The sequence below is a fragment of the Bos indicus genome, chromosome 9 (assembly GCF_029378745.1).
Source record: "Bos indicus isolate NIAB-ARS_2022 breed Sahiwal x Tharparkar chromosome 9, NIAB-ARS_B.indTharparkar_mat_pri_1.0, whole genome shotgun sequence".
NCBI classification, from domain to species: domain Eukaryota; kingdom Metazoa; phylum Chordata; class Mammalia; order Artiodactyla; family Bovidae; genus Bos; species Bos indicus.
Window position 1 is genome coordinate 66,987,694 of NC_091768.1, and position 1,153,433 is coordinate 68,141,126.

A 1,153,433-nucleotide genomic window follows, 5' to 3' on the forward strand; every position below is an offset into this window, starting at 1 on the left:
TTTAAAGAAAAAGAAATAAATTCATAACTCTAGACATTAATTATATTAGATGATACATATTATTTGTAATACTAGGACAGACAGTATCTTATTTTCCTTATTAATTTTCAAGTTGTTGCATCATGTTTCTCTTCTCAGGATTTAGCATGAAGGCCTTTTCTGTACTGGCAAATAAAATGTCAAGGTGAGAAGGCTGTAAGTCATTTGACAATAGGGAAATTGTTGAGTTTTAACTTGGTAGCAGATTTAATTTTATTATTTTTAGAAAGCTTAAAAAATATATATCACATAAACTGCACAAATCACAAGCGAAAAGCTTGATGAATTCCTACGAAGTGAACATACTGATGTAACAACCACCCAAATCAAGAAACACAACATGCCTGGCACCCCAAACTCCTCTGTTCAGTCACTATGTACCTTCTTTCTCACCAAAGCTAACTGCCATCCTGACTTTTACACATCCTGATTATAGATTAGTTGCTGGCAGAGATTTAAAACAACAGAATGGCCTACTGAAATGTGAGAGAAGTTCCATAGATGGATTTAAACCTAAAACTGCATGGATATATATATATTTTTATAACAGTACCTGTTTTTCCTGTCACCCACACAGGAACTCACCCATCCCTACTCTGCATTCCCTCTGGAGCATTTTTATATTAAATTTTCAGTCTTGCAGTTGGATGGTGTAAGACACTTTGTCATGAAAGCTATACAACATTGTATAAGGTTGCCATTGGGGAGTCTGGGTCAAGTAAGCACTTGCAGCAGCCATTGAGAGAAACAGCTAGGGTGAAGGCATCCTTTTCCTTTCCTCTTCCCTCTTGCCTCATTCATAACTTACATGGATTCCTCTTTTAACAAAAGAAAAAGGGTAAAGAAATATGTCTTTTAAAGGGTTTTATTCTTAAACTCTGCTTAATCTCTTCTAATTTTGACTTTAAGGGATACAGATCTCTGTTGACACTCTCTCCTTGCCTTCTGAGGCTCAGAAATGGGCACCAGTAAGCAGATTAAGATATGGTTCAGGAGTACTGGCCAGTGGGTGCTCTGTACAGATGGGCTAAGAGAAGAGAAGTGACTTGCTTTGGAAAAGTAATGGCCATTCCAATGTACTGCTGTGTTTCAGAATCTGATATTCTGTAGCCAGATAAACTGATCTGTTGGTTATTTGCCAAAGGGAATACTGAATGTTTAATAGAGCCTACTATTATATATGCAGTTTTGCCCTTTCCAAACTAATAGATGTTACTCATCATGCTGGGATAGCAGAGAGATTTGACTTTTAGAAGCACAGAGAAATGATTTGGCCTAAAACTAGAGATGCTGGATTATACAGTTACTCATGGCATTAAGCAAATTTAGAATTTTTAAAATGTGCATTGAAGACTATTTTACTCTTTTCAATGAAAAATAATCTCATGAACACGGACAGTGAAAACCTATGGATTTTGCAATTTTCAGAACAGTTACTTCAACTGCTATTTAGGCGTTATTTATTGCTTTTTGGTCTTTTGGCTAAAATCAAGTATAGTATCTTTTCTTATCAGTTTAACAAAAGGGGTATTATGCTATATAAACCCTCAAAATATTTTTATGTAGTAGTATCATGGTCTATAATGTAGAAGAGCTCATTTAAATATATCCATGCATCATATTAAATTAGCTTCTTATCATCTTATATATTGTAAGTATTTCTTCTTCCAATAAGTAATAATTGAGAAATAATGAGAACTATGGAGAGAGTGATTTTAAGAGTTTAACAAAGAAAATCTCTACCCTTAGAAACTTGTGGTTTTCTTGAAGATAGGAATTCTGAGTGTTTTAGCTTAGTGTCATCCTTGCCTGAAATGCTGTGTGGAAAACAACAAACAATGGGAAGGAGCAGAGTGTATTTGAGGGAGTAGACAAGTCAGTCCAGTTGAGTGCTGTGTTTGTGTGTGTTTATGAATCTGGTGTAAAATAAAGTAGGAGTCATTAAAATTGGATATATTGTAGATAGTCTTGCATAGTAACAGACACAGTTTTGTGCAATGAATGTTGAATGACGGAATGAAAAAGAATCTTGAATACCTAATAGAAGATTTGAATCTTCATGCTGTAGGTCCCAAGAAGATATCATGAGTGTAAATTGTTTCCCACTCTGTGATCAGAAATGCTCGAGTTCTTCTGATATAGCAAAGTTGCAAGTTCTTGGATGAGAACTAAAACAACTTTTTAGCCTTAAAGAGAAAATCCTACTCAATATTGTACATATTTAAGTTTATGTGAAGTTGCCCACAGGCAGTGGAAAAGTGAAAGTGAAAGTTGCTCAGTCATGTGAAACTCTTTGCAACCCCATGGACTATATACTCCATGGACTTCTCCAGGCCAGAATATTGGAATGGGTAGCCTTTCCATTCTCCAGGGGATCTTTCCAACCCAGGGATCCAACCCAGGTCTCCCACACTGTAGGCAGATTCTTTACCAGCTGAGCCACAAGGGAAGCCCAAGAATACTGGAGTGGGTAGCCTATCCCTTCTCCAGCGGATCTTCTCGACCCAGGAATTGAATAGGGGTCTCCTGCATTGCAGGTGGATTCTTTACCAACTGAGCTATCAGGGAAGCCCAGGCAGTGGAAGGAGTTAGTCAAATAAATGATAAAGAAATTTCAAAACATCTTGTATTTGGAAATAAACTTGGTAGTTCGGTATCCTATGAACTGTAACCAATCCATCTTTCCCAAAGCCTAATAGCAATTTTATTTTTCTGTAACATTAAAGACTTCAAATTATACCAGCAAATGTTGTGACAATATTAACTTTTGCTAGAGTGATTAAACCCAAAATTCCATCTAAGAATATACATGCAAATGTATACACCAAAATAATATATATAGCTATATATATAAATGCTATGCATACACATGTATTAACTAGATTTTTTAAAATCCCATGAGATGAAATTTTGAAAACTTAAAAATTACGTCATTAGAGTTTTTTTCTTTTTTAAAAATTCAATTTATTTAAACTAAAATTAATTTCAAAAATAGGTCACCCATTTCTTCTATCCCCAACAATCCGAGTTTCTGATAGGAATCCAGATTTTTTAAGTATTCCTTGAAGTCAGATCTATGATTCTTAAAATATAAACCAATTTATTTTATTTAGTTTCTTTTGATTTATTTTTATTTTATCTTTAGTAATGACTTCTAACAAAATGATCCACTTGGTTGTGCTCGTGGCACAGCTGATGTCAGCATATTACTAACCACCTGTAGATGACATACCTTGCTTATCCAGTCCTGCCACTACATTTTTCTCATCAACACTGTTACCAAACATGAGATGGTCAACGTGAGTGATTTGTTTTCCAGTCATTATCATCTGCATAATTTAGTTATCCCCTAGGTATCATCTTTGTAAATACTGTAGGGTTCTACAGAGTAGGCAGATGCTGTATTGGGAAACATTCACCTGTCTTACTCAAGAACCTAATACAAGAGAATTTAGATATTTCTGTGTCCCAGCATGACATTTTGCTCACAAATTTCCAACATAATATAAAACAACATAAAATAAGTGAGAAAAATAGAGCTTTCAGAATATTTTCAGCTTATTTTCAGTCATCACATGAGAGAGTCTAGTCATCATTTCATTTGGCATCTTTGGATTATTTTAATGGATTATGTCCCAGATGGGTATTAGCATATTGGTAGTGCATGGTCAATTTTTTTTTTTTTTTTTTTAGAAGCAACAGCTACTGGATTGGCTTGAACTGTTTCCTTAAAATGGCAGATTAGTTTTATGAGCGGTGTTTTTAATACAGCTTCACAGCAAAGCAGATTTGTGTAATTTGACCACCTGTTATAAACATCAATTTTAATCAATCACATATATCTTTGCCAATATAGTATATCAGTGGTAAAATGTTTGAATATTTTGAAATAAATTTCATGATAAAATTAAGCAGCCATCTGGAATTATAATATAGTTTTTCTCTAAATGATTTGCAAGGAATAAATTTGCAATGTTGTATGTGGAGAATATATACATATAAGTGCACATCTATTTTGTCCTTTTCTATAATGCTGTTTGTGAGGACATTTTATTGTGAATAATATAGAAAATTTGCCTACTTAACAAGGCCTGTAAAGCTCCATGGACCGAAAGATGCTTGAGCTCTACTGTTCCAGCCTGTGTGCTTAGATAATGATCCATCTGCTCTACCCAAGGTCTCAGTGATTATGATCCAATCTTCATAGCTTTTCAGTCACTGTAAAATTATTGCAAAACACAGAATCTGCTTTCTGCTATTTATTTCAAGTGATGTTGCTTTAATTATGTAACCCCATCCAAATATAATTTATGGGAAAAGTATGTATTTATCCTGCACATACAAGTTAGATTTGCCCACCCCCAGTTCTCTACAGTAGAAACTTCTAAATTGTTCAGGAAAGACATATTAAAAGAATTTGTGTAAAGATTATATTTCCGTCTGGATCTGTGAAACCAAAAATATTGAATATTTAAATTAGTAGTAGTTTTTCTGGAACACTTCAGTCCACTTTTTTCAGGGACATGGCGTATTTTGCATCTGCTTACCCTAGTCTTTTCTTATCTTAGTACTCCTTTTATTACTCAATTTAAAGTGCCACTTGTGGAATTTTTCCCTGGAATAACAAGTATTTCTTATACTAATCACATATTTTATTAGTTTTATAGCTTTTCTTGCCTTTTATTCAAAATCATAGATTTTGAAAAAAGACTGAATTCAAAATTCAAAATGTAAAATCTAAGCAAAAGTATATTTAAAAAGAGACTTCAGATTGTCAATGAAAGACTCATTATTAACCCTTAAACTTTTAAAAAGTCATTAGAGATGACATGTTATACTTTTAAATTCTGTGACATTACTGTCAATATATGGAATTTGAAAGCCCTTCTTTATAGATATTAACATTGAACATGTAAAAAAACCAAGGCATATAATTACTTTTGTGCTTTTTTTTCACTTCATTTAAAAATAAATTATTTTATATATTTGAAGGATATCCATAGGTTATCACTTCATATAAAGAGAAGTGAAAGTTTTTTATTACTTGTTCATTTAACAAAACACATGTGAAGAACTGAATACTTAACTACATAGTCTAATATAAAAACCCAGTGAGATAACAGGCTGACTCTAGATGCCAAACTGTTGTCGGTATACCATAATACCTCTCATGTAAGCAAATATTCATGGCCTAACTTCAAACGTGATATAATAATTATGAATAAATATCTGTTTGGAAAATAGAGGAGAAAGCAACCTCCTCTTCCTTCAATAGTAGGTAATGATTTCACAGAGGAGATAACATTTATAGTGGGCACTGACAAATGCATAAGACTTTGTGAGATATAAAAATGGTATGAAAGACTATAGTGAATTAAGAGAAGGCTGAGTGATTGAGGCTCATCGAGTTGGGTAACAGAACAAGATGGAGAAGAAGGATAAAGGACTAGAACCTCTCTAAGGTCAAATTATTAAGAATATTGTTGGATTGATAAAGAATTATTCTATAAGCATGGAGAGCACCATTTTAAAGCACAGGATTGACATTAATGGGTAGGTTTTGGTAAAAAAAAAAAAATTAAAAAGTGACACTTGTGGAGGTAGTATTATACCAAACAGGAACAGATGCAGTGGAGCCAATTATGCAGAAATGATAGTGATACATGTTGCTGGAGAGGTCCATCAGGCTGACAAATTAACTCCATGGTAGCCCTCAAAACTATTTTTTTAAACAATAGTATCTGTTTCCTTTATCAATATTTTGCAGTTATCCAAGAGTACAAGGTACTGATCTGTCTTTTGTCTCCTTTACTTGACTCTCCTTCAAACGCAGATATAATGTAAATTGTTAGGTAAATGTCTAATAGGGTTCTGGCTAATGAGAGAAGTAGAAAGTATGTGAATAAGGAACATAACAGAAGATAATTCTTGTATAGTTGATAGTTGATAAGATGTCATGGGTTTTAAAAAGTAGGAACTCTTGCTGTGAAAATGATTATTGTTATTGCTATATATATTTAAAAAAAATTCTACTCTCTTTTTTATGCTGTTCAAAATCCCTACTGTAATGGGTTATGAAATGGGATTCATGTGCCTGTGATTATTTGTCCATATCAAGTATTATTTCATGGCTTTGACTTCATTTCACAAGTCAGGTCAATCAAAACAAGCCTCTATATTTTATCTAGTCTAATTATACTATCAACAATTAGATGTTTTATAATAGTAAAGCATACTAATTGTTTGCTTGAAGTTTAGTGTCCTTAGCTGCCCTTCTAGCATATAAAGTGTTGTTCACTTTAGCAAATATGTAAAGAAATAGATTAAATTTTGAGCAAAGCAATTTATTTCCTTACTTAGTGCAAGACTAGTACTAATGATTCTTCTAACAATTGTCATAAAGATGATTCATATTTTTCTTTGTGGCTTTATAAATGTACCATCTAGCATAAGATAGAAGATTCTACTTTAATTGCTAACATTTATCTTTTTGTGTCTCATTTTCCCCCTGGAATAACATTTTTAGGAATGATAAAAAATAAATCCTTACTTAAAAGATTGGGCTTTAAAAATGAAATCCAAGGTTATTAGATAAAGTCTTATGGGTGGGGCTGCTGGTATATATATTATCCTAGTTTATATTATTTTGGTCTGCTATGCCCTAGATATAATTAAATAGTTAATTGTTATAATTGTCTTTTGGAAGCTAAAGTTTAGATTACAAAATGTAAAGGCACAAGAAATTTGCTTTAAAATTATGAGAGCTGGACCATAAATAAGGCTGAGTACTGAAGAAAAGATGCTTTTGAATTGTGGTGTTGAAGAAGACTATTGAGAATCCTTTGGACTGCAAGATCAGACCAGTCAATCCTGAAGGAAATCAATCCTGAATATGTATTGGAAGGACTGATGCTGAAGCTGAAGCTCCAATACTTTGGCTATCTGATGTGAAGAGCTGGCTGATTCACTAGAAAAGACCCTGATGCTGGGAAAGATTGAAGGCGGGAGGAGAAGGGGACCACAGAGGATAAGATGTTTGCATGGCATCACCAACTCAATGGACATGAGTTTGAGCAAGCTCTGGGAGATGGTGATGGACAGGGAAGCCTGATGTGCTGCAGGCCATGGGGTCGCAAAGAGCTGGACACGACTGAGTGACTGAATAACCACCCTAGGGCTTCCCAGGTGGTGCTAGTGGTTAAAGAGCCCACCTGCCAATGAAGGAGACATGAGAGATGTGGGTTCAGGCCCTGGGTTTGGAATATCCTCTAGAGGAGGGCATGGCAGCCCACTCCAGTATTCTTGTCTGAAGATTCCCACGGACAGAGGAGCTTGGTAGACTACAGTCCATGTGGTTTCAGAGAGTCAGACACTACTGAAGCAACTTAGTGAAACAATACCTTAAATAAGTAATTCATGTTATTTGCCATTTCTTGCCCTTAGCCTACTCCCACTTCCATTATTACTTCTTCCTCCTAACTTCTTTTCCTTCCACAAATGTATATGGAGAGCTCACTGAGTGAGTATAGAATGTGTTAGTGTAATGACAAAAATGTTGCCATAAAAACAAATGCAGATATTTCTTAGATTAAAAGTTCAATTCAGTTCAGTTGCTCAGTTGTGTCCAACTATTTGCGACCCCATGGACTGCAGCACACCAGGCCTTCCTGTCCATTACCAACTCCTGGAGTTTACTCAAATTCATGTCCATTGAGTTGGTGATGCCATCCAACCATCTCATCCTCTGTGGTCCCCTCTCCTCCCACCTTCAATCTTTCCCAGCATCAAGGTCTTTTCAAATGAGTCAGTTCTTCGCATCACGTGGTCAAAGTATTAGAGTTTCAGCTTCAGCATCAGTCCTTCCAGTGAATATTGAGGACTGATTTCCTTTAGGATGGACAGGTTGGATCTCCTCATTGTCCAAGGGACTCTCAAGAGTCTTCTCCAACACCACAGTTCAAAAGCATCAAGTCTTCACTGCTTAGCTTTCTTTATAGTCCAATTCTCACATCCATACATGACTACTGGAAAACCCATAGCTTTGACTAAATGGACCTTTGTTGGCAAAGTATTTAATATCTCTGATTTTTAATATGCTGTCTAGGTTAAAAATACTGTTATGATTAGTCTCAAGCAATATTTGAAGGAGAAAAGAGCCATACTTTTTGAAGGGATGATATCATGAGTGAGCAGTGACTATATCAGGGAAAAATTGGCTCTTTAGGATCAAGTCCAAAGTCCAGTTATGTAGAAGAAACCTATAGCCACTGTCCTCTAGTAGCCATGAGGTCATGTTCTGCCTAGCAGGGGGAGGTTCTGTTAGATGAAGAATCAGGTAAGGTAACTGCAAACAAATTACAGCTTCACATGGTCTTTTAGCAGAACGTGATGAGGGAAAGGTGCATGGTGCAGAAAAAGCAAGGACTGAAGGAGGAAGATGGCACAAGTAAGTGGCTTGTGCTGTCAAGGAAAACAAATTCACTATAAGAGAAAGCAAATCCCTTGTTTTCATTGGTTAGCATTGTACCATGGTGGAGATGGCTGAAAAGAGTGGGCCCTTGTCAAGAGTATTCATTTAAACTGATTGGCTAGCTGTTTTTTTTTTTTTTTTTTTCTCCTTTTTTCTCAAGGAAGGAATATGGCAAGTGTAGAATAAAAATGTTTATATAAGGAGAATATTTCAGAGACCATAGTGATTAAGAACATGCACTTTGAAGTCAGGCTGCCTGGATTCAAATTTTAGCTTCATTACTTACAAATTATGTGGCTTTGGGCAAATTATTTAACTTCTTTGTACTTTATCTTTAAAATGATGAAAACAGTAGTACACACCTCATAGAACTGTAATGAGGATTAATTGAAATGATACTTGTATTAAGATAATAACTGGCCAAAGTAAGTAGTTGTTAAAATACATTTTATTATGTTATTTTATGAAATTAAAAGAAATGTATTAAATCTAATAAAGGCTGTGTGCATGAGTAGCTCATAACAAGTTATAAGTACTACCATTATAGGGGAAAAAAGGCAAATACGAAGTAATTAGGGTTCGAACTAGAAGTGTGATCTATCTGTTTACAAGAACAATCCATTTGGATTGTTTAAAAGATGGAACAATCTTGTTTTGGATTATTTACAAGAACAATCCATTTCTTGCCCAGACATGCCAAGTTAGCCTGGATGTATTGTGAGCTTAATCATGTAAGTATTAAAGACAATCTAAGATTTCAAATTCTTACTTGAAGAGACAAGAGCTGTTGAGACTCCCAAATCCACTCCTGAGTTAGCAAAATTTGGATCAAAATTCTCTTTCCGTGGGACTTAATTTTGTCTTCAGGTTTAGAAACTTCAGGGCTTCTGATAAAAATATCATACCACACAGTCTACATGGGTCTGCAGACTGAACAAACAGGCCAAACACAAAGGCTGAAAGGATTTTAGAGCTGGTTAAGAGGCTGTTTATTATACCAGTCTTGTGCATTAATGAATAGCTGGTTTTTGTGATTTGCATGTTTTTTGTTTTTGTTTTTCTGGGTAGCACCTGGGACTTTCTGACATTTGAAAGTCTTGTTCCATCTTTGAATGCATGTGATACCCATTTAGAGAGTCCTAAAAATGTGAAGATATTTGCAGAAGCTGGAGAACAATGAGAATTAGGCATGATTACCTGTACTATTGAAAGGTTGACTCATATTTTCACTTATTCTAGAGGGAGTGTTTTATTGGATAAAAAAAAACGTGAATTTCTCTCTGTGTCACTTTGTTCAGCCTGTGGAGAGCAAAGGATTATTCTTTACAGTATGTTTTCTAATAATTTGTCCAAGCTAATTTTGCATTCCAGAGTCATATATTGCTCTTGGGTGTTTTCCCTCCACATTTCCCCCTGGTGGATTATTTATACTTTTAACAAAATGATGAATGGTACTTTGTATATTCGAAATGTGTTTATTTCCTCTGGAGAACTGAGTGAAACAAGTACATTCTTGCAGAAGAATCCTAACATGGTTACCTATTCCTTTGAAATTGGCTTTATCTTTGATTGTAAAAATTCTCTGTAAATTGAATGCTGTATATTAAAAAGCTACAGTATTTCATGTTTTTAATAGAGATAAGATTGTAGAAACAAGTTATAATAGAGAAGGGATTTTAGTTTCTTCTAGAGAAGAGTATTTCATAACATAAAATAACTCCATTTAGAGATTTGAAAATATATTTTCTCTGCATGTTTCTATGAAACTTTTAAAGGCATGTAATTATTTTTCTCCTTCCTGGAGATACTTTCTCTCCATCTGAGTCTCTTCTCTGGCCTCTATCACATTTTTGCACTTTGGCACTTAAACATTTGAATACAATTTTGACTTAAGGGAGGTATCCAATTGTTTTCACAGTATATTATAGTTATAAAATACATTATGAAATATATATATGATGGTTGATTTTGGAGTAGAAAGTGTAGGGCAAAGTGAATGTATGGGGCAACAAAGGCACAAAATTCTCTGGAAAATTGCTTTTTTTTTCTTCTTACATTATCAAAGTGTGATGAAAATTATATTTAGGTTTTTGGAATTTCTCAAATTGGAATGTTATTAAATAATTTTGGAGATTTTTTTTTTAAACTCTAGTTATGAGTACATGCATAAACAATTTTGCAATAGGCAACATGAGTAGAAAATTTATACAATCTTAGTTGTCATTAATTTTTATTACAATTGTTTATAAAATGGACTTAAATAAAACAGAGATTTTTAAATTAAAAAAAATTTTAGCTCTAATTAAGACACTGTGGACGGAGAAGGCAATGGCACCCCACTCCAGTACTCTTGCCTGGAAAATCCCATGGACAGAGGAGCCTGGAAGGCTGCGGTCCATGGGGTCGCTGAGGGTTGGGCGTGGCTGAGTGGCTTCACTTTCACTTTCCACTTTCATGCATTGGAGACGGAAATGGCAAACCACTCCAGTGTTCTTGCCTGGAGAATCCCAGGGAAGGGGGAGCCTGGTGGGCTGTCATCTCTGGGGTCACACAGAGTCAGACATGACTGAAGCCGCTTAGCAGCAGCAGCAGCAAGACACTGTGGAACTCATATAAGAATATATATGCATTTACCCGTTCATGGACCACAGTCTTGTCATGGTGAAGGGGCTCACATAACTCAATGAAGCTATGAGCCATGCCATGCAGGGCCACTTAAGACAGACGGGTCATAGTGAAGAGTTCTGACAAAAATATGGTCTGCTGGAGGAGGGAATGGCAAACCAATCCAGTATTCTTGCCTCAAGAACCCCATGAACAGTATGAAAAGGCAAAAAGATATGACACTGGGAAGATGAGCCCACAGGTCAGAAGGTGTCCAGATGCTACTGGGGAGGGACAGAGGGCAGTTATTCAGTAGCTCCAGAAAGAATGAAGCCACTGGGCCAAAGTGGAAATGATGCTTAGTTGTAGATACGTCTGGTGATGAAAGTAAAGTCAGATGCTATAGAAAACAATATTGCATTGTTGTTCAGACATTCAGTCATGTCTGACTCTTTGCAACCCCATGAATGGCAGTATACCATTCTTGGTATGCTGGTATGCTTCCTGGTCCTTCACTATCTCCCAGAGTTCACTCAAACACATGTCTGTTGAGTTGGTGATACTGTCCAACCATCTTGCCCCCTTCTCCTTCTGCCCTCAATCTTTCCCAGCATCAAGGTCTTTTCCAGTGAGTTGGCTCTTCGCATCAGGGAGCCAAAGTACTGGAGCTTCAGTTTCAGCATCAGTCCTTCCAATGAATATTCAGGGTTGATTTCCTTTAGAATTGACTGGTTTTATCTCCTTGCTCTCCAAGGGAGTTTCAAGAGTCTTCTCCAGTACAACAGTTCAAAAGCATCAATTTTTCAGCTCTCAGCCTTCTTTATGGTACAGTTTTCACATCTATACATGATTACTGGAAAAGCCCATAACTTTGACTAGTTGGACTTTTGTTGGCAAAGTGATGTCTCTGCTTTTTAATATGCTGTCTAGGTTTGTCATAGCTTTCCTTCCAAGAAGCAATCGTCTTTTAATTTCATGTCTACAGTCACAGCCATGATTTTGTAGCCCAAGCAAATAGTCTGTCACTGTTTCCATTTTTCCCTGATCTATTTGCCATGACATGATGGGATCAGATGCCATGATCTTAGTCTTTTGAAAGTGGTAAAAGTATTGTATAGGAAATTGGAGTGTTATATCTGTGAATCAAGGTAAACACTACATATTCAAGCAGGAGATGGCAAGAGTGAACATCGACATCTTAGAAATCAGTGGACTAAAGTGGACAGGAATGGGAGAATTTAATTCAGATGACCGTTATATCTACTACTGTGATCAAAAATCCCTTAAAAGAGTTGGAGTAGCCCTTATAGTCAACAAGAGTCTGAAATGCAGTACTTGAGTGCAGTCTCAAAAATGACAGAATGATTTTGGTTTGTTTCCAAGGCAAACCATTCAATATCTCAGTAATCCAAGTCTGTGCCCCAACCATGGATGCTGAAGAGGCTGAAGTTAACCGTTTCTGTGAGGACCTATAAGACTTCCTAGAACTAACACCAAAAAAAAAAAAAAAAAAAAAATGTCCTTTTCATCACAAGGGATTGGAATGTAAAAGTAGGATGTCAAGAGATACATAGAGTAAAAGGCAAATTTAGCCTTGGAGTACAAAACAAAGCAGGGCAAAGGCTAACAGAGTTCTGTCAGGAGAACACATTGGTCATAGCAAATACCTTCTTCCAGCAATACAAGAGACGATTCTACACATGGACATGACCAGATGGTCATTACTGAAATCAGATTGATTATATTCTTTGTAGCCAAATATGGAGAAGCTCTATACAGTAAGCAAAAACAAGACCTAGAGCTGACTGTGGCTCAAATCATGAACCCCTTAGTGCAAAATTCAGGCTTAAATTGAAGAAACTAGGGAAAACCACTAGACCATTCAGGTATGACCTAAATCAAATCCCTTATGATTATACAGTGGTGGTGATAAATAGATTCAGGAGATTACATCTGGCAGATAGAGTGCCTAAAGAACAATGGATGAAGATTTATAACATTGTATAGGAGGCAGTGACCAGAACCATCCCAAAGAAAAAGAAATGCAAGAAGGCAAAGTGGTTGTCTGAGGAGGCTTTACAAATAGTTAAGCAAAAGGCAAAGGAGAAAGGGAAAGACATACCCAACTGAAAGCAGAGTTACAGAGAAGAGCAAGGAGAGATAAGAAGGCTTTCTTTAATGAATGGTGTGATGAAACAGAGGAAAAAAATAGAATGGGGAAGACTAGAGATCTCTACAAGAAAATTGGAGATATGAAGAGAACGTTTCATGCAAAGATGGGCATGATAAAGGACAAAACCGATAAGGACCTAACTGAAGCAGAAGAGATTTAGATTAAGTGGCAAGAATACACAGAAGAACTGTACAAAAATGGTCTCAATGACCCGAATAACCAGGATGGTGTGATCACTCATCTAGAGCCAGACATCTTGGAGTGTGAAGTCAAGTGGGCCTTAGGAAGCATTACTACAAACTAAGCTAGTGGAGGTGATGGAATTCCAGCTGAGCTATTTCAAATTCTGAAAGATGATGTGGTTAAAGTGCTACACTCAATATGTTAGCAAATTTGGAAAACTCAGCAGTGGCCACAGGACTGGAAAAGGTCAGTTTTTATTCCAGTCCCAAAGTAGGGCTATGCTGAAGAATGTTCAAACTAGTATACAAATGTGCTCATTTCACATCCTAGCAAGATTATGCTCAAAATCCTTCAAGCTAGGCTTCAACAGTACATGAACTGAGAACTTGTAGATGTACAAACTGGGTTTTGAAAAGGCAGAGATCAAATTGCCAACATTCATGGATCACAGAGAAAGCAAGGGGATTCCAGAAAAACATCTACTGTTTCATTGACTATGCTAAAGCCTTTGACTGTGTGGATTACAGCAAACTGTGGAAAATTTTTAAAGGGATGGGAATGCCATACCATCTCACCTGGCTCCTGAGAAACCTGTGTGTGGGTTGAGAAGCAACAGTTAGAACCGAATATGTAACAATGGACTGGTTCAGAATTGAGAAAGGAGCACGTCCAGGCTGTATATGTCACTCTACTTATTTATCTTCTGCAGAGTAAATCATGCAAAATGCCAGGCTTCGTGAATTACCAGTTGGAATTAAGATTTCCAGGAGAAATATCAGTAACCTCAGATGTGCAGATGACAGCACTCTGGTGACAGAAACTAAAGAGAAACTAGAGTCTCTTGATGAGGGAGAAAGAGAGTGAAAAAGCTGGCTTAAACTCAACATTCAAAAAGCTAAGATCACCACATCCGGTCCCATCATTTCATGGCAAATAGAAGGAGAAAAATGGAAGCAGTGGCATATTTTCTTTTCTTGGGCTCCAAAATCACTATGGATGGTGACTGCAGTCAGGAAATTAAAAGACGCTTGCTCCTTGGAGGGAAAGCTGTGGTGAACCTAGACAGGGGATTAAAAAGCAGAGACATTAGTTAGCTGACAAAGGTCCATTCAGTCAAAGCTATGGTTTTTCTAGTCATCATGTATGGATGTGAGAGTTGGACCATAAAGAAGACTCAGCACCAAAAAATTGATGTTTTGAATTGTGGTATTGGAGTAGACTCTTGAGAGTCCCTTGGACAACAAGGAGATCAAACCTGTCAACCCTAAAGGAATCCAATCCTGAATATTCATTGGAAGGACTGATGCTGAAGTTGATGTTCCAATACTTTGTCTACTTGATATGAAGGTCTGACTCATCTGAAAAGATCCTGATGCTGGGATGACTGAAGGTAAAAGGAGAAGGAGTGGTAGAGGATGAGATGGTTAGATAGCATTACCAACTCAATGGACATGAATCTGAGCAAACTCTTGGAGATAGTGAAGGACAGGGTACCCTGGCTTACTGTAGTACATGAGATCACAGAGATCACACGACTTATTGATTGAACAACAACAGCAAATACACATTTATAACATTGTTTATAGTTTTCAAGGAACTTCCCATGTAGCTCAGTGGTAAAGAATCTGCCTGCCAATTCAGGATACACTGGAGATATGGGTTTGATCCCTGGGTTGGGAAGATCCCCTAGAGTAAAATAAATGGCAACAGGCTCCAGTAATTTTTGCCTATAAAATTCCATGAACAGAAGAGCCTATTGGTTTGTAGTGCATTGGGTCACGGAGAGTTGGACATGACTGAGGGACTGAACACACACACACACACACATTCTCTTCAGGTTTTTATAACTTGGTTGGAGAGAAAAATATTGATACCTAAAGATATAAGCTAGCTTGTGAGTGGCACAGGACCACCAAAAGCATTTTTGATTCCTTAGGAGAGGATGCAAATATTCATATACATGTGTGGAAGTATATATTCATAGTTCTCTGAAGAAAGTATTTGTACATTCTATTAGTTTCTCCTCAAACTTCTGAAACCATAATTACTTTCATTGTTGGGGACTTGTTGGAATAATCAGGGGTGATGTTTTGGAGGAAGTAAGATAAACTTAGCACCTAACAGTTCTGTAAGATGTCTGTGGGTGGAGACACATATGTATAAAAGGAGAGCATTCTATGAGAGATCAACAGTACAGGAGATGATACAAGGCAGGAAAATGTAAAGTAAATTTATTCAGAAATGATGAGTAGGCAGCCACATTGAATTAGAGCTGAATTAAGTTAAGCCAAATTATAGAAGTCTTTTGATTCCAACTAAGATATTATTGGTAGAATGGGATCTTCAAATACTTTTGTAAGTTAAAGGTGATTGTGGTGTATAAAACAGACTGGGAAGTGAAAACAGATGAAGTTGGTTTTAGTTTTCTTGCATATATTAGTTTATGTAAAATTTAATAGGAATAAGAACAAGAAGAAATTAGGATGAGAGAAAATAAAAACAGACCTGGAAAGGTCTTTTAAGCCGTATGTGCATGGATATAGGAGCTATAAATACATTCATTCACCCCCGCAGAAATGACTGAGTGCCTGTGGTATGAACCAGCACTGTTCCAGAAATTTGAAACACATCAGTGAAAAAAGCATCGTTACCGCTGCTGAGATGTTTACATTTTAGGGGATGATACAGAAATCCTAAGTGAATGGGACAGTTATGGCACCAAAAAGTGCTAGTTGTGAAAGGGGAAACGTTACGAATCAGTGGAATTATTTCTAAGTTTTTGTGCTAAAATAGTACACAAGAAATTTGCTCCTTGGAATTTGAAAGAGACAATATTACATGTCATTACTATTCTATTTGAACTAAAGAATAAGGTAACTGAAGAATATTTAAATTAAACATTTCAGAACCATCTTATACTTTAGCTGAAAGTTCTACAATGAGCTGACAGAAATGGAAAAAGAAAAGAAAAAAAAAGAAGGAAAAAGAATTGGAAAAATCTGAAGTACTTTGGATAGCTGGAGAGAAGCATTGAATTGACTGGGTATTAAACATAGTATAAAACAAAAAATCTTCAACATATGGCAGTTTACATTCCTGTTTGTAATAGTGAGATTTAAGCCTGAGAATGTATTTCCTTTGAGAGTATTTCTGTCAGTGAGGCTGACTACTTATAGTCTAAGAAAAGATTGACAGTAAGTTATACAATTCACACAGGACCTCGGCATTATAATGATAGCAGAAAATTTCTTTGGTTGTTTTAGATTTATGTGAAATTCAAAATTTTAATTTAACGAGTATTTAATAAGTACTTTCTATGTTCAAGGTACTGCAAAAGGTAATGGAGTTTTTAAAAAATGAATAAAATAGAGAATTTGTCTTCAATAAATTTGCCACCTAAATAGGGAAACAAGCATGTTAAAAGTTCAAACAAACCATAACAAAATTATAGCAAAACATGATTAAAGGAGCTTAGTAAAAGGATGTCTAATTCTACTTGAGGTTATCTGTCAAGCTATGCCCAAAGAGTGAATCTCAAGATGTCTCAAAGGTTGACCAATTGAGAAAGGATATTTTTCTGTCATAGGAAACTTTACAGGCAATTGCACTAAAGAGGTATAAAGATGAGCATGCTCAAGAAATGGAAAACTGAATGGTAGAATATTGGCGGAGTTGTCAGAAGGCATGACATGACCCCGGACTGTGCCAAAGGCTAGCCGCTGAAAGGCCTTGCCCACCAGCACATATTCGAGCATTCTGTTGAGTCCTCTGAACCCTATAATGTGAGAAGAAATCATGCTGTCATTATAATCCCTAAATATACATTTATGTCAAGTAATAACACAAATATGTGAAGTGAAGTAGGATGGTGTAGTCTAATGTATAGCAAGTGGTCATTTTTGCAGGGTGAACCTAAATTCTCTGGGGTGAAGGAGAATCAGACCATAAATAGATAGGGTAAGTTTAATGAACTTCTAAAAGGCAATCTTCATCTAGTCAGACTTTAGAAGAGAGTCACAAAAAGAATAATTCTAACTTATTAATTTAGCTAATAAATATTAACTGCCCATAATATAACACTGTGGGATATGACAGTCTTGGTCTTGAGGAGTTTGTGTTTCCACAAACATCATGATCTTTGAGTCTGAAGAACTAAAGTAATAGAACCTGCTGAATGATGTTGTTACTTCCTGCCGCCTAGGTATCTTTAGTGAATTATATTGGTGATCTTCAAAGATTAGGAAGGTTAATGGACAATTGCATTTCTTAATGTGTCTGTAAGTGAACTGAATGTTAGCCTATTTATAAGACATGCCACAAAGTGGTCTAGTGGAATCTCTTTAAATTGGTGCTACAAACTTGGGGTTGTGAAAAATAAAACAAGTAAGGCATCTTAAGCATACAGTAAAAGAAAAAGAAGTGAATGAGCAGAACAAAGAGATAGCGTTAGAAACCATGACAGATAGTGTCAGGTGGGGGCCTACATGCAAACATTCACTGATTTTGTTCATGTTTTGCCCAGGGGTGTTGAGTATCAAGAGAATTTGGCTTCCTCCCCAACTCCAAGGGTGAAGCTTGATTAGTCCAAGCCAATTATGGTAATTCCATACCCTGCCAAGTGATTCATTCTGGCCAGGGCATGTGACAGAATTTTGGCAAGTGATATGTAAAGGGAAATCAGTTGGACAGCTTTAGGGACACTTTTAGCCATTCCTATTTAGAGATGTGAAGAAGAAAATATGTCCTCTGTTCATTCTGGCTTTGGAATATTGTTGTGTAAGGATGCAATGTTTGAAGCTACTGCAACCATCTCATTATCAGGAGAAGACAAGCTTAAGGACATATGTCTACATTCAGATGATGGCAGTAGGGAAGAGATGGAAAGAACCTGAGTTGTTCATGATATAATGGACTGACAAGATTAACAAACTAACCATTCCTACCCTGCTATATCTATTAACTCTCTATATGACATAACAAATGTCTTTATTGAAGCCAGTTTTGTTTTAGTGACTTTTCTCTTTCTTGCAGCCAAAAGCATTGCTGGGACAGAAAAACTTCTCTTCCCTCTTAGAATCAAAGTTTGAGAGTCTGCAAATTAAATTGACAAAAAACAAATCAATGGGAGAAAGAAATATATTTCTTTATTGATATTAATATTTTATGTGTATGCAGCCCACATAGATAAAAAAAAGAAAGCATAAAGAGAAAGTTAGGTTCAGGGCATATATACCATTTTAACAAAGGAAAAGGGAGTTTGGACTACGGGGGGTAGTAAATTATGGGAAGATGACTAGAAAATGTATAGTAGATAAGGGTTATTGAGTGTGGTTTGTTCTGCAAATAATTGTTTTCCTCTTTGTGGAGAGGGGAACACAGTTACAGATGGAAATTTATGCTTTGTTTTAGGAAAAAGGGGGAAGTGCAGAGAGTTCTACTTATATCTGCTGCTTCTCTATTGCCTTCAGCTCAAAATAGTTCTTATGCCACATGACATATGTTGAAGTGGCATATTCTATTCCCCTTTGACATTCTACATGATATAGCAATATTTCATGTTATGACTGAATGTTGTGTTCCCCCAACATTCATGTATTGAAACCCTACCCCCTAAATGATGTTTTAGGAGGTAGGGATTTGGGGAGATATTTAGGAGCTGATGAGGTCATGAGGGTAGAGCTATCATGAGTGGGATTAGTTCCCTTATAAGAGTCAAAGGAGAGCTTGCTTTCTCTCTCTGTTCTCTGCTGTGTGATGATACAAGAAGTTGACAGTGTGCAACCCAGGAGGGGCCTCTCTGCAGAACTCAGTCATGCTGGCACCCTCATCTTGGACTTCCCATCTCCATAACTGTAAGAAATAAAGTTTTGTTGTTTATAAGACACTTAACTTATGGTCTCTTGTTGTAGTGGCCAGAGCTAACTAAGACATCCATTCTTATGTTCCCAGAGTCTTTTGTTCAAGCTGATGTGTTCTCTAGAGGCTAAAGCAGATTGGAAAGGGTTTGTTTTTATGTTAGATGTATTTATAAATTATAATTTTTATGTTATATTAAAACCAAATCTTAAGCATCATTAAGGCAAAATTGGAGATAATAAATGTGTTGAGAAATAAACAAAATTAAAATGATTTACAAAAATTCTGCAGGCAGGTTTTCAACTCAGGCTTTCATAGTTTACAATTAAGACACTTTTCTTATTTTGGGGATTACTAAGAGCAAAAACAGAAAGACCAAAAGCAAATGATTAAGAACTAGAAATAGATCAGGCAGATAGCTATTTTTCAGGTATGAAAATAAATGCAATTCTGTAGGAAACTTAAGGAAATGGTTGACCTCTCTCCCATTCTCTCTTGTGCTCACACACGTCTGACTCTTTGCAACCTGCATAGGTAGTAGCCTGCCAGGCTCCTTCTGTCCATGGAATTTTCCAGGCAAGAATACTGGAGTAGGTTGCCATTTCCTACTCCAGGGGATCTTTCTGACCTAGGGATCATCCACACCCGTGTCCCCTGCATCTCCTGCATTGGCAGGCTGATTCTTTACTACTGTGCCACCTGGGATGACCTTTAGCTGTCCCTTACAAAGGCATATAAGTGAAACAAAAATTAATCCTTAAATAAAGGTTATGAGTAAGGAGATTCAGAGATTTGAATTATTATGATCAATAAATTGTCTCTGTGTCACTGTGGATATCATTTGGGTAGGGATCTGAATGACATTTATTAATAAGAACCTCTTGGTTGTATGAAGTTGAATTTCATTGAAACTGGGCTCTTATTTTGTGAAATATCTGACTTAGCATTTTTTCTTTATGAAGATATCATTTTAATTAGTGTTTTTGAAGGTTGAGTGGATAGTTTCATCGTTTAAAAGTAGTGACTTTTTTTCACAGACTTCAGCTCTATGTCATATATTACTGACCTTTAAAATGTCTCTGAATTGTGGCTGGTTTCCTTTCTTGAATTGGGAGAACTTTATTCCTGATTGAGACACAAGAACTGAAAATGTCACTTCTCCCTTTAGGTGTGAGATGTGCAGGAAATCTTTTAGAAATGTTTAGTTTTCTAGTTTGGCAAAGTGCAGCTTCTAATTGTACAGAATGTTAGGTCAGTATTATTATTATTTTTTTAACCATTGGCGTTCCTCACATTCAAGGGTAAGGGCTTGATGCTCATGTAAAAACAAGAAACAGAACCCACAAAAAATTACCACCTGTTTTAGGGAATTTGGTCCCCAACTGAGAGCAATTACTGGCAATATTAACATATTAGCAAGAAATGTCAGAATTCAAATGGCCAGTCTGAGTGTTCAGTTTTTACCTGTTCTCTGATACTGGCTTAAGAAGGTTGTCTTTTAAAAGAAAAAGGTGATATTACATGGATTGTCAGGCAGCCATTCATGGTTCCTATAATATGTGTCATGGCTCTGGACCAAGAAAGAATTATTTACTCACTTGGAAAATGTTGTAAGTCCTGAAATTCATCAAGGGCTTACTGCATGGGTGGCTTGTCTCTAATAAATGACCATGGCACTTAAAAAATCATACTAGCAAACTTCCTAGACTGCATGGAGAAAAATTAAATTTTCTCAACCACTTATTGGCTACCACAGCAGGACAGAGATCTCTCCTAGGTCTTGATGGTCATAGATAATTAAGAATCTGCAATCTAGCAGAAGGAAATGCAGAGATAACCAAGTGTAACAGAGAGCTGCAAGTGATATAGTCGAAGTACAATTAAATGAAGGCACAAAGATTAGGTACCATTTAATGAAAAGAAAATCATCCATCCATTCCTGCAATAAGAATCTATTGAATATCTCAAATGTGCCAGGGACCATGATTTGTGTGAGTTATGATGAACAAAAAGAGACTTATGGAGCTTATTCTTGGAATAAGATATTAATTAAAATATCTCACTAATATTTAATGACAAACTAGGTTAAATATGTGTTGAAATATGTGTACACCTCAATATGGGGTAGGGTAAATATAGGACAGAGAATTTAACTTCTTTTCTCAATGAGCTGGGACTTGTGAAGTATGTTTTGCACTTAGATTTAGCTGTGTGACCTTTTGATACTTTGTTTTCTTCATCTTCAAAGCCAGAAGTTATGTCTTATCTCACAGAACAGATCCCCACTTTGCCAACAAAGGTCTGTCTAGTCAAAGCTATGGTTTTTCCAGTAGTCATGTATAGATGTGAGAGTTGGACTATAAAGAAAGCTGAGCACTGAAGAATTGATGCTTTTGAACTGTGGTGTTGGAGAAGACTCTTGAGAGTCCCTTGGACTGCAAGGAGATCCAACCAGTCCATCCTAAAGGAGATCAGTCCTGGGTGTTCATTGGAAGGACTGATGCTGAAGCTGAAGCTCCAATATTTTGGCCACCTGATACAAAGAACTGACTCATTGGAAAGACCCTCCTGCTGGGAAAGATTGAAGGTGGGCGGATAAGGGGACAACAGAGGATAAGATGGTTGGAATGCATCACCAACTCGATGGACATGAGTTTGATTCAAGCTCCAAGAGTTGGTGATAGACAAGGAAGCCTGGCGTGCTGCAGTCCATGGGGTTGCAAAGAGTTGGACACGACTGAGTGACTGAACTGAACAGAAGAAATCAATATAAATGGAAGAGCCTTGAAAAATAAAAAAGCATTATATAGATTTAAGTTGCACAGTGTTATAGGATAATAGTTAAAAGTACTAGGTCCAGGAACATCCTTTGCAGAACAAAATTGTTATACAGATTTCATTATGATAAGGTCAATATTTTGGTTGTTATTGCAAGTATGTCACAAAAGCATTTTATAGTAGATATTTTTTTTTATTTTTAGTACAGGTCGGTAGAATAGTAGATATAGAAACAGACTGCAGAATTTCCTAAGAAGTCATAGGCAAGAAGACACAATGTAGGACCAGAAGTGGAAGTCCTGATTCAGTTCCTTTCATAGAAGCACAAGTCAGTGGAAATAATCCCCTTTTTAAGTTCCAATCTGTTTTTTCAGAGAAATTATTTCCCCTATCTCCCTTCCTTAGGTTTCCCCTGCTCTTTTGGACAGCAAGATCATCTCTCCAGTGGGTAATGATGACTTCTCTAAAAGTCAGATAGGTTGAAGAGCCCCTAAGGCCTATGTCTGGGATCTTTGTTGATTTAGATTTTGTTCCTTCTTACTTTTTAAAATAGGTGATTCTATATTGTTATCTACTCCTTCATGCTTTTCCTCACATTTTCCTGTTTATATTCTGCATGCATTGTTCTTCTAAATTTAAAGATTAAATTCTATAGCTCTTACATTTCCTTTGTATAAACCCAGATGGTGCAGTGGTAAAGAATCTGCCTGCAGTGCAGGAGATGCAAGAGACACAGGTTCAATCCTGAGGTCAGGAAGATCCTCTGGAGAAGGAAATGGCAACCCACTCCAGTATTCTTGCCTGGAGAATCCCATGGACAAGGGTTCTTGGTGGGTTACAGTCCATGGGGTTGCAAAGAGTTGGACATGACTGAACAAACACACAAACACATTTCCTTTAACCTAGCTCTGTGACACACTAAAACACGACTGGATATTGCATATTTCCGAGTTTTTCCAAGTAGTCAAAAGAGGTACCTGACAGCAGAAGCATAACAAATCAAGAGAAGAGGTAGCTCATGACTTTTTATCATTTCTCAAGCCTCTCAAAATTATCATCTATTTCAGGAAGAAAAAAATTTTTTACAGCTCCCTATTATCTTCCTCCATGTCTGATCAGTAAGTGTTCTGATATTCTAGGTTTTTAAGAAACATATCATATTAGAATTGGTAGGTTCTTTTGCTGCAATTGCCAACCATGGTATTTATTCCCTACCTACAGATCACTCACTTCAGGTCAAAAGTCATTGTATTATAAACATCTAAATAGGTTCCTTAATATTTGTATATATTTTTTGTTAGCAGTAGCACATCTCCTGAGAAGCAACACTTAAGAGTCTATGGATATAAGGGTAATTTGGCATTGACATCTGTCAGTCCATTTATCACTAAGGAAGATCTGGTGAATTAATTTGTTTTCTAGTTATCTGCTTTCTCCTCTGCTGCTCCTTTTGTATAAGAATACCAAACTGCAGTCTTTGATAGTTTAAAGATACCTTCCAAGATAGAGAAGGGTTTCCATCAAAGGTGTGAAAATTAAGTACATAAATGTAACATTAAGTTCTGTGCAGTTTCTAACATATAAAACATCATTGGACATAAAGAACACTTTTGTACCCTTCTGTAGAACAGCACTTTGAATTCATGAACATTTCATCAGACATTTAATGACAGTTCATTCTGTGCCAGACACTCTTTGTAAGGTGGGAGCTCAGGCTGGGGACTGGGGATGAGGACATGAAAATGAATACAAATGCAAACATTCACAAAAAAAGCACTTTGAGTCCTTTTCAATTCTTTATAATCTGAATCTATTTCTATTTAAGTATGAAAAAAATTTTTAAATCTTTTTGGGAGGTGGGGGCAAGTTTTCTGTTATCAAATAAGTCAGATTATTTTCTCCTTTGTACTTGCAACAATCTTCTTCCATAGTTGATGTCATTGTACTCCACATGGTTTCCTGATGGTTTCCCATCTGAGATAACCCTGTCTCTTTTCTGTTGTCAGGACCATTTTTTTCTTTTCAGAGAAAATTGAAAGAAAGTAGCGTAGGATAAACCTGTGTTATTTTGTGCTCTTTGTTGCATCTCATAATTTTTTTCTTTCTCTTTTCTGCACTACTTAAAAAAAAAAAAAACTGTAGTCCATAATTTTCTTTTCTTTTGAATACCTTCCCCCACTTTCTTCTCTTTTGTCTTGTCATCATTAACAGTACCAGTTTTTACTGAAGTTTTTCTAAAACTACTTTCGAAGGGGTCCTATTATATTTATAAAAGTTTCTCTTCATTCCTCTCATCATACATCTTCCATATGACTTTAATGTGACCTCTGCTCAAACAACTAGAATTAATATCATCATTATTTCTGCACAGACTACACAGCATGAGAAAGACTCTGTCCTTGTACTTTGTCATCTAAAAACATTTACATATATTGCAATTCATGTTTTAAGTGTTCAGTAACTGTAGATGGAGCCTTACCTCAGCCTTGTTGCTTATTTACTCAAATTCTGTCTTATTTGGGTAGAGAATCTTTCTTGTGACTTCTTTCAGGTGTGGAGGCATTGGAAGGCTAAATATTCACGTGTCATCAGAGAACAAAATGAGTGTTGACTTTTGGATTTCAGAGGAGGACAGTTTATTTTTAGTGAAAAGTGAGGGTGCCAATTAGGATTTAAATGTGTTGATTCATTTTCACAAATACATATGTAGAAGAAAGCTCAAAAATGAAAACTTCTGTGAAAGTGACCATATGATAAATCTTGGCACCTATTACAAGATGTAAGGCAACCAGATATTAAAGGGAAAAAATAAAGAGAGCTGAATTTAGCACTATTGGAAATTCTGCACTGGGAATGGGAAATATTAAATGAAGAGAGAATCACTTTAACTACTCCATCTCCAAACTCACTACTTGAAAGTATTTCTATGCTAGTAAGTATTATATATATTGCTAGTCTTGATAAAATGACACCAATGTACAGTTTTTACTTCAACTTTATCAATACTGTCATTATCACTATCAGCTTCATTAACATTGGTGATAGTGAAAAATCGCTCAGACTCTTTGCACCCCATGGACTCTACAGTCCATGGAATTCTCCAGGCCAGACTACTGGAGTGGGTAGCCTTTCCCTTCTCTAGGGGATCTTCCCAACCTAGGGATCCAACCCAGGTCTCCCACATTGCAGGCGGATTCTTTACCAGCTAAGCTGCAAGGGAAGCCCAAGAATACTGGAGTGGGTAGCATATCCCTTCTCCAGCAGATCTTCCCCCACTCAGGAATCAAACCAGAGTCTCCTGCATTGCAGGTGGATTCTTTACCAACTGAGCTATCATGGAAGCCCAATATACTGAAGTTTTCTAAAAACTTTAGAAGCGGTCCTATTATATTTGTAAAAGTTTCTCTTCATTCCTCTCATCATACATTTTCCATGTGACTTTAATCATTAACATTATCATCATTATAATGGAACACTTATTCTGTACAAAGTAAGATGCTCTGTGTTTGTGCTAAAACAGAGATTAAACAACAGCTGTGATCATAGAGACAATGGGTATACATAGCATTGAAAGAATGCTAATCAAAATCATTAGACTTATTTGAAGAGTTTCCAGAATTTGCCCTAATTGATTGTGATTTTTCTCCTTCATGCTATTATATATAATTCCTCGTTCATAATTTGATTAACCTTGGATTTTAATCTGTCTGGTTGATATCAAGAAAACCTACCATTTTAAACACAATTCGTCCACATAACAGAGCTAATCTGGTATGAACTGTATTTGATTCACTAGAAAATATAATAAACCCTTAAAATTATTGATACCTGTTTGTGTTAATCAGTATAATTAATGCTTTATGGAATAAATAATGGCAAATCTCATAATTTTAACAGGAAGTCTGATAGGGGTTTGTGTAGTAATTTTTCCTGGATTGTTTATCTCTAAAATATGGTTTACACCTGTAGACATCTTCAGACCTTTAGCTCTGCCATCTTGGATTCCATCACACATGTCTCAGATATAGGAGAAAGAGTGAACTATCAGAGGGGATCTTTTAAGAATATATCCCTTCTTTCAGTATTCCATTGGCCTTAATTTAGTCATATGGTTTTAATTTATAGTAAAGGAGACTGGTAAGTATAGTCTTCTTCTGTACACCCCTTGCATCCCCCTGCAAACAAATAGAATAGGGGTTTGGTGAGATGAGTGCAAAGCAGTGTGTCTGTCACACTGTAGAAAGGTCGAGTAGAAACGACAGTTATTGTTTAGTCGCTAAGTTGTGTCCAACTCTTTTGCAACCCCATGGATTAGCCTGCTAGGCTTCTCTGTCCATGTGGTTTCCCAGGCAAGAATACTGGAGTGGGTTGCCATTTCCTCCTCCAGGGTATCTTCCCAACCCAGGAATCAAACCCGTGTCTCCTGCGTTCTCAGATGGATCCTTTGCTACTGAGCCACCAGGGAAGTCCCCCAGAAAAGACAGTAGTCATTTGGAAATTAAGAACTTTAGAGACAGAACTGAATAATAAATAGAACTTTGAAAACAATGACAACTACATAGAGTTGATAAGTTAGGTACTAGATAATGAAAGCCGTTACTCAAAGAAAAGAATATAGCTGATGATTTTAAAAGTATTTAAAGAATGCTTTTAAAAATGAGGGACAAAGAGGGAACACTGCTGTGTCATGGATTTTTAATTGCCTCCTAATATCCATTTCCTTCTTTTATGACAGAATTCTGATTTTCTCACCAGCTAAAAGAGTGTTTCCTATCTTATTGTTGGGTTTGATCATGTGACTGACTTCTTTTCATTCATATAAGTGGACATTTTTGTGGGATTTATGCAGTCTTCTTTAAAAAGAGGAAATATGCTCTTTGTCTTCCTCTCCTTTTTTTTCAAACCATAATTGACCTTTAGAATGGGAAGCACAAGTCTCTGAAATCTCTTGACTGCCTTACCCCAAAATTATTTTACACGAGAGAGAATTATACTATGGTTTTGTTCAAGACATTAGTAATTTTTGTTTTCTGTCTTATGCAGCTGTTCAAATCCTAAATTGTATATGAAGGGATACCCACATTGAGCACAAATAACTCCAGAGCCCAATGAATCTAGATTTGATACTTTATATTTCTCATTCTTTCCAGATAGACATCAGAGTTTCATGATAGCAAAAGCACCAAAAAAAAAAAAAAAAAATCAATAAAATTTGTAACCTCTGACTTTTTGTCATTCTCAAACTACTCAAAATTATAATCTATTTTAGCAAGAAAAAAAGGCTAGAGCTCTTGGTTATTTTCCTTTCTGCAAAGCAAGTAACCTCTTTGACTTTCTAAATGTTTAAGGAAACAATATTTTAGAAAATAACCATGCAAAGAAACAGAAAGTACTCCACTTTTAGATCTTTATATGAAATATATAGATACTGTAGAAGGTGAAGTAGAAAGAGTATGTAATCATAAAGAAATTTTAATTGATTTTGATAAACCAGTTTTTCCTATAAGCTGATATATATATAGCATCTGGGAATTTTAGAGGGCACTGGAATCAGTGAACAATAAGTAACATGGTTTTACAAAGGATAAATTATGTTAAGAATGATAGCTTCCTGTTGAATTACAAACTTTGAGAATAGAAGACAGTAGATGTAATATGTAGCTTCTGGAATTTAATAAACCATTAAAAGTATCTGAAGAAATATATGAAAAATTAATTTTAATTGGCACTGTGTCATTATGGCTGAGATATGAGTGGCATTGAATGAATTGAAAACTGTCTGATGATAAATACATGGTAAGATTAATGGCATTGCATTAAATTTTGGCAGAGCTATCCAGAAATAAGTCTGTGCTATGATGTTCTCCTTTTCTTTCTTCTCTTTCTCTGTCTTTTCTGTCTATGTCAAATCTTTCTCACTATATTTTTATTAGTCTTCTGAAAGGATCATATTATATAGTATTCTAACCAGTGAATAAATAAATATATGTTATATATTAGACTGTTGTACTCCCTAAGAATTTTAAAAATGTTATTTATTTATTCTCACTGGAGGATAATTACTTTACAATATTGTGATGGCCTCTGGTGTATATAAACATGAATTGGCCATAGACATACATGTGTTCCCTCCCTCTTGAACCCCCCTCCCACCCTTCTCCCCACCCCATCACTCCAGGTTGTCTAAGAGCACCAGCTTTGGGTTCACTGTATCATACATCAGGCTCCCACTGGCTGTCTATTTTATATAGAGTCATGTATATGTTTCAGTGCTATTCTCTCACATCATCTCAGCCTCTCCTTCTCCCAATGTGTCCAGAAGTCTGTTCTTTATGTCTACGTCTTCTTTGCTGCCCTGCATGTAGGATTGTTGGTATTATCTTTCTAGATTCCATATATATGCATTAATATATGATACTTGTCTTTCTCTTTCTGACTTACTTCACTCTGTATAAAAGGCTTTAGGTTCATCACCTCACTTAATGGACTCAAATGTGTTCCTTTTTATAGTTGAGTAATATTCCATTGTGTATATGTACCACAACTTCCTTATCCATTCATCTGCTGATGGACATCTAGGTTTCTTCCATGTCCTAGTTATTGTAAATAGTGCTGCAATGAACATTGGGATACATGTATCTTTTTCAATTCTGGTTTCCTCAGAGTACATGCCCAGTGGTGCAATTGCTGGGTTGTATGGTAGTTTTATTCCTAGTTTTCTAAGGAATCTCCATACTGTTCTCTACAGTGGTTGTATCAGTTTGCATTTCTACCAACAATGTAAGAGGGTTCTCTTTTTTCCACACCCTCTCAGCATTTATTGTTTGTAGACTTTATAATGATGGTCATTTTGACCTATGTGATATGAGGTGATACTTCATTGTACTTTTGATTTGTGTTGTTCTAATAATGAGCCATGGTGATCATCTTTTCATGTACTTATTAGCTATCTGTATGTATTCTTGGGATAAATGTCTGTTTAGGTCTTTTCCCATTTTTTAATTGGGTTGTTTGTTTTTCTGATATTGAGCTGCATAAGTTGCTTGTATATTTTGTAGATTAATTCTTTGTCAGTTGTTTCATTTGCTATTATTTTCCCCCATTCTGAAGGTTGTCTTTTCATTTTGCTTATAGTTTCCTTCATTTTGCTAAAACTTTTAAGTTTAAATAGTTCCCATTTGTTTATTTTTGTTTTTATTTGCACTACTCTAAGAGGTGGATCATAGAAGATCTTGCTGTGATTTATGTCAGAAAGTGTTCTGCCTATGTTTTTTTCTAAGTTTTATAGTTTCTGACCTACATAGTTTCTTTAAAGACCTACGTTTAGATCTTTAATCCATTTTGAGTTTATTTTTGTGGATAGTGTTAAGAAATGTTCTAATTTCATTCTTTTACATGTGGTTGACCAGTTTTCCCAACCAATACCACTTGTTGAAGAGACTGTCTTTTCTCCATTGTACATGTTTGTCTTCTTTGTCAAAGATAAAGTGTCCATAGTTGTGTGGATTTTTCTCTGGGCTTTCTGTCTTGTTCCACTGGTTTATATTTCTGTTTTTGTACCAGTGCCATACTGTCTTGATGACTGTAGCTTTGTAATATAGTCTGAAGTCAGGAAGGATGGTTCTTCCAATTCCATATTTCTTTCTCAAGATTGCTTTGGCTCTTTGGGGTCTTCTGAGTTTCCATAAAAATTGTAAAATTATTTGTTTTAGTTCTGTGAAAAATACCATTGGTTGTTAATAGGGATTGCATTGAATCTGTAGATTGATTTAGGTAGTATAACCATTTTCACCACATTGATTCTTCCAATCCAAGAACATGCTATATCTCTCCATCTGTTTGTGTTTTCTTTGATTTCTTTCATCAGTATCTTAGTTTTCTGCATACAAGTCTTTTGTCTCTTTAGGTAAATTTATTCTTAAGTATTTTATTTATTTTATTGCAATGGTGAATGGGATTGATTCCTTAATTTCTCTCTCTTATTTTTCATTATTGGCATATATAGTAATGAAAGGTATTTCTGTGTATCAGTTTTATATCCTACCACTTTATTGTATTCATCGATTAGCTTTAGTAATTTTCTGGTGACATCTTTAGGGTTTTCTATGTAGAGAATCATGTCATCTGCAAACAGTGAGCATTTTTTTCTTTTCCAATTTGGATTCATTTGATTTCTATATCTTCTCTGATTGGTGTGGCCAGGACTTCCAAAACTATGTTGCATAATAGTGGTGAGAGTGGGCACCCTTTCTTGTTCCTGATTTCAGAGGAAATGCTTTCAGTTTTTCACCATTGAGGATAATGTTTTCTGTGGCTTTGTTATACATGGCCTTTATTATGCTGAAGTATGTTCCTTCTGTGCCTACTTTCTGGAAAGTTTTTATTGTAAATGAATGTTGAATTTTGTCAAAGGCTTTCTTTGCATCTATTAAAATGGTCATACGGTTTTTATCTTTCAATTTGTTAATATGCTGTATCACATCAATTGATTTGTGTATATTGAAGAATCCTTGCATCGCTGGGATAAAACTGGCATGATCATAATATATAACCTTTTTAATATGTTGTTGGATTCTGTTTGCTAGAATTTTGTTGAGGATTTTTGCATTTATATTCATCAGTGATATTGGCCTATAATTTTCTTTTTTTTTTTTTTGGTGGCATTTTAATCTGGCTTTAGTATCAGGGTGATCCTGGCCACATAGAATGGGTTTGGGAATTTTCCTTCTTCTGCAATTTTCTGGAAGAGTTTAAACAGGGTAGGTGTTAGCTCTTTAAACTTTTGGTGGAATTCACCTCTGAAACTATCTGCCCCTGGGCTCTTGTTGTTGGAAGATTTTTTTTTTAATTTTAATTTTTTAAAACCAAAAACATTTTGTATTGGAGTGTAGCAGATTAGCGATGTTGTGGTAGTTTCAGGTGAGCCATGAAGGGACTCAGCCATACATATGCATGTATCCATTCTCCCACAAACCCCCTTCCCATCCAGGCTGGCACATAAAATTGAGCAGAGTTCCATGTGCTATACCAGAGGTCTTTGTTGTTTATCCACTTTAAATATAGCAGTATAGCAGTGTGACATGACCTTCCCAAATCCCTAACTATGCTTTCCCTCTGTCAACCATAAGTTTATTTTCTAAGTCTGTGAGTTTATTTCTATTTTGTAAGTAAGTTCATTTGTATCATTTCTTTTTAGATTCCACATATAAGGGGTATAATATGATATTTTCCTCCTTCTCTGTCTGACTTAATTACTTCGCATGACACTCTCTAGGCCCATCCATGTTGCTGCAAATGACATTATTTAATTATTTTTAATGGCTGAATATTATTTCATTGTGTATATATACCAATCTTTTCTATCCATTCCTTGGGATAAAGGAATGGATAAAGAAAATGGATAGAAACAATAGATTTTTTTATTTATAAAAATTAGTATATAAATCCACATGTTATAGGCATACTGTGAGAATTAAATATGATGCATGTAAAAATGATTAACAGGTGCATTTTACAGAGTAGTATGTAGTCAGTGAAGACATTCTTTCTGTCCTTTTTCTTATGTTCATCCATCCTTCCATGGCTCCCTTTTTGCCTTCATCTCTTCAAAATAATGTTTGTACTTTAATAAAGACAACCATAACCTAATCTAAGGTTTAACCTTAATATACCTCTTAAGTCATATTTTGCCAAATTTTTATTCAATCACTGGAGACTCAAATAACTTCTGCAAGAAAACAAAGGAGCAAATGAAATATTTATGACTGTAATTTTTAGAATTTATTTATTTTAATTGGAGGCTAATTACTTTACAATATTGTGGTGGTTTTTGCCATACATGCACATGAATCAGTCCTGGGTGTGCATGTGTTCCCCATCCTGACCCTCCCTCCCACCTCCCTCCCCATCCCATCCCTCAGGGGCATCCCAGTGCACCAGCCCTCAGCACCCTGTCTCATGCACTGAACCTGGACTGGCGATCTATTTCATATATGATAATATACATGTTTCAATGCTATTCTCTCAAATCATCCCACCCTCGCCTTCTCCCACAGAGTCCAAAAGTCTGTTCTTTACATCTGTGTCTCTTTCACTGTCTGACTGTATTTTTATACTCGCATATTCCATTTGAATTTAGGAGGAATGTTAGCATTGACTGCTTTCTGTTTCCTCTCAGAGGCATTTTCTTATTCTTTTGATTTCTCTCACCCACACATTCTGATTAATGTCATGGTGACAAGCATGTAGATACCAAAAAATGTATACACAGTAAGAAAAAGGCTGTTTCAGGGCAACATTTTCAATGGCTGTTTTTTCAGGGGTTAACCATATTTCTGTCCTGCTGGAGTTCCAGACTTCCATGATATGAGTTGAGTCATTCTACTGCTGCTGCTGCTGCTGCTGCTGCTAAGTCGCTTCAGTCGTGTCCAACTCTGTGCGACCCCAGAGATGGCAGCTAAAAGTGACAGCATAATGGCACTGACAGTGATTGCTCCTAGAATCTCTCCTTTCTGCTGCTATAGAAACTCCTAATACTTCTCTATCATGTTCCTTCTTCTCCTTCACTTCCTTTACACTGAGTAGACAACCTTTATTTGAAATGTTAAACACTGACACATTTCCTCTCACCATCCGCTCTCTTGGCTTCCTTCCTTTCTTAAATGCTTCCTGCATTGCAATCCTAAACTATTAAGCAGCTAATGGATACAACTGTAAAACTGGTAAATGTTTGTATTTTCTTAAGAAGTGAAGTTATAGGTTGACCTCTTGTGTAGAAATTAATACTGCTCAGCAGAAAACAAGGTATGATTGTAGAAAGTGGGTGTTTTGTTGAGAAGTTGCTACTTAAGTGACCACTTTGGAAAAGAAGCACAGAAATGGTCAACAGTGTCAAGGAAATATAAATTTATATTGGGCAGATATAGATGTCATTTTGAATACCTGTATTATAAGTGAGTGGTGCACATACAAAGACACATCCATACTCTATGGAATGAAGAGGACAAGCAGTTTGTTTCTCGAAATCTGTGAACATATCCTATAATTCATGTGAAACTGCAAATTCACAAACACAAAATTGACAGAAATATGCAAAACTTTCCAACAGTTTATTTCCAAGTACATTATAAAATACGACAACATAGTAAATTTCATGTCATTTATCTCCCAAGGGACGTGCTAGGTTTGTAAATCCCGGAATATGATCGGACTATGTTTTGAACTGTATTATCTGTTTGAGCTAGAATTTTTAAAAGACTACATATTTTCTTGAAGAAAATGTTCATCCAATTACTAATAGTGATGCTGAAGGAATGGAAATATTATTTCTGGAAATCACTTACCACTTTTTAAAGTTTTATAGTTCAAACTGGAACACTGAAAATTGAAGTTTGATTTAATATTTAGTGGAAGAGGAGAGTTTATTATTTATATCTCTGATATTAAAACTTATTTGAGATTTTCTGTTACCAAACTTTGTAAAATATATTTTGTAAACATCACTCTTAAATCACATTTTTAAAGTAAAAAAAGATGTGCTGAAAAGAGTTACATATTTAACACTGTACCTGACCTAAATAAGTTGGAGAAAGTTCTTAAACAATTTTGTTTCATTTTCCCATCAATAAAGAGAGAGATAATAATACTTAATTATTCATTGCATAGGAGTCTTACAGTAATTAATGTCTTAAAGCACTTTGAAGATGAAAACAACTTTATAGGCCTCATTATTAAAGGTAAATTTTTATGGTAAATATCAGCCAATGAAAACCACACATTTGGTCTACTTAATTTCTTTTTAAATGCTTAATTTGGACCCCTATGTTAATTAGGAATCTTAAAAAAGAAACAACGCTTATAAAAAGCATCTGAAATCCTGCACTGAATTTTGATGTTTGAAATCATGGATAGTTAGTTTTTCTAAATTTTGTTTTTCTCATGGTCATAAGCCTCTTTCATACCCTAGGAAGTGAGTAAATACTGCTCCTAACTCCTTATTATGAAAAGAAATTTTCCATGTTAGAGCCTCAAAGATTTACCTTTCTCTAAAGCCCTTTACTTAATTGCAAAGAGAAACTGACTATCTGATGGTAACTCTGCATATAGAAAAAACAAAACCATTCATTTAAAAATATTTATTGAATTTATACTACAAAAGATAAATTGTATTGAAAAATATAGAAATGTTCTCATTCTCATAGCAATTACATTTAATAGAAGAATTCAGGCAAACCAATTCAAGGTGGAAAGTGATAGGGTCTCTGGATAAGATTAAAAGTCATTATTATAATGGCTGAGGAAAGGGAGATACATAGTTTCAGGAAATATAAAATTTCTGTAAAGGTGGCATCTTAGAAGTGGCTTTATTGGGGAAAAAAAAGGGAGAAATGGTATTGTAAAACAGTGGTTCAATGAGGGACAATCCCACTTTCCTACCTCCTCCTCCCACCCCAGGGTTACATTTAGTAATATCTGGAGGCATTTTTGATTTTTGGTTGTCACAACTTGGGAAGTGCTACTGACACCTAGTGGGATGCTGCTAAACATCCTATAATGTACAGGACAGTCCCCTCCAAAATAATAACAATTAGATCTTATTGTCAAGAATCAGGTTTGAGAAATTCTGTTCTTGAAGAGAACACAAGGCTATCAAAGTTATCAGATGGAAAAAAAAATAGGATACTTGGAATTAGTTTGACAAGAGTAGAGAAATAGAGGTAGGTAATAATGAAATTATTGGGCTTCTCCAGTGGCTCAGTTGGTAAAGAATCTGCCAGCAATGCTGGAGACCTGGGTTCAATCCCTGGGTAGGGAAGATGCCCTGGAGAAGGAAATGGCAACCCACTCCAGTACTCTTGCTTGGAGAATTCCATAGACAGAGGAGTCGGGCAGGATACAGTCCCTGGGATCACAAAGAGCTGGACACGACTGAACGATTAACTTTCATTTTAGTCTCAATATTTAAATAGTTATTAATAATCATTTGTATGGTGACGGTTAGTAGACTTATTGTGATGATCATTTCGTAATGTATTTGATTATCAAATTAATATGTTGTATACCTGAAACTAACATAATATTGTATATCAACTGTACTTGAGTTAAATAAATTTAAAAGGAAAGTGTTACTAGGCAAGCCTTGAGTATTAGGTTAGACTATAGAGTTGATTCATTCTTTTCATTCATTTATACATTCAATAAATATATCTCAGGCAATGGGGACAGAAAAATAATTAAGTTTCTGCTCTCAAGTTTACAGGATAGCTGGAGAGAGTCAGGTATACTAATCATTGTATGAATGATTGTATGAAGATTCTACTGAATCTTTGATTTTGATTTCTGTGAGACACCAATTCTATTGTCTTTAAAATTTGTTCAGTTAAAGTTTTGAAAAGAGTACACACTATATTCTTCCCATGCTTAGGATCTGACTTAATTTTAGCAAGCAGTTATTTTGCCAACATACCTTTTCTTTGCTTTTGTATAATTATTAGCAACCTGTGATATGTTGGAAACATGCCTTGTTGACCCTTCCAGATTCACTCTCCACTCTTCCTCACACTGCTCCATAGGTCCAGGATGCTCATGTTTATGGGTACCATGCTTGAGAGCCCCTGTGTTTGCTTTCAGTTACATTTAGCCCATCTGGGACACATGTACTTTCAGAAGGTGAGAGTGAGAGGAGAAAGTATTTAGGATGTTTATTCCTTTTCGAGGTAACCTGGTCACCACAGATTAGCTGCTCCCTCAACTGAAGCCCCCAACTCCTTTCAGATGGGCTTTCTCATAAAGCTACTTTCTCTGAGTTCCTATAACTGCTCCCTTTCATAACCCCTTCAGACCTGAGCCTGTTGCAAGCTTTTTGATTCTGCACTATCTCTCTTTATGAGCCTATCTACACTTAATAAAAGTCCTTTTTAAGCTTTGCTCATATTACCCATCTAGGACCTCATTTTTATTTATGAAACACATGACTTGGGTAATGGTCATTTGGTAGCTGCTGACAAAAAGACTTCTGCAAAGGAAAGAGTCCAGAAAAGTTTGGGAGTCCAAACTTTTGAGTCCAAAAGAGTCTATTGAAGAATGTACATATTAACTTATTTACTAGTTTGTTTATTTTTAAGTGTCTCATATCTCAAAGGTTCAGTTGTTTCACAGAACCATTTTGATATTCTTTATGTGAACTAAAGAGCCTTTTGATGAGAGTGAAAGAGGAGAGTGAAAAAGCTGATTGAAGCTCAACAATAAAAAAACTAAGATCATGATATCTGGTGCCATCATCTCATGGCAAATAGAAGGGGAAAACATGGAAGCAGTGACAGATTTTATTTTCTTGGGCTCCAAAATGACCCTGGATGGTGAGCGCAGCTGTGGAATTAAAACATGCTTGCTCCTTAGAAGGAAAGCTATGACCAATCTAGATAGACAGTGTACTAAAAAGCTGAGACATTACTTTGCCAACAGAGTTCTGTATAGTCAAAGCTATAGCATTTCCAGTAGTCATGTACAGATATGAGAGTTGGACCATAAAGAAGACTGAGTGCCAAATAATTGATGCTTTTGAACCGTGGTATTGGAGAGGACTCTTGAGAGTTCCTTGGACTACAAGGAGATCAAACTAGTCAATATTAAAGGAATTAATTGCTGAATATTCATTAGAAGGATTGATGCTGAAGCTGAAGCTCCAATACTTTGGTCACCTGATGCAAAGAGCTGACTAATTAGAAAAGACCCTGATGCTGGGACAGGAGAAGAAGGGACAACAGAGGACGAGATGGTTGGTTGGCATCACTAACTCAATGGACATGAGTTTGAGCAAACTCTGGGAGATGATGAAGGACAGGGAAGCCTGGCGTGTTGCAGTCCATGGCCTCACAAAGAGCTGGACACCACTGAGTAAATGACAACAACAACCTCAAGTTTTTCTTTATTTTCTAATTCTCAAGAAATGAAGATGTACTTTAAGAGGTCAAAATAATAGCTCAGAGTTAGCATTGACAGGGAATGCAAGAATGAAAAAGGTATTCTGCTAGTATAAATGATAATGCTTGGAAGCTTATTGGATATGATAGTGTAGAAGGCCAATGTGAGATATTCAGAGAAAGACGATAATGAAAATGTAGAACGTGATGCAAAGAAACAAAACTCCACACCCCAATTCCTTTATAGCTCTCATGTCTGTCTCATGAATATTGAGATTAGAGTTTTTTTGAGATGACGATAAACAGAGACAGTTTAATTGGAAAAGTAACTGCTTGTGTCAGTTAACTGGAGAAAAAGTGATTCTTTTTACAGGGAATTTGAACTTCAAAGTCAGACCCTGAATAGAATGAAGCAGGGAGTCTATCTCCTTCATTTGATCTTTAAAGTATCTCTACATTAAGAAGGATCTGTGATGGATTTTGTGTACTGCATGGAGAGAAACCAGAGACTACAAGGAGACTTTGGTAAAATCTCAGCTTTGTCCTAGGTCCTACTTGGATGAAACAGGTCTACACTCCAGAGGAGGGGGGAAATGTATCTGATGCAAACCAGTTTAACTTGTATAATGATACTCTTTATATTTTCTTTTTTTGTTTAGTTAATTTGTACTTACTGGGCAGCATACTTGCCAGCAGTTCTAAAAATATACAAATGATAAGATATGGCCCTTTTCTTCAAGGATTTTTAAAATAATCTTCTGTGAACTTTCTACCTATGTCTGAACTGTGCTGTGGGGAACCAAGAAATGTTCATTTATCCAACCTGATATAAAAAAAAAGATCCTCCTTGGCTAGCATGGTGATTACAGCAACAATCTATAAGCAAAACAAAAAACCAGTGTGAATCTCAGAACAAAATATGGTTAAAGTGATCCAGTGATTCCCTTCCATCAGGAGATACTCTCTTCTATGGGCCAAACTAGGAAGGCGTTTATTATTTCTTCCAATTGCATTTCCTTTAAATTAATGTTGAGATTGTCCCTCTGAGGGATTATAATGGGTTGTATAACAAAGTTATGGTCAGGCTAGTGTCTATTTAAGTTACAGAATTGAAAAAAAAATAACATTTTTAGCCCAAAATATACATTTCTGATTCTTGAAATGTCTGTTATTCACTTTGTTTTATTTTGAAAATTTGAAGTATCAGAAAATTCTCATATTGCCTAATATCTGATGCACTCAGATAAGTATTTGAAAAATTGATATCATATAACATCTTTTTTGAAGATATGAATTTTATCATCAAGCTTTTTCTTTTTCAATTGCTGTCCCAACTGTTCTTTCCGTCAATTCAATAACATAACCAAACACATTCCCTTTCCCCAGTAACTTACGTATCTAATATTTTAATGGCTTTATTGAAGGATGGGAGAAGGCAATGGCACCCCACTCCAGTACTCTTGCCTGGAGAATCCCATGGATGGAGGAGCCAGGCGGGCTGCAGTCTATGGGGTTGCTAAGAGTCGGACCCTACTGAGCAACTTCACTTTCACTTTTCACTTTCATGCATTGGAGAAGGAAATGGCAACCCACTCCAGTGTTCTTGCCTGGAGAATCCCAGGGACAGGGGAGCCTGGTGGGCTGCCGTCTATGGGGTCGCACAGAGTCGGACAAGACTTAAGCGACTTAGCAGTAGCAGCAACATTGAAGGATAATTTACATATAAAAATTCACTCATTTAAAGTATACAGTTCAATGAAGCTTAGTAAATTTATATAATTATGCAAGTCATCACCACAGTCTGGTTTTATAAGATTTAATCACTAAAAAAATTTCCTTGTACTTCTTTGCAGTTAACCTCTGCTCCTACTCTAGTCCCTGAAAAATCATTGATATTTTTTCTATCTCTATAATGTTGACCTTTGTTCCTTTAATTGCTGAGCAATATTTCATGTTTGAGTATATCATATTTTATTTTTCCATTCACCAGTTTATGGACGTATGGATTGTTTCTAGTTTTTAGCTATTGTGAATTATTCTAAGCAAAGGAATATAAATAATATTTATCTGCCTACAAGTATCTGTGTAAATATGTTTTCATTTCTCTTGGATAGATACATAAGATACATATTTCTGGGTTATATGGTAAGTATACATTTTACTTTTTAACAAACTTAAAAACTACCAGTTTTCCAAAGTAGCTGTATCATTATATGTGGCTTAGAGGGTAAAGCATCTGCCTGCAATGAGGGAGACACGGGTTTGATCCCTGGGTCAGGAAGGTCCCCTGGAGAAAGCAATGACAACCCACTCCAGTACTCTTGCCTGGAAAATCCCATGGATGGAGGAGCCTGGTAGGCTACCGTCCATGGGGTCACAAAGAGTCGGACACGACTGAACAACAAGATGACCAGAAATGCAAGATGTCAGTTTCACTGCATTTTACCAATACCTGAGATTGTCAGCTGTTTTAATTATAGCCACTGTAGTAGATATATAGTGGTATCACATTGTGGTTAAGTATCTGTTTTACTAATGGCTACTTACATTGAAGATCTTTTTGGGGGAGGTTAATTAGATATTTGCATATCCTTTTATATAAAGACTCATTATTGGATTGTAAGAGTTCTTTTTATATTCTGGACACAGTACTTTTATCAGGTATAACTTGCATATGTTTTCTCTCAGCCTGTTTCTTGTCTTTTTGTTTTCCTAAAGCCACAGATATATAACCATATGTATCCATACACATGTGCATATGTAGAGATTTTATTTGGTCTTTTGGTTTTATTAAATAAATCTAACTCTGCATAACTTTTAGTACTTTGATTTTCTCACTCAACGGTACCTCATGGAATTTCTTCCATTCGCTCTAATTCATTACTTTTAATGACTGCTTACGATTCCTTGGCATTTATTTCCCCATTGATGAGTGTTCAGTTTGTTTCTAGGTTTATTTTTTTCCCTTCATAACAGCCAGTAAAACAACAACCACACCCATGCCCATAACTATGTATTCTAAGTACTGGTGCCTCTCTTTCTTTTTTAAAATTAATTGATTTCTTTTATATTTGGTTGCACTGTGTTTTCTTTGCTGCACGTGGGCTGTCTCTGGCTGTGGCCAGCACAGGCTGCTCTTTGTTGTAGAATATGGGCTTATTGTGGTGGTTTCTTTTGTTGCGGAGCACAGACTCTAGGCACGCGGGCTTCAGTAGTTGGAGTACACAGGCTCAGTGGTGGCATTGTTGCTCCATGGCATGTGGAATCTTCTGTGCAGGGATCAAACCTATGTCCTCTGCATTGGCAGGCAGATTCTTATCCACTGTACCACCCAGGAAGTCCATGGTCCCTTTATATCTATAGCTTGAAGCACAGTAATATGATTTGTGGCTCAAAGGCTTTGTTTATGTTTTACTTTGATAATTGTTGCTGGATTGCTTCCTGAAATAGATGTGATAATTTACTTTTCTAACAAAGATCCGAGCATCTCTTCTTCCATATCCATAAGAGTCAGAGAGATATCCCTTTAAACATGTGTGCCAGTGAGGAAGGTAATTGAGCATGTGTATTTCTATGATGACTAACAAATTTTGGCATTTTCCCTGGGGCTTCCCTGGTGGGTTAGCAGTAAAGAATCCACCTGCAATGTGGAAGACTATCTGCAATGCAGGAGATACAGGTTCAGTCCCTGAGTTGGGAAAAACCCCTAGAGAAGGCAATGGCAACCTTCTCCAGTATTCCTGCCTAGAGAATTCCATGGACAAAGGAGCCTGGCAAGCTACAGTCCATGGGGTTGCAAAGAGTCAGACATGACTGAGCAACTGAGTATACATACTTAGTATACATACTTGGTATACATACTATATTATAGTTGTTTGGACTTGTTCATCTATTAACTCCCATTTAAACTTTCATACATTTTTTTCCACAGTGATAAGTCATCACTGTGGAAAAGGATAAGGCTTCCCAGGTAGCACAGTGCTAAAGAATCTGCCTGCCAATGCAGGAGGATGCAAGAGATGCGAGTTTAATCCCTGGTTCAGGAAGATATGTGGAGGAGGGTGTGACAACCTACTCCAGTATTCTCACATGGGAAATTCCATGGACAAAGGAGCCTGGTGGACTACAGTCTATGGCGTCGCAGAGTTGGACACAACTGAAGTGAGTGTGCACACACAAGTCATCACTTCACAGGTTGCTTGCTAGTTGCAAAAGGGAAAATATACCTTTAGTATGAAAAGATCTGTCAGTTACCACTCCAACCAAGTAGACAGTCTCAGTATTTGGTAAAATGGGATGATCTGACAATTTTTGTTCTCTGCTATGTAATATAACATTTATAAATCATTGCCAATAAAGTGATTTTGCCAAGAAAATGCCACGTAGCCAGCATCCTCAGCTGGATCTTCCTTTACTTTCATGGTGGAAGCTTTGTTTATGTAGAGACTACATATTTTATCCCATATACCTGACTGACAATAGAGGTAAAACAGGCTGTGTATTTTGGAGTATCTAATTTCTCTCTGTTTTTTTCCTTTGTTAATATTATTTATATTTGAAGAGAAAAGTTTGATGAGAGAAACAGTAGTGTTAGCATATGTTACACTCCAGCTGCAATCTTTTTTTCTGCAAAGATAATTCTGCTTTTGAAATATATTGCTTTAGGTGTGATCTGTTGTATCTATATGTCATTAATAGTATTCAAAAGTTTCTACACCTGACCGTTTACTTGGACAAATGCAAAGAACAACGAGCACTGATTTCTAAGGAGCTAATAAGTAGTCATTTAAATAACAGATTAACTTAATCTTAGTTTACAGTAATTAAATTTTGGAAAAATTTATTTGCGTATCTTAAATATCCTCACTTTCAGAGGCTTATAAGGATGCAATAGATATGATTCTGTTTAATATACATAACTGTGAATAGACTTAACGTTGAAAACTTTAAACACTTTCTTTTAGAATTGGGATTTTTGTTTTCACTCTTCCTTATAAGTTAACTTTGAGATAGATATGTGTGAGAATTGTAGAGTGGATGGCAAAATAGAATGCTAGAATGGGAAGGAAAAGTTGATAAAAGTATAATTGATTCCGAGATTTTTCTTGAACAAATGAAACCAAAGATTTTTTCGCCAGCAACACAAACTAATTGCTTTTCTTTTTTATTTCCTTGGAGACACATGTAGACTAAAATGTAATAAATACTGTACTTGTGTGTTTACTTACCAAAATGTTCTCCTCAGAAATAGTAATGATACCCTTTCATTGACATCATCCAAGTGATAATATACTTTTGTTTCTGTCATTGGAGTAATAATAACCTTTCAACCACATCACTGCACAGTACTTCTTTCTTATATTGTACATAATGCATAAAAATAAAAAGGCTATATTATTTCTTAAGGGAAAAGGTTGTTATTTAAATAAATTCACAGACATCTGAAAACTACAGTTCCTTGTTAATGTGTACTTAAAATTTCTATAGATCCTTGTGACTTTTTACAAAAATTTAATTTTCATATTCTTTCAGTTGTCACATTATACTTAACTCTACAGATCTCTGCTAGTTCACAGCTCAACAATATAACTTCAAGTCAGTTTCAGTAAAGCCGGCCCTAACCTAGGACACCGCCAGCCCGCGCACGGAGCAAAGAACTGAACAGAGATAGCCGGCTGCGGACCTTCCCCCTCCGGTGACAGGCAGCCAGAGCCGGAGGGGGGCAATCGCAGCCCCAGAGAGACATTATGTATAAAACTGGCTTCTTTGCTAACTAAAATTTATTGGGGGTCTGGACGGTCAACATCTGCCTGAGAAGGTGCGCCGGTTTTACACCCAGATAACCGAGTGGCGGGGAGGCGATAAGTCGCAGCATTGGCGCTGGCCAAACACCTCATCACCTGAAAAGCTCGGACCTGGGAAGAACACAAAACGCAGGCCCAACTGAGTCTGCGCCTCTGAGGACTACCTGAGTGCCTGAACCTGAGCGGCTTGGACCTGGGAGGTGCATACAACCCAGGCCCAGCCTCGGATTGTTCCCGGCGGAACAACCTAGAGCCCGAGCAGTGTGGGCAGGGAGGCTACAGGCGCTGTGAGCGGGGGCAGACCCAGTGTGGCTGAGGCACTGCGGGCGCACGCCAGTGTTATTTGTTTGCAGCATCCCTCCCTCCCTCCCCACAGCGCGACTGAACAAAGAGAAGAAACACAGCTCCACCCACCAGAACACCAACACAAGCTTCCCTAACCAGGAAACCTTGACAAGCCACCTGTACAAACCCACACACAGCGAGGAAACGCCACAATAAAGAGAACTCCACAAACTGCCAGAATACAGAAAGGACTCCCAAACACAGCAATTTAAACAAGATGAAGAGACAGAGGAATACCCAGCAGATAAAGGAACAGGATAAATGCCCACCAAACCAAACAAAAGAGGAAGAGATAGGGAATCTACCTGATAAAGAATTCCAAATAATGATAGTGAAATTGATCCAAAATCTTGAAATTAAAATGGAATCACAGATAAATAGCCTGGAGACAAGGATTGAGAAGATGCAAGAAAGGTTTAACAAGGACCTAGAAGAAATAAAAAAGAGTCAATATATAATGAATAATGCAATAAATGAAATTAAAAACACTCTGGAGGCAACAAATAGTAGAATAACAGAGGTAGAAGATAGGATTAGTGAATTAGAAGATAGAATGGTAGAAATAAATGAATCAGAGAGGATAAAAGAAAAACGAATTAAAAGAAATGAGGACAATCTCAGAGACCTCCAGAACAATATTAAACGCTACAACATTCGAATCATAGGGGTTCCAGAAGAAGAAGACAAAAAGAAAGACCATGAGAAAATACTTGAGGAGATAATAGTTGAAAACTTCCCTAAAATGGGGAAGGAAATAATCACCCGAGTCCAAGAAACCCAGAGAGTCCCAAACAGGATAAATCCAAGGAGAAACACCCCAAGACACATATTAATCAAATTAACAAAGATCAAACACAAAGAACAAATATTAAACACAGCAAGGGAAAAACAACAAATAACCCACAAGGGAATTCCCATAAGGATAACAGCTGATCTTTCAATAGAAACTCTTCAAGCCAGGAGGGAATGGCAAGACATACTTAAAATGATGAAATAAAATAACCTACAGCCCAGATTATTGTACCCAGCAAGGATCTCATTTAAGTATGAAGGAGAAATCAAAAGCTTTTCAGACAAGCAAAAGCTGAGAGAATTCTGCACCACCAAACCAGCTCTCCAACAAATACTAAAGGATATTCTCTAGACAGGAAATACAAAAACGGTGTATAAACTCGAACCCAAAACAATAAAGTAAATGGCAACGGGATCATACTTATCAGTAATTACCTTAAACATAAATGGGTTGAATGTCCCAACCAAAAGACAAAGACTGGCTGAATGGATACAAAAACAAGACCCCTACATATGTTGTCTACAAGAGACCCACCTCAAAACAGGGGACACATACAGACTGAAAGTGAAGGGCTGGAAAAAGATTTTCCATGCAAATAGGGACCAAAAGAAAGCAGGAGTCACAATACTCGTATCAGATAAATTAGACTTTAAAACAAAGGCTGTGAAAAGAGACAAAGAAGGTCACTACATAATGATCAAAGGATCAATCCAAGAAGAAGATATAACAATTATTAATATATATGCACCCAACATGGGAGCACCGCAGTATGTAAGACAAATGCTAACAAGTATGAAAGGAGAAATTAACAATAACACAATAATAGTGGGAGACTTTAATACCCCACTCACACCTATGGATAGATCAACTAAACAGAAAATTAACAAGGAAACACAAACTTTAAATGATACAATAGACCAGTTAGACCTAATTGATAGCTATAGGACATTTCATCCCAAAACAATGAATTTCACCTTTTTCTCAAGCGCACATGGAACCTTCTCCAGGATAGATCACATCCTGGGCCATAAAGCTAGTCTTGGTAAATTAAAAAAAATAGAAATCATTCCAAGCATCTTTTCTGACCACAATGCAGTAAGATTAGATCTCAATTACAGGAGAAAAACTATTAAAAATTCCAACATATGGAGGCTGAACAACACGCTGCTGAATAGCCAACAAATCACAGAAGAAATCAAAAAAGAAATCAAAAAAAAAAAAAAATTAGATTTTTTTTTTTGCCAAATACTTCTCAGACTGTTTCAAAGCCTAGTTTGCATAAAATATTACTGGTAGATAAACTGTATGTTATTAAAGGGCAGATATGTCCAAGATAATGTTGACAAGTGATTTTTAATATAACTTAATAAGAGTTGACACTACTCAGAGTGAAAATTTTAACTTTTTCTTGCAAATTACTTTAGTCACTTAAATTAACCCACAGTTTTAATATAAAACATTGATATGTATTTAATAGTCTTCTATGAATTGCTTCCTATCAAAATAATTGCGTACAGTGTGAAAAAAATTTGTGACATTAGTCTCCTTAGTTAGTATTTCTTAAGAAAAAAGAGAATAAAAGTCCATTGTGTTTTTGTTTATTAAGTTTCCTTTCCTGCTGCTGCTGCTAAGTCGCTTCAGTCGTGTCCGACTCTGTGCGACCCCATAGGCGGCAGCCCACCAGGCTCCCCCGTCCCTGGGATTCTCCAGGCAAGAACACTGGAGTGGGTTGCCATTTCCTTCTCCAATGCATGAAAGTGAAAAGTGAAAGTGAAGTCACTCAGTAGGGTCTGACTCTTAGCGACCCCATGGACTGCAGCCCACCAGGCTCCCCATCCATGGGATTTTCCAGGCAAGAGTACTGGAGTGGGGTGCCATTGCCTTCTCCGAAGTTTCCTTTACTTCATCATAAATTGTAAAACTGTGATTTTTGCTGGATGAAGGAAATCCAAACAGCATCACTCTATTTAGTAAGAAAAGTGAATGATAATATTGAATATTTAAAATAAAGAACTAATCGTAATAGGAGTAAACTAATCGTGCACACATGAATTCTGAAAAGTAGGCTAGAGGAATTTTATAACAATTATAAAATTTTATATCCTTTTAATATGTGTTTATTAAATAAATGTTTGTTTCTGGTCTTGTTCCATGTCCCAAATTACTTTATCAGAGATAACACTGGAGAGTGTTGGTTTGAAGTCACACTTACCAATGCAGGGCAGAAATTTTATTTCTACTACTACAAATAATCTCTAAGTTAAAGACTAAATTGTCTGTTGGACTTTATTGAAACAAGAGATGCCTAGTTAAAGCTTTTGTTAAAAAAAATTCTTGTTTATCTAGCTGAGCAAGTAAACACCTTCAGGACTCAATTTAAGTTGCTCTAAACATTATCTTTTGGTTTTCTTATTGGAAGTAGAGGGATTGTTCACCAAATTGGTAATAATAAGAGTGCTGGATGACACTGTTATTTAGTGTGTTGTACCTAGCCAGATCCCTTTCTGTGAATATTAAGTGATGTGTTATTCTCAACCACTATCGTTCTAATAATTTTTTTGTTCCAGTCTTACTGATATATAATTCACATACCTTATAATTCACCCACTTGTATACAATTCAGTGGCTTTTAATCTAGTCACAGAGTTATGCAACCATCAGCAGAATTAACTTTAGTACACTTTCATGATCCCACAAAGAAACCCCATAGCTGTTTGCAGTCACTGCGTTTCCTCCCATAGCTGTTTACAATTACAATCACAAACCCCATAGCTGTTTGCAGTCACTCTGCACTTCCTCCCAACCGTCATTCTGCCACCCTAAACCTAGTTGTTGTTGCTTGGTCACCAAGTCACATCCAACTCTTTGCGACCCCATGGACTGTAGCAGCCTGCCAGTCTCCTCTGTACATGGAATTTCCCAGGCAATAATACTGTAGTGGGTTGCCATTTCCTTCTCCAGGGGATCTTCTTGAGCCAGGGCTTGAACCACGGCCTCTGAGTTGGCAGTCAAATTCTTTACCGATGAGCCACCAGGAAAGCCCCTCTAACCCTCAGCAACAGCTAATTTAACTTCTGTCTTTATATAAATTAGCCTTTTCTGGACATTTCATGTAATTGGAATTATCAAATATGTCTTTTTTCATGACTAGTGTCTTTGACTCAGCATAATGTTTTCAAGGTTAATCCATGGTGTGTAGCATGTATCAGTATGTCATAGCATTTTAAGGCCAAATAATACTCTATTATATGGAATCTCTCATTTTATTTTGGAGAAGGCAATGGCACCCCACTCCAGTACTCTTGCCTGGAAAATCCCATGGACAGAGGAGCCTGGTAGGCGATCCCATGAGGTTACAAAGAGTCGGACACGATTGAGCGACTTCACTTTCACTTTTCACTTTCATGCCTTGGAGAAGGAAATGGCAACTCACTTCAGTATTCTTGCCTAGAGAATCCCAGGGATGGGGGAGCCTGGTGGGCTGCCGTCTATGGGGTTGTACAGAGTCGGACACGACTGAAGCGACTTAGCAGCTTAGCAGCTCATTTTATTTATCTATTCATTGACTGAAGTTCACTTGGGTTGTTTCTATTCTTTGGCTATTACAATGTTGCTATGAACATTCCTGTACAAACTTTGAAGTGGGTATATAGTCCACTTCTCTTGTGTATATGCTTAGCAGTGGAATTGTTGGATCATATTGTGATTCTATGGATAGTCATTTGAGGAATTGCTATGTTGTGCCATTTTACATTCCTACCAATGGCATATGAAGTTCTGATTTGTATACATCCTTGCCAGCATCTGTCTTATTTGTCTTTTTTATTATAGTCATCCTACTGAGAATAAAGTGATATCTCATTATGATTTTGATTTGCATTTTCCTGACAATTTTGAATGTCTTTTCAGGGACTTGTTGGCCATTTGTATATCTTCTAGAAAAATGTGTATTCAGATTCTTGTTCATTTTAACAATTGTTATTTGTCTTTTATTACTATTATGAATTATTTATATATTATTAATTTTGTTTTATGTGGTTTACTAAAGATGAAAACCTTAATGTATGTGTGTATAATAAATTTGGATATTAACAAAACATGAAATCATTCAAATATAATTTTTGGTCAATCTAACATAGGGATGGGACTGGTGATAGAAGCAAGATTCAATGGTATAAACAGCAGTATTGCATAGGAACCTGGAATGTTAGGTCCATGAGTCAAGGCAAATTGGAAGTGGTCAAACAGGAGATGACAAGAATGAACATCGACATTCTAGGAATCAGAGAACTAAGATGGACTGGAAGGGGTGAATTTAACTCAGATGACCATTATATCTACTACTGTGCGCAGGAAACCCTTAGAAGAAATAGAGTAGCCATCATGGTCAACAGAAGAGTCCGAAATGCAGTACTTGGAGGCAGTCTCAAAAACGACAGAATGTTCTCTGTTCGTTTCCAAGGCAAACCATTCAATATCACAGTAATCCAAGTCTATGCCCCAACCAGTAATGCTGAAGAAGCTGAGCAGTTCTATGAAGACCTACAAGACCTTCTAGAACTAACACCCAAAAAAGATGTCCTTTTCATTATAGGGGACTGGAATGCAAAAGAAGGAAGTCAAGAAACACCTGGAGTAACAGGCAAATTTGGCCTTGGAGTACAGAATGAAGCAGGGCAAAGGCTAATAGAGTTCTGCCAAGAGAACACACTGGTCATAGCAAACACCCTCTTCCAACAACACAAGAGAAGACTCTACACATGGACATCACCAGATGGTTGACACCAAGATCAGATTGATTATATTCTTTGCAGCCAAAGATGGATGAGCTCTATACAGTCAACAAAAACAAGACCAGGAGCTGACTGTGGCTCAGATCATGAACTCCTTATATTGGCAAATTCAGACTTAAATTGAAGAAAGTGGAGAAAACCACTAGACCATTCAGGTATGACCTAAATCAAGTCCCTTATGACTATACAGTGGAAGTGAGAAATAGATTTAAGGAACTAGATCTGACAGACAGAATGCCTGATGAACTACGGACAGAGGTTCGTGACATTGTACAGGGGACAGGAATCAAGACCATCCCCAAGAAAAAGAAATGTAAAAAAGCAAAATGGCTGTCTGAGTAGGCCTTACAAATAGCTGTGTAAAGAAGAGAATAGAAAAGCAAAGGAGAAAAGGAAAGATATACCCATTTGAATGCAGAGTTCCAAAGAATAGCAAGGAGAGATAAGAAAGCCTTCCTCAGGGATCAATGCAAAGAAATAGAGGAAAACAGTAGAATGGGAAAGACTAGAGATCTCTTCAAGAAAATTAGAGATATCAAGGAAACATTTCATGCAAAGATAGGCTCAATAACGAACAGAAATGTTAGGGACATAACAGAAGCAGAAGATATTAAGAAGAGGTGGCAAGAATACACAAATCTGTACAAAAAAGATCTTCACAACCCAGATCATCACGATGGTGTGATCACTCACCTAGAGCCAGACATCCTGGAATGTGAAGTCAAGTGGGCCTTAGGAAGCATCACTACGAACAAAGCTAGTGGAGGTGACAGAATTCCAGTTGAGCTATTTCAAATCCTGAAAGATGATGCTGTGAAAGTGCTGCACTCAATATGCCAGCAAATTTGGAAAACTCAGCAGTGGCCACAGGACTGGAAAAGGTCAGTTTTCACTTCAATACCAAAGAAAGGAAATTCCAATGAATGCTCAAACTACTGCACAATTGCACTCATCTCTGCTGCTGCTACTGCTGCTAAGTCACTTCAGTTGTGTCCGACTCTGTGCGACCCCATAGACAGCAGCCCACCAGGTTCCACTGTCCCTGGGATTCTCCAGGCAAAAACACTGGAATGGGTTGCCATTTCCTTCTCCAATGAATGAAGTGAAAAATGAAAGGGAAGTCACTCAGTCGTGTCCAACTCTTAGCGACCCCATGGACTGCAGCCTACCAGGCTCCTCTGCCTGGATTTTCCAGGCAAGAGTACTGGAGTGGGTGTACTCATCTCACATGCTAGTAAAGTAATGCTTAAAATTCTCTAAGTCAGGCTTCAGCAATACGTGAACCATGAACTTCCAGATGTTCAAGTTGGTTTTAGAAAAGGCAGAGGAACCAGAGATCAAATTGCCAACATCTGCTGGATCATGGAAAAAGCAAGAGAGTTCCAGAAAAACATCTGTTTCTGCTTTATTGACTATGCTTTGACTGTGTGGTCACAATAAACTGTGGAAAATTCTAAAGGAGATGGGAATACCAGAACATCTGACCTGCCTCTGTATGCAGGTCAGGAAGCAACAGTTAGAACTGGACATGGAACAACAGACTGGTTCCAAATAGGAAAAGGAGTACGTCAAGGCTGTATATTGTCACCCTGCTTATCTAACTTCTGTGCAGAGTACATCATGAGAAACGCTGGGCTGGAGGGAGCACAAGCTAGAATCAAGATTGCCAGGAGAAATATCAATAACCTCAGATATGCAGATGACACCATCCTTATGGCAGAAAGGGTAGAAGAACTAAAGAGCCTCTTGATGAAAGTGAAAGAGGAGAGGGAAAAAGTTGGCTTAAAGCTCAACATTCAGAAAACGAAGATCATGGCATCTGGTCCCATCACTCTATGGGAAATAGATGGGGAAACAGTGGAGACAGTGACAGACTTTATTTTTCTGGGCTCCAAAATCACTGCAGATGGTGACTGCAGCCATGAAAATAAAAGACGCTTACTCCTTGGGAGGAAAGTTATGACCAACCTAAATAGCATATTGAAAAGCAGAGACATTACTTTGTCCACAAAGGTCCGTCTAGTCAAGGCTATGGTTTTTCCAGTGGTCATGTATGGATGTGAGAGTTGGACTGTGAAGAAAGCTGAGTGCCGAAAAATTGTTGCTTTTGAACTGTGGTGTTGGAGAAGACTCTTGAGAGTCCCTTGGACTGCAAGGAGATCCAACCAGTCCATCCTAAAGGAGATCAGTTCTGGGTGTTCATTGGAAGGACTGATGTTGAAGCAGAAAGTCTAATACTTTGCCCACCTGATACAAAGACCATTTGAAAAGACCCTGATGCTGGGAAAGACTGAGGGCAGGAGGAGAAGGGAACGACAGAGGATGAGATGGTTGGATGGCATCACCAACTCAGTGGACATGGGTTTGGGTAGAGTCTGGGAGTTGGTGATATACAGGGAGGCCTGGCGTGCTGCAGTTCATGAGGTCACAAAGAGTCGGACACGACTGAGTGACTGAACTGAACTGACTGAACATACGGCAATTAATTTGATTTAATTTTTCTTTTAATTTTTCTGAAGTCATTTGACTACCAAACTGTGGATGTTAAGAAATCACTCAGGATATATTTAATAGGATATATTTAATCATATAATTTAATAGGATATATTGATTGGAAGTTAAGTTTAGAGAAATTATTTATTGTGGGATTTCAGTAAGAGTCCTCTTATTAGAAAGATGTAATATGAAGAAAAAATTTTTCATTATAACCAATATTTTCATTATAATGCATTTATTTTTTTAAGTGTTTAAAAGTTTGGAGTTTGAACAGTCATTTTTCCTTGTTTCAGGTTTTTTCATAATCCTTCCTTCATACATATTATTACTTTTAGATTTTAAATTAAACCGTAAAGAACATAAATGTTTTTACATTTCAGTAAAAGCAATCATCTCCACTTCCCACTTCCTTATCTTCAATTGAACAAATGCGGGGGAAAAAAAACTCATTTTTGGTCCCTTGATGTTGGTGGTCTGGCCCATTTTCCAAGTATAGTGGGTTAGAGCTATAAACCTAGGTTACTTGAAAGAACATTTAAGAACAATCAAGGTTTAAGAGGAGAACAGCTGGTACTAAAATGTCAAAGTATTAAGTATTTCTGTATATGTAATTGAAGGAAATGGAGAAGACAGCAGAGTGTTCAGGATGAGGCCCAGGTTCACTGTCATTTGAAAGAAGGTGTTAATGATCCTTCCTTTAGGTCTTTTTCTTTGGGTCAGGGATGTATTATGAAAGTCTCCTTATGTACACTGCATAGAAAAAATGTGTAGCTCAACACATACATGACTTCTTTTTAATGACAGAAAGAAATGATGGGAATATAACTGAAAATTATCTTTCCAGTTTGCAAACTCATTGGGCAATATGAATTTTTCTTAAAGTTCCTTAAAGCTCAAGAAACTTGAGCTTCCTTGGTGGCTCAATGGTTAAAGGATCTGCCTGCAATGTGGGAGACCTGGGTTCAATCCCTGGGTCAGGAATATCTTTTGGAGAAGGAAATGGCAACCCGCACCAATATTCTTGCCTGGAAAATTCCATGGACAGAGGAGCCTGGTGGGCCCCAGTCCATGGGGTCACAAAGATCAGACATGGCTGAGCAACTAACACTTTCACTTTCACTTTAATACATTTTGGTCAGACAGTAAGCCTTCACCATAAAATAAAAGTGAATGGACTAGAAAACTGAACAGACTAAACTTCGTTATAAATTTGAATGTTTAAATATGTACAGGGAGTTCAGCTCTTCAAATATAATGCTTATTTTAAGTGATCTTTGAAATAAAGCAGTGTATGAATGATGGTATAACTTTAAGATATAAGCTTACATATATATAAATTTATAAATATATATAAAAGTTTTAAAGCACATATAGTTCTCTCAAATAGATGAGAGTTTAAATATCAACTTATTACTACTAGCAAGAATGTGCAGAATGTAAGTCACAATTCAAGACCTGGGCACAGTGATAAGACTGCTATCTCATTTGAGTAATTGCTCCTCATATCAGGTGTAAGCAACATCATCTTCTGAGATTCTCGTTCTTATGTCTAGCCTTTATTTTAGCTCATAGATGTGCCACTGGAATTTTTCCATTTAACAGCCAAGCCCTGTGACAGGATAGTAAGTGGACAGTCCAATATGTGATTGTAGAGAAGAGATTGTTTTCATCCAGGAGAGGCAGAAATTGTCCATACAAAAGAAAAAGAAAGTAAAAGTGAAAGAAACACTAAGAGAAATAAAACTTTAAGGGTGAGAATTTTGTATTTACAGATATGCTTTCCTTTAGTGCTAGTTTTTGCAAGTAAGTGCTTTATTTTGTGGTCTTGGTAAATCATAGCTGCTTAACTATGAGTTTAAAGCTGTTAAATTACCAACAATCCATCCCCTAAAACATATGCATGAAGAGATGTAAAATAAAATAAAGCAATAAAGAAAATTTCCTGTTTAAAATTTAATGCTGATATGATTAAAAACATATATCAACAGCTTAAAGGCAATCAGACTTCATAATCTAGGAGTAAGCTTGTTATAATAAAAACAAGCTTCATTGTCATTTCTGGATGCCAGATTAATTTATTATCATTTTCCAAAAAGCTGAAAATGGTGAGAGTGATTCCTTTATTTGAATTGAGAATTACATCTGGGTCAGAGTTAATAGCCATCTGAAAGGAAAGTATCATTTGAGAAGGCTTGGGGGTATGCCTGAAGCTTTTTACTTTTATGTCATTTGCTAATAAGCTAGTTATCTGGAAGCTATTAAATTAAAATATTTGATTTTCTGAGATTAAAAAGAAGTATTGGACTCATAGTTAATATTTTGTACATAAGGCTTCCATTATATTCTGCAACCTTTAAAAATCCAAGGTTCGGGTATGTTTTTTCTTTCTCCTTCTTTTGCCTTCATTCTTTCCTCCCTCTCTCCATCCTTCTCTTCCCGTGCCTCCTTCCCTCCTTTCCTTCTTTTCACTTTAGGAAATGTTTCTCTATTTGTTGTATGTTACATAAGTATTATAAGAATTGAATTAAGAAAATGTTCTGAGCTTATGTTTTAAAAAACCTTCAAACTTTAGAACTATGCCTGGTTTAAAGAACTTTATACTTAATATTTGTACTGCATAAGCTTGCTGGTTTATACTAGTATATGTGCTAAATTTTCAAAAGCCTATATCCATAGACTAACTAGTTATACTCAAGTATCCCCCCAACCTCCCCTCCTACCCCCAACCTTTACTGGGAAAATAAGTATGGGGCAGGAAAATGTGGGAATGTTAGTGAACTACTTAGAAACAAACTAAACTTGAGGAAAAAATAAAAATGAAATAAATATTATGGCCAAAACTGAACTTAGTGTGTGTTTGACAAGTGTTACACATGTTTTAAACTATAATTTTTTATATTTGGTTTCCCTTTATTCATTTTCTTTCTCTTTTATTCTTTTCTCCTCTCCTTTATCATTACCTTATGTCTTTTCTCTCCTTTTACCCACCAATTTTTTTTTTTTTTTACACTAACAAGAAATGTTTGCACTCTGAGCAGATCTTTAGAATGCCAGTGTCCTTACATTTAGTTTTACAAGTGCAAGGTGTGTGTGGTGTGTCTCTGTGTTTTAGAAGTTTTTATTGTAAGGAAATTTAAAACAGAAATTTGAATATATTGTCTTTTGCCTAACATTTTATACAAATTCTACATAGTTTCAGAAATAAACTAAACTGTTCAGAATTTCTGTGGCATAGTCTTTCCTTAAAATTTCTTACTTACTAGAAATGTCAATATTCACTTATTTTAATTTGAAATATAGCTACAAGTAGATCTTCCTATGGTTCTTTCCTCAGTGTTCCAGCTATGGAACTGCAAGTATGAAAACATTATGACTAGTTTCTTCAACTGCTTATTCAACACAGTCTATGTCAAAAATTAACTTCTTTAGCACAGGCAATCAATGACTAATGAATGAGATTTAAAAATTTTTCATGTATAATATCATGGTTTACAAATTTTGGAGGTAATTTTCCCACCACAGCAACATTAAAGGAGTAGGATTTGGTCCAAGAACAATCTCCAAACTTGGTTTATTTATCTCATAATGAAGCTGAAGTGTAGAAATCTATAGTACAACTTCAATGTGTTGTTTTGTTTGCAGGGAAAAAAATGGGTTGAAGCACTCTTGATTTTTTTATTTACCAGGGTTTTGCTTTCCCTGTGTAATCTGATTCTTATCCCTAATTGCACAACTCTATAGGAGAGAAAAACACAAGGAATTTTTCAGCTCTTGCTTACTGCAATTGCATGCCAATTTTAACTGCATCCATACCACTGCCTTTTTTTTTTTAATTTACCTGTTAATGGTTCTCTAACAAAATATTCAAAAGAATAACTGCTGTGGGTTTTTTGTTCTTTCCCTTTATCTTTCCAATTTCATAGTCTCTTCTTCCTCAAGTTCCATTCTTAGTCTTCATCAAATTATTGTTCTTCCTATTTATTTGGAAAGATTCAGGGCGCTTTCCCTCTTTCTCTGTTTGTCAGTTTGTGATTCCTTTCAATTTAAGAGAAAGAGAGGTTTTATACTATAAAACCAAACCATCTCTTTGTCCTTGACCCAGTTCTTTCAATTTCATAAGCAGTATTATTCTTACAGATACTCTTTTCCAGACTAGAATCACACAGCCTTTCTAACGTTCATAGCTGTTCCCACATCCCTCTCTGGCTACAGTCCTCTTTCCTTCTTTTCCTTTACTGCTGAATATCTTACAGGAACGTCTTCAGTGTGCCTTTCAGGTCTATTCACATGACTTAAATTCATGTAATTGTTTTTTTCTTCTCTCTCATTCTGTTGGGATCACCATCTCAAGATCGACTCATTGTCAACTTTAATAGCCATGTATTCACTCTCAATCTACTTAAATCTTTAACGCATTTCACTCTTTAAAACTGTGCTTCCTTGACTTCTGGGAAAGTGCATTACATTGCTCTGCAATTCTCAAGTTCTTCTCTTCTCTGCTCAATCTTTTAAAAATATTTCTTTTCACTCCTCTATATTGTGATAATAACATTAATATTGTTATATTAATATTTGTGCTCTCTTTTGTGTTCTCTGTTAAACAGTACACCTCAAAAATCTCATTTCCCCCAGGACTACAACTCTCTCTTCTCTGAAAAATTATTTAAAAAAATCAATGGCTTCCCATTTTTAAAGGCTTTTTGTTTGTATGGTTATATTTAATTTTCAATATGAACTTGTGAGGTAGATATTATTATACTCATTTAATAGACCCCTGAATTAATATTTTTCAGTTTCCAACTATCTGGCACTTTAAAAAAGTCAACTGGACATGCATTGTACTTAGGCATTCAATATAGTACAGTAACATATTTAGGATTAAGTTTGTAATCTTTTTTCCTATACCATCCAGTGTCTTCTCCCAAATTTCCTATTGGGGTTTTAATACAACTACTAGCCAAGTCACTCGGAGAAGGCAATGGCACCCCACGCCAGCACTCTTGCCTGGAAAATCCCATGGACGAAGGAGCCTGGTGGGCCGCAGTCCATGGGGTCGCTAAGAGTCGAACAAGACTGAGCGACTTCACTTTCACTTTTCACTTTCATGCATTGGAGAAGGAAATGGCAACCCACTCCAGTGTTCTTGCCTGGAAAATCCCAGGGACAAGGGAGCCTCGTGGGCTGCCATCTCTGGGGTCGCACAGAGTTGGACACAACTGAAGTGACTTAGCAGCAGCAGCAGCCAAGTCATTTAGTTCAAAATCTTCAGTTAAGTTCAATTTTAAACAATAGAGACTTTTAGCCAGATTAACCTGAATTATCATCTCTTGGTAGCTACAATGATCTATGTCTTCACAAAGCACTTCTGATATCAAATATGTGGGTTTTGCACACTAAGAAATTCTTCAGTTCTCTGTGGACACCAACTGGCTTGCCTACAATTTAGTTCAATTCTGACACAAAGTACCTGGAGCCATAGGTAAAGGACTCAACCCACTGCACACATTTCAGATACCAGTCACATGTAGAGGACCCCCAAGTTATCTGTGCTCTTGTCCAATTTGGCTGCAAATCCAAGGTTACCATGACCTCCTGCTTATGTTGCTACAGTGACCCACAGAACTCAGGGTAACATTTCACTTACTATTACCAATTTGTTATAAAGAATGTTAATATAAAGGATACAAATGAACAGACAGATGAAGAGGCATATGCAGAAAGGTCTGGAAGGGTACTGAGCATAGGAGCATCTGTCTCCGTGGAGTTTGGTGAGTCCCACCCTTCCAACACAAGGATGCATTCACTAACCTGGAAGCTCTCCAAATACTTTCCTTTAAGGTTTTCATGAAGATTCCATTATGTTTGTAGGAGTGATTTATAAATCATTGACCACTGGTGGTTATTATCTTGACCTCCAGTCCCCCAACCCTCCTTAGTGGGAGATCTGGGTGTGAGATTGAAAGTCCCAACCCTCTAATCAGATGGTTTATTCCTCTGGCAACCACCACCAATCCTAAAGCTATCTAAGGGCCTATAAAGAATTGCTTTCTCAACCGAAACTCAGATATGGTCTAAAGGGACTTCCTTTGAATAATAAAGGACACTCTTCATCCCTATCACTGAGGAAGTTTCAGGATTTTTGCAACTCTGTGCCAGGAATTGGGGATGAAGACCAAATTTATGTTTCTTATTGTACCATGATATCACAGTTGTCTTCTTAATTACTTGTCATTACTTCATTACTTCTTCAACATGTCAAGTCATTCTTCAGAAGTCCACAGAAACGCCCTCTCACTTGATTCCAAAGTTCTTGGGAACCTTCTCACAACTCTTTGTTCCTGTGGCACTCTTTCATTGCCATCCTGATACTGACGGATACTGTGCTTTTCAGAGCTCAGAGTCTTGGGCTAGACAAGCCTGTACTTGGATCCTCATGCTGTCACTTTGTTACCTAGGCTGAGCTCATACTGCTTGCTTCACAGCAGGCCAGTTATTGAGAGACGAGTTGTTAAGGGCAAGGAATAATGAGTACACTTCGAAAGCCAGCTAACCAAGAAGATGATGGGCTCATGACCCAAAGAAGCATCTTGTCTGAGTTAGAATTCAGACTCGTTTTTTACTAGAAGTAGAGAAAGTAAAGTCAAATTCTCTGTGGTTCCCATCAGCCTCCCAAGGGGGTGTGTGAATTTCTTTCTCCCTGCAGTCATTCATAGGTGGACCTAGTCAGGATGTTTCCTGTGAGCTAAACAAAGGTGTTTTAACTTAATACTCATTACTTGGGGAGCAGGATTCCCAGAGATGGGCCGTTATGTATAATTTAAGCTTATAGGGAGCATCCGTTTAGTTATTAATTTGTAATAGAACACAAAAGCTTCTTCCCTATTACAACTTACAACTTGTTGTAAGCTACTTAACATTTCTGAAGCTTCATTTTTCCATAGTGGTAAACACTGTTAATAATGCCTAGTTTGTGGGATACTTAAAAAGATGAAATGAGATAATAATGCACATAGCTGGAACATAAAAAACACTCAAAAGATTACTAGCTTACTCACCTCCTAAAGCATAATATTGTGAAAATATGCAGAACCTGGGATTTGAAAAATTTGGTTCCCAGTTTTGTGTCCCTTTGGCTTGGCAGTGCTGTTTCCTAGTCATAACATTTAAACTCATAGTACTTTTATTATCTTCCCTGTACAATGGGATGGATTATAATTCAAATAAGTATTTGATGGGAAATTTTTCTGTGAAGATGTTCAGAAAACTATTAAGATTTGGGATCAAATGTAAATAATGATTAAAATCAAGCACTTGAACAAAGGAGTCATATTCTGTGCATCTTTGCATGAACAAGCATGAATTATATGAACAAACATGAATAACAGTTTCTTATATATGAAAAGCCTGTGGTGTGGATTGAATTTACTTTGATATTTCTTCTGTAAGTCAAAGCCATTCTCCTAATTAGGTCACAGTCTCCTTTGTGACTAACTATAAGGGTTATCTTCTTGGACACCCTGCCTCCAGGTTTTAGTGCTTTCATTACAATGATGTACAATAATCCTGTTTGAACACTCATATGACCATACCATTCCCTTTTTCAAGAACATTCTATGGCTAGCTTTTTCCTAGCACAACAAAGCTAACCTTCTCCCTTGAATTTTAAAATTCTCCATCTGTTCCTACTCTTCCTAGGCAATATTATTTTCCATTATTCCTTAACAAGCTTCCACTGCTTTACCAAGACAGGTATATTTTTTGTCTCTAGTAAACTAGGCCCTGAAGATACAAATTTGCATAAAATATTCAGTAGCATGTTCCTTATTTTCTTCTCACTTTCTATGCTTTTACACATGCTGTTTAAGTCTTCTGGAATGCCTTCTTGTCTCCCATCTCCTTACATAAATCTACAGAAATTCTATGACCTAACAAATGTTTTTTATTCCCCTATCAGTTTTTCCTTTTATTTTCATTAATCCTCCCCTCTCTTAATGTCATCACATAGTCTTTTGAAATAGATGATTGAGTCACATAGTATAAGATTCAGAAGGTACATGGGGCATACAGAGTCTTTGTCCCTTAGCAACTTCCCATTTTCCTCCTCCCACAGACGTTCCATATATAAACATATATATATATGTATATGTGAATATATACATATGTATATATCCTCCCATCATCCATTACCCCTGCCTTTTACTACAAATAATGAAGGGAGTGATGAAGCTGTTCCTGAGGAGGTCATGTTCGAGAGGAAGCTTTAATGAAGTGAGCATAACTAGTGAAGATCCAGGGAAAGAAAATTCCAGACAAAGTAAACACAGATTGAAAGGTCACATGAAGCATGTGGCAACAAGCTTGTTGTGCTCCAGGAAAAGCAAACTGGCCAGTGTAGACATATTAGGAGAGTGAGGATGCGATCACAGCAGGTGAGGGTGGTGTAGGATAGGGCCAAATAAAGTGATCTAAACACAGTAAGAAGTTTGGAATTTATTTAAAACTTGATGGACATCTATTATAGGATTTTGAGCAGAGCATGCCATAAACTGTTTATATTTAAAGACGAGCATCATAGATATTACATTGAAATCTGACAATAGGCAAGTACAGAACAGCAGGGAAGATATTATTATGCGGAGGTCTCAGGAAAAATGGAAGCTATAGAAACACTTTCTTAAATGTGTCTTGACATTGCAAATCAACTGAAATTATAGATTACTTACAAATTAATGACATTACTACATATTAATACCTAAAGGATATAGGTAGAACAAAACTGGGGAGAAATTCATAACAGTAAAAGAATCTATTTAAATTGTTGAAAGTAAACAAACTAAAAATTTAGCTAAACAAAAGTAGAATTAAGAAAGTAATATAAAATAATTTAAGGATGAAGAAAACTGTAAGTGGGAATTTACTTAATATTGAGTAGAAATCAGTAAGGACCTACTATATGGCACAGTGATCAATTCTTAGTGGCTCTATCTATAGTATGTGATCCCCTTCCAGTAGCCATCATTCATTAAGTTGAAGAATTCACCCAAGATGGACCAATTATTATTTTCTCCCTAAAATTTTGACTTTAAAAATTGTGAGAAACTGAGCCCCAGAGTAGTTAGAGCATAGAAAAGTGGTCTGCATCTGAGGTCCTCTGTTCTTCTGCACATATGTGCAGACTCTCCAAAAGTTACCTGGACTCATGGATAGATTAAAGGAAGCAATTTCCACAACTTTATCATCCATACAGACTATGCTGCTGCTGCTGCTGCTGCTAAGTGGCTTCAGTTGTGTCCGACTCTGTGCGACCCCATAGACAGCAGCCCACCAGGCTCCCCCGTCTCTGAGATTCTCCAGGCAAGAACACTGGAGTGGGTTGCCATTTCCTTCTCCAATGCATAAAAGTGGAAAGTGAAAGTGAAGTCACTCAGTCGTGTCCAACTCTTAGTGACCCCATGGACTGCAGCCCACCAGGCTTCTCCGTCCATGGGATTTTCCAGGCAAGAGTACTGGAGTGGGGTGCCATTGCCTTCTCTGATATAGACTCTAATTATGCTTTTCTCATTTTAATTTTCTCCTTTACAACAAAAAGGCATACATCTCACTTAGACTTCTTGAATATTGCAATGGTAAATTGCACCAGTATGTAAAAAACCCCAGGATGTCAAAGAAGGAACATTTGGAAATTGTTGGGGGCCAGAGTGAGGTACTCCGCCCATGACAAAGGTCATGAGGAAGGAGGCTCGACATATGCAAAGGCGGGATCGAGCCTCAGGAGTCCCCCTGGAACTCCTCGAGCATCTACCCCCATTACCAGAGCCTGCCTACTTTACTACTTTGTGCTCTCAGCTACATCTCTGACTTTACGGGGGGCTGTCCCCCACCACCTCTTTCAGAGAAGGAGTTAACCTAGAGCTCCAGTTAATAATAATTCCTGGGCGTGATAAGAGTGTTTTAACCTACAAACTCCTCTGAAGGTTCTCTAGCCTGCCTGACAGGCTTGTCCGGCCACATGTGATTGCTTACAGCCTCCCAACCGTGAGATGCAGGAGATGCTTTAAACCTTCTAAAAACAGGTTCCTTAGAAAAGTTAGAAAACTATTAGTATAAGTATAATGGGCTGATTAGAAATTGTATTGGTGAAGGGTTTTTCATTTGTTGAGCCAATGTTTGTTGCTACGTCTCCACATCCCCTGCCCTTACACACATTAATGAATATATAGAAGAAATAAGTATTAACCTTTGATATTAATCACGTTAGACCTTAGGCTAAGTAAATTCTTTCCTTAACTAAAACCCACTACACCGTCACCCTATAGGAATGTAACTTTATTTGGGTGGTGTCTGTTTTAAGAATAATCACCCCTGAAGAAATAAGTGTCCTGGTTGACTGACTGTTGTCACAAGGAGAGGGTCATAAATTGTCAGCAGGCCCCCCTGGCCAGAAGATGATGTAACACCCCTAAGACCTCTGTATACATTTGTATGAAGCACCTGACTTTGATAAAAGTCAAGACTGCTGACCCCGCGTGACTTTTGCATAACATCTCAGTGTATAAAAGTAGACCATGGAAAATAAAGAATTGGGATCAGTTTCTCGAAATACTGGTCTCCCCATGTCGCTCTCTCTCCCACTCTGGCTGAGTCTCCATCTGGAGCACGGAACCCACCATGCTTACTAATTATGCCTGGGCTTCTAAGATCTGACCGGGGAGGCCTCAGTGTCTCCTCTCCTTCAGGAGAACGGAAGGACGCCTGTGGCCTACATAAGTGGTGCAAACTTCTTGTCTTGAAGTTTTATTGGTCTCCCGAGTAAACCAAGCCACTCAGCCTCTTTTCTCCACTGAATTTTCCTACTGAGCTATCCTTATTCTATTACTCTTTATATCTTTAATTAATATCTAATTGAAGCTATTGTATCCTGATCCTCGCCTATGCCGTCTCTCCTTCGAATACCCTGGATCAGCCGGGGCTGGTCCCCGGCAGGAAATACTTATGTCACTATTGAAGAAGTGAAGGCATAATGAAAGGTAACAAATCCTCTTACAAGTCAGGAGATTTCTTATCATAGAACTGAATAAATTTAAGAACTTAAAAGGATTTTCACTGATTAATCATTAAAAACAATTTTAAAAGAAATACCACTAAGTACTTTTTGTCCTGTGACTGATAATGTGTTAAAAGAATCTAAAACATTGCTATATCAAAACTCCTTTTAGAACCAATTATTAATCTAGATGGACAAATTTCCTTGGTGCTTATATCTATGAAAATGAAAACAGGAATAATATGAATTTTGAGCTCTCTCTCATTTAAACAGTATTAACACTTGCCAGTAAATATATGAATTAATAAGAAAAAGTAAAACCAGGAAATCTTTAGTTCCATTCATTTCACTAAGAAATGCATTTTTAAAGTTTACACTTTATGATTAATAACTGTTAAAATTTGTGAACTTGCTAAATCAACAGAGGACAACTAGTAATTATAATAATAGTTTGATCCAAAAGGAAAAAAAATAACACTCAGAAACTTATAATCAAAGAAAATTAAACATTAAATTTACACGCATAGTTTTCTTGAAGAAAAATCTTAAAAGATAATAAATAGAAGATGCTCAGGATAAAAGTATGTATCACCTTGGTATAAAATGTTATGGGATCAAGTGAAACATAAAAAGGAAACAAGGAATGATGGAAAATTTTTACTTATTAAAGTTGTTTGAAAATATTTTGTGGTGAGTGTCAAATCATTATGGTATTTAGAGTCCACTGAATATATTTTAATGAGTTTAAATGAATATATTAAAATGTTTAATTTTTAGTCATATATTTATAACATACAGAAAGTTATCTTTTTGTATGTACTTAAATTTATAATATAAAATTTTAATTTTTGTATTATAAATGTTGAATATAAAATTTAATTTTATAATACAAAAATGATTTTTATGGAGATACATAAGCAAAATGTTTTATGACTTGTTTTAAAGAGAAGACCCACTCCCGAAACTTGTGCTGCAGGGATCTGGTGAGAATTTCTTCATTTCACAAACCTAAGTTCAATTTGCAACTGAAAGAACCTAACAATTGCCGGATTTTTATGGTATACACATTAAGAACATAGGTTTTGAGTTTGAATCCTTGATTGGCCACTTGTTCTCTGTATGATGTTGGAGAAGTAACATTGACTTATTCTTCAATTACTTCATCTGAGAAGTGAGGAAAAAACATAGTACCTATCTCAAGAGTTGTAAGAATTATGTTAATACAGTGATTGGTATTTATTAAGAATCAGAATATTAGTTATTATTGATATAATGAAGATGTGGGTTCTGATTAAAGATATAGGAGGGAATATGAGAATATTTTAAACAAATATTTGACAAAATAACTGTGAAAAACTGGATTGATTTATCTCTAAGAAAATATAAATTGCTGAATTCTAATCATGTAAAGTTCATGGGGTTCTCGAGGCAAAGATACTGAAGTGGTTTGCCATTCCCTTCTCCAGTGGACCACATTCTGTCAGACCTCTCCACCATGATCTGTCCATCTTGGGTGGCCCCACACGGCATGGCATACAATCACTTCATGGCAAATAGATGGGGAAACAGTTGAAACAGTAGCTGACTTTATTTTTCTGGGCTCCAAAATCACTGCAGATGGTGATTGCAGCCATGAAATTAAAAGATGCTTACTCCTTGGAAGGAAAGTTATGACCAACCTAGACAGCATATTCAAAAGCAGAGACATCACTTTGTCAACAAAGGTCCATCTAGTCAAGGCTATGTTTTTTCCAGTAGTTATATATGGATGTGAGAGTTGAATTATAAAAAAGCTGAGCGCCGAAGAATTGACGCTTTTGAGCTGTGGTATTGAAGAAGACTCTTGAGAGTCCCTTGGACTGCAAGGAGATCCAACCAGTATATCCTAAAGGAAATTAGTCCTGGGTGTTCATTGGAGGGACTGATGTTGAAGCTGAAACTCCAATACTTTGGCCACCTGATGCAGAGAGCTGACTCATTTGAAAAGACCCTGATTGCTGGAAAAGATTGAGAGCAGGAGAAGAAGGAGACAACAGAGGATGTGATGGTTGGATGGCATCACCGACACAATGCACATGGGTTTGGGTGGACTCTGGGAGTTGGTGATGGACAGGGAGGCCTGGCGTGCTGCGGTTCATGGGGTCACAAAGAGTTGGACATGACTGAGCGACTGAACTGAACTGAACTGAACTGAATCATGTAAAGTAGGAAACCTGAACAGAGCAACAGTTAATAGAAGAATCTGGCATCTAAAAAGGTAGTAGGATTAGATGATTTTATTGACAAATTTTTCTAACTTATGAAAGATTTTTTGGTAGTTTAATACCGCTTCCAATAATAGGACAAAGTGAAAATCCCAATGTTTATAGTCGCATTATACTGTTAGTATATATAAATATGCCACATACTTATACTGAGAATTGCTGACCTGAGAAATACCAACCAACCTATAGGATGTTCTTAGATAGGAAAACTCAGCATGGAATAATACCAATTGTCCTTGAATTAACCTATAAATAGAGTGTAATTCAAATGAAAATTTCAATAAAATCATGATTCTAAATTTTATCTGAATTAAATTAATCAGTGTATGAAAAGAAATGGGCATATTCATATATGCTTTGGAGACAGCAATGGCAACCCACTCCAGTACTCTTGCCTGGAAAATCCCATGGACTGAGGAACCTGGTGGGCTACAGTCCATGGGGCCGCAAAGAGTCGGACACGACTGAGCAACTTTTCACTTTCATGCATTGGAGAAGGAAATGGCAACCCACTCCAGTATTCTTGCCTGGAGAATCCCAGGGACAGGGAAGCCTGGTGGGCTGCTGTCTTATGGGGTCACACAGAGTCGAACACGACTGAAGTGACTTAGCAGCAGCAGCAGCATATATGCTTGGTGGGAGTGTTATTTGTTACAATATTTTGGGGGCTTATCTGACATTACATATCTAGATGAGGAATGTGCATATTTTTTGATCTAGCAATGAGGTGGATATTGATTGATGAAGATGTTAGTAAGGGAAGAAAGAAAGTTGTCAAACTATGTTTAATATGATTTCATTTCACTAAAAATCCATATTTATACATTTAAATATATTTGAATATATAGAGGAAAACTCAAATATATTTAAATGTATGAATATGTATTTTACCTGTCTCCTTAAAAACTTGTATGCAGGTCAAGAAGAAACAGTTAGAACTGGACATGGAACAACTATCTGGTTCCAAACTGGGAAAGGAATGTGACAAGGCTGTTTGTTGCTCTGCGTATTTAACTTACATGCAGAGTACAGCATGAGAAATGCCAGCTGAATGAATCACAAGCTGGAATCAAAATTTCCAGGAGAAATATCAACAACCTCAGAGATGATAGCACTAATGATGTAAGTGAAGAGGAACTAAAGAGCCTCTTGATGAAGGAGAAAGAGGAGAGTGAAAAACCGGGCTTAAAATTCAACATTACTACTTAGCTTTCATATGCATTTGGGTTTGGAAGTGTGTATGTGTGCTTGAATAAGACATTATTTTGTACTTTTATTTGGCAAGAAAAGATTGTCTTCTCAACCTTTCTTTGGACCTGCTATGCTTCTGGTAGGATTTATATATAAAAGAAAGCAAAATGTGTGCATAAGCTCTTTTCTGAGATTCTGTGAATTTTTGAAAGCTGAATTTCACAGAAACCATTTCAGTGTCTTATTAAATTAGTCACTGAAAGAAATTGATGCAGCTTTTACAAGAAATGAAAGTTCCCAGACAGTGCCGAGGCTCTGCAAGAATGAGCATCAGTAGGCAGGTAAATCAGTCATACAAAATGAAATTATGTATGCACTTATTAAGGGTTACCCTCTTACTAAGTAAATGAGAAATTTTTGTGAGAAATATTGCTTATAACTGAAAGCCCTTGGTTGTGGGAATATAATGACAACATTGTACCATAAAGAATGCTGAGTGCCAAAGAATTAATGCTTTTAAATTGTGGTACTGGAGAAGACTCTTGAGAGTCCTTTGTCCTGCAAGGAAATCAAAAAAGTCAATCCTAAAGGACGTCAACCCTGAATATTCAATTGGAAGGACTGATGCTGAAGCTGAAGATACTTTGGCCACCAGGAGAAATGGTGGCCAAAGCTGACTCATTGGAAAAGACCCTGATGCTGGGAAAGATTGAAGGCTGGAGGAGAAGAGGGCCACAGAGGACAAGATGGTTCGATGGCATCACCGTCTCAGTGGACATGAGTTTGACAAACTCTGGGAGATAGTGAAGGTCAGGAAAGCCTGCCATGCTGCAGTCCATCGGATCATAAAGAGGCATGACTTAGCGAGTGAACAACAGCAATGGAGAGCTCAAGACTATTTTCTGGCACAGTTTTCAATGTTGTTTATTGAGGGTAGATTCTGCTCTGAAAAGCCAGGTGAAAAGCTCTTGCATCTCTTTCCATCTCCCCTGCCCCACCTCCTAATTTTTTTTTTCTTTATGTGCTGTAAGCATAATTTCATACGGGCCCCTTGTTTGCTTTCTGTTACTCTTCCCTTTAAACTGGCATTCACATCAGTTGGAGCAAACTCCGGGAGATAATGAAGGACAGGGAAGCCTGGCATGCTGCAGTCCATAGGGTCACAAAGAGTTGGACACTACTTAGCAACTGAATAACAACATAAACTTGAGACCACCTGTTTGCCTGAATTCTTTTTACAAAATATGGAAAATGAAGATTTAAAAAAATTTATTTTACTTTCTTCCAAATGTTTGAAGTCAGAAACATTAAAGGAATAAAACAAATCTTTTAGTACTGAATCATCTTAGGGAGTAAAATCTTGTTTTTTTTATTAATACAAATATATTCTTTCAAAGCATTCTTTTAATTTAGCACATGTTATTTAAATAATTTATAGTTACAAGTTAGATAATAAATGTTTATTAGGAACCATTTATGTGAAACATAAAGGTATTTTTTTCTTGATAAAGGTGAAGGGGATCTCCAAGTAAAATCAGAGGATACAGGAGAAAAATAAAAAGGAAAATCTACTTTGAACAAAATTTGGAGACTCCAGGAGAATTTGGATTTTAAATGACTAGTAGAAACTGTTTGCTGATGGAGCTTGCGTTTGGAAAGCTCAGGGTCCCAGCTGTGAGGCTCTCCCCAAGACAAAGATTTTCTTTTAGGGGACTCATCAGAGCAAAGCAAGAAAGTGAGTCCATATCTAAGAACCAAATGTACTACAAAAGTTATGGGTGATGGGTCAGCAATCATTGTTAAGAGCAGAAGTTCTACTATCCTTTTAAGTTCTACCTTCCGTATTAAATCAGTTACTTCATCACCACTTTCAGTTTCCTTCTTATTCCTCATTTCCCACATCATTCTGTACTGTTCCTTGTGGAGTTCATACGAGTGAAAGGAGGTAGCAGTGCTGTTCTCAGCACAAACTTTGCCTAGTCAACTCTTATGTCTTTTTGGCACCTGAAACTAAAAAAAAAAAAAAAAAAAAAATGCATTAAACGTCTAATTTTTGTTTAGCTCTGTGCTGGTGTCAAGCTAGCTTCAGTCAAGAATCTTTGTAAATAATGGCAGTAAAACTTAATAGGAAAGAACTGCAGGGGTTTCCTACATACTGTATTTTTTTCTTCAGGAAGAACTCCCCTCTATATGTAAAGTTTTCCTGTCCCAGCACGTCTCCATTTTCCCAGAGCCTCTCTTGTTGAAGTGACATTGAGTTCAAAGGACACAGTAAGTCAAAGGACACAGTAAGTCACTTTTGTCCTCTCATTTCATCACAAGTGACAGGTGTTTAAGCTGAACTGTTTTCCTTTCCTGAAGAATTGGTAACTTTGAGTTTGTTGAAGGTGAGTCTTTCTATGCAAAAATTAGTGAGATAGTAATTCTCTCAAGACTTTCTTACTAAGTACTTCACACAAGTCTAATGTTGTGGCTTATATATAATTTGTCATCTACAGTCCAATGTGGAGTTAATGTTTAGGGTTTATTTTTTTCCTTGGCTAATTTTCTCTTTGCTTATTCAGGCAAATTTTGTGCCTTTTTATTTTATTCTTTTTTAATTTGTACATTTGCTGTGAATGAAAGGAAGTTTATGTAGGAGACATTGTGTTATGGTTCGAAAGATTTTCTTTAAGCGTTTTAGTAATATCTTAAATAATAATGATTTTTGTGTCAACAGCCAAAAAAGGCAAGTAAATTGGGTATTTTGACTATTTTTATTACGCATGCTACCGATTCTTCCCGTGTTTTTGTAACTATGTAGTTTTACATGAGTTTGGTTTCTGAAGGCCAACACTAGGGGTCGCCCTTCCTTATTTTAAAGTTTTAGTCATTGCCCAGATCCCACTGACTGAACATTCATCTCAGAAGGAAGTAAGCAATTTTGTAAAGAAAAGCAAAAGACTTTTGGCACAAAGTGCTAGTAATTTCGTTTCTCGTCCTTACCCTGTTGTAAAGATCAAATTTGTAACAGTTTTATGAATGAGGGAATGTTGTTGAGCTTTTTTGTGCAAAAACCATTTTGAGAATAAAAATCAACTCAGGTGGTTAGAAGAAGGGCTTTTAAGATAATAAGCATTTTAGGGTATAATATATAGGGTATTACTTAAAACCATTAAATTTTAAAAGGAGGTTTTCACTTAATAATTTACTTATAGATATGCTAATAATGTTGCTTAATAAAATAGTACAAATATCTTCCTAAAATGAAATGAGAGGGGTTAGGTAATTAATGACTATGAATATCATAACCATGGGTTTATAAAAATTATCTAAGAACGGAATTGTAGATAACAGGTATGCTGAACTGTACCGTGTTTTTCACTCTCTAGTGTGTGTCTGTGTGTGTATCTGTTTGAAATAATATTTCTGTTTATCCTAATGCAAAGAAGTTGCATAGTAGCAATCATTAACTCAAGATTTATTCCACAGTTCAACTTTGAAGATAGAGTTTACAGATTTATTAGGAAGCATGTTTCTCTCTGGAATATTTCAAAGATGATATGGCACTAAAAGAGATACTTATAATGCCAAAGAGTGCTCTTCTTCCAAAAATTCTGTTCAACAGTCTTTTTTTTTTTTCATTGCCTTTAGAAACTCTTACTTTTGGCCTCTTCTTCATTTTTCCTTGTTTCGAATGGTTTTCTAGATAATAAAGGATACGCATTTTAGTTAAAAATGCTTATTATGTGCGAGACATTAAGTCTTCATAACATCCTCATTTTGTAGATGAAGAAACCGAGGCATAGTGGTTTATACAGAGTCCCAGAGGCCTGGTCTGAACAGAGGCTGCCTGGCTATAGAAATCCTGCTCCTAAGCTCTAGGCTATGCTGAGTTTACCAGCTGACTACACAATTATGTACCAGTTACACAGTATACATGGAGAAACACCCAAAGAGACATTTATACATTAGGTAACAGATGTATGATTATTTGTAGCCATCTGAAGAGAGTGTTGCAGTTTCAATGGAGCGGTTCTAATAGTGGTAATTTTGGACAATAGTGGGATTAATAGGGCAGCTATTTGAGGATCACACAAGACCCTAAATTTTCCATTCAAAGGAAGCCATCTTAACTTGGAAGGAAGAGTCTCATTCAGGTGATTAGCAGGGCCAGCAGTTTCCATGGCAATAACTAGGAGATGTACTGTTGTTTGTTCATAGTGATGTTCCTGTGTGCTGAACAGGAAGACAGGGAAGGGTTAAATGGCTATTCAATTACACTTAATTTGTTCTTTAGCTATTTTTTCCTGCACGTAGGTATTCCTAAGTCCAGAGGAAGAACAAATTTCTCCTTTCTCTGTGCTCCACAGCAATTTGTATATATATTTTACTACAATTTTCTCATTTCCTCATAATTATGTCTTTAGTTTCCTCTTTCTACACCTAATCTACAAATTCACAGAAGCCGAGACAATGTCTTATTCTTTGTAGCATGCCCAACATGTAGCACGTTGTCAGCCATATTAGAAACTAAAAAAAACACAAAGGTTGTGAGGAAATGAACTCTCAATTTTGAAAGGATTCTGTCATATTTTTCAAAATAAGGCTATTATATTGCTCGACACTAATAAGATAGAGGTTGGGCTGGGCTATATGAGGATGCTTCACTAGACTGACACAGGTATACACCTATACAAAAATATAGGTGATTAGAGGGGAGAAAGGGAGAGAGAACACAAGACAAAACTGTATTTCCAGAAAGGGAAGGAAAGTGTGAGGCTTGTTCCATAGCCAGACCAAGGTAGCTGTTCTGAGTCAATTTCTAGATGGCAGTCCATAGTATACTTGAAAGGTTAAAATAATTTTTTGCAAAATTGAGTTTGATATAGGAAATTAAATTTTCCTTACTTTATTTTCAGAGTTGACTAAAAACTCAATTTGGGGGGCTAAGCAAACTTTCTCTTGCAGTCTAGAAGCCCACTGAGGCATCTCTGTCACTGCATCCCCACATGCTGTTAACATTTGGTCTATGCCAGTCAGGTCATGAAATCTGCCAATCTCCCATGTTTGCCACAGCATTTCCACTTGCACTCAGTATTTTTTGAAAATATAAACTCTAGTCCAGAAAAACAACTATTTCTGTTTTATTGACTAGGCCAAAGCCTTTGACTGTGTAGATCACAGTAAACTGTGGAAAATTCTGAAAGAGATGGGAATACCAGAGCACCTGACCTGCCTATTGAGAAACCTATATGCAGGTCAAGAAGAAATAGTTAGAACTGGACATGGAACAACAGGCTGGTTCCAAATAGGAAACAGAGTATGTCAAGGCTGTATATTGTCACCCTGCTTATTTAACTTCTGTGCAGAGTACATCATGAGAAACACTGGGCTGGAGGAAGCACAAGCTGGAATCAAGATTGCTGGGAGAAATATCAATAACCTCAGATATGCAGAGGACCACCCTTATGGCAGAAAGTGAAGAGGAACTGAAAAGTGTCTTGATGAAAGTCAAAGAGGAGAGTGAAAAAGTTGGCTTAAAGCTCAACATTCAGAAAACTAAGATCATGGTATCTGGTCCCATCACTTCATGGGAAATAGATGGGGAAACAGTGGAAACAGTGTCAGACTTTATTTTGGGGGGCTCCAAAATCACTGCAGATGGTGATTGCAGCCATGAAATTAAAAGACGCTTACTCCTTGGAAGGAAAGTTATGACCAACCTAGACAGCATATTAAAAAGCAGAGACATTACTTTGCCAACAAAGGTCCATCTAGTCAAGGCTATGGTTTTTCCAGTGGTCATGTATGGATGTGAGAGTTGGATTCTGAAGAAAGCAGAGCACCGAAGAATTGATGCTTTTGAACTGTGGTGTTGGAGAAGACTCTCGAGAGTCCCTTGGACTGCAAGGAGATCCAAACAGTCCATCCTAAAGGAGTTCAGTCCTGGGTGTTCATTGGAAGGACTGATGCTAAAGCTGAATCTCCAGTACTTTGGCCACCTCATGCAAAGAGTTGACTCATTGGAAAAGACCCTGATGCTGGGAGGGATTGGGGGCAGGAGGAGAAGGGGACGACAGAGGATAAGATGGTTGGATGGCATCACCAACTGTATGGACATGAGTTTGGGTAAACTCCGGGAGTTGGTGATGGACAGGGAAGCCTGGCGTGCTGTGATTCATGGGGTCGCAAGGAGTCGGACACGACTGAGCGACTGAACTGAACTAACCTGAAGACTGATGAGACCATAGGGAACATTCACATGCCCACCATTATGTTGACTTCTGTGTATCCTTAGACTTCCTCTTTCCTGTTTTCTCTGAGTAAATCCTTCTTCCTCTTTCCTGTGGTCTTGGAGCTAGCCAGTGGAGAGAAAAGGCGAAATGGGCAGGAAAGTTCTTTCTGACTGATGGTTTCATGAGCTCATTGAGTTCTGTGGGACTTGATGTTGTTTAAAACTACTTGTTTCTCTTCAGGCTTTTCTGTAGTTTCCTCACAGACTCCTCTCCTTTCATCTCACTCTGAAGAGAGTCTCACACCAGTAGTTTCCTTGAGGAAGAGTTTCCTATCTCACCTTCATATTTAGACATGCATCACTCTCTCTAAATGGTTTCTTCAAAGGTCTCTTTGGTTCTGACATGAAGACAAATAAACCCCTGATTCCTTTTCCTTGGGGAGAAGCTAAGCACACCAACAGTCCAAAAATTCTCTACCAAATTTCCCCAGCCCTTTTATGTACTCAATGCGAGTGGGAGGTGAAGACCCACAAAACTGTTCCTCTCACCATTTTCTGCAAATCTCATTGGTGACCTTGTGCCTGACTTTGATATGTGGTCTAAGGGCTTTGGACTTCCCAGGTGGCACTAGTAGTAAAGAACCTGCCTGCCAATGAAGGAGACATAAGAGACAGGAGTTCAATCCCTGAATCGGGAAGATCCTCTGGAGGAGGGCATGGCAATCCACTCCAGTATTCTTGCCTGGAAAATCCCATGGACAGAGGAGCCTGGCGAGCTACAGTCTATGGGGTCGCAAAGACCATGTATGCGACTGAGCATGCATGCATACATATAGTTACATAGCAGAAATTCTTGTAGCATATATATTAGAATTCATTTTCTCTGGAGGTGAAATTGTGACAGACTCTACTTTCTTAGTGAATTTTTAAGTGTGAATGTGCATTCTAAAGCTGCATTTGTTTGTAAAAATCGAAACTTTAAAAATATGTAATCTTCATTTCAGTTCAGTTCAGTAGCTCAGTCATGTCCAACTCTTTGTGACCCCATGGACCACAGCACACCAGGCTTCCCTGTCCATTGCCAACTCCCAGAGCTTACTCAAACTCATGTCCATCGAGTCAGTGATGCCATCCAACCATCTCATTCTTTGTCATCCCCTTCTCTTTCCACTTTCAATCTTTCCCAGCATCAGGGTCTTCTCCAATAAGTCAGTTCTTCGCATCAGGTGGGCAAAGTATTGGGAGTTTCAGCTTCAGCATCAGTCCTTCCAATGCATATTCAGGACTGATTTGCTTTAGGATGGACTGGTTGGATCTCCTTTCAGTCCAAGAGATTCTCAAGCGTCTTCTCCGACACCACAGTTCAAAAGCATCAATTCTTCTGTGCTCAGTTTCTTTATATTCTGACTCTCATATCCATACATGACCACTGGAAAAATCATAGCTTTGACTAGATGGACCTTTGTTGGCTGCTGTCACCATCTGCAGTGAGTTTGGAGCCTGAAAGTTAAAGTCTCTCAGTTTCCATTGTTTCCACATCTATTTGCCATGAAGTGGTGGGACCAGATGCCATGATCTTAGTTTTCTGAATGTTGAGTTTTAAGCCACCTTTTTCACTCTTCTCTTTCACTTTCATCAAGAGGCTCTTTAGTTCTTCACTTTCTGCCTTAGGGTGGTATCATCTGCATATCTAAGGTTATTGATATTTCTCCCAGCAATCTGATTCCACCTTGTGCTTTCTCCAGCCTGGCATTTCTCATGATGTACTCTGTATATAAGTTAAATAAGCAAGATGACAACATACAGCCTTGACGTATTTATTTTCCCGATTTGGAACCATTCTGCTGTTCCATGTCCAGTTCTAACTGTTGCTTCTTGACCTGCATATAGATTTCTCAAAAGGCAGGTAAGGCGGGCTGGTATTCCCATCTCTTGAAGAATTTTCCATGGTTTGTTGTTATCCACGCATTCAAAGGGTTTGGTATAGTCAATAAGGCTGAAGTAGATGTTTTTCTGGAACTCTCTTGCTTTTTTGATGATCCAACGGATGTTGGCAATTTGATCTCTGGTTCCTCTGCCTTTTTGAAAACCAGCTTGAACATCAGGAAGTTCACAGTTCACATATTGCTGAAGCCTGGCTTGGAGAATTTTGAGCATTACTTTACTAGCGTGTGAGATGAGTGCAATTGTGTGGTAGTTTGAGCATTCTTTGGCATTGCCTTTCTTAGGGATTGGAATGAAAACTGACCTTCTCCAGTCCTGTGGCCACTGCTGAGTTTTCCAAATTTGCTGGCATATTGAGTGCAGCACTTTCACAGCATTATCTTTTAGGATTTGAAATAGCTCAACTGGAATTCCATCACCTCCACTAGCTTTCTTCATAGTGATGCTTCCTAAGGCCCACTTGACTTCACATTCCAAGATGTCTGGCTCTAGGTGAAACCTTACTTGTAATCAAAGAAGTCCTAATTAAATGAACATGATACCATTGTTGCCTTTCAAATTAGTTTAAGAGAAAAAGAAAATGACAATGTTGGCAAACTTGTGGAGAAATAGACACTGTAATATGCAAATATTCTAGCAACACCACTTTTTCCAGAGGGCAGTATTTTGTCTGGGTCAGCTGTGATAGGCAGGCAACCTTGTGATTTTAAGCAATACTGTCCCCTTGAGATTGTCATTATTCGGTCCTACAAATTTTCCTGCCTCCATGGAACTGAGAAGTAGAAGCTCAGCTGCAGGTCTATGACTAGGGTCCATGCATGGGGCCTGCTTGACTATCCACTAAAGCAGAAAGATATCCATCCCCAATCCTGCCATTGTTATCTGGGAAAATGGCCAGGGATGTGAAAGGGAAGAACTGTGTCATCAGGGTCCCATTGCTTATGAAAGAGCAAGGTCTTGAATAGGGGAGAGCTTTTTTGTTGGCTAATAAGTAAAAGAAGCATCAGAATTCTGAAATCCAGAAAAATGAAGGGCCACTTAACCCTGGCTATGGAAAAGAGCAAGAAGACTGCAGAATTAGAAGGCAACCACCAGGGGTGACTTGACTGTGTGGATCACAACAAACTGTGGAAAATTCTTAAAGAGAATGAAATACCAGATCACCTTGCCTGTCTCCTGAGGGTCAAGAAGCAACAGTTAGAACTAGGCATGGAACAATGGACTGGTTTAAAATTGGGAAAGGAGTATGACAGGGCTGTATATTGTCACCCTGCTTGTTTAATTTCGATGAAGAGTACATCATACAAAATACTGGGCTGTATGAATCACAAGCTGGAATCAAGATTGCCGGGAGAAATATCAACAACCTCAGATATGTAGATGATAGCCACTCTAATGGCAGAAAGTGAAGAGGAACTAAAGAGCCTCTTAATCAGGGTGAAAGAGGAAAGTGCAAAAGCTGGCTTAAAACTCAACATTCAAAAAACTAAGATCATGGCATCTGGTCCCATCATTTCATGGATAATAGATGGGAAAAAAGTAAAAACAGTGATAGATTTTATTTTCTTGGGTTCCAAAATCATTATGGATAGTGACTGCAGTCACAAAATTAAAATACACTTGCTTTTTGGAAGCAAAGCTATGACAACCTAGACAGTATATTAAAAACCAGAGACATCACTTTGTTGATAAAAGTCTCTATGGTCAAAGCTATGGTTTTTCCATTATGAGAGTTGGACTATAAAGAAGGCTGAGTGCTGACAAATTGATGCTTTTGAACTGTGGTGCTGGAGAAGACTCCTGAGAGTCCCTTGGACAGCAAGGAGATCAAATCAGTCCATCCTAAAGGAAATCAGTCCTGAATATTCATTGGAAGGACTGATGCTGAAGCTGAAGCTCCAATATTTTGGCCACCTGATGCAAAGAGCTGACTCACTGGAAAAGACTCATGCTGGGTAACATTGAAAGCAAAAGAATGGAGCGACAGAAGATGAGATGGTTGAATGGCATCACTGACTCAATGGATATGAGTTTGAGCAAGCTCCAGAAGACGGTGAAGGACAAGGAAGCCTGACATGCTGCAGTCCTTGGGGTTACAAAGAGTCAGACATGACTGAACAACAACAGCCAGGGGCACTACAGAGCTGTGATACCTCCCTCTAACTCCTCTACCCCATCAATTAAAGGAGGCATAATTTTGAGGGTAAAGTGGAAAAACACCAAATGCCCTCATAATTTGTTTTAAGTAAGTAAGTAAGTGTTAGTTGCTCAGTCATGTCCAACTCTTTGCAACCCCATGGACTGCAGCCCGCTAGGCTCCTCTGTCCGTGAGATTTTCCAGGCAAGGATACTGGAGTGGGTTGCCATTTCCTTCTCCAGGGGATCTTCCCAACTAGGGAGTGAACCTGGGTCTCCTGCACTGCAGGCAGATTCTTTACTGACTGATCTACAAGGGAAGCCTATAATTTGTTTTATTACACTGCAATAGCCATATTTGTATTTACTTTTAGGGAGCCAGTAAAAAAGATCCAGGTATCAAGGACCAAAATGTGTATCTGTTCAGCTAAAAATTTCACTTCTAGTGATTTATCCTAATGAAAATTACATGGCTCTCCACAGATTTTATGTCCAAGAGTGGTTACTACAAATAGTAGAAATAATCTCTGTTCAATAATAAGGGATTCCTGAATTATATTTGTCATATGATTGGACAATGAATAGCCTTAAGAATTGTTTTGAAGAATACTTCCTGTCAAGGGAAATATTGTAATATCTTCATTAAGTTAAAAGTGCAAAATAACACATATTCAATTTTCTAAAAACCTAAAAAGCATGTGTATATTCATGTGATTGAAAGGATATATATACCAAAATATTAGCAGTTGTTAATCCTGGATAGGTGGAATTTTTTTATGATTGATATTTTCTTTTTTATACTTTTGTACATTTCCAATTTAAAAATAATATTATTTTTATAACTATAAAATATTTAATTCAAGAATGTATTTCCTCTTGAGTTGTAGGTACCAAATTCTTTCTTTTATGCCATTGTTCTCATAATAATGTTTTATTGGGTTAATTCTAAGAGTCAGCAATTTTAGATAGCTTAATATGTGTCTTAAAATTGTCCTCTTAAAATGACTGGTATTGGATTAAGTGGGTGACACTTGAATTGGGTGGCTTTCTTTCTCTTTCTTCTTCTTTTTTTTTGCTGTAGATGAAGGGGCCAGAAGGTTAAGAAAAATGAGTAAAATGATCTGATTTACATTATTTCCAAAAAAGATTGTTCTCATAATTTAGTCACAAGGAATTTAAAAACTCATTTTTTTAACTAAGGAAGCTAATATGGTGTAGTTTGGGAAATATCTTCCTCTGTAAATAGAGCTACTGTCACTAATTATCCCATTGACTCTTTGAGAAATAAATGAAATTGATTCATGGAAAATACCTGGCTCATAGTAAAAACTCTGTTACCTATCATCTTCTTCAGCAAGAAACAATAATATAACAGACATGATATTTTATATTCTGCATGATATTATAGTATGTGTTCTATATACTGTCTCTTCCCTTGATTTCAGCATTGAGCCCTGGTCGCATATGCAGAGAGTTTTATTTATGTACTTAGCATACCTCCATGTGGTTGGTTAGATACCCATGAATAACATGTCCACTATTCAATTATTATTATTTCCCATCTTTCTGAGGAAAAACTCTTAAATCTTCAACAATCAGATAAAATCTGTTACCAAAATGTATATGGATATGATGCTATTGAATTCTATTTGGCTCTTCATATGACTTCATTTTAATCAAGAGTCAAAGGATAATGCTATTATTTGGCAAAAATTCTAAGGTCTGTTGTTTTTATTCTTTTATAAGCTTACTTCTTGACCTATCGAACTTTGCTCAAATTTATCAACTGAATAAACAAAGTAGTAAGCAATTCTGGATGGCTCTACATGGTACTCAAAGGCACACAGTGAATAGCAATGGTGAACAGATGATTCGCTATTATTAATATTAAGGAAGAGATGAACAAATTCAAAAGACATAGATAGCTCACATTCACAATAAAAGTTTTTCATACCCATACTGATACTAAGGAAATTCAGAGAAAGGTTGAACTTTAATTGTTAATAATTTTTCATTATTTCAACATTGCAGTATTTCTAAATGAATGCCGTGGTATGATTCCTAGCAACTCCTTTATAATATTTTACTTCATAGAAATTAATGGAATATAAAAGAGATCTTTAAAGACATTGGGTTTTCTTTTTGTCTTTTTGGATAAGTGAATTGAGATTCAATATTTTAGTTTGAAGGATGATTTTTTTTACATTTATTTTTTGCAACTCGTCTTCATAAGTGAAAGCTATTGATTGGGCAAGTCAGACATTGCAATAGTACAAATGTGCAAAGTTAAGTGGATTTATTAAAATGTTAACCACATACTCCTATATAATTACTAATCTAGTAAACCACAGGTCAAAACACCTAATTTTAATGAAATAAATGACTAATTCTGAACATTTTGTTATGGTAATTATAATAACCAAATTTTCAGTGTATGAATTATTAATAATAATTATTAAATGGTCTTTTGCTATTGTTATGTTTGTAGGGCCAGAATATAAAACATAAGCATTATTGAAAGTGTGAAAATATAGCAAGATCGATTTAAATTTGTTTTCACTCATGATTTCTGATCTTGCAACTTTTAAACATCGAAAACAGGGAAATCTGGTCCTGGCTTGTGAACTTCAAGCTTACTGAATTCAAGCAGGGTTAGTCCTTATATTGAAGCCATGTATTAAAACTTGCTTACTGGTTTTTTAATGCACATTTAGGCTACTAACTGGCACTGATATAATTATTTCTAGAAATTTCACTTATTAAATTTCTAATTTATTCAAGAGTTTGTTTTATAAAATTTAATGTGAGCTTTTACTGGAAACTTAAAAAAGTAAAAAGTAACAAATTGATCTCAGTTGTAGACCTATTTGCTTGACTTACATATTTAAAAGAGTAGATAGTATGGCTGACACCTTGGATTATATATTCTCTTGTGGCTCAGCTGGTGAAGAATCCACCTGCAATGTGGGAGACCTGGGTTCGATCCCTGGTTTGGGAATATCCCCTGGAGAAGGGAAAAGCTACCCACTCCAGTATTCTGGCTTGGAGAATTCCATGGACTGTATAGTCCATGGGATTGCAAAGAGCTGGACACGACTGAGTGACTTTCACTTTCAGCTCTTGGGTTATAGAGATCAGAGGTAGTTGTGTCTTACAGCACTGCTGCTTCTCTTGCTCCTCCTCTTTTTGTGTAGTGATAAAAGGACTTCCCTGATGGCTCAGATGGTAAAGAATCCACCTGCAGTGTAGGAGAGGCAAATTTGATCCCTAATTTGGGAAGATCCCCTGGAGAAGGAAATGGCAACCCACTCCAGTATTCTTGCTTGGGAAATCCCATGGACAGTGGAGCCTGGCAGGCTACAATCCATGGGGACTCAAAAGAGTCAGACACAGCTTAGTGACTAAACAGCAAGATAATTACTTAATGGGTCAAACGATAAATCTTTGTAATTGTATTCTGGATGCACAACTAACTTATAATGTTACACGTAGCAGGATCTTTCTTGTTTCCTCTATTTTTTTATAGTCTCTGTTGTTTCCATTCTTCATCAGGGAAGTCATATTGACTTCAGCTATAGAAAGAATGCTAAAAACTGCCACATACTGCCTTACAAGGCAATTTAATCTCAACAACCAGCTAGCTGAATGGATATCATTCAGGGGCAAAGACACCACCACACAAATTCAAGAGCATTCAAACCCAATTTATTTTTAATCTCTCCCCTGTTGACAATAGGCAAATCTTGGTACTGGGTACTAAAATCTGTAAAGCAAAAGAGAATGATTTTCATGGCTTTTGAACAAAGTCACTGGAGTCACTTTGCCAGTTGTTTCTTTTTATTTTGAATTGGCTTATTGTTTCAGGCAATGTCCCTCACTCAGAGGTTTTCTTTTGCATATTCTGTTGAAGAATTTGAAGCATGTTTCCTTGGAAACTTGGCCTGTCTGGAACAGTTTTTTACATAAACAACGTTTTCATCAAAGATAATGTTTCCAAAGGAAGAGCAATATTAATAGTTTTTCCCAGATAAAGCATGAATTAAAACTACAATATTTTTATGCTCTTTCATGATGGTTGTCAAAAATTGATTACTTTCATCAACAACATGAAAAAATTAAAAAAAAAAACTTTTCAAAGCATGTATCAGGTTACATGTTCTGTATGTTGTATAACAGTGTCCTTCAATTCAAGGCTCGTAGTAGAAAGCTGACTGAAATAGTTGTTTTAAGTTGAATATAATTAGAAAAAATATATAGATATGTATTTCAACATTCCACTTTAATTGTAAAAGCCAGTTTGTATTTATTTGCCAACCTGCTGATGGAGATCCAAAATTTTTACTTTGATGGATTGGCTGAGAAAAGTTTTACTTTTCCCTTCTTATATGAACAGATCTATAATGCACTCTAATTTCTGATTTTGGTTTCCTTAAACTTAGAATGAGAACCCATGCCCCTTGCAAAAAAAAACTGAGTGCAAATTCCTTCTAGATTTGTCTCCTGTCAATTTTTAACAGTTTTCTCATCTATACTTCATACAACAGAGAATATGTTAGTGACTCACAATTATGAAATCTTTCACAGCATTTAACTTAGTTTACATAGCAAGCCCATCATCAGACACATTTCATCACTTTGCATAAAATTTAATTTAATTACATAATTGTAGTAACAAGTTCAACTGGCATAAACAGTTAGGGAAATCAACTGAATCTTGGTAAGCATACAATTCTACTAGTGGAAGCATATCCACTTAAAAAAATATTCAGACTCGGAGAGGAAAACTTGTTTTTATCCTCTTAAGTTCTGTAGCTGGGCCTGAGAATTAAACAGACATAGATTAGCAGGAAAAAAAAAAAAAAAAAACCATGTATTTCATTTAATACATGTACATGAGACTTTTTAAAAGAAAAATGAGGATTCAAACAAGCCATTAGGTCTAAAAATGTATCTTTTAAAATCTTTTAAAATAAAGAATAAATTGTGGGGAAAGGACAAGAGAAAGGGTTTGGGGCTAGGGGCAAGTAGGATAGTGGTGCAGTGATTAAAATGGAAGAAAAGGTTATTTTAGCAGATTTGTTTGTGTAGATCGATTTTGCTGTTGATTCCTAGTCTCTGGTGTGATAAGAATGTTCTTCTCTCCCTAGTGCAGGAAACACATCTTTCTCATGGGTAATTTTATGACCTGCTTTTCTAGAAAGGTGGAGGTTAGGGACCCCTTCCTCGTATCTGCTGCTTCCCAAGTGCTTTCAGCTGAAAATAATCAGTGTGTTAAGCTGGTATGAACTCCATCAGTATTTTAGTGTACCAGGCTCTGTGCTTTGTTCTGGTGGTGTGAGAGTGAATGAAACAGATGAGAATTCCTGCCAGTGTAAAAAGGTAGATTAGAAAATAAGTAAATGAATACTTATTACTAAATAACTATAGCTTCTCTACAGATCAGGGATGTTCTCTACCTGAACTCTTCCCCACATTCACAGCACATTCCTCTCTCTGTCCCTGACATTCAAGTTAGAAGCTAATACTGCAGACCTTCCCACATTCAGTGCATTCAGAGGATTTTTCACTAGTGTTAATTCTCAGAGGTTGGAAAAGATATGTGATCTTACTATCTATGTGACCAGCATTTTCACCCACCCAGCCTTTTCATCCACCCACCATGGAGCAAGGTATGCATTCTGGCTGAAGATTTTCTGTAGCATGAGCTCTTTGAGCTGAAGTGTAAGGGCACTTGGATAATAGTTAGCAGCATTCAGGATGCAGTATCTTTAGAGTAGAAGTGGAGCTTTCTTTGTTGAGTCAGTCAAGTAGACTGAATATTCACATATATTCATATATATTACATCATGATTTGGGGCCATAACAATACAGTTAGATATGTTATTATTTTTTTTCCTGATTAGCATGCTAAAAATGTTTTCTTCTGGAAAATACAAATGCTCCTGTTATTATTGTATTTTGATATGTCAGTTCAATTCAGTTCAGTTGTGTCTGACTCTTTGGGACCCCATGGACAACAGCACCCCGGGCACCAAGCTTCCCTGTGCATCACCAACTCCTGGAGCTTGCTCAAACTCATGTCCATTGAGTTGGTAATGCCATCCAACCATCTCATCCTCTCTCATCCCCTTTTACTCCTGCCTTCAATCTTTCCCAGCATCAGGGTCTTTTCCAATGAGTTAGTTCTTCGTATCAGGTGGCCAAAGTATTGGAGTTTCAGCTTCAGCATCAGTCCTTCCAATGAATGTTCAGGACTGATTTCCTTTAGGATGGACTGGTTGGATCTCCTTGCAGTCCAAGGGACTCTCTAGAGTTCTCCACCATCACAGTTCAAAAGCATCAATTCTTGAGCACTCAGCTTTCTTTATAGTTCAACTCTCACATCCATACATGACTACTGGAAAAACCATCACTTTGATTAGATGGACCTTTGTTGGCAAAGTAATGTGTCTGCTTTTTAATATGCTGTCTAGGTTGGTCATAGGTCATAGACTGAGCTATTTCAAATCCTGGAAGATGATGCTGTGAAAGTGCTGCACTCAATATGCCAGCAAATTTGGAAAACTCAGCAGTGGCCACAGGACTGGAAAAGGTCAGTTTTCATTCCAATCCCTAAGAAAGGCAATGCCAAAGAATGCTCAAACTACCACACAATTGCACTTATCTCCCACGCTAGTAAAGTAATGCTCAAAATTCTCCAAGCCAGGCTTCAGCAATACGTGAACCATGAACTTCCAGATGTTCAAGCTGGTTTTAGAAAAGGCAGAGGAACCAGAGATCAAATTGGCAACATCTGCTGGATCATGGAAAAAGCAAGAGAGTTCCAGAAAAACATCTATTTCTGCTTTATTGACTATACCAAAGCCTTTGACTGTGTGGATCACAATAAACTGTGGAAAATTCTTCAAGAGATGGGAATACCAGACCACGTGACCTGCCTCTTGAGAAACTTGTATGCAGGTCAGGAAGCAACAGTTAGAACTGGACATGGAACAACAGACTGGTTCCAAATAGGAAAAGGAGTACGTCAAGGCTGTATATTGTCACCCTGCTTATTTAACATATGCAGAGTACATCATGAGAAACGCTGGGCTGGAAGAAGCCCAAGCTGGAATCAGGATTGCTGGGAGAAATATCAATAACCTCAGGTAGGCAGGTGACACCACCTTTATGGCAGAAAGTGAAGTGAAAGTGAAAGTGAAGTCGGTCAGTTGTGTCCGACTCTGCGACCCCATGGACTGTAGCCCACCAGGCTCCTCCATCCATGGGATTCTCCAGGCAAGAACACTGGAGTGGGTTGCCATTTCCTTCTCCAGGGCAGAAAGTGAAGAGGAACTAAAAAACAAAAAATGAAAGAGGAGAGTGAAAAATGTTGGCTTAAAGCTCAACATTCAGAAAACTAAGATCATGGCATCTGATCCCATCACTTCATGGGAATTAGATGGGGAAACAGTGGAAACAGTGGCTGACTTTATTTTAGGGGGCTCCACTGCAGATGGTGATTGCAGCCATGAAATTAAAAAATGCTTACTCCTTGGAAGGAAAGTTATGACCAATCTAGATAGCATATTAAAAAGCAGAGACATTATTTTGCTAACCAAGGTCCGTCTAGTCAAGGCTATGGTTTTTCCAGTGGTCATGTATGGATGTGAGAGTTGGACTCTGAAGAAAGCTGAGCACCGAAAAATTGATGCTTTTGAACTGTGGTGTTGGAGAAGACTCTTGAGAGCCCCTTGGACTGCAAGGAGATTCAGTCAGTCCATTCTAAAGGAGATCAGTCCTGGGTGTTCATTGGAAGGACTGATGCTAAAGCTCAAACTCCAGTACTTTGGCCACCTGATGCAAAGAGTTGACTCATTGGAAAAGACCCTGATGCTGGGAGGGATTGAGGGCAGGAGGAGAAGGGGACAACAGAGGATGAGATGGCTGGATGGCATCATTGACTGGATGTACATGAGTTTGAGTGAACTCCAGGAGTTGGTGATGGACAGGGATGCCTGGCGTGCTGTGATTCATGGGGTCACAAAGAGTCGGACACGACTGAGCGACTAAACTGAACTGAACTGTGTTAATAAACAAAACACTATATTTTTCAACTTTGCCTCCTTCTTATTTCTTTTCCAAAACAAACTCAATTGTAATTCTCTTTTTGTTGCTGTTGTGATTTCTCATGTAACAGTTCTACACAAAGCAGAATCACTTGTATATATGGGAATTAAGCGGTGAAATAAGTTTGGAATCCAAAAGAAACAACTATCCATCTCCTGTGTGATGTCTTTTGATTTTTTGGGTGGGGGATGATAGATAATATAGAACTGTTTTAAATTTTCTTCTTTTTTGGAAATTAGTTTTGATAATGTTTCCCAGTTGAAGCTGAAAGTTTTATTCATTCATTAATGAAATGTTTACTATAAACACTAAGTGGCAAGAATGATTCTAAGCATTTGAAACGTATCAGTGAATAAAACAGCCAAGGTTACTACCCTTTCAGAGCTCACACTCTAGCAAGGAAGAACAACGCCCATTGGAAAAGGAAGCAGAGGAGGGTAGGCAGATTGGGAGTGTTAAATGCATGGAGTCAGGGTAAGCCCCATTGGGAAGGTGCTCTTGCCAAAAACCTGAAAGAGAAAGAGAGTCAGTTTTGTTGATATGGTGAAGAGAGGAACTACAGGAATCTCTGAAAAGACTGTGCCTGTGGTGATGGAAACAGTGGGGAGGGGTGGGGGGTGGGTGGAGATGGGGTGGGGGAAGGGAAGGAGACAGGAGTGGCTGAATGACTGAAGTAAATACTAGAAAGAGAAGTGAGAGCAGTAGAGTCACATGATCTCAAGGCTCACTCTTGTTGCTGTGCTGAGAGTAAAGTATATTTGACCAAAGGACAAAGTGGAGAAACTAGTTAGGAGACTGTTAAAACAGACAAGAAATAATGGTGATCCAGACTCTAGAATTTGCATGGTAGGATTCTGGATATATTTTGAAGACAGAGCTTTAAACACACTGTGTTTTTTTAAAAAGTACTCTATTTTCATGGGCTGAAAATACATATTGGAAAGATTCTATTATTGCTTTTTAACATTTCTAGACATATTTTATTATTTTTCTTTACCGTGAAAAAATTTTGAAAGCTTTTCTTCCTGTACTCACACACAAAACCATCATGTTTTTAGTGGGAGTGATAGATGATTGCAGATATATTTCACAGATGGTACATCAATTAGTTTTTAAAGTGAGCTTGCCTATGTCGTGTCATTTCTCAGTGCCCTGAACATAAATATACCTACTAATTATAGAAATACTGCAATTTATTCTAAATTTTAAATTTAAAATTTATTTTCAAATAGGCACCATAATTTAGAAAAATGTTACATCACACATATATATTGTCTTTTTAAATTGGCCTTCTTCAACTGATAATTACTTTATTTTCTTTTATAGCCAACTTATTTGAAATGAAGAGACTGACAGTCTGAAATGTTTGCAGATGTATCTCACATTTTATTCCTTTTCTCTAAATGCCAGTTCTGGTCAGAAATTGAAAAACAAATCAAGTATCACCAACCTATTTAACATTGTTGTCAAAATCATTCAACTTCACATATAGCTGCTCTCTACATCTTTGACTCCCAATTATAAGAAGGTATCTAGTATTTTCTTTTTCAGTCTTTTACCCTAATCTCTATTACAACAGCTTATTTTCTTTCCAAACAATTTAAAATTATGTCATAAGTAGTTTATTGCCTTCTACTGACATGAAGATATATTGAAAATTTTTAGATTGTAAGAAGTGATATGTAATGAAAAAGACAGATGGAAATGATTAAAATGAATACAGAATAGAGGGTGAATGCACCGTGGCGGTAAAATCCAGTCATCTTCCTGGATAGAAATTTGAATGTTCTGAACATCTTTTACATTAGCTTGAGCCTGGGCCTTACTGATGGTTGAAAAATACGTGTTGAAAGTTTCAAATTTTCTTCCCTATGAGTATTGATAAAGTCATTTCTTCTGGCAAAACCATTATTTTTATTGCAGTTGAGGCAGTTATCTCAGCTCTATGGACAACATGGCCTTAAAATAATGAAAATGAAAAAAAAAATCACAAAAATATTCTACATTTTCAATTTGATTCCATGCATTTAGGGGTTCTTATGGTGTTGCACAGAGTTGGACACGACTGAAGCGACTTAGCAGCAGCAGCATGTTTTATTTATATCAATTTCAGTGGTAAAATACCACTCACAAATTTCTCTCTCCAACCAGATCATTCCCTTGAATATCAGACTCTATATCTACATGCTTAAAATAAAATAAAATAAAATAAAATTAATGAATCCCAAACTGAATTCCAAACGGGCTCCCTCTCCACTACCTTGTTCTTTCCAAATTTCATAAAAGACATCTGCATCTTGATTGGTATCACCGAATTGTTTCAATTGTTCTGGCCCCCAAATTTGAATTCATTCTTGACTACTCTCTTTTTTCCTTATCCCATGTTCTATCATCCAGAAATCTTGTCTGCAGTAAATTCAAAGTATACATAGCATCTGACTGCTACTCTGTTTGTCACCACAGGGAGACAATTTCACTACGCTTCTTCCTACCGCTTGTCTTGTTTCTTTAAAATTTATTCCCATTATAGGAACTACCTGATCCATTAAAACACAATTTTCATGTCACTTCTTTGCTGAAAAGCTGCACTGATTCCCCATTTTAATGAATGGAAAACCCAAAGTTCATACAATGACATGTAAGTTCCTACATGATATGGCCTACTGTTAGCTCTCTTACACAAGAATAGTGTTCAAGATCCACCAGGGAAGGAGACACTAGTAAATACACCTGTATCTTAGTTGAAAGCATTGAGGGACTCACCTTAGGAATGAATAAAAATCAGAGGAGTCTTAATAAAACTGTAATCAGACTCTACTCGTCTTAGTTGCTGATTTGATTAAGATGATAGCTACTCCATTCAACTCTATTTTCTAGGCTGAGAGAATTAAAAAAACAAAACTCTTTAGAGGACGTCAATATTATCTGGAATTAAAATTTTTTTTTAACACAAAATTTTTGCCATTTCATTAACACTGGGCACATTATGAGATAAAATCATAAGATCAGAAATAAAGAGAAAAAATTAAAAAAAAGAAGCAGATTCACAGGCAATCTAGTTACCAGAGTTAGCAGATAGGAATATTAACATAACTGTAATTAATATGTTCAAGGAAAATATGTAAAAAGATGAAAAGTTAGAGAATGTTACTAAAGAACCAGAAATTGAAAAAAAAAAAAAAATCCTTTATTTTAGGCCAAAAGTAGGAATTCTTTGAAAGATTAGAAACAACAGAAGACTGGATTCAATGGAAAATATCTAATTTGAATCTGTGAAAGCGAAAGAACATCAGAGATACATGGAAACATGAATATTATCCAGAGTTCTAGAAGGAGAAAGAAAATGTGGCATAGGCAATATTTGAATAAATAATGGCCAAAAATTACTAAAATTGATGAAAGATGCAGTAGAATAACTAGAAGTGTGTGTGCTACTGTGCTGGAAAACTTCTAGCAGAATATATACAAAAAAATCATACCTGGGTTTATCATAGCAAAACTTTGAGAACTAAAGTCAAATAGAAAACTTTAACAAAAGTAAAAAAAGACACTTCATCTTCATTACCTGACAGCTAATTACTCAGTGGAAAGATAGAAGTCAGAAATCAATAGAATGATATCTTAAAAGATATTAGAGGAAAAATATGCCTACATTACTTTTATACCAAACAAAATATCCTCCAAAAATGACAAAATAATTATATTTTCAGACAAAAAAAGTGAGTAGTCAGCACCAGCAGATCTCAATGAACAGAAATATTTAGGGTATTCTTCAGGCAGGATGACTTCCCTGGTGGGTCAGACAGTAAAAGCATCTGCCTACAAAGCAGGAGACCCAGGTTTGATCCCTGGGTTGGGAAGATCCCCTCGAGAAGGGAATGGCATGCCTGGAAAATCCCATGGACAGAGGAGCCTGGTAGGCTACAGTGCATAGGGTCGCAAAGAGTCAGACATGACTGAATGACTTCACTTTCTTTTTTTTCAGGCAGAAGTGTAGTAATTTCATATAGAAATATGGAAATTCAGGAGGTCAAATGAATATGTGAATAAGTCCAAACTTAGATTGTTCATAAAAACAACACTAATAAGTAATGATTTATGGTGCTTTAAGATATGTGAAGATTTAAAGTACATGAAAATACAAAATATGAGGGGGAAATAACTAATTTTAAGGGCTGATAACCAATCTTAAGGGAGATCAACCCTGAATATTCACTGAAGGACTGATGCTGAAGTTGAAGCTCCAGTATTTTGGTCATCTGATGCCAACAGATGACTCATTGGAAAAGTCCCTGATGCTGAGGGCAGAAGAAGAAGAGGGCATCAGAGGATGAGATGGTTGAATGGCATCACTGATGCAATGAACATGAACTTGGGCAAACTCTGGGAGATGATAAGGGCCAGGGAGGCCAACACGCTGCAGTCCATGGGGTTGCAAAGAGTCAGACATGACTGGGTGACTGAATAACAACAATAATAATCAATTATTAACATTCTGACTTTTCTAAACTTTTTCTCCTAGAGCTAAAAGCTGGGTAAATTTCAACCTGTTGATGTTTATAGATGTTTTACCATGGATAATATAGTTATCCGTGTTTTCCATTTCTAATATCAGTTTCCTTACTGTCTATTGCCTAATCACTAAGCCGATGCTACATTGCAAGATATTTCATAAAGGTAGTGTCCCATGTCAAATTACTTATGTCTTTATTAATTAAAATAATACCAAATGCTATAAAATTAATGAACAGCACAAAACAAAATTTTGGTTTAGGTGACTGAAGATTGTATTTTGCCAAGTAACACCCAATACAACTATTTTTTGATAATTTGCCTCATTTTAAGTAGTTCAGGACCTTGGATTCCTTCTGTCTTCTTTTTCCACCATCCTTAGGACCCCACAGTCCTCTGCATTTAGTTGATAAATAAAAAAAAAGAGAGTGTAAACAAAGCGGGGCTGTTTCTCAGTCTGAGGTGACATCACTTTGACTCACATTACATCGATGTTGCTGCCTAATGGTGGCAGTTAGAGGTTGGATAGGTAGGCTTCCCATAGAAACTCTCATATCAGTGAAGAGAGGTCAGATTTTTTTTTTTTGGTACTGTTAATCAGTACTGTCACAGAAGCCTTTCTGAATGAATAAACTCAGTTCAGTTCAGTTCACTCACTCAGTTATGTCCGACTCTTTGCAACCCTGTGGACTACAGCACACCAGGCTTCCCTGTCCATCACCAACTCCCAGAGCTTGCTCAAACTCATGTTCATTGAGTGGGTGATGCCACCCAGCCATCTCATCCTCTGTTCCCCTCTACTCCTGCCTTCAATCTTTCCCAGCATCAAGGTCTTTTCCAAGAAGTCAGTTCTTCGCATCAGGTGGTCAAAGTATTGGAGTTTCAGTCCTTCCAATGAATATTCAGGACTGATTTTGTTTAGGACGGATTGATTGGGTCTCCTTGCAGTCCAAGGGACTCTCAAATATCTTGTCTCCTCCAAAACCACAGTTCAAAAGCATCAATTCTTGAGCACTCAGCTTTCTTTATAGTTCAACTCTCACATCAATACATGACTACTGGAAAAGCCATAGCTTTGACTAGATGGATCTTTGTTGGCAAAGTAATGTCTCTGCTTTTTAATACACTGTCTAGGTTTGTCATAGCTTTTCTTCCAAGGAACAAGCATCTTTTAATTTCATGAATAGGTGAATTAATTTATTTAATTTAATTAATGAAATTTAGTTTCATAAATAAACTGAATGGTTTTAAATGCGTAAATAAAACTTACGTCTCACCAGAATAACTTTATCAGTTCAGTTCAGTCTCTCAGTTGTTTCTGACACTTTGTGACCCCATGAACACGCAGCATGCTAGGCCTCACTGTCCATCACCAACTGCTGGAGTCTACCCAAACCCATGGCCATTGAGTCAGTGATGCCATCCAACCATCTCATCCTCTGTTGTCTCCTTCTCCTCCTACCCTCAATCTTTCCCAGCATCATGGTCTTTTCAAATGAGTCAGCTCTTCGCATCACGTAGCCAAAGCATTGGAGTTTCAGCTTCAACATCAGTCCTTCCAAAGAATGTTCAGAGCTGATTTCCTTTAGGATGGACTGGTTGCATCTCATTGCAGTCCAAGGGACTCTCAAGAGCCTTCTCCAACACCACAATTCAAAAGCATCAATTCTTCGGCGCTAAGCTCTCTTTATAGTCCATCTCTCACATCGATACATGACTACTGGAAAGACCATAGCCTTGACTAGACAGACCTTTGTTGACAAAGTAATATCTCTGCTTTTTAATCTGCTGTCTAGGTTGATCATAGCTTTCCTTCCAAGGAGTAAGCGTCTTTTAATTTCATGGCTCCAATCACCATCAGCAGTGATTTTGGAGCCCCCAGAGATAAAGTCAGCTACTGTTTCCACTGTTTCCCCATCTATTTGCCATGAAGTGATGGGACTGGATGCCATGATCTTAGTTTTCTGAATGTTGAGCTTTAAGCCAACTTTTTCACTCTCCCCTTTCACTTTCATCAAGAGGCTCCTTAGTTCTTCTTCACTTTCTGCCATAAGGGTGGTGTTATCTGCATATCTGAGGTTATTGATATTTCTCCTGGCAATCTTGATTCCAGCATGTGCTTCCCAAGAAAAAGAAATGCAAAAAGCAAAATGGCTGTCTGAGGAGGCTTTACAAATAGCTGTGAAAAGAAGAGAAATGAAAAGCAAAGGAAAAAAGGAAAGATATAACCATTTGAAAGTAGAGTTCCAAAGAATAGCAAGGAGAAATAAGAAAGCCTTCCCCAGCGATCAATGCAAAGAAATTGAGGAAAACAATAGAATGAAAAAGTCTAGAGATCTCTTCAAGAAAATTAGAGATACCAAGGGAACATTTCATGGAAAGATGGGCTCGATAAAGGACAGAAATGGTATGGACCTAAGAGAGGCAGAAGATATTAAGAAGAGGTGGCAAGAATACACAGAAGAGCTGTACAAAAAAGATCTTCATGACCCATATAATCACAATGGTGTGATCACTCACACTCACCTAGAGCCAGACATCCTGGACTGTGAAGTCAAGTGGGCCTTAGGAAGCATCACTGCGAGCAAAGCTAGTGGAGGTGATGGAATTCCAGTTGAACTATTTCAAATCCTGGAAGATGATGCTGTGAAAGTGCTGCACTCAATATGCCAGCACATTTGGAAAACTCAGCAGTGGCCACAGGACTGGAAGAAGTCGGTTTTCATTCCAATCCCAAAGAAAGGCAATGCCAAAGAATGCACAATTCCACTCATCTCACACACTAGTAAAGTAATGTTCAAAATTCTCCAAGCCAGGCTTCAGCAATACGTGAACTGTGAACTTCCAGATGTTCAAGCTGGTTTTAGAAAAGGCAGAGGAACCAGAGATCAAATTGCCAACATCCGCTGGATCATGGAAAAAGCAAGAGAGTTTCAAAAAACGTCTACTGCTTTATTGACTAGGCCAAAGCCTTTGACTGTGTGGATCACAATAAACTGTGGAAAATTCTGAAAGAGATGGGAATACCAGACCACCTGACCTGCCTCTTGAGAAACCTGTATGCAGGTCAGGAAGCAACAGTTAGAACTGGACATGGAACAACAGACTGGTTCCAAATAGGAAAAGGAGTACGTCAAGGCTGTATATTGTCACCCTGCTTATTTAACTAATATGCAGATTTCATCATGAGAAATGCTGGGCTGGAGGAAGCACAAGTTGAAATCAAGATTACCGGGAGAATAACTTTATACCCACATTCAAATTTAAATAGACTTGATGAGGTATCCATTGTGTAAAAACTTTCAATTAATCACTTATTTAGGAGTATGTATCATTAAGTGATATGCAAAAGTTGAAAACAATCATACAAGCACTCTATTATATGATACTTATGTTGAAAAAATACATTTTACTTGAGAGTAATATTTGTTAATTGTAACCTGTTTACAGTAACTTTAGTTACATTAGTTAAAGACACTAAAAATAAAAAGAAGGTGTTGATGAGAGTATTTTATATGTGTGTCTTATATAAATCTTCATTTAATTCTTCCTGCAATAGCTGTAATGTCCTAAAGTCATACAAGCTTTCAAGATTTAGATTAGCCTTTTAAAACTAGCTCCTCTTAAACATGGGAGAGTATAAAACAAATAGAAATGTGCATAATTAAAGACATTGTGCTGATGTGCTTGATTTATCAAAATTACTCATACTTTAATAGTGGAAAAAATGAATGATAGTTAAGGTCTTCTCATTTGTGACCTCAGCCCATACCTCCAGAGAAGAGAGATGACTTACTTTGACAGTATAAATTAAAATTCACAGGCTGTTTGCATATATTTGATACACACTGCAGTATTAAGTACAATGAATTGAAGAACATATTTTGTGAGATTCAGTAACAACATAATACGTAAAAATGTCTTATAATATTAAATCTAAATTAAATTTCTGCTCTTTATTTACCAATCATTTCATATGGAAGCACTACTTTTTAGATTTCAATTTACAAATAACAACATTTAAAACAATTACTTTCATCCATGGATATATTTATTTGCATCTCTGAATCAAATGAGATAGCTATTTAGAAACTGCTCTGTCTCTGTCTTATATACTGAGCTTATACCTCCTGTTAGTTCTCATAACCCATTTAGGTTTAATGAAAACCTCTCACTGGTTATTCACTTTCAATATCCTCTATAAATTAGTCCTGAAATATTGTGTCTATAAAGCACTGAGTTCTTTCACTGTAGTTGAGTTCCTGTTCAAAAGGCACCTTCCAGTATGACACAATAAAGACACTATTAAAAAGTTTTAGACATCATATTAAATGCTAATTAGATCTGATCAAATACATATTAAATTTTTATTGTGGTTCATTTTGCCCTTGATTTATTATTGAGTAAGGTAGTTGCATTTTTTTAAAAGTTTGTAGCATTCATTTGTTAGCAAATGAATTGATTTCAACTTTATGATAATCATTGACTGCAACCAACTTGTTGATTTTTTTTCTTGTATGATATAGTTTTTTGTTGTTGTTTCACACTGGGTTTTTTTTTTTTTTTTACAGTTTTTATTTTTTATTGAAGTATATTTGATTTACAATGTTGTAATATATATTCTTTTTCATATTCTTTTCCATTATGGTGTATTTAAGATGTTGAATATAATCCCTTGAGCTACATAGTAGGACCTTGTTGTTTATCTGTTTTATATACAGTAGTTTCTATCTGCTGATCCCAAACTTGTAATTTACCTTTTGCCCACCCCCCTTTTCCTGTTCAGTAAGTGTAAGTTTGTTTTCTTTGTCTGTGAGTCTGTTTATGATTCAAATATAAGTTAATTGTGTAAGTGACAACATATGATATTTGTTTTTTTCTTTCTGACTTACTTTACTTAATATGATCATCTCTAGGTCCACAATGGAGCTTTTTAAATAGACAAAGTAGATAAAGACCTACCTGTAGGGAATTTATTTTGCCTTTGGGGCCAATATTGGAAAAATTAATATGTATGTTTCATTGCTAAAAATCAGGGAAATTTTGGTCTTCTGTGAATATTGTAAATTACTTGAGGGCAACAACTATATTTTAGAGATGTAGCTAAGTAGTTTTATAGCCTGCAGCTCTACTGAAGAAAGTGAGGGAGGGAGCAGGGAGAGGGAAACAGAATCTCTTTCCTCACCAGGACTGGAGAGATGAACGAGAAAGGCCTTGTGGCAGGCAGCCTCTCACAGAATCAGTCTCCTCCATGAACAGAGAATATCCCTCTGTTTGTTTTAATTTCTCTCAAATGACTTTTGTAGTTTTCAGTGTATGGGACAGGTATATCTTATACTGTAAATTTCTTTCCAAATATTTTGTGTTCTTTTAATACTTAAACTGTATTTTTCTTTTCTTTTTTTCTTTTGAACTTTTAACTTTGAAGTGTAGTCGATTAACAATGTAGTGACGGTTTCAGGTGAACAGCGGGAGGGACTCAGTCATACATACACGTGTATGCATTCTCCCCCAAACACCTCTCTGCTCTAGGCTGCCACATAACATTAAAGAGAGTTCCATGTGCTATACTATAGGCCCTTGTTGGTTACTCATGTTAAACATAGCAGTTTAAAAGGTATTTTTTTTAAGATTCCTTTCACAGTAGTTTCTTGCTAATACAGAGAAAGCTAATTTTTAAAAAAATACTGACTTTGTATTCTATGACCTTGCTAAACTCATTTATTCATTCTAGTCATTTGTTTTTATAGATTATTTAAGTCTACATACAATGATACAATCTGTGAATAAACACAGCTTTACCTCTAGCTTTCATATTGTTATTATTTTTTTCAAAGTTAATGTCTTTTTCTTGCCTTATCGTCCCTCTGAAGACTGCAGTGAAATTTTGGGTAAAAGTGTTGACAGTGGGCATCTTTTTTTTTTTTTTATATATATATATGAAGTGAAAGCATTTGATGTTTTACTTAAGTACTTATAGATTTATTGTACGTATCCTTAATTTGACTGATGATCTTCTATTTCTAGTAGGTATGGATTTCTATCATGAGTGTTAAGTTTTGTCAAATATTTTTTTCCGTATCTTCTGAAATGATTATGTAATTTATTTTGTTAATATGGTGGATTAGCCTGACAGATGTTCTGATATTAAACCAACTTTGTATTTCTGTGTTAAACTCCATTCAGTCAACATATATTGTTTTTATATATTCCTGGATTAAGTTTACTTATATTCATGATAGATATTGTTCTGTAACTTTTTTCTTTTAATGCCTTTGTCAGGTATGACTCTGAGGATTTATTTCCAGGGGGACTCTGGAAATCTTGCCCCTCAGAAGGCATAACATTGCACTCTGTTTCATTTTCTTGTTCTGTTGCCACTGTTCACCAAAATTCAGGGAGTTTGGGGAGAAATTGTCAGGCACATTGATTTGTTTTTTATATCTGGGGCTCTTCCAGAATTTAATCCTCTCTGCCAGTGTGAAAGTTTAAAAAGCTAGGCTGGTTTCTCCTCATTTCTGCAAACCCTTTCCATGCCAAGCCCATTTACTGCCCACTTGTACCCAGAAAAGACAAGTGCCCCAGGCATGGAGGCTGTCTTGACTCACTACTTTTCTGTGCATGGTTTATTTCTTGCTGGATTTAGCTTCTAAAGTTTCCATGAATCCATCAACCTTTGATATCCCCATAAAATTTCCATAGAATTTGTTATTTGTCATTGTTTCTTGCGGCTACCATGAGAAATATTTATTTTTGCATTTTTCCACATTCTACTCAGAAGCAGAAGCTCTTTCCACTGTCTTATATTGTTCCTTCTGTTCTTAGATATACAGAATTATCCCTATTGTCTGTGTTTGCTGTCAGGCCAGTTTTTTCCCTTACTGAACCGAAGAATTGATGCTTTTGAACTGTGGTGTTGGAGAAGACTCTTGAGAGTCCCTTAGACTGCAAGGAGATCCAACCAGTCCATTCTGAAGGAGATCAGCCCTGGGATTTCTTTGGAAGGAATGATGCGAAAGCTGAAACTCCAGTACTTTGGCCACCTCACACGAAGAGTTGACTCATTGGAAAAGACTCTGATGCTGGGAGGGATTGGGGGCAGGAGGAGAAGGGGACGACAGAGGATGAGATGGCTGGATGGCATCACTGACTTGATGGACGTGAGTCTGAGTGAACTCCGGGAGTTGGTGATGGACAGGGAGGCCTGGCGTGCTGTGATTCATGGGGTCGCAAAGAGTCAGACACGACTGAGTGACTGATCTGATCTGATCTGAACCTTTTTATCTGCATGGGTACAAAGTATAGTTCTGTCCAAGATCTTGTCTCTTACTTCTATCTGGACCTTAAAATACAAGCCTTTAGTTTATGAAAATCAATAAATGTTTCATGAAGAATCGTCCTGAAGTTTTAGCATACTATGCAAGTTGTCATTGCTTTCTCTTTTCTTTCTTCTTTCATTCATTCTTTCAGCAACAATTGGGAATTTCCTCGTCCTCAGATGAGATAAAATATGCTTATAAAAGCTTGTTTTCTATATTTTACCTAGCGTTTCTAGGTGCTTGTGGTTGGACAATAACTAAGGTGTCATATGACAGGAAACATAAGCCACTCCTAGGCCTCAAACAATCTGGAAATACTTTTTTCTTCCCCTGAAATCTTCCAGTACTTTTCAGTTCTCTGTTTATATATCTATAACATGTTCTCTGCTGTTACTAATTTGCGTGCTTGTTCTTGCTGTACTACAAAAGTATAAGTTCACTAAAGAAAGAAATTTTTTTACATTCTTTATATCATGGTCATGCTTGGTGCAATTCATTGTATAATCTATACATTCAGTGGAGGAGTTGATGTTTGAAGAGTGTAATAATGTGGATGAATTTTGAAAAAGCAAAAGCAAAAACATTTCTGTGAGCAACCTAAATTTTGCAGATTTCCCCCCTTTATTTGTAGCTGCAAATAAGAATAAATCCAATGGTGAGAGGACAATGGACAGTGATCCTTTACTCAAACTACTTAGCCAAAGTTATGTCGCCTTCATACTGTGGGTTCCAACTTACCAAACAATAGCAACAATGACAATAATGATGGTGATAATAATAATCATCATCCAGTTAAATTTCAGTTTTAAATAAACAAGGAATTATTTTAAAGCAAAAGTATATTCCAAATTGTAATATTTGCTCAAATTTACCTAGAGGTTTTGTATTGTATCTGGTAACCCTATTCACATTACAACTAGGATGAATGCCCGGATCCCCACTGTTGAAGATTTTCCAAGTTCAGCTTCCTTGTACTATATCCTATACCCAAGACTTTCTCTCTGAATGTCACTTCTCTCATGAGGATAATTTCCTCAGCACTCTTCTTCCTGTTTTTCAAGATGACAGTTAGCAAATTGACAAAACTTAGCTGTGTTGTGTGTGAATAATAATGGGTTAATTCTCCAGTTTTCAATTCACATAACGTGCCCAAGGTAGTAGTGGTCTTTTGACATGAGTGTCAGTTATCCAAGATAACTGATTCTATTAATGGAAATTTCAAACCAGAAACAAACATATTTCTAAGAAGCAAGAAAGGAGTTTGTTGTCTTCAAAACAGCCCATTAATTTGGCTACTGATGCCACCTGTGTTACAAGGAACACTTCCAGATTGTTAGGATCATCAGCTTATAGATTTCATGATTATTTAACTATAATTGGTAGTCTTAACTATGACTGAAAATCTTTTTTTAGTGTTGTTACTTAAAGAGCCTGTTGATGAGGGTGAAAGAGGAGAGTGAAAACTCTGGCTTAAATTCAACATTCAAAAAACAAAAATCATGGCATCTAGTCCCATCACTTCATGGCAAATAGATGGGGAAAAAGTGGAAACAGTGACAGATTTTATTTTCTTGGGCTCCAAAATCACTGCGGACAGTGACTGCAGCCATGAAATTAAAAGACACTTGCCTCTTGGAAGAATAGCTATGGTAGACCTAGACAGTGTGTTAAGAAGCAGAGATACCACTTTGCTGACAAAAGTCCATATAGTCAAAGCTATGGTTTTTCCAGTAGTCTTGTATGGATGTGAGACTTGGACCATAAAGAAGGCTGAGCACCAAAGAATTGATGCTTTTGAATTGTAGTGCTGGAAAAGACTCTTGAGAGTCCCTGGGAGAGCAAGGAGATCAAGCCAATCAATCCTAAAGGAGATCAACCCTGAATATTCATTGAAAGGAGTGATGCTGAAGCTCCTATACTTTGCTGCCTAATGTGAAGAGCTGACTCATTGGAAAAGACCCTGATGCTGGGAAAGATTGAGGGCAAGGGGAGAAGGAGGTGACAGAGGATGAGATGGTTGTTGGCGTCACCGACTCAATGGATGTGAGTTAAGCAAACTCAGGGAGATAGTGAAAGAGAAACCTTGCATGCTGCAGGCCATGAGATTTCAGAGTCAGACACAACCTAGTGACTGAACAACGACAACAACTTAAAAATACTTTAAAGAATGATTTTTGAATTTGAAAAATTTTAAATGATCACTTACAGACTTGGTTTCTAAAAAAATTGGTGAAACATCATAAAAATATAAAAAACAGATATTAGTGCTCGCTTCGGCATCACATATACTAAAATTGGAACGATACAGAGAAGATTAGCTGGCTCCTGTGCAAGGATGACATGCAAATTTGTGAAGTGTTCCATATTTTTAGGTGGACCAGTGCCACAGACCCTTCTGCCTGCACTCTGACCCATTACAAGGCCACTGCCAAAGCTTAGGCACTCGCTGAGCCCTGGAGTCAAAGTAATCATTTCTTCTCCTTGTGAAGGGTAGGGGTCTTGAGGGCAGGAAGGGCCAACCTCCCAGGCTTGCCTGGGTGTGAAAAAATAAAAGTCTTAAATCTGGAAAAAAAAAAAATTAAATGCACAAAATTACACACATCACCAGTTTTTTTCCTCTCCAGATCATATATACTTATTGAATATCACAACTTTCCCATTATTAAATTAAGCAGAAAATCAGGAAATAAAATACAATGTAATTGGAATGAAAAAGGAGTTAATTGCTACCTAAGGTATTCATTTAATCAGAAAAATTTTTACATTTAGAACTAATGGAAACTTTTAAATTTATTTATTTAAATTTATAAATTTAGATTTAAGGTTGATTCTTCCAGAGAATATTATTATTAGAAGAGAAGATGGAAAACAGAACTATGAAATAATTTCAAATAAAATAAGAGGAATTTTTTTTAGTATTTTAAGTACGTATTTTGTTTCTGTGGAATAATGCTGCTGCTGCTGCTAAGTCACTCCAGTCGTGTCGGACTCTGTGCGACCCCATGGACTGCAGCCTTCCGGGCTCCTCCGTCCCTGGGATTCTCCAGACAAGAACACTGGAGTGGGTTGTCATTTCCTTCTCCAATGCATGAAAGTGAAAAGTGAAAGTGAAGTCGCTCAGTCGTGTCGGACTCTTTGCGACCCCATGGACTGCAGCCTACCGGGCCGGGCAAGAGTACTGGAGTGGGTTGCCATTGCCTTCTCCGCTATGGAATAATAGAGATTGTAAATTATAGCAGAACAATGGTTACATGGAATATAAGGAAATACTTGTACTTGGAGTGTGTAAACCAGGAAGATAGCTACCAACTTTGGATAATTTTTAAAGGAACCCTTATAATCATCCCTCTAGGATAAGTATCTTGATAATTTTGTACATTCTGAAGACTTACCTGTGGTTTATTTCTGTATAACAAATGAGATTTTAGAGTTGAAAAGAATTATTTCCCTGTGGTCCTCACCATTTTTCTCCCTACTCAAGACACATGATGGAAACAGCCAGCTCCTACACATAATAACTGGAAAGGGTGGAAGTTCAGCATCTTGATGAGGAACTGAGAAGCTACAGAAGGACATGGATAGTTTGATAAAATCCCACAAATAATTTTGATATCCTTTCCCTTCCTTTAAAAACTTGTATCTAGTACATTATTTAACATGGCAACTGAGAGTCAGTTTTGTCCAACACCATCCGAAAGAGTATGTGAGGACTTGGAACCCATATCTCCCATTCTTTTTAATACTTCGTGTTTTACTACATTCCTCTTAATCTCATCTTAGTGTCAGTAATGATTTATCAATTTAATTCACAAATGCACATGGATTCTTTGACACAATTTTTTTTAACTGATTTCCCTTAAATATTGTAAAGCAGAGGTTTTGTCAGAGAAATATTCATATATGAATTGCTCGAGTTAGTCTTAATTTGATGCTTCCTGATGAACTAAAAGCTATCAACACAATTTTACCAGTATTTAAGCAGATTTTGTCTTATTATTTTAGGCTTTAGAACATACCATTAGAATCTTTAATCTAGGATAAAAAATGTCAGAGCTCTTGCCCTAGTGACTAATTTTGATTAACTCATCCAAACCAATCTGGTTTGCATTTCCATACTGTAGTTTCACAAATTTCGTAAGTTCCGACAGTACTACAACTAGGAGAATAAAATTAGAGGACAGCAGACAGTGATGGTGAATATTCCTTTTCTGGTGCTAGGGAGAAGTGGATGAAAAGAGGCATCGTTACACAGCTGGGATCTGTCAGCCCCTGCTTAAGTTACCTGCTTCTTGGGTGACTCTTCAGGAGCATAAATTCAGAAACAGACCAGTCAGATCAAAATAATTCATTGTGTTTTATTCACATACTCACTGTATAAATTCATTCATGTCCTTCAACTTAATGTTTGAGCTTTGAAAGATACTCTTATTTTCTGTTGCATCTTGGGCTTTCTTTTTCTCTTAAATACGTAGGTGTATAAACTCTTATCTGGATTATATTCTTTTAGTAAAGATTCATTCATTTATTTAAAAAGTTCATTAAGTGCCTACTATGTTTCAGACGTTATCTTAGGTCTGATCAGTGCCTTATTATGGGCACAGAGTAATCAATAAAATAAAGTCTTTGCTCTCATGGAATTTATAATCTTGGATCTTACAGTTTTATAGTTTGCTTGGTTAAATTTTGTATATATATATGTACATGTCTCTACATACATACTTATACGCATGTCTACATACATATGCATGTGTACATATGTATGCATGTATGTGTGTTTGGTGATGCATGCTAATATGAGAAATAAAGAAAGGGACAGAGAAATTCACAGGGGTGCTGTTTTAGCTAGTCAGAAAATGCCTCTCTGATGTAGTAACACTTCAGTTACAGACACAGATTAAGTGGAAGGGTGAGACAGGGCAATATCTGAGGAAAGAACAATTCAAGGGAGGAGCTTGCTTTGCATGTTTGTGGAATTGCATAGAATGATGCAGCTCTAACACTGTCAGGAGACAGGTCATGAAGGGCTTTGTGGGCCTTAATAAGGACTTTGGAATTTTTTCTCTATAAAATGGACATACACTAGAGGGTTTGAGTTGAGGAAGGGGATAATCTGGTGTGTGTTTGTTTAAAACCATGCCTGTGTGTGGTGTAAAAATAGACTGTAGTGGGACTAATGTAGAAACAGGCAGATACAGTGGGACCTATTAGAATAAAACAGGTGAGAAATGGTGATGTTTGGACAGATGCGGGATCTGTAGAGGGATGAGATTCTCACTTCATTTCAAAAGCAGAACCATCACACTTTGCTGATGTTTGGGTGTGGTATGTGAGAAGAAGAAAAGCTAAGATGACTCCATGATTTGGGGAAAATAGACATTACTATTTTTATTGAGAGGGAAGAATAATATTAGATATATAGTGATTTCCAAAGTCTTTCCTAGGACTGTAACAGTTCTCACAAGATATAAGTAAAAATTTCTCAGAAAGACTGACTTGGTCCAGTACCTCTTCATGTTACTTTGTGAGCATTTTTCACACTTGCTAATGAAATCTCAGGTTGGCAGCAGAGATAAAAATGATTGGTGGAGCTATTAGGGAAATATTCACAGAGGCTAACAACTATCTTGCTTGACAGGCAGGAACAATGACTACTTAAGTGGCTTCAGGGACTGGGAGTGGCCTACAAAATCCACTAGTGTAAAGAAATGTCAGTCTTAGCATAGAGTCCCTGACTTCACCATCTCTTTGCTAGAATGAAAGAAATAGAGGAGTCTCCCTGCCATGGTTGGATTTTAAATCAGTACTAAATGTTTAAATGATAAAAATGAAATAGATTTCATTCTCCTTCATAATTAGCAGGAATAGATTTGTCTTTTTTTTTGATCATGAGAGTAGAAAGGAGAACTCTAGGACTATTTAGTATATTGATACTTTGAAAGTATGATTAGAAAAAAGATACTCAGTAGAACATTTTTAAGCAGTATATAAAAATAATCCTTCAAATTTGTATAACGGACCGATTTTTTCTTGATATATGCTTTTTGATATTTATGTCTACATTTCATAAAATCCAGTATAACTTATTGCTAGAGGAAACTATTTTTAAGAAAAAGGTGACAATTTAAAAGTACAATAAAAATATGCATCAGAATGCAAACATTCTCTGATAATGACACATATTTTGTATATTATTTTTAATATACTGCATTCTGGGATTCTATAAGAAAGTAAGAACAAAAACAAAACTTGCCAAGCTACAAAAAGTAGGAATGTTTCCAGTTTTTTTTAATCTTTATTTTATTTTTTATTTACTTTTTTGGCTGTATCATGTGGCTTGAGGGATCTTAGTTCTCCAGGGCTATAGTCTCTTCTGGAGAGTTTAGGTGACATTCCATTTCTTGGCCTTTTCTACCTACTTGGAATTCATGAACCCCATCTTCCATCTTCAAAACTAACAATGATGGCTGAGTCCTTCTCATATCCCATCATGCTGACCTCTCTTTCCCTTTCTCTCTTCCATTTTTAAGGAACCTTGGGATTACATTGGACTCACTGGAATAATTCAGGGTAATCATCTCAATATCCTTAACTTAATCATATTTGAAAAATCTTTTGCCATCTTAGGTATCATATGCATAGGTTCTGGGGATTATAATCACTGGTGGGACCTGCCTACCCCACCCCTCAAGTACCCTTATTGCCAGTGGACTCATAACTGGTTGTTACTCAGCATCCTTCAGAGTGCCAGTTGCAAAGTCTGAGCAGGAAAGAGGTGGCTCATTTACCAAAAAGTTGCAAAAATTTCCCCATATGTGTTGCAGATGCCTGAGGAACAAATGTGGGAGTGTTTTTTAAGAGTATTAGACCAAGGAGGACTGAATGTAGCACTCAGTTCAGTTCAGTTCAGTCTCTCAGTCGTGTCCAACTCTGTGACCCCATGAATTGCAGCATATCAGGTCTCCCTATCCATTACCAACTCCTGGAGTTTACCCAAACTCATGTTCATTGAGTCGGTGATGCCATCCAACTATCGACTGAATCAATTTTTGAAGTGAGTAAATTTATTAGATATTCTAGATTTTATATATTAACTTGAACAACTAGAAGTAGCTTTAATAATTTGTTTTGTTGTTGATTGAAACTTAGACTGAAAGAGGTTGGTATCTGGAACTTCCCTGGCATAATGTAAAGGAAGGAATCTAAAAGTCTGAGGAAGTATAAGTGTTGAAATATTTATCATGTATGATCTGTGCACTACCTCATCATATATTCTAAAGAGACCCAAAAGATCCTGACTTAAATAAGGCATCAACCACCAGTGTCCTTAGAAAGCCTAGTAGTGACTGTCTTCTAGTCACTCATTACTGATGACCACAGGAGATCTGCCAGTGAGATATATTAGGGGTGATGGGATCCAGAATGGCAGGAGCTAAGTGTCAGTGCTTAAAGACGTTCAGAGACGGTGTAAGTACATTTACAGTAATGGGCAGCAGGAATGAGGTGGTAACTTGAATGTTTTAACCAATAGGAATCTTTGGAGAAGGCTGTTTTTAAAGAATGATGTATATGGAAAATGTGTTTAACTCATTATTAATGGAATCAACAAAATGGTAAAGCTGATTTAAAAAAAAAAAAAACCTATAAGGTAGATAGAATTATTTATAGCCATGGGAAAAAAATGCTAGATTAAGATTTATAAATTACATATAAAAATTTCAGTGTCCTATAGGACATGTAAGGTTTTCTATGGCATGAAAATAATTTGCCTCTCTACAGGATAAAATTTATCTGCATTGCTATAGAAACAGAATCATCTGCTTCACTGTCTGTCAGTTTTATACTCACCAACACCTACCCTTACAGAATTGCAAAATACTATAATCAAAGGTACATGCCCCTAGGGGTTAGAAAATCCTTATTAGACAAACCTGTTACAAAAGGATCTACCAGGACATTGAAAGGACAGACAATCATATATTTGCCTGTTTCCAAGTTTTGGGTTTTTTTTCTTATCAATCCCTCCCTTTAAACACAAATTCTCTTCTCCCTTGGCCAGAGGCAATCACTGATACTTTGTCATTATAAATAAGATTTGTCCTGCATAGAATCATATACAATGTACTCTTTGTGTCTGAATCTTTTGTTAGTATGAAATTATCTAGCTAAATATTTTTTAGTATCTGTCAGTGGTTCATTGTTTTGTTGAGATGTATTTGCATTATATGGATATACCAAAATGTGTTTACATGTTTATCTACTGGTGGACTTTTTGTATTCTTCCTGTTTTTAACTATTTTGAATGAAGTTGCTAAGAATCTTCACATACAAGTTTTTATGTGAACATATGATATTTCAGTTTCAACTGGGTAAATAGCTATGAATGGAATTAATAAGATGAATGTAATGTGTATAGGGAGGCCTGGCGTGCTGCAGTCCATGGGATTGCAAAGAGTTGGACACAACTGAGTGACTGAACTGAACTGAATGTGTACACCTTTACAAAAAAGTTGCCACAAAGCTTTGCAAAGTGGTGAAATTATTTTACATTCCTACCAGTAATGTATCAGGGTTCCAGGGGCTCCCCGTTTTTACAGCACTTTGTATTGCTAGTCTTTTTATTTTAGCCACAATAATGGGAGCATAGTGTGCCTTAGTTCAAGCTACTGTAACAAAAATACTATAGATGAGTAAACAACAAACATGTACTTCTCCTAGCTCCAGAGGATAGGAAGTCCAAGATCGAAATGCTGGAAGATTTAGTGTCTGGTTAGAGCCTGCTTCCTGGTTCACAGGTGACTGTGTTCTTGCTGAATGTAACAGAAAGAGAAAAAGTGAACTCTCCTGGGTCTCTTTAATAAGGGCACAAATCTAACTCATGAAGACTTTACTTTCATGACCAATCATTTCCCAAATTCCCCATCTGCAAATAGCATCTCATTCAGAATCATGTTTCAAAATAAGAATTTTCAATTCAGTTCAGTTTAGTCACTTAGTCGTGTCTGACTCTATGCTACCCCATGGACAGCAGCATTCCAGGCTTCCCTGTCCATCACCAACTCCTGGAGCTTGCTCAAACTCATGTCCATCGAGTTGGTGATGCTATCCAACGATGTCATCCTCTGTCATCCCCTACCCCGCCCACCTTCAATCTTTCCTAGCATTAGGGTCTTTCCTAAGAGTCAGTTCTTCGCATCAGGTGGTCAAAGTATTGGAGCTTCAGCTTCAGCATCAGTCTTTCCAATGAATATTCAGGACTGATTTGATCTCCTTGCAGTCCAAGGGACTCTCAAAAGTCTTGTCCAAAACCACAGTTCAAAAGCATCAATTCTTCAGCACTCAGCTTTCTTTATAGTCCAACTCTCACATCCATACATGACTACTGGAAAAACCATAGCTTTGACTAGACAGTCTGTTGTTGGCAAAGTAATGTCTCTGCTTTTAAATATGCTGTCTAGGTTGGTCATAGCTTTTCTTCCAAGGAGCAAGTGCCTTTTAGTTTCATGGCTGCAGTCACCATCTTCAGTGATTTGGGAGCCCAAAAAAATAGTCTGTCACTGTTTCCATTGTTTCCCTATCTATTTGCCATGAAGTAATGGGACTAGATGACATGATCTTAGTTTTCTGAATGTTGAGTTTTAAGCCAGATTTTTCACTCTCCTTTTTCATTTTCATCAAGAGACTCTTTCGTTTCTCTTTACTTTCTGCCATAAGGGTGGTGTCATCTGCATATCCGTGGTTATTGATATTTCTCCCAGCAATCTTGATTCCAGCTTATGCTTCATCCAGCCTGGCATTTCACATGATGTACTCTGCATATAAGTTAAATAAACAGGATGGCAATATACAGCCTTGATGTATTCATTTCCCAATTTGGAACTAGTCCATTGTTCCAAGTCTGTTTCTAACTGTTGCTTCTTGACCTGAATGCAGATTTCTTAGGAGGCAGGTAAGGTGGTCTTGAAGAATTTTCCACAGTTTGTTGTGATTCACACAAAGGCTTTGGCATAGTGAATAAAAGAGAAGTAGATGTTTTTCTACTTGATAGAATATGATGCACTGGAGAAGGGAATGGCAAACCACTTCAGTTTTCTTGCCATGAGAACCCCATGAACAGTATGAAAAGACAAAATGATATGACACTGAAAGATGAACTCCCCAGGTCAGTAGATGCCCATTATGCTACTGAAGAAGAGTTGAGAAATAACTTGAGGAAGGATGAAGAGATGGAGCCAAAGCAAAAAACTTGCCCAGTTGTGGATGTGACTGGTGATGGAAGTAAAGTCCAATGCTGTAAAGAATAATATTGCCTAGGAACCTGGAATGTTAGGTCCATGAATCAAGGTAAATAAGAAGTGGTCAAACAGGAGATGGCAAGAGAGACCATCAACATTTTAGGAATCAGTGAACTAAAATCAACCAGAAAGGGTGAATTTAATTCAAATGACCATTATATCTACTACTGTGGGCAAGAACTCCTTAGAAGAAATGGAGTAGCCCTCATAGTCAACAGACGAGCCTGAAATGCAGTACTTGGGTGCAATCTCAAAAATGTCAGAATGATCTTTGTTCATTTCCAAGCAAACCATTCAATATCACAGTAATCTAAGTCTATGCGCCAATCACTAATGCCAAAGAAGATGAAGTTGAACTTTCTATGGGGACCTATAAGGCCTTCTAGAACTAGCACCAAAAAAAAAAAAAAAAGATGTCCTTTTCATCATAGGGGACTGGAGTGCAAAAGTAGGAAATCAAGAGATACATCGAGTAACAGGCAAGTTTGGCCTTGGAGTACAAAGTGATGCAGGGCAAAGGCTAACAGAATTTTGCCAAGAGAATGCACTGGTCATAGCAAACACCCTCTTCCAACAATATAAGAGACAACTCTACACATGGATATCATCAGATGGTCAGTACCAAAATCAGATTGATTATATTCTTTGCAGCCAAAGATAAAGAAGCTCTATGTAGTCAGCAAAAAACAAGATTGGGAGCTGACTGTGGCTCAGATCATGAACTCCTTATTGCCAAATTCAGACTTAAATTGAAGAAAGAAGGGAAAACCACTAGACCATTCAGGTATGACCTAAATCAAATCCCTTACAATTATACAGTAGAAGTGACAAATAAATTCAAGGGATTAGATCTGATAGGCAGAGTACCTGAAGAACTATGGATAGAGGTATGTAACATTGTAAAGGAGGCAGTGATCAAGACCATCTCCTAGAAAAAGAGGTGCAAAAAGGCAAAATACTTCTCTGAGGAGGACTTACAAATAACTGAGAAAAGAAGACAAGTGAAAAAACAAAGGAAAAAAGGAAAGACACACCCATCTGAATGCAAAGATCCAAATAGCAACAAGAGATAAGAAAGCCTTCCTCAGTGATCAATGCAAAGAAATAGAGGAAAACAATAGAATGGGAAAGACTAGAGATCTCTTCAAGAAAATTAGAGATACCAAGGGAACATTTCATGCAAAGATGGGCTCAATAAAGGACAGAAATGGTATGGACCTAACAGAAGCAGAAGATATTAAGAGGTGGCAAGAATACACGGAAGAACCATACAAAAAAGATCTTCACAACACAGATAATCACAATGGTGTGATCACTCACCTAGAGCCAGACATCCTGGAATGCGAAGTTAAGTGGCCTTAGGAAGCATCACTATGAAGAAAGCTAGTGGAGGTGATGGAATTCCAGTTGAGCTATTTCAAATCCTGAAAAATGATGCTGTGAAAGTGCTGCACTCAATCTGCCAGCAAATTTGGAAAACTCAGCAGTGGCCACAGGACTGGAAAAGGTCAGTTTTCATTCCAATCCCAAAGAAAGGCAATGCCAAAGAATGCTCAAACTACTGCAAAATTGCACTCATTTCACATGATAGCAAAGTAATGCTCAAAATTCTCCAAGCCAGGCTTCAACAGTATGTGAACCAAGAACTTCCAGATGTTCAAGCCGGGATTTAGAAAAGGCAGAACCAGAAGTCAAATTGCTGACATCCATTGATCATTGAAAAAGCAAGAGAGTTCCAGAAAAACATCTATTTCTGCTTTATTGACTATGCTAAAGCCTTTGACTCTGTGGATCACAGCAAACCATGGAAAATTCTGAAAGAGATGAGAATGCCAGACCACGTAAACCTGCCTCCTGAGAAATCTGTATGCAGGTCAAGAAGCAGCAGTTAGAAATGAACATGGAACAACGGACTAGGTCCAAATAGGGGAAGGGGTATGTCCAGGCTCTATATTGTCATCCTGTTTATTTAACTTATATGCAGAGTATGTCGTGCAAATTGCCAGGCTGGATGAAGCACAAGCTGGAATCCAGATTGCTGGGCAAGCTGGAACCAAGATTGCTGATAGCAATATCAGTAACCTCAGATATGCAGATGACACAATATTATGGCAGAAAGCATAGAGGAACTAAAGAGCCTCTTAATGAAAGTGAAAGAGGAAAGTGAAAAAGCCAGCTTAAAACTCAACATTCAGAAAACAAAGGTCATGGCATCCAGTCCCATCACCTCATGCAAATAGATGGGGAAACAATGGAAACAGTGAGAGACTTTATAATCTTGGGCCAAAATCACTGTGGACAGTGACTGAAGCCATGAAATTAAAAGACACTTGCTCTTTGGAAGAAAAACTATGAACAGCCTAGAGAGCATATTAAAAAGCAGAGACATTACTTTGCTGACAAAGGTCCATCTAGTCAAAGCTTGTGTAGTGATGTATGGATGTGATAATTGGACCATGAAAGAATTCATGCTTTTGAACTATGATTTTGGAGAATAGTCTTGAGAGTCCATTGGACTGCAAGGAGATCAAACCAATGAATCCCCCCCCCCCTCCTTTTTAAAAAATTATTTATTTATTTTAATTGAAGGCTAATTGCTTTAAAATATTGTAGTGGTTTTTGCCATCATCAACATGAATCAGCCACGGGTGAACATGTGTTCCCTATCCAGAACCCCCCTCCCCCCTCCCACCCCATCCCATCTCCCAGGGTCATCCCAGTGCACCAGCCCTGAGCACCATGTTTCATGCATTGAACCTTTCCAGTGATCTGCTTCACATATGATATATACATGTTTCAATGCTATCCTCTCAAATCATCCCACCGTCACCTTCTCCCACAGAGTCCAAAAGACTGTTCTGTACATCTGTGTTTCTTTTGCTGTCTCGCATATAGGGTCATTACCATCTTTCTAAATTCCATATATATGCATTAATATACTGTACTGGTGTTCCTCTTTCTGACTTACTTCACTCTGTATAATAGGCTCCAGTTTCATCCACCTCATTAGAACTGATTCAAATGCATTCTTTTTAATGGCTGAGTAATATTCCATTGTGTATATGTACCACAGCTTTCTTATCCATTCATCTGCCAATGGCCTCTAGGTTGCTTGCATGTTCTGGCTATTGTAAACAGTGCTGCAATGAACATTGGGGTACACATGTCTCTTTCAATTCTGGTTTCCTTGGTGTGTATGCCCACCAGCAGTGGGATTGTTGGGTCATATGGCAGTTCTATTTCCAGTGTTTTAAGGAATCTCCACACTGTTCTCCATACTGGCTGTACTAGTTTGCATTCCCACCAACAGTGTAAGAAGGTTTCTTTTTCTCTGTACCCTCTTCAGCATTTATTGTTTGTATAATTTTTGGTAGCAGCCATTCTGACTGGCATGAAATGATACCTCATTGTGGTTTTGATTTGTATTTCTATGATAATGAGTGATGTCGAATGTCTTTTCATGTGTTTGTTAGCCATCTGTATGTCTTCTTTGGAGAAATGTCTGTTTAGTTCTTTGGCCCATTTTTTGATTGGGTTGTTTATTTTTCTGGAATTGAGCTGCAGGAGTTGCTTGTGTATTTTTGAGATTAATTCTTTGTTGCTTCATTTGCTATTATTTTCTCCCATTCTAAAGGCTGTCTTTTCACCTTGCTTATACTGCACAATTGCACTCATCTCACACGCTAGTAAAGTAATGCTCAAAATTCTCCAAGCCAGGCTTCAGCAATATGTAAACCGTGAACTTCCTGATGTTCAAGCTGGTTTTAGAAAAGGCAGAGGAACCAGAGATCAAATTGCCAACATCCGCTGTTTCATGGAAAAAGCAAGAGAGTTCCAGAAAAACATCTATTTCTGCTTTATTGACTATGCCAAAGCCTTTGACTGTGTGGATCACGATAAACTGTGGAAAATTCTCAAGGAGATGGGAATACCAGACCACCTGACCTGCCTCTTGAGAAATTTGTATGCAGGTCAGGAAGCAACAGTTAGAACTGGACATGGAACAACAGACTGGTTCCAAATAGGAAAAGGAGTATGTCAAGGCTGTATATTGTCACCCTGTTTATTTAACTCAAATGCAGAGTACATCATGAGAAACGCCGGACTGGAAGAAACACAAGCTGGAATCAAGATTGCCGGAAGAAATATCAATAACCTCAGATATGGAGATGACACCACCCTTATGGCAGAAAGTGAAGAGGAACTCAAAAGCCTCTTGATGAAAGTGAAAGTGGAGAGTGAAAAAGTTGGCTTAAAGCTCAACATTCAGAAAATGAAGATCATGGCATCCGGTCCCAGCACTTCATGGGAAATAGATGGGGAAACAGTAGAAACAGTGTCAGACTTTATTTTTCTAGGCTCCAAAATCACTGCAGATGGTGACTGCAGCCATGAAATTAAAAGGAAAGTTATGACCAACCTAGATAGCATATTCAAAAGCAGAGACATTACTTTGCCAACAAAGGTTCGTCTAGTCAAGGCTATGGTTTTTCCTGTGGTCATGTATGGATGTGAGAGTTGGACTGTGAAGAAGGCTGAGTGCTGAAGAATTGATGCTTTTGAACTGTGGTGTTGGAGAAGACTCTTGAGAGTCCCTTGGACTGCAAGGAGATCCAACCAGTCCATTCTGAAGGAGATCAGCCCTGGGATTTCTTTGGAAGGAATGATGCTCTAGCTGAAACTCCAGTACTTTGGCCACCTGATGCGAAGAGTTGACTCATTGGAAAAGACTCTGATGCTGGGATGGATTGGGGGCAAGAGGAGAAGGGGACAACAGAGGGTGAGATGGCTGGATGGCATCACTGACTCGATGGACATGAGTCTGAGTGAACTCCGGGAGTTGGTGATGGACTGGGAGGCCTGGCGTGCTGCGATTCATGGGGTCGCAAAGAGTCGGACATGACTGAGCGACTGATCTGATCTGATCTGATAGTTTCCTTTGTTGTACAAAGCTTTTAAGTTTAATTAGATCCCATTTGTTTATTTGAGCTTTTGTTTCCACTACTCTTGGAGGTGGGTCATAGAGGAACCTGCTGTGATTTATGTCAGAGTGTGTTTTGCCTATGTTTTCCTCTACGAGTTTTATAGTTTCTGGTCTTACATTTAGATCTTTAATCCATTTTGAGTTTATTTTTGTGTATGGTGCTAGAAAGTGATCTAGTTTCATTCTTTTATTAATGAATGACCACCTGGTTGACCAGTTTTCCCTGCACCACTTGTTAAAGAGATTGTCTTTTCTCCATTGTATATTCTTGCCTCCTTTGTCAAAATAAGGTGTCCGTATGTTCATGGATTTATCTCTGGGCTTTCTATTTTGTTCTATTGATCTATATTTCTGTTTGTTCCAGTACCATACTTTCTTGATGACTGTAGCTTTGCAATATAGTCTGAAGTCAGGCAGGTTGATTCCCTCAGTTCCATTCTTCTTTCTCAAGATTGCTTTGGCTATTCGAGGTTTTTTGTATTTCCATACAAGTTTTGAAATTATTTGTTTTAGTTTTCTGGAAAATACCATTGGTAGCTTGATAGGGATTGCATTGAATCTATAGATTGCTCTGGGTGGTATACTCATTTTGACTATATTGATTCTTCTGATCCATGAACATGGTATATTTCTCCATGTTTTTGTGTGATTTTTTTATTTCTTTCATCAATGTTTTATAGTTTTCTATGTATAGGTCTTTTGTTTCTTTAGGTAGATATATTCCTAAGTATTTTATTCTTTTCATTGCAGTGGTGAATGGAATTGTTTCCATAATTTTTCTTTCTGTTTTTTCATTGTTAGTATATAGGAATGCAAGGGATTTCTCTGTGTTAATTTTATATCCTGCAACTTTACTATATTCATTGATTAGCTCTAGTAATTTTCTGGTAGAGTCTTTAGGGTTTTCTATGTAGAGGATCATGTCATCTGCAAACTGAGAGTTTTACTTCTTTTGCAATCTGGATTTCTTTTATTTCTTTTTCTTCTCTGATTGCTGTCACTAAAACTTCTAAAACTATATTGAATAGTAGTGTTGAGAGTGAGCACCCTTGTCTTGTTCCTGACTTTAGGGGAAATGCTTTCAATTTTTCACCATTGAAGATAATGTTTGCTGCAGGTTTATCATATATGGCTTTTATTATGTTGAGGTATGTTTCTTCTATTCCTGCTTTTTGGAGGGTTTTCTATCATAAATGGATGTTGAATTTTTCAAAGGCTTTCTCTGCATCTATTGAGATCATCACATGGGTTTTATCTTTAAATTTGTTAATGTGGTACATTGATTGATCTGTAGATATTAAAGAATTCTTGCATCCCTGGGATAAAGCCCACTTGGTCATGATGTATGATATTTTTAATATATTGTTGAATTCTGTTCGCTAGAATTTTGTTAAGGATTTTTGCATCTATGTTCATCAGTGATATTGGCCTGTTTTCTTTTTATGTGGCATCTTTGTCTGGTTGTGGTATTAGGGTCATGGTGGCCTCATAGAATGAGTTTGGAAGTTTACCTTCCTCTGCAATTTTCTGGAAGAGTTTGAGTAGGATAGGTGTTAGGTCATCTCTAAATTTTCAGTAGAATTCAGCTGTGGAGCTGTCTGGTCCTGGGCTTTTATTTGCTGGAAGACTTCTGATTATAGTTTTGATTTCTGTGCTTGTGATGGATCTGTTAAGATTTTCTATTTCTTCCTGGTTCAGTTTTAGAAAGTTATACTTTCTAAGAATTTGTCCATTTCTTACAAGTTGTCCATTTTATTGGCATATAGTTGCTGATAGTAGTCTCTGATGATCTTTTGTATTTCTGTGTTGTCTGTTGTGATTTATCCATTTTCATTTCTAATTTTGTTGATTTGATTCTTTTCCCTTTTTTTCTTGATGAGTCTGGCTAATGGTTTGTCAATTTTATTTATCTTTTCAAAGAACCAGCTTTTAGCTTTGTTGATTTTTGCTATAGTCTCCTTTGTTTCTTTTTCATTTATTTCTGCCCTAATTTTTATGATATCTTTCCTTCTACTAACCCTGGGATTTTTCATTTCTTCCTTTTCTTGTTGGTTTGTGTGTAGAGTTAGGTTATTTATTTGATTTTTCTCTTGTTTCTTGAGGTAAGCTTGTATTGCTATGAAACTTCCCCTTAGCATTGCTTTTACTGAGTCCCATAGGTGTTCGGTTGTTGTATTTTCATTTTCATATGTTTCTATGCATATTTTGATTTACTTTTTGATTTCTTCTGTGATTTGTTGGTTATTCAGAAGTGTGTTATTTAGCTTCCATATGTTGGAATTTTTAATAGTTTTTCTTCTGTAGTTGACATCTAATCTTACTGCATTGTGATCAGAAAAGATGCTTGGAATGATTTCAATATTTTTTTTAATTTACCAAGGCTAGATTTATGGCCCCAAAATGTGATCTATCCTGGAGAAGATTCCATGTACACTTGAGAAAAAGGTGAAATTCATTGTATTGTGTGAAATGTCCAATAGATATCAATTAGGTCTAACTGGTTCGTTGTATCATTTAAAGTTTGTGTTTCCTTGCTAATTTTCTGTTTACTTGATCTATCCATAGGTGTGAGTGGGATATTAAAGTCTCCCACTATTATTGTGTTATTGTTAATTTCCCCTTTCATACTTGTTAGCATTTGCCTTACGTATTGTGGTGCTCCTATGCTGAGTGCATATGTATTTATAATTGTTATATCTTCTTCTTGGATTGACCCTTTGATCATTATGTAGTGTCCTTCTTTGTCTATTTTCATGGCCTTTATTTCAAAGTCTATTTTATCTGATATGATTATTCCTACTCCTGCTTTATTTTGGTCTCCATTTGCATGAAATATCTTTTTCCATCCCTTCACTTTCAGTCTGTATGTGTCCCTTGTTTTGAGGTGGGTCTCTTGTAGGCAGCATATATAGGGGTCTTGTTTTTGTCCATTCAGCCAGTCTTTGTCTTTTGGTTGGGGCATTCAACCCATTTACATTTAAGGTAATTATTGATAAGAATGATCCCATTGCCTTTTACTTTGTTGTTTGGGGCTCGAGTTTATAGACCTTTTCTGTGTTTCCTGTCTAGAAAAGACCCTTTAGTATTTGTTGAAGAGCTGGTTTGGTGGTGCTGAATTCTCTCAGCTTTTGCTTGTCTCTAAAGCTTTTGATTTCTCCTTCATATTTGAATGAGATCCTTGCTGGGTACAGTAATCTGGGTTGTAGGTTTTTCTCTTTCATCATTTTAAGTGTGCTCAGCCATTCCTCCTGGCCTGAAGAGTTTCTACTGAAAGATCAGCTGTTATCCTTATGGGAATCCCCTTGTGTGTTATTTGTTGTTTTTCCCTTGCTGTTTTTAATATTTGTTTTGTGTTTGATCTTTGTTAATTTGATTAATATGTGTCTTGGGGTGTTTCAATTTCTTCAATTTGAGTCTGAATTTGGCAATAAGGAGTTCATGATCTGAGCCACAGTCAGCTCCTGGTCTTGTTTTTGTTGACTGTATAGAGCTTCTCCATCTTTGGCTGCAAAGAATATAATCAATCTGATTTCGGTGTTGACCATCTGGTGATGTCCATGTGTGTAGAGTCTTCTCTTGTGTTGTTGGAAGAGGGTGTTTGCTATGACCAGTGCATTTTCTTGGCAAAATTCTATTAGTCTTTGCCCTGCTTCATTCCATATTCCAAGGCCAAATTTGCCTGTTACTCCAGGTGTTTTTGACTTCCTACTTTTGCATTCCAGTCCCCTATAATGAAAAGAACATCTCTTTTGGGTGTTAGTTCTAAAAGGTCTTGTAGGTCTTCATAGAACCATTCAACTTCAGCTTCTTCAGCATTACTGGTTGGGGCATAGACTTGGATTACTGTGATATTGAATGGTTTGCCTTGGAAACGAACAGAGATCATTCTGTTGTTTTTGAGATTGCATCGAAGTACTGCATTTCGAACTCTTTTGTTGACCATGATGGCTACTCCATTTCTTCTGAGGGATTCCAGCCTGCAGTAGTAGATATAATGGTCATCTGAGTTAAATTCACCCATTCCAGTCCGTTTTAGTTCGCTGATTCCTAGAATGTCGACGTTCAATCTTGCCATCTCTTGTATGACCACTTCCAATTTGCCTTGATTCATGGACCTGACATTCCACGTTCCTATGCAATATTGCTCTTTACAGCATCAGACCTTGCTTCTATCACCAGTCACATCTACAACTGGGTATTGTTTCTGCTTTGGCTCCATCCCTTCATTCTTTCTGGAGTTATTTCTCCACTGATCTCCAGTAGCATATTGGGCACCTACTGACCTGGGGAGTTCCTCTTTCAGTATCCTATCATTTTGCCTTTTCATACTGTTCATGGGGTTCTCAAGGCAAGAATACTGAAGTGGTTTGACATTCCCTTCTCCAGTGGACCACATTCTGTCAGACCTCTACACCATGGCCCGCCCATCTTGGGTGGCCCCACATGCATGGCTTAGTTTCATTGAGTTAGACAAGGCTGTGGTCCTAGTGTGATTAGATTGACTAGTTTTCTGTGAGTATGGTTACAGTGTGTCTGCCCTCTGATGCCCTCTTGCAACACCTACCGTATTACTTGGGTTTCTCTTACCTTGGACATGGGGTATCTCTTCACGGCTGCTCCAGCAAAGCACAGCTGCTGCTCCTTACCATGAATGATGGGTATCTCCTCACCGCTGCCCCTTCTGACCTTGAAAGTGGAATAGCTCCTCTAGGCCCTCCTGCACCTGTGCAGCCACCGCTCCTTGGAGGTGGGATTGCTCCTCTCAGCCCCACCTATGGAAAACCACTAGACCATTCAGGTATGACTTAAATCAAGTCCCTTATGATTATACAGTGGAAGTGAGAAATAGATTTAAGGGACTAGATCTGATAGAGTGCCTGATCAACTATGGACTGAGGTTCATGACATTATACAGGAGACAGGGATGAAGACCATCCCCATGGAAAAGAAATGCAAAAAAGCAAAATGGCTGTCTGGGGAGGCCTTACAAATAGCTGTGAAAAGAAGAGAAGCAAAAAGCAAAGGAGAAAAGGAAAGATATAAGCATCTGAATGCAGAGTTCCAAAGAATAGCAAGAAGAGATAAGAAAGCCTTCCTCAGCGATCAATGCAAAGAAATAGAGGAAAACAACAGAATGGGAAAGACTAGAAATTTCTTCAAGAAAATTAGAGATACCAAGGGAATATTTCATGCAGAGAGGACCTCAATAAAGGACAGAAATGGTATGGACCTAACAGAAGCAGAAGATATTAAGAAGAGGTGGCAAGAATACACAGAAGAACTGTACAAAAAAGATCTTCATGACCCAGATAATCACGATGGTGTGATCACTGACCTAGAGCCAGACATCCTGGAATGTGAAGTCAAATGGGCCTTAGAACGCATCACTACAAACAAAGCTAGTGGAGGTGATGGAATTCCAGTTGAACTATTTCAAATCCTGAAAGATGATGCTGTGAAAGTGCTGCACTCAATATGCCAGCAAATTTGGAAAACTCAGCAGTGGTCACAGGACTGGAAAAGGTCAGTTTTTATTCCAATCGCAAAGAAAGGCAATGCCAAAGAATGCTCAAACTACTGCACAATTGCACTCATCTCACACGCTAGTAAAGTAATGCTCAAAATTCTCCAAGCCAGGCTTCAGCAATACATGAACTGTGAACTTCCAAATGTTCAAGCTGGTTTTAGAAAAGGCAGAGGAACCAGAGACCAAATTGCCAACATCTGCTGTTTCATGGAAAAAGCAAGAGAATTCCTGAAAAACATCTATTTCTGCTTTATTGACTATGCCAAAGCCTTTGACTGTGTGGATCACAATAAACTGTAGAAAATTCTTCAAGAGATGGGAATACCAGACCACCTGATCTGCCTCTTGAGAAATTTGTATGCAGGTCAGGAAGCAACAGTTAGAACTGGACATGGAACAACAGACTGGTTCCAAATACGAAAAGGAGTATGTTAAGGCTGTATATTGTCACCCTGCTTATTTAACTTATATGCAGAGTACATCATGAGAAATGCTGGGCTGGAAGAAGCACAAGCTGGAATCAAGATTGCTGGGAGAAATATCAATGACCTCAGATATGCAGATGACCACCCTTATGGCAGAAAGTGAAGAGGAACTAAAAAGCCTCTTGATGAAGGTGAAAGAGAAGAGTGGGAAAAGTTGGCTTAAAACTCAACATTCAGAAAACGAAGATCATGGCATCTGGTCCCATCAGTTCATGGGAAATAAATGGGGAAACAGTGGAAACAGTGTCAGACTTTATTTTTGGGGGCTCAAAATCACTGCAGATGGTGACTGCAGCCATGAAATTAAAAGACGCTTACTCCTTGGAAGAAAAGTATGACCAACCTAGATAGCATATTCAAAACCAGAGACATTACTTTGCCAACGAATTTCCATCTAGTCAAGGCTATGGTTTTTCCACTGGTCATGTATAGATGTCAGAGTTGGACTGTGAAGAAAGCTGAGTGCCGAAGAATTGATGCTTTTGAACTGTGGTGTTGGAGAAGACTCTTGAGAGTCCCTTGGACTGCAAGGAGATCCAACCAATCCATCCTGAAGGAGATCAGCCCTGGGATTTCTTTGGAAGGAATGATGCTCTAGCTGAAACTCCAGTACTTTGGCCACCTCATGCGAAGAGTTGATTCATTGGAGAAGACTCTGATGCTGGGAGGGATTGGGGGCAGGAGGAGAAGGGGACGACAGAGGACGAGATGGCTGGGTGGCATCACTGACTCGATGGACATGAGTCTGAGTGAACTCAGGGAGTTGGTAATGGACAGGGAGGCCTGGCATGCTGCGATTCATGGGGTCACAAAGGGTCAGACACGACTGAGCGACTGAACTGAACTGAACTAAACTGGGGGGGTTCGCCTTGGGTTTATCCTGTTTGGGACTCTCTGGGTTTCTTGGGCTTGGGTGGCTATTTCCTTCCCCATTTTAGGCAAGTTTTCAACTATTATCTCCTCAAGTATTTTCTCATGGCCTTTGTTTTTGTCTTCTTCTTCTGGGACTCCTATGATTCAAATGTTGGGGCATATGAGATTGTCCCAGAGGTCTCTGAGGTTGTCCTCATTGCTTTTAATTTTTTTTCCCCTCTCTGATTCATTTATTTCCACCATTCTATCTTCCACCTCACTTATCCTGTCTTCTGCCTCTGTTATTCTACTGTTGGTTCCCTCCAGAGTGGTTTTGATCTCAGTTATTGCATTATTCATTATTGATTGACTCTTTTTTATTTCTTCTAGGTCATTGTTAAACATTTCTTACTCTTCTCAATCCTTGTCTCCGGACTATTTATCTGTAGCTCCATTTGTTTTCAAGATTTTGGATCATTTTTACTATCATTATTCTGAATTCTTTTTAAGGTAGACTCCCTATCTCTTCCTCTTTTGTTTGGTTTGGTGGGCATTTATCTTGTTCCTTTACCTGCTGAATATATCTCTCCCTTTTCATCTTGTTTAGATTTCTGTGTTTGGCGTGGGCTTTCTGTATGCTGGAAGTTTGTGGTTCATCTTTATTGTGGAGGCTCCTCCCTGTGGTTGGGGTTGGACAAGTTACTTGTCAAGGTTTCCTGGTTAGGGAAGCTTGCATCGGTGTTCTGGTGGGTGGAGCTGGATCTCTTCTCTCTGGAGTGCAATGAAATGTCCAGTAGTGAGTTTTGAGGTGTCTATGGGTTTGGTGTAACTTTGGGCATCCTGTATATTAATGCTCAGCGCTATGTTCCTGTGTTGCTGGAGAATTAGTGTGGTATGTCTTGCTCTGGAACTTGTTGGCTCTTGGGTGGAGCTTGGTTTCAGTGTAGGGAGGCTTTTGGATGAGCTCTTGTCGATTAATGTTCCTTGGAGTCAGGAGTTTTCTGGTGTTCTCAAGTTTTGGATTTAAGCCTCCTGCCTCTCATTTTTAGTCTTATTCTTCCAGTAGCCTCAAGACTTCTCCATCCATACTGCACCAATGATAAAACATCTAAGTTAATGGAGGAAAGATTCTCCACAGTGAGGGACACCCAGAGAGGTTCATGGAGTTACATGGAGAAGAGAAGAGGGAGGAGGTAGATAGAGGTGACCAGAAGGAGAAGAGGGGGAGTCAAAAGGAGAGAGAGCAATCTAGCCAGTAATCAATTCCCTATGCGCTCTCTGCAGGCTGAAACACCCAGACAGGTTCACAGAGTTACATAGAGAAGAGAAGAGGGAGGAAGGAGATAGAGGTGACCAGGAGGAGAAGAGGGGGAGTCAAAAAGAGAGAGAGATCTAACCAGTAATCAGTTCCCTAAGTGTTCTCCACAGCCCAGAATACCCAAAGAGATTCACAGCGTTGGGTAGAGAAGAGAAGGGGGAGGGAGGAGATAGAGGTGACCTGGGAGGAAAAAGAAGAGTCAAAAGGGGGAGTGGGCAATCAAGCCAGTAATCACAGTCCTAAGTAAAAATGGGTACTGAAGATTGGATCCTTAAAGGTACAAAGTTGATAACAAATACCAAAAAGCAAAGATTAAAACTTTATTGTAGAGGTTAGACTCTGAAAGATAAAATATTAAAAAAAAAACAATATCACAAAAATTATAAAAAATATATATGAAATTTCCTTAAAAATAGAGTCTTTTTTTCAAGGTAATAATAGGTTATAAAAATGAGAATTAAAAGGGTAATAAAGGGCTTAAAAATTAAAAAAATTAAAAAATGATAATAGTAAAACATATCTAGGAATTTCTCTAGAGCTGTTGTGGGCAATATGTGGTCAGTTCAGTTTCAGATAGTTCCTTGTTCCAGCTTATACTTCTTCTCGAGGTCTATAGGCCCTTTCCAATGTAGTCGGTGCTAACTACAGGGTTTTAATCTGTTGCACCTGTCACTTCCCAAGCAGTTCCCTCTGTTTATTTTGGCTTCTTCTGTTTGCAAGTCTCTTCAGTGCCTAATTTCTGCCCTGACACAAGGGGGCAGAGGTGGTCACTTATTTAAGCTCACTTGTTCAGTTGTGCTGTGGGGAGGGAGGAACACTGCAAACAAATATCACTGGCTTGTGTGGGGAATGTTCACAGTGTCTGGGCCACACTGGGTTTGCCCCCACTCACGGCGTGTGTGCTTTCCTGGTCTACACTGCTCAGGCTCCAGGTTGCTCTACAGGGCAACTCTCTAAAGTGTGCTCTGGGTTGCATACACTTCCCAGGTCTAAGCCTCTCAGGTTCAGGTTCTTGGATACTCCACAAGGGCACAGACTCAGTTGGGCCTGTGTTTTGTGCCCTTCCCAGGTCTGAGCAGCTCAGGCGACCAGGTGCTTGGTTAGTGCATTCTCCCCAGGTGGGGCAGTGTGACTTATCACCTCCCTGGTCCCAGCCGCTCGGTTTCCTGGGTGCGCAGCGGGAGCATCATCTCAGGTGTGCCATGTGTCTCCTCTGGGGAGCTGATCTCTGATTGTGACCCTCCTAGGGGATGTCAACTGTCCACGATCCCAGGAAGACTTGGTTAGCAACTGGGAGCCTGCTCACAGTTTGGTAGAGGTTGCCATCTCTGGGGCCAAGATTGCCCCTTGCTGGCTCTGGCTGCCACCCACATGCCTCTCTGCCTCTGGTGGGGGATGGGCCAGTCCGCAGCCGGCTAGCTCTCCTCTCCTATTCCCTCAGTCCTTTGTTCTGTGAGCGGCCCAGCAGTGCCTTAGGTTAGAGCTTTTTGCAGGAAAGTTCTCTCTCTCTATCTTTTTTGTTTTTCTCTCTTGCTATCCCACAGTTTGGGTTGCTATCTCACGTTAGCTCCCTCAGATTGTCCTCAGGGCATTCAGGCCCAGTTCTTACCCTGAGCAATGCAGCCCGTGTCTCCCTGTTCAGCCCCTGCTTGCTGGTGGCGGACGTGAGCGTCTGAGCTACTTCTCCGCTGGGAGTTGTGATTAGGCGCTGTAATCTGTGGGTTTTATTTATTTATTTTTTCCTCCTGGTTTTGTTGCCCTCTGAGATTCCAAAACTCCCCATAGACCCGACGGTGAGAGTGTCTCCTGGTGTTTGGAAACTTGTCCTTCACGACTCCCTTCCTGGACAGGTCTCTATCCCTAACTCTTTTGTCTCTCTTTTTATCTTTTATAATTTGTCCTACCTCCTTTCGGAGACAATGGGAGGCCTTTCTGGTGCCTGGTGTCCCCCGCCAGCGTTCAGAAGTTGTTCTGTGGCATTTGCTCAGTATTCAAATGATTTTTTGTTGAATTTTTTTGGGAGAAAGTGGTCTCCCTGTCCTATTCCTCCGCCATCTTAGAAACCAGTGAATCCTAAAGGAAATCAGTCATGAATATTCATTGGAAGGACTAATACTTCCAATGAAGCTCCAATACTTGGGTCACCTGATGTGAAGAACTGACTCATTGGAAAAGACCCTGATACGGGGAAAGATTGAAGGCTGGAAGGGGATGACAGAGGATGAGATGGTTGGATGGCTCATCAACTTGATGGACATGAGTTTGAACAAGCTCCAGGAGTTGGTGATGGACAGGGAAGTCTGGAGTGCTGCAGTCTGTGGGATTGCAAACAGTCAGATATGACTGAGCAACTGAACTGAACCGAGATGTTTTTCTGGAAATCTCTTGCTTTTTCTGTGATCCAACGGATATTTGCAATTTGTTCTCTGGTTTCTCTGCCTTTTCTAAATCCACCTTGAACCTCTGGAAGTTCTTGGTTCACGTACTGTTGAAGCTTCACTTGGAGAATTTTGAACATGATTTTGCTAGTGTGTGAGATAAGTGCAATTGTGTGGTAGTTTGAACATTTTTGAAGGAAATGGCAACCCACTCTAGTATTCTTGCCTGGAAAATCCCATGGACAGAGGAGCCTGGTGGGTTACAGTCCATGGGATAGCAAAGAGTCAGACACAGCTGAATGACTAACACACTCTTTGGGATTGGAATGAAAACTGACCTTTTCCAGGCTGTGGCCGCTGCTGAGTTTTCTAATTTTTCTGCCATATTTGTGCAGTCTTCCCTTGTGGCTCAGCTGGTAAAGAATCCACCTGCAATGTGGGAGACCTGGGTTTGATCCCTGGGTTGGGAAGATCCCCTGGAGAAGGGAAAGGCTACCCACTCCAGTATTCTGGCCTGGAGAATTCCCTGGACTGTGTAGTCCCTGAGTCACAAAGAGTCGGACACAACTGAGCAACTTTCACTTTCACTTCACTTTCAATTTCACAGTATCATCTTTTAGGATTTGAAAGAGCTCAGCTGGAATTCATCACCTCCACTAGCTTTCTTCGTAGTGATGCTACCTAAGGCCCACTTGACTTTGCACTCCAAGATGTCTGATCAGTAATCACATTGAACATTTTTCATGTAGTAATTGGTCATGAGTATGTCTTTTAAGATAGTTAATTAAGTCCTTTGCCTATTTTGGTGGGGAGGTGCTTTTGTCTTCTAAATATTTAGTTGTAAAAGTTCTTTATATGTTGATGATAGAATTGAGTTTTTAGATATATATATATTGAGGACATTTTTTCTCAGTCTCTGGATTGTTTTTTCTATTTTATTAAATGTGTCATTTATAGAGCAGAAGTTTTGAATTTTAATGAAATCCAAAATACTGATTTTTCTATGATGAATGATGCTTCCCCCCTTATCTTCGCCTAATCCAAAATCACAAACATTTTGTCCTATGCTTTTTATTTATTTATTTTAATTTTATTTTATTTTTAAACTTTACAATATTGTATTAGTTTTGCCAAACATCGAAATGAATCTGCCACAGGTATACCTGTGTTCCCCATCCTGAACCCTCCTCCCTCCCCATACCCTCCCTCTGGGTCGTCCCAGTGCACCAGCCCTAAGCATCCAGTATCGTGCATCGAACCTGGACTGGCAACTCGTTTCATACATGATATTATACACGTTTCAATGCCATTCTCCCAAATCTCCCCACCCTCTCCCTCTCCCACAGAGTCCATAAGACTGATCTATACATCAGTGTCTCTTTTGCTGTCTCTTACACAGGGTTATTGTTACCGACTTTCTAAATTCCATATATATGCGTTAGTATACTGTATTGGTGTTTTTCTTTCTGGCTTACTTCATTCTGTATAATAGGTTCCAGTTTCATCCATCTCATTAGAACTGATTCAAATGTATTCTTTTTAATGGCTGAGTAATACTCCATTGTGTATATGTACCACAGCTTTCTTATCCATTCATCTGCTGGTGGGCATCTAGGTTGCTTCCATGTCCTGGCTATTATAAACAGTGCTGCGATGAACATTGGGGTACACGTGTCTCTTTCCCTTCTGGTTTCCTCTTGTCCTATGCTTTTTAATAGTTGTCTTATATTTTTAGGTCTGATGGTTATATATATAACCCTCTTTGAGACAAATTTTTTGTGTGCTCTAGGTTTATGTTTTTCCATATTTATATCTAGTTCTTCTAGCACCATTTATTGAAAAATTTACATTTTTCCCATTAAAAAACCTTTGTATAGAGATCAAAGCATGGATCAAAGGAACAAAATAGACCTACACATGTATGGTTAATTGATTTTTGACAAATTGTCTTGATTTCTTCAGCTTTATTATATGTCTTGAAGTCAAGTAATGCATGTTCTTCAACTTTGTCCTTTTTAGAAACTATTCGTGGTCATTTATATTTCTTTATAATTTTAGAATTAACTTACTAATTATTGCAAAAAGCCTGCTTGTTTGTTGGAATTGTATTACAACTTTATTTCATTTATGTAGAATTATCTCAACAATTTGAAATCTTCAGAAACATCATCTTATCTTTCCATTTCTTTAGATGTTTTAAAACTTTGTCCAACAGTGTTTCAAAGTCCTTAATATATAAAATAGTCACATACTCAGCCAAAGAATTAAATGTATCACTGTGCATACTTCTGGAGCTCTTTTTCTGTATAGCACCCTCATCTATAGACTATTACTTTGTAGTTTCCAGCCACCTAAACTTCCCTCAATCCAGCTTTTCACTCTTTAACTCAGTGAAATCATTCTCCATGAACTTAGATGTGGACTGGGATGCTTTTGAACTGTGGTGTTGGAGAAGACTCCTGAGAGTCCCTTGGACTGCAAGGAGATCCAACCAGTCCATTCTGAAGGAGATCAGCCCTGGGATTTCTTTGGAAGGAATGATGCTGAAGCTGAAACTCCAGTACTTTGGTCACCTCATGTAAAGAGTTGACTCACTGGAAAAGACTCTGATGCTGGGAGGGATTGCGGGCAGGAGGAGAAGGGGACGACAGAGGAAGAGATGGCTGGATGACATCACCGACTTGATGGACGTGAATTTGGGTGAACTCCGGGAGTTGGTTATGGACAGGGAGGCCTGGCGTGCTGCAATTCATGGGATCGCAAAGAGTCGGACACGACTGAGTGACTGAACCGAACTGAACTGTGCTTCCAGACAGAAATCCAGGGCAATGTAGGGTCTCACTGATTTGTTTCCTGTATCTCCACCGTTTAATGTATTTTTGTCCAGTTTTCTCACTGTTAATGGTGAAAGAGCTAGTTGTTACTCTACCTTGGTCTGAAGCAGAACTCCTTAAAATCATTGTATGCTATGGAATAAGAAAATTATTTAATTTCTTTAATCCTGATTAGTGAGTGAGTTCTCAATGCATTGTTTAAAATTTTTTATTCATTGATTTGATAAAGTATTCATTGATAAAGTATCAACTGTATCATAAATTACTTCTTAATTATACTTCTATCTCTATCTGGCTGTGCTATTATCTGTCATTCATATGTTTGTTCTTACTTAAAAATGTATCTAATAGTTTAATAATATGAAGTTTAAAATAGATTTTAGTATAGTACAGTACCTTCTAATGATCTTTCATTTCCTGTAATTGATATGTGTGACATGCTATGATGAAAATAGGAATATAAGGTTTTGTATATTTGTCATTAATCCATAGAATTTTTTTATTTTATTAAAAATACAATTTAACCTTATTTTCTGGAGAAGGAAATGGCAACTCATTCCAGTATTCTTGCCTGAGGAATCCCGTGGACAGAGGAACGTGGTGGGCTAGAGTCCCTGGGCTTGCAAAGTCAGACACGACTGAGTGACTGAGCATGAACACATGAACCTTATTTTGGTAAATTATATATTATTCTTAATTTAGTTGTTTAGTATATTTTATGAAGGATAAGAAAAGATTGGTCTGAAGAAAGCATTCCTTGTTAAAACAGTTTTATTTTCTGTATGCTATGTTTTAGATGGATGGATGAACTATATCTGAGCTATTAGTTAAAAAAACTTTTACAAATTCAAAGTAATGTTAATAATTTAAACGTATAAGTGTTAAATGTAATCTAAGGATTTAGGATGAGCAGTCTACATAAGGAGTTGAGAACTTGATTTGTCCAGTCTTATAGCAATAAAAGTGTACTTTTGAAGACTGAAAGATACTGAACTGAACTAAGTAAACAAAATTCCAATAGAATATGAACTTTTAAAAATGAATATGTAGAGAAATTCACATATGAAAGCTACAGTTGAAATTAAGTTTTCAGAAAGAAACATAAATATTAAAAACCTTATGTCAATGTAGAAGATGTGAAAGAAAAAAAATTGTTCATTTGACTCAAGAAAGATTTAACTTTGATCATTCATTAATTTATTCAACCTACAAATATTTATTAAGCTTAGTTAGCATCTGCAGTATAATGTATTGCTATTTGATAGAATAAAGTGATGTAAGAGTTTCTCTGACTTCAGTGAAGTTGCATATTCATAAAGATCAACTTAATTTTTATACAGATGTTAAAAGTGATAATTATATATTCTCTTAAAGAATATATATATGATTTATTTTATAACATTAATGAAAACCATGCTAATATTAGGAATTATGTTAGCCTCATATTGGTATTTTCCAGCTTTAAAAATATTGCTTGATTTTAGTTGCATATTTTATACCAACAAACAACCTAAGCAATCTTAACAATTGAAAAAATTTGTCACAAATGTTGCCACAATTTTGATCAATGAGAAAGAAGATCTATAGTTTTTCACTCTGAATTTGCTTTATTCCCTTGGGTTTCCCTTCAACCTGAGAAAACAAAAACTTTACTGAGTTCAGTGATTGAGAGAAAGCATTTCCTGGGGGAGCAAGAGATCAAGAAAAGGAGACTAAAGATAGTTAAACACAAGATTGTATTCTGAAACTATGCCTCTTGTGTTTATACCTCAAGAGTTCAAAATAGCATTATTATTTTTTATACATTTTTATTGCAGTATGGTTAACATATAGTATTATAGGTTTCAGGTGTACAATATAGTGATTCACAGATTATATTCCATTTTTAGTTATAAAATATTGGCTATATTTCCTGTGCTATACAATATATCCTTGTGGCTTATTTATTTTATACACAGTAGTTTACAAGTATATTTTATTACATCAAAATTAGTTATCTGGATATTCATGACTACAATGCAGTCTGGGAGGTGTACACTTTAGCTTTCCATTTAGTGCTTAATAATAGACAATAAAAGATGTCATTGACAAAATTTAGGAATAAGTGATATTTCATAGGAAGATCTATAGAATATCTAGGACTAAGAATTAATCTTATCTTTGACTTCCTTGATGGCTCAGATGGTAAAGCGTCTGCCTATAATGCAGGAGACCCAGGTTCGATCCCTGGGTTGGGAAGATCCTCTGGAGAAGGAAATGGCAACCCATTCCAGCATTCTTGCCTGGAAAATCCGATGGACGGAGGAGTGTGGAAGAGTTGGACACAACTGAATGACTTCACTTTCACTTTTTCTTTTGTTAATAACAGGATAAATTCCCATAAAGAAACAAGAAAAAGAAATAAAAGAAAAATGACAAGCATTATGACTAAGAGATATTGTAATAGTTAAAAATATCCAGAAATGAAATGTTAACCTCACAACAATCAATAAAATACAAATGAAAAGTCTGAGATACCGTCAAACTGGTACTGTTGCTCACATGACCTCTTTATGGTCTCTTTACCTTTATCTTGTTCTAATCACTCACTTCCCCCTTTATGTTCATAAGGGATAATGAGACTGATTTTTATGTAATGAATTTTTATACCTTGAGCAGCATGTCCTACAGCAAAATCATAGAATATCCTGTGAAATGATTTATGAAAACACAAAGGTTTTATGGTCTAATACATGCAGAATAATAAATATAAACTATTTCTCATCTTATAGATTCAGTAAACTTAAACACAATAGTTTCTCTCATTGGTTTCTCTCATATGCTCTATTGAAGAAATCTACTTGGCAGTCATTCCCAAATTTATTTGAAAGATGGCTTAGTGCACTGGTTATGAGCTCAAAGTCTGCAGTTAGGCAACTCAAGAGCATATTCTAACTGCCATTTGCCAGCTGTGTGTATCAATAATTGGACCAATTATTTGATCTCTTTGTTTATCAGTTTCATCATCTACAAGGTGGTGTTAATAATAATAATAATAATAACGGCTTCATAAGTTTCTTGTGAAGATTGAATCAGTTAATATATGTCAAGTGCTTTGAATCGTGTTGATATAAGTGCTCCCAAAAGATCTATTTTTATGATTTAACTTGGGTATCTTTTTTAAAAAAAGTAGCACATACTAGTAGCTTGTTATTAACAACCTACTTATCATTCACTGACTAATTCACAAATGCTGGTCATGTGTGAGCTGTTGTCTTAATTTGGGTTGCTCTAACAAAATACTGCAGACTGAATGGCTTAAACAAAAACATTTATTTCTCACAGTTATGAATCATGGGACTGGCAGATCCCAAGTCGGTGAGGGCCCACTTACTGGCTTGTAGATGGCTATATTCTTGTATTTTTACATGGTGCAGAGCAAAGAGTGAAGAAGCAAGATTCCAGTTCTCTTTTTATAAGGGCACTAACTGCATTCTTGAGGACTCACTCTCATGAACTAAATACTCCTCAAAGGTGTATCTCTTAACATCATCACATTGGGGATTACAATTTCAACACAGAACTTTAGGGGAGACACAAACAAATACTCACATGGCAAAATATATCAGGCCTATATTTTTAGTTAACAGGCACCCATAGGGTAAACTTTGGCTTGTCGTACTCCAAAGCCTATGCCAGCAATGGATGGGCTTAACAGTCTTATTCTATTTATTGAAAATACTTGAGACATTGAACATGACCATCTACTACCAAGAATTCAATGGCAGAGGAATCTATTATGTTCTTGGAACATTTAATAGTGCTGTCTAAAAGGTTTTTCTGTGGCTGATTGCATCAGGGGTAAGTTTCTGACCAAAGGATGAATGATCAGTTGCCTGATGAGTTCTGCCAAACATGGATAATAGGTCATTAAATTAAGAATTCCAGACTTTCTCTTATGGCATTTGAATATCAGGCATACTGAGAGAGTCTTTAACCTCATGAATACTGGATGGAGAGCCAGAATGCTGCTGACTCATCATAATGGTTAAGTCTTAGGCTCAAAATACTCACTTCTGATAAAACCATATGAGCCAAGTTTGCTGATAATTTTCTACCAGATCTATTACTACTGTATTTAATGTCTGGGAGATGTGGCTTGTTGCTGTTCACATTTTCCCTTTTTCTCATGTATCCTTTTGGTACAGGAAGCTTTTTACTAGCTAAGATGGTACAAAGATGATGCTGACACTTTTCTCTAATGCTGCTGCTACTGCTGCTGCTAAGTCACTTCAGTCGTGTCCGACTCTGTGCGACCCCATAGACGGCCTCCCACCAGGCTCCTCTGTCCCTGGGATTCTCCAGGCAAGAATACTGGAGTGGGTTGCCATTTCTCTAATGCTACTTACCACAAATATCAGTCCATATCTGTGAAGTATCCCATATCTGTGAAGTATCTTCCTTTCCTAATTAGAAAAAGAGGGAAAGGTTTTAGTTAGGGTACAGACAGATTTTTTGAAGAGCAAGAGGCTAGAGAAACTGGTTATTTAACTTTTGAGCCCATTACCCTTTAAAAGAGAATTAAACTCGACAACAGAGGTTGTAAAGAGATTTAATTTCCTTCATTCCTTGAAGAACCTGTGGTATTCAGACAAGAGATGATAACTGAATTTGATGGAACTGTTTGTGTAGATACTGTGCCCCCAGGGGCCCTGGAGAGCAGGGTTTATTCTCACAGGCATTTCTACATCGTCATTGCATACAGCATCTTTCTAGTCCTTTAGAGTCCAACAGCATGGGGAATTGGAGTTTTCCTGACTAGAAGCAGGGACTCTTTTCCAAGAACTTCTGCAATCAGGGAGTGTGAACTTACATAAACCCAAAAGGAGAGCTAAAGGTGAGTATAAATGTGACATGGTGACTGCAGCTGACAGACTGGTTTATAAGCACAATCAAAACATTTCTTTGAGCACCTCCAGAAAAAAAATCTTGGAGAAGAAGTTGAGGAGAACTTATTTCCTGCTTAGGCAGGTAGGAGAGAGGTTGATGACTCATAATTAAATATCTCTCCATTAAAAAATTCACAGTCTGTTAAGTCTCAGTAATACTGGTTATAATGAAAATAAATCCCTATCAATGGAAATATCAGTATATCCTAAAATCCTTCTTCCAATTTGAAAAACCTTACCTATCAAAATTGTATGGTATACTACCTATGAGAAGTGAGTACAGATACCAGCTTTTAGAGGTTTTTTTTCCTACTAAATTAAGGTTGGAGAGGACTGACGTATTTTGCTACTTTTATTTTTTTGCCATTTCAACCACAAAGGGATGCTATCAAAGAAATAAGCAACAAACTAAGAATCACATGGTAGAATTTCTTAGTAATAAATAGTTGAATTAATTTGTACAATTTAACAAATTGTTAACAATTCTTCTTAAAAGTACATGTATTTCTTTTTATTCAATTCATTTATTTCACTAGAAGTTGTGAAAATAATACAGAGGGGGTCCATGTAATCATCCTCCAGCTTCTGTCAGTAGTGACATCTTACAAAGTACATTACCCAAACCAGGATATAGGTATTGGCAAATGAGAGTTAACTAGACCAAGTCATCAAATACTGCCAGTCACCAAAACTCAAGATGAAATAGATAGTCTGAATTCTTTGGTAAATATTAGAAAAATCAATCTTTTATTTGAAAGCTTCTACAAAACACACTCCCTGGTGGTTTCTCTGGAGAATTCTACCAAGTATTTAAAGAATAATTAGGATCAGTTTTACATAATTTCTTCCAGAAAACAAAAGAGAAGGAAACACTTACCAATACTTTGTTTTTGAGGCTGACATGACCCTACTACCAAAGCCAGATGAAGACTGTACAAAAAGTGAACTACTTCCTCATGAACATAGGCACAAAAATCATCAACAAAATAATAGCAAATACAGCAGTGTATTTAAAAAGCTATGTCTAATGACCAAGTGGATTTTATTCCTGCTATGCAAGGCTAAGTCAGCACTTGAAAATCCATTAATGTGTCTGTCCTGGGTGTTCATTGGAAGGACTGATGCTAAAGCTGAAACTCCAATACTTTGGCCACCTTATGCGAAGAGTTGACTCACTGGAAAAGACTCTGATGCTGGGAAGGATTGGGGGCAGGAGGAGAAGGGGACGACAGAGGATGAGCTGGCTGGATGGCATCACCGACTCGATGGACGTGAGTCTGAGTGAACTCCAGGAGTTGGTGATGGACAGGGAGGCCTGGTGTGCTGCAATTCACGGGGTCGCAAAGAGTCGGACACGACTGAGCGACTGATCTGAACTAAACTGAACTGATGCTAAAAACTATAGAACTATGACAAAAGAAATATAGATTTAAATAACTCTAGAGGGAAGCAATGTTCATGGATTAGAAAGCTCAGCATAATAAAGATGTCAGTTCTCCACAAACTGATATATAAGTTAAACACAATTCTTATTAAATTGTCAAGAAGATCTTTTTTGTAGACTTAGACAAATATATATATATATATACACACACACACATATATATATTATTTAAAGAATAATTAAGATCAGTTTTACATAATTTCTTCCAGAAAACAGAAGAAAACACTAACCAATACTTTGTTTTTGAGGCTGGCATGACCCTATAGATAGATAGATAGATGGCTGGCTGTTGGTGCAAATGGGACATAAATGTGAGGAAATTTACCTTAAAGGCCACTAACTTTTGGAGGGGAAGACTTTTATATACCAAGGGATACCTGTTTTCAACATCAAAGGACTTAAAAACCTACCTAGTGATTGCAGTGGTTTAATTGCTAAGCCGTGTCCGACTCTTGTGACCCCATGGACTGGAGCCCACCAGGTTCCATTTTCCTTGGGATTCTCCAGGAGAGAATTCTGGAGGGGGTTGCCATTTCCTGCTACAGGGGATCTTCCAGACCCAGGGATGGAAACTGCGTTTCTTGAATCTCCTGCATTGGCAGGCAGGTTCTTTACCAGGTGAGCCACCAGGGAAGCCTACAAACAGGCCTGTTCCTCCCCAAAGGACAGCAGAAATGTTATAAGGAAAGTCCTGGCACAACTCCTCTGTTAGTATTTGCTGTCTGTAGCACAAAATGTTAGACAAATATATTTTAAAGTAGATATGGAAAGGGAAAGGAATAGAATAGAATAGTCCAAACAGTTTTGAATAAAGAATAAAGCTAGAGGAATCACATTGCCTAATTTTAATACACTGCAATATATATATTTTTATACGTCTCTACTTTTTAATTGGGTTTCCCAGGTGGCTTAGTGGTAAAGAATCCTCCTGCCAATGCAGGAGATGTGGGTTCAATCCCTGGGTTGGGAATATACCCTGGAGTAGAAAATGGCAACCTGCTCCAGTATCCTTGCCTGGAAAATTCCATGGACAGAGGAGTCTGGAAGTCTGCAGTCCATGGGGTCTCAAAGAGTAGGACATGACTGAACACAGCACAGCAACTTTTTAATTAATTAATTTTTTCCAGTTTTATTGAGATATAATGGATGTACAATATTGTATAAATTTAAGGTATACAACATAATGATTTAACTTACATATGTCATGAAATGACTGTCACAATAAGCTTAGTGAATATCTATTATCTCATATAGAAACAATTAAAAGACAAAAAAAGCTGTGTGATAAGAACCCAGGATTTATTATCTTAACAACTTTCATATACAACTTACAGAAATGTTAATTATATTTATCATATTGTACATTACATCCTTAGTACTTATTTATCTTGTAACTGGTAGTTTGCAGTACATTTTGACTGCCTTCATCCAATACCCCTTATCGCATCCCTGGCCTCTGGTAACCACAATCTGACCTTTACCCTAGTTTCCGAGTTTGAATGTTGGAAGTGTAATTGACCTATAACACTTTGTTAGTTCTTTTTTGAACAACATAAAGAAGGGAATAGCTACCTACTCCATTATTCTTGCCTGAAGAGTCCCATGAACAGAGTAGCCTGATGGGCTATACTCCATGGGGTTGCAAGGAGTTGGATATGACTGAATGATCAATATTAACACTTTGAACAGCATAATGATTTTTCCCATACATTTCAAAGTGATCACCATGATAAGTCTAGTTATGATATGTGACCAAAAATATTATTTAGTTACTGTGTTCTCCACACTGTACATTTCATACCTGTGACTTATCTATTTTGCAACTGGAAGTTTGTATCTCTAATCTCCGTCTCCTATTTTTTCTCTTCCCCCAATCCCTCTTTGTAACCACCTGTTTGTTCTCTATATCTATAACTCTGTTTTTGTTTTATTGGGTTTGCTCATTTGGTTTTTCTAAGATTCCACATGTAGGTGAAAACATACAGTATTTGTCTTTCTCTAACTTATGTTTTTTAGCATAATGCCCTCTAGGTCATCCATTTGCTGCACATGGCAACATTTCACTCCTTTTTGTGGCTGAGTAATAATCCAGTGTGTGTGTGTATATGTGTGTGTGTATAACCACATCTTGTTTATTCATTCATCAATTGATGAGTACTTGGGTTGCTCCTATACTTTGGTTATTGTAAATGCTGCTATGAACATAGGGGTGCATACATCTTTCATTTTTTAAATTAATTTATTTATTTTTTAATTTAAATTGTTTACTTTAATTGGAGGCTACTTTACGATATTGTATTGGTTTTGCCATACATCTTTTTTTTTTTTTTAACTTTACAATATTGTATTAGTTTTGCCAAACATCGAAATGAATCCGCCACAGGTATACCCATGCTCCCCATCCTGAACCCTCCTCCCTCCTCCCTCCCCATACCCTCCCTCTGGGTCGTCCCAGTGCACCAGCCCCAAGCATCCAGTATCGTGCATCGAACGTGGACTGGTGCATCGAACCTGGACATGATATTATGCATGTTTCAATGCCATTCTCCCAAATCTCCCCACCTTCTCCCTCTCCCACAGAGTCCTTAAGACGGATCTATACATCAGGGTCTCTTTTGCTGTCTCGTACACAGGGTTATTGTTACCATCTTTCTAAATTCCATATATATGCGTTAGTATATTGTATTGGTGTTTTTCTTTCTGGTTTACTTCACTCTGTATAATAGGTTCCAGTTTCATCCATCTCATTAGAACTGATTCAAATGTATTCTTTTTAATGGCTGAGTAAATACTCCATTGTGTATATGTACCACAGCTTTCTTATCCATTTGTCTGCTGATGGGCATCTAGGTTGCTTCCATGTCCTGGCTATAATAAACAGTGCTGCGATGAACATTGGGGTACACGTGTCTCTTTCCCTTCTGGTTTCCTCAGTGTGTATGCCCAGCAGTGGGATTGCTGGATCATAAGGCAGTTCTATGTCCAGTGTTTTAAGGAATCTCCACACTGTTCTCCATAGTGGCTGTACTAGTTTGCATTCCCACCAACAGTGTAAGAGGGTTCCCTTTTCTCCACACCCTCTGCAGCATTTATTGCTTGTAGACTTTTGGATCACAGCCATTCTGATCTTTCTAATTAGTGTTTTTGTTTACTTTGGATAAATACCCAGGAGTGTAATGGTTGCACCATATGAAAGTTGAATCTTTTTAATTTTTTGAGTAATCTCCATACTGTTTTCCATACTGCCTGCAACAACTTACATTCCCACCAATAGTGCATGTTAGTTCTCTTTTCGCCACATCGTGGCTGCCACTGCTGCTGCTGCTAAGTCGCTTCAGTCGTGTCCAACTCTGTGCGACACCATAGATGGCAGCCCACCAGGCTCCCCCGTCCCTGGGATTCTCTAGGCAAGAACACTGGAGTGGGCTGCCATTTCCTTCTCCAACGCATGAAAGTGAAAAGTGAAAGTGAAATCACTCAGTCGTGTCTGACTCTTAGCCACCTCATGGACTGCAACCTACCAGGCTCCTCTGTCCATGGGATTTTCCAGGCAGGAGTACTGGGGTGGGGTGCCATTTCCTTCTCCAACATCCTGGCTAACACGTATTATTTGTGGTCTTTTGGATAATAGCCATTCTGACAGGTGTGAGATGATATCTCATTGTGGTTTTGATTTGCATTTCCCAGATGATTAATGACTTTTAGCATCTTTCTACATGCCTGTTGGTTATCTATATGTGTTCTTTGGAAAAATTTCTATTCAGATCCTCTGCCCATTTTTAAATCAGTTTGTTTGCTTTTTTCACATTGAATTGTATGAGTTCCTTGTACATTTTGGATATTAACTTTTTGTTAGTTATATTTTTTGCAAATATCTTCTCCCGTTCAGTACGTGGTGTTTTTGTTTTGGTGATCGTTTCCTTCACTATGCAAAAAGAAGCTTTTCTGTTTAATGTAGTCCTGTTTATTTTTGCTTTTATTTCTCTTGCCTGAGGAGACTTATCCAAAAAAGTATTACTAAGACCAATGTCAAAGAGACTATGGCCTATGTTTGCTTCTAGAAGTTTTATGCTTTCATGTCTTACATGTGTCTTTAATCCATTTTGAATTTATTTTTGTGTATGGTGTGAGAGAATAGTTCAGTTGCATTCTTTTGTATATGGCTGTTCAGTTTTCCCCACACTGTTGTAAATGTTGTCTTTGCCCCATTGTATTTTCTTGCATCCTTTATTAATTGCCCGTGTAAGTGTAGGTTCATTTCTGTGCTCTGTTCTGTTCCACTGATCTGTGAGTCTGTTTTTGTGCGAGTACCGTACTGCTTTTATTAATGTAGCCTAGTTTGATCAGGTAACATGATACCTCAAGGTGTATTCTTCTTTCTCAAAGTTGTTTTGACTATATTAAGGGTCTTTTGTGTTTTCAAACAAATTTTAGAATTATATTTATCTAGTTCTTTGAAAAATGCCCTTGGTGTTTTGATAGGGATTACATTGAATACATAGATTGCCTTGGGATGTATGGTCGTTTTAACAATATTTAATTCTTCTAGTAGGTGAACATGGTATGTCTTTCCATTTGTATTATCTTTAATTTCCCTCATTTGTGTCTTAAATTTTTCTGACTATAGGTCTTTTACTTCCCTAAGCAGGTTTATTTGTAAGTATTTTATTCTTTTTGATGTGATGGTGAATGTGACGTTTCCTTAATTTCTTTTTCTGATAGTTCATTGTTATTATACAGAAATGCAATGGATTTCTGCATATTTATTTGCATCCTTCGGTTTTACCAAGTTCATTGATAAGCTCTAGTAGATTTTTGAAAGTGTCTTTTTTTTCTGTGTATAGTATCATGTCATCTGCAAATTAACCATTGTACTTCTTTCTTTCCAATTAAGATTCCTTTTATTCATTTTTCTAGTCTGATTGCTCTGGCTTGGACTTCCATTTCTATGTTCAAAAAAATGGTAAGAGTGTGGGCATCCTTGTCTTGTTTCTGATCTTAGAGGAAATGCTTCCAGCTTTTCACTGTTGAGTATGTTAGCTATCGGCTTATCAGATATAGTCTTTATTGTGTTGAAGTACATTCCCTCTATACCCACTTTGTTGAGAGTTTTTTTTTGTTTGTTTGTTTTACCAAAAATGGATGCTGAATTGTGTCAAAAGCTTTTTCTTTATCTGTTGAGATGGTCATAGGATTTTTATTCTTCAGTGTATAAATGTGGTATATAACACTGATTGATTTCCAGATATTAAACCGTCCTTGCATCTCTGGGATAAATTCCACTCGATCATGATGTATGATCTCTCAGTATCTTTTTATATGCCTCTACTTAACATGTTCAATTTTTCTAGCTTTTGAATATATAAAAATAATTATAATGATGAACATGTTTTCATGTTCTGTCTGCTCATCCTAACATCTGTTCCAGTTGTGGGTCTCTGGGTCAGTTACAGTTGATTGATTGATTTTTCTCTTAACATAATTGCCTGCTTCTTTAGGGGTGCTTATTGATTTTTTTTGTAATCAAATGGCAAGAAATAGAAATTTTACTTCTTTGGTGCTATAGACTTTTGTATTTCTAGAAATATTCTTGATCTTTATTCTCAATGCAAATAAGTTGTTAATGCTTGGAAATAGTTTGATTCATTCTGGTCCTGTTTTTAAATTTTTATTTTCAGGACAAGTGCACCATTTAATTTAAGCCTAATTTTACTCCATTACTGACCCTTCTGAATACACAGTGCACCTTGAAATATGAAGTTTTTCTAGCCATAATCTGGCTAGTGGGAGCAAGCACTGTTTCTGGTTTGGGTGAGCACTAGATAACTTCTCCCTTTATTTACTCACGTTAATGCACCAGTGAGTACTTGTCTACATCCTAGAGGGGAGCCCTCTATATTTCTCTGGAGTTCAGTCTCTGTGGAGCTCTATTTTAAGTGATACGCTTTCCTTTGACTCCTGTTTCCTTGCTTTTTCTGGATTTGCAGCTCTGTTTTGTCTGCCCAGAGACTCTGTTAGCTTCCTGCATTGTAACTACCCCCCTGCAGTACAATGCAGGAAACTGTTTTAAGGCAGTAAGCTTGGATAGTTCAGTTCAGTCACTCAGTCATGTCCGATAGTGGTAGATCTAACTCACCTCTTTGAACTTCATATCTCAGGAATTACTGTCCTTTGTGTAATATGTTGGAAATGCTGTTTCATATATTTCCTTTCCATTCTTTAGTTGCTTCAACTAGGAAGGTAAATTCAGTCCCTGCTACACCTTCTTGGCCAGAAGGAGTAGCGCCATTCTATTTTACCTAGACATCTTTAATGTTTTCTGTATCTCTCCCTTCCTTTACTTTCACTCTCTTCTAATAAATTCCTTTTGCTATAACCAATGTAATTCTTCTAAAACACTTAGTAGATTAAGAACTTGGCTAAAACACTTCACGACTTCTCTTCTCATAGCATTTAGCATGAAAAATAAAATCTAGTAAAAGCTTAATATTATTTAGAGGCCTTTTGTCTAAATCTGACCCAAATAATTTCAATCCAGTATCTTCCATTTCTTCTTTTTATACTCTATACTGCAGCCACACTTTACCCAGAATTCTTCACATGTATGAGATAGTCTTGCATCGTTAGATGTCCACACCTCCTTATACCGTTCTCCTAGCTATACTCTGGTCATTCTCTATTTCTTTATTTGAAGTATGCTTTCTCCAGGTTTAACTCAAGTACCTAGCACCTAACAGGCACATAATAAATATTTCCTTGAGCATGTTGTTTTTTGATTTGCTGTATGGAGGATATGTTGAAAATAGAGATTAATCCTGTATGTCTGTGACATTTTGCTTTTCAAATTAAATTAATTCTAAAAAAAATTAAGTTACTAATATTTATATTCTCAAGATCTTTCCATTTCTACTGAATAGTTATGAGTTTGGCTGTTTTCAACACTTGAGTTTGCAATGGAGTTTATCCACCTGCTCCCTTTCTCATCTTTCCTACTAAGTTGTCTGGCCTTTAACCAGGACTTTCTGCTTAGTGCCCTATTTCACCCAACTCTAGGTTGGCATAATCATTGAATTTTATTCCAGGAAATGCTCTTCTACTTCTCCTCCAGGCCAGCTGGCATCTTCTTAAATCGTTTGCAATTTTCGTGGCCTATCTCATGTTCCAGTTTCTTCTCGCCTTGGCTTTTTCTCATAACGCACCAGATTCTCTAATGAGGCAAAGGCTATTTGTCTTGACTGCTGGTGGGCAGGATTCCTAGTTTTATTACAAACCATCCAGCAGAAATTATTTGACTAGAAAGAAAAGATGGGATTTAAAATTTTAAAATAATAAAGGATGAAAATAAAGGGAAAATTTTTATTTCTCTACTTTAGATAAAGATCTTCCAGATAATATTCTCATAAAAATATATTGTCAATTATTGTCATATACTTTGGAATGTATTTCAAGGTGTTTTTTCATGTAAGTTATTTTAAAGTGTGTGTACAATGATATTTTTTGGAAAATATTTTTCCCTTTTAATTTTGGGGCCTGCTTAAATATAGACTGGGTTAATATTTGAATCACATTCCACTTGTTTATAAAATATTTATTAAGTAGAGCTATGTGCAGAGCACTATGCTTGATTTTGGGGGCACATAAGGATCAACAACAAACATGTGGTCTCTGCCCTTATGTACCTAAATGTGAATAGATCACTGGAAGGCTAATTATTGATTCAGAGATGAACTACAAAATTTTAGAACATCTGTAATGCTCAACTATACTACATACCTATGATGTTTTCTGTACTTTGTAGAAACTTATGTATTAATTAATATTTGTCCTCCTTTATATCCTAGTGTTTCTAAGTCTGTATTCCAGGAGCATAGACTTGCATAGACTAATATTTGTCTTTATTTTACCATTCTTTCTCTTCAGTAGCTCTTGCATCTCTTATTTGTTAGTTTTTTTTTTTTTTTTATTGGTTTAGTTTAAGAGAGGCAGTGTTACTGATAATAATTAACCTAACACTCAGTTCAGGAAATAGAACATGCAATGACGTGGTTTTTACTATTTCTGCCCCAACCTGAGTCTCACCACCTACCAGTGGCTGTTATTTTGGATCATATATGGATATTATGTTGCTTTTAAAGCTATGTCTTAGTCATTGCTAAGATATAAAGAAAGCTGAGCACTGAAGAATTGATGCTTTTGAACTGTGGTGTCAGAGAAGACTCTTGAGAGTCCCTTGGACTGCAAGGAGATTCAACCAGTCCATCCTAAAGGAAATCAGTCCTGAATATTCATTGGAAGGACTGATGCTGAAGCTCCAATACTTGGGCCACCTGATGCAAAGAACGACTCATTTGTAAAGACCCTGATGCTGGGAAAGATTGAAGGCAGGAGGAAAAGGGGATGACAAAGGATGAGATGGTTAGATGGCATCACTGACTCGATGGACATGAGTTTGAGCAAGCTCTGGGGGTTGGTGATGGACAGTGAAGCCTGGTGTGCTGCAGTCCATGGGGTTGCAAAGATTCAGACATGATTGAGCGACTGAACTGAATTGGAGACATATTCAACAGGTAGATTGTTTTGTTTTCATTTTTTAATTTTATAAAAATAAGTTATGCCACATTTTAACTTCTTGAACTTATTTTTCCCACTTATATTTAAATTGTTTATGTTCATTTGTGTTTTTGCGTGTAACATTTATACATTACTTGACATCATTGCCTTTTGTGAATATACAATAATTTAGTCATCTATTTGATTGTTTACAAATTTGCTATTACAAACACTGCATGCTAAGTCAATTCAGTCTTGTCCAACTCTATGTGACCCTATGGACTGTAGCCCTCCGGGCTTCTCTGTCCGTGACATTCTCCAGGCAAGAATACTGACGTGAATTGCCATGCCCTTGTCCAGGGAATTTTCCTGACCCAGAGATCAAACCCTTGTCTCAGGCATATCCTGTATTGGCAGATGGGTTCTTTACCACTAGGACACCTGGGAAGCCCCTCTTACAAACAAGGACATGCAACCCACTCCAAAATTCTTGCCTGGAGAATCCCACGGACAGAGGAGCCTGGTGGGCTATGGTCCATAGGGTCGCAGAGTGTTGGACACAACTGAAGCGATTTAGCATGTGTGCACACACTGATATAAATATTCTGTATATTGCTTAGTTTACATTTGCATGTAATGCAAATATAATATACAGTTTTTAATATACAGTTATCTGAGTTAACCACAAGTCTCTTAGAAATTATCAGGAGAAATAGAAATGCTTTAGGCTATATTTTTCTATTATATAAATTTACATATCCCAGACAAATTTTTTTAATTCTGATATCCATATATGTAGAAATGCAATATAATACTTTTGTAGAAAGTTAATTTTTCAGAAATCTCAAACTTGCTGTCCAACCTGTAAATGTTTTTCTTTGTTGTCTTATTTTCAAAAGTAAATACAGTGCTCTTTTGCTTGTGTTTTTTTTTTTTTTTTTTTTTTAAGGTAAAAACTCTGTTATATCTCACCTGGTATATCAGTTGATGTGAACAAAACATCCATTTCTATCTAGACCAAGACATTCTTGTGTTCAGCTAAAAAAAAAAGTAGATAAGACTTGTGACTAGATTTGACAAATTGAAAAACCTAGAAAGCATTGTCCAAACACTATTTCTCATACGACAGAACACAGAACTTGAACAAGCAGACTGTAGGAAATGAATCCACTGATACTGTTCAGTGTTGGTATTATTCAACATTATTTTCAATGGCCTTCTTACAAAGTTAATTTGAGATAATCTTTTTGTCCTAAGCTTTCTTATTCAAATCATTTATCTTGTGTTTCTTTTTCAAAAAACAAAACTTACACTAAACCTTCATTCCCCACACCCCAATTGCCAGATAAGACAATGGCTGGTGCTTTCTGAAAGAAGACGACTCACAGTTGCTTCTTTTACATCTGGCTTTATGCTCTGGAATTTTAAAGACTGCATTTGTAACTCATTACTTGACCACAAGGGTGCACTAAGAAGCCCTCATAAACACAAGAATCAGCTATTTAATTTGCTGTAACTCATTTATCCAGAGCAGTAAAATGTTTCTATTGGAATCAAGTGAAAGTGTTCCTATTCAAAGAACCTTCCTACAGTATTAGAGATTCTGTGCATAGAAGCAAAAAATGAATTCCCCTTACAAATAAAATACAACAGACAAGAACTTATTTATAAGAAATAATTATTAAGTTTTAAAAATTGTTTTGTAGATTGTTTCAGGCATGAAAGTGAATTTATTCAGTTTTTTAAAATTTCTTTGACACTTAAAAAATAGTTTTACTCTCTAAAATGAATTTTAAATTATTTCGGAGAACTAGTGATGGGGTTTTAGCATATATTCTAATTGTGAACTATAAAACTTTAATACATTTTGTTAGAGTATATCAATTTTTCTTCATTACTTAGATTAAATAAAACTGTATATTGGGTTTTTATGATTCTTACATAAATCAAGAAACACTTTATATGCCACTTATACCAACTTGAATTGTTGGAACTGCGTTTTGTTTCATTTCACAAAACAAAGAAAAGAGTCACACTGACTATAGTGCTTCAAACCTATTTGTGTCTGTATCTCCCCTGGTGGCTCAGAGGTAAAGAATCTGCCTGCAATGTGGGAGACCTGGGTTCTATCCCTGGGTTGGGAAGACCCTGTGAAGTAGGAAATGGCTATCCACTTCAATATTCTTGCCTGGAGAATTCTATGGATAGAGGAGTCTGAAGGGCCATAGTCTGTGGGATTGCAAAGAGTCAGACATGACTGAGAACACACGCATGCCTTAGAAATATATCACATCACCTCTGTCATCTTATTGACAAAAAGTGACAATCATTTTGCTGTCAGATGAAGCTTTGCAGTTGTTGACATGTGGATCTGCCACATCTTTATTCTCCAGTGAGCATTTATTAACTACCTGTTACAATAATATAACAGGTATTGTGATAGATCTGGGGTAATTAAGGTTAATTGATTCCCAAGCTTAATCAAGGTTGACAATATCAGATACAAAGTCTCCTTTAAAACACTCATTGTCTATTAGGGTAACAGAGGAGATGGGGTTATTAAAAAGGTGTGTGAGAAAGCTTTCTTCAGTATTCACTGGAAAGTTTATATTAGCTGCAAGCAGGATGAATTTTTTTGAAAGGGACATTATCTTATGTTTTAGAGTTTGTAGTGGAAGAAGTACTGGGTTGGGAGGCAAAAGTTCTCGGTTTTAGTCTCAGCTCAGTCTATTATATTTTGGGAACTTCAAAAGATCCTGTTTCCTTATTTGTAAAATACAAATAAGGGATAAAATACAAATAAATAAAATACCAATAAGATACAAAATTTTCCAAATTTGTAAAATACAAGAGTTAGAGTAAATGATCTTTTGATTAACTTTAAGTTTTAAAATGCTATAATTCTACTTATGTGGTTGTATAATTAAGAGATTTATTCAATGAAGATGCAAAAGAAACTGGATTGCAAACTGAGCATTTTGTAAATAGGACAATAAATATACTGTGGGCTCTTGATTTTGAATATAAAGACATTATTCTTTTTATAGTTTGGTTCAGCATTCGGCATCTTGCCAATGCAATAGGCACAAAATGGCCCCTTACATACAAAATAATACTTTGAATACCATAACATTCCAATCCACTGCTATTCGTCACTGTAAATTTCTTGGTAGGCTAATTGGCTTGGTGATGGAAAAATATGGAATATCATTCCAAGAAATTATATTTTGTAATGAAGATTCAATACTGTGGTGGTTACTGAGGACTTCCTTATTTTCTTGTCTATGAAAATAAGAGAAAGTGTTAGTTGCTCAGTCATGTCTGACTCTTTGCTACCCCATGGACTATAGCCCATCAAGCTCCTCTGTCCATGGAATTCTCCAGGCAAGAATACTGGAGTGGGAATCCATTCCCTCCTCTAGGGGATCTTCCCGACCCAGGGATCAAACCCAGACAGATTCTTTACCATCTGAGCCACCAGGGAAGCCCAATTTACTTCAAAAATGTTTATTATGGAAAATGCCAAACATAAATAATGAGAGTGATATAATAAATTTCCACATATTCATCAGACAATTTTAACAATTATCAATCTACAACCAGTCTTCATTACTCTATTCTATCTACTCCTGATTAGTTTCAAGGAAATTCCAGTATTGCATTATGTCATCCATAAATACAGTGGCAAAGCAATCTCAATCATTTAAACCAAGCTCAGGCTGTTTCCCGTTATTTCATTTGTTTGTATTGGATCTTCCTCCTCTCACATGACCATGAGGATGAGTTGAGGGAGCAGCGCTAGTCCAAGTATGGTGGGGGATACAGGATTATGGGATGCCTGCTCTAGTGTCTTATTAATGTGCTTTAGGTTTGTTTGAGTTAGAGCCCAGATGTACCAATTCCATGCTACTATGATGGCTGCTGGGTCTGTCTGACTTCATGATGAAGTGGATCTAGTACCAATAGAATACAGCTCATGATAGGAGTTTCCTTAGGTGTGCCCACTTGGTGTTCTATTGTCAAGTGTTTCATCTTTACCAGGGCTCAATAGTCCACCAGGAACTGTTTTTCAAAAAGTATATAATTCTTCACTGTAGATGGCCTGACTTTGTTCCATCGTCCTAGCTGCCTGCATTGTGATTCACCTGCTGGGACTTTCCATAAATCCATCACTATCTTTAGCCACCACTGAGACTTCTACTTTAATGTAAGGTATACTAATTTGTATAGCCTAAGCAGTAGGCTCCTTACATACACCATGCCTGAACCCATCTCATATCCCCCATCTGCTCCAGCTCTAGTCAAAGTTAGCAACATGTCATGGTATCCAGTATATGAACCATATCAGTATTCCTCAGTGAGAAATGTGTTGCCTCAATTTATTTTCTAGCCTAGGGAAGCAGAAAATTCCCTCTACTCTTCTAGGTTCCTCTGGCTGGTCTAAGAATTAAATTGGCATAATATAAATTAATAGGAAAAAAACAAACAAAATTTTAATAACATGTATACATAGTACAGACCAGGAAAACTGAGTAACTCACCAAAAAGGACAAAATCCTCATCCCAAATACCATTCTCAATTGAAGACAAAAGATGTTGGAGGTAGTGGTTTGGGGCTACAGAGGAGAGAAGACACTTCTGTGAAGATGGAAAAGCAAAGATTGCTGGGCCATTCAGAGACAAGGGGACTCTAGGCCCTGCTGGGTTTCCCCCTTGACACTAGAAGTATTAATGAATTTAGTGTATTTGTTTCATAGTAACAAATTGCCACAAATTTGTTTCTACTGTAACAAATTACCACAAATTTAGTGGTTTAAACAATAAGATTTTTATTGTCTCACCCTTCTGGAGGCCAGAAGTCCAAACTCAAATTGTGAGCAAGGCCAAATCTCCTCCAGAGACTTCTAGGGAAGATTTCATTCTTTGCCTTTTCAAGCTTCTGGCGGTGGCTAGCGTTCCTTGGCATCACATCAATGCTGCATCACAACTTGCTGTATCACACAAATGTCTGCATCTATGGCCACATTACTTCCTTGCTCTTTCTCTATATATTCTCCTCTGTCTGTGTAGGGCACACTTGGATAATCCAAGATGATCTCATCTCAAGAGCCTCAATTACATCTGCAAAGATTCTTTTTCTCAGTAGGGTAACACTTCTGGGTTCCAGGGAGTTGACATGGAAATCTTTTGGATGCCATTTTTTCATTAAAAAAATTTTTTTATTATTAAATGTGGTCTATCACCCAATCATCAATATTTTGCTCAACTTTCTCCATCTATCCTCCAATTATTTATACTAAAATATTTCAATCCAAATCCCAGAATTCATGTCATTTTAACCTCTAAATACATCAGTGTGCATCTCCAAAAAGGGGAGGCATTTTCTTACATAACCACAGTGCCATTATCACATCTTACATAATTATAATTTTTATTATGATCTAATTCCCTGGTGAGTCAGAATTTGCTTGCAATACAGGAGACCTGGTTTGATCTCTGGGTTGGGAAGATCCCCTGGAGGAGGGCATGACAACCCTCTCCAGTATTGTTGCCTAGAGAATCCCCATGGACAGAGGAGCCTGGCAAGCTGCAGTCCACAGGGTCACTAAAAGTTGAACACGGCTGAGCGACTAAGCATAGCACAGCACTATCCTGTTCATAGGGCTTCCCTGGTAACTCAGCTGGTAAAGAATCCACCTGCAATTCAGGAGACCCTGGTGTGATTCCTGGGTCGGGAAGTTCCCCCGGAGAAGGGATAGGCTACCCACTCCAGTATTCTTTTGCTTGCCTGGTTGCTCAGATGGTAAAGAATCTGCCTGCAATGTGTGAGACCTGGGTTTGATCCCTGGGTGGGAACATCCCCTGGAGAAGGGCATGGCAACCAACTCCAGTATCCTTGCCTGGAGAATTCCCATGGACAGTGGAGCCTGGCAGGCTACTATCCATGGGGTCGCAAAGAATCGGACATGGCTGAGTGATGAAGCACACACATGCATCCTTTTCATATTCAAATGTTCCCAAATTCAAAAAATATCTCTTTGCAGTTGAGTTTGAGTTAAGATCCACGCAAGGAATACTCACTATGTTATTATGTTTTTTAGATTATTTCTATGGGGAAATCCCATGGACAGAGGAGCCTGGTGGGCTACAGTCCATGAGGTCGCAAAAGAGTCGGACACAACTTTGTGACTAAACAACAGTGTTGAATGGTCCTCCTATAGTTTTTCATGCTGCTGACTTGTCGAAAAACCTGAGTCAAGTGTCCTGAGGAATTCTGAATTTGTTACGTTTCTTCCTGTGGTATCATGTAATTTGCTTCTCTATCTGCAGTACTACCTTTAGACTGGAATTTATATGCAGAAGCTTAGAATTAGGTTCAAATTATTTTGAGCTGCCATCTGTTGGACTACCTCATTTAGTCTCAGTTTTTACTCCCTAATTCAGTATAAAATAATTATAATGTATCTATACTTTTAGAGGATATAGTTATTGTGACTATACTATTTTCTTTATAACCATCATTTAGTTTTAGTTCTTCAGATAAATATATCCTTACAACTTCTTCCAGAACATCTTGCTGATGGCTCCCAATTTACTTAGGTTGCCTGAAACTTTTATTTTAATTGGTTCCTTCAGAATGCTCATGGAAGTAATTCTCTGGGTTCTTGATGCTCCTAATAGTTGGATGCTTTTCAGCTTGTGTATATAGTATACTTGTGTGTATGTATGGCAATTTGCCTGAATATAAAAATTACTGGCTTACATTTCCTTTCATCGTGTTTTTCAAATTGGTTTCTTCAGTTATCTTCTGGCATAAAGTACTGTTGTCAGAAAGTCTAACCGCAATCTAATTTTCTTTGCTTAAGATATCTTGATGTTTTTGCCTAAATGTTCAAACTACTGCCCCCCCACCTCAGTTTTTCTATTTTCTTAAAAATTCCTTTATTTTCCCAATTATGACTGAATATATCCTGCTGCTGCTGCTGCTGCTAAGTCGCTTCAGTCGTGTCCGACTCTGTGCGACCCCACAGACGGCAGCCCATGAGGCTCCCCCGTCCCTGGGATTCTCCAGGCAAGAACACTGGAGTGGGTTGCCATTTCCTTCTCCAATGCATGAAAGTGAAAAGTGAAAGGGAAGTTGCTCAGTCGTGTCCGACTCTTAGCGACCCCATGGACTGCGGCCCACCAGGCTCCTCTGTCTATGGGATTTTCCAGGCAAGAGTGCTGGAGTGGGGTGCCATTCTGGGTCATTAATCCAAATATACAATATGCCTTGCAATATGTACTTTCAGCCTTTCTTTTTTTTCAAAGAGTGTTTTTGAATTGTGGGTTTAGTATTCTGTTTTATTGCCAGAGTTTTCATATGTTGGATCTTGCCTATCTTCCAGTGATCTTTATCATTTTCTTTTTAATTCTCTTTTGTTTCTGTTTTATTTTGCTGTTTAAACATTAACTCCTCTATATGTTTTCTTTCTCTTAAGCCATTATTCATGCTCGTGTGTGTGTGTCCCCTCTGGTTTAGTCATCATTTTGGGAGTGATTTTTTTTCTTTTATTTAGAATTCTTTCTAAGTTTTTTCAGCAATCTATCAAATCGTAATTTTTTCTATTCACCACATTTATGAGCTTGTGTAATTCTTAAGCTATTAATATATAATTTGTAACAATTTCTTAACTTCTTTGGACTAATTTTTATTGATTAGGTAACTTTTGTGGGACTCTCTTGTGTATCTTCATTGTCTGTGGAGACATAAACTTTCTCCTTAGTTTAAGTTTTGCTACAATAATTTTATCTATGATTTGACTGCAGTTCTTTTCATTGTGGGTGCTTGAGGTTAGTTTTCTTAGGAGAGAAAAGTGGGTAAGATTGTACTTCCTAGCTTCATGGTTCTATACCTCCTTCTTCTGTTAGTGTAGTGGAGTGTTGGAAAAATGTCTTTCTATTCTCTTAAGATTTTATGTCGATTTCCCCTCTCCAAGGTGAGATGATCTTTTTCTTTCTTTGCCCTGGCCCTATTTTCTATTCTACTCTCTAGCAGATTTTGGAAGGAGCTTTGATTGTTTTGTTTGTTTTTTAGGGTTAGGAGGATTCGGGCTACTCCATACCATAATGATCTTACCATGTTTTCCTACATTGTACACCCAAATTGGAACCTGTCAAATCCTTTCCCAAATCAGTTAATGTCCCCATATTTCCTTCCCAAGCTTTTCAGAACTTGACAATTTGTGGGTTCTCTAGGTCTTATGTCTCTAAAAAATCCCTGGGCTTTTCCTCTACTTCCTCCTGCACAATCACCAGACAAGACGATCTGGGTTTTGTTCTCAGGGTATCATCACTTAGTAGCATTTTAAGCTTTGTGGGGATAACTTGTTACTTAGTATTGATGTAGAGATGTTTCTCAGTGTTTGATTTTGCAACTCTGAGTATTTTATCTGCTTTTATGGGAATATTAACAAAGATTCAAAAATGACATATGTAAGTTTGCTAAAATGTCCTAACAAAGCATTACAGACTGGGTGGCTTAAAGAATGGAATGTATTGTCTTATAGTTCTAGAGGCTAACGTGAATGTGAAGCCGCTCAGTCGTGTCCGACTCTTTGTGACACCATGGACTGCAGCCTACCAGGCTCCTCTGTCCATGGGATTTTCCAGGCAATAATACTGGAGTGGATTGCTGTTTCCTTCTCCAAGAGATATTCCCAACCCAGGAATCGAACCCGGATCTCCCGCATTGTAGACAGATGCTTTACCGTCTGAGCCACCAGGGAAGTCCAGTATCTAGAAATGAGCCCCACAGCCTAGAAAGGAGAGAATGTTCATGGCTGTCCAAATTGTCCTGAGAAGATTTAGGAATTACAGTAGACCTCAAGAAGTACTTGGGAAATTATTGGGTTGGGACAATGTGAACAACTTTTGGTGACCTTGAAATTCAGGTGGTGGATCTAGATTACCTTAGAAAAAATAATGGAACCTTGGTCAAGGTTTTGAGGCATATTGTGTATTAAAACAAATTTAAAGAGATTAGTCTATCTGCAATATGCTTGATGGATTCAAAATAAAATTAAAATTGCTAGATTAATTTACAGTTTACAAAATATGTTTATATCATTTTCTCAGTGCCAGTGGAGGATAGGATATAAAGGCTTATTTAGACTTGATAATTTCCCAGAAGACTTGCACAACTGTTATCTCATTTACTCCCTGCAAAAACACTTTGATACAGGTGTTAATGTTCATATATTACAAATGATAAACTTAAGACCAGAAAGTTGAAGTAACTTCTTCAAAAACATGTATTTCATGGGTTGTTAATGTTAATATTTGAATCTAAGTCTTCTGCTTTCAAAGATCATGTTCTTAATACCATAACGCTCAGCCTCACAGAAACGTGCTCCTAATATTTTAGAGGTATTATAAACTGTGTACTAGAGATTCCACAGTGAGAATAGAGAGGCAGGGATAGGCATGAGATTTGGGGAAGGGGATGAGTTATTGAATGAACATGTATTTTATGAGGTAAAGGATTAGACGTAGCTCATTTTTACATCTCTTGTACTCAACATAATGTGGCAACATATTAATGTCATGAAAAATTTTTATGGGAATACAATGCTGAAAATCATTCTTGGTATTATGGCAGTCAAAATAGCATTCTGTGATTTTGTGTTTCCCCCAAATGGTGAAAAGCTAATAGTGTGAATTAATCATTTACAGATTTAATCGTCCTATACATTAAAGGGAAACATTTCTTTGGTCATTTTTCTTGAGTTTGTGGTCAGTTTTTGGTCCTGTGTATTGTGGATCTGAGATAAGTCTATTTATTTATTTATTTTTAATTTAATTTTATTTTATTTTTTAACTTTACAATATTGTATTGGTTTTGCCATACATCAAAATGAATCCGCCACAGGTATACCTGTGTTCCCCATCCTGAACCCTCCTCCCTCCTCCCTCCCCATACCATCCCCCCGAGTCGTCCCAGTGCACCAGCCCCAAGCATCCAGTATCATGCATCGAACCTGGACTGATGACTCATTTCATATATGATATTATACATGTTTCAATGCCATTCCCCCAAATCATCCTACCCTCTCCCTCTCCCACAGAGTCCAAAAGACTGTTCTCTACATCAGTGTCTCTTTTGCTGTCTCGTATACAGGGTTATTGTTACCATCTTTCTAAATGCCATATATATGCCTTAGTATACTAAGTATTGGTGTTTTTCTTTCTGGCTTACTTCACTCTGTATAATGGGCTCCAGTTTCATCCACCTCATTAGAACTGATTCAAATATATTCTTTTTAATGGCTGAGTGATACTCCATTGTGTATATGTACCACCGCTTTCTTATCCATTCATCTGCTGATGGACACCTAGGTTGCTTCCATGTCCTGGCTATTATAAACAGTGCTGCGATGAACATTGGGGTACACGTGTCTCTTTCCCTTTTGGTTTCCTCAGTGTGTATGCCCAGCAGTGGGATTGCTGGATCATAAGGCAGTTCTATTTCCAGTTTTTTAAGGAATCTCCACACTGTTCTCCATAGTGGCTGTACTAGCTTGCATTCCCACCAACAGTGTAAGAAGGTTCCCTTTTCTCCACACCCTTTCCAGCATTTATTGCTTGTAGACTTTTGGATCACAGCCATTCTGACTGGTGTGAAATGGTATCTCATAGTGGTTTTGATTTGCACTTCTCTGATAATGAGTGATGTTGAGCATCTTTTCATGTGTTTGTTAGCCATCTGTATGTCTTCTTTGGAGAAATGTCTATTTAGTTCTTTGGCCCATTTTTTGATTGGGTCATTTATTTTTCTGGAATTGAGCTATAGGAGTTACTTGTATATTTTTGAGATTAGTTGTTTGTCAGTTGCTTCATTTGCTATTATTTTCTCCCATTCTGAAGGCTGTCTTTTCACCTTGCTTATAGTTTCCTTTGTTGTGCAGAAGCTTTTAAGTTTAGTTAGGTCCCATTTGTTTATTTTTGCTTTTATTTCCAATATTCTGGGAGGTGGATCATAGAGGATCCTGCTGTGATGTATGTCAGAGAGTGTTTTGCCTATGTTCTCCTCTAGGAGTTTTATAGTTTCTGGTCTTACGTTGAGATCTTTAATCCATTTTGAGTTTATTTTTGTGTATGGTGTTAGAAAGTGTTCTAGTTTCATTCTTTTACAAGTGGTTGACCAGTTTTCCCAGCACCACTTGTTAAAGAGATTGTCTTTAATCCATTGTATATTCTTGCCTCCTTTGTCAAAAATAAGGTGTCCATAGGTGCATGGATTTATCTCTGGGCTTTCTATTTTGTTCCATTGATCTATATTTCTGTCTTTGTGCCAGTACCATACTGTCTTGATGACTGTGGCTTTGTAGTAGAGCCTGAAGTCAGGTAGGTTGATTCCTCCAGTTCCATTCTTCTTTCTCAAGATTGCTTTGGCTATTCGAGGTTTTTTGTATTTCCATACAAATTGTGAAATTATTTGTTCTAGCTCTGTGAAGAATACCATTGGTAGCTTGATAGGGATTGCATTGAATCTATAAATTGCTTTGGGTAGTATACTGATTTTCAGTATATTGATTCTTCCAATCCATGAACGTGGTATATTTCTCCATTTATTAGTGTCTTCTTTGATTTCTTTGACCAGTGTTTTATAGTTTTCTATATATAGGTCTTTAGTTTCTTTAGGTAGATATATTCCTAAGTATTTTTTTCTTTTCATTGCAATGGTGAATGGAATTGTTTCTTTAATTTCTCTTTCTATTTTCTCATTATTAGTGTATGGGAATGCAAGGGATTTCTGTGTGTTGATTTTATATCTTGCAACTTTACTATATTCATTGATTAGTTCTAGTAATTTTCTGGTAGAGTCTTTAGGGTTTTCTTTGTAGAGGATCATGTCATCTGCAAACAGTGAGAGTTTTACTTTTTCTTTTCCAATTTGGATTCCTTTTATTTATTTTCTGCTCTGATTGCTGTGGCCAAAACTTCCAAAACTATGTTCAATAGTAATGGTGAAAGTGGGCACCCTTGTCTTATTCCTGACTTTAGGGGAAATGCTTTCAATTTTTCACCATTGAAGATAATGTTTGCTGTGGGTTTGTCATATATAGCTTTTATTATGTTGAGGTATGTTCCTTCTATTCCTGCTTTCTGGAGTTTTTATCATAAATGGATGTTGAATTTTGTCAAAGGCTTTCTCTGCATCTATTGAGATAATCATATGGTTTTTATCTTTCAATTTGTTAATGTGGTGTATTACATTGATTGATTTGCGGATATTGAAGAATCCTTGCATCCCTGGGATAAAGCCCACTTGGTCATGGTGTATGATATTTTTAATGTGTTGTTGGATTCTCTTTGCTAGGATTTTGTTTAGGATTTTTGCATCTATGTTCATCAGTGATATTGGCCTGTAGTTTTCTTTGTTTGTGGCATCTTTGTCAGGTTTTGGTAATAGGGTGATGGTGGCCTCATAGAATGATTTTGAAAGTTTACCTTCCTCTACAATATTCTGGAAGAGTTTGAGTAGGATCGGTGTTAGCTCTTCTCTAAGTTTTTGGTAGAATTCAGCTGTGAAGCCGTCTGGACCTATTTAATAGTTGAAAGTACCAATAGAAAATTGAGGGAAGGAAAAGGGGTCCAGTAGTCCAGTTAAGTCTCTCTTTGGGGGGAATAGAATTTAGCTTAATAGCAGCTCTTTTCACCTTTACCTTCTCCCAGGGCTGATTTCTAGTCTTTTATGTCTCTACATGCAGAATGATTTTTGGACCTTTCTTAACTACACCAAATTATGGTTAATGTAAGGATGTTACTGTGTTGTCTGTACAAAACAGGGAAAGAAAACTGGCGATGCTAATGAAAATTAAAACATGGACAGACTGAGGAGTTTCTTGCATATAATATTTTAAGTTATGCTTTATATGATGTTAAATTAAACTATTATATTAAAATTATGGAATTATGTTGAAAAATGTATATACATTTGAACCTCACTAATAGTTTTGAATCTTGTTATTAGAAATGCTTTTTGCTTATATTATAAAATTTAAAACTTCATAAAATCAAACTTTAAACATTAAATATGAATGAATTTATTATTATAATAAATAAAAATTAATATATAGAAATCATGAAAGGGCTTGCACTATGGAAATATTTTTTAACCAATATAACACTGATTAGAGTTTGCATTGCCGTGAGTAATGTTTATCAGACTTTTCCTCCTGTTGATAACTGTTGTAACTCTGGATTTTAAAACAAGTGTTAATGCTATTAAGACCAAGATAACTTTGGACCTAGAGAGCATGCTCAAAAAAGCGTTTATGAATATCACAATGACTCTGCCTGTAGTTCTATTCCAGAAGAACTCCATGCCATTTCTCTTGGTTAGTCTGGCTTCTAATTTGAGACACAGTTACAGTTCTATGACTTTAAATTTCAAAAAAGAAAAAAGTCAAGAAATCATATTACAAAAAAATTCTATAAAAATTTGTGAAATCAACCTTTATTTTGGCTTAGCATTTATAGAATTCTGTCTAGGTGATGGCTGAAACTAGTCTCTTCTAGTCTTATGATTTATCTTAAATGAAAATAAAAATTAGTCTATTTACTGATTTGCTAATATAGAAGACAAATTCCCTGGGCTCATTTCTCAGACCAAAAACTGACTTACTTGTATAAAAAGTGTACAATTTTATTTGCAGCCCAGCTTCTCCCCATTTAAAGTAACAAACAACTACTTTCTTCATGATTCTTTAATATGTTTTTTGAGAGGATTGACATCCCTGAAATATTTTAAAATAAGAAATTAGGAAAGTGTTCAGGTTACATTGCAGAAATAAAAGAACCAGCAATACTTGGCTGGGTAAAGGAGAGGATATGAAATTATATTTATGTCATGTAAAGGAATACTATATTTGATATTCAGAGTAAATAAATGAAGTTGCTTCAAAGTTAAAATGAAATTTAAAGCTAGTGTGCAATGAAGACAACCATATGATAGTGACAAGTCAGATTGATTTGCCCAAGTTTTACTGGTGAAAATTACAAATGGATCTGGAATGCAAATTAGTACTTCAAATTGTTACCTAGTCTAATAATTGGAGAATTTAACCAGGACAGCTGCATTTTGACTGGCACAAGATGGTTCTAATACTAAATGTTTGATAGTTTGGATTAAATACTGTAGGAGCAATTGTGAGAAACTAGAAGGTATAGTGAGATGTCTAAGCAACAAGAGGATGCTTTTTGAGAAGGAGATAAGACTCATTTGAGACCTTGGAAAGTAAAAAGGGTATGAAGTTTCAATATGAATTTTTTGAACTTATGTTCATTAATTTCTGGATATATGTTTCTTTTCATATTATTTTCATGTTGCTTCATAAAAGTTTTAATATTTGATAGAACTGATTTTTATCAACCTGTACCCATTTTTCTTTTAAAAAATTCCATGGATATTGGGACAATGTACAATAATGGAAATAATTTAATATTAGAGAGAAAATTATATTCAGACAAATCAATGGATATAAAGTCCATGAAAAGGATTTTCTTTTAATGATGTGTGGTTGGTGAAATTAGTGATGGGAAAAGGGTGTCAATAAAGTTAAACGTCTTGATAATTATTTGAAAAAAATTTGGAATTTCTATTTTATTCCTTGCCCAAAACAGTTTAAATTAGCAAAAAAATTAAAGATTAAACTGTAAAGGTTTACAAGATAGATGAAATAAGTGTGTGGTTGAAAAGGACTTGCAGAGAAGACCACAAAACTCAAAAGCCATAAATGAAAAATATTAAAATATTTGAAAATACTGCATGAATGTTTAAACATCTCTGTGTCATAATTCAAAGTTAAAAGACAAATAAAATTGTGGAAAAAGTTGCAAAAAAAGAAAGTAGAAGAGATATTACACAGAAAGTGCTTATTTTTAGTTAAGGAATTATGTCATAATCATGAACCGGAATATAAAAAATAGTAAACATATATTGCAATATAAATTTAGTAAATTGATGAGAAAGAATACAAAATGATATCAGTTGTGTTGCTCCAGAAAAATAATGTCCTGCAATATATGTATTTTGCATAATATATTTGGCCCTGACCTGTGTGAGAGAAAAGATGATGAGCAGAAGCTACTTTAATCTTCCCCACAGAACATTTTTGACTTGGGAGCTGAAGTGACAGCTTAAGTTACAGAAAACTGATGGAGACAGAACTCGCTAAATGCAAGTTATTTTTTTCTTTCAAAAGTTAAGAATGTATAAGAAACAGAACTTTCCAAAGCTTAGAAGAGAGGTAAACGGAAACTGTTGACTTACAGTGAAAAGTAAAAAAGATACAGAATGAACATGTTTTAGGATTAGTGAGGTTCTTTGTTCTCTCTCAGCCATTTCCCAGTTTCCAGAGAAAGAGGACAGATGTGTTAGATAGTGGGCAAAACAATGCAAAAGTAAAAACCAAACACCAACTACTCCCCTCCGGACAAAAACTCAGTGTGTTTATGAACAACACTTGAGAAGGAGGGCAGAATTGAAGTTAATCAATAAATAAAAATTAAGAAAATATTTATCAAATGGTTTATGATATATATAATCCTTGAAGCATTTCCAGAGGAAATGTATCCTTTCCACATATCTTTGATATGTGAAAAGTTAGATTTATTAAATGTGATTCCACCAACTTTGACTGATGGCCATGCTCGCTTGGATGTTGAATAGCAAAACTGTGTTCTGGGTGCTTTGCTAGGCACCAGAGACCCTTAGGTAACAGTCCTGGTACTTGCTATTAAACTGCTTATAATATAATGAGAAAGAGACATGGAAACAAAAAAGTACATTGCCATGTAGTTTGGAGAGGTGTGCTTGGTATATACGTGAAGTATTGATGAAAAAGCTCTAATGTCTCAAATTCTCAGAACGGATGCTCAATTTGTAAGAGCAGAGAGACCTTACCTGTTTTGTTTGACACTGTATTTCCAGTTCCTGGAATAAAGATTGGCATAAACTAGTACTCAGAACTTTTTTAAAAAATTAAAAAAATTAAATCTTCCTTGGGGAGTTAGGTTAAATTTTGCGATAGAGATTGATTCTTTAGAGAAGACAGGCAAACAACATACCTTGATTGTCTTAATGGTCAACAGTCAGTAGTGGCTTCCAATCTTGTAGGAGGAGATGAAGTCTCTACAGTTTGAAGAGCCTGGAATGGTAGACAGCAGTCATCACATTAGATGAATCAGACTGTGGAGGATTTGGTACAGATATTTACTGAGATAATGAAAGCAAAATGAAGATGGAGAAAAATGGAGATAATGGATGAAAAACAAATTTCTTTCCTGAAGGAAATAAGTTTCAACACTTTGTTAAGTCTGCTTTAGACAGGGTCTAAATGGTACCTCAATAATGGCAGAGAGATTTCTGAGGCTTGGAGGTGCCAGGAGAGTTTTGAGAGAAGAACATGCAGAGGCAGGCCAGGGTAAACTACTCCTAGGGCTTGGACTACTCTGTTTTGCAGTATATAAGTTATTTATTGTTCAGGAATTCTCTTCTATTATCACTTAGTCTTTAGGGAGACTCGTCCAAAATTATAACCTGATCTTGGTTGACTGTGCAATATTAAGACAATATTTAGGGATGCCATCAGGGATGTCTAGAGGATAATATAATAAAACCATTGATACCAATTTCACTGTAGTTTAATAAGGCCATTATTACATTGTTTGGGCATAGAAGTCACGCATAAATATTGGTTGTCTTTGTCTCCTCTGCCCTATATCACAGACTACCTCCATCATCTCAAGTATTTATTTGCCTCTCACTGCTCTGTACAGTGAACCTCTCGTTTAGTGTTTGAGCTTTTTCTTTTGTATAGACAGTTTTTATTTCTCTTTTCCCTGTGTCCCAAAATGTTTACCCACATTCTCTCCAATAACCATTAGAAATTTGAGGATTATCTCTATTAGGATACCTAACATTAACCTAATCCTCGATCAGGGCAGATATATGTTTATTTCCAGTGCCTGGAATTGTTTTTCCTTTAGTTTTGCAACATCGTGGCTAACACTTAAGCCCCATCACAGACTCTACCTAGTCCATGTAGATAACCCCAGCCCTACTGAGTTTATTTGGATTCAGTCTACTATTTCCTTTAGACGAGTGCCACTCATTAGACCTTAATGATTTTTTGTATCTTAGCTATAGCATCACAGATAGATTGTAAGCTCCTTGCTGGTCAAGCCTTGTTGTGTATTTGAATCCCACATAGTGCAAACTCCAAGGTAGGAACATAGCAGATGTTCATTAAGTGCTTGTGCTTACTGACTTAAAAAGAGGCTTCATATGGATGGATGAAGGATTCTTGAGTCTCTGGACAATACAAACTGGAATCTTTCCTAATAGGGAATGGTTAGTAGAGTATACAGTGTTAGGAAGCACCTCTTCACTCCTCTGCCCTGTCAGACATCTTTATGAATTTCCTTTTGTCATTCCACTATTTTCCTTCTGCCATCAAGGATTTGCTTAGCTCTGCATCTCTGGGATCTTCATGATTATAAAATGACATGAGGTAAGCATGGAAAAAATGTGTTGCATATCACTGAATAAGAGATATTGCACATCATGAGGTAAGGTGATATGGCAGTCCCCTAATCACTGGAATGTTCTGGGTATATTATTAAACACAACAAAAATGGAAGAGTTACACCATGCACACATGACTTTACAAATTTATTCTCAGAATTGGTGAAGCAATAACCATAAATAGTTGTTGTATTTTGCTCTGTTATATATAAATGAAAACTAAGTATAGACATCTCCAGTGTCTCTGGGTTTGTCAACTGGTTATCAGATACCCATGGATTTTGCTGTTAAATAAATACAAGATGGAATAGTGTTTGGTTGAACATTTCTTCTATGCTCTACAAAGATAAAAAAATAAACAAGAACACAGGGACACATGAAAAATATCAATATTGCACAAAAAATCAGTATAATAAATTTAGACTATATAAAATTGTTAACCTTCTCAATATTCTTATTACAGAGCTGTCTGAACAGTAAATTTCTAAGGTATTCTAAATAGCAAATGAGAATCATATATACAGTTAATTGGCAATTTGATTAACTGAATTATGGTAGTGTTTTCCTAATGAGTAACTGAGAAAATTAGGAAAGGCAAGATGATGTATTTTCTGCATTTGTTGTTCAGACAGTTGTGTTTTTACTTCTACTGATCATAAGGGAAGTTTTCTCTCTGAGTTGTGACAGAGAACGAAAGACAGTCATTTTTTTTCTCTAAGAATATCTGTGATTGTTATTCCCAAGAGAAGTTGCCTAAGGGTCCTCTTCTCCAGTTATAAGCTTTCTCAAAGATGAAAAAACAGTCTCTCAAAAACCATGGAGAGCTGTGAGCAAATGAAACCTTTCCCATGGGCATTGCCACTGCGCTTCAGGTCTAATGTCTCAGCTCTGCTACCTCAATACCTTTCAACTGATTCTTATCTTGAAATTGAAGAGGGTTAGAAATTAATACTAGAAAGACTGCTTGGAAATACTTGGTGAGATCAATTTAAGAGTGACCAATGTGCAGTTATACGCTTCTTAAGTGCTATTTAAAGTTGATTAAATATGATAAAGTGAAGCAGAACTCTAAAAAGAAAAAGATTGAATATGATCGACAGGTATTGTTTTTTTTTTTTTTTTTCATTTTTAAAATATTTATTTATTTATTTGGCTGCATTGAGTCTTTAAGGGCTTCCCTGGTAGCTCAGATGGTAAAGTCTGCCTGCAATGTGGGAGACCTGGGTTCAATCCCTGGGTTGGGAAGATTCCCTGGAGGATGGCATGGCAACCCACTCCAGTGTTCCTGCCTGGAGAATCCCCATGGACAGAGGAGCCTGGCAGGCTACAGTCCATGGGGTTTGCAAAGAGTCAGACATGACTGAGCAACTAAGCACATCAAGTCTTAGTTGTGGCATGTGGAAACTTTGTTGTGTCATGTGGAATCTTTTGTTGAGGCAACAGGGACTCTCTGGTTGTGCTGCTTAGACTTAGTTGCTCAGGGACATGTGGTTCCTCAACCCGTATCCCCTGCATTGCAAGGTGGATTTCAAACCACTGGACCACCAGGGAAGTCCCTATAGTACTGGTTTTGATTGTTGCTTTTTCGCAATGACAAAAATGATGATGTGAAGTTTTGCTATTGTTTTAGTTGCTAAGTTGTGTCCAACTCTTTTGCAACCCCATGACCTGTTACCCTTCAGGATTCTCTATGCATGGGACTTCCCAGGCAAGAATACTGGAGCAGGCTGCCATTTTCTTTCTTCAAGGAATCGTCCAGACCCAGGGATTGAACCCACATCTCCTGCATTGGCAGGTGTGTTCTTTACCATTGGGTCACCAGGGAAGCACAAATGTCAAGTTTACGTCTAGACTTTTTTGTGTAGCACTTGCACATGCTACAATTAACTCTTCAATAGTTTGGATTGATCCCTCTTGCTAATGTACAATCACATCATCTTTCCAATAGCTGTTCAACTCAGTTTAGTCACTCAGTCATGTCCAACTCTTCACAACCCATGGACCACAGCATGCCAGGCCTCCCTGTCCATCACCAACTCCTGGAGTCTATTCAAACTCATCTCCATTGAGTCAGTGATGCCATCCAACCATCTCATCCTCTCTCATCCCCTTCTCTTCCTGCCTTCAATCTTTCCCAGCATCAGGGTCTTTTCAAATGAGTCAGCTCTTCGCATCAGGTGGCCAAATTATTGGAGTTTCAGCTTCAACATCAGTCCTTCCAATGAATATTCAGGACTGATTTCCTTTAGGATGGACTGGTTGGATCTCCTTGCAGTCCAAGGGACTCTCAAGAATCTTCTCCAACACTACAGTTTAAAAGCATCAATTCTTTGGTGCTCAGCTTTCTTTATAGTCCAACTCTTACATCCATACATGACTACTGGAAAAACCATAGCCTTGACGAGATGGACCTTTGTTGGCAAAATAATGTCTCTGCTTTTTAATATGTTGTCTAGGTTGGTCATAACTTTCCTTCCAAGGAGTAAGTGTCTTTTAATTTCATGGCTGCAGTTACCATCTGCAGTGATTTTGGAGCCCCCCAAAATAAAGTCAGCCACTGTTTCCCCATCTATTTGCCATGAAGTGATGGGACTGGATGCCATGATCTTAATTTTTTTAATGCTGAGCCTTAAGCCAACTTTTTCCACTCTCCTCTTTCACTTTCATCAAGAGGCTCTTTAGTTCTTCTTCACCTTCTGCCATAAGGGTGGTGTTATCTGCATATCTGAGGTTATTGGTATTTCCCCCAGCAATAGCTGACTTCCTGCTTATGGATTCAAAGAGGCCAGTAAAGAGACCTTTTGAAAGAAAGATAACAGCCTGTGAGAAATACTTTGGTGCTGAGAATTTGTTGTTACTTTCTTTGCGTTTCTTCGTCTGTCCTCAGAAATTGTATACCAGCCTCCAGGTCAAGCTAAGTCTAGAGCAAGAGTAACAGAGACATCAGTCTGTTAAGTCCTCACCCAACGTTGTTAGAGAGGCCCTGGCACTCTGCTGGTCCATTTACTTATGTTTTCAGTTTCCCATTCTCTGAAAGCTCTTATAATCTTTTACTGTGGTGATTGTTTCCACTACCACTGAAAAGCTCCTACAGGACTATTATAAGGAGTAATTGTTAGATCTCCTTGCCCAGTCTTTATCTTATAGCATCCTCTTCTTTTCATAAATGTCAGATTTTCATTATTGTGATCTCAAGTCTTTCTCTGCAAGATTCTACCTCATCCAGCTTTGTCTTTTACAGGTATTTAGTTCAGCAAAGCCCTTTATTTCAGAGATGACTTCTCAGGGCACTCAATTGACAGAATATTTTAACTGGTTTGTTTAATGCTTAGAAAATTCACCATGATTTATAATCTAATTTCCCTTTTACTCTCTTAAGTTCCCCATGAAGCAGAGCTTAGGGCAAGAACTTATGTCCAAGTAGCTTGTTTTGCTAAATCATTCTAGGGAACAAGGATGGGGCAATGGACAGAGTGAAACAGATAATCCAAGGATAGTTAAGATGATCACTGTAAGATACTAGGCCTAAGTCCCTTTAAAGGAGGAGGCTGTAGAATTGTCTCCTGAAGGAATGGAAAAGGGGGTAACTTTCACCAGCCCCAGTCTCTCACTAGTCAAGGAGTGCCCTTGGGGTATTAACTCCCTTACACTGTCAGGTTTGCCTGTGTCTCAGAATGGCTGAATGGATTCTTACTGACAACCCAGCTGAGGGACAGCAGAGGATCATCCTAACAGTACATGAGAGAGATGAGGACCAGCTGAAGTAAGATGTAAGAGTGAACCTCTGCACACCTGGTGGCTGCAACAACAGCTACAGTAAAAGATGGGTCTAGTGGATGTGAGGTGTGGAAGGAGGTACCCTATGTATCTCCTCTAAGAACTTAATTTCCTATCAAGTTAGATTCAGTTTCTTTCATCTTAAGGGCTTCTGCCAAATTTTCAATTTTAGGCATCAATTTATTAAAAAATCCTAAAATCCACAAAATTATAATTGGTGATGTTATAGAACCCCACGGATCCAGCTTTAAAAACCACCAATATGCTGCTACTCCTATTTCATCAATACCTTCTTTTTTTCCTTTGTGTCTTTTAAAGCAATGCCAAGGTAACATATAATTTTCATCCACTGTAGTTTCAGTGTATATATATAAGAATTTTAAAACCTGATCACAATATCATTGTTATACTTAGCAAAATAAACTCAATCTAATACCCTGTCCGTGTTCATTTTTACTTGACAGTTTCCAAATGCATTTTATAACTGGTTTGTTTGAATTACAATCTTAACTTTACATTTGTTTGAATGCCCCTTAAGCTTAAAAAAATCTGTTATATTTGTTTTTTTTTTAATTAAAAACAGAAGCAACTAAATCATATACCCTGTGGAATTTCCCACACTTTGCCTTTGACTGATGATAACTTCACTGTATTATATACTATTCCTCCACACCAGAGTTTTTGACCTATGGGTCCCACCCAGATCCATAGAATTCAAGGATTCTGTGACATGGGTTAAGAAAAAAGATGTCTTTATATTCCCTAATGTTTAATAGAATTTAGCATTTCATTCACATTGAATATAAGTATCAAGTCACAAAAGTATTAGCTCTACTGTGTAGATTTTTATTTCTACTTGTCATAAATCGAAATTTTAATGTTCATATTACATGCACTTGTTAAAGGGATCTTGGAATATTATTTTCCTTCATCATTACTTTAAAATTTTACTGTAGTTACCAAATACTCCACTAGACTCCAAGTAATCACAGTCTTCTTGTTCACAAGCCTGGCTGGTTAACTAAGGGTCAAACCTGGGGCTAGTAATTACTCAGTGATAACAGTGACCTTAACAAGCCACATGAAAATTCTCAATTTTCACTCTATGTTACAAAAATACAGTACCCTTTTGTAACATAAATGAGTAAAAATGCTATAATTTAAGAGCAAACAAGTTTAAAACATTTTACCATTGAGGTAAATATGATATTTGCTACTTAATGTAATTTATTAGGACTACAAGCAGATTATATAGTGGATTTTTCACTGGCTGTAAGTTCTGTGAGTAAGAGAATTTTCTTCTTCAGCTCCTTTTAAACACTAGATTATGAAATGAAAACATTCTTAGTCTGAAAAATTAATAGTGAAACTTGATCACAGGGAGGCTGTTTACATATGTGAAAGATTCTTAGAAGTGTTCCTGTGGAAGTGGATTTAATGTATTTCTTTTGACAAATCTAAGTTAGTTAAAAATCATTGCTCCTAATTTCTGTCATTTAGAGATGAAGAAAATAAAGAATAGTGAAAAAAACAAAATCTTTGTTACAGGTAATTCCTTTATACTATTAAATTTGAAGATTTATAAAAGTTCTTAATTTGTTGAAAACCATCCATCAAATTATAGATTACATGAAAACATTAGGGACTTATTTTTTAAATTAATTATTTTAATTGGAGGATAATTGCTTTACAATATTGTGATAGTTGTTTAAGTCTCTCCTTTCATGTAATTGTTACGTGAGTAATATTGGATGAACTAGGACTAGTACTAATGTTGACAAATGCTACTAATGGTCCACTGTTTAGGTGTGATGTATTGCCTTGTGTATTTTTTGAAAGAGCATCATAAATATTTTAAATGTTACTTCAAATTTAGATGTTTAAGAACTTATAATTTATTAATATACTGTCAATATTTAATATTAATGAGTAGTTATTTACAAGATTTGGCATTCAAATAATTAATAAAACACTTTCCATTTTAATAAGCATCAATTGTTATTAAAATAATATGTAGAAGAAATAATTCAGTTTGTTTATAAGGAATGCTTTCTCCCCACACACATTTTCAAAATCCATTTATTGTTGAGACACTTAGATTTACGTGGTGACAAGCAGTGGTTCTCAAACTTTAGTCTGCATCAGAATCACTTGAAGGCTTTTAAAACTCAGATCGCAGGGTCCCAGGAGTTTCTAGACTCTCAGTAAGTCTAGAGTTAGATTCAGGATTATGCCTTTTCTAAGAAGTTCTTAGGTGACATTGAAGCTGATGGCTCAGGGACCACACTTTAAGAACTACTTCTGTGAAATATAATATGAATTTATTCAGTTATCAATTCAACCATTCTATAAAAATCTGAGTACCTACTATATGGTAAAATCTGGGAATAAAAAGTAGAGAAGCTACATTTTCTTTACTGGAGGGAATTATCCTGAGTGTTCATGGCTTACTTTATGTTGCAAAGTAATTGTCAGTGTTTAAATTCTACTTGCAGTTTCATGTATCCACATGGTTTTTGCTTCACTTAAATTTTTTTCATAGGGAATGAAACAGTATTTTCTTTTTTTTTTATTTTATTTTTAAACTTTACAATATTGTATTAGTTTTGCCAAATATCGAAATGAATCCGCCACAGGTATACCTGTGTTCCCCACCCTGAACCCTCCTCCCTCCTCCCTCCCCATACTCTCCCTCTGGGTCGTCCCAGTGCACCAGCCCCAAGCATCCAGTATCTTGCATCGAACCTGGACTGGCGACTTGTGAAACAGTATTTTCTTTAATAACTGATTTAAGATAAAATTTGCTGGATCCTACCTAAAGCCACCTCAGTGAATCTAAAAAGCCAGGTAGCCATGAAAATCTTATTGTAGTGGATTAAGACACTAATTTGCTGAGGGCTGCCATAACAAAATATCAGAGCTTTAACACCAGAAAATTGTTTCTCACAGTTCTGGAGGCTAGAAGTTCAAGATTAAGGTGTGTTCCAGAAAAACATCTATTTCTGCTTTATTGACTATGCCAAAGCCTTTGACTGTGTGGATCACAATAAACTGTGGAAAATTCTGAAAGAGATGGGAATACCAGACCACCTGACCTGCCTCTTGAGAAACCTATATGCAGGTCAGGAAGCAACAGTTAGAACTGGACATGGAACTACAAACTGGTTCCAAATAGGAAAAGGAGTACGTCAAGGCTGTATGTTGTCACCCTGCTTATTTAAGTTATATGCAGAGTACATCATGAGAAACGCTGGGCTGGATAAAGCACAAGCTTGAATCAAGATTGCCGGGAGAAATATCAATAACCTCAGATATGCAGATGACACCACTCTTATGGCAGAAAGTGAAGAGGAACTAAAAAGCCTCTTGATGAAGGTGAAAGAGGAGAGTGAAAAAGTTGGCTTAAAACTCAACATTCAGAAAACGAAGATTATGGCATCTGGTCCCATCTCTTCATGGGAAATAGATGGGGAAACAGTGGAAACAGTGTCAGACTTTATTTTTGGGGGGGCTCCAAAATCACTGCAGATGGTGACTGCAGCCATGAAATTAAAAGACACTTACTACTTGGAAGGAAAGTTATGGCCAACCTAGATAGCATATTCAAAAGCAGAGACATTACTTTTCCAACAAAGGTCCGTCTAGTCAAGGCTACGGTTTTTCCTGTGGTCATGTATGGATGTGAGTGTTGGACTGTGAAGAAGGCTGAGCGCCGAAGAATTGATGCTTTTGAACTGTGGTGTTGGAGAAGACTCTTGAGAGTCCCTTGGACTGCAAGGAGATCCAACCAGTCTATTCTGAAGGAGATCAGCCCTGGGATTTCTTTGGAAGGAATGATGCTAAAGCTGAAACTCCAGTACTTTGGCCATCTCATGCGAAGAGTTAACTCATTGGAAAAGACTCTGATGCTGGGAGGGATTGGGGGCAGGAGGAGAAAGGGACAACAGAGGATGAGATGGCTGGATGGCATCACTGACTCGATGGACGTGAGTTTGAGTGAACTCCGGGAGTTGGTAATGGACAGGGAGGCCTGGCGTACTGTGATTCATGGGGTCGCAGAGAGTCAGACAGGACTGAGTGACTGAACTGAACTGAACTGAAGGTTGGTTGTTTTGTGGAATCTCTCCTTTGGCTTGCAGATGGCCTTTCTGTCTCTGTGTCTTCACTTGGCCTTTTCTCAGTACCTGAGCATTCCTGGTATTTTTCTCTTCTTATAAAGACATTGATCATGTTGGATAAGGGTACCACCCTGTCAACCTCATTTCAATGAAACCACTTTTTTGAATGCCTGTCACCTAATATGGTTACATTCTGAGGTACTAGGGATTGGGAATTCAAAATATGAATTTTAAGTGGAAATATTTCATTTCATAAAAGATGCTTACAGTTGTTACAAGAAAACATAACTTTGACAATACAACTTTAAAATTGTATCTAAGACATCATCTTTTGTTTTCCCCACAGTCAGCCCCTCTATAATGAAATATTAAGAGGCTGTATTTCCAGGACTATGGTAGAAGCAAAAGGAATAAAGAAAGCTTATTTGTCTTCAATTTCAAAAGGTTGTTTCTACATGTTTAGTTGTAAATTTGTCTCTTTGCAAATTGTTATGCATAGTCTTTAAGAAACAATTATTTTGGCTGAGGATTAATTTCCTAGAAGAACTCAAAAAGTCTATTCAATCTATAATGAAGTTAAACTACTGTATAATTCAAACATAAACTATCTAATTCTAATTTGTACTAATAATTCAGATTTTCTTCATGCAAGTGGTAAAATAAGGATAGTTTTAATCACAGAAGCAAATGTTTTATTTCTTGATCTTTTAGTTGAAACTTCCATCCATTGTTCAACAAGCATTTACTGGACTTCGTGCTCAGGTATTTTCTGAGAGCTTAAAATATAGCATCGAATAAGGACAGATATGCACCTCAATGGATCTGTGGTCTAGGAGGCCATTGAAAAGTGAAAGTCCAACAGCAGAAGGAAATAAAGCTATCCATTGCAATATTTGAGGAGAACTGTTTTGGTAACCAAATGGTTGTATCAGGAAACAATTTCACCCCAAATGACTAAAAATGAGGTTCACCTAAAAAGTTCTACTTAGCCAGGGGTGGGCAAGGTTGAAGAAGCAAACAAGTTATATTAAGATTATCAGAGCCTAACCATTACCATCCCTAGATCTGAAGGGTGCAAGTAAGGAATTCCTGGTGCTGGAGCCTGCTGGAAGAGACATCATGAAGGAAGGGACAGGGAGGTATTGATGTTGGGGACAAGGCGGAGAGAGAGCTACTGACAGAAGCAGGGCCCAAAGTAAGGAGGTAAAGAAGTGGTTAGAATGCTGCTGTTGCTGCTAAGTCGCTTCAGTCATGCCCGACTCTGTGCGACCCCATAGACGGCAGCCCAGCAGGCTCCCCCGTCCCTGACATTCTCCAGGCAAGAACACTGGAGTGGGTTGCCATTTCCTTCTCCAATGCATGAACATGAAAAGTGAAAGTGAGGTCGCTCAGTTATGTCCGACTCTTAGCGACCCCATGGACTGCAGCCCACCAGGCTCCTCCATCCATGGGATTTTCCAGGCAAGAGTACTACAGTGGGTTGCCATTGCCTTCTCCAAAGAAGTGGTTAGAATAAAATGTCTTAATTTCTCTCCTGCTGTCTATTTTGATGGTGCTTTCCTTTGTCCAAATGCTATAAGAAGTCAAACAGTGAGGTAACTTGAGTGATGTAGTCTACTGTGTTTAGCAGAGAAAGAGAAGAAAAGATAGGAAAGAGAAGAGGTCCAAGGAAAATAGCAAATCACCGTCACAGAGGCTTCTGAAGGCCTTAGATTATGGTTAGTAGAGTCATTCTGACACATTATCTACAAGCAAGAATATTTGTATGTCAAGCACTGTTGTTATGAAATAGAGTTTATATTTTTGCATTTAAAATCAAATTATGGAGAAGACTAAGTAACATATACAAATAATCAGAGAGCTATAAAGAATAGTGAACAATCATGAGCTAAGTAATTTATCAAAAGTGGAGGCTCAGGCAGAGAGAAAGATCACTGGGTGTCACAAACTTACATTTTATAAAAAAATCAATTTTTATCAATTGGCCAGTTCATTTAATTGGGGCCTAGTTGTTTTTTCTAAGCTTGTATTCAATCATGTTAATTCCATAGCTGATGTACGACATTTTTTCAATCCATGCAGCAGATATGCCCTATTGAAATATATTTCTTTGAGAAGGCTTTGAAGGCTAGGTCTTGGCAGTATCCCTAGGATGACAAAGTCTTTCTATCTTTGGAAATAGTTGTACAATTTCAGAAACTGCCAAGGTGACTGGGTGGTACTTGGACTCAACATAATTGGATAGTATTTTTAGGACACTATGTGAGCATGAAATGTATTAAGTGATAAAGTAGATGAATCTGTGAATCTTGATAGAATGATAGGAAATCACCAAGTGTTTATGAACACAAAACAGCAAAAACTATAAATAGTTTTAAAAATATAAATCATTTATCAAATCACATCATTTATCAAAATAATTGGAATACTTATAAATAATAAATCTTTTATCTGATCACTTTATTCCCATCTCTGCATAGATTTTTGGCTTTCTATAATGCAGTATATTATGATTAACAAGAAAGTTCATCCCTTAAATAGTTTCTAAAATCTCATCCCCTCAGACAAATATTTCTAACTTCTATGTGAACATACAAACCTTGTAACTCTTTATTTCCTTATGTGTCATTTGCACAAAATACATCACTACTGAAAATAATTATCTTTTTAAATTTTTAGATTTAATTCTGTTCTTTAATTGCCTATCATGTGTCTCTTATATATTTGTAGTAATTAAAAAATTATTTTACTTTATTTTTTTTCTTTATATATATATATAATTGAAGTATAGTTGACATAATTTTTCAGGTACAAGGCAAGATGATTCAATTATACACATACACATATATTATTTTTGAGATTATCTTCCATTATAGGTCATTACAAGATATTGACTATAGTTTACTGTGCTATAGAGTACACCTTTGTTGCTTGTTGAATATCCATTTTTTTAAAATTAGAAGTCAAGCATTCTATTCATAAGTCAAACAAGTGGAATAAAAATGTCATAAATTTTTTAGTTAGGCAGAAATTCATGTTTTCTAAAATATATATATATATTATACATGGTGTTAATATTGTTGTTGTTCAGTCACTCAGTGGTGTTCGACTCTTTGCGACCCTATGGACCACAGCACACTGGGCTTCCTGTCCTTTACTATCTCCCAGAGTTTGCTCAAACTCATGTCCATTGAATCGGTGATGCCATCCAACTATCTCATCCTCTGTTGTTCCCCTCTCCTCCTGCCTTCAATCTTTCCCTGCATCGGGGTCTTTTCTAATGAGTCAGCTCTTTGCATCAGGTAGCCAAAGTATTGGAGCTTCAGCTTCAGCACAGTCCTTCCAATGACTATTCAGGATTGATTTCCTTTAGGATTGACTGATTTGATCTCCTGCTGTTCAAGGGACTCTCAAGAGTGTTCTCCGACACCATAGTTCAAAAGCATCAATTCTTCAGTTCCCAGCCTTCTTTATGGTCCAACTCTCACATCTATACATGCCTACTGGAAAAAAAGTTTTGACTAAATGGACCTTTGCTGACAAAGTAATGTCTCTGCTTTTTAATATGCCATCTAGTTTGGTCATAGCTTTTCTTCCAAGGAGCAAGCGTCTTTTAATTTCATGGCTGCAGTCACCATCTGTAGTGATTTTGGAGCCCAAGGAAATAAAGTCTGTCACTGTTTCCATTGTTACCCATTTTTGCCATGAAGTAATGGGACCAGATGCCCATCTTTGTTTTTTGAATGTTGAGTTTTAAGCCAGCTTTTTCACTCTCTTCTTTTACCTTCATCAAGAGGCTCTTTAGTTCTCTTCGCTTTCTGCCATAAAGGTGGTTTACGTATCTGAGGTTATTGATATTTCTCCTGGGAGTCTTGATTCCAGCTTGTGCTTCATCCAGCCCGGTGTTTCACATCATGTACTCTGCATATATGTTAAATATATGTGTTTATATGTATGTATACAAAAGCTTTTCTACTCTGCTTGATAAAGGCTATAGAAAGAACATTAGAAAAAAATGAAGTGATGGAGAAGTTGGAAAATATAAACCCAATGAAATGGGAATACTGAGTATGAAATAGAAAAAGTCAAGCAAACTAGATAAAAGTAAAAGATCATTGTTCAGTCTTTTTTAAACATGGCTGCTCATTAGAAACATGTCTGGAGCTTTGGGGGGAAAAAAGCAATTCTTGGGCATTTGTATTTTTCAAAAAAATTCCAAGATAATTCTGATGTGTATCTGGATTTTAAAAAGTGATTATAGGTTTTTCTAGTAAATAGTAGTTTTGGTGATATAGAATTATATTATTTTTCTGTGACCAGTCATGATACAATGGTATTAAGTAAGTAATGGTTGCATAATAACAATAGTGAAAGATGTTTATCAGTTATCACAATCAATATAGCCAGGCAAAAAATAAATGATAATTACAGTTACAAGCCATAATGGGAACATGATTAACCTACAGTATAAAATAATTACATAAAATATGGGGGGTCAAGCAGAGAAAGTGGAAGTGTATACATGCACATGTTTTCCTCCACCCAGCCAGTCTGTGTCGTTTGGTTGGTACATTTAATCCATTTACATTCAAGGTAATTATTGATATGTATGATCCTATTACCATTTTCTTGTTTTGGGTTTATTTTCTGTAGTTCTTTTCCTTCTCTTGTGTTTTCTGCCTAGAGAAGTTCCTTTAGCATTTGTTGTAAAGCTGGTTTGGTGGTGCTGAACTCTCTTAATTTTGCTTGTCTGGAAAGTTTTATTTCTCAATCAAACTGAATGAGTAGATGGGTAGAGTATTTTTGGTTTTAAGTTCTTCCTTTTCATCACTTTAAATATATCATGCCAGTCCCTTCTGACTTCTAGAGTTTCTGTTGAGAAATCAGCTGATAGCCTGATGGGAGTTCCTTTTTATGTTATTTGTTGTTTTCCCTTGCTGCTTTTTATATTTTATCTTTGTCTTTAATTTTTATCAGTTTTATTACTATGTGTCTTGGTGTGTTCCTGCTTAGGTTTATCTTGCCTAGGACTTTATGTGCTTTCTAGACTTGGTTGACTATTTCCCTTTACCATATTAGGGAAGTTTTCAGGTATTATCTCTTTAAATATTTTTCAGATCCTTTCTCTTTCTTCTCCTCTGGGACCCCTATAATGTGAACATTGGTGCATTTAATGTCTGCTGTCCCAGAGGTCTCTTTAGGCTCTCTTCATTTTTTTTTTTTTCATTCTTTTTTCTATATCCTGTTCTGTGATTTCCAGCATTCTGTTCCCTAGGTCATTTATCTATTCTGTTCTTCTGCCTCAGTTATTCTGCTATGGATTCCTTCTAGTGTACTATTTATCTCTGTTTATTCTTTAATTCTTCTGAATCTTTGGTAAACATTTCTTGGATCTTCTCCATTGTTTTCCCAAGAATCTGGATCATCTTCACTATCATTATTCTGGATTCTTTTTCTGGATGGTTGCCTATCTCCACTTCATTTAGTTGTTTTACTGGTGTTTTATCTTGTCCATTCATCTGAGATATAACTTTCTGGTTTTTCATCCTGATGAACTTTCTGTAATGTGGTTTTTGTTCTAGCCACTGTGGGATTGTGGTTCTTCTAGCTTCTTCTGTCTGGCTGCTGATGAAGAAGGCTGAGAGGCTTGTGTAAGCTTCCTGATAGGAGGGCCTGGTGGTGGGAAAAACTGGGTCTTGCTCTTGTGGGCAGGGCCTTGCTCAGTAAAGCTCTAATCCATCTATTTGCTGATGAGTGGGGTTATGTTCCCTTCCTGCTAACTGTTTGATCTGAGAGCATCCAACCCTGGGGTTTACCAGGCTCTATGATAGGGTTAATGGCAAACTCCAAGAGTGCTTATGTCAAGGGGGACCTTCTGGGACTGCTGCTGCCAGTGCCTCCATCCCTCTGGTGAGCCCCTGCCAATCCACACCTCCACAGGTGACTTTCCAACACCAGCAGGTAGTATTGGTTCAGTCTGCTGTGGGCTCACTGCTCCTTCCCTCTGGATCTTGGTGCATGCAAGATTTTGTTTGTGCCCTCAAGACTGGAGTCTCTGTTTCCCCCAGTCCTCTGAAAGTCCTATAATCAAATCCTGCTGGCCCCCAAGGTCATATTCCTACTGTATTGCTGCAGCTTCTTCTTTGTCTTCAGGGTATCTTTTTTGGTGGGTTCCATCATTCTCCTGTCAGTGGTTGTTCAACAGCTAGTTGTGATTTTGGTGCTCTTGCAGAAGATGAGAACTCATCCTTCTACTCTGCAGTCTTGAACTGGAAGCCTCTTATTTTGCTAAATTTTAAATTGAAAAAGTTCTGATGTACTGGGGAGAAACATGTGGTTATTAATCCCATAGTCTTGAAGTTGGAATCCATGGATTTGAGCTGTGGCTCTCTATTTGCTAGTCATTTACCTTAACCAAGTTATTTAACTTCTATAACCCTTAGCTTCTTAATTTGTAAATAAGGACTAATAACCTCCAAGAATTATTATAAGGAATACATGAGAATGTATTCCTGATTAATTACCTATTTAAAAATTTAAGTTATTATTGTTTTTATTTATTTTTTTAAAGTTTTTTTTATGTTTTTATTACTTATGGTTTGGTATTAATGAAACTATTTTATTATTATTGTTTTTAGTCCAAAGAGTTCAAATTATAAACATTTAAAATATCTAAATGTTATAAGATTTAAGTGTATATAAGTCTCAAACTGCTTGATGTTTATATAATTTAATATTATCAATCATGATATAATATACAACATTCTCATACTTTAAAATATGACATGTTTACCCAATTTAATGTATGATATTCCTAAGGATAAGAGTAAATTAAATATTTAAAAAATTTGATGTTTATCTCTTGTAATTACTGATCTCTAAAAATAAATCATTATTGATGAGTTTTGAGAAATAATGTTTTAATATTAAGAAGTTCATCTTTTTTTTCAAAGGACACAGTAAGTTAGTAATTTGGGTGAGATTTTGGAGAAAAAAAATCCTTAGGAGTTGCCTCTAATCAAATTCTATAAGTTTTTAACATATTAACATCTCCATCTGCTCTCTTCATCATTAGTCAAACAGGTGGTACATGTAATCTCCAAGGTAAGGGAAAACTCGTGTGAGCTTTCAACAGCTCTACTGTAAATTTAAAAGAAATTATTACTATTTCCATTTGCAGAAATATTAAAAAGTGGAAATAAGTAGATAAGGTAATTGATATTTTATCTTTTATCTATAAAAATGGCAGAGAAGTAAAGCTGTTTGTGCCTAATGCCATATTTTAAAAGTATAACCTCCAGGGAAAGAAATCTCTAGAGCTCAGCAATTCATTTTAATAGCTAATATATCTTGTCTTGTCTGTACTATGCTCTGTGTGTGTGTATGTGTTTATGTGTGTGTTAGCCACTCAGTCATGTCCGACTCTATATGACCCCATGGACTGTAGCTCACCAGGCTTCTCTGTCCATGGAATTCTCTAGGCAAGAATACTAGAGTGGGTAGCCATTCCCTTCTCCAGGAGATCTTCTTGACCCAGGAATCAAACCTGCAAATACAATAATGTATTTTTATCTTTCATATAACCCCCCTCCCCCCAAAAAAAACAACCCAGTGAATGTGACATAAATATTAAAGAGGATACGTTGGCTTTCATAAATATATAAATCTGGAAACATGCTGAGTTTATTTTGATTCAGCAACTTAAAGATATATTTAAAGACCTCAATTTTTTCCCATTTTTCCCTGCATTGTCAAGTTTGTGTTCAAGTTTTCCTCATATTAATAACATAGCTCCAATGCTTCCAATCTTTGTAAACATCTGTTCTCCAGAAATAGAAATGTTTCTTTGATAGGGTTCTAAGCCAGAGTCCTAAAATTTACTTTAAAAAATTTAGTTTCTAGTTGGATTGACTAAGGTCACGTAGAGCTGAACCAGTCACTGTGCAAGAGAACAGAAATCTGCTGATTGGCTTAGATAAATCAAATGCTGCCCTGTGAAATTTAACTTTCCCCAGAACACATGAGCTGTATGGTGAAATGGTAGATACCCAAACCAAAATTAATAACACTTTTAGGAAGGATAAAGGAGCCAATAGAAGCTGACTAGGTAACCAGCAAGGGGCTTCCTGGGTGGCTCAGACATTAAAGAATCAGCCTGCAATGCAGAATACAAGTGTTCAGTCCCTGGGTCGGGAAGTATCCCTGGAGAAGGGAATAGCAACCCACTCCAGTATTCTTGCCTGGAGAATTCCATGGACAGAGGAGCCTGGCAGGCTATAGTCCACAGGGTCTCAAAGAGTCAGACATACCTGAGAGACTTAACACATTTAACAGTTCAGTTCAGTTCAGTCACTCAGTCGTGTCTGACTCTTTGCATCTCCATTGACTGGAGCGTGCAAGCCCTCCCTGACCATTACCAACTCCCAGAGTTTACTCAAACTCATGTCGATTGAGTTGGTGATACCATCCAACCATCTCATCCTCTGTCATCCCCTTCTCCTCCTGCCTTCAATCTTTCCCAGCATCAGGGTCTTTTCAAATGAGTCAGCTCTTCACATCAGATGGCCAAAGTATTGCAGTTTCACCTTCAACATCAGTCCTTCCAATCAATATTCAGGACTGATTTCCTTTTGGGTGGACTGGTTGGATCTTCTTTCAACCCAAGGGATTCTCAAGAGTCTTCTCCAACACCACAGTTCAAAAGCATCACTTCTTCGGTGCTCAGCTTTCTTAATAGTCCAACTCTTACATCCATACATGACTATAGGAAAAACCATAGCTTTGACTAGACGGACCTTTGTTTGCAAAGTAATGTCTCTGCTTTTTAATATGCTGTCTAGGTTGATCACAACTTTTCTTCTAAGGAGTAAGCATCGTTTAATTTCATGGCTTTTTAATTTCAGTCACCATCTGCAGTGATTTTGGAGTCCAAAAAAATTAAGTCTGTCAGTGTTTCCAGTGTTTCCCCATCTATTTGCCGTGAAGTGATAGGACTGGATGCCATGATCTTAGTTTTCTGAATGTTGAGCTTTAAGCCAACTTTTTCACCCTTCTCTTTCACTTTCATCAAGAGGCTCTTTAGTTCTTCTTCACTTTCTGCCATAAAGGTCGTTTCATCTGCATATCTGAGGTTATTGATATTTCTCCCAGCAATCTTGATTCCAGCTTATGCTTCATCCAGCCCAGCGTTTCTCATGATGTACTCTACATATAAGTTAAATAAACAGGATGACAATATATAGCCTTGACGTATTTCTTTCCCTATTTGTAACTATTCTGTTTTTCCATGTCCAGTTCTAACTGTTGCTTCCTGACCTGCATACAGATTTCTCAAGAGGCAGGTCAGATGGTCTGGTATTCCCATCTCTTTCAGAATTTTTACAGTTTATTGTGATCCAAACAGTCAAAGGCTCTGGCGTAGTCAATAAAGCAGAAATAGATGTTTTTCTGGAACTCCCTTGTTTTTTTGATAATCCAACTGATGTTGGCAATTTGATCGCTGGTTCCCTTGCCTTTTCTAAAACCAGCTTGAACATCTGGAAGTTCTCAGTTGATGGACTTTTGAAGCCTGGCTTGTAGAATTTTGAGTATTACTTTACTAGCGTGTGAGATGAAGGCAGTTGTGCCATAGTTTGAGCCTTCTTTGGCATTGCCTTTCTTTGGTATTGGAATGAAAACTGACTTTTTCCAGTCCTGTGCATACTGCTGAGTTTTCCAAATTTGCTAGCATATTGAGTGCAGCACTTTCACAACATCATCTTTTAGGATTTGAAATAGCTCAACTGGAATTCCATCACCTCCACTAGCTTTGTTCATAGTGAGGCTTTCTAAGGCCCACTTGACTTCACATTCCAGGATGTCTGGCTCTAGGTGAGTCATCATACCATAGTGATTATCTGGGTCGTGAAGATCATTTTTGTATAGTTCTTCTGTGTATTCTTGCCATCTCTTTTAACAGGTGACCAGCAAATCCACTGCAGGCACTTTCATCAAAGTTAGCAAATAATGACAAAAATCGTAAAAGCTATCTTGGAGATTTGGTAAATATAGCTACACATTTTAAATTACATGTTGAAATAAAAAGCACATATAAAGAAACTATCTACAGATATTACAGTAGTTCCTTAATTTTTTTCTTAAATAGAATCTCTATTCCCCAAAATTTTATTTATTCTTCTATGTGGATTTTGTTGAAGTTTATGGATCTGGAGATTCCAAGAACCTCATCTGGGCCTTTGAGTAATGGATAATGTGTCCCTGCCAAGAGCATTGTCAGTTATGAGAATTGAACTCTTGTTTTGAAAATACACCTCCTGGTAACTTGGTGGCATCTGGAAAATACTTGTCATGTGGTTTCATCATGCGCAGCTCAGACACTTTTTCATGTGGAAGCATGAGAAATATTGCATTTATTTGTTGTTGTTCAGTCATAGTCATTCAGTTGCATCCTACTCTGCAACTGACGTGGACTGCAGCACATCAGGCGTCCCTTCACTATGTCCTGGAGTTTGCTCAAACTCATGTCCATTGAGTCAATGATGCCATCCAGCCATCTCATCTTTTGTCCCCCGTTTCTCCTCCTTAAATCTGGTTAAATAATGAATGATTTAAAAATGCTAGAGCATAGTACACACCAAAGTTGCAGATTATTTTCTCTCTGCCATTTCTCTGATGCCAACAATAACCACACTGCCTTATTTCAAATTGACTTCCAGAATTGACAACTGTGTCTGAAAATGGAAGAAAGAGTTAATGTTCTTTTTTATCTTTTTGGTTTTAGCAAATTACTCTGGGTGAGCTGAGGCAAAGCTACAGTTAGACAAGCTTGAGAACACTAGGTAAATATTGCAGTACAAGTTCAGTGTGGTTTCTGTTAAAAGTTGACAGATATTTTAAGTTCTCTAGGGACTGAAAAGGCAATTGTGTTTATAGTTAAAATGAATAAGATATAAGGATTTTCTCCAGACCTTTTAGGCTTTAGAGTCAAAATTCATCATTTTTAAAAAATACATTCTAAACCACATATAACAACTACACAGAACAAATAAACATAGGTTTGTATATGACTGTCTTGAAGGAAAGAATTAGAAGGATTAGGGATATATGAAACACTGTTTAGCAGGGAAAAGATTTCCAGGAAGGACAGCTCCATAGTGTACTTATCTTCAGGCCAAAGCATGCTTAACATTTTCCAGAAAATTATGGTTCTAATATTTCTTAAAATCCTTCACAAAAGCAGGCCCAACCAACAATAACCCAGTAGTCAAAATACTGTGTACCATATATTAAAAGAGTTACTGCTCAGTCAGGACATTCACAAGTTTATTTACATGAAGGAAAAAGGACTTGGTGGTGGTTTGTACTTGGTTGGGGTGGAAGTGTGAAGCAGTGCAGAGATAGACCTATGGACTCTTTATGAAACATTCCCTGAACCAAGGGAGGCTCTGGCAAAGCAGTTCAGTGCTTTGGTGTACAATGTGTCAAAAGAGACACATTCTACTTGTTCATTTTTTTTTTTTTCCCAGAGAAAAACAGTATGAAGCAGACACAGTGAAGATGAAAGTTAATGAAGTATCATTTTGTTCTCTAGTAGCTTTGTAGCTTTGTAAGCAACAAGATAAGCTACACTTAACCTGAAATAATATTTTCATGAAGGGCAGACAGCAGAAGCAAAGTGAAGGGGACCACTTAGAGATAGTGGTAGATAGCAAACTTCAGAGAAATGCTGGACTAACCTGAAAATTATTTGTGAGTAAATATGTCAGATGACATAGGAGGTTGGCAACTAGTGAGGATGTTGAGTGCTATTCCTAGATAGAAGGAATCATAATCCAGTGATATTTAAAAGTATTGCTACTGCTGTCAAGATTATTTCATACTAGTAAGGGGTGAATAGTAACTGTAGCCCATTTCTTAGCTCTGTGATCTTAGGAAACTAAACAATCAAATGAACAAAGAAAGATGATTAGTAAATCTCAAGGCAAAGAGTGGCATATTGTATTTACAGTGTATATTTCGAGAGTTGTTTCCACCCTACTTTGTTTTCATTGTAGCTACTTCCAACTTTAGTTGTAATGATGATAGTCAGTTACTTACTTTAAGTTTAGAGATTAGTTTGGTCACTTGAAGTATGAAGAATTCAGTCCATAAAAGAATACTCAGAGGTCTTTTTTATAATGTGGGAAGCTAGCATTACATTTGGAAACCTTGAGAAAATAATTCCTCAGATTGCTTAAAGTCAATAGATTTCAGAAGTGTTTATTTATGAGAAAGACATGGAATGTCTTTGATGGGTTGGCATAAATGACTTTTCTACCATTGTCACTGTTCTGATGTTTTTGGATGATTTTAAGTAGAATATTTATGTTATACTTTAAACTCTCACTATTTGCAGATGACATGATCCTCTACATAGAAAACCCTAAAGATTCCACCAGAAAATTACTAGAAATAATCAATGACTATAGTAAAGTTGCAGGATATAAAATCAACACACAGAAATCCCTTGCATTCCTATACACTAATAATGAGAAAACAGAAAGAGAAATTAAGGAAACAATTCCATTCACCATTGCAACGGAAAGAATAAAATACTTAGGAATATATCTACCTAAAGAAACTAAAGACCTATATATAGAAAACTAAAAAACACTGGTGAAAGAAATCAAAGAGGACACTAATAAATGGAGAAATATACCATGTTCATGGATTGAAAGAATCAATATAGTGAAAATGAGTATACTACCCAAAGCAATTTATAGATTCAACGCAACCCCTATCAAGCTACCAACAGTATTCTTCACAGAGCTAGAACAAATAATTTCACAATTTGTATGGAAAAACAAAAAACCTCAAATAGCCAAAGCGATCTTGAGAAAGAAGAATGGAACTGGAGGAATCAACCTACCTGACTTCAGGCTCTACTACAAAGCCACAGTTATCAAGACAGTATGGTACTGGCACAAAGACAGAAATATAGATCAATGGAATAAAATAGAAAGCCCAGAGATAAATCCATGCACATATGGACACCTTATCTTTGACAAAGGAGGCAAGAATATACAATGGATTAAAGACAATCTCTTTAACAAGTGGTGCTGGGAAATCTGGTCAACCACTTGTAAAAGAATGAAACTAGACCAGTTTCTAACACCATACACAAAAATAAACTCAAAATGGATTAAAGATCTAAAGGTAAGACCAGAAACTATAAAACTCCTAGAGGAGAACATAGACAAAACAGTCTCCGACATACATCACAGCAGGATCCTCTATGACCCACCTCCCAGAATATTGGAAATAAAAGCAAAAATAAACAAATGGGACCTAATTAACCTTAAAAGCTTCTGCACATCAAAGGAAACTATTAGCAAGGTGAAAAGACAGCCTTCAGAATGGGAGAAAATAATAGCAAATGAAGCAATGGACAAACAACTAATCTCAAAAATATACAAGCAATTCCTACAGCTCAACTCCAGAAAAATAAACGACCCAATCAAAAAATGGGCCAAAGAACTAAATAGACATTTCTCCAAAGAAGACATACAGATGGCTAACAAACACATGAAAAGATGCTCAACATCACTCATTATCAGAGAAATGCAAATCAAAACCACTATGAGGTACCATTTCACACCAGTCAGAATGGCTGCGATCCAAAAGTCTACAAATAATAAATGCTGGAGAGAGTGTGGAGAAAAGGGAACCCTCTTACACTGTTGGTGGGAATGCAAACTAGTACAGCCACTATGGAGAACAGTGTGGAGATTCCTTAAAAAACTGGAAATAGAACTGCCTTATGATCCAGCAATCCCACTGCTGGGCATACACACTGAGGAAACCAGAAGGGAGAGAGACACGTGTACCCCAAAGTTCATCGCAGCACTGTTTATAATAGCCAGGACATGGAAGCAACCTAGACATCCATCAGCAGACGAATGGATAAGAAAGCTGTGGTACATGTACACAATGGAGTATTACTCAGCCATTAAAAAGAATACATTTGAATCAGTTCTAATGAGGTGGATGAAACTGGAACCTATTATACAGAGTGAAGTAAGCCAGAAGGAAAAACATAAATACAGTATACTAACGCATATATATGGAATTTAGAAAGATGGTAACAATAACCCGGTGTACGAGACAGCAAAAGAGACACTGATGTATAGAACAGTCTTATGGACTCTGTGGGAGAGGGAGAGGGTGGGAAGATTTGGGAGAATGACATTGAAACATGTAAAATATCATGTAAGAAACGAGTTGCCAGTCCAGGTTTGGTACATGATACTGGATGCTTGGGGCTAGTGCACTGGGACGACCCAGAGGGATGGTATGGGGAGGGAGGAGGGAGGAGGGTTCAGGATGGGGAACACATGTATACCTGTGGCAGATTCATTTTGATATTTGGCAAAACTAATACAATTATGTAAAGTTTAAAAATAAAATAAAATTTTAAAAAAGTAAAAAAAAAAAATTGATTTTTATTGGTCTATACATTGTAGTAATTTCTTCTGAACAGCAAAGTGAATCAGTTATCATATAAATATATTCACTCTTTTTTAGATTCTATTCCCATATAGGCCATTATAGAGTATTGACTAGAGTTCTTTGTGCAATAAGAACAGTAGGTTCTTATTAAATGTTATCTATTTTATATATAGTGTGTGTATATGTCAATCCCAGTCTCTCAATTTATGCCTCCCTTGCTTTCCCCCTTGGAAACCATGTTTGCATTTACTCCTTATTGCAAAATTCAGACTTAAATTGAAGAAAGTAGGGGAAACCATTAGACCATTCAGGTATGACCTAAATTAAATCCCTAACGATTGTATATGGAAGTGACAAATACATTCAAGGGATTAGATCTGATACACAGAGTGCCTGAAGAACTATGGATGGAGGTTTGTGACATTGTACAGAAGGCAGGGATCAAGACCATCCTCTAGAAAAAGAAATGCAAAAAGGCAAAATGGTTGTCTGAGGAGGCCTTACAAAGAACTGTGCATAGAAGAGAAGCCAAAAACAGAGGAGAAAAGGAAAGATATACCCATTTGAATGCAGAGTTCCAAAGAATAGCAAAGAGAGATAAGAAAGACTTCCTCAGTGATCAATGGAAAGAAATAGAGGAAAACAATAGAATGGGAAAGACTAGAGATCTCTTTAAGAAAATTAGAGATACCACAGAAACATTTCATGAAAAGATGGGCACAATAAAGGACTGAAATGGTATGGACCTAACAGAAGCAGAAGATAATAAGAACAGGTGGCAAGAATAAACAGAAGAACTATACTAAAAAGATCTTTATAATGCAGATAACCATGATGGTGTGATCACTCACCTAAAGCCAGACACCATGGAGTGCAAAGTCATGTAGGCCTTAGGAAGCATCACTACGAACAAAGTTAGTGGGGCTGATGGAATCCCAGTTGATCTATTTCAAATTCTAAAAGATGATGCTGAACAAAGCTAGTGGGGCTGATGGAATCCCAGTTGATCTATTTCAAATTCTAAAAGATGATGCTGTAAAAGTGTTGCACTCAATATGTCAGCAAATTTGGAAAACTCAGCAGTGGCCACAGGACTGGAAAAGGTCAGTTTTCATTCCAATCCCAAAGAAAGGCAATGCCAAAGAATGCTCAAACTACCACACAGTTGTACTCATCTCACATGCTAGTAAAGTACTGCTCAAATTTTTCCAAGCCAGGCTTCAACAGTACGTGAACCAAGAACTTCCAGGTGTTCAAGCTTGTTTTAGAAAAGGCAAGGGAACCAGAGATCAAATTGCCAACATGCATTGGATCATAGAAAAAGCAAGAGAGTTCCAGAAAAACATCTATTTCTGCTTTATTAACTATGCCAAAGCCTTTGACTGTGTGTATCACAACAAACTGTGGAAGATTCTCAAAGAGATGGGAATACCAGCTGACCTACCTCTTGAGAAATCTGTATGCAGATTAAGAAGCAACAGTTAGAACAAGATATGGAACAACAAACTGGTTCCAAATAAGAAAAGGAATACATTGAGGCTCTGTATTGCCACTGTGCTTATTTAACTTATATGCAATGTACATCATGTGAAATGCCAGGCTGGATGAAGCACAATCTGAAATCAAGATTTCTGGGAGAAACATCAATAACCTCAGATATGCAGATGACACCACCCTTATGGCATAAAGTGAAGAAGAACTAAAGAGCCTCTTGATGAAAGTGAAAGAAGAGAGTGAAAATGTTGGCTTAAAACTCAACATTCAGAAAACTAAAATCATGGCCTCCAGTCCCATCACTTCATGGAAAATAGATGGGGAAACAATGGAAAAAGTGACAGATTTATTTTCCTTGGCTCCAAAACCACTGCAGTTGGTGACTCCAGCCATGAAATTAAAAGATGCTTGCTCCTTGGAAGAAAAGCTATGACCAACCTAGGCAGCACATTAAAAAGCAGAGACATTACTTTGTCAACAAAGGTCCGTCTAGTCAAGGCTATGGTTTTTCCAGTAATCATGTATGGATGTGAGAGTTGTACTATAAAGAAACCTGATCTCTGAAGAGTTGATGCTTTTGAGCTGTGGTGTTGGAGAAGACTCTTGAGAGTCCTTTGGACTGAAAGAAGATCCAACAGTCCATCCTTAAGGAAATCAGTTCTCAATATTCATTGGAAGGACTGATGCTGAAGCTGAAGCTCCCATACTCTGGCCACTCATTAGAAAAGACCCTGATGCTAGGAAAGTTTGAAGGCAGGAGAAGTGGACGACAGAGAATGAGATGGCTGGATGGTATCACCAACTCAATGGACATGAGTTTGAGCAAGCTCCGGGAATTGGTGTTAGACCGGGAAGCTTGGCATGCTGCAGCAGTTCATGGGGTTGCAAAGAGTCAGACATGACTCGGCGGCTGAACTGAATTGAACTGAGCCATGTTTGTTTTTTACATCTGTAACTCATTTCTGTTTTGTAAATATGTTCATTTGTACCATTTTTTAAGACTCCACATGTAAGCAATATCATATATTTGTCTTTGTCTGACTTACTTGACTCAGTATGACAGTCTCTATGGCCATCCATGTCACTGCAGATGGCATATTTCATGCCTTTTAATTCTATTGTGGGGCTCCCCATGTGCTCAGAGGTATGCTTGACAATGCAGGAGACCTTGGGTTGGGAAGATCCCCTGGAGAAGAAAATGGCAACCCAATCCAGTATTCTTTCTGGAGAATCCCATGGACAGAGGAGCCTGGTGGGCTACAGACCATGGGGTTGGATAAGAGTTGGGAGCCTGGTGGGCTACAGACCGTGGGGTTGGATAAGAGGTGAAGATGATTTAGTGACTACAACAACAACAGCAAATATTCCATTGTATATATGTACTGCAGCTTAGGAGAAAAAATTTCATAGTATAAATTTCAAGTATATAAAAGGCTATGCAATAGCCTCCAATATATTCTTTGTTTTTCTTATAATGTTAATTTCAGGCATTGAACCAAGAACTTGTCTGGAACAACAGACATTGAAGTAAAATGGATCCTGTTTTCTATGTAACTGCTAAAAGACATATATCTTTAATGATATTATTAGAGTATTGAACTAGATGTCAGAATTGGACTGATCTTCAGGTTCTGCAGTTTTTCTTCTCTCACATTAAGTACCTCCTTGAACTTAGTTCCAGAACTGGTTTAAGTATAAGGGGAGTAAAAGTAATGATCACTCATTCAGTAGATTGAAACTCAGCATCATCACCATGACCACCAATCTCTCTCTCACCTTTTTATTTTTGAATGCTGAGATTCTGATTGCCACTGTTAGTAGGATGCATGGATTAATTAAAATAACTCACTGTTTTTATATGGGTGCAAACATATTTTTTCAAATTCAGTATCTCAGTAACATCTCTGACATGGATATCCATGTAAGAAAATTTGGAATTGTTCTTAACTCTACCCTCTACTTCATATCTTTAATTTAGTTGTTCCTGAAGTTTATATCCTTTTTACCTCAAAAGTTTGTCTCAGCTATTCATCCAAACTCTTTTTATACTAGTCAAAGAATTGCATCATCTTTTGTCTGATCCTTTCATATTGCCTCTTTAGAGATCCATTGCTGTTGGGCTTCCACTTATAATTTATCTTTCAAACCATTCCCAGAAAAATTGGAGTTAATATGTGAAGTGGCAAAGATTCTTGACCCAGCTGTCAGACCACTTGAGATAAAATTCTAGTTCTACCTTGGCAGCCTGACCTTAGATAAGTTACTTATCCACTCTGTGCCTGTTTCTTATTCTGTCAATTGGGGGAGGAGAAAGGAGGGAGGGGAAGGGAGAATAAGAATAAGAACAAAAATAAGAAAAAGGTGAAAATTGAAATGGAGATGAATGTTGAGAGTTCGTGTTAGATGCTCTTTCTTGTTTTAATAAACTATAAGAGGAAATTAACTGTTGAGATAAAGGGACAAGAAAACTTCAAGCTTGAGCGGAATGGAAAAGAGGCTCGGAAAACCAGGTAAGACTAGTTGTGGATAGATAACCAGTGATAAGCCAAAGTATTAGCATTCTTCAATTAATAACAATTAAACCTATAATGTTTCATGTCCTATATTGAGCAGGACTAAGACCATTATGACAAATAACACAAATTGATAACCTTATATCAGTCTTTTTATTCTAACCCTTTGATTAAGCTACCTCAAAATACATATAAGTACTATCAACCTAAAATATAAAAATACTCATAAACAAAGAAAATATTACATTGAAAAATTGTTGTGAAAGTGTTGCTTTATACCATATAGCTATTATCAATGTCAGAATCTATTGTTTTGCTATTTAGTTGTCCAGTAAAGAGAAAAGTACCTCTGGCAATATCACTTTCTTTATTGTCTCTGCTGATGTTTTCCAGAAAGCAGAATATTGAGTCATTGTCCTAAAGTAGAAAAAAATGTCTGCTGAGGTCTGCTCAGAGGTTTACAATATATTCTAAAGTAAAGTCTAATTTTGTAACTAGGGACTTCTGACCCAATTTCAGAATCCTAAGAAATTTTAGGCCCATGGCAAAAGTCTTAATCTAATGAGTTGGGTTTTAAATTCAATCACAATCTTATATTCTTCTTCTTTCATATGACATTTCTTTATCTCTTTATCAATTTTCTCCAAAAACTAAGCAATATCATATGTCAAAATTACTATATATTTTTGGACCTTGTGAGAAGTTAATCATGCAGTTTTAAACAGAGTCCATAACAGGTAAGAGGATGAATTTAGCATTAGATAGACCTGAAATGGATAATGGATTTTTTTTTCCTGTTACTTATTAGCTGTGACTTCAGAGAAGCTATTTAAACTCATTGTACTTTAATTTACTCTCCAAAATGGAGTAAGAACAAAATAAACATGTAGAAAGTTCATAACAGCATATGGCAATGATAATAACTTGTTAAATGTTAACAATTTATATTGAATGTTTGCCTTTCTGCTTGTTTGTCTATCATACAATCTTCCTATGCATAGTGAATTACCCATATAAAAACCCTTAGGAAGAGAGACAGTCTACTGTCTTATATGGCAAGTATTTATGATGCTTGCATGTCTAGCCTCCTTTGTACTTAGCCTTGGGAACCAAATGCATGTAGCCAGTATTTTAAATTATGAGATAAGGATGCAAAGAAATATACACAGAAGTGAATCATTCTGTAGAAGACCAAGACAACTGTAGCAGCAACAACCGATGTCCAGGGCAGTGGCAGGGGTCCTGACAATGGCTTCAAGAATTGTCAGTGGTGTGTTTTCTGTGGCTTTGAATGTTCAGCAATGATAATAGCACCACAAGAAGTGGTCAGTTTCTGGGGTACGATTTGGTTGCTTCTCTGGATTTGTGGCCTCTGAATCTGGCTCTCCAGCCCCCTCGGCATTTCTTTCAAAACATTCTTTTATCTTGAATCAGCCAGTGTCAGTGTTTGCTGCTCTCAGTGAAGATCCCTGACTAATACAAAATTAGGACCAGAAATGCTTGCAGTCAACAAGCTTAAGGGAAATAGGGGATGGGGTGGGAAAAGAGTTCCTGAACACATGCATGTTGACAAGTTTGAGATTTGTTAACTGACCTAAAGGCAGAAAAATTTTAGCAAATATTAAAGGGTAGAACTCTGATAGCCAATGGCATATGATACCTGAGCCACTAATTAAATTATCCCCTGGGGTCATCTGCTATAACTCAAAGCAAAGCTGTGAGGGACCAGTGGCTGTTATAGTCAAGTATGAAGGGCAATTCAGTGAGTATGAGAGATTTTTTCCCCTAAATGCATGGACATCTCAAAAAAAAAAAAAAAAAGAGAGAGTTTCAAAATTCTTGACTTAAGGCACAGACTGTAAATAAGAGAATCTTTAGGTCTGTGTTAAAAGAAAAAAGGAACTCTATCATCTTTTGTTATTGTTCATTGTTCAGTCACCTGACTGACTCTTTGTGACCCAATGAACTGCACCACACCATGCTTCCCTGTCCTTCATTATCTCCCAAAGTTTGCTCACACTCATGCCCTTGAGTTGGTGATGCCAGCCAACCATCTCAAGCTCTGTTGTCCCCTTCTCCTCCTGCCCTAAATCTTTCCCAGCATCAGGGTCTTTTCCAGTGAGTCAACTCTTCACATCAGGTGGCCAAACTATTGCAGCTTCAGCATCAGTCTTCTAATGAATATTCAGGGTTGATTTTCTTTAGGACTGACTAGTTTGATCTCCTTGCTGTCCAAGGGACTCTCAAGAGTCTTGTACAGCACCATAGTTCATAAGCATCGATTCTTTGGCACCCAGCTTTCTCTGTGGTCCAATTCTCACATCTTTGCAGAGGCAAACAGGGCTGGTTACCATAAAAGGCAGTGGAACTAAGAAACGGATTGGTCATGAACACAGGTGTTGTGGTGGTGCTTTTGTTGTTGTTTTGAGGTGGCCAACTGACCATGGAATTTCTAGCACTGAAAAAGAAGAACAGTTCTTTAAAGCCCTACTTGATTTATATATACCAACAACTCTGGGTCTGAAAAACAGAGGCCTGATTTGAACTCATAAGACCTGAGTCTATTTACAGGTTCTCAGTCCCTGGATTAAGGGAGGTGAGATCTGCAGAAGGAGGACCTCTTAGTAATAGCACAATACACAGGATACCATTAACCAGGATAACTGTGCCCTGTGGAAAGAGAAATTCCCACAGGAATCAGGAATGGATGATAGCCTGAATGAACACTGGTTTTAGGGGACTAAGTATGCTGATGAGCCACTGTGAAGAGTTAAGACTTAAGGAAGTTAATTGATAAATAGAGTTCTGACCCATGCATACCTTCCATTAGGCTGAGATAAATCCGTCTGTATTCATTAAGATTATGTATGCCTGCAGATAATAGAAAATCCAACTAGTGTAGTTTAGATAATCAAGCATTCATGTTGCAGTTATCCTAGGAGGTGTGGAGGTGACAGATGTCAGTGAGTGGGACAGTTCCATGATATCAGAGGCTATAGCTCTGTTTCCCTTTGACATTCCCTCATGTCAAAGGACAACCCCTGCAATTCCTGCCTCTGCATTCATGTTCAAGGCAAGGTCAAAGTAAGGGAAAAAGGCTAATCTTATGCCTATTGCTCTTTTAGGAAACAATCTTCTAAGAAATAACATCAATCTAACACACTCTGTTAAGAGATCATTTCTAGGGTTGTGTTGTATGTGTCCACCCTGATAATAAAAAAGTATAGGAAGAACAGGGAAGGTTTGTTGTGCGGCATTCAGTTGGACTGAGCACTTTGCTCCCCTGAGTTAGAGTTAGAGTGAGGCTGTTAGCAAGGATGATGTGGGGAATGGATGTTACCAACCAATAAACTCTGCCTCATCACCCCATGTTTATTTTACCACATCTCAAGTGTATGTTTGAAAAACATATATTTCATAAGTAGTAACACTTTCTATTTACCCATCTGAACCATGAAATATAAGTTACTATGTCCTTATAGGTAGGGAGGAGAGCCAAATTAAATGCCCTGGAGCTTTCCTTTCCAAGCAAGATATTAACTTGAAACCAATATCTTCTCCCTGGTGGGTATCAGTACCATTATCAAAGACTTGAAAGAACCACAGAAAGCCCAGCAAGTACCATGCTTCGTTTTTAATGTTGGGAGGTCTAAGATACAATGATTTGTCCTGTCCTTTCAAAAGGATCTACTTTCTTTTTTTTTCAAAAGGATCTACTTTCATGTCCCCCAAATTTCACTAATATAGTAGAACCCTGAATTTTTATAGTTCCTTCTCCCTTTTGGGAGCTCATTTGTATTATCACGACTTCTGATGTAGCTGCCTCCTATTGTTTATGTGGTCCTTTTAGAATGATGTCATTGATATATAGGAAAATAATATGCTGTTCTATGGTTAGTCCAGATGTTCCAGGTCCTCTCTAGCTATATTGTGATAGAATGTGTGTGAGAGAATCAACACGGACTGGGGACAAGATTGCAAATGTTTATGCCAAGAATAAGATCCATGTCCTTAAGTTTTCTTTAGATTTGAAAGCTTGACTAATCACAGTCACCGTGTGTGTGTGTGTATGTGTGTGTGTGTGTGTGTGTGCTGTGCTTAGTTGCTCGGTCATGTTCTACTCTTTGCAACTGCATGGACTGTAGCCCACCAGGCTCCTCTGTCCTTGGGGATTCTCTAAGCAAGAATACTGGAGTGGGTTGCCATGCCCTCCTCCAGGGGATCTTCCCAATCTAGGGATCGAACCCAGGTCTCCCACATTGCAGGCCGATTCTTTACCGTCTGAGCCACCAGGGAAGCCCATGTGGTGTGTGTGTGATGTACACAAAGACAACCCCAATATATAAGTTGGTTATTTGGACCTTGGATTATTCCTAAATAAAAGCATATTTTATTCTTAATCAGGTTGGTTACTAGGTCAGTCCACAAAAGCTAATTTAGTCCTATTAGACTGTAGAGTATATATAGTACAATAGTATGATGTAGATTTTAGATCCCATGAAAAGATAGCCATGAAATGCAGTAGAAGAAAGAAGAGATTTCTCCTTTCTTTGGGTTTAAAAACAAAACTAAGACAAAGCAAAATTTCCCATCTTGATTATTGATCTTTTTGTACTTCTACTTCCTTGTCTGTACTTAGGTTGTTAACGTAATTATTAAAGTGTAGCACTGACCCAGCCTTAATACATAATCTAACGGGATCCATGTTTCAAAACTATCAATTTTTAAAAATTAATTTATATTAATATTTATGCCATTGTATTGGCACACAAAAGTGGGAAAGCATTCAATTCAGGTTTATGAAACACCGTGTTGGTAGGCTGTTCCATCTGTATGTCTGCTCCCAAGGTTGGTCCCACAAAGCTGTTCTGCTTTCTATAGGTCCTTCTTTTCTCCATTTCTAAATACATAGATCCCTTAAAAAAACTTAAAGTTCCTCTGGAGATTCCTTTTGTGGCACAAGATTGGCTTCTGAGTCTGGAGACAGTGAGTAAAGGTAGGTGGTTACATTTTGAGGTGATTTATAAATTGAGTTCTAGTAAAACCAAGACTTATAAACATTATCTTCTCATTAGGCAGATATCATCATTAGAGAGTTGTTAGTTTTATTCAGGAATGGATGATGCCCTAGATGTCCAAAAGAGGGGAAAAGAGGGACAAAGATAGAGAACGGTTGAAGGGGCAGGACTCCAAATCCCATCCCTCTTTCCTCCAATGGTAACTTATTCTGCCCAACTCCTGATTGTATTCAGGTACTTTGATCTGGTTTTACACATTAGATTAACTTTACTGGTTCTCACTGTTTGATTTTCATTTCATACTTTATTTAAAGAAAAGATTCCATTGCACAAAGATTTTTGGGAAGCACTAAATAAAATGATGTTTCATGTCCATTCCAAATCTGAAATTCAGTGGTTTGATACTTAAAATCTCATAACTTAAAACATCCTACAATATTTGAAATATATGAAGTATTTTGTTTGTATTTTCTGATGGATTTGAGAGGAATTAAATAAAATGTTTTTTAAGTTTGATTATAAAAACAAAATTTAAATGTTAATAGTACATTAAATTTTAGAGCAAAAAAGTGTTTTATTTCTTGCAAGGTTTGATATTTTAAAACAGCCTTGAAATTCTATTCTATCATTTCCTAGCACTGTGAACTGGATAATTGTTTTGAACTTTTTATTCTTCAATTTCCTTATCTGTAAAATCTCCTTAGTAGTTAAGACAAAATGGTAAGACATTTAAAAACTTTAGGAGGCTCACTGGAATATAGTATGACCACAATATAAATTAGTAATTATTATTATTGCTTATGTTGAAAATCAACTCTGTGTTACTTGTTTGATCACTGAAAATTTGAGTAACTAATTTATTAAACTATTAAAAAAACAAGAAGGAGTGAAAGAAAGGAAAATTAGGACGTCTAGAATAGTTTGAAGTAGAAACGCAAAAAAGGAGAACAGATGGGCAATATCCAGAAAGAAAATTTTGCTCTGTACTGCCCATCTGCTGCTCTTTGCCTGCATGCTTTGCAAGTAATATAAATTTTCAAACAGCCAAGCAATATAATCCTCAATCTAGTTTAATTTGTGTTTGCACCTCATTGGCTGCTGGCAGAGGAATGGTTAGATTCAGATTTGATGATAAAGCCACATAGTCCTCATGTTTATCCCATGAGAGGCAAAGCTGTAAAAAGATTAAAATTAGTAGGAAGCAATTATTCTCCTTATTAATCAATTCTAGACACATTTGGCAGCTTTTCTCTGGCATCAGAGATACCATTCAAATAAAGGTGGTAGAAGCCTTTTTAACAGTGTTATTTTAATTGAAAGTTTCAAGGTCTCTTTAGTAGCATAACCTTCTTTGCCCAAGAAAGTGTTAAGATTAGTGTTTCTCATTTGAAAATTACATAATTTTCTAAAAGCACCATTATCATTCATTCTCTTATTAATTTAAACTATGCTTATTCACAGTAAGAATAAATAGATGTTTGTTTGACTCAGAAATTAGAGAATAATGCAATTTCCTCCTAATGGGAAAAAGTTGGTATTATTTTGTCTTCTTTTCACTCCAGGTCAGTTATCAGATGACAATTTTTTTTAAAGGTAGTACTAAAATAAATTTCTGTATTTAGTAGGAAGTTATAAGTTTTTATAGAAATAAAGATGGTAAGGGATTAAGTCTATAGTCTAGACCAAATGACCATTTTCAGTTCAGTTCAGTCGCTCAATCGTGTCCAACTTTTTGCAACCCCATGAATTGCAGCACACCAGGCCTCCCTGTCCATCACCAACTCCCGGAGTTCACTCAGACTCACGTCCATCGAGTCGGTGATGCCATCCAGCCATCTCATCCTCTGTCGTCCCCTTTTCCTCCTGCCCCCAATCCTTCCCAGCATCAGAGTCTTTTCCAATGAGTCAACTCTTCGCATGAGATGGCCAAAGTACTGGAGTTTCAGCTTTAGCATCTTTCCTTCCAAAGAAATCCCAGGGCTGATCTCCTTTAGAATGGACTGGTTGGATCTCCTTGCAGTCCAAGGAACTCTCAAGTCTTCTCCAACACCACAGTTCAAAAGCATCAATTCTTTGGCTCAGCCTTCTTCACAGTCCAACTCTCACATCCATACATGACCACTGGAAAAACCGTAGCCTTGACTAGATGGACCTTTGTTGGCAAAGTAATGTCTCTACTTTTCAGTATGCTATCTAGGTTGGTCATAACTTTCCTTCCAAGGAGTAAGCGTCTTTTAATTTCATGGCTGCAGTCACCATCTGCAGTGATTTTGGAGCCCAGAAAAATAAAGTCTGACACTGTTTCCACTGTTTCCCCATCTATTTCCCATGAAGTGATGGGACCGGATGCCATGATCTTCGTTTTCTGTATGTTGAGCTTTAAGCCAAACTTTTTACTCTCCTCTTTCACTTTCATCAAGAGGCTTTTTAGTTCCTCTTCACTTTCTGCTATAAGGGTGATGTCATCCGCCATTTCTGAGGTTATTGATATTTCTCCCGGCAATCTTGATTCCAGCTTGTGCTTCTTCCAGCCCAGCGTTTCTCATGATGTACTCTGCATAGAAGTTAAATAAGCAGGGTGACAATATACAGCCTTGACGTACTCCTTTTCCTATTTGGAACCAGTCTGTTGTTCCATGTCTAGTTCTGTTTCTTCCTGACCTGCATATAGGTTTCTCAAGAGGCAAGTCAGGTGGTCTGGTATTCCCATCTCTTTAAGAATTTTCCATAGTTTATTGTCTAGACCAAATGATCATTTTCTCATATAATCAGTCAAGCACTTAAAGATGAATTTTAAAGAGTGATTTTTATTTACTTTTAATACAGCAGAGGAAAGTATACTGAAGGCCTTTTTCCTCCCTTCTCTTGGATGATTCTTGGTACCTATAGGGATGCTGCTGCTGCTGCTAAGTCGCTTCAGTCGTGTCCGACTCTGTGCGACCCGATAGACAGCAGCCCACCAGGCTCCCCCGTCCCTGGGATTCTCCAGGCAAGAACACTGGAGTGGGTTGCCATTTCCTTCTCCAATGCATGAAAGTGAAAAGTGAAAGTGAAGTCGCTCAGTCGTGTCCAATCCTCAGCAACCCCATGGACCGCAGCCTTCCAGGCTCCACCATCCATGGGATTTTCCAGGCAAGAGTACTGGAGTGGGGTGCCATTGCCTTCTCCGGGACCTATAGGGATAGGTATAGTCTAATGCAGTCAACAACAATTCCAAACTTTCAGGGTCTTACAACAGTAAATATTTATGTCTTACTTGCACTACATGTCACTCTAAAACCCAGGCTGATGTTCCTGGCTTACTTGGAGCATTGCTAGTCCTCATGACAGAGTGGAGGAGAAGGATAATGAAGCACAGAATGACAAATATCACATTTTCCCACTTCACAGGCCAAAACAAGTCACACGGCAAGCCTGAGTTCAACACAGTGGGGAGGTGTAATCTCCTCACTGATAGGGTCGATATCTTTTCCAGTACTTGTCACAAATACAGCAAAAAGAGGTCTTGACAAATTTATTGTAGGCCGGCATTAAAAATGTGTAAGAAGAGAAGAATTTTAATTGTAAGTTGGTCATTTCTCTAGAGTGGAAGGGGTAGAAAAGATCAAATGAGAAGTGAGAAAGTTAAAATTGATCTTTTATCGTGAACATCTCTTCTAGCCTTTCCCAAATTACTCTGAGTGTTTTGAGACTATGTGTCCTGACAAGAACAGAGTGTTAGAATTTTGTAAGGGCATTTTGCTCAGTGATTTAAAATTAAGAGAGTCTGTCAAATCATTTTCTTTCTGAATACCTCTTTTGATGTGTTCTTTTAGTGGAAAATTTCTGTAGTACTACACTAGTTATAATGAACCTATGAGTACTTTGTTATTCTTCATATGTTCCTTTTTATAATTTTTGCCTTCAGGTAGATCATGGAAATATTTTGTTCTCAGTTAAACTATGATACAATGTGGGGCAAATAGGTTGGTAAGACATTGATCCTAAAGAACATTATTAGACATTAACATATAAATTTAAATCCTATTTTTTCTCCTCAGAGGAGTGCTGATTCAAGGATCATTCTGTATTCTTAAAACTCTGTAAGTCAAGGTTAATGATGCATTTTATATATCATATAAGATTTTCAAGTTTATCTGCTAGAGAATTTACATTAAAAAATCTGAAAGGAACAAATTTCCTCTAAAATAGTAGAAACTGTTTTATAGTATGCTTTATAATTTATATTTGTAACTGTGAGTTAATTATTCTTTGAAATATTTCATCTCTTCTCTTAAGAAGAGAGATGGTAATTACATATTTAAATCTCCGCTTTTTCTCCTAGTCTCTGTGAGAAGGTGTGGCCTTCCTTTTACTTGCCTTGTTCTTCTCCAGTGAGAGATGTGGTTTGACATTCCTGTTCTTTGTCTCCTCATTCTCTCTTCTCCATGGGAGGTGGAGTGAACTATCTGGTTGATGAATTGGTGAGTGGGATTCAAGCATGTGAAGCTTCGGGCTTTTGCTCTTGGTGTTTGTCTGCCTGCTCAGGTTCTCAGCCCCACAACAAAGTTTTATTTGGGTGGGCTCCATGGGGTGCTTGTAGTTCCCCAGAGTTGACTGTCAATAGGTGCATAAGTATCTAACTACCTCTGAGCTGGGGCTTGAGAATTTGTGGCTACACAATTAAGCTACATTCTCCAACAGTACTGTCATGTTATAGGTTATACTGATTTCCCACTACCCCTCTGCCTGACTTCCTTGTATAACTTTGAATTGATTCTGGGTTTAGGCAAGGAAAAGCTTGCCATTCTTCAAACCCTAACCATCTATGCCTCTTTTAACCACTCCCACACCTTGCTCACTTCTGTGGATTAGTGGCTGTACAACACCATGTTATTCTTCCCAACTTTTCTGTTCCTCTTTGCCAGATTGAACTGGAAGATATGAGGATGGAGCTGGCATCTATATTTTCAGAAAAACAGATGTTTTTTTATGTTCCTAAGTTAAGGAGATACTGACTTATATCAGCTGTATCTGTTGTATATATTTTAAAGTTTGTGCTTGTATTCTCATTTTATTTATGATTTTTGAGATAAACATGAAATTTATTAAGAAAGGTTATTTGTCCTTTTTCATCTTTTGTTCATTTCTATCCTTTTCTCTCCTAAGAGCTAAAAATTTTCTTGTAGACTTTTAGTATTTGAATTTAAAGTAGGTTATTTAAGATCACTACAAAATTATCCATGAATATATGCATATTGTTTTAAAAAAGCTTTAAATCATATAAAAATATATTTACTAAAACTTGAAAACTCTTCACTAATAAAATTTGCATCCTTATATATAACCATTGAGAATAATCTGGTACTTGTAGATAGAGTTTTATATTCCTGATTTTAATGTAAAAATACATATTGCTTAGAGACATTGTAAACGATATATCTTGGTGAAATTTCCATGCCTCATTTTGATAATGATATGGGATTCTATAGAAAAGACAGATCATAATTTATCTAACCATTCCCAAAGGGATAGACTAGGTTTCCAATTATGTACCATTGCAATCACTCCTGCTCACTTGTGCAAGAATAGGCTTTCTTCTTAATGCTATGTATGAGAACCTAAAAAACCACATGTTCTTCAAAACAGTGCAATTAAAATACCAGAACATAACATAGAGTTGTGGCAGACTATTCAGTACCTCTGCACATTTGAAACTAGAGCACCACAAAACCAAATTGATACTTAGGGAGATCATGTGGATGGTCTGGGCAAGAGAGCTTTTTGTGCCTGGTGGCTGCACAGTGGAGATTAAAAATGTGCAAAATCACTAAATAACAATATCGATAAGTGTAGGGCTGGTGGTGCTGAAAGCATACAGATTAACTGGAGCTGTAAACTGGGTGTATGCCACGAAGGCAGCAATACAAATTGCCAAAGATGAAAGCGACATGAGGCGGAGGGTGAGCCATCAGGGGGAGGCCTGGGCTCAGGCACTTACTTTATTTTCTAAAATAAAGCTGATTGGAGTCCTGGTACTACTGTATCAGCCCAGCTAAGGGCTTTTCCCTTTTCTGCTGAAGATTGTATTTTTCTCTTGCTTTCTCTGCTTCCTTTGCCTGGAAAAATAATGTATAAATCTACACAGCTTCTGTGTTTTGCATCTTCTCCCTTATGAATCAAATATGAGTAATTCACATTAGAGAAACAAGGGCTGAGGTAAAACAGACTGTTTGTGAAACATACATTTCTGCAAGTGGAATAATTGGGCCAAAGGCAATGTATGTTTCACATGTGTGGATCCTGTCAAACTGTTCCTCAAAAGAATAATAAGATTCATGAACAAAGAATATGAGAAAGTCTGTTATGCTATTATTATTTTTACCAGCACTAAATTGAATTAACCTTTAAATTTTGTGATCAATTTATTTGACTTAGAGTGGAAAAATATTTTACTGTTTTCATTTAGATTTCTGAGATAACTGGTTGAACAATTTTTATATCTTTAAAAAACTGAATCTTCTTATGAGTTATTTGTTGATGTTCTTTGCCTACTTTTATATTGGATTGTTTACTTTCTTGTCAGTGGTTCATAGAAACTTAAAAAAATATACATAAGCCATGTACCCATGAATGATTTGAAAACAATTTCTCACAGTCTTTGACCTATAGTTTAACTTTGCATGTGGCTTCTTACATTTTTATGAGTTCAAGTAATTTTTCTCTTGTGGTTCTGAGCTTTGTGATTTGTTTAGAAAGAACTTTCAAGCCCCGTATTATCTACATAATCTCTGATATTTTCATTTATACTTTTTAAGTGATTTTGTTTTGTTGTAATTTGAATTCCTATGGTATTTATTTTTATGTAAGCTATGCAGTCATAACCTAATTTAATTTCTTTTTCTCAACTGATAATCAGTTCTGGGTGCTATCCTTTCTTTGTCTGTTCATGTATATTTATAAATCTGAAAATAAACTTAAATTGATCTGTTTCCCTATTGCTAAAGTGTTCCATAGTTCTTTTTTTTCCCTCCAGTTTCCAAAGGTTTTATTGGTAAACTAGCTTTAAAGAAGAATGATCAATCCTACTGCATCTAAGAAGAGCTGTATCCAGGGACACATCAAGTGGTGCCCAGGAGGCTGCTGCTTTGTCCACTTCTTTTTCATGGATCCAGTCATAAGCACAAGACATGTCATCAACCAATTCTTCCAGCTTAAACCGTAGGCTGGTTTCTTTTTCAGGACTTTCTACTGAATTACTACCACAAATGATGTTCCTGCCAACTTGAGTGCAGAGGTCCTGAGAATGGTGCCCAACTTAGAGTCTGCCAGGTTGTCTCCCCAAACATCAGCCTTCCCTGACTTAACCATATCCAGGCCCTTCCAGACCATGGCCACAACTGATCTTGAGTCCATGCACTTCTCTAGCCCTGGGAAGAATGAGCGGTCTTTCAGAGCAACATATTGCTGCTCAAAGTGTTCATCAGAGACCTGAAAGAACATCATGGCCACAATACAGAATCCTTCTTGCTCAAAGGCCTTGATGATCTTGCCCATGAGGCCTCAGTGCACGTCATCTGATGGCAATGAAGGTGCTCTGGATGTCAGCTAAGTTCCAGGAAGCTAGAGGGATGTGGATGACTCCTGTTCTGCTGTGCCAGAGCTGAACCTGGAAACTCTGTATCTTTAAATTAAAATTTTGTTTGACTAATTGCAAACGTTTCTTTTTTCCCCTAAAAAACTTCAGAGTGACAAAGACACTCTCCTTGACCAAACTGTAGTCAGGTGTTTCTGAGGTCTTTTCTGGACTGTGCCTCAACCTTGGGCTTTAGTCACCATCCTTTTAGAGTCAAGTTTTAGCAATAATCTTCCTGAGTCAGTTTAGAAACATTTCCCCTACCCATGCTATCTGATCACCCGTGATATATGATCAAAATTCTCATTCCCCGTCACTCCCCACCCTCCATATCTCATCACTCTGACTTGCCTTCTGCAAAATTAAATGCATATATAGGAAATGTAAATAAATAAACTTTCAAATGAGTTTTTTGGGGTAAGTTTGTAAAGTTTATGCATCTGAAGTTATCAAAGTTTAAAGCAGCACCAAGATATTTGGGACATGTTATCTATTGATTGAATACAATTTGTACAAGATATCATTCAATATAAATTCTTTAAAGAAAAAGGACATTTCATTGTAAATGGAGGGGAAAAGTTTTATTTGCATTTTATCTTGAAAATAAGATAAAAATTAAAGAATAAATATTTTTATTAATTTTATTAAAATAAGGGATATAATTTTTTTGGATCATTAATTTTATTTTGTTTTTTAAATTAATTTATTTTTTAATTGAAGTATAATCACTTTACAGAATTTTGTTGTTTTCTGTCAAACCTCAAAATGAATAAGCCATAGTTTAACACTGGACTGGAAGAAGCACAAGCTGGAATCAAGATTGCCGGGAGAAATATCAATAACCTCAGATATGCAGATGATACCACTCTTATGGCAGAAAGTGAAGAGGAACTAAAAAGCCTCTTGATGAAAGTGAAAGTGGAGAGTGAGAAAGTTGGCTTAAAGCTCAACATTCAGAAAATGAAGATCATGGCATCCGGTCCCATCACTTCATGGGAAATAGATGGGGAAACAGTGGAAACATTGTCAGACTTTATTTTTCTGGGCTCCAAAATCACTGCAGATGGTGACTGCAGCCATGAAATTAAAAGACACTTACTCCTTGGAAGGAAAGTTATGACCAACCTAGATAGCATATTGAAAAGCAGAGACATTACTTTGCCAACAAAGGTTCGTCTAGTCAAGGCTACGGTTTTTCCAGTGGTCATGTATGGATGTGAGAGTTGGACTGTGAAGAAGGCTGAGCGCCGAAGAATTGATGCTTTTGAATTGTGGTGTTGGAGAAGACTCTTGAGAGTCCCTTGGACTGCAAGGAGATGCAACCAGTCCATTCTAAAGGAGATCAGCCCTGGGATTTCTTTGGAAGGAATGATGCTAAAGCTGAAACTCCAGTACTTTGGCCACCTCATGTGAAGAGTTGACTCACTGAAAAAGACTCTGATGCTGGAAGGGATTGGGGGCAGGAGGAGAAAGGGACAACAGAGAATGAGATGACTCGATGGCATCACTGACTCGATGGACGTGAGTCTGGGTGAACTCTGGGAGTTGGTGATGGACAGGGAGGCCTGGCGTGCTGTGATTCATGGGGTCGCAAAGAGTCGGACATGACTGAGCGACTGATCTGATCTGATCTGATCTGATACAAATATCCCCTCCCTTTTGAAGCTCCCTCCCAACTCCTTCCCCATTCCACCCCTCTAGATTGATACAGAGCCCCTTTTTGAGTTTCCTAAGCCATACAGAAAATTTCCATTGGCTATCTATTTTACATATAGTAATATAAGTTTCCATGTTACTCTTTGCATACATCTTCCCCTCCCCTCCCCTCTCCCCATGTCTGTAAGTCTATTCTCTATGTCTTTTTCACCATTGTGCTAAGTCACTTCAGTCATGTCTGACTCTGTGCAACCCCATAGACGGCAGCCCACCAGGCTTCCCCGTCCCTGGGATTCTCCAGGCAAGAACACTGGAGTGGGTTGCCATTTCCTTCTCCAATGCATGAAAGTGAAAAGTGAAAGTAAAGTCGCTCAGTCGTGTCCAACCCTCAGCGACCCCATGGACTACAGCCTTCCAGGCTCCTCTATCCATGGGATTTTCCAGGCAAGAGTACTGGAGTGGGGTGCCATTGCCTTCTCCATTTTCACCATTGCTGCCCTGTAAATAAATTCTTCAGTACCATTTTTCTAGATTCTGTATATATGTGTTAGAATACGATATTTCTCTTTCTCTTTCTGACTTCCTTCACTCTTTATAATAAGCTCTAGATTCATCCACTTCATTAGAACTGACTCAAATGTGTTCCTTTTTATGGTTGAGTAATATTCCATTGTGTATATGTACCACAACTTCTTTATCCATTCATCTGTCGATGGACATCTAGGTTGCTTCCATGTTCTAGCTATTGTAAATAGTGCTGCAGTGAACAATGGGATACATGTGTCTTTTTCAATTTGGTTTCCTCAGGGTATATGCCTCAGAGTGGGGTTGCTGGGTCATATGGTGGTTTTATTCCTAGTTTTTTAACAACTATCCATACCATCTTCCATAGTGCCTGTATGAATTTACATTCCTGTCAACGGTGCAAGAGTATTGCCTTTTCTCCACACCATCTCCAGCATTTATTGTTTGTAGACTTTTTGATGATGACCATTCTGACTGGTGTGAGGAGATATTTCATTGTAGTTTTGATTTGCATTTCTCTAATAATGAGTGATGTTGAGCATCTTTTCATGTGTTTGTTAGCCATCTGTATATCTTCTTTGGGGAAATGTCTGTATAGGCCTTTTTCCCACTTTTTGATTGGGTTGTTTGTTTTTCTAGTATTGAGTTATATGAGCTGCTTGTGTATTTTGGAAATGAATCCTTTGTCACTTGTTTCACTTGCTATTATTTTTTCCTATTCTGAGGGTTGTCTTTTCACCTTGCTTATAGTTTCCTGTGCTGTGCAAAAGCTTTTAAGTTTAATCGGGTCCCACTTGTTTACTTGTTTTTATTTCCATTACTCTAGGAGGTGGGTCATTGAGGATCCTGCTTTGATTTATGTCCTCGAGGATTCTGCCTATGTTTTCCTCTAAGAATTTTATACTTTCTGGTCTTACATTTAGGTCTTCAATCCATTTTGAGTTTACCTTTGTGTATGGTGTTAGGAAGTGTTCTAATTTCATTCTTCTACATGTAGCTGTCCAGTTTTCCCAGAACCATTTATTGAAGAAGCTGTCTTTGCCCCATTGTATATTCTTGCCTCCTTTGTCAAAAATAAGGTATCCACAAGTGCATGGGTTTATTTCTGGGCTTTCTATCTTGTTTCATTGGTCTATATTTCTGTTTTTGTGCCAGTGCCATATTGTCTTGATGACTGTAGCTTTGTAGTATAATCTGAAGTCAGGAAGGTTGATTCCTCCAGCTCCATTCTTCTTTCTCAAGACTGCTTTGGCTATTTGGGATCTTTTGTCTTTCCATATGAACTGTGAAACTTTTTGTTCTAGTTCTGTGAAAACTCACTAATAATTTGATAGGGATCACATTGAATCTGTAGATTACATTTGTTAGTATAGTCATTTTCATGATATTGATTCTTCCTACCCAGGAACATGGAATCTCTCTCCATCTGTTTATGTCATCTTTTATTTCTTTCATCAATGTCTTGTAATTTTCTGTACAGTTCTGTACAGTTCTTTTGTCTCCTTCAGTTCAGTTCAGTTCAGTCACTCAGTCACGTCAGACTCTTTGCGACTCCATGAATCACAGCACTCCAGGCCTCCCTGTCCATCACCAACTCCCAGAGTCCACTCAAACTCATGTCCATCAACTCGGTGATGCCATCCAACCATCTCACCCTCTGTTGTCCCCTTCTCCTCCTACCCCCAATCCCTCCCAGCATCAGAGTCTTTTCCAAAGAGTCAACTCTTCGCATGAGGTGGCCAAAGTACTGGAGTTTCAGCTTCAGCATCAGTCCTTCCAATGAACACCCAGGACTGATCTCCTTTAGAATGAACTGGTTGGATCTCCTTTCAGTCCAAAGGACTCTCCAGAGTCTTCTCCAACACCGCAGTTCAAAAGCATCAATTCTTTGGTGCTCAGCTTTCTTCACAGTCCATCTCTCACATCCATACATGACCAATGGAAAAACCACAGCGTTGACTAGACGGACCTTTGTTGGCAAATTAATGTCTCTGCTTTTGATATGCTATCTAGGTTGGTCATAACTTTCCTTCCAAGGAGTAGTGAAGTGAGGTCGCTCAGTGGTGTCCTACTCTTTGCGACCCTGTAGACTGTAGTCCACCAGGCTCCTCCGTCCATGTGATTCTCCAGACAAGAATACTGGAGTGGATTGCCATTTCCTTCTCCAGGGGATCTTCCCAACCCAAGGATCGAACCCAGGTCTCCTGCATTGGAAACAGAGGCTTTAACCTCTGAGCCACCAGGGAAGCCACAAGGAGTAAGCATCTTTTAATTTCATGGCTGCAGTCACCATCTGCAGTGATTTTGGAGCCCCCAAAAATAAAGTCTGACACTGTTTCCACTGTTTCACCATCTATTTCCCATGAAGTGATGGGGCCAAATGCCATGATCTTAGTTTTCTGAATGTTGAGCTTTAAGCCAACTTTTTCACTCTCCTCTTTCACTTTCATAAGAGGCTTTTTAGTTCGTCTTCACTTTCTGCCATAAGGGTGTTGTCATCTGCATATCTGAGGTTATGGATATTTCTCCTGGCACTCTTGATTCCAGCTTGTGCTTCTTCCAGCCCAGCGTTTCTCAAGATGTACTCTGCATGTAAGTTAAATAAGCAGGGTGACAATATACAGCCTTGACGTACTCCTTTTCCTATTTGGAACCAGTCTGTTGTTCCATGTCCAGTTCTAACTGTTGCTTCCTAACCTGCATACAGATTTCTCAAGAGGCAGGTCAGGTGGTCTGGTATTCCCATCTCTTTCAGAATTTTCCAGTTTATTGTGATTCACACAGTCAAAGGCTTTGGCATAGTCAATAAAGCAGAAATAGATGTTTTTCTGGAACTCTCTCACTTTTTCGATGATCCAGCAGATGTTGGCAATTTGATCTCTGGTTCCTCCGCCTTTTCTAAAACCAGCTTGAACATCTGGAAGTTCACAGTTCATGTATTGCTGAAGCCTGGCTTGGAGAATTTTGAGCATTACTTTACTAGCGTGTGAGATGAGATGAGTGCAATTGTGCAGTAGTTTGAGCATTCTTTGGCATTGCCTTTCTTTGGGATTGGAATGAAAAGTGACCTTTTCCAGTCCTTAGGTAAGTTTATTCCGAGATATTTAATTCTTTTTGTTGCAATGGTGAATGGGATTGATTGCTTCATTTCATTTCTCTTTCTGATTTTTCATTGTTAGTATATAGAAATGCAAGTGATTTCTGTGTATTGATATCGTATCTTGCAACTTTGCTAAATTCACTGGTTAGCTCTAGTAATTTTATGATACTATCTTTGGGGTTTTCTATGTACAGTATCATGTCATCTGCAAACGGTGAGAGTTTTACTTCTTTTCCAATCTGGATTCCTTTTATTTCTTTTTCTTTTCTGACTGCTGTAGCTAGGACTTCCAGGACTGTGTTGAATAATAGGTGGGAAAGTGGACACATTTATTTTTTCCTGATCTTAGGGGAAATGCTTTCAGTTTTTCACCATTGTGAATAATGTTTGCTGTAGGCTTATCCTATACGGTTTTTACTATATTGAAGTAAGTTCCTTCTATGCCCATTTTTTAAAGAGTTTTATTCATAAATGGGTACTGAATTTTGTCAAAGGCTTTTTCTGCATCTATTGAGGTTATCATATGGTTTTTATCTTTCAACTTATTAATATAGTGTATCACATTGATTGATTTGAAAATATTGAAGAATCCTTGCATCCCTGAAATAAACTCAACTTGATCATGGTGTATGAGTTTTTGATGAGTTGCTGAACTCTGTTTCCTAAAATTTTGTTGAGGATTTTTGCATCTATGTTCATCAGTGATAACTGGCCTGTAGTTTTCTTTTTGGGTTATCTTTGTCTGGTTTGGGTACCAGGGTGATGGTGGGCTTATAGAATGAGTTTGGAAGTGTTCCTTCCTCTGCAAATTTTTGAAAAAGTTTTAGAAGGATAGGCATTAGCTCTTCTCTAAATGCTTGATAGAATTCTGTGAAGCTATCTGGTCCTGGGCTTTTGTTTTTTGAGAGATTTTTGATCACGGCTTCAATTTCAGTGCTTGTAATTGAGTTATTCATAATTTCTATTTCTTCCTGGTTCAGTCTTGGAAGATTGAACTTTTCAAAGAATCTGTCCATTTCTTTCATGTTATCCATGTTATTGCCATATAGTTGTTCATAATAGACTCTTTTAATCCTTTGTATTTCTGCATTGTCTGTTGTAACCTCTCCTTCTTCATTTCTAATTTTGTTGATTTGATTCTTCTTTTTTTCTTGGTGAGTCTGGCTAAAGGTTTGTCTATTTTGTTTATCTTCTCAAAGAACCAGCTTTTAGTTTTATTAATCTTTACTACTGCTTATTTCATTTCTTTTCATTTATTTCTGCTCTCATCTTTATGATTTATTTCCTTCTACTAATTTTGGGGTGTTTTTGTTCTTCTTTTTCCAGTTGTTTTAGCTGTAAAGTTAGGTTATCTATTCAATGTTTTTCTTGTTTCTTGAGGTAGGGTTGTATTCCTACAAACTTCCCTCTTAGAACTGCTTTTGCCACATCCCATAGATTTTGAGTTGTTGTGTTTTCAATTGTCATTTGTTTCTAGAAATTTTTTAATTTCTCTTTTGATTTCTTCAGTAACTTGTTGTTTATTTAGAAATGTATTGTTTAATCTCCATGTGTTTGTGTTTTTTACTTTTTTTTTTTTGTAATTGATATCTAGTCTCATAGCATTGTGGTCAGAGAAGATGCTTGATACAATTTCAATTTTCTTAAATTTACTGAGGTTTGATTTGTGACCCAAGATGTGGTCTATCCTGGAGAACGTTCCATGTGCACTTGAGAAGAATATGTATTCTCCTGCATTTGGATGGAATATCCTGAAGATATCACTGAGATCCATCTCATCTAATGTATCATTTAAGACTTGTGTTTCCTTATTAATTTCCTCTTTTGATGATCTGTCCATTGGTGTGAGTGGGGTGTTAAAGTCTTCTATTATTATTGTGTTATTGTCAATTTCTCCTTTTATGTCTAATAGTGTTTGTCTTCTGTATTGAGGTGCTCCTATGTTGGGTGCCAAGATATTTACAATTGTTATGTCTTCCTCTTGGATTGATCCCTTGATAATTATGTAGTGTCCTTTCTTATCTCTTGTAATATTCTTTAAGGTCTATTGTGTCTGATATGAGGATTGCTACTCCAGCTTTCTTTTCCTTCCCATTTGCACGGAATATATTTTTCCATCCTCTCACTTTCAGTTTATATTCGTCTTTAGGTCTGAAGTGGGTTTCTTGTAGACAGCATATATATGGGTCTTGTTTTTGTATCCGTTCAGTCAGTCTGTCTTTCAGTTGGAGCATTTAATCCATTTACGATTAAAATATTTATTGATATATATGTTCCTATTGCCATTTTCTTAATTGTTTGGGGTTGATTTTTTTAGATCTTTTTTTCTTCTCTTGTATTTCTTGACCATATAAGTCCCTTTAGTATAGCTGGTTTGATGGTACTGAATTCGCTTAACTTTTGCTTGTCTGAAAAGCTTTTTATTTCTCCATCAATTTTGAATGAGATCCTTTCTGAGTACAATAATTTTGGTTGTAGATTTTTCCCTTTCAGTACTTTAAATATATCTTGCCTTTCCCTTCTGACCTTCAGAGTCTCTGCTGAAAGATCAGCTGTTAAACGAAAGGGGTTTTCCCTTGTATTTTACTTGTTTCTTTTCCCTTGCTGCTTTTAATATTTATTCTTTGTGTTTAGTCTTTGTCAGTTTGATTAGTATGTGTCTTGGCGTGTTTCTCCTTAGGTTTATACTGTATGGGACTCTTTGTGCCTCTTGGACCTGATTGACCATTTCCTTTTCCATGTTGGGGAAATTTTCAACTATAATCTCTTCTAAAATTATCTCATATCCTTCCTTTTTATCTTCTTCTTCTGGGACCCCTATAATTTGAATGTTGGTTCATTTGATATGGTCCCAGAAGTCTCTGAGACTGTCCTCAGTTATTTTCATTCTTTTTACTTTATTCGGCTCTTCAGAAGTTATTTCCACCATTTTATCTTTCAGCTCACTGATTCATTCTTATGTTTCAGATATCCTACTATTGATTCCTTCTAGAGTATTTTAATTTCAGTAATTGTGTTGTTTATCTCTGTATGTTTATTCTTTAATTCTTCTAGACCTTTGTTAATTGATTATTATATTTTCTCCATTTTGTTTTCAAGGTTTTTGATCATCTTTACTATCATTATTCTGAATTACTTTTCAGGTAGTTTGCCTATTTCCTCTTCTTATTTGGACTTCTGTGTTTCTAGTTTGTCCCTTCATTTGTGTAGTATTTCTCTGCCTTTTCATTTTTTAAAAAAAACTTATTGTATTTGAGATCTTCTTTTCCCAGGCTTCAAGTTTGTATTCTGTCTTTCTTTTGGTTTCTGCTCTCGTAAGGTTGGTCCAGTGGTTTGTGTAAGCTTCATATAGGGTGAGATTTGAGCTGAGTTGTTTTATTCCCCACTCTGATGGGCAAGGCTGAGTGAGGTGGTAATCCTGCTGATGATTGGGTTTGTATTTTCATTTTGTTTGTTGTTTAAATGAGGCATCCTGCACAGGGTGCTACTGGTGGTTGGGTGATGCCAGGTCTTGTGTTCAAGTGGTTTCTTTTGTGTGAGTTCTCACTATTTGATACTCCCTATGGTTAGTTCTCTGGTAGTCTATGGTCTTGGAGTCAGTGGTCCCACTCCAAAGGCTCAGGGCTTGATCTCTTCATCTAAGACTGATGAGATGAAAATGACCTTTTTGTTTTTCAGACCTCCTGTTGTAGTTATTTCCAAAATCTGGTCGATTACATCTTCAGTTTCTCTGTATCTGGCATGCCTCGGGAGCCACAGTTCCTCTATATTGGCAGGGATATCATTTTAATTGGTTTATTTCTTGGCATTCCCAAAGTATGTATCTAGAGTGTTTTGCTGTAATTTTTTTCTGACAAAATTATATAAAAACACAATATGAAGTAATTTGCTTCATGTCTGACTTTTGCAACAGGGTTCTAAAGCAGGTAGTTTTTGCTAAAATATGCAAGCTCTGTTTGCTAAACATTTTGATTTTAAAACAATGTTGTTTAAAGCATTTTTCTTGTTCCCATGCTTCATTTTCTTTTCTTTAATTGCTAACTGGACTGATCAAATGGTCTGCTCTGTGACTTGTGTAGTTCCCGAAGTCACTTTTATTGATTTCATGGCATTCTATATTTTTTGTATGATTTTAATTTTTACATTATAATTGACTTGCACTGTATTTTTATTGTATTATTTGAAGTAATATCTGATAATAAGAGACTGACAAATAATGCAGTATGACATGTAGGAATATATAATTCACTTAGGCTTGCTGCTAAGTCGCTTCAGTCGTGTCTGACTCTGTGCGACCCCATAGACTGCAGCCCACCAGGCTCCCCTGTCCCTGGGATTCTCCAGGCAAGAACACTGGAGTGGGTTGCTATTTCCTTCTCCAATGCATGAAAGTGAAAAGTGAAAGTGAAGTCGCTCAGTCGTTTCCCACTCCCAGCGACCCCATGGACTGCAGCCTACCAGGCTCCTCTGTCCGTGGGATTTTCCAGGCAAGAGTACTAGAGTGGGGTGCCATTGCTTTCTCCTCACTTAGGCTTAGGAACAAATAATTAAGCTATTCAAATAGGTTATTTTAATACCATAATTAATAATTACTTTATTTTTCCCTATCTAACCTCACAACTGTGTGGACTCAGAAAATTTCTACTCAGATAGTCATCACATCCTTTTATCATGCAAATGTTATGTGTTTTTTGGAAATTTCCTTTTTTGGGTAAGTTATATATTGGATATTTTTCCATGTCAGGACCTATGGATATACTTTATTCTTTTACCTGGTATGTATGCCTCAGAGGTTTATCTAGTCTTTGTTGGTGAAAATTTGTGAAACTTATTTTTCAATAATATACTGAGTATCTTGCATACCCTTTTTTGTGATATGAGAATATTTCTCTAGAATAGCTATTCAGTAGACTTGCTGGGTTGAGATGATAGGTATTTTACATTTTAATGTATTTTATCAGTATGTGCTTTTCAATGCATTGGCCAATTATATACTTCCCTGGACAGTATATGAACACCCCATTATCATGTTTGTCCAACCCGTGAATGTTTCAATGTTTCTTTTTTTTCAACTTGATGGATAAAAACCTACATTTCATGTTTTAATTTGTTTTTTTCCCTGCTAACCAACAAGGTTGAGCGCTTTTTTGTATATATATTGCTATTGTTTCATTTTTATGTGAATATTCTTCATGTATATTTTGCCCACTTTTCTGTTGAATTGTTTGCCTTTTTCCTGTTGAATTTATAAGGCTATAAAAGATGCTTACTCCTTGGAAGGAAAGTTATGACAAACCTAGATAGCATATTCAAAAGCAGAGACATTACTTTGCCAACAAAGGTTCGTCTAGTCAAGGCTATGGTTTTTCCTGTGGTCATATATGGATGTGAGAGTTGGACTGTGAAGAAGGCTGAGTGCTGAAGAATTGATGCTTTTGACTGTGGTGTTGGAGAAGACTCTTGAGAGTCCCTTGGACTGCAAGGAGATCCAACCAGTCCATTCTGAAGGAGATCAGCCCTGGGATTTCTTTGGAAGGAATGATGCTAAAGCTGAAACTCCAGTACTTTGGCCACCTCATGCAAAGAGTTGACTCATTGGAAAAGACTCTGATGCTAGGAGAGATTGTGGGCAGGAGAAGAGGATGGCAGAGGATGAGACGGCTGGATGGCATCACTGACTCAATGGACGTGAGTCTGGGTGAACTCTGGGAGTTGGTGATGGACAGGGAGGCCTGGCATGCTGCGATTCATGGGGTCGCAAAGAGTCGGACACGACTGAGCCACTGAACTGAACTGAAGTACTAAACTCTAATATCTTATGTATTACACATATTTTCTACTTGACTATTGCTTGTCTGTTCATTTTATTTATTTTAATGTTGATCTGTTTATGAATTTTGAATTTTAAAAAGTTATCTTCCCTATTTTTGACTGTATTTCCTTCTAATGCTTTTTTTTATTTTAGTTTTAACAGTTTTAAAAGCTAGCTTCTTAATCTACTGGAAATTTGAGTTTTTGAGAAGTGTGAAGCAAGGAAATCCTGTGGGCTCTACATTTAAAATATGTCCAAACCTGTCACTGCTCTCTACCCAAGCTACTCCTCTGGTTCAAAACACCATCACAAGTTCTGGATTTCTGCTTCCCTGATTGTCTTACGTATACACTTGCTTCTGAGAGGCTATTTTCAACACAACCTAGCAGAGACATCTTTTCAAAAAGCAGTATACCAATAGCTGCCCTTTTTACTAAGAGTGAAACCAGTGTTTTTAAGGTTAAAATGATCTGGCCTTATCTCCTCCTATGTGTCAAAGAGGGTAGACCTCTTTGTCTACCCCTGCTTCTGCCTCTCACCATCTTCTCTGTGCCTTGGCTTCAGTTTATACACCACCCCAGGCCTGCTCACCTGCCTTGCTTTCTACTTACAGTAGTGACTTGCTGTGTCTTACTGGCCTAGAGCCAGGTTGCTGCTGCGGCAGCTGCTTCTGCTTTAGACTGATATTCCTACTGTGCCTGCTGCTCCTGATCTCCCTTTAATACCTGGATACAGCTTCCTCTTACTTCCTGTTTCTATGTTCCACGTTGTCACTGATTTTCAAGATATGGGTTGCAGCTCTCCATTTCACTAAGCACCACACATGTGCAGCTTGGAAGTGTAAGGGGCTAATTCATAAAAGATGGAACTTTGACTGAAGGGGTATGGGAGTGAGTGGATAAATTCTTCTTTCTTCTCCCTCCTTTTAAAGGAACACATGTATACCTGTGGCGGAATCATTTTGATATTTGGCAAAACTGATACAATTATGTAAAGTTTAAAAATAAAATAAAATTAAAAGCCAAAAAAAAAAATAAAATAAAATAAAGGCAGAGTAGCTTTATGTGATCTTTCTAAAGATGTCGTACATGACCCAGGCGTCAGTTTACATAAAGCTGTATCCCAATCCATAACACTCTGCCTTATTTTGTCCTATCTCATCCTCTACTAGGCCTTCACTGGTGGTTTAGATGGTAAAGAATCTGCCTCCAGTGTGGGAGACCAGGTTTTGATCCCTGAGTTAGGAAGATCCCTTGGAGAAGGGCATCTTCTGGAGAAGGGCAACCCACTCCAGTATTCTTGCCTAGATAACCCCCATGGACAGAGGTGCCTGGTGGGTTATAGTCCATGGGATTGCAAAGAGTCAGAGACAACTGAGTTGTCACACTTACACACACACACACACACACACACACACACACACCTCTACCTTATTCCATTTTCCCAGTGTTCATGCTTCCCTGGGATTGTATTTCCCAATAAAATGTTAGCAAAAATATGTTTCCTTCAGAGTCTGTTTTCTAGTGGAACACTTAGTGCAAATATTTATTCTTAATTATTTTGTACACTTATATTTGTTTCTAGGCTAGCTATGTCTTCTACTTATTCCCTTCATACCCATTCCTCAATGTCATAGAGAAATCTGTTCCCTTGAATATGTGAACTGTTCATGGGAGGACTGTGAAATATGATAAAAGAACTAAAAATAACCAACTGGCATCTCCAATAGCAGTTACCTCAACAGTTCTAACTCACATCTGACAGTCCTCCTGTATTTCCTATCTCAGTATTAACACTGCCAGATAGCCAGTTGCTTCAACCTGAAACTTTAGAATAATCCTTAAATCCCCATATCCGGTTGGCTAACAATCTTTTTAATGCACTTGCTCAAACATCTCCAAAATATTTTCTCTTCTCCCTAATGACCTTGCATTCATCGGAGTTCTGTGCTCTGTCAGATGTCAGCTTAAGTGTCACCTACTCAGAGCAGCTCTCCTGACACCCTATTTAAAGAGCCTTCACTTTATAGATGTTGTACCCTGTTTATTTCCTTCACAGTGTTAAAACAAATCGTTAATGACTCATTTAAACCTTTTTAACTAATTTATCATTTGTTTCTTCATTGGAATGTAAATGCTATGTTTTCTGTAGTAGCCACAGTGTCTATTCTAGTCATAGCAGGGTCTCTATAAAGAATGGATGACTGAGGAATACAATACTTTCTTATTAGGGTCATTTGTTTCCACTTTCCTTACTCAGCTGTTCTAATCAATCCTCTACACTGATAGAATTAAATTAAATTAAATTAAAACAGAGATCTGATCATGTTACTTCCCAATTTAAAATCTTTATTTTCATAAGTACAAGATAGACATCAATTTCTTCAGCCTATGAAAAGAAGCAAAAATGGATTAAAGACCCAAATGCAAGATTGGATACTATTAAACAGAGGAAAACATGCACAGAATACTCTTTGACATAGATCACAGCAGTTTTTTTTGGTCCATCTCCTAGAATAATGGAAATAAAACCAAAAAATAATAAATGGGATTTAATTAAATTTAAAGGCTTTTGTACAGCAAAGAAAACCATCAGCAATACAAAAAGACAACATACTGAATGGGAGAAAATATTTGCAAATGCCATGACCAATCAGGTATTAATATCTAACATATATAAACAGCTTGTAAAACTCAACATCAAAAAAAAACCTCATTAAAAAATAAAAGAACTGACATTGTTTCCAAAGAGGAAATGCAGGTGACCAACAGGCATGGGAAATAAAAAAGATGCTCAACAGCACTAATCATCAGGGAGATGCAAATGAAAACCAAAATGAGATCTCACCACACACCTATAAGAATGGCTATCATCAAAAAGACTACAAATTACAAATATTTATAAGTATGTGAAGAGAAGGGAACCCTTGTACCTTGTTGCAGGGAATGTAAGTTGGTACAGCCATTGTGGAAAACAGTATGTAGGCTTCTCAAAAAACTAAAACTATATTTTTAAAAAGTATTTATTTATTTTGGCTGCGCAGGGTCTTCATGGCTACATGGCCTTTTCTCTAGTTGCAGCAAGCTGGCGCTACTCTTCATTGCAGTGAGTGGGGTTCTCATTGTGGCGGCCTCTCTTGTTGTGGTGCACAGGTTCTAGAGTGTGGGTTCTAGAGAGTATAGTTGCATCCTGTGGGCTCAGTGGTTGCAGTTCCTCGGCTCTAGGGCACAGGCTCAGTAGTTGTGGTGCTTGGGCTTTTGCTCCAAAGCATGTGGGATCTTCCTGGACCAAGGATCGAACCCCTGTCTCCTGTGTCGGCAGGCAGATCCTTTACCACTGAACCACCAGGGAAGCCCTAGAACTACTTTCAGTCTCCTTTAAATGAAGTTTTAAGTAGAATTGAATGTACAGTACTAGGTCAAAATATTATAATTCATATTCGGTCTCAAATTATTCATTGAAAAAACCTGATTCTCCATAGTTTTGGAATTTAAAAAGCCCATGAATTTGTCTAGATTATATTTATCCTTTCTCCATAGATGTTTTTGACAAGTTTTTCATAGATTTTAAAATTTTTTTCTATTTTTAATGTTTCTTTTATTTGCTATTTTAAAATTTTATTTTTTTCATATTTTAGAATTTTAACAATTAAACAGTATCATTTTCTAGATAGAGCTATAGAAATTACACAAAATATAATTGTACTTTGTGATTAGCCTGTGGGGTTAATTTCTCTTATGCCATTCTTTCTTCCGCAGATTACATGTTTATGTGTGGCAATTAATGAAAATTTACATTTTAATATATTTGCTTCAAAAATAATTTTAAAAGCATACATAATTGACATGAAGCTTTTGTATTGGCCATGTAACTGACTTAGTTTTCTGTATTGTACTGGTCCTATAATATTTTGGAAACTTTTTTATTACTACATTTATTTCCATGCAGGTTTAGAAAATTAATTTTATTTATTTATTCTTGGCTGTGTGGAGTCCTTGCTGCTGCACAGGCTTTTCTCCAGTTGCAGAGAGTGGTGGCCACTCTCTAATTGTGGTGCGTAGGCTTCTTATTACAGTGGCCTTATCACTGCTGAGCACGGGCTCCAAGGTGCCTGGGCTTCAGCAGCTGTTGCATGTGGTCTCAGTACTTGTGGTTCCCAGGCATAATTGTGCCACATGGGCCCAGCTGCCCCAAGGTAAGTGGGATCTCTAGGATCAGGGATTGAACCCGGTGTCTCCTGTGTTGGCAGGTAGACTCATTACCACTGAGTCACCAGGGAAGCCCCTATTTCCATCCAGTTTAATGGCATGATTTAATTAATTCCTCCTAAGTAAAATATTAAAATAGTATTTCTAAGTTTTTCTGTTTTCAGAGTGTTTTAACAATTTTGTCTTGAATTATAATTTGTTCCTTTCAGATCTATGCTGTTCTAACTTATACATTTTTCTTTTTAAGTTAGTCTTTTAAATTACATTGACCTTTGAACAATGTGGGAGTGAGGGTTTCAACCCTCTCTATTCAGTTTAAAAAATCCATGTATACCTATAACTAACCCTCCATGTTGATGTTTTCTTTACATGCATGGTTCCTCCATATCTGCAGTCTGCATTCTCAGATTCAACCAGGTGTGTGTCGTGCAGCACCAGAATATTTAGTATTTTTAAAAATCCATGTACAGTCGGACCCAACTGTAGATAGATAAAACATACTTTTTCAAAAAAAAGTTTCCTACCTTTTAAATCAACTCTTTAATTTTCTGACCTTTAATACTACTTTGTAGGATAAAATGTTCCCACATTCATTGCCAATAAAAGATTTAGTGATTAATGATTTAGAGAATACATTTTGAGAGTCCTTAGCTTATTAATAAGTAGTGCTATGACTTCCTCATTATTTATAAAATGGATAAATTCAATAAATAATCTGACATAATTTTATAGATTTGTAAGAAATGTTAACTTTCTTAGCTGAAATTATTTTCCCAATTATTTTCGTGATCTTCTCCGGTTTTCTTAGAGTTTGTGAGAAGCTATTAAGTATAGTTTGAAAAAATTTTAAACCTTGTGAGCCAATTCAAAGATCATATTATCAAATGCTAAGAAGTAATAGACTAGTATGAGGCTGTGATCCTCAAAATTGTTCTGCTCATTGCATTTCTTAAGTCATTAGGATGGATTATCATTATTTGTATTAAATATCCAGTCTTTTTTTTTTTTTTAAACTGTAACTTTGAGACATTTACTCCTAGCCATGAGGAACTAATAGGTACTGAATTTCCTATATATAAACAACTAGGGAAAATATGAACAACTGGGGAAAATGGAAACATGCTATTTTAAGACACTAGAAAATAGTACCTTGAGAAAAAGAATGTCTTGAGAAAGATGAAACACACTAGTTGGCGCCAGTGATTGAACCAGCTTTCTGCTGGAGACAGTTTATGAACTGTAGGTCAGGCAGAGAAAACCCTAGCAAAGCACAGCAGTCCACTGAGTTGCAAGATAAATATCAGAGTTTGGAGAGGCAACTTAAACTTGCAAAGCAGAGTACTGGCGAAGAATGATTTTGAGGTATAAACCTCCAGGAATCTATTTGTTGGTCCACTTTTATTTTTTACTGAATATCAAGTTTTTCCAGGAAATTTGAAATTCTATGAAATCACATGAAGAATTCCAGATACAGAGGAACCGTGTATATAAATTTGAAGTTGAACATACAAGATTGGAAGACTGTCAATCTACTGGCTGTAACTGTCATTTCCAGCCAGTTACAGTGAAGAGGTATTACAGTTCTATAATCCTACACCTACCTTAGAGGAGTCATGCATTAATAGAAGAGCTAAACTAGACCTAACGGAAAGGCAATGGCAAGCCACTCCAGTACTCTTGCCTAGAAAATCCCATGGATGGAGGAGCCTGGTGGGCTACAGTCCATGGGGTCGCTACGAGTCGGACACGACTGAGCGACCTCACTTTCACTTTTCACTTTCACACAATGGAGAAGGCAATGGCAACCCACTCCAGTGTTCTTGCCTGGAGAATCCCAGGTACAGCAGAGCCTGGTGGGCTGCCGTCTGTGGGGTCGCAAAGAGTCGGACACGACTGAAGCCACTTAGCAGCAGCAAACTAGACCTAAAGTGAAGTCTACTGCATTTATACCCTTAAAAAAATCTTAACAACTAACACTGAAAGGATTATGGTGATCCACAAAACACCTAATCTTAGCCAAAAGGCCAAGAAGTGACTAATATACAAAACAAAAAACATAATATTTGAAACGAAGAAATCAAAGTCCAGACACTCAACAACATAAAATTTTAATACTTCATCATTTTAACAATCAGTCAGTAATTAATGGACACACAAAGAAGTAGAAATATATAATCCGTGGTAGTAAAAAAAAAAAAGTACAGTAATAGAAACAACCAGAAATAGCAGTGATGTTTGAGTAAGCAGATAAGAACTTAAAAATCTCCACTGTAAACATTTTCAAAGCATTAGAAATTAAATATGAATACAAGAACAATAGAAAAGGAAATCATAAAATTAAAACTTACAGAATCTAACTAAAAAAATGCAAATGCAATATAAAACATAAAAAAATGTAATGTAAAGGGGCTTGAAAACATATGTTACAAAGAAAAGATAACCCATAGTGCTAGAGACTGAATGTTTACGTCCTTCCAAAAAGTCATATGATAAAACCTAATTGCTAATGTAATGGAATTTGGAGGTGGTGCCTTTGGGAGGTGACTAAGTCATGAGAATAGAGACCTCATGAGTGAAATTAGTGCTTTTCTAAGAGAGACCCCTGAGAGCTCAATTACCCATATGTCGTATGGTCTATGGACCAAGAAGTCAACTCTCACCTTACACAGAATCTGCCAACCTCTTGATCTTGAACTTTCTAGCCTCTAGAACTCTGAGAAATAAATTTATGCTGTATAAGGCACTAAATGTATGATAACTTGTTATAGCAGCCCAAACAAAGACACATAGATACAACAATAGATAGTAATCAAAGAGAAAAAATAATTTTATTTTTAAAATTTTTTACTTTACAATATTGTATTGGTTTTGCCATACATTGACATGAATCTGCCACGGGTGTACATGTGTTCCCCATCCTGAACCCCCCTCCCACCTCCCTCCCCATCCCATCCCTCTGGGTCATCCCAGTGTACCAGCCCCGAGCACTCTGTCTCATGCATTGAACCTGGATTGGTGATTCATTTCACATATGATGATATACATGTTTCAATGCCATTCTCCCAAATAATCCCACTCTCTCCATCTCCCACAGAGTCCAAAAGACTGTTCTATACATCTGTGTCTCTTTTGCTGTCTCGCATAAAGGGTTATCATTACCATCTTTCTAAATTCCATATATATGCATTATTATACTGTATTGGTGTTTTTCTTTCTGGCTTACTTCACTCTGTATAATAGGCTCCAGTTTCATCCACCTCATTAGAACTGATTCAAATGTATTCTTTTTAATGGCTAAGTAATACTCCATTGTGTATATGTACCACAGCTTTCTTATCCATTCGTCTGCTGATGGACATCTAGGTTGCTTCCATGTCCTGGCTATTGTAAACAGTGCTGCAATGAACATTGGGGTACACGTGTCTCTTTCAATTCTGGTTTCCTCAGTGTGTATGCCCAGCAGTGGGATTGCTGGGTCATAAGGCAGTTCTATTTCCAGTTTTTTAAGGAATCTCCACACTGTTCTCCATAGTGGCTGTACTAGTTTGCATTCCCACCAACAGTGTAAGAGGGTTCCCTTTTCTCCACACCCTCTCCAGCATTTATTGCTTATAGACTTTTGGATCGCAGCCATTCTGACTGGTGTGAAATGGTACCTCGTTGTGGCTTTGATTTGCATTTCTCTCACAGTGAGTGATGTTGAGCATCTTTTCTTGTGTTTGTTAGCCATCTGTATGTCTTCTTTGGAGAAATGTCTATTTAGTTCTTTGGCTCATTTTTTGATTGGGTTGTTTATTTTTCTGGAATTGAGCTGTAGGAGTTGCTTGTACATTTTTGAGATTAATTCTTTGTCAGTTGCTTCATTTGCTATTATTTTCTCCCATTCTGAAGGCTGTCTTTTCACCTTGCTTATAGTTTCCTTTGTTGTGCACAAGCTTTTAATTTTAATTAGGTCCCATTTGTTTATTTTTTCTTTTATTTCCAATATTCTAGGAGGTGGGTCATAGAGGATCCTGCTGTGATGTATGTCAGAGAATGTTTTGCCTATGTTTTCCTTTAGGAGTTTTATAGTTTCTGGTCTTACATTTAGATCTTTAATCCATTTTGAGTTTATTTTTGTGTATGGTGTTAGAAAGTGCTCTAGTTTTATTCTTTTATAAGTGGTTGACCAGCTTTCCCAGCACCACTTGTTAAAGAGATTGTCTTTTCTCCATTGTATATTCTTGCCTCCTTTGTCGAAGATAAGGTGTCCATAGGTGCATGGATTTATCTCTGGGCTTTCTATTTTGTTCCATTGATCTGTATTTCTGTTTTTGTGCCAGTACCATACTGTCTTGATGACTGTGGCTTTGTAGTAAAGACTGAAGTCAGGCAGGTTGATTCCTCCAGTTCCATTCTTCTTTCTCAAGATCGCTTTGGCTATTTGAGGTTTTTTGTATTTCCATGAGGCCACCATCACCCTAATACTGATGACAATAAAACCTGACAAAGATGCCACAAAAAAAGAAAACTATAGGCCAATATCACTGATGAACATAGATGCAAAAATCCTTAACAAAATTCTAGCAAAGAGAATCCAACAACATATTAAAAAGATCATACATCATGACCAAGTGGGCTTTATCCTAGGGATGCAAGGATTCTTCAATATCTGCAAATCTATCAATGTAATACACCACATTAACAAATTGAAAAATAAAAACCATATGATTATCTCAATAGATGCAGAGAAAGCCTTTGACAAAATTCAACATCCATTTATGATAAGAACCCTCCAGAATACAGGAATAGAAGGAGCATACCTCAACATAATAAAAGCTACATATGACAAACCCACAGCAAACATTATCCTCAATGGTGAAAAATTGAAAGCATTTCCCCTAAAGTCAGGAACAAGACAAAGGTGCCCATTCTCACCACTACTATTCAACACAGTTTTGGAAGTTTTGGCAACAGCAATCAGAGAAGAAAAATAAATAAAAGGAATCCAAATTTGAAAAGAAGAAGTAAAACTCTCACTGTTTGCAGATGACATGATCCATTACATAGAAAACCCTAAAGACTCCGCCAGAAAATTACTAGAACTAATCAATGAATATAGTAAAGTTGCAGGATATAAAATCAGTACACAGAAATCCCTTGCATTCCTATACACTTATAGTGAGAAAATAGAAAGAGAAATTAAGGAAACAATTCCATTCACCATTGCAACGAAAAGAAAAAAATACTTAGGAATATATCTACCTAAAGAAACAAAAGACCTATATATAGAAAACTATAAAACACTGGAGAAAGAAATCAAAGAGGACACTAATAGATGGAGAAATATACCGTGTTCATGGATAGGAAGAATCAATATAGTAAAAATGAGAATACTACCCAAAACAATTTATAGATTCAATGCAATCCCTATCAAGCTACCAATGGTATTTTTCACAGAGCTAGAAAAAATAATTTTTAAAAAATGAACAGAATCAGACTTGATCTCAGATGTAGAGGCAGGCGGGGGTGATGGTGGGAACGGACATAAAAGATTATAGAAGAAATTGCTTAAATTTTCCAAAATTTTATGAAAACTCTGAGCTCACATTTTCAAGAAGCTTAATGATTCCTAAGCAATATAAACACCAAAGAAATCCATTTTAAGTTATACTCCCAGCTGGCACAGTGGCAAAGAATCCACCTGCCAATGCAGGAGATGTAAGAGACATGAGTTTGATCCCTGGGTTGGGAAGATCCCCTGGAGAAGGAAATAACAATCCATTCCAGTATTCTTGCCTGGAAAATTCCATGGACAGAAGAGCCTGGCAGGTTACAGTACACAGGGTTGCAAAGAGTTAGACACAACTGAGCATGCATGCTTGCAATAATAAAATTTACCACACCAAGGATTACATAATAATCTTAAAATCAACCAGAATAAAGAGAAACAAAGAAAGAATAATTGTAGACTTATCATCACCATCTAAGAGTTGCATATTGCATGCCATTTATATATACACAGAATGTATGTACATATATGTAGACTATCATTTATAATGTGTTATGATGTATAACTTATTTATATCAATGTATATATGTACAAGATATTTATGTATATATGATGTATAATATATATGTACAATGGTGCAGATGTAAATAGAATACTAAAAAATAAATAATTCCAAAAGAAAGAAAAAGACAAAATAAAGAATAAAGAATATATGGAGAAAATACAAAACACAAAAAGCTGGTTTATTTAACCCAATCATATCAATTATATTAAGTGTAAACTGTCTAAAGAAGAACTGCATGATAGAACTTTCAGTTATAAAGGAAATGTTCCTTGTCCATATGTCACCTATACTGTCCACAAATGGTTTTTGAACATTTCAACTGTGGCTAGGTTGACTGAAGATCTGAATTTTTTATGTCTTTATTGTCATTTGTTTTAGTTTAAATAGCTATATGTGGTAAGTGGTCACTGCATTAGACAGTGGACATATCAACACCCCAGTAAGAAGGCAATAGTTATCAATCTAGATGAAAAAGCAAGATTCAGTTTAATATTGGCTGTAAGAGATACATTCTATATATGAACATTCAGATTGAAAAGTATAGGATAGAAAAAACATGTCAAGCAAACATTAATTATCAGAAATATGGAGTAGATATATGAACAATCTGATGACCTGAATCCAGATTGCCAGGAGAAATATCAATAACCTCAGATATGCAGATGACACCACCCTTATGGCAGAAAGTGAAGAACTAAAGAGCCTTTTGATGAAAGTGAAAGAGGAGAGTGAAAAAGTTGGCTTAAAGTTCAACATTCAGAAAACTAAGATCATGACATCTGGTCCCATTACTTCATGGCAAATAAATGGGGAAACAGTGGAAACAATGACAGACTTTATTTTTCTGGGCTCTAAAATCACTGCAGATGGTGACTTCAGCCATGAAATTAAAAGATGTTTGCTTCTTGGAAGAAAAGTTATGACCAACCTAGACAGCATATTCAAAAGCAGAGACATTACTTTGCCAACAAAGGTCTGTCTAGTCAAAGCTATGGTTTTTCCAGTAGTCATGTACAGATGTGGGACTTGGACTATAGAGAAAGCTGAGCACCAAAGAAGTGATGCTTTTGAACTGTGGTGTTGAAGACTCATCTTGAGAGTCCCTTAGACTGCAAGGAGAGCTAACCAGTCCATCCTAAAGGAAATCAGTCCTGAATACTCATTGGAAGGACTGATGCTGAAGCTGAAACTCCGATACTTTGGCCACCTGATGCAAAGAACTGACTCATTAGAAAAGACCCTAATGCTGGGAAAGATTGAAGGCAGAAGGAGAAGGGGACTCCAGAGGATGAGATGGCTCATCTCATTGACTCACCTCATTGAGTCGATGGCATCACTGACTCAATGGACATGAGTTTGAGTAAACTTCAGGAGTTGGCCTTGGACAGGGAGGCCTGGCACGCTGCAGTCCATGTGGTTGCAAAGACACGACTGAGTGACTGAACTGAACTGATATGAACAATAGGAAAATGGATTATAGATGAAAAGTATCACTAGAGATAGAGGCATTTCATAGTAATAAAATATTAGATTTTGAAGAAGACATAATAATACTAATGTGTATACACTGATAATACTGCTTCATATACAAAGCAGAATCTTACAGGATTGTGGTCATTTTAAAACATACCCACAATTTTTTAATATTCTTCCTTCAACGGGTAGAGGTTAATTCTTTATTCCTTGAGTATGATCTTATCCTGCTTCTAATGATTAAAATTCCACAAAAGAGATGGTATGTAACTTCTGGAACTAGATAATAAATAGTACTGTAGATTCCTCCTTCCTTTCTCCCTCTCAGATCACATGCTTGAGGGGAAGTAGTTTACATCACATGAGGCAAGAGCTAAAGCCTCCTGCCAAAAACCACTTTAGAAGTGGATCCTTCAGTCCCATTATAGCCTGCTGGTGACTATGCATGTATGCATGCTCAGTTGCTCAGTTGCAATTCTCTGGACTGTAGCCCTCCAGGTTCCTTTTGTCCATGGAATTTTCCCGACAAGAATACTGGAGCAATTTGCCTCCTCCAGGGAGGAGGGATCGATCCATGTCTCCTGCATTGGGAGGAGGATTCTTTACCATAGGCTATAAGGTAGGTACCATAGCCTGTGGTACCATAGGATATACGCTATAGTCAGCCTATAGCCCTGACTAATGTCTTGACTGCAGTTCCATAAGAGACCTACCCAAGTGAAGAAAACACCCAAAAAATGGGTTCTGAATTCCTGATCCACAAAAACTTTGAGGTAATAAATGTTTATTTTTTATGCTTCTAAATGTGGGGGTAATTTGTTATGAAACAATAGATAACTAATTTTAGACTGGAAAGGTTAAATAGAAATACCATTAATTACCATGGAGATTTAAATATTTATCTCTTAATAATTGATAGAACAAATAAACAACAAATGAATATGCATAAAGAACCACTCTATCAACCAATTTAATTTAATTAACCTTTATGCTGCTGCTAAGTCGCTTTAGTCGTATCCGACTCTGTGCCACCCCATAGACAGCAGCCCACCATGCTCTGCCGTCCCTGGGATTCTCCAGGCAAGAACACTGGAGTAGGTTGCCATTTCCTTCTCCATTGCGTGAAAGTGAAAAGTGAAAGTGAAGTCGCTCAGTCGCGACTGACTCGTGGTGACCCCATGGACTGTAGCCCACCAGGCTCCTCCATCCGTGGGATTTTCTAGGCAAGAGTACTGGAGTGGCTTGCCATTGCCTTCTCCATTAACCTTTATAGAACTCTCCAACTCGGAACAGCAGAACGTCATTTTCCTCAACTGAATATGGAACATTCACTTAGACTGTGTGCTAGAATAAAGAACAGGTCCTAATAAATTTTAAAGTATTTAAATGTATTCTCTGACCATAAGAGATTGAAGCTAGAAATTAATGACAATAAAATATCTAAAAAGACCTCAAAAAACTGGATATTAACAAGTGTCTTAATCCATTTCTAGCTGCTATAGCAAAATATCAGACTGCGTAGCTTATAAAGAATAGACATTTATCTCTCAGTTTTGGAGACTGAAAAGCACAAGATTAAGTAATATGCCAGAAAATTTGGTATCTGGTGAGGACCTGTGTCCAAGTCTATTTGTTGTGTCCTCGTATGGTGGAAGGGAACAAGGAAACTTTCAAGTCTATTTTGAGTACTAACCCTATTCATGAATCACCATCCTCATGGCCACATCATGTCCCAAGGGCCTCACCACCTAATACCATCATTGTAGGCTTTAGAATGTCAATGTATAACACATATGTCTGTATCTTGGGGAGGTACAGACATTGAGACCACAGCAACAACACACTTCAAAATAACACATATGCCAAAGAAGAAATCAGAAGAAATTTTAAATAAGATTTTGAATTGAATTTTTCAATCAAAAAAAAAAAGATTTGGAATTAAATTTTTTTTAATTCCAAATTTGTTAGTTGTAGCTCAGGCTCTGCTTAGAAAATATGCTGAACTTTAAAGTCTTTTAATAAATTTAACATAAGGTTATAATAGTGATTCATTATATAAGAAGAGGAGGAGGGCATGGCAACCCACTCCAGTATTCTTGCCTGGAGAATCCCATGGACAGAGGAGCCTGGTTGGCTGCAGGTCATAGGGTCGCAAAGAGTTGGACACACTGAAGTGACTTAGGACACATGTACACATTTAAGAGGGCTTCCCAGGTGGTGCCAGTGGTAAAGAATCCACCTGCCGATGCAGGAGGTGCAAGAGACGCAGGTTCAATCCCTGGGTCAGGAAGATCCCTTGGAGTAGGAAATAACACCCTACTCCAGTATTCTTGCCTGGAAAATTGCATGGACAGAGGATCCTAGTGGGCTGCAGTCCCTGGGATTGGAGAGTCAGACATGATTGAGCATGCACACACGCATGTAAAAAGAAATGTCTATAGTCAGTGATCTAAGCTTCTACCAGAAGATGCTAAGAAGAACAGTGAAATAAACTAAAATAAGTAGAAGGAAGGAAAATTTAAAGATACAAGGGGAAACCAATGAAACAGAAAATTGAAAATAAATAAATAAATGAAACCAAAAGTTGATTCTTTGAAAAAATGAATGAAATTAATAATACTCTAAAAAAGGCTGATTTTTTTTAAAAAATAGAGGATACCAAATTACCAATATTGGGGGAAAATATCATTTACTACAGATGCCATAGACATTAAAAGAATAATAAAAATATTGAGAATATTGAGAACTTTATGCCAATAAGCTTGACAACTCAGCCAAAAAGATACTTTCCTTGAAAGATACAAATTATCAAAACTGATACAAGAAATAAATTTGAGTCACACAAGAAAATTTGAATCATTCTATATCTACTTAAAACATAAAATATGTAACAAAATATTCCAAAAAAATCCCCAAACTGTGGGCCCAGATGATTTCACTAGTATGCTCAATAAAACACTAAGGGAAGAAATTGTATAAATTCTATGCAAACACATTCAGGAAGGACCATAATCCAACTAATTATATAAGGCCAGCATTACTCTGATGCCAAAACTAGATATAAATTCTACAAGAAAATTACAATAAACTAATAGCCCTCATGAACATAGACATAAAAATACTTATTGAAATATTTAGTAAATAAAAATTGGCAACATATAATAGGGATAATCTATAATTAGGGATAATAGAGATAATCTACCATGGCAAATTGAGATTTAATGCCAGGACTGTGAGTTTGATTAACACTGAAAACTCAGTTACTGTAATTCACCAAATAGAGAGATAATAACCAAATAGAGAAAATGTATATTTATTTAAATAGATGAAGAAAAAGCATTGCCCCACTTGGATACACTTTTGTCACAAAAACTTCCAGCAGGAGTGGAACTTCATCAACTTTAGAACAAGCACCTCTTGAAAACCAATAGAAAGTGAAAGTGAAAGTCGCTTAGTCGTGCCCAGCTCTTTGCAACCCCATGGACTATACAGTCCATGGAATTCTCCAGGCCAGAATACTGGATTCGGTAGCCTGTCCCTTCTCCAGGGGATCTTACCAACCCAGGGATCGAACCTGGGTCTCTCGAATCGCCAACAAATTCTTTACCAGCTGAGCCACAAGGGAAAGCCTAAAAACCAATAACCATCACTATAATGCTGAATGAGTGACTTCCCTTCTGATCAGAAATAAGGTGAAAATGTCTACTCTCACTACTTTATTCAACTTTTTCATTGGAGGTCACATATTTCCTGGAATATGGCAAGGGAAAAATATGAAAGTCATATAAATTGAAAAGGAAGAAGTCAAATACTTTTATTTGTAAATGGCATGATCTTGTACATGAGGTATACTAACACATCCTACATATAAGCTACTTGAAGACATTTTAATAATTTTGCTAGATCCAATGTATATATAACCAAAATCATTTGTATTACTGTTAGTATGAAAATTAAATTTTAAAATACTGTTTATGATACTATCCAATGTCATGAAACATTAAGAGGTAAAGTTTACAAAGTATACCTGTGGCGGATTCATTTTGATATTTGGCAAAACTAATACAATTATGTAAAGTTTAAAAATAAAATAAAATTTAAAAAAAAAGAAAAAAAAAGGATGAAACTCAAAAAAAAAAAAAAATAAAACATATAAATTAAAAACTACAAATTGCTTTGGGTAGTATAAATTCACACACCTATGGACACCTTATCTTTGACAGAGGAGGCAAGAATATACAATGGATTAAAGACAATCTCTTTAACAAGTGGTGCTGGGAAAACTGGTCAACCACTTGTAAAAGAATGAAACTAGAACACTTTCTAACACCATACACAAAAATAAACTCAAAATGGATTAAAGATCTAAATGTAAGACCAGAAACTATAAAACTCCTAGAGGAGAACATAGACAAAACAGTCTCCGACATACATCACAGCAGGATCCTCTATGACCCACCTCCCAGAATATTGTAAATAAAAGCAAAAATAAACAAATGGGACCTAATTAAACTTAAAAGCTTCCTTTGTAACTTTCCTTATAGTTTCCTTTGCACAACAAAGGAAACTATAAGCAAGGTGAAAAGACAGCCTTCAGAATGGGAGAAAATAATAAATAGCAAGTGAAGCAACTGACAAACAACTAATCTCAAAAATATACAAGCAACTCCTATAGCTCAATTACAGAAAAATAAAAGACCCAATCAAAAAATGGGCCAAAGAACTAAATAGACATTTCTTCAAAGAAGACATACAGATGGCTAACAAACACATGAAAAGATGCTCAACATCACTCATTATCAGAGAAATGCAAATCAAAACCACTATGAGGTACTATTTCACGCCAGTCAGAATGGCTGCGATCCAAAAGTCTACAAGCAATAAATGCTGGAGAGGGTGTGGAGAAAAGGGAACCCTCTTACACTGTTGGTGGGAATGCAAACTAGTACAGCCACATGGAGAACAGTGTGGAGATTCCTTAAAAAACTGGAAATAGAACTGCTTTATGACCCAGCAATCCCACTGCTGGGCATACACACTGAGGAAACCAGAATTGAAAGAGACACATGTACCCCAATGTTCATTGCAGCACTGTTTATAATAGCCAGGACATGGAAGCAACCTAGATGCCCATCAGCAGATGAATGGATAAGAAAGCGGTGGTACGTATACACAATGGAGTATTACTCAGCCATTAAAAAGAATACATTTGAATCAGTTCTAATGAGGTGGATGAAACGGGAGCCTGTTATACAGAGTGAAGTAAGCCAGAAAGAAAAACACCAATACAGTATACTAACGTATATATATGGAATTTAGAAAGATGGTAACAATAACCCTGTATACAAGATAGCAAAAGAGACACAGATGTAAAGAACAGTCTTTTGGACTCTGTGGAAGAGGAAGAGGGTGGGATGATTTGGGAGAATGGCATTGAAACATGTATAATATCATATATGAAACGAGTCGCCAGTCCAGGTTCAATGCACGATACTGGATGCTTGGGGCTGGTGCACTGGGACGACCCAGAGGGATGGTACAGGGAGGGAGGTGGGAGGAGGGTTCAGGATGGGGAACACGTGTATACCTGTGATGGATTCATGTTGATATATGGCAAAACCAATACAATATTGTGAAGTTAAAAAAAAAAACTACAAAGGACTCCTTATAATACTTACTATATTATATAATGAAGATGTGAATAAACGGAAACATATTTTTGTGGATTAGAAGGCATGGTACTGCTAAAATATCAATTTCCTCACATATTTATCTGTATATTCAATCCAATTGCAATCAAACTCCCTACTACACTATTTTTGGGGGGTAGAAATTGAAAAGCTGATGTTAATATTGCTGCTGCCGCTGCTAAGTCACTTCAGTCGTGTCCGACTCTGTGCGACCCCGTAGATGGCAGCCCACCAGGCTCCTGCATCCATGGGATTCTCCAGGCAAGAGTACTGGAGTGGGTTGCCATTGCCTTCTCCAATACATGAAGGTGCAAAGTGAAAGTGAAGTCGTTCAGTCGTGTCTGACTCTTAGCGACCCCACGGACTGCACCCTACCAGGCTCCTGCGTCCTTGGGATTCTCCAGGCAAGAGTACTGGAGTGGGTTGCCATTGCCTTCTCCGACGTTAATATTAGGTTGGTGCAAAAGTAATTGTGGTTTTGCATTGTTGAACTTTGCCATTTGGTATTGAAATAAATTAAACGGGCTTCCCTGGTAGCTCAACTGATAAAGAATCCACCTGCAATGCCTGAGACCCCAGTTCTATTCCTGGGTCAGCAAGTTCCCTTTCAGAAGATTTAGGCTACCTACTCCAGTATTCTTGGGCTTCCCTGGTGGCTCAGACGGTAAAGAATCCACCTGCAAAGTGGGAGACCTGGGTTTGATTCCTGGTTGGAAAGATCTCCTGAAGGAGGGCATGGCACCCTACTCCAGTATTCTTGCTTGGAGAGTCCCCATGGACAGAGGAGTCTGGAGGGCTGCAGTCCACGGGGTTGCAAAGAATCAGACACAACTGAGTGACTGAGAACAGTGCAAACACAAAGTGCATTTCTTGCTTAATGAGTTTTTGCTAATGACTTATTACTTGCTGTGTATTTTATATTTATTTTAGACTATGGAAATGATGTTAGACAAAAAGAAAATTCAAAGGATGTTCTTATTAGAGCTCAAAATGGGTTGTAAAGCAGTGGAGATAACTTGCAACATCAACAAAAGATCTGGCTCAGGAACTGCTAACAAATGTACAGTGCAGTGGTGGTTGAAGAAGTTTTGCAAAGGAGACAAGAGCCCTGAAAATGATTAACGTAGTGGCCAGCCATCAGAAGGGGACAACAACCAATTGAGAGCAATCATCGAAGCTGATCCTCTTAAAACTGCATTAGAAGAAGTTGCCGAAGAACTGAACACCGACCATTCTGTGAGGGTTAGGTATTTGGAGAAAATTGGAAAAGTGAAAAAGCTCAGTAAGTGGGTGCCTTGTGATCTGACCAAAAAAAACAAAACAAAACAAAAACACCATCATTTTGAAGTATTCTCTTATTCTACACAACAATGAACCATTTCTTGATTGGACTCTGACATATGATGAAACGTGGATTTTATGCAACTATTGGCAATGACCAGTTCAGTGGTTGGACTGAGAAGAAGCTCCAAAGCACTTCCCAAACTTGTACCAAATAATGTCATGATCACTGTTTGGTGGTCTTCTGCTGGTCTGATCCACTACGGCTTTGTGAATCCCGGCAAAATCATTACATCTGAGAAGTATGCTCAGCAAATTGATGAGAAGCACCAAAAGCTAACACCTCCAGCAAGCATTGGTCCACAGAAAGGACCCAAGTCTTCTCCACAAGGACCGACTGCACACTGTTGTACAACCAGTGTTTCGGAAGTTGACTGAATTACACTACAAAGTTTTGCCTCATCCACCATATTCACCTGACCTCTCGCCAACCAACTGCCACTTCTTCAAGATCTCAACAGCTTTTTGCAGGAAAAATGCTTTCACAACCAGCAGGAGGCAGAAAATGCTTTCCATGAGTTCACTGAATCTCAAGGATGGATTGTTATGCTCCAGAAATAAACTTATTTCTCGTTGACAAAAATGTGTTGATTGTAATGGTTGCTACTTTGATTAATAAAGATGTGTTTCAGCCTAGTGATGGTGATTTAAAATTCAGAGTCCAAAGCCACAGTTACTTTTGTACCAGCTCAATAATTGTATGGAAATGCAAAGGACCTAGAGTAGAAAAAAAGAGTTTCATCTGTAAAACAAAATTGTAGGATTCACATTACTTAACTTTGAGGTTACTATAAGTCTACAGACTTATAGTAATACAGACTATGATATTGGCAAACTATCAAATTTATTTATATACATATGTATGTATATATATATTTGGATATATGAAAACAGAGTCCAAAAGTAGACCCACATATTTTCAACTGACTTCTGGAAAAAGGGCCAAGGTAATCAGATGAGAAGATAATAATTCTCTCAACAAATGGTACTAAAATGAATGGATATCTACATTAAAAAAGAAAAAAAGCTCTTACCTAAGGCCTTTACAGCAAACACCAGTAAATCATAAACCCAAGGTTATAAAATTTCTATGGATAAACAGAAGAATATTCACAAATTTGGGGTAAAAAAAACAATTAAGTATAAAAGAAAAGGCTTAATACATGGAATTTAGAATTAAGAATTGCTCCTAAGCAGTTATAGCATCACAAACTTGTCTCAGTACAGGGGTTAACACCTCAGTCAAATGGATGCTTACATTGTGAAACATACCAAGTGGATGTATTTATTTTGTGTAAATTGTATCTCAGTGAGGTCTATCTGAAAAATATATAGCTCTGATAATACTTTTTTATCTTAATTTTGGTTAAATCATTTTGTATTTCTTTTATCCCTGTGTTGACAAACAAGTTGAGAGATGAGATCAGTCTTATTCTCAAGGTTTGGGCCATTTTCCATTTTGCTTCTACAATAAAGAAAAAAATGATTTAAAATTTTCCTAGTACTAATATTAATAAAACTTGGAAACATGGGTAACATTGAAGGATATCCATTCACTTCGGCACCATTTGGCCAATGCATGCGTAGTCGCTTTAGGCATGTCTGACTTTGTGCAGCATGATGGGCTGTAGCCTTCCAGGTTCCTCTTCCATGGGATTCTCCAGGCAGGAATACTAGAGTGGGCCGTCATGCCCTCCTTCAGGGGATCTTCCCAACCGAGGGATCAAACCTGTGTCTCTTATGTCTCCTGCATTGGCAGGCTGGCTCTTTACCACTAGCGCCACCTGGGAAGCACATTTGGCTAAGGGGTCTCAATCAATCCTATTAGGAACAATATCTCCTTCATTTTATTGACAGGAAATCCATAGATATTATCACTTAACTTCATAATATTTAAAAAAATATAAAATCAACTATAAAATAAAGAGGAAAAAGTTATCTGTATAAAACAACATGTAGTTCAATGTGTAAATGCTTGGGTAAAACTAGCAGGCAAAATGAAACAGAAGCCTGAGCCTACTCGGAGTCAATGTCAACGTGACAGATAGGGTGTAGATATTGTACTGGTGTCAATACCACCAGCAGAGGTGTTTTCAGTTATGAGATTTTTCTGGAATAAACAAATCTTGATAAGGTTAAAAAACACATATATTCTTTCCTCGATTTATATAGTAGATACATCCGAGGGAAAAAAATGATGCAAAAACTTTTGCTTGTGTGCAAAATAGACTTAAATTAGGCTGCAAATATAACGTGAGGGTTTTTATCGAAATGAATGTCCAGTGGCCCTTACAGAGCTGCCTGGGCTGGGGCGAGGGACTGACCCACCCATAACGCTCTAACCTCACTGTGTACTGACGCCAGTAGTCCCCCTCCTCACTGGCTCCACCAAAAAACACCCTGGACGTCTCATAAAACTCCAGTAAAGAGCTGTTCCAAATCTTATGAGAGCCACAGACCATAACACACACACACACACACACACACACACACACACACACACACACACACACACACACACACAAACAAAAAACTAGTAAGGAACTGTCATCTGAACACGGGGTGGCAGAAAACCTTGCAGATAATTCTGCTGAGTTACAGGGAAGAAATGGGGATTGGAAGCAAGACATTTTGAATCTGAAGGGAAACGAAAAGACCTTTTATCCTCTTTGAATGCATGTTACCTGACTGAATGGAAAACCTTAATTTTTACCTTCACATTCGTCATAGACATCGCAGTGGATAAAGGGGGCTTGTTTTATTTTGCGATCCCCTCCCCCCGCCCCGCCTCTTGCTGCCTAGCCAGCCGTAAGTCTCCTGGCCTCACTGCCTCATCCGGTTCACCTTCTGCCTCCTAGTACCCTGGCAGTCATCTGGACCTTTGGGACAGACTTATCCCCAGCGTGGATCACCTGGATATGCAGTGCTCTCGCACAGCTTTGCCAGGCCTTTCTCAGGAGGTCTATCTTCTGAGCTTCGCTAAAGATCCTAGCTGTGCTGATTTCCCACAAAATTGAATGCTTTCCACGTGGAGGGATTTTACAGGTCACAAAGTGGTCTCTTATCAATGACTTCCTTTATCTTGAAGTTCAACTAACAGATGAAGCCAATCTTTTCTCGCAGTGAAGGACCTAGGCTGTAGCAAAAGGCCTCTTTCACCGAGGACCCTTTAAGGGCCTGGGCCGGGACGTCTGTGGGGCGAGGGCCAGGGAAAGGGGCGGGTGGGGGAGTGTCTTCTTTCTCCCCCAACACTCCGGCTGCGACCGAGCCGGGGTGGGTGGGGGCTGGCTCCTTCCTTTAGCCAGCAGCTGCTGCACATTCAGCTTACTAGCCCGGGCCAGGAGACCGGGCGGCAGCGACTCCAGCTCCCGAAAAGTGAATCCGCTCTGGGGACTACCGCAATGCCCCGAGCCTTCGGGGTGCTCCTGGTCCTGCTGCTCAGCGGAGGCCTCGGGGGCGGCCAGGCGCAGCGCCCGGAGCGGCAGCAGCAGCAGCAGCATCGGTGGCAGCCACCCGCGCATCAGCAAAGAGGTACAGTCGAGGCACGGGCTCCAGGTCACACGCTCTGCTGGGGCCCGCGGACCTTCTCTGGTCCCTTCGTCCTACGCTTGCTGGAGAGGGACCGCTTTCTTGCTTTGCCTTTGGGGAGCGCGCTTTGGGGCGAGAGGGTCTAAGTCTGATGCAAGTTCACTTTTAGTTCCCTGAGTTCACCCACCGTCTGCCTACCTCCCCCCAAAGAAAACGGAGCGTTTTCATCTTCCATGCGTTTCTGTGTCTACTTGCTATCACTGAACATCCTGCAAATTAGTTTCCTAAGTTTTTCTAAGAGGCAAACTTTCAACCAATTAAAAAACTTTAAAAAGTTTCCCCAAATCCGTTTCCATCCCCGCAGAGAAAGATTTCCCAAGCTGTGGCTCGTCTTGGAGCTTTATGGAGGGCAGCTGATACATCTTTATTTTTAGAGACTTTTGTTTCTAACTCTTTGAACAGGGCGTGTAAAGGCGTTTTTTGTTGTTCAGTCGGTAAGTCGTTAAGTATGTGGATTTTCTTTCTTGGCAGTGGTGCCCCCAGACTCATCTTTTATTTACCGACATCCTATTTTGGGTATGCTATTTTATTATAGTGAAATGCCTCCCCTTGCTTAAACACAGATGAAACCTCTATGTCATTTGTGTTTTAATTAAGACCACAGTGCCCAGATAACACTCTTCGCCTGACTTTGGGAAACAGTTATACTTAACGTAACACAAATAACTCTCCTCAGAGCGCCTTAATGTTTGCATATGATTTCTGAAACTCTGGGGAGACTTTGCAGGGTTAGTTTATGGTCATGAATTTTAAAAGAAGTGCACGTGCAGCATTTAACACAATAATTTATAATACAACATTTGAGCAGACTTTTCTGTAAGTTGGAAAACATGTATCAAAGTAAAAAAAAAGTTTGAGAAATATTTAAGGTTTGGTTTCAAACATCAAAATGTTTACCCTAAGAGTACAAAATCTGGAGATTAGTAGCTTTTGAAAGTTTTGATGAGACCGAATCTGCCAGAATTTTAAAGAATACTTATCCCTCTTTTAGTTAACTGGAATAAGCTATGTCAACAGTTCTGATAGTTTTTCTGCTTGCAATCTAGCATTTCTAGCATTGCTACTTTATTTTAAAGGGAGAAAAAAAATGTACTCTAAGCTCCTAGCTATAATAATAACCCCCTGATTAAAATTCCTAGAATAAAAATGACCTTACATTCACTATATAACATTTTTTTCCCTTCTATTTTGGCTTTTGCTTTTCTGAGAAGTCAAATGGGGTCAATGTTGGCTTAATTAATAGAATTTATGAGAATGATTTTGAGAGTATCTTTGGCAGCTGATTTAAAAAATACTACCTTTAAATATTAACTTTACTCAGTTATGTGATGTTTTAACAAAACATAATACTTTAATACTCTTAGGCAGCTGGGAGTAAAGATACCAAGATCATCAACTCTCTGTTTACTTGAAGCTCAAAGCATGCAGAGTAGGGATCAAGTGGGTTCCTGACAGTTTTCCATGGCATGCCCCCCCTTTTTTTCTCTTATTCTCCCTCCTGTCTCCTCCCTCTCCCCAGTTTTATTTGAGGTAAAATTAACTCTGATTTCTATGGTCCAGGCACAAGATGAAATGAATTCAGAATGGAGAAATTATACTGCCATTTGTTGAGACATCATTTGAACATTATGCACAATAAGGAATTCTAACTATACCATAGCGTTCACTATACACTGCTATATTTTGCATTCTAGCATCAGTTATTGTGTATTTTATAGATTATTTGCAATATATTTAGAGACTGGCTCATGGATAAATGGTTAAAGCTTGTTAATATTAAAGTTTACATAAAATATATATTCATAATGCCTTAAATTTGTATAGTGCTTTATATTTTTAAAATACCTTATATATGTGAGACTATTTTACCTCCAGTCATTATTTATTGTTAGACACATTTAAAACTTAAGGCTTGGAGTAGCTGTGACTTAAGTTCATGCAACTGATAATAACTTAATTCTTAACAACTAAGAGCACTTCTAGTATTGTTTTATGTTCAAGGTCCCATTTTATAGTACAAAAGTTTTTTTTTTTTCCATTTAATTTTTTGAGGCCATGTTTCCTTTTCAATACAGTTCTGTTAAAGCAAGGTCTCAGTGAAGATTATTGGATATGAGTTTGATTGAAGAGGTGTTCTCTTGGCTATCATCAATTTTCTCTTTTCAATTATACTAGCACTGACCTTCCTGGCCAAGAATTAATTTAGAATGAGTTCTGTCTTCCCTTATAGTATGGTACTAGTTTACTAAGAATGTTGACATGAGGAAACATTTTTAGACATTGTAACTAAGTTAGAAACTTAATCAGATTTTTTTTGTTGTTTTTTTTCTTTGATATCTTGTATAGTTTCTAGAACACAGTGAATTGTGGTATCAATAGTATTGACTCAGCAGGAAAGATATTCTAAGGAAATTCCTTAACTAAATTTAAGATTGACAGAATAGGAAAATGATACAAAGTGGGTCTGTATTTCAGCAAGGCAGTAGATAAGATCTTATCCTGATATTTGTGTAAATAATGTGTGGAAATGGAAATGTAATAGTAGGTAAATTGCAACTGAGTGAAAATAATTTCCAAAGACTACTGCATAGTAGATCAAGATCGATCCAGGAAGAAGTCTTTAGGGCTGTGACAGAGGTTTCCTTATGCTCATTTGTCTTGGTAATGGCTTGATGGAAAATATAACATCCAAGTTTATGACAACTGCCGGTGTTCCAAAACTGATTCAGATGGCTAAGCTGATGACTATCAGATTCAGGAATCTATAAAGGTCTCTATAGGCTGATCCATGAACACAACCTACATGAACTTGGTTTTGTTATTTGTATCCAGATGTTAAGTAGTTTCATGTTGCCCTCTTTAAACATTTGTTGTGTACTTTATATGAACAGGAATGAGTACAAAGACAGGATGAGAAAGGCAGTCTGAACTGCAGCCCATTCAATATGAATATACAGTGCGATATGGTGACAGAATAGTTAACTCATAAAAAACTTAGAAGCAGGTTGGCTGGTTGGTTTAGTACACATTTGAGTGCAGCATTGACAAATGGATGCAAATCGAGAGGAGGAAGAGCAGAAAGGTTAGAAGTCTGAAAAGATTTTTAAAGGAGGATTATTCCAAGTAAAGACTGTTAATTTGGAGAAAGAAAGACTTAGGAAATCATGAGATATCCTTGAATTTTTGGAAGGGTTGTTATTTGGAAGAGAGACTAAAATATTCTTTCTAAAGCCTGAATTTAAATGCATAGAAGAGTGTGACAAAGAGGAAGGTTTAAGTTAAATAAAATGAGAGGAAACCTCTCGTCCCTCCTCTCCCTTCCCTGTTCTGAGCTGTTCAGAAATAATTGGGTTGTGCTGGAACACCCAGCTTCTGGAAATGTCCATGCAGTGATCAAATGTGCAACATGTCAGAGATGATTTAGGAAGGAATGCCTCTGCAGAAAGGAAGTTAAGATTCAAGTCTCCAGTCCTTAACCAAGTCCAAGATTCTAGTATTACATTCTATTGTTTTGAGAATGCATACTTGTATTTGAACTTCTGAATTCTTAAAAAATGTCAAGAAAATATTCAGTGAATATAAATGTGTTTTTAGATGTCTTCTGAGATTTAAAATAAAAACATCTTTGAGATGATTGTCACTCATGTTTGGCAAGAATACTTAAAAATTTAATATATAATTTCCACATCACCATAAATTGCACAGTTCTAAAACATCCTGTGCTATAAAATGTGAGAACACTTTATAAATTACCTGAGAACTTTTCAGGGGATTTATTGTGGCTGTAAAGCTGCAATTGATTTTTTTTTTATGGTATTTCCTTTTGTTACATTTGTAACTTGTTGGCTTGTTCACTACATATTGGCCTACTAGTTTGGTAAAAATGATTTATAACATATAAAGTGTATGAGTAAGAATATGAACATATTCACCATTGACTGTTATATTATGGATGTGTTAGAGTTTATTTAAATAACATACTTTATATATTCTTAAAATCTCACTTATTGGTGTATGCAAATTGCTGATATATCTTAGTCCTAAATTTTTTTTTAAGATTTCCTGCAAAGTAATGAACTGAATCTGTATCAAGAGTTTCTTGGGATTATGAAAACCTTGCACATGCTCTGCCAATTCTGTCTCTTTAAATTTTTTATATTTAATATTTTATTGTGTAAACAAATAGGATCTTATTCTAGGTACACTGTAATATGCACATGAGAAAGATATAGGACCTTTCTTGCAAAAGTTTGAATAAGTTTTGGTTATAATTCTGGTTAATACTTATTAATACACATCATACTCTTTTTATAATATATTGGCTGGGTCTCTTATTTTTTTATTTTAATTTTTTATGTGGAGTATTATTGCTTTACAGTGTTGTGTCAATTTTTTACTGTATAGTGAAGTGAATCAGCTATATGTATACATACATCCCCCCTCCCTTGAACATCCCTCTCACGCCCCACATCCCACCCCTCTAGGTCATCTCAGAACACCGAGCTAAGCTCCCTGTGCTATATAGCAGCTTCCTACTAGCTATCTATTTTACACATGGTAGTGTGGCAATGGCACCCCACTCCAGTACTCTCGCCTGGAAAATCCCATGGATGGAGGAGCCTGGTAGGCTGCAGTCCATGGGGTCGCGAAGAGTTGGACACGACTGGGTGACTTCGCTCTCACTTTTCACTTTCCTGAATTGGAGAAGGAAATGGCAACCCACTCCAGTGTTCTTGCCTGGAGAATCCCAGGGACGGGGGAGCCTCATGGGCTGACGTCTATGGGGTCACACAGAGTTGGACACGACTGAAGTGACTTAGCAGCAGCAGCAGCAGTGTATATATCTCAGTCATACTCTCCTTGTTCATCTCACCTTCTTTCCCTTCCCACCTGTGTCCACATATTTGTTCTCTTTGTCTGTGTCTCTATTCCTGGCTTGCAAACAGGCTCGTCTATACCATCTTTCTATATTCCATGCATACGAGTTAATATACAATCTTTGTTTTTCTCTTTTTGACTTATTTAACTCAGTTTGACAGACTCTAGGTCCATCCACATCACTAGAGATGACCCAGTTTCTTTCCTTTTCATGGCTAAATAATATTTCATTGTATATATGTTTCACATCTTCTTTATCTGTTCATCTGTTGATGGACATTTATGTTGCTTTTATGTCCTGGCTTTTGTAAATAGTGCTGCAGTGAACATTGGGGTACGTGTGTCTTTTTGAATTGTGGTTTTCTCAGAGTATATACCCAGTAGTGGGGATTGCTGGCTCATATGGTAGTTTTATTTTTAGTGATTTAAGGAACCTCCATACTGTTCTTAATAGTATTTGTATCAAATAGATGGGGAAACAGCGGAAACAGTGTCAGACTTTATTTTTTGGGGCTCTGAAATCACTGCAGATGGTGACTGCAGCCATGAAATTAAAAGATGCTTACTCCTTGGAAGGAAAGTTATGACCAACCTAGATAGCATATTGAAAAGCAGAGACATTACTTTGCCAACAAAGGTCTGTCTAGTCAAGGCTATGGTTTTTCCAGTGGTCATGTATGGATGTGAGAGTTGGACTGTGAAGAAAGCTGAGTGCTAAAGAATTGATGCTTTTGAACTGTGGTGTTGGAGAAGACTCTTGAGAGTCCCTTGGACTGCAAGGGATCCAACCAGTCCATTCTAAAGGAGATCAGCCCTGGGTGTTCTTTGGAAGGACTGATGCTGAAGCTGAAATTCCAATACTTTGGCCACCTCACGGGAAGAGTTGACTCATTGGAAAAAACCCTGATGCTGAGAGGGATTGGGGGCAGGAAGAGAAGGGGACGACAGAGGATGAGATGGCTGGATGGCATCACAGACTCAATGGACATGAGTTTGAGTAAACTCCAGGAGTTGGTGATGGACAGGGAGACCTGGTGTGCTGCAGTTCATGGGGTCGCAAAGAGTCAGATGCTACTGAGCAACTGAACTGACTGACATTCCCACTAACAGTGCAGGAGGGTTTCCCTTTTTCCACATCCTTTTCAGCATCTATAGTTTGTAGATGTTTTGATGATGACCCATCTGGCTGATATGAGGTGATATCTCATTGTAGTTTTGATATGCTTTTCTCTAACAATTAGTGATGTTGAACATTTTTTCATGGATTTGTTGGCCATCTATATGTCTCCTTTGGAGAAATGTCTATTTAGGCCTTCCACCCATTTTTGGATTAGGTTTTTTTCTTTTTATATTTAGCTGCTTGTATATTTGGAGATTAATCCTTTGTCAGATGCTTGGTTTGCAAATATTTTCTCCCATTCTGAGGGTTGTCTTTTTGTCTTATTTATGGTTTCCCTTTGCTGTGCAAAATCTTTTAAGTTTAATTAGGTTGCATTTGTTTGTTTTGTCCAATTGTTTCTTAATTCACCTCAGTTACTGTAGCTCCTAAAAGATGAGATTTCACCTCACTGTAATGACTACACTTTTCACCTTCTTTAGATGTAATTATTTAACAACTCAAATAGATACCCCAAGAGTTCTACCCAGATATGATTGCTGTAAGAAAAACATGGATTTTTTTTCCCCCATGGGTGGGTTTTAGTTAAATAAAAAGAATTTCTGAAGTAGTAGAATTTGGACTTTTTATTCCTTTCAGTTATACTGTAATAGCTGCTACTCAAAAAAGTTTCCTTAAGTAGATCATTGCCACTCTTTTTTCTATTCATATATTTAATAAATACTGATTATTCATGGAAATGACTAATGTGCTAGACTTTTCAATGTGGACTGCTGAGAATGAATCATTGTTCTTTCTTCTAGTCCACATAGATTTAGCAGTGACCGATAAAAAGAAATTCATTTAAGCTTTATACGGGCTCTGACATCTCCTTTCATAATCTACTTCAGAATTTTGGAACTACAATGGTGGGCCACAATGGAAGAGGAGGAATCAAGGCCTTGTGGGTCCAGAACAGGGAATACTAATTTCTGTTTACCCTGTGCATAACAAGATTAGTGGGGTGGTTATCTGTCCTTATAGAGTCCAAAGGATTTATCAAATGCACACCTGAGTCCAGCCAGCATTAGCTGTCCAGTAGGATTTTATCCTGTGGGTAGAACATGTCTGGAAGAGTTTCCAAGAGAGTACTTAAATAAAATAGGTGACTCCAGGTCATCTGTCCAATATGCTTTACGTCCTTATTTAGCACGTGGAGACCCTGTGGAAAAGATGAGGAAGAAAACATTGACAGTGGCCAAATTGTCTAGTTTCTAATCTGGAAGACTGGAGTTTAGGAGTCTTAGTCACAACTTTGAAATGGGTAGCTAAGCAGGAACTAAGGCAGAAGCCAACTGAGGTGAATGGGAAAAGAAGGTGGGGCTTAGAGAAGGACAGCGTTAGATAGGCACATGATTCTCCAAGACTCATGCCAGGCTCAGTGTATACCAGGCAGCCAGAAAGAAGATGGATTCTGGGCTGAACCCATGGGTAAAACTGAATTCCAAGGCCAGAATTTCTGCAAGAAATTGGTGGGTTGGGCCTATGTGTATTGGAATGTGGTTAAAGAATGATTGTATTCAGTGAGCAAAAGAGAGCTCCCCCCACCCAACAACAACAACAAACTCAACATATCCCTGCTCTTATGGAGTTTATATTCTAGTTGAGACAAATATGATGGAAATATAATGAATAAGTAATATCATGAATACCTATATTGTGTAGAATGTAGCCAGTGATGGATTTCTGGACAAATACAACAAAAAGGAGTCAGGAGTTCTAAGAATGAAGGATGGTTTCTATTTTTAAATAGTGATAAAGGGATAAAGGTTGACCTCACTGAGAAGGTCACCCTTGAGTGAACACTTGCTGAGGTTTTGGGAATGATTAATACAGATATCAGCTGGAAGAGTACTCTGAGCACAGGGAACAGGCTTACAAAGGTCTAAAGCACAATTAAAGGGCTAGAGAAGTAATGTGGGCTTGATCACTGTAAAGATTTTGCTTTTTAGTCTAACTCAGGTGGATGATACTGAAGAGTTTTAAGCAGAATAAAATGAATGAATTGAATAAATTAATATTTTTCATCTCAAGCAAGCTCTAATCCATTGGGGTAGACACAGGATAAACGTAGGATTATTTTAAATTCATCTCCTGCCCCTAACCTTTCATTTGTAGGGCATGTTTAAGAGAATCCATTCCAGAGTATTACACTTCAACAGTCTTAACATCAGGAGGCTCAGAGGCATCTTTGTAAAACTTTTTTTTTTTTTTTTTGCTTTTGGCATCTCACTTCCATTCTACTATTAAAGAATATGAATAGCTCAAAACTGCCCAAGTTCAAGGAACTTCTACATATCCTTTTATTTTGTCCCAGTGTTCCTAGAAATATGCCTTAGGTTTCTTGGAGCATTTTTAGCTAATGTACTTGTTACAAAAATTCTCTATAATCCCACATGGATATGTATGTACCTTAGAGTTCTCTTTTTTTTTTTTTTATCATTCATTTCAGTATCAGAGCTAAAGTTTAGGTACTATTATTAAAAATGACACAGTGATGTATTGATCTGATGACTTCTTTTATGAAAGGAACTTTGAAATGTTATCAACCTTTTTACAGTTAGAAGCACTCGATGCTCTGCTTCGATTTTTATAACTTCTTTAAGGATCTCTGTAAGTCTTGCAGTAATCTTTGGAATAAAGTAACTCAATTTTGGGCTGACCTAATTTTATCATTTAAAACAAACCATCTCTGTCTTCCTTCTTCCCTCCTCCCTCCCTTCCCTTTCTCCCTACCTCTGCTTCTTTCCTTCCCTCATCCCCTTCCTCCCTCCCTTTCTTTTTCCTTTAATATCCTGATTCTGAATACAATATGGTTTTCAAAGAGATGATTCTAACAAATTTAACTTCTTAGAAAGTATGAAAGGATAAACTTCACCTACATATTTCATTTTATTAAAAGTCACGGATAATTATCGTATAAAGATAGTTTTGAGACATAATCTAAAATTACATTGAGAGTTAAAGCTAGGGTATTGCCTGCCAAAGATGTTAATATGAATAAAAATATAGTATTTTTCCAGTCATCTTGAATGTGGATTTTAATATGGGAGCTTTATCCTGTTTGGCACGTGACATTTAGAAGAAGATTGTAGAGGCTAGTCTATTAGTGGTTTATTACTCATAATGCTGGCTTTCTGTAGCAGGCCTAATCTAGTACAAATAGCAAGTTAATCTGTGTAAATTCTGAATGATGAACACCTGAGCAGCTATTTCATGTCTGGCTCTTGGTAGAGGCACCTTGTAGGAAGTTAACGACATCTCTCCTCTTACGGTCTTCTCAATTGACTACTGGGCTGTGCGATTTCCCAAGGCTCTTTGTTCAACTAGGTCTGCGTGCCAGATGCTTTAGATTGGTTTAATAGTATCTAGTGCATTGTGAGTGTTAATGCATTCATTTACACAGCAAAAGTTTCCAACAGGTTAATATAATTATCCTCATTTTAGAGAAGGAGAAATTTGTCAAGGACAAACACATGTTCCACTGTTAGTTCTAGAAATTAGAATATGTTCCTTTTCCTGGTTTTGTGGACCCTAAGTTGTCATCTCTTTTGGAGCTTTAGATCCTTTCTGATCCTTTATAAAATACCTTAAAAATCATATTATTTCTGAATTATGTTAGTAGTCTAGTTTTAAATTGAAGATTCACTAGGTCTTATGGAAGAACAAGAAAAATAAAACATATAGTCTTCAAAACTCATTTTCATTTAAACACACACACTACTTAAAAGTATGCAGAAATACACATGCATAATACTCAAAGCTATGCATAAATTTCAAAGTAGCCATCAAATTTTAGTCTTTAAATTTTTAGGATTTGGATTATTGGGTGCTAGACTATAACCCACTCCGGTATTCTTGCCTGGAGAATCCCAGGGACAGAGGACAGACAACATGGGCTGCCATCTATGGGGTCGCACAGAGTCAGACACGACTGAAGCGACTTAGCAGCAGCAGCAGCAGCAGCAGCAGACTATAATAAAGAATTAATTGATTATTTCTGTAAGTCACCTTACAGAAATTACTTCAGTAGGCTAGAAGCAATTGTCTTTATAACAGATTCTTTAAAAAATAGTTACTGTATATGTCTGTGAATGAAAAGAGCAAGAATCAAATGATATACGTAAGAATAAGAGCAGAGTTAATCTCAAAATTCCTTCTGAAAAGTGCAGAACCTGGCATCTTCATAAAAAGATTTAAGGAGTTCTGTTTGAAGCCAAACCTCTCAGTTAAGACAGAAAATTGTGCAAACATCCTAGAGTTTGAGAGGATTTGTATGTGTATCTATGTACCCTTTACAGTTTAATGCTCTCACAGTACTTAATATATTTAATATATTATTTGATTGTTTAATCATTAGATTTTCAGTTTTATAAGCAAAAATATAGAATAAAGGAATCTAAAAATTTCCAAGATTCTGAATTTCCAAAAAAACCTAGTTGCCTTGATAAATGCTTATAGACCACAGAATAAGCTGTAAATGGGATCATTTATAGTTTTCAGTCTGGTAGCTATACTGTTAAAACTCTAAAGTGTAATTCTTTTTAAGTTGCTTGTAACATATAAGGTCCTATTCTAAAGAGGAAATAAGGTTAGTCGAATTTGCCACATCAAATATATTTTTTCAAAAGCCTGTAGTAGCTGCCCCAATTGTCTAGCTTATTGCCTGCTATGCCTTTTTCAATGACCTAATGAGGCTCAAAGTGTGAAGGAGAACACAAAGTAGTGCAATTGTCCTTTCAGGTAGCTACTTCATCTCATTGGTTTATTGTGAGGAGTATATAAAACAATGAATATAAAGCATGGTGCATCTATTAGGGACTCAATAAATGTGAATTTTCAAAGTGCCTCAAGAAAAATGAATTAAGCCTAGAAGTTGTCTTGGTGTCTCTAGCTTGAAGCAGCCTTTTTTTTCCTCCAGCCCCATGGTGTACCAAATTCAGCTGAGGCTGTTGATGAAAGTATTTGCTCATATACTTGAAAACACAAATGTATGAATTCAATTTTAATTGGAATTTATGTTGTAGTATTTCACTATTGTGAACTTCATAGCTTGTTATAAAAAAGACTCTTATTAACATACACTTTTTTTTTTTTAAGGTATAGTTGATTTACAATGTTGGGTTAATTTCTGTTGTACAGCAAAGTGGTTCAGTTATATACACATGTATACATTCTTTTTATATTCTTTTCCATTATGGTTTATCACAGGCCATTGAATATAGCTCCCTGTGTTACACACTAGGACCTTGTTGTTTATCCATTCTGTATATACTAGTTTGCATCTGCTAATCCCAAACTCTCACTCCATCCCTCTTGAACACTTCTTAGCAACCACAAGTCTGTTCTTTACAACATATATTTCTTTATGTCTTCAATTTCCATATATATTCCTCTGCTTTGGAGATAACTTGGATTAGCAGAAAAAGTATAGACTTGGGAGATGGAAGGAATTGGATTCATAGCCATGTTGCCATTTTTCTTACTGAGACCAAAAACCTGAGTCAACAGAGTTTAAATTTTCCATTCGTAAAATAGAATTACGCTAGATAATATTTGTGAAAATTGTTTTTATTGTTAAGTCACTAATTCATGTCCAACTGTTTGTGATCCCATGGACTGCAGCATACCAGTCCTCCATGTCCCTTACCACCTCCTGGAATTCACCCAACTTTATGTCCATCGAGTTGGTGATGCCATCCTCATCCTCATTTGTGAAAATACTTGGCAGTTAATCAGTAAATGTTAGCCAGTTTCTTCTTTCTTTTATTACCTGATCACAAAGCTCAAAATAATATTTTCAGTGCATATAACACCCGTTTTGCTTTGTGAAAGTCACTCAGTCGTGTCCAACTCTTTGCAACCCTATGGACTGTAGCCTGCCAGGCTCCTCAGTCCGTGGAATTCTCCAGGCGAGAATACTGGAGTGGGTAGCCGTTCCCTTCTCTAGGGGATCTTCCCAACCCGAGGGTCCAACCCAGTTTTCCCACACTGCAGATGGATTCTTTACCATCTGGATTCTTCACCATCTGAGCCACCAGGGAAGCCCCAAGAAACACACCTTCGCTGACCAGTGACTCGTGCTGGGGCCCCAGTGGTGAAAGGACCGAATCATAGCCACTAGACCACCAGGACATTTTGCTATAGAAGAGCAAAATATTCTACAAGTAGACCCTACGAGATTATAGATGACAAACTATTTATGTCACTGCAGAGCAGTTGAAGAATTCTATCAAGGTCACCCAAGTCAATAATAGAGATAGGAAGGAACACAAAGTCCTACAATTAGCTAATGATTATGCTAGTAGCCCAATATGAGAACTTATTTAAGCAGGCAACAGAATGGAAATTTTAGTAGTACTTCATGGCTCTTTATATTTCAATTATGATATAATAAATTTTTAAAAGGAATTTCTCCATACCATTCCCTCTGGGTCATCCCAGTGTACCAGCCCCAAGCTTCCTGTATCCTGCATCAAACCTGGACTGGCGATTTGTTTCTATGATATTATACATGTAGGGAGGTGGGAGGGGGGTTCAGGATGGGGAACACGTGTACACCCGTGGTGGATGCATGTTGATATATGGCAAAACCAATACAATATTGTAAAGTAAAAAAAAATAATAATAAAAAAATTAAAAAAAAATAAAAGGAATTTCTCCTTTTTTGACTTGAATTTATTAGGGATTGATAAATTACTTTTTAAAGAGCTCAATGTATGGCACGTGACAAGTGCTTCATAAAGATTAGTTATTATTTTCAACCTATGAAGCATCTGTCTTCATTAACATCTTCTTGGGTAGAGCTGACAATTCAGCACGTTTGACACACAATGGGAATTAATTTTAGGATGGTCTTCAATGAAAAGTCTAATTGGATTGTTAAAAAGCTCTCAACATAGACTCTCTTTATTTGGACTGTCTCTATTCACTAAAGTGAAAAAACAGTCTGAATAGGGAGAAGGTTTAGTTTGTCTGCCTGTGCAGTAAGTCTAATGGTAAATTTCTGAAACAAATAAACAAAAACTACCTCAGGAAACCATGTAACCCAAACAGATCTCTAGGAAAACCTGCTTTTTTTTTTTAACTTGGGGACATCAGATTTTGAAGAAAGAAAAAAAATCAGACAAAACACTTCCTAGGACTTGGCCGTAAAGAACCCGCCTGCAACGCAAGAGACCCGGGTTGGATCCCTGGGTCGGGAAGATCCCTTGGAGAAAGAAATGGTAACCCGTTCTGGTATTTTTGCCTGGGAAATCCCACATACAGAGGAGCTGGCAGTCTATGATTCAGGGGACCATAAAGAATCGGACACAACTTAGCGACTAAACAACAGACTTGCTATAGTCTCCTTCCCTATTTAAAAAGTTTCAATCACGTTTAACATGTAATGTACAACTAGTTAATTTTTCACTGTGGTAAATTGGAAAAAAAATCACTGGATTTGTAATTGGGACTCCAGGATACAAGTTTTGCCTCTAGTCCTTGCTAAAACTGCAACCTTAAACAATACTTTAGATTCATTTAACTATTCTGAAATTCAATTGCCATCTAATAAAGAAGATTGAGAACATAACGTTCAGCTCTATCTCATGGGGTTGTTGTAAGGGTTAAATAAAATATGCCATACAAATAGTATTGTTAATAATACTACTCTGTATTATGATAAATGATAGGTTTGGTCAAAGGCATCATTGCAATATAAAGTTTTTCTTCACCCCTTTCCTTGATTTTTTTCCCTTGTGACTCTTAATATTCTTAGTTCTCCTGTATTGAAAACCTTGGCACATCCTCCTTTTATTTTTATTTACTTATTTATTTTTTGCCACATACCTCCAAGTAACACAGAAAAAGTAAATTGGTATGGAAAGGAAATATTTAAAATGCACATCCTATATTCATTGGTTTTGCAAATAGTTACTGATACACTCTGTATGTAGAAATGATACGTTGAAAAATTCTTCAAAATACTTTTTATTTTCTTTATGATCTTTCTCAAGTTTTTACAAAGTATTTTCCAATCAACTTTCAAGGGCAGATTTTATCCACAGGCTTCCTAGTATGTGCTACCTAAGATGTTCTGAGAAAGCAAACCTATCCTAAGTTTCCATATTCATCCAGGAGTCCATAGATTAAGGTCAAAGTTGGCTCATGTATATAATGAGTCTAACCTGTTTATGATTTTCATTTATGTAATAAATTGAATGATGAATCCAATCTTGTACAAACTTCAAGAGCTATTGTTATTTCAAAAAGCTAGAAGGGCACATAATTAACTAGTTACTCTTTCAAGATCTTCAGCTGTGTAATGGTTAGAAATTAATATGGTAAGTTTCATAATAATAGGACTTTTAAAATTTACTGCTCTATTTCTTGTCTTTAGACTGGCATATGGTAGGCACACAATAAAAATTGTAAAATGAAGCTACCCTTTTTGGGCAGACTAAAAGAACTGCCTTTAAAAATTGCTGTACATGTACTATATTTCCTAATCTTTTTATTGTTCAGTTCAGTTCAGTCGCTCAGTCGTGTCCGACTTTTTGCAATCCCATGAATCGCAGCACGACAGGCCTCCCTGTCCATCACCAACTCCCGGAGTTCACTCAGACTCATGTCCATCAAGTCGGTGATGCCATCCAGTCATCTCATCCTCTGTCGTCCCCTTCTCCTCCTGCCCCCAATCCCTCCCAGCATCAGAGTCTTTTCCAATGAGTCAACTCTTCACATGAGGTGGCCAAAGTACTGGAGTTTCAGCTTTAGCATCAGTCCTACCAATGAACACTCAGGACTGATCTCCTTGAGGATGGACTGATTGGATCTCCTTGCAGTCCAAGGGACTCTCAAGAGTCTTCTCCAACACCACAGTTCAAAAGCATCAATTCTTCGGCGCTCAGCTTTCTTCACAGTCCAACTCTCACATCCATACATGACCACTGGAAAAACCATAGCCTTGACTAGACGGACCTTTGTTGACAAAGTAATGTTTCTGCTTTTGAATATGCTATCTAGGTTGGTCATAACTTTCCTTTCAAGGAGTAAGCATCTTTTAATTTCATGGCTGCAGTCACCATCTGCAGTGATTTTGGAGCCCAGAAAAATAAGGTCTGACACTGTTTCCACTGAAGTGGAAACACTTTCCCATGAAGTGGTGGGACCAGATGCCATGATCTTCATTTTCTGAATGTTGAGTTTTAAGTCAACTTTTTCACTCTCCTCTTTCACCTTCATCAAGAGGATTTTTAGTTCCTCTTCACTTTCTGCCATAAGGGTGGTGTCATCTGCATATCTGAGGTTATTGATATTTCTCCCAGCAATCTTGATTCCAGCTTGTGCTTCTTCCAGCCCAGCATGTCTCATGATGTACTCTGCATATAAGTTAAAAAGCAGGGTGACAGAATGAGTATTTTTATAAGATATACCTTTCAAAAAATACTGAAACACAATATGTGCAATTATGAGGTGTTGTTATCGATGCCACTAATGTGATAAAAAAAATAATTTAGAATGCTTTTTATGCTTTTGAGGCATACTTTCTTTCTTAGGATATTCCCATAAGAGCTGAGCAATTTTTAAGCTTTGGATGAGGAATGCATATTTCTTTGTTTACTCAGGACTTTTCTGTGTGTGGGGTCTCTTTTGGATGAGGATTATAATGCATAAGATTAAAATGTTTACCAGCTATCATTTAAAATATATATTAGACACTAATATTTCAGGTTCTCCACCAGTTTTGTCCCTAACCCATCAACATTTTCTAAGCTCATCATTTGGAAAGGATTTTCCTTTTTACCTTTTCTAAATTAATCTGTTTTCACCCATTTTTTTCCAAAAAGGTAATCCTCACCCTCTATGCCTTTACTGAGCTCTTTGAGCCATCAAGAAATCTTTCTTTTTCTTCAGCATGCCCTACTTTTGAACATGCTTCTTTCTCTTGTATTTTTAAGATGGAGTTAAAAGCTCATTTCCTCCAGGTCCTCAGGTGTGAATACACCTCTATCACTTCTGTAACTTTAGCCCCACTTATCATTATGTATAGTGTAAAAATATTCATCCTATTATATATATAAATTTTTCTTAGGTTTCTTGATTGATTTCTGTGTTTATGAGCTGAGAGGGTGAGAGGGAGGAGTAGGAACTTCTGTTGCAATTAGCTATGTTTTCTTCCTTTTAATACCAGATGAAGCCCTAGTCTACAAGAACTCATTAGGCCATGGCAATATTTTCAATTGAAAATTTACTTAAAGGAAATAGAAAACTGACATGCTACTCCAATCTTTATTCTCTTGGTGTGTATTATTCATAGATAAAGAAACAGTAAAGTGATTGAAATGACAATATAAATCAGATAATAAAAATACTCTGCACTCAACTATTTTTTCCCCAAAACTATAGAATTATTAGCATACTGGCAAATTTCTTTCAAGTTAAATATTTCACTGTAACTGGGAATGAATATTAAACACTTTTAAAATTTCTGTTCAGCAATTAGTATAAATTTAACAGAGCAGATCCTAAAAATTAAATTTAAGTAAGCACATAACATGGTTATCATGATTTCTATAGAGAGGTATGGGTGAGCGGTGGACTGCCACAGGGGCATGGGCTCTGGGTGCAGCAGACCTGGGTATGGCACAAACCCTCTTGGAGGAGGTTGCCATTAACCCCACCATAGAGTTGCCAGAATTTACACAGGACTGGGAAACAAACTCTTGGTGGGCACAAACAGAACCTTGTGTGTTCCAGGACCCAGGAGAAAGGAGCAATGATCCCACGAGAGACTGACCCAGACTTGCCCATGAGTGTTCAGGAGTTTCTGGTGGAGGCATGGGTCGGGGGTGGCCTGCTGCAGGTTGGGGGCACTGAGTACAGCAGTGCATGCTTGGGGCCTTTTGAAAGAGGTCGCCATTATCTTCATTACCTCCACCATAGTTTGATTTTGCCAAGAGAACACACTGGTCATAGCAAACACCCTCTTCAAACAACACAAGAGAAGACTCTACACATGGACTTCACCAGATGGTCAACACCAAAATCAGATTGATTATATTCTTTGCACCCAAATATGGAGAAGCTCTATACAGTCAGCAAAAACAAGACTGGGGGCTGACTGTGGCTCAGACCATGACCTCCTTATTGCCAAATTCAGACTTAAGTTGAAGAAAATAGGGAAAAGCACTAGACCATTCATGTATGACCTAAATCAAACCCCTTATGACTATACAGTGGAAGTGAGAAATAGATTTAAGGGACTAGATCTGATAGGTAGAGTGCCTGATGAACTATGGACGGAGGTTCGTGACATTGTACAGGAGACAGGGATCAAGACCATCCCCATGGAAAAGAAATGCAAAAAAGCAAAATAGCTGTCTATGGAGGCCGTACAAATAGCTGTGAAAAGAAGAGAAGTGAAAAGCAAAGGAGAAAAGGAAAGATATTCCCATTTGAATGCAGAGTTCCAAAGAATAGCAAGGAGAGATAAGAAAGCCTTCCTCAGCAATCAATGCAAAGAAACAGAGGAAAACAACAGAATGAGAAAGACTAGAGATCTCTTCCAGAAGATTAGACATACCAAGGGAACATTTGGTATGATGGCAGAGCCATCTTTTTCACTCTCCACTTTCACTTTCATCAAGAGGCTCTTTAGTTCCTCTTCACTTTCTGCCATAAGGGTGGCATCATCTGCATATCTGAGGTTATTGATATTTCTCCCAGCAATCTTGATTCCAGCTTGTGCTTCTTCCAGTCCAGCGTTTCTCACGATGTACTCTGCATATAAGTTAAATAAGCAGGGTGACAATATACAGCCTTGACGTACTCCTTTTCCTATTTGGAACCAGTCTGTTGTTCCATGTCCAGTTCTAACTGTTGCTTCCTGACCTGCATACAGATTTCTCAAGAGGCAGGTCAGGTGGTCTGGTATTCCCATGTCTTTCAGAATTTTCCACAGTTTATTGTGATCCACACAGGCAAAGGCAACATTCAGAAAATGAAGATCATGGCATCGGTCCCATCACTTCATGGGAAATAGATGGGGAAACAGTGGAAACAGTGTCAGACTTTATTTTTCTGGGCTCCAAAATCACTGCAGATGGTGACTGCAGCCATGAAATTAAAAGATGCTTACTCCTTGGAAGGAAAGTTATGACCAACCTAGATAACATATTGAAAAGCAGAGACATTTCTTTGCCAACAAAGGTCCGTCTAGTCAAGGCTATGGTTTTTCCTGTGGTCATGTATGGATGTGAGAGTTGGACTGTGAAGAAGACTGAGCGCTGAAGAATTGATGCTTTTGAACTGTGGTGTTGGAGAAGACTCTTGAGAGTCCCTTGGACTGCAAGGAGATCCAACCAGTCCATTCTGAAGGAGATCAGCCCTGGGATTTCTTTGGAAGGACTGATGCTAAAGCTGAAACTCCAGTACTTCGGCCACCTCATGGGAAGAGCTGACTCATTGGAAAAGACTCTGATGCTGGGAGGGATTGTGGGCAGGAGGAGAAGGGGATGACAGGGGATGAGATGGCTGGATGGCATCACCGACTCGATGGACATGAGTTTGAATGAACTCTGGGAGTTGGTGATGGACAGGGAGGCCTGTCGTCCTGCAATTCATGGGGTTGCAAAGAGTCGGACACGACTGAGCGACTGAACTGAACTGAACTGAACTGAAAGAAAAACTAAGGAGCCTCTCGATGAAAGTGGAAGAGGGGAGTGAAAAGGGTGGCTTAAAACTCAACATTCAGTAAACTGAGATCATGGCATCTGGTCCCATCACTTCCTGGCAAATAGATGGGGAAACAGAGAAAACTCTGACAGACTATTTTTTTGGGCTCCAAAATCACTGCAGATGGTGACTGCAGCCAGGAAATTCAAAGATGCCTGCTCCTTGGAAGAAAAGTTTTGACCAACCTAGACAGCATATTAAAAAGCAGAGACATTACTCTGCCAACAAAGGTCAGTCTAGTCAAGACTATGGTTTTTCCAGTAATCATGTATGGATGTGAAAGTTGGAATGTAAAGAAATCTGAGTGCCAAAGAATTGATGGTTGTGAACTGTGGTGTTGGAGAAGACTCTTGAGAGTGCTGTAGACTGCAAGGAGATCCAACCAGTCCATCCTAAAGGAAATCAATCTGAATATTCATTGGAAGGACTGATGCTGAAACTATAACTCCAATACTTTGGCCACCTAATGCGAAGAACTAACTCATTTGAAAAGACTCTGATGCTGGGTAAGATTGAAGGCATGAGGAAAGGGGATGGCAGAGGATGATGATACGGTTGGATGGCATCACCAACTCAATGGATATGAGTTTGGGTAAACTTCGGGAATTGGCGGTGGACAGGGAGGCCTGGCACGCTGCAGTACATGGGGTCACAAAGTATCAGACACAACTGAGGAACTGAACTGAACTGAACTGACTAGTAGAGAAAATCAAATTCTTTCTGGTGGACTTAATTACAGCATCCTGTTCCACCGTGCTGCTCTCATATGCTTTACATTTGTGTAGCATCTGGTATCTAGGATGTTTTATTTTTTCACCACCATGTCTGTGCCTCCACACAAAACTTTTGAGTCTTGTTTATAGCAGTGTATTCCTAGATTTGGAGTAACATGGGTGTCAGTACTTAAAATGAATGATTTAACTTGATAAAAGTAAGAATGAATAGAAATAGAATCCCAGACTTTCTAAATCCCAGACATGTATTTCAGTTTTATATAAATCTTCTCTCTGATATGGAAAGTATCAATTTTTAAATGGAGAAAGCTAATATAAAAACTGAGGCTTTGTAACAGTTGAGGGAGGGTAGGGTTAAACACTGACTCTATAGATAATCTATAAAAACGTTTTTTTGATTCAGTCAAAAAAATGATGGTTTCTCATCTTTTCCAGAGAGAAAAATTCATCATTTTTTCTGTGTGTTTAAGATAATTTTTACTTCTTCTGTCACTTAATTGTATTATTTAATTGATTTTTTAACATTCTATTCATAAGTATCAGATACAGCTTAGAATACATATGTCAAATTGTTTCATATTAATATACATGCCTTTTTATCTTTCCAATAGACTTGTGTATAGTTTCATATTATTAAGGAATTATAAACTGAATTTATTATAATTCACTGAGTAAAATATTGATTTTAAAATCTAATGTTATTTTGAATATCCCCTTTGAGAGACATTGGAGACTTATAGTGAAGTCATCATTTCACTAAGATTTCTTTCTAATAAGACATGAACATTACTGGAATTATATTTTATGCATTACATTCCATTGACATAATTTTAAATTTCCATTCTACTTCACTATAAATGGAATTTCATTATGTGTGACTCCACAATAAGTGGGTTACAGTATTGTTGACATTTAGCAGGATTACAGATCTTAGTGTCTTTGTACACTCTGCGTTAAAATGCATTATGTGTGTTTTCAATTCTGTTTCAAAGAAACTACTCTTGATTTACATACTTGTTGTATAGAAGAATTCTGTTAAACTCCATTGCTTAATTTCATGGTTTTGTTTTTGTTTTTTTTCCTTTCTAAAACCAATTGAAATATTTCTTGGTGTATTTTGTGACTATCGGGTAAAAATTAGATAAAACTTATGGATTATAAATATATTTGTGGGAGTTTTCTCTAACAGTAGGTCTTTATAAAGTCTTTGTGGATCTTAAGCTGTAATTGTAGCTTTCTCTTGTTAACTGTCTTTTATTCTATATTTTATTATGAAAGTTCTTGTAGAAAATGAAGTGTTTTACATAGTGCTGAGAAAGCCTTTCTCTTCTAAAGAGTGAAATTAAAATATTTCTTTTGTTTCAAGCTCAGGGGAGAGATCTTAGTGAGAATAGACTCTTTTATCTGGAGATCTGTTTCAGGGATTTGAAAGCAGAGCTACTGCTGTGGAGGCAGAAGAATGGGTGGGCTAAGGTGACACAGAAGACGACAAAGACAATGGACTTTGGTTTTAGGAGGCCTGGTGTTGAGACCTCCTTATCTGTTACTGTAGATAATAATCTCAGATGTAGGTATCCAGTTGTAGATAACCCTTTTTTTTTTTTTGGTAAGGAGTGTTAGACTCAAAGGGGAAATTGCCCTTAGAACAGTCTAAAGCCATTAATTCTAGAACGATTTCCTCAAGGGGACCCAGGGATGACCAAGGCCTGGGACACATCAACTCAGTCCAGTTTGAGGGGAGGAACATTTTAAATTCAACCAGGTCAAGGACATTTTAAATTCAACTAGGACTTCCCTGGTAACTCAGCTGGTAAAGAATCCGCCTGCAATGCAGGAGAGACTAGTTTGATTCCTGGATCGGGAAGATCCCCTGGAGAAGGGGTAGGCTACCCATTCCAGTGTTCTTGGGTTTCCCTGGTGGCTCAGACAGTAAAGAATCTGCCTGCAATGCCGGAGACCTGGGTTCAATCTCTGGTTTGGGAAGATCCTCTGGAGGAGGGCATGGAAACCCACGCTAGTATTCTTGCCTGGAGAATCCATGGAAGAGGAGGCTGGCAGGCTACACTCCATAGGGTCGTAGAGTTGGACACAAGTGAACTAAGCACACATAGGTAAAGATCACCTTCTACAGCTGTTTTTAAACTTTCCCACACCTCTTCTTTATGCTCTTTCTGAGGGGAGTGTTAGTAACCACCTTGAGAGAGAGATTTATATTTAATCATTATGCCACCCATAGTCTTAGTTTTCCAGCTTGGTTTGGATGTATCCAGTTGTAACTTATGGTAACAGATTTGGACTAGAGATGCCCTTGTTGTTGTTCAGTCACTAAGTCATGTCTGACTCTTTGCTACCCAATGGACTGCAACACACCAGGCTTCCCTGCCCTTCATTACCTTCCAGAGTTTGCTCAAAGTCATGTCCATTGAGTCAGAGATGCCATCCAACCATCTCATCCTCTGCACCCACATTTCCTCGTTCCCTTAATCTTTCCCAGAATCAGAGTTTTTTCCAATGGGTAGACTCTTCACATCAGGTGGCCAGATTATTGGTGCTTCAGCACCCATCCTTCAAAAGAATATTCAAGGTTGATTTCCCTTAGGATTGACTGGTTTGATCTCCTTGCAGTCCAAGGGACTCTCAAGTGTCTTCTCCAGCACCACAGTTCAAAAGCATCAATTCTTTGGTGCTCAAAACCAATTCTTTATGGTTCAGCTCTCACATCTGTACATGACTACTGGAAAAACCACATCACTGACTATGCAGACCTTTGTCAGCAAAGTGATGTTTCTGCTTTGAATACACTATCTATGTTTGTCATATCTTTCTTTCCAAGGAGCAAGTGTCTTTTAATTTCATGGCTGCAGTTGCTGTCTGCAGTGATTTTGGAGCTCAGGAAAATAAAACCTGTTCACTTTTTCCCATTTTTTCCCCACTGCTTCCACTTTTTCCCCTTCTATTTGCCATGAAGTCATGGGACCAGATGCCATGATCTTACTGTTTTGAATGTTGAGTTTGAAGCCAGCTTTTTCACTCTCCTCTTTCACCCTCATCAGGAGGGAAGATAGTTCCTCTTCACTTTCTCCCATCTGAATATCTGAGGTTGTTGATATTTCTCCTGGAAAACTTGATTCCAGCTTGTGATTCATCTAGCCTGGCATTTCACATGATGTACTCTGCATGGTGGTGGTGGTGGTTTAGTCACTGAGTTGTGTCCAGCTCTTGCGACCCCATGGACTGTAGCCTGCCAGGTTCCTCTATCCATAGGATTCTCCAGGCAAGAATGGAGTGGGTTGCCATTTCCTTCTCCAGGGCTTCTTCCCAACCCAGGAATTGAACCTGTGTCTCCTGCATTGCAGGCAGATTCTTTACCACCTGAACTAGGAGGGAAGCCCCATATAAGTTAAATAAGCAGAGTGACAGTGTACAGCCTTGTCATACTCCTTTCCCAATTTTGAACCAGTCTGTTGTTCAGGTCTGGTTCTAACTGTTGTCTCTTGATCTGCATACAGGTCTTAAGAGACAGGAAAGGTAGTCTGGTATTCCCATCTCTTCAAGAATTTTCCACAGTTTGTGGTGATCCACACATTCAAAGCTTTAGCATAGTCAATGAGAAAGAAGTAAATGTTTTCTGTAATCCCTTTCCTTTCTCTGTGATCCAGCAAATGTTGACAATTTGATCTCTGGTTCCTCTGCCTTATCTAAACCCAGCTTGTACAACTGGAATTTCTTAGTTCATGTACTGCTGAAACCTGGCTTGAAGGATTTTGGACATATCCTTGCCAGCATGTGAAATGAGTACAACTGTACAGTATTTTGAACATTCTTTGGCATTGCCCTTCTTTAGGAGTGGAATGAAAACTGTTTTCCAATCCTGTAGTCACTGCTAAGTTTTCCAAATTTGCTAGCGTATTGAGTGCAGCACTTTTAACAGCATCATCTTTTAGGATTTTAATAGCTCAGCTGGAATTCCACCACCTCCACTAGCTTTGACCATATTAATGCTTCCTAATGCCCACTTGACTTTACACTCCAGGTTGTCTGGTTCTAGGTGAGTGACCACACCATCATGGTTATCTGGTTCATTAAGGCCTTTTTGTATCATTATTCTGTGTATTCTTGCCACCTCTTCTTAATTTCTTCTGCTTTTGTTAGGTCCTTCTTATTTCTGTCCTTTGTCATGACCATCCTTGCATGAAATGTTCCCTTGATGTCTCCAACTTTCTTGAAGCAATTTCTAATCTTTCTCGTACCACTGTTTTCCTCTATTTCTTTGCACAGAAAGGGATGCCCTTGACAACATTTTATTGAGCACTTAAAATTTCACCATAAAGTAATTCAGAGAATTGTATTCCTTTGTCTCTATCTCCCAAGATAAGAGTGTCTGGAGGCCAGAATTCTAGCTGAGTTCCTTAGCATTATTGCCAGGTCAGAAAGGAGGCCTGTTAACATGAAACATGTTGTTCTGCATCTGGAATCCAGAATATAATAAGCATTGTTAATTTAGTTAGAAAAAAACAGCTGTGTAAGTTTAGCCTTGTGGGGGGGTGGTGTGTGTGTGTGTGTGAGTTAACAGAATAACATCTCTTTCCCAAGATATGCATGTTTTTCTTTTGCTTGTATGCAGATTTAATTGATGATTGAATTAATGAGCTAAATGAAATAATCAACTATTTTATAATGTTAATTGGAAATTGATCAACAGGTACTCATCTGAATGATGTTATATAGTTTTAGAAACCATATCGCTTCCAGTGGTCATGTGTTCTGGTCATGGCTTCCTACAATACAACTGTTAAGCCAGATAAAGAGGCTCTATTTCTAGAACCAACCTTCATCATAACCATTATTTAGAACCCTGGCCTAAATGACATCTGTCAGTTAAAACACTGCTGTTTTCTGGTGATGTATTTTGATAATTATCTACATTAAACACATTTATGTAGATGTGTGTAATGAGATTTCTTTGGAAAATATAGTTTGTATGTTGAGTTTAAACCCGTTTCCATTTAACTTTCATAAGCTTTAACTATTTTCCTGTTCTACAGAAGGGTTAGTACCAATTATATATCAGACTTTGTATTCTCTTTGTTTCTACTATTTCTGAGATCCCTGAGGACTGGTATTATGGTTACCATTCTAGAGAATGAGGCTGAGAAAATGAAATTCATATGACTGTAAAATATTTACAGTATGATACACAGCCACAATCTCTTTTTTTAACAAAATTTTTTTTTTGCAGTATAATTTACATAGAAAATAAAATTCACACATAACTATACCTTTCGGGTGACAATTGACAAATGTACACACCTGTGTAACCACCATCCTAGTCAAGAAGTAGAACATTCCACTTTTTCAGAAAGGTCCTGCTTGTTCTTTTGCATCTCCTCCCACTTATCTGCTTAGTTTCACCTGTTCTAGAATTTCCTTTATGTGAATCACCAACTATGTTCTTTTTTGTGTCTGCCTTCCTTTGTTCAGCCCAATGTCTATAAAAGTCATCCACATTTTTGGTGTTCATCACTATTTGGTCCTTTTAATTCCTAAGCATTTACAGTGTATCAGTATATATCAGTTTAAGATTTAAAACCTGTTGACAACTTTTAGATTTCAGTTTTTAGCTATTATGAATAAATTTGCTATATACGCATGCATGCATGCTCAGTCACTTCAGGCGTGTCCGACTCTTTGTGACCCTTTGGACTGTAGCCCACCAGGCTCCTCTGTCCATGGGATTCTCCAGGCAAAAATACTAGATTGGGTTGCCACGCTCTCCTCCAGGGGCATCTTCCCAACCCAGGGATCCAACCCGCATCTCTTATGTCTCCTGCAATGGCAGGCGAGCTCTTTACCAACAATACCACCTGGGAAGCCCCTGCTATATTTGAGTCACATACAAGTCTTTCTACAGGCACATGTTTTCATTTCTCATATTTATCTAGGAGTAGAATTCTGGGTTACATGGTCAGTATACATTTAATCTTATAAGAAGTGGGAAACTTGTTTTCCAGAGTGATTATATTGCTTTACTTTTCCAAAACAAAGACATGGTCTTATTCTAGTGATGTTTACTTACATAAAGCAACATAAATGTTTGTTAAGCTAAATTTTGAGATAAGGAATGACATGACAATTGATCATTTTTCTCTCTTTTCTCTTTTTTAAAGAAAATTAAAAAAACACAAGGGTTAAAATCTTGCCTTATTTTGGGGGATCTTATTCTTTAAGTCTTTGTGATAAATTTAAGACTTAAAATTTTATAGGCAGATAAAGCAGAATAAATATTCTTTGTTTGACTTTTAAAGTAGTTTATTGTTCATCTTATCTATTTTGCATGTACTATGATCATGTGTAAAGCCATAATAATATTAATGGGAGAAGAAGAATCCCAGTTTATTCATTGAACAAGAGTGTATTGAACATGTACTGTAAGTTTCCTATACTGTAAGATGAGAGAGACATAATCTTTCCCTCTAAGAATTGTCTAAGTAGAGAAAAAAAGTAAATGTATACAATACAATTATACAATAATATTAATACAGGCACTATGTATGTGGAAAGGGATTTACTAAAACTATTTAAAATGCTTAAAAATTCTTAGTGAAACAAAGATTTTCAGCTCATAAGAGTAGAGACAGCTTCACAGAGAAGGAATTTGGCTGGCCTAACAGAAGAGAGCAGTGGCACCCCACTCCAGTACTCTTGCCTGGAGAATCCCATGGACGGAGGAGCCTGGTGGGCTGCAGTCCATGGGGTCACTGGGAGTTGGACACAACTGAGCGACTTCACTTTCACTTTTCACTTTCATGCATTGGAGAAGGAAATGGCAACCCACTCCAGTGTTCTTGCCTGGAGAATCCCAGGGACAGGGGAGCCTGGTGGGCTGCCGTCTCTGGGGTCGCACAGAGTCGGACACAACTGAAGCGACTTAGCAGTAGCAGCAGCAACAGAAGAGAAGAATTTGAATGGGCAGATTGGGAAAGGAGCAGTTCAGGAGAGGGAAGGGTAGGTCATGGGGTGTGACTGAGCAGAGGGGCAAGTTACAGTGTTGTGGAGCAGAGAACAAAGGATGAAATTTAGGCATCATCTTCTAAGGAAAGAGGTTAGTTTGTGATGAGAGAAAGAGAAGCTCAAAGTGAAATTGTGAAAATGTACTCACTTGGAGAGATTATAAAAATGAACAGTGAGGTCTCCTTCTGTGTTATTGAAATGAAATGCAGAGATACCAGTTGCTGGCTTTGATAATATCTGGGAGGTGTGAGAAAGGTCATCACTATGTCAGCATTTCTAAGTGGCTGGAGACTTAAACTTTGAAATTTCACATTTTGAGTACCTTTTCAAATTTGATTACTCTAGCCAAAGAAAAAGACATGCCGTCATTGATTTAACCACTTGTTACAGTAGTTTATTTTACTGGTGTACTTTTTCTTTAAATGACACATTCTTATGAAGAAAAAAAAAAGATCAGTTTTACTCTACTCAGGCTTCTTTTTACACTGAATAAACAACTGCAGGAACCTAAGCTGTTTCTTTATCCCAGCTGTTTAGATGCCTTTAATAATATGGTTTTTCACTTACTGCTATTAACTAGAGGTATTTTAATAGAAAATTCCTTTAAAAATTGTGTACTTGTAGTTTATTGCAGCATACGGTGTATTTTAAAGCTGCAATAATAAAGCAATCAGAGTTAAGCTCTCGTAGAAGACTAGGCATGCTTATTAACAATAAAATAGAGTCAGAATATACCAGGTATAAACATATTTTTATGTGGTGGAATTACCTCAGCACATAGTTAATCTAAATTAAATGAGTTTATAATTGAGATCTGTGTGCAGAAAAAAGGGAAAATTTATCTGTTCTGTAGACTATATATGTTTTTAATATCACAGCCAAAGTTTTAGGTATCCTTTGAGAGTAAGTGTGGATGCTGTTAAATGCAGCTGTGCTCTTCGGCTGTTGGTATGGATATATGGCAAACCTGGAACAAAACTAGAAAAATTAAAAAGATATTGTGGGAAAATGGGAAACGAAATTAGAAGAGGAAAACTAGCTTCCTCATCCTTTCTTTTCTCAAGGTTGCTAGCCCAAATAATTTCCAACCTTAATAGTCATGGAAAAAATAGAAAAAAAAGCAACCTATTTTTATTTAGAAAACGGGTCTATATAGCTCGTTTTTTTTCAGTTGTTTAACTGTCACAGTTCCCAAAAGCCACGTGTTTGGGGCACGTTACGTTAGATACTTCAAACCAATGGTTTATGCTCATTGCCTTCTTGGTGTAAATAGGGAGATAAATGCTATTTAAGGAGCCTTTAGGTGCTTTTGATTTTACACTTTAGAAACTATGTGTGTGTTTATTAGAAAGGTAAATGTTGAACTTATCAAACGTGAAGTGAGTGACAAAGAAGTACTACTAATGCTAAGAGCTGACCTTTTAAATTTAGCTATGTAATCGTCCATAACATAAGTATGTAATGCTTGCTTCAATTCACCATAGCTTCTGGGCCCTGTACATCCTAGTCTGGTCTCGAGTGTGTCTAATTTTGAAATAGCTATGCTCACTTCAAAAACAAGAACTTGCTTTATTTTTATTTTATTTGTTTTGGCTTTAAAGATGTACCACCTAGCTAGGTAACAAAGTCAGCTTTCATGGACACCTCTATTTAGAAGCATCTAGTTATTGTTTGGTTGCTAAGTCATGTCCAACTCTTCACGACTCCTTGGAGTCATGATTGCAACCCCAAGCACGCCAGGCTTCCCTGTTCTTCACTATCTTCCTGACTTTGCTCAAACTTGTGTCCATTGAATCGCTGATGCCATCCAACCATCTCATCCTCTGTTGCCCACCTCTCATCTTGCCCTTAGCCTTTCCCAGCATCACGGTTTTTTCCAATGAATTTGGCTTTTTGCATCAGGTGGCCAAATATTGGAGCTTCAGCTTTAGCATCAATCCTTCCAGTGAATATTTAGGCCTGATTTCATTAAGGATGGACTGGTTGGGTCTCCTTGCAGTTCAAGGGACTCTCAAGAGTCTTCTCTAACACCACAGTTCAAAAGTATCAATTCTTCTGTGTTAAGCCTTCTTTATGGTCCAACTCTCACATCCATACATGACTACTGGAAAAAACCATAGCTTTGACTATATGGGCATTTGTCAGCAAAGTGATTTCTCTGCTTTTTAGTATGCTATCTAAGTTAGTTATAGCTTTCCTTCCAAGGAGCAAGCATCTTTTAATTTCATCATTGTAGTCACTGTCTGCAGTGATTTTGGAGCCCAAGAAAATGAAATCTGTCACTTTATACACTTTTTTTCCTTCTGTTAGCCATTAAGTGATGAGACTGGATGCCATAATCTTCGTATTTTGAATGTTGGATTTTAAGCCAGCTTTTTCTCTCTCCTCTTTCACCTTCATCAAGAGGCTGTTTAGTTCCTCTTCATTTTTTGCCATTAAAGTGGTATCATCTGCATAACTGAGGTTGTTGATATTTCTCCCAGCAATCTGGATTCCAGCTTGTGATTCATCCAGGATGGCATTTTGCATGATGTACTCTGCATATAAGTTAAATAAGCAGGGTGACAATATACAGCCTTGATGAAGTCCTTTCCCAGTTTGGAACCAGTCTGTTGTTCCATGTCTGGTTCTGACTGTTGCTTCTTGACCTGTTTTGCATCTGACTTTTTGGAACCCCATGGGCAGCAGCCCACCAGAATCCTCTGTGCATGAGAATTCTCCAGGCAAGAATACCGGAATGGATAGCCATTCCCTTCTCCAGGGGGTCTTCCTGACCCAGGGATTGAACCTGGGTTTCCTGCAATACAGGCAGATTCTTTACCATCTGAGCCACCAGGGAAGCCACAAAAGAGGCTTAAGAGAATTCCTTTACCTGAGCCTTAGGGTTAAGATAGCATATTCTTTAAAACAGACTGATAATTGATCATGAATTAGTCATTGTTGAGTCCATTACTATTGAATCTAAGTATGTTTTAATTTTTAGTATCTAAAATCTGTTCTTAAATTTGGTAGGATATTCTTATAGTTTAGTATTTTACAGATTTCCAAATTCAACAGGATATTCATAATATATGGTACTTTTGAATTTGTTTCTCTTCTGTTAACAGTAATAAAAACATTTCCCCCCAAATGTTTTTATACTTCATATACATTATTGATTTTGTGTAATAGTAAAAATATTTAAGGGCTTCCCTGGTGGCTCAGTGGTAAAGAACTCACCTACCAATGCAAAAGATGTGGGTTTGATCCCTGGGTGGTGAAGATCCCCCAGAGAAGGAATTGGCAACACACTCCAGTATTCTTGCCTGGGAAATCCCATGGACAGAGGAGCCTGGCGGGCTACGGTCCACAGAGTCACAGAGTTGGACATGACTTAGCAGGCGGCATGCATACAAGAACACTTAAATGGCTAGATCCATCTGTGAGTAGTTCTACTTGGAGCGGTTTGTTACTTGACCCTATTAAGTGATAGAGATAAGGTTGAGATGGGAAAAAGTTGATCTAATTCAAAATACTTTGCTTCACATGGAACTTTGCCTGAGTGCCATTGCTATATATTCAATATTTGGCCAACAGCTGAAAATCAATATATATTTTCCTCTGTCAAAACATAAGCATTCTATTTAGACACATGAAAAATGAAAGAAAGGATAATGGAAAAGTGTAGTTATTTTCTTAGGAAAATGATTACACATGCATACATACTCATATAAATATTTTCCCCTTTTAATTGCTAATCTGTTTTTCAGAGTAGTCTGTGGTTGACTTTGAAGAGTTATGGGAGCACAAGGTAAGGAGCTACAGAAGACATTTTACTGAAACCCTTTCTGTTCCCCTTACTACTTTGTGGAACAGCATGAGAGATACTTTCCAATTGTGTAGGATAAGTACAACCCACTGAATACTTCTTAACAGCAGTTTACCACAAGCCAGTTATAATGTCAAAAACATCAGAACCTTTTCTTTTCTTCTGTATTTAAATAACAATAAATGCCTTCATGCTGTGTGAGAACTATTGAAGTGTGTTTCTCAGCAGGTAAACTTGGCAGTGTCTTATATAACTCCACTCAATGGGAGTATTACTTAAACAGTGTGAAATACATTGTCTGACAAGAATTGTCTCTCAATATGGAGTGATGTTTATGCAAGCGGATAGTATGCCAGTTATTTGCAGTTTTAAAAACGGACCTCCGAGGCCACAATATAAAACCCAAGTCTTTATTTGTAGTGAAAACTATAATTGTTCCTTGTGGGTAAATATTGTAAATTCAATCATTTAGCCATAGTCCATCAAGTACGTGTGATGAGAGAGAACTTCCCTGTTCTTTACTTCTAAAATAAGGTGTATAATATAATTAATGTCACTGTTTTTTTCAAGTGTTTGAATATAATTTTGATGAAATCGAAGCATTTAATTGCATGTGTACCTAATACCTGATTATCTACTTTTTGCTTGCTGTTATTTGTAATCTAACTGCTGTGCCATTTTTTGCTGCTGGATTGTCACCATCCATCTCCCTGGGTGATGATAGTCCTGCTGCTTCTGGCAAATTCCAATAGTAATTTCATCACCCTAGCTGGGCAGAATAATAGCCAGGTAACTAAAAAGTGTGTTTGGCTAGTTGAGATATGAGAATGGAGACCAAAATTCTCAAAGTCCTTGGAAATTTTTTTGAAAGACTTCAATTCTGTTAATTCATGCTCTGTTCATTGAGTCTGTAAGGCACTCCAAAATAAATGCAATGATCAGAAAGAGTGCTAAGTGTTGATATCAATTTTAACAACTGAATTAGTTGGTATATGAATCACTGAGTTTCTGATATATGAATAACTCAGTAGTTACATGACTACTTGTGAAACAGTGTATGCAATGCTCTTATAACTGGGCATGGCAATCGAGCAATATAATCTAAAAAGTCTCATCACTATGATCATGCTTCAGTAAAATAACCAGCACTTTAATTCTTCTTTCCTTGTGATTACTTTGTCTTTATTCAACGACTGCTTTTTATGTTAGAATCTGGTTGCATACAGCTCCAAGATCCATCCCTTATAGGGTGGGGTTACTCCAATAGTGTGAACATTGAGAAGTTTAGGGGCATCACACAACTCTGAGAAGCTGTTGTATCCTGTCAACAGAGGCTGTGAGGCCAGCCCATGACTTAGGGCTGGAGGTGATGCAAAGTCTTCCCACCCAACTTCTTTCCCATCTGATTGATCAAGTAAAATTGGAAACGTGTTGGTTCTTAAGCTGGATCTTTTCTCTGTTTTAAAAGAAATGATTTGAGTAAGTCACTGTGTCAGTGATAAGTGGATCTGAAGGGGTGGAGATTTGGGAAGTAGAAAGTTTTAAGCATTAGGTTTAAGACAGGTGAGGAGTGTTGAGCACTCCTCCCCGTATCCCATTATCTTTACATTTATGTCTATTTCCCCCCCCTTCTCCAGCTCAACCCACTTCATTCTTGTTCTCTTTCATTCCTGTGTTGGATTTCTTTCCATTTCCTCTATATCTTGATATTTCATTGCCTCTCCTTGTCCTCCCCCTTCCACAATAGTACGTGAAACTGAATCTCCCTCTTAAAAATAAAAAACCTGATAATAAAAGTAATGTATGCTTATTACTTACTCACTATAGTTAGAAACTATAAGCAAAAAGGAGAAAAATTTTCATCTTTCCAAACTAGAAATTAATCAAAGCTTTGAAGCATTGTAATTTTATATAGAGAAGTATAATTTACCTTGTTTTCTTAGCTATTTAAGGTTTTATTCTATGTTCACAATTTAAAACTTCATTTTGTCTTTTATTTTGCTTTCATCTTCCTCCTTTTCCATGCTGCAAAAGCTAAATTAAATTTTATTTGCTTTATATAAGGCCTGTTAACCTCAATGGTAAAAAGAAGCTCCTCTTGCTTGCTTCAGGTTTTATGATTTTGTGTTTAGTTTTGGAGGTGAGGAAAATAAGAGGTTGACATTAGCACTAGTTTTTACCCCTGGAATTTTAATTTCACTACAACCCATTTACTGAATGTGTACAGTCGTGAATTTATTTCATTTTCTTACATCTATTTTTCTCTCTGTTTTAGACATCCTTAGATCTGTCTTCCTTTCATCTTAATATCCCTTATCTGTCCTCTTTATTCCCTTTCATTTAACCTCATTGTTATAGAGTGGTATGAGTCAACCTAGTGTGACAGAAAGGTGAGTTTTGTTATTTTCTTACGAATGAAAGGTTGGGAACAAAAGTGATTTCCCAAGATTGATGATGTTTACCTAACTAGCATCATTACTGTATATTTTCTAAACTTATGATTCAGTTTAGTGAAGTAAGAATCCTGTACTTGGTTTTAGAAATATTGGAAACATACACTTTAGGATCTAAAGCAGCTTACTAGAATGAAGGTACATAGATTTGCATTCCAATCTGATTGTGTTTGAAACTATAAAAAGCTACATAATGCTGAGTTATCTGAAGAGAGGTAGGAGTTAATGAAAAGAAACAGAGGAATGTTGGAAGTTGAATTTGCACACTGATCATCTTCTACTCCTCTTCCAGCTGTCCTCCACCAAGCACTAGAAAAGCACTGTCAACCAAGCTGTTGTCCAGCTGGAAACCTTGTAGTCTTCCTAATGTTCACTTTCTTCATCCTCCCCATTATACCCAGTTTTTCCTTGTAACAGGAATAATCTTCATAGTGTTGTACAAAAAATGTATGAATACATTTCATGTTTCTAGTATAGAATTTATTTGTAGCTCTGAGCTTTCAGGGTGCTTAGGCTAAGCAATTTAGTTTAGGTGTTTTTAGATAATTTCAATCCAAGCTAGTACTTTTGGGGGAGGGTCACTTTTCAGTTTAAAACTGAGTCTTTACAAGAGTCAGCCTTCTGATATTTCTCCTGATATAAGATCTGGGTGACCATATATAGCATCCAGGGAGTCAGAACGGAGAGCTGTGCATTTTGGATCCTGATTACATTTATCAACATATAGAGTATATTGTGATTGCCTCAACTTGTGGAGCTTGGGAATGCCTTCTCTCTCTCTTTTTTTTTTTTTCAAATTTATTTATTTTTTAATTTAAGGATAATTGCTTTGAGGAATTTTGTTGTTTTATGTCAAACCTCAGCATGAACCAGGCATAGGTATACATATGTCCCCTCCCTCTGGAACCTCCCTCCCGTCTCCTTCCCTATCACACCGTCTGCTGCTGCTGCTGCTGCTGCGTCACTTCAGTCGTGTCCGATTCTGTGCTACCCTATAGACGGCAGTCCACCAGTCTCCCCCGTCCCTGGGATTCTCCAGGCAAGAACACTAGAGTGGGTTGCCATTTCCTTCTCCAATGCATGAAAGTGAAAAGTGAAAATGAAGTCACTCAGTTGTGCCCTCTAGGTTGATGCAAAGCCCCTGTTTGAGTTCCCTGAAACATACATCAAATTCTCATTGGGTATCTATTTTACATATGGTAATGTAAGTTTCCATGTTACTCTCCCTGTGTCTGTAAGTCTGTTCTCTATGTCTGTTTCTTCATTGCTGCTCTGCAAATTCTTTGGTACCATCTTTCTAGATTCCATACATATGTATTAGTGTATGATATAGATCTTTCTCTTCTGACTTACTTCACTCTGTATAATAGGCTCTAGGTTCATCCACCTCATTAGAACTCATCCAAAGGTGTTCCTTTTTATTGCTGAGGAATAAGGAATGCCTTCTCTTAAAGTAACTTCACTATTTGCTTCAACCACACATCTCATCTGGCACATGGTTTTCTCCTAAGCTGGTCACTTTGCACTGCACTCTGGTCATCTCTAGCAAATGAACTAACTCCCCTCTGTTTCTTCAGTGATTGGCCCATGAGAGTGTTGAGAGTTTTCTCCTTCCTGCTTTGAGAACCGTGGAGCACTCAGGGATTGTTGTTTAGATTGGTTCCCTGCTTGTCTGCGTATGCAATCAACTGTTCTCCTGTTGTCTGGGTGTTGTCGGTATCATTGATCCTAATAATACTACTCATACTGCTACTATTACTATTGCAATCATCTAACAATTGTACAGTGATTAAAATTTGCCATATACTATTGAAAGTGATGAAAGCATATTAACTCATTTAATTCTCAAAACAGTGTAATGATGTAGATAGTATTCTTTTAATTTTGTAGAAGAGAAATTTGGGGCATAAGGTTAAATAACTTATAAAGTGACAGAAGGTAATCTGACACTAGGGTCTGCCCTTTTAATTCCTAAATTTGATGTGGAACATCCACATGTTTGACTTTTTTTCTCACCTCTGCCAATTATTTTATCCTCAGTGGTTTAGGGGCTGATCTAGCCCGAGGGATGGTGGTGATGGGTTGTGGAGGAACTTGTTCAGGGAAGAGAAAATGTCATTTGCTTTCAACACTACTCCACTAATTCTCACCTGAATTCTGACCTTTTCCATGCAGAAACCAGATTTGAGCTCTTTATTTGTTCTTTTCCTCCTCTTGCCACTAGACTCTGACTCCTCCCAGTAAAAGGATGCCCTTATAGTCTAAGATTCAGCCAGTATTGGTCACATGGGAGAAAAACCAGAAGGTATTAATGTTTAAAATTGTTAATTTGTCTAGTTCACACTCACCGAAGAAGTCCAATCTATCTGATTTCCTGCAAATCTATTAGTTGAAACTTATGAAACTGCCACTTTCGTACATTAAAAATGGTGAGTGCAGCAACTTCATGTGCTTCAGCCTAATATCACTTCATCAGTTTCCTTACAGGACTCCCAGTTATTACAATGATTCAGGGCACCATCACCTCCTAACTAGATGTATCACAGCAATGTTTTAATGCATCTTCCTGCTTCTCATTTTACTCTCTCTCATTTGTTTGTTATACTTCAGCTAGAGTAAGATTTATCAAATATATTGAATATTGAGCCACTTCTCTGTATAAAATTCTGTGATGGCATCTGATTGACCTTAGTATAAAATCCAAGCTCAGTTAATGTGGTTTATAAGTCATGTAGCCACACATCCCAGTTAGTCTCTGACAGCCCTGGTTCATCCTTCTGCCCCAGCTTAATTATTAAAGGTGACCCTTTTAGTCTCACACATGGTCTGGTTTGGATGATGAATTATATGATCACCTTATTTATAAGGTGCCTTATGGCCTCTGCATCTCTCTCCAGTCTCATCTCTCACTACTTTTTAGATTATAATTTGAGCTGTGGCCATCCTATACTCCACTGGATTTATAGAACAAGTCATGCCCTCTCTCAGTTCTGAATGTGGGCCCATGATGGTATTGCTGCCTACAATACCCCTCTGTTAGCCTAATTCGTGGCAATTCGTCACAACTGCATTTATATACTGACCACTAGAAGCACATCCTGATTTCTGCTGCTGCTGCTGCTAAGTTGCTTCAGTCGTGTCCAACTCTGTGTGACCCCAGAGACAGCAGCCCACCAGGCTTCCCCGTCCCTGGGATTCTCCAGGCAGGAACACTGGAGTGGGTTGCCATTTCCTTCTCCAGCGCATGAAAGTGAAAAGTGAAGTTGCTCAGTCGTGTCTGACTCTTTGCAACCCCATGGACTGCAGCCTACCAGGCTCCTCCTCCCATAGTCTAGACCTGCTTGGATTCCCTGGTTTTCTGTATTCATACTTGCTCTGTACTCCCAAGTCAAATCTTCTTCCCATTAAACCAGGTTTGTATCTGATTTCTGTGCTTCCTTTCAGAGTGTTAGTTCTGGCATGACAAAGCTCTCAGTTTATTCACTACTGTATCTCCCAGGTTTCAATTCAGTTCAGTTGCTCAGTCGTGTCCGACTCTTTGTGACCCCGTGAAATGCGGCACACCAGTCCTCCCTGTCCATCACCAACTCCCGGAGTCTACCCAAATCCATGTCCATCAAGTCGATGATGCCATCCAACCATCTCATCCTCTGTCACCCCCTTCTCCTCCTGCCCTCAATCTTTCCCAGCATGGGGATCTTTTCCAGTGAGTCAGCTCTTAGCATCAGGTGGCCAAAGTATTGGAGTTTCAGCTTCAACATCAGTCCTTCCCAGGTTTGCTGCTGCTGCTGCTGCTGCTGCTGCTAAGTCGCTTCAGTGGTGTCCGACTCTGTGTGACCCCATAGGTTTAATAAGTGCTTACTATATCATGGTCGTGGTGTGGTGGTGGGTGATAGATGCTACTAAAAATATACTTATATGTGCTTAATGAATTTATGAGACAAAAGCAATTTTAGGGAGCCTTCGTACTTTGACATTTGCTCCTGACTCTCTATGTTATGAGAGAGATTTGAGAGACCATCCACTATAACAAGGCAGAATAAGAGAAAGGGAGGCCAGGAGAGGGACCAAGTCTTGAATATCAAGAGAAAAACAAATGAAAAAAACTGAGAGGCTTTGAACTGACCATTTGGAGGGACACCTATATTCCACTTCTGATCATCTGATCCTGTCTTTGCCCTGCTGCTCCCACTTATCTTAGCAGGGGCGCTTAAAAAGCCTGAAACCCATGATATTTTGCCTGCAGCATGCAGACTTATTAGAGTATCATATATAGTAACATAATTTTCAGTAAGTGCAGAGAAGTAATTATGTTTGAATTTGAGGAAGTATGGAACTCTGATAATTTCTCCTTTTAAAAGTTGGTAACAGTTATGTCAAACAAAAACAAAACAATTTATGAAATGGTGACTACAAGTAAGAGCTGTTTAAATCCAATTTATAGCATTCACTTCCAGAAAATGAAAGTGGGAAGCTGTTTGTAAGCTATTGTTGAAAGCTATGGTTTGCAAACTATTCTTGTGGGTTCAATTGTATCTTCCAAAAATAAATGTTGAAGCTTTAACCCCCAGTCCCTGGGAATGTGACTGTATTTGGAATTAGGGGCTTTGCAGATGTAATAAACTGAGATGAGAAGCATACCGGGTTAGGGTGAGCCCTAATCCTGTATGATTGGTGCCATTATCAGAGGAGGATGAGAGGCACCGAGATACCAGGAGAAGGCCATGTGAAGATGGAGATAGAGATTGGAGTTAGGCACCTACAAGATAACCAATGCCAAAGATTGTTAGCCACCACCCATAGCTAGGAAAGAGGCATGGAATAGATTCCTCTACCTTGATTTCAGATTTCTAGCCTCAAGAACCACAAGAGACACAATTTTTATTGTTTTAAGCCACCTAGTTTGTGGTAATTTGTTATGATAGCACTAGGAAACTAATTCAGCTATTTTAAAAAGAAAAGTATATCCAATATATTTGACATGGAAAAGATGGAGAGAGAAATGGTAGAATGATGAGAGGTATACTTATTTAGGACTTAAATTATGTTCTATGCTTTCTTATTGCTCTCAATCCCACTGCTAATTCTTTAAATAACCAGTTTCCGCATAGTAGTCTGATTAAGGTCAGGCCATGCTATAGGAACAACCCCCAAATTGTAATAGCTGAACATGACAGAGGTTTAGTTCTCAGTCATGCAATACCCAAGACAGGTCCATCCAACGACTCAGGGTCCCTGTGCTCCTCCTCTTGTGACATGTCTAACTCAGGGAATGGTTCAGAGAGGATGGGGGACAGGGGAACCAGAATTCTAATTCGTCAGTGCTTCAGCTAAGAAGTCATACATATTTCTCTGATCCACATTTTATTATCAATAAATAGTCATATGCCCTTCATAACTGCAAGGGGCTGGAAAGTGTAGGGGTCACAAGGAATATTTGGTGAGAAAAATTATCTCTGTTTAATCATAATGGCAAAGGAAAATAGTTTTCAACATCTATGAATATCACATTATCTTCTCAAAGATTCCAGTTACTCCTTAACTTTGGTTTCTTTCTTTTTATCCTAGTAAGAATCTTTTAAAAGCTTCTTTTCACATACATACAACTATTACACATCCTTCCATTGCCATCAGTTTTATATTTGTCTATGCTAGGACTACTGACAACATTGATAAACATTCTTTTCCATCTAAAATCATTCCTCATGTAATATTCATTAATGTTCAATTTTAATATGTTTGAAATGTTTATGATGGAGGAAGAGGAGGAAGGGAGGAGGAGGAGATGAGAAGTGAAAATAAAGAAGAAAAAGGACAAGAAGTAAGGGGGAAGAGGAGGCATCCACTAAAAATTTTTAGGGTGAAAGAAACATCCTGATGTTTTATGTGTATTATTTTGTCTATCAATTGAATGATCAGTTATCGGAATTTCAGGAAAAAATTCCCTTATATAACAAACTGAAGCTTTACCCAGCACTCTTCTTAGACTCATACAAATTTTACACTCCTCTGTTAGATTATTGTAAGATCTCAATGCACAGAAGTCTAGGGTTCCCTTAACTCCCCCCTAGATTTGTAGGTGCAGTGTATTCCAATGGGTTATTATCCAGCATGTAGATGCTTTATCTGACTCCACCACAAGCCAAACCACCCTTTCATATCAAGGTGGTTGCAATTACTCTTTATAGGAATACATCTGTTTTAGGGAAGAAACTCATTTAATGAGTTAACATTAAAAAGCCTTTTACAAAATATATATGCTTATGTCTCTCAGCAAAATTAAGATATGTGCTTGCAAAAGTCAAATAGGAATATATTTTGCTTGTAAAAATTCAAATGTAACCTCACACACATTAGAATGGCTATCTTAAAAAAGTGTTGGTGAGGATGTAGAGAAATTAGGACCTTTGTATACTGTTGATAGGACTATAAAATGGTGCAGCTAGTTTGGGAAAAAAGTATGGCAGTTTCTAAAAAAACTAAAAATAGAACAGTGAGATATTCCATATCTAATCCTTTTTTGATTCTAATATTGTCTGGATTAATAAAATATATTACAGATAATATTTTGAATATTTATGCTCATTTTAAAAATTGATAATCTTTTTCTAAGTTTGGGAAATTTGACCTTTCTTCTGAACCTTTCACTCCTTTTGAAGTAGATAGAGACTACTCTGGCAATTAGAAATATTTAGTATAGTAGTAAATTTCAGGGTCAATAAGGTGGTTTAGTATTCAACAGAAATAATGTAGTATTATTGGTAAGATTGTGAAACAAATCCCAGTACACTTAAGCTCTGCTAACAAAGATGAAATGGAGAATGAAGTATGTATATGCTGAATCTGATTAAGGTTGACATCCAGTTTGAATACATTCATTCTCTAAGGTATAGTTTGGGTATAAATCATCAACCAAGCAGAAAATGGTGAAGTTAAAAGCTGCAGACACAAAGACCTGGTGGATTTTAAAGGACTGAGAATATTCTATGGCTGTTGAAGTGTTAGCCATAGGTGATATTTTCCTGTAACTAATAAGGTGACCAAAGCATTTCCTGATTAACATAGCAGTCTTTCTCCTTTGTCCTCACTCCAGTAGAGTAGTGGTTTTTAAACTCTTTTCTGGTAAAAAAAAAAAAAAAAATTAAATTATGACCAGTTCTCTCTAACAGATGCACACATACACACACATACACAATGAAAAGGTCATAATGTGTCTTCAAGCAATACTTAGACTTATTAAAGTCAGTGCACTCTAGTATTTTAACTCTATCTTCTTCATTTTAATACTAACTTTGGCCTACTAACTTGATTTAAATAATCCAATAACAGATCGTAAAATCAATTTGAGAAATCTTCCCCAGAGTGTTTCATTGTATATATTTGACTTCACTATGAGAGTAATTGAATGTGTATTGACTGAGTAATGGATTGCTTCATATTTACCTGCACAGACAAGTAAAATATTGAGCTGGAAGCTGTGTTCAGGAAATTTGCTTGAAATTCTTTATAAAGGATTTACCTTGTTACTTCTCTACTAAAAGCTTATGCCTGTACATGCTAATGGAGAAGACAATGGCAACCCACTCCAGTACTCTTGCCTGGAAAATCCCATGGATGGAGGACCCTGGTAGGCTTCAGTCCATGGGGTCGCGAAGAGTCAGACACAACTGAGCGACTTCCCTTTCACTTCTCACTTTCATGCACTGGAGAAGGAAATGGCAACCCACTCCAGTGTTCTTGCCTGGAAAATCCCAGGGATGGCAGAGCCTGATGGGCTGCCATCTATGGGGTCACACAGAGTCAGACACAACTGAAGTGACTTAGCAGTAGGAGTACATGCTAAGGAAAAAGGAAAGGGAAGCCTAATTTTAAAAAGTGCAAAACTGTTACAGTGCCATCCAGAGGATTATCTTAAGTGTGTGCTTATTAATTATCCCAGTGGAGATTAGCAGCCTTCATTTTTATTTGCATGATGACCTTCTAGGAATGAGATATAAAAGCTGTAAGATTATATTAAAGAAAGACTCCTGAAGGATTTGAAATTCATAACTCTTACCAATTTTATTACTTAAAATAGAAGTGTATTTTCCTCCAGAACACCTACAAATTTTTCCTGTCTGCATTATTATTTTTTTTTTTTTTATCATTGGTAGTTTATTCTCTCTGGGACTATGAAGCCAGTAAAATAAGATCAACATTCTCTATTGGCTCAAGAATGTGGTAAGGTCAGTCTAACAAAGCAAAATTTATAGCCTCATCTGAGCCCATAGATTTAAACATTACACATTACTTCTATGTCATTGAATATAAAATCCTTATTTCCACATTTGAACTCTTCTTTCAACTTCAGTTCCTAATTTTCAACTGTCCTTTGGATATCCTTATTTACATATCCCTGGCAGGGCTTATAACTTCATGGAGTCTAAACTTAATAACTAAGCATTCTCTGTTTGCAGTTCTCCATCCTCTACACCACTCCCCAACCCTCAGATCAACTCTTCTTACTTCCTAATTTCTGCTAAAGACACAATTAGTCTTCTAGGTTTAAGCCCTTAGAGTCATTCTAGATCCCTTTCTTTCCTCCTCTATTAGTTAGCAAGGCCTTGATTCTAGTTCTAATTTTACTCTTCTTCTTTTGATTGCCACTGCCTACATCCTTATTACCTTTTATGTGTATTGTTGCAGTCGCCTCTTGATACAGTCACTGGTACTGTTCATGGATATTTCCCATTCTCCTGGATTCATAGTAGGATTGTATTTGTCCATCCCCTGAAAGTAGGCATAGCCATATGCAATGTGAACTGAAGGGGCATGTGTTACTCCTAGACTGAGTCCTTTAAAATCCAGTGCACAGTTCACCACACTATAGAGACAAATGATCTTACAAATGGATATGTGAGTGGAGAAGATATGGATGAATGCTGCTGCTGCTGCTGCTAAGTCACATCAGTGGTGTCCGATTCTGTGCGAACCGACTCTGTGCAAACCCACCAGGCTCCTGTCCCTGGGATTCTCTAGGCAAGAGTACGAGAGTGGGTTGCCATTTCCTTCTCCAGTGCGTGAAAGTGAAAAGTGAAAGTGCTACCCACCCCCAACTCCATGGGCCCCCACATCACATGGAGCAGGAGCAAGGAATAAGTCTCTGTTAATTTAATCCACTGAAATTTGGGAATCTCTGGTTATACAATATCCTAACCTGTCCTGAGGCCCACTCCAGTGTTCTTGCCTGGAGAATCCCAGCCCTGGTGGGCTGCCGTCTCTGGGGTCGCACAGAGTCGGACATGACTAAAGCGACTTCGCAGCAGCAGCAGCAGCAACCTGTCCTGGGAGAGAGGATACCTTAACTGATTTTGCAGTTTCTCTTCCCCTTCCACTTATTCTCTATCACTGACAAATTATCTTTCTAAAATATGTCTAATTATATAAATTCTTGCTAAAATCTTTCAGTATTTCTTGTTGTCTTCGCCTCACATATGTGTCTTAACTTCCTTTTAAACAACCCTGCTGCTTTTCTACATGCCACACACACTGAACACTTTCTACGTCATTTGCTTTTCTGTTTCTCTGATCCAGGATGCCATTCCCATCTAGTGCTGTCCAAGTGCTACCGATTCTTAAGTAACAATGCAAATGCCATCACTGCTGTGAGGGCTTTTCTGGACTCTTGTACAAAAAGAAGAAGCGATAACTCCCTTGTTTCCTGAAGGACTTTGAATCTCCATTATAGCTATGGGACTTTGTACTTAGTAGGTTTCTAGTTATTTTCAGGCTGGAAATGGTCTTCTATCACTTCCATATTATTGCAGAGTCTCTTGCATGATACCAGTAAATATCTTAAAATTGAATATATGAATAAATAGATTACAGTTACATTTTAAAACTTCTACTTTGCTCTAAAAAAACTTTGTGGTATTGGCAAAAATGAGACAAGCGCTACAATGACTATTTCATAAGTTAGAAAAATATAAATCCCATGCTAGTCATTGCCTTTCAAATGATCTTCTTAAAATTTATTTTTTTTCTAAGATCTGCTTTGACATTTACTCTTTTACCTGACTTATTTGACTTTTAAGCATTTTTTTTATGACTCTGGTTTTTAAACAATTTGAGCATACCAATTATTGCAGAGGACTATTATTTTCAAGCTGTTACTTTCTAAATAGTGCACTTGGATGGTTACTGTAAAATCTGTTATTATTCATTTTAGATCTATTACTTTGTTTTAAAAAACAGCAGTTGCTCATTAATTTTTTTCCTCAACTTGCTTTAAATACATCAATATTTTTTTCTGAGTACTATAATGACCTATGCCAATGAACAGTCTTCTATTGATACATTGCCCTAATTGTAATTATTAAAAGATAAAAATCTAAAAAATTTTATTCCATAAAATCATCCTTAAATATGCCTCTATATTAGACGGTAAAAGTAATCTTCACAGTAATTAGACACAAGAACAAGATTAAGTCATTCTTCATCACAGATTACAAGAGCTTTGTCTCTTCTCTATGAATGCTTTGGTGATATTTTCACAAGTGGAGCTCTGTGTCATTGACTGCATATTTGTTAATGTGAAATCTTTAGTATGAATGACCAGGCCTTATGCAAATCTCTCTAGTTGTTTCTTCCAGAAATGATGCCTTGGAGCCTGACAGTCAATCACTCAACAAGTATTCACTGAGAGCTTACTGATACTCAGACCTTAAGCTATCAATAGAGAGAATACCAAGTATGGGATATAATCCCTGCCTTAAGGGCTTATGTTCAAGACAAGATTCACGTATATTACAGAGAGATGTAGAAGTAAATGACTAAATTCCAAATTGTACTGTACAGCCTATAAGTGGAAAGAACTGAGAAAAATGAGAAATCAGTATGGAGCATGAATCATATAGGAGAGAAATCCTTCATAGAGGCCAGGTGTCTGTAGGTGAGCACGTGAGCAAAGCTTATGGGAACAAGCAAGAATCTCCTTAGAACTGTGTGGGAACTTTAGGATCTCTTGGAGTTAATATTTCTGACTCTAAAGTATGTTCAAATGATGGCTTCAGCATCTGCAAACTGTGTAAGATTAATCCAGTCACTAGAACTCTGTGCCTCAATTCCTTTACCTGTTTAAATGGGGATGATTGTAATGATAATATGAATACCTATCTCATTGAGTTGTTATGGGAATCAAATGAACTAGTAGGAAGAAAGTAGTTGGAACAGCACACAATATATAGTGTTCATTATTATTCCTTACAACTAATGCTTAATTAGCCCCTTACAGTGCTGGGCACTGTGTGCATGGGTTATTTCACGTGATCTCCACCACATTTATACGAAGAAAGTTCTGTTGTCCTGTGTTTGTGTTGCAGAAACACTTGGAAAGGTTAGGTTAGTTAGCATATGGAGGAGCTGGTATGCAAACCTCAGGTTTTTTTTATTTAGCCCAGGAATCTGAGCACTTCACCACCTCATCTGCCTCCCCAGAGAAGTATGAGTTTAGTGCCTGAATTCCATGGAAATAAGAAAGGACTAAGGCACTGGGCGTTAAAATTTACAACTCAAACTTGGCAGAATATGTCATTTTCAGAAGTATTCCTCCTCCTATTTATTTGTGTTTTGTTTGCTTTTGTTTGTTTCTTTATTTGTAAACATCTGTTGGTGCTTTATAAGGTACCACAAGGAAGTCCCTGGGAATACCAACAATTGAGAATGAGCAAGAGAAGAGCCAGCACAAAGACTAGAATTCTGTCAGCTTGGCTCCTAAAGCTTTCCATGTCCGGTGGTCTTACTCTCAGTTAATGACCCCTAGTGCCCGATTCAGAAACCTAGAATGACCCTACTCTTTTCTCTCCATCTGCACAGCTTGTTACATCTTTACAGTCCAGACTTCAGTATTTTCTCCTTGTACTTTCACTACAGACTTTGAACTCATCTTGCTGCTGTTAGCCTTTTTTTTTTTTTTTTTTTTGAGCAATCCTCTACCCTACCCTAAGTCCACAGTTATTTATTTATTTTTTCTAAAAACCAAAGTTTCTGCAACTTTTAACTTTTCATTTTCCATTCAGATCTTTCACATGCTCATTACTACTTCTACTACTACTACTAAGTCGCTTCAGTCATGTCCGACTCTTTGCCACCCCATAGACGTCAGCCCACCAGGCTCCCCCGTCCCTGGGATTCTCCAGGCAAGAACACAGGAGTGGGTTGCCATTTCCTTCTCCAATGCATGAAAGTGAAAAGTGAAAGTGAAGTCGCTCAGTCCTGTTCGACTCTTCTCGACCCCATGCTCATTACCTGGTCTAGAAAGGCCTTCCACCACAGTTATTTTTGGGAAACTCTTTCCTCTTTTATGACTCAACAAAAGTGTTGCTTTTTCATGAAAACGGACACTCTTCTATCCTTTTGATATTTAACAGTTTTCTTTTTTGTTCCTGTCTCCATAACAGCCCTTATCACAATCTGTTACAATATATCGTCCTTATGGCAGGAAAGAAGCCCAAATCAGGTACTGTCTTATTTTACTTCTGTATCCATAGGCTTGGTACATGGTAGCTATTCAATACATAAGTATTGAGTGCAAGCATGAATCTAATTATAATACCTTCTTCACTTGACTTTGAGTTTTATAAGATTTGCAACCGCTTCTAATTCATCTAATTAGAAGAGTATCTGAGACAGTACAAAACTTAAACACATTGAATAAACAAAGGTTAAATCCCCAATTGTTCTGGAGGGAGTCAGAAAAGATTTCAGTATCCAGGAAGTCTACTTAGAGATGAAAGAACAGATGGTTATCATGGTTACCAGTAGGAAAGCAGAGTCCAAAGTGTAGTGTCATAATCCAAAGGAGAGAGGAGCAGGAAGGTCAAAAGAAAGAAATGATCTATCTGGTTGAATAGAGACTAAAATGGAGAAGGCAATGGCAACCCACTCCAGTACTCTTGCCTGACAAATCCCATGGATGGAGGAGCCTGGTGGGCTGCAGTCCATGGGGTCACTGGGAGTCAGACACGACTGAGTGACTTCACTTTCACTTTGCACTTTCATGCATTGGAGAAGGAAATGGCAACCCACTCCAGTGTTCTTGCCTGGAGAATCCCAGGGACGGGGGAGCCTGGTGGGCTGCCGTCTGTGGGGTCACACAGAGTCGGACATGACTGAAGCGACTTAGCAGCAGCAGCAGCAACAGAGACAAAAATATGCACCCCTCCCTTATCTTAGTGACCAACTCCTACTTCTAGTAAGATAATTAACTCAAGCACACCTCATCTGAGGAACAAGTGTCTCTCCTATGCAGTTGCAACTGCCCTTTCTGGTTTTCTCTAAAGGCTCTGAGCAAGCCCCCATCATTGTCCTCTATAAAAAGACCCCCCATTCTTGCCAACTTCAATCTGTAGCCAGAGTTGTTTGTCACTCCTCTGTTTTAAACTTACATTGATCTACCTTTACTGCTGTAAGACACACCGAAAAAGTCTCCACCATTCTTGCCGTAGTGGGTTTTGACATTATTTTTCAAGTTATGCTTGTTCATACTAGACTCTTTTGATCTCTTAAATATGTTCTGTTCTCTCTGAGTTAAAAAGTCCTTATCTATGAGCCTTCTTACTGCTTCAGAAGATCACTCTCACCTAACTTACTTATTTTTCAGACTTCCTTGGAAAGGTCTCTTTAGATTGCCTTCTTCCTCCCAACTAGATTATATTCCCTTATTAGGGGTGCTGTTTTTTTCCTATGATTTTCCTTCTTTGCACTTTTCATAGATTTTGATTGTTGACTTTTTTCTTTTAAAATTTATTTATTTTTAATTGGAAGATAATTGCTTTACAATGTTGTGTTGGTTTCTGCTGTACATCAACATGAATCAGCCATGGGTCTACACGTGTCATTGTTCATCTTTTTGAATGAGTTTATCACTGTCCCTTCTTTCTCTATTATAAGTTACAAGAGGGAAAGAACTATTTCTGTTTTCCTTACCATCTCTCTCTCTAGTGCTTAGCACATTGTTTGGCACTGGTATTCACCCAACAAATATTTGTTGGAATGAATCAACATTGAATGAGGTAATAAACAGATAATGCATTAAGAATGTATCACAATTTTGTGCTAAATATTTTACCTCCATGGCTAAACCTAAAAGTGTGCCATGTCCTTAAATATGACCTAGAAGCCATGGAAAACACAGGGAGTATGTTAGATATTCAGAATGTTATTTTAAATCTTAATGAGAGCTGTATAATAATTACCAAGATGCAGAACAATATATTCCATAGAGGAAGACGTCAAGAGCAATGGCATGGAATTAAGACTGGGGCTTTTAAGATAAGTTGCCTGAAAGGAGGTTTTCTTTGGGGATGGTGGAAAATAAGGCTTGAAGTAAAGCACATAAGTGGAAAAATTTTCAGTCAGGAAGAGAAATTTAGATGGAATGAATTTTTTTTAAACTTTCCACAAATACTGACTTAATGTCTACTCATTTCCAGCCATTTAATATTAGATGCTAGGGAAATTGAGAAAAGTAGAATGAGGTGGGAGAGACTTATTATAAGCTCTTGAATAGTAAAGTACACAATCAAAATTTGTGTTAGGAGATTAATCTGAAAGCTTTTGAAAGACGGATCAGGAAGAGGGAGGAGGTTTGTTGAATGAATGAATCAGTAAATCAAATTAAGTAAATAAGCCATTCTTTTCATGAGTATTGTCTGCATCCTCATTTAGTTTAGTTCTCTTTACTGTAAAATTAGGCTTTGTATTTCACTAATTTTTTGGGTCTCTTTGTTTTAAGCAATTTTCAAAATATGGTTTATAAGATATAAAACAACAAAAAATAAATGACATTATGAACAAACAAATCAGCTCAGAACTAAATGAAAAGTAATCAAATGATAAATATATAAGTGAGAAACACGATAGTGAGTTTCATCATCAAGATATACCATTAAACGCAAACATATTCTCATGTGGATGCTAGTCTTATGCTCTGTGCTCAGTATGCTATAATCTACTGATGGGGATTTTTCAAATGCACCGTGTAGCTAGGGGTCATCACACAACCTATATATACCTCTGTCACTGAGCAATTAAGAGGTAGAAGATAAAGGGGGACATTCTTGGCCTCTGTTAATCTTAGCTTGAAAAGATCATCTCTGGAGAACACTGTCCAAACTTAGCTGCGTTTAAAGTTCTCCACCACAAAAGAGCAGAAAAAACAATCACGTTAAAACAAGCTCGGAAAACAACTCCAAGATGTATGGTTAAGAGCAAGCCAAACAACTGAAACACAAATACTATGACCTTCCCTTGACTTCTACTTTCACAGCTTCACTTATTCAAGTTTCATTTTGGACATTAAGCTTTGTTCATAGCCATAACTTTTGTAGTTATTCACCCATCCCATATATTATGTTTCCCCTTTGAGTTTTATAGAGTTCTTTGAGGAGAAACTTGAAAAAAATATTTATCAACAAAGATTTTCACTCAAGTGCTTTTAAAATAACATGTGTCTACAGTATTGTTTAAAAATGTCTAGTCTATTGTCATTTAAGTTACTGCTTATTGAAACTTCTCTGAAGTCTAAAGAAATCCTTTACTTTCAGCTCAGTTTAAAGGAAAAAAGTAATAAAAGATGAACAACAGCCAGAAACATTGAATAAATTATTCTCCTTTTTATTAAATTTTTAAAGCTATGCATTGACTTATTTAAATGGGTTCTAAAAGTTTTTTTTTTTTTTTTTTTCCTGTGTGTGTGTCTGAACACTGTTATCATGGAGATTAAAATATTTATCTTTCAGTTGTATATACTGAGAATGGCAGACTTCTTCTATTTTTCCACGCAGTGATGGCAGTTTTCTTCTAGTTGATGCTTCTGTGGAATTAAAAAAAAAATGGTGTCTGTAGAATTCTGTAGATTAGACCATCTAGTTGATCATTTATAGAATTTTTTAAAAGCTTGGGCTTCCCAGGTGGTGCAGTGATAAAGATTCCACCTGCCAATGTAGGAGACATGGATTAGATCCTGGGTTGGAAAGATCGCCTGTAGTAGGAAATGGCTACACACTCCTGTATTCTTGCCTGGGGAATCCCATGGACAGAGGAGCCTGGCAGGCTACAGTCCATGGGGTCATCTTAGTTAATGGAGATATGTCAATGGAATTGTTAACATGTAGTATTATTTGGTGGAGAAGGCAATGGCAACCCACTCCAGTACTCTTGCCTGGAAAACCCCATGGACGGAGCAGCCTAGTAGGCTGCAATCAATGGGGTCGCACAGAGTCGGACATGACTGAAGTGACTTAGCAGCAGCAGTATTATTTGGATAACATTTTTTAAAAAATGATAACCCTGTATGTGAGACAGCAAAAGAGACACAGATGTATAGAACAGTCTTTTGGACTCTGTGGGAGAGGGAGAGGGTGGGATGATTTGGGAGAATGGCATTGAAACATGTATAATATCATATATGAAACGATTGCCAATCCAGGTTCGATGCAGGATACAGGATGCTTGGGGCTGGTGCACTGGGATGACCCAGAGGGATGGTACGGGGGAGGGAGGTGGGAGTGGGGTTCAAGATGGGGAACACATGTACACCCGTGGCAGATTCATATTGATGAAAACCAATAAAATATTGTAAAGTAATTAGCCTGCAATTAAAATAAATAAATTTATATTAAAAAATAAAAAATCACATTTTTATACTGTGTATTATGGAGCATATTGAACAAATACCAGTTCCATTGGTAACTGCCTTGGTTGCAATTAAGCCCAAATATTTTTCATAGGGGACCCACTTGAGGTGGCAGGACTGACTGCAAGGTTGGCTGAAAGACATACAGAGACCTGTGGGCAGTGTCCTTACTGGCTGGATTCTACACTTGATTAGGAAGACTGCCATGTGTGCATGCTCCTTGGTTGGGCTCTCATTGTCCTGAATTTCTACATACTCTAGCATTTTTTTAAAACACAAACTATTTTTAAGACATCTAGTTTTCATTTCAGGGTAATCAGAGAATGTGTCTTGAGCAATTTCTACGTCCTGGAAGTAACTATGGTTTTCAATGTGGGCTTGTACAAATTACATTTTCCCTAGGACTAGGAAACAATGAGAGTTTCATTAAGTTTTTGTTTACTCACTTGCTTCTCAGAGAAAATTAGTGGAAATAACATTAAAAAGAAATCACCCAGTACTTCTCATGAATAATGTAGATGAAAACAGTTCTATGGTATAGGTAAGAGGAGAAACATACCTACCTTGTGAGAGTACCATATGTCAAATGAGAGGCTCTTTGGGTAGGAGGCCCTTGTGAAGAAAGAGCCACAATTTAATAAAGATTTAGAGGGGCCACTTATAAAATATATTTATGTGACAAGTTCATTAGGTATATATGTAATATGATGAAATCAAGATCTCAGAAGATCATCAAAGGTTAGAGTGAGACATCTATCATGAGGCACTTCTGTAGTACTATGTCAAAGCCTTTGCGATTTGTCCCTCAAACTGATAGTTTCATATTGCCTGGTATCTCATATTTACAATCTTAGGGGATTTAGTGAACAGGAAGTTCATTAGGTGTCAGTCCTCTAATAGGATTACACAGTAGCTAATGGAATCTTACATAATTTCAAGAGAGAAATTTTCTCAAATAGTGGCTTATGGCTCACCTGAGTGGTTTGAAGATGCACTTTCAAGGGACCCTACCCAGATTAAATGATCATCATCTCCAGTAATTTGCATGGTTACCAAAATCGTTACAGGTACCCCCAAGTTTGGTTTAAAATAAGGAACATGATAGCTCTGATCTATCTTTTGTTTCCTGAATTAAATCCGGAGGACATAAACTTCAGATACCATAACTCTTAGGAGGCATGTAGATGTGGAAATGAAGGGTTGTTTGAGTAATGCCAGGGAAGATGGCCAATAATGATCATATATCAGATGAGGCTCTGGAAAGGTATACTAGTTGTCTTCAAACATTCGGGAGAAAGTAGGGGTTTCCCCAGTGGGTCCAATTATAAGGAATCCACCTGCAGTGGTAAAGGATCCCCGGGAGGAGGACGTGACAACCCACTCAAGTATTCTTGTGGAGAGTCCCATGGAAAGAGGAGCCTGGTGAGCTACAGTCCACAGAGTCTCAAAGAATCAGACAGGACTGAGTGATTGAGCACATATGCAGTAAGAAGAGTGTATTCATAGTTCAGTTCAGTCCCTCAGTCGTGTCCGACTCTTTTCGACTCCATGACTTGCAGCATGACAGGCCTCCCTGTCCATCACCAACTCCAAGAGTTTACCCAAATTCATGTCCATTGAGTCGGTGATGTCATCCAACCATCTCATCCTCTGCCCTCCCCTTCTCCTCCTGCCCTCAATTTTTCCCAGCATCAGGGTCTTTTATAATCAGCTCTTTGCATGAGGTGGCCAAAGTATTGGAATTTCAGCTTTAGCATCAGTCCTTCCAATGAATACCCAGGACTGATCTCCTTTAGGATGGACTGGTTGGATCTCCTTGCAATCCAAGAGACTCTCAAGAGTCTTCTCCAACACCACAGTTCAAAAGCATCAATTCTTTGGCACTCAGCTTTCTTTATGGTCCAACTCTCACATCCATACATGACTACTGGAAAAATCATAGTCTTGACTAGATGGACCTTTGTTGGCAAAGTAATGTCTCTGCTTTTGAATATGCTGTCTATGTTGGTTATAACTTTGCTTCCAAAGAGTAAGCATCTTTTAATTTCATGGCTGCAGTCACCATCTTCAATGATTTTAGAACCCCCCCAAAATAAATTCAGCCACTGTTTTCCCATCTATTTGCCATGAAGTGACAGGACTGGATGCCATGATCTTAGTTTTCTGAATGTTGAGCTTTAAGCCAACTTTTTCACTCTCCTCTTTCACTTTCATCAAGAGGCTCTTTAGTTCTTCCCTTTCTGCCATAAGAGTGGTGTCATCTGCTTATCTGAGGTTATTGATATTTCTCCCGGCAATCTTGATTCCAGCTTGTGCTTCTTCCAGCCCAGTGTTTTTCATGATGTACTCTGCATATAAGTGAAATAAGCAGGGTGACAATATACAGCCTTGACATACTCCTTTTCCTATTTGGAACCAGTCTGTTCCATGTCCAGTTCTAACTGTTGCTTCCTGACCTGCATACAGGTTTCTCAAGAGGAGGTCAGGTATTCCCATCTCTGTCAGAAATTTCCACAGTTTTTTGTGATCCACACAGTCAGAGGCTTTGGCATAGTCAATAAAGCAGAAATTTATGTTTTTCTGGAACTCTCTTGATTTTTCGATGATCCAGAAGATGTTGGTATTTGATCTCTGCTTTTTCTAAACCCAGCTTGAACATCCGGAAGTTCACAGTTCGCATATTGCTGAAGCCTGGCTTGGAGAATTTTGAGCATTACTTTACTAGCATGTGAGATTGAGTGCAATTGTGTGGTAGTTGAGCATTCTTTGGCATTGCCTTTCTTTGCGATTGGAATGAAAACTGACCTTCTCCAGTCCTGTGTCCACTGCTGAATTTTCCAAATTTGCTGGCATATTGAGTGCAGCACTTTCACAGTATCATCTTTCGGGATTTGAAATACCTCAACTGGAGTTCCATCCCCTCCACTAGCTTTGTTCGTAGTGATGCTTCCTAAGGCCCACTTGACTTCACAGTCCAGGATGTCTGGCTCTAGGTGAGTGATCACATCATTGTGATTATCTGGGTCGTGAAGGTCTTTTTTGTACAGTTCTTCTGTGTATTCTTGCCACCTCTTCTTAATATCTTCTGCCTCTGTTAGGTCCATACCATTTCTGTCCTTTATTGAGCCCATCTTTGCATGAAATGTTCCCTTGGTATCTCTAATTTTCTTGAAGAGCTCTCTAGTCTTTCCCATTCTATTGTTTTCCTCTATTTTTGAATTGATCACTGAGGAAGACTATCTTATCTCTCCTTGCTATTCTTTGGAACTCTGCATTCAGATGCTTATATCTTTCCTTTTCTCCTTTGCTTTTCACTTTTCTTCTTTTCACAGCTATTTGTAAGGCCTCTTCAGACAGCCATTTTGCTTTTTTGCATTTGTTTTTCTTGGGAATGGTCTTGATCCCTGTCTCCTGTACAATGTCACAAAGCTCTGTCCATAGTTCATCAGGCACTCTGTCTATTAGATTTAGTCCCTTAAATCTATTTCTCACTTCCACTGTATAATCATAAGGGATTTGATTTAGGTCATATCTGAATGGTCTAGTGGTTTTCCCCACTTTCTTCAGTTGAAGTCTGAATTTGGCAATAAGGAGTTCATGATCTGAGCCACAGTCAGCTTCTGATCTTGGTTTTTCTGACTGTATAGAACTTCTCCATCTTGGCTGCCAAGAATATAATCAATCTGATTTCTGTGTTGGCCATCTGGTGATGTCCATGTGTAGAACCTTCTCTTGTATTGTTGGCAAAGGGTGTTTGCTATGACCAGTGCGTTCTCTCGGCAAAACTGTATTAGCCTTTGGCCTGCTTCATTCTGTACTCCAAGGCCAAATTTGCCTGTTCTCCAGGTGTTTCTTGACTTCCTACTTTTGAATTCCAGTCCCCTATAATGAAAAGGACATCTTTTTTGAGTGTTAGTTCTAGAAGGTCTTGTAGGTCTTCATAGAACCATTCAACTTCTACTTTTTCTGTGTTACTGGTTGGGTCATGGAGTTGGATTACCATGATATTGAATGGTTTGCCTTGGAAACGAACAGAGATCATTCTGTCATTTTTGAGATTGCATCCAGTGGACCACATTCTGTCCGACCTCTCCACCATGACCTGGCCATCTTGGGTGGACCCACACATGGCATGGCTTAGTTTCATTGAGTTAGACAAGGCTGTGGTCCATGTGATCAAATTGGCTAGTAGTCTGTGATTGTGGTTTTCAGTCTGTCTGCCCTCTGATGCCCTCTCTTGGCACCTACCATCTGACTTGGGTTTCTCTTACCTTGGTCGTGGGGTATCTCTTCACGGCTGCTCCAGCAAAGCGCAGCTGCTGCTTCCTGACCTTGGACGTTGGGCATCTCCTCTCGGCCGCTCCGCTCCTGCCCTGCGCAGCTGTGAGCAGCCAGGTGTGCCTCATTTACTTACAAATTTTTATTAACTGCGAGATGACTCAGCCTTAAAAAATCCTTTTAAACCTGTATCTTTCATTGAAAACTTTAGGGAGGAGGTATGACTTTATAATGTTTACTCATTATAATGTATTTGTGGTGAAGCTAGGAATACTCTCAACAAACACTCATGGGATAAAAACAAATTATTAAAAGTGCTTTTTAGTAGATGTAATTGTGCTTTTTCCTTCTAATGACCACCTGTTTGAATTTTAAATGCCTCAATCTACGAAAAACTTGATGTCAGTAAGATGCATTTGTTACAGCAAGCTTTTCACTTCTGAAATTTTTAATCAGCATCACTACCATCAGACTGACCAACCAGCTTGCCTGCTAATCCATTTGATCCAGGTCGCACCAATTCAGCAGCAGGTGGAGCAGAGCTGCTGTTCTAATTTCATTTCTCCTTCTATCTGTCATAGCATCCATGTGCTAATAACCAGTGATAGGTATGTCAAAAACCAAAAAGAGTTTTTACAATATCTGGAACTCAAATCCCAACTCATTTCCCATAGGAGAAAGGTAAGGTAAAATGAAAGTGAAGGTCGCTTAGTCGTCTCTTTGTGACCCCATGGATTGTATTGTTGATAGAATTCTCTGGACCATAATACTGGAGTGGGTAGCCTTTCCCTTCTACAGGGGATCTTCCCAACCTGGGGTTCGAACCCAGGTCTCCCACATTGCAGGAAGATTCTTTACCAGCTGAGCCACAAGGGAAGCCCAAGAATACTGGAGTGGGTAACCTATCCCTTTTCCAGCAGATCTTCCTGACCCAGGAATTGTACCAGGGTCTCCTGCATTGCAGGTGGATTCTTTACCAACTGATCTATGAGGGAAGCCCCAAACTTGAGTGTCAATTTCAATAGTGAAAAACAGATTTAATATTTGGAGTTGAAATTTAAATCTTTTAAATGATTGGTCTGGATGTCTGAGGATTCTGTTTGTACACAATCATATTTTGGGGCAATTAGGTTATTTGTTATGATGAGCACCCGGGGGTTACATGTGCTATATAATTACTTCCTTTTGAGTGTGAGTGGCACCTGTGAATATGATGGGATATCAATTTCATGATCAAGTCCCATCTTATGACAAAGAAGAAAAGGCAATTTCAGACATAATTCAGATCTCTAATTAGGTTACTTTGAATTAATCAAAGGAGGGATTATCCTTAAAGGGCTTGACTTGATCAAATGAATGCTTAAAAGAGCACCTAGAGGTCAGAAAGATTTCTGTGCTGGCCTTGGAGAAGCAAATAGCCAGGTTGTAAGAGGGTCACATAATGGGGAACTTTGGAGAGGCCTCAGGGACCTAAGAACAGCCCATGATTGATAAGCAGTAAGAAACTCCAGCTGGGTCAAGACCTGGATTGCAGGTTTGTGAGACACTGAGCAGAGGACCAAGCTAAACAATGTCAACTTCTGTCTCACAGAAATCTTGTGATACTAGATGCGTATTGTTTTAAGTCATGAGGCTTTTGGTAATTACTATATAGTAATAGAAACCAAATATATCAAGATTAAAAAAACAATACTACAAATCAACATTCCAGTACTCAAACGCTGAATATTTTCTTTATAATATTGAATATTTATAGGTTCTATTTATTTATTCTATGATTGTGGATTTAAGAGAATTCAGTGACAATAGAATGGAAAAGTTTGAATAATTATGTGTGTGTGTGTGTATATATACACACACACACATATATATAAATAAATATATATAAATATATATATATATTTTTTTTTCTTTGCTTTACAAGTTACCAAATTTTGACATTGCCTAGTTTTAATTCTCAGGTTGTAAACTGCTGAAAGTTGAGATTTTCCTATTGGTAATTCTGTTAACATTTGTACTAAAACACTGAATATTTTCTTTATAATATTGAATATATATAGGTTCTATTTATTTATTCTATGATTGTGGATTTAAGAGAATTCGGTGACAATAGAATGGAAATGTATATATATATACACACACACACACATATATAAATAAATATATATATAAATATTTATATATATATTTATATACATATAAATATATATATATATATATATATGCTATGCTATGCTAAGTCACTTCAGTCGTGTCCGACTCTGTGTGACCCCAGAGATGGCAGCACACCAGGCCCCCCGTCCCTGGGATTATCCAGGCAAGAACACTGGAGTGGGTTGCCATTTCCTTCTCCAATGCATGAAAGTGAAAAGAGAAAGTGAAATCGCTCAGTCGTGTCCTACTCCTAGCGACCCCATGGACTGCAGCCCACCAGGCTCCTCCATCCATGGGATTTTCCAGGCAAGTGTACTGGAGTGGGGTGCCATTGCCTTCTCTGATATATATATATATATTTTTTTTTTTTCTTTTTTTTCTTTGCTTTACAAGTTACCAAATTTTGACATTGCCTAGTTTTAATTCTCAGGTTGTAAACTGCTGAAAGTTGAGATTTTCCTATTGGTAATTCATTGATAAATATTCATTTGATAAATGAATATCAATGAATATCAATATATATATATCAATAAATATCAATGAGACATATTTATCAAATGAATATTTGATAAATATGTCTCATTGGGTACAAAAATTTAACTATTTAAGAAGAATGAGAGATTTGCTGTTTAAACAAGGAAAAGCAAAGTAGCTTAGTCATGTCCAACTCTTTGAGACCCCATGGACTGTAGCCTGCCAGGTTCCTCTGTCCAGGGTATTTTCCAGGCAAGAATACTGGAGTGGGTTGCCATTTCCTTCTTCAGCCAAGGAAAATAAAATTATAATTTGTATGACCCCTCTACTTCAAGAACATTGTATACTAATTTAGTGGTCTTCACCTTCTATGGCTTGTTAAATTATTTGCTATTATATTGAGCTGGAAAATAAAACATTATACCACAGATAGCTTTTCAAAATGCAAACTCATCAACTTTGTTTATTCATTTTGCTCATCAGCCCTTGGTTAGGTATCTATCCTGTGTTCGTTCAGTTCAGTTCAGTTGATCAGTCGTGTCCGACTCTTTGCGACCCCATGAATCACAGCATGCCAGGCCTCCCTGTCCATCACTAACTCCCGGAGTTCACTCAGACTCACATCCATCGAGTCAGTGATGCCATCCAGCCATCTCATCCTCTGTCATCCCCTTCTCCTCGTGCCCCCAAACCCTCCAAGCATCAGAGTCTTTTCCAATGAGTCAACTCTTTGCATGAGGTGGCCAAAGTACTGGAGTTTCAGCTTTAGCATCGTTCCCTCCAAAGAAATCCCAGGGCTGATCTCCTTCAGAATGGACTGGTTGGATCTCCTTGCAGTCCAAGGGACTCTCAAGAGTCTTCTCCAACACCACACTTCAAAAGCATCAATTCTTCGGTGCTCAGTTTTCTTCACAGTCCAACTCTCACATCCATACATGACCACAGGAAAAACCATAGCCTTGACTAGATGGACCTTTGTTGGCAAAGTAATGTCTCTGCTTTTGAATATGCTATCTAGGTTGGTCATAACTTTCCTTCCAAGGAGTAAGCGTCTTTTAACTTCATGGCTGCAGTCACCATCTGCAGTGATTTTGGAGCCCAAATAGGTGTTGAATTTAATGCAAAGTCAGGGCACATCCTTTGTGAAAAAATTACTTTATATTAATAGTAGTAATAGTATTTAACATACTCAGATACCTTCAGTTTACTGTCTTAGATTATTCATTTCTAGACTTATATAAGATTTATAATATAGGTAGTTTCTCTGATTAGTCTTCACTTCCAGGAGACAGAAATCACAATTTGGTCTCTGTTGACAACTCTTGGTATTTTGTCCAGAGAGAGCAAAGGAGACCTGATTTAACCACATGTTGACTAGGGTTTACAGTCACCTCACTGGGACTCTCCTCTCTCTCTTCTCTTCACAGCTTTCCTTTTTGTTGTTTTTAATTTCATTCAGGCTCTCTTCACAGGGTGCCTAAGTTACAGGGATAGGTGATCTTCAGCACTTTAAATCTTAGAAAGAGAAAGTCTTTCTGCTTACGGGCTCTGGATGGGCTTACATAGATCCTGTGTCCAACCATCTGTTCACAAGGGCCGAGATACTTGGCCAGCTTAGGTCATATTTCCCTGAGCATCAGATAGGTGAAAGTGCCTGATATGTATTTCATAGCTAGTCAATATCAACTGGGATTGGAATCAGTACTCCTTCCAAAAGATCACCCTGTTTCTTTAATTTTGTGTGAAAACCTATTATTCTGAATTTTATGTAAAAGCAATAAAAAAAGGCCCCGTAATATTTTCTTCTGACAAAGAAACTAGCATTTACATAGGATGAATTTCACAAGTAGAGCTTATATTTAAGGAAGAAAAACATAGTTTTTATAAAATATGAGAATACCCTTTAATATTTAATGCCTCCTGAATTCTAACATAATTGACAGCCCATATGATCCATTTCCCAACCTCTAAATATGCCTCTTGTTAGGAAAAACACAACAGTTTGTCTGTAGAATATATGCTAGTGTGTATGAATGTGTATGCATATGGATGTGTGTGTGTGCGTGTGTGTGTGTCAGTATATGTGTATGCACTGTGTGTGTGAGGGTCAGGGAGAAGAGGGAAAGAGAGCATGATATTAGCTTATTGAGCTACTATGATTGTTTTGTTGAATATTTCTTTGTTCTCTTCCAAACTGATAAAAAGACGATTTGGAGTATGCTGTTTAAAGAAGATAAATTTGTTCCCACTCTTTTCTGAAGGCAGTTTTAAAAGAAGTTCATTTCTTAGATGTTTCTAGTCAAAATGACAAACCTACATTTTCATTATTTTGGGTATATTTTTTTGGCAATATCCTTTAAATGTTGAATTCCAGCTGATTATTCTTGATCTTTAAAAAGTTCGGGGACCAAATTATACCCTGCAGATTTTTTGTTATTGTTGTGCTAAATTCCATGTTTCATCTCTTATGCTTTAGTTCTATGGAATGTTAGATCAAGATACTTTGAAGGTAGACTTGACCCCTGAAGTTTGTCTCCTACTGCTGCTGCTGCTGCTGCTAAGTCGCTTCAGTCGTGTCCGACTCTGTGCGACCCCGTAGACGGCAGCCTACCAGGCTTCCCCGTCCCTGGGATTCTCCAGGCAAGAACACTGGAGTGGGTTGCCATTTCCTTCTCCTAGACAAGTGGATTATCTCCTAATTTCTAAAAATGTAGTCTGCGTGTTAAAAAAAGATGCTTATTTTGAGTATAAGTGTGTTGTAATTTTTAGGAGCAGAACACATTTTTCAAAGAAGAAAATATGAACCTCATAATGATGACATAATATTACTCTTGAAGGTGGCTCTTATTTTAGCTGTTACAAACAGGAAGTAACATCATGGAACATTAAAATATAATATCTGTAGCCACAGTAGCATACCATTGAATAAAGTGAAGACATGAATATTTAAATTAGGCTGTGTTTTTTTATACTATATTATTTCAGGAAGAAATTGCAAACTCTGGAAATTCTTTGTGTCTGAGTGAAAGAAGATTCTGGTTTTTATAGCTCTTTTAAAGGACTATCTGTATCAGCAAAAGATTACTAACAGTCATCATATTTGATTTTAATATTTCTTAAACACATATAGTTGTTTTTATGAAAGGGGGGTTTGTTTTCATTTTACATTACCAATTCCTTGATTTAATTTTTACTCTCAGTGCTGACCTGTCATATGAGATAAATCTACACAGCAAAGCTCTGTTGTTCTTAAGTACATTGCCAGATATAACACATTTGAATGAAGAAAATTATAAAATCATATAAGGGGATCTATTTAAGAGCTTTTTCACACAATCCTTTGGTTTAAAGCAGAGAAGTATTCTACCATGAAACACTAGACTGCATGAGATGAGTCTGTGCATGTTCCAGCTTAATTTTCTTTATTGTTCTAAGTACTCTCCACATTAATTTAAATTTCAGCAGTATTAATAAGCATCCTTCAGTGTGTCAGAAGAAGATTATGATTTATGAGCTAGATAAACCTGTAAGAAACAGATGGAAGCAAGGAAAGTACTAAAAGTAAGAATTTCTCTTCACAGGGAAATAATAAATGATAAAGTTATTTAGTAAAACATAAATGAGGCATAATGCCAGTGGAAGGAAACTCCTAATGAAAGTAAAGTTATGGCAAACCCTGACAGCATATCAAAAAGCAAAGACATCACTTTGCCAACAAAGGTCCCTATAATCAAAGCTATGGTTTATCCAGTAGTCATGTGTGAATGTGAGAGTTGGGCCATATAAAAAGGCTGAGTGCCAAAGAATTGATGCTTTCAAATTGTGCTGGAGAAGATTCTTGAGAGTCCCTTGGACAGCAGGGAAATCAAACAAGTCAGTCCTAAAGAAAATCAACTCTGTATTCATTGGAAGAACTGATGCTGGTGCTGAAGCTCTAATACTTTGGCCACCTAATATGAAGAGCCAACTCATTGGAAAAGATCCTGATGCTGGGAAAGATTGAAGGCAAAAGGAGAAAAGGGCAACAGAGGAATTGAGATGGTTAGATAGCATCACCAACTCAATGGACATGAACCTGAGCAAACTTTGGGAGATAGTGAACAGGGAAGCCTGGTGTGCTGCAGTCCATGGGGTCCCAAAGAGTCAGACACAGCTTAGTGACTGAACCCAATCCTAGTGGGCGAGATTGGTAAAAGAGAACACTGAATTGGAAACAGGATCCTGAGTGCTGCTAGAGCTAAGCACAGATTGCTGGGAAAATGAAGTGATGGGATGACCAAGTGGGCATAGAATTCAGAGAAAAGTCATGGTGAGGACCTTGCCCAAGGTCACAGATATCATTGATGGGGTCCGTATTCTAACTCAAGTTGTGCTAGCTACAAGGCATCTGCTCTCAGTCACTAGCTGTGAATTTTAGATGGAAAAATCTTCATTCATATTATAAGATCAGACGAGGAGCTTAATTTTGGATGTGTTTATACTTCAGTAATATGTGACTATTTCATAAAAGACCTTATTGAATCCAAATGCCCAAACTGCATTGTGTTTCTAATATATATCTCAGTTCCCTTCCTGATAACAGTGCAGGAATATAGTGAAAATGTCCAAGTATATATTTCTTTCAGTTTTTTAATAGAAAATTTTACTTGGAGAATTGTAGATTCACATGTGATTCCTGATTCAGGAATGTCCCCTGGAGAAGGGATAGGCTACCCACTGTAGTATTCATGGGCTTCCTTGGTGGTTCAGACAGTAAAGAATCTGCCTGCAGTGCGGGAGACCTGGGTTCAGTCCCTGGGTTGGGAGATCCCCTGGAGGAGGGCATGGCAACCTATTCCAGTATTCTTGCCTGGAGAATTCCCATGGACAGAGGAGACTGGAGGGCTACAGTCCATGAGGTCACAAAGAGCGGACATGGATGAGTGACTAAGCACAGCTCAGATTCACATGCAATTGTAAGTAATAACATGTAGAGTCTACCTTAACCTGGTGTTCCACAAAGACAATTTTATAATACAGAGAATGGCACCCAACTCCAGTATTCTTGCCTGGAGAATTCTGTGGACAGAGGAGCCTGGCTGGCTACAGTTCATGGGGTCACAAAGAGTTGTACACAACTGAGCGATTAATATACACAAGCACATATTATAAAAAAAAAAAATCAAGTTGTATATTTTAAATATATGCCATTTTTATTTGTTGATTATATCTAATAGAGCTAAAACAATTCTAACTTGATTAAGTTGTTTGAGTGTATTTTGATGTTTTATTTATTCCAAGGTTGCATTATAAAAGCAATATACAAAGAAAAATTATTGAAAAGCTTCACACAATATTTTTTCCACACTTACAGGAACTACTGTCTTTAGAAAGATAAAAAGTTCAATCTGATTATTAATGCAATTATTCTAAGGTAGTGGTAAATCTTGTGTTTACAGATGATTTATTAATGTTCTCACTAACTGTGATAAGAAATGTTGTTATTCCTATTACAAATGAAGTCATAGAGATAGAGGTTAAATAACTGGAGTGAGGCCACACAGCTATTAAGTGGCAGATCTAGGGTTTGGGCACATATAAAAAGGTGGTGTAATCTTGGTTACTTAACCACTAGACTATTGGACCACAGTAACTGAGTTAGAGAAATGACAAGTTTTAGCTTTATCAGAACTAAAAAAAAAAAATGTGAAAGCACTCAAAATTGGAAATACATTAACAATAGAGTAAAATGCATAGAAAAAGCCACATTTAATAGTTTCATTCTTATGTTACTTTTGTTGTTCAGTCACTAAGGTGAGTTCAACTTTTTGTTCCCCCATGCACTGCAGCGTGCCAGGCTTCTGTGTCCTCCATCATCTCCCAGAGTTTGCTCAAATTCATGTCCATTGAATGCTACCTAACCATCTCATCCTCTGTTGCTTTCTTCTCCTTTTACCTTCAGTCTTTCCCAGCATCAGGGTCTTTTCCAATGAGTTAGCTCTTTGCATCAGGTGGCCAAAATATTGGAGCTTCAGCTTCAGTATCAATCCTTCCAATTAATATTCAGGGTTGATTTCCTTTAAGATTGACTAGTTTCTTCTCCTTGCAGTCCAAGGGACTCTCAAGAGTCTTCTCTAGCACCGCAACTCAAAAGCATTATTTCTTTGCTGGTCAGCCTTCTTTATGGTCCAACTCTCTCATCAGTACATGACTACTGGAGAAAGCATAGCTGTGATTAGATGGACCTTTGTTAGCAAAGTGATGTTTCCACTTTTTAATATGCTGTCTAGGTTTGTCATAGCTTTCCTTCCAAAGAGCATGTGTCTTAATTTCATGGCTGCAGTCACTGTTCGCAGTGATTTTGGAATATAAGAAAATAAAACATCACTACTTCCACTATTTCTCCTTCTGTTTGCTATGAAGTGATGGGACCAGATGCCATGATCATAGTTTTTTGAATGTTGAGTTTTAAGCGAGCTTTTTTCACTCTCCTTTTTCACTTTCATCAGGAGGCTCTTTAGTCCCTCTTCACTTTCTGCCATTAGCGTGGTATATTTTGCATATTTGAGATTGTTGATATTTCTCCCCACATCTTGATTCCAGCTTATGATTTATCCATCTAGTATATATGACTTCTACTATTCCAATTATGAGCATTTGTATCCAGTTTGGATTTCTATATTTGATTTTTGTTAAAATAAATAAATCTGTCATCTACTGATTTATCTTCTTTGGCAAGTTTTATCTAAGGAGGGGCAAAAATAGAGCTACCCATACAAAGTTTTAACATTAAATAGAGCCATTGACTAATCATTTCAGAAACATTTAAAATGCTTATATTTCTCATATGAGAGTAAGTGGTGTGGTTGATAAGTATATCTAAATAAACTCTAGTGTGTAAAAAATTCAATGAAAAATATTTGGGGCAAAAAGGAAAAAATAAAAGCTCATCTGAATAAAATATATGTATTCATTTGAGTTAATAATTCTTATATTATCACAAATTTCACTATCACTTTTAGAGAAAAAAATTCAATTTGCAATGTGGAGAGGAATGAAAGATACCCATGACTCAGTGATATGCCTTGAGTTCATAAAGCCACAACAGTAATGTGGCACAGCTTTTTGGGCCATCGATTTTTTTCAAGGGCAATTTTAAATAATATTTTTATTTAAAGAAAACACATTATGGTACTGGCACAAAGACAGAAATATAGATCAATGGAACAAAATAGAAAGCCCAGAGATAAATCCACGCACATATGGACACCTTATCTTTGACAAAGGAGGCAAGAATATACAATGGATTAAAGACAATCTCTTTAACAAGTGGTGCTGGGAAATCTGGTCAACCACCTGTAAAAGAATGAAACTAGAACACTTTCTAACACCATATACAAAAATAAACTCAAAATGGATTAAAAATCTCAACGTAAGACCAGAAACTATAAAACTCCTAGAGGAGAACATAGGCAAAACACTCTCTGACATACATCACAGCAGGATCCTCTATGACCCACCTCCCAGAATATTGGAAATAAAAGCAAAAATAAACAAATGGGACCTAATTAACCTTAAAAGCTTCTGCACATCAAAGGAAACTATTAGCAAGGTGAAAAGACAGCCTTCAGAATGGGAGAAAATAATAGCAAATGAAGCAACTGACAAACAACTAATCTCAAAAATATACAAGCAACTCCTACAGCTCAACTCCAGAAAAATAAGTGACCCAATCAAAAAATGGGCCAAAGAACTAAATAGACATTTCTCCAAAGAAGACATACAGATGGCTAACAAACACATGAAAAGATGCTCAACATCACTCATTATCAGAGAAATGCAAATCAAAACCACTATGAGGTACCATTTCACACCAGTCAGAATGGCTGCGATCCAAAAGTCTACAAATAATAAATGCTGGAGAGGGTGTGGAGAAAAGGGAACCCTCTTACACTGTTGGTGGGAATGCAAACTAGTACAGCCACTATGGAGAACAGTGTGGAGATTCCTTAAAAAACTGGAAATAGAACTGCCTTATGATCCAGCAATCCCACTGCTGGGCATACACACTGAGGAAACCAGAAGGGAAAGAGACACGTGTACCCCAATGTTCATCGCAGCACTGTTTATAATAGCCAGGACATGGAAGCAACCTAGATGTCCATCTGCAGCTGAATGGATAAGAAAGCTGTGGTACATATACACAATGGAGTATTACTCAGCCATTAAAAAGAATACATTTGAATCAGTTCTAATGAGGTGGATGAAACTGGAGCCTATTATACAGAGTGAAGTAAGCCAGAAGGAAAAACACCAATACAGTATACTAACGCATATATATGGAATTTAGAAAGATGGTAACGATAACCCTGTATACGAGACAGCAAAACAGACACCGATGTATAGATCAGTCTTATGGACTCTGTGGGAGAGGGAGAGGGTGGGAAGATTTGGGAGAATGGCATTGAAACATGTGAAATGTCATGTATGAAACGAGATGCCAGTCCAGGTTCAATGCACGATGCTGGATGCTTGGGGCTGGTGCACTGGGACGACCCAGAGGGATGGTATGGGGAGGGAGGAGGGTTCAGGATGGGGAACACATGAGAAATAAAGGAATAAAAAATTTAACAACAACAAAAAAAGAAAACACTGCATTCTACAATAAACTATTTCCTCCTGGAAGTATTTAAAAAAAAAAAAAGAAAGAAAACACATTATATAAGAGTAGACCAGAGTTTATTTGAATTTTTGCAAGGTCCAGTCAGACTCTTCCAAAAAAATTTCAGAGTTGTTACTGTCAAATTGGGGTTAAGCCACCAGACCCCAGGGTATATCCAATTTATTTTTTACCTTGAGGGAAATTTTGAAAAAAAAAGTTTGAGAAGCACTCAGATAATGCAGCTTCCCATAGTTATTCTGTTTATGGATTGCTAATAAATTTTTGATACTTATTATGAAGCTGAGAATGAAGGTGAAACATAGTGCTGAAAATTTTTATATACCTTGTATGTACTGATCTATGTTATTTGAATAGGATGGATAGGTGAAAAGTTTATTTAGTGAAAGAAAATAAAGAGAAACTCATATATAGTAAACAGATTAAAGTTATACGATATTTTTATTACATAGAATTGAAAGTATGTCTGGTAATTTTTTTCACCTTATAATTATTGCTTTTTAAAATATCAGTGCATTTTTACTGTTTGTAAAGATATCATGGCCCATTTTGATATTATCATCTACTGCTTTCATTTTATTTGCCATGCCATACAAATTCATGTTCACTTCTCAAATTCTATTGTTTTGGAAGACCACAGATAGAACTTTTTTGAAAAGTAAGGGACACTGAAATTGAATGATGGTGTGAATGAATTTTATATATGACTGAGTGTATGTGGAGTGAAGAGAAATTCAAACTAAAGTGCTCTATAGGACACACTGCATGGAAAGAGCAAAACAGTGCAATTCTCCCATAAATGAAAGGTTATACTTTCATTCAGAAGATAACATTTTGATGGAGGCCTCTCTTCTGTTTTTGATTGTGACACCAAAAGACTTTGCAGGAAGAGAAATGATTTGCCTTCATAGTGTCTATCTCATCAAATTAGGAATGTTTTCCCAAATGTTCATTCAAGTTATTGAGTAATTATTATTTTTTAATTTTATTTTTGGCCGCACTGGGTCTTCATTGTTTCCTGGGCTTTCTCCAGTTGTGAAGATCAGGAGCTAGTCTGTAGTTGTGGTGTGTGGGCTTCTCACTGTGGTGGTTTCTCTTGTCGTGGAGCATGGGCTCCAGGCGTGGGGCTTTAGTATTTACTGCACTTGGCCCAGGAGTTGTTGTGCATGGGCTTGGATGTGGAATCTTCCTGGATGAGGGATAGAACCTGTGTCCCCTAAATTGGCAGGTGGATTCTTATCCACTGGACAACTGGGGGAATCCAGAGAGTGTCTATTATGGACAATGCACCAGGCTAAATGCTGGTTAGATATAAAGGTATTTGGATTCCAGTACTGTTCTCGAGCACATATTTTTTTCTTTGTTGTCATAATTTTTTTTAATTGAGGTATAATTGACAAGTAAAATTATGTCAGTTTCAGGTTTATGATTTGATATTTGTATACATTGAGAAATGATCACCACAAATTATATCTAGTTAACATCCTTCACATTATACAGTTATAATTTTTTTTCTTGTGATAAAATCCTTAGATCTAGTCTCTTAGCAACTTTAAAATATTCCATACAAAAAAAAGGAAAAAGAAAAAAAAACAAACAAAAAAAAAAACAAAAAGAAGAAAATATTCCATACAGTATTGTCAACTGTAGTCATCATGCCATACATTACATCTCTAAGACTTATTATTTTATAGCTGGAAGCTTGTACTTTTTGACCTCTTCACCCACTTTTTGGCTTCCCGGGTGGTACTAGTTGTAAAGAACCTGCCTGCCAATGAAGGAGACATAAAAGACATGGGTTCGATCCCTGGGTCAGGAAGATCCCCTGGAGAAGGAAATGGCAACCCACTCCAGTGTTCTTGGCTGGAAAATCCCGTGGACAGACGAGCCTGGTGGGCTATAGCCCATGGGGTTGCAAAGAGTTGGTCAAGACTGAAGCGATTTAGCCCTTAGCCCACCCATTTCTGTTACCCACTCCCCCCATTGGCAACCATTTGAGGCGATTTTTAGTTAGTGTCAGTTTATAAACCACCAAATCCTAGAGATTTATGCTTAGAATTCCTTTTTTTTTTTCTGTAGTTTACCTGCCCCACAGTTTAAGGGATTTTTCAAGTACACCTTGGACATATGGTGGGTTCAGTTCCAGACCACTTCAGTAAAGCAAGCATCACAATAAAGCAAGTCACACAGTTTTCTGTTTCTCAGTTCATATAAAAGTTATGTTTATACTGTAATCTACTAAGCATGCAATAGCATTATGCCTAAAAAAATAATCAGCATGATTTAAAATGCTTTACTGCTAAAAAATCTTAGCCATCACCTGAGCCTTAAGTGAGTTTTTTTTACACTAGTAGCATCAAGGATCCCTGATCACAATCACCATAACACATAAAGTAAGTAATAATGAAAAAGTTTGAAATATTATGAAAATTATGAAAATGTGGCACAAAAATCAAGTGAGCAAATGCTGTTGGAAAAGTGGCACCAATAGACTTTTGCCAATGAAGCAGAGTTGCTACAAACCTTCAATTTGTTAAAAAAAAAAAAAAAGCAAAACAACAAAAATCAGTATCTACAAAGTGAAAAAATTGAAGCATGCCTGTATGCAGCTGGAGTTTGATACACTGTTTGTGTCTTTTGTATTTACATCATTAATTGTCTTCTAAAATCTGTTCTGTAGCAACCCCTGGATTGTAATCATTGCTTTTGTCTTTTTTTCTGAGCCTTCCATTAGGTCAGTGTCCTCTCAAATTTGTGGTTACTTACAGATGTGTGAGGGGCACTTTTTGGGGCAATATATGTAGAATAATAGTTTCCCTTTGGTTTGTATTATCCTTCTTGAGGATGCCTGGTGTTTCATTGATCTTATTGGCTGTCTCAGTGGCTTAGATGTGTTATCTTTGAGCGGCAGTTGACACTGTGTGCATGAGGTCCCTGAGAACTCAGAGCTCAGTTTTTATTAAGTAAAGTTTGAAGTATTTTTCCTAGGGTGTACTATTTCATACCAATTTTCTGCCTATTTTATTGAGAGTTTTCCCTGAAATATGTTTTTCTCTTTGTATTTGGCTATCAAGAAAAGCTGTGTCATCTGCAAATATAAGGTTTCACTTGAAAACCCTCTTGGCTCATACAGATGATAATTCAGTTCATCTTGAGTTGGTTCTCTATTTCCCTTTTCTGTTTCCTATTGCTAATCTATTTATTGCTTTTAAAAATTGCATGTTTTCCTTTTCTTGGTGACAAAATATTGCATATTTACATTAAAATTTGGAAAATTCATAAAAGCAGAAATAAGTAATCCCACCAGTCAAAAATAATGTCTGCTAGCCTTTAGCATCAGAGAAGGCGATGGCACCCCACTCCAGTACTCTTGCCTGGAAAATCCCATGGGCAGGCGAGCCTGGTAGGCTGTGGTCCGCGGGGTCACGGAGAGTTGGACAGGACTGAGCGACTTCACTTTCCCTTTTCACTTTCATGCATTGGAGAAGGAAATGGCAAGCTGCTCCAGTGTTCTTGCCTGGAGAATCCCAGGGACAGGGGAGCCTGGTGGGCTGCCGTCTATGGGGTCGCACAAAGTCGGACACGACTGAAGCGACTTAGCAGCAGCAGCAGCAGCCTTTAGCATATGTTGTAATATTTCTATTTACAAATATACATTTTGTACATTTGTTATCACCTATACTTACCCTAAGGGCTTCCCTGGTATTTCAGCTGGTAAATAATCCACCTGCAATGCAGGAGATCCCAGTTTGATTCCTGGGTCAGGAAGATCCCCTGGAGAAGGGATAGGTTGCCCACTCTTGTATTCATATGCTTCCCTAGGTGGCTCAGACGGTAAAGAATCCTCCTTCAGTGCAGACCTGGGTTCGATCCCTGGGTTGGGAAGATCCCCTGGGGGAAGGCATGGCAACCCCCTCCAGTACTCTTGCCTGGAGAATCCCCATGGACAGAGGAGCCTGGAGGGCTACAGTCCATGGGGTCACAAAGAGTGGACACGACTGAGTGACTAAGATGTACTCCTGAATACCTGGCAACATGTCTGGTGCATGTAGGAATGAAAAGGATATTTGTTGAATGAATGATTTTCTGGTTTTCCACGTTGAAGCTGAGGACTTGCCAGTTTTCCCCATTCCATATTTGTGATCATATTTTTTCTTCTGTAAGTCTTAAGATTATTTATGGATCCCATTATTCTGCAATTTGATGGTGATAGGTATGAATGTTTTGACACTGGAAACTCATACCTTTTATTCTTGGATTTTAATTTTTATTATTAATTATTTAATGTATTATCTATCTTATGGATCTCATAGTTGGATATTGGATTGGTCCTCTAAATTTCTATCTTTTCTCTAATATTTTTATTTCTTTTTACTTTTTTTTTTTTTTACTACTTGAGAGACTTCCTCATCTTTCTCTTACAAGATTATTTTTTATACCTTTTATTTTTAATAAATCAATTGTACTTTGCCCTTTTAAAAGTTAATATATCATCCTGTTCTTGTTTCATGCACAAAATGTATTTTCCTAGATTTCTGATGGTACTGAAGAGTTTTTACAGTTTTTTTCCTTTTGCTTTGTTTTCTGAGTTCCTTTTCTCTTCTCTGTTTTGTTTCTTGTCTTTGGTAGATGTAAAATGTCTGGGAACTGTGACTGTCCAAAAATATTTGAGACACAAAATTGTTAGATCTGTGGGCGTCAGAAAATCTTGTTAACTCACTAAAGTATGATCAAGATGTAATTTAATTGGGAGGCTCCAAAATTCCTTGGGCTTCCCAGGTGGCCAAATGGGTAAGGAATTTGCCTGTTAATGCAAGAGACACAGTTTTTGATCCCTGGGCTGGGAGGGTGCCCTGGAGGAAGGCATGGAAACCCACTCCAATATTTTTGCCTGGAGAGTCCCATGGACAGACGAGCCTGGTGGGCTACAGTCCATAGGGTCGCAAGGAGTCAGATACCACTAAAAGTGACTGAAGTGACTGAACACATATAAAATTCCTCATCTGAAGGCTCTTTTGTTTTCAACCATTTTTTTCCCCCCACTTTTATCTGCTAGCATTCCTGTTGGGAATTGAGTAAGGACTAAGGGTTAGGATGATCACAATCATACTATTCAGTGTGTTGATTCTTCCTTTTTTTTTTTTTTAACATACATTCTACCTTCATCCCTATCCTCCACTACGTGGGGAATTGAGACTTTCCTGTTTTAATGTTTCTGGGGACTAAATCCCCTATATCCTGCTGGGTCAGCAATGGGGTGGTAGCTAGACTTTATGGGGTTGGTGAGAGCACCTGGTGGCCTGGCTAGTTTTTTTTGTTGTTTGTTTGTTTGTTTTTCTTTTTTTTAATTTATGTATTATTTTTTTAATTTTATTTTATTTTTAAACTTTACAATATTGTATTAGTTTTGCCAAATATCGAAATGAATCCGCCACAGGTATACCTGCATTCCCCATCCTGAACCCTCCTCCCTCCTCCCTCCCCTACCCTCCCTTTGGGTCGTCCCAGTGCACCAGCCCCAAGCATCCAGTATCGTGCATCGAACATGGACTGGTGACTCGTTTCATACATGATATTATACATGTTTCAATGCTATTCTCCCAAATCTCCCCACCCTCTCCCTCTCCCACAGAGTCCATAAGACTGATCTATACATCTGTGTCTCTTTTGCTGTCTCGTACACAGGGTTATTGCTACCATCTTTCTAAATTCCATATATATGTGTTAGTATACTGTATTGGTGTTTTTCTTTCTGGCTTACTTCACTCTGTATAATAGGTTCCAGTTTTATCCATCTCATTAGAACTGATTCAAATGTATTCTTTTTAATGGCTGAGTAATACTCCATTGTGTATATGTACCACAGCTTTCTTATCCATTCATCTGCTGATGGGTATCTAGGTTGCTTCCATGTCCTGGCTATCATAAACAGTGCTGCGATGAATACTGGCTAGTTTTTAAAGACAGATTTGAAACCTCATTTCATACTGTTGTCTTATAAATTATTTGATGCTTCACATTTCAGAGACTTTTAGGGATCAAGCTATCCTTCTTTCTGTCTCCCTGTCCTGGCAGACACATCCTGACCCCAGCTGTCTCTGCTCTGAGTTAGGACCATTCACTCAGTCCACTCTATTTCATTCTCTATGAATTTCTCCTCTGCTGTTTTCTTCTGTCTAGTTATCTTAAAGTGGCTGTATATCTTTTATTATTATTATTATTATTATTATTACTTTACCTCTTACTTTAGAAGGTCTTGTAGGGTGTGTGTGTGTTGCTCAGCTGTGTCTGACTCTTTGCGACCCCATGGACTGTAGCCCACCAGCCTCCTCTGTCCATGGGATTTCCCAGGCAAGAATACTGGAGTGGATTACCATCCCCTTCTCCAGGGGATCTTCCTGACCCTGGGATCAAATGTGGGTCTCCTGCATTGCAGGCAGATTCCTTACTGTCTGAGCCACCAAGGAAGCCTCTTACTTTAGAAGGTTTTGTAGGTTATGTAGGATTTGAATGTGTTTGTGACCATCTTTAACTAAACTCCCAGGTATGGGTTTTTAATGTGAAGCACAGATAGAATTTTTTTTTTTTTTTCCTATCCTGTTACTTGTGAGAGTCTGTGATTCTGAACCCTATGTTTTCAATCAAGTTATGTACAGATAGTGTTACACTGCTTAATTCTCTGTGCATTTCATTAATACAGAGAAGTATATGATGACTTCACAGATTTTTCAGTTGTGCGACTGTGGTGAGGAAGATGTCGAGTTTTTCTTCATCTACATGGAGACAAGGGCAATGAAAATTTAGTATAACTACATTAAAGTTTTCATTAGAACTTAGGTAGTGAAAAAAAAAAGAAGTTAGGTAGTGGTTTTAAGTTATTAAACAACAAAGTAAAATTTCTTTTTAGTCCATGATTGTAAAGACAAAGAACCCTGAGTAACTTAGTCCAGGACTTCATCATCCATGTGATGTGGACCTCTTGGTCTTAAAGAGGTTTATAAATACAAATTATATCTAGATTTAACTTAAAGAGTTCTGTATGTATGTATGTAGCCAATGGCAGAGAGAATCAGTTAACCCTATGTCAAGTTTAATGGCTCCCTTTCTTTAACAACTGAATCTTCTGGAATGGCAAAAAGAAAGTTTGTCATCTACCTTCCTTATTAATGAAAGAGCAACAAATACCCATAGTTTTCTTCCTACCTAATAAAGCAAACTATTGATGAGAGATTATGCTAATTATTTTAGTGTTTTTATATATTTTTTAAGAAACATCATTCTGTTAGGGGAAAAATATTGGCCTGAGAAATAGCTGGCCATTTCAGGGATAGCTCTTTCACCAGCTGATGTATTTAGTCCCTGATGTGTGACCACAGATAACTGTAGGACTAGATGATCTATAAGGTCCCTTTCTTTCCATTTTCCCTCCCTTTCTGTGTTTTTGCCTCTCTTCTCTTTTTGATATTATGATATGACTCTTGCTGTCAAACTGGCTTGCATCCTAGGGATAAAATTGTTGGTACACATTATTGAAAGTATGCAAATAAATAGTATCATATGGCCACATTATTACTATAAAAATATATGTAGAAAATTCTGGGGTGATAAGTACTATTTTTTTTTTTTTTTAACAAAATCTTGTTTATTACCCTGCTGCTGCTGCTAAGTCGCTTCAGTCATGTCCGACTCTGTGCAACCCCACAGATGGCAGCCCACTAGGCTCCTCTGTCCCTGGGATTCTCCAGGCAAGAACACTGGAGTGGGTTGCCATTTCCTTCTCCAATGCATGAAAGTGAAAAAAGTGAAGTCGCTCAGTCGTGTCCGACTCCTAGCGACCTCATGGACTGCAGCCTACCAGGCTTCTCCGTCCATGGGATTTTCCAGGCAAGAGTACTGGAGTGGGGTGCCATTGCCTTCTCCAAAGGCAGTTATTACTTCCAGTTATCGAAATGTAATTAAAATAGTCTCTCATATGACTGAGATCTTTCACATATGGTTATCTTTAGATCCTATGTTATGTAAAATTCACTGAGTATTTTTCACCAAGTGCTTTGTTTACTTTTAAAAGACCTAAAAATGTTACATCAAAGGAAAACTTTCATCAAAAGAACCTCAGTGAAACCTGAAAACAACCAAACACTCTATTCATCTGTTTAATTCTTTAGCAAAGACAGCCCTGTTATCCCAGCTTATAAGCTAACTAGACTCTTCACTTTAGTCCTTTCATGTATGCTTTTCCCGTGGCCAAATCCTGCAAATTACTAATAAACACTGGCAAGGAGAGAGGTTAAAAACAGACAAACCATTTCATTTTAGCTGAGAAAATATTTATTGAAATGTTATCCATGTGAAGTACTGGGAAATTCATCATCTGAATAGTCGAAATCAAAGTCCCTGAAGAATGTAACCTACTTGATGAGAAATTTGCCTTCAACGTTCTCCTTCTAGGTTAATTTAAACCAACATGTAGATGTTTTATATGCTGCATGTGTGGTATCCCAGAAGGTTGTGGTTTTTCCCTTTGAGTTTTGAATATGCTGATCACCTCTTACTAACAGTGCCATTCAATGCACTTAAAAACACAGTCTATCTTCTGATGTTAGCAGTGGGAAAGAACAATCATTAAAGACTGGAGTGTAGAATTGTTGTTGACTGAAAGTGTATCAAGTGAGTTGAATGCCCTGTGTTTCTAAAATGGGAACGATCTCTCCTGTTATTCAGAGAATCTACATTTATGTGATACCCAACATGGAAAAGGAATGTTTGATGAGTAGCCAATGATGTTGAACTTGCTGTATTTTCCAACTGACTTGTTTTTCCTACGAAGGCAGCATTTTGTGAAATTGTGTTTGTTTTTCTTTCTGATAGGTTCTAATTGAAGTTTGAAGGTTCATTACACAGTGCCTGGGAATATGTTGTCAAGTACAATTCACCTCTTCCATAGTGAATGTTAGCATAATTTTATAGGACAAGGGACTGCAGAGTACTCTGCTGTCATCGTATTTAGCTCCAGTTTTCTTCATCATGGACAGAATTTCTACAGTGTTTAGAATATCTACTTTCAAATATCAGTACACTGAAGCAAATATTAAAGAACAGATTTGAATCTGAGTAGATGAACATTGGCATTCAAACAGCACTTTGTAGGATAAATCTTATGTCTCTTTCAATTATGGTGAAAAAATACAACCTTGAGTCACAGGTGTATCACCTGAAATTCAAAAAACATGCTACTTCATCAGAGTCATCTTCATTTAAGTTTAATAAGAAAAATAAAAATTAAAAACATGTTTGCTCTTATTACACATATTCTCATGTAGCAGAACATTTCTAATTTTATTTGGGAAATTGAATATTTGTTGAGAAGGCTTGGGTTGCTTGGTAAATGAGTCTGCTTTAGTGTGAGCACTATTTTTATCAACAGATTTTATAAACTGGCTTGGTAGTTTCCAGTTCTGTGGCAAGAACAATCTATCATCATAAACCCGTAACATAAATGTACAAGATACATTCTTGTTTCAAGAGCCTATAAGAGGAAGTCCCCTCATGAACAATTTATATGAGAGGATCATAAAGTGAGATTCAGCAACAGCACAAGTAACTGCATTGACTAGGGCGTTGTTAAGGTCCTTTAAATCATGAAAAAATATATATATACTTTCAAGGATTTATTAATCTTACTCCAAGTATATACATATATATATATTTTGTAAATAACAGTTGGAAAGAAGAGTTTATATACTTTTTTAGAAGTACTGAGTGGACCATATATTAGAAAAATAAAGCAGGCAGGGCAGTGATCTCTTGCTTTGAGTGAGATACTTTGCTGTGTTTGACATTTGGGTGTCATACGGCTGTACTAGTATCATTTTATTTTTCTCTTGTGCAAATTTGATAAAATTAGTTTATATTTTGGAAAACACAAACTCTGTTATATTTTGAGGAAAATTTTCCTCGCGATATGAATCAGATTTAATAATGTCATCAGCCAAACTATTCTATTTATTTAATTATTTGAAATATGAATTAATTAAATAGATAACTCTGTGAAAGAAAGTTGGGATATGTCAAATTTTATTTTACTCCTATCTTCATTCTTATTTATTTGAATCATTCATTTATTCTTTCAGCTCAGAGGGGCTGAGTTCTCTAAAGGAAATGAGAAGTTATTTAAAGTGTATAGGTTTCTGAATGTACATATTTGCATACAAACAAACAGTAGCAATGGCATTATTACTTAAGGCCAGGACTTCACATTGGGTTCAACCTGGTGTCTGAAATACAAATGTTTTGATTTGCTTTTTTGCTAAATAATGATCAGAAATTGTTCATAGATTTTAGAAGGGACTGTCATATTCTCTATTAGTACAGCTGACCCTTGAACAACATGGACTTGAACTGTATGGATTCACTTGTACATGGATTTTAGTACCTATATTTTCATTTTAAGTCTCTTTAAGTGTAGTAAAAGGTTTTCAATTAGAGAACCCAATATGTAGAATCCAAACAACTAGAGTTTGAGTCATGGTTCTATTCCAACTGTTTCAGTTTCCTGCCTCTGGGAGTCATTTATCAATTCTTTTGTTTCTGAGGCAGAGACAGCAGTAGGCAGATATTTTACTGGGTGGGGGTCAGTTCCCCTTTGCTCTTTACCCCCAAACTATTCAAGGCCAGTTGTATAAGTTTAGACATTAGACACTTGTTTAAGAGCAACTGAATATCTGAGTTAAATTCTTTTTAGAAAATACAGGTCTCCTCTGTAATTTTTACCTTTCACGGACAACTTCTGGAGGTCTCTCGTGTTGTTTCTGGTTAGCACACAGGCCATTCAATTCAGATACATAAACTAAAACAATGCATGAGAACAAAGACTGAAAATAAAAGAAAACTAATTTGAACTCAAGGGATTTCCTTGGGCAAGGCCTCAGAGAATGTGCCAACTCTTTTTAAGAAAGGCATTGTATTTAAAGGCCGCAGTTAGCTGAATAGATGGAAAAATCCTTATTATTTTGATTAATGGTTCAATTGTTGTCTCAATGCTAAATATTCATAAAAAGTATCTATTCACTCACATTTTAAAAAGGAGATAAATTAAGGAAAAAGTAGGTCAATGTGCTGAGAAATGAGCTTTTCTTTATCAAATGGTTAATTCTGTGCTCTTTTGAAAGAGCAAAGATCAGTTTGGCAAATAAGGTACTTGGAATAATGAAAGTACAGTACACAGGGAAACTGTCCTTCTGTTTTGAATCTAGAACTGATTAATTAAATTTCATTGTAGAAGCATTGCATGAAACACATTTCACGGGCAAAATTCTTCCTCATTACACAAGCTAGTGAAGAGCCAAATTTCAATGACTAACTCGAGTGTAGGTGGGAAAATGTGCTCCCAAACTTTATGCGGATTTTTAGAGAAACCTACATAAGGTCACTGGAAATAGGGACCAGGGATGTAGCTAGGAGTCAGCAGCCTCCATTCACTCTTGATGCTGCAGAGCTTTGAGGGTTAGGCTCTTTGCACTGAGATAGACAGCAGCATGAGGAAAGCTTTCCTTACCATGCGTGCCCAGTGGGATTTTTGTGAATGTTAATGAGCATAGATTGAAGCTCTCTACCATTCCTCAGAACATACATGATCAAACAGTAATAAAAAGAGAAATATTAATGAAATCAATCTTGAAAAGAATTGTTTTTAAAGTTATCAAATAACAACACAAATAACAGTCAATATCCATTTTTATATTCATTGATTGAGCCAGATATCTGTATGGGCTCTATTAGATTGACCTCCGGTGCTTTGCATGAATACCCACTTGCTATAAGTCAAACTTGGAGACATACATGACTAGTTTTCATGGTACATGTGACCATGTACCTGTGTCTGGTACTGTGCTGAGGAGACCAGAAGAATCTATACTGAGCAATGTCTGATGAATGTATTTGCTAGGCATTTAGAAAAACTCTCTCTCATGCTCAAGAATGTAGGGGAATCCCTGCCAGTCAAGAGCACAAGGTTTGCAGAGGTTTCAAGGAGGAAGACTCGATTCTCTACCCAGGAAAGCAAACATATTACTGCTCAGTGGATGATGCAAATTGGAGTCTGAACTTTGCACCTCAGGTTGTTTCTAAGTTACTCAGTCTCCAAAGAGCTTTAAGAGTCTCAGCCTTGGGTCTAGCATTGCTTAAGGATAAGATTGCAGAGCTTGTTCCTGCATTGTTTTCCTCCAGCCCAAATTGTGAAGATAGGAAGGGCTTTTCCTTCAGTCTGGTGAGCAGCTTCCTTGCTGACTACCCTGGGAGGTCTTTACAATAACTGAAATGAAGTTATAGCTGCCTTAATATCCCAAGCTGGAATCAAGATTGCCGGGAGAAATATCAATAACCTCAGATATGCAGATGACACCACCCTTATGGCAGAAAGTGAAGAGAACTCAAAAGCCTCTTGATGAAAGTGAAAGAGGAGAGTGAAAAAGTTGGCTTGAAGCTCAACATTCAGAAAATGAAGATCATGGCATCTAGTCCCATCACTTCATGGGAAATAGATGGGGAAACAGTGGAAACAGTGTCAGACTTTATTTTTGGGGGCTCCAAAATCACTGCAGATGGTGACTGCAGCCATGAAATTAAATGACACTTACTCCTTGGAAGGAAAGTTATGACCAACCTAGATAACATATTGAAAAGCAGAGACATTACTTTGCCAACAAAGATCTGTCTAGTCTAGGCTATGGTTTTTCCAGTGATTATGTATGGATGTGAGAGTTGGACTGTGAAGAAAGCTGAGTGCCGAAGAATTGATGCTTTTGAACAGTGGTGTTGGAAAAGACTCTTGAGAGTCCCTTGGACTGCAAGGAGATCCAACCAGTCCATTCTGAAGGAGATCAGCCCTGGGTGTTCTTTGGAAGGAATGATGCTAAAGCTGAAACTCCAGTACTTTGGCCACCTGATGCTAAGAGTTGACTCATTGGAAAAGACTCTGATGCTGGGAGGGATTGGGGGCAGGAGGAGAAGGGGATAACAGAGGGTGAGATGGCTGGATGGCATCACCAACTCTATGGATGAGAATTTGAGTGAACTCTGTTAGTTGGTGATGGACAGGGAGGCCTGGTGTGCTGTGAATCATGGGATTGCAAAGAGTTGAACACGACTGAGCTACTGAACTGAACTGAATGTCCCAGACTTACCTGCGTACTCTGGGTGAATATGTATGAATAAGCATATTGGGATATAAAGCATATTCATTCATTCACTAGCTCATTCATTGTTCAGTAAATACTTTTGAGCTTATGTGCCAGACACTGTTCTAAGCAGTGGGAAAAGAGGAATGGACAAATCTTTGGTTTTGTTATGTTTTCATTTTTGAATGGAGAGGGACCAGGGAACAAGTCAAAGAGCAAGGACACAATCAATCCACAAAATAATTTTGTAGTGACAAGGAGTGGGAAGAAAATAACACAGGTGTTGTGATAGTTCATGGAGTGAGAGTCAGTTTGGGTGGTCAAGAAAGGCTTTGCTAAAAGAGGCAATAGATTAGCTGAAGCTCAATTAAAGGACTTTCCAGCTATGAGAAATCTAAGGTGCAGGTGGTTTTGCATGAACAGAAGATTCAGAGATCCTAAGATGTGAAAGAATGTCTCATGTGGGATGAACAGAAACAAAGCCATAAAAGCTATAATACTAAGAGTCAGGGCAAGGGTGGTTAAGAGGTAGAATCATAAGACGTACAGGGGTCAGATCGATATTGTAGGGTTTTTTAAATGGTGGGGCTTTGAGTCTTGTTATAAGTACATGGGAAACCAATAGAAGGTTTTGAAACTGCACTTGTTTAATACTGTGTTAAACAAGTATTCTCTGGAAATCGTGTTATAGGGAGACAAAAGAGTTGGAAGCAGGCAATGCTGCTGCTGCTGCTGCTGCTAAGTCATGTCAGTCATGTCCGACTCTGTGCGACCCCACAGACGGCAGCCCACCAGGCTCCCATCCCTGGGATTCTCCAGGCAAGAACACTGGAGTGGGTTGCCATTTCCTTCTCCAATGCATGAAAGTGAAAAGTGAAAGTGAAGTTGCTTAGTCATGTCCGACTCTTCGAGACCCCATGGACTGTGTAGCCTACCAGGCTCCTCTGTCCATGGGATTTCCTAGGCAAGAGTACTGGAGTGGGTTGCTATTGCCTTCTCCGAGAAGTAGGCAATATTTGTAGTCAAAGACTCCATGGGAGACTTTGCCAAGTTCAGTTTCTGTTATTCCCATTCTGAAGGAGACCACTAGGACTTCTTCCTTCATTGTTGTCATTTGTTACAGGCCAAGATAACTGAGCAGACAAAATTTGGGATCAACTACAACTGTTAGTTCTGGCTCACACCTTGGACAGTTGAACAATGCTGGGTGTGCTTAGTCACACAGTCGTGTCCAACTTTTGCAACCTCATAGACTAGCCTGCTAGGCTCCTCTGTCCATGGGATTCTCCAGGCAAGAATGCTGGAGTGGGTTGCCATTTCTTTCTCCAGGGATCTTCCCGACCCAGGGATCAAACCCAGGTCTCCTGCATTGACTCCTTTACTGACTGAGCTAGAGGTAAACCTAGTTGAACAGGGTTAATGCAACTATAAGGAAAATGACAAAGGGAGATCTTTTATTTATTAAAAAAAAAAAAAAAAACTTTGCCTTTGGTCTCTACAATATGCAATAACTTTTAAAAATAATCCTAATTGTGCAATTTAACAGAACTTTTGAAATCTTAGTTTATCACTGGTGTTCCAATTTCTAAAACCAGTTCATTGAATATATTTTAGTTATTACAGCTTACTGTGTAGTTTTGAATACTTGGGTTACTATTTTTTATTTTAATGAAAATTAACATTCTGCTTACAGAAGCCATTGCAATAATGTTATTATTTATATAGACAAGGAAAATCACAAGTGCTCTGTAAGTGGAAGGTATCACATTGGTGTTGCCACAGAGGTGGGCTCAGGTCTAAAGCTGGATGAAGATCAACACCAAATACAATTACAACTGGTATGCAGTTATTTTGAGGTCCAGAAAGAGATAATAAACATTGAGAATCTGGATAGAGAATTACTAGAAATAATTTTTATTTCAGAATTAAATACCTTGAGTGAAATAAAGAATCTGTTTTTTTGGGAAAAAGTATGATGCCATTTTCTTTAAAAGGTATAAGTTATAAGCTGCAAATCACTGGTAGTATTATGATTGCAAATTACCAAGTTTAATTCTTAGGAAAACTGAAATAATCTTCTAGTCCCACATCATATTTTAGTCACAAGTCTTTTTGTTTTGTTTAATAATCAGTACTTGAAAGAATGCAAACTTTTGGTGACTTTCATTATGCTACAAGGTATTTTAAAAATGTTCCTTCTGGATAGACTATCATAGAGTTTGAATTCAGGAAGTAAAGGTCGAAATTAAAGTGTGAAGTGCCTTCAAATATACTGTCACTTTAAATAGTTCTCTTCTATATTGCATGACCTACCAGTGTTAAGAGTCTGTATGAGTTTTTGCAGCTGCATTTGATTTTACCAACCGCCTGTGGGTACAGTTAAGAAGATGGCTTATTTAGGGCTTATAACTGAAATTGGATAAGGTTCAAAGGTTCAACTGATATAAACACACTTTAATTAAGAAAAATAGTATATTAAAAATTACTCAAACAGCTTTTCTCTAAAATTCATTCCTGAACATTAACAAATAAAATTTCATTCATGATAGAAAATTCAGAAATCATATTCTGTCTTATTCTGATAATTTATTTCTCTTTACTCGTTAGGATACTTGTTCTTAAAATATGATGGATGATTAATGATAATTGTCATCACTAAGTTGGTCATTCCATGTGTTTTATCTATACTAGCTAGCTATCTTTTGGTGAAATGAATTAAGTTTTAATTTAGAATGACTGTAGCCAGGTGGCTCAGTGGTAAAGAATTCACCTGCCAAAGCAGGAGACACACGAGATTTGGGTCCGATTCCTTGGTCAGAAAGATCCCCTGGGGGAGGAAATGGCAATCCACTCATGTATTCTTTCCCGGGAAGTTCCATGGACAGAGGAGCCTGGTACACTACAGTCAGTGGGGTCACAAAGAGTCAGACGTGATTGAGCGACTGATCACACACAAGCCTACAACTATGAAAACAGGTAGCTAAAGTGTCGCTTGTGAGAGGTGCTAGCTTTCTTTTGCATGTCACTTGAAGCAGGATTCATTTGCTGAAGGGCTGTTTTATTAATGACTGTGTGGAAAGGTCTGAATAGGAGTCCAGATTACTCCTGTCATTTCCTAGCAGTGGTATCCTGTCTTCTAGTCTTCCCGTTGACTCAGGACAGTTTGGGTAGCCAAGGCTTTTGTAATCAGGAGGAGCTTTGCCCTCCTTCACTTGGTACTGGAAAAGCATAGTGAAGACTAAACGAAAAAAATATTTAACTTTCTTGTATGGAGAAAACATTTTACAGCATTTTGTTTCCTGTATATAAGATTTAACATGATACTTCTATTGTTAACCTAAAATTCAACACATTATATTTTAGCAGGCACTTATTAACATATTTTATGTACTTAGAGTTGTTGTAGGTATAAGTGAAGTAGGTTACCTACCCTTAAGAAAGTGTACAGTTGACTCTTGAACGACATGCATTTGAGCTGTGCTGGTCCACTTATACTCCTATTTTTTTCAATAAGTACATGCAGTACTTTGGCCACCTCATGCGAAGAGTTGACATTAGAAAAGACTCTGATGCTGGGAGGGATTGGGGGCAGGAGGAGAAGGGGACAACAGAGGATGAGATGGCTGGATGGCATCGCTGACTCGATGGACATGAGTTTGAGTAGACTCTGGGAGATGCACAGGGAGGCCTGGTGTGCTGTGATTCATGGGGTCGAAAAGAGTCGGACACAACTGAGCAACTGAGCTGAACTGCCTGACATGCTATTGTTGATCCTTGAACAATGAGTTGGTGGGGTTAGGGGTACAGATCTCCAAAACAGTTGAAAATCCACGTATAACTTACAGTTAGCGCTCCTTATCTGAGGGTCCTCTGCATCACTGGATTCAGTCAACCCGTGGACTGTGTGTACTGTAGTATTTACTGCTGAAAAAGAAAGTCCTCACTGCTCGCACCCCTGTGTTCAAGGATCAGTCATATTGTAGTGTGTCATCCTTGGCTGGTTGAATCCACAGGTGCAGCACTGAAGATAGCTAGGAACTGTGGCTATGGAGGGACAGCTGTAAAGTTATCCATGGATTTCTGGTGCCCCTAACTGTGCTGTTGTTCAAAGGTCAGCTGCATAATTATATTATGGATAGGAAAATAAATGAGTGTTCATAGGACACTCAGCCTCAGCCTGTTCCATGGTGTGATCTGGGGAGAGAATTGCATCAAGGAATGGGGTGTCAGGGTTCTATATTCCATGTCAGTCAGCCGCTGGGTACAAGCTAGGGGATGGGGTTAATGCAAGTGATGTACCTCTCTGGGTGTCACAGGCCAGGTGACTCTCGCCCACAGAGGGCAGGTCTCTGGAATGGGCACAGCCTTATGCCATTAGCAGCCAACCCTGGCTGCAGCTAGGAGAGGAGTTCTCAGGCGTGGCTAAGTGTTCTGGGCATGGCATCAACGGAATTTCCCATGCTGGGGAAATTCATGTTGGGAACATAGAGTATTAGGTGTAAGCAATGAGTCCAGCCTGCTGGGCAGTATCCATTAACGCAGGTTTGTCAAGGCTTCTAACTGATAATACTATAATACTATATTAAACATTAGTTGCTGTTCCCTTATGCATTCTGATGAAATGAGAGTTTTAAAAAAAATTTGCTTTGTAAAAGATCCATATCATTCCCTTCCTTGTAGATCGAATGGCTTATTGATTAAGAGCATTTTACTTAAACCCTGGCTTATCTCTTGCTGTACAAATAACTTTAGGTGAGTTACTGAACTATGCTGAACCTCAGATTCCATCTGTAATGTGTGGGTTATTATGTCTGCCTCCAGTTTGTTGTATTAAAGCAGTAATCCATGTGAAGCATTCAAGAGAATGCCTGCTGCTGCTGCTAAGTCACTTCAGTCGTGTCTGACTCTGTATGACCCCATAGACAGCAGCCCACCAGGCTCCCCTGTCCCTGGGATTCTCCGGGCAAGAGTACTGGAGTGGGTTGCCAGTGCCTTCTCTGAGAGAATGCCTGGTACATAGTAAATGTTCAATGAATGCCATTTATTACTTAAAGTGAATAAAAACTTTATTCTTTCCATAAAGTGAATAAAAACTTTATTCTTTCAATACTGGGTATTTGGAGCCTCTGTTGATTCTTTCTGGGGCTTTATTGGCAAAGACTCTGACCAAGGTGAGGTGGATGAGATGCCTTGGGCATCTGCCTTCTTAAATTTTGTGTCATAGGGTACTTTCCTCACCTCATCATTGAAAAGTAAATCTTTATGCTGAATTAGATAAAATTACATTGACAAGAATGGTTTATTGATATGCTAGAGCATCCATAAAATTCATTGCAAAGGTAAAAATATTAATAATGAGATGATTTTAGTGATACTTCGAGAATAGCTCTGATTCCAAATGATCTCTGTGCCTCTTGTCTATGTCTCTGTGTCTTTTTTAATGATCTCTTTAGTATTAATATACTTTCACTGTTGAAATACAAAATTTCAACTGAGTACAGGAGTTGAGAATACATAGAAAAATAATGGATACAATGTAATCAACTAGCTTATTAATTTAAAGGTGGTTACTAGTAAGTTACTATATGGCAGTAGAAAAAAAATTAATACTGGTGATTCAACAATCGCTGCCCTAATAGCTGAAGTCATTTTTATGTGGGGCAATCCTAAATCAAAGTCCTTGTAAGACATTACAGATCTCTTAATAGCTTGGCTCGTGTGCTAATGAGCCCAGGACATTAGAGCTCATTTGAGAGCAGGATTCATGATTTCTTTATTGTGCAGTGCTCCTACCTCTTCTTTGGCTCAAAGACATAGCGGTACAGAGAAGGACACTGATAATAATAGAGCTTGACATTTTTATAATTTTTCTTCTCTCAGCAGAACTTTATAATTCTTGAGTCAAAAATAACAATGAAGTTATTTAAAAAAATAGAAGCCTAATTTGAAATACAGTATTTTGTGCCTTTTTCTTTCTTTTAGAACAACTTTAAAAACTATTCTGGTGACTACAAATATTGAAAGCACAACAGTATTTATGGCATGATTTTAAAATCCTCCATCTCACTATATGTTTCTCTAGCTAAATGGTTTAATATTTGCTTAATTGTCTCTAGATAGTATTAATTATAAGAGTTTGCTGGGTTGCTTCTTGGGAATTAGAAGCTGAAGGAGGGAGAAAGGAGGTTTGGATGGAGGAAGAATGGAAACGGCCTTTTTGACCCTTGAAAGAAGCTTCAAATGGCAAGAGCTGAAAGGGTCTCTGAGACAAAGGACCCTTGAAGCATAGGGTTGGGGCTTCCCAGGTGGCACTAGTGGGAAAGGACCCTGCCAATGCAGGAGATGTAAGAACTGTGAATTCTGTCCCTGAGTGGGGAAGATCCCCCGGAGGAGGGCAGGGCACCCCACTCCAGTATTCTTGCCTGGAGAGTCCCATGGGCAGAGGAGCCTGGAGGTCTACCTTCCATAAGGTCGCAGAGTCAGACATGACTGAAGCGAATTAGCATGCATGCATGGGGTAAGAAAAGTATAAAAATGTTTATATTAAGCTATGTTCAAACATATTATGGTATATAATTCTACACTCATATGCAATTTTCAGATAACCCTCCAACTTAATAAATTTTCTGAGGTACTAATTCATAGACTCTTCTGCCAGTAGTATTAATGCAGAAATGTTTGAGAAGCATTGTGCTGGACATCATTGATTTTCAGATAAATATTTGCAGAGTAAGTCAATTAGACCTACTAGAAATGAAGCTATGGATTCACTGATTCATTTATTCATCCATTGATCCATTCCATCCATCCATCCATCTATCTGTTCATTCACACTATATATTTATCAAGTCACTCTATGGGCTAAATCTTTTTCTTATTAACTTAGACTATAAAAATTAATCAAATAGGAATTCTGTCTGCTCCATGATGCAATCTATTGAGAAACAATTTTTAAAGTAAACAGCATATGGTGAGCAAAGTACAGCCATAAATGAAACAAGATGTTGTAGAACCATATGACAGGAGAATAATATGTTTTTAGAAGAGTTAGAGAAGATTTCCCAGAGGAAGTACAACTAATCTGAGATTTTTAAGGATGAACAGAATTTCAAGTAAGCAGAATTTGCAGTGAGGTTGGGGATGGGAGGATGGGACAGAATGTTTCAGGCAGATCATTTAGCACTTTATCTTGTGAGGAGAGCCCTTGGTGAGAAAGTGTCTAACTTTTCCCAGAACAGAAAGTAGTTTGGAATGGTTGAAATTTAAGTGTGGGGACAATGATGGAGATGGAGGAGGAGCAGGGATCAGAGGGAAAGAAGTGGAATTACATGGAACAATCTGATCATGAACTACTTTATAAAACTCTTGATAAAGAGATTCAGGAAATCCCTCTGATGGTGGTGAGGAAAATGAGTCAGAGGGGTCAGGATGGGACAATCCATTAACAGGTTCTTGAGGTAATTGAAGGAATTGGTGATAGTGACCCAAACTATGATGGTGACGAAGGAGATGGGCAGGCATGGATGGACTGGCAGATTGTTTTTTAGTAGTTTGACTCAAAGAAACTTGGTAACTGATTAGATGTAGAATATGAGGAAGAAGGGGTTAGGCATGACACTCAGATGTCTACCTTGGTTTAAAAAAAAAAAAAACACAGAAAGATTTCAAGAGGAAACAGAGTTTCCACTTGGAATTTTTTTCCTTTTTATTTCCAGTGCCTGATAGATACTCACAGGCAAGTATTTAAGTGTTAGTTGAACAAAGTCAAAGCTCAGGTGATAATGATTTGGGAAATTTCAACATCTAGTCATTGGAGCCTAGGGGAATGGGAGATGTTGTCCAGGACAAATTCGTAGGGTGATAGAAGTCGTGATAGGAGCACTGTGAAAGACATAAACATGGAAGAGGAAGATGCTTTGCTTGAGGATACAGTCTGCATCTTGATTTTTCCCTTTCAGAGAAGCATCATAACAAAGGAAATTACTTTACTTCCATATTTCAGGCTATTTTACAGCAGTATCTCACTGATGAAGAATGTGTAATGTGAATGCTGTTAGCATTCATGAGAAATGTGTTGTGGGGCCTTCACATCTGTAAATGTCATTTTGGTACACATGAATCCCAAGAAATTCTAAGTTTTAGGTTCATGGTTGTATTGCAAGATATTCTTCCAATATATCTTATGAAACTAATCCATACAGTAGCCTGTGATCCAGTGCCAATATATGGACTTAAGTTATTATTTCTAGAACCCCAAACTGGGATTCCCAGTATAATAGATCAAAACTACTACGTGCTACAAAATAGAAGACATAATTTGGTTATTTCTCCTCTTTGGATATGTTCAAAGATGTATTTTATTCTGGTGGTATCTGTGATGAATGCCTTTTTTTGGCCTATAACCCTTTCCTGTATGATCAGTTTTTGTGCAAAAAACTTCACAAGTCTACATCATCACGTTTCAGCCTCTCTTCTTATTTATTTTTTCTTTTTTTGAGAGAGAAAGATCCTCAAACTATGTGAACTAAATTTTATTAATACTTATAATAGTCAATGGTTCACTGGCTTCAATATTACTTTCAGCTTCTGTTGTTTCAGAGGAGTGATTACGTATACTTTGCATTTCACCTGATTTAGGTGTCCGTTGGGACAATCATTTTCTGACTGTGTCCTCACTTCTCACAATTAATTTATTTTCAACCTCTCTATAGTTTTACCATTATTTAGGTAAATAGTCTTATAGCAGAGGCAAACATATTGAAACAATTTCAAGACTTTAAAAATTTTTTCTTGTTTGCCTCAGAGAATGTTTTATTTACTCCCCCTCCAGAGTGGAAATACTGTAAAACCAATGTTTTACTTTTGTATAAATCCCACATGTATCTATTCTAGTTAAGAAGCTTTACCACTACCAGTTGACTTTCTTCTAAGGGGAACTTCTCTTTTAAAAAGAACCCATTAAAAATTATTTCCTGTTTTACTCTGTGAGAGAAGATGAGTATGGAGTAGCAAGTCTGAGTAGAAAAAGTGTCCTGGGTACCAGCAGCTTCCCTGACTAGCTAATGAACTCACACATTAACCAAACAATTTTGAGATAAAGAGTAGGGCCTGAGAGGAACTTCCAGTGAATATTTGTAATAGATTATTGTAATTGCTTGTAGATAGTTGAAACTTCAAATAAGTCTGTGTATCCCAAGAATCCAAGTATTCTTTCAGCAGTTACTTTTCGGAACACCTTCTCTGTGTCTTAAGTCCAGACATTGAACTAAAAGCAGACCTCTTCTTTCTTTAAAGACCTTTGTAGCCTGTGGGAGAAACAGGCTATACCCAAGTACTCAAGCTAACAGAAGTATAATTCAACATGAGATATGATGAGAATTGGCGTTCTCCAGAGTGTGTCACCAAAGAATATGATCTTCAGGACAGGCAACAGTCATGAGTCACTTCTCTGAGAAAGTGATTCTTGAGTGTGAGTAGAATCTAGGGAAGCAGTGTCTTGGGGAAGAGAGAGTGTTTAAAGAGAGACGTTTTAAAGATTACGTTAAGGATTTCTTTCATTATCCTAATTAAATAATGTTGACCATTTAGGTCCCAGAAGACAAGCTTGCTTTGTGGAGGGTCAGATAATAAACATTGTTGCAGTTATTCAACTTTGTTCTTGTAAGGGAGAAGCAGCCATAGACAACAGGTGTGTAAGTTCTGTGGCTGTGTTTCAATAAAACTTCAAGTGTGGTATCTTGCATACTCCCCAACTGGGTAAAGTTCCTGCCTTATTTCCAAGTTTCTCCACTGGAAGTGGCCCAGGGATATTTGGGAGGACATTAATAGTGCATAGTCAGCAAGCATAAATGCACTTTATATGTGGAAAATTGGGTTAAGAAAAAAAAGCTGGGCTCCTTTGATTTTCCTTTGAACTCATCTCGCAAGAAGAAAGTGGCAACCTGATTCATCTATAAGAGACAAAGTGAAATGCCAGAAACTGGATTACTAGAGGGAATGAATACTAAGAAAATGTTAAAAAGTTTTCTTGAAAAGCCAAAATCAGTTGGGAGGTGAACTTGTTCAAAGCATGCATTAACTTGCCTCTCACAAGAACAAACTATGTTACCAGGCTGTGCTCCAGCTTGTCTGTTATACAGCACCCGTGATCTCCATAGATAGCAGACTCTGTACTTGAAAAATATTGAGTTTAGTGCTCATGCTGTAGAGAAGGATGTAGTGTTCAGATGAAGTCTGGTAAAACTAAAAAGACTTTTAAAAAGTGAGTTTGAGTTGCCCTTATAGTACTAACTTTTTAGAGTAATTTCACAAAACTTTTTATGCTCAAGTGTCCAGTTCATAAAATGCTTGTCAAAATCACATAGTATAATAAAGATATTTTGGAGTTATAACACTGGGCACAATGTAGAGAAGACATTTATTACTCAGCATGGCCTAGGTTATGCTGCAAAAAGAAACAACCCTAAAATCTCAGTGGCTGTAAGCAACCAACTTTTTTTTTTTGTCCCTCACAATATATGTTCACTATAGTCAGCACGGGGCTCTCTTAATCTTAGTCACTAGTGGAGCTGTTATCATCTCAGTGTTGCAGGTGGCCACGGTGAAAGAGAGCTGACTCGGGAGCAATTAAACGCTTAGCCAGGAAGTGACTCATATTGCTTCTCACAATGCATTGGCCAGAACTAGTTAAATGGCCCCTACATACCCATAGTGAGCCAGGATATACAGCCTTACTATCCATATGTCCAGAATGTTTAAAGCTGGCAATATTTGGCAAACAAGACTCTAGGACATGACACAGTTTTATAGTTGCCTGTACAACTGGTTTATTAATGCTTATCTCTTTAGCTTGATAGGGAATAACATAAGAGCAGGGGCTGTAGTTGATTTTGCTCAGTTTCCTCTATGTGGTGTATTAAAACAGTGCCTGGCACAATAAGGGGCTCAAAAAATAGCCGTTAAGTGGATGAAACTATTTATCTAGTTTAGCCCTTTGATAATAGATCATGTAAGATAATGTGCCCTTTCTTGTCATCAAAGTCTTCAGAAATAGGAGTTCTGTGTAATATTATCCTCAAAGTAGATGTAAAGTCACTATCGAAAATTATAGCCCTATAGTTTCTCTTCAAAACAGATGTTTTTTAGAAGGAATTGAGGTTAATTTTTTTAAATATCCCCTTTTCCCATGATAACAAGGGAAACAGTTGAGATGGTGGCACATTTGACCTTAGGGAGTTTGCTCTATTTGTTCATGCTAATCAAGATTATTCTTCTGTAATAAGCAATCCTTCAATTTTAGTCGCTGAATACAGCAAGGGTTTTATCTCTGTCTTTTTCTCTTTACTGGTCCAACTTGGATTACTAGGGAGGTAGAAAGAGGAGCTCTGCCCAGTATGGGCACATTAGGACTGAAATTAATGGGTGCTCCACTGAATGGACAGTTGCTGGACCCCTTGACTGATGTAGGGACACTTGGAGGGTCCCATGCATGTCCTCCTTTCTTGGCCAGGATGATAAGTATCACTTATACCTGTAGGTCACTGGCCAGAATCCCATCACATGACCTCAGCTAATTCAAGGTATCTGAGTGACATGGAAGAGCAGATGGGATATTTGGAGAGCACCACTTTTTCTACCACACAGATAATCTCTACAGAGATAGTTGAAAGGTCTAAATATTAACATGTAGATATGTGGAGGATTACTTTTATAACTGTGGGGGTTTTATTTTGGATATGGAATGCCCTAGAAAACAAACACATGTTCAGATCATAAGGGATAGAGAAGCTCAGTCATGGCTTGCAAAAACTATCAATGTAACTGATATGATAATAAAATGATAGGAAGAGTTTCAAAGAGGAAATGAATTGGATTTTTAGAGTCATGGCTGGTCCTAATAAATACAGGCTGTTGCTGCTGTTATGGAACAAAACAGTGAAAACTCTGCCTGCTATTAGGGGAGACGTTTTATGAATTGATATCAAAGAGTCATTTTTGATGTCATATATTAGAATAGTGCAAGGGAAAATGGTTATTTTTCTTTCCTAAATTGGTGTCGTACACAGTAACATTTGTTGTATGTTTTAAAATGTTTTGTTGTTTGACCTGTAGATCCACAGACTTCCTGCACTGTAGCCTACTTGAAATGACAATACTTCAAGTACGTGAATAACATGCCAGGTTCTAGACTTTCATATTGATTAAAGAGGTTCTCTTTGGTATTGCATTTTCTTTGTAACCAAAAAAGTCCATTCACTTTTTTTTTTGAGGGACATTTCTCATGGAATAATGGGTCATATTAGGTTAAGTTTAGGAAATTTGTGTTTATCAAGCTGTCCACATATCTGTTAAAAGAATTTCACATCTATAAATAAGTAAGCTTATTTTTCCATGGTGCCAGAGAGATAATGAAACTTTTATATAAAAATATTTCTACCAGCTGAAATATCATGATTGTTATTCTGATATTTCCTCCGCAAATAGTGAACTGTGTGTCTGTTTTAGAAAGTTGGAGTAGATACTTTTTTTTCTTGCTGCTTGAGGACTTTCAACAACAACAAAAGCAGATTTAATTTTAATGTGTATATCTTAAGATTTCTTTGGACCAGAACTAATAATGTGAAAATAAATCTGGGATACCAATCATTGAACAAATGTAGGATTGGATAAAAGATAGTATTCAGATAGTCTTAGTTCTTATTCTTCCAGTTTACAGTCGTGATCAACACTTTCCCCAAACCCCAAGCTACATACTCTTTCCCATATCCCATGTTTGGTGAAGGAAATCTCATTCATTCAGATGCCTAAGCCAGAGTCTGGCGTCTCTTTCCTTTCTTTCCGCCCCATCCAGTCGCGTGTAACTTAGTTCTGTAGTTTTCAGTTCCTAAATACGTCTTGATTCCCCTCCCTTTGCCCTGTTGTTTCTCTGCCAGTGCAAGTCATGTTCAGTCTCCCTGCGGTGGTCTTTCTATCATCTATACCTAGTTTTATCTTTCCTCTGATTAAATGGCTTTGGCTGCTCTTCATTTGTCAGGATATAGTTCAGATTCCTGAGAGTTGGATATATTTCCTTTCAGGATCTCATCCTTGTTTGCTTTTCTAGCCTCAACTCTCTTTACCTGTCTACACACTATCTGAACCTAAGACACTAAAAATGACTTCTGGTTCCTCTGAAATATCCTGTTCTTTCTTGCAGCCTTTCCTTTGTAAATGCTGTTGGTACGGCCTTCAGTGCAGAAACACAACCCCCAGCTCCCAGTTCTTCAACTTGTATTCATCTTATATTTAAATATGTAGTGACTCGTCTGGAAGCTGTCCTGTAATCCTTGGTCAATTAGATAGCTACCTTCTCTGTTATCACAGCTCCGTCTAGCCCTCTAGCCTAGCATTAGTCACACATTTTCAGAATTGTGCTTTTCCTTGATTGTGTTCTTCACTGCCTTGCTCTTTGAGGATATTAACTGTGTTTTCTTTGTTTATTCATTTTTTATGCTGAGAAAATTTAATAATACAGAAAAAAGAAATACATTCTTCTTAGAAATAAGAAGTCTTGACATGTCATGTTTCTTTTTTTCTTACAAAAGAATCAAAACTCAACTAACCTCTATCTCTATCCTAAATCCGACTCCTTTTCTGCCTCCCTTACACGAAAGCCCCATCATGAGTTTGTGGAGATTTTCCATTGGACTAAAAATACATTTACATATATATTATGTAAACATAGTAAATATTGCACATTTATATTTTTACAGTTTTTAAAATGATTTTGTACATTGCACAAGATACCATTTACAATTTTATTTCAATATTATGCACATATGTTGTTGTTTTTCAGTCGCTCAGTCGTGTCCCATTCTTTGCGACCCCACGGACTGTAGCACTCCAGGCTTCCCTGACCTTCACTATCTCCTGGAGCTTGCTCAGACTCATGGCCATTGAGTCAGTGATGCCATTTAACCATCTCAACCTCTGTCACCCCCTTCTCCTCCTGCCCTCAGTCTTTCCCAACATCAGAGTCATTTCCAGTGAGTCAGTTCTTTGCATCAGGTGGACAAAGTACTGAAGCTTCAGCTTCGGCATGAGTCCTTCCAATGAATATTCAGGGTTGGTTTCCTTTTGGATTGATTGGATTGATCATGCTGTCCACAGGACTCTCAAGAGTCTTCTCCAGCACTACATTTTGAAAGCATTAGTTCTTTGGCACTCAGCTTTGTTTATGGTCCAACTCTCAGATCTGTACGTGACTACTGGAAAAACATTAGCTTTGACTATACAGACCTTTGTTGGCAAAGTAATGTCTGCTTTTTAATATGCTGTCTAGGTTTGTTGTAACTTTTCTGCCAAAGAGCAAGAGGCTTAATTCATGCCTGTAGTCACCATCCGCAGTGATTTTGGAGACCAAGGAAATAAAGTCTGTCACTGTTCCCATTGTCTCCCCATCTATTTGCCATGAAATGATTGGACTGGATGCTGTGATCTTAGTTTTTTGAATGTTGAGTTTTAAGCCAGCTTTTTCACTCTCCTCTTTCACTTTAATCAAGAGGCTCTTTAATTCCTCTTTGCTTTCTGCTATGAGGGTGGTGTCAACTGCGTATCTGAGATTATTGATATTTCTCCCAGCAATCTTGATTCCAGTTGTGTTTCATCCAGTCCAGCATTCACATGATATATTCTGCATATAAGTTAAATAAGCAGGGTGACAGTATACAGCCTTGACGTACTCCTTTCTCAATTTTAAACTAGTCCGTTGTTCCATGTCTGGTTCTAACTGTTGCTTCTTGACCTGCATATAGATTTCTCAGGAGGCAGGTTAAGTGGTTTGGTATTCCCATCTCTTTAAGAATTTTCCACAGTTTGTTGTAATCCACATGGTCAAAGGCTTTAGAGTAGTCAATGAAGCAGAAGTAGATATTTTCCTGGAATTCCCTTGCTTTTCCTATGATCCAGTGGATGTTGGCAATTTGATCTCTGGTTCCTCTGCCTTTTCTAAATCCAGCTTGTGCCTCTAGAAGTTCTTGGTTCGTGTACTGTTGAAACCTAACTTGAAGGATTTTGAGCATGACCTTGCTAGCTTGTGAACTGAGTGCAGTTATTCAGTAGCTTGATCATGCTTTGGCATTGTCCTTCTTTGGGACTGAAATGAATACTGATCTTTTCCAGTCCTGTGGCCATTGCTGAGTTTTCCAAATGTGCTGGCATACTGAGTGCAGCAATTTTCAGCATCATCTTTTAGTATTTCAAATAGCTCACCTAGAATCTGTCACCCCGCTAGCTTTTTCCATATTAATGCTTCCTAAGGCCCACTTCAGAGAAGGCAATGGCCCCCCACTCCAGTACTCTTGCTTGGAAAATCCCATGGATGGAGGAGCCTGGTAGGCGGCAGTCCATGGGGTCGCTAAGAGTCGGATACGACTGAGAGACTTCACTTTCACTTTTCACTTTCCTTGTAGAAGGAAATGGCAACCCACTCCAGTGTTCTTGCCTGGAGAATCCCAGGGACAGGGGAGCCTGGTGGGCTGCCATCTATGGGGTTGCACAGAGTTGGACACGACTGAAGCGACTTAACAGCAGCAGCAGCAAGGCCCACTTGACTTCAAATTTAGGATGTCTGGCTCTAGTTGAGTGATTACACCATCATGGTTATCCAGGTCCTCAAGACCTCTCTTGTATATTCTGTGTATTCTTGCCACCTCTTCTTAATATCTTCTGTTTCTGTTATGTATCATTCTCAAAAATATAGTATTGAGTGAATATGTCAAGAAGTAGAATGTTGCATACAGTTTAATTTTCGTCAGTTTTATCAGTGAAAATGTTATATCATTGTGGTCTTCGTTTACCTTTTGGATTATTAATGGATTGAGCATTTTCCCATTGGTCTGTCAGATGCTGCTGACTCTGCTGCTGCTGCTGCTGAGTCACTTCAGTCGTGTCCGACTCTGTGCGACCCCATAGACGGCAGCCCACCAGGCTCCCCCGTCCCTGGGATTCTCTAGGCAAGAACACTGGAGTGGGTTGCCATTTCCTTCTCCAATGCATGATAGTGAAAAGTGAAAGTGAAGTCACTGCAAATTCATGTGCTTTTCCTAGAGAATGAAAAAGTGAATGGTTGCAGGTTTGAGGAAGTGGGAGTACTCTAATATGCATAGGCAGGCAGTGTGGTCAGTAATCACTTTATTGTGAAAGAATGATAGAAGGAGAGGATGGTGAGGAAGGTGGAAGAGCATGATGCTAAGAAGTTTGGATTTTATTATCTGGTGATGGAAATTTATTGATGGACTCTAACTTGGGGAGCAACAGCTTCAGAGCTGAGTTTTAAAAAATGAGTTTTGAAGGATACTTTGAAGGTCAAGGCAATGGGGAGGCAAGAAAAGGGCTTAGGAAAATATTGCAGTGGACCAGACAAGAAATGATAATGGTCTGCAATGAGCAGAGGGAGTGGAGACAAATGGTTGCACTTGCCAATTATGTAAGAAATTGAATTTCAGGGATTTGGGTTGGGTCAAGTACACAGGTAAGTATTTTGTGCACATAATACAAATACTAATTGTGACATTTATTTAATATGTACCACTGACAGTTATTTTTCCTTCATTAAACTGAAAATTAGGGTAATCAGACCCTATTAAACATTGTCCTCTATTAATCATTTTATATCCAGCGCTAATATAGAAAAAGTATACAATGAATTAATATAATAGACACATGCCACGACTACTTGCATTTTGTGTATTGTGGTTATCCTTGCAAGTTCCACCTTTTCCTTTCTTCTCAGTCCTTCTCATTTCCCCATGCTCCAGATATGGTTCAACAAACACATGGTTCTGTTTTGTTTTATTTCTTTCCTGCTGTGATGCTGGGACAATTCAGAACTACTAGCAAATTCTCATATTTAGTCTGACATGATCTTTTTCTGTTCATCAGCTGCTCAGGCTCTTGCTGTGCTATAGTTATTATGTATCAGTATAAGCTGTTTGAGTAATGCTTCCTCATTCCTGCCAGATGTTTAAAAACTTACCTCTGTCCTTGAGGACATATTCATATGTGTTTAAACATGAAGATCATTATAAACAGGTGTCTGGATGTGAACTCTCCTCCTTTCCTTTTCTCCAGGCTTTTCATTTTCTCTGTTTAAAACATGGCCATCTTTCAACTTTCTGGATACCTCTAAAGGAAAAATGCTGTGCCTTACAAATTCTGCAGGATCAAATTACAAATTTCTCGTGGTGAAAAGCATTTTTCTATGGAAGAAACAAAGTACCTTTGTAGAGATGAAAAAGTTAATGACGTTTTCGCAATGAGAAAGACATTTCTCATGAAACTTGCTGGTTTCCCTCTGAATTTCTTGGTAATTTAATCTTCATAGTCACTTTAGATGACGGCAGACATGGCTTAGTTACATTTTATTCGATTCCTTAGTTTTCTGGGGGAGTGCCTGGGCTGTGTTTGTATTACAAAACAACATAAGTTGCCTATATACACCTTGGGCATCACTTGACTGAATTGAATCGGGATGGAAAATAAAGGTTCATGAATATTTCAAAACTTTACTGGAAACCATCATTTTCTTGCTCTTCTGTGTCGATCTTCTACAAATTAATTAGTAGGTCTGAAATTCATGATTTTTATTATGCATTCAAAGACTGTATCACTTTTTATTCATTTGATATAAATCATAATGTAGTGTCTTGTAAGTACAGCTTTTAAAAAACTCTTGTTCATAGCCTGCTTCATTCCTTTTAGATTTATATCCATGACGTGCATGGTCCTGAATGTGGAATGGGTCTCTCTGAAGAAAAGTGGGTCAGACAGTTGCTTGTGCAGATTGAGGAGAAACTGATAGCTTCCCGGGCTCTTTTGAAGGGCCCTGTTTTATAATATGGATTAGTCAAGGCTTATAGTGCAGTTACCAGCCTGAACACTTCAAACCACTGAGCAATTTTAAACTATTCCGTGCTTATGGCAAAATTCTGGCCTTTTGATGTTGGGGAAGGGGTAGATGTTGTATTGGAAAATGAGGTGAAAATAAAGACAAAAACACTGGGTGGTTTTGGGGAAGGGAATTGACTTTAATAAGAAATTTTGACTCTTAAGATCTTGAAATATCAACAAATGGCACACAAAAGCAAAGCAAAACTTCACTTTTTGCTTTTTGTATCCCACTTTTTGTAGCCCACTGGATAAGCTGATTTAATCCTCCAATATTTAAAAGATGTTTTATCATGGAAAATTTCAAACATTAAAAATAATGAATGTATATACAGAGCTCCCCAAGTATACATTGTGTTAGTCACTTAGTCATGCCCGAGTCTTAGTGACCCCATGGACTGTATCCCACCAGACTCCTCTGTCTATGGAATTCTCCAGGCAAGAATACTGGAGTGGGTAGCCATTCCCTTCTCCAAGGAATGTTCCTGACCCAGGGATTGAACCCCTAGTCTCCTGCATTGTAGGTCGATTCATATAAGTAAATATTAGTCACTTAAATAAGTACTACTCATCAACTAGTTTTTTTTCAGTCTGAAACCTTACTGACTATCCTCTTTCCTTGCTGGATTCTCTTGAAAGAAATCCTGAGTAACATATCATATATAATCTATAATCTGAAAATATGTAATGTCTATAATCTGTAAGAATCCTAAGAAACAAGGGTTATTTTTAAAAATATAATCCCAATATCATTACACACTAAAAAGTAAACAATAATTATTTTGTATCATGAGTAGTCAGTGATAATCTAATGTTCCTTTTTAATGTTCCTTTTAATTTGCTGGAATACTTATATTAAAAAAAAACAAACTTTTCATCAATAACTATTTTTTGAAACCCAGGTGGAGTTCACACAGGAAAACTGATTAAATACTTGATATTTTCTCTTTATTTTCCAAGTTTCTGGAAAAATCATTTAGTTGGTTCATTAATAACCTTAAATGGTGGGCAGTTTGTTTTATGTATTTTTTGAAAATTTTTATTGGATCATAGTTGATTTACAATGTTGTGTTATTTATAGTTTTAGATGTACAGCAAAGTGATCAGTTATATATATACACATATATATTCTCTTTTTCTCATATAGACCATTACAGAGTATTGAGTGGAGTTCCCTGTGCTATACATAGGTCCTTGCATGCATGTGTGCTAAGTCGCTTCAATTGTGTCTGACTTTTTGCCACCCTATGGATGGTAACCCAGTAGGCTCCTCTGTCCATGGGATTCTCTAGGCAAGACTACTGGAGTGGGTTGCCATGCCCTCCTCCAGGGGATCTTCTCGACCTAGGGATTGAACCCGTGTCTCTGATGTCTACCTGAATTGACATATGGGTTCTTTACTACTAAGGCAACCCTTACTGGCTATCTATTTTATATTCAGTACTGTATATATGTCAACCCCCTGGTAACCATAAGTTTGTTTTCTGTAACTCCATTTCTGTCTTGTAAATATGTTCATCTGTACCCTTGTTTTTAGATTCCACATATCTTTTTGAACTCATGGATTTTAAACATATTCGATGTCTTTCAGTTTATTGTAATTATCCTTTTCAATGTTTAAATTGCCCCTCCCTTGTCTAGTGGGACTTCCCTGGTGGCTCAGACAGTAAAGCATCTGCCTACAATGCAGGAGACCCAGGTTCAATCCCTGGGTTGGGAAGATCTCCTGGAGAAGGAAATGGAAACCCACTCCAGTATTCTTGCCTGAAAAATCCCACGGATGGAGGAGCCTGGTGGGCTACAGTCCATGGGGTCGCAAAGAGTCGAATGCTACTGAGCACCTTCACTTCCTGTCTAGTGGGAATGTCTTTGACTTAGCTTTTTAGTCTTTTAAGCTCAATTTCCTTTGCTGTTTTCCGTACTTTCTGGCATCTGAAAATGCTGCAGAATTGTCTTACTGATTTCCTGCCCTACTCTTGGAAACAGTCATTTCACGAATAACTCTGGTCCTTAGGGAATGATGTTTAGAGGCCACTTCTAGGCCTATGGACCTCCCCATGTGGTGCAGTGGTAAAGAACCCACCTGCCAGTGCAGGAGACACAAAAGATGGGGATTTGATCCCTGGGTCAGGAAGATCCCCTGGAGTAGGAAATGGCATCCACAACAGTGTATTCTTGCCTGGAGAATGCCATGGACAGAAGAGCCTTGTGGGCTATAGTCCAAGGTGTTGCAAAGACTTGGACACAACTGAGTGACTGGGCATGCGCACACACACATTCTGGGCCTGGAGGGCGATTCACTGTTAATATGTTGGTAGATTTCAGGTCTTGTAGTGGACCATGTGGGAAATATGTATTTTTTGATAGAGAAAATCCATCATGAGTTCATGCTGGTATGTCCATTTAGGATTATGAGGCTGTGTTTAACCTTTTATATTTTATATTGTATTTATTTTCTCATCTACTGAAAATTTTCATTCCTAATAACTTATTTGCTCTGTCATGTTCTCTGTCTGTATATGTGGTTTCAGAATAATACTAATATTATACAATAATATACAATATACAATAATACTAATATTATACAACATAGTTACTAAAATTATTTTTTTTTTAATTCCTAGTCATTATTTTGTATTTTTTAAACATGTAACTAGGCATTTACAGTCAAAGTAAATTTTAAAAAAAAAGATTCACTTGAAAAAATTCTTTTATAGTTAAGCTGCCGCTGCTGCTAAGTCACTTCAGTCGTGTCCGACTCTGTGTGACCCCATAGATGGCAGCCCACCAGGCTCTGCCATCCCTGGGATTCTCCAGGCAAGAACACTGGAGTGGGTTGCCATTTCCTTCTCCAATGCATGAAAGTGAAAAGTGAAAGTACCAACTCTATAATCACAGCTTCATTTATGTGATTTTTTTTCTTTAAGGCATTACAATTTTTAAAGTTTTATTTCATAAACATTTTAATAGTTCCAAAGTCAGAGAAATCTAGACTCCATCTCTCTCCATCCATCTTGTTTGTTCCCTCCCTGATGTGTAACCGTTTTCTTTAGCTTTAGATTATCTTTCCAGTTTGGGGGGTTATCTCAGAATAGTTATACAGAGTCCACTTAAGGGTATGTTTTCCAGTCTTCTGCTCCTACAAGTAGACTGCAAGCAGTTGTTTAGTGTATGTCTCTCTCATCTGTTTTTCAGTATCTATTTAGTTAGATTCCTAAAAATGTGACTAGTCAAAGGATAAATGTGGATATAAATTAGATACTGTCAAATTCCTTTCTATGTGTGTAGGACCATTTTCCAAGGTCAAGATCAGTATGTGATAGTGTACTTTCTCTTGCAGATTATCTAACAAGTCGTGTGTCTAAACTCGATGTTCCAAAGATTCTCAGAGTATGTCTGATGGTGAGGGAAGAGAAAAAAGGGAAAACTCAATTTAAAAGGAATAACTTCAAGTTAGAAGACCCAGGTTCAATTCCTGGCCAGTCAATGATGTTTTAGACCTTAGACGGGTTAGTTATCTTTTTTCATTTGCCCCATAGATATGTGGTGAAGATTGTGCTGACTGAAGGAAAAAAAAAAAAGTACAGTGTGAGAGTTGTGAGTTAAGTTTTATTTGGGACAAATGAGGACTGTACCCCAGGGGATAGCATTTCAGATAGCTCTGAGAAACTGCTCCAGAGAGGCAAGTGGGAAGGTCAGTATATACGTGCTTTTGGTGAATGGGAAGTACACACATTTTTGCAGAAGGTTGCTATTAGTCTCGGAGAAGGCAAAGGCACCCGACTCCAGTACTCTTGCCTGGAAACTCCCATGGACGGAGGAGCCTGGTAGGCTGCAGTCCATGGGCTCACTAAGAGTCGGACACAACTGAGCGACTTCCCTTTCACTTTTCACTTTCATGCATTGGAGAAGGAAATGGCAACCCACTCCAATATTCTTGCCTTGAGAATCCCAGGGACGAGGGAGCCTGGTGGGTTGCCATCTATGGGGTCATGCAGAGTCGGACATGACTGAAGCGACTTAGCAGCAGCAGCAGCTGTTAGTCTCATGAAGACTACTGCTAGTCATAAAAAACAGACATCACCATGAAGAATTTTAGTGCTTTTCTAGATATGAGGAGATACAAGCAAGAATTGGGCTTATAACATCTTCTCCTGAAAATATCTTGATTGTCTGAAGACTTGTTCTACCAGTTTTCCTCAGAGCACAGAGGGCCTCCTTCCTGATCTCCACCCTGAACTCCTTTCAGGGGGTGTTGAAGATCAGCAGCTGCAGCAGCTTGTAATTTAATTCTTATAGAGGTAAATGGCAAGTGCCAATTGTATGTGACAATTGAATGGAGTGATATTATCAAATATATGATAGAATACCTTATCATAGTAGATACTCAGCATGCAGTTTTTAAAATGTAAAGCAACTGAGACTTTTTTTTTTAACTATCTGGAATTTTCCAAAAGTCTTTTGATGAGCACAGACAAGGTAATGTCTATTACTGACCAGTGATTTTAGGATCACCACTGTCCTGGATGTTATGATAATCTCTAGTGCCGCCTCAAAAGACCAAAGTCCATGTTGAACAATAATTAAATAAATAAAGTTTAATTATAACTTGTGCATTCTAAAAGTAATACATGTTTGATTAAAATAAATATGTGTTACTTTTAAAACTTACATGCCAAACACTTTTCCTGAATTAAAAATTATATAATTATAATTATCACAGAACTCTGTCATATAGAGGGCATTATTAACCCCATTTGACAGATAGGCAAACTGGGATAAGAAAGGCTTAGTAAAAAAAAAAAAAAAGAAAGAAAGAAAGGCTTAGTAATTTCACAGATTCATATAACTACCATGGTTGAATCAGTTTTTGAAATTGACAGTCTGCAAATGTACGTACATGAGTGTGTGTGTGTGTTTGGGTTTAGGGGAAGAAAAAAGTTCATTTCAACAAATCAAAACCAATTTAGTGCCTTATAAGTAGTATGACTCATGTCCTTGTTTGCCCGGGACCATGCTTGAATAAGCTTGATAACCTAACACACCTGCCAGTAGCACCAGCTCTCATTCTTAGAAATGACCCTACTTACGAGTGAAAAGACACTATAACCCTGTAGACAATTTGTGAAGTGGTTTAATGTTATAGTTGTTCAAAGTGTTCAGTGGAAGAATCTTCTCTCCTAAATTAAAGGGAGACCTTTGGATACATCACCCTCCTGGTGGGTGGTCTGTTAACTTCTTTATAGTAGCTGGGGGTTAATTCAGCCTGCAACTGTGATAAACATCCCCTTAGAGTTTGGGTCCCTGATGGGGCTCAGTCTGAAGGAGAGAAGAAACAAAGCAGGCTGCTCTGCATGCTGGTCAATGGACTGATTACTTAATGTTTTTTGAATGAAGAATGAGACTCTTAAATTGGTCTCTTGCTGCTTTGATGGACATGGGTTTTGGTGGACTCTGGAAATTGGTGATGGACAGGGAGGCCTGGTGTGATGCGGTTCATGGGGTCCCAAAGAGTCAGACACGACTGAGCAACTGAAGTGAACTGAACTGCTGCTTTGATGAAGATCAAAATTTACTTAACCAGAGTACACACTTAAGTTGAATACTCGCCTAAATAGGTACATTCACATCAATTCACCCTCTTCTTTCAGAGAAAAATGTCACCATTTTTACATGTATATATCAGTTCAGTTCAGTCACTCAGTCGTGTCCAGCTCTTTGGGACCCCATGGACTGCAGCACGCCAAGCCTCCCTGTCCAGCAACAACTTCTGGAGTTTACTCAAACTCATGTCCATTGAGTCAGTGATGCCATCTAACCATCTCATCCTCTGTCGTCCCCTTCTCCTCCTGCCTTCAATCTTTCCCAGCATCAGGGTCTTTTCAAATGAGTCAGTTCTTCGCATCAGGTGGCCAAAGTATTGGAGTTTCAGCTTCAGCATCAGTCCTTCCAATAAATATTCAGGACTGATTTCCTTTAGGATGGACTGCTTGGATCTCCTTGCAGTCCAAGGGACTCTCAAGAGTCTTCTTCAATACCATAGTTCAAAAGCATCAATTCTTCAGTGCTTAGATTTCTTTATAGTCCAACTCTCACAATGATACATAATTCTCTATAGTCCAACTCTCACATCCATACATGACTACTGAAAAAACCATAGCCTTGACTAGACAGACCTTTTTTGGCAAAGAAATGTCTCCGCTTTTTAATATGCTGTCTCTATATATAACTGTATACACACACACACACATATTATTTTTCATATTCTTTTCCATTATGGTTTTTCATGGTCTATTGAAAACAGTTCCCTGTGTTGTGACAGTAGGGCCTTGTTTTTTAGTCATAGCTTCATTTTCTTTGTTACTTTTAATTTGTGCAAGTTCTGCTCAACATTTGATCTGGTAATTAACACTTGAAATGTTAGTCAATTTAGAGAGTGCACCATGAAAGGACCCGTGAAGGAGTTTTAAGAGGGGGCATGCCCAATGCAGATTTAGTGGGGAAAAAATAAAATGTTCACTTGTGTAACACAATAGGCTTGCTAATGCCAAACCCATGCATAGGCATGAAACTGTGATCCTGGTCAAGTAACATTTTATTTTCCCCATCAGATGCATTTTTTCAATAAAAAATAAAACACATGAAGTAAAGATTACTCATGGATAAATGTTTTACTAAAGAAGCTTTAGTTATTAAATGAAATCTGCATGCATTGGAGAAGGAAATGGCAACCCACTCCAGTGTTCTTGCCTGGAGAATCCCAGGGATGGGGGAGCCTGGTGGGCTGCCGTCTATGGGGTTGCACAGAGTCAGACACGACTGAAGCGACTTAGCAGCAGCAGCAGCAGGCCAGCCTAAGACTAAGGCGTTAGAATAACATACATGACATCTGCTGCTGTGGGCACAAGAAGGGCTCGAGAGGCCTGAATACCTAAGCGTTGAATACTGAGCCTAAGCCTGAAGAGCCTGGACAATTAAGTAGGATTGGTATCTTCACAAGTTATCAGAATTTAAACTCAATTAGAAATTTTTCTTTAAATTTCTGAAATCACAAGACTAAGAGAAATTTGCTTCTCCACATTTATTTTTTATATTAATGGAGAATAAATTTCATCTGAGATGAGCCAAATAAATGAAAACTGAAGCATTTGATTTAGAAAACTCAGAGATTTCTTTAGGCTAAATTTGTCTGAATAATGTCTAAATATTTTTGGCTAAATAATGACTAAAAGTGTCTAAATATTTGGCTAAATAATGTCTATTAGATTCAGTTCAAATTAATAGGATATAGAATTAAAATTAAATTATCCTTTCCTAGACAATTAAATGAAAAAATAAGATAAAATTATTTTATAAAGTAATACATATTTAGTTTCTAGAGCAGAAAGTGTTGTCTTCATACACACAAAAGCATTTTATAAAGAATGGCGGTACTGGTGACGTATGGATGAAGCCTGCTGAATAATGATTATATAGAAGACATTGTGACTATGTTTGAGTCTGGCTTCTTGAATTCTGTAGTATTTAGTTAAACAGGTTGTTGATACTTTATATGTGTTTTTATTTATTTAAATGGCTGAAATAGGGTCCATCAAAATTCTAACAATTGAATTGTTCAGTTTAGTGCAGTTGCTCAGTCATGTCCGACTCTTTGCGAACCCATGGACTGCAGTATGCAAGGCTTCCCTGTCCATCAACAACTCCTGGAGCTTGATCAAACTCATGTCCATTGAGTAGGTGATGCCATCCAACCATCTCATCCTCTGTTGTCCCTCTTCTTCTCCCACCCTCAATCTTTCCCAGCATCAGGGTCTTTTCAAATGAGTCAGTTCTTCACATCAGGTGGCCAAAGTATTGGAGTTTCAGCTTCAACATCAGTCCTTCCAATGAACACTCAGGACTGATATCCTTTAGGATGGGCTGGTTGGATCTCCTTGCAGTCCAAGGGACTCTCAAGAGTCTTCTCCAACACCACAGTTCAAAAGCATCAATTCTTCGGCGCTCAGCTTTCTTTCTAGTCCAACTCTCACATCCATACATGACTACTGGAAAAACTGAAGCTTTGACTAGACAGATGTTTGTTGGTAAAATAATGTCTCTGCTTTGTATATGCTATCTAGGTTGGTCATAACTTTTCTTCCAAGGAGCAAGCATCTTTTAGTTTCATGGCTGCAGTCACCATCTGTAGTGATTTTTTTAGCCTCCAAAAATAAATCTGTCACTTTGAAGTCTGTCTGTTTCCACGGTTTCCTCGTCTATTTCCCATGAAGTGATGGGACTGGATGCCATGATCTTTGTTTTCTGAATGTTGAGTTTTAAGCCAACTTTTTCACTCTCCTCTTTCACTGTCATCAAGAGGCTCTTTAGTTCCTCTTCACTTTCTGCCATAAGGGTGGTGTCATCTGCATATCTGAGGTTATTGATATTTCTCCTGGCAATCTTGATTCCACTTTGTGCTTCATCCAGCCCAGTGCTTCTCATGCTATATTCTGCATACAAGTTAAATAAGCAGGGTGACAATATACAGCCTTGACATACTCCTTTCCCGATTTGGAACCAGTCTGTTGTTCCATGTCCAGTTCTAACTGTTGCTTCCTGACCTGCATACAGATTTCTTAAGAGGCAGGTCAGGTGGTCTGGTATTCCCATCTCTTGAAGAATTTTTCACAGTTCACAGATTTTTCACAGATCACAACTGTGTTGTGATCCACACAGTTAAAGGCTTTGGCATAATCAGTAAAGCAGAAATAGATGTTTTTCTGGAACTCTCTTGTTTTTTGATGATCCAGCGGGTGTTGGCAATTTGATCTCTGGTTCCTGTGCCTTTTCTAAATCCAGCTTGAACATCTGGAAGTTCATGGTTCGCTTGGAGAATTTTGAGCATTACTTTGTCATCTGAGTTAAATTCACCCATTCCAGTCCATTTTAGTTTAGTCCAATTGAACTGTAGTTAAGAATATACATGTGAAACATTTGTTCTTAATTTAAGAATCGTAAAAATAAATATAAATTATGAGAATGGAGTAATGCAGAGAAAGATCATGTGAATTTTAGTTTTTTTTTTTTTTTTGAGTGAATGAAAATCATTATGATGCTCATATATGCTCAAATTATAAAATGTCAGTTTACAAAATAGCATTCCATTTGCCTGAATAGGTTATGTAGGCATAGACCTTTGAATCTGTGTTAAAATTTGTGGTGTATCTTTCTTAGCTGGGCTACTAGAAAGCAATACACTTTCCTCTCATGCCTCAGGTTCTCTTTCTATGAACTCTCTGCCTCACAGTTCTGTCCTAAGGATTACAGATAATACATACAAGGACCTGGCACATAGTAAGGGCTTATACAGTATAACTTAACTATATTTCATTTGTTTCCCTTGTGGCTCAGCTGGTAAAGAATCTGCCTGCAATGTGGGAGACCTGGGTTTGATCCCTGGGTTGGGACAATCCCCTGGAGAAGGGAAACGCTACCCACTCCAGTACTCTCGCCTGGAGAATTCCATGGATTGTATAGTCCATGGAGTCACAAAGAGTCAGACACGGCTGAGTGACTTTTATCATATATATATATATATATATGTTTAATATATATATTATATAATATATAAATATATTATATAATACATATATTTATATATTATATATATTTCATATATATATATGTTTCACCTCACATCAACTTCATTGATATTTATAAAGCCAGCTTTCTTGATAGTTTGCTGAATAGAACGCAAAGTTCTTATAAATATTTATTATTTTAAAATGCTTTCTATTTATTATGGTCCCTGCTAAAATATTACCAAGGTCAAAGTCATAGCACCAGCCAGGATATCTTATATAACCGTTTCTGAGGAGTTTTTAATCAGGCTTCCACAGTATAAAATATGTAGGTAGCTTTTTTTAGTTTTCAGCTCCTCCTCAGCCTGTGCTGTTTTGGAAAAAAAAAAAATTCTCTTTTGTATTTCCTATTGGTTCCCTGAAGGGTGAAATTATTGATTATTTATGGTTTAATGGGGGAACATTTTATTGTAACTCATAGGAATGAACCAACAACAAATGAAATGCATGTGAAACATCTCAGAAATGTGTATCCAACAATGAAAACATACATCTTCAAATATGAATATGCATTTAGAGCCTGGCTGGCTGCCCAAGCTCCTAAGTTGTTCTGTGCTTCAACTTCCTATTATAATAGATTCTGCTAATGGAAGCTCTGGGTCTACAGATAGAGGTAATAACACCCGCTAGAGCTTTGTGTTTGGGAATAAGTGGGCTTCTTTGTGGTGAGGTATTAAATATTTATCAGTTTGCCTTAAGCCAAGTACATGGAAAAGACTAGTTTGTATTTATGTTTTGTTTTCAAGCAGGCCACTTTCACTCTTATTTATCTTGCTTAATCAGAGAGTTCATTGTTGAATGCTTTAGTCTAAAATGCTTTCATTGTGTTGTATGTTTGCTACCTAAAACAAATAGCTAAAAATAGTTTTTAATTGAGCTGTAAGTGAAGGCCTGCCAGTGCATAAATCACACAATATTGTATACTCCTGTATAAGCATAAAGAGGATATTTTAATTAGCATGTGTTCCAATATTTAAAGATGGAAAGAATTACTCTACAGAGCTAAGAATATAGGTGTTAAAAATGCTTTGTAATCATTATAAAAAGAACAGTTTCAATGTGTTTCTTTATTATTGGGTAGAAGGTTGTGATTTAATCAGTTTAAACAAGTATAAATATAGAGATGATCATTTAGGTTGAATTTTGATTCACAGAGTAAATTCTTGACATCTGGGCTATTGTACAATCTGTCCCATACAAGGGGAAAATCTTTTTTTTTTATGAGAGCAGCATCCTGCTGGGAAGCTTATTTTATTCTCCTAGGTTTGCTTCCTTCTGCTCCCCCCCTCCCCACCAATAATGATTACTGGTTTGCAAATAGAAATTTGTATTAATTGACACAGTCCTTTTTCCTTCTGCTGTCCTGAAATGTGAAACAGTATTGCTATAGTACTCCCCAAAATTTAAATGGATGAAAATGCTACAATCTATTATGGAAGCAAAAACATCTTCATATTTGCTGTGCAATTTTTTCAAAGTCAAATACAGTCATGTTTGTATCATTACATACAATTCATTTTAGAATTGTTCACAAAAAATTTAAGAAAATAAAGCAATCTGGTTCTTATATTAGTGAAGCAAAAGGCGTGATTTTAAAAAACTCTTTTTGTGTGGTTAGGTACAAAAGTCTGTGACAGTTGCTAACTTCTTTAAGAGGCCTTTCAAAAGGAGAATCTTATGGTTGGCAATGAAATTTATTTTAGGACAAAATAAAATGATATTGGAATTACATTTATAATTAAGTAGTGAAATATTTGAGCAAATTGACCATTTAAGTCTTAATTTTCATAAGTATTTCCTATGTACTCTTGATATGTGTTTAATTTCCAATGAATGCAAAATCCTGGAATTAGGCTTACTTGAGTATTAACTTGAGAAATTCATTCATAGTCTGTAATATTCTTTTATGTCCATATTATTTTAATCACAGCATAAATTTGCCACTGTGTTTTATGTCCAGAGCACATTTATTTGTGAATTATTTAACCCTGTAGATAGCATGTTCAAAAGCAGAGACATTACTTAGCCAACAAAGGTTTGTCTAGTCAAGGCTATGGTTTTTCCTGTGGTCATGTATGGATGTGAGAGTTGGACTGTGAAGAAGGCTGAGCGCCAAAGAATTGATGCTTTTGAACTGTGGTGTTGGAGAAGACTCTTGAGAGTCCCTTGGACTGCAAGGAGATGCAACCAGTCCATTCTGAAGGAGATCAGCCCTGGGATTTCTTTGGAAGAAATGATGCTAAAGCTGAAACTCCACTACTTTGGCCACCTCATGCAAAGAGTTGATTCATTGGAAAAGACTCTGATGCTGGGAGGGATTGGGGGCAGGAGGAGAAGGGGATGACAGAGGATGAGATGACTGGATGGCATCACTGACTCAATGGACGTGAGTCTGAGTGAACTCCGGGAGTTGGTGATGGACAGGGAGGCCTGTCGTGCTGCAATTCATGGGGTTGCAAAGAGTCGGACACGACTGAGCAACTGATCTGATCTGATCTGATGTTATAGCTTATAGTATAGAACAATCGACATAATCAACTTAAAAAGTTTTAATACAGTGATAGAGCCTTGGCATTTATAGATTTATCCTTTACAGTTGTAAATCTTTTAGTTTCAGATATTTGTGAGAAATTGCCATGGTACGTAAAACAGTTTGAAATTTTCTAGGACAGTAATTTGTGCTCTGACTTTAGTCACTAAGAACCTGTAAGTGAGACCAGCTGACTACCCAATATCAATATTGCAGTGTGGTTGTGAAGTAATTGGCAGCTTATATTAACTTTTAAAAAGTAATAAAAACTTTGTTTTATAGCAGGAAGTGATACTGAAAAAGTTCAACTATTAATTATTTAACGTTTTATGTGTTATGAGATTTGTGATCTCAAGATATACCCCTCAAGAATGTTACGGTTTTACTAAAGTTAATGGTGGTGGTTTAGTCGCTAAGTTGTGTCTGAATCTGTCCATGGAATTCTCCAGGCAAGAAGACTGGAGTGGGTTGCCATTTCCTTCTCCAGGGTATCTTTCCCACCCAGGAATTGAACCCCAGTCTCCTGAATTGCAGGCAGATTCTTTACCCACTGAGCTACTGGAGTTAGACATTTCTTATTCTGTGATCAGATTATTTTAGTAGTTGGAATGTAGCTCTCCATTAAATTAGTAAACTTGCAAATTAGAAATAGTTTGCAACTACAAAGCATTCAAGTACTTATCATCTTTGATAAAAATCTTAGGGTATCTGTATATGAGACCCAGGAAATGGCATTTAAGGAGAACCACACACATGCATGGGGTTTCCCCGGTGGCTCAGTAGTAAAGAATCCACCTGCAATGCAGGAGATGGCAGGTTTGTGCCCTGGGTTGGGAAGATCCCCTGGAGAATCAAATGGCAACCTAATCCAGTATTCTTGCCTTGGAAATCCCACAGACGAAGGAGCCTGGCAGACTACAGTCCAGGGAGTCACAAAGAGTCAGACACGACTGAGCAGCTACGTGACAACAATATATGCATATACACACACATCATGCTTTCACATTTAAATGTAAATAAAATGGCTATATTTTACAGCATCCAATTACATTTATGTTTAGTGAAGAGAATGATGAATATAATTCTTGCCTGGCTAGGTTAGGGTAGGAAGAAACCAACTGTATATTTTGTACAGTAACATTTCAGTGTTTCCTCATGGCCTTTGTCCTTTTTGTCTTCACTTTTAATTGACGATTTTGTTGTAGGTACTTCATGTACATTACCTCATTGAATCTACTGCTGTGAAGAAAAACCTATAACTAAAGTTGAGACAATGTCATAGTAAGGTCCAACTCTCAGTTATATATAGGGCTATCCAAAAGGAGAATGGATATTTCATTAAGGATAGCATAATGTTTTGTCTTAAGTAAAGATAGTTTGGGTTTCATATGCCAGATACATCACTGGTACTATTTGATTTCTCTGTCAATGAGAACCATCCCTGAGATGCATTACAAAATCTTTCTGTGGATGAAATCACTTAACCCCAGCAGTGAGAGCCATGGATTATTTATTTTAAATGACAACAGCAACATTTTTATGCACATATATCGATCATGCCAAAAACATCTTGACTGGGAAGCTGAAAAGAAAATGAAAAAGCACTCTCTTTTCCATATGAAAACATTACTAGCAGCAGAAACCTGAAAGACTATCCACCAAGAATTTAGATTTAATGTAGATAGTTCCTGACTTAACAATGAATGGTTACTTCTCACAAATTTCAGTAACATTGTCTTGACAGTAGTTCTGGGTGCCTACATGTTACTAGGCAACTCAAAAGAGGATGGGGAATTTGCACTCAAATTTACTTATATATGTTAGATTTTATATGTTAATATATTATATTGAGAATATATTACATCATTACGGGCTAGCTGTGCATTTCTATTCTCTTTCCTGTGAGTTTCTCAGGACTTGTATCCTGAGATGTACTCTTACTTGCATCCTTGCTCCCCTCTCTTTGGTTTTGAAAATTAACATAGTCCTAATATACACATTGTTATGGTTGAGTCTCCTGGCTACATGAAAGAAAATATGTGGACTTTTTTGATGCAGAATAATAATAAAAAAACCCCATAAACTTTACAATGTGTCTTTGTGTGTGTGTAATGTGTCTGTGTCTGTGCATACATGGGAGAGAGATTCTTAAACAAGAAATCTATGAAAGAAAGGAGCTGTCTCTGTATTCTACGAGCTCCTTTCGTTTAATTAATGTGATTTACAGATTCAGAAGAAAAATTAATAGAATGTTTAAATCCAGTGAGATATTAAAGGTCCAAATTGTGGATATTTGAATTAAATCCAAAACTAATCAACTTGGATTTTTTGAACAGTATTCTTTGGCATTTAATATACTGATAGCATAATTTCTAGCAGGAATATTGTGCTTGAGAAATGCAACAGTTTTATGAATCAGATTTTAAGGGTTAATGCTATGTCAATGCTATGAACCAGAGAATTACATATTTATGACATTAAAGCTTTAATGAATGATGGATAATGGATTGTGATAGCTGAAACTGCTGAAAATTGATGGTCCCAATCAAAAAGATAGATTAGGAATCTTTGTGGTATGACTGCTGCTGCTGCTGCTAAGTCACAGGTCGTGTCCAACTCTGTGCGACCCCATAGACGGCAGCCCATCAGGCTCCCCTGTCTCTGGGATTCTCCAGGCAAGAACACTGGAGTGGGTTGCCATTTCCTTCTCCAATGCATGAAAGTGAAAAGTGAAAGTGAAGTCGCTCAGTCGTGTCCGACTCTTAGCGACCCCATGCACTGCAGCCCACCAGGCTCCTCCTCCGTCCATGGGATTTTCCAGGCAAGAGTATTGGAGTGGGGTGCCATTACCTTCTCCTACATACCTATAACTGTGAGAAATACAAGTGAGAAAAGCAAGTAATATGAAAGATTTTTCTCTGAAGAACTCCCAGGATTTGGGATACTCGTTATTTTATTAGTTTAGTCAGTTTCCCACTAGTTGAATGGCCCAGATTTGTGAATGAAGATGTTTTTATTGTATCACACCAAGGTTATGGAACCATTCCAGGACTGTAGGCCGGAGTTTCTAATATGAATGCTATAAAGGAATACTAAAGGGTTGAATCTGAGCTATTTAGAGTCTGTAACACTTTGAGTTCCTTATGGTAGTTTGAATCAGTGTTTAATTGAGTACTTTTTGTTTATTGATTTGTATTATTCCCATTTGATTGAACCTATGTAGTTCTATCTTTGAAACTGAAGATTAAATTGAATGTAGGTTCTACTGTATATTTTTCCAAGGTTACTTTTATTGATAACACTTATACAAATTCTGATAATGTATATAGTATAATCTTCTACCCTGTAGAAATTTAAAGATACTTAAAAATTATCATTATAGGAATAGTTTTTTGGCAGAGGAAATGAGCATGTAAATGTTTATCATATTGAATTATATAGAGAGCAAATAGAAATCATTTTGTGAGTGAAAATTCTCATAGATATCATATGTCCTATGTCAGATGACATATGTATTTAACATACTTGTATTATACTTAGCATGATATTGTATTTACCTGAGTAGTTGAATAAGACTTCTGTAGGATAAGTTTGAGAGGTGTTGGTAAGAATCTAGTATTTAATAAAGAAATCTCATGTTTTTTTATATTTGTGACTCATAAATGATATATTCAGTTACTTAATATTTGTGAATCTCAGCATTTTATGGAAATATGCTTTAGCATATCTTTGTTATTTAATAATTTAAATCTGATTCTCTTATAGGTGAATTTCTGATTTCTATCTATAATTTTCCAAAAATTAAATTTATATATTGCTTCCTTATTATATGTTATGAAACAACCCCCATTTGATTGATGTTTCCCTTTTTTATTAGTGAAATTTTATATCTGTTATAACCAGTTTTTGCATAAAATTACATTTATATGGCTTAATTTCTTCTTTATAGCAACCAAAATAAAAGCATAATTAGTAGACTTGGTGTGTATACTAACTTTGGGGGGGTATTTATGGGTAAATAAATATTGAACTCTTTTTAAACTATTTTTAGTTTTTCTTTCTAAATCATTGTTTACTTGTTCACTTATTTTTCTTCCAGTTATATTGAGATTTAATTGATATAAAGCACTGTATAAGTTTAAGGTGTACAGCATAATAATTTGACTCACATACATCATGAAATGATTATAATAACAAGTTTAGTGAATATCCATGAGATAAAACGTTAAATAAAAAAATTTGTATGTGAAGAGAACTAACAGCTTTTACATTTAATATAATGCCTTGTTAATTATATTTTTCATGTTGCTTACATTCCTAGTACTTAGCTTATAACTGGAAGTTTTTATTACATTTTGATTGCCTTTATCCAATTTCCTTCCCCCTCCCTTTATTTTTTTTTTACTAGTTTTAGATTTTTGACAGGTCTGTAATAAAACCTTACCCTCATCTTCTCTTTTATTCATTCTGTTAATTGTATATGAATTTAATATCTGTTAAGGCTTCCCTGGTGGCTCAGAGGTTAAAGCATCTGCCTGCAATGTGGGAGACCTGGGTTCGATCCCTGGGTCAGGAAGATCCCCTGGAGAAGGAAATGGCAACCCACTCCAGTATTCTTGCCTGGAGAATCCCATGGGCAGAGGAGCCTGGTGGGCTCCAGTTCACGGGGTCGCAAAGAGTCGGACACGACTGAGTGAGTGACTTAAGGTTAATATGTAGTATTAAAGTGAACAAAATAAGGCCCTTGTCTTTATGGAATTTTCAAGTCAAGTGCAGGAGATAGCCAGTTAGTAGTTAAACAATATAGCTATATATTCAGTATGTGCTATGAAGGAAATAAAGCAGTGTAATAGAAAGTCATTGTGTCAAGTTATTTTAGATGAAATGGTTGGAGAAGACTATGTGTAGAGGTGACATTGCAACTGACACAAAAGAGAGTGAGAAAGAGGCTAGCAATTCAAGAGTTAGGGAGATAAGCTCATAAGACATAATGATGAAAAAGTGGATAGGCATAATAGTAAGAAAGGGTTTGATGGGTTCCAGAAATGGCCAGTGTGGCCAAAGTATTAATAAGTGAGGCGAAGAATAATATGGGTCAAGATTGGAACTGTAGACACAAGCTGGCTATTTGAGAGTCCATACCTATAAAAAGATGTTCAGAATTTTCCATGAGTTTTAAGTAAGTGAATAAAGTAGATTTCTTAGAAGAGAAGTAGAAGCGGGGAGGTCCGTAATGCAGTGATTTTAATGATGGATCTTGGAATCATTAAGCCACAGGAGGGATGATGGCAGGAAGGAGGAGGTGGAGAAGAGAAAGGAAGGACTTGTTGTAATGGGGTACAAGAGTGAGTGAGCTGGAAGGATGGGGTGGGGTGGTGAACGCCAGGTCTAGGGAGGAGCCCTGAGAAATGGGTACCAGAGATGGATAATAGTAAAACTTAGTAAAACTTTCTCGGTTCGAGGAAGTCAGGGACCTGAATACTGGGTGAGTCACACGTGTAGATTTTGCAGCAGAGGCGGGAAGGAAGGTGAACCGAAAGCGATATCTTTGAAAGGCCTGAAAGGGTGGTTTTTTGAAAGCAAATGGGGGACGTACTATGTGGGATAGCTTGATTATAGAAGATTCAAATAAAAGTGAGATTTGTGGAGGGAAAGAGAACATTGCTTTGGTAGTAGCAGTAAAGAGGAACAAGATGGACTTGTAAACTACTGCTAGGTCTTGAAATATCTTTTAGAAAAATCAGTTTCCAAACCAGGGGTATGATGATGATGGTCATTTTCAGTCAAATAAACTCATGTCTCAGTACTCACTGATTTACACCCATATGTATTTCTGAACAATTTAGCATGAGGCATTCTGTGAGAGCAGGGATCATGTTTGTTCTGTGGACTGTTGAATCCTTAGAACCTGACATACTGTCTTTTCAGTAAATACAGTTTGACCCACATTAATTGACTAAATTATAGACTGAGTTTCTTGTTTTTCTTATTTTTATTTTAATTTGAAAATTAAGAACAATGTACTTTTCTTATTTTCTAGCTTTATTTCTAATTTTTTTATATCCTGTTACAGTATATGCTCATGTTTTGACACATTCTAATTATTGTCAAATTATAAATACTATTAATATCTTTGACAGTTCATAATCTATTATTTGAAATTTAACACATTTCCCACTAAATGCGTTTTGGGACATACTCATAATTAGTGCTTATTGACGTAATTTCATCTTGATTTTGATTTATGTGATCCAAATTTTCAAGTAAAACCTTAAGGGATTGTCAAATTCCTCAATAACATTACAAACTTCTATAAAATATCTGCTGAATTTTCATAAATTTATTTTGGAAAGACAAAATATAATGGAAATAAAATTCTATTTAATGTGTCTTATTTTGGATAAAAACTTCTGTAAGTCATGTATTTATTGGGTTTTTTGTGTGTAAAAATACTAGTTTCTTTCCCAGAGTTTATTCAGTGTTAATGTTGGCCACTGTGTTCATGTTGATTAGAATTGTATAATGCATTGAGTTTAAATTCTCCTTCATTTTCCTCTCCCCATCCTTCTTTCTTTGTTTTCTTCCTTCTTCATTAATTTTTAAAGATATACATCTCACACATTTTTCTTGGAGGAGTGGATAGTGACTGTCTCATTCTTAGCCCACTCAAATAGCTCAGCCTTGAAATTTAAAAAAAAAAAAGACTTACTAACGTTATCTATTGTTTTTTACATAATAATAATATAAAGAAAACTTACTTTTTTTCACATTTTAATACTGCTATTTTACCACATTTTGGGGTAATCAATACCTTGCTTATTTCTCATTACTTTAAAATATTTCCAGTAATAGTAACTATACAATTTTAATTCCAGGTCCTCTGCTAAATACACAGAGACTAATAAATTGTTCTTGAAGGAATAGTTGCAATAGTTTCATTCTGGATAAGATTTCCAGTCATTCTAAAGTTTTATAGATTGACCCAAAGATGCCTCAATGAAGGGAAAGAGTATATATAAACATATGTGTGCTCAGTCACTCAGTTGTGTTCTGACTCTTTGCAACCCCATGGACTATAGCCCACGAGGCTCCTCTATCCATGGAATTTTGCAGGCAGGAATACTTGAGCTTGTTGCCACTTCCTACTCTACAGGATCTTCCCAACTCAGGAATCGAACTCATGTTTCTTGTCTCCTGCATTGGCAGGCAGATTCTTTACTACTGTGCCACCTGGGTATTGTGATCTCTTATTTCTTCTTCTGTATTCCTGATCTAGGTGAATGGCCCCATTCACCCATTATCCACACCACAGGCCACACCAGGGGGCTGGTTTATACAGCTGCCACCCACTCAGCCACCAAATGCTGTGGGTATTGCCTCTAACGTCTTTCTAAAATCCATCTGCTGCTTTCCATTCCTACAGTCAGTACCTTCATTCAGAATCTAAATATATTTCTTCCTTTGATTTCTGTACAGCCTCTTAAGTTAGTTACCCGCCACCCTTTCGTCCTTCTCCCGTTAAAATATCTCTCTTGCTTAGTATTCTGTGGGTATCATGATCTTCAATATAAAATTTATATTTGGACTTTTAATAAGACATGCATCCCCTTTATAATCTGGTCCTTTGTTCATCAGCCCAAGCTAATCTTTGACACGCCTCCCATTGACACATTGAGCTCTTGTAATGCTGAGCCCTTTGTAGTTATTGTACAGTCATCTTGCGTATACCTTCTCAAAGGCTGCCCCTTCTGCCTCCCTTCTCCTAAATTTCCTCTTATTTGCATGGGTAATGTGTCCTCACCCTTTAAGAATTTCCTGAAATTATCCCCTGACATCCTAATCCCTTACTAGTCATCACTCTGGGCTACAGTGGTCTTCATAGTTATGTCATTTATCCCATGATATTGCCACTGAAAGTTTATGTCTGTTTCCCATCATTGGGCTTAAGTGGATCTGCAGAGGGCTTAGGGGAAGTAATCTGGTAGAAGGGGGCCAAGGAGACTTGTCTCTAAGATACATTGGCAGAGCAGTGTTTTATTTAGATCATATTTACTTGAGATGGTTTTAGGGAAGCTCAGAGAGAATACTGGGGAAAGATGAAGTATGACGATCCTAAGCAACTCTTGATACCATTGCTGATGTTTCCTCTACTGTAGATGATATCCTGGAAAACAGAGACTGTGCCTGTCATCTTTGTGTCCTCTGAGCGTTGCATCAGTTTAGTTCAGTTCACTTCAGTCGCTCAGTTGTGTCCAACTCTTTGCGACCCCATGAATTGCAGCACGCCAGGCCTCCCTGTCCATCACCAATTCCCGGAGTTCACTCAGACTCACATCCATCGAGTCAGTGATGTCATTCAGCCATCTCATCCTCTGTTGTCCCCTTCTCCTCCTGCCCCCAATCCCTCCCAGCATCAGAGTCTTTTCCAGTGAGTCAACTCTTTGCATGAGGTGACCAAAGTACTGGAGTTTCAGCTTTAGCATCATTCCTTCCAAAGAAATCCCAGGGCTTATCTCCTTCAGAATGGACTGGTTGTATCTCCTTGCAGTCCAAGGGACTCTCAAGAGTCTTTTCCAACACCACAGTTCAAAAGCATCAATTCTTCGGTGCTCAGCCTTCTTCACAGTATTGGGCAAATAGATTGCATGCCTGGTATGCAGTAGGTTCCTAACTGTTAAGTGAACTGGGGATTCTAGATGCTATACATGAAACTTACTCAATTGCTTTCAAAACGTAATTTCCCTGTAGCATTGGAATCTATTGAAAATACAGCCATTTTTCCTAATGAAATATCTGATCACCACTATTTGATTAAGATATGTGGGGAACACAGGTATACCTGTGGTGGATTCATTTTGATATTTGGCAAAACTAATACAATATTGTAAAGTTTAAAAATAAAATAAGAATAAGAATAATCATTTATTTTATTTATTTATTTATTTTTGCATTCCTTTTTTAAAATTTAATTTTATTTTTATTTTTTTTTCAATTCTTATTGAAAAAAAATAAAAATTAAATTAAATTAAAAAAAAAAGATATGTGGACTCAAACAGGATTATCAAAGTGTTGCCATATATATGTAAATCACACATGAAAACTAGTCTAACATTCTGTCCACTAATGGAGATTTAGTGAAAGGAATCTCTTTGGCCAGTGCTTTTCTGGCCAGTGGAGGAATACATTAAAAACATTAACAACCAGCTTTCTCCATTTTAGGCTGCCATTTTTTTCCTAAGAGCTGCTACACATTAAGTATACCTAAATTGCCTTTCTGAAATACGGAACACGAGAGTATTGTCAGTAAAACGGTCTGTGTTGATTAGTTTGTCTTTGGGGTGCAGTTGATTCATCAGATGATGGAGATACTGCTGGCGTTTCATGCAACCTGCCATGGTGCGCTGGCTTTATTGGCTTCCCAGCAGCATCGCTGACACAAATTGTCAGATTTTATGGGCAATTTTAAACCTAATGAAATAGATCCTCTAGAAACTTGCCTTACTGTTTTAGTAGCTGTACTGTTTGAAAGAAAGGAACCAATGTATACAACGGACTGAAATCATGGAAGATGGTGACAACATGCTTATTTTGTTCATGCACATACTGTCATTAACTGCGCGATGGGATGCTGATGTTGCCTTAGAGGCTGGTATTAATCTTTGTGGCAGAGCTTGCAGAAACCCTGCATGCCTTCACTGACGTAAGTGTTGCTGTCCATCTTTTTGATCGTAAGATTACTCCTTTAGGATATAAGGTAATATAAGGCTGCCAACCTTTAAAAAAACATTCCAAGTTAGTAAAGGTAAAAGATGTTCTTTTTCTTCCAGTACTGAAAATTGAGTACAAAGTCACATAAGAGTTGACATCTATCATCCAATTTCATCATAACTTTGGGAGAATGGAAATAGTCCTGTTATATCCATGAGAACTGTAAGTTTTGCTCGTATTTGATCCTAGGTCTATTAGAATCCTAGATGTTGCTTTAATTCATACTATATGGAGTCTCCTCACAAAGCACTAAATTCTTGCTTTTTGTTAAACCTAGATACAAAAAAAAAAAAAAATTTCTGTTTCCACAAGTAAAGGAATGCTGACAAAACATTCAAAGATAGCTAATCTTTTCATTTTTTTCCCCTACCTTTAAAATGTTCCCTAAATAGTGATAGAGTCAAGGTCTGTATATTGCCAGGATCTTTGTCAGGGAACAATTACATTTGGATAGAATCACTTGTAGGAATTTTCCAAATGATTCACACAGAATCAACTTAATCTTCTGGAAAACACTGTAGGGACTACAAATACACATTGTACCCAGAATGTAGAGTGCTTACTGCAGTGTGGTCTGAGAGTTTTCTTTTGGCATGCGTAACCCAAAGACCTAAACAGAGATGGCTGATTTTATCACTTCTACTGTAAAACAACTTCCTATAGGAGAATAACTTAATTCTTATTAAACATACCAGTATCTACCAACTACAATTAATTAAGAAAGACACGCCATTGAAATCTCACCTGGTGGTGTATCTTCTCCCTTGGATGTCTTTGAAGAGTATAGATGTTAACTCTTTAGTAAAATAAAGACTCATTTAGTATAAAAATTGCTTATAAAATACTTGAGTCAATGTAGAAATAAGTTAACTGTCTTCCTACCCAGACCAAAATCTCTGAAGTATTAGGAATTCTCTCTTTTTGCTTCCAAGCACTTTGGAGATAGTGAAAGTTTTTAAAAACTAAAAATGGAATTTATTTTTAAAATTAGGGTATAAAAGGATTCTTCACTTGTCAGAAGGATTCATCTTGAGGTTTTTTAATAATGACTTTTTCCCATTACTGTATTCAGAGCTTGTAATTTTATTTTTCAAATTTCAGTTCACACAAATTTTTAAGGGGACCACAATTGCAGAAGATAAAGCATGCTGCTATTACTTCTGTGTCATAGATAGTAAAAACTGAGTCACCAAGTCTTGCTGAGAATCACAAAAACTCAATAATAGAGTCCCCCAAATTTTGACTAACATTCCACAATTTCCTCTAATTGGGATAATTATTTTTAAAAGTCACAATGTACTTACTCCAGAAATCCAGGCTGGAGATAGACATTAAAATGAGTCTTTAGAAAAATGAACAAATTTGTTGAAAAGCAGAGTCATTAATTAAATATTTGACCTTTAGTGGCTTTTCAAATGTCCATTTTCAAAAAGGTAGAAGCAGTTAGAAGGAAAAGATATGAATGTAGATTCGGGGCCAGAGGACAAAAATAGTTTAAATTGCCTTAATATATGTTCACAGATTGCAAATGAGCACTTCTTAAAATTTAAACCCTTGAATATGATATCTCAGGCACTGAGTTTTTTACATATACAGTGTGATTCTTACTGCCTTCCAACTGCGTTCTGATTTCAGAAAATGACCTTCCCTCTAAGTTTTATATGTAACTCATAAAATGCATGGCTCTGGAGAACAATTATCAATGACAGGGAGTATGCTTTCTTGATTATACGGTGGGGTCCTGTTCCCCACCTCTGTTTTTAAAGGATATTAAGGTAAGATTAAAAATGCTCCAGTTGTTCTGCTTGCTTGATTGTAGCAGTGAAGGAGACAAAATTGATTCTAGATTATGGCTCAGTGTTTCAATGTTATTCGGCTGCACCTGTTGGCCAGCAGCTGTTGGGGATTATTGCAAGTTTCTTTGTAAGGAACAATGTGGCAACAATAATAAATCAGATTTAAACTGGTTACTGAATTGGTTTGTTTAAAAGGTTTAAACATCATTTTATGATCAAAGATGTTAATTCTAAATGGTGAATGCTAATGAACCTGCATATATCTTGGGGCCAAATTATATTTTCTAAATCTGGGTAATGACCAACCATACATGTACTAAAGCCAGGACAATTTTCGCCCAGAAATATAGCAACATTGAAAGTATCCCTATCAAACACTTCTGAAAATATGGGAAAGGTACAATATTCTTTTAATTTCTTTTTTTTTTTTTCTTTTTGGTTCAGGTGAAATGGAGGATACAGCTCTGATAATTAGAATTTTTATATGGCAAATGCACACATACATAGTGGATTTGAGGAAATCAATTTTCACTAATCTAGAAAATTCTCTCAAGAGAGAAGGGATTTAAAAACTTTCATGATCTATTTAAATTCAACATACCTTTCTCCTATTTCAAATAGGGAAAAATGACTCTAAGGTCATAATGTGGAATTGACTTCTCCCTTCCTAGTATATTATGACATTTCACATTAAGGCAAAATAGGAAAAAACATTCACAGGTGAAGTTGGAGGAGACAAATGTAGTTTCTTTATTATTTTTCATGGTGATACATATTTTATGCAATCCATCATTCCTGGTTCTCTAAATATGTGTTTTCCCTAAGGTAGAGTCTCAATACTTTGGAAAGATGTTTTAGTAGTTCTGCTGGGAAGGTGAATGGTTTAGAGCTAAAGCAAGTGTCATATGACTTTTTATTTAATGTATTTGTTTCCTAGTCTATGACTTTATCTCTGCATACATGTATATCCATATGCCAAAAATTCATGTTTGTTTTTTCATATTCAAATTTTATTCATGAGAAAAGCAGATTTATTCCTAATTCCATTTGTCTGTGTGGACAATAGCCCACCTCATCCATTTTACTTTGCAAACCCACTCCCTTTTCTTCTTACCCCTCCTTCTCTTTCTTTTCATCCTTCACTAATAGACCCTTCAACTTCTAAGGTCAGACATCCAGGACTACTTTCCTAGGAGTAACAAATTAAACACATATATCATTTTGGTGGCAAACTTGGCAGTCACCAGTCGTTTATAAAATCAGGTCTCTGCTCTTTTGGTAACTGGTGTTAAGAAGTGCTCCACTAGCTCCTCCTGTCAAGAAAAGAGATCTGATTGTTCTGTTTGGAAGCCTTAGCCCACCCCTACATCTTTGCACATTTATGAAATTACCGTGAGTTGTCTCTTATGTCTTTTCAAGTATTTATGTAATTAGGTTAGGCTCCACTTAACAGCGGCGAAGGCAATGGCACCCCACTCCAGTACTCTTGCCTGGAAAATCCATGGATGGAGGAGCCTGGTGGGCTGCAGTCCATGGGGTCGCTAAGAGTCGGACACGACTGAGCGACTTCACTTTCACTTTTCACTTTCATGCATTGGAGAAGGAAATGGCAACCCACTCCAGTGTTCTTGCCTGGAGAATCCCAGGGACAGAGGAGCCTGGTGGGCTTCTGTCTATGCAGTCGCACACAGTCGGACACGACTGATGCAACTTAGCAGCAGCAGCAGCAACAGAGAGAAGTTGCTCTTATTCTCTGCCCAGGTGGTTCATCCATCTCTGTGTCTTTCTGAGCATCAGAGGTGGCAGTAATGTGCCTGGTATCAAGACTGAGCAAAGAAAAGACCTTCACGAAGATATACTCTTGAAATCTGTTCTGAGAACACCTGTTTTTCCTACCATTTACTTCAGGACTTTCAGGGTTAGGAGGAAAGTTTTTAACAATCTGGTTCATTTACAAAACTATTTTTGGTAGTTTTTTTTGTTTGTTTGTTTTAAACATGTGCCTGGTAATTGATCTTAAATGGTAAAGGGAAGGAGATAATGAGTAGATAGAATTCTAAATGTACTGAGGCTCTTTTATCATTCTGTTTGTTTTTTTTTTTTCCTGTAAATTTTATCTAACATGCAAAAGTTGTAAAAGTGAGTAGGTTTAATGTTGTTGAATACAGAACATTTATTGAACAAGGGCAAGGCAGTACTAAGCTCCTAGACTATGGCTTATGTTCTCCATTTACTTCCTCCAACCCAGGACCCAACTATGGACTTTCAAGGTTAATTTTAGTCATTTCATGCAATACCATACTGTACCTTGTCTTTCTGCAAAGCAAAGATAATATTGTAGTTCAAAACTCAGCCATCCACAGCTCTTAGGTAATGTGGGTTTTTTTATTTCTCGGTAGGCGACATTTAAAATTTCTTTACCTACATTTTGCTCTTATTTGAAATTCTCAAACACAGAATGTAGATGATAAATTTACTGATTTTTGTAACTCATTCACTATTAGTATAGTTATAGCTCTGATTTAAATACAGTAACATTATGAACTGTTAATTTATTGAAAACTGTCTCAGCAAATAACTCGTTTCCAGTACTATTGTCCCCCTTAAATTGTTTCCTTAAAACTGCTATAATTTGGAATTAAAATGATTAAAGTTGTTATAATTATTTATGAAGAAAAGAATTTATCCATTTTCCTATAGATAAAATGCATACTTATTTTGGATATTAATAATATTTTGTTCATTTTTGGAATACTTCCTTCTTATTAGATATTCACTGGAAATAGCTATCATTTTTACATGTCTCTCAAAATTATTTCAATTTCATTAATGATAATGTGTTTTTGTCTTAGTGAAAAGATTCTGTGAAAATGATGCGTTCTCACTGAAGGACAAGACTAATACTGTATTTTTTTTTCCTGGTTCATCAAGGTGATGGTTCATAAAGAATAAATAATGTTCCATTAACAATGCTGGTTATGTATTTTAGTTTATTAAATTAATTAAAGCACAATGGAAAGAAGATCATTTTCAAACCTGCTGTGCTTGGCTCAAAAACTAATTATGTTTTTGTCTTTGGGATATAGATTTTAAAGGCTTTATATAGAGTCAGTGACAAATGCACCACTCATATGTAATAAAATATAAAATGTTTACCTTAAGTAGGAAGGTGCTGTAATGTCCCCTTCTCCTTCAACATAATCGTATTACAAATTTCCATCTCTTCTTGAAGTATTATCTATAGCTATCAGACTATGGTATGAAACTCACTTTTAAAAATGAAGCCAAGTATGTCCAAATATCAGTAGTCTTTCAACCTGTTTGTATGTTCTTAGTTTTATTAAGTTTTTAAATATGTAGACTGATAGGATAACAAATGACCAAATAGTTTTTAAGGTGATCAGGGAAGACCTAGTAAAATAATCCACAGTTGCAAATTATAGGAGCCAGTAGAAAGCTGTTATGACTGGAGCATTGAAGGTATGGGTTAGAGAAATAGAATGTTCCTGTTCTAGAAAGAAATGTCCAGAGAAGTGAAGAGGGCTAGAGTACATAGGGCTTTGTAAGCCAGGAGAGACATTTGCATTTAATCTAAATAGATTATAAGTAGAGATGTGTATTATTTCTGACATATTTTAGAAATATTTCTATTGCTACCATATGGAGAACTTATTATTAGGATGCAAAAGCTGACGTAAGGAGACCAGTTAGGACACTGAAGGAACCCAGATGTGAGGGTGGCTTATATAGGGTGGATTTCATGGTAATGAGAAAAAACAGATGTGTATGGAATACTTTAGCAGGCAGAATAAACAATACTTACTGCTGAATTGGATGTAGGTGATAAGAGGAAGGCTGTATACTGTCACCCTGCTTATTTAACTTATATGCAGAGTACATCATGAGAAACACTGGGCTGGAAGAAGCACAAGCTGGAATCAAGATTGCTGGGAGAAATATCAATAATCTCAGATATGCAGATGACACCACCCTTATGGCAGAACAAGAAGAACTAAAAAGCCTCTTGATGAAAGTGAAAGAGGAGAGTGAAACAGTTGGCTTAAAGCTCAACATTCAGAAAACTAATATCATGGCATCTGATCCCATCACTTCATGACAAATAGATGGGGAAACAGTGGAAACAGTGTCAGACTTTATTTTGGGGGGCTCCAAAATCACTGCAGATGGTGACTGCAGCCATGAAATTAAAAGACGCTTATTCCTTAGAAGGAAAGTTATGACCAACCTAGATAGTATATTCAAAAGCAGAGATATTACTTTGCCAAAAAAGGTCCATCTAGTCAAGGCTATGGTTTTTCCAGTGGTCATGTATGGATGTGAGAGTTGGACTGTGAAGAAAGCTGAGTGCTGAAGAATTGATGCTTTTGAACTGTGGTGCTGGAGAAGACTCTTGTGAGTCCCTTGGACTGCAAGGAGATCCAAACCAGTCCATCCTAAAGGAGACCAGTCCTGGGTGTTCATTGGAAGGACTGATGCTAAAGCTGAAACTCCATTACTTTGGCCACCTCATGCAAAGAGTTGACTCATTGGAAAAGACCCTGATGCTGGGAGGTATTGGGGGCAGGAGCAGAAGGGGACAACAGAGGATGAGATGGCTGAATGACATCACTGACTCGATGGACATGAGTTTGGGTGAACTCTGGGAGTTGGTGATGGACAGGGAGGCCTGGCATGCTGCGATTTATGGGGTCACAAAGAGTCGGACATGACTGAGCAACTGAAATGAACTGAACTGAACTGATAAGAAGAAAAGGATAAAGTTTAATTAAGGTGGTTAGGGAAGGAAAATCAAGGATAGATCCTGACTTTCATCTTGAGCAATTACACAAATAAGGATGCCATTGAAAGTGCTGGGAAAGATTGGGAGGAGAGTAAGATTTTAGGGAGGAAAGGCGGGGGAATAAAGAGTTGAATTTGAGGCATCTTTTAGACATCAAAATAGCAAGATTTCCTTGAGAAAGTGGGAAAGGCTGTAATACAGACTTTACAGACCACATGTGGAGAGGTTGGTGTTTGATAAAAGAGTATTTTTTCCTCTGTAGCAACAGTGGTGTGAACATGGGAGGACCGTCTCATTGCTTCTTATTTCTTGAAGGGGTATGAGGCAAGACCAACATTGGAAACTAAGTCAGAGGAGGATGGAGTCTAGCGTGCTTGACGAGAAAGATGATACGGATCCCTCAGCTATGCCTCTTCTGGTCCTCTTACTTTGTAACCAAGGCTTCCCTTGTGGGTCAGCTGGTGAAGAATCAGCCTGGAATGCGGGAGACCTGGGTTTGATCCCTGGGTTGGGAAGATCCCCTGGAGAAGGGAAAGGCTATCCACTCCAGTATTCTGGCCTGGAGAATTCCATGGACTGTATACTCCTTGGGGTCGCAAAGAGTCAGACACGACTGAAGGGTTTTCAGTTTCACTTCACTTTGTATCCTGTGTACTTTGCACGTTTTCTGCACTACCTAGCGAAATCAGGAGCGAGGGGTGTCCCCTCTGCACTTTTACTATCTCAGTGGGCAGGTTTGGTTTTAGATTCTACATCTTTTGGTTCATTATTCATTCATGCACAAACGTTTATTGTTTCAACTTATTGAGTACCAGAAACCACATTTAATCATTCCAACTTCAAGTTCTTCATCATTACATCATCTAGATTTCAGCTGCATCAGAAGAAGTCATATAAAATCTGCCTTCAGATGGCTCATTAGTGTTACTAAGATTCCCTGAAGTTATGTTTTCTGAGTACAAAGCAGAAGAAATACACCATTCATCCTGTGCACACTTTCTAGATACATGGCTATGGCAGAATTATTTAAATTCCCATATTTAAAACAAGGAATATAAAATCTAGCTAATAAGCAGATAACATAAATATGAATGAGTAAGGACATAAGGATACTGTGTGTGTGTGTGTGTGTGCTGAGTCATGTCTGACTGTTTTTGACTCCTTGGACTATAGCCCACCAGGCTCCTTTGTCCATGGAATTCTCCAGGCAGGATACTGGAGTGGGTTTCCCATTTCTTTCTCCAGTATGAAATAATAAGCATTCAACATTGTCATTGAAGTCTAACCAATAATGAATATATCAGGTATTATGTTCTGTCAGGAAGAACTATCAAGCCTTAATGCTTTGAAATAATAACTAAGGGAACTCTTAAATGATAAATTAAATAGAATTTACTCCAAGGTAACTGATTAATGCTTTTCAAAATAGCTGAGAACACTCTTGTCTGAGATTGAACTCAGTATAGATCATTTATCATTAAAAATGTAAACATAGTAACTAAATGATACCAATTTGGAGGATAAAAACTGCATAAAATCTTATTTGGAGACACAGGTCAAGTACAGATATTAAGGAGAAGTTATCTTAATTAAGCATATCAAATCTTCACAGAGTTTCCCCCCTTTCCCTTAAAAACGTGTATGTAAGTTTAGGCTGATCAGGATTGTCGTTGTCTTTACTATGAGATCATGAATGTCATGTGTAAATGTATGAAGCATTGGTGACAAATGAGAGGCAGAAAGGGGGAGGAGGCTTGTGAACCCCTAAAGAAAAGGAAACATGCAGCGTCTCAGCCACTTTTGCTTCTCCCTACAGTTTATCTTTACGATGGATTGTAAAGATACTTTTAAAAATGTATTTTGTTTAGTGTAATATTGTTCACAAGTATTTCACCATGAAAAGTACCAAACAGTTTAAATGTATAATATGAAACACACTATCTTTGATAAATATTTTTACTGACATATTCTTGTCAACTCTAACTTTATTAAGAAATTTAATACCCTAACACTCAGAATTTTAAACTTGTTCTAGTTTTTAAAATTCTTGTATGACTATGAAAGGAAGGTATTTCTTTAAATAAATATGCTTTCCTCATTGTTCCTAATCAAAAGATATTTTTTATGTAGTCTGCACAAGAAAATGGAAATGATGCACAAAAATATAGCTTTTTATCTTGTGAGTTATTTATGCATCTTGGGTTTGCTTATTTTTGCAATAGTATGCATTTTAAAAATCACCATTTGTATTTTGTATTCTAGCTTTTGACTGTAGTGGAAATTTGGACTGAAGACAATGGGAACTAGATGTACAATATATAAGCTTGCTTCCAACTGAGAAAAACCACCACTCTTGTCTGTACTTCAATCAGCAGGAGATTTTCTTTGTTTGCTTAGAAGAACCAGGTCCTGTCATCTGCATAGAATACAACATTTGACAGAAAAACTTTTTTTTACCTTCTGTGGCTTAAATGCTGAATTCCACAGAATCTTCTGTCTAGCTGAAGAACAGTTTAAACTATCATCTACGATGATGGGTAACAATAAAACCAAGTAAAATTTTAAATTACTATGTATAATAGACCAAGAACCATTGTCTGAATACCAAACAGAGCCAAAATTTCTCTAAGATTCAGATTAGACATAAAAACATTTTAAAAACATGTAAGCAGGTATGTAGTATAAACCATTTTTGAAAACTCACTGGCGTTATTTATTGAAGGTAATAAATAATACTCTGTGAAGCTATAATTCAACATGTAGGCAAGTAATCAAGAGAAATGTGTACTCCAAACATGCATTCCAAGATGCTTATAACAGTGCTATTTAATAACGTCTAATGCTAGAACTAACCAATGATGTTAATATTAGTGTGGATAAATATTTTTGGCATAATTATGTAAGGAGTGCTTCCCTTGTGGCTCAGCTGGTAAAGAATCTGCCTGCAATATGGGAGACCTGGGTTTGATTCCTGGATTTGGAAGATCCCCTGGAGAAGAAAGGCTACTCAATCCAGTTATTCTAGCTGGGAGAATTCCATGGACTATAGTCCATGGGGTGGCAAAAAGTCAGACATAATTGAGCGACTTTCACTCACACACATGTAAGGAACCTATTCAGTTCAGTTCAGTTGCTCAGGTATGTCTGACTCTTTGCAACCCTATGGACTTCAGCACACCAGGTCTCCCTGTCCATCACCAACTCCCGGAGATTACTCAAACTCATGTCCATTGAGTCAGTGATACCATCCAACCATCTCGTCCTCTGTCATCCCCTTCTCCCCACAGCTTCAATCTTTCCCAGCATCAGGGTCTTTCAAATGAGTCTGTTCTTCATATCAGGTGGCTAAAGTATTTGAATTTCAACTTCAGTATCAGTCCTCCAATGAATATGCAGGACTGATTGCCTTTAGGATGGACTGGTTGCATCTCGTTGCTGTCCAAGGACTCTCAAGAGACTTCTACAACACCACAGTTCAAAAGCATCAATTCTTCAGTGCTCAGCTTTCTTTATAGTCTAACTCTCACATCCATACATGACTACTGGAAAAACAATAGCTTTGACTAGACAGGTTAGATCAGATCAGATCAGTCTCTCAGTCGTGTCTGATTCTTTGCGACCCCGTGAATCACAGCATGCCAGGCCTCCCTGTCCATCACCAACTCACGGAGTTTACTGAGACTCATGTCCATCGAGTCAGTGATGCCATCCAGCCATCTCATCCTCTGTCGTCCTCTTCTCCTCTTGCCCCCAATCCCTCCCAGCATCAGAGTCTTTTCCAATGAGTCAACTCTTCGCATGAGGTGGCCAAAGTACTGGAGTTTCAGCTTTAGCATCATTCCTTCCAAAGAAATCACAGGGCTGATCTTTTCAGAATGGACTGATTGGATCTCCTTGCAGTCCAAGGGACTCTCAAGAGTCTTCTCCAACACCACAGTTCAAAAGCATCAATTCTTCGGCGCGGTGGTCTGGTATTCCCATCTCTTTCAGAATTTTCCACAGTTTATTGTGATCCACACAGTCAAAGGCTATGGCATAGTCAATAAAGCAGAAATAGATGTTTTTCTGGAACTCTCATGCTTTTCTGATTATCCAGCAAATGTTTGCAATTTGATATCTGGTTGCTATGCCTTGTCTAAAACCAGCTTGAATATCTGGAAGTTCATGGATCACATATTGTTGAAGCCTGGCTTGGAGAATTTTGAGCATTACTTTACTAGTGTGTGAGATGAGTGCAATTGTGTGGTAGTTTGAGCATTCTTTGGCATTGCCTTTCTTTGGGATTGGAATGAAAACTGACCTTTTCCAGTCCTGTGGCCACTGCTGAGTTTTCCAAATTTGCTGGCATATTGAGTGCAGCACTTGCACAGGATCATCTTTCAGGATTTGAAATAGCTCAACTGGAATTCCATTACCTCCACTAGCTTTGTTCGTAGTGCTGCTTTCTAAGGCCCACTTGACTTCACATTCCAGGATGTCTGGCTCTAAGTGAGTGATCACATCATCATGATTATCTGGGTCATGAAGATCTTTTTTGTATAGTTCTTCTGTGTATTCTTGCCACCTCTTCTTAATATCTTCTGCTTCTGTTAGGTCCATACCATTTCTGTCCTTTATCGAGCCCATCTTTGCATGAAATGTTCCCTTGGTATCTCTAATTTTCTTGAAGAGATCCCTAGTCTTTCCCATTCTGTTGTTTTCCTCTATTTCTTTGCACTGATTGCTAAGGAAGGCTTTCTTATCTCTCCTTGCTATTCTTTGGGACTCTGCATTCAAATGGATATATATCTCCTTTTCTCCTTTGCTTTTCACTTCTCTTCTTTTCACAGCTATTTGTAAGGCCTCCTCAGACAGCCATTTTGCTTTTTTGCATTTCTTTTTCTTGGGCATGGTCTTGCTCCCTGTCTCCTGTACAATGTCACAAACCTCTGTCCATGGTTCATCAGGTTTCTCTTGAGAAACCTGTATTCAGGTCAGGAAGCAACAGTTAGAACTGGACATGGAACAACAGACTGGTTCCAAATAGGAAAAGGAGTACGTCAAGGCTGTATATTGTCACCCTGCTTATTTAACTTACATGCAGAGTACATCATGAGAAACACAGGGCTGGACAAAGCACAAGCTGGAATCAAGATTGCCGGGAGAAATATCAATAACCTCAGATATGCAGATGACACCACCTTATGGCAAAAAGCGAAGAAGAATTAAAGAGCCTCTTGATGAAATTGAAAGTGGAGAGTGAAAAAGTTGGCTTAAAGCTCAACATTCAGAAAACTAAGATCATGGCATCCGGTCCCATCACTTCATGGCAAATAGAGGGAGAAACAGTGGAAATGGTGGCTGACTTTATTTTTTGGGCCTCCAAAACCACTGCAGATGGTGACTGCAATGATTGCAATTTCATGGATTGATCCATGAAATTAAAAGACGCTTATTCCTTGGAAGGAAAGTTATGACCAACCTAGACAGCATATTAAAAAGAAGAGACATTACTCTGCCAACAAAGGTCTGTCTAGTCAAGGCTATGGTTTTTCTAGTAGTCATGTATGGATGTGAGAGTTGGACTATAAAGAAAGCTGAGCGCCAAAGAATTGATGCTTTTGAACTGGTGTTGGAGAAGACTCTTGAGAGTCTCTTGGACTGCAAGGAGATCCAACCAGTCCATCCTAAAGGAGATTCAGTCCTGGGTGTTTATCGGAAGGACTTATGTTGAAGCTGAAACTCCAATATTTTGGCCACCTGATGTGAAGAGCTAACTCATTTGAAAAGACCCTGCTTTTGGGAAAGATTGAAGGCAGGAGGTGAAGGGGACGACAGAGGATGAGCTGGTTAGATGGCATCACTGACTCAATACATGAGTTTGTGTAAAGTCCGGGAGTTGGTGATGGACAGGGAGGCCTGGCGTGCTGCTGTTCATGGGTTCGCAAAGAGTCAGACACAGCTGAGCGACTGAACTGAACTGACTAGACCTTTGTTAGCAAAGTAATGTCTGTGGTTTTTAATATGCTATCTAGGTTGGTCATAACTGTCCTTGGAAGGTATACTATAAAGCAGTAGAAATGAAACTATACTTGACAGCAAGGGTGAATCCTTGAACATAATGTTGAGCAAAATAAATTAGACATAAAAGGTTATATACTGCATGAATCTACTTATGCAACATTAAAAAAAATACAACTGAGCTATCATGTTAGAAATCAGAAGAGTAGTTGCATTTAAGGAGGGTGAATACAGGAATTGAGAGGGTAGACTCGTGGGAAATAGTCTGTCTTGGCCTAAATAATGGTTATTTAGGTTTTTACTTATGATAGTATACTGATAATATTAGTATGATAACACATTAAGATTTTGCATTTAGATTATGCAAAGATAACACATCTGTACATGTATAATGTTTATACATGTATAATGGGCTTCTCTGGTGGCTCAGACAGTAAGAATCTTCCTGAAATGCAGGAGATCCAGGTTCAATCCCTGGATTGGGAAGTTGCCCTGGAAAAGGAGACAGCTACCCACTCCAGTATTCTTGTCTGGAGAATTACATGGACAGAGGAGCCTGGTGGTCTCTAGTCCATGGTATTGCAAAGAGTCAGACATGACTGAGAATATATATAAATATATAAAATGCGTAGCATTTATAATATATAGTATGTTGGTATGTTGTTGTTGTTGTTCAGTCATTAAGTCATGTCTGACTATTTACGACCCCATGGATTGCAGCACACCAAAGTTCCCTGTCCTTCACTATCTCTGGAGATTGCTCAAACTCAAGTCCATTGAATTGGTGATGCCATCCAATCATCTCATCCTCTATCATTCCCTTTTCTTCCTATCCTCAATCTTTCCCAGCATCAGGGTCTTTTCCAATGAGCTGACTCTCACTGGAATGTTGGAATGTAGCATGTACCAGTTTTAACAATGCTTTAAAAAGAAAAAAAATTCAGGATATAAAAAAAATTTTCATTTTTCTTTTCATTAGAGATAATTCAATTATGTACAAGTTGGTATATAGTAGGTATATATAGTAGGTGTATATGTGTAAATAAGCAATTCACCAACCCCATTTAGATTTTCTGATGGATCACAAAATAGAACTTAGTTACATTTTTTAATCACTGAAAATTAAAGTAAAAACTGTTTTTTTTCTTATATCATCAAGTACTTTAAACAAATGTAACATGATTTAATATTAGTTTAAAAGTTTATAACTCAGAATCTGTTAAATTTATCTCAATTTTCATTAAGTTCAACAATTCACTAAATTTTAACTAAAACATTTTATTTTGCTCCTACTCTATGTGAGGCACTATGATTTTCATATAATAAATGTTCCTATTGTGGCATTCCAGTTAGAAAATTTTGTACATAAGAGTACTGTTGATTCCATCAGTGAGTATATATATGTGAATCTATAGATTTGTCACCTAATGTTCAGAAAGTACATTATGAAAAGTAGAAGATCTGTGTAAACATGCCTGGCATCTGGCAACTGAACTTGGTAACATCAGATCAGATCAGACCAGTCGCTCAGTCGTGTCCGACTCTTTTCGACCCCATGAATCACAGCACGCCAGGCCTCCCTGTCCATCACCAACTCCCAGAGTTCACTCAGACTCATGTCCATCGAGTCAGTGATGCCATCCAGCCGTCTCATCCTCTGTCGTCCCCTTCTCCTCTTGCCCCCAATCCCTCCCAGCATCAGAGTCTTTTCCAATGAGTCAACTCTTCGCATGAGGTGGCCAAAGTAGTGGAGTTTCAGCTTTAGCATCATTCCTTCCAAAGAAATCCCAGGGCTGATCTCCTTCAGAATGGACTGGTTGGATCTCCTTGCAGTCCAAGGGACTCTCAAGAGTCTTCTCCAACACCACAGTTCAAAAGCATCAATTCTTCGGCGCTCAGCCTTCTTCACAGTCCAACTCTCACATCCATACATGACTGCTGGAAAAACCATAGCCTTGACTAGACGAACCTTTGTTGGCAAAGTAATGTCTCTGCTTTTGAATATGCTATCTAGGTTGGTCATAACTTTCCTTCCAAGGAGTAAGTAAGTATGTTTTTCTTAACATAAAGTCTAAGAAAATTTTATTATTCAAATGTATAATGTATTACTAAAAATACATTCATAATCCCTTGGGGTGCATTATGTAGGAGGATGATAAATGTGCTCAGTGCAGTTCAGTTCAGTCGTTCAGTTGTGTTCGACTTTTTGCGACCCCATGAACTGCAGCACGCCAGGCCTCCCTGTCCATCACCAACTCCCAGAGTTCACCCAAACCCATGTCCGTCGAGTTGGTGATGCCATCCAACCATCTCATCCTCTGTTGTCCCCTTCTCCTCCTGCCCTCAATCTTTCCCAGCATCACGGTCTTTTCAAATGAGTCAGCTCTTCGCATAAGGTGACCAAAGTATTGGAATTTCAGCTTTAACATTAGTCCTTCCAAAGAACACCCAGGACTGATCTCCTGTAGGATGGACTGGTTGGATCTCCTTGCAGTCCAAGGGACTCTCAAGAGTCTTCTCCAACACCACAGTTCAAAAGCATCAATTCTGTGCTCAGCTTTCTTCACAATCCAATGCTCACATCCATGCATGACCACTGGAAAAACCATAGCCTTGACTAGACAGACCTTTGTTGGCAAAGTAATGTCTCTTCTTTTTAATATGCTGTCTAGGTTGGTCATAAGTTTCCTTCCAAGGAGTAAGCATCTTTTAATTTCATGGCTGCAATCATCATCTGCAGTGATTTTGGAGCCCAGAAAAATAAAGTCAGCCACTGTTTCCACTGTTTCCCCATCTATTTGCCATGAAGTGATGGGACCGGATGCCATGATATTAGTTTTCTGAATGTTGAGCTTTAAGCCAACTTTTTCCCTCTCCTCTCACTTTCATCTAGAGGCTCTTTAGTTGTTCTTCACTTTCTGCCATAAGGGTGGTATCATCTGCATATCTGAGGTTATTGATATTTCTCCTGGCAATCTTGATTCCAGCTTGTGCTTCATCCAGCCCAGTGTTTCTCATGATGTACTCTGCATATAAGATAAAGTTGGTACTAAGCTGCTATTTTCTACCAGTCATGTGCCAGGAACTTAGTGCTGGCACTAAGTTGATAATATACATGATACTATATTTCTAGAGAGAGTTAATTTAAGCAAGGATTTTTTTTTTTTTCTGTTTTCCAATTTTGTCAAGTGGTTTTCCTAAAACCATTATTTCCTTAATCGTTGAAAGAGAAAATTGACCATTTTTAAAGAAGAATGCCATCCTTGGATAGTTACCCTTCTGGATCTTTAAAAATTCATTTAAAAAGTTAGCATTAAGGGATGAGAAAAGCAAATGCAATTATCTTACCTTAGATCTTATAGATATAATACATGCACAGAAATACCTAATATCTTGAAACTAGCAGTTTTATTAACCGATAACATCTTTTTCCATTGCATGATTTGAAAATTTAGAGGGATGTTCCTGTCTACTTTGCATGAAAAAAAAAAAAAGATTGAGAATATTTCTTTGCCACATCTATTTGCCTTGGATCAAGAATGAATGAGTGTGTTGGATACTGTAAAGTGTTTTTGTTATTTCAAGTTAGAGTTGATTGTGAAATAATAGTGTCACACTGACTAACACAATTTCTTTTAGGAAGCAATAATTATTTTACAAAAGGACCTACTCAAAGAAAGCACATAATGATCTTTTATGTAGCTTTAAGAAGCATAATTGTTGTTATTATTGTTCAGTAGCTAAATCATGTCCTAATCTTAAAAAATTTTTCTATTATTTTGTCCTATATTTTTTATAAACTTCTCTTCATATTTTTCAATTTGTCAACTTTATATCTTATCAATTGATATTCTGTTTTTATAAGTTACAACTTAGCTTTCTTACACACCATCTTTCTGACCCTTTTGTTGTTTAGTCACTAAGTTGTTGCTGACTCTGCCATCCCATGGACTGTAGTTAGCCAGGCTTCCTCGTCCTTCACTATCTCCCGGTGGTGGTTTCGTTGATAAGTCATGTCCAACTCTTGTGACCCCACGGGCTGTAGCCCTCCAAGGTCCTCTGTCCATGGGGTTCCGCAGGCAAGAATACTGGAGTAGGTTGTCATGTCCTTCTCTAGGGAATCTTTCTGACCCGGGGATCAAACTCGGGTCTCCTTCATTGCAGGCAGATTCTTTACCCACTGAGCTACAAAGGAAGCTACTCTCTCCCAGAGTTGGCTCCAATTCATGTCCACTGAGTCAGTAATACTGTCTAACCATCTCATCCTCTGCTGCCCCCTTCTTTTGCCTTCAGTCTTTCCCAGCATTAGGGTCTTTCCTAATGAGTCTTCTCTTCGCATCAGGTGGCCAAAGTACTGGAGCTTCAGCTTCAGTCTTTCCAATGAATATTCAGAGTTGATTTCCTTTAAGACTGACTGGTTTGATCTCCTTGCTCTCCAAGGGACTGTCAAGAGTCTTCCCCAGCACCACAATTCAAAAGCATCAATTCTTTGGCACTCAGCCTTCTTTATGGTCCAACTCTCCCATCCATACATAGTTTTGACTTGGTTGGCAAAGTGATGACTCTCTTTTTAATACACCATGTTTGTCACAGCTTTTCTCCCAAGGAGCAAGCATCTTTTAATTTCATGGCTGCATTTACCATCCACAGTTACCTCATTATTTTATTTCGTATCTTTTTATGACATATCTTAAATAGCTTTTATGATGTAAATATGGTTCAGTTTAAAAATATCTATAATTCTATTTACATACCTGATCTTGAGAGTTATTTTTTATTTGTTTGTGTTTCCTGGGTTTCTAATTCTTCTACTTCTTATACTATTTTCAGTTATATTGTTCCATCTCTCAAAAATATGTAATACATTAGTTTGTTTCTAAATATTCCTACTTTTCTTTAGATCTGCTTGCCCAGAGTCCTCTGTATTTTGCCTGAACTGGAATTCATTACTCCCTAGTGTACTGTAATGTTTTCCTTTATTGAATCCACTTTATCTAGGAATTCACACTTTCCTCTTTCTTGGTTTATTTTCTCTTTGCTGGAGTACATCTTCAAATAGTTTCTGAAGAAATGTTACATGGACACTAAACTTTCTGAGTCCTTCTAATAAAGTGTAAATCATTGTATTATATAAAATTTCAAGTTTGGGTAATTTATCCGTTTTTTCTTAATAGAATTTCTTCCATCTAGTTTCTTCATTGTATCTTTTTGATGTTTCTTTTCTTCAAACTTTACCTTTTTGTATTGATTTTCTATTTCATCTTTCTCCTATTTTTAATCTATTTTTCTTTTGCTTTTCTTTTATAGGCAGTGCATTCATATCTGTCCTCAAAAGTTGTATTGAAACTTTATTTTAGAAATAATTGTAATATTCCTTTTTCACCTTATTCTTTTTCTCCTCTCAAATCTCTCCAAGAATATTAATTAGATGTTTCTTTTTTTAAAAAAAAAAGTAGTATTATCAGTCCTTTGTATAATCCATCTGTATTCCAATTTTTTTCCTGCTTAATCTTGGTTCTTCTTTTCTATGAAGTACTCTTTACTAAAAATCTGCATATCTTTATTCCTTATTAATATTTTGCTGTAAGATGATCTGCTTGAGGAGCTGATTGAGAGGGCTGAGGCCCTGGGCTATGAGGGCAGGACATCAGGGTGATTAAACAGGGTATCAGTTCTTCTGCAGGGGGCAGTGTCAAATGCAAGAATATGATTGTTTTCCTCTCGGATTGCGTCATTTCCCCAGGAGGTAACCTTCATTCTTTTTCCTGGGGGAAAAGTAGCTACAGTTATTTGGAGCCACAGCTGTTCCTTGGCTGCAAGGAGAAGTGTTCACCTATAGAGAAATGTTTTAATTATTTTTGTCCAATTACACTTCTTAGTAGAATCAGATCTTATGAATAACTTTTATTTCACATAACTGATTCATCGAAGAACATTTCATAACTTGAATCCCCCAGTAACTCTTTGAAGTTTCTCCCTTTTGGATTCAAACTTCAGTGTGTAGTAGGCTTAAATCTTAGTGTTTGCAAAATATCCCGGTTTTTGAACTATAATCCACTTAATGATGTGGAGCCTTGGTTGCTAAATTATAGTATCTCATGCACTGAACAAAATATTGAGTTGTTTAGCACATTTATCACTTATTCCAAAATATTTTATCTATAAGTTGACTGCTCTTTTATGTTGACTTTTCTTCATACAAAAATTAACAAAGGCAAATTATTCTGAAATTGCATTTTCATTGATTTCAAGTAAATTATAAACCGAGAATTAGATGCATGCTATATGTAACATAGCTTATTTCTTAAAATTATACAGTAAATGCACATAATTCTGGAAATAAAAATGTTCAAGTGCTACTTGGTATTAAGGGGTGAAATGGGAGTCCCACTGGAACACCAGCAGCTTTTGACATGGGACCTGTGGTTCCCAGCCTTCCTGTCACCGTCAGTGCTTATCTTTTGGCTGGCTTTCTGTGGTGTTTTCTCTTTCTGTCTTGAGTTTATAAACTGGTTATTCAAGTTATTGTAATATACTTTCAGAAAAGCACACGTGCTGTAAGTGTATCTTTTGCCAACTGAACACACCCATGGAGCTTGTACTTGGACAAAGCAATAGAATATAGAGCAGGGCGGCATGCCCCTTGCATCCCCTCAGAATCAATGTTCAGGTGCTAAGATACTCTCTCCTGTTGTTTTGTCCTTTTTCTTCCATTTGCTACACACACGGACGCACAGATACATATAGTATATTTAGTTCTGTAGCCATAGAATTAGCAGCAGTTTGGGAGAGAAAAGGTGAGAGAAAGAATGCCCTGAGCATCCTTTTGAATAGCTCAGGCAAGAACAGGTGTTATTATCCCAGGAGGAAGCTGGAAGTGACTTTTTTTGTAATTGGAAGTGTGTCCTGCCCTGATAAGAACTTGTGGATCAGGAAACAAGAGGCTGGTAAATAGCCAAAGGGAAGAAAGCCAGAAGAGCTTGCTGTGTTCCTCCACTTAAATATATGTCATTTCTTTACAGACTGCAGGTTTTACAAAAAGATAGGGACTAATTTGGGATGCTACTTACCTCTATTTCCAAAAGAAAAATACTCCTCTAAAATATGATTTTAAGTAGGCCATGGACCAAAAGTAGGCCATAAGGGCTTGTCAGGCAACTTTATGAATTTCAAGGTTCTAGGAAATTTCCTCCATTGGAGAGTTCCCTCAGTGTTTGAAATAATATTAGAAAGAAAGGCAGCAGTGAAAACTCAGCCACTCCAGTAAAAACCTCTCCCACAGGGAATTATGGGTGGTAGAATCAAAGTAGTCTCACTGCTGCTTGGCTGTTGTTTAGTGGGTTAGATGGTTTGTTCTGGATATTTGCTTAATTCTTGGCCTGTTGATTTTCCGTATTTAAATAAAACTTTGCAAAGCCACCTCTTTTTCATATCTTCTGCTTCTGTTAGGTCCCTACCATTTCTGTCCTTTATTGAGCTGACTTTATTTTTCTGGGCTCCAAGATTGCTGCAGATGGTGATTGCAGACATGAAATTAAAAGACGCTTACTCCTTGGAAGGAAAGTTATGACCAACCTGCTGCTGCTGCTGCTAAGTCGCTTCAGTCATGTCCAACTCTGTGCGACCCCATAGATGGCAGCCCACCAGGCCCCGCCATCCCTGGGATTCTCCAGGCAAGAACAGTGGAGTGGGTTGCCATTTCCTTCTCCAATGCATGAAAGTGAAAAGTGAAAGTGGAGTCGCTGAATCTTGTCTGACTCTTAGTGACCCCATGGACTGCAGCCTACCAGGCTCCTCCGTCCATGGGATTTTCCAGGCAAGAGTACTGGAGTGGGGTGCCATTGCCTTCTCCCTGTGACCAACCTAGACAGCATATTAAAAAGCAGAGACATTACTTTGTCAACAAAAGTCCATCTAGTCAAGGCTATGGTTTGACTTGAAATTGACTTGAAATTTCTGAGAAAAGTGCAAATATTCATATACATTTTCTTCACATTTAAAAGAATATGTAGTCAGACAATGCTACCATTTAAAAACTTAAATGATTAAATCATAAATTTTGTTTTTTTAAAGCTTTTTTTTTAAATAGTGATCTGACAATAGTTATTGTTCTTTTATAAAGGTAGAAATATCACTTTTAGCTTTAATATAGCCACGGTTACTCTTTTCATCAGTAGCTTTGTTAGTAGGTCAAGGAGAAATCATATTTAAGAAGAAGGGTCCATGGAGTAAAGAGATGAACCATATCAAAATTAAAATTAAATTGAAAAAATTTAAATCATGGAAACCATTTTTGCTTCTTTCAATATGATGTGCAAATTCATGCATTTTAAATGGGAAATGGGAAATTTCATAGCCGCTGAGCAGCAGTGATGTTAGAATGTGAGCTCTGTGGTCAGGGTGGAGAGAGGGTGCCGTGTACAACTTTTGCTCATTTAACAAAATTACATTTGAAACGTTCTGACTACTTTATGGAGTCACAAGAAAATTTGCAGTGATTTCTTTTTAGTGGAACAAAGTACTTGCTCTTTTTTGTCTCAGAATCATTTTCTGATTTTGCTCCTCTTAAAGGGGAGTGCATATTCAGTCATAGATATATTTACTATACACATACCTGTACACACAGTCACGTGTCCAAGTTTACCAACTATATTATTTGTGTGTGTCAAATTTAGCCATCAATTCAAACTTACGTTTTAGTTTGAATATTAATTTATCTCATCAGCAAAATGCTCTTCACTTTCTTTCTTTCTAGGCTGTCTTATCTAAGATGTATTTGTGATGTTTATGTAATAAAATTTGGAATAGAATGGAAGGTTGTGGGAAATTAAAATCATGGTATTGGATTATCTTTCTTTCATGCAGAAGGAAATAAGTATTTTGACTAGGTATAAAATGTACCTATGACAATTAAATGCATTCACACTACAGCAACTGAGTTTGTAGAATATTGGTTTCTCTGCTAAGTGATATAACTTTTACCTGGGCTATTTGCAACTTGATGGTGCAAGTATGTCCAGTGGCAGAATTTGCATTAAGACAGTTGCATAAATGTGCACTAAAATTGAATCTAACGGCAAAGATGAGTACAGTGTTGACAAATTTAAAAAGAAATCCAAAAATAAAGCTGTTTAGAAGCAATTAGTATTTTGTGAATAGGTATGTAGTAATTCTTTCAGATGTCAAAATTCTGTTTCCCAAGTAACTCCATTCAGGTAAGCGATACGCTTCATGTGAGACAGGTTTCAGCTTCCAGCTGTTTTCTGATATTGGAAAGGAAAGCGCTAGGACTTGAAATGGTTCTGGGGACACAGCCTTTCCTGTCAGGGATTCTGGCAGATGCTGATATAATTTAATATTCGTGGAAGACAGAGCAAATATAGAATAGCATCAAATTGATTTTGCAGTTTTCAAGCCAGATGTCCCTTGGCATTTACATGGAAAAAGTCTACAGTGTACCAAGTTGCATATTTTTGTGTGCAAGTTCTCAGCCATGGTATGTAGTCACTGGTGTTTTGACAGCCATCTGCTCAGGCCCTACTTTCTCTATTCAGCCATAGCTAAAATTGAACATTTTCAAAGTGGAAAATTCCAGGTAGTTTTCATTATAAGACAACATAAAACTAGTATTCAATATTAAAAAATAAAAGCAATATATATTTTTTGCCTGGCACTAACCCTTATATTAAGAAGAATGCCATAAATAGCTGTGAAAAATAAACAAGCTCTTTTTTTTTTTTTCAACTGTTAAAGGAATATTTACTGATGGTTGACTGTACAAGGTGTGGGGGGAGTGAAATACAGGGTTTTTTTTTTTTCCCTATTCCACTTTAAACAAGCTCTTTAACAGAGCACTTATCCTCTTATTGATTGACTTTATTTTAATTGTGAGTAAGACAATATATATCTTTTGTATGGCACTAACCCTTATATTAAGGAGAATGTTATAAATAGCTGTGAAAAATAAACAAGCTCTTTTACAGAGCGCTTATCTTCTTATTGAGTTTGTTTTAATTGTGAGTAAGGCTCTAGAGAGACACTAAGTTATAGAAATTAATAATTCCACAATGCTTTAGGCCAAGGCCAGTCTTGTCTTGTATACAAGACCTCTATAAATATTTGCTGAGTGAATGAATGAATGAATATGTTAGAAACCATATGTAGTAACCAGTTTATTTGTAGAAACTTTTACCCAGTAACTTACAGGTTTTAATATGTGGAGATATATACCTGCAGACTCATACATACATGTGTGTGATAAGTATGTTTGTATACTGTAAGTGAATGAAGGAGAACTTAATAAGAACTTTTGAGCACTGTACCTATATGCTAGGCATTCTGGTGATTTAAAACAAGTATGTAAAATTTTTTGTCTGATTTTGTAAGTATATTTTCACAAAAAGTATAAAATAAAGAACATTTATTAAAATGATAAATTATATGGTAAAATTAATTGTTTCTTTTTTAATTCCAAAAGATTGAGAAAGAATTTGTATATTTTTTTAATCAAGATTTTGAAGGAAATGTTAAACTTAGACCCATGGAGAATAAGTCAGGTAGGGAAATTAATACAACCTAGGCAAGTGGGTAATGAGATAGTGTTTTCAGAGTAAGATACAGAAATTACTTGAGCATGAAATTTCCATTGAGAATAATAGAAAATTGTAGAAAAATTTAGGTAGAGAAAGTGGATTAGAGCAAGATTATGGAATACTTTAAATACCTAGATGAAACAATTATATTTAATTTTAGAGTCAAGTGAGAGTTATTAGAGGATCCGAAGTTGAGCAAGAACTTGAATAAAGTGGACTTCTATGAAGGTTATTTTAACAATAATGCACAGGAATGTAACACATTATTATAGTCTCTGCTTTTAACAAAAATTGGATTTAGTTTGCATCAGCGCAGATGGAGGATAATGTAAATTTTGCTTATATTTTGAAAAATAAGTATAAGACCTGATGATTTAAAGATAAAGAGAAGACTTGTCTTAGATCACTCTAAAACAGTGTGAATACAGACATACAGTTAAAATCAAATTGTAAGCTTAATCTCTCAGATCTAAGTTTATCTAATTCATATTGGAAACCAGCCTTTTAGGTTGAATTCATACATTACTTGATTTATTTATTGACTGTTTTTTTGAATATTTTCTTGGGTCCTGCATTACATTAAGCACTTATGTTATTAAACAAGTTTTCAGTTTAGTTCAGAATGATGGAGGCAGTAAGCAACTATTATTATAAATGTCTAGAAATCTTAAATCCCTAAATCCATCTATCAGTTTCATGAACATGATTTACAAGCCTACTTCATTCCTCACAAGATTGACAAAGTACACATCTCTAAAGAATAACATTTTACTGGGCATGTTTGTTATAGCCAAGCAAATATATAGTATTCTGAAAGTGTTGTTAAATCTCTTGTTTCTATATGTTTGGGACCAGTTAATGTTTATAGTTTTGTGAGTAAATAAATCTATATACTGAAAACATTTCATTCAATAAGTTAACCTTCTTGAGTTTTTAATATATCTTGAAGCCTTAAGTTTAATCTTTTATATGTGTCTGCATTTAATCTCTTTGTATTGCTAACTCTTTATCATTAATATTTTAAGTAAAATAATTACCTTTTGGAATATTTTACTCTGACCAGTAACTTCTGGCCATAAACCAGTCTGGTGGCAATGATGAGATTCAGTATGAACAAGAAAAAATCACCAAAAATGACCAACCCTTGGCTGTCTTGACATGACTGAATCCAGTGATACATATACATACATATATGTATATGTATGTATCACTTCTAAATGATTCAAGACATGTTATCTAGATATAGTTTTAGATGATGTGTATTATTAATCAATAGTGCAAAAATAGATTAAAAATATTAAAGATACAAGGAGAGAAGTTAGAGAAATGGGCAGACAGAAATCATAAGTTTCTTATATAAAACTGAAGAGCAATTTACTTTGGAAGCAAAAATCTCATGACACTAAAACAAGATGAAGGATAAATTACTGTGTGTGCAAGTGTGGAGAAAAAAATAGCTTGTGATACCATAGTGATGTGAGAGCTCATTATACATCAGCAATGAAGAGCTCTAACTACCATGCAATTAAAATACTAGAGAGTATAAATAAGGGTACATTATGTGTGGTGGCATATAAAAATTCAGAAGTGGATGGAACTTTAGGAGAATGATACTCTTGAAAAGCAAGACTGATTAGGAATATTTAATTAGATAACAGTCACACAGACAACTTCTGTAATATCTTTCAAGCAAGAATGTCTCATTTGGGATATCATACTTATAGTAAGAATGATAAACCAAAGATGCATCATCCCTGGATGCTGATAGCAATGTTCCTGTTCATAGCCAGTAGTGTATGTCCTAGACTCCATTAACATCTCTCGGTCACTTGACTGCCAAACAAGATTGAGAACTGAGTAAGTTTCAATGTGGATAGTCAGTAACTGCGGCAAATTATACAGAATCCTATTCCTCTCTTCTCTGTGACCCAAACTCATGGATTCTAGTGACAATAAAATACTTTTTAAAGATCTTTGAAATACATATAATGGTATTTATTTGGGGGCAGGGGCAGACTCTAAAGAAAATTAAAACATTTAAAGGTGACTGAAGTGAAGTTATTAAAGAACATAAAGTTGGTGAGGATGATGTCTTAATGTCTACTAATAACTGAAGAAACAAGACATGCTTCCACATAATTGTGAGAAAAACTGAGGAAAAGCCCACGCAAGATCAAAGGCAAGTTTTAAAAATGTTTATAACCTGCAAGATAAGCTATTTTGGATCATATTTCGACAGTAGCTTTTCAGAAATTTTCAAATTGTGAAAAAGGTAAGTGGATTTTTAGGAATGGAATGGTTACTTTTTCCTCAGATTTCTAGAGCAACTAATTGTAGAGCTTTTTTGCCTTTACCCATTGGAAAGGCTCCCTCTAGAGCAAAAAATACAGTTTTTCCCTTTGAAAGTAACTGGCTCAGAATCAGATGGGCTTCTCTAGGAGCCGTAGCTTTAATAGCTTCATCGCCAAACTCAGATTTCAAGTCCTTGCCCACTTGTCTAAGGTGAAGGTTAACTGACTCTGGTTTCTCTGGGCTTGTATCCACATTTACCTTGGGACACCCTCTAGGCTTGACCTCTTGACCTCTGACCAGACTTATTTTGAATATCTCTGAAATTCTCTTCATGCTACCTGCTGTCACCCACTTCTCCAGTCCTTCACTTATTGTTTCCAAGGTGAAAATGTTTCTAATATAACTTATACAAAAATTCTATTATATAATTCTCTTGTACTAGTCTGAAGCTCTGTGAAAGTGAGAGGGCTGCCTTGTAGTTCATTCTTAAATTAGCTGCCTCGTTGAGTGTCTGGACAGTTGGAGAAATTCAATGAATATGTTACATGTAGTCAAAGAGAAATCGGGATTGGATTTGAAAAATACAAGTTCTATATTTAGGAAATGGTCTATCATTACTCATGTTCTATTATTTTATCTATATATTCAAGCAAATAATACCTATGCTATCTATTTTATAATTTTATGGTGAGAGTTAAGAGAAAATATTTTATAAAATTCAGTGCTACACTTTTTAAAAATTTTATTTATTTTTGTTGCTTGTGGGAATGTAAATTGATACAGCCACTATGGAGAACAGTATGGAGATTTCTTCAAAACCTAGGAATAGAACTACCATATTACTCAACAATCCACTACTGGGCACATACCCTGAGAAAACCATAATTGAAAGAGACCCATGTACCCCAGTGTCCACTGCAGTGCCACGCTTTTATTATGATCAATGAATTGCATTACTCAAACAGACATTAACAGTACAATGCAACAGTACTATGCAACAAAGGAAAGTTCACGGTTCTTAGTTTTGTTTTTGTTTTAGATCAAACTAGAACAAATATACTTCAAAATTTTAAAAGAGAAATTAGAACTGATATGATGAAATCAATTCACAAATGTCATTCGTTAATGAGATTCTTTAATATGTGAATCTTAACTGAGCATTTGTTCGATGTCACTTTCACCAGTTGTCTCTAAGAATAAAAAGTTTTGTGAATCATGGTCTCGGCCCTCAAGGAACTTAGAGTTTAGTGGTCAAAGAATGCTGGTAGAAAGGCAAAAGCAAAACTGAAAAAACCTCATTATATCTGAGTTTATATATGCTTGGTAAATGAAGTATTATTAGTAACACTATGCTAAAAGACTGTAAAATGCTGATTTTTTTCACTTCAAGTATTTACAAGAGCAAACAGAATATTTGTGGGTTTTTTTGCATATTTATGTGTGTGTTCAAACAGCTGCTGGAGAACAAAGTGTTTTGCTATAAACACTGTCAAATCTTACTTTGGAAAAAAAAATCGTCTATAAAACAAGTATTTCCATAGATATACTGAAACTGCATAGAATTTGCTTTTAAAGCATAAAACTGAATTAGATGCTTAAGTCAGCTGTGAAGTGTTTTTTCATGCAACTCTCATTCTAAATCTTCACCCTATGGATCAGGCTAAGAGCCTGTATAATTTGGAAGGGAGGAGACAGCATAAAGTTTCAGCAAAGAGCATAACTTTGTACTTATTAGAACATTTATATTCTTCTAAAGGGTTTATTTTTGTAGGGAGACTTTTGGAAGAGGATGGACATGGACTGGGAAATACATCATGGATTGGGAAATACACCATTCAATAAATCTAACTTCTGATTTATCAACCAAACCAACTGAATCCCAGAGAGAATTCACAGTGGCTCACACAAAACACAAAAGACAGTTTGTTTATTTTCTGAGACAGAAAATAAGAACCTACCCAGAGCTTAGGGACATGGATTTAAGAAGACAGTTAACTCAACGAACTTTATGAAAATAATGGCTTTAGCCCTGGATGCTAACATTATGTATCTTGTGAAGTCACTAAAACATTAAAAGAGAGGTTTCCATTTTTTGTATGTTGTTTTTGTTGTGTTTTGCTTTTTCCATGTTTTATTCTTTTGTATTTTGACCAAAGGAAGTTCTCCACTTCTTCAGAATGTGACTATACCCTAAGTTCTAAGATGAGTCTCCTTCTAGAATGTTTTGAGCACCTTTGTGTGTCCAGCCATGGCTGGGCTCAGAGATTGCAGTGGCACAGAGTAAACAAAGGAACTTGTTTCTTCCATCATGGAGCTTCAGTTCCAGCAAGGGAGATAGACCTTGGGTAAATAATCATTATGTAAAATTACACATGGGAAAAACACAGCATAATTAGGAATTATAATGGGGAGTTGTTTAGAAACTGTTAGGAAAGATATCAGAAACTTTAAGGTATAAGGAAGAAAGATTTGTGAAAGGTAGGAAGGTATGAAAAGTGGAGGAGAATTAAGGCACAGGGATTTCTAGGCAAAATCCTGAGGAAAGAAAAAGCAGAGCCTTGTTTTAGAAGCCGACTGAAGGCAATATTCTTTGAATATGATGAAAGAATATTACATAAAATAGGATAATTAAAATTTTTAACCTAAATGCAATGGTATTCCCATGAAAGATTTTAAGAGGAGTGACTTGATCAGATTTGCATTGTAGGAAAATCCATCTCATTGAAATGGATTGAAGAAAGGCAAAGGGTAATCAAGAGCTATTTAAGAAGCCATTTAAGAAGCTATTGCAAAAGTCCAGACGTTAAAAATGCCTGTGGCTTGGTACTGACACTAGGGAGAAACATATGGGTCTGAGATTAATTTTGGAGTTAGAATGGTGTTTGGTGATGGAATGCATCAACAATGACTCCTAGCTTTCTGTATGAGACACTGAATGAGTAAAATAAAATGTGTTGAGCTAGTGAGAACTCAGGAATAGCTAACTCAGGATGGCTATTAGGGGGATGGTGGTGGTGCTTGGACCCTGGAAATCACACACTCTTCTTTGGGTGAATTAAATTTGAGATGCTAGTGAGAGACATCTAAGTGGAGGTGTCAATATGGTATTTGGAAAATTAAACCTGGAACTTTAAAACGTATCTGGCCTGGTGATATAACTTTGGTATTATTGACTATGCAGATGATATGTAAATATCTTAGAAGTAGATGAGATTACTGGTTATTATTTGGAGATTATTTGAGGATGAGAATGAAGTAAGAACAGGATTTAAGATCAAGCCCTGAGGAATTCTAATACTTACTGATAAAAACAAATGAAAAAAGAGCAAAGTAAATGAATATGACTTTTTCTTTTGGTTAGATCTTCTAAGCCAAAGGAAGCACAATGTAGAACAATTTTTTTTTTTTAAACTATCTGTTTCATCATTAGAAATAAGAAATTGTGTAGCAGTTCTTAAAGAGCTGGACCCATGGGGAACAGCATCTTTCCTACTGTCATTATGTGCATCAAAGCTTACATGAGTCTCTTCTGATATTTTTGTTTGAGGGACATAAATACAAGCTCATGCTCTTTGCATAGCAATTAATTTAGAGATTTGTTACACTTTTATACTTTGGATTGTCAACAGCAGACACAGAGGTTTTAAAATTTGTTTTTTTTTTTTTAAGTCAAAGTATTTTATTTGGTGTAGTGAAATGATATATTTCATTTGATAAAGATGGCACTCTAACAATACAATAATTTATCAATGTACCTTTAGCAACTACATAGATCAAATCATTTTTGGAGATACATTTTTTTCTTTTGTTTCTTTATCTTTTCTTTGCTCATTAGCCCATTTAAATTCCTAATATATTCTTGATTAAATTTTTACTTAATGTATAGAATATAGGTAAATATGAATAAACATATTCAATACTTTACTTTTCATAAAAATAATTCAATTTTTCTAGGCTTGTAAATGGATTAGAATATATATTTCCAAATATATTGAAATAGATACTGTCACATTTAAAAAAAATTTTTTTTAAATCTCCTGGTCTGTAGTTATGTCCCCTTTCTCATTTATAACATGGTCATTATCCCTCCTTTCTTTCTTCTTCCCTTTCTTCCCTCTACCCTCCCTCCTTTCCTTCCTTCCTTCCTTTCTTCCTTCCTCTCTGTCTTTCACTCCCCCCACTTTATTTCCAGATTTACTGAAGTCTATTCTATCTTTTTATTTTATTTTATTTTTAAACTTTACATAATTGTATTAGTTTTGCCAAATATCAAAATGGATCCGCCACAGGTATACATGTGTTCCCCATCCTGAACCCTCCTCCCTCCTCCCTCCCCATACCATCCCACACCTCTGCTTGGGTAATTGCCAATTTAAGGCTCTAAATTTAATTTGCAGTGACTTAAAAGTGTTTTTTGCATTTCTTCTCCTTTACCGTTTTTACTTCTCATTTTGAATTTGCAGACAGGCCTGCCAAAGAGACATCTAGTTTATAGGCTTGGTTTTGGAAGCCAGGCAGGAGAGAAGAGAGGAGATAATGAACATATGCTCTGCTGATATTGATGAAGTGAGGTTGGAGGAAGCAGGGAAACAGTCTATTTCTCCCCAGCTGCCACCCCCTCAGTGAATATTTTGGGTACCCTTATGTTAGTATATACTAAATAAATGCCCTAGCTATAATAATTATTTTTATCATGTGATTTTGAAAACCTCTAGGATGATTCCAGATTTTTCTACAAGTGGAGCATAAAAAAAATTAAAGCAGTTTATGGATACTAATTTTAAATGGATAATGGGTGAGATTTCTATGCAGATTGAAAGGACTAGAAATTCTGTGGCCAGGGCAGTGTCCACCACGTCCTCAAAAAATAATTGAAATGCCAATAGTGGGGACCTGTATTTTGGGGATATAAATTTAAAGTTAGATAAAGAATCTATTCAATCTAGCCCTACAGATGATATTTTGCTGAGCAAAGATCATCTAGTCAAAGCTATGGTTTTTCTAGTAGTCATATATGGATGTGAGAGTTGGACTATAAAGAAAGCTGAGCATCAAAGAATTGATGCTTTTGAGCTGTGGTGTTGGAGATGACTCTTGAGAGTCCCTTGGATTGCAAGGAGATCCACCCAGTCCATCCTAAAGGAAATTAGTCCTGAATATTCATTGGAAGGACTGATGCTGAAGCTGGAAATCCAATATTTGACCACCTGATGTCAAGAATGGACTCATTTGAAAAGACCCTGATGCTGGAAAAGAGTAAAGGGAGGATAAGAAGGGGACGACAGAGGATGAAATGGGATGACATTACTGACTCAATGGACATGCGTTTCGGTAAACTCCGGGAGTTGGTGATGGACAGGGAGGCCTGGCATGCTGCAGTACATGGGTTCGTATAGAGTCGGACATGACTGTGCAACTGAACTGAACTCAATGAATTTATCCATTTCAAGAAGTCTTTATTGATGAGATGCAATGTGGTCAACTTCAATTTACTGTGCATACAGTAGTCAGAGATTTGGTTTAAAAAATATATTTGGAGGCGTTTGAGAAACTTTGAGTACAAATGCCGTACTTTGAGTCATTGTGGTAGAAATGTCATGTCCTCCCTAATGTATCTGTTAGTGTTCTTAACAGAAATCCATGTCATAGTGGCAGTTATTTTCTTATGTATATTGTTTTAGATTACTGAAAATTGATGATGTATTCCTACCTTAGTAAGGTCAATGATTATCCTTTGTCTGAAATTCAATAAAATCCTATAGCGCTTGGTTGAGTTAAGAGGCTAAGATGGCACTTGAGTTCACTATGGCTAGTGGAGTCCTTATTTTAGCCAGAATATCTGTACACAGAGTTGATATTCTAAAAGCAAAACTTGCTAAAGACCCATTGGAGTATGTGTGTTTGCATCTGGTTTATTTTGTTTCCTGTGATATTCAAAATACTTAAATGTTCATCTTAATCTGCTTAGAATGAACAAAGTAAACAATTTTTAACATGAGCTAAGTAGAAAATGTACTTTTTCTGATTAAAAAAGTAGAAAGGAGACTAAACCAACCCTTAAGCCTCCAAGAATATCCATTTATTTTTGGAGACCCAAGCTGAAAAGTGGAGAACTAAGACACATTTGAAAGGCTGGGTAGGACTAGAATAAGTGCCCTTATTTTCTCTTTTTTTTTTATTCTGAACAACTGGATTTAGCATTCTTTTTTCCTCCAGCTTACAAACATTGTTTTGTCTAGATGGCTATTAATTCAAATTGGACTGATTTTCTACTTCTATAAAACTCTTCATCTGCATCATGGATCAAGAGCATTAAGTTGCTTCCTGCAGTGCACAGCTGGAAGTCATTCTCTTCAGCAACACTTTGTTTTGTCCCATTTTTGTTTTATACCAATCTGATCCTACACACCCACATAGCTCAGGATTTCCGTCAAGTATCTTCCTTTTTCCCTTGACAAGTCTTAGAACATTTTAAATTGGCAGGTTCTCTTTTGTCTTTCAAATGCTGAATTACTTGCAAACATCTCTGTTTGCCTGCATGAAATTTTTAAAAAATGCTTCACAGACCTAGAGACTGAAATGGAAAGTTAGAAACATTCAAACAGACAGTTTTCTCTTATTCTTTTGAGAGGAGAGAGGTGCTTAGCATAAGCAAGCAAGAGAAATTTGTGAACCAGGACTAGGATGACAGGGGAGGAGAGAGAAGGAGAAATGTGTATTGTGTTGTTGTAAACACTATGTGATGATTTTTTTAAAGTTATTTATAAATTGAATATATTGGAGAGAATTCATTGATTGGATGACTTTCCCATAGCAAACCTTAGGTACTGTCTGTAATCAATTACATTAATGATGGCTGTTATGAGCTGGACTGTAGATGTTGACAAGAAACATTTGAAATTAAAATACATATATCAATATATAAATATGTTTATCAATATCTATGAATGTTAATTAAAAAATATTGTAATATGCTAGGCACAGGCAGTGAAAACAGCTACTTGACAATATTCATTTAGTTTAAACTGATGAAAACTAGAAAATGTGTTTAGGATTTCTTTTAGCCAAACTACATTAGGAAGATTTTAAGATATGTATTAGATCACTGTCATTTTAAAATGCTGGTTTACCAAACTTCACACAAAGATAATCAAAACAAAGAGCATGTTGGAAACAAAACAACCTGGAAGGAAACTTTCACCAGGAAACACTTAAAGTGACGCTGTGGCCACTCTTGGAGATGATCGTGAATCAGCCTTGGGTCTTTCTGTAAAAGTTGATTGTTTTCACTACTATTGTTTCATACTTAATCCTAAGGATGTTTGGATGAAGTAACTATATTTATGTATATGTATTTATCCATGCTGCTGCTAAGTCGCTTCAGTCGTGTCCGACTCTGTGCGACCCCATAGACGGCAGCCCACCAGGCTTCCCCGTCCCTGGGATTCTCCTGGCAAGAACACTGGAGTGGGTTGCCATTTCCTTCTGCAATGCATGAAAGTGAAATGTGAAAGGGAAGTTGCTCAGTCGTGTCCGACTCCCAGCGACCCCATGGACTGCAACCTACCAGGCTCCTCTGTCCATGGGATTCTCCAGGCAAGAGTACTGGAGTGGGGTGCCATTGCCTTCTCCGGTATTTATCCATACTGTTACTTTTAATAAAGTTGTTTTCTCAATCTTCCTATCTTCACTGTATGTGTGTGTGTGTGTGTGTGTGTGTGTGTGTGTGTGGAGACTTCAGTTCAGTTCAGTCACTCAGTCGTGTCCAACTCTTTGCGACCCTAACTCTTTGCGACCCTATGAATCGAAGCACGCCAAGCCTCCCTGTCCATCACCAACTCCCGGAGTTCACTCAAACTCACATCCATCGAGTCGGTGATGCCATCCAGCCATTTCATCCTCTGTTGACCCCTTCTCCTCTTGCCCCCAATCCCTCCCAGCATCAGAGTCTTTTCCAATGAGTCAACTCTTCACATGAGGTGGCCAAAGTAGTGGAGTTTCAGCTTCAGCATCAGTCCTTCCAGTGAACACCCAGGACTGATCTCCTTTAGAATGGACTGGTTGGATCTCCTTGCAGTCCATGGGACTCTCAAGAGTCTTCTCCAGTTCAAAAGCATCAGTTCTTCGGCACTCAGCTTTCTTCACAGTCCAACTCTCACATCCATACATGACTGCTGGAAAAACCATAGCCTTGACTAGACGGACTTTTGTTGGCAAAGTAATGTCTCTGCTTTTGAATATGCTATCTAGGTTGGTCATAACTTTCCTTCCAAGGAGTAAGCATCTTTTAATTTCATGGCTGCAGTCACCATCTGCAGTGATTTTGGAGCCCCCAAAAATAAAGTCTGACACTGTTTCCCCATCTATTTCCCATGAAGTGATGGGACCAGATGCCATGATCTTAGTTTTCTGAATGTTGAGCTTTAAGCCAACTTTTTCACTCGCTTTCACTTTCATCAAGAGGCTTCTTAGTTCCTCTTCACTTTCTGCCGTAAAGGTGGTGTCATCTGCATATCTGAGGTTATTGATATTTCTCCTGGCAATCTTGATACCAGCTTGTGCTTCTTCCAGCCCAGCGTTTCTCATGATATACTCTGCATAGAAGTTAAATAAGCAGGGTGACAATGTACAGCCTTGATGTACTCCTTTTCCTATTTGGAACCAGTCTGTTGTTCCATGTCCAGTTCTAACTGTTGCTTCCTGACCTGTGTATAGGTTTCTCAAGAGGTAGTTCAGGTGGTCTGGAATTCCCATCTCTTGAAGAATTTTCCACAGTTTATTGTGATCCACACAGTCAAAGGCTTTGGCATAGTCAGTATAGCAGAAATAGATGTTTTTATGGAATCTCTTGCTTTTTTGATGATCCAGCAGATGTTGGCAATTTGTTCTCTAATATATGAAATTTATATCCCTCTGACTTCGTGATCACAAGCAACAGAAATCACCAAAACTATTTAACTTAAGCAGAAATGTATTTGAAATCTATCACAGAACTGGCACAATTGCTGGAAGGATTTGAAAACCAGGCTTAGGAGATGATGAATATCAATGTGATTCCTCCTTTTCACTGCTTGAAAAGTCTAGTCAGGTCCCTTTGTAGACATTCCTGTCATCACTTCCTTTCCTACTCGTACTGGTTCTATTTTCTTTGCACTATTTTGATCTTATTTTCCTTTTCTCCCCAACTCTATGTGTCAGGTGCTCCAGAGTTGGAGCCCAAGGCCAAAATCACATGCACAAATTGCCCAAACTGTTAGAGGGAGGGGAAAAGAAAGATCTCCTTGACTTCCATATCCTTGGCAAATGGTAGGGTACTTCATACCTTTTGTACTGAATACAATGCCAGTTAGCTAAGAACAGAAATGGAGGCTCGGTGTTGGACAAATAAGCAGCGATAGAGGTCTACTGCATTTTTAAAATAGCTTGGTTTTCTTGAATTATTTAAAACAGAGTTCTGTATTTTTACTAAATCAAGGATCTGATTAGTTTATTAGTTTTATTTGCCAGATTTCTCTCCAGAAAAATTGTACAAGTGTACAAGCACATGAATTTATTATCATTCAATAAATTTAAATTTGAGTGCTATTATATGCTACTAGTGCTATCCCTGTACTCAGTAATGTTATATACTAGAGATCCATTGTAAAAGATATTAAAAATTTCAGTGTGATAAGGGTTATAATAAAATATAAACTAAGTACTATGTAGATACCAGGAAGGAAATAACAAATCCTGTGTTGTAAAGTCAGGAAACACTTTCACAGAAAAGTGGATATTTGAGCAGGGTCATGCAAAATGAGCAGATGACCATGTATGCAAAAAAGGAAAACATTCTATGTAGGATGGACAACATAATGTCATGACAAAGAATTTTCAAAACATCTGATATATCTGTAAACAGTAAGATGCCAGTACTCTGGACATAACATTAAGCTGGAGACAAAATAATTCATTGGAAGCAGAAACCTTCGGAGAAGGCAATGGCACCCCACTCCAGTACTCTTGACTGGAAAATCCCATGGATGGAAGAGCCTGGTAGGCTGCAGTCTATGGGGTCGCTGAGAGTCAGACATGACTGAGCAACTTCACTTTCACTTTTCACTTCCATGCACTGGAGAAGGAAATGGCAACCTACTCCAGTGTTCTTGCCTGGAGAATCCCAGGGGTGGGGGAACCTGGTGGGCTGCCGTCTATGGGGTCGCACAGAGTCGGACACGACTGAAGCGACTTAGCAGCAGCAGCAGCAGAAATCTTAGAAGTAAGATTAGCAGTAAGGCATATTTATCCTTAAACTACCATATTAATATTCTGGTTTCTATGCAAAAACATTTCATTATTTTATGTTCACTTATTTAGTAAGAATGGCAGATTTGGAGGATAAAGATTATTGTGAATCAGTTATCAGTGTTTTTGTTGATGGTCTTCATGAAGTCAGTCAACAGGGATGAGCACTTGGAAAAGTTGGATGATTTCACTTTTTAAAAAGTTATGAGTGACAGTGAGAGGAACAAATTTATAAGTAGCATTTAGAAGTCAGAAGGAGACTGTTTTTCCTCTCCCAGCGATTCTAGGGATCCACAGGGAGATCTACGGAAGTGTGATTGTCAGAGGAAATCAAGACTTCAATTACAATAAGAAGGTTGAAGGAGTGCTTTCTTAAAATGGAAAATTTGAAATAGATTATGGACTTGTAAAACTGTGATGGAAGTTGGCTTGTGGTGTGCATATAGAAGAGAAAAGGAGAACTAGATGATGCAAATCTCAGGAATGACATAGGAGAAAAGGATTTTCATTTAGATCAGGAAGGGGAATGAGACAGGGTGAATCTTTAATGCTGAAATTAGTTCTAACTTATTTGGGTTTGCAATAATTGTGTTTGAAAACCAGCTGTGTGACTTAGTTTCTGGGAATTATTTTCCTCATTTGTAAAATTCACATTTGAAATAGGCTTCTTTTTCCTACTGGATAACAGCATTCTAGATCATCATCTAAAGAAACATTGCCTAAATCCTAAGGAATGAATCTGAGTTGTGCCACACAATAGGTCACTTACTGATATGTTAAATGCATTTCTCTCTGACTCACTTGTAGTTCTTCAAAAGACTACACATACATATTAAATATGATGCTAAGTCAAAGTTCTTCATTTTTATGAAATAAAAAGTGGAAGGACTGGAAAGCTATATAAGGAAAATAAATTAACCTGTTAATTGCCAGCCAGTAAGTGTCTTGGATCTAGAGCCAGACAACTGGAATGTGAAGTCAAGTGGGCCTTAGAAAGCATCAGAACGAACAAAGCTAGTGGAGGTGATGGAATTCCAGTTGAGCTATTTCAAATCCTGAAAGATGATGCTGTGAAAGTGCTGCCCTCAATATGCCAGCAAATTTGGAAAACTCAGCAGTGGCCACAGGACTAGAAAAGGTCAGTTTTCATTCCAATCCCAAAGAAAGGCAATGCCTTTCTTTGGGAATGCTCAAACTACTGCACAATTGCACTCATCTCACACGCTAGTAAAGTAATGTTCAAAATTCTCCAAGCCAGGCTTCAGCAATACGTGAACCGTGAACTTCCAGATGTTCAAGCTGGTTTTAGAAAAGGCAGAGGAACCAGAGACCAAATTGCCAACATCCGCTGGATCATGGAAAAAGCAAGAGAGTTCCAGAAAAACATCTATTTCTGCTTTATTGACTATGCCAAAGCCTTTGACTGTGTGGATCACAATAAACTGTGGAAAATTCTGAAAGAGATGGGAATCCCTGACCACCTGATCTGCCACTTGAGAAATCTGTATGCAGGTCAGGAAGCAACAGTTAGAACTGGACATGGAACAACAGACTGGTTCCAAATAGGAAAAGGAGTACATCAAGGCTGTATATTGTCACCCTGCTTATTTAACTTCTATGCAGAGTACATCATGAGAAAGTACATCACGGACTGAAAGAAGCACAAGCTGGAATCAAGATTGCCAGGAGAAATATCAATAACCTCAGATATGCAGATAACACCACCCTTAATGCAGAAAGTGAAGAGGAACTAAGAAGCCTCTTGATGAAAGTGAAAGAGGAGAGTGAAAAAGCTGGCTTAAAGCTCAACATTCAGAAAACTAAGATCATGGCATCTGGTCCCATCACTTCATGGGAAATAGATGGGGAAACAGTGGAAACAGTGTCAGACTTTATTTTTCTGGGCTCCAAAATCACTGCAGATGATGACCGCAGCCATGAAATTAAAAGATTCTTACTCCTTGGAAGGAAAGTTATGACCAACCTAGATAGCATATTCAAAAGTAGAGACATTACTTTGCCAACAAAGGTCCATCTAGTCAAAGCTATGGTTTTTCCAGCAGTCATGTATGGATGTGAGAAATGGACTGTGAAGAAGGCTGAGCGCTGAAGAATTGATGCTTTTGAACTGTGGTGTTGGAGAAACTCTTGAGAGTCCCTTGAACTGCAAGGAGATCCAACCAGTCCATTCTGAAGGAGATCAGCCCTGGGATTTCTTTGGAGGGAATGATGCTAAAGCTGAAACTCCAGTACTTTGGCCACCTCATGAGAAGAGCTGACTCATTGGAAAAGACTCTGATGCTGGGAGGGATTGGGAGCAGGAGGAGAAGGGGACAACAGAGGATGAGATGGCTGGATGGCATCACTGACTCGATGGATGTAAGTCTGAGTGAACTCCAGGAGTTTGTGATGGATAGGGAGGCCTGGCATGCTGCGATTCATGGGGTCGCAAAGAGTCGGACACGACTGAGCGACTCTACTGAACTGAACTGAAGTGTCTTGGAGAGACATTCTAGTGTTTGGATAATCCAGTGCTTTCTTTCACTCAGTTTTTCTGGTTCTGAGCAAAACTGAAAAGACTATTTCCCTTTACACTGTCTAACCAGATTTTCCATATTTGATTTGAGTAATGTCAAATTGAAATTTTATTGTTACTGGTATTGATAACTTGTAAAACCCAAATAATGACATAAATCTTATATACAGAAATGTATATATATATGTATATGTGTATATATGGTTATTCACAGATATATACTTATATGTGTGTGTATATATAGTATTTTTATATATTGCCAAATTTTAAGAAAACTTTTCCCCATGTAGAAAAGTTGTAAGAATCATACAATAAATATCCATATACTTAGCCTCTAGATTCTAAAATTAGTATCTCTCTGTATATGCTTTACCATACTTTTGTCCGTTCATATGTAAGTATCCATCTTTATACTTTGATCTGTTGCACACTTTGTGCCAAGCACTTCATCATGAATATCATAAATTAAGTTTAATATTGGTTTACTTTTTTATGGTAGAACTTACACACAGTAAAATGCACAAGTGAGTGCAACATTCATTCATCAGTTTTAACACAGAGTTTTAAAATATATATATATCTGTATAATACAAACTTAAGAATATTACCATAAGCCCAGAGATTTCTTTTATGCTTTTTCCTAGCCTATCCCCTTAACGTCAGCCATTTTTTAAATTCTGTTTTATTTTCACAATATGTTTGCCTGTTCTAAAAGATCACATAAATGAATAACAACATATGAACTGTTTTGTAAACTGTTTTGTCTTTTATTTGGCATAATGTTTTTGGGATTCATCTTGTGGCATATATCAATAGTTTGATCCTTTTTAATGCTGAATAATATTCCATTGTATACCACAGTTTCTGTATGAATTCTCCCATGGATGGAAACGTGAGTTGTTTTTCTATTTGGCTATTATGATAAAAGCTTTTATGGGCATTCTTGTATAGGGCTTTTCATGGTCATATATCATTATTTCTCCTGAGTATTTTCTTAGGAGTGGGATTTGGGGGTCATGAGGAAGATCTAGGTTTAGATTTACTTAAAAAGGCCTGTTTTCTAAACAACAATGGAGTGGAATTCCAGTTGAACCCCAAAACATTTAAACATTTGGTACTGTCAGTCATTTAAATAATGTACTGCTTAATGTAAAGCAGAAGAGCCTTACTGATTTGTGTGTCCATTTATTGTGATCCCTCCAGCCACCATTGCTTTGCTCTAATTGTCATGTCTTACATTGTCCCTCCCATAGGGTCGCAAAGAATGTGATACAACTGCACAACTGAGCATGCACATATGCAACATTACAATTTTTCTTAACATTAATATATATATTTAAACAAGTTGGGAGAAATCTGTTAAATTATATTCAAGTTTAGTTATTTGAGTCTGACATTTTTTGCTGATCTCATGTAATGATTTTTTATCCTAGATATTGCATTTTTCAGTTTTAGAATGTATATTTGGTATTTTTGTAGTTTCTAGTGACTTTATTTTTTATTATAAGCATTTGTGTGTGTGTCTGTGATCATAAAAGAATGAAAGCTGATTAAAATTGTTTGTATACCGATTTCAACATCTGGTTGATATCAGTGTTGTTTTCCATTCACTGCTTTTCTTCTAAGTATGGGTGGCATTTTGTTTCATTTTATGTCCATCTAATATCTCTTTTACACAATTGCATTCTGAATATTATAAACAGTCCTTGGTAGAAAATTCTGGATTCTGTTATGTTCTTTTGAAGAACAGTCATCAGTCTTTTAGTTTTGTGTTATATTAGTTACTTATCTGGACTCCATCTCCAAACTTTTGGCATGCCTATGGAATACAGCAACTATAATCACTTGTTCTAATCATTTGTTCATTTATTCCCAACCAGTGAACTTGGAGCCTGCCTAAGGCATATATGTATATCTGGTATTGATAAGAGACTTGGGAAAAATTTATACGCATATTTTGAGGTTCTTGTGGCTTTCTTTTTTCTAGTATTTCTTCCTCACTTTATAGCAGCTGTAATTGTCCTTAGTTCTGTTTCTGGTTCTTCAAGACAGTAAAGTTAAAAAAAGACAATGAAATGTGGGTTTGAGTTTTAGTCACCTTGCATGCGCAGTCTGAGACATCCATTATCTTCCTTCTAAGCATATACATCCCTCCTGGTTTACTTATCTATTTTGTGTTACTCTTCAGTGTCTTCAAGTATGAAATTTTAAAACATGTATTTTGTTTAGAATTCATAGCTGTTATCTGTGAACAGTTTAATAGTAGCTACTCCACGATTGGGCTTCCCTTGTAGCTTAGCAGTAAAGAATCTGTCTGTAATGCAGGAGATGCAGGTTTCATCCCTGGGTCTAGAAGATCCCCTGGAGAAGGATATGGCAACCCACTCCAGAATTCTTGCCTGGAAAATCCCATGGACAGAGGAACCTGGCAGGCTACCGTCTGAGGGGTTGCAAAAGAGTCAGACAGTGAGTGACACAACAGTAACAACTCCACATTAATAAAGTAGAATCTCTATATGCAGGTTTTAAAGTTGTCTCTGCCATTTGAAACCAAAATGTGGGATTTTAAGTCAGATCATCAAGATCATACAAAATTCCATGAATATAGCACAGTGTTTGAGCAAGCAAATGTAATCTAAAAACATTCAAATAAAAACAGTGAAAATTTGGCACATTTATAACTGTTTACCATATGATAGCAGAATTTCTATTTTTCACATTACATAAACTTAGCCTTTTTCTAGATTATTTACTAAATGTATATGTTACAGAACAGAGTATGTTTTTTATTCTCTGGTGTACATATTCTAATCTCTAATGAAATATAAAGCATAGTGAAAATAAATATTATTTGTTTTCTGTTTAGACTTGGTTTTTAAAGCTACAAATCCATCTAAATTTACGTAGTCTAGATACTATTCAGAAGAAAAATGTCAGTCATAATTGTGTGGGTAATGATGACTGGCTTTTATGTCATTAACATTACATGACCTCAATTTGAATTGAGGTTGTAAGTCGATACTCTATAAAGGTTCACCATCTACTTGTAGTTCATTTACACTTGAAATGTTTATATAATCTTTAAGTAACCCATATTGCATATAGCAGTAAATATTACTCTGCTGCTTTTGAATGGAAATAAATAGGTACAGTCTAACAGATTTAACTTATAATGAAGTGGGCTGCATTCTATAATATGACCTGCTGAAGATTCAATAAAAGCTCAGATATCGACTGACTCTTCAAATTGGTCATTAGCAACTAACTGGGGACTTTCCTTGACCAGTACACTTTACTGATTTTTAAAAATAAACAACAAAGTAACTAATAAAATTTCAAAAGGCCACTGTTCCTTGACCACAAAGCAAGGCAAGTAAATTATGAAGAGGTTAATTTCAAGTACATGATCAATAAGTGTAACAGAAACAAATCAATGGAAAGAACTGAAAGATAGTAAATGTAAATTTTATTGATGTCTTTAGTTTATGATTGGAAAACTCTGAAACAACAAAGGGGTGGAGGCTGGATAAGTTATTTCTTTTAATAAGTATGTAAATTGATAAGCTCTGCTGAGAACCAGGTTTTGGCTCTTCTTTAAGCCCCAATGAGAATTAGCCTTCTGAGTTAAAGAGCTAAATTCAAATCTTAGTTATTGGTCTTGCTAATTCATAACGGTGCGTATTGTTTGTCTTCTTTGAGCTGCATTTTCTTCACTTATAAAGTGGGACTAATAAAAAGTACACATGGGGTTAGCGGGGATTAAATCATATTATTTAAGGAATATGAAATAGCTTCTTAATCAATGTTACGTCTATACCCATAATCCTTTCATAACCATGTAATTTTGCTCACATTTATATATTTAATATGTGAGAAATTTAGGATATAATTCAGTTCTATATTTTGGAACATAACAATATATAGAAAAATAATTTTCACCAGTCATCTTCTCCTTTTGTCTTCCTCCCATGATTCCTCAGATCTGAAAAACTCCAGGCCTAACCAACTCCAATTAAGCCCCACAGTTCAGTTCAGTCACTCAGTCATGTCTGACTCTTTGTGACCCCATGGACTGCAGCACGCCAGGCCTCCCTGTCCATCACCAACTCCCAGAGTTTACTCAAAGTCATGTCCATTGAGTCAGTGATGCCATCCAGCCATCTCATCGTCTGTCTTCCCCTTCTCCTCCTGCCTTTAGTCTTTCCCAGCATTAGGGTCTTTTCAAATGAGTCAGTTCTTCGCATCAGGTGGCCAAAGTATTGGAATTTCAGCTTCAGCATTAGTCCCACAGGGCTTGCACCAAAGCAGGGCATGGAGAGTCTCACCCATACCTTCAAAATGGAATCCAAAGTCAGGGTCAAGGTCAGGACTAGTCAGAAGTGAGGGAGACAAATATCACAAAGTGAAACTGACAGTATTCTGGGGGAATTTTAGAGGTATTGGCTCCTGCCTGAGAAGAATTGTATGTAAATAAAGTTGTTTTGTTTGTAGAAGCTTGCTGTTCAGTTGCTCAGTCGTGTCCAACTCTTTGAGACCCCATGGACTGCAACACACCAGGCTTCCCTGTTCTTCAGTATCTCCTGGAGTTTGCTCAAACGCATGTGCATTGAGTTGGTGATGCCATCCAACCATCTTGTCGTCTGTCCTCCCCTTCTCTTCCTGCCTTCAATCTTTTCCAGCATCAGGGTCTTTTCCAATGACTCAGTTCTTTGCATCGGGTGGCCAAAGTATTGGAGCTTCAGTCTTAGCATTAAGTCCCTCCAATGAATATTCAGGATTGATTTCCTTTAGGCTTGACTGGTTTGATCTCCTTACTGTCCACATTACTCTTAAGAGTCTCCTCCAACACCACAGTTTGAAAGCATCAGTTCTTTGGTGCTCAGCCCTCTTTATGGTCCAGCTCTCACATCCATACACATGACTACTGGAATAACCATAGCTTTGACTATACAGATCTCTGTTGGCAAAGTAATGTCTCTGCTTTTTAATATGCTGTCTAGGTTTGTCATAACTTATATAGACATAATATAATCTACACATAATCTAATAGATTAGAACAGTTACAAACTCAGTCCTCTGTCAATCACTCAGCATCCACGTAAGCTTTCAGAATAAAGTCTATACTCATATAATATTCCCTCTGCCTGGCATGTTTGTTTTTTTCCCTTCATTTTCTATACCAAATACATTTCTATTTTTTCCTCCAAGATACAGTTCAGGATCACTTCCCACAGTAAGCCCATCTTAATGGTATTTTCATTCTCAAATCTTTTTTTTTTTTTTCATTCTCAAATCTTTTATGGTATCTGGTGTAGTGTGTGCTCAACATATATTTTATAAAATAATAATTGTACAGCTAGATGCAAAACTGGAGTAGGAAATGGCAACCCTCTCCAGTATTCTTGCCTAGGGAATCCCATAGACAGAGGAGCCTGGCAGGCTACAGTCCATGCAATCGCAAATGAGTCAGACATGACTGAGCGACTAAAGTAAAATAAACAGACGCAAAATAGCGGTGAAAGACAGAAGAGAAACCTTGTTTATTTAATCACATATTATTTACTAGCATAGAGAATTTAGTGTATAAAGGTAGATAGAGTATGTTCCGGGATGAGCTAATTATTTTAAAAATTGTAACCTGACAACTTTCACAAAACAGCTGAAATGCAGGATGGAAATTTCAGTAAGACTTGTGCCAATAACATGAGCAGACTTTTTAAAAGTGTGTTTTAGAGACAGGACTTTCTAATTAAGTAGTAGAGGTTAAAAATTAAGAAGATAGTTTTAGAATTCATACTTAAGACTCAGGAAAAAAAATGCTAGTTTGATAACACATGCTATTTATGTAGTATACTTAATTAAGTCAGATATTAATTATCACTGATTATTCTATTTTCATTTAATGCTTTGGAAAGCATCCTATCTTAATTTCATTTTAAAATGCAATAAAATCATCCCACACACCTTCATTTGTTCATCTTTTTCAGGTTTATTCCCTGCTGTCCTGAATCTTGCTTCCAGTGCCCTCATCACCACAAATGCAACATGTGGAGAGAAAGGACCCGAAATGTATTGCAAATTGGTAGAGCATGTTCCCGGGCAGCCAGTGAGGAACCCTCAATGTCGGATCTGCAATCAAAACAGCAGCAATCCATACCGTATGTATTTAGGATTAACTTGTATGGAATTGGGTGGAAGATATCACTGAGAATGTTGAGGCCAAAGTGCATTAAAGTGAAAGGGCTTGTCTTCTCAATTTCTAGATCCTTTCTTCTACTGTGAGCTTTACAGCCCTTCTCTGTCTCTTGACAAACATTAGAATTCCCTATGTGTAGTGGGTATGGTGCTTGTGGAGAGTTTTCTAGCTGAAGACCTGTTGCAGTCATTGACTTTACTGCCTGCAGAAAAGTATGTGAGGGTGTGGTTATTAATAAAGGCTTTAGTAGGTCAGTAGTCACTATGTCCAGGTACTGTACTAGGAATACAGAAGGAATAAGACGTGGTCTCTGGCTCAGTTGAAGAAGTGGCAAGAAGCAGCTTATTGCTGTAGAGTGTGGTAGGTATCAAGGAAAGAATGAGCATAGGGGCTTCAGGGAGAAGGAGAAGAGTCACAGATAATTCGGTCCCGGTATAGCTGGAGGCTTGCCGGAAGGACATCTGAACTGAGACCCAAGGGCAAATATGAGCTGAGAATGTAAAGAGACAGAGGGAAGAGGAGGAACGCCAGGAGGAGGGGCTCAGAATAAAATAGAAAACATACTTGCTGGGAGAACTACAAGTAGTTAGAAATGGCTGCAAATGAAAGTGTCAGAGGGCTGGAACCAGTCTGTGTGCTTAAATACCACAGGTCTAGTGTTTTAAGGAGAAGTGTCATACAAAGGCCTCTTGGTTGGCCTCTAGAAACCACACTAATATCTAAGACTCATTCATGCATTTATTCAGCAAGCGTTTGAAGACAGGCTCCTGGTAATGCATTGTTCTGAAGCAGAGTGTTGACTCATACATAGCCCTTGACTTAAAGACATAGGAAGGGAAATAGGGGAGACAGAAAAGTAAACTGAGTGCGAAGGGAACACCTAAGGACTCCTGGGGGAAAAATGACCCATATGCTTAGAAAATAAGGGTTAGTAAGTTGAAAAGGGGGAAATTTATATATATATATATATATAAAAGCATACAGAAATTTGAAGACAGGAAACAGCATGATATATTCAGAGAACTATAAGAAATTAGGTTCACTAAGTAAGGCATTTATATGGATAAAGGGAAAATAGTGTGAGATAATTCTAGACATGGGAGTTGATTTGTAGACATATATTGAGAAATCATCAAATATTGGAGATATTAGTGCAGTGAATACTTACTATCAGTGAGGCAAACTACAATAGAGATACAGTTTCACAATTATATTATTTTAAAAATTAGTTTTCCCTCTCTTTTGTTTTAAAGTTGAGATGCTTATAAAGTGAAAAAGCTTTTTTCTCAGAATTTATATTTTTTAACTTGAAAGAAAGCTGGGAGGTACCCTGCATTCTTTCTTGGAGCTGGTTAAAGGGAATATTGCATAGTCCTGTCTCTATTATACAGTTTAGAGATGCTGAAAACTTTAATATTGTTATGTTTGAAGAACTGGGACTTTTGTGAATATGAAGCTGGTCTTATATATCGCAGAATGTTTTTAAGAAACAGTTAAGAAACCAAAGATGCCAAGCTTCAGAAACCTTTCTTACCTTTTAAATGACTCTCATTATTTTCTCAGATGTAGATTGTTATTGGTGTAGGAGGGGGAATATTAGAACACATCCTATCTATTTGCTATTCTTGTATAGAATAGTATGGGCCAAAGCTGAGGTCAGAGTAAGGGGAAACATCAGGACAAGAAAATTGAGGTAAAGGCTAGAAAATAAATAAACTGATGGACTATGAATTGTAGGTTCATTAGGGAAGAAGATGAAGCTTCATGGGAAGAAGGTGCAAGAATCGGTGGCCTTGATTTCATTGAATGTGAGAAAGCCTGGAGACAGGAAATGATTGGGAGGGGATAATAGGGGTGGTTGAGGGTTTTTGAGGATGGGTCGGGCAGAGAGAGAGTTAAAGTTTGTAAAATCATATATATGTGTATTTGTATGTGTGCATATATACATGTATGTGTATATATGTAGGACCATCTATACATGTATGTATATAAATATAAGTATTTATAGTTCCTGTCTATAAGTACAATGTCAGGATAAACAGCATTTGGGTATAAAAGGCAATTTAACAAATATTCAAGGGAGTAAATTCAGGTCTATACCTTAGGGTACATGTCATCAATGATAAAGAATTTTGAAGAAAGAAAACATCAGTGGGACCTGAGGTAGCAAAAGAGTTCCAGGAAGGTTGACAGACTCAGAAAGGGTTTAAAAACTTGAATTACCTGTGATTAGAGGGAAAGGCATTCCAGAAAAGGAGAAACTGAAGGAAATGTGTATACAGATACAGATGGAAGGAAGGTACAAAGATTCAGGTAGACCATAATTGAGTAGACATTTTGTTAGGAAAATGAGTGAGATGTATTCACCAAGTTAAGTCCTTGAGTGAATGTCACTCTGCTCTTCAGAATTCCATATTCAGGATCTCTTGTTTCTCAGTGGAAGACATCTATATTTTGGCAAGACAAAGAGTGAATAAGTGTTTTAGCAAAGCAAGACAAATATGAGTTACATTTCCCATTTCCCATTTTATTTACTTGTGGTAAGTTTTTAAAACTTATCACAGCCTAAATTTATTTCATGTGATTAATTTTGAATGAAATGTAATGCTTCATTACATTTCAAAATAATGTTTTTGGAATCAGAAATTTAGAAAGAATACTAGCCCACAAGAATTTAAAAAAATAGCAGTAATCCACATGGATATAGTTTAGTAAAAGTTGGAGCAACAGATGATAAAATTCCACAAATTGACTGAACAGCTAGAATGAATCTGGAAGGTCTGTACTTAATTACCACACAAAGAAAGGGAAATTTGAACCTCCTGGCTATTAATGGATTGTGCTTTCCAATTAAAATAGCAGTTTGAGTTTTACTTCATCAACGATTCCCTTGCCAATTTTCAGTTGCAGTTAGCCTTTGGATTGACTTGAGTAACTATGAGAATGTTATAAGTTTCTATCTCTTTTTAAATGAGGGGAATATGCCAACAATTAATCAGTACTTGCAAATTAATTATGATTAAACTTTCATAATAGGGATTATGGTTAATTGTTGATTCATCTCCCAGTCTTCCTTTTCATGACTAATTTTCATATCAATTTAACCTGAGGTGGTAGATTTCAAAATTTCCAATTAGATAGCTCCTCTCACAATTACCTACAAGCCACAAGTGCGGTTTGGAAATGTGATTGTGTGCGTATTTTTCTATCACATGTTAAACCCACAATCTGGAAAGAAGGTTCTGGAGGATGTTTAAGGAACATATGCTGTGATATTTATTTTTCTTCAGAAGCAATGGAGTAATATTTCATTTATGGTTCTGATTTCTAATGTGCCGATTTCAGTACCCACTCATACCACCATTTGATATTTGGTTATCTTCAGCTATTTGTTGTTATTATAAAGACCTAACACTTTCCCTGTCTTCAGCAGAATAAGTTAACTAGTGCTAAATTATTAAACTTATTCAGCAATTTTGCTTTTCATTAATGAGATAAGGTCTCTCATCTCAGTGGACTGCTGTTATAATAAGACGTGGTAGAAAACAAAGTCCATCAAGCTGTTCATTTGAATTAAATAATTTACCAATATAAATAGATTATTTTTGTCTTGTCCTGTAAACTCATATTACCATAAGTAAATCAAAGATAAAAACCTTTTACTTTCAGTTAAAGAATTTATAGCAGACTACGTTAATAAAATTAATGTATAATAAAACTGTTCGCAGTCTGAAATTGGCAAATTTAATAAATATTCTGTTTTTATAAACTTTTTGAAAGATGATTTTATTTTATTTTACCCTCAGATTTCTTTTGCATTGAGGCCTGATTGGTTTTTATTTTAAAAATTTTTATTAAATATAATTTATCTCCAGTAAAGATTCAGAATCCTGCATATTTTGAACATATATATGATTCATTCTATGTATATGCTCCAATATTTCCTGGAGAATTCAATGGACAAAGGAGCCTGGTGAGCTACAGTCCTTGGGGTTGCAAAGAGTCAAATACAACTAAATGACTTTCACTTTTCGCATATACATAATCGTGGTTAGAATATTAATGACTATAATGTTCTTCTGGTAGCTCTGTGAGTTGAGAGTTCCCATCCAAAATATTTTTACTGGTCCATGGCAAAATTGTTGTTTTTAAACATCCTCCATTTTATGAAACAGGTGATGATATCTTAAATAGCAATAGTAGCAACACTAGTCTGGATGCTACTATTACTTGGAGAAATAAAGAGCTGTAACTCCGATTCGAGTTATACCACAAATTGTGATGTAACTCCACAATTGGTATATATTTTGGAGTCATATCAATTCCACAAATCTCTTTCACATATATATATATTTTTTTACTTTTTCTGAAAGTTAAGATTTTGGGAACTTGTACCATGAATAGAGTTTTATTATCCTCACTTCAATAATGACACAGTTTAAGTGACTTGTCCATGGGCAGTTAAATGCTAAATGGTGGATCCAGGTGGACTATCCAGTTTCTCATTCTCCAGAGCTTCATGGTTCAAATCTCACATGCTTTCATCACCAGTATCTTTAAAACACCTGGCTATATTACTGCATTATGTCCACAGATTGAGTCCATGATTGTTCCTCATAGTAATATGGTTTGTTCATTATTTGAAATATTCCTTCAATTTGCAAAAAAAGATTATGTTCTAATAAAAGAATATTCTTAAGCCATTCATTTGAGACAGCCTTCCAAAGGATTAGTGTTATAAAAGTTCTCAGGACTGACGCTCCAAATAATTAATCCACATTTACCAGAGAGCAGCAGGAAAGCTAACCTCTTCCCTGTTTACATTTCTGCACGCAAATAGGCTGACTTCCAAGTGCAATGTTAGGGAGTTAACTCTTACTGCAGCCCTGGGAATAGAAATAGGAACATCCTCAACAGCCTTTCACTCGGGCCATCCTCACCTATTCCTGAGCTGGGACGGATTAGGAGCAGAACTTGTATTACTTGGGAAATAAGTAGCACAGATACAGACAAGAACGAATGACTGTAAACCAAACAGGAACAAGAATTTTGGCATTCCAGAGGTAGTGGTTGCTGTTGCAAGATGCATGCAACTAAGTGGGAGAAGACAAGGAATCCGTGAGTTTTGAGGATTATAAGAAGGAAGGAACTGTAAGAAAGGACTGTCAAGGGAGGTGGCAACAGTTATCCACACCTCCTCTTTTCTGTCTCCAGTCTTGCTTTAATTCTCACAATGGGTCCCATTCTCATCTATTTGGAGTAAAGGCAAGGGAAGATCCATGCTTTATCGGTAGGATGGAGGTTCATGTGCCATCCTATCCTTGTCTTTATTGTCCAGAACCCCACTGTTAGTGATTATGGGGATGAATGGGTACCATCCTGAATGGGAGATTTGGAGTATCTTTCATTTTATTTTTAAATAATGGTTTAAATACAAAGTTGGCAGATTGAGGACTGACTGCAAAAAGCCTCATAGGATGGATTTGACAGCATTTTATATTAAAACCAGATACATATTGAATTGCCCAAGTCTTGGTAATAATGTATGTGTCAGAAGGGCAAATCTTCAAGTACCTTTCAACCACAATTCAGGATTTTATGTTTCTGTTCACAAAGTTGATGGCATACTAGAGCCAGCTCAAACAGTAGAGTTTTTGCTTCTGTGAATGACTGACACATCAATTAGATTTCAATATTATTTTTCACACTTAATTTCTGTAGTTATCTTTAAAGTTGCCCATTTTAGTTGATAGCCAGAGTGCTGAACAGCATCTTCTCATATAGTTTAAGTGTTTAACCATTTCATACTACTTTGCAGAGTGCTGTGAAAAAAGTCTGCATTAAGCCAGTTCTTTTAGAGATACAAATTGCTCTCTGTTTCTATTATTTTAATGTTTGACATTCATATGGTTATAGTTTTAACTTAGTTTTGCTTTTTGCTTGTTAAAACAGCTATAAATTCTTTATATGATCTTTTCTTCTTTTATATGTTGCTGCTGATTCAATAGAGAGGCACCCGATTACAAATGCTATTGATGGCAAGAACACTTGGTGGCAGAGTCCCAGTATTAAGAATGGAATTGAATACCATTATGTTACAATTACACTGGATTTACAGCAGGTATAGTGCCTCTTTTTATTTATTGATTTTATCATTTTCTTCTTTGAAATTGTATTTGTATTTACTATTTTGTATACTTACTAATTCTTGGGTGAAAGGATACTCTTTCATTACCCTCCATTATTTTTTTGACACAGTGACAAAAGGACTTATTCATTTAGTATATTGTTATTTAAAAATATTTGGCATTTATTTTCTAAAGCACATTAAAACGAATTCACATGAGGAATTTAAAACTGAATTAGGAGCTGACTAATTAACCCTATAACTAATGAGGATTAATGATAAGAATATTGATCAACAAAATTTTACAAAAATTTAAGTTTGATTTTTGTTGATCACACCACATGTCTTGTAGAATCTTAGTTCCCCAACCAGTGATGAAACCTGCACCCTCAGCAATGTGTGAAGTCCTAACCACTGGACCACCAGGGAATTCTCATGTTTTAACTTTTAAAATAATAGAGTGCTACTACTCTGTTCATGGTGTGTATACTAAAAGGTTCTTGGATAACAAGGCTCTTGAGTAAATTGCCTCTCGTTACTGAGACTTAAACAAGCTGTGGCAGTTGATTCTTAAACTTGGGCCAGTAAATGAGGTAACAAGCGTTGTAGATGTGTAAAAGTTGATGTTAGAATTTGTGTGTTTGTGGCACACAGGTCTAGGTGCCTTCTATGCTTAATTTCTTTCTCCTTTCTGTTCACCATATTCAGCTCAGGTCGAAATGTTTAGTCAAGAATAACCATACGCCCAAATTATCTAGGGTTGCAAATAGGATGGAATCTGGAAGAATGTTCCTATATTTTACTGTTATTCCAAATACAAATTTTCTTTGATTGACTGAAGGCTGAGACTGGAAATATTGAGCCTAGATGACTTCTTTAAGTCAGCCTATTCCTCCCTCACTCTCTGCAGTCAGCACAGGAAAGACTCTCAGCCAGTCCTCCCTGACACTGTGGACGCAGAGCAGCAGAGGAGTTTGGGGTTAGTGGAGAAGATGTAGTTAAAATAGCTGATGACAGACACTGTACACTGTAGAGGTTGTGTTTTCACGTGTGGTCACAGTGGAGGAACGCACCAGCCATTGGGAGTTAGTTACGTTCTCAGGAGGCCAGATGGGCACCAGGCATCTCCCTAATGGATGCTGTTCATCATCAACGGGAGTACAAACTGTCCCCCTTAGGTTCAGGACCCATTATGGCCAGGGTCCCCAGATTCAAGAATTGCAAAGAGCTATTTGGTGGGCCTCAAGGCAGACACTCTTTCCACCTATCTGGAACTCATTTTGACCTGAGCAGCAGGGTAGTGGCAGGGACTCAGTACTATAGCAATTGCCCACAGGTGTGGATTTATTTCTACTCATCATGTTAAGTTGCTTCAGTTGTATCAGACTCTGCAACCCCATGGACTGTAGCCTGCCACGCTTCTCTATCCTTGGGATTCTCCAGGCAAGAATAAGGGAGTGGGTTGCCATGCCCTCCTCAAGGGGATCTTCTTGCATTGCAGGTGGATTCTTTGCCTCTAGCACCATCTGGGAAGCCCTTACTCATTTTCTACTCATATGGGCAACTGAATAGCAGCTTCGAGTTAATAGTATTTGTCAGGAAGTCTCAGAGTACAATCAGGGAAGGCAGGCAAACTACTACACTGATGAATTATACTTTAATGAAATCTTGTACATGAATTCCCTTAAAATCCTAGCCTCAAAACAGACTTCATCCCTCTCTGGATAAAGACAGCTTCGTCCTTTGCCAGTCACAGCAGTCGTCCCCTGTCATATGGTCACTAAAAGTTGCCGTCTCACTTTCCAGTCAGGAATGAGGCTGCTGTCTATTGTCTTGGGTCATCTCCTGGGATAGAGAATCAATAAATAGTGATGTTTCATTGCTCAGGTTTACTCTCCACCTATGCTTTTAGATCACACATGGAGCAAGACACTCAACTATTAATATAATTTGGTCAAATTATGTATACTATTCTTTGAGCTCAACCACAGTAATGTTAACAGGCAGAGCTCATTTGATTGTGATTCATTTTATTGTGTTTCACAGGCATTTCATTTTTTTTTCTTTTTTTAAAAACTGGAGGATTGTGACAACTCTGTGGCCAACAAATCTCTTGGCACCATTTTCCCAACTGTACCTGTTCACCTCATGTCTCTGTGTCATATTTTGGTAATTCTTTCAGTATTCCAAACTTTTCCATTATCATTATATTTGATATGTAATCTGTGATCGGTGAGCTTTGATGTTGCTATTACAGCTGTTTTTTTGGATGAGTAGAAAATGAGTAAGGGTTTCCCAGATGGCCCTAGTGGTAAGGAACCCACCTGCAGTGAGCTTGTTTAGAGGCGTCCTGCACAGGGTGGTTGGGTGATGCCAGGTCTTGTATTCAAGTGGTTTCCTTTGTGTGAGTTCTCACTCTTTGATACTCCGTAGGGTTAGTTCTCTGGTAGTCTAGGGTCTTGGAGTCAGCGCTCCCACTCCAAGGCCTCAGGGCTTGATCTCACAAAGGATTTTTTTCTCACTCTTGCAACGTGATTGTAAGAGTCAGCTGTGGCCTTCCTCTGCATCATCTTCATTCTGTGACTCAGGTGGAGGAAGAAATACCCTTGCACCCCTGGCTTGTGCCAAGTTAAGACTGCAGCCCTGATGATGAGACTTCTCATTCAGTGTCCTTTCCTCCATTCCATTTCCCCAAATGTGGCTGCTTGAAGAGGTGCTTACAACGTGGCTGACGCTCTGCCCGAGCCATACATGGAGGCCTGGGCTCTGGTACCTTAGGGCAGAGGATATGAAGGCAAAGGAAGCCAGCAGCCTTCCTTCCGTGGGACTCACCCTAGGTAAGGTGGCCACAGCAGGGATGCTCGTTACCCCAGAGGCAGAGGGTACGACAGAGCACATGACACAGTGGCAAGGGGCGTTGTGTTCCAGGTGCCAAAGCCACAGCTCCCCAAAGATGCCAACCTGGTGATGCAAGTAGGGGGAGAAACCTCTTCACCCAGACCTCGTGAGATGAGCCGGGTCAGGTGGAGGGGGAGGACCAGCAAGGTCTATTACAACTTTTTGGGGTCCATGAACCATGGTCGTATATAAGAAGATGAATTTAGTAACTGTTGCATGTGTTCTGACTGCTCACTAATCAGTCATTTCCTCATCTCTCTTCCTCTCTTTGGGCCTTTCTATTGCCTGAGACATAAAACATTGAAATTACTAACCCTGCAGTTAATAACCTTGCAATAGCTTCTGAGTGTTCAAATGAAAGGAACAGTTGCATATCTCTCACTTTGTAATCAAAAGCTAGAATTAAATAAGCTTAATGAGAAAGGCATGTCAAAAGCCAAGATAGGCAGAAGGCTAGTCCTCTTGCAACAGTTAGTCAAGTTTTGAATGCAAAGGATAAGTTTTTAAAGGAAACTAAAAGTGCCACTGCAATGAATACACAAATGATTAGGAAGCAAGGTAGCATTATTGCTGACCTGTGAACATTTTATTGATCTTGACAGATCAAACTAGCTATGCTGCTAAGTCACTTCAGTCGTGTCCGACTCTGTGCGACCCCATGGACTGCAGCCCACCAGGCTCCTCCGTCCATGGGATTTTCCAGGCAAGAGTACTGGAGTGGGGCGCCATTGCCTGGAACCTCAACAAATCTCAGGCACTCAGGAACACACTATCTATACAATATTCTGACACTCACTAGCATATTCTGACACTCACTAGCATATTCCAGAACTCATACTGCTCTGATTCTCCCCACACTGACACACATTTACATACCTCTGTCACTAAACCCACATGAGCAGTCACTAGAACTTCATACATTACCCTGCCTCTTCTTTATAGGGCGTCCTGGTGGCTCAGATGGTAAAGAATCTGCCTTCTATGTGGGAGACCAGCCTTCCCTTAAGCCAAAGCCTAATCCAGAGCTAGGCCCTCAATTCAGTTCAGTCGCTCAGTCGTGTCTGACTCTTTGCAACCACATGAATTGCAGCACGCCAGGCCTCCCTGTTCATCACCAACTCCCGGATTTTACCCAAACTCATGTCCATCGAGTCAGTGATGCCATCCAGCCATCTCATCCTCTGTCATCCTCTACTCCTCGTGCCCCCAAACTCTCCCAGCATCAGGGTCTTTTCCAATGAATCAACTCTTCACATGAGGTGGCCAAAGTACTGGAGTTTCAGCTTCAGCATCAGTCCTTCCAATAAACTCCCAGGACTGATCTCCTTTAGGATGGACTGGTTGGATCTCCTTGCAGTCCCAGGGACTCTCAAGAGTCTTCTCCAACACTGCCCTAGCTCTGTTCAATTGTACAGAGGCTGAGAGAAGTGAGGAAGCTGCAGAACAAAGCTGTGAAGCCAGTAGAGAATGATTTATGAGGTTTAAAGAAAGAAGGCATATCCATAACATGTAAGTGTCAGGTAAAGCAGCAAATGCTGATATAGATGAGATGCAAGCTGCAGCAAGTTATGCAGAGGATAATCATGAAAATAGGGGCAACAGATTTTCAATAGTCTTCTATTGGAAGAAGATGCCATCTAGGACTTTTATAGCTAGAGACAAGAAGTCAATACATGGCTTTAAAATCTTTAAAGGACAGGCTGGCTTTCTCTTAGCCTGTAAGGGCTAATGTAGCCAGTGACTTGAAGGTAAGGCCAATGCCCATTTACCATTCCAGAAATCCCAGGGCCCATGTGAATCGTGTTTAATCTATTAATACTATGCCTGTGCTCTATAAATGGAACAACAAAGCCTAGATGATTGCAAGCTGTTTTCAAGGTGGTTTACTGAATATTTTAAGCCTACTGTTGAGAACTATTGCTAGAAAAAAAAAAGATTCTTTCATAATATTACTGCTCATTGACAACACATCTAGTCACCCAAGAGCTCTGATAGACATGTACAGTAAGATTTATGTGGTTTTCATGCTTGCTAACACAAGATCCATTATGCAGTCCATGGATCAAGGAATCATTTCAACTTCTATGTATTATTATTTAAGAAATATATTTTGTAAGACTATAGCTGTCATAGATAGTGATTCTTCTGATGTATCAGGGCAAAATAAATTGAAAATTTTGGAAAGGATTCAACATGTTAGATGGCATTAAGAAATTAGTGATGCATAGGAAGAGCTCAAAATATCAACATTGATAGGAGTTTGGAAGAAGTTGATTTTAACCCTAATGGATGACTTGGAGCAGTTCAAGACTTTACTAGAGAAAGTAACTACAGATGAGGTGGAAATAGCAAGAGAACTGGAATTAGAAATGGAGCTTCAGATATGATTGAATTCCTGCAACCTCATGATTAATAGATGGGGAGTTGCTTTTTATGGATGACCAAGGAAACTGGTTCCCTGACATGGAATCTACTTCTGGTGACAATGTTGTAAGGAGTGTTGACATGACAAAAGAAGGAATTAGAATATTACATATCTTAGTTGACAAAGTAGCAGCAGTGTTTGAAAGGATTGCCTCCAGTTTTGAAAGCATTTGGGTGACATGCTATCAAATAGCATTGCATGCTACAGAGAAATTGTTCATGAAAGGAAGAGTAAATCAATGCAGCAGTGTTGTCTTATTTTAAGAAATTGCCACAACCACCCCAACCTTCAGCAACCACTACCTTGATATTCAGCAGCCATTAACTTCCAATCGAGACTCAATACCAGCAAAAAGATGGTGACTCACTGAAGGATCAGATATATTTAGCATTTTTTTAGCAATAAAGTATTTTAAAATTGAGATATGGTTTTTTTTTTTTTAGACACAGTATTGTTGCTCACTTAATAGGCTTCAATATAGTGTAAACTTTTATATGCACTAGGAAACCAAAAAAATTCATATGACTCACTTCATTGAAATATTCACCTTATTGCAGTGGTCTGGAATTGAACCTGCAGCATCTCCAAAGTATGCCTGTATTTGTTATTAAAAAGAGTAGCATTTTTTCCTTCTAATTTATAACTGAATGATGCAGTCACAAGTTTTTACTAAATCATTTTTATTCAATATACTGACCATTATTAATTCGACAGGTCAAAGTGTGCATCTGAAAACCCATTTTTTCAACAAAGTTATTTCGATTTTCCCATTTTGTTTGCATCTCCCCTCATACATTCCCACATGGTATCTCAAGAGGTATTGTGGACTTGTTTTCCTATTCTTTCATTTATCTCTTTCGTTTAATGGCCTTAAGTTGAGCGAATACTCAGACATCTTTTATGGTTCAGTCTTCATAACAAGTGGCAGAAATATGTTTATAAGATCTATTTACCTGTCTGAAATACACCTGGTGGAAGTGGTATAGAGATGTGTCCTCATATGGTCTCATAACCCCAGATGGCACCCACCCATGTCCTTATTAACTTCAGCCCTTCTTACCGCCTGTAAATCAACTCATCATGTGTTCAAGAGAAGGGGAAAGCAATTTACTAAATAAAATAAATCCTTATTTCTGCTTGTCTCAAGGTTTTAATTTAGGCAATGATTTAATAATATAAAAAGCTAAACAGGTTTTGTTACCAGATTTTATACGGGAATTCCACAGACAGGAAAGGGCTTTAGACCTCTTGTTTGGCGTCAGGCTTTGAGTAACAAACTGAATAGGTTCTTAGAACCTATTCAATTAAGGAGCAAAGCTGCAGGAAGGCATATTATAATGCATTGGCAACATAGAAAATGTGGACATCTTTATTACTTCATTTGTTTCTCACAATTAGCCTATAAAGTAGCTAGTATTATTATCCCTTTTAATAGTTGAAGAATGCTGAGACTTTAAAAAGTTAAGTGACTTGGCCTTTTAATAAAGTCTGTTACAGGTAGGACTGGAATTTCATCCTGAGTTGTCTGAATTCGGACTCCAAACTATGCCAGTATTTACTAAATTGGCATCTGAAGACCTAATTTAGGGAAAATTTTTGGTATATAGTGTCAAGGGGTCCATACATTGTTTGGGTTCAAGAAATACCAGATTATCCTCTCAGTTATATGGGAAAGTACAGCCAACATCTCTTTTGTCATAAAACATCTCATTTTCTACTACACTTCAGCATGTCTTCAAAATAGCATAACTTCAGTCTTTTTCACCTACAGCATGAAGGATTAAGAGGTTATTCATCATTATATGGCTATTATTCAGCTAGGAGACAAGGGCATCAGTTTTATAATGAATAGGTAAATATCACTAAATGTTTATTTGCCATTGATTCGGCAAGAGGTTTGACCATTTATTAGTTCTCCTTTTTATTTTGAAATGCATGAATTTCAACAAGCGCCAGTTTTATTTTTTTTTTGTCATTGATATATAGTTGGCTTCTCTGTGAAATACTTTTAATAAATTGCTATTTTAAATAGCAGTCACCACTACATTTCCTTGATTGCATCATTACAGATTATACTGGGGAATTTCTCTGGTATTTTAACATTCAAGGTAAGTATTAGAAAAAAAATATAATACTTACTGAGAAGAAAGTAGGTACTTATTTTACAAATTTAGGTTTTTATTATTATGGAATTATTAATTTTTCCCAATTCTACTATTTACTCACATCATATATTGAGCAAATAATTTAATCATGCTGGTACCCCGAGTTCTAGATTAGCAAAATAAATATTATAATATCATGGCAAGAAATTGAAATAAGGATAATAGCAATGTAACAACTAAATTCCATCTGACAATTACAGTTATTGTAAACAACCTAGTATCAGCATAAACTTGAAAAAAAAATCCCCAGTATAATGGCAAAGATTAATAAGATGTCTATCCAACCAGATTTTCACTATAATATGTGTTAGAATATCTGATCTCATTTTGTTTCTTTTTAAAATCTGGCCAGTTTCTTAGATCTGCCCTTTGGTTTGTTTAGGAAGAGAGTTGATTGGCAAGTAGGTTAAAACACAGAGGGGCAGCTTTTTAAAAGACCTTTAAAAATCAGATTCATATTCATTCCTATATAATCCAGGTATGCCACAGAATTAGTTATGTGGGAATCTCCATTATTTCAATAAGTAATTCCCTTCTCTTCCTGATTTATCCCCCAAAACTAAAAATACATTTGTCAAGAAAAATTGTCTTCCAACTGCAGAGGTCAACTCTATATCTTATTGACCTGAATATTTTATTCATTGACCTTATAGAACCATATCTAGTGAGACTGGTTAACAGTTTAAAAAGACAGCTATGCTTTAGAGGAGATTGAATTAATATTTCTATATAAATATTACTATAGTTTTGAAATCTGTGTGAATAGTATGCTGTTGTTGTTTAGTCACTCAGTCATGTCTGACTCTTTTGCGACCCCATGACTGTGGCCTACCAGGCTTCACTGTCCATGGGATTTCCCAGACAGTAACACTGGAGTGGGTTGCCATTTCCTTCTCCAGGGGATCTTCCTGACTCAGGGATTGAACCCATGTCTCCTGCACTGGCATTCAGATTCTTTACCACAGAACCATCAGGGACTCTTGTGAATTACATAGAACCATTTTTTCTTGAACTGTTAATGTAATTAATCCCTTATGTAATAATAAAGCATGAAAAGCATAGGATAGGTACAGTTAACAGGTAGAAAGGGGTTGTAAATGACATTCGTGCATTTAATATCCCTTTATATAAATTAAAGGGCTTCTTAGATGGCTCAGTGGTAAAGAATCTTCCTACCAATGCAAGAGATGGAGGAGAAGCGAGTTCAATCCCTGGGCTGAGAAGATCTCCTGAAGTAGGAAATGGCAACCCACTCCAGTATTCTGGCCTGGAAAATTCCATGGACAGAGGAACCTGGCAGGCTACAGTCCATGGGATCTCAAAGAGGCAGGCGTGACTGAGCATACACACATCTATAAATAAGGAAGACACACATGTGATATATTAAAAAGTCAGGCAAGATTTACATAGTCCCGTTTGAATATGATTCTCTTCAACAAAGTCTATTTGATCTGTCTCTTGGAGACCTGCTAGACTGCACATTCTTGAGGACAGCGTTCACAGACTGTTTCTACCCCTCATGGCACTCAGCATCTGTCAGGAATTCAGCAGATGTGATGAAAGTATGGTTCATGATTGCTCTTCAAATCACTGAATTTTTTTCTTGGTATTATTTGTGTCACTGCTAAATTGATGAATATATAACTATAGTGGAGATTATAATCTACACATTCAAAATTTCCTATATGACACGTCTTGTTTAGTATAGCAGAATATAATTAAACTCACAGTTCCTTACTTTAGTGTTTTTTTAAGATCATTGATTCATGTTACAAGTAGGATATGTGGTTAATTAGAAAGCCTATTCTCTCTCTAAATAAATTTGTGCTGACCTGTTAATCACTGCTTTCCTGTGTAGCTCAGTTGGTAAAGCATCTCCCTGCAATGTGGGAGACCTGGGTTCAATTCCTGGGTTGGGAAGTTCCCCTGGAGAGGAAATGGCAACCCACTCCAGTATTCTTGCCTGGAGAATCCCATGGACAGAGGAGCCTGGCAGGCTACCGTTCATGGGATCACAGGAGTCAGACACGACATAGTGCTATATTTCTTTTCTTTCTTTTAAATCACTAATAAAGGTGACTACCAGCTTTACTGTCTTATGCAGAACATTAGTTCTGGTTGTCTCCCCTTCACTTTACTTTCAACACTGCACTCACATTGATCTTAGCACAAAATCAGATCAGATCTTACAAAATCAGATCAGATCACTCCTTTCACAAAAGCTTTAATGGTACTTGATGGAAAAAGCACAATTACCCACATGGATTTATAAGCTCTTTACCTTACCTGCTTTCATCTCTGGTCTCAATCTCCCCTTTCCAGTTACTCCACTGGCTACTTTACTGGCTCTTGAAATCCTTTGCACTTGCTGTTTCTTCTGTCTGGAATCATTTTCCTCTCTTTTCATATAGTCTGTTTCCCTATTTCCTTTGGATTTTTACTCAAATATCCTGTTCTTTGCAGGAATTTCCTTGATAATCTTACTTAAACTTGCAAACCCCTCCCTACTTACTAACTCATTTCCCTGCTTTATTTTTCTGCATAAAATTCATGGCTATCTTGTTCATTTGCTCAGTCATGTCCAACTCTTTATGACCCCAAGGACTGCAGCACATCAGGCTTCCCTTTCCTTCACTGTCTCCCAGAGTCTGCTCAAACTCATGTCCATTGAGTCGGTGCTGCCATCCAACCATCTCATCCTCTGTTGCCCCCTTCTCCTCTTGCCCTCAATCTTTCCCAGCATTAGGATCTTTTCCAGTTGGTCGGTTCTTCACATCAAGTGGCCAAAGTATTGGAGCCTCAGCTTTCAATGAATATCCAGCATTGATTTCCTTTAGGATTGACTGGTTTGATCTCCTTGCTGTCCAAGGAACTCTCAAGAGTCTTCTCCAGCACCACAGTTTGTAAGCATCAATTCTTTGGTACTCAGCGTTCTTTGTGGTCTAATGCTTAATCTGTACATGACTACTAGAAAAACCATATCTTTGACTATATGTACCTTTGTTGGCAAGGTGCTGTCTCAGCTTTTTAATACACCCTCTTGTTTTGTCATAGCTTTTCTTCCAAGGAGCAAGCATCTTTTAGTTTAGTGGCTGCAGTCACCATCCACGGTGATTTTGGAGCCCAGTAAAATAAAATATGCCACTGTTTCTACTTTTTCCCTATGTATTTGCTATGAAATAATGGCTATCTAACTTACTAACTTGGCTGCCTAACTTACTGCATATTTTTTTATAGCTTTTCCTCAACTTATGAGATCGCATTCCAATAAACCAATAACAAATTGAAAATATTATAGGCTGAAAATGCGTTTAACACACCTAAGTTACCAAACATCATAGCTCAGCTGAGCCTGCCTTAAACATGCTCAGAACACACACTGAAAAAATCACCTAACACAGGCATTCCTTATAATAAAGTGTTAAATATTTCACCAGTAATTTATTGAATGCTGTACTGAAAATGAAGAACAGAATGGTTGTGTGCGTTCAGAGTGTGGTTACTAAGTGTATCAGTTTCTTACTCTCCTGATCCTGTGACTGACTTGTGACTTGCTGTTCATGGCCCTGTTCAGCATCATAAGAGAGCATCATTCCACTTATCTCAAGGCTGGAAAAGTTCCAAATCCAAAGTCTGAAGTGAAGCATAGGAAGTCTAGGACCATCTGTATTTATGTTGAATGTTGTTTATCTCGCCTTTTAAAATTTTCATGAGAGTGGAGATACTTTTTTCTTTTTTGTTTTTGAATTGCCACATTCTAAACCCTTGGAGTAGTACTCAACATATAAGAGATATTCTGTATATTTATATTATATTTTATAGATTTATATTAAATGACTAAATGATTGAATGAATAAACAGTTAAAACATCAACTCATAGTGTAAGAATTTTATTAAAGCTGATACTTGAAGAAATATTCTCACCGTGTTTCTTATGATAAAACATGCTGTGCATTTTTAAATGTATGCTTTTTCCTTTAAGTCTCAGGTTAAACAGCATAAAGTAAGTTTTCTTACTAATCCTTTTACTAAACATGTTCTAAATTTCAGTCATATTTGCCATAATCTGTGTGACTTTACCACATTTATAGCTTTATTTGGGTAAAGCAGATTTTAATTTTTAATAAATTTTAAGTCTTCCTTTGTAACACAGAAGTCTAGAACTGTAATTTTTTAATTGATATTTTAAAATTTTCTAGTGGAAAAATGTATATAAGGGGGAAAATGCCATCAGAGTGCTGTTTAAACAAGATTCTAGACAAAGGATATTTTGTGTTTTGATGTAAATAGCTAATAAATAAATTCTTGCAACATCATGAAAATGTAAATTTTTAGGAGATGCAGGTCCTCTTTCAAATAGTGTCAAGATGACTGCCCTGGGAAATGATTCTTGAAGCCAGGGCGTAACTTAGAGAATTGTTTATTTAAAAATAGAGATAATAATACATGATGAAAAGATCTGTTAAATATCTGTGGGAAACTATCTGTTAAAAATTTTAAATCATACTGATTCTGTTATGAAAAGTCTGAACAGGACTGCCTAAAATAGACTGAACGTGGGCAATATTTCACAACTGTCTGATGACTTCCACACATGAAATACAACTATTTCCTCATGTTGGTGGATTATTGTGTATTCTCCTGCTATATTCTTGGAGTCTAGTTTTCACTTACTATAATAATTATATATATTTATACATTATATGCTGTGGTTAGTCATTCAGTCATGTCCGACCCTGCGATCCCATGGACTGTAGCCCAGCAAGCTCCTCTGTCCATGGAATTCTCCAGGCAGGAATACTGGAGTAGGTTGCCATGCCCTTCTACAGGGAATCTTCCCAAGCAAGGGATAGAACCCAGGTCTCTGCAATGCAGGTGGATTCTTTGCTATCTGAGCCACCAGTGAAGCCCAGTTATACACCATCAGTCAGTCAGGTCAGTCGCTCAGTCGGGTCCGACTCTCTGCGACCCCGTGAACCGCAGCACGCCAGGCCTCCCTGTCCATCACCAACTCCCGGAGTTCACTCAGACTCATGTCCATCGAGTCAGTGATGCCATCCAGCCATCTCATCCTTTGTCATCCCCTTTTCCTCCTGCCCCCAATCTCTCCCAGCATCAGAGTCTTTTCCAATGAGTCAACTCTTCTCATGAGGTGGCCAAAGTACTGGAGTTTCAGCTTTAGCATCATTCCTTCCAAAGAAATCCCAGGGCTGATCTCCTTCAGAATGGACTGGTTGGATCTCCTTGCACCATGCTGCTGCTGCTGCTGCTGCTGCTGCTGCTGCATCGCTTTAATCATGTCCAACTCTGTGCGACCCCATAGACGGCAGCCCACCAGGCTTCCCGTCCCTGGGATTCTCCAGGCAAGAACACTGGAGTGGGTTGCCATTGCCTTCTCCAATGCATGGAAGTGAAAAGTGAAAGTGAAGTCGCTCAGTCATGTCTGACTCTAGCGACCCCATGGTCTACAGCCTACCAGGCTCCTCTGTCCATGGGATTTTCTAGGCAAAAGTACTGGAGTGGGGTGCCATTGCCTTCTCCGTTCTTGCACCATATGCACATATAAATTAGAGGTTTTTTCCTAGAAGTTGACTATATATTTAACTATATATTTAAGTTATGTGATAGCATGTGTGTTTAAATTTGTAGATAATACTTGTTTTCAGTATGATCCTGAGTCTTAAAAATACAAAAATGGCAAGAAGGATGAGTATGAGGCTAGGAAGGAGTAGATATAATTTTGCCCACTTCTGTTTCCTGATCTATCACTTGTAAGTTCATCTTCATTTGGTAAATTGTCCTACTTTTACACTCCTCAATTTGCTCATATGGAAAATAGAATTAAGAGCACCACTTCTTTCCGAAGAAGACTGTTATAAGAATGAAGTGACGTAATATAGGCAAGTAGCCAGTATGCTACCACACAGTAGTTGATAGTAAGTAATACTTCCTGGCCTTCTACACTGGTAATGATTCTGAGCAGAGAACAAATAGGCTTCCCTGGTAACTCAGCTGGTAAAGAATCCACCTATAATGCAGGAGACCCTGGTTCAATTCCTGGGTCTGGAAGATCCTGTGGGAAAGGGATAGGCTACCCACTTTAGTAAACATGGGCTTCCCTGATGGCTCAGATGGTAAAGAATTCTCCTGCAATGGGGGAAACCTGGGTTTGATCCCTGGGTTGGGAAGATCCCCTGGAGAAGGGAATGGCAACACACTCCAGTATTCTAGCCTGGAGAATCCCCAAGGACAGAGGAGCCTGGCGGATTAAAGTCCATGGGGTCACAAAGAGCTGGACACAACTAAGTGACTAAGAACAGCACAGAGAACAAATGGGCTAGAATTGTAACGAGCGTGACTTAAAAAAGCAAAAGTAAAGCTGGTTCAACAGTTCAAAAACAGCTTGATTGTTGGGGTATTTGAAGGCTACCTATAAAGTTCACTTGGCATGCAACTTGAAGAAATTATGTCCCCTCCCTCTTGAACCTCCCTTTACCCCCACCCATTCCCATCCCTCTAGGTCGTCGCAGTGCACTGGGTTGACCTCCCTGTGTTATACAGCAACCTCCCTGGATAAATAAACAATTCAACTACGTACTACTCACAACATATATGCCTTCAATATAAAGACCACAGAATGAACCCAAAAAACTATATTATGTAAACACTAACAAAAAGGAAGCTAGTGAAGCTACAAGAGTAAATCTTCCATTTGAGAGTGTAGGATTGAAACATATATGTTACCATGTGTAAGGTTTACTTTTGGAGTTTCACTAGCTTCCTTTGTTAGTGTTTACACAAAATAGATTTTTTGGTTTACTCTGGGGTCTTTATATTTAAGAAGTGTCTGTTGTAAGCAGTATGTAGCTGAATTGTTTATTTAACTAGTCTAGTGGTCACTGCCTTTAAATTGGGTATTTAATTGTTTGCATTTAATATCAATCACTGTTAATATTTGGGTTCAAAATGCCATATTCCCATTTGTTTTCTGTTTGTCTTATTTTTGTCATATTTTTCCATCTGACTTTAGTTTTTTTAGATATTGAAGATTTTTTCCCATTTACTCTATTTCTTCTTTCATTAAATTATTATTAAAAATTATTATAAATTATTAATAAAAGATCCAATGCAATCTTTTATTACTTGCATTAATTACCATAAATATTACAGCATGCATTTTTGATTTCAGAACTTGCTATAAATTGGTACTTTTACCACTTCCCAGACAAGGCAAAAGACCTTATGACATTTTAACTCTATACTCTCCACTCACCCCCCATTTTCCCTCACTCCAGTTAGATTGTGACCTATAGTTCTGGTGTGTTTAATCCTATGTATATATTAAGCTCCAGAAGTAGTCATTACACTATCATAAATAAGCCATATTCATTTAATTTTAAAAACGTGTTTAACTTTTTCTGTTGCTCTTTGTTAATTCTTTTGTTAGTATACTTTTGTATAAGGTCATTTTCCTCTTTTTACTTTTTGATGATGTGCTGGTGACAGATTCTCTCAATTTTTTTCCCAAAAGTGTTTATTTTCCCTTTAATTTTGATTTATATATTTCATTAGGAATAAAATTATAATTTAGAAGTTTTTGCCAACACTTTTACAATTTTGTATCATCATTGCCTGACTTTGATAATTTATATGGTGAAGTCAGTAAGCGTCTCATTGCTTCTTCTTTGAAAGGAAGGTGTCTTTTTTTTTTACTTTGAAGGTTTTATGTCTTTGTCTTTTGTTTTACAAGTTTTACTACAGTGTGTTTAGGAATGATTTCATTTGTATAAATAAACTGGTTGGGATTCAAAACCTTCTAGATTCTATGGTTGATGTATTTCTCTGGTTTGTTCATCTCCCAGCCAGTATTTCCTCAATTGGTGTTCCTGTCCACTTTTTCTCTTCTATTTCTGGGACTTCAGATACACATATGTTAAATTTTTCCTAATGTACATTATATATTTTATACTTGTCTTGATTTTCTTCTTTTCTCTCTCTCAGGCTTTCTTTATACATATTCTGGTGTCCTATTTTTTCAGTATATTAATGCTTTCTTTTGTTTGATCTCATCTTCTATTAAATGCATTTACTGAATTCTTAATTTCAATAAATCTATTTTCCAGTTCTAGAGTTTCCATTTGACACTTTAAAAATAGATTCCAGACTACTTTTTCATTTAGTCATCTGGAACACATTAATTATAGTTATTTTTAATTACATTTCTGATTACTAACATTTGAAACATGTGTGAGTGTGTTTCTGTTTTCTTTTTCTCCCTTCTTGGTTAACTGGTTCATGGAAAGATTGGTAGTTTTTTTTTTAATTTTAAGTAATATATATTGTGTCTGAAATTTTCTAAAAATTCTCTTAAATGACTTTATTTTCATTCTGGAAAGAGTTGGAGTAGGATCAGATTGCCTTGATTGAATCAGCTATTTAGATTTTTGTGGCTTGATCAGGAATTCTGATGGCTATTTCTGATTTTCCCTTATTTCTATGGGTAGAACTTCCAGGGTTCATAACTGAAAGGTTTTTCTTTTTTTATTGGCAGACTCTGAGCTTTAACTTTTGTCTTCTCAGCTCTGTGAAACTTAACCAAAGATCTGCTTAGCTCTTGTGAGTTACCTCTTGTGAGTTAGTTTTTGCATGGTGTTTATCTTCTGGCTCCTTTACCACTTAACTTGTCAAATCTCTTGAAGACAAAAGCTGAGCAGAATGTGAGGTTTATTTCTCTATGGCTCATGGCTCTTCACATGCTAGCTGACTTCATAACCTTGATCTTCGGTGTTCATCTTTTCATCCTGTGAGACTGAGGCAAGCTCTAGGATGTAACTTTGTAGAGCTTTGAAGATGTAGAGGAAAATGCCCAGCTCATCTTGATTTGTGTCTCTTTAATCAAGTCTGGCTGCTCTGTTTACTCTGTGATGCCTTAAAACAGCTGTTTTTAGTATTTTATTCAGCTCTTACAGTTTTTCTATTAGAAAGAAAATATGTATTTGTTTTGTTTATAGTTAAAAACCAGATAATATTATCTGATAATAATTTTTCAGGGTTTTTGGGTCAATTTAAGGGGCAGTTTCAATTATTGCTTCAATATTTAAATATACTAATTATTGGAATATTATGATGGATTATGAAAAAAGCAAGAAAGCATATTTAAAACAGGGATCATCCTGAAAAATCTTAGAGGCATAAAATTATCATCTGAAGCAATCCTAATCAAAGTAGGTGTGTGATCCTAGGTAGGAAGCACCATGCCCCCATGGCATCTGGCCTAAATAATACATAAAGAAAATAATTTAACAGTAATACACTTGAAAAATATTTATTGAGTACTACATGATGGGTACTTGTTAAGCCTGAAAGTCTGATTATGAAGGAGACAGAGATTCTTGTTTTCCAAGATTTTATATTCCAGTTGTAGGGGTTGTTAGGAAGATGGAAGGGACATGGAAAATTAAGTAAATAGTTGACAGTAGTGAAAATGCCATGGAAAAAACAAAACAGGACAATGTGATAGCAACACAAGTGGCTGATTTATTTGTATGGTCTATCTATGCATTATTTTAAAAAGTGATATTTGAGGTAAGAATTACATAACAAAGTGTCAATCATGAAAAATGCCAAGTAAAGTTTATACCATGAAGGGATAAACTTGATAGGCTGAGGAATGAAAAGAAAGTCAGTGTGGCTAGAGCATGGTGATGAATAGCAGAAGTTATATGAAATGATATCTGGGAAGTATCCAGGTCTACTTACGGTAGGAGAGAGTTGTCCATCACGATAAGGAGGTAGATTTAATTCTAAGTGTAATGAGAGAAGCACAGTGGGATTTAAGAAAGAGGTACTATGATTTCATTGATTTTGTTAAAAATATTATTATGCCTGCTAAATGGAGAATGTTTATAGTGAAATAGCAGTGAAAACTCAGTGACAGGTAGGAAACCATTGAAATGTTCTAGCCAAGAGGTGATGGTGACTTGGACTGTAGTGGTAGGATCACAGATGGATGGAAGTGGTAGCTTGGGATTTACTGTGGAGGATGATGTGACTAGATCTAATGGTGCAGTGGAGAAAGGAGAGGGGCAAAGATGTTGACTCCTAGGACATTAGCCTGAAGAAATATAACTTACTGAGACAGTTATAGACTTAAAGAGTAACAGGATAGGGATGGTAGGTAGGAAATAAGGGCTCTGTTTTAATGTGTTATGTTTGAAAAGCATATTAACCATCCAGTGGAAACATTAAAGGCATGATTGAAATTATGAACACTGTATTTAATAGTAAGGCCCTATTTAAGATCACCTAAAAAGAAAGTACAGAGTTAAAAGGAGGAACTGGAAATGAATCCTAGGCACTTCAAATTCAGTGGTGAGCAGAGTAGGGAGGAGAGAAAGTCAGAGAAGCCAAGATAAAGTCTATCAAGAAAGAGGCAATGGTCAACTGTGGCAATGTAGCTGCTAAGAGGGATGAGTTCAACCACTCAGGTATTGGAAATACCAGAATATAGGGGGAAAAAGTCCCATATTAAATTTCAGTGAGTGACAGCGTTTTTTTATTAGATTTAATAAAAGTCGAATGGCTCCAAACACCAAGATTTAATTTGAAAACTTTCACCACAGCAACACCTATCAATGTTCAGTTTATTTAAACACACATGTGTTGATTGTCTAATTTTCAAATTAAGGTGATAGCTAATAAGACAGTACAGAAAAAATAGATTACAGCATCCTTTATTTATTAGCTAGCTTGTGTCTAAATATTAAAAGTAATACATGTCCTGTCAAAATATTTCAGTTTTCTTTGTTTTTACAAATATTTTAATGCGATATTTCAGCCAAGTTTGCTGTTGGAAGGTCATGGTAGATTAATCTCAAATTAGCTGAAACAATGAACTCAACTAAAAGAAAAATCAGCACCGTAATGTACTATAACCAAGGAAATCAGTCCCAAACCTTAATGAGCAGTTGCCTCTCTGCATTGGGTCATTATGATTATATTAATTTAACAAGCCAGGTGGGGAAGCACAGATGAATAATCTTCCAAATGCACAGTAAATACTTAATTTATAGCAATCTGCCCTCATAGTATTGACTGTTTCTATAATAAAATCTTGCATTTGAGAGATGGAATATGTCATCTTCTCAGTAATAATACATAAATACAGTTTCCATGTTTGCTTCATCATCATCATCACTGCCACTTTCCTCAGTTAATTCATTTCAGATGATAAGCTTTTCCATCCATCAGTGTTAAGAATGATTTATTTAATGATTCTAGAAGTATAGTACTCTTTATAAAATAAATTAGGAAATGGAGTAAGACATTAAACAAGATATTTTTTACTGCTTTTAGAATATACTCAGGAAACTTTGTACCCATTAAATAGTAACACTGCCAGTTCCAGCCCTGGCAACCACTCTTCTACTTTCTGTCTTTATAAATTTAACTATTCATAGTCAGCATATTGAAAAGCAGAGGCATTACTTTGCCAACAAAGGTCTGTCTAGTCAAGGCTATGGTTTTTCCAGTGGTCATATATGGATGTGAGAGTTGGACTATAAAGAAAGCTGAGCACAGAAGAATTGATGCTTTTGAACTGTGGTATTGGAGAAGACTCTTGAGAGTCCCTTGGACTGCAAGGAGATCCAACCAGTCCATCCTAAAGGAAATCAGTCTTGGGTGTTCATTGGAAGGACTGATGCTGAAGCTGAAACTCCAATACTTCGGCCACCTCATGCAAAGAGTTGACTCATTGGAAAAGACCCTAATGTTGGGAGGGATTGGGGGCAGGAGGAGAAGGGGACGACAGAAGACGAGATGGCTGGATGGCATCACCAACTCAATGGACATGAGTTTGGATGAACTCCAGGAGTTGGTGATGGACAGGGAGGCCTGGTGTACTGTGGTTCATGTGGTCGCAGAGTCGGACACGACTGAGCGACTGAACTGAACTGATTCATATAAGTGGAATTATACAGTATTTGTCTTTTGGGCTAGTTTATTTCCTGGCAACCACTGTTCTACTTTCTGTTTCAATGAATGTGACTATTCTAGGTACGTCATATAAGTGGAAATATACAATATTTGCCTTTTGGACTGGTTTATTTCATATAGCATAATGTCCTCGAGGGCCATCCATGCCAGAATGTTGTAGCATGTCAGAATTTTCATCCTTTTAAGGCTGGAAAAAATCCATTGTATGTATAGACCACAATTTGCTTGTCTGTCCATTCATCTGTTCATAAAGACTTTGGTTGCTTCCTTCTTTTGGCTATTGCTAATAACGCTGATATAACATAGATGTACAAAAATCTTTTTGAATCCATGCTTTTGTTTCTTTTTTGAGTATATACCCAGAAGTGGAATTACTAGATCATGTGCTAATTCTGTTTTTAACTTTTTGAGGAGCCATCCTAGTTTTCCATAGCAGCTACACCAATTTATATTCCCAACAGTACATGAAGTTTCTCATTTTGCATACCCTTGCCAACCCTTGTTATTTTCTGCATTTTTCTCTAGAGTTGCCATCCCAATGATGTGAAGTGATAATGGTTCAGATTTTCTTTCACAGTTTTTAATCTTTCTTGTGATAATTCAGAGAGAGAGATAAATTTTAGACCATATGCTGTTGGAAAGAATAGCTATAAAGAGTGCCCATGTAAAATTTGAGACTCTTGAAAAATGACAGAAAAAAGACAGATAAAAGTTCATGTTGCTGAAATGTGTCATCAATAAGAGGCCTATGATAAATCTGAGTCAGTTAGGAAATGAACTGTTTTGCTTATCATAATTTATTTGTATAAATTATGCTTTTTATAATATAATATGTAGAGTACCTGTGTTTAGAAATACAGTAGAGGCATTTTTATCTAGGGAGTTACTACTGGTACTTTTTGCAAACCTGTTTTGTCCAAGACATGGGGCAAAATGTTTTACATGGGTCATCTTCAACTTTATAAGACACTATTACAGATGAGAGATTTAGTAGCTTGATCAAAATTTCACAATTGGCAAGAATAGAGCCAGAGTCCAAACCCAGTTCTGCTTTCAGAGCCTGCCCTCTTTACTCCCAGTAGACATTCATGTAACTTAATTCCTTACCTGAATCTTAGGGTAATTAAGAGCATAGAACTTCTCTGTATACCATATACATTTGCATGTATAATGGCACGTGTATGGCAGTTATTGCATTATTAAATGCTATTCATTGCTCTATTTAAATATGTTTCATTTAAGGAATCCTGCAAAATTCATGGACCTCTATATGTTCTTTGGGCAGTTAAAACTGTAATAGACTAAACACTGTGCTAGAAGATTTGAAAAAGATTATCATTGATTCAGTTTGGTTAAAATGACTTCTAGAAGTTTAAATCCTTATTTCTTCATTTTTAGTGTTATTCATTGATTTTCCTAAGGAAGGGCTTTTAAACTTCTCTCCTGTAATCACAATGAAAGCCTGCCTGAATATTTGCCTATCAGCATAGCTTTTAAAGTTCTTAGTGCTTACTTACACCAGGGCTTCCCTGGTGGCTCAGACAGTAAACTAATCTGCCTGCAATGCCTGGAGACCTGGGTGCAATCCCTAGGTTGGGAAGATCCCCTGGAGGAGGGTATGGCAACCCATTCCAGTATTCTTGCCTGGAAAACCCCCATGGATAGAGATGCCTGATGGGCTTCAGTCCATGGGGTCACAAAGAGTTGGACATGACTAAGTGACTAAGCACATAGCACAGTACTTACATTAAATAGAATTCCATACTCTGCAGATGGTGACTGCAGCCATGAAATTAAAAGATGCTTAATCCTTGGAAGAAAAGTTATGACCAACCTAGATAGCATATTGAAAAGCAGAGACATTACTTTGCCAACAAAGATCCGTCTAGTCAAGGCTATGGTTTTTCCAGTGGTCATGTATGGATGTGAGAGTTGGACGGTGAAGAAAGCTGAGTGCCGAAGAATTGATGCTTTTGAGCTGTGGTGTTGGAGAAGACTCTTGAGAGTCCCTTGGACTGCAAGGAGATCCAACCAGTCCATTCTGAAGGAGATCAGCCCTGGGATTTCTTTGGAAGGAATGATGCTAAAGCTGAAACTCCAGTACTTTGGCCACCTCAGATGCTGGGAGGGATTGTGGGCAGGAGGAGAAGGGGACGACAGAGGATGAGATGGCTGGATGGCATCACTGACTTGATGGACGTGAGTCTGAGTGAACTCCGGGAGTTGGTGATGGACAGGGAGGCCTGGCGTGCTGCGATTCATGGGGTCACAAAGAGTCGGACACAACTGAGTGACTGAACTGAACTGAACTGAACTGAAGCGACTAAGCACATAGCACAGTACTTACATTAAATAGAATTCCATACTCTGAATTTTATATAAAAAGTATCTCTGAAGGTACATAAAGTAAGTATAATTTTTTAAACAGAAAAAAATGACGTGCTTTGTTGTATCATTGTTAAATATAGAAAATGAAGGTTAATGTGCTAAAACAACTTGCTAGGAAACAATGATCTATTATAAACTTTTTTGACCTGCATATAAAATAGCTGGGGTTTTGAAAAGTCATGCATATCAATCAAAATATTTCTAAAAACATGGTGATACCTTTGACAAATCCCAACAATCTGTGGAAAATGCTTAAAGAGATAGTGTTTAATACCAGACCACCTTACCTGCCTCCTGTGACACCTGTGTGCAGGTCAAGAAGCAACACTTAGAACCAGACATGGAAGAACAGACCAGTTCCAAATTGGGAAAGGAGTACCTCAAGGTTGTATATTGTCACCCTGCTTATTTACTTATATGCAGAGTACATCATGAGAAGCGCTGGGCTGGATGAAGCATAAGCTGGAATCAAGATTGCTAGGAGAAATATCAATAACTTCAGATATGCAGATGAAACCACCCTTGTGGTAAAAGGCAAAGAGAAACTAAAGAGCCTCTTGATGAAGGTGGAAGATGAGAGTGAAAAAGCTGGCTTAAAACTCAACATTCAAAAAACGAAGATCATGGCATCTGTTTCCTGTCACTTCATGGCAAATAGATGGGGAAACAATGGAAACAGTGACAGACTTTATTTTCTTGGGCTCCAAAATCACTGCAGGTGGTGACTGCACCCATGAAATTAAAAGATGCTTGCTCCTTAGTAGAAAAGCTATGACAAACATAGAGAGTGTATTAAAAAGCAAAGACATTACTTTGCCAACAGAGGTCCTTCTAGTCAAAGCTATGGTTATTGCAGTAGTCATGTGTGGATGTGGGAGTTGGAGCATAAAGAAGGTTGAGTGCTGAAGAATTGATGCTTTTGAACTGTGGTGTTGTAGAAGACTCTTGAGAGTCCCATGGACTGCAAGGAGATACAACCAGGCCATCCTAAAGGAGATCAGTCCTGAATATTCATTGGAAGGACTGAGGCTGAAACTCCCATACTTTGGCCACCTGATGCAAAGAGCTGACTCATTGAAAAAGACCCTCATGCTAGGAAAGATTGAGCACAGGAGGACAAGGGAGCAAGAGAGGATGAGATAGTTGGATGGCATTACGGATTCAATGGACATGAGTTTGAGCAAGCCCCGAGAGTTGATGAAGAGCAAGGAAGCTTGGTGTGCTGCAGTCCATGGGGTTACAAAGAATTGGATATGACTGAGTGAACAACAACAACCTTTGACAAAATAATATTTTATACTTGAAATGAAATGTATACTGAATGATTGGGTTAAAAGTCATAATTGCATATGATACTATTTAAATATAGAAATATGTAAGAGTTTTTGGTAATTCCTTTACAAATTTTCTTTCTTTCTTTTTTTTTTTTTTCTGTTGACATAATTGTTTATTCACCATGGTGGCAAAGTAATACCATTTTACATAACTGAACAGGTTCCACAGTTTAGACATTTAATAAATCAATTTTTAAATTACTGAACTTATTTGCAAAATTTTAAATAAATAACCTTCTGTGGTTATTTACTCTAATGTGCAATAACATTGTTCTTACCATAACCTGACCTGCTTTTCTTGGTTTATAACTGTGCTAATACTCTCTAGGATCTGTGGATATTGGTGACTGACAATAATAGTTGCCTAGTAAATAGCTGATGAGTAAACTGATGGCTTTGCTGAATCCTTCTGTTTTTCTGATAACTCAGTTGCTAAAGAATCTTCCTGCAATGCAGGAGACCCCAGTTCGGTTCCTGGGTTGAGAAGCTTTGCTGGAGAAGGGATAGGCTATCCACTCCAGTATTCTCAGGCTTCCCTTGTGGCTCAGCTGGTAAAGAATCTGCCTGCAACGCAGGAGACCTGGGTTCGATTTCTGGGTTGGGAAGATCCACTGGAGAAGGGAAAGGCTACCCACTCCAGTATTCTGGCCTGGAGAATCCCACGGACTGAAGTCCATGGGTTGCAAAGAGTTGGACACGACTGAGTGACTTTAACTTTCTGTCTCTGAGCTTTCTTCTTTGTGTTGCTATGTCATTACCGTCTATCACTCCTTTATAATAAGATTGTATAAATTATTCCTTGCTCGGGAATAACATAAATTGCTAATCCAGCTTGTTAGATTTAACACTGATTTTCAATAATCTAAGTGTCTTAAATGCCCATGGATATCATGTATGACTTCTGTAGTAGGTACCTACTCTCAAGTTTCCAAAAAAAGTTCGATTTCAACAAGAAATAGTTAAACATTCATATCTACTGATTATATAATGTCAGAATTCTGTTTTGGGAACACAAAGTAGATGATATTTTAAATTGTAAAAAATAGGACTCATATACAATCCTTTCTAAATGAATCTATTTTTAGTTTCCTAGGAATAGCTTTTTTTAATCTGAATACTGACTGTATTGACTATCTTTAATTCTTTTGATTTTCATTAAAACTCTGCACTCCAGATTAATTTTTAAACTACATGACAACATAAAAATATACTTCATCAAACATCTTTATCTCTTCAAAATCATTTCATTTTACTATTTCCAGTATGGTTTAAATGAGCAATTTAAAATTTTATTCCTTGGCATTGAAACATGTATAATATCATCTATGAAATGAGTTGCCAGTCCAGGTTCCATGCACAATACTGGATGCTTGGGGCTAGTGCACTGGGACGACCCAGAAGGATGGTATGGGGAGGGAGGAGGGAGGAGGGTTCAGGATGGGGAACACATGTATACCTGTGGCGGATTCATTTTGATATTTGGCAAAACTAATACAATTTGTAAAGTTTAAAAATAAAATAAAATTTAAAAAAATTAAAAATAAAATAAAATAAAATTTTATTCTTGAAACATTTTCTTTTTTCCATCTCTACTTTCCTGTTGATTGTTTCTCTCTTGTACATATTAGGATTTTTTACCTAGGTTTCATAGCAAGCTTGGCTATACTTATAGATTTTTTTCCTCATGAACTAACTTCTTGATGTATATATTCTACTTTATTAATAAGAAAAGTTAATAGCAATAACATTCAGTTTTATTTTCTTTCAGTTCTCTTCTACACACATGTACATACTCACACATATACCCACACATGTGCACATATACGTAAAAGTTACATATACATTTTAAATTGGTAGCCTACTGTAGATAAGTTTTATCTTCTTTTCAATTATGTTTTTTTTAACTGGATATTACATTATGGGCATCTTCCTCAATTATATATTCTTGAAAATCTAGTTATTTAAAAATTAAATAGCAAATATATAGTCTCATAGACTACCTTTTTCCAGACTTCTTAGAAGCTGTGGACTCAGTGGAGTACAGGAGTAATATTATTGTGACAGAACACCTAGCCAGATCACAGGAAAACCATAGACTTTATGGTACCTGCAGTATCATGGGAGAAAACAATATGACCTTTCAAAATAGGTAATAAATCTCAATAGTAAATCAGTTTAAAAGTGTTTTCTACCTTTGCATTATTTATAATCTCTTTTCTTCATTTTTTATTTCTTATAATAGTAAAACAAAAAGTGAAAATGTTAGTCACTCAGTTGTGTCTGAGTCTTTGTGATCACATGGACTGTAGCCTGTCAGGCTCCTCTGTCCAGGTAAGAATAACTGGAGTGGGTAGCCATTTCCTTCTCCAGGGGATCTTTGAACCAAGGATCAAACCTGGGTCTCCTGCATTGCAGGCAGATTCTTTACCATCTGAGCCACCAGGGAAACCCCTGAATACATGCATAGAATACATACACGTTCTATGTTTTGGCTAGGAAATGGGTGAAAGTATGGCTACCTAATATTTAACGAGTATGTACTCTGATCTGAACACTGCTGTAAAACTTTATGTGTATTGGACTTTGTAATTTTCACAATTTTGTGATGGAAATGCACTATTATTTCCATTGTCCATATGAAAAAAATGAGGCACAAGAAGGATATGAAATTTTCCAGGTGGCAGTAACCCATTTAACACTACTCTGTCTTGGTCTCAACCAGTGACTCCACTTGGATCTCTAGTGGAACACCACATATTTTATAGTTCGAAACAGAGATCTTGGTAATTTACTTTCTCCAAGCATATACCTTCTCAGGAATAGCACCCACTTTAATCCTGTTTTTTTCAGGCAAATAAATAAATACAAACAAAACCTTTGGAATTATTTTTGATTATCCCTTTTCCTTCATCCCCCTTATCCATGTTCTGAAAACTCAACCAGTATTATTCACAATAATCAATATATGGAAAATATTGCAAAATGTATCCTGAGTTTGGCCACTTCTCATCTGTACCACTACCACCCTAACCTAAGACACCATAATCTCTCACTTGGACTACTAGACCAGTCCCCTAACTAGTCTGCCTGCCTTCCCATTCCCTATTTATAACCTCCTCACCAAGCAGCAGTCACAGTAATCTTTTAAAAATATATGTTGGATGTTATCGTCTCATTGCTCAAAATTCTACAATGATTTTCTGACTTACAGAAAACAGAATCCACACTTCTTGCCACATCCTGTAGAACCTGCACGACCAGGCTCTTGTGTGCTTCTCCAACATCATAGCTGACAAGGATCTGTTGCTGCTATTTTAGTCTAGCCACATTGGCCTTCTTGAGATAAATCAAGTTCATTTCTGCATCAGGCTCTTTATATGTCCTATTTCCTTTGCCTTATATGCTCTTTTGTCAGATCTTGATGTGGCTTCATCTGTCATGTCCCTGGTTTCTGCTCAATTCAAAACTTTTCTCTGATCATCATCTATTTATAGAAATCCCTACCTAAAATTGCATTATTGATTCATTTATCTTGTCTGTTGCAGTGGAGTCCTGGCAGATGTTGAACAGTTGATTCTCTGGGGGAACAAAAAAGCCTTGATTTGTAGTGTTGGCCAGTGTTCATGGTGTAAATATTCACATCGGGACTGATTTCAAGCTACCAACATGATTTCACTAAACAAGGAATTAGGAAGAGATAAACACAAATGGCTTTTAAAAAAATTGAAGTATGTTTGACAGACAACATTGTGTAAATTTGATATGTACATGTTAATTTCATACATGTATATTTAATGATATGAGTGCCATTATGGCAATAATTAATATCTCTATCATACTATATAACTATCATTTATTTTGAGTGGTTGTAATAATTATGGTTTCTTTGTAAGTTTGTTGATTATAATGCTGTATTGTCTGTGTTCACCATATTGTACGTTCGATCTGTAAGACTTAATTTGCCACACGATGGAAGTTTGTACCTTAAACCACATCTGTCCTATTCCTTTACTCCCCATCCCCTAGTAACCACCATTTAACTTTCTGTTTTTACTAGCTTGGCTCTTTTAGATTCTATATATAAGTGATATCATATAGTGCTTGTCTTTCTCTGTGTGACTTTTCTAACTTAGCATAATGTAGTACTCAAGGTCATCCATGTTGTTGCAAATGGCAGGACGTCCTTCCTTCTCATGGAGAAATAACAGTCTATTGTGTGTTATGTGTATGTATGTATATATGTATAAAATCTCTTCTTTATGTATTTATCCATCAGTGGGCACTTAGGTTGTTTCCATATTTTGATTATTGTGAATAATTCTGCAGTAAAGACAGGAGTGCATATATCTCTTCATTACTCTGTTTTCAGTTCCTTTGGGTATATACTCAGATATGGAATTGCTAGATCATATGCTAAATGTGTTTTTAATTTTTGAGGAATCTCCATGTTGTTTATCCAATTTATATTTCCACCAACAGAGTACAAGAGTTCCCTTTGCTCCACATCTTTACCAAAATTGACTTTTGAAAGTCAGTGCAGGCTGGCTCCAGCACACTCCTGGTGTGTTGTCTGTTTTTCTGAGCCACCAGAGAATCCCCATGTAATCCCCATGAGACAACAATTTTGCTATCCTCATTGCTGTATTTCAACTCTTAGGTTAAGGGCTGACACAACAAATAATGTTTGTCTTCATGATATTTGTAGAATAAATGAATCAGTGAACTAATTTATATATCATTATGTGAGCCTTTAAAATATGTATGGAAGTACAGAATTTTAGAATCCATAATAGGAATCTTGGAACAAAAAAGGGAGAGTAACACTAGCGCAAGTGAATTTGACTCCAGGTACAACTGTCTTTCCCATCCTTCTTAATCAAGTCATCCCTGTTCTCATTTGAATATATTCTTTTAAGCCTCTAAATAGATTACTGAGAATGTGGACATTGAAATGTATTCTGTTTATATTTAAATAATTCCATTTATGTTTAGTCCGCAAAAATTTACCTTAAGTTATTCCAGTATGTTGTGTTCTTTAAGCACTTGATGTATTTTTAAAGGGTTGTCCATGTCAATAATATATACAATTCAAATCATGACCTTCGTTTGGTTTGTACTATTATATTAAAGTGACCTAGACACACAAAGGATTAGACTAAAAATTGTTAGTGCTTATACAGCTATTCTTCATTTCTTTCACTTCTTGATACTTGATAGTGTGCTATGCTGAAAAGGCAAACAATGGGAAAAGGTCTCCTTCACACACACAGTATGGTAAAATCTGCATTCAATAAGTAACTGTATTTACTTCCTGCTGTTCATGGTCACTATTTGTAATACCGTATTTATACTCACTGTAGACATGAAGCCTGGAAAAGAAAAAAGTTCCTCAGTCTTCATACCTCTTATAATGCTTTGCTAATAGCTGCAGTTATTTTGCAGTAATCCATAGTAGAGTATGGAGAAGGCTATGGCACTCCACTCCAGTACTCTTGCCTGGAAAATCCCATGGACGGAGGAGCCTGGTGGGCTGCAGTCCATGGGGTTGCTAAGAGTCGGAACTGACTGAGCGACTTCACTATCACTTTTCACTTTCATGCAATGGAGAAGGAAATGGCAACCCACTCCAGTGTTCTTGCCTGGAGAATCCCAGGGACGGGGGAGCCTGATGGGATGCTGTCTATGGGTCGCACAGAGTCAGACACGACTGAAGCGACTTAGCATAGTAGAGTGTAATAGTTGCTCAGTTGTGTCTGACTCTGAGACCCCATGGACTGTAGCCTGCCAGTCTGCTCTGTCCATGGAATTCTCCAAGAAGGAATACTGGAGTGGGTTGCCATTTCCTTCTCCAAGTCCACAGTATGTTTAAGTTTAATGGAATCTTGGCTTAGTAATGAAGCACTTCATTAAAGTGCTGTTTATAGTGTTTCTATTCACAGTGTTTCTATCCCATATATGCTTATGGTAGAATTGTATGGATGTTCTGCTCTCATCCATTCTCTGCTGTTTAGACAGATTCAGTTTATAGTGTCAGATTTTACTCTTGATGATTTTGTAGTTTTATCATTTGACGTTGAATAATTGTAGTCAGTCAAACTGTGTAAGAAGCTGTATGGATTCTGTTTTATGCCTTGGGTATCATAAATGAGATCGAGTTTGATTCCATATTGATGAAATACTACTTCTGTTTCTCTGAGATATATTGTTCTTTACAATTTGTTTCTAGACATTGTGATTAAATGTTCTATTGGATAGCAATTTCAGTATCAGAGTACAATGACATTTTGCCATGCTTTAAATGGAAATGTGTGTAGGCTTTTTCTAGTGAAGGCTTTTATATAAATTAATCATGTTCAGGGCTGATAGAATGTTCACAGCAGGACATGTAGTATTACAGAAAATGTCCAAAGCCATTTGTTCTTTTTCAGGACAACTATAACCATGACTTTTTGTGACATTCATAATCTGCTTAATTGGATGAATTTCAGTGTCAAAAAATTGTTCTATGTCACTTTTTAAACTTTTTTTACCTCCCTCCTGTGCTGAGTCATAATTTGATTAGACTTGATTTTCCTCTAGGGGGTGAGAGTTTAAAAAAAAAAAAAAACAACTTTCTACTTTGGTGCAGCCAATTAATTAGTTATGCATGGAAAGGTTTGGAAAAATCAATGAGCAGTCAAACTTGATGACGGAGTAAAACAGGTTTGTGAAGGCAGCATAGAGAAGACAGTGGAATTCCCAAAGTGTTAACTGGGCCCCATGGATTCTTTCAGAGCTTTGGAAATCCAGCTCAGCACTTCATAAATCATTTTTGCCTTGACACACCAAAGTTCTATGATGACTTGGTACATATCTAACCCACTAAAAATCAAGAGCTATCTAACCAAGATTGCCAGGAGAAATATCAGTAACCTCAGATATTCAGATGACACTACCCTAATGGCAGAAAGTGACGAACTAAAAAGCCTCTTGATGAAAGTGAAAGAGGAGAGTGAAAAGGTTGGCTTAAAGCTCAACATTCGGAAAACTAAGATCATGGCATCTGGTCCCATCACTTCATAGGAAATAGATGGGGAAACAGTGGAAACAGTGTCAGACTTTATTTTTGGGGGCTCCAAAATCATTGCAGATGGTGACTGCAGGCATGAAATTAAAAGACGCTTACTCCTTGGAAGGAAAGTTATGACCAACCTAGATAGCATATTCAAAAGCAGAGACATTACTTAGCCAACAAAGGTCCATCTAGTCAAGGCTATGGTTTTTCCAGTGGTCATGTATGGAAGTGAGAGTTGGACCAGGAAGAAAGCTGAGTGCCAAAGAATTGATGCTTTTGAACTGTGGTGTTGGAGAAGACTCTTGAGAGTCCCTTGGACTGCAAGGAGGTTCAACTAGTCCATCCTAAAGGATATCAGTCCTGGGTGTTCATTGGAAGGACTGATGCTGAAGCTGAAACTCCACTACTTTGGCCACCTCATGTGAAGAGTTGACTCATTGGAAAAGACCCTGATGCTGGGAGGGATTGGGGGCATGAGGAGAAGGGGACGACAGAGGATGAGATGGCTGGATGGAATGACTGACTCGATGGACATGAGTTTGGGTAAACTCTGGGAGTTGGTGATGGACAGGGAGGCCTGGTGTGCTGCGATTCATGGGGTCGCAAAGAGTCGGACATGACTGAGTGACTGAATTGAACTGAACTGAGGCAGGATAAAAAGAGCAAAGAATTTGCAGGGTGGATTTTGTAAGAACTTTGTCTGTGTCCTCTTGGAATGGTACCCTTTCATACATATTTGTCATAACTGTTGGCATTCAGTCTATAGAAAATGTCCATACAGTTAAATGAGTGGCATCTATCCTTATTTTAAAATCTTAGGGAAAAGGATACCAGGCTCTGCCGATCTCTCATTTTCATTTCATTTACACTTCATGCTTCACTGGCAAGTTAAGTCATCTGTTTAAAATCTGGGGTAAAGGCCGCTTGACAAACCTCAACAGAATTCTCTTTTTTGCAGATTTTCATTTCAGAGGGAAAATACGTGAGTTAGACATATATAAGACTGTTATCTTGGTAGCAGTTCCCAAGGAAATTGGGAATGATGAAGGATATGTCATTTGTACTTATTAATATTGAATGGTGCTAGATAAGTTCACTCTTCAGGTGCTTGTAGAAATCACTCTTGTGGATCCTTAAATTATTTCAGAGGTGGCATTCCATTTTTGATCACCTATTCTGTTGAATTTTAAAAATAATTTATAATCTATTATGTGTAAGGCATTAAAAGACATCTGTAAAATATTCTACAGTTTCTACTGTTAGCAGCCTATATCTTAGTTTTGATGTTAAAACAAGGGCAAAATTAATTTTTTACAAAGCAAAATTAAGTTGTTATCAAAGATGTCAATTTTTTAGAAATATAAAATGGGACATGAGAATGTGGTTAGATTAGAAATTGATATATGGGAGGGGTGTTCAGGATGGGGAACACATGTATACCCATGGCGATTCATGTTGATGTATGGCAAAATCAATACAATATTGTAAAGTAATTAGCCTCCAATTAAAATAAATAAATTTATATTAAAAAAAATTGATATATGGGAAATATCTGTGTGAAGGAATTACTTGAAATAGTCATAGACATGGAATGTATTATTGTACAAAAGCAAAATTTATTATTGTACAAAAACTAGATCTCTAAAATTCATCCATAATTTACTAGTCATGTGAAATGGAACAAGTTACCTAATGTACTGGTTTTCCATTGCTGTCATAACAGGTTGCCACAGATTTAGTGGCTTAACACAAATTTATTATCTTATATATTTATAATAGGTTAGAAGTCTGACATGAGTCTCATTGTCCTAAGGTCAGGTGTGGGCAAGGTCATATTCCCTTTTGAAGGTTCTAGAAAGAAATTCATGTCCTTGATTTTTCCAACTTCTGAAGATTGCCTGTATTCCTTGGCTTGTGTTCCCTTCCTTCGTCTTCAAAACCAGAAATGGGATGGGGCCATGTTCCATCACTCTGCCCACCTCTTTCACTTCCCTCATTTATTTTTAAGGATCCTTGTGATAATTTCGGGCTCACTTATACAATTCAGCATTATCATTACATCTCAAGGTCTTTAACTAAATCATATCTACAAAAGTCCCTCTGACATGTAAGATAATGTATACAAAGTTCCAAGGATTAAGATATAGACATTGTCGAGGGGTCATTATTCTTTGTACTACACAGATTAGCATTAACTCTCTCATTTCAATTTCTAATCAGTTCCTACCTGTCTGATAGAAATCTTGTTAGCAGAGACAAATTTGTGCAGGCTGACGTGCTTGGCGAAAGCAAGGCACTAAATATAATGCTACTTTTCCCAAGAAAAGATTATTAGGATATAGAATACTGGGATACAGCTTAATGAAATAAATTCAAATGAAAATAACCCACAGCAGGCACACCCCCCACAGTGCTCTCTTCTGAATATTATTTTGTCTTCTTGCTCTCCTCTCCTATTGTTTACTTTCCATTTTGGGAAAAATGTCATCTTAGGAAAACATGTTTTTCTTTTTTTAAAAAAATCCCTGAATTACAAATAAATATCATTTTTCCAAAGATAAAGGGAATTTCAGATGGGGGAGAGCAGTATAGTCAAAGGCTATAGAGATTTCAAAGAAGATGAGGTTGGAGAAACAAAACATGTATTTTCTCACCAGGTAACTCTTTTGAAAATAATTCAAGTAGGGTGTTGAGTGGTGCATGCGCTGTAGAGGGTTAAATAGAGAAGAGGTGCTAAGGTGATAAACAGTGGAGGTTACAGACTACTCTTACGAAAGTCCCTAGAGAAGGACAAGGAAGCTGGGCAGTATATAAGCATGAAAATAGCTGATGCTATTTCATTTGTAATAGCTAAAATTGAATAAGTGTTAAGTGACTCTGATCTGTTGAAAGAATTCATGAGCCAAGATCAGAAAGCTTCATCTGTCTTTGATTTGTTATTCTCTGCTGTTAACATTATATGTCCAACTCCTCTCATTACTACAAATCTTTGCTATTATTCCCCAAATGCTTTGAACTAGAGTGATTCATTCATGTCTGCACTGTCATAAATTGAAGAAGGCTAGGTTCTTCTTACCCTGGTAACTATAGAAGCACAAAAACAAAGGCAATGCTGGGTATTTCTCCAGGGTGAATAATTTTTAGAAGGGAGGCTTTAAACTGTCACATTTCTGATTGTCTGTGATTCACACCAATATTGTGTTCTGTGATGGCTTCATTGAAAGGACTGTCATGTTCTATGGGGGACTCAGCCTACCTGCTCTTTTACCAGTGGCTGGTGTGAAAGCCATGCTGTGCCAATGACTTGTTCACAGGAGGCAGGTCAATCTTTTGAAACCATGGATTGTTTCAGATGAGAGAGAAATATGTGAGGAGAGAATAGATGTCAAGGGCAGTGCTGAAGAGAAGGAAAACGCTTGTCTGAGTTTTACCTGCAGCTGACATTGTTAAAAATGATAGCAACTTAATGAAGCATGGAGCACTAAATGCATTAATAAGCCAAGGGAGGACTTTGCTCATTGCAATTTGGATTCTATTTATTCGTGTTCCTGGTTTTCTAAGACAGGACTAAAATTTGGGGCCAGCAATGCCCTTTAGACTTGATAATTAATTTGAAAGAATTAAGATACATTTCTTAAGCTCTGAATGCAATGTAGTTGCAGTATGAATCAGAATTAATCATTTATCAAGACAGTAAACCTATTTTACTGTTACAAACAAATATTTGCTTTTTAAGAGCAAGCACTGAATTACCAATAGTGTAAAATCATTATGTAAGAGAGTCATTTGTTTATTAAAATGAAATGTATTAGTAATCTTTTTAAAAGCTCTGATTATGATAATTTCCCAACATACACAGAAGTATAGAGTAGAATACTCTAGACCCACATAACTGATACCCACCTGTAAAAATTAAATCATGGCCCTTCCTGTTTCAATTCTACGTTTATCCATACCCCATCCCACTCACCAGATTAAGTGAGTGAAGTGAAGTCACCCAGTCATTTCTGACTCTTTGTGACCCCATGGACTGTAGCCTAACAGGCTCCTCTGTCCATGGGATTTTCCAGGCAAGAGTACTGGAGTGGGTTGCCATTTCCTTCTCCAGGGGATCTTCCTGACCCAGGGATAGAACCCGGGTCTCCAGCATTTTAGGCAGTCTCTTTACCGTCCGAGCCACCTTATTTGGAAGCAAATCCCATGCATATTACATCCTCTACATCCTCTATAATTCAGTATATATCACTGAACTTTACAGCTCTTTAGTAAACAAAATCATTGTCATACCTAAAAATACTATTATTCTTCTTTAATAATAACAAATATTCAGTCAGTATTAAAATACATCACATTTGCCTCTCAAGCTTTAAACAGTTGATTGAATCAGGATGTACCTGAAGTCACATACTGCATTTATTTGATATCTCTCTTAAGGTCTCTTGATCTATAACCTCATTATTTTTTATTGTCTTGCAATTTATTTTTTGAAGAAGCCATACTGTTTGGGTAGTAAAGATTCTCACATCCTGAATTTTGTTAATTGTATCCCTGTGGTGCTGTTTTCATGGTCCTTAGATACCTTATTTCCTGTAAACTGATAGTTAAATGTAGAGACTCACTCTGATTTGGGTTCACATTTTTGGCAAATTACTTTATAGATGGTGCTGTATCCTTCCATTACATTGCAGAAAATATCCAGGTGTCTCTCTTTTGGAAACGTTAGTGGCCATTTTGACAGTTAGTGGTCATCACAGATTCATCATTTCAAAAAAGGTCCTTTTAGTAAACTGCAACATCCTGTATAATTGAGTTTTCTACAGGTTGATTTTTTTTCATTTAATAATATATTCCTGCATCCATTGCTCTTTCTTATTAGGTTCTCTTGGCTATTCTTACTTGTTAATTTTTTCAAATCAGCTTTACAATAAACTTATCCAGTTCTAGGGACTAATAATAAAAATTGTATTGATTTAGATTTGTATATTAACTTAGAGCTGAAAAGTAACTCATGTTATTTTTGAGAACGAGAGGTTGAGATTTTCTTTATTACATAATGAAGTGGAACTGTCCTTCAAATACTTTCCCATGGATAGTTAGGCATTGATTAAAACTCTTCTCAAAAAACAAATTCAGCAAATGAACATTTTATCTTCAGAAGATTATCTTTAGTCATCCAGTTAGATTATTATTTCTTAGAAATTAGATAATGATAGAGTGATTCATTTTCATATGTATAAACTTTATATGAGCTTAATGTGAGTATAAAAAAGTCTGTTTTAATTGAGGGCAAAGTATTTCTGTTTCTCTGAAAACAGAGGAGCCACTTACCCTGAGGTGAAATGGCACATTTGCTTACCTACAACTCATTAAATTCACACTCAGCAACTGTAGTGTACACTGAGGAGAGGGGAAATGTAATTGCCCTGTACATTACAACTGAGTGACAATTACAAATCATTTCAGTCTTTGAAATTATTGTCAGTAAATTTGTTTTTTTTTTTTTTTTCCTCTAATTTTATTTTATTTTTAAACTTTACATAATTGTATTAGTTTTGCCAAATATCAAAATGAATCCGCCACAGGTATACATGTGTTCCCCATCCCGAACCCTCCTCCCTCCTCCCTCCCCATACCATCCCTCTGGGCCGTCCCAGTACACCAGCCCCAAGCATCCAGCATCATGCATCAAATCTGGACTGGCAACTCGTTTCCTACATGATATTTTACATGTTTCATTGCCATTCTCCCAAATCTTCCCACCCTCTCCCTCTCCCACAGAGTCCATAAGACTGTTCTATACATCAGTGTCTCTTTTGCTGTCTCGTACACTGGGTTATTGTTACCATCTTTCTAAATTCCATATATATGCGTTAGTATACTGTATTACACTGAGAAAACCAGAAGGGAAAGAGACACGTGTACCCCAATGTTCATCGCAGCACTGTTTATAATAGCCAAGACATGGAAGCAACCTAGATGTCCATCAGCAGATGAATGGATAAGAAAGCTGTGGTACATATACACAATGGAGTATTACTCAGCCATTAAAAAGAATACATTTGAATCAGTTCTAATGAGGTGGATGAAACTGGAGCCTATTATACAGAGTGAAGTAAGCCAGAAGGAAAAACATAAATACAGTATTGTCAGTAAATTTGAAGGGACAGGCAGACAAGGAGGTTATCCCATATGGACTCCCCACCAATCCTAGGTTTATTGAAGTAAGTGTAAATTTGCAAGGGACATAAAACTCACCCAAAAAGTAATAATTGAAGTCATTTGTAGGTTAACTGCTTTAAGTTTTAAACTTAAAGCATCATTTAAAAGCTTCTATTGTTTAGTTCAGTTCATTGGTTCAGTCATGTCCAACTCCTTGCGACCCCATGGACTGCAGTACGCAAGGCCTCCCTGTCCATTACCAACTCCCGGAGTTTACTCAAACTCATGTCCATTAAGTAGGTGATGCCATCCAACCATCTCATCCTCTGTCGTCCCCTTCTCCTCCTGCCTTCAATCTTTCCCAGCATCAGGGTCTTTTCAAATGAGTCAGTTCTTCACATCAGGTGGCTAAAGTATTGGAGTTTCAGCTTCAGCATTCCAATGAATATTCAGGACTGATTTCCTTTAGGATGGAATGGTTGGATCCCCTTGCAGTCTAAGGGACTCTCAAGATTCTTCTCCAACACCACAGTTCAAAAGCATCAATTCTTCGGTGCTCAGCTTTCTTTATAGTCCAACTCTCACATCTATTGTTTAACCTTGATCCAATAGGTCCATAATAGTATTTTCAAAATCTGTATAGTGATTTCTTCAGGTAATTTTTAAGATTATAGTGAGCCACTTGTTTCCTGTGATTGCTTAGAAATTTTTGCTGGGAAGTAAAAATTTGGTTAAGCTTCCCAGATGGCACAATGGTAAAGAATGTGCCCACCAATGCAAAATACATAGGAGACAAGGGTTCTATCCCTGGGTTGGGAAGATCCCTTGAAGTAAGAAATAGCAACTCACTCCAGTTTTCTTGCCTGGAAAATTTCATAGAAATCGGAGCCTGGTGGGGTCACAGAGAGTCAAACATGATTAAGCATGCACCCCCCCCCCCCCACACACACACAAGAATTTGGTTAGGGCTTCCCTGGTTGCTCTGCCAATGCAGGAGACACAGGTTTGATCCCTGGAGAAGGAAAAGGCACCCCATTCCAGTATTCTTCCCTGGGAAACCCCATGGACAGAGGAGTCTGGCAGTCTATAGTCCATGGGGTTACAAAGAGTTGGACAGGACTTAGAAGCTAAACAACAACAAAAGAATTTGGTTACATGTGTTTTGGTAGGGTGGGTCTTTGAGTGAAGCCTCTATTAAACTCAGACTTTAGATGAATTTCCTGCATTCAGCCCCACTTCTCACCCCTGCTTCTGGCCAGACCTGCTTTCGTGAGTTTCTGCTGGTCTTGACCCAGGGCAACAGCCACTCTCAGTACTTTAGGCCATGATCTCTGCTCTCCCTCTACAGCTGACTCCTATGGACCTTCCAGAAAAAAATAATGAACCTACCTCATCCTCTTTGTTGTTATTATTATTTTTTTAATTTACTTATCTTTCTTTTAGGTCTCAGTTGAAAGATCAGCTAATTATATGAACTATCAACTCAAACACAGAGACGTGTGTGTGTTTCTGTAAAGCTTTCCAGATTATTCTAGTGGGTACAAAGCTTGAAACTCTTGATTCCAAGGATCCTTTTTGGTTCGATATTGTATAGTTCTCATTGCTTTCTGAACACCAACATACCTGTGTAAATGAATGAGTATCTGACGTACATAATGCTAGAATTAATAATACACAGAAGTGTCCAAAACATTTTAGAGATGGCATCGAGTTTGTGGAAATGTTTAAATTCATAACACTGGCAAGAGCAGGCATTAGAATATTGCAGAGCCTCTTTCACAATTAAGCAGTTTTGTTATGTGGACAGCTATTTGCTATAGGGAGTTCACAGAGAGACAGCATTAGAGGGATAAAGGTGGAGCTTATCAGTGGCAGAAGTTAGAAGGCCATGTGTTTTTCTCTTGACAAATTAGGAAATAGAAATGGAAGAGAGTAATTCAGGTTAAGTTCTGTGAGAAAGATGAAGTACCATCTTCCACAGAGAGTGAAAGTGAAAAAGTTGCTTAGTCGTGTCTGACTCTGTGCGACCCCATAGACGGCAGCCCACCAGGCTCCCCCGTCCCTGGGATTCTCCAGGCAAGAACACTGGAGTGGGTTGCCATTTCCTTCTTCAATGCATGAAAGTGAAAAGTGAAAGTGAAGTCGCTCAGTCGTGTCTGACTCTTAGCGACCCATGAACTGCAGCCTACCAGGCTCCTCCGTCCATGGATTTTCCAGGCAAGAGTACTGGAGTGGGGTGCCATCGCCTTCAGGAACATCTAATTTAATGCTACATTCGTGACATATGATTGTGATTTCATGATATTTTATTATGTGATGCACAAATGAAATGTGAAATAGAAAGTTCTCTATGTTACTGTAAACTGTCAAACATTTGGCCTTATTTCAAAAGTTATTTGGAATTTTTTAGCCACCAGTATGTAAAAAGTACCCTCCTACAACAAAAAAATTGGATATAGTGTATTGAGATCTATGATTCCTAGAGCCTAGCCGTCTTAGTATTTTTATGCTTATCATAAGGTATTTGCTTGCCTTGCTGCATCTCATACAGACTTTTTTTTTCCACCTGGAAATAAGATTTTATAACTAGTGATTTTGAAGAGTCTTTATGCTGAAAACACAAGGCAGAATTAATTAAAGTAACATAGGTACACTAGAGAATTATTCTGTTGAAATCATTAAAAATTTGGCATACTTAGAAATATAGTTAGAATTTTTACAGTCTTTTTCTGACACAGTCAAAGAATACTTCTATTCATTGTGTTTTTCAATAATGCTGTCTACCAGATTTTAAAAAGTTTATTCAGAATACTACATGCCAACTAATTTAATTAATTTTGCATGAAATGTGAAAGAATCCATAGAAAATAAATGAAAGAAGGATATTATTTTGAAATGAGGTGACTTTAATATTCTTGAAGGCAATGACTGCTTTTCCATGTCACTTAATGCTGGCTGTTATATTGAATTATAGAAAGAGTCTGTGCGGTTTCTAGTACAACTTCTTTTTTAGAGCCAACACAGAAGCTCTGAAGTCATAAATCCATGTTGTAGCTCCAAGACAATTTGGCCTTTTCCTATATTTGCTTGCTGAGTTGTTTCTAAACAAAGTTCTTTATCCATACATCAGTGTGTCTTTATTTTTCTTATTTGTACCTGCAATCTGTAATTATGCTTTGATATTTCTCTTTTGGTTTTCCACTAAAAAAAAACTGTGCACTTTTTCTTTTTCTGGATGGAAATTTGCTAATTTAAAACATTTATAGAGATTCTTTTTTCCAAAGAGCACATAGTACTTTATTATCTCTTCCATGGTTCTTACTTTGAAAAAGATACACTATGGAACAGAGGGTAAAATAGTTTAAGAAATTTTCTCAACTCATAGAGATATTAATTGAATGAACATGCAAGAAATGTATGTCTTAGTTCCTGCAAGTGACAAAATATGCTGGTTTACTGGAATTCAAGTTCGAACAAACAGAAAGAATAGTATTAATCTAGTAAGAAGTCATATGGAAACATGTACACTGTTTTGATTATTCAATTAAAACTAATAAAATGGAGTATTATTCAGCCATTAAAAAGAATACATTTGAATCAGTTCTAATGAGATGGATGAAACTAGAACCTATTATACAGAGTGAAGTAAGCCAGTAAGAAAAATACCAATACAGTATACTAACGCATATATATGGAATTTAGAAAGATGGTAACAATAACCCTGTGTACGAGACAGCAAAAGAGACACTGATGTATAGATCAGTCTTATGAACTCTGTGGGAGGGGGAGAGGGTGGGGAGATTTGGGAGAATAGCATTGAAACATGTATAATATCATGTATGAAACGAGTTGCCAGTCCAGGTTCGATGCACGATACTGGATGCTTGGGGCTGGTGCACTGGGACGACCCAGAGGGAGGGTATGGGGAGGGAGGAGGGAGGAGGGTTCAGGATGGGGAACACAGGTATACCTGTGGCGGATTCATTTTGATATTTGGCAAAACTAATACAATATTGTAAAGTTTAAAAATAAAATAAAATTTAAAAAAAACTAATAAATATAAAATATACATTATTTCAAAAGAATTTTACTAAAGATTATAGCACCTCTGCCCTTTAGGAGCTCACAATTTAGTTATTTATATTCTTTACCAGTTTACAGATTTTTGTCATGAATAATTTAGAATTAGCAGAAATTAGGAGCAAAGTGTATCAGATTTTCATAGAAATAACTACCTTTCTGTGTTCCATCAGATTACTCAGTAGGGTTTGTCTTTTAGTGAATTCATTTTAAAGAGGTTCCATGTGTATTTATTGAATACAGAGTGTCTAAGAGAAATAATCCCTATTGAATAGCACCTAAAAATGCAGAAATAGCAAATACTCTAGATTATGTTTGGTTGGCTTCTGTACATCTCTTTTCTGCCCACATAACCTGTACTGGGGGCTTCCCAGCTGGTACAGTGGCAAAGAAGCCGCCTGCAATGCAGGAGACAGGAGTTCCATCCCTGGGTCTGGGTTGGGAAGATTCCCTGGATGAGGAAATGACAACCTGCTTCAGTATTCTCGCCTGGGAAATCCCACGGACAGAGGAGCCTGGTGGGTTACAGCCCACGGGCTTGCAAAGAGTCAGACATGGCTGAGGGTCTGAGCACGCATGCGGGCACATGATTGATAGAGTATGTTCCATCTTACTCCCACTCTTGTCCTTCCTTTGATATTTATTTTTAAAAATATTTCCTTACTTTAAAAATAATTTTATTAAAAACTGAGACATTTATGTTAATGCAATTAGTATAGCAGGATAGTAGAATTTTAAAGCTCTTTTTTTCTCCTTGACTCCTTATCCCCAAACCCCATAGGTCACATCTTAAATATGTCCATGTCTGCCCTTCTCCAAAATGTCTAAGTGTATTCCAGTAATTACAAATTCATACATATATATACATGTCTGTCTATAGTTATCTGTATACCTTTGTAAATAAAAATTCATAATATTTCCCATACGGAGTGATAATACATAAAATAGAATGGTCAAAGCCCAGACTAATCAGATAAGGTATCTTGGCTGTTCCTTGCAATCCCTAGGTTACCCAGATGTTCTCTGGAAAGTGAAGGCATTTGGGAGGCTTGGACAGCAGTTATTTACCAAGTACAGAAGTATTTCAGTATTTTAACTACCAGTATTTCCTTAACTGTGCCTAAGAAGCAAATGGTATCCCTACTTTTGCTCATTAAATGGCTCATGATTTTCCCCTCAGTGCACACAGATAAAAATGCTCATGTTCTAGTAAGGGTCTCAGAAGACCAGCATCCGAGTCACCTCTTTCATCTTAAATACCAACTTTTCATATTTTTAAATTCAGTCCCTTAGAGTTTGTCATAAACAGTGTGCATGTATTCCTGAAATTCTCATGTCAAAACTATGAAGCAGATAAGGTATATTTTCAGAATATTACTTTCAATCTCCCCCCTAAACAGACCCATTAACCATCTTTTAACAGGTTTGTCCTCCATTGTATCTTTTCAGTGACCTCAATCAGCCAGAATTTAGGGTTGGCAAACTCCCCCATCTCACTGAATGTACTAAAAAGACCATATACTATTGCTTTCTTACTAGCATACTTTTAATGTATCTCATTATTGCAATTTATTATCAACTCATAGATGGTGGGACTATACCTTGAAAGCAAATTGCTCAGTTGTGTCTGACTCTTTGTGATCCCATGGAATGTAGCCTGCCAGGCTCCTCTGTCCATGGAATTCTCCAGGCAAGAATACTAGAGTGGGTTGCCATTTCCTTCTCCAGGGAATCGTCCCAACCCAGGAAAGACATATACTATTGCTTTTTTACTAGTGTACCTTTCATATATCTCATTATTGCAATATATTATTAACTCATAGATGGTGGGGCTATATAAACTACCTTGTATTTATCTATCTACCCAGGACATCGCAAAAAATGTCACTCAGTAATGTTTATGCATTGTTCTTTTGGACTTTTGGATTGGATTGGTAAAGATGCACATATGTACCATCACAAAACATCTAGAATATTTATTTTGTATGTGTTCAAATAGATTTGAAAGCAGAGGATTGCCATATTCCATTCAGTGGTCACTCTGTTGACTTGTAGTAACTTGCTGCCTTTATTTTCCTTTTCTTTAATACATATTTACCTCTTATACAGGAGGTACAGAAACCCTTCATTTACTCTATTCCAGTTTCAAACAGCTGCTGAGTATACTAGAATTTTGTCTCCATTATTTTCTATTAGGGAATGTGGAAGAATTGTCACTTACTGAGTATTTACAGCCAAGTCCTTTGCTAGGTACTTTGCATACATTATTTCATTTAGTCTAAACTGTCTCTCAGTTGTATACTTAGTGTTCTTACTATTGACCCTAATTAACAGAAACGGGAGTGAGAGTTGACGAAGTAAGTCGCATGAATGTTGGGATCACAATTTAAATACAGGACTGTGCCTTCAAAGTGCTATGTTTTCTTTTTGTTTTTTCCTGTACCACAGTAACGCTATGTAAATGGTACTTGTCTGAGGATTAGGTGATACAAGTAACTGTTTTCTAAACTATCAAGCACTATTCACACATGGAATTTCTAACTCATAATCTCCAATAGAGTAATGTGAGTAAATTGGTATGTACCAAATACTGTAAGTGATTGTGATTACAATGGAACTTCAAAAAGTAGATGAAATGATGTTAATGAGTTGTTGGAGAACTAAAATCCAATTTTAACCCATTTCTTTGAAAGTCATGAGTGTCAAGATGGAACATATCATTTTAGTAAAAAGGTATTAAATATGGACATGTAACTGTAAAAATATAGAGAATACAATTTTCTTGTTGTTTAGTTGCTAAGTAGTTTCCGACTCGTTGGAACCTATGGACTACAGCATGCCAGGCTCCTCTATCTATGGGACTTCCCAGGTAAGAATACTGGAGTGGGGTGCCATTTCCTTCTCCACGGAATCTTCCTGACCCAGGGATCAAACTGTGTCTTCTGCATTGGCAGGTGGATTCATTACCACTGAGCCACCTGGGAAGTCCAGAGAATATAATAGGGTTATGGAATAATATCCGAAATAAAATTATTATAGCCTTAGGCCTTACATTTGATATGCAGTCCATGGGGTTGCAAAGAGTCGGACACGACTGAGCGACTTCACTTTCACTTTTTACTTTCATGCCCTGGAGAAGGAAATGGCAACCCTCTCCAGTGTTCTTGCCTGGAGAGTCCCAGGGATGGGGGAGCCTGGTGGGCTGCCGTCTGTGGGGGCGCACAGATTCAGACATGACTGAAGCGACTTAGCAGCAGCAGCAGCAGCAGCAGTGAGAAACGTTGGAATTCAGAGTTACATGTTGCTGTTGTCACACTTCCCCAGGTGTTCCAGATTGCGTATGTGATTGTGAAAGCAGCTAACTCCCCTCGGCCTGGAAACTGGATTTTGGAACGCTCACTGGATAATGTTGTTTACAAGCCCTGGCAGTATCATGCTGTGACGGACACAGAGTGCCTAACCCTCTACAATATTTATCCCCGTACTGGACCACCGTCATATGCCAAAGATGATGAGGTCATCTGCACTTCGTTTTATTCCAAGATACACCCCTTAGAAAATGGAGAGGTAAGATGAGAAAATTCACCCTCAATACATTTAAGATGGCAAAATAGGCCTGTCAGAAAGACTTGAATATATCAGTCACTGATGTCAGGGAGATTTTAAAATAGGATTTAGCAGAAGTACATTTAAAATAACTTATTAAATAAAAAGAAAAGACTGAAGGGTATGAGAATTTTAACTGCCTTCATCTAGTATGTATCTTGTGTGTCCAATAAAGATCAGAGAGAGGAAATGGGTTTAAGTTGGAAAGTCAGTGATTAATTTTAAAGAAACTTTTCTGACAGTGAGGCTTGCTAATTATTGAAGGATTGAGACCTTAGAAGAAACCTTAAATCTGTGTGTGTGCTCTAAGTCTGAAGATAGGGACAAAAGAGATAAATTCTGGAAGACATAATTCACATGAGAGACCTAAAGAGAATGAAATTTTGTTAGTTTTTATGTGTTTTTCTACTGTTGCCGCATAGGGCTGCAGTGGACTTTCTTTCCTGTGTTCAAGTTTTGTTTATTATATGCTTAATTTAAATCTGTTCAACTTCTCCATAGCATCTTTTTTTTTCCTGTGGTTAAGATTTTAAATTGATTCATTGTTTTCAGCCACAGATTCAAACCATAACTTCACCTTTACCAACTGTGTGATCTTGAATCAGTGCCTTAAGTTGTCTGTGCCTCCGTTTCATCTCCCATAAACCAGAAGCAATAACAGTAGTCTTATTTCTTATGATTGTCAAGATTAAATGAAAATGTTTAAAACATTATAATAGTACTGACAAACATATGTACTATCGCTTTGTAAGCATTAACTATTTTTGTTGCTGTTATAATAACGATAACCATTGAGATTGGTGGTGGTGGTGCTGGTGGTGGTTGCTGCTGCTGCTAAGTCGCTTCAGTCGTGTCCGACTCTGTGCGACCCCATAGACGGAAGCCTACCAGGCTCCCCTGTCCCTGGGATTCTCCAGGCAAGAACACTGGAGTGGGTTGCCATTTCCTTCTCCAGTGCACGAAAGTGAAAAGTGAAAGGGAAGTCACTCAATCATGTCTGACTCTTAGCGACCCCGTGGACTGCAGCCTACCAGGCTCCTCCGTCCATGGGATTTTCCAGGCAAGAGTACTGGAGTGGGGTGCCATTGCCTTCTCCGGGTGGTGGTGGTAGCCCCCTCTCAAATACCCAAACCTAGACCTAGTGACTCTTGGATCCCTAGTTTTATTTCCCTAATCAGTCTCCCTTCAGTATATAAAGTCTAGCTCTTTTTGTTCTACTTTCTTATGTCCATTTCTGTTTATACTCATGGCTAATATTCTCTCCTCACCAGTTCACATGCTTGAAGCTAGTATCATTTTTTATATTTATATTTTCATAAAATCCATATTCATGCACTATCATGCCCATCTCAACCAATCTGAGACTATTTCTTTGAACACTTCCAGGAGTAAGTTAGATTTTTGACATATATTGATCGCACTCTCTTTTGGCACTATTATTCTATGAATGTCTCCCAGTGTCTCACTATATTTCAATTTCATGTTCAAAAATATCAGTTTTGGGTGAAGAAAATTCCAAGTGGTGCTCTCAGCAGAGATCTCAATCTGCTAAACAATGAGTCAAAAGCAGTGAGTCAAACAGCTATTCAACCTGCTTTGTGCCCAGAGACATCCAAGTACTGGCCAGACTGGCCTGAGGATATGGGAGTAGGGAGGGAGGGCAAGGAGAATATATTTGAGTTGAATTCGTATAATTTTTTTCTTGGATCCAGTATTTACCCAGGACTAATAATTATGTAATATTTATAAAGCTATTCTTTATCTTTAAAAAATGAGCCAATTCAGAAATTTGTTTAACAATATAAAATGTAGCCAGATATGTAACACACAAGTTGCATGCATAGCCCAAAGCATGCTAACACTACATAGATGGTGGTTCTCCATTCTTTAGACTTTGTCAACTTACCAGTGTGGAACAGATATTCTATTTGTTTGTGTTTAACTGGCTACACTGTTTTAGACACTGACTATAAACTAATCATTACTGTTGACTTTTAAGAACAACTTATTCAACTGTCTCTGTGACATGCTTTTTAAAGTCTATTTCTCTCTCATTGGAAAGTGAATGAGGTGAGGAATGGAAAATAATTCAAAGTATTTGAAGTAGATTGATAGTATTTAAAAATATAAATGAAATCCAGACCTCTCCTGGAATATCTGTTTTATTTTATATCTTAGTCTGTGAAACATGGTACTTTTTGGAATGGACAGGTTCAGCGAAGGTAGGGGATGGTCTCCCAAGACAGGCAGATCAACTGGTGACAAAGTTGAGATAAGAATCCAGATCCCCTGAGTCCTACATTAGTGTTTCTTTCATACTCTAATAAAGACTGAAGGTTGATTTTTTAAAAGCCTTGGTAATTGCTAAACTCAGAAATGATTTAGAAGAAATATTGACGTGCTGTATCCATTAAAGTAGAAAGATTGCTAATCCTGAGATATGGTGATGTAGAAGAATGGGATTAGAAGACTGGGTTCTGCTTCTGCTACTAGTTCTTATGGGACATTGAACAGGTCAGTTAATCTGTGAGTTTGAATTTCTTTAATATATGAATTATTTTGATATATAAATTATCCTAAGGCATCTTTCAGTTCTAAAGTAGTACAGTTTCGGATATCACCTACAATATAGCACTGGGAATATTTTACATTTTTTGGATGCTTGTCTCCAATATGTCCCAGACAAGTGATTGTGAAATAAATCTTAGTATCATTAATTTTTAGTTTTAAAAGCGTTCATATTTAGGTACCATCTGAAATCTAATTATTAGGTGCTTATATTCAAAACTTCCCAGAGAAGTGACATTCAAGTAAGAAAAACAAACATATAAATGAGTAAATGCAAAATGATAGTATAAATGCCACAACAGAATTGTTTACAGAAAGTGGTAAAGTTCTGGGTGAGTCAAAGGAAGCATGCTGGAAAGATGAATTCTCAGAGTACAGAGAAACATACAAAATTTCTTAGTATCTCCAAAGTTTTGAAGACAATTGCAAATTTATTGCCAATATGCTTTAGACATATAACAGAATTCACTCCATTATTGAAGGGTATTTTTATTTGGTTTGAATTGTAGGCTTGTTATTATTTTAAATGTACATAAATATAAGAAGAGGACAGAGAATCCCTGTGTCCCTTTTACCTAGCTCCCACTAAGGATAATATCTTACATAATCTACATTCATTTGTCAAACTAAGAAATTATTATTTATAAAGTATGAATTACAATTATTATTGATACTCTATTACCTAAACCACAGATTTGTTCAGATTTCATTCAGATTATCATTAATGATTTTTTTTCTCTCCTGGGATCCAGTTTGGAATAGAACGTTACATTTATTGCATCATTGTGTCTCAGTCTCCTCTAATCCATGACAGTCTTAATCTTCTTTTGTTTCCCTTGACCTTGATCACTTTTTGAAATTGCTCTTTGTTGTAATGTTTTTATTTATTTGACTGCACTATGTCTTCTCTGTAGCCTGTGGAATCTTTAGGTACGGCAGGTGAACTCTAAATTGTAGACTGTGGGGTCTAGTTCCCTGACTAGGGATTAAAACCAGGTGCCCTGCATTGGGAGCATGGAGTTGTAGACACTGGACCACCAGAGAGTCCCAAGTCTGATCAGTTTTAAGAGTACTGGTCAGATTTTTTGGTAGCATATTACTCATTTTTAGTTTGCCTGATGTTTTTTAATGATTATACTGGGCTTCTGGGTTTGGGGGAAAAATATCACAGAGGTGAAACAACTTCCTCATTTCATCATTCCTATTTATTTTTATATCCACATCTCCTATTTCCTTTTTATTGGTTTATTAGTCTTACTGTTTTCTAGATAAGATTTTATTTTAGACAACACTATCTAGATATTTACCATGATTTGAAATGTATGTTCTTGACTAAGCATCAAATGATCATTTGCTTCCAGATCTTGAAAATACTCTTGAAATATGAATTTAAGTCAGAGAATAAGAGAAATAACAGCAGAGTATTTTTAAGACTTTGGAGACCTGGGTTGGGAAGATCTCCTGAAGAAGGGAAAGGCTACCCATCCAGTATTCTGGCCTGGAGAATTCCATGAACTGTATAGTCCTTGGGGTCGCAAAGAGTCAGACATGATGAGAGACTTTCACTTGACTTCACCACACTGTGAATAAGGCATTAAGAAATAAACATACATCAATTATAGCACACTAAGCAATAATGTTTATGTTATAGGTACATAAAGTTAATAGAAAATAGTCTTCTGTGACTAACATCAGATCTGTTGAGTCTAATGTTTATTACATTGTCATTTGTCTGCAGAATTTTGGAGACATGTGCCAAAACATTTAGAACATTCCAGTATATCGTGTTTCAGGTGGAAAGGACATCATTTTAGAGCCGAACAATACTTTGGGCGAATTCCTCGTCAATATACTATAGGATATCATAGCTTTGACTTCAGCATCTATATCCAAACTTCAATACTATCCTTTGTCCATATTATCACTGAAGGCTATTTAGTCTTTCCTTATGGCCTCTTGAGTCTTAGCAGCAGCATCTCTGCTTATTTCTTCAGTATTGTTTGTTGCTCCAGCCACCCCCACTGTTCTGCCCCCACCCTCTAGCTTGGTCCGTTCTCTGCCTTCTACCTCACATTGCCTGCAAGAGATCAACAAATGTTGATCATGTGGATTCACTGGAAAGGTAGTCCAGGGCACATAGCCTGGATGACTGGGTTCACCTGCCTCCAAGGAGAGCGTAGCCCTTCAGGTACCATCCTGGGCTTGCACCCAAAGGGAGAAAGGGAATTCACTGAGCTGTGAGATCATCACACCTCAGGGCTGGCAGAAAAAAATAATACAAGGCAATGAAGACAATGGTAGACCCAGTATATTGTTATCTGGACTGTAAACTGAAAGAGACTTTGAGCAAAAGCCTTCCGAGAGCTTCATTTGAGAAAGCCAGTTTGGTGTCTATCAGTACCAAGAGAGGGCTCAGCAGGAACCCTGCTTGCCTTGCTTTGTGAAAATGGTCCTGAGCTCCAGAGTAGGAGTTGTGTGGTGTAAAGTAACAGATGGCAGCAGGCCTCCATCACTTTGAGGCCAGCCAAAGAGAAAAACTGTGGTGGGTACAGCTGCATGGACAGACATCACCAGCAGTGCCATAGGGTGTCAGCTCCGTCCAGAGCTGCTATCTGCCTAAGTGCTGCCTCTGCTGAAAGCGCTTGCCCCTGGGTGCTATTAAGAACTGCTAACAAGAACTGCCACTTGAAGGCGCCACTGTGTGAAATCACCCCTGCGTGTGTGCTAAGTTGCTTCAGTCATGTCTGTCTGTTTGCTGCCCTATGGACTGTAGCCCACCTGGCTCCTCTGTCCATGGAATTCTCCAGGCAAGAATGCTGCTGCTGCGGCGGCTGTTAAGTTGTTTAAGTCATGTCTGACGCAGTGTGACCCCATAGATGGCAGCCCACCAGGCTCCTCCATCCCTGGGATTCTCCAGGCAAGAATACTGGGGTGGGTTGCCATTTCCTTCTCCAATTCATTCATGAATGCTAAGTCGCTTCAGTCGTGTCCAACTCTGTGCGACCCAGTGGACAGCAGCTCACCAGGCTCCTCTGTCCACAGGATTCTCTAGGCAAGAATACTGGAGTGGGTTGCCGTTTCCTTCTCCACCAGGCAAGAATACTGGAGTGGATTGCTATGCACTCCTCTAGGGGACCTCTCCGACCCAGGGATAGAACCTGTGTCTCTGATGCATCCTGAATTATTGGGGCTATTTGAAAGAGCTATTTCTGGGACCAGGGTTTTTAATTCAGTAGTTTGGGAAAGGCTCAGGAAGCTCTATGTATATGTTAAATAAGTACTCCTGGAGACTTTGATGCTCCTTGCCTTAGCTCATTGTTCAGATATTTCTAGCTTTCCCAAATCCTGGAGATAATAGATCATTAATTATTTAGAGAAAGAGTATCAGACATGCTGCTGCTGCTGCTGCTAAGTTGCTTCAGTCATGTCCGACTCTGCGACCTCATAGACGGCTGCCCACCAGGCTCCCCCGTCCCTGGGATTCTCAAGGCAAGAACACTGGAGTGGGTTGCCATTTCCTTCTCCAATGCATCAAAGTGAAAAGTGAAAGTGAAGTCACTCAGTTGTGTCCAACTCTTTGCGACCCCACGGACTGTAGCCCACCAGGCTCCTCAATCCATGGGATTTTCCAGACAAGAGTACTGGAGTGGGGTGCCATTGCCTTCTCCAGACATGCTAACTCCTTCTAACTGAGGAAAGAGACTGATATTTTCCAACAGGAAACATCATTGGCTTTGGTACACTGAATCCGTGGGTGGGTTTGAGTTGAATAAATCAGCATTGAGCTGTCCCTCAGTTATAGATGATTGAAGGAGCATCTGGGAGAGGATAATCACATTGATAATACTGACAAGAATGGGGCTGAAGAGATGATACTACTTTAGGGTTCCTAGAATTAAAATTGTAGTGAATGTGTTTCTGTTATATGATGCTCCTTTTTCTGTGACTGGGATTATTACTTTTAATTTATTTGGATTGTCACTAGACTGATAACTAAATATTCATGGTTACCATAGTAATTTTTGCTTCAGCTTCCTCATACAGACACCTTTAAGTTATTTATATATGATTTCCTCTCATTTTTACCACAATTCTTCGCATCTCTTAGGACTGCAACTCAATTGGAACTTAGATTCACTTTGATTCTGCTTTTGAAGGATGGCAGGCTTGTATAGAAATTCCCTAGAGAAACCATCATTAATTCTTGAAGATAACATTTTTTCCCTGTAAACTGTGTGTAGAGCTTTGATATTATTTTGATTTCATATGTGACAGAGTTTTATATATACAGACAAAATATTTTTTCCCCTGTTTTCATCACCTGACATTATGGTGATCCTGAGAATTGCAAATACTGGAGAATGAAGAAACAAACCCAACACTGTGTAAAAAAAACTTTTTGTGAGATTCTTTGATGTGATATTGTTCAAGGTATGGGATGATTGCATGGATGAGTTTTTGTGGAACTGCAGGAATGGAAATGAAGAATCAACCTTTCTCAATTACCCTTGGAGTTGTTTCCTTACGGAGAAGTCACAGGGTGTCACTAATTTATGTTGGTTATGAATAGAGATTTGGGGAAATAATGATTGGGGGTTTCAGACTTCCTTCCTCTAAAAATAGTTCTTGCATTAACCAACATGAAGTCAATTAGTACCTGGAGCAGCAATGTGAAAGTGCCTCATTACAATGGGTTTACATGGCTTCCTTCAAAACCTCGCTGCATATTTCAACTCCAGTTGAAATATACAGAGCACTTGAAATGTTTTGGAATTACAAACACAACTCATTTTAGGTAACTGTACTATATTTCAAAAACATGCCTTTGACATTATGATGAAATTAAAAGATTGTATTCCACCTTTCTATTAGTCAGTTTATAGACTCCTGCCAACAATTCGGTGCCTAGAAAATATCAGTAAATCCTTGTTAAATTAATACCGTGTTGTTGAAAAATCAAAGCCCAGAGAACTCAAACAAGACTGGAATCTTGATGAGATAACACCAATTTTTAAAAAACTCTTTATTTTGTATTGGGATATATAGCCTACTAGCAATGTTGTTAGTTTCAGGTGAACAAAGGGACTCAACCATGCATATACATTTATCCATTTATCCCCCAAATCTTGAGGAGATAACACCAATTTTTAAGACCTGATTATCTCATTGTTGTAAAATAGGATCTTCCACGATTCACTAAAATGGAACAGAATAGGCTCATGTTAGGCTGGGTAGGAAAGTTCAGGGTTATGGTAGAAGACACAAAGACACTCTCAGATATAGCTCTGCCACTGATTAACCAGGGAGCTTGGACAGATGAGTCAATAATCCAGTGTGTGCCCCAGCTAGTTCACATGACTATAAAGTGTTAATTGCTCAGTTGTGTCTGACTCTTTGTGACTCCATGGACTGTAGCCCCCTAGGTTCCTCTGTCCATGAAATCCTCCAGGCAAGAATGCTGGAATAGGTAGCCATTCCCTTCTTTAGGGGATCTTCCTGATTCAGGGATCAAATCTGAGTCTCCTTCATTGCAGGCAGGTACTGGAGTAGGTAGCCATTCCCTTCACCAGGGGATCTTCCTGACTCAGGGATCTAACCTAGATCTTCTGCATTGCAGGCAGATTCTTTACTATGTGAGCCACCAGGGAAGCCTTCATTATGACTATAGTGAAGACGGTAATGCCTCCTTGTAATCTATATAATAGGATAGTAAATACTCCTGCTCAGTAGCTAACATTGGCTTAAGGCCCCTCTCCCCCAGTGGTGAGATGTCTGGTCAATCAGTACTAATATCACTGTTATATAAGGAAATCTGCAAAGGGCAAAATAAAATTTAATTCCCTGATGAGTCAGGGCTTCCCCAATGGCTCAGCGGGTAAAGAATCTGCCTGCAATGCAGAAGACAAAAGTTTGATCCCTGGGTCAAGAAGATCCTGTGGAGGAGGAAATGGCAACATGCTCCAGTATTCTTGCCTGGAAAACCCCAGGGACAGAGAAGCCTGGTGGGCTACAGTCCAAAGTGTTGCTAAGAGTTGGACACGACCAAGCACACTGGCCAGAGAAGGCAATGGCAACCCACTCCAGTACTCTTGCCTGGAAAATCCCATGGACAGAGTAGCCTGGTAGGCTGCAGTCCATGGGGTCGCTGAGAGTCAGGCACAACTGAGCAACTTTCAGTTTCACTTTTCACTTTCATGCATTGGAGATGGAAATGGCAACCCACGCCAGTATTCTTGCCTGGAGAATCCCAGGGACAGAGGAGCCTCGTGGGCTGCCATCTATGGGGTTGCACAGAGTCGGACACGACTGAAGCGACTTAGCAGCAGCAGCAAGCACACTGGCATGTTGATGCAGCTTATACATTTAATAATTTTTTCCCACATAAATATTGTAGACACATGTGCATAAGTTTTAAGTTTTGTGAGCACCTTGTAGAGGAATTTCAAGGAAGCTGGGTAACCCAAATTCCACTTGTTGTACTATGTTAAAGTTCTCTATACTGGAAATTATATTGTTAGTATTTTGAATTCCAATTCTAAAGCACATTGAAATTATAAAATTATGAAACAGAAATTTGTTTTGTTGTGTACATAAAGAGGAAAAAGAGCTATTAAATATACAGGACATTATAAGAAGTATCTGAAACCATTGAAACTTATCTTGGGGCTTTTAAAATCAAGTCTGAAGTCCTGAGCAAACATTCCATAATAGAATGGCAGGTCATACTAGACTTAATGTTGTCATCATTTTTTTTTTCACTTTACCAAGGTAGGGAGTCTTTCAGTTAAAATGTAAATCCCACGGGAAGGAAGAGGATTTGTGGGTACTGTTGTTATTGTTATCAATAATGTTGGCAATGACCATTTTGGGTATGGTGCTTCATCAGTTACAAAGTGCTTGTCATACACTCTTCCATCTGAACTTTACCAAAGCCTTGAAGACACTTGAAGTCAAAATTTTATCATTTTTATTGATGGAAGTTAAATAACTTGTGTGGTCACATGATGATAAAAGTTCAACATTAATCTCTGATCTAGGTCTGGTTCAAATTTTCTGATGGCAAATCTCATAATCTTTCTACTTCATAAACCGAACCCTTTGGTCCCAATCAGCTACCTTCTAAATGTGTGTTTATTTACCATTTGTCCCCAGGGCTGTGTGACATTGTGTGGTATTTAAGTGCCATGCACCATCTCTACTGGGAAAAATCTGAAGACCTGAGTGGGTCAGTTAATTGCTTTCACATAGTAAAGATAATATGCTGTTATCTTTATTGCAGAAGTATACTTGAAAATACAACAAAGGGTCTTGAAACTATTAAAATAAACTTCTGATCCTTAGGGAGACTATTTCAATACCAGGGCTATCATCAAAAGTCCTTGAGACAAGTAACCCAGGAGTGAATCGTTATGATAATACTTTACAAGCAAACTTAAAAAGATATCAGGAGCCGTTTTACCAGGTTCCCTGCTATGAAATGAAACTAGAGAAAAATCTACTGCAAAGCATTTTAGCCTGAGAATGTGTACTGTTTTGCACTGTGATGGACTGATGGCAGTCAAATATTTTCATTGGAAATACCTAAATGAATAACTGCTGAATTTTGCTACCTGTGAATCACATTAGACATACAATTTAAATCCTAATCATGGGTAGCAAAAATCTTATGATATTCATTTTGCAATGGAGAATGGCAACCCTGGCAAGATTACAAGTTAGAAAATTATATTCCTCTTGTATAAATTTGTTCTTCAGGTTCATTCAATAATAATTATTTATTTTCTTATTCAGCAGATAAGTGCCTTATAAAAGCAAGCTTACTTTTAGATTGAGCCATATGAAATTGCCAATATTTGACTGGTTTTAGACAATAAATATGCAGTTTCATATGGTTTTAACTAATGTACACTAAAGCATGAATTGAAATATTTGCAGAGATTTAAACTGTCCTCAACATAACCTCAGTTGAACACATTATTTTAGCAAAAGCATTAAAAGGAAATCACATCCCTTCACTGAAACAATAATTTATAGTAACTTATATTAGTTTTTTTGTGAAGTTTTTTTTTAAGTGTGTTAGTTATTTGGTAAATAGTAAGCTAAAATGAAGGCAATGGCACCCCACTCCAGTACTCTTGCCTGGAAAATCCCATGGATGGAGGAGCCTGGTAGGCTACAGTCCATGGGGTCACTAGAGTCGGACATGACTGAGCGACTTCACTTTTACTTTTCACTTTGCTGCATTGGAGGAGGAAATGGCAGCCCACTTCAGTGTTCTTGCCTGGAGAATCCCAGGGACGGGGAATCCTGGTAGGCTGCCGTCTCTGGGGTCACGCAGAGTCGGACACGACTGAAGCGACTTAGCAGCAGCAGCAGCAAGCTAAAATGAACCATAGTGCATTGTTTCTTGATTTTGAGTGAGGAGGAGAACAGTAAATAGCACTCTGATATGAATAATGAAGTGTTACATCAGTACCATGGGGAGCCATGTGGGAGATGAAATATATTGGTTACTAGGAATAGGTTTGGGGGCTGAGGAGCTTTGGCTCATAGAATGTAAAGCATGGTTGTGTATATCTGTGTTTCTACACAAACACATTCCAGTGCCCATATATGTGCAGCATAATCATGCGAGTCGATGTTAGTTGTATCAGGAGTGAGAGCTACCACCTTCTCAGAGGCATTTCAGATATTTTTAAACCTGGCATCTGTCTTATAGCAGTTACCCACTATTCTCTTCAGAGCCTCCATGATGGCTCAGTTGGTAAAGAATCTGCCTGCAGTGTAGGAGATAAGAGTTCAATCCCTGGGTCAGAAAGATACCCGAAGAAGGACATGGCAACCCACTCCAGTATTCTTGCCTGGGAAATCCCATGGACAGAGGAGCCTGGTGGGATAACAGTCCATGGGGTCACAGGAGTTGGACATTACTTTGCCCCAAACTACCACTATTCCCTTCAATATGAACTACCCTTATCGTAAGATTATTGATGACAATTCTTAAAGATTATGTTGTGCGGGGGAGTCATAGCAATGATTCCATTTTACTTTCTTATCTCTACATTTGTTCTTTTTGTCAGTGGATGAAAAAACATTTTGTTCTTCCTCCTTATGTTGCATCCATTTATCTTATAAAGATAAAATTTGGTATTGAATTAGCTGCAGTAGAGCAGGTTACACATAAATCACTACAAAGCCAATGCATTACCCAAAATGATAGGACATGAAAAATATGGCCAGGTTACAGTTTCAACCACCAAATGATTTGATATTATGAATGAATGTTGCAGGTATATATAGCTTGTGACTAGTCCTTAACATTTAGCTGTTGGTTATTTTTTTTTTTTTCCAATTAACAAATACTGATCACCAAATATGTTACAAAAAGTCTCTTAGGTTTGGGGGATAAAAGACATATTTGAGGGGGTAAGATAAGAGATTCAATAAATCAGGGTGGTAAAGGCATATGTAGCACAGAAAAAATCTTGGTTACAGAGCAGGTGGGGGAAGAAGAATGAGAATGAATGTCAGTGACCTGTCACTCTAGGGAATGAATGGTGCCACATAGGAAGTGTGGGGCGGGGGGGTGGGGGGGGTGATGGAGACAGGGTTATGCTCATAGCAGTTGCTTTGACTCACCATGATTACTTCAGCTATGGAATATCTGAATAAATTGAGTAGAGAGACTGTCTATATTGAACTGTAAAACAGTTTCAGAATGAGAAAATTCAATTTTAAAGTTATACCCAGAAAAAAAACCCAAACATCTGCCTTGCAGAAACGTATCACAGAAACAGAGTTTAGGGCAGCAGAATTCTTTCCTGTACAATAATTATGGCTAGGTGCTTGTTAAAAATAAAAAGAAAAGGATGTTTATCAGCCTAAGGAATGAAAGCATTTTACTTTTATAAAATGTATGCTGTTTCATAATTCTTTTCCAATAAGACTCATGTACTGTGGAGTTTACCCTTTAACATGAGGGACCTTTTACTCCAGTTGTGATATCTGAGTCCATTTTTTCTGTGTTCTGATCAGCCTTTTCATCAGGAGGTAACATTTGTATAATTTCCTGAAACAAGTACAGAGTAATTAATCTCCAAGTTACTGCCAGAAATGAAGCAGTGCACTTGGTAAAATATCCATGTACCCCTTGATAGCAGGGCTCTACACTAAGGAAAGCATCTACATTTTTCTTGAGAGAAGTGAGGAAGATAGAACTAATACAACTGAAGGAAGAAAAGCCAAAATCAAAATACTACCCTTAGTGTTCCATATACACTGGGTTCCAACTATCCTGTGTCATTTTATAAGGGACTTGAGTATCTGCTAAGATGCTAAGATCATGGCATCCTGTCCCCCCATCACTCTATGGCAAATAGATGGAGAAAGAATGGAAACAGTGACAGACTTTATTTTCTTAGGCTCCAAAATCACTGAAGATTGTGATTTGCAGCCATGAAATTAAAAGACGCTTGCTCTTTGGAAGAAAAGCTATGACCAACCTAGACAACATATTAAAAAGCAGAGATGTTACTTTGCTGACAAAGGTCCATCTAGTCAAAGCTGTGGTTTTTCCAGTAGTCATGTATGGATGTGAGAACTGGACTCTCACATAAAGAATGCTGAACGCCGAAAAATTGATGCTTTTGAATTGTGGTGTTGGAGAAGACTCTTGAGAGTCCCTTGGACTGCAAGGAGATCCAACCAGTCCATCCTAAAGGAAATCAGTCCTGAGTATTCAGTGGAAGGACTAATGCTGAAGCTAAAGTTCTAATACGTTGGTCCCCTGATGCGAAGAACTGACTCACTGGAAAAAATTCTGATACTGGGAACAATTGAAGGCGGGAGGAGAAGGGGATGACAGAGGATGAGATGGTTGGATGGCATCACTGACCTGATGGACATGAGGTTGAGCAAACTCCAGGAGTTGCTGATGGACAGGGAGGCCTGGCATGCTGCAGTCCATGGGGTCTCAAAGAGTCGGACACGACTCAGCGACTGAACTGAACTGACAGAGCATCTGCAGATTTTGGTAGGTAGTCCTGGAACCAGTGCCCCTCGTAGATTTCAGAGACCATTGTAACCCATTTGTCAGCACTTATATTGTGCTGTCTAGGTGCTGTGACAAAGTCTCTTCTAGTTAGTTCCAGGCATCTGATGTGTACTGAAGTGCTAACACAGATAATGTTAAATACAAGCAAACAGACAAATAAAAGCACTTCTCTGTGACCACCTAACGAATATCTAAACTTGGACTGAGGATCATGAACAGTGTTCTCAAGAAGCCAGATCATTAGGGCAGTAGCAAAATGAGGGGAAATGGTATCCAGGGAATGCAATGCTTTATACCCATCTTCTTACCCGCAGAGCCATTCGGCTGAAATTGGCGAAGGCTCATTAGTGTCTTCATGGTCCTGAGGGGAGGGGAGCCCAGGATATCAGGCACCCTCAGCCTGGCCCTGATTAAGGCTCTGCGTTAGTACTGCGAGGAGAGATGGTTCGGGGCATTTTATCTCTATCAGTGGAAAAACAGCACAGTTGGTGCCTCACTTTCATTTCTGAAAATAGCACAGGTGATTTTTCAGCCAAATGAATCTTTATCAAAAGAGGAAACAGAGGCAGAATGTGGAGAGATGCTGATATCAGCTTAAAATATACTAAGAGTTGTTTTAAAATAATAAGAGAAACAGTATCCCCAGGCACTTTAGAGTCTAAAATTGGAGGTAGATCAAATAATGACAAATAGGATATTCATCCTTTAAAAAGAGGAAATGCATAAAGCATAAGGTAAATGCAAATCAGTCGAAAAGATATAAATAATTAGGTCAAGAGCAATCAGTAAAATGTATGCCAAACCAAACAATACTTTGATATTGTGGTCTGGAATGAGGATTTGGGGTTATTTTGAAAAATAACATCACTATGACTCTGTCCAGAACTCAACAGCTGCAGAAACAGAAGTAAACAAGTCATCCTATTAGAAGATGGGAAGGTTAAAGAACAAGCAAAGACTCAAAACTCAATGAAATTCTTCTTGGTGCTCAGTGATATGGTTACCACGTATTCAATTCCCTATAGGAAAACTACAAAAGGATGTTTCTAGAGATAGGAATGAAAATACCATTTTTTCATCTGTTTGTTTTTAAATCAGATAACAAGAATGAAATGAGGTAAAAGATGTTTTCTGTATTTGCTTTTAAAAGGTATCTCCATATTTTATATTCCATCATTTAACATAAAATCTTTTCCCACTGCCATAGGTCATTAAGTAAATGATGGATACTGCTGTTGTCCAAGCATTGCTAAAAGCTATTGAATTCCACGAGGGAGGGAAATATGACTTATTCCTTTTTGCATTTTCCCATTCCATAGTTTACATCATGTAGACATATGTATAAAGTCTTCCATGCAAACAGCCAAATTGATTTATTCGTGCCTGGGAGTAGAATGTGGAACTTGACTTATCTAGTTCAACTTATCTCGACCAATAAACCCGATAACTTTCAAATGTGTAACAGGAAAGTAACAGTTTAGAATTTTTTAGTATTTACATGTGTCATTCATTTATGTGCTAAAGTGACACTGAACTCCCAGGGAAATCAAGAACTAATTCTTAATTTGAATTTAAGCATTCACATAGAATATTAATGTTGGTCACTCAGTCATGTCCGACTCTTTGTGATCTCATGGACTGTAGCCATGGAATTCTTCAGGCAAGAATTCTGGATTGGGTAGCCATTCCCTTCTCCAGGGGATCTTCCCAACCCAGGGATCAAACCGAGGTCTCCCACATTGCAGGCATATTCTTTACTGTATAAGCCACCAGAATAGATAAAATATATTTGTATGACAGTTTTTATTTTGTGTCTCATATCTCCTGCGGGTACCTAAGAGACCTATACTTTTTCTATCTGAAAGTAACACCTAAGCAAAATGCTACAGAGACCCCAGAATATTATCTTGAAGACTGTGCATTAATTACTCATTAGGAAACTTAATTTTGCAGCCTGATTCTATCATTTAAGAGAATAATTTCTAAAAAGCAGAGAAATACCCAGTCTCCTGTAACTTAGCAAAAAATAAAATTGGTATCTTCACTTTGATTTCTCTTTTGAAATTAATTTCCACTTTGGTTTTCTTTTGCCTCTAGTGCTCTGGATGATAATTTTGTAGCATCTGGATAATTTTATGTTCACATCTGGAATTGAGAGGTTTTTTTTTTTTTCACTTATCTGCTGCATATAGAATACTTCTGTAAGAAATGTTATTTTCCCAGCTGCTGTTTATTCATTTCAAAAAGACATGGTTAAGTGAGTGTAACAGCCTCTAAAATTCCTGAGGAAACACAAAGCATGTTTAATACAAAGTCCTGCCAGTTGACTGTCTCTCCTACCAGCTTTTCCCATGGCAGAAATGGTTGAGAACTGTAGAGGAGGAGAGTTTTGAAAGGTAACAGGTGGTGTCCTTGAACACATGGGCTTTGAAATCAGGCTTGGTTTGGGAATTTTGGTTTGGTGGCCAAGAGCTCTGTAACCTTGGGTAACTCTTTGAACTTCAGTTTCCTTATCTCAAAAGGGAGAAGTATAAATACATGTCTTCTAATGTTGATCATATTAAATTAGACAATTTATATAAATTATCTGGATCAAGGTGGGGACTTAATAGGTGGCAACTGTTATTAATATTACCATTTAGTTGTGTGTATTATGGAGTGCAACTTAGAATTTCTTTTTCTGACCTCCTAGGGCTTTTATGTGTTTAATCAGCAGTTTGGCAATTTGTACAGGTTTTTGAGAACTGTGATGGAATCTTTTTAAAAAATTGCTATTTGAATGGAAAGAAAAGGAAGGAATCAAGCTAGGTAAAGGCATTATTGAGGAAATCAGAGAACACTTCTTTCTGAGCTTCTGTAGCACAGGTGATGATGTGTGCTTGCAAAGGAAATTGAATTTGTAAGCAATCTTTAGGATTCACATACCAAAATAAAATCTATTAATTTACTATCTATTGTACTGTGAGGTATAAAAGAGTTTTACATTCATAATCATGAGTTAAATGTTGTTTGAAAGGTTTTAGAACTCTTATTGGAGTCTATTATTTTTATATTGATGACTTCATTATCCACTCTTCACTCTAAATGACATTTCTTCATTCCCCTACCCCTAAATATTCACTTGCAAAGATGAAATTTTGTAATCTTGACTTAGTTAAAAGAATGTACTGATGGTTCTGAACATAGATAGCCCTGAGGAGTTACAAAGTCTCATCAGTGCTGTTGGGATATGTGTAGAACCAAAGCAATTAATGTAAAATCTTTTTCATTCATTTCGTTGTAAGATTTTTTGATCTCTTTGTTAAAAAATTAGCAGCTTCATTTTACATTCACAGAAGGCAGTTTTTAAATGAGCATGAGTTAACAGAGGTTCAGAGAAATGATTTTAAGAACATGGGTTTCACACATTGATCTGAAAAACCAATGCTTTTCTTCTATATTTCCTTCATTATGCTCCTATGCTATGGGTTTACAGACTTAATTTTTCATTCTTTCCCAGATACTTAGTAGGGTTGGTACACAATAATACTAGGTAATAAAGATGAGTGAATGAAAGAAGAGATGATGAAATAAATGAATATATTACCATTATTTTTAAAGCCATATCCCTTCTAATACCTCTGCTTATTTCCAAGAAAAGTTTGTTGTGTTATGGCCTACATAACACAACACCACTTTAAACTGACAAAAAGAGAGAAAACTTAATTAGACAACACAAATTTCAAGGGCATGTTTACTATTCATCTGGAATTAGTTATTGCAGTTGAACTCTTAATTCAGAATTTTCAGATAATTAGGGCAAAAAAAGAGAAAAATGTTAAATTGTAGAGTTTCCTTGTCTGACAAAGGACAGCTTCCAAATTTTCAAGAAGAACAGTTTCTTGGCAATGAATTCTCAGAGAACATTTTAATGCAATCCTTATGTAAAGACTTCAGATAGCAGAAAGTGCAAGATCTTCAAGCATAACTAGTACTATTACTTTTTATTTCTTCCACATAAGAAAGGTAAGAAGATAGTCTTAAATTTTTCACTCAATTATCATATATGTGTCTCTGAAGAATTAAATTAATATGATTCAATTTCATAGCTTTCTGACATGTGTGCTTGTGCTCAGCTGTGTCCTACTGTTTGTGACCCCATGGACTCTAACCCACCAGGCTCCTCTGACATTTCCCTGGAGTGTGTTGACATTTCCTTCTCCAGGGGATCTTCCCAACCCAGGAATCAAGCCCACATCTCCTGTGTCTCCTCCACTGCAGACAGATTCTTTACCCACTGAGCCATTGGTGAGGCCCTTATAACTCTCTGACAATCTAACTTAACCCAGGAAGGAATTCTGGGGACTGATGGGTGCCGTGTTCATCTTGATGTCACTCTCAAATGTCAAATGCACAAGCAAAGCTTCAGGGTTGAATTACTTGACAGAGATGTAAGCATCCATGTTCTTAATGAATGTTGTTCTGGGTAGTCTTCTCGGTGGTTAACATAAAGAAGGAACTCCTAGCCAAGTGAGAGCCAGCCTCCTATTACCCAGAAGTGCGTTGTCAGGTGGCCTGTGGTTAGAACCAATATATTTCCCCAAGGATTACATTTTGAGTGAGAGTTGCTAATGTTTATTGATTACTTGGCACATGCCAGATACCATTCTAAGTGCTTTGCATCTCTTGACTCATAAGGCTTCCTTAGTAACCTCATGCCAATGCCATGGACGTTGTTGTCATTCCCACTTTATGAATGAGGAAACTGATGGACAGCATCACCTTGTCCAAGCTTATACTGCTTATAAAGGACAGAGCCAGGATTGGAACCCAGGATGATGTGACAGCCTGGGTGCTTAACCATAGTCATGAACTTAACCTAACTATCTGTGAATCTGTATTAGCATGTAGACTGGACAAAAGAGAGACTTTAGACTCTTATAGAGTGTGGACATGATCAGTGACTGATAAAGGGAGAAATAGCTAAATTTTTCTTGCCTTAACAATTAAAGAACATCACTGTAACTCCCTGGCTAGTATCTGTTTATGAACAGAATTGTATTATCAGCAGGTTGAAATGAAGAAAGCAAGAAATGTATCCTGAAATAGCCAAATGAATGGATCAACTTATTGCATGGCCTCAGGCTCAAAAAGAGTGCTCGTCTTGTGAAAATGGTTGTGGTCTAATTGACAGTGCATTGGATTTGAAGTAGAAGCTAAATATAAACACTGTTTAATTTCCAGTTCTACCACTCATGGTCTCTTTAATCTCCTAGTCTTTACTTTTTCTGGGGCCTTTGATGTGCCTTCTTAAAAGCTCAATTTTCTTATCCATAAATTGGATAAAGATTCCTGCTCTTTCTACTCTCAAACTTCGTTGTGACAAAATAGTGTATATGCATACCGTTGTGGATTCTAAAGCAATCTACAAGTGCACAGCATTCAAACATTCTTACAGTAGGTGAAAGGCATGCCTGCAAGTAATCTACAAGCTGTACTAGAATGGCAACCCATTCCAGTATTCTTTCTTGGAGAATTCATTGCCATGGACAGAGCAGTCTGACAAAGCTACAGTCCATGGGGTCACAAAGACACGACTGAACAACTAACACACACAAAGCAATCTAAAGGGTACAACATTCACAATAATTACCGTAGGTGAAAGGCATGCATCCAAGTAATGTACAAGCTGTACCAAGTTATTTTAGTTCAGTTAAAAAGACAAGCAGCTTATCTGTAGGCCAATTTCATGGTATTTAAAGTTGGAATTTCATCATTGTAAATTTGTTCTTAACTACTCTGATTCTGTCTTTGAGGAAGCTTTAATAGACTGGAATATATGCTGAGAGAGTATAGAGTCAGAATCTCTCTTAGAATCGAAAGCTGATGAGAAACTTTGCAAAACTGTGGAAAGCATGTTATCATTTTGAACTACTTCCCCCAAGAATGGAACAAGAGAAGCAGGACTAGTAGAGCCGCTGATATGCTCCTTATCGTAATGCTTAGGCATGAGGGGTCCAGTCTAAAAATTTCTTTAAAGAGGCAAAACGTTTTATAGCATGCATCAAGTTTTGTTTTAGTGTTTTTTAAATGCCAATTGAAAAAAAAAAACACAGTACAAAATTATAGAACGGAATTATGTGAGGAGAACTGCACTATGATCAATAGGCCAGGACGAGGGGGAGAGTCCTCCCTCTCCCCCTGCTCTGTCCACTACTAACCACTGTGAACAGTTTGGTGTGTATTCTCCTAGATATCACGTGCAATGCACTTACGGAAATGTGTAGAAGATGTATTGCTGTGTTTAGTCGCTCAGTCGTGTCCGACTCTTTGCCACCCCGTGGATTGTAGCCCACCAGCCTCCTCTGTCCATGGGATTCTCCAGGCAAGAATGCTGGAGTCGGTTGCCATGCCCTCCTCCAGGGGATCTTCCCGACCCAGGGATCGAACCCAGGTCTCTGACATTGCAGGTGGAGTCTTTACTGTCTGAACCACTTGTATTTTTTTTTCCACAAATGGGATTATCCTCTACATGTTATTTATGGTTTATTTTTTCACTCACAATGCTATAGACAGTTGTTTTTTTTTTTCCATTTCAGCATTGGTGAATTTACATTGTTTATTTTAATTGTGATGTAGTACTTCACTGGAAAATAGGAGCCCTACAATTTATTTAATTATATCCTCATTAATGGTTCTTTATTTCCAACTTTTAATGATTATAAATAATGCGGTAATGGACATCTTGTACAAGTATGGTTATATTTGTCCATAAATATATCTGTAAGTAAATCTGATAAGATGAATCACTAGACAAAGGATATACACATTTTTATTTTTATATGCACTGGCTCAGAATTGAGTGAATAAACAATAAAAAGATATTTCTAGGGGAAAAAGAAGTTATAAATTATTATAAATTATCACTTATATTAGTTCTAATTATATCTATGATGCAATCAACTTAAAAAACTTTATGACATTAGTATACAAGTACTGGAAATTGTATTTTAAAAGTATTCTGTTTGTAACCAGAAACTTCCAGATCCACAGGAAAATCAAATATGTCAAAAGTCTGTTTTAAGTTGTCAGAGCAGATTTCAGGATGTACTAGCCTGAGTTCTTCAGATACATATTTTTGTTCATTCAAAGTAATCAAAAGAATTTATTTAAATACCCAAAATTTCATTCTCTCCCTTTTCTCCTTTTTTCTCAAGAGTCTCTTTATAAGTGAGACATTATTGACATGGTAATGTAAAGCTCAAAATTAAGTTTTAATGTTTTGGGATTTCTGAACCCAATTAGCAAAAATCTGTAAATGGGCTAGCATTTTTTAAGTTTTAAAAGTTTATTTTCCAAAAAATGAAAAAAAAGTCAAACTTAAATAAAACAATAGGTTTTGTTCTTCAAAACAGCATCACACATAAAAATTGATATTCAGATCAGATCAGTCGCTCAGTCGTGTCCGACTCTTTGCAACCCCATGAATCGCAGCACACCAGGCCTCCCTGTCCATCACCAACTCCCAGAGTTCACCTAAACTCATGTCCATCAAGTCAGTGATGCCATCCAGCCATCTCATCCTCTGTCATCCCCTTCTCCTCCTGCCCCCAATCCCTCCCAGCATCAGTCTTTTTCAATGAGTCAACTCTTTGCATGAGGTGGCCAAAGTACTGGAGTTTCAGCTTCAGCATCATTCCTTCCAAAGAAATCCCGGGGCTGATCTCCTTCAGAATGGACTGGTTGGATCTCCTTGCAGTCCAAGGGACTCTCAAGAGCCTTCTCCAACACCACAGTTCAAAAGCATCAATTCTTCGGCACTCAGCCTTCTTCACAGTCCAACTCTCACATCCATACATGACCACAGGAAAAACCATAGCCTTGACTAGATGGACCTTTGTTGGCAAAGTAACGTCTCTGCTTTTGAACATGCTATCTAGGTTGGTCATAACTTTTCTTCCAAGGAGTAAGCATCTTTTAATTTCATGGCTGCAGTCACCATCTGCAGTCATTTTGGAGCCCAGAAAAATAAAGTCTGACACTGTTTCCATTGTTTCCCCATCTATTTCCCATGAAGTGGTGGGACCGGATGCCATGATCTTTGTTTTCTGAATGTTGAGCTTTAAGCCAACTTTTTCACTCTCCACTTTCACTTTCATCAAGAAGCTTTTGAGTTCCTCTTCACTTTCTGCCATAAGAGTGGTGTCATCTGCATATCTGAGGTTATTGATATTTCTCCTGGCAATCTTGATTCCAGTTTGTGATATTAGACTAATAAAATTTTGAACTGACAAGATTTTATGAGAATCATACTGACTAAAAATGTGTAATTATTTTGTAAATAATAATGTTAATGATATTTCAGATTAAATCAAGAAAAGTGAAAAAGTTTATTAAAAGATAATGATTACTGTACATGAATTTTAGATATGAGTTATATGACATTACAAGTCAGACCTTTCTCCACAGATTACTTTTGTCTCCTAGTGTTGTTTTGTTTAAAGACTTATTTATCCTCCATCAAGTGGTCTTTCTAAGGCTTTTTAGCATGTCTTTTCCAACTGATTGAGAAATCTTCTTCAAGTAAATTAGTATCCTCAGCAATCTCCATTGTCTTTGGCTATTGTATTTGCTGTGACTTAGAACAAAGGCAGAATACAGGGAAATGTGGAAGTGAACACTCTAGAAGAATCCAAATGTACCTAATGTCTTCTCATGCTGCTGCCTTATTGCCTTTAATAAAAAAATAGCTTTTGAACTGCAAGGATATTTTTAAGCCACGTGAATCAGTATGCTCCTTTAGCTGGACTTTTCAAGGAGACTTTTTGAATGCTGAAATTATTAACAGTATCTGAAGTGAAATTGCGCAAACTGTGGTGTAGTAATAGTGGATGGGAATACATATGAGCCTAGAGGCCCCTGCTGAGCGCAAAACGAAACCCTCCTTCCCCATTGTCCCTCACCGATGGTGGGCCTGGGATTTCAGAAATAATTACTTACAGAGCGCTTATAAAAACAAATGACTCAGCCTCTTCACGGTGCTTGTTCTGTTTGGGGAAGTTTGTCAACTAGGCTGTTAAATTGGGAGATTTACCAATTTAATAAAAATATTTGGTATCTTTTTGAAGACCTCAGAGTCTCCTGCAAATACAATTTCAGTTTTTTATTACAAACCTCCTTGATACTATTGTTTTCCATATATTTTTACTTACTCTGGATATTTTAATTTAGCATGAGTCATTCCTGTAATGACTTTTCATCCCAGCTCTGTCTAGCATTATCTTCTACGTGTTTTCAGCAGTGTGTCTGCTATTCCAAAGTTCTTCCTAAACTTTTCACATTAGACCTGTAGAGCCTCATGACACCTGGAGTAAAAGCTGAAAACTCAGGAAGGAGGTGCTAGCAAATAACTTCGATTCTAGAAATAGTATGCTTTAGAAAAATGAAATCATCTTGTTAGTGAAGTTCCTGATTGAAGTGAAGTGAAGTCACTCAGTCATGTCCGACTCTTTGCGACCCCCTGAACTGTAGCCTACCAGGCTTCTTTGTCCATGGGATTTTCCAGGCAATAGTACTGGAGTGGATTGCCATGATTAAACCTTCTAAAAACCAGTGTAAATCAATTTTAAGAAAATTGTATCTGGAGCCCCTAAAAACTATAGAAAAGGCTGTGGAGCAAAGAAATTAGAAGGCAGTAGCAAATTGTAAATAATATATTTTGAAATTATAATTAAAATTTACCAGGGTTAATTTTCTGAGGCATTGAGCTATTAAAGATTTATGTTACCTAAATCTCAAATCTTTCTGAGGTAATCGCTTCAGTTGAGATAAAGGGAAGTTATCTTATTTGCTGCTTCACTGCTTAAAGCAGTGTGAAAAAAATCAAATTTATGATTATTACCAATTACTATGTTTATTTGAAAATTATGGTTAACTGTTAACATGAAAATAAAGATTACTAAATGTTATTTTAGTCTTTCGTTAAAACTTAGAAACAGAACTTAATAAGTTTCCTATACCAATTAATCTCTACTTGAGTATCCTGCTCAATGTCCTATGAAAACTTTAGGTTTAACTCTATGTAATACTTTTATAATATCAGATGAGAATTTTAAATGGTTAACAGAATATTGAAGGAAATGTATATTTTTCTTTTCATCACATTTATACAGTCACCATTTATAATGTGATATTGAAAAAAATCTTGTATCAGAATTGCTTCCCTATTTGTCAAATGTTCCTTCCTGAGATTGCACCGATACAGACAACAGAATTTCATTCTGGGGCACTTCACTAGGAAAATGTGCTCATTGTTGGAAACACAGCCTTATTGATACTTGTGGCTCAAAGTGATAATTCAAAGAAATGGGACTCAGAATGCCTTCATGCTATTTTTTGCTTCATGCCTTTGGAAATCTTTGGGAGGCCTAATAGCACTAGACAGAACATTGGAAAGCAGGATGACATATGAAGTTTACAACCTGATTTTTGTAAATGGTGCTTATGTGAACATTTTGCAATTGTGTTTTTGTGGGGATTGAACAATGTATGGGTTTGTGGGACAGGAGTTGTGCAGAGGAGGCGTCTGTGGCAAGTACATTCCACTCGGGTTGCCTGCCCCAGCTTACCTGCACAGCTCCACAACACAAACTCACAGTTGGACTGTCCTAATTCTGTCACTTCTAGCTTGTTTACTCTTGGGAAGGTTATTTAACCACTCTGAGCCTGTTTCCTCATCAGCAAAGATGAGGAACATGGTGAAAGTGAAAATGTTAGTTGATCAGTCATGTCCAACTCTTTGTGACCCCATGGACTGTAGGCTCCCAGGCTCCTCAGTCCATAGAATTCTCCAGGCAAGAACACTGGAGTGGATTGCCATTTCCTTCTCTGGGGGATCTTCCTGACCCAGGGATCGAACCTGGGTCTCCTTCCTTGCAGGCAGATTCTTTACTGTCTGAGCCACAAGGGAAGCCCTCTGAGGTAAAATTAAATGATAAAATTAGTATATCAATACCCATTTAAAAATTATTACAACTTAAAACCTCCTAATTCCTGTGATGTTTTCTTGAAATAATAGTTATATTTTGGTTAATAGTGGAGATTTGAAGCTTACACCTAGATTCAGATGACACACCTTGATAAACGGGTTATAAATTTTGATACCAGAAGCATTGATCTTTGTTTGGGACTGTCTTTTCAAGACTATATGTAGAGTGAACATTCCTAGAAAATAGTGATAGCGGCCCCCTGTGACATCAAGGGCAGGTTTGCTTACAGCTGTGGAAGATGTAAGTGGTATCTCCCTCCAGAGTAAAAGATTTGGGTTCTTTCTGCTCAGAATTCTTCATCTGTAATAGAACCTGCTGGAGCTCTAGTATCAGCTGGTTCTCATTATATCTCTCTGTGTGGCAAAGTGAGGCTCAGGAACTGGCCTCAAATATGCTGATGCTCGTGATACCTCCTGTACTCAGAGTGATAAAGACCCTTTTCCCATTGTTGGAGTCTGGTGGGTTCTGCCAGCATCCAGGAAGCTTGTTATCTTATAGGTAAGGTAAAATAGGAAAATCTTACCTTAACAGTTTATTTAGATATAATTCACATAACACAAAATTCAGAAACTGAAAGTGTACATGTCAGTTATATTTAGTATCTTCATCAAATTGTGCCACCATCATCACAATCTATTTGTAGAACATTCTCAACACCTCAAAAAAGAAACCCAATACACTTCAACAGTCCTTCCCCTTTCCTGTGTTTCTGCCCCTCTCCCTGGCTGTCTTGGGTTGGTTAGCACATAGGTGGGGAGGGTAGAAGCAGGAGAGCAGTTAAGAGACATTTGCAGTACTTCAGGGGTTAATGATAGTGATTTAGAGCATGGTGGCAGGAGCAAAAGGTGCTAAGAATTGTATTTTTAAAGTAGTGCCAATAGGATTTCCTGACCAATTGCATCTGCCAGGAGGATTTGCAGATGAGTTTTCCATTAGGTGTCTGAGAATGAGATGAGTAAAGAATGAGTCTACAGTTTTTGGCTGGATTGACTGGAAGGATTGAGTTGCATTAAACTTGTTGGAGAGGACTCTGAGTATAGCAAGTTTTGATGGGCAAGAACAGGAGTTCAATTTTGGATATGTTAAACTTGAAATGTCTATTAGACATTATGGTGAGGTTGAATAGGTGGCATATAGTATTCTAGAGTTCAGTTGATAAATACTGCTGAAATATATGAATTTGAGAATTTAAAGCTGGAAGACTGCATGAGATCACCCAGGAAGTACATGAAAACCAAGAAGAAAAATAGCCCTAGGACTGAGCCCTGAGGCATTTCCACCTTTAGAGGTCAAAGAGATGAGGTAGAACTAGCAAAATCAAAGAGCAAACACACAGTTTTGGACAGAAAAATTTCTCACAGGAACATTGCAAGCATTACATATTCTCTTTGTTGCAGGATGTGAAAATAATCTTTTGGGAAATGTGCACTCAGACCTTGGTGTGATTTATATAATAAGCAATGGACTATTTGATAATTTCATTTGATTCCTAAGAAAACTAAATGTTATTTGTTATTTAAAAAAATATCAGGGGAAGGGGCTCCAGGCTCATAAAGGAGAACTTGATTAGGGTTTTCCAGAAAGGTGTAGGAAGCCCAAATGTTATTATATATTAAACAAAAGCAAACTAGCATATACTGATTTTATGTCCTTCAATCTCCACATTCCAAATTGTTATATCAAATCTTATATATCATATATTCAATCATGTATCACAATGGTACATTCTTGAAATAAGATATAAAGGGTGAACTCTGAATTTAGAGACTTGCTTTGAAAAACTGTTATGATATAAATAATTTAAGTAATTTTGATCTAGCTCTTGGCTGTATTGGTAAAACTTTGAAAGACATTTATTTTTAAGTGCAGTTTCATTTCTCTATCTTCAAAGCCTTGCCAGTCAAATTTTACACATTAAGAAAAAAATAAAGCACCCATCACATCATTCATATTAGTTTGTCCTCCACCATAAAGTGCCAGAATTAAAAAAAATTGGTAAAACTAAGTTGGTATCTTCTGTGATGCCAAACATCTGGGTGAAACAGAAACATATAGTTAGTCATCAATGTTTATTACCATCTTGATATTTTGTGTCATGGAAATGATAAATCATAATTAGCACTTCAGTTTGTCAAACAGATGTTCATTGAAATACAAACACAACCTATTCCAGAAGCTGGAAGGACATTTTAGATGACCCATAATTGTTCTTCTGCTTCTCAAAGTTAAAGAGAAAAATAATATTAACATCATTCATCCAATGATGTGTAAAGATAGGGGAAATTATTTTATAAAATGAGACTATACACTAAAATGATAATGTGTTGAAATTAATTTAACTCATTATATTTTAATGACATTAATGACTGAAAACAGCAGACAGGATTATATATTACATTTAAGATTCAAGCATAGTGTATATTTTTGTCAGGTTTTCTTCTTTTAACTCTATTTTTAAATGAGTGACATTGACATAGCAAACCCCTTTCCATCATAAATGATTATTTGTTTTCAATGGGCTAACAAGTATTTGATTTGACAAGTGAAAAGATGTCTCAAGTAAATTCTCTTTGCTTGCCAGTTTCTTTCTTAAATGTTTAATATTTCCCGAAGGCTTTCTGTTGTTGATTCTTTAAGAATACTAAAACTGTAAGGAGTTCTGTAATTCTGGGTAGTGGAGGGAAAATGTAGGCAGGCTTTGCTAACTGTATCTTTCTCTATTTCCAATTTGAATTTTTTATTTCTATCCTGACCTTTAATTTTTGTGATTCACTTTTCTTTTCCCCAATAACCTTTGTTTTTGAAGTAGTCGTCCTCCTACCACTTAAAGAAAAACTTCAGGAATAGAGAAAACTGCAAGGAGTGTTAAAATGATTAAGGAAAAGACACTATTGTTATAAATAGAACGCTGAAAATAATTATTTTGGAAGAGCAACATTCATTTGGGTGTATAAACTCTGTAATGCTTCTTTAAAAAAAAAGTTTTCACTAGTTTGTTGACCTACATACATACTGTATTTTTATTTAAAGGACGAATGGCATTGCTGGTGGTATATGTGCACATCTGTAGAGATTATAAACTGATGATTTATATAATTCATGATGATGTTTATAAGAGAATGTTTTCTCTTTGTCAATGCCATTTTTCCTAAGTGGACTACAGGAAGGAAATAGGGATTTACAATTGTGAAGAAAGAGATTCTGGTAAATACAAGGTGGTGATTTAAAATTGAGGGTAATTTTTATTTAAAATATGACATACTTTTGAGTCCCAGTTAAAGGGACTTTAAAGAAGCTGAGGTATAGATGTGGCAGTTGAGAGGAAAGGCTACTTCTGCTATAGTGAATTACTGGAAGATGGAAAGGTCATGAGATAAACCAGTGAAGAGCTCAATTATGATAGAGAAGAAAAAGAAGGGGAGAGAAGGTGAATTGTTAGGAAAGAAGGAATGAATATTGATCAGATTTTCAGAAAAATCTATAAATAAACAACAGCCCATACTAATGCCAGTCATAGGCCTGAGTTTTTTGAAAACTAGTTCTATTTCATTGTGAATAAAGCTGTTCTTCGAAGCATGGCCTTTGTGTTCTCTGGGCCTGGGCTATGGAGTGTGATGACTGGATAAGAGAAGTCTAAATGTCATCTTTCCACATTAGGTAATCAGCCTAACGGGGATGCCTATAGATAAGATTTCAGAAACTCTTCTTTGTGTCTCTCAAAAGGCTGCCATAACTAGTCATGTAATAAGGAATGACATCTCCTATTAATGAGTCTATGTTTTAATAAGCATCTCATCAAACTTAGAGATACTGAAGATGGCAGGGATGCTGATAGTGGTGGGACATGGAAAACCTAGAGAAAAGATAGAAGTCTGTGATGAGAGAAAAGGTAATTTTGGAATGGAGAGACTGGAAACATTGCATTCTGGTCTTGTGAATATTCACCAGACTTACAGTGTTCTTTTATTTCAAGGAACCAAGTTCACAAAAGCGACATAACATAATAATCATGTTAGATATCATTAGGTATCTTAGGTATCATTAGGTGTCATTAGGTATCATGTTAGATATCATTAGGTATCTTAGGGATCATTATTATAAACTATCTCGAAAAAGAGATTTAATGTTAACTTTTTATTTTGGAAATATACATAATAAGAGGAAAGAACAAATGAAATAGTCTGGTTGCCATTTCTCATTGGAGCCAGTTTAGAAAGAAAACAAACCAAAAAAATTCTTAAGCCCAACAGCGACATTTATAACAATTTTCCTAATTTAACTCCTTTTCTCTTTTGCTAAGGAGGAACAGTTGTATTTTTGTCATTAATAGAAAAGGGAACAGTGCCTAAACAGCCTATTATAAATTCTTCTGGGAAAGCATATTACAAATAATTGAAAACAAACCTGATTCTGTGAACTTGGCAGCAAATGTGTAACAGAAAGCAATTCAGCCCTGGCCCCTAGATGATTGATTAAATGTTTTATTCCCTTTACCTTTCATTCATGCTGTGTTTGTCAGAGGAAAGAGAAAAGGGAGTGTTGCAAACAAAATCCACTTTAAGGAAATAACTTAGGATAATGATCAATGACCTTCAATCAAGTGTTAATGTCTCTGAATATTCGTCATTATGTGTGGGTTCCTGCAGAAACTGAGTCCCTGAATTTTAGCACCCTTCCCTCCACCCCACTGCTCCCTCCACCCCCAGCTAACCAACAGCACAAGCTGCATTTGAGCTTCTTTTAGGGCAAGGCCCTGCAGCTTCCTGTAGTCAGTTATTAGTGTGAGTCCAGCAAAGGAACAAGAACACTGTGTACTCGGTAAATCTGCAGAAAACCTCCTCTTCCGGTTGTGTGGGAGGAGAGGTCCCTTGGTACATTCTGTTTCTTTGAAGGGACTAGAGATCTGTTGGTGCTATGCAGATGTCAGCGGTGCGCAGAGCCAACATCTTACAAACCTAGTAAATAAATGATCACGATCCAGTTCTGTACAGAATAATGGTAAGAACCTGAACTTAAGCTACTGTTGACATGGATCATATTTGTTGTTCAATAAAGAGTGTAAAATTAACATCAAACCTCGTCAATGAAACACTGCCTTAGCACCTTGATATTTTCAAATGATATCTAGTCATCTGTGTACATCACAGTACTGTGTTGCAAACCTGGTGACTCCAACACAATTTTAAGTATGATGGCACATTTATAGAGTCTCTTCCTATATCAGATCCTCTTCCTTTTCATCCTGCTCTTCTCAAAAACTACTGCTCAGATGTTGGTAATTCTGCAGCCTCCTCTTCCCATAGCCATTGTGTTGGCACTTGGTTACGTGCTCTGTCCTCAGACCCCAAAGCTGTCACATCAGAGGATGGGCGTATATGCCATCCCCAAAGTGGCAGTCCCAGCACTGAGCTGGAGGGTGTAGAAACTACAAAGTCCTGTGATCATTCTTTCTCTTAATTGCTTATCTGAAATTGGTGATGAACTAGGAGGCAAAACACAGGCAGAGGTCCTGCTCTTTCTTCTTGATGCACTTGAACTTCCCACTGAAGTTCAATATTTTCAGCACTTCCAGAATCACCTCTCCATTGTGAGTGGGAACTTTGTCTCTACTACCTCCTTTGTCTGAGACTATTCCCAGGTGGTGCTAGTGGTAAAGAAACAGCTTGCCAATGCAGGGGACATAAGACATGCTGGTTCCATCCCTGAGTGGGGAAGATCCCCTGGAGGAGGGCATGGCAACCCATTCCAGTATTCTTGCTTGAAGAATCCATAGACAGAGGAGCCTTGTGAGCTACATACAGTCCATGGGTTTGCAAAGAGTTAGACATGATTGAAGCGACTTAGCCCGCATGCAGATTGCTGATAGGTAACTACTGCAAAGGGTGCAGCACATCCTGCTTAGCAGAGACACAACCATTTGTGTTATTTTCCGTACTCTTTTGAAAGTAACAACAACTAACAATAATTTTTCCTGTGTGCCAGGCATTTTCCAATCAGGTTGCATGAATTATCTTCTTTAATCTAGCAAACAACATAATAAGTAGATATTATTATTATTACGTGCCTTTTACAGGGGAAACTGAGGCAGAGAGCAATAAAGTCAATTGCTTAAATTCACATAAGTAGTAAGTGACAGAGTCAGACTTTGAACCTGGCAGTCTGCCTCAACATATATGATCTTCAACTGTAATTAACTGAACACACACAACACATGTCCACACATTCATTCATACAAAGCACCAGAAATATTATTACCCCTAAATTTAAAAAGCATATATATATATATACACAACATCTTTGTAGTCTTATAGTCAAACTCAATGATACTCAGATTTACACTTCCACTGAAATAAAAATCCTTCTGTAATCTAAGTATAGAATTTTGCTCTGTAAGGAAAAACATCTTATTTTGTTAATTATTTTACTCTTTGTGTAATGAAAAATCTTAGGATTGGAGAGGTGAAATCTGTAGTTTCTTCTCACAAAGCTAAGGCTATAGGCCATATTTAAAATAATAGAACATGTGACTTCACTTGAAAGCATAGAAACGTGCTCAACTGTAGATGGACAGTTTTTCTGTAAAGATGAAATAAAATGAAGCAGAGCAAGAATAAGAAGCATGGAAGATGAGCAGAGAATAAGCAAAGCTATTAAGAAGACATCAAAAAATTAATGATGTGAAGGCAAAAAAAAAAGAGAGAAAGGTGGCAAAAGGAAAGAACATTCAGAGAATGAGCCTGTCTTTGCACTGGTGAGAGGGTGGTGTGTGTAGGCAGTCACTCTATACTAGGAGACTAATTTGCATACACAAAGGTTAGGGATGTTAGACAGGGCTAACCTAGGAGGCGTGCTCGATCTTGAAGACCTTGTGCTATGTTCAGTCCCATCCCTAAGTATTAGTATGTTTCTGTCCTTTAAAGTCTCTGACATCTTGTGGTTTGACATCGAAACTTTCTGAACATTAAATTAATTGAAATTGCCAGTGACCATCCCCACATGCTCTTCTATGTAAGCAGAAAAAAAAAATGAAGTAATGTATCTTTACAGACTTCATTTATATACTTGCAACATACACATACACATTTCTTTGAGGAACCCTTGAGCCAGAGAAAGAATGAGAGGCTGCATTTCTTTTTCAAGTACACATCTAGGTTTTGTTCCAATCTGATGACGCAGGATCTGGCTTTGTATCTAGACCTCTTGCTCCAAGATTTTATTTTAATTTTAAGCAAGTGTTCCCACACAGGGACTGAAAACAAAACAGGAAAATGTTGCTTAAGTTTCCTTTGTGCTGTTATTATATGTCTTTCAAGTGTACTGATTGTTCTGTCCCACTAATGTAGGTCATTGTACTCTGAGTTGTTTTTTTTATATTTGGAACTGTCTCTAATAGTCCTCCACAGTAAGGAATAGCATGTCAGTTTCACAGATATTTAGTTTTGATATTAACATATTATTTTCCCCTTCTCTCTATAACTTGAGATTTTAGTACTCCCTACATAGTAGAAATTGCCATGAAGTATAAATTAATTTCTTTTGCATACCAATAGGTGGTTTTTATTTACAAAGATGCTTATACTAAACCTGTCATAATCAATTTCATTTATTATGATGTTAAGACCTTAGGTGTTGTTTCTTTGAAGAACAATTAATACTTTAGCCTTCAGTTCTTGACAGGCTTTGATTCTGGTTTTATTAATGTAGAGCTTTGCTTCCATTTACCAGAAGGTTCTCTACTGCTGTGGATCAATGCCAGGAGACCTGATCTGGATCCCAGGTCTGGGACTGTCCCTCTGTTTAGTGATCCTCTGTGCTTTATTTTACTTCATTCTTGCCCCTTTGCAGGAGCCTGGACATCATCTGACCTGGGGATGGGTCCTGAGTGGTGACCTGGGGTAAACCACTTACCCAAAGAACTCTAGAATGGATAAAACTTGTAGGATAAACTTGGTGCAACTTCATGAAACAAAATCAAGAGCTAGGGAAAGTGAACAAGCTAGATAATTCCAGAGGAGGAGGAGCAGGATAATAGAGAGAAAATGAAGTTAAAATACCAGTGTTAGTCACAGACAGGTTTGGAATGGAAATGAGACAAATAAATAATGGAAGGAGTGCATGGAGAAGATTGTGTCACCAGTGGTAAGCTTAATGTTGTGGCAAGTCTTTAAATAGTGCCTGGATAACCAGCTGTTATTCATTCAACAAATGCTTATTAAACTCCTACTCTGTGAGATAGTGAAATGGTGAGCTGAGGAACTCAGCTAATGAGGTTGGACTAGAATCAGAACACATCTTGGCTATATGAGCTTAGCCGTGCTTGTTAACATTTCAATGTCGGTTTTCTCTTAAAAAAAGAGATCATAATAACACCAATCTCATGAGATTGTTGTCAGCATTAAGTGAGTTAATACTCTATCAGTTAGTACACACAGATCACCTGCAAAACTCTCTGAGTGTTTAAATCACTTCAGTTGTATCTGACTCTTTGCAACCCCATGGACTGTAGCCCGCCCGGCTCCTCTGTCCATGGGATTCTCAAGGCAAGAATACTGGAGTGGGTGGCCATGCCCTCTTCCAGGGGATCTTCTGACCCAGGGATTGAACCCATGTCTCTTTTATCTCCTCCATTGGCAGGTGGGTTCTTTACAGCTAGCACCATCTGGGAAACCTACTAGAGTGTCTGGTATCCAGTAAATACACAATATAACCACTATTGTTTTCATATGTAAGCTCCTGGATATTCCAGAGCAATTTCTTAAATAGCTATGAGGTGGGAATAGATGCCTAATGATTTATTCTCTCAGTCTATCTTTGGTTGAGGCACACCCAGAACAAAATTTGGAGCAATGAAAATGTTTGAGGAGAGTCAAAATTTTTCTTCTTGTGTTTTCCCCTCATGCTCTTCTCTGAAGCTACTCCTCTTAGATTCTTTCCTTGCTGTGAATTTCAGATGATGTCTCTATCCCTGTAAAGTCTTAGTTTGACAGCACAAAGATTTAGTAATGACATTTGCATTTGATACAATTTAAATGAGATATTCCCAAAACAGACTGAGGAAACTCATTTTGACAATTTTTCTTTTGTCCGTGCTAATATTGTATACTTTAACTGGAGGAAGAAAAACACAAATGATAAATGAAAAGTGTGCAATTTGGAGTACTTATATAAGTTATTATTTGAAAATATTTATTAATTTTAAAATAAATGTAAAATGAGCTCATGTGAGTCAAAGTTCTTTTAGAGGAAAAAAAAAGATGATATCTACATTTAGTAATTATTTCCTTTTTTTCAAAGCTTCAGGATCTTAAGTGTCATTGTTTCTTTTATACATCATGACCAATGGGGTATTTTATTCAATTATGATGGATTACATGTCACCCATCTGGACATGTTCCAGATGTAACTAATCTAAGATCAAAGTACTTAGAATTAAATGCTTTGCTGGATTGTTTTGACTTGAACAAAGCAAGAAGACCATCAGAAGCTTTTTGAAGGAAGGACTATACCAATTTTGAAACTTTGAGAAAATTGGAACTCCTAAACTAAGAATTTGCTTCTATTTTTTATCTTTCCAAACCACTTAGCCCTTCTATATGTTAATTCCATAGGAGTTAAAAACTGCTGCTGCTGCTGCTGCTAAGTCGCTTCAGTCGTGTCCAACTCTGTGCAACCCCATAGACGGCAGCCCACTAGGCCCCCCCGTCCCTGGGATTCTCCAGGCAAGAACACTGGAGTGGGTTGCCATTTCCTTCTCCAATGCAGGAAAGTGAAAAGTGAAAGTGAAGTCGCTCAGTCGTGTCCGACCCTCAGAGACCCCATGGACTGCAGCCTACCAGGCTCCTCCGTCCATGGGATTTTCCAGGCAAGAGTACTGGAGTGGGGTGCCATCGCCTTCTCCAAGTTAGAAACTACTACCACATGAACTCTGGTATTGGTATAAAAACAAATAACTCTAAATAACTCTTGATACAGAGAGAGATATAGAGATATAGAGAGAGACAGAGAGGCTGAGAGACAGAGAGAGGTGCTTTTCTTTGACCAAGAGAGAAGCTATACAACCTTTAGAGCACAGTGTTTTAACTAATTTCACTAGGATAGGAGAAAAATAAAAACAAGATGACCAATACATTGAAGAAAACTAATTTTCTTAATCTACTGCAGTTTGTTAACAACCATTGCTTTGGCAGTGATGAATCTGAATAAATATTTCTTGGATAGAAAGGAAAAGCTTTCATCCAGAAATAACAATTTCAAGAATTGTAATTCCAAAGAAGAGAAGGAAAGCAGTTTAAGTCTCAGGGGCAACTGGAAGCAGTTCAGTTCAGTCGCTCAGTTGTGTCCAATTCTTTGCAACCTCATGCACTGCAGCACAGCAGACTTACCTGTCCATCACCAACTCCCAGAGTTTACACAAACTCATGTCCATTGAGCTGATGATGCCATCCAACCATCTCATCCTGTGTTGTCCCCTTCTCCTCCCACCTTCAGTTTTGCCCAGCATTAGAGTCTTTTCAAATGAGTCAGTTCTTCAAATCAGATGACCAAAGTATTGGAGCTTCAGCTTTAGCATCAGTCCTACCAATGAACACTCAGGATCGATCTCCTTGAGGATGGACTGGTTGGATCTCCTTGCAGTCCAAGGGACTCTCTCAAGAGTCTTCTCCAACACCACAGTTCAAAAGCATCAATTCTTCTGTGCTCAGCTTTCTTTGTAGTCCAACTCTCACATCCATACATGACTACTGGAAAACTATAGCCTTGATTGGATGGACCTTTGTTGGCAAAGTAATGTCTCTACTTTTTAATATGCTATCTAGGTTGGTCATAGCTTTCCTTCCAAGGAGTAAGCATCTTTTAATTTCATGGCTGCAGTCACCATCTGTAGTGATTTTGGAGCCCCCAAAAATAAAGTCAACCACTGTTTCTCCATCTATTTGCCATGAAGTAATGGGACCAGATGCCATGATCTTAGTTTTTTGAATGTTGAGCTTTAAGCCAACCTTTTCATTCTCCTCTTTCACCTTCATCAAGAGGCTCTTTAGTTCTTTGCTTTCTGTCATAGGGTGGTGTCTTCTGCATATCTGAGGTTATTGATATTTCTTCTGGCTTCCAGCACAAGCTGGAATTGGAACCAAGTAGGTGTCAAAAAGCAAATAGTTTATGGGTTAGTGAAAGACTGTTAAGACTTAGCTCAGGGTACATTTGTCAGTGATACAGTCATATTTCTTAAATAGCTCATTAAGCTGACATTTCCTTGTATTTTTTTTTAAACTTTACAATATTGTATTAGTTTTGCCAAATATCGAAATGAATCCGCCACAGGTATACCTGTGTTCCCCATCCTGAACCCTCCTCCCTCCTCCCTCCCCATACCCTTCCTCTGGGTCGTCCCAGTGCACCAGCCCCAAGCATCCAGTATCGTGCATCGAACCTGGACTGGTGACTCGTTTCATACATGATATTATACATGTTTCAATGCCATTCTCCCAAATCTCCCCACCCTCTCCCTCTCCCACAGATTCCATAAGACTGATCTATACATCAGTGTCTCTTTTGCTGTCTCATACACAGGGTTATTGTTACCATCTTTCTAAATTCCATATATATGTGTTAGTATACTGTATTGGTGTTTTTCTTTCTGGCTTACTTCACTCTGTATAATAGGCTCCGGTTTCATCCACCTCATTAGAACTGATTCAAATGTATTCTTTTTAATGGCTGAGTAATACTCCATTGTGTATATGTACCACAGCTTTCTTATCCATTCATCTGCTGATGGGCATCCTTGTATTCTTGGAATAAGTTAGTTAACGGAGTTAATATCATGCACAGTCTTCAACATTTTATATATTAAACTATTACTTTTCAAACACCAGAGTAGTCATCAACCTTGGAAGTGTAGTTGTTTTTGTTGGGCTTATAAACTTCTAATGATAGTGTGATATTTATTAAGGACTTTTCAAAATAATTCAGTACATTGTACATGAAAAGAAAATCTTTCCAATTCTGATAAGTAGGAATATTGAGGTACCTAAGGATATACAGGTATATTACATTATTATACCTGATATATATATATATATATATATATATATATAAAAAGTCTCTATTAGTGACTTAAATAATATTTTTTGTGATTCATCCAAATGTTGGGATTACAGGAATCCATATATAATGTTTTTTAGATACTTGAATTATTATACCCATAGTGAGATTTATTGAAGTATGGCAAATAAAATATGTACTAAAATTCTTGATGTAAATCCAATAAATCCAATTTAAAAAATCAGTGAAATATATACAAAGTCAAAATTTAAATAATATACACAATGCAACAGTTGTGAATGTTTGAAGAGTTAATTCATTGGAAATTCTATCACAATCTGTAATATTTAGGCACTGATGATTACTCATTCAAATTATTGAATCTATTATACACTATTCATTCGTTTAATCAGTAAAACTGTACTGTAAATAAGACAAAGTTCCTATTCTTGGCAGACAGAATAAAGTAAATGGGCAGTGATAATAGCGGAGCTTGGAGAATTCATAGGAAGAGTCCTAGACAGCCATGGAACTATGCCTGGAAGAAAGAGAATTGACATCTTAGCTGAGACCAGAAGGATGTGTAAAGTACATCTGTGCTAACGAGAGCAGTAGGGAGACATAAAACATGTTTGACAAAGGCTCATAAATGAGAGAGATTTATGACACAGAAGGGAAAGTGAAAATAATTCAGTGGCCTGGAATGTATTAATAGTAAGCATCTAATAAATATTTCTGAATGAATGAGAGACTGACTGACTAAATGAATGAGTTAGAAATATTGAAGTATGAAGAGGTATACCAGAGATAAAGTTTTGTAAGCATGTGTGTTAGGCCTTCAGAGAATTTCATTTTCTGGATATACAAATGAACAGTATTTGGGTGAATAAAAATTACAATAAAACAACAACCATCAGTTGGAGGAAATAAAATATGGGGAAAAGAAAATGAAAAAAGGACTTCAATAAACTGTGCCTGATAGAACTGGAAATAATGGCTTGAAAAATGGTTATAATACCCCATTTTCTCACTAAGATCCTAAAGATTCTTTCAAAATATTATTTATTTACTTTTGGCTGTCCTGGGCCTTTGTTGCTGCACGGGTTTTTTTCTCTAGTTGTAGTGAACAGGGGCTACTCTCCAGCTGCAACCTGCAGACTTCTCATTGGGGTGGCTTCTCTTGTTGCAGAGCATAGGCTTTAAGGCTCTTGGGCTTCAGTAGTTGCAGCATGTGGGTTCAGTAATTGTGGTTTCCAGGCTCTAGAGCACAGGCTCAGTAGATGTGGTCCACAGGCTTAGTTGCTCCATAGCATGTAGGATCTTCCTTGATAAGGAATCCAACCCATGTCAGTGGTATTGGCAGGTGGATTCTTTACCACTGAGCCACCAGAGAAGCCCCAAGAACCTAATGATTCTTGATAGAGAAATCTCTAGTCTGAAATGTTTAAATATTTTATTAACTGGTTTTATGCATGACATTTTGTAAATTGTATTGTTTATCCAGTGTATTTTTATTACCCATGCATTAATTTTCATATATTCATATATTTTCATATTTTTAAGACTTTAAAAGTATTGCATTGATTTGGAAGAGTTTTGAAAACAAACCACACTGAAATTTTTCTGATGAGATAAGAAAGTTTATTTTTCAATAACTAGTTATATATAGTAAACATAATGATAACCCATAAAGATAATACATTTAGTAATAAAATTTCCTTCTAAAGACAAGGTAGTATGTAACTGTTAATTAACTTTACTGATAGCTATTGCATATTCATAGGGTTTAAAGAATCTATAGTTTAAATATACTGTTGTGTTTTCATGGACTCTAGTGTAACTAACAGCATACCAATTTATAGTTTGGACTATGAAATAGAATATCAATGGATAGATTTACTTTTCTTGTGCTAAAATTAAGTTGAATAGTCCTTACATTGAAATACAATATCTTAGGACATGTGTGTCTTTCTCGGCTGAAAATAGCCTGTTGAAATAAAACTTAAAGTTAACTAATGTTTAACTAATAATAGCAAATATAGTAGACCTTGATGTAAGTAAATTGTAAGATCAAAGCTGTTAATTCCTAATTATCTCTAAATCAACTTAAAATGCTTTGATAGAAAATGATATAAAGGATTACTGATTTTAATTTCATACTATGGAAATACCGTACTCAAAGATTTACTCATATAAAAACAGAAAAATTGATTACTCTATGAAATTGATCTTCAAGTAGGAGGCCAGTTAAATATTTAGAATTTATGTTTCTTTATCCAAATATTTTTACTTAGCACTTATTTTTTTAAGGTGCTGTACTGTTTTCTGGGGATATATCAGTTAACAAAGTAGATTAAAAATCTTGAAATGCTTGGGACTTGTACTCTAGAGAGTGGAGAGAAATAATCAACAAAGAGGTAAATCATATTCATGGTGTGTTAAGAGGAAATGTAGTGTGGAGAAAGATGAAGCAGGTAGAGGAGAATAGTAAGTGCCAGGATGAAGTTTGCATTGGAATTAGATAGTCTTGGAAGGACTCACTGAAAAGGCCTAATCAAGGAGATCAGCCCTGGGATTTCTTTGGAAGGAATGATGCTAAAGCTGAAACTCCAGGACTTTGGCCACCTCATGCGAAGAATTGACTCATTGGAAAAGACTCTGATGCTGGGAGGGATTGGGGGCAGGAGGAGAAGGGGATGGCAGAGGATGAGATGGCTGGATGGCATCACTGACTTGATGGATGTGAGTCTGAGTGAACTCCAGGAGTTGGTGATGGACAGGGAGGCCTGGTGTACTGTGATTCATGGGGTCACAAAGAGTCGGACACGACTGAGCTTTTGACTGAACTGAACTGAACTAAAGCAAGATTTGAAATGAGAAAGTGAGCATTGCAATATCTGGGAGAATAACATTCCAGGCAAGGGACCCAAGTTTAAAAGCCCTGAGGTAAGATCCTATCTGGCATGCCCAAACAAAATTGGCAGCCTGGTGGGAGCAGTGTGGTTGAGGGATAAAGTAGGAAAAGAGCTCTAGAAAATCATTGTTTTCTTCTTCGGCAGTTTTAGTGGGTAGGGATGGGGCGCTGACATTGCAGATAGTATAGGATCTCTCAGTTCATTGTAAAAATTTGGCTTTTATTGACAGTAAAATAGAGAACCACTGGAAAGTCTTACAGAAAAGCATGACATGACCAGGGTTATAGTTTATAAGGCATATTTAGAGAGCTCCCTGAAACAGATGCAGACCTCAACACAATTTGAAAGCCCATTTTTGAGGCACCAAATGATGAGGAGAGAATAAAAGCTTTTGTTCTCATTCAGGAAATAATGACTTTTGGGCAGTTTGATGGTGATGAATGTGGTTATGGCATGAGGCTTGAGATGAGAATAGACCTCTTTTGCTATGGTTTACACCATTTTCATAAAGTTAATGACCAGCTTTTAGCTTTTGCATGAACCTATTGAAGAGGAATTTCTTTGTAGAAGTTATTGAAGATCATCTGGCAAACAGAAGGAAAGAAATCATAGACCAACTTGCAGTGTGAGTAAGAGCTGGCTTTGTTTGGTCTACAGTATTTTAAATTATTAATGTTAAACTTGTGGTTTTTGTTTTTAAGAAATACAGAGAATAAATTGATGGAAACATTTACCAAAAACTTAGGAAAAGAAAAAACAAAAGCAAACAGAAAAACATCTGCTATGTTGCCAAAAAACTCCTAAGGAGCTAAGAGCAGTAGCAGGGTGACCTGTTCAGATCGTTATTGTAGTACACAAGTTCAAGGTGATGAAAGCCTGGACCAAGGTGGCTTTAGGGGAGATGGTGAGAAGTGTTTGAATGCTGGGTATGTTTTGAAGGTAAAGTCAACAAGATTTGCAGAAAAACTAGTTGTAAGAAGGAAAACAAAAGCAGGCAAGCATGACTCCAAGTTGTGAGTCCAGGGTAGTTGAAAGGATAAAATTATTTAATGAGATTGGAAACACTGGGAGATGAAGAATAGAACTCAATTTGAGATACAAGTTTGAGGTACCTATTAGACAGTCACTTAAAGGGATTAAGAAGGCAGTTGGATTCTGCATCTGGACCTCAAGAGGAGGGGTCAAGCCTGGAGATGTTAAGTGTGGCAGGCATCAGTATAGGTGACATTTAAATCTGCAAGCTTTGCTGAGATCACTATGTGGGTAAGTGTGGATCGAACAGAAGACAAAGCCAAGGACTGGGCACTGTGGTATTCCAATTTTAGAAAGTTAGGGAGGAGAAAATGTAGTAAGTCTTGAGCGGGATTGAGAAGAGTAGCTAAAGATGTAAGAGGAAAAAAAAGACAGTGTGGTGTCCTGGAAATCAGTGGAGCAATCAATTGTTTCAAATGCTGCTATTAGATCAAGTATGATGGAGGCTGAAAGTTGATCATTTGGGGGTTTCTGTTGACCACCTAGAGCCCGAGTCAGAGCCTTTGTTTGCTTTGTGCTGGAAACACAGTGACACGCCGTCACCTTTTCTTAACCTTCATATCGCTCACTCCCTGTCTCCAAAGATACGCTTGCTTTCTTTTTTCCCTCCCACTGGATAAAATACAAGTGATTGAGTTCATTTTTCAGAGTTTTTATTGTGATCTTATTCTCCTTCTCTGAACTAATATATTAATTATGATTAGATCTAAGAGGTTCCTCAAGGCTTAGCCACTCGTTTATACACACATTCTTTAACCATACCTATAGATAGTTGAGCTCATCTGACACATATGAAAATTCTTGTTGTATCTCCTGATGTCACCTTACTCTCAAACTGTTGTACCTGTTTCTTTGGCACACCTAGAAATTGATGAATCAAAGGGGATTTCAAAATGTTCATCAAGTTGTCAGTTTCATCTACTTCCATTTCTCATTTCAAAGATTCTTACCATTATTAATGATCCTTAAGTAGCCTTCATTCTTTCACGTATCCGTTTACTCAACAAACTTGTATCATTGGGAGGGGTATTAGGAGTGTAGCTCTGCCAGTAATCTAAAGCAGATGTAGTAATATAATAGAAAAATATAATAATAATAATATGAACATAATTACCTAGATTAAAAATTGTATTACTTGCTTCATAAATCATTTTTAGTTAAATTCTAATCATTAAGGTAAAAATACCCATAGAGGCCCCCAAATCTTAGCCATCTGCAAGTAAATGTGATTTATATGGTATCCTTATACTAACAAAAGATGATGGTTTCGATGGGTAGAGCATATTAATTTGGTCATTTGGTCATAAAAAGAGACGTTTCTTTTTTTCTTTTTATCTACAAAAACTAATTTCAGAGAAGAGTAACTTTTAAATCTAAAACCAATTGTTTAATCAGGCTGATATTTTCAGTTGGAATGAATTCCTTTGACAGCTTGAACATACATCCACCGACATGTCTGTAATGGAAATCATTTCAGAAGACACTAGACTGACACAGACTTCCCATGGCTTCGCAGCAAGACAGTGGTAGTCTTGAGGAATGATACTTTTCATCTTTTTGAAGATAGACACTCTCCAGTTGTCACCCCACAGGAAATCAGGAAGCATGCTAAACTCCAGTGGACTTGGAATTACACAGCCAAGTGCCAGTGGAAATAGCCTATCCAATATTATGATTCATTTTGAAGGAGAGTTTAAAAAAAAAACGGAAAAGGAAAAAAATGGAAGTAAGCTGCAAGCAACATGGCCAAACAGCTGTCTGGTTTTCTGTCTCAGAAACAGCTTGGAACTAACTATTCTCACAAGATCTCTTGGCAGAGTAGCCTGATGAAAATACAAAAGCTGTGAGGAGAAGTGTTCTTTTGCTGAATCCTTTCTGTAGCTATCATATGGTGTATGATATGATTTAGGTGTTCAAATTTAGGTGTTCAAATTTAGGTGTTCAAACCTAAATTTGAACATGTGCACCATTTTTTTAAAGTTCCTTTATGTTTAAATGAGGGACTTATTAATTCTATGTACGGAACAAGTGCAGTTCACTGTAGCATTAACACCAAATAAGCCTTAATAGTTTTTAGAAACATTAATCCTAGACATGTTCTGATTTCCTTTTTTTCAAATGGCTTTTTTAGAAGCAGTCAAGGAAGATCTTGCTAAGACAAATTTAAGTGTGAATTCAAGGACACTGGTGATTTTTTGGGTGCCAAAATTAACCTCTAAGGGGAACTCATTTTAGCTGCTGTATACATCTATTTATTCATTCTTTAACATTTAATGGATACCGTCTTAAGTAGTAGAGACAACTTGACTTTAAATACACTTCTGGCTCACCTGCTAGATGCCAGAACTGTGAAATATACAAGATCTATGTTACTCTTCAAATGTTCAGTGTCAGAGGGAGGACATTCAGCATTTCGAGATTCATTATTTTAGGAGACCTTGAATTTTATCATCCTCAAATGTTGATTAAGTGAATTTATTTTTTATTAAGTATTCAAAGTAGAGTCAATTAGCTGGGACATTTCATATTTTTATCATGAGGCATTTTGAGTCTATCCTTTGTGACATCAGAATTAGTTTCTCATCTCAGAGTTTGCTGTGTTTATTCCTCTAGTGACTCAGTAGTTTATTGGCAGTCAGTTTGTAAAATGCTCTCGGGGATTATCTAGATGCAGAATGTTAGGAATGGAAACACATATTGCTTCTCCTGTCAAAAAAATGTATTTAACACACATGATATATCATCTTGCAAAAGTGGATGAAAATTCCAGTGGGTGACCTCAAGTCACAGTTTCCAGTGACTTACAGACTGTCATGTTTCTGAATAGCTCCCAGCCTAGCACAGGGCTCCTTTCTTCTTGTAATCCTGTCTCTTTAGCCTCCTGTTTGTGCATATACACAGTATGTGCATGTGTTCAGCCCAAAACCCACCACTCAATTTCAATTTCTTTAACAGTTTTGATTTGATTTGGTTTATTGCATAGGTAAGAATGCTTTTACAAAGTACAAAAAATTGAACGTACTTTTTCCTATCTGTATTTTGAGAATTTCCTCATTCTTTTGTGTGGTACACATAATTCACTATATAGATGTATAATTTATTTAACCCATCTCTTATTGATGGATATTAGGTTCTTTCCAGTCTTTTGCTATTATCAAAAAATATTTTAGAAATGCGGTGCATTTTTGCATATCATTAATTACATGTTAATTGTATACACACACACACATATACTAATAAAACATCTGTGTAGTGTAATTTCCCAGAAGTGGAATTTCTAAGTAAAAAACTCTGTGCATTTGTAATTTTGACAGTTATTGCTAAATTCACCTTTATAAGGACTTATACCATTTTACATTCAACCTGTAAATGTGTAATAATTGTTGTACCCCTTTTAGTCTTGTCATCAGGGAGTATTATTAATATTTTAGGATTCGACAACTTGAAAAAATGGAGAAAGCTTTTAGAGTGGATTTAATTAAGAGTTCTGTTATAAATGAGGTTCACTATCTTATCAGAAGTTTAATAGCCATTTCTATTTCTGTTTCTTTAAATAGTTATATTTCTGTGTTATGTCATCAGTATTTTTTCTTGTTGATTTATAGAAGTTCTTTAGGCATTAGAAAAATAATTCCTTTATATGTGATAGAAGTACTTCTTATTTTATGTAACCGTTTACCTCCCCCCAACCCCCATTAGAATTTTCTGCTCTCGAAATCCCTGTGAGAGCATGTGGGCCTCAATTCACCTTTGAAGGATAATCATTTCTCTGATTTTTTATGGAAAATGGTATGGTTAGATTTGATTTCTTCTGGTGTCAATTTTGCAAAATTATTTTCCTAAAGAATATTCCATTCTACTCAAATTTTAATATATTTTCAAACAGCATATTTTTCGTAGAATGTGTTATAGCCTTGGTAAATTTTGCCTTCTTAAGCTATCATTTTCTAAAAAAGAAATAACAAAAGCCACCTTATGGAAATGTCTCACTGTGATTGGAGATTTGCATAATTTTTCTGGTAATGTGTCAATTTTTACTCTCTTTATACATTTTAAGACAATATAATTAGATACTTTCAAGCTCAGAATAAAAATAAATTTGAGTTCCTGATGATTTCTTGTTTTTGTCTGATATTTTGTTTTCTGGTTTCCCACCAGAAAATATATGGGAATATATGCCAGAATCTTAAATAATTTTTGGCTGCAATAATTTTCAGAAAAAGAATGACTGATTTAAGAATTTTTGGAAATCCTAGGAAGTTCAAGTAGATGCACTGACTTGGAACATAGAAACATAATTAATTGCAGTATATAGAAAATGCCTGAAATAGAAGCAAATAAATTGCAGGTACATGTACATTCATCATATTCCTCAATTACTTCACTGCATTCTAGTAAATATGAACCTGTATCTGCCTAACTGAGAGAAGGGGAGCTTAACTATTTGTCTAAGAAAAGTTAAATAAAACCAGATATGTAAATCTTGGTAACTTAATTGTTAAATTATTTCCCAAATTGTGTAGATTCATATTTCTTTGATCAATGGGAGACCGAGTGCTGATGATCCTTCTCCTGAACTGCTAGAATTTACCTCTGCTCGTTATATTCGCCTGAGGTTTCAGAGAATCCGCACCTTGAATGCCGATTTGATGATGTTCGCTCACAAAGACCCAAGAGAAATTGACCCCATCGTCACACGAAGAGTAAGTTATGAGGAATCATATTGGAATCTGTGAATAATATTGGGCCTATTGTTTTAATTGCCTGTTAAATAGTTTTACTTTAAAAATTTTTTTAATGATGTGATTCATTTATGGTTGTGCAGGGTCTTCATGCTATGTGGGTTTTTCTCTAGTTGCCGGGAGCGAGGGCTACTCTCTAGCAGCGGGGCGTAGACTTCTCACCGTGGTGGCTCCTCTTGTTCCAGAACATGGGCTCTGGTGCCCACAGACCTCAGTAGTTGCGGCTTCCAGGCGCTAGAGCACTGGCCCAGTGGCCGTGATGCATGGGCTCAGCTGCTCTGCCGCGTGGCGTCTTCCCAGGCTGGGGATTCTTTACCACTGAGCCTCCAGGAAAGCCATCAGGCATAATTTAGATTCTAGTTTTCCATGCTCCTATCTGCTGAGAGAGGCTTGGGAGCTGGGAGTCCTCAGCCACAGTCCTTGGCTGTGCCATCAAAACCTCTGGGGCCTCTGGGGAGCGCCTGCTCCTCCCTCAGTCGTGTCTGACTCTTTGCGACCCTGCGGACTGTAGCCCGCCAGGCTCCTCTGTCCATGGGATTTCCCAGGCAAGAATACTGGAGTGGGGTGGCATTTCCTTCTCCATAATTGTCTGTTAAATAGTTTTAAAAAAATAGTTTTCAGTGGAGGAATGAAAGACTTTAAAATTTCATGGACCTTCCTTTGTTTAAATCCAGCCTCTGGGCCACTTATTAGATGTGTAAAAAATATCAAACTTTTTAACATTTCTAAACTTTAGTTTCCTCTTGGTACAGTGGAGCTCATACTGCCTAGTGTATTCTCTTGATTTTGAGGACAAAGTTAGTTTTTCTACACTTTGGGTTATCTGTACAACTATTATAATTGGCCTTGTGGGCTTGTAACCCACACTAAGAAATACATTTTATATCATGACTCAGTACATATACACACACGGGCAGACACTCACACCACATCACATCCTGATAAACTTTAATATGCATGGAATCAACTGGTGATGTTGTGGAAATGCAGATTTGAATTCAGTAGATCTAGGACAGAACTGAAAAACAGCAATTCTAACAATTTTGCAGGTGATATGGATGCCACTGGTCCATGGACCATTTTATCTAAATAAATAATTTAGCTTCATGCTTCTTTAATGAATCACAATGCATTTCTAGTTCAAAAGAATACAGATACTAGGGAAAAAACTGATTGTATACACTTTTATTTTCCTTTATGAATTGAATATCAGGAAAAATAATGATTATAGCATCCTTTCAACATATCAGTGGAAACAGAAGCTAGTAAAGGTGTTGTTTTCAAACAGAAATTTGAGAGATTATGACATAGATGATCTGCCCAGGTTCAGGCAGTTCAGTTCAGTCGCTCAGTCATGTCTGACTCTTTGTGACCTCATGAACCACAGCACACCAGGCCTCCCCGTCCATCACCAACTCCCGGAGTCCACCCAAACCCATGACCATTGAGTCTGTGATGTCATCCAACCATCTCATCTTCTGTCGTCCCCTTCTTCTCCTGCCCTCAATCTTTTCCAGCATCAGGGTCTTTTCAAATGAGTCAACTCTTTGCATGAGGTAGCCAAAGTATCAGAGTTTCAGCCTCATTATCAGTCCTTCCAATGAACACCCAGGACTGATCTCCTTTAGGATGGACTGGTTGGATCTCCTTGAAGTCCAAGGGACTCTCAAGAGTCTTCTCCAACACCACAGTTCAAAAGCATCAATTCTTCGGCGCTCAGCTTTCTTTATAGCTCAGGTTGCTATGAGTCATAACTATGCTTCCTCCTATTCCCATGTCCCGCCAGGTTCTCTGGTTTATGTCATCTCCCTTTTATGCATGTATGCAACCAAGACAGTATTAGCTAGAGACTCAGTTCAGTAGTAAATCCATAAATCAAATACATGCAAACAGAATATCTACTGTGTGACTAGAAGCAAAGGAGAAAAGAGGATTGTAGGGAGAAACTGAGATTGTGAGACAAAACATTGTTCCACAATGACCCTACTGGGGTTCAACTGTTGCCACCAGGTAGCAAAGTGCTGAGCCTACAGACTGAATATTGAAGGGCAGTGCTTTTCACAAATATGTGAGGACTCCTCATACATTTTCTCATTGCTTAACTTCCTCACACCTAACTTCTCCATCATTACAAAATAACTTTTAAAGTCTTATGTCCTCATAGAACACATGTTGGATGTTTTAGTGCCCTTTCCAAACCTGAAATAATTTTGCCTTGTATTATATTTCAGTCTATTGTAAATTGTCTTCTGCAAAAGTAATCATTATTTTACAGCAAAGTTTAGATTCCTCACTTATTAAAAAATCACTTTTAATTATAATTTTGGCATGACTTAAAAATACACACCAAGGAAGACTGAATAATTTTGAAGTGAAATTTAATCTTTCCTGACAGTATATCTATCAAAGAAAAAAATCAATGGAAGTAAACGTGTTCCTTTTATCATCTTTTGCTGAAGGCAGAGAGGGTGTTGGGGTGCACATCTATTATTTATAACTTCATTGTATATGAACCTTTAAAATAGTGCAGTAAAGTTCAACATTAATTATGTTTTTGGAAGTACTCAAGTTCTGTAAACCCTACATATAAATTTAAATGTATAAAAATAGGATATTGAATTTTAACTCTTCTTCATGACTTAGAAATGAAGCATTACACATTTATATTTAAAGCAGTTTTAAAAACATCCACAAAACTTCTGTATCAGCATTCTGAGCAACTATGCCTGTTTTATCTGTATTATTAGGTGATGAAGTTAGTGAAACGCAGAGTTTAACGTCTAAATGAAATATAAACTTCCTTGCAAGTTACAATAGTGTGAGGTGTAAGTGTATCAAGTAAGATAAAGTAACACAAAATATTATAAAAGATACTGTATGTAAACAGCAAAAACAAAAAGAAAAAATGTTTAAAAAAGAAGTAAATTAGAAAAGAGAATTTGTGGTCAGAGAACTCAGATTTGTATCTATCTATTTATTCTCACTAAATATGTGTGTGTGTGTTTAGTGTAAATAATTGGAATAATAGAACTATCTACCACTGTGATGACTATTTAGATTCCACAAGATAATATGAAGTACTTTCACAACTAACTATAACTTGTGATATACAAATTAGTTAAAATTTTTTAATTGTTCAGTTGTATAAATTATGAGTAACCTTTCAAAAATAGCTAGGTAGATGAAAATAATTTGAGGCAGTCCTATGTTAACCTAAACAGAAAGGTAATTGCATGAACATTTTAACATAATAATGAAGAAATAGTGTTCTGCACATCTAGTTTATGTCTTGCATTATATTAAACCAATCTTGTAGTTAATTACTTTTCATGTGCTTCTTGATATGCTTAAGAAATGTGTCATCATGAGCACCCTTTCCCTTACATTTGTTGATTCTTTTCAAATTCATTAAGTAGAACAGTCTGCGTATGATTCGTGAACGCTGGCATTCCTAAAATGATAATAAAAGACGTTTTCTGTCTTTCAACTTTTATGAAGAATTATTGTCCTTGCTTCCCCCGACCCCGTAACAATTTGCTTTCGATAATAAATGCTCCAGCATGGAGTTTCTGTACTGTGCAGCACTTTGTATTGTTGTGGGAAATAAATTTCTAAAATGCCCACCTAACATGAACTATAGAGGCATTCTGCCCCTGGAACATTGTTTCAATGTGAGGAGTTACTGGATACTCTTGTGAGCCTTCAGTTGTTCTAGAGCTTCCAACTAAGGGTAGAAGCATAAAGCCAAGTTTTTAACTGAATGCTCCTTCCACCTTGCAGTAGTCTTAACAGGATTTCTCTCTGGATTGCTTTTTGCAGTATTACTACTCGGTCAAGGATATTTCAGTCGGAGGGATGTGCATCTGCTACGGTCATGCCAGGGCTTGTCCACTTGATCCAGTGACAAATGTATGTATATTTTTAGGCTGCTTAGGTAAAATGAAGCTCTGAACTGTAAAATGCTTCATGAGAAGCTTTGCTGACAGGGACGCTGTGAATGGGTGTCAGATCCCCACTTAGACGGCGTAACAGAAAGCCATGCCAGGGTGAAATAGAGCTGGCAGTTAGGATGATAGACTTTGAAGGGCGCCATTACAGTATCAGAAAACAGATTAGTTTTTTCCCAAAAAGGCTCCAAACCAGTCTATCTATTTTGAAACCTCTCTAGCTATGACAGCCTGCTGTATGATTTAGCTTTAGAGAATGCCTGTCATCAATCAACCTCTTTCTTTTATGAATTTTCATCAAAAAATATTAATGCAAACAAATGAAAAATGTACCTGGAAGTAAATATAAATGACCATGGAACCAGAGACCAAGGTAAGATGGGGCAGTAAGGAGTAGAGTAAAAGAGAGTATTCAAGAGAGCTTGAAATCGCCAGGTCAGAAAATGCTGGAATGGTTTTAGGTTGCATTTTTCATTAATGACAATGTATTAAGTGAACATAACCTAAGCAAAGAAGATGAATGAGCATCTGTTTTTCTCAGGCATAAACAATCTGGTGAAATACAGAATCATCTACTTTATGTATGGCAGAAATATTTTGGATAGTAAGATCAGTGAATGTAGCTACCTAGGTAAACACTTTTTCCTACGACAACTGTAATACAAATGATATTTCTTTCAAAGCTAGTTTTCTGAGTAATGCATCATAGTATTACTTCCTATGGAAGATTCAAATCCCTGGCATAGTTTTCTTCACAAGGTTGTGGTCCTGCTTTCTGCAGGGTGTGGGCACTATCTATCAGATGTACTGAGGAGCAGTATTTCCCAAGATTTGAGAACCTGCACAGCAGCCTTGGAAGGACGGTTCCATGCAGTGAAATAAGACTGTACTCAAAACACTTGCAGACAGGAGATTCAGGCTTGGAGTATTAGATTTCTCCTCTATCCCTGCCTCTCCATGCCTTGCCATCTACTCTCTCCCCTCTTCCTATGCTAAATGCTAATAGTCAGTTCACTTCAGTCGTTCAATCGTGCCCAACTCTTTGCAACACCATGCACTGCAGCACACCAGGCTTCTTTGTCCATCAACAACTCCCAGAGCTTGCTCAAACTCATGTCCATTGAGTCAGTGATGCCATCCAACCATCTTGTCCTCTGTCACCCGCTTCTCCTCCTGCCCTCAATCTTTCCCAGCATCAGGGTCTTTTCTAATGAGTCAGCTCTTCGGATCAGGTGGCCAAAGTATTGGAGCTTCCACTTCAGCATCAGTCCTTCCAATGTTAATAGTACTTTGATGGAAACCTTAAAATGGATACATCCAACCCAGAAAACCTGTGGATCTCAGGAATTAGAGAAGTGATTCTAGTCTTCAAGACCACTCCTGATTGGGCCTTCATTCTCTGCTCATCTGAGCCCAGTGATTCCAGTACCAGCCTGAACCTCCCTCCCAAAGCTGGTGATCAAATATGTTCATCACTCCCGCTGCTGGAACCTCTTCCTTCCCAGACTGACAGGAGTTTTAGATTTTGGTTCAGAGGCTCCATGTTTTCTCTTGTCTTCATTCTACCTTTCAGGAGAAACCCCTCATTTATGGTTCCAAAGAATGCTGAAATATGCTTCCCCACCCTGCCCCCAACTTTTTTTCTTTTTTTACTAGAAATCCCGCTGTGAATGTGAGCATAACACGTGTGGTGATAGCTGTGACCAGTGCTGTCCTGGATTCCATCAGAAACCTTGGAGAGCAGGCACTTTTCTGACCAAAAGTGAATGTGAAGGTATGTTCCAGACAGTCAAACACCATGTGTAAGTCTTCCTTTCCTGGGGCACAGGTGGTGTAAACACATGCTGATTTCAGGTGAACTCATATGTCAAATTCATATGCATTTCATCCAAGACAGTAGCTGTAAGCTCTTTTACTCTCCTGTTTTAAAGTTTTCAAGATTTTATTTTTTTGACAAATATTTACAAAATACTTATGAATTTACCACTATGTGAGAATGCAGCCTACCAGGCTCCTCAGTCCATGGGATTTGCCAGGCAAGAGTACTGGAGTGGGCTGCCATTGCCTTCTCTGAGAGAATTATGAGATGTAGATAAAAGCATAATATACACTTACTGTTATCAGGTGTGAATCTAAAGTTTATAGCATAACATATATGAACTTCTGAAAGTGTTAGTCTCTCAGTCATGTCCAACTCTTTTGTGGCCCCAGGAACTGTAGCCCACCAGACTCCTCTGTCCATGGGATTTCCCAGGTAAGAATACTGGAGTGGGTTACCATTTTCCTTTCCTGGTGATCTTTCTAACCCAGGGATTGAACCCAGGTCTCCTGAATTGCAGGCAGATTCTTTACTGTCTAAGCCACCAGGTGAGCCCCTATATGAACTTCTGCTAAACTATAAATCCAAACAACTAGCCAGAAAGCCCAATTTAACTAAATTCAAATATTACCATTTTAGCAAATCACATTTAGTGAAGCACCCAATCACATTTTTTTTTCAGTTCAAGAGGTACATATGGCCTCCAACACAGGCTTGGAAGACATTTTAAACTAATAGTAATAAACTATTACTATTTTAGTAATAGTACACACACACACACACACAGAGAGAGGGAGAGAGAAATGTAAATAAACATACAGTAAAACCTACTGGATATAGAGATTACCCTTCTAAACAGGTATGTTTATAAAATGCTTATCAAACCAGTATAGCTGCAGGTTCTCTGCCTGTTCTCCTTTTATATAGTTCCTCCCCTAGTAAATAGCTTTTGAATACCTGTCATCTAATAAATGGAGAAAACCAGAGGGGAGAGATCATACCCTAAAGCTTAGACTCATTTTATTATCTGGGAAGAAGAAGGCCCCTGATTCATTAGTTATACTTAGTAAAGGGTAGGGTATGGGGACAGTAGTTGTGAAGAATAGGAGAGAAGGTAACTGGGAGAGGGCAAGAAATCAAATGAGTGGAGAAAGAATATCTATTTTAGTAATCCATTAATATTTTCAATGTGTCATTTCACATTAATAATAATATAAAATGCTAATATTAGAAATGGTATCAGTGACAATCACAGAGTGCCTGATGAACTATGGACAGAGGTTCTTGACATTATACGGGAGACAGGGATCAAGACCATCCCCAAGAAAAAGAAATGCAAAAAAGCAAATGGCTATCTGGGGAGGCCTTACAAATAGCTGTGAAAAGAAGAGAAGTGAAAAGCAAAGGAGAAAAGGAAAGATATAAGATTCTGAATGCAGAGTTCCAAAGAAGAGCAAGGAGAAATAAGAAATCCTTCCTCAGCAATCAATGCAAAGAAATAGAGGAAAACAACAGAATGGGAAAGACTAGAGATCTCTTCAAGAAAATTAGAGATACCAAGGGAATATTTCATGCAAAGATGGCTTGATAAAGGACAGAAGTGGTATAGACCTAACAGAAGCAGAAGATATTAAGAAGAGGTGGCAAGAATACACAGAAGAACTGTACAAAAAAGATCTTCATGACCCAGATAATCACGATGGTGTGATCACTGACCTAGAGCCAGACATCCTGGAATGTGAAGTCAAGTGGGCCTTAGAAAGCATCACTATGAACAAAGCTAGTGGAGGTGATGGAATCCCATTTGAGCTATTTCACATCCTAAAAGATGATGCTGTGAAAGTGCTGCACTCAATATGCCAGCAAATTTGGAAAACTCAGCAGTGGCCATAGGACAGGAAAAGGTCAGTTTTCATTCCAATCCCAAAGAAAGGCAATGCCAAAGAATGCTCAAACTACCGCACAATTGCACTCATCTCACACACTAGTAAAGTAATGCTCAAAATTCTCCAAGCCAGGCTTCAGCAGTACGTGAACCGTGAACTTCCAGATGTTCAAGCTGGTTTTAGAAAAGGCAGAGGAGCCAGAGACCAAATTGCCAACATCTACTGGATCATCGAAAAAGCAAGAGTTCCAGAAAAACATCTATTTCTGCTTGATTGACTCTGCCAAAGCCTTTGACTGTGTGGATCACAATAAACTGTGGAAAATCCTTTAAGACATGGGAATACCAGACCACCTGATCTGCCTCTTGAGAAATTTGTATGCAGGTCAGGAAGCAACAGTTAGAACTGCACATAGAACAACAGACTGGTTCCAAATAGGAAAAGGAGTACGTCAAGGCTGTATACGGTCACCCTGCTTATTTAACTCCTATGCAGAGTACATCATGAGAAATGCTGGGCTAGAAGAAGCACAAGCTGGACTCAAGATTGCCAGGGGAAATATCAATAACCTCAGATATACAGATGACACCACCCTTATGGCAGAGAGTGAAGAGGAACTAGAAAGCCTCTTGTTGAAAGTGAAAGAGGAGAGTGAAAAAGTTGGCTTAAAGCCCAGCATTCAGAAAACAAAGATCATGGGATCAGGTCCCATCATTTCATGGGAAATAGATGGGGAAACAGTGTCAGACTTTATTTTTTTGGGCTCCAGAATCACTACCGATGGTGACTGCAGCCATGAAATTAAAAGACGCTTACTCCTTGGAAGGAAAGTTATGACCAACCTAGATAGCATATTCAAAAGCAGAGACATTACTTTGCCAACAAAGGTTCGTCTAGTCAAGGCTATGGTTTTTCCAGTGGTCATGTATGGATGTGAGAGTTGGACTGTGAAGAAAACCTAGTGCTGAAGAATTGATGCTTTTAAACTGTGGTGTTGGAGAAGACTCTTGAGAGTCCCTTGGACTGCAAGGAGATCCAACCAGTCCATTCTGAAGGAGATCAGTCCTGTGTGTTCTTTGGAAGGAATGATGCTAAAGCTGAAACTCCAGTACTTTGGCCACCTCATGCGAAGAGTTGACTCATTTGAAAAGACCCTGATGCTAGGAGGGATTGGGGGCAGGAGGAGAAGGGGGCAGCAGAGGATAAGATGGCTGGATGGTATCACCAACTCGATTGACATGAGTTTGAATAAACTCCGGAGGTTGGTGATGGACAGGGAGGCCTGACGTGCTGTGATTCATGGGGTCGTAAAGAGTTAGACATGACTGAATGACTGAACTGAACTGAACTGAACTGGTGCTATAGTAATTATTAGACAGTGACAACCAAAAAAGAGCCAGTAGTGAGAAATCATAAAAACAACGGGCTATGTAAACATGTGCCAACAAGCACTCTTTTATACTTTAATATTGAATGTTGTCATTTTTGAAAACAACCCATATGTCCAGTTTTTCCTGAAGGGAAATACCCAAGAAACATAACAGATGACTGATATTGTCATATGTAGCCTAGTATTGCCATCTGTCCCGTAATGGTGACAGGGATTCTAAAGAAACCTGTGTTTCTGGAGATCTATTCAGGCCAAGATGAGACCTAAAAACAAAAACTTCTGCGGAACTATAAATCCCAACTAGTCAGAAAGCCCGATTCAATTGAATTCAAATATTAATATTTTAGCAAATCAGTCCCAATCACATTTTTTCAGTTCAAGAGGTGTCTATGGCCTCCAAAACAGGCTTGGCAGACATTTTAAACTAATGCCAACTTTATATATGAATTGAATAAAATGTATTTGTTGTGTATCATGTATCAGACATGATAGGTCCTTAAAATTATTGAATTATAAAAGAATTTAATCATAAATTATTTCCTAACTATACGTTATCTTTTAAGCCTAAGATTCTGCATATACTACAGTGTCTTGAGTCTCTTCGTTTTCTGCCCTTACCTCTTTTGCTTTTTGATTTGTGTCTGTGTGCTTGTGAAGATATTTTGGGTTAGAAATCAGTCATTGTTCTGAGAAGTATCTGGAGGAATGGGGCCCCACTACGTAGTGGTGTAAAGGGGTAAACCTTAACAGCATCAGATGCCCGACCTTTCGTTTTTCTCCCTCTACTCCCAACTCCATTCCTGATGATCCCTCAGGATCTCCACAACTTCTGCCAATTGAGAGCAGACTTTCATTCCTAAGGCTGAGTTTGAGTTGAATGACACCATGAATATCTCTTCTCAGATTTCCTTAAATTTAATAAATTTCTCTTCTGCTTGAGGAATATCAGCAGTTACAGGTGGGAGTATCATTTGCGGGTAGGGATTCCTCCCGTTGTCTCTGACTTTCTATCACACAGTTATCATAATGCAATGTTAAGTGGATCTGCAAAACCCTTTACCACTCTCCACTAATATATATCTGTTTAAACAAAGAAATGGAAAGGATGGATCAATTATTAGGATTATTAGCCATAGGGATAGACAGAGCAACACAGAAGGAAATTTCTACTTGCCGCTCTATACATTTTTAAAAATACTGTTATTATAAAACAATTTTATCTTTCTTTGTGGGAGAGATGGGAGGTTGGATTTACAAACTGAAAAAAAAAATCTATAAAATAAAGATAGGGTTTTTAACCATAAAACCTTGTATACCTAGTGCTTTCGGTGATATATATATATTCATAAGAGTTTATACGAAAATTTTAGCTTCCAAGCTGAATGGTGTTCCAGTCACCTCTGAAGATTTAGAAACATCTTTTTGCAACATGACAAATCCCTCTATAAAATGAATTGTTGTTTAGTCACAACCTACAATGATTGTATTAAGTTGTGTATAACTCTGTGTGACCCCATGGTCTGTAGCCCGCTAGGTTCTTCTAACCATGGGATTTTCCAGGCAAGAATACTGGAGTTGGTTGCCATTTCCTTCTCTAGGGGATCTTCCCAATCCAAGGATTGAACCCGTGTCTTCTGCATTGGGAGGCAAATTCTTTACCACTGATCCACCAGGGAAGCCCAACCTCCCATCTCTCCTACAAAGAAAGATAAAATGAATAATTTCCTTCTAATTCACTTGAATTTAATTTGGATTTTATCAGTCTAGCTTATTTGAGGCAGGATGTATCTATAAAGTGCAAAGGGTATGTATTCCATTGCTAAGCCTGTACTAACAGACAGTTTCTATCATGTGTCATGAACATTCAGTGAAATAACAAACTGCTGATGGCAGAGTGTAAAATGGTTGTTTGTGAGTAGGTACTCTCTGTGTCCTCTGAGGCTTTAGATGGAAGATGTGCAGGTCCAGGACCTTTAAACAGCAGCCAGAGCTGTAGGCAGAGGGCCCTCATATGTGGAGTGTATGCTTCTCAAACATCAGTCTTTACCTGCCTTAGCTCATGGTTATAAGTACAGTCAGCAATACAAGTTCTAAATAATGTGAGAATAAATTTGTATTCCTCTGTGTTTCTCTCTAGTTATACTGGTAGCAGAAATCTTGACGGTTACTTGCAATATATTTTTACAGTAGATTTTTAAGAATTCTTGTACATTGTCCTAAAGATATAAAACTGCATATCATGCCTAGTGATTTATATTTGTGATTATATACTTCCCTAGAATAAAGTTTGAAAACTCTCCATTAATACAGCAACAGTGCTATATCCTAAATCAAAGCCAACAAACTGAAGAAGCTATTTGCAACAAACTGGACAAGGGGGAATATATCTTTACTGTATTAAGAGTCATAGCAATAAGAAATTTTTTAAAAAAAACTGTTAAAAATGAGCAAAGATTGAAACAGGCATTTCTCAGGAAAAAACTATGACATAACCATATAAAAAATTGTCACACTTATTTATGATTAAAGAAGTATCCATTAAAACAATAAAAGTACTTTTTAAAAACTTACCAAGGTGTTCTTTCATTCACTCAACATATGTTTAAATGTATACTATGTCTAGGAGCTGAATTAAAAATGTTGATAATACACAGTGTAGGTGAGGCTGTAGGGGATCAGTTTTAATATGTCTGTTGGAGGGAAGGTAATCCGATATAGAATTTTTAGAGAGAAAATTTTCAAGTTAATTAAAATTAAAATTCTAGCCCCTGACTAGAAATTGTACTTGCAGGAATTTAATCTGTAGATGTACTTGATTTCTCTATAGGACCTCTTATAAGCCTTGTCCTTAGTTGTTTAATCACTAAGTGGAGTCCGACTCTTTTGTGACCTGCTACTGATATTTATGGGCTTTCCAGGTGACACTAGTGGTAAAAAATCCATCTGCCAATGAAGGGGACATTAAGAGACCCAGGTTCACTCTCTGGGTTGGGAAGATCCCCTGGAGGAGGACACGGCCACCCACTCCAGTATTCTTGCCTGAAGAATCCCATGGACAGAGGAGCCTCTCGGGCTATGGTCCATAGGGTCACAAAGAGTTGGACATGAATGAAAAGAGGATACCCAAATCCAAGACTGGCACAAAATAGCATAATCTCATCACTGAACAAAGCTCTCCTCTTGTCCTGATTGCTGCTGCTGCTGCTGCTAAGTCGCTTCAGTCGTGTCCGACTCTGTGCGACCCCATAGACAGCAGCCCAACAGGCTCCCCCGTCCCTGGGATTCTCCAGGCAAGAACACTGGAGTGGGTTGCCATTGCCTTCTCCAATGCATGGAAGTGAAAAGTGAAAGTGAAGTCGCTCAGTCGTGTCCGACTCTCAGTGACCCCATGGACTGCAGCCTACCAGGCTCCTCCGCCCGTGGGATTCTCCAAGCAAGAGTACTGGAGTGGGTTGCCATTGCCTTCTCCGATTACTTTGCACTAATTGCACATCTTTTCTCTCTTATTAGATAACTTGAAGGGATTGTGATAGAGATTGACCCTAAGACTCTGGAGCCTAACTTCAGAGTCTGGCTTACAATTCTGATCTCGTGACTTTTTACAAGTTATGGTTTAGTTGGTAAGTCATGTCCGACTCTTGCAACCCTGTGGACTGTAGCCTGCCAGGCCTCTCTGTCCCTTGGATTTTCCAGGCAAGAATACTGGAGAGGGTTGCTGTTTCCTTCTACAGGGGATTTGCCTGACATAGGGATTGAACCCAGGTCTCCTGCATTGCAGGTAGATTCTTTACTGACTGTATTATATCTAAGCCTGCTTTACAAGTTATAGGTGGTTTTTTTTCCCTAAATGCAGACAACAGAGCTGCAGTGCTACACAATCTTCAGTTGGTCGAACTGGGGGATGAGAAACCAAGAACGGGAAGGGCTGACTGCAAAGTTATACTCCAGTTTTAAATTGTGCAAAGGGTTGACACCCTTAATCCCTGTGATATTCAAAGATCAAATGTATATACACTAAACATCCTTCTTTACCCATAGGATCTAATACAGAGATTCACATATAGTAATTATTCATCACAGATTATGCAAATGTTAATTATTCAGTGTCATACTTCAATAATAATCTGTTTGTTGTAATAGGAAGCTATAGGTTGAATTATATGAAATGTCAGTTTTGTAAGATAAAAATCAGTCAAATATTGGCAATTTCATTGTTTAATTTATATGTTTTAAGTTCCATTAATATATATTTATTAATTTATCTAATAGATTCATGTACTTTCTAGGCATATTGGCTTTGTATGTATATACATATAATGTAATATAATTTACCATATGGTATAGAAATCTCTTATGTAACAAAAATTATTTTTATATATATCTGAAAGTTTATGAATTTATTTTTCCCTAATGCAGCCTGCAATTGTCATGGGAAAGCTGAAGAATGCTATTATGATGAAAATGTTGCCAGAAGAAATAGGAGTTTAAATATACATGGAAAGTACATTGGAGGGGGTGTGTGTATTAACTGTACTCGAAACACTGCTGGTATAAACTGTGAGACATGCATTGATGGTTTCTTCAGACCCAAAGGGGTAACGTATGCTTTTTCTTTCATGAAGTATTATTTTGGATTTTTCAGACTGAGATGTATTACAGGGAAAAATAATTGTGATTGCTTCTTTAAATGGTTGGACTTCAAATCTCAAAGGTGACTAGAAATATTTCATAATAGAAGCTGATATAAATCATTGAGGATGTGATATAAAATATTTCCATCTCTCCAGAAAGTCCCATGGTGACTCATTCCAGTCAATCCTTACCCCCAGGCAAACTTTGTTCTGATTTTTGTAGCATAAATTAGTTTTGCCTCTTAGTGAATTTTCTAAAAATGAAATCGTAAGTTCACAAAATTTTTGGTCTTCCTTTCACTCAATGTAACAGGTTTAAATTTACCCATGTTGTACACACCAATTGTATTTCTTTTTTAAAAAATGCTAAGGAGTAGCCCTCTGCATGAATGTATCTTAATTTTAAATCCATTCTCCTATATATTTGGGTCATTTCCAGTTTTGGTTAGTTCCTGCAAATCAATTTTATAAGAGTCTTTTTGTGGTCATGTGTTATTAACCTTGCATAAATGTCTAGGAGTATAATAGTTGTTTCATAGAATAGATGTATGTTTGACTTTATAAGATACTGCCAATGTTTCATCAAGTTAATGATACTATTTTACATGTTCACCAGAAATATGTGTGAGTTCTACTTCTTCCATCTCTAACATTTGGTCTGGACTATCTTTTTGAAGTAGTCCTCCTAGTGGATGTGGGTGTAGTGGGTCTGGCAAGTCAGTACTAGGCAGCCACTAAGTCAGTCCTGTCAATGCTGAGTGCTACAGCACATCTTTTATGAATTTACAGCAGTTTTTTTTGGACTAAATTTCTAAGTGCCTGCTGGCTATTCTGTATCCTCTCTTGTGAAGTGTTTCTTCAAAATTTTTCTTTTTAATTCTAGAAAAGTCATAATTTTGTTTTAGGGCTGTAGCCCATCTCAAGTAAATCTTTGTGTGAAGTAATGATTGAGATCTACATGCTTCACCTGTTGTTCCAGCACCATTTTTTGAAAAACACTTTTTTTCTCTTTCAAATTGTTTTGAGCCATTTTTTGAAAATAAGTTGATCATTTGGGTTAACATCTGGAGCCCCAGTTCTATTCCATGGGTTTGTTTTTCCATCTTGTGCTAACAGCACACTGTCTACACGACTAGCTGGTTCCCATGACTTCAGAAATACTTTATGCACATCATTATAATTTATTTAAAATAAGTTTTTATTCACATTGTGATTTGTTGTCTGTTGTTTAGCTTCTAAGTATTTGGGCTTTATTAAGTAATCCAGTGGTTAGTGTTAGTCACTCAGTTGTGTCCAACTCTTTGCGAGCCCATGGACTATATCCCTCCAGGCTCCTCTGTCCATGGAGTTATCCAGGCAAGCATACTGGAGTAGGTTGCCATTCTCTTCTCCAGGGGATCTTCCTGACACAGGGATCAAAGCCAGGTCTCCCACATTGCAGGCAGATTCTTTACCATCTGAGCAACCAGGAAAGTCCCATATATGAATATTACTTATTATTAAAATGGAAACTTTATATTTTGTTTTCATTTTTATAGATGTAATCACTAAGAAACACAGTGCAGCTAAATAAGTAGACAGAACTGGGAGGGAACTTGTTATAGCCCTGTACTCAATGTATTATGGTCTTTTTTGGATTTCATTTATTCTTATGAGAAGGCAGCCATCATTTGTATTTTTGTTCTTCTGTATGTAAGATGTCTATCTTCTCTAACTGATTTCAAGATATACTCTTTATATTTATCTTTTAGCAAACTAACCATGTATTGGTAAATTATGGCCCCTAGATAAAATTTGACCCATGGCCTATATTTGTATGGCCTGCAAAAAACAAAAATTTTTTTCTTTATATTTGTAAATACTTATTTTAAAAAGAGAGGGAGGAGGAGAAGGAGGGGAGGAGGAAATGAAGGGAAAGGGAAAGGAGATGGAGCGAGAAGAAAAAGAAAACCCCAATTAAGAAGAAGAGCAAGAATAAGATGGATCAAAAGCTAGGAGGAAGAGGAGGAGGTGAGGAAGGGGAGTAGAAGAAGAAACAGACCTTAGGTGACTTACAAAACCTACAATGTTACTCTCTAATTTTACAGAAAAAGTTTTCCAATCTTGGTTAGACCATGTTTGTCTAAATGTGGCTTTCTTTGTGCTTATATTCTTGGTTACTAAACTTCTTGTAGTTATAAATTGAGATTGCTGCATTTTGGACATTTTAGGCCATTATCTCCTTACATATTTTTTTTTGAACTGTGCTCTCATCCTTTTGTGACTCCAGCTACATACAGTCTAGGTTGCTGGACTGTGCCTATAGGTTACTGAGGCTGTAATAATTTTTTTTTCTTTCTTTGTGCTTCAGATTGGATAATTTCTATTTATCTGTAATCAGCTATACTACTTTTCTGCATGCCATCAGTTATCTGTTGCTAAGCATATCCAGTTAATTTTTCAGCTTTATAGACTACTTATTTTTTTTTATAGTTTCCTCCACTCTGCTGAAAAAAATTCATGTATTCACTCATTATAAACCTTTATGCTCTTCAGCATATCTAGAGACCTATACAAGTCTTTGTCTATTAATACTTGGGGCACCTCACTGTTTTTGTTGACCTGTTTTTTTTTCTTGAATAAGGACCATGCCTTAGTTTTTCTCCTCATGTCTAGTAATTCATGATTAACACAGGAAATTTTGGTTGATACATTGTAGTGACAAACGATTCTGTTATCTTCTTCTGAAGATTTTTGGATTTTGTTTCAGTTTGTAGTCCGCTTACTGACTAATCACTATGAAACTGGAGGCTTGCTTTTATACTTCTCTAGAGCAGATTAATAGAAAACTAAAGGTATGTATCTAACCTTTCTTGGTTGATAAACTAATTTCTATTTAGATTATATCATGTAGACTAAAAAGTCTATTCAGGTCATTCGGCTTTCCTGCTGTTGCTTCCCGGTGGACCCCTTGGAGTCCCCAGAATTAATGTGCAATTAAGGAATCAGTTAAGAATGGAGGGGTATTGATATGTAGATTTTGTTGTTACCCTTATAAGAACATGAATCTTATCTAGTGTGTTTTTTCTTTCAAATCTCAAATCCTTCTAATTTATGCATGCTTTTGATTATTCTTCCAAGCCCTCAAATATTTGATTTTTTATATTTGTCCAGAATTCATCATTGTCATTTTAGGATGTGTTGGACCTATTAAAGACACTCTGCCATTATTAAAACTGGAAGCTTGATCAAGTTTTTAATACAACTTATTAAGTGAATCTGAATCTAGAATTTTATACTTTAGCACATAAAAATATGTATGCTATATTTTGTGCTAAAAATTCATCTATTTCAAGTGTTTAGTATTTGGGTGAAAATTCCTTATGTTTTTATGAAGATATAGAAATAAAATTTTTGTACACTGTAAATTTTATATCTTAAAAACATATATCTGCATTATTAAAAATTATTGCCCTAAAATCTAATTTTAGGTATATCTACTAAGTACATATATTTAACAATTAAAACATATATGTATATATATATGCTTATGGCCATGTTTACTTTGAGAATTAGTAATCTTATTATTTTAGTAAAATTAAAAATAAAGCATAAAATAGATATATTTATAGAATATCTTATGTTAGAAGGTTTCCTTTGTACCATTTCTTTTTAGATTCCACATATAAGGGATGTCATACAACGTTTCTTATTCTTCTGTCAGACTTACTTCATTCAGTATGACATTCTCTAGGTCCATGTTGCTGCAAATGGCATTATTTCAATCTTTTTAATAATTGAGTAATATTCCATTGTATATATGTACCAGATTTTCTTTATCCATTCCTCTGTTGATGGAAATTTAGGTTGCTTCCATGTCTTGGCTCTTGTTAGCGATCCTGCAATAAGGGGTGCATGTATCCTTTCGGATCATGTTTTTCTCTGGATGTATGCCCAGGAGTGGGATTTCAGGGTCATCTGGTAGCTCTAATTTTAGTTTTTTAAGAAACCTCCATACTGTTCTCCATAGTGGCTGTACCAATTTACATTCCCACCAACAGTGTAGGAGGGTTCGCTGGAAGTTCTCCTGATCAGCAATCTGATTCAAGCAGATTTTCCCAATTACTGTAAGGAAGGATAATAAATTAAGAGGTTTTGGTTTACTCAAGCTCATCATTGGAATCATAAATCATATTCATAAAAGCTAAGAATTTATCCTAAAGAAATTTATTGCTATATATCCCCAAAGAGGTGTTTTGTTGTTTTTGTTTTGGTTTTTTTTTTTGGTGTTGCGGTTTTCTCTTGGTTAGAAAGTCCTTCTCCCAGTTCTGCCCTCAAATTGCTACTCACCTCAAGCTCTAGTCTAAAAGTTACTTTTTCTGTGAAACGTTGCTTGTCTTCATTATGTTCTTACTACTTCCTCTTTTGCTCCAGAACTCTCTTCTCTGTGTCTATTTTATCACTCGGCACGTTCTATTTAGTAAATATCTTTCAAGTCTGCTTTTCCAGTAAGCTTCTTTAACTCAGAAAGCAGGCCTTACCTATCTGGGCTTTGCATGATCCTTTCTTCACAATAGAAAGTAAATGAATGAGTGTTAAATAATGATTTTGAAACAGATCTCTGGACTTAGAAGATTAAATTCTATCAGACATGTAAATATTTTTCTGCTTATGATACTTTGACTTATTAACAATCAAGTTTTCATTATAAATTAAATCTAGACATATATATATATATATATGTAAACTATATTTGGGGACTTCCCTGGTGGTTCAGTAGTTAAGACTTTGCCGCCTGGCCCTGCAGGGGTTGCAAGTTCAATCCCTGATCAGGGAACTAGGATTCCACATGGCTTCTGGCCAAAAAACCAAAACATGAAACAGAAGTAATACTATAACAAATTTTAAAAAGACTTTAAAGATGGTCCACATCAAAAAAAAAAAAAAGCAATATTTTACAGGAAATAGCTTATATACATAATTATATGTATATTCAGCAGTATTTTAGTATTTCCTAGGCAAACAAATGTAGTTGCTTTTTTATTCTTATCCTATTACATCTAGAAAATAAATGTTTTATGTATGGTACATTGGCACAGTCTAGGTTTATTTAATTAAAATATTCTAATGTTAAAAGCTACTTGTATTATTTTATATATGTGAGAAATCTTATGAGATAGTTTCTGTTATTCCTCTTAATTTTAATTTAATAACATCACTATGATTGCTATTATTAATCTCATATTACCAGAAAGTAAGGTGCAGAAGACTGCATAGCCAGTAAGTGTCCACAGTGGAATGTGAGCTCAAGGCTTCCTAATTATAGAATCTACATTCCTCACCCCAGATTATGCTCACTCCTGAGAAAATCAAAATTTTAACATCGATATTTAAGATTACCTTTTCTCAAGCACCAAATTTAATTAGTTATATTGTGATCAATGTGAAAAAGATTTTGAACATTAAAAATTTGGGGGAAAATTACCAAATTTGAACTACATTGTAATAAAACAAAAAAGTAAGGAAGATTTTATCATGGAATGTGTATTTCTCTTACATTTTCTATATAAGCAAACATTGATATTTTGTTTCTATGATGATAATTGTGATTATAAAAGAAAGAGGTACATTCTAAAATATGTAGAGATTAAAAAACTATTTGGGATTTTCTTTAAAATTTTAGCAAAGAATAAAGCATGATGAAAGTTATGTGGTAAAATCCTGGTAATCATTGAATCTAGGTAACAGTTACATAGGAGTTTATTATATTATTCTCTTTACTTCTATATGTCCACTTAGAAGAAATGGATTCTAGCAATTTTGAAAATGTAGTAAAGACATTTTCTTATGTTATTATTTTCTCAATATAGTTTCTTATTGCATATCATTAAATTGGGAAAATAAAGAATTTTCTTATATTATCATTTTATCAATATAATGTTTTACTATATATCATTAAAATGACCTCTAAGGCTTACTGGATCAAAAAGTATTAGTGTTTTTATTACAGTTGACTTAAAGCAATTTAATATTTTTGTTAGGTATCTCCAAATTATCCAAGACCATGCCAGCCATGCCACTGTGATCCAGTTGGTTCCTTAAATGAAGTCTGTGTCAAGGATGAAAAACATGCTCGACGAGGTGAGAATTTGGTGGAGGGCCATTGTTCTGATTGAAAGTGAAAAAATGTTAGTTGCTCAGTCATATCCAACTCTTACATCTCAATAATTATGTTTATGTTTAATTATACCTTAAAAGCAAAAAGAGTTGAATTGTTTTACATTAGTTATACATGTATATGCATATATTTACATACCTCCGTGTATGTGTATATATATATATATATATACACACACATAAACCTTCTAGTCAATTATAGATCTGTGGTGTATGAACCTTTTGATGTTTTGTTATTTATTAGATTACTTTGTAGCTGGTATGGTTTCTGGGGTGAAATGACAGTGATCCTTGAGGGATGTGTGTGCTACAAAGGAAGAGCAAATAGATGAGATCACAGACTGAGATGTAGTTAATAATATAGAAAACAAGAAGTGTGCATAAAGCACTATAAAAGGCAGTAGGAATGAGTTCATGAAGGAAAAGAGGCCGACATTAATTTAAGCTAATACCTGCTTTGACGATTGAAATTCATGGTGAACTCCAAACATTAAGGAATCAAATGCCAAAATAACTCCTGGATGTAAAAATGTTTACAAGCTACTTCCAGGAAAGTTGCTTGCCAAGGTTATGTAGAAAATTCATAGAATATATCTGGAACTGTTTCTTTATATTTAGAAGACTGGGTTCTTCTATCCTGTGCGAAGACTAAAATAAATCATGGCTATTGTATAGGCTTTTCCCCCAAAGACTTTTGAGTTAAAAGGCTGGCAACATTTCTTTGACAGTTTAACTTACCTGCTTTCTTTACAAAGCTATATGATTATGTATTTAGGCCTTAGACTCTTAAATCTTAAAAGATTAAAAAATGATTATTTAAAAATCCTACTGGTGAATTATTGGTATCATTTTTTATTTTATGGTTCCTTATCTCTTTATGATAATAACTAAATCACATTATTTTTAAGATAATTTAATTTTATTCCCTGAGTTTAAACAGTAAGTATTCTACTGTTGAAAAAGTGATTTAAAAAATGTAGAAAAGTAGAAAAATGGGCATTCAGTGCAGTGGTAACTCAAATACTATTATTAACATTTGTGTGTTAACTTTAGATGGTGACTTTTTCCCCATATCTGTTCATATTTCTCTGAAATTTGGTTTTAGCTCCTAAATAACAGTCCTCAACTCTGAAAGATATTGATTGTTTCCAAATTTTGTATATTTTAACGAATATATGATGAAGATCTTTGTATATAAAATATTTTTCATTTATTTTTCCCTCTGAGATCTAAATTCTTTTTTTTCAAATTGAGGTATAGTTGATGTACAATATTATATATGTTACAGTTGTACAATACAGTGATTTTTCAGTTACTAGGAAAACAACACATGGTCAACTAAAATTTTAACAGTACAAACAGAATAAAGTAGATAGCAAATACTGTCCTCTTTAACCTATTCAACCCTAGTCTCATTTCCAAATGTAATCACAATTTAAAATTTTTTATAGAGTAATGTACCAAAATTGGAGAAGGCAATGGCACCCCACTCCAGTACTCTTGCCTGAAAAATCCCACGGATGGAGGAGCCTGGTAGGCTGCAGTCTATGGGGTTGCTGAGGGTCGGACATGACTGAGTGACTTGACTTCCCCTTTTCACTTTCATGCATTGGAGAAGGAAATGGCAACCCACTCCAGTGTTCTTGCCTGCAGAATCCCAGGGACGGGGGAGCCTGGTGGGCTGCCGTCTATGGGGTCACACAGAGTCGGACACAACTGAAGTGACTTAGCAGCAGCAGTACCAAAATTCAGAAAACTCACTTTAGCTATAATAATGACATTATGTTAAAATCACAATACATATTAATTTTTTTATTGAATTTCTTATGTGCCTTTATAATCTTCCCTGGAGAAGTAAATGGCAATCCACTCCAGTACTCTTGCCTGGAAAATCCCATGGACAGAGAAGCCTGGTATACTACAGTCCATGGGGTCACAAAGAGTCAGACACAACTGAGCGAATTCACTTCACTTTATAATCTTCAAATTCTTATCTACTCCAAAATAAGAAAATTATTTATTTCTTTAGCTCTTATTTCTTTCAATTCTTCCAGTTTTATTGCAATATAATTGACATACAGCACTGTGTAAGCTTGGGCTTCCCTTGCGGCTCAGTTGGTAAAGAATCCACCTGCAACGGGAGACCTGGGTTTGATCCCTGGGTTGGGAAGTTCCCCTGGAGAAGGGAAAGACTACCCACTCCAGTATTCTGGTCTGAAGAATTCCATGGACTGTATAGTCCATGGGGTCGCAAAGAATTGAACACAACTGAGCGACTTTCACTTTCGCTGTGTAAGTTTAAAATATTCAACATGATGATTTGACTTTCATGCTTACCACAATAAGTTTAGTGAACATCCATCATCTCAAGGATTACTTGAACACAAGCACGGCAATACCTTGACAGCCAATCTGAGAAACAAGATGGCTTTCTAAGTGATCAGTGGGATGGGATCTACTGGAAAAAGCGATGGCTCATGTCCTGGGCAGGACAGAGTGGGATGATGCAACATTTCATCACTTACTCAGAATGCAAAAGTAATGAATTGTTTATTTCTGGAATTTTCCATTTGATATTTTGCAACTGGGGTTGATCACAGGTTAACTGAAACCATGAAAAGTGAAACTACAGATAAGAGAGGAAATATGTATGTTTATTTTACAATTTGTATATGTTAGTAGTACTCTCTGCTATCTATTTGATTCTGCAGTTTGATTTTTTGGTAAGTGTTTATCTGGGCCTTGTTTTCTGTGTTTTTCCTAACTGTGTGTGTGTGTGTATGTGTGTGTGTGAGTGTGTGTGTGTGTGTGTATGCACACATGTGTATTTCCTAGTTTACCCTTTCAGGAGTCTTGAGTTTATATGTAAAGTTCTCTGATATGTCATCCTACCTTGAGTAGTATCTAGAATTTGTCTTTTGTTCAATAAAACCATGCTCCACACTCTAGACTACTTAATCAGAATTAATCAACTTGAGGAAAGACACTCGGAAAAGGCAATGGCAACCCAACCAGTACTCTTGCCTGGAAAATCCCAAGGGCAGAGGAGCCTGGTAGGCTGCAGTCCATGGGGTCTCGAAGAGTCGGACACGACTGAGCGACTTCACTTTCACTTTTCACTTTGATGCACTGGAGAAGGAAATGGCAAGCCACTCCAGTGTTCTTGCCTGCAGAATCCCAGGGACGGCGGAGCCTGGTGGGCTGCTGTCTATGGGGTCACACAGAGTCGGACACGACTGAAGCGACTTAGCAGCAGCAGCAGCAGGAAAGGCACTGGTTTAAGAAATGGCTTACTACTCTAGAAAATAACTATAGTTTCTTCTTCCAAGGGATTTCTCTGCTTCATAACAGCACAATCATTATATATATATATATATATATATATATATATATATCTGTCTGCCAATTTCAACCTGCACAGTCAAGTGTTCTGAACAAGACATTTAGTTTGTAGTAGTACTTTCAGAAACAAACATTGAAATAGACATTTTTTATCACAAAGTTATTTCTCTGTTTAGTCTTGAGGTCTGGAGATTTTAATATCAGAAATAAATATTAATTGAGGGGAGTGTTTCTGTGGCCTTTATTGAAGTGAACAGATGTCTTTTTCATTTGACTTCTATGTCTGATTAAGAAAATAAATTTATTGATGTTCAACAATGCAGACATAACTCAGAGATATTACAAGTTCAGTTCCAGACCACTGTAATAAAGCAAGTTCCAGTAATTTTTGGTTATCCAGTGCATAATAAAGTTATGTTTACATTATATGGTAATCTATTAAGTGTGTAATAGCATTATGTCTAAAAATACAATACCTTAATTCAAAAAGACTTTCTTGCTAAAAAATGCTAACCATTATCTGATCCTGTAGTGAGCTGCAATTTTTTGCTGATGGAGGATCTTGCCTTTAGGTCAATGGCTACAGGGTGGTGGTTGCTGAAAGTTGGGATGGCTGTGGCAATTTCTTACTATAACTAAATAATGATGTTTGCTACATTGACTGACATCCTTTCAAAAACAATTTCTCTGTAGCATGTAATGCTGTTTGATAGCATTTTATCCACAATAAGACATCTTTCAAAATTGGAGTCAGTCTTCTCAAACCCTGTGGCTGCTTTATCAGATCAATTCAGTCAGTTCAGTCGCTCAGTCATGTCCAGCTCTTCGTGACTCCATGGACTGCAGTATGCAAGGCCTCCCTGTCCATCACCAGCTCCTGGAGTTTACCCAAACTCATGTCCACTGAGTCAGTGATGCCATCCAACCATATCATCCTCTGTCATCCCCTTCTCCTCCTGCCCTCAATCTTTCCCAGCATCAGGGTCTTTTCAAATGAGTCAGTTCTTCATATCAGATCAGATCAGTCGCTCAGTCATGTCCGACTCTTTGTGACCCCGTGAATAGCAGCATGCCAGGCCTCCCTGTCCATCACCAGCTCCCAAAGTTGACTCAGACTCACGTCCATCGAGTCAGTGATGCCATCCAGCCATCTCATCCTCTGTCGTCCCCTTCTCTTCCTGCCCCCAACCCCTCCCAGCATCAGTCTTTTCCAATGAGTCAACTCTTCGCATCAGGTGGCCAAAGTACTGGAGTTTCAGCTTTAGCATCATTCCTTCCAAAGAAATCCCAGGGCTGATCTCCTTCAGAATGGACTGGTTGGATCTCCTTGCAGTGCAAGGGACTCTCAAGAGTCTTCTCCAGCACCACAGTTCAAAAGCATCAATTCTTTGGTGCTCAGCCTTCTTCCCAGTCCAACTCTCACATCCATACATGACCACTGGAAAAACCATAGCCTTGACTAGACGAACCTTTGTTGGCAAAGTAATGTCTCTGCTTTTGAATCTTCATATCAGGTGGCCAAAATATTGGAGTTTCAGCTTCAGCATCAGTCCTTCCAATAAACATTCAGGACTGATTTCCTTTAGGATGGACTGGTTGGATCTCCTTTCAGTCTAAGGGACTCTCAAGAGTCTTATCCAATACCACAGTTCAGAAGCATCAATTCTTCAGTGCTCAGCTTTCTTTATAGTCCAACTCTCACATCCATACATGACTACTGGAAAAACCATAGCCTTGACTACATGGATCTTTGTTGGCAAGGTAATGTCTCTGCTTTTTAATATGCTGTCTAGGTTGGTCATAAATTTTCTTTCAAGGAGTAAGCATCTTTTTATTTCATGGCTGTAATCAGCATCTGCAGTGATTTTGGAGCCCAAAAAAATAAAGTCTGGCACTGTTTCCACTGTTTCCCCAACTATTTGCCATGAAGTGATGGGACTGGATGCCATGATCTTTGTTTTCTTAATGTTGAGCTTTAAGCCAACATTTTCACTCTCCTTTTTCACTTTCATTAAGAGGGTCTTTAGTTCTTCTTTGCTTTCTGCCATAAGGGTGGTGTCATCTGCATATCTGAGGTTATTGATATTTCTCCTGGCAATCTTGATTCCAGCTTGTGCTTCTTCCAGCCCAGCGTTTCTCATAATGTGCTCTGCATAGAAGTTAAATAAGCAGGGTGACAATATACAGCCTCGGTGTACTCCTTTTCCTATTTGTTGTTCCATGTCCAGTTCTGTTACTTCCTGACTACATACAGATTTCTCAAGAGGCAAGTCAGGTGGTCTCTTTCAGAATTTTCCACAGTTTATTGTGATCCATACAGTCAAAGGTTTTGGCATAGTCAATAAAGCAGGAATAGATGTTTTTCTGGAACTCTCTTGCTTTTTCCATGATCCAGCAGATGTTGGCAATTTGATCTCTGGTTCCTCTGCCTTTTCTAAAACCAGCTTGAACATCTGGAAGTTCACGGTTCGCGTATTACTGAAGCCTGGCTTGGAGAATTTTGAGCATTAATTTGCTAGTGTGTGAGATGAGTGCAATTGTGCAGTAGTTTGAGCATTCCCGAAGAAAGGCATTGCCTTTCTTTGGGATTGGAATGAAAATTGACCTTTTCCAGTCCTGTGGCCACTGCTGAGTTTTCCAAATTTGCTGGCATATTGAGTGCAGCACTTTCACAGCATCATCTTTCAGGATTTGGAATAGCTCAACTGGAATTCCATCACCTCCACTAGCTTTGTTCATAGTGATGCTTCGTAAGGCCCACTTGACTTCACATTCCAGGATGTCTGGCTCTAGGTGAGTGGTCACATCTTTGTGGTTATCTTGGTCATGAAGATCTTTTTTGTACAGTTCTTCTGTGCATTCTTGCCACCTTTTCTTAATATCAACTAAGTTTATCAACTAAGTTTACATAATATTTGTTGTCAGTTCAATAGTCTTCACTGCATATTCACCAGGAGTAGAATCTATCCCAAGGAATCACTTTCTTTCCTTATCCAGGAGAGGCAACTTTGCATTTGTTAAAATTTATCATCATATTGTGGCAATTAAGTCCTGTTTTCAGGCTCTACTTCTTTTGCTGTTTCCACCATATCTGCAGTGACTTTCTGCAACAGAAGTTGAATCCTCCGTAGTTATCCATAAAGGCTGGAATAAATTTCTTCTCAACTTCTGTTAATGTTGATACTTTGACCTCTTCCCATTGTTGGGGGAGTTTGTAGTTTCCTCAGTTCTGTCTCGTTGCAATAAAAATTTGATGGACAGACCAGCATTACAGCTCTCAGATGGATCAGTGTACAGCTCTTGAATGGAGCACTGTTATAGCTCCAAGTTACAGCTCAGTTTTATTTAGAAAGTAAAGGAAAATACATCCTTGAGGCCTGAGGGCATGCTGACCCAAAAAATACGAAGAGAAGAGAGGCCCCCCAGCCCAATTTTGGCTCCGCTTTTTATGTTTTTTTTTCTCCCCCTGGGCCTGCCGTATGTAAATTGGGCTAGCCAGGAGTGCTGTTTGTTTTACCAGGGTTCCTCACTCTGGTGCTTGGACCCTCCTTTGTGCTAATTTTTTGGGCTTTTTCCTTAGTTGTCTTTTAGCCACTGCCACTCTGGACTCCTTTTTCCTATTCTAACTGCCTAGCATTACCTGCTCAAGAGATGGGAGGCCTAATTCTTTGGGAATAGAGGCATCGAGGTCTCTCTGGCTACTTCCTGATGAACTGGGATGGCAAGGGGCATTGGGCCTCACCCTCTTGCAAGTCTCAAGTCTCAGAGTCCTTGTAGTGGTGTCCATTTAAGGGTGAGTGATGTTTTCCATGGTCAGCTATTGTTTTATAATCCTTGTTGAACTGGCACTGCATGTTGTAGCTTGTTGACCTGGGCAGAGACAAAATGGGTTAGACAATTGATAATACATGGGGCAATCATAAGCCGCATCAATATGGTGATAACAAGGTAGGGGCATTAGCCAACTCCAAATCCCCCCTCACCAGGAGAATCCCCCAAAGAAAGATTGTAGCCACCCCAAGAACTCTCCAGTTCATTCTTTGAGATCCTGTAGGGTCTGAATGTTTCTCTTGAGGACTGTGAGACTTTCTTTAATTTAGCTGGATGTATTTACCCAGAATCAAACGTCTCATTCAAGATGGCTCAAGTCCCTCCTTGTTCAGGGATCAGGAGATCTATCTCCTGTCTGTTTTGCAGTACAACCCCTGCAAAGCTGTGTTGGCTCTTTAGAGCTTCCCTGAGAAATATTAACCCCAGAAACTTAATTTTGGGAGTGTTCATTAGAATGGCACTCATTTGTAGTTCTGAATAGGTACCTGAGATCTCCCAGGGGCTCACAGGTGTATTGAGTGTCCTCTTCCATTTTCTTCCATGGCTTGACTCATGAATAGTCAACCCAGGAGTTATGTCCTAGTACCTTAACTGCTATTGGGGTAGAAAATATTACAGGGTAGGGGCCCTTCCATGTAGCCTGGGGTTAAGCCTTTGGGGACCCATCTTTCCAGACTTTAATTAGGTCTTGAGTCCCTGGAGCATATAATGGTGACTCTATTGAATCTTTGGGGTTCTGGTTGACACCGCATAAGTGTATATCCTGTTGGAATTGCCCAATGGCCATGGTATAAGACTGGAGGATCTGAGCCTCTGGATCTAGGAGGAGGTCATTGACATAAACAAAAGGTCTCCCATATAGCATCTCATAAAAACTAAGACCAACCTGTTCCTTAGGGGCAATACAGGTGCAGAGGAGAGCCATTGGGAAAGCCTCCTTCCATCCCAGGGAGGTCTCCTGGTTTATCTTTTTTATTTCTGATTTTAAGAATTGGTTGGCTCCTTCTACTTTTTCTGAAGACTGAGGCCTCCAGGCACAATGGAGGTAATGAGTAATGCCCAATGCTTTAGAGACCCCTTGGGTGACCTTAGAAGTAAATGATGTCCCATTGTCATTTTGTAATGACCTGGACAGACCAAATCTCAGAATGAATTCATGGAGCAGTTTGTTGTTGTTGTTGTTTTTACCACCCCCTCAGCCATCTCAGTCCAGGTGGGAAAGCTTTCACTCCATCCTGTGAGTGTATCTATCATGACTCAGAGGTATTTATACCCTTGAGAAACTGGAATCTGGGTGAAGTCCATCCGCCAGTTCTCTCCTGGGTAGGTCCCACGTCGTGGGACAGGCTGGGCCAGCTGGGGTCTTTGAGCTCCTTGGGCATTAATTGGCAAGTGGTACAAGAGGAAACCACTTATCTTATAGTCGCTTGGAGGCCTGTTCCTTTGAAGGACTTTTCTAGTAATCTTTGGAGGGCCTTTTCCCCTAAATGAGTGGTGGCATGTAAGGAGTTAACCAACTTCCATTGGAAGTTTCCAGGCAGAAAAAGGAGTCCCTCCTTTTGGAACCACCCCATGCGATCTTCTTGAAAGTCCTCACTCTTAGCTTTAAGAGTCTCACCTTCAGTATATGAAGGAGTTTCTGGAAAATTAGTTTGTGGAACTAAGGTGGCAACCCCTATATTAGATCATGGTTCTGTAATGCTGTTCGCTTAGCTTCCTGATTGGCTGCTTGGTTACCTCGTGCCACTTCCATGCTCCCTTTTTGGTGTCCTTTACAGTGGGAGACTGAAACCTCAGCTGGCAGATGAACTGCCTCCAAGAGACTAAGGATTTGGTCACCATATTTGATTGGGGACTCTTGGGTGGTCAAGTGGCCTCTTTCTTTCCAAATAGCAGCATGTGCATGAAGCACCAGAAAGGCATACTTGGAGTCAGTGTAAATGGCTACTCTTTTTCCTTTTCCCAGCTCTAAAGCTTGAGTCAGGGCTATGAGCTCAGCTAATTGGGCTGAAGTACCTGGTGGCAAAGGTTTAGCCTCTATGGCCTCAAAATTGGAGACTGCTGCATACCCGGCTCTTCTTTTTCTATCCAAGACAAAGCTGCTTCCATCAGTGTACCAGATTTTCTCAGGATTGGTAAGAGGATCTTCTGACAATCCCTCTCGGCATTTTGTCCAGCAGTCCAAGGTTTCTAGGCAAGAATGAAAGAGGAGAGAGCCCTTGGGAGTAGGCAGGAGGGTGGCTGAATTAAGAATCTCACAAGGGGATATAGTGAGGCCTAGATTTTCCATCAGCACTACTTGATATCTGAGGATTCTTTGATCAGACATTCATAAATGGCCTCTCCCATTTAGGAGTTGTTTCACTTGTGGTGGGTAAAAACAGTTAGTTTGCCCCCCAAAAGAGAGTTATAAAGCATCTTCTATCAGGATTGCAATAGCTGCAAGATTTGAAGGCAGGGAGGCCAGCCTTGGGCGGTTGGGTCTAGCCTCTTGGAAAATAAGCTACAGTCTGGGGCTCAGGTCCCATACTTTGAGTTAACACTCCCCAAGGCTATTCCTTCTTTTTTGTGGACGTAAAGTTGGAATGCTTTTTCTGGGTCTGGCAACCTCAAGGCAGATGCTTTAGTTAAGGCTTGTTTTGGATTTCCAGTTGAGCTATTTCAAATCCTAAAAGGTGATGCTGTGAAAGTGCTGCACTCAATATATCAGCAAATTTGGAAAACTCAGCAGTGGCCACAGGACTGGAAAAGGTCAGTTTTCATTCCAATCCCAAAGAAAGGTAATATAAAATAATGCTCAAACTACATCACAATTGCACTCATCTCTCACACTAATAAAGTAATGCACAAAATTCTCCAAGCCAGGCTTCAGCAGTATGTGAACTGTTAACTTCCAGATGTTCAAGCTGGTTTTAAAAAAGGCAGAGGAACCAGAGATCAAATTGCCAACATCCGCTGGATCGTCAAAAGAGCAAGAGGGTTCCAGAAAAACATCTATTTCTGCTTGATTGACTATGCCAAACCTTTGACTGTGTGGATCACAATAAACTGTGGAAAATTCTGAAAGAGATGGGAATACCAGACCACCTGATCTGCCTCTTGAGAAATCTGTATGCAGGTCAGGAAGCAACAGTTAGAACTGGACATGGAACAACAGACTGGTTCCAAATAGGAAGAGGAGTACTTCAAGGCTGTATACTGTCACCCTGCTTATTTAACTTCTATGCAGAGTACATCATGAGAAACATTGGGCTGGAAGAAGCACAAGCTGGAATCAAGATTGCCGGGAGAAATATCAATAACCTCAGATATGGAGATGATACAACACTTATGGCAGAAAGTCAAGGAGAACTAAAGAGCCTTTTAATGAAAGTGAAAGAGAGTGAAAAAGTTGGCTAAAGCTCAACGTTCAGAAAACTAAGATCATGGCATCCGGTCCCGTCACTTCATGGCAAGTAGATGGGGAAACAGTGGAAACAGTGGCTGATTTTATTTTTCTGGGCTCCAAAATCACTGCGGATGGTGATTGCAGCCATTAAATAAAAAGACACTTGGTCCTTGGAAGGAAAGTTATGACCAACCTAAACAGCATATTCAAAAGCAGAGACATTACTTTGCCAACAAAGGTCCATCTAGTCAAGGCTCTAGTTTTTCCAGTAGCCATATATGGATGTGAGAGCTGGACTCTAAAGAAAGCTGAGCGCTGAAGAATTGATGCTTTTGAACTGTGGTGTTGGAGAAGACTCCTGAGAGTCTTTTGGACTTCAAGGAGATCCAGCCAGTCCATCCTAAAGGAGATCAGTCCTGGGTGTTGGAGGGACTGTTGTTGAAGCTGAAAGTCCAATACTTTGGCCACCTGATGCAGAGAGCTGACTCATTTGAAAGACCCTGATGCTGGGAAAGATTGGGGGAAGGAGGAAAAGGGGACGACAGAGGATGAGATGGTTGAATGGCATCCCCGACACAATGGACATGGGTTTGGGTGGACTCCGAAAGTTGGTGATGGATGGGGAAACCTGGCATGGTGCAGTTCATGGGGTCGCAAAGAGTCAGACACGACTGAGCGACTGAACTGAACTGACTGCCTTCTTTGAGGAGTCCCCCACGTCAGTGGGATTGAATCATCCTGTCCCTTCAAGTTTTCATATAAGGACTGGGCAATTAGACCATAGCTGGGTATTCAGATTCTACAGTGTCCAATTAGCCTTAGAAAAGCTCGCAATTCTTTTCGAGTCGGGAGAGGGCAACTGAAGGATTCCTTGTACCCGATCAGAGGATAGCCTCCTGGACCCAAGTGTAATCTCCCAGGTAAGTGACCTTTGTCTCAACCATCTGTGCCTTAGCATGGGAGACTTTATATCTCCTCTCTGCCAAAAAATTTAGAACCTGAATTGCATGTTGTTGGGCATTTTTCTCATCTGGAAAGCAGATTAGTAGGTTATCTATGTATTGTAGCATTTTCCCGTTAGGTCCCAGGTCCAGATCTAGGAGATCATGGCTAAGAGCCTGCCCAAACAGGTAAGCGCTCTCTCTGAACCCCTGAGGTAATACTGTCCAAGTCATCTGTTGGTGTTTTTCTCCTGGGGCCTCCCACTTGAAGGCAGAATGATATTGGTGTTCTTTAGCCAGTAGTATGCAAAAGAATGCATCTTTGAGATCCAAGACTGTAAACCACTTGGCACTGGGTGGGATTTCTCCTAAGATTACATAGGGATTGGGTTGTGGGATGGAGGGGGACTACAGCTTCATTTATGATTTGGAGATCTTGAACTATTTGACAGGTTCCATCCTTTTTCTTTACAGGGAGGATTGGGGTGTTACACAGCGAATTGGTGGGGACCAATAGCCCACAGGCAAGGAATTTATTTATTAGAAGTTGTAGTCCTTCCTGAGCTTCTCTTCTGAGGGGATATTGTTTCTGGTTAGGAAACTGAGTGGGATCTCAGAGGACAATGATGACTGGTTCACCTTGGTGGGCTCATTCAGGAGTCCCCTGGTCCCACACCTGGGGGTTAATTTTGTCCTCCCATAGTTTTTGGTTCCTCTCTATTGGAGAGGGTGTAATGGGTTCTTCAGTAGTAACCAGAAGCTTTAGGGCTCTAGAGGCTGAAAAGCTTCCCATCACAAGGGTGGTCCCCAGTTTAGTGAGTATATCTCTTCCCAATAAGGGAGTAGGACTCTCAGGGACTACCAGAAACTGGTGGGAAAATATTTGTCCATCCCAGCAACAAAGAAGTGCTCAGGTGAATCTTTTAGTAATTGTTTTTCCTGTAGCACCCACAATGGTACAGGTTTGGGAGGAGAAGGTTCCGGAGTAGGAGGTCAGGACAGAGCAGGTAGCCCCTGTGTCAACCAAGGAGTTCTTGGACCTACCTGCCACATCCAGTTGCACCCTTGGCTCCAGCCCCATGCTGGTTATCTGTGACAGGCAAGTTGGCTGGAGTGGGCCATTTCAGTCCTGTTGAACCATTGTGAGGGAAGGCTTGGTGTTTGCCCTTGAGGCTCTTGGCTCCCGAGAGCAAGTTGCCCACAGGGACATTGCCGCCCAATGTTCCAATTGATGGCACTTGTAGCAAACCATTTTAGGAGACTTGTCATGGTTTGGACACTCTTTGGCCCAATGCCCCGCCTGTCTACAGATTAAGCATTTGCCTCGTTCCTTGTCCTTCAGGGACTCAGGGTTTGCCATAGGGCTTCCCTGGAGGGTGGCCAGCACCTTGGCATGCCTTATCCCTTTCCTTTTCTCCCTTTCCTGGGCCTTTGCCTCCCTCTCCATGGGTGGACTTCCTTAGGGGTGAGTCTTTCTGAAGCTTATTCTACCCAGTACTGTTGCAACCTGAGAGCCAGGTGTCCCCGGATCAGGGTGCAGATCCCCAGGCAAGCTGAGCCATGATAGCCTCCTGGAAAACAAATCCTCAGGCAGGTCGAGGCAGGTTGGCCTCCAGAGAATTGGGTCCCTGGGCAGGTCAAGGGATCTCAACCTCCTGGGACCCCTGGACTGGCAGATCCCTGAGCAAGTTGAAGCGTGACAACATTTAGAGGACCAGATCCCTAGTCAGGTCGAGGCAGAGCGACCTCCTGGGATGCCCAGACTAGAGCTGGGTGTCCCTAAGGTCTCCAGTGTGACCAGTACTGGGTAAGATTAAGGGATTGTAGTTTTAACTCATTGCCAGTTTGTTCACGCAGATGGGAATAGATATCATGATGTAAAGCAGTCCAAGCCTGTGCCCTAAGACTGTGAACCTGGTGAAGCAGCCATAAGACTTATCCTCTTACTGCTCTAAGGGAATGTAAGTCACTGATTTCCTCTCCTAGTCGTCCATAAGAGTAGATTAGGGTGACTCCAATGGTAAACACGGAGAAGGCAATGGCACCCCACTCCAGTACTCTTGCCTGGAAAATCCCATGGATGAAGGAGCCTGGTGGGCTGCAGTCCATGGGGTCGCAAGGAGTCAGACACAACTGAGCCACTTCGCTTTCACTTTTTACTTTCATGCATTGGAGAAGGAAATGGCAACCCACTCCAGCGTTCTTGCCTGGAGAATCCCAGGGACGGGGGAGCCTGGTGGGCTGCCATCTACGGGGTCGCACAGAGTTGGACACGACTGAAGTGACTTAGCAATGGTAAATATTTCATCGTCATAGACCCACTTTAGGTAATAACAAAAGTAATGACAAAGGAATGGGTTATCTGGTCCTGTTAGAGGCATTCAGTTCAGTCGCTCAGTTGTGTCCGACTCTTTGCAACCCCATGAATCGCAGCACTCCAGGCCTCCCTGTCCATCACAAACTCCTGGAGTTCACTCAAACTCACATCCATCGAGTCGGTGATGCCATCCAGCCATCTCATCCTCTGTCGTCCCCTTCTCCTCCTGCCCCTAATCCCTCCCAGCATCAGAGTCCCTTCCAATGAGTCAACTCTTCGCATGAGGTGGCCAAAGTACTGGAGTTTCAGATTTAGCATCATTCCTTCCAAAGAACACCCAGGGCTGATCTCCTTTAGAATGGACTGGTTGGATCTCCTTGCAGTAAGGGCCTCTCAGGAGTCCTCTCCAGCACCACAGTTCAAAAGCATCAATTCTTCAGCACTCGGCTTTCTTCATAGTCCAACTCTCACATCCATACATGACCACTGGAAAAACCATAGCCTTGACTAGACTAACCTTTGTTGGCAAAGTAATGTCTCTGCTTTTCAATATACTATCTAGGTTGGTCATAACTTTCCTTCCAAGGAGTAAACATCTTTTAAATTCATGGCTGCAATCACCATCTGCAGTGATTTTGGAGCCCCCAAAAATAAAGTCTAGGGGGATTGGATATTATACAATATTTCCCTCCCAAGGGCCAGCTATTTTCTGGTTTCCCTCCAGAAGATTGTAGAGGCAACATTGTGGGCCCAGACGGGGCTCAGGAAAAGAGCATGAAACAGGAGGGAAGGGAGCAGGGCACAACTTTTGAAAGAAATGACAGAGCCCAAGGGCATATATAAACTGATTAAAATCAAAGGAGTCCAAGATGACAAGTCAAATTCAACTAAACCCTGATCCCCAATCTGCAAGCTGAATGACACACCCAGAGGTGCCAGGACAGTTCCAAGGCACTGTCAAAAGACAGAGGAGTGAGTGGTTCCCTAATTGTTGAAATGATCCTCCCATTCATTAGCATGTGAATTCACCCAGCTTTAGCCACACCACATTCTATGGCCACTGCACTCTCCTCTGTGATGGCCCACACCCTTTATGGAGTGTGCTTCTCTCTGAATACTAACAAATCCACTTCTTACCTATCCCTGTGTCTCTAACTGAATTTTTTGCAATGAGACATCAAAGCCTGAGCTTCATTAGGTCCTGAAGCCAGGCACCATGGGATTTGGCGGGGCTCAAGTCCTGGGAGAGAGGAGCTGAGGATGGGAGGAAAAGGCAGTGGGAAAAACATGCCAAGGAATCCTTCATAACCTGCCTGAAAACCTGCTAAATACCTGATGGGTGCTCACAGTTTTCATTGGCCTGATCCTTGGCACAAATAAAATTAAGGACAGAAGAACCTCCCCACCCGCTTGAGTAACAGCTACTAAAGCACAGAGGTTAGTGAAGCCTTCAGGACACACTGGGGAGTAGCCTCTCCAGAGTCCCTCAGTTGCACCCACTGCTGCTCACCTGTTCTTGTGGGGTTCAAGGAAACAAGAGATTGTAAAGAAATTAAGATTTTGTTAGGCATATATCCTTTCAGCCATAGGAGCGAGGCCCTCCTTCCTTAACCAGAGGTCTTCTGGAATCAGACTGAGCTGTGTGAGCTTTCTGCTGAGTTTGTTTTTCACTGTCCTGGTTTCCAGCATGCCAGGCTTCTTGTCACTTCCCCTGCACTGGGTTGTCTTCTCATTCAGCTTCCACCACAGGAGCTTTCCCCGAGTTGGGCCCCTGCTGTGCTTGGTCGCCTCCTTGCAGGTTTGGGGGTGGGGGTGGCAAGCCAAGGTTGTTTCAGCCAGTTAAATCCAAGAAACGGCACCATAGATGTCAGAGGAGTTTGTAATTTCCTCGGTTCTGTCTCGTTGAAACAAAAATTTGAAGCAACGGACAGACCAGCATTACAGCTCTCGGATGGACCACTGTTACAGCTCCATGTTACAGCTCAGTTTTATTTAGAAAGTAAAGGAAAATACATCCTCGAGGTGTGAGGGCATGCCAACCCAAAAGACACGAAGAGAAGAGAGGCCCCACCAACCGAATTTTGGCTCCTCTTTTTATGTTTTTTTCTCCTCCCCCTGGGCCTGCCCTATGTAAATTGGGCTAGCCAGGAGGGCTGTTTGTTTTACCTGAGGTCCTCACTCCAGTCCTCCGACCTTCCTTTGTTCTAATTTAGCGGGCTTTTCCCTTGCTTTTTAGCCACCGGCATTCTGGACTCCTTTTACCTAACACCATTAACCTGTAATGTTCTTAATTGCATTTAGAATGGTGACTCCTTTCTAGAAGGTTTTTAATTGACTTTGCCCAGATCCATCAATGGAATCACTATCTAAGGCAGCTGTAGCCTTAGATATATATTAATAATAGGACTTGAAAATCAGAATTACTTCTTGATCCATGGGCTGCAGAATAGATGTGTTAACAGGTTTGGAAACAATGTGAATCTCACTGGACATCTCCATTGGAGCTCTTGGATGACCAGGTTCATCATCAAAATGTTCAGTAATATTTTGAAACTTTTTTTTTTTTCTGAGCAGTAGATCTCAACACTGGGCTTAAAATGTTCAGTAAACTGTGTTTTAAAGAGATGTACTATCAACCAGGCAGAAGTGATTTAGTAGAGGGCCCTGGGATTTCTGGAATGGTAAATGAGCATCGGCTTCCACTTCAAGTCATTAGTTGCATTAACTCCTGGGAAATTCCATGGATAAAGGAGCTATAGTTCATGGGGTTGCAAAAGAGTCGGCCATGTTTATTTTGGGTTATCTCTGTTAGATTTTGATGTCATGTATTCATGAGCTTCATTACATTCCTGTTCGTTTTTTTATATGTTAAATACGAGTTTCGAACATTGAGAATACTGTAAAAATTAACCAGTACTGAAATATTTTGTGGGAATTCTTTCATCATCTGTTTTCCTTTGATATCCTTAATTAGCCTTGCTAAGTTTCCTTTTTATTTGCTTCCTTTTCATTTCTTTTTGTTTATGTTTCAAGTATCCCTTGCTTCCTATGGTATTCATTTTGTTTTACATTTTTTATAATTACACGAATTAAGTTTCAATTTGTTTACATTTTTTAATAATGGAAGTATTTAAGCCTAAAAGTTTGGCTTCAGTTTTTCTACATCCCATTGAATGTAGCTCTCTGTGCTGTACAATAGGACCTATCCATTCTCTATATAAATAGTTCGCATCTGCTAATTCATCCTTCCCACAATCCTCTCGTCTTTGGCAATCACAGATCCTTTCTCTGTGTCTGTGAGTCTGTTTCTGCTTGGTAGCTCAGTTCATCTGTGTCACATTTTAGAAGCTACATGTAGGTGATACCATATGGTACCTGTCTCTTTCTGACTTATTACTTTACTTAGTATGTTAATCCCTAGATCCATCCATGTTGCTGCAAATGGCATTATTTCATTCTTTGTTATGGCTGAGTATTATTCCATAGTATATATATGTCGTATCTTCTTTATCCATTCATTTGTTGATGGACATTTAGTTTGAATACCCTTAGTCTTTTTCTTTGTTTTACTTAGATGATTGTTATTATGTTTTTGTTTTAAAGTAGTATATTTTTACCCCCAAACCACTTTTCCATCTTGTGATAGTCTCAGAAGGTTTATGAGTTAATTTGAAGATACTGATATGTGTTTCATCTTTTATTAGGTCTGGCACCTGGATCCTGTCATTGTAAACCTGGCTTCAGAGGGGTGAGCTGTGATCGCTGTGCCAGAGGTTACATTGGCTACCCAGACTGCAAACCTTGCAACTGCAGTGGTGCAGGGAGCACAAATGAGGACCCTTGTTTTGGACCCTGTAACTGCAAGGTACCTTGTTTACTCAAATAATGCCCCATTGTTTAGAGCAAAGGTTATTTTCCTTAGTTTCTCTCTTATGTTTGTGCACATCGAGCGATTGGAGCTTCTGTAAATATCCAGTCTCTATTCTATGGTAACACTCCTGTAAGTGTCTTTAGAATCAGGTTTGGTTCAGCAAGACACATGCCTTTTGTCTAAAAACTTACAAATACAGAAGTCATCTTAAGAATGTGTTATTTTATAACAGAAACACATTTGTCCCTTTACCTATCTAGTCTGTTAATTTTCAAATATACAACTCTAAAGCTAGCAACTCTTTAAAACTACTGTACAGTCAAATCTACTTTAGCTTCATATCTTATCTAATTCTGAAAAGAATTCTCTCAAAGGTTTCATTCTAGATTTTTCAATAATCTTCTGAAGTTTGAACCCAGATAGGTCTGAAAATACCATGTTCAAAATCTTCTATTTAATTACAGAAAAAATGTGAGAAACCCCAGTGGAATTGATTACATGCTCAGTAATTCCTCCCAAGAGTACTTTCAGAAATGCAACCTTATTTATTGTACACACTGAGATAATAGGACATCATGCTATCACCAAGGGACACACTGTACCTGCAGCTTACAGAAGGAGGAAACATAGAAGCAAGTACAAATTTGAAATTATAAAACTGGTTTGCATGCATGCATGCATTGCTTCAGTTGTACCTGACTGTGTGACCCCATGGACAGCAGCCCACCAGGCTTCCCTCTCCACGGGATTCTCCAGGCAAGAATACTGGAGTGGGTTACCATTTCCTTCTCCATAAAACTGGTTTACTTTACAGTAATCAGTTCCAAACATTCAGATCAGACAACGTTAGCTATATTAGCTGAGAGAATAAACACTGAATTGAAAAAGTTAGAATCCCACACAAATATAAAAATAAATGTTACTTTTTTAAAGAAAAAGCATAGATGAAACTTTATTAAGAATATTTCCTTTATTAATTCATTAGTCTTATCTGCCACTGCTGCTTTTTCACTTGTGTCTGACTCTTTGTAACCCCATGGACTGTAGCCCTCCAGGCTCCTTTGTCCATGGGGATTCTCCAGACAAGAATACTGGAGTGGGTTGCCATGCCTTCCTCCAGGCTCCACGGGAATCTCCCCAACCCAGGGATTGAACCCAGGTCTCTTGCATTGCAGGCGGATACTTTACCATCTGAGCTTTTAGTGAAGCAGTCTTATCTAGACAACTATAAATTATATACTTATAGTTGTTAAGTGTGCATATGTATACAAACATTAAACCATAAAATAAGTAAACATTAGTATCCATGTTGAGAATACATTTGTTGGGACAAGAAGCTAAATATTGTAATAGTTATAGAATTAAATATGTGTTATATCCAGGGCTATTTAGATACCTATCTTGGAACACTGAAACAATAAAACTCCTGTCTACATAAACATGAAGAAAGTCTGCAGTCCATGGTAAAGAGTTGCCATGTGTTGAAAAATAGTAAATTAACTACATCTAGTACCTTTTAGTCAAATAATATCTGAGATGAAGACTTACTTGTAGATCAATACCAGAGTGGCCTGTGAGTGATAACTTGCTAATGGACACCACCTCTCTTGTGGTGTATATCTTTTGGAGTAATCCTAGAAGCATCTCTAATATTTACAAAATATATTTCCTGTATGTGCTTTATTCCTTTCACAAAACTCCACGGAAATCTCTTAGCTTTATCACTTGCTCAAATAAAGGACAGGCACAGCTGAACTTAAAGTGAAAGAGAAACCTTCTGAGTCTTTGGAGTATAGGAAATAAAACTGGAAAAAAAAGGAATGTTGTCATACACATACTATTCATAGAGGGAAGATGCCTGGTATTTGCAAAGAAAGAGTAACAAATGAATGAAGGAGGCAGGCCCCATTCATCTTCTTTGATAAATATATCAGAAAGGCTAGAACAGGAGAGTTGTCGTCATTAGCAGAGCTCCAAGGGAGAATTGCTCAAGCCACTGGCTGGTCTCTGCCTGCCTCAGAGAATGATTCCAATCCTAATAAGAAAAATGCCTCTTACAAAGACACTTGAAGCTCTACATAGACAATTAGAATACAACAATAAACAGTCATTAAGAAATCATAAAAGAGAATGAAAAATTAAGTAAGTAGTAGCATTATTAAAAGAGTTCCCTTCAACTATGTGATATTTTAAATAGATGACTATAAGCTCTTCTAAACTAGAATGCTTTATAGGATAAAAGTGTACAGAGAGCAAATTTCATTAGATATCTAAATAATTTTAGAAGTGTTGAATTTTATGCATGTTTCACAAAAACATCATTTGACATAGGATTGTCAGCTGATTACTCAAAACAACATGGACCAGAATGCTGTTTAACACATGAAATGTTATTTAGAAGCTAAGTATAGACTTAAACTCAAATAAGATGCTATCTATAAAAGCATTCATCTCCAAAATGTGTATTAACCAGTAAACATTTGCACATTTATTCTTTTTTTCTGTAATATATATTAGTTTTCCAAATTTTTCATTAAAAAAATACAATAAGTTTGTGAACATTTTAAGAAATCACCTTGTTGTAAAGTCTTGGGCCTAAATTTATTTCTAGTGTAAATTGTGAATGACTAACTTTCTATTTAAATGCAGTACTGAGAAAAGTGGACACCTTATTCCCATATCTTCCATTTTGCATACAGGTATTCTGGATAAAATGGAGCAAAGAAATTTGCAGTCATGTAGATTCAGGAAAGGGAATTTCCTAGATATCAGACCAAAGAAGGAAATCTGAGTTAAGCATGGTGCTGTTTAGTCGCTAAGTTGTGACTGATTCTTTGTGACCCCATGGACTGTAGACCATCAGCCTCCTCTGTCAGTGGGATTTCCCATGGCAAATACTGGAGCGGATTGCCATTTCCTTCACTTAAGCACGTGGAGTGAAGAGAAAGCGCTAGTCACTCAGCGGTGTTTGACTCTTTGTGACTATAGCAGCTAGGCTCCTCTGTCCATGGGGAGTTATCCAGGCAAGAACACTGAAGTGGGTAGCCATTTCCTTATCCAGGGGATCTTCCTTATCCAGCCATTGCACCCAGGTCTCTTGCATTTCAGGCAGATTCTTTACCATCTGAGCCAGCAAAGAAGCCCATAAACTCAAACAAAACTATACAACTAAGGTCATGGCATTGGAGATAGGAGGCTGGTCTTAATGCTGAGATAGGGGTTCAAGTTCAGAGTTTTAATGGCTTCTCTAAACCTTGACACTAAGATTTGGAGCCACTGAGGGAAACAGGAACTGAATACATTTAAACTTGGACTCTAGAAATGCTCCCTAGCAGTCAACAAGCAGGCACTAGAAAATTACACCCAGAGGCTAGGCATGTCAACCAGAAAACATTCTCTTTCTTTTGGGGCTCTAGGTAGGTAAAAATTAGTGCACTGTCAAAACCCCAAATCTGTGTGCCACATGGGAAGGGGGTCAGTTTTAATCTCCCTTTATGTGCTAGAATTCTTCAACATGTCAAGCAAATAGTATTTCCACAGGGAGAAAGTATAGCCTTAACTGACAGTGAACTCACCATAAAGTAGTATGCTGCGCAATAGGAAAATAACTGCAAGAGGAAATTGGAAGTCAGAAAAGTCAGAATATTCATAAACTAAAAACAAGAAAGAATCAGATAACCTGAAAAAATTGTACACACAAAAATATTTAAAAATTTTAATAATGTAAATCACAGAAATAAAATATGTAAAAAATGAATAGTCATAAAAATATGAGAAGATAAAAGCACAAAGAAAGAAAACTAGGGGGAAAAATGAAAAAATAGAGTACTATATTAGAAGAACAAGCAGGTTTGGAGAAAAGTTAATGTAATTTATTTCTAGAAATGAACAAAAAAATCAGATATAGTCACTGAAATTTAAAATTCAGTGAATGGGTTGAAAAAGAGTTTAGAAACTGTTGGATAGAGGATCAAAAATACAAAATGGAGTAAAATACTTATACATTGTCATAGGGAGGGTAAATAAAAACATGAGATGCCAAGTGGCATGGTTGGTAGAATAATAATATTCAACATAAGTTTAGCAGAAGTGGCCAAAGAAGATATTAGATGAAACTGGGGAGAAACAGTATTCAAGAAATAATGGAGTAAATTATTATAAAGAATTAAAAAGATTATATATGCTCAGTTTGAAGAAGATAAAAAAAAGTCCACCACCAGGGTTTATAGTAGAATCCCTGCCCACCAGTCAAGGAAAAATATTAAAACCAGAGACAAATATCAGTTTATTGTGAATGTTCACCACCAGCAGTTCAACTTTACTGAAAAAGCTCCTCAGTGGCATATGTACTTTAGTCAACGAATATTGAACCCAGAAGAGTTTCAGTGGGTTGAAGACTGTAAAAATCAGCTTATGGAAACCAGTAGCATTTCTGTACACCAGCAATAGCCAAATAGGAAATGTAATAATATTTAGAATGGCAACAAAACGATGTGGTATTTAGGAATAAATGTTCTCAAGTAGAGGTATTTTAAAAAGATTATTGAAGATCATAAAGTAATATTTAAAATGGGGAGATAGCTGCTAATTTTAAGTGCTGGTAAAAATCTGGGGGAAATAAAAGTGTTCACCATTGCTCTTATTAGAATGAATTAGACTTCCCTGGTGGTCCAGTGTCTAAGACTCCGCACTCCCAATGCAGGGGGCCCAGATTTATTCTGTGAGGAGGGCATGGCAACCCACTCCGGTATTCTTGCATGGACAATCCATATGGGCAGAGGAGCCTTGCGGCCAGGAGTCCATGGGGTCACTAGGAGTCTGACACCACTGACCAACTAAGCATAGCACAGCAAGGAACTAGGTCCCACATGCTGCAGTGAAGATGACGAAGGTCCCACATGGCACAACTTAGACCTAGATCAGATCAGGCGCTCAGTCGTGTCCGACTCTTTGAGACCCCATGAATCGCAGCACACAAGGCCTCCCTGTCCATCACCAACTCCCAGACTTCACTCAGACTCACATCCATCAAGTCAGTGATGCCATCCAGCCATCTCATCCTCTGTCGTCCCCTTCTCCTCTTGCCCCCAATCCCTCCCAGCATCAGAGTCTTTTCCAATGAGTCAACTCTTCACATGAGGTGGCAAAAGTACTGGAGTTTCAACTTTAGCATCATTCCTTCCAAAGAAATCCCAGGGCTGATCTTCAGAATGGACTGGTTGGATCTCCTTGCAGTCCAAGGGACTCTCAAGAGTCTTCTCCAACACCACAGTTCAAAAGCATCAATTCTTCGGCGCTCAGCCTTCTTCCCAGTCCAACTCTCACATCCATACATGACCACAGGAAAAACCATAGCCTTGACTAGAGGAACCTTTGTTGGCAAAGTAATGTCTCTGCTTTTGAATATGCTATCTAGGTTGGTCATAACTTTCCTTCCAAGGAGTAAGCATCTTTTAATTTCATGGCTGCAGTACTATCTGCAGTGATTTTGGAGCCCAGAAAAATAAAGTCTGATACTGTTTCCACTGTTTCTCCATCTATTTCCCATGAAGTGATGGGGCCGGATGCCATGATCTTCGTTTTCTGAATGTTGAGCTTTAAGCCAACTTTTTCACTTTCATCAAGAGGCTTTTGAATTCCTCTTCACTTTCTGCCATAAGGGTGGTGTCATCTGCATATTTGAGGTTATTGATATTTCTCCCGGCAATCTTGATTCCAGCTTGTGTTTCTTCCAGCCCAGCGTTTCTCATGATGTACTCTGCATATAAGTTAAATAAGCAGGGTGACAGTATACAGCCTTGACGTACTCCTTTTCCTATTTGGAATCAGTCTTTTGTTCCATGTCCAGTTCTAACTGTTGCTTCCTGACCTGCATACAGGTTTCTCAAGAGATCAGGTGGTCTGGTATTCCCATCTCTTTCAGAATTTTCCACAGTTTATTGTGATCCACACAGTCAAAGGCTTTGGCATAGTCAATAAAGCAGAAATAGATGTTTTTCTGGAACTCTCTTGCTTTTTCCATGATCCAGCAGATGTTGGCAATTTGATCTCTGGTTCCTCTGCCCTTTCTAAAACCAGCTTGAACATCAGGAAGTTCACGGTTCACATATTGCTGAAGCCTGGCTTGGAGAATTTTGAGCATTACTTTACTAGCGTGTGAGATGAATGCAATTGTGAGGTAGTTTGAGCATTCTTTGGCATTGCCTTTCTTTGGGATTGGAATGAAAACTGACCTTTTCTAGTCCTGTGGCCACTGCTGAGTTTTCCAAATTTGCTGGCATATTGAGTGCAGCACTTTCACAGCATCATCTTTCAGGATTTGGAATAGCTCAACTGGAATTCTATCACCTCCACTAGCTTTGTTCGTAGTGATGCTTTCTAAGGCCCACTTGACTTCACATTCCAGGATGTCTGGCTCTAAGTCAGTGATCACACCATCGTGATTATCTGGGTCATGAAGATGTTTTTTGTACAGTTCTTCTGTGTATTCTTGCCATCTCTTCTTAATATCTTCTGCTTCTGTTAGGTCCATACCATTTCTGTCCTTTATGGAGCCCATCTTTGCATGAAATGTTCCTTTGGTATCTCTGGTTTTCTTGAAGAGATCCCTAGTCTTTTCCATTCTGTTGTTTTCCTCTATTTCTTTGCATTGATCACTGAAGAAGGCTTTCTTATCTCTTCTTGCTATTCTTTGGAATTCTGCATTCAGATGCTTATATCTTCCCTTTCTCCTTGCTTTTCGCTTCTCTTCCTTTCACAGCTATTTGTAAGGCCTCCCCAGACAGCCATTTTGCTTTTTTGCATTTCTTTTCCATGGGGATGGTCTTGATCCCTGTCTCCTGTACAATGTCACGAACCTCATTCCATAGTTCATCAGGTACTCTGTCTATTAGATCTAGGCCCTTAAATCTATTTCTCACTTCCACCGTATAATCATAAGGGATTTGATTTAGGTCATACCTGAATGGTCTTGTTGTTTTCTCTACTTTCTTCAATTTAAGTCTGAATTTGCAATAAGGAGTTCATGGTCTGAGCCACAGTCAGCTCCTGGTCTTGTTTTTGCTGACTGTATAGAGCTTCTCCATCTTTGGCTGCAAAGAATATAATCAATCTGATTTCGGTGTTGACCATCTGGTGATGTCCGTGTATAGAGTCTTCTCTTGTGTTGTTGGAAGAGGATGTTTGTTATGACCAGTGCATTTTCATGGCAAAACTCTATTAGTTTTAGACCCAATACACCCAAATAAATAAATAAATATTTTAAAAAATTCGGGTGAAGTAGTATCAAAACTTAGGCCAATATGGCATTATCTAGTATTATCATTAAAGGTATTTAAAACCTGTCAGCCAGCAACTCAGTATCTAGACTTTTACCCTAAAGAATCTTATGCTACATGTATAAAGAAGCATATGAAAGATATTCAGCACATTCCTGCTTGTTATTATGTAAATCAGGAAAAATCTAAATATCCATAGATAAGAAAAATAAATTGTGATATATTCATATAATCTGATACAAGAAACAAGTGAGTGAAATAGATCTTACATGTAAAAACACTGATAAATTTCAGGTGAAGTGAACAAAACAAATGCCGTTATCATTTATGTAAAGATGTAAAACATAAAAAAAACTATGAATACACAAGTAGAAATTTTAGAAATTTAAATACACTGATATGACGTGTACTAATTTCAGCAAGACAAGGCTCAAAGCATCCTCCTCCTCTCCTAGTGTCTTCCCCTCCCCAAATCTGCTTCGTCTCTCATGTCCTAGCCTGCCTCTTATTCTTTCAGAAGTATATTACTTAACTTGGGCTCTTGTTGGATTTCATTTGATGTTTTGTTGACTATATTTGCATCCACATTCCTCAGAGAAAGTGGTCTGCAATTTTCTTTTTTTGTAGTATCTTTGTCTGGTTTTGGTGTCAGGGTGATGGTGGCTTCATAGAATAAATTTGGAAGTGTTTACTCCTCTTCAACTTTTTGGAACAGTTTGAGAAGGATAAATTCTTTATTGTACAATTTGGTAGGATTTCTCAATGAGGCTGTCCAATTCTGAACGCTTGTTTGGAGAGAGGATTTTTTGTTTGTTTGTTTGTTTTCACAGATTCTATTCTACTTCTAGTGATGTTCTGTTCAAGTTAACTCTTTCTTCTTGACTCAGTTTTGACAAGCTATATGTTTCAAAAACTTTTCCATTTGTACAATTTGTTAGCATAAAACTGTTCAAACTGGAGAAGGAAGTGACAACCCACTCCAGTATTCTTGCCTGGAGAATTCCATAGACAGGGGAACCTGGTGGGCTATATATAGTCCATGGAGCTGCAGTCAGACATGACTGAGTGACTTAACACTTTCACAACTATTCATAGTATTCTCTTATGATTTTTTTATTGAGCATTTTTTGTGTCTATGTTCATCAGTGATATTTGCCTGTAACTTTCTTTTTGTGGTATCTTTACCTGGTTTTGCTATTGGGGTGATTGTGGGGCTGGGGTTGGGGAATTGTAACTGCAGGAAATGAGTTAGCTGTGCTGCTGCCTAGGATCTGGGCTGCCTCTGTGGTAGACTTCTTCTGGGACCTGTCTACTCCAGATCTAGTGCTAAGCTGTGGTGTGGAGGGAGCAGAGCTCATGTATTCTTGCTGGAAAACCAGTCACTGAATATTCCTGCCCAGAGCCTCTCTGCCCAGATTTAGCAATTGGCCACCGTGTGTTCCTATGGCACTAACTGGTGCATGCATTGACAGTGATCATCTCAGCTCTACCCAGATCACAGCCCAGGTGCCCTGGTCTGTCTAGATTGAATCGTTGCCTTATTCTTGCACCAGGCTGTTGAGTGGAGCTGCGGCATTCACCCCTTCAGACTGGGAAGTGCAGCAAAGTGGCAGCCACCATTGCAAACCTCTCTCTGCTCTAACTGTTAGCAAGTCAATGCTCCTCACCAGTAGAGTCAAGGTTTCCACAGCCTATCTGTCTTAGCAGATTTTCCAGCAGGCAAGGGGGCTTGTATCCTCCATGCAGGACCCCAGGACTGAGATGCACAGAGTGAATCAATCTGCTTTCTCTCCAAGGTGAGAGCCACAAGTGTGGCCCTTCTCTTTCTTCCAGATCTCTCCAAGGGGAGCAGGTCCTGACATGATGCCTTTTTTCCCCCACTCTATCTGAATATGTGGAGGTCCTTCTTACAGTTTTGGTTGTATAAGAGATCTTCTCCTGGTTTCCCATTAGTTTTCTTGTGAGAATTGTTCTGCATGTAGATATATTTTTGATGAGTTTGTGATGAGCTCCATGTCCTGTTCCACCACTTTGATCCCATTTCAGATATTTAACTTATCAGTTTTGGGAGGGGTGGATGGGACATTCATCTATACTTTTTTTTTTTTTTTTATTGTCTGATTTTCTAGTTTTAAACTATTCTAGAGTTCCTAGAATAAGTAATAGCTGATCTTATGCTTGGGATAAAAAAAAAAAAAAAACTTGCTCTCTTTAACTACCAATAATAATCATTAGCTTTTAGGGGTACATACGGACTGGCCTGGAAAATCTCATGGACAGATGAGCCTGGGAGGCTGTAGTCCATGTGGTCACAAAGAGTTGGACACAACTGAGCGACTGAACATAGCTGAAACACACAGGGGAAAATATTCATATTTTTAACTTCTAGGTTGTGGGTAATGGATAGTTATCATATGTACTTTTCTAATGCTTTGAAGTAATTCTAGATTTAAAGTTTCTCTAATTGAGGGGAAAAAAAGGATTTCCTAATTTAAAAAGATATAAAAGCAATTTTTAGCTTAATATAATATCAACTACTGTAATGTCTACACATAAGATTTTCTGTTATATCCTTGTTTAGATAATATTACTGAACACCATCCTAATTATATTTCAAAATATGAAAGCAATGCAACTCAAGACACAAAAATATTTACTAATTTTATGTATTATTAAAATGTTTAAAATGTCTCTTCTGGTAAATTACAAGAGACAAGCTAATTTCAGATATATGACAAGGCAATTAAATTTAAATGCTCTTCTGACTCTTGGCATTTGTTTTAAGTACTACATGCTAATATTTGGCTCTTTTGAAGTTTAGTATCATATTCTCTATTCAAAGTGAATTGAATTGCAGGCTCTGATAAATAATATAAATGGACCTTGATCTAGGTAGAAACGTGCTTTTATTTTTATCGAAGTCATAATAGACAAATAGTGAAGTAAAAGACTGGAAATCAAAGTCTATATTTTTATCTTGTTTTGCTTTTTTTTTTTGACTTCACTTTTCATTACCTTCTTACTGGCACACAAAATGATGTGATCTGACCATGATTTACCTCTCCAGAATATTCTTGAGTTTCAGCCTCTGTCTTCTAGCCTCGCTTAAATTTCTTGAGTCACCAAGCTCTTTTTAACTCTGGAATTTTACAGATTCTATTCAGATTGCTTGGAAAACCTCACTCTGACCTTTCCCCCTTGCTTACCTAGGCAGTTTTCAAGGCTCAGTTCCATTTCTCATTAAACTATCCATTATCCCCCAGTGAAAGCTATTCTTCTACCATAGTCACTTGTCATCGTTTTTCTTGATTATCTTTTCACAATTTGCAATCCATTTAACATCTATTACACCTCTGTGATGACATCAATTCTGTGTATTTTCTTCATCATTAAAAAATAAGATAACACAGTGGCTCGTACACAAAAAGAAGGAAAGGAGAAAACTAAAAAGAAGTGTGAAGCTTTGACAGTTGCTTAAACTGATTCATATTTCTTAATCCATAAAATGATATTGCATCTTTCTTGCCTAATTCTCTATAGTTGTAATTGTAACATTGAAACCCTGTACAAAATATAAAGTATAATCATAAATGCCTGCTGGTTTATCTCTTGTTTATATATTTTTATAAGTCGAGATAAGTTTCCATTCTTTTCCCCAATGGGATTTTTAAAGTGTATGCTAGGATCTTTATTGGCCTGAATTTCCCACCTCTTTTCCATTTATGTACAGGAATGTTTATCTTACTTTCTTGTTAGGTTCAAACCCAGAGCATTTTTACAAAAGGCATTCAATTTATATATTTGATCCCAAATCTAAATTACAAATGTAAAATTTTTAGCATAAAAAGTCTATGCCATAATTTGTCTTCTGTGACAGTTACAGTTCAAAACTATTATGTTAATTATTTTTTTATATTAAAAGTTAAGATTGTAAAAAATTGAGAACTGATTTTCATCTCTTTTTCTAACCCATCAAGTATTACTTAGCTTTAGAACAGTGTATTTAAAGAGTAAACACTCAACAAATAGTGCTAATTATCTAATTATCATTCTTTTGTTAACTTCTTTTAATACTAGGATGCATTAGAATGAAGGCCATAACAGAGGGAAAGCTTTAATTGACTACAAACACCCAACCAACAGTCATGGCTGCAAATTTTTCTGAAGAAATTATCACCAAAAAAATAACTTAAATGTCACTGGAGATATTCCTGGTAGCTTCATCAGTAGAATTCCCAGTTGGCTAACAATCACAGATAAACATATACTGTTGAAGTTGTCCCTAATTTGTAAGAAGGTAACTTCATGAGAAAGAATACAGGGAAACTATTATGACTCTACTTCTCTAGAGAGAAACTGTGCTGAGGAAACTATAGCAAAAACAAAACTGATGTCAACCCAACAGTCTCTAACTTCAAGAAAAAAGGATCTAGTCATATTTTTTTAATTCAACTTTATTTTTAGGAAAAAAGAGTACTAAATAAAAAGGGACAATTATTACATACTTTTTGTAGGGTAGGTCACAAAATACCTAATTAGATACTCAGCTAAATATGTTCAACAGAAATATGTATGTAAAACACATATTTCTCCCTAAGGAGATGAAAATTTGTTCTTGAGGGGCAAAAATATATCCATTTTATGTATAAGGCAAACATTCACGCAGTGCATTAACACATACATTATATCTGTAGAATTAAAATTTCATTGTGGTGATGAGTAGAACAAAATGACTAAGAGGTTCCTTAGGGACAAGATAATGAAAACTAGGTTGAGAACCACGGGTCTGAAGTGACACTTTTTATTATCAAAATATGTAAGAGAATAAAAATACATGCTATGTGGATTAATTTTTGACAGTGAAAAAAAAAATGACTATTATTAGTTCCTGTTTAATTTTTGTTAATATAACCAACTGGAATAATGCTTTAGAAATGAAAAAGCTAGAATATTTGCTTTTAGGAAAATAAGATGATATGAGGAAATGTTAGTCTCTAGAGTGAAAGTCTGGAGCACTCTGAAAATTAAATGTGGAGCATTTTGGAAATTACCTAGTTCATAGGCCTATGTGTAAAAAAATCACCATTAAATTTGGAAATTAGAATACTATTGAACTCTAAATAAATAAAATATTAAAATTACTGGATTGATGAGAGCTACACATTTAAAATGCCAAGAGACTAGATTGGACCCCATTTTGTTTAGATAAACAATTAAAAAGACTTTTAACATTTTTATTAAATTATATGCTAATAATGCTTTTTAAAGTTGATCAGTATAGAGAGCTAAAAGAGAGAAATCTCATAATGACTAAATTAGTATTTGGGCTAAAAGTCATAGACTCTTACCATCATTATCAAGTATTTAAGATCAGTTATTTTCACATTCATGCTTTAGAGACTGAGTTGGATGGTGACACATAAGAAGATAAGGTATTTGTCCTTGAATATCTCAATAATATAAGTGGCAAAAAAAGGACATAAATGATGGTTTTATTGTTTGGATTGATTGATTGACTTAAAAAAAAAACTACATAGACATTCTTACATCTGTAAACATTCTAATTAAAGAGAACAGTGCTGCAGCGGCCCATTTTAATCTGATGATGCAAACCTTGGGATATATTACATTTTTTTCTTTCAACCTTGTGGCTTTTCTGTCTTATTTTTCCTTCAGTAGGCTGGAAAACTTTGTTCATAAATCTAGTGTCAGATCCAGAGCATGTACTCAGTACCCCTCTTAAGACAGTAATTCCCTTGTGCTTTATATTATATTTACTGGTCCATGTTCTTACTTCCTTTGCTGTAATTCTCTTGAGGACATTTTTTATATTCTCTTTGGCATTTCATATAATGCCTTGTATGTAGTATGTCAGCTATGATTTGATGAATGAGTGAATAATAACAGAGAATAAAGGAACAGTGAGAAGTGATATACAGATCATTTATTAATAATCTAATATTGATAGCAAAGGAAATTAAAACGCTCAAAGAACCTACCCATAAAGCAGATAGTTCATTCTCAAGTTGAAAATGAATTAGGAATACAATCAGGGATTCCTTCATGGATGATAGTTGTTAATTACTCCTAGAGAAATTTTGAAAAAGCAATTGTGTACCTGGGAACACATAAAAAGAATTGAGACCCAAGCTTCCAAGATCATGTGTATTAGAAAACTACTAAGAAGTGGAGAACCTCTGTCTCTGTGAGGTATAATAAAAGTCCTGGAGCACCATGCTTCTATGTCTGAATTGTGCCACTCTAAAATATATTAAATATCAAACTGTAATGTCCTCTAGTAAGCACTGTTTTAAAACTAGTATCTTTTTAAAGAAAATTCTGGAGTCCTTAAATAAGAAATTACTTAGATATGCACTCTCTTAAGGGAGATTAGAAAGCTAAAAAGGAAGTAGAATCTGATGTAATAATTAAGTCTATACATATCAGAAAGCAGAGTGCTAGTGAGGAGCTAAAAAGAAGTTCTCCCTGATTCATTATTTTCTTAGCGGCATCAAGAGGCTCTTTAACCAGTCCATAAGAATGCACATATAAGAATTATTATGTCCACCAATGGATCAAATTGCCAACATCCATTGGATCATAGAAAAAGCAAGAGATTTCCAGAAAAGCATTTACTTCTGCTTATTGACTACGCCAAAGCCTTGACTGTGTGGATAACAACAAACTGAAAAATTCTTAAAGAGATGGGAATACCAGACCACCTGATCTGCCTCCTGAGAAATCTGTGTGCAGGTCAAGAAGCAACAGTTAGAACCAGACATGGAACCATGGACTGATTCCAAATTGGGAAAGGAGTATGGCAAGGCTGTACATTGTCACCCTGTTTATTTAACTTATATGCATAGTACGTCATGCGAAATGCCAGACTGGATGAAGCACAAGCTGAAATCAAGATTTCTGGGAGAAATATCAATAACCTCAGATATGCAGATGACACCACCCTTATGGCAGAAAGTGAAGAGGAACTAAAGAGCCTCTTGATGAAAGTGAAAGTAGAGAGTGAAAAAGCCGGCTTAAAACTCAGTATTCAGAAAATTAAGATCATGGCATTTGGTCCCATCACTTCATGGGAAATAGATGGGGAAACAATGGCAACAGTGAAAGATTTTATTTTCTTGGGCTCCAAAATCACTGCAGATGGTGACTGCAGCCATGAAATTAAAAGATGCTTGCTCCTTGGAAGAAAAGCTATGACGAGCCTAGACAGCAATATTAAAAGCAGAGACATTACTTTGCTGACAAAAGTCCTTCTAGTCAAAGCTATGGTTTTTTCTAGTAGTCATGTATGGATGTGCAAGTTGGACCATAAAGAAAGCTGAGCACCAAAGAATTGTTGCTTTTGAACTGTGGTGTTGGAGAAGACTCTTGAGAGTCCCCTGAACTGCAAGGAGATCCAACCAGTCCATTCTGAAGGAGATCAGCCCTGGGATTTCTTTGGAAGGAATGATGCTAAAGCTGAAACTCCAGTACTTTGGCCATGTGATGTGGAGAACTGACTCACTGGAAAAGATCCTGATGCTAGGAAAGATTGAAGGCAGGAGGAGAAGGGAACAACAGAGAATGAGATGTTTGGGTGGCATCACAGAGTCAATGGACATGATTTTTAACAATTCTGGGAGTTGGTAAAGGACAGGGAAACCTGGTGTGCTGCAGTCCATGGGGTCGCAAAGAGTCTGACATGACTGAACGACTCAACTGAAGTGATATTTACCATATTTAGTATTGACTTAATATTCAACTGTAGTAGAGGTTGAGAAAAATCAGAACCAAGGACTTTTCTATTGAGTGATTCTAACTCAATCGATTAGGAACTACACTCAATAAAGGAAAAGTATGGTATAGACTCAGGACTAAAAATGAAGAAGTCTAGAAACTTAAAGTTGTGGTTTCAAGCTGGGGTACTATGCAATATTATATAAGGTACATGCAGACTTAGAGCTGATAATTGTTTTCCAGCGAGTTGAAGTGAATTGAGTGGTAGGATTCACTGAAGTGAATTAGTATACAGATTAAAAACTGTAGCAGGATCTAAAGTATTTTGCCTCAAGATTTGTTGCAATAAACAAAGTAAAACTAACAGTTGGTTAACCTGTTTTTATAGGTGTAGATATCCTACTATCCTTACCATTTTGTATTGGTAAAGACCACACTCATTTTGAATGATTCACTAGAAAGATTCATAACTTTGAAAAGCTGTTATAGTCATGGTTTATTAAAGTAAAAAAGGGGATTAGTGGTCCAGTGGTTAAGACTCCACACTTTCAATTCAGGGGGCACAGGTTCAATCCCTGGTTGGGAAACTAAGATCCCAGCTGTGCACAGTGCAGACAAAAAAATAAAAAAGATAAGGTGAGAATGATATAGGTCAAAATCCTATATCCTTTTGTATGCAACAACAGGTGCATAGGAGAGAATCAAGGAGAGACCAAGCACAAACTTCCAGTTATCCTCTCCCAGTAGAGTCATACAGAGAGTGGTTAATTCTCCTAACAACACTGTTTTAAAACACATATGAGTTATTATCAACTAGGAAAACTCACTGAAGTCTTAGTGTTCAAGGTTTGTGTTGGAGGTCAAATTAAATAGATATGGAGTACTCATATGACTGACTGCTGCTGCTACTGCTGCTAAGTCGCTTCAGTCATGTCCAACTCTGTGCGACCCCAGAGACGGCAGCCCGCCAGGCTTCCCCATCCCTGGGATTCTCCAGGCAAGAACACTGGAGTGGGTTGCCATTTCCTTCTCCAATGAATGAAAGTAAAAATGTGAAAATGAAGTCGCTCAGTCATGTCCGACTCCTAGTGACCCCATGGACTGCAGCCTACCAGGCTCCTCCGTCCATGGGATTTGCCAGACAAGAGACTGTAGTGGGTTGCCATTGCCTTCTCCGTGACTTTGTCTACTCAGTCTCAACTACCCCTAGATCAAACTGATACATAATGACAAGGACCCTACATAAACAAAACTAGGCATTTACCATAAGTCATATTATTAGCATAAAATATCTCATATGACTCCTGGTTTCGGTTATACAAAGACATTCTTATCAGGCAGGATATTCCAAGGGTTTAGTGGTTATGTCCCAGGAGGTGGTCAAAGGACAGTTTTTTCAATTTAGAATGTGGGTTTGAATACTCTAAGATCCTTGAATTAATCCTTTACTGCACCTTATGATATTGAAAAGTTTCTTTGTTCTAGTGTCTCATGTTGTGGATACTTTACTTACTATTGCCAGGTTAAACATCTCAAGTATAGTTGTGTTGATTTATCTCCTACTGAATACCTTTTAATGACTTTTCATCAATTCCTATGTGATAAGATCTGATTTCTTAAAGGTTTATTATATGAAGTTAGGGGCCCTGGAAACCAAGCACAAGATTAGGATCCTAGCATAAGGGAAATATTCAATATAGTTTTTTAAAGATTACTGAATGAAACTTCTAAGCTTTGAATTATTTATTCCTATTATTTTTGCTAACGAGGTCTCTCTTCTATCCCCTCCATCATGATGAGTTTTTAAACCATGTTCGAAGGCTTAGGTCAAATTTCACTCTTGTCATAAAGCCTCCTCAAGGCTTCATAGCAGAAACCAGCTCTTTATCCTCTGTGTTCTTATAATTTATTTCTGATATCTTCTTTTCATGTTCTACCTTGCATTATGTTGATTGTAAATGTATCTTCTTACTCAACTCTAGATGTTGGCTTTTAAAGACAGAGATCTTGACTCACTCATCTTTATAGTACCTAGTATTTCTACCATAATGTGATACTTTGGTTTATTAAATTGAATATTGTAATTATTTAATCATTACTTTTCAAGGTCATATTGCTAGGCTAAAATAACTAACAAAAATGTAACTAATGTCTGAAAGTTTCTAATTGTTAGGCTCAGTATGAATCTCAGAAAAGTGGTATTACAAGCTTTCAAATTAGAGTAAATGAAAGAAAATTAGACCAAGCACATAAGAACACAGTGTACAGAACAGCTGTACTATATCCTTAATGGGATAAGCTAAATTATCATTATTGATATGTTTCATCTTTCCTGCCTGTGTCCTCTTCTGAAGATGCTCTCAGGTTCAGGATTTTGGGGATATATTTGCCATCTTAGGTCTGAAATTAGTTTGATTAGTTTTGTTGACATCTATCATCTGAAAATATCTGAAATTTACCTTAGAAATAGCAAGAATACTAGCAGGAATATCAGTGCAATAATTAAATTTATGTGCATATTGGGAGGCTGAAGTTTGACATGTGAAACATGTCTAGAGACACTCTTTTGTTTAGGCTCCTGGCAATGTAGAAATGGTTGAGGTGGTAAGTAACACATAGAAATCAAGCCCCAAACTTAATTTCAAATATATTATTCTCTTGGATATCAGGAGAATATCTTTGTTTATTTTTATAAATTTCTCTATTTTTCATGCTGTTGTTCTTCTTCTATCTTTCCCCCTATATGCTCACATTTTTATTGTCCTATCTTCTGCCCAGTCTTTATTCAAACATGTTTTTATGAAACATCTTCTAGGTGCACAGCACTTCACTGCATGTGAAAAATATGACCACCAAGAGATTTATTTAAACTTAATACAGCTTTATTAAGCTAGTATTCAGTGTTGTACCAGAAACACTTCCACTTTTGGGGTATAACAAAGGCAGGTAAGACAGGGTTCTACATCTGAATAGATTATGGTATGGCTGGAGTGAATGATCTTAGAAGACACAGTGGTACTTTTCTGTGGTTATAATAGAAGAATGACAGAGGCTCTGGGAACACATTTGAGAAAGAAGCTAGTTTTCTAAGGAAAAGGAAAATTTCAGAATTGAAGTAATAAGAGAATTCAAGGAAGAGGGAAAATGTGGGGCAAATTCATACGTCGGGACTACTATGAATCTATCTCCTGAAAAGCAGGGAAATTTCATATGGAAGACATTAGTCAAGATTAACCATTCTTTAACTGAGAGATTATAGCCTTCCCAGTCTTTCATCATATAGTAAACTTTCTCTGGCTTGAGTTCCACATATAAACAAATAATTTTTCAGTATACTGGGTCTAGGATTAATGAAGCCAATCTAGAGAGCAGTCACCAAATGAGAATAATTGTTTCCCCATAATGTTACTCTATGATTAACTGACTATGCCAGTGTGTTAAAGGAAACACTGTGAAAAGTAACTTGGGAAAACTTTCTTTCTTTCCTACTGTATCTCATCAGGGAAAAAGTGTGACTATTTGCACAGTTTCTCTACCTGTCTCATTCTTAGGCTTGCTTCAAGGATTTGTACTTTTCATATGTGGTGTGAAAAATATTTTACCATCTGTATAATATCAATGTTCTACTCTACCTCTATGTATCAGCTTAATATCTTTTATTTTATCATGTATCATGTGTTCTAAGAGGAAGCAGTTCAACAACATAGATGGTTAAACACTGAACCAAATGTCTAAGTCATTGCTGGATTTATCATGACAGGTACTCCACTCTGGACAAAGATGAAGATCAAATTGTAACTTGGTGCAGTAGATTAGACTACTGTTTGATAATAATCAAGCATTATTTCCTATTAGTGTGGTTAGGACAGCATATAGTTAATAAGAAGTTTTTGAGATTTTAAAAAATATGATTATACATTAAATAAAGTTGAGAGGTAACATGAAGAATATACAGCTTATATTTTTCTTAAGCAGAAATAGGGACATTGTTCTATTTTGAAGGGCACCTGTGTTAATAACCTACTTCTCTGTTTATAGGAAAATGTTGAAGGAGGAGACTGTAGCCGCTGCAAATTTGGGTTCTTCAATTTGCAAGAGGATAATCATAAAGGTTGTGATGAGTGCTTCTGTTCAGGAGTTTCAAACAGATGTCAAAGCTCCTACTGGACCTATGGCAACGTAAGCAATAAATAGCCTTTGAATTCTGTGTGGTGCTCCATGGGGCTTCTTGCTATTGTCCTTCTGTAAGAAATTAACTTTTTTTTCTTGTAGTGAGTTTCTACTTAAACTAATCTTGGAGAAGTGATGGAATTTTCTTTCAAATACTAGCTGTCTCTTTGACCAAAGCCTTTAAGGTTTTGTACCAGTGTGTAAACTAGAACTTCTTATAATAAGTCAACAATGGCACCCCACTCCAGTACTCTTGCCTGGAAAATCCCATGGACAGAGGAGCCTGGTAGGCTGCAGTCCATGGGGTTGCTGAGGGTCGGACATGACTAAGCGACTTCACTTTCAGTTTTCACTTTCATGTATTGGAGAAAGAAATGGCAACCCACTCCAGTGTTCTTGCCTGGAGAATCCCAGGGACAGGGGAGCCTGGTGGGCTGCCGTCTATGGGGTCACACAGAGTCGGACACAACTGAAGTGACTTAGCAGTAGCAGCAGCCTTTTCAGTGTCCATGATTAGTATGTGAAGCAATAATGGAATTAATGCTGCTTTTGCCTCAAGGGCAGACAGTTCAACAGAGAATACATCTGATTGCCATAGGAAGGATTATGAATTGCATTCACCAGTATTTTTGGTATACACATTAAGAGAAACTCCTTTAACAGCTATGTACATAATACCTATTACCCACCAGTCTTTAGTTGTGATTTGTTGTTACCATAGCTCTTTCTTTGTTAAAAGGAGAAACTAAATTTGAATAATATCTTCATTCTTAATTGATTTGAAAAAGTTCAAGTTATTACATGTTTAGTGGTGGTGATGGTGGTTTAATCCAACTTTTGTTGCTTACTCCGTGGACTGTTGCCTGCCAGGGTCCTCTGTCCAAGGGAAGAATAGTGGAGTGGGCTGCCATTTCATTCTCCAGAGGATCTTCCCAACCAGGGATTAAGCCTAGGTCTCCTGCATTGCAGGCAGATTCTTTACCACTGAACCACCAGGGAAGCCCTGGGATATTCTTCCTCTACCATAAACATAAACATGTTTCCCTCCTACCTCCTTTGCCTATCATACACTCATTGATTTTTCATCCCTTCACAGACAGCAGTTTTCCTCCTTATGAAAGAGGACCTTCAGGGAATTTCAAATAGTTTTTGTGGCAGCACTTAGTAGTACAAAATACAAGGAAACAGGCTGGAGAAAGGAGGAGAAGCCTACAGAGGGGATGAGAAACTAGACATACATGGTTGAGTTTACTAAGAAGTTGAGCTCTTATCCTTGGAGAGTATGTAACTGAAGGATTGTAACAGGGGGTGTTGTGATTAGAGTTGGACTTTACAAAGATCACTCTCTTAATAAAACTGAATTCCAAACACTGCTGCCTTTCAGCTTTAATCAGCTAACTAATCCTTAATACAGCTATGAAAATTTTCTCTACTTGTGTTGCTTTTAAGTCTGAAATATTATGAGTAGTTTCTGATTGTACTCTTCATACCTAAATGAACCTGCGTGTACTTTATCAAATATTGCTTGTGGAACAGATTTCATAGAACCAACAGCAAATGAACAGCTAGTCTAACTTCACCCTCTAGACTGTTCCATTAATGTACAAAAGTTTTATGGTTAGCAGAGGAGCAGAAGTAGCATTCAGCCTTGTACTTCAGAAACTAGGTTCACTGATAGTTGCATTTCAGGAGTTTTTCTGGAAAGAACTTTCTATGAATCTCACTGGGCTGTCCTTGGAGGTCTGATGAATGATGTTGGAAAGGGAAGAGAAGTAGCATGTATCTTGCTGCTTTTCTGTCCGATAAACTTTCACTGACTCTCTCTCGACAAAGGCAGTCCCAGCAGTTCCACAGCTTTAGAAGATATAGAATCAAATGACCTCTACATGAAGAAATTTTTAAAATATTTCACCCATATGTGATCACCATTACCATTCTGCTACCCATTACCCACAATGCCAAGCAGCTCACACATGACTAGTGGGTCCCTGGTAGCTGCAAACCTCTGTATCCAGTGTTATGTCCTGACTAGGTCGGTTCGGTTCAGTCGCTCAGTCATGTCCGACTCTTTGTGACCCCATGAACTGCAGCACGCCAGGCCTCCCTGTCCATCACCAACTCCCGAAGTTCACTCAAACTCAAGTCCATCGAGTCGGTGATGCCATCAAGCCATCTCATCCTCTGTTGTCCCCTTCTCCTCCTGCCCCCAATCCCTCCCAGCATCAGAGTCTTTTCCAATGAGTCAACTCTTGGCATGAGGTGGCCAAAGTACTGGAGTTTCAGCTTTAGCATCATTCCTTCCAAAGAACACCCAGGACTGATCTCCTTCAGAATGGACTGGTTGGATCTCCTTACAGTCCAAGGGACTCTCAAGAGTCTTCTCTAACACCACAGTTCAAAAGCATCAATTCTTCAGCGCTCAGCCTTCTTCACAGTCCAACTCTCACATCCATACATGACCACTGGAAAAACCATAGCCTTGACTAGATGGACCTTTGTTGGCAAAGTAATGTCTCTGCTTTTGAATATGCCATCTAGGTTGGTCATAACTTTCCTTCCAAGGAGTAAGCATCTTTTAATTTCATGGCTGCAATCACCATCTGCAGTGATTTTGGAGCCCAGAAAAATAAAGTCTGACACTGTTTCCACTGTTTCCCCATCTATTTCCCATGAAGTGATGGGACCAGATGCCATGATCTTAGTTTTCTGAATGTTGAGCTTTAAGCCAACTTTTTCACTCTGCTCTAAGTAGGATGGTTTAAATTTAGAATTGTTGCTGTGTGCCACACATAGCTGGAGAATAAACATGTCAAAGCAAGTCATCTTTCCCTAATTCCTTCTTAAATGTTCTTTCCTTTTCTGGGCAAAGGATCAAGAGTAGGAGTTCTTATAGCACTTCTGACCCCATGGGAAGGAATAGGAACAGTATTGGAAGCTGGTGTTTTCAACTATCCTGGAGCCTCAAGTTGAAATTTAAATATATGAAAAGGAAGAAACTAGTAAATGAAAATCTACCTTTTATATCTTATCTCTTTTCTTCCTCTTCTTTTCAAATGTATATATAATACCTTTTGAAATAATTGTTTCCATAAGAAACAGGAAAGCACTAATGGAGTGAAAAATGTGAAATTCAAACTTCAACTATTTGATAATTTATACAAAATTATGTGTGATTTTAAATGACTTTTTAAGAAAGTAGTATTTGAAATCATAATTTTTAAAAATCACACTGGATTAATAAAAACAGTTTATACTATAATATCATCCAAACTCCTAGAAACATCAAGAAAAAAAATAATGGTGAGAACATATGAGATGTTTAATGATATACACAACTTTTATATTTTCCTAAACGATCATAGTTTTTGTGTTTTCAATTTTCAAAATATGAACACTACAGAAATAGGAAAGAGAAGTGTCTGGGTTCTTTTCCTAAGTGACAATGATTGTATGTTTTCTTTAAGATACAAGACATGAGTGGCTGGTATCTGACTGACATTTCCGGCCATATTCGAGTGGCCCCCCAGCTGGATGACTTAGACCCACCTCAGCAGATCAGCATCAGCAGCGTGGAGGCCCGCCAAGCCCTGCCCCAGAGCTACTTCTGGAGTGCACCAGCGCCTTACCTAGGAAACAAGGTGAGTCCATACAGTGCTAGCTTCTTGCTTCAATTGATCAATAAGGAGAATGGGTTTTATATAGTCTTTCTTTAAAGGAAGATGAGATCAAATATATACTGATTGGATTGCTGCTACTGCTGCTGCTAAGTTGCATCAGTCGTGTCCGACTCTGTGCAACCCCATAGATGGCAGACCACCAGGCTCCCCCGTCCCTGGGATTCTCCAGGCAAGAACACTGGAGTGGGTTGCCATTTCCGTCTCCAATGCATGAAAGTGAAAAGTGAAAGTGAAGTCGCTCAGTCGTGTCCGACTCTTAGCGACCCCATGGACTGCAGCCTACCAGGCTCCTCCATCCATGGGATTTTCCAGGCAAGAGTACTGGAGTGGGTCGCCAGTGCCTGGAACCAACTAAATCAGATTAAGTTGGACTTTTCCACCCTGCCCCATGGGTGGTTGCATCCCCACGTCACAGTTCTATATAGTTGCTATCCTGTGTTAACATTTTGGAAGAAAAAATAAACCAATGAAACCTTTAGATTTTTTTTTTTTTGCAAAACAGATTGTAGATATTGGAAGAAGCAGTGTCATGTTTACTTGAAATAGCTGTTTCTCTAGAACTGTCTGTGGTGCAATACTTACTGAAGTCTTTCTCATCTGTTTCTATTTCATTTCAAAACTGGTATTCAGGAGAGCTACTTTCTCTACCTTGTCGGAATGTTAATTGGAAATGAAATTTATTACATAACTAATTTAATACTTGCCATGAAGCTTATAATAAACACCATATTTCCTGGAGCTCAGGAAGAGAACTACTATAAAAGAACAGCCAGATTGAAAGCACATGTTTTCAAGCCCACTGACACACATATAAAAACACACACACAGATAAACAAATGTAGCACTTTCAGAGATGAAGGTACTTCTTTCTTCCCCTCTGTTGTGAATTAACTCTAATTGGATAGGTTCCTTGGCTTTTAGCATTTTATTTTATTTTGCTTAACAATTCATTGGAAACAAAATTTGATATTGAAATTCTAAATGAGAATACTTGATTGATCTGTGGAACTTAATATCTTGTCAGCTCATAATTAAATGACCTGATCACACCAGAAATTGTGACAGTCCCAGAAAAATCCTTTAGCAAATTGATGCTATTTAAGACTAGTTTTCAACTATAAGAATATAGCTTACTTTGGAAAAAATCTTCATGAAAAATAAAAATATTTTAATAATTAGTGGTGTGTGAGCATTAAGACAGAAAATCTTGCTAGTTCATATGAATGGAAACTAGTAGTTTTATCTGATTGAAAACGTAACTTTTGGCCTGTTTCTTATTTTTACAGGCCTCTAAATATCATTATGAAAAATGTGTAAATGAGTAAAACACATTTTTCAATGAATATGTATTTTTAAAGAGACTGTTGCATAAAATTTCCCAGCTGTAATAAAAATCTAATTAAACTGTTACTTCAAAGCCCTTTCCAACAAGAGGTCATTCTATCCTATTCTATTTAGGAATTCCTGAATACCTGACAAGAATAAAATAGCACATAGGACTTGAATGTCTGTAGCTTAAAATTGCCAAAAAACAAAACAAACAAAAAAACCAGAAGCTGTCTTTTTTTCCAACTGCTCTGAGGAATTTAGAGAAGAACCATGGGTCAAAATTGGATGAGTTTCAGAGGTCTTACTTTTCTTACCACAGGGAAGTTTACTTATAGGTAGTTTTTTAAAATAGAATATTTGCCATATTTTCCATCATTTCTTCTTTGCCCATATGCTTTTTCTTTCTGTTGGCTGAAAATCAAACTGACGGAAGGCAAGCAAATGGGATATGAAATAGCATCAGAGCAAAGCATTTGGACATCCTGTTCGTAGAGTTGGTTCCCAAAGATAACTTTCCTTATCCTGTCTAGACTGCTCCTTGTAACCACCCACAATGAAGTACTTCATATCCTGCAAAGATCATGTTCACATCAAAAAGCTGTGTTTGCCTGTGCTTCAGTTTCCATTCAGTGAGCAAAATACTGGTAACAGGGTGTGCAAATTGTTTGAATATGGAAGACATTTTTTAATGTAATGTGGAAGCCCTCGGTGGTTTACTGTCAGACATCTCAGTATGAATGAAACAATTTGCTTTAATAACTGAACCATATAAATTTTTGATACTACAATAATACTGCAAGCTCTCACAAATTACCGAAGTACATCTTAACTGTCATGTCACATCACGTAAATTACAGTCATGATGACATGCTTAGCTTGGTTGATATAATATCTTGCTAAGGAAATGGAAAATTGTAGGGCCTTATTTGTAAATCTAGTAAAGTCACTTTTCTAAATAGTTGAGGCTAAATTCTTTCCCAGTAATTGCTGTTGGACTCAGAGCCATTGCCAAAATCTGACAGAAACAGTATGTCAAGAAACTAGTATATCTGCTTAGATACTGAATTTGATTTGCATCCATGACCAGGAAGCTCTGGATATACAATCCTTCCTTTGCCTTTTTAGTATTAATTTCTAAGTTGAAAAAAGTATTTATGAGATGCTATTAGCTTTTCCTAAATATTTGTATAACCAATTTTCAAACATTTTCTAAGTTCCTTGGTGATAAATTCACTTATAACAGATGGGAGATGTATTGTACATATTTTATTTTAATGAAGGTGCCACATGCCAATCTTCCTGTGTTTTGGTAACCTAACCCCAAATAATAAAACTGCTCTCACTTGACATACACTTTGCTAACGTAGAAACCTGCCTGGTCATAATTAAATTCAAGAGCACTAGCCAGTTTAGCAAAGGAATACTTTTCATATTAAGGAACATTTTTATTGACTACAGTCCCTCTTTGGAATAATGAGGAATACAAAGGTGGATATAGTTGTGTATGTAGATAGTAGATGAGGCCTGGAAAAGTTAGCATATTTTTATACTACTCATTTAAAAAATTTCCATAATCTTGTTGTCTATGGCAAGTTTGTGTGCTGAACCCACAGTGAGGCCAAATGAACTGAAACATCGGAGTTTCGAGCTGAAAAGGGCCAAGCAAAGAGAGTGAGGCAGCCTGTGATGCTCAAAGGACCCAAACTCCTCAAAGCACTTTTAGAGGCAAAGTGATGGGGGTGAGGGGGGGATATGTCACATGGTATGTGATCAGCTTGTGCACAGTTTTCTGATTGGTTGATGGTGAGATAACAGGGCAGTGTTACAGGGGTTAACATTATCAGTCCTCCGGTTTCAGTAGGAGGCTGTGTGCTCATGGTCATCAAGTAGTTAGCTTCTTCGATTTGATGGAGGTTTTAGCATCTGTAAAACAACTCAGGCAATGTGCCTTAGTGTACTGTTGTCCAGGTGCTTTAGGGAGGAGCTAAATATTCTATGGCTGTCATATTTAAGGTTTATTGTTTAAATTCTTACCAGTTCTCCTGGACCAACTGCTATTTTTGTCACTACATGTTCAATTCCTTCAAGCATTAATTTCTTTTGTTGTTGTTGTTCTGGACTTTATTAGTAATTCTTGAGCCAGGCTTTTATGACTCAGGAGGCCTGGGAGACTACAACTTTTCTAGGAATAAAAGACCAGCAGATGACATGGGGAAGGACTCTGTCCGGAGAAGGTCCCATGGAGCCCCACTGGGTTATAATCTCAACTAAGAGTTAATCCCTCAACAGCAACCTGGAAAATGTTTTTTTCCCATAAATGTGTGAGCATTCAGCACAGTGTTCACAGTTGAGTGTTAATTCCCTGCCCCTTCCACTGTAGACATTCAAAGAAAATTAAGTCAGGCACCCACAGGGCTCTACTTGGCAGCATCTTATTTTCTCCAAATACTTGACAGAGGTTAATGCTTGGTTTTAGGGCATTCGTGTAAGCATGGAACCAGGCATGAATGTAAAGTGCTAGAGCACAGAGTCCTGCTGACTTGCTACAGGCCACAGCTTTGAGAAACAGTTTGGGTATTTCAGAGTTGGAATAATTTACTGCTTTAGTAAACTAAGTGCTATTGGAACATCGAAATAGTTATTTCTTTTTGGTTACCCTAGTGATCTGAATTAGATAGTGCAGCCTCCAAAACCAGTTCTCTTCCTGTTTGTAAAGAGCCCTGAGAATCTGACTTGGCCTATCGATTGTTCCCCCGTTACCAGTAAGGTTTGCAAATCTGTCTCTGGGTGCTATTAAATTAATCTTCTGTGATTTGGTCTTTATAAAACAATGCTTATTTTCTACAACATGTATACTATCTTTTTCTGTTTGTAGCTTAGAGGAGCTTTTAAATTGTTTCGTTGTAGTTGCCAAGAATACCTATAGTATAGCATAAGCTGCATATTATGAACAGCTGACAAAATAGCATCAGGTTTTAAAAGTAATCTCTGGTATTTCTTTGCTGTGCTTGCTTGACTTACAGTTCTACTTCTAACATCCCTAATTAAAGCTGTGGATTTGAAGGAGATTGATATTTGAGATTTATATGACAGAGTAGTTCTTGTCAAATGAAAGGAACTTTACAAATATTTTGTGATCAATGCTACCTTTTTAACAACAACAACAGAATAGTTTTGATTAGATTTCTCAGAAATGACTGGAGTTGAGATTTAAGTTAGAATTGAAAGATGATTTCCATCTTAGTAAAAAATTAAAACCTCACTAATAAGCATGAGTTGCTCTCCTTTTAGCAACATAATTTATATTTCTGATGTCTTTGCTTTATATTCCTCAAAATTATTCAAAGTAAAGGTCAGACTCTCTCCCTCATCCTTAATGTCCTCCAAATTAAGTCTCAGAGTAAATGGATTAATTAAGAATGTATTATATATGTGGAGAATGGCATGGCTATAAAGGTAAATAAGATAAACAAACTGTGATTGAATTTTTATTCCATAAATCGGATCATATTAAAATGATTTGGCAATAGACTAATACCAGAAGACTATCTGTTGTCAAGAATAAACCAGATATATTGTTAGGGGCAAATGTTTATGAAAAAACAAACAAAAATCATAAGAACTCATTTATTACATGTAGTTCTGATAATGTCTACTCTGCAAAGTTAGCCCAACTATGAGGACTCACAATAAAATTTCTAGAATAATAAAAATTAATAAAACTGACTGAGGGGGAAAATGTTAAAAATCATATGAACATTAAAGCAATTGAAGCAGTAGCCAAAAAATTATTTCCATAAGGAAAACAATGGTTTTATTGATTTATGTTTAATTTGTTAAATCAAATTTTGAACCTTAAAAACTTTTTTCAATCTTACACAGCTTTACAGAGAACAAAATAATGACTACTCCTCAAGTAATTTTATGTTACTTAATATCAGGGAGGCGTGAAAAAGGAAATTTCTGCCCAAACTCACTCATGAAAATCGATGCAAGTATCCTAACCAAACCATGAGTAATCAGAATCCATAATGTATGAAAATGGTAAAATTAGCTTTTATCATAGGAGTTCAGTGTTGATTTAATAGAAAAAGACAGTGTAATTGACAGTATTGATTAAATAAAGGAGAGAAACTGTTTCAATAGATGCAGAAAAAATAGATAAAATTTAATGATGATTCATGATGTTTTAAAAAATGTGTAAACTAAGATTGGAAAGGTGCTTCTTCATTTGATGAAGAATAGCTACACAAAAACAAATAACATATCTACTTTATTATAAAATATGGAAAGAATGCTTTAAGATCACAAACAGTTTTCACTCTGACCACTTTTATTTAACATGGTACTAGCAGATTTGGACAGTGCATTAAGATTTTAAAAAAGAAGTTAAAAGATACAGAAGTTAAAAGGGAAGAAATAAAATTGCATTTATAGATGATATGATTATCTGCTTGATATGATTATGAACTCAGAAGATAAATTATTAATAGGTGAATCAAGAAGGGAACTATATACAAAGTTAATATGTAAAAGCCTGTTGACTAAAAAGTTAGTCACAACCAGAAAGTAGAGAGTTATTTTATTTGGTGGGAATGTTAACGACTCTGAGCCCCGGAGGCAGCATCTCAGTTGCTGTTCAGTGGATAAGTCATGTTCTGCTCTTTGCAACACTATGAACTGCAGCATGCCAGGTTTCCCTGTTCACCATCTCTCTGAGTTAGCTTAAACTCATGTCCACTGAGTTAGTGATGCCATCCAATCATCTCATCCTCTGTTGCCCCGTTTTCCTCCTACCTTCAATCTTTCCCAGCATCAGAGTCTTTTCCAATGAGTTGGCTCTTTGTATCAGGTGGCAAAAGTATTGGAGCTTCAGCTTTAGCATCAGTCCTTGCAATGAATATTCAGGGTTGATCTCCTTTAGAGTTGATGGTTTGATGTCCTTGCAGTCCAAGGGACTCTTGAGTCTTCTCCAGCACCACAGTTCAAAAGCATCAATTCTTTGGCACTCAGCCTGATTTGTGATCCGTCTCTCACATCCATGCATGACTACTGGAAAAACCATAGTTTTGACTCTACAGACATTTGTTGGCAAAGTGATATCTCTGCTTTTCAATACACTGTCTAGGTTTGTCATAGCTTTTCTTCCAAGGAGCAAGCATCTTTTAATTACATAGCTGCAGTCATCATCCACAGTGATTTTGGAGCCCGAGAAAGTAAAATCTGACACTATTTCCACTTTTCCCCCAACTATTTGGCATGAAGTGATAGGACTGGATGCCACAATCTTCATTTTTTGAATGTTGAATTTTAAGCCAGCTTTTTCACTGTCCTCTTTCACCTTCATCAAGAGGCTCTCTAGTCTCTCTTTACTTTCTGTCATTAGAGTGAAATCATCTGGATATCTGAGGTTGTTGACAAATCTTCCTGCAGTCTTGATTCCAGCTTGTGATTCATCCAGCCTGGTATTTCACATGATGTAATCTGCACATAAATTAAGTAAGCAGGGTGACAATATACAGCCTTGTCTTAGTCCTTTCACAATTTTGAACCAGTCCATTGTCCCATGCCCAATTCAAACTGTTGCTTCTTGACCTGCATACAGGTTTCTCAGGAGACAGGTAAGGTGGTTTGGTACTCGCATCTCTTGAAGAATTTTCCACAGTTTGTTGTGATCCACACAGTCAAAGGCTTTAGCATTGTCAGTGAAGCAGAAGTTGATATTTTTCTGGAATTCTCTTGCTTTTTCTATGATCCAATGGGTGTTTGCAATTTAATCTCTGGTTCCTCTGCCTTTTCTAAATCCAGCTTGAACATCTGGAAGTTCTCAGTTCACGTATTGTTGAAGCCTAGCTTGAAGGATTTTGAACATTACCTTGCTAACATGTGAAATGAGCACAGTTGTGCAGTAGTTTGAACATTCTTTGCCATTTTTCTTCTTTGGGATTGGAAAGAAAACTGATCTTTTCCAGTTCTTTGGTCACTGCTGAGTTTTCCAAATTTGCTGGCATATTGAATGTTGCACTTTAACAGTGTCATATCTTTTAGGATTTGAAATAGTTCAGTTGGAATTCCATGACCACTAGGTTTGTTCATAGTAATGTTTCCTATGGCCCACTTGACTTCACTGGAAGCCAGACTTCCAGGATGTCTGGCTCTTGGTGAGTGACCACACCATTGTGGTTATCCAGGTCATTAAGACCTTTTTGTGTAGTTCTCCTGTGTATTCTTGCCACTTCTTCTTAAACTGCTGTAGAAGGCCAGAGAGAAGGAGTCAGGCCATATACAACTTCGCAACAAAGAGGGCAGGCAGTCTGAACACCAAAGATTATTGTTAAATAAAGAAAACCAGATATTAAGCTAAGGAACTTAGCATTATTCTATGGGAATTTACAAGCCTCTGGGCTCGCTGAATTCTTTCCTTTCATATGTAATGCAGCTATCTAAGACCACTTCCTATTTCTTGATTGTTTACAACCTTAATTCCTTGTTCACCAGGAGGCATGGCAGAGGATAGTTGCTTCCTGCATTCCTCTGAGCTCCTTTGCCATCATTGCAGGGGTGGCAGCATTTGCTGGGTCAAAGCTATTGTGTTCCCTTTTGGGAGCCCTCATTCACGTTTGGAGGCCCAAAATCACTGATGGCTGTGACATTTCTTGCCCACTGGTATGTCAGGAAATATTTCATTTTACAAGTCAATTGTGTTTCTTTACATCAGCAAACACCAATTAAAACAGCCCTTTAAAAATAAGTCGTGGGCTTTCCTGGTAGTCTAGTGGTTAAGGATCCATCTCACATTGTAGAGGACACTGGTTTCATCCCTGGTCCAGGAAGATCCCACATTCCACAGGGCAACTAAGCCCCTGAATCACAACCATTGAGTCCACGTGCAGCAGCTACTAAAGCTGGTTACCCTAGAGCCCCGTGCTACACTGTAAGACAAGCCACAGCAGGGAGAAGCCTGAGCAACACAGCCAGAAAGAAGAGTGGAGAAGGCCCACTCACAGTAAGGAAGACCCAGTGCGGCTAAAAAGAAATAAAATAGAAATAAATAAATATTAAAAAATAAGTCCTTTACAATAGTAACAAGTAACAAAATACTAAGGATAGAATCTATATAGGAAAGCAAAGAGCTTTTCAAATAAGAAAAGGAAATCCTAAAGAAAGAAAGAGATGGGGTTTGAATCAAAACTTACCTGATAAAAAGACTTAGGACTCATTTTTAAAAAAGAAATAATGATTGAGACAAAGTGCTATTGGTGTGAAAAAAGATTAAAAATGATCAGTGGAGTTGAAAAAATAGCCCAGAAATATCCCATGCATATATGGATACTTGATTATTAATAAAATAGAAATTGCAGATCAAAGACAATAGAATAGAGCATATAGTAAATGTTATCGGTACCACTGAGTATCTAAAAAGAAAAAAAATGACCATACCTGTATCCCTACCTCATATTAGACATAAAAATAAACTCTAGTTGAAACAAAGGCTACAGCTTTCAACAATCATACTATAAAGCGCAGAATTTTTACTTCTGGCCATGATTGAACAAAACTTTCTTAGACAACAAGATAATTTGAGAAAAAATGTGAAACAAGTTTTTAGACACTTTACAGCAGATGTTTGTAGAACTTTGATCCCTGAGAGAAAAAAAAGAACCAGAGGAATTGAGGCTTAACAGCTGTCAAGGTTGTTGCCTGGGTGTTGTTTCCAAGGTAAAGTGCATTGAGAAAGTGAAAAGTGAAAGTGAAGTAGCTCAGTCATGTCTGACTCTTTGCAACCCCGTGAACTGTAGCCTACCAGACTCCTCCCTCCACGGGATTCTCCAGGCAAGAATATTGGAGTGGGTTGCCATTTCCTTCTCCAGGGGATCTTCCCAACCTCGGGATCAAACCTGGGTCTCCCGCATTGCAGGCAGATGCTTTAACCTCTGAGCCTATCATGGCCAGAGAGTGTTTTATGTACTGAGTTTTCGTATTTAATCCAGTGTATATATAGTGTTTAATTGTTGATGGTAGTGGGAGAAGCACAAGATGGTGGGAATGGATGGGACACAGATATGAATGAAGAGGGCCTTCTGTAAGCCAAGGAGAAAGGCCTGGAGCAGCTCCTTATTTCACAGTCCTCTGAGACCAGTCCTACCGACATCTTGATTATGGATTAGCAAAGGAATAAATATATTGGGCATCCCAGGTGGTGATAGTGGTAAAGAAACTGCCTGCCAATGCAAGAAACATAAGAGACTTGGGTTCAACCCCAGAGTTGGGAAGATCAGCTGGAGGAGGACATGGCAACCCACTCCGGTATTCTTGCCTGGAGAATTCCATGGACAGAGAAGCCTGGTGGGTTACACTCGATAAAGTCACAAAGAGTTGGACCTGACTGAAGCAACTTAGCATGCATGCAAAGGAATACTTTATTTCTTCCTTTATTTTTCTATGCATATCTGTGTCCCATCCTTCCCCACCATTCTACTCTTTACTCAAAGCTGTTATTTATGCAAGGGAAACTCTGGTCAGTTATTTCAGTGTTTTGATCCTTATGCTTTTCACAGATCTGATTCAAATGCTGCATCTCTTCCTTATTATTTCTGTAATCTTGAACACATCCCATTATTTAGTTGACACTTTCAATATCTGCAAATTGAGAGTTCTAGCACCTCCTCAGAGTTGTGCAAAGCCCTCAAAAATGCCTTTAGCACACAGAAGCTGTTCAATAAATGCCAATTGCTTTGAGAACTTCTGTAGTTGTATGGTGCAGCAGTTTATATGAGAGGTAAATCTTTATATCAATAAAGCACATTTGTTAGAGAACACTTTGTGCCTTGCTTATTATTTCTATCTGATTGAGCATCTGGTGGTGGTAAAGATAGATCAGATTAGATCAGATCAGTCGCTTAGTCGTGTCCGACTCTTTGATACCCCATGAATCGCAGCACACCAGGCCTCCCTGTCCATCACCAACTCCCAGAGTTCACTCAGACTCATGTCCATCGAGACAGTGATGCCATCCAGCCATCTCATCCTCTGTCGTCCCTTTCTCCTCCTGCCTCCAACCCCTCCCAGCATCGGAGTCTTTTCCAATGAGTCAACTCTTCGCATGAGGTGGCCAAAGTACTGGAGTTTCAACTTTAGCATCATTCCTTCCAAAGAAATCCCAGGGCTGATCTTCAGAATGGACTGGTTGGATCTCCTTGCAGTCCAAGGGACTCTCAAGAGTCTTCTCCAACACCACAGTTCAAAAGCATCAATTCTTCAGCGCTCAGCCTTCTTCCCAGTCCAACTCTCACATCCGTACATGACCACAGGAAAAACCATAGCCTTGACTAGACGAACCTTTGTTGACAAAGTAATGTCTCTGCTTTTCTAGGTTGGTCATAACTTTCCTTCCAAGGAGTAAGCGTCTTTTAATTTCATGGCTGCAGTCACCATCTGCAGTGATTTTGGAGCCCCCAAAAATAAAGTCTGACACTGTTTCCACTGTTTCCCCATCTATTTCCCATGAAGTGATGGGACCAGATGCCATGATCTTCGTTTTCTGAATGTTGAGCTTTAAGCCAACTTTTTCACTCTCCACTTTCACTTTCATCAAGAATAAGATAGCATTAAAAATAAAAATGGACAATCACAGAGGGTTAACTTTAGAAAGTAAGTCAATTATATGACTCTTAAACAGCAGTTTGTGAAAATGTGAAAAAATTGTCATCTAGCTTTTGGAGAAACCTACTGAGTGTTTTGTACTTTATCTTGAAGATACCAAAATAAAGCAAATGAGCATCATGTCACATCTTTCTAAGCAAATGATGTGATAAGTAACTATTTCTGCCTTACAGAAGTATTTAAAGGGATTTAAGATTTCTGCCCATCAATAACTGATTAGGGAAGTAAACTTCATTGGCGTTATAAGCAGCATTATACCTTGCGGCTATAGTGTAGCAAGTTAAAATAAGGACAGTAAAGTCGACCCAAACTCAATACGACTGTTGCTTAGGTGCTAAGTCGTGTACTACTCTTTTGCGACCCCATGGGCTGCAGCCCCCTAGGCTCCTCTGTCCATGGGATTTCCCGCTGGAATGGGTTGTCATTTCCTTCTCCAGGGGATCTTCCTGACCCAGGGATCAAACTTGTGTCCCCTGTATTGGCAAGCAGATTCTTTACCACTCAGTCACCAGGGAAGCCCCAATATAATTTATATCTTTATAAAAAGGGAAAACCTGGAGACAGATACTCATACAAGGAGAATGCCATGTGAACATGAAGACAGCCATCTGCAAGCCAAAGAGAGAGATCTGAAACAGATCCTTTGCCCACAGCCTTCAGGAGGAGCCAACTCTGCTCCTTCGGTTTTGGACTTGTATTCTTTAGAGCTGTGAGACAATGGATTTCTGTTTTTTGAGACGTGTAGCTTATGGTTTTGTTGTGGCAGCCTTAGTAAACCAAGTAAAATATCAATTATTTTCAAAGATTTTCATTTTGTTTTAATTTGTTGCAAACAAAAGCCTAATCTCATAGCTAAAGAAATTATAGAAATTGATAACAAAGACCAACACTTGAACAAAGAAATGGGCGACACATATGAATGAACAGTTCATAGAAACAGAATACAAATGGCTCTTAGGTATAAGAAACCATGTATAACCTGACTCATAATACAACTATACTGAGAAACTGTCATTTACCTTAGAAGAGACAACAAGATGGTAAAATGGATAGCATGCTATTTTAAAAATTATTTATTTATTTTTGGCTGTGCTGGGCCCTCATTGCTGCACAGGCTTCCTCTAGCGGCAAGCGCCGGCTACTCTCCAGTTGCAGTGCGCGGTTCTCATTGCCTTGGCTTCTTTTGTTGCAGCGAATAGACTCTATGGCATGGGGGTTCAGTAGTTGAAATTCCCGGGCTCTAGAGCACAGGCTTAACAACTGAGATGTGTGGGCTTAGCTGCTTCGTGGCATCTTTCCCAACCAGGGAATGAACCTGTGTGTCTCCTGCACTGGCAGGCAGATTCTTGACTGTTGAGCCACCATGAAAGCCTGGATAATACGCTATTACTGAGATTTTAAAAGGACAAAGATCCTTATAATATTGGTAGTGGGGATATGTATTAATGCAATCTAAGAAAACTAACTTAGAAATTTTTACCAAAGTTACAAATGCACATATGTTCATATATTTCTCTTCTGGAAATTTTTCCTATAGGGAGACATAAAGTGTGAAATGCAGTTATTCATTCACAAATGTTTGTGATACACACAAAATTGTTACTGATAGACTGATTAAATGCATTTTGGTACACACACACAAACACTACAATAATGTGGAATGATCTGAGGTATATGGTTAAATAGTTAAACCTAGAAATAGAACAGTGTATATGACCACCATTTGTGTATAAAAAAAATAGTGGAAAAAAAGAATCTGCATGTAATTATAAGGTAGCCTAGCTGTTTAAAGTCATAGCAAGCATTTGATTGGAGGTGAACTTGTCTCAGAGACTGTCTGCTGCCCCACTCAAGAACATAGTATTGTTAAAGTCATAAAATAAGGTATTTTAAGTATATGGCAAAAACCAATCCAACATTGTAAAGCAGTTATCCTCCACTTGAAAATAAGTTTTAAAAAGATGTTTTATGTAGAATAATATTTCTGTTTTGCTCTATTATCAACTATTAATTTTCTAGTCTAGACTTCATTGTGAAGATTATTGTTTTGATGAGGATCACTCAAGATATGCCGCAATTCTCTAAACTAAAATTTGGTTGTCATGCTTAATTAATCACAAGGATTCCAATAACACTCTTATCTTTCCAGATAGTTTCAACAAATTCTGTTAATATCAGCAGGGCCTGCTGGGGAAGCATAAAGCTTACATTTCTAGGACTGCGGTCTTCCCATGACTTCCAACAGTAGTAGTTGAGTAGACACCCTCTTACCTTATTTTTTCTGAAGTTCTCCCTCTATTACTCGGGTCTGAGATTCCAAGTAGTTAAAATTCAACATTTGCCACATGGAAAAAGGAGCTATGTGATAAGACCCCAATCTGAAATGTGATGAATTATTAAACAGGTAGTTTGTTGGGTGATTGAAAATTACCTGTGAAAGAGTGCTTATCTCCTTGAGGCACGTCGAACACTGACGGAATTGAGCCAATTAGACTGACTGTCTCTTCAATGAGTTGTGACCTCTCGATGGTAATAGCTTATTATGATGATAAATGAACCCATCTCTTCAACTGAAGCCTGAGTACACACTTCAGCAGTTTCCCTGAATCATGAGGCCATTACCTCTCAACTTCAGATCGACAGCAGTGACAGCCCCGGGAGCAGACGGCATGCATGGCTAGACACAGATGATTGTTTTACGCCTATGAATATATTTACAGCTATTTCCAAAGAAACGGGACCTCCTTGCACACTGTGTGTTCACACCTGAAATAGTTACCATATGACGTCTCCTTTAACAGGAAGAAGGCTGCATCATTTTGAGATAACTAGGTGTTTTTTTGTTTTTAGTTTTTGTTTGTTGTTTTCAGTGTTTAAATTGCCAGTCCTGGTCTCCTGATGGAGTAAAATTTCAGCAAAAAAATATATTTTTACAATAAATATGTTTGTAGTATACAGACAAGATTTTAAATTAATTAATTTAGTCTTATTAAATCTCACAATTTGTATTTGATGTGAATTAGGGAAACTACTCAGAAACTTCTTTTATTTGTAGAGAACTTTTGTAAAGATTTCTGTTTTTCAGAATCACACACACACAAATACTTTAGTTTTTATATTCCCACATTAAGGAAATGTCAGAAGTTCTTTTTTTAAGTAGTTACTGAAACTTCATAATCAGTTTCCTGATTCTGCTGTAGTAATATCTCTGGATTGAGGAGAATTAGAGGACAACAGGTTATTTGTTATGTTTATAACAAAATACAGTCTTCTAATTCCTGTTAGTCATTAGACAGATGTAAGTTGCCAACTTCTCAAATATAGGCCTGAAAAAGCCCTATTAAGCAAAACTAAGTTTATGAAGTTACTGCAACAAGGGAAAACATCAACCACCTTGACAAAGTCCTAGTAGTATCTCAAAAGAGGAAAGATCAGAGGAGGATTGTCATTGTTGTTCAGTCGCTAAGTCATGGCCAACTCTTTGTGACCCCATAAACTGCAGCATGCCAGGCTCCTCTGTCTTCTACTATCTCCCAGAGTTTGCTCAAACTCATGTCCATTGACTCAGTAATGCTATCCAACCATGTCATCCTCTGTCACCCCCTTCTCCTCCTGGTCTCAATCTTTCCCAGCATCAGTGTCTTAACGAATAAGTTGGCTCTTTGCATCAGGTGGCCAAAGTACTGGAGCTTCAGCTTCAGCATCAGTCTTTCCAGTGAATATTCAAGGTTGATTTCCTTTGGGACTGACTGGTTAGGTCTACTCACAATTCAAGGGAGGAGGATACTCATGGGTTTTAGTGGAAAGGTTGGATGATTTCAAAGCAAATCTTGCATTGCAGGTAATTGGGCAGACTTTGTACCATAGCTTTGGATTTGTCACAAGAGTCTTGAAGTGTTGAAGAGCATGTTGATAGTATATAAGTAAGCTAGTTGAGACAGGTAAGGTTTTCTCAGAGCTTGTTTGCAGAATTTTTTAAAATAAGAATAGGAAATCATACTCATTCCAAACCTTACCATAGGAATAGGGAATTATGTTGACTTTAGTTCTTACAGACAATAGCTGTGAGATCACAGTAAAGTTACTTAGTTTTCTTTTGCCACTGTTTCCTCATGTTTAAAGTGGAGATGATACTAGTGCACATTTCAACAGAATCATTTTGAGGATTTAATACATATATAGCACTTAAGATACTTCTTGATAAAAAATAAGCACTCAGTGTTAGCTATTATTTTTTAAATTTCCTTTTAATTGAAGGATGATTGCCTTACAATATTATGTTGGTTTCTGCCATACATCAGCATGAATCAGCCATAACTATTATTTTTAATTCCATCTGGGCCTATTTTGAGGTCAGCCATAATTCCATTGAAATTTTAGAAAGGCTGCCCATGAAGAAAGGGAAGGAAGGAAGGAAAGAAAGAAGAAAGGAAGAAGGAAGGAACAGGGCAGAAAAGAAGAATCTGTTCATATGTATTTCATTTGTAGGGTATTTCATAGGTTAGAAAATAACTATCTATGGGGACATACTTCTTTTAGCCCAGCTCTATCAAGAAGTGGTTTGGTCTTTGAGGAAAATACCTTTTTGTTTTCCAGTTTTCTTCTGGGGCTGAGTTTGACATGATTATCAGCCTCAGTGTTCCTGAAATAAGTCCTTTATAATGAAATGGAACTGGAACTGAAAGAAGTTTTGGCAAGCCATTGAAGGTCTCCAAGACTGTTTACTGCATTAAGCTTATTTTTACTTATCATCACAGGAAAAAAAAAATTAGTGGAGGTGTTTTTCTTATAGCAAAGTTTTAAATTAAGATGTGACTTTTAAAATAAGAGTCAAAATGCTTTATTTTGATTTTTCTTTCAAAACAAGTATAGTGATAAAATTTGATTATGTTAACATCTAATCTTAATTCTGCTCTTGAGAAACTTGAAACTTTACACAGGAAACAACACAGCAATTTAATGGATCTCACTGTCTAACAAATTTTTGGAGGATGAAGGATAGAATAAGTGTTTGGAAAAAGAAATAACTTTCTGTTGTGCCAAACACATGAACTTTGTATTTGGTGAAAGATATTTAGACTAAAGAAAATATAAACTATGCTGGGAATGAACCCCACAACCACTTGATCCTGTAAGATTTAGCAGGGATTGGGTTTGTTTGCATGTCCCTGACTTATGTGGTGCAATAATTTTACTTAAAAGAGACAAGCCAGGTTAAGCAGTTCAGCAAAACCATTTAGATCAGCCCTTTCTTTTAAAATCTAGTTAGATAGAGTTACAGCAGTCTCTCAAGTGTGGCACTCAGACCCACATCAGAGTCATCTGGAGTCTTTATTGAAAATGGATATTTTTGGCCTCTATCTTGGATTCAGTCAGTCAGGAGATCTGGGGGAAATATGTGGAAATCTACATTTTTAGGCAGCCTTCCCCAAGTGATTGTTTACTTATAAAATTTTGAGTCACTCTTGTGTGATTATTTTTTAAAATTACCAATGATCAAATAGGTATCCTTAGATGGTCCCTAAGACTAAACTTCCCAAAGCTTAAAAAAATTTTAAAAATTAAAAAGTCCCACAGCATGTTTTAATCTGAATTTCAAAGTTGACTTTTTTACCCGATAGTAATAGTTTTGCCTTTGCCAGGGAACCCTCAAATAATATGTTGTTAGCTACCACAAACTGTGTAAATCCAAATCTATATATCTATCTCATTACAAACAGATACACACACACACACATTACACAACATACACAAAAACACATATGGGAAGAAAATGAATCTTGGAAAGAAGCTGTTTTTTTTAACGGAAAGTCTAAAATGCACTGCCATTGTTATCTGGAATGAGGATATTCAGCAAGACAAGAATGCAACTTGGGGATTAGGGACAGTTTCAGATTCCAGCAAAGTTTCCAACTCTTCCTGAATGTGTATGAACAGTTTTGCTATTTGAGCTCACCGACTCAATGGACGTGAGTTGGAGTAAACTCCAGGAGTTGGCGATGGACAGGGAGTCCTGGAGCGCTGCAGTCCATGGGGTTGCAAAGAGTCGGACACGACTGAGCGACTGAACTGAACTGAACTGAAACACAAGCAAGATCCTCAACTTCATTGTGTTTAAAATTTATATTGGTGAAGTTAGGAGGAGATTATAGTTTTAATAACAGAACCTGTTTTACAAGCAAAATCTTTTATTAGAACACACAAAATCAAGAAAAATCATCCAAGTGGGTGACAGGGCTTGTGCTGGTTACCAGGGGAGACAGGAATGGTGCTGGTTACAATAACTGGCAGGGGGGTTCTGGTTATACTGGGTGACAAGGACAGGAGCTCTGTGTGCATTGTTTTCCATAGCCTTTGTAGTTTCCCCAAGAAATACCAAGGTTTTGGAAAAGACCTAGCATGAATACAAACAGACCAAATGAATGAGGAAAGTCTCTTACAGATTTAAAAATTTTATGATTTAACACCAAACAGAATCATACATTCACCTGACTACTAACAATGAAATAATAACTGTGCAAAGTATGATAAAGAGGCTGCTGCTGCTGCTGCTAAGTCACTGCAGTCGTGTCCAACTCTGTGTGACCCCACAGACGGCAGCCCACCAGGCTCCCCTGTCCCTGGGATTCTCCAGGCAAGAGCACTGGAGTGGGTTGCCATTTCCTTCTCCAGTGCATGAAAGTGAAAAGTGAAAGTGAAGTCGCTCAGTCATGTCTGACTCTTAGCGACCCCATGGACTGCAGCCTACCAGGTTCCTCTGTCCTTGGGATTTTCCAGGCAAGAGTACTGGAGTGGAGTGCCATTGCCTTCTCCAAAGAGGCTACTTGATACCAATTGAAAAAATAAATGTTTCTCAGCCGAGCTACTGTCCATATCCAGATACCTTGATGATACATACGCCCAGTCATAGAAAACGTGGGACGTTATCACAGCAAAGCAACTAAAATGATTTAAGGCACTGAATAGCCAGTGTTGAGCTCACATCATTTCTTACTTAAATTACAGAAAAAGTCATTTAACGTTCTGCCTCCAGCCTCTGCATTCTAATGCTTTATTCACATACCTGATGAAAGAAGATCTTTATAAAACTCAAATTTTATTGCCTTGGCACTCCATTGAAAACCCTGTGTCTTAAGAATATGAGAGGTCTCTGAGACCATTCTGGACTTGTACTCAGGACCGAACTCCATGGACATTCAACTGTCCGTATGTATTCCATGCTCCCTCAGACTTTCACGTCTCAGTTTCCTTTTGTCTGATGTTCTCTTGAACCAGTTTCCTGAGTGACTAACTTATGTTCGTCCTTCAAAATGCAGTTCAAGTATTGACTTCTATAGGAAACTTTTCTGACCCCATCTCCCAGAACAGGTTGAGTTAGGCCTTCCTCTGTGAACTTCCCCTGAGACTTCCCACCACCCAGCATTCAGAAATCTTCCCCCTTAAACTGTGAGTTCCTGAATGCAACTGGATTCTGTTCACCTTTGTACTTCTAGGACATTGCTTAAAGTTGTTTAGGAGCTTAATAATCCCCTGTCAAATAAATAAATAGATGCTCTGTGTGAATTGTTATTATTTCTGTTTCTATAGAAGATGAACGAGAGGAAATATATGTGGAATTGTCCTAAATAAAAAAAAAGTTTTTTTTAACCCATAAAAAAAAGAACTTGGTTGGAGCTTCTTTGGAAGTTCCTGTTGGATTTTATAAATATTTAAAAAAATAATTCTGGGATCATTTAAGGCCAAATCCATTCAGAGCCAGACAGATGACCTAAATCATCTGCCAAATTCTTTTCTAGCCCGCAGATTTTATGAGTCTGAGCAGCATTGTTTGAGTAAAAGTCTTGTTCTCTGTGGATCAGGAAGAAGTTATGGTGTTGTGAATGTTTACAGAGAAACAAAGAATTTCAGAACTGGAAATCATTTGAGCCATATTCTATCAAATGGCTTTTGCACTGTGTTCTGTGTGGTCTTCCTCTGCTGGGACAGGAGGCAAGATGGACAGGCAGGGAGCCCCTTTCCCTCTTTGACCAGGGTGTCTTTATCTGTTTTGCATGCTGAGAATACATGGAATGGGATGGGGAAGACAAGACTGTGAGAGTTTAAGTCACTTGAACAAAGGTATACAGCTTCTCCAGAGACCAGGCTGATGTTAGAGTTATGATTCCCTGACTTTCCCTGAAGATCTCTTTCCATTTTTCTCTGCAGCACATGGTTAAATAAGAGCAGGTTATATATTTTACAGTCAAGGTGAGTTGAAATCATGACACTGTTTTGAAACATCAGTTTAGAGTTCATGCCATCAAATTAAGTTTGTTAACTAAGTTTAATTTGCTTTCACTTACAAAGCAGCTGTCTTTCAAGATAAAAAAATTAATAGATACAATAAATTTGGTCAGCTGCAGCTTTTAATGTAAATGTTTGACTCGGTACTATTTAGTCTGCTGGATTCCAGAACTTTTGGAGAGAGGTGTATGCATTTAAAAGCATTTTAAATGTTTCTTGTGATGTTCTAGGTCTGTTGTCTGTCTTTCTGTTCACTTAAGTAGACTTGGTGTTGCTTTGGAAGCACATATTTTACAATATATGTGTTATTTTCATAGTCTATATATTTTTAGAAGATGTAGCAAATATGAAATAGGCCATTTTCTTAGTTAGTGTCTCCATAGTTTTCTCTTTAGAGTGTTATGTAGTTGGAATCATAAGTATATAGTCTTTCCTGGTGGGTTTATTTCGATTAATAGAATGCATTTAAGATTTATTCATGTCTTTTGATACATTAGTGGTTCATTGCTTTTTAGCACTGAGAAATATTCTATTTGGGGTGTATACTGCAGTTTACAGGAGACAGGGATCAAGACCATCCCCATGGAAAAGAAATGCAAAAAAGCAAAATGGCTGTCTGGGGAGGCCTTACAAATAGCTGTGAAAAGAAGAGAAGCGAAAAGCAAAGGAGAAAAGGAAAGATATAAACATCTGAATGCAGAGTTCCAAAGAATAGCAAGAAGAGATAAGAAAGCCTTCCTCAGCGATCAATGCAAAGAAATAGAGGAAAACAACAGAATGGGAAAGACTAGAGATCTCTTAAAGAAAATCGGAGATACCAAAGGAACATTTCATGCAAAGATGGGTTCAATAAAGGACAGAAATGGTATGGACCTAACAGAAGCAGAAGATATTAAGAAGAGATGGCAAGAATACACAGAAGAACTGTACAAAAAAGATCTTCACGACCCAGATAATCACGATGGTGTGGTCACTCACCTAGAGCCAGACATCCTGGAATGTGAAGTCAAGTGGGCCTTAGAAAGCATCACTATGAACAAAGCTAGTGGAGGTGATGGAATTCCAGTTGAGCTATTCTAAATCCTGAAAGATGATGCTGTGAAAGTGCTGCACTCAATATGCCAGCAAATTTGGAAAACTTAGCAGTGGCCACAGGACTGGAAAAGGTCAGTTTTCATTCCAATCCCAAAGAAAGGCAATGCCAAAGAATGCTCAAACTACCACACACTTGCACTCATCTCACACGCTAGTTAAGTAATGCTCAAAATTCTCCAAGCCAGGCTTCAACAATATGTAAACCGTGAACTTCCTGATGTTCAAGCTGGTTTTAGAAAAGGCAGAGGAACCAGAGATCAAATTGCCGACATCCTCTGGATCATCGAAAAAGCAAGAGAGTTCCAGAAAAACATCTATTTCTGCTTTATTGACTATGCCAAAGCCTTTGACTGTGTGGATCACAATAAACTGTGGAAAATTCTGAAAGAGATGGGAATACCAGACCACCTGACCTGCTTCTTGAGAAATTTGTATGCAGGTCAGGAAGCAACAGTTAGAACTGGACATGGAACAACAGACTGGTTCCAAATAGGAAAAGGAGTATGTCAAGGCTGTATATTGTCACCCTGTTTATTTAACTCATATGCAGAGTACATCATGAGAAACGCTGGACTGGAAGAAACACAAGCTGGAATCAAGATTGCCAGGAGAAATATCAATCACCTCAGATATGCAGATGACACCACCCTTATGGCAGAAAGTGAAGAGGAACTAAAATGCCTCTTGATGAAAGTGAAAGTGCAGAGTGAAAAAGTTGGCTTAAAGCTCAACATTCAGAAAACGAAGATCATGGCATCCGGTCCCATCACTTCATGGGAAATAGATGGGGAAACAGTGGAAACAGTGTCAGACTTTATTTTTCTGGGCTCCAAAATCACTGCAGATGGTGATTGCAGCCATGAAATTAAAAGACGCTTACTCCTTGGAAGGAAAGTTATGACCAACCTAGATAGCATATTCAAAAGCAGAGACATTACTTTGCCAACAAAGGTTCCTCTAGTCAAGGCTATAGTTTTTCCAGTGGTCATGTATGGATGTGAGAGTTGGACTGTGAAGAAGGCTGAGCGCCAAAGAATTGATGCTTTTGAACTGTGGTGTTGGAGAAGAGTCTTGAGAGTCCCTTGGACTGCAAGGAGATCCAACCGGTCCATTCTGAAGAAGATCAGCCCTGGGATTTCTTTGGAAGGAATGATGTTAGAGCTGAAACTCCAGTACTTTGGCCACCTCATGCGAAGAGTTGACTCATTGGAAAAGACTCTGATGCTGGGAGGGATTGGGGGCAATAGGAGAAGGGGACAACAGAAGATGAGATGGCTGGATGGCATCACTGACTCGATGGACGTGAGTCTAAGTGAACTGTGGGAGTTGGTGATGGACAGGGAGGCCTGGCGTGCTGCGATTCATGGGGTCGCAAAGAGTCAGACACAACTGAGTGACTGATCTGATGTGATCTGTTCTGAGTGCAGTTTAGTTATCCAGTCACCTTTATCTTTGTTGTTTCTATGCCTGTTCAGTTGCTCAATTGTGTCCAACTCTTTGCAACCCCATAGACTGTGGCCCACCAGCCTCCTCTGTCCATAGTTTTCCAGGCAAGAGTACTAGAGTGGGTTGCTACTTCCTACTCCATGGTTGTTTCCAAGTTTAGGCAAAAATGAATAAAGCTGCTGCAGATATTCAAAGACAGGTCTTCCTGTGGGCATAGAATGTTTTATGGGCTTAAGTTTTCAACCTCTTTAGGTTATGGTAAGAGAATGTTTAGTTTCATAAGTAACTGCCAGTGGCTTTTCAACATAGTTGTATCATTTTGCATTCCCACCACCAATAAATGAGTGTTCCTGTTACTCGACATAGTTGCCAGTATTTGGTTGTCAGGTTGTGAATATTAGGTGTCCTAACGGATGTGTTGTTATTTAGTTACTAATTTTTGTCCAGCTCTTTTGAAACCCCATGGACTGTGGCCCACTAGGCTCCACTGTCCATGGGATTTCTCAGGCAAGAACACTAGAATGGTAATAGGTGTATAGTGGTGTCTCATTTTTTAAATTCATGATTCTCTAATGATGTATGATGCTGAGCATCATTTTATGTTTCTTTGCTATCAGTAAAATCTCTGGTGAGCAGTCTGTTTAGTTTTGACCATTTTTTAAGCTGGATTGTTGATTTTTTTATTGTTAAGGTTTAAACATTCTTTGTGTGTTTTGTAGAAAAGTTCTCTATTGGATTCATCTTTTGAAAATATTTTGTCTCAAACTGTGACTGTCCTCTCATTCTCTTGACAGTGTCTTTTGCAGAGCAGATCATTTTTCATTTTAATAAGTCCAATTTATTTGTTTTTCTTCCATGCTTTTGATACTATATCTAAAAACTCATTACCAAACTTCAGATTATCTAGAGTTTCTCATATGTTATCTTCCAGGAATTAAAGACTGAATAGAGCCCCAAGGGATTATTCAAATTAGAGATTTTTATTCCCAATAGAGTCATAAAGAATTGTTTACAGTATGCTAGCAGCAAATATAACCCAGTATCAAAGCTTCTGATTTAGACCACTCCCCCATAACCATAAGTCCTTTTCTTTTCATCAGTAAGAAGTAACTGGAAATACTGCTTTGCTGTTGCATGCCACAATGCTGTATTTCTGGAGAATGCTAGGATACCCAGCTCATATATACTACTCAAGGCTATGTAGCATTGGATTGGCTAGAGAAGTTTGCTTGGGATTTTTTCTGTAAGATGGTATGGGAAAAGCTGAACAAACTTTTTGGCCAACCCAATATAAAATCAAAAAGTATGGAGGCAAACAGACATGATTTTGTTTTTTAAACATAGCATTTACTAGCTGTGAGATTTTAGAAAAAATTCTTTCACTTCATGTGCTTCATTACTTTAGTTATAAAATGGAGATTGCAAATGCTGCCTCATAGAATTAAGATGATTTCATTTAATAATACATAAAACATCTGGTATGTAATACGAACTGGATTATTATTTACCCCTTTGGTTTTCCTTGATAGTCCCATAAAAAATTACTTGATTCAATATGCAAACTTATAGGATCAGTGACTACTAAAAAATTGCTTCCTACTGATTCAATATGAACAGGGACAGTACTGGTTGTCTGTGCCCTACTGTGCAGGCAAAAATGAGCTCACTAAATGATAGAAATCATGAGTTAGAAAGCAAATTCTGTTTTACAAATGATGGTTAGCTACAAATCACCTAGGAAATGCAGTCTCTGGTTATACAACTATGGTAACCTATAGTTACAGTCTAGGAATAAACACCATTGTAGAGATGGAAACTTTATTGTTTATATTTTATGAAAATGGTTCTTCTTTGTGAATTTGAGGATAGGAAAATATCCTTTAGGGCAATACATGCCTTTCATATTTTAGGGCTGCATATTTTAGAGCACATTCTGGCACATTGTATAAATATTAAATAATTTCTATAATTAAAATGATGTTCCTTGAAATGAGGAGGGAGACACATGATTACCTAAATAGCCTTGAGGTAGCTTTGCAATAAGTAGTCTTTTGCTTTTCTAGAATGTGTAATGAATAATGCTATGTTACAAGTAGGTATTAATGGATGGCTGAAATACAAAAGACATTTTCTTGGGATTATATAATTATATTACCACCACAGGTATTTATCATGATAAATGCCAGTTAGTATTGAATCATGGAGGGACATAGGAGATCCATTTTCCTTCTTAATGGAAATTATGATTGTATTTTATTAATACAATATTAATAAAACTTAAAATTATTAAGCCTTATTGACTCAATAAATAATAAAATAACAATATAAAGTACCATTCTTAATATTATATTTATTATGCATGATTTTTGTTGCAAAATTATAAAAACTTTAAAGTTATTGAGAATACTTGAGATAAATTGTAGTTATTGGAAACACGTACTGTATCCTAAACATGGGTTAAGGCCTTTGTTTTGAAATTAGATTTTGGATCAGGAAAATCAGCTGTATAATTATGCTTAAAATGCAGATAAATAGAAAGAGTGTGTTTTGAATATAAAATACATGTTTTTAGAATCTTAAATCAATAAGTTACTTCTTTTCATATATAAGTCCCAATATCTGGCTTTTGTACTCAGTTTATGTCTATTAGGCTTGTAATAATGTTAGTTATGTGAATGCATGTGAGTAGCAAATCATTGGATCAGTTTTAGAAATCTTTTCAGCAATGTAATCTTGGAGTTGATTTCAGCCTTCCCTTTACGCTAGAGCAAAGAATGCTAACAGACTACCTTTGAGAAGACCACCGTAGTAATATGGAGAACTACATCTTAGTTTACCTCAACAATTTTTCTCCTATAAATGTTTCCATTGGATTTTCCATGAAGTTCATTAGTTACTAACTTGTAAATAAATTCAAATCTTTCCTCTTTTAAAACACTTTGTTCATATTAAAACATGAAATGTTTCTTGCTTTGAAATAAGATTGTTAAAAGATCTGGTTGATACCCTTTTGAATATTTTTCATAGAGAAAAAAATGAAGACAAGTTTAAACAAATGTCAGAGTTTCTGAAAACTCCAGGATGTAATCTATTCTAGACTGTCATTCACAAACAAAGACAGCTTCTTATTTATGAACTTTGGGCAGTTCAGCCTCTATAGCTTGAAGAATTGGTTCCAAGCTCAGATATAAAGAAATCTTGTCACATTTTGCAAAATATTTCTAAAAGTCCCTTGAGAAAAATAAACTTGGACCAATAGCCAGTAGTTTGTGTTCTAGAAAATTCTGTGTAAACCTAATAAAGTCAAGAAGTATCTTTCTCTCTTCTTAGAAATGTACAGAGCAGAAGATACTTGTCACTTGTATGCCAACCACAATTCTAGAGCCAAAAGCTCTTGGGTCACATCACCAAAATTCATAGTTTTTTCCCCTTCAATATTAGAAACATCAATTTTTTTTTTTTTTTTTTTGCCATAGAGTTCACAACATAGTCTCATGTAAGCGCGAAACCTATGAGTGATGAATCAAGGCTTAAACCACTGAAGTGTACAGTGTAAACTACATCTAGACAGATAATATCCCCAAATTCATTACTGCAGATGACATTAAAAACAGTCTTGCTATTACCACAGATGGCATGGCAATGAACCCTTAATATATCAAAAATACAAGTGCACTCATATAATCGATAGTATGATTAAGACATTCCAATTGAAATGTCTTACTGTATCATGAAAATGTATCATTTGTATGATGTTTTCCCTCCTCCCAACTTTAAACTTCTTCAAGGGAGGAGCAGTATTTTATTCATCTTAAAGTGACTCTCTTCAGGCTGCCTTAAAGCTAAAGCCATGTGTGTGCATGTGTATTCAGTCATGTCCAACTCTTTCTGACCCCATTGACTGTAGCCTGCCAGGCTCCTCTTTCCATGGGATTCTCCAGGCAAGAATGCTGGAGTGGGTTGCCATTTCCTACTCCAGTTCAACACTGTTAACTGTATTCAATTGAACTGAATAAATCTGAGTTAAAGTTGCTTGATATACATTAAACATACTAGTGCAAATTTTAAAGCATTTCTTAGAAACTGGCTAAAGGATATTTAGTTGTTAAAATTCTAGGGGAAAAAAAAAAACTGATTAGACGTGAACTACCTTCACATTATAAAATAGCGATAGGCTGCAAGTTAAAATAATGATTTTTCAATCTTTCAGTAACATTCATTAAATGCCTATTATAATTCTGTACTTTTTGAAAATTTATCATGATGAAGAGATCCTTGCCATTATAAAATTGTCATCTAGCCACAGATAAAATAAATGAGAGCGTTACAGTGATTCAACTACAGAACCAAATTGAAGAAAAGATGAATTTATATTTTTAAATATCTTAGTGTTCATTTTTGAATTTTATGTTGAATAAAATACTGTGGAAATATAATGTTTTAATTTATAGATGCTTAAATTTAGATACATATTTAAAATTAATCATTTTAATTAAATAGCAGTGTCATTTATAATTAAATATTTATGTATAAGGCCTTAAACTGATATATACTTTAATAGTGGCATAGTCATTAAAGTACTTGTGTATAGTAGAGATTTGCCAATTATTCCTTCAAGCATTTTCGGCAGTTTGCTAGTTTTCATGAGTTAGGTTAAAAAGAATGCCCTAAATGTAGTGGCTTAAAGCTTGTCAAAATATATGGGTGATAAGGTCACTCTAAATCAGTAGCCTTCAAAAACTTAGGAGGTGTTCCATCTATAGATGTTTATGTGGGAGGAACATTAGGACTTATATATTCATATTTTATTTACGAATTAAGAAAAAATAAAGACTTTTCTAATGTTCAGTGTATGAATTGACACTAGCCCATACACTTGGCTGGGTGCCATGCTCAAGGTGTTCTGAGAGAAAAATTAGCATTTAAGGTCAGAGCATTATAGTGGTAAAGCAGCTTGTTCATTAACTGACATATTGTCGTGCTGTGCTTAGTCGCTCAGTTGTGTCATCTCTGCGTCCCCATGGGCTGTAGCCCACCAGGCTCCCCTGCTCATGGGGATTCTCTAGGCAAGGATACTGGAGTGAGTTGCCATGCCCTCCTCTACGGGGTCCTCCTGGCCCAGGGATCAAACCCAGGTCTCACACAGTGCCAGCGGATTCTTTATCATCTAAGCCAGAAGGGAAGCTCAAGAATACTGGAGTAGGTAGCCTATTCCTTCTCCAGGGGATATTCCTGATCCAAGAATTGAACCGGGGTCTCCTGCATTGCAGGTGGATTCTTTACCAGCTGAGCTACCAGGGAAGCCCAACGGACATGACATATTATACTTTAATTTTGCTCAGCTAAGCTGTTTTATGAGTTATATTACCTAGCTTTTTAACTAATATAAACTCACCCAAAAAAATGCATGTGTGTACTATATCCCTTAAAAGAGTTACAGTAAAGATAGTATTGACAATGCACACAGAAGCGAAGAATAAGACAATACTAATGTTTACTATTACTTTATGTAAGAGCTTTTGACAATCATTAAATAAAGTAAAAGTAAAGATAACATCAAACATGAAAAAAGTTTATCAATGAGTAAGAAATTGTTTTTTCAAAATCAGCTGTTATTATAGAGAAACAATTTTGAAAACAGTTGTCCAGAAATTTTGTCTTTTTCTGGCTCAAATTTATGATACCCTACAATGATAGCCTAAATATTTTAACGTACTATTTATTTTTTTCTCATACTTTTAAATCCTTATCTTTGTTCTTATATAAATATACAATATGCCATAGCATATTATTTAAAATAAATATATGGAATGAGTATATAGATATATGTGAGCATGTATGTACTCATCTTTCTCTATATTTGTTGTTGTTCAGTCACTAAGTCATGTCTGACTATTTGCGATCCCATGGGCTGCAGCATGCCAGGCTTCCATGTCCTTCACTGGCTCCCAGACTTTGCTCAAATTCATGTCCATTGAGTCAGTGATGCCATCCAACCATCTCATCCACTATCATCCTGTTCTCCTTTTGCTTCAGTCTTTCCCAGCATCAGGGTCTTTACCAGTGAGTCAGCTCTTCACATCCGGTGGGCAAAGTATTGGAGCTTCACCTTCAGCATCAGTCCTTCCAATGAATATTCAGGGTTAATTTCCTTTAGGATTGACTGATTCAGCAAACTAAACTCTTCTTTTTAATATGCTGTCTAGGTTTCTCATAGCTTTTCTTCCTAGGAGCAAGTGTCTTTTAATTTCATGATTGCAGCCACCGTCAGCAGTGATTTTGGAGCCCATGAACGTAAAATTTGTCACTGTTGACACTTTCCCCCCAGCTATTTGCCATGAAGTGATGGGACTATAACACTTCTTGGTGATGATCACTTCTTGCCATGATCTTGGTTTTTTGAATGTTGAGTTTTAAGCCAGCTCTTTCATTCTCCTCTTTCACCTTCATCAAGTGGCTCTTTAGTTCCTCTTCGCTTTCTGCTATAAGGGTGGTGTCATCTGCATATATGAGGTTATTGATATTTCTCTGGCAATCTTGATTCCAACTTGTGCTTCATCCAGCCCAGCATTTTGCATGATGTACTCTGCATATAAGTTAAATAAGCAGGGTGACATTATAGAGCCTTGACATACTCCTTTCCCATTTTGGAACCAATGCATTGTCCTATGTCCAGTTTTAACTGTTGCTTCTTGACCTGCATACAGATTTCTCAGGTCAGGTCAGGTGGTCTGGTATTCCCATCTCTTGAAGAATTTTCCACAGTTTGTTGTGATCCACACAAAGGCTTTGTGTAGTCAGTGAAGCAGAAGTAGATGTTTTTCTGGAATTCCTTGCATTTTCTATGATCCAATGGATATTGACAGTTTGATCTCTGTTCCTCTGCCTTTTCTAAACCTAGCATTTACATCTGGAATTTCTTATTTCATGTACTAGTGAAGCCTAGCTTGAAGGATTTTAGCATTAGCTTGGTAGCATGTGAAATGTGCTCAGTTGTACAGTAGTTTGAATATTCTTTGGCATTGTCTTCCTTTGGGACTGGAATGAAAACTTTTTCTGGTCCCATAGCCATTGTTGAGTTTTCCAAATTTGCTGGTGTTTTGAGTGCAGCACTTTAACAGCATTATCTTTTAGGATTTGAAATAGCTCAGGTGGAATTCCATCACCTCCATTAACTTTGTATTAATGCTTCCTAAGGAAGGCCCACTTGACTTCACACTTGAGGATGTCTGGTTCTAGGTTGGTGACCACACCATTATCTGGGTCATTAAGACCTTGTTTGTATAGTTTTCCTATGTATACTTGCCACCTCTTCTTAATCTCTTCTGCTTCTGTTAAGTCCTTGCCCTTTTTGTCCTTTATTATGCCCATCTTTGCATGAAATGTTCCCTACATATCTCCAATTTTCTTGAAGAAATCTCTAATCTTTCCCATTCTGTTGTTTCCTCTATTTCTTTGCATTGTTCACTTCAGAAGGTTTTCTTATCTCTCCTTGCTATTCTCTGGAACTCTGAATTCAGTTGGATATATCGTTCCCTTTCTCCTTTGATTTTCATGTCTCTTATTTTCTCAACTATTTGTAAGGCCTCCTCAGACAACCATTTTTCCTTCTTGCATTTCTTTTTCTTAGTGAATGTAGTTTTTGTTCTGGAGGCTATGGACAAAAACCACAAACATAGAATGCTAACCAAAATGATCACATGGATCATAGCCTTGTGTAACTCAATGAAGCTATGGACCACGTTTTGTCAGAACTCTTCACCATGACCTGTCCATCTTGGGTGTCCCTGATCATCAGAGCTGTATATATATGTGTACTCTCATATATGTGTGTATGTGTGATGTGCTCAGTTGTGTCCAACTCTTTGAGACCCTATGGACTGTACCAGGCTCCTCTGCCCATGGAATTTTCCAGGCAAGAATATTGGAGTGAGTTGCCATTTCCTCTTCCAGGGAACTTTCCTGTTCAAGTCCGTGTCTCTTGAGTCTCCTGCATTGGCATGCAGATTCTTAACCACTATGCCTGGGAAGCCCATATGTGTGTATATTAATGCTAAAATAGCATATTTGTTGCTAAAATTGTAAACCCAGTTCTGGCAACCCCCTACTGTAGGTAACTGCGTAGTGCAGTAAATCCAGCCCTAAGAAAAATCTATGGAATAGATCAAGCATATCTTCCATGTATAATTAATACCCTTCCATCTGTGGCCTTCATTCTTCAGATGATTATCTTGGATTCTTCTATTCATCTTTCTGTTGATGGGTGGGTCTATGTTCCCTCCCTTTTATTTGACCTGAGGCCAAACTATGGTGGAGGTAATGAAGATAATGGTGACCTGCTTCAAAAGGTCCCAGGCACAAACTTATGCACTCAGTGCCCGCAACCCTGCAGCAGGCCACTGCCATATCACGAACAAGACCCAATTTCCCCCTCAGTCAGTCTCTCTCATCAGGAAGCTTCCATAAGTCTCTTATCCTTCTCCATCAGAAGGCAGACAGAATGAAAACCACAATCACAGAAAACTAACCAGTCTGATCACATGGACCACAGCCTTGTCTAACTCCATGAAACTATGAGCCATGCCATGTAGGGCCAACCAAGATGAACAGGTCATGGTGGAGAGTTCTGACAAAACATGGTCCACTTGAGAAGGGAATGGCAGATGACTTCAGTATTCTTGCCTTGAGAACCCCATGAACAGTATGAAAAGACAAAAAGATTAGGACACTGAAAGATGAACTCCTTAGGTCAATAGGTGCCCAGTATTCTACTGGAGATCAGTGGAGAAATAACTCCAGAAAGAATTAAGATACGGAGCCAAAGCAATAACAACACCCAGTTGTGGATGTGACATGATGGAAGTAAACTCTGATGCTGTAAAAAGCAGTATTGCATAGGAACCTGGAATGTTAGGCCCATGAATCAAGGCAAACTGGAAGTGGTCAAACAGGAGATGGCAAGAGTGAACATTGAGATTTTAGGAATCAGCAAACTAAAATGGACTGGAATGGGTGAATTTAACTCAGATGACCATTATATCTACTATTGTGGGCAAGAATCCCTTAGATGAAATGGAGTAGCCCTCATAGTCAACAAAAGAGTCTGAAATGCAGTACTCGGCTGCAATCTCAAAAACAACAGAATGATCTCTGTTCGTTTCCAAGGCAAACCATTCAATATCACAGTGATCCAAGTATATGCCCCGACCAGTAATGCTGAAGAAGCTGAAGTTCAACAGTTCTTCTTTTTTTTTTTCCCCACTTATTTTTATTTTTTATTATTTTTTTTAATTTTATTTTATTTTTAAACTTTACATAATTGTATTAGTTTTGCCAAATATCAAAATGAATCTGCCACAGGTATACTGAAGACCTACAAGACCTTCTTGAACTAACACCCAAAAAAGATGTCCTTTTCATTATAGGGGACTGGAATGCAAGGTAGGAAGTCAGAAATACCTGGAGCAACAGGCAAATTTGGCCTTAGAGTACAGAATGAAGCAGAGCAAAGGTTAATAGAATTTTGCCAAGAGAATGTACTGGTCATAGAAAACACCCTCTTCCAACAACATGAGAGAAGACTCTACACATGGACATCACCAGATGATCAATACCGAAAACAGGTTGATTATATTCTTTGCAGCCAAAGATGGAGAAGCTCTATACAGTCAGCAAAAACAAGACCAGGAGCTGACTATAGCTCAGATCATGAACTCCTTAATGCCAAATTCAGACTTAAATTGAAGGAAGTAGGGAAAACCACTAGATCATCAAGGTATGACCTAAATCAAATCACTTATAATTACACAGTGGAAGTGACAAATAGATTCAAGGAATTAGGTATGATAAAGTGCCTGAAGAACTACGGACAGAGGTTCCTGACATTGTACAGGAGGCAGTGATCAAGACATTCCCCAAAAAAAGAAATGCAAAAAGGCAAAATGATTGTCTGAGGAGGCCTTACAAATAGCTGTGAAAAGAAGAGAAGTGAAAGGCTAAGGAGAAAAGGAAAGATATACCCATTTGAATGCAGAGTTCCAAAGAATAACAAGGAGAGATAAGAAAGTCTTCCTCAGTGATCAGTGCAAAGAAATAGAGGAAAACAGTAGAATGGGAAGACTAGAGATCTCTTCAAGAAAATTAGAGAAACCAAGGGAACATTTCATGCAAACATGGGCACAATAAAGGACAGAAATGGTACGGACCTAACAGAAGCAGAAGATATTAAGAAGAGTTAGTTAGAATACACAGAGGAACTGTACAAAAAAAAAAGATCTTCATGACCCAGATAATCATGATGGTGTGAACACTCACCTAGAGTAAGACATCCTGGAATGTGAAGTCAAGTGGGCCTTACGAAGCATCACTATGAACAAAGCTAGTGGAAGTGATGGAATTCCAGTTGAGCTATTTCAAATCCTGAAAAATGATGCTGTGCAAGTGCTGCACTCAACATGTCAGCAAATTTGGAAAACTCAGCAGTGGCCACAGGACTGGAAAAGGTCAGTTTTCATTCCAATCCCAAAGAAAGGCAATGCCAAAGAATGCTCAAACTAATACACAATTGCACTCATCTCACATGCTAGTAAAGTAATGCTCAAAATTCTCCAAGCCAGACTTCCACAGTACATGAACCGTGAACTTCCAGATGTTCAAGCTGGATTTAGAAAGGTAGAGGAACCAGAGATCAAAATTGCCAACGCCCGTTGGATCATCAAAAAAGTGAGAGAGTTCCAGAAAAACACCTACTTCTGCTTTATTGACTATGTGACTATTATCACAACAAACTGTGAAAAATTGTTCAAGAGAATAGAATACAAGACCTTCTGACCTACCTCTTGAGAAATCTGTTTGCAGGTCAAGAAGCAACAGTTAGAACGGGACGTGGAAAAACAAACTGGTTCCAAATTGGGAAAGGAGAACATCAATGCTGTATATTGTAACCCTGCTTATTTAACTTATGCAGGGTACATCATGAGAAATGCTAGACTGGATGAAGCACAAGCTGGAATCAAGCTTGCCGGGAGAAATATCAATAACCTCAGATATGCAGATGACACCACCCTTATGGCAGAAAGCAAAGAAGAACTAAACAGCCTCTTGATGAAAGTGAAAGTGGAGAGTGAAAAAGTTGGCTTAAAACTCAGCATTCAGAAAACTAATATCATGGCATCCAGTCCCATCACTTCATGAGAAATAGATGGGGAAACAGTGGAAACAGTGATACACTTTATTTTGGGGGGCCCCAAAATCACTGTAGATGGTGACTGCAACCATGAAATTTAAAAAAAAATTGCTCCTTGAAAGAAAAGTTATAACCAACCCATACAGCATATTAAAAAGCAGAGACATTATTTTGCCAATAATTTCCATCTAGTCAAAGCTATGTTTTTCCCAGTAGTTATGCATGGATGTGAGAGTTGGATTATATAGATATCTGAGCACCGAAGAATTGATGGTTTTAAACTGTGGTGTTGGAGAAGACTCTGGAGAGTCCCTTGGACAGCAAGGAGATCCAACCAGTCCATCCTAAACAAAATCAGTCCTGAATATTCATTGGAAGGGCTGATACTGAGCTGAAGCTCCAATATTTTGGCCACCTGATGCGAAAAGCTGACTCATTTAAAAAGACCCTGTTTCTGGGAAAGATTGAAGGCCGGAGGAGAAGGGGATGACAGTGGATGAGATGGTTGATTGGCATCACACACTAAATGGACATGAGTTTGGTAAGCCCAGGACTTGGTGACGGACAGGGAAACCTGGTGAGCTGTAGTCCATGGGGTTGAAAGAGTAGGACAGGACTGAGCGACTGAACTGATTCATCTTAATTATACTATTAAGTGTCAAGATCTAGGTGTTCAAAATAGACACTTCAGAGTCTGGAGTGGGTTGCCATTTCCTTCTCCAATGCATGAAAGTGAAAAGTGAAAGTGAAGTCTCTCAGTAGTGTCTGACTCTTCGCGACCCCATGGACTGCAGCCCACCAGGCTCCTCCATCCATGGGATTTTCCAAGCAAGAATACTGGAGTGGGGCGCCATCGCCTTCTCTGAACAATATGTTAGGAAATTATAAATGCTGAAGAGAAAAATAGAGCGAGGAAGGGGTAGGAAGAGCAATGGTAGGTATAGATGGTGGTATAATTTTAGGTAGAATATTTAGTCAAAGAACTGAAGATGATACGGGAGCAAGCTATGTGGATATCTTGGGAAAGATGGTCTTAGGAAAAGAGAAAAGCAATTACAGATGCCCTAAAACATGACTAAATCTGGAATGTTAAAACATATTCAGAATGGGGTGAGTAAGAGTGAATATAAAAGTAGATGGGGATAAGGATACTATTTCAGGACTTTAGGTCATTATAACGTCTTTGAATTTTTCTCACAATTAAGTGGGAAGCTGTTGGAGTGCTTTGAACACTAAAGTGTAATTATCTGATGTATCTTTAAATGTGATTGTTGAAGGGTCAATGTGATTGTTATATTGAAAACAGAATGAAAAGGACAAGGACAGAAATAGGGAGACCAGAGGCTTTGCAATCAGTGTGTCAGTAGATATGATGGCCTGGACCAGAGTGGTAGCAATGGAGTAATGAAGAGTAATTTGATTCATTTGATTATGGATACCTTTTGAAGGTAAAGACAAAAAGATATGCTGGCAGTTTATTTGTGGAACATTTTAGAAAAAGGGAATCAAGAATGACTTCAAAGTTATGAGTCTGAACAGCTGAAAGAATAAAGTTACCATTTACTTCAGTGAGGAAGATTAGTATAGTAGCTCAGTCTAGCTGGTCCTTTTAAGTTAGAAAAGCCTTTTGAGATATCTAAGGAGAAATGTTACGGTGATAATTGTTATACATGTCATATACAGTTCAGTGTGTGTGTTTGTATGTCTGTAGGGAAGGAAGGGCATCTGGAATTAATTTTTAAAATGTTTTAATCTTCTGTATGGATGTTATTTAAGCCCGGAAACTAGATATGATAACCAAGAAGATGAGAAAGGAGAGGTAAGAGAAAAGGGCCGAGGATTGAGCTTGGGCACCCCACAGCTTAAATGTTAGTGAAGTGAAGTGAAGTGTTGTTCAGTCATGTCTGGCCCTTTGTGACCCTATGGACCTGGGCTTGCCAGACTCTTCTGTCCATGGGATTCTCCAAGAAAGAACACTGGAGCGGGTTGTCATTTCTTTCTCCAGGAGATCTTCCCGACCCAGGATTGAACCCAGGTCTCCTGCATTGCAGGCAGACTCTTTACCATCTGAGCCACCAGGGAAGCTTTAGTAAAGTGAGGAGAAACCAAAAAAAAAAAATAATAATAATAATAATAACTAACAAGGACTGGCCTTAAAGATAGAAAACTAGGAGGGAGGAGTATTGAAAGCCGATTGAGTTAATTAAGAGTGCACAACTCTATCAAATACTACTGATGGGTCAAATAAGGTACAGAATGAAAATTAACCATTGGATTTAGCAATGGGTGCTACTGGTGACCTTGGAAATGAACTTTACATACAGTGATAGGTATGAAAAATTGACTTGGATGGATTTATGAGAGAATGAGGAGAAAGGATTTGGAGACAGCAAGCATAGACTTCTCTTTCTAGGAAGAAAATGAAGACATACGTATATGCTTGGATATGAATTGAAGTGGTTCTGGAAGGACTGAAGTTTTCATCTGTTGGCCTTCATATTCTTAGAAAAATGAGCATGAAGATATGGGAGGAGGAGTTTGGATTTTTGAGAAGAAAGGAGAAAATATGAAATAGCAACCAAGGAAAATGGACCAGGCAGTAGCAAAGAGTCACATGAGTTTAGTGATCATAAATTTGAGGCATGTTCAGTCAACAAGGTGGTGTGTGTTTCTTCAGATAAGTCCTGCTCAACAGTTGCAGATACAAAGATGGAGAGTTGGGTTTACCTAAGGTGGAATTAGCCAAGAGAATACAGTGAAACTAGAGAAGGGCAATGGAGAGATTAAAAATTTTGACCACGGAGTTCAAGATGGTGATAGAAAGGTCTCAGGCCATACACTTTCTCATTTTCCCCTCCTTCTAAAATATTGTTGGTGTTTTAGGTAAGACAAAATCTAAAATAAATAAACCTTAGTTTTACAGGACTGTATAAGGCAATATTGGAGAAGGAAATGGCAACCCACTCCAGTATTCTTGCCCGGAGAATCCCAGGGACAGAGGAGCCTGGTGGGCTTCTGTCTATGGGGTCGCACAGAGTCGGACACAACTGAAGTGACTTGGCAGCAGTGGCAGTGGCAGCATGGTATACTCTTGCCTGGAAAATCCCATGGATGGAGAAGTCTGGTGGGCTGCAGTCCATGGGGTCTCGAAGAGTCGGGCACGACTGAGCGACTTCACTTTCACTTTTCACTTTCATGCATTGGAGAAGGAAATGGCAACCCACTCCAGTGTTCTTGCCTGGAGAATCCCAGGGATGGGGGAGCCTGGTGGGCTGCCGTCTATGGGGTCGCACAGAGTCAGACACGATTGAAGCGACTTAGCAAGCAAGCATAAGGCAATATAAAATATTTAGTATCCTTGATCCCCCCAGACACTAAATATCAGTATCTTTTCACCAAAATCAAAGGAACAGTAAGTGATTGTAAACAGTTTTCTAACCTCATTCACTTTTCTTCTTTTTAAAAAAAATTTTTTTTTCCCCCTACATGCCCCCTCAAAACAAAGCTACTTTGGAGTAAGTGAAAGAAAGTGTCAGTCACTCAGTTGTGTCTAACTCTTTGTGACCCCATGAACTATAGACTACCCAGGTTCTTCTATCCATGGAATTCTCCAGGCAAGAATACTGGACTGGGTAGCCATACAGAAACCAAGCCCATCATCTATTTGTTGTATCCAGTACAAAATATGGCATCAAGGAAAATGCAGGTAGATGTTTGGAAATTATATATGCAAGAATGTTTACCAAATATTTAAGCAATTGTCTTATTCAATATATATACTAATAATAGTGATAGCTGGAGTTTATTAAGTAGTCATATCTGAAATTCATTGTGTTCACATGTGTATATTGCATAGTGCCAATTGTTTTACCTACATTATCTTATTTTATCTTCACATAATCCTCTGAAGTATGTTATCATTATTCTTATTATATAGCAAATGATTTTAAAATGTGCTTATTACTTGGGGGATGGAGGAATGGTTTGCAAAGTTATGTACAGTAGCTCACTTTTCATTCATATATGTTGACACTGAATAATTTCAGGCTGATAAAGCAGCATTGGAGAGTACACTCTTTTTTCCAGGAATAAACACACTTTACCCTTTGTCTTTTTTTTCCCTCAGACTGCTCATGTACTTCCTTCCTCTTTCTTTTTTACATTGGTGATTAAAATGGAGAGCTTAAAGTTTTTTAACAAAAGGCCAGCCAATGGGAGCCCATGCCCTCCAGAGTGTTTAGAGCATCTTAAACATAAAATGATTCAACTACTTAAAGAAAATGTTCAGCCGCTGGAGTAGCATTCCATTAGATATTAGTGACATTTACTTTTAAATGAATACATGTGTTCTGCCTGCCATCACTATATCAACAGTATATATATAGAGACTTCCAAATGCATTGCAGAAAAATGGTATAAAAATAATAGTGGTCACTAAGGTACCCTTGACTGAAACTGCATTCTACAATGTTCTTTCTTTTTAAGCTGAATAACATGAAAAATATAGCTGTCTATTTAAAAAAGACATTTCCTCATTTGGCAGAATATTGTCATCACACCGTTTATGTATAGTATGGTCCTAATTTGTGTCTATGTGTGCTAGGCTTAGAAAAGTCACTTTAAGTTTTACTAAATTTATTTTGGAGTTAAGTCTTACTTTTGACATGATTTATATTCGAAGGAGATCTCAGCTTATTCCTGCTTGAAACTCAGCAAAATGTCATTAGATGCATAGGGAAAGTATATGTATCTTATTATAGCTGTGTCTGCTAGGGCTCCTGTCCCATGTTAGAAACCTGTCAGAATTTGCAGTGTAAGCCTTCCTTTTCTGGGTGTTATGATTTAATCTGTTAGCTCCTATTGCTCCTTGAAAATTGTGCAGCCATTCTGTATCTTAGAATGAAATCTATAATTGCAAGTTCCTTTTCCTTTCTCCATATCTCCCCTCCCCTATGTTTTATTTTTATTATTTCAGTATTACAGTGCTTGATTCCAAATTGGAATTCTCAGTCTGTTTGCAGAGCTGGTGACCAGTGACCCCTCAGGAATTTCTTTATATTGACTGATACGTGTAATAGGCCAAAAATGACCCCGTCAAATATGTCCTCATTCTAATCCCCGAAACCTATGAAATGTACTTCATGTGGCAAAAAGTTCTTTGCAAATGTGATTAAATTTAAGGACTTTGAGATGGGGAGATTATCCTGAATTTTCTAGGTGGGCCCAGTTTAATCACATGAGGTCTTAGAAGTAGAAGAAGAAGGCAAAAAAGGAGGTCAGATTGATGTGACAATAGAGGAGGAGGAAGGAGATATTCTAAGCATGAATGAGATCCTGTCCCTTATTGCTGGCTTTGAATAAGGATGGGTGAGTGGGCCAAGGAATGTAGATAACGTCTAGAAACCGAGAATGGGTTTTGTTAACCTCTAGTAAAGAAATAGGGACCTTAGTCCTATAACTGCAAGAACTGAATTCGCCAGTACTGATGAGCAAGGATGTAGATTCTCCCCTAGAACCTCCAGAAATGAATACAGTCTGGCTGACACCATGATTTAGCCATTTTAGCTCAGTGAGGCCCATATTGGAATTCTCACCTAGAGAACTGTGAGATGATAATTTTGTGTTGCTTCCAGCTGCTAAGTTTGTTATGACAGCAATTGGAAACTAACATAATATATAAGGTTGCTTGTATTTTTAGACAGAAGGGGGTGGAAGTAATTTTGTGCAAAAAAACAGGAAGAAATAACGGGATGAAAAAAATCAGTAGCAAAGATGTCACAGTTTTAGTCCCTTTTTCTCCTCTCACCTTCTTGGAGGGCCATGAGAAAATGGTGTTTGGATCCTCATTACAATAGAGAAAAAGGTGGAGGACTGAAAATAAGGAAAATACTTTCTTGTGAAAAATGTTATGAGACAAATTGTGAAACAGAGCAGAGGAAAAGCCCATTTTATCCAAATCTGACCAAGAGCAGGTTTGATATCCAGAGAGTTAACAGCAGCTTTGCATGAATCTAGGTTTCTGCTATGGGCACCAGCAGCCACATAAAGAAGAGATGTCATAATAAGGGTCTAGAACAGATTTCCTTTGAAAAGAAAAGAGGCCTAAGATTATCTTTATTGAACACCAATGTCAGTGAGACCTCATTTCTATCCATAGGTTCGTGAGGCCTGGGAATATGAAGCTTATATAAAAAAGGCTATCTTTATCATTAGAAAAGCCTGAAGTAATTAAGGTCCAAATATTCAGCCATTTTAGATGATGTATACACACATATAGGTGAAAACTCAAAAGATGAATCATTCATCATCATAATTCTACCAATGTGTTTGTTTTTATGTAAAAGCTTCTCAGAGGGCACCGCTTGCTGACTTTTGTGTTTTAACTTATATCGCAGAGTAAGGATATTCAAAGTGTAGCAAAAATGGGAGATAAATTGAAAAAATAATGCAGTAATGGTATTTCTGCTCTGTACACATGTTGTATTTGAGCTATTTTTGTGATTAGAAATCCATTAACATGAATATAGTTTGAATTGAATAAGTATGTTTTATTAAAGCAGCAAAATGTTTGAGAGGGTGTGTTGATGAACAGTTGAGAAATCAAAACTGCATTTTTTAAAATTAAATCATATTGATGTGAAGAAGTCAGTTAATCTGCTCATTATTAACTATGTATATACTTTCATGCTATATAGAAAATCAGTTACATGGAATGTGTTTTAAGCATTCAAGTGTTAAGTCACCTAGGCATTTACTAGGAGGCATGAAACTGATCATTGACTCTGTGTCTTTATGAATTATATAAATAAAAGAAAAACCGGTCAATGTACTCAAGTGAATTCATCTCTAAAGTTACCTACAGCAAATTGTGTCCTGTGTGTTTGAGTGAATGAAATGCAGTAAATTAAATTAATCTTAACTTGAAAAGTGAAAGTGAAAGTGAAGTCGCTCAGTCGTGTCCTACTCTTTGCGACCTTGTAGAAGGTGGCCTACCAGGCTCCACCGTCCATGGGATTTTCCAGGCAAGAATACTGGAGTGGGCTGCCATTTCCTTCTCCAGTGGATCTTCCCAACCCAGGGATCGAACCCGGGTCTCCTGCATTGCAGACAGATGCTTTACTGTCTGAGCCACCAGGGAAGCCCATCTTAACTTATTCTAGTTTATTTTAGATAAAATATATGATTTAAAATCTGGAAGTAAAATTTTAAACACATCTCTGAAATATTAAAAAAAAATTCATAATTCTAGGCTTTACAAGAATGTACTGACTCAGCTGAGTATGTTTTATATTCACAATTGAATGCCCACATTGACTTGATTGACAAGCAAGAAAATTCCATTGTCTGGGAAACTTAGAACCAATTGAACTGGAAGAATATAAGCATTAGGTATTTCAGTATACCTAATATAATGAACAGAGTTTGTGGACCAAAAAGAAAAAAAGATAATGGATTCTTCTGAATTATTATGCTCCTAGAGTATCCAGAGTTTGGGATTGTTTTGTTTTACTTTATTCAAGTCATGGTGAGGAACCACTGAGCTTTAGGAGGATGACTCAAAGACCCTGGGTGCTCTTCTGTTTTCCTTCATGTGCTGTACATAATGAGCACCCCTCTAAATGAGCAAGCTTTACTTCACTCTACCTTTTTCATCCTTGACAAAGCTATCAGGCTTTTCTACCCTCCTACCTTGATATTAAAAAGGATTCTCATTTTATAAATCGTACCAAAATAGAAATACATGATTCTTGTTTGCTATATCCTTAGAGTTTCACTAACTTTTGCATAGGGCCAAGCCATATGTAAAAATAGATTTATTGAATTACCCAATAATAACTAAAATTGTAATGTAATTTTATTTACTTCAGAAAAATGATCAGATTTCCTTGAATGTCAGATGTATAAAATAAGATAGAAAAAGTTAATGAAATGATGAATGTGCTGTCCTGATGATTATGATACACATTAACATTTCTTCAATTCTCATTAACTAAATGTAATGTAATTCTAAAAATGTTTATTATGGCATTAATTTATTAAAAAATTATGTTAATTACCTTGCATAAGAAATGCTTTGCCTGGATGTTCTTTTTCCTCTCATTTTTGAACTTAATGTGTTTAAAGTATACTGTCAGATTTGATAACATTTTTAGAAATAGTGAAATTTCTTATTTTATGTTAATTATTTGATTTTTAAATTTACAATTTTAAATAAATGGTTAGTGTATTTTCTTATAATTACTTGATAGTTAGAAATGCTCTAAATGTTGTCTTATAGATATGAAACCATACATACTATTAGTTTACCCCAGGCTTGCTTTGTTATAATTAAAACTATGCCGATAGTTTTAGGAATTTCTTCTTGTGTTTGAGGAAGACTCACCCTATGCTCCTTGATACTTTTTAATTGATATGTAAGCCAACAATTGTAGTAATAATAGACTTTAATACATGACAGTTTTTGAAAGATAAGGAGAGAAATGTAAACATTTAGCAAATAAGTCTTATTAAAGGTTTAAAAATAAGTGATTGTGTCTCTGAACACCTGTGGAGACACAGAACTGAAACTAAAAGCCCGCATCGCTGCCATTATTTACACTTTGGTCTTGGGCAGATCACATATCTTCTCTGGCCCATTTTTATGATAAAATAAGTGTTTGAGGGCTAAAAGACATATCAAGTCTTTTTGTTGGTGAGGAATAAATGAGGTCAGTAAGATTTTCCATCAACTTCTTCATATGTGATTCCTTTCAGAAATACTGCTGCAGACTTAAGTGATGGGAGGTTCTTCGTGTTATCAAACTTCTACTTACTCATAATTGGATAAATGAGCGCTGAAGATCAGACAGTGATGCATATAGCTTTTCTTTTTACCTACTTTTAGTAAATTTCTAAGAAACATTTAATATTTTAAAATTAAATCTGTCCCTTTCAAGAATTACATAAGTAGCCTAAATGATCTGATTTAGGACAGAAAGGTCTGCATTTTTATGTCTCAGCAGTTCAGGGATAGATTAATTCAAAGAGGTGTTTTTCTTCTTCTCCCTCAGGGGGAATAGAAGTTGCTGTTAAATGGACCAGAAAGCTTATGAAGTTTTGCTGTTGCCATTTACAAAGTATATGGGGTACTATATGTTTAATTGGAAATGTTTTATATTAGTCATTAGTAGCTGGAGATAGCCTTCTGTTTTAACTGATAATACAGTCCCATGCTTTCTGCATACCATGATATAAATGGTGGTTCACTGAGAAAAACTGATGAGGAGCCTAAAAATTAATGAGACATAAAAGCTTTTGACTCTGACCTTGAGATGCAATTTGGTATTTATGATGTTAAATCACTTGCCTTCTTCAGAGTAGAGAAACAGCTGGTCTGTGTGGGAGGGATGTTCAGTTATGATTGAGAAGAAAGAACAGAGATGTTGAAACCTTTAGAAACAGTATACATATATATAAAAAAAGAAAATATTACAAAATTCAATGCAGTGTGCTGAAGTTCAAAGACTGCATAAATGTTGCCCCTCACCCAAAACAGTATACAGTTGCTGTGCTGATGTGAATTTGTGTGAGGAAAATGAGTGTCCAAAGCTGCATAAATATTTGCACCCCTGTGAGAGTGTGAGAAAGTGTGTGTTTCATGTTGTGATTGATGGGACTGCTTTTATGCCTCCTTTGAACTCTGAGCAGAAATTTTGGAGTATCCTGAGGGTCTGTCTGCCTTTGTATGGTAGGAACTCTGTTTTCTTAGAAAATAATAAGGAACACTGTTTGTACTCCCTTTGTTATAAAAGGGTACCTACAGTTTATGGGAACTGGGGAACTTGTAGAAAAATCACAAACTTTCTTCTATAGCTTACAAGGAATACTAAGCTTTATTTTGAAATTTTGGCTATTGTGTTTCCTTGCCTTCTGGAGTTTTTTTGGTTTTGTTTTGAGTTAAGGAGTCCATAGTTTGACATACTTTCGATATATGTGTGATGAAATTTGTGGATTCAGGTGGGAGTAGTTTAATGATTTATCTACTAAAAACAAAAAGAAATGAGGGCAAGCAGATCTAAAATATTGTGTGATTATGTTTACTTGAATGCAATCATTTCTGCAGATTAGAGGCTTTCACTATTGAAGCAAGAAGTCTGATATATCAGATTTCCCTGGTCATTTTAAGTCAGAATTTTAGAACTGAAAGTATCAAATAATAAAAGTGTTACATATGTGAGGTCTCCAAAATATACTAATAACTATTACTTCATAGAAATCTCAAAATAATACAGTAAAATAGGAGAACCATTAACATTTGCACAGGAAAAATGATTCTAAAGCTCTTTCAGATAAATATTTGTGAAGTCATACTTCTGTGAAATACTCATGAGCTGACACATTATGTCAGCTCTTCTTGCTTCCATATTCAGAATGTGGTTTTGTTCCTCAGAAACAAATGTTTTTAAATTGTACATCTGGTTGGAGCAGGGCTAGCTAATACTCAAGACTCCTGACTTCTTTCCTTTGTATTTTTTCAGTGTTACACTTCCAGAAACCCCTCTAAATACATTTTCAAAGCAGTCTTAATAAAACACACTTCCTACTGGGTTACCACAGCCATCTTGCAGGTACTTAAATCACGAATATTTGACCTCTATCAGGTACTCCAGCTAGTGATGATGATACTGTTAGTTATGTCATCCAATAAATTAAGAATAAATAGTGTCAAAATAGTAACTACCGTGTATTTTGGGGTAACACTTATCTTCCCTATTTCTACATTTCTTTTTATGTATATATGTTATAAATGCATAGATACATAATTTTTCTCATTTTTTACAAGTGGTAGTATGACATACCTATTATAAAAGCACATTATAGTTTTATTTAACATAATAAAGATAATTCTATATTAATAAATAAAGATTTTTCTCCTCCATGTATAGAAATATACAGGTACATACTTATATATATATAATTTTTAGTTAGTTTTATTTTTTTGAACAGATGCATGCAAATTTGTTCAGCAATCATAAGAGGTTAAATTTTCACTCTAGTGCCAGATCATGCGATTCAAATCCTGGTTTTACCACCTACCAACTTTATAATCTTGAGGAATTTATGTAATCATTCAGTGCTTCGTTTTTTCTCATCTTTAAAATAAATGTACCAATGATCACAATATGCCTATCTCATATGGCAGTATGAATGCTATTTTGAGAATTAAATTAGTTAATATATGTAAAGCCACATTGCAGAGTATTTGCCATCTCCATTATTATCATTATTACTCTGTTTATTAATGATCACTATTGATGGACATACATTTTTGATATTTTTTCTAGTACAAACATTGTTGCAAGGAATAATCATATGCTTAGCTATATCTTACATGTGCAAGTATAACTGTTGGATTAATTTCCAGAGGTAAAATTGCATATCAAGTTGTATATGCATTTGTACTTTTGCTGTAACAAATTGATCCCATAGATTGTAGACATATACCACCAACGCATAAAGTGCTTGTTTCCCGAAGCTCTTCACTAATAGAATATGTTATTAAACATTTGGATATTCAATCAGTGAAAAATGCTATTTTAGAAAAAGTTTTGCTTTATTTTCTTCTCATTATTAATGAAAACAATATATGTTCATCTTTAAGAAAAATAATCTTTTCTCTCCTACACAAGCATTTAGACTCCAGTGGACACAGGATCCTGGTGGGCTGCAGTCCATGGGGTCGCAAAGAGTCGGGCACGACTGAGCGACTAACACTAACAAACTTATTTTAAACTTGCTTAACTTCCAGAATAATTATTAGAGAAAATGAGACTCTGTTTGAATAAATTCAATATGTCTGATATAGAATACTAAGAATAGGATTTACATAGTTTCTTGCATGAATTCTTTATAAAAACCCTTCAAGTTAGGTAGTTTCATTCTCTTTGAGACATAACACTATGTATCCTACAGAATTAATCTGTCCAAAGTCACACAGTAAATGTATGGACTAAGATTGGAGAGTGGGTCAGTCTTATTCTGGAGCAAAAGATCTTTGTATTATATATACCATGCACACTGAGTGTGTGTGTGTGTGTGTGTGTGTGTGTGAGTGTGTGAGAAAGAGAGAGAGAGGGGGGAGAGGTAGAGTCTCAAATTGAAAAAGGTAAGCATAAATCAAGGCTGCATCTCAGTATCACTAAAGTATGACTTTGAATAGGTTAACCTCTTGGAGCCTTAATTTCCCACTGTATATCATATAATAACAACAATATACAGTATCTGTTTTTCTCTTTCTGACTTCACTCTGTTGGGGGGGAGGTGGGTTGAGGGACTAGGTTGAATGGAGAAATGAACACTACCATGTGTAAAATAAATAGCTGGTGAGTAGTTGCTATATAACACAGGGAGCCCAGCCTGTGCTCTGTGATGATGTGAAGGAAGGGGAGCAGGAGGAGGGAGGTTCACGCAGGAGGTTATATACGTATAATTATAGTTGTATTGTTGTACAGCAGAAACCAATGCAAATTGTAAAGCAACTTTCCTCCAATTAAAAAGTTATTTTTAAAATGAGATAAATAACAACAATAATACAGGATTTTTCGAGAATAAACAGAATGGTGCCAGAAGTGTTACTGAAATTCTAAAGTTTCATATAAATATTTGCTTGATTATATAAGGCTTAGTAATTGACTCCCTTAATTTTTGAGACCTACCATAATTTTATGTTCTGTATGTCTTGCACAGGGCTTCTGAGGCAGCTGAGTGGTAAAGAATTTGCCAGCCAATACAGGAGACGTGGGTTTAGTCCCTGGGTCGGGAAGGTCCTCTGGTGAAGGAAATGGCAGTCCACTCCTGTATTGTTGCCTGGGAAATCTCATGGACAGAGGAACCTAGCAAGCTATAGTCCATGGGGTCACAAAAGGGTAGTACATGACCTAGCATCTAAAGGGCAACATGGGATCTTGCTTAAAAATGTGGCAAATGTTTGTTTTCAAACTTAAAAATATCCAGATCATACTGATTTCTTGCAGTGATGCGGTCGTCAGAGAATGTTGTTCTCAGTTCAGTTCAGTTCAGTTGCTCAGTCGTGTCTGACTTTGTAACCCGTGGACCACAGTATGCCAGGCCTCTCTGTCCATCACCAACTCCTGGAATCTACTCAGATTCATCTCCATTGAGTCGGTGATGCCATCCAACCATCTCATTCTCTGTTGTCCCCTTCTCCTCCTGCCTTCAATCTTTCCCAGCATCAGGGTCTCTTCAAATGAGTCCTTTCTTCACATCAGGTGGCCAAAGTATTGGAGTTTCAGCTTCAACATCAGTCCTTCCAGTGAACACCCAGGAATGATTGCCTTTAGGATGAACTGGTTGGATCTCCTTGCAGTCCAAGGGACTCTCAAGAGTCTTCTCCAACACCACAGTTCAAAAGCATCATTTCTTTGGCACTCAGCTTTCTTTAGAGTCCAGCTTTCACATCCATACATGACTACTGGAAAAACCATAGCCTTGACTAGATGGACCTTTGTTGGCAAAGTAATGTCTCTGCTTTTTAATATGCTGTCTGCTGCTGCTGCTGCTGCTAAGTTGCTTCAGTCATATCCGACTCTGTGCAACCCCATAGACGGCAGCCCACCAGGCTCCCCCGGCCCTGGGATTCTCCAGGCAAGAACACTGGAGTGGGTTGCCATTTCCTCCTCCAATTCATGAAAGTGAAAAGTGAAAGTGAAGTCGCTCAGTCGTGTCTGACTCTTTGCGACACCATGGACTGCAGCCTACCAGGCTCCTCCATCCATGGGATTTTCCAGGCAAGCCTTCCAAGGAGTAAGCCTCTTTTAATTTCATAACTGCAGTCTCATCTGCAGTGATTTTGGAGCCCAAAAAACTAAACTCAGCCACTGTTTCCACTGTTTCCCCATCTATTTGCAATGAAGTGAAGGGACCGGATGCCATGATGTTAGTTTTCTGAATGTTGAGCTTTAAGCCACCTTCTTCACCTCTTTCACTTTCATCAAGAGGCTCTTTAGCTTCTGCCATAAGGGTGGTGTCATCTGCATATCTGAGGTTATTGATATTTCTCCCGGCGATCTTGATTCCAGCTTGTGCTTCTTCCAGCCCAGCATTTCTCATGATGTACTCTGCATATAAGTTAAATAAGCATGGTGACAATATACAGCCTTGACATACTCCTTTTCCTATTTGGAACCAGTCTGTTATTCCATGTGCAGTTCTAACTGTTGCTTCCTGACCTGCATACAGGTTTCTCAAGAGGCAGGTCAGGTGGTCTGTTATTCCCATCTCTTTCAGAAGTTTCCATAGTTTATTGTGATCCACACAGTCAAAGGCTTTGGCATAGTCCGTAAAGCAGAAATAGATATTTTTCTGGAACTCTCTTGCTTTTTTGATGATCCAGAAGATGTTGGCAATTTGATCTTTGGTTCCTCTGCTTTTTTTAAAACCAGCTTGAACATCTGGAAGTCACGGTTCACGTACTGTTGAAGCCTGGCTTGGAGAATTTTGAGCATTCCTTTACTAGCATATGAGATGAGTGCAATTGTATGGTAGTTTGAGCATTTGTTGGCATTGCCTTTCTTTGGGATTGGAATGAAAACTGAGCTTTTCCAGTGTGTGGCCACTGCTGAGTTTTCCAAATTTGCTGGCATATTGAGTGCAGCACTTTCACAGCATGATCTTTTAGGATTTGAAATAGCTCAACTGGAATTCCATCACCTCCACTAGTTTTGTTTGTAGTGATACTTCCTAAGGCCCACTTCACTTTAATTCCAGGATGTCTGACTCTAGGTGAGTGATCACACCATCGTGATTATCTGGGACATGAAGTCCTTTTTTTTACAGTTCTTCTGTGTATTCTTGCCACCGCTTCTTAATATCTTCTGCTTCTGTTAGGTCCATACCATCTCTGTCCTTTATTGATCCCATCTTTGCATGAAATATTCCCTTGGTATCTCTAATTTTCTTGAAGAGATCTCTAATCTTTCCCATTCTATTGTTTTCCTCTATTTCTTTTCACTGATCACTGAAGAAGGCTTTCTTATCTCTCCTTGCTATTCTTTGGAACTCTGCATTCAAATGGGTATGTCTTTCATTTTCCCTTTTGTGCTTTTCGCTTCTCTTCTTTCCACAGCTATTTGTAAGGCCTCCTCAGACAGCCATTTTGCCTTTTTGCATTTATTTTTCTTGGGGAGTGTCTTGATCACTGCCTCCTGTACAATGTCTCAAACCTCCATCCATAATTCATCAGGCACTCTATCAGATCTAGTCCTTTAAATCTATTTCTCAATTCCACTGTATAATTGCAAGGGATTTAATTTAGGTCATACATGAACGGTCTAGTGGTTTTCCCTACTTTCTTCAATTTAAGTCTGAATTTGGCAATAAGGAGTTCATGATCTGAGCCACAGTCAGCTCTCGGTCTTGTTTTTGATGACTGTATAGAGCTTCTCCATCTTTGGCTGCAAAGAATATAATCAATCTGATTTCAGTGTTGGCTGTCTGGTGGTATCCATGTGTTGCTCTGGATGGTTACAAACTTTTGGGTATTATTTACATAATAGCAACAAGAACAAGAATATCAGCTAATCTTTATTCATCACTTGTGAAATGTCATGTACTGTCCTGAACTATTCAGTGGAATTCTTACACAACTCTGTGAGGCATTTACTATTTTATCATGTCCATGTTTCAGATGAAGATTTGAGACAGAGAGATTAAGTAGTTAACTCTAGTCATACTCAGTTAACTGGAGAAGGAAATGGCAAGCCACTCCAGTATCTTGCCTGGAGAATCCAATTGACAGAGGAGCTTGGTGGACTATAGTCCATGGGGTCACAAGAGTTGGATATGATTTAGCGACCAAACCACCACCACCACCATACTCAGTTAATAAGTGGCAGGGCTAGTTCTCCCTCAGAAGTCTAGCTCCAGATCTTTTCCCCCACTATTCCTTTCTATCTCTCCGATACTATGTATACAACAGTTTTCTCATAACAAAATATGCTGCTCTCTTATTAATTCTGTATCTCTAAAGTCACAGTGCACAAAGCAGATGCACATAAAGCTGGTAGTATTCTGTGTTCTACATAGAAATTGCAAAGGCTTACTTACCCTGGTATTTAATCACCCCAACTATTATTAATAATAAAGTAGCTGAAAAACAGCATGGTAGAATTGCAAGTTGCCTAGTGATTTCAGATCTAAGCTAACCTTTCAGAAGTGGAGGCATTTCTCCTCCATCTTCCCCAATGGATGGACCTCTATTCATATTTCAGGGCTATGAATACCCTGCAAGGTAGATCATCCTATTTCACTAAGGTAGTTCATTTCATTTTCTAGATATTATAAGTTATTATATTATATTATATCTATATAATATCTTATATAGATATTATAAGTTTCTAGATATTATAAGTTAATTTGTACACATAACCAAGCAGTACTCCTTCCCCTCACTTCCTTATGTAGGCTCAAGTTCCATGCTACAAACAGCAAGTTTTCTACCTGTTGTACACACCAGACCTTCAACCATTTGTGAAAACAATCATGTTTTCCCTAGTATTTTCTTATAAGGTCAAACACTCCCATTACCTTTCTAAACCTTTTGCTCAGCTTTTAGAGCCATCAACATCTCAGTCATTCCTCTTTGAATGAACTCTAATTTGTCAACTACTCTCTTAAACGGTGATGTCAAGAATGTGCTCTGACTGGCTATGATCACAGCTGGATCATTGCTTCCTTTAATCTGTATGTTTGGTATCTTCTTAATACAGAGAGTACATTGTTTGTCAATATATCAGAGCATATTGAAAATGTGTTTGTGGCTTATAAAATATGTATTTGTGGGCACTGGAGATTGCACTATTATCCTAGCATATAGAAGCTAATGAGAAGTAATGGCATATGGTTGCTTCATGTGTGTAAATGTCTAAATGACTTAAATATTGATTTTTCCCTTCAACTGCAGATCAAACTTCCCAATGCTAAAGGTTCCTTATTTTAAAACAAATGCACATATAATTTGCTAGTCAGCAGTACAGTACATTCCTATGGTAAGCTCAAATCATTAAAAAGCTCAAATAGGCATATCTAGTTTGGTTTGTTTTTTAGGACTGATTGAGATAATAGACCACTAAAGACCTACTTTAATAACAACTGAAAGTTATCTCATGGAGTAGTACAAATTTTCCAAGTTTTTTTTTATAACTTCTCCATCTATAAAACATTGAAATGATATATGACATAGAATTTGATTAAAATTCACAGATATTTATGTACCATCTACTGTCTGTGAGATACTTATGCAGAATACCAGAGGGAAACATTAAAACGTGAATAAGACCTGAATCCTGCCATCACTGTGACTCTTCCAAAAATCCTCAGATTTTAAAATGCATGTAAAATAGTGAAATAAATATTATTAGGAAAATCCTCAAATTTTAAAGTGCATGTAAAATCATGAAATAAATATTATTAGGTTTTTTAGTGTGAAGTGTGTGTATATTTAATTTTGAAAAGATATTAAAACAGTATAACATTTAACATTTATTAAAATATATTATGTGCTAAGTACTAGATGAGGAATTTAATGTGAATTTTCTTATTTCATCCTCAGAACAAAATTCTGAAGTAGGTGTAATTCAGCTCATTTAAGTGAAAATTAACTGAGACTCTGAAGGCATAAATAACTTTCCCAAAGGCCATAGAGCAATTTAAAGGCAGAACCAGAATCCAAAATAAGATATGGAAAATCTCAAGGAATGGGTTTGATCTTTTGTGTGATTCAGAACTGACTCCTGTATTAATAGACATGTCAGATAACTAACACAGCCCTTTATCTGGTCTTTTTGGAAGAAGATACTTAAAAGTTTTTTATTAGCCTGTTGATTCTTCTCTGGGGTGTGACTTAGTTTCCACTGCACATTTGGGAATCTTTTCTTCTAAAATTTATAATCAGCTTCTGCTGGTAATAAAGAATCACCTGCAGAGATCGTGAATGAAAGAAGAAAGAAAAGGAGATAGTGGTAGATCTATTTAGCCTCAAATCAAAGTAGTATTCCAAGATGTGTTCTGGCTTCTGCTTTTGGGGAAGTAAATTGACGACTATCTCAAAATCACCTCTTTTTAAATAATATAACCTAAAATTAATTGAACTTATTTAAACACACAGCACTTACAACAATAGTGTTGCTAACTATAGAAAATGTTAGAATTGTCTATGAGCAAAAGGAAGGCTCTGTTTATTACAATTGTTGCTATTTTTGCTATAAGAAGGGAAAAGATTATACAATAGTCATATACTATCCAAAGTAATGAATATACTTATAAGGCAAAATACTTAAGCAGTAAGAGAAAGATTAACTAAAATTCTCATTCACATAGGAAATAGCAATGTTGATAACTCCTTTTTACAGTGTTTTCATAAATTTTCCACAATGATTGTATTTTATTTTCATTCGTCTTTTATGTGAAAAGAGTAAGTATGTTTCTCTTTAACTTAATGGAACTTGGATTAAAATGGGTTCTGTTATTTTAATCACATCAATGTTGCATATCGTGAGGAAACAGTTTTCTATTTCCTTGGCAGAGAACTTTAAAGGAAAAAATTAAGCTCTAGTCAATAAGAAACTATGTTTATATAAAACCATAATTTATGGTTTATTTGATTAGATCAATGTTTAATTATGTATTACATGTATTTTTTGTACTGAATATTTACTTATAAATTAATCCAACCCGCAGCAGGAGTGCTAATAGAAGCTTCCATCCAAACATAATAAGTAAACAGAAGACAAACAGCTGTTGCAAACATCCTATTTTTGAGTCTGGGCCTGATAACAAAAAATAGTTTGGAGAATTGGCTGCTACCATACACTCACATCTGTTGAGACTGTACTATTTCAACTCAATTCTTGATCACTGCATGTCACATGGTAGCAAGTAGTTCTCTTAAGTTAGAGAACTTAGAGAAAACACTAAATGCTAATTTGTTTGGGAAGTTGTACTTCTAAGCTCTTCATCTTGTATGTAATGTTTAGTGAATTTATTCATGAGATGTTTATATTTTTAAGTGTACTCAATGGATCTAGGTGTTTGTCAAAATATATTAAGTAGGAAAAATTTAACCCATTTAATTGTAGTATTTAGAAATTTGACCTGGGGGACTTCCCTGGTGATGCAGTAGTTAAGACTGCATTTCCACTGCAGGCAGCACGGATTCTCTCCCTGGTCAGAGAACTAAGATCCTGCATGCCACGCAGTGCAACCAAAAATAAATTTTTTTGATCCTTCAACTTTTGGTGTTCTTGTTCTAGGAAAACCACTAAGTGTCTGCTTTTCAGTTGCAACCAGAAATATTCTTACCTGATCAAACTCTTATAATTCCTTTTGCTTTGAATCATAACTGAATATAGGGAAAATATAATTGGGCCTTGTTTTGTTATACAGGAGACAGAAAGCTTATGCTGAAGATAGGTAGGCATTATTCAAGTGAATAAATAATTAAACAAAAGTTCATATGGGAATCTCATATTGACTTCTTAATTCCTCAGGATGTATCGTTCACAATTACTTTGCCTTTCCTCTGCCAATGAGAACACTGTAAAGATTATCTCTCGGCAGTGTTAATAGGAAACATTGTATATGAATATTGGCTAGGAGGTGGGTTGTGAGAATTTGGAAAGCATGGTGAAAGTTAGGAAGAATAAATGAGTTTAGGTAGTTCCATACAGAGTTGAAGGACTGTGCTGCAGGGAGACTGATTGGTCAATTAGTGAGTGTTACACTGAGGGACGGGCTTCCTTTGTGGCTCAGATGGTAAAGAATCTACCTGCAATGTGGGAGACCTGGGTTCGATTCCCGAGTCAGGAAAATCCCCTGGAGAAGGGATAGGCTACCCACTCCTGTATTCTTGCCTGTGAATCCTATATTGGGCCAAGGAGCCTAGCAGGCTGCAGTCCATGGGGTCATAAAAAGTTGGACATGACTGAGTGAATGAGCACGCACGCACACCAAGGGAGTGTCTCTTGTGGCTGCCACAAAACTCTGTGCTTGGCCCTGTCACATTCATGATTTTTGTCACTGCTTTGGATACATATGAACTTTATTTTTTAATTTATTTTGTTTTTGAATTAATTTTTGGTGGCATATAGTTGGTTTATAATGCTGCGCTAGTTTCTGCTGTACAGCAAAGTGAATCCATTATCAGATCAGATCAGATCAGTCGCTCAGTCGTGTCCGACTCTTTGCGACCCCATGAATCACAGCACGCCAGGCCTCCCTGTCCATCACCAACTCCCAGAGTTCACTCAGACTCACGTCCATCAAGTCAGTGATGCCATCCATCCATCTCATCCTCTGTCGTCCCCTTCTCCTCTTGCCCCCAATCCCTCGCAGCATCAATACATATACATATATCTACTCTTTTTTAGATTCTGTTCCCATATAGGTCATTACAGAGTACTGAATAGAGCTCTCTGTGCTATATAGTAGGTTCTTGTTATCTATTTTATATGTAGTAGCATGTATATGTCAATCCCAATCTCACAATTTACACCCCCCTTACTCCCAGATAACCCTAAGTTTGTTTTCTACATCTGTGACCCTATTTCTGTTTTGTAAATAGGTCATTTGTACCATTTTTTTCTTAGATTCCACATATAAGCAATATCACATGATGTTAATCTTTCTCTGTCTTACTTAATGTATGAACTTTAGATGATACCAAGTACAAAGGAATGCAAAATTATCTTATCAGGTTGAAAGTGACCAAGTCTAAAAGTAAAAAAAAAAAATCAGAAGAAAGATGAGAGGGAGATGGGTAGGGGGAGATTATAAAGTGAGAAAAGAGGGCAGGAAAAGCAGCAGAGATGGGAAAAAAGAAAAAAAAGAAAGGGAGAAATAAGGCAGGCAGAAAGTAAAATTCCTCAAGAATTTTTTTTTCCTATGTGTCTCTTGGAATACATAAAGAAGGTTCTTCCCTTCCAAAGCAATATTTCTAGAATGCATTATCTCCATCTGACACCCACCACTCCAAGTCCACTTTCTATGCATTAAAGATGATATGACTTTATGATCTCCCATGTAAATTCTGTCTGTTTTCTAATTCAGCATCATCTTGCATCTGTTCTATTCTAATAATTATTGTACTTTGAAAGGAGAGAATGCGCTCTTATTGCAATGTTCTAAATGTATTAAGCAAGAACAGAACAAGTCCTGAAGTGGGACACTTCTGTTTTGAAAGAGATCTCTGTGAATGAATGAAGTAATAACACTTAAATGGGAGGCCCCTTTTCCGAGTTTAAAACTCTGGGGCTTGGAATCTAGAAAGATAAATCACCTGCCCACTTTGTGATACTAAATTGAAATTGACAGGTATGTTTCATTTATCTTGCTCAATATTACAAAGCCTCTCCCTCCTTTGATTTTAGTATGTTCCTCCTGAAATATGTGCTGTGGTAAGAAAAGCAAATATTGGGTTTTACGCCCCACTTCGTGAAGTAAGAATTATGATGTTCTAATATCAGAGAACCAAATATTCCAGGTTTATTTTTCTGAAAAAAAATTTCCTTGCAGATAGATTGTCCTCCATAGAGCATCCATTCTTCACCCCTCAATTCATTCATATTTCCTGGATTGGGGGAAAAGAGAACACACAAAACTTAATACAAAATACTTTCATAAAGCTTAGCTTTATGAATTAACTTCAGCCTTTTCCACTCATGAGGGAAAACTTTCCTGCCTCATTAAATCTTTAATGCAATGTGCTGCCTGCACACTACATTATTATGTGTGACATGAGGTTATATATTGCATAGTAACTATAATGTTACTTGCAATCAAGCTGTTTCTTTCCCCTGAAGGTAGAATTAAGACAGGTACTCGTGGGAAACAGCTACTTGTGTTGCTCTATTCTTAATGGGGTGAAATTGAGAATCAGGAGAGTGAAGGGCTTAAGAACCATCTCCAGGAAGGGATGGGCTCTGCTCCTTTGTCTTGCAGTGCCTTTGCAACTTGATAACTAAATCTCCCCAAAGAGAATTTTACTTAATAGATAAGTGAAAAAGTGAAAATGTTAGTTGCTTGGTCGTGTCCAACACTCAGCAACCCCATGGACTGTGGTCCACCAGACTCCTCTGTCCACAGAATTTTCCAGGTAAGTATACTGAAGTGGGTAGCCATTCCCTTCTCCAGGGGATCTTCCCCACCTAGGGAGGGATTGAACTGGGGTCTCCTGCATTGCAATCATATTCTTTACCCTCTAAGCCACCAAGAAGCATAATTAAGGGGAAACGTAAAAGGCTAGGTCTTTGGGGACTCCTACGGAATGAAATATCTCCATTAAATTCACTTTCTCTTTCTATTGAAGAGGGATAAAGTTTTCATCTCTGGTAAATATAGTCTAATCCATCCAGTAAAGATAACAATTGCCCTAAAGCAAACTGGAATTGCACTTATTTCTACCTGTGGGAAAGCAAATATTTCTAGCCAATAGATGATGACAATTTGGTTTTTAATAGCCAGAGAAAATGAAATCTTCTATTCTCTGTACATGGAGCACTTCATAAAATTAGAGAAATCAACATTGTCCCCAAGATGAACTAATATGAAAATGTCAAATATAAAACTGACAATTAAGTCTACAAAGTCCAAAATTGTGGGGAGCTGAAGTTATGCACAGTAAGCATAACTTAACAATGTTGTGTGATGTATTGTTAGAATTCTTCATTGCTATGGGAAGAGTTGGTTTATACAGAGTTCTGTTTGTGTGTGTGTGTGTGTGTGTGTGTGTGTGTTTTAATCCTTTAGCTCTTTTACCAGTTGTGGTTGCTGCTGAGTTCTCAGTAGATTTTAAGAGCATCACTAAAAGAGCTTCCTTTTGCTAGTCTTCTGTCCAGTGAGGCATCATCCAGGCAAAGAAAGAAAAGCGGCATTTCAGTGGTTAGAGAGCTGTAAGAATGAGAGTTTCAGCAGAAAAATTACCTTAAGCAAATATAAGTAGCAGAATGGATACAAGAAAAGGCTAGATTGGGAATTCCAAAACTTTTTCAACATTTGCTTCTCTTCAGTTCAGTCGCTCAGTTGTGACTCTTTGCGACCCCATGGACTGTAGCACGTCAGGCCTCCCTGTCCATCACCAACTCCCCCTTCTCCTCCTGCCTGCAATCCCTTCCAGCATCAGGGTCTTTTCCAATGAGTCAACTCTTCGCATAAAGTGGCCAAAGTATTGGAGTTTCCACTTTAGCATCAGTCCTTCCAAAGAACACCCAGGACTGATCTCCTTTAGAATGGACTGGTTGGATCTCCTTGCAGTCCGAGGGACTCTCAAGAGTCTTCTCCAACACCACAGTTCAAAAGCATCAATTCTTCAGTGCTCAGCTTTCTTCACAGTCTAACTCTCACATCCATACATGACCACAGGAAAAACCATAGCCTTGACTAGACGGACCTTTGTTGGCAAAGTAATGTCTCTGCTTTTGAATATGCTATCTAGGTTGGTCATAACTTTCCTTGTCAGACTTTATTTTTTAGGGCTCCAAAATCACTGTAGATGGTGATTGCAGCCATTAAATTAAAAGATGCTTACTCCTTGGAAGGAAAGTCATGACCAACCTAGATAGATCAACTGAAATGTGCCACAGTAGTTAGGGCTGAACAACAACAAAAAAATTTGTAATTTGGCAACTTAGCAATCATTAAAAAATAATTCACATAAATCTAAACAATATAATTTATTTTCTTCATAAATTACTATAGTTACTTACTAATGGGATCTTGCTTGATGAGTAATATTCAAATTTTCAAAACCTAGAATCAGATAAGACCCTGCTGCCCTTATTTTCTGTTACACATTAATTTTTGTACAACACTTGGTTTTTAATCATAACATTCACTGAAAAAGTTCCTTAACAAAGATATGACGTGACTGAAAATGCAAGTGAATAAAAACATAGCTCAAAATTTTGAGAATATCCTCTAGAGGAATATGGAATACTATCTGATAAAATTGTGAACTACCCAGAGCTAGTTGTTTGTGTGGGGTCCAATAGATACATAGTGTTTCTTTGTTTCCTTCAAACATTTACAGCATCCCACTGTGCCTTTGTGAGTTTACTGCAGTGCTCTGGGGCATCTGTGCCCAGAGCTAGTGAACAGGGAGCTAGATAGAGCCTACAGAGTATTGAAACTGCACGGAAACTTGAATGACACTATAGATCTCAGGGCCACTGCAGGTTCTTCATTAAGGAAGTGCAACAGCAGAAGTAATTGTTGATAAAACTTTCCCCAACAAAAAAACTAAAGTCAGAGAATGGAATTCGAATGCTTGATGAGGACCTAGTGAGTATGATATAGCAGTGGGAACAGAAAATTAGACAAGAAGCATCTCAAGGAATAGGATGGAGGCACTGATCTGATTCAAATAATAGAGTGAAAGCAATATTATGTAGTATCTATAGTTTCCACTTTACAGCAGAGAAACGAAGCAATGGCTTGACTCATGTAGTCACATGAAAGTTGGCAAAATACTTGTTTGTTTCCTGGGAAGAGCCAGATAATAAACTTTGGGTATTCTGAGTATTTGTTATTAAACAGTCCTTCAGTACAGAAATGTTACAGGCTGAACTGTCCCCCTCAAATTCACATGTTTGAAGTCCTAACTCCCAGAACCTCAAAATGAGACTGAATTTGAAGAAAGGATCTTTTATTCTGACTAAGCTAAAACGGGGCACTTAATGTGGTCCCTAATACACCATGACTTTTCCTTATGAGCAGAGGAAATCAGGAGACAAACAAACACAGAAGGAAGACCATGGGAGAACACAGGAAAAAGATGACCATCTACAAGCCAAGGTGAGGGGCCTAAGAAGAAACCAGCCTTGCTGACATCTTTTCTTTTTTTGGATGGGCAAGAAGTAGATTTATTAATACAGAATGCTAGTGATAGATGCAAGTGGGCAGGTGACGGGGGTTCTCCCAGCTGACGCCTTGATCTCAGGTTTCTGTTGTTTAGCCAGTTTCTGGACCTTTGTTATGGCACCATGACCAAATTCATCTAGGAACATGGGATGGGATAGAAGATACAGATTGAGAAACCAGGGCTGAACACAGTTCAATCCATGAGAGAGGAATGGAAAGTCAGTAAGAAAGGATAATCAAAAAAGGGTAAGAATCTTAGAAACATCCAAAAAATGAGTATAGAATAAAAGAAAATGTATTTATAATGGAGACAGAGGTACCTCTGTCATACTCCAGGGAAAGAAGTATCAGAAAAGTTTAATGCAGTAGGAAACCAAAGAGTCAAGAATCTCAAGAATTATTATACATCACATGGAACTGGACAAAAGCCCATTCGTGGTTGCTAGATAGAGCTGATAAGTGACCTTTCAAGACATACTGTTAGTGAAGTTCTAAGTGTGGAAAGCAGGCTGAAGTAGATCAAATAAGTAAGGTTGGATGAGTAGAAGTACAGAAAATGGGGTGGTAATACCCCATACCTCAGAGTTTGATAGCAAAACTAACAAATGTCCAGAGATAATATCTAGCAGGGACAATAAAGTCAACTGATGACTTGCAGCTCTGTGCACATTTGATTTTAAGGAGATAGTGAAGACTGGGACACTGAAGGAATTATTGGAGAGTGGAGAAGCAAGCAGGTGAAGGAGCCAAGTCAATATAGCATTTGGACTATGGAGCGCAATATAGATGGAGAAGTGACAGAGAAGCCTTCATCCAAAGCTATCTATGAAAGGACAACTTATATTCCAAGTATTTCCACAGCTTGTTCCCCAGAAAACAAATATTCCATAGAAAGGAAGTGTTTATAGCTTTATTTTATTGGGGTCCAAAATCACTGCAGATGGTGACTGAAGCCATGAAATTAAAAGACACTTGCTCCTTGGAAGAGAAACTATGACAAGCATAGACAGCCTATTAAGAAGCAGAGACATTACTTTGCCAACAAAGATACATCTAATCAAAGCTATGTTTTTTTTCAGTAGTTATGTATGAATGTGAGAGTTGGACCGTAAAGAAAGCTGAGCACCAAAGAATTGATGCTTTTGAACTGTGGTGTTGGAGAAGACTCCTGAGAGTTCCAGGACTGCAAGGAGTTCGAACCAGTCAATCCTAAAGGAAATCAGGCCTGAATATTCTTTGGAGGAACTGATGCTAAGCCTGAAGCGCCAATACTTTGGCCACTGGATGCAAAGAGCTGACTCATTGGAAAAGACCCTGATTCTGTGAAAGATTGAAGGCAGGAGAAGAAGGGGACGACAGAGGATGAGATGGTTGGATGCCAGCACAGACTCGATGGACATGAACTTGAGCTATACTCCAGGATATGCTGAAGGACAGGGAAGCCTTGTGTGCTGCAGTCCACGGGGTCACAAAGAGTCAGACGCGACTGAGTGACTGAACAACAAATAACTGACTTATTACAAAGACTCTCTCCGGTGATGTGTACCCTCTGGGGAAGACACATTAGCTGGAAACAATACCAAGAAATTCTTGGTTTCATTTCTTATAAAGAGATTATTTGATGCAGTTGATAGATAAATAGAAGCAAAGGAGTTTTGTTGTTGTTCAGTTGCTCAGTCATGGCCAACTGTTTGCAACCCATGGACTGCAGCATGTCAGCCTTCCCTGTCCTTCAGCATCTCCCAGAACTTGCTCAAACTCTTGTCCATCAAGTCAGTGCTGACATTCAACCGTCTCATCCTCTGTCGTCCTTTTCTCCTCCTACCCTCAATCTTTCCCAGCATCAGGGTCTTTTCTAATGAGTCGGCTCTTCGCATCAGGTGGCCAAAGTATTGGAGCTTCATCTTCAGCAGAGAATAAATAATTAACCCTAGGAGGTATGCTCAGTCATCCAATATGTCAGACTCTTTGCCACCTCCATGGACTGTAGCCCACCAGGCTTCTCTGTCCATGGGATTTTCCCAGCAAGAATACTGAAGTGGGTTGCCATTTCTTCCAACAGGGTATCTTCCTGACCCAGGGATCGACACAAGTCTCCTGTATTGCAGGAAGGTTCTTTGCCACTAAGCTTCCCAGGAAGCCCCATTCCTAGGAGATGCAGTTTCTCAATTAAAGGATGATATTAAAACAACCTTTTTTAAAAAATTACTTAAATAAGTACTTGACTAAGTAATTATATAGAGATATATCATCAGTATATACCTTAGGGTGAACGAAATAGACAGTGATTTTAATATTATGGAAATGAACGCTTTTAGCTTGAGGGAAAAACATCTGGTAACAGTATCATGCATCTATTTAAAATTGACTGTTATTTCACAACCTGCTGCTGCTACTGCTAAGTCGCTTCAGTCGTGTCTGACTCTGTGCGACCCCATAGACGGCAGCCCACCAGGCTCCCCCATCCCTGGGATTCTCCAGGCAAGAATACTGGAGTGGGTTGCCATTTCCTTCTCCAATGCATGAAAGTGAAAAGTGAAAGTGAAGTCGCTCAGTTGTTTCCGACTCTTAGCAACCCCATGGACTGCAGCCTACCAGGCTCCTCCATCATGGGATTTTTTCAGGCAAGAGTACTGGAGTGGGGTGCCATTTCACAACCTAGATGGAAGCAAAAAGGATTCACTTATGAAAACAGTTCAGTTCAGTTCAGTCGCTCAGTCATGTCCAACTCTCTGCGACCTCATGAATCACAGCATGCCAGGCCTCCCTGTCCATCACCAACTCCCGGAGTTCACTCAAACTCAGGCCCATCTAGTCGGTCATGCCATCCAGCCATCTCATCCTCTGTTGTCCCCTTCTCCTCCTTCCCCCAACCCCTCCTAGCATCAGAGTCTTTTCCAGTGAGTCAACTCTTCACATGAGGTGGCCAAAGTATTGGAGTTTCAGCTTCAGCATCAGTCCTTCCAAAGAACACTCAGGACTGATCTCCTTTGCTGCTGCTGAGTCACTTCAGTTGTGTCCGACTCTATGCGACCCCATAGACGGCCACCCACCAGGCTCCCCTGTCCCTGGGATTCTCCCGGCAAGAACACTGGAGTGGGTTGCCATTTCCTTCTCCAATGCAAGAAAATGAAAAGTGAAAGTGAAGTCGCTCAGTCATGTCGGACCCTCAGTGACCCCATGGATGATTGAAAAACCAGTTCTAGAGGTGCATGAAAGATATAGAAAAAAAGTTGTTTTATGAAATGTGAATGAGAAAGCAATTTCTCATTAGTATTACTACTACTATAAGCCCTCAGGTGAACAGGTTGACTTCCGCTCCACTGTTTGTGTTGTATATAACTATAAAAGGCCCCTCTCTTTTTCTATGTAGTTATTTGTTGTTTTTACCCCATTTCCACCCTCATTACTCTCTCATATTACCTCATATATAATATGACTTTATTATAAGTAGGTATGGAAAATACTTTGACAAATCAAATATTGTAACAAATCAAACATTTTTCTTGTCATCTTGAGTCTCAATATCTGGGATGTTCAAATTACATTTTTGCTCTTTTCTTTGGCAAAATGCGAGTTACCTTTAATTCTAAGTTTCTTAAATTGATTTAAGGAAATTAAGAATTAATTTACCTTGATTTTTTTCTTTTTTTAAGGAAACCTGTTCTAGAAGGATGATAGCATGTAATTTAAATTTTAATAATCAAAATACATTTAGAAGCTCAAGAGTTTGTGACATTATAGATCTATGTCCTTTCCAAACTCAGTCCCTACCTCCTATTAAATATTTTTATTAATTTAGGAAATTCTGAATAATTAAGTTCTCTTTGAAATATATGAAACATCCTTTGCTGCTGCCTTTCTGGACTCCCATCATTAAGAAAATGTCTGGTTGATTTTTGAACAAGCATGTTTTGGAAGCTTATCTTAATAGAACCAAAAACCTTTTACATAGATTCACCCCTCATTACTTACAGTAATGCCAAGTGCTATAGTCCAGGCACATGTTTTTTATTTTAGATATGAAAAGACATTATAACAGGGCTGTTTTTCAGTGGAGCAGAGGAATAAAAGTTTTCTGAATTTTAGTTCCTTATAAAGCTCCCTGTAATGAGCTCTTAGAAGACATTGAGAAGCTGTGATTTAAAAACTTTGTTTAATCAGCCATGGTGAGCTGTGTTCCATTCCCAATGGAACAACTCTAAAAGGAATCTGGGTTCCTCCTTCTCCACCCAGAGCATCACCAGGAGTTGGTTTGTGGTCAGGGTCTGCCATGAGAGGCCGCAGAGAGCCCAGGGCTGCGAAGCTAGGTCTCTGCTTGTCATTATGGAGGAAACAGCAGAATACAAATGATCAGCTTTGTTTTATGAGTGTCTATTTACAATGCTGGGGTGGAACTTTTTAGAAAAGCACTGCAGCATTTGCATCATCTGTCATTCAAGTTCCAATGTTGATTCCTGTCCTGTAAATGATCTTGCTTTCCTATTTTTTTTTTTTTTTAATCCTTTGTACAAGGTTACTGTCAATGTCAGCAAATGTAAACCTCAAGCATACATTGTATGGGGTTCAGCATGCATGTTGGAAGGAAAGAATTTTGTTTAATGAAAAAGGATAACAGCATTCATTCACACTAAGCATATTTGATTGCCCAAGGGAAAGTGTATCTTCTTTTGGAATTTTGATTAATTTTTTTCATGATATAAAATTTGCTGCTTTATTTCTTTTTCTTTGACCAACAACATTCTGAGCATAGCTTATAGTCTAGGTAAAGTGCCTGTGAAATGGAGTGATGCTTTGCTGAAAGCATTCAGACCCACAGAAAGTGAGTGACCCTCAGTGATGAGTAGAAAATTCTCAATTTTAACAAAGATCCTTCTCTGTTTGGGAATTGTAAAGCTCAAGCTACACACTAGGAAAAATGACAGGAGGGGCTGTGTTTGGTTCCCTGGAAATTAACCTATTTCAGCAAGCCTGCAACACCAGGAAAAAGAATACATGAATTTATATGATGTGTGTCAGGCTTGCCATTGATAGGTAAGGTTCGTATAAAGGTTACTCCTAAAGAAATGTCTATCATTCTCAATCTGCATGCTCATGATTTCTGTTTCTTCCAAATCCTGCCCTATAGAACAATAAAATAATTTAAAAATAATAAGCAAAGCACAGTTGAATAGCCCATCTCCTGTCCTGTAATGATGACGTATCTTCTCTCTTGTAGCTCACAGCAGCTGGAGGACAGTTGATGTTTACTGTATCATATGACCTTGAAGAAGCAAACGAAGATACAGAACACACACTCCAGCTTATGGTTATCTTAGAGGTAGAGTATGGGAAGTGTCATTTATGTTTAACTGCTTTACACTCATGTAATCTGAGGTTATTCCTTACCTAACTAGTTTAACATTCATTTATATACTACTAGAGAAAAATATTGTGATTTGGGAATTTTTTTCTGCCATTCACTCTGAGACATATCTAAAAGACTGAACATAGGTCTTGGGTTCCAATAGTAAAGGGAATTTTTAGAGCAGACTTGAAATTTAAATTTAAAACCTAATGACCATGTCCCCCAAAATATAAGGATACTAAAAGTGTTTGAGCAAATGGCTGATTTATATAGTTGTAGTTTTGCCATCTCTCCTTGCTTCCAAGTAGATTTTCTTGTTTATACCTTTGTTTATATTAGGTAAAAGTCAATGGAAAAAGGGAATCTTATCTATTTAGGTACAGTTGAATCCTGACTTCAAAACTCTCTTAATTTAACTAAGAAAAATATAGGAGAAACTGCTTTGAGCATTTGGAGGGACACAGGCAGTTCCCAAAGGCTAGAAAGTTATCACATAAAAGCTGCCTTCCTTTCTCATATTCTTCCTTTCTTCTCCTCTGCTCACACAAAGGCACACATTTCATGCATATTTATGGGTCCAAAGGGATCTATGCTGAGTTAGCATGGGGCTCTGTTGTTGTTTTGGTCTTGAAATGTTCATGCATGAGAATCAACTTAACAAAAAGTCTTCCCCCAAAATGAATGTTTCCAGTATTAGGTGAGGTGATCTGAGTGATATATATCATTACATATGTGTGTGTGTATGAAAATAGAAGTATGTCATGGAATTCCTTTGAGATAAAAGGGGTTCTCTAAATGTAAAATGTGGAGAAGCTGTATATTATTAATATGAGTGAACTAAGATAAAAGGTTAACCCAAATGATAATAATGCCATTATCCGATTGTAATCATGAAACTGTAGAATTTTTCCTTGTTTTTTTTTTCCCCCAGATTGAAGAGTCCTTTAAAACGAAAGCTTCATACACTGTTTTAACTTTTCTTCCCCATTTTCCTATACAATCCACATTCACCATAAAATAGTATATCTGAAATATTCAGTTTTGCACACTTCTATAAAATTGACGTATTTGTAATCATATATATCTAGACTTACCAAGTACTAATTATTTTAGTAAATAGAGGAATAAGAGTCATGCATAACCAAGAAACTTATACTTAGTGGTACATCGAGTTAAGGCTAATATTTAAATTGTTTTCTCTCTGCCTTTTATACATACTAGAAATATCCTGACAGGAAAAGCTAACCTGAAATAAAAAACCTACTGATGATAACCTACAAAGAGGAGAATCCCTTTTTTCACAGTTTTATCCTTTATACTCTCTTTTCCCCTTTAGGGAAAAGACTTGAGAATCAGCTCAGCCCAAGAGGAGGTGTATCTGCAACCATCTGAAGAACATATTAATGTGTTGTCACTTAAAGAAGAATCATTTACCACACATGGCACAAATTTCCCAGTCAGTAGAAAGGAGTTTATGACAGTGCTTGTGAATTTGCAGAGAATTCTCATACAAATCACATACAGCCTTGGGATGGATGCCATCTTCAGGTAAACTCAGGAATTGCATCTCCAGCTCTTACACATTTGCCTTGGGGCGGACGTGCAAGTGCTAAGTGACTGAAGATCCCTGCTGCTGCTAAGTCGCCTCAGTCGTGTCCGACTCTGTGCAACCCCATAGACAGCAGCCCACCAGGCTCCCCTGTCCTTGGGATTCTCCAGGCAAGAACACTGGAGTGGGTTGCCATTTCCTTCTCCAATGCATGAAAGTGAAAAGTGAAAGTGAAGTCGCTCAGTCGTGTCCGACTACTAGTGACCCCATGGACTGCAGCCCACCAGGCTCCTCTGTCCATGGGATTTGCCAGGCAAGAGTACTGGAGTAGGTTGCCATTGCCTGCAGCCCACCAGGCTCCTCTGTCCATGGGATTTGCCAGGCAAGAGTACTGGAGTAGGTTGCCATTGCCTTCTCCTAAGGTTTTCCATCTTCAAATAATAGTTAATGGAGCACTGGTTTTCTGAAAAGTGTTTCAATTGATCTTTAAAATTTTACCTACCCAGGATGAATCTGTCTTAGTCCTTTTTCAGTATTGATGATTCTCAGTTCTGCCAGAACATGCAATAAAAATGATCCCTATACTGAGAAATGCTATACTGGAAAGCACAGTCTCCTTTTTGATGACTGAAATAGTGGAAAAGTAAAGTGATATAATTCCAGGATACCCATATTCAGAAAGTGGTTTGTAAAATATTTTCTTCCATTAATTCATTCAGTAGATTCTGACTTAATAGTATATGGTTGATAATGAGAGATATAAGCACCTTCATTTGAATAACCACAAGTTTTTTTGTGAAGCACTGTAATACTATAATGGCTGCATGATATCAAGGAAAGTAAGACTAAGAATTCAATTAGCTCTATTGCTTATTATATGTGTGACCTTTGGCAAGTGGTTGGTCCTTATGGCAACTGGATTTCTTCAAATGTGAAGTGGAGATAATAGTGCCTACCTTTCAGGGTCATTGTGAAAATTATATGTGATAATTATGTAAAGTGCTCATTACCTTAAACACTTTCAAGGGATTATTCCTTTCTACTCTCTGTTTTGTCTCCTTAAAGAGAGAACTCCCCAACTTGAGCTAAACATGTCCATAAGAGGCACCCTAAAGGCTTCTTTCCATTAAAAAAAAATTACTTACAAATTTCATGGCAATTTTTTCCTGTGTGTGTGCATTCTAAGTCGCTTCAGTTGTGTCTGACTCTGTGCAACCCTGTGGACTATAGCCCGCCAGCCTCCTGTGTCCACGGGATTCTCAAGCAAGGATACTAGAGTGGGTTGCCATGCCCTCCCCCAGGGGATCTTCCAGACCCAGGGATCAAACCCAGCATCTCTTATGTTTCCTGCATTAGCAGGCAAGCTTTTTGCCACTAGTGCCGCCTGACAAGCCCAATTTTGTCCTAAAGCAGCTTAAATTAGATGATCAAATGTGACCCCAAACCGACAGCTTGGCATACCCATCAGCACAGCAGTGTCTCCAATGCTGGTTTATCTACAAGAGGGTCTTTTAATTGCTGAAGCTCCACCACCCCCCTTCATCTGCTTGTGCTGTCTAGTTTGTCTTTCACTTGTAGTATTTCAACTAAGCGTAATCATCATTACCATCTCCCTAAGGAGAGAATCGCAGATTCAGAAACAGAACCACTGCCAAACAATGTACCTCTTTTGCATAGTCAATGCTGCTAGAAGCTGGGTTAAAACGCTGTGAAGATGAGAAGCAGCACTTCGGAATTAATTATGTTTTTTCACATTTAGTAAATAGAGACTGTCATGATGTTTAAAGAGTACAAAGAGATGAGTCCTCTGGATTTCAAAATAAATGACAAGCAAATTGACAAAAAGTGGCTGAGGGGTTTATTTTTGCCAGCCTTGCTTCTCAGACTAGTTAATCCAAAGCATTTCTCCCTGATTCATGGGAGATAATTTTAGTGTCTGCTTATCTTAAAATCTCTAGTTTCATTTGAGCCTTCTGAGCTTTTCCCATACATGAGCAACGTGTTCACAGAGCATGGCTATGGGATCCGACACAGGAACTAATTCATGTGGGTGATGCTCTCTGCAGCCTACATCACACAAGGCTCTGTAGTTCGAGAAGTTAAAGCCATGTTGTATGTGAAACTCCTACCCACTTCAGGTGAGCCACAAGCCAGCATGAATCTTGAGTCAGTAAGCTTGTTATATTTTATTTATCTCTGATCTGTGAGTGGATTGAGTCCTATTTGTAAAACATCACTTGAATTGATTTTAACTTGTCTTGCACAGTAGGCTTCCAACTTGGTATACGGCTTGTGTGTAAGCACAAGTAAATTGAAGCTATCACAACAGAAATTCATGTTTAGAATTATTTAACGAGGATTTACTTCCATGGTAGTTCTCTCAGCAAATGGGTTTATGTTCCTCCCTATACAGAGGAACTGGAATTGAATAGTGGAAGGAAAATGGGGCAGCAGGTTAAAATTTTGACTTCTGTTTTCAAGTTAGCTGTTTAATAGTTGTGAACATAGTGTTGTTTTAGATCTCTTTGGATTTCAGTCACCTCATCTGTAAAATGAGGAGGACAATTGCTTGTCAATGTCAAACAGTCACTATGAGAATGGAATTAAAGCAAAAATGCTTTGCTTTTGGCCAGTTAACACACAAATCTGAAGCATTTCCATCTGACCTGCATATTCTAGGAAGTACCATTTTCTCCATTAAGTACCATTAAGACTTGAAGATATCTAGAATAACGAATGGACTAGTGTTTCAAAATTGAGACCATTTTTGCTGTCATTCTTTTCTACAGTGCTGAGGAGCCCATGTGATAAAATTAATTGATTTTCTTCTCATTGTACTCATTAATAAATGAAGATAAAAATTTCCTTTAAGAATGTAAGAGAAATCAACTGTGAATCTTTCTCCTTTAAATTCTCCAAACCTTAGTTTCAAAAGCAATCCTTGATATTTAACTTGATATTTTTCTTATAGCCTGTGAAAGTGAAAGTGTTAGTTGCTCAGTCGTGTCTGACTCTTTGCGACCCCGTGGATTGTAAACCACCTGGTTTCTCTGTCCACGAAATTCTCCAATCAAGAATACTGGAGTGGGCAGCCATTTCCTTCTCCAGGGGATCTTCCCGACCCAGGGATTGAACCAGATCTCTTGCATTGCAGGCAGATTCTTTATCATCTGAGCCACCAGGGAAGACTTTATACCCTATAGTAGACATTAGTACAGTTCATCAAATTTTAATCTCCTTCCTTTGAAATATTGCATTTCCTTTGAGAGTAGATGTTATCATAGGTCTTGGTTTGGCCAATGAAATGTGAGCTGAAGTGATGTATTATTCCTGTTCTATTATCCCCACTCCCAACCCTAGAAAAGCATTGAATTACCTGTAGGAGACTCTATGGAGCTTACACAGTTACCAGAACATAAAAACAGTCTGAAATATTGACAGCACATGGAGGTCAGCTGCCCTGAAAGGTTACCCAGAACCATAGAGGATTTTCCATGAGTAAACTTTTGTTTTCTGTTAAGCCACTGAGAATTCAGTTGTTTGTTAGCCCAGCATAACTGAGCCCATTGTGACTTTATTGTGATAAACCCATTTATCTTTATTGTTTGAAAAGACATTTCTCCTAGGCTAGACATTTTCACATGACTTTTAAGAGTGTTTTTTTTTTTTTTTTTTTTTTCTGGTATCAAAAACATTACACAGAATTTATTTAATAAATTATCCAATAAATAATCTAGAAAAATCCATATAAACAAAGGAGTGTTTTGATGATTATAGAAATAGTGCTGATAGTAAACTTCTACCTTATGAAAATAATAATCCAGGTAATCACATTTGAAGAAATTATTACAATGAGGTCTCTAACGATCTTAAAAGGACTTCTATAACTTGCTCTTGGGAAGAGGTTCAGCCAGTTTTATACCAACATGTGTTTTTTTCCCCCATTGCCTTTCACTACCTCCCAAATATAGTCTGTAATATTGGGTTTATTCAGTCTGCCAGCATTTACTGAGTGCCTTTCCTGTGTATTTGAATCTTAGCTTCCTCTTTTGTAAAATGGCAGAAACATACCTAACTTTAAAGATTGAATGCTCAGTGAGAAAATGATGTATCTGAGACATCTGACCTTCTGTCTAGCATACAGTGGGAGACAATGTCAGGCAACAAGCTAACCATTGGTTTTTAATTTCAGTCTGTGGCTGCACAATATTTGCAGACAGTATTATATAGACAAGGCACTTTACTTCTCTGAGCTTCGGGTTCCTCCTTTGTAAATGTGGGCAGAAACATGATTACTGCATTGGTTTCATTGATTTTTTTAAATATAATTTTATTTATTTATTTTGGCTGTGCTGGGCTTTCGTTGCTGCGCTGGCTTTTGTCTAGTTGCAGAGAGCAGGGCTACTCCCTAGTTGCAGTGCATGGGCTTCTCATTGAGGTGGCTTCTCTCGGTATGGAGCACAGGCTCTAGGGAGCACTGATTTCAGTAGCTGCGGTATGTGAGCTCAGTAGTAGTGGTTCTTGGACTTTAGAGCACAGGCTCAATAGTTGTGTCACACAGACCTAGTTGCTCCACAGAATGTGGGATCTACCCAGACCAAGAGATCGTATCTGTGTCTCCTGTATTGACAGGCATATTCTTCACCACTAAGCTTTCAGGGAAGCCCAGTTTCCTTGATACTTAAGGGAGATATGTCTCAAGTTCCCATTATAATGCACAGAAGTTTTAATTATTATAATGCACACTTCAGTTCAGTTCAGTCGCTCAGTCCTGGAAACTTACTACCAGATATAGCGCCACTCAGTCATGTTTGACTCTTTGTGACCCCATGAATCGCAGCATGCCAGGCCTCCCTGTCCATCACCAACTCCCAGAGTTCACTCAGACTCACGTCCATCGAGTCAGTGATGCCATCCAGCTATCTCATCCTCTGTTGTCCCCTTCTTTTCCTGCCCCCAATCCCTCCCAACATCAGAGTATTTTCCAATAAGTCAACTCTTCACATGAGGTGGCCAAAGTACTGGAGTTTCAGCTTTAGCATCATTCCTTCCAAAGAAATCCCAGGGCTGATCTCCTTCAGAATGGACTGGTTGGATCTCCTTGCAGTCCAAGGGACCCTCAAGAGTCTTCTCCAACACCACAGTTCAAAAGCATCAATTCTTCGGCATTCAGCCTTCTTCACAGTCCAACTCTCACATCCACACATGACCACAGGAAAAACTATAGCCTTGACCAGATGGGCCTTTCTTGGCAAAATAATGTCTCTGCTTTTGAATATGCTATCCAGGTTGGTCATAACTTTCCTTCCAAGGAGTAAGCATCTTTTAATTTTATTGCTGCAGTCACCATCTAGTAATTATTATGATGCGGTAGTTCTAGGCTAAGGAAAGAGGATACAAAGATGGGTAAATGATCAGTGAATTCAAACAACGTATAGTCCATTATCCAAGTCAGACGTATGTTTGTGGTATATAATAAAGAGCGCAGTGGAAGTGAGCGCAATGCATATTGGTAGGACTAAGTAGAAAGAAATATGAATTCTCATATTAGCATTTAGTATATTTTTGATGAATGGTTTGCAACAGTAGTAGATTCTGTTCGTTATTTCCCTTAGTTGGCACAGGACTGACAGTGTTTGGGGGAAATGTCTAGCTCATGCCAAGATAGCTCACTCAGACACTCACTGAGTTTGTAAATGATTCTGTTGCCTTTTTCAGTTACGTTCAGTCGCTCAGTCATGTTTGACTCTTTGTGACCCCATGAATCGCAGCATGCCAGGCCTCCCTGTCCATCACCAACTCCCAGAGTTCACTCAGACTCAGGTCCATCAAGTCAGTGATGCCATCCAGCTATCTCATCCTCTGTCGTCCCCTTTTCCTCCTCCCCCAATCCCTCCCAGCATCAGAGTCTTTTCCAATGAGTCAACTCTTCGCATGAGGTGGCCAAAGTACTAGAGTTTCAACTTTAGCATCATTCCTTCCAAAGAACACCCAGGACTGATCTCCTATAGGATGGACTGGTTGGATCTCCTTGCAGTCCAAGGGACTCTCAAGAGTCTTCTCCAACACCACAGGTCAAAAGCATCAATTCTTCGGTGCTCAGCTTTCTTCACAGTCCAAGTCTCACATCCATACATGACCACAGGAAAAACCATAGCCTTGACGAGACGGACCTTTGTTGGCAAAGTAATATCTCTGCTTTTCAATATGCTATCCAGGTTGGTCATAACTTTTCTTCCAAGGAGTAAGCGTCTTTTAATTTCATGGCTGCAGTCACCATCTGCAGTGATTTTGGAGCCCAAAAAGATAAAGTCTGACACTGTTTCCCCATCTATTTCCCATGAAGTGATGGGACCAGATGCCATGATCTTCGTTTTCTGAATGTTGAGCTTTAAGCCAACTTTTTCACTCTCCTCTTTTACTTTCATCAAGAGGCTTTTTAGTTCCTCTTCACTTTCTGCCATAAGGGTGGTGTCATCTGCATATCTGAGGTTATTGATATTTCTTCCGGCAATCTTGATTCCAGCTTGTGCTTCTTCCAGCCCAGCGTTTCTCATGATGTACTCTGCATATACGTTAAATAAGCAGGATGACAATATAGAGCCTTGAGTACTCCTTTTCCTATTTGGAACCAGTCTGTTGTTCCATGTCCAGTTCTAACTGTTGCTTCCTGACTTGCATACAGATTTCTCAAGAGGCAGGTCAGGTGGTCTGGTATTCCCATCTCTTTCAGAATTTTCCACAGTTTATTATGATCCACAAAGTCAAAGGCTTTTTAGGTATGAGATAAAAAATTGATTAGACTTCTTTAATTGAGTAGCACTTTGTGGAACTTTCACAAGACAGAGGCTAAAGGAAATTCTAAGTCATCGTCTTATGTTGCATCAAAAATGAAATAGAACAAAGCCCCTGAACAACAATAAAATCTTTATCTATGGTAACAAACTGAAAGTAACATTTATTTAGTAGAATTAAATGGAGGTCTTCTATATTAAAAAAAAAAAGTGAATTAAAAAAATTATTTAAAAGAGTTAAGATCAAATGTCCTGTTGTTTAAAGAATAATTTGGATTTTTTCCTTTTTTTGTGAAGCATGATATATCTAACTCTGGTTGAAAATATAGTAAAAAATATACAGAGTACTCTTTAAGTCAGTACCAGGGCAGTGTTTCTTATATGATTCCAATATTTTCAATAATAGCTTGTATAATTATGCCTTTGCTCTTCATCCATCATCTTATCTGTATTTCCCTTTCATAATAACTAGAAAGAACCAGCTAGAACATTTGACAAATCTTTGACAGTTTGTGCATCTCCAACAATACTTTATTACTACCAGCATTATGTATTTTAATGAATACAGCTTGTATCAAGAAAAGAAAATGACCATATTGGAAGGGGAAAAAGAATAAACTGCAGACTTCTTCAAGAGTAACACTAAAAACTGTTCAACACATTAAAATCCCATTTAACAAATATCAGAACCTAATGAACATTGGGACTGCTCAGTGAATACTAATGTGGAATATTGCTGGGAAAGATGTTTGAGTGCTGAAATTTCTCATAGCTCAAAATGGTTACATAGATTAAGGAGAGGAACATCTGTTGTTTCAAAGACAAATGAAAGTTGGTAGTTCATTGAAAATATTTTTGTTTTGTTCCATTTTAAATTGTTTCTTAATGTAGTCATTTACTTTCTTTCTATTTTAAAATGTTGCTATACTACAGTCCACGCTTAGTTGCTTCGACTGAAGTGTCCAACTCTGTGACCCCATTTAGTCCGCCAGGCTTCTCTGTCCATGAGATTTCCCAGGCAAGAATACTGGCGTGGGTTGCCTTTTCCTTCTCCTTGGATACTACAGTCCATAGGATCGCAAAGAGTCGGACATGACTGAAGCAACTTCAGTTCAGTTCATTTCAGTTGCTCAGTCGTGTCTGACTCTTTGCGACCCCATGGACTGCAGCATGCCAGGCTGACCTGTCCATCACCAACTCCCAGAGCTTACTCAAACTTATGTCCGTTGAGTCAGTGATGCCATCCAACCATCTCATCCTCTGTCGTCCCCTTCTCCTCCCACATTCAATCTTTCCCAGCATCAGGGTCTTTTCAAATGAATCAGTTCTTCACATCAGGTGGTCAAAGTATTAGAGTTTCATCTTCAGCATCAGTCCTTCCGCTGAATATTCAGGACTGATTTCCTTTTGAATGGACTACTTGGATCTCCTTGCTCTCCAAGGGACTCTCAAGAGTCTTTTCCAAAACCACAGTTCAAAAGCATCAATTCTTTGGCACTCAGCTTTCTTTATAGTCCAACTCTCACATCCATACATGACTACTGGAAAAACCAATGCTTTGACAAGACGGATGGCACCACTTTATTGGTAAAGTGATGTCTCTGCTTCTTAGTGTGCTGCCTAGGTTGGTCATAACTTTTCTCCCAAGGAGCAAGTGTCTTTGAATTTCATGGCTGCAGTCACCCTCTGCAGTGAAATTAGAGCCCCCAAAAATAAGGTCTCTCACTGTTTCCATTTTTTCCCCATCTATTTGCCATGAAGTGATGGGACCAGATGCCATGATCTTCGTTTTCTGAATGCTGAGTTTTAAGTCAACATTTTCACTCTCCTCTTTCACTTTCATCAAGAGGCTCTTTAGTTCTTCTTTGCTTTCTGCCATAAGTGTGGTATCATTTGCATATTTGAGGTTACTGATATTTCTCCCAGCAATCTTGATTCCAGCTTGTGCTTCTTCCAGCCCAGCGTTTCTCATGATATACTCTGCATAGAAGTTAAATAAGCAGGGTGACCATATACAGCCTTGACATACTTCTTTTCCTATTTGGAATCAGTCTGTTGTTCCATGTCCAGTTCTAACTATTGCTTCCTGACCTGCATACAGGTTTCTCAGGAGGCAGGTCAGGTGGTCTGGTATTCCCATCTCTTGAAGAATTTTCCAGTTTGTTGTGATCCACACAGTCAAAGGCTTTGGAATAGTTAAAGCAAAAGTAAATGTTTTTCTGGAATTCTCTCGCTTTTTCAATGATCCAATGGATCTTGGCAATTTTGATCTCTGGTTCCTCTACCTTTTCTAAATCCATCTTGATATCTGGGAGTTCATGATTCACAAACTGTTGAAGCCTGGCTTGGAGAATTTTGAGCATTATTTTCTTAGTGTGTGAGATGAGTGCAATTGTGCAGTAGTTTGAGCATTCTTTGGCATTACCGTTCTTTGGGATTGGAATGAAAACTGACCTTTTCCAGTCCTGTGGCCACTGCTGAATTTTCCAAATTTTCTGGCATATGCAGTGGCTGACTTTATTTTTCTGGGCTCCAAAATCACTGCAGATGGTGATTGCAGCAATGAAATTAAAAGACGCTTACTCCTTAGAAGGAAAGTTAATGACCAACCTAGACAGCATATTAAAAAGCAGAGATATTACTTTGACAACAAAGGTCTGTCTAGCCAAGGCTATGGTTTTTCCAGTAGTCATGTATGGATGTTAGAGTTGGACTCTGAAGAAAGCTGAGCACCAAAGAATTGATGCATTTTAACTGTGGTGTTAGAGAAGACTCTTGAGAGTCCCTTGGACTGCAAGGAAATCCAACCAGTCCATCCTAAAGGAGGTCAGTCCTGGGTGTTTATTGGAAGGACTGATGTTGAAGCTGAAACTCCACCCTTTGGCCAACTGATGCAAAGAGCTGACTCATTTGAAAAGACCCTGATGCTGGGAAAGATTGAGGGCAGGAGAAGGGGACAGCAGAGGATCAGATGGTTGGATGTCATCACTGACTCAATAGACATGGGTTTGGGTGGACTCTGGCAGTTGGTGATGGACAGGGAGGCCTGGCATGCTGTGGTTCATGGGATCACAAAGAGTCGGACACGACTGAGCAACTGAACTGAACTGAATTGAGTGCAGCACTTTCACAGCATCATCTTTTAGGATTCAAAATAGTTCAATTTAGCATGCATGAATACTCTTTCTTAATTTTTTGTTTATTAATCTTATATTGATTGTTCTGGGACTATATCTATATACAGTTGACCAGGCTCCTGGTTAGTAAGCTGTGATAGTCTTTTACATGATAATCAACTAGTATGCATGCATGCTAAGTCTCTTCCATTGTGTCTTCTTTGAGATCCCATGGACTGTAGCCAAGCAGGCTCCTCTGTCCATGGGATTATCCAGGCAAGAATACTGGAGTGCTTTGGCAGGCCCTCCTCCAGGGAATCTTCTATTTGTCTCTGGCATTGTGAGGCAGGTTCTTTGCATCACCTTGAAAGCCCAATCAACTAGTATTGTTGTTCAGCCACTAAGTCGTGTCCAACTCTTTGCGACCCCATGAATCACAGCACGCCAGGCCTCCCTGTCCATCACCAACTCCCGGAGTTCACTCAAACTCACGTCCATCGAGTCAGTGATCCCATCCAGCCATCTCATCTTCTGTTGTCCCCTTCTCCACCTGCCCCCAATCCCTCCCAGCATCAGAGTCTTTTCCAATGAGTCAACTCTTCGCATCAGGTGGCCAAAGTACTGGAGTTTCAGCTTTAGCATCATTCCTTCCAATGAACACCCAGGACTGGTCTCCTTTAGTATGGACTGGTTGGATCTCCTTGCAGTCCAAGGGACTCTTAAGAGTCTTCTCTAACACCACAGTTCAAAAGTATCAATTCTTCGGTGCTCAGCCTTCTTCACAGTCCAAGTCTCGCATCCATACATGACCACTGGAAAAACCATAGCCTTGACTAGACGGACCTTTGTTGTCAAAGTAATGTCTCTGCTTTTTAATATGCTATCTAGGTTGGCCATAACTTTCCTTCCAAGGAGTAAGCATCTTTTAATTTCCTGGCTGTAATCACCATCTGCAGTGATTTTGGAGACCCCTAAAATAAAGTCTGACACTGTTTCCACTCCTTCCCCATCCCCCATGAAGTGATGGGACCAGATGCCATGATCTTCATTTTCTGAATGTTGAGCTTTAAGCCAACTTTTTCACTCTCCTCTTTCACTTTCATCAAGAGGCTTTTTAGCTCCTCTTCACTTTCTGCCATAAGGGTGGTGTCATCTGCATATCTGAGGTTATTTATATTTCTCCCACCAATCTTGATTCCAGCTTGTGCTTCTTCCAGCCCAGGGTTTCTCATGATGTACTCCGCATGTAAGTTAAATAAGCAGGGTGACAATATAGAGCCTTGACGTACTCCTTCTCCTATTTGGAACCAGTCTGTTGTTCCATGTTCAGTTCTAACTGTTGCTTCCTGACCTGCATATAGGTTTCTAAAGAGGCAGTTCAGGTGGTTGTGTATTCAACTAGTATAATAAACATGAAATCATCTAATTCTGAAATTAAAGTGATCAGAAATATAAGTTTGTCATGCGACAGTCCATTAGTTGCAGGCAATTAGATGTCACAATAAATTCAGATGAGTCCTGGCCTTTGATCTCAAGTCCTAATACTAACAGTTTTCAATTTATCTTTTTTATTAGATCAAAGAAGTAATTTTTCTTTCATTTCTCTTATTTTATTCATTTAAATATAGATGTTAAACTTCAGTGCATTGGTTTGGAGTATGTTACTCACTACTCATAATATAATTTCATTCCATTCCTCTATCCATTTATTTTTTCATTTATCATGTGTTTTTAGTCTTGTATCCATCCATTTATCCATCTGTCTCTTTGTCTACCCACTTGTCATCTATCCTTCTATCCATCCATAGATTCATCCATCCAATAAAAATGTGTTGAGTGTGTACTGAGGTGATCAGGTTAGGTTTAGAGATGACACATCAGAATCTCTTTTCTTAAGAACTAGCTTATAAACTCATGTTAACATAAATAAGTAGTATCTTTATTTTAGTAACTCTTGCAAACCTTATGTTGTATTAAGAATTGCCACATTTATAAATTCCACTCCTATTTATAGACCCCAAAGAATTAAAAATGGGTACTCAAAAAGACTTATACACAAATGTTTATAGCAGTATATTTACAATAGTCAAAGAGTAATAATAGCCAAACATCCATCAACAGATGAATGGATAAAAAAATGTGGTATATTCATACAACAGTAATAGAATATTGGGCTTCCCTCGTGGTTCAGACAGTAAAGTGTCTGCCTGCAATGCGGGAGATACAGGTTTGACCCCTGGGTTGGGAAGATCCCCTGGAGAAGGAAATGGCAATCCACTCTAGTACTCTTGCCTGGAAAATCTCATGGACAAGAGGAGCCTGGTAGGCTACAGTCCATGGCGTCACAATGAGTCAGACTATATCTATACATATAGATATAGTCCCAGGACAATCAATATAAGATTAATAAAAAAAAAATTAAGAAAGTATTTATGCATGCTAAAGACTGAGCAACTTTAGAATATCACTACCATAAAAATAAATGAAATATTGATATGTGCTACAACATAGATGAACCTTGAAAACACTATGCTAACAGAGAGAAGTCAGACACAAAAAGTCGTATATTATATATGTCCATTTGTATGAAATATCCAGAATAGGTAAATCCATGGAGACAGAAGCAGATTCATGGTTGACAGGAATTGAGGAAATGGTGGAATAGAATAGAGTGTGACTGCATGATAGACACAGGGTTTTATTGTAGAGGGGGAAGGGAGAGCTAATGAAAATGTCTAGAACCAGAGATGGTGGTTGTACAACATTATAAATGTATTAAATGACACCTTAAAGATGGTGACTGCAGCCATGAAATTAAAAGACGCTTACTCCTTGGAAGGAAAGTTATGACCAACCTAGATAGCATATTCAAAAGCAGAGACATTACTTTGCCAACAAAGGTCTGTCTAGTCAAGGCTATGGTTTTTCCCGTGGTCATATATGGATGGTAGAGTTGGACTGTGAAGAAAGCTGAGCGCTGAAGAATTGATGCTTTTGAACTGTGGTGTTGGAGAAGACTCTCTTGAGTCCCTTGGACTACAAGGAGATCCAACCAGTCCATTCTGAAGGAGATCAGCCCTGGGATTTCTTTGGAAGGAATGATGCTAAAGCTGAAACTCCAGTACTTTGGCCACCTGATGCGAAGAGTTGACTCATTGGAAAAGACTCTGATGCTGGGAGGGATTGGGGGCAGGAGGAAAAGGGGACGACAGAGGATGAGATGGCTGGATGGCATCACTGACTCGATGGACGTGAGTCTGAGTGAACTCTGGGAGTTGGTGATGGACAGGGAGGCCTGGCGTGCTGTGATTCATGGGGTCGCAAAGAGTCGGACACGACTGAGCAACTGAACTGAACTGAAAATGATTATGTTATGTGGAATTCATCTCAATTAAAAAATAGTGCCAGTGACACTTTATACACAAGTTTATTTGGTGGGAGAAAAATGACTGAAAATTTATTTAAATCTCTATGTAACCCGAATGCTGCAAAACAGTGATTTTTAATGCTTGCCAGTTTAGAACCTTCTGCCAAGCTTTCTAAACTGTGCCCCCAGAGAAGAAAGCATCCAAAAAATGGTGTCGAATGAGTCAATCTGTAGGTAAATATAATTTGCTTGTCTTTAGAGAATGCTAGCTAGCACCCAGCACCTACAGCATTCCCATCCAAATATCTGTTTTCTACGATTTCAAGATGATTTTCCTTTTCTACTTCTCAATTATGTATGAACTTAAACATGTTCCAAGGTATTATCCAGTCTTGTTGTTGTTGTTACTGGCTCAGTCATGTCCAACTCTTTATGACTCCATGGACTGTAGCCCACCAGGCTCCTCTGTCCATGGAATTCTCCAGGCAAGAATACTTGAAGTGGGTCATCATTTCCTTTTCCAGGGGATCTTCCTGTAGATTATTCATGTAGTCATTTTGATTCAACAGTCAATGTATGTTAATAAAATGCCTAGCATTTTATGACCACATACATGAATTAGGTACTACATCAAGAATTTTACATTCATTATTTTATTTAATCCTTTAATCAATTCATTATGTATGGACTCTTGTATTATCTCTGTTACACGGATGACAGTATTGAGGCCTAGAGATATTAAGTCATTTCTTCCACGCTATGGGACTGGTAAGATCTCCAGAGGATCCCTTCCAGGGATCAAACCCGGGTCTCCCTCATTGCAGGCACGTTCTTTACCACCTGAACCACCAGGGAAGCCCCTATCAAGCTTCTAGGGTTAGGAAAATCAGGATGAAAGTAGAGATTTTATAAACTTGTTGCCAGAAAACTTATAGCTTAAAGATGATCACTTTTGAAGGTATATTCAATGAGCCTATTAACTTTGTTCTCTGGCTTGATTACAACATAGATTCTCAAACTGGCAAGGTCTTCGGTAATTGTGAATCACCAATCAATAAAAATCTACCACCACTCTTATGGAAGCAACTAAAAATGCATGTCCTAGCAAGAGTCACTGTATCTTTTTTATAGTTAAATAATGGCATATTAGATGTTATGGAGATCTATCAATTATTTTATAAAGTAATAATTATCTATGAATCAATATCAGTTATTTAATTTTATGCTTTTAGAGTTGATTTAAAATTTATTTTAATACATTAAAATGACAAAAATCTAGTTTAGGTCATAGAAATTTTATTTTTTTGTATTTTGATCCTATTTCAACAGTTAATGTATATTAATAAAATACCTAGCATTTTATAACCACATACATGAGTTAGGTACTACATCAACAACTTTACATTCATTCTTTCATTTAATCCTTTAATCAATTCATTATGTATGCACTCTTATATTATCTCTGACACATAGATGACAACTGAGACCTAGAGATGTTAAGTCATTTCTCCCAGGCTATGGGACTGGTAAATGTCAGAGACAGCATGTGGATCTTGATCTCTCTGGCTCTTGAGCTTGTGTTCTTAATAATGAAGATTTTGTATTTCCTTTAAAAAAAAAAATGAAAAGCCAATAAGACATTGATGACATTTATTTAAATTGTGAATGTATATTGGTTGCATATTTTGGAAGAAATACATACATACAGCATACATATATACCATTTTATGTAATGGCAGTTTCAATTTGGCCAAATCAACTGTTTCTCAAAATAACGAGTGATACCAAATCTCTCTGTTAAAATCACCAGATCTGTACAGAAGTACCAATAAAATGAAACTCATAAATACAGAAAGCAGTGAATTTAATTTAGGCCTAAAACAATTTAGGAAAATAGATCTAACTAATATAACAAGATTTTATTAAGTTTCACTTTTACCTATTAAAATGCAGATTTATTTCTGAGAAAAGGCAACAAAAATAATTTACGTTTTTATTTTCCTTTGCTTCTATTTTTGTTTGAATTTAAAATATTGGACTGAATATTGTGTCCCTCTGCTTTTCTAGATTAATTATGAAAAATAAACCAGTAATATGAATATTTCCTGTTTTAAAAATTCCTTCAACTATGGTTTTAAACTAACTCAAAAAAATAAAAAATAGGGAAAACATATAGCCAAAAACCAAGAAATGAGCAAAAATGGTCATATATCTTTTTAAGCATTTGATTGTGGTACTGGTTATGAGCACTTTTAACTGGGCTGACTTTGCCTAATATGATGAATGACCAGAACTTCAAGTTATATTCATATATATACTGTTCCTCAAGAGATGTAACACCTAGGAGCTTGTTTACTTATTTACCATCTCTTTTTCCTTCTGCTCAGGCTGAGCTCTGTTAACCTTGAATCTGCAGTCCCCATTTCTCCTGACGGAAGCTTTGCAACAGCCGTGGAAGTTTGTCAATGTCCGCCAGGGTATACTGGCTCCTCCTGTGAAGTAAGTTTGCAAGAATATAGCTTCAGTACATTCTAAGTTCTTTCAGCATTAACTATTAAACGATTCTAAAATGAATTTAGTTTTTTCATCAAGGATTGCACAAATGATAGCGTCTTATTACTTGAAGAACTTCAATGTCTGCCAAAAGTCATGACTGTCAGAGTGTTACTCATATGATGTCATCTTGAAATCATATTTTTCCTTATGACATAATAGCTAAAAATCTGATTCTTTTGGAAGTTTTTGGTTTCTCTTTAATCTGTTGATAAAATGGGATGAATGATGGTGGAATACTATTTCAATATATTTCTCCTTCTCAGGTGGAAACCTGAGAGGAATTTAGCACCGTTTCTTTTCTTTTTCACTTTCTCCATGTTTTAATCCTATGTACTACATTCTTTCTCTACTTTATTCCTAAGAATACAACCAATTCACAATCATCTGAAGGACTCAGTCTTTAAAATGTCAAGAACATAATATATGGAAGAAATACCTTGATTCGGAAAGTTTTCTACAGGTCTTTGATTTGTTTAGCGCCTAAAGTTTGAGATATTTATTGTTGTCTCAGTATTCTAGATTAATGTTCCTTACTTAATATTGCAATGTGTCCTTCTAAGGTAATAATTTTTATTTACTTTTATGTATGTTTTAGGTAGTTTGAAAATTGATTTTACTTGAAATCTGCTCAAAAAATATAAGTGCCATTTCCCTGATAGAGGGCATGGCTTGCATATAAATAGGAGCTTAAATTCTTTAAAAATGGTGCCTTTAAGGAATCATCTGAGTGTACCAAGATGTTCCACTTCAGCACACTAATCCATTAAACCATTTACAGAAATACCCTAGGTCTTGCTTTTCAGTTCTCTTGTACTTTAAAATAATGCATGCTTCCAGAGGATACACAGGGCTTAGAGTCATATTCATGTCAGATGTGTTTTCTTTAACTGAGCTTGGATTCACCTATCTAAAAATAAAACTAAATGTAATTCGCCATCACTTTTTAAAAATTCATACAGAGAATACAGAAATAATAATGGAAATGAATTAGCTCTGTCAACCCAAATTTGATTTCACATGTAAAATTTATGTTGTATTTGATAAAGCATATTCTTTGATTAAGAACCTAGCAGTCTGTATTTCAAACCAGAAAGCTCTCTTTGAACCTCTAAGTTCTTATTTCAACTGAAATAAACTACTCTTATTATATTCTTACTTTCACACTTATTCCCACATTGATGATTCTCAGTACTCTTCATCATCTTCTGTACAAATTTCAAATGCCCATTGAATCTAAAATTGCCTGTATTAGAATTATTTCATTGGCTATGCATTTTGAGTCTCAGTGAACTCCAGGAGTTGGTGATGGACAGGGAGGCCTGGCGTGCTGCGATTCATGGGATCGCAAAGAGTCAGACATGACTGAGCGACTGATCTGATCTGATGCATTTTGTTTCTTCTTTTCTTTCACCAAAATATTTATTGAGAATCTTTGGTAAATTCTGCCCTAGATGCTGAGAGGGATTATCAAGATTACATCACAGTCCTTGTTCTTAAGGAGCTAACAGTCTGTTTAGTAAGACAGAACACATACTTATGATAAATGGGATCACAGCCCTATAGAATTAAGGCACCAATAAGTGGTACAGAACATGAGTGCAATAATCTTTCAAAGATGTGATCGGTTCCAGTGGAGAGAGATGTCACAGGAAATGTTCTGAGGTGGAAAAATCCCAACTTGGAAACTAAATAATGGTAACAATTAGGTAGGAAGAGAGAAGCAAGTGGGTGTGGAAGAGTCAGAACAAAGAAACAGAAGTATAAGAAAAGCTTCCTGTGCTTCTCACACAATAATGGATAAATATAGTTACCTTGGAATCCATAAAAGAAATTAATCGAATCAGAAGACAAGGAACTCTGAAACTCTGGAGTTTCTCTCAGGCTTCTTCATTTCTTCTACTCTCTAATAATCCTTTCTTTTCTTTATTGAAGCTTCCTGTCCCTTAGCTCACTATTATCTATCCATATCTTTTCCTGATTTCATTTGCTTTTTTACTGAGTTTGAAAGGGCAGACATTCTAGTTTTGTTACCACTGATACTTCCAAATCCTTTAAAAGCTGAGTAAACTCCAAACACCATTGTTGTTGTTGTTCAGCCCCTAAGTTATATCTGTCTTTTTGCGACTGCAGCTCACCAGGCTTCCCCTCACTGTCTCCTGGAGTTTGCTGATTCATGTCTATTGAGTCTGTGATGCCATCCAACCATCTCAGCCTCTGTCGCCCCCTTCTCCTCTTGCCCTCAATTTTTCCCAGCATCAGGGTCTTTTCCAGTGAGCTGGCTCTTCACATCAGGTGGCCTAAGTATTAACATTTTAATTCTAGCTTGCCTAAAACAGATTATATGATTCCATGATAAATCATTCTTTTCTGTTTTTTGGGGGGCCATAAATGTTAATCCAGAATTTTTTAATCATTTATACTTTTTATAAATCCCTACACATTTTATTTTTCAAATATTTTCATTCTTTCCTAGAATTGTCATAGTTCATTTCACTTAACAAGTGGGACGGATGAGGAAGTGAAAGCAAAATTAGGTACTAAAAAAGTGTTTTAATTAAAATCTCAGCTTCCTATTCTAAATGGTGGAAATATTAACTACTTCATGTAGTTTTTAAGATGATCGAAACTCTTGATATGGATGGTAATGTGATGAACAATACACATACAGTCTATGACCTTCAAGGACATTACATTTGATGGTAGACTAAACTGTATGCCAGAAAGAAAATTTAAATAAATATGATAAATTCCATGAAGACAATAAGCAGGGGGCCTTGATAGAGGCTCTGAGAACAAGTGTAGGAAGATGAGATGGAAGGGACTATATGACTAAACTGAGCTCTAGGGTCTTCTTAGGTAAAGGGAACCAGTGAGGAAGTGAAACACAGTTTGGGATCTGCAAGGACCTGAAAGAAGGCATGTGTGGCTGGAGCTTAATAAGCAAGGGGAGCATAGCACGAGACATGCCTGGAGGAGCCAAACCACTCAGAGCTTTGCATGATTAAAAATTTGTAGTATTATTCTAAATGCAATGGAAAGAAAACTTTTCTGCTCCTGCTGCCCAGTCATGTCTGACTCTCTGCAGCCCCATGAACTAGGCCAACAGGCTCCTCTGTCCATGAATTTTTCCAGGCAAGAAGACTGGAGTAGGTTGCCATTTGATATGATACCATGATCTGAGTTAATTTTTTTTTTTAAAGTCACTATAACTACAGTGTGTAGAACATACTGTACATGGCAGGGATGGCAGGAAGTAAAATGGTTAATATGCTATTTTGTTAGAATGTAATGATGATAGAGGTTTGTTAGGATAATGGCAGAGGATGTGAAAAGACATGTTGTTTATTTTAAATAGATTTTGGTAGTAGAACCAATCAGTCTTACTGATAGACATGCCACGGGAACATTGAAAGTAATAATGATTTTGAGAATGAGTCAGATGTCAAGTTGGAGCAGTTGAATGTGGGGCTGTTTACTTAGCTGAGGAAAACTGAGGGTAGGAACACCTGTGGTGGGGATGATAAAATCAACAATCCATCTTAGAAATATTAGGTTTGAAAGAGCTATGAAGTATATTGTCAATGTCCAGTTAGAATATGTAGGTCTTGACCTCAGAATATCTGTCTGGTCTAGAGATATGTATTTGGAAGAAATCATCAACTAGACAGCTGAATAAAGTTACCTTGGAGCAAGTGTGGAGGAAAAAAGAGAAAATGACTAAGCCCCCAAGAGCTCCTGACCATGAGAAGCGAGTTGAAGCAGAGGAGACAGCAAAGAGAGGGGCAGTAACCTGGAACTGTAGTATCATGAAAGCTGTGAGAAGAGGGCTTTTGAGGGAGATAGGAATCAGCTAAACCATAGCTTGATGAGAGATCAAATAAAATGTTAACTGTAGAATTGTTCATTTGATTTGGTTCCCTGGAATTCGGTGGCATGGACAAGAGCAGTTTTAACCCAGTGATTATGGCACAAGACAGATTAGGATGGAGTGAACCATTGAAGGGAAGTAGAAAGAAAAGATATTTTAGAGCAGACTTACCTAAAAGAAAAAATAGGTAGGTAACTGAAAGTTATGGGATATTAAGAGAGTATTTTTGTCTTTTTTCCTGTTAGCTAATTTTTTACAGAGATACAAGTCATATTTTCGAGCTGATAGTAATGATCTAACGGAAAGGAAAGATATTATTGATGCAGCACTGAGTGGGTATATTGGGAAAACAATTACAAGTGCGGTGATAATCCTTTGAGAGTATGAGGAATTCTGCATTCCTCATCCCCATTGTTCCAGAGGGAAATATGACTAATGGAAATATGGGCTTGTGCTTGTGTACTTGGTAGTAGAAAGATCGTTTCCACTGCCTTCAGTATTCTCTGTGACTAATGAGATGAAATCACTGGCTAAGAAAGAGGTCTAAGAGTTGGGAAATTTAAAGAGGATGTAGGATAAGTAATATATTTGCAGATATATATGTGTGTATATATATATGCCTTGTTTTATATATATATATATATATATACACATACACACACCTTATATATTATATATGTATACCTGTATATAATATATATCTTATTAATGACAATTCTATGAATATTTTTCCTCAGAACAGTAAGTCAATTATCTCCCTATTAGCAACACCCTTAATTTCTACTCGCTTCTGAATATATAGCTTCACCAGTTTTTAGAAATATATATTACATTACAAAATCTATTCTGTAATGAGTCTAGGGTGACAACATTTTTAATGAGTAAAAATTATTAGAAAGGGTTAGAAAATTGACACCTTCTTTTCTATACTGCCCAAATTAAGAAGAAAGTTGCTTTTGTTTTCCTTTAGGATATCAAGTATCAGATCATCCTTTTTTTATGTCTTTGCTATTGATGTTCAAATTTAAGAATCCTCATATCCTGAGGCAGAAGGAACATTTCCAACAATACACAACACAATTCTATATTCTTTATTACCTCAGTGGTTTCTCTCTTGTTTCCACTCTCAGCTAGGAAAAAAAAGGCCTTTTCATGATATACTGAGTTGTAGTTAACCATCCAGAAATATAGTAAATAACCCACAAAATGCAGTTTTAACTTGAGGGAGATCATACGCTCCTGCAGGGCAGCAGTGTTTCCCCCTTTGTTTTGTACCCTATCCAGTTGAGAGTGACCCCCGCAGAAGGGATGCTTAAACATGACAGTGAACTGAAAGCCAGCCCTGACACACAGATGCTCTGTGACCCAAATATCCTTTTTCGAATCAGAATTCTATTCTTGTATGAGAAAGTGTTTTACACTTTAAAAAGGAATGATGGATATAACTAGAGTTCTAGTAGAATAAAACCATAAAATAAAATATCTAAGGAATGTATGGTAAATAAATCATAAACTATTTTGTGTAAATTTGAGAAGGTAAAATATGGTGGAGGAAGTTGAGAATGAGAACTATAAATTATATATGTGCACAAGTCAGCCATGTAGGTGATCAAATGTAAGATGAGTGCTACCTTTTTTCCAGACAATTGCAAAGATTTTCTGGAAGTGACGGAGTTAAGGGCAGTTTGCGTGTGAGAAAGGGAAGACATTCCAGAGGATCTACACTCCTTGGACAGGACATTAAATGCTCTAGTAGGCTAAGGTTCTGAAGAGCCCATTTATGTCGGCTGCTTTTTTTCAATACTTTTTCTTCTGTTTTCTTGTCTGTGCTTTTTACTTTGAGACTGTCGTGATTCAATTCTTTATATCTCTGCTTTATTTTGCTATTTCAGAAGAGTCATCAAGTTAATGCTTCCTCTAATCTCATACCTGCCAATAACACTAAGGTCAGTACGAAGCCCCCATGTCAGGAGGAATAGCTCTGGTAGCCATATTTCCATAATGGCAACGCTTTGACATGCACATCTGCTGGGTTTGCTACCTAAATATGTTTATCTGCTAAAGACAAAAGTAAGCTTTAAAAAAAAATCCCTGAGACTAACTTGAGACCATATTTTCCTTTCAGTCTTGTTGGCCTAGGCACAGACGAGTTAACGGCACTATTTTTGGTGGCCTCTGTGAACCCTGTCAGTGCTTTGGTCACGCGGAATCCTGTGATGATACCACCGGAGAATGCCTGGTAAGTGCTTTCTCCATTGGGGTTGCTGATTGACAAGGCTGAAATCAGCTCAATAAGCCCTGCAACTCAATTACTACCTTTGGGACCTTAAACACTTGAGTCAAGAAGGGATTTGACGGTGATCTTTATATTGAACTGAGTTGGAAGCTGAGAAGGTTCTTTCATATGTGGTCTTCCTGACTGACAAGCATTAGAAAGTGTTTACTCACATAAGTCTAAGGATTGAATTAAGATCAGATATATCATAATAAAACATAACTAATGACTGTGATACATATCTGCCACAAATATATATGGTTTCAATCTCTTATGTAATTCTACCCCAAAAATGACTGCATTTCTGTAACAGGAAATGATTTGTAACCCCATAATATGAAAGGTATAAAATATAAGCTCTGTAATAGGCATAATTATACTTTTTTTTCACTTTGAAAATGAGGGCATACTACGTTCTTTTTTTTTGGAAAATTTCAGCATTGAACTAAATTCAAAACATTGTGTGTAAATTAAAAATAATAAACATGTGCAATACATAGTCACCAGAGCTGCTTACTCCTTCTATTAAGTCAATACTATAACCAGAAAAAAAGCTCTACAGAGGGTGAAGCACTTTCCATCCTGCTAAGAAGCTTTTGGATTGGAGATTACGCTGAATAGACCATTCTGATTAACTCAAGGGCATGTTAGTTTTATATTGTCTGACATGACATGAAGCTTGAAACAACACTTCTCATTTCATTAATCTTGCAGAAACACAATTTGAAATGGTGCCAATTTAGGAGGATATCATATTCTCATTTCCCTGTAGAATTTAAGGCAGCCTCTGTTATCTGTATTTCTTAATGTTCTCTCTCTCTCTTGCTCATTCTTCCCCCTCCCCTACCCTTTTTCTTCCATTTAAAAGCTTCTGGGAAAAATCCAAAATGAAAATTCAGGGCTTTTGTTTCAATGTGATTTGACATTTAGTTTTATTGATGCTCTTTCTGTTTTCTCTATAGCAGATTTTGTTTAATTGCATTGCAGGATAAAGCATGATAGCCTTAATTTGTGGATCAGTAGATTTTTCAAATGGCATTGTTATGAACAGAAAGACAGTGATTTTCATTTTAATTATACAATAAGTCTTTTAAAATGTACCTTGGGAAAAATACTGAGTTACCTTTAAACAAATATTCAGCCCAAAACAGATATAGATTTGTTTTCAGTTCAGTTCAGTTCAGTTCAGTAGCTCAGTCATGTCCGACTCTTTGTGACCCCATGAATCACAGCACGCCAGGCCTCCCTGTCCATCACCATCTCCCGGAGTTCACTCAAACTCATGTCCATCAAGTCGGTGATGCCATCCAGCCATCTCATCCCAATTTCCTCCTGCCCCCAATCCCTCCCAGCATCAGAGTCTTTTCCAATGAGTCAACTCTTCGCATGAGGTGGCCAAAGTACTGGACTTTCAGCTTTAGCATCATTCCTTCCAAAGAACACCCAGGACTGATCTCCTTTAGAATGGACTAGTTGGATCTCCTTGCAGTCTAAGGGACTCTCAAGAGTCTTCTCCAACACCACAGTTCAAAAGCATCAATTCTTCGGCGCTCAGCCTTCTTCACAGTCCAACTCTCACATCCATACATGACCACAGGAAAAACCATAGCCTTGACTAGACAGACCTTTGTTGCCAAAGTAATGTCTCTGCTTTTTAATATGCTATCTAGGTTGGTCATTAAAAAGATAGCATATTAAAAACCTAGATAGCATATTAAAAAGCAGAGACATTACTTTTTTTTTTTAATATGCTATCTAGGTTGGTCATTGGAGAAGGAAATGGCAACCCACTCCAGTGTTCTTGCCTGGAGAATCCCAGGGACGGCAGAGCCTGGTGGGCTGCCATCTATGGGGTCGCACAGAGTCGGACACGACTGAAGTGACTTAGCAGGTTGGTCATAACTGTTTTACTTAAACCTAAAAAGACAGAAATTAATATTTCATGACAACAGACTCATAATGCTTCCAATAGCAATATTTCATGCTGCATTCATTAAGATTAAGTCTAAAATGATGCTGTTAGTCCATTTGGTTATAGGATATTTCTAAGAATGAAAGCCCATTGTTTTAGAGTAGGATAGTTTCATCCAGTATAATTTTGGGGGAAGAAGTAAGGGGAATCAGTGATTATCTGAGGCCTTCTACTAATGAACTGTAGTTTATTGAATTTGTTTCATGGACAAGGAGATAGGAGAATACTTCAAATAAGCAAGGGATCTTAGGGAAGCAACAGAGAACTTAATGATTGACCTTAAAGACCTTAATCTGGTGTGTTTTCTGAATTTTCCATTGTAGCTGATAAATAGATAATAATGTAAGATATTTTCTGGAGACTTCCAAATGCTCTATTTGAAATGATACTGATAACTAAATGCTGCTGTCCCATTTTGAGCATATTAATTCCAACATGATCCACAAAGATAAAAATATTTAAGTGCTGCACATCAAAAGCAATCTTACCATTCAGTTGTTCTGCATTTTAGCTTCTTTTTAAGAAATTATTTATGCTTGCCCTCCTAGCATTAAACAGAAAATTTTTGAAACTTTTCCAGATAAGCTACATTTTAGTTAGTTTGGCTTTGAAACTAATTAGAAATAAATTGAAATATTTTTTGATATCAGACCAAAATCCAGACCTCTTTTATAGTGTGGACCTATATTGAAAGATCAGTTTGACTTGCAGTACTTCTGAAGTGACCTAAGCCTGGTGGGCTGATGTCTATGGGGTCGCACAGAGTCGGACATGACTGAAGTGACTTAGCAGCAAGAAACAGTCAAGTCACATGGGAAGATTGCATGCTTGCTCCTTGTCATCGTTCCTGTGATAAGTGATGTGAACAGACATTTGGAGAGCACTTTGGAGCAGGATACCTATAAAATTCACCAGCCCATCAGAGTGAACCTTTCATCTTTTTTTTCAGTTTGAGTTTCCATTGTATTTTTTCCTATTACTGTTTTATGGTTTCAATTACAAAAACAGTTGAGTTTTAAGATTAATTTTAAAATTTCCATTCAGTGACATATGACATTAGGAAATGCAAGAAATATGTTATTTTTCTTCCAAATTAGTAAAGCAAAGCAGGGTCTCTGGGTTGTATAAGATTTTCAGTTGAGTTTTAGAAAAACCATTTTCAACATGGTTAAAACATAGTCGGTTTTATTATCTTGTTTTTTAAAGCCCCTAAATCTTTGAAGATACAATTTTGATTGTATCAGTATAACAATATACAAAGAATATTGCAACAAACATTCAACTTTTTTTAGTAAGAGCCAACTTTAGTTAAACTTGAAAACTGAAAGGAACAAATATGAAGATGAAATTAAAGAGGAAAGCGTTTCATCAGATTGATCCATGCCTGGCAACTTCCTACTAGATGTGCTGTTATTTAGACAAGTGTTGATAATAAAGTTAACATCTTTGCTACTTTGATAGAAGGTTGATAAATAAATTTGAGAATTTTAAATACTTTAAGGAAAAACCTGTTTTCAAGTATTAACAGATAGTAAAGTATCACCTATTCACTTGTAGTTCAAACTGTCATAGGATTTCAGAACTTGAAAGCTGCATATATTATGGGCTTCAGCTCTCACATTTTACAGAATGTAAGCAATTGGTTCAGAGTTAAATCACTGGATTTTCATTTAATATCTTCTATTCAGTAATCTGTCCCTCTCCCCAAGGAATTTGACTGTTTTCTGAAATGTTATTTACGTGGTTTTAAATTAAATATATTTATTAAATATAATTTTAAAAGAACTTTTAATATGCTAGAATAACTCAGAACTTTAATTAAATCAAATTGGCTCTCCCATTGGTCATCAAGTTTAATAAATTTTTACTTTATGCTTAAAATGAATTTATATTTTGGCTGTTAGCTATTTCCTCTACATATCTGGTTATTAATGATAAAATTAAAGGTTTTATACTCCAAACTCTGATGAACTCTTTTGAAATGAGAAAAAATAGAATGTTATATGCTTGTAAGATTAAAAATATATTTCAGTCACAATAAATCTATGTTGTATGATATTTAATAGGCATTATATACATTTTATTGTATTATAGGAGTTTGAAGAACTTATGTCTACACAATGCCAAAACATCATATAAATTGATCAAATTGTGCTATTGAAAACTTTATAGACAATTTCATTCATTAATTGATTGTTCACCTTTACCAGTCTTGATGAATTTTGTGAACACTAAGTTGATAAATCTACTTTAATTTATATGAAGAAATCAAGATATAAATTATTTTATTTTGATTTTCTTTATTTTTAAAAAGTACATGGTTCCAGAAAATACTAATTGATGGAAAATGCTGTTTTATTTTAAAAACCAATGTCTGTGGGAAACTGTTACATGCCTTGTGGTTTTAGTATTTATTAGTATACATTTCAGAGAAGGTGATGGCACCCCACTCCAGTACTCTTGCCTGGAAAACCCCATGGACGGAGGAGCCTGGTAGGCTGCAGTCCATGGGGTCACTAAAAGTCGGACACGACTGAGCGACTTCACTTTCACTTTTCACTTTCATGCCTTGGAGAAGGAAATGGCAACCCACTCCAGTGTTCTTGCCTGGAGAATCCCAGGGACGGGGGAGCCTGGTGGGCTGCCGTCTATGGGGTCGCACAGAGTTGGACACGACTGAAGCGACTTAGCAGTAGCAGCAGCAGTATACATTTAAAAATTTCTCAGTCTTCCCATCTTTTAATCATGAGTCAAGCAAGGCCCTCACAACTGTAATACATTAGTGCATTGTCCACATCATCAGAGCATACTGAGGTCCAGATTAATCTCAGATGTAGGAAGGCTATAGTCTCAGAGGATTTGTGTGATTAGCCACAGTTCTCATTAAATCAGCAGTTTTAAGTTGAACAATTAATTTTTACCTAAATCAGGTACAATTTCCATTAAATATATGTCATTTAGTCTCTGCAGAGTCTAAATGTATGTTACTACACATACTCACACATATTTCTTTAAGAAAAAAAATAAAAAACAACAAAAAAGAAAATATGATTTACATAATGAAAAAACTTTATAGTGAATTTCAGTCATCTTTTTGTTAAGTATGCATATGCTGAACGTAGCATGCAGTTTATAAGCTAGATATTAAATTAACTTTCAATGCTATTTCACAGCTGTAAAATTGACCATTTTATGTGGGAAATTACTCTTCCTGGCAGGGAACAGACTAATGATTCTGTAGACCTATTTTTGGTAATGCATTGATGCTAGAGACTGGAATAATAAACTCTGATGTGCACTTCTTCCTCAGAATTGTAAGGATCACACTGATGGACCATATTGCAATAAATGTCTTCCTGGTTTCTATGGTGATCCTACTAAAGGAACCTCTGACGACTGTCAGCCCTGTGCCTGTCCACTCAATAGCCCATCCAATAAGTGAGTAACAAACTTACCTCTTTCCAGAGTTGGGAATCTGGTTCTGCAAGTGTATTTTTGATATAGAATTTACCCTTTCTCTTGTCACACATAAATAAATAATAAAGATGTGCATAAATTTATCAGGAAGATAATATGAATTTTTCTAAATATAAAATATTTAAAGCTATGGCTGTTTATTCCATGAAAATTTTAATATTTTTAGCTCTAGTTTTGGGGAGTTAGTATCTAAGAGAGAGAACTCAAATAGAATTTCTAAACCAACTCCAAAGAACAGACATATATTTTACAAACTTAGCCCAGCCTTCCACAAGTCGAAAGCAGCTTCTTGAAGGGGAAGCAGAGAATGCCGACCCCACAAAGAGCCTGGCTGTGTGTGCAGCTGTCTCGTGAACGCTGGTGGACCACGAAAGAAGTGTACCTTCTTGAACCTCTCTGCTGCCATTTTCTTTAAATATGTTTTGTATAGTTTGTATTTCATTATGGGAACAGCTACTTTTCCACAACCATTGATACACAATTCAAAATGTGATGGAACCTGGGCTTTGTGCTTCTGCATGTTGATCAGCTCTTAGCTACATGCCTTTAGGTGTATGTATTTGATACGTGTACTTCTGGTGCTTCTACTTTGGCTGTAACTAGGCTGAGTCGGGCACGACTGAGCGACTTCACTTTCACTTTTCACTTTCATGCATTGGAGAAGGAAATGGCAACCCACTCCAATGTTCTTGCCTGGAGAATCCCATGGACAGAGGAGCCTAGTGGGCTGCCGTCTATGGGGTCGCACAGAGTCGGACACAACTGAAGCGACTTAGCAGCAGCAACAGCAGCAGACACATACCCACAGATACACACACACACACACACCCCCCTTCATACTATATTAAAAAATACTACTAATAAAATGCTGCTTATTTGGATCCCAGTCACACACTGTAAATCTTAGGCAACTCATAAATCCCTCAAAAAGGTAAAATAAGAAATAAATCTAGTTGACCTTTAAGCAACAGTTTTATCCCTTAGTTATTGCATGATTTATCATATTATCATATATCATATTGTATATATATTTTTATCTTATTGAAATAGTTTAATGGTATTATAAATTATAAAATATTGAAATATCGATGATAGCACTTTAGTTTGCATAAAACACATCATGAAAAGTTTAATGCAAACTTCATACAATTTTTCTATTCATCTGGCTATCTTTGTTTTTTGAAAAATTTTCTACTTGTTCATCTGAAACAATAACTTTGTATAGCAGACTTTTTAAAGTATATATTTTGTCTGATCTTCCCTTTACCTTTTAGGGGAACACATTATTTCAGATGCTGTAATTCACTTTCCCCTCAGGGGTAACCATCCCATAAGCAAATATGTAAGCAATACCCTAAAACCAAAAATCTTGTTTTATTTTAATTAAGCATATTAATTATAATAATAATCAATACTTTTTATTAGTAAACATTGTAAGTAACTATAGTTTTAAATCAAATTTTAAAAAATTTTCTTAAAGGTTAGCTTAGTGCTTAATAAAATTCATATTTTTGTATGTAATTTTCATCTATTTCTGAATGCTGTAGTAATCCTTGAAGAGCAAAAATTTTTCATGATGATTACATGTTACAGGTTAAAAAGTTACAACTTTTTAATGTGAAGGTGTTACCAAGCTGGTCATATTTTGTGGTCTTATCTAAGATATTCCTAATAAAAATGGTCTTTTACTGCTAGGGTCCATGAATACCAGAAGTTAAAGATTTTGAGATTAATTCTGTCATTGAATTTAAAAGTTATCTTAGGAATTACGCTTCCTGCACTTTAGCGCACAGGAAATCTTTTTACTCTTCCCTGACAGCATCCCTCCATCAGAATTTCCATCTTAGTCATTGGAGAGGAAAAGAAGAACTAAGATCTAATGAAAGCAGACTACTACATTCTAGGCATAGGGTCAGGCATTATACTTGGCATTATTTTACACCCACTTATTAAAGTGTTTCTGAAGGTTAAATAATGCCAAATATAATACCTGACCCTATACCTAGAATGTAGTAGTCTGCTTTCATTAAATATGAAGAAAGGAGTTTTCAAGTGGGAAAAGAGCATTATAGTGCCAATTTTTGGAACTGGAACTCCTTGATTTAAATGCTGAATTTCATTCTTTCTAGCCGTATGACTCTGGGAAAGTAACTTACATTCTCTGTGTCTCAATTCTCTTGTCATAATTAGGACCTTCTCAGAGGGTTGTTATGAGAACTACATAAATTGAAGTGCACCAAGCACCTAAAACCATGATTGAACATGGTGAGCCTAATACTGAGACTGATCATTTATTAAGTAATTTACTCAGCCATAAATTAAAGTATCAGAGTTGAAATTTTGTTTAAAGTCCATGTGCTTTGCATTCCCCTGCATTAAGGGGTCTTTATATTACATACAGTCTTACATTAAGGGCTTCTTTAAAAAACACTGCATTTTAAGCAATAACATTAAGAGACTTAAATGGGGAATGGGGTAATATATATTAGTGATCAGAATATTTTCAGAATTTAGGGCATGTGCCTGGATGGTTACCAAACTGAAGATCTTTTGGCAACCAGGGATGTCAGAGAAGAGGAAGAAGGCTAAAAGGAAATCTGGAAAATAATGAGTATGTTGGACATCCATGACACAAATCTTGCTCTCTGGTGTACTTGTGAAGGGTTAGATCAAGCGATGGAGAACTGACTCACTCACTTCAGTGGAATTCTCCAAAACCATCCAATTTACACAAAACTTTAAGAAAAACAAAGGGATGGCATCTGGTTACTCATCTGCATTGCACTCCTGCGCAACCAAAATATCTATGGCATTAGCATAACTGTCAGTCCAGCAGAGCTGGCCATTCATAGTACCACATGAATCCTAGCCTAAAACATTTGCAGAATTATATAATCGAGTGAATATATAGACCTTATGAATTTATCCTCAAATTGTACTGGTATTATTATAAATATGGATGAGCCATTAGGGACAGAACTTTGCTTGGATAATTATAGGCATTCATGACCCATCCTTCTCTGTTCACTGTGCTTCTACTTTAAAATGGATTCTAATTGTGCTCCTGAAAGAAAAAGTCAGCAAGCATTAAACACCATCCATCATCTGTCAGTGATAAAAAGAATTGAGGTTCTAGTATCCAGTGATAAAATGTTCCTAAGTATGGTATTCCGGTTTGATATATTGTGCAGATCTTGACTCTTTAAAGAAAGCTCAATAATAACAGTAATGAAATATTTAAAGATCCTTTCATTTAAGGTGTTTTCATTTACATTACACAATTGTTAAATTATTAGGTTATAATTTTATCCTTACAAGTAGAATTGGCAGTAGAGTGCAAAAACCTATTTTAAATGCCAGCTTTAAATGTAGCATTTGTAGAGGGTATTATACCCAATACTTATAATAACCTAGAGTGGAATATAATCTGCAAAAAACCTGAATCACTTTTCTGTACACCTGAAACTCACAATAAATATTGAAAATCAACTACAATAGATAGGTGGCATTTTTGTTTAAGTAAAAAGAAGGAACAGTGACAATTCACTTTGTTTAAAAATTTATGTTTAGAGGTATTAGGTTTTTTAAGTTTACCACAATTTTGAAAGTTAACATAATTCAGCTGCACAACTGTGATGAGACAAAATGTAATTTTAATCTAATAACCTGAATTTGTATTCACTAAATAATGGGATATTTAATGACTTAGAGAAACTCTCCTTTTAAAAATGTTTTTGAAAAGTCATTATTCTGATAATCTGAGTTAGAAACTCAGAATAAATTGACTAGTCACATATTATCCAGGAGATGTGATTTGAATGTTCGCAGACTATTTAGGAAAAAAAAAATTCAACTAAAGGTTGCTGCAACCTTCATCTAGAAGTGTAAGGCTTAGTGATGGTTTTGCCTTGTGATTTATCTATTTAATCCCTGGTCATAAATCTTATAGATCACAGCATTTTGGCTCCAAATTTCTTAGATAATGTTGCAAAATAAATCAAATGTGTAGGGAGATAGAGATCGATTGGTATAATTATTATGATGTATGAATACAGACAAGCATATAATATTTAAATTATATGTATATATCACTTTATCAACTATTTACAGTATCCACTGTTTGCTTAGCCATCTCATCTTGGTGATGTATATATTCCAGCTATAGATTGTAACTAGGTAGTGAAATTTATCTCTAGAGAAGCAAATAAAATTGTAAACATTTCAAATGTTTATATTCTTTTAATTCTGGCATCACATAACTTATAGATTAAATATGATAAGAAACAGACACATCACAGTCCTTGAACTCTTAGGATATGTGTGTTATATAATAAAATTAGAGATATTCTTGGCACAAAGCTGAACAGAGAGTAGGCTCATTGTGAATAATACTTTTTGTGTGCATCAGAATTACTAACCTTTAAATTTTTGAAAGAATTGACCACTTTTATAGTGGACTTTTGGGCTCAACCTAGAGGCCACATTCACTTATGGTTGTTAAGTTCAGTTCACTTCAGTCGCTTAGTCATGTCTGACTCTTTGCGACCCCATGAACCACAGCACACCAGGCCTCCCTGTCCATCAGTAACTCCTGGAGTTCACCCAAACCCATGTCCAGTGAGTTGGCGATGCCATCCAACCATCTCATCCTCTGTCGTCTCCTTCTCCTCCTGCCCTCAGTCTTTCCTAGCATCACAGTCTTTTCGAATGAGTCAGCTCTTCGCATCAGGTGGCCAAAGTACTGGAGTTTCAGCTTCAACATCAGCCCTTCCAATGAACACCCAGGACTGATCTTTAGGATGGACTGGTTGGGTCTCCTTGCATCCAGGGGAATCTCAAGAGTCTTCTCCAACACCACAGTTCAAAAGCATCAATTTTTCAGTGCTCAGCTTTCTTTATAGTCCAACTCTCACATCCATACATGACTACTAGAAAAACCATAGCCTTGACTAGATGGACCTTTGTTGGCAAAGTAGTGTCTCTGCTTTTGAATATGTTGTCTAGGTTGGTCATAACTTTCCTTCCAAGGAGTAAGTCTCTTTTAATTTCATGGCTACAATCACCATCTGCAGTAATTTTGAAGCCCAAAAAAATAAAGTCTTGCACTGTTTCCACTGTTTCCCCATCTATTTCCAATGAAGTGATGGGACCAGATACCATGATCTTAGTATTCTGAATGTTGAGCTTTAAGCCAACTTTTTCACTCTCCACTTTCACTTTCTTCAAGAGGCTCTTTAGTTCCTCTTCACTTTCTGCCATAAGGGTGGTATCATCTGCATATCTGAGGTTATTGATATTTTTCCTGGCAATCTTGATTCCAGCTTGTGCTTCTTCCAGCCCAGCATTTGTCATGATGTACTCTGCATATAAGTTAAATAAGCAGGGTGACAATATACAGCCTTGACGTACTCCTTTTCCTATTTGGAACCTGTCTGTTGTTTCATATCCAGTTCTAACTGTTGTTTCCTGACCTGCATATAGGTTTCTCAAGAGGCAGGTCAGGTGGTCTGGTATTCCCATCTCTTTCAGAATTTTCCACAGTTTATTGTGATCCACACAGTCAAAGGCTTTGGCATAGTCAATAAAGCAGAAATAGATGTTTTTCTGGAACTCTCTTGCTTTTTCCATGATCCAGCGGATGTTGGCAATTTGATCTCTGGTTCCTCTGCCTTTTCTAACACCAGCTTGAACGTCTGGAAGTTCACTTGGAGAATTTTAAGCATTACTTTACTAGGGTGTGAGATGGGTGCAATTGTGCAATAGTTTGAGCATTCTTTGGCATTGCCTTTCTTTGGGATTGGAATGAAAACTGACTTTTTCCAGTCCTGTGGCCACTGCTGAGTTTTCCACATTGGCTGGCATATTGAGTGCAGCACTTTCACAGCATCATCTTTCAGGATTTGAAATAGCTCCACTGGAATTCCATCACCTCCACCAGCTTTGTTCATAGTGATGCTTCGTAAGGCCCACTTAATTTCACATTCCAGGATGTCTGGCTCTAGGTGAGTGATTGCACCATTGTGATTATCTGGGTTGTGAAGATCTTTTTTTTACAGTTCTTCTGTGTATTCTTGCCACCTCTTCTTAATATCTTCTGCTTCTGTTAGGTCCATACCATTTCTGTCCTTTATTGAGCTCATCTTTGCATGAAATGTTCCCTTGGTATCTCTAATTTTCTTGAAGAGATCTCTAGTCTTTCCCATTCTATTGTTTTCCTCTATTTCTTTGCATTGACTGCTGAGGAAGGCTTTCATATCTCTCCTTGCTATTCTTTGGAACTCTGCATTCAGATCCTTATATCTTTCCTTTTCTCCTTTGCTTTTCGCTTCTCTGATTTTCACAGCTATTTTTAAGGCCTCATCAGACAGCCATTTTGCTTTTTTGCATTCCTTTTCTTGGGGATGGTCTTGATCCCTGTCTCCTGTACAATGTCACGAACCTCTGTCCATAGTTCATCAGGCACTCTGTCTATCAGATCTAGTCCCTTAAATCTGTTTCTCACTTCCACTGTATAATGAGAAGGGATTTGTTTTAGGTCAGACCTCAATGGTCTAGTGGTTTTCCCCAATAGTTGTTAAAGTTGGTACTTATTCCAAGATGAAAGGAAAGTTAAGGAAATGTTCAATTCAGCAACATTATTCAGAAATTTTAGAATGTTAGCCATTTTAGACAATTTGCCACATATTGTTTTGTGTCCACATATGAGATTATCAGGTATCTTACTGGTCCCATCTATCAGAAGGAAAACAGTAAACTCCAGAGAAATTAAATGCCTTGATCACGATCATAGCTTGCTTATGGCAGAACAAATATTAGAATCCATATATTCTGATTCACCTCTCTGTGCTTCTTCCAGTGGGGCTATAGAAATAGAAACAATTATAGAGACATTGAAGAGAGGAAAAAAATTTAATAGAACTTAATGTCAGAAAAACTGTGAATGTCCATTGTAAAAAACGACTGCTGTTTGGTGATAGCTATGCTAACTCAAACTTAAGAGACTGAAGCAGAATGAAAAGCTACAGGTTTAATTATTAATACCTAATAAGTAACTAGGGCTTCCTTTTTGGCTCAGACAGTAAAGAATCTGCCTACAATGCAGGAAACCTGGATTCTATCCCTCACTCAGAAAGATCCCCTGGAGAAGGGAATGGCAACCCACTCCAGTATTCTTGTCTGGAGAATTCCATGGATAGAGGAGCCTGGTGGTGTCTATGGTGTCAGAAAGAGCTGGACACGACTGAGCAGCTAACACTTCCCACTGAAATGAGTAACTAAATGCCTTCAGCATTAAACAAACCAACATATGTTGGCAAAATTTTTAAACTGTTCTTAAATTATAACTATAACTTTGTGACACTATGCTAGCTATTTGCTTTCATACTTTATCAGCATGCAGACTTTACTCAGATCATGTTCCACTTTTGCTGAATGGGAAGCTCATGTTTAGAGAGACACAGAAAATATGCAATTCTAATTACAAAATCCAATTATGGATATTCCATCAGATTTCACACTATTTGAAGACAATTAAAGAAATATGTTTGCTTAATGAGTCTCATGAGAATAAGTAGAACAGAGGTAATTAAACTGCAATAAGGAAAAGCCTATGGATAAATTTCAAAAATTCATGTGGCCCAAACCATAGTAAGTAAGATGAGTTTTCCCTTCATTCCTCTCCTCTTCTTCTTGGTCTTCCACTCCTTCAGCAGTTATGCATGGACAATCTCACCATCTTACCCTAGTTTCCTCAATCACTGACACAGTGCAGCATCTTATCCCATTTTATCTTTCTTCCCCTGAGCAAGAGTTCCAGATAACAATTAGTTAGAAGGAGTACTGCTCCACTATTGTACATGCAAACATAGAACATGTCCTGATTGTCTAACCCTCAATGTTGAAAACTTTGTGCTAGTAATGAAAGAATTCATTACTTCCTATCACATCACAGGAACCAGGTTTCTGGGTTCCCTCTTGCACTGGCTGTAAGAAAGTTCAAAGCCACATGTTGATCTGCCACTATGAAATGAAAATATTGTACAGTATATACATATCAGATCAGATCAGTCACTCAGTTGTGTCCGACTCTTTGCAACCCCATGAATCACAGCACACCAGGCCTCCCTGTCCATCACCAACTCCCAGAGTTCACTCAGACTCACATCCATCAAGTCAGTGATGCCATCTAGCCATCTCATCCTCTGTCGTCCCCTTCTCCTCCTGCCCCCAATCCCTCCCAGCATCGGAGTCTTTTCCAATGAGTCAACTCTTCGCATGAGGTGGCCAAAGTACTGGACTTTCAGCTTTAGCATCATTCCTTCCAAAGAAATCCCAGGGCTGATCTTTAGAATGGACTGGTTGGATCTCCTTGCAGTCCAAAGGACTCTCAAGAGTCTTCTCCAACACCACAGTTCAAAAGCATCAATTCTTTGGTGCTCAGCCTTCTTCACAGTCCAACTCTCACATCCATACATGACCACAGGAAAAACCATAGCCTTGACTAGACAAACCTTTGTTGGCAAAGTAATATCTCTGCTTTTGAATATGCTATCTAGGTTGGTCATAACTTTCCTTCCAAGGAGTAAGTGTCTTTTACTTTCATGGCTGCGGTCACCATCTGTAGTGATTTTGTAGCCCAGAAAAATAAAGTCTGACACTGTTTCCACTGTTTCCCCATCTATTTCCCATGAAGTGGTGGATGCCATGATCTTCGTTTTCTCAATGTTGAGCTTTAAGCCAACTTTTTCCCTCTCCACTTTCACTTTCATCAAGAGGCTTTTTAGTTCCTCTTCACTTTCTGCCATAAGGGTGGTATCATCTGCACATCTGAGGTGATTGATATTTCTTCCGGCAATCTTGATTCCAGCTTGTGTTTCTTCCAGTCCAGCGTTTCTCATGATGTACTCTGCATGTAAGTTAAATAAGCAGGGTGACGATATAAAGCCTTGACGAACTCCTTTTCCTATTTGGAACCAGTCTGTTGGTCCATGTCCAGTTCTAACTTGCTTCCTGACCTGCATACAGGTTTCTCAAGAGGCAGGTCAGGTGGTCTGGTATTCCCATCTCTTTCAGAATTTCCCACAGTTTATTGTGATCCACACAGTCAAAGGCTTTGGCATAGTCAATAAAGCAGAAATAGATATTTTTCTGGAACTCTCTTGCTTTTTCCATGATCCAGCGGATGTTGGCAATTTGATCTCTGGTTCCTCTGCCTTTTGTAAAACCAGCTTGAACATCAGGAAGTTCACGGTTCGCGTATTGCTGAAGCCTGGCTTGGAGAATTTTGAGCATTACTTTACTAGCGTGTGAGATATACATATACCCATCCATATAAATGCATTTTTATAATATGAATTCTGTACTCTAAATATACCCTTAATTTTTATGTTAATTTTTAGTTTTTTTTCTCTTTTATTGCATCATTTTATCTTAATGTACATATTTTGATAGAATTAAATACTTTCTGGAACAAATTGGATTGTATCTGTGTTTGTACCTTGACATATGTAAATACACACATATGTTCACATACATATTAATTTATATGTACATATATACACTTAACTTATAAATGGATCAACATAAATATAAAAATCTACATTCAGTCATTTAAAAAGACTTTCTTTGTGTAGATCCTTATTATTTATTCTGGCAATAGCTTCTCTTGCTCCCTGTTTGTGAAAAATGCCTGCTATTCTTGATCGCTTGTGTCTTCTGTGGAGTGACTAAGCCAGGAAGCAGAACAGTGCCTCTGCTGGTCTGAAGCTGGCCAATTACAGTTAGATGACATAATCTTGGAATTTCTTGAAGTTAGCAAAGATCTTCCAGTTACCTCTTTCTTTCATAGAACAGTTAGCTTCACATATTTGCCAAAATCAGTGTCAAGTTGCTGCATTTGCCAATCCAAATTCTAGAGACATTTCTTGATGTACATGTTTATTTCTTATTCTAATTTTATGTTTGTGGCTGAATACCATCTTCTCCATAGTTATAACTACAGTTGCAGCAGCAAGGGAATGAACCTGTTTACATTGTTTAAAGGGTATTGAAGCACAAATACAAACATATTTTATGAGGAGCTTTTATTTAGACTCATTGTGTCAAGTAGTTGCACCACTAGAAGTTTGTGTGCTAAGTCACTTCAGTCAAAGTTTAAATTTACTTAATTCTGAATTAAGAAGGTGTGAAGGACAGGGAAGCCTGGCATGCTGCTGTCCATGGGGTCACAAAGAGTCAGACGGACACGGCCTTGTCACTAAACAGCAACAGATAGGGAAAAGAGAACATCAAGTTAGAAAAAAAGTTTTGGATTCCGTGCTAAATTCTCCTGGAAATTAGCATATGACTTGGGACAAGAAAAATTATGCCCACCCAACCAACTCATAGGATTTTGTGAAAATTTGATAGAATTATTCATAAAAGCTTGCTAAAAATGTAAAGAGCTACTCAAGTCTGATATATTTTTATTTAATTTTTTCTGAAAAAGCATTGTTTTTTGTCAGTGAGTGCATTTTACATTACTTCTGTCATTCTAACCAGTCTGTTGCTTCCTGACCTGCATACAAGTTTCTCAGGAGGCAGGTCAGGTGGTCTGGTATTCCCATCTCTTTCAGAATTTTCCACAGATTATTGTGATCCACACAGTCAAAGGCTTTGGCATAGTCAATAAAGCAGAAATAGATGTTTTTCTGGAACTCTCTTGCTTTTTCCATGATCCAGCGGATGTTGGCAATTTGGCCTCTGGTTCCTCTGCCTTTTCTAAAACAAGCTTGAATATCTGGAAGTTCACAGTTCACGTATTGCTGAAGCCTGGCTTGGAGAATTTTGAGCATTACTTTACTAGGGTGTGAGATGAGTGCAATTGTGAGGTAGTTTGAGCATTCTTTGGCATTGCCTTTCTTTGGGATTGGAATGAAAACTGACCTTTTCCAGTCCTGTGGCCACTGCTGAGTTTTCCAAATTTGCTGGCATATTGAGTGGAGCACTTTCACAGCATCTTCTTTCAGGATTTGAAATAGCTCAACTGGAATTCCATATATATATGCCTTAATATACTGTATTGGTGTTTTTCTTTCTGCCTTACTTCACTGTGTATAATAGGCTCCAGTTTCATCTACCTTGTTAGAACTGATTCAAATGCTTTCTTTTTAATAGCTGAGTAATATTTCATTGTGTGTATGTACCACAATTTTCTTACCCATTCATCTGTCAATGGACAGCTAGGTTGTTTCCATGTCCTAGCTATTGTAAACAGTGCTGCAATGAACATTGGGATACACATGTCTCTTTCATTTCTGGTTCCCTCAGTGTGTATGCCCAGCAGTGTGATTGCTGGGTTGTATGGCAGCTCTGTTTCCAGTTTTTTAAGGAATCTCTACACTGTTCACCATACTGGCTATACTAGTTTGCATTCCCACCAACAGTGTAAAAGGGTTCCCTTTTCTCCACACGCTCTCCAGCATTTATTGTTTCTAGACTTTTTGATAGCAGCCATTCTGACTCATGTGAGATGGTACCTCATTGTGGTTTTGATTTGCGTTTCTCTGGTAATGAGTGATTCTGAACATCTTTTCGTGTGTTTGTTAGCCATCTGTATGTCTTCTTTGGAGAAATGTCTATTTAGTTCTTTGGCCCATTTTTTTGATTCAGTCGTTTATTTTTCTGGTATTGAGCTGCAGGAGCTGCTTGTATATTTTTGAGATTAATTCTTTTAATTAAGCCCATTTGTTTATTTTAGCTTCTATTTCCATTACTCTGGGAGGTGGGTCATAGAGGATCATGCTGTGATTCATGTCAGAGAGTGTACTGCCAATGTTTTCCTCTAGGTGTATTATAGTTTCTGGTCTTATATTTAGACTTTTAATCCATTTTGAGTTTATTTTTTGTGTATGGTGTTAGTGTTCTAGTTTCATTCTTTTACAGGTGGTTGACCATTTTCCCAGCGTCACTTGTTAAAGAGATTGTCTTTTCTCCATTGTATATTTTTGCCTCCTTTATCAAAGATAAGGTGTCCATAGGTGCATGGATTTATCTCTGGGCTTTCTATTTTGATCCATTGACCTGTATTTCTGTCTTTGTGCCAGTACCATACTGTCTTGATGACTGTAGCTTTGCAGTATACTCTGAGGTCAAGCAGGTTGATTCCTCTAGTTCCATTTTTCTTTCTCAAGATTGCTTGGCTGTTCGAGGTTTTTTTTGTATTTCCATACAAATTGTGAAATTATCTTTTCTAGTTCTCTGAAAAATACCATTGGTAGCTTGATAGGGATTGCATTGAATCTATAAATTGCTTTCGGTAGTATACTCATTTTCACTATATTGATTCTTCCAATCTATGAACATGGTATATTTCTCCATCAATTTGTGTCATCTTTGATTTCTTTCATCAGTGTTTTATAGTTTTCTATATATAGGTCTTTTGTTTCTTTAGGTAGATTTATTCCTAAGTATTTTATTCTTTTCGTTGCAATGGTGAATGGGATTGTTTCCTTCATTTCTCTTTCTGTTTTCTCATTCTTAGTGTATGGAAATGCATGGGATTTCTGTGTATTAATTTTATATCCTGAAACTTTACTATATTCATTGATGAGCTTTAGTAATTTTCTGGTGTTGTCTTTAGGGTTTTCTATGTAGAGGATCATGTCATCTGCAAACAGTGAGAGTTTTACTTCTTTTCCAACTTGGATTTCTTTTATTTCTTTATTTTCTCTGATTGCTGTGGCTAAAACTTCCAAAACTATGTGAATAGTAGTAGTGAGAGTGGGCATCCTTGTCTTGTTCCTGACTTTAGGGGAAATGCTTTCAATTTTTTGCCATTGAGAATAATGTTTGCTGTGGGTTTATCATATATGGCTTTTAATATGTTGAGGTATATTCCTTCTATACCTGCTTTATGGAAAGTTTTTATCATAATTTTGTCAAAGGCATCTATTGAGATAATCATATGGGTTTTATCTTTCAATTTGTTAATGTGGTGTATCACACTGATTAATTTGCAAATATTGAAGAATCTTTGTATCCCTGGGATAAAGCCCACTTGGTCGTGATGTATGATCTTTTTAATATGTTGTTGGATTCTGTTTGCTAGAATTTTGTTGAGGATTTTTGCATCTCTGTTCATTAGTGATATTGGCCTGTAGTTTCCTTTTTTTGTGGCATCTTTGTCAGGTTTTGGTATTAGGGTGATGGCGGCCTCATAGAATGAGTTTGGGAGTTTACCTTCCTCTGCAGTTTTCTGAAAGAGTTTGAGTAGGATTGGTGTTGCTGCTGCTGCCTCTGCTAAGTTGCTTCAGTCATGTCCAACTCTGTGCGACCCCATAGATGGCAGCCCACCAGGCTCCCCCGTACCTGGGATCCTCCAGGCAAGAATACTGGAGTGGGTTGCCATTTCCTTCTCCAATGCATGAAAGTGAAAAGCGAAAATGAAGTCGCTCAATCGTGTCCGACTCCTAGCGACCTCATGGACTGCAGCCTACCAGGCTCCTCTGTCCATGGAATTTTCCAGGCAAGAGTACTGGAGTAGGTTGCCATTGCCTTCTCCAGGATTGGTTTTAGCTCTTCTCTAAATTTTTAGTAGAATTCACCTGTGAAGCCATCTGGTCCTCGGCTTTGTTTGTTGGAAGATTTTTGTTTCCAGTTTCTATTTCCATGCTTGTGATGGGTCTTTTAAAATTTTAAATTCTTCCTGGTTCCATTTTGGAAGACTATGCTTTTCTAAGAATTTGTCCATTTCTTCCAAGTTGTCATTTTATTGGCATATAGTTGCTGATAGTAGTCTCTTATGATCCTTTGTATTTCTGTGTTCTTTTGTGATTTCTCCATTTTCATTTCTAATTTTGTTGATTTGATTCTTCTCCCTTTATTTTGTGATGACTCTGGCTAATGGTTTGTCTGTTTTATTTATCTTCTCAAAGAACCAGCTTTTAGTTTTCTTGATTCTTGCTATAGTCTCCTTTGTTTCCTTTTCATTTATTTCTGCTCTAATTTTCATTATTTCTTTCCTTGTACTAACCCTGGGTTTCTTTATTTCTTCTTTTTCTAGTTGCTTTAGGTGTAAAGTTAGGTCATTCATTTTATTTTTCTTTTGTTTTCTTGAGGTAAGCTTGTATTGCTATGAACCTTCCTCTTAGAACTGCTTTTACTGAATCCCATAGGTTTTTGGTTGTCGTGTTTTCATTTTCATTTATTTCTATGTATATTTTTATTTACTTTTTGATTTCTTCCATGATTTGTTGGTTATTCAGAAGCATGTTGCTTAGCCTCCATCTGTTTGTATTTTTAATAGTTTTTTTTTTTTCCTGTAGTTGACATCTAATCTTACTGCATTGTGATCAAAAAAATACTTGAAATGATTTCAGCCTTTTTTAATTTACCAAGGCTAGATTTATGGTCCAGGATGTGATCTATCCTGGAGAATGTTCCGTGTGTACTTGAGAAAAAGGTAAAATTGTTGTTTTGGGATGAAATGTCCTATAGCTATCAATTAGGTCTAACTGGTCCATTGTTTCATTTAAAGCTTGTGTACCCTTGCTAATTTTCTGTTTCATTGATCTTTTCATAGGTATGTCCTTCTTTGTCTCTTTTCATGGTCTTTATTTCAAAGTCTATTTTATCTGATATGAGTATTGCTACCCCTGCTGTCTTTTGGTCTCCATGTGCATGAAATATCTTTTTCCAGCCCTTCACTTTCACTCTGTATGTGTCCCTAGGTTTGAGGTGGGTCTCCTGTAGACAGCATATATAGGGGTCTTGTTTTTGTATACATTCAGCCAGTCTTTGTCTTTTGGTTGGGGCATTAAACCCATTTACATTTAAGGTAATTATTGGTAAGTATGAACACATTGCCATATGCTTTGTTGTTTTAGTTTCGAGTTTATAAACTTTTTCTGTGTTTCCTGTCTAGAGAAGATCTGTGTTGAAGAGCTGGTTTGGTGGTGCTGAATTCTCTCAACTTTTGCTTGTCTATAAAGCTTTTGATTTCTCCTTCATATCTGAATGAGATCCTTAAGTACAGTAATCTGGGTTGTAGGTTTTTCTCTTTTATCACTTTAAGTATGTCTTGCCATTCCCTTCTGGCCTGAAGAGTTTCTATTGAAAGATCACTGTTATCCTTATGGGGAATCCCCTTGTGTATAATTTGTTGCTTTTCCCCTGGTGCTTTTCATATTTGCTGTTTGTGTTTGATATTTGTTAGTTTGATTAATATGTGTCTTGGGGTGTTTTGACTTGGCTTTACCCTGTTTGGGACTCTCTGGGTTTCTTGGACTTGGGTGGCTATTTCCTTCCTCATTTTAGGAAAGTATTCAATTATTATCTTCTCAAGTATTTTCTCCTCCCCTTTCTTTTTGTCTTCTTCTTCTGGGACTCCTATTATTTGAATGTTGGGGTATTTAACATTGTCCCAGCGGTCTCTGAGGTTGTTTTCATTTCTTTTAATTCTTTTTTCTTTTTCCCCCTCTGCTTCATTTGTTTCTAACATTCTATCTTCCACCTCACTTATCCTCTCTTCTGCCTCAGTTATTCTACTGTTTATTCCCTCCAGGGTGCTTTTGATCTCAGTTATTACATTATTCATTATTGATTGACCCTTCTTTATTTCTTCAAGGTCCTTGTTAAACATTTCTTGCATCTTCTCAATCCCTGTCTCTAGTCTATTTATCTGTAACTCCATTTTGTTTTCAAGATTTTTGGATCATCTGTACTATCATTATTTTGAATTCTTTTTCAGCAAGACTCCCTGTCTCCTCCTCTTTTGTTTGGTTTACTGGGCATTTATCATGTTCCTTCACCTGCTAAATATTTCTCTGCCTTTTCCTTTTGTTTAGATTGCTGTGTTTGGAGTGCCCTCTCTGTAGGCTGAAAGTTCTTCAGTTCAGTTCAGTCGCTCAGTCGTGTCCAACTCTTTGCGACCCCCATGAATTGCAGCACGCCAAGCCTCCCTGTCCACCACCAACTCCCAGAGTTCACTCAGACTCACGTCCATTGAGTCAATGATGCCATCCAGCCATCTCATCCTCTGTTGTCCCCTTCTCCTCCCGCCCCCAATCCCTCCTAGCATCAGAGTCTTTTCCAATGAGTCAACTCTTTGCATGAGGTGGCCAAAGTACTGGAGTTTCAGCTTTAGCATCATTCCTTCCAAAGAAATCCCAGGGCTGATCGCCTTCAGAATGGACTGGTTGGATCTCCTTGCAGTCCAAGGGACTCTCAAGAGTCTTCTCCAACACCACAGTTCAAAAGCATCAATTCTTCGGTGCTCTGAAAGTTCTTGGTTCCTCTTTATTGTGGGGCTTGCTCCCTGTGGGTGGGGTTGGACTAGTGGTTGTCAAGGTTTCTTGGTTAGGGGAGCTTGCATTTGTATTCTGGTGGGTGGAGCTAGATCTCTTCTTTAAGAAGTGCAGTGAAGTGTCCAGTAGTGAGTTTTGGGGTGTCTATGGGTTTGGCATGGCTTTGGAAAGCCTGTCTTTTAATGCTCAGGGCTGCGTTCCTGCTTTGCTGGAGAATTAGCATGGTGGTCTTGCTCTGGATTTTGTTGGTTCTTGGATGGAGCTTGGTTTCAGTGTAGGTATGGAGGCCTTTGGTTGAGCTCATGTCTTATTAATGTTACCTGGAACTGGGAGTTCTCTGATGTTCTCAAGTTCTGGAGTTAAGCCTCCTGCCTCTGGCTTTCGGTCTTATTCTTACAGTAGCCTCAAGACTTCTCCATCCATACAGCACAAATCATAAAACATCTAGGTTAATGGTGAAACAATTCTCCACAGCGAGGGACACCCAGAGATGTTCACAGAATTACATGGAGAAGAGAAGAGTGAGGAGGGAGACAGAAGTGACCAGGAGAAGAGGGGAAGTCAAAAGGGGAGAGAGCCATCTAGCCAGTAATCGATTTCCTAAGGGCTTTCCACAGTCTGGAACACCCAGAGAGATTCACAGAGTTACATAGAAAGAGAAGAGGGAGGACGGAGATGGAGGCGACCAGGAGGAACAGAGGGTGAGTCAAAACAGGAGAGACTAATCTAGCCAGTAATCAGTTTCCTAAGTGTTCCCCACAGCCCAGAACACCCAGAGAGATAGATTCACAGAGTTAAGTAGAGAAGAGAAGAGGGAGGGAGGAGATAGAGGTGACCTGGGAGAGAAAAGGGAGAGTCAAAAGGGGAGAGAGCAATCAAGCCAGTAATCACACCCCTAAGTGAAAATGGATACTGAAGATTAGATTCTTAAAGGTACAAAATTGATAACAAATACCAAAAACAAAGATTAAAAATCTAGAATAGAAGTTAGACTCTCAAAAAAAAAAAAAAAACAATATTAAAAATATAAAACAAAATCAATCACAAAAATTATGAAAAATATATATATGAAATTTGCTTTAAAATAGGGTCTTTTTTTGCAAGGTAATAGGTTATAAAAATAAAAATTAAAGGAATGATAATGAACTTAAATTATAAGAAAAATTTTAAAGTGATAATAGTAAAAATATATCTAGGAATTTCTCTGGAGCTTTTGTGGGTAGTGTGGGGTCAATTCAGTTTCAGATAGTTCCTTGTTCCAGCTTTCACTTGTTCTCAAGGTCTATAGGCCCCCTCCAATGCTTATTCAATGTTAACTACAGGGTGTTAATCTGTTGCACCTGTAACTTCCAGAGCGGTTCCCTCTTCGTTTATTTTGGCTTCCTCTGTTTGCAAGTCTCTTCAGTGTCTAATTTCCACCCTGACACAGGGGGAAAATGTGGTCATTTATTTAGGCTCACTTGTTCAGTTGTGTTGTGGTGAGGGATGGACCCTGCAAATAAATATCGCTGGTGTGTGTAGGGAGTGCTCACAGTATATAGACCACACTGGGTTTGCCCCAGCTCAAGGTGGTGTGTTCTTCCTGGGTCTACACTGCTCAGGCTCCAGAATGTTCTGCAGGGGCACTGTCCAAAGTGAACCCTGCATTTCATACATTACCCAGGTCTAAGATGCTCAGGTTCTCAGGTCCTCCGCAAGGGCATAGACTCAGCTGAGTGTGTGTTTTATGCCCTTCCCAGGTCTGAGCAGCTCAGGTGACCAGGCGCTTGGTGAGTGCACTGTCCCAAGTGGGCTGTGCATCTTAATCACCTCCCTGGCCCCAGCTGCTCAGTTTCCCAGGAGTGCCATGAAGGCACCGTCTCAGGTGTGCTGTGTGTCTCCTCTGAGGAGTTGATCTCAGGCTGTGACCTTCCTGGGAAATGGCAACTGTCCAGGATCCCAGGAAGATGTGGTTAGCAACTGGGAGCCTGCTCACAGTTTGGTGGAGGATGCCGGTCTCTGGAGCCAAGATTACCCCTTGCCTTCTGGCTCTGGCTGTCACACATCTACCTCTCTGCCTCTGGGAGAGGCCTGTACAGTGCTGGCTAGCTGTCTTTTGGTATTCACGCACTCCTTTGTTCTGTGAGCAGGCCAGGCTGCACCTTAGAGCCTTTTTCGGGAAAGATCTCTTTTTTTTCTCTCTCTGGTGATCTTACAGTTTGAGTTGCTGTCTCACATTAGCTCCCTCAGATTGTCCTCAGGGCATTCAGACCCAGTCCTTACCCTAAGCATCGATTACACAGCCCACCCCTGTTCGTCCAGCCCCCGCTTGCTGGTGGCGGATACGAGCTTCTGAGCTACTTTGCTGGCAGTTGTGGTTAGGAGCATATTCTGTGTGTGTTTTTTTGTTTGTTTGTTTTCTCTTGTTTACGTTGCTCTCTGAGATTCCAAAAACCCCCTCAGACCCTCCTGTGAGAGGGTTTCCTACTGTTTGGAAACTTCTCTTCCTTTCATGACTCCCTCCTGAGGACGGGTCTCAGTCTATAACTCTTTTGTCTCTCTTTTTGTCTTTATATTTTGTCCTACATCCTTTCAAACAGAATGGGCTTCCTTTCTGGTTGCCTGGTGTCCTCCGCCAGCATTCAGGAGTTGTTTTGTGGAAGTTGCTCGGCATTCAAATGATCTTTTGATGAATTTGTGGGGGAGAAAGTGGTCTCCCTGTCCTATTCCTTCACCATCTTTGCATAGGAGAGCGTGGTTTCCTTTCAGTCATCATAGTCCCACATAGGTGGGGACCCTAGGGTTTTTTTTTAGTTAAGAATTACTTTCTCTGTAGATGATAAGGTGATTAAATAATGCCAATTTTAAAGGAAGGCATACATGCATTCTAGAGGTTTGTCAAAATCCAGTCTTCCTTTTATGTCTGAAAACAATAGTAAATCATGGAGTGAGAAATTAAAAAAAAATGTTTCTTTCCATTTTTACATGTGCCTCTTCTCTTCAATGCAGTCATACTCTTGCCAAGAAAACCACCCTTGGTGTGCTCCCCTTGGTGTGCTCCCACAGGCTACACTCTGAAAGATGGGTCTCCTCTCATAGATCGCAGGCTGAGGATGGCTTGTTCTTCTGCTTGTAGTAGCCACCTTAATGTGACATCTTTAATTTGAGTAAGATTTGTATACTCAATATGTATCGGACCAGAATTTTCCCCATTTACCTCAACAGATTCATGTAAAATGCTTCACTGAATTGAAAAAAAAATATTAATTTTTATTGGGCTGTGGTTGATTTATACTGTTGTGTTGGTTTTGGGTGTACAGCAAAGTGAATCAGTTATGCATATTAATATATCCACTCTTTTTTTAAAGATTTATTTCCCATGTAGGCCTTTACAGAGTACTGAATAGAATTCCCTGTGCTATACAGTAGGTTCTTGTTCCCAGGTGGCTCTAGTGGTAAAGAATCCACCTGCTGATGCAAGGGATGCAAGAAATATGGGTTCTATCCCTGGTTCGGGAAGATCCTCTGGAGGAGGGCATGGCAATCCATTCCAGTAGTCTTGCCTGGAAAATTCCATGGACAGAGGAGCCTGGCAGGCTATAGTTCATGGACCCACAAAGAGTCGGACACAGCTGAGCACACATAGATCCATGTTGTAGAATTTATATACAGCAGTATGTATATGTAACCCTAATGTTCCAATTTATCCCCCCTCCCTTACACTGTGGTAATCAGAAGTTTATTTTCTGCATCTGTGATGATACTTCTGTGGGGTTTTGTTTTGTTTTAATGATAAAACTACTTGGTTCTAATAGCTTGCTACTATCAACATGTAAGAATTATTAAATCTTTAAAAATAACCCAATCAAAAAATGGGCAGGTCTAAATAGACATTTCTCTGAAGAAGACATACAGGTGACCAGTAGGCACCTGAAAAGATGTTCATTGCTAATTATTAGAGAAATGAAAAGTAAAACCACAGTGAATTATTGCTTCACACTGGTCGGAATGACTATCATCAAAAAGTCTACAAATAATAAATGCTGGAGAAGGTTTAGAGAAAAGGGGGAATCTTCTTACACTGCTGGTGGGAATCTAAATTGGTGCATCCACTACAGAAAATAGCATGGAGGTTCCTTAAAAAACTGAAAATAGAGCTACCATGTGGTCCAGCAATTCTACTCTTGGACATATATCCAGAAAAAAACAAAAACTCTTAATCTGAAAAGATACACGTACCCTAATGTTATAGCAGCACTATTTGCAACAGCCAAGACATAGAAATGACCCAAGTGCACATCAACAGACAATTGGTTTAAGAAGATGGGCTTCCCAGGTGGCTCAGTGGTAAAGAATCCGCCTGACAATGCAGGAGACATGGGTTCAATCTCTGGGTTGGGAAGATCCCCTGGAGTAGGAAATAGCAACCTTTTCCAGTATTCTTGCCCAGAAAATTCCATAAACAGAGAAGCCTGACAGACTGCAGTCCTTACGGTTACAAAGAGTCGAACACAATTGAGCATGCATACTCACACACACGGTGCATGTGCGTGTATATGTGTGTGTATATATATATATATATATTTCTCAGCTACAAAAAGAATGAAATACTGCCATTTTCAGCACCATAGATAGACCTAGAGAATATCATACTAAATGAAGTAAGTCAGAGAAAGAAAGACAAGTATTATATCACTTACATGTAGAATCCAAAAAAATAATACAAGTGAATGTATATATAGAATAAAAATAGACTCACAGATGTAAAAAACAAATTTATGGTTACCGAAAGGGAAAGTGAGTAGGGGAGGGATAAGTTAGTAATATGGGATTAACGGACACAAACTACTATACATAAAATAGATAGGCAACAAGGACTTACTGTATAACACAGGGAACTCTTCAATATCTTCTTATAACCTATAATAGAGAATAATCTGAAAGATATATACATAGAACTGAGTCATTTTGCTGTATACCCAAAATTAAAACAATATTTTAAATCAAGTATAGTTCAATTAAAAATAAAGAAATTATTAAATCTTTACAGGACTACCATGAGTTAAGCCACAAGGATAATATTAAAAAATAGTACCCGTGATCTGACCTGCACAAAAGTTAAGAAAGTATTTCAAAGTCATGAAACTGTCAAGAGTAAAATGAATTCAAGACTTGCAGTTAAATTTGTTGTTCTTTCTTTAATTCATTTAACCATCAAGCAAGATTATACTGAATTGTCCTGTCATATATAATAGAAAATAAATCTACTTAGGGAAAGCATGATGGGAGAAAGATTAATTGGGGGCATATCCTTTCAAAATGGTTAAGTAGCAGAACTCACAGAATTCAAAACAGTTGATGGCTCTTCGGAGAGCCATTGTGTCACTCTCGGGGTAAGGGTCTATGCATGAAAGGTATCACAAGACAAAGAAATATGGCCAGAGTTGAGCATGTTGGTGAAGGCTAAAGCTAGCACATAATCACACTGCTGATTCCTGACTTGGTATTCAACTCTGTTATTTCAGACCCCAAATAGAAATACATGCAGAGAGGCAAACTTTGGAACATAACAGAAATATGAAATGGCAACATGGTTCTAGTTTGTTTGGATTTGTTAGAAATTTAGGCAGAATATGCTTGATCTTATCTGAAAGCTTTTCCAAGAGTTCCATCTGTGTAAACAGCTGACCCATGAGTACACATGGGCAGTGGCCTGAACACACATGCACGCACGCACCCAGCCACCCATGACAGCAGTACTGGGCAGAGGAACCCCATCACCACCACCACCACTATCACTGCTTCCATGACCACATTCTGAGTTTTCCAAAATCTATAACAGGTTCCTTTGGGTTGCTTCAAATTCATCAGGATTTGGCTGGAGAGAAAACATGTAAGACTATGTTCTGCCAGGCCTTGCCGAGGTCCAGCACCAGCTGATCCAGGGAGTTCGAAGCAGGGACGGCGTCGGCGAGGATCGGGATACAATAGCTTCAATTAGATATTAATTAGAGATGTAAAGAGTAATAGAATGAGGATAACTCAGTAGGAAAATTCAGTGGAGAAAAGAGGCTGAGTAGCTTGGTTTACACAGGAGACCAGTAAAACTTCAAGACAAGAAGTTTGCACCACTTACATAGGCCGCAGGTGTCCTTCTGTTCTCCCAAAGGAGAGGAGACACTGAGGCCTCCCCGGTTGGATCTTAGAAGCCCAGGCAAAATTAGTAAGCTTGGTGGGTTCCGTGCTCCAGATGGAGACTCAGCCAGAGTTTAAGAGAGAGTGTGACATGGGCAGACCAGTATTTCGAGAAACTGATCCCAATTCTTTATTTTCCATGGTCTACTTTTATACACTGAGATGTTATGCAAAAGCCACGTGGGGTCAGCAGTCCTGACTTTTATCAAAGTCAGGTGCTTCATACAAATGTATACAGAGGTCTTAGGGGTGTTACATCATCTTCTGGCCAGGGGGCCTGCTGACAATTTATGACCCTCTCCTTGTGACAGCGGTCAGTCAACCAGGACACTTATTTCTCCAGGGGTGATTATTCTTAAAAAAGATTCCACCTTCTGAAGGTACCAGATAAAGTTACATTCCTATAGGGTGAGGGTGTAGTGGGTTTTAATTAAGGAAAGAATTTACTTAGCCTAAGGTCTAACATGATTAGTATCAAAGGTTAATACTTATTTCTTCTATATATTCATTAATGTGTGTAAGGGCAGGGGATGTGGAGACTTAGCAACAAACATTGGCTCAACAAATGAAAAACCCTTTACCAATACAATTTCTAATCAGCCCATTATACTTATACTAATAGTTTTCTAACTTCTCTTAAAAACCTGTTTTTAGAAGGTTTAAAGCATCTCGTGCCTCTCACAGTTGGGAGGCTGTGAGCAATCACATGTGGCCAGACAAGCCTGTCAGGCAGGCTAGAGAAACTTCAGAGGAGTTTGTAGGTTAAAACACTCCTGTCACGCCCAGGAATTATTATTAACTGGAGCTCTAAGTTAACTCCTTCTCTGAAAGAGGTGGTGGGGGACAGCCCCCCGTAAAGTCAGAGGTGTAGGTAAGAGCACAAAGTAGTAAAGTAGGCAGGCTCTGGTTATGGGGGCAGATGCTCGAGGATTTCCAGGGAGACTCCTGAGGCTCGATCCCGCCTTTGTGTATGTCGAGCCTCCTTCCTCATGACCTTTGTCATGGGCGGAGTGCCTCACGCTGGCAGGCCTGAGGAATCCCTCAAGAGCAGCTGTAGGATCCCATTTGTTCCTGATGTTTGGGGACACAGAACACTCAAATATCAATTACTAACATGTTACAGGGACACTTTTCCACTGGACTGTATTCACATCTGAAGAAATAGGCGTATCATTTCACCCTTGACTTCCCAGACCCTAATCTCCATCTGTGAGATGAGAATGACTACCCCGTACCCTTTTGTCACAGCAATATTGAAAGAAGAGAAATGAAAACATTCTACTAATGACTTTGTGTATGTGTTTCTTCCTTGTCCCTGTTGTTCTCCAATGGCATCAACATAGCTTTAGCCCGACATGCCATATGGACCGAAGTCTTGGCTTGATCTGTGATGAATGCCCTGTTGGGTACTCAGGACAACGCTGTGAGAGGTAAGCATGTACTCAACTGTCTTTCACTGTGATTTCCACCTTGGGAGTTATAAAACCACAGGCATCATCATCTTTTGCACTGCCCCAGAAAAGCCACCACACTTGGTGAGTTGAAATAAAGTTTCTTACCACACTTGTCAAACAAATGCATTATATTCTTATAGTTTATTTATTCTCTAGAAATTGCTCCATAAATCTCCATTCACTCAGAGAATGTTTGATTAATGTTTTAATCTTAAAGGTTAAGCATTAACCTGCAATCTTTCTAGAAAGTATTGCTCAAGTGGAAAGTCATGCACTTTAAGATTTATCTTGCTGTCTACATTGGCAACATTTATTTTTCATAATTAGCTTTTTGTCCTTAAAGTGTAGCTTAAGTGTATAGTTCATAGTTCAGCAAGTGATCCATAATTCACCTTAAATATATTTGAAAATTGAAACCAAATGTAATTATTTTCATGATTTATATGCCCATCTAATTGTTTCTAAGTCAATATTTTAATTCCTGTTGATTTTACTAGATTGTTTTGCATTGGATCCAGGATATTATTTTCTGTAACTTGAGTGATTATTTTTTCTCCTAAAATCTTTCCAAGGAAAAGTTTCTTCCGTATTTCAGGTTTACTGAAAATGGAACAAATTTCTCCCATGATATTGTTGACCAACACAACTCTCTGGTTGTAGCATTGAAAACAGTCCCTTTTGCTGCCATTGCTAGAGATTAGGCAGGGGTGGAACTAGAGGGAGGGGTAGAGGAAATGACCTGCTTTCACCCAGCATCACCAAGGTGAACACCGCAGAAGGCTGTTTCTGCCTATCCTTTCCTGTCCTCTTGGCAGCCATCAGGTCTGTTTCAACCAGACTGCATAAAGTTAATGAAGCAAGGGCCAGTCACCCAGAGAGAATTCAGCCAGCAGCTAGCAGTCTGTGGACAAAGTGCCAATGACAGCTCTGAGCAGCAACAAGTACTGTTTGTGAGTACGGCAGCATTTGTAAATTTGTAATGGAGGAACAGAGCTGAAATAAAGAGGATTCAATTTTAATCGAGAAACTGAGAGTCTTTGATTGTGCTTATTTTTTTTATTTAAAGGAGGGCACATGCATGGCAGCCCACTCCAGTGTTCTTGCCTGGAGAATCCCAGGGACGGGGAAGCCTGGTGGGCTGCCGTCTATGGGGTCGCACAGAGTCGGACACGACTAAAGCGACTTACCAGCAGCAGCACATGCATATTACTTACTGTAATAGCAGAGCATACCATTGCCTGGACAGATTTACATCAAATGCCTAACCACTCTGGCTCACTACAGGCAACTTTTTTTTTTTTTTTTAGCAACTGGAAAATGACAGCTGTGCTGTCATACAAGGCCATTTAATCCACCAATCTAGGTGAGCTTAGTCTCTGATGTATTTGTACCGCTCTGCTCCATAATATGTATTTTCTACATGTTAGACAGTGGTTTCTGAGCCACCTACAATTTAAACGCCTACATTTTATTTAATAAACATTTGTTTATCAGCTATTATGTGCTGAGCACAGGTCTAAACTAAACACAGGTTATAAGCAGATGTACCCTACCATCCTTGCCCTCAAGCAGCTCACATTTTTAATGTGAGTGAGAATAGTTGATTGTATTCTGGAGAACATTCTAGTCTGAATAATAAAATTCACCTAGGAAAGAGATGCTTGAAAGAAAGGATGATTTCCTTTCTAAAGTCTATTAATTTGATTCAAAAGAAGGTAGAAACATGCATAGGCAGCTTATCATATGGCATATCTTGCCTCTAACTCAAGTTTTTCAAATATAATCTTAAACTATTATTATATGAAATATGTGATATTATATTTTTCTAGCCAAAATTTGGATCAGGGCCTTCCAGGAATGTTTAGTCTATCATTCCTCTGTATGAGCCAAAAAGTATATTTGTGTGCATTGCGTGCTCAGTCGTATCCGACTCTTTCTGACCCATGGACTGTAGTGCACCAGGCTCCTCTGTCTGTGGAATTTTTCCGGCAAGGATATTAGAGTGGGTTGCCAATTCCTACTCCAGGGGATCTTCCTGACCCAGGGGACTTAGGGATCAAACCTGTGTCTCCTGATTCTCCTGTATTGACAGGTGGATTCTTGAGCTCTGAGCCATCTGGGGGATCCAAACAATTAGAAACATTTTGGCAGATGTGCCAGCTGAAGTAGATGTGAGAGAGAATAAGGGTCAGGGAAGGAAAGAGATGTGGGTTGCACTGAAAATTTTGTAATCAAAACTATTCTGGGAGTGATTAGAGTAATCAGTTATGCACATCATTTACACAAAATCAGCTTGAAAAACTGAAGCTGTGTTTCAAAAGCTATAGATGTTCTTGGAATAGAGTTCTATGATCATGGAAGTCTGGGAAGCATCTATTAGCTTGTCAAAAGTTCTGACCAGTCCTGGAGTGAAAAACATCTCTTCAGTTAGTTTAACTCAGCATTTTCTAATCTTGGGTGACCATAAATCCCCTAGTTTTATTATATAGCTAGAATGTATCTCAGACTATAGCTCAGATAGATGGGAATTATAACTTTATATTTTTATCTCAGTTTAATTTCTACTTTGAGATCAAATTCTTTATATGTAAGAACTGTGAGAGCTTGGACATATAATCTTAGTCAAGTATCCTTTAAACTTAAACCCAATGTTATATGTCACTTATGTTCAAATTTTAAAAATTTGTTTTAATGTTTTTTTCTCTTCTCTCCTACTTTCCACCTCTAGCTTTGGTTAGAACCAAAGTCTAACAAGCTTACTTAGTACCAAGAGGCTTGAATGCTTGCGAGAGTGTGTGTGTGTGTGTGTGTGTGTGTGTGTGTGTGTGTGTGTGTGAGAGAGAGAGAGAGAGAGAGAGATAGACTGGATTTTGGGCAATGGGCATATAGTGGGGTCAGTCTGTCCTGAGTAATTCATCTAAGCGCATTTCTGCTGACCTCTTTCTGTTTACTGTCCACCTGATTACCTCTCCCCTCAGGTCCAGTAACTCTCTCCACTACTTTCCTATCATTTGTGGGAACACAGGACACATACTGCTGTTTACTTTGTACACCGGGGCCCACCAACATTTCCGCTCTCATCCTTTCTCCTCCATTTGCCTTTCTAACTCCATCCCTTTCCTGTTTGGGCATGCATTGCAGAAAGAGTTGCCACATTCATAGAAATGGTGATTTTTAAAACCCAAGTCCAGAAGATTCTGATCTTTCTGCTTTCCTTCCCGTCAGAACCCTTTACTCAGTCACGTAGCCCAGGTGGCCTTGCTGCTTGAATTGAGGGAATGGAGAAAACTCGTGACCAAGAGGATGGCAAAGCAAAATATGACAAAATGTGAACAGATAGTCTGTCACATGTAAGGCACTGGTTACAGTTTTCAGAAACTTTTGCTTGGGGTCAGAGCACTCATACTTTGAGATATTACTGCCTTCCTCTGACTAGGGAATGTTTAAACAAAAGTAAAAGAAGAGAACCAGGGGTGAAGGAATTGGGTATTCATCATGGCACTTTGCTAAGATTCTAGGCTTTTATGGTCTGGACAAGAGGAGAAAATACAGAAAATCAAGGAGACAGTGTTTTGATGGTCAAAAAAAGATGACTGTCAGAGCATCAAGAGGAATTAAAAAGATCATAGAGAAAAAAAAAAGTGACCTAAATGCTGATGACACTGGCTCTACTTTTTAATTTCTGTTGAAACATTTCTGTAAATCTCTTAAGAATACTATTCTATGTATAAACATGCACACACACACGCGCGTGTAATAAAATCTGAATGCTCATTTTCAGTGAAGTGGCGTATGAAATGATGTATCATGTATATTCAGTAAGTCTCCTTACATGTCCTACAACAAAAAGACAGATGTTCCTCCAGTGATTCTATTTAATTGTAGTTATTTTCTTGTGGATTGAGTTGGTTTTTAAAATTATTGTTGTGGGAGAATTTCAGACTGATTAATTGGTGTCTGTTTAAAAAAATTTCTAGATCTTGTTATATAATGCCATCTCTCCTGGGGGCAGCAAGTCAGAAAAGTGAGCTGAAAATAATGGGGTTTTGTTGTCTGTGATAATGATCATTGTATATTGCTATTCTAGTGGAGCAAAGTCACTCTCTTAATGGTAAACAAAATGAGATGTGAATATATGTGGATGTGATCATGAGCTCTGAATATCAAGTAAGGCAAGAAGAATTGGGTTAAAATTTAAAAGGATTTTCTTGTTATCTTTACTGAATACCACTCCTTAAGGGATTGGGGGGGGGTGGATTTTATGCACTGAAATATTAGTTCATATTTTACAATAGAGAATTAATAAGCAATTGTATTTGGAGGTGGCAGTATTCTTCCAAGCAATATTTGTATCGTGACTTTCACAATTCATAAAATGTTTTGTTAAAACTAGTAATCTTATTAAAATTATGATAAATCTTCTACAGGCTTATGGCACCTGTAAATTTTCTAGAACACTTTGAATTATCAATGTATCTTACTTATAAAATTAATAACTTTCTCCCACAATCATATTATTAAAGTGTTCTTATATGATATACTAGATTTAAACCATTCCTTTTTCTATAGTAGAGAGGATTTTTCTCTACACAGTGACTTTTATATCTGTAAGTGAGCATAAACACAGTATTATTGAAACACAGTATTATTGAAATATATTCTCCCACATTGTTTTTATTCCCCTTCAATTCTGACCCTTGCTGTAAAGGACTTTCTGTTTTGCTAAGATGGCACAGATAACGGAGCTAGTAGCTTGACCATAAAAGTTCAGATGCACTGTTTCATGTCTCCTTTGGCAAGTAAAGCTTAATATGCAGCATGAGCAAATGTAACTGAAAGAGAAGACAGAGTAGATTACAAATAAGTGCTTCCTATAAAGGTGTATCTGTGCATCTGTAACATTAAGTAACATTTTAAAACAGAACACATGGTTAAAGGGAAATCTGATACAAAATTTAAAACAATATCTCCCATGCCTCCTAAATAAATGAATTTTTATTTTTCCAGTAAATATGTAAAGTAGTATTTAGTCCTTAAAAAAAAAAAGAACTAGAGTTTGCTAATGAGAGATGTGGGGACAATTAAGCCTCACGTTATGGCATTTTACTGTAATATGCAGCATGCCTGCTTCTCCTTGGTAAAGACTCTTCAATGGAAATCTGTTTCTGTATGTATATGCAAATATATAAAAGCCTATGCAGAGATATAGCCCCACACAAATAATGAGGCTCTTTTGATTTTCTACTTAATACATTCTGAATTCTTACTACTGTACTTCCTTGTGAGCCTACTTCCTCATAACAAGCTCTTGCTGCAACAACAACAAAAAAAATGTGAACCTTACATATTTGTACAGAAAACAACCAATTGGAGTAGATACATATGATGTGTTGTACTACAAAGGCTTTCCAACGTGGACCTGGATCCCTCCGGAGTGCCAACAGCAGATCTCTTATTATGCTTTGGTCTCATCTTCAGTTCCAGTGACAAGGTGTTTTTTTTTCCCCCCTCTGGCTGAAATCTAATTACTAGTGAAGCTGGCAGGATTTCATCTTGTATCTACACTGCAGTAACAGAGAAAACATTCTTTTAATCATCTTGCATTTGAAAAAAAGGAGCACTTAAAGGGAAAACATCCTGGGAGAGAAATAGAATAAAATAAATACATAAACATTGCCCCCAGTGGGTTTCATGGGTTCCTCCCAAATACTCACTGATGAAATTTTTCACCTTAGGTGTGCGGAAGGCTATTTTGGACAACCTTCTGTACCTGGAGGATCGTGTCAGCCATGCCAATGCAATGACAACCTTGACTTCTCCATTCCTGGCAGCTGTGACAGCTTGTCTGGCTCCTGTCTGATATGTAAGCCAGGTACAACAGGCCGGTACTGTGAGCTCTGTGCTGATGGATATTTTGGAGATGCGGTTGATGCAAAGAACTGTCAGCGTAAGTCGTGAACTATTGATGCCCCTGACAGAATTGATGCATTGCTCCTCAAAGTAGCTGATGAGTTCTTGAGTGGGGATTGGAGAGTAGGAAATTACCTGTAATACATGTAAGATAGATATCCAGCCTATACACAGAGTCTGAATATTCTAATACATTTCCTTTGTACTAATAGATTAAATCCTCTCAAAATTGCTGCATTATTGAAGTATCATTGTTTTTCAAATGATACACATATTTCTGTTTACACATGGGATAAAGACTTTTAAGTAAATTTTTATCTATGACAGGAAAGAAGAATTTGAAAATTAGGCCCTATTTATCCTTATTGTTGATCTCAATTCTAATCACTTTCTTGAAATACATTGATCTGCCCATATTATTTCATTAGTATCTGTCAGTAGGTTTTAATCTGTTATGCTTTCATATGTAAACTTTACATTCTTCTGTTTCACAATAGGTGAGATATACTGCCAGTGTTCTTACACACCAGCATTTGTAATTGTTGAATGATTAACCATCAGCTTAAGACTACTCATAGAATGCCATTTCTGTATTTTACTTCCACAGAATAGCTATTGTAGGACTTTATTCATATTAGTCAGTACATTCCTACCCTTGTCTTGAATTTCTCAACTATATTATTTGGTATTGCATAGAATATTAGTGGTAACATGCGAGAGAGATCTATTGTGGAGAGTCAAACAGACGGAGCATCCTTGTTAGACCAGCTCAGAGCTGGACACTGCCATAATCGACTTCACCTACTGTGATAACCCTCAGGAAGAGCAGGTTATGATACCAGCTTAACAATTCACTTCTGCTGACTTCATTATATAAGAAGGGATTCTTCTAGCCATTGAGTTAGGTCCCAGGACCTGTAACTTTACAGAAATCACTGGCAATGTTGTGCCTGTTAGTATCTTTGCTATAAATACCAATGACCTGCGAAGTCCCCCACTTCAAGAAGAAATGTGTCTCTCTCCTCACAGGTTTGGAAGATGAGGGCCAACGTTTTGTCATTTAAACATGACAATTTGTTGAATCAAAAACAAACCAGTCTCTGCAATAGTCAACAGCTATTAATATTACCTGTAAATTGTCAAGTTTTTTCAGCAAAACTCCCAACAGGCTCAGAAGCACCTTTAAACACTGGGTTTATGGCATCTGTATAAAATCATTAGGCACTCAAGAAACTCTCCAGTTCAAGCATATCATCTAGGATCTGTACTTTCTACCAATGTGACTCTGGGCAAGACATTTGAGCTCACTGAGATTCAGTTTCCTCATTTACATAAAGCATTTTAATTTTCTATGGGAATTAAAGGATCTAACACATGAAACTGTCTAGTGAGCTGCCTAGGGTATTCTTACCTGTTGGCTCCTTTGTAGAGATGCTGACAGTAATTTTGAATATTTATGGCTCACCAATTCTAGAGCTGTGTTATTCACTGAATGACCTCATTTTCTATCTTCCAATAACCTCTTCTACAGAGTAGAAGAGACAGTTCCACTCTTTATTGTGGTGAATTCAGAATCTGCAGCATGAAGTCTTAAGAACACAGAGAAGAATATAGTATAAAAGCATTTTTGAATTGTCACCAATTTTTTTATCACTTGCCATGAAGTATAGACATGATTATGTTCTTAATGCTCTTTAGATTGAGCGACTTCACTTTCACTTTTCACTTTCATGCATTGGAGAAGGAAATGGCAACCCGCTCCAGTGTTCTTGCCTGGAGAATCCCGGGAACGGGGGAGCCTGGTGGGCTGCTGTCTATGGGTTGCACAGAGTTGGACACGACTGAAGCAATTTACCAGCAGCAGCGGCATATAAAAATATCAGAAACTTATTTATTATCTATTTTATGACGTTTCATAGAAATAATAGCTCCTCTATGCATAATTAGTAAACCTTTACAAAAATAAAATTCATAATAAACTATTATTTTAGTTGCCCCTGGATCTGTTCATAAAAAGTACATCTCTTCCAATTTGCCCTTTAAATTTACATATATTGTTTGTGTCATACATTTTATTTTAAAATTGCACTAAAATTCTTCATTTCTTTATTTTTTTAAAGTATTTTAATTGGAGGATAATTACTTTACAGTATGTGGTGGTTTTTTGCTATTCATCAACATGAATTGGCCATAGGTATACATGTGTCCCCCCATCCTGAACCCCCCTCCCCACCCTATCCCTCTAGGTTGTCCCAGAGCACCAGCTTTATTGCTTTATTTTTTAAATGACTTTATAGTAAATTTAATCATTGTGTTCCCCACTCTAATAAAAAAGTGACTTTTAAATTATAAGGTATTTATTTTTTAAATTGATATATATTATATATATATATATATATATATATATACACATATATAAAACATGTAAAGAAATTAGAAGTATATATAATAATTCTCAGGATTATTCTGGTATCTCAGATAGTAAAGAATCTGCCTGCAATTCAGGAGACCTGAGTTTGATCCTTGGGTCAGGAAGATCCCCTGGAGAAGAGTATGGCAACCCACTCCAGTATTCTTGCCTAGAGAATCCCCATGGACAGAGGAGCCTGGGGGACTACAGTCCATGGAGTCGTAGAGTTGAACACAACTGAGCAACTTCATTTTTCTTTCTTTCTGTAATAATTCTAGTAGTCAAATTAAATGGATATTTAAAGAAAATATATCCTTCAGGCTCTTCTTACATGCCAGCTATACACCATGCTGTGCTTAGTTACCCAGTCATGTCCGACTCTTTATGACCCCATGGACTGTAGCCCACCTGGCTCCTCTGTCCATGGGGATTCTCCAGGCATGAATACTGGAATGCGTTGCCGTGCCCTCCCCCAGAGGATCTTTCAAGCCCAGTGATTGAACCGAGGTCTCCTGCATTTCAGGCCAATTCTGTACCATCTGAACCACCAGGGAAGCCATAGACTATCCTTAGGCTACCACCTGAGGAAGATAACTGGCTGGGGACAGTTTTTTAATGACCACCCAACTAGAATCAGGTTAGCAGACACTGAAGGCCAAGCTACTGGAAGAATAATCAAGCAATTTTTAAGAAAGCAGTAAAACTAAGTAGCACCTCCAGTCAGAGGAATAGAAAAATAGCATAGGCTGATGGAGTAGCTATTTATAATGTATTTATAAGTTGTACTCAAATTGAAGTATTCAGAGATAAGAAATATTGTACAAAATTTACCAAAACTATCTATGAATAATCTATATGCCTGTGTCATCTCCCACTCACATTTTTATTCTGGTATCAGTGCAATTATATGTACTGTTAAAAATACACTTGCAGAGTACAGAGTGAACCATTAATTGCCATTCTGTTTGTGAAAAAGTCTCTTAATTTATAGACTGATTTATTATATGTTTCAGAATAATGTCAGACAGCTTCATAACAGAAAATGATAAAAGATTACTGAAATCAAATACATTTTCTATTGTTGGAGATAGTATATAAGTTGTAAAACAAATGTGCTTTTTAAAAGTTATAATGCTATACTGCTAACACTTTTGAAAAAATTTTGTCTTATATACATTTTATTCAATATGTTTTTGTAAATTTAAGGTGTACAACCTTTTTGATAAATTTATACATTGTAATGTGGTTGCCATTGTAGCAATATTTACCCTGTTACATAATTATAGTACAATATTTTTGTCTATGTTCATTATAGCTGTGCATTAGATCACTATCTCTTATTTACTACTTGCTGCAAGTTTGTACCCTTAACATCAATTTTACTCCTCCAGCCCCCCATCCAATGGTAACCATCATTTCACACTGTTTTTTATGAGTTTGACTTATTCAGATTCCATATATAAGTGATATCACGTAATACTTACCTTTCTCTTTCTGATTTATCTTACTTAGACTAATATGCTCAAGGCTTATCCAAATAGCAGGATAGCCTCCTTTTTCATGGCTGAATAATATTCCTGTGTGTGTGTGTGTACACGCACACATGACTCTTTTTAACTATAGCCCACCAGGTTCCTGTGTCCATGAGATTTTTTCTAGGCTAGACTACTAAAGTGGATTGCCATTTCCTTCTCCAGGGGATCTTCCTGACTTAGGGATTATACCTATGTCTCCTGTCTCTCCTGAATTAACTGGTGCATTCTTTACCACTGAGCCACCTGGGAACCCCTCCATTGTGTATACACCACATCTTTTTATCCACTTATCTATTGATGAGCATTTGGGTTGTTTCCATGTCTTGGCTATTGTGAATAATGTTGCAATAAACATGAAAGGGCATATGTCCGTTCAAAATACTGTTTACATTTCCTTTATGTATACATCCTGAAATGAGATCACTGGAATGTGTATAGTAGTTCTACTTTTAGTTTTTTGAGGAACATCTGTATTTTTTTCCATAGTGGTCGGACCCATTTACGTTCCCACCAGTGATGTATAAGGGCTCCCTTTTTCACCACATTCTCACCAGCACTTACTGTCTCTTGTCTTCTTGATGGCAGCCATTTTAACAGATGTAAGGTAGCTCATTGTGGTTTTGACTTACAATTCCCTAATGACTAGGATGTTGAACATCTTTTCACGGCCTGTTTGTCACTTTGATCTCCTCTTTGGAAACATGTCTACTTTATTTCTTATGACTTATATACTTTTCTAATCTTAAATATTTTTCAGATTTCTACGTTTATTTTATGTTTCATCTTAAGCTCATATTTTGAAATTAACACAAAAACTGGCATATAGTAAATAATCATTTGGAAATGATAATGTTGCTTCATTAATGGTAGCATTAATATTATTCCATGGATGGTATTAATTTTGATAATTTCTCAAAATTATGTCAGCTCTAGAGTCAGTATGCTCTAGAGTCAGTATTACTTATATGGAGATTATAGTATTTTCTGTGTTACCCCAAATGCATCTGTGAAGAGGCAAAACAGCTGGAGGAGTGATGGAAAGAACATTTTACCTGAAATCTGCTAATTCACTTACTAATCATGTGGCCTTGTCTGACTTTGAATTTCAGTGTCTTCATTCTTACAACTGGAATAATAATGGTGACAATAATATTTTTACAACATATGATGTGCCAGGAACTGTGCTTTTGCTTTCATAATTCATCTCTACAGCTTACAGAGTTGTTGTAAAGATCAGATGATATAATGCCTAACAGAACAAGAACACTTAGCAATCAGAAAGCATTCTATTCTAAAACTTTATGACCAGTGTTCCATTATTTAATAAACCTCTGAAGACTATTAGAATACATTTCCCAACCACAGATCTCTCCTCTCTTTGCAGCTTGTCACTGTAATGCCAACGGCTCCTTCTCTGAGGTTTGCCACGCTCAGACGGGACAGTGTGAATGCAAACCTAACGTGCAGGGACGTCGGTGTGATGAGTGTAAGGTAAGAAGTTGGAGCTGACCGGTGAATTACTTCTTCCTTCAAACTTGTCATTGGCTTTCAGAAATGACCTATACCCGAGTATATTAAAAGACAAGTTCAAGAATATCTCATTCTACATGTAAAATTACTGTGATCATTGAAATTAAAAAGAAAATAGAACAACATTTGCCATACACTAGCATTTGACCCTCAACCTATTGACACATTTCCTTGGTAGTGAATTTATGTAGTATTTAATTTAGGTGTTTCTGAAACCACATACAAATTTAATCCCTGTCATGGTGAGTCACATACTCTTTCCTTTGCCTTTATGTTTTTGGCAGGAGAAAAAAATGTCATACCCTTTGCTTTTATCAAGCACTTTGTTCTAGTTCCATCATTTAAAGTTCCAGTGAGCATTCTGCTCAACAAAATTTTTCAGTATAGAAGCAAATCAAAGGATTTCTTGGATACCATTTTGCTAAAATGAAACAAAAATCAAAATACGTTGCTCTCTTTTCCTGGATACGTTACCCTGCCTTCAGTATGCCGAGCACCTTGAGATTCCTCCATGAGAGTACATGGATTTGCACTATTTCTTTCACATAAATAGGTAATTTCTCATGATAAACACTGTTAAGCAGAACCAAGCATTTCTCAGATGCCAAATTGGCCATTCTGTAGGAGGTTTAAAAATATTATTTGCCTCTATCTCTTGAATAACATGTATGCTCTCTTTTTTTGTTTTTATTTTTCCATTGGCTTTTAAAGCCCACTATGTGGTGGGACCCAAAGAAGCGAATCTGTGTGTCCTGTGGATGCAGTCCCATGGGCTCTGTGACACCGTGGTGTGATATTACAGGAAGATGTGTCTGTAAATCAGGCTTCGTAGGGAAACGATGCAACCTCAGCAGGCAGGTGCACCGACAGGAGGAACAGCCACAGAGAGCGCAGTGGGTGCTGGGGTCTCCCCAGAGGTGGGGCGCCAGCGGCTCCAGCGGATGCCCTCGGGGAGCCTATCGGCCTGCGGCTCCGGTAATTCGAGAGGTGCTGCATGGCTCTTGCCTCAGCGTGCTGTGTTCCGTGTGCTGCTGCTGACCTGTCCTGGTGCCATTTTACTACATAATGGTTGCTAAGTGTGTGAATTGCAAATGCGAAAACTTGGCAATTCCTGATTGAAGTCTTGCCTTTAAAAAATAGCTACTGATAACGTTTATTTAAAGCTCGTTCAAGTTCATAGGGTCACAAAAGTTTCAAGTGATCATTGATATGTAGAAAACAAAGAAAAATGTGTCTGTAGCAAACTAACATCTTAAAAGGGGAAAGAACCCCAGGCATCATTTTAGAGCAAATGAAGGGAACAAACAAATGAATGAAGGGAAATCTGACAAAGAAAGTGACTTGCCTAAGAAAATCCAGCCCACTGATCTGACCTTTGACTGACCTTTCATCATAGCTAGTGACTGTTACATTACCACATTATAATTTTGTCCATGTATACAACAAACACAAGACACACATTTTCACACACTGGAAATCTACAACATGCACAAAAGAAGGTAGCATGTCTTCTACTATAAAAGTTTGATCCTCCTTCTCACGGGGCAAGACAAAGCAAATGGTGGAAGGAAGGAATTTGGGAAGGGAGAGAGAGGAAGAGAGGATCAGGGAGAGAGGAATAGGATTGAGGCCAAGATGCTGAGTACCAGGACACAGGACTTGTCAGTGGAGAATCAGAGCTTAGGTGAGAACTAAGGGTAGGGAATAGAAGAAGGAGATGGAGAAGGAGTAGGAAAGGAAGAGGTAAAAGAAGGAGGAAGGGGGATGGGAAAGGGAGGAAGATGAGGGAGGAAGGCAGAAGAACAAATTTATAGTTTTATTTCTTGCCTCTTTATTGACATTTGAAAAGAACTGGTTTTGATATCAGACTGCCTGAGGTCAAATCCCAGCTGCAACACTTCTGGTCCACCGTAAAACTGTTTCTTATATCTTTTTGTAATTCAGCTTCTTCATCCATAGTAGGAACTACATCATAGAGTTTGTGTGTTGGCTCAGATCCTTCAAGGAGCAAATGCCAAGAGATTTACTGGAGGAGACTCCAGTGAAGGGGAATGGGGATGGAGCATCATGTGCAGGGAGACTTGTGCTGAAATGTTGGGTCTGTCCCTGTGGGAGGAGAGAGGGAAAAAACTATGGATAGAAAAGACTCACTGAATGAATTCTGCCCAAATCTCAAATTCTTGGCCAGGCCAGTTGGGAGTGCCCAAGCAAAACTTACCCATTGGAGGAGTCTTGGATGGAGCAGGAAGATTCGAGTACTTCAGTGTACCAGTAATTGACTAGCAGAAATGTGACTTAGAATGATTCACTAGATTCAAGAGAATGGAAGCTGGGGCTTGTCAATTAGTGACACTCCCACCGCAGGCTCTCTTGCAGGGAGGTCTTCCCAGGCACCGCTATGGCTGTCTCCAGGTTGTCGTGAGAGGAGTGTATAAAACACTATTATTATTGTTATTAAGTGGAGAAATCTTTAAAAGAGATTATATTTTTCAGCAATAAATGCATACATTTAGAGTAAAAGAAAGGGACCATAACTGATCACTATGTCTCCAAAATGGGCTTTCCCACGTGGCTTAAGTGTTAAAGAATCCTCCTGTCAATGCAGGAGACTCAGGAGATGTGGCTTCAATCCCTGGTTCAGGAAGATTCCCTGGTGGAGGAACTCGCAATCGACTCCAATATTCTTGCCTGAAAAGTTCCATGGACAGAGGAGCCTAGTGGGCTGCAGTCCATGGGGTTGCAAAGAGTCATATATGACTGAGCATGAGCATGCAAAAATGTCTCCAAAACATAAATTCAGCAGAATTATTAACCCTTATTCACACCCTCTTCCTACATATCCTACAGCCCTGATGTATGGAGTGGTGTTTTGTTCTGAGACCACTTTTCCTCTGATACAGTATATGTGACAGCTAAGAGCACAGACTCTGAAGCCAGCCTGGCTGATTTGGAATCCTGACTCCACAACTGGCTAGCTGCTGAACAAATTATGTGACCCTTCTGTGCCTCAGTTTCACCACTCTAAAAAGTTGATGATAATAACTATCTTTCGGGATTGTCTTAAGAATTTAAATGAGTTCATATTTGTAAAGGGCTTTAGAAATGTTGCTTGGCAAGAACAATATGTAAGTGCTAGTTTTTATTATTATCCCAAATGAAAATAAATTATATGAGCTCATCAAACTTCCCACTGAGACTAGGCAGGCACTTGCTTCTCCATATGTTTTACCTCATTAATCTCAATTACTAAGAATGTTCTTTAAAATTTGTTTACTGCAGCGTTTTCCCTGGACTGTGAGATAAATTTTTGAACAATTTATTAAAATTTTATTACTGAAATTTGGTGATATTTGTTTTGGTATAACTGTAGCTCAGTTGGTAAAGAATCTGCCTGCAATGCAGGAGAACCTGGTTCAATTCCTGGGTTGGGAAGATCCACTGGAGAAGGGATAGGCCACCCACTCCAGTATTCTTGGGCTTCCCTGGTGGCTCAGCTGTTAAAGAATCTACCTGCAATGCGGGAGACCTGGGTTCAATCTCTGGGTTGGGAAGACCCCCTGGAGAAGGGAACAGCTACCCACTCCAGTATCCTGGCCTGGAGAATTCCATGGGCTGTATAGTCCATGGGGTCACAAAGAATCGGACACAACTGAGCCACTTTGACTTTCAGGTTTTAAAACCACACTAGGTAAATATTAGAAAAGTATGATAGAGACATTACTTCTCATATATTTATTTACATAATAAACTTTGGAATTTTTAAAATAAGTAGTAATTTGAAAGTTATTTTATTGGTCTATCCATTAAGGATATTTGTATAGATAGATATGCTAAGTAAAGCAAACTTAGTAGGTAAAGATAAAGATAAAGTACTATCCCTACAATGCACATTCTAAGTCAAGAAAATTTAGGAAATAAAAACAAATGCAAAATATTACTTTTTTAAAAAAGTGTTACTATGTAATGCTCTAGTCTTTTTTTCTATGTATATAAGTTTCTATTTGTTTGTATCTGAGTGGTATGTGTGCCTTTGTGGGTATGTAATTAGAATCATAATGTGTATGTAATTTTGTATTCTGCTTTTTGAGATTTTACTTAATGCTATATTCTACCCATATTCATATCATTAAAATTGCTTCAAAACAGGATTTTAATGATTTTATATATTTTATAACATGAATGCCTCGTAATTTACTTTATTCAGCTTTTTCTCTAACATTGAACATTTAAGTACCTCTATGGTTGCTCATTATTATGATAAATAATACTGTAATAAGCATGCATGCATTTTCTCAATTTCTGACGATTTCTCTAGGCCTGGTATTTAGAATTGTACACTGAATTGCTTTTTATGAATAAAAATATTACATGTTTTCTTTTTTCCTATAATTAATTTCAAAATCAAGTAACGTCATTTGTTACAAGTGTCACACAATTTCTTTAATTATACAGTGAATCTGAATTAGAACTAAAAATAATATCAAGAACTAAAATAAAATAAAGAGCTATTTATTTTATTTATTTCATAAAAACAAATGAACTAAAAATAAAAGGAAGAACAAATGTAAAGATTAAAATGATTATCAACCATAATCAACCCATTTTAGATTTAAAAAGAAAACTATTCTTAGCAACAATCATTTTAAGAGACTAATTTTCAGTATGATTTGGTTTTATAGGACTTATTTTTAATATTGTTAACAATAATGACAAAAATACATAATGAGGCTTAATCATTACTCTTTGGGTAGCTCACATTAAATAGCAAGATTTATTTTTACCAAGAAGTAATTATTAAGTCTAATTTTCCAAAATAAGAATTAGTTTAACAAAGAAGTAATTACTGAGACTAATTTTCCAGATTAAAATATCATAATAATGTGACAAACTTCTGCTTGAAAGACAGCCCTGACATACTTTAAGTAGGATATGTGCTTTTCACTTTTCTGCTAGGAATGATTTTTAATCCATCAGCATTTTCTAATGTAGTCATTCTAGGTCTGCTAACACGCATTTCCAGAAAGTCAGCCAAAGCTAGTGATGCTGGGCCATGGAAGGTCACTTGTTACAAATAGATAAGGGATATGCATATGAATAACTCATCAGAGATGGAAGTTTCCCTTCATCTACCTAATTTGGTGCTCTGATATGTGTTCTCACAAATCAACTTTGATTGTTAGGATGAAACCCAAGAAACTAGATGTTAGTTACACCAATTATTTTGTCAGTATAGGCATAACCAAAGAGTTACATTTATCATGTGAGCCCCATAATGATGATTTGAAGTATTCATGGATATATGACAAAAATTAGACCCAATATAAGAGAAAAAAGATTTATTTTAACTTTAGGCTGCTGCCCAATAATATTGAAAGCATTTTTACCAGTAAAAGGACTTTAAAATGTCTGAAAATAATCAATTCTGATTATTAGAAGTGAAACCAAAATTTTCTTTAAATAGAATTGCCATCCTCACTTATTTCCACATTGCCATTAGAATCTTGAGACATATAGGGAAAGGCTGGTGAAAATATCACAGACTGAATCATAACACCCTAATTCCACCAATAATCTCAATGAAATTTCAGAGTAATTGCAGTTTTCTCTTGGACATTGTAGAAAAAGTCCACTAGATTAAATTATAGTCCAATTGTCATAACATCACTGAAGAACCATTATAACCCACAGGCTCCTCTGTTCCCACCTGATCTTGCAGTGCATCTAGTGCCATTGTGAATTAATTGATTTAAATCTAATTTTTCTCATTCTGCTTCTATGCCAGCCTGAAACCTTTGGCCTCCAATCAGCAAGGGGGTGTATCCCCTGCAACTGCAATTCCTTTGGGTCCAAATCATTTGACTGTGAAGAGAGTGGTCAATGTTGGTGCCAGCCAGGAGTAACAGGAAAGAAATGTGATCGCTGTGCCCACGGCTATTTCAACTTCCAAGAAGGCGGATGCACAGGTCTGTAAATGAGACTAAGCTCAATGCATTTATTACCTGGTTTGGTATTTAGGCTTCTATAGCAGTTTGTTCTACAAGGTTGCCAGAGATTAAATGAAATACACCAAGACAACAGGCAAACATATAATACAAAAAAATGCTTAACCTAATGCTTGACATATGTTTTTAATAAGTTAAAGGAAATACATTGTAATCTGAAACACTGCCCTGTAAATAGCTGTGCCTGCAATAAAAATCCATCAGCAGATCCCAGTTCTGCTGTCTCCCTCCGTCTGTGACCTCTGTCCAGCCAGTCACTCAAAGGGTACTGCAGCCTCAAAGAGATGTTCAATTTTTCTGGTGCCAATGTTACCTTGGTTTAAACTTTACTCCCAAGCTAATATAGTTCAACTTTCCCTTTTCCTGTTGCAAAATTGGTACAACAATCAGGGAAGTTAATATCTTTTTCTGGTACGGTAAAAAAAAAAAAAAAAAAATGTTTTCATCCACTTTCAGGTGCCTTGAAAACTGTGATGTTCTGAGAGCAAAATAGATTGGCTGTAGATGTTTGTTAGTTCCAGAGAAAATGTAAGCTGGGGTTGCTAACGCTGGCTCCCTCAAGCAGGGTTCTTATGTGTCTAGCCACAGCCTTCCTACAGATCCTGAATTAAGAAAATAGGAATTAACAGTACAGATGAGAGTAAAGTTTGAGCATTTGCCTTGATTTTATACTACTAAGTTGGAATCGACCTCTATTCCAATAATCACTTGGTAGAGTATTACTCTCATTTACTAAACTCAGTAGTACAACATTGATGATACTCGTACGCTTTCAGAACATGATAAATACATGACAAGATTTTAAGACATGATTATTGACTACTAAAGAAAATTATGTTAGGGGTGGGAAGAATAACATTAAAAGCCAATACCCTAAAGATATTCTCAACTACTTCTGATGAACAGTTTTTATCATAAATTAAGCCATTATAAATTATTCTGAATATTATTATTATAGATCTTCTAAGAATCTATGTATAATCTCTAAGACAATATCTGTAGTTACTAAAAAGTATATAAGGCTGCATTTTAAAATGTACTCTATTCTTTATAAAAACAACTCTCACTAGCATTTTTACTTAATATTAATTGAAGAAAAAGTGCTACAAATTCAAATATATCCACTACCAGAAATTATAAATATCAAAAACATTATTTTAAAATGATGAAATGATGATAACATTTTAGAAATGCAAACCTAGTAGCATTCTAAGCCAAAGAAGCAGAACAGAAAAAAAAAATTTTTTAAGCATAAAACAGCAGGGTAGCATTATGGTTGAAAACATGACTCTCACCAAAGAGCCTGGATTTGTTTAGTGGCTCTCCCACTTTAGAGATGTGGGTTCAATCGCTGGGTCAGGAAGATCCCCTGGAGGAGGGCGTGGCAACCCACTCGAGTATTCTTGCCAGGAGAATCCCATGGACAGAAGAGTCTGGTGGGCTATGGTCGGTCCATAGCGTCTCAAAGAGTCAGACATGACTGAAGCAACTTATCACTGCACACCACCAACAATTATTATATGACCTTGACTGAGTGACCTCACCTCACTGTACCCTGCAAATTTCATCTATTAAATTAGGGAAATAATAGTATCTGCCTCACTTGGGTTTTGTAAGAATTAGGTGACTTAATGGCCATCTACTACTGTGGGCAAGAGTCCTTTAGAAGAAGTGGAGTAGCCGTCATAGTCAACAAAAGAGTTTGAAATGCAGTACCTGGATGCAATCTCAAAAAAGACAAAATAATCTCTGTTCATTTCCAAGGCAAACCATTCAATATCACAGTAATCCAAGTCTATGCCCCAACCAGTAGTGCTGAAGAAGCTGAAGCTGAACAGTTCTATGAATACCTGCAAGACCTTCTACCACTAACACCCAAAAAAGATGTCCTTTTCATTATAGGGGAGTGGAATGAAAAAGTATGAAGTCAAGAGATACCTGGATTAACAGGCAAATTTGTCCTTGGAATACAAAATGAAGCAGGCAAAGGCTAACGGAGTTTTGCCAAGAGAAGTCATTGCTCATAACAAACACCCTCTTCCAACAACACAAGAGAAGACTCTACACATGGACATCACTTGATGGTCAATACTGAAATCGGATAGATTATATACTTTGCAGCCTAAGATGGAGAAGCTCTATACAGTCAGCAAAAACAAGACTGAGAACTGACTGTGGCTCAGATCATGAACTCCTTATTGCCAAATTCAGACTTAAATTGAAGAAAGTAGGGAAAAACCACTAGACCATTCATGTATGACTAAAATCAAATCCCTTACAATTATACAGTGGAAGTGAGAAATAGATTCAAGGAATTAGATGTGAGAGTGGCTGAAGAACTATGGATTGAGGTTCATGACATTGTACATGAGGCAGGGATCAAGACCATCTCCAAGAAAAAGAAATGAAAAAAGGTAAAATGGTTGTCTGAGGATGCCTTACAAATAGCTGAGAAAAGAAGAGAAGCTAAAGGCAAAGGAGAAAAGAAAGATATACCCATTTGAATGCAGGGTTCCAAACAATAGCAAGGAGAGATAAGAAAGCCTTCCTCAGAGATCAATGCAAAGAAATAGAGGAAAACAATAGAATGGGAAAGACTAGAGATCTCTTCAAGAAAATTAGAGATACCAAGGGAATATTTCATGCAAAGATGGGCACAATAAAGGACAGAAATGGTATGGACCTAACAGAAACAGAAGATATTAAGAAGAGGTGGCAAGAGTATACAAAAAACAATACAAAAAAGATCTTCATGACCGAGATAACCACGATGATGTGATCACTCACCTAGAGCCAGACATCCTGGAATGTGAAGTCAAGTGGGCCTTAGGAAGCATCACTATGAACAAAGCTAGTGGAGGTGATGGAATTCCAGTTGAGCTATTTTAAATCCTAAAAGATGATCCTATGAAAGTGCTGCACTCAATATGTCAGCAAATTTGGAAAACTCAGCAGTGGCCACAGGACTGGAAAAGGTCAGTTTTCATTCCAACTTCAAAGAAAGGCAATACCAAGGAATGCTCAAACTACTCCACAACTGGACTCATCTCACACACTAGCAAAGTAATGCCTAAAATTATCCAAGTCAGTCTTCAACAGTGCTTGAACCATAAACATCCAGATGTTCAAACTGGATTTAGAAAAGGCAGAGGAACCAGAGATCAAACTGCCAACATCCTCTGGGTCATCGAAAAAGCAAGAGAGTTCCAGAAAAGCATCTACCTCTGCTTTATGACTACATCAAAGCCTTTGACTGTGTGGATCACAACAAACTATGGAAAATTCTTAAAGAGATGGGAATGCCAGACCACCTGACCTGCTTCCTAAGAAATCTATATGCAGGTCAGGAAGCAACAGTTAGAACTGGACATGGAACAACAGACTGATTCCAAATTGGGCAAGGAGTATGTCAAGGCTGTATATTGTCACCCTGCTTATTTAACTTTTACACAGTATAACTTTTATACTTTTGTACATCATGTGAAATGCTGGGCTGGATGAAGTACAAGCTGGAATCAAGCTTGCCAGGAGAAATATCAATAACCTCAGATAGGCAGATGACACCACCCTATGGCAGAAAGCAAAGAAGAACTAAAGAGCCTCTTGATGAAAGTGAAAGATGAGAGTGAAAAAGTTGGCTGAAAACTCAGCATTTAGAAAACTAAGATCATAGCATCTGGTCCCATCACTTCATGGCAAATAGATGGGGAGAGAATGGAAACAGACAGACTTAAATTTTGGGTTCCAAAATCATGGCAGATGGTGACTGCAGCCATGAATTTTAAGACGCTTGTTCTTTGGAAGAAAAGCTGTGTCCAACCTAGAGAGCATATTAAAAATCAGAGACATTACATTGCCAAAAAGGTCTGTCTAGTCAAAGCTATGAATTTTTCAGTAGTCATGTATGGATATGAGAGTTGGACTATAAAGAAAGCTGAGCACCAAGAATTGATGCTTTTGAACTGTGGTGTTGGAGGAAACTCTTGAGAGTCTCTTGGACTGTACGGAGACCCAACCAGTCCATCCTAAAGGAAATCAGTCCTGAGTATTCATTGAAGGACTGATGCTGAAGCTGAAACTCCAATACTTTTGCCACCTGATGGGAAGAACTTACTCATTTGAAAAGACCCTGATGCTGGGGAAGATTAAAGGCGGGAGGAGAAGGGGACAACAGAGGATGAGATGGTTGGATGGCATCACCGACTCAATGGACATGAGTCTGAGTAAGCTCTGCAAGTTGGTGATGGACAAAAAAGCTTGGTGTGCTGCAGTCTATGGGGTCACAGAGTCAGACGTGACTGAGAAACTGAACTGAATGGCCATAAAGTATCATTTTAAATATAGAGGTGTATACATGTCCATCTCAAACTCCCTAACTGAATGGTTAATTTCTATTTGCAAGTAATGATTCAAACTGTCCCAAGACATTGTTTAGCCCATAAATTTAAGCATATTGTGAAGCATTTTTTTCTTAGTAAGTGGTACACATAAAGTAAGTCCTTTGGCTTAAAATCAGCACAACAATAATAATAATAATAATAAACAATGGCTAACATTTATGTCAAGTGTTGTGCTAAACATTTTCCACAGCTGGGGTAGGATCCTGTGAGCAATGATAAGTGTGACCCCTTGAAAAGTGAACTTAAATATCCTAAATGTATTTTTAAAGGATTTAATCATCATGTAACTAACTAAAAGATTTCTTATAACATTAGTCTTCTATTTGAATCTGAGTATTTGATGGCATTTTTATTTCTTTCACTTCTTTGATTTGAAATGGTGCAGTAAAAAGTACTCAGCAACTGAGTCAACTGTAGCTAAAAGTGGCCTTGGATGCCTTCCTTGTCTTGGATGGCTTTGAAGATCTGTCAAATCTTTTTGTTTTTCTTCAGATCTTATGTTTGCATTCTTTGAGAACGTGTAATGGACACGGATGTTTTCACTCTTCACAGGAAGGAAATATTAATCTATAGATCATGAAAATTAGTTATGAACTTGGTGGTGGTTTAGTCACTAAGTTGTATCTGACTCTTGCGACTCCATGGACTCCTCTGTCCATGGAATTCTCCAGGCCAAAATGCTGGAGTGTGTTGCCACTTCCTTCTCCAGGGGATCTTCCTGACACAGGGATTGAACCCTGATCTCCTGCAGGCAGATTCTTTACCAACTGAGCTATGAGGGAAGCCCATAGTTATGTTTAGTTATGAACTTAAATCTAAAAACAATTAACCTTATAGTATTTAGATATAAGGGAATACAGTTAACAGGAAATCTGATATATCAGTTCCTTTTATCCCTAATCAAAAAGCTAAAAATGTTTGAAATTTTTAAGCTATTAGTGAAACTCAGTATATATTTACTGAATAACCACTCTGGTGTATACTATGCTTGTGTGCATGTGTGCTCAGTCGCTTCAGTCGTGTCTGACTCCTTGCAACCCTGTAGACCATAGCCCAGGCTCTTCTGTCCATGGGATTCTCCAGGCCAAAATACTGGAGTGGGTTGCCATGCCCTCCTCCTGGGGAATTATACGGTACTATGATATGAAAAATGAATGAAGTGAGTTGTCATTTTCAAGGATCTTTAACTATAGTATGGAAAATAAAACAGCATAAATCACAGAGAAACCCACAAACAAAAAATTCAACACTTTATATCATTTTTTTTTTCTTTTTTAATCCTTTCACCTGTGAAGCTTGTGACTGTTCCCATCTGGGTAATAACTGTGACCCAAAGACTGGTCGATGCATTTGCCCACCCAATACCATTGGAGAGAAATGTTCTAAATGTGCACCTCGTACCTGGGGCCACAGCATCACCACTGGTTGTAAGGTGAGTGAATTGCTTTATTTCATCTCATAATGTCATTTAAGGATTTCTATTTTGGTAGAACTCTGTAGTTGGGCATTTCAAGAGTCAGTATTACGAAACGATACAGATCTATTGCTATAGCATGATTGCAGAATCGATCATTATCTTACATTTTACTTATAGGAAAGATGAGTAAAGCAAGTACACATTTATATAGCTTAATCCATGATACTTTCAAAAAAGGAAGACAAAGACCCAAAAATTATAAAATAAAACTAGAAACATCTCTAACTTCATACCTACACACAATGAAATGTTAATATATCTCCAAAGTACAAGGAAATTAAGAATGAATTTTTTAAAAATCCACAAGAATTCCCCCAAAATTTTACCTAGATATCAGTTTTGGGGAGCTAGTTGAGAGGATTCTGAAGTCATTTAAACAACCTTTAGCTTACAAAATTCCCCCATTTTTTCCATGAGTGAACCATAGTAAGTGATATGGCCAGACTCACATTTAGAGAAATTTATACAGCTTCAGGGCAGAAGGTTGCTTATAAGGCGGTTGCAAAAATGTTGGTGAGAGTTGATAGAAGCTTGTGTGTGTGTGCTAAGTCATTCATGTCCCACTCTTTGGGACCCCATAAACTGTAGCCTGCAAGGCCTCTCTGTCCATGGGATTCTCCAGGCAAGAACATTAGAGTGGGTTGCCATGCCCTCCTTCAGGAGATCTTCCCAACCCAGGGATCAAACCTGTGTATCCTGTGGCTCCTGCACTGCAGGCAGATACTTTACCACTGAGCTACCAGGGAAGCCCCATAGCAGCTTGGCCTCAATTATCCACTAGTGTTTAGAAGGAAGGTTAAGTTACAACTCTTATGACTGAATAAGATATGGCTGAATTAATTTATTTAAGGAATAAGAAAGCGAAGGCTAAGGGATGACTGCCAGGTTTTGCTTTGCAACAGATGATGGATGAATGCAGACCAAGTAAGGTTTTTTCAATAATTTTATTTATTTACGTTATTTTAGCTATTTTCGGCTGTGCTGGGTCTTCGTTGCTGTGGGCGGGCTTTCTCCAGTTGCAGCAAGGGAGGGCTGCTCACTCATTGTGGAATGCAGATTTCTCATTGCAGTGGCTTCTCTTGTGGAACATGGGCTCTAAGGTGCACAGGCTTCAGCAGTTGCTATACCTGAGCTCAGTAGTTGCCACTCAAGGGCTGTAGAATGCAGGCTCAGTAGTTTCGGTGCATAGGCTTAGTCACTCCATGGCATGTCGGGATCTTCTGGACCAGGGAATCTAACCTGCGCCCCATGCATTGCAAAGTGGACTCTTAACCACTGGACTACCAGGGAAGACCCTAGGCCAAGTTTTTTTTTAATATTTATATGTTTTCTATCATTACATTTACTGATCATTGAGTAAATACTATGTTGACTGAAGTTGATTGAAATTTTTTAATTACTTTGAACCACTGTTACAAATCTAAATTTCTGAATAGCTAGACACTTAATCATTATGAACAATTATAAACAATTTATAGAGCCCTCACAATTATTTATGAGGATGTATTCTACTATTTAAAATCTTTTTTGACTATAAATGAACAGTGATTTTTTGAGATTTATAGCTTTCCTTGTGTCATGGATAATTTCTCTGTGCTGAGGTGTGAGCACACACATCATTTGAGCCTTTATTGAAGTAGAATATAAAGCCTGCCATCTTTCACTAGCAGGGGAACAGTGCATAAATCCTCTATTGCTAAACAAACATTACAGCTAATTATGATTTAAGTTTCATGTTGGCTGCAGTGTCATCTAAACATATGGTTAATAGTCTCATTTATTCTCTACTATAACTTCCTGAATAAACTTCCCAATTTGAAAATGTCCCAATTTTTTGACTGGTTTTTAAGAATTAATGCTTTCCTTTTATCTAATAAATTGAGAAATAGACATTTCATAATTTTTTTAAGTCTCAAGAAAGTTATTTTAGTTAATAAAATCTAATACATTTATTTTAGTTAAATATATCATAAGACATTTTTAAAATTTATTACGTGATTATAGTTTCCATAACATACCATAGATTTATATTTCTGATTATGGCCAATTTTGTTTAAATAAGTAAGGAAAAATTACTTAAGTGGATAAGTCAGTCATCCTTATTTTGAATTCTCATTCTACATCTGATGTTCTATAAGAACAAGTTACTTGGCGTGATGAAGTGCTTTGTTCTATGCTTTTGAAACTATGGCAATGTTTGTAGTGTAATAAATAATCACTTTTAGTCCTTTGAGTTTAACATAACTTTTAGCAGCATCCCATACTGCAGGCCTTTTTACTGGAGAACAGTGAAGACAGAAAAATACTGAATCATAAAGATACCAAAAATAAGGCCAGGTGATATTTTAACATCAGAATCTGAGAAGATATTTTACCAAACATTTGGACAGGAAAGAGATAATAGATGGGACTCTGGTGATTGTACATCACAACCTGGAAAGAGGTGTCCCATAACTCAGTTCTTGGCAGGAGCAGAAGCAGGAATTGCTTTAGTAGTGGTGAATGTAAGAATTGAGCTGAGCAATGAAAGTGTGAGAAATGCCAAGTGAGATCCAGCCAGACTTGGATCTGGAAATCTGGCAAGTCACTATGTGTATGAGTCTTCCATAGAGCTGTAGTTCTGAGGAGGAAGATTAATAGGAAAGCACCGAAAAGAGTCAGGTCATAGACTAAGTACAAACCCTGATGGTGGTAAACTCAGACACAGAGAGAGGTGATACCCTCTAGGGAGACAGAAACCACACCAGGGAAACTTAAACAGGGAAAGAAAGAAAGAAAGAAAGTGAAGTCGTTCAGTTGTGTCCGACTCTTTGCGACCCCGTGGACCATAGCTTACCAGGCTCCTCTGTCCATGGGATTTTCCAGGCAAGAGTACTGGATTGGGTTGCCATTTCCTTCTCCAGGGGATCTTCCCAACCCAGGGATCGAACCCAGGTCTCCTGCATTGCAGGCAGACGCTTTACCATCTGAACCACCAGGGAATAAACAGGGAAAGTAGAATATAAAGAATTGTTAACTGATAAAAGTTAGTTACAAAAAGGATAAAAAACGGATATGAAAGATCCTGAAGTGGTAGCTACTTCAGGAAGATCTACTGAAGCTACTTCACTGGAAGATCCAAAAGAGTAGCTACTACTTCCAGGCTGAGGGGAAAATGAAAGTGTTAGGCACTCAGTTGTATCCTACCCTTTGTGACCCCTTGGACCCGCCAGATCCTCTGTCTCTGGGATTCTCCAGGCAAGAATACTGGAGTGAGTAGCCAGTCCCTTTAGGGGAATCTTCCTGACCTGAGGATCAAACCTGAGTCTCCTGCATTGCAAGCAGGTTGTTTACCTGAGCTATCAGGGAAGCCCCAAGGGTAAGGGGGTGGACTGTAAAGGAAGCAAGGTCTTCCCCCGTTCTCCACTCCCAACAATACTTGGGTTCAGACATCTTTGAAGAGACTGTGGCAACCACAGGGCTACACAGCCTGCTGGTGGTACAACAGCAACAACGACAACGATAATAAATAACTTGCCAGAGTTTATGGGCAAGTGCTGGCCTATAGACACTGCCCATCGTTACTGGAGGATGCAGACTTGCTGGAGCTGCTGAGAAGCAGCCTGTCATGGTCAGTGCTTGAGTGCAGACCTAAACAGCAGGGGAGAGAGTGGCCTGATGGCACAGCTTGGGATTCTTTATGGGCCTCCGGGCTCCCATGCTAAATAAGTAAATAATAGTGATGATGATAGTAAAGAAGAACCACAACCCAGAAGAGAAATGTCTTTCCATGACCATGGCCTTATTTGGGTCTCTCCTGGACCCTCTAAAGACTAAGTTTAACATTCTGTTACTGGCCAGGGGGAAATGTCCGTAGAGGTTTAACTGTAATGTCATAAAACAAGGCAAAGAGGAGTGAGTTTAGAGCTCAGAGACAGCAGAGAGATCCTTGGCACAGCTGATCTCTGAAAATGATGTATTCCAAGATCTTAAATAACATTTTAGTAATTCACTTAAATTTTCATTTAAATTCAAGGAGCTTTGAGCTCTAAATCAGAAGCAGAAAGCCTTAAGGAATAGAAGACGAGATATGTGGATGAGCAGCAAATTGAAAATTGCTGCTGAGATGAAACAAAAAAATTATTGAAAAGAAGCTAAAAATGCAATACTGTAATTAAAATAAGCATTGATGTTATATACATACAACAGAATTTTCACTGTGTTAGGATAGCAAGGACAAAATGGAGAACAAATTGGAGAGGCAAATAGGGAGATGACTACAGAAGACATTAGTAAATTATAGATTTGACAGATAGAAATTATGTACTTCAAGAATTACAGGTGATTCTGAAGAAGAAAATTGATAAATTAGAACAGAAGTAAAAATCAAAAACAAAGTTGAAGAAATAGTACTGAATTAAAAAACAATTGTATTCTCAAACTGAAAGAGTTCACCATATTCCAGTAAATTAATTTTTTAAAAGACTCAAACTTGTATAAATTTCTAGCAAGATATCATATTATATAAATTATGAGAATATATCTAGGAATATCTATATATATATACTAGATATATATATATATCTAGTATATCTAGGAAGAAGAAAAAAAGGTTACTGGCAAGACACTTCAAATTGGGCCTGTCTGCAAAACTTAACTCGAAAAAAAAACCCTAGTATCATTTTTCCTCTAAATTCTTCCTGGCTTCCCCACATCTGGTTTGGTACTTTTTGTATACTCTCATAGGATTTTGCACTTCGCCTATTATATCATGCTTATTCCATTGTGTTATATTTATATATTCTTTCCCTTGATTAAACTGTAATATATGTCTCTAAACACTAAATGCTGTAAAAAGGAAATGATAAGGTAAAATGGCTTTGTCAGAAGTTCACTCTTTGAAACAAGAGGTGTTTGAAGAAAATCTATACCTAACTCCTCCTCACCACAAAGAGAGAAAATGCAGTTTCTTTCTTATTCAATAGCTTTATGGTTTCTGGACACTCATATATTTTAGTAAGTGCAGGAAGCAATTTTAGCATTATGTTCACCAGTGTTTCCCAAGCGACTCAGCTAGAACAGTACAAAGCATATAACAGACACATGATTAATATGTACTTAATGGAAGCATAGAAGCATTAGAATTAAAATTTAAAGATATTGCCTGTGAAATGGTATTAACTGTTGCTATTTTCATCTCCTCTGTAGGCTTGTAACTGCAGCTCAGTAGGCTCCTTGGATTTCCAGTGCGATCTAAACACGGGCCAGTGCAAGTGTCATCCAAAATTCTCTGGTGCAAAATGTACAGAGTGCACTCGAGGTCACTGGAACTACCCTCACTGCAGTCCCTGTGACTGCTTCCTGTCAGGGACTGATGACTCAACCTGTGATTTAGAGACTAAAAAATGCTCCTGCATCGATCAGACTGGGCAGTGTACTTGTAAGGTATGCGCTGCTGAAATTTAGGAAGGAAAAAAAAACCTTACTCAGTTCTATGTGCATTGCTGTTTTAACTTCAGTTATTTATTCCTGCATCATTAAGCTGAAAAGAAGGACATACGAAAATTCATTGCCAGACGCAGAGACTTTTCCTGATATACAGATAAGCACTGCTTTTTAAGAACTTATTTTCAACCAGAACCCAATTTTTTTTTCCCTAGCTCAAATGAATGATGTATTTTCGAAAGTAAAGTTTAGTTTCTCTTTACGTATTTACTTTTCTTAAACAAGAATAATCTGGAAGGGAAAAGAAGTCAGTTCTCTTAAGCATCACTAGAGAAAACCACAGCTAAATGATAAAGTTTATTTTTTTAAAAAATTACTCTTCAAATTAACCCACAATCACTGTACACTGAAAAATATATTTACTGCTGTGGAAGTTCAGTAAAATTTCTTCAAGTATAAACACTGACATTACAAACAGTGACTGTATGCAAATTCCAGCCCTCATTAATACTGCTAAATGATGTAGAAAAACAGTTGATTAAAAATGATAAGAAGGATTTTTTCCCCCTAAGATATTTCTGGAAAATCAATCCCAGGATAAATGCAGTAAAGACTGGGTCAGAAGCATTAGTATATTTTCAAGAAAAGTCTATGCAAAGAGGGTCCAAGGAAACAGGAAGGTGAAATCTGGAGGGGTTGTGAAGATTCTTGAGAATTTAGGAAAATGGAAGCTTCTGCCATTAAAAGTCCTAGACAAAACAAAAAGTATGATGGTGCATTATTACATATTATGGTTATATATTATATTTAATACATGCTATATGTGTGTATATTCAGCATTCCAAAATAACTATATGAATCTATATTTTAACATCTTTCTTGCTTTTCACAACTTTGCATCACATCAAAGTTTGGGAATCAGTGGAATTTCATTTCACTTTCAAAATTCTAATGACTCTTTCATAATCCTCACAGTGGAATAGTAGGAAATGTGCTGCTTAAATGTAAAAGAAAATAATATACAATATTCTTAATAATGTATGTAGTTATAAATAAAGTGTTTTTTTAGACCAATGACATGCTAACAAAGAGATTACCTACTCTGCTATTTGAGATGTGAATTTAATATTCAGTGTTCTTTTATTTATTTTTTGTTTCATTTTCTTTAAAACATTCTCCTGTTATTTATTCTTGAGTTTATTTCTCTCACAACTTCCCCATATGGACTCTGAAGAACTCTCCTCTTTCTTCAGGTGAATGTGGAAGGGATCCACTGTGACAGGTGCCGGCCTGGCAAATTCGGACTTGAGGCCAAGAACCCACTTGGCTGCAGCAGCTGCTATTGCTTTGGCACCACTACTCAGTGCTCTGAAGCAAAAGGACTGATCCGTACGTGGGTGAGTAAGGACCTGCTGAGCCATGTAATGGTATAACGTTAGTTCCTGCTGGTGTCTTTTAGCCAGGCACCAAGGGGCAGGAGGAAATGGCAAAACGTTTAAGTAACCTTTTCCCCTGTGCTCATTTAGAACTGGTAGAGGGGCCATGTGCCATTAGATGATTGGAGTAGACACCTTTTTTATTCTTTCTTTAAAAGTATTCATTTACTGTGGATAAGGAAATAGATGCCAAGTGAGCAAGGAAAACATTATAAGGGAAATGTTATGTCTGGGGATGGGAAGAAGCTGCCTTCTGCAGAGTGAGAGCATTAGAGCAGGAAAGTAGATGTGTGCTCATGTAGTGAAAATCTGAACTGGTTGCTCATTTATTCCAACCAGCCTTAGAGAATTGTCACTCGTTAGGATGGAAAAATGTTCATTTTTAACCTTAATTTTCCTTTAACCCTTCCTACTTTTCAACTCTGCTTTTTGTTAGTGTGAAAGACCAGTTGCACAGATGTTGTAGATTTCCCTAGGCAAACAAGTCCGAAGGGTTTATCGCCTCTCCTGTCTTCATTGCCCATGAGTTATGTTTCTCATGAGAATACTTCATCATATGGGGATAGGGCCACAGATAGACACACAGTCCTTTTAGAGGAGGCCTCCAAAGACTTACACTTAACACCCTGCTGTGTTTTTACCCCACACAGGTAACTCTGAAGCCTGAGCAGACCATCCTGCCACTGGTGGATGAGGCCCTGCAGCACACAACTACAAAAGGCATCATTTTTCAGCATCCGGAGATCGTTGCACACATGGATCTGGTGAGACAAGAGCTCCATTTGGAACCTTTTTATTGGAAACTTCCAGAACAATTTGAAGGAAAGAAGGTAAGGACAAGAATGTTGAAGTCACATGAGAGCAAAATGAAACATGTTTTTAGAATAAGGCTATTCAGAGATTTATCTAACTCATCATTTCTCATTTTATTTTGTCAGTTGATGGCCTATGGCGGTAAACTCAGGTACACCATCTATTTTGAGGCTAGGGAAGAGACAGGTTTCTCTACATACAACCCACAAGTTATCATTCGAGGTGGAACTCCTGCTCATGCAAGGATTATCATCAGGCATATGGCTGCTCCTCTGATTGGCCAATTGACTAGGCATGAAATTGAAATGACAGAGGTAAGGTGGTTAGGTGTTGGGTGCCATGTTGCCAATGCATTTGCACTGAGTTTCTTCACAGTGGTTTCTTTTCTCGTTAACAGAAAGAATGGAAATATTATGGTGATGATCCTCGAATCAGCAGAACTGTGACCCGTGAAGACTTCCTGGATGTACTATATGATATCCATTATATTCTTATCAAGGCTACATATGGAAATATCATGAGACAAAGCAGGTAAACTATAATAAATATCCAAGTTAGTTTCTTCTTCTCGAGTCTATAAGAAAGATCAGTGAGATGTCAGACAAGAAAGATTTAGAAGTTGGGTTGCTAGTGTGATGATAGAAGACTAGTCAAGAATGACATCCAGGTCACCTGGTGTGAGTTATCACCACCATTTCCCCAACAAGAGACACAGAACCAGAAGCAAGATTAAGGGGGCAGATATTGAACTGATCCTCAACATGGTGAATTTCAGATGCTAAGCAAAAATTCAGGAGAAGATGTCCTGCAAGGTAGAGAGAGTTTGCTGCTGGGCTATAAATACGTTGTGAGATTGCTGAGAAAGTGTCCTCCTTCAACCCTCAGGGGAACTGGGCAGGGCCAAGTTGGTCCTGTCTCTTCCAACCATATGCATTACACACTCCAGTGTGTAATAGGATATAGCCATCTTCCCTCTGCCATTCGCACCTGTTCACTCCAATGTGTAATATGATATAGCCATCTTCCCTCTGCCTTATGATGTGAAAAGACTGGGGATCACATTGAATAAGAAAGTACACAGAAGAAGAGCAAAAATGACTGTCATGAAAGCCAAAGGATGAGAATACTATAAAGGTGTGGGTATGGTCTTTTAATGACCCAAAGAGGACAATTAAAATGAAGCTCTTTGAAAGTTAGAATCACCAGTAACAATTACAATACCAGTTTTAGTGAAGTTCTAGGGCAGTAAGAGCCTCAAAGTTTTGAGGAATGAATGGGACACAATGAATCTAATATTATGAGTGGAGACTATTGTTTTCTGTGAATAAAATTGTAAAAGGGAAGAAAGAGGTAATGTCAAAGGTCAAGGGCTGATTGTTTAATCTGAGAGACAAGTAAGCATGTTTATATTACCATGGGACCGGGGAGGGGGAAGAATTAGCAGCAAGATATACATAAAAATGATAGAATAAAGAGAAAATAAATAATGGAGAAGTTGTGGTACTTCAACATCGTGAGTACACATTTACTTGAGGTCATGTGCCTCAAGTATAACGAAAACTTATCTAATGAGATAGAATGAGGAACTGTACAGATGTAGCTAAATGTTTACTGTGGAGACAGAAAGTTGAGATTATACACATAGTCTCAGTTTCTCTGGCGTGTTAGTGTCTCTATTATAAGAATATGAAATCAATAGATGTTTAAAAATAATCTTATGTAACAAAATAGTAGATCAGTGCAGGAAAGCAAGAGAAAATTATGAACCCTCTCATTGACAAATCAATGAATCTAAAAATACCATGTTTCAAATGTTTCCATTATTAAGCATGTGGCAGAAAATCCTTTCTTTATTGCAGAAGATCCATATTGCTCTTCTGATTATACCAGAAGTAGAGACCAAATCAAGGACCAAAATTCACTTTCAAGTCTGTATTGCTTTGATTTCTTTTTCATATTTCTTATTTCTGACAGGAGATTCTTTTTTTTAATCGTAGATCTTTGTTGGTTATCTATTGATATTTTAAATATAAAAATGTGTATATGTCAATCCCAAGCAGGAGATTCTTTCCATGAAATAATTTTTAAAAGCATGAACCAAAATATCTTGTCAATTATATTGTTAATTATTTTAGAATAAAAAATATAAATTAGGTGACAGAAGCCAAACAGGTTCACATGTTGTAGAAGAAAGCAAGTAACCTTGTGAGTGTGCAAATATGTTATTTTGAAAATTGTTCCCTGCTTAATAAAAAAAGTTTGCTAGCACACAGAATATTTTGTTAGTAGATCTGTTAGAAATGATGTTGTCCTGCATTTTTCATCATGCTTTTTTCACCTCTCACACTGATCCCACCTTTCTGCACCTTAAGACTGCTTTTTCCCTTAAGTCCCTTTCTCTTATCACTTTATTTCATATACCTCACTAGATAATATCCTTTGGCTTAGGATTTCCTTTTTAAAAAACACTAAAATAAGTAAATACTTCACTTTTTCTAGAGTCAATAAAAACTAGAGTGAACACCTAGTAACGATAAAAACAAATAAACAGTGGATCAGCACTTGATTTTGTAAGACAAAGAATTTTGACAAAGATCAGAAATATGTTTGAGTCTTCCTCTCAACATAGTTAAGACAGAACCCCACTTCTTTATTCAGTTACAAATTTAAACAGTCTCAGAAGCAAAGAGTTTTTTATACATGTGGTTTGAGATTCCAACTTTGTACATGTTAACGCTGAAATTTCCTTTTTTCTTTGCTTTTGTACTCTCCTACAAAAATTTATTTGAAGATCTTAACAACTTTGTTTTTTAGTATTCATTTACATAGAAGTCTGAATTTGGCTAAATCCCTGATTCAGGCAAAACAGTCAGTCTCTCATTCCCCAGGGGAAAAAAAAGATAATGTGTTGCAGAAATGTCTATTGCTAACACCATTCAGGTTCCATTTGATTTTTAAATACTCACTAGTCTGTTGTGTGTGTGTATGTGCCAGAGAAGGGAAGATGATGCTAGTAACTCCTCAGGTTATAGAATACCGTGAGATAACAGCAGAGATGATTTCTCAACAAACACCAGGTTACCTTCTTACTCCAGAGAATGCAGAGTGCTCCTTAAAGGAGGGGAGTGGCTTATTTACATATCACAAATGCTGTGCATCTACAAGAAGAGGAGAATGAAATCTGAATTTTAACTGAACATGTGTTGCATAAAGGCTGGCTGGTCTTCAGATCCCAGATTACAATAGGAGCCAAATCAGAATGTGCATTCATAATTCAGTACCAATAAAACCTACCTATGCTTGTTATAAAGTTTATGATTCAAGCTCCTTAAGCTTTTAGAGGTGCCTTTTATTGAAGCAAAACTATTCATTGTCTCATTTAAAAGTTTATTTGCAGAACATTTCATGTTACCAGTTAGTCAGTCATGAAATAGTCTGAGTTTATGGACTGCATATATTTTTAATGTATAATTTCAAATTACTGCAAAAGGTATCAGTATTTTCACTGTGAATAATTTTTTTCAATTACAAGGACCTTTCCACCAATAGGAAATGTGGATTAAGTTAGTTGAAGGAAAGACTAATTTGAGAGGTTCTTTATCTTCAGAAAGAGATCAATATTACTGTAATATGCTCAAGCATTGTTTTCTAGGTGGTTTTCTAAAGTTCTTGAAAGAATGTTCAGAGATTCAAGAGCAAGAAATTGGGACCAGTTGCAAAGTAAAAGCAATTTCACTAGTAATGACAGGAGATTTGCCAACAGAGAATGACCTTGAGTTGTCTCTTTGAAAGAATGAAAATATCTAATTAATTGGCCATGTCTACCTGAAGCCACTCACATTTTTAGAAGCGGAGGGAAAACTCTTTATAATAACTTCTCAACAGAACATCAGACATCTAATTTCCCAAACACTTTATGATTTATGTGAATATTTTGCTAATGTGGAATCTCACCCTTTGAGGAAGCAAAAATGCAGGAGTAAGATGTGGAACATGGAGCCCCTAAAATTTAGCAGCTCCAAAACAATAGAATGAGTTTGTGGTTGTTAACAAAACCTTGGGAAGACCCTTCTTGCAGGATTGAGTATTTTCTAGGTAAGCTTAATTTACTGGTACTGCCATCTAAGTATTTGCTCGCTATTTCCAGGATTTCTGAAATCTCAATGGAGGTAGCTGAACCAGGACGCATCACAGCAGTGACTCCTCCAGCTCACTTGATAGAAAAATGTGATTGTCCCCCAGGCTATTCTGGCTTGTCCTGTGAGGTAAGCTGGCTCCAACTAACCTGCTAAAGCCCGACTTACTTAACCAGCTGAATGGAAATACTCCCAGGACCACCTTTAATGCAATCGGTTTTACTTTCAAGCATACCTTCAACCTACTTTATTTGAATTTCCACTCATAGTATGTGATTGCAGTAAGAAGAAGATGATGTTATTGTTTGCTAGAAGTTGGACTCATGACTCAAGGGAAATATTTAATAAAAATTAAAAGATTTGTAAAAATATGAAACAGGAAATAATGTTTTCTTAAGGCCCACTTACTGCATCTGATCTGTTTTCTTGGCACTTTTTTATGAACAGTTAGAGACATTGAAACTTCAGTGATTATGAGATAAGATTATATTGGGATTTGAGAGAATTTGAGAGATTGTTTTAAAATACAGTATGTCAGAACTTAGGCAATAAATATCAGACTTTTCCCTTTAATATAGGCTTCTCAAAAGGACATATAACTGGCACTGTTCCAGCAGTGCCACTCTCCTTCAGTCATTGTATTTTTAAAACTGCATTGGTTACTTTCTGAGGTATTCCTTTGACTATCTTCAGAACCGGTGAATTTTCTAGATCTTTACTTTGTGGTGGTGGTTTAGCTGCTAAGTCGTGTTCAACTCTGCCAATGGACTATAGCCCACCAGGCTCCTCTGTCCATGAGATTTCCCAGGCAAGAATACTGGAGTGGGCTGCCATGTCCTCTCCAGAGGGTCTTCCTGACTCAGAGATGGAACCTGGCTCTCCTGCATTATAGGCCAATTCTTTACCAACTGAACCAATTTAACTGTTAAAAATATTAAATCTTAATAGTGCTGTACTAAGTCACTTCCATGAAATTAAAAGACTCTTGCTCCTTGGATGAAAAGCTATCACCAACCTAGACAGCATTTTAAAAAGCAGAGACATTACTTTGCCAACAAAGGTCCATCTAGTCAAAGCTACAGTTTTTCCAGTAGTCGTGTATGGATGCGAGAGTTGGACTACAAAGAAAGCTGAGTGCTGAAGAATTGATGCTTTTGAACTGTGGTGCTGGAGAAGACTCTTGAGAGTCCCTTGGACTGCAAGGAGATGCAACCAGTCAATCCTAAAGGAAATCAGTTCTGAATATTCATTGGAAGGACTGATGCTGAAGCTGAAACTCCAGTACTTTGGCCACCTGATGCAAAGAACTGACTCCTTGGAAAAGACTCTGTTGCTGGGAAAGATTGAAGGCAGGAGGAGAAGGAGATGACAGAGGATGAGATGGTTGGATGGTATCACCAACTTGATGGACATGAGTTTGAGGAAGCTCTTGGAGTTGGTGGAGGACAGGGAAGTCTGGCACACTGTGACTGAACTGAAGTCACTTCAGTCACGTCCAGCTCTTTGCAACCCTATAAACCAATCTAAGAAGAAAGAATTTGTGCTATAGAGCTGGAGCAAGCCATGGAGGCCCCTCCCAGGCCAGCCAGTTGCTGCACTGAGGGGTCTGACGGAGAGGGACCGAGTGTGGAGGCAGTTACTAGGGTCTTGGGGATTTACCAGCTGAAGCCAAAGCAGGTTTATAAGCTGCACAAGGCTAAACTGTAGCCTGCCAGGCTCCTCTGTTCATGGAATTCTCCAGGCAAGAACACTGTAGTGGGTTGCCATCTCCTTCTCCAGGGGGATCTTCCCAACCAAGGAATCAAACCCGGGTCTCCTGGGTACTCCTGCATTGCAGGCAGATTCAGGGTATGATCTAGGGAAAGGTGGAATTGCTGACAACCTGGCCTGGGTTTGAATCTCTACTTCATTGTGTACTAAGACTGAGACCTTGTGCAGCTTATAAACCTGCTTTGGCTTCAGCTGGTAAATCCCCAAGACCCTGAGTAACTGCCACCACACCCGGTCCCTCTCCTTCAGACCCCTCAGTGCAGCAACTGGCTGGCCCAGGAAGGGCCTCCACAGCTTGCTCCAGCTCTACAGCACAAATTCTTTCCTCTTAGATTGGTTGATGGCCCCCCCACACACCAGTTAGATATTTTTAACATCTCTCCCATCTACTGCCCAAGAATCACAGAAAGACTAAATGAACTAGAACTTAAGCACTTATCACAGTGCCTGGTGGAGTCATTATTAGTTAATGTGGTTAATAGTATTATTACTGGAATAAATAGTTTACATCAGTGTATTTATTTATAAATATAGTGGACCCTTGAACAACTTAGAACTGCCTGGATCCACTTATGTATGAATTTTTTCAGTAAATATACAGTAGGCCCTCCACCAGTTTCCATTCCATGGATCCAACCAACTGCAATCAAAAATTCCATCTGTGGTTGCTTAAATCCACTAATGCTGAATCCATGGATATGAGAGAGCCGAGTCAGATTTCAGGATCAATGGAGACTCCTGGAACTAATCTCCTGGCAGATAATGAGGAAGGACTATAATTTTGTATAGCTTTTGTAAATAGGATTTGAGAAGTTCTATTAAGTATGGTTTTCAAGGCAGGTGAAATACAACTTTAAAACAATGAACATGACTCTCCTGAGAGGTGGCATGGTATGATGAAAATAGAAAGGCATTTGGTTTGGGTGAATCCTGCCTAACTCCTCCAGATGAACAGGGCATTGGCTTTTTGTTATTGGACTTTGGGGTTTTTTTTTTTAACTTGTACAATCATCATGTGGATTAATGTAAATGAAAATATAAATATAAAGATCTAAACGTAAGACCAGAAACTATAAAACTCCTAGAGGAGAACATAGGCAAAACACTCTCCGACATACATCACAGCAGGATCCTCTATGACCCACCTCCCAGAATATTGGAAATAAAAGCAAAAATAAACAAATGGGACCTAATTAACCTTAAAAGCTTCTGCACATCAAAGGAAACTATTAGCAAGGTGAAAAGACAGCCTTCAGAATGGGAGAAAATAATAGCAAATGAAGCAACCGACAAACAACTAATCTCAAAAATATACAAGCAACTCCTACAGCTCAACTCCAGAAAAATAAACGACCCAATCAAAAAATGGGCCAAAGAACTAAATAGACATTTCTCCAAAGAAGACATACAGATGGCTAACAAACACATGAAAAGATGCTCAACATCACTCATTATCAGAGAAATGCAAATCAAAACCACTATGAGGTACCATTTCACACCAGTCAGAATGGCTGCGATCCAAAAGTCTACAAATAATAAGTGCTGGAGAGGGTGTGGAGAAAAGGGAACCCTTTTACACTGTTGGTGGGAATGCAAACTAGTACAGCCACTATGGAGAACAGTGTGGAGATTCCTTAAAAAACTGGAAATAGAACTGCCTTATGATCCAGCAACCCCACTGCTGGGCATACACACTGAGAAAACCAGAAGGGAAAGAGACACGTGTACCCCAATGTTCATCGCAGCACTGTTTATAATAGCCAAGACATGGAAGCAACCTAGATGTCCATCAGCAGATGAATGGATAAGAAAGCTGTGGTACATATACACAATGGAGTATTACTCAGCCATTAAAAAGAATACATTTGAATCAGTTCTAATGAGGCGGATGAAACTGGAGCCTATTATACAGAGTGAAGTAAGCCAGAAGGAAAAACATAAATACAGTATACTAACGCATATATATGGAATTTAGAAAGATGGTAACAATAACCCGGTGTACGAGACAGCAAAAGAGACACTGATGTATAGAACAGTCTTATGGACTCTGTGGGAGAGGGAGAGGGTGGGAAGATTGGGGAGAATGGCAATGAAACATGTAAAATATCATGTAGGAAACGAGTTGCCAGTCCAGGTTCGATGCATGATGCTGGATGCTTGGGGCTGGTACACTGGGACGGCCCAGAGGGATGGTATGGGGAGGGAGGAGGGAGGAGGGTTCAGGATGGGGAACACATGTATACCTGTGGCGGATTCATTTTTATATTTGGCAAAACTAATACAATTATGTAAAGTTTAAAAATAAAAAAAAATAAAATAAAAAAAAAATAAAAGAGAAAAAAAAAAAAAATAAAATCTCCATTGTAAATTGAAATGCCATTCAACTTAGCTATCATCATATGAATTTCACATAGTCATAAAACCATTTCATAAGAATAACTGTAAATATCTGTGAAATATTTTTGGAATAAATTTTTAGCTCTGTGACTGCTCTGAATGGCAATATTTATTTGAATGAACAAATAATCCATCTCCTTATTGTCATAACTCCTTCATACACATGTATACTTTTGCACATACACCAGTAACCATATCCCTGGAATAGGAAATGGCAACCTGCTCCAGTATTCTTTCCTGGAAAATTCCATGGACAGAGGAGCCTGCTGGGCTACAGACCATAGGGTCACAAATAGTTAGACTCAACTGAGTGACTTAGCACAATAAGTATGTTTATTGTACTTAAAATCACAACCCAATATGTGTGAAATATCAATATGTACACACAGTGGAGATGTGAAAAAATGAGACAGTGAAAAAGGCACATACAGAATATGCTACCTTTACAATGAGCATGAAAAAAGATAAAAGAAAGAATTTGAGATTTTTCTAGACAAAAGGTGGAATTTTATTTATCCCAAGGAATGTTGGCCTGCACTGCTGTCTCACTGTGTGACCTTGGTCAATCCCTTAATTGCTATCGGCCTTAGTTATTATATAGTTAGCAAATCTATAAAATTACAGGTTGGGTTCTGTAGTTCCAACATTCTCTGGTTCTACGATATTATTTTTCTATACAACATATTGAGTAAGTAATCAAGATTGACCTTTAGATATCTCAAAAAGAAACTCACTACAGCTATGTTTTCTGCATTTATTTAAAAGAATACTCTTCCCTTATAAAGAAAAATATTAGCAAAGAAGCAAATGATTTTAATGCAATCTGCTTTCACACACACACACACACACATGCACACACCTTCCATTCCAGATTTTAAATGTTAAAACTCATCTTATTATAATCAACAAGCTTTTAAATAGTATATTCTAAAATGTACTTTCCTATTAATTATAGTAAATTTCCATCATTATATGAAAATATAAATTAGGACAAATAAAGCAAATATTATATGAAAAAAATCAAGAAAAACTAGACATACATACAAACTATGATCTGCATTGGTGGCTTCACCTATGTCCTGTGAATTTCACTTAAAGTCCTATGGACAGACAATAATTACAGTAATATCTTTAGTGGCAAGATTAGAGAATAAAGACCAATCTCTTATAATAAGGTACTGAGGTTTTCTCCACAACCCATTGCCTCTAATCCATTATGCATCTTGTTTATAATTCATCTTGATTCTAAAGTGTAATTACTCAGGCATAAAATCTCATCATCAAAGCAAGAACTAAGGACAGGTTTAAAATAATACATCCCATTCTAGTAACATATGCTTTGGGTCGTGAATACACAAAGCAATTCCTTTACAATATTTTCACCAAATGTAAGGTATTCTAGAGACATATGCATTTACAAGCTACTCATTTCATGTTTTTATACAGAAATGTGGTTGCAAATAAACAAAATTAAGTTTTAGTTACCATACAGCCAGTTGTGAGGACCTAGCATTGTCTATTACCTGTAGGATTATAATACTATAGCCCTGTTCATTGAAAATGTCAGTTCTAGAAATGATTACTTTTTATAATTTATCATTAGAAGTAGAGACTGGGTTACCTTTAGATAGATATCAAATAAAAAACACAATTTCCTTATCACTTTTGCTGTTGTGGGAGCCATTTAGATTACCATACTTTACCTAAGCTGCTCCTCACTATTACCTCAGTTAACATTGTTTTCTCAACTGACCTAATCTCAGGTTAGGGTGTATGCAGAAACTGAAACTATTCGTTGTTGAATATGTGGTTCTCTGCAATAAGACCATGGAAATCAGATATTCACAGATAATCTCTTGGTGATGTTTTGTTCATTTAATCATCTTTCCCCTTCCACCATGTTTTAATAGTGCTTCTGACTCACGGCTAAATGGTTAGTATATACTGGATCACCTCTCACAAACTGTCAGGTGACTACCAAAAATACGTTTTTTAAATACTCAATGTATACCTATTACCAGCTCATGACACTCAAAAGACAAAATAGTAAGACAGACTTTTTTTCTTATACATGCATGCTTCTGGGGATGTCCTTTACCATTTTCATTGTACATGGAAGACCCAAAGACTCTTCATATTCATTAAATATTAAGGAACATGGTAGGGTAAGTGGCATACGTTGTAAGTGTGTTTCTCAGTGCAGTAAAGAACAATCACCATTGGCTTTTTTTTTTTTTTAGTATATTCTCAATGACTAAAAAGTTATCTGGAATAGAAACAACTCATTGATTTATTAAAAATCAAGCACTGCACACACACATCATCTCATTTAATCCTCACAGCAACCCTGTTAAAAAACACACACACAACTGACCATTTATTGAGAGCTTACTGTATCCTTCACAACGTTACGTGCATTCCCTAATATACTGACACCAACATTGAGTGTATTGTGATTCTCATTTTATGGGTGAGGAAATGAAAGCCCAGGCAGGTTAGGAAACCTGCCCTTTATCACATGGTTAGAAGACAGTGAACAGCTATTTAAACCTGGCTCAAAAAACCTAGATACATGAATGTGTGCATGCATGCTAAGTCACTTCAGTCATGTCCAACTTTTTGTGACTCTATGGACTATAGCCTGCTAGGCTTCTCTGTCCATTGGATTCTCCAGACAAGAATACTGGAGTAGGTTGTCAGGTCCTTCTCCAGGGGATCTTCCCAACCCAAGGATCGAACCAACGTCTCTTATGTCTGCTGCATTGGCAGGCAGGTTCTTTACCACTAGTGCCACCTGGGAAGCCCCAGATACATTACTAGTCACCCACTAAGTTCTGCAACACCCTTACATTCCAGGTGAGGAAACTTCAGTCCATAGTATTTAAAATCTGTACAAGTCATCTGTAGTAAGTGGTAGAACAGGAAATAAACCCAGGATTGTCTGATTGTAAAACCCATGTAAAGATACGAGAGAGTGTTTTTTTTACTAGCAACAGCAGAAGTGTCTATTTTTATTAAACTCTGAGGAGGACAGAGGGGTGTTGTGTAACCTCACACCTGGAGCATGTTGGCTTTCTACTTCCTTTGTCTCACATTCCCTTTTCTCCTCCCTCCCACATTTTTGTACAGTTCAGTTCTAACATTTTGATGGAATACCATATTATGAAGACAAACATGGAAGGAGAGCAGAAGAAAATTGAGCTCTGAATAATTTCTGCACAAGAGAAGAAGAGAATTTGGGAAAAGTTTGAGTTAAGAAAAAAAGGGATAAGATTAGGACCATGTTTATTTACTTGCCTTTCAATAATTTTTTAATTTTGTTCCAGAATGGATTTTTAAACAGGACTTTAAAAAGTAGCTATTATCTTTCCTCTTTTGTTCTCAACTCAAACATAATGATTCTCATGAATTTTGCCCTAGTTGACTGAGAAGAAAAACATCTGATTTTAAAAAGCATCCTCGGCAATGTGAAAAACAGATTAAAAAAGTACAAATAAGATCCACAAGAATAGGAGATTAAAGAGGAATAAATGCATTTACATTCCTTTACAAAGTGTTTTAAATTTCTCTTGTATTGTGGAGTAGTCTTTTTTTTTTTTTTTTGCTAACTCTTAGAAATTTGATCTGTAAAGACACACAATTAATCTGGAGTGTTAGAACTGTAGAAACTTCAGAAAACAACTGAGTTAATACATATGCTCATTTGTGGGATGAGGAAACCACATCTCAATGACACCAAGTGATTTGCCTGTATCCCTCAGGCAAAACAAACTTGGAAAATCAAGGTTTCTATATTCATTGATGTCACAGTGCCAGAGTCTGTATGCCCTTCAAAGACACACATTTCCAGCAGAGAGTGAGGAACGTGCCAGTAATTCTCAATCCTGGCTGCTTATTAGACCCTCCTGTGAGTTTTACAACCAACACTGGCCCAGCTTTCCACCAATTTCATGAGAATCTCTGGGGGCAGAGCCAGGTATCAGTATTTAAAGCTCCTCAGACGATTCTGTGTGCAGCCAGGGTTGAGAATCACAGAGACAGGCCTAGAAGCTTCCACATAGAGCTTGAGTTGAAGCCCAGACTTGTACTCCCCCTGGAGTGCTTTTCTACTTTGTCCTGCTCTTTCCAGAGAAGAGCCATAGCAATAAGAGAAATTGGGTATATTACAGTAAATTTCACCTGCCAGGGCTCCTTTAGATTTCAGTCCATAACATTGAATTGCATATGACTCCTCAATGAAAATGACCATCTCTTAATGTTATTCTTCTTGTAAGACCTGTTTTAAACTTCTGTTTGATTTAAAAAATAGAGCTAGGAACTCTCAGTTTGTGTGATCTTTAAAGACACCCCCCCCCCAAGAAAATATACCAGTAAAATAACAGTAAGTATATGGGTATCCAAGGATGAAATCTATACCAAAAAAATCCAATTTTATTCTACAGTCAGCATGCACCAGAGTTGGAACAACCTACGCTGTGTAACCTTTTTAAATACACCTTAGATTGTTGCCTCAATTATGCTTAAATGAATTCCTGAGCCATAATTTCCAGACCTTACTTGGTAACAATAGCAAAAATGAACCTTGATTTTGAATAATATGAATAAACTTATTCAAGTATCTGATTCTTCCACTATAAGATAAATAGGACTCCAAATATTTTGAATACTATTCCTGGTTCTATCAGCTTGCTCACATCCAGGACATTATTATATCTCATTAGAATTTCCTACAGGCCAAGATAAAAGCAGAGAGAATCTTAAGTGCTTAATTGAAGTACTCTCACATTATCCAAATCAAAACAAACAAGAGAGTGCAGATGATCGTTTTCTTTTTCTAAGGAACCTCTGCCTACTCCACCCTGGTTTTGGTGGAGAACCAAAAGAATGCAAAGGCATAAAGAAGTTCTTAATTTAATATTTTCCCCTGCTTATTCAGCAGTCACTTCTCTCATCAGTGGGAGCAAGGTATCCTGTGGGAAAAAGTTGACATGGATAACATCCCTTCATAATCTTTAGTGGAATCTGAAAAACTAGCTCCTACCTCTTACTCATAAATCAACAATGGCTGATAAATGCAGCAGCTTTGCATAATAAGAGATCTGAGCCCAAAACACAGGACTGTTCTCATTTCCTCTTCAGAGTGATGGGCTTTCTTCCAAGGAGCCAGTGATGTTTCTTGATAAATTTACATAATACACCCGAATGAAGATGGAAGCCTTGATTTTGCATATGTCAGCTTTGTTAGCAGTTTCCTGTTTGCCCTCAGATTTTTATTGCAAGATGAAAAAAACTACATCAAGAAAAGATACATTTTATTGGTGGCCTGATATTCCCAAGACATGTAAAGCTCTTATTATTTTGAATTTCTTACTTTTATAGTCTTTAAATTATACCTATATAAATAATGCAACTGCAATACTTTTTATTATTTAATTTTTTGCTGAGTCTCATTGGACATTTGCTAGCTACCCATCAAGCACAGTAGAGACAGCTTTTAGGTTGTCAAGGACACTGGGATTCTCTCTTTAGGCCATATGACAATTTTATTTAAAAACAAACTTCTTCCTCAAGAAAAAAGACTATGTGAAGTTTGCTCAGGCTGAGTGGTATTTGCAAATGACAACTTTCCTTTGCTAACATCTGATAACACAGATGCTGCCTGTATACTTGATGGACCAGGCAGAAATACACATTAGAAATCAAAAGTGACATTCACTGTTTGTAAGTGGTGTTGCCTTTCCCACTGATGAGATGAAAAATATCTTTCTTTTTTACTAGTGAAGAACCCAAGTTTTGCTAAAGAAAGCTTTCCAAGTTGGCTCTCCTAATTGGCCCCTTTTTCTTTCAGACATGCACGCCAGGATTTTATCGACTGCGTTCTGAGCCGGGTGGCCGAACCCCTGGAGCAACCCTGGGAACCTGTGTTCCTTGTCAGTGTCATGGACATAGCAACCTGTGTGACCCTGAAACCTCCATATGCCAGGTATTCACCTGAGCCTTTCTTGAATAAAGCCCATGTTCTCATTTCTCCTTACACATATTGATAAACTGAGTGCAGAGATCAGCTAACCTGCAGGGAACTTAATTGTATACATATATGTGTGAGTGTGTGTGTGTAAGAAATATTTGAAGAAAAGACATCGTGCTGCTGCTGCTAAGTCACCTCAGTCGTGTCCGACTCTGTGCAACCCCATGGACTGCTATGCATTTTAAAAAATAATTTAAAAATTATAACTGGAAAAATCACTGCTCATATCAAGAAATAGTATATTAATACCAACAGCATCTTAGACAAGTACCAGAATCGGAGAAGGCAATGGCACCCCACTCCAGTACTCCTGTCTGGAAAATCCCATGGACGGAGGAGCCTGGTAGGCTGCAGTCCATGGGGTCGTGAAGAGTCAGACACGACTGAACGACTTCACTTTCACTTTTCACTTTCATACATTGGAAAAGGAAATGGCAACCCACTCCAGTGTTCTTGCCTGGAGAATCCCAGGGACGGGGGAGCCTGGTGGGCTGCCTGCCGTCTATGGGGTCGCACAGAGTCAGACACGACTGAAGCGACTTAGCAGCAGCAGAATCACAAGGGGGTTTTTTTCTGATTATAATTAAAAATAAACTCTTTGTAAGAAATTAATTAAAGTATTAAGGAAAAAATTCATCAAAAATTCAAGATAGATATTTAATATTTTATGTGTTTCCCACCAATTTTATGTATTTGCTTATAAAGAAGATTTATATGATACCATAGGTGTAGTTTTATGTCCTGAATTTTTTTTAAAAATGTACATATCATGAGCATATTATGTTGCTAGTCTTTACAATCTTTATACTCTTTGATTTGATATCCCATAATTTAACTTTTTAAAGAATTTTTAATTGCTCTTTTTTTTATTTTTTTATTTTTGTGATATTCCTGCTAAAACCCCATTTTCTCATCCCTGGAGCAATCAGGACTGTGGAGAAATTCAAGTTTTACATGTCACCACTTGGGGCCCCCAAAATCTAATCCCACACAGCTCTGGGTATCTCTGCTGAATTCCTTCACCACCTCTTCTAGTCTTCTGAAACCCCCATGGAGCCTTGTGGAACTCATGACCAGAAATCAGCAAAATCCCTACATAATCTCCCTCTTCCCTTGATTTCCTCTTCATTTGCTCAAAGTGAAACGCGATTTCCCAACACATTGCTCCCCAGCCATGCTCTCAAGTGAAAGCCACTGTTTTTTCTCACACTCTTCATTCCCCTGAGCCTGAAGGTGGGGCCACTTTCATATCACCCTTTTCTCTTCTGTAACAACCCCCAGCTTTGAATCTCACGTCTCCATTCATTTGCCCACTGTACCTGCTTGTTGAAGCCACATTCTAACCCTCAGGTCACCTACCACATTCCTGGAAGATTTTTCATTTGCATCATTGCCATTCACTGTAGCACCACTTCTGTCATAATTCCTACTGATTCTGATGCCCATAAAATGAACTCCTCCACACCCTTAACTTTAGTGTCTTGTCCTCACTCCACGAGCCTTTCCGAGAGCTTGTCATTATCAGGAACTGAGAGCTTCTATAGTCTCAAGGTAAACCATCCTCTCCTTTGACTGGAAATGGCTACCCATTCCATTATCCTGCCCTGGAAAATTCCGTGGACTATGTAGTCCATGGAGTTGCAAAGAGTTGAACATGACTGAGCGACTTCACTTTTCATTTCTTAATACTTCAGTGTCAACATTTTTAGTCTCATCATTGACATTCACATCTTTTAACGTTCCTTGTGACTCCCATGCCCTCACTTTCTAGCCAGCTTAATATCCATGTGGAGAAGGCAATGGCACCCCACTCCAGTACTCTTGCCTGGAAAGTCCCATGGATGGAGGAGCCTGATGGGCTGCAGTCCATGGGGTTGCTGGGAGTCGGACACGACTGAGCGACTTCACTTTCACTTTTCACTTTCCTGCATTGGAGAAGGAAATGGCAACCCACTCCAGTATTCTTGCCTGGAGAATTCCAGGGATGGGGGAGCCTGGTGGGCTGCTGTCTATGGGGTCACACAGAGTCGGACACGACTGAAGTGACTTAACATAATATCCATGAGCCTTCTTTATTATCGCTGCTTTGTAATGTTCATTTTTCTTATTACTACTCATTTACTGACCTGAACAGTTAGTGTTCAGGTCTTCATTGTATTTGATTTATTAGCAGTGTTTGCTGCTCTGAGTCACCCATTCCTCTTGAAGCTTTTGTTCAGTTTAATTTTCTGGACATGGTATTCTCGGGATTTTCTTGGTAAAGTCTGCTCTTTGATAGTTTTCTTTTCTGTTTTCTCCTCATTACCTGAAATCAATACATTGATATTCCTAGGACTGAATCCTTGGAGCAATTTGCTTCTCTAACAATATTCATTCTCATGGTGATCTCCCCCAGGCAATGACTTTCAATATCTATACTGAGATTGCATAGTATTTACCATTATTTCTATGATTACATTTTAGATCCAACTTTTTAATCTTTCCAGAATTTATTATAATTGGGGAGATAATTTTTCTTCAAATATGTTACTTTAAAGAAATATTTACTTAATAATATTTCCTTTTCTCCTTGACACATCATGGTGTCTGAATATATACTTATTTCTTTTACTTGTGTTAAGATATGTTTTAAAGAGCATCTATTCTTTTCTCCTTACATTTTAGTTCCTATTATAATGCCCTGATTACCTTCATTTTATGGTAAATTATAAATTCTAGTAAAGCAAGGCTGTTTGCTACACTTCTTTTTCTAATTTTCTTAGCTTATTGTACTTATATATTCTTTCAAATGACATTTTGATTCACTATTTCCTCTCTTCCCCAAAAAATAGCACTAGAATTTTTATTTGAAGTGTATTAAGCGGTTCATAAACAATCATCGTCTTTACACTATTGAATTATCCTCCCTAAACCTTAAGAATATGATACTCTTTACTTTCAAACATTTTATGCTTCATAGTTTTTTTAGTATTACCTATATGGGCTATGCATTTCTTATGTTAAAATTATTGCCACGTATCTTACATTTTCTTATTAATGGTAAGCATTATATTTTTTATTTCAATGTATTTATTAACTGGTCATTACTGGTAAATATTGACAAAATAGATTTTTTACATGTTTTTTAACATTCAACTACTTTCTTTCTAGCTCTAGACATTTCTTAGTTGATTCAGTTATTTTTATATTTACAATATTTTCAAAAAACTATATATGTGTCTTCCTTGCCAGAGCTATCTCTCATATAATACTTTCATAGTTTTGCTTTAAGTCTCAAAAAATGTTATATAGAAGGGTGGTCAGCTTCCTATCTTATTCATGATTTTAATAAGAATGACTCAGATCTTTTATCACAAAGTACAATTCTGGCGATTAGTTTAACGTAAATATTTTTCATCCTATTAAGACAACTTTTTATTCCTGACTTCTTAAAGACTGTCTTCTTTCAATCAAGACAGAATATGGAAATTTATAATATGCTTATTTGTGAGGACTGGAGCGGAGGTGTAGATACTAACCATCCTTGAATTCTTGAAATAATTGTCATTTGGTTTAAGGGTAATGTTTTTTCCCAACTTTCTGGCCAGTAAAATTCAACAGATAATTTCAGAGGTGGTTAACATACATTCTTAAGTGAGAATTAAATGCATTTTTCTTTCTTATGCTATCTTCACTGTAAATTATAATAGTAATGTCACTCCATATGATGCTGGGAAAAATTGAGGGCAGGAGGAGAAGGTGAGTGGCAGAGGATAAGATAGTTGGCTAGCTTCACTGACTCAATGGACATGAGTTTGAGCAAACTCCAGAAGATGGTCAAGGACAAGGAAGCCTGATGTCCTGCAGTTCGCAGGATCACCAAGAATCAGACACAACTTAGCAACTGAACAACAATGAATAATTTAGAAGTCCTCATAAAAGATACAGTTTAATTTCATTTTTATTTCAGATAAAAGTTGTATTTATACCGTCTGTACTCTTTTGACCAACTGATTATTATAACCACTTTTGGGCCAACAATTCTTACTGTAAGCTCCATTTTCTGAGATATCCCTATGTGAAATAAAAATAAATACATAAATGCATCAGACATACACAGCTAGTATAAATTATTGTGGTCTGAATTTTTATATTTTCCATCAGGGAGCTTACAACTTTTGAGGTTAGGCAACTTTGCTCATCTTTGAAACACTTCATGAGACAAATAGGAAATAACTATGATTACTCCAATGCTATATCTGAAGCAACTGAAGCATACAGATTTCTTTACTATTTTTACTGTGTTTCCCAGTTAAATATCATATCCACTACACAATGCAATACCCTCTATGTTGGCATGGTGGTTATAAACATGACTCTGTGGTCGGACTGCCTTGATTCAAATTCTGGCTTCATCCATTATGGGCTGTGTAAGCTTAGTCAACTTATTTAACCTCAATGGCGTCTTAATTTCCTCATTTATAAAATGAAGATAATAATAGTACTGAATCATAGAGTTTTTCTATGGATTCAATGAAATGCTAGGTAAAAGGCTTAGAACATTACTTGGCACATGATAAGCTCTATAGTAGAAGTTATGGCTATGATGATTAATGATAATAAAGATGTTAATTACCATACATATTATCCACCATTTATAGTCTAAGAACCAGATGATAATTAATCAAAAATTATTGTAAAAAGCATTGCTATATCTAATGCTGTGCCAGATTTTCTCTTATCTTGTTTTTTCTTTTCCTTTATTCCTTTCTTCAGAAATAAAGAGTAGAAAAATACTGTAGAAAATTTCACAAGCTAAACATTTCACCTGTAAAATAAAACACATCACTTTATAACTACCCTCTTAATAATTATTAATGACACAAGAGAGCTTGTTGCTTCTTCGTAGATGCTAATAAATCCTACACATAGGCATGTTATTACCAATATCTAAGTTACCATTGCCTCTTAAGGAAAACTTTCTTCAAAATGAAATAGTAAAACCTACAAAATATTGAACCTCATGCCAGAAGGGGGAGAAGAGATAGGTGATTTAATACTGATCCATACACACACACACATACACACACACGCACGCAATCATAAAAATAGATAAGATAGTCAGAGTTTTAAGAGTTTATATAACACATCTATAGCTTTGTATTTTTATACACATATATATTCTCATTGAATTTTCACTAAACCTATAGTCAATATTGGGCTTCCCAGGTGCCACTAGTGGTAAAGAACCCAGGAACCATAAGAAACACTGGTTCGATCCCTGGGTTGGAAAGATCCCCTGGAGGAGGAATGACAACCCACTCCAGTATTCTTGCTTGGGAAATCCCACAGAGAGCCTGGCAGGCTATAGTCCATAAGATCACAAAAAGTAGGACATGACTGAGTGACTTACATAGTCAATATTATTTCTCCAACACTTTACATGGGAATATTGAAATCTCAGGTGGCACAAATAACTTTTTCAAGACTAAACAAGTTGTGAAAATATTATTTTTACTCTATCACAATTCTTATTTTAAAATGAAAGGATAAAGTAAATCTCTATCATTGACCTGCTGTGTTGTCTGTAACACTCAGTCTCCATGGTTAAGCAATTAGTTCCATCTTCAGTAAACTCATAACTAGAATCTACTGTGTTTAAGTCTTTTTAAAATAAACCTTATCTTATTTAATCTATCTTACCAAGGTAGAAATTATTAGTATTTTATTACAACTCTGAAAATTAATCCTAAAAAATTTTAAGTAACTTACAGAGCCTTCAGTAAAAAGTATTAGAATCAGGTTTCAAATCTAGTACAAAATAATACTTGCTGATTATGGGTGAGAGTAATCATACTTTTAGCTGATGGAATGAGTGTGATTTTGAAGGTCCAGGTGAATTTTACCCCAGTGTATTAATAGAATCTGCAATGTGATTAAGAGCTGTATATGAAAAAAATTTGCAAAATCATGAAAATATGAAATTTGTCACAGGATGGAGAACAATAAAGTGTCATACCAGGTTTTAAAAAGGAAAGTAGAATGTAAGAAACAGATTGAGTTTGATCTCCAGTGAAACATAATGTTTATTAGCTATCAGAATAGGTTCCCTTAAAATAAGACGTATCAGGCTAATTGCTTGAGTTACGATGTATATAACATCTGAGACCATAGTCCCATGATTCTCAGTATAATTTCACATTCATCATAGAATGTAATAAATGATGTGTCAAACTTAGTAAAAAAGATTAACAGCTACTATGTGTCCAACTTTATGTATGTACCAGAACCAGGGCTTGCCACTGTAGATAATCTTTTCTCATTTATTCTTACAATAAATTGATGAGAAAGGATTATTCCTTCTAATACAGCTGATAAAATGATGCTGAGAGAAATTAAATAATTTGCTTAAGTCATAAGCCTAAGAGTCAGATCTATGGTTCAAACTCTGGTTTGTTCAGATGGGCATTTGATAGAACATTTCATTATATGCTCACAAACAGGGCTGAAAATATAGGCCAAATAGTGATCAGTTAACAGGTTCAGTGGATGTAGAAGCTGCTAAACAGCATAACCTAGAATAAGCTCTAGAGATGTCTCCATTGATGAGGCATAGGATTTGTGTTTGACCCCGTCATGTTCAAAATCTTTTTCAGTGATTTGAATGAAATCTATCAAATATTCAGATGATGTAAAGTGTTGGATGCTGTCAATAATCAAAAAGAGCCTGGCAGGTAGAATTATGAGCCACAATTAACAAGGTTAAATTAATAGAGTAGGTTTTGAACTTAGGCTCACTTGTTTATTCATTCTTGAGGCATTTTTTAAAAAGTATTACAATGTTCAGGCATAGTGGTGGGTTCTGGGAATATAAAGATAAGGAATGTGTGGGTATTGCCCTCTAGGAATTTATATACTAGTGTTTAAGGTAAAAAACAGAGGGAATGACACATAATAGCAATTTCTATGAAATAGGAGTTCTTATTTTACTATATAGATTCACTTGTATAAGATCAAGATCAAGGATGGAAGTATGTTAAATATATTTGGTGAGATTTAGAATCTCTATTTTAAGAGAAATTCTGACTAATCAGGGTTGTTAACTGTTTAGCTTGAGAAAAAGATTTAGGAAGTAATAATGTACTTAAGATATTTGAAGACTTTCCCTGAGAAATGGAAATTAGACTTAATCTGCATAGCTTCAGGAGGCAGAGCTTGGGTCCCTAATTGAAATTAGAGTGAAACATTTTCAATCAGCACAAGGAAAAGCTTTGTGAAAGTAAAAGTGTTAGTCACTCAGTCCTATCTGACTCTGTGACCCCATGGACTGTAGCCCATCAGGCTCCTCTGTCCATGGAATTCTTCAGGCAAGAGTACTGGAATGGGTAGCCATTGTCTTCTCCAGGGAATCTTCCCAACCCAGGGATCAAACCCAGGTCTCTTGCACCACAGGCAGTCTTTACCTTCTGAGCCACCAGGGAGGATTTAATCTGCATAGCTTCGGAAGGCAGAACTTGGGTTACTAACTGAAAATTAGAGTGAAACAAGTTTTCATTCGGCATAAGGAAAAACTATGTAGCTTATGGTTATACAAGATGAAAAGGGCTGCCTTTGAGAATCCATGCATTTAATAATATGTCAAGGAGTGTGAAGAGGCATCCCTATAAAGAAAAATAGTAACTTCTCACCTTAGTTCAAAGATACCAAATATTAATACAATATTCATTTGATTTAGTGGAAGGAATGAATACCCCGTTTTCCCATGTACAAAAAACAAAAACGAATGCTATATATTGTAATCTACTATTGAAATGATACTGGCATATATTAATCTCCAGATTATTAAACTTCTCTTTAGGCATCTAACACATAAAATTTTTTTCTAAAGATTAATTTCTGTATAAGAAAAATATTATGTCCTCTATTTCAAAGGAAACAGGAAAGTCATATGAAAGATTGATGTCAAAAGTTTCAAAAATAGCATCATGATTTGTGTGCTGTGTTTGTGGGGCTAAGTGGGGCATTTAATTCAGTTAACCAAGTTTAGTATGTCAGCAACCCTGTGAAAGATTGACTGTCCAGAGAAAGTTCAAATATTTGCTTTCTCTGCATAGAAATTACACAGAGTTGTAGGTATAAAAGAAGCAAGCCATATTTTTTAAATATCTGTATTTTTAGTAATGATCAGCATTATTTTTTGTGTTGACTCACTTATCAGTGTTACAGTAGGTTACATAAATAATTTATTATGCAGGTTGTTTTTTTTTTATTTTTTACAAAGGCAAATGTTAACAATTATTGTTTAAGATACCATGTATTTTGGGGCATCTGCTCATTTCTATAACTATAAAGTATGTTCTTAAAGCACTCCCCAGTTAACACTCTTTCATCATTTGGCAACTTGCTGAATGATTTGAGACTGGAATTCACAGACAATTATTTTATCTTGGAACCATTATCTCTCACTATGCTACTGTTAAATATGAAATCGCTATTTTCTTGCTAAAATACAAGTGATTCCTTTGGATGATTGAAAAAGAGAGGATTATGGTACTTAAATCAGTATCCAAATACGACAAATCCTCTTTCCCTGCTAGCCACCTTACTGTAAATTCTTTAGACTTGAAACTTGACCTTTTCATCTTAAGAAGCCTAACCAGTTTTCATCTATAATACCTAGAAAGTACATTCATTTATGCAGTCATTTCATTCAAAATAGTCATTGAATGTCAACATATTTCAGCCACTGTGTTGAGCAAGGAGAATTTAGCCCAGACTTCAGGCATCAGGGAATGTTTATCAGAGAAAGAGACAGTGAAAATGAGAGCTGAATGAATACGTGTTAGTCAAGTAAGAGGAGGAAAAACATCCCAGAACAAGATATTTGCATATGAAAACTCCCAGAGGTAAGAGGAGGCACTGCATAATTTGAGAATTTCAGATAGTCCTATATAGCTTTAGCATACAGTGTGAAGGTTACAGTGGCTAGATGGAAGACTGGAGGAGTAAGCAGAGGCTGAATTATAAAGGTCTTTCTTGCTATGCCAGAGAGATGATAGTGACCCCAAATTAAATGGGAAATACAGGAGTATTAGGAGATTTTGAAAGAGATGAGCTTAATTTTTGAGGTTTCTCATTCAAATACTTTTGTGTTATACAAGAAGATCTATCTAAGAAGCAATTAGAAACTTAAGTATGGAACTCATTAGAGATTGATATTAGGCAGAATATATAAAATTTAGACTTTGGGAAAGATAGATGATAGCTGCTATGCTATGCTATGGTGCTGTCACATCAGTCATGTCTGACTGTTTGTGACCCCATGGACTGTAGCCCACCAGGCTCCTCTGTCCATGAGATTCTCCAGCAAGAGTACTCCAGCAGGTTGCCATTTCCTCTTCCAGGGGATCTTCCCGACTCAGGGATGGAACTTGCTTCCCTTATGTCTCTTGAATTGGCAGGCGGGTTCTTTACCACTGGCACCACCTGGGAAGCTCTGATAGCTGAAGTTCTAGTAATGGTTGAAATGACAAAGGTAGAAAATGTAGGAAAGAGAAAGAAAAGAAATGAGAGCCAAAGTTAGAAAGGACCAATCTTACTCAACAGAAAGAAGAAAAAAAATCCATGAAGGAAGATAAAAAAGAGTAGCCACAGAGGGAGGAAATCACTCAGTACACTGTACTATTAGAGAAACCATTTTATTGTTCAGTCACTAAGTCATGTCCAAATCTGTAACCCCATGCACTGAAGCACACCAGGCTTCCTGCCCTTCACTATTTCCCAGAGCTTGCTCAAACTCATGTCCATTGAGTCAGTGATGCCATCCAACCATCTCATCCTCTAATCATCCCTTTTTCCTTTTGCCCTTAATCTTTCCCAGCATTAGAGCTTTTTCCAATGAGTGAGCTCTTTGCATCAATTGGCCAAGTATTGGAGCTTCAGCATCTGTCCTTCCAATGAATATTCAGGGTTGATTTCCTTTAAGATTGACTGGTTGGATCTCTTTGCAGTCCAGGGGACTCTCAAGAGTCCTCTCCAAAACCACAGTTCAAAAGCATCAATTCTTTGGCTTTCAGCCTTCTTTATGGTTCACCTCTCACAGCTGTACATGACTACTGGAAAAACCATAGCTTTGACAATGTGGACCTTTGTCAGCAAAATGATATCTCTACTTTTTTAATATGCTGTCAAGATTTGTCATAGCTGTTTTCCTAGGAGCAAGCATCTTTTAATTTCATTGCTGCAGTCACCATTCACAGTGATTTTGGAGCCCAAGAAAATAAAGTCTGTCACTATCTTCACTTTTTCCCCCATCTATTTGCCATGACGGATGCCCCCATCCAGATGCCATGATCTTAGTTTTTTGAATGTTGAGTTTTAAGCCAGCTTTTTCATTCTCCTCTTTCACCTTCATCAAGAGACTCTAGTTCCTCTTCACTGGTTCCTCTGCCTCTTTTAAATCCAGCTTGTACATTTGGAAGTTCTTGGTTCATGTACTGTTGTAGAAAGAGAAAATGTCAACCTAATGATGGCAAGGAATATCAGCTGCTGCAGATGGTTCATATATCATGAAGACAGATTCTTGTCAGTAAATTTTGATTTAGCAAGAAAGATCATATTTATGAGCCTGGACGTATGTTCCAGTGGTGAAATCAGAAGCCTATTTGGGGTCAGAGGGGAAGTAAATTAGGAGTTTAGGGTTAATATATACATGCTACTATATATAAAATAAAATAAACAGCATGGACCTACTGTATAGCACAGGAAACTATACTCAATATCTTGTAATATCCTATAGTGGAAAAGAATCTGAAAAAGAATATATGTATGTTTAAAGCCTTCATTAAAAAATGAAGAGGTGAAAAAGAGATGAGGAAGTAGAGACTAGCAATGTGAATAGTGTTTTTAATAAACCTATCAAAGATAAGATGGAAGTTGTCCAGAAACATGAGTTCCCAGAGATTTTTTTTTTTTTTTTAACATGAAAGGCTTAACCAATCTCAACTGTCAGTGGAAGTAAGCCATCAAAGGAGAAAATGCAGATGCTGGAGGTAATAGGAGACAAAGAAGGCCTTTTTTCTAAATGAGAGTTTAGGAGGAGAGCAGCTTTAGACAAAGAACAATGCACTACTTCTTGTGGACAGAACTAAACATTGACAGGAAGGAAAGTGAGGCAGAAAAGATGGTCTGTTGTTTGGCAGGAAGATGAGGGAACACCAAATGAGGACTTCCTTTTCCCTGAAAATAAGAAGCTAACATCTGTTGAGAGAGAGTTGGAGAATTAGAAGATTTGATATTTGTATCCTGTTAGAAAAGTAGATCAATTTAACAGCGAATTATAAAATCTTATTTGTAACACAATGTATTTTCAACATAACACCAAAAAATGAAACAATAGGGTTCCAAAATTCACTGTGATAATGCCATGGTTTCACCCCAGAGAATTAGCTTAAACTCTCAAAAAGAGTCAGAGGAAGTGACTTAAGTTATTGTTTGTGGTGAAACAATATTCCAAAACTGTTCTCATTTTCTTTTGGAAATGTGTTAAAACGTGTTACCCAAATACCTCTTATTATGCAAACATTAAAAGAAAATACTGACTTGAGACCCCTGGTTTCAGATTGGGTCCTCTCTGTCTATAAAGAACAGTCAACACTTGGCAAGAATTAGATGAATAACATTCTTAATCTGGAAACAAGGCTGACTTTTCTTTTTTTTTTTTTTAATAATTGTTTTCTCTTAAGATATTTATGCTTTCCACCTTGGTTTAGTTTCAAAAAGCCCACTGATGGTCAGGCACCAAGACCTTAGGATTTTTAGCACTTTTTTAACACCTTGTAGAGAAGAAGCATAAATAGCCAGATGATACAATAAATTTTAGAAATTTGTGAAGTCTATTCCCCAGATTAGAATAAGAGGAAAATTAATTCAGAGAGGCTGATGTAAGGAAAAGAGAACAGAAACTCTTGCCATTATCGCTACAACAGCCCAGTATTAACTTCTCAAAATGAAAGAGCTTCTTTTAAAAATATGTACATATTAACAAAGAAATATTACTCAGCCATAAAAAGGAACGCATTTGAGTCAGTCTAATGAGGTGGATGAACGTAGAGCCTATTATACAGAGTGAAGTAAGTCAGAGAGAGAAAAATAAATATCGTATACTAACACATATATGTGGAATCTAGAAAAATGGTTCTGATGAATTTGTTTGCAAGGCAGCAGTAGACAAACAAACATACAGAACAGACTTATGGACATAGGGAGAGGGGAAGGGAGGGTGAGATGTATAGAGAGAGTAACATGGAAACTTACATTACCATATGTAAAATAGATAGCCAATGGGAATTTGCTGTGTGTCTCAGGGAATGCAAACAGGGGCTCTTTAACAATCTAGAGGGGAAGGAGATGGGAGGGAGGTTCAAGAGGAAGGGGACATATGTACACCTATGACTGACTCATGTTAAAGTTTGACGGAAAGCAACAGAATTCTGTAAAGCAATTATCCTTCAATTAAAAATAAATAAATTTTAAAATAGATGTAGGGTTAATAACTGAGTTCTGTCAATGGGGTGTGTGTATGTGTGTGTGTGTGTGTTCACAGGAGCACACAAACTCATAGGTGGGGAGCTCTATGATAAATTACATTCTGTCATTACTTTCAAAACAAACTCCTCTTCCTTTGCAGAATTGTCAACATCACACTGCTGGTGACTTCTGTGAACGATGTGCTCTTGGTTATTATGGCATTGTCAAGGGATTGCCAAATGACTGTCAGCAATGTGCTTGTCCTCTAATTTCTTCCAGCAACAAGTAAGACTGAGAAATATTACCATATTTCCCAATCAGTAACACCATCTGTGTAGCACATGGACTTTTCTGTGATTTAGCTATTTTTTTCATGTAGACAAAAATCTCAATTTAAGATAGATTTTTTAAACAATATAAAAACATGACAAAAGTGAGCACTTAATACTCTATGGTTCCTTTTTCCTTTAAAACTCTGTCCCAAGTAAATAATGCTTATTAATTAAAATGTAAATACCAATGTTAACATATATTTATGAAATAAATAATTTATGTACAAATGTGTATAATCTTATAAGTTTTTAGAAAGACCTAGTGTTTTCATATAATGCTGCAATAACTTCAGCTATGAGGGATTGTTTGATGCATAGTATATAAATTTTATAGCTGTTTCCATTCATTTTCTGTGTTTAGTTCATGACTGATAAGAATTATCAGGCAGATAATTGAAAAATAATGTGGTTCCAGCAAGATGACTTATTGTTATGCTCCAAAAGAAGTCAGTATCTCCCAGAATCACAGCCCTCTTTCTGTTAAGATAATCCAAGCTTGGTACCATGGAAACACAGCCATAAGGGGAAGCAAATGCAGGCATATTTTATTTCAGTGCTGTCAGAACATTCTGCATTGGTTTATGTATTGATGAAAACCCCTAGGTGTTTTCACTTACCTTTTTGCTAAGACAATCTGCACTTTCTTTTAAATGATTTATAGAATTCAATCTCTACACGGTAGGGTAATTTTTTTCTCTAAGAATTTGCTTTTGAAGGAATGTAGGGCACTTTGTTCAGAATTAGAATCCTAGACACCTTATCTTTAGTGTATAAGAACCATAAAGCAACTCAGATGAAGAGATAGTTCTACCTATTCCGTTTTTTTTTTTTTCCCCCATCTTTGGCTTTGTTTACATTTTGAAAACATTTTCATGTGATTATCTCCCTTTCCTCTACAAGAATCCATTTTTGGTTGAACAGAACATATGTCTTGCATAGGATATCAAATGTGAATTTTTAGATAAATGGGATATTGATGAGGATAAAATGCATGATCTTATAATTCATTGAGCAAAAGTGGTTGGTGTGTGAAATATATTATTTTCATCCTCCTTTCCCTAATCTACCTCTGATGAACTGAGCTGAACAAGAGAAAGGTATTTAATTTATGGTTTATTAAAATGGGAATTAATAATTAATTGATAATTTACTGTAGAGTGAACTATAACAAAAGCTACAGGATATATAAAAAAGAAGCAGAACATCTCTTGGAGAGGCTCACAGTTAAATGGGTGTCTTCAGAGAGGTCAACTTAGATTTAAAGGAAATTTGAAGGCACAAAGTACCACACTTGATTTTGGAAACTTAAAGAATATATTAAAAAATTAATAATATTAATAATAAAGTTTTGGCTTCCTAGGTGGCTCAGTGATAAAGAATCCACCTGCCAATGAAGGAGCCACAGGAGGTACTGGTTCAGGGAAGATTCCCTGGAGGAGGAAATGGCAACCCACTCCAGTATTCTTACCTGGAGAATCCCATGGACAGAGGAGCCTGGCAGGCTACAGTTCATGAGGTCACAAAAAGACACAACTGAGCATGCATAATAAATTTTAAGTTTATTTAAATTATTAAATTTACAACAGATTGAAGAGTTTTTACTGGCAGAGATAGTAGAAAATTTATAGAGTAAAAGCTTAGAAGCAGGAAGCACAAATCACTTTTAAGAACCAGTAAGAGTTTGGAGCATGGGTTCAAATAGAATTTTATAATTACAGATGAATGAATAATAGAATGGAGGCCATACTGTAGAAATCCTTGAATACCAGTCTAAGAAATTGCTGTTTAATTTTCTATGTAATGAGGAAACACTACAAATTTTTATTTAAAAGATTAATGTGATCAGAGCCACAATTTAGGAAGACTATTATGATGGAATTGAGCATAATGAACTGAAACAGGAAGATAAGAAAAGCAAAGAGACTAATTAAAAAGCTATTGCACTAGTTTAGGCAAAAGATAATTAGAACCTGAAAAAAGGTAATAGCAACAAAAATAGAGACAAAAGGATGGATGTGAGGAAAACACAAGAAGATAGATTGTTGAATGTGACTCTGTAGAACTGATAACTAATTAGATATGACAGGTTTAGGCAAGGCAGGAGTTGAAGCCAGGGCTTTGTAGCCAAATTGTGCTCCAATGGTAGTCATTAACAGAAATAGGGAAACCGGAAATTGTTAGAAATTGTTAGAACATCTTACTAATTTTCATACAGAAAGATTTCCTGTCTTATTTCCTTACACTAGATCACATTATTTTGTATTTAAAGTAAAACGTAGTTTGAAATCCATATGTAAATTACAAAAGACAGTCTTTATTTTAAGTGAAACATCTATTCACACTTAATGCATTGAAATGCCAATGGCAATTTGGGATAAGTAATAAAAAAATTAAATTGCTTTTGTGTCCCCATTTTTTTTAACCTGAAAGATATTCAGTAATACTTATTCTACTGTCTGACAAATATGCAGGAATTCTCATCATGTTTTTATTTTAATTCATGAAAAATAGCACCCTTTTTCTGGATGTTTGATATTTTCATGACTGTCATATAATTATTAAAACTTCACAGTTCTAACATGGTCAGTGTCATGCATTGTTAATTCATCAAGAAACAACCTACTTTATTTGTTAACTATTATTAGTAATATTTAGTTGTGATATCCTACCCTTGAATGTTGTTGTTCAATCATTAAGTCATATCTGACTCATTGCAACCCCATGGACTATAGCCTGCCAAGCCCCTCTGTTCAAGGGGTTTTTCCAGACAAGAATACTGGAGTGAGTTGCCATTTCCTTCTCTAGAGGATCTTCCTGACCCAGGGATCAAACTCACATCTTTTTGCAGGCAGAATCTTTACCACAGAGGCACCAGGGAAGCCCATTACCCTTGAATGCTGCTGCTGCTAAGTCGCTTCAGTCGTGTCCAACTCTGTGCGACCCCATAGACAGCAGCCCACCAGGCCCCCCCGTCCCTGTGATTCTCCAGGCAAGAATACTGGAGTGGGTTGCCATTTCCCTCTCCAATGCATGAAAGTGAAAAGTGAAAGTGAAGTCGGTCAGTCATGTCTGACTCTTAGCAACCCCATGGACTGCAGCCTACCAGGCTCCTCCGTCCATGGGATTTTCCAGGCAAGAGTACCAGAGTGGGATGCCATTGCCTTCTCCATACCCTTGAATAGGAACTTATAATTACAAATATGACATTTGTAACCATCAAAAAACAGTTCCAATCATCTAGATATTAGATAGCATTGCTTAAATTTATAAAAATAAATAAGTCAAATGACTTTTTCAATCTTTATTTCTTTTCTGATTCAGTTTCAGCCCATCTTGTATCATGGAAGGCCTGGATGATTACCGCTGCACAGCTTGCCCACGGGGATATGAAGGAAAGTACTGTGAAAGGTACGAACAGTTATGAGACATAGAGGGCAATGATGCATAGAGATCGTATAACAAAGGATCATAGTAGAAAAGTATTCATTATTTTTACAATGTCATTTTCATGTTCTCTCATAGTTTATAAGCTTTCAAAAGTATTTTTCTATCTTTAGAGTTTACCCAAAGAAAGTTTATATTTTAGCACATATATATATACATACACACCCTAATATAGATTGGAAGGGAGAAAAAGAGCATTTTACAAGAACAAATAAATCAATTTCAAAATGTTATGTGTAGTTAACAATAACAAAAGCCTGGTGATACATAATTCTAATTCTAGTTCATTGGGAAATACTGGTGGGCACTTACTACATGCATGTTACTATTCTGAGAACTCTGGCACTACATCACCAATTATATACAAAGTTCAGAATATAAATTGTATCAAGCATTCTTAATTAGCACAGTCCAAATATTAAAGTGTTAATTGGTTCTCCTTTTCAACATATATACAAAAAATATTATTTAAAGGCTTCCTCTCACCATATTTTTACAAATTCTAATAATGTGTGTATGTAGTTATCAGTTGAGTTATCAAATCCTAAAGATTGATGCTTTGAAAGTGCTGCACTCAATATGCCAGCAAATTTGGAAAACTCAGCAGTGGCAACAAGACTGGAAAAGGTCAGTTTTCATTCCAATCCCAAAGAAAGGCAATGCCAAAGAATGCTCAAACTATCACACTATTGCACTCATCTCACACACTAGTAAAGTAATGCTCAAAATTATCCAAGCTAGGCTTCAACAATACATGAACTGTGAACTTCCAGATGCCCAAGCTGATTTTAGAAAAGGCAGAGGAACAAGAGATCAAATTGCCAACATCCACTGAATCACTGAAAATACAAGAAAGTTCCTGAAAAACATCTATCTCTGCTTTATTGACTATGCCAAAGCCTTTGACTGTGGATAACAATAAACTGTGGAAAATTCTGAAAGAGATGGGAATACCAGACCACCTGACCTGCCTCTTGAGAAACCTGTATGCAGGTCAGGAAGCAACAGTTAGAACTGGACATGGAACAACAGACTGGTTCCAAATAGGAAAAGGAGTACATCAAGGCTGTATATTGTCACCCTACTTATTTAACTTCTATGCAGAGTACATCATGAGAAACGCTGGGCTGGAAGAAGCACAAGCTGGAATCAAGATTGCCAGGAGAAATATCAATCACCTCAGATATGCAGATGACACCACCCTTATGGCAGAAAGTGAAGAACTAAAGAGCCTCTTGATGAAAGTGAAAGAGGAGAGTGAAAAAGTGGGCTTAAAGCTCAACATTCAGAAAACAAAGACCATGGCCTCTGATCCCATCACTTCATGTAAAATAGATGAGGAAACAGTGGAAACAGTGGTAGACTTTATATTTTTTGGCTCCAAATCACTCCAGATGATGATTGCAGCCATGAAATTAAAAGATGCTTACTCCTTGGAAGAAAAGTTATGATCAACCTAGACAGCATATTAAAAAGCAGAGACATTATTTTGCCAACAAAGGTCCATCTAGTCAAAACTGTGGTTTTTCCAGTAGTCATGAATGGATGTGAGAGTTGGACTATTAACAAAACTGAGCACTGAAGAATTGATTCTTTTGAACTGTGTTGTTGGAGTAGAACTTTGGGAGTCCCTTGGACTGCAAGGAGATCCAATCAGTCCATCCTAAAGGAGATCAGTCCTGGATGTTCATTGGAAGGACTGATGTTGAAGCTGAAACTCTAGTACTTTGGCCACCTGATGCAAAGAGCTGACTCATTGGAAAAGACCCCAGTGCTGGGAAAGATTGAAGGCAGGAGGAGAAGGGGATGACAGAGGATGAGATGGCTGGATGGCATCACCGATTCAATGGGCATGAGTTTGAGTAAATTCAGGGAGTTGATGATGGACAGGGAGGCCTGGCATGCTGCAATCCATGGGAAAGAGTTGGCCATGACTGAGTGACTGAACTGAACTGAACTGTAATTATTAAATGGAATGCTAACTGTAATACAAATAGCAAGTTAAGAAACACAGTTCTACATCAAAGAACTCCTGATTCCAGGGAAAATTAATAGAAAAGAGCTCACCCAAAAATCTCGATACCTACACTGAAACCAAGCTCCACCCAAGAGCCAACAAGTTCCAGTGCAAGACATAATGACAGTAATTCTCCAGCAAAGCAGGAACACTAACGACAATAATTCTCCAGCAAAGCCCTGTGCATTAAAAGACAGGCTTTCAAAACCATGCCAAACCCATAGACACCCAACTCACTACTGGACACTTCACTGCACTCCAGAGAGAAGGGCTCCACCCATCAGAACAAAGACTTAAGATCCCCTGACCAGAAAACCTTGACAAGCCCCTAGTCCAACCCAACCCACAGGGATCAGGCTCCACAATAAAGAGAAACCACAAACTTCCAGGCTACAAAATGGCACCCCAAACACAGCAATCTAAACAAAATTAAAAGGCAGAGAAATATTTAGCAGGTAAAGGAATATGATAAATGCCCACCAAATCAAACTAAAGAAGAGGATATAGGGAGTCTTCCTGAAAAAGAATTCAGAATAACGATAGTACAGATGATCCAAAATCTTGAAAACAAAATGGAGTTACAGATAAATAGACTAGAGACAAGGATTGAGAAGATGCAGGAAATGTTTAGCAAGGACCTAGAAGAAATAAAGAAGAGTCAATCAATAATGAATAATGTAATAACTGATATCAAAAGCACTCTGGAGGGAACCAACAGTAGAATAAATGAGGCAGAAAAAAGGATAAGTGAGGTGAAAGATAAAATGGTGGAAATAAATGAAGCAGAGACAAAAAAAGAAAAAAACGTTAAAAGAAATGAAAACAACCTCAGAGACCTCTGGGACAATGTTAAACACCCTAACAAATGAATCATAGGTGTTCCAGAAGAAGACAAAAAGAAAGAGCATGAGAAAATGGTTGAGGAGATAATAGTTGAAACCTTCCCTAAAATGGGGTAGGAAATAGCCACCCAAGTCCAAGAAACCAGAGAGTCCCAAACAGGAGAAACCCAAGGCAAAACACCCCAAGACACATCTTAATCAAAATAACAAATATCAAACACAAAGAGCAAATATTAAAAGCAGCATGGGAAAGGCAACAAATTATACACAAGGGGATCCCCATTAGGATAACAGCTGATCTTTCAATAGAAACTCTTCAGGCCATAAGGGAATGGCAGGACATACTTAAAGCGATGAAAGAAAATAGCCTATAGCCCAGATTACTGTACTTAGTAAGGATCTCATTCAGATATGAAGGAGAAATCAAAAGCTTTATAGACAAGCAGAAGCTGAGAGAATTCAGCACCACCAAACCAGCTCTTCAACACATGCTAAAGGATCTTCTCTAGACAGGAAGCACAGAAAAGATTTATAAACTCAAACCCAAAACAACAAAGCACATGGCAATGTGATCATACTTACCAATAATTACCTTAAATGTAAATGGGTTGAATGCCCCAACCAAAAGACAAAGACTGGCTGAATGGATACAAAAATAAGACCCCTATACAATAGACCACCTCAAACCATGGGACACATACAGACTGAAAGTGAAGGGCTGGAAATTGATATTTCATGCAAATAGAGACCAAAAGAAAACAAGAGTAGAAATACTCATTTCAGATAAAATTAACTTTGAAATAAAGGCCGTGAAAAGAGACAAAGAAGGACACTACATAATGATCAAAGGATCAATCCAAGAAGAAGATATAACAATTATAAATATATATGCACCCAGCATAGGAGTACCTTGATATGTAAGGCAAATGTTAACAAATGTGAAAGGGGAAATTAACAGTAACAAATTATAGTGGCAAACTTTAATACCCTACTCACACCTATGGATAGGTCAACCAAACAGAAAATTAGCAAGGAAACACAAGCTTTAAATGATACCAGTTAGACCTAATTGATATCTATAGGACATTTCACCCAAAAACAAAGAATTTCATCTTTTTCTCAAGTGCACATAGAACACTCTCCAGGATAAATCACATCCTGATGCATAAATCTAGCCTTGGTAAATTCAAAAAAATTGAAATCATTTCAAGTATCATTTCTCATCACAATACAGTAAGATTAGATGTCAACTACAGGAAAAAATACTATTAAAAATATAAACAGATGGAGGCTAAACAACACACTTCTGAATAACTCACAAATCACAAAAAGAAATCAAAATATGCATAGAAACAAATGAAAATGAAAACATGACAACCCCAAACCTATGGGATTCAGTAAAAGCAGTGCTAAGAGAAAGGTTCATAGCAATACAAGCTTACCTCAATAAGCAAGGGAAAAATCAAATAAATAACCTAACTTTACACCTAAAGCAACCAGAAAAAGGAGAAATGAAGAAACCCAGGGTTAGTAGAAGGAAAGAAATCATAAAAATCACAGCAGAAATACATGAAAAAGAAACAAAGGAGACTATAGCAAGAATCAAGAAAACTAAAAACTGGTTCTTTGAGAAGATATATAAAATAGACAAACCATTAGCCAGATTCATCAAGAGAAAAAGGGAGAAGAATCAAATCAACAAAATTAGAAATGAAAATGGAGAAATCACAGAAGACAACACAGAAATACAAAGGATCTTGAGACTACTATCAGCAACGATGTGCCAATAAAATGGACAACTTGGAAGAAATGGAAGAATTCTTAGAAAAGTATAACCTTCCAAAACTGAACCAGGAAGAAACAGAAAATCTTAACAGATTCATCATAAGCATGGAAATTGAAACTGTAATCAAAAAACTTCCAACAAACAAAAGCCCAGGACAAGATGACGTCACAGGTGAATTCTACCAGAAATTCAGAGAAGAGCTAACACCAATCCTACTCAAACTCTTCCAGAAAATTGCAGAGGAGGGTAAACTCCCAAACTCATTTTATGAGGCCATCATCACCCTAATACCAAAACCAGACAAAGGTGCCACAGAAAAAGAAAACTACAGGCCAATATCACTGATGAACATAGATGCAAAAATCCTCAACAAAATTCTAGCAAACAGAATCCAACAACATATTAAAAAGATCATACATCATGACCAAGTGGGCTTAATCCCAGAGATGCAAGGATTCTTCTTTACAAATCAATGTATACACCACACTGACAAATTGAAAGATAAAAACTATATGATTATCTCAATAGATGCAGAGAAAGCCTTTGACAAAATTCAACACCCATTTATGATAAAAACTCTCCAGAAAGCAAGCATAGAAGCAACATACCTCAACATAATAAAAGCTATACATGATAAATGCACAGCAAACATTATCCTTAATGGCAAAAAATTGAAAACATTTCCCCTAAAGTCAGGAACAAGATAAGGATGCCCACTTTCACCACTACTATTCAACATAGCTTTGGAAGTTTTAGCCACAGCAATCAGAGCAGAAAAAGAAATAAAAGGAATCCAGATTGGAAAAGAAGTAAAACTCTCACTGTTTGCAGATGACGTGATCCTCTACATAGAAAACCCTAAATACACCACCAGAAAATTACTAGAGCTAATCAATGAATATAGTAAATTTGCAGGATATAAAATGAATACACAGAAGTCCCATACATTCCTATACACTAACAATGAGAAAGCAGAAAGAGAATTTAAGGAAACAATCTCATTCACCATTGCAATGAAAAGAATAAAATACTTAGGAATAAATTTACCTAAAGAAACAAAAGACCTATATATAGAAAGCTATAAAACACTGATGAAAGAAATCAAAGATGACACAAATAGATGGAGAAATATACCATGTTCATGGATCAGAAGAATTGATATAGTGAAAATGAGCATACTACCCAAAGCAATCTGTAGATTCAGTGGAATCCCCATCAAGCTACCAATGGTATTTTTCATAGAACTAGAACAAATAATTTCACAATTTGTATGGAAATACAAAAAAACCTCGAATCACCAAAGCAATCTTGAGAAAGAAGAATGGAACTAGAGGAATCAACCTGCCTGATTCAGACTATACTACAAAGCTGCAGTCTTCCAAACAGTATGGTACCGGCACAAAGACAGAAATATAGGCCAATGGAACAAACTAGAAAGCCCAGAGATAAATTCACACACCTAGGTGTCAAAGATATCTTGTCTTTGATAAAGGAGGCAAAAATATACAATGGAGAAAAGACAATCCGTTTAACAAGCAGTGCTGGAAAAACTGGTCAACCACCTGTAAACAAATGAATCTAGAATATTTTCTGACACTGCACACAAAAATAAACTCAAAATGGATTAAAAATCTAAATGTAAGACTAGAAACTATAAAATTCCTAGGGGAAAATATAGGCAGAACATAAAATACATAAATTACATCTGACATAAATTACAGCAAGGTCCTCTATGACCCACCTCCCAGAGTAATGGAAATAAAAGCAAAAATAAACAGATGGAACCTTATTAGACTTAAAAACTTGTGCACAGTGAAAGAAACTATGAGCAAGGTGAAAAGACAGCTTCCAGAATGGGAGAAAATAATAGCAAATGAAGCAACTGATAAAGAATTAATCTCAAAAATATACAAGCAGCTCATGCAGCTCAATACCAGAAAAATAAATAACCCAATCAAAAACTGGGCCAAAGGACTAAAGAGACATTTCTCCAAAGAAGACATACAGTTGGCTAACAAACACATGACAAGATGCTCAACATCACTCATTATCAGAGAAATGCAAATCAAAACCACAGTAAGGTACCATCCCACACCAGTCAGACTGGCTGCTACCCAGAAGTCTACAAACAATAAATGCTGGAGTGGATGTGGAGAAAAGGGAACCTTCTTACACTGTTGTTGGGAATGTAAACTAAGACAGCCAGTGTGGAGAACAGTGTGGAGATTTCTTAAAAAACTGGAAATAGAACTGCCATACGACCCAGCAGTCCCACTGCTGGGCATATACACTGAGGAAACCAGAATTGAAAGAGACGCATGTACCCCAATGTTCATCACAGCACTGTTTACAACAGCTAGGACATGGAAGCAACCTAGATGTCCATCTGCAGACGAATTGATAAGAAAGTTGTGGTACATATACACAATGTAATATTACTCAGCTATTAAGAAGAACTCATTTGAGTCAGTTCTAATGAGGTGGATGAAACTGGAGCCTATTATACACAGTGAAGTAAATCGTAAAAACATCAATACAGGATATTAACACATCTATATGGAATTTAGAGAGACGGTAACGACGACCCTATATACGAGACAGCAGAAAAGACACATATAAAGAACAGACTTTTGGACTCTGGGAGAAGGCGAGGGTGGGATGATTTGAGAGAATAGCATTGAAACATGTATATTACCATATGTGAAATAGATCACCAGTCCAAGTTTGATGCATGAAACAGGGCACTCGAAACCAGTGCACTGGGACAACCCAGAGGGATGGGATGGGGAGGGAGGTGGGAGGGAGGTTCAGGATGGGGGGATACATGTATACCTGTGGCTGATTCATGTCAATGTATGATAAAAACCACCACAATATTATAAAGTAATTAGCCTCCATTTAAAATAAATTTATTTTTAAAAAAGAAAAGAAATAAAGGTTAAGTGGGGGAAAAAAAAGAAAGTTCTAGACTGACTGTCTAGGAAGAGTGTAATTTACATTTTCTGGATTCATTATTTTCTATAAGGTCAGTACTATCTTGGATACTCAAATTTATCACCACCATTTTAGTAGGCTGTATTATTCATAAAGTAACAAAGAGCAACTAATATTAGCTATTAACTTTAAACACATGACAATTGTAGCATAATTGATAGCAATATAAAGTTTTATAAAGAATCGTGGACATAACTGAGCTCCGCAGACTTTTCTGGGCCCCACTTTTGTTGTGTATAATATCAGAATAGTTCTTTTTTTTTTTTTTTTTCATGTTGTACCTACTTTACAATGACATTGTGAAGATCAGGTATGTAGAGGATACCCTATCTGAGAACCCACATAGTCTCCTCTCCCATAGGAGAGGCAAAAAGGCCCGAGATTTACCCCAACCCCTTTGTCTAGTGGTCCAGTAACTCATCAGTGTGTGAGTACAAAAGTCCAGCTCCTTTCCCCCAAAGTTAAACAAATCTTGAGATGTTATTTATACTCCAGACCTTTCCCTGGATTGGGCTAAGACTTACCTGGAATCACACCATTGCTTGAATCCTTTCTTCTCCATTTCTTGCTTTATCCAGTCCTTGGCTGAATTCTTCTATGAGCTTTCTTAAATTATGAATCTCTTTGCAAATATAAACCAATATTAATTTTATCATCAACCATTTAAGAATCTTCTTTTACTATAACCAGCAATGATATGTTAATAATGGAAATAAATGTGCTTAGCAGCTCAGTTGTGTCTGACTCTTTACCACCCCATGAACCGTATAGCCTGCCAGCCTCCTCTGTCCATGGGAATTCTCCAGGCAAGAACACTGGAGAGGGTTGCTGCGCCCTCCTTCAGGGGGTCTTCCCAACCCCAGGATCAAATCCAGGTCTCCCACATTGCAGGTGGTTTCTTTACCATCTGAGACACCGGGGAAGCCCAAGAATACTGGAATGTGTAGCCTATCCCTTCTCTAGGGGAACTTCCCAACCCAGGAATCGAAGCGGGGTCTCCTGCATTGCAGGAGAATTCTTTACCAGCTGAGCTACCTGGGAAGCCCATGGAAGTAAATAGATAACTAAATAGTTAAACATATGTTTATAAAGTCCAGTGCAGTTTCTATAAGTTTGCAAAATATATTTCTCAATAATTATGTAACTCTAAACACAAAAAATATTCACTACTTGCATATATATATAGTATATATATAAAACATTCACAATTTTCATGCACAGAAATTAGTAGCAATGAAATAACTAAAAGCAGGCAAAATCCAAAATATTGCTATTTTTTGTGGAGATATATACATAATTTGAATATATATATATTTTTTTCATGTCCACCAATGTGCTGTAGTATTCATGCTTAGCCTAATATCCATTTCATGCCCCAGTAAACACCAGCAGGAGGACAACTAAAAGCATCCCTGGACACCAAGAGGATTATCTGGCATAATTTATGAAAAAAGTTTGATACTATAGCTACATTTATAAATTGGAGTTTCCACTATCTATAAAAGCACGTATATAGAAGAGATTGGAAGGGTATGCTGAAGTGACAATTATTGTCCTTAGCTAGAGTGATTATAGAAAATTTATATGTTTATTATCCATAAATGTTTAATCAATAAGAGTTAACAGTTTGTATAGCATAGAGATGAGCAGGGTTATATGCTATCAAATGGGAATGGCTTGAATAGTTTTTGCAGTTCTCAAATGTTGTTATCACTCCACATTCATCATTTCTAACATATAAATGATCAGGCTGTATTTCCCTGAAAAATTACTTTTATTCAGCTAAATTAAACTAAAGGTCTTGCTTAAATTTTTATTGTAACCTTCCAAATAAATTTGTTTCACTTCTGAGAGCATCTTAAATGATTTAAATCACCTTATGACCTGCCCAAACTCATCAGGTCTAAAGCTGCTTAAATGTCTTGAGTGTCCCTGTATCATAGAAACCACTACCCATGCTTTATCTCTGTTACTCTTATAATAAACTCTTTGAACATTTAATCGATCTGAACCTGTTTGGAATGGAATTCTTTCACCAGCAAATGTTAAGAAACAATTTAAGTGGACTTATTTAATGATACTTTATTGAGCATTTGTAATAGAACATTGGAAATAAAATATTAAAATGATAAATGCATAAAAACCTAATGTTACAGATAATTTTCTTCTCACTTTGCTTTTTCTAACCAGCACAGGAAGAATTAACATTCACAGTCAGCTGTGCAAATTTCTACAGTTCTAGGCCACTAAAGATGGTCCAGGATTATTTGGCTAGTGTTTACAACTTTTGGATTAAATCTCCTACTGTCTCTTGTCTTCCTTCTCTGTTTGCCTCTTGAACAAACATCCTTCAGTTCAGTTCAGTCACTCAGTTGTGTCCAACTCTTTGTAACCCTGCAGACTGCAGCAAGCCAGGCCTCCCTGTCCAACACCAACTCCCGGAGTTTACACAAACTCATACCCATTTAGTCGGTGATGCCATCCAGCCATCTCATCCTCTGTTGTCCCTTTCTCCTCCTGCCTTCAATCTTTCCCAGCATCAGGGTCTTTTCCAATGAGTCTTTGCATCAGGTGGCCAAAGTATTGGAGTTTCAGCTGCAGCATCAGTCCTTCCAGTGAATATTCAGGACCGATTTCCTTTAGGATGAACTAGTTGGATCTCCTTGCAGTCCAAGGGACTCTCAAGAGTCTTCTCCAACACCACAGTTTAAAAGCATCAATTCTTCAGCACTCAGCTTTCTTTATAGGCCAACTCTCACATCCATACATGACCACTGGCAAAACCATAGCTTTGACTAGACAGACCTTTGTTGGTAATGTCTCTGCTTTTCAATATGCTGTCTAGGTTGGTCATAACTTTTCTTCCAAGGAGCAAGCATCTTTTAATTTCATGGCTGCAGTCACCATCTGCAGTGATTTTGGAGCCAAAAAATTAAAGTCTGTCACTGTTTCTACTATTTCCTCATCTATTTTCCACGAAGTGATGGGACCAGATGCCATGATCTAAACTTTCTGAATGTTCAGTTTTCAGCCAACTGTTTCATTCTCCTCTTTCACTTTCATCAAGAAGCTCTTTAGTTCTTCTTTACTTTCTGCCATAAGGGAGGTGTCATCTTCATATCTGAGGTTATTGACATTTCTCCCAGCAATCCTGATTCCAGCTTGTGATTCATCCAGTCCAGCATTTCCCATGATTTACTCTTCATATAAGTTAAATAAGCAGGGTAACAATATACAGCCTTGACATACTCCCTTCCCAATTTGGAACCAGTCTGTTGTTCCATGTCCAGTTCTAACTGTTGCTTCTTGACCTGCATACAGATTTCTCAGGAGGCAGGTCAGGTGGTCTGGTATTCCCATCTCTTGAAGAATTTTTCACAGTTTGTTGTGATCCACACAGTCAAAGGCTGTGGCATAGTCAATAAAGCAGAAGTAGATGCTTTTCTGGAACTCTCTTGCTTTTTTGATGATCCAACAGATGACAATTTGATCTCTGGTTCCTCTGCCTTTTCTAAATCCAGCTTGAACATCTGGAAGTTCACAGTTCATGTACTGTTGATTGGAGTATTGTTGCCTGGAGTACAAGCCAGGCAACATGTACTGTTGCCTGGCTTAGAGAATTTTGAGCATTACTTTGCTAGCTGTTGATTATATTTAGGCTGAACTACATATATATATAATTTATTGTGTTATCCAGGAAACTGAGAGACTCTGTTTTTAACACTTACGCCAGGACAATAGGCAATCTGGGACCATCGCTGGTAAATCAGAGCATATAGTCTTGTCAGCATCTCTTAAAAGTTACCCAACTTACTTGGGCTTCCCAGGTGGTGCTGGTGGCAAAGACCCCGCCTGCCAGTGCAGGAGCCTTAAGAGATGTGGGTTTGATCGCTGGGTCAGGAAGATCCCCTGGAGAAGGGCATGGCAACCCACTCCAGTATTCTTGCCTGGAGAATCCCATGCACAGAGGAATCTGGTGGGCTACAGTCCATGGGGTCTCAAATAGTCGGACACAACTGAAGCAACTTAGCACACAAACTTACAGTAACATAACCAACATATACTTAAGTGAATTGTTTCACTGAAGGCTAGAAGATTGACAAACAGTTGGCATTTGGGGTTCATTCAGTTGGATTTCCAGTAGAATTTCTGAAGTTGGTGTTACATATTTTATTTATATCAAATAATCCACTTCCAGAGAGAGACAATAAAAAATCTATCTTGAGAAAGATGTGATCAAAAGGAAAGAATTAAATAGAAAATGAAGCCATTTATTGCCACTTGCTTCCTTTTTCTCATTAGTAAAGTTAATAATTTGAATTATTTGGTCATTTTGACCCCTAAAATGAATGCATCTAGGTAAGCCCAGAAATCAATGTAAATTTTTATTCATTTCTAATTTAAAAATGAAGACTTCAAAAAATTTTTTTGTAATTTAGAGTAGTAGTGGGCCCATTGCCTGTTTCTGTATGGCACCCAAGCTGCGAATGCTTGTTACAGGCAGACTTAGCTAATAGAGAATACTAAACATTTAGCCCCAGTTATGTAAATTTGTGGAGAAGGAAACAACATCCCACTCCAGTATTCTTGCCTAAAGAATTCCATGGACAGAGGAGCCTGGTGGTCTACAGTCCATGGGGTCACACAGAGTTGGACATGACTGAAGTGACTTTGTACCCATGCATGTAAATTTGATACCTTGACAAGAACCCCATTCTTCTCATTATTATATCAGTTTTCCATTAGTAGATTATTATAAAACCATTTATACTTGATTAATATTCTGATTTGAATTCCTTTAGCCAAAAATGTTTGAAAATTTCTTTCTCTTTCACTGCATGAGTTTGATTTTGCCTCTTGACCTACAAAGCCTGCAATGTTTACTATCTAGCTCTTTGCAGGAAAGTTTTTTAACCCCTGATCTATTGACTTTTGCTATCAATTTTGTTTCCTTCACAACAACACACACACAACAACAACAATTTCGAGACATGACTTACTACTAATCTCCTTTGCATTGTCATTGTTTAAATTCAGGTGTGCCCCTGGCTATGCCGGCAGCCCAAGCAGCCCTGGAGGCTCCTGCCAAGAATGTGAGTGTGACCCCCATGGCTCACTGCCTGTCCCCTGTGACCCTGTCATGGGGATCTGCACGTGCCGACCTGGAGCCACGGGGCCGAAGTGTGACGGCTGTGAACAGGGGCATGCGCGCGAGGGCATGGAGTGTGTTTGTACGTATACTAACTTGATTATTGGTTCTGGGGGCTTGGTTCCATTTCTATCTCATTTCCAGTGAGAAAGACTGATTTTTTTTTTCCCTTATTTTTCAATAGCTAGTGTTTCCCTTGTTTTTCAATAGCTACTGCTACTCTTCATTCTCCCTGACACTTTCTGTCCACCTTCTGCTGTTTGCCTGCTGTTTTGTCTCCATCCTGCTGAGCCAAGAACAGCTGAGAAAATCCTCAGCATGCTTAGTCAGTTCATTGAAGACCTACAGCAAAGTTTCCGGAGGCAGATTCTATTTTATTTTGCCCATCTAAGAGTTTGCAGTTTGACCTAAAGCTGACATTGCCTTTGTGACAGATTAAAGGTCTGGGTTTGTTAAATTTCTTTTAGAATCCTCTTGAATTTGTAATCAAATGGACAGGCACTATAACCCTTGAAGTACAACTGGCTTTTCTGAGTTTACAGAAATCCATGGGCATCCTTCTTCTTAACTTTCCCTTGCACTACAGAACCTGGAAGCAGTGACAATGAACTCAAGGGTTTCTACTCGCATGTTTCCCTTTGTTTTAGTAACTGCTTCTGGATTCAATAATGCCATCCTGAGTGTACATTGACTATCAGTATTAAATATAATTCTTAGATCTTATATAATCTAAAAAGGTTATTCATAAATATAGGGAGGACCATTATACTGTGATATATTCTTTTCCTTGAGGAAATTCACAATATTGGTCTTAATTCTTTCTAACAAATATAAGTAGAAATTATTTAAGTGCTTTTTATTTCAATATTTACATATTTTAGTGTATTTACATATGCTTGTATTTCTGGTTTTAACATCTTGTGTGTGTCTGAAGCTTAGTAACATTTTCACTAGAATTTTTGTTTGTGCTCTAATTTTATAAGTTACCTCAAAACTAAGCCTGGCTTTTTAGATCTGCCAAAAGGTAAAGACTGGGTATATTTGGGAATATAATTTTTAAACTTCTTTTCTGTGTATTTCATATTGCATTTAAAATAAAAATAAATGTCAAGTTTGATGGGAGGAGATGAAGTGTAATATGTAATATACATTTACATTATCATATTCAGTTATTGGTATATACATATTCACTTTTCTTAAGTAAAATGGCATATTTTAATGATAATTGCATGGACTTCCAGTATAATACAACTGGTTTTAATATTGTTATTAAAGTTAACTATTAACATAGAGATATTCAACTAAATAATATATATTCATAACCTAAATGTTAATCTAACAGACCTTGAATTTTAAATTAATTAATTTTCTAGGGGTGAGATCAGAAAAATCTGATCTCTTTTTCTATGAGTTAATGGTTTGTTTGCTTTCTATCTTGTTGTATTGATTTCTATGTATGTTTTTGTACCAGTACCATATTCTTTTGATAAATGTAGCTCTGTAGTATAGTCTAAAGTCAGGGAGCATGATCCCTCCAGCCCTGGTCTTTCACAAAATTGTATTGGCCCTTTGGAGTCTTTTGTTTTTCCATACAAATTTTATAATTATTTGTTCTAATTCTGTGGAAAATGTCATTGTATTTTGATAAGGATTGCACTGAATCTGTAAATTGCCTTGCCTAGTATGGTCATTTAAGCAATATTTATCCTTCCAATCCATAAGCACAGTATATCTTTCCATTTTTTGTGCTGTCTTCAATTTTTTTTAATCAATATCATATATTTTTACAAGTAGAAGCCTTTTATCTCTTTAGATTTATTCTTTTTGATGCATTTGTAAATGGGATTATTTTCTTAATTTCTCTTCTCATAGTTTGTCTTTAGGGTACAGAAACACAACAGATTTCTGGATATTAATTTTGTATCCTGCCACTTTACTGAATTCATTAATGAGTTCAAATAGTTTTTTGCCAGTGTCTTTAGGATTTTCTATATAAAGCATCATATCATCTGTGAATAGTGATAGTTTTACTTCTTCCTTTCCTTCTTTCTAAATCCTTAAGCTAACTTAGAGCAAGAAACCAAAGAATGGATTCACCTAGTACATTGATCTGCTGGTCCTGTTTTGTCACATATGACTATAGTAGAATTTTATAATGCTCATGAGTGAGAGTGGATGAAGTAGCTTGGTTCTGGCAAGAGAATATTTATGTAGTAAGGAAAGTGTCCTCTGATACAAACAAAACGTTCTTCAGAGCCTGGAGACCATGTTACTTCAATGAAGAAAAGAGATAAAATAGTGCTGTTAATCTGTGCTGACTATAAAATTAAGATGTTTGTCACATTTGATAGAAATAAGTTAAAACTCAAATCATTAGTAGCATGTATCGTACAGTTAGTTCTTCTCTCTTTGGCTGATTCTTTAGAAAATACAGTTTAATTTGGCCCACATCCTGGATGTGTATATTTTTTTTTTAAAATGTACCAGGAAATGATCATTGCAGTATCTCAGGTGAGCCACATATGGGTAGAAAGAATTTATGTACTCTCTGTAGAGTTTATGCTCTTCAGTCAGTCAGTGAGTTCAGTCGCTCAGTCATGTCCAACTCTGTGTCCCCATGGACTGCAGCATGCCAGGATTCCCTGTCCTTCACCAACTCCAAGAGCTTCCTGAAACTCATGTCCATGGAGTCATTGAGGCCATCAAGCCATCTCATCCTGTGTCATCCCCTTCTCCTCCCACCTTCAGTCTTTCCCAGCATCAGAATCTTTCCAGTGAGTCAGATCTTCACATCAGGTGGCCAAAGTATTGGAGTTTCAGCTTCAGCATCAGTCCTTCCAATGAATATTCAGGACTGATTTCCCTTAGGATTGACTGGTTGGATCTCCTTGCAGTCCAAGGGACTCTCAGGAGTCTTCTCCAACACCATATTTGAGAAACATCAATTCTTTGGTGCCGAGCTTTCCTTATGATCCAACTCTCACATCCATACATGACTACTAGAAAAACCATAGCTTTGACTAGACGGACCATAATGTCTTTGCTTTTGAATACACTGTCTAGGTTTGTCATAGCTTTGCTTCCAAGGAGTAAGCATCTTCTCATTTCATGGCTGCAGTCACCATCTGTAGTGATTTTGGAGCCCAAGAAAAGAAAGTCTGTCACTATTTCCATTGTTTCCCCATCTATTTGCCATGAAGTGATGGCAAGATTATATGTCATAATCTTAGTTTTTTGATGTTGAGTTTTAAACCAACTTTTTCACTGTCCTCTTTCACTTTCAAGAGGCTCTTTAGTTCTTCTTTGCTTTCTGCCATAAGTGTGGTGTCATATGCATATCTGACGTTATTGACATTTCTCCCAGCAATCTTGATTCCAGCTTGTGCTTCATCCAGCCTGGCATTTCACCTGATGTACTCTGCATGTAAGTTAAATTTAAGCAGGGTGACAACATACAGACTTGATGTACTCCTTTCCCAATTTGGAATCAGTCTGTTATTCCATGTCTGGTTCTAACTATTGCTTATGCTCTTAATTTATTTAACAAATAAATTACCTAGGCATGACCTACACATGATCATTGTAGTATCTCAGGTGAACTGCATATTGTTGGAAATAATTTATATATTCCCTGTATAGTTTATGCTCTTAATTTATTTAGCGAATAATTTTAAATTATGCTGTAAAGAAGTCAGAGAAAATGCAGAAATCATGAAAGAGCTTTCCTTGACTACTACTTTTCCAAAAAAAAAAAAAAAACTTGTAGCTGGCACAGATAATTGCCAGTGAGCAAGCTAGGGTTTCAGAATTTTCTGATGACTCAGTGGTAAAGAATCCACCTGCCAATGTAGAAGTCATAGGTTCGATTCCTAGGTCAGAAAGAGTCCCTGGAGAAGGAAATTGCAATCCACTCCAGTATTCCTGCCTGGGAAATCCAACAGAGGAGCCTGGCAGGCTACAGTCCATGGGGTCACAAAAGAGTCAGACATGACTTACTAACTAAACAACTACAAGAAAGGTAGGGTTTTATTGGATCCAAAATATAGTAGTGAATTTCTTGTAGGACACAGCTATTTTATATAGGGACATTTCATTACTATCATGAAGAATTTACACAAATAATCTGTGCCCTTATTAGGAGATACCAGAATTTCTCATAATTATCCAAATTCAACCTACCAACATTATCAACCCCACAAGCCAACTAATACTCAGGCATACCTAACCATTGTGTCTGTCTTCAATCTCAGGCATCCCCTAAAGCCCCTTTCACCCTACATGGTTCAATTCTTTAGCAATTCACCCATATCTAAAGACTACCATTTGTCAGAAATGACGGTAAGCACTTAATTTTTGCAACATCCCCACATGTTATTTTTTAACATCAGTGTAATTTTTTAAAACCTGAGTTTAGATGATTTAAGTCACTTCTCCAAGGTTCACCCTGACTATTCAACAGAGTTGTGGTTTGAACATAGGTCTGTCTTGTAAATATTACTTTCTTAACCTCTCCTCTGACTGTTAATCTGAAACACAAAGAGCAAACCTGGTTTCCCCAATATAGTCAACATTAGTTAATTCAATTCATTATTCATGAAATTAAAAGACGCTTACTCCTTGGAAGGAAAGTTATGACCAACCTAGATAGCATATTCAAAAGCAGAGACATTACTTTGCCAACAAAGGTTCCTCTAGTCAAGGCTATGGTTTTTCCTGTGGTCATGTATGGATGTGAGAGTTGGACTGTGAAGAAGACTGAGCGCCGAAGACTTGATGCTTTTGACCTGTGGTGTTGGAGAAGACTCTTGAGAGTCCCTTGGACTGCAAGGAGATCCAACCAGTCCATTCTGAAGGAGATCAGCCCTGGGTGTTCTTTGGAAGGAATGATGCTAAAGCTGAAACTCCAGTACTTTGGCCACCTCATGTGAAGAGTTGACTCATTGGAAAAGACTCTGATGCTGGGAGGGATTGGAGACAGGAGGAGAAGGGGACGACAGAGGATGAGATGGCTGGATGGCATCACTGACTCGATGGACGTGAGTCTGAGTGAACTCCGGGAGCTGGTGATGGACAGGGAGGCCTGGTGTGCTGCGATTCATGGGGTCGCAAAGAGTCGGACACGACTGAGTGACTGATCTGATCTGATCTGATCTGATTCATTTACTTCTTCTGGGCTTAAAGCCCATGTTCCCTCAAGAAAGAATAAAGATAAGATGGGCTAAAAAAATAAAATGAAAAAAAATTTAATATATGTTAAGTCAATAGGTACATCGGAGAAGGCAATGCAACCCCACTCCAGTACTCTTGCCTGGAAAATCCCATGGATGGAGGAGGAGCCTGGTGGGCTGCAGTCCATGGGGTCGCTAAGAGTCGGACACGAGTGAGCAACTTCATTTTCACTTTTCACTTTCATGCATTGGAGAAGGAAATGGCAACCCACTCCAGTGTTCTTGCCTGGAGAATCCCAGGGATGGCAGAGCCTGGTGGGCTGCCATCTATGGGGTCGCACAGAGTTGGACATGACGGAAGTGACGCTGCAGCAGCTGCAGCAGCAGCAGCAGCAGCAGTAGGTACATACATTTTTTTTCCTCTGCTAACCATTGAGACTCTCTAAGATTTAAAACATTGTGATAGTTATGGTAGATTCTTATTCATCAGAGATTGCCAAGTGAAGTCCTTGCAGTCCCTCCATGCAGGTGAAAAGACACATTAACTGGCACTCAGATTTCTTCTTTGTATTTTTTTCCTAATGAGACTAATTGGAGACAGCTCGGCAGTGTGTTCTTCCTTTTAGACACTGAGTCCTGAATAGTTCTTATTGGACTTCCCAAATGAGAGCCTCCCCTTAGTGAGTTGCTGCTGCTGCTGCTAAGTCACTTCAGTCGTGTCCGACTCTGTGCCACCCCATAGACGACAGCCCACCAGGCTCCCCTGTCCCTGGGATTCTCCAGGCAAGAACACTGAAGTGGGTTGCCACTTCCTTCTCCAATGTGTGAAAGTGAAAAGTCAAAGTGAAGTTGCTCAGTCGTGTATGACTCCTAGTGACCCCATGGACTGCAGCCTACCAGGCTCCTCTGTTCTTGGGATTTTCCAGGCAAGAGTACTGGAGTGGGGTGCCATTGCCTTCTCCGCCTTAGTGAGTTAGGTTAATACAAATCCAACCTCTTTTTTCAGCCTCATTCATAATTTACATGTCATTTTATAAAATGAGACCAACCACCTGCCTTTCTGAAACTTGAGACTGAGCAAGAAAACCATTGTTTATTTAATAGTAAAGTTTTGTATTGGAAAACACAAAATTTGGATCTGTTTATGTCCTATTTGGGGCTCCCCTGGTGGCTGAGGTGGTAAAGAATCTGTAATGCAGGAGACCAGGTTCGGTCCCTGGGATGGGAAGATCCCCTGGAGAAGGGAATGGCAACCCAGTCCAGTATTCTTGCCTAGGGAATTCCATGGACAGAGAAGCCTGGTGGACTACAGTCCATGGGGTCACAAGAGTCTAGACTAGTAGTTAACACTGAGCAACTCATGTGATATTGAAAATAGATTATGAGTGGTGTAGTAAAATACATTACTCTCTTAAAGAACAGAAATTAAAATTAGTAGCTGTTGGCAAGATGTCATTCCATAAAGAGTGCCTGAAATATTTTATAAATATCAAATTCATGCTTTCTATTTATATTCAATATGTATGAAACATTAGGAATATATCAGCACTTATTTATAGTTACAAATTATCTAAAATATAAAATTTAAGATGATGCTTAAGCAAAACACTGTGACTGTAGCTATTTTTCTCATCTTTAAAATTAGGACATTAAGAGTATTCACTTCATAGAATAGAATTTCTGTGAACGTTGGATGAGATAATGAAGTCAAGACACAACATATTGTCTGCCATATAATGGATGTTGTATAGATAAAAGCTATTGTCCCATTATTACATATAGTAGTTTCAAAGCTTCCCGTTGTTTTTTAAAGAGATACACCATACTTGAACTATATTGAAAGTGAAAGTTAAGTAAAACTAACATTGCAAAAGCAATCATGAACTGTTTTTACCTCATAAGGTAAGCCTAGCTAAATATTATAACACACTAACTCTGTAAAATATGCACTTTCCAGACAGTTGGTAAAACCCAAGGTTTGAAGTCTTTTCCTACCTTAGTCTTGTTGTTGTTTAGTAATTCAGTTGTGTCAGACTCTTTGCGACCCCATGGACAGCAGCACACCAGACTTCCCTGTCCTTCACCAACTCACAGAGCTTGCTCAACTCCTGTCTGTTGAGTCGGTGATGCCATCCAACCATCTGGTCATCTGTCTTCCCCTTCTCCTCCTGCCTTCAATCTTGACTGACATCAGGGTCTTTTCCAATGAATTGGCTCTTGGCATCAGGTGGCCAAAGTATTGGAACTTCAGCTTCAGCATCAATACTTCCAAAGAATATTCAGGGCTTATCTCCTTTAGGACTGACTGGTTGATCTCCTTGCAGTCCAAGAGACTCTCAAGGGTCTTCTCCAACATCACAGTTTGAAAGATTCAATTCTTTGGCACTCAGTCTTCTTTATGGTCCAGCTCTCACATCCATACATGACTACTGGAAAAACCCTAGCTTTGACTAGACAGACCTTTGTTGGCAAAGTGATGTCTTTATATAGATTATTGTCTTTATTTTATTGAAGTGTTGTTGATTTATAATGTCAAGTTAGTTTCAGGTGTCCAGCACAGTGCTTCAGTTTATTGTTGTGGTTCAGACACTAAGTCATATCCAGCACTTTTGAGACCCCACAGACTGTAGCCCACCAGGCTCCTCTGTCCATGGGATTTCCCAGGCAAGAATACTAGAGTGGGTTGCCATTTCCTTCTCCAGGGGATCTTCCCAACCCAGGGATTAAACCTGCATCTCCTGCTTTGCAGGCAGATTCTTTACTACTGAGCCACCATGGAAGCCCATGATTCAGTTTATATATATATATATATATGTATAAAATACATATAAAATATGAATCTTTTTTATATTTTCCCTTACAGTTTATTGTTGAGTATAATTCCCTGTGCTATACAGTAGGTCTTTGTTTTAGTTATTTTATTTATACTATTACTTTTAGTAGCCAGCTGTTAGCAAGAATCTATCACAGTAATGCAGAGGCCTTCATATATTATCACTAGAACACTGCAGTACTTTTATACTCAAAGATGATTAGTAATACCAGTTAGTATATATGTTCCATATATATGAGAGCAGGGACAAAATAGTGGAAGTGGTTGATCACTGTAAAGAAAATGAGACTTTCTATAGTGAAAGATGATGAAAAACCGTCAGTTGACCTTCATTTGCTATTTAATGAATGAGGTTTTGTTTGTTAGACTTGTGATCACCCTCCATCCTAGCCTTTTAAATACCATCCTCCATCTGTCTCTATTTAATCCCCAAGTCCTAATTCCTATTCACAGACCAGTATGGCACAGTGGCAAAGAATCTGCCTGCCAATGCAGGAAAAACAAGAGACATGGGTTTGATCCCTGGGTTGGGAAGGTCCCCTAGAGTAGGAAATGGCAACCCACTCTATTATTCTTGTCTGGGAAATTCCGTGGACAGAGGAGCCTGGTGGGCTACAGTCCATGGGGTTGCAAAGAGTGGAACATGACTGATCACACACATACATGTCTACTATAGTTTTCTGTAATTAAACCAGGGCATGTTATTCAAATCCAGGCATCAGAGTAGCTATAAAAGTAATTTCTGTTCACACTCCTTTCACCTTTTTCACACCTATTTTGTTTGAGAAACATGTTTTGAGTTTCTTGTTGCCAGTGTCCTTGACCTACGTTCAGGCTAAAAATGTAGAACAGCAACTATCATTGATTCCAGATGATTTTCTTACTGGCTGTCAAGTCTCAGTAGTTTGTGTATCATGTTGCAAAAGCCATTCCATTAATAGATTAAGGAGTTGTGTTGTTGAACTGTCATACAGAAGAGGTGGATCACTATTTAATTTTCAGTCAGGCTTTGTGAGTAAATGCTATTTGATTACAATTTTCACTCTGAAAGATCCAGGAAGTTGATTAACCTTGAAGGAAAATTGATCACAATTCATTAAAGTTAGAAGTCTTATAAATGAGATAGTCTAGTCACCTTCTCCTATTTTATGGTATCTCTGAAACACACCATCTCCTAACGCAAGGAAGCATGCTATTATGAAGTGTTTATAGAGGCTTTGAATTCTGGCTGGCCACATGAAAGTTGTGTGACATTTGATTTGTTAACTTTTCTAAGTCTCATTTCACTATCCATAAAATCCTTGTGCATTAGGTGACAAGTCTAAGCATAAAAAATTCTAGCCATTCTTATCATCATGGTTATCATTTGACTATTTTTTTCAAAAGCATGATATTTTGTGCAGCTCCTCCATTTCTGATGAGATATGCTAAATTCTGGGTTTTTTAATAATTAATTCTAGGCTCTTCAAGTCACAGAAAACCCCTTTTATAATCACCTTATATTTTCTCTTCTCTTTAAGTCCTTCAAATACATTATTTATGGATTTGTAAACACTGTGACTGTAGCTATTTTCCTCATCTTTAAAATTAGGGCATTAAGAGTACTCCATAGAATTTCTGTGAACGTTGGATGAGATAATAAAGTCAAGACACAACATATTGTCTGCCATATAATGAATGTTGTGTAGATAAAAGCTATTGTCCCATTATTACGTGTAATAGTTTCAAAGCTTCCCTTTGTTTTTTGAAGAGATACATCATACTTGAACCATATGGAAAGTGAAAGTCACTCAGTCATGTCTGACTCTTTGTGACCCCATGAACTATACAGCCCATGGAATTCTCCAGGCCAGAATACTGGAGTGGGTAGCTGTTACCTTCTCCAGGGGATCTTCCCAACCCAGGGATCGAACCCAGGTCTTCTGCATTGCAGGTGGATTCTTTACCAGCTGAGCCACAAAGGAAGCCCAAGAATACTGGAGTGGGCAGCCTATCCCTTCTCCAGCAGATCTTACCAACCCAGAAATTGAACTGGGGTCTCCTGCATTGCAGGCAGATTCTTTGCCAACTGAACTATCAGGGAAGCCCAAGAACCATATTGAACTTATTTTAAATATATATTTATGTACATAATTTTATTTAATATTTATATACCTCACAACTTGTCACATGAATAAATTATCAGCCTCATCCAAAATCTACAGAAAATCTTTCCCTCTATTCAAAGAACTAACAGGCAAAAGAAAAAGCCTTTTTAATGGATTTGAAGCCACAGTCTTATTTTAGAAGATATTTATCTGTAAATAATATAGAATAACTGAATTCATTTAATAAGTCTCAAATAAATGCTAATATAAAACTTTCTTCTTGAAAAGGAAAGAGAGAAACATAAAATCCATACCCAGAAACTTTCCTGGTGGTCCAGTGTCTAAGACTCCTTGCTCCCAAGTCAGGGGGCCTGAGTTCAGTCCCTGGTCAGGGAACTAGCTCCCACGTGCACAAAGCTACATGCTGCAACTGAAAGATCCCATGTGCTGCAACTAAGACCCAGCACAGCCAAATAAATAAATTTTAAAAAATTTTTAATCCATATATAACAGACAAGCAATGGCCTTAATGTAGAAGAACTAAATTAAAACACACATTAACACACAGCTTTTTTCTTTTGTTAGAAATGTGTATTTACTCATTTTATCCCTATTTGCTTAGAGTGGACAGTTTGTGTATCTTTACCTAAAATTGGTTAATAGGTTTGGCCTTTTTGAAAATATGCAGTACTCTCATTTCAGCTTCAGATTATTTGGTTTGGATGTAGTGGGTGAATTTTTTGTGACAGTAAGCCAGTGCTTATTATGCATGGGGGACTCTAGTAGAAATGCAATATTTTGTACTAATTGCTAACGGAACGATCTGTAATTTTAGCTGCATGATTTGCCCCTTATATGTGCCCAGCTATAACAATCTGAATTTAGTACTGCATTTGTTAATATTAGACACAAATTTATCCTGACACTTTCATAGGCAAAGCCTCAGAAACATTTAGTCATGTAAAATATAATCATAGTCTTAAAATATTTGCTTTTTGCTCCCATGCATTTCAGGCAGAGTCTCATTTTATAACTTATCTCTATTGCTTAACAGGAGAATGGTTTGGAGAGGTTCCTTGGGAATCTTGATTATATGATAGGTGTTATGAGTAGTTACTGCACCCTTATCAAAGAACAGTGTTTATGTAATGTGAATATTCCTTGTCTCTATACACACTTCAGATCTTCCCTATCATACTGAATTAAATGTGGTTTTAATTTGCATCCCATTTCCAGTGTTTGTTGCCAGACATTTCAGACTTTTTGAGGACAAATGAAAGTAGCTTGTGGTGTAAGTTAAATATTTTGTGTCAGGATAAAATTAGCAAACCATTATGTAAAGGGCACGTTTCCCCATGTGTTTGTCTTATAACTGCATGAACTAGACTTGTACAGAAGCTTTGAAAAAACCCCATAGCTGTCGTATTCATAAGTCTTTCTGACCCATTTGGATATGTGTTAGTATATTACTTGGAGCATACTATAAAACTTAGCCTTCACTTATGGAAATGTGCTTGTACTTTGTTCCCCCAAAAGCAAATACAGAGAGCATAAGACATAGTGTAATAATAGACCTTTGGACACAGAGACATAAAATGGAATTATGAGTCCTTGAAAGAGCAATTAAATACATTTTCATTTCAACAACAGAAGATGAGGAACCAAAACAGATGGACAGGGGGTAGAATAAATGAGAGAAAAATCCGTATTCATCATGCCTCTTGGCATTCTAGTTCACCAATTTAGTCTGCAGTGTTTTACAGTAAATCAGATCTAGTTCTGCATTCCAGCCCCTGATTTATGCTTGTATGAAGTAAAAACTGAAATTACTGAGAAAACTTTCCCCTGGAAGTTTCTGGAACCATCAGTGAGGAGCCTCAAGCCATACCATTATCAATGAGCTGACTCAATTCCTCTTAGCAATGGGTAGGTTATAAATTCTAAATAAGTTAGAGAAAGAACTAGCAATGTATTCTGAAGAACACCCTACCCTAAAAAGCATAGTGAAATGTCATATTATCAAGTATCTTTCAAGATCTTGAAAGTGAAAAAGAGCACCCTGCTTGCTTCTATCCTGAGAACATCTGCCCAAAATACGTGTTCACTAGAGGTTGAATGGGACTTTTAAAATGGTGATAACTCTGTGATCTTCTCCAAAATATTTTTTTCCCTCCTTTCACAAAGATAGTAGTAAACAAATATTTGTTGATTGCTTACTATGTGCAAGACACTTTCTTAGGCACTGTGACTGAAGCTGATTAAGGTCCCTTCTCTGGTGATAGAGAAACAATATAAAAATGCCTAAAATGAAAAGATAGCTTATACATGCATGAGTGTTAAGATAATAAGACAAAGGGAATACAATAGTGATGTGTGAGGACAGTAATTTCAGAGTCATCAGGGCTGACTCCTCCAAGGAAGTAACACTTGAGCCCTGGCCCTGATTCTCCAGGAGTCACATAGGTGAAGATGAAGAAAGAAGTGTTCTTGACAGAGGAGACAGCAAGTAAAATGACCTCTTTCTTCCAAACCCTATCTCCCTTTAGGATAGAGAATCTGTAGTTTGTCATCTGGCCCAGTGGTTCTAAACTCTGCTATAGGATAGAATCATCGGGTATCTTTTAAATGTACTGATGCCTGGGCCTTACCACAAACCCATCAAATCAGAGTCTCTGGAGGTGGCTAGGGGAAACACTAGACATCTGTATTTTTGTAAATGGCCACGATTCGAATATGCAGCAAGATGGAGAGCCACTGACCCACAGCAATGCATCTCAAACATTAACATGCAGAGATCACATGGGAATCTTTCTGAAATGCAGATTCTGATTCACTGGATCTGGGATGGGGCCCAAGATCCTAATAAGCTCCCAGGTGATGTGATACAAGTAGTTATCCAACGTGTGGTGCCCAGAACCAAAGAATTAATATTCACCTGGAAGCTTGTTAGAAAACACATGCTTAGTCAGAGAATCAGAAACCAGACCATTCAATCACCTCTCAAATCAGAAATGCTAGGGGTATGGCCCAGCCTTCTGTGATTTAAGAAAGCCCTTCAGCTGCCTCTGAAACCCATTCAAGTTTGAGGACTAAACTGGGTCTTGGTGTTCAGACAGAGTCAATTTGGTACCTAACTGTGTTCCATGATTGGTTCTCGTTTACAGGCCTGTTGAAACTTCTCAAGCACTTACCATTGAGCTGAGGGCTTGAGGCCGCAGCCTTCTCTTCCTTTTACTTAGTTTCCATTTAAAGCAAATCCTCTCTCATTCTGGGTAGAAGAGAAAGAGATCCAGCTCTAGTTTGTCAGACCTCACTTCTTGCTTCCAAAGCCTCTGTGTTCACTCAGCTTGCCAGGCACCAGGAGCTTAGAGCACCCTGCAGGTGACGTTCCACATTTACCGGCGTCACCTGCAAAGAGCTGATACATTATAGCCCTGCTAGGGCAGTTTAGTCCCTGTGAAGGGATATTGTGACTCATGTCTAACTGCCATCCTATCAAAAAATCACTCTCTGTACCACTTCTTTGTTTACAAGCATCAGTTAATGGTTTTCTCTCCATTGGGCAGCTCAAGGGAGTTTAGTTTAGAGAACTAATTGAATCCTTGCCAGTTTGGGGCATGAGGCAAAGCAGCTCCAGATCTCAGTATTTTTCATGGTATGTATTTTCCTCTCTTTTAACATGTGTGTAGTTTTGATACCTCCATATGCAGAATGTAAGCTAGAAATTGTATCTATATGCTGATCGCTTATGGTGAACAATGTCAGATTCGTGATCTCCAAAGAAGATCTGGCTTCAAGATCAGGGATCAGGCTTGATCACTCAAGATCTTTTGTATAGACAGAGTTTTATTAAAGTATAAAAAGGGACAGAGAAAGCTTCTGACATAGACATCAAAAGGGGTATGGAGAGTGCCCCACTTGCTAGTCTTAGCAAGAGAACTATATACTTTTTCAGTTGATTATTACAGTAAATCAAAAGAATGTCTCAGGATTTTAAGGGTCTTACCAGACCCACTCCAACAATATACAATTTAAGATAACAGGATTAGAACTAACAATAGAAAGATCTTCCCAGACCCATTCCCACAATTTACATTTTAAGATGACAGGATTAGTCAGAAGATTCTCAAGAAGGAAAAACATGTCCTCAAGCAGGCTACATTGTTGTTATATAATCACTGGTACAAAGTTTAAGGAAAAACGTCCTTGAGCAAGATGAGTTGTTTTGTTATACAATCATCAGCTCTGGGCTTAAAGAAAAAAACATTTGTCATTTTCTCCTCCTCAAGATCCCCAGACCCCTTTCTCCTCAGGGACCCTGGACTTCTTATCAACCTACCTAAGAACTGACTCTCTCAATACATGGATACATATCATACATATGGTAGCACATGCTTCTTGGCATGGAGAAGCTACACCTCATTTCTCCGATGGGCAAAGAGTGAAAAAAAAAATTGAACTAAAAATCCAAACTGAATAGGTACATTTTATAGTCTCCAAAAGAATCAACATATTTTAATTTTAGAAATTGTACTATTTATGAGTTAGTGTGATAGTGGTGAAGAAACTTTTTTTTTCTTTCTACTACCATCCAGACCCCTTCCACCCATACCAACTTTGAATAGTTCCTCTTTCTAATCATTGAAAAAATACATAGGTGAACACTAGCACTCTTTGCTACTTCAAGAATAACATTTTCCTGACTTTCGGCAGTTATTTATCCACAAGACAGGGTTAGGTTAATCATCAAAGTAGAAATCTGTGGGACTGCATCCAGTCGTGAGTGATAATGCACTGAGTGACTAAAGAGGAGTAGTTGGCAAATACGTAAGTAAGTAAGTGAATAAGTAAGTAAATAAATAGATTTCATCAGGAGGGGAAATAAAACCACAAATTTTAAAGAGAAAAGTTCTTTTGACTTGTTAAAAAAACTCCTTATCAATAGAAGTTAAGCTAAAGAGTCATACAGTTTTTGCATATTTAACACATGAAGTATGTGGAGACCCAATTCCTACAGATTCTCCACAGCTCTATCTAAGGGACCAATCTATACATTTTTAGATTCCAAAGCATATTTTATTCCCAGTTACAGATTTTCTGTACACTGATCAGGTGGCATTTCTGGGGTATTTATAAATGCTGTATTCCAGGTCTTACATCTTCTTTAATACTTAGGCAATGCACTCATTTCCTCTCAAAATCCATTGGCTCCTCTTCTCTGGTTCCTCAGTTTATATCATCATCCACATCTCAGGTTCTGGGTGACAAACATGTCTGCTCTTTTGTTGTTGTTTTCATCTTTTAAAAGTGTTAATTATCTGAGATGAGAAACATCATCTTTCTCAGAAGGATACTTAGCCCATAAAATATTTCATAGCTGAAATCTTTGCACATCTGTCTGGGATGCTTAGCAGAAGTCAATATTCTTTGCCATTTCCCTTTCACAGTTTGTGGAGATGAATGCACCGGCCTTCTTCTCGGTGACTTGGCTCGCCTGGAGCAGATGGCCACAAGCATCAACCTCACTGGCCCACTGCCCGCTCCATATAAAATTCTGTATGGCCTTGAAAATATGACTCAGGAACTCAAGGTAGGTTGGAGCGGTAACAGCAAAAGTTGGGATAAAAGATGACAGAAGCTTCCCCAGGGGGAATTGCCCTAATTGGTAAATGCACTTCCCACTGTCCCAAATTAAGGCAGGCTACTGTTAGAGAAATTCAGAGGCTTTCTAAACCAATGTTTTTCAAACTTGAGAACTACAATTTACTGATTGGTCTTAAGGGAAAAGAGGCTCATGTACCCTCAGTGTTTGGCCTAAATCAATTTTATTATGTTCGTTAAATATGTGCAAACATAAAATCAGATATGAACTCCTTATACTTAATAGCTCTATAAAATCAAAACAAATTAATTCTTTCAAAAGTCTTAAAAACCAATGAAATTCAAATTAAAAACATTAATATAAAGTAACATGATTTTTGCTGAATGCAAATTGCTACTTACAACAAGAGTATGATACTGACTACTTCCATGCAGGTTCTTTCATCAGCATGTGACATGTGGTAACTCAATTCTACCTTTCCACAATTTGAACTAGAGAATTCCTTGTGAGAGGACCTGAAATGACATTTGGCATCATTTGACAAGTTTGCATGATTTATATGCTCAGTCTGCCCTGTGATCAAACAGGCATGCAAATGTAGGTGCTGAGATCTGGTGGTTGTGTGAATCTCTCAGGTTCCCAACTGAGGTTCCAGAAATGCTTTCATTAACATTTAAGTGTACTATCAAAATGAAAACACAAGGTGAAAATTTTGTACTGGAGAATGAGGAGATATTTGAAAGTACTTCAACAGGAACTATTTTTGTTGCAGAGGAAACCCCATTCTAAGACACTAACTACTTTCAGTAGTTAATGAGATAAGGCAGAAATGTTAAGGAAATTGAGGTTGTTTCATCTGATTTTAAAAAAAAGATGAAAGGTAACAACTTATATACTATCGAAAGTCTGGAATGCCCAGTATTGTACTTGGTTCTCTGAGGGTTTCACAACCCCTAATGCATGCAGTACTACCTTTAGGAAGGTTAGGGTCTAAATGGTTTAAAAAAATAATTAAACAATTAGCAAAACTATTACCATGAGCTTTATAGGCATTTGACATACAGTAGTAGTCAAGATCGGAGAAATAGATAAGATCCAGAGTAAGCAGGGAAAATATATCATTAATGAAAGTGTAATTTGTTTTAGAACTTGAAAGATAGAAACAATTTCAACAAGCAGAGAATTATTGGTAAGACTGGAGGAGAAAGTCTAAGATTTATTCATTAGGCACTGGCAGACACTCTTCTAGGAAATACATTCTTTAATTCAGACCACAGCTTTTAAAGTAAGTATTATTATCCCTATTTACTAGAAGAAGAAACTAATCATAATGATAGCAAGAATAGGTAGCATGTATTGATGAGTATATCTGTGCTAGGCAATTGACTAAAGTCTTACATGAATTATCACACATAGACTGCCAAAAATCCAAGAAGTAGGAAAGGAGTAATGTATTATCTACATCTTTCTCACATAGTCAAGCAGGGACACTGAGTCATAGAGAAGTTTCAAGTGCAGCAAAAGGTCACATGGTTGCTAGGTACAGAGCTGAGATCTGAAAAGAGTCAGTGTAACTGTACGGCCTGAGACAATGACACCCCCTTTACACAGCTCAGAGGGGAAACAGCTCAGTCCACCATTGGTGAGATCTCTCTGACGCCCAGCCCATCCATACATACTCTTGCCTCTGAATCTACGAGAGCCATGTGCACAGAGGCAGAAATGTGAATGAGCAAGATCTGTCTTGGAGACATTAGAAGTCAGGTCTGCTAGTGAAAGATAAGACTGGAGGCTTTAGTGAGGCTGGGTGGTATGAAGGACAACTTTGAAAGCCAGGCAGAGGAATCTGAGTTTACTTTAGAGGCCTAGCATTCAGGAATACAAAGAGTTCTAATAAAGAAACTGCTGACCAGTTATTATATATGGGAAGAACACAAAGACAGAAAATTGAGCTAGAGAAGCAAATGCTTCAGTGGGACATAAAAAAATTTAAAGTAATAACTTATGCAATGAATGAATTTCTGAAGGGCCCTCTGAAAGACATTCCAATCTGTAGACCTCAACCAAGCCAGAGGGTTCAATTACCTGTTTCCTTATGGCTGGGTGTTGGTGAGAATTATTTGATTTTCCTTAAATTCCAGTCTTTCTTGGTTCTGTGTTCCTCTTCCATTGTTTAATATCTGGAATCTCATTTTAATATTATAAATCATTAAGCAAGTTAGATATACCCTTTGTTTGGTTCCTTTAACTGTGTCAGTGCTCCCTGGGTTCCAGTCACAGATGACCTGGAACACACATGTGATAGAACAAAGCTGGATTCACTAACTTGATGCCACAAAGGACACTGCACAGCATGTGGGGTTTGGGTGTGTCTCAGTAACAGGGCATTAAGAATCACTCAGAGTATTGGGGTTTATGCTAAGGAATTGGGGAGCAGTTTCAAGGAAACAGAGGTTTGTATTGGATTGGGTGCTCATAGGAAGTGGAAATAATTCTGTAATTAAGTATTCTAATGAATCTTATCTAGAAGGAAGGAAGAAAAAGAGAAGTTAAAGCTACAGTTAGTGAGGAAGCAGTGGTCACTCATATTAGCCAGAAAATGGGATTCAGGGTATTTTTGTGATCTGCACAGAGACCATGATTTTATCTGCGTTTAGACAAGATTATGGAGTGGTCTCATTTTTTGTTTCATTCATCACTGTCACAGAGTGATCCCATCTACTGTTAGTGTTGTGAGATTGATAATGTTCAGTAGGAGGGAAAATGTACCAGCTGTGAGTACCAGGCCAGCTCCTACAACACTGACACCATGCAGTTAGTTAGCGCCCAGCCAGGTCCTCTGTCAGGGCTCCTGTCCTCAAAGAAAGAAGTGAGAAGCCTATAAACTGTATCTCGGTGACTAATATAGGGGCCTTAAAGATTCAGACACGGCTCATCTTGACTCTGCTTCTTACTGGCTATGCGATCTTGTATATGCTTTTAGGTCTCTTCAAGCCACAGTTTTCTGCCTACAAAATGAAGTAGCATTTTTATCTCACAGAGCTGTTGTAAGAACTAAATGAAACAACGCAAAACAAAAAGACCTGGCACGTAGTAATGTCTTAGACCGCAGCAGTTTGTGTTATTTGCCAGGTTATTCTGCACAGTGCTTTGTGTATAAGTGCCCAGTTGAAATAGTTCCTCTCTTCTTTGAAGGTGAGAAGGCTAAGTTCTTTGTATATAAAGGAAAAATGTGTTCTGTTAAATGTTCAACCTATGATCACTGCAAGACCATTTACTCAAAATCGTATGGAATGAAATCTCTTTCAGAATTTGCTCTCACCTCAGCGGGCCCCAGAGAGGCTCATTCAGTTGGCAGAAGGCAATCTGAACATGCTGGTGACAGAAATGAATGAACTTCTGACCAGGGTAAGTTGGCAAAATCATGCTTCTTCTTAAAGCAGACAGATTATATATAATTAAGGAAAATTACTTCAAATTTCTGAAATGCAAATCTTGTTCTTCCTAAATCCAAATTTGGTGCATGAAATCGATGTATTTTTGACTTGCTACTTCTGCCTCAGATAAAATCTGAGAACCCAGTACCACAAGAAAAGACTGGGATTCAGACTTGGGAAGTATCAAGGCCAATGTTTAGAAATATCAGGATGACAGTATATTTTGCGAACTCTATCCACTAGCTTCCACAGATTCTGGATTCCCAAATCCCTGTCTCTGACTACATAAGGAAAAAGATAAGCAAATGAAAATAGTTGTAGTCTCTTTGATTTTATCATGGGATATTTGTATTTGTATATTAATAGAAATACAGTCTAAATCTATATTGCCCCCCAAAAGAGGAAATCTTTATCAAGAAAATCCAAAGCACTTAAGACACTTTTTAGAGTCAGAATGCAAATCCATGTTGTGTTTATCAGACTTTTTAAGATGTTGGGAGTTTTAAATTTTCAAAACTGCAGGAAGGTTAAGGTTCTTTTCCCTTGTAGAGAATGAAGAAAACAGCATAAAGTTCGCCATCTTGTGGCCAGAAAAATGCATGAACTGGAAAACTGGCCTGGAATTTAGGGGTCCAGTTTGATTCTCAAAGAACTTTAAATGACAAAAAATATTGGAGCTAGAAGGTTCTTGCAGATTATCTAGTCCGTTTTTTAAAGAAGAAATCCCTCAGGCCATAATACCAAAATGACTTATGAATGGCTGTATTCAAGGACCTCAGGAGGACCTAGCTTATGGATTCTAACAGTTGCAATGCCATTTCCACCTAACCTGCTGCTGGCTTATTAGAATTTCCACAGGGAAATCAAATGGAATTCTCAGCACATGATGCTGAACAATGGCCCTCAGGTTACAAACAGCCTACTAAACACTTTTTCAGGATTTCTTCCCAGTGATGTGGAATGTACAAATACAAAATTTCTTGACAAACGTACTTAGATATTAGATTAGTGAGTCCATTTATCTCATATCAATTTAATATTTTGCAATTTTATGTTTGTTCTGTGAATACATTAATAAGAACTTTTAAGCGGATCATGCGAAAGTAATCTCGGTCAACAGGCACACACGAATGTTCCCCACATACAAAGCCCAAGCTAAGTGTTGGCAGGTGACAGATAAAAACGAGGCCCAGTCTGTCTTCAAGGAGCTTGTAGTCTTGTGTGTGTGTGTACATAAGCATTTAAGTGTGGAGACAAGTGCAAATAAATATGTAATACAGCATGAAATAAAAGAATGTAACAGAAGTACACATAAATGGATTAATTTAGTCTTGTTAAGGGTTATTAGGGGAAAATTCCATGGAACAGTGGCATTTCATTCACTAATTCATTTAATTAATTCTTCCTAAGGATTGAATATGTTCTGGATACTATAACAGAATGACAGACACTGGGAAAAGAGGTATAAGCAAATGTTGTTGCTGTCATTGAGCTGATTACAGCCAAATGATCTGAGCCTTTATTATTACTATTCCTTTGTTATTTCTTAACCTACATCCTTTCATCTTCCCAGAAGCCTCTCCCATACTAAATTTCTTAAAATGGACTTAGTATTTTTGAGTAGTGTAAAGCAAAATTGACTGGAAAATACTGAGATTTCCCATATGCTCCCCTGCCCCAAGATACAAATAGCCTCCCACATGATCAACTTCCCCCCACAGAGTGATACATTTGTTACAACAGATAAATCTACACTGACAAATCATTATCACTCAAAATCATAGTTTTAGGGTTCACTCTTGGTGTTGTACAATCTATAGATATTGACAAATGTTTAATGACATGTCTCCACCTTTATAGTGTCATTTAGAGTACTTTTATGGCTCTAAAAGTCCCCCATGCTCTGCCTTTTCACCTCTCCGTCCTCCTTAACCCCTGGCAACCACTGCTCTTTTTACTGTCTCTGTATATCATATAGTTAGAATTATACAGTATGTAACCTTTCCAGATTGATTTCTTTCATTTAGTAGTATACATTGAAGTTTCATTCATGTCTTTTGGTGTCTTGATAGCTCATTTCTTTTTAGTGGTGAGTAGTGTTCCATTTTCTGGATGTACCAAGTTTATTTATCCATTCACCTACTGAAGGACACCTTGGTTGCTTCTAAGCTTTGGCAATATTTGAGTAAAGCTGCTATTAGCATCCAAATATATGTTTTCAATTTATTTGTGTAAAAACCAAAGAATGCAATTGCTCTATCATATGGTAAGAGTATGTTTAGTTTTGCAAGAAATCACCAAACTGTCTTCCAGAGTGGCTGTACCATTTTGCATTTCCCAGCAGCAATGAGTAAGAGTTCCTATTGCTCTGCATCCTCACCAGCATTTGGTGGTGTCAGTGTTTTGAATTTTGGCCATTCTAATAGGTGTATGCTGGGAAAGTCTGAGGGCAGGAGAGAAGGGATTGTCAAAGGATGGTGGGATACCATCACCAACGCAATGGACATGAGTTAGAGCGTATTCCCAGAAACAGTGAAAGACAGGGAAGCCTGGCGAGCCACAGTCTGCCCAAGAGTCAGACACTACTTCGCAACTAAACAACAACAACAGCAGGTGTATAGTAGTATCTCAACTTATATTAATTTACAATTCCCTAAGGACAGACGATGTTGAGCACTTTTACATGCTTACTTGCCATCTGTATAGCTTCTTTGGTGTGATGTCTATTCAGGTCTTGCTGTAGGTTGAATGCATGTATCCTCTCCACAATTCCTATGTTGAAATCCTAAACCTCCCCCGCCTCAAGGTAATGATATTAGGAAGTGAGGCTGTTGGAAGGAAATAGGTCACTAAGGCAGAGCCTTCATGAAGGGAATTCAGTTCAGTTCAGTCGCTCAGTCGTGTCCAACTCTTTGCGACCCCATGAATCCCAGCTCACCAGGCCTCCCTGTCCATCACCAACTCCCGGAGTTCACACAAACCCATGTGCATCAAGTCAGTGATGCCATCCAGCCATCTCATCCTCTGTTGTCCCCTTCTCCTCCTGCCCCCAATCCCTCCCAGCATCAGAGTCTTTTCCAATGACTCAACTCTTCACATAAGGTGGCCAAAGTATTGGAGTTTCGGCCTCAGCATCAGTCCTTCCAATGAACACCCAGGACTGATCTCCTTTAGAATGGACTGGTTGGATCTCCTTGCAGTCCAAGGGACTCTCAAGAGTCTTCTCCAGCACCACATTTCAAAAGCATCAATTCTTTGGTGCTCAACTTTCTTCACAGTCCAACTCTCACATCCATACATGACCACTGGAAAAACCATAGCCTTGACTAGACGGACCTTTGTTGGCAAAGTAATACCTCTGCTTTTTAATACGCTATCTAGGTTGGTCATAACTGTCCTTCCAAGGAGTAAGCATCTTTTAATTTCCTGGCTGCAATCACCATATGCAGTGATTTTGGAGCCCAAAACAATAAAGTCTGACACTGTGTCCACTGTTTCTCCATCTATTTCCCATGAAGTGATGGGACCAGATGCCATGATCTTCGTTTTCTGAATGTTGAGCTTTAAGCCAGCTTTTTCACTCTCCTCTTTCACCTTCATCAAGAGGCTTTTTAGTTCCTCTTCACTTTCTGCCATAAGGGTGGTGTCATCTGCATATCTGAGGTGATTGATATTTCTCCTGGCAATCTTGATTCCAGCTTGTGCTTCTTCCAGCCCAACGTTTCTCATGATGTACTCTGCATAGAAGTTAAATAAGCAGGGTGACAATATACAGTCTTGACGTACTCCTTTTCCTATTTGGAACCAGTCTGTTGTTCCATGTCCAGTTCTAACTGTTGCCTCCTGACCTGCATATAGGTTTCTCAAGAGGCAGGTCAGGTGGTCTGGTATTCCCATCTCTTTCAGAATTTTCCACAGTTCACTGTGATCCACACAGTCAAAGGGTTTGGCATAGTCGATAATGCAGAAATAGATGTTTTTCTGGAACTCTCTTGTTTTTTTGATGATCCAGCGGATGTTGGCAATTTGATCTCTGGTTCCTCTGCCTTTTCTAAAACCAGCTTGAACATCTGGAAGTTCATGGTTCACGTATTACTGAAGCCTGGCTTGGAGAATTTTGTGTGTTACTTTAGTAGCATGTGAGATGAGTGCAACTGTGCAGTAGTTTGAGCATTCTTTGGCATTGCCTTTCTTTGGGATTGGAATGAAAACTGACCTTTTCCAGTCCTGTGGCCACTGCTGAGTTTTCCAAATTTGCTGGCATATTGAATGCAGCACTTTCACAGCATCATCTTTCAGGATTTGAAATAGCTCAACTGGAATTCCATCACCTCCACTAACTTTGTTTATAGTGATGCTTTCTAAGACCCACTTGACTTCACATGTCTGGCTCTAGGTTAGTGATCACACCATCGTGATTATCAGGGTGGTGAAGATCTTTTTCGTATAGTTCTATGTATTCTTGCCACCTCTTCTTAATATCTTCTGTTAGGTCCATATCATTTCTGTCCTTTATCGAGCCCATCTTTGCATGAAATGTTCCCTTGGTATCTCTAATTTTCTTGAAGAGATCTCTAGTCTTTCCCATCTGTTGTTTTCCTCTATTTCTTTGCATTGATTGCTGAGAAAGGCTTTCTATCTCTCCTTGCTATTCTTTGGAACTCTGCATTCAAATGGGAATATATTTCCTTTTCTCCTTTGCTTTTCACTTTTCTTCTTTTCACAGCCTTTTGTAAGGCCTCCTCAGACAGCCATTTTGCTTTTTTGCATTTCTTTTCCATGGGGATGGTCTTGATCCCTGTCTTCTATACAATGTCATGAACCTCCATCCATAGTTCTTCAGGCACTCTATCAGATCTAGTCCCTTAAATATATTTCTCACTTCCACTGTGTTATCATAAGGGATTTGATTTAGGTCATACCTGAATGGTCTAGTGGTTTCCCCTACTTTCTTCAGTTTAAGTCTGAATTTGGCAATAAGGAGTTCATGATCTGAGCCACAGTCAGCTCCTGTTCTTGTTTTTGCTGACTGTATAGAGCTCCTCCATCTCTGGCTGCAATTAGTCCCATATAAAAGGGGCCCCAATAAGATCCTTTGCCCTTTCCTGACCTTGTAAGCACAAAGTGAAAAGACACTACCTATGAGATGTTATTTTTGTATTTCTTGATCTCTAGGACTGTGAGAAAAAAACTTCTGTCATTTACAAGCCACCTAATGTGAGGTATTTTGTTATAGCAGCAGACTCTACCATCTGGGCTTCCCTGGTGGTTCAGTTGGTAAACAGTCTGCTTGCAATGTGGGAAACCCAGGTTCAATCCCTGAGTTGGGAAAATCCCCTAGAGAAGGGAATAGATAACCCTCCAGTATTCCTGCCTGGAGAATTCCATGGACAGGGAAGCCTGGTGGGCTACAATCCATGGAGTCGCAAAGAGTTGGACACGACTAAGTGACTAACATTTCACTTAAATGACTAAGACATGATTTTTCTAATTTTTTAATCAAGGTTTGTCATCATTAAGTGTTCCTTGTGTATTTTGGACAACAGTCTTTTATAAGATAACAGTCTGGGACTTGCCTCATCATTCTCTGGACAATATTCATCACAGTGAAAAGTTTTTAATTTTAATGAACCCCAGGATATCAGTTATTTCTTTGACTGATTGTTTTGGTAATATCTAAAATGTCATCACCATACCTAAAGTTATCTAAATTTTATACTATGTTATCTGGGAGTTTTATAATTTGCATTTTATATTTAGATCTATTATCCAATTTGAGTTAATTCTAATACTATTTTAAAACAAAATTTTTATTTTAAAACAGTTTTAGATTTACAGAAAAGTTATTGCAAAGATAGTACAGAGATTTCCCATATACTCCATACCCAGTTTCCTCTACTGTTAATATCTTAGTATGATGCATCTTTCACAACCAATGAACTAATATTGATTGATTATTATTATTAACTAAAGAGTCTACTTTATTCAGATTTCTTCACTTTTACTTAATGTCTTTGTATATTTCAGGATCCTATTCAGGACACTACATTACATTTAATCATCATGTCGTCTTAGACTGTGTCCTCTAGACTGTGACAGCTTCTTAGACTTTTCTGGTTTGTTGATAATTTTGACAGTTTTGACAAGTTCATGTATTTTGTATGATGTCCCTCCACTGGGGTGTTTGCCTTACGTTTTTCTCATGATTAGAATAGAGATATGGGTCTGTGTGGGAAAGACCACAGAGATAATGTATCATTTTATCATGTCATATTAAGAACCTATGTAATCAGTATGTCTTATTACTATTGGTGTTTATCTTGATCACCTGGCTGAGGTCATGTTTGCCAGATTTCTCCACTGGAAAGTATTCTTTTTCCCCATTTCCACACTTCAATACCATTTTTATCCACCCATTCTTCACATTTTGTAACTTGAAAAGCCTACAAATAAGACTTCTGTAAGTAAATATCTCCGTGATGAAGTGAGGATGGGGAAGAAATAAAAAGGAAATCCTCACTTATGAATTAACCTTGTCCCCACCAGAAAATCATGGAGACCTTCAATATTCAAGTCAAAATGATCAATTCTTTCCTTTCCTGTGGTCAAGCTGCACGATAATTAAAAGTTGTATTGATACCCATGGAATCATAACTAGAAGACTAAATGATGTAAATGTCCAATGTGTATGCCTGTGTTGTGCTTAACTGCTTAGTTGTGTCCAACTCTTTGTGACCCTATGGACACTGTAGCTCACCAGGCTCCTCTATCCATGGGGATTCTCCAGGCAAAAATACTGGAGGGGGTTGCCATGCCCTCCTGCAGGGGATCTTCCCAACGGCTGAATCTACCAATACCTTTATCTCACAGCCATGAATGATTCAGCAGTTGAGATCAGAATATGAGAAGTACAGGGGCCATGACTTCCTAGTATCTATGGCTGGGTTAGAGGAGACAGTGCCTTAAACTAGAACTGCATCTTGGAATTATGTGATGCCAGTCTCACTCCCAAATGTGATGTAATCAGTCCGATGCACAATATAAAGGGGCTCAGCAGTAAAAGGCTCCACCTGCAATGCAGGAGATGCAGGTTCGATTCCTGGGTTGGGAAGATCCCCTGGAGAAGGAAAGGGCAACCCACTCCAGTATTCTTGCCTGGGAAATCCCATAGACAGAGGAGCCTGGTGGGTTACTGTCCATGTGATTTCAAACAGTCAGATATGACTTACTGACTAAACAACAATAGTATGAACACCGGGACTTTCATGAGCTTCCAGATGATTCTGATGCCAGTCAAGATAGAAAACTATTGTCAGCCTAGAGTCATGTGGTGCTTACAGCTCCCTGTCCTATGGAAAGTGCTTTCACTGGTATAGTCAATCTTTTTGACAGTCCTCTCTGCTTTGTTATCTGACCAGTCGCTTTATGATTAATACACTTTAATTGTTAAAATATCTGGCGAGTCTGGTCCTGCATAGCTGGTATAAGCTGCCCTCTCTCCCTCAGGTGCTTATATATTTTGTGCTTATCTTTTTCATAATGCAATTAAGTTCTCTAATGGCAGGTGGGGGGTTTAGTCATTAAGTCATGTCCGACTCTTGCGACCTCCCATGGACTGTAGCCTGCCCAGTTCCTCTGTCCATGGGATTCTTCAGGCAAGAATACTGGAGTTGGTTGCCATTTCCTTCTCCAGGGGATCTTCCTGACCCAGGAATTGAACCCAGGTCTTCTGCCATTCAGGCAGATTCTTTACCCACTGAGCTACGAGGGAAGCCATTGCTAAAGAAAATAATGTTCCTTCCCAAAATTAATATGTTAAGCACTTATTGTATATAATGTACAAATATTATATAAGCAAATATTGTATAGTTATATATCTTTTAAATGTATTTTAATTTATTATCATTTTATTTCCCACTTGGAATGTAAGTTGCTTGAATATGGGAATCATGTGTAACATATTCATAACGTCAGACACTATGATCAGTATGGAATATTGAGATGCTTTTTGATGATAACTGTATGTACCTCTATTGCTACTGTCCTGACCTCCATCTTTCATTTCACAGCCAAGTTTTTTGAAAGACTTGGAGACAGCTCTGCTTTATCTCCTCACTTCCTGTAGTCTAGAGTTCCACTCCCAGCTTGCTCCCAAAACTGTTTTGACAAGGTAATCAATGGCAAGCTGGTCACTAAATCCAGCGGAAGCTTTATTTTACTTGAACTTCCTACTGCAATTGCCACTTTTGACCCTATATTCCTTCTTAACACACTCTCCTCTCTCTGCCTTTATCTTATTCTCAGACATTTCATTCTACCACAGAGCTTTTCTGCACGGGTTTTCTTTTGTTGTTGTTTAATCTTTAAGTCATGTCCAACTCTGAGACCCCATGGACTGTAGCTTGCCAGGCTCCTCTGTCCATGCGATTTCCCAGGCAAGAATATTTGGAGTGGGTTGCCATTTCCTTCTCCAGAGGATCTATCCAACCCAGGAATCGAACCTGCTTCTTCTGCTTTGGCAGGCAGGTTCTTTACCTCTAAGCCACCAGAGAAGCTATGTTTTCTTTAACCTTGAACTAAACCTCAGCTCATCCAAGTCTACAGTGAGCCTTCTGTGATATTCCAGGTGTGATGGGATTCCTCTTATAACTGTGTTATACCACTGTGCTTTTTCTTCAGTTCGTGATTATAAATTTATTTCCATGATCATTAAACAAATAACTCTGTACCCCGCCAGCTCCAAAAAGTTTAAGTTGCCAATGTTTTTTCATTTCTACTATTATATTTAAGAGAGAGAGAGAGATAACGTATAACAAATCATACTTATTTGGAACTTTCAAAACTGACACCTGAAATATTTAAGGAGAAATTTCACATAGAACTGACTTATTTTTCCCCAGGGTCAGTTGACCGTCTCTGTCCTTGGGCACTGTCTCTCCTAGTAGCTTGTCCTGGCACTTCACTGACCCTTGGATATACAGAACCAGTAGTATCTGAAGATGACCCTTGAAAATATCATGTAAATGATTAGATCTGAAATTTAATTTCAGCAGGAAACTGTGTAAGCCTGGAAATGCAAAGGAGGATGGCAACTAAGCAATGTTGTCTGTTCAGTAGTTAGATTTGCTCCATTAGATTCTAGTTTTAACATAAAGAAGGCAGAAAATGAAAGACACTAGTAATATCCAACCAAGAAAATTATGTGCAGGTTTCAAGAGGCACAGTGAGAACTGCTTGAGCTAAAGCAAGAAAGTAACAGCTACATTGTTCAGAAGTAAATGACTGTGTGTCTAATGGTAATGCGTGCTGCCTGGATATAAATACTCTAAAAAAAAAAACACACACGAAACAACCATAAAGAAAATAGAAGAAAAAGGAAAAAATACCTAGTTGAGTGAACTTAAATGTAAAAAGATAATCAAAGGAAAGAGAAATACTTGCAAAGTAGTGTATAAGGCATCATTTACAAAGGAACACTGGAAAAATTGTAGAACAGAGGTAAGAGAATGTAAAAATAAGAAAGTCTAATGTAGAGAATGAAAGGAAGATTGTACATATTAGGGTAAATGAGAAGACATTTGTCAGATACTCGGGAACAAGATAATAGTGAGTAAGGAGGAAGCTGACTAAGGGATGGGAATGATAATTTAATAAAATGCAAGAAGAGCCAAACGGAATCGGGCAGATAGCTCCTATCATGTGGTAGTTAGCATTCATCTGTCACATTATCAATGGCCTGTCCTGGAGGAAACTGATTTTTGTGAATTCCACTTTTACAGTCTAGCACCACTACCCATAGATGGTAATATATTTGTCATTGGCTCCCTTTATGGAGTCTCTCCTGGGTGGGTTTTGACAAGGTGACTCTTCAACTTAATTACTGGGTAATGAAACATGATTTTTAAAAGTGTATCTACGTGGTGTTCTGATATGGATTTTTCAAATATGTTAATTTACTAAAGCCTAAGGCCTCCCAGGTGGCACTAGTAGTAAAGAACACGCCAGCCAATGCAGGAGACGTAAGAGACACAGGTTCGATTCCTGGGTCGGGAAGATCCCCTGGAGTAGGAAATTGCAACCCACTCCAGTACTGTTGTCTAGAGAATCCCCTGGACAGAGGAGCCTGGTGGGCTACAGTCCGTGGGGTTGCAGAGTCAGACACAGCTGAGTGACTAAATACACACAAAACTTATGCACTTAAAGTATTGCAAAAGCTGGAGCCATGTCCCTCCTCCCACCCAGAATACTTAACTGCTTCATGTGTCTTCTCTGTCCTCCTGGATGTTAGCCAAACAGAAGTCAGTGTTTGATACTGACAGAATACACGGCTATGAGACAGAAAATGTATGTCTCATCCCCAGTTCCCTGCGTATGTGTGAGTTCAGATAAGTCACTTAACCTCTTCATAACCTTCCTCCTCACCAGTGTGAAAATAGGGATCATGCCTTCTAGTGGGAGGCTTCCCAGGTGGCACTAGTGGTAAAGAACCTGCCTGCCAATGCAGGAGACATAAGAGATGTGGGTTCGATACCTGGGTCAGGAAGATCCCCTGAAGGAGGGCATGGCAACCCATTCCAGTATTCTTGCCTGGAGAATCCCATGGACAGAGGAGCCTTTTGGGCTATAGTCCACAGGGTCACACAGAGTTAGATACGACTAAAGCAACCTAGCACGTACGCCCTCTATGGATCTCTAAAGGCAGGAAGAGTAAACGACATGCAAGAGAGTACTGTCAGCCCTTCTGAACATGCGTATCAACGTGGGTATAGCTGAAGCAGGCTGTGGAACCCACCTCTTAGATGCCATAAGTCAGTGCCTTTTGGTGCCAGGAATCTCAAATCCCCTCCTCTCCTGAAATACAGCCAAGAGGGAAGCCTGTCTTCTTCCTACTGTGCTGGCCATAAAGATTTCTGCCCACCTCCAAGCTTTACCTTCACAAGCATGGTATTTGGTGTGCAGTCACCTAATTGCAGTAGTTTTGAATTACCAGGAGGCTAGTGACTAGAATGTAGTGTCGTTGTGACCACAGGCTCTCAAGCTTGGCTCTCCTCCTAAGTACTCAGCAGTAGCTCTTCAGCAGCAGCATCCTATGAGGTGCTGAAAAATGTCCAGAAAAAAGCACCCACCCCTCCATATTCATTAGCAAGCATGACACCAGGCATATGGCCAGTTTGAATGGTATCAGGAAGGCATATGGAAAGATTTTTTTTTTCCTCCAACAGGCTTTAGAACTTCAAAGGGATCGTTTGTTTGATTATCATTACATCAGTCAATCACCCAACATCTTTGACCCCTTACAATTTGCCAGGCACTGTGCCTGGCTCTCAGAGGAATAAAAGTTAATAAGACATAGCCCTCGTCTCCAAGGATTGAAATTCAACAGATATAACAAAATACCTAACAAAATAATTACCCACAGCAGTCATGAATAGTGGTAATGATGGCTGTTTTTGAAAATCTAAGAAAAGAGAGTATAGGTCAAAATCATCAAGGATGTCTTCACAGGGAAGATGAGGTTGGAACAGAATGATCTTGGGGTCTGGATTTATTTTGAGATGGGAATTAGGGAGCAATTGTATGAACAAAGCTTTTTCTGGGAATGTTCCTAGAAAAGTGGGCAATAAGAATGCCAATAAGATTGGTAAGATTAGTTAGGAAATCATTGCTTAGTCATATATTTGACAGCATTCATTTATACTTGCTATCGGTGAGGCATCATACTAGAAGCTGGATATCAAGCAATGAACAGACAGACCAAGTTTTTGTCCCCATAGAGCTTACCCTTTAGAGAGGAAGCCAATGCGTAGAGATGTCAATGCATAAGCAGTAATTCTAAAACGCACGGTGCTATGAAGGCAATATTCTTCTACAGGAAGTGGAGGAACCTAACCCAGGTGCCCTGGGGATGAGCACACCAAGAAGAGATACTTATTACACTGAAAGCTGATGGATGACAAGGATCCAGCCACTAAAAGTGTTGAGCAGAAGTTCATTCCAAGTAAAGACAGTAGAATACAAGAAGGCCAGAGGAAAGCAAGAGTATGGCATATTACACATAAGAGGAAGCCAGTGAAGCTGATTGCATGGTCTTAGTGATAACATTTTTTACTTACTTCTGATCATGGGTTATGTACAATTCTTGACATTTTATTTTATTTTATTTTTTTTAATTTTTTATTCCTTTATTTCTCATGTGTTCCCCATCCTGAACCCTCCTCCCTCCTCCCTCCCCATACCATCCCTCTGGGTCGTCCCAGTGCACCAGCCCCAAGCATCCAGCATCGTGCATTGAACCTGGACTGGCATCTCGTTTCAGACATGACATTTCACATGTTTCAATGCCATTCTCCCAAATCTTCCCACCCTCTCCCTCTCCCACAGAGTCCATAAGCCTGTTCTATACATCAGTGTCTCTTTTGCTGTCTCGTATACAGGGTTATCGTTACCATCTTTCTAAATTCCATATATATGCGTTAGTATTCTGTATTGGTGTTTTTCCTTCTGGCTTACTTCACTCTGTATAATAGGCTCCAGTTTCATCCACCTCATTAGAACTGATTCAAATTGGTAATTAGTTTGTCAGTGTTGATTCTTACATATTTTTATAAATTAATTTGATAAGAAGTCAAGGCAATGAATACTGTCTTGATCATCCAGAATTTTAAAAAGTGTTATCAGTATACATTTATTTTCAAAAAATTAGATGCTTTGCACATAGAAGAGTTGGAAAACTCTATGGTATCAATATTTACGAGAATTATTACCTTTGGGTAATATAAATAAGATATTGATGAAGCAAAAAATAAGTTTTAGTTCAAATTATAATGTACACTTTCTGTGTAATAAGAGATACAAGTGCTAGTGATATATTAATTCTTACAATATTGAAAAATGATCATAATGTAGATCAAATCTGTTATTATAATAGTGTTCTGTGATATGTGAAAATAGTAGTGATATTACAGAATACAGTAAAATCCAGACTAGGCAAAGATCTAAAGCAGTTTAGACGGCCAACATCTTAAGCAGCTGACCTTAGGAATACAAAAGCAACTTTTTTTTTCAAAAGCAACATTTTAAAAATTGTGTGAGTGTACATTTGTGTGGTGTGTATGTGTAAAGAGTTTCTTGACTCAACCTCAGATCTAAAAGTTAAAATAATGTCAATATTAATGTTTTGGAAGAATTAATCCAGAGCATTCTAATATATTAACACCCTCCAAATCATTTTGTATATATACTAAAACTATTAATATGAAGAGGAATTTTTAAAACTTTCATTGGATTCTTACCCTTTCATTCTTTTATTTGTGATGATAATACTTGGAGGTTAAGAAATTAGATGACAAGAGTTGAACTTTATAGTCTACCTTTTATTTAAAATGTTGAAAACTTTCATGAATTAAACCTCTTACTGCCCTGGGAAATCATAAAATGCACTCTAATTCCTGCAGCGCCTCCTGCCACGTTCTATGCTGGACAGACATTTAGTTCTATTTTAAGTCCTATTTAAAATCTATTTATGTATAAAACAATTTAGATTCTCTGGGCATGTCTAAAATGCAAGCACTCTGGTACAAGATTGTGGAGTATTAATACCCTGCCAACTTGGGTCTTATTCAAATTATATTGAATCAGTTTGTGATTCTTTGATTTATTATCTATAGTTAGATTATCCCTATTTTTTTAAAATAGGAAGTCACACTTATTAGCATATGCATACACATAGAAAAATGAAGTGTAAAACTATGACAAGGTGCTCTAAATCTTGTAGCATCTGAAACTTTTAATGTTATACTTGCCATTTTTATTTTACTCCATATGGTTTATCTTAACCATGAACACATTAAATGGATTCCATTGTGTTAAATGGTATTTTCAGTGTGGATAAGGGTGGAACTGTATGAGGACATTCTTTGGGAGGTGGGGCTGTTGTAGGGTTCTGTTTTATTTTGTTGACAGTAATATATGGTCCTGTGATTACCAGAATCTTTTTTTGGTGATGTCATGTGGGAAAGTTAGCATTTATTCTTCTTTAACATTTTACTAGATCTTTAGAGTCTTCTAAAACAAGCATTCACTACTTAGTAGTTAAGCATTCCCTCTCTTTGTTTGTTTAATTAATATATTGATCGGAACCAAATCTATAGGATCAAGCTTATTGAGACAGACTATCTGTGCCTCTTTCAAGAGATCGTTGCTCCGTTCCACACTTTTCAGTAAATAAAATATGGACAAAACTGAAACATGTGGAGACTGAAGCATCCATTAAAGACTTTGGCAATAGCACCTTAAAGATATTTCAGAAATAATTCCGCTTTATTACTTCTTCTGGGCCATTGCATATAACGAGGGTTTTAAAAAGACCAAATACAGCTCTCTGATTTCCATTTAATGGAAGAAGTAATAAAGTTTAATTGTATACTTGAGCACAGGGCATCATTTCCAGTACATCTGATCAATAATTCATCGATTGCCTTTGGCTCAAAGTAATATTTGAAAGAAACTGCAGCCAGTGGGAGCTTATCTAGCTGTAGCCTCATCATCTCTATTAATTATGCTTTTCCCGGATTTGATCATTAGGCTACCAAGGTGACAGCAGATGGCGAGCAAACTGGGCAGGATGCTGAGAGGACTAACGTGAGAGCAGACTCCGTGGGAGCATTCATTAAGGCCTTGGCCCAGGACGCAGAAGGTATCGGAACAGTCGTGACTGAATCACTGTTTCTCCCAACAGGAAAATAGAAAAGGAAAGACCAAGGAAGACTGGAATTTCTCTAATAAGAGCTGGCCTTTCTAAATTTGAGGGTTGCGTTTCTAAAAAGTATTTTAATCAAGATATCCTAGGGCATTATCAGTTGAGAATCTATGGCTTTCAGTGTTCGATTTGTAACAACAGTCAGTGAATTAGGAATTATGAGTGCATACCAGCAATACATTGAATGCTTTCCTTTGGGAATGCTCTGATTCTTGAGGAATATTGTGATCAAATATGATTAAATCAGTTAATGGGCAACTTCTCCTCTGCTATGGTGGTGTTTTTGTATTCAAAACTATTTAAAAGATTCTTGATTTTTTAAAAAAAATTAATCATTCTGCTCAGTACCTTACAGCAGTACTTTAATTTCTCAAAATGACTTTTAAATACTTGGTTCTGGTTTTTAATGAACATCTGTTGCTTGGGATTTGGATGTACTGCCTTACCAGCAGCTGTACTGCATTTAGTCCACGATTCTCTAGGAGTTAGCTGTTGGCATCCACCAATCTGATTTGAGAATCAAAGTGGAAGCCATTTTGGGGCAAAAACTCAAATTAAGCAACTCAAAGAAAAGAGATAGTACAAAAAAAAATCCCTCAAAAAAAAAAACAAAACAACAGTAGTTCTTAAATTTGCATGTGTTCCCACCCCCCACTCCCCACCAAAAAAAAAAAAAAGAAGGAAAAAATCCCATTGCAGACAGAGAGGGTTCGCTCTATCTGAATACCTGAAGATGTTAGTACTCTAGGAGCTTTCCTTTTGCTTCCATCTTATCTCAAACATTAAGCAGCCTATTCTGGGATCTCATCTTCATTGTTTCAATCGAACACTGCTATGTAAGAATAAATCCTAATAATACATGTTTTCCATAGACTCCAGTATCAGCACTGCCTACCTCTCTAGGCTGCGCCCTCTATCTCCCAGTTTGTGCATACCACAGATACACCAGCAGGGGGCAGAGTGGAGACAGTATTTAACCCCGGCTTGGCTCACCATCCAGTCTATCAAAGAAAAGGGTTATGTGTCATGGAAGATGTCTTCCACTCCCTAAATTTGTCTATCAGTCAGGGGATCTTATTGTGTCTGTCCAAATGGGATACCTTTTCCTAGTTCCTGTAACATGCCATGTGGATGGCTGTGATCCTGTACCTGAAGACAATGTGACCGTTACTCTCTTCTTCCAGCAGGTCCTAATAAAGATGATAACAAAAATGATAATCACAGCTCTTTATAAAACAGAATCCAGCTGTTAAAATTTCGTGAAAATTCAAATTTGTGTATGTCAGAGTTAAGCTAAATCATTTATGCTATATATTTATATATATATTTATGTATATTTATAAATATATATATTTATATTTATTTATATAAAACAAATATATATAATATTTTTATATTTATAAAAATATTATATATATATATATATAAAACAAGCTTGGACATTTAGGGGATTTAAAAAGAAGAAAACTCACTAAAAGCTTTAAGTGTGTTATATACAACATACCTATACCTTTTTTCCCTCTAGAAACCATAACAACAGTGGATAATCATCAGTATTTTCAGTTTTTATTAGTGGTAATAAATTGCTGTGGGAAAAGTGAATACTTCAGCATGACATTCGTTTATTTCAGTTTTCTTTTTAGATAGATGAAATACTTTACTCATCCTATATTCCATTATAAGTCTATATAGAAATCAACTTCTATTAATCTAAGGCATTCTTATCTCTTATAAAGTCTACTTTGTGCTCACTTCTGACTCAATCAATAAAATGAATAAACTACATTTTATTCCACACACTATTAGAATTAATGAGTGAGGGTATATAAAACCAGTAGCATATGTTCTGATATGTAATAGGACTTAAGAAATGCTGGACAGCTTTCTTTCCTGTTCCTCAGGTCACAATAGTATTAGCCATTCATGATAAACTTACCCGTTACAGGTTATTTTTCTCAGGTTCAGCATGAAAAATAGCTTTGTTTCTCCTGAGGAACTAATTTATTTGGCTTGTATGTTACAGGTACTGTATACCTCTTAAGTACCTCTTTTGATCCTGATGATTTGGCCACGAAGATGCTTAACACTAGCTTTAGGATCCACTGGACATTACAGCATGCCTTTCTGTCTAGTCACTCTTTGCCTGAAATACATTAACATTTTTACCTTTGCCCCATCTCCTTTTATCTTTATCTTGTTTTAAAGATATTTTAACCTACATTCCCTTTGTAATAAGGTAGAAAAGATAATGAAATTGAAAGATGTGCTTATATTGCAAGTATTTTTAATACCGTTGAAAATACACTGAAGTGATAGTGAATATCTTGGAATAATAGACACTACATAACACATTTATCTTAAATGTAAAAGTCCTCGTAAAAGTTCCAAATTCCATATATAGGAGTAATGGAGCAAGTAGACATCTATAAAAATAATACTTGCTTTCTTAATATAGCATCATTTTGCTAAAGCAGTATTTGTGTACCCTAATGATTTCTTCTGGTTGCTTGCACATTGCTTTAATTTAAAAGAAATTATATAATCCATATTTTCCTTTTCTCCATCATTCTTTTTGCACCACATTCTTCTCTGTAGAAATTTAACTTTGAGATTAGACTTTAAGAGAAATAGTGTAATTGTATCTCACATTCTGTGCTTCCTGATAACACCTAGGACCAGGACCTAAATTCAATCAAATTTCCAAAAACATCTTTAAGCAAAACTCATTTATATGTTCATTGAATAATGAAAAAAACATACAGCCTTATCAGGTTTAGAAAGGGGGAATTTTCCATTTCACTTAAGGAAATAATGTGAATGCAAAGAATGTCAGTGGTTACTTACATGCTACAAGTGATTAAAATCAATTGTACATATAGGTGTGCACTCAGACCATACGATGGGGCTGTATTATTGGTAGAATGATGTCTACTACCATCTTTCTTGAAATCTAAAAATGGGAACGTTCTTACATTTAATCACCCAACATTCTGGCATGACTCCCACATAGTCTGTTGGACCAAGGTGCATTCTAATCAATAGTCCATGGTCACCATGATTCCTTAAAAATTACATGTCCAGGGTGATGTCTTACTAATCACAGTAGTAGAATCTTGAGAAGGTTCTTTGTCATACATCAAGGGATGACTATGAAGCAGACAGCCAGAAAGAGGCACCCTCATTAACTTCTAGGAATAGCTCCTGAGCAATGATTTCTACCGCAGGGCTAAGACTGGCCATATTTGTTCTTTAAAACACCTGATTCAGATTGTTCGATAGATTTTAAACTATGACTATCAGAAATAACAGGCTAATTGCAGCAACGTTTTAATCAAAGACATTTATCATTAAAAAAGAATTAGAAAGATGCATTTTGGAAAGGGTAGAAGTAGAGACTGAAACTCAGTTTCTGCCACTAACCTAAGATACTCAAACTCTAGGTGCATCAAAAATTCCTGGAGGGCTTGTGAAAACACAAATTGTTGGACCGCACCCTAGAATTTTTGACCCAATAGATCAGTGATGGGACCTGAGAATCTGCATTTCCGATGATCCCAGGTGATGGATCTGACGTTGTTCATTTGAGGACCACATCTCAGAACCACAGTGCTAACCCGGCACTCCTGCCGCTGGTCTCCTGGCCTAACTATGTGTACTTGTTTCAGAAGGTCTGTTCATACCATCTTTGACAAACTCTGACCAGTATTAATCAGAAAAGTTTCTCCAAGAATAGAAAAGAGATTTGAAAATTCTGTAGATCTTAAAGAGGTCTTAGGATACAGTCTTGAATGATAGAACATGGTCTCTTGGTCAGCCCATAGCCTTTATTCTGGGGATTGTCTTTGGGACTATTATAGGCATAAGGGCTCAGCAGACCAAAGAGTTAAAAAAAAAAAAAAAAAACTGTCTTCAATTTGCTAAATTAATGCTCCATAGAACACACTTAGAACACACTTCAGGAAAAGTTGGTCTAAAACTAAGGTAGTACTGTGTACATGTTTCAATGCACCAATTTTTCAAACTTTTATTTGACAGAAAATTCTTTTTTCAAATGAAATCTTGCCCAGAACATCAACCTATAAAATAGATTCTTGGCAGAATAGACATCATTTGTAGAATACCTGAAGTGCCTGGAGAATCCTAAGATTCCAAAGAGCACCGTTTAAAACCCCATTTAGTGCATAATAAACACAGATTCACAGGATGGCTGTTATTGCTGAAAGGTATCTTTGAGCCCTAATGTATAATACCGTCCCTAGGCTGGGGCCCCTTTCCTCTTTCCTTTGCACGAATCGACACAGAACTGTGTGGAAGTGCAAGGGCAGTTTCATTTTCAGAGATATCATCACAGATAGTGTTTCTCTACTCCAGGTTTTAAAATTGCAACTGGTTGTGCCTGATCAGCAATGCAGACTTTGTATTTCCAGCTTCCAAGTATTAATGCTACATGTCACATTTTTTACTGTCTTACCTGAAGAGAGTTTGAGCCACTTAAAAAGTAGAAACACTGTGTTTTAATTACTGTGTCCCCCTAAAAGCAACATAATATGGAGAAATATGCCACATTTCCTTGTTTCTTATGGATTGGTGTAGCAACTGCCTCTCTTTCTCAGCAGGAACACTCATGACAAACAGCGTTTCTCTTGGAGATGGTTGAGAAGAGCAGATGCTGGCTGCCACTTTTATATGCAGCATTTTGTTTGCTAATTTGCAAAATTTGTTTTACCCCCTGCAGCTGTAAATGAAAAAGCTGTAAAACTAAATGAAACTCTAGGAACTAAAGACAAGGCCTTTGAGAGAAATTTGCAAGAGCTTCAGAATGAGATTGATCAGATGATGACAGAACTGAGGAGGAAAAATCTAGACACACAAAAGGAAGTTGCTGAAGATGAGTTGGTGTGAGTAGAAGCTCTGTTATTTTTTCATTTGATAAACTGAACTTTCTAAATTGTTGGTTTGAGTTTTCTAAATTTTCCATCACACGTATCAGTAGGAGATACTTTTTTTTATGCTCTCTATTTTTCATCTACTTAGTTATAATTTATCTTGCTCTGAAGTGGATCAAAGGCATGTTTATTCCTATATATAAATAATCAAGTAAATTATCTTTTTTCTTTTGGTGCTGTCCCTTCTGCAATTGGGCTTTCCAGGTGGCACTAGTGGTAAAGAACCCACCTGCCAATGCAGGATACATAAGAAATGTGGGTTTGATCCCTATGTCGAAAAGGTCCATGGAGAAGGGAATGGCAACACACTCCAGTGTTTTACCTGGAGATCCCAGGTAGCCTGGTGGGCTACAGTAGCCCGTGCTGCTGCTGCTGCTGCTAAGTCCCCTCAGTCGTGTCTGACTCTGTGCGACCCCATAGACGGCAGCCCACCAGGCCCTGCCGTCCCTGGGATTCTCCAGGCAAGAACACTGGAGTGGGTTGCCATTTCCTCCTCCAATGCAGGAAAGTGAAAAGTGAAAGTGAAAGTGAAGTCGTGTCCGACCCTCAGCGACCCCATGGACTGCAGCCTACCAGGCTCCTCCATCCATGGGATTTTCCAGGCAAGAGTACTGGAGTGGGGTGCCATTGCCTTCTCCCACAGTAGCCCATAGGGTCACAGAATTAGACACTAAGGCAATGGCACCCCACTCCAGTACTCTTGCCTGGAAAATCCCATGGATGGAGGAGCCTAGTAGGCTGCAGTCCATGGGGTCGCTGAGAGTCGGACACGACTGAGCGACTTCACTTTCACTTTTCACTTTCATGCATTGGAGGAGGAAATGGCAACCCACTCCAGTGTTCTTGCCTGGAGAATCCCAGGGACGGCAGGGCCTGGTGGGCTGCCGTCTATGGGGTCGCACAGAGTCAGACAGGACTGAAGGGACTTAGCAGCAGCAGTGACTTAGGATGCACACTTCTTCAATTAGGCTAGTGGGCTTGCTTTATTAATTTCCTGTATTAGGGGCTTTAAAACTGTTGATTTTGTTTTAATGAAAATATTTTTGGATAAATAAAGTTATGAATTTAGCAAGTCATCCTGTACATTTTGTCATCTTGGGAAATATTGAATAGAACTGTCAAATAATACGTACTAATACTATGAAATAAAGGTTGAGGATTTGAGGTTATGAATAATGATAGTGATTTTACTAATGCCAATGAATGCCAATGGTTGTATACTCAATAAAAAGTACATTTTTACATGTACAGTTAACTACAAAGTGATGGTCTAATTAATAATCAAATAAAATCTACTAAACTAGCAACATTAGCAACACCTGAAAACTTGTTAGAAAAACAAATTATCCAACCCCATCCTAGACCTACTCAATTAGAAACTTTTGGGATGGGGCCCAGCAATCCGTTTGACAAGTGCTTCAGGGGATTATCATGCCTGCTAGTTTGAGAACTACTGTTTTTCAAGTATTTAGCCTTTCTTAAAGGGCTCAAACAGGATCACTTTAGAAAAACCATTAAGTTGAATCCAGGAAACTCCTAGAACTCAGTTCAAAGGAAAAGAAAAGTAGATCAAAATTATACTAGCATGTCAACAGTATGGCATTATATTGTTTCTAACCAAATATATCAATATTCACATCTTGTATTCAAAGAAACAGAAAAAATATCTCATGGTTAATCATATTTTATTTTTGGTATATAATATACATGATAAAACTGATTTCATCAGCCAGATTTTGAGAATAGCATGAGTTCCTTTCCAAATGATAATGTTATGTTATTAATAAAAGTACAGTGTGTGATTTTTTGTGCTTTAATTTTAAATGTTCTTGCCACTTTTCAGCTATCAGTTTTCAACTTGATTTAGCACACAGTCTGCTTTAAATATTGTCATGTTTTTCCATACTTCTAATGTTAGTATCTCTTTGTAACACTGAGGCAGTGACAGGGGCTTATTGTCTCTTGTTGGGGTGGGGTGTTTACAGAGCTGCAGAAGGCCTTCTGAAGAAAGTGAAGAAGTTGTTTGGAGAGTCCCGGGGGAAAAACGAGGAAATGGAGAAGGATCTCCGGGAGAAACTGGCAGACTATGAAAGCAAGGTTGATGATGCTTGGGACCTACTGAGAGAAGCCACAGATAAAATCAGAGAAGCTAATCTCTTATCTGCAGAAAACCAGAAAAATATGACGGCTTTGGAGGTGAGTCCTAGAGTTCTTTCATCTGAATCTGGGAGTGTGGTGTAGGGGTCTGACCATGGCCAGGTAAGTCAAGTGGATGTAAGTTGATGCGTGTTTATGAGATCAAGTTTGACAACTCTGAAAGAAGACTTGTAAGAAGCAGGACAGAGAATGATCCTTCCTTTGTTTTTTAAATTAATCATCACTGCCCATATAATCAAGTAAAATTTAGATAACTTACACTATTTAAAAATTTTAAGAACAGTGTGATACAGTGGAATGAGATCTTTGTTGGAAGTCAGGGGTCCTTGGTCTTAATGATAACTGTGCCACTAACTAGAATACAAGCCTGAGCAAGTCAAAGTCCCAAAGCACCAGTCTCTCAACTGGACAGTGCGTGCATTATACTAGAGTATGTCTAGGGTTTCTTCAAATACCACTACCTTGATTTTACAATCTACCCAACATAACCCATGAGCCATGGTTTAGACATGGGCTGCCATAAGTCACAAAAGTGTCAAGAATTTTCTAATGGAAAGTGTAGTGAAAGTAAAAGTGTTAGTCACTCAGTTGTGTCTGACTCTTTGCAACCCCCATGGACTGTAGCCCACCAGGCTCCTCTGTCCAAGGAATTCTCCAGGCAAGAATACTGGAGTGGGTAGCCATTCCTTTCTCCAGGGGATCTTCCTGACCCACAGATCAAACCCAGGTCTCCTTCATTGCATTATCTTCTGATAGCCACAAGGAAATGTGAGCATAAAAGAGACAGCTAAGAGACCAGAACTTGGGAACATTTAGTTTCTCTTCTTCTTTGCAACACGGTCTATGAAAATGATACTTTATAATCAGTTCAAGTCTGAGTTCTTTTCTGTCCTTTTCCTCAGCCAAGAGATAGTTCTCTCCTCATGTCTATGTATGGCAAGAATCATCACAATATTGTCCAATTAAAATAAATTAATTTTAAAAAAAGAAATGATAGGCAGTTTCTGCCTTTTTTAGAGCACTAATGAAGCTGGAACTAAAACAGATCCTTCCAGTCATTTCTTCCTCTCTCCCTCCCTCCCTTCTTTCCTCCCTTCCTTCTCTCTTCCCTTCCTTCCTTCGCTCATTCCTCTCTTTCTCTCTCATTTATTTCTTAATATTTAAGGAGTGACTTCAGTACTTATGCTGGCACAAACCTGTGTGTGTGTGTGTGTGTGTGTGTGTGTGTGTGTGAAGTCACTTCAGTTGTATCCTACTCTGTGTGATCCTATGGACTGTAGCCCGCCAGGCTCCTCTGTCCATGGGATTCTCCAGGTAAGAATACTGGGGTGGGTTCCCATTTCCTATTCCAGGGGATCTTCCTGACCCAGGGGTCAAACCCACATCTCATGTCTCCTGCATTGGCAGGAGGGTTCTTTACCACTAGCACCATCTGGGAAGCACAGACCTGTACTTGGCATTTAAAAAAATAGCTTCCTCGACAGAAACAAACTTACCATTGTTCTTTTCAAATATTTGACCCCAATAGATCTGAAGACAGTGGCAGACCTTTTTCTCTTCTAACATAAAATTTTATCTTCAGCTCTGAGTACTCTGTGGCATTTGTTATGCTCTCAAAACTGTTTGTGGAATGACAGTTGAATAAAGAAAAAGTCTGCATGTTTTGTCTATTCATTTTTCTCCATTTTCCTTTGGATTAAGAAGTAACAGGATGAATTAATTTTTAAAAGAATTTTTTTTTTTTCCTGGGTCCCTCTCCTGGGACTTAGCCTTGTCATTTTGATGGAGGATTGAGGAGACTCACTGATGTATCTAATCTTAACCAATTTGGAGTCTACTGACATGCTGGCAGTATTAAAGAAAAAGCACCGTCTTGTTAAGCAGGCTGCTGGACCGCCTTTCTATCACAGGCTCCTGCATGATTCATCTTCCTCAGTGACACACCAGTGATGTAACTTACCCGGAGGTACACCGCTCCATTTTATGGCATCAGTTTAAGAAATTAAAATTACCTATGTGGAAAGTATAATAAGCATTTGGGAAGTATTTCAAGAAGAGTTATAGTGGCACAGTAAATGGTGCTTTTAGCTATTCCTTCATTTTAGTGATGTTTAAAACCAAGAGCCATCATTCTTGGGTACCTCTGGAGATGCCTGGAGCTTATGTAGTCAGTATTTAAGTGTAAGTGGTCCTTTTTGTATTTTCATTTTATATTCCATGCTTAACGAAAGGCTTGTTTAAAACTTACTAGAGTAAATAGATAAAGTGACTACATTAACATGAGTAAGACACAGCTTATTTAAAGCTGCTTGCCAAGGCTGATTAAGGTTGATTGCCAAGGTTGATACTAGACTGGCCAATAAAGAATCACCTGGATATTTTACTAAAGAGAGGGGTGCCCTGAGCATCCACCCAGAAACCGAGTTACCTGGTCTGAGGTGTGGTCCAGAATCCATATTCTAGAACATTCCCTGTGTTAATGCAATTTGCGATAGGTTTAAGAAGAGTTGATAGGTTGTATCCATTAGATTGAGTAATTAGTTGTAATTTAAATAAATGACTTTATTGAGACTGTGCCCACAAAAAGGTGATGCAATTAAGACCCAAGGCATTTTTTTATAAGAAAATAAGCATTTAATTTTTACTGTGTAAAAACATTTATCAAGCCCCTACTAAGTTCAAGGAATGTACTAAACAAAAACTGAGTGTATCAAACACTGATACACTCATGGTGTGATGCTTGGAACAGCAGCATTAGCATCACCTAGGCGCTTGTTAATAATATAGGTTCTCAGGTCCCCCCAAATCTATCAACTCAGAAACTTGGAGTTGGAGCCCAGCACCTGTGTTTTTCAAATCCCACCAATGATACAGATGAGGCTTCCCTGGTGGCTCAGAGGTTAAAGCGTCTGCCTGCAATGCGGGAGACCTGGGTTCGATCCCTGGGTCAGGAAGATTCCCCTGGAGAAGGAAATGGCACCCCACTCCAGTATTCTTGCCTGGAGATACCGTGGACAGAGGAGCCTGGTGGGCTAAACAGTCCACCGGGTTCACAAAGAGTCGGACACGACTGAGCGACTTCACTTTCACTTTCTAATGATACAGATGCAGCCTTAAGCTTGAAAGTCACTGATGTTTATATCATGAATAAAACACCATCTCTGATGACTTCCAGTGACTTGTACTTAGTGCGAGATCCACTCAATTTAACTAATCTGTGCCCTACAGAAGTTCTGTTGGAGGTTTGTGAAGGAAGGGCATCAAAATCACACCTGGATTTAGGAAGGGCTTGGAGCCTGATAGGCTACAGTCCATGGGGTCCCAAAGAGTTGGACACGACTGAGCAACTTCACTTTCACTTTCATGGACCAGACACATGTGCTAAGTCGTGAAGCATAAGCTCTAATTGGTCAAAGTAGAAGAGGAAGAACATTCCAGAAATAGGAAAATAAATGCAAACACACAGAGGGGAAAAAGGGAAGACCCTTGGAGAAATGTCAGTGATGTGATAGGACTAGAAAGACTGCTTGTGAACTAGTGAGTGGACAGAAAGCCAACAAAGGCAGGGGGTCCAGAACTTGAGTTATAAGAGAACTGCATTCTGAGACTGAGCTAAGGAATTTGGTTTTGTCCTGTATTAGAAGCAATTGAAATATTGGAGTCATGGGTTAAAATTTTATTTTGGGGACTTTCTGAGTGGTTCATATAAACTCAAATATTGGTTTTGTATTGAAAATATTATGAAATTATTATGAAAATATTAAGGCTAGGAAAGCAGGCAGGAATAATATACAATTAGATGCCTACCATTATCAAGGTGCTGTTGGTAACCAGGGTGTTTGAGACTAAATAGAAATGATTCCTGGCCTCAGAGAACTTACAAATTCCTAAAAATTCAGGCATTCTAACCTTTCACTGGGCTTCCCTATAGCTCAGATGGTAAAGAATCTGCCTGCAGTGCCAGAGACTTGGGTTCGATCCCTGGGTCGGGAAGATATACTGGAGAAGGGAATGCAACCTACTCCAGTATTCTTGCCTGGAGAATCCCATGGACAGTGGAACCTGGGTCACAGTCCATGGGGTCTCAAAGAGTCAGACATGATGCACTGTGATTAGTACGAGCTGAGAGAATCAAACACTAAAATGAGGGCATCACAGAAGCTGATAGAAATGATGGGACTGCATGAGCAGAAACACAGAGCTCCCAAAGTATGATCTCAGGAAGTGTCAAATGGAGCAGTAACAATCATTTGTAAGCTTCATAAAAATCTGTAGCAGAAGATGGCTCTGGAAATGGCCCGGTTCATAGAAGACTTTGAAAGCAACCTTCTAGAACAGCACAGGGCTAGAAGGCCATTTCCAGCAATGGAAAAAAGGTGAAGGAGACTGTGGGCTGAGGGGCAAAAAAGATGAGCAATTCAATTCAGCAAAGTAACGTGTATTGAGCATTCTGTCCCCAAAGGTACCATTATAACCTGGAACAGGAAGGATTTTGCGAGAAGTAAAGAATGAGTTGCTAGATAAAAATAGACGGGGAGATAGCTTTTGTAGCTTCTTAATCCACCCCTCAAAAAACCCCAGCAAAAACAAAAAGTTTTGAACTTACAAAGCTCTGGAATGAATTAAGATCTAATTAGAAGTTAAAAGTAGAAATATAACAACTTTATTGTCTAATGAGAGTCACTTAACAATATACTTGTGGTATATACTGGGAGAATTTGCTTGTGAAGTTGCTCTGCTGTGTCCAGCTCTTTGCAACCCCATAGACTGTAGACTGCCAGGGTCCTCCATCCATGGGATTCTCTAGGCAAGAATCCTGGAGTGGGTTGCCATTTCCTTCTCCAGGGGATCTTCCCAACCAAGGGATCAAACCCAGGTCTCCCACACTGCCGGCAGACTCTACCATCTGAGCCACCAGGGAAGCCTGGGAGAAAAATTCTCTCTAATCACAAACCCTGTTTTTGCTCCTCAAATGCTCAAAGCTTCCTATCTTAAGTATTTTATATCCTACATCCTTTTCTATCTATTCCCTCTCTTTATTTATTTTTATAGCACTCATTGTTAAAAATATGTTACACATTAACTTATTCATTTTTACCCTCCAGCCAAGCCATGAACAATGTGTTTTCTGGCCTGCTGTATCTCCAGGACTGAGAACAGTGTTGGGCACAAAGACAGAATAGAAATGTTCTCTCTCAGTGAATAAAGTATCATAAAGCAAACACAAATAAATGTTATATCAATACTTTGATCAATATTTAGGCGCTCCAGATAGATCCATCTTTCCTTGATGTAAAACTAGATTTCATTAGTGTCTAATCTGAAGTTAGCCACCACTGAAATTGCCTTAATCCCTAGATCATTCCTGCTTCAGTGTGATTAAAAACACATTGTGATCTTTGCAGAACAATGGGTTCCCTAAAGTAACTCAAATAGAGCTTTTATAATGGATTCTTTACCAGCTGAGCTACCAGGGAAGCCCAGAAAGATTCTAATTCACTGCTTAATTGAAAACAAGATGAATGGAGCTCTTCACCTCACATATGGGTGGAAATAATCTCCCTTCTATCGATACAGCATTTTAAGTTACCTTGATTCATAAATACAAACAAACCATGCTGAAGAAAGTTTCCTGAGTGTCTGTCTGCCCGTGGTCAACTTGAAATCGGTTTCTATAAAAGCTAAGGGCTAGAATTCATAGTTGTGGAAAAGAATGTCAGAACTTGAAAAATAAGATATGACTTATAACCATCAGCACTACCTCTCTATTTGTTGTTCATGAAGGGAAATTGAAATTTCTCTGATTTAGCCGGGGTGGGGAGTAGTTGAATGAAACAGAAGTCACAAGTGCAAACAAAACTATTTATTGAGGAAACTCGTCTAGGTACTGGAGATAGAGTGATACAAAGATTGTTTAAAGAAATTTATATTATAGTAAGAAAGTCACTAAACCAATAAATAAGTATATAATATGATCATAAACTGGAGCATGGGCTAATATACATAATAAGTAATATGTTCTCAGCATATTGCTTGATGAATTCAATGTTACCCTTCGTCCACTAGGTACAAGAAAGACTAGGCCAGTAGGCTCAAGAGACTATACATTTCATCCCATACTTATGCATGCACGTTGTAATGAATTGGTATTAATCATTGTCATTAAATAACTTGTACTTTTAGCAGCTCTTAGAAGAACCAATCAAGATGATTCAAGCTATATAAAAAATAAAATATGATTATTTATGTTTCTATCATTTATGGCCACTCTATAAATATAATTCAGATAAATGAGTGCTAGGAAAAAGAAAATAAGGTAATTATAATAGTTGACAATTCTGTCGTGTTTACTGTGTGCTAGGCTGTATTCCAAGCCAATTTCTCTCAAATTTTATTGTGTATATCAGTCACCTGGGATTCTTGTTAAATACAGATTCCAAGTTGGTAGTTCCCAAAAAGGCACTAAGATTGTGCATTTCTAAGAAGCTTCCAGGTGATGCCGATTCTGCTGGTCGCTGGGCCATATTTTGAGTACTGAGGGAATATACATTTTATATGAGGCTAAATGAAGGAGGTTTCCTCCAAGGCAGGGAATTGGGGAAGGGAAAATGGTGAAGGAAAGGCTCAGAGGCAGAAATAAGATGTGTATACCGGCAGCAAATTGAAGTGATTGGTGAAGAGGTAGAGAAAGCAGGGTGTGAAATTAGCACTGTCCCAGTGCAAATAAATGTGGTTTCCACAATTGGAAAGTCAGTGCTGTCACAGCTGAAGACCCAGACTCTATCCTTAGGTAGCTGTGGTTGTTGTTTAGTTGCTACATCCTGTCTGACTCTTTTGCCACCCCATGGACTGTAGCCTGCCAGGTCCCTCTGTCAATGGGATTTCCCAGGCAAGAATACTGGAGTAAACCGTTTCCTACCTACTCCAGGGCATCTTAACCCACCAGAGATCGAACCCATGTCTCCTAAGTTGGCAGGCAGATTCTTTACCACTGAGCCACCGGGGAAGCCCATCCTTAGGTAGACTGGGATTCACATCTTAACTACACTGTGTGACCTTGGTAAATCACTTCACTTGTAGAATTTTCTATTCAGTTAAAAGATGATAAACACAGGACCTATAGAGCTAATGTAGAATTAAGTGAGAAAAGCTTATAAACTACCTGGCCCATATTGAAATTTAAATGAATATATAAACAAGCATTATTATTTATCTCAAAAGGCATAGATGGCAAGGCTTAAATTTATAATCGATGCAGTTAAATCCACAGGTAGAAAAAGATGATTGAAAGAATGAGTCAGAAACAGAAAGAAAAAGAAGGCAAAAGTATACTCCAAATGGAGAAATAGCACCATTTCTTTCCCGTTGATTTTACTCTTCTAGACTAGGAATGAGTTTCATGTGGTTTCAAGACAAGCTATCAGTTTCAAAGAAAAATTAGAGTCTGCTCTCTTTTTATGGAACAGTCCATTAAGTTTATTCTTCCATGTGCGAGTTTCTCTTTTTTTTTTTTGAAAAGTACATCCCCTCAGTTCCTTTTAAAATCTCACTTCTTCCAGTTTTTATAGAACTCCCATAGAATAAATCTGCTCACATTTGTGCTCACAAAATATTCATTTGGACACAGATTCTGGAATTTAATGTGTAGTTCCAATGTAATTCAGCATACTTCCACACGCTTGGTAATACATATTCAGCACTTACATTTCAGTTAAAATGGATGTCCATCTTGCTTTAAAAATCTTTTTTCATTCCTCAGCTACCATCACATCAGCCACCATTCTCTTGTATGACTTTCTCACAATAGGAGAAAGAAAGCACCTGTACAGATATTTAAAATAAAGTAAGGCTCAAAGGGTTGGCTGGGTAGTTTTTATCATTCTCATGTAATCTCATAGTCAACATGACATATCTTGATTGCAAAGCCTTGATCAGACAGCTCAGGAAAGCCAGGAATACAGGGCTAGATAGGGTTTTCCCAAAAGGACATTTTGATGTTTTGTTTATGCTGTCTTACAGAAAAAGAAGGAGGCTATAGAAAGTGGCAAACGACAAACTGAGAACACTTTAAAAGAAGGCAATGACATACTCGATGAAGCCAGTCGTCTTGTAGATGAAATCAACTCAGTTATAGTCGTGAGTATTTTATGAAACCCAAAGTTAAACGATGATAATGATGCAAGTGCTCTTGAATAGGAACCAGTGAGAAATTCAGTAGTATAAGCAAATATTGTTACTTTCTTTTGAGTGTAAAGTTGTTTTTGTCTCATTCTATTGTGACCATGCCCACCCATTGGTAACAATTAGAACTTCACGTTATTCTCTCAGTAATGAGGGTACTCACACACTCACACTGACCTGTATTTTCTTTCACAGTGATGAAGGGCATTTGTCGTTCCTAGTACAGAACTTACAATCTGCTTCAGTATTCATATAACGTTAGTTAAACGAGAAATGTAAAGCTACAAACAGACTTTCAACATGCTGTCTCATTCAGTAGATGCTAATATATGATGACATATGGTAATAGAAGTGCAAATAGTCTAAAAGATCCTAATGACTATCATTTATGCATTTAGACCTATGAAGTAGCATTTTTTTTAAAAAAAGATTGTTAGGTTCTTCTTGGTATAAATTCCCTTCACATATTTTCTAATCTCTTTCATTGAATAATAGCTTTTATTCTCTATTCTTTTTTTTTTTTTTTGCTAGGTTAGTAAATTTTAAGTGTTCTAAAAACCTAAGCATGTGTAATTATATCTCCAAGAGACGTTAATAAATTAGAGGAAGCTGGATTCACTTATTTAAAATGCCTTCTTTTCTCTACATATCAGTACGTTGAAGACATTCAAACTAAATTGCCACCCATGTCCAAGGATCTGAAAGATAAAATAGATGACCTCTCCCAAAAAATAAAGGACAGGAAGCTGGCTGAGAAGGTGTCCCAGGCTGAGAGCCATGCAGCTCAGTTAAATGATTCATCTGCTGTCCTTGATGGGTATGTCATTTGTGGTTGGAAATGTCTATGTATCTTGACACTTGTCCAAAAGTTTTGACTAACAGAAATGGTTGAGAGTTGCTTTCAAATCTTGATTTTTGTAATTATTAACATACAAACTGCATGGCCTTTCTGTGGAAAAGCCTAATTAGAAGGGTGTAGACAAAGCTCTACTGGAGCAGCATCAAAAGTCTGAGTTAAAAGTGAATTCAAATATTGCATGGTGAGGAGCGAACATTGCCTTAGGCTACACTTAGAAAAAATATTTTGTTCTTTATTAGAGAGCACAGCAGTGCTCTTATTAGCATTTTAAATAGTAATATATAAACACACATTCTGCTCCAAATTTCAGTTTTATAATTTTAATGAAATCAAACTATTTATTGTTAAAGGGCTGGCTTTTGAAAACGTGGTTGCATTGGTTCAGTTCAGTTCAGTTGCTCAGTCTTGTCAGACTCTCTGCAACCCCATGGACTGCAACACACCAGGCCTCCCTGTCCATTACCAACTCCTGGAGTTTACTCAAATTCCTGTCCATTGAGTCAGTGATGCCATCCAACCATCTCATCCTCTGTTAAACCTGTCTCCTCCCTCCTTCAATCTTTTCCAGCATCAGGGTCTTTTCAAATGAGTCAGTTCTTCACATCAGGTGGCCAAAGTATTGGAGTTTCACTTTCAGCATCAGTCCTTCCAATGAATATTCAGGACTGATTGCCTTTAGGATGGACTGGTTGGATCTCCTTGCAGTCCAAGGGACTCTCAAGAGTCTTCTCCAACACCACAGTTCAAAAGCATCAATTCTTCAGTGCTCAGCCTTCTTTATAGTCCAACTCTCACATCCATACATGACTACTGGAAAAACCATAGATGGACCTTTGTTGGCAAAGTAATGTCTCTGCTTTTTAATATGCTGTCTAGGTTGGTCATAGCTTTTCTTCCAAGGAGCAAGCATCTTTTAATTTCATGGCTGCAGTCACCATCTGCAGTGATTTTGAAGCCCCCCAAAATGAAGTCTCTCACTGTTCCTGCTGTTTTCCCATCTATTTGCCATGAAGTAATGGGACCAAATGCCATGACCTTAGTTTTCTGAATGTTGAATTTTAAGCCAACTTTTTTACTCTCCTCTTTCTCTTTCATCAAGAGGCTCTTTAGTTCTTCTTCGCTTTCTGCCGTAAGTGTGGTGTCATCTGCATATCTGAGGTTATTGATATTTCTCCTGGCAATCTTGATTCCAGCTTGTGCTTTATCCACCCCAGCATTTCTCATGAAGTACCCTGCATATAAGTTAAATAAGCAGGATGACAGTATACAGCCTTGATGCTCTCCTTTCCTGATTTGGAACGAGTCTGTTGTTCCATGTCCAGTTCTAACTGTTGCTTCTTGACCTGCATACAGATTTCTCAGGAGGCAGGTCAGGTGGTCTGGCTTCCCATCTCTTTCAAGAATTTTCCACAGTTTGTTGTGATCCACACAGTCAAAGGCTTTGGCATAGTCAATAAAGCAGAAGTAGATGTTTTTCTGGAATTCTCTTGCTTTTTCAATGATCCAATGGATGTTGGCAATTTGATCTCTGGTTCCTCTGCCTTTTCTAAATCCAGCTTGAACATCTAGAAGTTCACAGTTCGCATACTGTTGAAGCCTGGCTTGGAGAATTTGAGCATGCCTTTGCTATTGTGTGAGATGAGTGCAGTTGTGCAGTAGTTTGAACATTCTTTGGCATTGCCTTCTTTTGGATTGGAATGAAAACTGGTGATTCCATACATAGCCTTTAAGTCTTTTTTTTTTTCCCTTTCAAACTCCATGAAGGCACTACTATTTCAGTACTGCCCTGTGAAATAATAGCTTATTATAACTGTTATTCTTATATGTTTCCATGGGGAGATGGGCCACTAGTGAGGTGTGTTTGACTGGTAAACAGCCTTCTCAATATAACTGGTTTGCTTCCCCTACAATTTGGGGATTGTCATAATAAAATAGGTGTATTAACCCCAAGAATAATTTTCATAAGTAAATCTGGATTTAATATACTCCATGTGAAAGGTTTTGTTTCAAAACTTAATATTCTTGATACAAAGGAAAATATTAATGTTTGAAGACCCTGGGAAAAATTCATATATAATTCATTTTATTATAACAGTTCTAGCTTGGTTATTTAGGAATATGAGTTTAAACTGAAAGCTACAATATAATACAATTAGTAGATACCTCACTATGATTTGGGATTATCATTATTATATTGGCCATGATCATTTGGAAGCCTTATTTGTTATAAGTAAGTTCTTCAAATATTCTTCATTTGAGTACCAACTACTCTGATATTCTCTTTTTGGATAATCCCTTCAGAATCCTTGATGAGGCTAAAAACATCTCCTTCAATGCCACTGCAGCCTTCAACGCTTACAGCAACATTAAGGACTATATTGACGAAGCTGAGAAAATTGCCAAAGAAGCCAAAGTTCTTGCACACGAAGCCACAGAACTGGTAAGAAACAAATAGTGCTATGTACTGAGGTGAACCTTTTCAAGTAAGTTTCTAAACTAAATTTCTCAAACTTAAATAAGCTCTGGAAAATCCTGGCAAATTAGAATATTAGTTTTAAATTATTTTCAAAGGCTCCTTTTAAATTTTATCCAAAATAAATTCTCAATGTGCTGTAATCATAGCAGAACTCTTCTCAGTTACATACTACTTTCCACCACTAATAAGAGTTGTATTATTATCCCAGATGACAAATAGGTTTGTGCCACCAACTCATAAGGAGAAGGCAATGGCACCCCACTCCAGTACTCTTGCCTGGAAAATCCCATGGACGGAAGGCCTGGTGGGCTGTAGTCCATGGGGTCGCTAAGAGTCGGACATGACTGAGCGACTTCACTTTCACTTTTCACTTTCATGCATTGGAGAAGGAAATGGCAACCCACTCCAGTGTTCTTGCCTGGAGAATCCCAGGGACGGGGGAGCCTGGTGGGCTGCCGTCTATGGGGTCGCACAGAGTCAGACGTGACTGAAGCAACTTAGCAGCAGCAGCAACCAACTCATAAAGGAAAATAGCCAAACATAAGACTCTGAAGAGGAAAATTTATAACAATTATTCCATATGTCTTCAATAAGAAAGTGCTTTGGATATTAACACCATTGCTTATAGTCACATAATTTAATTCTATATAAAGTTTAATAATGTGCACATTTTACAAAACATGCCAAATCATATACTTCTAAACTATTATACTATTTTTATCAGTTGAAATATTTACCTTCAAAGCTACTTTTGGCTTCTGTCATTGTTCAAAATAAATTTTCAATTAATATTTTAGAGTTTGGGGGTTCTAGGTATAGCACATTATCTGAGTATCTTCAACAGTGACAAATTTTTTTCCTTTACATGTAGAGCAACATTTTGTAAACAGGTTATGTTTGGTAAACCTTGGCGATACATTTTAGGTCAGCTTTCATTTCACAGGAATCACACAGTTAGTTAAAATGTTCAGAACTATCACTTATTCCTTTGGCTTCACACAAAATCCTCCAAATACATCAGAACTTCAGGAGAAAAGAACCCTTCCTGGACATTTGACTGTGAATGACATATGCAGAAATAATGGGTGTTGAAGAAACAAATCAGTATTTGCTTTGGTATTTAGCACAAATGCTTTCTTCGATTTCAGAGATAGTAGAGGTATTTGCCACATACTTAGACGGTTATTTTATGGTCATAGTGAAAACATCATATTCCATCAGCAATTACTACTGTTTGGTTTCTCTGGGATGACTTTACTAATACCGTGTGTTTTGTTTATTTCTTATTCAAAGTCATGACATAATTATTACAAAAACTTACCTATGTTCAGTTATCCTTTCAAAATGAACCATTTTTCATATCTATTTGAAGATCCTAATCTTCAATTTCACCATTTTCATCTGACCTAAGTCTTATTGGATGGCCATTTTCAGCATCTAGGACAGTGCCTGACAAATCATAGGCCTGCGTGAGTGAATGCACGTCACTCTAATTGACATTTTTCATGCCTGTTTACAACATTTTTTAAAAAAATCTCAATATTATCACTGCTTTATTTTTATAAACTTTGTGCATTTTATGGTAAAGAGCTGTTTATTTTCACCCAAATTTGCTACCATCACTTCTGATAGCTTATGGTGAAAGGTGTCGGATTCTTGATCTCTGAAGAAGATTTAGCTTCCAGGGACCAGGGACCAGCCTTGATCACTCAAGAGCTTTTGTGTAGCAGAGTTTCATTAAAGTGAAAAAGGGCCAGAGAAAGCTTCTGACATAGACATCAGAAGGGGACGGAGAGTGCCCCCCTCACTAGTGTTAACAAGGGAGTTATATACTTTTTTAATTAGTTATTACAATAAATCAGAAGAATGCCTCAAGGTTGTAACAATTTTACCAGACCCACTCCCACAATTTACATTTTAGGATAGCATGATTAGAACTTAACAATAGAAAGATCCTATCAGACCAGATCCCATAATATACATTCTAAAGATATCAGGATTAGTCAGAAGGTTTTCAGGAAGGAGAAACTGTCCTCAAGGAGGATACATTGTTGTTATATAATCTTTAGTACAGAGTTTAAACTGAGTTGTTTGTTGTGTAATCATCAGTTCCAAGCTTAAAGAAAAAACTTTATGTGACTAAGACTAAGGAATGTAGAGGGAAAAAAAGGTATTTGTCCTTTCCTCCTCCTTGAGAGTTCCAGACCCCTGTCTTGACTTCCAGAGCCCCAGATCCCTTTCTCATCCTCAGGGACTCCAGACTTCTTATCAACCTGCCTAGGAATTGACTCTCTCATTTCCCCCACCCCCCACTTTTCTTTTAGGAAAATTATGTTGCCAAGGGAAAGGGGCATTGTTTTCATTCCATAATCACTTCCTGCTGTTGAGGGGTGTGGTCCCTAAATTGTTGAGGCAACTTATTCTCCTAACCCTCATTTTCAGGTCTCTGATCCAAGGACCCCAAGTAATAGTTGGAGGAGGTTGTGGGGCTCCTTGGAGCCTGGACAACTATTTGTAACTTAAAAGCTTTAAAACGGTTAGAAACAAATCCAGTTACACAGTTACAGATGAAGGGATCAAACAGTAAAAACAGAACAATTAGAATTATTATGTTTAAGATAGTTTTCCACCCTGGGGAGCTAGTTAACATTTCCCAAAGTGAGGTGACTGAGGCTTCAGGGGAATCCATAGCCTGAATCGTCTTGTTCATGTGTTTAGTAAAGTGAGTAACATTAGTACTCATATCTGGTATATATGTACAACGTTGGGTATGAATAATGGCACAAGTTCCTCCTTGTGCAGCTGTTAGAATATCTAAGGCCAATATGTTTTGTAAAACCACCTTTCTAATTTGTATTTATTTGTTCAGCATTAATGGCTGAAAGTTACTCAGAGCATCAACTCATAATATCTAATCTGTAGTTCCCAGAGAGGACATCTAATCTGTAGTTCCCAGAGAGGGAACGAATATTGTAGCCAGACAATCACACCAGTGAAATACAGATCTTGCCCAACGAGTTTTAAGGTGTGGCAGATTAGGCTTCTCTGGAAGCTCTGAAAATATGAAGCCATGAGTAAAAGTTAGATCTAGGGTGCATCTTCCTATCCAGCCAGGGGGAAGCCATGCCCGTAAGTGTGAGCCACATATCTAGTAGGTCCCATTTGGAGTAAACCAGCGTGACTGAGGGATCTAGTCCCAACCTGTTCCTGCCCAGGCAAAAGGAGGACCTAAACTGGGATTGGAAAACACAGGAATGATTGTATTTTATATTTCTTGAGGCAAAAATCCAAGTTGTTTCCAATCATTATAACTAAGTTCTTGGCTAACTTCTGGGGATGGCTCTATTTTTTCCCAGCATATGGGAGCGTTAGATAGTAGGCATCCCTTTTTAAGAGTTAGCCATATGACCTCATCTCATATTTGATAAACATCAGGTAGAAAACTACCAGATCTAGACCCAATTACCTTCTTATGTACAGCAAAATAGTCATTAAACCAAGTTAAAACATAATCAAAATTAAAAGTTACATTATGTCCATAGTTACATCACTCCATCTTTAGATTTTTAGATGTCATCAGATCAAGAAGTGTCACATATGATTGTTGTTGGTGAAAGTATTCTCAGAGTTGAAGAAAGTCCTTTCCATGAAGTGGAGAAACTCACTGTGGGATGTCTTCACTTGATGAGGAGGGGAGTGCTCTGCAGACCCAGCAATTAGACCAATTGTGGAATGCAGCATAGGAATGAGTCCAGAACAGGAAGGCGCTGTCTTGAGGGTCAAATGGTCAAACTCAGGACTTTTGGAGTCAACAGAAGCAAGCCCACCTGGATTCTCAGTCCCATCTTGGTTCCTGGCTCAAACAGCGGCTAGTTTGACTCAAAGTCTGGGTCAGGAGTTAACCTCCTGGTAATGTCTGTTGAAAAGCAAAAAGCTGAGTCACATAGTTAATTTTAAGGCTCTATGGGAATATCTGTGTACAAAAACAGCCTATCATAGAGACAGTCCCTTCTTCTTAGGGGCGGTTTGAGCCCTCATTAAAACTATGGGTAGAACTTTAAACCAACTGTCTTGTATTTCCTGAGTTGGCTTACACAGGTGTCTTTTAATAATGTCATTAGCCTTTTCAACTTTTTCTGAAGATTGGGGTCTCCAGGAAGAGTGTAAGTTATACTCTATTCCTAGAGCTTTTGACTCCCCTTGAGTTACAGCAGCTTTAAAGATGGAGCATTGTTGCTCTGAACTTTAGAGTTCAAGATCCCACTCACATCAGGAGAAGTCAGTACAGTAAGATTTTGTCCATTCATTAACCTCGGGCTTTAGTTAATACTGCTTTTGATATGAAAATAGGTGAGGCCATTGAGCTTGATAACGACAGCAACAGCATTTTGTGCTCAACCCACAGTTTTTCCATCTGTCCACACTCTGCTGCTAAGTCACTTCAGTCGTGTCCTACTCTGTGCGACCCCATGGACGGCAGCCCACCAGGCTCCCCCATCCCTGGGATTCTCCAGGCAAGAACACTGGAGTGGGTCGCTATTTCCTTCTCCAGCACATGAAAGTAAAAAGTGAAAGTGAAGTCGCTCAGTCGTGTCCGACTCTTAGCAACCCCATGGACTGCAGCCTTCCAGGCTCCTCCGTCCATGGGATTTTCCAGGCAAGAGTACTGGAGTGGGGTGCCATTGCCTTCTCCGGCCCACACTCTAGGATTTACATTTTGTTCCATTAAAAAGAGCTGGTTCCATATTCATGAAAACAGAGGCCTGGACCTTGTTCAGTATATCCTTCCCCAGAAGGGGTGAGGGAGACTCTGGCACAATTAGAAACTCACGAGAAAACAGCACAGAGTCCCAGTTTCCACTTAAAGGATGACTTCCCTGGTGGCTCTGACAGTAAAGCATCTGCCTACAATGTGAGAGATCCGGGTTCAATCCCTGGGTTGGGAAGATCTCCTGGAGAAGGAAATGGCAACCCACTCCAGTACTCCTGCCTGGAAAATCCCATGGATGGAGGAACCTGGTAGGCTACAGTCCATGGGGTCGCAAAGAATTGGACATGACTAAGGGACTTCACTCACTCATCCAGACAGTCCATTTTGGTAGTCGATTGGGAGGAAAGTGAGCCAGGGGCTTCAGTGAGCACAGAGAAAATTGCCCCAGTGTCCAAAAGAAATTGACTGCTTGGCCTTCCACAGTTATTAATACCCAGGGCTCCTCAGATGTAATTAGGATGGGAGCTATTGAATTTCTACCGACACTGAGGCAGCCCCTCCTGGAAGGGTACCCTAACTCTCAGCCTGTTCAGTAGCGAGCCCCAGATAAAGGGATAAAGGGGCAAAATAAGAGAACAGGAAGCAGCTGAAGCTTTCATACACAAATCTGCACCGTTAGGACATAAGTCTGGCATGTCTCACAGAGAGATAAAGAACAACACATAAGGCACTTCTACCCATTTCCCTTATTTTCTATGGAACCGGTCTAGTTGTAAAACAGTATCATAATTGAGAGACCCTTTAACATGTCAGTATTTATCATCTTCCAAAGGATACTGTGGCCATTCAGTATCACAGAAGAAGATCAGGTATGTCTTTTTAAATTCTGGGGATCAAGCTTGTCCCACCTTTTTTTAAAATACATTTTAAAGAAGTGGTTCTGGAACTGCTAGCTCCCATCTGTAAGAGAGAAAGAAGCAGCATCCACAGCCTTGGCTTTTTTCCATCAGAAGCGTCCTTCCCTGCTTTAGATGGGAGTGTAGCAGACTCTCCACCAAAGCTTTCTTTCCCTGGTCAGACTTAGTCGGTCCCTTACCGACACAGGCGTCTTACTCGTCCCTCCCAGTTCTACCACCAAGGCGGGGTGGAGATGCACCAGGGGTAGACCTGATGGCATCCCAGATTGATTTAGTTCCATACCACCGAGACCTTTGTTTGATTTGCCAGACTAATTTCCCAGAATGTTTCCCAAGCTAGGACTACTAGGAGAAGCATCCATCTTACGTGTGCCTGTGCACATTCCTGAGTATGGTCTTGACTGCATTAGAATGGGTGAGTCATAAAGAGACAAATAACAACCAAGATGTCCCTCCTGAGTGTCACCACACCAGTATATGTGATAGCAAAAGAGGTGGTGGAGGGTTGGCCAACAAGGAAAAAGTGATTTTTGTTCTCTAGCTATTAGCGTCAATCGTTCCAGCTCATTTCTACAGATTCCACAAAAGGAATATCTAAACAGTTGAGACAAAAGCCATCAGAGAGCCTCTTCTGGTCCACTAAGAGCTAGCACTACCAAAGGAAGAAGCCCATTGCATTTCCAATCTAACCAGATTCTGCAATTCCCGATCTGTGTCCTCAAAAACCTCATGGTCACCAGCAGTGCTTTTATCCATATAGACAGGAGGCACAGCCATGACAAAGACTCACTTTCAGGTTTCTGGCCCCTGAGACAGGCAGCCAAGAGAGTAACTTCTAGCGTGAGAGATGTTCCTAGGGTTCCACCTCACTCCGTACGTACTTCTAGTAACTTTCGGCTCCTAGCAAGGCTAGGCGCTTTCTTACTTGGGGTCTAAGTAAAAGTATGTAGTAACAGCATGGATCACTAGTCCCTTGAAAGTCTATGATCCAAAAGATTAGGCTAGTACTTCTAATTTCCCATGCAATTATGAAATGGTCAAAGAGACCAGGAAAAGCTGACCAAGAAAGGAAAGTTCAGTTCACGCACTTTGCCCATTTCTGGTCGCTCCCCTTGCAGGGACCTTGGGTGTCTCTTGGCATTGACAGAGACAAGGCTCCCCTTTTGGGGGCTGCCTTCAGTCATTATGAGGCACCGCAAAACCACAGAGCAGGGCTCAATGCTTGCATCGTGCAGGACATGTCATTCATTCACACAGCACACCGTAAAGTTAGTAAAGTAAAGCAGAAAATGTGTATATTGAGAAAGCAGAGAGGCTAGAGCTCTGAGTGTTCTTACCTTATCCTGAAGATCCTGGAAAGCCCCCAAGATGATAACTTATGGTGAACAGTGTCTGATTCTTGATCTCTGAAGATTTAGCTTCGGGACCAGGGACCAGACTTGATCACTCAAGAGCTTTTGTGTAGCAGAGTTTTATTAAAGTGAAAAAGGGCCAGAGAAAGCTTCTGACATAGACATCAGAAGGGGACAGAGAGTGCCCCCCTCACTAGTGTTAGCAAAGGAGTTATATACTTTTTTAATTAGTGATTACAATAAGTCAGAAGAATGTCTCAAGGTTGTAACAATTTTACCAGACCCACTCCCACAATTTAAATTTTAGGATAACAGGATTTGAAGAAGGAAATGGCAACCCACTCCAGTATTCTTGCCTGGAAAATACCATGGACAGAGGAGCCTGGTAGGCTACAGTCCATGGGGTTGCAAAGAGTCGGATACGACTGAGCAACTTCACTTTTCTTTCTGGAAGGAGAAACTGTCCTCAAGGATGATACACTGTTGTTATATAATCCTTAGTACAGAGTTTAAACTGAGTTGTTTGTTGTGGGGTCATCAGTTCCAGGCTTAAAGAAAAAAAACATTTTATGTGACTAAGACTAAGGAATGTAGAGGGAAAAAAAGGTGTTTGTCCTTTCCTCCTCCTTGAGAATTCCAGACCTCTATCTCCAATTTGAGAGCCCCAGGCCCCTTTTGCTGCCTTAGGGACCCCAGCCTTCTTATCAACCTGCCTAAGAATTGATTCTCTCACTTCACACTTACGAGACTCATTTTCATGCCAACATGAAATATTCACTTTTCCTCAGCACTGATGTTTATACCTGATAGGCTAGCCAAACTCAAACATAGAGCTAGGAGAAGTTTTAATGCATACAGCATGTCCACTTGTTCTTGTTATTCCGTCCCCATAAGCTGTAAAAATAATTAAATGTCTGAAAAATTTCTAAGGCTAAAGAGGATCACTGATTTATTAAATGGCTATCAGCAAACACACAGAAGACTGATTTGGTCAGAAAGATTGTTAGACTGTGTTTCAGGAACAGAATAAATAAAGTTTTAATTTTAATAATTCATTATAATGTAGTTCCTATTGTACTAGAAAGGAAATATATTTGCCATTAAATTGAGCAATTACCTAGATATAACTAGCATTTCATAAATGTAAGAGCTGGTATTATTGCTACAGCTATAGATAAACATGGAAGAGTAAGATTAAGTTTATTATTTATGTATGAAAGAGTCATTTGAATCTAGGCCTACAAAGAAGGAAGAATGTCTTTAATGAATTAGAAACAAAGTACAAAGAAGCAAAGGACAAATTTATACAAGGAGGAAAAAAGACCTGTTAGACAAGCAATAAAACAACCAATTATTACTGTGAAGAAAATGGATGTGAGATAATATGAGAAGGAAAAAAAGCATTGAAAATAACATAGGGGAAAAAAAACCCCAAATGAATGGTGAAATAATCTTAAAGCATAATTGACAACATTTTTAAAGCCACTTCACTTTTAAATATCTACTTAAGTCTACCTATTTGTAATGCACACATAATCAACAATGTAATTGAAAGGAAAATATGAGTGAGAAGAAAGGTGATCCTTTATTTTAATTAAATAGTGAGCAGGTGGAGTCTATAAACAACTAAATATTATAGTATAGTTGCTATGTAAACAGCAACAACCTCTTATCTTGCATATTTAATTTATTTAAATCTCAAAATGAAATGTTATTTTAGGAACATGTTGTTGTTCAGTCGCCCAGTCATGTCTGACTCTTTGCAACCCCATGGACTGCAGGATGCCAGGCCTCCCTGTCCCTCACCATCTCCCGAATTTTGCCCAAGTTCCTTTTTTTTTTTTTAAATGACAGATATTTATTCCCTCACAGTTCCAGAGGCTAGAGCCTAAAATCAAGATGTCTAAAGAGCCATGACCCACGCCCCCCAAAGACTCTGAGTAGAATCTCTCTTTACCTTTTCTTTTTTTTTTTTTTCTTTTTTTGCCAAATATCAAAATGAATCCACCACAGGTATACATGTGTTCCCCATCCTGAACCCTCCTCCCTCCTCCCTCCCCATACCATCCCTCTGGGTCGTCCCAGTGCACCAGCCCCAAGCATCCAGTATCGTGCATTGAACCTGGACTGGCATCTCGTTTCATACATGATATTTTACATGTTCATTACATTGGTGTTGCCATCCAGCCATCTCATCCTCTGATGCCCTCTTCTTCTGCCTTCAATCCTTCCCAGCATCAGGAACTTTCCTAGTGAGTCAGGTGTTCACATCAGGTGACCAAAATACTGGAACTTCAGCTTCAGCATCTGTCCTTCCAATGAGTATTAAGGGTTGATTTCCCTTAAGGTTGACTGGTTGATCTCCTGGCTGTCCAGGGACCTCTCAGGAGTCTTCTCCAGCACCACAGTTTGAAGGCATCAATTCTTTAACACTCTGCCTTCTTTACAGTCAGCCTCTCACAACCATACTGGGAAAACCATAGCCTTGACTATACAGACCTTTTAGGCAGAGTGATGTCTCTGCTTTTCAACACACTGTCTAGCTTGGTCATAGGAACATAAACTTTATGAAAAAATAAACACTACTACTTTTCTAATGGGCTTCCCTTATGACTCAGATGGTAAAGAATCTGCATACAGTCAAGAGACCCAGATCCATCCCTGGGACAGGAAGATCCCCTGGAGAAGGGAATGGCAACTCACAGTAGTCTTGCCTGCAGAATTCCATGAACAGGAATTCCATGAATCAGGAGCCTGATTGGCTACAGTCTATGGGATCGCAGAGTCAGACACAACTGAGTGACTAACACTTTCACACTTCCAATTTTCTATTAGTGTTCGGTGGGAAAATTACTATTATTGTATTATTGGTATAAAATTATTGTTTTCCCTACACACAGTCTCAAAGATAACATCTCATTTTGTACTTCTCATTGGTGGGCACAAGGAAAAAGAGAAGGGAAATATATCACTCTTTCAACAATAGAATATGAAGATCCAGTCATTTTTTTCTAATCTCAATGGCTTTGATGCTATAAAAAGTCCTCAGACTCTAAAACAACAGAGAATTAAATCTTTAAAAACATTTCCAGATCATAGGAAAACTTAAAACCTGTATTATCAACTAGATCCAATTTTAGAAGTAGATGAAGAATAGATTTTATATGCTGCTGGAGCCTTGGGATGACAATAGTCATGGTTTTAGTGGCCCTGGAAGATAAGACCCTCTGCCCTTTACCACTGGGGAGTTCTTAGAGGATGTACACTTGAATCTGGTATATCCAAACAGCAAGCAACAACGACAAAACAGAAGGCTAATGTAGAATGGATTCTAGTGTTCTTGTTCATTAAGATTATGAAGAGTCATCACATAATAACCACACAATCTCTATCAACACTGAAATGTTGCCCTCCTTCCTTTCTTAATTTCCTTCCTCCCTTTCTCTTTTTCTCAGAGTGAGTGGAATGTGTTCTGTGACATACACTTGAGTGTAGAAAACATAGGCAGTCCACACCTTAAGATTTCTTTTTTTTTTTTCTTCTGTACCCTCTTCTTTACACTACAATCACTGTTATCATCTAAAGCTCTCTCCCTCTCTTTCACATACACACTCTCTAATCCAGAATCCTCTTTCTCAGTTATTAATAGTCTCAGTCTCCGTGTTTAGTCTGATCTTCTCTAAGAATCAGCATTAGAAATTGAGAATTTATACTGTCTTTCAACTCCAGTGCACAATATGGTCTTCCTCTTTATTCTCCAAATCCATGTTCTGTCAGTCGATGCAATTATGCATCATTCCTGGGAGCCATGAGTCTAAATATCTGCAGCATGATATTTCCCAAACATATCTAGGAGAAAATAAGGTAAAATACAGAAGAAGGTGGGGATAATTCTTTTTTTCATAAAAAAATAATAGTGAGACAGTTAGTAAAGAACCAACTGGTGATTGCAGCCATGAAATTAAAAGACGCTTACTCCTTGGAAGGAAAGTTATGACCAACCTAGACAGCATATTCAAAAGCAGAGACATTACTTTGCCAACAAAGGTCCATCTAGTCAAGGCTATGGTTTTTCCAGTGGTCGTGTATGGATGTAAGAGTTGGACTATAAAGAAAGCTGAGCGCCAAAGAATTGATGCTTTTGAACTGTGGTGTTAGAGAAGAGTCTTGAGAGTCCCTTGGACTGCAAGGAGATCCAACCAGTGGATCCTAAAGGAAATCAGTCCTGAATATTCACTGGAAGGACTGATGCTGAAGTTGAAACTCCAATACTCTGGCCACCTGATGTGAAGAACTAACTCATTTGAAAAGACCCTGATGCTGGGAAAGATTGAGAGCAGGAAGAGAAGGGGACAACAGAGGATGAGATGGTTGGATGGCATCACCGACTCAATGGACATGGGTTTGGGTCAACTCCGGGAGTTGATGATGGACAGGGAGGCCTGGCATGCTGCAGTTCATGGGGTTGCAAAGACTCAGACCTGACTGAGAGACTGAACTGACCTACTAAATAAAAGTGCTGTGTAAGTGTTATGTAGACTTTATAGGAATTAAAGAGTAGGGGCGGGATCTGGAAAAATTATCCAAGAGAAAAATATACCTAAAATTAAGTAGGTTTAAAGCCTGAGACACCTGTTCCAAATCAATACGCGAACTGCTGTTGTAAAGTGACTTCCCACTATTAATTCCTTAATATAAGGAGAGTAAAAATCCATAGAAACTTCACAAGGAGTTTTTTCTTCCTTTTGGGTCAAGAGTCTAGAGAATAATTTGGATTTTTGTAAATTTACTCTTATGTAGCATGTCAAAGGAGAGAAAAATCCTGTTAGAAAATAAGGATACAACTTCTAAAATAGAACATAGGCAAAACACTCTCCGACATACATCACAGCAGGATCCTCTATGACCCACCTCCCAGAATATTGGAAATAAAAGCAAAAATAAACAAATGGGACCTAATTAAACTTAAAAGCTTCTGCACAACAAAGGAAACTATAAGCAAGGTGAAAAGACAGCCTTCAGAATGGGAGAAAATAATAGCAAATGAAGCAACTGACAAACAACTAATCTCAAAAATATACGAGCAACTCCTACAGCTCAATTCCAGAAAAATAAACAACCCAATCAAAACAATCGGCCAAAGAACTAAATAGACATTTCTCCAAAGAAGACATACAGATGGCTAACAAACACATGAAAAGATGCTCAACATCACTCATTATCAGAGAAATGCAAATCAAAACCACTATGAGGTACCATTTCACGCCAGTCAGAATGGCTGCAATCCAAAAGTCTACAAGCAATAAATGCTGGAGAGGGTGTGGAGAAAAGGGAACCCTCTTACACTGTTGGTGGGAATGCAAACTAGTACAGCCACTATGGAGAACAGTGTGGAGAATCCTTAAAAAACTGGAAGTAGAACTGCCTTATGACCCAGCAATCCCACTGCTGGGCATACACACTGAGGAAACCAGAAGGGAAAGAGACACGTGTACCCCAATGTTCATCGTAGCACTGTTTATAATAGCCAGGACATGGAAGCAACCTAGATGTCCATCAGCAGATGAATGGATAAGAAAGCGGTGGTACATATACACAATGGAGTATTACTCAGCCATTAAAAAGAATACATTTGAATCAGTTCTAATGAGGTGGATGAAACTGGAGCCTATTATACAGAGTGAAGTAAGCCAGAAAGAAAAACACCAATACAGTATACTAACGCATATATATGGAATTTAGAAAGATGGTAACAATAACCCTGTATGCGAGACAGCAAGAGAGACACTGATGTATAGAACAGTCTTTTGGACTCTGGGAGAGGGAGAGGGTGGGATGATTTGGGAGAATGGCATTGAAACATGTATAATATCATATATGAAATGAATCGCCAGTCCAGGTTTGATGCACAATACTGGATGCTTGGGGCTGGTGCACTGGGACGACCCAGAGGGATGGTATGGGGAGGAATGAGGGAGGAGGGTTCAGGATGGGGAACACGTGTATACCTGTGGCAGATTCATGTTGATATATGGCAAAACCAATAAAATATTGTAAAGCTAAAAAATAAAAAAAAGAAAAAGAAAATAAGGATACTAGAAAGGAATGTCAGGGAGCTCTGATAACATAGCAGCCTGAGTTAATTCAGATCCCTCCTAATGTGAGAAATTCACAGAAATGTTAGATAAACTCTAACTCCCCAAATTTAACACACACTTTATTTTGGAAAGAGGAAACAAAAGGGTAATCTGAAAATAAAAACAAGAGAAACATAATAGCACATCCTAAAGCTGGCACCTTATTGACTCAGTGAATTTGGAACATAAATATATATCATATGTCTAGAGACTGGATTTTAAAAGCCCAAGCAGGGAGAGAAAGCATCACAAACATCATCCTAAACCTATAAACGAAGGAGTTTCTTTTGACTAATTGAAAGTATGCAGAATTGTGAGACTTCCAAACAGTTTTCTCATCAATGAACACTCCCTCTAGACCAGAACATGCCAAGGAATCTTGTTTCTTTTCATGCCCCAGTTGTGAAAAATGTCTCTCATAAGCTGTTAAAACCACAAGCCAATGGGTTGGAGTCCAAATTATACCATATACTTTTATATATGGATTGAAGTTTGCATGGTACAAGACTTTCCAAGCTAAAATTTTAACAGAGGAGGGGAGAGGAATTGGTTCTTTCAACCCTTAGAATATCTAGAAGGACACAGAGGAGTGGTCTGTTTATGTACACTGTAAATAATCAACTAGGAAAGAGGGTAGGCAGGCAAAGTATGTAACATGATCCTGAAGTTATTAAAAAATCTGAAAGAGGATATACAATAAAAGTGTTTAAAATTATTGCAATGTTAAAAAAGAATACAAAAGAGTGATAAAAAGAATAACTACAGAAGATTATGGAAATGTATAATAGAAGCAAATAAAATTTCTAAAAATAAAAAAATATATAGTAAGTATAATTAAAATTTGAATGGGAAAGCTAAACAAAGGAGAAAGAGAATGAATTAATTGAAAGAGTTGAATACATTACCCAGAATGCAACAAGCATGGTAAAATATAAAAGAAGTGTAAAAGACAAGAAATATACCTTGTAAAAATCAATGTAAATCTATTAGGGGTTCAGAAATTGATAAGAGTGAAAAGAGGGAAGTAGTAACGGTAAAAGAGATACTGAAAATTTTCAAGGCCTGGTGAGAGAGAATTTCTCAAAGAAAGCCCTTCACGATAAATGAGCTTCCCTGGTGGCTCAGACAGTAAAGAATCTGCCTGCAATGCCAGAGACCTGGGTTTGATCCCTGGGTTGGGAAGATCCTCTGGAGGAGGGCATAGCAACCCACTCCAGTATTCTTGCCATGGGGTCACAAAGAGTCAGACACGACTGAGAGACTAAGCACACACACTTCACGATAAATAAAATTAAATCTATACCTGGAAAGATCGTTGTTAGACTATGGAAGTCAAAGAGAAAGAAAACAATATCTTAAAGTAATCTAGAGAAAAAAGACTTTGGGTCAGACACTGAGTGCACAGCTGGAGCGTCAGCTTTAAAAGATGCTGAATCTCTGCTTGCTTTCTGCTCTGTGCCTTCAGTTCTTGGTGACCATGGTGTTCTGTTTAACTCCTACTTCCTTTTACCAGAGAAGAATGTCTCCAGAATTAACAGTTAAGCTAAAAATAGCCCTCATGAGGACAGAAACACTAATAACTCTGTGAGAATTTCACTTTCACTAGATTCTGTGATTTTCATGTAGGTAATACTTGGTATTCAGTAGCTGATCACTAAATGTCAGTTGTTTCCTCCCATCTCCAAACACTGATGCTAGGCATCTAGAAAGGCTAGGATGCTCCAGATTTTCAGAATAGATGAGGTATTTATACTGCCACAAGGAACAGGAAAGTTGAATAGAGAAGAAAATTTCAAAGGAAATATGTATTTCCCTACTTAGATTGAAATCATCTATGAATGTTTATTTGAATGTAGTTGTCTTGTAAGATAGTTTTTTTTTTAGTGATTAGAATTAAGTTCAAGGGGTGTGCTGAAGTTTCCTAATCAGGATGTAGGAAGAAGATAGAAGGTCACAATTTGAGAATTAGAAGATCTGTCTCCAAATTGGATGCATATTGTCCATGTACTGAGCTGTGTCAGCTAAAGTATAGCTTTTTAAGAAACTGCACATTTTCTTCTGATCTCTCTCTTGGCTTAATGCCAGTAGTTAATAATCCCCAAAACTTAAAATTTATTTTTTAACCTCATTTAATATTAAGCCTCCAATTATCCTTCTTTGATGCAATTGTGGTGCTTGTAATAGGTAACTTCTGAACTGTTTATTAACGTGAGGTATTAAGCATGTCCACATTTTCAATTTTTTCTTTGTTTTTAAACCTTTTTTTAAGCCACATATTTATTGTACTTAATATATAGAGGCATTATGAAACACATAGGAATAAATAAATAGAATTCTGGCCTGTCCTCAAACCATAAATTATCATTTAAGTTTTTATTATTTGTGATGTTAGTAAAAATGATACTTTCCAACTTTTACTACATTATTTATGCTTTTCCTTTATTATACTTTTTGATTTTCTTTTTATTTTTATTATTCTTTCTTTTAATAGTAGTATTATTCCTAATAATCTCTTCTTTTTTATTAGTTTTTAAATCCTTATGTAGCTAGATTCTTTTGATACCACTGCTACTGGTCAATAAATCATATAATCAAATACTGTGAATTTTGCAATAGTATGATTAAACATTAAGGTATTTCTAATGAGTATTTGTTTAGAAATGTGGTCATATCTTCTCTTCAGTCTGTCTTATTTAATATTTGCTTTGTGTAATTGGATGAACCAAAATACATAAAGAATACTTGCAAGGTCATTTTTGAGTTTTTATTTCCTACATAAAGAACTGCAAATATTAGCAGAATACACATTGCAATCAAAAGGCCCGATAAAATATAGTGTCAGTCAAGTTTTAAACTTTAACTCACATATACCTTGTATTTTATTCTGTCAGCCATTACTTAGAAGTTATTCAAACAGTAATTTTGACTTCTTATTAATATCTATAATCATTGGAATTTAAATTCTATACCAGTGTAGTGTTAATGGAAAAAATAGTATAATCCATAATAGGTTTGACAATTGAATCTGTCAATAAAGCTGGTGAGCATTTTTTCTCCATAAGCAATTCAGCAACTTATCTAAGAACTGATTCGTGCAAGAGCAAATATGAAAAAGTCAGTGAGGATCTAAGTTACACAGAAAAATATTAAATCTGTGTGTGAAAATGGTATTCCTTAAGCCAGCTAACATGATATACTCATTTGAGTAAATAACTTTAAAGAATCTATTGGAAGCAGAGAAACAAGCTTCTGTTTTATTACCCAGAATTTGACATATTTGAAAATTTAGGGCATAAATTGTTAGAAATGAAATCAAAGAGTTTGATTAGTCAGCAACACAGAAATTCTTTGGGGTGATGCTATAATGCAATGTAAATTTAAACTAATTTTATTCAAGACAACAGTGCGCTCAGACCTGCTACTTGAGAGTTCCACCAACAGGAATAAATACAAGAATAAATATAGGACTAATCAAGAAGTGAAATTGCCATGTTGAGTTTGATTCTGGACATTAAATGGAAAGAAAGGCATAACCCCTCTAAGGATGTTCTCTAAATCAATAGACACTTCACCACTGTCTTTACTCAGAATCAAGACTCCTCATGGTGCCCACCAATGCTACCCTCAATAGTTTGTCTGGTCCCTACCTCATGGCAACAAGTCAGTGGTGCCCAGAGGTGCTGGAGCAATGGTTCTCATGCTGTGATTGGTGAAAACCTGTTTTCACTTGGTTACTATACATGTTGATTTTTGGTCTCTCAGTCATGTCTGACTCTTGGCAACCCCAGGAACTGCAGTATGCCAGGCTTCCCTGTTCTTCACTCTTCCCCGGAATTTGCTCAAACTCATATCCATTGAATTGGTGACGCCATCCAGCCATCTAATCCTCTGTCACCCCCTTCTCCTCCTGCCCTCAATCTTCCCCAGCATCAGGGTCTTTTCCATTGAGTTGGCTCTTTGCATCAGCTGGCAAAAGTATTGGAGCTTCAGATTCAGCAGTAGTCCTTGCAGTGAATATTCAAGGTGGAATTCCTTTAGGATTGACTGGTTTGAACTCCTTGCAGTCCAAGGGACTCTCAAGAGTCTTCTCCAACACCATCGTTCAAAAGCATCAATTCTTCAGTGCTCAGCCTTCTTTATGGTAACTCTCACATCCACACATGACTACTGGAAAAACCATACCTTTGACTATATGGATCTTTGTAGGCAAAGTCATGTGTCTGCCTTTTCATGCTCTGTCTAGGTTGGTCATAGCTTTTTTCGAAGGAGTAAGCATCTTTTGATTTCATTGCTGCAGTCACTCACTGTCTGCAGTGATTTTTGGAGCCCAGGAAAATAAAATCTATCACTGTTTCCACTTTTTTCCCCATTTCTTTACCGTGAAGTGATGGGACTGGATGCCATGATCTTAGTTTTTTGAATGTTGAGTTTTAAGCCAGGTTTACTCTATATACTTTTTTTTTTTTTTTTAAGATTTATATAGTTGGTTTTGACTGTGCTGGGTCTTCATTGCTGCAGCCTTTCTCTAGTTGCTGAGAACAGGGGGATACTCTTCACTGTTGCAGAGCAAGGGCTCCGGGCATGCTCTAGGCATATAAGGCTTCAGTAGTTGTGGCCCACAGGCTTAATTGCCCCCCTGCATGTGGGATCTTCCCAGACAAGGGGTCTAACTCGTTTCCCCTGCATTGGCAGGTGGATTCTTAACCACTAGATGACCAGAGAAGCCTGAATATACTTTTAAATCCTCTCTTGATTGCGTTTCTCAGTGTTATCGAGCTGCAAATTCGCAGTCATGAATTCTAAATTCTTATGAGTAAGTTTTGGAGATTTTCGGCTCATCTAACCCCTGTCCCATCTTAGGATGTTATGCGATGCCAGGATCTACAGCCTTTCACCAGATTTCTGACCAGAGTCATTCCTTTGGGTTGTTTCCAAACTCATTTTTGATTTAGTGTTTCATTTTAGTATCCTAGAGATTTTTGAAATATAGGTTATTTTGAAACACATTTAAAATCAATACACAGTGATTTTCTTATTTTAAAATTGAAAGTGATCTTTTATGACAAAAGCAGTTCATATTCATTATACAAAAATAGGAAATACAGACAAGCAAAAGAAAGAAAATCTAAAATGTGTATAATCTCACTAACCACAAATAATCACTTTTATAATGTTGTTTATCTGTCCATATTGTTTCCTGTACAAATGGTTTTTGTACAAATGGTTTTGCATAACTGTTTTTATAGCTTAATATATCTAATTAACATCACATACATTTTTTTCAATATTCTCAAAAGTTATACCTTTTAAAATGTATACAGGACTAGACCACCATTTTTTCTAAGAACTTATTTTATTGTAGTAAGAAATTCCTCCCCAATTTTTAGCAACAGTCTAACATGCCCAAATATAAATTTCTCGACATGTATTTTACATAAACACGTTGTGGCTAGTTACCGGTCCTTACATACACCTCTGCACATTTTGGAAAGCTTTCTTTATTAAAAAGATTTTATAATCATCTAAGTCACATAGTATCTTGACAAATTATCCCCTTTGGAAATGTGCAAGACTTGTCTTCTAAAATAAATTATTTCATAACAAAATAAGTTATAAACCATGCTGATGAATTTTCAGCTAGTACTTTCTTTAGAAAACAAAGACAAACAACGATTATACATCTCTCCTTAGTGCCAACTTTTTTAATGAATTCAGAAAATTTCTCTCTAATGAAGTTATTTGAAGGCCACTTAGAAGAATAATAAGAATTAAAAGAAATATAAACAATAACTTTTAAATTTGCTGATTTAAATAATAAATCAGTCACGTGTTGGTTTACCATCCCGATCAACTTAACTGCAGGTCTCACCTTCACATTTTCTTCCCCTAAGTGAGCCTCCTCTGACAACAAACACCTAGATATTTCCATGCTCCATTGTGGCAGTAATCATTTTCTGTGTAAGGAATTTTTCCACTGCACTGCACCACTTCACTGCACTTCTGTTAGAGAAGACAGAGTCATTCCGTCTTTGAATATCAGAGATTACTCCAGTGCTTGAAGGAGCTGCTGCTGCTGCTGCTAAGTCGCTTCAGTCATATCTGACTCTGTGTGACCCCAGAGACAGCAGCCCACCAGGCTCCTCTGTCCCTGGGATTCTCCAGGCAAGAATACTGGAGTGAGTTACCATTTCCTTCTCCAATGCATGAAAGTGAAAAGTGAAAGTGAAGTCGTTCAGTTGTCCGACTCTTCGCAACCCCATGGACTGCAGCCTACCAGGCTCCTCCATCCATGAGATTTTCCAGGCAAGAGTACTGGAGTGGGTTGTTATTTCCTTCTCCTTGGACGAGCTATAAACTTTTATTGGGTAAATCAGTCGATTCATTCGTCTATTAATCAATGACATGATGCCTTAACAAGTCACTATGAATATTTAACAAATAGCAGAAAGAAGAAAACTAACATGTATTAAAAGCCAATTAAATACCAAGCCTCTGTTAAATCTTTGTAGACTTTATCATTTTATTTTTTCTTGTATTTTTCCTTCTCTAATGATTTAGATTATCTCACATTTTCCATAAATGATTTATTAGCTAACAAAACATGTAGCAACCTACATATACTATTAGATCCTATTTTGTGTGACACAATAAAAGATTTTAGATAATTTATATATACATATATGTATATATACACAGACAGAGAAGAACTTATTTATAAAAATACAATCTCTAAAAAGCAGGAAACAAAATATCTTGCAACTCTAAGAACCTCATTTATATTTCACATGCTGTAGACAACGGCTCAGAAACTCAGATGTGGTGCTTATAAATATGTATGAAGTATAATTAGCTTGGAAAATGCTGCTTCATCAACAGCCCTGATATTGTTGATGTGCTTCAGTGACTTACTAAGCAGTGTTGGAAAAGGAACTCTCCAGATTCCAACAAATTGAAACCGTTCTCTTCTTGCATCCCATGTTAGTGTCTTCCATTCTGTCATCCTATGGCAGACTTGTCTTTTAAACCTGGACTGTTGGTATGTTGCTGTATGCCATCAGCTCTTTACTGTTTTGGAGTGATTCTTTGCCCTATTCTTATTAAACAATTAAATTTGTGTTCTAAAACGCTTACATACATGTGCAGATGCACGTGCGCACGCACACACACAAACACCACACACAATTCAGTTGCAAATGATTTCACTGGTGAATCTACCAAACATTTAAGAAAGAAGTAATAAATTCTTCATACTGTGCATGGGGTTCTCAAGGCAAGAATAATGAAGTGGTTTGCCATTCCCTTCTCCAGTGGACCGTATTCTGTCAGACCTCTCCACCATGACCTGCCCGTCTTGGGTGGCCCCACAGGGCATGGCTTAGTTTCAGTGAGTTAGACAAGGCTGTGGTCCTAGTGTGATTAGATTGACTAGTTTTCTGTGATTGTGCTTTCAGTGTGTCTGCCCTCTGATGCCCTCTCACAACACCTACCATCTTACTTGGGTTTCTCTTACCTTTGACGTGCGGTATCTCTTCACGGCTGCTCCAGCAAAGCGCAGCCGCTACTCCTTACTTTGGAAGAGGGGTATCTCCTCACCGCCGCCCCTCCTGACCTTGGACATGGAGTAGCTACTCTCAGCCCTCCTGTGCCTGCGCAGGCACTGCTCCTTGGACGTGGGGTAGCTCCTCTCGGCCGCCACCCCTGACCTCAGACATGGGGTAGGTCCTCTCGGCCGCGCTTATGCGCTGTCACAACCTGGCACTCTCGGCCACTGCCCCTGACGTCGGACATGTGGTAGCTTCTCTCACCGCGCTTGTGCTTCATCGCAGCCCCCTGCGCTTATCATGAACAGTATGAAAAGGCAAAATGATAGGATACTGAAAAAGAAACTCCCCAGGTCAGTAGGTGCCCAATATGCTACTGGAGATCACTGGAGAAATAACTCCAAGAAGAATGAAGGGATGGAGCCAAAGCAAAAACAATACCCAGTTGTGGATGTGATTGGTGATAGAAGCAAGGTCCGATGCTGTAAACAGCAATATTGCATAGGAACTTGGAATCAGGTCCATGAATCAAGGCAAATTGGAAGTGGTCAAACAAGAGATGGCTAGAGTGAACGTCGACATTCTAGGAATCAGCGAACTAAAATGGACTGGAATGGGTGAATTTAACTCAGATGACCATTATATCTAGTACTGTAGGCAGGAAGCCCTTAGAAGAAATGGAGTAGCCATCATGGTTAACAAGAGTCCAAAATGGAGTACTTGGATGCAATCTCAAAAACAACAAAATGATCTCTGTTCGTTTGCAAGGCAAACCATTCAATATCACAGTAATCCAAGTCTATGCCCCAACCAGTAACGCTGAAGAAGCTGAAGTTGAATGGTTCTATGAAGACCTACAAGACCTTTTGGAACTAACACCCAAAAAAGATGTCCTTTTCATTATAGGGGACTGGAATGCAGAAATAGGAAGTCAAGAAACACCTGGGATAACAGGCAAATTTGGCCTTGGAATACAGAATGAAGCAGGACAAACACAATAGAGTTTTGCCAAGAGAATGCACTGGTCATAGCAAGCACCCTCTTCCAACAACACAAGACAAGACTCTACACATGGAAATCACCAGATGGTCAACACCGAAATCAGATTGATTATATTCTTTGCAGCCAAAGATGGAGAAGCTCTATACAGTCAGCAAAAACAAGATCGGGAGCTGACTATGGCTCAGACCATGAGCTCCTTATTGCCAAATTCAGACTTAAATTGAAGAAAGTAGGGAAAACCACTAGACCATTCAGGTATGACCTAAATCAAATCCCTTATGATTATACAGTAGAAGTTAGAAATAGATTTAAGGGACTAGATCTGATACCTAGAGTGCCTGATGAACTATGGACTGAGGTTCATGACATTGTACAGGAGACAGGGATCAAGACTATCCCCATGGAAAAGAAATGCAAAAAAGCAAAATGGCTGTCTGGAGAGGCCTTACAAATAGCTGTGAAAAGAAGAGAAGTGAAAAGCAGAGGAGAAAAGGAAAGATATAAGCATCTGAATGCAGAGTTCCAAAGAATAGCAAGAAGAGATAAGAAAGCCTTCCTCAGTGATCAATGCAAAGATAGAGAAAAACAACAGAATGGGAAAGACTAGAGATCTCTTCAAGAAAATTAGATATACCAAGGGAACATTTCATGCAAAGATGGGCTCGATAAAGGACAGAAATGGTATGGACCTAACAGAAGCAGAAGATATTAAGAACAGATGGCAAGAATACACAGAAGAACTGTACAAAAAAGATCTTCATGACCAAGATAATCATGATGGTGTGATCACTCAACTAGAGCAGACATCCTGGAATGTGAAGTCAAGTGGGCCTTAGAAAGCATCACTACGAACAAAGCTAGTGGAGGTGATGGAATTCCAGTTGAGCTATTCCAAATCCTGAAAGATGATGCTGTGAAAGTGCTGCACTAAATATGCCAGCATATTTGGAAAACTCAGCAGTGGCCACAGGACTGGAAAAGGTCAGTTTTCATTCCAATCCCAAAGAAAGGCAATGCCAAAGAATGCTCAAACTACCACACAATTGCACTCATCTCACACGCTAGAAAAGTAATGCTCAAAATTCTCCAAGCCAGGCTTCAGCAATACGTGAACCGTGAACTTCCTGATGTTCAAGCTGGTTTTAGAAAAGGCAGAGGAACCAGAAATCAAATTGCCAACATCCTCTGGATCATCGAAAAAGCAAGAGAGTTCCAGAAAAACATCTATTTCTGCTTTATTGACTGTGCCAAAGCCTTTGACTGTGTGGATCACAATGAACTGTGGAAAATTCTGAAAGAGACGGGAACACCAGACCACCTGACCTGCCTCTTGAGAAACCTATATGCAGGTCAGTAAGCAACAGTTAGAACTGGACATGGAACAACAGACTGGTTCCAAACAGGAAAAGGGGTACGTCAATGCTGTATATTGTCACCCTGCTTATTTAACTTATATGCGAAATGCTGGGCTGGAAGAAGCACAAGCTGGAATCAAGATTGCCGGGAGAAATATCAATCACCTCAGATATGCAGATGACACCACCCTTATGGCAGAAAGTGAAGAGGAAATAAAAAGCCTCTTGATGAAAGTGAAAAGAGGAGAGTGAAAAAGTTGGCTTAAAGCTCAACATTCAGAAAACGAAGATCATGGCATCTGGTCCCATCACTTCATGGGAAATAGATGGGGAAAGAGTGGAAACAGTGTCAGACTTTATTTTTTGGGGCTCCAAAATCATGGCAGATAGTGATTGCAGCCTGAAATTAAAAGGTGCTTACTCCTTGGAAGAAAAGTTATGATCATCCTAGATATTATATTGAAAAGCAGAGACATTACTTGCCAACAAAGGTCCATCTAGTCAAGGCTATGGTTTTTCCAGTGGTCATGTATGGATGTGAGAGTTGGACTGTGAAGAAGGCTGAGTGCCAAAGAACTGTGGTGTTGGAGAAGACTCTTGAGAGTCCCTTGGACTGCAAGGAGATCCAACCAGTCCATTCTAAAGGAGATCAGTCCCAGGTGTTCTTTGGAAGGAATGATGCTAAAGCTGAAACTCCAGTACTTTGGCCACCTTATGTGAAGAGTTGACTCATTAGAAAAGACTCTGATGCTGGGAGGGATTGGGGGCAGGAGGAGTAGGGGACAACAGAGGATGAGATGGCTGGATGGCATCACCGACTCGATGGACATGAGTTTGAGTGAACTCCGGGAGATGGTGATGGACAGGGAGGCCTGGCGTGCTGTGATTCATGGGGTCGCAAAGAGTGGGACACAACTGCGTGACTGAACTGAACTGAATAAATTCTTCAGAGAATTGAAGAGGAGGAAATTGTCCCAGTCATTCCATGATGCCAGTGTTACTATGATGCAAACCAAAGACATTATGAAAAAAAAAAGAAAATTACAGACCAATATCCCTCATAAACCTAGATGGAAAAATTCTGACAATGTTAAAACATAGAATCCAACCATTTATTAAGATTATCTACAAATTAGAAGAATGTATTTGCAAATTACATGTCTCATGAAGGATTTGTATCCATATTATATGTAAATGTCTTTCAAAACTCACTAAGAACAAATAACCCAATAAAAACTTGTACAAAAAGTTTTAACAGGCGCAGCCAAGGAAGATGGTGAAAAGCACATGAAAAAACACTCAGCATAATTAGTTGCAAGGAAAATGCAAATTAAAATCCAAATGTTGTACACATCATTAGAATGTCTAAAATCTTAAAAGACCAACTATATCAAGTAGTGACAAGGATATAGTTACATTTGTCTTACCCACTGCTAGTGTAAATTTAAAATAGTACAAGTAATTTGGAAAACATGTTGATTGTTTTTTAAAAGCGTAAACATATATCCACCAGATAGTCTAGCCACACCACTTAGAGGTCTTTCATTCCAAGAGGAATCATCATATGTTCATACAAAGATTTGTATACAAATGTTAATAGCGACTCTATTTAGAATAGCCAAAACTGATATAATCCAAATGTCCATCAAGAAGTGAATGAATAAATAGACTGGGGCATGTCCATGTGGGACTTCCCAGGTGGCACAGTGGTAAAGAATCCACCTGCCAATGTGGGAAATGCAAGATATGCCAGCTCGAACCCTGGGTCGGGAAGAACCCCTAGAGTGGGAGATGGCAACCAACTCCAGTATTCTTGCCTGGAAAAAATTCCATGGACAGAGGAGCCTGGCAGGCTACAGGCCATGGGGTCACAAAGAGTTGGACATGACTGAGCAACTGAACACACACACTTATCTATGTAAATAAAAAAGAGATCACATTTTGATACACACACAACATGGATAAATGTCAAAATAATTACACTGAATGAAAGAAGCCAAACAAGAAAAAAAGAGTACTACATACTGGATAATTCTATTATATAAAAGTCCATAAAATACAGACTAAAAGTGTTGGAAACCAGAGTAGTGCTTATGTGGAGATACAGAAGGACAAGGAGTGGAAGGGAGGGTATGAAAAGAAATGATGGGTATGTTCTCTACCTCAATTGTTTGACGGTTTCATGGGTGTATAAATATCAAAGCTTATCAAACTGTAAAATTTAAATATGGTAAGTTTACTTATACCTCACTAAAACTGTTGCAAAGTGTAAGAAAGTAGAAAAAAATGAACATTGCCCATCACTCTTCCTAGTCCCTCCGAATTTCCACAGCTCGGACTTAAGCTTTTTTCCATGTTGTCTGGCCCTTCTTTTTTCTCTCACCTCATTTCATTAATTTTCTTATGCACAGCAGGTCAACTCTCCTTCCTTTACCCGCTTGCCTCCTTTGCATATCCAAGATCAGCTGTAAAATGTTGGTTGTTAGATTCTCACCAGACCATGTTCCTGTAGAAAGGAATTCATACCTTAAGACTCTGGGGAAAGCTTGCTCCCTTGCTTGCTTGCTTTGTCTAGCTCGATCTCGTATTATGAATCAGCCGTGTTATCCTGATGGCTCAGGATCATCACTGTCAATATTGACATCTACGGAAACCTGTTTCATCCTTATCCAAATAGATTTGGATTGCTGAGATTTAAAAATTCTCCAAGTTGGTTTTCTTTCCTCATTGTCAGTTTGTCAGTTGGCACTTTGGCTGCTTTCATGTGCTTATTTAGAGAATCCTCATTCTTCTTTCTTTGTAATTTCCTTTCTCTAATCTGTTTTGATTCAGGAAATCTGTAACCAGGAGTAAGAATGGCATATAAATTTGGAACAAGTATAGAAGCTGAGTGGGTAATAGAGCCTTATTTTTTTGAGTAAGGTACATTGGATTTGTGCCATTGATATTGACACTCTTACCTTTTTTTCAAAATAAATAACACTTCAATGACATTACTGTATCTAATTCCCCACAGACACCATAGGACCAAGCATTTCTGTATTCTCAGTTGAAGAAAGTGTCCATTTCCCACAGCATAATTTGTCAGAGTTGTCAGGCAGCTCTTTTTTGCAAAGGCTGGATATAAATGCACAGATTCTTTTTATTTATGTAGATGTTTCCAATATGTCCTTTTGTAGATAACATAGTATTATTTAATCAATCTGTTTTATAATCAATAGATTATTTAAGTGAAAGCTGTTGGAATAACACCTTAAAGTAAATTTTACCACAACAGTAGCAGTCTGTAATCTCTCCTAGTTTAATGTTCAAATAGTATGATAAAAAATGCTGTTAAAGCACTGGAAATGTAGTTGAATAGTATTATGTCTAGGCTAACCTGAGTTTAGATTTATAACTTCAACAGTAAGTATTTAGTATTCTCTAGCTTTTCTTACACTCTGAAATACTCTTCCAGTGTAGAATTCACAAGATCTAAATTTGTAAGATCCTATTTGATTTATCTTTTGGTATATAATGATTCTTGAAGTGAGAACATTACTAAAATGGATAACTAAACATTTATTTTAAGCAATCTTTTTCCCATATCACTCTATTGTCTTTGTGTTACCTCTCTTAGTTCAAGCCTCAACAAATCCATCTTTGCTAGGAGATGATTGTGGCTCAGAGACTGTCATTTAGAAGGTTTTATTTTGCCCTAAGACTTGGAGATGCCTTCAGAAAAGGATCACTGTTCTTCCTCATTTCAATACCTAAGGGACAGGAAATGCTTCCTCCACTTACCCCACAGCTTGAATGAAATGTGCCTAGGGATAAAGTCAAGGATGTGCTTAGTTCTTAATTTGCTTGACCATTTGACAGCACTTGATAATACTGACTAGTTACAACGTTGCAACACTGCCAGTCATCATACTCTGAGCCACTTCTGTAACTCTTGATTTCCATGATATCGTGCTCTCCTAGGTTCTCTTTGTCCTTTCTGGAATCTCAATCACCTTTCTTTCTGTACCTGCCTTTAAATAAATGTTGGGATTCCCAAGGGTTCTCTTCTAGACTTTCTTCTCATCTCCTCACTTTAATCACAAATATGTGCTGATAATGTATTATTCTGCATACGTAGTTCAGAATGCTTTCCTAAAGGTAAACAGTGTACCAACTGCCTGCAAGAAAGCTCTACTTCTTTGTTCTTTGACTTTAGAAATGTGACACTTCTTTTTCTGCCCACAGGCAGCAGGTCCTCAGGGTTCATTAAAGGAAGGTGCCAAAGGTTCTCTTCAGAAAAGCTTTGGGATTCTTAATGAAGCCAAGAAGTTAGCAAATGATGTGAAAGGTTAGTGCGATCTCTTTTTATTATTATTTTCAGTGCAATTGTAGCTGTAATTAGTAGGACATTTTATCAGATTATTGGAAAAATGTAATTGTTGTGCCATGGTTTATGATTATTTTTACTATCTAGATTTAGTGCAAATAAACTATCTTATCAGTTTTACTGTATTTTACCTTCACATGTCATTTTGTACTGAGCATTACTTCAAAATTTTTAAACCTAATTTCTGTAACATCGTTTCATCTGTATCTTAAGTATAGGAACTTTTAATTTTTAAAGTATGGTAAATTTTAAAGAGCATCAAATGCCACCTTTTTTGACTTTAGAAATTATGGTCAAAAATGAATGAATAAGGCAGATACAGTATAAATGTCGTTGTGCAGCTTTCGATTTAGTGGGCCACATGTCTCAAAAAGCTTTTGCCTCTTAAATACATTTTTGTGTATTTTATTCCTAATTCAAAGATCAAAGTGCACAAAATATGTGTCTTGATATCGTATGGGTTTTGCATTAAAAATTCAATACAGCCCACATTCTAGATAAGTTATTATATTTATTATTTCATTCAAATATCTCCTGTTCTCATGTAATTGCCTCCTATTTCTGTCTTTGGTCTCATTCCTTCCCCTTTGCTGGCTTGCATCCAGCTCCCCACCCTTACTGAGATATTCATGTTCTCTGAAAACTTGCTGCCATTTCAAACCTCCACATTCTGCAGTGTTCATTCTTCTCTTTGGAACTCCTCATCATCCCTTTTTTCCAACCAACTACCTTCTACCAGACCCTCAAGATTTAGTCCAAATGTGTCATCTCCAGGAGGCCTGGCACCCCATCTGAATTACATGCCTCCTCTCTGTGCACCCCGTTCTCATAGACTTGTCAAATCATCAGAGCCATGGACTTAGCATCCATGTTCTAGAGGACAGTAGCAGGATCTTCTTTTTAGCTTTGTATTTTGGTGTATAGTATCACAGTGACTATTTCAATTCAGGAAATAAGCCTATTTTTAAAATAAAGGAATAATGTTGGTCTTTACTAACTTTAGAAAGAAAAGAGATTTTTATCATTTATATTTGCCAGTGCTCTCAATGAATAGTCTTTTATTTCCAATAGAGGCTGGTATGGAATTACATGTTTTGTCTCCATTATAGATAGTACTCTGACAGTAAATGCTTTGGGATTGTGTATCATAAGTAAAATATGACCCCTTATATGTATAATCCTATGCAGGAAACTGTATTTGTTACAACCTGAAAAATAGCTGTAGAGTCAATCTGGTTTTCCTAATTTGGCAAGTTGGGTTATCTCATTACTTGGTCATCACGCCTTTCTCTCCAGTGCACTTGCCCAGAGCTGACATCAGGGTGCGGTGAGAGAGGTTCAGCCACACAAGTGCCGAGTTAGATTCTGTTCCTATTTAAAATTTTTAATATTTTGCTCATATTGATCTTTTTTGAATTAAATGTGATTTAAAAAAAAATACTGCATGAAAATGTTTTATCTTGAACACTGAGTTTTGGGGGGCCCCTTTGAATTTCACACCTGAGGTGAATGCCTGAGTCTCCTCACCCTGCTCCCAGCCCTGTCCTTGACTCTGTTTCACCACAAACACTGGTGTTATGAAAATGAAAAAAGAGTCTCATGTTTTAAGAGTTTTTTCTCCAAGGGAAAAAGAAATCTAAGGACAGGTATGGTAGCCAGGGTTAGGTGACAGAAAGGTTCATTAGTTTAAATGCCCTTTTTTGTACTTCAGGTAGTACATTATTTAAAGTAATGAAAACCCACAAACTACTCAAGTAATAATTCCTCCAGAAATCCAAGCCAAGGCTCTGACGGAGATGGGAATGTTTTCCTGCTACATTATGACATTCCCCTGATTTGTGGCCAATTACACACGTTATAAAACGGCTCTTAATCAGGGAAATGCCATATATTACCACCAGGAACTGCTGAAATAGGCCCTACAGAGCAAAATACTTGACAGAAGCTATTAAAATAGAGATTTAGTCATTTCTCTCTCTATGGTGCCTGGAGTTAGAAGGAATAAAAATGGTGAGGCAGTATACCCTCCATATTTCTAATGTGTTACTTGGTTCTAGTCAGTACAATACAGTTAGTCCATGAGCTTTAGTCATGAACAACTTAGAGCTGCTCCCTGCCATCCTTATGCTGTCCTTGCCTTCAGAGAACCAGAACTTTCCAGCAGCAGTTTGTTTTGCCTTTTAAGTTTTGAGTATATATTTATTAAAAGGAAATTTGCCCTTCTGCACATTTGCCATTTGAGACCAGTCTGTATCAAATTGATTGAATGTCCCTGGAGATAAAAATTGTTTTGTTGATGGATATGGGGCTTGATACAAATTGATGACCAAAAAAGCTAGAAGATAAATTGATGCCACTGGGTGAATTAATACTACTTTGCAGATTGACAAAGGATTTTGTCAAAAAAAAAAAAAAAAAATAGCCAGGTGAGGCTCTCATGGAATGTGTACAGGGCAAGGATTGAAGTTGAGGATGATATATTAGAAGTGTGGAAATACTAAAATTCTACAATTATATACCTTATCTTATATAGAGTAACTTTTAAATTTTATTTGCCTCTTCATTTAACCCTACTTTTCAACTTTCCTCAAATAAGTGAAATTATTTAATTACTTAGGAACAAATAGATAACATCTCTATAAAATGAATGACATGCACATTGAATAAAAAGATCTATTCTCAAGCCCAAGGATATGGAATCAATGAACTGTATGACATAAGATGTTGTCCAAAACACAGAACAGTGCCAGAATTACCCCCAAAATTAATTTTAATCAAATTAATCCATATTTTCCTTCTGTACCATGAGCTTCCAGATGCTGAGTCATTAAGACCAGACAAGTGTATCAAAATGGCTTTGCGATCATGAATATAACACACTTGCAATTACTAACCTGTTAAGAGTCTGTGTTGTTATTTCAGATTAGATACAAACAGAATAAACAGGAATATTGTAGTGATATTAAACTGAAGTATGATTTAGGAATTAAAATTTGCAGGACACTAATCTTCTCAGTCTGCTGGCTTTCTGAATAAAGTAGCTATTCCTCTCTCCCAATAATAAATAAATAAAAGTATTTTTATATTATTAAAAATAGACTCCTGTTGGGAATTCCCTGGTGGTCCAGTGGTAAGGACTCCATACTTTCATTGCCAAGGGTGGGGATTCAATACCTGATCAGGCTACCAAACCCACAAGCCACATAGGACAGCCAAAATATTATACATATATATATAGTGGTTTAGTCACTAAGTCGTATACGACTCTTGCAACCCATGGACTGTAGCCCTTCAGGCTCTTCTGACCATTAGATTCTCCAGGCAAGAATACTAGAGTGGACTGCCATTTCCTTCTCCAAGGGATCTTCCCAACCTAGGGAGTGAACCGGGGTCTTCTGCACTGCAGACAGATTCTTTACTGACTGAGCTACCAGAGAAGTCCCAGTATGTATGTGTGTGTATATATATATGTATATAATATATATTTGGAGAAAGAAATGGCAACCCACTCCAGTAGTCTTACCTGGAGAATCCCATGGACAAAGGAGCCTGGCGGGCTACAGTTCATGGGGTCGCAAAGAGTCAGACATGACTGAGTGACTAACACACACACACACATAATATATAGTATAATATTTATATTATATTATATTATATTATATGTATTTTTTGCATAATTTGCATACTACCATTTGCCAGAATCCCAAAAGTAGGCAAGTGGAAGACAAACAAACCATTCCATTGACAAAAAATAATTTTGGATTAAATGGATAAAGCCAACCCTGCATCCCCTAGCCTATTGTAGCCCGAGAACAAGCTAATATTTTCCTGTATGAATTGCTGATTCCTCATGCAGAGTTTTAGTTCCTCCTTTGGTGTGTGAACAGAGAAAATTGAGAAATTAAAATAGAGTTGGACTCGGTTTCAGAGTTTAAATGAGAAGTGGCAAAATAAGGGCCAAACACGAAAGGACAGAATCTGTTAGAACCAGAGAGTACTTGTCTCACTTAAAGGTATTTAAATTACATTTTTTTTAGAATACCTTGCTGGCTGAAACAGAAGGAGCCTGTAAACCCATACTCAGGCTTTGGAGCTTGTCCTAGAGGAACCACATGGAGTTTTTGATGTCTGGTTATTTTGGTTTCTCATTCAACTGGCTGAAGAGAGGACTGTCCTCTATCCTGATATCTTAAGACTTTGGAGATGATAGTGAAAGCGAAGTCACTCGGTGGTGTCTGACTCTTTGCAACCCCATGGACTGTAGTCTACCAGGTTCCTCCGTCCATGGGATTTTCGAGGCAAGAGTACTGGAGTGGGCTGCCATTTCCTTCCCCAGGGGATCTTCCTGACCCAGGGACTGAACCCAGGTCTTCCACATTTCAGGCAGACACTTTAAGGTCTGAGGCACCAGGGAAGCCCGGTAGACATGTTGCCAGACAAATCCCCCTTCTCTCCTCCCCTCAGGCTTCAGCTCTAATCTGGTAGTGGGAGGAAGAACATGTTCAGTTGCAGCAAATGGCTATTGAGGGCCTAGCCAGCACTGTGCCCAAGGCAAACAAGAATTGATTTGGCACTTTTTAATCAGGACAAAGTTTCCCGGTAACATGCCTTCCTATAAACACAGGCCCTATTTACTGATCTTAGAGGTTCCCTTGCATGGTACATGTAAGGGATATGTCTGGGCAAAAGAGGAAATCAGAGATAGGACACATCCCAAACTTGTGACAGCAACTGAGAAAAGGTAAGCATAGGAAAAATGTAATGGAAGAGGGCTAGGTGTGCCCCAGTGTGGAAAGACTGGGTGGAGCAACCTCATCAAATCAATTGAAAGGAGGCCAGCAACAAGAATGGGATTCTGGATTTCACCCAACTTTCTTCCTTACTTAGCTGCTCTTCCTTCAGTATGAGTGTTGGGATCCTGCACTCAATGGTGGGGTTGACTTGGGGCCAGGTTCATGTAAGTAGATGAAAAATTACAGTAAAGTGACTTGAGATAAATTTTACCTCTTATGTTCTTAAAACATTCAAAGGCAAAAACATAATGTAATAAAATTAATAAATTGTATAGAGTAATCAAGGGCTTCCCAGGTGGCTCAGTGGTAAAGACTCCAACTGCCAATGCAGGAGACATAGGAGACGCAGGTTTGATCCCTGGGTCAGGAAGGAAATGGCAACCCACTCCAGTAGTCTTGCCTGGGAAATTCTATGAACAGAGGACCCTGGTGGGCTACAGTCCATGCAGTCACAAAGAGTTGAACATGACTAAGTGACTGAGCTCGCATCCATAGAGTAATCACATATTATAAAATGTGGTAAAGTTAACCATTTTTGTATGTAAGTGAAAGTGTTAGTTGCTCAGTCATGTCCAACTCTGCAACCCATGGACTGTAACCCACCAGGCTCCTCTGTCCATGGGACTATCTAGACAAGAATACTGGAGTGGGTAGCCATTCCTTTCTCCAGGGGAATCTTCTTGACCCAGATATCAAACCCAGGTCTCCTGCATTGCAGGCATATTCTTTACCATCTGATTCTGCAACAGAATCATTTAAGTCAAAGAAATTCTGTTTGAATACACTGCATACATATAGTAGCGCCAGCACTTTAACTAGCCCAAGTTAATGTGGTTCCAAAGATGATGTTTTTAAGCACTGCTGGATAAAAACACTAGCTTTTTGCCATGGTGTAGAGGTGACACATTACCATTCATGGCCCTAACAAATGTTTGATAAATGAGTGAATGGATGAGCATTGCAGGAATCTCTCATTACCAGAAAGGTCAAAATCAAGGTTTTCACCTCATACAGATCCCTTACCTCTTCCAAACTCTCTGCTTCAGAACTGTGGATAAAGCACTGCATAAGTTAACCTGCTCTCTAATTCAGAAGGGATACTGGGCTAAATGAGTTATAAGCTGGAATCAAGATAAACAGGAGAAACATCAACAACTTCAGATATGCAGATGATACTACTCTAATGGCAGAAAGCAAAGAGGAACTAAAGAGTCTCTCAATGAGGGTGAAGGAGGAGAGTTAAAGAGCCAGCTAAAAACTAAATATGAAAAAAATAAAAATCATGACATCTGGCCCCATTACTACATGGCAAATAGAGGGGGGAAGATGGAAGTAGTGACAAATTTCCTCTTCTTGGGCTCTAAAATCACTGTGGATGGTGACTGCAACCATGAAATCAGAAGACATTTGCTTCTTGGCAGGAAAGTTCCAACAAACCTAGACAGTGTGTTGAAAAGCAGAGACATTACTCTGCCTACAAAGGTCCATATAGTCAAGGTTATGGTCTTCCCAGTGGTCACTTACTGTTGTGAGAGCCGTACCGTAAAGAAGGCTGAGTGCCAAAGAACTGATGCCTTCGAATTGTGGTGCTGGAGAAGATTCCTGAGAGTCCCTTGTACAGCAAGGAGATCAAATCAGTCAGTCTTAAGGGTAATCAACCCTGAATAATCATTGCAAGAACTGATGCTGAAGCTGAAACTCCAGTATTTTGGTCATCTGATGTGAACAGCTGATTGGAAAAGTCTCTGATGCTGGGAAAGATTGAAAGCAGAAGAAGAAGAAGGCATCAGAGGATGAGATGGCTGGATGGCATCACCAACGCAATGGACATGAATTTGGACAAACTGCAGGAGATGGGACAGAGAGGCCTGGTGTGCTACAGTCCATGGAGTTGCAAAGGGTCAGACAAAACTGGATGACTAAACACCAACAATTCAGAAGGAGCCTCGACAACAAAGGATGAAACATGATTGTTACTTTGTAAAATACTTGTATAAAAAATCTTAAAAGAGAAGCCATTCCTCCATTTTTTGATAAAGAAGCAAATCATAAGTGATACTGAGTTTAAGTAGTAGCTCATAAGACAAATTTCATGATAATGAAAATTTTGTTTGCAAAATGTTATCTATATGGTAATTTGCAGTAGTTCCATTTAACTAGACCCCTTCAATATTAAAAACAATTATACAAACTTCACCCTTATGAATGAGAGAGTCTCTCAAGGTATTTATTTGTGCTTTGTTATCCCCTCCAGCATTCTGGCCTGGAGAATTCCATGGACTGTATAGTCCATGGGGTCAGAAAGAGTCAGACACAACTAAGTGACTTTCACTTTCATGTGAGTAAGTTAAAAATTGCATTTGAGGAACTTAATTAGATATGTTTGAATAGTCAAAATAGAACATTCCCATTAAAATATATAAAATCATTCTTATATTTAGTTGATAATGGGGGCCATATATTAAGAACATATAAAAGGAAAATAAACAACTTTAGATTCTAGATGATTCACTTTAAACACAGAAGAAAGTAAATCATAAATAACATTACTGAAAACTGGCAAAAATACCAAAGCAGTTCTCAACCCAATGTGAATTACCAAACCAATGTGAATTATTTTGTTACCTTTTAATAACTGCATAATAAATCCAGTACTTTCTCATACATCCTTCAACTGATTTCTCGTATCAGTCATATGAAGTTATCTTCATTTTACACATGTAAAAATGGATAGAAATGACAGTTGAACCCACATCTTCCAACTCTAGTCCTATAATTATTTCATTGCACTATACTACTTTCTCTAATGGCTAAAATATGTAAAAGGATGCATCATCAATGATCAAAGAAATACTTGTAATAGCTTTATTTTGAATTATTACATAGTTCAATATTACCAGTTCCAATAAGCTAAATGCTAATACATTTAGCACAGTAACAGGAACATGGTCAACATGAGTAAATTAGTACTGTTATTAATGGAAGTGACTTGCAACTGTGTCTAGTGATTTTCATTCTGAATATACCTACCTCACTCAGTGTTACACAACAAAGGGCACTGACATTGTCAGGCGTGTTCACAGTCCAGCCTGGCTGCTCTGCTTCTTTTCCCTCAGTTTATGAGCCCTGTCTCTGCCAAACTCATTCCTGAACATTTGTCTTCTAATGTGTGGGGAGTGCATGAGAAAGGGAGAGCTAAAATTAGAGCATGTATATGTAGCCTTTGAGGTTCAGTGGGTGTGGGATCTGGAGAGAGCATAAGTGACTTAGCTATAGCTAATGGGTATGAAAAGTGAGGAAATAAGGGGAGAAAGGTGTGCAAGGTAGCACTGTGGATTACAATATGGCTCCTTTTCTTGTTTATCAAAAATTATGAGTTGGAATCGATTTATCTTAACTACCAATAATTCTCTTTTTGTCCATGTTACCATTCAAACTGAACCACATGGGTTCTTTCTTTCATTTTAATTATAGAAACCTCTGCCTCAGGTATCTTCATTTAAAGGCAGCCTTGGATCATTTGTTTTCCTAGGTTTGCTTGGCTAACATTGTATAAGTTTTCCATCTTAAAATCTGCAGTTATTTTCTGCACACAACTTTTGTTTATCTGAAGAATTAGACTGACAAAGTGATAAAGTGTTTAGACTTGGTTTGAGAAATTCCAAAAGGTACTTCAGAGAAAAATGATCAGTGTATAAGAAAGGATAAACTAAGAAGAAAATAGAGTCAAATCCTGAAACAAAGAAATCAGAATAGGCTCAGAATATTCCCATTTTGAATTTCTAGTACAGAAAGCAGGGGAACAAAATTACTGCTTTGAAACTTGAGGAATGACAGTAACAATGTTCCTCAAATCAGTCTTTGTTCTGAATAATTGGCCTGATTGTTCAGCCAGTATTTGTTATCAGAATTCATAGAATAGTATAAACCAAGTGATGCCCTTTAAATTAATGGTTTTCTCAGTTATACATGAATATCTTGCTTGCCAGCACATTTTAAGTATTTCATTGTTTAAAAAGTCAAATCCAATCATGAAACTAAGAAATGAAATTTGTACTGTTCCATTTCCTTAATTGATTAAGACTTCTAAATTAATATCAAAAGAACCACCTTTAACTATTCTCAGGGAATTTGTATAGATATCACAGTCATAGTGAGATTGTCTTTATTTCAAAAAGTATTCTTTCCATAACCTATTCAAAGATTTTATTTTAGTACAGTGAAAATAACAGAAGTATTAAAAGAAAGATAAATTGTGATTGACAGAGGAGAAAATCTAATTACTTGGAAAGTATATTTTGAAGGACTAGCATTGAAAATAATATCTTAGTGACTGAAATGGACATATTGATGTTTTAGAGCCATGTTTTTCTGGAATATTTTATGCTTTAGTTTTCCATGATATTAGGTCTTTGGCTTGGAACCTAAAAGCAGATGCCTCCAACAATATTATGTGCTTATATTACTGTGGTATAACAGTGGTGTAATTCGTCTGCCTATAAAACCCTGATATGAAATGGAATGGATCATTAATTAATATGTTCAGTACTCTTTATCACATCCAGAACACTGATAGTTAAGAATCTTCCATCTATCTTCCCTTCCCTTTGCTAGTCTTCCCAGATGAAGCCAGTAAAAACAAAGATTGTTCCCTAAGCTGCCAGTGGCTTGTTTTGTTCCTCCAAGAAGCCAGATGCACTACCTCAACAAGGGGTGGACACACAGTCCAATCAAAACTGCTCTGCTCTGTTCAGTGAGATGTAGTCTCTCCTGGTCTGCCCACTCTGGGTACCAGCAAAGTGATGAGAGCGACAGTCGGTGTTGGTAGATAATGGTCTTCAGCATTTCAAGTTACTTTTTTTCTTTAACTTCTTTAAATGAAAAAACAAAAATATCTGCACAGAGAAAACAAATTAACCAGCACAACCAGGTATAAAATGCAAGTACATTATTTACTATATCATCCTTCACACCATTGTTATCTTTCTTGTATCATTCCTGGTTTTTATCTGCTATAAAATACAATGTTATATACAAACTAAAAACATTTGAACATGTTAAAAAATTAGTGGAGAGAAGCTGGACAAATTATACTAGTAATACTGCATTGTCTGAATCCCCTGCGGATGAGATGGTAAAGACTATGCCCGCAATGCACGAGACCCAAGTTCGATCCCTGGGTCAGGAAGATACCCTGGAAAAGGGAATGGCAACTCACTCCAGTATTCTTGCTGGAGAATTCCATGGACAGAGAAGTCTGGCAGGCTACAGTCCATCAGGTTGCAAAGAGTCAGACACAACTGAGCAATCACTTCCACTTCCACAGTAAATGATATATTTTAATGTTAAAGAAAGCATGCTAAAGTAGCAAGAAAAAACCTATATAAAGCCTACATAAAGTAATTTGTAAACTTTTATTTTCTCTATAAAAAACAAAAATGTGCCAGAGGCTATTTTTTCATGCCTTTGATTTTTATTTTTTTCAAATATTACTGTGATGTTTAGTAAAGTTGGGAGATTCTGCTTAACAGTCATATCTATTTGAGATTTTTAAAAACTAATTCAGTGTCCATTTTGATAATAAAGTTTTAAAAATAATGACATTTGAGTGATATCAAGAGGGTATCATTATAAATGCAATAAAAGACCAAATCTTTCAGTTTTTCTCCATAGAAAACCATCAAATTAAGTCAAATAAAGGTTAGATACCAGAGAAAATATAATTGTTGAATTTATTTGTGTGTCACGTGGACATATAAATGTATATTTTATAATCTGATCTGAAATATATTTGTATACAGATGCCAATAAGTTAAAATAAATCAATTTTCTTAATATTAAATAATTTCATATTAAAATAACCTGAAATTGTATAATATTGTTTTTATGTGGAATCTAGAAAAATGATGCACTCATTTTTGATGAATGCATGAAATGAACTCATTTGCAAGGCAAAAATAGAGACACAGACAAGAATAACAGATGTATGGATTCCAAGAGAGGAAGCAGGAGTGGGATGAATTGGGAGATTGGGATTGACATATATACACTACTATGTCTAAATTAGATAACTAGTGAGAATCTACTGTATAGCACAATGAACTCTACTCAACACTCTACAGTGACCTAAATGGGAAAGAAATCCAAAAAATAGGGGATATATATGAACACATAACTGATTCACTTTGCCATACTACAGAAACTAATACAACATTGTAAAGAAACTATGCTCCAATAAAAATTAATTTTATAAAATAAAATAACCTGAAATTTTATATCCATCTGTAAGTTCACAGATGACTAAAATTGTTTCATCCTTTTTTGTTTTCTGTTCACAGAAAATGATGACCGACTGAATGGCTTGACAGCCAGATTAGACGATGCCAATATCAGAAACGGGGATCTCCTGAGAGCTTTGAATGACACTTTGGACAAGCTAGCAGCCATTCCAAATGGTAAGAACTCCAGACAATGCAAACTATCCTAATAGAAATGCACTGTTTAAAATGTTCCAACTTCTGCCTGTATTTCCTAGCACTATATTTGTACCATTGTCAGGCTATTAGATAATGGTTTTCTTACTTACGAATTCTTTGTAAGAATGAGAAACTGAGAAACTATTTGCACCATGATGTTTATCATTTGTTAACTGACATTTGTAGGAATAAATTACAAAAAAGAAAATAATAGACATCGTGTTATTGTATTGTTCTTCCACATTTCAGCCCAGGAAATCTTATATTGGTGGGAAAGAATAAAATCACACAGACACTTTCCTCTAAAATGTTGATTTATTACTATAAAATTGAAGTTTATTACAGTATCTACAGGGCTTCCCAGGTGGCCTAGTGATAAAGAACCCACCTGCCAATGCAGGAGACATAAAAAATTCAGGTTTGATCCCTGGGTCAGGAAGATCCCCTGGAGGAGGACATGGCAACCCACTCCAGTATTCTTGCCTGGAGAATCCCATGGGCAGAGGAGCCTGACAGACTATAGTCCATGGGGCCAGAAAGAGTTGGGCACAACTGAAGCAATTTAGCACGTACACAGTATCTACAGTAATAGGTGAGAACCAGCTGCCTTTCGGCACATTTTTCTTGGCAAAAACATTAAGATGTTAAGATTGAACCATGTCTATAATATCTTGTTATGCATTACCTGTTATTTGGAGTTAATGTTTGTTATTAGTTACTGAAAGCACTCTTGTTTTGGGGATACTATTTTTATATTTTAATAGCATGATACAACAGTAGCAAAAGTTGCTACCATTTATTAAGCAAGGCTTATTCAGCATGTTTATGTCAAGTGTATGTTACCCTCATACTAATCCTACAAGGTGAACAGCATTATTATCTCCCCTTTACAACAGGCAAACTTAGATGGGACACTGAGGGCCATTGTTAAAAGAGACGTAAGATTCCAACCTCACAGTTTAACTTCAGGGGCTGTGATCTTAACCACTAATCCACAACATATTAGTAGGCACATAAATATATGTACAATGTACATTTTTTATAAAAATTATGGTGAAGGAAACACATCTATACCTAACAGGAACTATTAAAACCTTAATGATTTTTTTACTTTTTTGACATTAAAAAGCCTAAGTAACTTTACTGATTTTCATGTCACTTCTTCAGTAGTAAATATGTTCATAGAAAATATCCATTGCTGATAACAAATATAAATTGTTTACACAAACACATGGTCTAATATATCCAAAAAAGTCTCTCTCTACCAAAACTGAAATACATTCGTTCCCTCCCCCCAACCCTGGAAGCGCAGATTAAATGTTAAAACTACTTTCAATGAAGCTATATGATTCAGATGGATAAACTTCTCTCTTTAATATGTTCAGCAGCAAATCACAATATCGCCTTCCACAATGAACTTTTAGAATAATCACGTTGCTATTTTAAGGGCTAATCAGGTATTCATAACGAAGGTCCCTGAGAAAATTCAATTTCACTGAAAGTGTACTTCATTTGCTATAGCTGAGTGAGACAAAGTTCAGCCTTTCCCTCGTGCCTGAGTCCCTGAGGTCACAGGCACAGCCTCTCTTTGACAAGCATGGATTAAGCCACTAACTCCAGATCCTTTGTTTTGTTTCTCATACCGTCTTCTGCTTACAGACACAGCTGCTAAACTGCAAGCCGTTAAAGACAAAGCAAGACAAGCCAACGACACAGCTAAAGATGTACTGGCGCAGATTAAAGATCTTCACCAGAACCTTGATGGCCTGAAGAAAAATTATAATCAACTAGCAGACAGTGTAGCCAAAACAAATGCTGTGGTCAAAGATCCTTCGAAGAACAGTAAGATCTCCTTTATCACTTTGATTGTTGCATTTATTTCTTCACACTCTAAAAGTATCCTAGACTCAGCTGCTAGAGCAGGAAGGAGCCCTCAGAGTGATGCAGTCTGCCCCCCTCCCTTCGTAGACTGGCCCCAGGAATTGAATGCCTATGGCTCCAGAACTGGAATACAAGACTCCCAGCTCCTCACTTGAGCTTATCTTATTCAAATTTCATCCGTTAAGAGGAAATTAAGAATTCTCAAAGCCTGCATGGTATTTGGCATAGGGATGCCACGTACTTTTTAATCCTTTAGTATAATTGAAAATGCAGTTATACTTGGGAAATTATATCCTCAGAGTTGTTGAAATTCCATGGAACCTGGAGGTCAAGGAGCACTCTAATTAGCAGACCTGTTAGAAGAGAATACTAAATGGGATCAACTTGAATGCATTCAAATTTGGAAAATACTGGTCTTTTATTACTTAAGATTCTAGTTAAACATTACCAGGAAATTAAAATATTTGCCTAGTTTATCAAGAATATTTCTTCATGTCTTTTATATATTGCATTAAACTACATTGAGTTAAATATGGATTTACTGAGAAAATGTGGGAGAACTAAATATAGTAATTTAAATTATTAAGTAATGAGCATTATAATTTTTAATATTGTTTTACTCTTTCAAGTAATAAAATGCTATCTTCATATGTGCTTGTACCAAAGGAGATGCTTGATTCTTTGTACTTTACAGTCTCAAGTGATTAGCCTTCTTTATATAGAACCAGTGTATTTACTGGGAGTTAAAACATTTGTAGAGTGTAATAACAAAAACACAGTTATTGATGTTATACACTGTACAATCCAGATTACAAATACTGTTTGACTGGGGAGTGGAGCCTGATTTTTCAGCATCTTTGCCTCAGATCAAAGGCTAATGATACTTTGAAATAATAGATACTACTAACCTAACTCCTTCCTGGGCAAGGAGAAGTGCAAACATAGCTAAGTGCACTTCAGAGTTAGGGAAAAGGATTTCACTCCTCATTATTTGTTCAGGAAAGGAAAAAAGAAGACATATAGTTTTTCAGTTTTTATTGTGTAAACCCAGAGTTAGGGTCCCCCGGTGGTTCAGAGTCCATCTGAATAACTGGTTCACAGGCATGCCAAATCACAATACCTAACCACACACCCCCCCTGAAAAAAAAAGAATGAAAAGAAGTTTTAAAGTAAATATCACTCTTTTATGTTATCATTTCATTCATTTTCAGACTGATTCTCAAATGAGAGTGGCCTTATGTAATATTTACCTCCCTTTTGTGATTCTATCATCTATGAAAAGAAATAGTTAATATCTATAAACACTCATTACACAGGGTCTGTTTCTATCTTATTAGAACATGATAATAAAACTCCTTTTAATATGAACAGTGGCCTGCTAAGTGACATGCTTTGTGGATTTTTATTTGATAACTCTTGTTTGATTTAAAATGGAGTGAATTTGTAATTAGCACCTATTGTGAAAAGTACTACTTTTCTTGACAGTCACTACTTTATAATATCTATGAAAAATATTTTCTCACGAATTTTCTATTTTTTCTGTTTTACTTCCATATGAAATTACCTGCAGAAATCAGTATGTATATATTTCCTTGCATATCTTTTAGTAATTTTTATGCTTGATTACTTATTGCAAAAAGCTTCAGCTTTGCATGTTTCCATGTTTTAGTATGGCTTTAAACACTGGATAGCTCTTCTTTCCAGTGTCACAGTAAGAATGCTAGATATAGAAAAGGAATTAGTGTGTGAATGCGTGTTTGAAACATTAGTGAAATATGTTATCCATATTAAAGTAGAACATTGAATTCTTCCATAGATTTAACTGAATTATGATGCTTCTGATAATACAAATGCAGTCACTGAGGTCCAAATGACTTCTTTCTAGCAGAATTAAAGTACATCAAATCTACACTGTTGTTGTTGCTTTCCCCCCAAAACTCATTCCCCACTCCTTACAAGCGATTATTCTCAACTTCAAGAGAATTATACTTGGAGAAGCCTAAAATAGAATTAATAAAATTAGATCTTACCAAATGAGCAATCACTGAGATATAAAAATTTTCTGTCTTAAACACCTCAAAGTTTTAATTCCAAGTCAAAAACAAAAGTACAGAGTAGAAAATAATAAAAATAAAACTGAACATATCTAAACCTGAGAAATATGACCAAGTCTATCCTCAGTGGAAAATGAGTGCAATTATATTACTAAAAAGCTTTGAAATAAACAAGTTAGGCAATCAACTCTAAGGACCAGACAGAATAACTAACTAAAAGAAAGAAGATGAAAAAGAGTTAATAAATTAGAAGACAGAAAATAATAGATGTGATAAATTCAAGAGATGTATCTTTAGAAATATAAAGATAAGATAATTAAAGTTTTAAATTATATCAGTCTTTCTGTATCAAAGATATTACAGCCATTAGGTGTTCCCCACACTATTTCTAAACATGTTGATATTTGCTCAGCTACATGATATTTAAATTAAAATGGGATGTTTAAAAAAAAAATATTTTAGATGCTTGACCTGCTTAAATAAAGGAAAATGAAGAACAAATAGGCAAAATTCTGCAAGAGATATAACTAGATAAGGGAAGAAATTTAGCATATAAGAGAGGACTTAGCAAAACTCTAGGCTAATAAACGGAAAAGGCAATGGCAACCCACTCCAGTACTCTTGCTTGGAGAATCCCATGGAGCCTGGTAGGCTGCAGTCCATGGGGTCGCTAGGAGTCGGACACGACTGATCGACTTCACTTTCACTTTTCACTTTCATGCATTGGAGAAGGAAATGGCAACCCACTCCAGTGTTCTTGCCTGGAGAATCCCAGGGACGGGGGAGCCTGGTGGGCTGCCGTCTATGGGGTCGCACAGAGTCGGACACGACTGAAGTGACTTAGCAGCAGCAGCAGCAGCAGGCTAATAAAGTTTAAACTCTAAAGTAGTTTTCTAATAAAACATTGTTATCAAAATCTATCTTCAGAAATAATTTTAAAATCTACACAAATAATCATAGGAAAAAGTGAGAAGTCTCCAAATACTACAGCATAAGAGAATATCAGACTCAAAATCACAGATGATTTATTTTTAAAAACCTTCAAGAAGATAATTTCTATATTACTTTGACTGTTCCAGAAGACAGAGGGGCAAAAATAGCAAGGGATAAGGGGACTTCCAGGTTCCATTCTGAAACATTTAGTAAAAACTTCTGGGAGCTTTAAAAGAAAGGGATCTATTACTTGAGCCTAAGTAGTCCCTGCATAACAATTTTTTCATTTCCATGAATCTAAGTTTAAATCCCTTTTTCTCACTTCTAGAATGATTTGAAGAAAATCAGAGTAATATTGGGGAATTAAAGGAAGGGAAAAAATGGGCAAATGGTTTATCTAAAGTGTAAAACTGAAAGGCTAACTATCTTTATGCTGACTCCCTATACAATTATGTAACAGGAGCTTTGAACTCAACAACCCTCATTTCAGGAGAAAATAGTTCTTGATCTAGCAACTCTATTAGTTAAGGTTAATAATAGACCTATGTTCTTTTTAAACATCACTAACAATATAACTCATATTTGTGAGCATGAGTTCAAAATACTTCAAAATATTACTTATTTCCTTTTGCACTCATTTGATTTATTCCTAAAGATTCCACCAGGGCTTCCCTGGTGGCTCAGAGGTTAAAGCGTCTGCCTGCAATGCGAGAGACCTGGGTTCGATCCCTGGGTTGGGAAGATTCCCTGGAGAAGGAAATAGCAACCCACTCCAGTATTCTTGCCTGGAGAATCCCATGGATGGAGGAGCCTGGTGGGCTACAGTCCACGGGGTCACAAAGAGTTGGACACGACTAAGCGACTTAACTTTAACTAACTTTGCCCTCATTTGATTTATTCCTAAAGATTCAGTCTCAGATCACTCCTAGTTCATCAGGGCCAATAACCTTGGACCTTAAGCAGTTTCACTTTTTCATCAGAGTCACAATGACAGAAAACAGAACAGTACATGCTCGGTCAGATAATAAATGACATAGTTTGGATAAGACTGCCAGCATCCTAGGGACAGAATAATTGATTTTCCATGTGTCATGTACCCCCGCTATGAAAAGTACAAGCTGGAAGTCTAAGGATCAGTAATAACCTTCAATTGTTTTAGGGTTAAACCCCTTTCTAATTTATCAATATTCAACCTCCTTTAAATTTTAGCTACAAAAGTGACAGTTTAATGTGATTCAACCTAATGTAAAAAGCAGGAGAATCAACTATTTTTCAAAACAAAAATGAACTGCAACATGAGAGATTTAAAGTATAATGTAGGCCTTGAGTCTGAGGGTTGCTCAACGTTGAAATATTTTTCAGAAGACGTTTTAATAGCTTTTCTCTTTAAGATGTACAAAGAAAGACAATGAGAAAAAGAAAAAAAAAAAAACTGACTTTGTGTGGAAACCCTGATTTAAGTACAGTTCTGGCTTGGACAGAGTCGGTGACATTTTAAAGATGCTCCCAATTGCTTGATTCTTTGACTAAATTTCTGTGCTATAGGTTAGTTTGGGGACTGAAGCTAAAAATTAGGCATTGAATTAAGCTAATCATATTCTCCATCTTTAATGCTGACTTGCATATTAATCCCAAAGCCAAAGGTGTCAGCCTTCTTTCTCTAACATCATCTCCTCTGGCCTGCTTGGGTCCCAACTAAAATATTTCCATTTGCTACCACAAACTGCTTTAGCTGCCATGGCCTTGCCTTTGCCTTGTGGATAAGATGAAATCCTTTCAATTATTTAGTTAAGCATATTGCTATGTTCATTTCTGTGTGAGTGTGTCTGTGTGTGCAGCATGTGTGTGTGTTTGTACATGTGCACGTGTCTGGGTGTGTGTATATGTATGCATGTTTGTGCATATGTGTGTGCCTGGGTGTATATATACATATGTTTGTGCATGTGTCTGGGTATGTGTGTACATGTGTGCATGTGTGAGATATACACTCATCTTGTTCTGTACAGTTGCAGATGCAGATGCCACTGTGAAAAATCTAGAACAAGAAGCCGATCGACTGATAGACAAACTTAAACCCATCAAGGAGCTTGAGGATAACCTGAAGAAAAATATCTCTGAGATAAAAGAACTGATAAACCAAGCCAGAAAACAAGCTAATTCTGTAAGTTCCTTCTGTTTTCAGTATTAATAAATGATTGTAATGTTTGTATTATTCCCAGAAAGAATACTTTCCCCAGTGTATCTTATTGAATGAGCTTTGGTCCTTTTTCTTTAATTTGAAGCTATTTGTTGGGGAGGTGGGGAATGGAAGATTAGATTTTTTCCCATATATTTCAAAAGACATTTCTTGAGAAGAATAATCATCACTTACTGTTTTGTAAATGAATGTTCTGATATATTTTATTATAATTTGAATAGAGTTAATACAGATTGCAAGAATGGAAGCCTTATTTTTGTATACTAAAAAGGCATGGATGAGAACTCCTTATTCTTGATGAAAGCAAAAAAGGCCAACCAATGGGGTTGAAGAAAAAAATGAACAGACAAGGTTATAAGGAATAATAGCAAAGATGAACCATTGTTTTCTATATATTTTTTGGTTTGAGTCCAAGCAACCAAAAATTAATTTGGTTACAATTTCTATAGGAAGCACTTTACTTGTCTCAAAATTTTGCTCTTTATTAACCCAGTTATAAGACTATAAGGATAGAGGCCAAACTTTCTGGAAGATAACAGCTTAATGAACCAGACAGAATTGTAAATGCCAATCTCAAACTTTAATGAAGTCATCTTATGATTCTTCTATAAATAGAATGAATATCAGTTTTCATGTTATCGTGCTTAAACTGAAATCTGAAATCTTTGTAGATAACCAAACCTTCCATCTCCAAATTAAACTTCCTCTAGGATCAGTTTGATCTCCTTTCAGTCCAAGGTACTCTCAAGAGTCTTCTCCATCACTGTAGTTCAAAAACATCAATTCTTCAGGTGCTGAGTCTTCTTTATGCAACTCTTACATCCATACGTGACTATTGGAAAAGCCATAGCTTTGACTATATGGATCTTTGTCAGCGAAGTGATGTCTCTGTTTTTTAGTATTCTGTCTAGGTGTATCATAGCTTTCCTTCCAAGGAGCAAGAGTCTTTAATTTTATGGCTGCAGTCACTGTCCACAGTGATTTTGGAGCCCACAAAGTAAAATATGTCACTGCTTCCACTTTTTCCCCTTCTATTAGCCGTGAAGTGATGGGACTGGATGCCAAAATCTTATGTTTGAATGTTGAGTTTTAAGCCAGTTTTTAAACTCTCCTCTTTCACCCTTATCAGGAAGCTATTTCATTCTTCTTCACTTTCTTCCATAAGAGTAGTATTATCTGCATATCTGAGGTTGTTGGTATTTCTCCAGACAATCTTGATTCCAGCTTGTGAATCATATTTTTAGCCACAGTTTTGTATTTAGTTACCAAATGGAAGATATGCACATTTTTATTATTTCTTCATTGTAAAGGAATTTTTAAATATGCCCATATATGCATCAATTATGTGTGCTTCCTCATCCCATCCCCACCCACTGGGAAGAAAGGTAAAATTCTGGCATATAAATATATAAAACCTGTCCCAAAATACAAAATTACTTACTTCACTTAGTATGATATCTCCAGGTCCATCCATATTGCTTCAAATGACATAATTTCATTCTTTTTAATGGCTGAGTACTATTCCATTGTATATGTGTACCACTTCTTGTTATCCATTCCTGGGTCAGTGGACATTTAGGTTGCTTCCATGTCTCATGTTGTAAATAATGTTGCCGTGTTGTAAATAATGCTGCCATGAACTTTGGGTGCATGTGTCCTCTTTAACCATGTTTTTCTCTGGATATATGCCCAAGAGTGAGATTGCTGGATCATATGGTAGTTCTATTTTTAGGTTGTTGTTTTTTTTTAATTGGAGGATAATTGCTTTCCAATATTGTGTTGGTTTCTGCCATACACCTACATGAATCACTCATGGGCATACCTACGTCCCCTCCCTCTTGAACCTCTCTCCATCCTCCCACCCCTTTAGGTGGTCCATTCCACCCCCTCTGTAGTCACAGAGCACCAGATTTGGGCTCCCTGCATCATTAATGGGATATCACTCAGCCATAAAAAGGACCACATTTGAGTTTGTTCTAATGAAGTAGATGAACCTATTTTTAGTTCTTTAAGGAACCTCTCTACTGTTCTCCAAAGTGGCAGTACCACTTTACATTCCCAACAGTGTAGGAGGATTCCCTTCAGTTCAGTTCAGTTCAATTCAGTCGCTTAGTCGTGTCCGACTCTTTGCGACCCCATGAATCGCAGCACGCCAGGCCTCCCTGTCTATCACCAACTCCCGGAGTTCACTCAGACTCACGTCCATCGAGTCAGTGATGCCATCCAGCCATCTCATCCTCTGTCGTCCCCTTCTCCTCCTGCCCCCAATCCCTCCCAGCATCAGAGTCTTTTCCAATGAGTCAACTCTTCGCATGAGGTGGCCAAAGTATTGGAGTTTCAGCTTTAGCATCATTCCTTCCAAAGAAATCCCAGGGCTGATCTCCTTCAGAATGGACTGGTTAGATCTCCATGCAGTCCAAGGGACTCTCAAGAGTCTTCTCCAACACCACAGTTCAAAAGCATCAATTGTTTGGTGCTCAGCTTTCTTCACAGTCCAACTCTCACATCCATACATGACCACAGGAAAAACCATAGCCTTGACTAGACGGACCTTTGTTGGCAAAGTAATGTCTCTGCTTTTCAATATGCTATCTAGGTTGGTCATAACTTTCCTTCCAAGGAGTAAGCGTCTTTTAATTTCATGGCTGCAGTCACCATCTGCAGTGATTTGGGAGCCCCCCCCCCAAAAAAAATCTGACACTGTTTCCACTGTTTCTCCATCTATTTCCCATGAAGTGATGGGACCAGATGCCATGATCTTCGTTTTCTGAATGTTGAGCTTTAAGCCAACTTTTTAACTCTCCTCTTTCACTTTCATCAAGAAGCTTTTTAGTTCCTCTTCACTTTCTGCCATAAGGGTGGTGTCATCTGCATATCTGAGGTGATTGATATTTCTCCTGGCAATCTTGATTCCAGCTTGTGCTTCTTCCAGCCCAGCGTTTCTCATGATGTACTCTACATAGAAGTTAAATAAGCAGGGTGACAATATACAGCCTTGACGTACTCCTCTTCCTATTTGGAACCAGTCTGTTGTTCCATGTCCAGTTCTAACTGTTGCTTCCTGACCTGCATACAGATTTCTCAAGAGGCAGATCAGGTGGTCTGGTATTCCCATCTCTTGAAGAATTTTCCACAGTTTATTGTGATCCACTCCACATTAAAAAAATTAAAGAAAGGTATAAAAGTATGCTTGAAAAAATCCATTTTCCATGCCTTTTAAGGAAATTTTCAACTACTTTTTGAAACTGAAGTTAACAACAAAGAGCCTTATTTTTTTTAAATGTTAGAAATTTGTAAGCAACCAAATTTTTTTCCAGTGGGTTTTGTACTCATTGAAGATTACACTTTCCTAGTTTAGAAATATATTTGTAATCTGGCATGAGTGTCTGGATGTGTCCCTAATACATACTCAGTATGATCAAGAAATTGAAGGTATTTATTTTTAAGTAGAATTTCTTTTGGTTTGTTGGCTCTGAAACTGAGCGGCTGACATTCTTTTTAAATGAATGGCCTTGTTAACTGGATGAAAGAATGCAGTGAAAATCCAATAGATATAATAATGGAATTCTCAATAATGTTTAATTGAGTTCATGATGATGAATTGGTAAACAAGTTGTATGAGAAATGCCTTAGAGATACCTACTTCTTACTGATTTTTGTTTAGAAGTCTTATTAAGGGTCAACTTTAGAAATAATAATTGATACAGGACTTTCCTGGCAGTCCAGTGGTTAAGACTGCACTTCCAATACAGGGTACTTGGGTTCAATCCCTGGTCAGGAAACTAAGATCCTATATGCTCCCTGATGCAGCCAAAAAAAAAAAGAAAGAAAAAATAATTGGTAGAAAAAAGTAACTTGAGGATATTTGTGTTTCAAAAGTCTCTCCCCTCTTATGAGAGGGATTATATGTCAGAGATTTCTTCTAGAGAAAGAAATAGATACTGCCCTTTGACTTACTTGTTTTAAGATAGATAAAAGAAACATTTATAATTGGAAAACAAAACACAAGGTATTTAAATGGAGAAATCAGCAGCTATCAATGGGTTACCAACATTTTTGAGCAGATACTGAGGGTATATTCAAAATTGTAAGCCAGAGAACAGAAAGTCCAGAGAGTTTCTGTAAAAATGTGTAAGAGTTGAGCAATAAATAACTTTACAATATTAGTTCCTGGTACATTGGGTATGCTGCTACTGGTGCTAAGTTGCTTAAGTCATGTCTGACTCTGTGTGACCCCATAGACAGCAGCCCACCATGCTCCCCCATCCCTGGGATTCTCCAGGCAAGAACACTGGAGTGGGTTGCCATCTCCTCCTCCAGTGCATGAAAGTGAAAAGTGAAAGTGAAGTCGTTCAGTCGTGTCTCACTCTTAGCCACCCCATGGACTGCAGCCTACCAGGGTCCTCCATCCATGGGATTTTCCAGGCAAGACTACTGGAGTGGGTTGCCATTGCCTTTTGTTCAGAGAACCATATATTTTCGATAAGTGAAGTTGCCATAAAGCAGATGAATTATAACTCCTAGAGATGTTAAACACCCTTAGTTCTAAAATGGCTGCTCTCTCAGACTTTCAGTCCTCAGATGAAGTTTCATCAGTTGAATTAGGCTTCTGTACTGGGCTCTGCCTAATACACTTTGAGAACCCCCTTTCAACATTCCAGTCATGTAATACCCCTGTCATTTTTACCAAGTATACCCTAGCAAGGACAGAAACTCATCGTAAGAAGTCATGCATTTCACCCATATCCAGTCATTTCTTCTCTAAACAGTAACTGAGGAATATTACTATTAATATGTTGTGTTCTTTATAACACATATGCATGCATGCTTGTGTGCCCAGTCCCTCAGTCGTGTCCAACTCTTCACAACCCTGTGCACTGCCAGGCTCCTCTGTCCATGGGATTTTTCAGGCAAGAATACTGGAGTGGGTTGCCATTTCCTCCTTCATGGGATCTTCCTGACCCAGGGATTGAACCTCTGTCTATGCTCCTGCATTGCAGGCAGATTCTCTACCTGCTGAGCCATTGGGAAAGCCCTACAACACATATTAGTTATTTGAAATAACAAAAGAAATAACCAAAATAACTTTAATCCAAATAATAAAAGTGAGTTATCTGCGATTATACTAGCCATAGTATACCTCTACTCTCATTATTTAGTCACTAAGTCATATGCACCGTAGCTTTTGTGACCCCATGGACTGTAACCCACCAGGCTCCTCTGTCTATGGGATTTCTGAGAGTGGGTTGGTTGGATACTCCATGAATACTGGAGTGGGTTGCCATTTCCTTCTCCCAGGGGATCTTCCCAACCCAGGGATCGAACCTGCCTGCATCTCCTGCATTGCAGGTGGATTCTTTATCACTGAACCACAAGGGAAGCCCTGTATAAGCTCTATGGCCAACTCTATAAGTCATTATGAAATAAAGATAAAACAAATTACACACATAGTTACTTTTGATACCTAATCCAGCCCCATCAGAAATTTGGATATGATTTCCTGCCAGAGATCGTTCAATCTGTTACTCAGTTTGAATCATGAGTTCCCGTCAGACCTTGATTTCTTCCCTTTGATCTTTTTTTGATGTCAGTGGCACTTAGAGCCCACTTCAGATATTAAATTTGCTCAGTGACAAGGTCTTCTCTGCTGATGGTTTTGGTTCAGTTGCTGCAAATTCCTAAAAACTCACTGTATCCTATACCTCTTCATGAACATCAAAAACATCTGAGAACTGCATTTTCCCTACCTGCCCTTCACCCGATTACCTTTTTCTTGCTTCACTTTATCCTTTTTTTTAGTCTCTAAGCCCCTGGATAACCCTTTGTATAGCTGCTACTTATCATGTAACACCCTTTGCCAACCTCTACTGCACATCTGCTTTATAGTATTAACTTCAGAGTAAAAGTTATCCATTTTCTGGTTCTATTTCTCTGTAACTTATTTTGATTCATGTACTCTTAGCATTTTATGTAGAAGGGAAATCCTGTCATTTGTGAAACAAAGAACTAACCTCTTAACTGAAAATCATATAAGCAGGAAGACAAAATCTCCAGCACTTTAAGGCAAATACTCTGGTGACCAGAGTGGACCTCAGTACTGGCCTCCTCAGTTAGCAGTCTGGGTCCCATCCTTAGGGGAAAGGTAAGGGCAGGCAGAGCCATCTACGCAGCAGGCTCCCTAGATGATTCCAGCCCAGGCCTCGCAAAGAGCTCCACTAGGGTGAGCCCCTGTTTCTTCTCAGCACACTCTTTCCTTTACTTGGGGGTGCAGTTTGGAAAGCAGATTAGGTGAAGAAACAGTACAAATATATGACTTACACTGGATCTGTAGGAGGTTCAAGAGATCTGCTATATCCCCAAGATCTGCTATATTTTTTGGAACCAAAAGTCTCTCCTTAGCTTTCTCTTTTGAATCTAACCAATTTTGAATCCAGCGCATCCTCTGTGTGGTCTGCGTCACCCTTGGGAGGGGTCCTGTGCTATCTTACACCATCCCTTCTTAGACTCTTTAAGACACCTCCTTGTCTCACCAGAAGAAGGAGACTGGTTTGGTGTCCCAGGCTATCTCCCTTTGAGTCTGCACAGCCCTTTTATGGAGGTAACAGTGATACACACCCCTTGGCTTCTCCCAAGTGTGAAAGTGCTATAAAGAATGAAAAAATGAAAATTCACCCCCAGTGAGGACTAAGAGGCTTCTGGAAGCCAAGAATTTAAATCAGTGGTGTAGAGACATTTTATATGTGTCTCTACCTCCTACTTTGAGCACTGACACTAACAAAGTAACAGAATCTCTCTCTGAGTCCAAGCAACTACATTGCTATCTTAAAAGCACCCCTTTGATGGTACACAGAAATGAAAGAAAATTAAATGGAATAATCAACTAGTGTTATTTGTGATTGAGGAAAGGCTCCCTAACTGTAAGTAAAAACTGGTATGAACAGTGTCAGCTCTATTCATATAGGAATTTCTTTCTTAGCAATTTATAGTAATTTTTGAAGTACCAGTCAAAAGAAAAAGGAGCTGTTAAATACATTAGTGATGATAGCCACTGGAAATTGTTTCCATCCCATTTCCTGGAAGCTTAATAAAAAGATATAATTTATTCTGAAATGTATGTTCAGAGTGAAATGATTAGATTCTTCTTATTGTTAGAACATCTAGAACAAAATCTAGTTGGGCTCTTTCAACTGTAAGAATATGAGAAGGTCGGTAATTTCCTCTCAAAAATTAAAAGAAAAATGATTTCCTATTTTAAGTGATGCTACAATCACTGAAATTTGAATTGTAAAATTTCATTAAACAACCTGAATGAAGATCTGTACCATTAGCTTCATGTAAAATCATCTTTTGAGAATGTTCTGCTATTCATAAAGGAGTAAGGTATGAAGGTAAAAATTTGTTAGTTGTATGCTTCCAAAAATAGTGATGGCTATTCCAAAATAGCCATGGGACTGTGAACAGGTCATTGTCAAGATGCTGGTGGAAAGGTGTTTCTCTGGGCTCTCATTAATGAGTATAATGGTGTCTGCATATGGGCATCATACTACTCGATGGTGGAAAATAACTTCAAAGAAGAGATGATGACGGCTCTGTGGTTGTTTGGAACTACTTCAAACTTTCTGAGAGATTTAGTCTTGGTTCTTTGTACACTATTTTTCTTGAAGATCAAAGTATCTGTGTCTTCGGGAGGTGACTGCATTCGAACATACAAGCCAGAAATCAAGAAAGGAAGCTACAATAATATCATTGTCAATGTAAAGACGGCTGTTGCAGACAACCTCCTTTTCTATCTTGGAAGTGCCAAATTTGTAAGTCTAACATTCAACTTTTCTTTGGCCCACTGTGTATGTGTACCATCAGGTTAATTCTGGTAGTGCAGAAAATGTATAGAATCTAATGACATTGTCCCAAAACTAAATAAGGTAGCCTTTCAGATTTGAAAACCTCAGAATCTTACCTCACAAAGTTCTGACATGTCAAGTTAGAAAGCAATTGAAATGAAAACTTTTTACAGTGCTTAGGCATATCTGCTTTCATGTGTAAGTCCACCAACATTTATTTTTCAACTATATTTTCAGATCCAACTATTCAAGAAGAAAGATTAACAGGGATAAAGCTTTTTAAAAAAAAACAAACAAACTTTAAGAAATTACAATGAACATTCATGTGAAATGAAATGGAAAATTGTGTACTAATTTCTTATCAGTGAAAACTCTTCTGATTTGTGTTGAGTTTATGACTCAAATTGAAATAACAGAAATTGTATCTAGACAAGCTCACCCCAAACTTCTAGTTCCTTTCACTTGACCCATGTGACTTTATATGCATGGAGACCTTCCGAAATGAATGACTTTTCAACAGAGCACTTACCGCATAAATCAATACTTGGAATTTAGGTGAGAAATTCTGGATCACCTTGGGTGAAAAGTCATATCTGGCCCCTCAAAAACGTCAGCACCCATGGTGAAAATGAATTCTGAACCCAAAAATTTGCTTTTATCTCCAGGATCAATATGAGAAAAGGCATTTGTCTCAATGTTAGACCTAACTAGAATTGGTTGAATTAACACATTTGCCTCAGCACTGTATCATACATATATATGGACATTGCATTATTAAGATACAGTAATAAAGTTATTTATTGTTTAATAAATAATAGTAAACCATAGTATTTGGGGATTTTTATTGTGATGCATCTACTTATTTCACAGATCTATAAATGGCACCCATTGAAAAGACTCTGCTGGCCTCCTCGTTCATGGTGCCTTGTATCTGATGTCTATTGTTCTGTTTCTGTGCGCTAGGTTGACTTTCTGGCTATAGAAATGCGTAAAGGCAAAGTAAGCTTCCTCTGGGATGTTGGATCTGGAGTTGGGCGTGTCGAGTACCCAGATTTAACTATTGATGACTCATACTGGTACCGTATTGAGGCATCGAGGTAACTATCTCAATAGAGATTAAGATCATTGACAGAATTTTGAAGTAGTTTCCTAGATTATATGAAAATTTTTATTTCTGTTTCAAGAGGGTAGTTGTGTAGGTATGTAACAGGTATTTTACATTGCATACAGATATTTTATATTGTATACATGTGTAAGTGTCTGTGATGGTATCTTTGTAGAATGTGTTAGGAGCTAACAAACTTTCAAGATACTGAACAGAATGACCAGTCTTTCCTGGCCCCCTCATTTGATTGTTCCATAGAAACATTCAGGTTAAGTTGTTTTCTGTCATCTGAAGAAGTACTGAGACTTGCCCTCATTCAATACAATCCAGAGCATAAAAGCTGTCTTTTTTATTTAGAGCTGTATGGGCTATTTGTGTACTTGGGAGAGCAATCCCTTCTCTGATGTTTTTACATATATACTCTATGTATAAAATAGGTAATTAATGAGAACCTACTGGGCAGCACAGGAAACTCTACTCAGTGCTTTGTGATGACCTAAATGGGAAGGAAATCTAAAAAAGAGGGGATATATGTATATGCATAACTGATTAACTTAGCTGTACAGCAGAAACTAACACAACATTGTAAAGCAACAGTGCTCTAATAACAATTTTTTATAAAATAAAAAGAGGAGCTACTATTGGTGCCTATCTTTGGTGCAAAGCTCCTCTTTTAGTCTACACAGCAGCCTTGGCTTACTGTGTAGTTATCTAAATGCCGGCACGAATATATAAGATCAGGTCCACACTATTTAAAATGGAAGGAATGGGAAGTTGATTAATTCTATCTTTGATGCTTTAGTTAATTAACTTCTAACAGTGTGCAGATTACTTGTAGAATCCATTCTTGTCCTTGATACTTGCTCTTAGTTTCTGATCTTCTTTTTCTAATTTTCAACTGCCTACTAAATACAAAACAGCTGAGAGGTTTTGTTAAATGCCACGGGAAGTAGATCAGAGTTGGGTAAAGAGGACTTAAAAGATCTGGTGATTGTTGAATCTAGGTTATGGATACATAGAATGAAATTCTATGTGTGTATATGTTTAATTTTTCACAATTAAAAGTTTCTTGAAGAAACTTAATAAGAAGAAATATCTTTAATTCCTTTTAAGATCTTAAATGAAACTGTGTGTGTGAGAGAGAGAGAGACAAAGAAAGGGAGGAGACAGAAATAGATAAAATGCTTGCATTTGTGATGGTAGGGGGGATTAAGTACTTTATAGGACTTAAGAATGCTTATATTTGCAAAGTACAGTTCTTCTATTAGAAGATATGTATTCAGTTAAACAAGAACTCTTTTTGATAAATTCATTCTATTTTTCCATGTATTTCAGTTAATGCTGCACCCTCAAAGATAAGCTTACCAAAACAAGACGGCAGGGAGAGAAAAAAGACAAAGTTTTGTTATAACTGCTCGTCTCATAAAAGAGTTCAGATTTTCATGTTTAACAACACAAGGGAACCAAACAGTTTAAAAAAAGAGTGAATTACAATAATAATAGCTTCTGAAATTCTGTTAATTGAATCTAAATGTGAAGTTCTTCTATGCAATTCGTATGCACAACTCTGAAGCCTGGATGTTACAGTGTACACAATAAGATGGTTTGCCAAACACTAAATGATGCACGATTCCAGGAACAACTACAGCAAATTTGAATCCAAGAGATAGGGATTTTTAGGAGAAATTATGCAGTTTATAATGCAGAAGGGTGGCTTATTCAGAGTTCACTTGCTGAATTAAATTAGGCAAAATGCTAAATGAATTAATATAGCATTATTTAAACAGTCCATGTAGGTAAATAGCACATTGTTTTGTAAAGTAAAAGGGAAAAGACTCTCCATTTAACCAACAGCCATTCCATCGGCTAGTTGCTGCTATGTCATTTCCTATCAATGGACACAGTCAGAATCAGGGTATATTGCTCAGTGGTCCTGGTTGAATTTGATGGGAAACATACAGCAGAGATCAGACTCTGGATTTTGATTTGCAGTTTAATGAATCTGGAATATTTGAAGCTAAATTCCAAAACAAGTCTCTACATTTTATATGTTTTAAATCTGAAGTGATCAGAAATGTGACACATACTTCATTTTTCTCTATTTTCTTTCATTTCATTCCAACACATACCCTGGAAGAACTGGGAGAAATGGAACTATTTCCGTGAGAGCTCTGGATGGACCCAAAGCCAGCATTATGCCCAGTACATACCATTCAGCATCACCTCCCGGGTACACTATTCTAGATGTGGATGCAAATGCAATGCTGTTTGTTGGTGGCTTGACTGGGAAACTGAAGGTAATGTTCTTCTCCCCATCCATCTCTGTAGATAGTTCCTGGCATGATGACTTTGAGCAAAGACAGGACACAAAACTGCAAAAACTTGACAGCTTTTTACTTAATTTGTTTTTATGAAAACATGGATATATTTTGAGTAAAAATTTTCTTCCTCAAATATCCAATCTGAAAACATAATCTTTTTAAACCTATGTGTATTTACTTACACAGTTATTGTTTTGCCCTAATCCGTGGCATCAATTTTTTGATATTATTTTAGTTACTTCAAGAGCAAAGTGTTTTTTAATGATACCTCATTTTCTGAATCAATTTATGATTTATTGATATGAAGTGCTATAAAGTTCAAACTCACATCTAATTAAAAGATTTATGAATACCTTGGGAAATATCACAGGAGCCATAAGCCTTCAAATCGTGATCCGATTTTTAAAGTTTTCAAGTTGCTCTTCTCGTTCTTATCAAGTAATGCACTTAATATTCATAATTGCTTCGTGACAGGTCCTTGTGCATTGCAAATTGTAAAGTGCCTGCATTTTAGAGAAGCTCGTGTTGATTAGATGGAATTAGGTTTTGGAAAACGACCTGTGGGTGAGACGTAAGAGCACAACCAAATATAATGGGTAATCCTGGGCTTGTCAGAATCATCCTGGAATAAGATTAGTCAGAAAATGTGAAAAGCCAGGGTGACCCCAAATTTATGAGAAGTCAACCTTCATATAGAGTGAGGTTGTTTTGTTTGCTTTGTGTATGAGATGTGATTCTAAAGTATTGGAATGGATTCCATAACTACACATTAAAATCACCCTCTTTTCTTAGAGCTGCATATAAATGTATATGGTACATAGTAATATACAGTCATACACCCCACTGCAGTACTCTTGCCTAGAAAATCCCATGGACAGAGGAGCCTGGTAGGCTGCAGTCCATGGGATCACTAAGAGTCGGACACGACTGAGCGACTTCACTTTCACTTTTCACTTTCATGCATTGGAGAAGGAAATGGCAACCCACTCCAGTGTTCTTGCCTGGAGAATCCCAGGGACAGGGGAGCCTGGTAGGCTACCGTCTATGGGGTCACACAGAGTCAGACACGACTGAAGTGACTTAGCATAGCATAGCATAGCATCAGAAAGATAAATACAGGGGTAGCACAGAGTTATATTCGCCTGCAATGTAGGAAACACAGGAGATATGCATTCCTTCCCTGGGTTGGAAAGATCCCCTGAAGGAGGAAATGGCAACCCACTCCAGTATTCTTGCCAGGAAAAGCCCACAGATAGAGGAGCCTGGTAGGCTACAGTCCATGAGGTCGCAAGGAGTCAGATACAACTTAGCAACTGAGCACGCACACACACACACACACACACACACACACACACACACCCCAGAAAGAAAAAAAAGAAAAAATTTGAAATTAAATCCGGGCTGAATTTCCTGCTCTATCACTTGCTAAAATATGACCTTAGGCAAGTCACTTAACCCCTTGGGCTTCAGTTTCCTCAACTAGAAAAGTAAGATAAAAATATCTACACTGCTTGCATACTGTAGGATAATATGTAGTAATAAACTCTTATAACATTTATATAATCCTTACTATGTGCTAAGTAATGTTCTAAGTAATTTTACATGAATTAACAATTTTCATAACAACCCCAAAATGTAGATAGAAGCCTCATTTTATACTTAAGAACTCTATATAAGAAATAAATTAAATGATTCACCCAAGATTACATGGCAGTGAGTGGTGGAACTGCAATCTGAACACTTGTTACCAGGCATAAGAATCTCTATTATTAACTACCATCCCTTACTACCACAATGAATAGTGAGATTATATGCATAAAATTTATAACAAATGCCTAGGATATGGTGCTATGTGCTGTCACTTCAGTAATATCTGACTCTTTGCAACCCTATGGGCTGTAGCCTACCAGACTCCTCTGTGCATGGGAGTCTCCAAGCAAGAATACTGGAGTGGGTTGCCATGCCCTCCTCCAGAGGATCTTCTCAACCCAGGGATCAAGCCCTGGTGTCCCACATTGTAGGAGGATTCTTTACCATCTGGTAGTCACACCTTAAATTGCACCTTAAATAATTCTTATTATTCAGATGTCACTAGGCATAAAAAAACTGATTTATGCCAGTATGAGGGGCAAAAAGTAAAGGCAAATGCAATCTATAGAAAATCTTAACCATTTTGACCAAGAGTTTCAAGGTTCCTGCCATACCATTACACGAACCAAAAACTGAAACAAGTAACTATATCGACATGTTAATGAAAATTCACAGGAGCAGGAAATATCCCAGGTATAATTTTTATAATACAAGAGGAAAAACAAAAAGCAAGTAGACTTCACAAGTAGGATAATCAGCCTTTGGAAAATTAAGGGAAGATTCCACAGGTAACAGAGAATCCCAAGGACTGTCCTTAACTTGTAAATGTCAGTGTCTGACCAACATTTCTTCTCCATGGCAATGCCCCACTTGATCATAGCAGTAGCAAGATGTACATGTTCATGACTTTAACCTAAATTATAACTACAAATGTTTAACTGCTCTATGACTATCTTCTTACATTTGTTCTAAAATCCAAACACGTCAATTCACTTTTTCCTTTCAGGTTACTCAGATAAATGTGGATTCACTTTGGCAGAGTGTTGTAGAATTGTAACATTATCAATGCCAAAGTGAACAGTTGTTTAAATTACAGCAAGTTTCTCTAGAGAGAATTGGATCATTCTCCTCCTTCTTAACTGTTATATACCAAGAATTGACATGGACATACTGCTGTATTTAAAACAGATAACCAACAAGGACCTACTGTGTAGCACAGGGAACTCAGCTGAATATTCTGCAATAACCTAAATGGGAAAAGCATTTGAAAAGGAATAGATGTGTATATATATATAACTGAATCACCTTGTTGTACATCTGAAACTAACACAACATGGTTAATCAACTATAGTGTATGTGCTCAGTCATGTCTGACTCTTTGTGATCCATGGACTGTAGTCTGCCAGGCTCCTCTCTCCATGAAATTCTCCAGGCGATAATACTGGGGTGGGTTGCCATTCCCTTCTCCAGAGAATGTTCCCAACCCAGGAATCGAACCCACATCTCTTGCTTTTCCTGCTTTGGCAGACGGATATGCTCCAATATAAAATAAAAATTTTAAAAAGACCTTTCCCTGTAAGAATGACACTAAGGTTGTCATTCAACAAATGTTTATTCTGCCCTTATTAGATATCAGGCTCTGTGCTGTGTATGCCCCCAAGCAACAACCGCAGGGTCCCTTCTCTTACAAATTGACTCTGTCCCTTCATTCTCCTGCACTAGAAACCTACTTGAATGTAAAAGGAAATGAAAAACGGGACAGCAGTATCACAGGGTAATCTATATGCAAGCATTTGTTTCCCTTTGTCAGTAGCTACCATTTCTCATATGGAGAAGGAAATGGCAACCCACTCCAGCATGCTTGCCTAAGAAATCCCATGGACAAAAGAGTGAGACACAAGTTAGCAACTCAGCAACAACAACCCTTTCTCGTAATCTCTGGAAAGAAATCATCTTAATGGTGTAGGAGCACTAGCATTTATTAAACACCATCTCTGTGCCAGGCATTGAATGTGAAACCATAAATTAATTCTCTTATATAATTGTCCTAATAATCCTATGTTACAGACCAAGAAGAAAACAGAACCTCAAAGAGAATAAGCAGTTCATTTAAAGTCAGAAGCATGGAGGGTTTATTTTACTAATGGTGATAAACTGATATAGCACAGAATAATCAGGATCTGAGGATATATTATTATACGGTTAAAAAATGAATATGTACACAACCAAGATTTTTACAAAGAGTGGATAATAACTACTCAAGATTCTTCTGCTCAGATAACAACTCTCATGAATACTGTAGGACTTTCCTGGTACTTCAGTGGTAAAGAGTCCGCCTGCCAACGCAGGAGATGCAAATTCAATCCCTGGGTTGGGAACCTCCCCTGGAGAAGAAAATGGCAACCCACTCCAGTATTCTTGCCTGGGAAATCTCATAGAGGAGCTTGGTAGGCTACAGTCCATGGGACCTCAAAGAGTTGCATGCAACTAAATGACTAAACCCCAGGTTCAATCCTTGGGTCGGAAAGGTCCCCTGGAGAAGGGAATGGCAACCCACTCCAGTATTCTTGCCTGGAGCATCCCATGAACAGAGGAGCCTGGCAGGCTACAGTCCATGGGGTCACAAAGGGTCAGACATGACTGAGCAACTAACACTTACTTACTTAAGCAACTAAACAACACCAGCATGGATTCTCTAAGGGTTTTTTTGTGAAATTCTAACAAATATGTTTCTCTCTGCAGAAGGCTGACGCTGTACGTGTTATCACATTCACTGGCTGTATGGGAGAAGCATACTTTGACAGCAAACCTATAGGATTGTGGAATTTCCGAGAAATAGAAGGTGACTGCAAAGGATGCACCGTCAGGTTAGTTAAGAGCAGGGCTCTCCTAACGTCTGTCTGGCCTGTGCATCACAAAAGCTTTAATTTTATTGTGCAGTGTTGCATTATCATGTGGATGGTAAGCAAGAAGTTTGAAGTGATTGTGTTCAAAGGTAGATTTACTAGGAGGCGAAGTAACCTCAAGTCCTCCCCCAGTTTGCGTAGGCACTTTCCAAGGCCTTGGGAACTACCCTAGCACTTTGACATGGTCATATGTTTTTGTAAAATTTGTAAAGGTAAGATATTTCAGGGCTTCCCAGGTGTCTCAGTGGTAAAGAATCCACCTGCCAAGCATGAGATGAGGATTCGATCCCTGGGTTGGGAAGATTCCCTGGAAAAGGAAATGGCAACCCATACCATTATTCTTGTCTGGGAAATCCCATGTAGAGGGGAGCCTGGCAGGCTACAGTCCATGAAGTCACAAAGAGTTGGATGTGACTTAGTGACTAAATAACAATAGCAAGGTATTTTAGCCTCAATCAGTTAAGACTACTATCTCTTTCCACTCCAACTTACCTTTGTGTTCAGGAAGTGTTGGGTCTCTGTGGCTCTTTTATACTCATATTTCAGTTTTACTTAAAGAAAGCTCTCCTTAACTGATTAAACTGAAGGCCCCTCAGAGTCTGGATTCACTCTGTTTATGTTTACAAGAAAATATAGAACCATACTGCAGGTTTTGTCTCCTACAGGATTTATGAAATGACACATAGCATCCTGTAAGTGTTTCAGGTGGAAACCCATCGGACTTGAAGATTTTAAGTGGGAAAGGAAAAACAGAGGTCAAGATAGGCCAGGAGAAAGTTTCATAATAACCATCATTAATTATAAGATAGAGGTTAGAATGTTGAAATTCAAAAATATTTATCAAGCATATAAAACATATATAAATATTCTTATATAAACCTGAATAGAGCACGGAAAAAATTAAGTAGAAGTAGAGGATTTCTTTCCATGGACGGAGGAGCCTGGTAGACTGCAGTCCATGGGGTCCCTAAGAGTCAGACAGGACTGAGCGACTTCACTTTCACTTTTCCCTTTCATGCATTGGAGAAGGAAATGGCAACCCACTCCAGTGTTCTTGCCTGGAGAATCCCAGGGACGGGGGAGCCTGGTGGGCTGCTGTCTATGGGGTCGCACAGAGTCAGATATGACTGAAGCAACTTAGCAGCAGCAGCAGCAGTAGCAGCAGCAGAGGATTTCTCTGCATAAAAACTTAAAGGCCACTGATCAACTGAGACTACAATTTTAATTATATTTAGTTAAAGCTATAAAATGTAAATTAAAACCTGGAAGCTTAATCAATACACATAGTAACTCTAAAATAATTAGGTGCTAAGGAGTTTATATTTTTTATTTCTAATATAAAGAGAACATGTACATTGCTAGAACCTAAATTCTCCATTAATGTAGCACAGAGTACTTCATGTCTCTAGGGTTTTATAGAAGAAAGTAGCCTCAAAATATTCTCTCCCCAAAAGTTTTAACTTTCATCTTTCTTTTTTTTTTTTTTTTTTTGTCATCATGAACTTTTCAACTTGGCATTGAAGACAATTTGAAAGTCTGATCCATTCATGGTTTATAGTGGTTTTGTTCATAATCTTTGATAAAATCTAATATAGAATGTTGTCTGTAAAATGATTTCAATACAAGGACAATGAAGTCTACATTATCATTCCGCTACTCACAAACCAACACCAACTTTTCCCTAAACATTTCTTCGGTAAATTTATAAGTAGAATTTTCAAAAGTGTATTGTCAACCAAACATCTAAAGCATTTAAATGTCCTTTCAGCCATGCATATTATGTAAGACTATAGCATTGCTAATTATCAGTTCTGCAAAGATCTCAGGCCTTCACGTCCTCCTTTCCCAATTTTAAACCAGTCTTGTTCCATGTCCAGTTCTAACTATAGCTTCTTGACCTGCATACAGGTTTCTCAAGAGGTAGATAAGGTGGTCCGTATTCCTGTCTCTTTAAGAATTTTCTACAGTTTGTTGTAATCCACACAGTCAAAGGCTTTGGCATAGTCAATAAAGCAGAATGAGATGTTTTTCTGGAATTGTCTTGCTTTTTCTATGATCCAACAGATTTGATCTCTGGTTCATCTGCCCTTTCTAAATCTAGCTTAAACATCTGGAAGTTCTCAGTTCAAGTACTGTTGAAGCCTAGCTTGAAGGGTTTTGAGAATTACCTTGCTAGCATGTGAAATCAGTGCACTGTGTGATAGTTTGAACATTCTCTGGTGCTGCCTTTTTTGGGGTTGGAAGGAAAACTGACCTTTTCCAATCCTATGGCCACTGCTGAGTTTTCCAATTTGCTGACATACTGAGTGCAGCACTTTAACAGCATCATTTTTAGGATTTAAGTGGCTCGGCTGGAATTACATCACCTCTAGTAGCTTTGTTCATAGTAATTCTTCCCATGGCCCACTTGACTTCACACTCCAGGATGGCTGGTTCTAGGTGAGTGATCACACCATCATGGTTATCTGATTCATGAAGATCTTTTCTGTATGGTTCTTCTGTGTATTCTAGCCACCTCTTCTTAATATCTTATGCTTCTGTTAATTCCACACCATTTCTGTCCTTTATTGTACCCATCTTTGTATGAAATGCTCCCTTGGTATGTCTTGAAGGATCTTATCTTTACCATTCTATTGTTTTCCTCTGTTTCCTAGCGTTGCTCATTGAGGAAGGCTTTCTTATCTCTCTTTGCTATTCTTGGAACTCTGAATTCAAATGAGTATATCTTTCCTTTTCTCCTTTGCCTATAGCTTCTCTTCTTTTCTCAGCTGTTTGTAAGGCCTCCTCAGACCACAATTTAGCCTTTTTGCATTTCTTTTTCTTGGGGATGGTCTTGATCCCTGCTTCCCATACAGTGTTACAAACCTCTGTCCGTTCTGTCTACCAAATCTAATCCCTTGAATCTATTGTCAATTCCACTGTATAATCATAAGGAATTTGACTTAGGTCATACATGAATGACTTAAGGGTTTTCCCTACTTTCTTCAGTTTAAGCCTGAATTTTGCCATAAGGAGGTGATGATCTGCGCCACAGTCAGCTCCAGGCCTTTTTACTGACTGTATAGGGCTTCTCCATCTTTGGCTGCAAAAAATATAATCAGTCTGATTTTGGTATTGACTATCTGGGGATGTCCACGTATAGAGTCGTCTCTTGTGTTGTTGGAAGAGGGTATTTGCTATGACCAGTGTGTTCTTTTGGCAAAACTGTTAGCCTTTGCCCTGTGTCATTTTGTAATGCAAGGCCAAAAGTTCCTGTTACTCCAGGTATTTCTTGACTTCCTACTTTTGCATTCCAATCCCCTAGGATGAATAGGACATTTTTTTTCTTTCTTTCTTTCTTTTTTTTTGCTGTTAGTTCTAGGTCTTATAGGTCTTCATAGAACCACCCAGCTTCAACTTCTTTGACATTAGTGGTTGGGGCTTAGACTTGGATTACTGTGATGTTGAATGGTTTTCCTTGGAAATGAACTGAGATCATTCTATCCTACTTGATATTGTACCTGAGTACTATATTTCCAACTCTTTTGTTGACCATAAGGGCTACTCCATTACTTCTAAGGGATTCTTGCCAACAGTCCTAATCTGAAGTAAATTCGCCCATTCCTGTCCATTTTAGTTCACTGATACCTAAAATGCCAGTGTTCACTCTTGCCATCTCCTGTTTGACCACTTCCAATTTACCTTGATTCATGGACCTAACATTCCAGGTTCCTATGCAATATTGTTCTTAAAACATTGGACCCTACTTTCACCACCAGATACATCCACAACTGGACATTGTTTCTGCTTTGGCTCAGCCTCTTCATTCATCCTAAAGCTATTTCTCTGCTCTTCCCCAGTAGCATATTGGATACCTACCAACCCGGGAGGCTCATCTTCCAGTTTCATATCTCTTTGCCTTTTCATACTGTTCATGGAGCTCTCGAGGCAAAAATCCTGAAGTGATTTGCCATTCCTGTCTCCAGTAGACCATGTTTTTCAGAACTCTCCACCATGACCTGTCCATTTTGGGTGGCCCTGCACAGCATGGCTCTAGCTTCACTGAGTTGTACAAGGCTGTGATCCATGTGATCATTTTGGTTAGCTTTCTGTGGTTGTGGTTTTCTTTCTGGAGGCTGTGAGATAATCATTTATTAATTATAAAAGAATAGTCACTCTTCCTAGTAAATATATTGAAAATGAATAGGAAAACTCTAGTATAATGTTAGCTGTTGAAATGTTATGGACTATGATTGGAAAGATTCATTTTTCCCCAACCTCAAAGTCACCAATTTGAAGCCAGGTTTACCTGGTTTTTGATTAATGAATTAAACAAAATAGCCTGATCTACAACTGTATGTTTTGCTGCTCTTATACAAAACTCCTGCTTGCAGATTTGCCTGTTGCTTGAACAGAAGAATCTGTTACAGGGTTGAAGTGGGAATAGGCTTTAGAAATCGTTCACTGATCTAAACCTCTCATCTCAGAGTGGAGACACTGAGAAATGAGGTGCTACGTGACTTCTGAGATTCCACATCAGACTCCAGATTACCTGCCATCTACTCTGCTGTTTTTTCCATTATGTGTTGAGGAAATTAATATATTAAGGCCATAATAACATCATTATACAAATGTGACATTTTTTTATTCCAGTGCTTATTCTGACATCATGTAGTGAAATTTTATGTTTTTTTCTTTTCGAGTTGTAACAATGCTTTGGGCCAAAGCATTTGGGAAACTGTCAGTGGTGATCTCCACACCCTTTCTGGAGTTTTTGTTGATAGCATGGTGGTACATAATGCAAAATCCAAGTATTTGAGACCCTCACGGACCTTCTACTTAGTAGAGTCTACATTACATTTTCTTACCTCTAACATCATGATATTCCAGATTCTAATGGATTTTTAATAATGATGAAAGAAGACCAAACTCATCATTTATTCACTAAATTTATTCACTAAATTATACTGTTGATAAGCTGATTTAGTCCTGCAAACCTTTCAGTTAACACTTTTCATGAATATTGAAAAAGCATCTTTTAAGCTTTAAGCTACAGTATACAAAAATATATCAATCTGATTTTATACCTATTTAGATATAACTTACAATTACATGATTGTGACAAATACAGAGAAGACTCTTCCCTTCCTTTTGTCTTCAGAGTTTTATATTTCTCTCTTTTCCAGAAACAGAGAGGAAGCCAACTTGTCTAAAATGCAAAACAGTTATTCTTCCGCAAGCCCATTAATGTTGTACACTATTATTTTTCTCATTATCCAAGATTTCATACAAATAATAGTCTCAGTTATTGTTATTTCACATTACTATATTTCTCAATAGCTCTTCTCTACTCTTAAGTTAATACAACAGTCCAGTTTCACAGATTCAAATATAAACTAAGATGCAGATATTTAAAGTTTAAAAATATCTCCACAGTCAAGACTTATGCTGTTAACATCAGTTAGGTAAGATAGATAGATGATAACTTTTCTTTTGAAAAAGAAATATTTTTAAACGCTATATTTACAAGACATATCTTGCCGCTGCTACTGCTAAGTCGCTTCAGTCGTGTCCAACTCTGCACGACCCCATAGACGGCAGCCCACCAGGCTCCCCCGTCCCTGGGATTCTCCAGGCAAGAACACTGGAGTGGGTTGCCATTTCCTTCTCCAATGCACGCAAGTGAAAAGTGAAAGTGAAGTCTCTCAGTCGTGTCTGACTCTTAGCAACCCCATGGACTGCAGCCCACCAGGCTCCTCCATCCATGGGATTTTCCAGGCAAGAGTACTGGAGTGGGGTGCCATTGCCTTCTCCAGACATATCTTAATATTCATTAATTATTCAACCAGTACTGACTGAACATGTATTCTCTGTGAGGCAATTTGATTTACTAATATCCCTGTCATTCCACAAATATTTACCAGCTTCTACTATGAGCCAAGTATTGCACTGGATGCTGAGCTTGTGCCTGAAATGGAGCCTGACCCATAAGCACTACTCGGCTTCATAGAGCTTACATACTGGGGAAGAAGACAGATCAACAGATACACACAGTTAGAGAAGCCCTTCATTGTCTGAATCTAATATGTCCCAGAAAATACAACTGAATATCCAGGGCTCAGAGAATAGGAGTCTATTTTCCATCATGGCTTTTCTTCTTACAACTTGTAAGTTAGCACCTTTCGACCACCTTCGCCCTTTTCATCCAACCTCTACTCCCTGTTACGTTATGTATTTGGTAAATGTAACAATGCATTCTTAGCATGTTCCAAAATCCCACTAGTTCACACCACTAAGATACACTTAAACACCAACACAACTATCCATTAGGCACCTCAGCAAAAGGATTTAAAACATCATTGACCTAGTTATTGAACACTTAATGAAGTCCAGGTGAGAGATGGTGGTTACCTGGCCTGATGGTGACCCTGGAGAGGAGGGGAAGGATGGAAGATGTATCTGGGATTGTTCCTGCCCTACAACAGCCTACTTCCTGGTGGCTCAGATGGTAAAGTGTCTGCCTGCGATGCGGGAGACCCGGGTTCAATCCCTGGGTTGGGAAGATCTCCTGGAGAAGGAAATGGCAACCCACTCCAGTATTCTTGCCTGGAGAATCCCACGGACGGAGGAGCATGGTAGGCTACAGCCCATGGGGTCGCAAAAATTCGGACATGACTGAGGGAGTTTCACTTCACAACAGCTTACAACCCAGACTCACAAGATAGAGTGTGATGTATTGAAAATGGATGGATCATGTAGACATCGTCTGATTCATGTGAAATGTCTCTCTTCAGTCCACAGGTGGAAGATAGTGAGGGGACCATTCAGTTTGATGGAGAAGGCTATGCGTTGGTCAGTCGCCCCATTCGTTGGTACCCCAACATCTCCACTGTCATGTTCAAGTTCAGGACATTTTCTTCAAGTGCTCTCCTGATGTACCTTGCCACACGAGACCTGGTAAAGATGTGCACGGTTGATCTTTCACAATTGAAGATATGGTTTGCTTCTTTTTTTGTAGGGTTCCAGTGCAGTTATCAGTTATTGTTCAGAGGAGTCTGGGATGAGTGTGCATAGCCAAGAGTGGTGCATAATATTTATGTATTTCCATCAATAACTTTAATTACATATATAATTGAATTATCATTTATTTTCCGAATAACTGCCCTGTAATTCTTTAAAAGAAACACCCAGTAAAGATTCCCTCTGTATAGAAACATGCAGCAGAAAAACACACTTCCTTAGCCTTCTTCTAAAGACCTTAGTGAAAAGGTGGTTCTAAACATCCTTATTATTTTTTCCAGGTCAGTGTTTCTTTGTAACTTCTTTCTGGGAACATCCTATTTAGTTTGCTTAATACAGTTTCAAAGGAACCCACTTTTTACTCCTGTCGTAAAAGGATACATCCTAGTAATTTGGCTTTGACCATTTGCACCATAACAACACACCCACAAACATTCATAAAATACTAACACCAATTCCATTTCCAAAAATGGATTTCACTTACAGATCAACACATTCAGTAATTTAACCATAAAGCCCTGTTACAAACCCCACAAAGTGAATACCCATATTTTTCTCTGTGTATCTAATCATTGGTGTATTTTTCCTCTATTAATAGAAGGATTTCATGAGTGTAGAGCTCACTGATGGGCACATAAAAGTCAGCTATGATCTGGGTTCAGGAATGGCTTCCGTTGTCAGCAATCAAAACCATAATGACGGGAAATGGAAATCATTCACCTTGTCAAGAATTCAAAAACAAGGTGAGTTTTTATAGTAATAATGCACTCTGAGCCTTAATCATGCTATCCAAAGCTCCCACGTATCTAATCATGAAGACCCTGTCTGTCACTTTAGGTACTCACAAATTCTGTGAAAAATTGATACAGTCATTTCTTTGGCTTAGATTACAGGTGGTTTGGGTTAGACATGACTGATTGAAGAGCCAAATGATTCTCTGTCATTTTCTTTTGAAAGTGAGAGCTTAATTTGAAAGCATAAAACTATCATACAACTTGTAAAATTATATCCTGTAGTAGATTTGAAAAGCTTGTATGCTTTCCTTTTCTTCCTGTTTTGCCAAGATGTTTCCTTTAGAATGGCCCACAGATAGAATTTGTACAGGCAATAGAGCACAGCTACCAATCCTTAGCTTTTTGAAAGTGCCAAAAATGTGTATGTGGACAAGCTAATAATTGATTAATAATGATGTAACATTTTTATGTTCTAGGACATTTTCAAAACACTTCCCAAACATTATTTCATTTGTTCATGTATTTTGTTCTGGTGGAGAAGGCAATGGCACCCCACTCCAGTACTCTTGCCTGGAAAATCCCACGGATGGAGGAGCCTGGTAGGCTGCAGTCCATGGGGTCGAGAAGAGTCGGACACGACTGAGCGACTTCACTTTCACTTTCCACTTTCATGCACTGGAGAAGGAAATGGCAACCCACTCCAGTGTTCTGGCCTGGAGAATCCCAGGGATGGGGGAGCCTGGTAGGCTGCAGTCCATGGGGTCGCACAGAGTCGGACACAACTGGAGCAACTTAGCAGCAGCAGAGAAAAGAAAATGTAGACTCAAGCTTATATGTGGTCCCAAACATTTATACCTAAAATCTTACAACCAAGACAGAAATCCAAGACTATTAGGTGTCAGTGTGCTGCTATTGTTATCCTAGTATAATTCCCCTAATTCTGGGTACTATGGCATTGCTTGTATCTGCAAATTAAACTTTGATTCTTCTGTTTATATTATTAGACTTAATTCATTTTGAATATGCCAGTGTGACATTTCACAAAAATTTAGATATAACCTTGCACCGTCTTTCATTCCTACATTTAACACATATCTTTCAAATACCTAGTTAAGTACTGTGCTGTGCTTACTAGGTGTTTGGCAGATACAACTACAGTCATGTCATGGACTGTAGCCTGTCAGGCTACTCTGTCCATAAGGATTCTCCAGGCAAGAATACTGAAGTGGATAGCCATTCCCTTCTCCAGGGTATCTCCCCAACCCTGGTCACCCTCATTGAAGGCAGATGCTTTCCCATCTGAGCCACCAGGGAAGACCAAACATATTGGAGTGGGTAGCCTATTCCCTTCTCCAGGGGAACTTCCCAACCCAAGAATTGAACCAGGGACTCCTGCATTTCAGGGGGGATTCTTTACCAGCTGAGCTACTAGGGAAGCCCAGTAATTATTAGGCAAGAACAAAGTGAAGTCTGTGATAAGCCCCAGTCTTTAAGGAACTTGCAGTCTAAAGGGGAAGACAGACAAGTCAATCAGCAGTTAGAGTAGAAAGCTAATTACCATATGGAGATATGTACAGCAGGCTAGAAATCTCAGAAGAGAGAAACACTCAAGTCAGATCCAGAGGTCAGCCCTCAGGGAGTACCCTGATGCACAGGCAGGAGCAGAGGAGTTCTGTGGGTGAAAAACTCCTTTGGACAATTCAGAAAATTGAACGTTGTGTGAAATCCTGGAGGTCTCAGGGAGCATAATATTAATACAGCATCATATATCATCTCCAACTGCTTTTCCTTGGAACAGGAAACTCTGGAGAAACTCCTCAGTTTGGACAAAAACTGGTTTTGCATTTGTTTAATTAATTGGAATAGCTGTCTGTATACATTTTTCCCAAGCAAGAGAGGCACAAGGCACATTTATAGACTCTGGACAGTAGCTCAGAAAAAAGTTTAACTCTAATCTGACATTTCTGCAACTTCTCTGATCACCAAAATCCTTCCATACCTTATCAGCATGTGGCTGAACACACTTTGGGAAATGCTTTGGGAACTATAAGTAAGTCCATAGGCTAAGAGGATGAATCATGGCAGAGAATGATCAGATAAGGCTGGAGATAACAAAGCCAGTTTATAAAAGGCCTTATGACCTAAACTGGGCTTTCCAGGTGGCGCTAGTGGAGAGAACCTGCCTGCCAATGCACGAGACATTAAGACACATGGGTTCCATCCCTGGGTTGGGAAGATCCCCTGGAGGAGGGCATGGCAATTCACTCTAGTATTCTTTTTTTTTTTTATTTTTTTTATTTAAGGATAATTGCTTTACAGAATTTTGTTGTTTTCTGTCAAATCTCAACATGAATCAGCCGTAGGTATACATATATCCCCTCCCTTTTGAACCTCCCTCCCATCTCCCTCCCCATCCCACCCCTCTAGGTTGATATAGAGTGCCTGTTTGAGTTTCCTGAACCATACAGCAAATTCCCATTGGCTAGCTATTTTACATATGGTAATATAAGTTTCCATGTTACTCTTTGCATATGTCTCACCCTCTTCTCCCCTCTCCCCATGTCCATAAGTCTATTCTCTATGTCTGTTTCTTCATTGCTGCCCTATAAATAAGTTCTTTAGTACCATTCTTCTAGATTCTGTATGTATGTATTAGAATACAGTATTTCTCTTTCTCTTTCTGACTCACTTCACTCTGTGTAATAGGTTCTAGGTTCATCCACTTCATCAGAACTGACTCAAATGTGTTCCCTTTTATGGCTGAGTATTCCACTGTGTATATGTACCACAACTTCTTTATCCATTCATCTGTCAATGGACATCTAGGTTGCTTCCATGTTCTAGCTATTGTAAATAGTGCTACAGTGAACAATGGGGTACATGTGTTTTTTTCAATTTTGGTTTCCTCAGGGTAAATGCCTAGGAGTGAGATTTCTGGGTCATCAGATCAGATCAGATCAGTCGCTCAGTCATGTCCGACTCTTTGCGACCCCATGAATCGCAGCACGCCAGGCCTCCCGAAGTTCACTGAGACTCACGTCCATCGAGTCAGTGATGCCATCTGGGTCATATGGTAGTTTTATTCTTCGTTTTTTAAGGAATCACCATACCATTTTCCATAGTGGCTGTATCAGTTTACATTCCTTCCAACAGTGCAAGAGTGTTCCCTTTTCTCCACACCCTCTCCAGCATTTTTGATAATGGCCACAGTGGCTGACTTTATTTTGGGGGGCTCCCAAATCACTGCAGATGGTGATTGCAGCCGTGAAATTAAAAGATGCTTACTCCTTGGAAGGAAAGTTATGACCAACCTAGATAGCATATTAAAAAGCACAGACATTACTTTGTCAGCAAAGGTCCATCCAGTCAAGGCTATGTTTTTTCCAGTAGTCATGTATGAACGTGAGAGTTGGACTATAAAGAAAGCTGAGCACCGAAGAATTGATGCTTTTGAACCGTGGTGTTGGAGAAGACTCTTGAGAATCCCTTGAATGGCAAGGAGATCAAACCAGTCCATCCTAAAGGAGATCAGTCCTGGGTGTTCATTGGAAGGACTGATGCTGAAGCTGAAACTCCAATACTTTGACCACCTGATGCGAAGAGCTGACTGATTTGAAAAGACCCTGATGAAAGATTGAGGGCAGGAGAAGGGGATGACAGAGGATGAGATGGTTGGACGACATCACTGACTCGATGGACATGGGTTTGGGTAGACTCTGGCAGTTGGTGTTGGACAAGGAGGCCTGGTGTTACAATTCATGAAGTCGCAAAGAGTCGGACATGACTGAACTGAACTGAACTGATTCTGACCGGTGTGAAGTGATATCTCATTTTAGTTTTGATTTGCATTTCTCTAATAATGAATGATGTTGAGCATCTTTTCATGTGTCTGTTAGCCATCTGTATGTCTTCTTTGGAGAAATATCTGTTTAGATCTTTTTCCCACTTTTTGATTGGATTGTTTGTTTTTCTTGTATGAGCTGCTTGTATATTTTGGAAATGAATCCTTTGTCAGTTGTTTCACTTACTATTATTTTCTCCCATTCTGAGGGCTGTCTTTTCATCTTGCTTATAGTTTCCTTTGCTGTGCAAAGTTTTTAAGTTTAATCAGGTCCCACTTGTTTCCTTTTGTTTTTATTTCCATTACTCTAAGAGGTGGGTCATAGAAGATATTGCTTTGGTTTATGTCATCGAGTGTTCTGCCTGTGTTTTCCTCTAAGAGCTTTATAGTTTCTGGTCTTAAATTTAGGTCTTTAATCCATTTTGAGTTTATCTTTGTGTGTGGTGTTAGGAAGTGTTCTAATGTCATTCTTTTACATGTAGCTGTCCAGTTTTCCCAGCACCATTTATTGAAGAGGTGTCTTTGCCCCGTTGTATATTCTTGCCTCCTTTGTCAAAAATAAGGTACCCATAGGTGCATGGGTTTATTTCTGGACTTTCTGTCTTGTTCCACTGGTCTCTGTTTCTGTTTTTGTGCCAGTACCATACTGTCTTGATTACTGTAGCTTTGTAGTGAAATCTGAAGTCAGGAAGGTTGATTTCTCCAGCTCCCTTCTTCTTTCTCAAGACTGCTTTGGCTCTTTTGGGTCTTCTGTGTTTCCATATGAATTGTGAAATTTTTGTTCTAGTTCTGTGAAAAATGCCATTGGTAATTTGATAGAGGTCACATTGAACCTGTATATTGCATTTGGTAGTATAGTCATTTTCACAATATTGATTCTTCCTACCCAGGAATATGGAATATCTCACCATCTGTTTATGCCATCTTTGATTTCTTTCATTAGTGCCTTATACTTTTTTGTGTACAGTTCTTTTGTTTTCTTAGGTAAGTTTATTCCTAGATATTTAATTCTTTTTGTTTCAGTGGTGAATGATATTGATTTCTTAATTTTTCTTTCTAATTTTTCATTGTTAGTATATAGAAATGCAAGTGATATCTGTAATTGATATTGTATCCTGCAACTTTGCTAAATTCACTGATTAGCTCTAGTAATTTTCTGGTACTATCGTTAGAGTTTTCTATGTACAGTATCATGTCATCTGCAAACAGTGAGAGCTTTATTTCTTTTCTGATCTGGATTCTTTTACTTCTTTTTCTTCTTTGATTGCTGTAGCTAGGCCTTCCAAAACTATGTTGAATAATAGTGGTAAAAGTGAACACCCTGGTCTTGTTCCTGATCTTAGGGGGAATGCTGTGTTTTCACCATCGAGAATAATGTTTGCTATAGGCTTATCATATATGGCCTTTACTATGTTGAGGTAGGTTCCTTCTATGCCCATTTTTTTTAAGAGTTTTAATTGTAAATGGGTGCTGAATTTTGTCAAAGGCTTTTTCTACATCTATTGAGATGATCATATGATTTTTATCTTTCAATTTGTTAATATGGTATATCACATTGATTGATTTGTGTATATTGAAGAATCCTTGCATTCCTGGAATAAACCCAACTTGATCATGGTGAATGAGCTTTTTGATGTGTTGCTGAATTCTGTTTGCTAAAATTTTGTTGAGGATTTTTGCATCTATGTTCATCAGAGATATTGGCCTCTAGTTTTCTTTTTTTCTGTTCTCTTTGCCTGGTTTTGGTATCAGGATGATGGTGGCATTGTAAAATGAGTTTGGAAATGTTCCTTCCTCTGCAGTTTTTTTAAGGCATTAGCTCTTCTCTAAATGTTTGATAGAATTCTCCTATGAAGCCATCTGGTCCTGGGCTCATGGTTTTTGGGAGATATTTGATCACAGCTTCAATTTCAGTGCTTGTAATTGGGTTGTTCATAATTTCTATTTCTTCCTGGTTCAGTCTTGAAAGATTGAACTTTTCTAAGAATCTGTCCATTTCTTCCAGGTTATCCATTTTATTGCCTTATAGTTGTTCATAATAGTCTCTTATAATCCTTTGCATTTCTGCATTGTCTGTTGTAACCTCTCCTTTTTCATTTCTAATTTTGTTGATTTGATTCTTCTTCCTTTTTTTCTTGATGAGTCTGGCTAATGGTTTGTCAATTTGTTTATCTTCTCAAGGAACCAGCTTTTAGTTTTATTAATCTTTACTATTGTTTCCTTAATTTCTTTTTCATTTATTTCTGCTCAGATATTTATGATTTCTTTCTGGTAATTTTGGGGTGTTTTTGTTCTTCTTTTTCCAGTTGTTTTGGGTGTGAAATTAGGCTGTCTATATGATGTATTTCTTGTTTCTTGAGGTAGGATTATATTGCTATAAACTTCCCTCTTAGAACTGCTTTTGCTGCATCCCACAGGTTTTCAGTTGTCATGTTTTCATTGTCATTTGCTTCTAGAAGTTTTTTGATTTCTTCAGTAACCTGTTGGTTATCTAGAAATATGTTGTTTAATCTCCATGTATTTGTGTTTCTTACAATTTTTTTCCTGTAATTGACATCTAGTCTCATAGTGTTGTGGTTGGAGAATATGCTTGATAAGAATTCAATTTTCTTAAATTTACTGAGGTTTGATTTGTGACCCAAGATGTGGTCTATCCTGGAGAATGTTCCATGTGCACTTGAGAAGAAGATGTATTCTTCTGCATTTGGATGCAATGTCCTGAAGATATCAATAAGATCCATCTCATCTAATGTATCATTTAAGACTTGTGTTTCCTCATTAATTTTCTGTTTTGATGATCTGTCCATTGGTGTGGTGGGGTGTTAAAGTCTCCTACCATTGTTGTGTTACTATCAGTTTCTCCTTTTATGTCTGTTAGTGTTTGTCTTATGTATTGAAATGCTTCTATGTTGGGTGCATAGGTATTTACAATTGTTATGTCTTCCTCTTGGATTGATCCCTTGATCATTATGTAGTGCCCTTCCTTATCTCTTGTGGTTACAAGAGATATTTTATTTTATTTTAAGGTCTATTTTGATATGAGGACTGCTACTCCAGCTTTCTTTTGCTTCCTGTTTGCATAGAATATATTTTTCCATCCTCTCACTTTCAGTCCATATGTGTCTTTAGGTCTGAAGTGGGTTTCTTGTAGATAGCATATATATGGGTCTTGTTTTTGTATCCATTCAGCCAGTCTGTGTCTTTTGGTTGGAGCATTTAATCCATTTACATATGAAATAATTATTGATATATATGTTTCTATTGCCATTTTCTAAACTCTTGGAAGGCCTGCTGCAGATATCATGGTTTTTATTCCCATGAAGTGTCCCACATACTTCAGTACATATTTCTGACATTTTCTTTATTGTTTTGGGTTGATTTTGTAGATCTTTTTTCTTCTTTGTATGTCTTGACTATATGAGTCCCTTTAACATTTGTTGTAAAGCTGGTTTGGTGGTACTGAATTCTCTTGACTTTTGCTTTTCTGAATAGCTTTTTATTTTCCCATCAATTTTGAATGAGATCCTTGCCGGGTACAATTATATTGGTTGTAGATTTTTCTCTTTCAGTACTTTAAATATATACTGCCATTCACTTCTTGCCTGCAGAGTTTCTTCTGAAAGATCAGCTGTTAAGCATATGGGGTGTCCCTTGTATATTGTTTCTTCTCCCTTGCTGCTTTTAATATTCTTTCTTTGTGTTTAGTCTTTGTTAGTTTGATTAGTATGTGTATTGTTGTATTTCTCCTTGGGTTTATCCTGTATGGGACTCTTTGTGCCTCTTGGACTTGATTGACTATTTCCTTTTCCATGTTGGGAAAATTTTCAACTATAATCTCTTTAAAAATTTTCTCATATCCTTTCTTTTTCTCTTCTTCTTCTGGGACCCCTATAATCCGAATGTTGGTGCATTTGATATTGTCCCAGAGGTCTCTGAGACTATCCTCAGTTCTTTTCATTCTTTTTACTTTATTCTGCTCATCAGAAGTTATTTCCACCATTTTATCTTTCAGCTTACTGATTCATTCTTCTGCTTCAGCTATTCTTCTATTGACTCCTTCTAGACTATTTTTAATTTAAGTAATTGTGTTGTTTGTCTCTGTATGTTAATTCTTTAATTCTTCTAGGTCTTTGTTAATTGATTCTTGCATTTTCTCCATTTTGTTTTCAAGGTTTTTTTTATCATCTTTACTATTATTATTCTGAATTCTTTTTCAAGTAGTTTGCCTATTTCCTCTTCATTTATTTGGACTTCTGTGTTTCTAGTTTGTTTCTTCGTTTGTGTAGTATCTCTCTGCCTTTTCATTACTTTTTTTTAACTTATTGTGTTTGAGGTCTCCTTTTCCCAGACTTCAAGGTTGAATTCTTTCTTCCTTTTGGTTTCTGCCCTCCTAAGGTTGGTCCACTGGTTTGTGTAAGCTTTGTATAGGGTGAGATTTGTGCTGAGTTTTTGTTTGTTTGTTTTTCCTCTGATGTGCAAGGCTGAGTGAGTTGGTAATCCTGTCTAATGATGATTGGGTTTGTATTTTTGTTTTGTTTGTGGTTTAGATGAGGCGTCCTTCACAGAGTGCTATTGGTGGTTGGGTGATACCAGGTCTTGTATTCAAGTGTTTTCCTTTGTGTGATTTCTTACAATTTGATACTCTCTAGGATTAGTTCTCTGGTAGTCTAGGGTCTTGGAGTCAGTGCTCCCACTCCAAAGGCTCAGGGCTTGATCTCAAGTTTTGCATGATTTAATATATTCTTTTCCCCTGGTCAGGTACTCTTGTCCACTCTCAGCTGGAGAGTGTATTGTGTCTGAAGGTGTATTCCTGGTGTATCCTTGGAGAGAGATGTACTCCATGTCCACCTACTCCTCTGCCATCTTGTTCTCTCCACTCTAGTATTCTTGCCTGGGGAATCCCATGGACAGAGACAGCTGGCTTATTATGGTCCATAGCATCGCAAAGAGTTGGACATAACTGAAGTGACCTAGCGCTGGCCTGAGCTGAACTATAGTAATTGTCGTACATACAAACAAGTTCTCTTCCAAGAGCACATTAGTAAGTCCAACTTGTTTGTAAGTACAAAAAAGTTAGCCTAGATACCCAGCCAACACAGTTGGCTATGTGGTGCTGTACTGTAATTAGTTTATGTTACTTTTCACACAAATAGTACATAAAAAATACAAAAAAAAATATTTTTAACCTTACAGTACAGAACCTTGAAAAGTACAGTGGTACAGTACAGCAGCTGGCATACAGGGGCTGGCATCAAGTGAACAGGCACAAAGATTTACTGACTGGAGGGAAAAGAGGTGGGAGATGGTAGAGTTGAAGTGTGTCAACAATTGGAGACAGAGGAGAGGGCAAGCTGCAATTTCATTCACGCCTGACACTGATGGCACATGTTCAGAGCTTGAAATAAAGATGTTGCACTGCTGTACTCTATACAGTACTGTACAGTAAAGTCACAAGACCACAACTACTGGTAGTGGATGCACACACATGACGTACACTATACACATGAATTAACTTACGTGATTGCACACGCATACACACGTTTGCATCTTTGAAAGTTCACAGCTTGAAGGTTTGTATGTAGGGGACTTACTGTAAGGAGTTTCAACTCTTCCTGAAAGCTATAGGGAAAGAACTACTAAGAGTTTTAATCAAGAGTGTGATACTACCAGATTTGTGTTTTAGTGAAGTTTCTTTAGCAGCAACTTGGAGGGTAGATTGGTGACAATTTCAGATGCTATTGCAATCTGTAGGAAAACCAGTGGAAGAGCAAGGAGAATGAAACTATGAGAATGAATAGGAAAGAATGGAGTTGAAAGATATTAAGCATTTTTAAATTGAGAAGCTTTATGAAATACTCAATGGGGAGAGTAAGTTTTTTTTTTTTAATAATTCCTTTATTTTTCTTAAAATAACAACAACAACAAAAAATATCAGTGCCATTTACCAAGCAATTGGATGCAAGAATAAACATAGATTTTAGAAAAGAACTTTAGAAAAGCTTTATTAGAGCTTTATTAGCTTTTTTAAAGCTTAGAAAAGCTTTATTTTAGACATTTTGTATTAAAGGAACTCTTAGTGTCTTTAGCAACCTAAGGAAGCCATGTAATTGACAGGCAATTCATTATGTGTATCTGAGGATTAACAGAGTTCTAGGGGAAAGATGGATGGCTGCGAAGCATTATGTTTTAAATAGTTGTAGCTTAATAGAGATGAGAAAAACCAGTCATATCTAGGATAAGATTATCCAAAGCCCTGGAGCAAACAGCAATATCGAAGCAGTATAGTAAAGGAAGGCCCCACAAAGGGAGCTATAAGGAAATAATCAGAGAGAGGAGAAATAAGAAAAGTAAATTTTCAGAAGATTAAACTGAAGGCAGAGTGACCAATTAAGAACAATAATAGTTCAGACAGGAGATAAATGATGGCTTGAAATAAGAGTTGCAGTGGGATTTGACAGCAGAGAAATGCAAAATGAATCCACAGTGTGATACCACTATATGGTTACTAGAATGTCTATAATTAAAAAGACTGAACATACCCAGGGCTGGCAAGGATGTCAAGCAAGTGGAATTCTTATGCACTGCTGACAAGGATGTAAAAATGGTACAGCCACATTGGAAAACAGGTTGGCACTTTCTTTAAAGGTTTAATATAGACATGTCATATGAAACAACCATTCCACTCCTAAATATTCACCCAAGATTTGTGAAAGTATATATGCATAGAGAGACTTGTACCAGGAAATTTATAGCACCTTTATTTGTGATACTCAAAAAAACAAAAAACAGTGCAAACATTCATCAGCCGTTGAATGGATATACAAATCGGTGTATATCCATACAATGGAATATTGTTTAGTGATAAAAGAAAATAATGAGCTATTAATATCCACACAAAATAGATTAAGAGCAAAATAATTTTTCTGAGTAAAAGAAGTCAGACAAAAAAGTACATTTATATAAAAAATATATAGAAAACACAGACTAGCCCCAAGCATCCAGCATCGTGCATCGAACCTGGATGCTTGGGGCTGGTGCACTGGGATGGCCCAGGGGGATGGTATGGGGAGGGAGGAGGGAGGAGGGTTCGGGATGGGGAACACATGTATACCTGTGGCGGATTCATTTTGATATTTGGCAAAACTAATACAATTATGTGAAGTTTAAAAATAAAATAAAATTAGGAAAAAAAAGAAAACACAGACTAACATATAGTCACAGTAAGCAGCTAGAGGATATTTGTGGATAGGGCTTCATAGGGAGGGACAGTGGAAGGAAGGATGACAAAGAGACTTAGGGAAACTACTGGAGTGATTGACATGCTCAATTTTTTGACTGTGATCATTTCATGGATGGAGAAGGCAATGGCACCCCACTCCAGTACTCTTGCCTGGAAAATCCCATGGACAGAGGAGCCTGGTAGGCTGCAGCCCATGGGGTCGAGAAGCGTCGGACACGACTGAGCGACTTCACTTTCACTTTTCACTTTCATGCATTGGAGAAGGAAATGGCAACCCACTCCAGTGTTCCTGCCTGGAGAATCCCAGGGATGGGGAACCTGGTGGGCTGCCGTCTATGGGGTCGCACAGAGTCGGACATGACTGAAGCGACTTAGCAGCAGCAGCAGCATTTCATGGATGTATAGAGATCTCAAAACTTGTAAAATTGTATATTTTAAACATGGACAAATTATACCATGTCAGTTTTACATTAATAAAAGTGTTTTAAAATAGAACAGTGAGTTCCCTGGTGGCCTAATAGTTAGGATTCCAGGCTTTCACTGCTATGGCTGGGTTCAGTCCCACATCAGGGAATTGAGTTCCTATAGGCATGCGTGCGTGTGTGCTCAGTCACTCAGTCGTGTTTGGCTTTTTCCACCCCCCAGGCTATAGCCCCCAGGCTCCTCTGTCCTTGGGATTTTCTAGACAAGAATAGTAGAGTGGGTTTCTATTTCCTTCTCCAGGGGATCTTCCTGACCCAGGGATCAAATCCTGGCAGGTGGATTCTTTACTACTGAGCCACCAGGGAAGCTCATAAAGCCATGCAACACATTGAAAAATAAAATAAATAATCATTTAAAGAGAACAGATAATAGAGTTATTTAGATGAAATTAGTAGGGCTGTTGATTGGTAAGATATAGAATGGTGAGGAGAAAAGATGACTGTCTAATTAGGAGATTGGGTAGGGGTCTTAGTGTTACCAGATAAAATAAATAATACAGATCTGGGAGTAAAAAGATAACCATTTTAATTCAGAATATCAGCTGGGGAGGTATATAATGAATCACCTGCTGAATGTGGATTTTTAGGCAAAAATCAGGTCCAGGTATGTTTATTTCTGAGTGGTCAGCATATAGTAAGGAAATATAAACTTGAGGCTACCCAGATAGCTGAAACCTGACAAATAGCCAACTGAAAGCACTCTGGTGACTGTCAACATTTCAGAAGTGTTCAGAAAAGTAGGGTTCCAGGGAAGGAGACTGAGAATGAGGTTGGAAAGGCAAGAGAAACTGAGAAGTTGGTATCATGGAAGTCGAAGGAGGAAAATTCTAGAAGGATGGAAATATTAACCTCACATACTGCACAGATTTGGATTAAGGTAAGGACCAAAGGATAGGGTTTGGATGTAGGGAGGACACTGTGGGTTTTAGCAAGGTCAGAATCCATGGAGTAGTGAGATAGGAATTCAAGTAAGGCTATTGCTCCTTTTCAGATACCTGATTATTTGTTTTACACAAGTTATCCTCAGCTAGTTTGTAAAACCACTGTCCCTTGAAGTTCAAACTGTCTTTTTCAGGAAGCACTCCCACCTTCTGAGTCAGTTAGTAGAACCACAGTCACTAATAGAGGTGCCCTATGTCCCCCAAAGTGCATTGATATGGACGCAAAATTGATCATTTAGATTTTCAGTGGACTAAAAGAAGAAAAGAACTGCCAAAGTGAAAACAACTCCTTTATAACAACTCAGTATTGACTATAAAATACTTGTTAAGTTCCCACTGTGTGTCTAGTATTGAATAAAACCCTTAATTCCCTGTTTATCCATAAATGATGTCTGAACTCATCAACTCTAAAATTTTATGTTAATTGCTATTCTGTAAGGGAAAGAAATAGGGCAAGGAATAAAAGCAAGTGTTAGCATTCCATAGCAGAACCCACTCCATAGCTGTCACTCATGAAGGACAGAGTAGAACCCTTTCTTTAAATCAGTAAAAATATGCCATCCTATGTCTCAATACCGAAGCTAATACTTCAGTGGACCAGTGAGTTTCACTTCAATTGTGTTTCTGCTTTTTAATCAGTTTTTCTTAGAATGATTTCTAAACAGGTATATATTCACTCAGGGATAAGGAGGAAAACTACCTCCAGTCACTGACTTGCCTATGATAAACAGACATCTCATTTTCACAGACATTATTAAAATGTATACCAGGTCTATAGAAAAAAGGCTATTTTCACATTCCAGTCAACAGCCCTATGTGAAAACTTCTTTGCTGATCTGGATTAAAAAAAAATATATATGTATTAAAAAGTTTTGAAACATTTTTATAAATCTTTTTTATCTTAGCCACCAGTCTGGTCAAAAAGATATGTAAATATGAAATTGATATGTGCTAGAAAGTAATTAACTTTTTAAATCTTAACTTGCTTAATAATTTTTAATTAGGCACTTATTTTTAAGTAATTTTTTTTGTTTATCTTTATAAAATTCTTCGAGGATCTGAGGTGTTAATAGGTTTGGGTATTTTATTTTGGATATTTTTTAAGGTAGTTATGTTTGGTTTTACTGAGGATACTTCCTTTTGAAATGGAAGGGCTACAGATTACAATGGAATTTTGGAGTTTGATATTTCTCTTTATTTTTCAAAGAACACTCTTCTAAAAAATGGTGAGTTGGGAGAAAATAATAATATTTCAAGGTCAAACAAACTTGAGAAATACTTCTTGTTCTGTGTCCCTTTTTTGGAGCATTACTTTTCATATTAGCATGTTGCAAGATCTGAGCAGCCATAAAATTAAGATCTGTGTTTAAATTTGCTTAACTAGTGTTTGTCATATTTATTTGATCCAGCAATATCCAAGAAACTAATGCTCCAAAGAATAAACACTTTGAAATGCCCTTAAAACCCATTGGTTCAAGTGGCCATTTTTAGACCCTTGCTAATTCAGATGTTATATCGGGCAGAGATTTAGAGGCCAAATTTGTCTTGTTAATGAACCAATGCCTCAATATGCATCAAGGATCCAAAATATATGAAGCAGTTAAAGGTTGGGCCTAGGCAAATATTATGGTGAGATACCACATAATTCAGAGAGAACCTAGACTGACTCTTAAGAATAAAGAGGGTAAAAATCAGTGAGATAAAGTGTTCACATCTGCTCTCTGAACAAAGCAGTTTAAACAGAGAAGAGTCTCTCTTTTTTTCCTTTTTCCTTTCTATTTCTAAATTCTTATCCTCATCATATTGGAAGTACATTTAGAGACCTGAGAGAAAAGCAATAAACAATGAAAACTGTACCTCTCTTGAAACAGATATTTGGCAAAACTAATACAATTATGTAAAGTTTAAAAATAAAATAAAATTAAAAAAAAAAAAAACAATTGATGTGGATCCTGTCATTTTGCAAAATCAAACATTCCCATCTCTCCACATCCAGGCACAACCACCTCATCCTCATTCCTCTAGGGATGAGCCTCAGCCAAAGTACTTCTGTGGATACTGAAATGTACAGACAGAATCACAAATTGTGTTTATTTCTAATTCACAGTCTGATTTCTAGTTAAATATTTATCTTATCATTCAGTTCAGTTTAGTCGCTCAATCGTGTCCGACTCTTTGCGACCCCATGAACCACAGCACGCCAGGCCTCCCACCATCTCCTGGAGCTCACTCAAACTCAGGTCCATCGAGTCGGTGATGCCATCCAGCCATCTCATCCTCTGTCGTCCCCTCTTCCTCCTGCCCCCAATCCCTCCCAGCATCAGAGTCTTTTCCAATGAGTCAACTCTTCACATGAGGTGGCCAAAGTACTGGAGTTTCAGCTTTAGATTCATTCCTTCCAAAGAAATGCCAGGGCCGATCTCCTTTAAAATGGACTGGTTGGATCTCCTTGCAGTCCAAGGGACTCTCAAGAGTCTTCTCCAACACCGCAGTTCAAAAGCATCAATTCTTCAGCGCTCAGCTTTCTTCACAGTCCAACTCTCACATCCATAGATGACCACTGGAAAAACCATAACCTTGACTAGATGGACCTTTGCTGGCAAAGTAATGTCTCTGCTTTTGAATATGCTATCTAGGTTGATCATAACTTTTCTTCCAAGGAGTAAGCGTCTTTCAATTTCATGGCTGCAGTCACCATCTGCAGTGATTTTGGAGCCCAAAAAAATAAAGTCTGACACTGTTTCCACTGTTTCCCCATCTATTTCCCATGAAGTGATAGGACCAGATGCCATGATCTTCGTTTTCTGAATGTTGAGCTTTAAGCCAACTTTTTCACTCTCCACTTTCACTTTCATCAAGAGGCTTTTGAGTTCCTCTTCATTTTCTGCCATAAGGGTGGTGTCATCTGCATATCTGAGGTTATTGATATTTCTCCCGGCAATCTTGATTCCAGCTTGTGCTTCTTCCAGCCCAGCATTTCTCATGATGTACTCTGCATAGAAGTTAAATAAGCAGGGTGACAATACACAGCCTTGACATACTCCTCTTCCTATTTGGAACCAGTTCCATGTCCAGTTCGAACTATTCCTTCCTGACCTGCATATAGGTTTCTCAAGAGACAGGTCAGGTGGTCAGGTATTCCTATCTCTTTCAGAATTTTCCACAGTTTATTGTGATCCACACAGTCAAAGGCTTTGACATAGTCAATAAAGCAAAAACAGATGTTTTTCTGGAACTCTCTTGCTTTTTCAATGATCCAACGGATGTTGGCAATTTGCTTATCATTAATTACATATTAATTTTATTTTCTAACTACTTGTATTATGGAAAACTGTGTCAATGAGTTCTCTGTTGTCCATCTAAACATTTTTATTTTATCTTGACTGGTTTGTGTTCAGGCTACTATTTTCATGCTTTCTTTGTGGATCATATAACAATGTATTTTATTGATGTTGTAGTTTCTGCAATTATTAAATAGCTGTATATAGTTATAGTGTTAATTTGAGAATTAAAGTAAAAGTATCTTGAAGAAACAGAACTAATATAGATGTGGTTGGTATTGCTCAAATAAAATGTGAAACTTTCTCCTTCCTTTGCAGCCAACATATCAATTGTAGATATTGATACTAACCAGGAGGAGAACATAGCAACTTCATCTCCTGGGAACAACTTCGGTCTTGACTTGAAAGCAGATGACAAAATATATTTTGGTGGTCTGCCAACGCTGAGGAACTTGAGGTAATTTGATGTATATTTAGGGCTAAGGATTACGTTTTAATTAAATGGTCACTATGCTCAATAGAGTTCTGAAGTTTAATTATAACAGGAGTATCATATAACCTTTAGTTGCAGAAAATGCCTAATCTAAAAAATTGTGCTACATGTTAATACCAGGATTTAAAAAACATAGATTAATTTGATATCTTTATTGAAGAGGTAGATGGGAATCACTGTTACCTTTAGAGTCAGTCATGAGATAAAAAGAATTATAAAAGTTATTAAAGGTGGAAACTGGAGTTGAATGTAATTGCCTTTCTGCTGTACATTCACCAGAGATAATGGTGCACTGACTTTGCTGAGTGTTCTGAAAATTAGTCAGTGTTCCAGGATACTGTGAGTGTAACCTATTTCATGGCTAAGCACGAGCATGATAATAGTGTAATGGAACTTTCCCATGTATTTGATGCTGAAGCAGTATTAGTTGTTCTTGCCCATGTCAATATTTTTCAAAACTTCACATATATTTTTTAGATAGCAGGATAGGGAGATGTATTTAGTTTAATAGTTTAATTAATTCCAAAATAAATAGAAGTAATTAAAAAGTGTCAGAAAATATTTCATGTGATATTTCATTAATCTCCTGCTTGTTACAAAACAGCCTATAAGAAATAAAAGTTGTAGAATACTTGGTGCTCAATAAAAGTTAATTGAATCTAATTTGGATGGGATGAATTGATTTGGCCAAACCATAAGAATTTACTATAAATATAGACCACCAGATTTTTACATTTTATTTTGTTTAGTTTGCTAGTACAAACGTCCTGCCTAGGTGTTTCTACACTAAAAAGACACATTACAATTGGAATGGTCTCAGAATAACTGAAAAGTACGATGGTCAGTTCTTTTCATATTTCTCAAACAAGCAGTAGAACTTCAGTCTCATTCATGATATTGAGCATGCAAACTGAGGTTTGTGTTTCTTTCTGTATCTAAATTCATAAACCAGACACCAGTTCAGTTTATCAAGTGTATAATTTGATAAGCTTAATGCAGATAAACTGGCTCTGCGTTCATCCACATGATATTGTATTTGTGTTAGGAATTTAGATTTTAAATGTCTGGTCAGAAAAATTATTGCAGATTCAATGTATTTGAAGAGTGGCATAGTTATTACTCCAAAATCTGTTTATTCATTCAACAGGTGTTTGATAAGCAACTACTATGTTCCAGATACTATTTAAATACTGGGGATCTAGCAAATTGTTCAAGTCTAAGATTTACTTTGCCAGATTACTAACTAAATTCTCTATGAGTGAATTAAATGTAGCCAAAATCAGGCTACCCAAAGATGGCATCATCTATTCTGGTGGTAATGTAGTTTTAATTACCATAAAGTGATTTTTAGGAATTATCCACAAAAGTGTATATGTTAATTTAACTGAGATGGGTTTATGTATTATTAAATAGTTTGCAGACTACATACCTAGTGAGTCTTTATTACCACAATGTTTTTTTTTTTACTTCCACAGTATAGCATTTCATAATTATAATATTTCTGTGGTATGACACATTATTTCAAAACAATCTTTAGACATTTATTTGTGAGACATATATTTGTGACTATTCAAGGAGCCATGCATTCGTAGCTGTAATTGCCCACAGGCAAGATCTTCTTATGATAAAGTGCGAAAGATGTGATGGACATGAATTATTTTATATATATTAAGTTCAAGCTAAGTTCAAAAAGGCAATAAGCTCTCTTTATAAGCTACTCATGAATATTACTGCACAGGAACATTTGTTCATTTTCCATTAATAAAAATGATAAACATGAGTGCTTTAAATTCAATTCCAAAATAAAAATTTTCTAGGAGCATAGTGTGGGAGACGGTCACCATTGGGTTCTGTTTTCATTACAGTCAAGGGTATATGCCTGGTTCCCTTTCTTGTGGTATTTTACTTTCCTTTGTAGATCTCTGTGAAATGCTGTTTTAAAAGATTTATGATTATAGTTTATGGTTTTACTAAATGAAAATGCAATTGTAAGTAAATCATTTTTTTCTCTTCCCTTTGACCTAGTATGAAAGCAAGGTAAAATTTAAATTTATGCATGCCTTCTTCGAGTGCATGGGTTGGGTCAATGTGGCTTCTTAGATAAAGCGGTGATGCAGAAGCAGAGTGACACCTATCCAGCTTTATTCATAGTACATTTCACCAGCAAGTAATGCATTCTGAGATGATTCTCATGCTGCCCTTTGCTTACAAAAATGATGCTGCTTACCCACCATCACAGAGCTGCAGTTTGACTTGTTTCGCCCACGCACAGTGCCCTCTAGTGCACACTTGCAGCAGCACAGGCCAAGGGCAGCTGGTCAGGTTTATGGGCACAAATCTAGTTCTGGGGACCAAAGTGATCTTCTGGGTTGAACCTCAGACTCTGGTCTCCCAGGTACTATACTATCTGCTGAACAAGCAACTGTGCTCCCAAATACTTACTCTGCCTGATTGCTTTTTGCAAGCCTGCAAAGATGCACATGTTTACATGGCCCTTGCACCTCTTGGCAAAGCTGCTTCTTTATTGCCTTGTTTATTTAGAATTTAGGTATAGAGTCAGATAAAAGGAGCCTCTAGAAATACTGTATGTAAAACAAGTGTTTGCATTAACGATGAGAAAGTTTGCAGTCATCCTAGCTTCTCAGGAGCATGTCAATTCCGATTTGCAGGCGGGCAGTATTAGCCTGGAAGTTTTAAGCATCAGGCCCTTGTACGTGGCTGATCAAACCCCAGAGATGTGTGCAAGGCTGGTGCCATCTGGCTAGAGTTCCAGCTGAGTGTTTTGGTATTTGAAAACCTAACAGTGCCAGATATCCCAAAAGGACATAATGAAGCTCAGCTGATCAAAGAAATTTTTAAAGCAAAGGCTAGATTTTTAATACCAGAAACTAGACTATATAGAACTGAAAGTGTGGGGAAAAATAAGTTGTTTCATCACGGACCAGTCAAGTGCTGTTTGCTGAGATGGCTAAAAGGCAAAGGCTGGCTTTCAATGAAAGTATATGCTAATAAGGCTCTGGAACGACACTGTGTAGCTTTGTAATTTTGCCTCTGAGGCAAACAGAGGAAACAGAGGCCTATGGTTACCATTAGGAGTCTGATCACCATATGTGATTACTTATCCCCTGTGATTTTCATAATGTTGAGCTTGCTGAATCATTGTGTTTTGAAATGGTTCTTTGTATTTCCCTGAAACAATGAAGTGTGTAACTTGTAGGAGTGATTTATTTTATTGATAAGACCTCTGAGAAACTCGTGATAAATCAGACCTCCTCTCAACAAACAAGGAAACAAATGAATGCTGAGAATGAAGTTCACTGGCTTCCTTCACTTTATACAGGAAGTATATAAGCAAGATTCTCACTGTCCAGCTGGCATGTTTTTGTAATAACCAGCTGACCGAACAGAAGGGGGAGACCTTGGGAACAAGTGGGAAATGATCAAAGAAAATAAAACAGTCCCAGAGAGAAAGAAACAGAACAAATACCCAGCATGAGATAAATCACCGGATACACAATGCCAGGGGTCTGATTTGCTGGCCTCCCGGTTTGTCCCCATGTCATATGTTTTTTATTAAGGCAAAAAAAGGAATCCTGCCACCATGGGACAGTGAGGAGAGTTCATCATTATCCTACTAAGTATAATATCTTGGTATTGATTGGACACTTTTTAGAGTTGTTTGCTTGCATGCATGCTAAGTCACTTCAGTCATGTCCAATTCTTTGTGACCCTATGGACTGTAGTCCACCAGGCTCCTTGTCCATGGGATTCTCCAGGCAAGAATACTGGAGTGGGTTGCCATGCCTTCCTCCAGGGGATCTTCCCCACCCAGGGATCAAACCTGAGTCTCCTGCAGCTTCTGCATTGCAGGTGGTTTCTTTACCACTGAGCCACCGGGGAAGCCCCTAGAGTTGCTTATTAATATTAAAAAAAAGTATTACTTTTTCTATTTCTGTTGACCTGCACCATTCAATATGGTAGCCACTAGCCACGGTGACTATTTAGCTTTAAGTTAAAGAAAAAAAAAATTTTTTTAATGGTATTTCCCTGGCTGTCCAGTGTTTAAGATTATGCATTCCCACTTCAGGGAGCATGAGTTTGATCTCTAGTTGGGGAACTAAGATCCTTATATGCAATGCAGTGTCGCCAAAAAAAGAAAAAGAAAGAAAATTAAATAGCAATAAAAATCCAGGTTCTCATTGGCATGAGCTACTTTGCAAGTGTCAGCAGACATTCATGGCTACTCATTGATTTGGACAGTGCAGGAAAGAATATTTCTATCATCACAGAAAGTTATACTGGACAGTGCTGTTATAGATAAAAAAAGTGTCACTGTTAACATCCTGTTAACTTGTGTTTATCAAGCACTTATTGCATGCTAGCATGTTTATCCTTTTTTAAGAAGTAGTAAGCAAAAAGTAAATATTCAAGTGTCTTTTGGGTGCTGAAGCCATTTTCAACTTTATTGGAAAAATTAAATGTATGTTTTGTCCTTTGGTTGCTTTATTTTGTTACTGCTCCAATACAGAATAAGTACTTTAGGGTCAATTTGTAAACTTAAAGTATCTTTTTTGAAACTGTAATCCAAAAGAATGTTTCTCAGGTTTTATTTGACCTAAAATTTTTAGAGAAATATGACATTATCTTATTCTCAGCTAAACCCTCAAAACAAAAGTCTCAATGGCAGAAATATTATCTTTTCAAAATAAATGTTTCCAGATTTTTAAATTTTGAGCAAGATTTTGTTTAATGTTTTTCATTATATAGTATGATTATGCTGTCCTGTACAAGTGTCTGCTCTTGGGTGGAAAAAAACAAACACATTTCATTATGCATATGAAGCGCTTCAAAAGAAGTCAGTTAATTTCTATACCTTGTATTTACATGCAATAGTTGAGATTATCTTTTAAAAGGAGAGAACAAAGAGCTACATAAAAACTGCTTATGCAAGTTGGTGCTAATATCCCTTATCCAACCAGTAGCTAATGGAAGCATAGTTTTCTGGGTCCATGTGCGCACCAGCACACAGTTTGAGAGACATACGCCTGCCTGTGCATCAGTTTGCTCCATATGGCTTGCATCCAGTAGTCACAGACTCTATATTGCCATTGTCCTAATGATATTGCTTTTATTTTCCATTTAACTTTTCAACAGGCCAGAAGTAAATGTGAAGAAATATTCTGGTTGCCTCAAAGATATCGAAATTTCAAGAACTCCGTACAATATACTTAGCAGCCCTGATTATGTTGGTGTTACCAAAGGATGCTCACTGGAGGTTGGTCTCTTCCTAATGGCTTCCTAAATACCTTCATACCAGATTTCACTTACTTAGTTTGGGTCCATTACGGGGACCAGTCCTTGTTAATCTGTTTTGAATTCCTACTGACCCTAGTCTTGTTGTTCTTTAGTCGCTAAGTCGTGTCCAACTCTTTTGCGACCCCTTGAACTGTAGCCCAACAGGGTCCTCTGTCCTTGGAATTTCCCAGGCAAGAATACTGGAGTGGGCTGCCATTACTCCAGGGGATCTTCCTGACCCAAGAATTGAACCCATATCTCCTGCATTGACAAGCAGATTCTTTTTTTTTTTTTTAATTGGAAGCTAATTACTTTACAATATTGTGGTGGTTTTTTGCCATACATTGACATGAATCAGGCATGGGTGTACATGTGTTCCCCATCCTGAACCCCCCTCCCACCTCCCTCCCCATGCCATCCCTAAGGGTCATCCCAGTGCACTAGCCCTGAGCACCCTGTCTCAAACATCGAACCTGGACTGGTGGTCTATTTAACATATGATAATATACATGTTTCAATGCTAGTCTCTCAAATCATCCCACCCTCGCCTTCTCCCACAGAGTCCAAAAGTCTGTTCTTTACATCTCTGTCTCTTTTGCTATCTCGCATATAGGGTCATCATTTCCATCTTTCTGAATTCCATATATATGCATTAATATACTGTGTTGGTGGAGAAGGCAATGGCATCCCACTCCAGTACTCTTGCCTGGAAAATCCCATGGATGGAGGAGCCTGGGACGCTGCAGTCCATGGAGTTGCGAAGAGTCGAACACGACTGAGCGACTTCACTTTCACTTTTCACTTTGATGCACTGGAGAAGGAAATGGCAACCCACTCCAGTGTTCTTGCCTGGAGAATCCCAGGGACGGAGGAGCCTAGTGGGCTGCCATCTATGGGGTCACACAGAGTCGGACACGACTGAAGCAACTTAGCAGCAGCAGCATAGTGTATTAGTGTTTTTCTTTCTGATTTACTTCACTCTGTATAATAGGGTCCAGTTTCATCTACCTTACTAGAACTGATTCAAATGCATTCTTTTTAATAACTGAGTAATATTCCATTGTGTATATGTACCACAGCTTTCTTATCCATTCATCTGCCAATGGACATCTAGGTTCCTTCCATGTCCTGGCTATTGTAAACAGTGCTGGCAGGCAGATTCTTTACCACCAAGCCACCAGGAAGCCCCAACCCTAGCCTTAGCTCTGCATGAATGATAAAGCAAGATTGAAGTACTTCTAAAAATTATCATGATCAACTAAACTTAGGAAAACAGTATTATAAAAGATTCCAAACTATCTTTCCACGTGTACACCACTTCATAGTATGTACTGTTTAATATTAATCTCTTTTCTGGTTCTTTCTTCTTTCCAACACTACTTTTTTCTTTTCCTCATTATCATGTCATCTGTATTAGATTTAGTTTACCTTCCTGTCTTTTATATAGCTTTATTATCAACCTTAATTTTTTTCTGGAATGTGTTAGGAGCTTACTCAAATAACAAGTAATAGTTTCTACCATGATCGTTAGTATTTAGCATCTTGTCCACAGCTTAGAAGTCAAGCCTCCTTTTCTTTGAAAATTGCACATAGTGGGAACCATCTGCAAAGACTTGGCTTTGATGGGACTGCAAAGTCCCCTGTTATCAAGTATCTTCAGTATCTTTTCTTTATTGCTGCAGCAGCCTAGCAGCCCCTGATTCCACTTGACTATTCTGCACAGACTCTTCAATAGGCACTAACCCATAAGAGAGAGAAACGCAAGTCACAGCTCTTCTCTCTTATATTGATTGGCCAGAAATGTTGTTTAGGTTTTTCCATAAAATGTTACAAAAAACCTGAGCAAACTTACTGATCAACCCAGTAAAATCTGATAATAATCATTGAATATTAGTACATTTTTCAATTCAGTTCAGTCGCTCAGTCATGTCTGACTCCTTGCAACCCCATGGACTGCAGCATACCTGGCTTTCCTGTCCATCACCAACTCCCGGAGCTTGCTCAAACTCATGTCCATCGAGTTAGTGATGCCATCCAACCATCTCATCATCTGTCGTCCCCTTCTCCTCCTTTCTTCAATCTTTCCCAGCACCAGGGTCTTTTGAAATGAGTCAGTTCTTCACATCAGATGGCCAAAGTGTTGGAGTTTCAGCTTCAACATCAGTCCTTACAATGAATATTCAGGACTGATTTCCTTTAGGGTGGACTGGTTAGATCTCCCTTCAGTCCAAGGGACTCTCAAGAGTCTTCCCCAACACCACAGTTCAAAAGCATCAATTCTTCTGTGCTCAGCTTTCTTTATAGTCCAACTCTCACATCCCTACATGACTACTGGAAAAACCATAGCTTTGACTAGATGAACCTTTGTTGGCAAAGTAATGTCTCTGCTTCTTAATGTGCTGTGTAGGTTAGTCATAGCTTTTCTTCCAAGGAGCAAGCATCTTTTAATTTCATCACTGCAGTCACCATCTGGAATTCTAAAAGTAATGAGTTTGTTTTTAACAAGAAAATGCCAGACTTCCATGGTGGTCCAGTGGTTGAGAATCTGCCTGCCAATGCAGGGGACACAGGTTCCATCCCTGGTCCAGGAAGGTCCCACATGCTTCAGAGCATAAGCCCATGCACCACAACTACTGAACCTGTGCCCTAGAGCACATGCCCCACAATAAGAGAAGCCACTACAATGAGAAGCCCACACACAGCAACTCGAGAGTAGCCTCAGCTCACTGCAACTAGAGAAAGCGTGCACGCAGCAACAAAGAGCCAGAGCAGCCAAAAATAAATAAATAAATAATTTTTTAAACATAAATAAAAATAAAATGGTAAATATATCATAGGTAAGGTAAGGTGAAGTCGCTCAGCCGTGTCCGACTCTTTGCAACCCCATGGACTGTAGCCTACCAGGCTCTTCCATCCATGTGATTTTCCAGGCAAGAGTACTGGAGTGGGTTGCCATTTCCTTCTCCAGAGGATCTTCCCAACCCAGGGATCCAACCCAGGTCTCCCACATTGTAGGCAGACGCTTTACCATCTGAGCCACCAGGGAAGTCTATAAATATATCCTACTTACAAATTTTTAATTATCCTGATATTACCAAGCTATTCATTTTAGCTGCTTCCTCCAGTTAAAATTATTTTAAAGCATTGTGATGGGAGACGAAGGGATTTGGGAAAAGAGAGAAAATCACCACCGAGCTATGAGGTTTAAAGACTGGAACAGGACTTATGGGGTCTTCACTGTGCCTAGTTACAGTCTCTGACTCACAAGTAGCCATAGACACCCACCCTGAGAAGCTTGGGAATAGGAAAAAGGAAAGTATATACAGAATTTAATCTCTAAGAATCCATATTGACCTCTTTTTGCTCAGAGTTTTAATCTTCCAAAGCCTGACTCTCATCCACATGCAAAAGATATATACATGAGAATGGAAAACTGTCCAGAAAATGAATAGCCTGTATAGGAGGAAATGATGGTTCTGTAAAGGTACTTTTCAGTAACCAGGAATTATTTGCAACTAAAATATGAAGCAGAAATTGAAATATTTGATAAATATTAAAAAGTCTGCACAGTAGTTTTATTTGAACTATCCAAGACTCTATGATTTGAAAATTGGAATCAAAAACAGATTATACATTTTACAACATTTATGTCACTTAACTTGGCCTGGAACACTGCAGGGGAAAATATCCTGCATTAAAAGATTCCTTGTTTTCACTCCAGCAAAATCCAGGACTTTTCAAATGAACATTTTAAGCACTATAAATGCCCAACTACAGGGGGTTGCTTAAATAAATCCTTGCACATTCCTACAATGGAATGACCTGCTACTAAAAGTGAGATTGAAATCTAAATTTACTGACAGAGATACCCCCACATATAAAGTGAGAAAAAGAAGTTAGAAATGAACGTACCTGTCATGATTCAGTATGAATACAGAGAGGAGGAGAGAGGAAAGGAGCAAGGTTGTAAAAGATAAAACAAGTGAATGACTGCATGGCTGCAGGAATCCATGAATGAATGGATTATATGGATACAAAGTTCTATGCTTCTACACAGCTTTGGGATGGGATTGATTTTTACACTCTTACTTTTTGTACTTTGTTACTGTCTACAATGTTACTGTTTCAATTTTATCAGCAAAGACTGATACTGTTTTCATTTTAAGAAAATTAAACTAGGAAATATTTGATTTATTTTTAAAATTTAAATTGTATCTGATTTTTTAAACATTCCTCCAGAGTGTCTTTATACATTTAGTAACAATGAACATCTTTACCCTCAACTCATCACTGAGAAAGAATGCAGACAGAGACCATGGTCAGACTTAGCTATAAAACATAAGCAATTAGTTGGTAAAAGGATTCAAGGGATCAATGAGAGTGTTTTCAAGGAAGATTTAGCAAGATAGATTTAAATCAGAAGAAAATGTTACCTATTAGTGATAATCAGTAATGGTCTTTTATATTTCAAATCAAAAGTTCTAGAATAAAATAAGAACCCCAAAGTTTTATTTTAACTTAAATATTACAGTTTGGAATAATATTTCTTCAGTTGCTCTTAAGCATAACTGAGTTTTCATGCATTCTGAGTTGTCATGCATGACAATATATTTCATAGTAACTTTGAATGCATTGAGAAGGGTGAGTGAGATGGAGAAACTAAGGGTTCATTCATTTCTAATGCTTTCTTCCCTTCTTTCCTTTTACCTGAAGAACGTTTACACAGTTAGCTTCCCCAAGCCTGGTTTTGTAGAGCTGTCTCCTGTGCCTATTGATGTTGGAACAGAAATCAATCTGTCCTTCAGCACCAAGAATGAGTCTGGGATCATTCTCTTGGGAAGTGGAGGGACACCCATTCCGCCTAGGAGAAAACGACGGCAAACTGGACAGGTAATTACAACACCTAATTAATACAACAAAAATAAAATAATAATTAAAAGTATAACACCTAATTAATAATGCATTTTCCCTAATATTTATGTAAAACAATTATTTTACAAAGAGACTCAGGAGAGGCATTTAGGATTTATAAATTGTCTTTGTATTTTTAAACATTTATTTCTATTATCATCTTTTTAGGACAATTATCTCCCCAAGGATTTTTCTGTTGGTCAATTCTAGGTGTGGGTGCACTTGTATTTACATCCATGTATCATATGAGTTTGAACATATAAAGAGAGAACGCTTAAAATATATTCAATTGTATTAATATTCTCTTCTAAGTCCAGTTTCCTGCCAACTCTGTAGATATACAGATGGGGGACCCTTAAATTTAAATTCCCTTTGGATCGGTTTCACCAGCTAACATGATGCAGTCTGTTGGCGCCTAACTGCTCCGCCTTCTCTGGACACCAAGAAAGCAAAGAATGGACTGGATAGAAGACAAAGAAAACACAACCAACACAGTGTCACGATAGTGACATCAAAATAAAGCCTACACAGAGTCTGCTTTGTGAACTTCTGTTTTCCTACCATCTAGCCATTCAATTCGGAGAAGGCAATGGCACCACGCTCCAGTACTCTTGCCTGGAAAATCCCATGGATGGAGGACCCTGGTAGGCTGCAGTTCATGGGGTCGCTGAGGGTCGGACACGACTGAGCAACTTCACTTTCACTTTTCACTTTCATGCATTGGAGGAGGAAATGGCAACCCACTCCAGTGTTCTTGCCTGGAGAATCCCAGGGACAGAGGAGCCTGGTGGACTGCCGTCTATGGGGTCCCACAGAGTCGGACACGACTGAAGTGACTTAGCAGCAGTAGCAGCAGCAGCACCCATTCAATTCTGTTAAAAGCTAGCTCTTAGTCGTCCACATCTAGGCACCATAAGTCTTTACTGCATGGATATTCCTCCAATACTTTCAACTATACTTTTAAAGATAACACATTTTTTCCTTTTAATCTAGTTTTTCTCAGTGAAAGCATTCTTAGGAATTACCTAATCTGCCATGGCCAAAGCTTAGAGTACTTTGTAAACATATCCTTTATAAATATGCATGCATCCCTGTAAATCAGGCTGTATTGTTTGTGATTATAGGATTATTAAAATCACTTTTATCATTTAAAGTTTAATAATTTAAACCACTATTTAATAATAGTAGGTAATAATAAGAAAGCCTTCTTTAGCAATCAATGCAAAGAAATAGAGGAAAACAACAGAATGGGAAAGACTGGAGATCTCTTCAAGAAAATCAGAGATACCAAAGGAACATTTCATGCAAAGATGGGCTCTATAAAGGACAGAAATGGTATAGACCTAACAGAAGCAGAAGATATTAAGAACAGATGGCAAGAATACACAGAAGAACTGTACAAAAAAAGATCTTCACGACGCAGATAATCACGATGGTGTGATCACTGACCTAGAGCCAGACATCCTGGAATGTGAAGTCAAGTGGGCCTTAGAAAGCATCACTACGAACAAAGCTAGTGGAAGTGATAGAATTCCAGTTGAGCTATTCCAAATCCTGAAAGATGATGCTGTGAAAGTGCTGCACTCAATATGCCAGCAAATTTGGAAAACTCAGCAGTGGCCACAGGACTGGAAAAGGTCAGTTTTCATTCCAATCCCAAAGAAAAGTGAAGTGAAGTCGCTCAGTCATGTCCGACTCTTAGAGACCCCATGAACTGCAGCCCACCAGGCTCCTCCATCCATGGGATTCTCCAGGCGAGAGTACTGGAGTGGGGTGCCATTGCCTTCTCAAGGAAAGGCAATGCCAAAGAATGCTCAAACTACCACACAATTGCTGTCATCTCACACGCTAGTAAAGTAATGCTCAAAATTCTCCAAGCCAGGCTTCAGCAATATGTGAACCATGAACTTCCTGATGTTCAAGCTGGTTTTAGAAAAGGCAGAGGAACCAGAGATCAAATTGCCAACATCTGCTGGATCATGGAAAAAGCAAGAGAGTTCCAGAAAAATATCTATCTGCTTTATTGACTATGCCAAAGCCTTTGACTGTGTGGATCACAAGAAACTGTGGAAAATTCTGAAAGAGATGGGAATACCAGACCACCTGATCTGCCTCTTGAGAAACCTATATGCAGGTCAGGAAGCAACAGTTAGAACTGAACATGGAACAACAGACTGGTTCCAAATAGGAAAAGGAGTACGTCAAGGCTGTATATTATCACCCTGTTTATTTAACTTATATGCAGAGTACATCATGAGAAACGCTGGACTGGAAGAGGCACAAGCTGGAATCAAGATTGCTGGGAGAAATATCAATAACTTCAGATATGCAGATGACACCACCCTTATGGCAGAAAGTGAAGAGGAACTCAAAAGCCTCTTGATGAAAGTGAAAGTGGAGAGTGAAAAAGTTGGGTTAAAGCTCAATATTCAGAAAACGAAGATCATGGCATCTGGTCCCATCACTTCATGGGAAATAGATGGGGAAACAGTGGAAACAGTGTCAGACTTTATTCTTCTGGGCTCCCAAATCACTGCAGATGGTAACTGCAGCCTTGAAATTAAAAGACACTTACTCCTTAGAAGGAAAGTTATGACCAACCTAGATAGCATATTCAAAAGCAGAGACATGACTTTGCCAGCAAAGGTTCGTCTAGTCAAGGCTGTGGTTTTTCCTGTGGTCATGTATGGATGTGAGAGTTGGACTGTGAAGAAGGCTGAGCACCGAAGAATTGATGCTTTTGACCTGTGGTGTTGGAGAAGACTCTTGAGAGTCCCTTGGACTGCAAGGAGATCCAACCAGTCCATTCTGAAGGAGATCAGCCCTGGGTGTTCTTTGGAAGGAATGATGCTAAAGCTGAAACTCCAGTACTTTGGCCACCTCATGTGAAGAGTTAACTCATTGGAAAAGACTCTGATGCTGGGAGGGATTGGGGGCAGGAGGAGAAGGGGACAACAGAGGATGAGATGGCTGGATGGCGTCACTGACTCAATGGATGTGGGTCTCAGTGAGCTCCGGGAATTGGCTATGGACAGGGAGGCCTGGTGTGCTGCAATTCTGGGGTCGCAAAGAGTCGGACATGACTGAGCGACTGATCTGATCTGATCTGATCTGATGTAATAATATTCTTTTCTCCCCACCACCAAAAAAAGAAAATAACAAAATACAGTTGACACTTGAAAATATGAGTTTGATCACACAGGTCCACTTGTATGTGAATTTTTTCTTCAGTGGTAAATACAACGGTATTACATGGTCCAAGGTTGTTTGAAACTGAGGATGCAGAATATCTGATATGGAGGAACTGAATAAAGGGAGGGCCAACTATAAGTTATGCTCTGATTTTTGACTGTGTGGAGGGTCAGTACCTCATGTCATTCACCTGTACTGACAAATAAAATCCAAAAATGTGCAACCATGAGTAACTTGCATTATCTACAGAACACAAAGGTGGTTTGATATTAGAAAGTCTGAAAATCATATAATCATCTTGATAGACATAGAGAACACTTGTAACTAAACTAAACACCCATTCCTGATCAAAAATAACAATAACAAAAGACTTAGTAAATTAAAAAGAGAATGATAGGAAAACATAAACATTTCCTATAAAATCAAGCCCAAGAAAAGATAAATATTATTGCTATACTGAACTTCCCTGGTGGCTCAGACAGTAAAGCGTCTGTCTACAATGTGGGAGACCCGGGTTCGAGCCCTGGGTTGGGAAGATCCCCTGGAGAAGGAAATGGCAATCCACTCCAGTACTATTGCCTGGAAAATCCCATGGACAGAGGAGCCTGGTAGGCTACAGTCTATGGGGTCGCAAAGAGTCAGACACGACTGAGCGACTTCACTTACACTTTTCTTTCATACTGGTCTTAGCCGATGCAATAAAAAAAGAATAAATAAATATAGTACAAGAAAAAATATATAATTTAACAAGAAATAAAACAAACATAAGACCTATACTGGAAAAATTATAAAATTTATTGAAAATGTATAACAGACTACTTAATAAAGTCATTATGTTAATGGAAAGACTCAGTGTTAAAAATATTCCAATTCTCCATAAAATGATATGTAGGTTTGCCTTCAATGAAAATATCACCTTATCTTTTTTTTTTTTTTTTTTTTTCATTTTTTGAATGTTGAGTTTTTTTTTTTTTTTATTCTTCCAATTTTATTTTATTTTTAAACTTTACATAATTGTATTAGTTTTGCCAAATATCAAAATGAATCCGCCACAGGTATACATGTGTTCCCCATCCCGAACCCTCCTCCCTCCTCCCTCCCCATACCATCCCTCTGGGCCGTCCCAGTGCACCAGCCCCAAGCATCCAGCATCATGCATCGAACCTGGACTGGCAACTCGTTTCCTACATGATATTTTACATGTTTCACTGCCATTCTCCCACATCTTCCCACCCTCTCCCTCTCCCACAGAGTCCATAAGACTGTTCTATACATCAGTGTCTCTTTTGCTGTCTCGTACACCGGGTTATTGTTACCATCTTTCTAAATTCCATATATATGCGTTAGTATATGTCACCTTATCTTTTTGTAAATCAGAACAAATTCTAAAATTAATATCAAAAGTCCAAGAAAGTTATGAAATAGAATAAGTTGGAAGACTGTTCTAGCAGTTTTGAATCATGGTTGTGTAGCATTAATACATGGATAACTCTGTGTCAGTGGAACATAAGAGAGAGAGCCAAGTATAGATGGAAATGACATTTGGCAGTAGGTAGCATTGCACATCATCAGCGAAAAAAGTGAACCTTTCAGTGAATGATTCTGGGGCAATTCATTATCCATTTAGACAAAAAAATGAAGTAATTTCTATTTCATGTTAAACAGAAAATTAATTCCCAGTGAATTAAAGTCTTAAATATGAAAGGAAAAAACTTTAAAATGTTTAGAAGAAAATGTAAAAGGATAACCTATGACCTTAAGGAAGAAAAGAATTTCTTTGGGAAGGAAAAAAAAACATTTTTTTAAATTAGAGGGAGAAGAAGTAATGTTCTATCTCATTTTATATTGTGCATAACAAGTATGGAATAAGTATGATAAAAATAAATGTTCTCCTAAAGTCTTTGCCTTTTAATCCAAAATACAAAAAATTTATTAAATAAATTTAAATAATAAGCCAGTTATTATAATAAAAGGACCAGATCAAACATTCTGAGATAGATTTTCACTAAAGGATATCTGTGCCCTGGATCACAGTCAAGTAACTAAATACCACCTCTCAGTTTCAGATTTCTCCTCATCAGAACCACATGAATAGGCTTGAATCATCAGTTGTCAGGATAGTTCTTAAAATAAAACTTTTTCATTAAAACAATTAAAATGAGAAAATATTAAGTGCTATAGTACAAATTAGAAATAACATGTTAATGCTTCAACATTTTAATGAATATGTTTTATTTTTTTAATATCTGTTTTAAAATCTGTTATTGCTGTCTGAAAGAGGAAACAATATTAAATAAATAATTCATTTCTGTTGTAGAATCAAACTGGTTAAATGACATACTTTATTTTTCAAAGCTACCAGTTTTGATACTCACAGGGTCATTTGTGATTATGTTCTGCTAACGGGGTTTGAGACCTCAATCAGCTTAAAAAACAACTTTAATTGAGTGCTTACATGGCAGTTGCCCCTTTCTGATGGATGGCGACACTGATCCAGGTCCTCTGGGCATTTTGCATGGGACACGCAGCAACACAGCTGATTTTGCAAACTGTTGGAGACACTGTGATATTTGACTGAAACCATCTCCACCGCCTTGTGGTGACTCGCGGAGGACCGAGTGATCGTGTGTGGCAGGGGGCCCCTTGCTCCACTTGAAAAGGAGCACGCAGTGGTGTCAGCTTTGGGGATGAGGACTGCATTCAGTTTCCCTGGGGTTCACAAACTGATCTCAAAAAACTACACTGTTGCTATAGTAACAGTGGCAAGAAGAAAGCAGTCGTGTTTATGGATGAAAAATTGTCTGCCTTCTTTCTAAATGTGGGAGACAAGTTAGGTGTTGGTGATAACAATCCATTCCACCAGCCTAGAGAAGGAATTGAAATCTAAACACTCAAAATGCCCTGAGGCGGGAGTGAGACCTGATTTCCAGAAGCTAGCTGTCCATCTGTGAATGCAAGGGAGAGGGGTTTTATTAACCCCCTTTGTTTCCTGATGGGTTTTGTGAATTAGAAGCCCAATGCGAGCACAGCTGTTCCTTTCAGCATCGCAAATCTGCTTTGCAGAGATGGCTCTCTTACTATCTCCCTTTCCACATCACCTAACAAGCAGAAATGGTAAGTGATTGTAAAGCTATTTCCAGCTGCTTTAAATACTCTGTAAGAAAATATTGAGTCTTAACTTCTCAGGTAAGCTCACAGAGCAGATGAATCTGCCGTTCTTTCAGGTAACTAAGCTAGGTCGTAGACGAGACTCCTTTCGTCTTCAATAACCATTTGCTGTTGCAGGCCTATTATGCGATCTTCCTGAACAAGGGCCGGCTGGAAGTGCATCTCTCCACAGGGGCGCGCACAATGAGGAAAATTGTCGTCAAACCGGAGCCGAGTCTGTTTCACGACGGGAGAGAGCATTCTGTTCATGTAGAGAGAACTAGAGGGTAACAACAGTTCTGGCGACTGACTGTACTGTCGTAACTAACACGAACTTTTGCTCGCCTTAGTCCTTAACTGGACCTTTGTGTGTATGGACAGACGACACATTGCTGAAGTGTCAAGTAGCTTAATTTTATCTTCTTTATATTTCATACTTTGGGAACTTCATTTACCTTGACCCTTAGGAGTTTTATTCTTAACGTTTTTTCTGCTGAGCAGCTCTCCTCTTCACCTCTGGAAAACCAAATGCATCTTCTGAAGCCATAGCTAAGAAAAATCTCTCCCTCTGCACCTCTCAAATACTCTCTTCTCAAATAAGGCATATGTGGGTGGTGAAACAGCGCAGAGCAGCTCAGCTGGGGCCCGCAGCCTTTGGCAGCTGCCATTTCATTCGGATTCCAAGGCAGTTATGGCTGCTGCTTAGAAATCTGTCACAAATACAGAGCAGGGCAGCAGCTGCAGGACCCACGGAGCCCTGCTCTGTGCGGGCCTCACACCTGGCCCCTGCCAAGGTGTGCAGGGTCCCTGCACCACAGCTCTGTGAGGGGCCAGAGTTGAGAGAGGGCAGAGGCTGCTGTCTTGCCATCAGGGCACAGAGGCTGCCTCTCTGCTGATCCACCAGAGCACTTGCTTCCCAGCCCTGAGTCAGGGAATTGGCTGTTAGTGTTATGAGCCGATGTCTTATTTTTTCAGAATGCTGAAGTACTTTATACTTACTTTATTGAGGAAGTCATTTGTTATTTGATTTTTTTTTTCCATCAAAGTGTATGACAGCTCAGATAAGGGGATTCCCTGATGGTTCAGCAGGTAAAGAATCCACCTGCAAAGCAGGAGACACAGGAGATGCACATTCTATCACTGGGAGGGTAAGATCCCCTGGAGAAGAAAATGGCAACCCACTCCTGTATTCTTGCCTGAAAAATCTCATGGACAGAGGAGCCTGGTAGGCAATAGTTCATGGGTCACAAAGAGTCAGACATGACTGAGCAACCAAGCACACAAGCACAGTGAGTTTAGAAAGACAATTAGAGAAAAACAGAAGCCCAGAGACTTCAGACCTCCAAGCCAACGATCCATCTAGACTGAAAACATAGAAAAGAACTGGAAATCAAGCTTGATGAAACCTCAAAACATAGACAGTACTTTTGAATATAACAGTATGAAGGCATAGCAAAAGTTCAAGCAAGTAAATGTTATTCTTTACTTAAAGTCGACCATTTTCTAATCATCCTCTTGTGTGGACAATAGTTTAAATAAGTAATAACAATGTCTTGTAAGTAAAGAAACTTTCCTTGCTTTGCATTTTTCTGTTATATAGAGCATTATCTTTTGGGCTGAATTAATGCTCAGTCAATTACGGAGTATCTACTAACTGAAATGTTTAGAAACCATGATTAAGACAAATGAGGGATCAATATTTGGACAAACTAAGAACATTTACTAATCTTCTAGGCACATATTGCAGTCAGGGTCTCTGAAGAGAAATGCAAACTGAATGTTCTCATTTGAACCTTAAGGAATGCTCTAGAATACTGATTTTGCAAGTCTTCTAGACTTTACTTCAGGTCCTTTGCCAAATGTTAGTCCTTCTCATTGTAGGAAAAACTTTTTAAGGTTTTTAAATAATTTCAAGAAGCAAATGCAGATCTGAGAAATATAGTTGGCCAAAAAATCATTCAAAATATGTTATTTTGTAGGGAAAGGATTCTGACATTCCCAAGTGCATTTTGATGTTATTCTAAGATGTCCTTTTCACAGGTGTCTCTTCAAGAAGGGTATTTTAGTATGCCAGCTTCACAGCTGTTGGCCATCCATCCAACCTTTATTTGATTATGCTCGGTATAGTACATCCCTGAAAACTGGTCATTCAGTTAATTGGCCATATAAACAAACTGTTGTGCCATTCTCTATTAATTAAAGGATAATGTATTAGACATATTGTGTTGTCACTACACTCTGTGGCAAAGCAAGAGCTCATCTGCCACCATAATGTCTCATTCAGCACTCTGAGGTCAAAAAACAATTATTACCTATCCCTTAAGCAAGTGCTTCAATTAACTGATTAACCGGAGATCACTAATGACCCGAAGAACATCACCTAGAAACATAGTTTAATGCTTCATATCCATTTTATGGCATGCCCTGTGTCAAATACTACAAAAATTATGTCCTTTAGTTATTCTAAATATATATGAGATATGTATTCATATCCTTTCATCGCAGATGAGGAAATATTAACTAATTTACCCCAAATCACATAGCTAGTAAATAACAGGCAGGATTTAAGCCCAGATATACTTGACTTTAACACCTCATCTGTGCTTGCTAGGTATTTATTCTCACCTCTGTGACCTCAGAGGTTTGTATTACTTGATGTTGATGATGAGACTCTTGTTAACTTGGAAATACTTGCTTTCTTCCAATACTATTTAGACTGTAGATGTCAATTGTTTCCTTTCCTCAAACAATACTGCCTCATAAAATTAGTAGATTTTTATCAAATTGAGAGGCAAGCTTTTCAGTATTTACTCTCTTTACACTTCCTTTCTCATTTTCTTTCCTTCTCTACTCCTCCCTCCGCAAAGACTTCACCTCCTTTACTTTGGTGTCTAATTCCCTAGTACTCCAGTGATCCTCTGCCTTTTATAACTGCTTGGCCCTCTGATCTTCCTCCTGAAGTCCACCTAAATGGCCAGTAGTTCTAACTGGATAAAAACAGTAAACCCTAAGAGCCTGGAGTAGAAGCTTAGGCACATAGGTATTCTCCATGAAAGCATTCTTCACACAGGGACAGAATTAGGCTAAAGACCACAAAGTTGGAGCAAATATTTCAGGAGTAATTTGAGGTTTCCAGAATGGGACCAAGATTTGAATACTGCAACCCAATTATTTCTTTCTAACCATCCAAAATATGTTCAATTTAAAAATTTCAGGTTTTGCTTTTCATGTAAATTGTAAATTTCAGGGCACTTCTCTTAATATCTTTTACCATGTATGCAGTTCATTTGATAGTGATTTGAAAAAAAAATCTTAGATCAATATTTCATACAAATAAATTGAATATAAGTAATAAAATATTATAAAACTTTAAGATTCAACTATTGAAATTTTAAGGAAATATAGCTGACATATCACAATATTAATAGTATTGTAATGATTCTTATAATGCTTTTTGGGCATAGTGGGCCCACAGTGAAGAATTTTCGAATAAATCCTTTTTAAAAAACACACCAGAATCATAAAGGACATGTAATATCCCTCTTTGAAGTGAAGTGAAGTCGCTCAGTCATGTCCAACTCTTTGCGACCCTGTGGACTGTAGCCTACCAGGCTCCTCCATCCATGGGATTTTCCACGTAAGAGTACTGGAGTGGGTTGCCATTTCCTTCTCCAGGGGATCTTCCTAGCCCAGGGATCGAACCCAGGTCTCCCGCATTGTCGGCAGACGCTTTACCATCTGAGCCACCAGGGAAGCCCAGTGGCTTCTCTCTTTACAAAGTGCTAAATAAATGACCTAGATTTGGTGCTCCTAGGTTGTAAAATACAAACTGGATTCAACTGTAGTCCTTTAACAGTGTCCTTATTAAGGAATACAACCTCAGTGCAATGCCTTCATTAATGGTTTCCGTGGTTCAGAGTAGGGGTTCTTATCCTCCTTTTATAAAAGAATCGAATGAGACTGAGCAAGATTAAATAACTAACCCAAGGTCACACAGCTAGTAAGCTTTCATGCATGCTAAGTCGCTTCAGTTGTGTCCGACTCTGTGACTCTATGGACTGTCGCCTGCCAGGCTCCTCTGTTCATGAGGATTCTCTAGGCAAGAATACTGGAGTGGGTTGCATTTCCTCCTCCAGGAGATCTTCCCAGGGACGGAACCTGTGTCTCTTATGTCTCCCGCATTGGCAGGTAGTTCATACTAGTGCTTAAGTCCAGACTCTTTCTTCTGAAAGTTCATGCTCACTCTACATCTCCACCCTGTGATCCAGTAAGAAAGGGCCATTGTTGTGGTCTTTAGGGGCAGAACCAGACTAGAGAGAGTCCACGTGAGAAAGAGGAGAGCCTCTGGATCTTTAAAAATTCTAATCAAAAGCAGAGATTTGCTGTCCTTGGACAGTATTTAATAATGGCTTAAACCCTTCATTCAAAGCCTAAGTAACACTGGCATATAGGAGATTACTTTTAGCAAATGGAAAAAAAAAAAAGGGAGTATGAGGGGTACTTCTCAATGAGTCCCACATACCCAGAAGTGAGTGGTTTTCTAAAAGTCTCATAAAACCACCCACATTCTTAGCAATAAGTTTGAACTCTTGAATTTTGCCAACACAATCTTCCAGAGTCTGGCAAAACATCAATATATCGTTCCCCCTATTTTGCCTTTGAAACTAAATCCAATCTGCTCCCTCCATACCACCTGAGCAATAAAGAGACATAAAAAATGCTTCATAGAATGGAAGGTAGTAAGTATATCCTTGATAAGAGCATCTGTCCAGAGTCAGACTGCCTGGGTTCAAATCCCAGCACATCTGTATGAATTGGGAAAGCTACTTAGCCAATCTGTTCCCCTCAGTTAACTCATCTGTACAGTGAATATAGAGTTTTTTAAAAGATATTTGTTAGAAAGATGTTTCTGACATTTTAAGCCACAACAATATCTGGTCTTTGTTCTATTCTCTTACATTTGAATTGTCCCAGCGTGGGCCAGTTGTTCAGTACCATTTCAGAGCATCTTTGCCCTGATTTATTGTTTCTAACTCTATGTGTGGTTTTTCTTCTTTATAAAATCAAGTAACATAACATTTTAGAACTGAGTTTGCTGACTAAATATTTCAGATTTTCTCTCCAGATGTGAATTAGTTTGTAGTAATCCCCATTCATGATCCTCGGGCTATTGACTAACACTTAAGACTAAGAGCCCCATGCTGACTATTGGGACTGAAGTTTTAAAACCTGCTTCTAGAACAAAAGAGAAAATGCCTTTGGTCATTTTCATCAGCAGAATTCTTTGCCTCCTGATTCTCTTCCCCAGGATCCACAGAGTGAATAAGTAGCATGAGGTTCTCAATTAGTAATGTGTAAGTTATCTCTCATAGGCAAATTAGGGACGTTAATGAAACAGCCACTAAAGAAAATCATTGCAGAGAACAATTAGCCTGGCGTTCTAGCCTGCCTCTTCCATTCAAAAGCCAGCAGCTACATTCTTTATAAAACATCCTGTAAGCGTTTGCTGTTGATTCCTACAATCTAAGCTCTCAGGAGTACAGTTTGTCCCCTAGCAAGAAGATAATAGCTGGCACAAACCAAGAAATAAAGAGCCAAACAAAACGTGACCCCATGCTGTGCTAAACCGCTGTGCTAAACCGACTGAGCCTCATACGATTAGACACTACAACCCCATACAGAAGCCTCCACTCCACCGGCTCACATGTAGGACCACTGTAGTCAACACCACCAGAGGCTAATGCTGTAGCTACACCACTACCTTGTTTCAAGAAACTCTCTAGGAGAGCTAACAAGGGAGGCAGAGGGGCAAGAAACAATATCATTTGCTAAGTGACAAGTTCCTAGTCATCAGATTTGGCTCTCTTAAAAGCTACTGGAAGAAGGGGTGCGTGGTGGCAGGAGAGTTTGCTTTCTGGTTGTATAGGACACTGTGTGTTTTACACTTGTTTACTTTCAATATTTTATCAGCATGTTCACTGTTCAAGTGGATGAAGACAGAAAGCATATGCAAAATCTGACCGTGGAACAGGCAATAGAAGTTAAAAAGCTTTTCATTGGGGGCGCTCCACCTGAATTTCAACCTTCCCCACTCAGAAATATTCCTCCCTTTGAAGGCTGTATATGGAACCTTGTTATAAACTCTGTGTAAGTCAATCTCCTTGTTACTCTTTTTTTTTTTTTTCCCATAGGAGGATTGCTATTGCATCTACATTATCCAAAACCATGGGGTGGGGGAGAGGGGAAACAATAAAGATCTTCAAGTCAAATTTTTAATTGCACTGAGACCTTTTAAAGGGGAAAGGGGAAATGTGATGTAACGGTAGGGAAGCAGGACAATGAAAATTAAGAGAAAGTATTGAATTTTTATTATGTTCCCTTAGCCCTATGGACTTCGCACAGCCTGTATCCTTCAAAAACGCAGACATTGGTCGCTGTGCCCATCAGAAACCCCCTGAGGAGGAAGATGGAGCAGTTACAGCTGAAACAGTTACCCAGCCAGAGCTGGTTCCCACCCCAGCGGTTCCTGCACCCACCCCGTTTCTGACACACGTAGGTGTTTACATCCCATTGCTTTCTCATTTTACCCCTGTGTTTGTAGTCACTTTCTGAAAGAAGGTTACTCAGGATATCTAGTATACTCTACTGCTAGAATTAGAGGAAGGGTCACCTGTCTATGAAAGCCTATTCTCCTTACGTCTTCCTTGAATTACTTTCATTTATATTTATGGTCTCCTTTAATCTTCTTGTTTATAAAGTGGCACATGTTTTCAGTTGAAAAGTTAGCACAGAAATGTCTGCGGAATCAAGAATAAAATCCACCTATACTAGCACCACCCAGAGATAATCATATCAATTTTCAGCCCCTTTTATTTGAATTTTACATAGTAGATCTCATATCATGTATACAACTTGGTATTCTGTTTTTAAAAACCAGTTGTACATAGGTAAAACTGTTTCTAAACATCTTGCCAATGTGTGTGTCTAATATGATGTATATGTATGTGTATGTTTGTGTAAGAGAGACATAAAAAAATACTTCATAGAATGGAAGGTAGTAAGTATATCCTTGATTAGACCGTGGGTCCAGAGTCAGACTGCCTGGGTTCAAATCCCAGCACATCTGTATGAATTGGAAAAGCTACTTAGCCAATCTGTTCCCCTCAGTTAACTCAACTGTACAGTGAGTATAGAGTTTTTTAAAAGATGTTTGTTAAACACGTAGCATTATACTCAACATTTAATAAATGGCATAATTACCATATAGTAATGATCATAGTGACAGCTTTTAAACAGGTTCTATCCAATATTATAAGTAATTTTTCTAACAGCTGTCTAAAATATATATATATATATATACACACACACACACACACACACACACCATCACCCCATTTTTAGCTGAGTTAATTAAGAATTAGTTAGCCTAAATAATAAACCCAAACACAGTCAGTAAGTGGAAGGATAGGAATTTTAATCTGGTGGCTCTGGTTGTACAATCTGATTCCTTATCACGGTGACACTGCCTTTACAGCTTGTTCTATGTCTTGCTCACTGAGCGGTTACCATTTAGAGCATTTCGAGGTTTTTACTACAAGAAACTGTATTCTAATCAGCACTTCTGTACATCAGACTTTCTCATTGTTTCTAAAGATGTTCTAAAAACAGATTCTTCGATGGGTAATTATGAGGCCAAGTGAAGAATATAGCCAAGATTCTCAACACGTATACAGGAATTGCTTTTTCCAAAGGTTACACACATTTTCATTCTCACCACCAAAGATCTCACACTGCTCTTGACAGCGCACGCACCGTACTTATAATATTTGCCAGTTGACAGGTGGAACGTGTTACCTTGAGTGCAGATTTTGGAACTCTCCAACATTTTGTTCTTTTCGTTAGTTTTCATGATGGAATTAGTTGTTCTGCTGAGTGGTGTGCTCATTGTCACTAGAAATATTTATTAAATGAGAAGCCAAACCGGCCATTTATTCCAATTATCATTTTTTCCTCCTCTGTAAAATGTGGATATTATACCTACATTGCCTAATGATGGGATTATTATAAGAATCAAATGAGATAATATATGTGGAAGTTCTTTGAAAAGTAGAAAAGGTATGCACGCATAGATACTGTAGGAAGATTCTTTCTTGTGGGCTTTTCTCTAGCTGCAGTGAAAGGGGGCTACTCCCTAGTTGCAGTACATGAGTTTCTTACTGCGGTGGCTTCTGCAGTTGTAGAGCGCGGGCTCCAGAGCGTTCGGGCTTCGGTTATTGCAGTACATGGGCTCAGTAGTTGTGATTCCTGGGCTCTGGAGCACAGGTTCAGTACTTGTGACTCATGGGCTGAATTGTCCTGCAGCATGTGGGATCTTACCATACCAGGGATTGAGCCCTTGTCTCCTGCATTGACAGGTGGGTCCTTTACCACCGAGCCACCAGGGAAGCCCCAGATACTGTGCGAATTCTCTGCATTTACTAAGTAACTAGTATGTGTCCAGTACTCTGCCAGGCATAGTATATCCATTATTTCATTTGATTTCCACAAGTTGTTAATCATTTCTTGTTTATTTATATTGTTGGAAGTATTATTAGCCCCATTTCACAGAAGAAAATACCTGTGATCACACAGCACAGCTAGCAAGTGAAAGGCTATCAGTCATTTGGGGATTAGTTCAAGGAGATGTTTTTCTCCTAAGACATACTGAGATCTGCCACACGTATTTTAGAATGTTTCCTTAGTGCTTCCATAATATGGCTTTATGCTAGACTTATCCCAGCAAAGGGAAGGTGAATGATCCCCACCCCTTTTCCCTCATACACCGCTCTCTGAACTGTTATCCTTCCTATCTGTTCCTTGGTCTCAAGTCAATTAAAGAATTAAAAACACTGTGGGTAAAATGAGCTTTTTAGACACTGGATGCAGATATCCATTTGGATTCTATAGGAAAGTGGATCCTAAATTCTGAACAACTAACTTAGAATTATAAAAAGCAGAAGCCCTAGAGACCAGCTGGTCCAATTGCCATCTTAATACATGAATCTTTTTATATACTTGATGTGGACTTAAAAACTTTGCTTGAACATTCCATTGACAAGGCTCTTCCAGTGTAATAGGGCAGGCTCTAGTTGTAGGAAAGCCATTGGTTATAATGAAGTAAAACCACATCCCTATAACCTCCATGATTGTGTTTCTGTAGCCAAACACATTAAGTTTTTATCTTCTCTAACATCCCTTCAAGCATTTGAAAACAGCTATGCTCTCCTTTCCCAGGCTAAATATTCCATTATCTCAAGCATTTTTCTTAATTTCTAATTTTGTTATTTCCACCAGTAATATTCTTATACTTGAAATATCTTTTCAAAATATGGCACCTAGAACAGACCATACTACTCAAACTGGAGTACACAGGTCAGAGGACAGCAGAGTGCCTCCTTCCACTGGTCTGTCGTCATATTCTACTAATACACCTGAGAAGGTTTTAGTGTTTTAAGCAGATGTGTCACGCCATCAGTTCCTCGTTAGTACTGTATTTGGTCAACCAAAAGCTTGAGGGCCTTTGAAATTCTCTTGAGTCGGGTCCCTCAGCCAGTAAACATTGAATTGTTCTGGTTTATTGGTGAATAACTCTGCTGGACCTACCAGTTGCCCTTCTTTTTCTCTTTTTAGTGATCACCTTTCTTAGTTGTGTTTCTAAAATACAACCTTTTAGGAGATCTCATGCATATCCTTCTGTGGTTTCTAGAGATCATATTTGCCTCCTTTTTCTGAAAACAAAGATCCTTTTGCATCTGGACTGGAGATTTTAACTCATTTAAGTTTTCTTATAACCTTCTGTTCTAATTCCAGTTTTCTCTCATAGGTGTATTTAACTTCTACAAAAAAGAGCAATCCACTTGATAGAGAAGACAAAAGTAAAAGAGAGGTTGAGTTACAGTCCTGTGGGTTGGTGTAGAAAGACTCACAGAACATCAGACTTGCACATGGTAATACTTATGACCATGTGGTCAAATTTGTGTATTTTAGAATCTTTCATTGCTGTTGGGTTGTACTATATTTTCAGAGTTTCAGATCATGGAACCATACATATTTCCTCTTTTTAATTTGATTTCTTTAATTTTCATTCATTATTTGTGTGTGTGTGGAGAGAAGTATCTACTTTTTAAAGGCTATGTTTTTTGACAAATAGTTACTAAGAGTCTACAAAATGCAAAGATGGGTAAGATATCATCATTTATTTTACGACATTTATTTCAATATGTATTAAGAGCCTACTAAAGAAACAGAAACTGAGAGACATATTTGAGAAAGTAGACATTGCCATAAATAGCACAGTAACCAAATATGCAAGGAGGTCAGTCAGGATAAATGCCAAGTATGGACTGCAAACGCAGCTGGCTACCTTCCAAGATGGAAAATTAGAAGCATGGCAGGGGACACTATTAATCTGCATCCAGGTTAGTGGTACCTGGAAGTGTGAAAACAGTTCCATAAAATGCAAGTTTTAATATGTCACCATACTCTTGTACTTAAAATCTTTCAATCGAAACAATATAAAATGACATACTTTTGACATTATGTTAAGCGGGGAAAACAGGATATAAGACTCTGTATTCTGCATCATCGTATCTGTATCAATAGTTAGAAAAACACATAAGAAAAACCTTTTCGAAAAATGCATCAGATGCTAACAGCAGATGATGGATATGGTCCAGAGATGATTTTCATCATTTCAAAAAATATTCTTAAGTGTGTTTTGTTTTCATAAATGTTTTAAAAGACGAATTGGAAAGAAATGTTTTTTCTGCATTTATTTCTCCACAACCACCAGTTATATAGCTGATTTCCTCACTGGGGAAGAGACACATGCTGCGTGAGCCCCTCTCAGCTCAACCACATTGAGAGTCACTGAGGAAACAAACCAGGTCTTCAATCCAAGTGATCCATGACAGAGGTCTGCCTGCCCATCTGCTGAAGCCCGCCTGCCTTTACTCAGTGAACTCAGGGGGCTCACTGAGTAACTGCCTTGTCTTCTCTAAATGGAAGAAACTCTACTGAAAAAGAGGATAATGTTTACTCTGAGGATTGTTGTTATTGTTGTTCAGTTGCCAAGTTGTGTCCGACTCTTCATGACCCCATGTACTGCAGACACCAGCTTTCCCTATCTGTCACCATCTCCTGGAGTTTGCCCAAGTTCATGTCCATTGAATCGGTGATGCCATCCAACCATCTCATCCTCTGTTGCCTGCTTCTCCTTCTGTCTTCAGTCTTTCCCAGCATCAGGGCATTTTCCAATGAGTCTTTGCATCAAGTGGCCAAGGTATTGGAACTTCAGCTTCAGCATCAGCCCTTCCAATGAGTATTCAGGGTTGATTTCCTGATTTGATCTCCTTGCAGTCCAAGGGACTCTCAAGAGTCTTCTCCAACTCCACAGTTCAAAAGCATCAGTCTTCCGTGCTCAGCTTTCCTTATGGTCCAACTCTCGCATCCATACATGACTACTGGAAAAACCATAGCTTTGACTGGTCAGTAATGTCTCTGCTTTTTAATATGCTGTCTAGGTTTGTCATAACTTTTCTTCCAAGGAGCAAATGTCTTTTGATTTCATGGCTGCAGTCACCATCTGCAGTGATTTTAGCCCAAGAAGAGGAAATCTGTCACTGTTTCCAACTTTCCCCCTTCTATTTGCCATGAAGTGATGTGATCGGATGCCATGATCTTAGTTTCTTTAATATTTAATTTTAATCTGGATTTTTCACTCTCTTCCTTTACCCTCATCAAGAGGTTCTTTAGTTCCTCTTCACTTTCTGCCATTAGAGTGATATCATCCACATATCTGAAGTTGTTGATATTTCTCCAGGCAATCTTGATTCCAGCTTGTAACTCATCCAACCCTGCCTTTCCCATGACATGCTCTGCATATAATTTAAATAAATCAGTGACAATAAACAGCCATATGAGGTTCTAACCATCGCTTCTTGATAGGCATACAGGTTTCTCAGGAGACAGGTAAGATGGTCTGATATTCCCATCTCATTAAGAGTTTTCCACAGTTTGTTTATCCACAAGGTCAAAAGCTTTAGTGTAGTCAGTGAATCAGAGGTAGATGTTTTCCTGGAATTCCCTTGCTTTCTCTATGATCAAGCAAATGTTGGCAATTTGATCTCTGGTTCCTCTGCCTTTTCTAAACCCAGATTAGACGTATGGAAGTTCTTGGTTCATGTAATACTGAAGCCTAGCATGCAGGATTTTGAGCATAACCTTGCTGGCATGGGAGATGAATGCAATTGTCCAGTAGTTTGAACACTCTTTAGTACTGCCCTTCTTGGGAACTGGGATAAGGATTGACCTTTTCCAGTCCTGTGGCCACTGCTGGATTTTCCAAATTTGCTGATATAATTGACATAAATGCAGCACTTTGATAGCATCGTCTTTTAGGATTTTAAATAGTTCTGCTGCAATTCCGTCACCTCCACTAGCTTTATTGACAGCAGTGCTTCCTAAGGCCCACTTGCCTTCCACTCCAGAATTCCTGGCTCAGGGTGAGTGACCACACCATCGTGGTTATCCAGGTCATTAAGATCTTTTTTGTTCAGTTCTTCTGTGTATTCTTTCCATTTCTCCTTGATCTCTTCTACTTCTGTTAGGTTTTTTACAGTTTCTGTCCTTTATTGTGCCCATCTTGGGATGAAAGTTTCCTTTGATAGTTCTCATTTCCTTGACGAGATCTCCAATCTTTTCCCCTTCTGTTTCCCCTGTATCTTTGCATTGTGCACACAGGAAGGCCTTCTTGTCTCTCCCTGCTGTCCTCTGGAGCTCTGTGTTTAGTCGGGTGTGCCTTTCCCTTTGCCTTTGCTTTTTGCTTCTCTTCTTTCTTAAGCTACTTGTGAAACCTCCTCAGACAACCAACCCCTTTGCCTTCTTGCTTTTCTTTTTATTTGGGATGGTTTTGTTCACTGGCTCCTGTACAATATTACAGACCCCTGTCCATAGTTCTTCAGGGATTCTGTGTACTAGCTCTAATCCCTTGAATCTACTTGTCACCTCCACCGTGTATCCATAGGGATTTTAATTATACCTGGCCAGCCTAGTGGTTTTTCCCCACTTTCTTTAATGTAAGCCTGAATTTTGCTATAAGAAGCTGATGGTCTGACCCACATTCAGCTCCTGGTCTTGTTTTTGCTGACTGTATACAGCTTCTCCAACTTCAGCTACAAAGAATGTAGTCAATCTGATTTCAGTATTGACCATTTGATGATTGATGTCCATGTGTAAAGTTGTCTGTTGTGTTGTTGAAAAAGAGTATTTGCTATGACCAGTGGATTCTCTTGGCATAACAAGGATTATTATGGCCTAGATTATACACTGTGTGCAAAGTACCTGCTCACAGTAACACTCCAACCTTCTTCTAAGAAAACTAGTTACTTTAACCTTTCACACTTCTAAGGTGAGAGCAAGGGTTAGGGAAAGGGGGTGAGCATTCTGTTTTTAAACAAACTCCAACATGATATGGTTATTATCTCTCAAGTCTCCTATCAGTTTCAATTCTCACCATTTTCTCTTTTTAAATCAAAATTCAGAATTTTAGGAATTTAAGAGTTAAGACTTATGCGTTAATTCCAGAAGTGGCAACTACCCATCTACGTGTCCCTTATTTGTTCCAGCACAGTTGACAGCATCCTCTCCTATTCTGTTTCCTTCATTTCCTTCTTTACAATGTCACACCTGTCCCCACCAGCAACTTACAGCAGAAGGACAATGTTCACTCTCCTCCAGGGTAATTTAAGAGTATTTTGAGAAAGCCCTGCCCTGTGAAATGGATTATGTCAATCCTATTATTAATACATGCCAGAACATCATAGATCAGAGCGCATGTTTTTTTTCCCGCATATTATCTCATTTGATAGTGTGGTAGCTATCTTCTCTTCATGCTGCTGCTGCTAAGTCACTTCAGTCGTGTCCGACTCTGTGCGACCCCATAGACGGCAGCCACCAGGCTCCCCCGTCCCTGGGATTCTCCAGGCAAGAACACTGGAGTGGGTTGCCATTTCCTTCTCCAATGCAGGAAAGTGAAAAGTGAAAGTGAAGTCGCTCAGTCGTGTCCGACACTTCGCGAGACCCCATGGACTGCAGCCTACCAGGCTCCTCCATCCATGGGATTTTCCAGGCAAGAGTACTGGAGTGGGGTGCCATTGCCTTCTCCGATCTTCTCTTCATACTACTCTCTTATTCTTTAGCTTGTTTAGCGCTGGATAAAAAAAAAAAAAAAAATTTCTGCATCTTCTATTTGTGGATGTTTCTCATGGAGGACAGCCAAGGATAAGAGTAGATAAGAGTGTGGACTTCTAGTACTACAGAAAATTATCAAAATGTGACAAGTTCTCTGCAGGTATATATGCCGTTTATAAAACCAAGTCTTTCCAACCAATGTGGCCTGTGTGGATTTATATACAATGCGCCGGCTGCATGGTTGTTCTTTTTTGTTTGTTTAAACTTGAAGTTTATTGGAATGTTGAACCTTGAATTTCAAAGTCTAAAATGCGAATACTAAGAGGAGTGGATAAATAGCCATGAGGAGTCCCTGCAGTTCAGGGCTCTTGGGGGAGATGTGAAAAAGAAGTAGAAAAGAATAGAGCAAAAGAAAGCTATTCCTCCTGCAGATTTAATGCTATGACTTTAAAAGCTAAGTACAGCCCTGGCCAATAAATTGAGTAGATACTGATATGTATTTAAAGGGGAAACATACATTTTCCATACCACAAAGAATTACTCTTCAGACATTAGTGTGTAAATGGAACTGCAAATGCCCACTGTTTACCAAAAGAGCTTATATTCAGAGAGTTAACATAACTCAGTTTCTCAGTAAAAAACTTGAACAGGGGTTTTATATTTCAGAATATTAAAGTCTGTACCATAAAAATTATCTTCTGCTTAGTATTCATGCCAAAAGAAGAGCATCACAAAGATGCATCCGACTTTGAAGAAGTCATTTTAGCCCTCATTTGTTTAGAATTTTTGACTCATGAAAGAAGAAAATGATGCTACTTTTTGAATTAATTTTTATTAAAGTATAGTTGATTTACAATATTACATCATTTTCAGGTACACAGCATAGTGAATCAGTATTTTTGCAGACTGTACTTCGATTATGCAATTTTTAAATCATTCATCATTTGGTGCTTTGAAGAACAGAGATGCCAGTTTTGGTCAATACAATTAAAGTCTCTACTCTGCACCAATCTAAAGTCAAGCAACGTTTATCCACCAATCATATGTCATTCTGAATCCAATAACACATTTCTAAATGTCACCCAAAAGTCAGCAGTTGGAAGTGACCCCTGCTTTATTCTGATCTGAAATTAATTGAGTAACAGGATGAAGGTGAAAATGTTAAGCTCCATTGCCAATCCGAGGCTCTATCCACTTGCCTAAACGTGGCTACGGGAAGCACAGCTTCCTTCAGAGTCCTCTCCAACCGCATTGCCACTCCCAACAGGTGCATGGCCATGTTTAGACTCCCCACCCAAGTCCTGTCTGCGTACATCTTGTCACCTGCCAAGCAGAGATGTACATGGAGCAAGCACATCCTATCCCTTCCTATTTTCCCCATGTGTACTTTAAAGAGTCACCACAAGGTGGCAGGATTGTAACATGCTGAGATTGATGATCCCCTGATATTTGTATCATTGTTTTAACACATTTCAGAGATCAGTTTTTCCAAAATAACACAAGTCACGTCCATAAAGATGATGCCTCCCCTCGAGTTCACACTGGCTTGAAGGAAAACAATTCATCTTGCAACAACTATTCTTGAAAGGTTACTTAAAATTATCTCACTAGAAGACCCTTAGCTTCAATTTCTTTGGGAAGCAGGGTTGAAAATGTCTTTAATGACAAAATCATTTTAGTCTTGTGCAAACCTTGGGCACTTTCTATCCCATCTCAGGTGGTGCCTCTTCAAAATGTGGTTGGAAGGAAAAGAGCCGCTTGAGTGGCCAGGTGAGCACTCTGCCCTCCAAGGGGTTTGAGGGAGGAGAAAGAGGAGATAGGACAGGTAACCTTCTGGGAACGTCAGGCCTGGGTTCAGATCTGCCCGCAGGAAAGCAGTTTAGACACAGTCCATCCCATCTCCCTTAACCAAGTGAGAGGAGGCGTTGAGGCTTGCAGCAGAAACATTACCAGACTAGAGACTGTTGCAGAATTGTCTTCGCGTTTAAATCCTAAAGCAGATACACAGAAAATTCTCTTACACTGGTACTTCTCTGTCCTCTTTCAACTGCCAATTTTATAAAAGAAGGTGGTACTGGACTGCGTAGCCTATCCCTTCTCTAGGGGATCTTCACGACCCAGGGATTGAACCGGGGTCTCCTGCATTGCAGGTGGATTCTTTACCAACTGAGCTATGAGGGAAGCCCTTAGGGCTACACATTATAGTTCCCTAATTCCTCCACATAAAGTGACCTTTTAAAGACCTCGGTTTTCAGAGTTGAGGGTTTAGAGATGCTTTAGCTAAATCCTTCCACTTGATGGATTCCCAGCAGGTCAGATTCTCTTCAAGATTTCTGAGGAGGACTGCAGGCTACTTACGTACGTTGTGATAGTCGTCTCTACAGAAAATATTGAGAGGCTGATAAATGATCCAGTTCTATTAAGAGCATCATTGAAGGCTGAGACATTAAGCTACCAAGATCTTTCCATGTGGGCTCTTTTTTGCAGGCAGTGTAATAAGAAATGTGCCATGTGCTGATTCCAAGAGAGGCCCAGTCAGCTGCATGAATAGATAGCATTTTTCTGTTCTGCCCGCTGAGTTTTTGCATATCTGTGTGAATTTGAGCCACAGTCTGTTCTTTGTAACTGACCATCTCCTGGGAAGCTAGGTCGGGGAAATACTTCCATAAAGGCCAATTTTACAGCATTTTAAAACACTTAAAGCCTTTTACCTGCTGTAGCAGAGTGCTCCATTTGACTAAGCTCAAGAGAAAAGAGGGCAAGGCTTTTCCTCATCAAGGAAAAATTTCCTGTGCACTGATGACTCATCTCCAAGGTACAGTCTCTGGGAAAAGCTTTCTGTATCCAGAGCCCACCTTGGGCTCTTTGAGAATCTCTGCTGACTCAGCATGCACTGGGGCAGTGGCCCATCCAGTGCTATTAAGTGAAGATCTTTAAAAACAGATGTGCTGTTGAGAGCATGCGGGTTATTTATTTTCTTGTGTACTTCGTGTTCTAAAAGACTTCTTAAGCAGCTTGTACTTGGAATTATTTTGTGAAAATAGAGACCAGGGAAAGGTGGCTTTGGTAACTTGAGAAGCCTTGATTATCTATTGAGCTGAGGGTTACTGTAGCCAAGTAAGGTCCACCCAGCCAGGTCCGGCTTTATAATTGACAGAGCTCAGAGCCAAGTGAAAATGCTAGGCACCTTGTTCAAAAATTATTAAGAACTTCAAAATGATGACAGCAGGGCATTAAGCTCAGTGACTGCACAAGTAGCCGGCCTCTGAAGCTAGCCCTGCAGCGAGGTCTCCCTTGTAAGCACCCTAGGAAGCTGATCTTTGAACAGTGGCAGTTGAAATGGTATATGGTGGGTTACATTAAAAACTGTGCTGGGTTGCCTAGCAACAAGCTAAGGGACTGAATGGCTGACTTGCAAGTTGAGAAACACCAACTTGAAAGTCTAAATTCACAGAAATCTTCTAGCACTGATAATTTTCAAGAAAAAGTAAGACAGTGGGAGACAGAAACGGGGAGGGGAAGAAAGAACATATTTTTCCACTCATAACCCGGCAGCGGCTAGCTTGTCACTTTCCCTGTTCAATCTTCTAAGCAGATAACTCTTCATAAGTGAAGTAGAAGTGAGAAGGAAATTCCAGTTTTCTCAGAAGTATAAATAATAGTTTTCCTTAAAGAAGAAAGAAATGGCAACCCACTCCAATATTCTTGCCTGGATAATTCCATGAATTCCATGGACAGATTAGCCTGGCAGGCTACAATCCATGGGGTCACAAAGAGTTGGACACAACTGAGCAAGTAACACTTTAAAGGATGGTGGAAACATGAATTAATCAATGCATATTTTTGAGCACATGCCTTTGGCAACTCAAGGGTACAGTATAAGAAAACGGTTTCACATTTATGGAACATTTAATAGGAAGTACCTCCTATGCAGTAGATTACAGAGATGAATCAGAAACCGCTTTTATTTCTCAGAAACTTAAGCGAGATTATGTGAGAACATGAAACTGAAATATAAGAAACCATTAGACAGCAGCATTACATTTTAAAGAGTGGAGTCCATAATCTCTGCTTCTTCTCTCCTTGGTATTTTACAGGGTCCTTGTGCAGCAGAATCAGAACCAGCTCTCCTGATAGGGAGCAAACAGTTTGGGCTTTCGAGAAATAGTCACATTGCAATTGCATTCGATGACACCAAAGTTAAAAACCGGTATGATTTATTCTGAGATATTAGATAAGAACTGATAAATGGAAGTACTAAGTGTTTGTTTACTCAAGTTTAATTAACTAGATTTATTAATATATGAGGTGAGATTTTTTTAATTCACTGAGTGCAGTAAAGAATAGAAATATATTTATCTGATCCCGAGAAGCCCAGTTTAGAAACTCAGCAGACCTGGAAAGTCCTCACCTCTGAAAAGGTTTTGCTATATTCTATGAAATGGCTTCCCTGGTGGCTCAGCTGGTAAAGAATCTGCCTGCAATGCAGGAGACTAGGGTTTGAGCCCTGAATTGGAAAAATCCCCTGGAGAAGGGAATGGCTACCCACTCCAGTATTCTTGCCTGGAGAATCCCATGGACAGAGAAGCCTGGTGGCTTACAGTCCATGGAGTTGCAAAGAGTTGGACAGGACTGAGTGACTAAGCATGTGTGCATCCTTTATGAAAAGGCACCGTGACCCGATGCCGCCCTATGCTGGGGTAAGAACGCTCTTCTTCCTGTTTTATTTTGCATACTTTTATTTCACAGTCTCACCATTGAATTCGAAGTGCGAACTGAAGCTGAATCAGGCTTGCTCTTCTACATGGCACGGATCAACCACGCTGATTTTGCTACAGTTCAGCTGAAAAACGGATTGCCCTACTTCAGTTATGACTTGGGAAGTGGTGACACCAGCACTATGATCCCCACCAAAATCAATGATGGCCAGTGGCACAAGGTAATAGTCCCAGGATGTCAGCAGTGCCCTACAACGGGGTTACTGGGGGGCAACCATCAGCGTGCCCCTGGCCCCAGGACTGTTTTGCAGTGCAGACACTGACTCTGGGGCTACTGAAATGTGGCAGGGGCTAAAAATACAGCAAGCGCCATATACAACTGCCCAACCTAGGAAAATGGGGTCAGACCTGGATAGGTTTATAGTTGAACACTTGTGTGCCTCATCATGGTACCACAAGATTCCATCATTGTTATACAGCTGTGGTTCCCAAACATCTGTCCACAAACTAGGGCCAGGCAATTGAAGACATTCCCAATACGCTAAGTATTACCACTTAGAGAAGGAAATGGCAACCCAATCCAGTATTCTTGCCTGGAAAATTCCATGGACAGAGGAGCCTGGTGGGCTATAGTCCATGGGGTCACAAAGAGTCAGACAGGACTGAGCAGGCATGCATGCAAGTATTATTATGGGACAATGGAATGTGTTGATCATGAAGCTCTATGTATTCAATGTAAAGGAATAATATTTATTCTGAAATTCTATTTTCCCATTTTTAAGGGGCCAAAATGGCCTCTCTTTTATGAAATAATATTTGACCAACTCAAAAGCTGGCAACACTAAAATGGGCCTTAAAGCTCCCTTCTCCTGCTCTCCCACCCCCTACAGGTCTGAGCACACTAAGAGTCTAAGAATCTGCTACACTGTGTTTAAAGTCCTCTAGGGTATCATTTCCACCAACAGTCATTTGGAACAACTTTTTAAATGTTGGCCTTACACCCAGAAGCTGGTACTGTTATGGGCACAGAAGGCTCATTTGCCAGCTTACTGTCCTCTTTGGCATGACTGCAAGTAGATAATATACTGCCTGATTAAAACAAAACTCACTCAGAATTTGTCTCTGCACCTGTTGTAGCCTATTAAGAAAAGCTTCCCTAGGTGGACCAATTAAATTTTTAGAGTAAGACATTATTAGCTATTGGAATTTACATATTAACATCCTTGAACTTGTCATATATAGAAAGCTAAGGAACCTGGAAAAAAATGATATAAACTCAAAGTCAACTAATTTGTTATCTAGAAATAAGAAATTTTCTAGGGAGCTTATGACTAGCAAATATTTTATGCAGGAGCTCTATTACGGTTTATTCTGATCTCCGGCTAATAGAATAATAAATATGATACTTGAGAAAGAGACATATTGTCAGGCCACAATGAGGCTGGGATTAAGAAAGATAGTTTAAGTAGCCAAATGAAGGAGGGGTTTTATCCTTGAGGGTTTTTTAAAAAATCATTTCCGAAGCCAGCATAGATAAGTATAAAATAAGGTCTTCAATTACTCTAATCCTGATGTAGATCTGTTTTTAAACCATTGTTGTCCTCCAGCATTTCACAAGGTTGCTGCTGCTACTGCTGCTAAGTCGCTTCAGTCGTGTCCGACTCTGTGCGACCCCATAGAAGGCAGCCCACCAGGCTCCCCTGTCCCTGGGATTCTCCAGGCAAGAACACCGGAGTGGGTTGCCATTTCCTTCTCCAATGCATGAAAGGGAAAAGTGAAAGTGAAGTCACTCAGTCATGTCTGACTCTTAGCGACCCCATGGACATACTCCTTTTCCTAAATTCAGACTCAGGGATTTTATGCTCAAGCTAGTCTTCACACCATTTGCTTCACTCTGCCCCAGAAGATAAGTCACTTCACTGCTATAATTTCAGCCCCAGTCAGCTTTCCATCTTTCTCCCGACTAATCAGCTGCTGCAGAAACATCAGTGCAACTTGGACACACTGCCCTTCCTCCAATTCTGCACGAGAAGTGCCTATTAAGCAGAGGGATGTAGCGTATCTGAAATTGTGCTGGGGAGACCAGACTTTGCTCAATCAAACTAATGCACTTTTGAAATTGGACATGAATTTTGCAGCCCACTTAATTCTTGACAGGGCTCTCCACTGGCAGGTTTCCTTACAGCAAGCATACCTCTTGATGCATATGCTCACCCAGCAACTGTGGAAGAGTCTTCAATCTAAAACTCGCCCAGAAAGACTATGTACTCTTTTGGAGATGGTACTAATGGAAAACACAGACTTTGAGATATTCTTAATTGCACTTATTATTATGGGTTTAGCACATATTAGGCATTCAGTAAATTACTTCATTTTTTCCTAAGGAATAGCCTGAAAGTTCTTATGTCTTATACTCTGCATATCTGAAATTATCTGTGATTGAAATGAATGACTCCTCTTCTTTTGGTAGATTAAGATTTTGCGAGTTAAGCAAGAAGGAACTATTTATGTAGATGATGCCTCCAACAGAACAATCAGTCCTAAGAAAGCTGATATTCTGGATGTTGTGGGAATGCTGTATGTTGGTGGGCTACCCATTAACTACACTACTCGAAGAATCGGTCCAGTAAGTGTCTGATTTGTTTCATTTGTTGCCTAAATAGATGCCTGAGTCATGAATGTATTTTGAATTACTAGGTCACATTGACCCAATTATAGATGAATAGAAAGTCATCTTTCCTGAGAAGTGACAATTTTTTTAGATAGATCTATGAGAGACAATATTAAAAAACAGTGTGGACCCTGGAGCCAAACTCCCTCGGTTTGATTATGTGCTTAACTGTTTAAGTAGCTGTGTGCTCTTGAGCAAGTTACTTAATTTTTCTTTGACAAAGTCCCCTTTTATGTAAAATAGTATAATAATAATACCAAACAAACAAGGTCTCTGGAAAGATTAAATGAGGTAGTATATTAAAAGTGCTCAGAAGAATACCAAGTATCTAGAAGGTACTAAGACAACAAAAAAGATGATAATAATAATATTGATGGTACTCTTTCAGGAATAGAGATTTAGCAAATACTGAGAGATACTGTATCTATCTTGTTCAATACTGGGTTCAGAATTTAAAGTTCTCAGTTTTGTAAATCAATATTCACAATAAATTTTTCTCAGACCACGTATCCTGGTTTGCTTTGGAAAGCATTCTTTTCTTTAAAAAAGGGATTAGTGTTTTTTAAAAATGCACTACACACACGTGTGGTTCATTTCTTTGCTCAGATTAGAACATGTGATGACGTGGTTGTTCTTCATCAAAGACGGTTGTTCATGATGGTTACAGTTCTCAGCGTTTAACCCCCCTTGTGGATGATCAGTATTCCTTTCCTTTCATAGCTACTGGCTATGATACCCAGGCTAATCAAAATGAGATTTTCTGAACACTCTCTTCTGAATGAGAGTGGCAAGAGTGGTTAACTTGCCTCCCTTAACCCACATGAACTATAATGAAGCAGAGTATGGCTGATTTATTTCTAGAGTCCCTAAACTTTGAACGTTTCATGCAAACTTTCAAGTTTCATGTATATGTGCATTTTCTTAGGAAAGTGTTGACTGCTTTCATTAGATTTTCATAAGGAAGAAGCACTGATCCAAACCTAATTATATTTTCAAGTAGAATTTGAACACAGACTATGAAAAAAAAATGTATATATAGTAAAGGTTAATAAACTGTCACTCGAAACATGAAACAGAAAGATACTAATTACAAGTTACAATATCCAGAGGGGGCCCAGACCTTTATCGAACCAGGGGTCCCACTAGGGATATAGTGTGCAATATTTTAGAATATCAAAACAGTCATATCCCCCAGCTAGGTGCAGCTTAGTTGAGAAGCAGGATGTGGGATTCTCTGCAGCCATGCCCTGAAGCCTTGGGTGACAGGGCCGACCCGGGGAGTCAGGGGGATGCCTCAGGTCAATCGGCTGATGATTTCTAACACAGAGCACCCTACCAGTGATTATATTCCACATAAAGGCAAACTTCTGCTAAAACCTGGTGTGTGTTTCTTGTGACCTGAACATTTAGGTGACCTATAGCATTGACGGCTGCATTAGAAATCTTCACATGGTGGAAGCGCCTGCTGATCTTGAACAGCCAACCTCCAGCTACCAAGTTGGGACGTGTTTCGCAAATGCTCAGAAAGGGACATATTTTGATGGAACAGGTTTTGCCAAAGCAGGTGAGGTGCTTCCATCTCCTTCCTGTTGAATATTAACTAGGTGCAAATGTTGACTTCTGGTTTGTGTGGGAAGATAAAAGTCCCTGGGTTCCTAAACTAGCATCCTTTATTTAAACCAGAAATAAAAACTTGTAGGAGTAATTTTTAAAAATGCCTCTTAAAGATTAATGCATCTGATTCTAACAAAAACTAACAGAATAAATAAAAGGCTATTTGGAGAGTTTATTCTATCTCCTTCCCTGGAAATCAATAACAAAAAAAATGTAATTTTACAAAAAGGGTCATATGTTTCTATTGTATAATTATTTACTTTTCAGTTTCCCCAATCTGCCTTTCTTTCTGGAGATGAGATAGTATTTTTCTCTCTTTCTCTCTTCAATTCCTTGCATGGTTCCATTTCTTGTTCTCCCCTTGCACACAGGGAAAGAAACCTTTCCCTTTTTTTTAGTATCTCCCTCTTTCCAGTGAGCATTTCTAGTCCAGATTTGGATCCCTGTCAGTGAATATACAATTTGGAAAGAAAAATATGAAATAACTTGTACATAATAACAAAAAAATCTGATATTAACATACTTTGAGATGCATTCAGTCCTATAGTTACCATAGGAACATGCATTTGTTTGCTAGGAAAAAAAAGAGTACGTAATATGTAGCAGTTAACATGGGAACAGAAGTAATTAAGATGTCATTTCTTCTTTCAAGAATATATGATTAAGATTCTTCATGCTCAGAAATCATAAGAAAACAAGTTAAAAAAAAACAAAATAACTAGAAACTGTAGAACACATACAAGCAAGGTTCTGGGGATATTTTAAAAAATGATTCAGTTGTGTTGGGAAAATCAGGAAAGGTTTTATGGAGGAATTGACATTTGAGGTTGGGTTTAAAAGATGAGTTGAAGATACATGCAAAGGTTGGAGATAGAAGAGCAGAGCTCTCCAATAAGTGGGAAACTTCCCCTCTGCAGAGCAGAAAACAGAGAAACACAGGATGAGTTTAATATTGAAATGTTGGAGGTTACGTTAAACCCCAAGTTCCATGTTCTGTGAAAGCCCAAAACTTTTCCCAAGTTTTCTGCAAATTCAGATATCTGGCATTAGCTTGGTCAGATTAGATTCAGCTTCAGACTCTGCAGTTAACATCCACAGATTGACTTGCCATCTTGTGTGGGCTCTTTGGATTCCAGATCAGACTGGACTGGAAAATTTGCCACATCCCTAGTTTCTAATAACTCCTGCCATCACCTCAACACATAGTGTAATACAAGCTGTGTAAGACTTGGGTGGTCAGAGGAGGTTACATCACTGGAAAACATACAAGTTCAATTTAAAGCCTTGACATCTTTGTCCTTAAAAGCTCTCCAGTTGCCAGTATCTGGGCGTTTTATGGCTTCTTCACTCCCCCTGTCCTCTGCTGAACTGCTTCAAGTCACTCTTCTCGTTTCCTTATTTCTTCTTTTCTAGAACAGAAACGAAATTATTCTGTTTTTCAGAACAATTCAGCTTCTTCTACCTTTTATTCTCAAAATTTGTTCTAAATCCACTTTTATTCATCCAAATCCATCAAATTTCTCAGTAGGAAAAAAAAGTATTTCATATATGAAATACAGGTGCCTCCCTTCACTGAAGATAGCTGTGGTTACACATAGCCTTTATTTTTTGCTTAATAAATATGAGACCTGGAAAAAAACTTCATGAGTTTTTCCCTAATATTTCATGCAGGTGATATAGTCTAGCCTGATCTTAATGAATCACTTTGTTTCTAAGAAGCATGTCTTAAATACTTGCTAAAAGATGAAATAAACCAATGAATCAAATATGGAAAATTATAGAGAAATGGCTTAACTTGATAAACTAGAAAAGCCTATTTATGTCCCAGAATCTTCTCCTTCAAAATTGCAGTTGCTTTCTTTATAAATAAAATGTTTGGGGATATTTGAGCCTTTTCAGATCGTTGTGGAACTATTTAGAATGCTGTAGTAAAACTTTCCAGAAAAACCATTGAAATGCATGATTTCATCCAATAGCAAGATTTCTATCAATCAGTCACACCTGGCTCTGAGATTTTCTGAGTCAATCTGAGTGCATATGCATTCACTGATTCAACAAATACATATTAAACCTCCACTCTGTGCCAGATACTTTAAGCATAGGAATAAAATGGTGAACATTATAGACAAAGTCTTTGCCCTCACAGAATTTATAGTCTAGGAAGGAAGGCAGCCAAGAAAAAAAGTATGAGGTGTCGGCCATGTGAAAGTCTAGAATGTATAGTTGTCTAACACATGAATTGAAAGCTAGTAAGACCAATGCACTATATGAATTTGAATTAACAATTCCTAAGGGAGGCCTGATTTTCATGGGGTCGCAAAGAGTCAGAGACGACTGAGCGACTGAACTGAAACTCGAATACACAACATCTTTTTTTAATCTTCATTTTACAGTTGATGGATTCAAAGTGGGATTGGACCTTCTGGTAGAATTTGAATTCCGCACAACTAGAACCACTGGAGTTCTTCTGGGAATCAGCAGCCAAAAAATGGATGGAATGGGTATTGAAATGATTGATGAAAAGGTGAGCATCACATCTGCATATTTCTGCCTCTTCATGGTATTGTTGTTTACAAGTAGAAATCTCTGTTTTGAAGCATTGTTCTGTTCTTTGTTGAGAGAAGGCTAATTTTATTCTTTTCATCCTTCTGGATTACCTCAAGTGTTTTATGTTTTCAACATACTTATTCTGTGTTGTGGTTGTTCAGTCACAAAGTTGTGTCTTCACGACCCCATGGACTGCAACACACCAGGATTCCCTGTCCCTCACGATCTCTCAGAGTTTGCTCAAGTTCATGTCCATTGCATTGGTGATGCTGTCACAACCATCTCATCCTCTGTCACCTTCCTCTCCTTCTGCTTGTAGTCTTTCCCAGCATCAGGGTCTTTTCCTTTTGCATCAGGTGGCCAAAGTATTGGAGCTTCAGCATCAGTCCTTCCAATGAATATTCAGAGTTGATTTCCTGTAAGATTGACTGGTTTGATCTCCTTGCTGTCCAAGGGACTCTCAGGAGTCTTCTCCAACACCACAGTTCAAAAGCATCAATTCTGTGGTGCTCCGCCTTCTTTTTGGTCCAGCTCTCACATTCATAGATGACTACTGGAAAAGTGATGTCTTGGCTTTTTAACACACTGTCTAGGTTTGTCATAGCTTTCCTGCCAAATAGCAGGAAAGTAATGCCATGAAGTAATGGGACCAGATGCCATGATCTTAGTTGATTTTTTTTTTTTAATACTTAGTTTTAAGCCAGCTTTTCCACTCTTCTTCACCATCAAGAGGCTCTTTAATTCCTCTTCCCTTTCTGCCATTAGCATAGTATCATCTGCATATCTGGGGTTGTTGAAATTTCTCCTGGCAATCTTGATTCCAGCATGTAACTCACTCAGCCTGACATTTCTCATGAGGTGTTCTGCGTGTAAGTTAAATAGAGTGACAGTAAACAGCCTTGTCATACTCCTTTCTCAATCTAGAACCAGTCAGTTGTTCCATACAAGTTTCTAACTGATTCTTGATCTGCATACAGGTTTCTCTGGAGACAGGTAAAATGGTCTGGTATTCCCATCTCTTTAACAGTTTTCCACAATTTCTTATGATCCACATAGTCAAAGGTTTTAGCTTAGTCAGTGAAACACTCAGGAGGCAGGTCAGATGGTATGGTATTCCTGTCTTTTAGGAGTTTTCCACAGTTTGTGTCAGTTTGCTCACCATGGATAATCTAATTGTAAATTCCTTTCTTTCCCTGCCTGCCTGTGACCAGCAACCTGCAGTGATATGACTAGTTTACATGGACTTTGTGCTGCAGCACTCAGGTGAAGAGAGGAAGGCAAAATGAGAAATTTCACAAGTTTCCTATTTGATTCCTCAGCAGGAATCATACTTCATCCATGTTCACATTTCACTTCCCAAGAGGAAAAAACACATATTTATCTGAAATATGCTTTTCTTTGCTTCTTCCCTCCTTCCTCTCAGTCTTCAAACCATCCTCAAAGGCAGTTAAACAAAAAGATGCAGGAGCACAGAGACAAAACGGGGGAAAAATAAGCAACACGTAATAGTTTTGCCAGATTTTCAAAACACAGTTTCACTGCATCTTGTGGGAGTAAGCCTTACTTCTTCACGTGCTTATTATAGAACCATGGTTCCCTTCAGCTCGTCAGGGTATCAGGTTCCATCATGATCCACATGGATTTCTCACCAAGCTCTTTTTGTATGCAGAATTCCATTACTACACATTCCACTGAATATAGTAAAATCTTAACTGATATCTACATCACTGTATAGTTGACAAACTTTTTACCTATTTACTTGTACTTTTAATCTTGTTTTTAAAGCCCTTGTTTCTTTTCTTTTACCTTGTCAAATGTTTTGCCAAATTGACTGTTTTTAATGTTTCAGTTATGTTTCTTTTCTACATCAGCTTCAAAAGAATTCTGTCCTCTCAAGTTTCAGGGACCATTCCATGTTACTAAAAACAGATTTTTCTCATTTAGACAAGAACTCCAGTCTAAGTTCTTAATTGTTAGGAATTTAACTGGCCTTCTGGCTCAAAGTCTTTGGTACCTACAACATGGATCTTGCTCCAAAATGTAATTTACGTAAGTCTCAATCCTGTATATAAAATAGATTCTGTGAAGGAAAAAATATACAATTAAAATATGAAAATCTTAAAAAAAATCCTTTCAAATTAATTTATAAATCATCTTCCTAAGAACACCCACCCTCTAGAGAGATCTGCGGTGGGATTTTCCCCTATGTATACCATATCTTTTTTGTTGCCTGGCCTCAAATTGTATTTCACATTTTCAGAAAGCTGAGTTATTGTCTGCTTCACACATCTTGCCTATTGCTCCCACCAATATCCACAAGCAATCAGCATAATTTGTGACTCCTGGTCATTAAATTTGTATTTTAAGTTAATATGCCTGAGTTACATTGAAGTCAAACTATTGCAGCTGATGACTTTTACTTTTGAATCACCATGCTACCCTTCTAATGACACCATCTGTGACCGTTCAATGTCCTGCTTTCTAGCTCATGTTTCATGTGGACAATGGCGCCGGTCGATTCACAGCCATCTATGATGCTGGGGTCCCAGGGCACTTGTGTGATGGGCAGTGGCATAAAGTCACAGCCAACAAGATCAAACACCGCATCGAGCTGACAGTCGATGGGAACCAGGTGGAAGCCCAGAGCCCAAACCGAGCATCTACATCTGCTGATACAAATGACCCTGTGTTTGTTGGCGGGTTCCCCGGTAAGTGTTGCCTACCCTCGCGAGAATTTCTTTGCTCTATTTCATTAGTGGTTTTGAACACATTTATATTCTATAAGTATGTCCAAGAATGTGTACTTAAGTCTACATGCATCCCAACTTTAGAATCTGCTCCAATAAATAACACCTTATCTGACATTTCCAGCATGTAAAATGAGCATTTTCCTTATATAAACCACATGGGACTGGACTTCTCATGATAGCCTCCAAACTTTCATTTGTGGGAAGTGGAGGCTAGAGGAAATGAATTTGGCTTATGAACAGTATGAGACATTTAACAGCAATCAGGGCCAGAAACGGTGTTCTGATTTTTTAAAAATTAATATACCAGAGGAATCATAAAATATTATGGAACTTATTTCCTTAAGTTCTGGAAATCATTGGGTTAAACATAGCTAATTTCCCCCTTAGGCTATTATAGAGTTTATATTACAAAGAAACCCAAGCAATAAATCTGCATTCAAAACTACCTCTCCAGCACATTAAATATAACATTTTAAATATAACATTTGAACCAGAGTTACCTAAAGTGCCCATAAACAAGAGTGCTCAACTTGATGAGAAATAAGCCAAGAGCCTCTTAATAAAATACTGTAATAACACAGACTCCTGGAATGGTCTTTCAGTATTTTGGCAAGAGGAAACTTTGTCCCGTTATATAGAGCTCCTCTCCTTAACAAACCAGCCAAAATGTATATTCAGCACCAGTTGATGAAGGAAAGATATAGAAGTCATGGGGACCAATTCTGAGCTCCTCTTTCCAAAGTTGCTCCTGGCTTTTTGAAGATATCACCTTCTGGGACTTCCCTGGCAGTTCAGTGGTTAGGACTCCACACTTGCATTACAGAAGGCACAGGTTTGATCCTTGCCCAGTTGGGGAACTAAGATCCCATATGTCATGTGGTGCCACCAAAAAAAATAATATTTTTTTTTTGGAGGGGAAGAAAGGAAATATCTCCTTCTGATTCAGTAAGGATAAACTCCACAGTATTATGAAAGAGGTAATATACTTCTTCATTTACAGTCTACGAAATGGGGTTTTAGTTAGCACTTAGAAGCCCTGCTAAAAGAAGGGACTGTCTCCTTAATAAGAGGAAGATTTTGTGTGCACTCATAACCAACTTAACCTTTGGGGATTTATTTGTATAATAGAAATAATAAAGTGACTATTAAAAGTCCACATTCCTAATTCAATATTTAAACTATTTCATCAGTTACTTTAGTTCATTAAATAAAATTTAATAATTTTAAGTCACTCCAACTTATTCCTTCAAAACCAAATTTTTTGTTTGATGTCTTCAAATGCATCATTAATTGTAGATGTCCCCATATTTCAAGGGCTTCCCAGGTGGCGCTAGTGGTAAAGAACCCTCCTGCCATGAGTTCTATCCCTGGATTGGGAATATCCCCTAGAGGAGGAAACGGCAACCCACTCTAGTGTTCTGGAGAAATTCCACAGACAGAGGAGCCTGACGGGCTACAGTCCATGGGTTCTCAAAGAGTCGGACAAGACTGAGCAAACACACTGTGTTTCATAATACATAGCTATTTAAAAAAGTTAATGTTTTGCTACCAGTTTAACTGTTAGCGAAGCTAAGAACAAAACCACATAACATTCTCATTGCACCTTAAGCTAACAGCTGACTTATATATGCTCTTAATATGTGCTAAGTCGCTTTAGTTGTGTCCTACTCTTTGTGACCCCATGGACTGTAGCCTACCAGGCTCCTCTGTCCATGGACTTCTCCAGATAAGAATACTGGAGTGGGTTGTCATGCCGTCTTCCAGGGGACCTTCCTGACCCAGGGCTTGAACCCAAGTCTTTTATGTCTCCTGCATTGGCAGGCAGGTTCTTTACCACTAGTGCCACCGGGGAAACTCCACTCTTATCATAGTAGCTGCATTTCAAAATTGAGCTCTCTCTGCTTCATTTTTCAGATGGCCTCAACCAGTTTGGCCTGACAACAAACATTCCTTTCCGAGGTTGCATCCGATCCCTGAAGCTTACCAAAGGCACAGGAAAGCCACTGGAGGTGAATTTTGCCAAGGCCCTGGAACTAAGGGGCGTTCAACCTGTATCATGCCCAGCCAACTAATACAGATAAGTTCAACTCCAAGAAGGGTCCTCCAAAACAACCATTATCAAGTAAAGCAAATACATTTTACTTACATATGCTATCAAAACTAATTTGTGCATGCATGTTGAATGCTTTCTATATTCCAGCGGTGCTAATTCAGATCCCAGACTGAATTTTAATTCAAGTTCTTTCTCAAGTCCATAACTATTAAACCATTTATTGCATTCTAAATAATTGCTTGTTTTGTGTGATTTTGAGGATAAAAGGCAACTGATCATAACTTGCTGTATTTGCAACATGCCCTGGAGTCATCTTGAGAAGAGCTCAGATGTAATTTGTGAAGGCAATGAATTTTTTTTTTTTAATTCTATTTTGAATGTCCCTGGTGGCTCAGTGGTAAAGAATCCACCTGCCAATGCAGGAGACCTGGGTTCAATCCTTATGTTGGGAAGATCCCCTGGAGAAAGAAATGGCAACCCACTCCAGTATTCTTGCCTGGGAAATCCATGGACAGAGGAGCCCGGTGGGCTATAGTCCATGGGGTTACAAAGAATTGGACACAACTTAGCAACTGACCAACAACCACAAATTAATACCTTTATCATGCTTTTCCCACATATGTCAGCTTTAGCTTTCTGTAGAAGTCACTAAAAACAGCAGTGGATTTGGCGTGTGTGATTGGGAGGGGATCAGCTCCCTACTACCTGTGTTTGTAAAAGCATTAGCAAATAATTTCCCTGATCCAGGTTCATTGTTAGAGAGTTTAACTAGCCATGTGAATGAATACCTTTTTATGCGAAGGTAGAAAGTATAGATCAGATTCAGGCCAGAGAGCTTAATTACTTGATTTTCTTGTTTGATGATGATTTATAGGCTTTAGGGAGACACCAGAACCAAGCTCCAGAATGACAATTAAGCACACATTTGATCCTATAGTATTGAGGCTCTCGGCTCTTTAGGTTTCCAGTGATTATCACCATCTATACAATTACAGAGGAATAATGGGAAAATGCATTTTACTTATGAGCAAACAATAAACCAGACACTTAAAAGGCATACATCATTGAGTCTTTTTTGAGTTGCAATTTAACCTCACAAATTAATTTCCTACAAAAATTTCTGTTTTCTGTCTTTTTCTTACTATTTCAATCATCTTCAAAGGGATTTATGAGAAGACAGGCCTAGATTTTACTCAACTTAAGGAAATATTTCATTTGCTATCTTCAATAGAAACAGAGATGAAATTGCTCAGTTGCGTCTCTTTGCAACCCCATGGACTGTAGCCTGCCAGGCTCCTTCATCCATGGGATTTTTCCAGGCAAGAATACTGGAGTGGGTTGCCATTTCCTTCTCCAGGGTATCTTCCTGACCCAGGGATCGAACTCAGGTCTCAGGCATTGTAGGCAGATTCTTTACCCTCTGAGCCACCAGGGGAAATAGTTGTAGTCTAATAATGCTGAACATTTAAAAGAATAGGTTTTCCACACAATGGTAATTTTAGCAAAGGAAGAATAATCCTCTTTGACAATGTTATCCACAGGGGAATAGGAGGTGCTGTTTCTAATCAAGGAGATGACTAACACACGCTTAGCATTTCATCACTCGCTGGTTGCTTGACACAATTTGTCCACACAACTTCATTCTAGAGCAATTCTCAGCCCTAGCTCTATTTTGGAATTATCAGTCAAGCTTTCAGAGAATTGGTACCTGGTCTAGCGATTCTGATAGCCTTGAGCATGAGGATTTTTCAGAAGCTTCTCAGGCAATTCTGAAGTGCCATCAGGATTGAAAACCACTGTTCTAAAGAGAAAAGTTATCGACTATGCCAACAAAGAGTTGTGGAGTCATTTGAGAAACCTGCTACTAACTTTGTGTTGGCCATTTTCACACACACATAAAAATATATAATACTGAATATAGAGACTGCTCTGGTGGTCCAATGGTTGAGAATCCACCTGCCAATTCAGGGGAGATGATGGGTTTGATTCCTGGTTCAGAAACTAAGATCCCACATGCCCCAGGGCAACCAAGCCTGAGCATCTACAGCCCATGCTCTGCAACAGGAAAAGCCACCACAATGAGAAGCCTGGGCACCACTAGAGAATAGTCCCCTCTGCTGCAAGTAGGGAAGGCCTGCACATGGCAACGAAGAACCTGTACACCACATCACAGACCCAGCACAGCCGAGAATAAACAATTTTTAAAAACACCAACTCTAGTTAATGCCTTCGATCAACCTCTAAGCAATAAAATTATTTGAAAACCAATGTGCTTTGAAAGTGAAGATATTACTTCTTTACTGAACACTGACATGATTTCAGGCTGATTCTGGATTATCAGTGGATAAGCAGGAATAAAGATGCTAGGCTACTGTATTAACAGCCAATGCCTTTCTTGAATCTTGAAACAAAAGATACATAAATTTGAAAGCAAAGGTACTTAATTGGCAGTTCTACTGGAGTCAAGCCCGGCTGGAGTCAACTTGTAGGTAAGTGCCTTAGAAATGGGAATTAGAAGGATCCTTTGAGATCAATAAATACAGCAATTCTTAACTCTAGCTATAAACATTAAAACTGCAATGGGTACTTCAACTTCCTTGATGGTACAGTGGATAAGAATCTGCCTGCCAATGCAGAGGACACGGGTTCTATTCCTAGTACTGGAAGATTCCACATGCCACGGAGCAGCTAAGCTTGTGCACCACAACTATTGAGCCCACATGCCTCAACTACTGAAACCCATGTGCTCTGCACAAAAGAAGCCACTGCAATGAGAAGCCTGTGCATTGCAACAAAGAGTAGCCCCCACTCACCGCAACTAGAAAAAACCCACTCACAGCAATGAAGACCCAGTGCAACCAAAAAAATAAATTGGAAAAAAAAATCTGTTTAAAACAAAACTTACACCTGAGTATTACCTAGATCTTAAATGATAATCTCTGGGTAAGACCCTAACACTGGCAGTTTTGAAACATCTCCACTTGTTTCTAATGTGATTCTAAGGCTGAGAACTCCTGGGCTTCTACTGCCTCCATATTTTATGGGGAGGGACTGGAAGGAACCCTGGGAGACTTAATGGTGTGCTCAGAATCCCACATTAGTTACGTTTCCCAAAGTAGTCCCAAGAAAATCCATCAGGACCCAAAGAACTTACACTGAATCAAGTGAAAAAGTGAAAATGTTAGTCACTCGGTTGTGTTCTACTCTTTGTGACCCCATGGACTGTAGGCCTCCAGGCTCTTCTGTCTATGGAATTCTTCAGGCAAGAATACTGGAGTGGGCAGCCACTCCCTTCTCCCGGAAATCTTACCCACCCAGGGATCAAACCTGGGTCTCCTGCAACGCCAGGGATCAGGTATTGGATAAATTTGTCCACACAAATCCACATTCCAAAGTGGCTCATGAATTGGTGTGTACAAAGCTAGTCCAAATACTAAGATGAGAAATAAGGAAATGTTAAGAAAGGGACAAGTTTCTCTACCATATTTTAAACTAATTTTCTACCTCAAAATACAATTTTTATTCCAAAACAAGATAAAATATATTTTTCACCCAACTTTATACCCTTAAAAATGTCCTCACCTCCTGCCACCTACAGCAATCATGAAGAAAGCAGAATACTTTTCATTTGATTTCTTTTCCAAACACCCATTCCTACCGGGTTGTCAGACTTCTTTAAAAAGGTGCTTTGCACTTTAGAAGAAAAACATTTGTGAGGGGAGTTTTATTGAAGTTGCCATGGTGAACACCACTGACAAAGGAAAGCAAGGAACAGAGAAGATTTCAGCCCCAAATCACCAGAACACTGGAAGACACTTAAAGCTTCAATTAGTGGCTTTAAAAATCATAACTATTTTCTTTTTTGATTTCGCCTATTGTCTTCAACTACACAACTCTTCTAGATTTTCCTCTTAACAACAGAGAAAAAGACTACTTTCACAAATTGAAAAGTCTCTGGATTTTATGTGCATTGTTTACTGAGTTATTTTGTATAGAAAATTGGTATCTACAATTAATGTGAAAACAAAACACAATAGTCAGTTTTAGCAAGTACAGAGTGCTGTCTTCTTTTCCACCACCACTTACAAAGGACAGGACTTGTTACTGAAGCAACTTTTTTATCTGATTTTCAATCTTGTCATCTGTGTTGAGTCAAGAGAGAAGGATACAGACCTGGGTACTGTACTCATTTGCTGGACTGGCATTGGCGGATGCCTCAGACCCAAGGGCACATGAAGGTAAGGGGTGCCCCAGGCTGGGCCCTGAATTCCATTATTTTGGAATGTTTGACACACAAGGTGGTGACTCCTCACTGTTTGGCACTCGTGCCCATTTTCTAAGTGAACATGACATTTGTGCCCATTACTGAAGTGAAAGTGTGGCAAGAATGATCTCCCTTCAAAATTCATATGTTGAAGTTCTAACCCCCAGCTCCTCCGAATATGACTGTATTTGGAAATAGGTTCTTTTAAGAGGGAATTAAGGTAAAATGAAGTCAAATGGGTGGGCCATGATCTAACATGACTGACATCCTTAAGAAGAAGAAAATAGGACCCAGATGGGAATAGAGGGAAGACCCTGTGAAGACACAGAGAGAAGAGGGCCATCTACAAGCCAAGGGGAGAGACCTCTAGGGAGGAAACAGCTTTGCTGACATCTTCAACTCAGACTTCTATGTTCTAGGATTGTGAGAAAATTACTATCTGTTGTTTAAGCCACCCAGTCTGTGGTACTTTGCTATGGTAGTCCTAGCAAGCTATCACAGAGCCTTTCTATATACGCACATATATACATACACAGCTAAAGCATCAGTACATTTCAGGTTCCCTGAAGAATGACATGTGCATCAGAAAAATCAATTATTTTGAACAGTGACTATTATCAACAGAAAAAAAATTAAGACTGAAAAAAATAAAAGAATATTCACAGATTTCTCTGGTGGTACAGTAGATAAGAATTTGCCTGGCAATGCAGGGGACACGGGTTTGATCCCTGGTCCTGGAAGATTCCATATGCCACGGAGGAGCAAAGCCCGTGCACCACAATTACTGAAGCCTGCACACTCTAGGGCCCATGAGCTACAACTAATGGTCCCCTCACCACAACTACTGAAGCCCATGCACCTAGAGCCTGTGCTCCACAACTAAAGACGCCATCGCAATGGAAGCCCTGTGCCGCAAGTAGAGAGTAAGCCTCTGCTCACCACAGCTAGAGAAAGCCCGTGCACAGCAACGAAGACCCAGCACAGCCAAAAATAAAATACATTTTGAAAACTCGTATCTAACAAACAAAATATCCACAGCATACTTCAATAGAGGAAGTTGGGTTATACATTCTTTGGGAATATTAGGATTAGCTACACAGTAATTATATAGCTATGTAGCTAATTTATAATTATATAAATCAAAGAAATAATGTTCTACTCAATAAATTACTGAACTTTTCAGGAGAATAGGTTTTTTGGAGAGCCAGTTTGTCTATTCAGATTTAGAGAACTATTCCTTTACCCTTGAACAAATCAAAGCTCTGCTTTATTTGGGAAAGTTATCTTCCTAAAACTCACTCCTGCACTGACATACCTAATGATGAAAGAGGTGGTGGCAGTGGAGATGACAAGAAGGAGATTCTGATATGTGGAAGTCATCAAAATGTTTATATAATTTATAACTGCAAGACCAACTAAAATCACTAAGGAGTAAGTACAGAGGATTATGGACAGTACAACATTAAAAATATTAATATATGTCAGAAAAATTATTCAGAACTTGAAAATAGGCAAAAGAAATTGTAAAGTGTTCTTTCGGTGCAAAACTGGGGTTGGTTTTCTTTTGACTGAGCTATTTTACAGCTTTATCGGATCAAAGTTTTTTGTAAATGTTTGTCTAGTAGAGACATAAATAATTTCTTTGGTGGAAGAGATAACCCCAAAGGTAACAATTTTGTATCTAACTGAAAAATCTTATATTGCTTTGTGTATGTGGGTGTTTGTAGATTCTCAAATGTTCTGTAGACCAGTTTTAGTATCTTACTGGTGTTCTCATTAATTAATGAGTTAAATGAAATCTTTGACATGGGTTCACATTATATTTGCCCGAGGGTCATAAACATCTAACCTTTTGAAAACTATACTGTAGCAGGGGAGAATGAGGAACCAGCTAAACTGCCCAGCTTAATTAAAAAGTAAAATCCAGGTTACACAATTTGTTCATGTATGATTGAATTTTCTTAATTCTGTAACCCCGTCTCCATTGCTACATTTCTTGTGAAGTAACAAATGGTGGCAGGGATGTGGAGAAAAGGAAACTCCTGCACCCTGATGGTAGGAATAGCGCAGCCACTGTGGGAAACAGCATGGAATTTTCTCAAAAAAAACCAAAAACAGAACTATCATATGACCCAGTAATTCCACTCCTGGGTATATATGTGAAAAAAAAAAAAAACACACTAATTCAAAAAGGTACAATCGCCCCAACATTCATAGCAGCTTTATTTACGGTTGCCAAGATATGGAAGCAACCTAAATGTCCATCAACAGATGAATGGATCAAGAAGACGTAGTACCTGTGTGTCCAGACACATACGATGGAATACGGCTCAGCCACAAAAAAGAAGGAAGTTTTGTGATTTGTAACAGCATGGATGGACTTGGATGGTATTTTGCTAAGTGAAATAAGTCGGAGGAAGACAAATACTATATGATATATATGTAGACTCTCAAAAAATATAACCCAGTGAACAGAAAATAAATATATAAGTAACAGAAAATCGGTTGATAAGTACCTTCTGTTTGGTCTCAGTATACAGAATGCACACTAATACTTCGAGATTTTAGTAATGTGTTATAGCATCAAAAATGGGTCAAAACTGTGATCTGATATCTGCAGTTCTTATATTTTTGTGGCTTAAAATATCACTTGGTTCAGTTTGATATTTTTTATTATTTCTTAATGACAATTCAAAAGAGGAATTTTTACACCACTACACATAGGCACTTCTCAAAAATAACTCATTGCTCCTGTAAATAGGTTAGTCCCAGTAAATAAAAAGTAAATGATATAATTTAACAATTTATTTTCACTTATAAATTGGTTTCTAATGTGTTAGAGATAATTATGTATCATATAAAAATTTTTATCAGATGAATTAAATTATACATCTCATGATGCAGATTTGCAGAAATTAATTGCATAACACTCAAAACATCAAGGTACCCAGAATTGCTCTGTTGGGTAGTAAACCAGCTGAACAGCTGAATCATGATAATATTTATCTGGTTTTTATTTACTGTCGTGTACTGTCCCTTGATGTGCGCTAGTGGGCTTTCAACTATGTAGTTAAGGGAAATGTTTTAATAATCATTTTATTTTGTATAATGTCCTTTTAAGTGGAAACAGAAATATTTGCTATTTTGCTTTAGCAAAGACAAAACTCTTGAGTTCAATCATAAAACCCTGGGGCTAAAAAACTCCTAGTGTGGAAGTACCACTTTAGCAATAATTTTCAAGTTATATTATTGAGACACATCAGTGGATCATGAGGTCAAATTACAGGATTATAAAGGAGCAACTTACATAATAAAGTTGAATGGAATAGAACAAAACAGAACTGACAACATCCAGTTGAATTGTACAGGTAAGTGTTGTTTTGTAAAACTTGTTTTATATATGTGTGTATGTATATATGCTGGGTCATAATGTAAAGTATATTGTATTGTGCTTAGTCACTCAGTCATGTCCAACTCTTTGTGATCCCATGAACTGCATAGCCCACCAGGCTCCTCTGTCCATGGGGATTCTCCAGGCAAGAATACTGGAGTGGGTTGCCATGCCCTCCTCCAGGGCGTCTTCCCGACCTAGGGATGGAACCCAGGTCTCCCGTTTTGCAGGCGGATTCTTTACCATCTGAGCCACCAGGGAAGCCTGTATATGGTATTAACATATATAAAATGTAGCTATTTCTGTAGGTTACAAGTTTAAAATTTTTAAGTAGTGATTATTGGAAATAATAAAATGAGAGAATAAAATGGGGAAAGAAGAATGGGGATAATTAAGGAATTGTTTTCAGGAAGATTAGAATAACAAATTTGTAAAAATTGCTAATCTAAAAATACTGGTATAAGCCAATGTAATGTACACTATTAAACTGAATTCTTAAACTGCATTAGAACATATTTAAACGTGAAGCTTAATAAATAGCTTCCCAGATGTGATTCTTTGCTTCTACCAGATGCCAAGAGGTTCAATTGTACCCATAAGTTCATCTCTGAAAAGATGTGGTAAAAAAAAAGTAAGGTTCATGGGAGAACAAAGCTCTTGAAGGAATAATTGAACAGGAAAATTTTACAGGGACCAAAGACATTAGGATCCATTACATTAAGATGAAGAGTTATTTTTTTTGAATTAAAACATTGCAAAAGTCCCATTTCCTTAGAAAATCTGAAAAGTAAAAACCTATTGAAATTTTTAAAAAGGCCAAATAATAAGTTGTTCAGATCAACCTTCAATTAAGAATATTTCTTAGTATCCCTTTCTAAAAAACCACATTGAAGTACAAACTAGTGAAAGTTATACAACGGTGAGAGCTCGTATGTAATAAAATATTGGGGAAGATAATATAGTCTATTGTATAGGCTTTTTAAATTTTCTGAAGGTACAATTGCTGAATGTATTGGGTTGAAGAAGACATCTGTATCAAATCTATCCCCTTCACTTCTGGGGACCTATCCTTCCCATGATCCCTACTGAAGAAATGGGTGCTGGTTTGGGGCAATTCATCAGTTAATCCCATCCCATTCTCCTCCCTATGTTGACTGGGGTAATAAGGAAATCCAGCAGGAATGAATTGGCCCATTTGAAAACATACACCTCTCTGCTGAGCTGAGGCATAAGGCTGTGACAGCTGGGACTCTTGCATCCAATTTGCTACCACATAGGGAGAGCCCAGATCTGCTGAGAGACCACAGGGCAGAATTTAAGGATGAGGTTGATATTGCAAAAAACAGAATGGAGAAACCATATTGTCAGTGAGTAAAACCTCATCTGAAGGCTGTCATAACTCTTGTCTTTTCAACTACATATCAGATCAGATCAGATCAGTTGCTCAGTCGTGTCCAACTCTTTGCGACCCCATGAATCGCAGCACGCCAGGCCTCCCTGTCCATCACCAACTCCCGGAGTTCACTCAGACTCACGTCCATCGAGTCAGTGATGCCATCCAGCCATCTCATCCTCTGTCGTCCCCTTCTCCTCCTGCCCTCAATCCCTCCCAGCATCCGAGTCTTTTCTAATGAGTCAACTCTTCGCATGAGGTGGCCAAAGTACTGGAGTTTCAGCTTTAGCATCATTCCTTCCAAAGAACACCCAGGGCTGATCTCCTTCAGAATGGACTGGTTGGATCTCCTTGCAGTCCAAGGGACTCTCAAGAGTCTTCTCCAACACCACAGGTCAAAAGCATCAATTCTTCGGTGCTCAGCCTTCTTCACAGTCCAACTCTCACATCCATACATGACCAAGGAAAAACCATAGCCTTGACTAGATGGACCTTTGTTGGCAAAGTAATGTCTCTGCTTTTGAATATGCTATCTAGGTTGGTCATAACTTTCCCTCCAAGGAGTAAGCGTCTTTCAATTTCATGGCTACAGTCACCATCTGCAGTGATTTTGGAGCCCAGAAAAATAAAGTCTGACACTGTTTCCACTGTTTCCCCATCTATTTCCCATGAAGTGATGAGACCGGATGCCATGATCTTCGTTTTCTGAATGTTGAGCTTTAAGCCAACTTTTTCACTCTCCACTTTCACCTTCATCAAGAGGCTTTTGAGTTCCTCTTCACTTTCTGCCATAAGGGTGGTGCCATCTGAATATCTGAGGTTATTGATATTTCTCCCAGCAATCTTGATTCCAGCTTCTGTTTCTTCCAGTCCAGCGTTTCTCATGATGTACTCTGCATAGAAGTTAAATAAACATGGTGACAATATACAGCCTTGACGTACTCCTTTTCCTATTTGGAACCCGTCTGTTGTTCCATGTCCAGTTCTAACTGTTGCTTCCTGACCTGCATATAGGTTTCTCAAGAGGCAGGTCAGGTGGTCTGGTATTCCCATCTCTTTCAGAATTTTCCACAGTTTATTGTGATCCACATAGTCAAAGGCTTTGGCATAGTCAATAAAGCAGAAATAGATGTTTTTCTGGAACTCTCTTGCTTTTTCCATGATCCAGCAGATGTTGGCAATTTGATCTCTAGTTCCTCTGCCTTTTCTAAAACCAGCTTGAACATCAGGAAGTTCATGGTTCACATATTGCTGAAGCCTGGCTTGGAGAATTTTGAGCATTACTTTACTAGCGTGTGAGATGAGTGCAATTGTGCATATAGGAGGATAGTTTTCTGTTGTTTAGCCACCTATCAGAGTTTTCTCTCACTTGCAACAATCAGTTCTAACAGACATGCCAACTACGTGCTGGGCACAACACAGTCTCCAAATTAATTTTCTCAACAGCCCCTCATGGCGGGGCTGTCATCATCCCCATTTTAGGTATTAAAAAAAAAAACAAAAGAGGCTTAAAATAATTAAGTGACTTGTCCGAAGTCACCCAGCCAGGAAGTCTTGGAGCTATCAATTTTAAATTGAAAATATTCACATTAGGTTTAATACTTTTTGAGCAAAGTCCTAGATTATTATTTTTCTTATATTACTTAAAAAAAATAGAACTTGCAGAATTAAATTTGAGTTGAAATGTAGTTATTGTGAGCCTGGGGGTGTTCTCACTGAGAAGAGAGAATAAAAGTTATCATTCCTGATCTTTCCACAAATATTTTCAACGCCTAAAATATGCAGGCACTGTTGAGATGAGAAGCATATATCTTATCCAAGTTTCTTCAGTGCGTAAGTATATCCATCAAACCAGCCAAATCAACACAAGGGTGTATGTTATCAGAATATAATATTCATTGAACCCAGGAAAGGAACAGAAATCTGACCCCTCATAAGTATGTGCAGTCAGGGACTAAAAACCCTCAGGTTCCTCATCAGCTATTCTGAGCTCATCTCTACTCCCCACTATGTGGTTGCTTCATTCTTACCTCTCTCCAGATGGGATACCTTGCAGTGGCTGCCTATAAACAGACAACTTCTGATTACAGAAGTCATTTTCAAGGACTCCCACAGGAAGGACTAGCTGTTCTTGATCCAAATTTTAAATTTCCTAAACAGAAAGTATGATTGGCTGAGCATGAATCCAGTGTTGAATACTTATGATCAAATCATAAGTATTTGTAAGTATAAGTGGTTGTGGGAAGAATCGGATAGAACAAATATACCTGTATAACCCTCCCCAGCGGCAGAGAGGTGGAGGTGGTCCCAGAGAAGAGGAATGTTGACTCATAGAAACTCAAAAGACTGGCCAGAGCATAGCAGCGAGACAAAACAAGCCAAAGTCAGTGCTAACTTTAGAGTACATAGAAATTAAGGGGAGAAGGGGCGCTGTGGGGCCACTATGAGAGGTTTTGAGACCCTGGTGAAATTCTGACTTTGATCCAACTTCTGATCACCAACTCAGCACCCAATTCCAGAGTGTGGGGTTTTCCTCCATATCACCAGCTGGGTGTCCTACAACTGAATCAATTCTGTCTACCTGGAAATAATGTCAAATCCCACAGGTTAAACGCTCAGCCATACAAGACTACTCCTGCCCCCGTAAAATGCCAGTCGCAAATCCAGGCCCTAACCTATGACTCAGAGGTTCCAACCACCTCTTCCTTGGGTTCAATTAATTTGCTAGAGCAACTCACAGAACTCAAATATTTTACTTACTAGATTATCAGTTTATTATAAGAGGATATAATTCAGGGACAGACAGATGGAAGAGATACATAGGACAATGGGTGGGATAAGAGTTATGAAGCCTCCATGATCTCTGAACATGCCACACTCCCCAAATCTCCTAGGCTTCACCAACTTGGAAGCTCTGAATCCCCATGAACCCCATCATTTTACATTTTTAATAGAGGCTTCATTACGTAGTCATGACTGATTAAATCGCTGGCCATTGGCTAGTGACTCAGTCTCAGGCAAGGACGGTGGCTATGAGACTGAAGTTTCATCTACGGTCATACCACCCTGAACATGCCCTATCTCGTCTGATCTCGGAAGCTACTCAGGGTTGGACGGTTATACTTAGACGGGAGACTGGAGTTTCTCCAGGAACCTGCCCCAATCTCTATCCCAAGCTGCTCCCCATCCTCAACCCCCTCCAAAGTCATCTCATTAACAAAAGACCCTTTTTTATTGCTCTCACAACTGAGAGATTCCAAGGGATTTAGAATCTCTGTGCCAGAAATGGACAAAGACCAAATATGTATTATATTTCTTACCATAAATCACTGTATCCCAGACTTGAATTTGGCCTTAAGGGACTTCCAGTAAAGAAAAGCTAATCCAAACAGGGAGATCTGAAACCTGGACTCCTATAGAAAGTGATCTGATGAATGACAGTATCATATTTTCATAAAGTATGTAACAACAGACATTGAAAAAAAAATGAATTGGCATGTTGAAACTACAGCATTTTTGATATTCCCAAAGAGAATTTTACAATGTCTCTTAGAATCCATCAAAAAATCAGATAATAAATGAATTTCTAAACAAAGTACTTGCTTTGAAAGTTTTATCGCCACAACCAAAAACTATTTAGTCATTGATTAAATGTTTTAAAATTCTTTTTCTCCCTGCCTTTAAAGAACTTCACCTGCCTAATAAATCTAAATGACTCTGTAACTCTCAAAATATTTGGTTTATGTTTATTGCCATCTACATAGTGCAAATATGAAAAAAAAATCTAATTATCTTAATGGAAGATCTATAATTGATTCATTCTAATGTATTTCTGAAAGATTAATAAAGTACTTTTCTCATGGCAATAAGTTCAGTGTCTGACTCTTTGTGACCCCATGGACAGCAACACGCCAGGCTTCCCTGTCCATCACCAACTCCCAGAGCATAAGACAGATATTAAAAACCTGTCTCAAGGGTAAATAGTAATCCCGTGACCTCTTTCTCATTATGAGCGAATGTTTGGAGAACACATACAAGTGGATATGGTCACTGGACCCACAGCCATCTCTACTGAATTAAAGTAGATTGTTTTCCCAGTCAAATGGAATAAAAATGGTCAAACTTGTATATTGACCTTCATTTATGATTTCTAGATCAAACATTCTAAAAATGAGGTAGTTAGATTCATAGTGTGACAAATTATTAAATGGCTCTTCCACACTTTCCCTTTTCTCTTACTCAGATTGCTTTCCATTTCCCTGCTTTTCCACTATGTCACCCTTAAAAAAAAAAAAAAAATCTAATCTTGATGAATGCCAGTTTAAGATCAATAGACATAGCTATTAAAAATAAGAAAAAGAAAAGCTTATCACTCCTCTCATCCAGAACCTGTTACTGAGTGCCTCCTCTGTGGAACACATTGGCTAGGTGCTGGAGACCCTATGTTGAATAAAATGGATGGAATCCCCCATCTCTTCCAATCTTTCTATAAACCTGAAGTTGCTCTAAAAATTGTCCATTAAAATAAAATTTGGGTTCTGCCAGTAAGAAACATGAGATAGAGATGTATAAGTGGCTAATAGTATCTTTAATTAGTGAGGGACATAACTATGCTCCTTTTTGAACAAACTGAATTTGAGATACGAAACAGCACATGAATATGTCAGGTTGGCAGTTAGAGGTGTGAATCTGACACTTAAAAAAAAAAATAGTAAAATCTCCTAAGGAGAGAGAAGAGAAAGAAAGAGAAACAGAGAGACTCAGGCCCGGGCTTGAACCACCACATTTATAGGTTGGACATGGAGGAGGTGATGTCAACAAAGCAGAATGAGAAGGAACAGAAAAAGATTTCAGGAAAACGTGATGTCAGAGGAAACTCCCCAGCAGTCCAGTGGTTAGGATACCATGCTCTCACTGCCGAGGGCCTGGGTTCAACTCCAGGTTGGGGAACTAAAATCCCACAAGTTGCATGGAGCAGCCCCCAGTTTTTTTTTTTTTTAGTTAAAAAAATGTGATGTCAAAAAGACAAAAGAATGCTTCAAGATGCAGCTACTGTTGAATGTGTTTTTTGAAAGACAGAAGATAGTCTTTAGATAGACAACGTGGGCTTCCCTGGTGGCTCAGATGGTAAAGAGTCTGCCTGCAGTGCGGGAGAACCAGGTTTAATCCCTAGGTTGGGAAGATCCCCTGGAAAAGGAAATGGCAACCCGCTCCAGTATCCTTGCCTGGAAAATCCCATGGACGGAGGAGCCTGGCAGGCTGCAGTCCATGGGGTTACAAAGAGTTGGACATGACTAAGCAACTTCACTTTTACTTTTAGACAACGTGATGACCTCAACAAGAGCTGTTTCTGAAGACTGGTGAAGGAAGAAGTGGTTTGAACAGTGAATGGAAAACAAGAATTAAAGAGAGCTTTTATGGATATTAAATATTTCTTACTTTTCTGTAAAGTGAGTATTTTGTGTCAGCCCAATGATTTGCATATAATTTTGCCTCACACCAAAGAAGTGAAAGAACATTCAACTATTTGAACACATGTGTGCCAACACAATTCTGATAAAAGATACCGGTTCATTAAACAAGCTTTTATGACTCCAAAAAAGGCACTGTATCTCAGAGAGATAGGCTTCCCAGGTGGCACAGTGGTAAAGAATCTGCCTGTCAATGCAGAAGACTCAGATTCGATCCCTGGGTTGGGAAGATCCCCTGGAGAAGGAAATGGTAAACCAACTCCAGTATTTTTGCTGGGAAAATCCTATGGACAGAGGAGCCTGGTGGGCTACAGTCCACAGAATTGCAGAGTCAGACACGACTCAGCACGCACACACAGAATGCTTCCAAGTTTCTAGAGCTTAAGTAATTCAGTTAAATCACTCTCCAGCCACTCTTTTATATACACAACTGAGTAGAATAAAAGCAAACAAGATAAAACATCAAAATACAAGATAAAAATGTAGGTAATGTAATAGAATCTAGCAGACACAAGGATCAAGTTGAATAAACTGCAAGCACAGCTAACCGCAACCTCCTTGCCATCTCTCCCCTCTCCCCCACACACCACACACACAACGCTGAGCAGGGCCATTTAAGATAAGGCTGCTGCAAAAAGCAGAAAGGCCACTGACACCATTTTCCAAGCTGAGCTTCTACGGGAAAGAATACTTGGCAGTTAACTTCTAAACTCTAAGAGGACCACAGAATCCAACAAAAATTTCTTTGGATAAATCCAGAAACCATAAATAAAATGGACTTTATAAGTAAAGGCCTTACCTTACATCATTTCAATTCCTTCTTGTTTCACATCAATAGTACGGTAATTTCCTAAGGTCAGGAAATGAGAGTGGATACAGGGGGCAGGTTAGGGTACAGGGACAATTGGTGAAGTTCCTGCTTCGTGGGCAGCATTCAGAAGGCTGTGTCAACCAAAACCAGCAAGTCTGAGATGAGATGACAGAGTGGAAAGGAAATATTTGACGGCAACATTTACTCTGAGGGCAATTTTGGAAGTATTCAAATATAACTAATATGTGTCAGATATTACAGACTCAGAAGTGAAGTAGAGACATTAAAACTTAGTAGAACCATAATCTATCTAAAGGGCAGAAGATGAGAGTTTGGTTCCTACCACTTAGGTGTCTGATTTTAGATAAATCATTTAAACAATTTGAGCCTCATTTGTCTCAATTATAAATAAAAATAATAATAGTTACCAGACCCTCAGGCTTTGGCTTTGTGTCTCTCCCTCCTTTTGTCCTGCATTATGTTGAATAAATAATTCTCTTATTTCCTCCTGGTTGTACAGTTATACAATTTAATTTATCTTATTTTTAAAATGTAAGGTTAACTCTTTAACCTTAAAAAATTCAATTCAAGGTCTAAAGTTGATTTAGAAAAAAGAATAGTCTGGAAGAACTTGGACTGTTCAATCTTCATCCTTTCCACTTTTTCAGTTACTTTTGTATAGTGTTTTCTTTCCACCTTGCTTTTAAAATCACCAAAATAGGTTGCTGCTGTTTTGATTTGTTTTCTTAAATAGATACTTACAGTTTAAAAACTTTTCTTTGTTTACACTTCTTTGTGGCTTTCACCTCTGGATTCTTCTGGATTCTTTTGTCTGGTTTTCTTGCTGAGGAATATTATTTAAGTACTTCAGTGAAAGTAGACTTCTTAATATTTAATATCTGGAAATGTTTTTGTTTCTTAATACTGAATGACAGTTTGGGGTATAGAATTCTATGTTAACATTTTCCCTCAGCACTTTGAGGACACAATTTCATTGTCCTCCTTTATCAGTTATCACTGACGGGAAGTCTATTTTTATTCTTATTGACATCTTTCTTTCTGTTTTCTCTAAAAGTTTTTAAGATATTCTGTAGTTTCACTGTAATGTACTTAGGTGAAGATTTTGTTTTTTTGTGCTGTTCAGAACTTAATGTACTTTTTAATCTAAAACTAGTTTTCTTGCAATTCAAGCAAATTCTCTAATGTATCTCTTTAAATACCGCCTATTCCAAATTCTCCTATTCTCTCCACTTGAATCCTACTTAAATTGGAATTTCTCTTTTTATCTTCCACAGCTCAACCCATCTTTCATACTTCCAAGTTTGGGGAACCTGAAATTTGCACAATCTGGGAGTCTTTAAGAAAAAAATAATACAAAGTATGAATAGAAAATTAAACACAAATTGAATATTTATAATAAAAAATCACACAAATTCTAAATCAAATACTACAAATCCAATAAGCTCTAGAAAAATATAATTTGTATGTGAACTGCTAGAATATCTCTGTAATAATTATCCCTCATTTTTGGTTGCACATTGTTTTATGACAATAATTATGTAATATCTTTTCCAGGTGAAGGAATAGAAGGATATTTTGGTTTGTTGTTCTCTAGTTTGTTTCTTATTTGCTTTTAAAAAGGTTCCTTTTAGAGCCACAACTCATCATTAGTAATATCTGTGTTTAGGATTGTTGTCATACATGGGAAACATGGCTAGCACATTTCCTTCATATGTGAACTGGAAGACCACCTCCTGACTCTACATATAGCAAGTCTGTTTCTTCTTCATCATCCTTACTGTTTCAGTGCCACAGGCTAGAGGGTATTTTCCTATCATAAGATCATCTCTGTTCTGGTTTTCAGGGACACGATGCTAGATATTTTGTCACATTGGTGGTAGAAGTAATCCTGAAATGAGGGATGCCTGCAGTAACTCAGCTACAAAGAGAGGTTACTGCAAACTACACGTGTATCCCATCAAACACAAACCAAATATTCCCAAGTCAACTTTCCCAAAAATGTACGTAACTACCCAATATGAGGAAAGTGTGACAGAGGTCTGATTGGAATGGAAAGACATAGCAGTATTAACCAACTGCAGTTTAAAATCAGACTTTTTCGGACTTCCCCAGTGATACAGTGCATAAGAGTCTTCCTGCCAATGCAAGGGACATGCCAGGACAATTGCACATGCTATGGAGCATGAAGTCTGTGCACCACATCCACTGAGCCACCACACCTCAACTACAGAAGCCTGAGCCCCAAGAGCCTTTGCTCTGTAACAAGACAATCCACCACAATAAGAAGCCCACACATTGCACGAAGAGCAGCCCCCACTCACCTAGAGAAAGACCCTGGGCAGCAACGAGGACCCAGCACAACCTAAATTTTTTTCAAATCCCACTTTTTCAAATTTTACTTAAACTTATAATAAAATGAACACATTACTGAGGAGAGGCATATTGCTCGAAGGGGCAAGAGAAGGGCCTAGACATAAGTATCATTATTTCATTTACAATGAATTTTCATTTCATTGTAAATCTGTCTCTATACCTTCCCCATTTCTTTATCTCTTTCCCACTGTATTCTGTTTCCTTCAGGTTGTATTTTGCATTTCACGAATTTCCTTTTCAATGAAGTTAGTCTACCATGTATCCCATCTGCTCATTTTTCATTTCAATGACTTATTTCTGAAATTTTTATTTTGTTGTTCATTTCACCTTCCTGTAATTAAAAATAATATCCAATTCTGGTCTTATGTATTTGACTTCTGCCTCTCAATCTGTAAGCATGTTAAAGATACTTATATTTTTATTCTAAATATATATAATTCCTTGAAAGGAACACTACCGATTTATGTTCCAGGGAGCATTGGGAATGCTCCCAATTTATGATTAATGCTCCCAATAATCTCAGGGTGGTAGAGCGCCTTGTGTGTTTTTTAGTTTCTGATTGATTGCTTATCATGATGAGACTCTTAGGTGCCCTGGTTTAGGAAGTCATCCCTATGGGGCAGTTTCCCATTTACCTTTATGACTAGAGCCCAGGTCTGGCACTCTGCCATGGAGGAGGCCTACAACCTCAACACATATAAATGTATTAATACATTTATACACCGTATTAATGGTATTAAAACCCCGTCCCATTGTTGCAAAAAGATGTGGGTCAATTTGCTCATTCAGCAAATGGCAGATTTGGGAGGTAAATGCTATCTTCCTGTAGCTTGAAGTAGGTAGCAGCTGATACCACACAAACATACATATGCCACACGGGTATGACCTCGATAACAGACAGTGTATCACAAAGCAAGCAAGTCATGAGCCAAATGCTGCTCACCAGGCTCCTGAAAAAGAGAAGGCACACGTTTATCAGCACCAAGTACAACAATAATTACATGCTGTGGTCTTTGCCTTATAGCACCTTGCATGAGAACCTTGCTCCAATATAAAAATAATATCCTCATGGAAGAACTACCTAGACTTAGAGTCAGTTCAGGAGTGGATCCCCCACGAACTGTAGGATCACAGGGCCAATGATGCTATCAAGCACTCAAGTAACTGTAGAAGTCTTCTGAGATACCTGGATTTTTACACCTTGAACTTATACAATGTTTCTAAGCAAACATCTATCTTGAGCAGGACTCATTTCACCAAGAAATGCTTCTAATGTCCCTTAAACTAATAACAATCTCTCTGATGAAGATTTTGAGAATAATTGAAATGCTAAGCAACCAGCTTTAACAGTGTGGATTCCTGGCGAATGTACTTCGAAGACTAACCATATCTATCTCTGTATTTATCAGCTTCAGTCTTTCATGTTGCAGAAAAGTATCTTCATAAACTGGAAAGATAGCTACCAGCAACTCCCAGTATCACATCCCAACAAATTTCTGACTGATTTCAGTTTGAGAATTCCAGTGTACAGTGCCCCTCTTAAATATGATTTTCAGAACCAAATAACCTAATGTAAATCAAACATCATCAGGGAAAACATGACTCCAACCACTTTCCAGGTGGCATTAGTGGTAAAAAATTAGCTTGCCAGAGGAGGAGAAGAAAGACACAGGTTCAATTCCTGACTGGTTTGATCTCCTTTCAGTCCAAGGAACTCTCAAGAGTCTTCTCCGGCACCACAATTGAAAAGCATCAATTCTTCAGTGCTCAGTCTTTTTTATGACCCAACTCTCACATCTGTACATTACTACTGGCAAAAACCTAGCTTTGACTATATAGACCTTTGTTGGTGAAGTGATGTCTTTACTCTTTAATATGCTTTGCACGTTTTTCATAGCTTCCTTCCAAGGAGAATTTTTCAGGCAAGACTACTAAAGTGGGTAGCCATCCCCTTCTCTGTGGGATCTTCCCCACCCAGGTATCAAACACAGGTCTCCTGCATTGTAGGTAGGCAGATTCTTCACTATCTGAGCCACCACAGAAGCACTCTCACGTGCTCTCTCTCTATATATATATATGTGTGTGTGTGTGTGTGTGTGTGTGTGTGTATCCCTTTTTACATTTAATCTTACAACTTTCCCTCCACAATGTCCAAGGTTTTTTTTAGACTATTTATTCTGCCATCTGGGTGAACAGATGGATGGATGGATAAAAGATCCAACATTACTCCACTCAGTAGACCATATTTTACAGTCAGCAAACTATGCTGTCCTAAAACTATTTCAAGCTCTGGATCCTGCTTCTATTATTTCCCTATCATTGCCCCACTTTCTCTCTTTTTTGGATACTGCAAGCAGTCACCACTAGCAGCCCCGGAAATTGCAACCAAAAGAAAAGCTTACCATGAAGAAATAGTAATTTATGAAGTAGTACCCTGGTGGCCTGGATTATTACAGGTTCCCAATGAGTCTAACTCCCTTTGCGGGAGCAGTTTATGCGGTAGTGGAAGCTGATTCAACACATTTCTGATTCTGCCTCCTCTCCTGGTACTGAACATGCTATAACCAACTCTGCTAAGTGATCAAGTTTCATGGCACATGTAATGATAGCACAGCAGGACTCTAGCAAAACAACAAAAATTAGAGGTAGCTAGGGAAAGCAAACAATTATGGAAAAGTTAAGGATCAGAGAGAAGCACTTTCTAAGGTGGAAAATTCTTCCTGTTTCAGGCTGGAGTCTAGGGGAACAAAACATGATGGTCTATTGTACAAATGTCCAATTTTGTTTATTTTAAACTTACTTGTTTAACTTTTTATTTTATATTGCAGTATAGTCAACTAACAATGTTGTGATCAGTTGTGTAACAGCAATGGGCTTTGGTCAGTATCAGCCTGGGAATGTTGTACCAGGCAACTAATTAGTTATTAATCTTTAAACAGTCCTGTCATTCTCTGCCAAATGATCATAGCAATAATAATATTACAAAAGTCTTATAGCAATGAGCTTTTAAATATCAGCACACTTTAATTCCTAGCAAAATAATACATGATAAGAGATATAATAACAGATTACTTATCTCTGAAAAGTTCTTGAGGGATACTGTTATCCAGTTGGATATCTGAGATGATAGTATCTATTAAATGAATTATCTCCCTAGAGATGAGTTTAATGGATGCTTAAGACGTGATTCTTTCATTCAACTTTTTTCTCCAAATGATACACACAGGTTTGTGTGTATATTTAAATTCTAGAATTTGTTATATTCCCCTTTATATAATTGCCCCAAATCAAAAATGGATGTAAAACCTACCAAACTTCTCTTTTGATTATCTTCACTCTTGTTTATGTCCCTTCAATGTCTCCAAAACCTCTGTCATTCCAAACTTTCATTTTATATTCATTTATTCATATAAGGAAGATCTGTTTCTTAGTTTCCTGGTGGTGTTTAATCCATACTTTCTTTTAATAAAGTGAATATTTAGAATAAGAAATCATTGCAGAGTGAAAAATGCTGACAAGACCACAAACATCACAAAGTCCAGAAAAGTTGCCATTATGAACTGCCTGGAAATCATCACGATCCTTTTTTCTTTTAGCTGCCTACATTTTGATTGCTTTCTTGGTAAAATATATTTAGCATCTAATTTACCATGTTGTTAGATGCAAAAGACTACCATTTGTCCAATGCCATGCACTGATAATTTTGAACAGCTCCCTTATGGGTCCAATTTCATGTTTGAAAGGTGCTAGCCAAATGGCTCACTAAACAAAGAAGTGCTTCTTCTGCTTTCATTGTGGATTATCTTCTTCATGACTGTCCAGGAGTCATAAAAGTAAGGAGGGTAGACAAGTCAATCATTGTGGGTAGATCAGAGAATCCCAGTTCACGTGGAACTACCATCTCCAGCTCTGATTGCCTCCTTGTTATCCTTTCTGAGTCTGAACTATGCAGTCTGCTTGTGCAAATGTCTTATTGGGGTAGTTACTACTCAGGGCTTCCCTGATAGCTCAGTTGGAAAAGAATCAGCCTGCAATGCAGGAGACCCCAATTCGATTCCTGGATTGGGAAGACCCGCTGGAGAAGGGATAGGCTCTAGCTGTACTGCTTTGTGAGCACATGAGTATGTTGGAGCAGGGTGCATAGAGGGGGAACCTTTAGCTCAGAAAATGACAAACCAGCAAATGTACTCAAATCTGCTGAAGTAGTAATCTCTTCCCCAAGTAGGTGAAGTATAGGTTCTGATTTGATTTCAATTGCTGAGAATCCTATTAAAAAGACTAGATTTCAGCTTTTCTGTGTTCAGACAAAGTGCCTTTTCTTTTGTGTTAAGAAATATACACAGAAAATAAATACAAAAACTATGTTGACCTAAATAACTTATTTGCCTTGTGGTCTATAGATGTGATTTGAAGGAGCTGATAAAGAAACTAGAGCTCCTTAGAGACTTCCATGTAATTACAAAGGAAACACTCCAGAAAACTAAAATGGCAAATATATTTAAGGTAATTCCCTGTAAATAGACTTTGGCCGCCACCATCCATTTTATTATTGCTTTTCTAAATTGCTTTCTTGCTGTTCTCTACCAGAGCCTCAGATCAATCTCTAGGTATTGTTGTGAAGACTTGTCCAAAGTAATGACACTTGGCACAGAGCTGGAATTGTTTTATGTGCAAGGCATGTTATGCTGTGTACTTTTTCTTCCTTGAGAGACTTTGAATCTCATACTATAGGCTTTAAGCACAAAAGAGGGCACCTTGCAGCAGGTGTTTTAGTTTAAATAGAATTCCCCCAGAAAGCAAAGAGCATAGGGTCACCCTCATTCAGGGAATGAGAGGTGGTGGGGAGACATCTAGACTGAGGTATATTATCAATTTATTACCTCTTGGCTCCAAAGTCACTCTTCTTTCCATTCTGCAGTAGTGGAGCTGAATTCTATGCACCCTCTCCACTGATAGCTATCCCAGTGTTCAACACTGGGGAGGGATGCTGGAGGAAGAAGAGGTTTCTCAGCCTGGCCCACTATGTTCACCTTTGTTAAGCTCCTGCAGAGTGAGTGATTTTTTTTTTCAGCAAGGCCTAGCAGCCAGCAGCATGTGGCCTCTGTCTACAGCAGTTCCCCAGCATCTCCTGTCCAGGAGATATCACAGCCGAGGGTCCAAGGTGGTGCATCTCAGCCATCATCTCAGAAACTGGCTTCTCAGCACACTAAGCCCTGACCTCCAGGAGTTTCCTAAGGGAGGGCCACTTTCCAGCACCTTTCTGTGAACTGTTGATGGGCCTGGCATCTCCCTTTAACAGCATCCCCAGCACCCCACAGCCTGCAGAGTTCTGAGGCTCTGCATCTCCTGAGGAGGCCCATCTCAGCACCTGGGCTGACGGCTTCTTCTATATTCACTGTTCTTGAGTTTGTTAGCATTCTCGTGGCTTGAATTAGCCAATGGCTTATTCCTGAAATGGCTCATTCCTGGTAATTCTTTATGTTGCTAAGTCACTTCAGTCATGTCCAACTCTGTGTGACCCCACAGACAGCAGCCCACCAGGCTCCCCCGTCCCTGGGATCCTCCAGGCAAGAACAGTGGAGTGGGTTGCCATTTCCTTCTTCAATGCATGCAAGCGAAAAGTGAAAGTGAAGTCACTCAGTCGTGTCCTACTTAGCGACCCCATGGACTGCAGCCTACCAAGCTCCTCTGTCCATGGGATTTTCCAGGCAAGAGTACTGGAGTGGGGTGCCATTGTCTTCTCTGAATTCTTTATGTTAAGCTTCCTCAATTTTTTGGTGTGCTTTCTGTCTCCTGTTGGATGAACCCCTGACACAGCTCCTCAGTGGGAAGAAAGAGAAAGAGTTTGTCAGTGCTGCACATCCAGAAGAGTTGCTTCATCCCTGACTTTTCTCCCATCTTCCTAACAACATCCTCACCCCCACTGGCTGCTCTCTGCATATGGTGATATTGGCTTAAATCTACCAAACACTATCCCTCTAAAGGCTCCCCCTCCCTCACTCCCAGAGTTTTCCCAAATCCCTGCCCATCTTAGACACCTCTAAGGGATGTGAATAAGAAGCATCACTTTAATTTCTACACAAATTGTACTGTGGTAATAGCCATAACCTGACCTTTAAAAAAAAAAATTCACAAGTTGATATTTTGCAGCAAATAGTTGAATACAACTCTGACTTGATCAATACTGCAAACTGCCAAGTTAGTGAAAATCTTGGAAAATCATGATGAGAAACAGCAAGAATTTGTTCATCATGTGAAGGTCAATCAGGAATTCCTGAATGCACTGGACAGAATCACAACCACAGTGGCTTGATTTTGACACTATAATCCGTCTCCACTATGACACACAGAAAATCAGTGTTCATTAAATAATTTTCCAGTGCATGACCAGAGCAGTGACAAATTGACTTCCCATGATGACTGTAAATAAAAGAAATGTACTCTAAGACTCTAGTCTAGTGCACTGTAGTGATCTATAGGCAAGTTAGACATTAAAGTTAGAGGATCTGAAATAAGCACTAGCTATTTTTTGATCTGATTTTTCTACTGACCTTTAATCTCTTGGCCCCAATAGAAACAGGCTCCAGGTATCCCTCTAGTTGTAGGTTACTTTAATCTCAGCAAGTGATTCATCTGAAAAATTAAAATCTGAGCATAAAATACGAAAAAAATTATGTATTCATGGCCAGATTCTATTCCACAAGTATTCTGCAAAAGGTGCAAAGTCACATTTGTATATTTGAGAAGCTGTCCCTTCATAAGAGTATGGTAGAAAATCCAGTTCCTGAAGTCAGTACTGATATTATACTGAGGTTCAGTTTTGACAGCGCACAGGCCCAAAGTACAGGGTCCAACCTGACATAATTGCCAAATACACCATTTACAGAGGACACACACAAGAGCCTGTGGAGTTGCAGAAGGACTATGATAGTCTCACAGAGGGGATGATCGTACCTGAAGCAAAAGGCACAGGCTAGGACTGAGAGGGAGGAGGTGCTGTGGCCTGATACAGGGACACAGAACAGGAGGAAGCAGCTGCAGCTGAGGAAGGTAAGGACAGAGGAGGTTCTGCCTTGGTTCCTCATGTCAATTCACTTAAAAAATGAAGGTTGGTTATTCCCCAATTTTTTGGCCCTCTGAATAATCTCATTCATGCTCAGATTTCCAGTGGACGGGTATGTGGTCCTCCTCCCGTGAATCATTCAGTTTTCTACCCCCAAGACTCCATTTCCACAAAAGCCTCTGGACAGATTTGTTCAGTTAGTTTGTCTAATCCCATCCCCTTCCTGGGAGAGTTGCACAAAGCAGCCACTCAATATCCTCTCAACAAATGACCTTTCTCCAGCATGGAGAATGGAATGTGGTTGGAACAGATAGAGCAGCTCACCAGAATCACAGCCTCTGATCAAAGAGGCATTTCTTCCTGAGGTCTGGTTGATTCTTGCCCTATCTTCTCAAAAATCTACTCTCTCCTATCACAACTTCACAGACTTTGGTTCAGCTGACCTAATATCTGTTCCCATTAAATAATAATTCCCCATTTCCCCCTTTTCCCCAGCCCCTGGCAATCCCCATTCTACTTTCTGATCATACTGTATTTCCCAGTCCATTCACTCTCTACTCCCCTGAATGACTTTTTTTACACCTACTCACCTCCTAAACCCCCAATACAGCCTCATTCTCAGCTGATAATCTTGATTTCTACTTTCCACTGGGAAAATGGAAGCATCCAAGAAAGAACTTCTCAGGGTCCTACCACCACCACCTACAGTTGCCAGTGTCAGCACTCAACATCCTTTGAGGTCTCTCCTAGTACTGCAAAGGAACCCCACGTGCACAGCCATATACCTCTCAAAAGCCAGTCCCTTGTTTCCTTCTATAAAAAGAAAAGAAAAACAACCTTCCCTTGACCCCACATCTCCTATCGGCCATTAAGCCACGTCTCTGCTCTTCTTTATAAGCAAAACTCTCTGAAAGTGTTTTCATATTTTTTTTCCCAATTCTCTTCCCCATCTCTCTTAAACCTTCTTCAACCCTACCTTTTCCCTGCCATTCTATCAAATCCACTCCCCCTGATCACCAAGGATAGCCATGTTGCTAAATTCAGTGATCATCTGTCAGTTGTCCTCTTCCTTGTTAACATTTGCTAGGTTCCACCTGAAACTCAACACTCAAAAAACGAAGACCATGGCATCTGGTCCTATCACCCCATGGCAAATAGATGAGGAAAACGTGGAAACAGTGTTACATTTATTTCATTCTCTTGGGTTCCAAAATCAATACAGATGGTAACTTTAGCCATGAAATTAAAAGACGCTTGTTCCTTGGAAGAATACCTATGACAAACCTAGACAATGTATTAAAGAGCAGAGACATCACTTTGCTAGCAAAGGTTAATATAGTCAAAAGTATGGCTTTTCCAGTAGTCATATATGGATATGAGAGTTAGACCATAAAGAAGGCTGAGTGCTAAAGAACTGATGCTTTTGAACTGTGGTGCTGGAGAAGACTCTTGAGAGTCCCTTGGACTGCAAGGAGATCAAACTAGTCAATCCTAAAGGAAATCTACCCTGAATATTCATTGGAAGGGCTGGTGCTGAAGCTGAAGCTCCCATAATTTGGCCACCTATGCAAAGAGCTGACTCATTTGAAAAGATCCTGACACTGGGAAAAATTGAGGGCAAGAGGAGGAGTGGGCAACAAATGACAAGATTGTTGGATGGCATCATTGACTCAATGGACATGAGTATGAGCAAACTGAAGGAGATAGTGAAGGACAGGGAAGCCTGGTGTGCTGCAGTTCATGGTGTTGCAAAGAGTCAGACATAACTTAGCAACTGAACAACAATAAAATCTGATACAGTGATATAACTGGTTATTCCCTCCTACCTGATACAATTTTTTCACTTAGCTGGTTTTTTGTTGTTTTTTTTTTCACTTTGCTTTTAGATGCCACACTCTCTGTGTTTCCCTGCTATCTCCTGGCTCCATTTTCCTTGACTTCTTAAAAGCTGAAGTGCATGGGCTGTGTTTCTGGCTCTCATCTTTTTTAAATACGAATTTTATGCTCGTACTTTCTATGATCACATGCAGTCTCCTGCCTCTAAAGATGGTGACGACTCTCAAGTTTACCCTCCAACCCAGACCTCTCTCCTGAACTTCAGATGCACTTTTCTTAACTGCCTAACTAATATCTCCTCTTGGAAGCCAATAGATATCTCAAATGTAACATAACCCAGAGTAAAACATACAATATCTACTACTCTCTATTCCCAGCCTTCTCTTCCTGAAGTCTTCCCCATCTTAAATGATGGCAAACATATCCTTCTGCATTCTCAAGCCAAAATCTTTGGAACCATCCATCAGTGAATCTTGTAATTCCCTCATACTTCACAGCCAACCCATCAGAAAATCCTATTTGTTCTACCTTCAAAATAAACTCAGAGTTGCATTTTGTCTGTGAATTTCTGCTACTGTGTATGTGACAGCTGTGATGCTTGCCTAGAGCTTCCTCCTGACACTTTCTCTTCTTCAACCTTGGTATTTTCAAAATAATAGAAAAATAGAGAGAGCTAATGAATAAAAGGGCATGATGTGGGTGTGCAACTGTAATTGCTTTTTAGAAAGTCTTTGTTTTCAAGGAAGTCATGCTTAGAAACACAAACATTTAAGAAGAGAAATTAGAAAAAAAAGATCTTGTATAAAGGTTGAACATTATGTTCTAAACATGATCTATCACATTCAGTGCTTAATGAAGGCTCATTGACACAAATACTACTATCTTATAATACTAAAATAGTAATACTACTATTTACTCTTTACAGCAATCCTATCATTCAATCCATCTTGACGTCCTTGTAGGCAGAGACTGCTCTGCCTCCCCAAAGGCTAGCACACACTGCTTGCCCAGGAGATGTTTGTTGAACTGGTTGACTCACTGACATAGGCTTATTATCCTCATTTTATAGATAACAAAAGTAAGACTCAATGATTTGGTCAATATGGTCAAATCAATAATTGTGATTAGGCTGTTTTCTAATGTCTAAGTTAGTGTTCTCCCAAATATTAGATCTAAGGCTTAAGATTAGGTTTCCTGTTTCTTACAATAGAACAAATTTTTATGGAAATTTTGATTGCTACTGTTAGGTAGTTAGAATAGGAAACAGAAGTCCAGAATTGCGGTGGCGAAAAGACAAGGAAGGGAAAAGCCCACAAAAATAGAGCAAAGGAAGGTCCAAGGACCGGAGTGAGGACCTCAAGTAGAGCAAACAGTACTCCTGGCTAGCCCAATTTACATAGGGCAGGCCCAGGGGGAGGAAAAAGCATGTAAAAACAGGAGCCAAAGGGCCAGGGCTCTCTCTTCTCTTCACATCTTTGGGTTGGCGTGCCCTCACGCCTCGAGGATGTATTTTCCTGCTATTTTCTAAATAAAACTGAGTTGTAACATGCAGCTGCAACACTGATCTAAGAGCTATAACACGGTCTGTTTGACACCCGAGAGCTGTAACATGGTCTGTCCAAAAGCTGTGACACTCCGAGGGCTTTAATGTCTATCACTTCAAATTTTTGTTGAGACGAGACAGAACCGAGAAGATTACACTCACCTGACACTACCCTTATCTTCTTCCACTGTCTTTCAACTTAACCTAAGAAACGTTAGTTTTCCATTATTTTCAGTTGGAGATAAACCTAGGAAATACAGTAAAATAGGTGTAGACTTCTTGGTGACTGTAAGTGCCACGAAATGCCCACTTCATTATTTTAGGAATATTCTACTTTAAGTAGAATAAGTAGTAGCTTGCTACTGACTCTTAGTTTCTTCTCTGTAACATGAAGCTCATATTATCAGCCTCATCTGGCTATTGCATTGAATCAATGAGAATACACATAAAGTACTGTGTTAAGCATATAAACTGTACTGGCTACTGGCATTGTAACTCTGAATTGGATTTTAACTATCCAGTGCCAACACAAAATTACAAAAATGCCTCTTAAAAGGAAATAAGGTTTCGATTACATCTAACACAAGGTGTTTCAAAACCAATAAAACATTGACATAATCATACTGGGACAAGGACCTGACCTCTGCACTGTCAGACTAGGTAAAGAAAACATCTCTGTAAATACCTCCTGGTAAAGGAAGTAAGAGATGACCATGAGCTCAGAGAGAATTGGATCTCAGATTTCAATAATAGCGAAACAAGGAGAAACAAGATCACCACTGGGAATTTTGGCTGCCAAAGACTAAATATTATGAAAATGAACAATGTTGAGTGTTCTCAGAAATACTTTCTTTGTGTCACCAAGCAATGAGTCTTAATAGTATTGTGTATAGAACCACGGACTTAGGCAAGACTACTGGGTTCAAGTCCTGGCTCTGTCACTTACTAGGTTTACAATTGGGAAAGTTATTTTAACTCTGAGTCTAGGCTACTCTTTCTGAAAGTCGAAATAATTATGGAAATATCTCACACACAAGTCTTAAGAATTTAATGAGGAAAGGTTTACAAAGTGCTAACACAGTTCATGGCACAAATTAAGTGCCCAAATGTTTGTTATTGTTATTATTAATTGTTGTAGCCTTTTTTTTCTTATATGTTTATCAGTCCAATATCTTTCAAGGAATTGCAAATAGCATCCTGAAAGGTGAGGGAAACAAACAGGGAAGAGGCCAGCAAGGAAACAGCACAGGGAACATGAGGGTCAATACCAAGTCATCTTTACCAAAGACATATTCGCCTATGACTCAAGCAAGGATTGACCTGGGTGAGCAATAAGCAGGCCAAGAGCAGGCTAAGGAAGAGTAGGCAGGAGCCAAGGGGAGAGAGAATGACAGTGTTGCTGCACCAGGAGAAGCCCATCTGGAATGCCAGGCTCACTATCCGCAGGAATAAATGAGAACGCTGCTCTCTGGGCTGCAGCTGCCCTCAAAGCAAAAGCACAGGCACATTAACCCTCTTTACACGAAAAGTAGTAAAAAGCTGTTTGCAGCCTTCTCCAGAAGGCATTGTCAGAGTATGAAAAAAAAAACACTTAAAAATAACAAGACTGCTCTTGTCGATAAATACAACTCTGAAGACAATCTCAGATATTCCCAAGACAGCCCATGTTGCTGAGCCCTCCAGTGGATTTGGATGGCCAGAGTTTGTAAGTTACATATGATCAAGAAAAAAAAAAAGAAAATACAATTTTCCAAAACCACAGTGTAAGCTCAGATCCAGGATAGGCAAATGAAGAGGTTTGGGGTGGCACTGAAAGTTCCCAATCACTAATTACCATTGCTTCCCCTGGCAACCAGCCCCATCCCTCGCTGAGTTCCAAGTCACCTCATTAACATAACAAAAGATACATTTATTCCTCTCATTATTAGGGAATTTCAAGGTTTTTAGGAGCTCTGTGCTGGAAATGGAAATGAAGACAAAATTCATATTTTCTTACCATAAATCACAATATCACAACTATATTGCTGAATTAACAGTTGACAAAGCAATTAAGCCTCATGCACATTGTCACAGAAAGGAAAGTAGTCATGAGTGATCATTTGCTTGTGATCAGGGCCTGCAGGTACTAAGCATGACAGGCTTTGCATGGCCACCTGCTGACCCCACTTAGGGACATCTCAGGAGATCTCCTTTAAGACACCACCTACCAGAAGCATTTAGGAAAGGTCAAAGGGAGACACCACGTGTCTGACCACCTCCCAGGATCCTTCTTGCTGGCATCCATCTTGGCTGAGCAATGCGTGACCTACCAGGAAGGACCTCGCGTCAGAATGATTGGCCAGAGACAACCTGGAAACTATTCCCATCACCATAAAACCCACGACCGTGCGCCACAAGACAGAGTAGCTCTCCTGGTTTCCTTACCCCGCTGCTCTCTGCCCAGGCGCCCCTTCCAATGAAGTCTCTTGCTTTGCCAGCACATGGCTCCTCGGACAATTCTTTTCCGACTATTAGACAAAAGCCCACTCTTGGGGCCCTGGAAGGGGTCCTCCTTCCTACAACACTCTTGCCTGGAGAATCCCATGGACACAGGAGCCTGGCAGGCTACAGTCCACAAGGTCACAAAGAGTTGGGACATGACTGAAGCGACATGGCACGCATACACGATAGGCCACCAGAAGGGGAGCTCTCACACCTGAGGGCAATAGCAGAGCCCAACAAGAAGACTTCCTGTTCCTGCTGGCAAGAGCTCAGCTAATGAGAAGCTGTCAAAACGTAGCCAAAAAAAAGCCACTGTACTTCCAAATCTCAGTTCCTCAATGGACTCTTTGCTGTAACCGTCTCAACTTATTCTTTCGCCTCTTTAAAAAAAAGAGTTCTCCTCTCTATTTTCATAGGGAACTCGTTTGGGGTTCACCAGGATTGAAAATTCTGAATTACATTTTTTTTAAGATATTCATTTATTTATTTGGCTATGGCTAGTTTTAGATACCTTACATGCAATCTTTGATTTTTTATCTTTGTTGCAGCACACAGGAGCTTTAGTTGCGGCATATGGGATCTGAATTACAATGCTTTGTTGATCCCAAATAAAACCCATTTTTGCTGGAGAAACAACTGACAGTCTATTGGGTTTTTTTAGGTCAACAATAACCAACATTCAATGGGCACCTACCATATGTGAATTACAATATTAAACACTGCAGATACCAGATGAAAAAAGACTCTCTTCTCAAGGTACAGACAATCTCATTCTTAGACACATTACCTACTGGAACAGTTTGATGCTCACTTCATGTTCAGATCTATGACTTATGATTTCACCTCTCAGTCTTCACATTCACATTGAAGAATCATAATCTTTTCCAGCTGACAGCATCCCACAGGCCATCATGGCAAGTCTTACTCTGGACTTGCTCTGGTTCCATTAAAACAGCATTATCACCCCTGCCGTCATCATAACTAATGTTCATAAAATGATGGGTACACCTTAAAGAGTGTATTCACGTAACTTACCTCACTTACTTGTATGCAGACTTCTCATGCGGGTTGTTTACCAACGCTCCACAGGGTGTTGTCTCTTGTTTTTTAATATCTCTTTCGGTAAGTCTAAATGCTTAGTACCTTTTTAGTCACAACAGGTCACAGGGTCTTCGTCTCCATTGAATAACCTACAAAACGTCTAACCAAGCTTCTAATATAGGTTCATCTTTAGTAATATATTTTATGTCTTCAATTTGAATTTAATGCTTCCCTCAAATCCTTGAGTTTGTACTTATTATCCTTTAAAAGTACCTGCTACCTTTGCACCCATTCAGAGATTTGCAAGTTTGTCTTAGAGTCTGAGGTCAGATGCCAAAAGATCCTTCTAGGCTGAGTGTATGTTGTCCTGGGACTGAAAGGTGCTTTTTTTTCCTTTAATTTTTATTCACCAACCGTAAGATCTCTGGAATCTTAGTCACTGAATTCCTCTACCTGTATAGGTTTATTTTTCTTACTCTTTATTTATTGCCTTCACATGCAGTTTCCTAGCCAAATGACTAACAGTTACATCAAAATTACACTTACAAGAATCTTATACTTACATACATTTGGTATAAAAGTTTGAGAAACCACTTTTACATCTCAAATACATATATAAGTTTACCTCTACCCAAATGCCTCTTCATCTTAACTTTGACAATACGTCCAATGAAAGTTTTAAATGTTCTTACACTCTTTGAGTCAGTAATAATTTTTCTGGGATACATCTTAGAAACTGACAAAATGAATTACCAAAACAGTTGGGTGACAAATCCATATAAAAGTCAGATTGTTTCAAATTATTTGCTTTCAATAAATGTAAAGAAGGACCTATTAGTTGGTAGATCATTAGAAATAATCTATTAATAGACCATTATGATTTTTGGCATGAGATATCCCTGGGAAAGGGAGTGGCTACCCACTCCAGTATTCTTGCCTAGAGAATTCCATGGACAGAGGAATCCGCAGGGTTATAGTCTATAGTGTTGCAAAGAGTTGGACTAAGCAACTAACACTTTTCAACAAACTTTTAAAGGAGTTAAAAAACTATCACTATTATAACTAATTTTTAAATTCCAATTTATATTTGTATGTAAACAAGCTTCTCAGTGCATGTATATATATATATGAAAAATAGAAGATGCTAAATTTATTAGGAATAAGCAATACCTATACATAGATAATTAAGCTGAGAAAAAGCTAAAACTCCTTTTCTCATTAAGAGCCCAACTTTCAATAAAACAAACTTTGTATTTATTATCAAATTTTATGATATATTTTTGTTGTTGGATCAGCTATAACTTCAGTATATATAATTTTATGTTTCAGAGAAATGGATTAATCTGTATCATTGACTAGATTACTTTAGGATAAATTTGTAAGGAGAAAGTACAATGGAAATAGAGGTTCAAAGAAAACACAGAACACTTTAAAGTATCTTACCATTAATGTAGACTTTTTAAGAAGTTCTTAAAATAGATAACAGGGTATCAAGTCACTATGGTATCAAAATTCCTCTTGAAACATTTTAAAGTATTATAATGTCCTTTGCATTTATTTATATTTATGAAAAATTTTGCATTTTAATTAAAATATGCAAGATATTTTAAATTTCATAGTATTTCAAACAAATACAGTTTGTAAAAATTATCTTAGAAGAATGTGAATAAAAAAACTTGGAGAATTACAAGCACTTCAGTACATGCTGTTTACCTCTCCATAATCAAAATTTAGAAACAAATCTTATAACACTTGTCCTAAATCTTGTCTTACATAGCATTGTATTTTCCACTTTATCTAATATATATTCCCCAGTTTTGCTAGATACATTATAGTGGGGAGAGCAATGACTCTTATTATACATTGCAATGCAGAAAGGCAGGAAGAGACTCCGAACCAAGGGTATTTTTGACAGAGCAGCTGATGCGGAACAAGCTTTACTGTATCAGTGTTATCAGCCTCTTTAACACGATATTACACACACACTTACTTTAACACCATATGATTTTAAACTTGGGAAAGAATCTTAAATTTAAAAATCATCAAAATTTAACAAAATTAATAATCTCTCTCAAGGACTGGCAAAGTCCCTGGGGAATTTTTCATCATTCATTCAGTTTTCTTTTTTCTTTTTATTTAACTTTTTGAACATATAGTGTTCTAAAAGTTTTTAACTACTAATTCTATTCAGCTGTAGTATTTCTTTTCCTTTTTAAAATTTCTTTATTGAAGGATAATTGCTTTACAGAATTTTGTTGTTTTCTGTCAAATCTCAACATGAATAGGTATACATATATCCCTTCCCTTTTGAACCTCCTTCGCATTTCCTGCCCATCCCACCTCTCTAGATTGATAGAACCCATATGAGTTTCCTGAGCCATATAGCAAATTCCCATTGGCTATCTGTTTTACATATGGTAATATAAGTTTCCATGTTACTCTTTCCATACGTCTCACCCTCTCCTCCCCTCTCCCCATGTCCGTAAGTCTATTCTCTATGTCTGTTTCTTCATTGCTGCCCTGTAAAGAAGTTCTTCAGTACCATTCTTCTAGATTCCGTACATATGTGTTAGAATACAGTATTTCTTTCTCTTTCTGACTCACTTCACTCTATTTAATAGGTTCTAGGTTCATCCACCATATCCGAACTGACTCAAATGTGTTCCATTTTATGGCTCCATATGGAATATTATGGAGTAATATTCCATTGTGCCTATGTACAACTTCTTTATCCACTCATCTGTCGATGGACATCTAGGTTGCTTCCACGTTCTAGCTATTGTAAATAGTGCTTCAGTGAACAATGGGATACATGTTTCTTTTTCAATTTTGGTTTCTTCAGAGTATATGCCTAGGAGTGGGATTGCTGGGTCATATGGTGGTTTTATTCCTCATTTTTTAAGGAATCTCCATACCGTCTTCCATAGTGGCTGTATCAGTTTGCATTCCCACCCAACAGTGCAAGAGCATTCCTTTTTCTCCGCACCCTCTCCAGCATTTATTGTTTGTAGACTTTTTGATGATGGCCATTCTGACCAGTGTGAGGTGATATATCTCATTGTAGTTTTGATTTGCATTTCTCTAATAATGAGTGATGTTGAGCATCTTTTCATGTGTTTGTTAGCCATCTGTATATCTTTGGAGAAATGTCTGTTTAGGTCTTTTTCCCACTTTTTGATTGGGTTGTTTTTTTTGGTATTGAGTTGTATGAGCTGCTTGTATATTTTGGAAATGAATCCTTTGTCAGTTGTTTCACTTGCTATTATTTTCTCCCATTCTGAGGGCTGTCTTTTCACCTTGCTTAGTTTCCTTTGCTGTGCAAAAGCTTTTACATTTAATCAGGTCCCACTTGTTTACTTTTGTTTTTATTTCCATTACTCAAAGAGGTGGGTCATGGAGGATCTTTCTTTGGTTTATGTCATCAAGTGTTCTGCCTATGTTTTCCTTTAAGAGTTTTATAGTTTCTGGTCTTACATTTAGGTCTTTAATCCATTTTGAGTTTATCTTGGTGTGTGGTGTTAGGAAGTGTTCTAATTTCATTCTTTTACATGTAGCTGTCCAGTTTTCCCAGCACCATTTATTGAAGAGGCTGTCTTTGCCCCATTGTATATTTTTTCCTTCTTTGTCAAAAATAAGGTACCCATAGGTGCATGGGTTTATTTCTGGACTTTCTATCTTGTTCTACAGGTCTATATTTCTGTTTTTGTGTCAGTACCACACTGTCTTGATGACTGTCACTTTGTAGTATAATCTAAAGTCAGGAAGGTTGATTCCTCCAGCTCCATTCTTCTTTCTCAAGACTGCTTTGGCTATTTGGGGTCTTTTGTGTTTCCATATGAATTGTGAAATTTTTTGTTCTACTTCTGTGAAAAATACCATTGGTAATTTGATAGGGGTCACATTGAATCTGTACATTGAATTTGGTAGTATAGTCATTTTCACAATGTTGAGTATTCCTACCTAGGAAAATGGAATATCTCACCATCTGTTTATGTCATCTTTGATTTCTTTCATCAGTGTAATTTTCTGTGTACAGTTCTTTAGTCTCATTCAGTTCAGTTCAGTTGCTCAGTCATGTCCAAATTTTGCAACCCCATGAACCACAGCATGCCAGACCTCCCTGTCCATCACCAACTCCCAGAGTCCACTCAAACACATGTCCATTGAGTCGGTGATGCCATCCAACCATCTCATCCTCTGTAGTCCCCTTCTCCTCCTGCCTTCAATCTTTCCCAGCATCAGGGTGTTTTCCAATGAGTCAGCTCTTCACATCAGGTGGCCAAAGTACTGGAGTTTCAGCTTCAACATCAGTCCTTCCAATGAACACCCAGGACTGATCTCCTTTAGAATGGACTGGTTGGATCTCCTTGCAGTCCAAGGGACTCTCAAGAGTCTTCTCCAACACCACAGTTCAAAAGCATCAATTCTTTGGTGCTCAGCTTTCTTTACAGTCCAACTCTCACATCCATACATGACCACTGGAAAAACCATAGCCTTGACTAGACAGACCTTTGTTGACAAAGTAATGTCTCTGCTTTTTAATATACTGTCTAGGTTGGTCATAACTTTCCTTCCAAGAAGTAAGCGTCTTTTAATTTCATGGCTGCAGTCACCATCTGCAGTGATTTGGGAGCCCAGAAAAATAAAGTCAGCCACTCCTTCCACTGTTTCCCCATCTATTTGCCATGAAGTGATGGGACTGGATGCCATAATCTTAGTTTTCTGAATGTTGAGCTTTAAGCCAACTTTTTTACTCTCCTCTTTCATTTAGTCTCTTTCAGTTTTCTTCAAAAGTCATTCAGTTATTTTTGAGTAATATTTTAGATAACAAGAATCAAGAAGCTCTTGAACTAAGTATAGAAATATAGATAATATCAGATATTAGAAAATTTTATGTGAAAACTATTTTACGATCAAGTTTTCTCTGTAAAATATGAAAGAAAAAGAAAACTTTGATAAAATGTCTTCCATTTCCCCCTTGCCTCAACTGTCCCAACTAAATTCAGCACCTTCCAAGTGCTGGTGGTAGTGATGATTTATTTGTTAAGTCATGTCTGACTCCTGTGACCCCAAAGACTATAGCCCGCCAGGCTCCTCTGGCCATGGGATTCCCCAGGCAAGAACACTAGAGTGGGTTGCCATTTCCTTCTCCATGGGATCTTTCCTGACCCATTGATTGAACTGGTGTCTCCTGCATTGCTGGTGGATTCTTTACGGACTGAGCTTCCAGGGAAGCCAGCTTCCAAATCCTATTTACATCCAGTCTTGGTCTCAGGGTTTCCCTGGTGGCTCAGTGGTAAAGAATCTACCACCTGCAATGTGGAAGGTGCCAGTTCGATCCCTTGGTCAGGGAAGATCCCCTGGAGAAGGAAATGGCAACCCACTCCAGTATTCTTGCCTGGGAAATCCCATGGAGAGAGGAGCCTGGTGGGCTATAGTCCATGGGGTCACAAAAGAATCAGACAGGACTTAGCAATTAAACAACAACAATTTGGTCTCTATGAATCCATCTGGTTTACTTCTCTCAATTATTCGACATAGTTGACCATTCCCTCCTTACTAGACCAGCTGCATTCCCTGATGTCAATGACTCTCCCCCTCTGACACTACTACTATGGTTTAAATGCTCTTCTTTCAAGATCCTTTAAGTGGGAGATATACCCCAAAGCAGCCTTCTCTTGTCCCTATACCCTCAGGGACTGTATATTCCTATGGTTTTACTCTCACCTTCATGCACACTTTCTAAATGTACACCTTTTAAATGTGTTTAGACTCATTACACACCTTAGTATTTCCTCATTTTCTCTCCCTTCCACACCCATAATACACACCTCTTTCTTGTCCCAACACCTTCATCCCAAATCAGTACTTACCTTGTTCTAGGACTCAATATAAAGCACCACCGTCTGCTCCTAAGGATCTTTTGGAGACCTCTCTCCTCCCCATCCAATGGAATCAGCAAGTCCTCTTGACCCCAACTCTGAACATCAATATAACCTATTCTCTTCCACTGTCATTGCCATAGGGCTAACTCTGAATCTTATCCCTTCAAGCCTGGATCAATCTCTGGTATCCTAATTGAGCTTTCAGCTTAGATACCCTTTTCTCTATGCCCCCCAGTATATTTTATCTACAAATAAAGTATTTAGTAGCATCCATTTCTGCCTCCCTCAAATCAGAGAGTCATTTTCTGAGACTACCTCCCCTAACACCAGCCTGTATTAATGCTACCCGCAAATCTAATCTCCTGTGGAAATGTATCATATCCTATGATTAGTTTTTCTGTTCAGTTCAGTGGCTCAGTCGTGTCCAACTCTTTGCAACCCCATGAATCGCAGCACGCCAGGCCTCCCTGTCCATCACCAACTCCTGGAGTTCACTTAGACTCACGTCCATCGAGTCAGTGATGCCATCCAGCCATCTCATCCTCTGTCGTCCCCTTCTCATCCTGCCCCCAATCTCTCCCAGCATCAGAGTCTTTACCAATGAGTCAACTCTTCGCATCAGGTGGCCAAATTACTGGAGTTTCAGCTTTAGCATCATTCCTTCCAAAGAAATCCCAGGGCTGATCTCCTTCAGAATGCACTGGTTGGATCTCCTTGCAGTCCAAGGGACTCTCAAGAGTCTTCTCCAACACCACAGTTCAAAAGCATCAATTCTTCGGTGCTCAGCCTTCTTCACAGTCCAACTCTCACATCCATACATGACCACAGGAAAAACCATAGCCTTGACTAGATGGACCTTTGTTGGCAAAATAATGTCTCTGCTTTTGAATATGCTATCTAGGTTGGTCATAACTTTCCTTCCAAGGAGTAAGTGGCTTTTAATTTCATGGCTTCAGTCACCATCTGCAGTGATTTTGGAGCCCAGAAAAATATAGTCTGACACTGTTTCCACTGTTTCCCCATCTATTTCCCATGAAGTGATGGGACCGGATGTCATGATCTTTGTTTTCTGAATGTTGAGCTTTAAGCCAACTTTTTCACTCTCCACTTTCACTTTCATCAAGAGGCTTTTGAGTTCCTCTTCACTTTCTCATAAGGGTGGTGTCATCTGCATGTCTGAGGTTATTGATATTTCTCCCGGCAATCTTGATTCCAGCTTGTGTTTCTTCCAGTCCAGCGTTTCTCATGATGTACTCTGCATATAAGTTTAATAAGCAGGGTGACAATATACAGCCTTGACATACTCCTTTTCCTATTTGGAACCAGTCTGTTGTTCCATGTCCAGTTAGAACTGTTGCTTCCTGACCTGCATACAGATTTCTCAAGAGGCAGATCAGGTGGTCTGGTATTCCCATCTCTTTCAGAATTTTCCACAGTTTATTGTGATCCACACAGTCAAAGTCACCACAATAAAAACCACGGTGCAGTAAGAGCAAGCACTAAAATGCTTGGAAAGCAAAGGAAAGAAGAAGAAAGAGAAACATAGTTACATTTCCTTATGAAACTTTAAAGTATTCCTTATCATAATAACATCTTCATTGAATTCATAGTATGCTTTAAGGCATTATCTACTATGTCTAATTTCTTAATGATGAAGGGTGTGAATTCCTTCCCTCTCAATATGAAGACAAGAATGAGGATGAATGAAGCATGTTCATAGAATGTGTCTCAAGATTCCTGGACAAAAGTGATACACAATCTCTCCATGGTTAGTTCTTCTCTTTCTCAGTAGAGTTCTTAGAATTGCTGAATACAAAGTGTGTGACACAGCAATCAAAAGCAAGATGCACCAAGACTTTTCCCACAGAAATGAGTATTTTAAAGCCACAAGTAATGATGACATCACTTCTCTTTAAAAAAAAAAAAAAAAGAACTTGTAACAAGGCTGCTGTCAGGTGAAAAAAAGAACATTTTAACTGTTCAGAATTGTGCCATTCTTCATAACTCTCCTTAGGAAATTCCCTTCCTGGGAAATTCCTTGTTCACTTTGGCCCTGGCTGGAGGGGATCATGACTTAGGCAGAGATGACATGAAAACTGTCATTTTGTAAAGGAGATGCAACAGAAGACAGAACTGAGCTGCCTCAGGGCAATGAGGGGTGAACATCAAGAGCAGTAAGGACAGCAGAGTGGAACTGCTTGTTTGAAAGCTTACCTGAGCTGCTTTGGTTAGGAAATCAAGACGTGAAATCTCAAGGTAAAAAAGCTAGCTTGTGACAAAGCCAGAGTGTCTTGGCTTTAGCGGGAAAGATCATAGAAGAAGCTTTTCTTGCAAACAACCTGGTTCTCTTACACAGTATGCAGGTACGTGTAAAAAAAGCCAATGGAACCTCTCAAAGACGTCTTAAGTCTTAAAGAGTTAAAAAAAAAAAAATTACATGGAGGGAAGTGGGTTCTAGTGTTTCACATGAAACCCTTTCTAGCAGATCCAAGTTATGCCATGCAATACTTTAGGACAGAAGTAGAGAAAAACAAAAAACAAGCAACAACAACAAAAGCACCCCCTCCCCGCCAAAAAAAAACCCTAAATGCCAAATCCAGATTTTAAGATATGAGACTAACTGGAATGGAAATTCTTATTGCTATATTTATTAAATATGAAATTTGAGAAATCAAAGACTCAGAAAAGTAAAGAGAATGTAGTGGGACCTCTGTCTGCTAGACCAGTGATTGCCAGCTGAAGATGCCCATGACCATCCTAGAAGTGAAAAAGGAACCAAATACAGAAAATAAACCAAATAAGAGTTTGCTTTCTTCCTGGGCCTCCTGGCCTGAGATGCAGGGAGAGAACTCTGTCCCTTATGTCAGTTTGTTTTTAAAGTTAAGCTGACCTCACTTGAAGTAAGGAAAAGATGTTCTGGAATTATTTCTGTGCTCTTTACAGTGCTCCATATGCCCTGAGGAAGAGTTACTACTACTGATTTTTTTTTTTTGCCACACCACACCACTTGTGAAGATCTTAGTTCCGAGACCAGAGATTGAAAGCATTGAGTCCTGTGCTTAGTTGCTCAGTCGTGTCCAACTGTTTATAAGTCCCTGGACCATAGCCTGCCAGGCTCCCCTCTCCATGGGGATTCTACAGGCAAGAATACTGGAGTGGGTTGCCATGCCCTCCTCCAGGGGATCTTCTCAAACCAGGAAGACCAACCACTAGGAATTCCCTAACCACTGAGAACCATCAAGGAATTCCCTCCTGCTCTCTTTTCAGTTTTCATTTCAGAGCTCAGTCATGTCTGACTCTTTGAGACCCCATGGACTGCAGCACGCCAGGCTTCCCTGTCCATCACCAACTCCCAGAGCTTACTCAAAATCATGTCCATCAAGTCAGTGATAACATCCAACCATCTCATCCTCTGTCGTCCCCTTCTTTTCCCACCTTCAATCTTTCCCAGCATCAGGGTGTTTTCAAATGAGTACGTTCTTCACATCAGGTGGCCAAAGTATTGGAGTTTCAGCTTCAGCATCAGTCCTTCCAAAGAATATTCAGGACTGCTTTCCTTTAGGATGGACTGGTTGGATCTCCTTGCAGTCCAAGGGACTCTCAAGAGTCTTCTCCAACACCACAGTTCAAAAGCACCAATTTTTCAGTGCTCAGCTTTCTTTATAGTCCAACTCTCACATCCGTACATGACTACTGGAAAAACCATCACTTTGACTAGATGGACTTTGTTGGCAAAGTTGTCTCTGTTTTTTAATATGCTGTCTAGGTGGGTCATCACTGTTCTTCCAAGGAGCAAGTGTCTTTTAATTTCATGGCTGAAGTCACCAACTACAGTGATTTTGGAGCCCCAAAAAATAAAGTCTCTCACTGTTTCCATTGTTTCCCCATCTATTTGCCATGAAATGATGGGACCAGAGGCCGTGATCTTAGTTTTCTGAATGTTGAGTTTTAAGCCAACTTTTTCACTCTCCTCTTTCATCAACAGGCTCTTTAGTTCTTCTTCGCTTTCTGCCATAAGGGAGGTGTCATCTGCATATCTGAGGTTATTGGAATTTCTCCTGGCAATCTTGATTCCAGCTTGTGCTTCATCCAGCCCAGCATTTCGCATGCTGTACTCTGCATATAAGTTAAATAAGCAGGGTGAAAATATATAGCCTTGATATACTCCTTTCCTGATTTGGAACCAGTCTGTTGTTCCATGTCTAGTTCTAACTGTTGATTCTTGACCTGCAAACAGATTTCTCAAGAGGCAGGTCAGGTGGTCTGGTATTCCCATATCTTTCAGAATTTTCCACAGTTTGTTGTGGTCCACATAGTCAAAGGCTTTGGCATAGCCAATAAAGCAGATATTTTTCTGGAACTCTTGTGCTTTTTCGATGATCCAACAGATGTTGGCAGTTTGATCTCTGGTTCCTCTGCCTTTTCCAAATCCAGCTTGAACATCTGGAAGTTCATGCTTCACATACTGTTGAAGCCTCGCTTGGAGAATTTTGAGCATTACTTCACTAGTGTGTGAAATGAGTGCAATTGTATGGTAGTTTGAACATCTTTGGCATTGCCTTTCTTCAGGATTGGAATGAAAACTGACCTTTCCAATCCTGTGGCCACTGCTGGCATATTGAGTGCAGCACTTTCACAGCCATCATCTTTCAAGATATGAAATAGCTCAACTGGAATCCCATCACCTCCACTAGCTTCTGCTGTTTGCTCTTGCCATCTCCTATTTGACCACTTCCAATTTGCCTTGATTCATGGACCTAACATTCCAGGTTCCTATGCAATTTTGCTCTTTACAGCATCGGACCTTGCTTCTATTACCAGTCACATCCACAACTAGCTGGTGTTTTTGCTTTGGCTCCATCCCTTCATTCTTTCTGGAGTTATTTCTCCACTGGTCTCCAGTAGCATATTGGGCACCTACTGACCTGGGGAGTTCATCTTTCAGTGTCCTATCTTTTTGCTTTTTCATACTGTTCATGGGGTTCTCAAGGCAAGAATACTGAAGTGGTTTGCTATTCCCTTCTCTAGTGTACCACATTTTGTCAGAAGTCTCCACTATGACCCGTCCGTCTTGGGTGGCCCTACACAGCATGGCTCATAGTATTGAGTTAGACAAGGCTACGGTCCATGTGATCAGGCACGTCATAATCTCTTGATAATTCAATGGTTCCTTCTTTTCAGTCTTTTTCCTGGTTCCTTCTCCTTTTTCTCACCTCTAATGTTGGGTAGCTCCAAGGCTCACCTCTTGGTGATTTTGTCTACTACATGCACACTCATTCCCTTGGCAATCTCATGCAAGTTCATGGTTCAGTCCCATTTACAAGCCAGTAACTCCAACCCAGACCTCTCTCCTGAACTTCGGCACAGATAACTGCCTACTTGACATTGCCACTTGGATGTTCAAAAGGCATCTCACATTCAACACATCCACAATGGACTCCTGAATCCTTCCTCCCTCGAAATGCCTGACTTCACCTTCCCTATTGATGTTGTTGGAAACTGCATTCTTCCTGTTGCTCACATCAAAAATACTGTGCTTATTCTTGATTGAAAATGCACTCTCATACTAGAAACACTTTAGGCTCTACCTACACAAATATATACAGAATCTGATCACTTCTCCTCACTCCACAGCTACTGCCCTCACTATAACAGTACCCTGATTCACTCTCAAAAATATTTTGATTTGAATGAATTATGGTCACCCTAATATAAGGCCCTCCAAGGTCTCAGTCCCCAGCCTACCCCAGTGCTCTCTTCATTATTTTCAGGGGCTCTCATTACATTCCAGCCATGATGGCATCCTTGCTAATCTTTGGTCAATTAGGCACATTTCTGCCTTTGGACCTTTGTCCTGGTTATTCCCTGTCTGGAATGCTTTCTGCCAGATATCCATGTGGCAAGTTCTTCACATATTTTAAGTCTTTGCTCAGTTTTTAAACGTTCAGTGAGACCCCCCTGTTTACTATTGGAATGAGCCTATTCTTCCATTAACTGTCATATTTACCCTGTTCTTCATTTTTCTGTCTCTATTATACTTACAACCTTTCAACATACTATATAATTTTATTTATAATCACCCCTTTGATCAGCAGAGGACAGGTTCCAGGACTCTGGAAGATAGCAAAATTCATAAATGGTCAAGTATTATACATTATATAAAACAGTGCAGTATTTGCATATAACCTATGTATAGTCTCCCATATATTGAGTTGTCTCTACAACACATAATACCTTCTACAATGTAATGCTATGTAAATATCAATAGCTGCCAGAGCATGGCAAATTTTCAAGTTTTGCTTTTCGAAACTTTCTGGATTCTTTTTTTCCCCAAATATTTTTGACCCACAGAACCTCTGGATTTGGAGGGCTGACTGTATTTATTAATTCATTTGTCTCCTTTCATTAGAATGGAAGCACCTCGAGAGCAGAGCTCTTCTCCTCACTGATGTACGTCAAGGGTAGACCCTGCCTGGCACATATATGTAGAGACTCAGTAAATACCTGAGTATTGTTGAATGAAGAAACAAGCACATATATACTAAAGACAGAGGACATTATGTCCTTCTTTAGAATTTCCCGGTTCATTGTCTTCCTCTTATTATGATCCTTCCGCTTGAAACGACATTGACAAAATATTTAACTGTGGCTCAGAAACCACCCCACCCCTCCACTCAACAAGGATAAAAGCAGACTAACAGACTGAACATAAAAACCCTGGCACTAATCACTATTTACACTTTTCACAGTGATTCAAGAGATCTATGCTGTTCTTACCTAATTGTCTTGCAGATACCTGGCACTGAGTCTTAACCTCTTACCATGAACTCAGGTTCACTTTCAAAACTTCCAGTAGCTGAGCTGCAAAGGAATTCCTGACCAAGAGTGCCACCTACTGATCAATAGGTGAGAAATCAGGACAATGAGGTAAAAAGTACAATCCAGTCTAACTTGAAAAGTAGGAAAAGATAGGAATGAAAAATCCCATCAAGTCAGTAAAATAAATTGCTTTTCCTAAAGAGTGCTAGCCAGGAGTTTAGTCTGAATTCTATAGCAGGAGTAAGTAAATATTGTTCAATTGTAAAGAATCATAATAACCCTCTTCAGAGAAGAGGAAACATCTCCAAAATATTAACAGGTCAACTAGTTTTCTACAAACAACAGCAAATTTTCACCAGTAACTTAAGAGTTATATTTAACACGCAAAGTAAATACATCTGTTGTTTTAATTTCCCCTCACACACAAATAAAAGCTAACCTAAGGAATTTTCTGTGGTGCAGTAGTTAAGAGTCTGCCTTCCAATGCAGGGGGTGTGGGTTCAATCCCTGGTTGGGCAGCTAAGATCCCACATGCCTCAGGGCCAAAAAACCAACACATAAAACAGAAGAAATATTGTAACAAATTCAAGAAAGACTTAAAAAAAAAAAAAGAAAACCTAACTTGAGATTTAAAATTCACTAGAAAAATATTACAGAAAAAGCATTTGAGATAATGCCAGAGCAGTTATATTTGAGGTTATACACTATACTTATTTTTTGGAGGGGGGAGGTCTTAGTTCCCTGGCCAGGGATTGAAACTGTGACCTCTGCACTGGAAGTGCAAAGTCTTAACCACTAGACCACAAGGGAAGTCCCTGAGGCTATACATTATAAAGTTTCTCCTCTTTATAAGGGTAGATAGACATCTTCTTGGTTACTTAAATGCAGTACTGTTCAGTGTCAGTGAACACAGGTCATGAATTCTAAGAAGGGCTCAAGAAATAAAATGGCATTTTCATGTTTATTTGCCAATAGCTGGTACTTCTTCATTATCAAAAGCCTCTTCTGTCTCCTGCCATGAGTAGTATTTGTGATGATGATTGGCTGACATATGCTCTAGGAAGCCATTTATTTAAATCATCTATTCACTTCTAACTTACATTCTAAGCACTTGATTTTCCTTTTATATTGTCTTCATTAAACAAAAAGGTTAATAAACACTTCACTGAGAAATTAATATTTGTTGGTGGTGGTGTTCAGTTGCTAAGTCATATCTGACTCTTTTGCAACCTCATGGACTATATCATACCAGGCTCTGCTACCTTGTCCGCCACTATCTCCTGGAATTTGCTCAAATTCATGTCCACTGAGTCAGTGAAGCTATCTAACTATCTCATTCTCTGCTACTCACTTCTCCTTTTGCCTTCAATCTTTCCCAGCATCAGGGTCTTTTCCAATGAATCAGCTCTTTGCATCAAGTAGCCAAAGTATTGGAGCTTCAGCTTCCACATCAGCCCTTCCAATGAATATTCAGGGTTGATTTCCTTTAGGACTGACTGGTTTGATCTTGCAGTCCAATGGACTCTCAAGAGTCTCCTTCAGCACCACAGTTCAACAGCATCAATTCTGTGACACTCAGTCTTCTTATGGACCAACTCCCACATCCGTACGTGATTACTGGAAAAACGATAGCTTTGATTGTAAGAATCTTTGTCAACAAAGTGATGTCTTTGCTTTTTAATACGCTGTATGGGTTTACACTGTCAAAAATCAGAAAGAGAATAATACAACGTGTTTTGAAAAACCCTAAAAGTCCGTCTAGTCAAGGCTATGGTTTTTCCTGTGGTCATGTATGGATGTGAGAGTTGGACTGTGAAGAAAGCTGAGCACCGAAGAATTGATGCTTTTGAACTGTGGTGTTGGAGAAGACTCTTGAGAGTCCCTTGGACTGCAAGGAGATTCAATCAGTCCACCCTAAAAGAGATCAGTCCTGGGTGTTCATTGGAAGGACTGATACTGAAGCTGAAACTCCAATACTTTGGCCACCTCATGCGAAGAGTTGACTCATTAGAAAAGACCCTCATGCTGGGAGGGATTGCAGGCAGGAGAAGGGGACGACAGAGGATGAGATGGCTGGATGGCATCACCAACTCGATGGACATGAGTTTGGATGAACTCCGGGAGTTGGTGACGGACAGGGAGGCCTGGTGTGCTGTGATTCATGGGGTCGCAAAGAGTTGGACACGACTGAGCGACTGAACTGAACTGAAAGAATAGAAATTTCCTAAGGAAAAACCTAAGGAAGGAAGCAAGTTTATACCTTCCATGTGTCTTCCCACTTTAAAAACAACACAGGAGCAGTAAATAGGAGAAATAAAAGAGTAGAAGTGGCTTTTAACAAAAACAAGAATAGCCCATTATTATACTCATGAACACATCAGGTTAAATGTAATAAATTCCAAGAAAAGATAATTTAGAAAAATGTATTTAATTATAAAAAAAATTTTTAAATAAAAAAGCAATGGCACAAATCATCACAAAGGTATTTAAGTGATCATATCCACAGGCTGCTCTTAATTAAAAATTTCTGACTGTTCTCATTAGCAGCATTTTCCCCTCCTAATTAGAGTGACATCAAGAGCTTCTGAGAATGTGCAATGTTTCCTATCCTAAAGTCCTACTGAAAAGTATCATAAACACAGTTTGTACAACATTCATGTACATCACTTTTATTCACTACACTCTAAACGTATAAAATATGGAACATTTCTCTCTCACTTCATTCCTCTTGTTTACAGTATGGAGGCTCATCTCTTATTATAATGGTTTGTGCATGAAAATTTCTGGGAATGGTCTTTCCACAGCATTTTAGTAAATTTGCTCTGATTAAAATAAGTACACAAACAAAAGCTTGTTCATATGATGGTGTCATACTCAGAAGAATAATTCTTCCTGCGACTCATTTATAAGTAAAAAAAAAAAAAAGAAGATCCCTCTTTCAGCAGAATACATTCTCAATGACTGGATCACACTATTGCACGTATTTGTACTGCTAATATGACAACAGGTAAAGCCAGTTACAGTATTTGTACTGCTAATACGACAATAGGTAAAGCCAGCTATATGACTTTTTAAATTTCATTTAGGAGACTACAGCTTACACGAAGTGATCTTCCACTCTCTCATTATCCATAATCCAGTTATTCCACATGGATATATTTTATTTATTCTGAATACATAAGTCTTAAACAGTGCAGTAAGAATTGGCAGTTTCTGACAGGTCTGTTTTCTTGATAGTAGATACAGTTCTGAGCACATACGTGAGCTGAACTGAAACAAAATGCAAGTCTCTTCGTGTGATACAGCACTAAGAAGTGGGAGGCCACTGTCTGAACAAATGACTCAAAGAGATGAATATTAATGTACGACAGAGACAGAAATATTGCTGAACTCAGTCTATTTCCAGAGGTACTGTCTTCACATCTTGCCATACCTGATCCTGGTTACCTTTCCAGCTGAAAAACAAACCCATCTGGGGGAAGGCAGGTGTCAGGAGGAGAGAAAGGTGAAAATGCACATTATTACTGTATACATCATTTTAGAACAGAAAAAGAGGGGGAAGAGAGTATATTTTCATATTAAAAAGGGATGTCGCATCTGGACACATTCCACGGAGTGGATGAAAATAGCCTACAAGCTAATTTAGCTCCTTTCTTCTCACTCCAGAGATGTTTTCTAATATGAATAATAATAATTAACATAATCTGGCAGCAGCACAAATCTAGAACTTTTTAAGGCTCAGTGTGTCACTATTCAAGAATAGGGTATATGTGAATAATAAGAGTCCCACCATTTATTTTATTTACACTCTTGACCCAGCAAGTATGATTAAGGGAGTCCTTATGGCTGGCTATCTTCAGCATAAATCTTCTATGATGGCTTTGACTTTATAACCCACTCAGCATTGGGGTTGAGTTGATATAAGTCCTTCATGTAAGTGTTGTCATCGAGGCAGCGTTCCCCTAGGAAAGAGATGTTACATCAGTGTGATACAGTGACTGGGGAGATAGAGAGGCAATTTTAAATTTAAGCTTTGTGGTTTAACTCTGGAGTCTTACACTTTGAAATAGGTATCATTTTTTCCCACCTCCCATAATATTATAAGGCTTGGGCCAATAATGGAAAAATTAATTGAGTAGTCCTTCTCCAAATGCACAGGTTTTCAAATGAAGTTAGGAAGTTGAAAATACTGTCTGTGATGGGCTTTTAAATGGTTCCTTAAAAGTTTATTTGCCTTTATTAAGTAAGAAACCATGCTTAATTCCCAATATCTAATAGCAAAATGCACAATAAAATAAATATACCAATACTTGATTAACAGAGTTAACAATCCAGATTTCTAGTGGAATTGTGACTTATTTAAATTTTTGAAGGAAACTTGATATTCTTAAATTCAGGTTTCAATATTTACTAAAATTTTTAAGTCCTAGAAAAGAATTCTACAAAACTTATCATAAGGTATTTTCAATGACTATTTTGAATTTATTTGTTGACAATTTTACTCTTACCATTTTAAGGATCAAAAAAAGAAGGAAGGTTTACTTTAAATTTTAATAAGAAGATGAGTACAACCCATTGATAGTTATAAGTGGGCAAATAAAATATGAGACATGGTCAAAACTAATCCATTTATCCTATTTCTATTTTATAAGGTACCAATGTATGTATGTATACATATGTGTTTTATGTAGCAGGCAATCAACAATGGCAAAATAACTTCTGCATTCACTAAAAAATACCCAATACTATACCATAATAAAAGTATCAACTCGGTCTTAAATAAGCTCACTCCCTTTATTAAGATGTGCTTTCAGTATATAAAGGGGCTTCCCTCATAGCTCAGTTGGTAAAGAACCTGCCTGCAATGCAGGAGACTTGGGTTCGATTCCTGGGTCAGGAAGATCCCCTGGAGAAGGAAATGGCAACCCACTCCAGTGTTCTTGCCTGGAGAATTCCATGGAGAGAGGAACGTGGCGGGCTACAGTCCATGGGGTCATAAGAGTTGGACATGACTGAGTGACTTTCACTACTACTACCTATCAGCATATAAAAAAGAAAGAGGTTTTGAAAAAATTCATTAACCATTTTAGAAGTTATTTCTATTTTAGGGAACTTGCCTTTGGCTCAAGGTCCACATAGAAGGAGCTCTAAAAGAGCCAGAACAGAAAGGCCAGACCATTAAAAAAAAAAAAAAAAAAAATCTCATCAACTATAGTACTCATCAACTGTCTACAGAGTGTTATATTTTACTTCAAATTTCCTTTTCTCTCCCAAAGATATAAAAAACCACCACTGGCAATGTCAAATAAGCCTATGGAATAAAAGATTAAAAAAAAAATGTGCTTACCAATATTTCCTCCAATTTCATACAAAAAAACTTCCCCATTCTTGAGAGTCTGGGCAACTCCACTAGCAGGGAGAAAACAAACTGATTAGTTGCATCATCAGACAGCTTGCAAGTAAATCACTTTAATGTGCTTGGGGAATTCTAGCTTGTATGGAAAATTCATAACTTAGACATACTGTAATTATCTACACGTTTGTATTTTCCCATCTGTTAAATGTGTTGAACAGTAATAAAAATGTCACACCTGTAAATTAAAATAAACAAATGGAATCGTACATCCAAAGGTGAAATAATAAATCAGTACCTAAATTTGTAAAGTTAAAAAGAAAAGTAACATTTTAGCTGTCCATAAAATTATTAATATGGTCATCTATTTTGCATAGGGGCCAAAAAGGTCCTCATGAAACTCTAAGAAGAAATGTTTGCACATTGCATTTATTCAATAGTATTTCTCACAGGTTTGCTGTGCTGATCACTCTAATAGTGTACAAGATGAATATAAAGAATATAGCGCAGTTCATAAGCCTCCCTGTGCTAACTGTCCCAATATGGGAGGTAAATGCTCTCAAAATAGAACCAAACACTCATTACGATGACTTTACAAGTAGAATGCATCTACAGGTTTACTCTCTTCGAAGAGTAAAGTCTCCAGAACATTAGGTTTAACAGTGGCAAAATAAAGTGCTTTACAAACATCTCTATTATCTGGGAAACTTGCCAAAAATCTGATTTAATATGCCTAGGTCAAGCCCTAGAATCTGGTTTTTAAGTACTCTCTGGTAGACTCTGATGCACAGAAGGGTTTGCGAACCACTGACAGAGGACCTGAGGACAAACTCCCCGGAACTGACAAGAGAAAACCAAGGCTGACTTTTACCCAAACCAGCAGAAAGATGTGATACAGCAGAAGCTCTCCTAATCAACCATTCAGTGGCCCCTCGAGTTACCCAGCTCCATCTACTCTGCTGTCCACAGCACCCTGACCACTCAGGGCTATGGGAGTTCTCGCGCTTACCATCCTCCCTGTTGAGCCATATCCTGACCAAGAGACAACTCACTTTGCTTCCAAACTGGGGTATGCTTATTTTTGAAATTAAATAATTTAATAATTACATTTTCATTTTTAATACAGCATATAACCTGATAAACTATAATGAGAGCCATTATTTTTACGAAAACCAAATGGAATGTTTTGGGAGACGGAAAAAAATCTAGTCAGGTTATTGTTCTCAGATTGCCTCTCCAATATTTATATTCTTATTTTACTTTAAAGAAACCTAAACTAGATTTTCTGGTATACATTACCTTTCACTTAACACTAATCAACAAATCCATAACTAAAGAAAAGGCAACAGCTATTACCAAAGACTGGCGAATGAATGTATAATTTATTGCACATTTATTTTATGTCATTTGTGTGTTCTTGGCTTCAGTAGAGAAACCAGGGGAGGAAAAGGATGGAGGGAAGTGGGGTTTCCCACTGTCTCTGTACAAGTGGAAGGCAAAGAAGGAGAGCAAAGTCACGGAAGAAAAGATACATATAAGTATTTATTGAAAACATCACTTATTAGATGGCCCAGACAGATAATACTATGTACTTCCTGGTCATTTTCCTATTTAATTATCACACGGCTATAACGTGGGTCCACTTTTACAATGAAGAGCCTGAGACTTACAGAGATGATAAAAACTAGCCTAACATAAAACAGGAAAATCTAGTATTTGGATCCGTATTATCTGGTTCAAGCATCCCCAAGCATAAAAGAAAGGGCTGAGCACTGGGAGGAGAAAAGGCAAATGGACTATGAAGTTTGCTAGACCTCTCTTTGGGTGGAGCAGGAGGGGAGAGAAGGGGTGGTAGAAGAAAGGATTCTGCTTTAGTGGGTAGCACATGTTTGCTTAATAAAAGCACCACAAGCAGTAAATCCAAATAGACAAAGGACAACTGTCACAAAACTGGTACTTTCTTATAAGAATATGTCTACCATTATCCTACTCTACCCTAACTATAAAAGTCACAGTGGAGTGTATCATACAACTTCAGTCACACCTTATATTACCTACAAGCAGAGGAGCACAACTGCAGATTAAATTGAGCATCTGGGTCCTGCAACTAAACACTGCATAAATTAAACTATGTCTAGCCTGGAAGAGCTGCTTATATCTGAAGTCTGGCCAGATCTTCAGGTACACACTTTGGGAGAGGATGGGAAGCCATTCCCAATGGGAAGAATGGCATCTACTTGGTCAGCTCAGGGAATAGAGAGGAAGTGGATTGATTTCCTCGAGGCAGAGAGACCTTTTAGGGAGCAAAGACATCCAAGAAACTCCAACTGCTCCCAGAACCTAATTCCCCCCGCCCCCCCCCAATTCCAACTGGTCCAGGAATTAATCCCCTCAAAGTCCATCTACTCCCAGACTCTACATCAGTGGTCCCCAGATCCATGATGATCTCTTGGTCCCCGAGTCAATAAAGAGAGGGGTTAAAGGACTTCCTTTGCGGACAAACCCCAGATTTAGAATTCAGCTCCACCACCCAGGTGACAAGTGACCTTGAAAGTCTCAAGTTTCCTTATCAGTAAAATGGAGGTAATGATAGTACTTCCCTCAGAGTGTGGTTGAGAGGGAAGTTTAAGCCCAGAATTACCAATAAGCCTCTCTTTTATTTCATCACCATCTGTTAACTACACAGGCTCATGTCTTCTTCCAATTTACAAACCACAAGGGAAGACACTTTAAGATATTTTTTATACCCTTTTCAACATCTAGCAGAGGGCCATAGACAGAGCAGAGACATATTAAATACATGCAGTTCTGTATTAAAACTGGAGAAATTTTGACAGAAAACTTGAATGAAAGAATGAAGAGATTAAATTCTATCAGAGATGAAATCAATATAAAGAAGCTAAACAGCTAATGCCTCTGAGGTCTCTGACTTTAAAAAAAAAAGTTAGATTTATTTATTTCAATAAGTGGAAATGAGAAAGGAAAGCATTAAAATATAATTTTAGCTAAAAATAAGAATTTGAACACTGAAATATCCATACCCTGTTTGAACCTCCAAAATTCAAGAAAAGATATCTCAAACATGTCTCAAAAAGTATGTATTGGGAAGGTGTGAGGGAGGTTCAAGAGGGAGGGGACATATGTATACTTACGGCTGATTCACATTGTTTGTTGTATGGTAGAAACCAATACAACATTGTAAAGCAATTATTCTCCAGCTTAAAAGGGATGCCAATGGCTTTCAAAAGACTCCTCCTGCCTCATCAGCCCCATAACAGAGGGGAAGACGTGGTGGTCTCTACTGAGGAGGGTGTGCTTTGACCTGTGACTTCAGAACTCCTTTGGCCATCTGTTCCCTCTGAATTCTTTATACCTTCTGTCTTAAAATTTAAGCGTTTCTTTGTATTCATTATATTTCATTGAAAAAGTTGTATCTTTTGTTTTAATCCCACTGTATCCTAATTAGTGATTTTCCTAACAGACTACACATAGTAATTAACCTCCAATCACCATATTCTGGAAAGAATACTGAGTAGTGTCATGTGCCAAGTCCACTGCAGACAGAGCGAAGGAATGCTCAGACCGCCTGCCTGCAACAGGCTCAACTTGAACACAAACTACACGCGATGAACTCGACTCATTCCAACAGTATTATTTTTAGGTCTCCTTTTCTCTTCTGCTAACATTTTAAGTCCTTCACACCAGCCATCGTTTAGAAAAAAAAGAAAAAAAGCGGGGAGGGAGAGAGAGCAAGTGAGTGATACCATGCAATAATTAAAACAAAACAGGCCTCTACCTTTCTTGGCTGAGAAATCTGGCAAGTACATCACTGGCTTTGAGTTCTTCAGTTAGCTGTATTGCCATGGAAACTTTCGAAAGATGGGGAGCTTGTACTCGAATCACTCCCTGAGGAACGTCAGCCTGCAAAGCAATCATGACACTGGAACAAAGCTGGCAGCAGCTGGAACGTGTAACTCTGTACAATGCATTATACGGTAAGTGTGCTTAACTACTATGCATTTTACTTCACTACATAAAAACCTTAACTACTGTATAATGTAATTTACTAAATTACATCAAACCTCAAATATCCTCTTAATGGTGATAGGGGAACTTTATAATGCCTGTGCAGTAATGCTTAATTATTTTTAAAGATGTAAAGAATGACAGCAATAACCATTACTGCCATATTAAGTGCTGATTTCTGAGTATTATCTACTGGAGGGTGCTTCTTCATGTAGCAATTTATGAAATTGAATCAGAATGAAGTTACTTTGCGGGCTATTGCAATGTATGCATTAAAAAAAAAAAATCTTCCTGCACATTCACAAAACTTCACAAAAATTTTGTCCCTGAGAGTATTAAAATAAATGAAGCATACTTTTCCAATACATTTGTATTGTGTCAGTACCTCACTTGGTTGATAAGCACACACTGGGACTGCACACTTTGAACCTGAGATGACTCATTCTAAATCCTGTGCCCACAGATGTTAAGAACATTTTATGTATTTGGGAGGCTATCAAAGAAAGATTTTGAGGATTATAATATCAAAACATCAACTATGGCATTCAAAATATTAGACTTAATTAAGTCCTAATGGTTCTGCTAAAATAAATACTAACTTATTATTTATAACCATATGCTCTTGAACAGACCTTAGACCAGACAGCATGCACAAATTATGTTTAAACATAACGCTTTAAACACTACAAATACCCTGTTTAATTCAACCAGAATGTACTAAGCATCTACTGAGTACCGCACTGTACTACTGATGTTTAGCAAATTTATTTACTTAGCCAGTAAAGAAATAAGACACAAGTCCTTTGGTGCATAATAATTTTGTGCTCACAGCATCATTTTTTAATGTATATGGTGTTGAATTTTTTTTAATAAAGTATAAATATACCATACATGGAATTAATGTGATGCTTTTCAACATGTAACAAAAATAAGATCATTTTTAGATTAGGTTGCATAAAAAAAATAGGTGTCCTCAAAAGATATAAGATTGCTTCTCAGTGACATCTGAAATGTAGTATGGGAAAAGTAAAGAAAAGTGATACTGCACAGGACTATCAAAGGAGCAAAGGGCTGTGTATGACGACAATGGTATTGTTCCCCCAGACGAATCCCAAACACCTACTTCACCTGTAGAGACAGCCTGCGCCCTCATCTGACCGCTCAGTGAAGCCCTATAGGGGGCATGCCCCTCCAAGCCACACAAAGACAAATCACGTGGGGCTGCCCACTGGCCATCCAGCTGGGGATGGACTGCATTCCTAGCACCCTGGCCTGAGTCCTCTCCCTGGGGATACTGTGCTCAATGCATCCCTGATCCTAGCCTGTGCCCTGACCCCTCAACTCCTGCTCAATTTCTCCCATCCAGCCTGGACCCTTGCCTTGGTCTCTTGACTTCCAGCTTCTGAGGCTTGTAGTTTAGCCTAGTCTCTGACCTCCACCTCACCTCTAACTTACAAGGCTAATTTGCCGTTTTCCTTGATTCTAAGACATATTTTCATCTGTAATATTTTGGAAAATGAGCAGGTTCTTACAATGACTGGGCATTTCATGTGCTACTGTTGTCATCCTTTTCCAAAGCAGTTATTCAATCAATGAAGCACCTTGTAACTCAAGGATTATGCTATATGCACTTCGCCCTTGGGGTTCATCTCTAGCTTCTATCCTGCTATGGTGATTCTGCCTGCTGGCCTGGCCTCAGCTGTTTCCTCATAGGACGTGACAAACAATAAGCTTGGCCTGATAACTTGAATGTTGGAGTGATAATTGTAATAGCAACAGTACTGAGTCTGTGTTCATAAAATCCAATCTACCTTGTCTACTCAGTGAAAAAAATATTGGTATTTTGGTTTCTGTTAGTCTATTATTACCATACTATAGGAGGGTCTTAAATAGCAGGTTCAGGTTTGCAGATCAGCATCCAGTTTACCCTGATTTAAAAGTTAGGAAATTCTGCTAAAGTCATAGTGTCAACTATCCTGACAAAGAGGGTTTCTTTGGTGAAAGTCATAGTCATAGAAATTATTTCCATAATTATATCTTCTACAATCCTAGATTATCAAAAAGGGCAGGAAAACCTATACTGACATTTAAAGTGAAGTAAGATGATATGATTAAGTTTTTAAATATAGAAGGTCCTACAATAAATGAGTTATAAAATCAAAATGACCCAGAAAAATAATAAATCTGCTATAGAGAGTTCAGGCATATAGCAACCTTCCTCTGCTCCCTGCCTCTCCCCACTATTCCTTGTGGCACATTCCATTCTTTGGATAAAAAAAATGACAGTCAAAATTTGCTGAAAATACCCACGCTTTCCTGTATTTATGTACATTTTCCTCCCCTTCTGAAATATTCCCTGGTATCCATCCATTTTTCAAGGCCAAGCTCACATACCTCAAACCCCGTGGAACACTCCATAGATGGTTTCTGACTTCACAGAATCAAAAGGAAATTCCTCTTTCCATTGAAATTCCCACTGAATCTCTTTTATAATGGAGATCCTAATTTATGACACTTGCATTCTAGTAACATGCCACATATCTGAGTCACATCTGTAGCCATCTTTCAATGTTTATTGATTAAATGAGTCACTCAAAAATATTTTTCACTAGGGACTTCCCTTGTGGGGCCAGTGCTTAAAACTCTATGCTCTCAATTCAGGGAGCATGGGTTTGATCCCATGTCAGGGAATTAAGATCCTACATGCACATAGTATAGAAAAAGTCTCACTCAAAATCATATGCTAATAAAAGTAAAATTTCTCCAGAATAAAACTATAGCAATGAGCACTTTCCTTAATAGCAAAACATAGTCTTAGGAATATTGTCTAAAATAAAAAAGTTAAGTTGCCTCTATCTACCATATGATATTACTATTCCCCTTGCTACTGAGAAAAGACAGGGAGGGAAAGAGAACAGAGGATGCAGTCACTTTCCCCCCAAGGCATCTCATGAACAGCTGAAGACCCCTAATAATAGGACCATGGCTACACTTCCCAAATGAGTTCGGGGATCATACTGTGGAGAGTATGGCCAAGCTTTCTTGCAAAACACAACAGTGAGATCAGGATGGTGTGAGGAGTTGTACCCAATAGACAGCACCGCACCTCTCATGGGCATCCAGACTCTCTTTGATTGTTAGTTTAGAAGGAAGAGGCCCAGGTACCAGCATCTGAAGGCACTTGAGAGTTCTCAAGTGTATGTGAAAAGTCAGGTAATTGCTGTACTTTTGGCTTTTGCCAGTATATGGGAAGCAGCTTGTGTTTAGGTTGCTTACGGCTATGAAATTAAAGATTTCCTACACTTTCCCTCTGTGTGTGTGTGTGTGTATGTGTGTGTGTTCATGGGGAGGAAGAGAGAGGGAATTCTCAAAGAGTGTTTATTTCCATGGTAATACATCTCATCCAAATTCTCACTACACTACAATAAAAAGACTGTGAGCCTCACTCAATTTGAATCTATTCTGCTCTTTACTGTTGGAGGAAAAATTAGCTTAACTGATACATGTCATAGTTAAAGATGAAGCATTTGAAAGTTGTTTCTGGAAAGTTTTCCCTGGTATCTTGACAAGGATAGAAAAATGGTATGTACTAAAGATGACAAACAGTAAACGATGTCAAAGTTCTCATTTAAATAGTGTATGACAATTACTATCAAGCTCCAAAATCATGGTGTGTCAAATACTAATGATGTTAGTACACTAATTACACTGAGCTGCCAAGCTTTGAATAGACACAACATGCCTGTTGACTGGAGAAGGCAATGGCAACCCACTCCAGTACTCTTGCCTAGAGAATCCCATGGACAGAGGAGCCTGGTAGGCTGCAGTCCACTGGGTCGCGAAGAGTCCGACAAGACTGAGCGACTTCACTTTCACTTTTCACTTTCCTGCATTGGAGAAGGAAATGGCAACCCACTCCAGTGTTATTGCCTGAAGAATCCCAGGGACAGGGGAGCCTGGTGGGCTGCTGTCTCTGGGGTGGCACAGAGTTGGACATGACTCAAGCGACTTAGCAGCAGCAGCAGCTGACTCTGTCTCTTACTTCTTAGAATTCTTTTGGTGTGCTTGTGAGCTGAAGTTTTATAATGTACAAAAAGACTGGGAAAGAGCATTATTTGACTAACGTGATTAAAAATTAGTCACAAAGGATTTCACAACTTACAAAATGCTAGTTAATTTCTTACGTATGCAAAGACTGTTAAAATAGAGAAAATAATCTCATATGGTCCTCACATGTTCTACATATTGAAGTCAAGTATATTTTTAAAAACAGGATCTTATTTCTTACTATTTGATAAAATAAACAATGATTTTATCATTTTTTTCAAAAGGTGCAGACAAATACTCTGTTGCTTATATTTTTATACCCTAGAGATTAGAAATTTAATGTCAGACCCTTAGAAGAAACTTTGATTTCCTTTTTTAAATTAAAAGATAACTTAAATGTAAAGCTGACATCTTTTAATACTACCCCCCACCCAAAACAAACAAACAAACAAACAAACAAAAAACCACACCTCTGTCTTCAAAGGGGCAAACTGGAAATACAGCTTTCTCAAAAAAAAAGCCAAATATAATACGTATTTTGGAAAATTTAACAAGGACATTTTAGCAGGGTATCTTCAACTAAAATGGCATGTTCATCACTTTAGTTTGTTTGGAGGTGGAGATACAAAAATCATTCTCTGTTATCTTGAACTGTTTGATTTTAATTGTGCTTTTGTAACCCAAATGCTTAAACTTTTATCCACCTTACAGACACAGAGAATTTTAAAGGTCTGAAATAAGTTTTATCATTAATAAGCACTTAATTGACAATGAAATAAATTCTGATATTTTTTACTTTTAATATGGTATTTTTTAGGCACTATAAAAAATTAGAGAACATCTGAAAGAAATAAGATTTTATGCTTGATATTGTGATTTGATTTTCCATATGTGTCCCCAAGTAGAGCCAGACACTATTTCTAGACCCAAAGCAGATGCTTGAAACAATACCTGTGACAATGCTCTGGGTCTGAGCTGTTACGAGAAACCACAGATGGGATTCTAAACAGAGTTGTGACTAGACACACAACCTCAGCCACAAATGACCCAGAGTCTACACCACACTGCTGCCAACTCCAGGATTCTTCTGAAATGGCAGAAGATGAGAGTACCAGATTTCTTTTTCATGTCCAAAACCCCAAAAATGTCACAAGATCATTTTGGAACTTTTAGCAAGTCATGTAAACTCTCTAAAGCTCAAGTTCCTCAACTGTTAATTAAGGGTGTGACCAGCAGATCATCCTGAGTTAACACTGAAATTCAACCTCAGGGAAGAAAATGTTTGTTTCCTCTATAATGATGGCAGATGGAATGAGCAGCTTGCCTTATTTCACAGAACCTCACAGAGCCCTGCTCTCTGCTCATGCTCTCTCATAAATGCAGTTTCCTTTTACTTTTAGAGGAATACTGGACTGATAGAAGAAAAATCACACAGATCTAAGTCCACAATGGACTTGAAGCCTGTGTGATTCAGCAGTTCATAACCAAATGCTCATCAAAGCTGCCCAAGATCCTTTTTAAACAGAGATGCAAAATGAGGTAATTATAGGTGAAATGATGAAAGCTCTATGATTTCCCTAAAAATACTAAAAGGAAAAATGGTGTGGAAGACAAGATGAAACAAGATATAAAAATGTGTTTGATGGTTGGTAATAGGTTTATGGAAGTTCACATACTATTCTATTTTTGTGTACGTTAGAGAAATTCCATAATAAAATTAAATTTATATGCACACAAACACATGTACACCAAATGGGGGAAAATTACCCTGACAGTTTTTAATACAAGACACATGTGTATGCCCTGTGCTGAGAGATTCTGATTCACAGGGTCCAGGAAGTGGCCTAGTCATTATTTTTTGCTATTTACTTAAAAAAAAAATAATCCTACAGAGGCCCCTACTGCATACTTCTGGCTAAGCACCATTAAGCTGTTCTTACTCTCATTTTATAGAAGAAATTGAGACCCAGAGAGAGAGAAAGTGATTTGCCATTAACATCTCATTAATGGCAAAGCTAGGGCTATATCAAGACATATGACCTCTGGTGTTTGATGCAGCGTGTTTATATATATATGTGCGTGTGCATGTCTCTGTGTGTGTGTGTATGATATCAATCCTAACTCAAGTTGAAGGTAATCAGAAAATGGTTCTTTTCAAGTGGTTGATAATTACATTATTTTTCACGAAGTGTTTCCTCCTGTTGTAATTAATAGATAAGTCTCATTAGTACTTGGAAATTCACATTTGTATCAAACAATTACTATGCTGCAGCCATTATAAACATTGCTTGTTAAATAGATTGAGTGTGTCCCTTACATTCTGGTTTAAACTATTAATCCACCTAGTCCAGCATGTCTTAATAACAGGAATACCTTGTTATATACAGTTAGCATTCAGAGGGCGTTAAAAAAAAATATTAGCTTGATGAATTCTCATTGGGGAAAAATCACAACTAACCTTGCAAATGCAAAATCCAGAGGATCTCTTATCCAACTTTACTCAACCTCTCTGTAGCATTTGGTACTAGGACCAAACTCCATTACCCTACTCTTCTCCCCAGGGCAGCTACAACACAATCTTCAACTTTCTGTTCCTTCCTATTACTTCCTGGCCTCTTCTACCAGTTCCTTTTCCATGGCCCACTATTTAAATATTTGCATTTTTGCTTTTTTTTTTTTCTTTTTCATTTCTTACCCTATGTACCCACTTGTGTAAAAAGAATCACTCTATGGCTTCAAGTACAGTCTCTGTGTTGGTCCCAAATGCATGCCTCCAGCTCTGTCCACCCCCCTGAGCTTCAGGTCCATGTAGACAACTTTTACATAAGCATGTCAACCCCAAATGCCAAAAACGGACTACCCCGAAATCTTTTCCTTTTGTCGGATGTTTTATCTTGATGACAAAGTCTCCCAAGGTAAAATCAGCAAGTCATTCTAGATTCCTTCTTCTTCTACATTCCTCACATCCAATCAGTTTTACCATCTCACTGATAAGGGTCTTACAGGCTCACAGTCAACACTCTTTTCATTCCCAAAGCTGGGGCTTAGCTCAGCCCAAGCCTGTTTTTAAAGCTATATATTAAACATATGTAATAATGGCAGTAAAACGTGTTCATTTTATTACTACACCTAAGCCCAGGATTTGGGATACATACATATATACATACATACATATATATATATATATATATATCCTTCTCAGAATTTTTCTGTGCTCTGTGGGTGAGACAGGCTAACAGTAAAGAGACCTGGATTTAAAGTCCTATAGACTTGGTTTCAAATTCCAGCTCCACAACTTCCTATCTAGATAACCTTAAGTAAATTATTTACGATTGCTAAGCCTCACTTTCCTGATCTGTAAAAAAAAAAAAAAAAAAAAAACACGAGACTATTTTAAGAGTAAACTCCAACTAAACAGCAGTAGCAAACTGCAAGAAATACTAAACAAAATGTGGGTAACATGTTTAGCAGCATACCTGACCTCTGATAAGCATTCAAAATAAGGATAATTATTATCCCTTACAAATATAGCAATAAACAACTCACTGATTTGTAATTTCTTCCTTCAACATATTACAAATATCTTCCAATGTCATATACACACTTTTCCACTTTCATGGTATTTCATTAGATAGATATGCCATAACATATTTAACTGACCACCTGTCTCCTTTTGGATTATTTCTAATTTTGACCCATACAAAGAAAACGGCAATGAACTTAAGCATAATTATTTGCATGATTTTGAGGATTTTGACACATGCTCTCCAGAGAGATTTGACCAATTTATTTATATATACTCCAATTAACAATGAACTTAGCTGACATCTCCTACCTAACTTTTTCTCACAATATCCTTCACCTGCCAAGCATAACAACTGCTCTAAAATGCAAATACAATCATGTTACCTCCTGGGGGGGTGGTCACAACTTTCAGCAGTTCCCCACCATATACACAATAGAAGCCTGGTTCCCCCTGGAGCCCCATTTCCGCCTTCTTTCTGTCCCTGCCCTCCATGCACCTTACTGGCCAGGATGACTTAATTTTCCCTCCAAACACCTTCAGTCATCCTCACTTAGATATCCAACACGCACCTTCTACTCAACAGACCCTAAATTGAAATTGTGATCTTCCCTAAGTGTCAATCCCATTCTTCAATTTCTTAGGCCAAAAACTTCTGAATCATTCTGGACTTTTTTCTTTCTTTTTTTTTTTTTTACAACTCATTTCAGCATCAAGAGATCCCAATGGCAGGACTCCCTGGCAGTCAGTGGTTAGGACTCTGCGCTTCTACGGCAAGGCACATAGGTTTGATCTTTGATTAAGGAACTAAGGTCCTGCATGATGTATGGTGTGGCCAAAAAAAGAAAAAAAAAATTAAATAAAAATCCCAATGGTCTAACTTCAAAAAATATCCAGAATTTTACCACCCCTCAATCTCCTGGTCTGTCACTCAGATTATGACATGAACCTCTTAGAAGGTCTCCCTATTCTATCTTCACTCTCCTAGAGTCTGTTTTCAAAACAACAGACCAAGGGATCATTTTAAAATATAGATTTTCAAGCCTTTCTTCAAAAGCCTGAAATGATCGTGCTTCACCCAGGGCAAACCCAGATTCCTAACAATGGCCTACAAGGCCCTGCATAATCTGGTCCCACTGTCCCACTGACTTCATTACATACATTGTCCTCCTTGCTGGCTCCACTCCAATCACAATCACTTCTTGCCAGTCCCCAAGTGCCTTAAGGCTTTCGTGCAATCTATTCCCTCCACCTGGAAAGTGCTGCCTAAAATACAGACCCAGCTTAGTTCCCTGCCCTCCTGCACATCATCCCCAGACCACCCAACTTAACACTGCAAGACACTCCCCTCTCCCGATTCCTCTTTTTCTGCCCTACTATTTTTATTATTATTTTAGGTGCATTTAACCACATACTCGGAGAAGGCAATGGCACCCCACTCCAGTACTCTTGCCTGGAAAATCCCATGGATGGAGGAGTCTGGTAGGCTGCAGTCCATGGGGTCGCGAAGAGTCAGACACCACTGAGCGACTTCGATTTCACTTTTCACTTTCATGCATCGGAGAAGGAAATGGCAACCCACTCCAGTGTTCTTGCCTGGAGAATCCCAGGGACGGGGGAGCCTGGTGGGCTGCCCTCTATGGAGTCACACAGAGTTGGACACAACTGAAGTGACTTAGCAGCAGCAGCAACCACATACTAACATACTATATAATGTATTAATTTTATTTTAATTTTAAAATTTAAGCTGTATAAGAGCAGCAAGCTTTATCTGTTTTGTTCATAGAATGTATTTTGAGTGCCTAGAACAGTGTCTGGCACATAACAGGCACGCATCCAAGAACTGTTTAACAAATAAAACATCTCAGGCAGTTTCATTCAAATGATTTGGGTGGAGAGTCAAGAAACACAAACCAACACGAAAAATCTGGAGTGGGCAAGGGGGGATAGTTTATGGAAACATAGATGGCCTGTGTTCCTGGTGTCTCAGATGGTAAAGAATCTGCCTGCAATACATAAGACCCAGGTTAGGTCCCTGGGTTGGGAAGATCCCCTGGAGAAGAGAATGGCTATTCACTCCAGTATTCTTGCCCGGAGAATTCCATGGACAGAGGAGCCTGGCAGGCTCCAGTCCATGGGGTTTTAAAGAGTCGAACATGACTGAGTGACCAACACACACATGTTCCACCCAAGTGAATAGCTGCTACTCAGATCCAGGCAATTGCTACTCTGCCGGAAACAGATTCCCCCTAGGGCAAGGAAACGTGAGGGTACTCCCACTTCCAATATGTCCAGTTAAGATGGATGTCCAGACTTTAAGGTTAAAATGTTTTAAAATGCTGGCAACTGATGGGACTTAGGTAGAAAACTAATTGGTGACTCACCACATAACCACAGTACTTGACATTATCTTGTACTTTGTTGTTCTGTAATTGTTGCCCAATATTTTTTCTCCTTAATAAAATGATAGTAGCTTGAAAAAAAAATTCTGGCAATTGATGAAATTGTTTCAACTAAAATGACAAGCTAAATGACCTCCACTGTGGGCCACGATCACCCATGGATGACCACTCTGCCTCTCTGATGTCCACTTCCTGCTTGTGGCCCAGAGTCCTCTGGTCAGGCTCCATCACACAGTTCTAGCATCTCTGAGCTCCACCCTCCTGCATCCTTGCTTTCTGTGGGAGAGCACCAGCCACATCTCCCCATGAAGACCTAACAGGGAGTGGGGACTTGGCACCAAGGAGGCATTTACTAGTATTTTGTCAGAAGAATTGCTGAATCTCAAAAGAGAAAATCAAAATCAAAACTCAAAGATTAAGTGACAGCTAATGCATGATTTAACTGAGAGTTAAATCCAGGCTTAATCCCATGCCTTAAACTGACAATATAGCTTTTAACTAGTACAGACACAATTCCCAGACCAGCTCTTATCTATTTAACCCAAAGGTGTTCCCTGGTGGCTCAGCCAGAAAAGAATCCGCCTACAATGCAGGAGACCCAGGTTCGATCCCTGGGTTGGGAAGATCTCCTGGAGAAGGAACGGTTACCCACTCCAGTATTCTTGCCTGGAGAATTCCATGGACAGAGGAGCCTGGCAGGCTATAATCCATGGGATCTCAAAGAGTTGGACATGACTGAGTGACTAACACTTTCACACTTCACACTAAAAGAAATCCAATGCTATTTTTCTATAAATGACCAAATCATTTAAATATTTCATCTCCAAAAAATTAACATTTTAATTTCTGTCTAAAAGACTTATTAAAAAGGTGCAGCACAACAGTTTTCTTAAACTGTTCCTCAGAGTATGACATTGTAACTGTCTCATTAAATATTAGTAAAACAAGAGTATAAAGTCACCTAAATTAATGTGAATAAGCAAGACCACAAAAAAAAAAAATTCACGTAGTCATGACGTCCTTAGAAGTAACAAAGCATTCTAAGTTAAATAAGAATGATATCTTAAAAATCCTTTCTAACCTGTATCATTTCTCAAAAAATACCACACTATGTACAACTCCCATTTATTAAATTTTACATTTTTAAGATACTACAAATTTACCCAAAAAAGTTTAATGTCAATAAAATGCTATTTTTTAAGAATGAGAGCTATAAATCAATAAAGGAGAAAAAACATTTTTGTGTGTGATTACTGGATCCCTAAGTAGGCCAAAGCAGGAAAATCAGACAAAGGCTGATAAGTGCATTTCCATATTATTCCACAAGATGTCAGCATGTAACTGAGGAACCTCAATGGTGGGGCTGGTGGTGGAAGGGTGTCTTCACCATAAATAGAACAATAGAAACCCTTGCTTTTCATGTTCTTAAGTTAGAGCTTTCATAACTCACTTCTAAATGTGTTTTCATGTACATTTCATTATTTTAGCCCAGTTCTTAAGATATTCTTACAGAAGTTTATGATTACTAATATTTAGATATCCCTTTTAAAAATATTTTAATTTTATGTGTTCCAACATAACTCTTTCCAAATTCTTATGACCCCATTAAGACCCTTTGAAGACTCACTGAAGTCCAGGGAGGATTTTAGGCACAACACTAATACTTACCTATTTGTTTTTCAGGGTTAGTTATTTTTCCCCATTTTACAGATAAGAAAAGTGAAGAAAAGATCAGTGGTTCACACAAGAGACTCTTTAGCCACTAAACATTACAACTGGTGGACAACTGCTATCTCCATGTCATCTGTGTGTGTACACGTGGGTGAGTGAGGGTGAGTGTGTGATGAGACATTCCTTTCTTGTTATTTTCCTTTGTTCTTTATCAACAAACTCACAGGCTGAGCGACCAAGACCTGTGTAACTATCCCTACTTATTATTAATACTAATGAGCATAGTTACCCTTATTAACGCCTTTAACGTATAAACAGTACCAGAGCTTAGCAAGTGTGTAGAAAGTCATACTATAAAACATTTTAAACTCTTTGATGTATACATGATATTAAAAACAGTACTGCAATCTGCATAAATACATATATCTTCAAATTGTTTCTTACATCATTTGCACTCTTATCTTGCTTTTCATATTTTTCTCGATCATAAGCCATTTTCTTCAGCAATTTCTTCATGGCTTTTTTATCTTTCCTTTGATTTTCAGTGTTTTGCTTCCTCACTTGGTTGACAATAAACTTGGGAATCTATGGAGAAATGAAATCAAGTTTGGGGAGGAAAAAGAAGTAGCAACATTTTCAACTATTGAAATAATTATCTTTATTTCTTATATTTGGAGAGAAGTAAAAGTTTTATCTATTTGATAAGACTATGCAATTCATTAAATCTGTGGGGAAAAAATGGATCATATTACTCACCATGTGTTCAGAGGCTTCAGGTGATACAAGTTACCACCCACTGTGTAAGGTTCAAAGAGAGGCTCGGTGAAGTTCAAGGACATAGTGGCCATTTCCTATGCCAAGACTGGAGACTGCCTGAGGTAACTGACCTCAACAGTTGGCCCCTTTGTGTGGGGGCTTCCCTGCTGGCTCAGATGGTAAAGAATCTACCTGCAATGCAGGAGACCGGGGTTTGGTCCCTGGGTTGGGGAGACCCATGGAGAAGGGAATGCCTGAGGTAACTGGCATTAGGGGTCACCACCTCAATGGCTGGCCCCTTTAGGGTTTCCCTATCTATAACCTTGCCTCTTTAACCTATAGACCTCTTCTAAAAGCTAACCAGCTAGCCTCTCCTGTCAGAAGAGAAAGAAAAACTCCCCAAGAGCTGATAGATGCCTAACAATAATCCAGGAAAAAATAATCCTCAGAAATTCCATTAGCAAAAATAATATATTTTAGAAGTTACCAAATTGAAACAATAAAATCATGTTGGCATTTTAAGAAATGAGATTTAAAATATTAGTTTTTTTTAACTGCATTTGAAATCACCTATATTGGTTACTTTTTTGCAGAGACTATAACAATATAAAAATAATAAAGACTTCAAGATCTAGATATTATCACATTAACAGAGCTTGAAAATATATACTTACTGTCCACAGGAGTTTTTGATACCTAATCAGTAAGTGCATGATATTAGCTATCCCGGCTGCCATTACAAATTCTCGCTGTTCACCAGACTTCAAACCCAATGTGTGATACATGAAGAGATTTGGGGCCATGACCATTGCGACATTCATGACTGTCATCTTATTTTTCTCTTTATTGTCTACGACTCTTTGGAGAAATTCAAGCAGGGCCTGAAACAGAAATGGCTCTTTGAGATCTGTGTCTTACATGAAGATAAGAGATTAAAGCACTGTAGCACATGAGATTTTTATTTACTTAAAAGAAAATAACTAAGTTGAACATAACCACAGCCAGCTGGCCACATCCAGCGGGCCCTGTCCTCAAAGCTGCTCCATTGGTTAACACCCTGAGGTGGAGCTGGGTGTCTGCTAAGGACTATGGCCCTGGGGAATGATGCAAGAGACACACATCTGAGCTGCCAGTGGAGAGAGGAATGGAGAAGCATCAGACTGCATGCCTACCAAGCCATGGAGCACTGAAAAATAGTTAAAATATCAAACAGATATTCACTTTGCAGGAAGTGCTATACTTTAGGAATTAAAATTTTAAAAAAAGAAAAGAAAAACCTTAAAAGGATTCATTCAATCTCAGTTGCATTTGTTTTAAGGGATTCAGTAGCTGGCTGACATGAAATCTACTCTGATGGGGAGGAAGGGGAATAGCTAGAGACAAAAAGAGAATTAAAAAAAAAAAAAAATGAAAAGAAGCTTTTCACTAGACCAAGCTAGTTTATGCTCAGTTTGATGCCACCCACTTCCCATCTCTATCGCCAATACTTAAGTCTCCTCTAAGCCCCTCCTACACAACAACCACAGGCAGCTTAGACCACCCTTCTGCCAGGACAGAAAGCTTCCAGTTCTTCTTCTGCACATCAGTTTTGGTCTAAACCATTAACAACAATAACTGCACAGATAGTCAATGATATCTATGAGCAAGGCATTGTTTCAAGAACTTCGTAGACATCATTTCACTTAATCCTGATTGGAAATCGAAGCTGTAACGACTTCCATCATACAGATGAGAAAACAGAATCTAAGAGAATGGATGTAATTTACGCGATGTCATAGAGTGAGCAAATGGGGGCGAAGTAACTTAATTACCTATCTATTGGCTTTGTTTCTGAACTCTTAACTATTAAAAGAAGCATGTTTTCATATTTAGCCTAAAATTCCTACGTAAAAAAGGCCAAATAAACTATGCCAAAATGGAAAAACAACAACAACAACAAAAAAAAAACTGTTCTTCTCTCACAAAATTTTGAGGGAAAAAAAATTCCTATAAGCTCTAAAAGCTTGATCTTGAATCCAGTTTAGCTGTTATATAGACCCTCAAAGTTTGAAACAAACTAAAGTCATAGCCTTACTATCTAACAATGAGATTCATGTATCTAATTTTTGATCCAGTGCTCAGAAAGTTAAACTGTAATCCAAGAATAAGCTTATGTAGAAACAATACCATCTCAAATGAGGACAAAAGATTAATTGGTAAGGTTTGGAAAAAGTATTTAATTTTGTTCCAGAGACCAGAATAATTATTCAGGGAACAGTGTCTTACTTTACAAGCATAAATTACAGAGTTTAGGTAATAAACCACTTAAAGGTAGTGTGCATAATGCAATAAAGTTAATCAAAATACTACTATCAGGATATTAGAATGTTATGTGTATAGACATAAAATTAATAAAATGTTAGCCTAGGCTTTGCTGAAAGAACGTCATCTTCGGATGTATTGTCACTATATCTGATCTATAAGAGCTCCCTTTTCTTAAAAGTATCTATCACCAGGACTTCCCTGGGTCCAGTGTTTAAGACTCCACACTTCCAATGCAGGGGGTATAGGTTCGATCCCTAGTCAGAGAACTAAGATCCCACATGTGGCAGAGTACGGCCGAAAAAAAAAAGTATCTATCACCAGTCTGGTGTTATATAAATGTCACTGGGCCCACTCTCTGAAAACTCAGTTTGAGTCTCATTACAGTTAGTTACTAATCAGCTCTGTGTGATCTTAGGGTAAACCTTTTGACATCCCGTTCCTTAAAGTCTTCTTATTCATAAAATGGGAATACTAATTTCCTAGCCTGCCAAGATTAAGCAACAAAATATATACAATGAATTTGCTGAAACTACAAAAAAGATAAATGCTTGTCAATAATAACATTAACATGGATTCCCCACTGTTAACATTAGTCTTTGTTATTCCTCCAAGTCAAAGGTAGGTTTGATCACTAGTCCAAATGCACATAATCCAAGGTTAAAAAAAAAATCCTGGTCAACAAGTTCCCTAAAGACATCTGTTGTCTTAGATTTAAACTAGGATATAGGGTTTAATATGGTCCCTCCAAACCCTTAGATGTGCTGTACAAATTGGCTATACAAGTCATGTATATGATCCTATCCCTCCAAATGGCAACAGAAAGAGTGGCAAAATTGGAAAAATTGAGGAAGTTTGCATTAAGCTTCCTGAAGTCATCTTGTGATGACGTTTCCCTTCTCTTTTAGAGAACTACATTTAAATGGTTTATTCTCTTGTATGCATGCTATACTTGTTTCAGCATTTCTGGTATTAGACATGTTGGTGAAACCTTTATCAGATCTGGCTAATTAAACTACTAAAGCTTAAGTAAATTAGTAAAACTGTTTGGCAATTTCCAATTTTTTACCCCAAGAAAGTATTTCCAACTTACTTATACAATTGTACTCCAGTAACTTTATGTCCTAAAAGTAAAACTAAAATTGAAAACAAAAAAACAAAAAAAACACTCTTAAACAGATTTTGTCTTAAAAGAATGTGCCTGGGGTTTAAAGGCAAAATCCAAGAATGAGTTCTGGGCCAACCTTGCCCAATAGTAACCATATTGGAATAAGTGTTTCCTCCACTGCTAGTTGAACTCTTTTGAAAGTAGGCATATTTTAAGTACCTCATGTGTCTTTCTATTTCCATTTTATACTGGCCGTTCACAGGGCCATCACACAGATAGGCACCTTTATGTGAATGAGAAAAAAAATGGACTAAATTCCTCTTTCTGGGTAGTTGATGAACTATGACAAGGCATGGCTGACAAGCAGAGCACAGACTGAAAATCAGTCCCCACCTCGTCCTGGACCCGACGTCCCCATTTTAGCCACAGTCTACCCACCCATACACAGCAGCCTTGGTCACATGATGCTTGAATACAACCCTTCCTGGAGCTGGCCTCTGTCTCCAAAACCAAACCAAACCTATTCTCAGCTACTCACAAAGTTAATCAGTGAAGCGAAAGATTATTTTCTGACTTAGTAAAGGGAACAACTCATTGGAAGTTCTCTTGCAGCGATGTAACGTTTTATTCCAGCAATCCTCATCAACTGCTTCAGGCAGAAAAGTTGAGTATTGACATTTATTCCAAGGGCAGGGAATTTGCTCACCTGGTTTCAGTTCAAGGAGTCTTAATGAGGTACAGAAAAACATTTCCAAGGTTTACCAACTGGTGGTTTTGTTTTCTCGACAGGAAATTTTTTGACGTGATTCTTTCTCATTTTAAATATAAGGAACTATAGGGGGTAAATGGGCAAGGGCTGCACCCTTACTTGTATAAAAAAAACTTTTACTTGTATAAAAAAACTGTTACTTTTTAAGGTAACAGTAAAACATAAGGTAGATGTGCTTTCTAAATTATATTAAAAAATTTTTTTCTAAGAGTTTATAATTAAACCTTTTTTTTTTAAATTAAACCTTTTTTAACTACTCTAAAATTTTTTGCCATTAAGGAAAACTAATCAATGTGGAACAATCCACTGATTATTATGAAAGCCTCTGATGATACATAATAAATGGTATTTAATCATATGACTATCAGACCAAATCATTGTGAAATGATGATATAGATCAGAAACTCAGGGTAAGCCCTTAGAGAAATGACTAGAACTTGAGTTGGTGTATCTTTTGACTAATCAAATATTTCAAGTTCATCATTATGACTTATTTCAAACTCTACTGCTTGGAACTACAAACATATGTAACATCTTTAGGCAGCAATGGGCTATATTTGGTGAACTTTAGGAGTTCCTTTTTAAACATTCAATTTTTACCTTACTAGTACATGCTCACTAAATAAAACTGGAAAATACAGGAATAATAGAAAAAAAAATACATTCATGTTTTTATTAACAAATGAACCTCAATCACCTGTAGAAGAAATGTTACAGTTGAAAAAAAGACCAAAAAAATTTTAAAAACCTAATGATACTATTAACATGACTAACCTGGGTAATAAATTAATAAAGAGTTAACGACTTTCATCATCTCTCCTTAAAAATAGGTCTTCACTTTATAGACAACTACTAACATTTCCACAATAACATTATTTTGTTTTGCCACAAATAATGAAAAATGACTCGTAGTTCTGAGGGATATTTAGCGTAAATGAAACCAGCTGACCTTGAGTGTGTCTCTGTTTGCATCAGGCAGGAGGATGACAAGAAGGTTCAAAGCCTGTAGTTGTTGCTTTCTGGTTGGAAGATCTGCAGACAGATTAAATACATCTGAATGCTTGCCTTTACCAAATACTTCTCTTTACTTTCTTTGTCTGTTTTGCAAGAAAAAAGTTATTTGGCATAAACATCACTGTGAAATGTGAGACACAATGAGTGAGCAGTAAGCCTTGTTGAGAGTGTGTGTGGGGGAGATCAGGAGAAGCAGCTGTTAAAGTAGAGCTTTCTCTTTCTCGGAATGCTCACTTCCAACTGTGAGCGTATGACGGCAGCCTTATGTTTGCAGACACACAACAGTGCTTTGGAAATAATTTTAACTTCTGCATGATAATTATTCCCCAATTAAAAAGCAGAGGAGATTGGACCTTTTATAATACAGTGTCAGAGTGCACCTGTAACGGTGAAGCTTCTTTTCATGGTGAGTGAACAAATTATGTGATGTCCATAGTTAAAAGCCTATCAATTCCAACAGGAATATGTAAAACAAAGCCTGGAACACAAAAAGTGCTCGATAAATATTTGTGGAAAGAATAAGAAAACCAATCAGCAATGAGAGAGTTGAAGAGGTACATTATTATTATTGATATTTCCTATTTTCAGTTCCCCCACCCCAATAAGTAATACTCGTGGATATCTGGAATCATTCTTGCTTTTACTTCTTGGGGATAAATTTGGTCCTTCAATCCATATCTAAGGACTATATATGCAAAATAGCACAACTTAACCATTAAAAAAATATTTTAAATGACAATTTCAATACTTCCCTAAAAATTCTGAATAAATGATATGATGATATCATTTATGATATCCCTATCCTTAAATGAGATAAGCCATGGGAAACATCTCAATACGACATGCTTTAAGAATAGCTTGGAACATAATGGAATAATATTCAGTCATAAAAAAAATCTGGCCATTTTCAACAACATGGATGAACCTTGACTGCATTATGCTAAGTGAAATAAGATGGAGAAAGACAAATATCTTATGATCTCACTTATATATAGAATCTAAAACAAAAACAGCTCACATATATACAGAGAACAGGTTAGTGGAACAATGTGAACCACCATAGGTATCGGGGTCAGGAGGGGAAATGGCTAAAGGCAGACAAAAAGTACAAACTTCCAATTACAAAATAAGTCAGTCTCAGGGAAATAATGCAAGCATGGCAGCTACGGCTTTCCAGGTGGCTCAGTGGTAAAAGCATTCACCTGCCGATGCAGGGGCCGCAGGAGACACGGGTTTGTTCCCTGGGTCAGAAAGAGCCCCTGGAGGAGGGCATGGCAATCCACTCCTTGTTGCCTGGAGAATCCCTTGGACAGAGGAGTCTGGTGGACCACAGTCCATAGCGTAGCAAAGAGTAAGACACAACTGAGTGACTATGCATCAGACTATGTGTGGCAACTATAGTTACTACTACTCTATTACATACTTTAAAGTTACTAAGAGTAGATCTTTAAAGTTCTCATTACAAGAAAACATTTTTCTATAATTATGAACGGTTACAGATGTTAAGTAGACATTATGATGATCACTTTGCAATGCATGCAAATAACAAATATTGTACATGTGAAACTACTATAATATTATATGCCAATATACTTCAATTAAAAAAAAGAACAGCCTGGAAAAGTTCTGGTTGACACTGCAGTCAGTGCAGCATAATCATTAACAGTGCTTCTCTTTCACTCTCAAAAGTGTCCCAATTTGGAACTTAAAGTCTGGCTTGGTCACTAGAATGTGGTGACAGCATTTTCCCTTTTTTGATGGTCTCTATGACTAAAAGGGATAATTATGCCAGTACATGAACCTCATCAGATCTCTCTGTTCACTGGAAAGGAATTGAGAACTATTCAAGACGTTAATTTGGAGCCTGCCCAAGACCACAAAATGGAAAGACATAAGAAATCTGTTGCCCCCCGACCAATGAAGCAGTCAAATGATTTGCTCCATGTTTCTGCATGACAATTTCAGAAGCTAATTTTTCAGGAAATAATCACAGACTCTGTCACATCTCCTTGTGCTTTTATGATAACTGTTAATCCACAGCTTCTCCAGTAAGTGTTGCTTTTAACACTTGGCAAGAAAAATGTATCAGAGAGCTTACGTGATTCATTCTATTAAAAAATAAATGTGACGTTTCCAGCTTTTAATATAAAATACATACACTGTATTGCTTAAAGGGCACGTAATTAATCCGCACCTGAAGAGATACAGATAGATCTGTTATCTATTTACTCCTAGATGTATATTTATAAAGGAAAAGAAAACGAGTGGCATTTTTTTACTCACTGACATCAATGAGTCAGTGTGTCTACCCAAATATATCTGGTTATATTCTTCACAAAGCAAAATGTCATTAAAGCAATTAATATGGATGGCACTGACTCAACGATTGCTTCAAAGAGGGGTGGCACTTACTCTGGACAGCCTGGAAAGCTTTGAGATATTCTACACTGAGCAGTGGCTGGGGCAGCTCCCGGATAAAGAGCTTCAGCAGGCTGGCGGCATCATGCTGCTTGACACTTTCCCAATTAAAAGTCCCTTCATAGAACTTTGCTTCTAGTTCTTGGCAAAGATTCTGAAAGGCAGAAGAGAGAAAGGGGGAAAAAAAAAAAAGCTACCAGTAAGTTGATTTATTTTTCCTTGCTGAGACTGATATACTTCCCACTTCAGAAGAGATACTACCCTTTTGTGGCTTTTTATTATTTGTTTTAATATTTATTTATTAATTTGGTTGCATAGGGTCTTTCGTTGCGGTGTGGAGGCTCTCTAGCTGTGGCTGGCAAGCTTAGCTGCCCACGACATGGGGGATCTTAGTTCCCCAACCTGCGTCCTCTGCACTGCAAGGCTGGTTCTTAACCACCAGGCCACCAGGGAAGTCTCAAGATGTTACTTTTTTGAAAAGACATCTGAAACTACTAAAGGCCAACACTTCTCTATTACTCAGAAAAATATTCCTTCTCCTACCTCAAGCGTAATTCATCAATGAAAATGATAGATAAGGTCTAGAATTCCAAGACTTTACACATTTTCCAGGATAGGCAAAAAACCTTAAGCAGTAGAGGCTGAAATAAAAGAACAGTTAAAACAGACTTTACACTTGGGGGCTTTACTTAGATACTATAATTTTTCACCAACTTTTAAAAAATTATTTAAAGAAAAAGTCTGTGCTTTATTTAGAAGTGTACATTATGTAACAAAATACTTAATCAATCTATGGACCTAAAGCAAAAGGCCACCTCTGATTAGTCACCTCTGGAAAATGGAAAACCAAATTCCAAAGCAAATGAGGTACGAAAAATACCCCATCTTAAACGTGTAGGCTGTCAGTGACCCAGCCATCCTGCTGCCAGCTGCAAAAAACAGCTGGAGTCCTTGTGGAATTAGAAGTACCTAATTCATTTACCTCAAGGACTCCACAAAATCTGCCAGGCAAATTATTAATAATAAATCAGTTTTGTTTCATAATTACTATTTTCTATATGCTTTTTTACTGTGGCATAAATCCGATTATGTTAGAAACCCTTCCAAGTTTCTGTCACTCCCTTCTAATATTTGAAACTGTTCTCCCAAGAAATGTTGTTTTTCCTATAAGGTAAATTTATTACACTTTCTCTTCCCAACACAATTCCATCCTCTACCCTACTTATTTTTTGTAATTGGTGAAATACACAAAGGCAAACCTAGAAATGGGGGGAAAGAAAGGTGAGAGGAGAGAGGGATGAAAGAAAGGAGAGGGGAAGGAGATGGGGAGGAAGGGAGGGAAGGAAAGAAGGCCTGCGGAAGAGGGATAAAGGGTGCGAGAGAACGAAGAAGAGGGAAAAGAGAGGAGGAGGAGAAAGGGATGGAATGGGAGGGAGAGTCCAAGAAATTTGGTGGGGAAGGGATGACAACCCTAAATTTTGCATGTCATCTTTACATTATGTACAAAACAGAGACCAGGTGCCGTATCATTCAGTCTGTGATAAAAGGCTGTGTTGAGCCAGCTGAATCTACTTCATTGACTTCTAAGAAGTTACATATAGTTGAATATACTCCTCTGCCAGCGATCTGGCCAAAATGTGAAATCCACATTACATCCATCTTTGTGAACTAAGGCTTCCCTGGTGGCTCAGAGGTTAAAGCATCTGCCTGCAAGGTGGGAGACCTGGGTTCGATCCCTGGGTCGGGAAGATCCCCTGGAGAAGGAAATGGCAACCCACTCCAGTATTCTTGCCTGGAGAATCCCATGGATGGAGAAGCCTGGTGGGCTACAGTCCACGGGGTAGCAAAGAGTCAGACACGACTGAGCGACTTAACTTTGTGTACTAAAGTAAACATGTTTATGACTCTCCTGAGTTGGCCATCACCTTTTGCTAATGTGGGACATGAACAGTGATGTGGAAACCAGTGTTCTTGCTAAGATGGGTAGAATGGAGTCATGTAACTGGCTTCTGAGGGACCCTTTCTCTGTTAGAGAATGTATTTCTCGACAGGACTCATCTCCCAATCACACACACTGTCCCTGACTGACTGGTGGTGAAACTGCCACTGCTACTGCTGCTACTGCTAAGTCGCTTCAGTCGTGTCCGACTCTGTGCGACCCCATAGACGGCAGCCCACTAGGCTCCCCATCCCTGGGATTCTCCAGGCAAGAACACTGGAGTGGGTTGCCATTTCCTTCTCCGATGCATGAAAGTGAAAAGTGAAAGTGAAGTCTCTCAGTTGTGCCCGACTCTTAGCGACCCCATGGACTGCAGCCTACCAGGCTCCTCCATTCATGGGATTTTCCAGGCAAGAGTACTGGAGTGGGGTGCCATTGCCTTCTCTGGAAACTGCCACAAGTGTTAACAAATGAAGTGAGTCGCTTAATCGTGTCCAACTCTTTGCAGCTCCCTGGACTGCAGCATGCCAGGCCTCCCTGTCCATCACCAACTCCCGGAGTTTATCCAAACTCATCCCCATTGAGTCGGTGATGCTATCCAACCATCTCATCCTATGCCATCCCCTTCTTCTCCCACCTTCAATCTTTCCCAGCATCAGGGTCTTTTCAAATGGGTCAGCTTTCCGCATCAGGTGGCCACAGTATCGGAATTTTAGCTTCACCATCAGTCCTTCCAATGAACACTCAGGACTGATCTCCTTTAGGATGGACTGGTTGGATCTGCTTGCAGTCCAAGGAACTCTCAAGAGTCTTCTCCAACACCACAGTTCAAAAGCATCAATTCTTCGGCGCTCAGCTTTCTTCAGAGTCCAACTCTCACATCCATATATGACCACAGGAAAAACCATAGCCTTGACTAGACGGACCTATGCTGTCTAGGTTGCCATAAATGGAGTCACACACAGTCGGACATGACTGAAGCGACTTAGCAGCAGCAGCAGCAGCAGGTTGGTCATAACTTTCCTTCCAAGGAGTGTGTCTTTTAATTTCATGGCTGCAGTCACCATCGGCAGTGATTTTGGAGCCCCCAAAAATAAAGTCTGACATTGTTTCCACCGTTTCCCCATCTATTTGCCATGAAGTGATGGGACCAGATGCCATGATCTTAGTTTTCTGAATGTTGAGCTTTAAGCCAATTTTTTCACTCTCCTCTTTCACTTTCATCAAGAGGCTCTTTAGTTCCTCTTCACTTTCTGCCATAAGGGTGGTGTCATCTGAATATCTGAGGTTATTGATATTTCTACTGGTAATCTTGATTCCAGACTGTGCTTCATCCAGCCGAGCGTTTCTCATGATTTATCAGGTTACTCAAATCCGATTAAACTGAGATCACAATGTGGTAAGAGCCATGTAAGCCGAAACTAGTGCTTTAAACTGAAGAAGCTTATCAAAATCAGCAAGTGATGCAAACTGTGGAATCTTTGCACAGACCTGGCATTGCCAAGGCCACAACTGGCTAGGAGAGTGTACACCAACCAAGAGTCATTTCTTCCTGATCTAGCTCTAAAGAGCTCATACAGAATACATCTTTAGGAGATGAACAGGGAATATCTCTTCCCTTTATCCTATTTTTTCTTGGATTTACAAATTCAGGAAGACAAACTATTGGATGTGGCCAGTGACTTGTGTTATCTTTTTAGAGCTAGAGCTGAATTTGGAGGATAAGGGTTAAGGAGGTTTTTAATGACTGATAATCAAAAAATTCCCTAGATAAGTTTTCCAGATAGAACTACAATTCCAAGTATGAAGTCCCCATTAAATGCAAATCCCTGGAGAGGCACATTCCATCTACATCATCTGCAGGGTAATTCTACTTAGACCAAGCATTCATTGGATACTGGATTCCCCAAAGCAGGAGTCAGGAACAGAGAAAGGAGGAGGACACACAGTATCCTAGGAAAGTGGGAAGGAAATATCATCTTGAGAAAAAAGAAAGAAGGGGAGTGAGAAAGGGGGTTCCAACTGGAAAGCCTGGGAATCCCCTTGACTCTTTCACAAGCCAGACTCAGGCTACCCTTGGATCCAGTGAGCCAAGGAACTGGGACAGCCAGGAGCGGTTAAGACAATCTCATTTTGCCAGCTCACTACGACTGATAATGTACGGAGACTAATGTCAAGTCCCCTACTCTGCCCACCTGGTGGAGTTTACCATCCTGCCCTTTAAAAAAGAAAAAGAAATAAATCTCACGCTGTTACTCATGCAGACTGTCAGCAGTCCCTTCTTAGTATTTTGACTCATCATGTTCTCTTTCCATCAGCAGGACAGAACTGCTCTTGTCTTCTGCTTGTTTACTTTTGTTCCTATTTTATATCTGCACAGTTGGAGAGTAAAATCATTTGCCTCTTTACTTATTACAGTATTGTTACTGGTAATAGGGTGATTTTGAAAAAAAAAGTCAAAATTTACAATCATAAGAGACTGTAGAGAAGCTAATATAAACTGAATGTTAAGATGTTTTTGTGTTTTTTCATCTTCTAAAATGGGAAGAAAGAGTGGGGAGGACAACTGAGCTTTGCAGATACAAAAAGTTTAATTAAACAAAGTTATTTACATGAGTAGAACCAAGAAATCACCTTGATTCGAACAGCAACTCCAGGGATTCTTAAGAGACCTTCGGTTTCCAAACCTCCCTCTTCAATGCGAGAAATCAGCTGTGTATAAACAGAAGGACATTCTGATTTTGGCATTTTAATAGGTACAGTCTCAAAGTTAACATCTCCTTCATACATAAATAAATAAAAATTGAATATAGTGACATGTTAACTGGATTTCACTAAGTTTTGAAAGCTGTGGCACAATCACTACTCATCTTTAAGCCAATATATCCCAAAACTTTGGTTGTAATTTGGAAAAAGTTGGGTCCTTTGGAACAAAAGTATATAGCTTCACAGAGCACCTGCAATATCCCGGATAAAGACTGACCCATGTTCACTGTTTAAAAGTAACTAAGATGATCCATTTCTTCTGCTTTTTCACAAACATACATTCTGCAATCAAATACATCTTATGAAATTACAGTATTTGCATATTTACACCTCCTTTTCAGTTTGTTCAAAGAAAAAATTGTTTATGATACGAAGGAAAAAAAAAAAAACTGCTTCCAAATATTCATTTTTAGGCTTTAAGCTTTTGGTGATAAACTTAAATTAAAAAACAGTTTTGGTACGGGGTTTCTAAATCATACCTGATGAATACACACAGATCTCTAAGTTTTTTTGTTTGTTTTAATAAGACAGAAACCCACAAGAATAAGAAAATGGAGAAATTTCAATGACATAACACTGGAAGCTAGGAAGTGGTCAGTTTCTTGGCAGAGACTTTCAATTGGAATATGCATTCCCTGGGCAGTACACAAAGGGTTTTTAGAGGGGTACTTGACTATTTTAGCTTCCCTGTGACTCAGCTGGTAAAGAATCCACCTGCAATGTGGGAGACCTGGGTTCACTCCCTAGGTTGGGAAGATCCCCTGGAGAAGGGAAAGGCTACCCACTCCAGTATTCTGGCCTGGAGAATTCCACGGACTGTATAGTCCATGAGGTCGCAAAGAGTCAGACACAACTGAGCAACTTTCACACTTGATTATTTTAAGGGCTTCCCTGGTGGCTCAGATGGTAAAAAATCCATCTGCATTGTGGGAGACCTGGGTTTGATCCCTGGATTGGGAAGATCCCCTGGAAAAGGGACTGACAACCCACTCCAGTATTCTTGCCTGGAAAATTCCATGGACCGAGGAGCGTGGCGGACTACAGTCCATGGGGTTGCATTACTGAGCGACTTTCACTTTTCACTGACTATTTCAAAAAATCAATTTCCTTGTTCTCAATTTAAATATAAGGAATTGCTAGCATCATATAGGCTTTCCTTACCATCCATTCCCCTCCTTTCACAATAGCCTTCTTCTAAAAGACAAACCTACTTTTCTCTCAGCCCCAAACTTACTATAATACCCTCTGCATACCCTGAGGCACAACATCTTCCAGACTGCCAAAACAGTATAAAATTTTAATTTTTTTTTTTCAGAGAAACCTCCTTAATGATTTACCAAGGCTTTATAAATAACATAAAGCTTACTATTTTCCCCATGCTTATAAAAATGTCTATTAGGAGCAAAGCATTGCATCATGAATGACGTCTTTTGACCTTTATCTAGATGTTCTCAAGTACGATTTATTATAGCACATAGACACTGGAAGAGGGCACAAATATCCTCCATGACCCCACCTCTTATATCCCTGGATTATGGCCAAAGTCTGTACTAATTTTGACTTAGTCAGGTAAGAACAAAGCAAAGAATAGTCTCCCAAGTAGTTATTATTGACTGAAAATAGAAGCACTGAATTTCAAAAATTCAACTGGAATGATTTTTGAGACATTTTTCAAGTTACACTGGATAAAAACTCATGGGGAAAAAAATCTTTAAATGAATTATTTTAGATTAGATGAACATTATTCAATAAAGTATTTAAAATTAAATATATCAAATAATACCATGTAACATTTATTCAACATACAAGCAATTTGTTTTATTTCATCTTATAAAATGTTTAAAATATTCTATTAACAAAAAATAAAATTGCATGCCAGTAGCTGGATCAAATTAATTTTTAGCAGTAAGACGAATTTTGCTTTTATTGAATACACAGGCAATACTGATGATTTCTAAATAACTGAACAAGAATAATTTTTGCATTTTTATGTTTTAATGTTTTTTATTATTCTCTAATGCTGAATACTAGCATTCAACAGAGAATGTATATATACACTGTCATTATTCTCACTATTTCTCACTTTGAGAATAACATATTTTAGCTACATTCTATTGTCATTGTTAAAATACAAATAATACTTTATTATGAAAATATGATTTACTAATTTGCCAGAATTTTGCCATAGATAAAAGTTAAGAATATTTCTATTTCTCCAGTGCTTTTGGGAATATGGTTTCAACAGTGTGTTTCTAAGGTGTGGGGTGGCGGGGGGGTGGAGTGGCATGGGGAACCAGATACAATTTATAGATATTAGATAAGCTTTGTTAAAGTCTCTTTAAGGTATATTTCTCAATAACTGAGAAAATATAATCTGTTAAGACTGATAATAAAAATTTTTGCAAATCAGTGGTTTTCAATTCTTTCATTTCAATAAAATTAAGGGAATACCTAATTGCATTGTCAGCTGATAAAAAAATACTTTTCGGAATAGATCACGGTGGTTTTTTTTGCTTATCATTCAGAGGGGATACAAACAGATGAGTGTTATCTAACAGAAAGCTCTATATATTCTCTTTTATTTAATATATGAACCCCAAATCTTTAAGGCTCTTATCCAAAGATTTCAAACTGGTGGGTAGTCTGAGTCTCTAAAAAGTCTGAAGAGACCAAAAATGTAAACTAACTAAATACGAAAACAATGTCAAGAGAAAATGATAGGGTACTGGATGCAATCCTGAGTCTGACCAGGAGGCAACACTGACTTCTGTTGGGACCAACGCTTGCTCTTAGCTGATGTGATAGTGAATCTGATGTGTCAACTGGGCTGGGCTAGAGTACCCAGCTATTTAGTCAAACACCAGTCTAGATGTTGCTGTGAAGGTGTTTTTTAGATGCGATTAACATGTAACCTGTAGACTTTGAGTAAAGCACTACTTTCCATAATGTGAGTGGGCCTCATCCAGTCAGCTGAAGGCTGTAAGAACCCAGACTGAGGTTCCCCAAAGCAGCACAATTCTGCCTCAAGACTGCAACACAGAAACCCCACAGGAGTTTCCGCCTGCAGAATTTGGACTCGACCCTGAAATGTTAACCCTTGCCTGTGTTTCCAGCTTGCTGTACATAATTCAGACTTGACAGGCCCCACAATTGCAGAAGCTAATTCTTTAACATATAATAAATCTCTCTCTCCCCCTGACCCCGAGAGAGAGACAGATGCTCAATAAATATTATTGAATAAGTGAATGAAGGAAAGCGTGTGTGTGTGTTTGTGTGTGTGTGTGTGTGTGTGTGGCTGCATGTATCTCTTTCTCTCTCCTCCTCCCCAACACACAGTCATTCCTTCATTTACTTAATAATATTTATTGAGCATCTCTCTCCCAAAGAGAGAGAGAAAGAGAAATCTCCTATTGGTGCTGTTTCTCTGAATAGCCCCAATATACTGGGAAAGGGTTCTACTGAGATCCATGCTTTGTCCATCCGCATAAGTAACTCACACCATTTACTGCCATTAAAAGAACTTGAATCTATGGTCTCCATTCATAAGCATCTCTCTGGTTATCACAGACATCACGAACTATCCACACAGACACAGGTTCTGCAGGCAATGACGAGAGGAAGCTGGTGAGTAGAACAAGCTGTCTACAACACAGTCCACCAGGAGAAAGAAACACTGAGACACAGGTTTGGATGTAATGGTGATTATGAGGAATGAAGAAATCAGAGCTTAGTATTAATAGGTAAGATAGTAAATGACTGGCTTAGAATAATGGAAGAATTGGTGCAAAGTAGATTAAGCTTAAGTATTAAATGGCTTTGTTGAGCCAAACAACTGAGAACATTACTACTGCCATTCTTGCTACCCATGAATTTTCAGAAACTGAGATGCCTGAGCTGTTGCAAAATCTGCGTCTTGGGTAGCCCACAACTGATGTGACTAGCCTTCCTCGGGGGTATTCCCTGTCTTTTATCCAATGTAATCTGTGTTTCTGAACAATGATGGCTCAGAGGTTAGACTGAAACTTTTATATTGTCATAGATAATCCCCTTATGAATAATTGAGTGTTGGCTACACAAGTGACTTTATAGTTTAGCAATCATTTTCTAATTCTACTTTATGGTTTCTTTGCCTACTTTGGGAGAAGGCACTAGTAAATTAAATTGGACATCCTCACTGTAAATAGGAAAGCTTGGAAAATACATACAGGCATAAAATATTCATGAGGATTCAATTCCCTAGAAATTTACCAGCAGTCCCCACTCTTATGTATTATAGAATTGAAATCTCAATTATACAAAGCCAGCTAATATAAGACAGGAAAATGATGCCAGGTAATCACAGTTACAAGAAATAACACTGAAAGCATCACCATGAAATAAAAATTATGAGTCCTTGAAACAAATCTGTTTTCTGAATAGAAAAACCAAAGCATAAAATAAAAGAGCATATCAATTGGAAAACTATATTATAATAGTATGAATGCAAAAACAAAAACAAAACACCATTATCTCAAGTATGCTGTCTCCATGCTGACCCATTTGAGCCTACTTACTTTTTGAAATATCAAGGGTATTCGAGTTCCTGGTACTTTCTTCTGATCTTGTTCTAACAATACTGTCAATGGGACACAAAAAAGGCCAGAATCTGCAAAAACAACAACGAAATCTCTTCACTTTCATCAACCTATGAAATATCAATGCAAAAATGTTAAGGCACCAGATTCCCGATATTGTCATTCAATCAGACAACTATATCAAGCATCTAAGTGGGTGACATTGCCTACCAATTAGGTAAACACAACTTAATTGGAAAATTCTGGCTCCACCTTATAGAGCAATCTAGCAAGCAAAGACAACTGAACTAATGATTACAGATCATCACCAAAATAATTAGAAAAGTATAACTGTTACAAAAGAGAAATAGAGTGCTAGGGGAATAGGCAAAATATGCAAATAATTTACTAAATGTAATCAAATTAAAAGTTCTCACTTAAAGCAAATATCACTCATCTCTTTCATATTTAACTGACATGCAACATTCTATAATATAGCAAAGTGTAAATATTTGCTTTTTGGAAAATCAGCCAAGATTATGAGCTTGCTCTACAAATGTTCTTCTTTAGAGAACACAGTAGATACTTGGTCTTTGTGAATTTAAATTTGTTTTTTTATATATTTGGGAACAACTCCAGAAGACATGACAGGTAATAATTTATAATTTTTCTAAATTAAAATTATATGCTTTCAGTCTGATGTAAGTATAGCTTCTATCCAGCACCTCCTACCCCACACCCATCACTGAGTGAACAGTTACAACAAAAAAGTGTAACACACATCATCAGGGAGATATAAATCATCTGTGAACAAGAAAAGGGGGATTATCCCGTGATATGAAAACAGACATTGGAAACTGTGACATTCAGAATAATGTCAGTAACCTAGTAAATAACTTTTAGTTTAGGAATTAAGAAAAGCATAATCTTTAAGCATATCAAATTCTACTTTATAACATAAATATCTTAGATAAGATACAAAAATATAAAAAAGGTGGAAAGAAAATCTATTTTATTAATAGTGTTACTTTTAATGAGAATGGCTTAATATTTCTCTGTCTGGTAGGAGGCAATTCTGAGATAAAATTAAAAAGGCCTCTCTAAGTCACTCTGAAAGTCTTTAACAGTGAGTCACAACTTTTTTTTTTCACAATTATTTAAATTAAAATTTTATTTTTTATCTGGAGAAGACTTTGTGATGAGCTTTTGAAAAAGCATCTGAAGTCTTTATCCATAATGGACCTGTGGAAAACCAGAACTGTTTGACTCAGAAATTCACCATCACAAGCCTTAAGCTAAAATACTCACTCAAAGGAACTAAACACAGAACGGGGTCTTCTGGGGCCCAGCATGGCAGAGAGGACTTGAGGGAAGGTACACTTCAGTCCTACAGAGAAATTGCCTCTAAAACTTACATCAGGTGAATACTTGTCTTTGCTAACGTTACCATAGCAACTCAATAATCCCTATTCTTGGTTTTTCTTTAAGAGATATCTTTAAAGTTAAATGAGATGTCAGAGATTCCTAAATAGTATAGCTTTATCAACAGAAAATTAACTGGATTTTCAGATGAATAAAATCTTGGAAAAAAAACAAGAACTGAGGAGGTGTTTGTTTTCTATCATATTATTAAAAAAAAAACAAAACAGCCTATTCATATAATGGGGAAAGCAAGCTGATTACAAAGAAAAAAAAAAACTATGCATACACAAGAGATGCACAATTTAGAGATATTATATGCCAAAATCACGTTATTGTCTTCAAAGAAGGAAGAATATTTTTTGCAAAACAGTTAAAAGTAGATTGTAAATGAACAAAGGGACATACTACTAACTGCCTGTGCATTTGCTATCAAATAAATAAAGCAAAAATAATCGATGAGAATTAACCATATTAATGTCAGTTGTCAAGATCCAGTCTTAGAAATAAGTATATGTACCAAATGTTGTTTTAAATACAGCTTTCAAAGGAGAGAGCATTTAAGAATCCTTGATAAGAATTTCCTTTTTTTTTCCATGGCAATTAAATATTTGATTATGCCTTTATCTTCTATAATATAGGAGACAGATTTATCAAATTACAAAGATTTTAGAATCCTAACTTTAGATGTATTCATGTGCGGATTATAGGCAATTTGTTATGTATGCATTTCCCACACCCCACAAAGGATACTTCTAAAAAGCCAAGCTCATTCTTACTAGCTCAGGAGTAAATCCAACTGGTTTTTGTTTCAAAATTACCTCTTGTTTTGATTTTCACAGCTTTCTGTTGTTTCAGTTCGATACCCAAGACATCATAGAGGGCAGTCAGCTCAATTAGGGCTAAATGGCAAACTTTCTTCATGTCCTGGGGCGCTAGGTCACCAATCCTGGTGGTGCCTGTTTTGTCTTTTGGCACTCTGTAAGTCTAAAATAAACATCATTAATGCAGTAAAGGTTTACAAGACCTAACCCCTTTTTAATGAAAGATGACAAAATTATAACTGTGAAAAGAATTCATTCTCAGAGTGGTGACAATGAAAGCCATGGAAGAATTTCTCCAGCCAGAATGAAGAGCAATCCTGTCTTAATGATGATCCCAAACCTGCAGGGAGTTAATATGTGAAGTATGACAGACAGCAGAACCAGACCATGTACTAGGAGTGTGAACATCAGCGGCCAAGAGGACAAAAGAGACAGTGAAACAAAAGGAGAAAACAAACAAACAAGTTAACTGACCTTTAAGAACCAAGAAAAAGTACAAGTCAAGACAAACTGTGAGGAGGAAGACACAGGAGGTGAGAGAAGAGTAGGAGTAACCACTAGTGCGTGCCAGGAACATTTTATCTACACTATTATTAATTGTCATATATATATATATAGTATGGCATTGTATTGATATAGATAATATTATATATTCAGATATATGATACCCAAATAAGGCAGGTACAAAAGGACTGTGCAGCACTGGAGAGAAGGGGAGAGCAGAGGGGAAACCAAAAGCAGGGACTTTAGAGCCACCATGTATCAGTCATCTAACTGCTAATTCGCTGTGTATGACTTCTGGCAATTCTTTAACCAATGCTTTTTATAAAATGGACATGCAAAAACCATATCCTAAAATAGCAGTTTTCAAAGTGAGGTCCAGGGAGCCATATAGGTACCCAATACTCTTTTCAAGGAATCTAAAGAGGTCAACTTCCACCTCCAGATGTTCAAGCTGGATTTAGAAAAGGCAGAGGAACCAGAGATCAAATTGCCAATATCTGTTGGATCATTGAAAAAGCAAGAGAATACTAGAAAACATCTACTTTTGCTTCATTGATTATGCCAAAGCCTTTGACTGTGTAGATCACAACAAACTGGAAAATTCTTCAAGAGATGGGAATACCAGACCACCTGACCTGCCTCCGGACAAATCTATATGCAGTTCAAGAAACAACAGTTAGAACCAGACATGGAAAAACAGACTGGTTCCAAATCAGGAAAGGAGTAGGTCAGGGCTGTATATTGTCACTCTGCTTATTTAACTTATAAGCAGAGTACATCAGGGGAAATGCAGGGCTGGACGAAGCACAAGCTGGAATCAAGATTGCCGGGAGAAATACCAATAACCTCAGATACGTAGATGACAGTACCCTTATGGCAGAAAGCAAAGGAGAACTAAAGAGCCTCTTGATGAAAGTGAAAGAGGAGAGTGAAAAAGTGGGCTTAAAATTCAACATTCAGAAAACAAAGATCATGGCATCCAGTCCCATCCCTTCATGGCAAGTAGATGGGGAAACAATGGAAAGAGTGAGAGACTTTATTTTCTTGGACTCCAAAATCACTGCAGATGGTGATTGCAGCCATGAAATTAAAAGACGCTTGCTCCTTGGAAGAAAAGCTATGACCAACCTAGACAGCATAGTAAAAAGCAGAGACATTACTTTGCCAACAAAGGTCCATCTAGTCAAAGTTATGGTTTTTCCAGTAGTCATGTATAGATGTGAGAGTTGGACTATAAAGAAAGCTGAGTGCAGAAGAACTGATGCTTTTGAACTCTGGTGTTGGAGAAGACTCTTGAGAGTCCCTTGGACTGCAAGGAAATCAAATTGGTCAGTCCCAAAGGAAATCAGCCCTTAATATTCATTGGAAGGACTGATGCTGAAGCTGAAACTCCAATACTTTGGCCACCCGATGTGAAGAACTGACTCATTGGAAAAGACCCTGATGCTGGGAAAGATTGAAGGCGGGAGGAGAAGGGGATGACAGAGGATGAGATGGTTGGATGGCATCACCGACTCAATGGACATGAGTTTGAGTAAACTCCGGGCATTGGTGATGGACAGCGAGGCCTGGTGTGCTGCAGTCCATGGGGTGGCAAAGAGTTGGACACGACTGAGCAACTGAACTGACTGAAGAGGTCAACACTATTTTAATAACACTAAGACATTATCTGCCTTTTTCACTCTTATTCTCTTATGGTGTACAGTGGAGTTTTTCAGAGTTTTTATAAGAAATGTGGTATTGCCAACAGACTGAACACAGAAGCAAATATGAGAATCCAAATGACATCAACTCAAGCCAGACATCAGAGAGTTGTGAAAACGTAAAACACCAATACAGTATATTAACGCATATATATGGAATTTAGAAAGATGGTAACGATGACCCTATAGGCAAGACAGCAAAAGTGACACAGATATAAAGAACAGACTTTTGGAGTCTGTGGGAGAAGCAAGGGTGAGATGATTTGAGAGAACAACATTGAAACGTGTGTATTACCATATGTGAAACAGATCACCAGTCCAAGTCTGAGGCGTGAAACAGGGCATGCAAAGTCAGTGCACTGGGACAACTCTGAGGGATGGGAAGGGGAGGGAGGTGGGAGGGGGGTTCAGGACGAGGGACACATGTACACCCATGGCTGGTTCATGTTAATGTATGGCAAAAACCACTACAATATTGTAAAGTAATTAGCCTCCAATTAAATTAAATAAATAAATAAAAACAAACAAAAATTTGCTTTGGAAAAATGACTATTTTTAATGAAGATATTATTTATGTTCCCCATAATATTATATTTTAAATGGATTAATGGTTTAAATTTTTTTCAATTTTCATTTATAATATGGGCTTCCTTGGTGGCTCAGATGGTAAAGAATCTGACTGCAATTTGTTTTAGAAAATACAACTTTTTCATAAAAATGTTATTTATGCTTACCATAATAATAAATTTTAAATGGATTAATAGTTTAAATTTTTCTATTTTAATTTATATCATGGTAAATATCCATAGATATAACTGCCATAAAGAAAAGCACCCCATGCTCCTCCCCACTACACAGACAGTACTTTTAATTAATCATCAAGAGAAACTATTCCTTAGACTACTTATTTATATTTCAGAGCTCAAGAGCACAGTCAGTGACCAACTTCCACAGAACTCAATCCAAAGAAATTCTTTACATTCCAAAATCACTTTGTACCAGCCTTCTTCATCTCCTCAGAGTCTTCCAAGGAATCATAGCTTCCGTAGAAATCTGTTTATGCCTTCTTTCTTAGGCCAGCCAGAGCAAACAGAGCTGCAACCTACAGGGAGACAGTGAATGCTCCAACAATACGAATCACAATTCCTGGCCAGAAGGCCATGCATCTGAGCTTTCACCAAAGCACTGCAAGGTGTGGCAGTTATTCTCCTCAACACCAATATCTGTCCTGACTGATTAGACAAAAGCTTTGTGAAGTCCTCAATAATTTTTTCAAGAGTCTGTAGGGGTTACAGGACCAAAATGTTTGAGAGTTACCATCCTAGAACATTTCCTAAAACCTACAACTTTTGGCAATTTAGCAGCTAATTCCTTTCAAGCAAACTCAACTCCAAGAGAGAATCTTCTATAGTTCATTGTAGAACCTTTGACAGAACCTTTAGAATCTGCTATATTCTCAAGAGAGTCCACTATAGGAGAAAAGAGATAATTCTTCTATTTTTGTGATACAGTTTCCCCATAAAAACATTAAAAGAACAACAGTATCCTTTTCATATTATTATGAAAAGATATTATTCATATTCAGCCTTAGTGAATTTTCAGCATAATTTCCAAGGTCAACAGTACAGTGCATAGGAGCTGAGAACATGCAGACAGGTATCAGTTTTTCTTTTAACTATTACTGCAAGGTAAGACAAAAATGGTAATACTCATTCTGATAAATAGTTTTTCGTTTTATCCTGCAAAAGTTCCAATAAGACAAGTATTATTACAGCATATTCTACATGGGGAAACTGAGGCTCATTAAGAGACTAAAGTGAAGTCAAAGTGTTAGTTGCTTAGTTGTTCTGACTCTGTTAAACCCCATAGTCTGCAGCCCTCCAGGCTCCTCTGTCCATGGGATTTCCCAGGCAAGAATACTGGAGTGGGTTGCTATTCTCTTCCCCAGGAGGTCTTCCTAAGCCAGGGATCAAACCCAGGTCTTCAGCACTGCAGGCAGATTCTTTACTGTCTGAGCCAATGTCCACATAGCCAGTGACATAAGGAGTCAAATTCAGATCTTTTAAATCCTAAATTCAGTAGTCATTCTGTTCTGCTCCACTTTCCTCATGCCCCGCAATAGGCAGGGAAGAATCTAGGTTGATCAGTATTGATGTATGATGTAGGACATGAAACCCTCAAGGACAGAAACCATGTCTTAATCACCTCTGTATGCCCACTGCCCCACAGCCCTGACACACTGCAGGTGTTCTGTCTCAGTGTATACAATGAATGAAGACACACACCCAACAGGGAGAAAAGCACAGAATCAAGCTCAGTGAGGGGTGGGGTCACTGGCTTGATGCTCCCCCAATTTCCTGTGATTTGTACTGAGCTTCATTTTCAAATCACACAAAACTATCCTCATTTTCTTCTCGCCTGGTCCAGAGTTCTGCTAATTGCTTTGTTTTCTGAAGGACTGAACCAATACTATTTACCAATCATTTATTTTAAAAAAGAAAAAAAAAAGTCCTACATGCTTCATTAAAATCAGTTGCATCTGGTCTAATAAGCCAAATACATGTAATATAATTATTTAAAGCATTACCCAAGGTAAATGTTTAAAGAAACCTGAAATATTATTCGTTCAAACATTTGATTTACCAAGCAATATGTCATGAGCTTTATTTATTTATTTATTTAACAATGTACTTAATGAAAGGAGTTAGTTCTTTATCCCAATGTTTAATTCATAGCAGGAGTTTTAAATATTTATGAAGTTTCATGTCATTTTTGTTTAGTTAATAGACTGGATGGTTCAGTTCGTTGGCTAAGAGAAGGCAGTGCAATTTCAGCAAAAGGAAAGCTCTTTACCTTTTGAAAAATGTGCTTTTAAAAGGGGAGTGAAATAAAATTTTTCAAAACATATAAGGTCATTGGCTCCCACGTGTCACCATAAATTAATCAGGCAACTCTCCCTGGGTGCACCCTCTTCTGTAAGCTTTGAAATATGAGGGGCCCGTTAGAAACCTTACCAGTAATGACATACTTGACTTTTTCACTCATCAAGTCACTCTAGCCTCAACTCTGAAAGCAAGAGAATCTACTCTTACTTGGTCAATTTCCACAGATGACTTCTTATCACCTGCTAGGAAATTCATTTCTTACCTAAGATTTTTCCATGTGTAAAATGTGATTTTATTAAAGTATTTCACTCACTGTCAACCTAGAGAACCTAGAACGTTTCTAGATAAATTAAATTTTAGGAAACTTTCAAATTTACAGTTTTTAAAAAGAGTTTTTAATGGCAAGGAATAATAATTTAAACTTTTCTTGACAATTCAAGATCATGATCCTACAGCTATCTCACACATTTGTACACAAACGTGTGTCTGTCTTAGGTTCTCATTCTCCTTACTCTATCCCAAACTAACATTTCTTTTACTGTCCTTCTGCTTCCTCCAAAGTTTCATTTTCTAGCAAACTCCCAACTTGGGCCTCCACGCAAGCCTGTGGCCTCCAGTATGCATAAAGCTTGGTTACAAGACAAGCAAAGTTGCCATAAAACATGAATTTACTTGAATTAAACATAATTCAGTAAGAATCCAAAATACACTGAATAAAGACAAGAACTAATACAGGCTTCACCATAGTTATCATTTCAATACTATGATCTTAAAAATTTCTAAATAAACTCTTATTGTTTTTAGTCTGCGAAGATAGGATAAAGGAGTGCTATTTCTCCTTTACTTATTTCTACAGTAGAGATGAACTCAACATACCAGAATCTTATTCATGTAACCTCCCAAGCTATCCTGAAGTTGTCAGTAGCATCAAAACAAGGACACGTCTAAGTTAAATGAACATATACCTTTAGGGCACATGTCATCAGGATCTTCCAGAAAAAATTCCAGCTTCAAAAGATTAGGCAGTGAAGCCAAGACTTACCATGCACCTCCTAATCTCTCTAACTATGAAAGGAGAATCATAATATCTATTTCATAGAGATCACTTGATAAATGAGCAAAGTAATTATACAGCATACTTTCTAAGATATTATGGGTACACAAAACACAATATGTAATAAGCTAAATTTTCATCCTAACACACATTAAAGTTATAAAACCTGATCTCCAAATTTAAGAGGAGAAATTTGAATCTGCTGAGAGATCATAAAGAATTAACAAAGACTGCTCAATGCCGTAAAAAAAAAGAAGCAAATACAAAATGAGGTCAACGAAGAACAACGTATTACATAAAACACACTGCTTATTCACAGAAGCAGAAGACCATGGAGTAGAAATGGAAATTAAGGTTTTATCTGCTTAGACTCTCACCTCAGAGTGAGGAATATAAATATTTACCTCACCAACCATGTTTATGACTTGTAGAAAGCTTACAGTATGCTTTCCAGAAGATATACAAATAAGTAAATGGTTGTATATATAAACTGATGCATATATACATAAATAAATTCATGGGTACACTGACAATAATTATCAAAAGCATGGCATCTTAACAGTTTAAAAAACGATTTTATACATTTTATTACTGTAAGTTTGAAAACAGGATAGCGCTAACAGTAAAGCTAGATATGAGCTAGACCCCAAAGGATGGGTTAAGGATGATAAACAGAGAACAACAGAGGGGTAGAAATGGGAAGGTCACTTTAAGCTTGAGGCAAAACATGAATAAAATCTAGAAAGTAGGTGAGCAAAAATCAGTTTGTTAGGCAGAGAATAAAGTGAGAGAGGAAGTTTTGTCTTTAAGTTTCTGAAGTAGAAATGAATTCCTTTTATATTCCACTGTTTGAATCAACAACTTAAAAGTTAACAGTGTCTTCATCTTGTTTAATTAGACTACTTTCACTTAACCTCCCTTCCATCTGTTGAGATATAGAAGACCATCACTGTCATTTACTTATCTGTCACACAGTGTGGCATGTGGGAACTTAGTTCCCAGATCAGTGATCAAACTCACGCCCCCTGCAATGGAGAAGACTATTACTTGTAAAAGATACTTTTGCTAAGGATGGGCTGGGAGCCTGATTTATCTCTTTAGGCCACATGACGCATACTCCTTTACTTTTCCCACTAGGCATGAAAATAGATCCTTAAAAATTTTTGATAAAGCCTGGAAACAACCTAGAAGCCCATTGTCAGATGACTGGTTGAATAAATTGTGATAGAGCTTCATAACATGGCACAACATATAAATAAAAAAGAATGAAAGATATTTTTCTATGCTACTATGGAGTGAACTCCAGGACATACTGCCAAGTCTAAGTAAATAATCAAGAGTGTATCTATCTAAGAATGGAAGGATAAACCATAAAATTAAAATAAAAAGAAATTGACCTGTAATGTAAATTAACCTGTAAAGGGGAGGGAGAGAAGAGGGTGATGCCTCAAGAATGGAAGTGAGACTTCTAATACACCTTGTTTTTAATTATGACCTTTGGACCACTTAGATAATTCACATGTTTACAAAACACAATTAAGTTTCAACAAAGCAATCCCTAAACATTCAATAGAAAATGAAATTAACCAACTGGGTATGCAGTGAGTGGCATAACCATATGGAGAATAACTATCCTAAACAACCTGAAGCAGACTAATTTGATTATTACAGTCCTTTTGGGATAAAACCCTAAGGATACAGCCAACTGAGGAAAAGAAAACAAGTTTAAACTATTTTTTGGTTATCATATTGTTGATAGCAGTGTTACTATTTCTATTCTGAGAATTCTGTGCAGTAATAAAGGATAAACACACAAGTAATTATGTGATATTCTAATTATATTATCTGCTGTATCCTCAGAACCACTATTCTCAGCATGGAAGAAAGAAGACACAGATGTACTTCTGTCTTTTGTAAAGGCTTTAACAATAATCAACTCAGAGAAGGGAACGTTCCTAGTATCCTGAATACAGTAACAAAAGTATATTTCTACTAAGTAGAATCAGTGTTTCTTGAGGAAATAGATAATTCTAGGTTTGGATCTATGAAGTGACGGGACTAGATGCCATGATCTTAGGTTTTTGAATGTTGAGTTTCAAGCAAGCTTTTTCTCTCTCCTCTTTTCACCCCCGCCCCCTCCCCGCATCAAGAGGCTCATTAGTTCCTCTTCACTTTCTGCCATTAGAGTGGTATCATCTGCATATCTGAGGTTGTTGATCTTCCTCCCAGCAATCTTGATGCTACCTTTTGATTCATCCAGCCTGGCATTTCACATGTTGAACTCTGCATAGATGCTAAATAAGCAGGATGATAATATACAGCCTTGTCATCCTCTTTTCCCAATTTGGAACCAGTCAGTTGTTCCATGTTCAATTCTAATTGTTGCCTCTTGACCCGCATACAGGTTTTTCAGGAGACAGGTAAGGTGTTCTGGTATTCCCATCTCTTAGTCAATGAAACAGAAGTAGACGCTTTTCTAGAATATTCTTGTTTTTTCTATGATTCAACAAATGTTGGCAATTTGATCTCTGATTCCTCTACCTGTTCCTAGCTTGTATATCTAGGAGTTCTCAGTTCACATGCTGCTAAAGCCAAGCTAGAAGGAATTTGAGCATTACTTTTCTAGCATGCGAAATGAGTACAATTGTATGATAGTTAGAACATTCTTTGGCATTGCCCTTCTTTGGGATTGGAATGAAAACTGCCTTTTTCCAGTACTGTTATGACACATTTGTTAACATATTGAGTATAGCACTTTAACAGCATCATCTTTTAAAATTTTAAATAGCTCAGCTGGAATTCTGTCACCTCCACTAATTCTGTCCATAATAATGCTTCCTAAGGCTTACCTGACTTCAACTCCAGGATGTCTGGCTCTAGGTAAGTGATGGCATCATCATGGTTATCAAGGTCATTAAGACATTTCTTATATAGTTCCTCTTCTGCTAGCCCCTTATCATTGCTGTTTTTTATCATGCCCATCCTTGCATGAAATGTTCCCTTTATATCTCCAATTTTCTTGAAGAGATCTCTAGTCTTGTCCATTCTACTGTTTTCTTCTATTTCTTTGCATTGTTCATTAAAGAAGGCCTTTTTATTTCTCCTTGCTATTCTCTGGAACTCTGCATTCAGTTGGGTAGATCTTTCCCTTTATCCTGTGCCTTTCGCTTGTCTTCTTTCCTCAGCTATTTGTTAAGCCCCCTCAGACAACCACATTAAAAACAAAACAAAACTAAGATCATGGCATCCAGCCCCACCACTTCATGGCAAAATAGATGCGGAAAAAGTGGAAGCAATAACAGATTTTCTTTCCTTGGCTCCAAAATCACTGTGGACAGTGACTGCAGCCATGAAATTAAAAGGCACTTGCTCCTTAGAAGGAAAGCTAGGAAAAGCCCTACATAGCACATTAAAAAGCAGAGACAACACTTTGCCAACAAAGATCCATATAGTCAAAGCTATGGGTTTTGTCATGTACGGATGTGAGAGTTGGACTATAAAGAAGGCTGAGCACCGAAGAGTCGGTGCTTTCAAACTGCGGTGCAAGAGAAGATTCCTGAGTCCCTTGGACTGCAAGGAGTTCAAACCAGTCAGTCCTAAAAGAAATCAACCCTGAATATTCATTGGAAGGACTGATAAACTTCAATACTTTAACCACCTCATGTGAAGAGCTGACTCACTGGAAAAGACCCTGACATGCCAGTAAAGATTGAAGATGAAAGAAGGGGAAGCACAGGAGGAGATGGTTAGATGGTATCACCGACTCAGTGCACATGAATTTGAGCTAACAGAGGAGGACAGAGGAGCCTGGTGTGCTACAGTCCACGAGGTCACAAAGAGCTGGACACAATTTTGCAACTGAACAACAAGAACAACAACATGTCTGGAACAAAAAACATGCTAAAACACATGAGAAATTATCTCTAGAGTCATGTCATACATGAGTTAAGGTATTATTTTTACAAGAAAATTAAAACAACACTAGTTGGTCATTAATGAAAGGTACTAGGGAATCTAAGAAAAGAAGAAAAAAAGAAAACTGGTAAATGAAAGTAAGAAGTAACCCTTGAGAAAGTTTTTAAGAGAGATATTCAAATTAATAAATGAATTTATTAGAACATGATTTTATAACCATTAATAAATGGATATAAGTACTGATCAGCAGCTGCTGCTAATTTCACAAACAAGAAAGACAGAATTTTGTATCTCTTGCTACATGATCACAAGAAGTAATCTTGACCAAAAAAAAAAAAAGAGCATGAATCTGATAAATCTAGAGTTAACCAATCTACAAAAAAGAGAAGGACATGGGAACAGAATTAGAAACTTAATAAGCAGGCTTCTTCAACAAACAAATTCTGAGAGAAGGAGAATGGGAGGAAAGAAGTAAAAAAGGATAGGGGAAAAGAACTTAATGAAGAGACAGAGGGAGGCAGAGACAGAGACACACTGCCAGGAGGAGGAAGGAAGGGAGGGATTAAAGCCGCTTGAAAAGCACTTTCAACCAACTCAACCAACTGCAACGCATGAACCTTATCTGGATTCTGATTCAAACAAACTGTAAAAAAAAAAATCATGAAATTTGCAATACAATATGAAATTTAATATTTAGATATTTGAAATTAATAATCATTAGCATTTTAAATAGGTACAATAATAGCAATATGAATTTAAAAATAACCTTTTATCTTGTAGGGAACTGCTTGGGGGTGTGCATAGGACAGAACTAGTCATGGGTTAACGAATGTTGGGGCTTGGTGGGGGGTTCATTATACTATCCCTATTAGCTTTTATGTATGTGAAATCTTACAAAATAAGTAAGTGTATTTTTAAAAAATATAAGACATTTGGTATCAATGAAAACAGTACACAGAGGTTGGTCTCTAAATACAATATGCTTCTGAAAAAACAAGGGTTCCTTGAAGAAATAGATTCTTCCTAATCTGAGGGGAGAAAAGTACAAGGTGAGCCTAGAACATCTTGTACCAGAAAGCAAAGGAGTGAAACAAGGAGTACATGTTCAAATGGCATAGGAACCAGCTTGAAGGGCTGCCTTTTGTCAAACTTGGGTAAACTTAAACGTCAAAGAAAAACAGTAATGATTTATAAAACACTGAATGAAAAATGGAAGCTTCTGCACAGTGACATTCAAAAATAAAAAGAGAAAAGGGAGGAAAAGCAACTATCGCAGAAGATTGCCAGCTAGTCAATATAGAAGGAATAATAAAATTAGAAAAATCACCACTTCTCTAACACTAGTCTATTTTTTCAGGTAAGGATCACAAATGCACGGTAAAGCCGCTGGATGATAGGTTTTACTGGCAGATAGGCTATGCGTTCGGTTTCAAGGATCACAAATTAGCATCAGTTACCAATAGGAAAAGGTATTTTTATAATGAGGACAGAAATAAGAGGGCTATCTGACATCACACACCTCTTCTGATGATGCGATGGGAGGCATAAACAATCTAGGCATCTAGGTTTGCCAAAACTATTCAACTTGAATTCAGTCATCAAAAACAGACAAAATCAGAAATTTGATTTGGAGTCTTTAAAATATACAGAAAAATCAGAGGCTCTAATCTAAATTTAAGAAACCAAAAAGATATGACATAAAACCCAACACATAACCCTTGTTTGAATCCCAGGTAGAGCGAGGGAGAGACCATTAGGACAATATTATGACAACTGGGAAATTTCTAATATGGTCATATATTAAAATATAATTGTTTTAATGTTCAAGTTCTTAAGCATTATACCTGTTTTGTTTAATATGGCCTTGTTAGGCTTTAAAAAAAAAAAGTGAGTGTATACGGCACAACCTATACATAGACAGATACAGAAAGAAAGTAATGAAAAGTGAAAGTGTTAGTTGCTCAGTCATGTCTGACTCTTTGCAACCCCATGGACTGGAGCCCGCCAGGCTCCTCTGTCCATGGAATTCTCCAGGCAAGAATACTGGAGTGGGTTGTCATCCCCTTCTCCAGGGGATCTTCCTGACCCAGGGATCGAACCCAGGTCTCCCGCAATGCAGGCAGATTCTTTACCGTTTGAGCTACCTGGGAAGCCCAAGAAAGAGTAAAAGCTGTATAATGTTACAACTGGTGAATGGGTTCTACAGGGAGGCTCTAGGGATGTATTCTATACTATTCTTTCAACTTTTCTAGGGACTTAAATTTTTCAAAATAAACAGCTGATGAAAAATGTAATCTGATAGTGGCATCTGAATAGTGTACTACGTACCAGTAACGTGGCATCATCACCTCTGCTCCTCTGGATCTTCTCTCTGGAGCTCTCTTTCTGACTGACAGCTTGCTCTGCAAATGATACCTCCAGGTTGATGTCTGTTTCAGAGGCAGGTGCCTCCTCAGGCACCAGTGGGGTCAGCTCCTTTCCACCAACACCTAGGTGAGATGCCTGGTCTGGGAACAAAATAGAAGACTTAATTCCTGGGCTTTGGTTACTTCTTTTAAAAAAAAAAAAAAAACTTCTAACACATCAACTATATAAACCTTTAGGAAAAGTACTACTTACTGTAAGCAATAAAATAATTAACCCTTCTTTTCATAGTAAAACATATACTCAAGGAATCCTAACAATGGCACATGGGGGACAGAGGAGGCAAGGTGGTAACCAGAAAGCCAGAGCTGAATTGTGGAATCTTTCTCTGAGGTCACAGTTCTTAGATTGAATCCAATTCTAAAACATTCCTGGATGATCTCAAGCTCTGAATGAAAAACTCATAACAACTTACTAAAACTTAATTGTTGTTTTATATTATACTGGGAGATTAAAATTTAGTACACTTAATGATTGTTTTACTTTATACTCAGAAATGAGAAGAGAAGGAGGTTGGTTTTACTCTCTTACAACCCTGGTGGCTCAGACGCTAAAGAATCTACCTGACAATGCAGGAGACCTAGATTCAAGTCCTGGGTTGGGAAGATGCCCTGGAGAAGGAGATGGCAACCCACTCCAGTATTCTTGCCTGGAGAATCCCATGGACAGAGGAGCCTGGCAGGGTAGAGTCCACAGGGTCACACAGAGTTGGAGATGACTGAACAAAGGTTTTTAAAACTATGATATACCATTTAATTTCCTCACAGCGGAACAGATTCCTGAATAAGATTTCTTTCATGCCCTGCATGTCCTTTCTGGAATGCTATCTACCAATCAAAGCAAAAATTCCAGCACCAAGAATGTTCACCGTGGGAGTCAGTTCTGGAGGTACCTGGTTCAGGAATCAGATTATTACAGGGATTATAACAGTTCTTACAACTATAAATCTAGTCAAATGAGTTCCAGGTATTTACATCAACAGTTTATAATAAATTTAACATTTTTTTCTTGCTTTATTTGCTGTTAATCCTCTGGGGGAGGGGGGGATTAACATTTGAAAATTTCCTTGCTGAAAAACATCAGGTTTAAGCTTGGAAGAAAATACTTTTAAATTTGGCTATTTGATAAATTTTTGGTTTTAACACAACTCACACTAGAAAAACATCTGGCATCAACGACAGGATTATTGTCATTTTCTCACTGTGACCTTTAATTCATGGTGAGTGGCTCTAGATTACATCAGTAAGCTTATGCGCTACAATCAAATGCATATATACTAACACAACAAGGTGATGGAAGGTAATTTTTTAATTTAATAAATATGTTATATATACACATTTACTATTAAAAGTCTGATGCCTTCAGAAAACATATCTGTATTACCTTCTATATATTTTCTATATTTGTAGTCATTTAAATAAAAAACAAACACAAAAATTATTTTACTCAAAAGAAAATAAGAATAAATCTAAATCTAGCCTTTTTCACTCCCACTCAATAAGCAGGGCAGGCTTCATGGGTGTAGGACTTTCGAAGTGCTTGGTACGGGCCCCACACTGGGCTTAATGCTCTGCTGTTGCCTTCTTGAAATCTGAATGAGAAGCTCTACATTTTCAGTTTGCACTGAGCCTCGCAAATTATATAGCTGGCCCTGGTCACATCTCACAGTTAAGAAAGAAAGAAAGAACTGACCTATGTCAAATCTAAAAATAAGAGTAAATTTGGAGCTCTGATTGTATTTATCTGTTCCTAACTATGCTACATTATGCTTTTTCAACAGCCTCTGACAATTTTGTTTAAAACTAAGGATAACTAGACCTCTGATTAATTTTTAAAGTATTAAATTAAATATCAAAGCACAATTTGAGTTTTATTTTCCCACTGGTTTACACTACTTTATGTTTTACTGTGAATATGTATGTTGGTTTCCTAGGAAACCATTCTGAGAGGAAAAAACTGATTAGCCATTTTCTTAAATTAGAAGCTACCTTTCCCAAACCTGAGTGTTTACGAACAAGCATTTTAAATGGACTCCCTGTTCTTAACAGCCCCACATCAGAGCTACAATAAACACAACCTCCCCCACCACACACAAATAAATGTTCTGTGCTGAACTCAAAACTGAGGAGAAAAATTATAATTAAGTTAGAATACATTTAAAACATATGAATTTCCTCCAAATATTAGGAAAAACAAAAAGCACAATATAGAGAAGGATTAAGGATTAAATGATAACTCCAGTTAAGGCAGATAGCAAGAAAAAGAGTTTCAGGATGATCTAAGAAATGGATGGTTAATTCGCTAATAAAAGTATTTATGAATTAATCATTTACTCTCCCTGGTGGCTCAGAGGGTAAAGCATCTATCTGCAGTGTGGGAGACCTGGGTTTGATCCCTGGGTCGGGAAGATCCCCTGGAGAAGGAAATGGCAACCCACTCCAGTATTCTTGCCTGCAGAATCCCATGGACGGAGGAGCCTGGTAGGCTACAGTCCACGGGGTTGCAAAGAGTCGGACACGACTGAGTGACTTCACTTTCACTTTCTCAAGGAGAAACATTAATAGAGAAAGCTGAGATAAACCTTTTGGCTCTTTAAGCCCTGAAGTGTAAATAATACAGTTTTAATCTATTTTTTCCTTTGGTTTTTAAAGTGGACAATAGCACCAAGTTACAAATATTTTCAAAAACTCAAAGTTTTTCAACTGTCCAAAATAATCCACGTCTTTATTTAAAAAAATAATCTTGCTTCCTCCATGGAACGCAAAAAAAGAAAATATATATTACATGAAAGTTTTAACTTTCATGGGCATTATTAACACTTCTAAATGTATGTATTGAACATTGGTCTTTCAAATACATACTGTACAATTTGGTGAGAAGATTGATACTTAGCAGTAGATTAATGAATTTGAAATGCAACAACCCTGGCAACATTAAAATGTTATAATTTTCATTTAGAATAAGTAACTTTATAGAACATGCATAAAAGCCCAAGTGTAGAGAAAACATTTAAAATAGACTATGTAGCTCAGGCTTTCATATTTCAAGTGGAAAGAGCTCCACTTTTGAACTCCAGACAATATTTTCCGAGCATTTCATTCAGAACCTTTCAACGTTTGCATAACACTGGGGAATTCACTGGCTAGCAAAAGAGCACGGTATTGCCCAGAACAGGTGCAGTAGTAAATCCTCAGTGACTTGGATGGCGTCATACACATTATCTTATTATTCTCACTGGAGGCTCTCTGCCCACTTCATAGTATTCCAGCAAAAGCAGATGTAAATCAGGCAGCAAGCTTGTCACATTCCACTTGGCTGCCGCAAGCTAGGCTGGAAAAAGCTGCTACAATGAGCCTGCCTTCCAGAACTTCTGTTTACATAGGCTATATCAGCATCTCCAGCAAAGGAGGAAAACACCAAGAAAGGACAATGTTTTCCTCAGTATTCATTTAGCAATTGCCAGTTGCTCTTCTCCAAAGCCCAAAACATATTGACACTGGCACAAAAGGTTCATCTGTCTCTCTTGACAACCCAGTTCTCTACCCAGCCAGCAAGGGCTATTCCAATGCCTGCCATTCCAGTGTCAGCAGGCACACAGGCCTGGGGAAACACCCAATCATTTTAATCTGATATACTTATGTAACTGAAGAAATTTCCACAGAATAGTAAAAAGCAGGTGCTTTTATGAATACAAATATAAATATATAGACTCATGTGTCTATACACACACATGCACACACATATATACATATGAACATACATACACACACACACACACACATATTATGTGTATGTATCTATTTGAAGGCAGGGGTACAGGAGAGAAGTTTTGAGATAAAAGCATGGAAGGAAAGATAAAGATATTAGATGCTCCAAGACTCCAAAATGTCCCAAAGTGACAAATTTTCTTTTCTTGGCCTCCAAAGTCACTGCAAATGGTGACTTTGTAGCCATGAAAAATTAAAAGATGCTTGCTCTTTGGAAGGAGAGCTATGACAAACCTAGACAGTGTATTAAAAAGCAGAGACATCACTTTGCCAACAAAGGTCCATCTAGTCAAAGCTATGGTTTTTCCGGTAGTCATGAGCACATGTGAGAGTTGGATCATAGAGAAGGCTGCGTGCCGAAGAACTGATGCTTTCAAACTATGGTGCTGGAGAAGACTCTTGAGAGTCCCTTGGACTGCAAGGAGATCAAACCAGTCAATCCTAAAGAAAATCAACCCTGAATATTCTTTGGAAGGGCTGATGCTGAAGCTCCAATACTCTGGCCACCTGATGTAAAGAGCCAATTTATGGGAAAAGACCCTGATGCTGGCAAAGATTGAAGGCAGGAGGAGAAGGAGGCAACAGAGGACAAGATGATTAGATAGCATCACTGACTCAATGGGTAAAAATCTGAGCTAACTCTGGGAGATAATGAAGGACAGAGGAGCGTGGGGTGCTGCAGTCCATGGGGCCACAAAGAGGTGGACATGACTTGGCAAATGAACAACAACAGTAATTTTGGACAAAACTCTGATTTTTATAGAAAGGTTGGGAACACTTCCCAGGCCTCCGCAGTCTACCTGACACTCTTCCTTCACTACTTCCAATCCAAACATGACACTGATAATGCCATGAACACCCCAGGTGCTGGGTATTAAGAACATAAACAAAAGCAAAGTCCCAACTGGGACGCAGGCAGCCACTGACCATCTTTGTTATATTATCTAAGTAGCAACACATTAAGGATTAACCTATGACCTTAATTTAGAACATTTTTCCTTTTTGTAAATCCATGAAATAGCCTTAAATTCTTTCTTGGTAAGTACTAATAAATCCTTACTATTTGTTTTCATCCATGCTTTGAATTTCTAATTCATTTCTGAAATAACAGATACAGAAAAAGGAATGAAATGGAGAATTAGAATCAACTTCCGCCCCCTACCCCAGATCTTAATTCAAAATGTCTTTTTAAGCTTTCTTAAAAGCAATCCATTTATGAGCTAAGAACTTAAGATTTGAAAACCAAGTTCCAAATTCACTGGCTCCCCTTACTAGCTGTATGGCCTTGGGGAAGTGACTTTATATCTCAAAACCTTACTTCTCTGATCTGTCGAATGGGTTAAGAATAATATTTACTACAGAGCATTCATGAGTATATTAAATTAGGTAAATGTCTCTGCATAGCACCTGGCACATGGTAAGCATTCAAGAAAACTATGTATAGAGATGTTAGAATAGATATAGACAAGTATTTTTAAAAACTCAAAAGCCAACTATATGCTCAGACTTATGTAATTATCTACTTGGATATGAGAGTATTTTAATTGAATTTGCTTACTAGAATTGAAGATGAATGTTTTAAATGGTCTTATCTATTTGTTATACTAATAATGAGAAAATACAAGAGAACAGGTCCAACTTACCATCTTTTCCTCGGTATTTGTTTTCATCTGTTCCGACTGATTGTGATTCTGTGCCATCTGGAGCCTAAAGATAGAAAATGGGCCATTTAGTCATTTCCCACTCACAACCAGAGAAATGGTATTGTAAATAACTCTATTACTAACCTGTAGAGCACAAGAAATGTATTCAGACTTACACCGCGGAAATAAAAGGACTACGGTTATAATTAACAAGCAACCAGCCAACAAATACATGATCACCCACAACATACAAGACATACTACTAAGCTCTGTGGAAATACAGGCCATATCAAGTATCCCTACCATCAGGAACACCATTAAGATAACATCTCAATAAGTTAATATCCATTAACAAATGAGTAGATAAATAAAATGTGAGCCATCCACACAATGGAATGTTATTTGACAATGAAAAGAAACAAAAGTAAAGAAAGTACAGATACATGGGACAACATGGATGAACCTTGTAAACATGATATGAAGTGAAAGTCACAAGGACCACATACTGTGTGATTCCACGTCTACGAAATCTTCAGAACAGGCAAGTCACAGAGACAAAGATTAGTGGCTGCCTAGGGGTAAGGAGGGGAAAACAAGGAATGACTGCTCTGGGTATGGGGTTTCTTTTGGAGATGATGAACACGTGCTAAGATGACTGTGGTGATGGTTGCATATACATGACTACACTAAAAACCTCTGTATTTTAAACTTTAAATGGGTTAACTAGATAGTATGTGAATTCTCTCTCAATGACATGTTTATAAAATAAAATTATATATAGGTAGAAAACCGAATACTTCTTTTTTTAAAAGCTAGTAATAAATGTGAGAGAAATTAAAACTAATTTGCCAAGCAGGTAATAAGAGCTTAGGTAGTCAAAGGAACTCCTCTTTCAAGGGGTTGGGACAGTGACACCCAAAGAAATGAAGCCCTCCAAGGGTTTATGGACACAGTAAAATGCAGCTGGCTCCTCTCACCAGTAAGTGTGTCCAGGCAGTACCCCCTCCTTTCCAAGTAAGGCTCCAGGAGGAATCCGGAAGGGGAGCCTCGGTCAATCATACAGAAAGGTCTACCTGAATGAATTGTTTTTAAAATACTCATTCTAGTGGACTTTCATTTCAATACAAAAGAATGGAGCCTCTGTCCTCCCCTCCCCACACGTCAGGGCTCAAGTGTTAGCAGAGAAGGACTCCCCTCTCCACCTGCAATCTAAGAACAGCGGGGAGAGCAGCAGGGCAGGCACTGGAGGTGCTCTCCTTCGATTATGCAGGGTAGCACACAGTGAGCACCAGTCACAAAGGGGTACTAAGTCCCCCCAGGCAGAGCAATACCACCTTCCTCCCTCCACCCCCAGCCTGCAGAAGGCTGTGCCTCCATGGCACAGCGAGCATAGTAACTCTAATCTTACATATGAACACATATTTGGAGCATGTGGTTGAAACTGTTTTCCTAAGCAATTGAAGATGACAGTGCAGATGGTATTCATTGCTGTATTTTATTTCCTAGTGTCAGCAAGGGCTTCGTGAGGAAGCATTTAACATGGAAGAGCTGAATATGGACAGTCATCGCTCAGTATCTGTGGGAGACTGGTTAAAGGACACCCCCACCCCATGAATACCAACACTGGAGATGCTCCGGTCCCTTATAAAGAATGGCAGAGCACAGTCAGCCCTCCCTATCCACAGGTGCAGAAGCCAGGGATATGGAGGGCATACTGCATTTACTAGAGAATAGAAGAAATGCATGTAAAGATGGCTGGCCCCTGTTTACTTGAGGGTTGGAAGACATATTTCTAACGGGTGGTCATATTTCAATTAAAGGCAGAAAGCGTAAGTTAACACTATTTTAATTTACTTGTGCTGTTTCTCGCTTATTGACTCCATCAGCCGATACAATCCACCAATTACCTTGAATTCAAACCATGTGATTCAGACAGTAGCAAGGATTCGCTGAAAAATGTTGCTTCTAGCACTGAGAAGCAACATCCTCTTCAAGACTGGCAGGAATCCCACAGAATATGGTTTGCTGAGGCTCAGTTCTCTGTCCCCTCCCGCTTTTGGCTTCCTCTTAACTCCCTCAGGGAGGGCTCTTTAATTGGGAAGGAAATGCCAATAATACTGGATTTCCTTATTATTCATTTTCTACTGCTGTAAAAAAGCAGTCTAGTCCTTCCAAATAACGAATGGGTGGCACGCAAGTGTGTAACTGCCTCACAGCAGCAACAGATCTGTCTGGAGCAATCCTGTGACCCCAAAACTCCCATAAAATGGACTGGATTTGATCTACAATTGACCATACAAACAGAGTAGCAATCTGCAACTATGCAGGATTTCTTAGAAGAATGAAATGTTTACAAAAAGCCAAAAAACTTCTGTATGACAGAAAGATACCTTAAATATGTCTTCTTATTCCCAAATTTTTAAAAAAGATTTTTGTTACCCTTTATTATAGTGTAAATACAATCTCATGTATTTACTGGGATTACTTAATATCAGAATTATAGATGCAAACCCAAATGTAGTAGGATGTACAGTGGTTAAAAGCACATATTTAGAGTCTGACAAATTTGGGTTTACTATCTATGGGACCATTGAGCAAGTTACTTAAAGTCTATGAGCCTCGGCAGTAGAACAGAAATGATGAAACCTCACTCATAGGACAAGCTCTAAGGATGAAATGAAATAAGGCATGGAAAGTAGTCAGCACAGTGTTCAGTGGTGGTGGCTACTGCTATAATAATTGCTATCATCGTCATTACAATCCTCATTTAAGATCTGTTCTATTTGCTCTTACTTCATCCACCCAACTGGATCTTCTAGACCAGAGCTATGCTAACTGTCATCTGAGAACAGTTCAATGTGTCAACCAACTTTGACCCTAAGAACATCATTAAGTTCAGCTGACCTTTTTTTCTCTTGGTAGCATGACTGTTTCTTGCTGGGAGCAGATATTAATTTTCATTTTGGGCAAGCTCTTTAGGTCCTCATGGGCACTCCATAAACAACCTGCCAAATGGCTATCCTGAGTAGCACTGTTCTAGGCCATTCAGGTCTCTGACTGGTACCATTCTATCTTAAATAGCCATCAGCCCGAGTCTCCACCAGACTCCAATAGCTTCCACTAATAAATTCATCATCGTGGCAAATATCTATTCCAATCCTCTGCATGCTAGGCACCAGACACAAAGGGGAAGTTATTTCATGTTCAGGGTTCCTGTTTTATAATTCAACTGCAATTAGGTTCCTTGCATTCCACTTCCATTCATCCCCACGTGAGTCTTAAAAAAAAAGCAAATTTTCCTACAAGAGTAAATGTGGAAAAAAGAACCTCCTGCCTCTGACTATAACAACTAGCAGTCACATTGTCCAGGGGGTTGGGGCACTCCCAAAGCTCCAAGGACACTGAGTGCAGGGACTGTCACAGAGAATTTTAGCTTGTTTCATTTTCTGCCCCATCAGCAGGTAACTTCTAGAAGGACAGGGATTGAATCCCTCTTGATCATGGCCAGCATGGAGCTTCAGTGCCTTACATATGAAAAGTGAAAGTCGCTCTGCTGCTGCTGCTAAGTCGCTTCAGTCGTGTCCGACTCTGTGCAACCCCATAGACGGCAGCCCACCAGGCTCCCCTGTCCCTGGGATTCTCCAGGCAAGAACACTGGAGTGGGTTGCCATTTCCTTCTCCAATGCATGAAAGTGAAAAGTGAAAGGGAAGTCGCTCAGTCGAGTCCCATTCTTCGGGACCCCATGGACTGCAGCCCACCAGGCTCCTCCGTCCATGGGATTTTCCTGGCAAGAGTACTGGAGTGGGGTGCCATTGCCTTCTCCACTCAGTCGTGTCCAACTCTGTGTGACCTCCACCAACTATATAGTCCATGGAATTCTCCGGGCCAGAATACTGGAGTGGGTAGTCTTTCCCTTCTCCAGGGGATCTTCCCAACCCAGGGATCAAACCCAGGTCTCCAGCATTGAAGGCAGATTCTTTACCAGCTGAGTCACCAGGGAAGCCCAAGAATACTGGAGTGGGTATCCTATCCTTTCTCCAGAGGACCTTCTCGACCCAGGAATTGAAGCAGGGTCTCCTGCATTGAAGGAGGATTCTTTACCAAGTAGGCTATGGTGGCCTTACATATACATGCCCATTAAGTTTTTAATGATATGAATTTAACTGGACGGGTTCAGCTAAGTCTAAGCCATTATTCCTCTACGTTACTGAAAAAGAAAACCTACCTCCTTTTCTTTTGACCCTGTCTGTTGAGCAAATATGTCTCTGACGTCAGGAACCTGGTACTGTTTGTTTTTTTTCCTCAAGGTCTGGGAGACAGTCTCTACTCGTTTCTGAACAGCTGCCGCCTGCGTCCGGGTCAGTGTTGATAAAAACACCATGCTCTCTTGGGGATCTCCAGCAGTCTCTCCAAAGAGATTAGACAAACCGGCCTCCTTAAGCCACTCTTCTTCCAATTCTCCTTCTGAGACAGTAGAGAAAAAATGGTATTTAAATCACAAAATATGAGAACTTCCACATTTTTAAAAACTGTTTTAAAAACTCTTACTAAAACTCTTGTACCATAACCCAACCACAGTGCTAAGAATCATTATCTGAAACTTGGAGCACTGCCATAAACTCCAGCCATAAAGATATCAAATTTTAGATCCATTTCATATATACTCAATTAAAATTTTTAAATGACTTCACATGTGATTAACCTCTATAACTTCCCTGCAGATTAACTAGGGGAAGATAATACTGTTCCCTTTCCAGAGATGAGCAAGCAATGAAAAGATAACTTACTTCCATCAAGTTACAGAAGGAAGTCAATGCTGGGGATGGCCATTAAAGCCCTGTTTCTTGGCTTACATTCAGCACTATCCCAGAGTCCAACCCTAATTGATGGAAAGGCTTATTTTCTCTGCTCTCTGTAGCTGACAGTGTGGCAAAGAAGTAAAAAGCATCTGGACATCAGGAACTAATCAATTTCAAATTAATTTTTTAACCCCCTAGTCAGCATACCAGAGTCCTGTTTTTCTTTCTTTACAATTTTTTTTTAAAAAGCAAACTGTTTTCAGAAAAAAACCAAGTAGATTATAGGAAACTAATTACACAACTGAATCAACTCAAAACACTGTAAGGGAGTAAATAGTAAAGCAAATATTGTGTTAGATCTGTTGACAATTCAAGACTTTCCCGATAGTCTAGGCTCCTACTGCAGAGGGTGAGGGTTCAGTTCCTGGTCAGGGAACTAAGATCCCACTTGCTGTGAGGCATGGCCAAAAAAAAATTTATTGATGATTGTAGAAAAACTGAATGACAACTAGAACAGATTTACTCCAAGCTCCACATTTATAGTGGACATCAGAAAACCAAGGACTTGGGACACAAAAGATCTGTCCATACTCCATTCCTGCACCTTGATGGCCATGTCACTTTGGTCAAATCACTTAGCCTCAAGCTGACTCTGTTTTCTCATCTGTAAACTAAAGCACAGCTGCCGTGGTTGCCTCATAACCAAATGTGAGCATGTCACATGCAAAGAACTTTGCAGAGCTCCATTATAGCCTGCAGCACAAGACGGAGCACTGACCAGTGTGCTTGTCTATAGCTTCTCTACTATCTAGACTCCATGAGGGCAGAAATAAAGTATCAATAACCTTGACTTCAAGAAACATAAGGCAGTGCAGGGCATTCTGCCTGCCAGGCAACAAAAACTGTTCACTGAAATAAAAACTCACCATGATTATTAAAGATATTAAAGTAGAATTCAGTATAAATGGTCAGAAAAAGCTGATACTGCCATAAGGGAAGTAAACAAGATTACAGTACAGAGCAGCTTGTTCCAGTAAAAAGTAGAGGTAAAATTCAAACTATTTAAAGTCAAAGAAAAGGGATGGGTGTGTAGAAACACTCCCAATTCTTGATAATCACATCATGAGCAACATTTCATGAATCCACTTTAGCCTTGAAGAGTTATGACATAGCTGACACATGGCTATGTACCAGGCTTGAGTGCTTCTTTCCACAGAATGCTTTCTCCTTACTCAGCAGGCCACCAGTATGCTGCTGCCATCTTGAAACATTGATCAGAAAGGTTGAAAGATACTATTATTCCAAATAAGCTCAACTGGATTGGTAAAGTGAGAAAGTATGAGAGTAAAATGAAAGAGAACCCAAATAAAAGGATGAGCTGGCTATCATTTTCTTTTACAAATCAATGTTAAATTAAGGAAAATCTCCAACTTTCCTCTTTCAAGTGTTCAGTTCAGATCAGCCGCTCAGTCGTGTCTGACTCTTTCTGACCCCATGAAGAGCAGCACGCCAGGCCTCCCTGTCCATCACCAACTCCCGGAGTTCACTCAAACTAACATCCATCAAGTCGGTGACGCCATCCAGCCATCTTAACCTCTGTTGCCCCCTTCTCCTCCTGCCCCCAATCCCTCCCAGAATCAGAGTCTTTTCCAATGAGTCAACTCTTCGCATGAGGTGGCCAAAGTACTGGAGTTTCAGCTTTAGCATCATTCCTTCCAATGAACACCCAGGACTGATCTCCTTTAGAATGGACTGGTTGGATCTCCTTGCAGTCCAAGGGACTCTCAAGAGTCTTCTCCAATACCACAGTTCAAAAGTATCAATTCTTTGGCGCTCAGCTTTCTTTACAGTCCAACTCTCACATCCATACATGACTACTGGAAAAACCATAGCCTTGACTAGACGGACCTTTGTTGGCAAAGTAATGTCTCTGCTTTTGAATATGCTATCTAGGTTGGTCATAACTTTCCTTCCAAGGAGTAAGTGTCTTTTAATTTCATGTCTGCAATCACCATCTGCAGTGATTCTGGAGCCCAGAAAAATAAAGTCTGACACTGTTTCCACTGTTTTCCCATCTATTTCCCATGAAGTGATGGGACCAGATGCCATGATCTTCGTTTTCTGAATATTGAGTTTTAAGCCAACTTTTTCACTCTCCACTTTCACTTTCATCAAGAGGCCTTTTAGTTCCTCTTCACTTTCTGCCATAAGGGTGGTGTCATCTCCATATCTGAAGTATTAATGGTTGCTTTTTTTTTTTTTCCAAGCAATGTTATAGCAAAGGAGAAAAACCTATGCAGATTTTAGTACTAAACAACTTGATGCTAAGTCATTTAGCATCATTAAGAAGTCTTCTGTTGAAAAACAGGTCACTGCTAGCTGTGGTACCCAAGGTACTGACCGCGGCTCTTTTTTGGAATCTGTATCAGCCTGTACACCAAAGATATACTTACAAACTTATGGTCAGCACAAGGCATGGAAAGCAAGCTAATATAATAGATACCAGAGTTATACACGAGAAACCTAGTGTCTACTTGAACTTAATGTTGATTGTTTTTTAAAAAGCATGAAATTTAAGAGGAGGGAAAAAAGTAAATTTTTCCATGCTTCTTCCAGAATATCAAGTACAATAATGGGCCAGAATATCAAGTACAATAATGGGGACTGTGGGAAACGCAGATAGAGATGACAGCAATTATGAACCAAATATGAGAAGTAAATAGGGAGGCTAAAAATGCTAATACCATCTTCCACTTTCACTGTCAAAATCTCCACCCTAAGCTTAGCTGGCACTGTTGCCAATCTAAAAGACAACAGTTTGAAAGATAAGATAACCAAGACTAGGATAGGTCTGCAATCCACCACCAAGGACTGATTTATGTGAATCTTTTTCCTTCTAGAAAAAAGTTATTTGTCTAGTAACAAGATAACTATCCTCAATCATTTGAAAAGCTGTCATACAAACAACAGAGCAGATTTGTTCTACTCTTCCAGAAAGTAGACTGACAATAGTGAGTCAAAGGTAGTGTGGAACAGATTGTAAATCAATAAAATAAAGAACATCAAAACAGCTCAAGCTGAACAATGGAAAAACACCAACATCATTAGCATCTCTACTCACTTGAGGCCAAACAACCACGGGGCTAGGATACCACAGATGGAATTTAAAGAGATGTTAGATGATTTCAAAGATCCAGCCCTAAGAGTCTATGATACAGCTTAGCCAATAAGAGTCTAGCCATATCCAAAACTCAGTGAATTTACTTATATCATTTATATTTGGCGGCTGCATCTATAATCTGCCACAATTAAGTCATTTTTAAGTTGAAAGGCAACTACCATTTTTTTTTCTGGTTTTCCTCATTTTAATTTCTTTCTTCCTATGTATTCATTTCCCATCAATACATACAAAATAAACTAAGAAAAAGTTTTATTAATTTCATCATTACCATCAGGCTCTTTGACAACCACCACCTCTTGATCATCTTGTCTGTTTTCATGAGATTTCTTGATATTTTCTAGTTCAGTCCAATAAGCTTCCATAGATAGTTCATCCAAAGAATCCTGGGAACCTGATCGATCAAATGGAGGTCTTTCTGTAACTTTGGTGACTTCCTGGTTCATAGTATACTGGCCATATCTTCTACTGTAAAGTCAAAAGAAAACATGGTTCATTTTAGTACATGAGGAAGTAGTATTATTTCTACAATATCATAATACTAAGCTGGAGAACTTGGAAACTCAAGTTCTCCTTAACAAAACCAAAGAGATGTTTGCTTTGAAACTGTTTGCCTTGAGAGGCTACTGATTATAACATGTTTGTAGAATGAAAAGTTTTATCCTCTACAGAAAACTTTGACAATGAACAAATAGCTATGTGATAAATATTTTTACATTTCCATTTCACTTAAATTATGTTAAAGCTCCTTTAAACCTGAAAATTTGTTCTTAGAAAGCAACTGATTAAAGGTTAATAAAATTGGGATTGAATTTTACACAGTATTTCATATTTATCATTGATAATTATAAATTAAACTCAGTCAACCTTTACATAGCAAATATCTGCAAACAATGAATGAGGTACCACTTGAATTTTCATTTTTTGGAACCAAAACATAAATAGAAGGATAATATATTAAGTTTACTGTTACATCCTATTTTAGAAAGCAACATTTAATCTTTACATTTATAAATGTACCTATTACTTACATATATTTTAAAACGTGGTAAAATGCATTTATTGGCAATTTTGAATACGTTGAGAATTACCTCTTAAACCATTTAGCTTATAATTTATGATAAAAGGATACATGAATAGGGTGGGTTTTTTTAATAACTTCAACTATATTTTTTATTTATAAATCATATCCTACCTACTACGAAAATTGAATTAAAAGGCCTAATAATAAAAACCCATATAGAAGAGAAATACTGAATTGTTTCAAGATTGTTTATATTGAGATAGAAGAGGAAAAGCCTTATTACTTCAAGGAGGAAATTTTTTAGCTATGTTTTTCCCCTTTATATTCAATAATTTTTTAGAATTATAATTTGAGTAGAGATAATAATTGGTGAATGAGTATTTTGTTATTCTAATTTCAAATCGCTTTTTTAATCTCCCAAGAGGACATTAGGAAGTGATACACTCTTGCTAGACTGGTTTACTTACTGCACATAGAGAAAATAAAAAGAAATGCAATAAAACAAAATTCTTTAATTGTCTTTGAACATTTTCACATTGAAACTGGCCTCTCCTATAATTATTTAAAATAGTAGGATTTAATATGGCATAAGGAAGAAGGTCACTAAACTCTGGTGGAATCTACCCCGTAGTTTAATTCCAACTGACTTCTCAGAAAAAGTCAAAGAAGTTAATTACCTATTGCTGCAAATAAACGCAATATAACTGACTTAACTGTAATATGCTAATTGGCCAGTTTTATCCCTGTAAAAATGGTTCTCTCTGTCTTGATTACACATTTTATTAATGCAACAATTCCTATCATCTCGCTCCAGTAGCAGTCCTGGGGTGGTGATGGGGGGTCAGTGTTAGATGAGGGCCAACAGGAGGACGTCTAGACGTGTTTGTGCGAATCTCTTTCCTCTAGTCTCCATTGTGCACTGTTTGCCTCCCCAGCCCTTAATTCAGAGACAGTTTCTCCCTCCCCGCCCCAGCTCCTGTTTACATCCTTATATCCCACTCTGGTCCCTTCTCTAACCCAGTGGCCATGATACCATCAGTGTCCTCCATTTAGGGTTTACACTTCTGATTCTTAAATTAAAATGCAAATGAAAATGCTCTCTTTCTCTTAGAAATGAAAAGTAAACTATACTTTTTATTTCTGTGATCACCAGCTCAACTGATCTTTGGTTCATAATCCTTAATCCTGCTTTATCAGGACTAGCTCAAACTAATTTTATAGAGTATCTGCCAAATTCACTTTTGATTTCATGTCAGATATATGGATACCCTTCCTTGCTTTTGTTTTACCTCTCATTTTAAGGTTGTCTACTATATTGCTATTTTCTACAACCTTAGCCCCACGATGAGAACTGTGGAATGTGTGAAGTATAATGACTAATGCCAAATAATATGTTTTATCTGCTCACAGGAAAGAGGTGCCGTTGAACGAAAAGTACATTAAGCCTTTTGCTCCTGAAAGAATGTGTTTATTCTGGCAAGAATTTTCCAGTAAATTTCCATTAAGATAGCATGTGCAGAAAAATGCAAGGGCATTGAGCAATAGCACTGTTACGTAAATAAACCTTCTATATCAAGGCCTGCTTTTAAAACATGCATAAAGCAAAAATCTAATCATTTAGTGCTGATGAACCAACTCAATATTTTGACTCTATTAAGATTCAAAAGCTGAAAAGGTTTGTTGTAATAACCTGAAGATACTGAGTCATGGAAAGGGAAGATTTTATTTTATTTTATTTTATTTTGGATCACTGGCAAATTTTGCAAGAAAACAATTTCTTTTTTAAATATTAGAGGATGGAGTATAGGAAGAAGGCAACCATCCAGTGTAAGTCCCCTCCTTAATTAGCTGCTGAATATTTTACATTTTTTTCTAAAAATGTGACCGAACATTCTTTATTTACAGTTTACATCAATAAACATGTCATGTCACTGGTTTTCTTCTTAGATTATTCTCACTTTTGTAGTTCAGACAGGCCACAGCTAAAAGCCTGTCCCTTCTTAAAACTGTCCTGGTAACAGGCCAGTTAACTGGTTTCCTCTCTTCTGTTTTTAGGAGTATGCTTTTATGACACCATGTTCATTCTGCAAATTGAACTCAAACACATAAAAGCAACATCTGCTAGACATAATGAAGTATGGAGCAGAGATATTCTGTATTTCCCAAAGATCCCAGCCAACACATGGTGCTCAAATCAGAGAAACACACAGTTTGCCCCACCACAGGCAACTACCAATTACCTCCACCTGACTCACTGCCAATGCTAATTCTCTTTGCATTCTTCCTCACTCCCACCCAGAATCCCAAGTGCTAAATAGCCCATGAACACTCTTCCCCAACTCCCCCACTTCTCACCTTTTTACAACTAGAACTACAGAACTAGCCACTCCTCTAAAAGAAGCTGCTTCTTAGTCTGCTGGACAAGGCATTACATCACAGTATTATCACTTGGGCTCTTTTTCCCTGGGCACTAACATACTAGCAAATACTCAACTTTACAGGCCCCCTCTGTCCCCCGGGCCTTCATGGTGTGTTATCTTCTTGCAGCATGTCCTCATGCTGTGTTGATAAAAATAGGGGATCTGTTTCCTTGTATTTTCCCTAGGTGTATTTTCTCCCATTTTTCTGTAATTTCTTATTTTTTTCTACTCGGTGAGTGAATTTCAAATGTACTGACATCATTCAGGGTATTAGCGATACCTGTTATTTATTTTGTAGTAGAAATCTTAAACTGATTTGACAGAAGTTGTCCTCCAGAAGGAGGCAGACTTTACCATGCACTTCGCTGTGGTCCGCTAGAAGAACACTCATGATTCATCCTGGTACCACTGCAGTCAGTGAACTGACGGGGAAACATACAGGACTGGGAGTCCTAAGCACCAAATGATTCCAGCTTTACTTAACTTTCTTTCATGATCCCTGGAGGAAATCACTCCTCTGATTCTAACTTGCTGCTATCTATAAAATGGAAAGAATGCCAATAGCCTTGACGACTTTGTTGGAAGTCATCCAATAAGAGCTTCCCTGGTGGCTCAGCAGTAAAGAATCCGCCTGCCAATGCAGGCAATGTGGGTTCGCTTCCTGGATGGGAAAGATCCCCTGGAGAAGGAAATGGCAATCCATTCCAGCCTTCTTGCCTGGAAAATCCCATGGACAGAGAAGCCTGGCAGGCTACAGTCCACGGGGTCACAAATGCGTTGGATATGACCTAGCAACTAAACAAAACAACATCAAATAAGAATTTCTACTGAGGAACGACCTTAGAGGTAACCAAGGAGAAGGCACTCAAGTTAGTATCATTGCTAACATTGGTGTAACTGCTAACTACAGATAACTGCCTCTCCCACAGTTTAATAAAGTCACCTTTGCCCCCTTCTAAGGTTCAGAGAAATTGCTTATCCTCTAAGGACGGTCATTCTTTAACCTCTGGTCTCAGGATTCTTTTACACACTTCCTAATTTTCAAGGGCTTCCAAAGAGTTTTTGAGATATATTATATTCATTGATATGTACACTATTAGATCTTAAAACTTAAAAAAACTTTAAATACTAATTTAATAAGAAATAATATTTAAGATGTTATTTAAGAAAACATCATAAATAACATTGGGGGAGAGGTAGGGAGAAGCCCTATATTTTTTCTAAAAAAATAGATAAGTAGCACTGTTTTACATTTTTGAAACTGTTTTAATGTTTAGTTTAATAGAAGACATATGGATTCTCCCATCTCCCTCTGCATCTACTCTTTTGCGATACTCTAAGTCATGTAGTTTCTGGGAAACACCACTGTATTCTCAGGAGAGCATCAGAATGAACAAGGCCAGTTAACAGCTTAGGTTATTATGAAAACAGTTCTGATCTCCTAGACCCTTTGAAGGGTCTCAAGAGCCTCGGGTTCCATGGCCACACTTTGAAAACCGCTGCTCCAGGATTTCTCAAAAACACCTAATGGATCTGAGAAAGCACTTTTCAATTCTGTGGGCAATGTTCCAGAAAGCCTTACTGAAAGAAATAGACATGCTTTCCTAGTGACTCCTGACCTACTTCTTTGTTTATTTTAGTTTAGTTTTACGGCCTTTCATCAAAACTGGGACTTATTCCAATGATATATCCATATTTAATTCATACTACAATGACAAAAAATTAAAGCATATTTAAAAACCCCTGCCTCACCAGTGTCTTCCATCATCCACTTTTATCCATCATGCACAATGGGTAGAAACTCTAAGCTTCCCCTTTTGGCCAGTGTATTTGAAATATGGGTATTTTCTTTAATGCTCCTTCGCCATCTGTACCTCTTCCTATAATCATCTCAAGGCATTTATTTAGAACTAGGACACTTCTTTGCACTCATATTTAACTACATGATCCAATCTCTACTTTGTACACTCCACCCCATCAACAGTCATACTGCTAAACTTCACATCCAGTCTGTCTCTCAATCCTGCTCCTTCTAGAAGTATTTTTATGGCTCAAAGTCTGCTTTCTTGAAGTCCTTTGATGCTATGATTTGGTTTTATATTCTTACAAGATCCTTTCTAAAAGAAGTATACTCTCTTGTATGCTTCTTATTCTACTTTCACTTCCAACAGGAAAAGAAGGGACTGGATTGAGAGATATGAGGATAAGGCTATTTTTGTTTTGTTTTGTTTTTGTTCTGTTTTTAAGGTGCCAAAAAAAAAGTTCTTATTGAGATCACGACTTATCAACCATAACGACCAAGTATATTTTAGATAAAGCCATATTTATTGAAGTGTACCTATCCCATCATTTTCTAGATGAGGTAATGAGTTGCCAGGGCTAAATCTTCTTCAAAATCTCAGCAAAGTGATGGTGGAACCAAAACTGGTGTCCTCATTTCTTCTGCAGTCATTATACCAAATAGACTGGAAAGGGTAGAATTTACTTTTTTTCACATCCAACGTTCCAGTCTTTGTGAGTTTTGCACATAGCAAAACCAAAAGTGATCTTGTTGACACAGCCTATAATTAATGTTTTTGAATGACCACTATACTTATCTAGAGAAAAATACATTTAACAATCAAATCATACCATCATAACATCAAATGCATGAGAAACCTTTTCCAATGCATTTTCTAAAATGTGATTTATGCCATGCTAGGACACGACTTCAAATATATATCTATTTTTTTAAACTTTGTTTCAAAGATGTTTAAAATGTTTTAAACATTCACTCTGGATCTACATTACCTCTAGGCTGGGTCGGGGGGCGGGGGCAGGGAAAGTGCTTCTGATGTGTAGATTTTTCTCTTTCATTTTATCAGTGATTTTAAAGTAATCACTGCCATCTGAGATAGTAAAGCTATTAATACTCCATAATGGCCTTGTCCATCAGACTACATTGAATTTGAGTGACTAGGAAGAACTGCAGCCTATGAATGACCCATGTCATTTCTTTTTCCCTGTGAACTGAATGCCTACTATTGTTTAGTTGAAAGCAGTAATTATTATTAGTGGCTCTGACACCAGGAAGAAAGAACACTGACAATGCCTTAAGGCAGGAAGAAGTTGATTAGGAAGCAATCCCTCTCTGGCCTTTCTTTCCCCACTCCCAGGCAGCCTTCAGAGCGCAGGAGAAAAGTTGCTTACATCTTCTTCCCAACCCAACTGCTACAGTTTTAGAAACACACTAATTTTCACAATCCAAGTAAGCTTACTTTTATCCTTTGCACATTTTAACCCTTTCATTTGGGGGAGTGGGGGGAGGGAAGCAGTAGTAGTTGTGTTAATCCTAGTGTTAATCACTCAGTTGAGTCCAACTCTTTGTGACACCATGGACTGTAGGACCCACTCTGTCCATGGGGTTCTCCGGCAAGAATACTGGAGTGGGTTGCCATTCCCTTCTCCAGGGGATCTTCCTGACCCAGGGATTGAATCCAGGTCTTTTGCATTGCAGGCAGATTTTTAACCATCAGGCAAGCCCATGGGGTGGAGGGGTGGAGATAAAATTTACTCATTATTTCTTTCAGCTTTTTCTTAAAAAATAAAAATCACTTAACATCTGCATAGCACACTGCTATAGTCATCACAGAGCGTCCACCCAACTTTGACACACAGCAAAACAATGCACAAATGAACTGATGACGCACCATTTACCCAACACTGCCCAAGTCAAGCTGGGAAGAGAAGCACATTAGTAAGGTTGCTGTGAGAAAGCTTTGAAAACTTGGCTTTATCACTTTTACAAAAACACTGTGGTAGAACCAACCCATATGTGAATATCACTAACAGAATAAAGGCTATAGGCGGCAGCCACAACCACCAGGTCTAGTAGAAAGAAAGGAGGAAAGGTACAACACAGAAAGGCATGTGGAAGCATCATGAGGCAACCAGAGTAAGCTGGAAAAACTCCCTTCCCTTTTAAGTAGAGGCACAGGTTATGTAAAAGGGAAATCACAGGATAACACCAACCACCAGGCAAAGGACTTTCCTATTTTCGAGGGCTTCTTCTCAGTAGATGTGAGATCCTCTTTGTTCTGAGCTCCCCCAATCTCTCTCAAGAGGCAGTTTTTCCTTCCTCAACTGGAGACACGACTCAAAAAGTAGCCAAATGGGAGCCAAGGATCTTAAAATCAAAGTCATTTTCCAAGACGAGGTTAGAGAGATCTGAAGTGGGACTTTAACGTGAAATGTCAAGATCTTAGAAGACTGGTTCAAAGCACACGGGACTGAGTTTGCATATGCACTCCCCTCAATCTCAATTCTCCATCACCAGGATGTGTCTCTACTGGACACTGGGACGCACCTGACACAGCTTGAATCCAGAACTCTGGCCTTTCCTTGTTCTGGTTAGTTGTGAAACATCTGGAGGTGCAACACCAGCAGCCACTCAGCATTTGGTGGCCCTCCAGTTGGATCTGTTTTCCAGCTGTCATATCTTGGCACCTTTCTCCATGGGGGTTGGAATAAAGAAAGAGCAAAGATTTCCTTGCTCCTTCAGTCTCCCCCCAGCCCTGACCACAACTCAGACTGTGTTACCCACACTTGTATTTCTACCACTACACTGTGTGTTCCTTGGGGCAAGTATCTACAAAGTTCTGTTTTTTTTTTTTTTTTTTTTGCTGCTGTTGTTTTTTCATCTGGGTGTCCCTGGGTTTAGCCATCCATTTACCATAGCAGATGCTTGGGAATTGTTTGATTATTAATTACTGAATTATCGTTGCCTATGAAACAACATCCTCCTTTTAATTTCTAAGGTGTTTCTTATTTAATTGCACAAAACTACAAAGGAATAAAACAGGTACATGAAAAGTAGACAATAAAAAAAATTAGTCATCAGGAAACCCTAAAAGGTAATTAATAGGTGATTGTTCTATGCCTCTATAACTCTTGAGTGCTTAATTTGAAATTAGGCTTCTTTATATGGAACATACAAAACAGCTATTTTCCTATCAGACTGTACTTAATATTAAGTCACAAACAAGCACTGGCATACTGTTTTTTAAGCACACATTCCCTGGTTCCATCCTGTCAACTTAATTGCTAAAACAAATAAAATATTTGTTGAATGCCTGCAATGTGTTGGGCACCTTATCAGAGATGTCTGTTCAACCAGCCTGCTCAAGTCTGCATTGTCAGAGAGATTAGCAATGATACTGATGCTAGGCAAAGGTGGCGTTTTCCAGTTCCTCACCGAACCAGCAGCCCAGACAGCTCTCAGAAAGGACCTCTGGTTCATGACCTCTGCTTCAGCATTGTCCCTAACACGCTCCAGGCCCTGCTGCGGTTCCCCTTTCCTGCCTCAGAATTTCACTTCCTCTCTAACTGCCACTATGCGCTCACCTCCACTTCAACCTCTGCCCAAATAACCATTTCTGCAAATCAGATCAACAATTTAGGGTACCTCCACAGCCCATCCTGGGACCCCTCCCTCTCCCCAGCACCGTTCGCCACAGTCCTCCTAGATTTGCCTGAAGCCCACTCACACAGGACCCTAGGCTCCATAGGCTACTCTTTCCTGAGCCGGAGTCTGGTTTTCTCACAACTGTCTAATGCCTGATTCTTTTCTCACAAAAGTTATGAGGCTTCAAATCAGCACCCAAAACTGTCATCAAGCTTATACCTATTTTTTATTGCTCTTGAAAAATCAAATTTTTGCCTTTTGGGTTTCAAAGCTGTGCTTATTTCTTTCTGAGGAGTCTATCAAGTTCTCAACATGTTTTCAGAGGTAAAAGGCCAAAAGTCTTCCCATCTTCTCTAATATGCTTGAACTCCTCATTCAAAAGTCCCCTGTCATGCCCTCCATTACCTTAGGATCTCAACATTACAGTTAACCACATGCCTTAAAAATACATTAATGCAAATGGATAAATTTTCACCAATGTGCAACTCTCTCACATATAAAACTTAATATACTTCAAGATCTAGGATACAGGATAGATGTTTAACTATTGGCCAGGACACTCATTCTGGGCATTGACTGACTACAGACTGACAAATTACAATTTTCTGATCTCTCTTTCCAATTCATAAAGTAAGCTGCTATTGATTCATAAAGCCTACCATCATACAGTGTTGCCGTTTTACTCACCTAGTTACGTTTGACTCTTTTGTGACCCCATCGACTGTAGCCCGCCAGGCTCTTCTGCCCATGGTATTTTCCAAGAATACCTGAGTGGGTTGCTATTTCCTTCTCCAGGGGGTCTTCCTGACCCTGGGATCAAACCTGCATCTCCTTCACTGGCAGGTGGATTCTTTACCATGAGCCACCTGGGAAGCCCGCACCATCACATAGGTGCTAAAAAAATATTTGTTGATGTAACACGAAACTATGAACACTAATACTTTAGAATACTATTGGACGATGGTTTCACTTACTTCTATGGGCCACTCTCTCGCCTTTCTTTAAGACTTTATATACGTATTAACATCAATTTTCCTATGCCAATGGACATAAGGCAAGATTTGATTAAAAAAAAAAAAAACCCTTTTGATAATAATCAAAGCCAAATGCACAGGCATATACTGTGGAAAAGATGGGGGCACTATTATTAAACTCTTTTCAGTCCTTTGGGATTGTTTGTTACAATACGGTTGGGAAATCATTTATCTCAGTGGGGCCACAGTGGCATAAAACCAAGCTTCCATCAGTCAGCATAAGGACTGCTATAGACAAACACTGAAAAAAATGTTCAAAGTGGAAGGATGTCTGTGTTTATGTTTCACAATAAAAAGGGAGAAGACACATATTTCTACATCATTTCAAAGTAATGCTGGTGAGTAGTAATAGCAGAACAATTTAAAACAGCAGTAACTGTGTGGCAAATACCTGGGTAGGAAAAAGAAAGCTGCTTCACTTAGCCTGCAAAGTGTAATTTTATGGATAGCTCCAAATGACCTTCGAAGACTATAATGTTCCACCGGTAAGTTCTGAAGGCCAGGAAGTATTTTCATAAGCCAGGTACTAAAAGTCAGCTGTACCGAGGAGATGGAAGGGGGTGGTGAAGAAATAATTTCCAGCTCTTAAAATAATTTAGCCAAGCTTAGAAATAATTCATCTGTAACATTTTCCACTATATGTTTTCAGAAGTCAGTTACAAAGTAGACTATTTGAATATTACAGGATTTTTTTTTCCTTTTTCAATGAGATTGTCTGAGACCACTTTTTTCTTAGTATGCTTCAGAATCTGAGCTGAGTCAATATAAGACAGATATGAACGCAAGTAGCCTCAAAAAGACATGAAATATAAAATAAAACATGGAAACTAAAGGCAATTTCTAATAGTAAAATGCTGCCTGGGGGTGGGGGCTTTAAACCTAATTTTTGAAGGAAAAAACAGAACAAACCAAAAATCTCACAAAAACAAATGTTTTTAGTCAACGTCGCTGAGCTCTGTTTAGAGGACAGGAACAAGGTCCAAAAGACAGAGAGACCTAAGCTGACCCTGAGGAATGGGCAAGGGATTTATGGGAAAAATTATGGGAACCAGTCCATTCTGAAGGAGATCAGCCCTGGGATTTCTTTGGAAGGAATGATGCTAAAGCTGAAACTCCAGTACTTTGGCCACCTCATGTGAAGAGCTGACTCATTGGAAAAGACTCTGATGCTGGGAGGGATTGGGGGCAGGAGGAGAAGGGGACGACAGAGGATGAGATGGCTGGATAGCATCACTGACTCGATGGACATGAGTCTGAGTGAACTCCGGGAGTTGGTGATGGACAGGGAGGCCTGGCATGCTGCGATTCATGGGGTCGCAAAGAGTCGGACACGACTGAGCGACTGAATTGAACTGAACTGAAGAAGGGAAAGAAAAACTACAAATAAGAAAGCATAACTAGGACTTCCCTGGTGGTCCACTGGTTAAGAATCCACGTACCAATGCAGAGGACGCGGATTCAACCCCTGATCAGGGAGATTCCACATGGCGCTGGGTAATGAAGCCCGTGTACCACAACCACTGAGCCCATGCCCTAGAGCCTGGGTCTGCAACAAGAGAAACCACAGCATGAGAGGCCCATGCACCACAACCAGAGAGCAGCCCCTGCTCACGGCAACTAGGGAAAACCCACACGCAGCAACAAAGACCCAGCACAGCCAAAAATAAATGAATAAATTAAAAAAAGAAAACGAAAACCTAACTAATGTAATTCCCATATCATCCAGCACAGTTATGGGCACACAGAGCTCTGGTAAAATCAAATTCTGGGAAAACTAAATCAAATCAAATTCTGCCACATCAAATTCTGGGAGGATTAAATCCTCCAAGCTGGATTTAAGTTTATGCACCTGTCCTGGTTGAATTCCTCTCCTGGTCCTCTTAGGAAGTCTGAGTGTCTCCAGCTCATCATCATGCTTATGCAAGCCTACTGTCAACCTGTTACTTACATGGGGCAGCAATATTCCCACTTCATCAAAAGTAATATGGCATCTGGTTCCAAAATGCCATTTCTTGTGGGACTTTGAAACTAGCTAAGAAATTCACAAGAGTTCCCTCCCTAGCTATGGCCAAGGCTGCTGGCATTCTATAAAAAGTGAAAGTGAAGTCGCTCAGTCATGTCCGACTCTTTGTGACCCCATGGACTGTAGCCTACCAGGCTCCTCTATCCATGGGGTTTTCCAGGCAATAGTACTGGAGTGGATTGACATTTCCTTCTCCAGGGGATCTTCCCAACCCAGGGATTGAACCCAGATCTCCCCCATTGTAGACAGACGCTTTACCATCTGAGCCACCAGGGAAGTCCTATTCTATAAAAAGCTGATGATAAATCAAGGTCCAGCTCAAGGACTCCAGTCTCCCACTGCCATTCCTCTTGCTCTCTACTGCTGACCCCACTACTCCATACATGGATTCTCCTTTCTGCCCAGTCCCTACAAAGAAATAATCCAGACTGAGTGATATCTCTTTCCCAAAGGTCATCTGCTGAGTTGCCCTCTCGAATGAATCCCACATTCTGCACAGGCCAAGGCTCCCAGGAATTCACGTCCTAGCCAGATGTGCCACCCATGCCCTTTCTTGCCAGGAAAGAGAGGTGGAAGAAAGAACTGTCATTTCAGGAAGCCAACACTGCTGAAGAGATTAGCAAGAGGGTGACTGACTAGAGAATGAGCCTCTTGAGACAGAACAGAATCTGAATAAGTCCTACAAGGAAAAGATAAAAGGATGTCGTGCCCCTAAGGCAGAAGGTGGTATTTATGCAGGGCACCAAGGTCATGGTAGCCAGGGATCAAAGATAAACTTCCTTTACTATCTTGTCAGAGTAAGTTAGAAAGATCTAGGCCATCAGACACTGCACAGTAAACATCCAAGACTCAGAATTTTTCTAGTTCTTTTTCAACTTAGATGTTTGAGGGCCAACTATTAAGTGTCCTCACCTCATAAAGGACTTAAGTTATTTGCTGAAGATGCTTCTATAAACTAAATACACAGCTCTTACTAGAAATACTTGTGAAACTCTAAGCATATGCCAACCAATCTAATACAGGAGTGTAAATTTCTTAATCCAATAGATTTGTGAATAGAAAATTTCACTGAAGAATGCCTATATTCAATCTTTGGTCTTCATTATGCTATTGCGTGCCTGCTAAGTTACTTTAGCTGGGTCCAATTCCGTGCAACCTCGTGAATTGTAGCCTGCCATGCTCCTCTATCCATGGAATTTTCCAGGCAAGAATACTAGAGTGGGTTGCCATTTCCTCCTTCAGGGAATCTTCCCCACCCAGGGATCGAACCCGAGTCTCTAATGTCTCCTATATTGGCAGGCGGGTTCTTTAACACTGTGCCACCAGAGAAGCCTACTTAATCTACATAATTAACTATATTTTCCATTCAGTAATGAAGTGGACACTGGAAAGAACAGTGGAATTGGAATTAGGTTAACACTTCAATGTTTTGGTGGAATGATGCTATAGCACTTGAGTTCTCACTTGATACCAACAAATAACCAACTTGTGATTATTCACACATTCATTCAACAAACACTGGCTCCTCATTAGCTGCAAGGTACTATACAAGTTGAGGGTTTCCCAGGTGGTGCTAGTGGTAAAGAACCCACCTACCAATGTAGGAGACATAAGAGACATGGGCTCAATCCCTGGGTCAGGAAGATCCCCTGGAGAAGGATATGGCAACCCATTCCAGTATTCTTGCACAGAGAACCCCACAAGAACCCCTCCTCCACAGAGGAGCCTGGGGGGCTATAGTCCATAGGGTCACAAAGAGTTGGACACGACTGAAGCAATTTGGCATGCATATATACAAGTTGAAGTCCAAAGTAGTACAGGACCTCACCTCTGATCCCTAAGAGTTTACATGATATTAGAATAGATAAAACACATAGGAAAATAATAGTCCAGGGAACACTGACTCCATGCAAATGAGCAGTGCAGACAGCAGGTGCTGCAGAGCTCAGTCCAGTTAGAGGCAGACACAGATGCAGGGGAGTATACAAAATGCTTGTATCCCAACAAGAGGCAATAAGAAGGGAGATTCCAGGCTCTTGCTCTACCTCATTCTAATTTTATAAAGCTCTCCCCAGAGCCAACAGTGTCTTCCTGTTATTTGATTCAACTTTACTTCCCTCCAATTTAAGCCCATTTCCTCCAAGCAAATAAAGAATTAATCAGTGTCCTCTTTATATTAACCCCTTTGCTGGGAATAGTTTTAAGACCGTCTTTTACTATACCTTGAATTGTTCAATGCATAACGTTCATTTACCTTTTCCTCCCATATTTTAAAAAGCAATCTCTTAGATATCACATTCTTAGTGGTATCTGAATCATGATACAGATACCAGCATATAACCTTTGTACCTGCATATAACCTTTGGGCCTTTTCCCAACTGATTCTTGATCTGCAAGCGAAACCTCCAAGGTGTTGCTGATTTTAGAAGCAAGTACCAAAAAAGGCCCAGTTGGGTGGTCCTTGGCACAGATACCAAAGTAAGAAATGTAGTCATAAATGTTTCTCCTTCCTAACTGAGGACATAAACACTGCTTTGAATTGCTTTCCATGGATGGTTCTGCTTTCCTTCTTAAAAAGCCCTTGCTAATGATTTGCATTAATATTATGCTAATAAAAGTAAGGAGATGCTAACTAATTCAGTCTCTTCAGTAGTAACTAAAGATCAGAAAAAGATGTAATTTGCATATCTTCATGAATTGGCATTTAAATACTTGTCGCCATTTCTGAAGAAAAATAATAATGTTGGGCCAGCCGGGCAGAAGTAATTCCTCCAGTAGAACCATCTCAAATCCAAGCATTTCAAGAGATGTTTGGCTTGAATCTTAGATGACATGGATGAGCATTCAAACACAGGGCAACCATCTGCATATAAATACATTTCAGTTCCTCTCTGCAGAAGGAACTCATTTACTGTTGAAGGCCATTCACTTCCACTTCTGAGTGCTTATTCCTCAAAAAGCTTCCAAGTGTTGTGGGAACAATGATTAAAAGAGGACCTTTCCATCTGTGCATTAGGCTGCAAGACAGCTCCTGCTGCAGAAATAGCTTTTGCATAATTCATTGTGCCATTTTCAACCCTAATCAGTGAATTGCAAGAAGCTATGGAGTGAGTACAGAGGGAAGAGAGACTGACATTTTACTGACTACCTCCTAAGCAGTCACCCCATCCTCACTTTGGGCTAGTACTCTATAAGTCATGGTATAAATGTCCTCACTTTATCTCCAACAGCTTACTACCCCATCCTCCCATCTCAAGTACTGTCATCATTGTTTGTCCATACTAATGTCCCAGGAAAGAATACTTTTAAGGCTATTAGTACAGGAAAGTGTATGGGGAAAAAAGATTCTACTGGAAGTCAGAAGAAATCAGCCTTTCTCCAGCCCTTACCGTTCACTGTATAAGCAAGCATGACATAAAATTCACCCTACAACAAGAATACCTCAATTCTATCCTTCAATTAACAAGAAATAAATTTAAAAAAAAAAAGAAAAATAAAGAATACCTCAAGTCTTTTCTAAATCTAAAAATTATATAAGTCTAATCTGTTCACATTGATGTTTTCATGTATAAAGTCTGAACCAGTCACTTTGCCTTACAGTTGCTCCCCCCACCCCACAACCCATCTACCCACACTGAGCAATTTGTGAGATCTCAATTCCCTGACCAGGGATTGAACCTAAGTGAAAGCACCAAAGCCTAACCACTAGGTCACCAGGGAACTCCCAGAGTTGCATTTTTTAAGGAAGGAGAAAATAAGGTGATGGAAATGAACCTCTCTGTGTTCCCCACTTATTCCTCCCCCTCAACTACAGAAACTTTGATAAATAAGTTCCCTGGCAATCTATTTAAGAATGTACTGGAAAAGGATCCTATGGCTATAGAAAATTAGAAAAACAAGTGCTTTAGACATCTCAAGGTAAATAGAAAAAAATCTTTTATAGAATCCTTAAGGTTTAAACACTGAATAATGAAGCAGAAGATTTTTATGATGGTAAGGAATGTATGTGATTTTAAACCAGCAAAATAGGTTAAAGATGTGGATTTTAATTTAAAATTTAAAATTTACAGCACAAATTTTATAGTAAACTTTCTAATTTTCTATTTCTTACTACTCCATATATCATGGTAAATAAAGAAATAAACATTCTGAGTTTTTCTTGATAGCTGACGTATAGTAAAGTTACTGAGATTTAGTTTGGTAGTTCATTAAGAATTGAAAAGACACTTTTCAATTCAATTCAAAAAAAATGTGAAAAGACACATCTCAAAAGACACTACAAATGGGAAAACTGAATTCAGTGGTAGTATTTTCATATAAATGATTTAATTTTTTTAAATCAACTCATAATTGAAAACTTAACCCTAAACATTAAATACCTGACAGAATATTAAAAAGCACAATTAGAGGGAGGGAGTGGCAGGAAACCTGAGTTGTTCTGAATGTGACAATAAGTTGTTATTTTATAGTAGTGCTGTCTAATTGAAATAAAAGGCAAGCCACAGTAGTAATTTAAAAAATTTTAGTGGTCACATTAAAAAACAAAAAACAAATAGATAAAATTAATTTTGATGGTGTACTTTAGCCCAATATACCCAAAGTATTACTGCAATGTGTAATTAACATAAACATTGTTAATGAAATCTTTTGCTTTTATTTTCTCATTTTGAATCTTCAAAATCCTGTAACTTATGCCTGTATCCCAGCACAGTTTGGACCAACCACATTTCATGTGCTCAGTCACCACAGATAGCTGGTGGCTATTGTATGGACAGCGCAGCTGCAGAAAGGATGAGGCGGTAGGCAGGTTTTCCTCATACACCTGAATATATACAAGTGAAATAATTTTCTTCTGTTCCTAACATGCAAAATTTCATGTCTGTCTGACTACAGAATATTTGCTTTTTCAATGACTCAGCAAACACTTAGGGAAAACCTACTTTATTCCACACTATGCTAACTGATGGGATGTAGGTGTATTTCAGACAAGGCAAGCCTAGAATTTGGTAGGCAACAAAGACCCATGCAATGAACTCCAAAACAATAGTGCAAGTGGTGACTGCCACGGGAGCAGAGATCAGAAGTCACAAGCTTTAAGGAAGAGACTTGGTCAAGGAGTTCAGAGAAGAGCGATATGAGCTGGAGTGTGCAGCCTGAGCAATATTCTGCTAGGTACAGCGTGATGAGAAAGGCATTCAAGGCAGTGGCCACCATAAAAGCAAAGACACACTGTGAGCTTGGGGAACTGTGACTGGATTGATATAGACAGACTATACTGGCTTCCAGGGAAGTGAAACCAGTTGGGAGGCGAGGGGATGGTGTTAGGCATTGGTGGGGAGAAAGGGCCACAGGCAAACTGTACTGAACCTTGACTATCATACTGAGACACCTGGAATGTGACAGAGGAAGGTCTTTAAACAAGCAAATGTCAGTCCAAATTAATGCTTAAGAAACATACTTTTAAGAAAAATATTGAGACAGCCTGGAGCTGTGATGCTCTGAAATAAGGGGATTTCTGAGAGATAAGGATCTGAACCCAGAGAGCACTGCTAGAAACAAAAGTGAAAGGCCAAATTCAGGAAGCTTCTCTCAGGTAGACTCAGATGACCTTGGTGACCAGTTAGATGAACAGGATGGTGGACACAGAAGAAAGCAAAATGATTCCAGTGTGTTCTTGGCCAGGCAAACAGATAACGTCGTTAACTGGGAGTGAGAATGTAGAACACGGAACAGGTTGGACAGAGAAGGTGATGGGTTCACTTTGGACCTGCTACATTTGAGTTAGAGACCCTTGGGTGACATCATATACCTACAGCTCATACCCATCTTATCCAAGATCCATTTGTCTTTACCTCTGTGCCTTAAATTAATGACCCTTGGGGTATGAAGTGTGTTTCCAGGACTAGCAGCACTAGCATCAAGTTTGTCAGAAAAGCACAATCTCAAACCGTACCCCAGTGTGAACCCCAGTGTGCATTTTACCAAGATTCCCAGGTGACTTTTACAGACATTCAAATTAGAGAAGAATTGCTGCAAGGATTTGAAAATCTAGATTAGGAGCTCCTAAAAGAGGCACTGACTGAAGGCAGGATAATTTTAGAAGTCATCAGCATATAGATGAGAGTTAAAACTACAGGAGTGCAAGAGAGCTTATTCCCTGAAAACAAAGAACTTTAAACAGGATAGACAAGCCCATGTGGTGAGGGGGGCACTGTATGTTTCTAATTAAAGAATCAGCATGAAGGTAGGTACACAGTGGTTCTCTCTTGCTAAGTACATTAAATAAAAACTGAACAAGAAGAAGAGGAAGAAGAGAAAAAGGAAACAAAACCTTTAAAACAGTGAAAGAACCACAAAGGTGAACCTGCATTCAAGCTATAAAAAACTTCTATTTATGATTAAGATACACACACATTAATGTTCCTTAATATTCAGAGATGTTTGTTGAGCAACAAATTGGTTGAAAAACAAATGTGATGTGAGTGGAGGGAGAATTCACTGGAACCTTTGGGGCCATTGCTTGCTGGAGAAGGACCGAGAGCCTGGGGCAGAATCAGAAGGCCTGGATGCTAGGTTGGCTTCACCTCAGGCTGGCATCTGCCCTCTATGCACCACGCGGCTAGGTAATGTGGGGGCTTGAGAACAAGATACTCTCTTCCAAGATTTCCAGCTGCGACTGGCTATGTGGGGAGGTGAGGTTCATTTGTTGCCTCCAAAGACTCCCTGACAACAGTATGAAGAATGTTCTGTTGCCCGCTCTCGGCCCATCCCCGCCACCTCATCCCATCAGCTCATGTAGCAAACAACTCTGCTGAAGTTTCGTTCGGAATCAAACAGCTGTTTAGAGCTGGTTTCAAGTCCACCAAGTGAATCTTCTGTGTACTCTGTTTCCCAGGCAACGCTGACGTCACTGCCCTGCCCACTGTTGCCACAGACAGGATCAGCACACCCAGGCCTGCAACCAGGAGAGAGCCCCGTGCAGACTGCTGCTCCCTGAGGCAGAAGGCCCTCTGAAGGCGTCTTGCTAGATGCCAAGCCATTAAAAATCAGTGTGCATAATTACCATTCCATATAAAAGCCTTACCATATATACTTTTTAAATTTGGTTTTACTGCAGGTCACAGAAGCAAAGCTGGGAATACAAGCTGGGCTTTTATGTGGGAGACTGTGCATCTGAATACAAATATGGCAGAAGATGAAAGTGCAGAAGGTAAGGACTGGATGCTCCTTCAGTAGCCAGTGCAGCCCAGTATGAAGCGCCTGCTTCTTGGCTCCTGGAACAAAAACTCAGTGTGAACCCGCACTCTCCTTTTCAAGTGGAGGCAATTTGTCTATTGTCATCCTCCTGCCTTAATTAGACTCCAGTATGGATCTGGAGAGACATCTTTGTTCTCCCAGTGCAGAGGCCCTTCACAGTAGCCCATGAAAGCTACCGAAATATCATCTTCTGTAATACACTCTTCCCTTCACTGCAAAGTGGCATCAGATGATCTTTGAGATGGATACCAAATCCACATGTGCAAGTGGGCTTTCCATTTCACTGTGTAAGGGGTTCCAGGCACGTCTACCCAGCCACATGTCCAAAAGTTAGCTCTTCTGTTAACATCGGGTCCTACAGCTCACACCCATCTCACAAGAGTCATCCGTCCTTACTTCTGTGCTGTAATCAGTTGGTACGAATCAAACACTGAGAGTTCACACCCACACTGTCCCTCACATCAAGGTTCAAATAACCTTGCCAGTTTTTAATTCCAACACATCTCAGTTCCTACCAAGAAATTTAAAAGCCCTAAATCTGCTGGGAAAGGGGGGAAATTCATATGCTGTGTTTCAAATGTAAATGTTAATAAAATTTTATTTTCATTATCTATGCCACATGGTTGCTACACGACAAAAATAAAAGGAGAAAAAAAAATAGGAGTATTTAATAATTTGCCAGAAAAATGATCCCAACAGCAAGACTATGAGATAGTTGCCATTATTATCATCCCCATTTTAAGGATGAGGAAACTGAGGATTGAAGAAATAAATCAAAATGAGAAGGAAAGCCAGCATGCAATCTATTCCATGTGGCTCCAGAATCCATGCTCTACACGGCAGAAGCCTTTGCAACCTGTCCTTAGAAATAGTCATTCAAGTTACGATGGAGTCTGGAGCAGAAATGACCCTACAGATCATTAAGCAAATCATTCTCAACCTGCCTCAGCTTCCCAGCTGGCACGTGAGAGGGACCGCAGCAAATCCCCAGCTATTATCAACATGCTTAAAGACATAAGTGATAAACACAAACCATCCAAGTCTTCTCTGCCTCTCTTCTCTCTGACAACACTGGTTTTTTGTCATCATTGTTGGTTTGTTTTAGAGCCAAAGATAAAGAGCTGGGTTTAAGTCCTGCATGAAATCCTCAGAATTCTTTGTTTCCCTAGGCCTTATAAAATCCAGCCCTTGTTTATTCAAACATGAATATAGCAGAGTAGAAAACCAGGTGATTTGCCCAGTGACATAGAGGTACAGTAAATACAGGTACACAGTCCTGCCAAATCGTCAAGAAGATTTCCTGATTCTCAGTCAGTAAACAGCATAACCAAGTACTTTGCATAAGGACAGATGGTATTATGACAGAGAAAACACATTACTCTTCAACTTTATCAGCAGGGTAATAAAGATGGGCAATAAATACTCCTTTTATTGATAATTATTTTCCCTCTGTGAACTTTGACAGCCCAACCCACTGATCCTTGGGCTAAAGAACAAGAAACCACAGTGACACCACTTTGCATATTCTCCTACACAGCCCCACTTACTGAAACTTACTCCTTTGGAAAGAAAAGAGCTATTAACACTAAAACTTTAGCAGTCACAAACTGGAAGCCTGCAGGCAAGATCTGGCTGACAGAAATGTTTCGTTTGGCCAGCAGGGTATTTCAAACAGTTTGATTGGTTTACCACCTTTTTCTCTTGTAACATGTTTCTCTGGGCAGGCAGTTTGCCAGAGTTCCCACCGGCAGCTTGACTGTTATGCTATCTGCTGGTCCCTGTGGGCATGTGGTTTGCAGTCTCTGCTTTACTGCATTAATATTATGGCATTAAAATAACAGGACCCACGATTTCACACCCGTCACCTATGACCGATACCTGAATGCTGCATCAAAATCGGGCTCACTTTATAAAGAAAAAAGTGATTGCAGAAGGGTACAGAGGGCTAGGACTGAACTGGGAGACTGGGTATCCTGATTCTGGTCCTTTCTCCATCAGTAAATAGGAATTACTTTGATCGTTTCACCTATTCTCAATGGATCACAGTCATTTCCTCATTTGTAAAACAGGGAAGCTGGCTGGCTACTTAAGATTTTTTTGCTAACTAAAAAAACCTGTGTGCTGTCTCTTTCCTCAATCATGTACAAATACAGGAATTTTCCCAGATTAGCAAAGGTCTTTAGCAAAGGAGGGATTTTAGAAGTCACATAGACTAGAATTTAAATGTGGTTCCATCAATTTCCATGAAATTTTAGGCCAGTTACATAAAACTCTGAGAGCCTCAGTGTGAGTACTTTCTATGTACTTACACTCTCAGGTACCTTCTAAATCCTGAACATCCACGAGTTAGCAAAACAAAGACCCTGTTCTCATGAAGCCTACATTCTAATGTTGAGGAGAGAGAAAATAAAAATTTGTGTAATCCATCAGGTGATACGAAGGGCTATGGAAATAAATTAAGTGGGTTAGGAGGATGAGGGAGGAGAGGTCAAATGATTACAGATGGGAGGAGAAGATCTGACAAGACTCCCCAAAGAAGTGGGGAATAGGGATGGTTTAGCCATGTAGCCCCCTGGGTATAGGTTGCTCCAGGCAGAATACCCAGGTGTCATAAAAATTAAATGATGTGACAAGCAGGACTCCTGACAGAATCTTTGTGATAAGCTGCTTTCCTCCCTACCCTCTCCCTCACCATGTCCCTCCTAAAAAACTTGTATATGGTCTTCAGGATCTCCTGTCTGCCTTGATATCAGTCCCAAGTATCTCAAAGCAAAGCAGACCAGGGGTGAGAAAAACCTTACCTCTATCCAGCATTCTAACCAATGACAACCCATATCTGTCAAATCCTATTTTTGATACTCAGGTAAGACAGGCAAACCCTTCCTCAACTGTGCTTTGAGGAAAATCTTTTCATAACAAAGTACTCCAAAATATATTGTTGTTTTTGTTCAGTCGCTAAGTAGTGTCCGACTCATTGTGACCCCATGGACTGCAGCACACCAGGCCTCCCCGTCCTTCACTAACTCCCGAAGTTTGCTCCAACTCATCAGGAGTTGGTAATGGACAGTGAAGCCTGGCGTGCTGCGATTCATAGGGTCACAAAGAGTCGGACACGACTGAGAGACTGAACTGAACTGAACTGATGTCCATTGAGTCGGTGATGCCATCCAACCATCTGTACAGGAAGTTAATGGTAATGATCTGCATTCCTCAGAGGGTGGGAGCCAGAGCACAGAAGTTAAGACCACAGTCTCTGTGTAGGAAAGCCTGGATCACACTCCAGCTCTCTGCTTATTGCCCGTGTGATCTTAGTCAAGTTACTTAGCCTCTCTGAATCTCAAGTTTTTCAGCTATAATTGGGGACCAACATAATCTCCATCCTGAGTTGTGTGAGACCCCAATGTCCATAAAACACCTGAAATTCTCTTGGCACAAAGAAAGGTGCCTGATGATATGTGTGTATTTCTATCAGGGCTTCCAATAGCAAATTATACATCAGCTCTGACTACACAGGAGAGAATGTTATTAAACGTCACCCAGTGGGTGGCTCCCGAAGTGTCTGACAGCCGAGTGTAATGCCCCCAGTCGTGCTGCGGAGTGGCCCAGGGACACTGCACAGGAGTGGACCACACAGCTCACAGCACCGAGCCCTGCAGCACTAGGCACTGCCCTACTGTTCAGTGGAGGAGGGCTGTGTCCCCCAGCAAAGCTCAGGCAGTAAAGAGTTTCCCAAACCAGACAGGAGCTCAGATGCCAGCAGCCGAGAGTGACAGGTGTTTTACTACAGCCCCACTATTACTACAGCGGGGTTAGGGGTGCCAAGCCTCCGACCCCTGTGCAACAAAAGGTCAGCATCTAACTTATAGTCAGCCCTCCACATCTGTGGTTCCTCCGTATCCACGGATCTGTTTCCTCAGATTCAACCAACTGCAGACCGGGCAGTATTTACCATTGAATTAAATATATCAGTTCAGTTCAGTTCAGTCACTCAGTCGTGTCCGACTCTTTGCGACCCCATGAATCACAGCACGCCAGGCCTCCCTGTCCATCACCAACTCCCAGAGTTCACTCAGACTCACGTCCATCGAGTCAGTGATGCCATCCAGCCATCTCATCCTCTGTCGTCCCCTTCTCCTCCTGCCCCCAATCCCTCCCAGCATCAGAGTCTTTTCCAATGAGTCAACTCTTTGCATGAGGTGGCCAAAGTACTGGAGTTTCAGCTTTAGCATTATTCCTTCCAAAGAAATCCCAGGGCTGATCTCCTTCAGAATGGACTGGTTGGATCTCCTTGCAGTCCAAGGGACTCTCAAGAGTCTTCTCCAACACCACAGTTCAAAAGCATCAATTCTTCAGCGCTCAGCTTTCTTCACATTCCAACTCTCACATCCTTACATGACTACTGGAAAAACCATAGCCTTGACTATACGGACCTTTGTTGGCAAAGTAATGTCTCTGCTTTTGAATATGCTATCTAGGTTGATCATAACTTTCCTTCCAAGGAGTAAGCGTCTTTTAATTTCATGGCTGGACCCAATTCAAACCCATGTTGTTCGAGGGTTGCCTGTACAAATATCCTTTGGAGCATCTACCAGTTTGTTCATGCTTCTTCCCTCCTGGAGGCTCCCTGCACTGGGAAATCTTCTCCCCAACTCCAAAGCCTGCTTCCTCCCTTTTCCCGCTAATTCTCTTACAAGGCACCTCATTACAAATTGATTTACACACCCTAACTATACATACTCATATACAAACAGACACAAATCCTTTGGAGCATACACAGGCTACAGATTAAAAACAAGTGTATATATGGTTATAAATAACCCTGCTTGGTTCACTAATCATTTTATGTGTGTATATCTCAACCCACAAATGAGGTTATAATTCCTTCTTGACAGGGAGCACCATCCTTTTCTCTCCTGTTAGAAGCCTGTTTCCTGTTCTATGCCAATGCTTAATACCTCTTCCTTTAAAGCTGGGATGATGCATAGTTTTTATATTGGGGGTCAAATATCTAATTCATCTACAAATATGCCTTTCTTAAGAAAAACAAATACAGACTCTCATATAAAATGGGGACAGTTACCAGTGTCAACAAATTTCACAAAATATTGAAACATGTACAAATTATTTTATATAATCATTTTTACTCATTTTCAGATTAAAAAAGAAACACTATCCTACTTCAAAAATTGGGGAATCCCACACTGCCCCAAATTTACCAAAAAAAAAAAAAAAAAGTAGGTTCCCACCCCCCACCTTTGAATAACATCCCCATCTTAAGGGCACGATTGCTCAATGTTGTCGAAAACCATGGTGACATTTTTAGAACTGCGATATCTCTTAATACTGCTCAGGGATAGACAGACTTGAACTACAACTCCTACACAGGCCATTAATATGTCTTAATTAATATTAAGACAAAAGTCTTAATATGTCTTTAATAAGACATACAGAGTACTATACAGAGTACTTGTAAATTTAAACTAATTATAAACCTACAATTTTGAGTCAGGAATCTACCAAATCTACAGAAAAAGAAATATATATATATATAAAATCTGGAGAAGGAAATGGCAACCCAGTCTGGTATTCTTGCCCAAAGAATCCCATGGACAGATAACCCTCGTGGGCTACAGTCCATGGGGTCACAAAGAGTCAGACGTGACTGAGAGATTTATCAGGCATATAATATATATATTAGATACCTAAAGAGGAAGTTCTCCCATGAAGAGTTATCTTCTCCCAATGAGTAATGAACTCCTTCAGGAAACATTTACTGAGATCCGAAGTGTCTATGCCAAAGGCTATTATCCCCTAGTCAGAAACTGCCAAGCCAGAAGGCAATACTTATGTGAAGGGCAAAGAGAAACTGACAAGAACCTTAGTGGTTCCCAGCAGGCTCCTGGCAAAGCAGGGAGCTGATAATGCTACCTGGGCTTTCGGCCAAGAGGAGGAAGGTTAACAGGCAGTCAGAAAAGTGCATGTGTGGAAGAGTTGGAAACAAGAAGGGAGAGGAGCATGGTCAGACAATGCAACAATGGAAAAGTCAGAGGAGGAAACATTGGAGGTATCTTTTTCATCAAGAAAAAGGAAGGGCATGTACATCTATCAAAAAGAAGTAAAAAACAAAATACGAGAAAAGAGGCTCAAAATAGTGCCCATCTCCCTTCTCCAATGTGTTTCCAACACACCCTGGGTATTCAAGCAAGTCTGCAACTTGCAGATACCACAGATATTTAAAGTTCCCTCGTCACTACCTTCCTTCCTTATGGAATTGTCATCATGTGACAAGGTTATTTGGTCTTGCTTCTATTCATTTTCCCACATTCAAAGTCTTTTCCTAGAAACAGAGAGAATCACGCTTCCCAAGCCAGGACATGATGTCAAGCCCACTGTTTTCAGTGCTCATTTATTTCAGAATCACCTTTTCTGTTGAAGGTTATCACTGCAATGCAGATCATGCGTGCAGTGTAAATGTAGCATCATCTTTAAACACTAGTTCCCAATCATCAGTTTATCCAAATACTCCCCCAATAAATATGCAAAATGTTCTGTGAATCCAGCCAGTTTCATCATCTCCAAATTCTCTGTTACCTCTCTTTGTAAACCATAAAGTCAGTCAGTACCAGAGTGGCCTGGTTCATTAGGTCCCCAGGACCTTCAGTTTGCCATTCAAGACACTTGGAGCTTGGCCCCAGCTACTTTCCCCATCAGGCCTCAAGTCCATTTCCTTCAGGCCCACTTCTGTAATCAAGAACCCAACCTATGCAAACAGTATTGACTTGCCAAGCCCAGCTCTACCCAGGTCCCTTTCCTGCCCCAAGAACCTCTCCTGCATAGTCCTCCCCAACTTTACGCCCTCCCGACCCTCCCCAGTGCCCACCAGCAAATGATGCAATCCTTGCTTCTGATGGGATCCCTGTCCTGAGAGTCCAGAGCTTCCGGAACAAAGGAAGGCTTTGGAGTCTAAACCCTGCCACTCATTGCACATGGAGCCTTAGCCAAACTACCTAATCTCTTTGAACATCCCTTTCCATATCTGTAAAATGAAATAACAACACGTACCTTGCAGGGCTATTACGAGGACTGGAAACAATTTACAGAAAGGGCCAAATACTATTAATCCATAGTAGATATTCAAGAAAGGAGGATTATGAGTCCATCAAGAACAACAAAAACAACACTGTGAATGTCTCAAGTCCAGAGAAAGAAAGCACTCACACACAGGGCTATAGTATCAGCTGTTGGCTCCTGGAGAGCAGGGCCCAGTCCTTCCCTCTCCAGATACTCAATGCTCCATCCACTCATCTTTATGTTTAACCGGCATTTTATAAACAGCAACGGGGAGAAAAAACCAAAGTAATATTTACCCAATGTTAACGTAACTATCTTCAGGCACTGGTTTTATAGGAGATTTATGAGGCTTTTTAATGTGTGCCTTTTGATATTAACTACCTTTTCTAGAGGCAACAGATATTATAAAAGTCTTGCCAAATGTATTCAACATCTCATTAAAATTTTAGGGTCTCAAGCCCCATTATGAACTCCAAATACAACTTGATTTTCACTTGGTTTAACCTCTTTCAAACTTGTCTAATTTTTCTCCTGAAGCAATAATCAAGTGTGGAAGTCACTCAGTCATGTCTGACTCTTTGCGACCCTGTGAACTGCAGCCTGCCAGGCTCCTCTGCCAATGGAATTTTCTAGGCAAGAATACTGGAATGGGTTTCCATTCCCTTCTCCAAGGGATCTTCTTGACCCAGGGATAGAACCTGGTTCTCCTGCATTGGCAGGCAGATTCTTTACCATCTGAGCCACCAGGGAAGCTCAAGCAATAATGTCTCCAATAAAGCACCATTTTCTAGACCAAAACAAAGACAGTTTTTATGACAAGTCCCCTTTGATTTAACTCCAAAATATGCCCTCAGAATTTCACTTGTGATCACAGTGAGCATTAATATTGGAGGTCAAGTTCAAACTTTTTCTGGTCTAAAAACCAACTTAACAACAACAAAATAGGAAGTAAGCCTAAAATTGGAGAAGGAAATGGCAACCCACTCCAGTATTCTTGTCTGGGAAATGCCATGGACAGAGGAGCCTGGCAGGTTACATTCCTTCGGGTCTCAAAGAGTCAGACATGACTTAGCAACTAAACTACCAGCACCACCACATCTAACAAATCTCATATTCTATTTTAAAAGGATGTCTTATTATTTTGACATTCACACTTTTTCATATGGCAGGGGCTGTAATCACTTCAGTTTTCATATTTTCAATATGCTTTAAATATTAGATAAACTAACAAGTAGAAGATAAAACTACTCTCCAATTAGAAACTGAAGGGGCAACAGTGTGCCTATTGGAATAAAAAGAAAGGTCACATATCATGGACCGCTTTTTTCTTGTACTCTGAGAGAGGACTTTCACACAAATGATGGGTGATGGCACTGCGTCATAATTTAAAACCAAAATAAGCTTCCAGAAGAGAGGGACACACTGGTGGGTAGCTAAATCGTTTGAAAAGCCTCTGCTACCACCTACTTTCCATCAAAAAGAGGATCACCCAGATGCAGCTGCAAAAAAACAGTGGTAATCGCCCCTGCCCTCCTCACAGCTGCCCTCCTCTGCGGACTTCATGGACAGCACACCCTCCCGTCTGCCTGCATCCACACTCCCCGGCAAGGACCCATCATGGGCCTTTCCCTCGGAGATTTCAGCTTCTCGGGCTTTCATGCAATTCACAAGAAGTGGCTGATTTCCACCGATTCCCAACCTGATGCTGTCAGTTTTTAACACATCCCACCTCAGAAAACTACCTCTTCAAGTGGAGCTGTTGTATTTTAGAGATGTCAGGAGTGAAAAACCTGGGGAATCATTTAGGGAAGCGGTTCTTGACCTTAACAGACCTGCCCTTAACATAATATTTTATCATCTCCACCACTAATTATCCTGAAGTGAAATTCTGATCATTTATCTCTACACCATTTTAAGATGCGTGTGTCTGCCTATGACCTTTATCATAATATTGAGGAACAAAGGAAAATAATTTTCAAAATTATGCATTTCAATAAGCGGATTAATGCTCAGACACTATAAGACACAAGGAAGTGGTCAACTGCTTACTTCTACTTGTTACTTCTAATAAGTGACTTTAGATTTGGAGAAAAACAAGATCAGAAAACATGCCTCGTAAGAAAACCAGAAAACAAGAGAACAAAGGGACAGGTGGTACATGGAATTAAAAGCTTGAGTTAAGATAAGCAGAGAGGAGACGTTTCTATGACATCCGTCAGGAATGCCCACTGGGTCATTCTAAAGACACGAAGGACACCACATAATTCTTTGTTTGGCAGGACTGTCCTAAAACTGCAGGATGTCTGACACAACTGGAACCTACCTGGCAAACAATGAAATAACATAAAACACTCCCACGAATTTCCAGAACGCCCTCTGGAGAGCAATACTGCCCCCACTGAGAAGTACTGACACAGTTCCACTGTTCGCCTCATTCTGGCTTTGAGAACACAGAGGCCCTGAGAGGTGAAGTGATTACACTCCCAGCAGGTTACTGACAGTGACACAGCTGGTTTCAGAATGAGACTTATAATCCACACACCCCCCGCCCCCATCCCTACTCCTAGATCAGATTTTTCAGTCCCCCCCTCTGCAATCATCATCCCCCTTAAAACTGAAACACCTGTGTCACGCTGACCCCACACCTCCTGTATTCTTCCCTAATCATGTATGCTGACTTGTTCCCATTGCACATCAAGCCCTATTAACAGCCCGAGCCTTAATAACTCACATCACAAGAAACATGCTTTGGGTTCCCCTTCTTGAACCATAACCAACATCCTGACTGTCTTTGGGACCTTCCAGTTCCCAACCAGCCCATTATCCAGTCCCTCCCTCCCCACACCTCATTCTCTCAGCATCCAGAATGCTTCCCACGCTGCTCCCTTGGCACTGCCCATCATACATCTGCTAAATCTTGGTTTACTGCCCCTCTGTCAGCTTTTTACTTAATCCTTGCTGCACAGAAGTGTAGGTGTGTTAAGTTTCATATCTAAGCAGACCTGTGTTATTTCATTATAATTCTATTCAATGTAGTTTCTTCCAGCTACTTAAGAAGTTCTTTCAATGGCTGTTCCAAATCTGCTGAGTCAATCCCTGATTCAATCCACATATTCTGCTTTTATAATGATTGGACAATAAATTATGAGGATGCCCCCTTCCAATGAGATCTCTGTTCATGCTATAGGTCCAAGCAGACTGACCTCATTTTAAAAAAGTAATTTTTATCCTTCCTCCAAAATCTGGCTCCTGTTAAAATCCTCAACAAAGCTTTCAAGTTCCTGGCCCATGTTGATCTCTGAATTCTCAAATCATTAAACAGAAATGAAAGCAATTTTTAGATGACCTAGCCAAATCATTTTACTTTACACATGAAGGAACTGAGATTCAGGGAAGCAAAGAAACAGTCTCTGGGCATATAACTCGTTACAAACAAGGCTACAACTGAGGTCTCCCCCTTGCTGCTCTGTCAGTTCATTTGCTAATATTTACAGGTGTTTCCAAAAAATCTGTTAAAAAAAAAAAAAAACCAGAAAGAAAGAAAAGAAAAAACAAAAAAACCTCCTCTTAAAAAACACACTTTTGTATGCTGCTGCTGCTAAGTCGCTTCAGTCGTGTCCGACTCTGTTCGACCCCAGAGACGGCAGCCCACCAGGCTTCCCCGTCCCTGGAATTCTCCAGGCAAGAACACTGGAGTGGGTTGCCATTTCCCTCTCCAATGTATGAAAGTGAAAAGTGAAGGTGAAGTCGCTCAGTTGTGTCCGACTCTTCGCGACCCCATCGTCTGCAGCCTACCAGGCTCCTCCGTCCATGGGATTTTCCAGGCAAGAGTACTGGAGTCGGGTGCCATTGCCTTCTCCGACACTTTTGTATATTTGTTAGGATAATTCTACTATCCTTCATATTGTCATTCATTCAGTACGTAAAAATGGAAATGTTTTATTTGCAATGTATTTTCACACTAAATGGAAATTTAATAAAAATATTCAGTTCCTATTTTGCTTGTTCATTTCAGGTTTATTTCAGTTAATAACCATCTCCAGTTTGCTTTCTAGGCAACACAATCTTGCCAAAAATTCCTAAATGGGGCCACAAAATAATCATCTCAAATGAAGCTTTTTAACTTTTATAGCCTATTTCCGTTTCAAACCAGGTTTACTTCACAAGTGGTTTTCGTTTTTATTTTATGACTATATAAAAGGACAAAGTAAAATTATAATATTCAGTCTGAAATCATTTCCTAAACTTCTAAAGAGTGCCTTGCATGCCTCAACTATTGTTAATTAGTCAGCAATGATTCACATACTCTTTAAGCTCATGCTGTCTTCTTGCAATTTCTCAGTCCTCAATCATTTAGGTGATGAATCCACTGTGAGGTGACTAACGTGTTAAATCACCAGATTAGATTATTTCTATTCTTTTCATAAGGTTATTTTTACCATCGGCTTCTTTTACATTAATATACCACCAGTTGACTCTTTTTAATGTTATCTCTCTTTTTAATGGTATCTGAAGAGACCAAAGTCAATATCCAAAAGAACCACCTCCTTTCACACCCGCAGGTACACATTACTGTACTGAATGCACTTCACTAGCCTTGAAAATCTGATGTTTCCATCCTCTGAAGAAACTCTCTCCTTTGAAGTTATTTTATGCTCTATTTTAAACACAATCAAAATGTGGAAAAGAAAAGTGGATATTCTCCCAAAGCCACTCAACTGAATGACAAAATTGGGAAAGGTTTCAAAAATACTGGCTCATATTTCATTTTCTTACTCTCTAGTCCCATAGAGTAACTTCACACACACACATACACACACAAAGCTTCCTCTTTGAGAAAGCTGTTAGTCATCAATCTGTTTTTAGCTAGTTCCCAACTCTGCCTCAAGCTTTTAATCTCGCCTTCATCATTAAGGAGATATACCTTAAGTATTTTATAAACTATCTAAAAATTTCAATTAGCTATTTTTATCTCCATGAAAATTGTTCAGTAAAATTCTCATTAATACAACCATCCAACATTGAAGGAAACAAGTGTAAGATGTTAGCTAGGTAGCTGACACACAAGAAGATCTGTAACACATGTCTGTAACTTAAAAGAGAGGGGGCAGAGACTGCCTGCCTGCCTGCATAATTAACTATCTAATCTTGAAGATGGCATTTCTATCTCTGGCCTACTTTCTTCCGTGTGAATCAGGGAGTAAAGAATGCAAACACAGTATCTGTTTAAGTTTTTACTATTTATGATCCTAGGAAATTACAAAAAATATATTGACATCTTTCTATAACATGACTAAATGAAGAAAATATGCTTCCTTAAACATATGTATTTATCCTGTTTATTTAATTTAGAAGCAGAGTACATCATGTGAAATGCCGGGCTGGATGAAGCACAAGCTGGAATCAAGATAGTCCAGAGAAACAGCAACAACCTCAGTTATGCAGATGATACTACCCTAATGGCAGAAAGTGAGAGGAACTAAAGAGCCTCTTGATGAGGGTGAAAGAGGGAAGTGTAAAAGTTGGCTTAAAATTCAACATTCAAAAACAACGATCATGGCATCCGGTCCCATCACATCATGGCAAGTGGAGGGGAAAAAGTGGAAGCAGTGACAGATTTTATTTTCTTGGGCTCCAAAATCACTGCAAGCAGTGACTCAGCCACAAAATTAAAAGACACCTGCTCCTTGGAGGGAAGACTATGATAAACCTAGACAGAGTATTAAAAAGGAAAGACATCACTTTGCCAACAAAGGTCTATATAGCTAAGGCCATGGTTTTTCCAGTGGTCATGTATGGATGTGAGAGTTGGACCATAAAGAAGGCTTAATGCCAAAGAACTGATGCTTTTGAACTGTGGTGCTGGAAAAGGCTCTTGAGAGTCCCTTGGACAGCAAGGAGATCAAACCAGTCAATCCTAAAGGAAATCAACCCTAAATATTCACTGAAAGAACTGATGCTGAAGCTCCAATACTTGACCACTTAATGCAAACAGCTGACTCATTGGAAAAGACCCTGATGCTGGGAGAGATTGAAGGAAAAAAGAGAAGAGGGCAGCAGAGGATGAGATGGTTGGATGGCATCATCAACCCCATGGACAAGAATTTCAGCAAACTCTGGGAGATAGTGAAGGACAGAGGAGCCTGGTGTGCTGCAGTCAGTGGGGTTGCAAAGAGTCAGACACAACTTAGTGACTGAACAACAACATTATATACATTACCTAAGAGCCAATGGCAACCCACTCCAGTATTCTTGCCTGGAAAATCCCATGGATGGAGGAACCTGGTAGGCTACAGTTCATGGAGTCGCAAAGAGTCAGACAATACTGAGCGACTTCACTAAGAGCCAAACTATGAATTTCTTTTGTTTATAACATCAGCTCACTATCACATATTGTTTGGCCAACTGAATCTATAAATAGTTTTATTTTTATAAGGTGTTGCTTCTACCTTTCATTTTTAAAATGTTGACAAAATGCTAGTAAAAGAGTAAAATAGCCCAGAAAGAATAACAATCACAATGATACCAGTAGCTTGTACTCACTGAGCCATCACCATCAGTCAGGATATCATTTAAATAACACTTGCACAGGTGCTTTTGCATTTACTCCTCATAACAACTTTATCTACTGATTTGTCAGTTGAGAAACAGAGGGACAGAGTGGTTAAGTAACTTGACAAGGTTACATCATAGGTTGGAGAGCTGGATCTGGATGCCGGACAAGCCAGCTTCGGCTTAATCGGGTAGTTTACGCCTTCACTTTATTGCTTCTTGATAAGAGGCTGGGTGACAAGATGAAGGTTAGTTCAGTTCAACATTAACCAGATACATTCGCTGGAACTCACTTTCCATATCTATTAATACTACGAGAATACTATTCATAGTATGAGATTTGGCATACCCATATTGGTGCTAGGGCTTTCCTTGTGGCTCAGCTGGTGAAGAATCTGCCTGCAATGCGGGACACCTGGGTTCGATCCCTGAGTTGGGAAGATCCCCTGGAGAAGGGAGCGGCTACCCACTCCAGTACTCTGGTCTGGAGAATTCCATGGGGTCACAAAGACTGGGACATGACTGAGGGACTTTCACAATCTGGTGCTATAATCTGGAAAATCCATACAAGTATTTACACAGACATCTAAAAAGATTGGTATTTCTCTCTGGAACATCTCTTACAGCATAGCCACCTGCCTTCTGCCCTACTTCTCAGAAAAGAATCGATGACCAAGCAAATAGCCTTGGTTCCCAGCCATAAGAGATATGAGAAGGTATTTCAGAAAAGAAACAGAGGCTTAATTGCTCTTCCCCACCCCTTGCTCCTTGGATGAGGTGTGTCACCAAGTCTCCTCCCTCTGTCCCTCGCCTACCTGTGCTGCCAATCAAACAGCCCTCAATTCCAGACCAACACCCACTCCAACTTCAACCAAGAGCCACCTCACCCCGCCCTACTCCACCCCACTCTGACAACTGAAGGCACAACTGTGTCCTGTGGAAGGACTGACTAATAAGTGGCCAGGGATCATTTTAAATGCCAGCTGTTATTTCTGCAGAAAGTGTAAAGCCGATGCACTGAAAAAACCCTGCTTAGAGTCACTGGGTTTGGGCTCTTGACCTAGCACATCAAGTGCTCAACTCTGATTCTTGTCTGGCTATCTTCTAGAAGACGCTGCAGATGGGCGAGAAAAGTGGGAGAGAATGGGGAGAGCAGATGTGGCCAAGCTTCTTCACATCTGATGCAGTTGGTCAGTGTTCTGGGTTAAAGGGGAAAGCAATAAATCTATGGCAAAGTCAATGTCTTCTTCCAAGAGAAAGTGGTAAGGACTGCTGCTTTTGTGTTCTGACCACTCCTAAAAGGTTAAATGCCCCCAAGGGCTACAGAGGGGGCAACAGGTCAAACACCACCACTAGCATTTTCATCACTCAGTAATCCTTTAAATACAGCTAAAGGTATTAATCACTGAATCTTCACAGCTACCTGAAGCCATCACACTCCAAAACCAACCACTCACTGTCTAAGAAAGGTGTGAGTGCCACGCACACTGCATGGTTTATGAGCTTCCATGTCCTTAGCATCGCTACAGTTAGAACTCAGGCTGAAAACATCCCTTTTCCATCCTTGTTCATGAAGATGGAATGAAAACATTCTACTCAGCCATATATAAATACTGCACTTCGTAGAACTTCAACATTGGATTGTTGCAATAATACTCTTGCAGCAGGCCCTTAACAAAGTTCATCAGGGATCACAGGCTCTGTTCTTCCCACCACCAGCTGGATGTGAGAAACCTTCAACAGCCACTAAACACCCCTCAGTGACTCTGTTCTTGGTTCCATCACCAACTAGCTGTGGGTTTACCTCTCCTGATTTCCATCTCCTCACACTGTAAAAGAAAGAGTTCAGACCAAATGACACTTGGATTTCCTCAACCACAAAAATCTGTGATTACAAGGGGAAAGTATTATCCTTGACAGTGACCTAAGAATCAGTGATTTAATCTGAAAAAAAAAATGAGTTGCTTATACATTTTTCAAAAAAAAAAAAGAGGAAAAAAGGATATTTGGGGATAATAACACCACTGAATTTTTATATTATTGAACCTAAGTAAGCAAATCACAAGGCCTGATCTAAAACTGCAAATAAACAGTGCCAGGGACCTAGCGCCAAAGGTCAAATTTAAATAAAAAATTACTTTTGTTGACGTATAGTCTTCACAGATTTTTGTTGTTGTTGTTCATAAAAACCATACTTGCTGATGATTATGAGTAGCTAGTTTTAAGCAGCTTGAGAACTCTTACTTTCACGAAGCATGAAAACTTAGAATTCTGGCTCTGAAAGAAATAAGGCACCATATTCAAGCCAGTTAGATTCTACCTCTTGGTTAGATGAGACTTTGGTGTGCTATCTGTTAAATTCCTGGAGCTGTCCTAAAATTGAACGTTGATGCTTGGGGAATATTCAACGGCAGACATAATAACACTGATTAAAATATTTCTCAGAATTTTGTTACCACTGATTCCCTTATTCTTGCAAAAACCTAGGCTCTCAAATTTTACCACTCTTATCATCAGCCAGAATTTAAACTTCCCCACACAGTAATACTACTACCATCAAAGCTATTAAGTAATCTTAATATGTGAAAGGAAAGAGGGATGCAAGACAGAATAGCTGAAACATCAAAAATATAACTTGTGTAAATGGCACAATTTCATTCTTTCTCACAGCTAATATTCCATTGTATATATTGTACAAAAACTTTTGACACAATTGGGCATACAATCACAATGTTTTTTAATATTCAGCAAGAAATGAACTCCTAGAATCTGCCTGCAATGCATGAGACTCAGGTTCAATCCCTAGGTCAGGAAAATCCCCTGGGGAGAGGAATGGCAACCCACTCCAGTATTTTTGCCTAGAGAATTCCATGGACAGAGGAGACTGGTGGTCTACAGTCCACAGAGTCACAAAGAGTTGGTCACGACTGAGCAACTAACACACACACACATACCAAAAAAATCTAGAAAATGTTATTTTTCATGGTGAAATATTAAAAAGTTTTTTCTGAGAAAAAATTAATAAATAAATGAAACTTATGTATTGAGTGCCATTTTTTCAAACTGTGTCCCACTGAAGCCCAGGGACCCATCCATGTTTGCTTCAGGCTTTCACAAAGTATAATTAAACCCATTGGTACCAAAAAAAAAAAAAAAAAAAAGGTGATTATGTGCCTATATGAGTATGAACTCATCCTGAGGGCAGCCATCAAATTGGGGTTTTTTCAAACTGTGTCCCACTGAAGCTCAGGGACCCAGACAGGTAAACCCCTTTGGGTCTCTGAGCAATGTGTACACAAATCACATAATGAAATTTTACTTTACATCTCTGCACATATTTGAACCTAAATGTATCATTGATTAGGAAGGTGTAGTTCTCCATTAATCTTTTTCTAAATCCAGGGTGACTCTTTTTTGTTCAAGCAAAGCCATACATCAGTCAGTCATATCCAACACACCTGCCCCCACCAAATGCAGGAGCCATGGATTAAGTTCACACAACCTACAAATACTTGTCAATGACCTACTCGGCCCAGACTCTCTTCTAAACACTGGGGATACAGTGAACAGAACAGGCAAAAATCCTTGTCCTTGCAGAGACATTACAACCAAATAAATACATAGTTTAGAAATAAAACAAGATATAAAAGTTAGCCAGGGAAACTCTGTGAAAACCTTAATATGGATCATATACTAGACTATAATTATCTTTGGTGTGATAATAGTATATTACAGTGGTTTTCAAACTTGTCTGCACATTGGAATCACCTGGGAACTTAAAAAAAAAAAAAACATGGATGCCTATGACCCATCCAGGAATTGAGATTTAATTAGTTTGGTATATAGCCTGAGGTTTGGAATTTTAAACTTTTTTAAATTAAAACTTTGAATCCAGATGTAAGATTTATGTGTATCCATTATCCATTTTAAAACAGTCCTAAGAACTTAACTTCTTTTGTATAAAAGCTGAGGAAACAAAATCAGTCATCTAGTTCACTTGATTATCTTAGGATGTTGCCCTAAGTACGAAATTCAACAATTAACAAGCAGAAAACTACTTTCAGATGATGGGCAATGTTTCAGAATTCACCAAGTGAATTTTTAATTTCAGCTTGATATAATTGTTTTACTACAAATTTTTTGTTTCAATGTTTATTTTTCAATATTTTAAAACCATCTTATCATCTTTAAAAGAGCAGTGCCTCACTGACAACGTTTTGAATATTCATTGCTTCTAAAGAATGCTGCAAGCATAGGATACATTAGGGTTTTATCTATACTCATCCTAAAAACATGAAGTACATTTAAAAAATAAATCCTTAATATACACTTGGTTTGTCCCAATTTACCTCTCTTTCCTAAAGATGTAACAAAACGTTTCAATTAATATTATACAGTCTATTCCACTGCCATCTGTCATCTGGACAGTTATTATTCATAAGGGAAACTATAGTTACTATTCATTATTTGTATCTTCCCAACTTGGGGTTTTTTTGTTTGTTTGTTTTTTGGCCTAACAGGAATACACATAGATACACAAACAGAGAGATAATATGAAAGAGAGAAGGCAGGAGGGGCGGGGTGGGGCGGTGGATATAGCTGGAAAAGAAGACTGGAGCCCTAATTAGAAAGATACTCATGCTTAAGCATGTACTCATCTGGAAAATATTTACTAAGAACCTACTATGTGCCAAGCAATGTGGAAACAATTATAAACAAGCCAAACAGAATTCCAAATTGATAGTCACATTGGGATGGAGAAGGCAATGGCACCCCACTCCAGTGTTCTTGCCTGGAAAATCCCATGGACAGAGGAGCCTGGTGGGCTGCAGTCCATGGGGTCGCTAAGAGTCAGACACGACTAAGTGACTTCACTTTCACTTTTCACTTTCATGCATTGGAGAAGGAAATGGCAACCCACTCCAGTGTTTTTGCCTGGAGAATCCCAGGGGCATGGGAACCTGGTGGGCTGCCGTCTATGGGGTCACACAGAGTCAGACACGACTGAAGCAACTTAGCAGCAGCAGTCACATTGGGAACATGGATGAGCAAACTCGACACAATTAGAGCACTGCTTTTGCAGAGTTAATCTGATGCTGAGGATTAAAACCAACTAGACCAGGTTTGCATTCAAATTGTATATTATACCTAAGTAATAAAAGGGGATTCTTTCTAAAAACTAAATCTGATGGTAGATTCCTGACCGTGTTGCTTTCTACTTGTATTTCTTCTCTTTCACGTGGTTGCTAATTACTACATAAAGTGGCATAAAGTAACAGCAATTTACTCTCTCATAATTCTGCAGACTAGGCACTCAAAATCAGGATTGCTGGGGCCAAGGTGTCAAAGGAGACAAACTCCCACCAGAACCTCTGGGGGATCCATTCCCTGCTCTTCCAGCTTGGGACAAGCATCTTTTGCTCATGACCTCATTGACTCCAATCTCTGCCTCCATTTTCAATTGGGTGTGGGGGGGTGTGATCTCCCTCTTTCATAAGGACAATTATGATTGCCTTTGGGGCCCAACTGAATAATCTGGGATAAACTCCCATCCCAAGATCCTTCACTTAACTGTATCTCCAAAGACCCTTTTTCTAAATAGAATTCACATATTAAGATTCAGAGATTCCAGCGATTAAGACTTAAACCTTTCGAAGCCATCACCAAAGTACCACACCTACCAAGAAACCCTAAAAGTAGCGACGCACAATAGGAGAAACTCGACTAAACCAGAGCATTTACAGATCTGCTCCAAACACATCTGTCTGACAAACTGACCTGCTTCTGTACAGATTCCTAAGTGTAAGGTGCTTTACTCCTCGGCTACATTTATGTGTTTATGGTGAGAATTTAATTAAATGAGATTAGAAAGCACCATGCAGATTGAAAATAATATTAGCTTTTTCCCTTTCTCTTCTGCCTCCTCAGCTATAACCTCGAATACCCTTACAAAACAACTCCTGTGATTTTCACTTACCCATTTTGGAACCCTGACTTGACTTCTCAATATACTGAATCTGCAAAGAAAGAGCTCAAAAAAGTTCAGTAAGCCAGGCCAACATGGCACCAGTTCTCAGGAGTCTTCAGGACCAGGGGCAAACCTGGGCAAAGCTAAAGCCTGGTCTGGTGGAACTCTGGAGCTGGAACCTCTCTGATTGCTAGAACAGGAAAAGTGACATGACATTTACTCTGGGGTCACTCTGCGTGCGTGAGTACATGCACACTCAGTCATTCAGTTGTGTTTGACTCTTTGTGACCCCATGGACTATAGCCTGCCAGACTCCTCTGTCCATGGGATTTCCCAGCCAAGAACACTGCAGTGGGTCGCCCTTTCCTTCTCCAGGGGATCTTCCCAATCTGAAAGGCAGATTCTTTACCACTGAGCGACCAGGGAAGCCCTGGGGTCACTCTACTCACTCACTTTTCCCTAATTACAAAAGTAAGTCTTGATTAGAGATGCTAAGAAATCTAAGACCAAAACTGCATGGATAAGAAGGATGGTACAGAGAAACTGAAGATTTCCAGTCAAATCACTGAGGAGCCATTCTGCCTTCTGAGCTTCAGCAATTGCTACTATAACTGAGGCTCAGCCAAGTCACTGCTTTCCTGACCAAGCTATTTGAGTAGAATCAAAATCCTGACTTGTCTCATTCTCTAGTGACCCTGATATGGAGAATGTCTACTTTTCCATAACCACTAAGTAGTGAGCCTTAGCTGAAATTCTTACTCGGAAGTATTTTTTTAATGTATTTTCTGTTTTGTTTTGTTTTGTTTGGGTTGTTTTCTTCAGATGTATTTCTTAATACTGTTAATATGTAGGGGTATCCTCTAAAAATGAAAACATCCTAATGCAGAAAATTTAAATAAACCAACAACTGCTTACATACAAGCTCCATCTACTTTCTTCTCACTCCAGACCTGAAACAAGTGTATAAATACAATTCTTAGCCTCTCAAGGAAGAATGAAAATAGCACCTCATATGCTATGATGCCATTACAAATATATTTCTATTTTATTTGAGCTATTAACATTGTTTGCTTTTATAAACAGAATAAATAAAACAATTCAGGATTTCCCTGGCAGCTCAGTGGTAAAGAATCCCCCTGCCAATGTAGGAGACACAAGTTCAATCCCTGATTTAAGAACATCCCACATGCCACAGAGCAACTAAGCCTGTGCACCACAACTATTGAGCCTGTGCTCTAGAGCCTGGGGCCACAATTGTGGAGCCCATGAGCTGTATTTACTGAAGCCCTCTTCCCCTAGAGCTCATGCTCTGCAACAAGAGAAGCCACCACAGTGAGAAGCCCCACACACTACCACAGAGTGGCCCCCGCTCGACCCAACTTGAGAAAAGCCCACAAACCAACAAAGACCCAGCATAGCCAAATATAAATAAAATTATTTTAAAATATATAATAAATATACATATAGTAAAACAATTCATTTCATTATCACATTGGCTTAAAATACAACATGAAAGCAAATGGCAAATGAATAACAAACTAAAATCTACAGGATATTAGTCAAAAGCTGCCTGATGCAGGGCAAGCACTGTGGCACAATCCAAAGACATGAAACACTGAATTTCACCTTCTTGTTTTCCAAGAGCATGGTAAGCAAGCCCATAGGAAAGGCAATCTATTATCTCCTCTTCCTCATTCAAGGCTTGCCTTTGGTATTAAATATTCCAGACAGCTACATAATACACTTGTTGTTTCTTCTCCACTGTCTTACCATACAATCTCCTTCCACTTTAGTGAAAAACCTGTATTCTCCTGTAGAAATGATTTTAACCAATTCAATGTAAAATCCAACAATTCCACCAACAGAATGCATCATAATTATACAATCATAGAATATTTTAAAGATTCGGTATTTGAAAGCAGATACTGCCTCAGCCCCATCATACTTGCTGAACAAAAGTCCTATCACCCCCTCCCTCAGTTCAGTTCAGTCACTCAGTCGTGTCTGACTCTTTGTGACCCCACGGACTGCAGCACGCAAGGCTTCCCTGTCCATCTCCGGGAGCTTACTCAAACTCTTGTCCACTGAGTCGGTAATGCCATCCAACCATGTCATCCTCTCTCGTCCCCTTTTCCTCCCACCTTCAATCTTTCCCAGCATCAGGATATTTTCCAATGAGTCAGTTCTTTGTATCAGGTGGCCAAAGTATCGAAGTTTTCAGTTTCAAGCATCAGTCCTTCCAATGAATATTCAGGACTGATTTCCTTTAGGATGGACTGGTTGGATCTCCCTGCAGTTCAAGGGACTCTCAGGAGTCTTCTCCAACACCACAGTTCAAAAGCATCAATTCTTCGGTGCTCAGCTTTCTTAATAGTCCACCTCTCACACCCATACATGACCATTGGAAAAACCGTATCTTTGACTAGATGGACTTCTGTTGGCCAAGTAATGCCTCTGCTTTTTAATATGCTGCTTAGGTTAGTCATAACTTTTCTTCCAAGGAGCAAGCATCTTTTAATTTCATGGCTGCAGTCACCATCTGCAGTGATTTTGGAGCCCAAAAAATTAGTCTGTCACTGTTTCCATTGTTTCCCATCTATTTGCCATGACATGATGCAACCGGATACCATGATATTAGTTTTTTGAGTGTTGAGTTTTAAGCCAACTTTTTCACTCTCTTTCAATTTCACCAAGAGGCTCTTTAGTTCTTCTTTGCTTTCTGCCAAAAGGGTGGTGTCATCTGCATATCTGAGATTATTGATACTTCTCCCGGCAATCTTGATTCTAGCTTGTGCTTCATCCAGCCCAGCATTTCACATGATGTACTCTGCATATAAGTTAAATAAGCAGGGTGACAATATACAGCCTTGACGTACTCCGTTCCTGATTTGGAACCAGTCTGTTGTTCCATGTCCAGTTATAACTGTTGATTCTTAACCTGCAAACAGATTTCTCAGGAGGCAGGTCAGGTGGTCTGGTAGTCCCATCTCTTTGAGAATTAGCCACAGTTTATTGTGATCCACACAGTCAAAGCCTTTGGCATAGCCAATAAAGCAGAAGTAGATGTTTTTCTGGAACTCTCTTGCTTTTTTGATGATCCAGCAGATGTCGGCAATTTGATCTCTGGTTCCTCTGCCTTTTCTAAATCTAGCTTGAAAATCTGGAAGTTCATGGTTCATGTACTATTGAAGCCTGGCTTGGAGAATTTTGAGCATTACTTTGCTAGTGTGTGCTGCTGCCACTAAGTCACTTCAGTCGTGTCCGACTCTGTGTGATCCCATAGATGGCAGCCCACCAGGCTCCCCCGTCCCTGGGATTCTCCAGGCAAGAACACTGGAGTGGGTTGCCATTTCCTTCTCCAATGCATGAAACTGAAAAGTGAAGTCGCTCAGTCATGTCTGACTCTTCATGATCCCATGGACTGCAGCCTACCAGGCTCCTCCATCCATGGGATTTTCCAGGCAAGAGTACCGGAGTGGGGTGCCATGTTAGTGTGTGAGATGAGTGCAATTGTGCAGTAGTTTGAACATTCTTTGGCATTGCCTTTCTTTGAAACTGGAACAAAAACTGACCTTTTCCAATCCTGTGGCTCCTGCTGAGTTTTCCAAATTTGCTGGCCTATTGAGTGCAGCACTCGCACAGCATCATCTTTTAGGATTTGAAATAGCTCAGCTGGAATTCCACCACCTCCACTAGCTTTGTTCATAGTGATGCTTTCTAAGGCCCACTTGACTTTACATTCCAGGATGGCTGGCTCTAGATGAGTGATCACACCATCATGGTTATCTGGGTCATAGAGATGTTTTTTGTATAGTTCTTCTGTGTAGTCTTGCCACCTCTTCTTAATATCTTCTGCTTCTGTTAGGTCCATACCATTTCTGTCCTTTCTTGTGCCCATCTTGGTATGAAATGTTCCCTTGGTATCTCTAATTTTCTTGAAGAGACCTCTGGTCTCTCTACAACCCCAATTTTGGCTGAAGCAAGGAAAGGACAAGATTAGTGTCTATGAGTATGAAGTCATACTAGGACACAGAAGAGATAGCTCCACCTTTAGAATATAAGGGCTCCCCTGTGGCTCAGATGGTAAAGAATCTGCCTGCAATGCAGGAGACTGGGTTTGATCCGTAGGTTGGGAACATACCCTGGAGAAGCAAACGGCAACCCAACTCCACTATTCTTGCCTGGGAAATCAAATGGACAGAGGAGCCTGGAGGGCTACAGTCCATGGGCTCACAATGAGTTGGGCGTGACTGAGCGACTAACACACACCTTGGAATATAAAACCACCCATGCAAGCTCTCCTTGCCAGGCCAGCATACTGACATGGCCACTGAAGCACATTTCATGTGGTCTCAGGCTAGCTCTTTTTTTAGCTCAGTCCCCAAAGCAAAAGAAGAGGTCTTTAAAGCCAAGTATCAGCACCAGAGGAATCTACTCCGTGCTGTCACCAACATGGGTTGCAAATGAAATATCCTCGTGAACAACTGGATCCCATTTTCTATAGTTTTTGAAATGTGGATTTCTGATACTGCTGTTACAGAGTCAAATTCTTCATTTTGTTGGGTAAAAATAAACTAAAACCCTAGAAATATAAAAAAGACCATCCTGTTCCTAAACACTATCGTTTAATCAGCAATCATTTGTTGACTATGCAGAGCATGCCAGGCACTAACTAGATGTTGAGATTCAAGGATAAAGAAAATAACAGGCTCAGTACTTTCACGTTTATTATTCTACGACGGATACAATACCATAGAATATTATGGTTAATATTCTTTCCATCTGTAGCTAAGAAGAAGGGACTACACAATAAAACAAAAGAAGAAAGTATTTTTCCCTAAATTAGCACACATTTTTATCAAAGAAAAACATACTCATAATAATGCACTCTTATCAAAGGACACAGCTTGCTAATATTACTATCTCTTACTGGCTGTCCTATTCTTTATCTCTCCTCCTCCTGCTACTTCTCTTTTTCACTGCTACAGCTTTAAGTAGTTATTCCCAGACTTACATATTAGGGGAAAAAAATTCTTTTTAATTTGGGGTGGAGAGTATCAATACAGAGTTGTAACTTTTTATTAGCCAACTAAGAGCAATTTAAAAAAAAATAGAAACTATATCTACTTGTACCAACTTTATCTCATTAAAGACATTTGATCACATAAAACAATATGCGATCCTTTCAGATCCTTTCACATCTGACTGGAAGTGTGAACTCCAAATGCCAAATAGGAGGGAAGAAGAACCCTTGTGGTTAAATATATATTATGGAGGATACAGGATGGAAATGGCAAAGACTTTGCTTACTTCACAATTTTCAGTAGCGCCAGACCAGTTCACCTTGAACAATGCAGTAAGAAAGGCCTAAGGTGTGTCTTTGCCTGGCATGAAGTGGATGAGGTGATAGAGGATGCATGGAGACTCTGAAACCAATGCAGAGACAACCAGAAGGTCATAGAGAGGTGGTATCGCCATGGGGGGAGTCCTGCTAAGATTAGGATGCTGAGAAAACACTTAAGAGAAAATTACTTTTTAAAGTGTGGATTGAACACAGAAGAAGCTCAAGGCTCAGAAACAGACATTGGATAGCAGGAGATGGCTGATGGTAGGGCAGCAGTTGAAAAAGTACAGATCTGAGAAATGTCAAGGAGAAGAAAAATAACCAAGCTCAGTAACAGACTCCGTGAGGAAGCCTGGGGACAGCGCTGTCAACGATGACTCAGATGTCACGAGTGGAGAGCAGACAGGCCAGCAGTAGCACTGCCAGTGACACCGAGGAAGTAAGAGAGGAAATGATGCATGAGATAGCTAAGAAACACTATAAATAGTTACATAGCTGTGGCTTCTCCAACAAAAAATGCATGTGCAAAATATCCTGTGTTCCACACCTTGGTTAAATTTTATCTCAGAGAATAACAACACATTAATGACCCACACTATTGCTGTAAGAGAGCATGTCTAGGAATGTGTGTGTAAGGGGGGGAAAAAATAGAAGGAAAGTAGATTTCAATAGTGGCTGGCTCTGGAGTAGTAGTAGATGTGACCTTTATTTCCTTCTTTGCACTCTTAATTTATTTTTTCAAATTTCCTCTAAGGAGAATGCTATTTTGTTGGTAAAATTTGGGGGATTTCATAATTGAGCATGTTAGCATGCTGTGTTAGTTTGCAGGCTTCATTAACCCACAGGCAACACACACAAAACGTCCACCTACTTTAAGAATTACGGAGACTTTAGCACGCCAAGGGAACTCCAAATTAGGGTTCACATACCCATTGAAGTCAACATGCATCGTCCTGGTCTGCCATCTGGGGGCTATTCACATTTAACATGTATCAGAAGCACAAAGATTGGTCTCACTTCAGCTAAAGTTAATCATGAAAGCCAAGAAATATCAGCCCAATATTCAACCCAAAGCCTCCCAATGCCAGGAACTACTATTGCAAGGAATTTTTCACTAAGGTCTGTAAAAAGTACTTCTTAAAAGTATAGAGGATATACATATGAAGATTTTCTAGTATTAAATAAGGTACCTTATTGTCTTAGAGAAGTGGAATGGCTACTTTCAAAGTAAACTGGACAAATCCAATGTGCAAGGAACTAGCTAACAGTCTGCATTCTCTAACTCAGGCTGTGGACAGTGGACACAGGGCGGCCACTAAGGGAACAAACTCTGGACACCCAGCTCTGTTCTAGCGCCTTCCTAGCATGTCATCTGGAGCATGTTTCTGAGCCTCAGTTTCTTCCATCATAAAATAGAAACAAAATTATACCTATCCTCAGTATTGTGAAGTATCAGTTCAGTTCAGTTCAGTTCATTCACTCAGTTGTGTCCGACTCTTTGCGACCCCATGAATTGCAGCACGCCAGGCCTCCCTGTCCATCACCAGCTCCCGGAGTTCACTCAGACTCACGTCCATCAAGTCAGTGATGCCGTCCAGCCATCTCATCCTCTGTCGTCCCCTTCTCCTCCTGCCCCCAATCCCTTGTGAAGTATTAGAGGAGTTAAAATTCACATATAGGATATTGTAAAGCAGCAGAACAGCACTAGGCAAATACAGGGTACTATTATTTTTTTATTTATAATAAATACTGTTGAAAAAGCTCAGCCTTCTCAAACACCATACTTAAACACAACCATAAACTGTGCTAATCATGCTGGTGATCATTTGATACCGTTCTGCCATATTAAAAAATACAAAGTTGCTTTTTTCCTTCTCACTTCCTCTTATTCCCTCCTGACCTACATTCAAAGATTAACAGAGCGGATACTAGAGTTCCTCAAAAATAATAACACCCCAAAATTGAGAAGCCTGGATGTTTTCCTTCTGTGTCATGCTCTGCCCTGCTCAATCCCTCTCCTAGGAAACCAAGGAAACATCTTTACTCAATAATCCAGTGTGTTGGCAACAACTTTCAAAATCAAGAAACAAGTTGGCTCACTGTTAAAAAAAGAAGTCTGTGCTAAAGAAAAATTAAGTAAATATATTTTTGCAAAAAGCTCTAATAACTAACTCTCCTGTGGAGCAATGCAGCCTCCGAGAATGCAACTCAGTACTTCTTTAAGTCACCTCTCGAGATAATGAATCTTCCCCAGCAGGACTGTCCATTTGTATACTAAATGCAAGCACAAACTGAAATACCAACTCCCATCAGAGCCAACCCCACTACTTGTGGTTGGCTCCGTCATTTACACTTGCCCTCTGCAGGCTGGCTTGTCCATGTCTTAGTGAGCTTATCTCTTCTCAGCCATTCACATGAGGCTCCCTGAGCACTCTATGTATGATTATTAGGGAGCCCTAGAAAGCCCACCCCATCTCCAAATCTGGCCAATGACAGTAGCTTCTCTGCCAATAAGATGCCAGGCCAAAGGTTCCCTGTTAGGTAAGTTGACAAGTGCCAAAGGCTTACCCAGAGTTCCCTTGGCTCCTCACAGGGAGCTAAGTGTCTTCCAAGATGAGTCTCTTTCCTAGGATATTAAGAAAACCAAACACCTGGAAACGGGCTAAGAGTTTCCACAGTCCTCAGAATTGCAACCACAGAAGTATTTATACAGACTTGTGGTTTCTCCAGATTTACATTTCTCTCAGAAGTCAAGGCAGTCACCATGTCAACTTTCACTAAATTGTCTCCCTAAAAAACTATTCTTTATAAGCACAGAGACTCATCACTTCAGGACTATCAGCTGCAGGCACTGGGCAGGTATTCCCTGCTCTTGTCAGAGCCTGGCTTCTACACATTGTGTCTTTGCTGCTGCTGCTGCTAAGGCGCTTCAGTCATGTCCGACTCTGTGCGACCCCAGAGACACCAGCCCACTAGGCTCACCCGTCCCTGGGATTCTCCAGGCAAGGAGTGGGTTGCCATTTCCTTCTCCAATGCATGAAAGTGAAAAGTGAAAGTGAAGTCGCTCAGTCGTGTCTGACTCTTTGCGACCCCAGGGACTGTAGCCCACCAGGCTCCTCCGTCCATGGGATTTTCCAGGCAAGAGTACTGGAGTGGGGTGCCATTGCCTTCTCCGATTGTGTCTTTAGGACTCGCAATTCTGGTTCATGGGTCTCAGAAACAACCACAGTTTCCAACGGTCCAAGTTACTGCAAACGACAGACAACACAAATGTTATTTCTGAAAATACTAGAGGTCTGAAGACCTACTGACAGAGCTTGTTGCTGTTGTTTAGTCACATGACTTAATGCTGTTAAGTCACGTCCGACTCTTTGTGACCCCATGGACTGTAGCCCACCAGGTTCCTCTGACCTCGGGATTTCGCAGGCAAGAACACTGGACTGGGTAGCCATTTCCAACTCCAAGAGATCTTTCCGACCCAAGGATCAAACCTGTGTCTCCTGCATTGTAGGTGAATTCTTTACTGCTGAGCCATCGGAGAAGATAATTAGCTGAACCTTATCCCACACAGTGTTTTTTGACTGCCTGGGGCTGATAAGCTGTTACTTCTTTCCTCTCCTCAGGGACCAAGTAGGACTTATGGGGACACTCAAGCTCAGGCTCAAAGCCTACCAAAGCAGCTAGAGCCTGAGCCTGTTTCTTTCCTTCTCTTTTCTGAATATGGGAAAGAGATGGGCAAGAACTTTTGTTCGAGGAAGTCAGACTTCACTATAGAAATAAACCTACAGGTAATTACTCATATTTCACACAAAAGCCCATACTTTCCTCTTCCCTACACCTTACCTCTGTTGACCATCTCCCCATCTCTTCATCGTACTTTGTCTATCTCTGGACTCATTCACAGGCCTCCCTCGAGGCCCAATGGTAAAGAATCCGCCTGCAATGTGGGAGACCTGGGTTTGATCCCTGGGTTGGGAAGATCCCCTGGAGGAGGGCATGGCAACCCACTCCAGTGTTCTTGCCTGGAGAATCCCATGGACAGAGGAGCCTGGCGGGCTACAGTCCATGGGGTCACAAAGAGTCAGAGCTAAGCTCCTAATGGGACAGAAAGGGAAGGAGACTGTCTAAGATGGCATAAGAGGTTCAGTAGCAACCAAACTTTTTTTTTTTTTTCCAGTTATTTGCAATGCTCCTGTGTGCTTTACGTGGTTTACCACATTTAATCCTCATACCACCACTGAAACACAGAAAGGTTCAGTAACTTGCCTAAGGTCACATAACTAGTAAGCCTTGGGTCCAACATACGAAACCATGCTGTCTCCTAAGCCAGAGCTCCCTCTTCTCCCCACAGCACTATTCCATCACCCCAGTCCCAAATCAGGGGACCCAAGGGTCTATGATGGAGCTGTCAGCTATTCTGAAAAGGGGGCAGATTACATGCAGCTGAAAGAACTCCCAACTCCTCAGTCAAGGCTGACCTTTAAAGCTTGCCACAGAGTGACCTCAACCTCCCCTTCTTGCCTTTCCTTCCGCCTCTCGTCAAGCGGCCTGTCCTTTAACGAAATGAGAATCCTCACAGAATCAACCCCCATCTGAACCTCCCTCTCCTCAAAATATATCTCCCTTCTTCCCCTAAAGCCGAATCCTACCCAATCACTCCAACAAGATGAAACCTTGTTAGGGAAGTTGACAAGTGCCAGAGGCTTACCCAGAGTTCCCTTGGCTCCTTGCAGGGAGTGAGCTGAGTGCTCTCCTCACTAAGCACTTTGACTAAGAAGTGCTCTCCCATCCTTAGTCAAAAAGAAGATGTCCTTCCTCTGCAGACATTCGGAGCAGGGTTATTGGTTCGTTTATTTGTTTTAACCTATGTTAAAGCGATTGTAACTTTCTCTAGTCATTGCAACATGTGACACAGCTCAGTGTCCTCAGCAGAAACTTGAAAACCCCTTACAGGGGTTTATCTCGGAATAGTACAGTTTACCCAGCAGAGGAGAGAACACAGTTTCTGTTCAACAAACTTCATAGCAGAGTTTACATAGTACAGTTTTTTGGTGTTTGTTTTTAAAGATGTCTCAACACTGGCAGCTGCTACACTGGGTAATAAAAACAAATTGAGCTGCTACTAGTGACAATAATTCCATCTTCTGGAGACTCAGCAAACTGATTCTAAGTATGCTCCATCTGAGTACTGGCTAATATAAAAATCTCGATTTTCTTCCTATCTCCTAAGGATCTCAATGTCACAAGGTCAAGAAGAGAAAGATTCTAAGTTAATTCTTCAACATCCAAAAATGTTTTGTTGTTACTCTTCTTTGTCTGGAATTTATTGAACAAACACAACCAAGGGGGCTAATTTTAAATTTCTAGAGGAATTAATAGTGTGTTATCACTAGTGATGGCCCCCCAGCCAGGCCTCTGAGGCTTCATCAGCAGCTTAAGAACAAATTTATCTCTAGCACGAAAGACTGGGAGAAACCTGACAGTGAAAGGCAATAATTCTCCTCTCAGATGTAGATGGGAACTCCCCACCCCATCCCACCTCCGCCGCCCCACTCGCACCCCTCAGGAAGGACAGAGGTGCAGCTATTGTTTTTGCATTTGAAAACGTCACCAGAGTACTTTCCATGAAAGATATAGGAATGATAATCCATTTGCATATTATTTTGCATTAAGATGTCCTTTTGGATTAACTTCAAAAATCATTGCAAGTGTGAATGTACATAAATCTTTTTCTATTTCTCTTTCTCATCGCTTGGAAAAAGCATACATTTTTCCATTTGCTTTTCATGAGGATCTGAGAAAACAGCATTGCTGGAAAAACAAGTATTTCTCTACCTTGCTCACTCCTGTCATCCCAGCCTTCAAATTTTCATTCTGAATTCTGAAACTACACAGGTTTGACCATTTAAGCCAAGTTGCCATTCAATTTTAAAAGGGACCTAGTTAATTTGTTTTTAAAAGAATTACATAAATTTAAATTATTACTCTAATGCTAATAACAAGCAAACATACCAGATTGCTTTGGCTAAAGAGATAAATTAATAACATTTTATTAATCACAAAACCAACACAAATTTCCTGCCCATGTAAACCCATATGTGTATATGGAATTATTTATATGGACATTTTAAGTAAAAATTAATCAAATGGCTAATTCATATAGTACTAATATTACCTTCCTATACATGCAATGTAAAAATGCATAAAATCACAGCTGAACTGAATACATGCTTATCAGATATATTACTATAAATGCTATACTTAAAATGGAAAACTCTTAAATATATGACATGGATTTAGCAAAAGTGGTAGATTTTAACCTCAGCTCAAATCATCTGTCATTACATACAACACATAAAATTGTCTGAGTATAAAAATATTTATGTTCTAAATATAATAAGATGACAATTCAGATAGTAAAGAAATAGTTGTTTACGTTACTCACAAGTATAATTCTGGAATCTATAGATCATCATTTATGCAATACAAACTACTTGAGTGATTAAAAAAAGATGCTAGTGGTACATGAAGACAGTTTAACAGTGCATTATATCTTGGTCATTTATAGATGGGGGCTCAATTTAAGCTGTTCTTTGATGAGCAACATAAGGCATGTTATAGCAGCACACAAAATCCTCGCAATTTAACAGGTTGTTCGATTCTTCATTTAGTTCATTAATAACAATGAGATGGGGGAAGAAGCAGCAGGTCTGTGGGGCAGGGATGAAGGAGTGACTAACCCAGAAATGGTCACTTGCAACACAAATACACCAAAACTTTCCCTCACTCAGCCCTCAATAAAGGATGACACAGTCTTCCACCACACCTTTTCAACACGGGGCCCTTAGAACCCTGAGGAGCTCCTTTTAAAGAGCAAGATGTCAAGGATGGGGTGGGGAGAGGGAGGAGAAGACACTGAGTCGGGCAGACCCTTTGTTTGCTTCAGCCATCTCCATGGAAAGATCAATCTAACCTGCAATGAATTTTGTCCACTTGCACATTTTGCTTAGGAAGCTAGTTCTTCCTAATGAAATTCATTCTTTCGAGCATGTCTTCAAAATACTTGGATTATCAGCATTTCAGGTGGAAATCTAAATGCCAATTCTCCCCCAAGCTTTAAAATTCACTGGCAAAGGTTTCACAGAACACAATTTTATTAGAGATATTTTAAAATTTCAGTACTATAAGTTAAAAAATAAAAGGTATGCCTGAAGAGGTGCTTCCCTGGCCACCTCCTCAGGAAGCATAATTGAGGGGATGTGAACTACCCCATCACAACGGTGCAAGGAAATGGTCTCTGGTTCCCAAAAGGCTGCTGAGAGACTGCATACACACCTTCCCACGTCCAGGAGCTCTAGTGATCATGCTCCTCTCCTGGTCACAGGAAGAAGGCCCACAGTGCCTTCTGGGCTCTTGACTCATTGGAAAAGACCCTGGAGCTGGGGGAAAATTGAGGGCAAGAGGAAAAGGGGGTGACAGAGGATGAAATGGTTGGATGGCATCACTGACTCAATAGACATGAGTTTGAGCAAACTCCGGGAGACAGTGAAGGACAGGGAAGCCTGGTGTGCTGCAGTTCATGGGGTCACACAGAGTCAGACCTGACTTAGCAACTGAACAACAATAGGCCACCTTGCTTCCCCAGGCTGCCTCCGTACTGACATTGCCAACACCTCGGTAAGGCGACTGGAGCAACTGTCCAATTGTCCCTTACTTCCATCACTGCTCTCCTCTTCCTCCAGGCCCAGGCCCATTTTTCTGTTCTTGATCCTGAAGCCCAGGGACCACATCGTTCCCTTGACTGAGATCTATGGAAGCACTGGCCTGAGACGACGAAGCCTGGGCCTTCTTTGTTAAACGTTTACATTGTGAAACATTTAATTTTTTGCAAAACATGTCCTCCCATCCTTCCTTCTCCCCAAAGAGGCAGACTGTCCATGGAGCTAAGCCTGCCTGAGCAGGCTCCTTTATCAAGACCATCCCATCACCCGTGGGTAACCCGGCAGCACAGGGTTCATATCTTCCTTCCCCACTCCTTGTCCTTCCTGCACTGGGACTGTAGACTTGGCTGCTTGGGAAGATCGCTCCATGCAAACCACGTGCCTGGGTCCAGAGAAAGGATATCAAGTCAAGTAGCTTAAAAGGGCAGAGAATCTTGGGAGACAAGTAGATTTTTCTGGGTGATGTCTGCACGCCTTCCTGTGTGGCAAAGCAGCACAGGGATGGCATCCTCGGAAAGCAGGACAGCTCTGGGCAGACAGAGAATTCTATTTTGGCCAAGATTAGCAGTTTGTGGCAGCAGGACATTTACAGGAACATGTCACACAGGGACAGCTTGGCCTGCAATTCAACTATTTATAAGACAGGTCTAGGTTTAGGACCAAGAATAAGGTAATCCCCAACGTCTGGCTTTCGGACCAGTTTCAAATTACTTTGCCTAAAAGTGAGGAAGCTCCAGAAAGATCTGTGGTAGAGTTGATCACTTGGTAAGTAGTTATAAGCTAAGAAAATCTATTGATATTTGCTGTGAAAAATCGCTATGGCTAGAAGATAATTCTAAGTATATGCTGTTCAGTCAGCCCATCCTCACTTACCACCTTCTTAAATATTTTCAGTAATTTAATCAAAAGCGCTTTTGACACACCAAATAGGTCATTTTATTTTGAGATTTTCGGGTCTGTGGTAGGCCAAGATTTTCACATCCCTGTGAAGTGTTTGGATGACTTTAATAGGTGACAAGGAGATGCTCAGTAGCAACTGCGACATGCCCACACTTTCACAGCTGAAGAGAACAGTTCATTTGGATTTCAGAGGGAAGTTCTCAGGCAATAGAAAGGATATTGAGACCAACTAGATGGCTGGGGAAGACAGAGATGATATAGCTTCACAGTTGTCTTACTGTCCTATTTTGCTAGGACTAAGGAAACTGATTATTGAAGCTTTATTGAAAAATACAACCACCTAATGGCAAGGACAGTAGTGATGATGGCAGTATTTTAAATACATATCGTATTAGTGTATCATGCTGGTTAGGGGAGATTTTCAATGCCTTTGAAGACAGTTTCCAGTTTACAAAGACCTACTGATGGAGAAAGAAGAGAGGCCCCTGCCTGGGGCTTTCTCCTCTACTTTACCTACAGGAACCTCACTTCACCACGGCTCCCACAGCCCCCACCACAGCATGGTACGCTCAGACGGCTGCTCTGAAAGACCCAGATCTGGGTCTGCCACAGAAGACATCTTGCCCTTTGAATTGAGTCTCCAGTGTCATTCACACACATGTGCTTGGAAGAGAGAAAAACAATAATGGCCCTTATTCTACATCAGTTAGTAGAATGAAAATGACCAAGGTTCCAATCAGAACTGATCTATATACAAGGTGTACGATCTGAAACCAGTTATTTCATGTATTTATGGGAACTTTCTCTGTCTTTGGATGTGTACGGTTATTCTCAATTTATGAAGATTAAATAAAGTCCATTTTAAAGGGCTCTGAACACAGAGTGTACTCAATAAATATTTGTTTTTCTTTTCCTCTGTGATACAATTTGTCCCAGTTACGTGAAGAGCTGACCACAAGAGGCCAGGAGACACCTCAAGGAAGGCCACACAAAACTACTTGCTTAAATGGTAGAATTTACTAAAGCTATTTACTACTTCATTGCAGTAAATGGTATCACGGGGTTTTGAAAGTAGCTCAGGTTATCTTCCAAAGTGCCTATTTTACTACCAAGTGAATTGCTGAGAATTCAGATTCACATAAGCTTCTCTTAACACCAAAGAGAACAAGAGTTTTTATTATAAACACACACACCACCAGACAACCAAACGTTCTGTTGTAATTAACTTGCTTTGCATATACTTCCAGAAGCCATATTCAGTTTACAAAAGTTAGAAACTAATCATTTCTAGGAACAGCACAGTGAAGACCCTGACAGCAGATTGCCTGGGTTCAAACCCTAGTCCTGCCAAACTTGGCTCTGGGCCCTCAAGTGAGGTTTGCTGCTCCCTGCCTCTATTTCTCCTTGCGTAAATTAGGAGTGATATCACCTGAGTGCTTGGGTTGTTAACCCCTCTAAAGTAGTGGCAGCAATCCTTACCTTAAAAAAAAAAAACAAAAAAAAAAACCACTAACATTGTCCTCTTCTTTCAAATAGAGAAAACGTGTAACACATCTACCCCGGACCCTCAACCCACACACAGCAAAACTCCCACACATAACTAACAGACTATCACGTTGAATCTAAAATGCTGTTTACTGAAGACCAAACTATTAGTAAGACTAAGTGCTGTTTCTAGCTGGTGACATGGCATATGACCTCTTGGCTGACAATGAGTGTGGTTTTCCAGATATCCATGTTATACTAAAAATGTAACTTGAGCTATTTCCCCCACATTTGGGTTTAATATGTCATTATTGGGTTTGGAGGCATACATATAAATTTTCCCTAGAAAAACACGAGCTAAAAATATTGTATTAAAAGATGTGCCTGCTATAAAGCTTGGGTATTAAAAAAGCAATAAACATTCTTACTGTGGAAATATGTTCACCAAGAGGAGCTTTAAAAGGGCATACTTTTATTGATAAAACAGTGGCCACAGAAGATAATTTTTAAAAATCCATTATACTACTACCAATACTACCACCACAACAAATAAAGCCCAAAATATGTTCCTAACTCTAAACTATACAATTTTTCAATATGTTTCCACTTATAAAGAAACAATAATATTTGGGGATTTTACTAATTGTGTTCCCTGGAACATTGGTAACAAGCAGCTTTTTTTTTTTTTTTTTTTTGAAGTCTCCTCAGTGCAATAAATTTAGAATGTGATTCTTGCTACCAGTTTTGTTTGTTTTTTTAGAAATTCACAATACTACCTAAAATATATGCTATAAGGCATCTTGCATAAACTTGACTTACACCTAAGTATTAGACCACAAAATGCTTGCTTCTTTCTTAACGGAACACCTAGTGATAATATTCAACGCAATTTGGAAAAAAGAAATCTATCACTTTGACTTATTTATTGAAGGCATTTTGTTTTAAGCAAATTAACAAAGTAATGGTTTTTCCTGAAATGTATAAAAAACCTATTAGAATAAGCCTTTCATTTTAAGGACACATAGCCTGGCCTTGGCTTCCAAGATTCAGGCTACCAACTAAGCTCAAAAGGGGTTAGTCTCTTTTCTTTGCCTGCAAAACAGAGATGATATGATTCCAATTGATAGTATGCATGCGTGCTGAGCCACTAAGTCATATCTGATTCTTCGAAACCCCATCGACTGTAGCCTGAGGACTCCTGACTGTAGCCTGAGGACTCCTGACTGTAGCCAGGCTCCTCAGTCTATGGGATTTCCCAGGCAAGATTACTGGAGTGGGTTGGCATTTCCATCTCCAGGTATTGGGACAGGAAAAATGATGTATTTCTCCAATGACCCTAAAATCTTAGGAACTAAGTGAGCTGATAAAACATTACCATCATTGCTATAGACAAATAACTAAAATGTATGCAGCAAGTTCTCACAAAACAGTGGCAGCTCTAAGCTGGGGATACAAAGTATTTTTAAAAAAATGCTTCCTTGGTGGCTCAGACAGTAAAGAATCTGCCTGCAATGCAGGAGACTCAGGTTCAATCCCTGGAGAAGGATCCCACTCCAGTATTCTTGCCTACAGAATTTCATGGACAGAGGAGCCTGGTGGCTATAGTCCACAGGGTTGCAAAGAGTCGGACATGACTGAGCAAATGTTTCAGTTCAGTTTCATACATATTCTAATCTCCAAGGACTGTTTTAAAAAATTTCCCCTATATAAGGAAAAAACACCCTCTGCCCTCCAGATTTCAGAGGGTGTTCTAGCCACTTATTTTCTTCTTTGCTTTGAAGGACACCTTGGAGAAGGAAGTGGCAACCCACTCCAGTATTCTTGCCTGGAGAATCCCATGGACAGAGGAGCCTAGAGGGCTACAGTCTGTGGGATCGCAGAGTCAGACATGACTGAGCGACTAAGACACTGAAGGAAGTGTGGTGAGAGGCACATACGGTGTAATAATTAGTATAGTAAAGCAACATTTCTGAACAAGAAAGAAAGGAAATTCTACAGTGATGCTATTTAGGTATTCTGACAAGCAGTGATAAGAATTACTGGACGACTGCTAAATTTAACTAATGTTCTGGGAGGAGAAAAAGCAAGCAATTCAAATACTGACAATTAATTTTTATACAGCTTCTGGGATGTTTTCCATATGTACTATGTGATCTCAAAAATATTATGTACTCCAAAACACTACATCTGTATCCAATAGTCCCTTAGAGTAAATATCACTGGATATAAACAAACAAGGGCCTTTGGCAACTCTGCTGCTATCAAATAGAGGGAACATGTTCTTCACAAGGAAGATCTCATTTCTTAGGATTATTCTTTCCAAATTCAAATCCACTTGTGCCTAAAATCAAATTTAGAACCTTTTGTGAAAAACGTTTTTGAGAATCTTTTTTTTTTTTTTTGGTGGAAAGGAGAAAGGTCTCTATATTAAATTTTTTGCAAACATAATACTCAGTCTTTCCAAAATATAAAATATCAGTCAATGCACAAATACAGTTAAATTCCTAGGATATACAGGGTACTGAATCCATCTAGTGCTTAGGATAAAGAAAAATTAGGCCTAAGCTTAAGGCATTTATGCTCTTGATGCGTAGAAAAAATTTTCCAACATAAATTTACCTAATAAAGCAAGGCCAGAATGGTAAGTGTACATAGGATGTGCACGTACTGGTGGAAAATAAAGTCAAGCTCCAGGGAACAGAGGTTTCTGTCTACAAGAGCAGTTGGCCTAAGGCCAGAAAAGGCAGGTAGGAGATGCAGAGAGACTGGAATGATAACTGAGCCACTTATTGCCAAAGATGACCTTGTTACCCAGCTGAGTAAGCCTCTCCTTCACTGAGAGGAGGTGAAGCCTGTTCCTCCATGCTCTTAAATTCCAGATGGGCTATGATTCATTGGCCCACAGAATATGGGCTAGCGGCATTGAGTAACTTCTGAGGCTAGGCGTAAGAAGCCTGGCAGGTTCTACCTAAGACATGTTAGAATGCTCATTCTGGGGTAAGCCAACAAGAGTGTGGGAAGTCTGACTCCTCTGATTCTGCCATGCAGTGAGGAAGTCCAAGCCAGCCATTCAGAGAAGCTGCAAAAGAGAAAGAAGACCCAGCAGTGCAGGTCAAAGCTGTGCACAAAGAAGCCTCTGATGACCCACATGCCTCAGCCCACCTTGCTTGATGGATCCCAAGAAAGAACTTGATTGTGATCCTCCAGAATCAAGAGAGAAAACTGATAAGTCACTAAGTTTTGGATAGTATATTACAAAGCAACAGACGACTGAAACCACCACCTTGACCGTCAGGATAGGGGTCACATACAGCGGTACCTGGGTCAGATCCAAACTGCAGACTGGATTTTAAGGGGCTTACTCAGCATTTTTAAAATTCTAGCTAACATTTTCTAATTAAACATACATTTTTCTGCCTGCATTTTCCAATCATCTGCTTCACTTATTATATAATCTGCCAGGCACTATTGATTCTTAAGTATATAAACCTTTTTCTAAAAAATGGGGAGCAAAGGATTAATAGGGCTTCCCTGATGGTTCAGACAGTAAAGAATCTGCCTGCAACACAGGAGACCCAGGTTCAATCCCTGGGTCAGGAAGATCCCCTGGATAAGGGAATGGCTGGCTACCCATTCCTGCCTGGAAAATTCCACGGATAGAGGAGCCTGTCAGGCTACAGTCTATGGGGTCGCAGAGAGTCAGACATGACTGAGCAACTAACAATGAAGGATTAATACACTTATACATTTACCTAAATATATCCAGTCTGATGACATTATGTAATTATACTATATTCCAGAATGATTCAAAAATGCTATAATTAAAAACATTTTAGCCTGGAGATATTAAAGCATATATATCCCCATTTTAACAATCCATGCTTTACTTAAAAAAAAAAAAAAAAAGACATCATACAAACTTACTTCTACTGTGACCTAAATAACTTCTATCAGATGATGGACCATAGCTTTGACAGCATTATTTGGAAAGAAATGAAAAGACACTCACTTAGTAACTCTAGTCTAAACATTAATTATAGAATAAGTTGATCGAGTTACATGTTTCTATACCACCTATAAATAGACAAAGTTCCTTTCAACTTTCAGTTCCCAACTCACCTTTTCCTACTCAAACCAAATCTTAATTACTCAATAACAAATTTTTGTGAAGTTTTATACTTCAAAAAAGAGAACCACACATGGCTTCCTAAATATGATACTGAAAACGTTGTTTCAGAATCTGTCCAAAGTATATTGCAAGCTCCCTCAGAGTAGGAATTCTTATATTCATTTTATTTTAGGCTTATATATACTCAGCAAAGATCTTCACAATTGTTTATTAAAATACATATTAAGATTTTTTGAATAATTAAAAATTTAAGACATTCTACATTTATATATTTTTAATGCCTTTCTGAATTATCCAAATCTTATTCTAGGTAGGATTTCAGTTTTATGCTGCTCATCAACAATAAATCTTACTATTTTTTCAAAATATATAGATGATACCTGAGAGACATTAGCATTCAGAGATAAACCAGATCTCTAGAGCCAAACCACCGAACTTGAAAAATTCTTGCTAGTGTGGATTCCATTAATTTTCTACACAGCTTCACTTTCACAGCAGCATGCTATTAAAGCATTTCCCATTTTAAGTTAATTACATTTTACAGTTGTAATCTGATTCAACTAGAGACACAACATATATCAGTTTCCACATTTCTAAATCTTCCAAATAAATGACAAATTTTGGCTAGTGCCTGCTCCCTAATGTAGGACAGGCACATGTTCAGGACCTGTGGAAAGATGAGGACCTGTGGAAAGACACATCAGGGTATGCAGCGCTCCCGTTTGCCTTGAGAAGTGCACTGTACTGCTGCTGCTGCTGCTAAGTCGCTTCAGTCGTGTCTGACTCTGTGTGACCCCATAGACGGCAGCCAACCAGGCTCCGCCGTCCCTGGGATTCTCCAGGCAAGAACACTGGAGTGGGCTGCCATTTCCTTCTCCAGTGCATGAAAGTGAAAAGTGAAAGTGAATTTGCTCAGTTGTGTCCGACTCCTAGCAACCCCATGGACTGCAGCCCACCAGGTTCCTCCGTCCATAGGATTTTCCAGGCAAGAGTATTGGAGTGTACTAGAGAAAGACAAAACTAAAGGCAGCAAAAAAAAACATCTCTTTCACGTCTCAACTAACAGAGGTCCTAAAAGGCAGCAAAGAACATCATCCCCAACTTACTCGAAGATTTTACTTAGGTTTGAAACATGTTATTGGGAACTCAGGACACATTCTCCCATAGCAACAATGCCACAAATATATGGTGCTTAGAGTTTTCCAACTGGCGAAAAGAACTCTATTAAGCCAGAAAATGGCACAACTGGAGCTCTGTGGGATTTGATTACCATCTGTGATGCTACTTTCCTGCCTATGGAAAATGGCTTCTGCATAACTCAGTGGATTACACCTCTCTCCTCTCTCCAGCTCCGTCTCTTTCCTTCCTCCAGGTTCCCCCATCCCACCACTAAAGTCCCCAGTCTCTTAGAGGTGGAGGCAGAACAGCCTACTCGGTAAGCCACTCATAAGCAAGAGCTACCAAGTTAATAGCAACTTGAAAGGCAGGTATGAGAGGGATATGCGGAGAACTGGCTAAGGGGACAGAGTTTCCTAGGCGAGGCCCAGTGCACAGTAAGCATTTAAAGGAATGTATTATGTATGATACAGAGGAAGAGAAAAATCAATAGATAGTCTTTAAGTGTGTGCATTAAATGGGAAACGGGATGCAGCTCAGGGGTAACTGTGTGAGGATCTGGGCTGCGGATATCACACCTTCACTTTAGCTCTGCTCCATGAAATATCACTGCTCGGTTATAAGATCAAGAGTTGTTCAGAAAGTACACAGGTACATTTTAAGGGGGAAAAGTGTAAACATTATCCTGTCTTCAAATATTTTAGCTATGGTGATATATTGGGGCTTGTACCTACAAGTATTCAAATAAGCTAAAGTCAGTTTGGTCTTTGGAGAAGGCAATGGCACCCCACTCCAGTACTCTTGCCTGGCAAATCCCATGGACGGAGGAGCCTGGTGGGCTGCAGTCCATGGGGTCGCTGGGAGTTGGGCAGGACTAAGCAACTTCACTTTCACTTTTCACTTTCATGCATTGGAGAAGGAAATGGCAACCCACTCCAGTGTTCTTGCCTGGAGAATCCCAGGGACGGGGGAGCCTGGTTGGCTGCCGTCTATGGGGTCGCACAGAGTTGGACACGACTGAAGCGACTTAGCAGCAGCAGCAGCAAATAACTGTTCCTTGCTCTACATGAGATGATTTTCCACATTATTAAGAGTAACAAATGATTTAGAAATTTATATCCACCCAAACTACAGAAAGTTGTTTAAAACAGTGGGCCTAACAAGGGTTCAGTACCCATTAAGCCCTTTTTTAAGATAGGTATTCTTAGTATTTCTTAAAATTAATATAATTTGAGATATCTTTATAAATATCTTAAACTTATTCCAAAACACTATTTCTCAAATTAAGAAATTATACTGCATATGTATTAAAGCAAACATTCTTTTCCCAAACCACTTACAACTCAGCTTCAACGATGCTTTCTAGCAGTATTTCCAGATTAATTCACCAACATCTGTGACTGAAAGTAAAAGTGTTAGTCCTTCACTCATGTCTGACTCTTTGCGACCCCAAGGATGTAGCTGCCAGGCTCCTCTGTCCCCTGTATCATCACAGACGGTCACTGTGCTTTAGAACAAACACTCTTAAGAATGTTACATATACTAACTCATTCAAACCTCATAACTCTTGAATTATGTATTAATATGCCCAGTTTGCTGGAGAAGGCGATGGCACCCCACTCCAGTACTCTTGTCTGGAAAATCCCATGGACGGAGGAGCCTGGTAGGCTGCAGTCCATGGGGTTTCGAAGAGTTGCATATGACTGAGAGACTTCACTTTCACGCATTGGAGAAGGAAATGGCAACCCACTCCAGTGTTCTTGCCTGGAGAATCCCAGGGACGGCGGAGCTTGGTGGGCTGCCTGATGGTCTATGGGGTCACACAGAGTCGGACACGACTGAAGCAACTTAGCAGCAGCAGCATGCCCAGTTTGAAGAAGGAAAAGAAAAAACTGAGGCTCTATGACATTAAATAACTTGCCCAAGATCACACAGCTATTAAATGACAGAACCAGGACTCTGACCGAGACAGTCTAGTCTCAAAGTCTTTGCATGTAATCACTACACCCTACTCCCTCTTATACTCATTCAAATTTTTATTACCTGCCTAGAGTAGGTCAAGCCCTCTGCTAAACCCAAGTAAAGAGACAAAATGAGGCAAGACCTCCATAATCAAGGAACGTACATTTTAATTTAATACACAGCAAAAAAGGAAAGTGCAAATTAAAGCAAAAAGTTCAGTATGACAATTCTGGTTAAATGAACTGTCCTGGGAAAAGTTAGAGTATTGAAAATGATTCAGCAATTATATGCCTGATGTGTACATTTTTTTGAATGCTTTCAAAAGCTACACAGTTGATCTTTATAATTAACCTTGTGAAGCAGAACTTTAACACACTCATTTCATAGACGAGGAATGAAATCAAATTCTAAACAGCTTACGAAAGATGCCAAGTTATCTTTGGAGGGAAGCTGCCCCATTGACAGAATCTGCTTCTCTAAAAAGACCCCAGATGGTCAAATCATGGGCTTCCCCAGACAGCTCAAAAAAATTAACTGGGCAAAACTGATCCCTGTTCAAAAATTTGAAATTAGCTCATATGCTATGAGGTGTAAGATCTTAGAGGGCTACACAAGTGGGGCATCCATTAAGAGACAAGCTCAAGCTCAAAATATGATTATACAGCCAGTGGACAGAAAAGAATAGAGTCCCCAAAAGAGAGCAACTTATCATGTGACCAGTCCTGAGGGAAGACGACATGGTCTTTTCCTTATGACCCAGATGCCTGCAATAAACCTCATTTTCCCTGGAGACACAAGTGTTCTTTGCAAAAGTGACTACCGAAAGAGCATGTGTCAAAGGGGTGACATGTCACCATTTTTTTTCCCAACACAAAAATTCAGATGTTTGGTGGACTTGAGTAACGACTCCAGATGTAGTAACTGACCATGCAGATCTCCATGGTTTCTGTTTACTTCTTTCAAAAAAGGGGATAAACTTGGCCAGCTCCCAGCAACAAATGCAGAAGTCAAAAGAATGTGTCTTCAGAATTATCCACACATCATCCCGTCTGCTCCCTCTGCCCTAATCCACCCAACACCTTGACTTGTCCCTATCTATGCTTTGTGCTCAGTCGCCTCGGACTCTCTTAAGACCCCATGGACTATAGCCTGCTAGGCTCCTCTACTTATGGGAGTTTTCAAGCAAGAAGACAGTGAGTTGCCATTTCCTCCTCCAGGGATCTTCCCAACCCAGGGATCTAACTATTGTCTTCTGCATCTCCTGCATTGAGGGTGGGTTCTTCACCGAATAGACTGGGAAAGCCCAGTCTCCTCCTGTAAGAAAACTTCTTACTTTCTATCTCCTCTTATCAAAAGTAAAACAAAGACATTAAATATCAGTACTGACTAAAACTTTGACAACAAGCCATTTTATCTTGGAGTATTTGTATGAAATGAAAGGTTTAGGTCAGGAAAGAAATCACCCAGAGGGGAGAGTTCAGGAAGGGACTGGCATCACACCTGGTCTAGGACACCTTCTTCCCCAAACCAAGCTTGGAGGCCACGCTGCTAACCCTTCCCATGCCCACCCTCCACCGCACCACCACCGAAGCCACAGCCTGGAGGCCTCAAGTTTCTGCTGTTGCAAGCTTTCTCACAGGGCCACCACGGGGTAACAAGTAGAGAGGCTTCTCTGGACTTCTGGGTAGCATTCAGACAAGATGTAGGAGAGCAGAGGCTGCCAAAGAGTGTGAGACCTTACAGATCCACAACCATGGGACACTGGGAACTTCTGCTTGGCACAAGTGTAGCCTAGGCCTCTAGGATGCCGGGTCCTTTTTCTAAGCTGTAAATGATACTCAGGTGTACAGATAATGAGGAATTTTAAAACAAGAGAAAAAAGTAATTCATTTTGGTGGGCCAATTATTAAAAACTCTTTAGGTCTAATTGCCAGGCAATCCAGAAGCCATCACGAGCACTGTTAAATGCATCAGTCTTTGTGAGTTTGTTTTGCTACAACACTCTCAAAAACATGACAAATACTAAGAACTTAAAAGAGCAACCATAAACCTTGCAAAGCACTAGCCTCACTCAGAAGAGAAATGAGGGTAAACAGTGAAAAACCTAAGTGTGCCATTGAAGTTGAGGAAAGTTTTCAGCAGGTTCCTTTCATTTTGCTTTTTTTTTTTTAAAAAAAAAAAAGGTGGGGTTCTTGAGATTTATAAATCCTTATACTTAAAAGACATATACCTAATATAAGTCCCATGAAGATACTTTAAAGAGGCCCACAAAAATCAGAGACCTCACAGATGAGGATGGTTAGAAGGCAAATACCACACAATTCTAAATGAAGGTAAGACTTGTCTAGTTAGAATACTGGCTGTGTCTTTTAACAACTCAAGAGAAAATTACTAGTAGGACTTTTAAATGACACAGTAAAGAAAATCAGTTTTTAGAAAGCACTCTTACACCAGGAAATGAGGACTAGATTGATCTAGAAAACAATTATCCGTATGGGCAGGTTAAAAATGCATTTGGTCACTAACTCCTGCAAAATCAGAAAGACAAATCACCCTTAAACTCCAAGGTCAAGGAAAATGGTCCTCATATTACATAATTTCATTATAAAAACTCTTCACCATTCCTTCTGTCACCAAAAATATATAATTTCAAATAATACATAAATTCAAAAGGAAAGAACTCTATCTGTGGTAGCGTACTTTTTTTCTAATGTTACAAATTCAACTTGAAAGACAAAAGAAGGTGGCAGCCCTCTTTAATTTGGCATACCGGAAGCAGTAATTCTTAAAGGAGGAGGACAGAAGCATGGAGGCAGCAATTAGTCCAGCTGCCAAAAGAGGACCCACCCACATTCCAGCCTGCCATAAAAGTCAATGTTTGCAGACCTCAGCATGGCCCATCAATGCCCCAAGGCAGGGCCTGTTATAAGTGGCTGTCACTAGTTCAAATTGTAAATGTTGCTTTGGATCAAAAGGACATCTCCAGGGTCTTTTAAACTTCCAAGGCCTGAACTTTTACATCATTAATTGCTGGTTATGTCATTTTTAGTTAAGCATATGGATCATGGCCATGTTTCTTAACACATGACAAAATATTATTTGTAAAAATACTTCTGAAATGAAAAAGAATATATTGTACACCACAAAGCTCAATAAGTTATTTTTCTGTATCTACTGTGAAAAAAAGCAGAGGCTAGCCATAAACTCTTCCCTGTTCTATGGGCTTTACACAGATCTTCCCACGTAATCCTCCCTGTGAAGTGAGTACTACCATGAAGTTCAATTTACAAGACAGTTAAATAATCCTTCTAAGGCCAAGCCGCTAATGACTGGCAGAATTGGGATTCGACCCCATGCAGCCTGGCCCCACACCCAGAGTTTCAGGGTTTATGTCACTGTGACCTCGTGCCTCCTGGTTCTGCCTCTGCCCAAAACCAGTGGCAAATGGCTTCAGCAAAACAAAATCTTTCATGATGAACACCACACATGCACTCATGGAAGACATAAAAATATCTCATATGATAACTAGATAACTAGAGTCAGAGGTTCAGTAAGAAGAAAAATACTACTGACGTTAATATTTATCAAATATCAGCAAAAACTGATAGGAAGCAAATAAAACAAACAGCTCTTCTTAAAATGACAGGAAAGTCAAGGCAGAATAGTAAGGATAGCCAAAATGCAGTATTTTTTGAAAAACTGCTTTGCAAAAGTAAACATTAAAAAACCTACTTGAAAATTAACAAGTAAATAAAGTCTTATAAATATAGCTACTCATAAAAAGTGGTTTCCTCTGGAAACATTTGACTATGTACAACTCAGTCAGAACTAGCATTAGCATATTTCTTCAAATCCTAATGTTTTCAAGAAGAAACATAACAAAAAAACTTCAAAGCAGGATTCTGTAACTATTTGAAAGACTAACCAGGACTGGGCTTCTCAGGTAGCACAGCGGTAAAGAATCACCTGCCAATGCAGGAGACACAAGAGATGTGGGTTCGATCCCTGGGTCGGGAAGATCCTCTGGAGTAGGAAATGGCAACCCACTCCAGTATTCTTGTCTGGGAAATTCCACGGACAGAGGAGTCTGGCGGACTACAGCCCATGGGGTCGCAAAGAGTCAGACAGGACTGAGCACACACACACAGCAAAAACAAGAGTAGCAAGAATTCCTTAATCAAATAAACAATGACTATGTCCCGATAAAGAGGGATAATGGAATGGAATGGAGGGAATTTTAGACTAACAGACAACTTACAAAATTAGCTCCTTACTATTCCAGCTTTCCCAAAGACTAAAAGAACAATTGGAAAAAAAAAAAAAGGATTTGGTAATATAGGTCTAAAACTCACTTTCTATAAATATCCAAAATCATATACATAATCCTCTATACTTATCAAATGGCATATAATGAGTTCATCTAATTGAACTTTTGAATAAGTAGTTCATCAAAGTGCATATTATTTAGAAGAGACAAAGTCTTACAAAAAGCCAAATTAGACTTCTGTGCTGCCTTCAACAAATGTTAAATAGGTGGACACAGAGTCTAACTTCTGTCTCTTTTTCAGAGGTTTTGCTTTATTTTGGTTTGGTTTGATTTTTGAAGTGCTTTTTAAAATAGGCATCTACCTTGCACCTTGGGGCAGCTTGCCAATGCTTAAAGTACAAGCTGAGCACCCCAGCCCCAAAGCCCCGTGTACTGCCTCTCCCTCACCATCACCTTTAAGGGATCACTCCTGATGCCATTCCTTCTTCAAATCCCTCCTCCCTCCACCTACCCCAACTGCAATATCTCAACCCTTCCAAACTAAAGAAGGTGCCTCCCAAAGAAACACTGAGCTTATCTGATAAATTAGTTAATGTGCTTAAGGGTAAAAGCAAAAAAGGACTGTCCCTTTTCTCGCCTTTCCTCCCAGCCCTAAAACAAAGGCTCCCATCTTCTCCAGCAAAGGACTCTGATTCAGTGGTGGGAACTGGCGCCAGTATGGGCAAGCAATATGGCAGCCAGTGGTGGGGAGGGGGGACCTGAAAAACAGATCTGGTGCTGCCACCCCATGGAGAGCAGTCACTCTGAGCAGCTGCCCACCCTGCAGCCTCTTGACTTTGCTCTAACCTAAGCTGAAAATGGGGGGTTCCCTGGTGGCTGAGTGGTAAAGAATCCACCTACCAAAGCAGGAGCTGCAGGTTCCATCCTTGGGTTGGGAAGATCCCCTGGAGAAGGAAATGGCAACCCACTCCAGTATTCTTACCTGGAGAATCCCATGGACAGAGGAGCCTGGCAGGCTACAGTCCATGGTGTCTCAGAATTCGGACACAACTGAGTGACAACAAGGCTGAGAATGACCCATCCTTTCCTCTCTTTTGTCCCACAACCCATTTAAGTATAGGTCACTTGAGTATAGGTCACCCACAACAGGCAGCTAAGCTCCAAACATAGGATAAAGTCTCCATATCTCAATACGCAAAGCCCTAGAAAAGACCTTGCAAAAAAGCCTAATTCCTGGGGTTTGAGTCAAGGCAATAAAAGTGAGAGGTCAGGCCTCAATGTCCCTAAGGTTCTTTTCACTCAGGATCCAAAATTCAGCTCACATCCTCAGGCCATTCCAGAGTAAAGTCTCTGGAGAATCTGCTAAGTCTGCACAATTCTGGCAATTTGGACTGTCAAGCGGAGTCGAAGTTATGGACAATAAGGGGTTGGCATTGCTGTCTGCTTACTGCTGAAAGGTAACTATCCCCTTAGTGCACTACAAAAAAAAAAAAAAAAAATGGTTGAAGACATGTTATGAGCTCTCAGACAAAATACTTAAAAAGACAGAAAATAAAATAACACACCCAAAGTACAAGCAGCAAATCCCTTTTATCTTTGGAAATGAATTAATTCAACAGAATACATATGGTGGTTGCTATGTAAGGAAAAATTCTAGTCAGCCTGGGAATCTAAGGCAGAGTATTACAGCCATTCCTTTGATTTTTATTCCCCTCCCCCATATCTGGGGATTTTAAAACAAATGAAAGAAGGCATTATTCCAGCTTAAGGCCTAAGCATAAGTCACAAAAGAACAAAGAAGGTTTTATTATCACATTAAACATCAAGGAGGAAATGTGCTTACTGATAATTAGTGTCCTACCCTATTAGGTTAGCATTTGCTGTTTGCAAGCTTCTGGGCCAATATTTACAATTTATATCTAATACGGAGGTAAAAATGTTCAGCTAGTGAGAAGGTCATTAAGGAAAGCTAAGGGGGAAAAAAAAAAAAAAAAAACTTGAAAAAACAGAGCAAAGTACACAGAGAGAAAGGTACTCTTTGCGCCTCAGTGGTCTATAGAATATTTGCCCCCTCTACCTATAAAGTGAGTTAACATTAACCACAGGTCACTCTGGTAGCAGAGTACTACTTCCTGACATAAACCTTTCTGAAAGCTCCCCCCAATAACAACAACAACAAATCTACATACACCAAAGAATGAGAAACATACTGCCACAGGCCAGTGTCTTGGGCTTTCTGCCTAAGAAGTTTGCTTTCAGCCAAAAGAGAGGGGGGAAAAAAACATACTGTAACAACAACAGATTGTACAATGAACAGCCCTCCTGCTTGTTGGCACTGTTCCCAAGCAGCAGTTTCAGTGGCTGGGCCTTGGGCCCATTCAAGAATTCCATCTCACAGGAAGTGTTTCAAATATAGTTATTTGATCTTTCAGCATTTGCAAATGCACCTGCTGAGCGAGGAGCCTGACAGCCATCGCCCCAGTTCCTTCCTATCCGTCTTCACCAGTCATCGTAGAGGCGGTTTCCGACTCAAACTAGGTGAGATGTAAAGTACAGAAAGCCCCAAACATTTCTGCTGCTGCACGAGGTTAGGCGCGACCTGCGCGGCTGTAGCTTACTTTCTACCCACACCAACTTCCCTGTCACTTTCTTCCCTGAGGAGCAGGTAAGAGCGTTTTGTTTTGTTCTCTGGCTTTCGAGTGCCCAGGCTTACCTCGAGGCGGCTTCCTCCCCGCCCTTGCCATGGCTCCCCCCCAGGGCCTGGTCCTTGCCGCTGGGGTGGTAGGCAGTGAGCACAACTGCCTGGGAATTGGAGAGCCAGCTCATGGTGAGAGAAGGGGCATAATTTCTGCGATCCTGACACAGAGGAGAGAATGAAGTTCTTGGCTCGCCCGGCAACTCGACTCATTAGCATCCGCCGGCTCCGCCCACCGAGGTCGGCGATTCACACGGGAGGGGCGGGGCCTCTCGGCGCGGGGCCGCGCCTCTCCAATGGAGAGACCAGAGACTCAGAGCCATGGTCCCAGCCCCGAACCAACCCAGTCCGAAAGGCCTAGGTTAAAGGGTGGGGTGTAGGGGTTACTTGTTGCCCCCTCCCCTAAGTTATTCTGATCCGATTAAACTGCCAGGTTGTAGCCGCCTCTCATTTTTGTAAGCACAAGTTTTCTTGGTTAGGAAACAATGAATTGCCGCAGAGCCTTTTTTTTTTTTTTCCTTTCTTAATTCCTGTCTCCATCTGATAATTTCTGCTACTTCATGTAACACGAGTAAGGGCTTTTCTTAACCCCTGAACGTCAGCGTTAAAATTAACCATAGCAAAACCCAATGAACCTGCCCAGCAAACAAGAGAGGCTACCTCTTGTGTCTGGTTAAAAATGTTCGCACCGGAAATGTCACCTTATTTCACATAAAATGCAACGCCAAGCTTACCTTTTGCTTTTAATAAAATACCCTTCAGTACCAAAAAGAGCTGCATCTACCAAAAGTGTTAAATGGCATTGTTGAGAATTAAAAAAAAAAGTACTTATTATTTTTTGAGCACCTAATATATGCAAGGCGCTGTCTGTGACAGGTGTTGTACATGTACTATCTCGTTCAATTCAGTTAAATTCTCTCTCTCCCTCCTCCCCCTCTTTCTCTCACACACATACACATCTTATAACACGGGTATCTGCAGGAAAGTGAGGCTGAAGGGCTGATTAAGTACCTTGGCTCTCCACTAGTTGGCCCCTGCTTCCCTGGTGGCTCAGTGGTAAAGAATCTGCCTGCCAATGCAGGAGACACAAGTAGAATCACTGGGTCAGGAAGATCCCCCAGAGAAAGAAATGGCACCCACCTCAGTATTCTTGCCTGGGAAATTCCATGGACAGAGAGGAGCCTGGGGTCCATGGGGCGGCAAAGAGCTGGACACAACTGAGCGAGTATACAACAACTAAGATAACAATTGTTCCATGCCAGAGCTAGATTTGCACAGAATTCTAGGCTAAAATCCATTCTTTTTAACCACTATCCTGTTTTTGTCCTGTAGATAAGGAAACAAATGAAAAAGTTATTAAAAATGTAAGATTTTTCTGTCCTTTCTCCTCTAAAAAAAAATTCTATTCTCTTCTATATATCTAGTAGCCTGAATTGAAGTGGCTTTTGTTGTTCATTTTCATGTCTATTAGTATTTGTATTCAAACTTTCTTATAAATAAGTTGTCAGTTTCATCATTCCATAAAAATACTGTTTATACTTTTTATTATGTAAAATGATCATGAGAAATAAGTACTTTATTCATACTTACACATCTTAAAATACCAAATTTTTTTTTATTATTTTTTAAAGCCTCTTTGGTAACTACTGTGAACTCCCACTTATAAGTCTTCCAAAAAAAGTTTATTATAGGTTTCTCCCTCCCCTCTCTCCATAACTAGTTGGTCAATCTTTGCACAAATGCCTCCAACAGGCTCTACCTATTGTCTTGCTTCCTCCTCAGAATTATCTGGCACATCATTATCACACCCAAGCACAAGCCCTAATGATGTTGCTCCACACTTTAAAACTTCCACTGGTTCCCCACTGGAACCACTGTTTGCCAGAACCAGTTTCAAACTTTTGAGAAGAGTACTGTATGTTCTTGCTCCTTTACTCACACAAGTCTTGCCATGGCTTCTGCCAGACACCACTCTCTCTGGTCCCACTGTCATTCCTTTCTGTCCTTCTATATCTAACTTAATCCTTCCACACAGTGGGTCTTTAGCAGTCACTAAAGACCCACTATGTGGAAGGATTAAGTTAGATATAGAAGGGACAGAAGGAATGACAGTGGGACCAGAGAGACTGGTGTCTGACAGAAGCCATGGAAAGACTTGTGGAGAAGGCAATGGCACCCCACTCCAGTACTCTTGCTTGGAAAATCCCATGGACGGAGGAGCCTGGTGGGCCACGGTCCATGGGGTCTCGAAGAGTCGAACACGACTGAGCGACTTCACTTTCACTTTTCACTTTCATGCATTGGAGCAGGAAGTAGCAACCCACTCCAATGTTCTTGCCTGGAGAATCCCAGGGACAGGGGAGCTTGGTGGGCTGCCGTCTACGGGGTCACACAGAGTCGGACACGACTGAAGCGACTTAGCAGCAGCAGCAGCAGCAGCAGTGACTGCTGACCAGTAAAGAACTGAATGAATTCAGTATGCCCTTAGAAAGTACACTAGTTTTTGTTGTTGTTGTTGTTAAAATTGGTAAATTAGACAAATGATCCTCATAGTGGTATGAACCTATGATGCAATGTTTACTAGTTCAGGCAAGAAAAATACAGGAAGGCAAAAGGGAAATTGATTGTATGAGTTCCTTTTAATTCTTTACGTGGAAAAATGAGTAGTGTTTCCACATTCACCCTTCTTTCTTATGTAGCTGCTCTGAGATGCAAGAAAAATCCAGGAATCCCTACTTTATGCATTATTGGTAGGCCATATATTCTAGAGGGCTTCCTAGATGGTGCTAGTGGTAAAGAACCCTCCTGCCCAATGCAGGAGACATAAGAGATGTGGGTTCAATCCCTGGGTCTAGAAGATCCCCTGGAGGAGGACACGGCAACCCTGGAGAATCCCATGAACAGAGGGGCCCAGTGGACTACAGTCCATAAGGTCTCAAAGAGTTGGACATGACTGAAGAGACTTAGCACACATGCATTCCTATTGTTCAGTCTCTCAGTTATGTTCGACTCTTTGTAACCCCAGCATGGACTGAGGCACACTAGGCTTGCCTGTCCTTCACTATCTCCCAGAGTTTGCTCAAACTCATGTCCGTTGAGTCGGTGATACCAACCAACCATTTCATCTTCTGTTACCTACTTCTCCTCCCGCCTTCAATCTTTCCCAGCATCAGGGTCTTTTCCAATGAGTTGGCTCTTGCCATCAGGTGGCCAGAGTATTGGAACTTCAGCATCAGTCTTTCTAATGAATATTCACAGTTGATTTCCTTTAGGATTGACTGGTTTGATTCCTTGCTGTTCAAGGGTCTCTCAAGAGTCTTCTCCAGTACCACAGTTTGAAAGTTTGCTTCTCTATTTTTCTATTACTCCATCCTTTCTTTCCCATCCTTCCCTGGACTTTTTTTTTTTTAACATATTTTTCTATTTTTCCTTCTTCTTTCACTGTCTCCTCAGTCTGTCAGTGTAACACATGCCCACTGAGAGCCCTGAACACTACCAACTCTCATGAGACCATTTATGATAAAGGGACCTTTTGTCTGGTTTTAACCAAAATGATGATTAAGCTATATCTTTATCTAATTATAGGCTCTCCATTTGTTTAATAACAAGCAAATCACAATATGTAAATCAAAACATAACTACTAGCTCAAAATAAAACTTGGGTTCATAGGGTATGTGTGTGCTCAGTCATCCAGTCCAGACTGACTCTTTGTCACCCCATGGACTATCACCCGCCAGCCTCCTCTATCCATGGGACTTTCCAGGCAAGAAGGCTGGAGTGGGTTGCCATTTCCTCATCCAGGCAATCTTTCCAACTCAGGGATCAAACTCTCATCTCCTGTATCTCCTGCTTGGAGACAGATTCTTTGCCACTGAGCAAGCCAAAATAACATTTGGGTTCACAGTAGCCAAGTTTCTTAACTTTTGTGAGGCATAAAATAAAACGTGGTACAAATTGATTTACATAGTTTGGGTACATAAAATTTGAATCCTCTTAAGTGAACTTTCAGGTACATGAAAATCTTCTGGACTCCTTTTCTTTTCCTCCTAATAAGTCCTGTTGTTACTGATCTGAGAATGTTTCCTGTAATAGGGAGACAGCTTGTGCCCTGGTGTGTTTAACTTCAAATATAGGCTCAAACAGATGAAGAACAGTTTTCAGAATTTTCTTATGACCATCACAGAAGCAAATCTTACTACCAAGATGCTCTCTTGAAAGGCTTTTTAACACCTAAAAGCCTACCAAGAATTAGCTAGTCTGTCCCTCATACCCTTCCTCATAGAGACACATTTTATGGAAAAAAAAAAAAAAAAAGTATTATTTTACTCTCTTCTTTAACCACTTTTAAATAAATGCTAAGAACCTAACATCCTTGAAGATGTTACTATTCCAAGCTATTGATTGCATGCCAAAGTCTTGCCTGTCATGAAATATCTCACAAAGTAATTAACAACATCAAGATGGTTGAAACATTCATTTCATTCACTCCCTTCAAATGGGATGTACTAGATGACTTATGGAGGAAAAAGGAAGCTGTAATTTATGTACCCTAATCAGTTGTGAAAAATAGGGTGGAGATAGTACTGCAGCCTGAGATAATTTGACAGTCATGTTCAAAAATAATGAATAAAATTCTTAGCTTCAATGCTAGTAGTATCAAGGAATTTATTAACAGGTTTTCATATTCTGATTTAGGAGCCTCGTTAATAGTATGGAGTTATATTTGCAAGGTACCAAAACTGCAACAGATCAACATATTTATATAATTTTTCCTTAATTGGTTTCTGTCATTTTAAATGGAATTAACTAAGGAGAATGTTTATATTCAAACAAACACTGTAAGATAATTGGAAGCCTTCTTTATGGTCTAACTCTCAAATCCGTACATGATTATCGGAAAAACCATACCTTTGGCTATGCGGACCTTTGTTAGCAAAGTGATGTCTCTGCTTTTTAATACACTGTCTAGGTTTGTCACAGCTCTTCTTCCAAGGAGCAAGCGTCTTTTAATTTCATGGCTGCAGTCACCATCTGCAGTGATTTTGAAGCCCCCCAAAATAGAGTTTACTATCAATAAGTAACAATAAATAACACAGGGTGATGTGAAAACTGACCTTTCAATAGGTAAAGCTAAACTCAGTTTCTAATAATATAACAAGAACTTGGATAACTTAATCATCAACTGAAGTTAAAGTTTTACATAGGTGATAAAACCTAGCTAGATTCCTACAACAGAATTAACTAATGAAGAGGGAGTGTTCGAATATCTCCCGCCTTATGTCTTATCAAGCTTTTGTATGAATAATTCTGTGAGTTTGCAAGTGAGCCAGTTCTCACTGACGAGCTGTGATTGAAAATTTTTCCACACACAGAATTGAAACCTACTCCCTTGAAAACTGCCTTTATTATTACTAATTCTGTCATTGGAGTAACAAGGAAAAAGCCTTTTCTCTCTCTCTGGACAGCTCTAAAAAGTTCTCAATATTCTCAAAGGTATTTTCTTAAGGATTCCTCCAGGGAAAAAATACTAGTCATGCCTGGGATGATTTCTAACTGCTTTTGCCAGAGGCTACTTTAGGTTCCCTGATAAACACCTGGAAAAAAATCCTACAGCTAAAAGCTTACTACCAATAAGTGATGCTGTTGTTCAGTCACTAAGTCGTATCTGACTCTGCGACACCATGGACTGCAGCGCGCCTGGCCTTCCCTGTCCTGCACCATCTCCCGGAGTTTGCTCAAATTCATGTCCATTGAGTGGGTGATGCCATCCAGCCATCTCATCCTCTGTCGCCTCCTCCTTGTCCTGCCCTCAGTCTCTCCTAGCATCAGGGTCTTTTCCAGTGAGTCAGCTCTTCGCATCGGGTGGTCAGAGTATTGGAGTTTCAGCATCAGTCCTTCCAATGAATATTCAGGGTTGGTTTCCTGTAGGATTGACTGGCTTGATCTCCTTGCAGTCCAAGGGACTCTTGAGTCTTCTCCAGCACCACAGTTGAAAAGCATCAGTTTTTTGGCGCTCAGCCTTCTTTAAGGTTCAACTCGCACATCCGTACATGACTACTGGAAAAACCATAGCTTTGACTATACAGACCTTTGTTAGCAAAGTGATGTCTCTGCTTTTTAATACGCCGTCTAGGTTTGTCATAGCTTTTCTTCCAAGGAGCAAGCATCTTTCAATTTCATAGCTGCAGTCACCATCACCAGTGATTTTGGACACCAAGAAGATAAATAGTTTACTACCAATAAATAACAATACCTCATGTTTGAGCACTTGTTTTTTGCTAAACATGGTGTACACATAGCTCTCATTTAATAAATAACAATACCTCATGTTTGAGCACTTGTTTTTTGCTAGACATGGTGTACACATAAGTCTCTCATTTAATTGGCACAAGTCTGAGAAATCAACATTAGAATTCTTCCCACTTTGAGAAGAAGAATGTGAGGTCACTCCATTAGTAGATGGCAGAACCAGGACATGTAAGACTGAGTTTATAGAACCATCGAACCTGAGCTCTTAAACATTATAAAGGTCACAGCTGTTCTGCTGTGACTGACTATTTTGTTTATGAAAAAGTCTATGTGGATAATTAATGAGGTAAAATAATCTATAGCACATCTAAAGTGCTAAACACTGATGTAAAGGAAGTGCTATGGAGAGGAACATTCAGTTAGCCTTAAACACATTAGTTTTGTTTCCTGTTTTTTTTTTTTCTGGAATTTTTCTTTTATGTCAAATTACTAGGGGAGTGTGGCATAGTGTACATCCTACTGTACAAGGTCATCATTATTATGTCATCATATCTAAAATTGTTTCTGCTCATAGAACTGAAGGGCAAGTCCTCTGGCCATTATGATTATAAACATCCTTTTCTTCTAATTAAAAAAAAGTTTTTTAAAACACCAGGAAAAGACAGATCTAGGTTTATGGACCCTAAGTTCACTTCAGTTGCTCAGTCATGTCCGACTCTTTGCAACCCCATGGAATGCAGCATGCCAGGCCTCCCTGTCGATCACCAACTCCTGGAGCTTACTCAAACTCATGTCCATTGAGTCAGTGATGCTATCCAACCATCTCATCCTTTGCCATCCCCTTCTCCTCCTGCCTTCAATCTTTCCCAGCATCAAGGTCTTTTCAAATGAGTCAGTTCTTCACATCAGGTGGTCAAAGTACTGGAGTTTCAGCTTCGGCATGAGTCCTTCCAATGAATATTTAGGACCAATTTTCTTTAGGATGGACTGGTTGGATCTCCTTGCAGTCCAAGGGACTCTAAAACATATAGAATTTCTTAGATATGGGGCTTTGGAAGGGGCTTAGCAAGAGCAAGACTGGTGGGTTAACTTCACTTAGTTTCATGGTAAATCCACCTCCAGGGCTTCCCAGGTGGCTCAATGGTAAAGAATCCTCCTGCCAAAGTAGGAGATGTGGGTTCAATCCCTGATTTGGGAAGAGTCCCTGAAGAAGGAAATGGCAACCCACTCTAGCATCCTTGCCTGGGAAATTGCATGGACAGAGGAGCCTGGGAGGCTACAGTCCATGGAGTGCAAAGAGTTGGACAGAATTCAGCAACAAAGACACAAACTCCACCTCCTGCCAAAACTAGTCTAAACTGGAAATTACCTGCTATAAGTAAAAGCACTGATTTTAAACTCTCCTCTGGTTTTCTCTTCATTGCTAAATACATTGGAAGCTGTGTTGCAAAACACTTGCATTTAAAAGCACCAAGTCAGGGAGACTGAAGTATATTTTGGAGGTAGGTACTTTCTGGAAAAGTAGTATTTTGCTTATGAACAAAGATTCAACTTGAAATATCTAAAAGTATAGCAGTACTTAGGTTTGTCCTAGTACAAAAGCCTCGTTCTGAAGTAGACTGCAAAGAATGTTTATCTCCTTGTCAAGTAAATGCTTATCTCCTTGTCGAGTAAAGGAAGCCATGATGATTGGGAAAGATTTGGAAAGCTGAATATTGAAGGAAAGCACTATAGTTCTATTAAAGCTTAGTTTTTATTTTAAATAAAATAACTAAGTTTTCATTTTATTTATCAAAGTTTTAGAGAGGTCCTAGAGTAGTGATACTATTTTTATTGGCCAAAATACTTGCTAAAACTGTGAAGATACTATCAAAGAAGAATTTCTATTTTGTAAGCACTTTGGGAAATCTCTAAGGTTAGAAATGTCTCCAAAGAGAAGGGAACCTCCTGCAGTGTTGGTGGGAAAGTAAACTGGTGCAACCACTATGGAGAACAGTATAGAGGTTCCTTAAAAAACTAAAAACAGAGCTATCATATGACCCTGCAATCCCATTCCTGGGCATGTATCTGGAGAAAAACATGATCCAAAAGGATACAGATACCCCAATGTTCATTGAAGCACTGTGTACAGTAGCCAAGACATGGGAACAACCTAAATGTCTATCAACAGAGGAATGGATAAAGAAGATGCAGTATATTTATACAATGGAATATTATGCAGCCATTCAAAAGAAAGAAATAAAGCCATCGGCAGTAACACAGATGGATCTACAGATTGTCATGCTGAGTGAAGTAAATCAGACAGATAAGGAGAAATATTGTATGGCGTCCCTTTTATGTGGAATCTAAGAAGAAATGACACAAACGAACTTACTTACAAAATAGAAAGAGACTCACAGACTTAGAAACTGAACTAAGTGGGGAAGGGATATTTAGGGAATTGGGGATGGTCATGTACACACTGCTGTATTTAAAATGTATAACAAACAAGGACATATTGCACACCACACGGAACTCTGCTCCATGTTACGTGGCAGCCTGGATGAGAGGAGGGTTTGGGAATAGTGGATATGTATACGTACGGCTGAGTCCCTTCAATGTTCACCTGAAATTATAACATTGTTAACTGGCTATATCACAGTACAAAATAAAAAGTTCAAAAAGAAAGAAAGAAAGAAATGTTTCCAAAATGGTATAAAATAATTTTACTGGGGGAAAATAAGTCTTATTAATCAGCTTATAGAAGGAGCACCTAGAATGTAGGGCAATACCTCTGGTTTTGCTTTCTGGTATGAAGAAATTAGACTCATATGTAATCATGGATCAGGGCTCTCTACACATACAAACACTGGCAGCAAAAACTATTCTAGAACCATGCAAATTGTCAACATCATCAGACCACGGACTCTGACCACTAACTTTTCAAAAAGGCGGTGTCAATAAATATTAGAAAAATATTAGCTTCCCTTTGATACACAGGACTTCATTAGTTTTCTAAAGAATGTCAGCTATGTTTCGACTATTTCATGGAGAAGATTTGTTTTGTTTTGTGTTCTATTTTTTAAAGAGAAAAGGGAAACCTTCAAGATAATCTCACAGAGGAATTTAATCAGGGAGTTTAGCTCATTGAAAAGTAATTATTTCTGGTCAGTTGAATGAGTAAATCTTTTCAAGTTGTAGAACAAGCAGAGTTGCTTTGGCCCAGCAGCCATCATGTTCACAGAGGTCAGAAACTGAAATACTAGACAAATTTCTGAATGCCATAATTGATTGCTAATATAGAGAAAGACAACTACCTCTCAATTTCCCAGCAAGCAAACATCTACATCTCAGGAGAACTCTTTTTCAAGTTTGCTTCTACTCAGATGAATGAGAGTAACAGCTCTTAACTTCCTAACAGGACTTCAACTGAAGGTCTCCTAGGATTCTCGATGGGCCAGTCTTGCCATAAGCCTGTGCAGCAGAGCAAGTCATATGAATTTAAATTTTCTACACTTCTACTACATGGTTTTGAGAACTAGTGTTTTCAGGAATTGTTATCAAAATAAAAATCAAAGGAATTATATATAAAAAAATATATGCATTACTTGGTAGAAAAGCAGTCTTTGTATTAAAATTTATTTGGGGAAGAATTTGCTTTGTATTTTGTTTGACCAGTTGGGATTTTGTTTTTGCTTTTAGGGAATAATGTTTTTTTCAAATAAGTGAGCCATAGTTTTTTATTTAAAAAACATTTATACCATATTCCCTCAATTTTAAGAAACAGATTTTAACATTTTTAAAGCTACCTTAAAATAAGTTTTTTATGGTGACAATACTTTTATTTAAAAAAATAAACTACTAACTTGATTTGTTTTACATTTACTATAATGTATAATCATTGAAATATTCTGTCTTTGCAAAATTATGGTATAATATACAAGCTTTATTGGACATTATGACTTTTCTTCATTGGTTATAATTTACTTATTTCATTGGAAATTTATTTCACTGTGAAAGAATACATGTCCAATGAAATAAAAAATTATTTTAAAAAATTTTAGCATAATTGTTTATAATAATTTTGTTTTGAACCAGCACCCATATGCTATTAGAATTCTCAATAAGCTTCCAAAAAGGATGAAGAACCATTGCTCTACACATTACTAAAAAGGATTTCCACCCAAATGTTAATTGAGAAAGTTTTCCTCACATAATATCCTAGCCCTAAAATTGTCTGTGCTCCTGAAATATTGCTCTGAAGATATCTTAAAAAGCTATTTGCCTTCATTCTATTTAATAATTTGGCTAGCTGGCTTGTTACAAAGGCTCAAAGAACATAGCTATAATCATGAGGATTTTGGCTTTCTGAAATTTTAAAGCAGACTCAAAATGAGTCTGTTTTGAGGTTGGCCAGAGGTTAACTATAGAGAAGGCAATGGCAACCCACTCCAGTACTTTTGCCTGGAAAATCCCATGGATGGAGGAGCCTGGTAGGCTGCAGTCCATGGGGTGGCTAAGAGTCGGGCACAACTGAGTGACTTCACTTTCACTTTTCACTTTCAGGCATTGGAGAAGGAAATGGCAACCCTCTCCAGTGTTCTTGCCTGGAGAATCCCAGGGATGGGGGAGCCTGGTGGGCTGCCGTCTATGGGGTCACACAGAGTCGGACACGACTGAAGCGACTTAGCAGCAGCAGCAGCAGAGGTTAACTATACCTATTCCAAACTACTTCCGTTACAGAAGCAGCTACTAAGGAATAAAAGGTTAGACAAAAGCTGGCAGGCAGATGGTTACAGAGTCAGGACTCGTAACAGTTGAGGAAAACACCATATCCTGCCTCCAGAATATGTACTTCCTTACAGTGTAAGCTGCTCAGGTTCAAGGATTGCCTCAACACACAGTTCCTGGATCAAAATGTCAATTATAAGAACGGACATCTGGTTCTTGTGAATCACTCCTAAACAATGTCTTTAAAATTTCTATTCCCCCTCCATACCCTTCCCAAAATCCATAAGGTTCTCTACAATTCAAAGGGTCAAAGAATTTGAATTACACTACATAAAGGAAAAAATACATTATTTTCCATTATCAACCTATCTTCCTGCTAACTCTATTTCAGTTTTGCATTTTTCTTTAGTCTGTAAGATATATATTTTTTCTTTCCCAATAATGAAATTATGTGTTTAATATTAGATATGTCACATTCCTGCAGGTAAAGATTAATAAGTAACAATAAATATAATAAAATTTATTCCAGTCATCATCCTTCCAAGCATGTCACAATACATTTTACATATACATCCAATATCCACAAACACTGTAAACTAGATATATTCATAAAGAACAGCTTTTATCACAAAGTGGCATGACAAAAGAAAAGCAGGAATGACAGAAGAAAAGCAGAGAGTATGACAACAGTAGATTATTCTTTCAGTTTCCAAACACACTTTATATCACATTGCCTTGTCCTCTTAATTTTTAATTTTTTTTTTCCAGAAAGTGAATATAACCTTCAAAGTCTTGAATTTAAATCACACTCTGTGATGTTCTGGGAAATTTATACTACTGTAGTTATCAGGTATTCAAATCAAGGCAGCAGAGCCACATTTTTTATAACATTTATAACATTTTTTATTTTTTATAACAAAACTGAGACATGTATCAGAATTCTCCTTCCTGCCAGTCTGCCCCTCTCAAAAGTAATACTTGCAACGATCATCAAAATAAAGCTGTGATGAACAAGTAAATACATCACTTAGAGAAAACAGAGTGAAATGGGCAGAACCCTCTAGGGCTTTTCTTTCGAGAGAGACAGCCACACAGTCTATTGTAAGCATTCAGATATTAGAAGGTAGTCAAAAGAAACCAGAGGCATCATCAAACAGGTTAAAAGACTTTTTCAAAGGTGTCAGTCCAGAGCAGATATGAACTAGAGGCACAAAACAAGCCCAACAGAGACTCCTCAAATGTCCCAAGAACAGTTACTAGACACCAGCAATGGCCTGCTGGAGCATTTTGAGGAAGACTACCGGGACTGCCTCTAAAAGAAATATAGTTCTCCAACAGCCCATGGTTTCACCACTGAAGTCACATGCAGCGTTATACTGCATAGCCACTGGCCCCCTTCAGATAGATAAGCTAAAGGAGTCAGACCCAACCCAGTTCCACTTCTCTTTTAGGTAGGGTGGACAAATGTGTATGTATTTACAATTTCAAGCATTGTACAGTAAATAAAAAAATAAACAAAAGTATACCCAAATGCTAAATCCATTAAGGTTGGGAGGAAGAAGGCACCATTACTGTGCACGTGTACTTTCCCCAAGCTTTCTGCCTTAAACATTGATTATTTTACAATCAAAGAAAATGCTATTAACATACATCAAGTCATAACAGCCTATAAGGGCTCCAATTAGGGTGGGCAAAGCATGGCTTTTTACAAGGAAAGAGAACAAAAGAAGCAAAGGCAAAGGTTCTGGATAACTGCTTATACAAAGTCAAGGTGTGTTCACAGCCAAATCACTGTAAAGCATCACTGGAAAGGGAGACAGGAGAGGAAGATTAAACATAAAAGTATATAAATGCCTACCAGATGTTTAGGGACTTCCAGTACCTTGCAAACAGTCCACATTCCATAGGCAATGGGGGATAATCAAAGGTTATTGAAAGAATAACATAATCACCTCTACTAGAATGAAGGACGTTATGATAGCTGTAAATAGCATGATGAGAGGAAAAAGATGGAAAGAGATCCAGTGGGTCATTACAGTAGAGCTTATCAGTTAGGAGAGTGCAGTAGTATGACAACAGGGGCAGACCCGTCTGTCCTTCACGTTCGTTCTCAATCCATGCCACCTACATCAGGGGCAATGCACAGACGGCAGCAGTAGACTCTAGGAACCGGTAAATATTTGGAAATGGGAACAGAAAAGAAAGGGGTTCTAACCTAGACGAATGGAGATCAGATTTTAGACACAAATGGTTAAACACAAAGTTGTTTTAGAGGACAGCTGACATTTCCCCACAGCAGGAAGGCCTCATGCAACACACGGTTATGAAACACCCAGGGACAACTAGTAGGTGAGGAAAAGCTTTGGGTCTCAACCCAGCTCTCCCACAAGAGAACTGGTCACCCAAAGGGTTTATTCTTGTGCCTGCCTCATTGGTGAGGAGGAGCATTTACCCATTTCTTAAAGATGCTTCATTTTTACCCTGGAAGTCCACTTAGATCTGTTAAACTTCAAAACTATTTCAGACAATGAGAGTTTTTCATTTTTATCTATTTATTTTAGGGTGCGATGGGTCTTTATTGCTGCATGTGGGCTTTCTCATCGTGGTGGCTTCTCCTGTTGTAGAGTATGGGCTCTAGGTGCGTGGACTTCAGTAGTGGTGGTGCACAGGGTTTGCCCCATGGCATGTGGAATCTTCCTGAAACAGGGATCAAACCAGTGTTCCCTGCATCGGCAGGCAGAATCTTATCCACTGGGCCACCAGAGAGGTCCCCAGACAATGCAAGTTTTCAATCAAGAGTGACGGATTAAAACGGAAGAGAATAGGACTTCCCTGGTGGTCCACGGGTTAAGACTCCCAGCTTCCAATACAGGAGACTCAGGTTTGATCAGGGAACTAAGATCCCACATGCTCTGCAGTGCAGCAAAAAAATAAAATGAATTTTTTTAAAAAAGAGTCTTGCTTGCATTGCAGCCTAACTTAAAAGATGAAGAAGAAAGATGGAAAAGGTGAATTTTCTGAGCAACTATCAAGTTTCAGGTACTTGCTAGGCCCTTTCAAATATTTTTTCTCTTAATCTGCCATCTATGGGGCACTAACGCTTTAACATGCATCAGTGCTTCGTCCCTAATCACAGAGCTAGCCCTTGCTGAAGTGGGTTAGGCTCACTCAGAAACTTGATTGCCATTCCAAATGAAAAGCACATCATTTTCATTTAATTTTGGTAAAGTTTTATTATTAAACCAAGTCAATTTCCTTGTTATTTGATTCATTTGCAGCTTTAATTTAAAAAATGTGATTACCAAATAGAAAAAAATGCTGAGGCTAAATTAAAAAAAAAAAACCTTATAATTGAAAATTTTCAGGCCAAACTGAAAAAACATAAAAGCAATTTCCACAGCATCTACCAGTGATTCCACCCTGGATCTTTAAGGCCTGAAGGTCTAATATCCATTGGCTATTAGTCTATTGGTCTATCACAGTAGAATCCTGATAAGTTGTTTTGGGTTTTGCACTAAGCCCCAAGGTCCTAGTGCTGATCTTTAATTTTAGTCTCACCTCATGGGTTTGCTCTATGCAAATAAAAGAATAGTGTGAATTGATTTATGAATCACAGTGTTTTTGAACATGTGGTTTATACCATCTTGAACCAATTTTCTGGTGAACAATGAGATGAGGAAAACATCTGGCTCAGAAATTGCTAGGCCAGGTGATACAATATCCTTTTCCTTCTTCCCTTTCCTCCTCTTTAAATAGAGGCCCATCCTTGTTTACAGGATGAGGGCAAGAGCTAAAATCCTTTCCAGAAAGGATATAGTGTGTGATATTGTTGTTAAGGTATTGTGTAAAATTGTTACACAGGCTGCCTAAGGAAACTTATCCACAAAAAACTAGCTAAGCTCTCACCAAAGTCGACAGATACCTGTGAGAAGTCGAATGGAGCACTGGGGGATGGGAAAATCAACACTCCAGGGAGGTCTCTCTCTTAACTCACCTGTGCTGCTAAGCCTGTCTCTCTGAACCAGTAAAATGGAAGTTACATGTTCCTACCTGACAGGGCTGGTCTAAAGCACACATAAGCTGGTGAAGGAGGCTGAGAGAAAAAAGGAGGAATTTGCTGAATTTGCTAATTAAATTATTTATTATTAATAAATTTTAAAATGAGCAAAATAAATTATTTTATTATTAATAAATTTAAATTTATAAAATAATAATTTATTTTGGTAATTAAATTATCTATTTAGCACAGATCCCTAATATGAATGCTTTATTCCCATCACATAGATAAGAGCACTGTGGCTCAAAGACTAATGACAGGGCAAGCTCTTTGCTCAGAGTTTCAAAAAAAGGCAGAACCAGGATTCACAATAAAATCCTTTTGATATAAAATCCATGCTCTTTCCATCATTCTATCCTATACCCATGGCAACACATGCATTATCAAGGTGAGCTTATATATTATTTTTATAGCTTACCCAATCTAAGAAACATATCCCGTTTTAGACTTGCCATTCATTATTTGCAAACCATTAGTAAAGAAAAATACTGTTGATATTACAGAAAGCACCAACTGTAAGCTGCATCAGAGTTTCAGTGATATTCAAATGTGAATGAAACAAATACGCATCTTAGAGAAAATACAGAAATAGGATGACCAAGTAGAACCAATTTTTTAATTTCATCAAAAAGTCAGAAATTTGATTCCTGTTAAGATTTGCCAAGTATTTCAAAACTTCAATACATGATTGCTGTTTAATCACTAAGTCGTGTCCGACTCCATTTGTGACCCCCATGGACTATATAGCCCTTCAGGCTCCTCTGTCCATGGGATTTCCCAGGCAGGAATACTGGAGTAGGCTGCCATTTCCTTCTCCAGGGGATCTTCCTGATTCGAGGATGGAACCCTTGTCTCCTGCAGTGGTAGGTGGATTCTTTACCACTGAGCCACCAGGGTAGCCCTCAATACATGATACTGATACATTTATTCAGTCAATAAATTACACATTCATTTAATTACTGTGTATTTAGCACTGCCTCAACCCTCAAGACCATGTTATCAAAAAACAAGAATCAAGCTGCCAAACATGTTACTAGAAAACAACAATGTTAACAACAACAATATCAATCAAGTGCGTGCTCTGGGCATGAGGGAAGACTGCAGAGAGGGCACAAAGCACTGCTAGTCAGTTCTTCTCATAATTACCTGTCTCTCTTAAAAATGACTGGCTTCAAATGCAAAGCTCCCATCTGTAAGATGAAAGTCCCTATTCTAGATTTCTTCATTTGGTTATCTGTTTATCCTTCTTCACCTTTAAAAAGAAGGCTGTGGCCTTTCAGAGTAGCACGGAAGTCCTTACAAGCGGGCACAGTTTAACTGGAACCTGCCCCTGCCCGGCCTAGAGTTGTCCAGACTTTGCATGTCACCTCCTGGTGACATGTCACCCATCACATTCTTGGCTTGGTTTCTGGGCTCCTGGAATCATCTCTTGGTTGACCCGCACACCCCAGCATTGTCATGAGCCAGTCCTGTTGGAATGAGATTCCATGTTCTCTAGGAGTACACATGACTATACACTTCCTACCAAGTCCTAGAAACCACCTGATGTGCCCTGGCTAACTTGGCAAAGACACAGGCTTACTCATTTTTTTTTGGCCACATCATGCAGCTTGCAAATCTTAGTTCCCAGACCAGAGATTGAACCTGGGCCACCAAAGTAAAAGCACGGAGTCCTAACCACTGGACCGCCTGGGAACTGGACATGGCGTACTTCCTTTCAGATTTCTGTTCTTTGCACCAATCAGTGAACAATAAAAGATTTCAGGTAGAAATACAGTCATTCCTTTCTTAACATCAAAGCAAATTACCTGTTCTATTAATTGATAAAGCAAGCTTTAAATTAATTAATACAAGAAAATTCCTAGCTCCCTTTAACTGAAGTAGAGCTGACTTACAACATTAGTTTCAGGTATATAACACAGTGATCCAACATTTTGATAAATTACACAAAGTTATGATAAAATATTGGCTATTTTTCCTATCTTGTGATGCACTTATTTTATAACTAGTAGTTTTCTCCTCTTAATCCCCTTCACCTATTTTACCCTTCTCTCCATCCCCACTCTCCTCTGGCCCCACTATTTTGTTCTCTGTATCTGTAGCCTATTTCTGTTTCACTGTATTTAGCTTTTTTTAGATTTCACATATAAATGATAACACACAGTATTTTTTTCTGTCTGATTTATTTCACTAAGTATAACACTTTCCAGGTCCATCCATGCTGTTGCAAATGGCAAGATTTGTTTTCTTTTTAATCTAACTAAATACCTTTTGATAGTTGTGGAATTCTTAATTATTCATTTCCTGAATTAATGTGAAGGTCACCAGATTTGACCTGAAAATATCATTCATGGCATAATTATTGTGAGTTCGTTGGTTTATTTTTCTATGAGAATAAATTCCTTGGCCATTCATCAATTTCTTCATTTGGCAAATACTTTTGCCTTGCACTTACTAGTGCCAGGCACTATAGTAGCTGATGGTAATAAATTGATATATAAGAATGAAATAAAGAACTTACTAAAAGCTATTGGGCCCAAATTCTTAGGTTTCCCCCATTAAAAATAAGTGAATTTAGTAGATGCCAATTACATGTTACTCTGTGCTATTTTACTTCTTCTCAATCAATCCTCATTTCTTTGTCTCTTTCTGACAAATGAGGGAACTGAAAGATTAGTTAGAAAGAGTAAGCAATTTACAAGAAAGAGGACCGCCAGGGCTCACATTTGAACTCACATCTCCTGACTTTAAATCAATCATACAGTCTTTTTACTAAGGCATATTGCGTATGCCATTTGCCAAAAGGAATACTATGGTGCAGTTTGAAGTTCCAATCTCAAGCAGATTTGTGTTCAGTTTGAGCTCTGTTGTGTCCTTAATGGAAACTTGGAGCAAAAATTACTAGCAGCTGAGCACAGTACCAGAGCTCTAGTCCTCTGAACACTATTATGTTTTATGATTAAACATACAATTTCACATTTATTTTCATTTGACAGAGAAACACCATGTTCCTATAAATTAACCATACAAATGCTCTGCCCACTTCTGTAGTGAGCATGTCTTATTCTTTCAAGGGAAAAGGTAAGCTACTAATATTTCTCAGCCCTTGTATGTGTTCAAGTTATAACTTGAACTCACTGGAATCTCATTATAACAAATTCTAGGTTCATAAAGGATTGTTCCAAAGGTGACTTAATCTTCCACCAAGATAATACTTGGTGCCAACAAGTAAATCCCCGCTGACCACAGTCAGCTGTGTAGCAAAGCATATGCCATACTTGCTCACCTTCTTTCTCTCTCTGTATCCTGCCCCATGATAAGAGGGATGTGAGGCTGTTTCCCTCCCCACCCTCCAGGCATTTTAGCTAAAAGCACACTGCTAAGACATGTACTTTGCCTAGCACTTTAAAGAGTGAGAGCCTTTATGTCTCACAATGATATTCTAAGCATTAACTTAGATCTCCCTTGGACATTCATTCTAAAGAAAGGCTGAATTACTGAAGTATGAACACGCCAACGTGTGATCACTCCACCAACAACATGTTCCCATAGTATATGAAAAAGTAGAAAATGAAAGTGTTAGTTGCTCAGTTGTATCCGACTCTTTGCAACCCCATGGACTATAGCCCACCAGGCTCCTCTGTCCATGGGGATTCTCCAGACAAGCATACTGGATTGGGTTGCCATGGCCTCCTCCACATCATCTTCCCAACCCAGGTCTATCGCACTGTAGGCGTATTCTTTACCATCTGAGCCATCAGGAAAGCCCAGGCCTGGTCCTCTATTCTACGTCTCAACTTGTTATACTGAAGTTATTTCTGATAATTCATCCCCCAACTCCCAACACACACACACACACACACACACACACACACACACACACACGAGGACTTTGTAGGATTATATGGTCCTTAAGGTCTCTATACTCTGAATATAATGTCTGGACATAGTCACTCTTCAGTATTTATTGACTGAATATGCTGAAGTATCCATGTTAAAGCCACTGGGTCTGGCCAAGGACACAAGCGAAAGCTTCAAGAGTCCTTCCCTACAGGTGAGGGTGGGTAGGTCAGTAAACACACTAAGAACAGCATAATCAAAAAATGCAGTAGATTCGAATCTCTGCTAGACTAGTTTCTTGGCTGATAAGATAAACATTGTGGTAAGAATAAGCTACTCCACTGAATCAGTCATTGTTAATACAGCCCTATATCACCTGAGAAGCAATGTCAACTATGCATTCTGAAATAGGAAGGAAAAATATCATTTTCACTCTATTCTTTTACCTCCCCTTTCCTAAAGAAACCAGAATCACTATCACACTAGAATTGACCAATTTTTCAACCTGCCTTTATTTTATGGAGCATCAAGATATGCATGAGAAAAATGCACCAAGAGAAGAGCACAAAGTCTGTAATTCTCCCCACAGCACAGCATTAAACTACCACTGGCATCACTAATCAACAACTATAATTAAGCCTAATTATAAATTACAAGTATCTAATTTTAGAAGACCTTTGCTTTATAAATCCTAGACATTAGAGATGTTATTAACTTAGCTACTTCAAATTATTGCAGAGCCAGAAACATCCTTTATTCATTGGTGCCTCATGAATCTGGCCTGAAAACATTCCAATGGTCAGGATCCTTTCCTCAGGTCTATAAGGACCAGGGCCAGCAGTCCACTTGCTATTGTAAGTTGAGCATCTCTGAGAAGCCAGCTGCATGCTACCCACTCAGATCTTTCTTCTACTTACACCTGTAACATCCCTGCAGGTTTCTGATTTTCTTTTACTTGCTCCCCTGTGGTCCTGTTGTGAGTTTTGATGTGAATCGTCTCAGGACAATTTAACAAAGACTTGAATGAGGGAGAGCCCTGAAATGGGAAAAAGTGTCTGAAAAGGAAGAAATAAGTCCAGCATAGGATACATAAAGATCCAGGTGGTGCTAGTGGTAAAGAACCTGCCTGACAATGCAGGAGACATAAGAGAATGTAGGTTCAATCCCTGGGTTGGGAAGATCCCCTGGAGGAGGAAATGGCAACCTGTTCCAGTATCCTTTTTTTGTTTTTTCTTTTGTATTGGGTATAGCCAATTTGGGGGCTTCCCTGGTAGCTCAGATGGTAAAGCGTCTGATTACAATGCGGGAGACCTGGGTTTGATACCTGGGTCGGGAAGATCCCCTGGAGAAGGGAATGGCAACCCACTCCAGTATTCATGCCTGGAAAATCTCATGGACCAAGGAGCCTGGTGGGCTACAGTCCATGGGGTTGCAAAGAGTCGGACACGACTGAGTCACTTCACTTCACTTCATAGCCAATTTACAACATTGTGATAGTTTCAGGTCAACAGTGAAGGGATTCAGCCATACATATACATGTACCCACTTCAGTATTTTGCCTGGAGAATTCCATGGACTGGGGAGCCTGGCGGGCTACAGTCCATAGGGTCACAAAGAGCTGGATGCGACTGAGTAACTTAACACTTTCACTTTTCATAGAATACATACTAGCTCATGGCAAAGTACTTAAACCCCTTGCATCCAGCCTTAAAGCACCATAATTTAAGTTTTGGTTGGGCTTTGAACATTTCCAAGTAGAATTAAGATGACCAAAGTATTATCTTTGCCAGGTATAAGGACTGGCACAAAAGAAAGCCATTGTAGTCATGAGGGATGCCAGGCCCAGTGAAGTTCTGCTGGGTTTTCTGATTTATAAAATGATGGGCCGCACAGCACATGGGAACTTGAGCTCCCTCTGGCTGCTATGGCAGCCAGAGCTCCCTCTGGCTGTCTATGGCACATCACGCTGTGAACGTCCCTGACGGTGTGATGGACCACATTTGCCACAGTGGCAGGTTATATGGATATGATGGGAACAGCTCCCACCTGATTCAAGGCCCAGTGTCCCCAAATCCCTGACCTCTACAGATACTAGAGGGCTAAGAGTGGCAAGCAGCAAGCCAAATAAGGGTGGGGGATGTTTGCCCCTCTGTCTAGCACTTCAAAGGCCTTTCATAGGAAACTGAAGACCCTTAAGGGGAGCCACAGATCAGCAGCTTTAGCCATGAGGGTTGCGAATTCTTTCTCTTGGAACACAGCTGGCGGTGGTGACACTGAGCCATTCCTGACAATCCCAGGATGCTGAACATGGATCAAGGACAATGGCCAGTAGGTCTGGTCTTCCTGTTGAGAGAAAGGGGACACAGCAGGAACTTGCTTTGGAAAAGGAAGCTGGTAGTAGAGGTTTATCTTACTGTTTAGACTTTATCTCAAAGGATATCAGAGGCATGCATCACATGACAGTGCTTTGATCTCGACCCTGCCTCTTAAAGACAGGTCTGCCACACCCACTACCCTGCTGACAGTCCTGAGAAAAAAATAGCTGTCCCTTAGCATGGACAGCCGTGCTCCACAGCATCCATGTCCAGGTGGAGTGAGCTAAAGACTCACCCCAGTATTGGTGTCAGAAAAGAACCATGGCTTCAGGAGATCTGGTTTCCAGAACAGATGTTGACGCTTAATTAACTGTGCCTTTGTGCACAGTACCTTTTCTATAGCTCGGTTTCCTCACCGTATACAGAAATGCAGGAGACCCGGGTTCAATCCCTGGGTCTGGAAGATCCCTTAGAGAAGGAAATGACAACCCACTTCAGTATTCTTTCCTGAAAAATTCCATGGACAGAGAAGCCTGGCAGATTGCAGTCCACGGGGTCACAAAGAATCTGGCACAACTGAGTGACTAAACCACAACCACCAGCAAAGGAAAGGTTAGTTAGATCACAGGGCCCTCAGATCTCTTACTTTTAGTGATTCTGTGACAATGATACAAATCATCTACATAATTTTTTTTTTTGACCATGTGGCTTGCAGGATCTTAGTTCCCTGACTAAGAATCAAACCAGGACCCCTAAGTCCTAACCACCGAAGTGCCAAGGAATTCCTGATAGTAGGGTGCATGGCATAATAAATGGTACTAAGTGTTTTTCCTACATCCTCTACTTTAATTCTTCCAACAGTATGTGATGACAATTTTACTCACGCTTTATTGGTAAAACAAAACAAACTAAGGTGCAAAGATATGATTTACCAACGGTTCTATCCTGCTTATACCTTTTTATGTCTTTTTAGTCGAAAGTTGTGCTTTGTTTAAAAATATATATATCACACAAATTCGCAATGGGCAAATCCTCCAAAATTCACATAAAACCAGATTAAAAATAAAATGAAATAGAATTTTTGCAGCTGTTCTATTTTATAATTGATGACTTCGCTTTATACTGTTTTTTAAACTGCCAAATCAAGTGAATAGATTATTTTCAACACAATATTGCATAAATCAGAATGATTTCTCTGACAAGTCTCTGGGAAGATGGATGACCATCGTCCTTTGGTACTCAAATCAAAAGCAGCCTTAAGAAAATGGTTCTTCTAGGTCTGGGGCCTCGTGTTAAAAATGCCTTCACTAGGAGTCACTCCAGAGCCAAATGTTTTCCATCCACAAGTCACTTCCATCAAGCATTAATTCAGAGAGGCAATATTCTTACCAGTTATCAAAATGAGGCGAACTTTTAGCTTTAATTTGGTTGCCACCTGCTGGCTAAAAAGACAAAAATCCTCTCTCTGCAGCAAAGGCAGCCTGGGAACCCAGGACAAATGGAAACAAATGAATTCTCTATTATGAGTAAAGCAAGTTTGGGTGACATCAGATTATCTTTGAAACCAGAAGAGAGTGAGTATTTAATGTCTCTATTGTTTTCCAGGTACTGTGTTAGGTCTTCAGATACACTATTACATGTAATCAGCTCCAAATGATTGATTGGCCTAAGTATGAATAACACCATTTTAAGTGGCTTCAGGCTCCACAACCAAAAAGCCACCATGAATTCAAAACCAGTGCTCACCCAGAGATCAGCTTTTCTTCATCAATGTACATTCTTTTAATTAACCATGATTCTTCTCAACCGTGTCTGAATAATCTTTATTTGTGCTAAGTTGCTTCAGTAGTGTCCGACTTGTTAAAATAAGAAAATAGGTATCTTAATTTAACAGTTCTCCTGTTTTGTTTCATCTTCCTGTTGCTGTTCAGTCGCTCTCAGTCGTATCCAACTCTTTGCGACCCCATGGACTGTAGCCTGCCAAGCTCCATATGGGATTCTTCAGACAAGAATACTGGAGTGGGTTGCCATTTCCTTCTCTAGGGGATCTTCCCGACACAGGAATCGAGCTCCCTCTCTTATGTCTCCTGCATTGGCAGGTGGGTTCTTTACCATTAACACCATCTGGGAAGCTCTCAATCTTTATTTATTTATTTATTTTTGGTTATTCTGGGTCTCCACTGCTGCACACGGCTTTCTCTAATTGCGGCAAGTAGGGGCTACTCTTCATCGTGGTGCCCAGGCTTCTCATTGTGGTGGCTTCTTTCATTGCAGAGCACAAGCTCAGTAGTTGTGGTGCACAGGCTTAGTTGCTCTGCAGCATGTAGAATCTTCCCTGACCAGGGATTACCCATGTCCCCTGCATTCACAGGTAGAGTCTTATCGACTGTTCTACCAGGGAAGTCCTTTCCAAGTAATCTTACCCTGCAGAGAAGAGGCTTAAGAACAGAGCTACAACTCACCACGGGGAGTCACAAAGCTTTCGTGACAGTTCACAAGTTAAGCAGAGACAAGACACATAAATACATAAATTTGGCAGGAAGGGCACCAATGATTAACAAGAATGAGAATACTGTAAGAGTCATCAGTAAAAGCAATTTCAGGTGATCAGAAAAAATAATGCATTTACAGTAAAATTTCAGGGCTTCTCTGGTGGCTCAGTGGCAAAGAATCCACCTGCCAATGTAGGAGACATGGGTTCAATCCCTGATAGTGGAAGATCCCACATGCCACAGAACAACTAAGCCTGTACGCCACAACCACTGAGCCTGTGCTCTAGAGCCGCAGCTAGTGAAGCCCATGCTCCCTGGGGTCCATGCTCTGCAACCAGAGAAGACAACATGAGAGGCCTGTGCACCACAACAAAGAGTAGCCCCTGCTTCAGCAACTAGAGAAAGCCCACTCGCAACAACAAAGATCCAGCACGACCGAATTTCAGTCCTTTAGGAAACACTCACCAGCGCACCATCTCTTCATGGTGTACTGCATGCCCATGTGGCACAGACCAGCCAGATCCTGGTATCAAGAAGCTCACAATCTAGTTGGCCAGACACCAACATAAAAGCAAGCCTCAATACTCAGAGCCCCTTTCTCTGGTCTCTAAGAGGCACCACCATTGAAAAGAACAATGGCTGGTGTTTGAGTGATAACCTTGTACCAGACACTGTTCTAAGTTCGTTAATATATATAAAGTGCTTAATCTTCATATAATGGTATGAGATAACTAGGATCACTAAATCTGCCTGTTATACATACACAAGGGTAAACAATTTGCCTAAAATCACACTGATCTCTTAAGTGACTGAACTGGTGGTGTTCAAATCCACGTACTTGGCTCCACAGCTCAGATGCATAAAGACCAGGCTATACAAGGAACAGAAAGGTCAGGTAACTTATCAGATGTTGCACAGTCAAGTAGCCACAAGTGGAACCTGTTCTCTAACCATTAGTACAGTTCTCAACTACTACCATCATGTTGCTTCTGAAAATAACAAAAAATGATACAACAAGCATGAAAAATACTCATCTATATCACTTAAGGAAGTTGAAGTTCAGGTTATTGGGAACAGAACCTTTAGCAGAGATGACTACAGAGCAGGCTTATTCCAAGTGAGGCTGCTTGGAGGCTCTGAGTTACTTTCAGACACATCCACCTGTGAACTAACTCCTCTTTTACATTGGATGCTCAGCTTCCAAAAGAGGCCTGGCACAAAACACCAATTCCGCAGGTGAGGAGAGTGACTACCTCGACATCTCAGCCCCTATACCCTAGGAGCCACGTGAACTTCCATCTATAGGATGCACACGGTTCATCAAGTTAGAATGATCATCAGTTTCTGAGGGAAATTCAAAGGGCACTTTTACATTCTGTAGCCAATTGGAAAGAAATGAGAATTAGAATCCACTCTGTACACCCTGTGGAATTAACACTGACACAAAATCATTATCCTCAGATGAAGTTTTACCTAGAAGTTTTAGGAGGAATCACCATTATTATTTAATAACCACATCTCACATTCATCTCAAACAGCTATAATTGGAAGGTACAACTACTATTTACCACAAATCAAATAAAATATTGACACAAAGTTATGTGTGAATAATGAGATAAACAGACCTGGAAATCAGCCCGTCCAGAATGAGAAAGACACAAAATCATGGCTAATAGTCACCCATGAGTAGATCTAAAAATTTGACAGAATTTTTCTTTGATTCTTTTTATTTCATTTATCAGGACATTAATGCCTATATAGCGCAATGCTTTTCTTTCTTTCTTTCTTTTTTTTTTTTTTTACCATAGAATGATGTGTCTGTTTTCCTTTATGAGGGCTCTGAAAAGAAGAAAAAGAAAAATGTAAGTGGAGAAAGGAAGAGCATACACTGTGAAATGTAGGTGAATCCACAGAGAATTTTACAAGTGAGTTATAATTTTCATTGTCCTAAAATACTTTATAATCATTGCTAGTAGCTTAAAGATAGATACATCATGCTGTGTCCCTGAGCTAAATAAACTGTTTTAAGCTCTAATATCACATTTCAAGAAAAATGTGCATCTAGAGAGATTCAGGATGGTATGAAACTCCAAAAATATATCATATGAGAAAAAAATAGAAGGAAATAGGGATGCTTGTCCTCAGAAGGACAAAAACATTCGGAAATAATAATAGCAGTCATTATGCTGTAACCTTAAGTTTACACAATGCTATATGTCAATTTCATCCCAATAAAACTAAAAAATGATAATGGCATGTACTGGATCTGTATTATACACCAGGCATTGTGCTAAATAATTTATGTGCATTATCTCATTTAATCTTTACCTACCACCATATGAGGTAAGTAATACCTTTTATAGACAAAGATTGGAAATACTCCCCGAGGATCATTAGTTGACAAATGGGGTAGGTAAAACCATTCTGAAGGTCTGTCTTACATCCAAAGCCTAACATCTTACTCAATCTGCTACAATGGCTTCCACTTAAGAGACAGCAAGCAGCCCAGCCTCTACTGTATAGGCTAGGGTTCTGACACCAACTGCTGCCACCACCTGGGAATATGACTTTAGGTAAAATGTCATCTCAGTGCATCATTCTTCAGTCACGTACAAAAAGAGTTGGGAGGACCACTAAATATGCTTATAGCTCAAATTACATAATTTCAAATATTTGAAAGTTTATTTAACAGAGAATGAATTTTGCATTGCTCTAGATGACAGAACTCAGAGAAGGCAATGGCACCCCACTCCAGTATTCTTGCCTGGCAAATCCCACGGATGGAGGAGCCTGGTAGGCTACAGTCCATGGGGTTGCTAAGAGTTGGACATGGCTGAGCAACTTCACTTTCACTTTTCACTTTCATGCACTGGAGAAGGAAATGGCAACCCACTCCAATGTTCTTGCCTGGAGAATCCCAGGGATGGGGGAGCCTGGTGGGCTGCTGTCTATGGGGTCACACAGAGTCGGACATGACTGAAGTGACTTAGCAGCAGCAGATGACAGAACTAGAATGAATGTGATTACTCAGAGACTGACTGTCTATAATGCATGGATTATTTTGGCACTGCTCAAGAATAAGATGGAGATTTGAAGAAAAAGAGAATATGTGAATGAAAATATATATCTCAAAATTATGGTCTGTAATACATGAATTTTTCTGGCATTGTTCAAGACTAAAATGGAGATTTGCAGAGGAAAAGAATATATGAATGAAAATACAGATCTCAAACTCACTCATTCAGTGTTGAATACATATACATTTTAGCAGTATTTTGATATAATCCTAATGGTGGAATAGGGCCAAAAGTAGACTCAGAATTTAACTTTTATAATAAAATTCTAAAATTATACTTTGTGTACCTTTGATTATTTTCCCACCTATATTCAGGGCAGTGTCTTTCAAAAGAAAACTAGTCAAATTCTGAGTCCTCTAAACACTAAAATAATTTTAGTGATGTGAAATGGTTTAGACTATAATTTAACAGTGCTAATGAACAGTGGTCATGTATGGATGTGAGAATTGGACTGTGAAGAAAGCTGGGCACTGAAGAATTGATGCTTTTGAATTGTGATGTGGTGTTGGAGAAGACTCTTGAGAGTCCCCTGGACTGCAAGGAGATCCAACCAGTCCATTCTAAAGGAGTCAATCCTGGGTGTTCTTTGGAAGGACTGATGCTGAAGCTGAAACTCCAATACTGTGGCCACCTCATGCAAAGAGTTGACTCATTGGAAAAGACCCTGATGCTGGGAGGGATTGGGAGCAGAAGGAGAAGGGGACGACAGAGGATGAGATGGCTGGAGGGCATCACCGACTCGATGGATGTGAGTTTGAGTGAACTCTGGGAGTTGGTGATGGACAGGGAGGCCTGGCGTGCTGCAATTCATGGGATCGAAAAGAGTCAGACACGACTGAGCGACTAAAGTGAACTGAATGAACAGTGTTTTGAAACATCTGCAGCCAACAAACATTTTCATGGTAACATTGTCATAAGAAGTTTTAGATGGCAATTTTAATTATTTTTCTACAAAACTAAGATTGTGATTTTACAAAGTTATAGACATTGATAGAAAACCCATGTTGCAGCCATTCTACTCTAAAAACTAAATCATCACTCTAAAAACTAAATCATCACATCTATAGAGATGATGTGCAGTCTTGATTTCTAGTCTCAGTTTCTCTCCATTTTTAATATGCCAGCCTTGCATTTCTGGCTACTTGTTGGATATCTATCTTTATTGGGCATTCCTTCAACATCTTAACTCCATGTGCCCATGCTGTTAGTCTGTGGAGATTACAGAAAAGTGCCTCAAAGGACTTCTAAAAATGACAGCAACAAGCAGTCTTCAGTCTGCCGATCCACAGGAACCGAAAGGACAGATCAGCTCTCAAGACAGCGGGACCCTGCCAGTGGGACAAGTTTATAATCCTATTAACATATCTAAAGAATCAAAGGAGGGAGGGAAGAGAGGCTGGAGCAGAGCAGGTGGAGCAGATAGATGCATAGGAAATGGCAATTTCTATCCAAATGATATTCAGGAGGCCAAGAGTCTTACCATGTGGGGTCATGGAGGTTGGCTAGTCCTTTTCCATGCAAGAAACATACCAAACCTAATGCATCTTCCAGCACCCCTTGTTTTTGTTGACAAGCCTTTTGGCCTAACTTGTCATGTTGGCCTGCCCAGGAGATATTGTGTTAATCAGACAAACTTTTAAGAACTTCCTATTTCTGTGTCACTGGTCCCTAAAAATGTGCCAGTAAAACAGTTTCAGTTGACTTTACAGAGTATGAATTGATCATATCTACTAAATACTCCAGTTCCTGTAACAAGTCAAATACAACACACACAAAGAAAAATATACAAAACAAAACTCCATACCTCTACGATTTAGGGCTTCCTGGGGTCCTGGGTAACTCAGCTGGTAAAGAATCCACCTGCAGTGCATAAGACCCCAGTTTGATCCCTGGGTTGGGAAGATCCCTTGGAGGAGGGCATGGCAACCCACTCCAGTATTCTTGCCTGGAGAATCCCCATCGACAGAAGAGCCTGGTGGGCTACAATCCATAGGGTCGCAAAGAGTCAGACATGACTGAGCGACTAAGCATGGCACAGGTGGCGCTAGTGATAAGGAACCCACCTGCCGATGCAAGAGACATAAGGGACTCAGGTTTGATCCCTGGGTCAGGAAGATCCCCTGGAGAAGGAAGTGGCAACCCACTCCAGTACTCTTGCCTGAGGAATCCCACGGACAGAGAAGCCTGGCAGTCTACAGTTCATGCGGTCATAAAGAATCAAACATGACTGAAGTTACTTAGCATGCACATGATTTATCACAGTGCAAACATTCAAGTAAGCAGTTAAGAAACAGGACGCTGCTAGCCCTCAGAAATCTTGCACCCTTTCCTTCTCAATCACCAATCCCTACTTCCTGAATCTATATAATGATAATTCATTGCTTTTTTGGGTAGAATGACCACCTAAATACACATTCTTAAAACTGTGGCTCAGCTTTACCTTATTTCTGAATTTTATGTGAATATAAATTCACATAATACATACTCTCTACTGCCTAGCATTCTTTCCTTATAATTTATGCTCACAAGTTTCATCCACATTGTTCAGATAAGTGTAATTTATTCATTTTCATTGATAGGTAGTGTTTCATTTTATGGAGAAACATAATTTATCCACTCTACTATAAATAAAAGTTAGGGCTGTTTTCAATTTTTATCCATACAAATAAGGCCTACAAATATTCTTGTATGTCTCCTGTTTCACTTGTGAACACATTTCAATTGAGTTTATACTCAACAGTGGAAGGCTGGCTGGGACTTAAACTTTGTGCCCTTGTACCTCTTTGTCAGTCTGGTAAAATCTCTGGACATTGTATTAGGATAACATTTTTAAATATACATAAAATAAACAGGATAACAAAGGAAATCAACTTCTTCAAAATATAGTTATCAAAATGTTACAAACAATTGTGATGTTTTAACAATTGTTTCTTTACCAGTACATTCAATAGCAGTATCTAATGATGGTTCCTACAACCTCCATAATTTAAAAGCAATGTTAAGCACAAAGAGCTTTCCCAAGTATTTTCAACAATGGTTATATGATATGAAAATATCTTCCATATCTATTGGTGACAAAGTAACAGGTTCTTCTAACACTACTGTAATTTATTGCCTACATTCTTAATTAAAAGAATCATTCAATTTCAGTGAGATATTAATGAAAATAAGTTAGTCACTTTTTTCTGCCCACGTTCAAAGACACACTAAACTCCACCCATTAAAGTATTCATGTTTCCGGACCATATACTAAGAACCTCTGCTTCAGACTGTCAAATCAGAGATCCACCTGCATTTCAGAAAGTGCTAGGATGCTGTTCTCACTTCCAGCTTACTATCTCCTGTTTACTTCTCATGTTTTCTTCTCCCCTTGTTACTTTTGCTCTTTCTCATTCTGTTGTTACTGTTTAGTCACTAAGTTGTGTCCAAATCTTTGTGACCCCAGGGACTGTAGCCCACCAGGCTCCTGTGTCCATAGGATTTTGCAGGCAAGAACACTGGAGTGGGTTGCCATTTTCTCCTCCATGGAGTCTTCCAACCCAGGAATTCAACCTATACTTCTTGCATTGGCAGGCAGATTCTTTACCATTGAGCCATGAAGGAAGCCCCTTTCTCACTCTATTTCATAACAAATTAATAATCATCTTGCTATTCCCCAAGAGCATTTTCACTGAACTTTACTGTCTTAGTAAATGATATAACCATTTTGTTAAGAAATATGACTCTTTCCTTCTCTAAATCCTTAATGGAATATGTTTCTCTTATCATATTCATCATGCCTTTTACATTATGGGTGTTTGGTATACTAGCCGTATCTACGTTACTATACATAAATTTGTATAAAGCTTTCATGCAGTATGAAAATAATTTCTCAAAAAATATTTGTTGAGACTATATAATTCACTTTGTATCTGAAAAACTTTATCCTCTAAAATTATATTTGTCCTTGAGAAATCAGCAGAGTGAATGAGAAAAGTTTTGCCTCTGATATTTCCTTTTTATTACCTTACTCTGTCTTGAATAATCTAAACCTAGCTGAGACCCTTCATTTTATTTATATCAGCCAAAACCTGGAAACCATCAAATGCCCATTTACAGAAAAATGGACAAAGTGTGGTATTTCCATAATCAACAGTTAAGAAAAAAAGAAAAATTAGCTTTTGATACATGAGCCAATACAGGTGAATCTCAAAAAAAAACACATTATGAAAAAAATCACATACAAAAAATCAGCCAGACACAAAAGCACACATGTATTTCATTTTAAACAGACAAAAATAATGTATGGTAATAGAAGTCAGAATATTGGGACTATGGGAGCAGGATCTAAAAAGAGCACGGAAGAACTTTCTGGGATGATGGGTATATAGTTTATCTTAATCCAGATTGATGGGTACACAGGTGTATACATGAGTATACATTCAAACAGTGAACTTAACAAGTTTACATTTTGCCATAGGTCAATTATGCCTCAAAAAGTTAAAGGAAAAAAACCAGCATTTTAGTTAAACAGTCTACTGCCATGTACTGAAGATAAAGCAGTAAATGAAACACTGAGATAAAGAGCAAAGTGAATAACATGTTGCAATTGCAATCTTCTTTTGGCTAGAGTAAACTATATGGCTAATTGACATAATTTGAATGGCAACCTTACAGAAACACTGCTGCTGCTGCTAAGTCACTTCAGTCGTGTCCAACTCTGTGTGACCACCAGGCTCCCCTGTCCCTGGGATTCTCCAGGCAAGAACACTGGAGTGGGTTGCCATTTCCTTCTCCAATGCATGAAAGTGAAAAGTGAAAGGGAAGTCGCTCAGTTGTGTCCGACTCTTTGTGACCCCATGGACTGTAACCTACCAGGCTCCTCCATGGGATTTGCCAGGCAAGAGTACTGAAGTGGGGTGCCATTGCCTTCTCCAACAGAAACACTACTTGTTGACTTTCAGTTTTTATTACCCAGTCTCATGTCTAGTGGTGCTAGTGGTAAAGAACCTGCTTGCCAGTGCAGGAGACTAAGAGACACAGGTTTGATCCCTGAGACAGGAAGATCCACTGGAGTAGGAAATGGGAACCCACCCCAGTATTCTTGCCTGGGAAATCTCATGGACAGAAGAACCTGGTGAGTTCCATCAAACACGACAGAAGTGACTTAGCAGATGTCTTTATTAATACACATGCAGTAAGTGTCCATTGTAGAAGACAGAAACTCCAATAAGCACAAAAAATAATTATCTATAATCCAACCACAGAGAATATTTTCTTTTTATATTGGCCAAATAAATTATTTGTTCTATTATTGAGCTGTGTCCAAGTTTTAACAAGGAGTTTCTAAACATAAATTCCAGGATCCCTTTAACATTGAAAATATTCCATTCTAATCAATTCATCTTTCATTTGAAAAACAAAATGAACAACAAGAAACTCAACTGAGATATGTTTTATTGATGGTTCAAGAAATAAAAGGAATATGGATCTATGCAATAATTATAAACTACATTTCAATCACATTTAAAAACATAAGTAAGTCTTATGGGGCTCTTTAGCCTTGAGGATCCCTTATTTTCTTACTCATTCAGTCTTGTCCGACTCTTTGTGACCCCATGAACTGCAGCACACCAGGCTTCTCTGTCCTTTACTATCTCCCAGAGTTTGCTCAAACTTACATCCACTGAGTCAGTGATGCCATCCAACCATTTCATCCTCTGTTGCAACCTTCTTCTCCTGCCCTCAATCTTTCCCAGCATCAGGGTTTTTCCAATGAGTCAGCTCTTCATATCAGATGGCCAAAGTATTGAAGCTTCAGCTTCAGCACCAGTCCCTGATTTTAGTCTGGTTTTAGAAATGGTCACACATAAAGGATCCATAGACTTACAGAGAAAGTGAGGTGGAAACAGATTCAGTTTAAATAACAAAGTATTCTAATGGGTTGCTACAGATTATAGCAACATTTCCCACTGAAGGGTGGGGGAGAAGTCAGTTGTTCTATCAGTATATGTAGGAAACTACAAAAAAAGCTAGTGGAGGTGGTGGAATTCCAGTTGAGCTATTTCAAATCCTGAAAGATGATGCTGTGAAAGTGCTGCACTCAGTAGGCCAGCAAATTTGGAAAACTCAGCAGTGGCCACAGGACTGGAAAAGGGCAGTTTTCATTCCAATCCCAAAGAAAGGCAATGCCAAAGAATGCTCAAACTACTGCACAATTGCACTCATCTCACACGCTAGGAAAGTAATGTTCACAATTCTCTAATTCTCCAAAATTCTCCAGGCTTCAGCAATATGTGAACCATGAACTTCCTGATGTTCAAGCTGGTTTTAGAAAAGGCTGAGGAACCAGAGATCAAACTGCCAACATCCGCTGGATCATGGTAAAAACAAGAGAGTTCCAGAAAAACATCTATTTCTGCTTTATTGACTGTGCCAAAGCCTTCGACTGTGTGGATCACAATAAACTGAGGAAAATTCTGAAAGAGATGGGAATACCTGACTACTTGACCTGCCTCTTGAGAAAGCTATATGCAGGTCAGGAAGCAACAGTTTGAACTGGACATGGAACAACAGACTGGTTCCAAATAGGAAAAGGAGTATGTCAAGGCTGTATATTGTCACTCTGTTTATTTAACTTCTATGCAGAGTACATCATGAGAAACGCTGGGCTGGATGAAGCACAAGCTGGAATCAAGGTGGCCGGGAGAAATATCAGTAACCTCAGATATGCAGATGACACCACCCTTATGGCAGAAAGTGAAGAACTAAAGAGCCTCTTGATGAAAGTGAAAGAGGAGAGTGAAAAAGTTGGCTTAAAGCTCAACATTCAGAAAACTAAGATCATGGCATCTAGTCCCATCACTTCATGGGAAATAGATGGGGAAACAGTAGAAACAGTGGCTGACTTTAATTTTTTGGACTCCAAAATCACTGCAGATGATGATCGTAGCCATGAAATTAAAAGACGCTTACTCCTTGGAAGGAAAGTTATGACCAACCTAGATAGCATATTAAAAAGCAGAGACATTACTTTGCCAACAAAGGTCCATCTAGTCAAGGTTATGGTTTTTCCAGTGGTCATGTATGGATGTGAGAGTTGGACTATAAAGGAAGCTGAGTGCCAAAAAATTGATGCTTTTGAACTGTGGTGTTGGAGAAGACTCTTGAGAGTCCCTTGGACTGCAAGGAGATCCAACCAGTCCATCCTAAAGGAGATCAGTCTGGATGTTCATTGGTGGAACTGATGTTGAAGCTGAAACTCCAATACTTTGACCACCTGATGAGAAGAGCTGACTCATTTGAGAAGACCCTGATGCTGGGAAAGATTGAGGGCAGGAGGAGAAGGGGACGACAGAGGATAAGGTGGTTGGATGGCATCACCAACTCAATGCAGGAAACAGGCCATGCCATTTCTCACCCTAGGAAAATAAGACTTTGCACAGTAAAGTAACTCTCTCAGAAGTCTTACCACAGAAAACACAAAACCTTGTTTTTCATTTCCCTTTCCTCCCACTCTCTGCTCAAGGAACAACTAAGAAAAACTGAATATAAGACCAGTCTTTGGAAACACCAGAAGATAGCTGATCAGGGCCCTTCAGGAGGGTCTCCATCAACACTATAACCCCACCTCTACGTTCTTCCACAGACACACCTGTCTGCCACCACAGCAAGGGCACCGCCATCCTCACAGACACCTGGTGGCTCACACGCTCCACATCTTGGAACATGCCATCTCCTCAGCATAAATACCCCACTGTCCTTTGGCCTCCCTAGTTATCCTTTACGTAGTCAGTGCCTACCTATCCTTTATGTTGAGTAAAACATGCTCTGCTGGAGAAACTTGGGGACACCTGCCTCCAGGGCTTCCATTTACATTCCAATCTTCTTCATTCTAGACATTCCCTCAGTATATTATAATTGTCTTCTTCTGTGGCTCCCTACATACAGGTCTAAGTGAGATCTCTAGAGGGTTTTTCTTTTGGGTCTTTTATGAAGGTAGACTGGTGGAAGGGAGAGTCTTAACAAATAATGATGAAATGAATGAATAAGGTGGCTCAATAGTAAAGAAACTGCCTGCAACGCAGGAGGCCTAGGTTCAATCCCTTGGTGGGCAAAATCCCTTGGAGAAGGGAATGGCACCCCTATCCAGTATTCTTACCTGAGAAATCCCATGGACAGAGGAGCCTGTTGGGCTACAGTTCACAGGATCACAAAGAGTGGGATGCTACTGAGCGACTCAACAACAACAGGAAGATGAACCAAAACAGAAAAGCCATTAAATTAAGATACCTATTTTCTTATTTTATCCACAAATTTGTGGTGTTAGAATTATTAATAAAAGTGTATTTCTGAATGACTCCAGATTTCTCCATTTGTTACCAGGTGAAAAAACAAACAGATTTAAAGTCCCTGAATTGTAAACTTAAAAATGACTAAAATGATAAATTTTACAGTCCATGGGGTCTCAAAGAGTTGGACATGACTAAGCGATTGAACTGAATTGATACATATTTTGCCACAATTTTAAAAAGCAAATGGAAACAAATATTTAGAAGGTTTTTTCTTTCTTTTCTGGGGTTGGGGGGCATAGTAGAATAATATAATACTATAATCTTTTTTAACCAATTTCCTTGAATAAACCAGCAATTTTAAAATGTGCTGAGCTGAAACTGAAAACTGACAGTAAAAAAAAAAGTAAACAAGTGAAAAAAATTATAAAAGACACGTTTTTATTATGAAATTAAAACACAAAGAGCCCCTTAATTAGAGAAAATAGAGAAGCATTGATGCAAATGACACCCCCATTATTACCACTTAAATTGCAAGGGACAGCTTACAGTTCACAAGTGACTATAAAGTTAGTTAACTGGTTTTACAATAAAACATTCAAATACCACATAAGAACTGTCTGTGAGAAAGATTTTTATGTGGCTCATAAGCCTATTCCAAAAGATACCCCAGTAGAGGGGTTCCTGGAGGACTTTGATCCATGAGAGATGCTTGTAATAACAGATCCCTAAGGCATTTACTCCCCATAAATTTTCTTCAAAGGGGACAATATCTCTGGTTTGTTTTAGAATAATCTGTAGTTGTAACTTTATAGGCAAGCTGCTTCTTTTTTTCTAGATCCTCAATCAAAAGCTCTAGTATTTATAAGATATGCAGAAAAATCAACTACATTTAAACTTGATCCATCATTCACATGACTTAAAAATACACAGATCAGTACATTCTGGTACTTTTATTTTGTTACCCTTTTTTAAAAAAAGCATTTTTTAAATGGACTTAACTAAGGTTTTCCAGGTTTCCTTTATAAATAAAGTGACATGTAACTAGGATGAAAAATAATTAATGAAGAAGATATTGACATCTAAAACAGAAAAGGGCTTCCCTGGTGGCTCAAACAGTAAAGAATCTGCCTGCAATGTGGGAGATCCCGGTTTGATCCCTGGGTATGGACGATCCCCTGGAGAAGGGAATGGCAACCCACTCCAGTATTCTTTCCTGGAGAATTCTATGGACAGAGGAGCCTGGCAGGCTACAGTCCACAGGGTTGCAAAGAGTTGGACATGATTGAACAACTAACACTTTCATTTAAAATAGAAAAGACACATTTCTAGAAACAGTTACAGCATAGCAGGTAAACAGCATTAATAACTTTCTAAAACAAACACAAAACATCATCCTATATTTTTTCTTTGTTCATATCTAATAGCTGCTCTTTTTGTTAATAAAATGTGAAAATATAAAGAAAAAAGTATTATCCATTTACTGGCAAGAGTCAATAAATTTAGTACTTTCTATCACTTTGCTTTTATTGAAACTAAGGCCTGGAATTTTTGTACTTTTAATCTTTACACCACAATCTGTTATAGGCTGCAGCAAGTCAATGGATCTATTTTTTTTTTTTCCTGTACTTTTTGTAGATGGTTAATCCAGGATCATAAATTACAAGAAACCAGTTCATCTAGAGTGAGTGAGTAGAGCCAAGCAGCCATCAGCTGCTGCTTCTTCACCCCACTGAGCAATTACTAAACAGCTGAGCTGCACAGACATTAACTGAACATCAATACACCTCTCACTTCCGTTTCTTGCTTCCTACTCCTCTAAAGATTTGAACCAAATAGATAAATTTTGCTGGTAACTAAATGACTAAGGACAGGAGTACAAAGTAAAATCTATTTAAACAATTCTGCATGACTTGCCATGCCCTGTTGTTGATTATTAAGGCATAATTTCCCCCAAATGAATAAAGCACAAAATGTCATTCTTTCACTGCAACCTGGTCTACTACTAAGGTTGAGTGTTTAAATTCTGACACATGGACTCATTAAAATGATCTTCCAGCCTTCTCACTGGGCAGTTTTCTCTGCTTGGGCCCATGACTACCTTCTACAGGATACTAAACTCGAATTTCTGACTCACCGCTCTGTTGATTTCTTGGAGTTGACAATGTCCCAGCTTCTTCCCAGCCCAATTCCTCCAAACTTGACTTCTGACATGCCAGATTTAGATACCAACCAGTCTACCTTCTAGCTGACCTAAATTTGGACATTGACACCCCAAGCCTGCCACTCTGATTATAATTTCTAGACTGGATAATCTACAAAATAAGAAGTTACTCTACAGTAATGCTTCAAGGTAATTTGGCAGGTAGGAGAAGAGATCCATTTGCCACATCCAAAGACACAGACTAGATCATACAGACTCTGATTCAGAAAGTGACATACACCAAAGGAAAGACTGGATCTTGTTAGCAAATTATGAAGCACGCAAGAGATTAAACAGAGCTATAATATATGATCCACTGAATAAAGTTTATCATCAAAACATAAGTGAGGAGAAATTGCTTCCTGATATCAGATTATTATGTTATTTAAAGAACATTGTATATTATTTAAAGTATGCCAAGTAAGTGTGTTTGGTTGTTCTCAACCAACCTTGCTCATATAATCACAAATTTAAAACAATCTCTGGATAATATCACAGGGGTGAGGGTGATGGAGGGAGACACAACAGCAATGTATGGTCTCTATGCTGCTGCTGCTAAGTCGCTTCAGTCATGTCCGACTCTGTGCGACCCCACAGACGGCAGCCTGCCAGGCTCCGCCATCCCTGGGATTCTCCAGGCAAGAACACTGGAGTGGGTTGCCATTTTCTTCTCCAATGCATGAAAGTGAAAAGTGAAAGTGAAGTCGCTCAGTCGTGTCCAACTCTTTGCGACCCCATGGACTGCAGCCTACCAGGCTCCTCCATCCATGGGATTTTCCAAGCAAGAGCACTGGAGTGGGGTGCCATTCAGCAAAAATCAAACTTGCTGGGAGAATAGTTCTCCCAGCCCTGCATATAATCCACTGGTAAAAACTGAGTGTTTGAAACCTGTAGGCTTCTGTCTGGGCTACGGGAGCTCTTCTCTCACCATTTGAATTATATATGTTTACTAAGAATTAGGAAGCTATTCAGTCTAATTGGTCCTATTATCTTCATTAAGTAATTTAATTACGTACCATTCAAACTAATAAAATACGAGTTCAAAAAGAATTGTGTCTATGAAAATTAAATGGAATGCCTTGGGAATATTTTATAAATGCAACCTTCCAAGAAAAATGCTGTTGAACTGGGTGCAAATAGGAAATGTATAAAAATCTAGCATTTTATGCTTATCTCCACAGAGGTTTCTAGCTCTAGGATTACAAGATTTTTATCTTTTATAGAAGAATACACCTCAAAATACTTTATGCCCATATGTTTTTATATATAAGCACAAAGACAGACATGGAAAGGTGCACAGGTTATAAATATGAGTTTCCTGTTTTCATGTCATTTTGTTTCGAAAGCAGTTATGGCCTGGGGCAGAGGTGAGGGAAGAAATGACTGTACCTGAGAAAAAAAGTTACACAGCAAATAACATCATGGATAAAGAGAATCATGAAAGGATGCTCATTGAAAAAACGGTGGTGGTTATTTTGAAGCAATTTTAGTTTTCATATGTTTCTTTTATATTTGAGTATTTTACAGTGAGCAGGATTTTACATAACTATAAAAATTCAACTTTTTTTTTTCATTTTGGATTTTTTTTTTTTTTTTTTTTACTATTAAAAAGAGACCATGGGACTAATTTTAAGGAAAAATCAATGACTACACATAGTAGGAAAATTACTTCTGATCCTTGGTGATCTGGTCTTAACCAGAGAGGAGAGACTGCAATGAACCACCCATGTCCCACCCAATTTCTATAATCAAAACTTCCATTCTTCAAGGAGCCAAATGATCTGCTGATTTCAAACCTCTTAAACTCTCAGCTGGCAATACTTGACCTTCACTCTACATTTTCTTCTCCATATTTGTTTGCATTATTTTAATAGAAAGTTAGAATTACTTTTTATATATCAGCACCCCATAGGCCTACTTATAATTCCAAGTCAGTCTGCCTACTGGAGGACTTTCAATACTTATCTCTGGGCCAGTGCTTCATTCAAGCAGTGTTTGTCACAGGGTATAGTTTATTTGTATGTGCAATGAATTAGCCTTTGGCTTCGCAATAGATAGGGAGCATCAGATCAGATGTTAATTGCAAGGGTTAGGAGACTTTAAATTCCAATGATATAGTCTCAACCGTACAAGGGAAAAAATCCTAAGGAAATCTTGATTTTTTTTTTTTTTTGAAGACTGCTTAACAGGAAGAACTTCATGGGGAACAAATTCTTTAAAAAGAAATAATTACTCTGCTATATTGCAAACTAATACTTCAACAAGATCTGGAACCTGAGACTTCCCTGATGGCTCAGTAGGCAAGGAATCTGCCTGCAGTGCAGGAGACACAGGAAACTCAGGTTCGATCCCTGATTCGGGATGATCCCCTGGAGGAGGAAATGGCAATCCACTCCAGTATTCTTGCCTGGAGAATCCTATGGACAGAGGAGCCTGGCAGGTTGCAGCCCAAGGGGTCACAAATAGTCAGACACAACTGAGTGACTAAGCTTGAAACCAGAGATCAAACTGCCAACATACACTGGATCACAAAAAAAGCAAGAGAATACCAGAGAAACGTCTACTTCTGCTTTGTCAACTATGCAAAAGCCTTTGACTGTGTGGAAAATTCTTCAAGAGGATGGAATAACAGATCACCTTACCTGCCTCCTGAGAAACCTGTATGCAGGTCAAGGAGCAACAGTTAAAACCAGACATGAAACAACAGACTGGTTTCAAATTGGGAAAGGAGTATGTTAAGGCTTTATATTGTCAGTTCAGTTCAGTTGCTCAGTCGTGTTCGATACTTTGTGACCCCGTGGACTTCAGCACACCAGGCTTCCCTGTCAACTCCCGGAGTTTACTCAAACTCATGCCCATCGAGTTGGTGATGCCACCCAACCATCTTATCCTCTGAGTCCCCTTCTCCTCCTACCTTCAATCTTTCCCAGCATCAGAGTCTTTTCAAATGAGTCAGTTCTTTGCATCAGGTGGCCAAAGTATTGGAGTTTCAGCTTCAGCATCAGTCCTTCCAATGAATATTCAGCACTGATTTCCTTTAGGATGGACTGGTTGGATCTCCCTGCAGTCCAAGGGACTCTCAAAAGTCTTCTCCAACACCACAGTTCAAAGGCATCAATTCTTCAGTGCTCAACTTTCTTTTTAGTCCAACTATCACATCGCTATATGACTACTGGAAAAACCATAGCTTTGACAAGATGGACTTCTGTTGGCCAAGTAATGTCTCTGCTTTTTAATATGCTGTCTAGGTTGCTCATAACTTTTCTTCCAAGGAGCAAGTGTCTTTTAATTTCATGGCTGTAGTCACCATCTGCAGGGATTTTGGAGCCCCAAAAAATAAAGTCCAAAATCCCCCCAAAATAAAGTCTGTCACTGTTGCCACTGTTTCCCCATCTATTTGCCATGAAGTGATGGGACCAGATGCCATGATCTTAGTTTTCTGATTGTTGAGCTTTAAGCCAACTCTTTCACTCTCCTCTTTGACTTTCATCAAAAGGCTCTTTAGTTCTTCTTCATATTCTGCCATAAGTGTGGTGTCTTCTGCATATATGAGGTTATTGATATTTCTCCCAGCCATCTTGATTCCAGCTTGTGCTTCATCCAGCTCAGTATTTCACATGATGTACTCTACATATAAGTTAAATAAGCAGAGTGACAATATACAGCCTTGACGTACTCCTTTCCCGATATGGAACCAGTCTGTTGTCCCATGTCCAGTTCTAACTGTTGCTTCTTGACCCACATACAGATTTCTCAGGAGACAGGTCAGGTGATCTAGTATTCCCATCTCTTTAAGAATTTCCACAGTTTGCTGTGATACACACAAAGGTTTTGTCATAGTCAATAAAGCAGAAATAGATGTTTTTCTGGAACTCTCATGCTTTTTTGATGATTCAATGGATGTTGGCAATTTGATCTCTGGTTCCTCTGCCTTTTCTAAATCCACCCTGAACATCTGGAATTTCATGGTTCATGTACTGTTGAAGCCTGCCCTGGAGAATTTGGGGCATTACTTTGCTAGCGTGGAAGGTGAGTGCAAGTGTGCTGTACTTTGAACATTCTTCGGCATTGCCTTTCTTTGGGATTGGAATGAAAACTGACCTTTTCCAGTCCTGCGGCTCCTGCTGAGTTTTCCAAATTTGCTGGCATATTGAGTGCAGCACTTTCACAGCATCATCTTTCAGGATTTGAAATAGCTCAACTGGAATTCCATCACCTCCACTAGCTTTGTTCATAGTGATGCTTCGTAAGGCCCACTTGACTTTGCATTCCAGGATATCTGGCTCTGGGTGAGTGTTCACACAACTGTGATTATCTGGGTTGTTAAGATCTTTTTTGTATAGTTTTCTGTGTATTCTTGCTACCTCTTCTTAATATCTTCTGCTTCTGTTAGGTCCATACCATTTCCATCCTTTATTGAGCCTATCTTTGTATGAAATGTTCCCTTGGTATCTCTAATTCTCTTGAAGAGATATCTAGTTTTCCCATTCTAATGTTTTCCTCTATTTCTTTGGATTGATCACTGAGGAAAGCTTTCTTATCTACTTGCTATTCTTTGGAACTCTGCATTCAAACGGGTATATCTTTCCTTTTCTCCTTTGCCTTTCACTTCTTTTCACAGCTATTTGTAAGGTTTCCTCAGACAACCATTTTGCTTTTTTGCATTTCTTTTTCTTGGGGATGGTCTTGATCCCTGACTCCTGTACAATGTCACAAACCTCCATCCATAGTTCTTCGGGCACTCGGTCTATCAGATTTAATTCCTTGAATCTATTTCTCACTTCCACTGTATAATCATGAGGAATTTGATTTAGGTCATACCTGAATGGTCTAGTGGTTTTTCTTACTTTCTTCAATTTAAGGCTGAATTTGGCAATAAGGAGTTCATGGTCTGTGCCAGGAAGCTTCTGGTCTTGTTTTTGCTGACTGTATAGAGCTTCTCCATCTTTGGCTGCAAAGAATATAATCAACCTGATTTTGGTATTGACCATCTGGTGATGTCCAAGTGTAGAGTCTTCTCTTGTGTTGTTGGAAGAGGGTGTTCGCTATGACAAGTGTGTTTACTTGGCAAAATTCTGTTAGCTTTTGCCCTGCTTCATTCTGTACACCAAGGCCAAATTTGCCTGTTACTCCAGGTGTTTCTTGACTTCCAATTTTGCATTACAGTCCCCTATGATGAAAAGGACATCTTTTTTTGGTGTTAGTTCTAGGTAGGTCTTCATAGAACTATTCAACTTCAGCTTTTTCAGCATTACTGGTCAGAGCATACACTTAGATTACTGTGATATTGAATGGCTTGCCTTGGAAACAACAGATCATTCTGTCACTTTGGGGATTGCATCCAAGTACTGCATTTCAGACTTTGTTGTTGACTCTGAGGGCTACTACATTTCTTCTAAGGGATTCTTGCCCACAGTGGTAGATATAATGGTTATCTGAGTTAAATTTTCCCATTCCAGTCCATTTTAGTTCACTGATTCCTAAAATGTCAACGTTCACTCTTGCCATCTCCTGTTTGACCACTTTCAATTTGCCTTGATTCATGGACCTAACATTCCAGGTTCCTATGCAATATTGCTCTTTACAGCATCAGACTTTACTTCCATCACCAGTCACATCCACAACTGAGTGTTGTTGTTGCTTTAGCTCCGTCTCTTCATTCTTTCTGGAGTTATTTCTCCACTGATCTCCAGTGGCATATTGGGTGCATACTGACCTAAGGAGTTCATCTTTCAGTGTCCTATCTTTTGGCCTTTTCATACTGTTCATGGGGTTCTCAAGGCAAGAATACTGAAGGGGTTTGCCATATCCTTCTCCAGTGTATATTGTCACCTGCTTATTTAACTTTTATGTAGAGTACATCATGCAAAATGCTGGGCTGGATTGAAGCAGAAGCTGGAATCAAGACTGTTGGGAGAAATTCCAATAACCTCAGATATGCAGATGACACCACCCTTACGGCAGAAAGTGAAGAGCCTCTTGATGAAGGTGAAGATGAGAGTGAAAAAAACTGGCTTAAAACTCAACATTCAAAAAATGAAGATCATGGCATCTGATCCAATCACTTCATGGCAAATAGATGGGGAAACAATGGAAACAGTGACAGACTTTATTTTCTTGGGCTCCAAAATCACTGCAGATGGTGATTACAGCCATGAAATTAAAAGATACTTGCTCCTTGGAAGAAAAGCTATGCCAAACCTAGACAACATATTAAAAAGCAGAGATGTTACTTTGCATCTAGTCAAAGCTATGGTTATTCTAGTAGTCATGTATGGCTGTGAGAGTTGGACCATAATGAAAGCTGAGCGCTGAAGAGTTGATGCTTTTGAACTGTGGTGTTGGAGAAGACTCTTGAGAGTCCCTTGGACTGCAAGGAGATCCAACCAGTCCATCCTAAAGGAAATCAACCCTGAATATTCATTGGAAGGGCTGGTGTTGAGCTCCAATAATTTGGACACCTGATGCAAAGAGCTGACCCATGGGAAATGGCCCTGATGTTGGGAAAGATTGAAGGCAGGAGGAGGAGGGGATGACAGAGGATGAGATGGTTGGATGGCATCACCGACTCTGTACTTGAGCAAGCTCTGGGAGATGGTGAAGGACAGAGAAGCCTGGTGTGCTGCAGTCTATGGGGTCACAAAGAGTCGGACAAGACTGAATGACTGAAGAACAAGTGAAGAACCCAGCTCTTCTTACTATGTTCCAGCCAATTCTCTGAAGATCTTGAGAAGTGAACAGTCACATATTCTTGAACACTTTTTTCTAGCATTTTCCCTTTTCCAATAAATCTGATTCCTTAGATTCCAGTACTGCTAAAAAAAGAAAAAAGGCCACCCTCTACACAGTCTATTCTTTCTTCTCTACTAATTCAATTATTTATTAGATGGGTTTACATTTATGGTGTACCTCAAGTACTTTACCTAATATCTAACTCATGTGTGTGTGTGTGTGTTAATTGCTCAGTCATGTCTGACTCTTTGTCACCCCATGGACTGTAGCCCACCAGGCTCTTCTGTCCATGAAATTCTCCAGGCAAGAATATTGGAGTGGGTTGCAAGTTCCTGCTCCAAGGGAGGAGCAATTCAGGCCTAAAGGAGTTACTGAACTTGTCTGTGTTTCTATATGGAGAATAAGTGGTAAAACTGGAATTCAGACACATCTAAAGCCCCCTGGATTCCAGGTGAAAGCAGGTACAACATGTCCAAGACAACGACACGAACTTTCCAACCCTCCATTTTTGCTAATAGCTCAGTTAATGAAAAGGTACCTTTAGAGTGGATTCCATAAAATTTTGTGTACCTTGCAGTGGTTACGTCACCTTGGTTGGGATCTAGAACAGTCTATCTATTAATGTCCCCAGGATGATTTGAGAAATAAAAACAGAGCATTCTTAACACTATTGCAGACTGACACCAACTTACAAGTCCACTGCAAAAACTCATTCCATCTACTCAAGAATGGTGACCAAGAAGATACCTTCCTCATGAAGTCCTATAGTTCATACCAGACTATAATGAAGCCACTTTCCATTTTATCAAAAGTCACCTGGAGTTAGAAATCCGGAGTGCCTCTCAGCGCTGGTGCCCCTGGCTTATGCAAGAGTCCTGACACTGATCCAGCCTGTCTCACTTCATGGCTGTCCTCATGCTGTCTTAATTATTCACTTGGTTTCACTTTCGCTTATACACAAACACACATACACCACACAAATACATCACTAGAAGTTATTACTATATATAATATTAATGTTAAGATCAAGTATTCTAAATCTAACCAAAAACACAATTCTTTTTCATGAGGAAGAAAATATGGTTAATTCCATACATCTTTTCTCTTAAAAGCAATAATTATTCAGGTGCTATACAGACTGTAATGCACAAAACCAGATCTTTCAATCTCATGGTTTGGAAAGCAGTAATGAAACATGATATCACCTAGTTTGCAAATGATCTGCTTTCCAATTTTCTTCTCTATATCTAGTTACTGCAAAGACAGACACCATGGTGTGGAAGTGGACCTATCAACTTGTGTGTCAGGAATCCCAGGCTGTTGTTCTGGCTCTACCACGAACCTGTCATGTGACCATAAACAAATGCCTAACTTCTCTGGTCTTAGTCTCCTTATACATAAAAAGAAATAAGAATGAACAAATAACTTCTAAGACCTCTTCCAGTCTAACTATCCCCTCTCATTCTAGTTTCCACTTTAGACCCACTCACCCAGTCTATGACGATGCTTCTCTAAACTTTTACTGGCACTAAGAAGTTGGTCATTATCCAACACCATTCCATTAGAAAGAGAAGATCACATTGTTATAAGACTGAGCAAACATCTGCGCTAATTCTTCCCCAGTTTTATTGAGATGGAACTGACATGTGTTGTATTAGAGGAATACACAATTATTTGAGATATATATATATACATACACACACACACAGTAAATGATCACCACAATTAGTTAAGAATAGCATCCACTGCCTCACATTATTATAGTTTTTTAAATGTTTTCTTAAGATGAGAACCTTTAAGACCTACTGTGTTGGCAACTTTAAGATATACAATACAGTATTAAGTATCAGGTTGCACACTACAGCTCTAGGACTTTTTAAACTTATACCCGGAAATGTGTACCTTTTGAGCCCCCCTCACCCATTTCCCTCGCCTCTAGCAACCACCAATATGGTCTGTTTCTATGAGTTCCATCTTTTTTAGATTCCACATAAAAGTGAGATCATACAGACGCAATAAATAAAGAACTGAGGAAGTAGGAGAGATGGAGTACTACCAAATTCTCTGTGAAATGAAATTTGTGGTTATTTGACACTGTTGACAAAGGATGTTATTAGACTGTTCAGAATTACAAATGAGGTTAGAAGGACTGTTAGATATTAAGCAGATTCTATTTCACAATAATTAACAAGGATAGAAGACTACGAAAGCTAAATCACATCAGAAATTTCCTTCGGCTCTTTTCAGCATGCCAGGAAGAATTTGAGTCACTTTTATTGCTTATCCTATTCCTGTGCCCCTGAAGGGCGAAGAAGAGCATTAGTCATCTGCAATTAATTACTCATTGAATTGGTTAAGCCATGATCGTCTTTCCTTTTGAGCTTTCATCTAAGGATCTCTAAGAACTTTTGAATATTAATTATAACAACACTGTCCTGAAATAATTTTTGGCTTTGATTAAAATTGCATGCCCTACTTTTGATTACTCTCTTCAGGTGTGGAGCCTAAAAAAAAAAATCCTAGACAGTTAAAGCTTAGCAAAATATTAAGCACATCAAACCCCCCACCTCACCTCTTATAGATGAGGTTCTGAGACTACAGAGGTTAAGAGACTTGCTCGATTTCACCTAGCTCATCACAAAGCAGATTTAGCATACAATGAACCACATCCTGTTCTCCGAGGCTCTTTTGAGCTTGTGCCAAAATTACATATTTCATTATAATTTTCTACTCATTCAGCCCCTAAATTACTAAAAAACTTTAATTTCATGGATAACTTTCTTAGACACAAGTCTAGCATGTTGGTGGGCATGCCCCTGCTGCCATACCATGGGTGATCTGGGAGCCTAAGCAAAATATATTTTCCTTCCTGAGATTTTTTATATTTCTGTCATCCTCTCAAAATTAATCAAGATTAAGTTAATCGCCAATACATGAGAGTTGTATACAACTGTGGAGCTGAATAAAATGAACTGTGTTTAAATCTAAGAAAGCAGCCACTAAATATAAAAAAAAAAAAAAAATTGTTTTTCACACTATCTGGCTTAGTAACAGTAGAATCTGAATTCAAGCATCATGTTACCTATAAGGGATCACAACCACTGGTGAAACAGCTTTTTTTTTTTTTTTTTTTTTAAAGTAACCTATGGCTTCCCTAGTGGCTCAGATGGTAAAGAATCTGCCTGCAATGCTGGAGACCTGGATTCAATTCCTGAGTCAGGAATATTCCCTGGAGAGGGGACTAGCAACATACTCCACTGTTCTTGCCTGGAAAATTCCATGGACAGAGGAGCCTGGAAGGCTACAGTCCATGGGATGGCAAAGAGTCAGACACCACTGAGTGACTTACACTTTCACGTCACTTTCATGGTAACTTACCAGATGGCGTGAGTGGTAAAGACTCTGCTGGCCAATGCAGGAGACATAAGAGACACAGGTTCAATCCCTAGGTCAGAAAGATTCACTGGATGAGGGCATGGCAACCCACTCCAGTATTCTTGCTGGGAGAATCCCATGGACAGAGGAACCTGGTGGGCTGCAGCCCATAGGGTTGCAAAGAGCTGAACACGACTGAAGCAACTTAGCACACACACAGGCAGACATGCTACTTCAATCTCTCTGAGGAAGAGATGGGAGGTGAGGAAGAGCGGCAAGCAGGTGAGGACCCTGGAGTATGACTGAGAAAGAAGAGAACACTGAGAAGATATCTAAAGAATATTTCAATGAATTCACCATATGGCATAGGTCTGGCTTTCATGCCACACTTTTCTCAAGGGAAGACCATACTAACACGGTTCAAAGAATTAGACCAGGCTCCTCCCATCAGTAGTCACAGGACCCTAAGCTTATTACTTTACTCCCTTAAGTCTCAGTTTTTTCATCCATAAAATAAGGGTAATAAATGAACCCTTTCCCTGACAAAACTGTTGGGAAAATTAAAAGAGATAACACAAACAAGTGAATGTTGAGCACACCGTAAGCACACAATAAACTAACTCTTTGACTTGTTTCAAAACAAGTGACCTGTCTTTACATCAACTGGCTAGCTTCGAATAGTTTATATAGTTGTGAAGAGCAAAACACTCATGAGGCATTTCCTTAAGAATGCTATTTTTCTTCTCTCCTGAAAAGCTGTTTTTAAACATTAACATAGGCTAGCGTGGCCTGTTTACTTTTGGTTTTAATTTGAAAGTACAGGGCTTAAACTAATCTACCCACCATTATTTATTATTTTTCAGAAACCTTCAGAAAATGATATTAACTTACATTGCCCTGGGTTGCATTAGAGCTTCTCATCTGAATACTTCATCCTTTATCTCCACTCTTGTAATTTCTTTCCTTTGTTTTCTACCTTTTGCTTTACTCTGTCTCACTAGGCTCTGTAATTCCTCAAAGCACAGATGATCAAAAAAGAAATGAAAAAAAAAAAATTGAATAGTTGAAGATACAAACAAACAGAGTTAATAGAGCCCCAAACTATGGAAGTTTCATGACCTAAAGACAAATACTTCTAAAAAATAAATGTGCACCCTTTTTGGCTATTTTTTTTGTGTGCATTGAATAATGTCACAAACACACATTACTGATAACACATATTGAAATGTCCAAGAAAGCATAGAAATTAATTTTATATAGCTCCTAGGAATATTCCATGGCTATATCATCTCTTTCAGATATTCAGTTTAATTTTGCTGTGGTAGGGCCAGAATTACTTTATAGAAATGATGCCAGGACATCTGTTTGGTTAATGTTCTGCTGAAAATAAAGAATTGGCTTTGCGCTTAGATTTATCCTGGTTCTACTCCAAATTGGAGACAAGGTAGAGTTTTATATCAGCAGGATATCAAGTCCAGTGTTCCTTAGGTTAGGTATCAGTTGCCTGAAATCAATGATTCACTTCAGAAAATAAATTCTATTCTAATTCAAAGTAAGGGTTTCATGCATCCTATAAATGGCTTCCAACTCTTTTGTTCTCATGCGCCATCTAGTGTTACTTCAAGGAATATTTAGCTAAATTCGTATCCTGGCTGGAAAGATGAAAGGCTTATTCTGGAAAGAGATCATCCAGTCCAAAGGCCTGGCCTCACTTTTCATATGAAGCAGAATCACTACTTTCGGCAGGTGAAGCACAGATAATTAATGTATTTCCTTATATATGGGATTATCTATTATTCTGGAATAGTGGGGGGGATATTCTCCATAACACCCTGCTGACTTTATTTACTGTTCATGTGTGAAAGTTGCTCAGTTGTGTCTGACTCTTTGTGACCCCACGGACTATACAGCTCATGAAATTCTCCAGGCCAGTATACTGGAGTGGGTGGCCTTTCCCTTCTCCAGGGGATCTTCCCAACCCAGGGATCGAACCCAGGTCTCCCACACTGCAGGTGAATACTTTACCAGCTGAGCCACAAGGGAAGCCCCTTACTGCTCATAATCATCATCATTTACTAACAGTATTAAGGACATAGAACTAAGGTATCCCAAATATTCATTACAGAAACTTAAGTATACAGTGGCTTTAAAGTCAGACAAATAGCTGTGATTTGGAGAAAGTTACGTATTTCACTCGGGGCTACCCTGGTGGCTCAGATCTGCCCACATCTGCCCACATCTCCCAGATCTGCCCACATCTGTCCACAATGCGGGAGACCTGGGTTCGATTCCTGAGTCAGGAAGATCCCCTTGAGAAGGAAATGGTAATCCACTCCAGTACTTTTGCCTGGAAAATTCCATGGACGGAGGAGCGTGGTGGGCTACAGTCCATGGGGTCGCCAAGAGTTGGACGTGACTTCACTTTTCTTTCTTTCTTTCTGCATACTTCACTCAGACTCTGTTCCATCACCTATAAAACGGGCATCATAATATGTATCATCATCACTGTATCTCAGATGGATGTTATTTTTTTTTTTAAGAAAATAAATATGTAAGGTCCCCATTATTATTGTTTATGATCCATGTAAGCAGTCAATTGATGGCAGCCAGTTTTAATACTGTGTTAAACATTCCTATACAATGGAATTCTCAGGAGCCAATACTTGGTTGACTGCAAGGAGATCCAACCAGTCCATCCTAAAGGCAATCAGTCCTGAATATTCACTGGAAGGACTGATGCTGAAACTGCAGCTCCAATACTTTGGCCACCTGATGCGAAGAGCTGACTCATTGGAAAAGACCCTGATGCT

General features: G+C 38.0%; 2 protein-coding genes, 2 non-coding genes and 2 pseudogenes across 6 annotated transcripts; 4 read left to right on the forward strand and 2 right to left on the reverse strand.

Moving 5' to 3' along the window:
- Positions 1–1,501: 1,501 nt before the first annotated feature.
- Positions 1,502–1,613, forward strand: LOC139185033 (U2 spliceosomal RNA; annotated as a pseudogene).
- Positions 1,614–98,255: 96,642 nt separating this feature from the next.
- On the forward strand, positions 98,256–98,361 carry LOC139185053 (U6 spliceosomal RNA). Its single transcript, XR_011568638.1, has one exon. It is a non-coding gene; the product is annotated as a U6 spliceosomal RNA (small nuclear RNA).
- A 28,466-nt stretch (positions 98,362–126,827) lies between these two features.
- On the forward strand, positions 126,828–126,899 carry TRNAY-AUA (transfer RNA tyrosine (anticodon AUA)). The gene has a single exon. It is a non-coding gene; the product is annotated as a tRNA-Tyr (tRNA).
- A 68,690-nt stretch (positions 126,900–195,589) lies between these two features.
- On the reverse strand, positions 195,590–220,311 carry LOC109563532 (putative nucleoside diphosphate kinase; annotated as a pseudogene).
- Positions 220,312–229,295: 8,984 nt separating this feature from the next.
- On the forward strand, positions 229,296–923,972 carry LAMA2 (laminin subunit alpha 2). 2 transcript variants are annotated; one of them, XM_070795552.1, is made up of 64 exons: positions 229,296–229,569; positions 391,933–392,103; positions 398,150–398,262; positions 442,093–442,335; positions 487,538–487,717; positions 491,576–491,665; positions 493,360–493,477; positions 501,215–501,393; positions 507,450–507,549; positions 525,109–525,269; positions 544,325–544,465; positions 547,921–548,094; positions 611,262–611,363; positions 612,727–612,938; positions 628,604–628,715; positions 634,766–634,879; positions 640,198–640,325; positions 664,165–664,251; positions 670,011–670,222; positions 675,515–675,621; positions 681,443–681,623; positions 687,358–687,494; positions 692,727–692,963; positions 694,217–694,360; positions 695,050–695,229; positions 695,338–695,526; positions 695,610–695,743; positions 699,360–699,477; positions 709,364–709,498; positions 722,211–722,335; positions 725,704–725,790; positions 738,503–738,696; positions 754,150–754,292; positions 757,614–757,712; positions 772,325–772,436; positions 777,235–777,397; positions 779,431–779,641; positions 787,622–787,738; positions 788,437–788,600; positions 790,944–791,082; positions 818,361–818,463; positions 829,634–829,750; positions 831,431–831,613; positions 836,646–836,800; positions 844,501–844,644; positions 845,641–845,774; positions 847,920–848,079; positions 852,436–852,560; positions 859,373–859,535; positions 860,197–860,341; positions 876,436–876,574; positions 878,636–878,647; positions 881,765–881,885; positions 886,619–886,795; positions 893,294–893,442; positions 899,126–899,302; positions 899,539–899,707; positions 911,482–911,594; positions 912,134–912,323; positions 914,573–914,728; positions 916,184–916,337; positions 918,781–918,911; positions 921,420–921,642; positions 923,599–923,972. In XM_070795552.1, exons 1-64 carry the CDS (start codon positions 229,440–229,442, stop codon positions 923,754–923,756), a joined length of 9,381 nt encoding a protein of 3,126 aa, XP_070651653.1. In that variant the 5' UTR covers positions 229,296–229,439; the 3' UTR covers positions 923,757–923,972. The 2 variants fall into 2 exon arrangements, with proteins under 2 accessions (XP_070651653.1, XP_070651654.1); XM_070795553.1 differs by lacking the exon at positions 878,636–878,647.
- Positions 923,973–970,538: 46,566 nt separating this feature from the next.
- ARHGAP18 (Rho GTPase activating protein 18) lies at positions 970,539–1,103,518 on the reverse strand. 2 transcript variants are annotated; one of them, XM_019967414.2, is made up of 15 exons: positions 1,103,321–1,103,518; positions 1,035,163–1,035,359; positions 1,031,140–1,031,378; positions 1,026,914–1,026,977; positions 1,021,408–1,021,586; positions 1,009,016–1,009,181; positions 1,006,776–1,006,867; positions 1,002,091–1,002,168; positions 997,512–997,671; positions 995,035–995,117; positions 990,582–990,788; positions 989,596–989,736; positions 977,279–977,403; positions 973,477–973,538; positions 970,539–972,091 (listed from the first exon to the last, which is right to left on the reverse strand). In XM_019967414.2, the coding sequence occupies exons 1-15, from the start codon at positions 1,103,431–1,103,433 to the stop codon at positions 972,000–972,002; spliced, it is 1,998 nt and encodes a 665-aa protein (XP_019822973.2). In that variant the 5' UTR covers positions 1,103,434–1,103,518; the 3' UTR covers positions 970,539–971,999. The 2 variants fall into 2 exon arrangements, with proteins under 2 accessions (XP_019822973.2, XP_070652245.1); XM_070796144.1 differs by lacking the exon at positions 1,002,091–1,002,168.
- Between the last annotated feature and the right edge of the window lie 49,915 nt (positions 1,103,519–1,153,433).

What these genes read in the sequence shown, in the direction of transcription:
- LAMA2 (XM_070795552.1), top strand. Translation starts at nt 229,440, where the DNA reads ATGCCCCGAGCCTTCGGGGTGCTCCTGGTCCTGCTGCTCAGCGGAGGC. An exon ending in CCTACTGGACCTATGGCAAC is followed by an intron (nt 544,466 to 547,920) that starts GTAAGCAATAAA and finishes GTTTTCTTTAAG; the next exon opens with ATACAAGACATGAGTGGCTG. An exon ending in TTGAAATGATTGATGAAAAG is followed by an intron (nt 918,912 to 921,419) that starts GTGAGCATCACA and finishes CCTGCTTTCTAG; the next exon opens with CTCATGTTTCATGTGGACAA.
- ARHGAP18 (XM_019967414.2), bottom strand. Translation starts at nt 1,103,433, where the DNA reads ATGAGCTGGCTCTCCAATTCCCAGGCAGTTGTGCTCACTGCCTACCAC. An exon ending in AGCTTTCCAGGCTGTCCAGA is followed by an intron (nt 995,118 to 997,511) that starts GTAAGTGCCACC and finishes ATCTGTCTGCAG; the next exon opens with ATCTTCCAACCAGAAAGCAA. An exon ending in AAGATAAGAGTGCAAATGAT is followed by an intron (nt 977,404 to 989,595) that starts GTAAGAAACAAT and finishes ATTGCTTTGCAG; the next exon opens with GCTGACGTTCCTCAGGGAGT.